Consider the following 1,153,433-nt stretch of genomic DNA (forward strand, 5'->3'; position numbering starts at 1 on the left):
GGATTGGACGACAAAACTTAACATGATTATTTTATTTATTTTGATCAAGGGATAGTGTGTTCCACTTTTGGGATACACCATTTGAGCGCATGTGAATTTAAATTGGCATGCACTGGGCAAGTGGCTCTGCAAGGTGTTTTAGTAGAGCTAGAGGTCTTTTGTATCACGAGATGACTGATAGGGCTCAACAGATGATGAAGTGGTGTTTCTTTAGGAGCATCACACACTAAAAAAGAAACGGGGAAAATCTTATAGCATGTGGCAATAATGTAGCAGCGCTCAGCATAATTTCAGGAAAAGCTTGGTGGACTACGGGCCCTTATGTCATGGGTCTAGTGAAATGAGCATGGGAATAAAAAAAATACAGACATGCAAGGGATTATAAATATGACAAATATGAGTTTGTATTATGATTAGATGAAAATAAAAAGTTGACCTTAAACAGCTGTAATAAACTCAAAATGAAAAGATTGATAAATTCAGGGAGTGAAATTAAAATAAATAAATAATGGATATTAAAGCAGCAAGAAGCATAAATGAATAAGCTATCCAAATTTGCAAAACAGAGGGCACAATTGAGGGTGCTGGCTATAATTGAATAGTGTAGAGTATTTTGATAAACGAGACAATGTGACTAATGAAGGGCCAAAAGGGGGTATGGTTGGCCAAGATCATTCTGATTATAAGAGTAAGTAACAAAACATTATTTTGAATGTATATGATGGTGATTTATGGTTTACAGATTAAACCTATTGTCCTTTCTTGAACATGGGAGGTGCGTCTATATGGCCTTAGAGTATAACACTATAATGAGAAGAAACATATTTTGACAAAGGTAAGTAGTAGTGAAACAATTAGAGTCAGAAGAGGTAAGTATCAGTTCACACTGCAAGTGTGAACACATTGTTGATAGTTATTAGGAGCAAGAGGACCCAGGTAAGTGCAGAAAAAAGACAGAAAGGGATACAGTCTTTCAAATAAATAGCATTTTCCCAAGATAGGCGCAAACAGGTGGAAGTATAGAATAGCATGCAAGTATGGCCATCTACAAGGACACAGAAGACTTCAGATAAAAGGTGGAGTAACCTTTTTGAAATTCTGGAAAATGGCCAGATGCCAAAAGGGTGCACTTTGCAAAAGTATAGAAATGTTTAGGATAGGCAAAACAATGTATTTTTTAGATGTCAAACTTATATGCACTTTAATGAGTGCCGGGTTACAAAAAAAACACGCATACGCTAGATTAGTGTAGGTGATGAGGCAGGCAGCGGGCAGCGAAATGTGTCAATTATGTCTCAACAGATCGAAGGCACGGCAAGGGAAAGAAGACGACTGCGGTCCCACGCGAGCAGAAGGAAGACTTCAAAAGACACAGAAGAACATTCAGTAAAGCAGGAACAAATAAAACACAGGTCTAAGTGCTACACTAATTAATAAACTATTTTAATGTGCACCAACTATACAGAAAAAGCGAGCCTATAGTTAAATGGGCTGAGAGTGTCAAGAAATGACCTTAGCAAAACATTTTTTATTGAAAGGAAAAAAGCAAAGAATGTACCCTGAAGAAATAATGAATTGCTTGGTCAGCTAAAATATGGCTGTAACTATTTCGGTTTCCTAAAAAGAGCAAGAACCCACACCAGCGTGATATTCTTCAGCTACGGATGCACCTAGAAGACAGAAGAGGGACAACAAAAGAAGACACCCTTTTTGAAGTGTTGTAAATGCGTTATGTTGTCTGCTGCTTGTTTTTTTTTTAATAATAGAAAAGAGAGACCAAAAATGACTCTTAGGTCGGAGAATGGTCGACCAGAGGGGAAAAATGTTTCCTTTAAAAATATTATGATGTTTTGAAAAATAAAAGCCCATAAGAATGAAGGGCAAAGCCAGACCCAGGTGGATGTATTGTCTAAATCCAGATCATAAGCCAAGTCCTGATATCAGCCAGCATGAATTTAAATACAAGTAAAAAATGTGCAAAAAGAAAGAAAGGAGCAGCCATCTTGTTAAATTAGAAATAAAGAGAAATGCAGTAGAGATTGTTTAGGAGGCAGGAATACTTGAAAGAACCACAGGAGTAGCTTTTTAAGGGTTGGGTTTGAAGAGGAAGTACTGATGCTAGAGACATACTTATTTTTCAAAGGAAACTCATTCAGTTTTATATTACAGGTGGACGGCAGAAACCTATGCACCAGGAGAATTATTTTTTTTTTTTAAAAAAGGGACCCAACCAGATGCTCAGTCATAATCGTTTTAATATTCTGTGTTTGAGAATTACCTTTATGAAGATTTCCCCCATCCTTGTGTTCCCCAGAAGAAATCAAATGCCCCCTCTTTTGACTGCTCTTTGACAATGCGAATAGAACGTTTGAGTGTTCTGTGATGAAGGAAACACTAAATGCAAAAAGACTGGCCTAAGAATCAAAGGGCCCATAAACTTGCTGCCAAGCAGCCTAAATGACAAAAAGTATGGACTAAATGAAGAAAGTCTGCGGTCTTCGAAAAAGGAGAATAAAGAAATCAGGCGGAAGATGTGTCGAAAGACAACTGGAAAAAAGAAGACAAGCACTACATTTTTATGGGGAAGAAAATGAGAAACAAGGAAGTATCATGGGGTGGCAGTAAGGAAAAAGTGCACACCAAAAGGTGCACATGGACAGATTAAGAGACGTTGGGCTGGCGGGTTCCCTCAAGGAATGATTTCTCTCGATTCTCGCACTGGCCAAAATCCCCTGTTGTATTTAAACTAGCTAGTAGAAGTGGGATTTAGATAGAAGCATATAAAGCTTTTTAGTGATACATGTATACAAATCATGATGGAACAAAGTTGCAATGAACCTTTTGGTGAAGGAAGATGCATATATATCTCAAGTTAGAACTGTTGTTGAGCTTGTAGAAATGTTTTTAAGATACCTCCCGTATTGAGATAGATCACCGCACTGAGGGGGGCGACTGAGATAGGGATGCATAGGCACACTGAATATGGGGGCGGGTGGACATTGGGTGTAGTTGCCCTGTATTAAATTGGTGTCTAAATACAGGCCAGAGGGGGGAGTGTAGAGGAGGTCTTATCCTTAAACCTTAAACTGAATACAGAAAATGTCAGGCCGATTATTGGTTCCAGTATCGCACAAATCTGAATTGTAGCGCTTTCTGAAGACAAAAAGCACATTTTAGGGTGACATTTTTTAGTGTAATAGTGCCCCACGCAGTTGAGGGTATCTCAGGTATTACACGCACATCAAGGATATCAAAAATGTAGTCTGCGAACTGAATAGGAAAAAATGATGTATAAAGGTAGAAATAATAGCTCATCGTTTGGTAGCTACACAGAATATTCAGGCCAAAGCACAGACATTTTCTAAAATGGATGCAGATGAGAGAAAATGGTGGTAAAACCCTTATTTGTGCAAGATAATTAAGTAATTCTTTGGCAGCAGTTCACTGGCAGTTCATTGTAGATAAACATGTCTGGTGTGTATATTTAGAATTTCTTGGCAGGAAAAGCATGGTATAGCCTGCCAAAAAGACTGAGGATCTGAGAAGGGCTGCTCCTTTCCAGACATCAAAGGATTTATAAAGAGTTTTCGGTTGAGTCTCATGCAAGCGATCAGTCAGTGTGTCAGTCAAATCATGCATGACAAATTACATCATGTGGGCTTGGTGAGTGGCAAGTAGGGGTTTGCTTTTAGTTGCAGGAACCAATCAATGTTTATTGCGCAATTGTAAGAAATGTTACGTGAGTCTTAAAAAAAGTCTAAAAGGAGCTGATATTGGGAGCTGGTTGCCATCGTTTCCTGGTGTCCTGTGATGCATTGAAGATGATTTTGAACACAGCCCAGGCGTCCGTCTCCCTCCTTGGTTGGTCTCTAGTACCTCACTCCACTGAAGTCAAAGGTTATGGAGGATGCAGGGCCCTCCTATTCATATGTAACCAGGGTTTTGGCATTTTCAGAGGCCGCTCAGCACCAAGTTGCCTTGTTAAGGGGATAGATCTTTACAAGTATCCATACCATATCACTGACCTGCAAACTGAATTACATTTTACTGAACTTCTCAGAAAATAGCTTTTCTGAACAACCTTGTGTGGACACTCCCTTATTAAATGCAATGTGTTACTTTGCATCTTGTACCACCCCGCTACCCTCCTATGAGTTACCCATGTCCTCTCAGCCATTGCTACCACGATGCGAGCCAGAGAAAACTTGTAGGCCACTCTGGTCCCTTGCTATGGGCAAGTACCTCCCATCCCATGAACGAAGGATAACCACACCCCAACACAATGGGACCCACAAATGTAATGCACTTACAGCAATTTATAATACTCCTAAAAATAAAAAATAAACTCCATTCGTTCTGTGACTCCCCCTTCACAGACCGTCACTCACATGGGCAGACAGTAATTGGTATCTGTATCTAAGTCAGAAACTCCCGTATGCCATGCAACACAGTGCACTGGCCCGCGCTTGCTGCACAAGAAATGTCCAAATGATTGAAAACCTATTTCTGTTGGTAAATCATCATTGCAACTGTTAAAGTGCTGGTAATTCACATTGATCAATTAATATGGAAACCCAATGTAGGTTCCAAATTGCTGAAGCACCTCATCTTAATGCAGAGACTGAAAACCCAGTGGAAGCTTCTCATTTTAAAGTGAAAGAATTTTATATGCAGTTAAGTAGACACAAACTAATAATGGTAATACACAACTAAGATTCCTCCGTTTCCTGTGGTTCCTCTTCTACTTCTGCTATATCCACATGTTTGTAGAACTTCCAGGCCTGGGCGTTGCAAGCTTTCAGAGTGGAGCCCAGCTGTTTGCCAGGCCCTACTTCATAAGTCTTTGGAAATGCTGCCCCCCTTCTCCTTTCGTAGACAGTATGCAGTGTTTGCTCCCATTTGACGGGTGACACAAGTTGCTTCACTAGAAGATTTTGGATCTGTTCAGCGTGCCGATATCGCTTACCATCAATGTTGCAATAAACAGAAATGAGTGGGTTTTGAAATGTCATTGTTTTGAGAACTTGGGAGAGCGGCTCCACAGCAGGTTTCATGAGGCTTGTATGAAAAGCACCACTCACTGGTAACATTAAAGTCCTCCTAAAATGATAATTTTGGGAATTCCTCTGCAAAAACTGCAATGCCTAGACAGGGAAAATAGAAGGAAAAAAAACACAAAATTCACATTGTAATTTTAGTCAAGGACATCAAAGTGTAAACAAAATGGTCAATACGTTTCAAACAAAAGCATAATGATTGACTTCCTGTGTACAGGAAGTCTTATTTATTTTATTTATAGATTTATAAGGCGCTGAAGCCCGCAGGCATCAGGACGCCAACATGAAGACAAGAAACAAAAGTGACGCGGGACACACAGAAAAGAGGATGCACTAACAGGTCTATTCTAGTGATTACTTAAGAGCAGTTTTCAATGCATCACAGAACTTCAGGTTATTTCGTTCCAGTCTTGGAGCAGTTGGAAGTTTGTTCCAGATCTTGCCCGCTCTAACAGGGAAGGATCTACCCAGTCCGTTGGTTCATTTATGGGTGATGCAGTTTATCTGGCCCTGGTTTCCTGAACACAGGGATCTGCTAGGAACGTATGGACAGATTTGTGTTTTCAGATAGAGGGGAGTTGTGCCAAAGAGGCAATGGTGTACTAGTGTGCTAGATTTGCAAGCAAACCGGTCTTCCACCTTCAGCCAGTATAGAGCCCTTCTACTGGCTGAGATGTGTTCTCCTCTGGGTTTGTTTTTAATAATGCACACAGCACTGTTCTGGATTGTCTGACATTTAGTCAGGCAAGTAGTGTATGCACCTATTAGAAGCGCATTGCCTTAGTCCAGCCTTGAGATTATGGTGGCTCAGGCAATGGTGGTGCCGTTCTCTTTGTTGATCAGAGGCCTAATGTGTCTAAACAGGCATAGATGATGCTGAACATTTTTGGTTATTTGATTGACATGGGCTTCAGCCCTCATTGAGGATTCCAAAGTAACGCCCAAGGTTTTTACTTTGCCTAGGACCGGGATAGCATTGTTCTTGATATTAAAATGTGGCGAAATCTTTGTTCAGCTTAGCACAAGCCTGCCAGGAGCCAAAAATAAGGAGTTTGGTTTCACTGCCGCTCGAGTAATTGACGCTGAGCTCTAGGACCCGAGTGTCATCTGCGTAGTTACTAAAGAGCGTGCCAGGGCCCTCCAACAAGGCACAAAGAGGTAGGAGGTAAAGGTTAAAGAGCACAGGTGACAGACTGGCACTCTGTTACCCCGCAACTAATGGGAGCTAGAGACGAGAACGCGTCCCCCAAGTGGATTTTGGAAATTCGGTTGGCAAGGAAGGAGTGAATCCAATCGACTGCCCCCTTTCAGCAATTTCCTGCCTGTTTGAGAGATTGCAGTAACTTGTCTTAGTTGAACTACTTATTATATGGTGAACAATTTATGGGAAAACATAAAACAAACATGATAGGACGCCTGAAAGATTACCAATAGTGATGGATGATGCTGGCATTCAAAATGTAAAATAAATGCGTCCTAGTGCTCATACAGCAACACCTTGAGGCGGTTTCTTCCAGTTAATGTGCTTTACAAATATGCTCACTCATGTTAGCCTGATATTGATTTATACCAACTAAGAATACTAAACTCTCCTCCAGTATTAACACTGAACTTTTATAATCAAACTTTTTTTTAAAGTCTTGGCAAAGTTATCCTCAATCGATTTGGCAAGGAATTGAAATGTTGGAAAAAGTGGTAAATATGTTTGCTGAGACATACGAGAAGATCAGCGGATACTTCCATAATCAAAATATAAATTTACATTTAGACACATAGCAAATCTCAATTTATGGTAAGTACTAGGTTTCACCACTGTAAGGCAAAGAAAGTTTCATTTGCTGGTCCAATCACAGGTGTAAAAATGAAAAATCCAAGCTTTTTATTACAGTATTTATGGCGCACAGAGTGCTTTAAAAGTCATATAGCAAAGTACATTGTGGGGGGAAGAAGATTGCAAGGGACAATACAAGGGGGTGGGGAGCCAACAGCAGAGCGGGAGAGCGTTCAATTTGTCAGCAAGGAACCTGCAAGCAACCCGGGTAGAAAATGGGGGAGCAGATCACCTAGTCTAAGGAGGGGCGTGGACCCAAGTGTTGAGGAGGAGCCGTTCCTTGCAAAAGAGTGTCTTGAGCTCCATCCTGAAATGTAGAAGGGAGTGGAACAAGTCTAGTGTTGATGGGGAGGAGTTTGCAGAGTGCCTAGGCAGAGTCAGAGAAGGCCTGTCTTCTGGGTCTTCCCTTCCTACACAAGTGGTGTTCAAGTCTACAAATGGCTTGGTGGAACGTATGCCTCAGGAGACGTGGAGCTTCTCGGTAAGGTAACATGGGGACTCAAGGGCAACAGTCTTAAGATGGATGAAGCAGCAGGTTTTTAAGTGGATGCATGCTTGCAGCAGGAGCCAGTGCATTTCGGATGATGGGGTTGAATTTGCTGAGGGCTTTGAGTTGTGCTGCAGCATGTAAAACATCTGAGGGACCAGGGCGGTTGCCAGATGGCTTTCTAGGAGAACATTGCCACCATCCAGGATGGAGAGGGCTAAGCTTGAACAGCAGACCTGTTGCTTGAATAAAGAGCATGATTAACCTCAGGAGGGAAAGTTAGTACTAAACCATTGTGTCTTCCTTGTAAAACACAATGGACTTGGTGCCGGTGGGCTGCATGTGGTTGAAGCCCTTGAGGTTAATAGTGGAGAGCCAGATGTGAATACGAGGGCGATTGGTGTTCTTGGTTATCAGAAGAATTTCGGAGGGGGGAGTTTAGCTTGTGGTAAGCACTAGACAGTCACGACTGGAACAATGTGAGGTTGGCCTTGAGCCTATGAATGTCTTCAATGATGGAGATATTGAGATAGAGCGGCACGTCATTTACCTATTGGTGTATGTTGTGTAGAGCCTGGAGGAGTCTGAATCCATTTAAAGGAATAAGATCAAGTGGAAGAGTGGATCCGTGCCCTAATCTGCATTCTGAAACTGTTAGTTGACTACCAGTCTGGCTTCAGAACTGTCAGAAGCAGAGAAACTGCTCTCATGAACACCTGTGAAGACTTGCTCTCCAATCTGGACTCTAATCTCCCCTCTGTAATTCTCCTCGGTCTATCCTCTGCTTTTGACACTGTCAACCATGCCATCCTGCTCAATCGTGCCCGCGACAACCTTGGTATTACGGATCAGACCCGGGCCTGGTTGGCTACCTTTCTCATCGATCAACCCTCTGAGGTCCACCTCTCCCTCTACTTGTGGTGTTCCCCAGGGGTCTAAGCTCTCTCCCTGGCTCTTCAGCCACTACCTAGCACGACTTGCCCACTGTATCTCTACTTTCTGCTCCAATTTTAAGTGTTATGCGGATGACACTTTGCTCTCTTTCATGCACCCCTCAGCCACCTCTGCTTCTTCTCTCATACCAGACTGTCTGGCCGCCATTCAGGAATGGTGTGCCGCCAATGATCTCTGCCTTAACGTCACAGACTGAGATCCTCCTCATTGGGACACCCCCTCCCTCCTCATGAGAGGCTAAGAACCTTGGTGTCATCTTCAACTCCACCCTCTCCTCGCATCTGACACCTCTAAGAAGTCAAACTATCAGCGGCATCTCCTGAGAGGTATTCTTCCTTTTCTCACTTTCCCCCCTGTTTCCAGAGCTCTGGTCCTCTCTAAGCTGGACTATTGCAACAGCCTCTCAAAATCTTCCTGCCTCAACTCTTCGACCTTTACAATTTATCCGGAACAGGACTGCGAGACTGGCCCTCAAGGCCAGGGATTGTATCTCTCCAGCACTGACATCTCTTCACTGGCTCACTGTGGTTGCAAGGATCAACTTCAAGACCCTCTGCATCATCCACAAGGCTTTCTGGGGCCTGGGACCACTGTACCTCAAACTTTCTCTGCCAAAACATCTTCCTTCTTAAGCTCTCCAGTCAGCCACCTCCAACTCTGAGGGTCAGACGCTTCTCCAAGCAGAGAGTTTGGGGCAGATCCATCTCCTCTGCTGGGGCCTCCCTCTGCAATAGCCTCCCTGCCTCTCCCAAACTTGAGCAGAACCACCTCTGGTTCCGGGAGCAACTCAAGACCTTCCTTTTTGCTTCCACTTGCGTTCTTCCTTTCACCTGCTGATGCACCCGACTGCTCTGCGTACTGGTCACCCTCTGAACTTTGGCCCAGGCTCCTGCATGTCCGGTTGCCCTTGCACTGCCTCTGGGCTCCCCAGCACTTAAGGGTCTGTATCTGCAACCCTACAGTACCTTCTCTCTGCACTTATGAGCCACCCGCTGGCTGCACTTGTGAGTTAACTGTACCCTCCCCCCCCTTCCGCTTTCCCTCCCCCTGGCACTCTCCCCTTCCCTCTTACCCGCACTTGCGTGATCTGAATGAGACAAGGCCTAGTAAGATCTTATTTTTGTCCTCCCTTTGTCCCACCCCTTGTCTTGTTGCGCCTAGAAACACTTGTGTACAGCCGCATTATAAATGCCATTTCATACCGCAAACGGGTAGGATTGGTAACCTGGAGAAATCATTTTGGACAAATGGATGGCACATAGGGCGTTACGATTTGAACCCCCTGAGGGCAGTCCCCCTGATCCCCATGTGATGCAGAGTATCTTTGAGTGTCTGACGTCTCCCAGCACACTCGCTCCCTCGAGCAGCCCCCTGCCCCCATGATGAGCTTAGGTTCTGTAGTATACAGCTACGGTCCCATCACCTAGGTCCCCTTTTACTCTGTCAACGATGTGCTAATAGACAAAACCAGAGTGATTCATTTCTTTTCTGTGGGCATTTAGTGTTTCAGCTCCATACTAGCTGCTTGTGCTGATCTGCAGCTACTGACCCCATCACTGTCTTCCTTTATGTCCCCATTAGAATTCAAGCACCTCACTGGTGCCTCAGACTTTCTTGCCAGCTATAGGCAAGGGGGCACAGAAACATTTAAATGGGCTCCCACAAGCCATGACACATTTTAGCCAGTCCTGTAAAAGGCTTTCTAAAAGGGAAAGTTGGGTTCTTCAGTTTTTAAGTTAGGTTTGTAAGTAAGTAAAGACCTACTCTATTCGCGTAAAAATGTATTGCTCCAAGGTGGGAAGGGAATTCTACCCTTGGAAGGGCCTCTGTGTTTGGACTGTTGAGCACCAACACGTTCTTAAAGTTTAGCAAAGCTGTCTAGCTGAGCCGATGTCGACCAGGAAAGTTTTTTCCCAGGTTAGAAAATGTTACAATAAGCACATTTAGCAAAAAGCTTATACATGATACAGGCAAAAATAATATTTTAATTTATGAACCAAGCTCCTATTGAGCAGAATACCAATTCATCAACATTTTTTGAAGTACCATGGGTCTCATTATAGGTTTGCTGGTGTGGAAATAACATGCCAGTAATAACGTTTACCGGCACATTTCTGCACTGGAAAACTACCAGGTTTGGCAGTTGGGTGGCCAGAATTCACTCCAGCTAAAAGCTGGATTGAATTCTGCCACCCTACCTGCAGAAATAACCAGTAATACTGGCACATCTCCCCCTTGGAGTAATATGTGACTCCATGGAATGGGGTTTTACTGCCCTTACTGCCACTTGTAATCTGCCGGTAATTCCAAAAGACCAAGTGGCCTTAATAGTATTACCATTTGATGGTATCTCGCCAGAATTACCAGCGGGACACCGCTGAACCAGTAAAGGGGGCCAATATGTCATTAGGCCTGGTCATTTATTCTGAAATAGATTTTTTTACATTTGTAAAGTGCACACAAACCCACAGGCATCTAGGCACTGGTTACATGATGTATAGAGACATATCAATAGGTGTACAGTGCCAAGATACTATAGCAAACTTAAAGAGCCAAGTCTTAAGGTTTTTTTTCTGAAATATATGTATGATGGTTTGGATCAGAATGCAAACGGCGGGGAGTTCCGTAGATGGGCAGTTGTAAAGCAGAAGCTGGAGCCACCTGCTCTAGAGTGTTTGAATCTGGGAATGGAGAGCCTGAGGCTGTTGCAAGTTGGTCTGTAGTGAGTGGTCAGGGAGAGTCTTTGTGAGAGGTAGGGCAGTGGCGAGTTGGAAAGGCATTGATGGGTGATTGCCAGAGTTTCGAAATTAATGCAGTCACAGATTGGAAACCAGTGTACTTACCTCCTGGATGGTGAGATGTGTTCCCATTTGGAGAGGTTGAGAGCAGCTCCAAGTGCATTGTTCTGGATCACTTGTACCTTGTTGAAGTTTTGGTTGGTGGTACCAGTAAAAAGAGCATTACAGTAGTCCAGTTTGCACCAATGATGGGGTGCACAATGGTAAGGCAGTTGTTGGTTGAGAAGAAGGGTTTGCAGACAATGAGTCTCTGAGCAGCAGAGGATGCAATAGCATTGACATGCCACAACACGCTAAGGATGGAATCAAGATACACAGAGTGTCTTGATGACGGGGGAAACTAAGATGTTGTTGCCATCAATCAGGAATGATTGATTGGCTGGATCAATATTGGAGAGGGCTGTTTGAGTGCCAACAATTAGGATATCGGTTTTGTCATTGTTCAAGCATAGAGTGCAGGACGCCATCCAGGCTTGAATAGTTTCATAGATGGCATGGAGGTTGGAGGTGTCCTCAGGTAGATGCCTGAAAGAGGGATGAGGATCTGGGCATCATCTGCATAGTTGGTGTAGGAGATACCCAGGGAGTCAAAGAGGGGTTTGGTGTAAATATTGTATAAGGTAGGTGAGACGCATGAACCTTGTGGCACTCTACAGGAGACCGGGGTCGGTGGGACAGTGGAGTTGCCAATGTAGATACGGGATGATCCATGTGCTAGAAATGATACAATGCAATTGGTGGCTGGGGGGGGGGAAATTGGCTGCCAAGCTGAGGTGGTTGCAGAGAGTTTGGTGGACGACCGATTCGAAGGCAGCAGAGAAGTCCAGCAGGAGGGTAAGTTTGTCTGAGTCATGGAGATCGTTGATCTGGTTGGTGGGGTAAAGAAAGGCCAAATCTGTTCCATGGAAAGGATGGAAGCCGGATTGGCGGAGGATGAGGATATGGTGTTCAAGATAGGTTTAAATCTGTTGAGGATTTTTAGAAGGAACGGTGCTTTGGTGATGAGGCAGTCCATGCTTCTTTGACTGTGGCTGGAACTATGCACGATTCGAAGGTGGTGTTAATGATAGCGGTAATGAGAGGTAAAAGGGCATCAACACAATCTTTGACTAGGGGGCTTGGCAGGCCTCTCCTTTACATCAGGATGGTTTAAGCCCCATGATTATTTGGGCAACATTGGTTTCAGTGATTGGGTGGAAGTTAAATGACGGGAGAGATGGTATGTTGAGTGGAGTGCTTGGATCTACCATGGATGTCCAATTGTTGGGCAAGGATCTTGTCTTGGAGAGGTGCAATTATTTCTGGATAGAACGTTCTAAATTTTGCTACACCACGAGTCATTGATGGTGATCGTGGTGGGAGGGATAGAAGGGGTATTTAGTTCTCGTAGGGATTGTGAAGAGCTTGCACAAGTTTGCATTGGTGATTCAAGTGTTCAAGCTGGAGGCTTTTGCTGCATGACTTGCGAGTTTGTATTCCTTAGCTAAAGTGGAGAATACAGATTTGGTAGTAGTAGAAATGTTATGTCATCATTCTGCTTCACTAGCTCGTTTCCTTGATGCAGAGAGCTGAGAGATCAGGTATGAACCAGGAGTTTATATGAATGGTGGATTTAGATTTGCGCAGTGTGTGGGTGGGGGTCGGCAAGGGTGTTTCCTGTGTGGGAGATCAAATCATTTTAAGTGTTGACAAGGGAGGTAGGGTCAGATGTGGCTGTGGTGGGTGGAGTGGCGTTAGGCAGTGGGGAGAATGCGTTGTTTGGTGTGGTTCCGTGTGCATCGTGACAGGGTGGGTGGGGGCATCGGCAGGCTCATTTGAAATAGGGATGGAGAAAGTGATAATGTGGTGGTCTGACCAGGAGTGTGTGCATGGAGAAGAGTATTACAGTTGAAGCCCATGGGCCAATCTAGTGTACGTCCTTGGATATGGGAAGTGGTCAGGATGAGTTGTGTCCCGCCAATATTATGGAAGGTGTTGGCGAGGAAGATGGCATTGGAGTCAGTGGCGTCATTGAAGCCCAGGTTCATGCCACTGAGCAGTACAAGTATGGAGTTGGGTATAAAAGTCAAAGTGATCAATTTTGTGACGTCTTCTTCAAAGGTGGCAGCAAAGTAGGTGGTATGGACAGTTTGGTGGAGAGCAGACTGCAGTTAGGTAGGGTGGTGTTTTTAACAGGGATAGAGGCTCTGTAGAAGAGTGCTACTCCGCCACCTTTGCCTACTGGTCTGTTATTGCGATGTATAGCGCAGCCAGAAGGTAAGGTAATGGAGAGGGCTGGACCAGCGGCCGAGTGTAGCCAAGTTTCAGTGATGGCAAGTAGGTCAAGGTTTTTGATAAGGTCACAGATATCAAGTGCGTGTGCAGGGAGAGTGTGCGTTGAAATGGCTGGAAATGACTTGCAGGAATCTTTGCTTCCTTATCTTAATAAGTGATGAAAGAAAGCACAGCACCCAATTACTTTAGACAATTGGTCTGTATTCAAAGGCCATAGTGATTTTAATTGAATATTGTTTTCTAGTGGAATCCTTAGTTTTAAAGTTCGTTTTATTACAGATAAATGCCCATATACTGTTTTTGCAGGAACTAGGCTATCAGTTTTGTTTAAGGATTAACAGGTCCTGCAGGACTAAGGTACTTGAAAGCATTGCACAGTCTACGTCACATAAGTAAAAAGATATAAGAACCAAAAGGTGGCAATGTCAGAATGGAGGGTATCTGGGTATCTGGATCATTTCCGGGTTGGAGGATCCCTCTATTTCCTGTGGAGTCTGGTGTGTCAAAGGAATTGAACGGGGCCAACTACCACCAACCTGTCTAAAAGACGTATGGCCCCTTGAGACGGTTTACAGATTGCTGACTGGGAAGGAAAGCTTGGCCACATTAGTTGGTTGCAAAGAGGTTTAAGAGGAAAGCCACCAAGTTGGGAAAACTTGAAACTTCTCCCATTGCATGCATCACTTTTCAGTTCCATTTACCCAGTCTATTCAAGATTATTTGCAAAGGAAACTTTTTTGACAACACAATCGCAGAGCTGCATATGGGAAAGCAAAAGACAGTGGCCATTTGTGCTTTTTTTAAATTTAAATATAAAACACTGCAGCTGTCTTTGTGTGATTTTTAACAACCATGCCTTGGAGAAGAGAAGGAAAATAAATGTGGGACCATGACTCCACTTCAGTTACATGCAGAAGGTGTCTGCAGCATGTGGCTCTCTGGAGGTTTTGCGGCTACAAATCCTGACAGCCATAGCCAAAATAGTCGATTGTGAAAGATCATAGGAATCTCAGTTCAACACAGACACCTGATGGAGCGATGTGTTCTGCCCAGTTCAAGTCCATGGATCTGATCACATTAACAGGAAGATGCTGCTGCTCTTATTGGGAAAACCCTGCAGTCCCAGATGGGAAAAGAGAAAGGTAAAAAAGTAGCTCATCCAAGCCAAGAGGGTTTACATTCTACTACTGGAGTGGCTCAAGAACCTGGACGGGAATATTTATATTTTGTGACTAGACTATCTGCATATCAGTACGAATACAGTGGAAGATGGGCAGTGTAGTGTCCTCATTAACATCCAGGCAGCACCATAAAATACCAGTTAATTATGGGAGCAAGAGAAGTCTCGTAAAGCACCAAGGTGATGTATCCTCACGAGTAAAAATGTAAACATTAGTGAACAATATGCTCCCTAGTGGAACATGAGGGGCAGACACACGAGGTGGAGGAACAGATATCCCTGTGGTAGGGACCATTTGAGCTCATATCAGAGAAATCTTTGAAAAGGCATTCAGAGGGGCGACTTCAGATTGATCAAATAACCTAAGCTATGCTAAGTGTTGCACAAGAGATACTGTTGCGAGTGTTATTCCAAGAGAGCAAAGAACAAACATTCATCTATACAAGCAAAGATAATATATCAGCTGGAAGCATAGATAGGCCAACACAACCACAGAACATTTGTTAACTTCTGCAAAGGTCAATGTATGCATTTTCAATTGTAATGCTTGCCTTTAGTGAACTTCACTCTCTCCACTGGGAGGTTGCACTAAACTGGTCCTGCATATGAGCAGGGAGGAACTGGTTCAGATCAAATAGCTGGAGATTGAGATAATGGTCCTTCATTCAACATTAATGGTTTTCGAAAATATTATAACACTGGGTAAAAGAATGCCTTTATCACCCTACACAAACAAACCATACATAAGTTTGCTTAATCTGTCATTTTTAGATGACAAACAAATGTTGCTCAGTTTTATTTCCTCTACAGGCACAGTTAATGTATGATGTTTGGATTATTGTTTGCCTGTATGACATGACAAGGCTCTATGGGAAGATCATGGAACAAATGCAGTGTCTTAAAGTGAAGGACACTTGTGTCACCATCTAATTTTGTAAACAACTAGATATTTAATGATTTCAATGTAAGAAATACATAGACAATTTTACTAGATGCAGTTGTAAGTCTTTCACAAACAAAGATGATTCAATGATTAACATTTCAACATGGATCAAACAATTCTTTTTAATGTTTCTGTAAGTCCATGAAGTAAGCTCAACGTGTTTCAGGACCAAATCCCTTCATCAGGAGCAGTCCCATTATGAAAAATGATTCCTTTCTTTTAAGGTTCTCAGAATTCAATCTAAGGTAGTAGACATTGATTAGTTGTCGCATCAAAAATTGATAACCCAATATTTCAAGCATCGTCACAAAAAAGTGTACATCTGTGTGCAGGGGACAGGAGTCTCCTTCACTAGAGGACACTGCGTTTTGTTCCATGGTCGGTGCAACTTTTGTGCCAGAGTTGCTTTTTTGTCCTCTGCACCCCAAATATTTTTTTTTACAGAGCAAATATTAATTAATTCTCTATTATATTGTGGTGTGCTCCTCCACGGTTCTTTGACTTCCATGGGAAGATCACTGATCACCCTAAGAAGCTCAGCATCTCTGTGCCTCAGCTGAGCCAGATTCTCCTATTATTTCAGGGCCCATTGCCTGAGGAGGGGGGACTCTTGCACAAGCTCCAATACAGTTGCCATTGTTTATACTCTACCCTCTTAAGTTCGGGTGACACAAGTTATCTGGAACCATTGATGCTGGAAGGAAGGGGATGTGTACGGTGCACTCAAACTTTAGGACACTTGCTAAAGTGCAGAAGATATTTCCCCAGAATCATCAACTTGAAGGGCTCATTCAGATGACTGTTGAAGGATGACTAGTACACACTCGTACCTTGTCAACAAAGATCCATCCTCTACTGTTCCTGTAAAATCACCTCAGATTACGCCAAGTCAGATAACCTCTGGATCGTTAATGATGTGCTCTTGTGATGGTGACCCAGCGTGCAAGGTATAAATGGGGAGTTGGAAACCTGGGAAACCACAGACAACATACAGGGTAGTTTGTGCAGTTTTTCCAGACTGGGAGCTGAAGAAGCCTGCCAAGAAACTAACCATTGTCATACTCCTTGACGATTGATATGCTTCTTTTGTTTAACTCTGCTTCTAAAGTAAAATATCTTAAATGCTTGTACGGTTTTCTTTTCTCACCACTAGTCAAACCCCCATACCTGTTGCTTCTGTGTAGGAAGCCGCAAGGCCCTTTATTGTTATAAAAGCAAGGTAATCTATAGCTGTGAGTTTGTTAACAAATCTGACTGGATAATGGCACTTAATTTACATTACCAAAAACTAAAAAAAAAAAACATAATTTACCATTCATTGCAATGCAGGTAAATCAGTTACTTTTGACTACCCTTAAGAATTAAATATGCACACAAACCTGTTTTGCCATCAGGATCAATATACATTATCTAAATGTGGGTGCAGGAGATGTCAGGGTACCACCCTGCACCCCAACCCATGAGGTTCTAGGAAAACAGCCAAAACTTAGGTCTCCAGGATGAATTGGGACGCTCTTACATTCAATGTTCCCATTATCGCGGCATTCAGACACTTTGTTGCGCATTCAATTTGTTTCATGCTACGCAGAGAAATGTTGATTCACAGTTTACAGTCACTAGGAATATCTTCAACTGCAAATGTTGCATAAACCAGAAAGGGGAAAAAATGCAGAACTGGGTTTATATTCTCTTTCAGAATTCCCTTAATGTTCAATGTTAATTGTCTTTTAAAATCACTAATAATCATTTTCAGAACACATACAATAGTACAGTTTTAAACATACAGAAATGAAGCACAAGCCAGTGGCTTTACCTCCAAGTGTCCTGCAAGGACTCTGCCATCTGGGAAGAGATAGCTAGCAACTTCACAAACCGGATTCTCTATTCCTAGAGATTTGCAGTGCTCTCTGGCCTGTAAGCAGGCAAAGTTGTATCTTGTCTGGCATTTACCAATGACAGAGAGCATCCCACTTTGGACAGCTTGCGAGGCCTCCTGCATAGCTGCTGCACGGACTTTCACTGCATGCAGTGCTGCAAGTAGAAAAAAAGACTTTTCAAAAAGTTTAAACTCAGACAGCTAGCTTTCAATGTTAAATGAACAATCCGACATAAATGAGCACCTCGACCGTAGAACCTAGACTGAAAAACGTAGTACACATAATGTATCTAAATAACCACAAGGGAGCACAATTAAAAGCAGTATCTTATGTATATGTAAACAGACCCAAACCATTCTGGAACATTATTCATTACGTTTCCAGGGCCAGTTTAGTGGTTACGGGATTGCGTCCCGAGCAAAACTGACTGCAAATCTCATATCCATAACTTCTATGGTCAAGAAAATGTCTTCTATGAACTGGCTCTCTGACTTGGGACTCCCCTAGACCACGAGAGAATAAAAGGGGAGATCTATTCCTCCCAAGAGGAATGTGCATTGGTTCCTGACCTGGACGGAGCTCAATCTTGGAAAAGGAACCTGGACATGTTAAGTACACCATTTGAGACCAAGCAAGCAAGGCACGGGGGCTTAGCCTAATCTTAACTATTTCCCCCCCCCCCACACGTAGATGTCCCAGGAAGGGAAGCCAATGCTAGATTGACCAGGGTAAGCTATCCAATCACCATACAGGGCGATAAACTTAAGCCAGGAAAAGCAATTGGGAGTTGTGGGTTGTTTAAGTAAGGTCGGGGGGACCGAGACACCAGCAGAAGGAAGGAGGAAGAAGTGGACCATGGGGATAAATATCTAGAAGTTGAGACACAGGTGTGAGTGAAAGGGCACCGCAGTGCGAGAGGGCGTTTTTTCAGCTGACGAGTAAAAGTAGAGTAAATGGTGTCTGCATCGAATGGCACCAAGTGAAAGGAGGATGTTTGTGTAGTAGTGGGCAGAGGAGGACAGCAGTGGGAGGAAGGCAGTATTGGAGGAAGGCAGTAGTGCTGTAGAGGAGGGCAACAGTGGTAGGGAAAAGGAGTAGCCATATCAAATGGTGGAGGCGAGAGCTAGGAGTGAAATATCAGAGAAACTCTGAGTGGCGAGTGAGATAGTAAGAGTAGAAGAGACGAAGGAGGTGTGAGCATGAGTGAATAAGCCTATATCCAAATGTGCAAGGCACTTCCCAACTACCTTAGAACAACAAACGTTTATTCGACATGTCATAAAACGTCACAAAATAAATAATCAACACAATTTGTTTTAAATTAAAGGAAACTTTTTTGAAACGATTCAGGCATTAATCTCACCATTCCTAGAAACATAACAAGGAGCAAAGCTTGCAACCTTGGCACATATAAAATAAGAGGAAAAATGTATTTATGCTAGTTATTAACACAAAACTTCTTTCTCAAAAACCAGGCCCTATAACTATCGGGTTGTAGCAGAGATCACTTCGAGAGAACAACATAGCCGGGCTAACTGTACGAACTCTGGCAATTTTAAGAAACACTTTTGTAGTATAGGTGTCTCAGTCCATTTGTTTTTTTTGCAAATACACAAATTAAATAAAAGAACAACTGGTTACAGTAAGAACACATAGAAAGTCCCAGAGGGAGTTCGATAGGTGGCATTTCGGAAAACCATATTCAGTCCAAGTCAGAAACCAGACAATAGGGGGATACTGGCGGTAACACTAACCAGCTTTACGGTGGCCTGGGCTAAGGGAATCGCAAAGGAGAAAAGATATTGATGGCCGTAGGGAACACTACGCATCAATAAACGCCCTTGGACCGCCTCACAGACTGAGTGATTTCTTGTGCCATCAAACATACAACTCGTCCTTCAAGGAACCCTGGATAGCATCCTGACAAATCAGGCCTCACAAACCCATGCCAAATTTCCCCACCAGGGGCAGCCGCAACAGATTGGACCTTTAGTGACATGTGCTCAGAGTGCTCGCAAAATAAAATGCATCACGTGGCAGACAGAGGCCAGACATGGGGAGACACTAACTCAAGCTTTTATGAACCAATACAGGTGGTGGGTAAAATAAACAAGTAGGATTCGAACTAAAATTTGTCGGAACAGTTACCCCCACAAAGGTGTAGTGCTCTGTGACAACTGGGAAAATACAAGTGTCTCTTGGGGGAAAGTAAAGTATTCCTAACAAAATGTTCTCAGTAGGTCTGGTGCCAGGTGCCTCGCAGCAAAGTACCAGAATAACTAGTGTACTCACAGTCCTAGTTTTTAAGGCGTTTCCACACACTATGTCCCACAGTTCTCTTGGACTTGGATCTCACTCCCATGTACTGGCTCCATACTTGGTGCCTGTGGATCGATTTTGTAAGTTGTGCGGTGAGTGGCGGCCTTACCAGAATGGATTGGAACCATAAAACAACCAGAGGCTGTGCTAAAGCTAGAATCGGTTTCTCACTATGTCCCCCTCCCCTACAAGCCTCCCCCTTCTCATGCCATAATTCCCACCCCTCCACCCCCTCAGCAAATTGAACTACCATTTCTTACAGGTTATAATACATTTTGGATGATTTTTAGACTCTAAGGCAAGTGGTTGTAACTTTATATGATCAGTTCATCCCTAGGTTTAGAAACCACATTAAGGATAGGGAACAATACCCCCTAATAAACCTTAACAGGGACTAGAATGTTTGGATTTGGAAAGCCTGGTCTCAGTGCCAGTAACTGGGATCCAGATAGGTGTACCTTGGGAAAATAGTTAAGGCAAGCTGCGATGGTTTGAGGCTGCCCAGAAAAATACCAGCGATTATGATTTAGTTAACACTTTCCAACCATCACTCTTTGATTTTTAATATGTTACTCTACATGAAACAAGTATGCCCAGGTGTGTGTCCCAAGCTACACGTCAGATGACCAACAAGGCCAAAAAATGCCTCGAGTTGCTTGTTCAGAAGGTAGGTCACCTAGCAGATCACGCTGAACAGCTCATTTCAGCATGGGACCATGCCTGATGTGCAAATCGTTTTTTCTCCCTTTACTGGCAGAGCAGGACGGCAAAACATGGTTTGGAATTTTGACCAGAGCAACGACAATGGCTGGGCGTTATTCAAAATATTCCTCCTATCACCGAGTCATATACCAAAGTGTACCTTCTGTGAAATCTAGGACGCCAGAGAACACCAAAGCTGCAAATTCTCCAACACTGAAACCAGCAACTGCAACACACTTCTCAACGACCTAGTTAAAAAAAAAATTAATTAAGGTTTAACAAACAAATTCACATTAAAAAGCAAGACTACAGCATCAAAAATGTAAATATACGAATTTGACTTCATGGAAGAAATGAATGACTGGCACAAAACTCATCTTTAACATTTTGCTGTCCATGATCAACTAAACTGAAGCAGTCTCCTTCAATTCTCTGAAGAATTAGGCAAAGGTGGCAAAAGCATGAAAGTTGTAAAATTAGACCAAGGGAGGTACAAATTGGCAGGAGGCTGGGTTATTTAAACTGAAATTGACAAAGTTACTCACTGTAGTGACTACCTTACTCCTACTCCATAGTCCCTTCCTCCATACTTGTGGGACATTCCGTCCATAGAAACAGGACCAGAGCACTTTAAGCATCAAAAATCAAATTGTCCTTTTATTTTTATGTGGGGCCACTGCACGTGACCATAGCTCTGCCCTCTTGAGCTCCGCCCTTCAGTCCTTTTCCATCGCCAGGTCCAGGAACATTTAGCAACAATAGCTGATACTTATTAGAGGGGACAGCGGGTGGACGTATGGAGGAAAGGGGACTATGGACATGGAGTAGGTAGTCACTACAGTGACTAACTGTCATACTCCTACATCCAGTCGCCTTTCTTCCATACATGTGGGAGATTCCCCAAGCACTGAACATAGGTACTACGGGTGGATGGAAATGTACCTTATTGTAACAAGTTCTTAAAACCTGCCTGGCAAAATTAGGCATCAGCCCGTGAGCTCGGGTCAAGACATTAATGTCTGCAAAAAGCTGATTGGGAGGCCAACGTAGCCGCCTTGGCAATGGACTCCCAAGGGATGTATTTTTAGAAGGCAACAGCAGCCGCTTTGCCACTGACCAGATGTGCATGAATGCCCTTTGGTGGTTGAAGGTCTTGAACCATGTAGGCCTCGGAAATACTGGAGGCTATCCAACAGGATATGGATGCCTTTGAGGCCATTTTCCCCTTGGGGGTCACCAAGCGTAACAACGAGTTGTGAGGAGCTTCTGAGTTCACTAGTCCTATTGAGGTAGAACTTCGAGCTCGTATGAGCGAAGCACAACCTTAACCTTATGGAAAGTTAGGAACAGATGTTCCACAGAAAGAGCGTGCAGCTCACTTATGCGCATTGCAGATGTAACCGCAATCAGAAAAGCCACCTTCCATGAAAGGTACTTGAGTTCATTAGAGGCCATGGGCTCAAAAGGCTTGTGGCAAAGCAGTGAAGACCACATTCAGATCCCATTTGTGATGAGGGGCCAGAACCAGCGGGAAAAGAGGAAGACGACCTGCAAAGTATCTCTTGAGGACTGGATTAGCCAGTGAAAAAGCGCAAGTGCCTGTGGACAGATAAGCAGCAAAAGCGGGCAAATAAGTCCTGCATGATAGGACATGTATGCCAGAGGCTGGAAGATCAGATACAAAAGACAAAACATTGTCAATAGAAGCATGCCTGGATCAAGCTCCTTGGCTAGACACCAATGACAATTGACTCCTGTATTGTGCTCTCATAGAGGGCTTTCGTGCCACTTGAATTATACACGCTGCCCCCGGAGAGGATGAACTGCGCTAATGATCGGAACTCAGGCACCAGGCTGCCAAGCTGAGCGATTGTGGGCAGGGGTGTCACAACTGTGGATTGTTCTGGTGAAGGTGGTCAGGAGCGGCAACCTGATTGGGGAGGACAGACAGGTGCTGCAGTTCCAAAAACCAGAACCTGGCTGGCAACCACAGTGACATGAAGAGGGGAGTGCAGTTAGACGTGCTCCTGAGCCTCCAAAGCGACAGATAAATCGGTGGTAAAGGAGGGCAAGCGTAAGCTCTCATGTTGTCCCACAGGATCTGGAGGGCGTCCCCAAGAAGACACTCCGAGCCCATCCCTGGAAGCATAAAGAGGAGGTTTCCTGTTTGAGGACGTCGCAAAGAGGTCCACTTCTGGAGTGCCCCAATGCTGGAAGATCCTGGTGAGAACATCAGTGTTCATCTCCCACTCATAACACGCTGCAGATTGGCGGCTGAGGGTGTCTGCAGCCACGTTGATGTGGCCCGGAACGTGTACAGCTTGAAGCCAGACATGTTGGATAGCCCAGTTCCAAATCTGAATAGCAAGGTCCACCAGGAGGGGAGACTTGGTGCCCCAGTTTGTTGATGTAGAACATTGCTATGGAATTGTACGTGCAAATTCGAACCACACTGTTGGTGATAGAGGGTTGAAAAGCCTTGAGCGCCAGAAAAACTGCCAGGATCTGCAGGTAATTGATATGGAACCACCAGTCTTGAGGCGTCCACAAGACGTACACCTCGAGGTGACGCAGTGTCGCACCCCACCCGAGAAGGGAGCAGTTTGTAGTAACCGTTACTTTTGGGCGAGGCTCCTGGAAGGAGGTTCCCACTGAAAGGTTGCTGGTGGATAACCACAATTGAAGATGCGCCATCATGCAGGATGGGAATTGGAATCTGGATCCGTAGCCTGGGACCAGCTTCTCGGAAGAGCAAGCCGAGTGCGTCTCATTTTCCTGCTGTGCAAGAGGAAGCGCTAACACGCATGAGGCCCAGAATTCTCAGGAACCACCACGCCAACATGGGAGGACTGCAGGAAGAGCTTGCACGTGGTCAAGAGGTCCGCAATCGTGTCCTCTGTCAGGAATACTCTGGTGCTGACAGTATGCCAATGGAAACCTAGAAAGATCAGGTCTTGAGAGACTGTCATCAAGGTTTTCCCGCTAGTTCACCAAAAGCCCAAAATGGAAGTGACTGAAGATTGGCCACAGCGGCCTGTGGGCAAAGACTGCGCAGGAGCCAATTGTCCAAGTATGGATACACATGAACTCCCTGCAGTTTGAGAAATGCTGCAATGACAGACATCTTCGTAAAGACATGCAGTGCCGAGATGAGACCAAACAGAAGCATGCGATACTCAAAGTGCTCCGTTCCCATGGAGAACTGCAGATATGTCCGATGCGGACTCAGATCAGAATGTGCATGTATGCATCCTGAAGGTCTACCACACTAAGCCAATCCCCCTTCCGGAGAGGGGACTTTATGTGGCTGGATGTAATCATCTTGAATTTCTCTTGGTGTAGAAAGATATTCAACTGGGAGAGGTCGAGGATAGTGCGCAGGCCAGCCTGGTTGAATTTGGGCAATGTAAACAGATGGGAATAAGAGCCCTCCCCTTGCTCCTGCAAGGGAACAGGTTCCACTGCTCTGTTTTGTTGCCGGAGAGACCACCCGTTGCTGAAGAGCAGGATGTTGGCCAAGAGAAAAACAACCCACCTTGCAGTTGTTGCTTACAGCGGGGGCCGCCAGCGGGAACTTCAGCACGTCGGTCCTGAAAGCCTCTGAAACCAGAGATGGACCTCGTTTGAGACCCCGACCTACAAGTATAAGGTGCCTTTGTTGGTGGTTTCGCAAGCACCTTACAATGACTTAGCAGTTTGAGTGCTTAACTTGGTCTTCGTGAGTTCCTCATCCATGGAGGAGTGGAACAGCTCTTTAACCTCAAGGGGGAAATCAAGCACCTTGTCCTGAACTTCCTTCAGAAACTTTGTAGCATGCAGCCATGCATGGCATGAGGTCTACACAGACCATAAGGCCCCAAGCAGAAGTGTCTACGTGATGGGCCGCAGCCTCAAGTAGATCCTGCGCCAGAACCCCGTTAATGTTAAAGGATATTTATAGCGTGCACTGTCACCACCGTAGGGGTCCCCTGGCGCTCTGGCAGATCTGAAAGAAAGGGGGGTAGGTTAAGGGTATGTTAGTAGGACAAAGTTTGGAGAAAGAGCAAAGGAGCTCCGATGTGCTGTTGGCAGCTTCAGTTTGGTTAACAAAGGATCCGAGACGATGCTGTGGAGGATGTAGAGGCCGGCTTCGACTGGAGCGCAGCTGTTAAGCCACCGAAAAGGGAAGCGGGCATGCTGACAAGGATATGTCCTCAGACGCGTGAAGCTTGCAGCGAGCGTTAATTTTGTTGTTTAGGTGATCGGAATGAGGTTTTTCCGAGACCTTAAGGGCCTCAACCAGGATGTCCTTCTGAAGGAACAGGCCGGTGCGCTCCTGTGTCGACAGAGTGAAGGCTCCCGAAAGCACCCCCTCTTGTGGAGCTGGGGGCTCAGGTATTGGGATGTCTAGCAACGCCATCATAGCCATCACCCGGTCGTGAAAGGCTCGAATAGAGCGAGGCATCGCTGTCCTGGTCCGCCTGGTTTTCATGCAGGTGTCCGGTCATTTGGTCAAAAATAAATGGTCGAATGACCATTTGATCGAATCAAAATGGTCGGAAAAAAAAAAGGTCGAATTTATTTATATATTTTTTTTTAGTTTGGTTGCTTAAAAAAATATATTTTAATAAAGAAAAAGGGGGTTTGGTGGGTAACCCCCCCCTTTAAAATAAAACAATTAAAATTCCACCTTTTTTTCCGACCATTTTACATCGATCAAATGGTCATTCGACCATTTGGTTTTCGACCAAATGACTGGCAACCCCTCATGCACTTAGGCTGGAGCAGACGTTTTATCTGCCGCACGTGGCGTCTCAGGGCCAGATGGTATGGTTGGCAGAGCAACCAGAGTTTTCCACAGGGGAAAGTGAAGGCAGTGCAGGAGGCACGACAGAGGTGGAGGAAGTGGCACTACCGGAACCTGCATAAGGACTGTCGGAGCAGGGGCAGGTTCAGGCAGCTTGGGATACATTTCCTTAAACAAATCCTTAAAGTACGCCTTCATGGGATCAGAATGCATAAGCGTCTGAAACTTGTCAAGAAACACATCCTCAGATGAAGGTCTAGGAGCTGCAGTGGGCAGAGGCCGTTCAGAAGGGGCATACCACCAGGACTACAAGGAGGATGGCTGCCAGGATGGTCCCCCACCAACTGGATCCCCGTAGATCAAAGGCACGGACATAGGAGGAAGCAAGACTGTATGCGTTCTTATTGTCCACAAATTGTGGAAAAGGCTGCTCTGCCCCAAAGACCGGTCCCTCAGCAGCAGCCGTAGTGAACGGTGGTGTAAGAGGTAGTCAAATAGGCCACCGTGGACCACAGGGGCTGGACCAGCATTTTGTCAACGCCTGAGGCGAACGGCGTCGCAGGTGTAAGTGAGACCGTGGTCACCACAGGGGAGGCAGGGGTCTTATGTTCCATTTTAGCCTTGTAACAAGGAACCTTGGAGGAGCCGGTGCTAGCAGATCGAGTGTTTTTGGGACACCTTACAGACTGCCGATGAATGAGCCCCAAATGAGGGAACCGCGGCAGAGCCGGTACCAGAAGACTTATGGCGCTTGATCGGCTTCTTTGCCCCTCAGCAGGATTGGTTCCACCACAGGTCCGAATGTGGGAAGGCTTAGAGTCACCCCCCGAAGCCAGAACCCTGAAAGGAGGTCCTTCAATCCTGCTGGTGTTAGATATAGCCCCACAAAGGGGATCCTGAGGGATAAGCATGGTACATTTAGTCACCTAGAGGGACCTCTGGCCGAGGCTTGGTACACTTAGTTCCAGATGTAGAAACCTGAGGGCTAACCCCGGTGAAATAGCCACAGAAGTACTGGGCCTAGCTTTAGCCCCTAAAATGGGAACCTCGGAAGATCGTCCAGTTTTGGCACCCCCTTTGCAGGGGATCTCAGAGGAAACTCCGGAGCCACCGTTATATCCCTTTCGGGACACATCAGGGGAAACCCTGGTAATAGGGCCACTTGAGCCCCTCCCGGACCACGAAGATCCCTGGCCGGGTTACCCTGAAAAGGAACGAACTTACTGGGAATTCCCTTTTTTTTTATTCCCCCCCCCCCCCTCGGTGAATTTGTAAATGTGGTGGAAGAACACATTGGAACACCTCCTCCCACCTGACAAGGGGACGCTGGAGTGCCCGGACACAAAGGGAGTCACAGTAGAAGCACAAGTCCCCAATGGTGTTCCGGGCCTAAGCACTCCAGGCAAAGAGTGGGGATCCACCCTAGCGAAATAACGTTTGCCGGATTAACAGGACACGAATCCCAGACGCTCCAGCATAGACAGAGGAAGAGATGACCGTGGAACTGGAGCAGGAATGAAGGACAAGAGAACAAAGGCCAGTTTGTCAGGAGATGAGCTAGATGTCTGCCACTTACGCTCTGCAGCTTTGCACTTTTGTTTCAAAGCGGCTAAGTAAGAGTCATACCAAGAGTTGCATTTGGATGCAGGCTTCATGCGGACCCTCATGATGGGGGCAAGGATGTCCAGGGTGTTGGTGATAGAGAGATTGAGGTTAGTTAGGACAGAGTTGGAAGGAGAGTGCAAAGAGGGGGCACAGGGAAGGGATGTACGGGGCAGGGATGTAGGAGGAAGCAAAGGCAGCGAATGACACGCTTCATCTGTCGAATGACTGAAGGAGACTGGCAGTGCAGGGGAAGGAGACTGGGGAGGTCAAGGAAGAAAGAGGAGAGACTGATCCGACCAGGATAGACGGGTAGTGTGAGAATTGGAAAGAGGGATCTCTGTTAAGATGAGAGCATCCAGGGTGTGCCCTGAAGAGTGGGTTGGGCCAGAGGCGAGGATAATAAGGGAGAAAGTATTGCAGTGGTCACAGAAGAGAACGGTGGCCACATCAGGTGAGTCGAGATGGATGTTAAAGTCCCCAAGGAAGAAAAGTTTGGGAAAGGAGGCAAGAAGAGAGCAGAAATCAGCCTATTCAGAAAGGAAGAGGGAGAGAGGCCCGGTGGGCCGTAGATGGTAGCGGGAGTAACAGAAAAAGAAGGGGAGACAGCCTGCAGACTAGGCTTTCATCGGCCCAGGGAATATCAGAGCCACTCCACCACCAGATCGGGATGTCTGGGGTTGGATATGATCTTGTAACCCTCAGGAAGAAAAGTGTTGAAAGCAGTGACAGACCTGGCCTTGAACCATGTCTCAGGGAGTGTGAGGCCATCAAGGTCTTCCAGGAGGTGACAGATGTCAGAGGAGTGTTTAATGGCAGAGCGAGGATTGGGTGTAGCTGGTTACCCCCTTTAAAATATTTGCAATGGGGGGGGAATAGAGGAAGGTGGTGCAACCACAGGGGAAGGGGGAAGATGATGGGGGGATGTGTGAAGGAGGGGTGGAAGGAGAGGGTGGGTAGTTGAAGAGGAAAAGAAGACACCTATCCAGAAGGAGAAGTTGGGCTGAGAGCCCTGGGCCATGATAGTGCCATTGTGATGGACATTACTGGTGCATTTGGAAGACGCAAAGAGAGCCAAGAGCACGTTCCATCAAGTGCCACCAGTAATGGGTGAGGAGGAGAAAGGGGAGAGGACAGAGACCAAATGGGGGGTCCATAGGGTTGGTTGGAGGACAGCAAAGAGGATGTCAGGGATAGTCTGTATGGAAGAACCATTGATGTAGGCATCTGCGATGGGCAGACAAGGGTTGGATCTTAGGGGTTCATTTTTTAGTTTCTTGCTTCCAGACTTTGAGAGGGAGGGTAGGAGATTGAGAAACAGTTAGAAAAGATGAAGATGAGAGCACCATGGGGCGGAGGGAACAAGAGGTGAGGGGGTCAGAGGCACTATGTAACAATAGGATCACAACAGGCAGCTAACCAGACGGAAAACAATGGGTGCGCTGGAAGTGCATAGTTACTGATCAATGACAAGTTTGTAAATGTGCCTAAATTCGAATTTTGCAGAAAGCACTCTAAAGCATACAAAACAAAATGGCTGCACAAATGGAAGCAGAGAGTATAGAAACAGTAGGGTATTGATGCTCTTTTGGAGCAGGGAGTTTAAAGAGCAGTAGACGAGCAGACTTGACGGGGCCCAACATGTAGGTGATGTTGTTGGTGGTAGATTAGAAGTTAGATAGGCCATGGGGAAAGGAGCAGGCAACAGTTTCCACAGGGATAGTGTCAAGGAAGGAGGATGGAGCAATGTGCTTCATGGCTGCTTACCAGGGCAAGTAGAAGTCCTTAGGAACCCTTTATGGGAGATGCCCAAAAAGTAGTTATAGGGAGAGTTGCTCATCCAGCTTCAGACAGTAGCCCTAATAAGGGGCCTTGGTGAGGGGGCTGGCTTTTGCCTGCCGGCTCCAAGGATTGGCTCCTTGTAAGTGAGGCTGGCCAATGAAAGGGGTTACTGGCCAGGCAATACAAGAGCTCCCCTAAACGAGGAGGCGGCTTCCATCTTGGAATCGATTTTGGTAACTGGCTACAACATGGTTGTGCACCTTAATGAATAGTGCCCCACACTTACGTTGCACCAGAGGAGATGAAAAACATTTTGCTAAATGTAGACTGCGCGGAGCACTTTTGTTGTGTGCAAAATATACTCAGAGCCCAACAGGGCTTAACTTTATTGATAGGAATGGCCACGCTGCTCCTGAAGCATTCAGTGATGGTAGGGGGCTGGAGTTGGCCCTCGTTGAAGGGTATTACTTTTGGAAGAGATGTCTAGATGGATCCGTATCCTCTGATTTGATAGTTGTTGGTTTTCTTAGGTCTGTCAATTACAGCTGCTAAAGAAAGGGATGGACTATCATTTTAGATTTGTTTTATACTTTAACTATTTTTACAATACTGTGGTAGGTTTTTCATTAGTATGTGTGACTTATTTGTAAGTAATATGAAATTAATTAGGGTGGTTTAATCCGTTTTTAGCTTATGATTTAAGAGTTTACTCATGGATAAATAATTAATATATTGGTGGAGGGCTAACTTAGTTTTAGCTATTGTATTCTAAAATGTTTTGCTTTTTTTTTTAAAAACAATGTTTTTATGTACTGTGTATGAATGAAATGTTAAAATGTTGTTAAAGGTGGTTTTGCAGCCAAATAACAAAACAAATAAAATAAAGAACAAAATAGGCCTTCGAGAAAGTGGGCTAGTTCCATGCATGGAAAATTTAAGAGCAAAACAATTTTGGATGGAAATGCTTCCTTACCAATTACTTGAAAAAGGAGCCAGTTGTCTTTAGCTTAGTCTCACAGTCCAAGGTTACTTTCTGATCAGTTAGACTTTTTTTTTTTTACTGTAGGCCAGTTTTAGTACTTACGCTGCTATATCTCGCCATTTAGTGATTACCAAATTCTTGATTGGGGGAAAGGGGGGTGCGGTGAATTCAAGTCCAATGTATGTTGCATCTACCGTAGCTTTAGCAACCCCTGATGCACCAGGGTTTCACCTTTTTCATGACGAAGGTTGCTAGGTACCCTAGTTCCAAGGACTTCTTTAAACCTTTACCCAGCGGTGGCAGTTTATTTCTTTAGTACACAGTAACTAACTACCTAGCAATTAGAACCAATTAGGCTTAGTCTAACCTTTTAAGGTCCATCATTAGAAATCAACTGCGGTGGCAGGAGATGGGGCTCATGGGTGGTGGGAGGTGAGTATTTGCACCCTTTAACAGTCTCAACTGATCTGTGTAGCTAGAGCTTTGCAGTCCTTTCTCTAAACACTGTAGGGTTGATGGGTCACAAATGCTGACAACACATCGGCTGATCAGGCATGCCAGTCGAGCGGTCATTGTCAAGAGTATTGCTCAAGGCTCTGGTAAGGAAATGTGTGAACTTGGCTGTAGGAGAGTTCTCTCTCGCAGGAGGCGACAATCCACTACTCCTGAGGGGAAGAGTCAGACTCTGCTGTGTGTTGCATCAGAGCATTCATGAGGGAAAACCAAGATGCACCAATCAGCACATCTGTCATAGAGGCTACCAAGTGATTTAGTATAGTTCTGCTTACTGGGCGGCCAGATGAGATTCTCTCTGAGCCGGCCGTGGCGTGCAGCATACAGAAAAGGAACACCTACAGCAAAAAGGACAATTTGTGTTAAGCCAGCCATTGACTTGGATGTGGATGGGCAAAAACTGGCTCAAGCTGAATGGTGACAAGACTGAGGTGTTGCACCCCCTCCACCCACCCTTCCGCCGTAGCTCTTCAGACACTTCTGGCCATCTTCTCTTGGCCCCTTTCCTGTTCTGGTCGTGAATGATCTGGCAGTAAACATCTCTCAGAAAAGCATACCAGTGCTGTGTGTCAGGAAGGCCATTTTCAGCTCAGAATTCTTCCTAGAGTTCTTCCCTTCATACCTGTTCAGCTTAGTGCTCTTGTGGTTGCCTCTAGTTCCATCTGCATTCGACTATTGCAATACTCTCCTACTGGGGCAACAGGCTTACCTCATACACAAACTTCAGGTTCTACAGGACTCTGCAGCCAAAGTGGCTATTTCGGCCTCTCGTTACTCTCGTACTACATTAGTACTCCACCGTCTTGACTGGCTTCCTGTGGCCAAGCGCATCCTCTTTAAGTCCCCTTGTACAGTAAATCACACTATGTCCTCAACGCAGAATATTTACAGCTGAAATTCCGTCCCCTAGATTCCATCTTGGGCCTTGCGCTCAGCCCATGCCTGTTTTGCCTTGGTTCCTCGTGTCAAGTTTGTGCAGATTGGTGCTGTGCCTTTTCAATTGCAGCTGCCAAATTTTGGAACTCGCTTCCTCGGTCCCTTCGCTCCATCAAGGATCGCCCGATATTTAGGCAATCCCTGAAAACCTATCATTAAGGCTGGGCATCGTTTTCTGTCTGCTATCTAGCGCCATCATGCCTTTAAATGAACAATGCACTTTATAAATTCTCAATACAATACAGATTGTTAAGTGCCCTTTGGAAGAGAGAAGGGTAAAGAGTACCAAGAGCAGAAACTGCATGACATGTTAATTCAGTTATCCTTCTCTAGTCTCAGTTTATAAGATATGTACGCACTTGAAAACACCAGTCACTTTGACCTGGCGCTCTTTTGTAGCATTGTTTGTTTATGAGCATATACAAGGCCACTTGTCCTTGGTTAATTTTTTATTAGGCTCCTATAGGGTATCCTGGCGTTTTCCAGACCACCTCAGGAGGAGGCACATTCAATTATTCAGGTAAAACACTGTTCACATGTATGGTATATTAGCACCGTGGGCAAGACACACAGCCAATCGGATTGCATGGGGTATGAGCTGCATTCACAAGTACAAGCACAAAGCCTGAATGTTGTGCGTCACCCCCGCAACTTGGTACCCTCACCCCACTCACCTCCCCTAGCACCCATGTCTTTTCGCACTCACAGGTGCTAAAAGGCTCTATACTAAATAACTGAAAAAAGTAAACTCACCATTCACCAACAATGCCTCCACTAGCATCTGCAGAACTAAAGTCACTATCAGCAACACTGAAGAAAGACTTCAGCATCAGCAAATTCCAGTGGTGTAAGTAGCGGAGGTAATTATTTTACTTTTTTAAAGTTAGTAAACTGCCATTAGCACACGCGTCTGCTCATCGTGAGTGCTTATGTCAGTATTAATTTCGCCAGTGGGGTGACCCTGTTGGTAAAGCCACTACCGCCAGCGTTAAGTGACCTTTGCTTTGCGTGGACCCTTAACTTCCATTGTGGACCATTACTAGAAGGGTCGGCCTGCCGCTTAAGTTAAAAACGCCTCAACCTCATTTTAGGGCTGCCCTCAATTAATAGTGGTAGGGGAGGTGTGAAGAGGTGATGGTATTATAGAAAGGATCCCAGGAACCCAACGTCTGCCTGCCAGGCAGGCTGGCCATCTATTTTTATTTATTTGTATATTGGCTAAAAAACAGTTGTAACCATAACAAATTCAATAATACAGAAATTGATCAAATACAATATAAAAAAACGAACAAAAACATTCAGTAATAGCAAGAAAAGTAGAAGAAAAACTCCTTAAGGAAACCACCATAGTACATAAATATATAGAAACATCATGGTACATAAATATATAAAAACAAAATTTTGTCTCTGGCTGCTTACTGCCTATTCACCTTAATTTCAACATTCATATAAATAATTAATAGTTTTACAAAGGTAGCGGGCGCCCCTCTCTCGAAAGAACAGACTTGATAACCTGTTCAGTGGTTATTAACCACTTGAGAGTTCGCAGCCACTGCTTTTACTCACTGTGCCTTTCACAGATGGGAAATATCCATAAGGGTGAAACACGTGTATGGGGTTGCTGGTGGTACTCTCGTTCAGATTGGAATTGCCATTGTATTTCGGTGCTGGACTGCCCCTGGGCAGGACAAAGACTGATATGCAAATGGATATTTCCCATCTGTGAAAGGCACAGTGAGTAAAAGCAGTGGCTGCGAACTCTCAAGTGGTTAATAACCACTGAACAGGTTATCATGTCTGTTCTTGCGAGAGAGGGGCGCCCGCTACCTTTGTAAAACTATATAAATAATTAAAACAACATTTCATATCCTATTGCAGTTAATCTAATTTCAAACAGTTTAAAAATCCCAAAACAGCCATTCTTCCAAAAGTTCTCATAATCATGCACTCCTATTTTACTAACATGGGGACCTAGGAAGAAGGCCCGGATGTCAGAAAGGTTGGGAAAAAGTAACTATGTGCTTCAACGTTTCTAATTCATGTACCTTCTTACAAAACCTACAGTGTGCATCCCGAGGAGCCAATTTCTTCTAACGTAAATGCATCTCGTTAGTAGGAAATAAATTCCATCTAAATCTGATAAAAACTTAATCTTCCTTTTGGAGAAGGGAAGCAACACAATGACCTGCCTAGACCCCCAAACGCTTGTGCTCATAGGCCAACTGGTACATTGAGGGTAGTTCATGAAGTATCGTCTGTATTACATCAAAATGACTGTAGAGTGCCATATATTTCCAAAAGCCATTGTTTAGAGCGAGTTTATCCCCAACTCAAAGCTTATAGCTAGAATAGGTACCACATTGCAAATGTTAAGCACTCTGCGCTAAATTAAGCTCCAGAGCCCAAACTTGCAATATTTCTATCCCGTAGATAAACTTCGACACCACCTTACACAAATAAAACTTAACTAATGGGATATATGAAAATGTACAGCATTGATCCATTTCATCTGACTTGCAAGAGTTTCCGCCTTATGATGTAAATAGGCCCTTATATTCGCTTTTCCAGGTTTGCCAAAAATTGGGAAACAGGGAGATCAGGTTGCCAACAATCTCGAGCTTAGTATCATCCAATTTCCAGTTATACTCCAGAATTCCTTTAGTACATGCCAACGGTAAAATCTTAGCTGTAGCTGCATTTATTTTTAGTGAGTAGGCTGAAGCAGAACGTACAAAATAATTTTATAAGTACTGTAAACCTACTGGTATGCAGTCTAAAAGAATAAAACCATCAGCGTAAGCCAGCCAAATGGGGCGCCAAGAGCCCAATTTAGGAGAAACTAAGGAAGATTGCTCAATGGAATCACCAATATCTGAAACGTAAATGTTAAAGAGGCAGGGAGCAATACGGATCCCTGTCTCAAGCCCTTTCATGTAGAAATCTTCGTAGTTAATTTGCCCTCTTGATTAAGCCGAACCTGGATGCTGGGATTGTCATGAATATCAAAAATAGTCTTAAGCAGACCCTCGGTCAAGATCCATCTATTAACCTTCTGCCAGAGGGGGTTAAGGAAACATAACCAAAAGCAAATGATAAATGCACCACTGCAATAAACATTATTTTGGTCTTACTAGACCAGGCCTGTTCCTGACAGCACTTTAAGGCAAATCCGTTCAGGTTGGTGCCTCGATATCTTGTAAACCCAGATTGTGTAGGTTTCAAATGGCCTGTCTCCGATGCCCACTTCTCCAAGTGTCTTAGAATCAGAGAAGCATATCTTACTATCCACGTCAAGTAAAGATATAGGTCTGTTCTTTGGATCCGACCTACCTATAAATTGGGATAATAAAGGCTGTATTCCACAAGGTGGGAAATCGACCCACCTGCTGAATATCCTCAAATAGCAGAAACACTACCATTGTCCAGATATTAGGATCCTCCTTAAAAAGCCCGTTTGATAAATTATTCTGCCCCGGGCCCTTAGAGTTGCTCGCCCTTCTAATGGATTCTAGAACATTCTGAAATGTAGTCTCCAAATCCCCCAAAGCTAGCTTCTGGCAAATCCATGATCAACTTCTCACTAAGCAGTTTGTCTAAGGAGTATAAACCTTAAAGTATTTGACCCAATCGTCCTATATACAATTGCAAATTGCAGACTGATTGATGTGGATGAAACAAATCAATAAGCCGCCAAAAATTTAAAATGTACACGTAGAAATTCAAGCATGGCTTCCCAGTTCCTCTTCTGTAATTTCACCTGATGTCTTCTAGACCAGTTATTAAACTTTAATTTCAATGTATTAATACTCGCTTTAAGTATCCTAGTATCACTAATGAAACACTTAACTTGCCAGATACCGTCCCACATCACTTTCTTTGATTCTGCCAACTCCTGATCAAAGCAATGGGTCTTTCTTAACTGTTCCACTAAACTGGCAGCAGACTTCTTCCCCGTAAACAGACCTGTTATGGTATGTGGCATGTAACCCTCCAGGTTTCCTACAGCGAAAGTATTAATTTTCCATTCTAAGCTTGTATTGTTCATACAGTTCTAATTTCATCAACAATCGGTCAAACCAATTGTCACAGGCCAATCGAAACGAATCTGCACTGTGGCATAGTATGATCACTCCGGGGGGTACTTACCACACACAACTGTGTACATTTGTTGAAAATAGAAGAATTTGTAGAGATATAATCAAGGACAGAAACTGGAGGCAAGCTGCCAAGTTGGCCATCCTGGAACATCTTTCAGAGCACCATTCAACTTAACCAGATTCATATAAAACAAGGCTGAAGGCCATTTAAGGCCTTTATTGCTTAGTCTGTGACCTACCCGGAAACGCCATTTACCATCTTACCCCCCTGAGGGCGTGTAGAATTAAGATCCCCTAACATAATAACATGTCCAGTTAGGTTTTCTGTCAAAAAGTCCATCCAGTTGACAAATCCCCATATGCCAATATATGTTTACAATAAAAGATTTTTTTTTTATTTTTTTTTTAAACTCACATTTCACCACCCACTCCTGGATTGCAAGTTCGACCACTTAGAAACCTAATTGGGCGACGTCCTCTTCAATTTGAGTAAAGAACTCTCCTGCATTAACCATGGTAATCAAATGCCCAGCAGGCCGTCCTCCAGTCCCTTTTTAAGCAGCCTGCAAGCAAGAAATATATCCATCCAACAATAGCCTTTCAATGAGCCATGATTCTTGGGTACAGATCGCAAATTACGGTAGAATACTGGCAACATACAGATTTGAAGTCAAATTCACGTGGCCTCTGGAATGCCAAGAAATGTTAAGTTGGTGCTTAGATGCTATAGCCTTTCTGAGCCATGCAATGGCCTCTTGTTGTCGTCTTGCAGAGCCCCTGCCAACCATGACCAGACAAAGTCCTTTTTATATGAACCATTCATTTCCTTAGTAAATTGGACTTCTCTGGCATTTGATCCAATCTTGAAAACGTATACAATATATTTTGCTGTGTCCATATTGATCGCCCTAACCATTTTGTGCCCATTACAATCAGTCCTAGTTTTCATTTCACATTCCATTATAATCAAAACCTATTAGTTTAAGTGGGTGCGGTGGAGCCGTCAAGCTTCTTACAGAACTTTATCAGCAACTAGGTTGGAAATAATATGCAAGAGGACTAGCAGTACATTCAATATCCAGAAACTCTGCCCTATCGATATCTGTTGTTGAAATAAGACGCAAGTTAGGATTTCTGCAAATATCGTCAATATGTTTAATCTATTCAACAAGAGGCGGATTTCAACTTTAAAAAGGCTCTCTACACAACTTACAAATGCTGAATTGTGTTTGTGGTACCTCGGTTCCATTACAATTGTCTCTCCTTGCCCATACAAGACCTTTACTGTCATTATCAGGATACGCTGAAGTATTTGTTTCAAGTGATAGATTCACCTTTCCTACTCTACTTAGAAGCTTCAGATATTCTATTTTTAGGATGGAAGCTCAATTTATTTAAAAGTCCCAGTTAACTGTTATGTGATATAACTCCTCTTGTTTAGTATTTTTCTGGACAAGCCAAGTGGAACGTGATGGATTAGGATCGCCAAAAAGTGGTCTCTCTGGGTCGTCCACAGAATCAGTTTGCACCTCCCTGACCAATACTGCCTCTGGGCTAAATTACCTAGCTACTTCATAACCTTTTCCCCAAGATGTCCGTGCCCATCGGTACAAACGATAGACCCGGTTAAGGCGGCTAGAAAGATTGCTCTGTTTGCATCGCTATGGGGAACTTTTTTGGAAATATTTGCTAAACCTAGTGGCCCAGGGCAAGTCCCTAAATTGACTATACCCCTTAACGTAGGTGTAGCCCCGGCATCCACTATGGGACTCAACCGATCAGTTTGCGTCACCAGAGCGACCATTTTATGGGACATGTTGAGCATCATGAATGCAGCCATGATTTGTTATCTTTACATCCTCAAGAAGGGCCCTGGGATAAATTCCCCTTATTGCAGTTTCTCCCAATTGCACTGGGTGGCTAAACTGGTCAGTCTGCACCGCTAAAGTAACCATTTTTCTAGGGGCTTTTTGCCCTGTAGTAATTGGACCCTTATCCATTGCAATTGGCTGCCTGTGGCACATGCACTGAACTAAGCATTACCACTTCCCTTTCCAGATAAGAGTCATCTTCAGAAAAATTGTCTATGGTGATTTGTTCTTTACATCCATTGGAAGTCTCTTCCAAACGGGATGCCTTATTGCTAACGTGTCCAAGCGCCTCAGGAATTGAGGTTTTGAAGAAATTTGCAGGAAGATCTCGTTAGCATTTTTGCTCTTGTGTTTTTAGTTTTCTTCACCTGCAGAGTAGAGGTGCTTTCTTTTCTGCAAGATCTTTCTGCAAACTGCTGTCTGTTTTCCCTGTTGATGCTGTGGCATTGTGTTGATTGTAGGGGTGACTACATTAGTGGCTGTGCCCCCTGCGATAGCCATTCTTCTTGGCTTTTCAAAGAAGGGTGGTTGTTACTAGATCCGTTTCCCTCCATTTGGTCTTGGCTGGCAGCATTTTGCAATAAAACAGCTTGCGAAAGTTCACATTTAGAGGAGTTTTGATCTAGGTGCAGCATGGCTCATAGGTCTGCCTCTATAGAGGCATTTTCCAACTTAAGCAAAAAGGAATTTAATAAGAACTATGCCGCTAACCTGATGATCTTATCTCACCAGGCTTAGAAATCCCCCCACGACCGGGCTGGTCATTCTGGGGGACTTCAATCTACAATGACACCACCGATAAACGAGCTTAGGCACTCACCTTGGTTCTTAATGACCTGAAGCACCAACTATTGGTTGAATCTCCCACTCGCAACTAGGGCCACACACTTGTCTGGATCGGGCACCTTAACACCAACCTCCATTAACCCACTACTGTGCCCACTTCCTATCACTTTTGGCATTACACACACACACACACGTTACCACCAGTAGACATCCCACTACACTTGCAACTCACAGATGCAGTGCTATCCCCGACCATCTCCAAACTACTAGCACCACCCACCGACCCCAAGGCTCATGCAGAATCCTACAACGCCACCCTAAAACAAGCTCTTGACCTACTAACCCCACTCATAACAAGAACTAACAAGCCTAAACGCCAGAACACTGGGTTCATGCATGAGCTCCATACGCTAAGCAGACACAAAAGTGCCCAAGAGCACATCTGGAGAAAATGCCCCGCCTCAGACAAACTAGCATTCACAACCTTCGCAAAAACCTACAAGAACGCAGTCATTGCATCCAATTCTTACAACACTCTGATCTCTTAAGCAAGCTCTAATGCCAAATAACTATTCACAATACTTATAGAACTTGAAACGCCCATCCATCCCACATCCTCAAAAACAAAGCTTTTTGCACAGCCATCCAATCAGCACTCGCTAATAAAACAAAATGATTCAAAACTATCACCCAAAAAAAAAGAAAAGAGAAAAATCTCACTAATGCCAAACACCCCAAGCACTGATACTACTTCAAACATTGACCACCCGCTTCAGATTCTCATCAGTCACCACTGATGATGTCCATACCATAGATGAAAACGTCAAGCCCTCCTGCTGCAAAGGCAGTGTCTGCCCAGCATCCATTATCAAATGGTGTGCCGAAACACTTGATCCAACCATTGCCAGCTTCATCAATTCCTCCTTCAGCACCTGCACAGTTCCACCCAATTTCAAGGAAGCCTGGGTTACACCGCTACTAAAGAATAACTTGCTGGATCCCAACAACTACTAGCCTATCACAACTGTCCCTTCTTACTCGAAATACTAGGCTGCACTACCTACCTACAAATGTAATCCCACCTCTTTACTTTAATGATTTATATCGTGGAGCCACGGACCCGTAGGCTTAAGGGCGCAGACAACAGCAAAAAATAAAAATAAACCTACATGATTCATGAAGCCAGGGGGTAGTTTTCAGTCTCTTCCTGAATTGTACAGTGGACTTCATGCCCCTAAGATCAGGCGGGAGACTAATCCATGCTCTTCGGGCCATGTTCTGAAAAGCTCCATTAGTGGCTTTGGTGGTATTGCATCTAGGGAGGGCCAGCTGATCAGTATTGCTAGATCTAAGGGATCTAATAGACGTTTTCTCTTGGATCAGATCCTGTAGCTATAATGGCATTTTGCCCAATCGACATTTGTGTGTGATTAAGTGAAGGTGATACAATAACCGCGCCTCAACTGGAAGCCAATGCAAACCAAGTCTAGCCTCAGAGACGCGGGCTTTCCAAACGATTCCAGCAACCACTCATACAGAACTATTCTGTATTACCTGTAGCCGATTATAGTCCACCTTGTTGATACCATACAGCAGACTGCAGCAGTAATCCAATTTGGCACCCACAACGGCCCTAGCGATGGCTTAAGCATAGGCTTGAGTAATGAAAGGTTGGAGATGGGCCAAAAGCTTGATGCAATAAACTGATGATGAAACCAGACTACTGATGTGAGACTTCATGTTTAAATGTTGGTCCAGGAAGATGCCCAGCATCTTAACCTTCTTGTGAGAGGCAATTCGAATATCTTCTATACAAAAGATCTCATACACAGGTCCCAGTTTCCTAAGCATACTGGGAGTGCCAACCACCATAAGCTCCCTTATCTGTTTTATCTCTGTTCAGAGCAAGGGCGTTCTGCACCATCCAACTCTCAATATGACTGTAAACTTCATTGAGACGAGATTCGTCTATGTCATGAATGCCTGCAAGAGGGATGACAGTGTCGTCAGCATAGTTTGTGAAAGCCACCCCATTCTGCTCTAAAAGAGCAAAAAGGGGTATTGTGAAGATGATCTATAGACAAGGAGAAATACAAGCACCCAGGGGGACACCAAATTCCGAAAACATAGGGGGATCTTCTGTGTCACCACAGTAGACTACATTCCTGATTGCTCATAAGTGAGGAAATCCATTGGGCTTCTTCACGGTTAGCCACGTCCTTCAACCTGGTAATCAAGCTGGAATGATCCACCAGGTTGAAGGCCACCGACAAATCCAATAACATCAAGAGAGGATTTTCCGTTGCCCATACGATCTAAAGGTCTGCACTTCAATTCAAGCAGACCAGTTTCCGTCCCAAATCCCTGATTGATGTTTATTAACAATGGGATGTTTGTTAAGATGAGCTGAGATTTGGACATAAGCAACGTGATCCAGTATCTTAAGCAGAACCAGGGTGTTCCTGATGGGTCTATAGTTTAGTGGCATGTCAGCCAGTAAACCTGTTTTTTTTTTTAGGATGGACGTTATCCATGCCTTTTATTAGCCCAAGGGGCACAGAGTTCACCAGGAAGGAGGCATTCATGAATTTGCAAATAGTGTCTAACAAAATAGGAGAGCAGGATTTAATAACTGATGAACAGGGTCCTCCTTTGCATTTGGTGGTTTTTAATTGTTCGATGATAGTAGCTAGTTCTTAGACGGTTATAGCAGTCAAGTTAAAATGAGGGATAATAGGATTTTTGAGGGATATCGATATTAACCCTAGCTCCCGGTAACTTGAGTGGATCGGATCACCTTTTTTGCCCTGCATAGCATCTTGAATGGCTGAACACCAAGCGTCATCCTTATTAACAGTACCGGTGTCCTTGGTCTACAGGGTTTCCGGCTCTTTCAGAATTTTAAAGAGCTCCTTCAGCTCAGATTGGGCACTCTGAATTCTACCATTAAGGATATTTTTTTGGTGTCAAAGATAGCTAGTTTATATTCTTTGGCTGCCTCTTTGTAAGCGGCCAAAGACAGGAGAAAAGTTTTTCTATGCGTGGAAATCCAACTAAAGTGTGGATGCTTTAAGTTTGAGTTCTGGAAAAAACCAGGTGTTACTGATACGTAAATCTTTGCAAATGTTCTTATTTTATGGTGCAAGAGTGTTAGAAATGTCGATGAAAGCCGAGGAAAGAAGATTGGAAAGCTCCTCTGCTGAATCTAGATTTGGTAGGTTCACAACCAGTTTGATCAGGGATTCGATATGCTCCAATGTAAGGTTTCTGTATAGGAACTCTCGTTTATTCAGACTTCTCCGTTAGATTGGAAACTCAGACTGCACTGTGAGATGCACAAAATAATGATCTGACCAGGGACAGGCTAGAACTTGAAAACATTTCTTGTAGTGATATGGAGTGTGGAGACCCAGTCAAGAGTGTGCCCCATGCAATGGGTAGGTTCATGAACCTTTGGTTCAAAGCCCAAATTAGACAAGGCGGTCTCTAAATCTGATGCTATGGTTTCAGATTCATGCCCTAGCCAAAGATTAAAATCACCCAAAACGATACATCTGATTTTGGGTTTAAGAAATGGAAGGAGGGAGTTGGAGAGTAAAATACTAAAATTCTCTGCTGCTGTGGGGGGGTCTGTAAAGCAAAAGGAGACTAATGGTAGACTCAGCATTGAGCCCTATTTTAACTAGTATTGACTCAGTCCCTTTAATAGATTGACATTTGACTTCCCATATAACAAGGTAAGATTGAAAAATGAGTGCCATTGACCCCCCCCCCACCGCCTCCCACAATCCTATTGTGCTACAGCATGTTATATCCTTCTAGTAAAGCCAGGAGAGGGACCTGCCACTTCGTGGCTCCAAGTTTCAGTGATGGCACAGACATCAATTTCCATCTCAATGATATATGTTTATGTTTGTTTATGTTTATTTATATTGCATGCCAGACCAGAAGGTATAAGGGTGCAGGAGCAACAGGATTATTCTCAGCTTGGTTACAGTGCTGTACAGTAATTACAGGGTGAGCATAGGTACGACAGTTACGGGAATGATAAACAGTTACAAATGTACATATTCACATATAGTGAAACAATTTACAGATATACATATTGCCGGTGTACGGGGATAGGCAGGCAAGATAGTGGTCATTGTCCTTTGTTCACTGAATGTAGTTGCGTCTAAAGTGGGTGTAGGTTTGCAGTGCCCTTAGGAAGAGGGGCAGGGAGTTACAATGTTGGGCTGCTTTCACCTGGAAGCTGTTGCAGCCTTTCTTGGTTCGTTTGAACCTGAGAAGTAGGAGCAGGTTGGCATTGGCGGTTCTGGTAGGTCTGTTCGGGGTGTATCTTTTTATTCTGTCGATTAGGGACTGAGGGGCTTCGTTGTTGAGGCATTTATGAGTTAAGGGGGCTACTTTGAGCAGGATTTTGTCAGAAGTGGTGAGCCAGTCATGGGCTCTCCTGACGTTGGATATGTGCGCTCTCTTGGGAATGCCGAGCGCTGCTCTAAGAGCATTAATTTGCAGAGTCTGGATTTTGTTTGTCACATATTTGTTGGCTCCTACGTAGAGGGCGTTGCTTTGAAAGTATAAGTGCTCTGGCTAAAGTAATGCAGCTCTGGGTGGAGAGGAAGGGTTTGGCTGCTCTTATTAGTTTGCAGGTGTGGGCTGTGGAAGAGGCCATGGAACTAACCTGTTTGCGGAAGGAAAGGGAGGAGTCTAGGTACATTCCTAAGGTTTTTACTTCCTTGGCTATCGTGATGGAGCTGCCATCTATGATGAAGTTAGTGTATTCATGATCCAATTTGTTTAGGTTGGGGGTGGAGCCGAGGATGATGAGTTTGGTCTAGTCATCATTCAGGCATAGACACTGGGAGGCAATCCATTCCTGGATGATGAGGTACACCCTGTTCACCAAGGCCAAATCCTTATTGTAATCTCCCGTCAACGGGATGAGGATCTGGGCATCATCGGCATAATTAGTGTAGGTGATACCCAGACCGTCAAGATCATCAAACGGGCTTTGTGAACACGTTGTACAATGTGGGGGGGGACGCATGAACCCTGGGGGACCCCACAAGTGATGGGGATAGGGTCGGCGGATGCTGAGGTAGAGAAGACGCGCATAGACCTGTTATTCAGGAAGGATTCAATCCAACCTATCTGCCGTGTCAAGGTGATGCAGAGAATTTTATTATCTACTAGATCAAATGCTGCAGATAGATCAAGAAGAAGTAGAAGAGCAGTTTTCCCGTTATCTCTAAGGGTATCGATTTGGGCTTTGAGATCGATGAGGGCCGTCTCCGTCCCGTGTTGGGGTCTGAAGCCCGCTTGCTGAATTCCCAGGAGATGGTTTAATTCAAGGTATTGTTGTATTTGTAGGTAAGCTGTTTTGTCTAATATTTTGAGTAAAGGGAGAACCCAGGACTCTAAGATTATTGGGGACAATGCCTGATGAAAAGGAGGCGTTAATTAGTTCTGGTGATGAATGGTGAGAGGTCTCTTGCCGCGTCCTTAATGATTTGTGAGGGGCAAGAGTCGCCCTGGCAGTTAGAGGGTTTGAGGCCAAGGATAATTTTTTCCACTTCTAGCGTGGAGACTTTAGAAAAGCTAAAGCGGGAGAGTGGGTTAGGTGTCAGGTTGAGGGGTGTGGCGGGGTGTTGGTAGAGGTCGTATGATTGGTTAGGGATTCTTTTTTATATTTTTTTATTTTATTTTGTAGGCCTGTGATTTTGTTAGATAGGGCACTTTGGTCACTGGTGCACCAGTGTTCATCTTTCACACGTGTCTGGGACATGGACTCAAGTTTCCAACTCTTTGATGATGGTAAACAATTCTTTGGTGCTGGAATTGGCTTGTGATATTCTCTGGTTATAGGATTCTTTTTTAGCGATAATGATTTCCTTTTTGTATGTGGCCGCTATTTTGTTAAGGATCAACTTGTTGTCGTCTGTGGGAGATAGTCTCCAGGCTTGTTCCTTTTTACGTTTCTCTGCTCTAAGAGCTTTTAAGTGGGGATATAACCACATGTTCAGGTGTTTTTTTGGTTTTCTTTTTCTCCGTTTTAGCGGAGCAATGGTGTTTAGCGCTGATCGCATGATTTTGTTGTAACCTTCTACGAGGTGGTAAGGATTGGAAGTCTGAGATTTGGTTCAGGGTCAGAAGAATTAGGGGGATAGGTTTTTCCGCTGTGATGTCCTTGTTTTTGGTGGGAATGGCTGTGGCTAGAAAGTTGTTGGAAGTGGGGCTAGAGACTTCGAGGGCAAAGGTAAGGAGATGGTGGTCAGACCAAGATTGGGGTGAGATGGTGATGATGGAGGCCACACAGTTATGATCTGCGACCCATTCGAGAGTTCTCCCTTTGTTGTGGGTAGGGGTGGACACTCTTTGGTTAAAGCCTAATTCTGACAAGGTGTTGTCGATGAGGGTGGCTTGGGGGTCTTTAAGGCCTAGGTTTAATCTCCTAAAATAAGGCACTGTGGTGTGTTCTTCAGGTTATTAGTGAGGATGGTAGTGAGGTCTTCCTCAAAAGAGCCCAAAGGCCCCGGGGGTCTGTAGAATAAATGAATGGTGATGGATTGGGAGTTGGTGGTGGGCAGTTTAGCTGAGAGGAATTCGCAGGAAGTGAGGTTATCTGAGGTGTCCAGTCTAATGTTTAGGTGTGTTTTGGCAATTATGGCGAGACCTCCTCCTCTAGATTCTGTTCTGTCCGCTCAGAGGATAGTATAGTCATTGGGAATAGCTAGTGAGAGCTGGGCCAGCGGCTGCATGGAGCCAGGACTCAGTGATGGCTAGGCAGTCTAGTTTATCTTCTAGAATGAGGTCTGCTATATCTGAGGTGTGGGCTACTACTGAGCGCGCATTAATTAAGGCGCCTTTAATAGGGGGTGGGGGGAGTTTTCGTCTGGGTGGGGATGGCTATGTTGTGAGACTTATGCTTGGCTGTGGTGTTGGTTAGGGTGTGTTTACGTCTGTTTGTGGGTCGGATGATGGGAGTGACTGTGTGCCTATGTGGGGTCCTGTTAGTTTGGACTGGGTAGAGTCCCTGGCACGGGGTTGATGTAGTTTGGGCAATCTGGCTCGAAGTCTGATATTTCTGATGGATGTGCTGCAGAGGTGGATAGGTAGGGTAGAGTAGGTGTGCTGGTGAGTAGGTGGTAGAGGGTCAGCATAAGGCATGATGTTAGGAAGAGTGGTGCCTATGGAGAAAGAGCTAACAGAGATGCTTGAGGAACTGGATAAGTGGATAAGGTAGAGAATTGCCCTCAGCAGTACTGAGAAGATGCCCGGTAGGTACATTCTGATAGGTGTAGACTGGGTGGCAGGATGTGATAAGTGTCAGGGCAGGTAAAGGTTAGATGCAACTATCAAATGGCAATGCAAATGGAGGTGACTAAATGCAACTATCAAGCAGGTTTTTGGGAAAATCAAGGTTTTTTTTACTTTCTTTTCTCCCTTCCTTTTAATCCTTTTATCTTTTTTTGTTTTTCTTTTTAAAAAGGCTTGTCCTCTAATTTTGTATAATTGTTTACAAGATAACAATTTTTATTGCGATAAATCGGCATAATGTTGGTTTTTATATTTTGTAAAGATCTATTGATCAAAACAAATAACCAAAATTTAAAAAATGCAACTATCAAGCGGCAAGGCAGATAGCAAGGCTACATGCAGCTGTCAACAGGTACGGTCGATAGAGGTTGACTGTGATGATCATAGGTTTTAGCAATAAGTGGGAATGGCAGTGCAAACACATTATGAACAAGGAATGCTAGACGAGGGATTGCTTGTACTGCCAATTGGAACATTAAGCTGGCCAATCACAGGAAAGAAAGGGTGCATTCAGTAAAGGGAGCTAGTGGGCTAATTCAGACAATATGGGTACATTGAGAAAGCACATTTTCAGGTAGGAGACAAGTGGTAGTACGGGTACAAGCAGGAAGTACTCACATTTAGAGTTACACCTGTGATGTTTAGTACTGCGTCAGCCGAGTCCTGGCATGTCAATGAGTAGAGCCTGGTATGCTGCAAGGGGCAGAGTCCAATGCCCTGGTCCTGGCAGTCCTGGACAGGCGTAGGCCTTTGTAGTGGAGGCCTTTGTAGTGGAGGCCGTAGTGGGTGGAGGCCGGCTTCCGCCTCCGGTTGCGGGCAGAGGCCTATGGAGTCGTTACTCCTTCGCTTGCTAGGCAACCAAAATAAACAAATTCAGCACCGTGTGCTGGCGGCCATCTTAGGTCGGGGGGGGCCTCTGCAGCAGGCCGCGTGGCCGAGGGGGGAACAAAGATGCAGGCAAGTGCTGCGCAGCCCTCTGCTGCGAGGGGGTTGTCGTACAGACTCAGAGCCCAGTGGAACAGCTGTGAGCAGGCGTCGCGCTGACCCTGTAGTCTTGTTGCTGCTCGGCGGTGCTGCTCCTGCAGCCCTGGAGGGTGGTGGGGCTCCTGCCCAGCTGAGGGTCCATTGTATAAAGCTATTTCTACCGCACGTTTTACAAGAGACCTAGTAACATCCCTATTTTTTTTTATCTGAGACTGGAATGATCTTAGGTCTAGGGGCGAGGCTCGTGGGACCAGCCTCCAGTAATAGGCTGCACTTCTCCTGACCATTAAGCAGCTCTCGGGGGGGCTACGAATGCTACATGATGCAAAATACGACAGCCTTGGTTAATTTATTGTTCAAGGTCAGGGGGGCCCTCCTATTATCATGACAGGCAATGGAGGGATACAACTCTGAGGAGGATCGAAGGGAGTTTCCTGCAGGGAGTTGCACAAGGGACTAGAGTTGTTCTGTTCCATGCGAGTACCCATATTCCTACATGTGAGGGGGGCTTACCTTAGTTAAAAGGTACAGCGTCGGTTTGCTGTTGTCAAAGAGGAGTCTTGCTGCAGAAATAGCAGCAAGGACCTCTAGAATACCCATAGGAAAAGGAGGACAAACTTAGTACAGGCGTTTCCTACCTTCCGGCCCTTCACAGACCTCAAACAGAATAGCCTTCTTGGCTCTCGATAATCAGGATTTAGACCCCCACCACAGGACAGAATCAACCCTACTAGATTTAGAAATTCAACTTTACCAGGTACATGACACAGGTAACTCCGCCCTGCTCCTCCGCCTAGATTTACCAGCCGCATTTGATCTAGTGGACCACAACATCCTCTGTAAACCCCCAATAACTACTTTTCACTTCTCACCAGAAACCACATATTGGGTCAATGCCTTCTTAAACGGCTGCTCATGTAGTCGCAATTGGCAACAAAGCCGCCGACCCATTCTTTTCGGTGTTCCCCAAAGCTCCTGCATTCGCACGCACCAAATCTCTATTCAACCACTTGCATTGACATCCCCTATACTAACTTTGACGACAACACAAATCTTACTAAAACTCACTGCAAACTATGCCCAATAAACCACTAACATCAACCAAATCTACAGTATCATACAGAACTGGATGGCTAACCATCACCTCTGCCTAAAGGATGGCATCAGCTCTCCACAGTCTCAAAAACCTGGAACCAGACTATGCCACCATCACTATCAACAGCAACGGCATCCTAGTAGCAACACAAGTAAAAACCCTAGTGGTGTACTTAGTTGCTGAGCTTAACATGCAAAAAACAATCAAGGCTCTCTCCTCCTCTACTGACTATACTACCAAACTGATTTACCTTAGTAGAAAATTCTGATCGCCAAGCAACTGCCTTACACTCGCTAGAGCCCAAATAGGTAGCAAACTAGACTACTAAAACACCACCTCTCTGGTACCTCAGACACAAATCTCACAAAACTCAAATTCTCCAAAACAAAAACACCCACAGAGCAGTGTGGGGTCTTAAAAAGTACTGACCAGATTACTCAAGCTAGAAAGGACTCACTCTGGTGGCCCGTTAGAGCACCCATAGACTTCAAGATACTCCCCATTGCCTACTGCTGCATCCACAAAATGGGTCCAGCATACCTCGACCACGCCTACACATAAAAACTCCTCCCCACCACCTAAGATCTTAATCTGCCCCCAGATTCAACAAAAAACCAGCCTGCGGCACCAGTTTTGTGGTCACCGCCGCAAACCTGTGAAACTCGCTCCCTGCGACTATCAGAAATGAGGCATCTTTTCCAACCTTTAAAAAAGTTGCTTAAGACCTGGCTCTTCAACAAATAGGACTACGTTGCATTCCAACTCCTTACTGGCTGCCAAAGCTGGGACCATTGACACTGACTTTGTCTTCTGCCTTTTTTATATACTGTAACTGTACTAGCGCTGTAACACCTCCGGGTCTTGGGTGCTGCAAAGAAATAAATAAAAATAAAAGCAGGTGTTCTAGTTTCCACTTCAATGCCATCAGAAAGCAAAACAAAAGTGGATAGCACAATGTAATGCAGCCAAAAGCAGCCTGTGCGTCATTTCCCATGCAGAAAGATTGTTATGGGAGCGGTGTTTGTTTGGATTGCCCCTGTGAAGAAGCGGATGTATTAGGAAATTGTAAACTATTATCTCCAGCACTATCTCCGGAGAATATTGCAAGCGTGTTTTTACAGCTTTCACTGGTACTCCCCCTCTAGACCCAATGTTTCTTCATACATTATAAACAAAGGCAATGGCACAATTGAGTTGTTTTCCTCATCTGATTCAGCCTCCGGAGTAACCGGTTTCACTTTAGCTGCAGGGGTAAAGAAATAAGTAATCTTTGCCCCATTTATTTTGTGAGCTGAGTGTTTTGGTGAATGGCTGTGGCTGCAGACTCAATTTGGACCGTTGGACTTCACTGCATTGGTTTGAGTCTTTTTACCACCTCTACTACCGTCGACCTGAGAAGGAGGATCCTGTGATAGAAACCTCACTCTGCGTGGAGTAAGCCAAGTCTATCAGTGCCAGCTTTGAAGGTCCAACAGCTGATGGATGATTTCCAATCTCTTTCGGCGCTCCTGAGTTTATGGCCCTGTATTGCTCTCCCCCAAAAATGCACGGAACAACCATAAATCAATGCAATTATAGAGCAAGTACTTTGAACGTAGACACAATAACTCACAGCCACGCACTCTTAGAAGATAATCAGCTCTTATACGGCTATTTATTCAAATCTTAGAAGTACATAGAAATAACTCACAAGAATAATATGGACATAGATCACAAAAGAAGTCAAAAGGAAATACATCACCATGAGCGTAACAGGATTCCTCATCTCGTCCAGAATCGGCTGGAAGACCCCGGGAACAGCCAGGCCGAACATTCTGGAAATTTTACTTGCGCAGTTGAGGAACAGCCGTCGGTTGCCAGCTGGGTCAATCGAGAGCTCCCCCCCAAGAAGCGCAGGGCCTCCCTTCTCTAAAAACACGCTCCACGGAGAACAGTAGCAAACCATAACAAAGTGAGCTTTCCCAGCAGAAATGTCCTTGACCGCATACCAGGTTTGGAAAGCATGTTTTTCTCGACACCGTGAATCTAACACTCAGCAAAATGTGTGCAGCTTTTCACTGCGACATGAAGTAAATAACCATCATGGCTCCGAGCGCTCCCAGAATTCATTGCGCACCAGCGCCATTTTAGATCAAGCATAACAGGTCCCCAGGAAGGTGTATAAGGAATGGATGGGATTACACCAGAGTAATTCGGAGTCCAAATAACTGAACCAACTCAGGAACATGGCCAAGTGCTGTTTTATTAACAATTTTCTGAAACGGGGAGATTACAACGAATATCAACTGACGTACGCTCAGTCTCTCAATGATTTCCACACAAAATATAATTCTTAAACTAAATAATGCATCAGTGACATCATACTACGTGGCAATAGTGAAAAACCTATCAAGGGTCGTGATTGGTTATGGGAAACATTTAAAGTATACATTTCTATAGGAGCTAGGTTGTTCTTGGCGGCCCATTATCAGGTGGACAACTTATGCCTACCTCTAAAAACATGCAATTTCAGAAAAATTAGATACAGTTTCTCATTGGTTTTCAAACTATAGGGTCCTTCGTTATATGGAGTAATATAATTGGTTGGCAGGCTTGTTGCATGTCTGGAACATTTTGTTCATTTAGCAGCACATAAGCCCAGACCCAGGTGCAAGGAGATAGGACATGAAACTACCCCACCACCCAATTAGCCCAGCATCGCTCATCACCTGTGCCTTCTGCCATGAAATTGTTTTTGTACTTGGTCTTGCAGAGTATCATTGTCTTTAAGAATGCACAGGAGTGAAGGCATTCACCATCATGTCTAACTCCTTGGCTCAAGTGGCGGGAGACCAGATTTGGTCCATTTTGCAGCTTTTAAATGCTCCAAATTAATTAAACTCAGCATCCTGTGTGTTCTTTCCTGCACCTTAACGTGAGAAGCTTCATCCTCCACACACTTGTCCTTCAGAGGAGATAGCTGACCTTGCCTTCTAGAATCCTGACTTTCGGCTAGGCAGCCTCACCACGCAGCTCCATGAGCCAATTATTCTTGCTGCGACAGTTTTCCATTCCTAATTCATGGGTTCTGGCTTACTTAATTCATTCTACCAATGCCCAGTTTCTATACAATGGCGGCTTCATCTGCATTCTATTCACTACTCGTAGCCAACTTCTATGATTACTTAATCTACCTTGCATTTCAGCGTCTGTATATTTAACAGTTTTCTGCAGCACTTTGTGCACGAGTAATATTCTTCTTTTACCTTTGAGAGTTCACGCGATCCTTACTTCGTTATTACTTCGTTATTGGCCCTCTAGAATCCATACATCATCTTCAGCCAGCACCTTGGGATGTCGTGCACATATTTTATGACGTCACTAGCTCCACTTCTTTTCTCTTTCCTTCAGGGAGTTTCTCCTGCAGGTTTTGTCACTTGGGGATACATTCGATAAGGTTCTCTTAATGGGCATCTTATTCCAAACACTTGCTGCACTATTGGCACAACGGCTGGTGTCAAACTCTGCATGGTCCATGTCCCCAATACAGGGGAGCTAGATGGGGGGGGGGGGGGGGGGGGGGTCAGGATATCCTGCAGATGTATACAGCTGCTCCTCTACACTCCGACGAGTCATTTTTGACTGGTAAACCTTCTCTAGTTTTGACATATTGGTAACACACAAACTTGGAAACTATCATGTCTGCTATTGCATACATAAACCACCCAATACTTCAGTAAAAGGACTGCAGCAGATTTCTCTCTTGCATTAGTCGCATTTAGACAACGAAGCGTCGAGCCACCACAGTTGCCACGGCACAAGCATCCAAGCGTGCTGCAGTAATGCGAAAAGCAAACATTCCAACCTCTGACCCTCTTTTGCTCACGCCTGCTGCAGAAGGAGCAGCAGAAAATAACTGCCCTAATCGATCCAATGTCAGGGCTTTGCCGAATAGAGGGGGGGGGGTTTGGTGTAGAATTGGAACACATTGATTTAACTACACCAAAAGGGAAACTTCATAGCAGCCCACGGCGATCACCACAAGGCTGCCCTCAACGGTAGCCATTGGAGATTCACTGAACCGGCCAAAGCACAACACCAAAATCACTGTTCTACCAGGCTTCGGACAATGCCTTACAGGAAGCCACAGTTGACCTTCATGCAGAACTTACTGAAGAACTAAGTGCTAAGCTCCCATGCATTGGCACTAATATTATACAATCTGTAGTAAAGGCTTTGCTTACTCCAGCTCCAGGGCATATGGTGGATTTGACAGACAGTAGTATGGGCTTGTCCACTACTGGTGCGTTTACTAAAACCCGCCCATTAGTCCAGTAATTCCATGCCTAGAATTATTAACTGCAAAGTCCATGGCAGAATACCCTAATCACAAGGATCATCAAACTAGTCTGGTATCTAGTCCTCTGCAGGCCACAATGGCCCAATCTAACAATAAGGATCCAACATAACAAGGCACTTTACACCCACTCAGTCGCTGCCTGCAATTTTCGGGACCACCTCCTCGCTGCAGGATGGCATTGACATAGAGGCATCAAGCTATCTTGCAAACGACAGCACAACATCCAAAGCTATGTCTGGCATACTTGAGAATTTATTGGTAAAGCTGACCAATAAGTGTAACAGACGCAAAGCTGGCAAAACTGTGTGCTGCAGCAGAGCTACAAAATAATTGGGAGGAACAACGTAACCAAAGCCTTTAACTCCTGAATTCTATTGCCACACGAACAGAGGCTATGGACAATAGGATTAACATCATGACTGGTCTAGTGCAGAATACTCTAATCTAAATAGAGTTTGTCCTAATTCAGAGACCTATAAAAGCATGGTCACAGACCTAGATTCCACTGCCTGGTACAGGAGAAAGAAAAATAGACAGGTCAACCAGGCAATCATGTATGAGGATCTCACCAAGAAAATAACAGATGCTGAATAACTTACAGAAGCACTCAAGTGAGTCAGCCATCCCAACCACCATTCCTGCCGTTGAAGCAAGATTACTACTAATCCATTTGGCTTGAGTAAAACAATACATTTCAATAACTGTCACAAATATATTATCTGAGATCCAACATGACACTCAAATGACAGGAGTGGCCACAAATCAGAGTGCTCAAGATAATCATACCCAGAGCAAAAGCCAAAAAGCACTAATGTTTGCCATGATGCCAACAGAAAGAAAGAGGCTGCTAACACAAAACCCCAGAAATCTGTGCATTTTCAAGACAACCCCTCATAATTTTGAAGAGTCATTTCTTACACAGCCACTGAGTTAACTTGTTGCAACAGCGGCAAATAGAGTGCGACCTAGTGCTAAAAACGTCAAATCTTAGGTGAACTTTGGCTGTGATACTAGAGCTGACATCTTGGATACCAAGTCCAGCAACTCTACATTCATTGTTAAGGCCCTAAAAATACATAGCATATTCCATGACTCAGACAGCTTCTACAACAACCCGATTCCCTTTATTAGAACTCCTGCATACCACTATTTCATTGAAGCATATTAGGAGTAGTGATATTAAAATAGTGGCTATGTTGGAAGATGAGTGACAGCCCACAGTCATTGTTAATTTTCAAGCGGTTTCCACTCTTGTCCTATCATGGAGCACGGTGCATCTTTGTTTACAAATTGGGCTAGGACTGTGAATCAATTGAAACAATTCCACGAGAGAAATGGGCATGGTCCCAGGGATGAGTGGTTGGGGGCAGGGAGCACCATTGTGGGCAGTATTTCTGCCAGTGATCACTGGCTCAACTTCCATTCCTGGTGGTAAGAACGCTCCAAACCTTTTCGGTAGATTTGATAATCGGAGCAATATGAAAACATCCGCTACCCGGGGAGAAGAGCACCACTAGAAATGATTATCCAATATAGTGGAGAGACCAGGGGCTAACTGTACCCAATGATGTCTGCTCTCTTCCCTTTCTCCTCGAGTTGAAACGCACGTGGAAACACTCACTGGTTGGATGGAGATGGATTATTAGACTACATAGATCGACTATGTGTGGTGGGCCTTCAAGAAACCGGGCTTGTCAATCCGCTAATTGATGGCTGGAAATTCTTAACGTGTCTGGCTATTCAGAGTCATAGTGGCTGCCCAAAGGGAGGCCTCGTACTTGTTGCAAGGCAGGACTTTCCCTGTTCAACGATGAAATACTCATTGGTAGGATCACTGTTCCCGCTACCCTTCAGCACCACTCTTGCCAAACACTAATTGTTTTAAAAGTATGTTCCACTGTATGAAAGGGTGCAATTGGATATGGTCAAACAGCTAGAGAGTATTCTAGATGGACTTGACAATGCCCATCCTGTTTTGAACTGTGGTGACAAACGCCAGAATCCCCAATTTCTCGGCATTGGAGGAACAATGTTTGAGTTGCGAGACCTCCAACTCCCAGAAAAAAGGCCATAACAAAACTCTTCGACATGGTAAGAGCTGGGAGTCCATGCTATTTGCTGCAGGTTTTGGCATGGTAAACTGAGCCATCTAACTGCCCACCTAGTTATACACGGGCTGGGAATGGCGAGTAGTACAAATCGATTACATGCTCCTTGCTTCATATAGCACAGATCTGTGTGACGGAGGACTTGGTGGTGCACATACATGAATTTACTTTAGCCAAGTAGCAGCATCAGAACAGTATGGCTGATCCCTGCAAGATTATTCCCTCCAGCAAGTCATCCAGGGCTCCTGGCCCGGATGGTATCAGTAGTTCTTTAATCAAACTAGACCCAAAAATCTGGGCACATACACTGCATAGGTTATTCTGCAGTATTGAATCTACTTGACTATGATTGTTCCCGTCTGGAAGAAGGGCAAGCATGAAAACCCAGGGAACTATAGACTCCTTGCTATGTTAGATGCTTAGTCGAAAATATTCACCTGCATCTTACTGGGAGACCTTGCAAATTGGGCAGAAATCAATATCATCATCCCATTCAACCAGCCAGGTTTTCGCAAAGGCTCCAGTATGATTATCGATTGTCTGGCATTAGTCACTACTATTGAGCAAGCTTGGAAGGTCAGAAATATCCCGGTCTACGTGGCCATGGCAGACTTCAGTGTCGCTTTCGATACAGTAGATAGAGGGCGACACTGAAACAAGTTACGTGGCTGGGGTATACTCCCGGGGCTCCTCAAGATGAATGCTCTACTCCACGACCAAACTAGAGTAGAAACAAGTTTGGACCAGCAAGGGAAGACCATGTCTTGGACTAACACCATCAAAGGCCTTAAACAAGGCTGTACTTTCGCTCCCATCCTGTTCAACCTTTACCACTCAGATGTGGATAGTGCACTTGAGGATCCTGCTACTACTCCTACTCCACTCAAAATAGGTTCAACTATTTTACAATGGCTGGGTTATGCGGACAACCTAGTCATTCTGGATCTCACTCCAGTTGGTCTCCAAAGTGCTTTGAATAACCTGAAGATATATGCAGATTGCAACTCAATAGTTAACACCTCTAAAACCAAAATTATAGTCGTCAGTCTAGAAAGATACCACAAAATGTCAATTGGACGTTTGAGGGGGTACGAATTGAAGAGGTATCTGTTAAAAAATATCTGGGGATAAACCTTGACAACAAACTAAAGGGTTATGAGTACTTTGAACACGCAAGATCCTCCTCACTATTGACCTTGGGTCGCATTACCACATTCGCCAACAAACGAGGGGGGTACGCTGTTGCCAGTATATTATCGCTATATCATACTCTCTTCCGCTTCCGCTATCCTGTATGGAGCGCCCATCTGGGCTATGACCCCACCTAGATAGGGTGAATAAACTTGCTGACTTTGCTCAAGAAACTCTTGAGGCTACCCGCTTGGACACCTATGGAGAGGGTCCATCTTACGACATCTTGCCCAGGTTACAGACGGTACAATCTAGCTGTTTTACATCATACTGGAAATTAGCCAGAGCACCTAACCACAATCTCAGGCCCGCATTTGTGAGGCTATGCGGTCTAGAGCCAACCTTATGCTGAATAGCTGTGTTGCCATCATGGCCATCGCATCTCAGTGGCTACCTAGGATACAGGTGGATATAGCTGATCTAGACTATCCACTAATTAAGGGGAAAGTGAAGAATATGTTCAATAACTTTAGTAAATAACAGCCAATTGTCAACTTGGCATCACATGAACAGGGGGGCAGATTTCATCCACTATATACAGCTGAGCCCCCCCCGCCCCCCCATAATGAAGCTTTATATCGAACATGTTGGTATGGGACTATATCAAGATAAATCTTTATACTGTCAGGACACAGGAATTGGAGGAAAGACAGCTTCACCTCTGGAGGGAGGATAGGATGGGATGGGTCACCTATGTGGGGACGACACAAGAATCTGCTAAACATCTCTTGACACAATGCAAGTCCCTACAGCCACTTCAGAGCCTGGTCTTACTATCGGCAGGTTTTCCAAATAGTTTAACCACAGAAGAAATCTGGGCACTGTACCTTAGTGGGAACCATGAAGCATGTGTAATCTACTTGACCAGGATGTGGAAGAAAGTTAATGACATCTAAAATGACCTGGCTTAACTATTTTTAGTATGATCATGGAGAGGATGGTTGGGAGGTAATCATACATTGACTAACGCTCAAGCCGGAGCGCAACTTCTCTCTTCCTTCCCTATGGTATTAACGTTTTACTTTGGCAATTCCATTAGGGTAGTTTGTCCAAAATGATGTGGGATTTATTGCTATGCAATAGCTCACTTTTCTGTATGTGACATGTTGGTATAAAACTAACAGTAAAACAAAATAAAAAATAATTCATCAAGGACGCAGGAGATCGTTTTCATCAGTCACCCCTGCAATAATGGAAGTGGTAAATTATGGGCCATTTCAAACATTTTTTCAGCTATAGTTTTAGCTCAGAATTTGAGAGGGGGTCCTAAGGGAGTACAGATCTAAAATCAGCCCAACTGTTTATTCTGAAGAATAGGTATGTCCACATGTATGAAATACTCAGATTACGCCAGCTGCTTCACCTCACAAGGTTTATAGTATTTGCACATTAATTCCATTAATGTGCAGTGTGCTAAAGGGCTACTTTGACTTCTCCCCTGTGTTTGTTGAAAAACAGTTTATTCATTACCTCCCTAACAGAAGGAGGATTATGACAGTGCCCAAAATACTCAAAAGTGAGTCTGCAGATAATCTATGTTGGATAGATGCTGCCACTATTGAAGTCTCTCTCCGTGCCCATTGCCTAAGATTGAGACTGCATCTCTGATTTAAAGGCAACTCAATACCTTTTGTTTTTCACTAATAAGTCTTATTGTTGTCGATGTTCCAATGGTGCCAAAAAACTATTCTGTAAGTGTTCTCAACTCAGACTGCCCCCTGGTGAACTTTCCTTACCGACAGGGACGCAGAAACTTTAAAACCAACATAGTTGGAGGCACTCTGAACCCCCCCCTCCCAAACCACCTTCAGTACTGTGCAGACCCCCCCCTTCTCTTTAGGCCTGGTTATTATCAAACTTCTTAATAGTTAAATAAAAGGCTCCCCAGCTTCAAATGTGCCTCTTATCTTCTGTGCCCCAGGCATGACATTTAACCACTCCAACACTCACAGGGAACAACTCAGTGGTGAGGAGAATTGGGATGATCTTACCCGCAGGAGACCACCAACGGGGTGCTCATTCACGCAGTTCCCCCTGGCACTCTAGGTGCTATGGAGTAGACTAGCTCCCAACGAGGTTGTCCCAACAGGCCAACATGCCGGAAAGCGTCTCCATCTCAGTGGTAGCCAGGAGCTCCTCCCCCTGAAATGGCCTCAGTGACTGGCCACACCTGGCTCAGGGCAAATTTAACTAAGTGGGGAAAAAAGGCTTGCTTTTACAATCTTTGGGCGCAGAAGGCTAGAGACTTTCCCTACTCATGAGAAAAATGCTGATGCCTTCCTGGAAGCCAGCACAAGAGCAGAGCCAAGGTTGGATAAGAAAGTGATGTCTGTACTTCAGACACAAAAACACCAGAATCTTTTCCTGAGTATTTTGTTAAAGGACTACAACAATAGGCAAATGTGCGCATACATTGCCTGATGGAGGACCAACTGATTTGTGCCCAGTTAACAGCACATTGCAGAGATTTTACGGTGCAGGATACCAGACATGCCTCAGAGATCCTTCACTTGAAGAAGCCATCACCATTGCGAACAACATGGAGCAGTCAAGGCACTGCATTGAAGTGTCCTGCATCCAACGATTGCTTATGCGCACTAGTCCCAAAGCACAAGCAAACGCCACGGGTGACACATTGTCATCAAAAAGGTTCCACCAATTTGGAGGGTCCATGCAGAACCAGATACCACAACCATGAAGGCTACAGATGAGGCAACAAGTCCCATATAGCAAACCGTAAGGATTGCCTGACAAAGGGTGCCCTGTGCAAGAAAAAATTATTCTATCCAAAGGTTTGCAACGGGACGTAGCTTCTGGGAACCGTAAGGCTTACTCGAACGAGCTTGGGATACCACTACCCACTTGGCTGTACATTTTTCAGCAGGCATCACAAAGAAATGGTTTTGCAAGTTCAAAATAGACTGACTGCAAAATACACGTCTGGCTCAAACTACATTATTATCTCTCAATAGGTTTACATGGAGCTACTTGAACGGGACAATAGGTTGCTAAAGCCGGTGGTCTGCAGTGGCGCCTATGTAGGGCTTAACATCAATTTGTTATGTTACTTGGCATTTATATAGCGCTTTATATATCATTGGTATGACCTCAACGCGCTGGTAGGTTGAGCACCCTCGGGAACCGTAATTCAGGTCAGTATAGAGAGATAGTGTTGTATGGTGCGTGGGAGCACCGGATATGTGTGCAGCTGGTTCATTTGTTGGATGATAGCTGCTTCATAGCGATAGGTGTGGTGCCGAAGATATCAGTTGGATGTGTGCAGTCTGGTGGGTGGACACCCAAACTGGGTTCTGGCTGCGTTAGGCCTGAGGTACGCCTATGTTAGCAGCTAGGCCAGAATGTGCTCAGCTAGCTGCATTTCATTAGGATGAGGTGTTCATGAGGTCGTATTCGTATGTGAACAGCTAGGCCGAATTATAGATGTGTTCTAGTTGAATGAGGATGTATAGTGGAGAGTAAGCGTAGTTGTGTGATATGGTGGTCATCTGTAAAACGCCCGAGACCAGGCACGTGACCACGACGGTAGGGACGTACATAGCGACATATGGATATATCGCGAAAGGGGTCAATACAGGTATATATGGGGATACAGGTATATATGGGAATACAGGTATATATCATCTAAAGGGGGATACAGATATATGGCAACAACACGGGGAACAGGTGCACAGTGATACAACGTGTGGGGCGAATGTGAAAAGGTTCCTCATCAGGATACTTATGTGAAACTTTGTGCTAAAAGGATGGTATTCAGTGGGAAAAATGTACATGGCAACAAGAAGTCCATCACCCGTAGGATGGAGCGGCTGAGAATTCCTCCACATAAGGTTGGACTTGTGCAAAGAGGGTCCCGTGTCAGTTCAACATAGTGAACCTGTGACAAGATCCTACAAAAGTTTAACAACGTTTTTTGATCGGATGTTGTGCCCATGAAAGTGAACATGCACATAAAGCTGTGAGAATGTGCTGGTCCAGTTCAGCATTCACAGCCAAGGTGGAACAATGCACCCTGCTAAAACATGTAGAAGTTAAGCGGACTGAAACCACAGAAGTGGCAGAATGGGTGCGATGCATAGTGCTCACTAAAGAACCGAATGGCAAAGGTTTAACAATGTTCGTCGGCCATCTGCACCTTAAAACACAAATGCAGTTGTATTAAGACTGGTTGGTTGTCAGATCGTGCTGAACTGCGCCACTAAACCATCATCAATCTAAAATAATTCTCCATTTGAGAGCTGCTCTATAAAGGGAAGGCTCATAATCAAAGGCCTTAAAATGAGCTAAACTAAAACTGTGTTCCTTACTGTAAGCGCATCTCTCGTTTAAATGAATGTATGATGTTCAACAATTTTTGTATTGGCAATGGTAATACAATATACGGTTAGTCATAATTACTCTGGTGCGTTAGTAAGAGGTGACTTGATTTACAAAGAATGTGGTAACTGTATGGCCATATGTTTTGCTCTCTGGGCTTTCTCAAGGTAAACAAATCAAATAGAATAACTTCTAAATAAATCAAACAGCTGCTAATTGCAAATTGGGTAACAACCTCCAAGAAAAAAAAGAGATCCACATAAATCACAAAGAGAAATGTTTCATTGCATATTTAGACAAAAGAAAATAATCAAAAGTAACAAATGGGGAAAAATGGGAAACAGAAATAAGACAAATTAAAACTAAAAAAAACATGTAAAAAAATAATGCGCACACTGAAAAACAAACAGGTAATAGTTATACAATAACTGACATATATAAATAACTAGCTGTTCCCGGCGTAACATACAACATTCTAGCATATCCTAAAAGGCCAATATCGTTGGTAATTCATAGGATCACTTCCGTCTCCCTTCTGGAATGCCAAAATTACCACGGATCACTTACAGGAAGGGGGTGTAGGTCCTTGGGACTTATTAATGATCACTGAAAATGCTAAACTTATAGGAAACTGTCTTCTTTTGAAAGGCATGCGCGCTATGAGAACATTATCTAAGTTTAATCCATAGATTACACAGGCTTCTATGATTGGTCTTTGTAGACTCTTAACTCACAACCTTGTTCCATTGCAGAGTCCCTGTGATGGCTTAAGATTGCGTAGTAGCATAATTACAGCCCCTACTTTGTTTTAGCTTACGAGGAGGAATTCGTCCTACAGCGTTTCACTCTTTAGAGACTGAAAAGTTGAGTAATTAACTGTTAATTGTCACTGGAACTGGCGTGCCCTGTATGGTGGAAAGAAGTTTGAAATTATTCCGAATGTTGCGAAGGTGACCGCGTAGAACCATGCTCATTCTGTCGGTTTAAAATGATAGCTGTGTGGAAGGGTGCACTTTGCCATTTGGACAGCAGAGGGCAACCTAACACTGATCAATTACATCAGCCGAGTACAGAAACGTACCAAAGTGTGTATGTGTATATATATATCTAAAGTGCACTGAACCCGGTGGCTTCTGCTTTTATTCCCATCATGACACAGCCCGCTCTAACCTTCCGCAACCTTTTGCAACACTCCCTCCCTCCTACCCTCTGGTTCCGAAACACTCTGCCAGACACCTTGGATGTTCTCATCTCCTCAGACATCCCCCTCTCTAACCCGCTTTCTATTCCTTTTCCTTGAACTGACCACTTTCTGCTCTCCTCCCACCTGAAAACTTCTGGTCCCCCAGGCAAGGGCCACCCCAGCACTGCCACCCTCAGTCATCCGGCCCATGAAGCGAGTGTCAGTGGCCGCCTTTGCCTCAACTTACTCTTCTCCGCCCACCCCTGCAGCTGACTCCCACCCTGACACAGCCCGCTCTAACCTACATCTTTCCATCTCCAACACCTTGGACATCCTTGCCCCCGTCATGAGAATCTGTCCGAAGCCTACCTCCAAGTGCAACTCTTGGTATGACTCCGACCTCGCCGCCCTGAAACGCAACTGCAGGGTGGCCGAGAGGAAGTGAAGGCTTTGGGTACATTCCCTAAACTGGCCTGCCGCCTGCTCCAAAGGCAATACACACTGTCTTCTCTAAGAAACGGTCCATGTACAAGCCTGTGTCTCTACAACCTCAAACGCTGAAATCTTGCAAATCTACAAGGAGCTGGGCAATCCTACTGCAGTCTCCATTTCTCCTGTTCCCTCCCAGGCCCTCTGTAAGGCCTTGGCATCTCACTTCACCACTAAAACTCAGGCCATTCTGTCCTGACTTTCCTCCTCCGCTCTCCCTCCCTCTAGCTATCCCAGTCCCCCCCCCCCCAACCCCTCTTTGGCCGACTCAGCCTTTATCCTACTCCTCTCCAACACCTGACAATGTTTCCAAAAAAGTCGATCTATGAAAGTGTCATCCAAACAGGTGCTCCCCTGTTCCTCCAGAACTATTAAGGGCCATGTTTCCATCCCCGCACCAACCCTGGACAGTTTCTGTAATCATTCTTTCGCCACTGGATCTTTCCCCTCTCTCAAGCACTCCCTTGTGCACCCCCTCCTAAAAAAGCCTTCTGCCGATCCTACCTGTCCTGCAAATTATTGCCCGATTTCCAGAACTCCTTTCCTGGGCAAACTCCTGGAAAAGCTGGCCATCTCCCAGCTTACTTTACACACTGAAATCTGTGGATAGTCTCCAGGATCATCAGTGTTAGGCAGAATCGTGTGCAGTACCCTTTGGGAACACTACACAATTAAGACTACACGCGCAAGTACAATTTCACCTTTGGTACAAGCCTGTACTACATAGTAAAGTGGTAGCGATGGCTGAGCAGCCAGACCTCAAGAGTAAAGTGAGCAGTACAAGAGGTTACACAAAGGACCAACAATTACAGTGATTCAAACAAACACTTACTCAAGGTTTCTTGGTAAAATAATATACATTTATTTACACAGTCAGTTTGAAAACATTACACTAGCTAGAGCAGCTCAATATCAAACTAATAAAACACAAATACCCAACCGTTAAGTAAATTAACAAGTTTAGCTCCCCTAAAGTGGGAGCAAAATGGCACTTCAGATACTTTAAAAAGGGGTACAACGATAAGGTTATAAGAATAGACAGCACAAATACTTGCATAGGCAGAGCAAAGGGTTTCAGTAAACTACAACCAGCAATTCAATTCATAGGCCTGGGCCAAAGTCAATGGTTCAGAGTCTGTGTATAGGATATCACATTTCTGGTAGTCAATGGTTAAGTGTTTGCAACAGAGTTTGGAAGAATTTGGCTAGGTGAAAAGTTAGACAAATGTTTACGGAAGGACAAGCCTTCGAAGTTGAGAAGGTTTCCGCAATGAACAGATTTTGGACCGCGTTTGCACAGTACCTTGAAAGTGCTGTAGCTGAGGCAGTTGTTCCTGGCAGTTTGAGCAGATCTTGCTGCTCCTGAGCTTCAGTCGTGGGGACAAGGACGTCGTCGGGAGGTTCCTACACTGCCCAGGCATGAGGCCAAAAGCTTAGATGTCGGTTTAAGGTGGGAGTGTCTTAAAGTCCACAAGCTGGTTTCCCTCCCTCTGGCTATCCGGTTTTCAACAGCAGTATGTAGAAAATTCGACCAGATGGGGACATAGTCCAGGTGGCTTGCGAGTTGGTTGTTGCCACCAAACTCAAGGGAAGAAGTTAACCTTGAAGGGCTTCTATGTCGATGGAGTTTCAGGCAATTCAGACATGCAGCAGGGCTTCACCGGTCGTCCAGGAGTTGCAGCAGTCCTCTTCCTTCAGCTCATCTTCGGTTCTTTCGTTCCAGTGGTCGCCTCTGCTTTCCAAGTCCCAGAGGCCTGCCTTTAAACAGTTTTCCCACGTTCATTCCAGACTGGCTGTCACTCACACAGCAGGTAGCTGCCCTTTCCGGACAGCCAGCCGGCCGATCACACCAGAGTGCATTCAGGTCTCCTAGGAGACCAAGCACAGGGAGTTTCGGGCACCTCCCTCACATCCTGTCCACTCCAGACACCTTGGCGTCAGAGGAGGGCTTCAGCACTGAAGCCCGCCAAAGGCCAACAAACAAAGGGGCCAAACCTGGTTTGGCGCGCCGAGAAACACAAGGACGACATTTCCTAAAAGAAATGGTGAAAAAAGTCGACTGGAGTCTGTTTTACAGATAGGTCTGGGGCGCCATATTGGAAAAAATGGCTGACCTGATTTTTAGCTACTGTTGTTCACGGTCGGGAAAAATCATGGTAGCTTGATCTAAACCACTGCCACCAGCCATTTAAAGAAGGAAAGGGTAACATTTAACTGTTACATGAGTGTTTTGACTCCGGGGAAGCTAGGCTACCCCTCCAGCACTCTATAGGAAGATCGTGTGTGCTGGGTCTGTAAATTTAAAGAGACTAGTAAAGTCAATTTAACGTTACATGCTCTGGGAGACAGTCAGTCCCAGAGAAGGCATTTGAAACTTGGGAAGTCTAAAAGACAACCCTGTGCCACTGCACACCCTCCTTGACCTTCCCTCTTTTTTTGATGCGGCCAATCGCGCCACCCTCATCAACCGACTCTGAAAACCTAGGCATCATTGATCAGGCCATGGCGTGGATGACCTCCTTCCTCCTGGACCTCCCCCCTTTCCCCCTCCCCCAGGTCCAATTTGGGTCCTTTCTCTCCACCACCTCTCTCTCCACATGTGGTGTCTCCCCAGGGATCGATCCCCTCATCCTGGCTCTTTAATGTCAATCTGCCCCCTTTGGCCCACCTGACCTCTACCTGCTCTACTAACTTGAAGTGTTAGGCGGATGACACACTGCTCTCTTTCAGTCTTCCCTCAGCCTCTTCTCCTTCCTCGCTCATTACCGATGGTCTGTCTGCAATTCAGGATTGGTGCGCCGCCAATGATCTCTGCTTTAATGCCAGTAAGACGGATATCCTCCTCATCTGGACCCCTGCTCCCGCTTTCCCTCTCTCACTCTGGCCACCTTCCTTGGGCCCTCTTACCTCGCCATCCTGTGAAGCAAAAAACATTTGTGTCATCTTGGACTCCATACACTCCTTCTCTCCTCACATCAGACCTTGCCAAGAAGGCCCACTTCCAGCTGCACCTTCTCAGAGGTACTCTACCTTTTCTCACCTTCCCCCAGAAGCTCACTGTCTCCAGAGCCCTGGTGCTCTCCAGGCTGGACTACTACAACAGCCTCCTTCTCAATCTTCCTAATGCTACTCTTCGCACCCTGCAACTAATCCATCCAGAACAGGACTTCGAGACTTATCATAGGACTCAAGACCAGGGACCGCATCTCACCACCGGCTCCCGGTGGAGGCAAGGATCAGGTTCAAGACCCTCTACATCGTCCACAAAGCTTTCTGGGGCCCTCACTATATCCAACTTGCTCTGCCCAATACCTTCCTTCCTTCATTCTAGAGCCCTTTTCTCAGCTACCTCAAACTCCGAGGGTCTTCTCCAAGCAGAGTGTGGGGGTAGGAGTAGACCCCTCTCCTCTGCAGGTGCCTCCTTCTGGAACCCCCTCCCTGCCCTGCTCTTACTTGAACCGGAGCGCTCAAGACCTTCCTTTTCCTCCTCTGCCTTCTCTCTCTTGTTTACTAGCTAACTCACCTGTCTGCAGCACCGTCTGGTTGCTTGGTACCCTCAGTCTCTCACTTGGTACCAGGCTCACCATAACCAGTCTTCCTTGCACTGCCTCCTTGCCTACCGCGCACTTGGGGGCTGTAACTAACCTCTACAGCCCCCTGCCCCCTTTGCACCTCCCCAAGCCTTGCTGACCTGATCAAACACTACTCTCCCCCACCCCTCCCAACCCCCACCTTTCCCCTGCACTTCTCGTTGTCGCACTTGCAGGATCCCAATATCACAAGGCCTAGTAGGACTGCTGTCTTGTCTCTCTCCCCCCCCGCCCCCTTCTCCCCTCCCTTGTCTTGCGGCACCTAGAAACACTTGTGTACAGGTGCATTATAATACCATATCACAGATAATTGATAGTGGCAAATTAAATCATAACAGGTTATCCTTCAGTATTGGTCAGATCAATACTGTAAGTGAGCGGATAGATAATGGTTAGGTGTGATCAGAGTACTAGAACACAGCAAACTACATTATTGCTGCATCCATCAAAGTAGAAAACTAAAATACCTCATAAGGGGTGTGCAGTCTTAAATTATCCGTCCCTTCTTCAATTCGTAATCCATCAGTAATTGTTATACTTTCATTCTGATGTTTCACAACCTAGTAACAAACACATTATAATCCCTCTTGTACACAGCACTCTGCATGAATAATTAATAAGATCTGAGCTTTAAATAACTTGACCCTTAAATGTATAGAGTGATGTCCAATTTGTACTGTTTCAGGCTCATCATCTCGGTCGCCTGCATTTTTCTAGCTCCAAACTGCTCCATATATAGTGGCAAAATTCTTGAGCCGAATAAAACATGTACGATTCACTATTTTGTATACACTCAAATTATAGATAAAAAACTAAATTAATCATACGACCCCGAATAGCAAAGATAACATGTCAAGGTTCCTTGAGTACTGGACAGCAATTGCTGTACATCTCTTCTATACTGGAACATTGGCCCAGCATTTCACTAATCTATATGTTCCTAGACCTCCGTCTTATACCATCAAGCAGGATATAATAGGTTCATCAAGTGTTCCACAATGACAAGCATGCAGTTAAGTCTGACAAGAAAGCTTCAAGACCTTGTTGTTTGATGGAAAACAACGGTAGATCAAGAGACCCTTCAAATCCATAGGCTCCTCCAGACGTACAGCTCAAAGCAGCAGTAAGGTTTCTCCTACAAAAAGTAAAAAGATCCTCCGCAAATAAGCAGCAGAGGTCCTGACACCAGGGCGGTGGAAGCTTGGCTATCATCCTTTGCAGAGAAATTGACACAGGCAACAACTGGTCCCCAGAGTAGTCAAATAGGGGATACAAACTAGAAGCAGAAGGCAATCCAAAAGAGTTGATCAGCAAAGAGTCGCCAGACAAGCCCGAGTGAAGTAGAGAGTTAAAAGGATTCTACTCTTTTTTTTTACTTTTTTTTATTTCTTTTATTGATTTTATGCAAACAAAACACAAACCAAACAAGCAGCATAATCATAATAGTTCCATTACACATCAATTTATCCTAATCACTGCTCCCATAACCCCTCCCTCCCCCCATGAGCCTATTCGTCAATCTCATTCAATGTCTGGCACATGCGGCCGGGTTTCGTTCTCTTCGGAGTCTGTTGGGTCTGATATTACTCCAAACAATTCTGCTATTAGCGATTTCCAAGCCAACAGGGTGCCCGCCTCCCCTTCTCCAGCCAGGCTACTCGCTTCTTGCCATGCCACAGTTTCAGCCTTCGCCCATTTCTGCAAGTCCTTCCACCATACATCCACCTTAGGCTTGTGGCATTTCTTCCACCCCATGGCAATCCTACGTTTTGCAAGCACATACGCCAGATTTCTCAGTTTCTCAATATGCTTGAGTTTCCGTGGCCTGGGGAACCCGCCCAGTAAGCAGGCCCAGGCCGTGTCTGTAACAAGAGTAACCCCCCCTTATCAGCCAGTTTCTGCGCCACTTCTCCCCAAAAACACCCAATGATCGGGCACGACCAAAACATGTGTGTCATGTCAGCGTTTTCTAAGTTACATTTGGGGCACGCTTGTCTTCCAGTGTTTCGGAACTTGGATATCCTCAAGGGGGTCATGTATGCCCTATGCGTTACATACAGCTGTATTTGTTTTAATCTGGCATTTGTAGACACTTTTTTGTGATAGCCCAGGGCACGCTCCCACACCACATCCTCCATTGGGGCCCCCACTTCCGCCTCTCAGTCCAGTCTCAGATGTGTTTATTCTTTCCCAACCTTAGCCATCACCATCTCATACAATCTCGAGATCTCATGCCCTCCTTCGGATACATCATATATTGCACCCAAAACTGCATCTGGTTCTTCTATCAAAACTGTCTCTGGCCAGGTGTTCCTAATCATCCGCACCAATCTAATGTACGTGACATATTGGCCCGTATGTAGCCCCGCCTCTTCGCCGAGTTCTACAAACTCCTTAATGGACCCCTCTTGCCAAACATCGCCTAGCGTTACCAGCCCCACCGATTCCCAGTAGGTCCTAATAATCACCCTCAACTGATTATCCCCTCCTGTCAAAGCAACCAGCGGTATCTGCGGGAGGCACGGGCATGGGACTTCCATCAAGCGACAAGCCCTACGCTACATTTTCCACCCAAACCTCATCACAGGACGCCCCCTCATTTCGGTTTCAGGCAGCCAGATAATTTCTTTCAAGTAAAACGGGGCGCAGTCCTGTCCAAGCACCCTGTGCTCAGGGGTCGCTTCATCGGAGAGCCACTTAGCCACATACTGTAGCTGTCCCGCCAAATAGTAAACCTCAAAATGAGGCAGTCTGATACCTCAGTTTTCATAAAAGTTCTGCAATGTCCAAAACGCCACTCTATTTCAGGTACCATGCCACAGGAACTCCCTGCACATGCTGTTCAATTTACTGAAAAACCTCTTGGGTATCATGTATGGGATATTACTAAAGTAATGCAGGAGCCTGGGCAGGACTACCATCTTGAGCATTGCCCCTCACCCCATCATCGCCAGGGGCAGTTTTGCCCAGAACTGCATGCTGTTCCTAATTTTCTCGACAGCTACTTCTGTATTATGTCTATGTTCTTCTTCCACCGGGTGGTATACATCTACGCCCAAGTAACGAAAAGAGCTAGTTGCCCATGGTACTTGTAGCACCGGTAGTCTATCCCACATGGGTCCCCTTATAGTTACCCAGCGGGAATATGACAGACTTTTGGGGGTTCACCGATATGCCCGACAACTCTGCATATCTTTCCATCACTTCAAGTATGTATAGAAGATTTTCTTCTGGGTATTGCAGGTACAATAATAAATCATCTGCGTACAAGGATATCAAGTGTCTTTCCCCTCCTACCACAATGCCTATCGCATCATACTGTGCCCTAAGGCATACTGCCAGAGGCTCCAGGGCTAAAATGTAAAGCATCGGGGACCAGGGGGACCCTTGTCTGGTGCCTCTACCAAGTTGCCATCTCTCGGATATCACCGCTCCAGTTCGAACCCTGGCAAGCGGCTCACTATACAACATCTTAGCCCACCTTATATAGCCCGGCCCCATTCCATACCCTTCCAAGGCAGCCAATAGCCATGACCACTTGACCGAATCAAAAGCTTTACCTGCGTCTAGAGACACTATCGCCATCTCACCTTCATTCCTGCTACCCTATTCGACCACCCGGTGAAGACGCCTATGGTTGTGTGTTATATTCCTATTCGGGACATAACCCGTTTGATCAGGATGTATCAGTCTACCAATTACTTTCTGCAATCGATTTGCCAGGACAGCCGTTAGAATCTTGCTGTCCTGATTTAGCATCGACAAAAGGTCTGTAGGAACCACATCTATGCTCCGGTTTGTTGGGCTTGGGCAGCGGTATTATGATCGCCTCTCTGAGCGACTCAGGCAACTGTCCTATCTCAAACGCCTCATTAAGCATGTCCAGCATTGGGGGGAGGATTTCCTCTCTGTATACTTTATAGAATTCGCTGGGGAACCCATCTGCTCCCGGGGTCTTACAGGTAGGCAACTGCTTAACAACCGCCTCTAACTCCTATAACGTGATTGGCTCATCTAGCTCCTCTCTCTCCTCTTCACCGATATTGGGCAGCCCTATATCTTCTAACATTTCAATTATCTTGCGTTGGTCACTCATCTCATCAGCCCCGTACATCGCTCTGTAATAATCCGCAAATTCTTTGTTAACTCCTTCTTGCGTGGCCACTTCATCCCCGTCCTCCCTAATAATGGTCCTAATCGGAGGGCTAGGGGGTCTCGCTTTTGTATAACCAGGCCAATAGGCGGCCTGTCTTATCCCACCCCGCGTGCTGCCTCTCAACATATTTCCTATAATTAAGATTGCAGAGTCTTTCCCAATGCCCTGCACATTGTTGCTGTAGTTGGAGTACCAGCTCCGTGTCTACGTCACCGTTCTTCAATGCTGTTTCTAGCTCAGTTTCCGTCCGCTGTAGGTCAGCCAAGACCCCACTCTGTAACCCTCTTGACTTCGCAATGGCCGCCCCCCGCATCACCACCTTAAAAGCTTCCCATAATGTGCCCGCTGAGTCAACACTCCCAGTATTCTCATCAAAGAAGTTGGTAATCTCTTCCCTTATATCTTCCCTAAAGACTGGATCTTTAAGCGCCTCTGCTCGTAGGCGCCATGTAGGGATCCTCGCCCTCGGGGGGCAATATTGCCATCCGAGGATCAGGGGCGAGTGATCCGAGAGGACCCTAGCCTTATATTTGACTTGAGTAATCTCAGACATCACATCTGCTGTAGCAAAGACATAATCAAGCCTAGTATGCAGTTGATGCGGGACTGAATAGTGCGAGTATTGCCTCTCAGTGGGATGTTTCATCCTCCACGCATCGGTAAAGCCAAAATCAATTAGCAGCGTCTGCAACGCTCTCGCTGCCGGGCTAGGCTTACCCACCCCGCCATCAGATCTGTCCACCACAGGATTCAGCACACAATTAAAGTCCCCACCCCAGATCACCGCGCTCCCTATACACATACTAAGGTTGGTCCACAGGGCTCTGAAATATGCTGCTGTGTTTTGGTTGGGGGCATACGTGTTTACTATGCATACCTCCCTGCTCTCCACCAGCCCTCGCAATATAGCCATCCTTCCATCATCAACTACCTCTTGTATCGATTGGAACGGGACATGCGGTGCCACCCAGATTAACACACCCCGGACGTACGCAGAATATGGCGAGCCCACCACAGTCCCTCTCCACTTTCTCTTAACCAGGTCCAACTTCTCTCGTGTCAAGTACGTCTCCTGTAGTAGTGCAATATCTATTTTCTGCCTTTTCAGATACATCATGATTTTATTTCTTTTCAGGTAACTGTTAAGGCCCCTGACGTTACATGTTATTATCCTGAGGTCTCCCATAAGTCGTTGGTAAGCACCCCCTCGATCTTCCGCCGATCCCGCCCCCTCATGCGCCGCAAGTGCAACATTCCGATTCCTCCAAATAGGCTTGAAACAAAACTTAAACTTCCCATCCCCCCCACCTTCTTCCCCCCATCCCTTCCCCAACCACACCCCCCAACCCCCCTCCCCCCCAACTGTTGCCCAGCTCCATTCCTGGATCTCAGGCACCCCCACATCTAGCCCTGCCTAGCACAAGCTTCTACTCAGGGCTCAGTAGGGTAAGCCGCCCTAATGGCCGCTGAAACGAATAATCTATCGGGGTAGGTCGTCCATGTTCTGTTGCTCCTTTTAAGATATATTACGCATACAGATGCTAGACAGTTACCAATTGCAGTTTCACTCACTATATTCTAGTCCATGTCGAGCACCAGGCTCGGATTGTGCTCAAAGTTCAGCCGGTTACAATTTCTCTGTACAATCAGGATCCTCCTCCCACTCACCCTCACAATGTCCGTATTACAAAATCTTCATTCGGTATGCTCCTGCCGGTCACGATCCGCTTCTTGTTCGGGCAACCCTGCAGGTCCAGCCATGCGACAACATCCTCCGGGGTATCAAAAAAATTGCGCTTTGTTCTTATGTAGCACCTTCAATCGTGCCGGATACAGCAGCATATATTTGACTCCCGCCGCCCTTAGCCTTCTTTTGACGGCGACGTAACTATACCTCTGCCTTTGCACCAGTATCGTATAGTCCGGGTATGCTGTGATGTTGCTGGATGCTCTCTCTATCTTACCGGCCTTACGAAAATATTCAAGGATCTTTTCTCTCTCTCTCTCTGTAATTCAGGATCCTCGCGATGATCGGCCTTGGCGGGGCCCCCGGCCGGGGTTTCCTCATTAGGGTGCGATGCGCCCGCTCCACAGTGAATCCTTGCAAAAGATTCCCTGCTCCAATCCCTTGTATGGCCATGTTTTCAACATAGTTTGTGGGGTCTTGGCCTTCTTCCCCCTCCGGCAGACCAACCACAAGGATATTGTTCCTCCTCGCCCTTCCTTCCGCCTCTTCCACACGATTTTCCAGGTTGGTAACCTGTTGTTTTAAGACATGAATCTCCTTCGCATTGTTTGTGCTAACGTCGGTATTGATCTTCACCCCACTTTCCAGACCACTGGTTCTTTTTGCAAGTGCCCTGACATCTTGATGTAACAGGGTGAGTTCCGTGCCCACAGCATCAATCTTATTCTCCAGGGCTGTGCGTAGGTCCACCATTGCCAAGTCCCATTTAGCACTCAGTCCCGTTATAGCCTCCAGGATCTGGTGCTTATCCCCTTCGGGAGCGCCTTCCGTGGGAGTCACGACCATGCTCTGCACCGATGTCGAGGGGGTCCGCTACGTTTTCGTAAAAACCTCCATCGTGGGTTGCTTGGACTTGACTCTCAACCCTTTCGCCGACATGGCGCTGCCCTCCACTCCTGTACGGCTCCGTCTTGGTGCAGCTGCTGCACTGTCCTTAGTCCGACAATAGACTGGCTCCCAGGTCTCCTAACTCACATTCAAGATGGCACTCCAAATTGTCTTACGGGTGGGCTATGGCCTCGCACTCCTCATTCAACTTCCGTAGGCCTTGTCGCCCAAGTATCCAATGCTATCTCCTCCTGCAGTCAGATCGCCAAGGCTTCATTAGCGTAAGCCAGGCCGGGCACTCTCACGGTGCTATCTCGAACACTTTTCCATATTTCCTGTTGTACTCGTCCTCTGCCTTGTCCCGCAGTCCCGGGGAATCAGTTTTGTTTCTCCTCGGAGGTCTCTCCTTTGTTAGCCGCCATCTTGGCACCGAAGTGGCCATACAGCCGTACCAACAAAAACGTATCTCACGATTCCCTGGAACCATGAACTTCTCCCACGAACTCACCTTAGCGTGCAGCTTCCGATGCCTGATCCCCAAGGTTCTAGGCGCTCGTTACAGTTTCAGCGGGTAACTTTAACAAAAGTAAAGTCGGATCATCAGGAGCTCCTCACGAAGCAAGTCCTATTCCATGGCCAGATAGCCACACCCAAAAAGGATTCTACTCTTATTATCCTAGTAAAGAAACTGTCCTGGTTATACAGAACTGTACTAGCAACCCTACAGATAAGGGGTTTATCAGCCACTTTTACTCCATACAATAGGCAAATACATCCAAAAAAAGAAACACAGGGAGTAAAATACTTCTAACCAAAAAAATAGAAAGAAAAAAAAAAAAGACACATGAAGAGGTAAAAATTTATCTTTTGCATAAATAACTAGGCGCAACGAAATAATTATTACAAAAACATCTGTTTTCCAGTTCAAATATTGGTATACACTTATAAAAATACTCCCCATTGGGAATGAGACGTCCATAAAAAGGGATTTTGCTCTCTTTAAAAAAAATGGAGTACAATACTCCCACCTGAAAATTGAGCTCTGCAAACTCAATCCAAAAGCCTTTCAAGATGAATACCTGAGGCCATCAGTCCCATGATCTTAGGGGGATTTTCTACCCTCCCTACATGTACAAGACAATTATTTTCATAAATCTTTAAGAGGTTTAGATCAGATCTTTCTCAAGAATGCAGTAGAGTGGGAGCAGTTTCAGTTCAGGAATCTTCCATTTGGACTCCAGCCCACTCAGAGTCTTCACAAAGATCCTGGCTCCGGTTTTAGCAGCTTAGAGAACCAGAAGAATGTGTATAAAGGCATACCGAATACTCTCTGGCCAGTTGTGACACATCTAGTCCATCTTTTCTGCCATCCCCCCACTACCCCGCTTTCGCCACTCTGCCTGAAACCTGCCTCCGATGAGGGGGGCCGTATTGTGTTCTCCCTTAGGTATGTATGCTAGAAACAGTAAATGTAAACACATCACCAGGTTCATGGATTTAGCTTGTATACTGGGTAAGAGGTCTATAGACATGTCTTGGAAATCGAATTAAGGGCCCACAGTATGAGGTATGGCTAAAAGAAATGCGACGCTGGAGCGCAGCTGAGACAACGGTCTGGGAACATGCCACAGATATCTGCGGAGGGGAGGTGGGGCTCCTTCGAGGCATGGAAGTCACTGGTTAACACTGCTCTCTACCCTTCCGATGAGACCACCGTGAACTCCCACATGGGAGAATTTGTCTTATACTGTGTAGGATTACTTACTCAGCTACCCCACGTATAGTTTGGGACTTTAATGACTGCTTTCCTACCCGCGATGCCAGGCGGCATGAATAAGTGGACTGTGCAACTATACACTATATTAATGTACTTGGTCGGTTTTTGATTCCATTCCTTTGTCCTTTTTTTTCTTAATCCTTTGTACAGTTTTTAACTATTGACTTGAGACAGTGTACCACATAAAACTTTCCGTTTACTTTGTATTCTGTTAATGTCAATAAACAAATCTTAAAAACAGGTTCCTTACTTGTTCAATGTTTATTCTGTTTTCTTTGTGGGGTCTCTGCGGCCCTCCTGTATCAACCTCCTGCCTGGGGATCACCCCAATGCTTCTGTACACTCTTGGAATGTCTTTCCGTTTACTTTGGGATTTTCCTCCCACTTCACAGTTCCCCTTTTCCTCACAGGATCTCCTCTCATTAAACTACAGAGTCTTCCGAGAACATATGTATGCGACCCCTCTGTTCCTTGGTTTCTCATTTCAAATGTTTCTGCATCCACTTGCTTTACTGCCATTAAGAGCTTTCATTAGCGTGCCGCCTACACGCGTTCACTCAGACAAACTGTAGCAATGGCAGCACCAACTTGCGTGCCAGGTTTAACTCTGGTCACACGACTGCTTCTGCTGGATCCAGTTTCAACAGCTGTGGTCAGGGTCTCACTCCCTGCCCCTCAGACACTTGTGGGCTCCTCCTTATTGCCCAGGGCAATGAGCAATTGAGAGTCTTGTAAGAATCGTGTCGCTTCCCAACTTCAAACTTTAGCTCCTTGGAGACATGACTCCCTCGCCATGCTTCCTACTCCCTGCCTTACTTTGCAGGGGCTAGCGTCTCAGCGTCCTGCACTCTGCCTTATAGTCCTGGGACACTCCCGCGCAGCTGCGACTTCCATCCAACCTCCTGCTCGGTTCAACCATTGAGTGCTTGGGTGCGTTTAAGGTCTTACAAGCTGCAAGTGTGCATAGTGAATTGCCCGACTACCTGGCCTTGTTAATGGGACATAGAAAACGTAGAGGTTGATGTGTCTTGATCTGCATCTTCTTGGTACTTCTCATAGGCAATCTGTACTCCTCTTCTTCATCCAAGTACTTATGTGGTGTAGGTAAGGGGGGAGGGGGGTTAGAATGTGCCCGAATACATCCTATGAAGGGATTCCCCATTTAGGGATTAATTTATCCATCATTTCATTCCGAGTATTTATCCATCATTCATTCTGATTAGTAGTGACATTAGCTTATCCACATATTATTCAGCCATTTGCTAGAGAAAGAGGCCTGTCATATTTGAAGTGCCTTGTAGAGACACGCACGAGTGAGCACTTGGGAGTGTGCATCGAGCTATAGAATAGCGCTTGGATTTGCGAGAGAATACGTAAACGCTAGAAAGCAAGAGAGGCATGTGGCTCCTAAGCCATTCTGAAGATACACAGAAGAGCAGCGCCACAGCGAAGAATGTTTTGAGTAATACTGGTACGAGGAATGCGTAAACAGTTTCTTGGTCGACAGAGATTAGGTGACTCTTGCCTTAGTAGAGTGGAGAAGGAGGCTTTATCAGGCCCTGGCTGGTTGTTCGCAGACAAGAAAAGGTGGGGGCATGCAGCAGGGAGTGAGGAGCTTTGCAAAGAGACATGCACAGAGAAAGGAATTTTTAGCTTGCTAACTGAATGCAGTGAAGGAGAGAATGGAGGATGCGATGGTTTCGTAACACAGATAGCATGTACAAGATACGATGTACAATGTCACGATGACAGAACACAGATTGACTATAGAACAAGAGATGCGTACACAGACTTCCAGGCGCTGTCTGGATTTAGAAATGCTGGTTTGACAGAAACAAGTGAATGATTAATGTAACCATAGAGATTTATGTACGTCATTGAATAGTATATCCAGAGGTGAGGGTTTGGGAGTTTTTAGAGGACTTGGAGAGAGGCGTTCGAGAGTGATTGGATGTACTTCGGGAAGCGTTTTGGGTGCAGCAGAATCCGATGGCTTTGGCTGACATGCAGAAGGGGAAACATTCTGATGAGAGCTGATGCAGATTGATCTAGCAGGGAGACTGGCAGAGCTTTGACAGCAGATGCAGACCGCTGAGGCGCCAAAGAAAGAGGTCCCGACTGGCTGGCTGCAAGGGAGCTGGTGAAGGAGAGAGATGGGATACATTCAAGAATGGGAAGCTTGCACATGGCAGAGGCGGGTATTGCCGATTGATAGATTAGGCCTAATTGGTCTGAATAAGACACGTGCAATGGGGAATTAGGACAGACACTCACACAGAGCTTTTGGTTTGATACAAGGGGACATCAGACAGGGATTGTCTTAGAGAGAGTGAAGTGTGAATTGGAGAGGAATGCTGACGTTTGCAAATTGTTATTAGGCTGCATTTGTTATCATTAGGCTGCATTAGACATGATAGCAATGTATCCAGTCCTCCTGGATATATTAGATTGCTTTCATTCAAAGCCTGTAAGGCTTTGAGTTATTGAATTGTAGATTTGCACCCAGAGCAGAAAGGGTGCAAATTCGGGTTTTGCATTACAGTAGTGTTTGCATCATGCCTTGCTGTGTATGAATAAATGTATTCCATTGTTATAATTGAGACTGACTTGTGTGTTTTCATTTGTGTCCATTGTTCTCTTATTTCTCGTGTCATTTCTTAGTGTTTGGTTTGTCGTGTATGTTGTATTTTGTGTCTATTGTTAGGGTTATGGTATTAGGTTATGTTTGTGTTTCCAGAGCAAGCGGGGGGCATAGTGGTCCACCCCCCCCCCCACCAGGTAGACTTGGAGACTAGCAAGTGTGCAGCGATGTGGGGCTAGACCAAAGGTAATTTTGTTTTTCAGACTAACAGGGGTAGGTCCTTATCAAGAAAGGGGGGATACCATGTCTTGCACTCTGTTCTTCCCTCCCCAATCCCAGAGCCCCCCCACCGCCTATGCAGGTGATCCTCCCTCACTAATCCACCCCCAAAGTTGGGATACAAAAGCGATGGCCCACCCTGGCAACCTGTGCAGAGGATCCAAGGAGTTTGGGAAACACCCTTAGGTTTTTCACAAAGGGCACAATTGTCCACTATCGGGGCCTTTAGGAATCCATGGGTGGATCTGGAGGATGAGAAGGGTCTGATTAATAGGCTTATGAGCCTTCTTCTGGACAGTCCAGAGCCCTGCGGGTGTTCTTCCCTGGGACCTTCCTCTAGATCTTAAAGCCCTTCAGTTCCTTCTAATTGAACCTTCACCAGAGGTGGAACTCAAATGTTTTCACTTAAAAACAGTCTTCCTTCTATCCTCCTTACATTCAGGCACCATCATCCTAAAGTGGAACCCCTCTTTCCTTTTTAAAGGTGGTATAAAGGTTCTATGGCTCTCAGGGGATGGTGCTTTAAGTTTAGTATCCGGAGACATCAATCCCAAAGGAGCAGCTATGGCACCATCTGGATGTACATAGGACAGTTTTTCGATTACAAGGTCGGACAATTTCTTTGTAACATTTTTGGGCAGCAGGAAAGGAGGCTTCTGTGGCCTCTCTCAGTAATTGGATCTGAGAAGTGATCGGTATAGCATATACAGATTCTGGGATTCCTTTACCTTCTCAAAAACAGGGCAAATCCAGGAGGGGAATGGCAACATACTGGGCATATCCTCAGGGTGTTCGCTTGGTGGACATTTGTAGGGCAGCCACATTGGCTGATCCCAACACCTTCATCAGACAGACAGAATATGGAGGGTCATCCATCTTGCACTTTTGGCACAAGCGTCTTGTGCATGGACAATGTTATGACTGATTTTTCTATACTCGGGCCTGGTGAACAGAAGTATAAGATGGTCAACCTAATTTAGTGGCAGGGACAACCCTGGGAGCTGTAGCCAAACCTGTTGAAGGTAGCAAAGCAAGTGGTCAAGGCTAATTCTCAGGAAGGGTGAGCCTGATAAGGGGTCCTCAACGAGTACACACAGTGAAAAGTCAAGGAACACACTGGGACAAACCATTATAAAAATACTTATTTATGGCCATATAACACTATGAAAGCTAACATGACTAGCATATCACAGCACACACTACATAAATGGTACACATATACAATCACTGGAGCTGGGCAAAATACATAACAAAACTCTGAAAAGGAATGCAAGTATTAGCACGCTGCATTAAAGGTCCACAGAGATGCAACACTAACTTTAGAAGCCCATCCCTAAAATGTATGGGGCCTTGTGCCCAAAAGTTCACCAAAGTTCCACATAGTTGTGCGAGCCGGAAAAAAGTTAGTGGAGGGCATCTGGGGTCCAATGAAAAGTTCCAAAGGGTAGACAAGTTATCCTAGCTAATAAAAGTGTCCCCCACTTTCAGAATACTTGCGTGAACAAGCAATGGCAAAGCCAAACTGTTACAAAAGTTTCTAAAAGTTACCAAACTTTTAAAGGGGAGTTAGTGGTCAAGTACTGTTACAACTCACCTCTCGCCAGTACTCCGATTCTTTTTAGGACTTGGCAGCTCTTCAGTAGAGGGGCCAAGGTTCTTTTGCAGCTTTCTGCTATGGTCTTTGATGCCCAGGGGTGGCAGGTTCGAGCACTACTACAGTCGGCGGCAAATGCTGGTGCAAGGTCTTCAGGATGGAGAATGCATAAGAACTTGATGCAGGACCCCTCAGTACAGGACTGGATCCAAAGAAGCGGTTTTGAACAACAGACACCGATTGACACAGCAACATAGGGAGGCCACACTTGTCGCGGTCAGACTTCACGTCCCCTTGATACTGGAACCACGAAAGTCCTGTAGCACAAGCTGCCGATGCCCAAAGTTCCAGGACTCAATGCGAAACTGACATCTGCAGCACGGTAGCCCAAACTGAGCGATCTTCGGGCACTTCCAAGGGCTAATCTTCACAGGACTCCGAGCCGACCTCAAAAATTGATTGATGTTCCTTCCACTCCAAGGGTTGAAGCTCCTTCGCAGGACTTCTGAAGATCACCTACAAGACAGGGCTCTTCCAGGACAGCAGCAGAAGTTGGTTGCCAGTCCTTGTTCCAACGGGTAGACAGTTTTCTTACACGTCTTGCAGCTGGGTAGAATACAGGTTTCTTCCAGGATCTCTGGAACGGGTGCAGGGGTCCTCTCCCTATTCACAAGCCAGGTATGTGCCGCAACTCCGACTAGCCAATCAAAGATCTGACACAGACCCCAGAAGTGGTCCAATCAGGACCACTGGTGGCACAGCTCATGTATACAATTCAGACACACTGAAAGCAGTTTGAGGATTGGGACCAGACAGTCCCAACCTACATCCTGGCAACAAACACACAGGGCCCTGCAGTAGCACATGAAAAGCCTCCGCTTTCCCCGGGCACTGGAAGTCCATACAAGGCTTTTCCTGTCCTCACAGGTCAGCAAGAAGGATTAGTGACAAGATGGCCAAGGGAGAAACAAAAAACCTCCTGGCACATCCATGTTGGACCACTAGCCACACAGTAAGTAGCCAAACGCGGAAAGGCTAAATCAAAATACACACAAAAAAAAAAAATACAAAAAAAAAAAAAAGTACTGCTGCCACCAGCGTGTCCCTTAAGAACACTTGAAGTAACAAAAGATCCTCTCAGTGTTAGTCTAAGGCAAAACACAAAGTGCAACCCATCATAGGATGCATTGTACAATGATAAAATGTTTCCAAAGTGATAACAAGTTACCAAAAATGGCAACAACGTAACAAGACCAAGGGAAACAATGTTTCCCAGTACTGACATCCTGAAGGACATCAGTTTCCCCATGACAAATGAGCAAAAGCCAGCGTAGTGAAGCTGAAGGCTTTACAGCAATGTAAACAGAGCATGTCAGATTACAAAATGCAAAACAAAAGGTTTGGTGGGATCCATAAACATGGAGGGAAAGGTGCTGTAAAGAGAAATCTTTCCCAACAGGCACTTGACTGTTGTTCTGAAATAAATAATAAAAAAAGGTGGTAGGTGGCGCTCCACATGGCAGTGAGCATGTCATTGGCCCTTTGGTCCTCCTCTACCTCCCAACAAGGTGAAAGAGGCCCATGGTACCAGTGGTTATATAAGAACACATCTTGTGGTGGGGTTTATATGACTAGGACTATATAAGCGCTATAATTCAATCAAACTAGAGTATCTGAGAAAGTTTCAAAAGGACAAGGCACGATTTTGTGCATTTCATACACTCGAATGGACTTCAGGTTCTTCCACGACCAGTATTTCGTGGATAAGTCAAGTGTCTGAATAGTAGGGGTGTCACGGTATTAGTTTTATGACGGTACGATAACCTTCTTGCAAAATGACGGTATATCATGGTTATCGCGGTATAGCAGGTGGAGTTAAGCAATCTTAAATATTTTCTAAAAGGTCATAAATTGTCAGATTTATCATCACAAACAAAACCAGGCACCCAGAGCCAGAATTGGGCTTTTCAACATACTTTTCACTGAAATGCCACCCCTTGCTTCCAAACACAAACACGTGTGGAGATGAGGAGGGGGAGAGCCCTGCTGCGACTGGCAAAGCAAACTGAATAGCTTTTCTTAAGTGGTCATTTAGGCTTTTAGCTCCCCCACTGGCTACTGGTGAAGATGAACGTGTTGCCATATTTATAACATGCATGCCCCAGATCAATGGAGGCTGATGGTAGTATAAGCTTTTGCGCATACTCAACACACATGCTCTCTTTACGTTACAGCCTTTAGTTTACTTGTGGGCCAAAAGGTGTTCAGTAATCAAGGACAGGTCACCCTTTGGTATGGCAGCAGAGAATACCCACAGAGATGAGTGAATTTCGCAGTGTGACTTATTATATATTAATTCAATGATAGAACCAGGGACATCCCCCATTGTCATATGTTTAGCAAACATTATACATTATAAATATATAAACCCCAAAGCCGCCAACCCAAAGTAAACCCTTTTCCTTCTTGGCACTGTATTTATTCTTCCTATTGCTAACTTATTGATTTTGTGTCAGGCACGTGTAGTTTATGGAATGGCATTAAAAACTGCTCCAACTGAAACTACTTGGCAGATTGCACATCCAACAGTGCAAGACCAAGACTGCGCAGCACTTGCTTACTGCAGCTTTCCAAATCAGATTGAAAAGCACACTTAACGGTATACACGGTATACCGGTATAAACAATGTGACGGTTATTATTGTTTCACGGTATCTTTAACGGTATACCGTTATACCGTTACATCCCTACTGAATAGTACACGGCTTCTCCCTTTATACAAAAGGTGAAGCCTGCATCAGCATAGATATGGTTATTCATTTACAAAAGAACACAAATATGTTCAGATTACATACATAACAATGCCCTAAACCCCAGAAGTCAGAACAAATTACGTAAGCAACAGTTATTATTGTTATTGCGAGTTTCCACTTTACTTATGGCTTTAATGACAAACTCTTTCGGCCAGTTCACAGACAGTGACTTATGGTTGAGGCGTTAAATACAGAATCCACTTGCCCCATTTGTATAACCTTAAAAATATACTGTGTGCGTTTCACAAAGTGGAAAGGCTGAACACTATGACTCAATGTGTAGCTAACCTCTGCTTGGTGCAGTCAGTATGTACATAGCATTTGAAGAAGATAATAGAGCCATATTGAAACAGCTTAACTTACTTCGGAGAACAGATGGATCTATCCTTAATGTTATTTAACCTCGGTTTAATCGGTGAAGGTCAGGCGACCGATACATACCCTCTCCACGGACTCAACCTTTTCTTGTAATGACGGGGTAAGCCATGAACACATTCCTATTTTGTTTCTACGAAATGACTGACAAATGCGATTCCATTTTGAATATTACTGAAAGAATGGGATTTTGATCGCGAAAAAAGGAATTGGCTTAGGGCTAAGAAAGATGCATATTATTCTTATATTCCAACAACCTAAAAGTACGTAATGTGATGAAGAAGGGTAGGACAAAGTAATGAAGATTACCTGTAATTAGTTTTCTCATTGCATAAAAGAAGCAAGGGGAAGAAAAGTATGAGCACTGTGTAATGTGTTTGGAGCTGCAAGTTGGATGTGTTATCCACATCATTGCAAATTAAATGGATCATAAGCGAGGGGGGCGGGCTAAGGCAAGTGATGCAGGGAGACTGGCAGTTTGGGGATGAACAAGCACAAATAAAGTTGGAATTAAGCCTCCAAGTCTTATCACTCTTCGCGAGTAACAGCGGGAACCCGTTACAGTGGGCGACTAGTACGGTTCAGACCACATGCGTGCCTATGACTGCTGGGGAAGCAGTGGTGTGCCAATCCATGGCCTGAAGTGGGGCTTGTATCACTAGGCCTGCGACAACCGATGCCTGTGATCCGCCAGCAAATCATGCAAGGGCCCGTTGGCTGGCTGCACTGTGGGCTCTGCAGCAGAGAGGAAGAAGGAGTATGCGCCATTTGGAAGTCTGTGATATGGTGCAGTGAACAGGGAGGGGTGCACGGCAAGCACGAAGGAGAGTTTCAAAGCAGAAGCTGTGGTGGCAAGCAGGCACCTTCCGGAGACGATGGGAGGTTTAAGGAGCGTCATTCGGTGGCTCGTTGGCAGTCAGAGAGCAGAGAAAGCAGTGCGGCACAGAGCAAAGGTATCAGGAGCGTTGGAGAGGCTCCCGAACGCTCACCGGCGAAGGACCGCTGACTGCCGCTGGCCAGAGCTCCGCAGTAAGCAGCTTGGAAGCGAGAAAGCCGTGGAGGATGCCGAACGTCAGAGGGCATCAGCAGACCGTGAACAGAGACAAGTCTCCGGAAAGCCACCAAAAGAGGAAATATGGCCATAAGAAAGCCAGCGATGTCCATCTAGGTGAAAAGGGGGTCCCCCCGATATGATGGATAGGAGGTTTTAAAACCAGAGACATTTAGTTTTTTATATCTGAATTAAATAGAAGGAAAAAGTGAACGGAGAGCAAGCATTGCAGAAAGTCAAATATGCCAGCATTACTAAGTCAAGTAAGCTAACATTGTTGGAGTTCAATGATCAAGTATTGCCAAGAATAATTAAGCAAGAGAATTAAAATAATAGCAAAGCCGGTATGCAAGAGAATACATTTCCTAGCAGAAGAGTGTCCTGGGAAGCTTATGATGGATTGTGCAACCTGAACTATAAACGCAACCATGTGTCCTAGCAGCAGAGTGCACTGGGAAGCCTAAGTTGGTTTTGCAAGGGAGAACTACTGGACAAGTGAAATAAGGAACAAGTTACTTACCTGTAACTGTTGTTCTCCAGCATGGGTCTGGCATGGATTCACATGCTCATGAATATTCCCCGTCGTCAGGCTGGGAATCCTCGGTAAAGAAAAATCAGTATCAGTTTTGTTTCTGATCTGTATTTCGTAGTAGTAACCAATTACTGATCTCTGCGTCATACTGACCACAGCCAATGACTGCCCTCTACCCAAGCCCCGCCTCTGGCAGCCATCTTCAGATTTGGTAGCACGTGAAGTGGCAGTATGACCAAATGAAGAGCCGCAGAGGGGTAGGCGGGAGGGTTCGCATGTGAATCCATGCCAGACCCATGCTGGAGAACAACAGTTACAGGTAAGTAACTTGTTCCTTCTCCAGCATGGGGTCTGGCATGGATTCACATGCTCATGAATAAAAGAATACATAGCAGTACATACATGCACAACCACGGGTGGTGGCAACAGGCTCAACATTAAGCATCTCTTACCTCCTCACCAGGCTCACCTTAAGCGAACAGGTTGTGCAGCACTGCCTGGCCGACCCTGGACTCCTCCCTGGAATCCCGGTCGACGCAGTAGAATTTCGTGAAGGTGTGCATCGACCTCCACGTAGCAGCCCTGCAGATATCCAGCAGGGGCACACCAGATAGGAACGCCGTGGTAGCTGAGATCGCTCTGGTGGAATGGGCTCTCGGACGGCCGGGCAGCGGTCAGTTTGCCAACCGATGACAGTACATGATACAGCCGGAGAGCCATCTGGAAATGGAAGCCTTTGAGAGAGCCTTCCCCTGATTGACAGGTCCAAAGTTCACAAAAAGTTGTGACGTCTTCCGAAAACTCTTCTTGCGGTCCACGTAGAACTTCAGCGCTCTAGCCACATCCAGCGAGTGCAAAGTCCTTTCAGCCGGCGAAGGGAAGAAAACAGGCAACTCCAAGGGTTCGTTGAGGTGGAAGTCCGACGGCACCTTGGGCATGAAGGAGGGGTGCGTCCTGAGCACTACCCTCATGTCGTGAAAAGTCAGGTACGGAGGCTTGCAGGAAGGGGCCTGGATCTCTCCCACCCGTCATGCGGAGGTGTTGGCCACAAGAAACGCTGTTTTCCACGACAAGAACTTCAACGGAGCTGAGTGCAGAGGCTCGAACAGAGGTCCCATGAGCTTGGTCAGCACCACGTTGAGCTCCCACGCCAGGGCCGGAGACTTCACCGGCGGGAACGATCTGAACAGTCCCTTCATGAATTCTTTCACCAGACGATGAGACCACAAAGACTTCCGTCCTGTGGTTCTGGTGTATCGGGAGATCGCAGCAAGATGAATCTTGATGGAAACGTGCGCCTGTCCAGCCTTGGCCAGCGTCAGTAGGTACGGCAGTACTTGAGGAGCCGTGATCCGTAGAGGGTTAATCTTCTGTGCGTGGCACCAGACAGAGAACCTATTCCATTTGTGTCTGTAGCATTTAAGAGTTGAGGACGCCTTGGCCTTTGCAAGAACCTCTCTGCAGTCGGCCGGTATGTCGTAACCTCCAAACTCTAACGCTGCAGGAGCCAGGCCTGCAAGTTCAGCGACTTCGGGTCATGGAGGATGGCGCCCCCTTCCCTGGAGAGAAGATCCACGTCCACTGGCAGCTTGATTGACGGGGACGCCGACAAGTCCAGAAGGTCCGGGAACCATATCTGCCTCGGCCACACAGGTGCGACGAGGATCATCCTGCACCGTGACCTCTTGAGCTGGTTGATGAGCCGGATCAGCAACGGCAATGGAGGGAACACGTATAGAAACAGGCCCTCCCAGGGGAACGAGAAAGCATCGCCCATGCTCCTCGGCTGGGGAAACCTGCTGGCGAACCTCCGGCACTTGGAGTTCGTTGCCGTTGCAAACAGATCGATCTGGGGTGTGCCCCACCGTCGGAAGAGGTGGTCCACTAGATCCTGTCGTAGTTCCCACTCGTGGCACGAGCGCAGCTCTCTGCTGAGCGAGTCGGCGATGGTGTTTTTTATTCCTGCCAGATGAAACGGCACCAGAAACATCCTTTGGGCGACGGCCCAATGCCACAGATCCTGCGCCTCCTTGGACAGGGCTAGGGATCTGGTACCGCCCTGCTTCCTGATGTAGAACATGGTGATGGTGTCGGAGAAGATCCTCACCACCTTGCCCTTCAGGGACGGAAGAAAGGACCCGAGGGCCCAAAACACTGCACGGAGCTCCAGGACGTTGATATGGAGGGATTTCTCCGTCGGAAGCCAAAGGCCTCTCGCGTGCAGATTTTCAGTGTGCGCTCCCCACCCTTCCAGGGAGGCATCCGTGGTCACTGTCTTCTGGTGGCCCGGGGTCTGGAAGTCCATGCCCGCCGTCAGATGCGCACGGGTGCCCCACCACCGGATCGCTCGTCGGAAATTCTCGTTGAGTGTGATCCTGTCCTCGAAGCTGCCCGTCTGGATCCAGCGAGCGTCCAGGAACTCTTGTAACGGACGCATCCGAAGCCTGAACAGGCGGATGGGATAAATGCAAGACGACGATCATTCCGAGGAGGGATTTGATGGACCTCACCCTGGCCGCGTCCGCAACCAGCATCTGCTGCACCTTGCCCAAGATGGCTCTCGTCCTTTCCTCCAACGGAGAGGCCAGAAGCACCACTGTGTCGAGTTTCGCTCCCAGAAACAGTGCGTCTTGCGCGGGCACCAGGTGGGACTTGGCTTAGTTTATGGAAAATCCCAGGTCCGTGAGTAGTTGGACGGTCCTCGCCGTGTGCGCCGCAGCGAGCTCCCTTGTCTTTGCTCGGATGAGCCAGTCGTCCAGGTAGGGATAGACGTGGATCCCCTCCAGACGCAGCCGCGCCACCACCGGTGCAAGGCACTTGGTGAACACCCTGGGTGCCGACCTCAATCTGAAGGGAAGGGCTCTGAACTGGTAGTGACGCCCTTGGACCACGAATCTGAGAAACTTTCGGTGTCCCTTTAGGATGGGGATATGGAAGTAGGCATCCTCCAAATCCAACGACGACAGGAAATCGCCCTCCTCCAGCTGACCCAGGACGTGCTGGAGGGTGACCATCCGGAACTTCTGTGCCTTGATGAATTTGTTCAGCCGTCGTAGCTCCAGGATGGGACGCCATCCTCCTGTCTTCTTCAGGAGTAAGTATCTTGAGTAAACTCCGGAGCCCCAACGCCTCTTTGGGATGAGCTCGATGGCGCCTTTCTTGAGCATCGCCTTTACCTCCAAAAGAAGTTGAGGGACGTGATGTTCCTTCCTGGCCACGGAGGGGGGGGGAAACGCGCGGGCACTTCTTTAGAAACTCGAGCGCGTGACCCTGGGCCAGGGCGTCCAGCACCCAACGGTCGGTGGAGATGGACTCCCACACGCTGACGAAGTTCACCAGCCGGCCTCCCACCGGGATGCTTCGGTGGGGGCCCGACCCCATGGCCGGTTCAGTCCTGCTTCGACGAGGCTTTGCCGCCTTGTCCTCCCTGGCGACGATGGCGGGGACCGCCCGACTTGCCTCGTCCCCTGTAGGCCTCCTGTGACGAACGGGCCGCTTGACGGTAGGTGGAATATCCGCCGCCGGAACCTTTGGAGGCACCCTGCTTGCCTCCGGTGCTCCGAAAGGGCGGCCGTCGTTGCTGGAGAACACCAAGAGCCCGGGCCCTCTCCGTGTCCGTCTTGATGGCTTGCAGGGAATCGTCCACTGTTTTTCCAAACAGGTTGCTCCCGTCGAACGGCATGTCCAAAACTCTGGTCTGCACGTCCTGTCGGAAGTCCGTTGCCTTGAGCCATCCACGCCGTCTAAGGCACACGCCGTTGCCCAACTGGCGAAACCCAGTGTCAGCGATGTCCGTCGCCATTGTAATGGCGTGGTCCGACGCCACTTCTCCTTCCTGCAAGATCTCTAGGGTCTCCACCCTCTTGTCGTCCGGTAGGAAGTCCAGCAGGGGGGCGATCTTGTACCACGTTGGCAGCCTTAATCGTCGTCGCTGCCAATGAGATGACTCTGCGTCCCATCGTGTCCAATTTCTTTCCCTCGCCGTCCGGGGGGGGGGGGGGGGGGGGGGGGCGGTTGACGTAGAGGCCGATGCCCCTCCGGCTTTCTTCCTGGCCGCCGCGGAGACGACCGAGTCCGGGGTCGGCTGTGCCCGAAGGCACAAGGGGGCCGCGTCCGGGACCCGGTACTTCTTCTCGTACCGATCCCTTCTCGCAGGCGTTGTGGATGGGTTCTTGAGGAGGGCGAGACCCTCATCCCAGATATCGTCCAGTAGAGGTACAGCGAGGACCGTCTTCCTCTTGGTCTCGTGCCGTTGATAAAGGAAACCTTCCTTGTCTTCCGGGCAGAGCTGGAAAAGCTAGGATGCCCTGGCGATCATGGCATGAAACGACCCAATCTCATCGGGTGGGGAAGCCCGGGGAGGAGGCGACGACGGAAGATCCTCGTCGTAAACTTCGTCATCTGTACCCGTCGCGGCCGTGTCCGTCCCCGTATCATCCCCACGGGTCGTGGACGGGGAGGAGGGCTGAGCAGGGCGCGATGGTTGAAAAGGAGGTGGAGGATGAATCCTTCTCTTAGGAGGATGGCTCCCAGAAGGGCCTGGCTCCGGGTCCCCCGTCGGGAGCGGTTCCTCCGTTGGTGGTAACGGCAATCTGGTCCTCATCTCCGAGCATAAGGACTGTATAGCCAACAAAATGGCCGCCGAGTTGTCTTGCGGCACTGGTTGAGGGGATTCCGAAGGGCGGTCAGGAACCTCGTCGGCACCCTCGACGTTCTCGTCGTCTCCTTTGTCGTGGTCCCTCCCGACGGGCTGGTCTTCTTCCACGTCAATGCCGTTGCTTAAGTCTTCGATCAGGTCCTCTTCAGAGGTTGTGGCCGAATCCACGAAGGCCTCCTGCCCCCCCTTTTTCTTATCCGTCGGAGGTTTCACAGGGGTCCTGTCGATGGGCTTGAAAGAGGACTCCCTCCGCGATGGCAGGGAGACTATGGGCCCCGAGGTCGCCCCCACTGGTGTAGCCTCCACAGGCTGAGCCAGGGCCGCTGCGACTGTCTCGATAGAGACCTTGGCAGGGTGGATCAAGGCTTTCACCACCTTAGGTGCGCTCACCGCCTTCTACTTGGGGAGAGGGTCACCGCCTCGCTCCCCCTCCGATGGGGCCTTCGAGCTCGACTGGGGCCTCTCCAGAAGCTTCGCCGGGTGCTCGGACTTCCTCTTACCCGAGCCAGAGCGTTGGCTCGTGGTTGATGGCGCCGGGGAGGTTGCGCCCTGCCTGGCAACCGAAGAGCCCGACCGTTCGGCGCTCCCGGTGCCAGCGGACTCACGGTGCTTGGCCTTCTGTTGGGCCCCCGTCGCCGGGGCGCCCTCAAAAGGTCTTAGAAGACCGCTCGGACTTCTTTTTCTCGCCTGACGGGCTCTTCCCTTCCAGCCAGTTGGCGAGACGCAGATGGCGGTCCTTCATGGTCCGCTCCGACATGTTCCCGCAAAACGCACAGTCCTTCTTCACGTGCGTCTTGTCCTCATGCAGGCAGTAGAGGCAAAGGGAGTGTTCGTCCTCCTTGAAGACATTCTGAAGCTGGCATCCAGGGCAGACCCTGAACAGCTTTCCGGGCGTCGAGCTTCACTTCTCCTGGGCCATGTCCGAGATGGGCCTGAGAAACTTCTGGAGTCCTCCAAAAGCGTGGCTCGACGAAATCTTCACCCTTGAGGGGCGTAGAAGAATCCGACACGGGTCCCCGTTGATCGGATAAAGAAACAGTGGAGCTTGAGGCTCTTTTGACCGAAAAAAGAGAATTTTCCTAGGAAAAAGCGCGAAAACGCACTAAAGCTCGAGCGCAATAGCACGAGGATCCCAAAAATCTGAGGATGGCTGCCAGAGGCGGGGCTTAGGGAGATGGCAGTCATTGGCTGTGGTCAGTATGACGCAGAGATCAGTGATTGGTTACTACTACGAAAGACAGATCAGAAACAAAACTGATTTTTCTTTACCGAGGATTCCCAGCCTGACGACGGAGAATATTCATGCGCATGTGAATCCATGCCAGACCCCATGCTGGAGAAAAGGTTTATACGTTAAACTTCTGTATTAATGTCTGTGTCTCATTCATGATGCCTTCACTTTGGATACCAGCCCAAGAGAGTAGGGGGTGTGGGGGGGGGGGGAGGACTGTTGGAGATGAGTGCTGCTCACCCAAAAGGTTGGCCTGTTGAACAAGGAAACCAAAAATAGAAGCAAGCAAGGCACATGCCATTGTTTAGACATTGGCAAGTCTGAGGTGGAGATTTCCCCCATAGTGACAGTGGGTGAATCCTTAGTTACCTGCAGCATTTGGTCTAATGGACACCAGCCACATCGGCCCCAGGTGGCTGGGGTGTCAGATTTCACTGTGTATATTGATGCCCTGGGCCACATTGAGGGTCATAGGAAAAATAGCCCCCTGATGCGAGCAGTGGGCGCTTCTGTAGGGAACCCATTATATGAACTGGCTGAAGAGACTGTTACAGACTCGTCCTGCACCCCCGATACCAGTGCTCATCCAAGTCCCCCACGTCACCTTATGAGACCAGAAGTGGAGTGAAAAGCGCTGTAATGCTAACACACACCAGTGCTTGGGAGGGCTGAATTCGGCTCTGCCCCTCCCAAGCCTGGCTCATCCTTATGTACAATGGCTTAACTACATCTTATTCTCCTCTCATTATCAGCACGTATCATAACAAAACAGGTCATTACGCGAAGAGGGGGAAGAAAGTAAATTTCATAACAGCTGACTGTTTCTGCGAGGCAGCCTCTAGCAGCCTTGGGACATGAGCAGCATCATCACTGTGTACTTCTCGGGTGAGGAGGGGCTGTTCATGCCCATCTGAGGCCTCACAGCATTCCACAGATAATCTGTGCTGTGCTCTGCTCGGTGACATCACTTCACAAAGATGTTCAGATGTTAGGCCAGTTCTTTGGCAAGTCTTTAGGCCAGTCTGTTTGTATCCGATGAATCTCAAAGAAACCAAAAGAAAGTGCAGAATCAGAAATGTAACATGTAACGGGCTGCATCTACATTTCAGGATTCAAAAGACCCATCAGGATACTCCCTCCACCCCAACCTCAACAAGAATGTGAACTACGAGAGACATTTTCCATACCACTGTTAAACGGAAAGGAAAATCCATGGATTCTTTCGTGATAAGGTCGGGAGACCGATTGAAGCATTACGATTTCCATTGATGAGGCATGGAGATCACAAATCTTTGCTGGTTGTGAATCTGTGGGATTCTGTTAGAAACTGCTGCAAATGTCCTGCACGCTAGAAGAAATACTGACGATGTCGAGATTGAGGCTCAGATGGAATTGATGGGCAAGCTCAAGATTAAGACCCACCCCGTGGAACAGGCGTCATTGCACTGCGTGGCATTTACAGAGCTAGCAGTAAAACGCACTGGCCAGTCCTGTTTTCAATGAGACTATGAATTTCCACAAGAGGGTATGTGTCCGGTAACGGGGCAAGAGTGCACAGGGTGCAGTGCGGAAAACCACTTTAGAGCAGTATGCAAAGCTACAGGATATCAGTCCAGGACAGAAATTCCCTCCAACCAACCGATGAGACAAGAGTAAAATGCCAAGATAATAGCAGTCAAAAAGGTCATGTGACCAAAGGCAGGTGACAACAGAAAGGACAGGCGATCTCTGGAGAAAGGGGGTCCAAGTCCAGCTCTTTGCAAGATGACAGGCGCAAGAGGGGATATGTACAAGCGCTGGAGAAGTAATCAGTGATGGAAAACCGCCCTACCATGTTACTCTCCATCAATGATCTCCAAGCTGAATTTCCGATCGACATGGGGGCAAAGTGAATGTCATAAGTGAGGAGAGACAGGCAGCTCTACCCTGTGCCACGCACCTCAGACCATCGCAGGTGCACATATACCCATATGGTGCGCAGATGCCACTATCATGCAAGGCATTATTCTCGGCCAGGTGAAGATACAGAACTCTCGGCTTGCATAAAAGGTCTACTTGCTGGAGCCGTAGTCTGGTTGCATACAGGAGTTTCAAGGCGGCTTTAAACGCGGGCCTGGTACACATCATCTACAAACTGATGGCTCACAAATACATGAATGTGACAGATAACAGAGCAGATATTTCCATCATTGTTCACATGGCTGGCAAATTTGAGGGACTGCCAAGTGTGAATGCAGATTGACGAGAGGCATTCCGATCAACATACAGAGTCAGGTAGAAGTGAAATTCCATTAACTATTAGAACAAGATATAACGGAACCGGCCACAGGACAAACAATGTGGGTATCCCCGATAGTCCCGTTGCCGTAGAAAGATGCAGCCAAATCTATCTGGTTGTGCGAGGAAATGATATGCCTAAATACAGTGGGAAACACCAGGCAACCGAATCGCGACCCAATTAATCTCCTAAAAAAGGTGCCACAACCTTCATCAAGCTCAATTTGAACAAGGGCTGCCATCCGCTGATGCCAGAGGCATAGCGCCAGGATTGTCTAAAAAGTCAGGCCTTAAGCCAATGTAGATGGACCCACTGCAGTGAAATTAACATCTGTAAATGCCTACACAGTGTTGCGGAGTGAGCATTTACAGATTTTGGGTGCGCCTTGCCCGCTCAGGCCTTTCCCTGTCTGTGCCTCTGGCTGACGCCTGAGTTAAGGTACATTACAACCTTCGTCCCGCATCCGGGTCGACATAAGCGGCTGAGCTTTGGGGTATCATCTGCGGCAGACATTTTCCTGGAGGTGTTGAATATGATCAGGCACATCCCTCACTGTATAAACTACAGCAACCTGGTGTTTGGTACCACCCAGGATCGTTATGATGACATGATACACAGGGTGCATGGCTCTCTAAGATCTACACCGATGGGAGCGTTGAATGATGCTCCACACCCACAGAATGTTTCTGACTGCCAGGATGCATTTGTGGCCATCTGACGCAATATAGCAATGGACAAAGATATGGTTTACTTCAACTCGGACCGTTGCATGGAACGGGCGGTCAATGCAAGCCCTGTGGGGGTTATCGTGGCACAATTGAATCCAACAGCACCACAACACAGGTTCATCATTTCCTGTGCCTAGTAGAAGCCTCTCCACCACTGAGCAAGCATATTTGCAGGCATAGAAGGAGTGTATGCCAGTAGTATGGGTGTGCCAACACTTCCACGTTTGTCTCTATGTTAAGCCTTTTACGGTGTATACAGACAGTCTATGGAGTCTGAAAGCCTGAATGCCACCCCACATTAGTTGATGGCGGTAGCGGATGCAAGACTATGACTTCACCATTATGCACAGGTAGGATAACCCGGCATACTTCTTGTCCAGACACCAGACTAGGTCAGCAAGAGTGAGACAATCCATTGTGGGCCAACACATCAGCTACATAATACACCAGGGCAAGCCTATATGCCTGGACCTGGCCACCCGGCAAGGGCCTCTGAACTGCATTCTGAATCATATAAAAGTGCCTGCCACGAGGGAAACAGAAGCATGCTAAGCAAGCAGTGAGAAGTGAAATGCCAGAGATTCAAGAGGAAGTTGCAAGCCTGCTGTTGGTTAGAGATGAAATCTCCTGAAATTAAGACCACTCACTATCAAAGAGCAACAAGATAGTCATTCCCGCATCTGTTATGCTTGAACTAAAATGGTGCTGGTGCGCAGTGCATTCTGGGAGCGCTTGGAGCCATGATGGATATTTACTTCATGCCGCAGTGTTAGATTCACGGTGCTGAGGAAAACATGCTTTCCAAACCTGGTATGCGGTCAAGGACATTTCTGCTGGGAAAGCTAACTTTGTTATGGTTTGTTACTGTTCTCCGTGGAGCATGTTTTTAGAGGAGGGAGGCACTCTGCTCCTTGAGGGTGGCTGTCGATTGACCCAGTTGGCAACTGACGGCTGCTCATCAACTGCGCAAGTGCCATTTCCAGAAGGTTCGAGAACTGCCACCCCTTTTCGGAGTGTGTATTTATGCGGAAACCCGGAGGTGGTCAGGTGAGACTTCAGCCGGAGGAGGACGCTTACATCCGGCATTCCTGTGAGCTGTGGTGCTCTCGGCCTGGCTGTTCCCGGGGTCTTCCAGCCACTTCTGGGCGAGATGAGGAATCCAGTTACGCTCACGGTGATGTATTTCCTTTTGAATTCTTTGCTTCTTCTGTGAGTTATTTCTATGTTAATTACTGGTTGCTTTTAAACTTTGAATAAATAGCCGTATAAGTGCTGATTATCTTCTAAGAATGCGTGGCTGTGAGTTATTGTGTCTGTCTACGTTCAAAGTATTTGCTCTGTAATTGCAGTGGTGATTTATGTTTGTTCCGTGCACTTTGGGGAGAGCAATACATTTTTGGTGTCACAAACAGGATACTTGTGATGAGTGGTTCCGAGTATTCAAGAATCTGTTGAAACCTAGATAGGATTTGGTTGTCTTGTAAGTGAAGTTTTTGAATAGTGAAGTTTTTTTTCCCTTTTGTAAGTGTGCGAGTGCCTGTGGGAGCGATTGTAGCTTGGAGAAGAAAATATATAGATTCAACAAGGTTTTGTTTTGTTTGCGATAATGAGTAGTTTGTTCAGGAAGAAGAACGTAACCGCTGGCGGTGACTGTTCTGATGTTGTTATTCCAGGATGGACTAAGGGTCCATATGATAAGTTGGCTCAGGCATGGGCATGTGGTGCAGGTTTAAGTGAAACATGGGATCAAGGATTGGGAGATGCCGATCCAGCTGATGTAATGGCATGCTTGCAACAAGTTCCAGTAGAACGTGGTAAAGAATGTGTGGCATTACGGAGGCGAGGTTGGGTTCTTTTGCATGCTTATAGGAAAATACATCAAATGAAGGTGGAAATGAAAAATTAGGTCTTGCGATTAGAAAGAGAGCTAGCTGCAGAACGGCAGACTGCGTTAATGCAGCAGATTCAAATGAAACTGTTTAAAGATAAGGCCGACACATATCAGGCGGTGGCCGAGAGGGCAGCAGTCAGAGTAGCCCGGTATAAATATAGGAAAAGACGGGGAGGGGTCAACAAAAGAAAGGTGGCAACTGTAATCGCTACCGCTGGCGTAGACTGGGATCCGGATATGTGGGATGGTGGTATTTTTGATTCGACCAGTCTAGAAAAGTAGTTCCGCAGATGAGTCTGACCCCAACCCAGAGGCGAAACAGAAAACAGAGGCCGGCTAAGCCTGTTAAAAGACGGCGAGCCGGACCCCACCCGCAGACTCCTGCTGGCGGAATGGGGGATTTAACCACACTGGAGGATTACACACAACAGGAGGTTGGGGAAATTATTACCCATTTGAGTCAAAAATCAGGGGAGGCTTTACTGACATGAATGGTGAGATTACTAGATGGGGGTGTTGCAGGGTTGTTGGTAGATTCTACGGAATCACCGCGTTTTTTACCCCTGTCAATTGACACCAATGTACAGGAGGTCTTAAGGGCAGGACCGCCCCCAGATGCAAATGGTCAAGATACGCAGGTGTCTTTATTGCACCTGGTAGCCCAAGCATGTAACCGTAAATACATTATTACCACAGATTGGCCTAGTGAAGAAACAAAGTGGTATACGTTGAGAGAAGCAATTCAAAAAGTCATAGAGCATGCTATGAAAGAGGCTATTCACATAGATGCTCCGAATCATATGGGAGCCGTGCCGTTCTCAGTTTCAACTCGAAACATGGTGATCAGAACTGCGCCACCCGCATACAAAAGTGTCGTTATGACTTTCTTCGTAGGTATAACGGGCAAGGCTACTGATGAGGTAGCAGATGCCATTCGGCAACTTGCAGATTTGGGAGAGTGGGATAAGAGCGATAACAAGCCACGGGAGAGAGAGGGGCGTAGTGAGAGAAGAACCGAAGGCAGGCAGCAAGATAGTAGAGACTCCCGAGTGTCCCGAAAAGACATGTTTTTGGCTTTGTTAAAAGATGGCGTGCCACACGAAGAAATTGATGGCATTGAAACCAGAGTAATGTATGAATTATACAAAAAACAAGGACTTGCGGCCAAAGACCGCTATAAACAGGTTAAGAAACAAGTAGTCACCACGCCACAGGGGGACACCTCACCTTCTGCTCCCCCAGCGGAAGAACCAGATGAAGGGTCTATGGGGACACCTTCCCCGTACCAGCCAACATACGCTGATTTGAGAAAGGTGGCGAGTGCGATGCCAGAGGCGGAGTAGAGTCACACTCATTCAAAGTTTGACTAGGGCTTCGGCCAAGCACCGGCATCGTCTGCCGCATAAAAGTGGATAGGCGGCCTCATGTTGATGTTAAGATTTTTGGGGGGCCAGGAAATACACAAGGGGTGCGAGCATTGATAGACACCGGGGCGGAGGCCTCTTTGATTCATGGTAATGAAACCCGATTTAAAGGCAAGCAGTTTACTATTACAGGTCTAGGGGGAAAGGAGACCACGCAGTACAAACTAAAGTGGAGATGAAAATAGGCAATTTGAATAGGCAGAAATGCCAAGTGTTGATTGTCCCGATACCTGAATATATAATTGGCTTTGACATTTTGGAAGGGTTAACCTTGGGACTTGGCGGTAAAACGTACCAGTTTGGGGCGAGTGCATTAATCTGTACACCCATTACTGTAGGCAAATTGAAGATGCCCCAAGTGCCAGTGGCAACCAAGCGGGTAGCAATGAAACAATATTGCATTCCTGGGGGGGCACAAGGAAATTTCAGACACCATCAAAGAGTACGTGGAGGCGGGTGTATTACGCCCCATTACCACCTCATGGAACAATCCTCTCTGACCTATTAAAAAGGGAGATGGGTCGTGGAGGATGACGGTGGATTACAGGGAGTTGAATAAACATACTGCTCCCTTAGTGCCAGCAGTCCCAGATGCCATTACCTTGATTGAAAATGTCCAAATGTTTGAGGGGACTTGGTATGCAGTGATCGATTTAGCTAATGCATTTTTCTCCGTGCCAATTGCTGACGAGTGTCAAGAACAATTTGCATTTTCGTGGAGTTGACGTCAGTACACTTTCACGAGGCTACCTAAGGGGTACATACACAGCCCGACTATCTGTCACTGGCTGGTGGCAGAACACTTAGACAACATACTGTGTAAACCTGACATACAAATCTCTCATTACATTGATGATATTTTGATCCAGGGCAAGGATGAGCACAGTGTGCAAAGCCAGATAGATGTCCTTATGGAAGGATTGAAAAAGGAAGGGTGTGAGATTAATCCGAGTAAAATTCAAGGTCCAACTGAAACAGTGATATTCCTAGGAATTCAGTGGCATCATGGGCATCGAGAAATGGTGCCAAAAGCCCAACAGAAAATACTTGAATTCACCACTCCAATGAACAAAAAGCAAGCTCAGCAGTTTATAGGACTGTTTGGGTTTTGGAGAAAGCACATTCCTCATTTAGGGCAGATATTGGCTCCCCTCTACAAGGTGACACAAAAGAAATGAGTTTCAGTGGGGGGAGGGGAGAGCAGCAGAAAGCCTTTGAGATGGCGAAAGACATTGTGCAGCAGGTGCTTGATTTATGGCCCTTGAAGGAAGGAGAGGTGGAATTAAATGTGTCTGTACAAGACAATTATGCTAACTGGAGTGTGTGGCAGAAACAAGACAGGAAACGTGTGCCATTAGGGTTTTGAAGTCATAAGTTGCCCGACGCTGGTAACTCATACACTCTGTTTATGAAGCAATTGCTGGCGTGTTATTGGGCTCTTGTTGATACCAAGCAGATGACGGTGGGCCATGATGTATTCATGAGACCAGAAATACCAATCATGCAATGGGTACTGAGCTCTCCTAAAACGCATAGAATAGGACATGCTCAAAAAGCCAGCATAATTAAGTGGAAATGGTATATTCAAGACACAGCCAAATCAGGAAAGGGTGGAGTGGCAAAATTACATGAGCAAGTAGCCAACCTACCGCCCTCAGATTACATACCACCGGAAGTGCCTGAAAAACGTGAGTCTCCTGTGAAATAGCAGGGGTGGGGGGGTGGGGAGGGGGGAGACCTTACAGCGATTGGACCATGGAGTCATGCTTGGTTCACGGATGGTCCAGCTCGATATGTGGGAACTGAGCGGTACTGGAAAGCAGTGTCGTACAATCCCAAAACAAAAAAGATGTTGACAACGGGGGGCGCTGTCGCGCACGAGCAAGATGGCCGGCTGATTTCAGTGCTCCCGCTCCACCTTAATATCCTGTACAGATAAATCCGCATTGAGGCCGTCTGCGAGGCTGGGAGATACTGCTAATGAAGGCCTGAATATCCAGGCACGGCGGATGAAAATCCTGGGCGAAAACGGGCTGTCCTTGTCAACTTATGGACAGGTGAAGATTGACCGCCACCTGACGCGGTGACGGGCCGAGGGTCGGAGCCACGTGCGTTTACCTGGAGTGCCGGGGATGCAGATGTGCGGCGGGCCGCTGAGGGGAGGAGCCTGCCACGGCGGTTTCGCGCCTGGGATGTGATCTGGTCCAACTGCTCTTCGCTGCTGGATGGCCGCGAAGTCACAGAGACTGCGGAGGGCGGACGTCTACAGCGAAGGGGCTCCCGCTTCCCCCCTCGCCGGCTTGCCTCCCGGACGGGACGCGGATCCAGATTCCCGATTAGCGACGTGTGCGGCCAGCTGAATCGCCTGACCCTGCATTACAAGGTACCCCGGGGCGAGCGGGCGGAGACATCGGGGGTGCGCTCGGCTTTGGCGGCCCTTCCCCCTCATCCTCATCCTCATCCTCACTCTTACCGCAGCCTTCCCGGGTACACAACTGGCAGTCACTGGGGTGTCCCCGCAGGGAGTTGAGACTGCTGCCGCGGGGAGACTGCAGGCATTGGGGCAGCCGGGCTGCTGGTGTGGACTGTGCGGGAACCAGATTCGGGACGCGCTGACCCCCCACCCCCGGGATTCGTGCTTCCGACCAGTCCTCTATGTACTTGGGGGGCGAGTTACGTTTGTCCTTGCAACAGACTCAATATCCTGTGACCATCACGGCACGACCTGGGGAAAACACCTAATCAACGTTGGGGACGGTTCCTGGGGCCCCCTCGCTCCGGTTCCCCCCCGGGGTACACATCCAAGTGCCGTACAGGCTCCGTGCACGGAGATAAGTGGGGAGCTGGAAACAGCGCACTGCAGAGTTGAACGCGTGGGAGAGCACAGTCCATCCGTGTTAATACTCTCTAGTGCACCACGGCGAACAGCGAGACACAGCCATTTCTGGATCTCATCTTCACGTGAATAGGTCACGCACTGGTGGACGTGGTGGTGCCGACTCAGTTAACACTCTAGCCGGAGGCGGTCGCATATATTTCCTGCAGACATGGGGGAACCGCATAGGTCAAGTAAATCATCCAAAACACCTGGGGGAAAAAGAAAGGCCCAATGGACACTTATACTAACACTCCGGGCCAGGATGCAGCTATGGACATGCACCAGACACCCGCTGTGTCTGAGGAGGTGGGACTGGGGAAACGCGAGGATAAGTTGGCAGCGCTGGTACAGAATGGGTTCTTGGCCGTTAATGTAAAACTGGACGTAATAGTGGCAATCATAGGCTCAACCAGGGCCAGAATTGACAAAGAGCGCCCGAATCACAGAGACCGAGAATAAGATATCCGTTAATGAAGACAAGATTTCTCACCATAGCCAAGATATATCCCAGATCAAAGAAATGGTCAGTAAATTGCAGAATAAATGTTAAGACCTCGAATCCCGCTCGAGAAGAAACAACGTTCGAGTGGTTGGGGTGCCCGAATCCTTTGGGAAAAAAATCAGATGGAGAAGAAAGTGGAAGGACTGTTTAGATCCCCATTTGACCCCACTGCCTTCTCTGAACATTTCCTAGTTGAAAGGGCGCATCGCACGCTGGCACCGGTCCCTAGGCCTGGTGCGCCCCCACGTACGATAATTGCTCGCCTCTTGAATTATAGGGATAGAGACACGATCCTTTGGCTGGCCAGGGAGGCTGGCACACTACACTTCGAGGAAAGTCGAATACACATCTACCCAGATTTCTCCTCGGCAGTTCAGGCGAGCAGATGCTCGCATGAACCGGTAAAGAAACTTTTGAAGGCGTGCCAGATCACATACGCCCTAATGTTCCCGGCGATAATGAGGATTCAGCACGCTGGGAGAGCACACTTCTTTGAAAACCCGTCTGAAGCCATGCCATACATAGAATCCTCTATACCCCTTCCTCCCAGAGGGGACAGACCTGCTCAGAACAATAGACCCCGCCCAACTGACTGAGACATGCACTGGATGACGCAGTATTATAAGGGTTGGTCTTAGACCCTGCCTCCAGGTTATATTGTGGATGGCCTCACAATTTAAGGGGAAGTGGGGCGCTGGGGAGCCGGAATCGTCGGTCATGTGAAGTAACATGTCCACCCCTGGAAGACTCCACAAGTTACAAGGGGTACATTGTCAAGTTGGGGTTGACGATGGGGGGCAGGGGGGGCGTTGAGGAGTGTTGGGTAAGTTGTTGTGGTTACACGCCCTTGCAATCTGAAGTGAGCAGTGGGTCCAATGTTGTGGATCCCCGGCCTGGCAAGGGAAGCAAGGGGATGGATTGTTGGTTAATGGTTAAACAAATGGTCTCTGAGGTTATGACGCGACACATGTTCCATGTGAGGTACATGATTGAGATGTGGGATACTATCCGTACAATTCTTGGTAAGCTTGAGGTTTGGACTGAAAATGTAATTATTGTCCTGGAATGTTAGGGGTCTGAATAATCTAACTAAAACTAGGAAGGTGGGTAATTACATTGCCAGGCATGGTGCACAAATTGTCATGCTGCAAGAAACACATGTTATGGATGTCAATAATGAATAGATTATCCCTGGTTGGGGCAAATCGAGGTTCTATACGAAATACTCATCTCAATCCAGAGGGGTCATCACCTTGATACACCCCGGTCTGGGATTCAAGCTGGAAGGGCAGAAAATAGACCCCCTTGGGAGGTATGTTCTTGTTGGGGTGAAGTCACGGGCAAACCGATCCTACTGGTCAACACGTATGGTCCTAATATCGATGATCCAACCTCCTATACCGATATATACCAGTTGATTACTTCCATTGACATATCCAACATGGTGTGGGGGGGTGAGGTTTTTAATGTTGCCCTTGACCCTGAGCTGGACAGGTCCAGTACAGTGTTGAGACAGCCCAGTAAATCTGCCCTAACTCTGAAGCAGATCTTGTTTCAACTCTCACTGGAGGACGCCTGGCGGGTGCTACACCCAAAAGATAGGGGTTACACATAGTTCTCATCGGTGCATCATTCACAGTCCAGAATTGATTATTGGTTTGTCTCCCCCGCAATTATCGCCGCGGTGCAGACTTGTGAGATGCTGCCCCGCACACTGTGTGATCAGTCCCCAGTTACGATCAAGGTTGATTTTCGTGACTGCCCCAGACCTGCTAGAAATTGGAGAATGCCTGGGGGGCTACTGTGTGATCCAGGGGTAGTAGAGGAACTACACATTGAAATTGCTGATTTCCTGGATAGGAACATAGGCTCTGTTGATAGATCCTCCACGGTGTGGGAATCATTTAAGGTGTGGATCAGAGGAACCCCATTATCTAAATCTGTGGGACTCCTTAAAGGGGTCCATGCCAAGTTAACCCGAGTTGAACTTACACTGAAAACACTAGAGGAGGGAAAACACTAGAGGAGGCAAATACTTCTGCTCAAGACAGGGCGACTCTAGCTGACATACAGTCACACTTACAAGAATTTGGTAAACTGGCCTCCAGGGAGGTGCAATATATGGCTGCCCCGGTCCGTGCCCGTAGGTACGGAGAAGGGAATAAGGCTGGCAGGACTCTGTCTAACTTGCTGAAGCGGGATAGACATCACCGGATCGCGAGCATACAGACACCACAGGGGGAGGTCCATCTGGGGGACAAGGAGATTAATGAGTTTACTAAATTTTATCAGCAGTTATACAGTAACAGAGATACTAAAACAGCTACCAAAATTAAAACATACACTCCCTGATGAGACACGACTGGCCATGGACCAGCCGGTTACGGCGGAGGAGATCACTGAGGCAATCAAAGACTTGGCATCTAACAAAGCTCCGGGGTCCCATGGAATAGGGGCGGAATTTGCTGCTACAGGTATGGGAAGAATCACTTCAGAGCCAAATTCTGCCCCCCTCTCGATGAGGGAAGCCATTATAACCGTACTCCCTAAACCCCGTCGTCCGCCTCAGGACATATCGTCCTATAGGCCGCTCTCATTGATTACCACTGATGCCAAGATATTCGCGAAAGTGTTGGCCAATAGGCTTTTGCCAGAGGTCCCGAGACTGGTACACCCCGACCGAAACAGCTTTATCCCCAGCAGGTCCACGGCCCTTAATCTCCGTAGACTTTTTGGTATCATGGCCCAGATTGACCAGGAGAGGAAGGCTGTGGCCATATCCTTAGATGCCGAAAAGGCCTTCGATTCCGTTTCAAGGGCCTATCTGCTGGCGGTGCTGAGGGCGTTTGGTATCAGCCCTAATTTCATTACATATGTGAATCTACTATACACTAACCTTGGTGCCCGAGTGCTAACCAAACACACCATCTCTGACCTATTTCTGTTGGGAAGGGGCACCAGACAAGGCTGCCCGTTCTCGCCCATACTTTTTGCATTAACAATAGAGCCAATGGCGTTTGCAGTCAGACTCAGACAGGGGCATAAACCTGAAGCGGGCCACCCAGTTGATATCTCTATACGCGGACGATACCCTTCTGTATGTTCGCGAGCCAGAACACAATATCGCTCCTATCATGGCGGAAATTCAGGAATTTACGACACACTCGGGATACTCCATAAATAAAGGGAAGTCCGAGATATTCCCTCTCACACTCGCAACCACATGCCCCGACTATACGTGTGGACTCAAATGGGCTGCGCAATCCATTAGATATTTGGGAATAGTGGTCTCCAAGGATAAACACACTTTATACTCGGACAACCATGAGAGTGCACTACAAGCCCTGAACACTAAATTACTGATGTGGGACCGCCTCCCACTCACTGCATGGGAGAGTTGCGGTCCTCAAAATGATAGTCTTGCCCCAACTGTTGTACTTTTTTGTTAATATCCCCATATGGCCAGGCCGTCCCTTTTTCAATAAGCTTAGATCAATTGCCATGACTTTTCTGTGAAATGGTAAAACCCCCTAGGATAGGCTGGGACAAACTGATTGAGCCATATTCAACCGGGGGCCTAACTGCACCCGATTTTGAATTATACTACTACGCTGCCCAAGCCCAATTTTCGAGTTATTGGTATGATGCCTCCAGTGGACCCCCACACGTGGAGATAGAAGAACTCACCACACATCCCACAAACATACAATCAGTGATATTTGATACGCGGTATAGAGACACATGGGAATTCAACTCAGTGAGCTGCACAGTGGGTGCATGGAAAGCCATATTTAAAAGGCTGGGAGTTGAGTGTCCCTATAACCCTGCGATTCCCCTTTGGAACTACCCTGGTATACCACCAACTCATGATGGCGGGTTGCGCAAATCATGGGACCCAAACGAGGAGATGAAATTGGGCGACCCGTTTATTGATTCGAGGTTTGCGACCCTGGAGGAAATAGTGAGGGTGCTCGGCAGGGGTCCGCTTAGGATACTGCAGTACTACCGTATACGATCAGCCTTTCAGAAACACTGGCTCACCTTCCCTGAAGAGCCCCCTACTCATCCTTGTGTACAACTAGTGACACTTTAGGGCGGCTTGGGGATTTCGAAATTATATACGGCAGTTCAAACACACTCCCCCTCGACCAACCTGATTAAAGTTAAGTGGGAAAGAGACCCCCTTGGATGACCATACCTGGGAGAGATACTGTTCGCTCACCAAGCGAGTGTCCCTAAATGCTGGCCTGCGCTTGATTCAGTTTAAAATTATAAATAGATTACACTATACTCCAGCCAAAATAGCGAAGTTTACGCCAGATGGGTATGGGGAATGTCCCAAATGCAAGGCAAGAGAGGCTGGAGCATTTCACATGTACTGGAGGTGTCCGATGGTGTATGGTTTCTGGAGGGAGGTGGCAGAGATGCTAGAAGAAATTACACAGATCCCTCCCCCCCCCCCCCCCCCGACAATGACGCCGCAGAAATATTTGTTCGGAGATATAGGCAAGTGCTCTGAAAGGGTCAGGAGACTGTTCAACATTTCATGTGCAATAGCTAAAAAATGTATTTTACAACAATGGAAGAGCACTAGACCACCCAGCATGAAACATTTCCTTAAAGAACTGACTTTTGTCAATGAAGCTGAGGAGCAGTTTGTCCTAACGCGCCCATCGGCAAGCAGACCTAAAGATATATGGGGACCCTTCCGAATGTATTTGTGTGATATGATTTCGGACGTTGATGATACTATATAACTCTGATTCCTCAAGGATAAATGTAATGTGCGATGCTTATGTACGTTGGTAATGATGTGATTGTGTTGTATACCTCTATGACCTTAATAAAAAAAGTTTTTAAAAAAAAATTAAAAAGATGTTGACGGCAGGGAAAGGGAAAGAGCAGTCACTTTGCAGAACTTTATGCAGTTTACCAAGCATTGAAACAAGAGACCCCTGGTCAATGTTATGTGTACACAGATTCATGGTCCGTGGCAAATGGACTGGCAGTGTGGTTGCCAACTTGGCAAAAGAATGGGTGGAAGATTCATTCAAAAGAGTTGTGGGGAAAAGAGCTGTGGCAAGATATTGCAGAAATGTTATTACAAAATGAAGTCACTGTATATCATGTGGACGCACATTGTGCCACAGACTCATTAGAACGTTGGTTTAATTCTGTTGCAGACAAACACACCAAGATTTCATCTGTGGATGCAGAGGCTCCGGAAGACGATTTGGAGGGTTTGGCCAAATGGGCCCATCAGAAATGTGGGCACCTTGGAGAAAAGGCTATCAGATGGGCACAAGCTCGAGGAATCAGTCTCCCTTTAGAAGTAGTGAAAACGATCATTTTGCAATGTCCCGTGTGCCAACACTAATTGCATAGACCTATCCCTCAAATTGTTCGAGGTGCATTGAGAAGAGGAAAATTACCAGGTCAAATTTGGCAGATTGATTATATCAGTCCCATGCCAATCAGCAGAGGTTGTCAGTATGCATGCACTATTGTGAATACATACTCGGGATATTTGATGGTTTTGCCGTGCAAACGTGCAACCCAACTGAACACTATCAGGTTGTTAGATCAGATCATATTACATTATGGAGTGCCTTTGCAGATTCAAAGTGAGAATGGGTCACATTTCAAAGGCAAACTAATCCAGGAGTTTTGTCAGGAAAAGAGCATTGAGTGGCTGTACCACGTTCCCTTTCATTCAGCTGCTTCAGGGTTAATTGAACGAATGAATGCGTTATTGAAAGAACAGTTGCGCAAATCTGGAGATGGCAGTTTGCCAGGCTGGCGTGATCGTGTGTTTAATGCGGTGCAAATATTAAACAATAGGCCTGTGTATGAACATGAAACTCCTTTGATGCGATTAATGACTCCTACTTTACAGGTTCAACCCAATTCAGTCAGAGAAACACTATTGTACTGGAAAATTACTCCGGGTTCTTTAGCTCCCTATCGAGCAACTCGAGTCAGCAGGGGTAGACTTGCATTCCCATGAAGAAATCAGATTGGACCCGAGAGGGATGGTTGTAATTGAAACAGGGATTGGAGTACAAATTCCCCCAGAGCATATGGGATGGATTGCCCCTAGATCTGGCCTAGCATTGAAGGGAGTTCAAGTGTTGGGAGGGGTAATTGATGCTGATTACCAAGGCGAGATTAAAATCATCCTGATCAATAGTGGGGACCAATTGTTATCGATCCACAAGGGTGATCGAGTGGCCCAATTGATCATTATTCCCGTTAAGTTGTCCATGATTAAGAAGGGGGAGCCTCCTACAGTGTTAACTACCCCTGGGGATCGCGGTTTTGGCTCTTCAGACAGTATGGTGCAAAGGTGTGGGTGGAAAAGCCAAGTGGCCCACCAGTGCCCGCAGATGTCATTGCATCTGGTGAAAATCAAGTAGTTTTAGTCATGGAGCCTGGTAGAAAGAAATGGCAATATGTGCCCGCAGACAAATGTTACCTGAGAGAGTGATGTACAACACCGATATCTCTTTTCTGGGTTTGCCTTGTAGATCATGTGCCTGGCTGGTGTAATTGTGGTACTAAATGGACTCCATTTGGGAGAGTTAAACAGTCTGCTGTTACCAACGAAAAATGTCACATCTGTGCCAGTGATCAAGGGGATACTGATAGTGATGAATGATGTTGTCCCAAAGCAGCCTTATGCCGAAAAGCCAGCCAGACCGAAGACATGGATTCGTGAAATGCGGCAAACACGTCCGGAGCAAGTGAAAACAACCTTGATGCCAGTCATGCAAGATGCGGTCGTAGGAAGGCGAAAACACTCTCTCCTATGATCACGGAAGAAGGGAATATGTGGATATATCTGGCACAGCAAGTACTGAACATATCACACTTTTGTCTTACTGATGTGCCCAATGCTGAAGCTTTATTGACTACGTGTTTAGTAACGGTGCCGACGCCTGTTCCGGTTTTAAAGCATATCTTTGGCGTCACACAATGATTCTTTATTTCAAGACTCAGATATTAGACAATCTTTTTCAGTTTATGAATACTGTCGGTTCTGCCAAGAGACTGACCGTAAATGGAGAAATTTGACACGTGTTATTACTTATAATATAACCCAAGGTGATGTATGTGACGTTATGACATGCAATGCACAAGAAATTGGCAAATGCCGCCAAAAAGAGTTGACCAATCAGCACAATCATACTATGTTCGAGAGACGACTATGTTCGCGAGTGCCACGCAAATGCACCAGTGTAAATAACACTATGTCCTGCAATCATACAGTGATAACTGCTAGTCATTTGAATCATGTGAAACTTCCAACAGGATGGCCCTTTTCATGTGGTAACATTACATACACTTATATTCCAGCTAACATTTCTGGAGGTCCATTTGCTTTAACTCGATTAGGACTAATGATGTTTCCTTTATACCCAGCGATACCTCGAGGTAAAAGGTTAACTTTCGAATCTGTAGGTCTATCTCCTGACTGTGATTCACATGTACATTTGTTATCAGAAGCTGAGGTTCTAGCATTAACCCTTTCATTAGTGGGAGTTTGAGGTTTAGCTGCTGGAGGTTACAAATCTTTGATGAAATTAGCATGTTTAGTAGTCAAAAGTCTTAATCATACTTCTCAGGCATTAGAAGAATTACTCCTTGATAGTCAAGTAATTAGAAAAGCAACTTTGCAAAACAGAGCTGCTGTTGATTATCTATTGCTAAAACATAATTTTGGGTGTCACGCATTTCAAGGTATGTGTTGTTTCAATTTAAGTGACCATTCACGATCGATCCATTGAAATCATATTCGAATTATCTCATTTCTCAAGTGTCTCTAGATCGTACTGGGAATTGGTGGGATTGGTTATTTTCAAGGATACCTGATATTGGGGGTAGACTACATTACGCTTTAGCTTGCATTTTCATTATGTTAGCTATCACAATAGCTTGTTGTTGTTGTATTCAATGTATTCCCAATTTAGTTTTAATGTTTCGTAGGTTTCAGAGACCGAATCCTTTGCCACCGGGCTATGGAAGGTAAATATCCAAGGGTGGAATTGTTATGCTTGAACTAAAATGGCGCTGGTGCGCAGTGCATTCTAGGAGCGCTCGGAGCCATGATGGATATTTACTTCATGCCACAGTGAAAAGCTGCACACATTTTGCTGAGTGTTAGATTCAAGGTGCTGAGGAAAACATGCTTTCCAAACCTGGTATGCGGTCAAGGACATTTCTGCTGGGAAAGCTAACTGTGTTATGGTTTGTTACTGTTCTCCGTGGAGAGTGTTTTTAGAGTAGGGAGGCACTCTGCTCCTTGAGGGTGGCTGTCGATTGACCCAGCTGGCAACCGACGGCTGCTCATCAACTGCGCAAGTGCCATTCCCAGAAGGTTCGAGAACTGCCACCCCTTTCCAGAGTGTGTATATATGTGGAAACCCGGAGGTGGTCAGGTGAGACTTCAGCCGGAGGACGACGCTTACGTCCGGCATTCCTGTGAGCTGTGTTGCTCTCGGCCTGGCTGTTCCCGGGGTCTTCCAGCCGCTTCTGGGCGAGATGAGGAATCCTGTTACGCTCACGGTGATGTATTTCCTTTTGAATTCTTTGCTTCTTCTGTGATTTATGTCTATGTTACTGCTGTGAGTTATTTCTATGTTAATTACTGGTTGCTTTTAAACTTTGAATAAATAGCCGTATAAGTGCTGATTATCTCCTAAGAGTGTGTGGTTGCAAAAGAGGGCGCTAGAGGGCCACCCAAGATGGCCGCCACGGCTTGAGCTCCCGCTCTGCCCAGGATTAATCCGTACAAATCCTGCTGTTCCCAGCTTGGCTCTACATAACCAAGGGTGGTTCCCGGTTCCTAAGCCTCTCAGCTCCCCTCCCCTCCCCTCCCCTCGAATCTGGAAGAAAATCTGCCTTTCCACACCCCAGAATGACCCACCCGGTGCTGAGGCCGCCATTTCACGCGCGCCGGCCATCTCGGTGTGCGAGCAGCCCCAGGAGAATGTTCGTTCCGGGCACCCCTTGATGCCGAGGCTGTTCTAACAACCGCAGCTCAAGCGGAGACGTTTGCGGCTCAAAGTGCAGTGGAAACCAGAAAGTCCCCCCTACCAGACACCCACCACATCAGGAACCGGCTGGCGAATCGTTGCCGCGGGGGGCGCTGGCCATCGGCGCAGCACCGGCAGATCCGCTACATCAGACCCGGAGAAGCCCCGGAGTCCCTCAGTGCGCGAACATACCCTCCGCGCCGGGTGGCGTAAACTCAGCACGGAACGAGCTCCAGGGGAGCCACCACATCGAAACTACGACACAGCGGGAACGGATGCGGCCTGAGCGGAAGCGATTTGACGGTGGAAGCTGAGACAGACCCACAGCAGGACACAGACTGAGGTACAGGCGGCAGGGGTTTGGAAGGGGGAGAGATCGCAAGCATAAGCGCACACACCGTGCCCCCATGACCCCCAGCCACAAACCGCGCTGCTTTCTGAGGCCCAAGGCAACAGGACTCCACACCCCCGAGTGAGCGGTGCATCGCAACCCACAGCTGCAACTAATAAAACCCCCAGGGCCTTTGCTCCAGTGAGACGCTTAGACTACAACTGAAACCCGCTACATAAAGCATCACCCACCGCACGTAACCCTTTGCGGTGTAGGGCCTCCATCGGCCTACTCCACGTAAGAATCGAACGATCATCACTCCTAAGTCTCCGGAACAGCTGCAGTGCAAGTTCTCGAATTCCTCAGGGCCGCAGCCGGGTCCTGTCTACGTACGGGAAGCACCCCACCAGGAAGCAGTCACAACAATCCAAACCCTCTCTCCTTTCGCCAGCATTTGCCAACCCCAGCCCCTGCAAAAGACTCTGCGAGGCTTCCGTTCGGTGGTAAACCTACACTACTGGGAAACCTCTAAATACTAGCAAAGCAAGATGGGGAAAGCAGATAAATTGCAGAGGAAGCTGACTTTTGAAAACAGCACGTCTCCGAAAGCCCCCCCACTTACAAGACGAGAGTGAACCCACGCCTGGCGGCTCACTCCAGGCAACATCAGGGACCAATCCGTCTGAAATAAAAGAAGAGAAGAGCTAAAAGTGGGCATCGGCCGCCTAAACAGTAAAATGGATGGCCTGTCCTCCAAAGTAGACTTAATGCAACACCGCATCGATACCCACACAGAGAGATTAACAGAGGTTGAACAGCGGGTCTCCGACCTGGACGACGGCGCAACAGCCTTATCGAGCAAGGTAGCCAGACTTGAAAGCCAAATGATCACAACCATGGCCAAGTGAGAGGACTTAGAAGGCCGCTCCAGACGGAACAATATCCAAATCATTGGAGTAAGAGAACATGAACCCCAGACGAAGATGGAAGATTATGTTGAATCACTTTGCAACTCTTTTTGGCCGAGAAACGTTCTCACATCTGTTTATGATAAAGAGAGCGCACAGGACTCCGTCCGCCAGACCAGCCCCTGGTGCCCCGTCCAGACCCATCATTGCGAGATTACTAAATTACAGAGACCGGGACGCCATTCTCCGCCTGGCCAGAGAGAAGGGAGAATTGCTCCACGACGGGGACAAAATCCACTTCTACCCCGACTTCTCGGCCGCTGTCCAAGCACAGAGAAGAGCTTTCACCAATGTCAGGCAAAGACTCCGAGACAACCAGCTGGTCTACTCAATGCTGTTCCCGGCACAGCTCAGAGTACAACACAACGGAAGAGTCCACTTCTCCCAGTCCCCAGAAGAAGCCCACACGTTCCTAGACGAGAATGATTGCCCGGAACACCCTCGTCAGCTCCATCCCCAGAGAGAAAGAAACCCGAGGAATCCTCCATAAGGAAACAGCACCCAGCAATCACCCCAGTTAATCACAAGGAGCCAACCGGAACAAGCGCAATATAGTAAACACGGCAGGGCAGAGACGTTGGGGAAGCCCCAAGCACCCCTAGCACAGCATTTGTTCCCACGTTCAAGTTGGGGGAGGGGGGGAATCCCGACGGACAAGTTGGGGGTTGTCCGCGCTATGGGAAAAGTTTTAAAGTTATTAGTTTGGACATGCGCCATTTGTTCACGCCCGATCCCGACCCATGCCCCTCCGCCCTGAAAGCCCAATACCTCTACAGAGCCTTCCCCATCGAAGCCGCCGCATCATCCGGCAAGAGACCCAGTGCGCAACAAGTAAAAACACGAAACCTGGGCTGGCCTCATCGCTGCCGGCTAACGCGAATACAACGAGACGTAATAAACTCTTCAACCCACTTCATTCAAGGTTTTAACATGGAACACAAGAGGAGGTAACATCCCGATTAAAACCAGAAAAATCCTCCAATACCTGAGAAGGCACGAGATCGACGTAGCCATGCTCCAAGAAACACATCTACCCCCTGGGAAAGAACACCTCTGGGCCAGAAGATGGGCCTGCCACAGGTACTTCTCCTCATATTCGTCGTACTCCAGAGTCGCCGCTATCCTTATCCATAGGAGAACAAACTTCCGGCTAATCCACTCCATAAAGGACAGCGAAGGCAGAGCCATTCTAGTGAGTGGCACAGTAGCCGGCCAAAGTATAACCCTTGTCGACTCCTACGCTCCGAACACAGATGGCCGCGACAATTTTGGTTGGTTACTAACGCAGCTCTCCGCCCAGGCTCAGTCAACCATAATTTGGGGAGGCGATATGAATACAGTTCTCGACCCAGCGAAAGACAGATCAAGAACTACGCCACAGCCCATGTCCAAAGCCGGTTTTCAAATAAAAGAAATGTGCAGGGCATTCGATCTAAAGGACGCATGGAGAGCAGCTAATGGGGAGCGGCAAGAATAAACCTTTTATTCGGCAGTACATAACACGAGCCCCAAGATCGACTACTTTTTCATCTCTGCACAGGGTCCGCTGGTGAGCGACTCTTGCTGTATCCTCCCAAGAACGTTATCCGATCACTCCCCGATAAGCATCAATCTCAATCCAGCCAACTCTAAATCCCCATTACAGCGCTGGCGCTTCAAAAACGGATCCATGCGAGATGAGGTATTTGCAGCCGAGCTGAGAGAAGAGATTGCCACTTTCCTGGAAGTTAACACAGGGTCAGTCTCCTCCCCCGGCACAGTCTGGGAAACGCTGAAATGTTTCACTAGGGGGATTTGACTCGCCAAGGAGAATGGTATTCTTAAGCTCATCAGGCGTGAGCTGGCAACCAGCGAAAAGTGCCTTAAGGACCTGGAACGACAAATCATAAGTACAGGTGACCCCAAAATAAAATCAGCCCTGAAAGAGGAAGTTCAGATCTTTAATACCACAGCAGAACGATAATTAAAATTTCTAGCCCATAACAACCAAATCATGCAGTATGGTGAAGGCCAAAAACCCGGTGCCCTTCTGGCAAACCTGATAAGAGCAGATAACAAGCTACCCCCTATAGAAGGCATATGCTCCAAACAAGGTAAGATGATACACACAGACGAAGGAATGGCTGAGGAATTCAGGCTCTTCTACCAAGACCTTTACAGCACAAAGCATAACAGTGATTCAAATTCTCTACGAAGACACAGAGCTGTACTGGGTCGAGAGCCATCTTCGGGAACCACTCAATGAAATGATCACGCCAGAGGAGATCATAGAAGCCATCAAGACCCTTCCGAACTCCAAAGCACCTGGACCAGATGGCCTAACAGGGGAAATTTACAAAGCATTCGATAACACCCTTGCCCCCCTCCTAGCGGCAGTATACGAGGAGGCACTTGAAAAGAAGACACTTCCCCAATCCCTCTGTGCAGCTAACATCCTTTTACACAAACCCGGCAAGCCTCCAGAAGACTGCGCATCCTATCGTCCCATCTCCTTGCTTAACCTTGACAATAAAATTCTAGCAAAGATACTTGCTAACAGGTTGATGCCACCAATGCCCGCCTTAGTCCTGGCAGATCAGGCAGGGTTCATTCCAGGTCGCAACACGTCCTTTGGAATCAGAAGAATGTTCGGTGTTATCGCAGCACTGGATCCCGCTCAGCAAGCAGTCGCGGTTCTTCACGATGCCGAGAAGGCATTTGATTCGGTGGAGTGGCCCTTCCTGTTCGCAGTGCTCACCAGGATGGGACTGGGCACCCGATTCATCAAGCTAGTGTCCCTATTCTACACCAATCCACAGGCTAACATCATTGTGGGAACAGCGAATTCGGCCCCCGTGAAATTACAACGCGGAACAAGACAGGGTTGACCACTTCGGCGCTGATTTTTGCCCTAATAATGGAGCCCTTGGCGTCCAACCTCAGGGAATTGAAGCAACAAAGAGGACTTAACATAGGACCACACAAGCTCATCACATCCCTATACGCAGATGACATAGCGCTGTTTGTGCGCGACCCCGAAGAAAATCTGAATCCAGTAATGAGAGAAGTCATTAAATTCGGAGCAGCCTCAGGTTTAAAAATCAACCAATCAAAATCCATTATATTTCCATTGACCCCATCCACCAGGACGTTTGCAGATGACTTTCAGTTCACATGGAAAAGATCCAAAGTCCGGTACCTAGGGATTCAGTTGGCACGGACTCATCAAGAGGTGTTCCGAGACAATTACGAAGAAGTCACCAAATCCTTGCAAGAAAAAAAGTGATACGATGGAAGTCTCTGCCACTGACTCTCTAGGGAAGAGCCTCCCTAGTCAAGATGGTGATACTACCGAAACTACTGTACTTATTCACGAACATTCCCATACTACTGCCACAATCTTACCTCAAAAGATTGAAAACCTTGGTTCTTGAATTAATATGGGTGGGTAAAACAGCCAGAGTGGCGCACTCAACGCTATGTCTTCCGGTGACGAGCGGGGGACTAGCCCTTCCAGATCTGGAGAAATACTTCTGGGCGGCACAAGCACAGTTCCTCAGTCATTGGTACGCCACACAACCAGTCAGACCCCACGTGCAAGTGGAACGGGCCCTGGCGACACCCAATCTGTTGAGTGCTGTTATATTCGGCCAGAGCCCAGTCCCCAATAACTCCACGAATGCGATGCTTGCGACGTACAAGATTTGGAAAACACTCACCCAAAAATATGGAGTGCAAACGCGGTACTCTCCCCTTCTCCCTGCGAAATTCATACCAGGGGTGCCGCTGACATCCGAGAAAGTTTAACACCAATGGGTTGAAAAGCTCCACATAAACTTCCTGGGAGATTTCTTCATTGAGGACAGTTTCATAACCCCACAACAGGCCAGACAGAGGGGTGGCAATACCGCACTTGATATTTTCATCTACTTTAGAACTTGATACACTTTGCAAGCAATCCTACCTGACTTTCCAAAGCAACCACAAACCTGGCAATTACTCCATAACACAATACAAGCACAGGGAGAAGGCAGACTGGTATCGCAGATCTACAAATCTATTATCACCGACACGACCACCAGCGACTCCAATGCAAAAACCAGATGGGAAAAGTCCCTACGTACATTCATCCCTGAGGATGACTGGACCTTCATTCTGAGACAAACACAGAAGATAGCTCTCAACTCCCGCTTTAAGCTAATCCATTTTAATTTCCTTCACCAAACCTACTACACACCAGCGAAAGCAAATAAACACCCTGAGGCATCTGCAAAATGTGAAAGATGTGGTTCACCCTCAGCGGACTTTGTGCACCTCGCATGGGACTGCCCCAAACTGTCCCTATTCTGGAGCCAAGTTATAGAGACAACAGCCGCGATCGTGGGAGAAACCGTGCTGCCCGCCCAGACAGCAGCCCTGCTCGGTATGACGAGGCTCCTGTCAGCACCAATAAGAAAATTGACTGGCCTGCTGTTGACTCTTGCCCGGAGGCGGATTGCCATGGCCTGGGGTCGAGGTCCCCCCCGCCCACGGTCGCTGCTTGGCGTAGGGACATTCTGTACTGCCAAGATGTTGAAACAGACTTCATTAAACTGTTGCCCTTTCATGCCCGCCCGCCGGACATCTGAGGCCCCCTGGTAACCTTTCTGATGAATGAAGCAGAGGATGCCCCGTCCTCCCCAGAAATCGACAGAGGAGATGGTCATGTTCGGCAGTTCATCTGGCTTAGTACCTCCACCTCACTGAGACATTGAACTGGGGCGATGTAATACGCAACACAATGTACACTGAACTTCAGAGTGGGATGTCGGAACATGTGGGATTTGGCGCAAGTTAAGTTCACCCCATTGTGAGTGTGTAGTTGTACTGTGTTGACATAAAAATTAAAAAATAAAAAGGTTTAAAAAAAAAATAAAACAAAAAATAAAACAAAATAAAAAAAATGTGTGGTTGCGAGTTATTGCGTCTTTCTGCGTTCAAAGTATTGGCTCTATAATTGCATTGGTGATTTATGTTTTTCAGTGCACTCTGGGGAGAGCAATACAGCATCTTTGAGGCAACAGCTGCTGTAGCTGGTTTATGAAGGACAGAGGAGGGTAGTGTCAACGAAGCAGCTGCTTCGCCAGAAATGTTGGTTTCCACGTTAAGACATGCAAGGGGAAGAAGTCTTGAAAGACTGCCATACATGTTTTGTGATCACGCCGGTCACGAAGCCTGAGCTGTTGTGCGTGCACCCCTCCCGGATTCAGTATGGGGCACAGTGGAAATAGACTTCTTTGGGCCAACATGTGATGGGACCTATGTTCTGGTGGTGGTAGATGAATATTCAAGGTTTTCTGCGGGGCAGATAGTGGCCTTGACGGCTGCTACCAACTTCATTCCAGCCCTTGATGGAATCTTCACAGCCTAGAGTCCCTTGGATTGTAAAAATCAGACAATGTTCCCCCATTCACCGGACAAGACTTTAGGAATTCTGCAGAATATATGGGATTCCATCACCAGCGAGTCACTCCACTATGGCCTTTGGCGCATGGCCTGCTCGAGAGATTAATGGCCAATATAAAAATGTCAACTCAAATATCACAACTGACCAAACATAAGCTAGAGCAAGTGCTCTACCAGCTGTTAAGAGACTACCGAAATACACTGCACTGCACTGCTCTACGGGAACGTGTCCCTCAGAGATGATGTTTGGATGTCTCATCAGGACCAGTTTGCCAAACACACACGGGAAGGGAGAACATTACTTGGATGATCACGGTATGCAATGGAGGAATGCTCGTTCTAAACACAAATTGCACATTTATGCTGACCGCAGAAGAAGGGCGAAGAGTCAGGGTTCTGCAAAGGTGGGAGTGTGGCATACTCAAACCGTTTAAGGAAATGACCGTTTCATCCTGAGCCTCTGATGGTGATCAAGGGAAAAGCATCCATGGTGACTGTGATAAGCGAAGAAGGGAGGGAGATCACAATCTTTTAAGCCAATGAGGGGAACTTTTAAGTACGTTCCTGCAGAAAATAATGAGGGAAAGGGGACATGAGTCGGATGTCTCGTACCAAGGTGACTAAGCTGTCCAATATTGAGCAGAACAAACACAGATGAGCTAAATTCTAGCACCAGTGAGAGTAAGATCTAAACCAACGAGACTCATTTAGGAAATGGAATAGTGTAGCTGTGGTTTAAAAAAGGCGGTTGGGGGCCGGGGGGAGGAGGTGTAATGTGTTTGGAGCCGCATGTTAGATGGGTTATCCACATCACTGTAAATGAAACTGATCTTAATGGAGGGGGAGAAAGGTGAGTGATGCGGGGAGACGGCAGTTTGGGGGACCAACAAGCACGAATAAAGGGGTTGTAAATAAGCCTCCCCCCCCCCCCCCCCCCCAAGTATTGTATCGTTCTTTACAAGTAACAGTGGGAACCCGGTACAGTGGGAGGCTACACACCGAAGACATTTATTCAGTGAATATGATTATTCAAAGACAAAAAGGTGAAGGAAAATCACGTAGCATGCCCTTATTCAGACACATGAAACCAATCATACAAACCGACAATGACATATGAGCCTGAAGACAACACAGAACACTCATGTTTACCAGAGACAGAGTGAATAATTAGAGTGAAGACTGACCAGTAGAAACTTTCAGTCATACCAAGAGAATGAAAGGCACTGCAGGGGATGCAAGACAACTATTTAAACAGTTTACATTTCCGACCATGGCGTTGCATCCGGCTTCCTGCTCTACTGCTTACGTGTGTACACTTTAGTGCATGCTGAGCTGTTCATGGGGAGCCCATGTATTGTTGTAGAAGCAATGTGAAGGGGGGGGGGGCTGCAATCCACACATTGTAGCAACAGCTGGCGTGCATCTGGCAGCACTTCTCATTTTCAGACACGAGAGCCAAAAAAATAAAAAGCTTATCCGCTTTCGTTTGCCTCATTTCATTGTGCTGCGAGTTTGAAGGTTAGCCATTCTGACACTCACAGAGAGCCACATCAACTCCAACCCAAACGTCTCAGTTATTTTACCTAAAGAACATGTTCAAGTTCCCGACTAACCACCTGTGGTGCAGACTACAGAAGAGATGGTGTTCCACCCTGGCCCCCAAGAAAACGGGCACCCTACCAGCCATGGAGTACAGGGACTTCCATCAAAATCTATTCTGGTATTTGAAGTCCTGGGTTTTATGCTGGCAATATACAACTACCCGTTTTTATTTTTGTATTTCTTTATTGTGCAAATTGGTTAATTAAAACCTTATACACAGACTTATTACATAAAAGTTTAAACAAAATACCAAGCCAATCACAATGCAATTTCAACAGCATACAATAACAAATGCATGCAAATTCATCATAAAACGGTCTTCCATATATAATAGAAAGCACCAATATATACCTAAATTTAGCAGCATAGATAGCAGCCCAAACTTGATCAGAGGTTATCATGGTCAAATAACTTACTAATTCTGAGTAGCCCCTAAAATATAAGCTACTTTGAGCACCCAATAAGTAAATGTCCCAGTCTCTACCTCATTTCCGCAGAAACGACATTTCCTAAGCGAATACGATACAGAATTTCAACCATCAGTATACTCTTTGAAGGGAAGTATATTAAAATGTAAAATCAAACCTTTTAAAATCATAATTTCCATATTTAATTAAATAACTGCATGTTTTATTAAGTTTAAGACCGTGCATAGTATAATAAACATCTATTTTTCATGCTTAAGTAATCCCAAGATGTAATCATATCCCACTCTATTGATTTCTTCCCCATTATTGAATTAAAACAGGGATCCCCTTATCATGGTCAACATTACTTACATTAACATTGAGGAGAAAGGAATTTACATATTGCTGTAGGATACTTCTAAAGGTATTAATATATCCAGATCTGGTAGCATTGGCTATGATGCCAAAAAGGTCTCACATGTTCAGCTGTTCTCATAACACTACTATAAAGTTAACAGCGCATTTTCCTCCAGGTCGATAGCGAAACATTACCCAGCTCACATCTAATGGCTTCTGCAAGTACTGCACCGGGAAGCTTAAATACTGGTCTCTAGATTCTACCCTCCAAGGTGTTCAACCATAGGACAAATCTCTCCTCTAAAACCTCCATTGCGTACAAAGCTCCGGGAACAATGCTACCTTTATAGACTTCAATAATCCCTCAACCCCTCTATAGAATGACCACCCTTAGCTGCAAGGAATGGTTTCTTTCCATTCAGCTTCTGCTGTGTTGTGTGCAAATGCTCATGGAGCAAACCTAAGCACTGTGCATATTTATTTTCCTAGAATTTTAGTATTGTATAATCAATGAGATGGAAAACTAAGTTGCAATTGAGAATTGTTTTTAACAAATTATGCTTTATTTTTCCAGTGAACGCAAACCAGTATTGCGCAATTTTATTTTTCAAAGTTCCTGTGCTGTGTGCATAATCATGCAGAGGCAGATCATTTTTACACTTCTAATTTAATTTACACTCATTATAAAAACATTGTGTAAAATGATGAGCAAGCATGGTCTAGTTTACATCCATTCTACCGCACAGTCATTGGGGTACATTACTATAAATGGTCAGTGGCAACAGAGTCTTTGCTCAAGGCTGGGTAATTGACAATCGCAGGTGTTATAGCCTCTCAAATCTTCAACACTACAATTAAAACTTCCAAAACCTGACTCTCCAGGAAGGGCAAATGCTGTTCAAAAGCAAACAATTACTTTTGTAATTTAAATAGAAACTCAGCAAAGCCTGTCCCTGTGATAATCCAAAAAGGTATTTAACTTTATGTAGCACTTCATGCATGGTTCGTCCAACATCTAGGCACTGCGATCATTATACTTCAGTCGATTCTCAGTTTACTGACCTCTGAAGGATGTTAGCTAATAAAATAGCTCACCCGTTTAAGCGTTCATTGCTACGAGCTACGATCTGTGAGTGATCTGTAGGCTGCCGGTTCGAATCCCAGCAAGGCCGACTCCTTTCATCCTCTTGTGGGGGAACACCAACTTCGGTTTGGTGATAATTGTGATAAAAATGTTCTATGTACAGCGCTTTGCCAAAAGTGCTACATAAATAATAATAGGACCATATTATTAGGTATAGAGTTTAGCATGGAGTCCTTGCCTCTCTGCACTGTTGTATCATAACATTGGCATACCATTAAGAAGTAATAGTTCCAGGAAATGAAGACTTTCATTAAACATCAAAAGACAATTCTGCTATCGAACCTCAAAACACACAATACAACTCAGGTTTGCTTTACTATGCATTTAGCTAGGTTTTTGTGTTTTCAACATTTAAATATATAAACAAGAGAGATTAAATGGGCAGACTGTAGAGAAATAACAAAAGGTGTATTCTGTCACAATGCAGAAAGCTGCCGCATAGTAACGATTTCCATACAGTTTTTGCACACGTTGGCTAGATGTCACATACATTTTACTCACTTGCAAAGGAGAAAACTCGTTTTTACTCTTGAAATCACATTAACACTCAAAGTTTAAAAATGGGGAGTAAAATACTCCCACCTCTATCTGGAGCACTGCGCATAGGATAGCCATCTTATACCCACATCACCTATTTTAAGGGGTGGGGGGCAATTAAGACCTGACAAATATTCATATCTGCCAAATACAAATTGTGTATAAAACAGGAGAGATAAAACAGGGATATGTTAAACCTTTGTTGTTTGAACCATAGCTGAAAGGGATCCTCTTCTATCCACACAAACAGTAACAGTTGTTCCAGTATTCATTGCCCCAATAATACATAGCACCATTGGACTAATGCCCCATTTCTGAAGCTTTAACCAGAGCCTTTCACGATTCACACAATGAAATGCCCCACTATAGTCTATAAAACACAGATAGAGACTCCTTTCAGGGCATCTTAAAATATCGGAAATTAGGAAGTTAAGTGTGAATATGTTATTTAAAAAGGTACTATGCCCTCGTCTGAAACCAGTTTGTTGATATGGAATAACATTATAATCCTCTATCCATGTATTAATGATTTTTAATAAAAGTGGCAAACATTTTACAACAAGTATTCGACATAGCTAGCATTCTATAGTTAGATGGTAGAGATCCTTATTTTATTTTATTTTTTTAAATGGGAATCAAAATAGACTTCCTCCAACTCTGCGGTATTTCACCACTTTCCCATATGGACATAAATCATTTTTAGAAGCAATATTGCCCACTTCATAGTATTCCGTTTAATCACGACATTCGCGAGACCATCAGGCGCTGGTGCCCTAGAAGCTTTAAGTTTCATAATTACCATAGCAATATCAAAAGGAAAGTATCTCAAACCTCTCCATTTCACATTAGTTATGTGTATAGATTCTGCTCTACCATCAAAATAGTACCCACAGACATCTAATCCATTCTTCAATACTAATCTCTTTCATTGTGTATTGCCTATAACTACAAACAGCATACAAGAATACTGAATGAAGCGAGCTTAAAACATCTCAAACCTATGCCCAGGATAACTAAAGATGAAACAGGGAAATGTAGAATGTGAAGAGCACACAATTGCAAACTCTACAACCAGAGAACTGCATTACTCTTTTAAAGAATACTTAAAATACTTAAGAAATACTACAATAAATGGTGTGTGCTGTGCGCCATATTAAATTTTAAAAATCATAATTTAAATAGGGTACACAACAGACGATAGCATCTCAGTTTGACCATTGATAATGTTCCTTGTCTCTATGGCTCTATCCTAAAGGAAAAGGGAAATCAATATAGAATTAAAATGGTTGGTTTGATCTGCTTGGTTAGGAAAGTGTGCCAGCATGATTATACTCTTCCCAACCCTCCAGAAACGAAGGGGTTTTGGCCCTGGCGTCGCCACCTATTATCCAGCTTATGAATGCAGTGGTTGGATGTGGATGGCCTGAAGGATACTTGCCTAATCCTGAACTTGCCCCCTTTCACATATTGCTATTGTTTGTAGTCCCTCTCTCCCACCATCCTGGACATATGGGGCACTGTGTGCTGCTCCTACTCGTGCTTTCAGTGAACTGGAGAAAGCTTGCTTAGGGCTTGCTGCTTCCCTGTCACCTCCCAGAAAGGAGGGCAAGAATCAACTTAATGTTTCGTATTTCATCAGCCTCAGAAGCATGAACTGCTTTGCCGGCTCTTTCAGGACACAAACTTGCAGCTGACGCACAGATTGCTACAGCAGGTCCATCAACCAAGTGAGGCATCTCACAAATTATATTCAATTTGACCATTCTGTAGATTTATCTATTTAACGATCTGAAAAATGACAAGTAGGTATATGAGTATATTAATATTGGAGGGGCAGCACAATAAAATCAAAGCATAAAGGAATGTAATGTAACTGGGTTTTGTATAGCGCGACTTCTACCATTTAGGCAGCCTCTCGGCACTACAAAAGTGATGGCTATCTATTGACACCACAAAGGCTGATGATGCAAGGCTAACAGTGACCTCTATGCAAAGCCGGCTTTTGCTCTGGCAGCGCCAGGGCCGACAAAACAAAATGTCAAGTTCAAAGGGGGGTGAGGCATCAAATTTGGGATTGCTCTGCTAAATAGTTTGCCTGCCAAACCAGAATGGGGCAGCCTTTCAAACGCCCACGGCGACCGCCCATGCCTAAAGCATGCCTAAAGCCGGCCCCTGTCTCTCTCATTGCTATGGGCTGCCTTTCAAGATATTTTTTTTAGCCCATCTGCCTATTAAAGAGGCCCAGACAATAGCAAACCAGTCTTCGTCCTGCCACCCATGTGCGGCATTTAAATGTGCCCATCCGAGAGCAACGCTAGTTTTGCTTGATTTACAACCTTGTATTCATCACTTCTTAAGTGTTGGAAGAAAGCATATGGTCATTAAAAAAAAAACCTGATGTTTTTCGTGTCCCCTGACGTCAGCGGTTGCCCCATAAGCTTCGTGCCCCCCACCCAGACTCGGACTGGCATATAGGACAATGCCCAAACCAAAAACACAAAATGCTAGGATGGACTAGTTTTTTTCTGGCTCAAAGTGGGCCACTTTAATAAGTTACTTCACCATGGTGCTAGTAGTTTTTGCTAGTGTTTCTGAATAAATAGTATTTAAAAAGGACAATTTGCATCACATTTTATGAAAAATCTCCCCCTTGGGTCCTACTCAAATAGTTTGTCACAAAAGGAATGAATTGCCATTTGCAACTTGTGCCACTTTTTCATTGGGGCCAGAGACAATTGTATGCGCCAGTCCGACCCTGCCCCCACCTCCTCAACGTGGCTATGTGCCCGCATTTACCGGTATGGTGTTGAGAGGACGAGGGCTGGGGGGTCGCTCCCAAATATAGTCACGTGGGCCTTACCTCCGGCTGTTCCTGGCACAGCCTCTCGGCGGCAGCAAGGGAGGTAACAAACAAGGCAGGTTGGCAATGTTCGGTCCTATCCAGCCTTTCCTTGGGTCCATGTTGGCAGAGATGTAGTAAATCATAACCTAGCACACGCTCTGCGGCCACGAACATGTCCCGGATTGCAGGATACTTCAGTGCACCTGTGCATGCCATGCCCAGGTGTTGGCTGCCCTGGCCGGGGAAAAGAAGTACACATCGTTCCGTAGGGCATTGGACCTGCCTCTCCGGAGACGCTACCTCCTCTGCGCCCTGCAGCAGCTCACGCAGCTTGTCAGGCCCCAACTTCCGGCAGTCGCTATCCGCGGCTGAACCGTGGAGACGTCCGAGAATCGTTCTACCTGCTGCCAGCAACGACCGGGTAGACCAAACTCGCGAAATACGAGATACAGCCATGCCACCAAGCTTGTCTCACTGCGCATGGGCAAGTAGCGCTGCGCTGCGACATAGTCGAGTCAGGCCAAACTTCCGTTTCAACATCGGGCGTCTGCAATAGAACACTCTGATCCAACGATTAACGTTTGCCTGATTTTACTATGGCCTCTACTCCAGTCACTGCTTCTTGATTGGCCGCTGTTTGGGCTCACGAGACTCCGAGGTTTTCTCAGTGCAGTTTCCCAATGCCCGACTATGTCAAGTAATGCTCTGATTACTTACCGGTAATCTGCATTACTCCCCGTCATACTCTTCCTCGTCCCAGTACTTACCTCATGAGCCCCATGCCTCCGACACAGGACCTTCTTTTATTTCTTTAAATCCCTATAACTCCTCTCCCACATCCACGTCACTCAGTTTCATATTGCCAAGCCGGAGCATGGGACCTTCCCCGCAGGGAGGTAGAGGAAGGCTGTCAGTACTGTGACGAGGAAGGAGTAATGAAGATTACTTGTAAGTAATCAGAGCATTACCTCCACGTCCACTCTTCCTCGTCCCAGTACTTACCTCATGAGGCATACCATAGCAGAAACGGGGTCCCAATGAGACACAAAGCCAAAAACAGCGTAGCTCTCAACTCACACGCTTTTGGCGGGTGTCACCTGACTCACCCGCCAAGCCTCCTGCACGCCCATTCATTCCAATGGGCTCTCACCTGCCAAAAACGACATTGGGTGTTTTCACCCGCCTTTGTAACGCAAATGGTTGAGAGCTATGAAACAGTGTAGAAACACACACCATTAATACTCCAACGTCACATCCCCACAGACAAAAACACCAACCCCGAAGGAACCATCCCCCGAGTGGGAGACATTCAAAGGATAGTGGTTGATGAAAATGCTCTGAACAGCCCAGGTGGCAGCCCCACAAATCTCCTGTAGAGAAAACCCTCGTTGCAGCAGCCCAGGAATCCGCCAAACCCCTGGTGGACCGCCCCTTAATATGCGCGGGTACATGCAGCCCACCCTCCACATAGGCCATGGAGACAACAACCTGGATCCATCGGCCCTGGGAGACCACTGAGGCTTTGCGACCTTTACCAGTAGGGCCAAAAACAACCAGTAGACTATCAGCGAAGCGGAAAAAGGCAGTCCTCGCCAAATGCTCCAAACCCCCCCACCGTACATCAATGGCATGCCAAGCCACCTCCTCTGGCGGTCGCAGATTCTGAAAAAGGCAGGGAGAACAAGATCCTTAGAGGTCTGAAAACCGAGACACAACATTAGGAAGGAAGTTCGGATCGCACCTCAACACCACCGAGTATGGCAGCACCCTCAGGAAAAGGGGAGGGAGACACAATAGAACCCCAATCTCCCCCAGCCTACGGGCAGAAGTGATAGCACTAACAAAAGCAGTTTTCAGGGTAAGACGTCTGATGTTAAACTCAGAAGGGGTCAAAGGAGGCCCTTTAATCAATCTGAAGACAAGAGGGAGGTCCCAAGTGGGAAGCCCTCTATAAGCACAGGGACGGGAAGAAGAAAAACGCCGGAACAACTTCCCCACCAACACCTCCCCATCTAGGTGGCCATCAGAGTCCCCCCAAGAGGAATTTAATGAAAGCCCATAGAGAACGAAGCGTGGAGACCGCCAGGCCTTTGCCAAAATATTCACGGAGGAACTGGAGAATAGCAGAGAGACCAGAACTCAGGTGAGGGATCCCAGACCGCCAACACCAGTCCCGGAAAAGGACCCAATGCCTGCCATACGCCTTCAGAGTAGAAGGGCAACAAGCATTTACAATAGACTCGACCACAGGACCTGAAAACCCCCTGAGACATCAACCTAGAGCGAGCAACAGCCATACCGCTCCTTGACTCCGTCAGACTCCCACCTTCAGACCCCCCCTGAAGGGGACATGGCCACTTCGGTACCAGCCAAGGTCCCCGGGACTGAAGCTCCAACAGAGAGGGGAACCAAGTCTGGCAGGGCCAGAACGGAGCTACCAACAACACAGTCGCCCTGAACACTCGGATGCGCTGAAACACCTGGGGCTGAAGGGGAAGAGGTCGGAAAGCACAAAGGACACCCCGAGGCCACTGCACCGAGAGGGTGTCCACCCACCAAGCCCCCTCAGCCCCCCAAGAACCAATCCGAGCAGCCAGGGTATTCAAGGAGTGGCTGGAACCACCCTGGCAGCAGACATATGCCAAAATCGTCGTATTGTCCGTCCGGACCAAAACCCCCCAGCCTTCTAGAAACACCTCAAAGTATACCAGATCCCGGAGAACGGCACACAACATCCTCCAAAAGGATGATCGATGGCTCACTTCCCTTTCCCACAACCCCTGAGCATAGAGGACCCCCAATGTCGCACCCAACCTCTTCCGCTGGTGTCGGAAGTAAGAGTGGTCAAAGGAGGAAGGACCAGGGACACACCTGCCCAGAGATTCGGCACCCCAAACCACCACAGCAGGGATCCCCACAGCAAGGGGAACACCAGAACCAAAGTCCTGTAAGCTTGAGATGTCGGGTGCCAGTGGGAGAGATGATATGACACCAGAGGACGTAAATGAAGGCGGAGCCAAGGAACCAGAAACACGCAAGAACGCCATGTGCCCCTACAACATGAGAAAAAGACGAGCCGAGACATTCTGCCCCCAGACAATCCTGTCCAGAACAGTCAGCAAGTGTCATGATGCCTACCCCCGGAGCACCAGGCCAGGCCCAGCACCCCCGGAAGCAGGCATCATGCCCTCGGGTAAAAGCCCAGCGGCCCCTTATAGGGGATCTTTGGACTCAGTCCTGGCGCCTTTGGCGCCAGGCTCATGTTGGACATCAGTCCTGGTGCCATAGGCGCCAGGCTCATAAAGGGAGGTGTTTTGTGCACTTACCTGATGCAGACCATGCTGCACGCTTCAGGCCTCCCTGAGACCTGAAAGGGACTATTTTTTCACTCGGGCGTGGCCAGGGAAGGATACATACCTAGTTGGGGAAGGATACATACCTGGGACTTCTTTGGAGGCTATTTAAGCCACGCCCAGACAGCAGCTCATGCTTCGCGTTGTTCTGCTTCCTGCAGCTTAACACTCACCGTGTCTGCTCCTGCTCCTGGACTCTAGCCACGCCCGCCTCGAACCTGGAAGACCTGCAAGGAAGGAAGAGAAGAGAAAGGTGAAAACCAAGGACTATTTTAAACTTCTTACCTGCATCCGGAATCTTCTCGCCAGCATCCCTGAAGAAAGACTTCCATTTAAAAGCATCGCGTTGCTCGCTGCAGCGCCACGCTTCACTCACCTGTCCTCGAGACATCTCCCGGCTCCATCGCGGCTGTCAGCATCGGACGCCACATCTCTGCACCTAGGGGAGAGAGGAAGAAACAAAAGGTGAGCAGAAGGAACACAGAAGGAAAGCCTGATTAACAGCCATAATGCTTACTGGCTTTTCTTCCACATTTCGGGTTGGCGCCGCCCCGTTGGCAGGTACCGTACCCCGGCCCCTATGGGGAAAGGACAAGAGACATTTCTGGGGAATGATAAGGACATTTAGAGGGATCGCCCTCATCACTACTCACCTCGGCAGTTTAACCCCTCGACGCATCGCCTTCATTCTGCACCTGAAATAAAGGACAGATCACAGGTTAGAAAGACAACATAAAGGGGGCCTCATTTGAACTTTGAACTTTCATACTTACGGCGTATCGCTCAGGAAAGTCAAGTGGATTTTGCCAGCGCCATTCTGAAAACCAGTGAAGTAGCTGGACGTACGCGCGCCCCTGCACCAGAAGCAGGATGGAGAGTTCATCCTTCCAAACCATAAGGTGAGCTTAAACTGGGGTTTGGAGGAAGTTAGAGAGGAACGAAGGGGAAAAGGGGGGAGCTAGCACACTATTCTGCAGACTGTTAATCCCCTTTCTCATCTGCAGAAGGATTTTCCTACGGGCCAGGCAAGCACGATTTGGAGGTCCTGTCCAATCGGTGTTCCGGGTCCTGCGCATCACGCTAGAAGAGGCCACAGCAATCCAGACTAGACCAGCGCCCCCGTGGGAACCAGGTGAGCGTTACAGCAAGCGATGGACCCTTTCCTGGGACAGGAACACACCCCAACCTGGTGCAAATTTGAGCCCTGATGAAAACTAGATCCTGAGAAGGCACCAGCTGAGACATCCGCCAGTTCACCAGAAAACCACCAGTCCTGCAAGGCCTAGCAGACCAATTGGAGATCAGTCATATGATTGTCTGCCAGAAGGACGCCTTGGCCAACCAATCGTCCAGGTAAGGAAAAATCTGAAAGCCCTTCAGGAGCAAATGCACCACCAGGGGAGCCACCAGTTTGGAGATCACTCTGGGAGCTCATCGCAACTCGGACGGGAGCACTCGGAACCGAAAATGCTGGGATCCCACTGGAAAATCGGAACCGAAAATGCCGGGATCCCACTGGAAAAACCTCATGTGACAGGGCCGGAGAGCCACGTGGTAGAATTCATCCTGGAGATCCAGAGACGCCATCCAATCCCCCAGTAAAACATCGGGAGTGTTAGGAAATCCCAGCGTTCATACTGGAAAATATGGAAATTACACCATCCTCGCTACCTTCAACAGAAACCAAGATGGCGGCTATTTGGTTCCGTTTTTCCTAATGCTCCGACAGGTCTAGCTTATTCCAAAATGGCGACCTCCTCAAGCCAAACGCTATATCAGTCTCGTTGAGACCCAGGTAGGTGCGTCGCTACTCGCTCCACATCCTGTGCAGCTACATAGCAGCTCACGCTCCTGCTTTTTCGATCCTTTCCGCCTTTCTGACTACGGTCTTCCTTTCCCTACTCTCTTCGTTATTTCCACCTTTTCCTTTCCCTTCCCGCGGCTGTACTTCCTTGCCATATCCTCCCTTCTCCTTCCTAATTGTGCTTCAGCATCACTGTGCCTCCTTGCTCCTTTACACCTTGCTCCGGTCGCTGTCCTGCCCCGTTGAGCGTCTTGTTTACTTTTCCTTGCCCCCGGATTCCATCAAGAAGACTCAAGAAGATTGTCCTGTTCCGGACCTTCCTTCACGAGACTCGGCTACACGGAGCCGGGTTTCCTTTCTACTTCAGCTGGACAATTCGGCGAACAGTACAAAGGACTCTGTACTTAGAACATCACCAGACCTGCACGTATTTTGGAATCCAAGCACATCGGGTTTTATTCCCCGGAGGGTTTCCCGAGGGTGTCGCCCACGAGGCGCTTAGAGCCCATTTTCCTGGTCTCTTCAGCGCCTTCTGGGAGGCATACCACAACTTCGATACTACAGAAACGAACTCCGAAGCCAAGGGAAAAAGGGACCAGTTCTGTGAGTACTATCTTTGATTGTATTGAGAGTCTAAGAGATTGCGACGCCAGGGATCAACAAGTCCAGCAACTGATAACCGCGGTCCAGTCTCTCAATACCGAAGTACAGACACTGCGAAATGAAAATAATGTCTTACGCCAAATGGTTATCTCACGGAATGAACTTCCCCACTGGACCCTTGCCGATGGGCAAATTTGATGGCAATCCAAAAAGAGTTAAAGAATATTTGGATTCATGTACGGTACAGTTTACTTTGAAACCCACCTACTTTCCCACTGATAGAGCCAAGGTTAGCTACATGGTTTCAAACATGTCAGGTAACACGTTGGCCTGGGCTACTCCCCTTGTTACCACCAATAATCAGTTGATGGATTCTGCAGCAGGATTCGTCAACAGCGTTCAGGCCATGTTTTGCCGGAAAGAACTGGTGGTTACGGCTCAAGAACAAATCCTGGACTTAAAACAAGGTAACACTGATTTACTCTCCTTCATTACACAATTCAAGCAACTTGCTACAGAAACTGCCTGGTCCGATGATGCTCTCATCACAGTCTTCAGAAGAAATGTATACGAAGAATTGAAGGATGAGATATCTCGAGTGGCTCGACCCCAAAATCTGGCAGAAATGATTTCCCTAGTACTCCAGATGGATTATCGCATACAGGAAAGAAACTCGGAATGCCGCAAGAATCGAAATAAGCCCCCAGCCTTCACTCCACATAATGATTCTACAAAGAACCTCACCCGACGCGAACAAAGCGAACCCATGCAATTAGGTACTGCCCGTGGACCTCTAACTCCTGAAGACAGACTCAGAAGGAAGACTTTGGGCTTATGTATGTATTGCGGTTCTGATAAGCACATACTGTCCGATTGCACCTTGACACCGCCCCGACGTTCCGGAAATGCCGCCACCCGTCCATGAAGGGAACCATGAACGGGTATTGCAAAAGTTCCCTAGACTGCCTTCCTACCTCCCAGAGAATGGTGGTGTTGCCCATCACTTTACAGTGTCAGAAAATCACTTTAAGCGGAATCCCTGCCCTGATTGATTGCGGAGCCACAGGACTGTTCATGGATTCAGAATGGGCCAGTCTAAACCAAATCAAAAGAGTGACCAAATCTGTTGTGATCCCAGTTGAAGGAGTAGATGGGACCCCACTAAGCTCGGGACTCATATTGGAAAACACTATGGAATTAACTATGGGAATCGCATCTCACCAATAACAAATCGTGTTCGATTTGATAAAGGCGGCCCACTACCCGGTGATTCTAGGATTACCCTGGTTGGTCAAACACCACCCCTACGTTAACTGGGCAGCAGGCACATTATTTCTGGGTTCCGAAGGTTGCCTGTCAAACTGTTTATCCAAGGGTGCCATCGGCTTATTCACCACCCCCATCAGGAAAAATGCGAACCACAACCACAATCTGTTTCCAATCTCAATCTTTTACTAGAATGTTATCAGAAATATCAGAAAGTCTTCTCTAACGAAGAATTCAAAGAACTACCACCACACCGCAGTGACGACTGTGCAATAGATCTCCTACCTGACACATAGGTACCTTTTGGAAGAATGTATACACTCTCAGGACCAGAGAAAGAGGCCTTGAAGGAGTATCTACAAACCAATCTTCGTCATGGTCTGATTACAGAGTCCAAAAGTCCTGCTGGGGCATCTTTATTTTTTATTCCCAAAAAAGATTGTAAGGAGTTACAACCTTGTATAGATTACAGGGGGTTAAATCAAGTAACTCGTAAGGATAAATACCCCTTACCGCTTATACAAGACATTCTGGAAGCAGTCAGAGGAGCATCCATATTCACTAAATTGGACTTGCGAGGAGCATACCACCTTATCAGAATAAAACAAGGTGATGAGTGGAAGACTGCATTCCGCTCACCCTTCAGACATTATGAATATAGGGTGATGCCTTTTGGGTTAGCCAATGACCCTTCGGTTTTTCAAAGATTGGTTGATCACCTCTTCTCTGATTTGCTCCTACACTCCCTTATCGTTTATTTGGATGACATTCTTATTTTTTCAAAAACCCAAACAGAACACGTGGAACACGTGTCGGAAGTCCTCAGAAGATTACAAAATAATCACTTGTATGCCAAGCTCGAGAAATGTTCTTTCCATCAGTCCACTATACCCTATCTAGGATACATCCTTTCTGTTGACGGAGCAGCCATGGACCCAAGAAAAGTCGAAGCCATATTGCCAAGAGACCTCAGAGCAGTAAGGATATCCAGAGGTTTCTAGGGTTTTCCAATTTTACAGCAAATTTATTCCAAGATTTTCTCTGGTCATCAAACCCCTTACTTCCCTTATCAAAAAAGGGATTTGATTCAATTGGACCGATGAAGCTCAACAAGCCTTTGAATTCCTAAACAATGCCTTTTCATCTGCTCCCATATTGAGACTTCCCGATCAGTCTCAACCTTTCATTTTGGAAACGGATGCCTCGTCTTCGGCCATTGGTGAAGTACTCAAACAGAAGTCCCCCAAAGGCCTAGAACATCCTGTTGCATACATGTCCAAAACTCTTACACCTTCTGAGTGTAACTACACAGTGTTGGAAAAGGAACTCTTGGCGGTCAAAAGGTCATGTCAAGAATGGAGGCACCTTCTTCTAGGGGCAAAACATCCTATTTTGATCAGGACAGACCACCGGAATCTGAGAGCTTTACAGAATTTTGAATGCCAGAACAGTCGGCAAGCCCGATGGGCATATTTCTTCTCTTCTTACGATATGATTGTTACGTACATTCCCGGAACAAGCAACCATATGGCTGATGCCTTGTCTCGCAGTTCCGGCGAAATAGACATTCCAGCCAAAACAGAGAGGATGTTTCCCCAAACGCCATTTATTTATTTCGTGGCATCCTTGTTACATGAAGTCCAAAAACAAAGCAAAGACGTTTCTCCGCAAGACGTGGAACTTTGCAACTTGACACAGGAGGAAGGCTTATACTACTTCCATGAGCAGTTGTTCATCCCAAATCATGACCTCAGAATGAAAATCCTACATCTTTGTCATGATCACAAGACGGCTGGACACAGAGGCATTTCTACCACACAAGAACTAATCACCCGTTATTTCTGGTGGCCTGAAGTACGGAAGGATGTTAAAGAAAATGTCGCCTCATGCATAACTTGTCTTCAATCCAAAAACCTCAGGAGACTACCCATGGGAAAACTCATACAACCAATGCTACCTACTCAACCTTGGGAAAGGATTTCAACGGATTTCATAGTTGAGCTCCCTCCTTCCTCCCAACACACCACCAATCATGGCGACCATTGATTCTTTGACCAAATTAGCCCATTTCATACCTATGGCTAAAGTACCTTCTGCGGCTCAAATGGCTCAATACTTCCTACATACCATCTTCCGTCTGCACGGACTACCACAAAGTATTTTGTCCGACAGAGGACCACAATATATATCCGCTTTCTGGAAATATTTATGCCAGTCTTTGGGAATACAACGCAGTCTAACTTCTGGTTACCATCCCCAATCAAACGGCCAGACTGAAAGGCTTAATCAGTCATTGGAACAATACCTCCGATGTTTCATATCAGCCTCACAAGATAACTGGAGTACCCTACTGCCTTACGCGGAATTTGCGTATAACAACGCCCATCATTCCGCCATACAAATGTCCCCTTTTTTTCTGCTCCTACGGATTTCATCCCTCTGTTTTCCCGACCACAATGCCATCATCTACCAAGATCCCTTCTGTCGATGCCCTGGTTGCTGACATCCAAACTGCACACTCAACAGCCTTTTCGTCTCTTTCGGAGGCCAGAGCTAAAGCCAAACACCAAGCAGACAAGAAATGATCACAGGAATCCAGTTATCAAGCAGGCGACCTGGTTTGGTTAGCCTCAAAATTTCTTCCCAAACATTTGATACCTACAAAACTTTCCCCTCGGTACTTTGGCCCATTTACCGTTCTCAATAACATTGGTAAGGTGGCATATCGCATCCAACTGCCCCAAAACTGGAACAGAATTCATAGCGTTTTTCATGTGTCTCAACTCAAGAGCCACATTCCGGACAGATTCCACAGAAAACAAAATGCCCCTCCTCCACCAATACTCTCTCCTGTTGGACCTGAATTTGAAGTCGCGGCCATCTGTGACTCCAGGTATCACCGAGGAACACTACAGTACCTTATCGATTGGAAGGGCTATGGACCTGCTGATCGGCCTTGGGAGCCGGCCTCTCAGGTACATGCTCCTGCATTGGTCCAGAGATTCCATCGCACTCATCCTTGGAAACCCGGACCATCGGCCCCGCGGGGGGGGCATACTGTTAGGAAATCCCAGCGTTCATACTGGAAAATATGGAAATTCCACCATCCTCGCTACCTTCAACAGAAACCAAGATGGCGGCTATTTGGTTCCGTTTTTCCTAATGCTCCGGGCAGGTCTAGCTTATTCCAAAATGGCGACCTCCTCAAGCCAAACACTATATCAGTCTCGTTGAGACCCAGGTAGGTGCGTCGCTACTCACTCCACATCCTGTGCAGCTTCATAGCAGCTCACGCTCCTGCCTTTTTGATCCTTTCCGCCTTTCTGACTACGGTCTTCCTTTCCCTAGTCTCTTAGTTATTTCCACCTTTTCCTTTCCCTTCCGCGGCTGTACTTCCTTGCCGTATCCTCCCCTCTCCTTCCTAATTGTGCTTCAGCATCGCTGTGCCTGTCAGGAACGGAGTATGGAAGGTTTGGAAGCGCTGGAAACATTGACTTGCAAGCGCTCTAGTCCTCATTCAAGATGGTGGCCGTACCTTTAAATTCTGACTCCTCCCCCAGACCGATGCGTTGTATCTGTACACATCGCTCCGGTTCATGTGGAACTTCGTTGTTGGATATTTCCTCCTTGCCGACCATCCTTGCAGCTACCTTTTGCTTTCCTTGTGCCTACCTTTTGTGCTACATAATTTCTTCCCTTGTTACCTGTCTCTTGGTTCTTGCTACTTCTGCGAGCGTTTCTCTCCTCATCTGTTCTATAGCTCCGCCTCGCTTGTGCTTCTGTACTACACCTCCGCCGAATCATTTCAGTTTATTTGATTCGGCGTTTTCTGCCTTTCGTCTTCTCTACACTCTAATTTTTCATTTGCAGACTTACTGCACTCTGCAGGCATATTTCTACTTTCTGCTTATGGTTACCTACACACTTTTCCTTATTTAGCACAGTTATTTACGGGCATTTCTCTCTGTCTTCCTTTAAGATTTATTTATTGGTTTATTTGAGTTCCTGTATCTTTTCTCTGGGTGCTTCGCCCTACTGTCACCGCAGGGCTTAACTGCTCTCTCCACCGGTGTTGGAGGTCAACTACTTCAACTATCAGCAGCAGCCAGACTTCAATTACTTGTGAAGGAATTCTCCACTCCTTATTAGAACCCATCTGGAAACAGGGTTTTTTCTGCCTTAGTGCTTTTTCCCTGATTTAGATCTGGCCCCCTGGGGTTCCCTGCGGACAGGGTTCTATCTCTGCCGCGGTGGCCTCCGGAGGGGCTCGACCCTATTTGCACGAAAAGAAAGCCAAGACATCAAAGAACAAGACTCCTGTAAGGAGGAAGGACCGTAAGAAGACGGAGTTGAATCCAAAGGAATCTGCCACAGAAGATTCAGGTGAGGAGGGACGGGATAAGGCCTCCAATCTTGACAGTGCCTCCTTGCTCCTTTACACCTTGCTCCGGTCGCCGTCCTGCCCCGTTGAGCGTCTTGTTTACTTTTCCTTGCCCCCGGATTCCATCAAGAAGACTCAAGAAGATTGTCCTGTTCCGGACCTTCCTTCACGAGACTCAGCTACACGGGGCCGGGTTTCCTTTCTACTTCAGCTGGACAATTCGGCCAACAGTACAAAGGACTCTGTACTTAGAACATCACCAGACCTGCATGTATTTTGTAATCCAAGCACATCGGGTTTTATTCCTCGGAGGGTTTCCCGAGGGTGTCGCCCACGAGGCGCTTAGAGCCGATTTTCCTGGTCTCTTCAGCTCCTTCTGGGAGGCATACCACAACTTCAATACTACAGAAACGAACTCCAAAGCCAAGGGAAAAAGGGACCAGTTCTGTGAGTACTATCTTTGATTGTATTGAGAGTCTAAGAGGGAGAGCGTTCTGCAAAGTCTCCATGTTGAAGTGTTCCGCCGGATGAAGTAGTTCAGGGCCTCGTGACTGTTAGGCAGAATCCTGTGGAGTGCCCTTAGGGACCACTGCACACAATTAAGACTACAAGTTCATCTTTGGTACAAGCCTGTACTACTATGTTAAAGTGGTAGCAGTAGCGGAGCAGCCAGGCCTATCTCAAGAGTATATGAGCAGTAGCAGAGATTACACAAAGGGACCACAATTACTGTGACTCAAGCAAATACTGACTCAAGGTTTCAGGTAAAAAATATAAGTACATTTATTTTTAAACCATCTGTGAAACACAACACTTCTATAAATTCAAAACCACGTGTAAAATACACTACAAGCAACCAATTCTCTTGGCACAGAATAACTCAAGGTAAGTACCTTATGTTTTGGCGGACCGGTGTTGTGAAACAAAAGACGTTACCAGGAATACATATGCGATCACTTTTTGACAGCTCAGTCGTATCAAAGAAATGCATATCCGCGGTAAGAAATGTTACCGGGGCAAAAACACACTTAGCACTTTGGCTAACCAGAGAGAGTTGGGGGCAAAAATCATAGGCAATACTTTTGTCAAAGCAGACAGAATCAGAGAACACTCGCTGACAGAAATATAAAAGTCAATAGGCCGGAGCCAGTGTCAAGTGGAACCGGGTTCCTGTTGTCGAGGATCACACAGTCAGACAGTTTCACATTCAACGTTGCCAGGAGTACTTGGATATTCTCAACAGAGGAAGCAAAAGTTATAAGAGGGAAGGAAGACAAGGGCAAGCCTTGGAGGTGGAGAAAAGGGATTCATCCTAGTTCCTCGAAGCAGAACACGTACATTATTCAAGAAAGAAGTTGGTGCCACAGCAGTTGTTCCTGGTAGTTTCCTGCAGACCCACAGTTCCTGGTGCTATGGTCGTGTAGACGAAAAGGAGGACGTCTGGAGGGGTCTGCACCACTCAGGGATGAAGCCAGCAGCAGCGACGGTGAATAAAAGGTACGCTCCTTTAAAAACAGGAGAGGCTCTTCAGATGGCTATCCGGACCACTACAGCAGTGTGCAGCGATTTCGACCATGAAGAGGATCCTCTGGCTGTGGAAGATGAGCTGGTTGACCCCACCAGGCTCAAGGGAAGAAGACCCCGGACTGGATCTTCTCTGGTCGTCGAAGGGTAGATAGCTCAGGACTGCAGCAGGGCTTCACCGGGACTGGGTAGTTGCAGCAGCCATCTTCTCTGCTTCTCTTCGGTTCCTTGTAGTTCCAGTGACGACTTTCACTTCCAGCCCAAGAGTCCTGCCTTTTATGCGAAAATCCCCCATTCACAAAGCCTGGCTGTCAATCACGCAGCAGGGGGGTTGTCCAGCCCGGACAACCACCTCAGCCAATCATGGCAAAGTGCGACTTGGGTTTCCTAGGATACCCTGTGCAGGGGGCGACTACACCCCTCCCTCACATTCAGCCCACCTAGACACCCAAGCGCCCAGAGGAGGGCTTCTTGGCAGAATCCCGCCAAAAGACGTTGAACAAAGAAGGGAAAACTGGTTTGCCACGCAAAGTAAAACACAAGAAGGACTTTAACAAAAAGAAATGGTGAATAAACCTGACCGGAGCCAAAAGAAAGAGTATTTGGTCAAGCGGGTTTATGTACGAGGCTAATATAATAGCCTAAAACAATACAACGTTTATATAGTATATGTCCCCCGCATGTTCCATGCAATAATGTCGCCACAAAAAACGCCCATTTTTCGGCAATATTTTTGCATGGCGAGATTTTTGCGGCGACATTATTACATGGAACCAGTTACCTGTACTCGCATGTTACTAAGGCAAGGCTACTACAAGTTGTAAGCACTGTGCATTCGCTTCTGGTGCGGTTTACTAAAATATGCGGTTGTAATTACATGTTACTGAAGCAATGACCTGCAAATCGTACGCACAATGCATTCCCTTTCAGTGCGGTTTCGTACAATACGTGATCTATGGGCATTACATGAAACACATTGTGATGCACAATACATTCCCTTTCAGTGCGGTTTTGTGCACTCCGTGATTGCACATAATATGTGTGTATACATGGGATCTATGGGCATTATGTAAAACACATTGGGCCTCATTAAACGGATGGCGCTAAGGGATTACCGGCACTGGTAAGGGCACCGGTGCCGGTAATCCCTTAGCGCCATACTACGAGGTCCCTCGGTGGGTCCCGTCCTTAACGTGTGGCCAGACCACACATTAAGGAAGGGACCCGCTGAGGGACTTCAGGGCAAATAACGGTACCGCTAAAAGCGGTACCGCTATTTGCTCCTTCCCCATTCCCATTTGAGCCCTATGGGGGCACAAATGGGAATGGGGAAGGGCCTTGGTGAATGGGGAATTACTGCCCGGCAACCTTGGAATGGGGTGGCAATTCCCCCATTCACCAAGGCGGAATCAGTAAAATACTGGCGGCAACCATGGCGCAACTAGCTCAATTTTTTTAACATAATCAATATGAATGGTTTGGCCAAAAGACAGGTAGTGACAATTCATTTTTTTTCCTCCATTTTTTTGAAGCTTCTGTATTTCTCATGAGTCTGAAGGGACTCCACAATCACGATATTATGCAGTTCTGAATACAACTGAAAGGTAAGCCCTTTCTGTCGATTGTCTGAACAATGATATGAATAACGTAGCCTGAACATGCACTCATTTGAGCTTTCAAATATTTTCTTTTCGTCCCTGATTCCACTTTTTTTTCAAACCCATTGATACCTCCCTCAACCCTTCCCTTCTTGGTCCTCTATCCTACACAACCAATGCAACTTGACGGATTGACGGTATGTGTACAATTTCTTTGCACTTTACTCGTACCTTCACGCACGGTCACACGCCTTTTATCAATATTGCCATGTTGAATGTATTATAATGTATGTACTATTTCTATTATTAATGGTTATTTTAATGTGATCTCACTTACTTATAATTTTTTTGTTTTATGACTGGACCATATGATGTAATATGATCATACATGTCTTTTGCTTTTACATACTTTTTCATTTTTGCTCATTATACTAATTCTTCTTACAGCTTTTGCCCTGATTTGATAAAGGCACACTAGAAATGCCAAAACACGTGTCATCATCGTAAAGGGCCACATTAAAGATGTAACATATCAAATGAATCAGTCTTCCGAAATCCATTTATGACTGTGGCGCAGTAATTGGTGTGTGCAGAACTTTTCTCAACTATTCAGAGAGAGCAGTTTCCATGGCCAACCTCTTGGTCCGTGAGCTGGGTAACAAAAGTCATAACCATGCAAACCTGGACAGGTGGAGACAGGAACAACACTTGATAACCCCTCCGAATGGAGTCCAGAACCCCGCAAGCCGAACACCACCTGTCCCATACCGGAAAAACAGGCGGATCTGCCTGCCACTGGCCTGTCCAGACCGTCAGGACTTCCGTTTCGGCCCAGTACGTGAGGAGTGTGGAGGACCCCTCCCTGCCCCTGCTCTCCGAAAGACCTGCGGGTCACTGCACATGCACCAGAGGAATATTCCTTCAACATTGAAGCAGGCTTGCGCCGCAATTCATCAGCATGTTTGTCATCCCTAAACCCTCCATGCACTTTATCCTCAAAGGAAATCCCCAAAAAGTTTGGGCCCATCAAAAGGAAGTTTCTGGCCAGCCACCTTCTGTCTCCCAATACCGCAGATGTACATGCCTCCGGGCAGACACACCAAAACCCATGACCATGGCCTCCTCGGTAGACATAGAGGAGTGACCCACCAGGCTGGCAAGGATACCATCAACCAGAACAGGATCTGATAGCAAAAAATGTGCCCCTCTCAATGTGTAGAGTGCGGTCATAAAGCAGGGGCATTGCAATCTTCTCAGGGTGTCACGGTTGTCGGTTATGTCTTCTTCTTCTGATGAGATGACAAGTTCTCCCCCTTCCCCCAACTCCTCACCTTCCTCTTTCTGCTTAATCCTTCCGTCCTTATGTCGTGGAGGCTTCTCTTTTTTCTTGTGAAGATAAGGACGCCCTCGATAGGATGCCACCGTGCCACTAAGATAGGGGCAACGGGGGTTATCCTACCGAGAACGCCTCACAGGGGGAAAAAAAGCCGGAAGGCACAAAAAACCCCTAGACGTGGTATTGCAGGTGTAGGATCCCAGAAGATGAGTTAGCTGAAGAGAGTGCAATCCGATGAGCAGGCACCGAATCTGGAATAAGGTAGATCCAACGGACTCAGGGGATAATCACAGGCAGTCCAGTAGGCAGGCAAAAGGTCTGGCAACAGGTAGAATCAAGTAGATACCGGGGAAAATCACAGGCAGTTCGGTAGGCAGGCAGGGGTCTGGCAACCGGTAGATTCAATTTGAAAAAAGGGGAAAAAATAAGCAAGGATAAAAGGAAGGGAAAGGAAAATAAGGAGAAAAAGGCTAGACAAGGACGAGACCAAGCACTGGGCAGGGTGGAAAACAGCTGAGTGGAAAACAGCGAAACTAAATGCAGAAGGTCAAGAATATCACCGGGAGATGGAGCGGCAGCAACACAGGAGGAAACCCGGAAACGTTGCAACGCGTACGCGACCCGGAAGTGAGGATTTTTATACTTCCGGGTCACGGACGCGTACAACGACTAGAGCGGTAAACAGAAGACGAGGAGCGGAATGCTACGGCGGACAGAGCCGCCAGCGATTCCACTTCCGCCAACCCTGCCGCGGCATGACAGTATGCCCCCTCCTATGGAGACCTCCCCCCGGTTTCCCCGGATGAGAGCGAAAAAACTTGCGGACCAACAGTGGGGCATGTACCTGAGAGGCTGGTTCCCAAGAGTTTTCCGACCAGTGATACCCCTTCCACCGTATAAGGAATTCCAATCTTCCCCGGCGATACCGGGAGTCACAGATTTTGCTACCTCAAATTCCTCCTGGGTCGAAGTAGCAGGCAAGGGGGTTTTCATCTTTTTGCGAGACCAGATGTCTGCTAGAAAAGGTTTGAGTTGTGAGGCATGAAACACCGGGTGGACTCTTTGAAGGCTTTTGGGTAATTTTAGACGAAAGGCCACCGGGTTGATGACCTGTGTGACTTCGTATGGGCCCAGAAATTTAGGGGAGAGTTTGGAAGGGTGTGCCCATCGTGGTAGATACCTTGTGGACAACATGACCTGAGATCCTACCCTCCAGTCAGGCACCGCCTTTCCATGTTTGTCGGCCTGGTCCTTATATCTCATTTGAGCCTTGCTAAGATTGTGTTTAGCCTGTAGGTGGACGTCTTTCAACAAGGCGAGAGTGGAGTCAACTGTGGGTAAAGAGGTGGAGACATTAGAGACCGGTAGTATAGCCCGGGGATGGTAGCCATAGTTACAGAAAAAAGGGGTGAAACCGAGAGTAGATTGGAAAGAGTTATTGTAGGAGAACTCTGCCAGGGGTAATAGAGAAACCCAGTTGTCCTGTTGAAGGTTCACATAACATCGTAGGTACTGTTCTAGGGTGGCATTTAAACGTTCCGTCTGTCCGTTTGACTGAGGGTGGAAACCTGATGTTAGAGCTCTCTCTATACTCAAACGGTTGCAGAGATGTTTCCAGAAACGAGAAGTGTACTGGCTACCTCGATCTGAGATGATCTTCTTTGGTATTCCATGGAGACGAAAGACATCTTTGATGAATGTCTCGGTCATGGCTGCTGCTGTTGGTACCCCTGGTAATGGGGAGAAGTGAGCCATTTTTGTGAAGTAATCGATCACCACCATGATGCATGTGCTTCCTTCAGAAGGAGGTAAGTCCACGATGAAATCAGTAGATACAACTTCCCAAGGACCGTCGGGAACAGGATTAGGTCTCAAAAGGCCCAAAGGTCTTAGAAGTCCGTTGGCCAGGTTGTTATCCAAATATTCCCGGAGGAAGTGTTTTTCTCTGAGGGATAAAGGGAACATCCTACCAAACGGTACCAGTGCATCAGGAACAAGATCCAGACAACAGTCTTCTGGTCTGTGTGGAGGAAGATCACTAGGCGTCTTTTCTGTTACCACCTCTGTATATTCTTGTAGATGGCGTGGAAGACAATGGATGAGTCTGGAGTCGTAAACATTGGTAGTTTGTACTGTCTCAAACTTTGGTTCAGGCAGACATTCGGATCTACAAAAGGTGGACCGAAAACAGAGTACGTTCTTTGCCCAATCAATGTGAGGGTTGTGCTTTCGTAGCCAGCTTATCCCTAGTATGATAGGAAAATGGGCTGCTCGGATTATGTCAAACGAGATCCTTTCGGTATGTTGCTGGATACATAGTTGTAATTCCTCAGTGGTATGCGTGATCATGCCGGAAATCAAAGGTTCCCCATCCACTCCTTCGACTTTCTGATCCTCCTGTTTGGCCAGACGAGTTATACCTTTTTGCTTAGCCCACAAGGTATCTATGAAGTTGCCGGCTGCACCACAGTCTAGTAAAGCCTGAGTTGGGACTTCGGTCCTGCCTACAGTAAGAGTGACTGACAGAACCATCAACCTAGAATCCTCTAGTAAACCAGAAGAGGCTATTGACAAAGTTGCATAAGGACAAGGAATGGCCCCTCGGGAGTGCGTCCCCATACTCACCGAGGGCGCTCGTTTCCCGAACGCCTCGGAGGAACGTTAGGACAGTTCCGTAACAGATGGTCAGAGGCTCCACAATACATGCACATGTTGCCATCCCGTCGTCTCTTCCGTTCTTCCGGGGTGAGTGGTGCACGAGCAGTACCGATCTGCATCGGTTCTTCTTTGCCTTGGCGTGAAGGTGGTTGAGAAGATGGTATCTGGGCTTCTAAGGGAGGGAGACTGTAGAGTTTGTTCTTCTTTCTTTCTGACCGTCGTTCCGAGAGTCGGAAATCGATCCGAAGAGTGGCCGTGATGAGATCTGAGAAGGAGGATGGACGGTCGATACGAGCTAGTTCGTCCTTGAGTTCCTCTCTCAACCCTCGACGGAAGATGGCATATTGGGCTTGTTCCTGCCAGCCAGCTTTGGCGGCTATCTGTTTGAACGTAGTGATATAGGAGAGAAGATCTGTGTTTCCCTGGCGGATATCTAAGAGGTCCTCCGAGGCCATAAAAGTACTTTCTGTGCGTAGAAATGTTTGCTGCAGCAGGGTCTTGAAATCATTGTAGTTCTGCAGCACAGGATCTGGCTGATTAACCAAAGGGGTGGCCCACGCCAGGGCATTACCCGTCATATGGGTAATCATGAATCCTACTTTGACATGATCTGATGTGAAGGTCTGCGGACGGAAGGAAAAGTGAAGATGGCAGGCATCTAAGAACTCCTTGACTCGTTTCGGTGATCCATCAAACTTGCCTGAAACCAAAGGGTATGAAGGTAGGTCTGCAGCGGGTCGCTCCCGTTCATTCATTCTTAGTTGCAATGCTGCGTTGGTTGTCTTGAGATTCTGGACCTCCAAATTAAGGTTTTGGACTGCGGCTACTAGTTCCTGAACTTGTTGGGGGGTAGCCATCTCAGTTCCTTGTTGGCGTTGCAAACTGTCACGGTTGTCGGTTATGTCTTCTTCTTCTGATGAGATGACAAGTTCTCCCCCTTCCCCCAACTCCTCACCTTCCTCTTTCTGCTTAATCCTTCCGTCCTTATGTCGTGGAGGCTTCTCTTTTTTCTTGTGAAGATAAGGACGCCCTCGATAGGATGCCACCGTGCCACTAAGATAGGGGCAACGGGGGTTATCCTACCGAGAACGCCTCACAGGGGGAAAAAAAGCCGGAAGGCACAAAAAACCCCTAGACGTGGTATTGCAGGTGTAGGATCCCAGAAGATGAGTTAGCTGAAGAGAGTGCAATCCGATGAGCAGGCACCGAATCTGGAATAAGGTAGATCCAACGGACTCAGGGGATAATCACAGGCAGTCCAGTAGGCAGGCAAAAGGTCTGGCAACAGGTAGAATCAAGTAGATACCGGGGAAAATCACAGGCAGTCCGGTAGGCAGGCAGGGGTCTGGCAACCGGTAGATTCAATTTGAAAAAAGGGGAAAAAATAAGCAAGGATAAAAGGAAGGGAAAGGAAAATAAGGAGAAAAAGGCTAGACAAGGACGAGACCAAGCACTGGGCAGGGTGGAAAACAGCTGAGTGGAAAACAGCGAAACTAAATGCAGAAGGTCAAGAATATCACCGGGAGATGGAGCGGCAGCAACACAGGAGGAAACCCGGAAACGTTGCAACGCGTACGCGACCCGGAAGTGAGGATTTTTATACTTCCGGGTCACGGACGCGTACAACGACTAGAGCGGTAAACAGAAGACGAGGAGCGGAATGCTACGGCGGACAGAGCCGCCAGGGATTCCACTTCCGCCAACCCTGCCGCGGCATGACACAGGGTCACACTATTCCCGAAGGATTCTATCCCAGATTTCAGACACCAACGGAAACTCCATCCTTGGGGTATGCCTATACCGGTGAATACAAGGGTCAGCCCCCTCCACTGGCACCAGGGGCTCTGAGAACCCCATGCAGACCCAAACTTGTGTGCATGGCCGTGACTCCCTCCATGAGGCTTTAGCAGCTTCCTCAATTCCTTTCTGACAAGGAAAAACGTATTAGCCTCCTTCTGCCGCGCAGCTCAGAGAAGCCGAAAAAGAGAACAGGACAACGTGCCTGCGTGTAGTAGAATGTATACCTATGGCCAGCACAGACACAAACAGAACACTAACTCGCTGACCATACGTATAAAGACAGGCCAGAAGGCATCAACCAAGAGGGAAACCCAAACAAACAATTCCCTTGGCAAAGCTGCACCTTGCCCACTGGAGGCAGAGTCCATCCACCTCCGGAGCAACATCGGGGGAATACCTTCAGAAAGGAGCCGGCATGCCGCATAGAAATGCACAGCCCCATGAGCAGGAGAATCAAGGCACACACATTCTCAAAGCCCCCAACTCCTTACTGCATCCCGGGCCTATAACCCCGCAGAAAACTGGGCGAGGCAATCCCACTCAATCAGGACCACAAAGCCCGCAAGGGGCCCGGGAGCAACGCCGCACCTGAAGTGGCCAAAGGCCCGCCACACATCCCACCCCAGGGGGGCAGCAATCACCGTTCCGTGGCGCCCCGCACCAGGAAAAAGGTCCAACCTGACAGAGGCAGGAAAAATTAAACTGAGTGACGTGGATTTGGGGGAGGAGTTATAGGGATTTAAAGAAATAAAAGAAGGTCCTGTGTCGGAGGCAGGGGCCTCATGAGGTAAGTACTGTGATGAGGAAGAGTGGATGTGGAGGTAATATGGATTTATACCGAGCATCAATACCACCCAAGGGCCATCTCTGGGGCGCTATGATGTAACATTCAGAAAATTTGATAGAATCTGTGGTTCCTCTTAGTAGAGTAGATCCAATGGCAATGAGTTCGAACTATTACGCAAACAGTCGAATTCGTGACCAAAATAGCTTATACTTGATGAAGAGTGAGTTAGTTTTGAAGTTTTTTTTTGTCTGCCATAATTATTCACTGTGCCAAACAAAACCTTTTATAAAGTGATGGTAAGCAAACTGAAAAGAGAATTCAGATTTTCAACACATTCGTTCCAGAATGTCATAATTCTATTAAAGACACGAGGCGAAGGACTATGCTTCTTTTTCGATTTTACTACTTCAGCAGCAAATGTACAACCAATAAAACATGATAACAAAACTCTTTAAAACTACAATAACTGTTGTATTAGAGTCTTTGGTAGTTCTGTTCTTATTGGTCCTCAAACTGACTACGTGATAAATTTAACAAATCAGCATGGTCCTTGTTCATGACCACACTGTCGCTTCTTCTCCACTTCATCTTTCTTGGCTCGGTCGAGAATGCGTCCACTGAATTTTGCAGTCCCGTCCAGTACATGAAAAACATCCTCAATTTCCTGATTGTTTGATATCTGCCACCGAACTTAATAGAAAAAACAAATATATCCGGTGACTGCAAGTCGAAAGAGGGTCGGACAATCGTAAAATCAACCACAATTTTCATTTCTTTTTATGCATGTAACACTTTAATAATTCATTATAAAACCATTTGGACAATTGCAAAACATCTAAACAGTTCAATACATTTTTATTCCATTTGTTGTTATTACGATTGATAGGGTGGAATAATCCTTCGCCTCTGTGTCTTTAATAGAATTATGACTTTCTGGAACAAATGTGTTGAAAATCTGAATTCTTGGTCAAGACCGGAGGCTCGGATTATGCTTGTTCAAAGCTTACTCACCACTAACGATGCCATATTTTCCGTTGGTTTAAAATAGAATGTTTTAAAAGTCGATTCATTTGACCAATCTACAGACCTCATAATGTCTTCCACTCTGGCTCCTATGTTGAATACCTTGGTAGCCATTTCTCCCCTCGCTGAGTGAACCCCATATTTTACTACGTCAATGCCTACCTGTTCTATCACCCATCTGGCTATGGTAGTCGGTGTTACAGCCTTACAAGGTTTAAAAATCGCTATTAGTAACTGTGATACTCCTGGAGGTCTCACTTCCCTCGTCATGTCCTCATATGTTGATAAACATCTGACCGGACATAATTTTGGTTGCCCCGGAAAAGATTCACATGATATGGATCTCAAACCTCTCTTAGTCCTCCTCGTTATGAGGAAGGTCACTCTGTTCGGTGACACACTCTTCCTGTTTATCATCAGTGCTCTAATGTCTGATGACCTTTTACAAGCCAATAGACATAGCAGCATGACTAGCTTGCCTAAAATGGCCTTCCTGGATAGTTCCTGGTTATCTGTCCATGATAGAAACTGTGTCCACAACCCACAATTGAGTATATTTTTCAATAGGGGGTCTAGACATCTTTACTCCCCTTACTAGTCTAAAATTAGGGGGTGTTCTCCTATCGCAATCACTTGGATCCTGGGGTGTCCTGCCGATATCGCTGACCTGGCCGTATTGATTGTTATATATGCTTTCCCTTGGGCTGCCATCTGTGCTATGAAATTGGCTACATGAACTATAGCTGTTCCATCGGAATGGATACCCTTCTCCAAACAACAGCTACTCCATTTAGCCCATACAGACTTGTAAGCCCTGGATTTGTTAATGATGATTTCAGCCTCATTCGATAATCCTGGCCTAACCCAAGATCTCCTGAAATCGCCCATGCAATTATATTGAGTCTGCCTGAACTCACTAACGGATGGCTGAGGTCTCTGCGGCCTTGTACAATGTACGAGTACCTGGGTAGAGCTACTGGGTTTTGGTGTGATAATTCCAGCAGACTGGGAAACCACACCTGTCCTCTCCAGTCTGGAGTAACTAGAACTAGAGATGCTTTTTGTTGCCTCACAAGGGCTAGTGCCCTCACTATCATGGAGAAAGGAGGAAACGCGTAGTTTATTTGTTGACCCCATGATTGAAGGAAGGCGTCTGTCGCTTCTGCCTCTGGGTCCGGTCACCAGCTGAAGAACCGGGTTAGTTGTTTGTTCAGTCTCAATGCATAAAGTTCAACCTGGCATGGTCCCCATCGAGTCATTAGTCTTTGGAATACCTCCTCATCCAGCTTCCAATCGCTGACATCCCTGAGGTATCTGGAGTTCCAGTCGGCCACCTCGTTCTGATGGCCCGGCAAGTACTCTGCCGTCACTGACACTTTCCTCTAAAGACATAGTTCCCAGAAATCTTTCGCTAGTTCTGACAGTAATTTGGGTCTCATCCCTCCCAGTCTGTTTATGTACCTGACTGCCGAAACATTGTCCATCTTGAGCAGGATACAACATTGTACCTTCTCCTGAGTCCAGCATCGCACTGCGAAAGACCCTGCCAGTAACTCTAGACAGTTGATATGGAGTGTTGTCTCCTGGTCCGACCACCTGTCCCCTGTCGACTGGTTCCCGGATCGGGCTCCCCAGCCACATCTGCTGGCGTCTCATTCGATGACAGGTCTGGGGAATGAACCAAATATGGCCCTCCCGTTCCATGCATCCATGTGGTGTAGCCACCATTCCAATTCTGCCCTCACTTCTTGGAAGATGATAATGTTTGTTTCATATGATGTGCCCCTCCTGAGGTGTCTGATCTTTAATCTCTGGAGTGCCCTGTAATGTAGGGGCCCTGGGAATATCGCTTGGATCAATGACGCTAGTCGACCCACTAACCTTGCAATGTCCCTCAGTGAAATTTCCCTTCTTGCTAGGGTGTGTCTTAACTGCTTTTTGATATTGTTCATCTTGGTAATGGGTAGGCTGAGGGATCCCTGAATAGAGTCCATTATGAACCCTAGAAATTCCATTGTCTGTTCCGGCAATATCTTTAGCCCAGGTCCTCTAATAATTGTATTCTTGTCTGCACCTGTACCTGAAGTGTCTCTCTCTCGTGATACATCAGACATATGGTCATTCCATCAAATGTCTACCATCGAATGACCATTCAATCTAAAATTAATGCATCGAAAAAATTACCATTGAATGGATGTTTTTTCCTTTTTTTTAATGGGGGGTCTCCCCAACCCCCTGTTTTTTACCCTTTAAAACCCATTAAAAGAACACTAAACCCTTTACTTTGAAAAAACATGCATTCAATGCATATTTTTTCGATGCAATTTTGTCGATGGAATGGCATTCGATGGTAATGTTTTAGATGAAATGACCAGATACCATCAGAAATATGTTGTATAGGTATATTATGAGTCTTATTCCCTGACTCCTGAGGTGAGTCACCACTGGCTTCATTATCTTGGTGAAACACCATGGTGCGGATGCCAGGCCGAGGGGGCCAGCCCACCCACATGTTAATTTGTTGGTTGGGTTGGGCTGGAGAGTGAAGTTGAGACCAACACACGCCTGCAGGATGCAGCAGGAGGCATGGCTCTTCTGTGACTTTAAATTAAAGTTCAAGCAAAGCATCAATGTAATTGAGCAAGTGAGTCGGATTCGATTCATTCTGCTGCTCTAGACTGTGCTCTGCCAATGCCCCGAACCCCACCGCCCCGCTTTTACAGATTTCAACACGTGGTCACTCTCTCTAGTGCCAGTGTGTCTGGCTTTCAACGGTACACTTGGCAGGAAAAAAACGATTGTGATGGATTGGGCTACTGTTGTCCTAACTCTGCGACTGCCCACCAACAACACATTAACCAATGAAAGTCTGTTGCCATGCATGCAGTAGGTTCTGTGAGCCAATCAGTTGATTTGTGGGCATGTCTTGAAGGCTCTGTCCTTGATGGACAGTCAAGTCTGCAAATGAGGCCCATGTGCTGCTCTTCTCTTCGAGGCCTATGAGGTTTTCTCACCTTACCTACCCGGGCCGGGCCCTCACCTAACCGGCCATGCCAACGGCCGACCTCCCCACTATCCTCCCCCCCAGCTCTCTGGCCCTGACTAGGGGGGAAATCCTGATTCTGAATCTGAACCCGTTACCCAGAGTCTCAGAGCTGTGCTGCCAGCAGCGCCCGGCCAGCACTGGTAAGTGGCCTTATTTTCTTCTTCCTTCCTTCTATTTCTATGCACTGCTCACAGCAGGGGTGGAGCAGCAGTGAATTAGCCTAGCCAAATCATTAAGCTGACAGAACACAGAAGTGTATGTATACAAATTAAGCTTTCAAAAAAACCCATTGGGTTTGGTTACCGTTTTTATCTGAATCACTGGCGTGCACCCCTTCTCCTGCTTCAATTTGCGTGCCTTGCTTGTGTCTGTGTCTGTGAGACTGTGACCCTATTTATTACCTAGCCGGGCCCTCTGCGACGTGTCTCTCGGTGACTGTGTGTGCTGTGTCGTACTCTTTCTTAGTTGTTTGAATTGAAGGGCTTCACTCAGCCCGGCTTACTTGATCCTTCTTTAAATGAACAGTTCCCATTAGTAAATGAGGTGACCCGCACATTTTTCTGAGAGGTCAAATTCTGCAAAGCACAAATGAGGCTCTCTTCTGGGATTCACGGTTCCTTTTGAACCCTGCTCTTTATACCAATGTCTCCGAGCAAAGGCTCTTTGTAAAGTAATATTCTAAAAAGCAACAGCAATTTCAACTTAAATGTGAATCAAAATACAGTCAGCACTCAGTGATGACCAACAATGAAAGTGAAAGAGCGTATTCGACCTACTTGCCTGCCGATCATTAGTGCGATGTAGTTGTTGGCATACATTTTGAGGGTAACACCTACTCAGTAAACCATCTTGATGCACTCTGATCAGTATTAAATGATAATTATTAGTTTTTTAGACAGCGCTTTCAACTAAGTGTTTTACATAAAACATTTGCATACAATTATCACCACCCAACCAAAGTTGGTGCTCACCTATCAACCTCGGAAGGATGAAAAGTTGAGTTGGTTTTCCTGGGGTTCGAATCTATGACTGGCAGCTCACACACTGTTCACAGCAGTGAGCGCTCAACCCGCTGAGCTATTTTACACGCTAAACGAATGGAATGCTCCCACAGATTGAGCCTGGTAAATATTTGCAAGCTGAGGGATAGATCTGCGGTAGGAGGGGTTTGAACTCTCTGCATGTTTTAAAAAAAAATCAAGCTGATGCTTTCATCATTACTTATGGTTCCTGGCAGCTTGTAGAAGGGTTCCCAGAATGTTGTGAAAGTAAGCAGCTTAACTTAACATTTATTAGGGGATCGTGTATTCTAAAATGTACTGCCTCCGTGACTGCTTTCCCATTTTGGGTACTATATATTTCATCCCGAAAATACATAAACCATATCCAACATTTCCTTCCTTCAGGCCTATCATCAATAGCATAGACTCCATCACTGAACCAATATCAAAATATATTATATTGACACACACTTTCAGCCTTTAGTACTTGGTCTAACCTCCTTCATAAGAGATATCAAACATGTTATTGAAGAAATCAACTGGGAACCAAACTTTGTATTGGTCACACTGGACGTCTCTGTCATCCGCCAAGCTGATTGGCGGTTACTTCCGCGTTGGCGGCTCTGGCGCAGATGCTAATACCACTAGTTCCAGCACGCCTTTCATCATACGTGCTGTGCAGGTCTAGTTGTTGCCTAAGATGGAGGCCGCTGGGAGGTACTAATTCACTCCTCTCCTGGCGACCGTTGCGTTGCAACCCCCGAATTTAGGCTTACGCTTCTCTTTGGGTAAAACGCTAGTTTTCCGCTTTCTCAGCTTGCTATTAGATGCTCTCCTTTTCCTCTGGTTCGTGCCCCTTGCATTCCGCCTTCCTTTCTTTTCTTTTCTTTGGCTGCCTCTCATTACCTTCTCTCCAGCTGCTACCCTGCCCGCTCGGCTACTCCGCAGCGAGCCCTTCTTCCTGCTTACTCCTTCCGCCTCCTTTCTCCTCTTTTCTTGCCGCCGCTCCTTGCGGTACCTTGTTTATCTCCGTGCCTCTGTCTACCTTAGAGTAGTATCTGCGGTGCTACAGTAACCAGTACCAAGACACCTGGGTTTCATTACTGCCAACAGCAGAGTTTATATAAAACAACTCAAAGCACTCAGCCATCAGTCAATCCCCATTCTTTTGTACGTATGGGATTCATCCAAGATCCTTTCTTCCAATTCTTCCCATTCCTACTAACTCTCCTACAGCGGAAGCGTTACTTCAGTCCATAGCAGAAGCTCACATCTCTGCCAAACACTGCCTGGAGATGAGTAGGAAACAGAACAAAGAACAGGCCGATAAACATTGCAAGGACTGTCCTAATTGGGAAAAAGGGGACAAAGTATGGCTTTCTACTAGGTTCTTACATAGACGGGTTTGCCCTTCTAAGCTTTCACCTCGTTTTCTGGGACCCTTTTCTATCATATCTAAGATCAACCCTGTCTCCTATAGGTTAGATCTACCCTCCAATCTCAGTCGCATATATCCTGTTTTTCACTCTTCCCTTCTTAAGCTTTTTGTCCCAGACACATACCAGAGATCAGTTCCGCATCAGACCTTTGCACGTTCCAGTGGCAAAGATGAGTACGAGGTCTCTGCCATTCGTGACTCCAGATATTACAAGGGACGTTTGGAATACTTACTTTCGTGGAAGGGATACCCTGAGTCGGAGGACTCATGGGAACCTGCTTCCCATGTACATGCCCTAGTGTAAGAAATACGAACTGGGGCAAGCCCAGGCGGCTATATCTGAGGAAATGAGTATAAAACTACAGTACCGAGTAGGCTTGGGGGCGTATGCAGTTGTTCCAGACTCTCACCACTAGCAAGCTGCAGGTAATTGGGGCGTTTACTAAACCGCCGGCCGCCCATGCACGGGTGCTGATAATTGTTGATTATACAGCATGGCGGTCACAGCGTTTCACTCTCGGAGGAAGGATGCAGGAGAGATTGTCATTTTGCTTGGAGTCACGCTGCGGTCCGCGGGAGCAGTTCGAGTGGAGACATGGTTTGTAACCGAACACGCGGAACCCTTGCTACATGGTGTGACGATTCCTGCACTGGTGGTTTCCTCGGCAGTGGACGTCTCGTTCACGGAGGTTGAAGGCGCTACTACTGGAAGTCCAGATGCGCTCACGAGGCACCCGGACAACAAGATAAGTGCTGTTGTTTTCTGTTACATGTTTATTCCAGGAGGGTGCCAAATTCCATTCCTTGTTGGAAGTGTTTAAGTTTGGAGAGACGTAGTACATGGACGCTACGCTCACTCTTGCGTCTATGATTGTCAATAGACCTTTGCCTTAAGGGTGATTATATTCAGATATATATATATATATAATTACCAGGGACTTCACGTTTTCATGCTCGGAGTACCTAAATGACTGTGCCACTAGCCCTGACCATGGGTACCATTCTCTGAATGCAGAGTGCAGAGTTCTGTCCTCATTTTGCTGCGCTTTATGTTGTTATGTTGCTTGCCTGCCCTTTGGGCCATGTGTTCATATCTATCTCATATGAGAGCAGTTCACTTGTTTGTGTCACACCGCTTACTGCTTATATGTGTTCATGTCAAAGCTGATGTACTATGTTAAGCAATTACGTTTAGATGCATGTTCAGGAGTTCTGGTGAGTCTGTAGTAGGTGGTGTTCAGGATCAGGGATACAGACTGGTGATAAGGTGTATGTAGGCATTGTGAATTGTATGTTATCTCCCCTCCTTTCCTTTGTCAATCCACACCCTTTCCCTAACTCCGTCTTCCACCCATTGGCTGCCACGTGGTTATCTGTTATATTACTAATCAGATGCCCGTGCCAACCACGGTGGGAGGGTCGATCTATTCGGCTTCTGTGGTTCGGGAGAGGGGGTCGACCCCCTATCATCCCTTACGGTTTTGACACTTAGGTTGTTAAGCCGCTTTCCTCGCTTATACCCTAGTAAGCCCAGGGTACTTCACACTGGAAGGGGGCATACTGTCATCTGCTGAGCTGATTGGCGGTTACTTCCGCGTTGGCGGCTCCGGCGCAGATGCCAATACCACTAGTTCCAGCACGCCTTTCTTCGTACGTGCTGTGCAGGTCTAGTTGTTGCCTAAGATGGCAGCCGTCGAGAGGTACTAATTCACTCCTCTCCTGGCGACCATTGCGTTGCAACCCCTGAATTTAGGCTTACGCTTCTCTTTGGGTAAAACGCTAGTTTTCCGCTTTCTCGGCTTGATATTAGCCGCTCTCCTTTTCCTCTGGTTCACACTCCTTGTGTTCCGCCTTCCTTTCTTTTCTTTGGCTGCCTCTCCTTACCTTCTCTCCGGCTGCTACCCTGCCTGCTCGGCAACTCCGCGGCGAGCCCTTCTTCCTGCTTACTCCTTCCGCCTCCTTTCTCCTCTTTTCTTGCCGTCGCTCCTTTCGGTACCTTGTTTATCTCTGTGCCTCTGTCTCGCACTACGGAGATTCAGTTACTGGACCTCCCTCCAACTCCTCTTCATACAGACTCCTCCTGCCGGCTCCATCAGCTGTTACCAGATATTCGACCTCCCTGGAACTCTCCATCGCAGCATAAGGGTTTTTTCTGCTGCCTTGACTTTTTCCCTTAATGGCCTGGCAACGGGAACGGAGCCTCAGGACAGCTGGTTTCAGAGCATTCACTGTGGCTTCCTCTGGTGGCAGGCACACTTCATCTAAAAAGGAGAGAGATTACCTCACACGTCGCCACCTCAGCCCTGAAGATTTGGAAACCTACGACACAGGTGAGGAGAGTGGGGAGCAAGAAGGGCTAGAAGTCAAACCAGAACAGGTCAGTCTCCTCTCTCTTTACAATTGTACCCCATGACAAAGGTTTAGAGACAACCAATTACTTTCTAAAAACGAGATCGGTCTCATATTTTAGACAAAATGAGATGCTTTTGGAAATGCTCAACTTCACATTAAACAATAATGTTTTTCTGTTCAACAATCAGGTCTACAGACAGAAGCAGGGGACGGCCATGGGAGCGAAATTTGCACCAAATTATGCCAACCTATATGTTGAACATTTCGAATTAGAACATGCTTGGACACATGAAGCCTTTACCAAATTCAACAATATCATATATTGGGGTCGATATATCGACGATATACTTCTGATCTGGAATGGAGAATCAGAAGCTCTAAACAAATATGTCAATTACCTCAATACTAACAAATACAATCTGAAATTCACAATCAACAAAAGTCCCAATTCGATAAAATTTCTAGATTTGGAAATATATATATAAAAATTGGAAGAATATTGACCACACTATACGTCAAACCAACTGCTGGAAACACAATTTTACATGCTGAAATCCATCATCCCCAACATGTAATAAGGAACATACCCTATGGCGAGATGTTGAGAATAAAAAGGAACTGCTCAGAACCACAAGAATATGAAAAACATGCAAAAAGGGCAATGGGCAAATTTAAAGAAAGAGGATACAACAACAAACACCTGAAAAAGATTTATGACAAAACAAAAATAAAACCAAGAACAGAACTATTAACAAACAAACATGTCAGGAATGGAGATAATCAACAGCAAAAACTCAGATGTATTACTTCATACAGTTCAAATACAAAACAAATTCAAAGTATTTTAAAGAAAAACTGGCACATCTTAAAAATGGATAAAGATATTGCAAGATATATTGAAGATGAAGTCCATATAACTTACAAAAAAGCAAAAAGCCTAAAGGAGATATTGAGTCACTCGCATTTTACATCAAAAAGACCAAAAGAAGGACTACCCCAACTATGGGATAAAACACTCCTCAAGGGAAACTATAAATGTGGGACATACTTTAGTTGCCCACACTCTGAAAATGGGAAACAAAGCATTACCCTGCCAAATGGAAAACAACATAAAATTGAGGACTTCATCAATTGCAACACCAAAACAGTGGTTTATGTCATCACATGCATTGGCAACAAAATATATGTAGGAAGCACGATGGGGAAACTCAAAACAAGAATCCAAGAACACTTCAGAGCAATTAACAAAAATGACATAAGATAGCCATTAGGATACCACCATCTGACAGAACATGCAAACCAATCAAAAAATCGAAATGAAGTTCTACGGAATAGAAAGAATAACCAAGCCACAGAGAGGTGGCAATCTGGAAAAAATTCTCAGATGCAGAGAAGCCTATTGGATTTGCACACTTGACAGTTGCCATACGGGTTTGAACACGGATGCTGAACTAATTCATCTTCTCTAATGAAAGTATTTTCAATATTGTTCAGCCAGAGAGAAATTTTCAATATCAGAGACAAAAATAGCAAAAATGTATTGAATGTTGGAAATTGTACATGTTTATATGTTCAGCAAAAATGAAAAGGAAAGATGTCAATAATTTGCCTTTTTTCTGTTTAAGAACATTTTTTTAATCTTTTTTTACAAAAATTATTAGCCAAACCAATATTGAATTCACAAAAATCTTAAAATGAAAAACACATCAAAGTACGATAACACCATAGGGAAACAAATTAGTTCCCAATCCAAAATGGCGCACTCGCACAAAAAAACAGGAAAACAATCCAACTATGAAATATATCTAATAAATATAAATAAAGAAATACCAATATAATACAAATTAAATCACCTAGATTGATACCTGTACTGAAAAAACTAAAAGTTTACAAAATTCAAATGGTCCAGATTCAAAATGGAGGACTAGCGGTCATGTGGTAATGAATATCACGTGACCGCGAGCCAAAACGAAACATTATACGGAATCGAAATCACTAGCTCGTAGGTTATCAAGCCGTCTCTGATCCTGCATCTGAATGGATTGCTAAGAAAAAGTGCAGGTAAGTGCAGCGACCTATTCATTTTTCACTCGCGCAAACGTATCAGTGCACAAGTTAATTTTAATAATTTACGCTACCTGTAAGAAAAATGAGGAGAACAGAGAACTGCTAAACTCAGAGTTTTCTGTTCTCCCTCCCCCAGTTTATCAACCTGGAAACAGTAAGAAAGAGCGAGCGAAAAAAGCATCCAACTTTCCCACATGAATATAACAACAAATTCAAAAAGAACTGCTAAAGAGTGCTTCTAAAAAGTGAGTGCCCATTTAAATATTGGTTTTCTACATCCACGCAAACAGTCACCTATCCTTATTTTCATCATTCATACAAATGTCTTCAATAATGTAAATTCACAAAAATAAGATAAATTGGTTTTGGCTAAAGCTTTTTTGGAAAGATAAATGTGCTTAAAATACAATAGAAGGCACAAAAGTGAAACTGTAAAGTTTTTATTTTCAGACAATTGTTTATGAACTATAAGCCGGAAAAAAGGCTTCCTTCCCCTCCTGAAGAACTGTCTGACAAAAAAAGACAGTGAAACACGTGTCGAGGGCATATGGCTGTTTATCGAATGTGAAAACAATAAATAAAAACCACGGACAAATTAAGCAAAATTGACTTTCTCTCTTTATTTACTAAGAAAAGAAATGTGCTGAGGGTGCAATTCAATAGGTTTCCGTCTTCCTAAAGGACCACATATTGACTTTTGCATATAGTCTGATCAGCCTCAGACTAGGAAACCACAATGCAGCCGAGCGTAATCTAAAAAACCCAAAAATTACTATAATAACAAAAGGCTCGCCAAAAAGTTGTGTAAGGCTAGAAAAAGGACTTCTTTTTACCTTTAAACTATACTGCCTTGGTGATAGAATGGCAATAACTGCATTGTCTTAACCTAGGACACTTTGGTGATTTAGGTAATATTTTGGGACATGATTTTCAGAACTTATTGTCAATAACTTGGCTCATGCTTTGACTCTTAAAGCCTGCCCAGAGCCCTGGCTTTGCCCTATCAGTGCATGGGGTATGCTGCATTCACCTGCACAAGGGCAGACCTAGCATAGGTGAATGCGCAGGGAACACACAGGCCATCTGTGACCCCTGCGCACTCTTCTACCCCCTCGTGCATAAATTCTCATGAGCAGCATGATGTGTATTGTGAGAAAACAACCTTTTCACTGTGGTCAAAAAGATTAAGAAACCCTGCCACCCAGTAGGTGAAATCGAGGCTCGGTCATTCCACAGTAATTCCCTGGAATTCAGCACACAGGAATGTATAAGTCTCGGCACACGTCCCATACTTGCATTTATTAACTCCCTGCCAACATTAGCAAGCACACGTTCAACCGTTGCATGCAAGACTACTAATAAAAAATACACCTGCATCCTTTGCACACAAGCTTGCTAGTAAAAACACACGTTTATCATTTGCATGCAAGCATGCGGTTAAAAGAGCACCTGCATCCTTTCACTTCTCACGCATGGTTGCAGTGAATGCAAGTGCGGTACATGTGCACGACATTTACGCATTCCTGTAGGCTGATCTTAGCAGTAATGCCCTGACACAATGCATGTGAAACATGTTCCTGAAGCTTGAGCTCAGACATGCACCCAGGACTTCATGAATCAGCCCACCGTTTAAGAGATAACCATTGCGACTGAAACTGCACACACTAGAACTGTGCTGACTTAATTAACGCTGCTTTTGAATTTAGCCACACTAGAATTGCACTGACTTAACGCTGTCTTTCAAATTTAGCCACGCTAGAATGGTAACCTGCTGCTTTTAATTTAGCCACACTAGAATGGTAATACTAGAACTTAGCCACAGGTTTGCCTCCTTGGCTCTCTTTAGCACTTCCCTCCCGTGCCTTCCTTCAGCACTTGTCCACCCCTGTGCCCCACCTCCTATCCCCTTCCGCTGCACTTCTCTTCAATGCACTTGCACGGTCAAATGCCACAAGGCCTAGTAGGACCACGAATGTATGTTTACTGTTTTTGCCATTTTTATTATTTCCCCTCTTCCCTTCCCATTCATCCTTGTGGCGCTTTGACACACAATTCGGTTGTATAAAACACTGTACTTTGGGCGCGTTCATAAAGGAAAAAAGGGTAATGTTGAACTGTTAGGATTTCATTTTGTTTAATAAATGCTTGCTTAAAATCCTTTTCCTTTATTTTATTTCAAAATTAATATATTTTCTTGAAACAAAAACAAAGTGAAATGTCCTTAATATAGCATCCTCTTGGGAAAACAGATCAAAGATATGTATACTGTTTATATTTTATTAACAACTAGATAATCCATTTAAAGCTTAGAGGAGTATCTGTTGAATTGGACTTGAGATATGTAATTCCTTCATGTAATCCCTTCATTTTTCACATTGGGAGGGGGCATGGGTTTCGGGGGGCAGAGCGACATGGGTTTGGAGGGGGTGGAGTAGGACATGGGCTTTGGAGGGGGCCCCAAGGCTGTCTGTGCCCCGGGCCCCTGAAACTGGTAAGATGGCTCTGATGTGACCAAGCAGTTTGGACTGGACTGCCGCTTTTGGGGTGTGACCAAACCTGATTTGCATATATTCTTTGCCCTTTTGTAATGTCTTGGCAGGCAAAGAACGATGGTTTGGCGGGTTGCCCAGAGCAACGTCAGAGTCTAAGATTCATTTGAAACCTTCCAGCCATCACCTATTTTATTTTGCTTAAAGTAGTGCCTCATCTTTTTCAAAACATTGAAGTTATGTTCAGAGGCACCTTGGAGAACTACAGTTGACTATGTGTAAATATATAAATTATCCTTCAAACTGACTCCTGTGGGCAGCCATTTTCAATTACTCTTTGAGAGACTGTATCAAATGTTACAAAGAAACAAGAATGGATTGATGGCTGGAAGTCTGACATTTTTCCGCTCAGGATGCATCCTGCCTGGAAGTAAATAAAGGGCAGCACTAGCCCAGCCCTCATTGGTGACGCTACAAGGGAAATCACATTTCTCTCTGGGACTTTTTCTCATTGTACCTGTGTATTTAGGAACCAATGGACCTTGGGTGCATAAGTAACCGCAGCTGGCACATGCATGTTCACAGATGCGTGACTCATATTGTGTACATGTGGGTCCATGCATTTTGCACAAGGCTGGGCTCACGCATTTTCTGCACAGCGATGGACCCATGCACCTTGATGGGCGTATATACATCATGCACACCACACACAAGCTGGAGCCTTGTCCAGAGTGCCATGCAGCTGGCACATGCATGCATATTGCACCATGCACACAGAGGCCCACAAACCTTTCATGCGCCGGAGCAGCACGAGCAGACTCCTTGCATGCGTGGTGTCAGGTACATTGCCTGAACAGGCAGATAGGCCTACCCATCGTGGTCGCAGGGGTCTAGCCCTCCCTTGCCTACTTCTGCATATGAAAGCAGGCCCACGCACCTTGCTTGTACATGAATGGACGGACCATGCACCTTCCTCGCGCATGTGCAAACAAGACCACCCGTACACTTTGCTCACACATCCCGGGCTGGCCTTTGCACCTGAGCAGAAACACACACCTTGAATCAGCACACGTCATCTGCACTCTTTGCATGGGCCTATGCTCCATGTGCCTGCAAGCCAGTACACACACCTTGCACATGTGGGCAACACACACATCCTATCCGGGTGTATTGTGTGTGTTCACAGACCTCTGCACATTCTGAAACACCTGGCCCCACACAACCCTGCACATGCGCAGATGTGTATGCTTTCACCGAGAGAGAGAGAGAGAGAGAGAGAGAGAGAGAGAGAGAGAGAGAGAGAGAGAGAGAGATTTTTTAGACAGGATGTACCTTCATCTCAACGATACTAGGCTTCCTTTCATCATCCTATTCTGGTACTTTGCAAATGTGCTGCAAAGTGGCAAAGATGCCCTCATTCCGAAGTCATTTGATTTTCAGCATTACATTGGCTGAAATGTAATGCTGAAATTTCACTCACTCCAGGGTTAAAGTGAATGAAAACTCACTTACACTCCCCCAGCTCTTTTGCTGGACTTCAGGACTTTTTAATTTTAACCCTGGAGTGAGTGAAATGTAATGCTGAGTGTGACTCCAGGGTTTTAAACCCACATTTGGGGGGTTTAAAACAAATAGCACTTCATTGTAAGGAGACGGTGGGGTGCAGTAACGTCAGCGTACTGCCACTACTATTTGCCAGGCAAGGGCAGCAAACATTTCCGTACTGTTATGTCCCATTCTCAATTGCTAAACACGGACTTGGATGTTGGTTTGTGTTACTCCCTCTTTCCTCACTGGGGCGAGCCAAAGAGTTCCATTTAGACAGAGGCATCATGAACAAAAAGCCAAATGGTTACTAGACAATACATGTGGTGGGGCACCAGCAACACACAGAAAAGCAAAGGCCTTGTGCTGCGCAGTCATGGGCGTAATTTTAGGGGGGGGCAGGGGTGTGTCCCCCCCCCCCAACTTTCATGGCACACCATTTTGCCGCCATTCATTTGACTGGAGCACGTTCTCTTCAGATGTCATGTCCCCCCGCCCCCAACATTTTCAGCAATTTTCAGCAAAGTTACTCCACTGTGCGGAGTCCAAACATTACCGGGAAACCCACGACTTTACGCAGCCACCTGGAAGCCAAAACGAACCAAAAAGGATCTGTCTCGAAATGACACGTGTATCAGACTCTTCAGGGCGATGACTACGGTGTGTCTGTGCTGCTGCTGGTCCCCTGGAAGCATCACACCTGCTGACATGCTTTGAAAGAACGGCTGCTTGTTGCTGATAGACACCAATGTGCTGATGCTTACCTTGTTTTATTAAAAAATGATTCTTTTTTAAAACGTTTAGCTGATCATGCATGCGGTATATCCAATGTTATGCAATACTCTAAGTATCTGGAAGAGACATCAATGAATATTTATTCCTAATATTACCAGAGTATTAGAAAACGTACGTATCCACCAGATTGAACCATTGTTAAGTCGGTACCTTCACTATGCCTGGTGGTCCTTTCCATGATTTTGAAAATTGTATTTTATTTCCCAACGGTATGCAAAGTATGCCAAGCAGGGTATTGCAAGGGGCAGTGGCTTTCTAGGGGAGTATCAAAGCATTTAGGCTGTGCACCGCCTCTGTGGCCGTGGAACTCTATTGCTCTGGACCGCCCCCGGATCACCCGAGGTGGCCACAGCGGATGTGGGGATCACCCGACGTAGACCTTCCGGCTGCGTTCACGCAGCAGACACTCAACAGGGGGCCCCCTGCACGTTCCGGATCACCAGAGCAGGACACCGTGACTGGGGGGGGCACCCAGCACAAAGCAGCCCCGGCTCTGGGGGCACCCAGGCCGGGGTTGCACCAATCGCCATGGTCACACGGCAGAGACAATCAGTTGGGACAGGGTTGGCCAGCAGTGGCACTGTCCACGTGCAGGGAGGGCCCCGCCATTGGGCGGCTGCATTCGGTGTAGCACCAGAATGGTGCTCCAAAATAACCACACCGGAGTCAGGTCTTTATTTGACTAAAGAGCCGGAAATGGCTCGTCCCTTTTATTAGGTGGGTCACATGGTTGACACCATGTGATCCAAGCACAAGTGCTGGGTGCTCCCATGCTCCCAGGATGGGTGACATACAACATCAAAGGCAACTTGCAATGTGCATCGAAAACCCCTGCTTTTCTTATAGTACATGGCAAGCCTGCAATACCCACAAACAAGCCTGTAAATAGATGTCCCATTACAGGCCAACTGTGACATCACGACTGCCCTGTAATAAGAACATTACTTCACTGCCGTTCTGCAATAAGTTATTACAGTTGGTTTGGGGGCGGGGGGGGGTGGGGGCCACAATGCCTGCTCAGGGGTGGACTGGGAACTAAAAGAGGCCCTGGAAATAATGTTCAAAGTGGCCCCATATGACACATTTTCATCAAGCCCAATGCTATTCCTATGGGAAAATTTGGAAATACCACACAAATGAGGCCCAGGGTGCAGAGGCCCACCGGGAAATCTCCAGAGTTCCCTATAGATCAGTCCACCCCTGTGCCTGCTGCTTGAGCAGTACAGAAAGCAGTAACGAGTTTGGCAGATTCGTGTGCTGTACAGTAGCTTTCTGTGACGCTTCACAGCCAGAACTGATGAGCAACTGTTCATGGCAGTATGTTTATTTTGTGCATTGCTGGGATTACACAGGTGGGAGAATTAATCTATCCGCGTGTTTTTACTTATTTTAAGGCGCGAAATAGTTTTAAATGCAGTTAGTACATTGTTGTGACTCATCTTCTGCAACACATTAGAAACTGCGTATTACTTTTTTTTAACCAAACAGATTATAAAGGGATTATGTGTATTAGCAACTGGGAGGTCTCTTACTTTGGATTAAGCACCAGGACAGGTTTGAAAGGAGATGACATTTGAGTACTGTCTGAAACAGGAACATTGCAAGTCCCCTCAGAGTTCTGTGACTTTCGGCCTCGTTCCTCTATTTGATCACGGTCCTCCTCGGCAATTTGCGATCTTCTTGTATTGTATGCTAGGTGGTACTGATCCCACGTATAACAATCAAAAAGGAAACGATATCTGAATTGAAGGTATTCCAGTTGAGCTGCAGCATTAGAAAGCTATTTCAGGAAAGAGCAGCCCTGCAGCTGCCACGGCAGTATTTCATTAACCCCCTGCCCATCTTTTCAGATTCCTTTCTTTCCAAAGTATCTGACAATTCCCATCCAGCCATTTTGGGGTTTTTGGCCAACCTTAAAAAGACTCCACCTACATTGCACATATAAACAATTGGAAGCGTTCTTGCATCGCCTTGAGGGCGTGAGGCAAGTATTGAAGCGAGTGGCATTGTTACCATCTATTATAAGGAATAAAATACCCACAAACATATGTAAAAAGGATATTGCAAATCACCTCCGAGTTCTGCGGCTCTATCGAGGAACTCAACCTCCGGCCTCATTTGATATTTTGTCTCAGAAAACCTTAATGAGTATAAACTATTTCAAGCAGCCTGTTGCCACACAGTTTTGGCGCACAAACACATAAATGTAGGCGCCGGAGGTTAGCGCTTTACCGAGGATCTTGCTGTGTTGGTCTGCTGGGACAGCCTGCTTTAGGACCCAGCTCTCCCAGGGCCAGCGTATCACTTGTTCCTTCTGAACCTTTTGACTTTGGCAGTGCTTGTTCCCTTACGGGTTTTAATTGTTGAATACTTTAATGCTGGCATAAGACTGCCTGCATCCCTTATGGAAAATCGAACTGTTTTTATACAATATCTGTCTGTTCTGATCCAACCCAAACCTTTCCCTCCTTAACTCAAACCTGCAACGGTGATACAAAATAAGTGTTATACTGACCTCAAATGACGTCACCTTTGGGTGCTGCAACATGTGTAACAATGAAATTCAAATTCAAACAGCATCTCCGCTCATACAACAAGGGAATACAAAAAGCAAAAAGGAAATACTACGATAACAGAATCCTCAAAGCACCAACCACCCCAAAAAAACTCTTTAAAATCATAAACGAACTAAACTGGCTGCAACAACACTCCAATACCATTGAAGAAACTATGCAACAACCCTGCAGACCATTTAAAAAAACAAAATCACCATCCAACAGACCATAAAAAGCAGACTATGCGACCGCAATATGCAACCCACCCACCCATTCGAGGTACACCCGAACAAACTCCGAAGCTTCCCCTCTTAGGGAGAATTCTCATTTCTGTGCTAATGCCCTTCAACCTTGGAGACCCCCAGCTCTTTTTCTGGAGTTTAGGGCTTTTTAATTTTAACCCTGGAGTGAGTGAAACCTTTTTTTTCACTCTCTTGTGTTTTGACCTGATTTGGATTATGTCTTTCCACTGTTTTTAGAGTCTGACAAACTCCATAGACATCTACTTTTTATATGGTGACACACAGCACCTTCAGTGCAGTGTCACAGGGAAATCCTTTGATTTCTCATAAGGTTTAAATACCTTTTCTTGTGTGAACTACTGTACCCAAGAATAGTAAAGTGAAATTGACTTTACTTACCCCTTTCTCTTTGTAGGTCCAGCACACACCATCTTATGTGGAGTGTTGGGGGTGGTTACCTAGTAGCCCCTTATCCTACTGACTCATGTAAAAATAATTATGTTACCCTCACTTCTTTAAATGTCTGGTGGCAGTGGTTTAATGTTCCTACCATTGTGCTTTTCTACCACAGGCTGAATCCTAAGCTGCAGTATAGCAGCCATGGGTGACCATTTTGTCAAAATGCCCCCCGGTCTTCTCTTTTTGCCATTTTCTGTTTGTGAGGTCTTTCTTGTGATTTACTTTCTTAATTTTGCCTTTGGCAGGCTTTAGTCCTGAAACTCGCCTCTGGCTACAGTGTATCTGGAAGGGCAGAAGTGAGGGAGTTCCCAAAACTCCCCAGTCCTTTGTCTCTAGGAGTGCTGGAATTCAACCAATCCTGATTGGCTGGCTCCTGCTGTGTGATTAACAGTCTAGGCGGTGCATGAATGGGAGAAACCTACTTAAAAGGTGAGGGTTTTGGGACTAGAGGCAGAGTCGACCACTGGGAAGAACACCTGACGAAGAAACTGTGAACGGAGCTTGCTGCATCGTTCTGGACCTTTGATTTGCCTGGTGAAGCCCTGCTGCTTTGTTGAAACTACTTTTTCTGATCAACAAGATAAGCTCTGGAAGGGATGACTTCTTCCCTTGTTTTAGTGGGACCAACTAACCCTGAGATGAACTTCACTGGATCTTCTTCCCCGAATGGCTGTATTTCTTTGCTGCTGCAGGAACCGAGTGCCAGGGGTCCAGAAATCCATAGTCGAGTGCAACGTCTGCAATCCTGCCAGAAGCTCCAGGAGTCTCCTAAGGACCCTCCAGAAGCAGGATGACCAGAGTTTGAGTTCCCTCACAAGATTGCAGGACTCAAGGAGTAAAGGAAGACCAACCAGTATCCAAGATCTGCGGCGGTGCTGTCTACAGCGTGCTGAAACCACAAAGTGCCAACACCCTCCAAATTGCTGCCACAGAAGTCCTTCAGATGTCCTCCCTCTTGTCCCCACGACTGAGGCCCAGGAACCCAGGATCTGCATCGCTGCAACAGGACAGAATCCAGCTGGACCACTCTTCATCAAACCAGAGGTACTGTCCAGACCTGGGTTTCTTACAGTGGCTACTTGCAGTGGCTACTTTGATTTCAACTCTGCTTTTCACAAGTCCAACAGCTTGTGACCCTACAATTGATTTCTACAAAACCTTCTCACTTTGTGCAAGACTTGTAATTAACTACAAAGTGCCTCAGCTCCATAGACTGTGCTCCATTTGACTTTGGTTGTCCTGGCTCCCCGTAGACTCTTCTAGTCCATTGACTTTGTTATTTTCTGTCCCTCAGAGGTGATAACTTGTTTTTAGACTGTTATTGCTGGGGAAGGTTTTGTCTAGATTTCATTGCAAGATTGAAGTAAACTTGCATGCCCTGGGAACCTGTTTAACCTTTTTTCTTTCTTTAACCTTTCCTTTCTGCAACCTCGGAATCTGCAAAGTGTACTAGTGATATATAAATGCTATTACTGTCCTTGTGAATGAAGTCACCTTCGGGTGTAGGAAGTGTGTAAAAAGCACCTCTAAAGAGTATGCACTAAACATATGCTGATTCAGGAAAAGTATTTTAAAGTATACTTGATTGTTACATATCTTGCCCTTTAAAAACAATGCTTATTCAACAATTTATGTTAAATAAATATAATTGAAACCTTGAGTATAAATGTTACTTGGTTACTTGTATTTGCGAATTTCATCGCTACAGCTCTACAGCTAACATTTACCCCCCTTGATATAGCAAAAGGTGGGTTACCTAATACCAAGTAGAAAGTGTTGTGTAGTGTCACAGAGTGTTACTACATCAATTCTTGCCTAACATTCCCCAAATATCAGTGGAGACATTTGTCAAACTGGTAAACAAAAGCAACAAAACAGATTCCCTCATGGATCCCTGCCCCCCAGACATATACAAATCAATCATCTCACAAGGAACACCCATGGATTACTACAGAAACATTTTCAACCACTCAATCTCAACAGGGAAGATGCCACAATCCTTCAAATCAGCATACATCAAGCCGCTCCTCAAGCAGGAAACATGGAGGACCTCTCCAATTACAGACCTATCTCCAGCATCCCGTATCCAAAAACTACTCGAAACATGCCTCTATAGAATAACCCAAAAATGTATAGAAGAACATTGCCTATTGGACCAGGCACAAGTAGGTTTTAGACCAATGAGAGGAACGGAAACAGCACTTTTCTCAATCTGGGATGATCTAAAGGCAAACGCAGACTCAGACAATAGTACCGTTTTGATACTTCAAGATCTCTCCGCGGCATTTGACACAGTTAACCACAACAGCCTCATCAGGAGATTGGAAGAAATTGGAATCACTGACCGTACCTTACTATGGATTAAATTCTTCCTAACAAACAGAACAGAAACCATATGGATCAAAACTTTCAAATCCAACCCAAGGGAATCCTAATGCCGAGTACCACAAGGATCATCCTTCTCCCTGTTATTATTCAACAATTACCTGGCTCAACTAATCAAGATCATTAAAGGACACAGCATCACTTGCTACAACTACGCTGATGACACATAGTATACAAAATACAAGTCACACGAGAAGAAAAAACAACATTAAAGAACTGCCTTCATGAAATCTACAGCTGAATGAACTCAAACTACCTCAAACGCAAGCCAAGCAAAACAGAAAAAATGATCATCTCTAAAAATGGAGAAAACAATCACTACATGCCCTGGCCCATAGAACTTGGTACAACCCTAGCCCCATCGATGACTGTAAAAAACCTGGGAGTACTGATGGACAATTAACTAAGTCTACAGCCACAACAAAACGCTATAACCCAGAAATGCCTATTTCTCCTGCGATCAGTAAAAAAGATCGGTGTGCGAAGCAGTGTGTCTGGTGTGAGGACGTGAGGACAGACCGCTGCTGAATTCACTCTTCATTTTGCTTCGCGGATTGTGTTTTCTGAATTCCACTTTCGATTTCTACAGAACTTCAAAGGACTTCCTACTTAAACACGGCGCAGGCGCAGGCGGAGGGCACGCCGCGGTGTGCGAAGCAGTGTGTCTGGTGTGAGGACGTGAGAACAGACCGCTGCTGAATTCACTCTTCATTTTGCTTTGCGGATTGTGTTTTCTGCAGTCCACTTTCGATTTCTACAGAACTTCAAAGGACTTCCTACTTTAACAGCGCGCAGGCGCAGAGTGCGGCGCGGTGTGCGAAGCAGTGTGTCTGGTGGCGGGAGACGAGTGACGAGGTAAGCAGTCCTCCCCGTTAAGGATCTTTGAGCTCTCTCCCAGTCAAACACATCAATCCTAACTCAAATTTTAACCAACTCCATGGCGCCACTTTCCCCAATTGAAGATGACATAAGTCGCCGTCTATGAAGTAGTAAATCATTCCAACAGGACCAACAGGAATCCAGTGAGGGGAAAATTCACAAAATAGGAAAAGGCGCCGGCAAACTTAGAAACCATCAGAAACGCCACTCCCCCCGCACCTACCATGGCCCCACTGTCTCCGGAAAAGTCATCCCAGCCCATGAACCCACGTCTGCCGGTGGGCAAAGACGGCGAGGGAACCTCCACAAACAAGCCCCCTCCATCATCGATGGTGGCGGGGGGGGTCGTGGGCGAGAAACCCGAAGAGGCCATTCTTAATAATCCTACCCTACTCTCGGGATCATCAGGACCATCAATGCGCAAAGCGCCCGGCCGTTCCACCGTTCTGACGAGCGACCCCTCTCCGCAGACTGTCGGAGGACGGTCGAGGCAGGGGTCTAAACAGTCGGGCGGCGCTCCAGACTCGATCCAACGACGACACCACTCCAAACCTGCAACCTCAAGCAGTGGTGCGCTTTCACGCAGCGATTCGGGAGGCCAGCTCTTGCGACTCAACCGCACAGCAGGCGGTGCCGCCCGGCCAAGGGCAAGCAATCATAGCTCAAATCCATCAAAGCCAAAATGCACCAACAGACCAGCTGAAGCGACCAAAGCAGTGTGTGCTAAAAACCGCCCCTATTAGAAACAGCACAAATGACTCTTGGGACACAGACAACGAGGACCAGTTGTGCTCACCGAATAGGCGGACAGAAGACGACTCAGTGTTTGAAGTGTCTCACGGGTCTAACTCCTTTCACCAGGTCTCAGCTACAGAACTGAGCGAGCCGATAGACCAGAACACAACAGAGGGGGTGGACAAGGTAGGTGGATGTTCACCCCTCGCTGCTGCAACTCAAAGAATAAATTCCAACCTGGCTGAAGATCGTCCCCTAGCACCAGGCGAGGTCCAGCCGAGGGACACGGGGTCTTCAGCCACAGTTCCAGGTAAATCCAACCAGGCCTCAAAGACTGTTCACCAAGGGAAACACCAAAACAAAAATTATGTCTGACAAGATGCTCACAAAGAAACACTGAAAAGTAGGCCCTAAAACCAAGGGGGGCTCAAAAAGCTTGCATCCTTGAAAGAATACTTCATAGAACAACACAAAAGGAAACTAGACCTAGATCCAGAGCTGTCGGACGCAGAAATCTTGGAGGCCATTCAAGACTCTTCACTGAGGAATAAAGCATGAAAAACGGACTTAAACCTTCGGGGGCCAAACTCAAACCAAAAATTCTACCCGCAATCAGGCTCAACTATGGACCGGAGACCAGAGATAGAGAGTCCAGCAACCCAATTTAACATCCAGCCTAAGGAAACAGCGATCCGTCAGACTGAAATGGGCACCAGACCTGAGAACATTGAAACACCAAAAGACAGCCCATATACCGAACCTACACCTGAAGGAGCAGCTGCCCAAACTCCTTGCACCTCGGCAAGGGACGGGCCAAGTCATGACCCCAGGCAATCCCAAGCCATGGATCATTATGCATGGACACGACCACACATCCAAGGAAACTCTAGCAGACTTTTGGGGGAAACCCCGTATATTACTCAAGAGTTTATGACACCATTAGAGAGAAGGTTTCTGGAAAGACCGTTACAGCCCCAAAACGAAAAAGGCCTAAACACCCCAACAAAAACTATACGGCTAAGCGAAATTCCAAGCTGGTCAGGAAAAGAGACACCCTAAAAAAAAATGGAATTGCTATCAATCATGTCGGCTCTCACGATAGCTCTAAATCCATTTGGAAAGCTCTAGAAGTCAATCCACGAGGCCCTCAAAGATAACACCTAAATGATAAGCACGATGAGGGATAAACTGACTTTTATCGAAGGATATCTAACTGCCGTTGAACAAAACTCAAACAGCATAGAAGTGAACTTGGAAAAAAAAATAGAAATATTGGGTGAAGACTACTTAAAAGCAGAGACAAATTGGCTCAAACTTCCAAAACATCCTCAACAAAATCTACCCAGACTTTAGAGAGCAAAAAGAATAAGGACATGGCCCCAATTTTCACAAAAATCCCAACAAAGCTCTCTTCTTCAGCATCGACCCTGGATATCGCAGTCCTGTTCACAGGGAGTGCAAAGCAGACAAAGAAGAGGAATCCATCCAACGCTCTTTCACGCAAACAAGAAAAGTCGACAGAAGCTATGCTGCCTTCAGGCACTAGTCCCAAGGACTACACGCCAACGAAGCAACAGGTTAAAAACAGACCCCCAACGACAAAAAACCAAGCCAGGGCGGGTCTGTCTCTCGTGTTGAAAACGAGTGACAACTCGGACCCTACCTCAAAACTGATGAACGTCTCACAGCACTCAGATGTAGAGGAAGTGATTACTTCACCATACGTACCCCAGTGGCCGTATCCAAGACATTGCTAAAAACTCCCATTGAACAAGTGGTGCTCTCCCCTCAGGGGGGAAAAAATGCAGGTATGGAGACCCTCCTGACCGCAATCAAAGGCCCCGCTCGAATTCTCCAAGTGCCACCTTATAGGCATTAAAAAGCCTAAAGAAAATAGAAAAGTCATCCAACCACAGATCTGATTGTGAAACCGACTCAAGACCTGAACAAAAGTATTGGTATGGCAGGCTTCGAGACCCAGCCTACAAGGAGGCCACAAGAACTAATGAGGCGGAAGCCAAGAAGACCGCTAAACTGGCAGAAACATCATTTTTCAAATTGGAGCAAATTTCAGCAAAGGACAGCTACCTGGTACTTAATCGAAGGACAGTGTTAAAAATACATTTAACATCCGACGATTTCATACTTGTCGAACCTTACCATCGGGAGCATAGAGCCAAAGCTTACCTCCACATAAGAAATAAGGCGATAAGCGAACTCTCCCCAGAAGTAATGTAAGATCTCCATCGCCTAGGACTAAGTATTTTTAGTGGTCGAATATAAATGGTTGACAGGACAAATGGTCGACACCAAAAGGTCAACAGGTGAAATGGTCGGATTTCTTTTTTTTAGTTTTTTCACTTTTTTTTTTGGGGGGGGGGGTTCCCCTAACCCCCTTTTTTTTGCTAAAAACCCCATTTTTTCCGTAAACGAAAACCTAAAAATCTATATATAAAAAAAAAAAAATTTGACCATTTGACCTGTCGACCAAATTGTGTCGACCATTTGTCTGTCGACCATTTGTCTGTCGACCATTTGACTAAACACCAGAGATTATACAACAGCTACAGAAGCCCGAACCAGACCAGGTGGACCGTGGAAGGGAAAAGAGGGGACCCTCGAGAAACCGCAGCGAAAAACCCAGTTTTGAAGAACCACCAAACAATGCCAGATGGTACGACCCCAGGAAGAGATGGGAAGGGGAGCGGACGGAACAGCACGCCGACCGTGCAAAAAATCAGACAAATGGAAACTACATAACATCCAACATTCCAAAAAGATACGTGGAGAGCACTCAGGAGAGACATTGCATGGAAACAAAGGTGACTCCGTCTAAGAGGGAACCTTATGAAACACCTGCGTCCAAACCATGGAAGTGGATTGCTGACACCTTCTCCCGCAACCAAAAGAAATAGCAGCGAGCTCTACGTTCCATTGACACCAAAAGGCAGGCTGAGAAACCACTGATTCAGCTAAAAAAAAGTGCCCTGCAAATGGCATCATGGAACACAAGAGGATACCGCCATCTAACCAGACCGAGCTAGGTAAATTTGGGCTCATTCGACCTGATCTGTTTACAAGAAACCTAGCTACTGGACAAACCGTCCTTGGACGGCTTTGTAATCAAAGTCTCGCCGGCAACCAGGTCTATCTTGGGTCAACCTTCAGCGGGTTTAATGACTGCTATTCGCCTGGGCTCAGGAATCACCCCGAAGGGAAAAATCGCAGAGGGTTACGGTATGCTTGCTACACTAACCACATGGGTCCACCAAGACCGAGTCCTAGAGTCTTGGGCAATTTCAGAACTGGCTATAATCAACTTGTACTGGAACCCGGAGAGAACAACCATCAAAGAATTCTGTAACTCGGTAGCCAACGCCATCGAAGAAATTACAGTCGACCGGAATGTTCCCAACATCATAATATGCGGAGATTTCAACGCAAAATGTGGGGTGGAAACAGCAGATGACCAAGAGCAAACGACCCTGCCAGTGGTCGACGAAAGAGGCCGAGCATGCTCTAATTTAATGAAGTCGAGAAAGTTTCATAACGTGGCGTCACTCCAAGATCGAGGAAGCCAAATCCCAACCTAGGAAAGGTCGGGATCGTTCGCCACCTTGGATTACATCTTCATTACGGAAAGCCTGATCCCGCATTTCTGTGACTTTTCAGTTCTAAAAACCATCGAAAGTGACCATAACCTCCTTCAGATGTCGTGGGGTGGAGCATTGCAGAAAAGACTTTATTACTTACCTGACATTGAGTCTAACAAGCAACAAAACCGACTTCGTCTATCGTCCGAAAATGTAAGAACTTTCAAGGACAACCTAAGCAAGAAACACAGTCTAATAAGCAGAGGCTCGGCAGAAGAAAGACCCGAGTACATGTCCCTACTGGCCGCCCACAAAGTGAGCTTTACTGGTAAGAAACAAAACCAGCCAAACCACACTCACACGTTTAACTACACAGTAGTTGGAAAGCGGCAAGATGTGAGAAAGCTAAAAAAACTGGCAGTGAAAACGGGAACTATAGAATCTTGGACCGCCTACCACACTGGAGTAAGGCATTACAAAGCATGGCTAAAGCAACAGCAGCAGACTATGTACCAGAATGACGCAGAAGCCATGCTAAACACCTGGGCATCAATGAACACTAGAGACTTTTGGACGCTTCTCAAGAGTACAAATGGTCAGAAGGCGCTTTCGCTTTCATATTCCGTATCAGAACAAAACTGGATCTCACACTTTATGGAACTTTACTGTTTACCTCCAACTTCAGCCCCACAGACGTTACCCTCGACCGCTGAACCGTGGATCCAACTGGCAAGTGTCAAAGACATCTCCAGAGTAATCTCCAACCTAAAATCTTCAAGGGTCCTGACGGGCTGACAAATTTGGACCTCAAAAAGCACCCGAATGACTGCGCACGAGCAATTGGTGAGCTATTCAAATACTGCCATAAGCAGAAACAAATCCCAAAAATTTGGACAGAAGCAGTCCTGGTCCCGATTTTCAAAAAGGGGGACAGAGACAGGCCAGCCAACTACAGACCAATAGTACTACTTGCCATTATCGGCAAGATCTTTGCGTCCCTTTTATTGCTGCACTTTAAAGAATGGGCCATCAACTCCCAGGCAGCTGACATCTCTCAAACTGGCTTCCAAAAGGGTGCTGGTACAACGATAAACCTCTTAATCCTCAATATCATCAAAGCGAAAGTAAAGGGAGGCGCGCCCAAGGTCTACATGGCGCTGGTGGACCTATCACAAGCCTTTGATATGGTGGATCGAAATAAACTATGGTCAAAGGTAACATCCTGGAACTGCCCGGGTCCAGTACTTAAACCAATAATGGCCCTTCACACATCGACATCTCTGCGGGTACGATTAAGTCAGCAAGGGACCCTCTCAGACCAAATCTATACGGAGCAAGGAGTCAAACAGGGCTGTCCTTTGGCTCTTGCCCTGTTTATAACCTTTATCAGAGACTTTCAGGAGTCAGAAAAAACAGTGCGAACTTTCCCGCCTAAAGTTGGACCCAGCAAAGTGTCAAGACTGTGGTACACCGACGACCTGATTCTTATGGACCAGACTGCAATAGGTCTACAAAGGCAACTAACTAACCTAACCACATACATGGAAAGCAACAATCTACAAATCAACAAAACAAAAACTAAAATTCTTGTATTTTCCAAAACACTCAAGAAAAACCAGACCAGTCCGTCTTGGTTTCTCGAAAAGACTAAGTTTGAAGTGGTCAACGAATACAAATACCTGGGAGTCTTGATTGATAATACACCTAAAGAAAATTCTCTCCAAAACTCTCTGTGGGAAAAAAATGAGAAATCTAAGAGCGCAAACGCGTGCTGTGGACAAAAAATTCGGGAAGTTCTCATGGATCCCCGCTCTCCAATTCTATAAGTCAAAAGTAGTTCCAGCGATAACTTATGGAATGGCGGCCAACTTAAATCTGCCGGCGGAGTTTTGGACCCAGTTGGAGTGATTTCTATGGAAATCGGTCCTGGGCTTGCCCAAATCAGCCCCAATGCCAGCGATCCAGCGTGACCTTGGCCTACCATATTTAGCCTCTCCGGTGATCCAAAGGGCTAAACAGCTATACAGAAAAATCCTGATGCCAAGCTCGCTTTCGATTTTTCAGGTTGTGGCCTCTGAAATCAACAAAGGATCTTGCAAACCGCTAATTGATTGGGTCATAAAAATCCAAGCTAAACTAGAAGAAGTAGCGTGTAATGAAGAAACCCTTATCACAAATCCAGGTCGAGCAAAGACTAAACCCGATCAACAAGACTGGATTAACACAAATGAGAAAATTCAGCTCTACAAATCCTTAAAACATCTTCCACCATCTCATAATCAGCCAAAGGTTCCCCTAAAGTACTGTGAGAAATTCCCAGAGAAAGAACTAAGAAAAACTTACATGCGTGCTCGTCTAAATGTGCTCCATACTAGGGAAATTCTGGTCACTACAGGGCTTTCCCCTGTATCAAACTGCTGTTTGTGTGGAGTGCTGGATCACGTAGAAACAGTACGTCATCTCCTCAAGGCGTGCTCAGCTTTAGCACACGAAAGACAAGCTTACATGGCACCACTTATCTCACAGCCGTCGGTACTAAATGAAGAAACTTGTTGGTTTCGGCTGATTGCAGGTGACTCCGCCAGATGGTCCAGGATGGCAGCGAAATTTCTGCTAGTGGCCCTTAAAAAAGCCAATGCGACAGATGTCACCTCGCCCCCTGCATTCAATATGCCTGGGTCCTCTAAAATTGCGGAATCTTCTGCATTTTACAAATCTGCTCGACCCATAGTGGTGTCTTAATGTAGCTTACAAACGGCCGAAAAACTGTCAATGCAGACATTTTCTTTTTGTAAAAACCAAAAAGGTTAAACACAAAAAAAAGAAAAAAAAAGGATCCTACTATTCCTCTCATTCACCAACAAAACACTCACCGTCATTGCTCTCATGTCCAAAGTAGACTACGCCAACAGCCTATATCTGGGCATGCCAGAATGACTTCTAAAAAACTTCAACAAGTACAAAATGCGGCGGCCAGACTGTTCCTCAAACTGCCACGAAGAGAACACAGCACACCAGCTCTGAGAATGCTACTCTGGCTCCCAATAAAACAGTAAATCAAGTTCAAATCAATGTGCATAACGCACAGAGCAATCCACGGCCAAGGTGCAGAGTTCCTAAGAGAAAATAAATGTCTACCACCCAACAAGACCCCTTGGATCTAGCAGCGACATCCGTTTGGAACCAAACCCATAAAACAAAAGAAAATTCGGAGGTACCTCTTTCTCTCACCTTGCCCCAAAAACCTGAAATGAGCTACCAAAGAACATAGGTAACACAAGAGATCACCTTCTATACAGAAAACTACTCAAATCTTGGCTCTTCACCCCATAACTAGAAGGAATGCCTATGGGGGCACATACGCAGCTGAAACAATATTCAGAGAGGAAACCGATCCTGCCTATCTCCCTAATCTAGCTTCCATATACTGAGGTAAGGGAAGAACAATCTACGGCATATATCTTTACCAATTGAGAGATAAATACGCTAGAATCATACAAAAGTATGATCGTGGAGAGATCAGGAGGGAAGGGTAAGGATGACATGTCAACAACACCTTAGCCGACAAAGCAAACACAGGCAGCAATGGATCACCGACAGGAAATAGATAGGAAGGGAATGGATGACTGTAAAAATACAGCACCAATACCAGACAATGTGCGCCTCAACCTGGTACACAAAGGTCAGGAATAGCACAGTCGGAAACTTGCTATGCCATCCCTTCTAACAATTAGACGGACAGACAAAAAATGCGAACTCCATAGGACAATCCGATACAAGAAATACAAAGACTAAGAGACCGAAAACCCACTAACCCAAAAGCTCAAATTTCTGCATACGTATCTCACACAAAAATCCACAGAACCACCTGTTCGCACAACAAACTGCGTGCACTCCACCACACAAACAACAAACACAACTCGCAACAACAGCTCATGAGGACTCGTATCGATTCGATAGTCCCACCCAAGCTCAGCGCACTGTGAAAACCGAACTGAAGCTGCCACATGACACCATCTTTCTCACTTTCCTACTCCCTCTTTAGCCTACTAACCCCACCCCTCCTTGTTTGCAGGTCCGCCAGAGTGCCTGTGCGGTAATTCCGTTGGTAACGGTGCACAGTACAAATACCTCTAACATTAACATTAACATACACCGCTCACAGGTTCCTTCTGAGTCTGGCGGCCTCAGAACATGTTCCGGCGAACAGCCTTACCTGTACGTTTGAACCCTGCTCCCTTTCTATGCTTGCGCTCCCCGAAGACCAAAAATGGCATCGCTACAGTGTCCCAGTTCATGTTACCCTAGGGGCAGGAAGTCCAGTATTTGGGTGTTTTTTTTTAAATTATATGCCCCTGATGGTTTAGGGCAATTGCCCTGAACTCCTAATCAGGTGCACTTAGGCTGGTGTGCAGTGCAAGGCTTAGGTGACTGCTGCATAGGAGCTCCGAATCCTGCCTCTGTTGCTTCCCCTGCCGTGGCGCTGTTTGTACATTGCTCGTGTAGCCCTTCTGATGGGGAAGTCTCCATCTCTCTTCCAGTTTGCTCTCTCTCCCTCTCCACCGGAGCGTTCCGAAGTCCTGGAGTGGGGGCAGCTGTCTCTCTGTCAAGTGGGTGCTCTTCATTAGAATCTGTTGTGTCTCTAGGATGAACGGAGAATACTTGTCCAGCACATGGGAAATGAACAGTAATTTGGGCACTCCCAACTGCCTCCATCCTCCTCTGGGTTGGGATTGACTTTAGGATTCCTCCCTGGTAGGCCTCCCATCCCAGGTTGAGAGGGGGACCCATCCCCTATTTCCAATGACCTCTTCTCAGTGCATTATTTAAAAATGGTGTCCTGACTCATCATCACAGAGCATTTTGCACAGTTAAGCACACTGACTTTAGCATAATGCCTTTTTATAAACACTTTACATTTCTTACATTTTTTTCATTTCACATACCTTTTAATACTGTCATATTTCCCATTGTGTCTTTTTTATTTAAATACGTATAATACACTGTAACTACACGTTTTTATTAATGTGGGGTTACACCCCATCTACTCCGTGCCTATAGGAGGGCCTCTGCAGTGAACACCACACATGGAATCACCTCTAAGCGCTTGGAAAAGAGATATTAAAATGCACATATCATGGAAAACCGTAGAAAACTATGTGTAGCATATAACCAACATTAGCACCTGGGGCAGGGTATCCAACCAATCAGGTTGCTCAGATCACAGGCTAAATCCCATGCTCTCAGCCCGTGTTCCGAGGGATGGCTGCTTCCCCACCCTGCGATCTCCCCGCCCATCCTCCCCTTTCCCCACCGTTTCCTCCCTATCCCGCTCACCTCATTGTTTTAGGTGGCGCAACCACCACCGCTGCTCCAGCCTCCATCATGGGCCACTGTGGAAATGGAACAGGGGCCCTGCATGGAGCCCTACCTTCCATCTCCACGGCGGCCATCATAAGTCAGTATTTTCTTTGAATCGTGGCCCCCCTGTGGTGTTGTCACTGTTTAGTTGATATAAGGATGAGTCCTCTTTCTGTTATCACTGTTTAGTGGGCCTCGTCCAACGTGTTGTATATGGGCGGGGTTACCGCCCAAACGGGCAGTTCGAGTCAGATATCGTTTGATTAAAGACGTGTTGCACCCCAGCTCCTGTGTCGGGGTATCCTTGCATGCGTGAGAGGATACTCGAGTGGCTGCGTGTGGAGGTCCACTATCACGATATCACATTGGCGACGAAGCGGACACGTGTCTCCACCGTGCCCGCCACCTCAAGTCCAAAGCGCTTGTGGCGTGCAACCAGGCGCCACTGGAGCCGCGGGACTTCTCCCGGTCGAGGACTCCCGGTGACTAGTGGGTCGGAGCGAGAAGGCTCCCCACTGTTGAAAAGAGCCCTGCAGCCCTGCAGCCCTGCGCGAACTCTGAAGAGTCTCCCATGCGCACATTCCACGGGCGGAGCACCCGTAGCAGCTCCCCGCGTGACATACATCCGGGCGGGGGGGAGGAATAACCTCTCCCGCCAAACGACACCGGCAGGCGCACTCAATTCACCCACGGGTGGAGCAGCGGCTCCCTGCGCACATCTCCGGGCGGTCGAGGAGCACTGGCCTCCCGCCGACGGCAACAGCTGGATAGAAGCTCCAGCGCATCTCTGGGCGGTTGAGGAACACTGGCGTCCCGCCGACGGCAACAAGAGTCAAGGAACTCTGAGGAGGGAGGGAGAGACACGGCCCTCCCGTTTTCTTTCTACACAAGGGTAAGCTCATGCGCCCCGACGCGAACCGCAGTCAAAGCCCACAATGCAGCACCCTCCCAAATGTGAACACGTGAATCAAACTCAAGGCCTGCAAGGCTGTCAACACGTGGCCCAGCGCCCCCCTCATGGCACACACGCCCAGCGCAGCGGTCCGCCAGAGAAAAGGAAGCCCCACCCTGCACAGCCAGCACAAGGAGAAACACCTAAAATCAGCTCATGAGTGAATTGGAAGGGGAATCACTGATAGTCCCTGCAACTCCGGCTCAGCCCCTGAGTAGCTCGGAAGAGGAGCCACTGACAGTCCCTGTGACTCCAGCCAGAACAGAGCAAAGAAAGATGACAGACAGCCTCCTAGCCCAATTGCCAGCAAACTTCGACCTCACGGCACTGGGACCCTCGGATCAAGGTGGAAAAGATGGCTGAGGGATTTTGAAGTATGCTTAAAAGCGGCCGGACCACTAGAGGATGAACAGAAACTAAATCTCTTAAACCATGCTGTAGAATTCAACGTGCGAGACATCCTCGACGAAATACCGGAAAACACCATAGACACCTACGCCAAGTTAAAGACAACGCTCACGGAATACTTCACGCCCCACACTAATGTAGACTATGATCAACATGTATTACAAACCACCAAGCAGATCAAGGGAGAAACCATAGATGCTTTCGTCATGAGGCTACGGGCAAAAATGAAAAATTGTGATTTCAACAACTACTCCAATGAGGAGGCCCTCAGGTCGCAAATCATTGTGGGATGTGTAAGCGCTGATTTTCGCAAACGAATGCTGCAACAACCGAGAAGTTTGGACGAAATTCTGCGTCTGGCCCGATCAGATGCTGCACTTGCAGCGCAAGTAGAGGGCCTGGATGAAATAAAAATCACGCACGGAAAGCAAGAAAGTCTTAACAAGTTAGAAGGGATGGCGAAAGCCAACAGTGACCCGTTCTGCTATCGATGTGGACACGAATACCCCCATGAAGGGACATGCCCTGCCATGGGCCAGACATGCTTCGCATGTGGTGGTGACAACCACTACAAGGCTGTGTGTTTGATATTCCGCAGCAAGATGAAGGGGGCAGGGAGAAGTGGAAAACCCACGAATGAACTGCAACAAAACCCACCCACCCAACATCACCGGGTCACCCATCAACCCCATGAACAAGGACGTCACAGATACCTCGACGAACAAGTAGAAAGAAGACAAGACAAAAGGGATTGGAGAGAGAGCAAAACTACACCACACAAGACAAGGAGAAGACCCCAGAGGTACGTGCGGTGCCTCATAGAACAGTCACAATCGGAAAGCGTGTCAAGTGCATCCTCGGAAGAGAGAACCCGCAGACCGGAAAAACATCAAGAAACACCGAGAAGAAAGGGATACCTATATGCCTTTGGGAACAATACGGCAAAAGAACACAGCCCAATTCTGAGAATACAAGTCAACCAATCTACGGCCGAATTTCTGATAGACACAGGAGCTACCGTGAATGTAATCAGTGAGGAGGTCTATGAAAGCATACCAAATGCCCCGCGCCTACAGCCAGCACGAGATCTCATCTACCCATACGGCTCAAAAACACCACTGGCATGCAAAGGATTCTTCATGGCTTCATGTCGATACAAGGAACATGAGAAGGACATCCCCATGCATGTGCTAGAGGCTGCCACTGAGAGCGGGTGCATTCTAAGCTATCGAGCAGCCATTGAGATGGGACTCATTCACATCTTATATCGCCTCATGGTGCACAAGTACTTAGACCCAACGGCGAGCATCGACCAAGTCTTCCCAGCACTGTTCAAAGGCCTCAGAAAACTGAAGGACAGGCAGATTGAACTTCACATCAACGCCAGCGTCCCACCAGTAGCACAACACTACAGGGGTATCCCCATCAATATTCAACAGCAAGTTGAAAATGAACTAACCAAACTGCTCGAGGCAGACATTATTGAGCCAGCAGAAGGCCCCACACCGTGGGTCTCCCCTATAGTGCCGGTGCCCAAGAGAGACTCCCCTGACATCAGGATTTGTGTAGATATGAGGAGACCAAACGAGGCCATCCTGAGGGAATGACACCAAGCTCCGAGAATAACAGACATGGTACATCTTTTGAATGGAGCGACTGTGTTCTCCAAGCTGGACCTAAACAAAGGCTACCACCAGCTGGAACTCAGCAAAAACTCCAGGTATATAACAACATTTGCCACCCACCTAGGCCTATTCCGTTACAAACGGTTGAGTTTTGGAGTGTCCTCCGCGGCAGAAATCTTCCAAGCAGAAATTCACAATGTCATCAAACACATGCCCAACTGTTTGAACTATAGCAACGACATCTTAGTCTTCGGCCAAACTCAAGAGCAACACGATGACACACTAATGAGGGTCTGCATGGCCTTTGAAGAAGCCCAGGTAACGTTGAACAAAGAAAAGTGTGAGTTTCGCAAAAAGACACTGAACCACCCGTGACAACCTCAGACCTCAGATGCTTCCTAGGGCTTGCAAGCTATTGCACAAGATACATACGAGACTTCGCGTCCATCAGCGAACCTCTCAGAGCCCTCACCAAGCTAAACACCGAATTCGTCTGGTCCCCCAAATGCCAAGAAGCATTCCAAATTATTAAGGACTGCATCTCTGATGCCCGCAACATGGCCTATTTTGACCCCAAGAAGACCACAGAACTCATCGTGGACGCCAGTCCCGTAGGATTGGGTGCCATTCTCACGCAATTGGACAACAGAGAGGACAGTGGGAAGCACATAGTATCCTACGCCAGTCGAAGCCTCTCCAAAACTGAACAAGCCTACTCGCAAGCGGAGTAAGAAGGACTGGCGGTCATCTGGGCCTGCAAGCATTTTCATCTTTTTCTATACGGAAAACCTTTTGTAGTGGTAACAGACCACCAGGCACTCGTTTTCATTTATGGCAATCCTCGGGTGAAAATGCCACCAAGAATAGCCAGGTGAGCACTTCTATTACAGGACTACCAATTCAACATCATACACAGGCCGGGGAAGGAACAAAATCCTGCGGACTTTCTCTCCCGCCACCCAAGAGAAAAGAGTGGACCAGAACCATCCATTGCTGATCAGTATATAAGATACGTCATTCACAGCAGCACACCACAAGGGCTTGACATGGAACAAATAACAAGGGAATCTAACACAGACCAAGGAATACAAATCATCCTAAGATGCCTGGAAACGGGGAGATGGAAACATGCAAAGCAGATCCGCGAAGCAATGAATGAGGACACAAAACAAGACATTACATGCTTCTTAGCGGTAAAAGAAGAACTCGCAAAATCAGAGGAAGGACTACTGCTAAAAGGGACCAAGCTCGTCATCCCGAGAAGCCTACGACAGAAGGTGCTAGAACTAGCACACGAAGGACACAGGGGCATTGTATCCACAAAAAGGATGCTAAGACAAAAACTCTGGTTTCCCCAACTAGACACATCAGTGGAAGAACTACTGAAGAACTGTCCCACCTGCACCGTCATAAAGCCGCACACATTCCCTGAACCGCTAAGCATGACTGCGCTGCCTGAAGGAACCTGGGAAGAAATAGCCGTCGACCATTTCGGACCCATGAAAGGGGGTGAATACATATTAGTAGCCGTGGACGAATACTCAAGATATCCCGACCTGCAGATAGTCCCGTCCACCTTCGCACATCATACCATCCCAGCACTGGATAGGATGTTCGCAACCTACGGAATACCCAAAGTAGTCAAGTCCGACAACGGACCCCCATTCACTGGACAAGACTTCCAGTGATTTGCAGAATACATGGGTTTTCGCCACAGAAAAGTAACACCTTTGTGGCCTCAGGCAAACGGTACAGTAGAACGGTTCATGAGCAGCATCAAACGCACAACACAAATTGCGCGCCTCACAGGACAACCTTTCAAAAAACTGTTATGCCAACTCATGCGAGACTACAGGAATACCCCACACAGCACCACTGGGAAGTCGCCATCAGAAGTGATGTTCGGACGAATGATTAGAACACGACTACCCCATGTAGCCGCTAATGAAGACCAATATGAGGATGACGCTGGAATGAGGAGAAGAGACACTCTCATGAAGGAGAACATGAAACAAGCTGCCGACATCACTCGCCGGGCCAGAAAAAGTGACCTGGCACCAGGGGACATGGTAGTGGTCCAACAACCTCAACAGCGCAAAAATGTAGCTCCTTTCAATGAGGTGCCACTCATCATTGTCAAGAAGAAAGGGTCACTCATCACCGCGGAAGGGGACTGCCGGTCCATAACTCGAAACTCCTCTCATTTCAGAGGGATGTCTGGCACTCAGTACGCCAGTGACACAAACCTGAATGACACGTTCTCTCAGTGGGACGCTCCCTATGACGGAGACAGGGAAGACTCTGGAAACGACATGGCACCTGAAGAATGGGCAGAGCCATCTGCAAGAGTGAACTATCGACCACAGAGAACAAGAAAAAAACCTCATCGCCTCATCGAAGAAATGGACTGAGGGCGTAACTAAATGTTTAGTAACGGGAGGGTGTGGTGTCGTCACTGTTTAGTTGATATGAGGATGAGTCCTCTTTCTATTATCACTGTTTAGTGGGCTGCGTCCCACGTGTTGTATATGGGCGGGGTTACCGCCCAAACGGGCAGTTCGAGTCAGATATCATTTGATTAAAGACGTGTTGCACCCCAGCTCCTGTGTCGGGGTATCCTTGCATGCGTGAGAGGATACTCGAGTGGCTGCGTGAGGAGGTCCACTATCACAATATCACACGCCCTTTCATTCAAAGAAAATACATTAGCGTATTGGAAACCAGGGTGCTAATGGCAATAACACCCGATCCGGCGGGCCGGATAGGGTTGTAACGGTGCTGGGGGCCATCCTTAAGTTCCTTGCTGCACTCAGTCCTATAACATGGTCCTCCTGGCCTTTACCACTCCATCCAGCCCTCCAGATCAGGTGTTTTATTGCCACATTTCACTATGTAGTGATGTGGCAATTGACTAGTAGTGCCCCCCGAAAAGCCCATTGCACCAAAACCTGCCTCAGCCACTGCTACAGTAGGTAGCCTGTATTTTTGCAGTTTGAGGCAATGGCTGCCCCATCCCTCCTTTGCCACTAATACTACAATAGATCATTGATTATGGCGCAATAGCTTAAACTAAAAGGCTCCCCACCGCAGCTCCCTGGCCGCCACCCTCGCCCCGACACGATTGCGGATAGCAAAGAGAGAATGTAGGAGAACTCAGAGGCTTATAAAAAAAATAACTATCATCAATTCACAGCCTAAAAGTAATGAAACACTCCCACCAAGTGGTCAAAGGAAAAATAGCTACTGGGAAATAAATATTGAAAGTAAACTGGACGTCCAACATGTGCCTTTGTAAGCAAAATAAATAAATACCACAGGGACTTGTGAATATTATGAATTTTTATGGACCTCATATTGCTTGCTGCTAGGTTTCAAGGAGCAGAGCACAGTGGGGCATTGGGGACCCAGGAGGAGGTGAAGGGGAAGATTAAAGAAAGAAGAGGTAGCTTGGGAGGAGGTTGAAGTGCCCAGGTCAAGTGTCAGAAAGTTGAGACCCAATGACTGGGAAAGACTGTGGAAAATGTGAGAAATCTAAAGGTGTCCCCCTTACTTGTCCCCAGGGATCTGTCATCCAGGTGGCCAGGACACAGCCATCGCTATTGGATCCAGTTCCTGGGGGTGGAACAGTGAGGGAGGATCACCTGGATGGGGGTCCATGGGGAGTGGAAGCGGGACACCGACAGATGAGACATGGTATCCCAGTTCTTGTAAACCCTTTTCCCCATCCTTCCAAGTAGGATACTCAAATACTCCACTCCCCCCCTTTTCCGACGGAAACACCTTCTTACACCACGAAAGACAACGGACTAACACTAAAGCCGTTTACCTGACATGTCCCAAAACAAGGGTCGGGCAGAGTCAGGCAATTGACCAGAACCACACACACCTGACTGCCCTTTCCCTTCCCCACAGGGATAAAAGGTGGAGCACGAGAGCACAATACGAGCAAGGCAGACTGCACGACGAGACAGCTATCCAAGCACAGCAGTTCAAGAGGAGAAAGGTGGCAAAAATCATCGAGAGGTGATAAGGCGAGAAGCGACCCTGCCCTTCCCAACCCAGACCCGCTATTCCTCCCTGAAAGGAATCGTAAGACCACAAACAATTGCCAACGTGTGTTGCAGCAGATGTCAACGGTACAAGGAGCATGCCTACGCTAATAAGCAGGACCGAGAGAGACACCTGCTACCGTGGTACCATCCCTGACTCTAGACACAAGAAAGGCCAAGCGGTTAATCACAGCCGGTGAGTAGAGGGGAGAGCTGATAAGAAACCAAACTGTGTTGAATGAAAGACGCAAAGTGGCCCATTGAGGAAAGTTCAAAGAACTGTAAAATGTTAACGGAAAACCAGCTGCAGAGGGGTTCGGCACCATGTGAGTGCTCACTCAAGAGACTCTGGTTGATCCTGCATTGAATGAAACTACTGATATCAGAAGGCCATAGGAGAGGCGCGAGGAAAAGGTCAAAGTGGTCATACAGGGATCTAGCAAAAACCCCTGTACACTCAAAAGTCTTTGACTTGCACGTAACTGGGAAGCTGAGGGAAATGAATCCTGCATACTGAGTGCAAGAGAAAGATTGTATGATTGGCAAGAGTAAAGCCGACGGAGGAATGCTGATGGAACGGGGTGAAGCTTGAAGTCGCAAGAAACTGTGTTGTCAAGAGTGAACCCGACAGAGGGAGGTCCACAGTGGACTGTTTAAAAAGACATGAAGCATGGTTTAAAAAGACATTAGGACTCCTGAAGATAACAGGTGAAAGTATTTGTGAAAAGCCATAGTGAACCCGACGGAGGGAGGCAAACGGTTCAGAAGGGTCTGAGCCCGCAAGAGGGGGATCCAAGGGTGAAAAGCCATCACCACCGACCTGTGAATGTAACAGAGAAAATGCAACAAAGTCTTTTGAGGACAGGCCAGAGTGAACCCAACAGAGGGAGGCTGATATTCCAGAGGGGTCTGGGCCTGGAAGAGGGGGACCCAGGGGTGAAGAAGTATCACCCAAGTACAATCAAAGAAGAACTTCAGAACTTTTGTTGAATTTTTGTTTATTATTTTGAACCTGTCAGGCCCTCAGAAGCAACAAAACGTAACTACCGAAAGCCCTGATATTGCTAAGAACATTTTGTGGATCTGAGCCCAGAAGAGCGGATGCAGGGGTGAAACATCATCACCCAAGGTGCCTATGGAAAGGAGCTTTTTGTTTATTGTTTTGAGCACATCAGGTCCGCAGAGGAAAGAAACATTTTGTAGAAAAGATACTTAACCACCGAAGGTCCTGATAGCTGAAAACAGAACTGTCATCTCGTGCTGGGAAAGCTCAAGAGTGTGCTGTGCTCAGGAGTCCTGCCTTGTCATGTGCTCAAACCGTGGGGAAGGGAGACCCCCGGCTACCACATGCTGACTTATCATTTGTGAAAACTTCTTTCTTTCTTTCTTGTGAATCCTATCCCACACTCTTTTTGTTATTTAGTTGTAAGGATTGGCAATCTTTTAAAAAAAAAATAAGCACTTTTATTTTGACAAGACGCCACTAGGATTGCCTTATTATTATTTGATGGTCGTAGCTTGCTCCCATCTTAGATTTAGGTTTAGATTAGGCATTTTTCCAACATGCACCTACAGTTTAATAAATACCCTTGAACTGTGATCACGTGTGTCTGTCTTTACTGTTTCCACCATGAGTTCCTTACACAAGGTCTGTGATCAGCACCAACGGGTTTGAGCCTAATAACCCCATGAACTACAGTGAAATTCCCTAAGCTGAGCAATAGTCTGCTTCCAGCCCTAGCCCAGGAGCCAAGCACACCAGGGTTGATGGTGTAAAATGCACATCATGAGAAGAACAACATCCGGACAAGTTCAGCATCCAACACCCTGAAGCTAGGCAGATGAATGTGGCCCTCTTTGCTCCAGACCCTCCCTCGTCTCGACGTTACGGGAATGAAAGGTGTACACCATTCCTGGCCCCCTTCCCATCAGCACTGTCCCGCAGATCTGAGAAATTATATTCACTCAGAAAATCATACAGACCCTACCCTGATGACATCATAGAGGAGGTAAACTTGCAGTCAATGGAGCAATTGGACTGACTATGACCGTGCAGGGAGCAAAGGACGCCATTACTAGGACTAAGACATAGATGTGTTAGACACAAAGCATATACTCATCCATCACAAAGGTAGAAGGACAATAGGCCACATTGCAGATAGACACAAAGTACATGCTTTGACCCTAAGAAAGAGGACATATACTCTTTTGCTATGCTGGAATGCTAGGTGCACAAGAATAACCATGAGGTTTGCACAATGCAGAACGCAGTTAACATAAGTAGCCATAAAAATCAAAATGGAAGATGCAGCCGTAGTGAAGTGGAAAGCAGTAGGAAGGCTTGAAGATGCAGGTAGAGGCCTGACTTGCTGATTCAGCAGAAAAACATAGACTAGACGACTGCTCATGCAGCCGGTGTACATATTTTTGCCGTGACTATAAGGGAGGGATAGTTTCACTTCAACACCCGAAGGTAAAGACAAGGGCAGACGTAAGTCTTCTTAGATTAATAAAGAAATACATGTTGCTGGAAGGACAAAGACACACCAAATCAGACTCAATGTGACTGAAAGGTAGCTCGAACATGTCTCCGGAAGACAGCTTAGGTATGACCCATGCATGTATAAAGGCTAAAAATCCTCGTAAATGTTGAGCAGGAAAATCAGCTTTGCGGTCTCGGTATACAGTGATTTAAACAAATCCAAAATAATGAATTCATAACGAACCCAAAACAACAAATAATGAATGTTTTGGTAAATATATATATGGGGTGGCAGCTAAGGGGTTAAAAGGGCTAGGTAGGGGTTTGGGACGGGCTTTCAAACATAGGGAAACAGTGGGTATGATGGGGGGACCCCCCAAACTTTTATTTTTGTATTCAATATTTTTAGTTGTTGCAAGTGTGTTATTAATTCATTCTCTGTTATTTGATTTGTTTCAATCACATGGAACCGTGGTCTCTACACATGCGATCTGAGACTGAGGGACAAAGCCTATTCATTAGAGCCAGACAGAGACCGTCGTTCCCATCCATTTTAGAACAGACAATACTAGGTTGAAAGCTAAATGTCCTGACTCAAGGTTTAGAGGCTCAGAGACGGTAACCTTGTTGGTACAGACAGCACCTTTGGGGCTGTTCTCATTACCTTGAATTGTTGCTCCTGGGCTGGCAACCTTCCAAGACACCCAGGCTGAGAAGACCCTCACTGACCAATCCTTACTCGCCTCCCGCACCAATTCACAAGTTGCTGCATCGATCAGTTATAATGCACTATCCTGACATGCCTTTATTTGCAAACAATTGAGTAAGGAAAGCTTGGGATGCTGGTGTGTGAGTTGAAGTTTAGGGTAACTTTTGTGTGAAGAGCATTGCATGTGTGTACGGGATTGGAGTCGCTTATTTCTATTGTGTGTCAGCATGGGTTTTCTAACATGTGCTATGCAACGTGCAGTTTGCGCAAAGAGACGCTCTGGTCTAGTTGCACCTCGACATGGAGTGGTGGTCCAGTATGCGAACGCTAAATGACATGTGCTTGGGCCGTGTCGAATAAGGTGGGGATTTGGTGTAGGGAGGGACGATGGGGAGAGAAGATGTTTAGTGCCACTGACAGGTTGTATCCTATGGGCATGCTGTGTGTTACACAAACATGATTGGAGTCGCTTGAAATCTCCTCTAAAGGTTGTGGATCATTGCTTAGTTGCAACACAGCAAAAATGCAATTATTACCCAATGATAAAAGGAGTGTCCAGTCAAGTTTATATAAAGCTATCTACTTTATTAATCACAACAGACTGTCTAACAACACTATGAGATACAGCACACCCGGTAAAGCAATGCAGAGGACAGACAGTTTTGAAGAAGGAAAAGGGATGCACTCTGGGTACTGACAGAAGGATAGTTTGTATGGTTAAGAACCACAACAGTTTGTTAAGGTTTCTTGGCTTCAGCATAACGGGGGAAAAGGGTTTTAAAATGTCTCTCGGGGCCTTCTGTGAAGGACCAGGGGGACTGAACCACAACGTGCCTTTGGCTGTAGATGCTGTGAAGAACCCTCACTAAAACCTTGAAGAGGCTGCGCAGCAGAAGACGTGCAGGGAGGCTGTCTTTCCCCATGTGAGCCTGATTGCCGTGATTGTTGTACAGGAGCCGTGTTGAAGACTGAAACAAGAAGCTATGTGCGAGTTGCACGTCTCAGGAGCGAGAGGGGCTCCAAAAGAGAGTGGCCCGATCAGAGACATCTGAGCAGAGGAAGGGTGCAGGGCCCTGAGAAGCCAGAAGCAGTAGAAGTTGTGCCTGAAGTAGAAATTAGGTGATCCAATCTGCAGAACAAGGATCACAGAAGCCGGTGAGTCAAACTTGGCGTTCTGATTTCTTATGTGAACATTGCCAGCAAGTGTTTGTTGAAGTCTTTAAACAAAGGTACAATGGAAAAGTAGCCCTCACGGGTGATCGAGTCATTCACATTTCACTCGTGTGAAGAGCAAACCGTACAAAGACCATTGTTAAACCCTTAAATCTTATAAACTTTATGAAGTGGTTATGGGTCTTCCATTAAGCAGAATAACGTTGCAAAAGACATTGTTGAACCTCTAACCTTTGTAAAACCTATCAAGAAGTGGGTGTGTGTGCCTAATTTCGATTTCTATAGGAATACTGAACACTTATCCTTTATTCACACGACCAATGACAACTTGTGTAAGAAATTAAGTGGTTGGGGGGTGTGGCTAGGCAGCACACCATGTGGCTGTGTTTCCCTTGAGCTCCGCTTCTAGGTGCCCAAGTCAAGTAATTTCCCCATGTAATTAAGGAAATTTCTGCCCGATTTCACTCCTGGGGCGAAGCGGAAGGAGTGCCAATGAATTTGGATGGCTTTGTGATCTAAAGCCCCCTACATGGAGCACCTTTTCGGGCGGCGACGGAGAGGAAAATGGTGGTGCACGCCAACTGGAGATGCTGCTGAGAGGAGTTACCACTGGCCGCGCGGCACCGACACTGGGACCCCCTCGGCTTGACTCTGCGGCGGGGAGTCCCGTGGGAGTGCTGAGACTCGCCTGGATGGAACGAGCCCGCAGCCTGGAGGCCTCGGTGAGAGGGAGGAGCGGCGCCTGAGGCGATGGCCGCCCGGCGGACTGACTGGAGGTGGGTGAACCTCCCTGCCGGCGCAGCTGGAGCGCCGTGGAGTGCGGTGATCCCTGCCTGCCGGCTCCCGCTACACGGCGCCTGCCTCTGGGAGTCCGCTCGGGGCGGCGCGTGTTGCGGCTGTGACCGGGGAGCTGGCGGGCATGAGCGGGGGAGTCCCCACTGTGGCCCGACACCCGCATAGAGGCCGGGGGGACAGATCGAGCCTCCGGCGCCGCCAAACCGACCCTGCTGGAGCAGCAGTGCCCGAGCCTTCTGCCAGTCAGGCTGGAGCTTGGTGGGGAAGAGCCGGGACATCCCAAAATCAGAGCAGCGGACGCCCGGGCGGCGGAAGCCTACACAGAGCGGAGCCCTGGTGAGTGCAGGGGCCCGGGGGCACAGAGCGGGGGCCCCAGTTCCCACCAGGGAGCATCTCCATTGTTATAGAGACTTGGAGGGAGGCCCCAATGGCCTGAGAACGTGACACCACATGATACTGAGAGGCCTTTCATTCTCTAGAGGGCCCAACTGAACACCTAACATTAAAACTCACATACCTGGCCCCTGCATGCCTCCCCCCTCACGCTCCTCCAATTGCTTTGTGAAGAGAAATAGGAAACGCCAGCAATCTCTCCAAGGAATGCCCAAAATAGCAGCTAAAAATAAGGCACACGGCATACAGGCCTATCTGGCACCACAGCCTGTGGACCCGCCCTCTACAAGCAAGATCATAGCTGAAATCCACCCAGCTCCATCTCCAAACCTGTTCTCAAAACATGGCTATGTCCAGGGAGGAATTGGGGGGAATGCTTAAGTCCTTCAAACAGGACATCACCCAAGAAAAATTTAAAAAGAAATTAAGGCCTTCCAAGGACTCGCTGACCCAGTCTTTTGCTGACCTCACCTCCCACCTTAGGGGGCTAGAATCTAGGGTTAATGACCTGGAAAACTAACTTGTGTGCAATTCCATGACAATGAGGTTCTACCAGGAAGAGTGAAGGTCATTAAGGAGCACCTAGAAGACATATGGGCAAAGCAGGCCGACTTGGAAAACAGGTTGAGACGGAATAATGTGCGCTTCCGTGGTGTACCCCGGCAGGTTCCTGATCGGGACCTGGCTGAATATGTAGAGACACTATTCAGATCCCTCCTTGATCTCCCACCAAATGAAGATCTAAAGCTTGATAGAACCCACCGGGTATGCTCTTCAGTTCAACTGAAAAAGAACCTGCTACTAGATGTGCTCACTCGGGTGCACTTTTTTCACCAGAAAGAAGAGATCATGGCGGCGGCCAGGAACTCAGACTCAATACAATTCCAGGGTGCGAAGGTACAACTCTTCCAGGACCTGGCCCCCTATACCCTGGCGTGCAGACGGCGGCTGCAGAAGGTAACATCTTGGCTAAGGGCCCGAAAGATCCGATATCGGTGGGGGTTTCCATGCAAGTTGATCTTTGACCTCCATAATCAACACTATGTAATTTCCTCTGAAGAAGAAACGAGAAGTCTGATGTCGGAGGCGCCTGACAATGTTGATCCAAACCTGCAGGCCCAGGAGGGGAATGGGACTACTTCACTCCCTCCGCCAAGGGCCAGGCTTGGGAAGACCAGGCGTCGGCCCCAGTCCGCAGCAAACCCACGTCACGAATTCGGACTAGAGAAAGCCACCAAGACCCCAGAAGAGGGATCGCCCCTAACCCCATTGGAGGGGGAGGACTGGGCGGCTACCTGACCTGACCACCTTTGTCGAGGTTCACAACCTTCAATGAGAAGATATGGCCACCTCTTGGGTCTCTGCATGGCCCCGATGCTCTTTTGCGAAGAGATCTTTCGCTGACCGGGCGGGCGGCCGATCTTGGGCATCTGTACATGCCTCTCTTTATTCCTCCCGAGCTATGCCTAAGGACACTTTGTCTGCAGCCTTGCACAGAGGACCCGGGAGGAGACTGGCGCATCTCAACGTACATTTGAAAATACTGCAGTTCCCCACCGCTCTTGAATATCTGCTTAGCTCTACTTAAGGGCAATAGAAATTTCTGTTGATTAGCCGACTTGGGCGCCTGAGTGGATGGCGCCTGACATATTTCAGACCTGGTTAAAATTGACTCTGGGACTAGGAATAGCACAATCCTTGATGATAATAGCTTGCTCATTATGTATTATCTGCTTTTATCCTGATCCTTTTTTTTAATTTAACCCGAAGCCATTAGAGTGGTGTTATGTTTCCAATCACCACAGACCTTTTCCGTATTGCACCGCAAAGATTTGTCCGAGGAAGTATCCTACCCCTGATCTCTTCAGGCGGGCTTACTTAAAGCGAAAACCCGAGCGACTGTACCATGGCAACCTCGAGTTATAGGTGCATCTCCTTTAAAGTGCAAGGCCTGAACTCCCCTCTGAAACGTAAGGAACTCCTCCATAGATTGACGTCCCTAGATGCATCATTCCTATTTCTTCAGGAGACCCATTCACAACCAGCTGACGAATTCCGCCTGAATGATAGGCTCTATCCCACCAGATTCTTCGCATCAAGTGGGATGAAGAAACGAGGGGTTGCCATCCTGGTGCGCAAGGGGATTTCCCTTAAGACCTTGAGGGTAGTCCGGGATGAGGAGGGGAGGTTCCTGCTGGTCAATGCCATATTAGATGGTCGTAAAATCACACTGGTATCTATCTACGCCCCAAACACTAAACAGGACCTGTTTGCTATGAAGTTGTCGAAAGCCTTACTTGATCATGCAGTGGGGGAACTGATCTTGGGTGGTGATTTTAATGCAGTGATTAACCCTCTAGTTGACAAAACGCTACCACCAACATTAAACGATAGGAACAACTTCAGGGCTCTCACTTCTCTGTTGAAGGAGCACTCTCTGATTGAAGTGTGGAGGTACTGCCACCAAGAGGAGAGGAACTACACTTATTTCTCAGCGGTTCATGGGGGATTCTCAAGGTTGGACATGGTTTTCATCTCAGACTCGCTCATCCAGAATGCATTAGACGTGGATATACTCCCCAAGGCACTTGCAGACCACTCCCCATTTCTATTGTCCATAGCCCCTCCCTGAACTACCCCTCCTACGAAACCCCCCTGGAGGCTAAACGATTTCTTGCTAGATGACCCAGTGATCTGTGCCCATATTAGAGAATCCATGGAACTATATTACAGAGAGAATGATACTGGTGATGTGAGCTGGGGTACGGTCTGGGAAGCAAGCAAAGCAGTGATAAGGGGACACTTTATAGAACAGGCTGCACAATGGGGCAAGGCCAGGAGATTACTTCAGAAACACTTGGAGGGGAAAGCCCGTAGACTAGAGGAAGTGCACAAAAAGAAACCCTCACGGCGCTCATTGAGGGATCTGCGGATGGCTAAGAAAGCGCTTGAGGCACACCGCATGAGGAGGGCGGCCTACTGCATAATGCGAACCAAGCAATTCTTTCATACAAAGGGAAATAAAGCTAATGAATTATTAGCAGCCAAACTGGGGAAGCAGACAAAGCAAAATAGGATAGACTTCCTGCGGGACAAGATAGGCAAAGGCACCTTCTCCGAAGAGGGCAAATGCCAAATTGTAGAAGAATTCTTCAGGGAATACGGGCCCCGCATAGGGGGACTCGCAATCCGCCAAGGATTTTATAACCAAGGCGGACCTCCCACAGCTGCCACAATCCTTACAAGAATCCTTGGAAGACCCACTATCCCCAGAGGAAGTTGAATTAGTGATTAAATCAATGCTGCGGGCCCAGACGGATTCACAAATAAGTTTTATAAAACCTTCTGTAAGGAGCTCACACCACACCTCACAAAGCTATTTAATGATATATGGGAAACAGGCTCTATTATTCAGTCTATGGCAGAATCGAATACAACCCTACTTCTAAAACCAGGAAAGGACCCGGCAGTTTGTGCACTCTACCGGACCGTAGCCTTGCTCAATACTGATGCTAAGCTTTTTAGCAAGGTTATAGCGTGGCGATTGGGGGAGGTATTACCGACACTAATAGATAGGGATCAGACAGGCTTTATCCAGGGTCGATCGGCCCACGACAATATTCGCAGAGCAATAGACTGTATTGCTCTCCCCTGAAAAGTGCGCGGAACAACCATAAATCACCAATGCAATTATAGAGCAAATACTTCAACCCATAAACAGACAGACACAATAACTCACAGCCACGCACTCTTTAGAATATAATCAGCTCTTTACGGCTATTTATTCAAAGATTACAAGTACATAGAAATGGTGTCCAGTCATTATCTCGAAAACAAAATGTCGAATTACAATAATGTCGAAGCAATAATGTCGAAAACAAAAATGTCGAATTGTTTTTTTTTTAATGTACCTGTTTTTTTGGGGTTCCGGTGGTAAAAAAAAGGGGTAAAACATAAAAAAAAATTTAAAAAGGGGGGTTGGGGGGGAACCCCCCCATTTCGAATAAAAATCAACAAAAAAAAAGAAATTCGACATTTTTGTTTTCGACTTTATTTTTTCGACATTATGATTTTCGACATATTTGTATTCGAGATTATGACTATAAACCCATAGAAATAACTCATAAAACTAATATGAACATAGATCACAGAAGAAGTAAAGAAGTCAAAAAGAAATACATCACCGTGAGCGTAATATAATTCCTCATCTCGTCCAGAAGCGGCTGGAAGACCCCGGGGACAGCCAGGCTGAGAGTGCCACAGCTCACAGGAAGGCCAGACGGAGTGTCCTTCTCTGGCTGAAGTCTCACTTGACCCCCTCCGGGTTTCTGCATATATAGACACTCCACAATGGGGAGTTAATTCTCGAACATTCTGGAAATTGCACCTGCGCAGTTGAGGAACAGCCGTCGGTTGCCAGCTGGGTCAATCGAGAGCTCCCCTCAAGGAACACAGGGCCTCCATGCTCTAAAAACACGCTCCACGGAGAACAGTAGCAAGCCATAACAACATTAGCTTTCCCAGCAGAAATGGCCTTGACCGCATGCCAGGTTTTAGAAAAGCATGTTTGTCTCAGCACTGTGAATCTAACACTTCAGCAAAATGTGTGCAGCCTCTCACTGCGGTGTGAAGTAAATATCCAACATGGCTCCGAGCGCTCCCAGAATGCATTGCGCACCTGCGCCATTTTGAATCGAGCATAAATCAAGCATAACATAGACCTAATAGCTCTAGCCCCCTCCATTCCAGGTTCTCTCGCTGCTATACTTGGATTCCCATAGGGAATTCGATAGTATGGCCTGGGACTACCTGCAATTAGTCTTGAAGGGCTTTGGGTTTGGCCCACAATTCTCTAAATTGGTCCTTTCCAACTTCCGGATCCCCTCCACCCGAATACGAGTCAACTCCCAGTGGACATCTCAGATACCCCTCGGTAGGGGGACCAGGCAGGGGTGTCCCTTATCACCACTGGTCTTTGCGCTAGCGATGGAAGCCTTAGCCCGACATATCCGCCTCCACCCGTAAATTCAGGGGTTCGAGGTGGGAGACCAGTGCCAAAAAGTTGCGCTTTATGCGGATGATGTGCTCAGGTCTCAGTCCCCCCGCTTATGGGTCTGCTTGACCGTTTTCGCTGATTTCGGGATTCAAGATAAATGCGACAAAATCGAGTGGCCTGAATTTGTCGGAATCACCACATGTGTTAAACACCTTGCAGAACACCTACTCCCTTAGCTGGGGAAATTCCAAGATTACGTATCTCGGGGTGCATTTGACTCTGTCCTATTCGGGCCTGGTAAAAGCCAACATCCCCCCATTGCTAAAAGACTCCAAGGAATCTCTACAAAAGTGGGCCCTCCAGGAGGCATCATGGTTAGGGCGCATAAGTGCTGTTAAAATGACCTTCCTCCCCCGGCTTCTTTATACATTTCAAGCGCTTCCTGCTCAAATTCCAGAGCGAGAGTTACTAGACTTGCAGAAGGAGGTAAGCTGCTTTATCTGGCAGCGGAGAACACCTGGAATTCAACGTAAGATTCTCACACGGAGTAGGCAACTGGGAGGTCTTGGGCAACCCTCCATCTCGAGATATTACCGAGCAACCCAAATTGCCCCTATCCTAAGCTGGACTAATCCAGTTGACCCCCCCAAATTGCGAGACATTGAGCAGCTCTTCTCTGGGGCTCCCCTCTCCCATTCCTCCCGCGGGAGGCGCAGGCCTCCCGGAGGCCCCTCCTTCCGACCACAGGATCTACTCTTCGTTAGGCCCCCTCTCCCCAATCACGCAGAATCCAGCCTTCACTCCGGGGCTTCAGCCCAGTTCTTACCAAATCTGGTCAGGAACGGGACCTCTGAGACTTCAGGAGCTCTATGCTGACAATGCCCCACTGACCTTTGCCCAATTCAAGGAGAAATGTAACCTCCCGGAGACGGAGAGATTTAGATATATACAGCTCCGGCATTGGATCGCCAACCCGATCATCAAAAAGGCTGCCACTAGGCCCCCTTCAGGCTTAGAGATAACAGTCTTGGAAGGGCAACGCTCACATAGAGTAGCGACTTGATAACGCCTCCTGGAAAACGTCCCAGAATATGAGAAACTCTCTTATATGTTGGCAAGGGAGAGAGAGTTGGGGATTGAAGTTTCTCCGGAATCATGGCAGAGGATCTGGGATAGAGCGCATAGGTCCTCCAGATGCACGGCAGTTAGGGAATGTGCACTTACGATCTGCTACCAATGGTATTTCTCCCCCCAGAGGCTACACGCAATAAATCCGGACTACCCTGATATATGCTGGCATGGCTGTGGGGCGAAGGGAGACCTAGGTCACCTATGGTGGCACTGTCCGGTCATCCAATCCTACTTGCTGGAGTTCAAGTCAAAGATCAAGGACATATGCGGAACCCTGCTCCCCATGGACCTGTTAGTAATGTTATTGGGTGACACACCAGACGATGGGTCTTACCCGCAGTCTGGCCCTAGAGCTCGGCTAATCACACAATTACTTATGGCGGCCCGCCTTATACGAGCTCGATTTTGGAAAGAACTAGGGGGTCCCCATATAGCGTACTAGTGGGTTAAGGTTTGGGAACTTCTTGGAGTGACAATCTAATGGCTGCAATGGAAAATCAGACAGCCAAATTCACACGCATCTGGGGCCCATTTTTGGACCATGTTGCAGAGATAGAGCACATGTTTTTCCAGCCTAGACTGGTTAAATATCTTCTGCAGCCCTGACACTGCTGATATGGAGGGAGTACCCATTAGACTGAGATCGGGACGGGGGGGTGTTACAACTCCTCGGAGTGCAATGCTGCGAAATATTGATAACTTTTGGTGAGTTTTATTTTTTTTCCTTCTTTCTCCCACTTTTCCTTAGTTAAGAGCGCTACAGGATATTAGGCTAATATACTCTACTTCCAGAGGATGTTCATGAAATATATTTACTAGATGCATTTAAGGATGTTAAAATGAAATGTTGATGCATTGTTTATGAGATTAATTAATGTTGTAATCACAGTGCGAAATGATGAATTTTAGCCTTTTCCAGAGGATGTTCATGAAATATATTTACTAGATGAATTTAAAGGTGTTACAACAAAATGTTGATGCATTGTTTATGAGATTAATTTATGTTGTAATCGCAGTGACAAATTATGAATTTGAGCCTTTTATGTGCAAGTTGTTAAAGCCGATATACTGGATGAGTTGCAAAGGTGCTGAATTGATTGTTGATTTGCGGCTCATGTGATTAAGTAATGTTGCCACTTGCTTTGATATTCGATTAATTCAATGTCTAATCGATATTTCAATAAAAAGATTTTGACAAGAAAAAAGACGTTAAGTGGTTAAACATTGTATCATTGCATATGCAGTGGAAGAAAAAGAGCAAGCATTACACAAGCCAATAGTCTTTCCATATTTGACACTGAAAGCCAGAATGCAATCGTATCCATACTGTGAGGCCAATAAAAGTACATTCTTGCTTAAGACATCAACGTGCAAGTACTACCTGAAACCAAAAGAGTGGCACCAAGGTTTTGGGATAATTGTTTGGCTAACAGTTGGCAGAGAAATTGAAGGCAAAGTTGTGAAAGGGGAACTTACTGCTCATAAAGATTGTTGAAGTTGACACAACCTGTATTTCCACGACTCTGAGAAAAAAGGGGGTCATAAAGGCAAACTTGGGTTGTTACTGTCGCAGACTGACAAGAGAGGCAAAGAGGCTGCCCCTTTTGAAGAAAGACATTCAGGGGAAGAGTACCTTGTATATGTGAATGTGTTGAAGTCTGTCTTGTGTCTTAATATTACCGAAGTAGTGGTGGTGTATCTGATTGTCAGTGGATGCAAACTTTCATTGTCCCAAGTAAAGTGGATTGCTATGAGGCAAAATAATATGTCCTTATGGTGGACTATATCATAGGTGTAGTTGTTGAAGTGGAAGTAGTAGTAGCACTGTGAAGTCATCCTGACAAATATACCTCTTGTGAAGTCTAGTACTGAAACTATGGCTGCATCACAAAGTACAGATGGTGGGGTTGTATTCCAATTTGAATAGAAGAATAAATACTGTTAATCAAGACTCATGTTCCATGAACCTTCGGGAAGTTGTATTTCTTTTGAACTGCATTAAGTCTTCTGGAAAGTGTTGAAAAAGCATTGTGGCTGGGAATAACATTGATGCTATTCTGAGGAAGTGGAAGTCTGTATTTCTTCAAGAAGAAGAACTCTGTTTTTTGAACTCTGGTTAACACAACTTTACCTTGCTATTGGAATTTTAAGAACCAAATTAAGACGTTGTTGTGTATGTGGATTTCCTTCTTTTTCTTTAGATGAACAGTAGAGCTCAACTAAGCTTGAATCCTGGAGAAGGGAGTTCATCCAGCTTACTGAAAAGGTTTACAAGAAACTGTAACTATTCTGATTTATGTTAATTGAATTGCCATATATTTTCTTTGTATTGTATGTTTAAGTGTGAGGGCTAGACATCCTGTATTGGAGTGTTTTCCCTTAGTTGTGCTAGGCAGGGAAAGCCTCAGAAGTGTAGGGATAATGAGGCATTTATTATTGTTTTATTTAACCTTAATACAATTTCATGTTTTGAACAATCATCAAATAGTTGTCTGCCTCGCATTGCTGACCCCTCACAGTGTTTTTGGTGCTCAAGAGTGTCGAGTTGGCCGCAGGGTGCTTTTGAGACTTCTGTGACAGAGTGTCACGTCTCCCACCACACGCTCTTCTACACATTCCACGGGTGCACGAGTTAGCCCACCTGCAGTCTCCATCCACCAGGGGATTCAATACTCACGGGCTTGCATGCAGAAACAACAACCTCTCGCCAGACATGTGAGAGCGCTCTGTGGCAGACCGGGTGTTTTCCGACCTTCCCTCCGTTGGCAAATGAAGTGGAGACTCCTGTTTGCTTGGAACAATCGACATCGTTCGCAGAGATCCATGCATCACGTGTCAGGACCAGCACAACATCCTGGCATCACGTGACGACCCCTCATGTTCCCACGCTTTCGTCTTCCACATCATGTGATCACTCCTAACAGTTCAAATGCATTGGAAGACATGGAAGCGTTGCTTCACAGCTGATTTCCTCAGGACTGTTTGGCGTTTTGTTCGTTGATTGGATTCTTGATTCTACGACCACAGACTGTTATACAGATTGCTTTGTCTTGCCCTGATTCTACGACCACGGACTGCTACATTGATCATCGTTTTGGACATTGTTTGTTTACTTTGCTGGTATCCGACCCCGGATTCTGTTTATCAGACTGCATTACGGATCTGTCTTTGCTTGGAACTCCAGGCCTTTGGCCTCCTGCTGGTGTTTGCCTGGTGGTGCACTCTAGCCACTAACTACGTTTTGTGCACTTCAAGTGTTCATTGCTTAACCAACCCTCATTGGAAGCCTGCCTCACGTTCCCTGCCATCATCACACTTTGGGCGGTATTCCCATACTTTTAGGTAAGCGGTGCTCCTATTGTTCCTCACTGTATCTATCTGCTACGTTACATCTCTTGAATAATTACCCATTGCCTTACAGCGCTCAAGGGGTCCTTCTGGCAGTTCCTGGTTCCGGATCTGACGGCTCACCACACACCTGTGGCCTCAAAGATTGCATAGGCATTGAATATTTTACTGCCTTTGTGGTACTTGGGGACAGAGGTATTTTTTAATCTGCACGACCATCAAGATTCAGAACATACTGTGAAGCCTTTCTGGTCGTCCTGATTATGAATCCCTCCGCCGAGGACCCTGTGACCGCTCTAATGCAGGCTGTCGCGGCTCTTAGGACAGACATGGCCGCTGCCACGACTGCAATCCACCACCGTCTCGATGCCTTGTAAAGCTCACGTCATCCTTTGCCCGCTGATGCCGAGTTTGGAGATTCCACCCCCCAAGCCTGATCCACTCCTACCCTATCAACTGCACCCACTCCAGTACTACTTTCTACCTCATTCCCTCTTGCTGCCCCAGAACGTTATCAGGGTGATCCCCAGAAATACTGCACGTTCATAAACCAGTGCAAACTCCACTTCCTATGTAGACCCCAGGCTTTCCCCGACTCTGTCACTAAGGCCGCTTTTCTTCTGTCCCATTTATCAGGTGTGGCAGCTACCTGGGCAAAACCATTATTGGAAAATGACCATCCTGCTTTATATGATTTTGATATTCTGGTAACAGAAATGGCGAAGGTATTCGATACCAGGTACAAGGCCCAATCTTGAGACCTGGAACTCTTAGATCTCACACAGGGTAGGCAAACACTGATCGAATACATCACACAATTTAACCAACTTGCTGCAGAAACCACATGGCCTGAGGAGAAAAAGGCAATCGTGTATTACAAAGGTCTATGCAACGCCTTGAAAGACACTCTCTCTGTGGTTCTAGCCCTTCCCTCTGTTTTTGAGGATCTGGTCGATCTCACCTTGCAGGTGGACGCCCCTAGAACTGAGCGTAAAGCAGAAACCAGTTTTTCTAACCAATCTTCTTCAGCCTCGGCATCCACTAGTTCTGAACCCATGGAAATCGGTGGGATTCGGAGTCCCATAACTCAGGCTGAACGGGAACGCAGAAGAACTGATAATGCCTGTTTTTACTGCCGTATAAATGGGCATTACGTGAAAGAATGCCCCGTCGACCAAAAAATAAAAACCCAGGTTTTCAGAAGGCTCGCCCTTGAGAACGGGGGTACGGGCGAGCAATTCCTTGACCCCCACTGAACCCATCTTCGGTCCTATCAGACCTATAGTGGTCCAGGCATTAATAAAGCCCACCAGGGAGATTACACATTCGGTTCATATCGTGATCAATTCAGGGGCCACTGGCTGTTTCATTAATATTGCATTAGCTCACCATCTCAATTTGCCCTTGATTAAGAAAGAACATCCAGAACCAGTGCAAGCAGTTGACGGCACCTCCCTCGCTTCTGGTCCAATCAAGCATCAAACTGCTCCTTTGGAAGTGGTGATCCAGGACACCCACAAAGAAACCATATCCTTTGATCTCATCACCACCCTGCAATTTTTTATCATTTTGGGTATCCCTTGGCTGAGACAACACAATCCTTTGATCAATTGGGGGACTGGGCAAGTTACTTTCGAATCGGATGTATGCCAGCATTTCTGCCTAACAGAATCCAAGTCACTTGTCTCTCCTGCCAATATTCTCTGCCCTATGGCCTCTTCCCATCTAGAAGACGTAGTTCCAACTGTCACCACGCCACATACCGTGGGTGCTGTAATAGCTGGTATTCCCATTGAATATCATGACTACCTAACGGTTTTTTACAAGGCCACGGCGGAGGGTCTACCACCACATAGACCCTATGATTGCCCCATTGATCTTATTCCCGATGCACCGATACCAAAGGGCAGGATTTACTCATTATCACAATCGGAAGAACAGGCCCTAAAAGAATATATTCAGCAAGCCTTACGGTTAGGCCACATCCGACCCTCCTGTTCACCAGCTGCTAGTCCTATCTTTTTTGTACCAAGAAAAGAAGGGGATCTACGCCCATGTGTAGATTATAGACGATTGAATGCCATCACCATAAAGAACAGATATCCCATTCCCCTCATCTCCACGCTACTAGACAGGTTGACACGTGCATCTATCATCACCAAATTAGACCTTCGGGGGGCGTACAACCTGGTCCGGATGCGTCGAGGAGACGAGTGGAAAACAGCGTTCTGTTCCCGACAAGGGTTGTTCGAATATACTGTAATGCCCTTCGGCCTATGTAACGCCCCTGCTACGTTCCAATGCTTCATCAACGAAGTGTTCACTGACATCCTCGACATATATGTAGTAGTCTATTTAGATGACATCTTGATCTTTTCATCCTCTTTGGAGGAACATATAGTTCATGTCCGAGAAGTCCTATCTCACCTATAAAAAAATGCCTTGTTTGCCAAACCGGAGAAATGTTTGTTTCATTCGAAGGAGGTGGACTTCCTGGCTTTTCATATAACACCCGGAGGATTGTCCATGAATCTGTCAAAGGTCCGTGCTATCACAGAATGGCCCGCCCCAGTCAACCTGAAACAGCTTCAATCATTTCTCGGTTTTGCTAATTTTTACCGGCGATTCATCGCTGGTTTTTCTGCCATCGTGTCTCCACTAACTACTCTGACCAGTCCTCTTGTTTTCCATTTTCCTGGACATCTGAACATCAAAAGGCTTTTGAAACACTCAAATCCAGGTTTATCACCGCTCCTGTACTTCAACATCCTGACCCAGAACTTCCGTTTGTCTTGGAAGCAGACACTTCCTCTATCGCACTAGGAGCAATACTATCCCAACCTTGTCCAGCCACGGGCCGCTTACATCCTGTAGCATACCACTCGCGGAAGTTTACATCAGCTGAGTCTCATTACACGGTTACTGAAAAGGAATTACTGGCCATAAAAGATGCACTCCAGACATGGCGACACCATTTTATAGGGTCAAAAAATCAGACAGTGGTGTACACGGACCAAAAAAATGTACACGATTTGGCTACGCTTAAATGTGTGAACAGCAGACAAATACGCTGGCACTTGTTCTTTGCAGCATTCGACTTCGTAGTGAAACACAGGCCTGGACCTACCCATGGTAAAGAGGATGCCCTTTCCCGCTCTCCTGGGGGAGATCCGTTATCTATGTTCCCTGACACTTTACTTGATAAAGGTCATGTCATCTGTATGTGTACTCTGTCCCCCCCATGCTATCTATCATCAGACGATGGGTCTCCCAACATCCACATGCATTGGCAGAATGGGATATGATTCTTCTGGAGGTATTACCCTTCATCCAAGGAAAGTTGTTTCTCCCCACAAGTGACGTTCGAAATCAGGCACATGCTTGGTCACACGATGCCGCTATCAACGGACACCCGGGACAACAACGGGCCCTCGATTTATTGCAGCATTGGTGTTGGTGGCCGTCGATGAGACGAGATGTAGAATATTATGTAAAGACCTGTTCTATTTGTGCACAATGCAAGTCACGTAGGGGCCGTCCACTGGGTTTGCTCCAGCCTTTACCTGTTCCCCCCAGACCTTGGCATACGGTCTCTATGGACCTTATCACAGATCTACCCCGCAGACAAGGCTATGACACTGTCTGGGTTGTCTTTGATTCCTACACTAAGATGGCCCGCTTTATACCTTGTACAGGCATACCTTCAGCCCCAACACTAGCCTGATTGTTTTTTAAGTCAGTTTTATGTCTCTTTGGTCTGCCACAGGTCATTGTTTCAGACCGCGGATCGCAATTTACATCTTGTTTTTGGCGATCCCTGACTAGACTCCTCGGTATTGACACCCGCTTCTCATCGGCTTATCATCCGGAAAGTGATGGGCAGACCGAGAGGGTGAATCAAGCTCTTGAACAGTACCTCCGCTGCTTAACGCTCCAGTATCAAGACTCCTGGCTCAATCTGCTCCATCTTGCTGAATTTGCATATAACAATTCACGGCATTCATCTACTGGTTTTTCCCCTTTCTATTCCTTGTACGGCAAACAGCCACGTGCCCTTCCTCTTCCTGATTTTTCCTCTGCTACTCCTGCTGCTAATGAAGAACAGAATTTTCAAGTCACCTTCTAGCACACCTAAAGTTAACGCTAATTATAGGTTAAATGATGTTCCAAAAATCATGTTTGTTGTATCATGAGGCTTTTTTGAGGCTTTTTTATTCCAAAAATGATCCTCCAAAAATTGTTCTTAAATAGTAGTGCCCTCTCATCAGGAGGGATTTATAACAGAAAATTCAATTCAAATTCATTGATTAGATATAAACATGCCTAATGATTAAATATTTGCATTCATCTAGAGAGCTTGGTCCATGTTTAGATTCCAAATTAGTTTGAAATTGGAGTGGTCTTGGTAACGTGTGTGTTTGGGGTTTCCCCTGTGCTGTTTTACCCCAATAGGAGTTTCTTTAAAGTCTTTCGATTGAGACTTTAGAGCTTCTGAAAATCGTCTTCTTTCCTTGTTCCTGCTAATACTTGTGCCCGCAATCTAGTCACAGTTCATGCCCAGACCCTTGTCCACTTACGTGAAGCCCAAGCTGGAATGAAGACGAAGGCGGACAGGAAGCGGGTGGCAGCCCCTGACTATCATGTGGGTGACCGCGTTTGGTTATCTACTCGCCATTTGCATATCCCTGGCTGTCGCAAATTGATGCCCCGTTTTGTTGGCCCTTACAAGATTGCCAAGATCCTGAATCCTGTGGCTTTGCGACTTTCTATACCATCTGCTTGGCGTATTCACCTGGTTTTCCACATTTCCTTGCTCAAACCTTGCCCTGCTCCTACCCGTATCAGTGCTCCTCCTGCCCCTGTCTCTGTGTCCTCTCCTGATGTTTATGAGGTCAGTGCCATTCTGGGTTCCTGTTTTCGCAGGGGTCAACTGCAGTACCTCGTGGACTGGTTGGGTTACGGTCCTGAAGACCGCTCTTGGGTCCCTTCTCGGGACGTCCATGCCCCACTTCTGGTTGCAAGTTTTCATCGGGATAATCCTTCCAGCCCATGGGGTTGTGGGCCTTTGAACGGGGGCTCTGTCACGACTCCCACCACACGCTCTTCTACACATTCCACGGGTGCACGAGTTAGCCCACCTGCAGTCTCCATCCACCAGAGGATTCAATACTCACGGGCTTGTACGCAGAAACAGCAACCTCTCGCCAGACATGTGAGAACGCTGTGTGGCAGACCGGGTGTTTTTCGACCTTCACTCCGTTGGCAAATGAAGTGGAGACTCCCGTTTGCTTGGAACAATCGACATCGTTCGCAGAGATCCATGCATCATGTGACAGGACCAGCACAACATCCTGGCATCACGTGACGACCCCTTACGTTCCCACACTTTCGTCTTCCACATCATGTGATCACTTTTAACAGTTTAAATGCATTGGAAGACATGGAAGTGTTGCTTCACAGCTGATTTCCTCAGGACTGTTTCGCGTTTTGTTCGTTGATTGGATTCTTGATTCTACGACCACGGACTGTTATACGGATTGCTTTGTCTTGCCCTGATTCTACGACCACGGACTGCTATACGGATTGCTTTGTCTTTGCCCTACATTGATCATCATTTTGGACATCGTTTGTTTACTTTGCTGGTATCCGACCCCGGATTCTGTTTATCGGACTGCATTACGGATCTGTCTTTGCTTGGAACTCCAGGCCTTTGGCCTCCTGCTGGCGTTTGCCTGGTGGTGCACTCTAGCCACGAACTACGTTTTGTGCATTTCAAGTGTTCATCGCTTAACCAACCCTCATTGGAAACCTGCCTCACATTCCCTGTCCCCGACCCCTGCCATCATCACACTTTGGGTGGTATTCCCATACTTTTAGGTAAACGGTGCTCCTATTGTTCCTTACTGTATCTATCTGCTACGTTACATCTCTTGAATAATTACCCATTGCCTTACAGCGCTCAAGGGGTCCTTCTGGCAGTTCCTGGTTCCGGATCTGACAGCTCACTACACACCTGTGGCCTCAAAGATTACATAGGCATGAATATTTTACTGCCTGTGTGGTACTTGGGGACGGAGGTATTTTTTAATCTGCACGACCATCAAGATTCAGAACACAGAGTTCGAGATGGGAGTCTGCTGCTGGTATTAGGCGGCAAGACGGTTTGGTGAGTGAAGCTTGACGAATGGCTGCAGGCTGGCCTACATGGCAGCTCGAGGTCAGGAATCGTTGCTCAGTGCTGATTGGCAGTTCTGCAGCACTGGTCAAGATGTCTCAGCTTTCTTTTAGCAACTGCGCCTTGACAATGGTCAGCTTTGCAGTTGGTTGCGGATCAAGGAACTCGACTGGCTCGAAAATGTCCTTTAAGTTGGACAGTGTTTGATGCTTGTCGAGGTGCTTCTCCCAGTTTCTTCAAATGGGCTTGTGTTGTCCTTTAAGGCAGACGGCCCCACGCTGAGGAGTGTGTTGCAGGCAGCTTCCTTTGCCCTTGGTTGTAGATTCAGAGAACTTCTGCCACTCCCTGTCCACAGAGCTTGCTGCAGAGCTTAGCAGGGCATACCGTGTGCTGGCTGGGTACCGGTTCTGAAGCAGCTGGAGGGTCCTCTGAGTTCCTTTCTCCCTCTGTTCCCTGTGAGAAGTTTATGGGAGGAATCTTGCTACCTGCTTTTCGATATCCTGGCCTTTCTTCACTGGTGGAAGATGTAAGACAGACTGTACCTTTAGCCAGAGTCAAAGGTTGAGTTCTTCTTTCTTACTTCTTTCTTACTTCTTGTGAAGTCTTCAGATGATCTGCTAAAGGGAGGACCCAGCCCTATTTTAAAGCCAAGTGGGCCACAGTGATTGGTGTAGGCTAAGCCTACCTTAGTGAACCAATCCGGGGTCCCTGCCAACAATCTTCTGTATGCATGAGGTCATAACCAGCATGCTTTTCAACAGGAAAGGGTAAAAGGGGGGAAACAGATACAAGGGGTGTCCCAGAACCAATATGGCAGAAACCTCCTTTCAACAGAAAGAGCTCTGGGCTCACTTCCTTGAGATATTAAGTCCCACCCATCTGCCTGTCTGCTGTTTTCAAAGAGTCTCTCTGGTCAATGGTTGTTCCTGTGTGGTTCCTGTTAAAGTGGAAGGTCTCTCTTGAAGATGCTGAGATACAAGACTCTCTGACTCCTGCAAACCACGTTCTCATACATTATGAATGGTGTCCCCCTAGCGGGGGTGGCCTACTGCAACAAAAGACCCAGACATGACAGTTCACTTCATCGATACTGAGAGGCGGGAGCTGGCTTCAGGTTGACACAGTTACATTTGAAAGGTTGTTGTATTTCCTGTCTCCATTGTTACCATCTGCAGCCAGGCCCTGTATGAGCCTGTTTGAAGTACCCCATGTTGGTATCGCTGCCACCAGCTGCAGGGCCTACCAAAAGAGCAGGGTGATTCCATGGAGTCTTTGTCAGTTAATCAGGCTGACCATAGTATTCTTCCCCTTTCCAGGATGACATTGTGCCCATTCCAACTAAATATGACAGAGGCAGATGGTGCCTGTAGGTGGTGTCTGTTATGGGCCCTGCGTCGGTGGGGCCTCTTCAATAAGGAGACTACATGCTGGTACAGTCATGGAGTGTCTGCCCTCCATGGACGGTGGAGATCCCTATTTATTACAAGCATGGCACAGGCCTTCACCTGACACTGGTGACGGAGCGTGTCATAACTTCCCATCCAACCACCACAAACAAATTATCAATTAACATCACACATTATAAACTGAATGTCTCCAGGCCAGCACTTGTATGGAGTTTGCCTTCATTCCAGGACATAGTCCATGAGCCTCTCAGGAGGATGCCTGCTGGTATGCTGGGGGTACATGGCTGCTGCAACTGGGGACGCTGGACCAACTGAACATCCTTGATCACCAATTTCTGCAGTCAGGTCCACTTGGTCTGGGTCCCTCTGGTGCTCCATTCCTAACGGGGCGATGCTGCTGTCTCGCTGTCAGTCACCATTATTAGGAGTGACTTGAAGACATCGGAACCAGCTGCTGTTTCTGGTAACCAAGACCCGTCCTCTCACCGCACTGATTATTGCCCCTTGACGGTCAGCCACCATCCATGACACCGGGTCATGGGGTAGACGCAGCTTGTGTGTGGGTTGCCTGGTCCTCATCAGCACTTCGTCGTCAACATCTATTGGTTGATCAATGAGCCTCCTCCGGGCTGACTTTCTCTAGTTTGTCCTCTCTTGTTTCTCCTAGACCATGCCGGATCCACCACTGTCATTGGCCTGGAGCAGTGCTCCAGGATGTGAGACCTCACTTTCCACCCTAAGAAGGCTTCTGCCGGTGCCACCCCCGTGGTGGAGTAGGGCGTGGTGTGGTACACCAGAAGGACATGAGGGTGGGCTCCAGCGATTGCTCCCTGTCCACAGCTCTCTCGACATTCCCCTTGGCTCTCGGCCAGCAAGGAGTTATGTGCTTGTGCACCACTCCGTATGAGTCCAGAAACCTCACCAACTCCGCACTCTGGAACGAGGGTCGTTCGTCAGACCTTACCGACTCAGGGATCCTGTGAGCTGCAAACATGTCCTCCAAAATGGGGATGATCATGCTGGCAGCCGCGGAATCCACAAACTGCACAAGGGAGTATTGTGAAAACTCATCCAACACCACTAGGAAGTGCTGGGACAGAAATATGGTGCCAAAGTCAAGGCTGAGTGCCTTCCACTGGGCTGATACTCTTTCCGGCGTTTGTTATCGGGGGACCTTTCACTAACAGTCTAACCACATGGCACCACGTGCACCTGCTGATGGCATCCTCCACCTTTCTCTCCAAATCCGGTAACCACACATTCTCACAGAGGCGAGCTTTGGTCTTGCTGGCCCCTCAATGGCCCACATGCTCCAGACCTAGGACATGATCTTGTAGAGTGACAGGGATGACCAGCTGGGTTCCGCGAAGTAGAACTTATTCCGTACCAATGAATAGCTCATTCCTCACATCTCAGAGTGCTTGGAGGAACACTTGCGCAGCTGATGCCTTGTGCTGCATCATTGGGAGGAATCCTTTCAATTGTCCTGCTCACAACTGATCCTGCAGGTCCTGCATTTGCGTGTCATGGCGTGTCACAGCAGCAATGTCCGCCAATGGCATAGACCGGGGCACCGCAGCCCAGGTGATCATTGCCAACAACTCCTTCGCTTTGTCCTCGTCCAGGGGGTGGCAAGACAGATAGTCAGCCAGATTCTCTGTGCCGGTTTTGAAAACTAAGGTGGCGCCTGTGAGGGCATCTTGGTGTAAGATTCAGACAACAGATTCAAAGTTCAAAGTGAGCACTTTTATTAACTCAAATGTCCGGATGGAAAAACACCTATCTTGCCCTATACTGTGGTGGGATTTCCCTACCAAACCAAAACTAAGGAAAGTCAAAGTCCACAAGTTCAATTTAGGAATCTGTCTGTGTCCAAATCCTATACTTGCCCTCACAACTTATCTTATGCAACGTGTAGGGTTGTCAGCAACCAGTAAAATAGTGTTCAGCATAAAGTTCTGAGTTCTGAGTTCTGAGTTTGGTCCAGCTTGCAGCTTTCTTTCAGCTCCCTTCCCCAAGCATAAAGCAGTTCTTACAAAAGGCTTGGGTTTGCCTTGAATTCCAAAGTAATATAGGATTGACCAATACCCTTGGCTCCCTTCCCCAAGTCCCAAAAAACAAAATATCCTGAGGATCCATCCTCAAGACAATAAACAGTGCCAACCTCAGGGATCCATTCCCCAAAACACAATGGCCCTCATTACGACCCTGGCGGAAATCGTGGTGCAAAATGCACCATGGAGCACGGCGGAAAGCTGCCGATAGCGCCATGGGGGTTGGCGGATTTTCCGCCCCATTCCGACCTTGGCGGGGCGGTAAATCCCCATCCCCCATTTTACCCTTCCCCATTCCCATTTTTGCACCATAGGGTATAATGGGAGTGGGGAAGGCGTTAATTACGCCACCGTAAAATACGGTGGCGTAATTAACAACAAGGTCCCGTAGCGCCATGGATTTCTCCGCCCGGAAAAACCAGGCGGAAAACGCTCCATGGCGCTACGGGAACTCGTAGTAGGGCGGACGGGTCCGCCGCGAATACCGCTGGCGTAAACCCACTCCGCCAGGGTCGTAATGAGGCCCAATGTCAGTGATGTATCACTTCCCAAAGTTCAATTCACTTTGGGTAATAATGCACATTGGGTTTGCTGGCCTTGCTAAAGTTGCATTTACTTCATAGTTCATTATTCGCATCCTACGCCCTTCATCCTGTGCCCATTGCACTGTTCAGTCCACTGTTTTGCATTTCACTACTGTATTGTCTTTCCATTGCATTGCCGGCATTCCTCTTACTTCCAGGTTTCCTTGGACTACCAGTGTTTTGCTTTGTTGGGTTACTATGTATTGTGTGTGTTGACCCCCCCACGTATTGTTTACGTGCTGCGCTGCATTGCTTGCATTTCTCTTCTTCCTCTCTAGGCACCTTTTGACCACCAGCTGTGTATTCTGTACTGTACTTGCCTTCTCATGCCTTGAGTTCCATTGTAGTGTATTTTTGCTGTGTGCACAGTTCTCTCCACTCACGCTAGGACCTCGCAAGGCCCTAGTGTTCTTGTTCTGTGTGGTACTTCTTGCTGCCTGTCATGCATGCTGGACGCTACGCTCGTAGAACAGCTAGACCGTTCTACTCCAAATGGAGGCTATTCGATACGTTACCGGGAAAACGACGTTTACACTTTTCACGTCGCTAACTTCACGTGACTTTGCTTCGTCACGTGAACTACGGTATCACGTATTTAAGCAGCGTAGAAACTTCACTCGCTGCTTCTGATCGTCTCTATTGGCGTCGTGTAGCTGAACCTCTGATCTACATCCTGGTATATTCCTACAGCTACTTTTGGGCCTTCGATAGCGTGTGTTCCGCCACACGCTGATTCCTGGAGCTATCCCTTCGCGTGCTATTCCACACGCGCTCTTCGTCTGCAAGTACGGCCGGCCCAGGCTGCGTGAATCCTGCCCGCGTGTAAAATCCACACGCGCTCTTTGTCTTCATACGCGGCTGGCCAAGGCTGCGTAAATCCTGCCCGCGTGTAACATCCACACGCGCTCTTCGTCTTCAAGTGCGGCCGGCCCAGGCTGCGTGAATCCTGCCCGCGTGTAAAGTCCACACGCGCTCTTTGTCTTCATACGCGGCTGGCCAAGGCTGCGTAAATCCTGCCCGCGTGTAACATCCACACGCGCTCTTCGTCTTCAAGTGCGGCCGGCCCAGGCTGCGTGAATCCTGCCCGCGTGTAAAGTCCACACGCGCTCTTTGTCTTCATACGCGGCTGGCCAAGGCTGCGTAAATCCTGCCCGCGTGTAACATCCACACGCGCTCTTCGTCTTCAAGTGCGGCTGGCCCAGGCTGCGTGAATCCTGCCCGCGTGTAAAATCCACACGCGCTCTTCGTCTTCAAGTGCGGCTGGCCAAGGCTGCGCGAACCCTGCCCGCGTGTAAATCCACACGCGCACGTTGTCTTCACACGCGGCTGGCCCAGGCTGCGCGATTCCTGCCCGCGTGTAAATCCACACGCTCACGTTGTCTTCAAACACTATTTTCTTCTAACTCCTGCATCTGTGGAATTAACAGAAGGATTGATCCCTAAGTGGGAAGGAAGCCTTTCAAGGATTATTGGAAGTGACTTTGAACTGAACTTTGGACGCTATCCTGTGGTGAATTCAACCCGTATCTAGCGTGAGCCTCGTTCCGTCCGGGATAAGTCTCCCTTACTAATTTTCCCTTCCCTGTCGTTTTGTTCTTCATTTCAAATCCATCAAGAGACTTCTGGATTGTTCTACCCAGAGATACAGGTCAGTGTGATCATTCCTGTCATTATCTAACTCATCATACTCAGGTTGGAGCAGTTATTCATGATACTTTAATTTGTCCTAGGCTGGATTACTATACCTTACCCACGCCCTTTCCAGTGATCCATCGCTCTGCCTGTTTTATCAGCCAGAGGGTTGTATCATTTGGAAGGTCTTTGTTGACTTCACGACTATCAAGTCGGGTGAACAGGGATCCGGAAGACCCTACCTCCTGTATCCTTTTGAATATTGTATCCTTTTCGGTTGATACTTTGGTGCATTCTGACACTGCCCCTCTTTGTGTTGACCCCCTCCTCTAGCGTGTGACCCTTCCTGCTTGGGCTGCCACCCCCTTACTCTCCACCCACACCCTTTATGGTGCTCTCTGTCTCCTCTATCTTCTCTAAATGCTATTCTATCGACTATCCTAATCCTCTCACTAAGTCTGGTAGGAGGAAGCTCAAGAGGGACATCCTGGTCTCCAACCCAGGCCTCTCTATCACTGATACCTACACCAGTGCTTCCTCCAGACAGACCTTCACTGACATCCTCTTTGCCGTTCCCTCTCCAGACCTATGAACCCCACATATGGTCTCTGTTCTCTCTCCTTTTTCCTCCTCTCCGATTAATGGTGTTACCTGGTGGGAGTCCCTCCTGGCCCTGATCCACTCTTCCAAAACCATAATTAATGTCTACTTAAATGGTACCGTCTTGGTCCAGGGCCCTCAGGCCAATCTCCTCCTTTTCGATAGACGCTGCCCGCATCTTATCAACTTCCTTTCTCCTCCTGCTACTCCCACCCCTCTCTGGCTCCTCTGCCGCCTCCTTCCTCACTGCCTCTCTGGCACTCTCTGCTGCTTCTTTGGCAACTCTGCTGCCTCCTTCCTCCGCCACCTCTCTGGCACCATCTACTGTTTCTCTGACTACTCTGCTTCTCCTCCTTCTGCCACCTCTCCGGCACTCTGTTTTTCCTCTCTGACTACCCTTCCACCTTCCTCTTCCTCCTCTGCCCATTCCCTGACACCTCTAACACTTCCGCAAGGCGTATGTCATGCCTGTACCCCTCCACTGAGGTCTTTCAAAGGTGGCAATCTGTTCCACGTCGCCAACACTCCTGGTACATCTGATATCTCCTGTAAGTGTTTGATTTGGATGTGCTCGGTCTCACGAGACTTGGTTCACAACCAGCTCTGTCACCAGTTTTTACACTCTCCTCCCTGATGGCTACAATATCCTCTCCAAACCCAGAACCAACCGTCCTAGAGAGGGAGTAGCCCTGATCTTCCCGGAGTGGATCCTTGCTTCTGTCATTCCTACGCAGGCCTACTCCACCTCTGAATGCCTGGTCTGCAGGCTCTCTATCTCGCCTGGCCTCTCTCTCACTGTGGCCACCAGCTACAGGCAGCCTGGACAGGTCTCCCTCTTCTTCTCCAAGTGGGCTAACCTCTCCTCCTCCTTCCTTGCCTCTACCTCTCAACTTCTCCTCCTCAGAGACCTAAACATCCACATGGATTCTACTAGCCCCTCCTCTGGGCTCTTTTGCGACCTCTGTGACTCTCTTTCTTTCTATCTCTCTATTCTACCCTCTGGCCCAACTCACACTGCAGGGCATACCCTGGATGTTCTGATCTCCTCAGGCCTCACCCTCCCCAACCCCCTCACCACTCCTCTCTCTTGGACCGACCACTTTCTTCTCTCCTCTCACCTATCGCTCTCAGCCCCTCAGGCCAAGCCGTCCTAAGCACTGCCACACACCTTCTCGGTCATCCGGCCCATGAAACGTGTGTCAGAGTGTGAGTCAGCCAAAGGTGTAGGAGGAGGAGAGAAAGACACAGCCCTTTCCAACCTTCATCTCTCTATCTATAACACTCTTTATGTCCTTATCCCTGTCATGAGGATACAATATGATATGACATTTATAACTCGCCTATACACAAGGGTTTCAAGGCGCGATGAGGCAAGGGAGGGGAAAAAAAGAGGGAAGACAGAGACAGCGATCCTACTAGGCCAGGTGACATTGAGATCATGCAGGGGGGAAGGGGAAAAGTGTGGGGGGACAGGAGAGGGGGCAGTGCAGTACATAGGATAACAGTAAAATAAATAAGACAATAAATAATAATACAAGTGTGACCAGCTGGTGGCAAGTGCAGGGGTAAGTGCAAACATCAGGTGTCAGGTGCTAGTAGGGGCTGTAGGGATACAGAAACAGTCCCTGGGTGCAAGGGTTGCCAGGGTGGGCAGTGCAGGTGTGCAACTGGCAGGGGGGCCGGGGCCCAAGATCAGAGGGTAGCCAGGTAAACAGTGCAGTTTCAGATTCAGCCAGGAGATCAGCATGGGAGAGGAGGAGAGAAAGCAGAAGCTAAGAGGATGGTCTTTAGGTGCTTTCGGAACCAGGGATGGTTCTCCTCAAGCTTCAGTGAGGCAGGTAGGCTGTTCCAGAGGGTGGCCCCAACAGAAGAAATAGATCTACCATCAACTCGCTGCTTGGAAAAGCGATAACCCTGAGGGAGTTAGAGGCGGATTAGCAAAGAGGTTGAGAAGGAAAATATTTAGGAAGAGAGAGTTGAAGGTATTGGGGCCCAAGGCCCCGGAAGGCCTTGTGGACAAGGCAGAGGATTTTGAACTTAATCCTCACCACCACTGGGAGCCAGTGCAAAGATTTCAGTCCTGGAGAGATACAATCCCTGGGCTTGAGGCCAAGGCCAAGTCTCTCAGTACCGTTTTGAATGAGTTTCAGAGGGTCGGAGAGTAGAGCAGGAAGATTTTGAAAGAGGCTGTTGCAGTAGTCCAGCATAGAGAGAACCATAGCTCTGGAGACTGTCAGCTTCTGGGGGAAGGAGAGCAAAGGAAGAATACCTATGAGGAGGTGCAGCTGGTATAGTGTGACTTCTTAGAGACATCAGAGATATGAGGAAAGAAGGAAAGGGTGAAGTCGAAGATGACCCCATGGTTTTTAGCCTCACAGGTGGGAGCAGGAAGAGGGCCAAGAGAGGCCAGCCAGAGAGCGACAGAAAAGGAGGGAGCAGGTGTGCCAATGAGGAGAATCTCGGTCTTATTGGCATTAAGGCAGAGATCACTGGCGGCACACCATTCCTGGATGGCGAACAGACAGTCAGAGATGAGAGAAGGAGAGGAGGTGGCAGAAGGGAGCCTGAAAATGAGTTGAGTGTCATCCGCATAGCACTGAAAGTTGGGGCAGAGAGCGGCAATACAGTGGGCAAGAAGTGCCAGGTATTGGTGGAACAACCAGGGAGAGAGGTTATACCCCATGGGAACACCCCAGGTAGAGATAGAGATAGAGGAGAGGAAGGACCCAAGTTGGCCCTGGGAGGGTTGATCAGAGAGGAAGGAGGTCAGCCAAGCCAGGGCCGGATCGGTGATATCCAGGTTATCCATTTGAAGCTTGCATCCAAGTGCACCTCTTGGTACGGTTCTGACCTCGCAACCCTTAAGCGCAAGTGAAGGGTGGCAGAGAGGAAGTGAAGGGCATCAAGCACATCCTGTGACAAACTGGCCTGCTGCCTGCTCCCAAGGCAGTACATACTCTCTGTCCTTTCTAAGAAGAGAGCCCACATCAATGCCCGTGGCTCGGCGGGCCCTAAAAACTCAGCCGAACTTTTCCAAATCTGCAAGGAGCTGGCCAATCCTGCTGAAGTCTCTACCTCTCATGTTCCCTCCCAGGCGCTTTGCACGGCCTTGGCATCTCATTTCACCACTAAAACTCAGGAAATCCTGTCCATTCTCTCTTCCTCTACCTCCTCTTCCTCTACCACTGCTATTCCAGGCCCCTCTCCAGCTGTCTCTTCTCTTCCTTTCTCCTCCTTCCCCTGTTTACTCCTGACGATGTTACTAGACAAGTCCGAACTATGAAAGTCTCATCAAAGCAGGTATTCACTTGCTCCTCCAGAACCATTAAGGACCACATTGACACCCTTGCTCGAGACATGGCCGATTTCTGCAATCACTCTTTTGCCACTGAAACTTTTCCCTCTCCCTTAAGCACTCGCTTGTGCACCCTGTTCTTAAGAAGCCTTCTGCCGATCCTTCCTCTCCAGCAAACTATCGCCCGATCTCCATCAGTTCTTTCCTGGGCAAAATCCTGGAAAAGCTGCCCATCGCCCAGCTTAATCTACATACTGAATCTGTTGGTTGTCTCCATGACCACCAGTCTGGCTTCAGAGCAGCCAGAAGCACAGAAGCTGCTCTCCTGAACACCTGTGAACACTTGCTCTCCAATCTTGACTCTAACCTTCCTTCTGTCCTCATTCGATTTGATCTATCCTCTGCTTTTGACTCAGTCAACCATGCCACCCTGCTCAATTGTCTCTGAGACAACCTGGGTATCTCTGGTCAGGCCCTTTCCTGGTTGACCTCCTTTCACACTGATCGACCCTCCCAGGTCCAACTTGGGTATTTCTCCTCTTCTATCTCTCTCGCTCTCTACGTGTGGTGTTCCCCAGGGGTCTAACCTCTCTCCCTGGCTATTTAACCACTACCTGGCACCTTTGCGCACTGCATCGCTACCTTCTGCTGTTACTTTCAGTGTTATGCCGATGACACCTAGCTCTCCTTCAGGCTCCCCTCAGCCTCTACTGCTCCTTCTCCCATACCAGACTGTCTGCAATTCAGGAATGGTGTGCCTCCAACAATCTCTGCCAGAATGCCAATAAGACTGAGATCCTAACTCATTGGGACTCCTGCGCCCACCTTCCCAATCTCGCTCTGGCCGCCCACCCTGGGCCCTCTACCTGATCCCTCCAGTGAGGCTAAGAACCTTGGGGTCATCTTTGACTCCACTCTCTCCTTCTCCCCTCACATCTCTGACATCCCCAAGAAGTCACACTATCAGCTGGACCTCCTCAGAGGTATTCTTCCTTTTCTCACTTTCCCCCAGAAGCTCACTGTATCCAGAGCTCTGGTCGTCTCTAGCCTGGACTACTGCACCAGCCTCTTTCTAAATCTGCCTGCCTCTACTCTTCACCCTCTATAACTTATCCAGAACAGGACTGCAAGACTTGTCCTTGGCCTCAAGCCCAGGGATCGTATCTCTCCAGCCCTGAAATCTCTCTACTGGCTTCCTGTGGCTGCGAGGGTCAAGTTCAAGACCCTCTGCATCGTGCACAAGGCTTTCTGAGGCCAGGGACCACACTACATCCAACGTTCTCTTCCTAAGCCTCTTCCTTCTGGAGCCCTCTGCTCATCCACCTCCAACTCTCGGAGGGTCAGACGCTTCCCTAGGCAGAGAGTGGGGGGAGATCTCTGTCCTCGGCTGGGGCATCCCTCTGGAACAGCCTCCCTGCCTCTCTCAAACTTGAGCAGAACCACCTAAGGTTCTGGAAGCAACTCAAGACCTTCCTTTTCGCTTCTGCTTCCCTCTCCCTTGCTGATGTCCCTGTCTACTGCACATACTGGTTACCTGGGCACCCACTGAATGTATGGGACCAGGCTCCTCCATGACTGGTTTCCCTTGCACTGCCCCCGGCCCTCCCAACCATTTAAGGGACTGTATCTGCAACCCTACAGTCCCCTGACTCTCTGCACTTATGAGCCACCTCCCAGCTGCACTTACTAGTTATTTTTCACTCTCCCCTCCCCCCTTAATCCCCAGCACCTCTCACTTTCCCCCCCCACTTGTACGATCTGAATGACACAAGGCCTAGTAAGATTGTTGTTTTGTCCTCCTTTTGTCCTCCACCCTTGTCTTGTCGTGCCTAGAAACACTTGTGTACAGGCACGTTATAATTGACTTAGCATATCATATCATATCATTCATTGGTTTCTTGGCATTAACACTTAATTGTTCTGTAAAAATAATATATATGAAAGTTGCTTGCAATGTAAGTTTCATTCACTTTATGAATTGGCATGCAGTGTATTTAATTCTATGGAAAAAGCTTCATTTCTTGTATCTTCTTCTTAAGTACTGGTTTTCCTTCAGTGCCGTATACAAAATTGTGCAGAGTTATTGTTTAAATATTGTTTTCCGTTCGGCATTCAATAATGTTTAAAGGCTTTAAAATAAGTTACTTTGTTGCCCTTTTCAATTCATTTTGTGTTGTAATCTGTCTTTGTAATTAGTCTTTAAATATGCCCAGCGTTCGGAGACTTTCAAAAACATGCTTTCATTTGTTTGCGACCACTCAGTAACAAAGTATTCACTCTACTAATTCATGAGTTAACAAGTCTTATTTTTTGCTGGTTTGCAAGGATTCCCATCCGAGACCTTCGAAAACGTGCTTCACCATGCACACGACCACTCCGATACAAAATATCCTTGGAGCGTAGGATGAAACACTTGCATACCAGGTTTCTGGTACTCTTGTTCAAAAGAGGTTTGCCTGGCATTTCGGTGCTGGACTCCCCTTGTGAGCGGTACAAAGACTGATATGCAAATAGATGTTCCTCCTTTGTGAAAGGTAAAGTTAGCTAAAAGTGATGGCTGCAGACTCTCAAAGTGGGAATAAAACACGGAAAAGGTTATCATGCCATGTGCTTTCTAGAGAGGGGCGCCTGCTACCTTTTTTGTATCATGAGTTAACAAGTCTTATTGTTCGCTGGTTTGCAAGGATTCCAATCGGAAACCTTTGAACACGTGCTTCATCATACACGTGACCACTCGGATACAAAATATCCTTGCGCATAGGATCAAACACTTGCATGCTGGGTTTCTCTTTGTCTAGAAACTCAGTGGTTGCTTTAAAGGGAGTTCCTAAAAAGGGGCAGCCTTCCAGCACAGCTCCCCTTTCACGCTTCCTTTTGGTTCCATAGACCCCCAGTTTAGGCAATAAGCCAGTATTAAGCAAGGTAATAGTTAAATCGGTGTGTACATTAGCATTTCTCATAATATTAACGATATTATTTTGGTTGTGTTTATTTGGAATATCATTACAGGTAGGGTGGACATTTTCCACTATACTGAGAGTCCCCTTGGACTGAGCCATAGTATCCCCTGTATAGAAAAGAATACTAAAAGGGAGAAGCTATACCTGCTCCAACAACCGTTTGAAGAAGAGTAAGCTGCCGAGCTGCACGAACACGCACGGACCCGCACAGACTCGCTGGTCTTGTTTGCGCCGGCGCGTTCGCGCCTGTGGACGAAACAAGTACTGCAGGAGGACTACAAGCCTTCTGGGGGCTGTAGTTCACTCGTATCTCGTGTCTACCAAGTACTGAGTCTTCAGGTGTTTCAAAGCTAGCCCACTTGGTCTGCGCACAGTGGGGTACTTGAGGCCACTGATGGTACCCCCTCATCCTCGAAATCCACATCCACCATGATGGCTGCCAATTGAGCACCTCGTGGGACCACCTGGCTCAGGGATCTTGCTCCTCCGCCCACACCAGGACTGACGCCATCCACAGGCTGCACAAGCACCCCAACCTGGGGCCACTAGCTAGGGACTGAGGAGCCGGGCCCACACACACCTCCTTCCTACTTCATACATGCCAACCCTCCCGATTTAGGCGGAAGACTCCCGATTTTTTCATTAAAAACAGTTCTATTTTTTACTGTCTGCTGCCTAAAATAACAATTTCTCCAATGCATTCCTATGGGGAAAACGCATTCTCCCGATTTCAGTGCTGAAATCTCACTCTCAGGGGCTTCAGAATGTTGGCATGTCTGCTACTTTACTTCTTTCAGTTTCTTAGTTTCTTTATGCACTCAGCAGCAGGCTGACGCACTGCCCTGCTGACTGGAAAACCACAGCTCTGTAGCAGCATGAGCACCCCTTCATGGGGCCTCCTGCTGGGAGCGGGGTCACAGGGACCAGTAGCAGGGAGGAGCTGCACACCTGCGATCACCACCACACCCCCACACTGCCTGCCAAGTTCCTCTTGAGGTCTGCACCATCGTGCCAGAGTCTCTGGGATACCGTTGCGGCCTTGCCGCAACAACATCGAGTTAGGGCGCGCTTGCCGAAGTGGCTGCCTGAGGGCACTGCTACGCGGGTTTGTGGCAAGGGATGCCCCTGCCCACTCCCTATTGCCAGTTGTTAGGGGCCCTGTGCCCACGGATCATCAATGGCGGGGCATCGTCAATAAGGACACTACACACGAGTAGAGTCACAGGCATCTGTACTCTGTGGAGGGAATACCTCCGCATTTATTACAAGCATGAAGTGGGTGTCACCTGACAGCGGTGAAGGTGCGAGTCGATAGTGTCCCGCCCGCAGTACACATTTCAATGCGTTTGTTGTGGTGGGAGCATAGGGAAATGTGCATGGATTAGCCTCACGCCTTTTCCTGATGTCGGTCTACCATTTTCCATTTAATTAAAAATGTCAGAAGTCTCGGGAGGATAGCGCTGGGGCAACGCGCTTCCCTTGGAAGCAAGACGACGCAGAGCAACACAGGTTCGATCCCTGGGTCTGCGCTTGGAAACCTCAGGGTATTAAGCATGTGATAAATAACCAATCATAAAAAGCCCAAGCAAGCCCACACCCACCTTGCGGGTGGTCGAATTCCTCACAGCTGTCAAGTTATCATAAGTGGATGGCCAGCCCATGGATGGGCTGCTAGAAGACAGTCAGCATAGTGAACCGCCCCGCCCACCCCCCACCTCCATGGGTACTCATTACCTTGTCTCTACCGAGGGAGGCGGAAAGGGCATTGCCCTGGGCCGGCCAGAACTGGCTCTGGGCGTAGGGGGACGCTTACATTTCTGGGGCTGCGAAGACTCGTCCCCTTTCACTTGGTGTGTCCTGGGCTGGGGCTCCTGCTAAGTTCCAAGAGGGCTGGCAGTGAGATGTAGGGATCCAGGGCCAAGGTGCTGATACTGAACACTAGTAAGGTAACTCAGAGAATGAAGCACCTGTGAGCAACAAGCCGGTCAGATATAGTGAATAAAATCACTGCATGCTTACCAAGACTTCTCTCTCCAAAGGGTCTATCGTCGACTGGGGTAATGAGAATGCTCCCCACTTAAGAAGACACAATTTACTTTGTGTTAAGCTCTAGTTAGCTGGCCATGATCTAGTTGTTTATTATTAATGTCGCTATGATTATTATTATACCTCCCAACAAATGGACACATTTGTAAAAATTAGGTATGCTGAGCCCCTGCTAAAGTCGCACAAAGTTCACGGGATGCATTTAAGCCCTCTGGCAACCAGTTTGTCTTGGAAGCAGGACAACGCAGAGCAACACAGTTTCAATGCCAAAGCATGTCACAAAAGATACATTAATTGATATCAGTATCAGTGGGGACATGTGAGATAGTGTATTGATTTCACCAATGAAATAACACAGTGCAATATGTGTCATCAGCAGGACCCGATTTCAATGCCTAGTCACTTTTGGGGATCCCAATAGCCCAGCAGGTAGAGCATGGGTCTACCAACAGCAAGGTTCTGGGTTCAGGCTGCCTCTCGGGCAGGTGAAAGAGTAAACGCAGTGAGAAGTACAAATGAGATGCAGGTGAATTTTTTTAAGCGGGCAGTTCCATGGATGGGAAAGGCCTAATTGTACTAATGGATCACTAATTTTGTAGGTTATGCCGCCGAAGAATGGAGCGGCAGAATGGTGCAGTAGATATGTTTGTATCATGCGACGGCCCAGTCATAGAAAGGGAGAATTGAGCACAGTACCAAGGCTGTAGCCCTTTGCCCGGTAGTATTAGAATGGGTACAAGGAGCATTGCATGGTCATGTAAAAGGTAGCATCGCAGTTATGGTGTATGCTCGAGAGAAGTGGGCGCAGTTCAGGAACGTGTGGTGGCAGCTGGTATCATGGACCACAAGCTCTGGGACATTGGGAGGCGGGAGCGATCGCTCACACCAGGAGTTAGGTGCGGGTGCCAGGGGACTATGGTGAGTTATTGGATATCGGAATAAAAGGTGCATGCAATTTTTACTTTGGAAGAAGAAGAGGGGAGAGGAGAAGGAAAAAAAAACCCAAAAAAACATGCAGCTGCCAGTTAGAAGGGGAGGTGGCCAGAGCAATATATGCTTCAATGGCAGGTCGCACATTGTTTTAGGATGTCTGCATGGTCCAGGTAAACCATGCGCACAGCAAAGAAGGGTGTATTTGCTGTTCCAGGTAAGACATGCCTATTGGAAAGACAAGTTCTGAAGGCGTATCTGTAGGATTGGTTGTGCATTCCAAGATGGAATGACGGCAGCTGGTGATATGGACCAGACGCTCTGGGAGCGTGCACTCTCATCAGGAGTTAGGCCCAGGTACCAGCATAGCTGCATGACCAATACCCTATGGCGAGAGGGACTGTATAAATAATGTAACTACAATAATAACACAATATGGATATATAAATTATATATTTAGAATAATAAACAGCATGGGTCTGGAAGGAGGACAGCGTAGAGCAGACAAGTCAGAATGCTTAACTGTCAGGTAAGGAATGCGGCAGAGTGGTGGGACTGCATATGGTTCCAGGAGTATTGCATGCCATTTGTCCAGGTAAGGTAGCTCAGTGAGTTGCATTACTACAGCTAAAATAAAGGGAGGATTTCAAGGTCACAGGTTTGAACATGGGAATGGCTGACTACCTTCCTTTTATCCAGGTAGATAAGAAATGTCAATTTTAGTTGTGCAATGATAATTGTATAGAGCTATGGCCATATTGCTTTGGCAAAGGGGTATATACATTTTTTTTTAAGTGAGGTGACGTCAGGTGCTAGACATGCAAGTTCTGGAAGGAATATCGGTAAGCACCGTGGAAAAGGGAGCAGTTCAAGAAGGTATGGTGGCAGCGGGTGTCCTGGACTAGATGCACTGAGAGCATATGCTCACGCCAGGAGTTAGGTCCGGTATCAGCATAGCTGCGGAGGAGGAATGATACTCCAAAGTGATAGGTGCCGGGAGCAACCTACTTATAGGGGTAGTGGTATTGAGCCCTGCCATCTGCAGGATGGCCTTGGGCAGTGCCGCATATAGGGTATGGGAGGATATTACAGCAACTGTCAAAGGGTCACACAGACAAACGAACGGTAATGGCCGGAGAGGGCACAGGGCCACCCGGAAGTGAGTATGGGATAATGGATGGGCACTTCTGACTATAGGGGCAGTTGGGACTCCTCAAAATCTGCTAAACAGCCTGGGGCTCCGCTTCATACGGGATATGCAAGATTTTCCAGGAATGTTGAAGGGAGCCCGGAAGGAAGTATGGTGATTAGATTGTCCAGAAATTGGTGTGGCCTTTGGTATGGCAGTGACTGACCTGGCAGTCGGATACCTGAGGCTCTCAAGGCAGGAATTACATACGGCACAAAGTTTTCCTCATGGAGGTGTTCACAGCTCAAAAATGGGCAGCATGTGCGTAAGAAGACATTGAGCGTATAGGTGAATATAGATAAGATCTGAAGTAGGTGGGGACATTGGGGGGAGCGGGGGAGCCACCCCCAAAGCATGGCGGAGTTACGGGGCAGTCCTAGCCGGAGAGGAGTTTTTGCTGCAGTTCCAGCCATGAGGGGTACGCGATGGCCACGTAACAGGCAGGTTCTGGGCTCGACTGGTCTGACCCCCTTAAGGACAGTTGAGACTCCTCGTCAACTGAATGCAGTGGTCCTGGGTTTATTAGTTACAGGCCAGGGCGTGGGAGCTGCTGCCTGACAGTTGGCAATCAGATACAGGCATCCACTATGCAAAAACTGGAAGTGACACGTGTCACCCACGGACAATAAAATACTGGTGAAAGCCTGGGAATTGAAAAGGGCTACCTAAACGTTGCTGTAGGCCATTGCGATGAAGGAGGCTGGGAACGCCCCATTTTGTTTGTTGATTCCAATAAAATGTGATCTGTTTGTTCCAAAAATATAATTGTCTCTGTGAACTATTTTGTAAGTGCATATTGCCTGTGGGTCTGGGGTAGAAGGCCAAAGTAGGGGATGGCCCTGCTAAGTGGATGGCCAGCCCCTGGAGGGGACGCTAGAGGACAGCCAGCATAGAGGGTCACCCCTTTGTGCCCCCCCGGGGTACTCAACGGCTCTGGGCCCAGGGAGCCACTTAGATGTCCGGGGCTGCGAAGACTCATCCTCTTTGCTGCCCCGGACGAACACCCTCCCACCCTCCCCTTCAGGTAGCTACGGTCAGGAGATTGATTACGGTAGAATAAGATGGGGTAGGGATATGTTTTTCACAAGGAAGTGCCTTCGATGGTGAGAAGGGCTATTTTTGGCCTTTAAGATGGTCATGTGTTGATATTCGATGTGCTAAAAAAATGTCATGTTCATAGGCTGTGTGGTTTATTGTGTAAGGAACTCATGGTGGCAACAGTAAAGACAGACACAAGTGATGACAGTTCAAGGGTGTTTATTAAACTGTATATGCAGTTTGGAAAAACACCTAATCTAAGCCTATATCTAAGATGGGAGCAAGCTACGACCATCAAATAATAATAAGGCAGTCCTCGTGGCGTCTTGTCAAATAAAAGGGCATATAATAGGAAAAACATCTTGCAAAACCTTATGCTAAATACAAACAAAGAGTGTGGGATAAGGTTCACAGGTAAAGAAGAAGTGTTTACAAATAATGTCAAGCTGCAGTAGTCGGGTCTCCCTTCCCCACGTTTTGAACAAGGGACAAGGTAGGACTCTAGTGCACAGCCCACGCTCGAGCTTTCCCAACAGTTCTGCCCTCAATTTATCAGGGCCTTCGGAGGTTAAGTCTTTTTTCTACTAAAAAGTCTCTTGCCTCCGAGGACCTGATGTCTTCAACAAAATAATAAACAAAAGTTCCTTTCTGCTTGTACCTTGGGTGATGTCTTTTCACCCCTGTAACCCCTCTTTCGGGCTCAGATCCACAAGAAGTTCTTAGAAATAGCCCCTCGTTTCCGAGGGTATGATGGGCTCCAAAAGATTAAACACAAGGTTAAAGAAAAGTCCAAAGTTCTTCTCCATTTCATCTTCGGTGATAACTCTACAACCCTGGGTCCCCCTCTTCCGGGCTCAGACCCTTTTCGAATGTTAGCCTCCCTCCACCGGGTTCACTTTGGCTTTCAACACAATCATCTGTCGGTCAAAGGCTTTGGACTGTACAGAGGATTTTACTAGAACCCTGTATGACCACTTTGACCCCCTTCTCGCCTTTTAGGTGCTGTTAGCCATTAAGAGGAAGAAAACTGAAATTCATCAATTTGCATTCAGCATCCAACATAAGGAAATCGACGACCTGCTAGAACCCCACCACAAGGTATTCCAAGGCATCGGGTGCCTGAGAGGCAGGTCAATCAAACTCCACATCGACCCTACCATCGAGCCGAAAGCTGTACACCATCGCCGAGTACCTTTCCACATGAGGGAAGCCGTGGAAAAAGAACTGGACAAACTGGAAAAGGTTGGCATAATAGAGAAGACCTCAGGACCAACCCCGTGGGTATCCCTGATGGTGGTCCCGAAAAAACCCAAACAACCAAATGCCGTACGAATCTGCATTGACATGAGGCTCCCCAACGCAGCCATCGGGAGGGAACGCCACATTACACCAACAATAGACGAACTCATTGTCGACCTAACAGGAGCAACAATATTCAGCAAGCTCGACCTTAGGTCTGGCTACCATCAACTCAAACTAGCCAAGGAGTCGAGATACATCACAACGTTCTCCTCCCACCTCGGACTGAGGCACTACAAGTGGCTAAACTTTGAAATATCATCAGCCGCCAAGGTATTTCAGCACGAAATCCGGAAAGTCCTCACTGGCCTAGAGAGGACAACGAACATTAGCGACAACATCATTGTATATACCCCCAACGAAAAAGAACACCTCAAGTGCCTTGCGGCGGTCCTACACAGGCTAGAAGAAGCCGGACTGACCCTAAATGCCGAAAAGTGTGAATTTGCAAAGGAAGAACTATGTTTCTTTGGATACATCGTCAACGCAAGAGGGGTGTCGCCGGATCCTGCTAAAGTCAACAACATCAAAAACACCAAGGCTCTGCAATCCGCCACAGAAGTAAGGAGCTTCATGGGAATGGCAACGTACTGTGCGAGATTCATTCCAGACCTCGCCACCATTGCAAGTCCCCTCCGCGAACTAACGAAAAAGGACCAAAAGTGGGAGTGGTCGCCTACTCACCAACAAGCCTTCCAACGAATCAAAGACACTCTATCTGCCTCCACAACCATGGTATTTTTCGACAATGAGAGACAAACAGAACTCCTAGTCGACGCCAGTCCAGTCGGCCTAGGGGCTGTACTTACCCAAACGGATAACGACGGAAACATCTACCCCATCGCTTTTGCCAGTCACACACTATCCAAAACTGAACAAAATTACTCGCACATAGAAAAGGAGGCCCTCGCAATCCTGTAGGGAAGCAGACACTTCAAAGTGTACCTGTTGGGCAAACAAGCAAAAGTATTATCTCACCACAAACCACTAATTCCAATATTCGGAGGCTCAGCGCCCCATCCCCCAGCACGCATCGAAAAGTGGATGCTACAACTCAACCCATACAACATAGAGGTGGAATACCGACCGGGGACGGACAACCCAGCCGATTACCTGTCTCGCCACCCACGGCCTGCCACAGATCAGGAGGAACGCCATGCGACGGAGACAGATGAACACGTGTGCCACGTAGTAGTCTGCCCCCGACCACGGGCCCTGACCCTGCAAGAGATAGCCAACGAGACCGAGGCTGACACCATCTTAACCCACACCACCACCACAATCCGATCAGGGAATTGGAAGAACTTCCTTACCTCCATGGCCCAGCGCACCACATCCACCCAAGTGAAACTTCAAACACTGTTCGGGATCCACCACGGACTTACAGTAGCCCTGAGGCGTAATACTCAAAGGCCACCAAATTGTGTTGCCCGCATCACTAGAGGAAATAGCTCTCAAACTAGCCCACAGTGGACATCAATGCATCGTGAAAACAACTGCATGCCTAAAATCCAGGATGTGGATGCCCAACATGCAACAGCGAGTGATGGAGCTCGTGGGGTTCTGCGCAGCCTGCCAAGCCACCCGGAGAGCCGAGAACACATCATCAGCGCCCCGGGAAGCAGCAAGCGGTGGGAAGCCGTCAGCATTGATTATTGCATCATTGCTGGAGAAGGCTACCTACTTGTCCTGGTCGACGAATTCAGCAGATATCCCAAAGTCGAACACGTAGCTTCCACCAACGCTGAAACCATGACTCTAGCATTAGAGAAAATATTCGCAATACACGGAATCCCATCAAAAATCAAGACCGACAAAGGGCCACCCTTCACCAGTTAAGAACTATGCCAATTTTTCCAGGACCTAAACGTGCGACATAAGCGGATCACCCTAGGATGGCCGCAAGCGAATGGCGATGCCAAACGATTCATGGGGTCACTCAATAAAGTCATCCGCATCGCAAAGGAATGGGGACATTCCTGGCTGAAAGCAGTCTATCATTTCCTGAAGACCCACAGGCAGACCCCACACTCCTCGACAGGAATCAGCCAAGCGGCACTCATGTTTGGGGTACCCATACAGGTGGAGCTCCCCATACACCCAAGGTGGATAGCCTGAACCAGACCTCCCAGCCATAGATGCCAGGAGGGCGACACTAAACGAACAGGAGAGTATCGCTCAATGGGCCAGCCACCGGGAACTAACACCCGGAGACGCAGTCATTGTCAAGAGCCAAGCCACACCCAAGAAGATGTCCCTAAATTTCGAATTCCAACCCTGGACAGGCAGGGGAAATGAGACAGTGACGAGGAACATTTCACACTTCAGGAAAGTACCGCCCGAGCTATGGGAAGAAAGCCCGAGAACCGCAATGGAAGGCACCGGATCGCCCTGTCGACCGCAAAGCCAAATGACACCCGGAACTCATGAAGCCCCACGATTGCCAAGGACAACCTACCGGTAAGAAGATGAAGTCCGGCCCGAGAGCCCTCTAGCAGACGATCCGGAGAGAAGCCATCCCCGATACCACCTGAGGGAAAGACCAAAACTGTCGTCCTGCCTCTGGGGATACGTGCTAGATGGAATCTACCAGCAGGTGAGCCTGCCCAGATGAAATCTGAGGGACTACAATAGACTACACCTGTTATGATGTGTTGTTGTTAAGCGTTGTGAAAAGCATTCCAAGTTGGGTAGGAATGTGGTGTCACGTGCCAGGGTGTTTCCCGGTCACGTGACAAGGGGGGGCATGAAGAGCGGAAATAAAGGTATCACCGGAACTGGCGTAAGGAACGCCAGTCGGGGTTTATGCAGCAGCACGAGTGACATAGCTCTCAACTCACCCGCTTTTGGCAGGTGTCACCCGCCTTGTAAAGTGCTGACTTACCCGCCAAGCCTCCTGCAAGCCCATTCATTCCAATGGCCGTCTCACCCGCCAAAAACAAAATCGGGTGATTTCACCTGCCTTTGGGACACAAATGGTTGAGAGCTATGGAGTGGTTGCGTCGATCTGTGCGCAGCGACGCGCTGCACCATACGGCCCTATCAGGCTTACATCCCTTGTCAGGCTCAAGTCCCTGCCCCCACCCAACATCACATGGGGGAGGGGCCGAAAGTAAGGGCAGTCTTGTTTGTGCATTCTCGGACTTTTAGTCCCCAGTCCTCAGATTTACAATGGAAATGAAACACTGCAAATACAAGAATGCAAGTGTTAAAACCAGCATTTTTAGAGTAACTCGAACTAGGCACTGCCTTTAGCAAGATGTTGAGGACTCTGAACGAAAGAAAGCACGTGTGCCTCGCGGACTATTTCACTTCCGGACAGCAGTCACTTGAAAATATAGGGGCGTGAAATGCATTCAGGGCTGTCATAGGGCGCTTCCCAGCAGCAGTAGAAATAGTAGACATACTTCCACTCTTCCACCACTGAGAGACAGACTGGCCGCAGGCTCGGAGCGGGGTCCACAGCTAATCAGGTAACAGGAGACTTTTGGAGTGTGAGTCTCTGCCGGGGGGGGCGGGGGGCACAGGGTGTTATGGAGTAGGGTAATGAAAGTTATCCCCACAAGCAGCCCCCAATGCAGAAGTCCTTCAATCTCTCAGGGCGACAGGCAACCTCCCATTGAAATTCGGAGCTGGAGCGCAGAACTTCTGAAACGGGGTGCGGATGCTAGTGGACATATACGGATTTAAATCGTTCTGAGAACCGAATCTTGCCGTTGTTATTTTATTGGCAGCTTTTTTTTTTTTGGTGGCGTTTTGCCGTTGTTTTATTTATTTTGTGGTGACATTATGTGATGACATGCACGTCTTTAAAACTAACGCACATAGCTCGTTCCGTTGAATGCTCTGCAATGCGCGGACAAGCCGGGGGCTCGTTTGCACACACTGCTTTACTTGTGTGTTCAGGACCCTGTGCCCGGCAGCAGCAAGGCAAGAGGGGTGCGCACAAAGAGAACAGCTTAAATGGGGCGCAAAGCCTGTGGCTCTGTCAATGTTTTAGAATTCCGTGGCATACTGGGCATTTCTGGTGGAATAGTAGCCCGCCTTGTGCGCGGTGGGCTGGGGCCCGGCACCGCTCGCAGCACGGTAAAGCCTTAAATGCGGGTTCTAGGGCCAATGTGGGCGCGTCATTGAAATCCTTCAGCGGGCGCCGCCTATTTTATTGTGCACTTCTAGGAATTCGCCCTTTGTCGCGCAGTTTGCTTTATGTAAGCTGGCACGCCCTGTTAAGGAGCAATGCGCGCTTCTCAGGTTACGTATTTCACACCTGGGCGAAAAATGAACCGTAGGCGGACGTCTCACTCTTTTGAACATTGCATAATCATTTTAAGTAAATAATGTTGTATTACTATTAAAATGTAAGCGGTGAGACTTCGGGGCATTTTCAGACTGACACACCCCATTGCTTCGGGAACGCCGGAAATGGTGAAAAATCAACTGTCCTTCCATCTGCTCCAGGCAAATGTTTGCGTAACAAGACACGTCGGCAAACCATTTATGCCACCAAAACAAGTGAGGGCACAACAGCCACTCTATCCGCGCCCAGTCTCCTTATGTTATCTGTTGGTGACTTGGCTGCTACTCGGGCACAGGTTTTTAGGTGGCCATGCCCGACACCACCTACTAAATGTCAAAGTTGCACCAAAAGAATCCTGTGTTCCCAGAGCGCTAAATCAATCGAAACAATTTGTCGTAATTCCAAATTATTCCAAAGAAATGCTATTCCGTTATTTGACTCAATAAACTATCTAATGATGCTTTTGTAGTGTAAGACAGAAGAAAAGCACATGGATGACAGCCCACACGTGTTTCAACCCACAGTGTCTTTCTCAAGGCTCAATCGTTTTATATTCTGAGAGTGACGCTGAATGGATGACAAAGTCCGTTGTGTTCTAATTTAATCTGAAGCTTTCGGAGTAGAATCATTGATTTGACTTGAGCACCCTTATTTATTGTATTTGTGGCGCCCAGACCCGGAGGTATCACAACGCTAAAAAGGCAGTACATAGTGAGTTACAATATGGTAAGAACACTATATAGTAAGAACACTAAGGTTACATGTTTACATAAACAGTCATAATCATACGTCACAGTGGGCTGTGTGAGTTACATATATTTGTTAAATAGTAATGATTTTTTCTTTCAGAAGAGCGTATGGCTATCTTCGTTCTGGATGTGCTTATGCCACAGTGATGTTATCCTTGCAGAGTGTAAATGTGATCCAAATTGCGCATCTTAAATTAAAAAATGGCTCTGGTCATCACACGCTTATGTCATTTTTCTGCTGCAAAGGTGTTACACCCTAGCCCCCTATGAAATACCTTTCACGTAAAAGTCTACTTTTCTCTGTGCTTGGCATTCCGCGGACTCCTGTATTTTTCAACACAAGAAACCCGCATATACTACATTGCCTGGAAACCTTAGAACACCGGTTTATTCTGAACCCTCTATTTTCCCGTAAGGTCTTCCTGAAACACATCTAGCCCCAAGGGCATTGTCTCTTTTGGGCTTACTGGACAGAACACACAGACTCGCTTGTAGTGGAAAAGGTCGCTTTAATGTGACGGGCCAAAGCTCACAAATAAACGCTAACCTGGCCCCTGCCCTTACAGACTAACCAATCCTGTTTCTTTAACAACTCGCCAAACAAATTTAATAATTGAACATTTCATTTCCCCCAACAACTTAAATAAGTCAGTTTAAATTCCTCCCTACCGTCTCCTTGCCATCTTCTCCAGCCTTCCTTCCCGCTTTCGCCCATCTTCTCCCCCGGGCCATGCCCCTCCATCTTCAATACCTGTTCCCGCTCGTTGCACCCCCGGGGTAGTCCGTTTGTGCAAACAGCACCACCCCCATCCTTTCCCGCGCTATTCCCCGATTGTACTTCCCTCCCCCTCATCCAAAGGGGCCATGCCCCCGGCACCAGAAAAACCCTCCCTAGAGCTGTTCTTTCTGCCCCACCCCTCCTAACTTACCTATCCTTAAAATTTGCGTTATGTCTTGGACCGCCCACGTCGCCCCCAATTCACTAACTATTCACAATAAACCGATAGAAGCCCTCCTCTAGAAACAAAAATCCTCACACAGCTGTCACCCTAAGCACCAGCGCTCGTGCCCCCTCACTGCCCCAACAACATCCCCAACTACCTGTAAACCTTCCTCCTAGATCTACCCGCTGCCCCTTCAAATACCATCCTGCTGCAACCCTCCTCGGTGACAACTTTGTCCAACCACCTTACCTTGAGCCCCACTCCGACAACCAGCTATGTCCCCTGTTATTTCTATAGCAAAGCTACTCCTCATTAATTTACTAAGCCATACCTCTTGCATTTACTATAAAATCCTCCGAAACCCCATGACATTCCCTTCCCGCCGCCAACATGGGCAGCAAATAGACCCCTCCTCTAAGCCCCTTATCTCCATAACCCAGTTATTACTGCGTCCTCAGTTGCCTCCAAACAATCTGATCTCTCTCTCTCTCTCTCCCCACATACCCAGCCCCATTCATTCGCTGGCTGCAATTCCACGACAAATCTCCTCTCCTTCAAGCCCCCATCTGCAAAACAAAATAGTTGAGTCTCGCTTCTCCATTGCCAAACCACCCCCGTTGTTCCTGCCCTCATTACCAATCTGCCCCCTATTCCCGGAAATCTCTACTCTTATCCCAGCAGCCCATCACGTTCCCCCTTCCTCTGCTAGTCCCCCTTAAACTACCTTCCCATGCCTTGCGCCAACCTCATTCAGGCAACATTCCCCACCTCTGTTCACTCCCCCACTGCCTCAAAACCCTCCTCGTGACCCCCTAATAAATTTGCTGCCAACGCTGCAGACCCAAAATTAACTCCACAAAAAAACACCCTTCATTTACCCCCATCTGTCTCCCCCAAGACAACCCATCCTCACCTGACCACCCATCCTCACCTGACCAACTCCTTACTCCCACTGCAGAACCCCCCCCGGTCCTTTCCTTCCTGGGCCGCCTATAATTCGCGCCATTAATACCCATCTTCTAAACAATGCACCTACCCCCACTAGGACCTCTTTCCTCCTCCATCCTATTACCCTCCTGTTCATACTTGCCCCACACCCTCCATCACCTTACTACTTTTGCAGTTACCCACCCGGTACCGGGGATCCACGTGCACCCACGTTCATGCAGGCCCATCTCCTCATTACTCCTCTCCACCACTGCACCAGGGGTCAATCCTGTGCCCCCGTACATGCAGTCCAATCCACCTAACTTGCTTTTCCAGCACCTTGCTTCCATTAAACCATGTTTTCCACCTGCACCAGGGGCGCTCCCGCACCCCTGTCCATGCAGTCACCTCTCCTAATTCCCCCCCACTGCACCAAGGGCCAAACGAGCCAAGTTCCTACCGTGCTCGCGTACTGCATTCCCGCACTAGCGCGTGCCCTGTCTCCTGCCACTCATGCAAACCGGGGCTACTGCCGTACGCTCTAAATCGCAATATCCGCTTAACCTCTGTGAGTCTCTCCGTATTGACTCTGTGCCGCTATGACCCTCTCACGTACCCCAAAGCTTTCTGACCTTGTCGTGCGGCAAGCGTGAGGGCTTCGCTACCGTCTTCCACACCCTCCCAATGACGGCCACCACCCCTATTAGTTTTCAATTTCTCCGTCGCCCTACCTAAACGTCTTCTACCTCACCCACCTCCTACTCCCTTGGGATTGCCCCCAAAACCTTTCCACAACGTTTGCACCCCCCCACCCTTTCTGATAAACTGAAGCCCCACCTACAGAAACCCCCACTTTAACTGGCATACTGTCCTGCCCCACTCCTCGGCCTTTCCCTCTGTCCCCTGCCTGAAAACAATGTGTACTCGGATGCTGACGCGCGCACCTGCTGCACTCGTTTTTAAATTTGCACATCATCCTTGTGCCTTCTTTATTGAAAGCCCAACATGCTGCTGAGGGCTGACCTCTGCCCCCCCCCTCTCCCGATGCAGGCGACCAAGAAAGGGCCAGTAAGGCACGGGTAAGCCACTTGCTGTGTGTACCGTTGGAGCTGGCCTTGTCGGCGCCATCCATTGCAACCAGAGATCCATGTCAGTCTCCCCACAGGCTGCCTGGCTGTCCTCTGCCAATCTTGCTCTAAACTCCTCGTCATAACGTACCCACGGGAAACCTCCAAAACTCGTGAAAGCCTTCGTAATCACGTCCATATACTTCAACAGAGCCCCATATCTCTCCGGCAATTTCTCACAATAGAGACTTGCATAGATGATAAAAGCTGACGTCCAATTCTCGATCGTCACCAGAACGCTTGGATGCGAGGCCAACTCCCTCTCCTCCTCCTTAGAACCCTCCTTGGCTCTGATTTAGCTATGTAATAGCTTGAACACATCCACAAATTCCCCTGCCCATATCTTATCCTTTGTTGAAGCCATAAAGTGCGTTCCCAATGGTTTCGTAATGCCCATGTATGGCAACTTCTTTTCCTTTTCCTTTCCCTCTGCGTCCTTCTCCTTTGGCACCTGTACCTCGGGTGCCAAGGGCTCAATCGCCCTGTCTGTCTGCACTTCCACCGAAGAAACCTTCTTTTCCACAACCAAGGCCCCCATAGCCTGCAAGCCAAACTCGCCCCTGACCTCGCGTCCACCCTATGACTTGCGACTTGCCACTTGCCATTCCCCTTCCCGCTCGCCTCTCTGTCCTGCCCTGGCCCGTCTGCAGCCTGACCTCCACTCCAAAGCCCCTCCTCTCCTTCCTTACTGGGCTCCTGCTGCGGGGACAAAACATTCAACAGTCTCACCCAGCCAGTTTCCCCCCCGACTTCTTGCCCCCCCCAGCCGCCTTGCTCCTGGCTTTCACCTTCTCACCTTAAACCCCTTCTCGCCCTATCCCTTCTCATTACAATACTGTACCCTTCATCCTCCCACTGCCCCACATATTCCTCCACCCCTTCATCATCCCCCATGTAATACCATGTCTGTTGCGAGCACATGCTCAGGCCGTACAGATCCTCTTCTTGTGGGCCCGTCTGCCCGCCACTCCTTGGCCGTAGGAACCCCTTCCTGGTCCTTGTCTCTCAGGCAAGGGGTCCACTCCTCCACCCTTCGATCCTCCGTGCTACCTTTCCTCACTACTCGAAGGGGATCGCTCTCTCCTCCTCCCTCCTGCTCTCTTCTGCAGGTATTTTCCTCCCTTAACCCTCCTCACCCGGACACCCCTATCTTCAACCCCTGCCTGCCCTGCACCTTTTTGCAATCTTCTATCCCTCACCTACCCCTTCGGCCGCTCTCCTGGGCATCTCCCTCCTGCCCCTTTTCTCCCAAACCTCCCCTCTACTGGCCGCTGGGCTGCAAGCTACCACTGCAGCAAGGACCACATCCGCCGCAGCTCTCCGCTGTGGCCCCAATCCTCCTTTTCCCCCGTAACTTCCCCCACGACCCCTCAATCTGAGTCTTAGTTGCCCTGCTGATAATAGTCAGGGCCTCCTTCAGCGCCTGGGCATCAATCAACCCCTTCTTCTTTGCACCCTGTCCCACCATCCTGCCAGAGCAGCACTGCTTCAAATGTGTGCACCGCCCTGCTGAACAGCTGGCCCCCGAGCCACTTATTCCCTGGATGCACTGCCTGAAAAGGGGTAGAACAGCTACTTTACCTGAAGCCCAGAAATCTGCCCCCCCCCCCGCCAGCAGTAAACCAACTAAAATTGACCCTAATTAACTTTATTCACCTGGTTCCATGTAACAGTAACTGGCTGCCTCTTATTATACTTGATCCAATTTTATTATATCTGTAACTTTTTTAATTCCCCTTTTTATTTTTTTTTAACGGCCGGGCCCCCACCCTGCAAAGAAAACCACCTACAAACAATAACGTGGCTTCCTCCCTGATAATACGAGTGCGGCCCTTCAAGGGCTCTGCACTGCCCCTTGGCGGCCGCGGGACACCACTGCATGTAACTATGACACACCAGCTTAACCGTCCAGCCGGCAGGAAGCCTCACTGGAGTTCCAGGCGACAGCGACCTTTCCCACAAAACACTCCCCAACAAATTGCGCTACTCCCAGGCACCTGCAACATCCACAAGCCCGATACACGCAGAGCCCGAAAACAGGACCCCGGACACAAGCATCCCTCATGAACCCCCACTAAGAACCCGCCCGATCTGTAACGGTGTGAAAACACCCTCTGAACTACTCTCCCGATGCGCGGGAGTTGGCAGCTGCTACTCAGACCCCACACCCAGTGAAAAACAGACGCCACGACTGTGCTCCCCCTGGACACAACCCACTAAAACAGCCGCTAGCGGGGGCCGCACACACGGTAAGGGGGTGTACCTTATTTACAGTACACACAACTAAATGAAATTTGTTCCCCTTGCTAAAACTGCCCAACCACCAACTAACTCTGCTACTAACCCTGCTTCACCTCAGCTGGCACTACACTCTAGGCCCCACACCAGGGAAGGCTCGGGAGCAGGCAACCAGGACAAACGCTCGTACTAACCGTCGCCTGCTCTCGAACCTTCCCTGCCCCCTTCAATAACCCCTGCAACACTATGCGCAGACCAGCTTGCTGCCCTGTGCCGCACCCAAAACAACCCCGGGGGTACAAAACTCTTTGCGTTCCCGCTTTAGGTCCCCCCTTTTGAATTGAGAAGTCTGTGAACCACTGTATGTACGTCATTGGCACTGTGTGGAGTCCCACACAGGGTGCCACTTCCATAAAGCTCTCCAGACTCCCTTGGAAACAGCCCTGCTTTGTGGTTTTTTTTTAAATTTATTTTTTTTCGAAGTGGCTGCCAGAATGGTGGATAATTATATCCCTGTGGTACACTGTATACTTGCAGGGTTCGAAATTGCTGGGAGCTATGTAGCTCCTGTTTCTAGCCATGGAGAGTCTGGTTGGCTTGAAACCAACTGCTACTTTTGAGTCCCCCAGGCCAACTGGTGCTTCATAACATGCATATGACTAACTTTTGGTAGTTTTGAGAATGTTGGGAAAGAAGAATTCGGACACACCTAGTATCTACTTAAACAGAATGGATTATACATAATGGGCAAAAAAGTTTGCTTTTCATGTGGAAGTTACATTTGTTGTGCCCTTGCTCCTGGTTCCCTACCGGTGATGGTTGACACCAAGGAGTTGTTTTTTTGCCCCTGCTCATCGAATTGTAACTTCAAACGCTGATTAGGCAACAGAAGCATGGTGCAGCAATTGGGCCACAAAGTTAACCAGAGGCAGTGGCGGACATACAGGGCCTCCCCGCACCCACCACTTTTATTTATTTTTTTTTTAAGCTCACACAGCCCCCAGGCTACGAGACGCTGTTACAGGAATTGTTTGTTTTTTAGTTGCATAATTGTTTTTTTGTTGCGTATTAACGCGTTTAAATACCCAGAGGTTTCTAAGCGTGGAACCAGGGATCGAACCTTTGTTGCTTCGTGTCGTCTTCCTTCCAAGGCGAGCATGTTGCCGCTGAGCTATCCTCCCGGGACATGCTCATGGTTGCTCATTGTGGGTCCCTCCCAGATGGTTTGGACTTTTACTGCCATGATCCTTCACCAGTGGCTATGATGGCTATAATTTAGGGGTATACAACCTGTGGCTCTCCATATGTTTTGGACTATAACTCTTGTGATTCCTTTCCATTGACTATGCTGGCTAAGAGCTGATAAAAGGTTGTTGCCCAACATACGTGGAGAGCCAAAGGTTGCAGACCCCTGCTTATACTAATGGTAGTTGGAAGTCCAACACGTGTAGAGGGCCAAAAGATAAACCAGCATAGTTGGTGGTGTGGGATTATGGGGCTGGTAGTCCTAAAGCTCTACAAGCCTTCAGGTTGCACGCAGATCCCTGGCTTGGGGAGGGCGGGGGACAATAGAGGCACTGAAAGATAGATCGATGTACTGCAAGTTTCCCTACCCAAGACTACAACTCCTGCCTCGTATATCCAAAGCTAGACTGCACGTATGAATGTTCTTTTTCTCTTCATCATTGCATACTTTTTCTTTATCAATTACAGATGCAACACCAGGCGCCGGGAAGTCCAAAGGCCAGCTGACTATTATGTGTTATTATTTATATAGCTTTTCATGATGGACCCTCAAGGTTGAAAGCCCTTGACCCAGGATTGATGTAATTGGATTAGTCCTGCTAGTTGCTAAAAGATAAGGTTGTGTACAAATTGTTCATTTTACAATTGTTTGAATTACAATTGACCTTTTCACAATTGACCGAATTGTGAATTGTAACATATATGCAGGGGGAAACCCCCCAAAACTATATATAATTGTGACCCTTTAAACTGTTCATTCGAACAACTTGGGTAATACCAAAGATAAGGCATGGCTTTAAGAGCACTGGGGTTAAAAAACATGCTCCCAAACCCGGGCTCTGGCAGGCTACGCCCTCCTGACTACCTCTAGATGCGCCAACCCTTGTAGGCAGTCCTTTAACTCTACAGAGCCGCGTGGTTAAAAGGGCCGCCTGCAGGAGTCATGGCTTTTTATAAGAAAAAAAGCAGAGACTGGAGCACCAAAAGTATAAGTGCCTGTGCATCTGCTTTAGGCACCAACCCAGCAGACATCCCTTTAACCACACATCTATGTTAACGGGCTATCTGAGGGGTTTGGCACCTTTCCTGAACAAATTAAAGAAGAGATTAATGCAGCAGTATCATTGCTTTTGGTGCTTGCCCCTCTCCTTTAGTACCTTAATCGCAGACTCCAACCACAGCAGGAAGACTGCCGATGGGGGGGGGGGGGGAGTCTGAGCCTGTGGTCAAGAAACAAAAGGAGATGGGCGCACCGAAAAGAATTATAGCAGTGTGCACCATCTCTCCTACATGGTACGCACTGCTAAGCAATTTCACCCTATCACTTAGACCGAACCCCTTAATTGAGCCCCCCCTTCTTTAATCATCCTCCCACTTAAAGCACTAGAAAAGGGTGTTTGTTTTAACCATAGTGTGCTTCAGTGTGTTCCGTCTCCTGCTTGCATAGGAACTCTCTAGTTTACTTAATGGCGTATTAGACATGCCCAAGATGACGAAGTGCGTTTGTCCTCTATAGAGTCATGCCTCCACTTGTCTAGGAGAATCCATTAATTCTGGGATTCGTTTCGAAAACGTGAAACTAGGTTTTTTGGTTGCAATATTTCCTGGCCAGTAGCACTGTTATATGGGGGCAGACTTCACTTTTTCCAGTTGCACTCTCCAAATGTAAACCGCCACTGGTTCTTGTGTATACAAATACCCTACGATCTGAGACACAGGAAAAAACCACTTGCGCACGCGCTGTGATTTATTTAGGCAGGAAACTGCATGTACTTCACGAATCGCCATTCGTCCTTTAGCAAATATTAGAGGGTAGGTCTGTATGCGACAAACTCGTTTACAAATCCTGCAGCTGGACTCCGCTTAGTCAAAGTCCAGCCAAAGAGGGAGGGGCGCCGCTAGTGTTGTGGTGATCCTCTGGGCCTCAGCGCACGGTGTGTTTCAGAATTGAAAGGCAGATCAAGGGGCGACGACGTTGGAGTCAAATTTCAGACGCGCAATTTATCCACACATGGCCCTTCAGGCACGGCCACCGTAATGGCATCCGTGCTGGAATCGGAAGAATAAACCAGGGTCCTTTCAAGGATAACATTGGCGGCACATGGTGAGGTTACTTGTCTTGTGGTATGACATTTCAGCAATGGCAGCAAGAGGAAGGTCTAGGCCCGAGTCTGCAATCTCTGGCTCCAGATGTTTTGGACTACCACTGCCTATGGACAATGCTGGCAAGGACTCGTATTTCAAAACGTCTGGATAACCAAAGGTCCTAGAACATCTGGTCTACGGGCTGTAGCCGGATGCAGGCCACAGATCTATAGCCGTTATGAAATGGGTGCGCGCGCGAGACGCAGACTGCACCAGCATCACAGAATGCACGAGCGCTGAAGCATGGACAGAGAGACCGACTGGACGTAACGGGTACAATATACCATATTTGCATGATGACAATGTTTAGTTTACAGGGAAGTATGAGACGCGAGTCACGCTTCTTAAGTGGGTGGGCCATGAATGAGCCCAGACACACAATGGTGTTCATTCCAAGTTTGGCAGTAAATCTGCCGAGTTACCGCCAACTCTTCATCCAGTTGCTGCCACTGTCTCATGGCATTACCATAGGTTTACAATAGTGTTATGCCAGCGTAAAGCGCTATTTCTGGAGATCATAGGACTCTGGGGAATTTTTGGTGTTTACCATGTGAGCTAAATCCTCAGATTTTAGGTGAATCCTATACTGTAACTCAAAACCCTTAATAAATCAGTCATTTTTTTTTTTACCACATCTCCAAACTCGAAAATGGGCCAAATGTCCGTTTTCTTCTTTCTTTCTGGGATGCAATACATAAATGGTCGCTATTTGAGACACAATGACTAATGCTCTGCAGTACTACAGAGCTGAGTGATGGTTAAGCTGCCTACTCCGCCCTATACTACTATTAAACCCAGTAGTGATCCCAGTCATAAAGGTAAAACTGACACAGCCCGACAAGTATACCTCCTTCGCCACTGGTGGTAAGGTGGGTCACGGACAGGCTATACTCTGAGGGGTGTGAGGTGACAGTAAGAGTCCAAACTGCAGTAACGAAGACTCCAAAATAATGTCTAATCAAGATTCTATCAAAATGTGTGTGTATGTATATTTATAATGAAACAGTCTAGAAAACACAAGCAAAAACCCACGCTTGTAAGAGGGCACAGAAAATGCAGAACTGGTATAAAATAACATTCTGGGTACTTGAACCTGAGTGCGCAGGCAAGCAATTGCAGCAATGTCCCGTTCAAAGGTTATGTCTTTCAAGAAAAAGGCAGAAATGGAGGCCTGGAGGGCAACAGTCGGAGTACCTTATTCTTGCATTTTGAGACCTCAACAGCATAGTTAAGCTTCTTAGGCAGTGATTCTGGCCTGGGTTGGTGAGCTCTCCACCCGGGGTGCAATCCAAGCAATAACCGCAGGTGGCATGAAGGAGCTTGGGACGGGAAGGTAATGTCTGGGTCGCTGGTTCAATGTGCATATTGGGCCCAGAGCTTTTCCTAGAGTTCTGGTTTGCTGGAGGGCCCAATACAGTGCCTCCAGGGTCAAGGTAAGTCCATTGGTTGCACTCCCACTGCTGGGAGGTTGGCTGGAACGTACAGGTGATCTTTCAGTGAAGTTTGCAGTGCGGCCATGGTCCAACAAGGTCACCCCCCACTGCTCCATCCTCTGTCTTGGATGCCTTCTGTCAACTCTATGGCCAAGGACCTGGGAATGGACTGCACTACCAGGTGAGGCACAGAAGTGTATCCTTCCTGGAGTCCAAATATGAATCGAGGAAAGAGTGGAAGACTCCTTCCTTTTATAAAGACAACTTGTCACTTGGGATTGGACAATAGCGGGCCTAGTTTCCATGACCAGGGACAGATTATTCTTGGTGTTTACCTTGCCACCAGATGGATAAGGCTACACATTCTATTTTGGATCGGAGGCGTAGAAGTCAAATGGCACCCATTGCAGTGTTTATTGGGTCACAGCAGCTGTCAAGAATGCACATGTGATACTTCAACCTGTCCTGTGCCACGACATGTGCTGCAGTTGTCTGGTGCAGCAAGGGAACATGCTTTTGGCATGGAGCTTTATGAAAGGGGGTCTGATTAGCAGACTCCCCTTTCAGAAACACATTTAGTCACATCATTCCATTTAATGAAAATTAAAAAGCCAGGGCTTTCACACCCTCCCAAACGGCATTGTATCACAATTGCTCTACATGAGGAAACACAATAACCAGTTGAACTATAAGTGAAAGGCATACAGTACGAACTAAATCACTCTCAGGATCTGATAAATTGAAATATTTAGAGACTCGTAATTTTAGACAGTGAGTTGGCCAGGGTCACACACTTTAAGTGGCGAAGCTGTGGTTTGAGTCCAGACTGCAATTATTAACATCTGTCTTCAAGTTCTTGTTGTGCAACTATTTGTGAATGATTTACTTTCATGAACTAAAATAATATCCTGTTTTGTATGCATGATTTGCAGTAAACTCCAGTCTGTTGGGTAGGCAGACCTTTTCACTGACGCGAGCACTGTAGTATGAAGTGAGAAGTCGATCTGCTGGAGTCCAATCTTCTGGTGGCCAAGCTGGGACATGAGCCTAAACAATTTCACGTCACTTTCTTGAAATTGGCCACCTATTGTGCATTATGATCTTCATTGGAGATGGCCGCCATATTATTTACATCCCTCGTTTTGGCGCAGTAGAGCTCTACACCTGTAGCATACTGATATGTTTAAAATATATATAAAATTAATAGATCTTTCTGGTTCTGGAACATTGTACTGTTTCAGCACAGAGGATGTTACTGTCACAAAAAGGTTATATAGTCAAATGTATAGGGGAGGAAAGGGCGATTACTTTTCTGGGTCTTGCTATAATGATCTGGCATATGAACACATCTCTGCAACAAGTGCACAGAGATATCTCTTAAACCATAATAGCATTCATATTCTGTTGTGCAAAAAGTTTGCACAGACCTCTTTGCATTAGGCAACCAAGTGAGGAGAGCTTCCCAAGGCACATGCCCCCTTTGCACTCCCAATAATCTATCTCTGCTTTCAGGTGTTGGAGGAGCACACAAGAATGAACATTGAAATGCTCAGTTACACCCTGCCAGGCGGAGCACCGACTAGCACATAGAAGCCACCGGGTGAACACAAGATGCTGGCATTTTAATATCCTGCATTTTGTACCCTGCTCCGAGCGCAATACACTGGCCTTGGAATGTAGTGACCTGGAGTTGCACGGGTGGGCCATTTCTGAAAAGAGGCAGCTAAACCTTAAGGTTATAAAAAGTTAGTATACACCTGGGGAAGATTTCCTTTTTCTTACAGCTACCTCCCACCATTCGTGATGGCACTACAAAGCCGGTGCTGGCCACAGGAACGGCGGTCACGCATTCGGAAAAAAAGAACTCCAAGATACCTGCCCAAACAGCATGTTCTGCGGCTCGCCGCAATGGAGAAATGCTCATGGGTAGCATGTGGAACGTTGGTAGTGGTTTGTTAATGGGCTGAAGACGCTTCCAACTCATAGGCCCAAGGCATCCTACTCGATGTGGACAGTGTGTGCCTCATCTCATACAGAGTGATATATTAGCACACCTCTCCTCTTCCTCATCCCAGTACCTATTCAATGAGGTGGTGAACCTCCAAGCCAGGTACCCTTTTTCTATTTATTTTTTTATAACCCCCCCCATGCTTGGCCACAGAGGTACAAAATTACCCCCCCCCCCCACCCCTGCCCCTTATCCACAGGCCTTTTGTTTTTCCCCCTGGCCTCTGTGATGACGCCTGTAGACCAGTCTCCTCCCATGGGGCAGGCAGCTGCTACCTGATCCTAACCCTGGGGCTGGTATCATGAGGGAGGATCAGATGGGGGGGGGGGGGAGATGGCTGTGGGGGAGGGCAAAGGGTGGTAGATGCAGTATTCGTCGTCTTATGAGGATGAAAGCCCTATAATTATCAAATAACTAATGTCAAGCTGTCATTGTAAAAGCCCCTCCCATGAAACTTCCCAAAGAACGTGCTATGATAAGTCCTCTAACCAGAGTAAATGTGTACCTTGGGGAGTTCAGGAACTACACCTGACACCCTCTAACTGTTTGGTACAGGTCCTCACACTAATGTTAAATCGCAAACCTCTTCTATAACATCCCCTGACTAACCACTCTCAGCTCACCCAATACTCAAAAGTAACTAAATGTAGAGGTCTAATACCACTATGGATATCGGGGCCCATAATTCCTAGTGTACTGGGGTGAGGAAGAAGAACCAGGAGTTCATGGTTATTAGAAAGGACATTGAAGACAATGTGCGGTCTAGTAATTATCAAGGAAAGTACTTGAGCAGGACATTTACAATCCCAAAATGAGTTGTAGCTGAAGAGGTGTGGAAGTAGTCGCAGAAGCAATCTGAAGTTCTGAGGTTGCTGGACAAGCGATAGAGGAGCCTATGTGAGAAGAGTCAGGGGCAGCATTGCAAAGAGCATGTAGTAGTAAGCAGTGACAGTGGTGGAAGAGTCCTGTCAGTTGGGGAGACATGCTTGCAACCCAATGTGAGCTGCTTCAGAGTGTGGGAGAACACAGAGGCCCTACAGAGAAGAACTGAAAACTGCTGAAGTTACGCGGGAGCCATCACCAAGTAAGCAGAATGTCCAACACAGCAGCAGACCAGGAAGAGGAGACACCAGAGAAGGTTAGTGAATTGGCCGGCGGTTAAAGGTGACTCCCAAGCAGGACATTTGGCAGTGGATAATTTTGAATAACGAACAATTAGTCTAACAGGCGCTCTTCCCCCGTCTATGGGATGCCAACCTGGGGAAACCCATAACCCGCATTACCCTCGGCCAAGAGGCTGTAAAGAAGTAGCAGGCAACGCACAATTCCCCTTCCCTGGGGTACCAACTTGGGGGCAACCTATAACCTGCATTGCCAACAGCCAGGAGGCTGTGAAGAAGTAGCAGGGAGATGAAGAGGGAACATTGCCCATTTTATGGGATACCAACAACTAATTAGCCAAGGGGCTATCAAAAAGTAATATGGAGGCAAACTGAGCACAAGGGAACCTGTAACCCAAATTGCCAGGAACCAAGAAACTATAAAGAGAGGCAGCCATTGTGCAGCCCTCCTCACCTGGCATACTGGTGTGGAGAATCTTGCAACAATCATTGCCACGAAGACCAATTGTATTTGTGGGAGTTTTTCTTCCTGGCAGGAGAGTGAACCAGGAAAGGGACCATTAGTAGTTAGTCCTGGCAGGCGAGTATACCAGGAAAGGAGAAGAGATCTTTAAGTGTTGTATCAAAAAGGTGTGGTGAAAAGAACACGTTTACTTTACATTTGACAAACTGTACATCGCCAAAGGTAGTTTCTGTGCTATCCTGATGAAGTATTCCATTGCAAGAATAAGGGTGATGTGCTAATCCTGAAGAAAACAATTGTATTGGTTCGTGTTTAGTGAGAAGCGTTTTTGCCTTACCAGGAAGCATACTGTGAAGGATAACAGATGTTTGATTTTTGAACAAGGGTTTGTGAAAGAGACATCCACTAAAGGACGCAGCAGAAGGAAAAGAGATTTTGTATCAAATTGAACCAAACATTGTTGAATCAGAACTTAGTCAAGGATATTCCTGAATTGATCCTGGGGAAGGGAGTCCATCCCTGCTCACACAAGGAGTACTTGCTAGAATGTATATGCTTTACCTTTCATCCTTTTTTGTGGAACTAAAGACGGCCAAAGAAGCCTTGTTTGTTTTTGTTGTATTAGTGTGAGGGTCAGATATGTTGGACACTAGATCTTCTTTCTTTAATTTAGGCTAGGTAGGGACATCCTCGCTAGGACAGGGAAAGATTAACACCTATTGATCCCCTTTTGTTTAAATGCCAAACTCTGAGAAAACTATACTTTTTGTGTCTGTCTCTCATTTCTGACCCCTCACACCTGTGATGAAGCTGATGGTGTCATTGCATCTTTCCTGGTGGTTGCCTCTCGCCATGTGACCAGAGGACGGCAGCTGCTACCTACTCCTGACCCTGGGGGTGGCTCTATGAGGGAGGATCACAGGGGGCTGAGGCAGCCCTCAGGAGATGGGGTCATGACCTCATCGGACAAGACTTGGTATCCCCCTATTCATTTGAGGATACCTCTGCCATTCTCCACACCTTAATGGCATTTTGTCATACACCCCCCCTTCTCACCCAACTATGAAAGGTGCTAAAAACACTTTCACACAATCTGTATAAAAGTCCTTAAAATCTGACTTGCCTGACCACCTTTCCAGACTCCGCGTACAAGTCCTGAAGAACTGACTTACCTTTTTAAGAGCACCGAGAAGCCTTTTTCAGACTTTGCCTACAAGTGATCAGAAGCAGACTATCATTGTCCTAAATACGAAAATACTGGGACTAATAAGATGAGCTTAGTGATGATCACTAGTTGTTGCAGGAACAAGTCTGATGCTGGGAGATTTAAACCTGGCTGACGGGCAGAGAATGCTACTTCTCTCTGTGCTGACCGTGGGGCTGGTACAGTGTCTGTGGAGCCAACTGCTCACCGAGAAGGAAGAGGGGAGCGGCCTGTAAGTGGGAGTATGCTGCAAGAATGCCAGAAGCAAACTAAAGTCTTTGGGGCGTTCGCAGGTACTGGAAGTCAGCCTCTACACCAGCTAAGAAAGCTACAGAACTGATGAACCGCAAGAGGCAGGGAAGCTGAGAAGCGGAGCATGGGAGTGGAACGCTGAAAGACTGCCATGGGAGAACCAACATGTCCGCGCAAGGGAAGAGGGGACACTGGGCATATTGACGACCCTGCCAAAACCGAATGAAGGGTATAAGCAAGAACGAACAAATGAAAATAGAGGCAGCCTAAGTATAAGACTGTCAGGTTTGTGAGTGTATGCAGTACACCTATAAGAAATGCTCTGGCAGTATGATATACCTGGCATAGTCGAGATGAGACCGAACAGAGACAAGACAGAACACATCTAAGAGACTATCAAGTTTGTAGTGGGTGCAGTGCACATATAAGGAAAGCCTGGCAGGAAGTATACCAGGCAGACTTCATTCAAGGCCTGGTAGGAGAAAATACCCGGCAGGCTATAGCTGCAAGAGTATATTTTATATAAGGAAGGCCCTGGCAGGAAAGTATACCAGGCAGATGCAAGTTGTAAGCATGTTCATATGAGAAAGACCTGGCAGGAAAGCACACCATCCGTTAGTGTGCAATATACAGTACCCAGTGTGCAATATACAGTATCCAAGAAAGTCCTGATAACGATAGGCCAGGACTAGGAAAAGTGTGTGGAAACAGACGAGAGAGGACCTGTCAGAAGAGTACATCAGTTAGCCTAACAAGATAGACTAACAGCCAAGGCATTTTGTAAACCAGTTGTGGTGTTGATCAAGAGAAACCTAAGGAACTGATATTCTTGAATATAAAACTGAGTCTTGGGGAAGGGAACCACCCTCTGGAACAAGAAACTCTATCCTTCTGGAGCTTTTGTGTTGGCGTTGCACATTTCCTTTCTGAATAAATGTACACTACTAAAAGCCAAAGATCTTTTCCCTTTTTACTTCAGAGTTGATTTTTAGCATGTGAGGGCCAGAATAGTACTTTAGACAGAGAATGTTTCGCTTAGACCCTTAGTTTTGTTTGGGGTAGGGAAACCTCTTAGAGCAGTGACCAAGGCATTTCCCGACCCCTTTATCTTGTGTTTAATTCGTCTGTGTCCGTTTCTCATACCTTGTACCTCACACCTCCCAGACAGTGGCTCCCGAGGAGTCCTGTTTGGACTGGCCTCCATGCGTTCTATTCTCTCCCTCATGGTTGGGCTTTGTGGGCTAATCGTCAATGCTCCAACATATTTTCAATAGTCTCTGCTCTGTTTGGGCTGCGGTGGAGGTCTTCCAGCTAGGCAGTCCCTCTGCTTGACATGGGGGATTGTGGGAGTTCATGCTGGGCTTTGCCGTGAATATGGGGACAAAGCGGTGATTTGGGCATGATATCCATGTTTCAGATGCTCCCATCACCCCCCCCCCCCCGAGCGCTTGAATGCATAGAAATGACGTGTAAGGGTGCCAGCATTTTGTAAGGGTGTCCCTAATTACGCTCACACCTGAATAAATACACCCCTCTAGGGAAATAAGGTCTGCTGCCTGAACGGTCTTTTCCTGTCCCTCTTCCGTTACTTCCTGCCAAAGTGGTTTGAGGCAGGGGTTTATATAGGCCTGGCTTGCTGTGGTGGTGTCACGGGATATGGATCATGGCTTTATCCCAATCCATCCTTTTTTCCATAATAACGATGCTCCAGAGCGTTCTTTCTTAATTGTCAGCGGTTTCGTCAGGGTATGCTGTTCTACATTTTGCTAGCTCTGCAAGAATACACTATAGCTCATTCTTTCCTCCTATGCAAAAACACACTGCGGCTCTGCAGACTTTTATAAACCTTGAGGCCTGGCCTAAGGAAAAACTACACCTTTTTATGTGTACAAACATTTTCAAATGTTATCCACGGGGACTCCACTCAGCCCTCCCTGGAAGATTAGCACTCTCAAACCCTCTCCCTTGATAGTGTGTTGGACGTGCATAGCGCCTGCAATACAGGAGAACTGGATATAAGGCTTAAATGTCTCTCTTGGATTTATTCCGACCTCCCTCGGCCACAAATTCCTCCCTTAAGTCTAGTCTTTCTCCTCACCTTAATATTGGGTATGGTGTGCTCTCCGTCCTGCGTCTCTGTGCAGGGGCGCGTTGGAGGTGTGGGCGTTCGGCGACCTAGTTCCTTCACTGGTGCGTTGCCCCGTGTTCGGGTCCAGGCCTGCTGTGACTCCGATTTGCTTGATGAGGTAGGTACTACTATTTTAGTCTTTTATATTCCCCTTTTCCTCTTTTGCCTTTTTGTTGTTATTAATGTCTCTAGTTTCTTTCCCTCCGATGAGTTGGAGAGTTTTGGCGATGCCGTGCAGTATAGGATGAGAATCCCAGCAAGGTAAGTGAGTGCGCAGCGCTTTCTTGCCTTTTCTTTTGCTAAGATGTGCCTGCGCTGCTTCCTTTGAAGGTCGTTATGATGTACCGAGCCGCTGTGATGTTCCGAAATCATGGAGAAACTGCACCTGGTAAGTGGTTTTCGGTGTCCTTGCGTGGCCGTGAGCGAGCGCTCACTAATGTCTGTCTTTTTCAGGTTGCTGCAGCGTTCTGAAGATGGATGCGGCGTCGTGATGAAGAATCTCTGGATCGCGTGTATTCAGGTGAGCAGCTGGTGGTAGTTTGAAGATTCAAGACCAAAGCCAGGCTGCTACTTACAGGTAAGCGCTGAATAATGGTCTTCTTCCAGATATGGGATTCAGCGTGTGGCAGGATGCAAGAAACACTCGATATCCGAACTGGACACAGTGAGTGTTACGCTGCTAACAGCAGAATAAAGCGAAGCATGTGCTGCTGTTTGGGTGTGGCTTATATAGCCCTGCAAAAGTGGCCCCCAGGTCTGGCCACACCCGAAACACTAGACCGCATAGCTCAGTTCTTTGGAACTGAGCTATGTGAGTGCCTCCATGTGAACTGAAGTCCCAATCTAAATGTTGTCCTTCACGTAACAGTATGAGCCTGGTGCCAAAGGCGCCAGGACTTGCTCCAAGAAAGTCCCTGATGGTGTTTTGTGGCCCTTGAGGCCACAATGGAAGCCTGTAACCTGGCCCCAGCCGAAAGGCTGGTTTGGCCATGATTACCAGGGGCATGAATCATGACAGACAATATTCCATTCATCCTGCTCGTGTTTTATATGGTTCCTGTAGTCTCCTCCACACTTTACTCTAATTTGTCGCACAGAACATGTAATTCCTATTTTTAACCTGCATGGACCCTTGACGGACAGTAGACCGCTGTTGAGTCAGTTTGTGTGATGCCAGTGCTGGCCATCGTGACGAACACTGCATAAGCAACTGTGGTCAATTGTTAGATTCCCACAGGCTGCATTCTTTCTGGGAAGGATCTGAAATCCTCTATAGCACTTAAGAGTTTACAATGCCTAGGATCTGACATTACAAATCCATCCAGCTAAAAGTTAATTGCACCTTATATTTAAACAATAACTACCTTCTTCAGTGCTTGACTATGTCTGTGTTTGTTTGCATGAGAGAGCCTTCCCAGTGCCCTCACCCCCCCCCCCCTAGTCCGTTATAGCGCCTTAAAGAGGTCTTGCCTAACTCAGTGCTGGGCGGGCGGGGGGGGGGTGTTTCGGGAAGACCTGTGTTGCTTCCCAACAATTGCTACGGCCTGTGGTTGGACCATGATGCATGGAGGAAAGGGAGCATTATGTTTCAAATGCATACTGATGCTCCCTTTGAAATAACTGTTCACAGTAAGGATTTATAGGGGCCTTGTTAAGTTTACACAACGCCACTGTACAAGGGAATGCTACTGGGCCAGACAAGCAGGAGAAGAAGCCGCAGGGTTCGGCTCATCTCCCTTCAGCTGCTCTATATTTGTACCTTTATGGAGCAGGGTATGCACTCCAAGCTACTGGCAGCAAGTTTGAACGCATCCCATGTTCTAGGGTTGATACACCTTCTTGCAGTGGTGGACTCTCCTACACTGAGAGGTGTGATGAGCTCCGGCATAGGCTCTGCAGCCTGGAACGGGGTTGAGGCAACCCTGCGGCATCATTGCCAGGTTGACTGCCCTATTAATTTGAAGGGTGCAAACCTCGGTCATACTAGGCATATAGTTGTTCAGGGGAAGTCTTGTAGCAGTTGCCCATAGTCTCTCTCAGGGATGCCGGGGTTTGCTGTGGGGAGGCTCCTCCCATAGCATCCCTAGCCCGCATAGTGGTGGGTTTTGGGGGCTGGGGGGATCTCCCTGGATTAAGATCAGAGGGACCCACGCTCTGAATAAAGACATACAGTACCTCTACAGGATGCATTCCATGTGCTTCATTGCTGCATAACACATTAGCTAATGAGGGTCTTCCTACGTTAGCCTGGATCGCTTCACTAAGGGAGGAAAGAGTGTGAAGCAGTAGCACTGCTTGTGACTGTGTGGATGGGCCTTTACCTTAACCCAAAGTAGGCCCTCCACTTAGGAAGTGAGTGCACGTTTGTATGTAAAGCAAGTTATTGTACAGTCGTCCCGGGGATGACGCCACAGAGTAATAATAACCTAAGGCCCCCGAACCACATAAGATGACACATTATATACATTTTACAACAGTAAAAAAACACTGCATATATTTTATTACAATCCACCCCCCACATGTGACATGGACAAAACCTATACAAAGAAATCCCATCTTTCTCCATTTCTTCCGGTCTCATTGGCCATTGTTATCTTGACTACCATCTTCAGATCGTATTCTTATCAAACCCCTCTTTGGGATTTGTCCCTGGTAGGTCATGCCATTAGCACATGGTTACACAGAGTCATATACAAACCAAATTCATTACAGGTCACAACTGGCCTGAAACCTCTCATCCCTAAATGTAATTGCACATGGTTACTTCAGATCTAAAGAAGGCAGAATAAACAGGTTCCCTTTGAACTGGCGATCTCATCCACCCCAACTTTACTGGCATCCCGAAACGCACTCAATGACTAGCACATCCTGAGACTAAAATCGAAACCACTGGGTATCGGTCACTCTGGCCTCGAGCGTCTTCACCCCATGTTTATTGCTGTCAAAACAAATGGCTGAAACCCTTCTGGAAGCTCCCATGTGCTTAAGAGATTAAATCTACTTACGCGATATTGGCAGGCCATAAAGACCCTGGTTTCTTTTTAAAAACATTTTTTTTATTAAGCCTAGCTGGCCACCTGCGTTGGTCATATTTACTCATTTGCCCTTTCTCTGGAACTCTGCAAAACCAGGGTCTTCAAGTCACTCAAATCCTCTTGTGAAACCCTCACTGCTGAGTTTTAATGAATTCATAAAAGCCTACTATGTATATATTTATAAGTTCCTTGTGTATGTATCTCAGTTAGCATGCATGTTTAATAAAAATTATTTTTCTTCTTCACATGTGCATTATTAAACTCATTGCTGCCTAGCTTCTAGGCACTTCATCAAACATCATCTCTGGATCACGTTTTATTTCATTTGGCATTTCTTTCTATGTACGTGCAAATCTAATATGTATCTATCTTGAACACAAAATAACACTTGAATGGGATATGCTACTTTAACTACACTAGATAAATATGAAATTGCAACATCACGCCCATTCGCGGCTCCAAACGGTCACAAATATGGCGCAAGCAACATGAACCCTTCTTAATGGTTGGGACCTTCGCCGACCACCCCAACGCTCGTAAGGTAGAGACATCCTAGGGCTGCATGGACCAGAAGGCCTTGGTGAGGGTATGATGGTTGGTCTACTGCCAAATGATGTTTGATTACCGTAGTCTAGCGTTAAGTTCTGTGCTTCTTATTTCTATGGACTTGTCTCAGATGATCCTGCGTGCTAGGTCACTTGCCTTTTATTGTTCTCGCAGAGCTTTGGGGTAGCTGCTTTAAACTATGTAGTTGATATAGTCTGACCCTCAATAAGTACACACATTGGACAGTGCCTGTAATGAACAACTGAGGTGTATTCGGTGTTACTCAGTAGAGTAGCGTTTATTATGATCTGATTGCTGTCCATAACCCTCCTTGGGTTTGTTGGAGACATGTTTCTGTGTCAAATACTAATGCTCTACCACTGCAGAATCGCAGTCCAACTCAGGGTGGATTGCATGGTTCTTTCAAAGGAATTTATTTACGGGGACCTTTACTCCAATTACTGTTGCCATTACCTTTATGGTCAAGGAATGAAGGAGGTGGCTGCGTACATCACTTAATCTTTGCTTGAATTGGGCACGAGTGCACTTCACAATACAGTAGACCTTTTGTTTCTTATGGTCTCATCTTGCCACATTTGAGTGTTTATTGGGATGTTGGTGGTTATGTCAATTTAAGGAAGAATCTTATTGTTCGCTGTACTGGCTTCCTGCCACCGGTAGTTTGAAGAGTGGTTTCTTCTTGTGAGCATACCCTTTACCATTTCTCGCTTCCAGAATGTCAGCTGAATGGTTCTCCACTTGGGTAGAGGATAGAAAGGAGGAGAGGGGGTTGTCTCGTCCTCTCCTCAACTTTTTTTTTTTCTGTTCCCTCCCCATTACATTCCTATGAATAAAATAGGGTCCGCTCCAGATGTGATTATTTAATATATAAATCAAGACTTGCATCTGTCGTTCCTCCTTCTCCTGAGCCAAATAAATCGAGCATGTGGGCCGAGGGGGTAGGGGGGGTGGGGGGGAGTTAAATAGAGCACCAGCTTGGGGGCGCACTGGGCACCAGAGGGGAGCTGCGGTAGGCGGCCCCTCCCCTGGCTCTGCCACTGTAAACCGAGAATCGTTAAATTGATTAATTGACAACTGTTTCCAGCGCTCGGAAGCAGAAGGTATCTGCCATAATGCGTCGTAAAAGAACGGACATAATCTCCTATTGCGCCGAGCATAATTGGGCATGCCCGTCTCCCACCTTTTAAATAGTAGACACTTTGCTTTGCTATTATTTGTATGTGCTCTAAAATGGTAGTTTCTGGGAAATGCCATTCTTAGCCTTTCGCTCTCGTACTCTGGGCTGTACCCATCTCCACGCCACTCTGACCTGCTTTTGCCGCAAGTTTTTCTGAGCTGTACCTGTTTCCTCAGTACTAGCTCTGATTCGGCTGTGCATTCTTCCAACCCCCAAGGCGTAATATTGTCTGTAGCTGATAATGATGACGGTCTGCAATGTTGGCACGCAGGCTTCCAGTTAACTTAATTGGCATATTTAATCCAGCTCTCGAGCTGCGATGCTAACTGAAGCGATTACTGCTCTTCAGACTCTGCCCGAACCTCACAGAAATGGTGGATGGCGGATGCCAATGCCTGGGGTAGGGCGTAATATGCTAGACAAGGACATGCATTTAATGCTCCTTCAGAGGCTGGTGTATAGTGCCGGCAGAAGGAGTGTGCTGCGGACAGCATGTATTGTTTAGGTCCCGTTCCCCGCACCATCCTAGCAGTTTGCAAGTGCAGACTATGCGCGGCCACGTGTCATTTCCATTACCATACTGGAAATTCAAAGCTGTTCCGGATGGGGAAGTCTCTGATCTGAGCAAATGTACATTTTATATTATGCTTTAAATGATGCATTGAAATGCCTTTGCAGTATTGGTTTAGCTGTTGTTAAATTGTTTAAACACAGCAAGGACTGCAGTGCGATATCTCTGTATCTAGATTTGTGTGGGAAATGTTTTGGGATCCTGCCCCTGGGAAATGTTTTGGGATCCTGCCCCTATGAAATGTTGTTGCAGTGGAGTGGAGGGTTAGGATGCGTTTAAAGATGTACTGTTGAGGGCCACGTCTTGGACTGGTCTAACTTGTATACAACCATGGCATTATTTGGGCCTTGACTCTGATGGGGGAGGGGGTGGCGGGGGGAGCCCTTTGGGAGTTTGCAACTGTTGGCCTGGGGGGGGGCAAGTACAGTTTTGTAAACCATTGTACAGGGAGCCCACACCACAGTGCAGGAGACGCCTTCAAACAAGCATTGCTAGAAGAACCAACTAGGTACCATGCCCCGACAGTCTGAAATGTATACACATTGTGCAATGGGTATATTGGATTACTTTCCTTGCTTAATATGAGACCCTTCCGTTTATAGCGACTCTGCGATTTTCAATAAAATTGCAAAATCAGCTGTTTGCAGGGGCCGCCATTCCTGCTTAATATGCCTTAATGGCCACGAAAATCTAAATGTTAAAGTCCTCCTGCTAGCGAAGTGAATGCTTAATGACGGCCCTCCTGTCGTCTTTTGATATGCAGACTTCAATTGAGATGTGAACACTTCGTTGCTCTGCTGCTTGCTGTCAGTGTGTCTGCTGTGGTGAGTGGGGGTGGGTGGAAAGGGAAATATAGCGCACACAAAAAGCAGGCACGCTGCTTGGAGCGTTTGGGCCCATCACAAACTTTTTTCCATATTGGCTCTGCCGTCTCCGGTGTGCTAGGCAACTTGTAGTGGAGCTCTGGTAACCTTTTGAGCCTCGTCCTGCTGACCCCATCTGTCACTTTGACATGCAAGGGGAACAGACCTGAAGGACCTGAAAAGTTAATCTACCCCTGAATTAGCCTCTTTGTTGAGCAACCCCTTCCCACTGTCGTCAAGACCATTGATGGCAATTTTTCTTTGCTTTTTCCTTCAAATGGTGCTCTGTTTTCACTGCTTTGTTTACCTGCTGCCATTTCTCTTTTCATCCCCCAGCCATTCCCTGTTGGTGCCCTCTTCCTCGTTATTTTTTTAAAACCCTTTCACTTTTTTATGTTTCGCGGTTTCCTGTGTGCGCCCCCCCCCCCTCCGTTCGGCAATCGGAGCCGCCATCTGCCTCCTCCTTCGTGCATCTATTCTGACACCACCTTCCCTCCCCCTCAGGTGCATATACTTTCACACCAGCATTGCACACACTCAATCCCATTCACCCACACTCGATTCTCTCTCTGTAGCACACACTCTTGTAGCCATGCATGCACACTCTCCCTCTCTTGCATGCTCTTTATCGCAGCTGCTGCACAGTGTGCACCCACTTGCTCTCACATCATCCTTACTCAGTCATGCACTCTCTTGCACCCTTTCCTGCGTACACTGTGTCATGCACCTCCCTCTCGCAACTTACCATGGGCCACAATATCAGCACGGGCCTCAGCAATCCCACCATCCAGGGCTGCAGAGACCGTGCTGCCACCACCCCCGGCAGCAGCACCAGCTCAACTGCTGTCATCACCACCCATGGCCCAGTACAACGAGCAGTACCACCCAGGCACCACCAAACCTACCAATCGGCCTCTCAGTCACCACCGCTGGCTGCAGAGGCAGTGGCAGCCCCAACACCACCATCAAAGATAATTCTGAGAGTACAACCAACAACATAACCCAAGGCCTAAAATGCATTGCCATGACCACCCATGGTCTGAGCAGCAGCGCTGGTACACCAACGCCACTTTCCAGGGCAGTGCCACACCCTAAACCACCCAGGACTTCATGTCAGCAACAGTGCTACTCTTGCCACCCCCATGGCCCAGTGCAACCAACACCACAATGCAGGGCCCAACAGACAGCACCATGTGCACCCATCATACTTTCAGAAGCAGCGCCATTGTTGCCAACCATGCCCTCAGTAGCAATTGGCCCTATTAACACCACCAACGTTGGCTGCAGAGACAGCACCATCATCACCAATTAGGCTTACAGAAGTACCAGGTACTTGTAAGTTTTTTTATGGCAGAATATTTTCCACAAGTGTAATAAAATGGTTAAAGCCAAGCCAGACAACTTTGATCTACAACTCTTTTGGGCTATGGGTCTGATTTTACATATGCTTTGGGTGTATGTTGGATATGTTTTACTCTCTTGCAGAGGAGAAAACTAATTTTTACTCTCTTGAAATTGCATTTACGCTCTAATTTGAAAAATCATGCGTAAAATACTCCCACCTCAAAATCTTATCTGGAACACTGGGGGGACACCAGGGCCAGATGGGGCAAAATACCGGCGCTGGGGGCCCAATTTAAGAAGAGGGTCTAAGTACTGTCTGTAGGTTAACCCTAATTCCCCCCTTAACCTATTACAGACAGTTTCCCCCCACACCCTCCGAGTGAAAAAAGAAATGTGCAGAATACAATTTTGGAAAAAGGTTTATCTACCAGGTGGTGGTACTCGGACTGGCATTGGGCATTCAATCGATCCACTTATATGTTCTGAGAAAAAGAACAATGATGCTAGCAAATTCTAAATCAACCAAAAGCCTCCATCTATGAGGAATTGGCTTTTATATTGATGAGTATAAGTTGCCATGTGCTAAAATCTTATAGTAGTTGTATGTGCTTCTCAATAGGCATAGGGGGCAATAATTACTTGCTTACAAAGATTCCGATGTAACTAAAGCACAAAATAAGAGTTCGATTGGGTTGCACAATGTGATGAGCTAGATTAAACTAATGGTTCGGTCAAAAAATATTGTGCTTTTAATCATAATTCGATTGTACAAACATTTCCTATGCATCTTATCCAAGTTTTCGTCTCTTGAACACAAGCAAAATCAGGCAGCAGGGCGCAGCCATTTTGTGATAGGATTATCACTTGCCGCATCGCCCTGGGTGACCTGCACTTGCGGCACTAAATCATATCCCCCGCCCCCTGAGCCTGACATCACTAGACGCTTACCGCCCATTTCACAACACCAAAGCACGTCTCGTGTCAACATTCTCTGCGCCTCAGCTAATGACGTGTTGCCATGGAAACGGCAGGAAGCCTCTTTCCTCGACAAGTTTAAACGGAGCGTTCCACAACACACAACAGCAGATTTTCTTTTCCATTCATCTCGCTGTATTTCTGAGTATTCTGTGACTCGTTTCTGTGGTCTGGTCAGCTACCTTTGTTGCTTGTAGCCCGTGTGAACAGATACCAGTACGACCGCTATAAATTATTTTCGTTTCTTTACCACACAATGGCAACAATAATGCCCTACCTGTACGAGCCCGAGTATTCCAAGGAGGAATTACTGGAAAGAGCAAGCTCTGTAGACGATGGGGATTTGGACAACAGTTGGGCGGATGTTTCAACAGATCAAGAGCCTGGGCCTAGTCGCATGGACGGTGTTTCCACCTGGTGTACCTGCAATCGGTGCGCACTAATGCCAACTAAGGTGGAGAACTGCTGCTGCCGAGAAAACTCTGGATGCGTGTCCTACATATCGCAAGGCGATCCACAGCCGCAATGCGTTACCGAGCTGCCATACTTCACGGCAGTCTGTCTCACAGGGTCCTTGTTGAGGATTTTGATGGTGCTTCTGCACGAACTTCGCGCAACAGTTCGTCCTCGTAATCCAAGTAACAAGTAAGTGTAGTCTGGTTGTGATGTCAATTAGGCCACTACTATTTCTTGGTTGTCCCATATATTCTCATAACTTCAAGATATCATGGTCATATCTGTTTTAGTCTTGCAATTCTCTAGTAATAGTCACATAAGTCATTCAATATTGTGCAATGTCTAGTTAGCATTTTTCATGGCAAAAATGCCATTGCATACAAGAATTGTCATTGACAACTAAGGTTTAATACACTTATCTTGGTCATTTAAAAACAGATTGTATCTTTCTCTTTCATAGGTGGACCGGCTGGTGGCCTATCGTTCGTACACATGGTGGCTTCATGGGAGGCTTGGACACCGCGTTCGACGAGTAATACCCGCCTGTCGTTGGCGCCATTAGACAAAACTTTCCCCAGCGGTCAGTACAGGGGATTTTTCCTCGCAGAGCTGCAACCAGACCTTTACAATGTATAGTATTATTGTGCCATCAAAATAAGAAACCAAATAAAACGCAACATATTTTTTATCAATGGTGGTTTCCGTTTTTAAGTGAATCAAGTGTATCTCCATTCAGCAGTGTTCTGGTGCCTTCTTTGCACGCCTCCCGGCCCATCCATCCCACCCCCCCCCCCCCACTAACAAAGGCAGTTCGCACCAGTGGATGTGCGCTGCCATGGGGTGTTGTCAGGGGCGTGAACGGCCAATGTGCCAAACGTACACTTCAAAAGGTATCCTACGCCCAGGGGCCATTACTCACATGGCCTCCTCAGACCTTGTGTCTCCAGGCATGCCTCCCCTGAAGCAGACCGTGCCCCTGCAATCCACATAATACCACGACATATACACGTCATTCATTCACAAACACACCTCTTTTTGTTATTCTTTATAAACCACTGGATATTTACCATGAGAACATCTTTGAGCACAGCAAGTCGACTTGTGAACGTGCTACTGTGACCGCTTCGAGTGAACTCGTCCGTGTGCTACCTGTGAACATCTCCCTGTTCTCCTGCCACTAATTACTCTGCTTTCTGAATCCAACTGTTTGTTGGTCAAGGTAAGGGCATGTATCCTAACCCTATCTCCTTCATTTGTAAATGTATATCTATTCCGAAGTATATAACTCCGTACTGCTATGTTAATTTGTATCATTGCTATTGACTTGAGTTTCTTTTGTTCTCGATATCAATTTTTATCCGTGTCAATTGGCATCGTATTGCATCCTTCGCGGACCGTGTCTATAGTATATGCATGTTTCCTTTTCGTGCATGATAGAACATTCAAGGGACGAGTAACATGTTCTGATTTTCAACACCTCGATGAATTGTTTGTGAAATGTATCCTATAATACAGCCGCACACGCTGCACTGGTTTTGCTGTGGTGCGCAAAAGAAAGCGTGCAATGAACAATGTATGGTCCAATTCTTTCTCACATGCTTATGCAAAATATTTTTTTAATAATGTTGACCTTTATTTTGAAGAATTTACAACAATGCCTGCATGTTCTATTTTCGGTTGCCCTTCGAAGTCCCATGAGAAATAGTCCCATGAGAAAACCAAAGGCATTACAATGCATGTATTCCCTAAGACTGTTGATCGAATAAGAGAATGGGTCAGACGTTGCGGATATCCACTGGAAGACCTTGAAAGTAGAGTCAAACAAGTCTTGGAGGACAAGAGGGGTCATCGATACCGCATCTGCAGCCTGCACTTCTCCCCGCATATGTACGACACATCCTTGTACACAAAGATGAATCGACTGAGAACAACTTTGAAATTGCTCCCAAACGCTATTCCGACTTTACTCGCGAAAATGCCGCCACGGGTGAGCCACTCTTCCAGATTTTGCTTTACGCCTGTATTTTCGGTGTAAATGCCACTTATAGTACTTTCCACATTTATGTGATTGAATAGCTGTTGAAATAATGACTTTTGTTAAACATCAGTCCTTGTTTTGTAGAACCCACATAGAAAAATGATTTATGGGGACGGATAACTATGCTATATTATGCATTTCAATAAGTGTAATTTTCTCGTATTCAGTCTCCTTACATGCCATTTTGTAATGTTGGAATTTCTCAATCGAATAATACTTTCCCTTTACCACTCCATGACTATCCACCGAATATAAAGGAACAAGATTCAACATCATGTCTTGCCTGGAGTCATCAACCACTTTGAGCGCGTATCCGGTCAGGTAATGTTACCTAGCTATTCTCTTCCAGACTGGTTTTATGCACGGAATTCTAGATAATGTGATCATATTTTCGCAACGTATCATTGCATTACACAATGTTTCTTTACTACTTTACTGTTGATATGTACCTTTGTCGTCTTTCCAAATTGTGTGTCCTGTTTCCAATCTTTTCGACCTTACTAATGCAAGTACTGTGTTTCAGGGTAATGCTGCAGTGTCCTCTACAATTACATTATCAATTGTGGTTGTTCCGGAACCAGACCTTACAGTTGATCTGGACCCAGAGGTATGCGCACTGACGGTACCATTGAATGAAAGAAAGTCGGTCTAATTAGATATGTAATGCCAATGACTTATTTTAAATGGATACTATTATTTGTAGGGATGTATACAAGATCCGTATATTGAACCGGAGGAACGTGTATCTGAGTCGGTGCGCCAGTTTGCTGATGTTAGAGTAAAGCAGGTTTCAAAGAAAAGAAATAAAAATAAGTTAGTTGTAAACACTTTCTATTGTTGGCAATAGTTTTGTGCTAAGGCCTTCACATATGTTTTTTTTAATGTCAATTGTACAACACTGTATGTTGGATTTACACTGAACATCCCTTTTCCTATCTGTCCTATAGTTGCCCGATGGAGTACAGACTATGCAGACACAAACGGCGATACAAATGACAGATGCTGCTTGTCAAACTGTTTTCACCATGGAGGAACTATTCATTGAGGCGCGTTGTGTTCACACTCGAGATGCCTATGTCCAATGGCCAGAAAATGAATTTAGTAAGACTGGCGATTCCAGCGAAGTGTTCTTGGACCTTTGCTACAATGCGCCCGCTCCGCCAGAGGAAGGTGAAATTGAATTTATAGGTGATAGTTTAACATCATTAGATGAGCACTTCACACAATCTACACCCGCCAAAAAAATGCCCCCAAAAACAGTCCACATTGATCTTTTCTCCTATCCATCGTCAAGTAACAGATCTTGAAATGACAAACTAAAGCATCAACACTTTTGACCGACGAAACAGACAAAGATATCGACTATAGTATGTCCGGTTTGGCTGATATGTCCAACGGTTCACTCCGAAACCACAGTGTTGCCAGATGACAGTATAATAAAAGAGGCCAAATACGTAGTATTCGACAGCAGCTTGATGGAGATTATACAGATGCTGAAATGTGTGGAGGGGGGGGTATGTGGAAAGCCATTGGTGAGCGTGACTCGTCTAACACAAGGCAGTAACCTCAAAATACATGCCACCTTTGAAAAGTCACATAAAGCATTTTCATGGTCCGCTCAACCGATGCAGGTGTCCCAATGCAAATCCTCGGGTGGACATGGAGAAACTTGATTTTATAAAATCATTGGAAGATCTACAATCGAGGGGAATGCAAATCAACCTCATAGCCACGGACAGACACATTTCAATAGCCAAGACCATGAGAGAGCAGTATCCAAATATTAATCATCAATTTGATGTATGGCATGTTGCCAAATCAATCCATAAAAAAAATCTCGGCTGCAGGGAAAAAAAGGTTTGGAAAGTATTTCACAGTGGTCCCAGTCTTTCAGCAACCATCTTTGGTGGAGCTCAAAAACATGTGATGGTCTGTGGAAATTGTACTGAAAAAATGGCGGTCACTAATGCACCATTGTTCCAACTTTCACCACTGGACAGAAAACCAACATTTCCACCAATGTGAACATGGCCCTTTGTCCCCCCAGAGCAGGCACGGAAGAAAAAGTGGTTGATCCCATCTTCACCTCCACACAAAGCCCTTGAGAAGATTGTGTTTGATCAAGAGATCTTAAGGGACTCATAGAATTCTGTCACATAGGAGATTTGGAGGTGTTCCACAATATGTGCTTAAAGTACAGGTCAAAGAGATTGCATTTTGGCATCTAGGGGATGAAATGTCGGACTTTACTTGCAGTATTGGCGCATAACGAGAATGTGGGCCGGGAACAATCTAGGACTGCAGGAAACTTAGTGATGCTTCGCTACACTATGGCCTTTACGAAAAGAAGCAAAACATGGGTAGTCAGACCAGTATATGAGAAAATGGAATTTGATTTTGTGAAAGATCTTATTGTTAATGTCGTTGAGATGCATAATCATGGAATCGCGCACAAATCTGTTCAGAGCACAAATACAGTGCCACAAAACATTGCCAACGTGCCATGTCCACCCAAAGCAGAGCTTGTTAAATCATTCAAATCCCAGTTGAAATGATTACCGTCTGTTTTTATTTTTGCAAAAAATGTTTCTATAAACTGTACAAATAAAGTATGCATTTTGTCTTTTGAAATCTATCCTCTCAGTCCTTTTCTTAAAAATATATTACAATTCTTACCATTGCTTTCACATTTCAGTTTAGTTGAAATACTGTGGGACCTTCATTTTTCGTGTTAATGAGCAATGGGTAACAGTGTGTAAGAATATTTGGGTTTTGGCAGTTGACTTGCAATAAAGTTCTGCAAAAAGCTGAATAACTGCTGGACCTACAAAAGTGATTAGACCTAGGCCACAAAACATTCTAGGCATGCAAGAAGTACTGACTGTGAAAACATCCCATGGGGTAGGAGGACATGAGATGAACAGAGGTGGCCTTATTATTAGACACATTTTGACTCAGGTTTTTGTGTTACCCAATTTCCTGTGCCCGTGCGTCACAATTCATGTTCTCATGGATGCGTTGACACTGGATGTTGCAAAGTAAGAATGTATGTTCATTTTGAGTGAAGGTCACCAGCTTTGAATTTTTGCTTGGGAGCTGGGAGGCCCACGCATCCCGCGCACAGTATAAGGTTCTATTGTTTTTTGACAGAGAGGCAGGGACCATTCCAAAAGGGATTGAATTGAAGGGGGGTGTAATAACAAATGATAAGGTTGCTCATTCCAAAATTGCACCTAGTTACATATGTGTTCAGTTTCTGAGAAAACGTTGACACGAACAGAGGAGTCTGCATTCCGGTCTGCATTATGCCTATAGAATGGAAATGGCGAATATAATGTAAGCTTCTCTTTAGACGATTTCATACCAGAACTAATCGAAATCCGAATAGCTGACCGTTAATGCTGGGTGACATTGTACTTGTTCGTTCTGTTTGGCATATTGCAATGAGGTGCTAGTACAACCTTTGTGTGCAGGGCTATCTACCGGGCACATGGGCAGGCCAGCATCGAGACGCATGTAGACCACCACTAGTTTCTCCCTGGCTCTACGCTAATAAATCATTACATTGTTTTTGCACCTTGAAATCTTGCCCCAGTTTACGCATTACGTTTAGAGCTCAACATTCTCATTCGCACTATCCTCGGAAGCAAATAGCAGAGTACTTTGATATTCCACATTGTATTCTCTCGGTTCACATTGTGTCACCTCTGCGCTAATAAAGGAAATTATTAATTGTAATAAAGATCAGCTACTGAGAGACTTTTCAATTTTTATCTTTTGCAAACTGGCACATCGTGCCGTTCCGCGATTGTCATCTATTCCCGACCCCGACCGATGGCTTCTTCAACCGCCAGCTGCATATACATGTCAATCACTGGATCTACTTGACCGTATTTTGGGACGACAGACAAGGTCCAATCTGTCCGTACTTTGTACCGGCGATTAGGAGCAACATAACCTTTACGGTGGTCTAGTGCCAAGTTGAAGCACCAGCCTTGCAATTCACCGTGCGACCGAAGTGCTTCATTTACCCAAAACAAACACCCTGTGTACCCAAAAGGAACATCGCGTGACTCACGATAAACATTTGCGGATTTATGAAACGAGAGCAAAGAAAAAAAGTTCAATTTTAATTGATTTGGTCACACGCCAAATGTTATCGAAACACTTAATGTGAAATAAATGTACTTTACCAATTGTACATTCTTGTTGTTTCCTTTTAGTACAGTTTCATATTCCTAATTGTGACGCGCTGCGCTGTGACGATGTGTGGTGTTTTCCGGGTTCCGCGTCTAGTCGCGTAGGTGACGACTGGGCGCGCTTGGCCACGCTGCCCAGCAACATCACGGAGAGAGGCGGAGAATATAAATGATTTGGTGATGTCAGGGGCGGGGGATATGATTTAGTGCCGCAAATGCAGGTCACCCAGGGCGATGCGGCAAGTGATAAGATTATCACAAAATGGCCGCGCCCTGCTGGAAGATTTTGCTTGTGTTCATGAGACAAAAACTTGGGTAAAGTGCATATGAAATGTTTGTCCGATCGAATTATGGTTAAAAGCACATGGCCGAACCATAGGGACAATAATATTTCTGACCGAAACATTCCTTTTAATACCACTGGTTGAGGGAATACAAACACACAATCAAGCAATATGATACTCGCTTAGTCCTTTCTATCAACAGGATTTTTTTTTAAACTTCAAGTTTAATCAATTTTGTACCTTGGATGTGTGGGGGCCTTAAAAGGAGTATCCCCTGGGGTAAACCTGTAATCTAACTAGTCTATGCAAAATATAGGCTACTTGTAAGGACTGGAGACACTTATTTTTGGGCTGCGAGGGCACTTGTACTATTCGGAGGAAGCTCTTGAGTCTTTTTCAGAAAGGCCTTCTGTTTAACTGATGAATTGTTGTGGAAGTGTTTTAAATGGTGAGAATTGGCGTGTTTATCTGACGATAGATTTTTTATTTTTATAAAAGCATGTCATAGTCTCTTAGGAGAAACGCTATTGAAGGTGAGACATACTATCGACATATTAGTTACGACAGACTGTACTTCTTGAATTGCCCATTAGCACCTTAAGAGGCTGATTACAGTAGTTCTTTTTGTCCTATGTGGTGTTTGTAAATTCTGCATATGGACATGTATGGTATTGTTTATTTATATAGCGTCTATACACAGGCAAGTGTTCCAAAGGGGACTTTTATGATCTTTTTATTTTAATGCTTGGAATAATACATGAGAGACGGGCTAATACGGAACTGTTGTGAGGCTGTCGGTGCTCATGCACGCCCAGCTCACCTATATTTAGCGAGGAGATGCATTCTGTCACCCAGTGTTGGTGTGTCTATGCGCGCGTGGGTGGCTTCGCAGCACACCAGCCACATCCTTATTCTGTAACACATCTCTTGCCCTACCATTCATCATCTAAGTTCATTGTCCAAAGGTTGGCATTATCACCACATTATGGTCTTTGTATCTGCCTGGTGGCCTTACTAGTCTTCTCACTGTGTTCGATGGGTGGCTCTGGGTTCTGTCAGGTGTTGTCTCCCGGGAACAGATCCGTCGGGGGTTTGTCACTCATTCCGTCTCTTCTGGGACTTCGTAGTTCACTGTCTGAGCTATCTTCAGTCATGGTTTCTCTCCCCTTTAGTGGCTCTACTGTCCCTGCACCAGTATAGGGAATTAAAATGCAAGGAGTTTCTTGTGATCGACACCTCACAAGGCATGCCGTTATCATAATGCCTTCCTTGGCAGTCGCTGTGAGGCTGTGGATTGTAACGAATCTCAGGATGTCATCCCTGTTTCCCTGGGGGTGGAGGGCACCCTCTCTCATGTGGCCAGTGTGGTGTGGCCACAGTTCAGAAGACCCACCCCCTCACCCCGCATGGGGGTGGCAGTTGAGGGAAGATCACATTGAGAGGGAGTTCTCCTATGGCTTTGGTATGATATTCCAGAGAGCATATGGTATTCCCCCTTACTTGTCCGAAGTTGACACCCAGGACCCAACTTCCTAATCCTCTATTTTGGTATGTTGCAAAGGCCTGCCCTTCTATCACTAATGTAGAAGTTCCCAGGTACTGTACCCTCCCCTCCCTTTGACTGTGACTCCGTATGTGGACCAGAGCAATTTAATAGCTGGAGAACTAAGATATGTGCTCTGGTTACTGGACCAATTCTATTGGTGCCAGGACATTAAAAACATCAGAACATAGAAAATCATGGAGTCTTCTTCCTCTCACCATGGGTCGAGTGACCAGAGAGCTGCAGGCACAATCGCGGAGCAGGAAGGCTCCGAGTCTGCATCCCGAGAGGCACTTCCGAGAGGGTTTCACTGTCGGTCAAAGTGCCAGAAAGGACAGTCTTCCCATTGATGGAGCTGACTGGGGAGCTGGAGAAACGCTACAAGAGTACAGAGCGAAGCTGCAGAGCCGAATGAAGACCGCGAGCAACTGAAAAGCTGCCACAAGAAGCCAGTGAGCTCATAGAAGGGAATTGGGACACCAGGGAGATGCATGGGCACTCGGAGGGGATGAGAAGCTGGGTCAGAAACCCAATCACTCCCCCTGAAGATGAGAGATCTTCTTCATGGCCGTACTTGCATGAGAAAGCAAACTGCTGTGAAAAGCAAAGTACCAAGTACCACAAGTCTGAAATGCAAGTTATTTAAATGATATGAGACTGTGATTGTTTCTATCCTGCCAGGAGAGTATACCAGGCAAGAAGATTGTGAGTCTGCACTCTTTCCAAATGTTGTGTATATGCATGATAACCAGGGGAAGAGGGTCATATCCCTGGTCCTGTGGCAAACTTGGAAAGCCAGGAGAAGAGGAACTAACTCTTGTGACTATTTGTGCATCTGGTATCCAGGAGGGAAGGGGAAGCAGTACCCTGGTATTGAATGCAAGCTTTGAAAATAACCAGTGACAAAACAACCTCTTGATCTTGTGAACATTGGTGCATTTGCTATCTAGGGGAAGGGAGGCTGTACCGTGGTATTAACTCTGTTTTGAAACCTCAAGAGTGACTAGGCAGCTTTGTAAGGATGTATGCTTATGATAACCAGAGGAAGAGGGGCAGTACCCTGGTGTTGACTGGAGGGTTGGCAAAACCATGAGGGAGAACTACGTCTTAGGTTCTGAATATTGCAGCAGAAGGGAAGAAGCCTATGTCTCTACCACTGGTTGAAGAACCTTTTTGGTTTGAAACTGAACTTTCTCCTTTTTGTGTTACACCTGGGGCAGTGGAACAAACACTGGGCATTACAAAGAGGAAGGGAGTCATTCCTCTGCAGTTAGGAGTCAAAATGTTCCCTTTGTATATTTAAGTAGGACACAATGGGAGATTATTGTTTTGACGAACATTTTGACAGTTTCCTTAGTTTGTTTGGAAGCAGGGAAACCTCCCTTAGTCTAGTGAAAGGTAGGGTTTTCCTTTGATTTTCTTTGTCAAATAAAGTGTATAACCCAAGGAGACCACCTCCTGTGTCCGCGTCCTGCTTCTGACTCCTTACATGGTCAATTGTCAGATTGAATTTGCCTTGCAGGTGCATATTTCTAGGAGGACAGTGTCCCTGACTTGAAGAGTGGGCGCCATTGAACGTCTTTGCTTGCTTTTAGCTTGGTGCATTCTTCGCGGCTTGCAGCACATCTTTGGTCAGTTAACTGCAGGATCCCATCCTGTAGTTATGGGTCTGTCTCTAGCAGGAGGCTGGCTGGGGCTATGCTGGTGGCTCTATGCCTTGTCATATGGTACTCCCATAATAATTGGTGCTGAGCGTCTTGTTTAGAGTTTACATGAAGCACTTCACGTCCCCATTCGCTTGGTGGCCAGCAGAGGGTGTTGCCTTGGACTTGGTTGTCTCTTCAGAGTATAGTGCGAAGGTGGGGGAGCGACTTTCACGAGTAACTGAAAAACACACACAGCGCAGAACGTGCAGTGTCTTACTGCAGTTCGGTGAGTGAAGGCTACCTGAAAGAACCATATTTCGCACTTGTGCTAGGACAAGTGGCAGGTCCATGGGCTGGTGAGTTCTCTCCATTTATAGTTTGTATGTACGACCTATGAAGTGGGGTCAAGCCCACAGAATGACCCAAGGCTTTCCAGGGGTTAGGCAGCTGGCCATGAACATGCCACTACCGTTAATGCCAGGGGCAGGACCATCGGGGGGGCTAATAATGGTCAGGGCGCTCTGGCTGGTGTAGCAATGTATAATGGGGTTGAAACAAAAGTGAACTGTTGTAACGTCCTTTTTATAACCCTGTGATTATTGCGCCAGAAGTCCATAATAAGGAACAGACTCTTCCTCTTATTCAATCTGACATTTTATTGCCTTTCAAAGGTCTATCATTTTTGATGGTTGCATGCTGAGTGCTCCCATATTTTGCAACTGTTCACAAGCAGTGGGGGAGCAGGGAAGTCTAGAAGGCACGCTAGATCTGATGGGTATGTCAACGCATGACCTTTACTCATCTATCTCCTCCTTTGCCCCTGCCCCGGTGCCACTAATGCTCCTGTCTGAGTGCATGGACAGTAATATTACTGAATTGGCGGGGTGCAGGGCAGGAGAGTTTACTCAGTGAATTAAATTAAGTGCTATGTTCATTGGTGGCACTTGTCTGAAAGCGGAATCACAGATTCACTGAACCTTCTTGCAGTCCCTATTCTTCAAATTCAACCACGCAGTCCATAATAAACTGAAGGATATTTTGAGTGGGAATCAATCAACATTGTTTGGTTTTAGGACCACAAGGGACAGCGTTAAGGCCCCATTTTGCCTAATGGTTTGTTCCCCCGAAATGGGGACGTGGGAGGTTCCGATTCAAGGCTTTAACGAGAATCCTAATTACTAACTTCAGTCCCTTTGTTTCGGAAGCCAGGGGAGAACAGCCTTGTAGATCTACCAGGACTAAATCTTGTGGTTGGGTAACGGGACTCTTTCAGCGGCCCGGGATTGCTAACAACCTGGAGGAGTCAAGCGATCAGCATGGCGGAGTGCAGGAATCCAATGTTTCTCAATGATGATTCTGTGATGAGGGACCCAGTTCCCCCGGTGGATAATTTGACTTCAAGGGAAATGGCCAGTGAAAGGGAAGGCCAATCCTCAAGAATGTGGGGGGAAGAAATCAAAAAATAAATCCATAGTTATGGGTCTAACAATCATCTCGCAAATTTCTACGTACTGTAACGACACAGCATAGAGCTATTGTAGCATTGTCCCCCCCCCACCCCCCCATCTCCCTCCCTGCTCAACAATGGCACAAAGACTAACAAGGGTAGGGGGTGAACAAGGTGAATACATCACCTGGTGAATCACACCCCCTGCTGCAAATTCCTCACTATGGTCAATTATGCAGTGGCTGTGTCTTGAGTTCTCCTGGGAATGTTGGGGGCATCCGAGTAGTAACCTCTGAGTTGCACCCCATGAGTTATCACATTAACACTGCCTGTTTTTCAGGGGTGACCAGGACCAAATCTTAAATCCGCTCCACCAGGAATTGTGCACGAGGGCAGCCCTTGGGCACCCTACCACTATAATGAAGGGTTCTAAGGTGCCAGAATTTTACCAGGACTGGGATGGGTCTTGCCTGGGGAGTAACCAAAGACGTCATAACCAGGATATGACTGTGGGGCCTTAAGGCCACACAGAGATAACCAAACCTCAACATAGAATCTTGGTGGAGAGCTTGTTACCGGACAGTGGTGACTTTTTGCTAAATAGAGCTAACATCCTGCATTTGTTAGTTAAGTGCCTAAATTACATGCACTTGCACTAACTTCAAAGGATATTGATGGTCAATGTTATTGCTTTGTACAGAACAGACCGTAGTGTATTATATGTTAGTTCAAAAAAATTATTTATCCTCCCTGAGTGTCAATTCCTGAGGCAGCTAGGTTTTGATCTGTCAATCTATTATAGGACTTGGGTGTGAAGGAGAAGGACCATGAATTTCCTGGGAGATTTTCTCCTTTATCGTTGGAGAACTGGGTTCCAACCACCTTGGTGGAACACGGGGTACAGAAGTCACTGTGAAAGTGAGATCTGGAATTCAGAGTACCGTGCAAGGTATCTGGAGCACTCAGTCGAGGCATGGTGGAAACTAATGATCATAGAAGTTCTCTGGGCTTTGGGGTTCAAATTTCAATATTGTGGAATACTAGACGGCATCTGAACCTTTTCACTGATCCGGAGCTGTGTAAAATCATGAACGCATTGGGCCTCATTACAACTTTGCTGGTATCCTAGCGGTGGAGCTGCCAGGATACCGGCGAAGGCTGTTATCGTTTCCAGCACCCGGTCTGGCAGAGCTGTGTAAATCTTCATTCATGGAGTCCCATAGAACTCCATGAGATTTGCCATCATTACCACCACCGGCAATGCCGGTGACAGTAACCATGGCTTTTTTGGCCGGTAGGGCACCTAGCTTACCTCCAGCATTTAGCTGGATGTGTCCCACTGGCACGCCTGTAGTGGGGCGGTCCGGTTAAGTGCTGGTATCCTCAGATGCCTGCACTGTTTAACATACCGCCCGGCTTGGAATGAGCCCCATTATTTGATTTGTTTACAAGAGTCCTGGTTAATAGAAAAAGACGTTGTTTGACGGATACACTATGCACATGCAGGAGGCGTGTAAAGGCTTAATGGATTGCCCCATGGTAGGACCTTTTACCTTGATTAAATCCTTCCTCTGTATATTGATAGTATCAATGACTGAGGTTTGTAGAGGCTTGGCAGGTAAAGAAGTTGTTACTTATCAATGTATATTGGCATGCAGGGGTAATGGACTTGGAAATGGCATTGGCTAGTTTCCTTTGTAAATGACTTTAGCAGTAAGGTGCAAGGAGGTCACCCTGTGATAGTAGGTGATCTAAACCCACATGTCATGGGCATTGATAGTTCCCCTTTCTCAGGGGATGAGCAAAACTAAATCTAAGGATTACCGGGGCGGGCTGTAGCTGAATGCTCTTCAGGGACTGTCACTCAATGTTAAATGGGATAATTCCAGGTGATATGCTGCATAAATGCTCATGCAGTAGTGGAAAATCCAGCTCCACAAAGGATATTTTCGTGGGAAATTGGTTCCACTACAGTTGTATGTTTCAAATTTAGTGAGAGAAAGTGGAGCGATTGTGGCATGTTTATTGCAACTTTCAATCTGGGGTGTGCCCAAGGAGACTTAAATGACCCGAGGGAACTTAAATTGAATGCAGCAATGGGGATTAACTGGAATGTGCAGAATATAAAAGCTGTAAATGATTCACTCCAGATTTGTATTAATGACACCTCTTTTATTTTATAAACGTGGTATGTTTTCAGTTGATCAGTTTGAACCTTTTGTTGTTTACCTTTTTAAATAAATCACTGGGTAACCTGAGTAATCGTAGGCAGCTTAATCACACGCAAGTGCATCTTTATGATGAGGAATTTGTAGAAAGGAAAAGGGCTATCTTGGCTTGCCCCGGGCCTGAATAAATGTAAGAGTAGCCAAATAAATTGGTCCAGAATCTACTCTTTGAACATGTTTTGGTTAGTAACAATTTTCCAGACTCATGGAAAGTGGATCATATCGTGCCAATCTATAAAAAAGGGGCTCAAAATGACCCATGTAACTAGACACCTATCCATTCTCGACACTGACCGCAAGGTGTTTGCCGCCTTGCTGTTGTAACATTTGCATATCTGGGTGAGGGACGCTGCAAGACTACAAAAATGGTAGACCAGCTTTAGAGAGATCCTGCCTCTTGCCCACTCTCTAACATTTACATCTTGACGCTCATAGAGCTTCTTGACAACCTGGGCGTCCTTTATACCAACTACGCAGATGATACCCAGGTCGTCTTAAAGCTTTCAGGCACCCACTCTCCTGACACACTGGCTATTAACATAATCTATTCTACCATCCAGTCTTGGATGGTAACCAACTCCTTGGCCCTCAACTTTGATAAAACAGAGCTCCTGATCGTTGCCTCCGGCCACATGCTTAAACTTGCCCCATTGTATAAAATCTTTGTCCTCACCAACATCACTATCCCAGTGGCGAAGAGTGTGAAGACTCTGGTGTTATCTTGGATGCCCAACTGACAGATACAGCATGTTGCCCATATCCGGTCATCTTGCGGCTTCATTAATCTGCTTAATCCCATCCGCCCCTTTCTCTCTCACAAATATTTCTCTTCTAGCCTCAGCCCTTGAAAACTTGAGACTAGATTACTGTAACAGTCTACTGTCCGGTACCTCTCAATCCAACCTCTCAGCATTGCAAGTAACCCAAAACTGGACCGTCCAAGCAACCTGGGGTCTCTCTAGACGAGCTCATACTACCCACGCAAGGAGGGAGCTACACTGGTTTTCCGTGAAGCATTGAGTCTCTCAAGATCCTGACTGTGACCCACAAATGTCTGGCCCATGATGCTCCAACTTATCAGCCACCCCACACTGCGGACACAGGATCAAGCCAGACTCTCCCAGCCTAGATTTAGGCTAGTTAGTTTTGGAGGCACAGGTTTTGGCGTCCAAGCACCACTAATCTGGAACTCCCTCCCACCTGATCTCAGAAAAATTCAAACCACAAGAGTTATAAAAAAAAAAAAAAAAAAAAAAAAAAAGGCTGAAGACATTCCTCTTCAACAGCCCCTCTAGGGGAGCACTATCTCCTCTGCCCTCCACCACTGACTGCCCCTCTTGTTGTTTGTCTTGTGTGCGCCCTTGGACCTTCGGATGAGCTAGCGCGTTCGATTTTAAAATATGTCCAATCATCGGTGTGGGCTAAAAGATATGTGTCTGTGTTTGTAGCCACGTCTGCGGCCATCAACACAGTTAAACGAAACCGGCTATGGGTGATTGTAAAATGGGGAGTACCACATGGGGAGTACCACACAGTCTCCTGTGTCTTCTGGTTTGGTCTGGTGGCCTTATGTCTTCTGGTGGCCTTGCACAAACAATCTGTGGTCCAGGTACGACTGAATGTGAAGGGGGCTTGTTCCAGAAGGATACCAACATGCAGGGGGATTGGACAAGGGTGCATTCTGGCCCTGTGTCTTTAAATTCTACATGTCTGATGTGGGAGACTCCCCATTACTGGTGGCTCTTGCCCCGCCCAAACGCAATGATCTGTGAGTGGTGTGGCTTAGCTATGCCAATGACTGTCTTGTTTTTGAAACAACTGAAATTGGCCTTCAGAGGGTGTTGAAGTAGTACGTTTGTGGTGGATCTCTCTCTCATGATCGATTCTAAAAAACGAACTTCAGGGAGTGTACATGGAAGAATATCGGCATTTAAATGTCTAGTGGAAAATCGTGTGGACAGCTTTTATTTACGTTTTCCCATTTCAGTTTTCTTCTTTAGATTAGTAACATGTTGGCGTTTTTATGATCCGGCTTTATATTTTTTTTGTTTATTCCGGATCAATTGTAAAACGCTTTACTGCCCACAACAATACACAAAATGGAGAAAAAAAGATTCTCCTGTCTTTGTAGGTTGCTCAGGATCCACTGAAACTCGCTGTTCTGGAATGGGTGACCATTGTCGGTTTTCAGAGAGACTGGTGGGCCTTACGTGGCAGAGACTTTTTCCAGCTTTGGGATTGTGGACTCATTGATCAGATTTCCATCTCAGGGAAAGTGGGAGAACTTTGTCTGTTACTACAATGATGTGTCGGCCATTAGGGAAGGTGCCAAAGTCTGCGCTGACATTCTCCCATGGTTTCTCCACTCTTCTCGTGGATCAGATGGTGGTGGGTGACGAGATGGCACCTGTGGCCTGGCACTGTATGCACCTTGCTATAACTGTCTCCACTGCTGGTTCTTGCCCTAAGAACCAGACTTTCTCCCACAGACTGGCTTTTGTCTTGCATTACCCCTGATGACCTGCATGTGCAAGGTGTGCCACCGTTTTTGTCAAAGTCTCGGGCATGACAATGCGAGATACCCTTAGTAGCAGCTTTTCCTTGGAGACTGTGCCGCTTCTGAGGAAGAGGCTTTTAAGGCAGTTGGCGGAGTCGGTGCAGTATTACTGCCACTTTAGGAAGCCATTAAAGATTGCAGTTTCAAGGGTTGCTTTGATCTATCCCATGCATTCATTCTTGACTGTCGGTCAAGGATAAATGCATGGACAGCGCTCTGGCAATGTTGTACACAGTGATCATGGTCACATGCTGTTTGTGATGACGGTGCCGTTATGAGCATGATGGCCATGGAAATGGAATTGTGGGAAATTAGGTGTTTAGAGTGTGGTTGACCGGAAGGGGCGGTACCATTTTCTTCCCAATACCGTGTCGTGAGGTTGGTCGAGATGGAGAGACTCACAGTGCTTATCGTCGGTGATACTGCCAAGGTCGTTCATGCATAACACCAAGAGGACCATGCCTGTGTAATTTGTCCCCCCCCCAGAGGTCAGAAGGTGTGTATAAACAGAAGTATGTGTGAATGTGTGCAGACTCCTGGCATGTTCTCCACCCACTATGAGATCATGAGGTCGCAAAATATGCAGTGGTTCCGTAGAAATTTCATTTGAGTGCCATTGGCAATGCAGTTTTTTCTTTTACACTGTGCAAGAAGCATTGACCAGAATGTGGTAAAAATGTGAGGAGAGGTAAACCGAAACGAATATAAAGAGAAAAAACAAAAAAAGTTGCTTGCACACACGTAAAAATAAATCGACGATGGAGGACCCAATCCCCTACCTAGCTTGATATTACTGCCAAGGTGCTTTTCCTCATGTATACCACCAAGATTACTATGCATCTATTCCAATGATTGCTGTCGCCAGCTAGAGGTTGGAAGGGGTCTCCTCAACAGAAGCATGTATACTTTTTTGTTAGTTCGTGGGATGTTCTTCTGCAACAATGACCCCATCAGTTGTGGAAATGCGGAGTTTTTCCAAGCAAATGGCATTTTGTTGTCGTCCATTGGTAATGCAGTTTTCTTTGCTCGTCTACAGGATGCGCTGAAGAGTCTACTGTAATGTGAGCACAGAAAACACAAAATCAAAAACCGAAAAAAAAGGTGTTTCTCTAGAAGCATCTACAAGAAAAGCTCTTTTCAGAGCTGCCCCTTACAAGAAACTGCCCCCCCTGACCCTCCACTAACCTGGTTGCAATTTATTCCTGCATGAAAGCCACATCCGCGAACTTTCAGGATGGCGGTAATGGAAATGGGATTGTGGAGGCAGAGGGATTGCGCAATAACGTTTCTGGGCGTGGTGTGTACGCAGAGGACTGCTGTACAGAACTGATACTGTTACATGGGGAGCTCTTCAATGTTGTTGGTGGATGCGTGTACAACGTTTTAACAGTACGCGATGACGGTGTGCTGGAAAGAAGACAGTAAAAAGGTAAGAAGGAATGTTTCTGCTTTATTGGGGCACGACCCTCGCCGTCCTTGGAAAAACGCAAATGCACATACTCCCGGTTTCAGCTTGCTACCCATGACATTTGGACAGTGGGGACTATCCCAACTGCGGATGTGGGTCACAGGAAGGGCTGTATTTCCTACATTACTGTGCACACTGAGCCGGACTGACATGGTTGTATTTACTTGCAAACGCAATGTAGCGCAGCCCATTTGGTCAAACATCACTTACACGCCAAACCTATGTGGCCTGGTACTGTGTTCTGAAAAGCTGCAAACAGATTGAGAAGCAACTCTGGGGTGTGGCCTTTTGTAGGGCTGCTGTGGAGAACTTGCACCTGGAAAACAGGCCTACATTGTTCAAAAACCTAAATACATGTACAACGGCCCATTGTGGTGTGAACACTTCCTACGGTCCTCAACACTGTACTTTGCTGCTGTCCATGGGACCAGATCGTGTCACTGAAATAAGGGCCCACGCACAGCGTAGGTGCGTTTGCTTGGAGACGTCGCCACTGCTCTCCTTTCGAACTGCTGTCCGCAGGACGCGTTTTGGGCAGAATATGTGTGCGCATGCCGTTGCCACTTCTATACTAAATAATAGGGTGCCATATGCGGTCCGAGCATTTTGAGAGCCGCAGGCTGTTTATAAGTATAGCAGGTGGGATGTTTATCTGTATAGGTACCTGTAGGCCGTGGGTGGGCATGGCAACCTAATGTTCGCATATGCTGCACAGTGGCAGTGTTACCAGGACACAGTAGAACTGATACACTTGCGTGTACTTGCACAACAGCTTAATGTCCCCTCCCACACGTCATCATAGGTGGAGGACAACATGCAGAGCGTGTGGCGTTGTACAGATGCCTCCATTGGCATTGTGGATAAGCCGGGCAACTGCGGTATCCGTAGGACACCTATCTTTTCCTTAATTGCAGTCATTCCAACGAGGACTGTGTGCCGCTGAGTGAGAACGGCATTTCAACAAAATAAAACCTATTACATATACACTCAACAACCTTTCACTTATTAACATTTACTTGTACGCATTCATACACACCATTAGTAAAAGGAAGGGGTAGCATAAGTGGATACTTATTGTGAGGCATTGGGATTTCCTCAAGTTGGTTGTGAGGGGAGGAAGACATTGAGGTATCACTGTAACGTCTCCCATTGCACAGATTTTGAGGGGATGGCGCCCTTTGACATGGGACAAGGGGTACACATGCAGGTCTGCTAGAGCGGTTTCATTTTTTCAATAATACACCCTTGTATGCAACCTTTCAGCCGGCACAATTGTTCACCAATTTTTCCACTTTGGCTTCCAGCCTGTCCTTTTGGCTATGCACAGTTACTTTCCTTTGCTATGGCGGTATGCTGTTTTGGGTTGCTGCTTCTGCTGCCTTGCTTTCCTTTCCAATATGTTCTCGCACAGAAAAGAAAACTTGTTTGCTGTACATATAGCAATATATATTACATAATGTACGCTTCACAGTACTGTGTGTACCAATGGGGTTAGTAGTGTAAGTCATTGCGTCATGAGGGGAATTTTCTTCCAGCCACTCTAAGGTGCTTGCCATAGCTCCATAATAAAGGAGCCATTATGCTTTTCTACTATTGTTTACTGCATCACCTATGCAGTTAGTAGACCAGCTTCAGTGTGCTTACTACATTGCAGTGACATTCTGGTCTTGGTACTTTCCAGTCCGTACTCTCTGAAAACACTATGCTAAAGCAACGTTCTGGTTACAGTGCCCTACTAAAAACCTATGAAATTGCCCAACAAAAAACGTTGTTAAAGGGACGTTTTGGTTAAATTGCACTAGCAAAAACCTATGAAATTCGATGGAAAAACGTAACTCGTGCCACCAGTATGCACTGCAAGGACTTACACCCATGACATCAAAGATGCCATCACAAATCTCATTCATGACATCACATGTGCATTTACTTTTCATAGGAAGCCTCCTCGGGATTTTTATTGTAATGGTGGCAGAAAACCATTCATCATGAGAGAAGTATGTCATGGAGGAATGCATTGCTATACACACCATAGTATTAGACACTTTTTCATTGTATATGAAGGAACTCGTGTGCAAACGTAGCCCTTGTCTGCACCATGGCTCATGAAAGTGTAACCTTCAAAATCTTTCCATCTTACATAGTGACAATATTACTGCATTAGTTTTAGTGTCGGGTACTGTGAAACATGAAAGAAGTAGCTACCATAGCCTTTATAACTACATATTTGCCCTACTGCACAGAAACCATAAAGACAGCATAATGCATACAAACATGACCATATGCAAGGGACTTAAAGTAAGCTAAAAAGCAGCAGTATTACCAGACACAGTTAATAACATAACTGATTATCTTCATGCACAGAAACCAGTGCTGTTTTACGCTTTCTTCTTCCCCTATATGTAGATGTCACATATAATGTGAGTGAACAGTTTAGGTGTGTAAGAACATATGAGAAGGTTGCCGAACACAAACGGAACCTTTTCAATTGTTTGTTCATGACTGTTCGTGAAGGAAAGCACCTGCAATACTCAGGCTAGTGAACAAAACGGAGGGAGCCACACATGTGTTGTCATGAATGAGATTTGTGATGTATTCTTTGATGTCATGGGTGTTAGTCCTTGCAGTGCACACCGGGGGCACGAGTTATGGTTGGTTAGCTTACCATAACTGTCGAATTCCGTGTGTTTCGGTTTTGCCTGTAAACCTAACGTCCCTGTAACAAAGTTTTTCCATCGAATTCCATAGGTTTTTGCTAGTGCAACTTAACTATAACATCCCTTAAACAATGTTTTTGTTAGTGTGTGTGTATATATATATATTTCAGTAAACAAACGTTGTTAAAAGGACGTTATGGTTACAAGTAAAATCGAAAAAACCCTGAAATTCGCCAGTTATGGTACGCTAAGCAACCATAACTCGTGCCACCACTGTGCACTGCTAAGACTAACACCCAGGACATCAAAGTTGACATCACATGTCTAGCCCCTTCTTTTTTGCTCACTGCCATATCTAGGCCAGGTGGATTTATTTACTGACAGTCAGAAACTTAACATTCAAAAGGTATTACATTTATAGATGTTGCTATTCACACATGTTCTTACACTACTTTCCTTAGAATTTAATCGCATCTTATGATGTACATATGTAGGGGAAGAAGCAGGCCTGAAACACAGCAATCATTTTTGTGCGTGAATACAATCATGTAGATTATACACAGTTGCTAATGATACTGCCTCTTGTTTGCTTACTTTACTCTCCATATATAAGCCCCTGTCACACACTTCTTTCTCACCTGTTTTTCCTTGCTTGTGGTCTTCTTGGGAGCACTTTACTTCTTCCTCACTGTTCGAGACTTGTACAGGTAGGGGCGCGAGTCTTCGGATTCCAGCGTGAGGTAAGCCGACTGCCTTAAGCAGGATAGTGTTCACTATCCGGGAATGTTCAGCGACGGGATCCAGGAAGGAGGAGGGGCAGGCGTCCTATGTTCAGAGAGTGCCGGAAGACCGCGGCACCGAGCACAAGACGGGATAAGGGGAGATAAGGCTAGCGGAAGAAATGCAGGAATCAGGAGGGGGTTCCAGAAAGGAGAAAAAGGGGGTAAGGAACTGGAAAATAGTACAGTTCAAGGACTCGATACACACGCCTAACAACTCCAAGGAGTTGCGTTGAGACGCGCAGAGCCACGGGGGAGTGCCTGTTTTCTAGGAAGCAGCGTTGCGCGTAAAGACTAGAGCGCAGCGTTTCTGGGCCGTCGGCCATGTTGGAAGAATCACTGACCTCATGCTGCGGTGCATCATGGACCACAAAGTCCAGAAGGGCCGGAATCGGTGGTTCATGACAGCCCCATATTTGTATGCATTGTAGTCTATTTGTTTTGTGTGTATTAGTAGAAATATGTAGTAAGTGATGCATTATTAGCTACGGAAAAGTCTGATACAGAAACATTCACCATTTTATTATATACCTTTGGAACATTACAAATATTGCACATCTATGGTGTATACTGCAGCCAATGCCTACATTTCTGTACAAGTAGGTTCCTGTACTAGAAAGAACACTGCAATGGAATGTTCTTTAGAACACTACATTGCGTAATGAAGTATGTCGTTTATTACACATCTCCCGATAATCCCTGATACTTTTTTGCCAACATTACATTCACAAACCCTTGTATGAAAAGTAAATGCACATGTGATGTCATCAGTGTCAGCAATGATATTTGTGATATCTTTGATGTCCTGGGTGTTAGTCTTAGCAGTGCCCGGTGGTGGCACGAGTTATGGTTGCTTAGCGTACCATAACTGGCAAATTTCGATTTTACTTGTAACATAACGTCCTTTGAATGTTTTTTTACTGAATTTCATAGGTTTTTAGTAGCGCAACTTAACCATAACGTCCCCTTAACGTTTTTTTCATTGAATTTAATGGGTTTTTACCATGTGTGCTATTTTCCTACAACTTACTAATATCATACGTACCCAAAATAGCAATATTTGTGTCCAATTTACAAAGTGTCACCTTAAAACTCTGCCATTTCCCACCTTCTAGAATCATTTTTAACACTTCTATACACATTTGCAACTATTTCAACTAGTTTTGCATCCGTGGACGTCTACGAACATCTGACTTCATTGCGGACCTTCCGGACAGTGCCACATGACCATACGCTGGCACGCGGCATGATATGTCCGAGAACCCGTCCGCACATCACAATAAGATCCGTGCTTCGTGGACAGTTCGGAACTGCATCTTCTACTTATCTAGGAACTTTCAACTTCAACTTCAAAATTTCCCTTGCACAGCTCCAACACCTATTCCTACTCATTATCCATTAACAATCTAGTACACAGTACATACTTTTAGCAAAACTGCTATTTATCTTAAAATGGCATCAGCTGTTGCCAACCCTCCTCCCCAGTAGCCACCACCACTGCTTTAATCAAGGAGCATGAGAAACACTGCCCCCTACCTTAGAAATACCACACGCTCTACATGTTCCCCTGTCCACCTACCCCTCCATATTGGTGTTTTTCTCCCCACATTTCGTTCTTGGCTCTCCTGCCAAAAACAAAAAAAAAATACACCCAAAAACAACAAAAGAAATGTTCCTTTCGGAACCACCTTTCACAGTTAAAAAATAGAACTAAAAAAAAAACATATAGACTCCATCTACTTTATATTTCTCAGTAAAGTACATAGACTCAATAAGATTTTCCAACATTTCCATTTGCATTTTGTGTTATGCTAATGAAAATATTGTGGCGTTCATCCTCTGTTCCAGGGCTGGAACGGTGGATACCGGCCCGGTACCGGCCCAGCAGCCCAAGCGAGGCAAGGGTGGATAATGTCTCAGACAGCATCCCCCCCATTCCAGCCCCTGTAATGGGGGATGAAGGCCATTGGCACCCTAGGTTCCCAAAGCGGGAACCCGGGCTGCTGAAGGAAGATTTTTCTTCCTACACCGGGACGCTTGCGTATAAAAATCCGGCGACAGCAATACCGGAACTGGATTAAATCCTTTAATTTGATTCGGGATCAGGACCAAGCCGAACAAATGCTAAAATTAATCTTACAAAAAGATAGCAGACATATTTGGGAGATCAACAACACAGGCAGCGTGAAACCCACATATTCAATGGCAATGGCAATGGGGGTGAATGGGGCAAGTTGGGTTGAACATTTCTCGAATGTATTTGACGACCACAACTGTATCGATGTCCCGAAATTATCTTTAACTGCTGCAAGGTGGAACTTGGCCGACTCCGAAGACATCGAATTGGCAATTCAGAAGCTAAAATACTCGCGGGCGGTCCAGATGGCATTTCAAATGTAATGCTGAAAACTCAGTGCCTTGTGGGCAAATCTGATGACCACCCTTTTTGAAACAATTGCAACAGAGAAAGTGCTGCCTGAGTCTTGGTTAAAAGCGGTGGTTGTGCCGATATTCAAAAAGGGCAATCGGGACGATCATAACTACTGCCCGATTGCCCTTTTGGATACAATTGGCAAGGTCTTTGCATCCTTCCTGCAGAAACGACTTGCTCTCTGGGCCGAGGAGGCTGCAGTGGTTGACTCGCGTCAATCATGATTCACAAAGGGAGTGGGAGTAGAGCTTAATCTGGTCCTTCTGAATAGTTTGAAACTAGATACTCTGAAGTGGAAGAGAAAGCTGTTCATCGCCTTTATAGATTTGAGTCAGGCGTTTGAGAGCATTAACCGAAGCTTACTATGGAAAAAACGAAATGCTTGGAACTGTCCAAGAGACCTGCTGTCTCCACTGATTGCTTTACACTCAAATACGTTCATCAGAGTACGGCTGAACGAGCAAGGCGACCTGTCTGACGAAATTAAAACAAAAAGAGGAGTGAAGCAAGGCTGTCCCCTTGCTGCACAACTATTCAAACTATTCATTTCAGACCTGCCTCTGACTTTAAATAGCCAAAGGGTCTCCCTCCCCCCCATCAGTAAATGGGCAAAAAATAAGTAGGGCCATCTACGGAGATATCGTGCTTATGGATTCCACCCCAATTGGACTACAGCGATTGCTCAATGCGCTACAAGGTTATGGTTTGCAAAATGATTTACAAAATCAACACAAAAAAGTCTAAGATCATTTTGGTTGCCCAATGCAGTACAAAGAGAATTAACAACTTTGCATGGAGGATAAAAGATGAACTCCTCGAGGTGACAAACCGCATACGGTACTTGTGTATTATTTAACACCTCAATACGTGAGTGGGAATGGACGCAAGATCTGTTGGTCCGCATGCAAATGTTTGCGTTGCAGGGGGCGAAATTGTACGCAGCCTATGGAAAATTCACTCTCAAGCCAATATTAGCATTTTATCTCCAAAAAGTGGTTCCTGCGATAACCTTTGGGAGTGAAACAAGTTGGAATATTCCACAAGACTTGTGGGACAAGCTTGAAGCTAAATTCTGGCGCAAGGTGTTAAGATTATCGAGCAACTCTTCAATCATTGCAATACAGTACGAGTTATGTATCGGCTCTCTTTATGGATCAGTTTTGTGGAAATCAATCTCTAACGTCAGGAAAACGCGCTTGAAGTCAGTTGTAAAACCTTATGAAATATTACATTCAGTTTCAAAGCATCCCTCTGCTTTACTTCTGAATGAGTGGGGGAAAAACTGTTACATGTATTAGACAATGCCAATGTTTCCCTAGACACTGTGCTGCTACGCCCTCAAGAAGCAAAAAAGAAATTGCGGTTAAGAAACTGGATAAAAAATGAAGAAAACCGAAAAATTGTAACATCGCTAGATTTTGGTAGCGTTTTGAACAAACTTGATGTGATCCCTAAATATTTGGAGAAATTTCCATCACGCTACCATCGGAACATGTTTCTACGCTTACGTCTCAACCTTTACAAAACAAAGGAGATACAAGTGATGAGGCGAGACCCGTTCGTCCAGGACTCTGTCGGTTTTGTAAACAAGCTATAGAATCTATGAGACGATCACAGCACAGCGCTCGCTGCATTTAGCACATTTTGCACCGTTGTCAGGAAACATGGATGCATGGTGGAGTTATCTAATTGCAGGATTCAATACCCAGCTAACCTGCACTATAATACATTTCATGGATGCTTTGATGCTAAACAACCAGGAGTGACAATCTTAGAACTAAAAGATGAGCATTCCATGGGGAGCATACTAGAATGTGACTTCATTTCTTTTTTACCTTCCTTTGTGATGAACTGTAACTTAAAGTTTTTCTTTCTTTTGTATTAAACTAATGTTACAATAAAAAAAAAAAAAAAAATTAGTGATCTTTAAAAGCACCTGACTTCATCACACTTCCCCACAAGATAAAAGGCGATGCACAAAAGCACACTCCGAGCAAGGCAAAGCACACGAGGAAGCAGCAGTTCCAAGATGGCAGTTTAATATGGGGAGAAAGACCGCGAGACCAGAGAGGGTTGCCACGAGGCAAGTGCTCCTGACCTTTTCAGACAGTTACTTTAGTGATCCTCAGAAAAATAAGAAGCCTAAGACCTGAAAATAAAGCTGAAGAAAGTTGACTTGTGTCAGAGGCCTCCTGCGTCGATAACCAAGGCAGGGAGGAGCTTTTGCCGCTGTGGTACTGTCCATGACTCCACAAAGCAGCCCCAGTAAAGTCTGCACAGCCGGTGAATCGGGGAGACTAATGCCAGACTGGCCTGTGTTAGAAACAAGCGGCAACATTGTATAGAATAATATAAAGAGAACAGTGTGTGAATTGTATGTGACGAGCGATGTGAATATAATTGAATAACCGGAGTGACTGAATTTTTGAAGTTCAATAAACACCCTTGAACTGTGGTCACTTGTCTGTGTTAATACAATGCCTTGCTTACAGTGCATTGTACAGCACTGATGGCTCCGCTTTTTCTTGCAGGATAGTAGTTGGTTCTTGTTGGGTTTAGAGATACAGGGGAAGACTTATCCATATTACCCTTGGAGTGAAGTATGCATCGTTTTGATATGCATGTATATTTGAAAATGGTGCATGAATGTGCTCATTGTGAATGCTGTGTCGCGTTCCTCCGATGCAGGTAACTCTAATCCGTAACTATGTTCAATAAAGCTACGTGATTTCTACATACCGGTGACTGCAGTGTCTGCCTTGTACTTTACGAGCTACCTGGCTAATGAGGAATGCCTGAGGATGGCGATTGCCACCAGAAGAACCAGCTCCAATGTAGGCCGAGGAGATTCCAAGTGAAACCTATGGCACTACCAGCCACTTTGCAGTGTGTCCGCTCGAATGTGAGTTTTCCTCCACGGTTTTAAGAAGTTGATTATTCAAACATCATGCACGATAATCTAGAAAATATACGCAATACCGTTTTCTAGGAAAAGATTTGCAGCATGTGGATTAGTAACAGTCCACCAGTTCAAAAGCAATTCCCAACTCATTAGTATTCCTGTATAACCCCTTAACTGCTGATCTATTTTGTTTTCCTATTAAAAAAAAGACGTTCACACTTAAACTAATACGCTATTTTTGTCAGGAATTCATATATATATATATATATATATATATATATATATATATATATATACACACACACTTATAGTCTTTTAATAATTGCATAGGTGAAACCTCTGCTTCATCAGAGCACAAGGAGGGATTACATATAAATGGCAAAACCCAGAATTCTTTTTTCATTTATTTGGTGGGCCTAGTATGAGAATTAATTTGAGGCGGAACACCGACTGCATCCACACTAGGTCTGCTACGTTAATTTTCACTTTGGGGCCAGTGGTCCATCCTCACAATGCTCGTAGGCTTCAAACCTACAGCACAAACGATAACATAACTTAATTGTCCTCGGTGCCTCATGAATGGGCCATTTACCAACTGATCTTGCATGCCAATGTATTGCTGGCAGCGATACAAAATGCAGGCAAAAACGGAGGTTAAGTCTGCTCCTTTGATGCTCTTAGCATGTGGATCTCGCGTCTCTTCCACTCCCACCTCTACATACCTGTAGACTAGAACTCAAGCCCCCCCCTTTCCAAACTAATGACTCCCATCAAGCAAACCATCTCTTTCTCCTAGCATGTGTATTCATAAATTCACCCCCCTACTTTGTGCACGCCCCAATATGCGTTTGCATCCAAGCACCACTTCAGACATAATCCTGTCTCCTGTACTGTGCAAACTATTCCATTGCCAAGCGGGGCTCGATCTGTGACTCATAAGTGCCTCCCAAAAAAATAACTAAAATTAACCACACCAGGGTCTCTTGAGCAGAGTTGGTGGAGGCAAAAAGAAGGAAGGGGTGCAGAGTCTAGCTACAAATAACTTTGTAATAGGGAAAGCAATAGTATGATCCTAGATGAACAAGTGAGCAACGATACCACAGGACATTTCTTTCAAAGGGCTCATGACACCCTAACATCCACTTAACAAATGTGGACTGAAACATGGAATAATCCTGATGGTGTAATATTGCTGCCAACCCTGAACCACCTCGTGGGGTCCTGCATGGACTTAAAATACTGATACAAATGATTTAACTGTACAAAACAAAAATCCAGAATAATGGCAATGCCATTGAACTGAGTCTGCCTCTTTGAACAGTGAATGTTTCAATTTGTTTGCCAGGGCTCTAAAATGTGGTCCTCCTCAGCCAGCAGCAGATGCATCTACTAGACCCAAGGGCAGCCAAACTACAAATAAGTAAGAATTGGTTGTCTAATGACTTGGTATTACGTATCCCATGTGGTATGAAACCAAGGTCCGAATGGGGAAGCAAGCCTTCTGTTTCGGGGTTCAATGATGTATGGATGCCACCAATGCAAAACCTGTTGCTTTGAAGAATTGGGTTGCAATGGAGATACAGGGCCACTAATGGCAGAGGATCATTGACTGGTTCTGTATCGATATGGCGTGCTTTGATCTCAGCAGGGAAAGCCAGCCTCTTCTTTCCGCATGACTACCTACAGAAAAACGACTGCCCTACAGGTAGTTGTAAGTCAGTCACATTTCCAGTTGCAACAAGTGCTTATGAGGTCCAACCCCCAATTTGCAAAATGTCCTCTGGTTAACACATTAACCATTATTTTCACCGACGCAAAACCAATGAATTTGCGGTTGTGCAAGATTTGTTTCCAAGCAACTGATTAATAAACTCTGCCCTAAACTGAAAAAGCGCTGAATAGAGAAGCCAATCAACAGAGGCTTTGTCTGAGCTCAATGGAATCTGCTTGGATGTTTGGTTTTTTTTTTTTTTTCGTGTTGTGTTCTTGCACCTTTACACAAGTTCTAACAAAAATAAATAAGAAAAGAAAACCACATTTAAAACGTACACAACAGCACCAATGATATACCATTAAGATCCCCTCTTAGGTATTATCCTAAGATATCATTCAAAAGTGCAGTGTGCTTAAGAGAATTTAAAACTGTTCCATTATAAACAAATTAATCCTGTATACAAATTGTAAGATAGAAAGTGCAATGGAATGAACAGTGTAGATCCTTTCCCAAAGGGACTGCCATAGTGCATAGAAGAGATTGTTTATAAAACCCAGAATTCTTAAGTTCATAAGTACTTTAAAACCAGATGTTTTTAAAGCTTCTGTTCCTTTTGAGCAGCACCGACACTTGGGGCTCAGAGAGCCAGATCGATCCCACAGGCTCATATTTTCTCTCGTGTGGAAAAGATTCAGCCTAAATCTCAAAATAGAAGATCTAGGAGAAACCGTGCAACAAATAGGCCTGCTGCCTGTTTCTGCAATATGACATGCGCATATTCTTTCATATCTTGGCATGTTACGCACCAATCCTGTTGCTGCAGCTTCTTTTTCTGCAGGGCCATGTTTTATGACTAAGCGCCAATAATTCCTGTCACTTCATCACATAAAGATTGCTTACTCCCAAATGATTATGCTTAAAATGATTATTTAATGAGTAAGTGGGTTGTTAAATACAGTTTTTCTGCAAAGACGAGGTTTCCAAAGAAGTCTCATATTCAATGAGGTAATGCCCAATTCAATGCGAATTACAAACCTTTGTATTCCTTTTGGTAAAGATAACATGCTTTCCATGTGAAACCTAAAACTGTCAAATCAAGATCAAACACGTTTCTGGGCCATAAATTAAAAATGGAATGGTGTTCTCTGCATAACATTTTATTGCCAACATTTTCGAAGGGAAGTGTTTCATTTGTAGCAATAGGTGAGATGCTTTATTTTTTTAAATGGCTCATTAGTGACTTTATTCTCGTGTGCAAAGATCATAATGGCAAGAAGTTTTTGATTCTTTTGTCTTATGTTAATTTTGTCCGCCTCACCTTGAACTCAATACAAAGTACACACAATCTTGGCAAGAACATTAAAGTGGCCCTGCGTTTCCCTATGACAGTGTATCCTTGCATTTTACTACCTGAACACATGGAGTACATAGCGTATAGTTTGTGTATTCATTTGAAGTTGATATTGAAATACATTTTGAAGTCTGGAGTCTTCAAAGAGATGGAATCAAATGTTACACTTTTTTTTCAAAAAAACTTTACTTGCTGAGGGAAACGGTCACATCTATACACATTTTACATTTCAACACGATCACATAACCCATATCTCATTTGCAATTTAGTGAACGAGTGGGGAGCAATAACCGAATCTAATCCTGTGTACAAGAAGAACAAGAACACTTGGTCCCTCGAGCAGTCACTTTGGACGGGGCCCCACATGTGGGCCATTTATGCTGTCCAACCTCTCTACCAAAACAAAATGTCTCATCTGTTGAGGTTTATCTACCACTGCTGGGTTGTTTCCTGCGTAGTCAATGATGGAACTCCACACAGAGAGGTATTTGTCATACCTCCCCCTCACGAATTGCAGTGATTTTATCTGCCACTATGATGCCCTATATCTTGAACCAACACATCTGGGTTAGTAGTCCCTCCTTGTTTTTCCATTTTCTTGCACTAGTCAGTTTGGCCACCAGGATAAGCTGCCCAATCAAAGCAGCCATAGGACCCGATAGGGGAAATACCCCTTCACCCGTAGCCCCTAGCATTATTACCCAGGAGTCCATAAGGAGATCCAGCCCATTGGACAACACCTTTCCAGAAGAGCTCAACTTTTGCGCGTCACAGCCCTGCCAGTAACTGGATGGGTGCTCTGTGGAAATCGGGTGAAGCCTTTCTGGCATAAAGTACCATCTAAGGCAGAGCGTATACGCACATTCCTTTTCTGTAACACATCGGGATGATTTATGCATTCTCTCCCAAATCCGTAGCCATGCCTTGTCCTCTATTGGGCCCCACCAGAGCCTCCTCCCACCGATGTATGGTAGTCGTATTATTGGGCCCCCTGTATGCAAGAGTTTGCAAATCTATGATACTTGTCCTCAGCTACCCCCACCCCCCCCCCCCGATCCTCAATTCAAGGATGCTTAGCGATCTAGTGGCCCTAAGCTTCGTGGGTGGGGGGGGGGGGGGTGTCTCAACTGTGTGTAGCGGAAGCGTTCGGACTAGGGTAATAGCAACTTTACATTGCTGAAAAGTGAGAAAGTGCCCCTCATACAGCTGCTGTAGTGATACTAAACCTAGCCCCCCCCTCCATTGGACAACACCTTTCCAGAAGAGCTCGACTTTTGCGCATCACAGCCCTGCCAGTAACTGGATGGGTGCTCTGTGGAAATCAGGTGAAGCCTTTCTGGCATAAAGTACCATCTAAGGCAGAGCGTATACGCACATTCCTTTTCTGTAACACATCGGGATGATTTATGCATTCTCTCCCAAATCCGTAGCCATGCCTTGTCCTCTATTGGGCCCCACCAGAGTCATGGTTGCTACAACCCCTGCTCCCCCTCCAATAAACCCAGTTTGATCCCCGGCTATGATCCTGGGGAGGACTTCCATCATGCGGCGGGTCAGAAGCTTGGAGAAGAGCCAGGTCAATATTGGTAAGATTGATGGGCCAGTATGATGCACATAGTGTCCGATCTTTCCCTGGTTTGGGAAGCTTTGGGAATCGGCACTATAGTTGAGATATCAATGGTAGGGGCCACCTCCTCCGCTGTACGCAATGAGTTGAAGAGGACAACCAAGGAGGGAACTGAATTTCTTATAGAAAGGGGCAGAAAAGCCGTCCGGGCCGGTGGCCTTGTCCTTCAATGCTTTAATGGCCCATTCCACTACACCCAGCATAATCGGGCCACTAGAGATTCACACTCTAATTCTGTCAGCTTCAGTAGGTTCACCCCCCACCCCCTGCAAATATTGTGTTGGGCAGAGAGGCTGGTCATCCTCTGCTCGGAACACTTCCCCAAAATGATCAATTTCTCCCCCTCACCCATTGCAATACTCCCCACCCATCCCTTGGGGCTAAAACCAAATTCCGGTTTTGGGTTTTCTTCAACTTAGCCACCAATAGGTGGTTGGCCCAATTGCCATTAGCATAGTAGAATTGTTTAGACTTTAGCATGGCTTCAGTGGATCTGTCAGCTAAGTGCTCCTCCAGTTTCTTATATGTAAAATGCAGGATTCACAGATCCCGAAGTGACCCAGTTCTCTTATGTGCCTGCGCAACCTCTCTCCAGGCCCAGTCTGAATGTCTTGTCCTAATGTATGCTGCCGACTTACTAATCGGGGCCCCTTGAACCACTGCTTTCATTGCATCCCATACAATACTTGGCGAAGGGCCGGAGTCCCTATTTACCCAAAAGTAGTTGATCTTTTCCCCCAGTACCTGATAAATGACTGGGTCCCTCAATATTGGGTCATACAATCTCCAGGGGCACCAATGCTTCTTGGGCACACCTACAATGGATAAGGCAATGTTCACTGGTGCGTGGCCCAACAGGGCTCTTGTGCCAATGTCTACCGCATGAACACATGGATACAGGGCTTTGGGAATCAACAAGAGATCCAATCTAGAGTAACCTCTGTGCACGAGCAAGTAGGAGTAATCACTTTCAATCCCGTGAAACAACCTCCAGGCATCCACCACCCCCAACTCTTGGAGTGGGGAACCCAAGGCTACAGCATTTCTGAAATCTGTCTTCATAGCAGGCAAAGTCTTATCTGTCTGTATATCTGGCACCAAAGCTGTCCCCCCCCCCCCCCCCTATAAGGATCTGCCCCTCTGCAAAGGGGGGCACCTGGGCGAGAAACCGTTACTGCAAACTATCCTGTCCACTGTTGGGGGCATACAGGGAGACCAAGGTGAAGTGACGCTCCCACAGGAGGCACTGCACAAAAATTAACCTCCCCTGGGGATCTCTCGGAACCTTCACTCTAGATATTGGGACCTGCTCTCTAATCGCCACCCCTCGTATGAGATGCAAAAAATAGTTGTGGGAACGCCCTGGCCCGCAACTGCTCTTAATCTTGTATTAATAAGTGTCTCTCTTGCATGAACCCAACCGACATTGACATCACCCAATTTACGCATGATGGATTTCCTCTTCACTGGGGAATTTAATCCCTGAACATTCCAAGTGCCCAGGATCATCAAATCTTCCTCCATCTGGTCAGTAATCTCTTCATCCAGGGGACTCTAAAACCTCATACTCTGTCCACTTCCTGGGCCCTTTCCCAAATCTCCCCCCCCCCCCCACAGTTACACATGTGATGCAACTTCTTCCCCACTGTAAACATTTCAAATGAAACTTTCCCATCCCATCAAAACAAACTGTGCCCAGCCTTGAGCAAACATTGAACATTTCTCAATCCAATGGGGAAACCGATTTGGAGGGCAATACAATGCACCCAATTAACCTATCCCCCTTCCCTCTACACCATCCTTACCCAGCCACAGGTGGCCCATGGCTTTTAAACCTACCCAGACCCTCAGGCCCTACACATCTAAACGTACTCCTACCTTCAGGTTCACATTTCACCATGCCATATACTGGCGGATTCTCGCAGGTCTTCCTGACCGGCCCTTTCCACTTCCTCCCCATTTTCATAAATGTCTTTGAGGTTGTGGGGACCACACTTCCATTCCCCCGCCCACCACATCCTTGGGCGTGCTCTCATTCGCATTTTCCAGGTTCATCAAACCTACAGCCTCTTATCGTTCTGATAATCCATCGTCTGTCCTGATATATGTGAAGTGCGATCAGAAACCCCCAACTGTAGGCGACCCCCTTATTGCGCAACCACTCTGCCATTGAATGGAGCGCTCTTTGCTTTGTCGAGGTAGGAAAGGCTAAATCCTGATACAGGGATATTGACATATCTTGGAAGGGAATGCTTGCCAAAGGCCAGGCAGCTGACGTTATGCGTTCCTTCACCTGAAAGAATTGACCCTTGTAAGTACATTTGGGGGTCTATAAGGAGCTGAGGCGGCCCTGGATCTAGTGCTGTGGGTTCTGTCCATTTCAATGACTGAATCCTCTGGTATGTTTCAATAAAAACCAGAACAGGTCTGCCACAAACGTTGCAAGCGCGACATCTCTTATCCCCTCAAACTGCCCTAATCCTGATGTTATTTCTGCGGAAGCGATTCTCCCCATCCTCCTGCTCGTCTTCCAGGGCTGCACATCATGCCTCCAAGGCCTCTACTTAGAGCATTCGCCCACCTTGTAGGATTGCTCGCACAATGTGTCCTCTACCTCCGACGCCCTCTGTTCGGCCTCGGTCACTCGTTTGCCCAGAGGAAGTATTGTGTGAGTTCTTCAGTGCTCTTGTGGATTTCATTGCAAATCTTCCCCCATCAGTTCAAGCATAGCCGGGAGGGAGTCGGTTCCATGAATTTAGGAAGTAACCTCCCCCCGGTATGCTTGTTTTGTTGGCAGACAGTAGCATTGTGGCAATGTCGCCCTGTGTCCCCTGCTTGGGTGTTTCAGCCGTCATAGCAGCGGGTGGAAAAGGGGTTCAACCCTGAGGCTCCAGTGGAGCCCCACCACTGTTGCTGTCCCTCCTTTATAGCATTGCCCACTTCTTCCAGGCACACTCTGATACCTTGCTGCCACAGCCCCAATAGACGTTCTGGGCTGCAATTTACACCCCTGCTTCCAAGCCAGTGCTGGCCTTCCACTAGACCACACCAAATGGGGAGGCAGTTCACATAAAACTCCTCACAGATCTGCACCAGAGGAGGGCGTCCGGGAGACCGAAGCAGAGCCCATGCAGTTTAAGGCAATCGGTCACACTGGAGACTCCCAGGCGCTTGGAACAGGCCATTCCACCTTCTTGTATCTTGCGTCAAAGGAGCTTCCTCATATAGCTGTAGGGTGAGTTCAAATATGGCTACCACCCCTGATGCTGTTCCTGGAACCTCCCCAAGGAGAGGTGCAGTTCGTTTGCCAAGTGTGGCCCCAATTCAGGAGCAGTCCTTGCTTTGCTTGGGGTTGTGCTGACTTACTGCGCAGTGAGACAGAGGGAGGCAAAGTGAAACCCTTTAAATACTGGGGCCCAGTGTTATAGATCTACCCTTTACATTAGCCTGTAAAACAGCTTTTGCCATGAGACTCTGCATTACAGAGCGGGCGTTCGGCTTCCAGCCCACTCCCGCCCAGAGCAACCCGCTACAGCTTCCAACAGGGGAGATACTACAGAGTTGAGGCCCCAAGCCTCCAGGCATACGCCACACTGCCGGCTCCTGGTGGGCCAGGACCTCCTCATTCACCGCTGCAACCTGGATCCATTCCTCTACAGTTGGGCTCCAGCCATGCACTTATGGGACCTCCCTTTCACTCCTGCAGCAGACCAGGCATTCCCAGCAGCAGTGCCACCGCCAGCTACAAACCTGCGCTGCATACAGGGCTTGCCAGCAGCTGGTCTGCTTCACTTCTTTGTTATAGGTATCTTGTAGGGGTCCAGGATCCAGCAGCGGAGCCCCTCCAGCCGGTCTCTCACACAGACCACCACAGCAGCGCAGCCTCATCTGCCCATAACACACGAGTGCTACTGCTGCGGGGCAGACGTCTTCGCACAGCTCCGTTAGGGCGCAGAATGCCATTTTGATGGTAGTTGACCTGCCGTCATCTAGACCGATTCTGTCTGTTGTGGCCTGGCGCGATGCGGGGCACGTGTCACAGCAGTGAAAAGTCAGACACAGAGCTGCAAAACTGCGTGCCTCTTTATTTCACATACCAACTTCAACTACCCTTTCCCCGCCCTCCTGCATCACTTCCCATTCCTCCCCGCTCCCTCTCTCCCTCCCACCCCTGTTGTCCTGGAGACGTCAACGTGACATCTCCCCCCTTTTTTTTAAACAGTTAACAGACTCTTCGCAAGAGGCGGTGGTCTGACGAAGCTCTAGTCCATTTCCTCGATCCATCGCTGAGGTCTGTTCCGGGCGTTTTGCGGCCGTGCCGGGGTTGGTCTCAGTGACATTCTGCTTTCGGTGCTTTCTGGTCCTTCGTCTGGTTCTGGTTCATCTGAGTCCCACTGGTCCCCTGGGTAAGGGTTGTCAGATTCATAGTCTAGGTGAGCCTGCACTCTCCCACTCAGACGTTTGGTTTGCGTTTGTGGAAGTTCTTTGAAATGGGACGAGTTTCTCGTAACCAGTCCTCCTGACCCTTGGGCATTGACCATCGAACCTTTCTTTTGTGTGACAAGAAGGGGCTCTTCTCAAAAAGCAGCCGTGTGCTTGTGGGTTAACGGCTGACGTACCGCCACTGTCTCCTACCTCAATTTAGTATGCCTGCGCCCGTCTGCGGGTGTCGGTGTACTCTTTCATTCGGCCTTTGGCTGCTTCATCTCGCTCTGACTTCCGGGTCCAGCGCGGGACGTGGGCTGCTTGCTTCAGCTTGGGGGATCCGTGTTTCGCCCGAACATTAACTCGGCAGGGGTCTTCCCTGTCGTGCTGTGAGGTGTCCCTCGGTAGTCCATCACAAGCTGGTTCATATGGCTGTCCTGTCAAGTGTGCAACTTGCAGGGCTTGCTTGAGATTGGCCATAAAGCGCTCGATCACCCCGTTGGCTTGGGGCCACAGGGGAGTGATCTTTCTGTGATGGAACCCGAGGTAGTTTGCAAATTGGGTGAATTGATGTCCGCAAAACGAGGCCCCGTTTTCAGTCTTGAGCACTTTAGGTACTCCCATAAAATGAGAACATGTGGTCGAGAGCTGGGATGACGTGGTGTGCAGCCGTGGATGATATCAGCCGCACATCCGGATATCGTGAGTACTCATCCATCACGGCCAAGACATACTTTCCTCCTTCGATTGGGTCCAAAGAAGTCGGCTGCGATGGCCTCCCATATTTTCTGTGGAAGCTGACATGAGCAGGGGTTCTGGGTGCCGATTTGGTGTGATGAGGCAGCACGTGGGACACGCTTGTAGTGCGGCCTCTATTAGGGCGTCAGTGTCAGGAAACCATACCTTTTGGCGGAGCATGCGTTTGGTGGAGACCATGCCCCTGTGTGTCTTGTGGGCTAGATTGATGACTTTTGCCTTCATGGCTTCGGGGATCACTAGTTTGCAGTCTTTGAGCAGCAGGTGGTCTGCCGACACTGCCAGCTCTTCTTTCACTAGTAAGAACCGTTCCACGTCCTCTTTTGCTTGGCCTCCTATGGCTCTCCCCGTTTCTTTGGCTCTTCGCCACTGTCCAGACTCTAGTCCTTCGCAGATGATGCGACAGGCTGGGTCAATCTCCGTCTCTCTGATGAGTTCCTCCACGTTAACACCCTCCGGCGTAGTCTGGTGGGCATGGTATCTTAGATATCTGTCAGCCACCGATGGTCCTGGTGTTCTTTCCCCTCGTGGTCTTCTCAACAGGAAGTTGGTGGGGTTTTCACCTTTACCTGGCCTGTGGATGAGATCGAATGCATTGTCCTGTAGCCTTAGCCCCCACTGGGCGATGCGCGGAGGCATTTTGGCTTGTGGATTGCCGTTCAGAAATAGTAGAGCTTGATGATCGGTGACGACCTGGAACTGTTTACCGTACAGAAACAAATGGAAATGTTTGCACGCCCATACAACGGCGAGTCCCTCCTTCTCTGCTTGGGAGTAGACCTGTTCGGTAATGGACAAGCTGCGGCTGGCGTAGGCCACTATGTGTTTTTGTGATGGGTCCCGCGGGTCGAGTTGCGCTAGGATGGCTCCCAAACCCACGGGGCTGGATTTGACCGTCAACTCAGTTTTCCCTTTGGGGTCTCATAGTATGACATGTTTTCCGCTTGCGCGACTCTTTCCCTTATTGTCTCGAAGGCCTTTTACAGTTGCTGGTCCACTCAAACTTTTCATCCTGATGTGTCAACCTCCTTAGCGGCTCGCTGACCGACGCAAAGTCCAGAATATATCGGTTGCAGTAGCTCGCTAGGCCCAGAAAAGATCGAAGTGCCGACACATTGGTTGGGGCGGAAGTGTCATTCAGGGCCGAAACTTTGTCCGGGTCTGCGGTCATACCTGATTCCGAAAAGACATGACCAAAGAATTTTAGTGTGTTTTTGCAGAACTCACATTTGTCCTTGTTTAGCGTGAGATTGGCATCATGTAGGGCCTTGCAGACCTTCATGAGTGTCTCGTCCTGTTTTTTCACATTGGTTCCAAATACTAGAATGTCGTCCGAGTAGTTGACAGTTCGGGATGTGCTTTATGATGTTGTGGACCTCTGCCTGGAATGTTTCCGCCGCCAAAGTCACCCCGAAACTTAGTCTTTTGTATCTGAAGAGGCCAACATGGGTCACGAAAGTTATGTTGCGGCTTTCAGGGTGTAGTACCAACTGATGGTACCCCTTCTGCAGGTCAAGTTTGGAGAAGACTTTCGCCCCATTCAATAAGTGAATCATGTCTGTGATCCGGGGTGCAGGGTATCTCTCCCTTTTGACGGCTTGATTTGGGCGTCGCATGTCCACACATAGTCTAATGGCCTCGGATCCCTTCTTGGGGACTGGGACGATTGGGCATACCCATGTGGTGGGACCAGTTGCCTTCTTGATAATGTCTTGTTTCAGTAGTTTCTGGAGCTCGTCCTCAACTTTCTTTTGAAAGTTAACTGGAATTCCGCTGTATGGCTGAGCTACGGGGCGGATGGAGCTGTCAACGTGGAGTTTCATTTGCCTGTTTTTGAGTCTTCCGATTCCTTTGAATATTTTTGGGTATGGATCATTTCTACCGGGTCTATGTACTTGTGGACCATTATGTTGTAGAGTATGTGTATTAGGCCCATGTCTGCGGCCGCCTTGAAACTCAACACACATCCACTGTCTGTCTCTGTGGCCAGAACGTGCATCGGAACTCTCATTTCTTGCCTTTTGTAGCGGCAGAGCCCACTGAATTGTCCTAAGCATTTTAAGGGTGCCTTGGCTCCGTAGGCGTATGTCAACCGTAGCTGGATGGAGTTTACGTTTTTTGGGTCAGTTCAGAGTAGATTTTCTCACTTACCACGTTGACCGTGGCTCCGGTGTCAATGAGAAACTCAGTTGGTCTTTCTTGTAGTTTAATGATGAGTGTTGGACTGTGGGCTGTTGCCCAGGGTGTAGACGTATGCCTTCTTTTTCTGGTCACTCCCCGATGAGCTGGGGTCAGACTCGCTGGAGGATTGTTCAACCAAGTATCGCACGTATCTGCGTTCGGGTCGCGCGCGCATCACGAATCTCCTTCTTTCTCTCCTTTTCTGTCGGTCATCCCCTGAGCCTCTGTCTCTCTGGTCGCCCGGAGATTGGGTCTGGGTGTTGGAGGCGCTTGGGGCTGGGTTGGTGTTAAACGACCCCCCCTATCGACTTCTTGGGCGGGACGTGTTGTCTTTGGGTCCGTCTCTCCCTCTGTCTCGAAATAGCCGACATATTTCCTTGAAACGACCTTCGCCACAGGAGGTGCGGCGTTGCCCGACTGCGGGGCATGATCTTTCATGCAGATATTTGAAACGGCACTTGTAACAGAAAAGTTCGTCTGACTTCTTCTCTAGCTGCAGTCTGTTTAGGTTCTCTCCGGCATTGGTGGTCCCTGAGCTTTCTACTTGAGTCAATGGCCCTTTCTACCCTTGCTAGTGCTAGGAAAGCTTGTGATTCGCACCCTGATATTATTTGTGACCTCAGGGCCTCCGTATTTGAGTAGTTTGCGAAGTCGCAGTGTTTTAGCTTGGTGTGTAATCTCATCACATATGCATCCATGGTCTCCCCTTTTGCCTGTTTGGTGCTGTGAAACAAGTGTCTTTCGTAGTCAACATTGGTGTGTGGCGCAAAATAGGCTGCCAGCACGTCTTTGAGATCTTGGATTGAGTCTATAGAATCTTGGGGCATTTCGTCAATGATGTCGCGTGTAGGAGAGCCTACAGCCAGTTTGAGGAGGCACACTTGCCTTGCGTCTGCTACTGGTCCTGTGGCTCCCATATAGAGATCAAAGTCCCTGATCCATTTGGTCCATCGGGGACCCATGTTGCTTGTATCCGTCACGTCAAATGCTCCTGGCATCTGGGCTGCTAGCGTGTCTGGTAGCTGGTATGGCACGTGATCTGGTGTTGCTGCCACTGGCACTGGGGGCCCATTCCCTTGAGCTTGTGCTCCTTGTCCATCGTCTTGACCCGACATTCTGCTTGGACAGCGTTCACTTGCTGGATCTAGGTTGTTAGTGGTCCTCTCCCCTAGATGGCTGCCGCTGCGGCACGAGCTCCATCTGTCTGGGCCGTGGGGTCTGAGTGAGGTGTCCTACTCAGGACGTGGCTCCGCCTCTCAGACTTTAGATGGCTGCCTTGTGAGGCACGAGCAACATCTGATTGTCCTCCACCCCTTGGGGTATATGCAGCGCCACATGCTGTGGGCCTTGCTCTTGGGGCACCTATGTGTGCACGTCCCTGGGAGTGCCCACGTGTCGTGCAGTCTCTCCTGACCTTGTGCGCGTTTCTTCTTCCTCCCTGCAGGCCTTAAGCCGTGCGGATGATCTCCCCCGTGATAGCACATGCTTACTGCTTGCCTTGTGAAGTGAGCGGGGCTACCGGCTCCTCTGCCTGTGCTCGTGTCGCGGCCTGGGCTGCATGTTGTGGGCCAGCTGAGGGGGCTCGCGCCTCGAGCGCTCTGCCTTCCGTTGCATGGTCGTGTCAGGCAGACCGCGGTGCTCTCACCACAAGAGTCGCTCCGCTGGTGCAGCCGCCCTTGTCGCCATTGTTGTGGCCTGGCGCTATGCGGGGTGGGTGTCGCAGCAATGAAAAGGCAGACACTGAGAGCTGCAAACAGCGTGCCTCTTTATTTCACATACCAACTTCAACTGCCCTTTCCCCGCCCTTCTGCGTCACTTCCCGTTCCTCCCCGCCCCTGTTGTCCTGGAGACGTCGTGACACCTGCCGCCACAGATTCAGGCCAGAAAACCACCAGCCTGAAGCCCAGACATTCTGCTACATGCTCCTATGCTGGTACACCGAGCCATCGTATCTGATGGCGTTGCTAGCCACGCCCCCTGCACTGAATGTTACACTTTTTAGGGAGCCGAGGATTCTCTAATAAAGGCAGGTGGTTTGCCACTGTGATGGCTCTTTTTGAAAACCTGTCTTTAAAAGAATGTCCTTTTCTGTTGGAGACCATGTGTGTTAATAACCCATCTTGAAAATGTCTCGGAAGGGTTGGGTTGGGGAGGAAGGGGGGAATGCTAGGAGGGTATAGGTTGGACCTGTTATCGGTCTACCTTCTAAAATCTCATTGGCCAGGCCGTGTGCATGCAGCCCCGCAGGCCTTTGAAACAACTGAAGAACAACTACTTTGCCGTGAGTCGGTGGACCTTAGTTCGGCAGGGAAAGCAGTCTTATTTGTGCACGAGGCCACCTGTTTTGTTACTTGCATTATTGATGCTGTGCCACCTTTGTATTGCAGAATCTAGTTCACTGATTGACCATGCTACCAACATGGGCCCCAGCTGTTGGTTTCTCTCTAGTCCCACACATTGGAGGACTGCTTGGCGCTTCGATAACCAAGAGGGAAGTCACCACATGGTATGCTACACTTCAGAAGCCCTCGTGGCGCCCGCCAAACTGGATGTTCGGCCCTGTCTGGACCACGTTGTACACATCTATGGGGTAGGTTTTGTTTATCGCGATTGCTGGCTGCCATCTTCTACATTAACGGCACAGGGATAATTTTTTTTTTTTTGAAGATGAATGCTTGTTGTATGAAGTGTATTTATTTTTATTTGAGTCTTCTATCCCACCAAATTATGAATTGTTTTTGTTCTCCATCAATGGTATCTATCTTTTTGATAATTTATGTGCAATGCTCTGTTCATTTTGGATCAAATTCCTTTCATACTATGGGGACCTTTATTCATTTAAGAACCAAGTGCACATAACGACACCGGTTTGTTTGCACTTTCATCCAAAAGCTCCCCTCTGTACAATTTTACACCTTTCCACCATGCAGTGGAAAAGTGATGTGTAAAATGCAGGCAAATTGTCTTTACACTTTAACATTGCCAGTGTATGTTTGCAAAAGTGTAAAACCTCCCGCAATTAACGACTAGTAATAGATTCCAATTGAATCTGCCTGATGTGACGAGTAAAAACCGGGTGGATTCCGTAGCAATCCATTGGTGTAACACCATGATAATTCATCCTGGCATTAAACCATGTCTTTTGAGGCAGAGCAGGGAAGCATGATGGACATTGTAGGTCCGGTGAACCCCTTCAAGCCATACTAAAATCCTAATAGTTGGAACCACAATTATATACAGTTATCTTCACTACTTAACCACCCAAAATGAGTCCCATTGTTTTAAGAAACTATCCAGAGCAGATGTCCTCGGGTAAGAATTCTGACAGTTGGCCCGGCTTGGTGTTAAAATTAGGTTTGAGTGCTGTGAACACAAATGTGTCCATGCCAGGGCAAACCCGGGCTCCTAACCAAGCAACGTGAGTATTTCATTTGCTTCCAGATTTCTGTGAACATCTCCTCTCATAACTGTGACCTGTGAAAACATTCAGGCTGTTTTTTCTTTCAATAACACCCTCTGCAAATGTAGACCCAAAAACCTATTTAACAAAGTGAGGGGAGGAGATTTAAAAAGGGTAGTAAGTAGAAAAGGGAGGGGCGGAGGTGTAGGAGCCACCGTAAATGTTTAGGGAAGGGGCAGTCAAAAAACAGTTTTAAAAAAAGGACCAAATTTAGAGGATGTTATTGAGACCTTATTTTCTGGAAGATGTCGCATGATGCAAAGGCCCAAAAAGTCACTGCATCGTGGAGCAGCTGATAGTTCTGGATGGGGAGACTCCCCTTTATAGTCCACTGCACTGCAGCACCTACGTGGCCAAAACATCCACATCCCAAGCTGCATGGAAACAAAAGCTCTTACAAGCAACATTCAAGCGCACTCTTCCCCCCCAACGTATGCAGGCGCACCAGTTTTAGCAAAATGGTGAACACTAACAGAACTTTAACTCTGTAATCTCCGCATCATGGAGAAGCTGACTGACACCCTAGCCCAGTGGTCTTCAAACTTTTTTGGCCAGGGCCCCCCTGAGCGAAATTTGGGCAGGTCGGGACCCCCCAGAAATGCCAAATGGACAGTATATATTGCGCGCCGTCACCTGCTCCCATCAAAGTCGCTGGGCTCCCTCATCCCACTCCTACCCAGTCGCTGGTCTCTCCCCACCCCATCACACACCCAGGGCTCTCCCCACTCTGCTCCCATCACTATCCCATGGTTCCCGCCCATTGTGCTCCCACCATAGTCCCTCGGTTCCCCCATCCCGTTCCCAACACAGTCTGAGGGCCAGTGGCGGCTGGTGAATCTTTTTTAAGTGGAGGGGCATTAAGGGGTGGTTTCCCCCTGTGAATTTTTTTTTAAATAATAGGTTAAAATGTTGCATTGTAGAGCATACTTTTAACAAAAAATGGGTAAATAGCCAAACAGTTTGCAATTGTTGCTGGGAGTCCAGGGGGCAGGCATTGATATTTTATTTCTATCGCGCTCGTACACAAGTGTTTCAGAGCGTGACAAGGCAAGGGAGGGGAACAGAGGAGAATAAAACAGCGATCTTACTAGGCCCAGTGACATTGAGAACGCGCAAGTGTGAGGGGAAAAGTGCATGGAAGGGGGGAGAAGTGGAAAGTGCGAAGCAGAGGAGAAACAGATAAATAACAATAAATAAATAATAAAGGCAACAAACAGTGGTAGTGCAGCCAGCAATTTGCAAGTGCTACGTTTAAGGCAGCAGACAGGGTAGGTCTGATAAGTGCAGGAAGAAAGATGGTTCTCCTCAAGTTTTAGAGTGGCAGGGCGCTGTTCCAGAGGGAGGCCCCAGCCGAAGACGGAGATCTACCCCCAGCTCGTTTCTTTGATAAACGACTGAACCTGAGGGAGTTGGAGGTAGAGGAGTGAAGAGCTCGAGAGGGGAGGTATTTGCGGAGGAATAGCTGAAGGTATTTTGGACCGAGGCCCCAGAAAGCCTTGTGGACAAGAAAGAGGGTTTTGAATGATAGATGTCCGGTAAAAAGATACCATCCCTGTCCCCTGGGCCCCACTGGTCCTAACACAATGAACATGATTATGTGTATATGCAAGGCGCTGCACATTCATACAGCAATCACTCTATCATTCACATGAGCATCCATCACCATACACTCACTCATAACGCATCCATACACATGTTTAAATAAAAACAATGAACATAAACGTACCTTCTGCATTGGCCTGTGTGTGGGTGCTGCTCCAGCTGCTCTGTCCGTATGTGCGAGGAGGCGCAGGAGCTCCCCCTCGGACATACAGACATGCAGTGCCCCAGCCAGCATTTCCAATGAGCTATGCAATGCTGGCGAAGCAAAACGCCCCAGCACTTGCATGGCTCAGTGAGCATGTGCGGCTGGGGAACTAAACTGTCAAAGGGAAACAGTGTTTCCCTTTGACAGTTCAGCCAGCCCAGGAGCACTCCATTAGCTGGATAAAGCAGCTGAGGGAGTGCTCACTGTTTCACTGGGCTGGCTCCTTAGCTCCTCCATAATGGGTGAGGGGCCACTATGCAGTTAGTAATGTTGACCATTGTTGCTGAATATATCACAATTTACTTACATTTTAACACAAAGCACCCCTTTGGGTACTATTGAAACAGTGGGCTTCATAACTACTTTGGTGGTAGCTGTGCCGGTAAAACCGGCACGGCTGCCACTGGAGTTGCATCTGGAAACCCGCGAATGGGCAATTACTAGGTCATGCCGAGTTAGGCGGACATGATAATTGCCCTTTCGAAGGTGCCGGTAGATCCCCATTCCCATTTGAGCCCCATATGGCTCAAATGGGAAGGGGGAGCTCGGATGCACCGGCACCGTTAATAACGGTGCTGGTGCATCCGACGAGCTGAGGTCAGACCTGGCGGGGGCTGTCAAGCACCCACGAGCACAACTCTTACTATGGCGGAACGGTAGCAACGGTGCCGGTAGCTTACCAGCACCGTTGTTACTGGTCCGCCATAGTAGTAATGAGGCCCAGTCTGTGACTAAAGGAATGAATATCCATTTACAACTGTGGGCCACTTTTTCATTGTTGCCTGAGACAGTTTCATGCTTCAGACCGCCCATGTGGGCCACCCCTGCCCATTTCCTCCAATCTTTAAAAAAAAAAAAAAAAAAAAAAATCTTTTTTCATGCTGAGCTCTCAGGGCCCCCCTGGGATGCACCCGCGGACCCCTAGGGGGTCGCGACCCACAGTTTGAATACCACTGCCCTAGCCCCTTTACATGCTGCTCCAAGCACGCGCTTGGAGATAAAGCTCCCTTGTCACATCCAAGAAGGGACGGTGCTAAAATAAGGTAATTGCACCATTTTGGCCATTGATTCTTTAAATCTGGAATCCCTGTGAGGAAGTGTGGCAAAATAGCCTTTTCATTGGCACGACAGACATGCTTGCACAGGTCTCATCTAACATGAGAAGATCCCAACTTCAGAAAAATTATTTTCCCACTTGACCCACCTGAGATCCCCACAATTATAATATCCGTTTGGCAGTAATGGAAAATGCTGTGCTCTAAACCTTTGCATTTGGAACCCTGATTCCCTCCTTCAAACAACCACCCAAATCCTTGACCTCCCGACACCCCTCACCCCCTTTAAGAAAAACAATCAATGGCTATTGCAAGATCCCGTTAAGAGCAGATTTGGCCTGCAGTCATTCCAAATGATTGTATCATGTGACTGTATACCCAATGGATGATGACATGTTTGGCAGAAGCTGGACACTTGGAAACAAGGCAGCCCTTCACAATGATTGCTGACCATTTTTTGTGAACACGCTACCCATGCAGTTAGAAAGCTGTCAAACTAATCGGCAAGCAATAGTTTGATTTGCATATAATATTTAATGGAAGATTAAAAAAAAATTGATTTGGCACACTAGTTTTCCTTAATCTTCCTATATGTGAACCTAAAAAGGTATTTTAAGAGAATAGGTGGCATCGACTTTGGCGCAAAAGTGAACTTCAGCCTTTCTAGGAAGCACAATACTTCTTTTATTTTTTCTTTCCTTAAAGGGAAGGTCACTTATTTTAAATATGTGGTATAAATCCCAGTAAAGTAACCTACACCACCACATATGATGTCTCCTGTTTGTTTGCTACTACTTGATTTGATATACATTTCTACTACCAATTACTATTCTATAGTAATTGAGACTTTTTATTATTATGACAAACCAGAGGTTGTTTCACAACTTAGTCCCCGGGGATTCCGTATTCAGTTGGCCAGGGAAAGTCCATCGCTTTTGTATCCTGACCCTGGGGGTGGACAAGCGAGGGTGGATCCACTGGGTAGGGGCTCCTCTGGGAGTGGGAGGAGAAACAATTGGTGGCGAGACATGGCAGCCCCCTTTTCCCACAGCCCATCTAACCCCCTGTCCCTACCTATTTTATGGGAAACTACGGCTCCCATAATTCCTTCCCACCTCACACTGACAACACTACTAGCCGAGGAAGATTGGAATGAGGCCAGGAAAATTACCTCCTATGACTTGCAATGGCTCTGTCCCTTTTAATGAGATTAGGCAGAGTCGGGCACGTAATCCTAACTACGCACACCTGCCGCTCTTCTGTGTGGATAAAAGTTGGCGTGCACAGGCATACTCTGAGCGAGGCTGGGTACGAGAAGGAGCAGCTCTTCCGGGGCTGATGCAAACCAGGGAATCAAAGTTGGAAGGCCATGGGACTAATCGGCACTTGCGGAGAACGAGAGAGAACCAGGCAAGAATTCCATACTTTCGGAAAGCTGTAAGCATTCCAAGACTAAAACCAATTGAGAAGAAGGGACGTGCTTCAAGGTGGCCGGCTCCCCTGTCGGGTGAACGATGAAGTCTGGGAGGAGCAGAGGAGGTATTGGTAATGGCTTTGACTGCTACATGAAAGGTGCTGAAGAAAGACCCAAAAAATACAACTGGTGAGTTATCGAAGGCAACAAAGGTCCGGTTTGTGTTGAAGGCAAATTAAACTAACAAGAGTTGAAGGTTACGTTTGTGCCGATAATCAAGTAATGGAAAAGATAATGTGAGAGTATGCAATGTAAGAGTGGCCCTGCAAGGAAAAATCGCGCATTAAAAAGTCTCTGTGGAGTGTTTGAGTTGCGATGAAGCTGGAAACGAAGGCGAGAAAGTAACCTCAATCCTGTTTTATGAGTGGAAAACCAAAGTATATGAACTTTAAGCAAGTCAAGAGGGCAAAGTAAAGAAATTATAATTCCATGGAACTACAAGTACCAAGAAGCATTGGTGCTGAGAGTTGAAGCTTGTTAAATTGTTTGAAGTGGTCATGCAGAAGTCTACATAAAAGCCTTGCAGTTTCTAAAGTCTTTGACAGTAAAAGTGAAGATGAACGTTCTTATGAAATTGGGGAAGGGAACCCCACAAAGCTAGAAGAGTGTTTAAGCCTGGTGGAGGTAGACACGTGCGAGAAGTGATATTACAAAAGCGTGAAAGGAAAGAGTGGCTCGAGCCCATCAGAGGGAGGCCTGTGTTGAATTATGGTACAAATAACTTTTTATTAAGTTATACAAAACAAGAAAATAGGAGTGTACATTAGCAGCTCAAGCAGTGGGGTCATAAGAATAGTATAGACAGTTGACAACATAGGCCAAAAAAAGTTCAGACGGGGGGGGGGGGGGGGGGGGGGGGGGTGAGCACCCCATGGTTCTTTGGACGCAGTGATTATTTGTCGGTAAAGTACAAGTTAAGAGTTGAAATGTGCATTTGGGGCAAGGCGAACGAAGCCTAAAGAACTTGTTGAACTGTCAAGCTTGAAGCCCAGGCCTGAACTGTTGAATTGTACCAATTAGCCAAAGTTTGCCACATTGATAGAACTGTGCCAACCACCTATTTTAAGAAACTATTGAGACCCTGTGCTTCTGAACGTGGGAAAGGGCGTTTTTACCAAAGCCAATTTGACATTTCTTTTGAGACAATATTTTTATATTCCTTTTACTTATTTGAGAAGGAGGGCAAGGGTTTAAAAAAAAAAAAAAATGTATAGGCCCTTCTTATTTTGACTAGACAGACTTGGGTTTGTTTAATGGTCGAGACTACTCCCGTTCTAAGGTTGGGGCCAGTTAGGAATCCTTCCAACCTTCTCAAATACAAAATAAAGGTTTTTGAAACTTGCATCTATTGTATCTGTCTCCTGTTGATACCATGTCATCCTCACCTTATAGGAAATGTGTATGCTATCCTGTTTACACCAACACCACAGGTGCTCTGCTCTGCCCACCCCTCTCCCGGGCTCCTTTGGGTGTATTCTCTGGTGGTATGGAAGAGCAGTTTTGCAGATTTTTATTATCGCATTGTTTCAGTGGAGAGCAGTGTTCCCCCAATTATAGACTGGGGACATGCAAGAACAATAAGAACTGAAAGTGCGCCTGGCACGGAGCAGTGATATGATAATTTAGCACAGTGAAAAACCTGGACTTTTTTTTTATGCACACAACACATCATTCTGATTTTGTATTGTGCTATAGTGCTGATCTCTTAAGATGTGCCATATCGGGAGTGCAGCAAATGCATTCCAAATATTGCTACTGGTTGTACTGCATTTAGTAGGTGAGGTCCAAGAATGCAGCCTACAACCAGGCCTAGTGTGCAACTCCTACCTGACCTGAGCCAGCTTGATCTCCTGTACCAAGGCACTTCACGCAGGTATTTAATACACATGTCTGCAGAGCGTTCCATGCACCTGCAGAAGCAAAGGAACTAGCACTCTGGACTCCTAAGGTGGAATTAAAATACCTTGCCTGTATTACAAAATTAAGCTGCATACATTATCTGTTGAATGCCATTTTAAAACTATGAAATACATATGCTGTCATCGCAGCTGCATGTAGCAAGCAGCCGTCTGCTTTCCTTGAAGTTACAGCTGCCTGCTTTTATTGCTATAGTCTACCCAGAAGCTCCCTGTTTTCATAGATGCATCTGTTTTTAGTGGTACACTGTGACCTACTGATTCCTCTCACACTTCACGCTCCCTAGAAGGATGTCGGCACACACCATTGGACATCATGGAGCTTTAAGGGAAATCTGACGAGGGCAGTGTGATGTCAAGAAGGAAAGCTGCTGAGACGCACTGAAACAATATGAAAATGCATGTAACAAGAGAAACATGTAATGTAAGATAAAGAAATCAGATATTTTATTTAATAGTTGTATAACCTGTATAATACCATACCTGAGTTTGGTTTAGGAGCATGGATCCGGGATTCAAACCTCTTGCTCTGTGTGGTCTTTCTTCCAAGACTAGCGCGTTGCCCCTGTGCTATCCTCCTCCTATATGCAAAGAAGTTAAGTAACCTGCTGATTAACTGTGTGTATGTATGTATATGTATGTATATATATTTCTGATGTTTGTTAATCTGCTTAGAATCACATGCTGTGCATAGGTCCGACATCCAGTGGTCACTGCGGAGTATTGCATTTTGTTTTTCGTAGTCGAAAAGGGGACGTCGACAAGGCGTGTCTGTAACACTATCCCTATAGTGACGTGCGTTGTACCCACAATCCCTCACGCGTCGAGGTCCCTCAGATTGTTTTTTTCCGCCCAGCTTATGGTCGCCTTACGCGGAGCTCCTAGAGAGACCTTGCTAAACAATTACTACGGACCTCGGTCCTTAATATATACTTATTGTTAAAAGATCCCTCCCCTCGACGTTAGCTGTGAAGCTGTTTCTCCGCCGAGCAAGTTTTCGACGGAGGAGAAGAGACGGAGGAGATCCTTCGGCGCTGCCGAACACGTGGCCAGGCCTCGCCGGCCTACATACAGTAGGGAGAGTGGGGGTTTCGAACTTTTACCGTCTCGTCGAGAATGTCTTTCTTTCTCCCCTATCTTTCCCTTGGGGTTGTTATCACCAGTTTTTATTGCCTCAGCTATTGAGAGGACACCTTTTAAGTTTTGCCCACGCTGTAGGGGCAAAAACACTTGCAAGGACAAACACAAGCTCTGTAATCGTTGCTTGCCCCTCGATCATAAAGAGGACAGCTGCGCGGCCTGTAAGCTCTTGAAACCAAGAACTCTTAAAGAACGGAAAGTTAAGAGGTGGGCGGACTACGCTATGTCGAAGTCAGTTTCCTCACCCGCCGCCGCTGTTACAGAAAGTGACGAGGAGGGTGATAACTCTACGTCCGTTATGGAAGTCATTAACCCCCAGAAGGAGCGCTCGCGCTCCTCGACGTCCGTCCCCGGCCCCGACGGGCTCGGCTCACGCCCTGCTTATGGGGATGAACACCCCGGCGACGAGGACGCACACAGACCCCATAGGCCTAAGCACACAACCCACGGCTCTTCTTCGTCCAGGACGAAGGATCCACCAGCGCAGAAGGGGACGCAGGGCACTCCGGCGTCAACCTCAGACCGCAAGGGTCTCAAGCCCCACCCGCAAACGCAGCCGCGTCCAGCGATTGGGCTTTCATCTAATACGGGCGCTACCTCAAAAACATCCGACGTGACGCTCCATAGAGCGGCCGTCGAAAAACAATGCGCAACGCAGGCAACGCCGACTCCAGAACCCTCGACTTACGAACTCGTCGTCGAGAGTCTGGCGAGAATTGTTTCCGAGGACAAACGTAAGCGGACGACGAAACAGACGTCAAATACCGCACCCAAGGTAATAGAAACGCCGAAAAAGCACAAAAGTAGCCAGGAACTGCCCCATTCAGAAGTGCCTTTAGATGGACTACCGGAGGGCTTTTCTGAGGGCGACGGAAACCTTTCGTCGACGTTGTGGGAGCGTTCGAAGCGTTTTGAAGGTGAAAACACCGATTTCCCCCCTCTAGACTATTCAGGGGTTCCCCATGAGACCATGGAAAGACTCCATTCTTGTATGGAAAAGATGGAGAGGTTTTTGGGTAGCCAAAACCCACCCACACCCAAAAGACCAAGAGAATGGACCCAGGATGACCCTAGGGTCAAGATTCCTAGGCTGTTTCCCCCTTCTACAGATGCATATGACCTCACTGAAGAGGAGCAATACCTCCAGGAAGATGAGGAGTGTTTAGGTGGAGAGGAAGTACTTGAGGAGGAGAGGTTTGAGGAAGACCCTTACACTAGCGCAGGAGCTTTTGAAGAAGATACAGCTACCTCACAGCCCTGGCACTCCCCATCAGTGCAGCCTTGGCAATCCCCATCAGTGCACTCAGACCCTGATGTCTTTCATCCTTCTCCTCCCAAGGACTCACCTATTGGGAACACCTCCCCCATAGATGACCAGCCTTCACTTAATGCACTATTGTGCAAGGCAGCAGCGCATTTTGAAATAGACACAGGGGACACTCTTCCGGACATAGACTTTGTAGAAAAAGTTATTAAAGAAAAAGCCCCGGTCAGCCAGTCCATTCCGCTCCTGGCTTCTATAAAGAGAAGAATAACTCCTTCCCTTTCCAATCTGGCCTTAGTCAGCGGGGTCAACCCTCGGATAGAAAAGCTCTTCAGCCCTTCGTCTTCTGACCCTTTGTACATCAGGGGACATTCTATTCCGGACTCTCTGGTAGTGACTAACACAAGAAAGAGAGCGGGGGTACCACTATCTACTAGTGAGGCACCACCTGACAAAGAGGGCAAGAAGCTCTATGCACTTGGGAAGAGAATCACGACCTCCGCCGCCTTCTCAACCAGGATCGCGAATAACAATTCCCTACTGGCTAGCTACGCAGATGCACAGTGGAGCAAGCTGCGCAGCGAAGCAGAGGACGCACCAGAACCCCTGCGTTCACGCCTGTTGGCTACTATATCAGAGGGAACTCTTGTAAACCAGGGCATCGTAAAAAACTCCTTAGATGCCGCAGAGACAGCTGGCTGCTCCCTGGTTCAGGGAATACTTCTCAAACGCCATGTCTGGCTGCGCAATTCGGGATTTAAGCCAGAAACTCAGGCTTCCCTAATAAATAAGCCCATAGAGCAAACACATCTGTTTGGGAAAGCAGTTGATGAGGCCCTAGAACATGCGAAGAAGGAGTTTGATACCATCAAGACTCTTGACCAAATTTCTAGGCCACCTAACAGACGCAGCTATGGCAATAGACGCTCCTTTCGTGGCCAACGCCAGCAGCAAAGCCAACAACAATTTTACTCTGCTACCAACTGGCCCTCTAACCAAAGCACCCAGTTCAGTCAGAGGCCAACGTCGTGGCAAAGGAAGAGGACGCGGCTCCAGTCCAAAAGGCCCCACGCCCAATACCAACAAATGACCCAAAGATTCGGGTCCCCTCCCATGCACCACCGGTCGGGGGCCGGCTAACATCGTTCCTTTCAGCATGGGAGGGAATAACGTCAGACCGCTGGGTATTATCCACCATAGCCCATGGATACTGCATCGAATTCAACGGTTCCCCGAAATACAGACCCCACGGAACCGACGCATGACACAGGAACACCTCACTATTCTTCTTCAAGAAGTAGAAGAGCTACTGAAAAAAGAAGCTATAGAGGCTGTCCCCCTATCTCAGGTAACAGAAGGTATTTATTCAGTGTACTTCCTTGTACCCAAAAAGGACTTAACCATGCGCCCTGTATTAGATCTGCGCCCAGCGAACAACTTTGTCAAACCCCAAAAGTTTCGTATGGTGACCTTGCAGGAAGTAATCCCACTGTTATCACAGGGGGATTACATGACAACACTAGACATGAAAGATGCATACTTTCATATTTTAATGTTGCCAGCGCACAGAAAATACCTCAGGTTCAAGATAGAGAACAAACACTATCAGTTCAGAGTACTACCCTTCGGGATAGCATCTGCACCAAGGGTATTTACGAAAGTACTGGCAGTGGCAGCGGCCCACCTGCGCAGATTATCCATCCCGGTTTACCCGTACCTCGACGACTGGCTCATAATAGGGGATTCTTACGAAACATGCTTCTCCAATACCCAAAGGACCGTAGACCTTTTGTCCCAACTGGGCTTCTCCATCAACGAAAAGAAGTCCAGCTTAGACCCCAGCCAAATCAAACAATTCCTAGGGGCTCTAATTCGAACAAAGGACGGCCTCGTCTTCCCCTCCAACGAGAGGGTCCAAAACATGCTGTTTCAGATCCCCCAATATGTGGCAGGTCGAGAGGTGACGGTACGCAAAGCAATGCGCTTGCTAGGGATGATGGCGTCATGTATTTATTTGGTACCTCACGTGCGCCTGCGCATGCGCCCAATGCAAGAGTGGCTCTACAGCCAGTGGTGTCAGGCCAGCGGACAATGGGACGATCTGGTGGTGGTCTCGCAGGCCTTGGTTCTCTCGCTACGGTGGTGGACAAAGGAAAACCTGTTATTAGGGAAAACTTTTGCCACACCTGCAGTGGAAGCCACTCTAACCACAGACGCATCCCTTACAGGATGGGGGGGGCTCACCTATCCCATCAGACTGCTCACGGAGTGTGGACTCCAAGCTTAGCATCCAAGCATATAAACCTGCTGGAACTATTAGCAGTGTTCAAAGCACTGAAAGCCTTTCAGGAACACTTACAAGGAAAGACAGTGATGGTCCTCACAGACAGCACCACAGCCATGCACTATCTCAACAAGCAAGGGGGCACTCACTCTCCAGGACTGTCCCAGAATATATGGAAGTGGGCTCTCAAACACAACATGTTCCTACTATCACAACATGTACCAGGGGAACTCAATCTGCTAGCAGACAAACTCAGCAGAGACTTCCCCCCTACCCAAAGAGTACGAATGGCAATTACACGAAAACATCGTCTTAGACGTCTTCACGCAATGGGGTTTCCCGGAAATAGACCTGTTCGCAACCCTGGAGAACTCACAATGCCAAAGTTACGCCTCCAGGTACCCCCAGAACCAGTCCAAGGGGAACGGTCTGTTGATTCAATGGTCAGGGAAATTTGTTTACGCCTTTCCCCCGACTCCCCTCCTCAACAAAGTGGTGTACAAGATGCACCAAGAGCAGGTTACCATGATACTAGTAGCCCCAATGTGGGCCCGGCAGCCATGGTTCGCTCACTTGATGGAGATGTCCCTATCTCCCCCAATGAAACTTCCCTGCCCGTACAACATGCTGTCACAAGACAAGGGCAGGACACTGCATCCATGCCCTCAAACCATGAACTTAGCAGCCTGGCTCCTGAGATCATAGAATTTGGACATTTACATCTCCCTCAGAGATGTATGGACATCCTCAGGAAAGCCAGAAAACCTAATACTCGCCACTGCTATTCTAGCAAGTGGAAAAGATTTGTCATCTGGTGTAGAAGTAAGAACATCAACCCGGTTGACTGCTCTGCCACTAACATTATTCTGTACTAGACCCATTTACTGGATTCAGGTCTAGTGTTTAATTCCATTAAAGTCCACCTAGCGGCACTTTCTGCATACACCACTTCCCAACTTAAAGTGTCGTGGTGGAAGATACCAGTTATCAAGGCCTTTATGGAAGGGGTAAAGAGAATACACCCCCCGATAGCTAACCCAGCTCCCGGATGGGACTTAAACGTGGTACTTTCTAGACTCATGGGCACTCCTTTCGAACCCATGCACAAGGCAACCCTTAAATACCTCACTCTTAAGACTGCTTTCCTAATAGCTATCACCTCCATTAGGAGAGTAAGTGAACTACAGGCTCTTTCTGTACTAGACCCCTTCGTATCAGTTCACAAGGATAAGGTGGTTCTTCGCACACACCCAAGGTTTGCACCAAAATTCATCTCGAAATTTCATGTAAACCAATCTATAGAACTACCAACGTTCTTTCAAAACCCTTCCAGCTTGGGAGAAAAAAGTCTGCATACACTAGATGTACGCAGAGCTGTCATGTTCTACATGGAAAGAACCAGATCACTGAGAAAGACTAATCAGTTCTTTGTCTCGGTGGCAGCAGGAAGAGAAGGAGATGCAGTCTCTAAGTCCACTATATCTAGATGGATTGTACAATGCATCACTCTCTGTTACACTCTTGCTAAGAGAGAACTACCCCTCAAGCCAAGAGCACATTCCACTCGAGGCACTGGGGCTTCCATAGCATTCATTGCAAATGTTCCCCTTGAGTCCATCTGCAAAGCGGCTACCTGGAGTTCGGTGCACACCTTTACAAAACACTACTGTCTAGATGCACACTCTAGATCTGACTCCCAGGTGGGACAGGCAGTATTAAGACATCTTTTCTCTACTGTTCCTTCTCATAACCCACCGCCAACTCAGAGTACTGCTCGCTAGTCTATGCACAGCATGTGATTCTAAGCAGATTAACAAACATCAGAAGACAATGCATTACTTACCGTAAAAGCATTTCTGATGGTTGTATCTGCTTAGATTCACATGCGCCCGCCCTTCCTCCCTGCTCAGATGGAAGGAACATAGACATCCTCTACTATATTTCTCTCTTTTCTGTACTCACTCGCGTCTAGAAGGCTCCCTCAGGGCAGAAAAATACAAACAGAGGGACCTCGACGCGTGAGGGATTGTGGGTACAACGCACGTCACTATAGGGATAGTGTTACAGACACGCCTTGTCGACGTCCCCTTTTCGACTACGAAAAACAAAATGCAATACTCTGCAGTGACCACTGGATGTCGGACCTATGCACAGCATGTGAATCTAAGCAGATACAACCATCAGAAATGCTTTTACGGTAAGTAATGCATTGTCATATATATATATATATATATATATATATATATATATATATATATAACGTGGCTAGGGCGGCCATGATGGAAAGATGGATGTTTTAATAAAACCAATCAAGCTACCTCGGAGACAGATCAGGGCTGCAGAGTCAGACGCTAAGAAAAACCGATTTGTGTGACCTATTTCTCTTCAATTAGGTAAAGGGGAAAACATCTGCAAGGGCCAAGTATTGGAAAAGGATGCGAAAAGCCTATACAAGGTGGCGTGAGCCAGTCTCTAGAGGCCAAGGGGAGTGATGACACCCAGCACAATTGAATCGAATGGTAAATGGAAGGTTGGAATGGACCAGCTTGTGGTGTCCTCACATGTGATTCAGAAGTGGAAAATCGGGGCTATTTGTTAAGCTCCATGTGAAGATAATGGTATACACCTACACTTTTTTGGAAGTCCCAGAACAGAAAAAGGGCTGCAAAGTAATCTACAAACGAGAAGCCTTGGCAAGTGGCCTGACTGATGAGGGATGATGGACTAATTGGGAAAGTGGGGAGTAGTCGTGCGTTACTCTCAGCACATGGGGTCCATTTTGCTTATGTGCTGCTAACGAGCTGAAAGTCCAAGGCTGGGAGAGCATGCCAAGTGTAGGAAGCTACAATGTTGCATATGCCAAGTGTAGGAAGCTACAATGTTGCATATGCCAATCCGCTGCCATTAGTCCGCCATAATATGTATTTTACGTTTTTAGAGGTGGTTCAAGGCATACCCACCAGATAAGGAGCATCCAGTGATATTACTAATACTTGCATGCTATATAGGTATATATGCTCCCTTAACCAATCCCTCCAATAGGTTTTACCATTTGCAATGTAGGATGATGTCCTGAATGACGCATATTGAGGTATAAAACCTTTTATATAATGAAATTTGGTTGCGAGTGTGTGAACTACAGCTCGCCAGATTGCCCTACTTTATTTTATGCTGATAGTAGTACTTTGCCATATTCTTTGCGTCTGTCTGGTTATTTGGGTCTGAGCTCGTCATTGGAAATTAAATGTAGCACACGAGATGCTTCAAGGTGCTAGAGCACACTCCCATGACCCTTCACCACAGACTATACTGGCTAGATCTGATGGGACTTAAAGTTGCAGGCCACTGTTCTGTACTCCCATTGCTTTTGGGTGCAATGGAGCCTCAAATTGCCCACCTTTTAGGAGCACTTAAGAGACATGTGGGCTCTGAGCTCAAACTACTCCCAATTAAATACTATGGAGTGGGAAAGATGTTGATTAAAGCAGAGATGGAAAAAGGACAAATTGCATCCAGCCAACTAATTGTGCTTTAATGTATGGAACTTGCTTTCTGTGACTGCCGAACAGAGCACACCGCCTCCTCCTCTACTTTGAAACGTTATAATGGAGCTGGCACCTAAATAAACGTGAATATATGTCCAACCATTCCAAGATGGCACCCATAGAATTACTGATTTACTGAAACTGCAATGGTCCAATGAAACACACACTGCATCGCAGCACTTAATTTTATTTTTAAAAGAAGAAGAAAAACATTCAAGCCTCTTCTAGTATTTAGCTTGTTGGAATGCAGTATAATTGTGGAAAAAGTATAAAATGCTAAGCAGCATGGAAAGAGACGAGGCTCTTAAAAGAACCTTTTGGCAACTCTCTGCCCAACTTATTTTCACCAGCTTCTGCAAAATGGCAAATCATATGCCACGGTTTTCACCGGGATATACTGTTTCTGCGTCAGAGGAGCTGATCGACAGTAGGGTCGCTCTGCGAGAAAACATTTGTCAGGAAGGGAAAGCTCAATAAATCAAACCTAGTGTATTCTAATATGAAAATGTTTTTATTTTAATTCATCATTTCTTTTAGTTTTTTCTCGTACTGAGCAACACGAAACCATTGCCACGTTTCACATGTATAAAACTGTTATCTGCATGCAAAAACAAGGGGATAGAATAGATGTGCAAATGGAGGGCGAGTGCTGTGCCAAACATCAACCTAAGTGCCCAGAAATATCACCCAACTTCTTCCAATCCTAATTCCACGTGTTACAGCATGTGGTTATGGCCTTTTGTTCGTGCATTTGCCTTAAGGTTGGCAGCATGCATTCTAATGTGTAGTCAAGTATATACTCCATGAGTCGGTCAAAGTGCGTTTTGGGACACGCAGGCCTTTTTTTCGAGGGGTGTGGTGGGGGAACGCTCCAACCTGTTGTTTTTGGACAGGTAGTCTGTACTTAGTGAGCACGCATTCTGGATACATAGGCCGCTGGAGGTATCTGTACTTTGTAACAGAGAATGTGTTCTAATGGAAGCTTCTACGCGTTCTGTTTAATGTAGTCAGTCGTCTGTGATGTGGGGAGGAGTCTGAACCTTGGGATGCTTGTTGTGGCTAGTGTTCCTCTGCAGGCCATCTGGTAAATGGGGATCCAGTCTCAAGGAGGCCTTTTTAGTAAATGAGCCACACTGCATTCTGGGCTGCATGTATGCAGTAGGGTACATTCTGGGAACTGTAGTTCTCTGGGGACAGAAGGACTAAAGTATAGTACTTTCTGAGATCTAGTCCACTATGCCTGATTTTATACGGGGCGAGAGGAAACCTTCTGCAATAGGCACAGGGTGAGGCATATGTAATGTAGGGCATCCAGTCGTGTTAATGAACATGCATTGAGTGAGGGAAAGGGAATTCCTGTGGTGACATTAGTAATTAGAGGGTCCTAATGCCTTATTGGGCATATTGGCCTGCCCCACTACCGCTACTGGGTGAAGACCAATGAAGTGGGGATGGGTGCAGTATAAAGGCTTCCTCACTTAGCCTACAGAGGACATACTTGATATGATATATTTATATATATCGCACTCAACACAAGTGTTTCAGAGCACAACCAAGCAAAGGGAGGGGAACAAGGGAAAACAAAAAACAAAAGCAATGATCTGACTAGGCCCAGTGACATTAAGAGCGTGCAAGTGCATGGTGAAGGGGAAAAGGGGTAAAGTGCGTGTAAGGGGGATAAGTGGAAAGTGCAGAACAGAGGAGAGAAAATAAAAGAATAAATGAGTGAAATAAATACAGACAGTGAAGAGGTGGTAGTGCAGCCAGCAAGTGCAGGATTGTTCAGATGGGGTGTATCTTAAGGGCAGAAGAAAGGTGGGGGGGCTGTATGGGTACAGATACAGATCCCAGTGCAGTGGGGGGCATGGGGGCAGGGCAGGAGGGAGGCAGGGATGCACAGGTACCTGGGCCAGAAGGACAGTGGGTGACCAGGTGAACAGTGCCAAGAGAGAAAACCGGTCAGCAGGGCAGAAGAGGGGCAAAGGAAGCAGCGAAAAGGAAGGTCTTTAGGTGTTTCCGGAACCGGAGATGGTTCTCATCAAGTTTCAAGGTGGCAGGGAGGCTGTTCCCAGCCGAAGACCGAGATCTACCTCCAGCTCGTTTCTTTGAAAAACGACTGATCCTGAGGGAATTTGAAGTAGAGGAGTTAAGGGCACGGGAGGGGAGGGGAGGTATTTACGGAGGGATAGTTTATTTTGGACCCAGGCCCCAGAAAGCCTTGTGGACAATGCAGAGGGTTTTTAATTTAATCCTTGCATCCACTGGGAGCCAATGAAGGGATTTCAGAGCTGGAGAGATACGCTCCCAGGGCTTGAGGCCAAGGACAAGTCTTGCAGTCCTGTTCTGGATTAGTTATAGAGGACCGAGAGTGGAGGCAGGTAGATTTAGAAAGAGGCTGTTAAAGTCTTCCGGCCTGGAGAGAACCAGAGCTTGGGAGACGGTGAGCTTCTGGAGGAAGGAGAGGAAAGGGAGAGTACCTCCGAGGAGGTGAAGTAAGAAGTTTGACTTTTTAGAGACGTCAGAAATGTGGGCGGAGAAGGAAAGTGTGGAGTCAAAAATGACTCTGGTTCGTAGCATCGCAGGTACGGGTAGGAAGAGGGCTAAGGGAGGCCGGCCAGAGAGTGGGGAAAGGATGGTGAAGGTGTACCGATGAGGAGGATCTCAGTCTTGTTGGCATTTAGACAAAGATCGTTGGCAGTATTTATATATGGAATAAGCATAGTGCATTCTGGGAAATCTAGTCCTGTTAGGAGGTACGTAAGGATATATGACGGTAAACACTAGGCATTTTATGGGAGTATCTGTGTAGATCCACTACTCTAGAGGATATAACCTGGCTGAGGAGACAAGGTTCTCATTGGTGGCCACAACCTTTTGGAACAATCTTTCCAACAACCTTCATTAAACCACCCCATCCCCTCCACCCCCCACACTAAAGCCCTGGCTGTTCCATAAAGATAGATGGACTTGCTTTCTGGAATTCTTTCTCATGCTTCCTGTATCGTGGCCACTTCCAGTGTTCGTAACAATTACATTTGTGGTGTGCGCTATAGAGATTTATAAATGTATAAACATTGGTTCCAAAACCTACAAGGCTATATTTGGCAGATCAGCAGCACCAAGGTGTATTGTTATTGTTCAACCTGGCACACAAGGTAGAGTTGGGAATATGCTGATGTGTGTATTTGGTATTTACAGATGCAGTTGTAACCACAGAAGTGATGGGTGCAAGGTTTTGAATGAATCTGACCCACAGGCATTGCATTGCTCTGGGCAATCTTCCACACCACTTTTTTTTTTTTTTTTTTTTTTTAGCCCGTCTGCACCATTGCAAAAGAGGTCCAGCCATATGCAAATCGGTCAGGTACTGCCACCAATGGTAGCAGCCCAGCCGTAACTGCTAGGCCAGGTCCCCTCTGCATCGAGTGTGACGGGTATACCCAGGCTACTACTCACTGATGAGGCCCAACAGGTTTGAGGTTCGCTCTCCAACAAGTTTGTGGCCTTGGCGTTTTTTCATCCACCTCTCTAGATACACAATGATAGTTGCGCTAATTGGGCATGGAATAACTTGTCACTGCTCAACCACGTGTTGAGGGACAGCTGTGCTAAACCAGTTTATTGGATTTTCTTCTAGCCTAACGTGTGTGCCTTTCTTCAGTGGCCACTTGGGGCACAATAGGTTTATTCATAATGGGGTCATTTGGCACAGCATCAACTTGCACCTGGCATTCAAAGATTTGTTTTCTCACTGCTACCCTCAAACTAATTAAGTTAATTGCACGCTGTGCCTTGGGAAACGTTATCGGTGCAGTTTCATCTCTTAGGCAGACCTTTTGCACACTGACCTTGGTACTAGGGCTGTCTGAGCATTACGAGGTCTGGCATTCTGTGGGCTTTTTGCAGGGTTTGGTCTGCGTAAAGGCATTACTTCTGTACTTCCTCCGCCATGTTGGTGCTCTTCGTGTCTTGCATGCTGCCATTCATTATTCCCTGCCTGTGTATGCTGCAACCTTTCCCTACCTAACCATATCTATACTACTTATATAACCATCTGTGTGTATTCTGCAACCTTTCTCTGCTTTTGTGAATGCACACTACTTCTTGCCCTACTTGCATCGCACAGCCAACATTAGTGTTTTACTGACTGTTTACACGACGTTTCTCAGCTTGTACTTTCGTTCATGCTTGGGAACTGGTGGGGGCGTGGCCAGACCCGGTGCAACTCTCGTCAGCACCATTATAAACTGTTGGATTTCATTTCACCAGGTTTGACCCAAGAACCTGTGCTCCAAATACCAACTTGGTTGTATTTAGTTTCATATCGATGTGATGCCCTTTCATATTTGAGTGCTGTATTAATCCATTTAAAAGCCTCTCATTGGCAGCCATTTACCCAGGTCGACATTAGCTTAAGTTTTTGCTTCGAACTAGTAAAGGAAATGGCATTGTCCTCCTTATTTGCATAAGAAGCTGTACGTCCTCTCGCTTCTGGGGTGAATCCTATTTCTAAAGAGCTGCAGAAGTGACGTGACATGCATTTTCAGAAGCGTTTTGCCTTTTCTGCACTTTAGTCAATGGCCTCCACCCCCGACAACGCCACAAATATTTTGCACATTAGACCTTTTCTAAAATGTTCTGAAACCCACGAGTATGTTGGTTGTCTTTCAACTTTGTTACACGTTGTCTAGGTGTAATACACATTTCAAAAAGGGTGTGTGTGGTTACATTGCAACTAGATTCAAGTCACTCTTGCTCCTTACCTAGGTTACGGCGTACAAATACAGCTACAAAGTATCATTTATTTCCATATTTTCTTAATATTTCATGCACGCTTGTTTCTCTTGCCAATGAGGAGTAGGTAGATGGATCGTGGGGAAACGTGTATCCTACAATTCACTAAGGTGCAAGAACAGACAGTGGTGCTATTTTTCATTGGCCGCCCACCCCCTCCAAGACACTTGTACATATTGTGAATCTGTACTTATTATTTCTCAGCTACGGCTCCTACCTGGTGTGGAAGGAGGTGGGAGGCTTCAATAACGATGCCCTGGTGCCGCTTGGACTGTATGCCGGGCAGCTGGTGCTGAACTGGGCCTGGACTCCACTGTTCTTTGGTGCTCACAAAATGGGATGGGTAAGTGAACAGTGTTCATGTTTGTGATCGGTTTATGCACTTTTGATATGCTGGCTGTCATGGATGAGGGCTTGTCTTTTAATCCAGGTGTCCACTGTCTCGATTTTGTTCTATATATACATTATGTATTTATGCTAGATGGAGTCACACAATTAGAGTCTCTATTTTTTTTTGTTGGTCATTTCGAATGTTTGTGATTAACTGTTGTGCCACAGTATTTCTGTGACATCAGTGTAATGAACATCAGGGCCCGATGTATGCCAAATTACAATCTACAATAATAATATCCCATTTTATAGAGTGCTTCATGCTGGATTCCCCCTGATTCCACGCGCTGTAGCAGTGGGTGTTATAAGGTTGAGAGACTGCGTCGGTCCTGTTGCGATTTAAACGTATGATTGCAGATTGCATGGACAGTCTTAAGGGGATCAATTAACTCGTTGTGCTGTTTTACTTGCATACATGTGTTAAAGCATCCGAAAGGTCTGTTTTGATGGCTTAGCAAACAGCGATTATCTCTGCATCTCATGACCACCAATGCCAGCCTCCTCAATTTACTATTCGGATCTTGATCTTCTTTAAATGGTTCAAGCAAACATGTAACCAATGCCCACGGTGCATTACTACTCGTAATCAAAGCAAGTCTGTTGCACCAACTCAACATCTCTAATGAGTGACCGGCTCAAACCACGTGCTAGACATTAGTTTAGGATGTTTATTTGACCTGGAGGGCTCTTTTTCAAGCTTTTTGGGTGATAATATATTTAATGTATCTTTTGATGTTTTCAGCACAACCGAGGACTGAGCAAGATATTTTATGTATAGGGGAAGTAATCCGCTCCAACTGTTAGTTGCCTAATTCTCCCTCTACATCTGATCTCCATCTGCGCAGAGTGAAGTGTTCTAAAGCAGGTTTACAATTTTTGCAATTGTGACATACTTTTGTGTTTCTGAGGTGACCATATAACCAGCCCTACAGATAAGGGGTGTATCATCCACTTTTTCTCCCCAAAAATAAAAACTGGGAGTAAAAATACAACCAAAAATAGGAAACTGATAAGGTGCCTGTGCCCCCGCCCGACCCCACAAATGATCAGTAGTACACGTAGAGCCACAGGACGGAACTTTTATTACTTCCTCGTCTAAAGAGAACATATATTTGAATGTGCATTAATAACTGGCTACAAAAGGTAATTTGTTTTACAGTTAAAACCTACTTTTATTTGCTTATAAAATGCTCTCTTTCTGAATGGGATTTACCTTTTTTTTTAACCCCCCCCAAAAAAAAAAAAAATATATATATATATATATACTCCCAACTTTTACAAAATTTAAAAATAAACCATAAAATACTCCCACTTCTAAATCTCATCTGGAGCACTGGTCTGAACCATCACATTAGTGTTGAGGTGCTTAAGGAAATGGGGCTATTGTCTTAATGTTTGTACTCTTCCTATGATATTCATGTGACCGTAGCATTGTGGATTGCATGAGATTATGGTCGGCATTGAGATGACGGCCCCATCAGACAGGACACAACATTTGTGTAAGTTACTAAATCTTCTCAAGCATTGGATCCTTAATTGATTCACATGCTTAAATAGATCCCCAGGGTTGTGTCCAGTATTAGCCTGCTGAAGCAGGATCCAAAACCTGTTTATACGTGCATATATATTGACGTTAAGCTTTGCCTGATCGTATCTGAGTGTTAGGAGTGGCTCCATACACCTTAACATAAAGAAATCCAGTAGGGCTTGTGTATTAGGATGGGCAAATCCACTACAATATTCAAACCATGGTGCTTCAACTCGGCGCAAAGGATTCAAACTATTTGCAGCAGAGCACAAAATGGTTTGCAACTTTCAAACTGGAATTCATATTGGTGTATATACAAATGGTTCATGGTTCCGCTCGAATACAGGTTTTTGGTTATACGGAATTCTAGAATATTGCACAAGTGTGCCAAAGTTCAGTATTACATGCGACTTTGGAAATTACACACTACAGACAAAAAAAATGAATGCAAATGGTAAAAAAAGCAAGGATGCACTTTCATTCTTTTGAGAATTGTACAGATCAGGTTATCCATAAAGGTGACCTCTGCATTTCAGGGCGGTAGTACACATGTATTGGCCAGCCCCCTTGCAGACGCTCCAGACACCAGTGTATGACAGACGGCCAGCACACGCACCATGGGTGAAATGTAAAAAAAAGGTTTGCATTGGCATTCAAGTACTTTATATCTCGCACCTGTCCCCGATCTTCCTTCCACATTAAGCCATTAGTGATTTGCAAAGTTGTGCTGCAGGGTCCAGGCTGCAGCCTTGCTTTTGTTTTGCAAGAGCACTCCTGCATAGAAGTCCATGGTTTTCGCTCTGTCCAGTGAAATGAGCCATGGTACGGAAGATGTCAGTCTGGCAGTAGTTAATGTGGCCTTTTGTACCCGTTACACAGACATCACTTAGGGTGGTTGGGGGGACACGTCCCGGGCCCGAGTGAAGCCCTTGACTGTTACCCCCCCTTCCCCCCGTGATGCCTGTGTAAGGGGCACATAAGAACATTAGAACCCGTCCCATGGGCTTGGACACGGCTAATTCACAGTATTTTCGCAACGTGAATGGGGTGTCTCGCGGCGTTCCGTTGACTATACGAAAAGACAGTTCCTAAATGGCTGCCCTGGAAAAGCAAAGCAGGGTTCTGTACGGAGCCCCCCCCTTCCCCCCCCCCCCCCCTTCCCCCTTTCACTTTCCATAGTGGCTGTTGGGAGCAGAGCGGAAGGTGTGGTGGTGAGTACTGCTGCAGCCGATTAAGTTAAGTGGGAGGAAATAAGGGGACGGGGGTGGGGTGGAGAGAGCGGTAGGGGGACCCAGGCCCTCGGGCAGCATCAAACGCAGGCTTTCACCGCCGGTTTAAGCCTGTGTTCCTAGCCACCTGATTTGGCTGGTTCCCCCACCAGGTGCTAATGCTCGTTACTATCCACCAAGCCAGTCGTCGTCTGGTGCTTGCTAGAACTTTTAACAGGCAGGCAGAAGTGTAATGTCTTATTGGTGAATAGGTTGAAGCATGGGCGCGTGAGTGCCAATAATGTTTAGATCCCTAGATGGCACTGGGGTTGTGCTGGATGGAGAAAAATAGTCCTTGCATTAATCTTTTTGTAACTCTAATTTTCACTTGAGAAACAATAACCTCAACAGATATTAGCCCAACTTAAGTCTAATACTACAACCAAATGGGGATCAAAATAACCACTAGTCTCAGGGGGTTGGACTTGGAGCTCAATTCAGAGATTATATTGCCCAATCCTGCTCATTACCCATGTCCCCACCACTCCCACCCCACCACTAGCACAGCATCCTACACCCACCCCACCCCACCACCCCCCCTGGATTTAATAAGGAAAAAAAAACACTACAGGACACACTAGGAAATACACCCGACTATCGCGTGCCTGGCTTCAGTCTCTGTTTTCAGGAGAGCCCGGTTCAGCTCCCTGTCCAGACACTACGCATACAGCCTCCCCCTAAGAGCCCCTCTTAAGGCACTCCTCTCGCCACCCCCGCCCCCCTGGCTTCTAGCCTTCCGGCTTACTCCCCTGCCATGCCTCCATCTGAATTCACACACCCCACTCTTCGTGAAACGCTGACACCTCATCATGAGCTATATATGTGAGTTTCTCCATAAAATAGACCTCCCATACCTTCCTCAACCATTTCCTCTTTATCTGGTATCTCCAGGGCCTTCCACCTTTGAGCCACTACTATCCTTCCTGGTCTCAGAAGGGCTTCCCACCTCCTCAGGCATCCGTAGTCTCATACACCTGCAGTGGAATCCCAAGAAGGACTGTGAGGGGCTCGGCTGGTAATTGGCACCCTGTAATCTTTCACCTAACTCAGCAGTTCCTTCCAAAAGACCTGTATCTTCAAGCACTCCCACCAGATATGTATTTGAGTACCTTGTTCTCCACAACCCCTGGTGTACAGTGGGGAAGACCCCAAATACATTTTTTAAATCCGCACCAGATCCCAATGCCACCAGTGTAGGAGCTTAAAATGTTACATGGCGAGGATCTTAAAATTATGTTGGATCTTCTGGGACCTCCTCGCCCAACACTTTTTCCCAATAGGAGGTACACCTCCTGTCCCCTTTAGCCTCACACATCACCAGAACGTTATAGATTTGTGAAATGATGCCCTTCCTAGTCTGCGCTGTCTCCAGAACTTTATCGAATGGGGTGACATCCCGTGACAGGTCAGCTTTCCACTTTCGAGTGAGAAGGATGCCCTTCAACTTCAGGTACTCAAAGATGCCTATTCCCCTCCTTCACCAACATTTCTCTCGCCTCCTCAGTCTTTAACCCTGTAGGAGGTGGGCACATGTTTAAAGACTTTCGTCTGTCCATTTTTGTGCTCCCTTCAATCTCTTACTGCTTAGTGATATAGGAGAACCTCATAACAAAGTGAGCGGAGAGGGCCAAGAGGAAAAGTTCCTGTTAGCCCCAGTATTTCTCCATAGCTTCCATAAAATGCCTAGGTAATCACGGATCTCCCTGGCCGAAGCCTACAAATAGTCCTGCACCTTTCTATAAGAAGTGACGCATACTTCTAAAAATGTCCAGTACATCCTTTGGTCGTCGGACTTCTGCTCAAGCATAACTGTGAGCTGGGCTGCTTTATAATACCAAGTCAGATTTGGACATCTGTCCTCCCCCTCCCCCACCCTCCAGCCCCTTCGGTCTTGGGGAGGATCTGAATCTCTCGAGCAATGTGTATGTCCTCTTCCATTGCCATATGAAGGAGAAGCACATATTCTCAATCTCCCTCAGAAACCCTTCCGGAACTCTGTGGGCAACATTTGGAACAGATATGACAAATGCAGGAGCATATTCATCTTTATAATAGTCATCCTGCCAATGAGCGAGAACGTCTGTGCTGACCCCCTCTTCAGGTCTCCCCTAATTGCAAATGAGTATTGTTTCCTTAAACAACCTGTCAGGCACCGGGTATTAAATCCTCCCCCTCTAGCCTCTCCTGTGGGGGCACCCCTATCAGCATTAAGGACTTAACATTTTTATTTTCAACCACGCTGGGGCTCTGTAGGTTCCCACCACCCAAATGGAACACCCCAAGAGACTCCCCTGGGTCAGTAAGATAAAACAAAACGTCGGCAAACAGGGAGACCTTTAACTCCACACCATCGCAACTAGGCCCTCTCATCCATTCCAATGGCCACGCCAGCTGCTCCATCACCAGGGTGAAAAGCAGCGGTGCTAAGGGACACCTCCGTCGCGTTCCCCTATGTAATGGAAATCCCTCCAACCCTCCATTGACTGCCAAAACCAAACCTCCGCACGTCCTCATGGAGAAACCCCCACTCCACCCGATCAAAGGCCTTCTGAGTCTAGCAACACCAGGTAGGCCCATGCTTTAGATGCATGGTCAATGATGTTCAGTGTCTTCCTAACATTATCGGCCCCATCCCTTTCGCTGGTAAAACACCACTTGGTCCACATGGATGAGCTCTGGGAGGCTCTTGTTCAACCTATTTGTCAACGCCAACACCTTCACATCTACATTGAGCAGTGATATTGGCCTATAAGATGCGCATTTCATCTGGTCCTTTCCCTCCTTAGGGACAACTGATTTGAGGGCCTTGAGCACTGTTGGGGGTAATAGGCCACTCTCTAACACCTCGTTAAATACTCGCAGCCTCACAGTAGCCACAAGTGAGCAGAACATCTTATAGAAAATGGACTGTAAGCCCATTTTCCCCCGGTGACTTTCCGCTTTTCATTTCCTTAATAGTAGTTATCACCACCTCTACCGTAATCTGGGCATCCAATGCCTCCACATCTGCTCCCATAAGCCTCAGGAATTCCAACCCCCCCAGATATTCCTTACTCTGTCATTCCCTCCTGCCGCTGAGGAATATAGTGTGGCATAATAGTCACCAAATTCCTCCACGGTTTCCTTATTTCTCTTAAGAAGGGCTTTATCCCTTTCCTACACGTTAACCACCCTCGAGCCCGCCTGAACTCTCAGCCTCCATGCCATCTGCTTATCCACCTTTTCAAATTTTTCCTAGTAGCGTCATTTCAGGTGCTTCAAGGGCTTGGCCATTTTATGTGCTAGAAGGGCTTTAAGCTATGACCTACATACCCTCCAATCTTTTAGTCTTTCTGCGCCTATTGCCCTTCCACCACCCCAACCCCCTATTGGCTGTAATTCCTCGATCCTCCTCTGCAGGGTTTCCTCCTGTCTGTTCCTCTCCTTCACCCTAGACCCCACCCAATCAGTTCCCCTCTTACCGTTGCCTTGTCCCACAGGATACCAATGCCTACCTCCCCCATATAGTTGAATTGAAAATATTCCTTAATTTTATCAAAGACACCCCCACTGTCTTTTCCTTGAGTAGGAAGTTGTTGCAGCACCATCTCCCTTTTCCGACAGGTTCCGTCACTCCCACCACTGCCGTCACCATATTGTGGTCCAACCAAGGGGGCCGCCCTAATCTCCATCAATCCACCCCACCCGGCAAAACAGGTCTGATCATCCAGGATTAGGTCTATCCTGGAGAATGAGGCATGCACTGCAGAGTAGTTTGTGAACGGTACCTGGAAAGGGGTCCTCCCCCGAGAGCCCCCAACCAAACATCTACCATCCATAGGCTTGCATTGATGTCCCTGAAGTTGGCTGACTCAACCTCCCTTCCTCCCCCTCTCACCATCTGCCCCCCTCCTTCTGCTTTCATCCGTAGCCTATCTACTCGGGGATCCAGGACCATGTTAAAATCACCCCCGATCACTAGAACCCCCCCCCCCTCCATGAACTGCTGGATTCTTCCACTAACCCCCTCCAAAAATGCTCCTTGGCTCGTAATGGGGGCAGTAGATTCACGCCACAATGAGTTTAGCCCCCTGAACCAGACCCTTGAGAGAGAGTGAAATCTACCCTCTTTGTCACACTCCTTTAGCCTGAATCTCAAACTTACAAGCCTCCCCCACCAGAACTGCCACCCCACACTTCTTCCTGGGCCCCGAATGGTAAAATACTCCCAGGATCCTCCGCCCCATCTTCAGTTTTTCCTCACCCCTAGCGAAATGGGTTACCTGTATTAGCAATATGTCCAAATGCAAATTCTTAAATACCCTGATCACAAGCAACCTTTTATTATCGAGAGTTGAGGCCTCTAACGTTGGTGTCCCCACTTTCTCATCAACTTAGTGTCAACCACCAATAGCCCTCTGCCCCCCCCACCCCCTTGGGTATGACACATTGGAAAGACACGACAAAGATACCCAACAACCCCCCCACCCCCCAGCCATGGAGGGCTAAGAGCACCCCTTAACCACCCCTGAGGTGTTCGACCATCTGACCATGTCACTTCGCCCCTGGATGGTCAAATCCCCCACCTCCCTAACCAACCTAGTCAACCACTAAATTAACTTCAACTCCTTCCCACTAGATGCCCCCCCCGCCCTCTTCCCCCAACTCCCTCCTCGGGTTCCTGCCTCTTTATTCCATTCTCCTTCACCCCTGTATCATGACCCCTCCCCCCCCCCCTGAAGGGGCATTCCGTGCTAGCGTCCTCTGCCTATACTGAGCCCCCGATCAGGTGCAGTCTCTTTATTCTCTACGTGCAGGGGTCAAGCGCCTGCTTCACCTCCTCACTCCCACACTGCAGTGCCGTATACTTCAGGTATCCTCTGGGGAGGGTGTCTCTGTAACCTCCTGTGTGCCTCTGCGTTCCAGCCCAGTGCTGACCCCGGAAGTGCCACTGGGTACTCCCACCACCTCTCATAGGCACCCCCTGTGCCTCTCCTAGTCTTGCTTGGCAGGGGCCTGGGGGTAGACCCGCCTCCTCCTTTCCTCTCCAGAGTCTGCACCTCACCAGCACCACTGTGCACACTGGCTGCCGACTAGACCCGACTTTGGGTTCAGGACTCCTCCATGGATCCCTGGGCCTATCCAAAGAGAAACATGGGGCGGGGGTAGTTGGACCGCAGAGGCACCCACGAGGTCCAGAGGCCGTTCCTTCCTCCCCCTCCTTGCTCACCTAGTTATGTTTGATCAAAAAACTGCAGTGACAGCCTGGGACCATCCAGTAGGGACAGGAGAGTGTTCCACAAATTCCTCCATGAGCCCCTCAGTCTTTTCTTACACGGGACACCGATTATGTGCAAGGTGTTGTGCCGTGTTCAGGAATCCTCGTTCTTCTTGGTCACAGCCTGTACTGGTCTAGACAGCAAGGTGACCGCGGATCTGAGTGCCATTATGTTGTCTTCAGCCAAGCCCACTATAGCTTCAACTTCTGTGACACGAGAATCAGTCTTTTCCATGCGGGCCTTGATAGAGCTGATCATGCCACTCATATCAACTTTGGTGTGCAGTGTCAGGAATCCTTCATGCATGTATTCCATAATCTTCTGAAGTTCTGTGGGCTCACTAGGTGTTATGGGTGCCGTGGGGGGGGGGGGGGGCAGTCTGCCTCACCGTGGGTTTTGGGGGTCGTTGGCGCCACCTTGGCAAACCTGTTGGTTGAGCTTTGTTTCTTGCCCGTCCCCTTAGTCATGGCAGCACAATGTTGGCTGTGTGGCTCAGCATGGTGCGTCTCCAAGCAATAGCTACGGTGGATATGCAGCTTAGTCTGGGTCTCATAGCATGGAGCGGATCTGGTGCACAAGCCCTATGTAGGTCTCATTGCCAGGAGGAGATGGCCAGTGATGTATGTGGAGGGGGTCGTATATCCGAAATGCAGGTGTTTTGCCCAACCTCAAGGACACAGCTGCTCAGTGCCACTCTCCAGCCCCGTCCATTGTTGGGTAGGCTTTACGCCTAGCAGCGCCCACCTCACACCCGACGCAGTACCGTCAGGAGCATTGATCTCGCCAGCAGCAAAGATGGAGGGGTAGCCCAAATCCCCCACTGCCATCACAGCCAGTCCTATGGCAAGTGTTCCTGTATCGCTTCCTCAGTGGCACGCCCTGACACCAACACAGATCACCACCCGAGATGGAGGGGCACGCCAGTCCCAGGGACAGAGGCCAGGCCCTGCAGGGCATCCGCATTCGGGTGCTGCGTGTGGTGTAGGCTGAACAGTCGGGCCTCGGGATTCCCCAGTGTCAGCTGCCAAGTAGGCCCAGCATCGCCCTCAACATGCCTGGGGCCGTCGTAGCACAGCTGCAAGCCCTGTGGAAGCAGCAGCCTTGTTGTAGCAGGGAGAATGGGGCAGATCAGATCCCTCAAACTGGAGTGGGGTGGGCAGTGCAATGGTCCTGGGTGTGTGGTTCTCTCACCACCAGCTTGGTGCCAGGTATTCTGATGTCGCAGCCTCAGTGGAGCGTTCTGGCGCTAGCACGGCTCTCCGCCGGAGCCAGGATGTGCACCAGACATAAGGGGCAGGAGCCAGGCACGGCTCGGGCACTGCGAGCAGTCACGGCAGGCGGCCTCTTATCAAACTGTCTGCTTGGTGTCCTCAGGGTTTGGTGGTTTATGGGGCCATCTGTTTAACACAGGAGCGGGCAGCAACATCCAAGGGTGCAGGTTGCCACAAAGTGGGTCCTTCACACCCCAAATTGGAGCAGCAGGTAGTCTGAGGCTTCAAATGTCTGTAGCTTGTTTACAGCGATTTGTGCTCTAAAGGATGGTGTTCACGCCATGTGAAACTGACGGGCTGCTGGAGCTCAAGGCTCAGACAGCCATCTTGGATCGTGCGCAACAGCACCCCCCCCCCACTTTCACGACTTTGGAAGAGTTGGTCCCCAAACTTGATTCTGTGGGCTGTCGGAAACAAGAGGTCCGATTAGACTTAATTGGAACACATAGAGCAATCTGAAATGTATATTAATAAGATTACCCAGCTCATAGAACCAAAAATCGCCATGATAGCTACCGACATGGTAGAGGGTGAAATGGAAAGTACATCTGTGTCCCTATGACGGGGACATTAGCACCAGGAAAAAGCAGCTAAGATGCAATCTTTGCATTTTGATGCACAGGTGCTTAAAAACTAGGGATTATATAACTAAAGTTAAGAACACTTTATCAGCATATCAAAAGTGGCTTAGAGTGCATGATGGAGATAAATGGCACCATCCGGTTCTGTGCTCCCAGAACAAAAACTGTAGGGCCTTTTGGGAAACAGTGAAAAAGTCAGTAAGCGCACTGCTACAACGTGGGTCCCCCTTTTTTTTTTAAACAGGGGCTTGTTGAAGGAGGACTAAGTACAAATGGTACAAAGGGGATAACAACAAGCTATCTTTCGATATCCACACCGGAGGTAACAGAACTAGGTCTCAAACCATGTATGTTTACAAACAAACCATCTTTCTTTTAACAAATATAAAGAGATGGAAGGCTCAATTTTAACAAAAAAAATCTCATTTATTATGATCTACTTGGTCATAAAACGGACCATTTGGTCACATTTCAAATCTCAAAAACATGAAACAAAATAATTAAGAGACAATTGATCAACAGTTTTGATCTTTGCGTTCATTCGCATAGTACATTATATGATGGGTGATGTTAGTAACACATGGTGAAAGGGGCCCCTAGGGGTCCCTTACGTCTATGGAAACAAGGCGAGTCACCACACACGATAGATAGGCCAGGCACAAGGTTGTTTTCCCAAAGCTAGGGTTTATTGCAAAGCAAAAGTCTCAGTTGGCCAACTCGGTCTCACGCCCCGCAACGTGTATCTCTAGACCTCGAGGGACGCAAGAGATTGAATTACGTACATCAGTTACATATATACAAAATGCATATCAAACAATCAGCTATGACATGTTTAACACCCCCCTTTATTGGGTTTCTTTGAACTTGGTGTGATGATGGACACTTTCGACAACTATGACACCTTCAAATATCTATTCTAGTAACAATTCGCAATTTGTGAGTGCGGAGGCATCTTTCAGTTGTTGAACAGAACACAGCGCTTCTGTTCTTGGAAGCGAGTTACATACGGGGGAAGAGTTGCATTCCAGACCTTGCTATCTATGAGGTGCTATTCGTGTTTTGGGAGCCGACACGCTCTAACAGGGCTCGGCAAAGGGGGGGCCGTAAGAAGAGCATAATTCAAGCATTTAGCTGCTTTATTCTACCATATAACGAGACTGGCTGGCAGCTGCAAAATGATTAAATGCCCTGCAGCTCTGCTTCAAGGCTACATTCGGGAGGGAGCCGGGCATTCTTCCTGGCGCTGCCTACGTTGTGTTTCAACGAACTCTTGTTATCCTCGCGGCCCTGCGGACTTGTCCTTTCACATGTAGACAACAATGTTTTACAGTCGAGCAGTGTAAGCAGAAAATGTACTGGGAAGCAATAAGAACAGAAAGCAATGAGCAATGGTTGGAAAACAAAATGGCGATTCTTGTTACATCAAAATGGCCGTTCATTTGCGAACTCGGAAACCTATATTCTGTCATATCGTGCATGGGACGGTTGGCCCACGGCCATCAAAATACGTTTGCGGTCACATATGAGAGGTATCCATTTTTCTAACTGACAATGGGTGACTTTAAACTAGCTCATTCATGTTTGCTTTGATATAAAGCCCCCATTTTCATTATTAAGACTCCAACTATGCTGGTATGACAATTGTCGCTGTGCAAAGCAAAAATGATGACATATATATTAGTGATCTCACTCCTATTGATGGTATAGGAGTGAGATCACTACAGCATGATCTGCACTCTGTCCAAGAGTGCAATTGTTGTGGAGAGATGTCCTGGATAGGATTGATTTAATTTTTGGAGTAACCTTGCAAAGGTCGCAGCAAACATAATTTTGCTCTCGCATAAAGAAAGATGCGTGCGTGCTCGGAAACATACTTGCTGAATAGACAGAGCTATAATGGTAGCGATTAAGTTAATTCTCAGAATCTGGAAAAAAAGAAAAAAGCCGGATGTTGACGAGTGGTTAACTGAGTTACAAGTTTTATCACAGTATAAGATTTTGTTTGAAAATAAAGATAAACTAGGAGACTACAATAAGTTGTGGGGCCATTTATGGTTCTTTATGATTGATATGATATTTGGGTTGTTCTAATGGATGAGGAATCTATGGGAGGAGATCGAATATGGTGGAGGTGTGTTTGTTTTTTTTTTTCCTTCTCGTTCTTCCCACTTGTGTTGTCTTTCGTGTTTTATGTATACCTGTCTAAGTTTGTTTCACTGGATAGAGTTGATTTGGTGGACTAGATGATATATGATGATTAAGATATTCGGTACATTGGTTGCGTTGAATTCATGTGAAACATTACTTATGTAAAGTTGTTAATGTTTATTGCAAATTTAAAGTGTTTAAAAAAAAATTAAAAAACTCGCCTTTGCAGTAAAGTCACATTCTAGGCTTTTTTAGTGAATTGTTGTCCCAGCTATAAAAAGACTCCAACCCAGGTCTAAACAAATGTCCAGAACATTGATTGGGTCATCCACTTTACTTGGTTATGCACCAGTGCCCTTTTCTAATAACCTGGGATCTTATGGTAATATGGATGTTAGAATGGCCACCTGAGGTTTTGAACATTGAAATATTAATTCAACTCAAACGCGCTCTGACTCGAAGCCCAGTTCCTGATGGGATCCAACCTGATCTGTTTGAAACAATTTGGAGTACCATTACTGAGAATTTGCTTTAAATTCCAGATTAGCCATAGGGGATTTATCTTAATCTTAGAAATTGGCAGTCATAAACCTAATATTTAAAAAGAGCTCAATGTCATCTTTGGCATATAGTCATGTTTCCTTGCTTGATTTCACATTTTTGGGAGAGCAGTTCTATGTAGACTCAAAGTATAGGTAGATAATAACACTTCAGCAAGGACCAAACTGATATATTTTATTTCTATCACACTCGTACACATATTTTATTTCTATCACACTCGTACACAGGTGTTTCAGAGCGCGACGAGGCAAGGGAGAGCAAAATGACGATCTTACTAAGCCCAGTGAACTTGAGAACACGCAAGTGCATGGGGGAGGGGAAAGGTGCATGGAAGGGGGGAGTAATGGAAAGGGCAGAGAAGAAACAGAATAAAAAATAGAATCAACAAAAGTGGTAGTGCAGCCAGCAAGTGCTGAGTTTAAGGCAGCACATAGGGTAGGTCTGATAAGTGCAGGAGGGAAAAAGGGGGGGGCTGTATGGGTACAGAGACAGACCCCAGTGCAAGTGGTAGCCCGGAGGCAGTGCGGTAGAGTGGCAGAGTGAGCAGAAACCTGGGCCCGGAGGACAGAGGGTGTCCAGGTGCACAATGCCAAGAGAAAAGATCAGCAGGGAAGGGGGGGGGGGGCGAAGGAAGAAGCAAAGAGGAAGGTCTTTAGGTGCTTACGGAACCAGAGATGGTTTTCCTCAACTGGGTTTCCACGAGAGCCTGGGCACTAACAAAAAAAAGCACTTAATTTGTGCACGCCTGTACATTTTGTAAAACTTGGGGTTGTACCCTAAATAACAACCAAGGATAATCCAGACGTGGACTCCTTGCGCACTGTGCTAGAGAGACTGAGCTTCACCTCACTCAGGAGGCCCAACAAGGCCGAAACACTTCCCTGGGGTTGCTGATTGTTGGGGAGAATTCTCTCTTTAGGCTGAATTTCCTAACCTAGTGAGTCCCCCAGCAGCTTTGCTGGATTTCTGGAGTTTGTTTTTTCCTCCTGCCAAGAGTGAGACTCTTTTTCTCCCACTCTTGGACATGATTTATGGTGTTCCTTTGACTGCTTATGTGTTTTATGGGCTATGGGGTCTTTTACTCCATAGGGCCTCATGTGTTTTTACTATGTGTGTTACACAGCACCCTCCGTGCAGTAGCACAGGGGTGCCATAGTGACACCCCACCATAGACTCCATACCCTGGGACTGACTACTGTCTCCCAGGGCATGTAAAGTCACCATTACCTTTACTAGTCCCAAATTATTAACAGAAACCAGTACAAACCGTACTGGTCGGGGCAATTCGATTGCCCGGGGTCTGTTAGTCGAGGGGGCACGTCTCCATCCGCCCTGATCAAGTTTTGGCTGATGGCACTGGAAACTACTTTTTATATTCGACCGCGAATATTTTCCTATGGGATTTTCCCATTGTTCGAGGCTACCAAATTTAATTATTTAATTCTCATAGCCTCGAACATACCGCCGGTTTATTTGATTAATATTAATTCTCCGGTTGGTATTTTTTGCCAAGACTCGATTCTAAAATGGCGTTTGTGTTCTCTTCTGTGACTCCAACCCAAGTCGAGCCCTTTGTTCCACTTTTTGGCGGGCTTCTCCACAGAAGCCTCCATAAGTGGTGCCACTCTGTCTGGGTACCACAGGGGGTGTGGGAGGAGGTTTAGGCACCCTAGACAGAGTTACCTAGGTAACTCAGGTCGCACTCTTGTGTGATTGGCCCAAGTGGTGAGCCGGCCGGCTCACCACTTAGCATGTTTGATTGACAGCTAGGCTGAGTGAATGGGGGTATGCTGCATAAAAGCAGGGCTTTGGGGACTGGAACTTCAGAAGTCGCCACAGGACCTGAGAATCCGACGAGGGAGAAGCTGAGGTGACCTACCATGACGACACCACCGGTGGAGCCCTGCAGAACCGACTCGCCACTTCCCGACGACAGAAGATCTCCCAGCTGGAGAGGCTTCTTCCCCTGACTGGTGGGCACAACCAGTTTTCCTTTCTTTCTTCGCACCCCAGCCCGGTTTGTGGTCGAGCTGCCCGTGCCAAGCATCCCGGCAGCCGGATAGCCACTCGCCACTGAACCGCGAATCGCCGGACCGCTCCTTGTACCTGAGAAACTCTGCGGCTGGTTTCTTCCCTGGCAGTGCAACGGACTCCTGTCTTCCTCCACGACGAGATCCTCTCTTCCCCCGGACGAAGCACCGACTTGCACCCGCTGCCAGGAACAACTGCCCCCGCTGGAGCGCTCTCACCACTTTAAGGTACCGTGTCCGCCAGGCCTCCCTTTCTAAAGATTGCTACAAGGTAATAATAACTCCTTAACCTTCTGGACTGGGCTGGCCGCCTTGACCCTCTAACTGGTGGCTTTCTGTGGTCCAACTCATTTTTGAACCTTTACAAGACCTTTGTGCGTGCACTGCAACCGTGTGACCTTGGACACATTTCGTTTGTATCCTCCGAAGGTGGATCCGGCCTCTTGAACTCTAACTTCACGGTCTTACTTTGTTGTGTTCTTGAAAAGGTGTTGGGATGTGTTTCAATTTGTTCTCTGCTTTTCTCTCCCTTTTTAAAACGAACTATTAGAGTGCCATCTAGGTTAAGCGCTCACCGCTGTCTGAAAATAAGTGGTGCTTTACTTAAGACTTGTCTAATATTCTTTTAAGGGAGTGTATATCTTTTAGTGACCAAGTTTCTGAATTGCTTATTATTAGTGCCTGTGTGTTTTTCTAGATGTGGTTTTAAATAAATAATGATCTCTCTTTTACACCAAGCCCCGGTCAGTGTTTACTTGTTCTATTGTGTGCTCTTGACCTATTGTGAATACTCTGTATACTGCCTAACTCTTCTTGAGGGAAGTCTGACTGCTCAGCCACAGCTACCAAGTGAATCTGTGTGGTACAGACTGCTACCAAGTGGGTTTACTGCCAAACACCTGTAGTCCTAAATCTTTTGCAGTGGTCCCAGAGGGAACTGCACAGGTTTCTGCCTAACACTGATGGTACTCTTTGTTCAGAGAAATGCCTAGCATTTCAGTGCTGGACTACCCTTGTGGGTGGGACCAGACTAATATGCACATGCATTTTTCTCCCCTGCTCTCTGCAACTAATACAGAACAGGACTGCAAGTCTTATCATTGGCCTCAAACCCAGGAACCATATCTCTCAAGCCCTGAAATCGCTCCACTGGCTGCAAGGACCAAGTGCAAGACCCTCTGCATCATCCACAATGCTTTCTAGGGACCGTGCCTGCACTACAACTGATGCAGAATTCCAAAACGCCTTCCTTCTCAAACCCTTCACTCAGCTACCTCCAACTCCCTGAGAATCAGACGCTTCTCCAGGCAGAAATTGGGGGAAGATCCCTCTCCTATGCAAGTGCCTCCCTCTCTAATGGCCTCTCTGCCCCTTTCAAACTTCAGACCACCTGAAGTTCTGGAAACGGTTCAAGACCTTCCTTTTCTACTTTCTCTCGCTCCCCTGCAGACCTTTCCTGTCTGCAGCGCTGACTGGATGCTTGGCATCCTCAGTGTCTCAATGGGTACTAGGCTCTTCCATGATCAGTCTCCCTCACACTACCTCCGGGCCTACCACGCACTTAGGGGATGTAACTTCTAGAATCCCCTACCTCCTTGCACTTACCCAGAGCCGTGCGGCACTTACTAAGAGCAATGCTGTCCTGATTGCACTTCTCCCTCCCTCTCCCTGGCACCCCCCCCACTTCCTTCCCCCTGCACTTCGCATTGTCGCACTTGCACTATCTGATTGACACAAGGCCTAGTAAGATAATTTGTCTTGTCCGTCTGCTGTCTTCCCTCCCTTGTCTTTTCACGCCTAGAAACGCTTGTGTACAGGCACGTTATAAATGATACATCAAATGGGTGCAGTGAGCTAGAGCTAAAACATGGTTGAAGACCCCTCTGGATGAAAGAAATTCTATAGAACTGGTTATTTTAACCATGTTCGTTCTCAGTAGATGGGGGCGGGGGGCACACTCTTGTTATAAAAGTTTACGTCATCCCGTTTCCTAGGTGTAAATCATGGGCAATTTTGCTCCATATGACAATTTTGAATCTAGTCTGTTGGTCATAGTCCCTACATTCATCTCAGCTTGCCCACAAGTCTTTATACCGATACTCAAATAAAAACAAGAGATTGGGTTACATGTCCCCAACTGTAAACTATTAAGTGAGGATATAGAACGCTTACTACAGGTTACATTTGCTGGAGTATCGGAGGGGGTTCTCCCCTTCAGGGATCTTGGCCCCATTGCATGTAAATATTCAAGGAATGATTAATCCAAATGATCACTTTCATGCTGCCACAGAAGGTGGGCCATCTTTATTCCAACCCCATAAGACCGCCTCATCCGTTATACCCATTTATAAACTACCCATCCATTATTATTATTCTGCTAGATTATAATTGCACAAAAGGGAATCCAGGTACATTTTATTTTTTTGCCAGAGTGGGTGGCACCTTAATAATTAGAAGGCCAAGAGGAAACTCTACCAGTTTTATTTTCAAACACACTGCCTCCCAGTGGCCGCTTCCCACCTGCAATAGCCCTCTCCTGAGAAGAGGGTTGGATAGGGACACAAGAACAAGAAAATACATCCAGAACGAAAGGCTCATTTGACTAGATTTCCTGGAATAAAACCAAATCTTGCCCATCTAAAAATCCACAATGTCAGATTCTTTTAAACATGAGGCTGGCCAGCAGTATGCCAGGATAGAGCGCTAAGGGAACTTGGCCCACCTGCACCCAAGTCGCGTGTAATCTATTTGCTGGGCACACCGCAGCCCCTTGGCAATCGTGCACGCTGAGCAGTCTAGATTGGAATAACTGCTGCTGGGCATGGCTCACCCTTAACCATGGTTGGACTCCACTGCCATTGTGTGTGTTTTGGTTTGTTTTAAAAAAAAAACATTATTTCAAGGGTTTAGGACGGATCCTTGCACTGCTAACACTGAGGGGGATCTCGGAGCGACAGGGAATTTGACATAAGGAGGGCAAAAGAACCCATGCAGCGCTACCAGTATATTTGACTTCTGCTGGGGCCAGGCTGGCAGCTGTTCAAGAAATGATGCATTATTATTTGAATTGCTGATAATCGTAGTCTCCTGGCAATATTTTTTTGTAATTACTGATCTAGTCACTGTTAGGTCACTACCCTGGATGTAGCCCTCATCACCCAGTTTTAAAGGAGGGAGTAGACCTGGGTCGAGACCACCAGTAATGGAGTACATTTCAAGGGTAAATGTGATCAATTCTGAAGACCAGCCAGCTTCAGAGACTGCTTCCATTAACCCTTGTCTGACTGTCGGAGAAGACACGAGTTTCGGTCACTTTCTCACCATCAGGTGACATCACTTGCAAAGTGGGTGCTCGGGGGATATCCTTGTCCATTTTGGGGGCCAATAGAGGGAGAAATATGATTGTTTTAGTTTTTTTTTTTTTATTTGGTGAACACCTCCACCAATATTAGAGGGAGGTCCTCCCAGGAATCGTTTATGTAATAGAACACTGTTGCTCAATTATTAATACTTTCCTAAACAGACTCCATCTTTGCTTCCCGCTCAGTTACGTTGGACCCCATTCTCGCTACCACCTGAAAAGTTTCAAATGGGCCCACCTCCACTGGTAGGCCCTGTGAGAAAGAAAGTCTCTGACGCATTCTCTTTGGGCAGGTTTATTTCCATGCTTACAGCAGTTTTATTTTTTATTTTTTTATTTTTAGGGATGCAGGGGAATATTAATATATATTTTTTTGTCATGTCTGTGTAAAAGCCAAGCAAGTAATCTGCTTAATTGACGAATTATGGATTTAAAAGGTTGCTTTGATGGGTTTGGCTTTGACTATTAATCGTGGAAAATCTATTTTTAGTTCTAGCTTCCTGTTGTGAAGTTGATACTTTTAACTTTCTCTTTAACAAGTCTGTTTCCATTTGTTTCAGGCTTGCATTGAATTGGTATTCCTTACTGGAACAGCATTTGCCACTACGGTTTCCTGGTATCCCATTAACAGAAAAGCGGCTTATTTTATGTTCCCTTACCTGGCGTGGCTGTGTCTGGCCACTGCACTGAACTATTGTGTTTGGAGAGACAACAAAGACAAAATGGAATAAGAGGACCATCGATTTCCTATGCAATGACTATATAAATGTATCTTTTATGCACAATGTATAACCAATGAAGTAACAATATTGTAACTTTTATATATAAACCTACTTCATTTTGAACTTATTTTTATATTACGGAGATCTGTATAACAGCAAGGCTTCTGGTTCACCGAATTTGCATCTGACCAGTCTAATCACAGAAAGAGAAAAACAAATATTTGTCCTTTGAATAAAAATCATGACATAAAAAAAAAAAAACGCCGATTCTGTTGTATGTTTGGCCTAGTGGAGCAAAAATAATTGGAATGAATAGTCTTAAATGGCAGGGGTGGGGGGGTGTTATATATATATATATATATATAATATACAGAAGAATGTCAGCAAAAAGATACAGGTAGGCAGATAAACAACACCTCCAACTTAATACCAAACTTGCCCAAGCACTCACGACCATTTACAAAGTTTAAAAAAAAATTCTTTAATCAAAAGTTGTGCAAAATGTTATAAAAAGCATACATGGCAATACCTGGTCAGACCAGGCACAAGACACCACTCACCCCAACGGATGGAAAGACGCCACGCGTTCTGCTCGACTCGCGAGCTTCCTCAGGCTTGTAGTTGTTCCCAACATGTGTATTCTCCTTTTTTATACTGGCTCATGGGCTATGTCATGTGCTTACCCCACCTGCTACTTCACGCGTCACGTGATGCACTACTACAATCTGGCTAAAAAAGAACTCTATGGTTCTACATGACGGAGAATCCGCCATCTTGGAATGGCTCAGGTCTAATGGACCTTGAGTGTAAATGTAGGGAGGTAAAATACTCGGGAATCCTTTATAAATTTAAATTCAGACTAGCGCGCGTGAATGACAAAGGCAGGGGGAGTCAGACATGTCCCATTGAGAGAACAGTATATATAAAAACTTTGTAACGAGATTTCGCGCCAGTGCGCAATACCAATATTTGTTGCCTCACCGTGCGAGAAAGTCATTGATTGAGCACACCTGCTGTATAAACTAAGGCCATCGCCTTCTCATGTATTGTGCGGGTGGACATTACCAACATTGGGCCATAGCAGCGACATTCGTTTTTTTGCACTCACCCCTTCATGCGGTGTGGCAAACTATCCGCATGAAGGGGTGAGTGCAAAAAAACAAATGTTTTGCTTTTAAGGTAAGGGGATGACTTGCCTTTATTTGTATCTTAGGGTAACCGTACCAGTTTAATTTCCAATTTCCTGATCTTTTTCTCGCCCTGCTTTCTCATTCTCCCATCCATTTATTTTTTGCTAGTTTTGGCTTAGTTTTTCTGATCTACATTTTGGTCCCTCTGCATCATGATATTTATTCATGTTTGGGAATTTTATGTGAAGTAGTATTTGCAAAGTTCACCATTCCAATAGAACAACAAAGTGATGGCTGGAACTAATACCAACCTCTGGTGCAGCTCTCCAACCCTCCACTCCATTGTGCTTTAGCCTGGCAAGCCATTACAGAAAGGGGAAATGACATATGCCAATCCGGCTTTGTCACATCCCCTAAAGTGGCAGTTCAGCCCAAACTGCTGGATCACATCGCTTCTGCACGAGACCACAAGCATTTCCAGACATGTTTCGGCATCAATGGTGAGGAGTAGCTTGCGTCTCTAGCCCCAGCAGGCTTGGGATCCACATCTGGGCATACCTGTCCCACTCTGGCTCTTCCCCTTCTGTAATGGCTTGGCAGGCTGAAAAACAAGTCTGGAGGTTTGGCCGGAGCTGTGCCAGTGGTTGATTGATTCAAAACCTTGCAGCCATCCTCTTTTGCACAGTTTCAATAAGTATAGATTGCGTTTTCGGGAAGCAAGTTACTAGGCATGTTGTCGTGCTGGTGACTGTACACCAGCAAAAGGTAGCCAGCTTTAAAAGGGAACGGTCATTTTTTTTTCATTTTAAAACACAAAATTACTAGGGGCACTTGGCAAACAGAATTGCTAAACAAATAATTTTAACTTGCCCCAAATATTTGCCATCCAGTTCGCGCCTGGTGTGGGGTTACCTTTTTCCCATGATGCTTTGGCTTGTGCTGCAAGGTATCAGTAATAGACTCCACTGATCAGTGCATGCAATTCCTATAACGAGAGATCATGGATGCTTTTACAAAGCATCATTAACGGACTTGATTAGAAGAAACATTTTCAACTCAGAAGTGTAACGATAGCAGTACTTGGTCATGCGTATGATTCACGTTTGCGTGAGCCTATTGGTCCCATCTGTTCCAGTCTTATCGGCGGATGTTCATCTGATTTATGTGGACAGTTTTTCTTCTTGTAAACATTTTGCACCATTTGGTTTTCAACCACACTATTTTTGCCTACACATGCTATATTAATGGTATTCGCACTGTAGATGTTTTTGTAGCATTCCTAATTTTGGCACTTCAATTGTGAACCTGCAGCCACATTGGTTTGTTTTTAGATTCAAGCAATATCATGACAAGACGCCCATCACCGCACACTAGCACTATCCATTTTACATATAGGCCACTAAAATGCATTACCTACCTATTAATTTCACACTCGTGCTCTCTTCTCCACCGGAGGCCAATATTCTTTGCGCCAACACTTTGGCTGGATATTCTCAGATACCCCCCTGGATATCAGCCAGATGAAGGACAATCCTATAAGAGTATCTGGTTAGGAACTCCCACAACTCGTAGGCACCCTCGAGCACATCTCAAGGCCATCACAACATGACTTCATGTAATCACCACGACCCGTCTTAATAAATCCCTACTTCTGTTAAAACAACTTCCACCATGAATGGAAGTGGTGGGGCAGGGGGTTCGTGCAAATTCAGATACAATCTCCTACTGGTTCTATGAAAGGGAGTATCAAAGACACATTTCACTTGGTTTCAGGCTAGGCTTGTAGGAGTCTCTTGAATAGGATAATTTTCTTACCTAGACTCTTTATACATGCCCCATTACCTCTATCTTTTTACCCTGCAAAAACCATAGTGGTTGGGTTTCTCATGGCGGTTGCAACTTACTTTATCCTTAAGTGTGCCACCCCCACCCCTCTATTCCACAAACCAAATCTTGGATCCAACTGCTCTCTCAGCAGGTTTGACTCTACCAGATCCTCTACTAGCTTTAAACCAGAGTGCATTCAATATAACCTGCTGGTTTAGTTGCCCCCCCCCCCCTCAACTTTCTGGTGCTCTTGATCACACCTCCAGACCTTCTGACGTCCATCATGCAATTTATAGTAATATTACTTTCCCATTGCACCATCTTTCTGCCTCCAGGCATTAAAGCTTTCCTATATGGATAGCTCTTAATCCACATGTGCTTACCCCACACAACTCGGGCATGCAAGGCATCACAATAATGAATCCCTTAGTCAATATTGCCCATTGAACTGTCAATGCAATTTGGTCTTGGTCACCCCCCACCCCCTTTCATTGTCCCCCTAAACTTTTTCCATTTCTTCCACATACAAGGATATGATTTTTTTCCTTTAAAATATATATATAATATACATACACTTTAACTGAAAGAAACCTTAGTTAAGGTGCCGTTAAGTTGTGCAGATTGAATGCAACAAAACCCTTGCAATTCAGCGGATGTGGGAAGTTATGACAGCTTATTATGGGAGACACCAACGGGAACGTAACCAGGTTGCCATTTTGTGGGTCATTGTGAATCCCTCCCCTTTAATATGTATGTGCTCCTGGGCTTTGCAACAGGAATGTGCAGAGTTAAGCAGATCATGACTTCCCACATCTGCTGAGTTTCAAAGGTTTTGTTGTGTTAAATCTTCCCAACTTAACTAAGGTAGTTTCAGTGAATTTCAAGGTTTTTACTTTTTTTTTTTTTTAACGGGCCACTAGTCGTAGCCTTCGGCTGTGTCAACTGAACATGTCTCATATTCCCCCCTCCCCCCTCCCCAAACCCCCTGGTTCTTTTGGACCCACTAGGTGGCCATGGCGTGAGCATGGCCTTTGTGCTCACTGGCCAGGGCCATAATGAACCCCTTGACATGTCGCCCCAATAGGTTACCCTACACCTCATTGTAAACTTCAATTGTTTTGTGGTTCTTATATGCGACATGCACTTAAAATAACCCTGAATGTGCAAAGTTAACCTCAGATATGAAAAATAACCCATTATGGGAAATGTTCACGCTACTGGATGCAATTAACCCAGGTGCCCCGGTCAATGCTTCGTGCCCAAGTTGTGTAGCTGGTTCAACTGTGTACAATGGTTATTGCTGTACGCTCTAGTACAAATTGTCCAGCTCCTGGGGACTGTGAGAACAATTGTTTGCAAAATTAAAGCCAAATCCATTGTACGAGTCAAAAGTTATTAGAAATTCATTTTTCTGGTTTCTGACTACTCAACTGAGCTATTTGTGTGTGTGTGTATATACACCCCTGACTCTTCCCCCCCCCCCCAGCCCCCAAAGAGGGGGGGGGTCACAATTTGCTCTCCTTTCCGGTCATCTTGGCGCTTTAAGACCACTACAGTAGGAAAGTGCATGGTATAAAGGACTAAAAACACTCTGAAATTTACTTAATTCTATATTGCAATTTTATGTTAACCCCCCCCCCCTTGCCACTGCATTCATTCTATCCTTTTTCCCCCCTCAATTTTACCTTTTCATGGTTTTGCTAGTTTGTTTTACTTTTCATTGCTTCCCATTATCCTTTTCTCAGTTTCCCTCCTTTATCCACCCTTGTCTTGATTTATTTAATCCTTTATCTTATTTCTGTTTTGTTCTTTCATTCAAGGTGTTGTCTTTCAGTACATCTTTTTTCTTTCCATCTTGCTTTCCTTTTCTGCTCCTATTTGTTTTGTTCTTTCTTGGCTTATTGGTTTTAGATAAAGCCTGATCAGTTTGATCCACAACGTAAAGTTGATAATTTAATATTGCTCCCCAGTGTTGGAACCTGTTGGTCTGACAGCTGGTATAGTAAGTAAACGCAGTGTCTAAGGTTGGTTACATGCAAGGTGCTAGTAACAACATTGGTGAAGAAATGCAATCAGTGTGATGATGCAGCTTTTAATTAGGATTACTAATCTATAGGATGGACACGTTTCATACAAACCTGCTTTCTCAAGGTATACATTGTGAAATTGTAGTGTTTGTCAATTACTACAGAAATTAAAACATTTTTTTAAAAGCATAGTCTTACAAGTGGTTTAAAAAAGAAGATGGCAGTCACCTCTCATAACCTTACAATATTAACAATATAACATTGTGGATATATTTTTTTTTCCTTTGGTCAATGTCTTTAGTCAATGTAACAAACCTGTGCATGAGTTCTTTGTCATATTGAATGCATATACTATAGTTCCTTTTCAATTACAAAATGCTATTGGACGTGTTTAGATGTGTGACACTAGCTATTTTCACTTAGACATGCACATACTTGGCAAAAGGCCCAATTCCAAATTGTGCGTTTACAGAATTTAAATCCATAATTGTTGACGGCTTGTTCTAATAATTCTTTTGCCTCAGGACTGACTTCATATGACTTATTTTGACGTATATATTAAATCTACTCCTGTTTACCTTCCGTCCTTGGAGTTCTACAATATAATAAGAGGGAGGCAGAGAAGGTCTGCATTAACAATTGTTTTAGTGAAGACATTTGAGACTGATGCAAGTGCTTTTTCAATATTACTTTGTCAATGGAAGGATTTACTTTTTTCATATGTGGCACTTTCCACTTCTTTAACTTCAGGTATACAGTCTTTACTAGGTTTACAATTCAATCTAAAATGTTAACTTATTCATAGCTGAAGTCTAATTGTTAACATTTAGAGCTGAACATTTAAATGAAAAAGCTATCTTTTAAACTGCACTTTTACAGTATTCGTAAAATTCATTACTTTGAGTGCCATAGATTGTGTAGCCAGTTCTCTGGTCAACTCTTTAATACATTGGCATAATTGCAGCATTTACAGAACTCTTATTTAGATTTCACTTTCTGTATTTTATTTACTGTACTAGTCATTTATTGGCTCATTGAGACTAATAGTTACTTTTTACTAGGATTAGATGCTAACTTAATTTCTTTTTGTATCCACGTTTGTAGAAAGACCATATATTGGTTTTACATTTCTTTCAAGAGTAATTGACTCATGCTAAATTTGTTCAACTGTAGACCCTGAGAAACTACAGCGTGTGTGTATTGGCCACACTGGTCGGCATTATTGATCTGAACAATACAAATCTGCATTATCACAGGGATTGGCTTTTTGCTACTGACCATAGCACTTTATATGGAACCAATATTTGGACATCAATTTACTTTGTGTATCTGCAAGCCGACTGGCAGGTTCAAATATTGGGCAGCAATGTTAAACTAAAATATCAACTTTATTTACAGTGTAGGTCACACCAATCTGCATTATAGCTAAAGTAAAAAAAAAATGGGTAATGACAAAAGAAATAATGAAGGAAGACGCAAAGTAATTATTTCTTTGGCCTCATTTACTCCTATTCTTTCCATCTTTATATCGTCCCTTTTTCTTTTTTCCTCTCACTACTTTTGTTCCCGTTTCTAAGTTTTTGTTCTTTCCCCCATTTTTAGAATCCACTGATTTTTCTGTCTATATTCCTCAGTTTTCTTTAGTATTTTTCACCTTTTCCTTCCTACTTTCCTATTGTTTGATTAATCGACATCTCCACCACATTCAACTTTCTTCCAGTTGTCATCCGTGTAATTAGCTACTGAATGATGCATTAGAAAACCTGATTAACCAAACTGAATAATTTGGAGTTATTTTCGGTCTCTAAACATTATCAGATCAATCGCATATCAGCTCCACCCAAGACCTGTAGCAAAGCAGTTTTAACTAGGAGGATACCTCTAGTACAAGGTGATGCTGTATACCACCAGTTGGGCTAACTCAGTCCTTCACCACCCCCATGAGTGCGATAATGGTGACATTGATTATTGACGTTAGCATTAGTGTGATACATAATTTGCCAAAGTATTATTTAAAACAATTCAATTTGTCAGAGCTTGTAATTCATCAAACACTAGATAATTGGATAAGCAACGGAAAGAAAGTCAAGTGACTGAGCATATGTTTAAAGTAGGAACAACAAGAAAGTGGAGAGATGGGATTAACTGAAGAATGATGAAAAGCGTAGTGCAAGACAGAAAAGGACAAGAAAGTAGTAATGGAGAATGACATCTAAGAAGAAACAAGAGTGAAATACGGGGAGATATCTAACAAAACATGATTAGACAAACCATGAGAGATGGAAAAACAAAATAGTAAGAGGTAATTAAGTAAAGATTAGCAGAAAGATGTACACAAAAGCAGTAAATGAAAAAATTGAATAAAAGGAGGAAATATAGAAATCCAAGAAGTAAAGATGGAATAGAAGTAAAGGAAACATGTAAAGCATAAAATGTGTAAAGAAGGAAAGTGACAAAATGGAGGAAAGACAATTCAGGAAAAAGGATGGAAGGTTACAGAAAGACTAACTATGAATGCAACGTAAAACAAAATGCCAAAACAAGGGAGATTGCTTGTGAATTAGTCAATTTCTATCTTGTATAGTTGCACTTTGAAACATTGCAGTTAATGAGTCAAGCACATTATTGATTTGTATTAACACGGTTTAAAATTGATATTTTGTAACTAGTGACATGAGACAACGCAAAGCAGTGGGACAGATGGCAGCTTCAAGGTCAACTATAGGGATTATTTTTGGGGCTTGTGTCCAAATATATATTTGTTTACAAGTCTGTTGGCAGGAGAGCAACCACTGTCAAATCGTTGGGTGCAGGGGGCAATATTGCCAGACGTACATTTTAACTCTGTGGTGTTGGTGTGCTTTAGAAGCATTACTTTGCAGAATTACTGTTCACTTACCTTTGCAAAGTAGTTGTGTACAGTTAGACCATGTTTGCAGCTTGCAGGAAGAAACAAAGCACCCCATCTCCTGCAGGAAGGATAGGCCTAGTGAGTACTGCCTTTCACTTAGGAGGGAGGAGATTTTGAAGGCTTTTTTTTTTTGGAAAGCATTAGTTAAGGGGCTTCTTAAAGCCCCGTGGACTATTGTCACCTGCAAGATTGTTGAACCTTAGGAATTTGGCTATTGATAGACTCCTCTCTTTTAGGGGATGGGTTCTGGACATTTGCTCATATACAATCTACCTTGGTTAAAATCATTCCTAAAAAAGCATGGAAGCCACGTGGCTAAGCCCGTACAACTCAGCCCCACAACATGTGGCATTCCACAAGGTTCATCACTCTTTCCACTGCTATTTAACAACCACATAACCCCTCTCGTCAATCTAGACAAAGGACACACTCGCCTGCTACAACTACGCAGATGACGCGCACATCTATCAAGTCTGCACAATTGGAGAACCAGACCCAACCCTCAAACTGCCTCAGAAATAAGGAAATGGATCAACACCAATGCCTTAAACTCAACCCGGAAAATGATCATGCCCACCAACCCCTCAAACTCCCTCTACATCCTATAGCCTATGGAAAAGCAAGCGGAAGCCTTAAAAGTAGTTAAAAACCTTGGAATTCTAATGGACAACAACAATCCTAGAACCACAAGTTAACGCATTTGTAAAGAAATGGTTCTTCCACCTTCACACAATCAAACAGATGCTACCCTACCTCACCTTCCAACATAGAATGCTCGCCGTCATCTCCCCAGTCATGTCAAGAATATACTACGCCAACAGCATCTATTGCAGAATGCCAGCCCACCTCACCAAAAAATTACAAAGAATTCAGAACGCAGCAGCAAGATTTCTCCTTAGAAAACAAGAGGGAACACATCAAACAGGCACTGAAGACTCTTCATTGGCTGCTGGTTTAAAAAAAAAAAAGAATTTTCTTCAAGATGCTCTGCACCCATAAAGCAATCCATGGCAAAGTAGGAAAATTCATACAAGGAATAAAAATCTCTATTTACAAATCAAATCGAACACTAAGATCGAGCAACGGTATCTGGCTTGAGCCAAAACAGTACTCCAAGCTGTAATTTGGTGAATCTGCATTCTCTTGCATTTCAGCTACACTTTGAAACTCACTCCTGAAGGAGACCTGAAGAGGAAAAACGCCTAGCATTCAGAAAATTACTAAAAACATGGTTAATCAACTCACCAAATGAAACTCTGTAGAACCAGAACATTGTAAGAGTGAATGATCTGCTCAATTTCTATTGATAAAACTAAAAACTCTTGGCAACTCTGCAAAGTCTTAAGAACTTCTGTGACATCCTGAACATTCAGTACTTGAGAGATCTCATCCAAAGGCGATGTGCATACTATTTACAGATATATCCAATTGCATCCATCCATGCATATCAGGGATCTGCAACCTTTGTCTCTCTAGATGTTTTGGATCATAACTCCAATCAGCCCCAACCACGAAAGTCAATGGTGGCAGCTCATGGGAGTTGGAGTCCAAAACATCTGGAAAATCGCAGGTTGCAAACCAATGATGTATACCTTCAGGGGGACTCCTTCTTGACATTCTGCCCACTGTTTCTAATCTTCCCCCAACCCCATTCCATTATCGTTTAGTATCACTCGCCAGGCACTTAATTCATCAACCCGAAAGCTGGGTTTTAGATTCTAATTATACTAGCACTTTATTATTCTAATAGTCTTGATGTAGCGGTGTATGGGCTATGGCTGTAGGGAGACCCTTGGAGAAACGCACAAAGTGAAAACAAAGAAAACCATACTGCAGAGAAGAACATGCACTTGCTAGAATTTGTTTTTGTCTCATTTGCCTGAACACTTTCCAAGTTGGAGGGCTGCTCGGCTCAGGTAGTTCTTTGTAGGGTTCAGAACTTGCAACACATTTCTCAATTTAGTGTATGACTGACACTAACTCGCTCTGGTTTAGTGGCTTGGCGCTGTGGTAGAACAATAAGAGGTGATGGTTAGAAGGTTTAGAATTCATCATAACCGCTGGCATTGCTCTGGGCAACCCTCCAGACCATTGTTCTTTGCCTGCCAAGCCATTACAAAAGAGAAAACACCACATGCTAATGAGGCTTGATCCCGCCCCAAAAGGGGCAGTCCAACCCCAACTGCTTGATTACATCCCTTCTGCACAAGACCACAAGCATCCCCAGACATGTTTCGGCTGTATTGGGCCTCATGGGTGAGGGGTAGCTGGGTTTTCTAGACCCAGCAGGCACAGGACCCATGTCTGGGCATAGCAGTCCCACTCACGGTCCCTATAGCAAAACAAAAGATGTGATGGCTAGAAGCTTTAGAATTAATCTTAACCTCTGGCCTCTAAAATATTTCAACACATTTTATTAATTTGAGATATTATGCCCCCCACCCCCACTCAAAATATTCACCTGCCACCACTGACCTTGAATAGTTTACAATCCCGGTGCCCCCTTAGACACCACCCACCTCCTGGGCAACAATATCTTCTTCTGCCATTTTTACTGCCTGGTATACTTGGATCTGGTGCCGCCCCCTTGTTTCTATGCTAGATTAAAGATTTAATGTTTGATTAAAAATATGCGTATATATGTGGTGTTCTGCTGCAGCAGCAGCAGCATCATCATCATGCGCACTGTGCTTGCATGATCGCCCAGTCCGGCTTGGGTGTCTGATGGACCATGCACTTCTTTGAGGAGCATGGGGGGACCTCAACAGGGCCTCATTTTCTGTTACCGCACAGGCACACATGCATTAGTCCTAATTGGAGTCATGTGCTGACCTGGCGATAACGTGGTCATGATAATGAGACCATCCAAATCCACTTATTTTCCCTTTCAATGTGATGTAGCCTATGTTTGTCTTATGATGACCATTTTACCTATGCCTCAGCTGCTATGCGGACTGTTATTTTGCAGACTTGACAAACGGCACGCTGCATAGAGGCCTGGCATGGTGCCAGTCTGACTCTGGCAAAATGTATACAAATGTTTGTGAACTGGGCAGGCTTGCACTGTCAGTGCTGGCACGCAGGTTCAAGCAGCTGTCCTACCACAGTGCCAGTAGCAAATCAAGAGGTGATGGCTGGAAGGTTTAGAATGAATCTTAACCTCTGGCATTGCTCTCAGCAACCCTCCAGACCACTGTTCTTTGCCTGCAATGCCATTACAAAAGGGGAAAGACCATCTGCAAATCAGGCTTCGCCCAACCCCAAAAGCGGCAGTCCAGCCTGAACTGCTCACATCCCTTCTGCACCACAAGAATCCCCAGGCATGTTTTGGTATTAAATCAAGTACATATGAAATTCAGGGGGAAACAAATAAGGGATGTGGTCTAAAGTGTGTTTTGTGTTGCCGACAAAGGGAGTTGCAAGCGCAAAACAATAAGAGACCCCACAATACTTTATTTTGGGCTACTCGGCATCATCTCGGGTGTTTTGGTTTGCATATTTTAAATAAGCCTCTCTTGCACAGTTTGTGCATGAATCGCTGTCAGTAAATAAAACACTGACAACCTGTATATAAACAATTTCGCCAGTCAGGCTTATTTTGTTAAAAGCGGTAATTACATTGGGCTCACCAAGGTTAGCACTTGCGTGCTGTTGGGTGCCTTGCATGCAAATTTTCCTTTTTTTTTTTTTTACCAAACGGAGTGCAAAAAGAAATATTAAAAGTAAAATCAACTTTATGCTTTCATTTTACTCTGTTTTGTAAGCTAAAGAAAGTCACCTGCAAATTGCAGTTTGCACATTACATTTACAATGGATTCCTATGGCATCCGAACACAGGCGGATGCCATAGGAATGAATTAGTTTCCACCTACACAAGAAAATCCAATGCTGGTGTAAATCTAGGTGGTTTTGCAAGCCGAGTGGGTCTCTGAAGGAGGGAAACTTACTTCCCTATCCTGTCTCATGTCTGCAAAAGATGGTTTAAGTTACTTACCTGTAACTATTGTTCTCCAGCATGGGTCTGGCATTGATTCACATGTTCACGAATATTCCCCGTCGTCCGGCTGGGAATCCTCAGTAAAAGAAAAACAGTTTCCCTTTCCCTGAACTGTATTTCTCCTCCAAACCAATCACTGTCCTCTGAGTCATACTGCCCCCATCCAATGACAGCCCTCTCCCTAAGCCCCGCCTCTGGCAGCCATCTTTAGATTTAGTAAGCATGTAAAGTGGCAGTATGACCACAAAGAACCGCAGAGGGGAAGGAGGGAGGGTTCGCATTTGAATCCATGCTGGAGAACAATAGTTACAGCTAAGTAACTTAAATCTTCTCCAGCATGGGATCTGGCATGGATTCACATGCTTATGAATAACGAATACACAGCAGTACACATTACACAACCATGGGAGGTGCCAAGGCTCGACAGAAGCAATTAACACTTACCTCTGGAACAGACTCACCTTAACAAGTTGCGTAGCACTGCCTGGCCGACTCTGGTCTCCTCCCTGGGATCCGTTTCGACGCAGTACAACTTCGTGAAGGTATGCGTGGACCTCCATGTTGCAGCCCTGCAGATGTCGAGCAGGGGAACTCCAGAGAGGAACGCAATTGTCACAGCGATGGCTCTGATGGAGTGGGCTCTCTGACGGCCCGGCAGCGCCGGTTTGCCAGCCGATGACACTGCATGATGCAGCCAGAGAGCCATCATGAGATGGACGCCTTGGACAAGGCCTTCCCATGGTTCACAAGACCAAAGTTCACAGTTGAGAAGTCTTCCGAATACTCTGTGCGTGCCACGTAGAACTTCTGGGCATGAGCAACATCCAGCAAATGCAAGACCCTCTCTTCCAGTGACAGAGGTTTCGGGAAGAAAACAGGCAAAACCAAAGGAATGTTGCGGTGGAATTCCGCCAGAACTTTCGGCATGAGAGAGGGGTGTATACACAGTAACACCCTCGATTTTTGGAAAGTCGGATACAGTTGCTTGCAGGACCGGGCCTGGATCTCACCCACACGTCTGGCAGAAGTGATGGCCACAAGGAAAGCTGTTTTTCCACGAGAGAAAGTTGAGTGGGGCTTGATGCATAGGTTCGAAAGGTGCCCACATGAGCCTCATCAGAACCACATTGAGTTCCCATGCCGGGGCAGGAGCCTTGAGCAGTGGGGGAGATCAGAAAAGCCCCTTGAACTACTTGACAAATCTGTGGGACCACAGCAAGGATCTTCATGGGGATTTGGTGTAGCAGGAGATGGCAGGCAGGTGTACTTTCATGGATGCATGAGCCAGTCCAGATCTCGCCAAGAACAGCAAGTATGGAAGGAGCTGTGACCCTCGAGGGGTAATTGGTAACCGGCACCACGTCGCAAAACACTTCCACTTATGGCCATAACACAATGCCCTGGCTTTGGCGAGGACTTCACTGCAGTCCGCTGTTAACTCCTAATGTCCAAACGCTAAGGCTGCAGGAGCCATGCCTTCAGCTTCAGCGATCCTGGTACATGATGAAGGATTGCACCTCCCTTTCTGGTGGGCAGATCCAGAACTACTGTTCAGGTACCACAACCTCTGGACTATTTGTAAGGGGAGAGGAAGACACAGACAGAATTTTGACTTTTAGGTCTGCTGAGAAAAAACACACACAAAAACGCATCTAGGGACATCGGCAGAAGCCCCGATTTTAGCCATGCAGTGGACTGGGGTTTCTTCCAAATGGCTTAAACTAATTTGAAAAAGCTAAATTCTTATGATTTGGATTAGTGCACTAAGCTCTTGGCAGTCAAAATGGGGGGGGCAAAGAATCTTTAGCAGGAATGTTCCTACTTGTTGCAGGCTACAGACTTGGATAAAATAGCACAACACAAGTATGGTTACAATAATCAACTCCCACTCGAGGATTTTGAGGGGTCTGTACAGACCAAGCTAACTAGCTACGACAGATTCTCAGTTAAGGTGTTATTTCTAGGCAGTATTTCATGGCAACAAGCTTTGCTCACCCATGGTCTAGAATTTGGCAAAAGGGACAAGAAAAAACGGTCAATCACAGATTGATTTTTTTTGTGTAGGTTTCATCAAAGGCAGAGGAGGCCCTTGCTCCTCTCTTCAAATTAGCTATGTAGAAAGGCTTCGTGCCTTTGCACAGAGAAGATTGCACAGTCAACAGCGTCAAGTGGCAATTTAGTCTGAAGTGCACACTACATGCATTTAGTCACTCAGGACTGAGGAATTGCCATCTGGCAATGTGGTACAAACCCTGGCTTTTTTTGATTTGACTTGAATTTCTATCTCAAAGTGTGGTCTGCTAACCAGCACCTCCCCTTCATTTAAACTCCATGCCAAAAGTGTATTGGCATATGTTCTCTGCTACATCAATCTCCCGATTTGCAGTCCCTGCACTTCAGTGGCACAGCACAGTGTCAAATGTCACAGGTGCCCTCCACAGCTGGGACAGCAACAATCACTTCAACAGAGAAGGTGCATTCAAATCTGCAGCTATGTTCCAATATCACACAGTTATGAGGCATTCCTATCCTCGTAGCAGTTTAATGTGAAAAGTTAAGCCATGCCGGGGTTTGGTGGATGGAAATCCCTATAATTCTTAACGCAACATCTCATTTGAATCCTACACATGTTAACACTGAGCCCCGGCCAGCTGTGGAAGGGTTGTGTGTATTCTAGTCAGAGAGCCTGTCTTTGCCAGCCAACCGGACAAGAGACTGAAAGACAAGTATTTGTGAGGTCAGGTAACACCTCTCCAGCAAGATAGGAGCTGTTCTAGGAAACCGGAATCAAAAAGGCACACCCTACATGAAACGACCACCTAATGGTGTTGTATACCAAAGGGCCTTTGATACTATGGGTCTGAGAAGAGGCAACTAGTGTAATCAGACAGCGTTTGACACAGCGGAGAAGGATTCCCGCATCTTGTTTCTCTCTGTACCACTTCATCCTTTCCAGTCTGCCCCACTACCCATAGCACAAAGCACTTTGAGCATGATGCAAGAATTCAAAGACCACTTGGCCCAAACCAAGGACAGGGCTTAAGTAGGCTTGCTTTTGTCCAATCCCTGTGGGCTTTTACCTATGGAAGTTGGGGTGGGGGCGGAGGCGGGAAGAGATGAGTCAATTCCTGGACTGGAAGGAGGATTCATTTTGAACCCTTTTGGGAGAGTTTACCTTTCCAAAGCCCTCGGCCAGTGAGATTAAGACTGAGGATTCCAAGGCAGAGGCAGGCTCTGCTCTCTAACCACTGACAAACACATTGGGGGTGACCTACTGCTGGAGCAAGACCTGCCTCTCTGCCAGCTATACTGGTACCCAGGACCTCACTGGAGGTGAAGGACCCCTGCAGGTGTTTGCCAGCCTCCCCCATGCTGGGAAAAAAAGGACCATACGTTGTCCCCAAGCATGTGGATTGGATCCAGAGAGCCATAACAGCCATGATCTGTGTTCTTCTCAGTCAAACCGCTTCAAGCTCATTCAATTCAAGTTTGACACATTCGAACCAACAGGTGCTGCTTTTGGCACTTTTGCTCTGCAAACCAGTTTGCCACCACACTGACAGGCGAGTGAGTTGTTGCCTAGGCTCAAACCAGACACTCACCACTGCAGAAAGACTGCAAACCGCTGTGTCGACTGAGTGCATCGCATCACCAGTATCTCTGTCTTTAACCTGTGGTTGAACCAACCTGCTTCATTACAACACTCCATCAAATTGTAAAGATCCTCTCTTCGAACCAGACTCCATGCCTACTCCCCGTCTGGATCACTGTGACTCGCTGCATCTGATCCGGATTCACATCGCTCGAACAATCGGAAGCCTGGTTCAATGCTGATGAACTGCCAAGAACTGATTTAGTTACTGCTGGAAGACTCCAGCCCCCCCTAGTCCATTTATTGGTACCATAGAGACTAGTTAATCATCCCCTGATGAGCATATCCTTTTGAACAAGTGATTTCCTTTTTTCTCTGTGCCAAATATTGACACTGCATGCATATTTAAATTATCATGTCTGTCTTCCTTTAAAGGAGTGGGTTTTTGTTAGTGTTTTTAGTAAATTTATTGCACATTGTGTTTAATTAAAGTGTATATGGGATACATTACTCACGGTAATCGTATTTCTGATGCTTGTATCTGCTTAGATTCATATGCTATGCATAGTCCGACATCTAGTGGAAGCTGCAGAGTATTACAGTTGTTTTTGAAACTCAAAACGGGATGTCGACAGGGCGTGCCAGTAATACTATCCCTAGTGTGATGTCCACTGTACACATGGTCTTTCACACGCCGAGGTCCCTCAGATTGTTTCGTTTCTGACATGAGGTAGCATGAAGTGTAGCGTGAGTACAGGTGTATTAAAGCAGATATGATCAGATAAGGCTCATAAACATCCATGCACCTTCTCTCCATGGGGAGCAAGTGTGGGTGCATGTGAATCTAAGCAGATACAAGCATCAGAAATACGATTACGGTGAGCAATGTATCCCCTTCGTGGGCTTGTGGAACCTGCTTAGATCACATGCTATGCATAGATTACCGAGCAGTGTTAGGAGAAGGTGGTGGGTAGTCAGAAGGTCCAGCAGCAAATAGATGTTTCAGAACCGCTTGTCCCACCTGTGTATCTGCTTTGGAATGAGTGTGAATGCAGTGATATTGAGTGAAAGTGTGTACTGAGCTCCATGTAGCTGCTTTGCAAATGGTGTCCAGTGGGACATTTGCGATGAAAGCCAAAGTAGCTCCTGCACCCCTTGTGGAGTGAGCTCTTGGTGCGAAAGGCAGTGTTTTGCTTGATAATGAGTAACAGAGCTGTATTAATCTGACTATCTATCTGGAGATTGCATTCTTTGAAATGCGGCCTCCTCCTCTGCCTGGTGCTACGGAGACAAACAGTTGGTCTGGTCTTGTTTACCTAGTAAAGGACCGCCCTCGTTGCATCTAGTGTATAGAGTTTTTTTTTGTCAGCTGAGCTTGTAGGTTTCTGGAAGAAGGCCGGTATCTCAATGGATTGGTTCCTGAGAAATTTGGAAAATTAACTTAGGTTAAAACCTAAGGTGTGTTCTTAAAACCAATTTATCCTTGTGTATGACAAAGAATGGGTCCTGCATTGACAATGCTTGAAGTTCACTAACCCTTTTTATGATTGTGATAGCCACTAAAAAAGGCATATGTCAGGTGTTTTAGACTGGACTTGTGCATAGGCTCAAAGGGAGGTCCCATGAGCTTTGCGAGTACTACATTGAGATCACAGCCTGGCGGTGGGTTTGAAATTGGAGGGTAGAGTCCTTTACTCCCTCCATAAATGCTTTAATGACAGGAACTTTCCACCACAATACTTTACTCTGGCAGGTGGACCTTTATTGAGTTAAATACTATCCCCGAGTCTAACAAGTGGAGCATATAGTTTAGAATGTGGGATGGGGTACATTCTACGGGGGTTTATTTGTTTAGACTAGCACCAAATAACAAATCTTCTCCACTTGTCGAAATAACAGTGTCTGGTATTCAGTTTATGTGCCTCCATGAGGATATCCATACACCTCTTTGGAAGATTTAGGTGTCGCAACTCTATGACCTCAGGAGCAATGCTGCCAGGTTCATAGAGTGAGGTTGAGGGTGTACTGTTATTCCCGGGTTGGGTCAGCAAATTGGAGTGGCACGCGAGTTTGATGGGATTGCACATCGGAAGTTTGCGCATATGTGGATACCATGGTTGTCTTGTCCACATGGGAGCAAGTAGGATAAGGGTCATTTGTTCTCTGTGAATCTTGTTCACCACCCTGCTCATTGGAGGAGTTGGAGAGAAGCGTAAGCAAATTTCCCTGACCAGCTTATCCATAGGGCGTTCCCCTTGGCGTCTGGCTGGGGAAACCTGGTCGCGAAGTCTGGGCATTGCTTGTTTTCTCTTGTAGCAAACATGTCTAGCGTGGGGTAACCCCATTGTGAGAAGATGTGGTCTACGACATGTGTGTCTAGTTGCCACTCGTGTGCCTCTGGTAGGGGATTTCTGCTTAGTGAGTCTGCCAGGAGTTCCCCTGTAACATGTTCGGAAGATAGGAACATCCCCGTCTGAGTGCCATTTCCATATTCACTGTGCTAGTTTGGACATTTTTGGAGAATGTGTGCCTCTCTGCTTGTTGTTGTAAAATATTGCAGCGGTGCTGTCGGTTAGGATTTGTACCGACTGATTTGTCGGTTGTGCTTCGAATGCCTGAAGCGCTCTGAATACTGCTAGAGGTTCCAGCAGGTTGATGTGGCTCTGTGCAGTGATGAGGCCACATACCATGTGCTGTGAGATGAAGGCGATGTGCCCCCCACCCGGAGAGTGACAAGTCTATTACCACTGCTTGCACTGCCGGATTGTGGAAGGGGTTTTCCCTTGAACAGATTCTCCTTTGTCCACCATTAAAGGTCTTGTACCAGTGTTGACGAAACAACCATTAAATCGTCCCACTGACCGCTTGCCTGAGACCACTGTTTTGTCAACCACTCCTGCATGGGGTGCATGTGCAAACATGCGTGTGGGACCAGGTAAATACAATATGCCATCATGCCTAGCAAACACATAGCTTTGCGTACACTTAGCTGGTGACCGGCTTGATATTGATATATTTGCAGTAACATGTTTTGTACTCTTTCCTTTGATGGAAAGACTAGCCCTTCTTCTGTGTTTATGACGGCTCTTAGGCACGGTTTGGTATAAGGCTTGATTTTATTATTGTTTATTGAGCAGCCCAATTGGAAGAGAAGATTTATGTTTCTTTGAGTATTTTGCCTGCAAATTAGGGGAGCCTCCGCTGTAATCAGCCAGTCGTCCAGGTAGGGGTACACTGGGATTGCCTCCCTGCACAGGTGTGCTGCCACCACCGCCAGTACCTTGGTGAATACCCTTGGAGTGGATGCTATGCCAAAGGGTAGTACCTTGGATTGGTAGTGCTGGTTTGCCATCTTGAAACGCAAGAATCTTCTGTGCACTGGGAACATTGAAATATGAAAATGGGCATCTTTCATATCCAATGTTGCCATGTAGTCCCCCTGCATTAGCAGTGGGATTACTTCTTGTAGTGTTGTCATGCAGAATTTTTGTGGCTTGACATAGGTGTTTGCAGGGCGTAGGTCTAATACTGGGCGCATTGTTAGATCTTTCTTTGGCACAAGGAAGTAAGTTGAATAGATACCCTTGTTTACCTCATTCGCTGGAACGATTCAATGGCGTCCTTGAGTAGCAGTGTTACGACCTCCTGCAGGAGGATGTGCTGCTCCTCCTTCGTAGTTGGTTTTTGACGTGGGGGATGGCTAGAAGGTCGCTGAAGCAGTGCCACATAATAACCGCCCACTACGGTTGATAGCACCCATTTGTCCGTGGTGATACCCTCCCATGCATGGGTGAAGTGTGTTAGCTGCCCTCTGACAGGAGAGGCATGGGAGGGGACCTGGAGCGAGTGGTCATTGTTTAGGAGGTGTAGCTCCACCTCTGGAAGTGGAGGACCTCCCCTGGTCACGAGATCTGCACTGGTCTCTTTGGAAACCCTCCAAAGCATGTCCCCGATTGTTTCACCAGGATGAGCCCTGGCCTGGTCTATAACTGGAAACCCCTTTGTGAGTTCTGGCCTTGAAAGTGTTGAAATCTCTTCCACCTTTTTGGCCTGGTGGTTTAGTAGTTAATTGGCCAAAGGATTTGTGTGTCATACTCTTCTTTGGCCGATTTTAGAACATCCTCAACAGCTTTTCCAAACAGGACATTTGGTTCTATAGGCATGTTTAATAGAGTTGCCTGCGTTTCCAGTTTGAAACCGGATTGGCAAAGCCATGCATGGCGCTTCAATATTGTTCCCTCAGCGATGATTCCACCTGCGTTATCTGCGGCATCCAGTTGTGACTTGAGGGGTTGAGGTGCTGATGCCACTAGAGTTGCAACCTCATACCACTTATGGCAGTTATAACTCGTCAATAATGTGGTGTTGTTGGCAATCCTTGTTTGAAAGGCTGCTGAGATGGCCACCTTTCTCCCTAGAGTGTAAAGTTTTTTTTGTTTTTTTTTTAATGAACTTTATTTAATATTTCACACAGGTACATCGGGCTTCATGTATATATCAATTACACAACTTATACAATGTTTTCAAATAGCAGAACATATCAAAACATATCTTCCCTTTCAGCGTGATCACCAAGGTACTGTTTCTATCTGGCCCATATGTTCTTTGGTCTTGTGGCCATTTGCAATGAATCAATATATATTTCTTCATTTTCGATTGTCCAGATCATGTCTCTGTCCTAGTCGCTCTTAGTTGGGGGACATTTGCTTTTCCATTTCAGCAATATCGCTCTTTTGCCCAGTAGTAAACTTACATTCAATAATTTTCGCCATGTTGGATTCATCTTCCCTCTGGCCCCCAATAAGCATATCGTCGGTGACCATTCAATAGGTTTTTCCACCATGTCATCCAGTGCATCCAATAGTCCCTCAATTGTGTGCATGACCAGAACATGTGGAAAATGTCAGCCTCTTCACATCATCTAGGACACAGGCCTTCTGTTGTGGTATATATTAATTTCAGTTTGGCTGTAGTGTAGCCTATGTACAACCTTATAGTGAATCAGTTTATATCTAGCATTGCACGATATGTATTTTATTAGGGCGCATTTGTGTCCATTGGTTGTCACTAATCTAGTGTCCCAGATCCTGCTCCCACCTCTTTGGCGCTATGTGTCGCAGGTGGGCGGGATTGAATAATAGTCTTGTATAGTGTAGATGCTGATATCTTCCCCTTCCCAGCTGTGAACATATATCCCAAACCCAGGTTTATTGTTGGTTCTGATGGAAATTCGGTTCATAGCTTTGCGATGGCAGACCTCATCCGCATGTAATTCAACTTATATTTCGGCGTATCTCCTACTGTGTCTTTGAGGGTTTACCATGTCACAAAACGTTTATCTTGGAACAATTGCCCCCATTGCATAATTCCTTTAGCGCCCCATTGTGTTGCTACTTGTCAGAGTGGGTGGTATATAATGAGTGCCCCAGATTGGCATGCTTGGATGATAGTGTGTCCGTGCCATGTATGTAAACTATTTTAGCCCAGGCTGTGGTTGTGACCTGTGTGGGATTTAGTATTGTAGTTTTTAAGACGTGACGCCATCAGGCTGTGGAGTAGTATGGCTGATTTCAGTATTGGGGCTTCATTTGATGTTTCCTTAGGGTCGAGGAAATCTGTCGTCCTTTGTGCAGTGTGCTTGAGCTGCCAGATAGATTTCAAAATCTGGTGCCGTTAAGCCTCCCTGTGGGTATTGGTCGGTGAGGTCCCTCCATCTCAATCTAGAGTGCGCATCCCATACCAATGCGGTGCATGCGCCCCCTATTTTGGCAAATAATGCCCTTCCTGGCCACACTGGCAAGGTGCCAAATAAATAGAAGAGTTTAGGAAGAATTATCATTTTTACAAGGATAATGCTCCCTAGCATTAATATTGGGAGGGTGCTCCAACGTGTCATCTTGACACATAAGCCATCAGCGAGGGCGTTGCAATTCAGTGCACGGGAAAGCTGTGCTGTCCTGGCCACGTTCACCCCCAAATAGTTAATATGTACCGGACTCCAAAGAAGCCCATGAAGGTCGGGTGGTTTGACAGTTCCCTTAGTGAGTGGGAAGATTTCTGATTTGGCAGGATTCAGTTTTAGGCCCGAGTACTCGCCAAACATCTTGACCACTGATAGGACCTTACCGAGGGTGTGCCCAGGGTTTTTTTAAGTACAGCAAAATATCGTCCGCGTATTAATCTCAAGCTTACCCTCCAACAGCACTCTGTATTTGCCATATCGAGCCCTGAGTATATCAGCCAGTGGTTCTATCACTAGAGCAAATAAAAGGGGGGGGGCAGTGGACAGCCTTGACAGGTGCTCCCTAGTAGTTCCAGTAGCTCTGATAGTGTGCAGTTTATACTTATCCTAGCGTAGGGGCCTGCGTAAAGAACCTTGACCCATTTAATAAAGTTAGGGCCGAACCTGTAGTTCTGTAGGACCCTGAATAAAAAAGGCCAGTATACCGTATCAAAGGCCTTTTGCATATCTAATGAGACTGCCACTGCTTGTAGTTCTTAGGGTATCGCTGTTCGAATCTTGTGGCAGTGCCGAATATTCGTTGCTGTGGATCTGCCCATTATGAATCCCGCTTGGTCCTCATGGACCAAGTAAGGCATCAGTGGCGTTAGTCGTGTGGCCAGGATCTTTGCAAAAATCTTAGCATCAGTATTTATTAATGATAGTGACCTGTAAAACCCACAGTCTTCGGGAGGTTTCCCTGGCTTGAGCAGCAGAGTGATGACCACTTCTTTGGTGGTTTCAGGTAGCTCCCTTTTTTCTAGGGCTTCTGTCCAGACGGCAAGTAGTATGGGAATGAGGAGTTGAGAGAACTCTTTGTAGAATTCTGCACCAAGGCCATCGGTGCCTGGCGCTTTCCCATTGGGCAATGCCTTAATGGCTTCAGATATCTCTGCTTCAGTGATCAGGGTTTCTAAGGCCTCCCTAGTGGCGTCTGATGATAGAGTTGTTGGTATCTGGGTTAAGTATTGATCTACTTCTGGATCCGTGGCGATGCTCTGTGGTGAGTATAGGTGTTTATTGAAGTCATAGAATACCCCCTGAATCTCTAATCGGTCCGTGGTCACGGTTCCATCGCATTATACATGGAATACTCGTTGGCCCACGTTCCCCTCGTACCATCCTGGCCAGCAATCTACCCGGGCGTTCTTGCTCCCCATATCGCTGTGCAGCTGGGGGCCGATCAGAGTAGCAGATCTCGGGGTCAGCTGCTTCTCTAAATTTGTCCATTTTGGTTTTAATGTCTAGCCCTAGTTGTGGACTGTGCTTGTGCATACTGATTTTGTTTATGGGCGAAGTCGTCTTCTCGTCACGCTAGATTCCTGCGGATGTCCTTCAGGACACCAAATTCGGTTGACATTGTGGTGCCTCTGATGCACACCTTGAACACCTGCCACTTTACTGCTTGGATGGTCACTGAACCTTCATTAATTTCAAAGTATTCCTGAATATGTTGGGCTAGCGAGGACTTGTAGACCTGGCCTTGTAGTGCCGCTGACTTGAACCTCCAGGGGGGCCTGTTTATTTTAATCTCCGGGATTTGCAGTGTTATCTGATATGGGTGTATGTCCTCGGATAAATGTGTATTGGTGATCCAGCCTAATACCTGGTGAGATAATAGCCATACGTCTATTCTGGAGTGCATATCGTGTACTGAAGAGTAGAACGTGTATGCCCGTTTGGCGCCTTTTAGCGAGCGCCATACATCTCCGAGGCCCAGATCGGCCATGTGGGTGAGTATCATTTGGGCCGCTTTAGTCAGTGCCCTCGGCTGATCCTATGTGCGGTCTAGATGTATGTCGAGAATGGCGTTTGTCGCCGCCACACATCAGATGAGCCGTGGGGAATTTTGCAAGTTTCCTAAACAGTGTAGAGTAAAAGTCGGGGTCATCTACATTTGGGCCATAAACGTTTAGCAACAGCACCCCTGCCCTGGAGGGTGCCATGAACCTGGACATACCTGCCCTGAGGGTGTTACGCTCACCTGACTCCCACGGAGGCGCTGGCCTGGTTCGCGCTGCTGTGACCTCTTCTAAGGTGATGCGCAGGGTTCGGAAGACGGACTGGACCGGGCCCCCAAATCTGGCTTGTCTGGCTCGCAGAAGTATCCTTCTGTAGGCGAAAATAGGGGATTAACTGTCTGCGGGGTAATGCAATCGGCCTCCCACTTTCCCCTCTCACCCTCCTTGAAACCCTTCTGTGATTTCTCGTAGCGTCTCACCTTAGGGTCTGGAAGGACGAGCTCTCCATCCTGCTTCTGATGCAGGGGCGCGTTGGTATCCAGTTACTTCACTGGATTTTTGGATTGGTGAGAACCAAACTTGCTTGGCTTCCAGGTAAGTTTTTTGATAAGAGGTTCCCCTTGTGTCCATGCATTAATGTACTAATGCTAGTGTCTTTTTCCGCATAGGGGCCGGGGTACGGAAAGCCGGGGAACAGGCACCGACCCGAGATGAGAGGTGAAATCCTTGTAGAAATCAGGTAAGTCTTTAATGAGCGTTTTTTGGTAATGTCTTTTCATTCGCTCATTAACGCTGATGTCTTTTTTTCCCCTTAGGGACCGGGGTCCGGAAATGCCAGGATGGGGCGCGGACCCGAAATGAAGAGGGAATGAATCAACAGGTAAGTCTTAACATTGAGATTTAGCTTTCCTTATTCGCCTTCTCTCTCTCACCTTTTGTTCTGGTCTTTTTCTCCCTAGGCGCTGGGGCATGACTGCGAATCCGGATGATCGCTGCTGAACATGGAGGCGCCCTGTAAAGGTGAGTGGAATGCGGCGCTGCAGCGATCGACGCAATGAGCTTTTAAATTAAAGTCTTCCTTTTCAGGATTGTCGGCGAGATGTCTCCGGGATGCGGATTTAGCAGGTAAGGACTTTTCCTTCTTCTGTTCTCTTCTTCCCTTCCTTTGCAGGTGATCCAGGATGCTGGAAGGCGTGGCAGAAGTAAGGATGCAGGAGCAGACACGGTGAGCGTCCAGCTGCTAGATGCAGAACAACGCGAAGCACGTGTGGCTGTTCGGGTGGGGTTTAAATAGCCTTGGAAGAAGTTCCAGGTATGTATCCTTCCTCCAATCAGGTATGTATCCTTGCCCGACCACGCCCGGATGGTAAATTAGTCCCACAGGTAAAGTAGTTCCTTTCAGGCCTCAAGGAGGCCGGGATCCTGCAGCATGGTCTGAATCAGGTAAGTGTACCCAAGCACTTCCATAATGAGCCTGGCGCCTATGGCGCCAGGACTGATGTCTTTTATGAGCCTGGCGCCATGACACTGTCCAAAGGGCCCCTATATGGGGTTGCTGGGTCCTTCCTTGGGGAATGGATGTCCGCTTTCGGGGACGCAGGGCTTGAACCGGCTCCCCGGGAGCGGGCATCATGACAGAGGGTCGCATTCTGTGTTGAGGCATATAAAAGGAATTGATTGATGTATCGGGGTTACTACCCCCCTTGGGCGGCTTGACTACGATGTGTAGTAATGATGCGGTCCCCAGTTAGGGGTGAGCTTTTCAGCTTGGTGCTGTAATAAGTGAGTTTCCTGCAGGAACACTATTTTAGGGCCTAGCCTAGCGATGTACACCATCATTTTCCTTCTCTTTATCTGGGATCCCAGCCCACAGACATTCCAGCTTAACATGGTAATATTCTTTTTGTCCGTCCTAGCCATCATCTCGTGACTTCATTTGGTGATGTGTAACATGTTCTTTCCTTGCTATGTGCATGTCTGTATTCTTTCAGTACCTGTGTGCTTTTAACTGCAACTCCTTCCTTCTCCAATTGGTTTCCCAACAAACTTTTCCCATCTCCCTCTCCCTCCCTCCCTCCCTCCCTCATAGTTACCCGAACTTTAACTATGCCCCTCTGCCCATCCCCTTTCCCTCCCATAACTTTGAAGTGCACCTGCAACAGGGGGGTTCTGCGACATTCCAGGCCGGTGCGCTTAATGTTCATTTCCATCCCGGCCGGTTCTGCTTACTCGTTGCTCTATCTCATATTGTATGGTGGGAGTACACTTATCACCATTACCGAGAATGTTGATATTAATAGTACACCCATGAAGGGGTACCTCTGCCCTCTCTCCACTGTTCTCTCATCTAACTGTGTGATTGTGAGCGCTTGGCGTTTCAGGAGTCGTCCCCATTCACTGGCTGACGAGTTGGCAGTGGGATTTTGGCCTCCACAAAGTTTGCCGCCTCTTCAGGGAATGTAAAGAAATGGGTCTTATTTTGGTATTGTAGCCTCAACCTAGCTGGATACAGCATTGCATAGGGAATGTGACGCCCACGCAGTAGTTTCTTGACCCCGATAAATTATCGCCGTTCTTGCTGTAATGCCAGGGTGTAATCAGGGAATATGCAGATAGTGTTGGCCTCCCATCTCAGTTCTCGTTTCTCTCTGGCTGTTTTCAATATCAAGTCTCTGGCTCTATAGTACATCATATGTGCTATGATGGGCCTTGGGTAGGCTTCCGACCCGAGTCTAGGTGCCAATGATCTGTGTGCTCGCTCCACTATGAACATGGGTGACCAGCTGGGGTCACCCAAGAGGCCTTGTAGTAGTTTCTCTACAGCCAGCTCCATGGGTTCCTTCAAGGCTTCCTCTGGCATACCAATTATGCATATGTTGTTGCGTCAAGATCTGGCTTCCAAATCCTCACACTTTAGTTTGACCTTTCCCAATTCTTTTGCCATCGTTGTCACTGTGTTTAGCACTTCCAGTGTGTCCTCTGTGTTGCTGATTCGGGTCTCTGCTTCCGTGATACGACTTGTAGTCTTGTCCACCTGTGTCTTGATGGAAGCTACATTGGCTGTTATCCCCATCCAATTTTTCATTGAGAGGAGAACCCTTGCTGCATAGCCGCAAAGACTGCCTGCGGGTCCATTGCAGTAACTGGTGTGGCTGGGACTGTTTGTGGTGTTGATTCTGTTGACATAGTGGTCTCAGTCACTTTCTTTGTCACCGTTGTGAACTTTTCTATAGAGCTTTCCCCTTTTTCGGACCTGGGCCCTTGGGCATCGTCCTTTAATAGCTCTGGGCCTGGTATTGTGCCTGTCCCTCTGCACCGTGGTCTGTTGTGCAGTGCCAGGATCGCGTTGACTATCTTGTGACCATTAACTTATTAGATGTGATGGGGTGTTGGCGACAAGTAGTCATCCTTGCCCGCTCCTTGCAGGACGGTTCTGCGGCTAATGTTTCCCAAGCTGGATGTAGGTTGTATTCTCCTTCTTGCCAGCCGCGTTCACCGTCCGTTGCGCTGTGGTCAAGTGTGATATAGTATGTGTTATGACCACCGTCGTGAGGGTTATGGTTGTAACTCACAGAATTCCGACCAAAGACTATGCAAGTTGTCCACCATTTAACTTGGTTGTAGCGTAGGCGTGTCTGGGCCCAGATTGTCTAGGTCATGATTAATTATGCCCTGTTGATCTCCAGTTCCTCCTTCTCTGAGATCTGTCCTAAAGATTTAACTAAAAAATATCAGGGGGGGGTTGCTTCAGGCTTCCCTGCCCCACTGATGTGGATCTGGTTGTTTAGCTCCTGGCGTTACTGAGTCGGATCTGGGGAGGCTGGCCAACGTGCTTTGTTGCGCAAGATTGTCCTTATGGTAGGAGCGGGTAGAGAGTTGTTGATTTATATTAAGAGCGCTTCTTTGTTATGGCCCTAATCAGCCTCGTGGGGCCCTATGGAGCACTAGGTGGGAGCCGTTACTGTAGTATTTTAGGCTGCTGTGTTGTCGATGGTAAGAATCAGGTGTCGCTGAGTTACATAGTTGGCAACAACACTGTGGGCATTGTGTTGGAGTGTAGGCGTGTGGTTCCCAGCTCGCTCTTATTCTGTGGTACCTGGGCTGCAGCAGTGTTCACCACACGCGGTCGCCAAACATAAGGGTGGTCAGACTTTGCTCTAGAAGTTCTTGTATTGCATGTATTATGCTTGCCAGGGCACTCAATTATTGTAGTGACACCCCCCTCCTATGTCACGTGTGTTTGCACTTTCCGTGATACTGGCCGATGTGCCGGGGTTCAGTGTTCACACTTGATGGGTCGAGGGGGGGCAGGAGTCCACCGCGTAGCCCGGGATGACTCGGAGCCGGGCCGATAACATTCGCCGCCTGCCACCCTCCCTCCTTACTGTTGTCTCGATCGCCCCGAGCACAAAAGAGCTGCGGTCCATGTCTCCACGAGATTGGTGAACACGATGGATCAGCAGGCGATCGACGTGGGACGGAGCGCCCGCGACCATCCTGTATGTTGAGGCCCTGGCCTTAGAGTTCGGCATGCCTTGCTTTCAGGTCCGCCTGCAGCTGGGCTCCTTCTCTTGTACATCGGTGGGGAAGGGTGGGCGAGCTGGCCTCACTGGTCTTAAGCATGTGTTTGACACGGCTTAACTTCCAAAATAAGCTGCAAACACAGACCAAGCTTGCACAATCTATTCTTGGATTCTTGACGAGTGCCTTCACCAGTTTGCAGGCAGAACCGGCAAGTTTTAGAATATTTTCAGATAATTCAGCCTGGAATGTCACAGGAGCTCACACAGGAGCAGCCATCTCGCTGTGTGTGCAACAGCGCCCCCAAGTGTAAAGCTTTTTGCTTTCCTTATCTGGGGGTGCTTCAGAGGAGCCTCTTTCATGTAGTGGTCACTACTAACGAGTCTGGCTTAAGTTGACCCCTTATATAGAGCAGATCTGTAGGTGCAGGGTGGAACAACTTTTCGATATGTGGGTTCACATCCCTTGTTTGGCTTGGCATCTCTAATGATGGCTTTATTTTCCTTTGTATAGATTGGAGGAGGGGTATAAACTAGGTCACAGCTTTTTTATTCTCCCAAGATATCCTCCACAAAATCTTTATCCAACTGAGTCTCTTGGGTTTGGATTTGAAAACGCTTACCTGCTTTTAAGAGCATATCATTTAACTGGGGTTGATTGTCCAGTGGTGAATCTGCCACTGGCGCATCAAGATGGTTGGGAGAGGCCATGACATAAACGTCCTCCGCATCGTTCTCATTGTAATATTGACCCTCGACTCCCCAGGTCTCCTGCTGTTCAGTGTCTGAATTAGTTTCATACTGTTCATATTGCACTGGGTCTAGCTGGGGACTGAGTAAGAGGGTATCTGGGAGTTGTCCCTTTGCTGGGGGTTGAGAGGTGGGTGCGGCAGTAGTGGCTGGCGTATTCTGTAGGCTGTGTAAGGCCTTAGGATTCTTTTCAAAGAAATTTGCCATGAACGTTATTCTGCGCATTACCCCATCTATGTCCTCACAGGACCATTGGGAGGAGTTAGGTATGGTAGTTAAAGATGGTACAGATATGGGAGTCTGGTGTTTGAGTAGATTGCTTGTGTTTTAAAGCACCTGCTAAGGTACCCTCCCCTTGGGAATCCATACCGTTCTCCTTGTGGGAATGGTGAGTTTTAGTGGATTGGTGGCTTTTTGAGGAATGTTTTTGACATTCTCCCCCTTGAGGAGCATTTTGGGGACATGTTTTTGGGGGCCCGTCATGTGGCAATTGAGATCTTGAGTGCCCAGAGGACAGGGAACTTGTGGACCTTCCGCTTGGAGCCGTGTCTGGCTGTATTGAAGATGGTGTCGGCCACGGGATATATGTTTGGTGTGAGTTGCACTATGTGTGCTACTGCTGCCTGGTGTCCCCATAACAGCACCACTGGAATGTCTATTGGTGTCAGGGGCTAGCACATGGGAATCAATCAGTTTGCCTTTGTCGTCCGAAAAGACAACATTGCTGCTTTTGATGGATGCCCCCTCCCCGTCCAAGGCAGCCTCAGACTGCATGGCGTGGTGGGCCGAACGTTTGGTCTTTTGGTCCTTGAATGTTTTCGGTTTGAAGAGCTGACAAGCTCGATAATGGCCCTCGTCATGGTCCCGTGCAAGGCAAAGATTGCACACACGTTGGTCTTTCCACAGAAACTTTTTATTGCAACTTGGGCAGAATTTAAATGGTACATTTTTCATAATTTAAAAGGTAGGGAAGCAAGACGAGAATATAATTGAGAGGGCAAAGGGGAATATGCATTCTCTTAGAGAGCCCTAAAAAATGTCCAGCACCCCCCCCCCCACCACTCTCCTTACTGTTGGGGCCAAAGCCCGGTGCAGCGTTCCAAGGCCAAAGAGGTGCGTCAAAGCAAGATCTTGGTTCGACATTTGGCTTTTCCACCGCCAGCAAGATGTGGTCGAAAGTCGGTGATTAAAAAGATAGAAAGAGTAACTAATTATTTTTCAATCTATGGCGTTAGCCAAAATACAAACTCCGGGATTAAGCGTTTGTCAAAGATGGCAGGAACAATCTGAGGGACTTCGACACATGATGGCCCATGAGTGGACATCACACTAGGGATAGTATAACTGGCATGCCCTGTTGATGTCCCTCTTGGAGTTTAAAAAAACAACTGTAATAGTCTGCAGCTTCCACTAGATGTCGACTTACGCATAGCATGTGATCTAAGCAGATTCCACAAGCCTCAGAAATATCTTTATAAAACTTTGGACATTCCTTTAGTTTGGACTGTTGTACTATTGCTGCTTGTGTTGCTACTGTTTCACATTCACACCCCTTTTATTATAACCTGCCCTTTGCCCACATTACCACAAAAGGAGGTATATCTCTTACCTATATCGGTTTCAACTTGATGTTTGGGACCGCTCTGGTTTTCTAGACGTGTGAGGGCTGAGTAGGCAGTTTAGCCACCACTCATCCTTTTACTCTGACAGGGCAGACGCACATTTCGTCACAAGGACACTGCAGGAGCCAGTTGTTTTGAAAAGGTCACACAGCATCAGGCGTACACTGAATAACTAGCACACAATCAAATGTATGCTGCACCAGTTGTCATTTGAATGACTGGGGGAGCTTTTGAGCCTCTAAGGAGAGGATTTGTTCAAACTTTGGAGAAGACTGATGCTGGCCTACATTAGTATTTATTTACACGGTTTGAGGATGGAAAGTCCTAAATTGTAGCTCTGTCAAGAGGCCCTGTACTTTTACCAGCAGTATACTAAACCCACATCCATGGTTTTATCCATAATGCAAATGAGGTTCTCCTTATCGTCCCCGGTCATTCCCGATTGACATCCTGTTTCCTTTGCGAAGGAACCTTGCACAGTTAGCGGCTACAACATTTACTGGCGGCAGATTTATATTATGGGACTCAGCTGTCGATCTGCAGCATAATTCCATAGGAGGAGACCCGTCTTTAGAATTGCAGTCAGAGCTCCTCGGCTTAACCTGGTTTCCTTTGTGTGGGAAGAAACAGATGAAGCTACATTTGGTAATGGCTTCTGCTTTCATCAGGAATGTATGGAAAAAAAATCTGTCCACATAGCTGAATGATGGCCCAACTCACTGGCTGGGGGGTCGGGGGTCGTGGTAAGAGCTAAAATGAGGTGGATGGATCACTGACGTGAGTGACGTTTTATTTTGTGTATGCACAACTGATTTATAAACCTAAGTGATTGCCAGCCCGACGACTGGGAACATTCAAAGCATGAGTGTGTGAAAGATCCAATGCTGGAAAAAAAATTAAAGAACCACTGAAAATCTGCATAAAGAAAGACCAAAGCCTCGCCAGGCATCCAAATTGTCTGGTGCAGAGAACAGGACAGAGGAAAAGTAACGCAAGGGAAAGAGTTGTGGGCATTACCGTGTGCCATCAGCATGAAATGCTTAAGGGGAAGCACACACTAAAGGCTCTGCCCCCGCTGAGCGGGAATTCCAATAGGTATAGAGTAAAGGAGACAGGACATGGGAGTATAACGTTTTTGCCAGCTAGCATTTGGGTACCACAGATATTGTATAGTGGGGTACACAATGGTCGTATTCTTAACATTTGACCTATCAGGAATGTATCTCCTCCCCCCTCCCCCCTTCGCCCTCCCTTCAGCCAATAAGCAGCCATGCCTTATATAGCATTCATTCCTTGGAGATACTGACCTCTGAGTGGATTTGAATCCAAACTGGTGTGGTCACAAGTACAAAAAACTAAAATACTCATTAAAGGTTTACTCATCTGAAACCTGCACAAAATATAATACATTCACAGATTAAGCATTTTTAGAAAGTCTTCATGTGGGCATTGCCCTTACTGAAAGTCGTGCGTTATATAATGTAACTTAACCACCCAATGGCACTTTTAGAATTTGCCTTGCACTGCTTAGCTCAGTTTATCACTAGGTGAGCCAGAACAAGCTTACAAGAAACCCTGTGTTGCCTGTAGCTCAGTCTCTCATTCCCTGCATTCCATAGAAGAGAATATGTCCCAACAGTGTAAAAAGTGGAACCACCCCCGCAATGTTAGGGAAATCTCCTACCCCAGGAAGGATGTTGCCTGTGAATATAAAGTTAGAAGGGATATTCCATCTATGCCTGTCCCGCTGTGGTTAGCAGGCCAATCAGTAGTCATCTCCCGAGTACTATCATGCCCCTTTAACTCTAAGCATGTATTAGCCATGTGCCCCATTAACTCATAGCATGAAAAAAATCAATGATTAATAGATTGTTCACAATGTTGTTGCCGAAAGACGACCCCTGCTCCTCACGTTAATCTGACCAACATAACTACTATATTTGCAGAGGCTAAAAGAAAATATTCTTACCTTTTATCCTGTCCTTTGAGTGTGATTTTGAGAAACACATTTTGATTGACCCATCCAGTGTGTTCTATTGTGCAGCAATGTAACAGCACATTATGCAGGTTTTTTCATATTTTTATATTAAGACCTGAATCAGAAACTTTACAAAGCATCAATGTGCAATTGTAGTAAAATTGAGTATTTAGGATGAAGACAGTACACAAGTACAAACCATGAGTATGAAACTGAGCGTCACGAAAATAATTGACAGCACAAATCAGAACATCAGAAGGCAGCTTTCTAGGAGGAGGTGAAGTTTCAGGATTCATGTCGCGCTATCTACAAGGGTGATAATTATATCTAAAAGCAAGACATTCCAATAGCAGGTCGCCAGAAGGACAAAGGTGCATAGTTGGTGCGTGGCATGGGAGGGGCTAGTGAGGCAAGGAAGTTTCAGCTCTGGGGTTTTTCGTGGCAGTTTGTGTCAGGTGTATAAACACAAAAAACTAGGTACCTGTACAGTATGTGTTGACTGCACCAGCCAGCATGCTAGAAATAGGGAATAACTGGAGCATGGCGGTTGAACAGGTGACAAAGTAGAGTGCAATATTAAGGAGCTGGAAAGGGTATTGAATAAAAGGCTTTTGCAGTAAAGTACTGTGTTCACAGGAGTTTTGACACTGCAGGGTGAGGGAAGATTTTACAAATAGTAGGCTGCATCAGGATGTAGTGGCAGTGAAGAAGAAAAACAACTCAAGTTAGTTGCCGAAGTCAAGGAAGAGCTTGCTGGAGAAACTGAGTGAAGGCAGCAAGGAGCTTGGGATTGAAGGAGTTATGTATGCAGTGGGCAGGTGGCGGAAAGAGGTGGTCTGCCTTGGCTTGGATGTTAAGACAGTGGACTAACCATGCAGAATCAAATGCCACACAGGCAATCACGTTCAGCTTAGTTGGGGTGAACGTGGCTGGGGTGGGCGAAGGAGACAAAACGTTGGGTATCATCAGCTAACAAGTGGTAGCAGAAGGATGCGTTTTCAAATGAGATGGTGTAGCTGGCAAAGAGCAGGCCAGGTACAGAGCTTTAGCAGAAGCCAACATTTCTATAACAAAGGGAATATTTTGGGCAGCATTTTCCCATAAAGATTAGGCTGGTCTGTGCCATGACAAAAGGGACCACCCTTATGAAAATCAGCCCTCAACAAAAGGTGCAGTTTGGCTCCAACTGACCAGTTAAACCTCCTATGCACAAGATGTCCAGCAACTAAAGATACCCATTGGACTCATTCAACCTTAGGAAAGTGTACCTAAAGTCTAATGGCTCAGCAAACATGTGGTCCAAGTCTGGGCAAATTCACACAATGTAGTGTAGGGAAACCCAGGACAGAATGGACGATGGGTACCTTAGCAGCATATTGGGTTACTGCAGGGTGTGAGTGTAAGTAGCTTCAGTCTAGTCAGATTTAGCTACAGGTGAGATCCTGGCTGGGATCGCTCTCACCTGAAGAGCAAAGAAAAGTCCAGCCCTACAGGGTTCTTAATTATGGCGAATACCATGCTGTACACAGGCTGGTCAACCATCTTGGTTTGACCAAGTGAGGTGTGATGCAGTTACATCTGCTATAAGTAAAATTGATCATATTGATGCAATCAATTTTCATGTGGCTACATCTGTGGCATACTTGACCCACAGGTACTATTGATTCCAGATACGTTGAGCCTCATTTCATTCCAGTAGTCTTGAAGGGCAGTACAGTGATTAAATTGGCCACATGCAACTCAGACCCCCTGCCGATGTGGAACCTTGAGCAGAAACTTGGAACAAACGTGACAGCAGTGGAGGCGGTCAACAGATCTCTTAACACAAGTTGTCATGGTAAAAGAGGATTGTATTACAATTCTCTGAAATTAAACTAACATTCGTTTTGAGAACTATTATGCAGTAAGAATCTCACCATTTTGGTTAAGTGGCAAAGGAGGGCAGCCTGCTTCCACAGATGGCTGTTTGGAGGGATATGGGTTTTTCCACATCAGTCAGAAGTTCAAGACGCCAGAAAGAAAATGTCAGACTCTGTCCTATGTGGCAGAGGATTTGCTCAGGGCCATGTGTAATAGTGAAAGGCCTAAGCTGCTGCAGGAGAGTCTCTGCATGTATTCTAAGATTTCCTTTCCTGGTTCCCTATCTTCTAGCATTTAATTCAGAATACCATATGTACGCCCAGAGGGACAATGGGGTTGCACATCATGTATCCAGTTTTTATTCACCCTCCCTGACCCCCAAAGCAAGCATCTTCACTGTAGCCATTGCATTAACTAGGGAGGACACCCTAGTTGTTGGCAGTTTAATGGTTTTCATGGAATATGGCATAGGCTGCACAACAGGGGTGCTTCTACAAGGAAGAGTAGATAAAATTCAGTAGCAAGACCCTGCAGCCCGACACTATTCCAAGGATTGCTTATGGTCATGACTTAGCCAATTGGGATTTTGGGATTCCTATAATCTGGGTGAGTGAGTACGAGATACAACAATGCAATGTCTGTACACTGAGCAAATGCACCCCTGGAGAGTATGTCTGGGAATTAGCCTGCAAAGGTTAAATGGGGCAGCTGCCACAAACTAGGTGGCCCCTAAATTGTATGAAGGGACACACCCCTGCGATTGGGGTTTGGGATCCTTACCCTAATTCACTACAAATATGGATGGCTGGTTTCAGTTACCTGACTGCAAGACCTTTCTACAGCATAGCTCTTCCAAGGAACCAGACTTCCCATTTACTGAAGCCAGAGCGATGGCCCTGTACAGCGAGACCCTGGTCTTAAAGAGCTGAGCTTTGGACAGCTCAGACCCAAATGTAGTCAAGGAAACCAGACCACTGGGCACTAGCTAAGCATTTAACTAGCTAAATGTAATCATAGGCACCCCTCTGCGAGAACACGGCCTAATGATCGATTCTATGGGAAGGTAATAATTTGAGAGCCACATCCACATTTGAGCTCACTGTACCTTTCACAAAGGAGGAATATCCATTCGCATATCAGTCTCTGTCCCGCCCACTAGAGCAGTCCAGCACTTTTTCAGAAGGGAATTGCCATATCGGTGCTGGACTGCCCATGTGGGCAGGACAAAGACTGATATGCAAATGGAATTTCCCATCAGTTAAAGGTACAGCGAGCTAAAGTGTGGCTGCGGACACTTGAGTGGGTACCTTCCCAAAGAACGGGTCAATGGGCCATGTTTGTTCTTGCAGAGGGGCACATATGACAGAAAGAGGTACACCCACCCTTCTTTTAATGTTTAAGGAACTTTGGGTTGGTCACTCTAAGTTACCTAAGGTTATCTAGGCGTGGGCCCCTTGCTCATTGTGGTCAGAGGCACAGCTCCACCTGACCGATGAGGCCAGACTAGGCTGAAACACGTGTCTAGAGTTGCTGTTGGTACTCTCTTTCAAAGGAGGATTGCCTAGGATTTCAGTGCTGACTGCACAAGTGGGCGGGACAACGACTGATATGCAAATTGATATTCCTCCTTTGTGAAAGGTACAGTGAGCTAAAATGTGGCTGCAGACTCTCAAGTGGGTACCTTCCCATAGAACAGGTCTTCAGGCCGTGTTAGTTCTCGCAGAGGGGCGCCCATACCTCTTTTTCTAAGTATTTTACTAGGCTCCAACAATGAAAGGGGCTATGCCTTAAGGAACAGTCTGCAATGTTGTACTACAATCAACCAAAAAAAATAATAAATAAAATAGGTATTTTTCAGAAACATTTGCGCCTGTTCTTTAAGAGGTGACAGCAAAGAACTAGAATGCCAGACAACAGTTATCTCAGAAGCAGGGAGCATCTGAAAAACACAGCCAAGTACTCTCTCGAATAATGCCCATATCAAGCTGTCAGCAGTAGGACTCCCTCTGCTCCATCAAAGAGCTCACGACTGACATAAAACCTACACCCTAAGTTAGCTCAACAAATCAGATGCATCGAGAACAGTTTGATCGATGAGAATGTGGAGGTGATTATTTGTCTTTGTGATTTCGGGAACGGTTATCCTCAACCTTGGATCACAGTGGTTCCTGACATCATGAACAGAAGAGTAACCAGATGTGTAAAATGAAAAGTACCCAGGGGGAGAGCAACGTCCCAACCTCTGGCTCCACCGTTGAAACACTCTTCCCTTATGCACCAGTACACTGGTCAGCTTCAATAAATCTATGTAATCAAGAGATGTGCACATTCTAATGTGTTTAACAAAAGTTCATCTTGTCAGTAGTTTTGTGAAATACTTAGAATGGAATCAAAGGATCCCAAATGTTCATGCCTACAGTATTTTTGGGCATTTGTGCCTGTAATTTGTAAATATGCTCAGAATAAATGTGTTGGGTAGATTCTTCATTTGCATGCCACATCTCTACCTGTGAAACCAACAGAACTTTTTGCTGGACTTCTGGATTGTCTTATCTGTTCTGAGTGAGTGGAAGGGAGCCTTTTTCCCCACTCCCTCATTCTTTTGCTCAGACTTTGGGAATCCATCTTATTTTTACTTTATGGAGTCCTGCTTTCCTCCACATTGTCTAAGGCATCTGTAATTTACTTTTTCAGCACACAGCACCTTTTGTGCTGTGTGGCTGCAAGTCCTTTGGGCTCCCTTTTTGTTTTCCTTGCAAGTACTACTGTTTCCATGGATAGGGGGTACTTCATCCTTCTTAGCTTTCCTTTTGTGAGATCAGCACACACCACCTTATGTGGAGTGCTGAGGGATTACACTGTATCCCCTTCTTACAACTCCTATAACATTTCTGTACAGTGACAAGCATACCAGAATGGCTGGTGGAAGTGGGCGTGTTCTACAGACTTGTGTAATTTTTACCAGCAGGCTGTGCTCTTAGCCACGGGAATGTACAGAAATGTCACCAGTGACCAGAAATGGTGGCTGTTTCCTTGTTTGGGCATTACTTGGTTGCTTGTCCTTTCTTGGTCCTTCTGTCGTGCTGGGGAGGGGTTGTGGATGTGAGGTCCTGGTTTGACTTTGGTATTCAGCGGGAATCCTTTGTGAAGTCGACTGAGGCTGCAGCGTGTCTGTGAGGACAGGAAGCAGGGGAGGATCTTGAAACTCGGCTGATCTTTGTTTTCTGGCATGCCTGCCTGGAGCCAGTTCCAACTGAGCAGCTGAAGGAACAAGTTACTTACCTGTAACTGTTGTTCTCCAGCATGGGTCTGGCATGGATTCACATGCTCATGAATATTCCCCGTCGTCAGGCTGGGAATCCTCGGTAAAGAAAAAACCAGTATCAGTTTCGTTTCTGATCTGTCTTTCGTAGTAATAACCAATCACTGGTCTCTGCGTCATACTGACCACAGCCAATGACTGCCCTCTACCTAAGCACCGCCTCTGGCAGCCATCTTCAGATTTGGAAGCACGTGAAGTGGCAGTATGACCAAGTGAAGAGCCGCAGAGGGGTAGGCGGGAGGGTTCGCATGTGAATCCATGCCAGACCCATGCTGGAGAACAACAGTTACAGGTAAGTAACTTGTTCCTTCTCCAGCATGGGGTCTGGCATGGATTCACATGCTCATGAATAAAGAATACATAGCAGTACACACATGCACAACCACGGGAGGTGGCAAAGGCTCAACATTAAGCATCACATCAACTCAACATTAAGCATCTTACCTCCTCACCAGGCTCACCTCAGGCGAACAGGTTGCGCAGCACTGCTTGGCCGACCCTGGACTCCTCCCTGGAATCCCGGTCGACGCAGTAGAATTTCGTGAAGGTGTGCGTCGACCTCCACGTAGCAGCCCTGCATATGTCCAGCAGGGGCACACCAGATAGGAACGCCGTGGTAGCTGCGATCGCTCTGGTGGAATGGGCTCTCGGACGGCCAGGCAGCGGTCGGTTTGCCAACCGGTGACAGCACATGATACAGCCGGAGAGCCATCTGGAGATGGAAGCCTTCGAGAGAGCCTTCCCCTGATTGACAGGTCCAAAGTTCACAAAGAGTTGTGACGTCTTCCGAAAACCCTTCGTGCGGTCCACGTAGAACTTCAGCGCTCTAGCTACATCCAGCGAGTGCAAAGTCCTCTCAGCCGGCGACGAAGGCGACGGGAAGAACACAGGTAACACCAAGGGTTCGTTGAGATGGAAGTCCGACGGTACCTTGGGCATGAAGGAGGGGTGCGTCCTGAGCACTACCCTCGTGTCGTGGAAAGTCAAGTACGGGGCCTTGCAGGAAAGGGCCTGGATCTCTCCCACTCGTCGTGCGGAGGTGATGGCCACAAGAAAAGCTGTTTTCCACGATAGAAACTTCAACGGGGCCGAGTGCAGAGGCTCGAACGGAGGTCCCATGAGCTTGGTCAGCACCACGTTGAGCTCCCACGCCGGGGCCGGAGCCTTCACCGGCGGGAACGATCTGAACAGTCCCTTCATGAACTCTTTCACCAGACGATGAGACCACAAGGACGTCCGGCCCGTGGTTCTGGTGTATCGGGAGATCGCAGCAAGATGAATCTTGATGGACGCATGTGCCAGACCAGCTTTGGCCAGCGTCAGCAGGTACGGCAGTACTTGGGGAGCCGTAATCCGTAGAGGGTTAATCTTCTGTGCGTGGCACCAGACAGAGAACCTCTTCCATTTGTGTCCATAGCATTTAAGAGTCGAGGACGCCCTGGCCTTTGCAAGAACCTCTCTGCAATCGGCCGGTATGTCGTATCCTCCAAACTCTAGTGCTGCAGGAGCCAGGCCTGCAAGTTCAGCGACTTCGGGTCGTGGTGGAGGATGGCGCCTCCTTCCCTGGAGAGTAGATCCGCGTCCGCCGGCAGCTTGATCGGCGGGGACGCTGACAAGTCCAGAAGGTCCGGGAACCATATCTGCCTCGGCCACGCAGGTGCGACGAGGATCATCCTGCACCGTGACCTCTTGAGCTGGTTGACGAGCCGGATTAGCAGAGGCAAGGGAGGGAACGCGTAGAGGAACAGGCCCTCCCAGGGGAACGAGAAAGCATCGCCCATGCTCCTCGTCTGGGGAAACCTGCTGGCGAACCTCCGGCACTTGGCGTTCGTCGCCGTCGCGAACAGGTCGATCTGGGGTGTGCCCCACCGTCGGAAGAGGCGATCCACCAGATCCTGCCGTAGTTCCCACTCGTGGCACGAGCGCAGCTCCCTGCTGAGTGAGTCGGCGATGGTGTTTTTATCCCTGCCAGATGAAACGGCACCAGAAAAATCCCTTGGGCGACGGCCCAATGCCACAGGTCCTGCGCCTCCTTGGACAGCGCTGGGGACCTGGTTCCGCCCTGTTTCCTGATGTAAAACATGGTGGTGGTGTTGTCGGTGAAGATCCTCACCACCTTGCCCTTGAGGGACGGAAGGAAGGACCTGAGGGCCCAAAACACTGCACGGAGCTCCAGGACGTTGATATGTAGGGACTTCTCCGTCGGGAGCCAGAGTCCCCTTGCGTGCAGATTTTCGGTGTGCGCTCCCCACCCTTCCAGGGAGGCATCCGTGGTCACAGTCTCCTGGTGGGCTGGGGTCTGGAAGTCCATGCCCGCCGTCAGATGCGCGCGGGTGCCCCACCACCGTATCGCTCGTCGGAAACTCTCGTCGAGCTTGATCCTTTCCTCGAAGCTGCCCGTCGTCTGGATCCAGCGCGCATCCAGGAATTCTTGCAACGGGCGCATCCGGAGCCTGCACATGGGAATGAGGTAGATGCAGGAAGACATCATCCCGAGGAGGGACTTGATGGACCTCACTTTGGCCGCGTCGGCCACCAACATCCGTTGCACCTTGCCCAAGATGGTCCTGGTCCTCTCCTCCGACGGGGAGGCCAGAAGGGACACTGTGTCGAGCCTCGCTCCCAGAAACAGTGCGACTTGCGCGGGCACCAGGTGGGATTTGGCGTAGTTCACGGAGAATCCCAGGTCCGTGAGGAGTTGGACGGTCCTTGCCGTGTGGACCACGGCGAGCTCCCTCGTCTTGGCGCGGATGAGCCAGTCGTCCAGGTAGGGGTAGACGTGGATCCCCTCGCGGCGCAGCTGCGCCGCCACCGGTGCAAGGCACTTGGTGAATACCCTGGGTGCCGACCGTAGTCCGAAGGGAAGGGCTTTGAACTGGTGGAAGTAGGCATCCTCCAAATCCAATGACGATAGGAAGTCTCCTTCCTCCAGCTGACCCAGGACGTGCTGGAGGGTGACCATCCGGAACTTCTGCGCCTTGATGAACTTGTTCAGACGTCGCAGGTCCAGGATGGGGCGCCATCCTCCCGTCTTCTTCTTCACGAGGAAGTATCTCGAGTAGACTCCGGAGCCCCGAAGCCTCTTTGGGACGAGTTCGATGGCGCCCTTTCTGAGCATCGCCTTTACCTCCAGGAGAAGTTGAGGGACGTGAAGTTCTTTCCTGGCCACGGGGGGGACGCGCGGGCACCTTCTTTGAAACTCGAGCGCGTGGCCCCGGGCCAGGGCGTCCAGCACCCAACGGTCGGTGGAGATGGACTCCCACACGCTGACGAAGCCCGCCAGCCGGCCTCCCACCGGGGTGCTTCGGTGGGGGCCCGACCCCAAGGCCGGTTCAATCCTGCTTGGACGCGGCCTTGCCGCCTTGACCTCCTTGGCGACGACGGCGGGGTCCGCTAGACTTGCCTCGTCCTCTGTAGGCCTCTTGCGACGACGAGCTGGCCGCTTGACGGTAGGAAGCGAAACCGCCGCCGGAACCTTTGGGGGCGCCCTTGCCTCCGCCGCTCCGAAAGGGCGTCCGTCGTTGCAGGACTCCAAGGGCCCGGGCCGTCTCAGTATCCGCCTTGATGGCCTGAAGGGAATCGTCCACTGTCTTCCCAAACAGGTTGTTCCCGTCGAAGGGCATGTCCAGGACTCTGGTCTGGACGTCCTGCCGGAAGTCCGTAGCTTTGAGCCATCCACGACGTCGAAGGCAAACACCGTTGCCCAGCTGGCGGAATCCAGTGTCGGCGATGTCCGTCGCCACGGTGATGGTGTGGTCCGAGGCCACCTCACCTTCCTGCAGGATCTCAAGGGCCTCCGCCCTCTTGTCGTCCGGCAGAAAATCCAGCAGAGGAGCCATCTTGTACCAGAGCTCCCTGTCGTAGCGGGCCACGATAGCCAAGGCGTTGGCCGCCTTAATCGTCGTCGCTGCCGACGAGATGACTCTACGCCCCATAGTATCCAATTTCTTTCCCTCGCCGTCCGGCGGGGAAGTCGATGTGGAGGCCGCACCCCCCCCCGCTTTCTTCCTGGCTGCCGCGGAGACGACGGAGTCCGGGGTAGGCTGCGCCCGGAGGCATAGGGGGGCCGTGTCCGGGACCCGGTACTTTTTCTCGTACCGGTCTCTTCTAGCTGGCGTCGTGGAAGGGTTCTTGAGGAGGGAAAGGCCCTCATCCCAAATGTCGTCCAACAGAGGCACTGAGAGGACCGTCTTCCTCTTGGCCTCGCGCCGCTGATAAAGGAAGCCTTCCTTTTTCTTCTCCTCAGGGCAGAGTTGGAAAAGCTCGGAAGCCCTGGAGATCATGGAGTGGAAAGATCCGATCTCGTCGGGCGGAGAGGCCCTGGTGGGAGGCGACGACGGAAAATCCTCGTCGTATGCCTCGTCGTCCGTACCCGTCGCTGCCGTGTCAGTCCCCGTATCATCCCCTCGGGTGGACGGGGAGGAGGGCTGGAAGGGGCGCGACGGTTGAAAAGGAGGTGGTGGATGGATCCTTCTTTTCTTGGTAGGGGGAACACCAGAAGGTCCCGGTTCTGGATCCCCCGACGGGAGAGGTTCCTCCGTCGGTAACGGTAGCCTCGTCCTTATCTCGGAGCATAAGGACTGTATGGCCAACAAAATGGCCGCCGAGTTGTCTTGCGGCGCTGGCAGAGGGGAATCCGACGGGCGAGCAGGGGCCCCGTCGGTATCCTCGTCGTCACCTGCGTCGGGGTCCATTCCGACGGGCTGGCCTTCTTCCACGCCTAGGCCGTGGCTTAAGACTTCGATCAGTTCCTCTTCTGAGGTTGAGGCCGACTCTACGACGACGCCCTGCCCCCCCCTTCTTCTTCCCCACGGAGGGTTTCACGGGGGTCCTATCGATGGGCACAAAGGAAGACTCCCTCCGAGGAGGCAGGGAGATTCTGGGCCCTGAGGTCGCCACCACTGGTGCAGCCACCACAGGCTGAGCCAGGGCCGCCGCGACCGTTTCGATAGAGGGCTTGGTCGGATGGATCAAGGCCTTCACCACCTTAGGTGCGCTCACCGCCTTATCCTTGAGGGAGGGGGCACTGCCACGCTCCTCCTCTGCCTTAGAGCTCGACCGGGGCCTCTCCAGGAGCTTCGCCGGGTGCTCGGCCTTCCTCTTACCCGACCCAGAGCGTTGGCTCGTGGTTGATGGTGCCGGGGAGGGTGCGCCCTGCCTGGCGCCCGCAGAGCCCGACCGTTCGGCGCTCCCGGTGCCAGCGGACTCGCGGTGCTTGGCCTTATGTTGGGCCCCCGTCGCCGGGGCGCCCTCAAAGGTCTTAGAAGACCGCTCGGATTTCTTCTTCTTCTCGCCAGACGGGCTCTTACCCTCCAGCCAGTTGGCGAGACGTTGATGGCGGTCCTTCATGGTCCGTTCCGACATGTTGCCGCAAAACGCACAGTCCTTCTCCACGTGCGTCTTGTCCTCATGAAGGCAGTAAAGGCAGAAAGAGTGTTCGTCCTCCTTGAAGACGTTCTGCAGCTGGCATCCAGGGCAGACCCTGAACAGCTTTCCGGGCGTCGAGCTTCCCTTCTCCTGGGCCATCTCCGAGACAGGGCCTGAGAAGCTTCTGGAGTCCTCCGAAGTGTAGCTCGACGAAATCTTCACCCTTGAGGGGCACAGATGAATCCGACACGGGTCCCCGTTGATCGGATGTAGGATCGGTGGAGCTTGAGGCTCTTTTGACCGAAAGAATCGAAGTTTTTGTAAAAAGCGCGAAAAAATAGCACTAACGCTCGAGAGCAATAGCACGAGGATCCCAACACATGAACGTGCGGTAAAAATCTGAAGATGGCTGCCAGAGGCGGTGCTTAGGTAGAGGGCAGTCATTGGCTGTGGTCAGTATGACGCAGAGACCAGTGATTGGTTATTACTACGAAAGACAGATCAGAAACGAAACTGATACTGGTTTTTTCTTTACCGAGGATTCCCAGCCTGACGACGGGGAATATTCATGAGCATGTGAATCCATGCCAGACCCCATGCTGGAGAACACTGTCTTTTCTACAGCTCTGTCTTGCGTGCTTTCTCTCCAATCTGACTTTGAAGAACTCCTACTTACATAGGGATGGACTGCTAAAGCCTCTAGACCTCTGAAAAGTATTACAAGTCTTGAAAAGTGCTTACCTGCTAATGTTGGTGTTGTTCATACATTGTTTCATACAATCGAATAATTTCAGTTATTGTAACAGTGGTTTTACTCAACTTTAATTTGCATTTATCATCAATAAGTGTTTACTTTGTGGTTTACTCACCTGAATTATTGCATTTGTTTTCTATTGTGCATTCGCTTTGAAAAAGTTCTCATCCATCTGAAGATTTATCTTTGCCTTGTGTATATATTAAATACATATTTTGCTATTAACTCCAAGTGTGTAAGTGTTTCGTTGAGGCTTACGTATATTCTAATTTCTCTGTAATGACCTACAGCTCGCATCTCCCTCCTAAGGTAGGCCTGGCATACTACGAATACCTTGAGTAGAACAGGTCTAGAATAGAAGTTGGAGCCCTGTGTACCTATGGGATAGTTTTTAGAAAGTCATACCACAGGTGGACTTTAGAAAAACTCCCTAACAAAATGCAAACACATTTATTCAATCGTATGGTTTGAAACACTTCAACCACAGGAGGCACCACTGCATCAAGCGGTGGCATCCAAGTATTTTGGAATGTTGTCCGAGGAGAATCCAATGGTTGAGGACGTTCTGTGGGAAATCTAAAGAGCAACATTATTAAATTACACCAAAGCTTTTATTTTTAAAAACACATTTTATTGCATTTTTAGGACACGGATCAACCAGACACTATACAAAAACAGGGATATAAAGTAACCTCAAATCAGGCATTGTCCTGTGACACTGCAGAAGCTAGCATCAGGAGTCACATCTTACAAAGCACTGCAGGACAAAGTGTGGAGAAATGAAGTGCAGCCCTCCGTTTCACCTAGTCCCGAGTTATCGACCAGAAGCCACCTAAAGCAGCCCTAGTTGACAACAGTAGAGAGCAACAGCTGGTGCCGCTGTCAGCTGCAACAAGTCTGCAGATCAGATCCAGAATGCCCCTCTCCCCCAACAATCTGGATAGCGCTACTCTCTTAGTGGACAGAGGGAACATCACTGCCTGAGAAGCAAAGAATAGCCACAGGTTTACATATTTCTCACCTGACTCCTTAATACCCCACAAGGCGGGTCAATCAAGCAACCCAATCTGTAGCCAAGCAGATAAGTAAACAGAGGCTGGTTAAGCTGGCTATTATAAAGCGTGCACATTTCCTTTGGCAGTCTGCAGCAGAGTTTTCACCTCACGCTGCCTTTTAGGAACTGTTGGACCTCACTGAAGTGAGCCATAATCTACAGGACTGGAACAGTATTATACAGGTAGGTCCTAGAGATCATATCACACCTCTAGTAGTGCCGACTGGTGATACTTCAAGAGGGATTTAGGATTAACTGTAATGATGCGTTAATAAAACCTTGTTCAGAACGTTTGTTAATACTGTTGGAAATCAAACTACATTTATCAGCTCTACTCATTTGCTCTCTGGGTTCCCCTTTTAAGGCTGGTGCTGCTTCTTTTATATGTCGTAATGCACTTTGTTCAACAGGTTTCCAGAGGAGCCCCAACCGCTGGGGTAGAGGCATATGTGTCACATGTAGCTTTGTGCCTTGACCGATTATGGAAAGAACCCAATCGCCATGGGAAGTGTGCATAGATTAGAGTCATTCTTTAAACTTACCCCTCCTTAAAATTGACCACTCTGGCAACAGACGGGGCCGGCACTCATCATGGAGGGTGAACAAGTCAATGAACTTTAAATCTACCGATCATGGGGTGCTGTTAAAATGGCATTTGATAAGCGTCAACTGAGCCGCACTATGTGCCAGTCTCTTTGTGCTCTCTTAGAGATTCTAAGTATTTTTTTTTCTCCAAAGCATATTTAAAACTGCTAGGTGACACCCTCTGCAGATATGGTATGCAGAGTCATATGTGTAGAGCCTTCAGCTGTATCTAGCTTTCCAAAGGAGCCCTATGACAACATTCCAGTCCCTGTGGCCATATTTGACAGAATCCGGTAGGTGGAGGACATTTTCATTTAACTTAAAGCCAAACAAAAATCATTAACAGTTTGGTGAGAAACAAGATAATGGGTTAATGGGAAAACAAGCTGCCATTAATAGCTCCCTCTCAGCTAAAAAATGTATTTAGTTTTTTTTATGAAGAACGCACAGTATTTTAGAAAACCGATGTTCATACATGTAGACCCAATTACCTTTGCAAATAAAGATTGCAGAAATAAAAGTGCACACATTTTTTTACAACATTAAGCGCAATTATCAGGAATAGGCGGAAATTCAGCTGCTTGACGTTTAGGTCCGTTTCAAGGCTGAATAAATGCAAATTACAGCAAATCGGATTTGCCTTCCTACTGCCTGGATCATACGCAAGATAAAGCCGTCCAAGTGGTATACATGTCGGAGGCATTACCCTTTTCCCAAATGATAGCATAGGAAATAAAGTTGCATGAGATGTCGCTAAAACCAAACTACAGGGCCGATTTGAATGATAGTGTCCTCTAGTTAATGCATGTAACATTACAGTTGTTAGTTTCATCCAAAAAGAGTGCAGAAAAGAGGTCATTAAAAAACGTTGGGTGATATTTGCAGGCTCTTGTGCAGTCCGGGTTAAAGTTCACTTCCAGGATTTGAGGATACATTGTTCGTTTTCCTGAAAAGACAACAATTGAAAACTAGTAATCACAGTTTGTACAACCATTCACTGTCTGCACTTTTGTTTAAACTTGGGATTTTCATGTGAGTGCACAGGTTACTAGTTTGTGTGAATTGGAGACACAAATTGAACCGTTTCATAAATGTCTGGTAGTAATCCAGTGCTTACAACACCTATTCCAAGGTACTTTTTGTTGAGGGTTCGCAGCGCTATATAAATGCTAAATTATCATTATTTTTATTATTAATACTGTAACAAAAGGGTTTGCCTGTCAATCGTTCTTGATACAAAGCGAAGGTTCCACTTAAATAACATGCTTACCACTTCTCTCTGTATCCCATTTAAGCATCAAATCAATAGCATAGACAGCCCGAGAGGACGGGTAATGGCAAATTCCAAATGGTGCAGGTCTGGCAGCCGCAGCCTGGAACAGTTCAACAAACGTCTTGAATATCTCTGTCTGTTAAAGCAAGTGAGGCCAATTTAGAAAAATGCTATTTTCCCCATTCTCAGTTTAAAGGAAATCAATATAATCATGGTCTCTGTGGTGGTGAATAATTTTATTCACAAAAAAACCTGGCATAAAAATAACCCACAATCACCACCAGTTCAGTCAATCCAAAAACAATGCTCCCTTTTGTTAGTACAAAACAGATTCATATCATACATTCAGGTTTTATCCTAGGTTTCCTCTGGCATGCGAATCCCCATTCTCTTAACTGAGTTTCTACCACCGTTTCTCTGCCATCTAAGCTTACTCATGATGGTTACATCTTTGTTATGGCAATTATAACCAGGTGGCATGGAAATGGATGTGTGGCCCTTGATGCTGAAGTCTGCACTAGCAGAACACAGCAGCATGTCTGTAGATTCCCTCCGTCAGCACCATGCTGCCGCATTAGACAAAGGGGTGTTAAATGAATCACTCGTGTGAGCTCGGTATTAAAGTTGTTTGTGACCCCCCACACTTCTGTGTAACAGGCAACAATGAGATGGGCACAGATGGAGGCAGACCAAGCCTTGTCTAGATAATTGGAAACAATTTGGAACATAGTTGCATTACTGACAGTCAAGAGTGACCAGGACAGTCGATTGGCTGACTGCCGAAATTTGACCAGGAATCAACACCATGATCTGCCTGCAAAGGACTCAAGCAGTTGATGTATGTAAATTATCCTGCTCAAGAAAAATACAGGTCTTGGTTATTTACATAGTAATTCCTTTAACCCATTCCTCATGTAACATTTTGTTACACTAGCGTACTTGAATGGCTGGTGGCAGTGGTTTCTTGTTTACTACCTAGTGCATGTATCTGTACCTCAGCTGCAGTGCTACACACAACGGTGACCATTTTTTCATCATTTCTTGTTAGTTTCTTCTGGCCTTTTATTCTGTTTGCATAAGGTTTGAGTTCTTTGTGTAGTCTGCCTTTGGCAGGCTTCAGTCCTGAAGCCCGCCCAGGCTCCAGGTTGTCTGGAAAGGCAGGAAGTGAGGGAGGGTCCCAACTCTTCCCTGTCCTTTGTCTCAAGGTGTGCCTGAGTGAAACCAGTTCCAATTGGCCAGTTGGCTGTCCTGGAGGATAGCCACCTTGCTGTGTTATTGACAGCCTATGGCTGTGAATGAATGGGAACCTGCATAAAAACCTCGCTTTTTATGCAACTAACAGCAGAGTCGACCACTGAAGAACAACATTCGAAGCAGAAGACGAGAGATGACGCCAGCAGCACCCTCCTGGACCGTAATGTGCCAGGTGAACCCCTGCAGCTGTGCTGACCCCGTTTTCGAATCGACAGGGAAAACCAGTCCTGTAGGCTGGTGGGACCAACTAGTCTCGAGCCAAACTATTTTGGCATAACCCCTGACTTGCTGTGATTTTCCAAGGCTACAGAAGTACAAACCCCGGGGTACCACAACCACTTGTAAGTGCATTGTCTTCCGAAGTCCGAATCCGGTCAGATCTTCGTGGGCATCCAGAGGACCCTACAGAAACAAGAAATCTGCATCCACAGTCCCCTAACCAGAGTCAAGGACCAAGGGATCAAGGAGATCCTAACCAGAGCTTTTCTTCTTTGGCACTAAGAAAAAAGAAAACCTGATCGGTCAAATATGGCCAGAGAGCCGCTAAATCGACTGAAATCCATTGCTGTTGAGTTCCTCTCTTGAGTGCCGCTGCAGGAGCCTACCAGACAGCCTCCCTTTCGTCACCAGGAACAAGGGTCTACTCCATTGCAACGTGAAGGCAACCAGCTGGAACACTTTCATTTTCTTGGCCTACTTTATCCTTTTGCGATTTGGGGTGCTTCCTATCTTTGGGAGTGCGATTTAACCCTACACTAAGTTGATCTCAACTTACCCGCATTGGCTTTACAGCTTGTGCTTTCAAAAAGGTGACTCGTCTTAAATTACTGCGATTTCTCTATTAAACACGGACAATTTAAGAATATTTTTCTAAGAAGAGCAGCATCGGAATTTTGACTTTGCCCATTGACTTTGGCTGTCCTGGCTCTCCAAAGGCCTCCTTCTGAACATATTGGCTTTGGCAGTACGTGTTCCCTCAAAGGTTTTAAATGTTGAACACTTTAATGCTGGGATAATAGACTGCCTGCATCCCTCTGGGACAATCTAACTGTTCTTATAACCCATCAGTCTGTTCAGATCTAACACTAACCTTTCCTTCCCTGAAACCTCAATACTGCAAAGGTGATACTATATAAATGCTGTACTGACCTCAAATGACGTCACTTCTGGGTGCTGGAACATGTGCAAGACATGAATGAATTACACAACTGCTTTATTGTTCACTTCTTGAATTGAATCCTACCTTGGGATTAATATTACAGCTAATTACTGCATTTTTTTTTTTTAACTTTATTTTCAATCAAGGCAGAATGATAAATTACAAACAGTATCGGCAGTGATTCTTTAGGTATATAGATCCCCAGTCTCTTATCCCCCCCCCTGGGTTTCCTCCCTCTCCTCGTTCTTCGGCCTTTTTGCTCCTCAGTCTCTGGAGGTGGTATCTTCCCTCCTAGGTTGTCCACTTCTTGCCTCAGCATCTATGGTTCTGCCTCGGGGGTCCCTTGGTTTTCCAGGATCCAGCGGGCTCGGGTCGGTTTGTAAGTTAGGGCGGGGAAGCGCTGGTCGTATTCTAGCACTGGGGCCCAAATGTTCCGGAACCTGTGGAGTATACCCGCTTGTGCCGCCGTCACTTTCTCCGCGATCAGGATGTCCCATAGTTTGGTCCACCATTGGGCTACGTGAGGGCCTTCCGGGGATTTCCAAGTTCGTGCCACCACTGTTTTCCCTGCCAGGAGGCAGTGGGTTAGTAGTTTCGCTCTGGGCCCAGAGCGTGGGTAGATCGTGGGGATCGGAGCTCCTAGCAGGACTGCTTCTGGTTCTAGGGGGATTGTCGTTCCGGTGATCTGCGAGATGGTCTCCAGGCATGTCCTCCAGAACCGTTGGATCTTTGGGCAGGTCCACCACATGTGGAAGAAGGAGCCTGGGTGGCCGCATCCTCTCCAGCAGGAGTGGTCCAATTGCGGATTCATGTGGTGGAGTCGGAGGGGCGGGTAATACCACCGGAGTGTGACCTTATATGCACATTCCCTGTTGGTGATGCAGGTCGATGAGGTGTGAGTTCTGGTCCATATGTCCACCCAGGTTTGGTCCTCGATTGGGTGTCCCAGGTCCGCCTCCCATTGAGCCATGCATCGAGTTTTTGTGGTCAGGAAGTCCGCTAAAAAGCGTCTATATAGGGTGGATACTCTACCGCGGGTGGGGAGGTCTCTCAGTGTGAGTTCCAGAGCGGTCGGGGGGCGTGTCGCCGCTTGGAGGGTCTGGGGGTGCGAGCACCAGTGGCGTATCTGGATGTAGGTAAATCTGTCTCTTTCCTGGAGTTGGAATTTCTCCTTGCATTGGTCGAATGTGAGTGGTCTCCCTCCTATGTATAGCTGGTCCACTGTCTCTAGTCCCCCGTTTATCCAATTTTGAAAGTTGCGGGGATTCGCTCCCGGTGAGAAAGTTGGGTTGTGGAAGATTGGGGATTGTGGGCTCAGCCCCCTTGGCACTCCCTTCCGTTTTAGTGCCCAGTCCCAGGAGCTGAGGGTGTGTTTAGTTGATAGGAGGAGGTCTCCCCAATGCGACCTGAGGGGGGGTGGGATGTGTGGCAAGAATCGTAGGGGCAGGGGAGTTCGTGATTGTTCCAGCTCAACCCATCTAGGGCGATTTGTTATGTTTTGCCATGCCTGCACCTGTGCTAGTTGTGCCGCTACTCTGTAGGCTTGCAAATCCGGGACCCCGAGCCCTCCTAATTTGGAACCCCCCAGCATCGTCCTGAGAGGGATTCTCGCTCTCTTACCTTTCCAGATAAAGTTCAGCATTGTCCTTTGGAGACCTCGGAGCGTTGGTGTGGGAATCGCTACTGGTAGGGAGGCGCAGGAGTACAGGAATCTGGGGAGGAGGTTCATCTTGCATGCCGTGATGCGCCCTAGCAGTGAGATCTCTTGGGTCTCCCATCGTTTCAAGTCGCCTTCCAATTCTGTGAAGAGTCGAGGAAAGTTGACCTTATATGTGTCTCTCGGGTCTGCCGGGATGTGGACCCCCAGATAGGGGATGGCCTTTTTTCCCCATGTTATTGGGCATATCTTGGACAGTGCCTCCTGCTCCGCTAAATTGAGGCCGATGCCCAAAGCCGATGACTTATCGAAGTTTATTGAAAAGCCAGAGACTTCTCCATAGGTGGCGATTTCACGGGTCGCGTGTTTTAGGGATGAGTGGGGCTCTGAGATCGTGAGCAGAACGTCGTCCGCGTATAGGGCGATTTTGTGTTGCGTGGGGCCACTCTGTATGCCCTTAATTTGGTTGTTTCGTCTGATTCTTTGGGCGAATGGCTCCATGGTAAGTGCAAAAAGCAGGGGCGACAGCGGGCAGCCTTGTCGGGTTCCGCATGACAGGGGGATTGGGTCCGAATTGTGGCCGTTGATTCTTAGGCTGGTTTTTGGGTTGTTGTAGTTGGCTAGAGCCATCGTTTGGAAGTTTGGTCCAAAGCCGAAGGCTTTAAGGGTGTGCTTCATGAATGTCCAATCCACCCTGTCAAATGCCTTAGCTGCGTCCAGCGCCACCAACACTAGTTTTTGAGAGTTCCGGGAGGCGAGGTCTATTAGGTTCAGTGTTCTTCGTATGTTGTCTCCTGCTGTCCGATGCAGAATGAAACCGGCCTGATCGGGATGAATGATTTTCGGTAGGATATGATTCAGGCGGGTTGCCAGGATTTTTGAGTATATGTTTGCGTCGATGTTTAGGAGGGCAATCGGCCTGTAGGAGGTCAGGTTTCTCGGATCTTTTCCCGGCTTAGGCAGGAGGATAGTGGTCGATTCCTGCATCGACGGGGTCACCGATCCAGTTTCTCTGAAGGAGTTGAATAGGGCAACCAGGTGCGGGGTCAGTTGGGCTCTAAACAGTTTGTAGAACCTAGTTGAGAAGCCGTCTGGCCCAGGGGCCCGTGATTTCAGTGATTTGATGGCTTGTTCCACCTCCTCCCCCGTTATGGGCTCCTCCAGTTCGTCTTTCATTGCCTCGGGGAGGTGAGGTACTGCTGCCTCTTGTAAGTATTCCATCTGTTGCGGTAAGCTCCGTGGGGTTGCCTTCATAATTTGGGCTAGGTAGTCTTTTGCGAGTCGTTGCTTATCCGGCTCCGAGTAGTGCATGACTCCGTTAGGATCGCGCAGGCTGGCGATCGTGTTACTACGTCGGCGTTTGGCTAGCTTGGCTACCAAGAACCTGTTGGCCTTGTTGCCCTTTGCGTAATACGACTGCTTTGCTTTCGCCAGCAGTTGAGCGGTCTGTTCCGCATAGTGGGCTTCCAGTCTTTTCCTTGCTGTGCGTATGAGCCGTTGCGTTTTAGGGGACCAGCCTTTTTCTTTTTGTATTGCCTCTGCCTCTTTTAGATCATTTTCTAGGGTTATTCGGGCTTGGCGCCTGTTTCGGTGGTAAGCCGTCCCTTGGGCTATTAGAGAGCCTCTTATTACCGCCTTCATGGCGTCCCAGTTGTTCGCTAGCGAGGTGTCTGAGGCGGGATTTTCTTCAAAGAAATTTCTTATGCCTATTGCGATCGTGTCTCTGGTGGCCATGTCATTGAGGATCGGGTCGTACAGTGCCCATTTACGTGGGCCAAGAGGATTGGGGTTCTGTGCCCGGAGTTCCAGGAGCATTGGAGCGTGGTCGGATATGGCTCTGGTGCCAATGGAGACCTCCTTGACAGAGGGGAAAGTTTGCGGGGAGAGCAGGAACAAGTCGATCCTTGAAAAGGTGCGATGGACAAATGAATAGAAAGAGTAGTCTATTTCGTTGGGGTGGAACACTCGCCATGAATCTATTATGTCCAGGGACCTGAAGAGCCGAAGGAGGCTGAGAGCCTGAGCAAAGTCACCTGGAGATGGGGGGTGCGATCTATCTTTGGTGGGATCGGGTACCCCGTTGAAGTCCCCCCCTACGATTATTTGGCCTTCCACAAAGTCAGCAAGCGCTGTGCCCAGCGAGTCATAGAAGAGGGATTGTCCCGTGTTGGGGGCGTAGACTGAGACCAGGGTGTATAGGTCTCCCCTAAGAAGGCATTTGACCGCTATGTACCGGCCCTCCGGGCACGTTTTTGTTTCTAGAATTTGCGGGTGTAAGTCTTTTCGAAAGAGGATCGCAGTGCCTCCCTTTTTGCTTCCTCCAGAGGCGAAGAATTGAAGTGGGAACAGCCGGGAGCGGAGCCGCGTTACGTCCGCCGGCAACAGGTGGGTCTCTTGTAGCATGGCTATCATGGCATCTTCATCTTGGAGTTTTAGTAAAATTGCCCTCCGTTTGTTGGGGGAGTTTAGCCCATTCACATTTAGGGAGAGGATCCGCAGGGTCTGGTGGTCCGTTTGGGTCACTTGTTCCGATGTTTGGGTTGGGGGGGGGTCGTGAGTTATTGCTTCAGCTGCCATGTCTGTCGGGAGCTACTATGGTATCGTTCTGCACTTGAGGTTTTAAAGCGGTGCCCCAACGGGGGGCCGCAACTTTAACTTGTGGGGGGCCCGACCTTTCGGGTATGGGCCTCTCCCTGGCCAACGGGGCCAACTGTCCCATCTCGTCTTGAGAACTACGGGTATCCAGGGAGCCGCTGTTGGAAAGTCTCCCTGGAGTGGGTACGAACCACGGGAATGGTCCGCCGCCGCTGCTCGAAAGGCTTGTTCCTTCAACGAGAAGGAGGCGGATCTAGATTTTGGCAAGGTCGTAGGTGTCCGGGGTGGATGTTGTCGGGACCAGAGTCCGTGGGAAGTCCTGTTTCTGTGGTGTGCGTCATCCTTAGTTATCGTTTCTTGTGGTTTCGCTGGATCTTTGACCAGGATGATCGCCTGGGCCTTGGGGAGGGAGGAGGTTCAGAGTCTCCAGCTTTGTCTAGGTTTGGCGAGGAGGTCTCACTGGGTGAAGTTGGCTGCATGATTGAATTTGCGTCCTCCAGGTGGCTGATCCGTCGGAGGGTGCCTCTGTATGAGAATTGCAGTGCCGTGGGGAACAGCCATCTATACCGAACCTGTTGTTTTTGAAGAAAAAGCGCCAGGGGGCGGAGCGCCCTTCGTTTCTGTAAGGTAAGTAGCGAGAGATCCTGATAAATCTGGAGGGGGGAACCTTGGAATGAGAGACTGTCTCCCGTACGGCTGATTGCTGCTATGGCCTCTTTGGTTGTGAAGAAATGGACCCTGGTGATCACATCCGGGGGAGGGTCTGAGTCCATGCCCCGGCGCGGGCGCAGCCGGTGGGTTCGGTCCAGCAGGAGCTGGGATTTGTTTAGATCCGGTAATAGGGCCTGGAAGAAGTCGCCTATGTATTCCGTTAGCTTGTTGTCGGGGACCGAGGATGGGACCCCCCGAATCCGGAGATTATTGCGGCGTGCCCTGTTTTCCAGGTCCTCCTGCTTAAACTCCAGCAGCTCATATTTGTCCTGCATTGTATGGATAGTTTGTTGGATCTCCTTAAGGGTGGTAGTATGAGCTTGTGATCGATCTTCAACCTCCCCCAGCCTCTGTTCCGCCTCTGTTATTCTTTGATCCGTTTGTTCTATTTTAGAGGTGAGGTCGGCTAAGCAGGAGCGGAATTCAGCTTTAATGTCCGCCATAAAGGCTACTAGGTCCCCTCTGGTGGCTAGAGCATCCTTTTCTTCCAGCTGTTTTTGCGGGGTCAATTTGGTAGTGTCTAGTTTTTTGTTTTTGTCCGCGCCAGCAAACATTGTGGGGATGTCCGTTGTTTTGTTAGCTTTCGATTGCCTGGACATGATAGGTGAGTGGGGGGGTCGTTACGACGAGTGATGCGTGGGTTTGCTAAATAATGGAGTGGGCCGGGGCGCCCCAGGAAGAGTGTGGTGGACACGTGTTAGTGGTTATGGGATTTTTAGCTGGAGAGGCTAGGTTGTGTCCGTGCCTCTATTGTCCTTCTTTTGCGTAGGTTCTGCTGTCGTGGGGGCGCCTCCTCTGCAGCCGTTGGTTGACGGGGACGGTGCGCAGGATTGCGTTAAGCGGCCACTGGGGAGGGGGCCCGTTCTTAGGTGCTTGAGTAGGGTGTTTGGCAGTGTGGCCGGGCCTCAGGCCTACTTTGGTGACGCTTATGCGGCGGGCCGGGTTTGTCGTGGGGCCCCCCGGGTGTTTTGCGGGGGCCGACTCAGCCTCCTGAGGCTCCGAGTGTTAGGGTCTGTTGGTACGGGCTACTCTAGGCCCTCCTGGTGACTCGTGGTGCTTTCTGGTCCCCCGCCCCTCGTCGGGGGGGAACTGCTGGTCTCTCTTGCTGCCGTTAGGGTGCCCCCCGGCAGGGGCGCGGGGTGTTGCCGCTGATCTCCCGTATTGTGGGCTTTCACCCCTGGGCCCCAATATGGACCGGACCCCGGCGTCTTCAGCTAGGGGGCCCGGATTCCTGCGGGAGTCGAGAGGGGGGAGGCGGGAGGCAGTCTACCCCGGGGCTGTATGTCCCAGCCGGTGTTCCGAAAATCGGGAGGATCCTCGGTGGGGGGCTCCTTTGCGGCCGCCGCTGCAGTCCCCACACCGCTCAGGCGGAGGTCGGAGCCGGAGCTGTACCTGGGTTGTCTCCTGTCGCTGGGTCCGCTGCTAGGTCCCCTGCTGCTCGGGCGGTGGTGCGTGTCCGTGCGCACTCCCTCACTCGGTCGTCCCTCTCCTCCTCACTCCGGCCTCCCGAACGTCCGCCAGAGCTGTTCCTGGGTTGTCTCCTGTCGCTGGGTCCACCGCTGGGTCCACTGCTGCTGGGGCGGCGGCGCGTGTCAGTGCGCACCCCCTCACTCGATCGTCGCTCGCCTCCTCACTCCGGTCTCCCGAACGTCCGCCATCTTGGATGTTACGAAGGGCGCTGGGTGGTGGGCTCGGAGGGTGGATTTGGGCACGATGCACGCGCGTTAGGAGTTCATCCACGGCTCAGATGTGCTTCAGTGGTTCCGATCGCCTTGGGTCGCCTCGGCGATCGAGTTACTTGCCGGGATCCGCGTCATATTTGTGGCGGCGGCGGGTCTCCCATGGGCGGCATCAGAGGAGCGACTGCATCGCTAGCGCTCCAAGCCACGCCCCCTAATTACTGCATTTTAAAGATTGCTTTACATATCTGTGTATAAATAATTATTTAACTTTAAGTGTGTAAGTGTTTAATTGGATACTTGCATTTACCAGTTTTATTGAACAGCTCTACAGCTTACATTACCCCTTTTAAGATAAGCATGGCTGCTCAGTCACACTACCAATTTGTGTAGTACAGGCCTATATTAAAATGTGGGTTACCTAATACCAAGAGATAAGTCTTGTGTAGTCCCACACCAGTTGGACTGCACCAATTCTTACCAAATACTGGTGGCAGCAGTGGGATTGGTGCAGAGCATTTGCAATGACTATTGGTTGTACTTGTGCCCAAATAAATCATCCACAAGGCTAGCCTCACCAAAAAGAAAAGTCATCTTGTAACTGAAAATGCCAGGAATGGATAATTTTAATGAACAGCCACTTACTGCACTTACAATGGAACAATTGAAAGATTTATGTAGGATAAGGGGACTGAGTTTAAAGGGTAGACACAATTAGTTGATTGAAAAGTTGTTAAAATCACCAAAATCCTGGAAGTAGGCCCATAACTCCTACTCCTAACCTCAATATGGAAATTGATGAAAATGATAGTTTAGAGCTTAGCCCCAATTTGCCAAATGGGCCAGACGGTGAGGAGGATCCTCCCAGGTTCTGTAATTCAAAATTCTCCTATCACGACCCCTCTGGGTCACAATCTAAGCCCAGAATATCTATCTCTTGAAAGAATGAGACTGGAACTAGAATTCAAGAAACATGCAGTACAATCTGAAGACAAAGAGAAAGAAGGCTCAGAGAGGGAAATTATGATATGGCATTTATAACATGCTTATACACAAGTGTTTCAAATGCAGCACGAGTATGATATGAAAAAGGCGGTCCATGGATTCTGCTTCCTTCTCAGGGTCCTCTCTGTCTACTAGTCCCAAGAGACCTCGCTTAACAAAAGAGGCTATACATATGTATGATCCTAAACTTGATGTGTTGGATTGGTTGAGTACATTTAAATTCACTTATGGTTTGCAGAATATTTGTGGGAATTATTTAGTTGCATGGATCATGTCTTGGCCAGAATGGTTGTGATGCTATTATGGAATTGAATGCTACAGACAGGAAAGATTATGAACTAGTCAAACAGGCACTTGTTGCCAGATTTGGGAAGCCTATTCTCAATACCCTAAAGGGTTTAGAGACCATAAAAAGAAAGAATGTACCCCTTGCGCTACCTGGGTTTGTGAATGCTTGAAAACCTTAGATGGTTGGGTTAAAGGATACAAAGCAAACTCATTTCAAGGCATGAGGAAATTGTTTTTTAGAGAATATTTTTATGCCTTCTCTCCTGAGCGGAGACAGCAACTGGCTGACTAAGGAACTTGATCCCAAGAGACTAGCTCAAGCTAGTGACTTATGGGTAGCCAACAGGGCCACTCATAAGGATTCTGGGGCAACTCAGAAAAAGGATGAGGGGAGAAAGCACAAGCAAGATAGTAAAGAAAATTCTAATCCTCCACCACCTAAAGAGGGCCACAAAAACAATAAGGGTGCATTTCATGGGAATCCTTATAGGGCTAGTGAAACCTCTGGGGCAAAACCAGAGGGAGGTTACCAGAGATACCTATTCCAGAAAAGCTTTGGTAAATGTGTGGTTTGTGGGTCGTGTGACCATGTGAAAGTGGATCCCAGATGTACGTGTCAACCTTCAGGGGTAACACTGTCTCCTTAGCTTTCACTCCAGAGGAGGAAGCTACAATGACAGGTGCTCACTTTCACCTACTAGCTGAAGGCCCCAATGGAGTTCAAGCAAGTGTTTTAGTGTCCTTGTGTCTGGGAACAACAGAACATAGATGTTTATAACACAATACCCAACAACACAAAAGAATATTAGAAGAACAATGTACTTGTGAATGGCCAGGACACACACTGGGGCCAGGATTACAGTGGTAATGAAAGCTTCTTCAAACCAGAGGATGTAGTTAAGGCACCGACTAAACCTGCTGGTAGCCTTATCGAAATGGTTCCTACTTTGCCAGCCCTCATCCAATGCAATAACAGGACTGTTTGAATTCCTGTTTGTATGCAATCTGAAGAACCTGGGAGAGTTCTTTTGGGGAATTACTTGAACTCTTGGAGTAGTCTCCAGTACCCCCAGGCCTCCCAGCAAAGAGACCAGAGCTGACCAGAGAGGGAACCTTAAGAGACTCGGTTTGATGTCCGTGAGGAATCCAGTACCTCAAACCTTCCACTTCTAGAAAGAAGAAAGACCAATCTATAAAAAGGGGGATAGAACTAGTCCAACCAATTATCACCCGATCTCTGTTATGGATGCTGACTCGAAGATATTTGCTGGGCTGCTACTACAGAGAATCATCGATTGGGCCGATATTAATAGAATCTTACCTATCCAACAGTTCGGTTTTCGAAAAAGCATGGGTACGGAGATAGGAGGGTTGATTATCTGTCTACTCTTAGAGAAGGCCTGTAAGAAAACAAATTCCTATCTGGTGTCAATCGATCTCTCCCTTGCCTTTGATAAGGTGGATAGGGTGAGACTATGGACCAAGCTGTCATCCATGGGGCTTCCCCTGGGACTTCTGGCTATCCTCATCAATCTCCATGAGGACTCTGCCATTCAAGTGAGACTAAATATGGCCGGTGACCTTTCTAGACTGATTCAAACAAGTAATGGGCTTAGACAAGGGTGCCTGTTTGCCCCACCCTGTTCAACCTCTATACCTCAGATGTAAACACTCCCCTGACTACTTTCTCCCTGATTTCACCTAAAATAGAAGGTTTAAAAATATGCTGGAGTGCATTCGCTGACGACCTGCTCTTGGTCGATAACACCACTGTGGGTCTGCAGAGAAAACTAATGGCCCTAACTGCATATATAGAGGAAAATGCACTGGTTTTAAATGAAAAGAAATCGGTGGTAATCTCTTTTACCAATAGGAAGAAAGTTTTAAACTATAAATGGAAGATCAATGCATGTTTTTTGGTAAAAGTATAAGATCTTTGTGTTACTTGGGCTTTCCAGTCTTTGGGGGTGGTACTATCCATATGTATTGGAGTTTCTATTTGGAGGAGGTGGATAGACTTATTTTTCAAATGAAAAAGTTATCTAGTAAATACTGCAAATACTCAGTAATTCCACTTTAGGTTCTATAACCTCAAAGTAGTACCAAAATTAACATATGGTTTTGAAATTCTACCCTTTGAAACCTCTCGATTGGCGGAGAAGTTGCAATCTAAAATATGGCGAAAACTTATTTACTACTTACCTAAAAGTGTCCCCTTATCAGCAATAGGTTTTGAACTAGGTCTTCTTTCTCTCAATATGAGAGTATGGTGGAAAAGAATGTCATTGTATCGAAATCTGATAATGTCTAGGAAAAATTCACTTTATTGCCCTACTGGGAAATAGACTGAGAAATGGCACTACCGAATCCAAGTGGTTGCTGAAATTACAGAGAGAATGTGTAAATCATCTTGAAAATACTGATTACTCGCATGAAACTGAGTTCTAACCCTATGGGTGTGAAAAAAAGGCTGCAATGGTTGGATTGGATTCGAACAATGGAAGTGGTTGCTGCATCTACGATATATAAGCAACTTTTCTATGAGGGGAAGAAATTAGGTATGTTAGAATCCCATTTGATTACATTGCCAGACCCACTAAAGAGAGCAGTCTATTTACGATTTCGATTTAATGTTCTTCTTACGGGGGAAATATTAGAAATCAGATCTGGGTTGCGACAACAAATCCCCTGTCGCTTCTGCTACTGTGGAATGACTATTGAATCGCTTAAACATCTACTTTTGGAGTGCGAAGCAATCGCTCCACAGCAGCTAGCAGCTTTTGGAAGATTCATCTGCGACCCTTCTAGGGTTGATATTGAGACTCTATGGTGGAATATGTTGCATGGTAGACTAAATGCACTTAAATTGGCTGTGGTGAATTTTCTAATAGAAGTGTGTGGCCTGGTAGCAACAGGTAAAAATACTGTATAACCTGAACAAGACCTCTGTTAAAGACTAACAAAAAGACAAATATAGTCAATGAGATAAACTGTATGATGGGAAAGTCAAGACAAGGTATATATTTTCACTCGTTTAACTATTGAATGTGAAAAATGGTATTCAAGTCGTTGGTTCTTTTAAGTCTTTTCTTCCTGTTACTTTTTTGCTTGCATTTTAAGTATTGTTGATTTTATATGTTCTGCTGTTTTGATGTAAAACATGTTTTACTTTGTTTTGTAAAGGTTTACTTTGTGTAAACCAGATACAATAAAAAAAGGAGACCAAGGAGAAATCCAGAGTCTGTGGAAAGTAAAAGGGTCCCAAACCTGCTCTGAAGACAAAGACATCTCTGAGAAGACAGTCCCAGGTCACCCATGTAACCCCCATGCCCAGATGAAATTGAGTGGGTGGCCAAACCAACTCCGGAAAACCCAGCTACTGGTGAAACAGAACGGGAGGAGATCCTTCCCTGCTTGGAAGCTCTGGATCCTAGAGACCATCCTGAGCTGCAGACATTGATTGCAGAAGGTGGACACACTAGGGCAGATTTCAGCAGAGGACAGAGTGGTCCTCTCTAAAAGGTCTGAGAAAACAGACAGCTTCCCAGCGGGAAGGGCAAGAGCCAGGGAAGCATAGACTCTACTGGGACGATGGACTCCTCTACAGTGAGCCTACAGAATCTACCCCAGGGGACTTCAGGCGACTGGTAGTTTCCCTGGAGGTGAGGATTAAGCTACAACTAGCACGCGAGATACCTCTGGCTGGTCACTTGAGCTCCAAGAAGACCAAATAGGCTTTCTCTGTACTTTTACTGGCACAAGATGTTGACCAACATTGTAGAAGCTGTCAGACCTCTGGCAAAAGTGGATACAAGCATGTGGACCCTTAGGGCCCCTCCCATTGGTGGAGTTCATTTTGAGATGGTGGAAATTGACATTACTGGTCCACTAGTCCCTCCTACGTCCCCAGGCAAACAATTTGTATTGGTTGTGGTAGACCATGCTATCAGGTACCCTGAGGCTATACCCATGAGGACTGTTACTGACCAAGCAGTGGCTAAGGCCCTCCTAAGTATTTCTACCAGGGTTGGGTTTCCTAAGGAAGTTCGACAGGGGATCTAATGGTATATCCCATTGCATGCAGACCATGTGGAAGAACTTTGGAGTAGCTTACAAGTTCTCAACTGCCTACCACCCTCAAACAACAGATTAGTAGAGAGGTTGAACAGAACAACGAAGAGCATGATAGTTGCCTTAGAGGAACCCCTGAGAAGAAAGTGGGACCTTCTACTGCCATGCCTTTTATTTGCTTACAGAGGTTTCAGCCCCTTTGAGCTCCTCTATGGTCATCCAGTCAGAGAGCCCTTGGCCCGGATTAAAGAGGATTTGGAGAGTCCCCCATCTTGAAGCCAATCTGTGTCACTGACTATGTGCTAGGCCTCAGGAGGAGGATATTACTTTTGATGACACAAGCACCAGAAAACCTGAGAGCCAGTCAGGCTCCGGTCAAACATTGGCATGGCATGACCAGAAGGCCAACATAGTGGAGTTTACTCCAGACCAGTTAGTATTGATTATAGTTCTTAAAAGGCAGAGGGCCTTACATGACAAATGGATAGGACACTTCAAGGTTGTAGGCAAACTTGGAGAGGTGAATTTAGTGGACTTGGGCACCCCAAGGAGGCGCCTAGGGTATTTCACACTAACCGTCTGAAGGCCTATGTCTCTAGACCAGAACTGGGAGCTTTGCTTCTAGCCTATGATCAAGAGGAGGGGAGAGAGTGCTTCTCCCTGATATCCTCGGGTGACACCCTTCAGATGAAACCATTGAAGGAGTCAAACTCTCTTCAGATTCGACTCTGTAGCGACAGGACGAGTGCAAAGCTCTGTTGAGTCAGTTTGCCTCCCTGTTGTCTCCAACACCAGGCTTGACCCCGTGGGGCCAGCATGATATCCTTACTGGTGACAATCTCCCTGTCAAAAGCAAGGGCTACACAATATCTGATCATGTCAAAGGAGGAGGTTAACAAGATGCTTAACCTCAGGGTTATGGGGCCATCTACAAGTCAATGGGCTAGTCCAGTTGTACTAGTACCAAAAGCAGGAACCAAGGAAATGAGATTCTGTGTGGATGTCATGATTCCTGCCCTCATGTCCCCAGCCATCCAAGATGTCAGGCTGGAGCCAGGCCACAATCACCTACATGGCCCTCAAGGGCCCCTCCATCCCTCCAAAGACCCACTTGGAGTCAGACTTGGCACTTGTGGCATAAGACTCACTCACTCCCATAGGATAACATTGGGGATTGGACTTGTAGTGCATTGATGGGGACAAGAGGGATGCCCCCACATATTTCGGTTCCCAGAACTACATGTGCGGTCTAGTCTTTTGGGTGTGGTTCAGCCCAGAGGCACCTGGGATACCCAGAGACTATTTAAGCCACACCCAGGCTGAGAAACATGCTTTGCGTTTTCTGCACCTGCAGCGTGACACTCACCGTGTTCCGATCGGTCTCCAGTGGGCCTGCATCTTTCTCCTGTGCTCAGCTCCTGCAAGAACAAGAACACCGTTCAGAACAGCTTTACCTTGCGGCGATTCTGCCCATCAGTCATCGCTCCTTCTGTTCTGCGGGCATCTTCGGCGGTGTCATTCCCATCCCGGCACGGCGCTTCCTAAGGAAAAGGGAAAAGAACAGAAAAAAGGCATTAGTAAGCATTCTGCAAATCTTCGTTTATTTTTAAATACTGTACGAGCTTCGAACGCTTACCTGAATCCCAGCCGCTCTGGGGGAACTCTTTCCGGAACTTCTCATCCATCTGCAAGAGGAAAGACACTCCAGGTTAGCGTGGAAACATCTAGAGGCGCCGCATACCGCGCTTAGCCACCGCATTTGTTCTTCATAACCGGCATCCATGCTGAAAACGTTGCGGCACCTAAAGACACAGAAAAAGAACTCAGTTCAATGCAAATACTAAAGGGGTGCATCGCACTCTCTCACCTTCAGCGCTACTCATCTCAGCAGCACGCCACCATCCCCGGACGCCATCCCATCATCTAAGGAAGGAAAGGAATGAAGTTAGAGAACTGTTCAAAAGACTCATTATACTTACCTGTCGGACTCTTGCCAGTGAAGTAACTAGGCAGCAACGAGCCCGCATCAATCAACGCGCCCCTGCGCTGAAGGCAGGATGGAGAGCACACTATCCAAGAAAACAAGGTGAGCTGTAGATCAAAGGGAAGGGTTGGACCCGGGGGAAGAAGGGGTTGAAGCACACAGACAATAGGGAGTTAAACTCTACCAATCCTGTGTTTCAGGCCCAGTCTCCAGTCGAATAGCCTCCAGGGAAGGGTTTGAGGTCATAAGAGTTCAGAACAGGCTGAGTAACGTTCCCGTGGATACCAGGTGAGCGTTACAGTGGACTATAGAGCTCTAAATGCAGTCACGAAGACTGATGCCCATCCTTTACCAAGAACAGATGAGTTGGTGAACAAATGTGGATCTGCCAGGTTCAGCACATTTGACTTGACCTCAGGCTACTGGCAAATACACCAAGGAGGCTTATACCAGTTTAAGGTTAGGCATTTTGGACTAAAGAAAGCACCTGCTACTTTCCAAAGGATGGTAAACCAGGTTCTGAATGGGCTTCTGCATGGCATACTTGGATGACAGTGTTCAGCCCCACTTGGGAAGACCATCTTCATCACCTTGGATACGTATTGCAAGCTCTTGAAGAGGCCCATCTGACCATAAAGGCAAGAAAATGTCAAATTGGTCACAGCAAAGTGATTGACCTTAGACATGAGGCAGGAGGTGGCGAGATTAGGCCCTTGCCTAGCAAAGTACAAGCTGTATTGACTGGGCCACCCCCACTACTCAAACCAAACAGAGCTTTTTTAGGTCTCTCTGGGTACTACAGAAATTTCATTGAAAACTATGGGACCACGCTTCTCCACTGAATGTCATCTCCGCTCCAAAAGTGCCTAAGAATGTCAGATGGAATGAGGAGTGTGCCAAGACATTTGCAGGGCTGAAAAAAATCAGTCTTCAAAGCTCCTGTCTTAAGAGCTCCTGATTACAACCAATTATTTATAGTACAAACAGATGCTTCTAATACAGGGATAGGTCCAGTAGTAAGTCAACTGGACGAACAAGGCAGAGAACATCCCATTTGTTCAGTAGGAAAATGAAGGAACGTGAAACAAGGTGGGCAACTATAGAGCGTGAGTGTTTTGCCATCGTGTGGTCTTTGAAGACGTTTAGGCCATACTTGTATGGTTCTACTTTCCTTATTCAAACAGATCAACCCCGGAGATGGTTAATGCAAATTAAGGGGGAAACTCCTAAATGACTCAGATAGTCGATCAGCCTCCAAGGGTTTGATTTTACCATTGAGCATAGGTCAGGATGCAATCATGAACATGCTGATGGTCTCTCCAGAAAGTATGAATGACTGGAAAATGAGATTCATCCAGGAGTGGATTAAATCCTCCAGTCTCTTAGGCTGGGGGAGGGGAAGGGATTTGGGGTGGGGGGAGGGGGGACAGAAGAACATATTACTTAATTACATGGTAACGTTCTTTTGATGGGATGGTCAGACAACGTATTCCATATCTATGACAGGTAATCACCACAGATGTGCTGCTTCGAAAAATGTCTGCGTCGATGACGTCGATACGCTGTCCTCGAGGGCCTCCGTCAAGCCAACGTCACCGGATTTTATAAGTAGGACGCACGACGCCTGTAGCCTCAGTTATAGTTTTTTCCCAGAACGTGTGGCACCAATCTTCTGCCAGTATGATCACAGAAAGCCTTGCGGAAACGTAAGCTGCAATCGTATAAGAAATTCTGTAGCGGGGGCAAGTAGCCAGGGAGCGATATGGAATACGTTGTCTGACCATCCCATCGAAAGAACGTTACCAGGTAAGAAAGTAACTTGTTCTTCGAGGGGATTGGGTCCTCCGACGTATTCCATATCTATGGCAGACTCCCAAAGCAGTACTAACATATGGAGGAGGGAAAATAATTTAGAATATAGAAATTTAGAAAGCCCAATTAAATTGCAGAGTAAAGGACCGCCTTGCCAAAGGCCAGATCCTGCCCATGGATAGAATCTAGGGAGTAGTGTCTTACAAAAGTATGGACCGAAGCCCATGTGGCTGCTTAGCAGAGGGTACGAATAGGAACACCCCTCTGCAGGGCAGTAGAGGCAGCCATACACCTAGTAGAATGGGCAGTAAGCCTACCGGAGGGTCCTTACCCGCCAAGCGGTAACATTCAGAAATTGCCAAGATAATCCATCTAGACAAAGTCTGCTTAGTAACCGCTTGTCCCAAACGCCTTCCAGCATAACCTATAAAGAGCTGATCGTCCACTCTGACCCGGGACATGCGTCAAATGTAGAAACTTAAAGCTCTCCTAGGATCCAACCTATGGAGCCTCTCCTCTTCTTTACCAGGATGCGGAAGAGGATAAAATGCCGGCAGAATGACCTGGCTTAAATTAAATTCCGACACCACTTTCGGAAGAAAGGAAGGACGAACCCTAAGGACAACCCTGTCCTTATGAAACACCATGAAGGGTGGCTTAACAGAAAGTGCCTGCAACTTACTCACTCGGCGAGCGGAAGTAACCGCAACTAAAAATTACAGTTTTAAGTGTTAACAGTCTCAAAGGACAAGAATGTAAAGGCTCAAATGGAGCACCCATTAGGAATCTTAGAACAAGGTTCAAATCCCAACCGGGCACCTTGAAAGGTGACGGTGGAAACACATTAGTGAGCCCTTTCAGAAACTGAGAAATTAAAGGAATTTTGAAATAAGAACACTCCTCAGATGAGTGCTTAAATATGGACAGCGCCGCCAGGTAACCTTTAATGGTACCCACTTGCAGGCCCTTGTGGGTTAACGAAAGCAAAAAAGACAGCACCATAGGAATGTCACATGAAAAACGATCCACATTCTTAACCCTGCACCAGTCTCAGAACTTTCTCCAACGGCAACGGTACAGGGACTTTGTTGCAGGCCGTCTGGCGGAAAGCAACACCTCCATCACGTCTTCAGGGAGGTCCCAATCCTTATACCTCAACCTTTCAGAAGCCAAGCGTGAAGGTTGAGGGATCTGACCTCTGGATGCAGAACCAGACCCCCCCACCCTCCCCCAGCGCAGATCGTCCCGGTAGGGAAAACGGCATGGAGGGCAGATGGACAAGTCAAGAAGGTCCGGGTACCACGTTCTCCGGGCCCATGCCGGAGCAATGAGGATCATCCGGGAACCGAACCTCTAACCTCCGCAGCACTTGCGGGATGACAGGGACTGGAGGAAATGCATACAGCATTGGGACGGACCACTCCACCACGAACGCGTCCCCCAAGGCTCCTCTTGGAGGAAATTCCCGCGAGCAGAACTTTTTTGCACTTCCGGTTGACACTGGAGGTGAAGAGATCCACTTGTGGGGTTCCCCAAAGGGCAAAGCTCTCCAGGAGAATATCCTGAGCCAGCTCCCACTCATGAGAGATCGCGCTCTGCCTACTCAGAGCTCTGCCGTCTCGTTTTCGTCTCCGGCCAGATTGCTGAGATCGAAATTTCCTGCTGGATGGCCCAGAACCAGAGCTGCATCACCTCCCTGCACAGAGGAAGTGACCCTGCCCCCCCTTTTTGTTGACGTAGTGCATGGCCACTGTGTTGTCCGTCAGAATCAGGACATTCTTCCCTCGCAGAGTCCACAGAAAAGCCTGTAGGGCAAGCCTGACGGCCCTCAGCTTCAACAGATTGATATCGAGTCTGGACTCCGACAGAGACCAACGACCGCTGACTCAACTCGTTGGCATGAGCTCCCCATCCCGTCAGGGATGCGTCCATCACGATTGTCACCTCCAGTCAGGGTAACCAAAAAGGAGCCCCCTTCATTGGATTGCTTTCGACGGCCCACCACAGAAGGTCCTGGGCGACCGAGGGTGGCACCTGAATGGGGTCTGACATCCTGCCGGAGGACTGGGACCACTGCATCTCGAGGGCCCATTGCAGAGATCTCATCCGCAACCTGGTCTCTGGCACCAGAAGACTGCAGGATGCCATAGGCCGAGCAACCTCAAGAACTCTAACGCCGGGAGACTCTGGGCATGTTGAAACTTGTGCACCATCTGCAGAATGTGATGAGCCCTCACCTGGGGAGGGAAAAACTGTCCCAGGGACCTATCGCGCACTGCTCCGATGTACTGGAGCCGATAACTTGGCTTCAAGTGGACTTCTTTAAGTTGAGGGAGAAGCCCAGCTTGTGAAGGGAGTGGCAGGTGCCGGACAGATGATCCAGGACTTGCTCGGGAGAGCGCGCCCTGACCAACCAATCGTCCAGGTAGGGGTAGACGTGAATCCCCTTTCAAGATACGCTGCCACCAAAACCATGAGCTTGGTGAAAACCATCTGGGCGGAGGTCAATCCGAACGGCAGGACGTGAAACTGAAAGTGCGAGTCGCCAACCGCGAACCTCAGGTACTTCTTGTGGGTGGGATGGATCGGCAAATTAAAGTAAGCGTCCTTGAGGTCGAGAGACACCAACCAGTCCTGAAGTTGAGGGGCCTGGAGGACTTGAGAGAGAGTAACTATCTTGAACCTGCCCTTCGTGAGGGGCTTGTTCAAACCACGCAAGTCAATGATGGGTCTCAATCCCCCAGTCTTCGAAATCAAAAAATAAGGGGAATACCATCCCTTGTTCCTCTCCGCTACAGGCACCAGTTCTATGGCGTCTTTCTCCAGCAGGGATTTGATTTCCTGCGCAAGGAGCGGACCGGACTCTTCAAAGAGATCCCCTGGTGGATTTTCGTGAGACCTCTGCCAGAAAGGAAGACAGTAGCCGTGGGCTATGATCTGCAGAACCCACACATCTGAAGTAATGGCACGCCATTCTACAAGATGCTGCGCCAGCCTTCCCCCAACCGGTGAACCATGGGACATGGCCTCATGACTGAGCTGAAGCAGTGTTAGGGAGAATTCTTTCTTTAGGCTGAATTTCCTAAACTAGTGAGTCCCCCAGCAGCTTTGCTGGATTTCTGGAGTTTTTTTTTTCCTCCTGCCAAGAGTGAGACTCTTTTTCCCCCACTCTTGGACATGATTTATGTTATTCCTTTGACTGGTAATGTGTTGTATGGGCTATGGGGTCCTTTACTCCATAGGGTCTCATGTGTTTTTACTATGTGTGTTACCCAGCACCCTCCGTGCAGTAACACAGGGGTGTCATAGTGACACCCCACCATAGACTCCATACCCTGGGACTGACTACTGTCTCCCAGGGCATGTAAAGTCACCATTGGCTTTACTAGTCCCAAATTATTAACAGAAACCAGTACAAACCATCATATTGTGGATGTACTGGTCGGGGCAATTCGATTGCCCTGGGGTTTGTTAGTCGAGGGGGCATGTCTCCGTCCCCCCTGATCGAGTTTTGGCTGGTGGCAGTGGAAACTACTTTTTATATTCGACCGCGAATATTTCCTTATGGGATTTTCCCATTGTTCGTTGCTACCAACTTTAATTATTTAATTCTCATAGCCTCGAACATACTGTTTATTTAATTATTAATTCTCCGGTTGGTATTTTTTGCCAAGACTCGATTTTAAAATGGCGTTTGTGTTCTCTTCTGTGACTCCAACCGAAGTCGAGCCCTTTGTTCCACTTTTTGGCGGGCTTCTCCACAGAAGCCTCCATAAGTGGTGCCACTCTGTCTGGGTACCACAGGGGGTGTGGGAGGGGGTTTAGGCACCCTGGACTGAGTTACCTTGGTAACTCAAGTCGCACTCTTGTGTGATTGGCCCAAGTGGTGAGCCGGCTAGCATGGTTGATTGACAGCTAGGCTGAGTGAATGGGGGTATGCTGCATAAAAGCAGGGCTTTGGGGACTGGAACTTCAGAAGTCGCCACAGGACCTGAGAATCCGAGGGAGAAGCTGAGCCGACCTACCACGACGACACCACCGGTGGAGCCCTGCAGAACCGACTCACCACTTCCCGACGACAGAGAAGATCTCTCGGCTGGAGAGGCTTCTTCCTCTGACTGGTGGGCACCACCAGTTTACCTTTCTTTCTTCGCACCCCAGCCCGGTTTGTGGTCGAACTGCCCGTGCCAAGCACCCTGGCAGCCAGATAGCCACTCACCACTGAACCGCGAATCAACGGACCGCTCCTTGTACCTGAGAAACTCTGCGGCTGGTTGCTTCCCTGGCAGTGCAATGGACTCCTGTCTTCCTCCACGACGAGATCCTCTCTTCCCCCGGACGAAGCACCGACTTGCATCCGCTGCCAGGAACAACTGCCCCCGCTGGAGTGTGCTCACCACTTTAAGGTACTGTGTCCGCCAGGCCTCCCTTTCTAAAGATTGCTATAAGGTAATAATAACTCCTTAACCTTCTGGACTGGGCTGGCCGCCTTGACCCTCTAACTGGTCCCTTTCTTTGATCCAACTGCTTTTTGAACCCTTACAATACTTTTGTGCACTGCAACCGTGTGACCTTGGACACATTTCGTTTCGATCCTCTTAAAGCGGATCCGGCCTACTGACTCCGAATTCACGGTTTTACTTTGCCTTCCTCTCTTGTTCTGTTCTTGCAAAAGTGTTGGGATCTGTTTCAATTTGTTCTCTGCTTTTCTCTCCCTTTTTAAAACAAACTATTAGAGTGCCATCTACGTTATGCGCTCATCGCTGTCTGAAAATAAGTGGGGCTTTACTTAAGACTTGTCTAATATTCTTTTAAGGGAGTGTATATCTTTTAGTGACCGTGTTTCTGAATTGCTTACTATTAGTGCCTGTGTGTTTTTCTAGATGTGGTTTTAAATAAATAATTATATCTCTTTTACACCAAGCCCTGGTCAGTATTTACTTGTTCTATTGTGTGCTCATGACCTATTGTGAAGTCTGACTGCTCAGCTACCAAGTGAATCTGTGTGGTACAGACTGCTACCAAGTGGGTTTACTGCCAAACACCCGTAGTCTTAAATCTTTTGCAGTGGTCCCAGAGGGAACTGCACAGGTTTCTGCCTAACAAGCAGCTGCATCAGTGCCTGAGGGTAAAGAGCCAACTGCCCAAGCGGCTCTGGCACCTTGAGTACCTTGTTTCCCACCTCTGGCACTCCTACATTGGCCCCTTTGACTTGCAGCCCCTCTTGATCTACCAAAGGAAGAGTAGTACCGAAAGGAACCTCCCCTCCATTGCTATCCCCTAGACGAAAAGGCGGAGGTTGGCGAACTGCAGTGCTCAACAACTTCACTGCAGTTTTGGAGGTCTGCAACCTCTCAAGGCTCTCGTCAGCCTTGCTGCCAAAAAGATGTTCACCATCAAAGGGCATGTTGAGAAGCCAGGCTTGGACATCAGGAGCAAACCCCGACTTCCGCAACCACGCAAATGTGCGCATTACGGTGCTCGCTCCCATGGACCGGCTGATACAATCTGCCATGTCCAGACCCAACTGAACGGATTCACACGTTATGTTACTTTGCATTTATATAGCGCGGTATGTACCATTGGTATGGTCTGAAAGCGCTGGTAGGTTGAACGCCCTTGGGAACCAAAGTTCAAGTCAGTGGAGAGAGCAGAGAGTCAAAGGTGCGTGTGAGCACCGGATGTGTGTGCAGCTGGTGTGGCATTCGTGTAATAGCTGCTTCTTAGCGGTAGGTGTGGTGGTTGAGAGATCAAGAGTATGTGTTCGTTCTGGCAGGATTTATCCAGAAAGATTGTGGCTGCGTTAGGCTGGAGAACGCCTGGCTGGGGGGTGTGTAACCAGCAGTGTTTAGTTAAGAGTGATGGGGAGTATGAGGCAGATGTTGGTATGAGAACAGCTATACCGAGTGGTGTCATAGTATCTCTGTGTTCTAGTTGAATGGTGGTGTGATCTGAAGGGTTACATGCATTCCAAACCATTCCATGTAAGTCGCGCAATTCTATGCACTCCAGTCCGCTCCACGCACTCCAGTCCGCTCCATGCATTCAAATCCGTTCCATGTACTCCGATCCATTACGTGTATTTCTAAGTTGTTTTATGGGTTCCATCCACATACTTCACCAGTTCTATCCACATACTTCACAGGCATTCGTCCGCTCAAGGCACTCGTCCGCTTTATGCCCTATCCCGCTTTACACACTCCGCGCACTTCATCTATTCTAACGATTTCATCCACTCCATTCACTTCGTTCCTTCATCATGCATTATCGATTTCAGGCCATGTCACTTATATGTGCTGGATCCATTCCGTGCTCTGTTTCATGCACTACACTCGTCTCATGTACTTGAATAGTCTATTCTATACTTTCCATTTATGCCATGCACTCATACAGTCGGTGTCATCTGTCAGTGTACTCAGTCTCTTGTATTCATCCTTCCATCCTCTTCTCTTTATTCATTTCGCCCATTTTGTTCATTTTGTCCATTGCACTCATTACATCCATTTCATTAATTTAAAACTCATTACTGTTTTTGATCTACTTTACTCGTTCTATTCTGTTTGTCCTTTTAGTTTACATTAGCGGTTATTAGTTGTCGATTTCTCGCATGGATCTTGATGTTGTACTGTTATTTGTACTATTGTTATTCAAGATCTAGTAGTTTGTTGGGTTGGTGTCATTGAGATGCTGTTATTCAGTTTGAGTTAGTTTGAGGACAAGTTGGTTTTAGGAGAAGAGCCAAGTTTTCAGTAGTTTGTGGAAAGACCTTAGATCTTCAGTTAGGCGGATGTGGGGTGGGAGTGTGTTCCACAGCGTGGGTGCCAAGGCTGAGAATGATGATCCGTCTAACCTGACTGAGTTTGTTTTAGGTATGACTAGGGGGCTGGCTGAGCTTGATCTTAGAGTACGTGGAGGGTGATAGGGTTTTAGCTCGTCTTAAAGATATTGCGGTCCGGTTTTATGCAATGCTTGATGAGACATGCATAAGGTTTTGAAAGTCACCCTTCGGGCCACTGAAAGCCAGTGCAGAGTTTTAAGAGCTGGGGAGATGTGGTCTCTCGGGCCGAGCGCTAGTAGCAGTTTGGATGCAGCGTTTTGTGCTCTTTGAAGTTTATTCAGTTGGTAAGCGTGGACTCTGAGGTAGAGGGGGTTAGCGTAGTCCAGTCTTGATATAACAATTGATTGGACCGCGGAGAGTCTGTTGGGAAAAGAGAAATATGGAAAGATGAGCCTAAGTGTTTTAAGGTGGTAGCGGCAGGACTTGAGACGTTGTTGACTTGGCCCGAGAGTGTTAGGTCAGAGTCAAGGGTGCATCCAAGGTTTTTTACTGAGTTAGAGGGAGTCTGAGTTGCCCATGGCAGATGGCCAGGGTAATGGGTGTGGAAGAAGTTCAGAGTTGCCACATACCACGATTTCAGTTTGAGGGGTTTAACAAGAGGTGGCTTTGGGTCATCCAGAGCTCTATGTCGAGGAGGCAAGAGGCTAGGTCAGGTCGGGTTTGGAGTCAAGAGTTTTAGAATTAGTTGAGTGTCATCAGCGTAGTTGCAACACAGGATGTTGTGTGAACGAATTATTGGTGGGAGGGTGATCAAGTAGAGATTGAACAGGAGGGCAGATAGGCATGCTCCTTGCGGAACTCCTGTGTCAACTGGTCGGGCTTGGGAGGAATAGGTGGAGAGTAGCGTTATTTGGTACCTATCTTTGAGGAATGAAGCTATCCATTTGAGCGCGGTTCCACGAATTCCTAAGGAGTGGAGGCGGTCAAGGAGGATTGAGTGATTGATTGTGTCGAAGGCAGCGGATAGTTCAAGAAGGATTAATGCGGCGCATCCCGCGGAGTCTGCCGTGATTTTAAGGTAATCCCAGATTGAGGTTAGGGTGGTTTCATTTCCATGTCGGGCTCTGAAACCTGATTGTGCAGGGTCTAGGAGATTGTTGGTTTCTCCCATTCATTCCAGCCTAGCTGCCAATCACACATCAGTGGGGCTGTCCTTGACGGAGACCCAGCCGGCCAATCACCTTTGGGTGCTTTCCTGTAACCAAGGATTAAGCACAGGGCGTTTCGGGCACCTCCCTCACTTCCTGTCCCTGCCAGACATACTAGTGCCAAAAGCGGGCTTCACTCGTGTAGCCCGCCAAAGACAAAACGAACAAAGGGACCAAACCTGGTGTGGCACGCAGAGTAAATCTCAAGAAGGACCTTCCTGACAAGAAAAGGCAAAAAAAGACGACCGTGGCCATTGTGACAAAATGGGCACCCCATGGGTGCCTTACCGTGGCTGCCAACGCAGCCCGCAGTAAAAAACACACTATGGTAGTAAAAAGTAAACCATTGACACCAGCCATTAATTGTAGGAAGAGTAACAAAAATGTTACATGAGTAAGTAGGAAAAGGGGCTACTAAGTAACCCCTCTCCCAGCCCCCCCAGTACTTCCACATAAAATGCGGTGTACTGGACCTACATAGGAAAAACAGGTAAGTAAAGTCAATTTCACTTAATTACTCTTAGGAAAAGAATTTTACCCAAAAGAAGGTATTTAAACCGTATGAGAAATACAAAGGACTTTTCTGTTACAATGCACTGAAGGTGCTGTGCGTCACAATGGAAAAGGTGATGTCTATGGAGTTTGTTAGACTACAAACAAAGAAACACACAAGTTTAAATCCAATAAAAATGCATGAGAGTGGGGGAAAAGGTTTCGCTCTCCACAGGATAGAAATTAAAAGTCCTAAATTCCAGCAAAAAGAACTGGGGGTCTCTAAGGGTAGAAGGGAATTAGCACATTACTGAGAATTCTCCCGACAGGTACCTACATGGCATCCTTGCCATCCTGAACAAGAGAAAGAAAGCCATCCCGTTCCTCCCCTTTGGGAATATGTTCAGCCGCCAAAGAGACAATTCCACAGAGTATGAGTGAAACGTGCTCAGGCACACACAGAGTTGGCTGCCTGTAAAGCCATACCCCCTGAAGAAAACACTTTCTTCGCCCAGCCATCAAAACGTTTGTCGTCCCTATCAGGAGGGATGTTAGGATACGACGCCTGTTTTGCTGGGGCCGTAGCCGCCTACACCACCAAAAACTCTCTGGATGGGGTGCGTAGTCCAGTAGCTGGGGTTGCTACTGGCAGCAGGACAGTATTTTTTCGGCAAAGACTTTCCCACTGCCGGGCGACTCTCCGGAGCAGTCCAAGCCGCAGCCACCCTTCTTTGCAAGGCCATATGGAATGGCAGTACCGGGTCAGTTGGTGGACCTTGGTCCAAGAGGTCTGTCAGGTCATCCTGCAGAAAATCTCCTGGTGGTGCAGACCACCCCATGTATTCCGTGACCCTCGACATGAGGCGCCGGTACGAGGATTCAGCATGCGTACCAGGCTCAGGCCTGCCAAACTCAACCTCCGGGGAGGTATCCAGACCACTGGCATCGTGCAACGACTGACGGAGGTCTTCTAACTGGCTATAACCAGATAATAGGTCATCAGGAACCTCCTCAGGAACCATACCATCATCAGACCCTTCATCCACCTCAGAAATATAGTCAAGAAGATGGAATAAATCCCTGGATGAGGGCACGTGTTTGGACTAGGCCAGAGCCTTCCTCAGGGTTTCCACCGGTCTCCGGGGCACCTATGAAAAATCCTCCCCGAAAGGCGTTGAGGGCGTCGATGGAATCGGCGTTGAGCGTGGCGCCGATGGCTTCGACACAGGCCTCGAGGGCGGAGCCCCGAGCATGTCCTTCGACAGCCTCGGCGACGATCGCTCCCTCGAGGCGGAACCTCGAGAGAGTCCTTCGACGGTCTCGGCGCCAAAGTCTTCTTCGAAGACCTCACAGGCTCCGGCGGTCTCGATGCCGTCGAGGACTGCGACCTGGAGCGGGCATGGCTAGAGCGATCCATATTGTCCGACCGGGACCTCGAAGGTTCCCGGTGATCGCGACGACCTATCGAGTCCGAAGGCGTGCAAACTGTGTCTCTAGCACGTTCCCTGCCGGCGTCTTTCAACGGCGTGGACGAAACGGAGCCCTGCGACTGAAAAAAATCGCCATCATCTCCTTACGGAATGAATCCCATTCCGCAGGAGTGGAATTTTTGGTGGGACTAGCAACCCGCCGACAGGCGGAGTCCTCGGACGAGGAAGGTGACCGATGACGACGCTTCCATGAGTGCCTCGAAGAGGCAGAGGAATGGCAGGACCCGTTCCGGGACCGAGACACCCCCCCCTGGACTTCCGCAGACAATGCAGAGAGTCGCCCCTCGAATCGTCAGTCGAAAGCCCAGTGGAATTCGACTTCCGGGGCTTGGACACCTTACTGACAGAAAGCTGCTTCTTAAGCTCCCGCAAGCCCTTCGAAGTTAATGCCTGGCAATCGTCACAATCGTCCGTGGTGTGGTACTCACCGAGGCACCAGAGGCAGGCGTCGTGCAGGTCCGTCAGCGACATCTTGGAACCGCAGTACCGACACTTCTTGAAACCCGGTCGCGGGGTAGAAGACATCATGGAAATCTTCACAAACAAACTGGTTCGAAGAACCGATAGAACAACTCAGAAGAACCGAGGCGCGCCGAGATCTCCGACGCGAACACGTTCGTGGAAAAAACGGAATTGAGGCTACAGGGGTTGTGCGTCCTACTTATAACATCCGTTGGCGTTGGCTCGACGGAGGCCCTTGAGGACAGCGTATCGACATCATCAACGTAGAACATTTTCTGAATCAGCACAGCTGTGGTGATTACCCATCATAGATATGGAATACGTCGGAGCACCCAATCCCTTAGAAACTAGTGTTAAGGAGAATTTTCATTCATGTGCCAATTCCCTTAAACCTTAGAGACCCCCAGCTCTTTTGCTGGACTCAGGGCTTTTAAACATTTACTCCTGAGTCAGTGGGACCTTTTTCTCATTCACTCATGTGTTTTTTTACTATGATTTTCTATGTTCCTTACTGTTTTATGGAGTCTGCTAAACTCCATAGGCATCTGCTTTTGAATTGTGACAAACAGCACCTTTTGCACAGTACCACTGAAAAGTCCCTTGGACATCTCTTAATGTTCAACTTTTTTTTTCTTGGGTGAACTACTGTTTCCAAGAATAGCAAGATCACCCCGGTCTTACTTACCTTTACTTTATGGGTCCAGCACAAAACATCCTATGTGGAGTGCTGGGGGGTTACACAGTAATTCCTTTTACCCATTCCTCACGCAATCTTTTGTTACACTAACTCACTTGAATGGCTGGTGGCAGAGGTTACTTTGTTTTAATACCTAGCGACATGCATCTGCAGGCGGATACCTCAGCTGCAGTGCTGCACACAAGGGTGGATGGCCCAAGTCTTCTTTTTTTGCCATTTCTTGTTAGTTTCTTCTGGGCTTTTACTCTGTTGGCATCAGGTTTGAGTCCTTTGTGTAGTCTGCTTTTGGCGGGCTTCAGCCCTGAAACCCGCCCAGGCTCCAGTGTGTCTGGAAAGGCAGGAAGTCAGGGAGGGTCCCAAAAACTGCACTGTCCTTTGTCTCTAGGTGTGACTGAGTGAAACCAGTTCCAATTGGCCGACTGGCTGCCCTGGTGTACTGTGTGATTGACAGTTTAGGGCTGTGAATGAATGGGAACTTGCATGAAAAGCAAAATTTTGAGATTTAGAGCACAGTTGACCACTGGAGAACATCCGAAGATGAGAAGACACCACCAGCACCCTTCTGGACCGCGAATTGCCCAGTGAAGCAATGCAGCTGTGCTGACCCAGTTATTGAATCGTCAGGGATTACCCGTAAAGGACTTCCTCCCTTAGGCTGGTGGGACCAACTAGCCCCGAGAAACTATTTTGGCGCAACCACCGACTTGCTGCGATTTTCCAAGGCTGCAGAAACCCAATGCCCAGGGTACCTAGACTACTTATGAGAAGTGCATTGTCTTCCAAAGTCTGAATTTGGCCAGATCTTCGCAGGCATCCAGAGGACCCTACAGAAGCAGGCAATCTGCATCCAGAGTCCCTGATCGAGTGATCAAGGAAATCCTAACCAGAGCTTTTCATTCTTCGGCGCTGAGAAAAAGGCACCAAAACCACAAAGAGCCGCTGAATCGATGGAAATCCATTGCTGCAGAGTCCCTCTTTCTCGAGTGCTGCTGCAGGAGCCTTCCAGAAGTCCTCCCTTTCGTCAACACGACCAAGGACCAGGAACAATTGTCTTCTGCATTGCATTGTGAAGGCAACCAGCTGGAACATTTTCTTCATTTTCAAGGTACTGTGGGGATTGGGGTATTTTATCCTTTTGCCATTTGGGGTACGTCATATCTTTGGGAGTGTGTTTTGACCCTACACTAAGTTAACCTCAATTTACCTGTGTTGGTTTACAGTTACAGCTTGTGCTTTCAAAAGGTGACTCCTCTTGAGTTGCTGTGATTTCTCTATTGAACACAGACTATTTAAGAACATTTTTCTAAAAAGAGCATCCAAACTTTGACTTTGGCTGTCCTGGCTCCCTAACGGCCTCCTTCTGAACCTGTTGGCTTTGGCAGTGCTTGTTCCATGAAAGGTTTTAAATGTTGAACACTTTAATGCTGGGATAAGACTGTCTGCACCCCTCTGGGAGAATCTAATTGTTCTTAAAATCTGCTCAGATCTAGCCCTAACCTTTAATTCCTTGAAAACTCAATACTGCAAAGGTGATACTATATGAATGCTATACGGACCTCAAATGACATCACCTCCGGGTGCTGGAACACATGTAACATATGAATGAATTACTCCCCTGCCTTATTCACTTTTTGAATTGAATCCTACCTTGGGGTTAATGTTACAGCTAGTTACTGCCTTTTAAAGATTGCTTTAAACATCTGTGTATAAATTATGTAACTTATTCCTGAGTGGGACCTTTTTCTCATTCACTCTCATGTTTTTCTGAATATGGTTTTCTATGTTCCTTATTGTTTTATGGCGTCTGCTCAACTCCATAGTTATCTGCTTTTGCATTGTGATACAAAGCACACCTTTATATGCAAAATATGCAAGTGCTCACAAGTTATCAATTTAATGATTTATTGTAATGTCAATACCGTTCATACATTTAGCCCCAAAATACTTAATTGTTCATTCATACCCCCTATGGGATAAAGAATCTAAATGTTGTATCCAAAACATTTGTGATAATTTTTTGCTACTATCCACACCACAAATTCTTGATGCAGTACTTTTAGAATCTGAAATCGCATTTGAATCACTGCACGCTGGTGAGTTACAAAATGTGATGTTACTGGGAACTTTTAGTTCTAACATTTGAACAATGTTTATTACACACCAGTGCCTTCGCTCAATGTCTGCCCCACATAGTACAGTCCACATGGACATGGTATAAAATATATCATACATGATGATTCACAGGTAGCAAACTGTTTCAATCTTTGTTAATCATTCCTTAAAATGGAACAGTCAGTCATTTAAATACTCATGAACAATTAGCACAATTGATACAAGGGAACATCCCCTTTCTCTCCGTACTCGAAACCAGTTTACTTAGGGGAAAATGTGACTTTCCCAAAATGTGTCAAAACTAGGCAGTTGATGAAAAAGTAGCAGTTACTGTACCCTGTTGTAGAACTTAAAAAAAAAAACACTTTTCAACCTTGGGCAATGATTTTATTTAAAGTCCAACACACTGAATCAAGCAAGTCAAAACAGACTAATTCCTTTTTTTCTTGGGTCGAGACTTCTCTCTGGTAATAAGTCGTAGTATTCCAACAGACCTCATCTGAATAGGTTTAAAATAAGCCCTTTATGATGGATTAGTCATTTCCCCTAAAGATTTCTCATCTTACATATACATCTTCCAGCACCAGCTACTATTCCAGACTTTTCTCAGCCACCAGGGTATGGTCATGTGGCTTGACTGCTTGAGTTCAATGTGCCTCTATGGGAACGGAAATTACATCCATTATATAGGTCTATTATATGTGGCGCCTTTGGTGCCTCATGACCCCTGTCCTGGTTCTTGCACTCAGCAGCCGACAGATCACATAACAGCAAGAGGTGAAAATGCTATCCATTATGAGGGGTAGGATGGTAGGGCAACGAGGAATCTGTGGGAAGGAATGATTAAACCATCAGAAAGAACATTACAGAGCGGCCAGTAATTTGTTCTTCTAATTGACCCTTTACGACCCCAGTTTCCTCATTTTAGATCGACTCCCATAGCAATTTGGAATACTGGATCAGGGAGGATTGCGAGAAACCACCTCGTATACCACAAAACGTTGCAGAGCTGCTCACCAAAACAGGCGTCCTGAGTGGGTAAGGAATCCAGCCAGAAGTGCTTGGCAAAGGTATGCAGGGAAGCCAATGTAGCAGCCTGACAGATGTTCAAAACTGGAATGCCTCTGTGTAGGGCAGAAAGGTCCAGCAGATCTCTGTCTAAATAAGCCCAGAGCGTCAAGCACATCCTTCACAGCAAGCTCAAGGCACTCAAATACAGAGGATGATCCACCTGGATATAATCTACTTGTTAACAGCTTTGCTTGCACAAACATGAGTGCAACCCACAAAAAGCTGACCATCTTACCTGATGTCTTTGGCCCAAAAAACAGTCATCGAGAGATTGGTTGGAATACTGCCAGTGAAACCTCTTTTCAACCTTGGATAGATGAGGTGGAGTGCAAATCCAATCCATGGAAAGTAAGGTTGCACTCTCCATTTCTCATCTCCATAGGGAATACAGATAAGGAGGCTTCACAGAGCATGGAGATCACAGTTACATGTCCAGTGGAGGTGATTGCAACCAGGACAAATATCTTAATGGTGAGCAAGCTCAAAGAATAAGAATGAAGGCGCTCAAAAAGAGCAGCCATAAAATACTGTGTTGGCCAAGACCCACACCGAAACAAACTGGCAAGGGGAAAACTGGCTGCCCAGGCTCAAGAAAGCTCTTGGACCAAAACAGCCAGATACCCTTTCACAGTGGCAGTCAGAAAGCCCAGCACACCCAAGGAGAGTGGAAAATGTAGAGCAGCAGGGCAAGTCAAAGGGCCCAAACCCTTTCTCTTGCACCAAGAAGAACATTTGCACCACCTGCTGGCATACAGAGTGGGTTACATACCTCCTGGTGGGGAGGAGTACACCCAAGACATTGTCCGACAAGCCCCACATCTTATTCTCTCCACAGCCAAGATTGACAACCCAAATTTCCCCCCCCCCCCGGACTGGGAGAGCAGGTCCACCCTTGTGGGAGTGCACCAAGGAGAAGAGCTGGAAATGCCAAGACGTTCTGAGATTGTGTACTCGGGGCATGTGCAATCATGGTGGGCCTAAACTTCTGCATTCTCTAAAGAAACATCAGAATTAAGGGGAGTGGCAGGAATGCACAAAGGGGAGCAAAGTTCTACTTGACAATCATTGCGTCTCCCAAAGACCCCCATGGGGGAAGACGCCCTGGAGCAGAATTTGCACTTCCTATCGACAGTGCACGCAAAGAAGTCCACTTCTAGTTACCTGCACAAGGCATTCATAATTAAGTTTTGTGGTGTCAGAAGATGGGCACCGACAGCGTTGGGTAAGATTTTCATCTTTATGATAAATCTTCCTGATCTGTGTCAACCCCAGAACTGTTTGTTTGGAAGTGGTAATTATTTTACCTTGGCCCTAGGTGAGTGGGAATCTTTCCCCTCTCACCTAGTCTTTTACCCTTTTTATGTCTCTCCATAGTGTGCGATTGGAGTTCTAGTTTCCTATAACTTTGGATTCACTAATGTACTATGCAGCACACAGCATTTTAAATATAGTGGCTTCCTTTTACTTCTCTTATTTCTTGGGTGAACTACTGTTCCAGAGAGGTAAAGTGGGATTCACATCCCCTTTACAGCACACCCCAACTTATTTGGAGGGCTGGGGGATACAATGCATCCCCATTCTTACATACCTGGTAACAGTTTTGCTAAAATTGCAAGTTTACTTGAATGGCTGGTGGGAGTGGTTTTACTTTTATGACTTTTAGTCATTACTCGCAGGCTGTCAAATCAGCCTTGGTAATGCACAGGAAGGCCACCATTCTGCTGGATTGGGGGGCTCCTTTTTTGCCATTTCTCATTTGCTTTTTTTTCCTACGTCTTCTGCCATTTTAGACAGGACCGACCTCGGTTGAAATTTCGTCTTCAGTGGGAATCCTTTGGATTCCAGCAGAGGCTCCATAGTGTCTGATGAGGCAGGAGTCCACAATTCTGCAGCCCTTTGTATTTCACCTTGCCTGAAAGAAACCAGTTCCAAATGGGGAACTGCCTGTCCTGATTGGACAGCCAGACAGCCCCTTTCTGTAAACTGCATGGAGAGTTTGCAGAAGTTGTGCTGTAGTTCCCGATAAATACTCCAATTCTGAAAGTTCCAAGTCGACCACTGGAGCTGAATCCAAAATGGAAGATGAAGAAAATACCATTTCCAGCGACTGGAGAGCCTTCTGTGTAACCAGAGCCTGATGCAACCCTTCCTTCCAATCAACGTGGGGGTCCCGAATAGGTCCACTCCTACTCTGTCTGGTGAAATCCACTAGGTCTCAAGACCTGCAGTTTGAGCGATCCCACGACATGCTGCGACCTGGCTGGGCTGCAAACCACCATTATCACAAGACCTCAAGCCTGAGTGCAGTGCATGGTTTTCCAAAGTTCAAACTTCGCTGAAACTTTGGTGGACTCCTGCTGGTCTCCAAAGACACGATTGAAATTCCTAAAGTACCCTCAGCAGAGTGAAGGACCGAGTGCAGAGAATCTGACTGGCGATATTCGTCCCACATCTGGTTCCTGTAAAAAAGGTGGCAAGACAGAGCCGCACAAATCCATGAAGAAACCTTTGCTGGAATTTAAACTCCCCGCCTCCGGGTAGTCGCTGCGTTGCAACCCACTTTGGACACTTCCCGTTTCCAGGTTTCCTCGCTCCGATCCTCTGCCGGATCTGCCAGAGGGTTTCCTGTTTTTCCTGTGTTTCTTGTTTCCTTCCTCGGAACGCCACTATTTCCTTCCGCTTCTCCGGGCGGTACTCCGGTGTGCCTATTTTCAATTTCTCTCTCTTCTTATTCCGGGAATCCTTCCCGTTTCTCTCTTCCTGTTGGCTCCTCCGAGCTGGCTTGCTGCACACCTATTTTTCCTCTTTCTGGAACCATTGCCATTTATTCTAACTGCCACAAGGAGCCTCCGTCTCTCCTGACTAGAAGATTGGACCACTTCTACTCACTATCAGCCTCGCTCCATTGCTCTCTTCAGCGACTATTCTGGGATTGAAGAGTCTACACTGCTTTGCAGGGTTTTTTCCCTTTTGGGTTTTTCCCTTATTCCGGCTTGGTTCCGGAAAGGGAGTCACGGAACAGCTGTTTATCCAGCGGTCACTGTGGCTTCCCTCCGTGACAAGCACATTCATCACAAGAAGGAGAAAGACTATCTTGCACGACGACTACAAGAAACCGCCAACTCAGACAGCTCAGGTGAGGAGAGTGTGCTTGTGGGGGAAAAAAGAGCTTGAATTGCACCACTCATCACAAATACTTCCGTTAAGTCTTCTGTCTGGAAAATTATAATAAGTGTGAAAAGTACTTCCTTGCTAACAAAGTTAGTGTGGTAACTATCTCTGTGAAAGAAGAAGTTGCAAAGTGGCATTAAGTGTACACCTTTGAGTTGCATTCTGCCGCTCTAAAAAGTATGTATGTTATTTTCCTTACCTTTAATGGTGTTTCCCCCCCTTCTGAAAAGTATTGGTACTGTTATTATTCTGAACTGAATGAGTGTAAAAGCTTACCAATAGGATTTACCTACCTTGAATAGCAGATTGTAATTCTTAAAGTGTACCATTGGGTTTTGCTTTCCCTGATCTACTTAGTGCATTTCTAAAACAGTCTTGAAGTTAATACTTGTCTTTGAATTGCTTGTAGCCTCTCTTAAAACAATACAGTTCTTTATTTACCTTGAACAGCTTTTGCTCTTCTAAACTTGTAATATTGGGTTTTTCTTTCCCTGAATTGCTTAGTGCATTCTAAAATAGTTAGTGTTCCCACTTACCATTGAGTAGCTTAAGGTCCCTCCAGAAAGTATATGAGTTACTTTACTAGCTCTGAACTATGTTCTATAAGTAATATCTGTTACCAGGTGTATACTTGTAACTGGGTTGGTTTATTATGTGATTTCTGTAACAGAGTGTCACTGCATGACTGGCAGGGTCTTCTGCCCTTGAATTACGGATTGTATTTAAAAGTATTTAGAACCTTGTTTTACACCCCAGAATAGCAGACTGCTATTCTGAACATTTTGTAGTTTTGACTCGCCTTTACTGCCTATTGTAATTTAAATAAGGTTATACTTTGGGTTTTAACCCAATTGTGTTGATATGATATGTTATAGTACTTACTTACCCAAGATTTATCTTGGTCTATTTGTATTTTAAATAAACCGTTTATTTTTACAATACATAGTCTTTCTTTGGACCATATATATGCTACATGTATGCTCCCTTTTCCTATCTCCTCCCCTTACTTTCTTCTATGCACTTAATCAGAATTGTCCCTGGACCTAATATGATAGCAACCTCGTCTTTTTCCTCCACCCTCCCATTACTGTTTTTTTCCTCCCCACCGCCCCTCCAGCACTATCTGAAATGTCGTCAGGCCTAGTATGATAGTCGCTTGTTTTGTTCCTCCCCTCCCTTTCTGCACCCCTCTCCCTCACCTTTTGTTTTTCTCCGGCTCTACCAGAAATGTCCTCAGGCCTAGTACGGTAGTCGCCTGTCTGTTTCCATTTCCTTCCCTCTCTCCCCCTCCCTTCCTGATCTATGTCTTAGCTCTTGCACTATCTGAAATGTCGTCAGGCCGAGTACGATAGTTAATTTCACATCCTTACTGTTCATGGCCTGTAAGAATGTGGTTGCATTTTCCCTTGTTCCCTCCCTTGCCTTGAAGCGCTTTGAAACACATTGTGTATAGGCGCTATATAAATAAACAATCATATCATACAATTTCTTTGTTCCAAGCTACAGCCCTGTCTCCATCCTAAAACATGTCTGGCTGCTCTGTCTACGCTACCAAATGCTCTCAGGTGGTACAGCTTTATACTAAGAGTGGATTTATGTACCGCCCTACGAAAAACAAAATGCAATACTCCGCAGTGACCACTGGATGTCGGACCTATGCACAGGATGTGATTCTAAGCAGATTAACAAACATCAGAAACATGGTTTTATGAAGCCCCTAGTTGGACTTTAGAAAAACCATCCTAACGGACAGACACCATTCTTTTAAACCCAGAATCACAGCTTTATTGCTTCCCTGTACAGAGAAAACAACCCTACATCACACCTCACTTGGCGAGCTGGAGTATGACCATGTAGTTGTCCATCAGATTCCAGACACACTTGCCTCGCACAGAGAAGGAATACCACCAGGGCCAGCCTGCTGTTCCAGTAGACTTGTGTTCCAATGCCTCAGCAGGGGACCAGTGGGCGCATTACCCTTAGATAATTCATATGAGCACCCCAGCCCTTCAATGAGGTGTCTGATATTACCGTCAGCTGAGGCCAACTGTCAGAGGCTCTCGCAGCCGGGCATTCTCTCATTGGGCCCAATACAGGAGGTCTTGATATACATTGCCAAGCACCTGTAACACGTTTGACATGTTGCCCTGATGGAGACCAGCAAGGACTTCACGCGCAGCTGAGCCTCGGGCACCACAATGGTGCTGAATGCCACGAGACCAAGCAGGCCCAGAAAGGCTGAGAAATAATCCACGTGGAGGAGAGAACGAATTTTGTTTTTGTGAATATCTATCAATCCAGAACAGGAGAACCTGTTCCTTCTAACTAGAAGATTACATTCTAAGAGACAGGATAAAAAGGGGCTGTTGGAACTGCCCGACAAGTCCACTGTTTTGGCCAAAAGAAAATTGAGATTATTTTTGTGTTAACTAGTATAACAGGTCAAGCCCTGGAAAAAGTTTTGAGAACTCTTTGGTGGGGGTCAGATAACCAGCCACCACTACTTCAGCAAAGGGGAAGAAAATCCTAGCCTGAACTACGGCTTTAGATTTTTCATTTCCAGAGTTTCTTCTTAAGATGTCCCGACAAGCACCAGTTTATTGTAGGGAATTAATCTTAGAAGTAGGGTTTAGAAGAGGCATTCTTTATTTTAATAAACATCTCTTGTTCAAAACATGTCCGTCTCTTATGTCTGACCTACCACAGAGGGCCTCTATAGAGCGAAGAGCGCGTGGAGCAAAGTCCGGGGGCATTAAATGACCAGTAAGGCCTAGGTGATGAAAATGGCGAGTTGTCACTCCCCAACATGCAAAGACAATCCTGCCCCCCCCCCCCCCTGACTCCCCACAAGAGATGGGTGGGTGAATTTTGATTCAGAGGGGCTTTTAATAGAGGGTTTCAAAGGGGATACAGGCAGAGGCAACACCACCTCTCTGCACACGTCTGCCTCCACCTTGGCAGGGAAACCACCACTGGCATTGAATGTCAGAGGGCACCTGTCCCCCTGCCTTATTGTAAAAACTGAATCAATACTTTAAAGGAGACACTCCTGGAATGAGTGGAGGCAAGGTGTATTGAATGGCCAATCATAGAAAAGGCAGTGGCTTTGGTGAATTTCAGTTTCTCCAGACTCACCTGCCTTTGCTCTGAAGAGATGGTCAATGTCAAACGGCACATCCAGAAGCATAGCCTGAATGTCACAGGAAAGTCCAGATGTTCGCATCCATGAATGCCTGTGTATGACCTGTGAGGAATCTAGGGAATTTGTTCCTTCTCCCCAAGGTGGAGATGTTCCCTTTGCGGCTAGCCCGCTTCGCAAGACCCTCCCCAGGGGTCTGGGCAAGTGGGAACTAACTGGGAGACACTCCCCCTTCGGGGACAATGACTTCTGTTCCGCTGAGTAACGCCCCAAGCCATTCCCTATGATGGCATACATGGGACGAATTAATGTACAAAACGGAGGATTGGCTGAAGACAATGTATGCCATTGACCTCAAGAGAAAGAATCTCTTAAGAAAAAAAAACTCCAATTGACTGCGACGGGGAGGCTGAAAATAGAGGACATGCAGAACAACCAGGACCCTGAGCAAGAGAAGCATGCAGCCAAGAACGAGCCAGCAAAGAGACGGGAGGAAATAAACTGTCCCGAACGACTGCAGGCCCCAGAGACATTCCCCTGTAAGAACAGAAGTAAAGGGGAGAACGGGACAGCCAAGAGGCCGCAGGGGATACGTTATAATTCAAAAGGAACTTGTCCCAGTGAAATTGATGAATGTTTGAATATAACATGAAAGAAACTAGTCCTAGTGAAATTGATCAAACTTAAATTAAGAAACGATGAACGAAAATCCCCAGTGGTCCTGAGAAAGAGGTAATTAAAACTGGGATAAACTTAGCATGGGGAGAGGGGCTGAGACACGGTTATGCAAGAAAGTAAGAATAACCTATGTGAGAGAATGCTATGAAGTAAAGGCAAGAGAGGCCTACGAGATAAAAAACAGAAAAGGTACATCACCTAGTATATCTTATCAAAATAAAGAAGGCCAAACAACTTGGAGTCAAGAACATACCAAAGTCCAAGAAATTACATCTGGAGGATAGTACATCAAAATAGTGGAAAAACCAAATCTACTGTCAGAGAATTACAAGACTTGGTATGGAAGGTGACCAGAGACCATTTAAAGATTGAATATTGAGAGCAATTCTGAAAGTTAAATAAACCCATTACACCATCGGGAGAAGCGAGTCATTCTCCTGGCCTTAGTTTATTTTATTTTTTGTGTTTAATTGTGGCTGACAATTTTTACAAATTTAGGCAACAATGATCATCGTGCTTGTGCTTTGGCAGTCAGTCTTGAGTTTTTTCTCCATGAGTGGTCATAGTTTAAGCCTTTCCTTTAAGTGCCAAGCTCTGTAGGAACTTTGCTGTAGCAATGGTTAAAGATATGTTGTCTCCACTCATCATCCAGTTCCACCAGGATTCTTCGTCCAATGTAAGCTGTGTGGTTGGAGGTACGTAATCAGGTTTGCAGTCCCTGGACATAAGAGGAGATGTCGCATTGTCTCGACGTGGTCTGTGTTATTACAATAGCGGCACGTGTTGCTCACTGATTGATTCCGAAAGAATGGGACTTCACTTGTTTTCAAGACGTTCAGGCGGGCTCTTAAGTATATTGTGCAAAGTGCCTTGTCAGGTAGTTTTGGACCTCGTCCACTTTTTGGGTGCTCATTGTCAAGTGGGTAGCTGATTTGTCCAATGTCTCTATCCAGTCCCAGATTTTCAGTTTTTCTTTGACTTTGTCCGGGATATGTTTGAGGTCCGATTGAGAATTTCCGATTGTTTCCACCAGGTCTAAATGACTTTTTTTAACCAGGTTGCCATCATCCGGCTTTTTCCACTGGTCATTTCTTTGTAAATGATGTCAAGTATTTTTGGTCTGGGCTTTAAGATTTTTCCCAAGAATAACAGGCTGTTCCTCTCTACCACGAATTTCAAAGATGACAGGCAGAGTTCCCTTCCAATTACAGCCATGGGGGTCGAAGTAGGTAGCTTCAAGACCATACGCCAGAATATGCCTTCAAGTTTGATCCAGAGTGTAGAAGGTAGTTGTGGAATTGCCTCAGCAGCATATGTGATAGCCGGTACAGCTTTTTGCTTTATAGAAGTTAATCACTGGTAGAAGTGAGAATTTGCTGAACTTTCTTTCCAAGATCGAGTCTTGGGCTGCAAGTGTTTTTGCGTAGAGATGTTCCTGCATGGTAGTTTCTGTACTACTGCAGGATAGTTTAACTCCCAAGTGGGTAAGACTTGTCATGGTTACCAATTTCTCTGAATTCATAAACCAGTTTTGTTTTATTTGTAGTTTTTGTTGTTTTTCCGATGATCATCACCTTTGTTTTGTTTACGCTGAGGTCTACGTAGTTTTTCTTTAAATATGCAGAAAGGCTGTTTAACTGGCGCTATAATCCGATGGCTGTTTGGTCCAGGAGAATTAGGTTGTCCCCGTATAGGTGCCTTGTGACCTTGGACTCTATTGTGGGAGGAAAGGAACAAGTCGTTTTCTGTGTCAATGATGTCGGCCATATAAGCATTGTATAGTGCTGGAGCCAAAGGGCATCCTTGTTTGACCCCTCTCGATTTCAACATGGGGTCTGATAACTGGCCTGCTGCACTGAGACTCTAATTGAGGTGTCAAGATGCAATGCTTTGATTGGTTCCAGGATGGCAGCTGGATATCTGACTTTAATTTTAGCCACAATTTTTCTCTATTCCCAGGGTCGAATGCCTGGACCAGGTCTACTAATCAACATGACATTGATAGATGTATCAAGGTTTTTTACAAACCCTGATTGGTAGGGGTCCGCTGTTTTTGATTCTGCCAGTTATGGAATTCGTCCAGGATGAGGGACCCAAATAGCTTGCTTATATCAAGCAAGGCTATTGGGCTTTAGTTTTTAGTCCCTTCTTGTAAATCGGGACTATGCTGGCAGTTTTCCAGGATCCTGGTATATTTCTTGTGGCACAGCATCTGTTAAAGATCTCAAAGATCAATGATGCCCATTCTTCCAAGTCCTTCTTTAGGTGTATGTTGGAAATTCCGTCAGGACCCGGGGCTCTTGAATTGTTCAGCATCTTTATCTTTTTCAAGATAGTTGATTTATCATGTGCAATAGCCCATTCACAAGGGACGGGTTTAGTAGAGTTAGATCATGGGTGCACAACATGCGGCCCGCCATGCTCTTTTGTCCGGCCCGCAAGGCACAAAGACTTTCCTAATGGAGGGCGGCCCTCACTGGCCCTCATTGGCTCAGCACACACACGCACCAAGTCGCTCCTACGAGCCACGTAATGCGTGTGTGCTGCACCAATGAAGGGCCAGCACTACGGCTGGCGTGGTCCATAAGGCTTGATGCCGGAAAGCACTTCAGCCTTGGACCACGCCAGCCGTAGTACGATTCCAGTGTTGCAGCTTACCTGCCGCTTACCTGTCTGCCTTCCAGCACGTCTCCGGTAAGTGGTCTGTTTGTGTGTCGGGTCTGTTTTGCTTTCTGTTTGTGTGTGTATGTTGCGAGGGGGGGGTCGGATGTGTGTCGGATGTGTGTGAATGTTTGGATTTGAATGTTTTTTGTGTCTATGTTGAGATGCGGGGGTTGGGGGGGTGTTGGATGTGTGTCGGATGTTTGGATTTGAATGTATTTTGTGTGTATGTTGAGATGCGGGGGTGTTGGATGTGTGTCGGATGTTTGGATTTGTATGTATTTTGTGTGTATGTTGAGATGCGGGGGTGGGGGGGTGTCGGATGTGTGTCGGATGTTTGGATTTGAATGTATTTTGTGTGTATGTTGAGATGCGGGGGTGGGGGTTGTCGGATGTGTGTCGGATGTGTATGAATGTTTGGATTTTAATATTTTTTGTGTGTATGCTGAGATGCGGGGGTGGGGGGTGTCAGATGTGTATGAATGTTTGGATTTGAATGTTTTTTGTGTGTATGTTGAGATGCGGGGGTGGGGGAGTTGTCGGATGTGTATGAATGTTTTGATTTGAATGTTTTTTGTGTGCTGAGTTGGGGGTGGGGGGTGCGGGTCTGTGTGTGCTGATTTGGGGGTGGGGGTTCGGGTCTGTATAGGTGCATGCTTGAGAGTGTGTGCTGAGTTGGGGGGTGGGGGTTTGGGTCTGTATGTTTGCATGTTTGGGAGTGTGCTGAGTTGGGGTGGGGGTTCGGGTCTGGTTGGGTGCTTGTGTGTGCCGATTTGGGGTGGGGGTTTGGAGTTGGGGGTGGGGGGTTCGGGTCTGTATGGGTGCATGTTTGTGTGTGCTGAGTTGGGGGGTGGGGGTTCGGGTCTGGTTGGGTGCTTGTGTGTGCTGATTTGGGGGGTGGGGGTTTGGAGTTGGGGGTGGGAGGTTCGGGTCTGTATGGGTGCATGTTTGTGTGTGTGCCGAGTTGGGGGTGGGGGTTCGGGTCTGGTTGGGTGCTTGTGTGTGTGCTGAGTTGGGGGGCGGGGGGCTTGGAGTTTGGGGTTGTGGGGGTTCGGGTCTGTATGGTGCATGTTTGTGTGTGTGCCGAGTTGGGGGGTGGGGGTTCGGGTCTGGTTGGGTGCTTGTGTGTGTGCTGGTTTGGGGGGTGGGGGGTCCGGGTCTGTATGGGTGCATGTTTGTGTGTGTGCTGAGTTAGGGGGTGGGGGTTTGGGTCTGTATGTTTGCATGTTTGAGAGTGTGCCGAGTTGGGGGTGGGGGTTCGGGTCTGGTTGGGTGCTTGTGTGTGTGTGTGCTGATTTGGGGTTTTGAGTTAGGGGGGTGGGGGTTCGGGTCTGTATAGGTGCATGTTTGTGTGTGCCGAGTTGGGGTGGGGGGTTCGGGTCTGTGTGTGCTGATTTGGGGGTGGGGGTTCAGGTCTGTATGGGTGCATGTTTTAGAGTGTGCTGAGTTGGGGGGTGGGGGTTCGGGTCTGGTTGGGTGCTTGTGTGTGTGCTGATTTGGGGGTGGGGGTTTGGAGTTGGGGGGGGTGGGAGGTTTGGGTCTGGTTGGGTGCATGTTTGTGTGTGTGTGCCGAGTTGGGGGGTGGGGGTTCGGGTCTGGTTGGGTGCTTGTGTGTGTGTGCTGAGTTGGGGGCTTGGAGTTTGGGGGTGGTGGGGGGTTCGGGTCTGTATGGGTGCATGCTTGAGAGTGTGTGTGCTGAGTTGGGGCGTGGGGGGCTTTGAGTTTGGGGGTGGTGGGGGTTCGGGTCTGTATGGGTGCTTGTTTGAGAGTGTGCTGATTTGGGGGGTTCGGGTCTGGTTGGGTGCATGTTTGTGTGTGTGTGCCGAGTTGGGGGGGTGGGAGGTTCGGGTCTGGTTGGGTGCATGTTTGTGTGTGTGCCGAGTTGGGGGGGTGGGGGTTCGGGTCTGGTTGGGTGCTTGTGTGTGTGTGCTGAGTTGGGGGCTTGGCGTTTGGGGGTGGTGGGAGGTTCGGGTCTGTATGGGTGCATGCTTGAGTGTGTGTGCTGAGTTGGGGGGGTGGGGGGCTTTGAGTTCGGGGGTGGTGGGGGGTTCGGGTCTGTATGGGTGCTTGTTTGAGAGTGTGCTGATTTGGGGGTTCGGATCTCACCCCCACTTACTATCCCCTCTCCCTCTCCAGCACTATCTGAAATGTTGTCAGGCCTAGTACGATAAAAGCTTGTTTTGTTCCTCTCCCTCCTTTCTCCTCCCCTCTCCCTCACCTTGTGTAATTCTCCGGCTCTACCAGAAATAAACTATCATAGCATATCAGAGATGTTGGGCCAGAGTGTCAAGGGTCAGCAGTGGGTGTGGTTTATTTGTACATTCCTAAAGCTTTCAAAATCGGCTGCAGCCTTTTCTAGTATGGTCCTGGATGATGTCTGCTCCTGTAATTTTGCAACTAAACCTCGATCAAGCATTTGAGACCCATTGAGTGTGGGTAATTGTTACCTTTCTACAACCCCATCAAGCATTGTTCAGGGGGATAGAAGCACAAGCAGAAACTATTTCTCTGGCGCAATATGGTGGAGCTCCTGCCAGTTTTGCCCTGCCCAGGAAGAAACTGAGATCAGTTTCTTTGTATGTTCACTAAAGTAATTCGGTCATCCTGTGATAATTCCTTTCAAAAGCTCATAATTTGAGCAACAGCTTGTGCTTTGAAATGTTATTTTTTAAGTATGTCCTCAATTTCCACCTTAATCTGAAACATAGCAGGTTGATATGCTATGCAGCCCGCCATTCCTGAAAGTATCCATCAATAAGTGCATGAAAAGGTATGCTGGCAAGGCTATGTCCTTTATCTGATCTTGTTCTTTTGTCGCTTCTAGGATTCTCCCAAAAGTATATAATTTGTATATACTCTAGACTCGTAGTGGGAGCATAACAGTGGATTTCGTATCTTTATCCAAAGATGTCCCTGCCAATGTTTAGTGCAGTAAAAAAAAGAAAGATTGACCAGGAGCACCGTCAATTTAAGGATGAGTGGACTGAAGTTTTTTTCATCGAGTCCAAACCTGATGTGTACTCGTGTCTCATTTGTCTCGAACGCATAGCAGTCCCCAAGGAATATAATATCCGCCGCCATTGTGAATCAAAACATTCACAATATAAGGATTTGCAGGGGGAAGCGAGAATTAAGAAAGCTGGGGAGCTAAAAACACAGCTGGCTAAGCAACAGGGTGTTTTTTCCCAGAAAAAAAAAAAGAATCTGAATGTGCCACCTTTGCGAGTTATAAGGTTGCACAGCTTATTGCAAGGTCAGCACGTCCTTTCACAGATGGGGATTTCGTTAAAGACTGCCTGATGGAGATTTGCGAGGCAGTGTGCAAAGAAAAAAAAAGATGCTTTTACAAATGTTCCCCTTTCACGTTTGAGTATCCAGCGGCGTATTGTAGATATGGCTGACAATTGTTACAGCCAACTGAAAATGCAGTGTAAGGATGTCAAGTTCTTTTCAGCTGCCCTTGATGAGAGCACAGATGCAAGTGACACAGCCCAACTCTTAATTTTCATTCGGGGGGTAGATAATCAATGCAAAGTATTTCAGGAACTGGCTTCCCTGGTATCTTTGCATGGCAGGACTACTGGTGCTGACATTTTTAATGCCTTTCAAAAAGTCATTGATGATTTAAATTTGCCATGGGATGCGTTGGTAGGCGCGACGACTGATGGGGCGCCAGCCATGGTTGGGGAGCAAAATGGGTTTATTGGTTGCTTGAAAAGGCACTTGGGCGAGAAGGCTGTCCATTTAAAAAATTATCACTGCATAATCCACCAGGAGGCATTATGTGCAAAACATTTGAAATTCACTCAAGTGATGGACTTTGTTGTGAAAACGGTTAATTTTGTCCCTGCACGCTCTTTAAATCACCAATTGTTTCAGGCGTTTCTAGAAGAGGTAAAGGCGGATTATGGTGATGTCCTATATCACACCGATGTTCGATGGCTTAGTCGTGGCAATGTGCTGAAGCGATTCTTTGCTTTACGGCACAAAATAAAAGCATTCCTTGATGAAAAGGGAATGGACACTTCTGTCATGCTAGATATTGACTGGGTAGCCGACTTTGCTTTTCTGACTGACCTGACAGGCCATTTCAATGATTTAAATTTACAGTTGCAAGGAAGCCAAAATCTCATATCGGATCTGTTTGAGGCAGTTTGTGCCTTTGAAATAAAGTTAAGGCTTCTGACAGCCCAACTGGAGAAAGGGATGCTGGCATACTACTCCGCATGTGCAGAGGTTTTCCCCCATGACAAGTATGGAGGGTGGTATCGGCATGTGAAAGTCCTGAAGGAACTGCAAAATGTTTTTGAGAATCGTTTCTCACAATTCAAATCCCAGCGAGCCTCTTTTAAACTTTTTGCAGACCCTTTCTCAGCTGATGTTGACAGTGTGCAACCTGAACTTCAACTGGAACTGATTGAACATCAGTGCTGTAGTGCCCTCAAAAATAAGCACAGAGAGATGCCTTTATTAGTCTTCTATCAGTCTCTGGACACTGCGCAATTCCCCAATCTGTCACGGGAAGCATTAAAGATGGTTTCTATGTTTGGCAGTACTTACATTTGTGAGCAAGTTTTTTCACAAATGAAACTAGATAAATCCAGCCTAAGGACAAGACTAACTGACCAACATCTCCATGCTATCCTGAGAGTAGGAACAACCTCGCTGGAGCCCGAGATCCAGAAACTGACAGCTGAGAAACGCTGCAATGTTTCTCACTGATCAACTATGTCTGGTTCACTGTTTCATCCTGTATGGTTTGGGGAAATGTATAGTACAACATGTAAGTTTTAAATACAAATAAAACAGTACACCTCCAAAAAGATGTTTTTTCCAACTGGGGCATAGTGTGTGCTTGGGGGTGAGGGGGCCATGGGGCATAGTGTTTGGTTGGGGGTAATGGGCCCTGGGGCATAGTGTTTGGTTGGGGGTGAGGGAGATGGGGCATAGTGTTTGGTTGGGGGTAAGGGGGCCATGGGGCATAGTGTTTGGTTGGGGGTGAGGGTGCCATGGGGCATAGTGTTTGGTTGGATGTGAGGGGCCATGGGGCATAGTGTTGCACTCCAAGAGTGAACCCAATAATAAAGCTAAAACAGGCACAGTTAGGAGATGTTCATCTTTGGCTTTTTGAGGAAACCTGACTCAATGAAGGCCATACTCCTCTTGGGCAACCCAAATAGCAAACTGTAGCAGTCCAAAATAACGGCATGTCAAATCTAGGGTCAATAAAATATATATAAGTTAACTAAACAGGCGAGATACAATAACTAAATAGAAATAAATTATAACAATGGAAAATGTGTAGTACAAAATGTAAGTTTGAAATGCAAATAAAAATCGTTACCCCTCAAAAACATTCTTTTTCCATGGGTTTAGTACAAATTGGGGGTTTAAAAAGCCTCCTGCCACGCCCCGCCTACCGCCCCGCCCACATTTACTGTTCGGCCCACTATAGCTCTCATGTAAGGTACTTTCAGCCCTCTGTCAAAATCAGTTGTGCACCCCTGAGTTAGATGGTCCAGCTGTTGGATGTTTGAACACATTAGTGTAGTGCGTAAACCATGCTTCCTCAGTGACACAGTTTAGTATTGCTGTGTCTGTAATTGTATCCTTGACTATAGAACTAAAAAGTCTTTGGAGTTTCTACTGCAGCTTACACGTAGCATTATCTCAGAGTCGTGTTGGTATAGTCTGCTCCGGGAAGTAGATAACCAAGTTTTGTAACTCTTTCTTAGTTCGGCTGCAAGGGCTACGTTTTGTTGTGATGGATAGGTTTGCGCACGCCTTCTGGCTTTTCTCATGTTTGCTTTCCTCGGCCACAGCGCCTCGTAGCTATGCAGATGGAGTTTTTCTGGGACATTTTTTATTGGCCTGTGTAGTCAGTAAGGGTTGAGGAGCGGGCAGTAATCCAGGTTTGATGTACTCGGCACGTCAGTGTTGAAGTCGTGTTGACTATTGTAGCTTGTTGTGATCCTGGTTATTGCTTCTTTTGTCAATTTTAGCTGGGTCCCTTGAGAGTTGACTTCGACCCGGCGGCTCATGGTCTAGTATGTTTCTTTAAGTGCTGGCCATGATGCTGTTAGGAGATTGTGGTCATTGTGGGTTGTTTTGATTACTTTGAATCAATCAATGACCGAGTATAATTCTTTAGAAAAATTACTGTGGTCGATGGTGCCCTTGTGGCCTTCTCTCTCCCAAGTTGGCTCTGGCAGTGAAGATTTCTCTATTTGGTTTAAGTTGTGCAAGTGCCGAGAATCCATGAGATCGGCCCATGCACGGCCTCTTAAGACTGAATGTGCTCTGTGGTGGTTTTGGCTCTGTAATGCTGCGTTTTCTCTTCCTGAGTCTGGACAAACAGCATTTAAGTCTCTGCATATAAGTATGTGGGCTGTGTTATAAGCTGTTGTCACTTCCGTTAGGATTGAGTCAACGGAGTTTAGGAAGTTTTTCGGTTTGTGCAGTAGGGTTCCAATAGATGTTTATCAACAAGATGAGTTCCACCTTTATATTCTTTGACAATGTGGACTTTGGTTCCGTTCCAGGAGGACTGCTTGGATGAAGGTAGACTAGACCAGACTACGTACTGGTCTCAAGCCCCCATCTATACGAACCACAATTAGGAGGCCTGATGTAGGGCAACCTTTGGTTCCTTTAAGTGCTGGAGATAGTAGGGTCTCGTAACGATCTATACTTGGAGGGAAAAGAAGCCACGTTTCTTAAAGGCTTAGAAGATCAAATTGGCCTATGTTTAAGTCTCCGGCCTTCGTAAGGTGGATTTGGCCTCTGGTGTTCCATGATCTGATTTTTAGTCTTTGTTGTGGAGTATTTCCATTGGAAGCATCAATTTTGTAGCGGTTTGAAGTTATTAGTGGTTGCTATTTCCTGGTGTATCGTGCCAGAGCGGCAGTAATCCATGCCCATCTGTTAGAGTCTTTGTCAATGTCTTTCCCTTGTGCTGTTATGAAAAGGGAATGAGTGTGTTCTTCTGACTCATTTTTTCCGTCCATTGTGGCACTCAGGGCTGCTGGTTTTCGGGTTTGAGCCTTCTCTGAATTAGGAAAGTCCGTCCAAGAGGACAGACGGGAGGACATTTTGTTTCGCTCTCAGACTGAATCATTGTATTTTCTTTTGATGGGTGATCTGTCTCCATTAAGGTCACCATCTCTGGTTCTTGAGTTACTTGATGGTTTTTGTCGTGGTTGATGTTTTACGATCGATGCTGCGATATTAGTTTCTTTCCCATTAAGACCACTGGTTTCATCTGGCCGATTTCTTGCCTCTCACTTTGTGGAATGCGAGTCGTGTGCTCTCTCTTCCGAGGTGGTTTCCCGACAATGGTATGCCATCTTGTGAAATTTGCCAGCTATGAGAAGCAATTTCTTTATGGTTTGGGATGTGCTGTGTAGGAAGATACTGTCAGTCTGCATTTTATGGGTGAATTCTATGACCTTCATATCTTCACTTCAAATTTGATCTTCGGTCAGAATTCTGCTGAACAGCTTCAGAGAAGCTCTTCTGTTTAAAATTGTTGTTTCGCCTGTATTTGATCGTTTTTCTAGCACTAGGGTCCTTGTGGATCAACTCTTGTGTGTGAAAAGGGCCGATGCTCTTATTTGTTCAGAAGCTGAGAATGAATTGAGTTTTTGATTATGTTGGCTTGTTTTTTCAGAAGGTTTTGTCCAATGTCTATGGACATCTTTATTGAAGGTTGTGTTCCCTTGCTCATTAGATTAGTGGCAGGGTCAGTTAGGGTTAAAGTTTGGACAGTGGATTTCGTTATTTTGGGCCTTTCCGGACATTCGACGAGCACCTTAGATATTAACATAGGCAGAGAATGCCCACTAGTGTTGGGGACAGCTAGGCCTTATTCCCATTATTTAATAAACTCATATTGATAATGTCACAGTTTCCATGTCCTCATGCTCCGCCACTTATCAAGCTCATCCCCATTAGCCTACACCTACAATCTGCTGTTTCCAGGTCTTTGTGGGGGCTCCGACAGGCTGCCTCATTCCCATCTTATTCAAGGGATTTGAAACAGTCTATGTTGCTCACGGATAGTATCTGCTGCCTCAGGAACCCCATCTGTCGAACAACGGGAGTATGTGGGCAGGTGCAGATTGCGTTCATCGCTCTTAAGGCCAGGATGCCTAGTGCAAACACTTTTTAGCCAAAGGCATCCAACTTCCTGCTTTTCCTATCTGGGGGCAAAGGAAGTGATCTTGGCCAACATAACCCACTCTGGAGGCCTGAACTATCAGACTCTTGAGGGTGGAATGTGGCCAGGAAACTGATCAATGGGGGGCAGACCATGCCTTCTGGCAAACACCACAGTCCAAGGCTGGTATGGAGGCTGGATTCAGCTACATGGCCAACACCATGGCAACCATTGCAGGATGAAAAGGCAAAAGTGCTTCTTTCAGGGGTCCTTGGTCAAGCATGCACATGAGGGCAAGCCGGAACACTGGCATTGCTGAAACTATAGGGCCCAGAGTGACAAAAACCTTTAATAGTTCACTGGCATGAAGCATGCAGCTTGCCAAATGCAGAGGATTGCATTAAGTTCAGCTCAGGGTCTGGACTGCATCCTAGCCATACAGGCAACGACAGCTTCCTGGCCAGAGGACTCCTCCGGCAAGTTGTGCACATCTTCACATCCAAAGGCTTCAAATCAAAGAATTGGGTCACCGTGGAAGATTTAACCTATTTTAGTGAATAATTGTACCAATGGAAGCACTAAAGCTGGTGCCGCAAGGACTGATGCCAGAGAACAGAGCCTGGCCCCAGTATTGGGTCTGAACGGAGCCAGCAGTCGTGTGGTTGTGTTCCCAGGGGTCAACTCTGCAAGCTTCTCCACTTAGTAAAGAGATCTAGCATCAGTTGCCTATTTTCCTCAAGATACCAGGGGCTTGGAAGAGCAAGTGGGTAACATTACCATCAAAAAGTGGAAATTGCTCAGAAGAATTATCACTGGAAGGGGAGTTGCTTGGTGAGTTCCAGAGCAGAGTACGGTGAAAAGCAACTGAGGTCATAGGGCACTATACATACTACCTCTGATGTCCTATCTAGCTCACTAAGGGGGACCATTTAAGGAGAGCAGAGCAGAACACTCATGGCTGAAGGTTTCTGAAGGCAGCTGGAAGATCTACATACATCTAAAATGATGAATCTGTGGGAAGAAGGACTATTGGAAAATACCCACCCTGGTAGATTTCAAAACAGACAATTAGGAGTCACCTACGGTAAACTAACCATTCCGTATAGGCACACTCAACTGACCGGTGTATTCGTATCCAGCTCTACCGGCATTTGCTAATGTCATCTGATTGAGATTATACCTGTACCATGTTCAATCTGCAGGAATTAACTAATGTTACTGACCATTGCATGATCGCCCACAGCCACATTTATGCTTTGTAACTTTGCTATATGCTGGCTGTTAGGAAAGATTTCTTATTTGTGGGTAATTTTCCTTCCATGTGGCAACCCCTAAACTTTTTGCTGTTGTTTTCACCATGATCTAGACTTTGCCAGAGAAGTGCAGCCTTCTGCCGCACTCCTCTGGGCTTTCGCTCCATTCTTAGGGGGAAACTGACATGCCCTTAAGACAGTCAGTACCGGAAAACGCTGTTTTCCGTAGTTTCTTTATCATGTTGCAGCTTACATGCAACATGACACAAGAGGGCACTGTAAGCTAAGTTACTGCTCTCTTGGGTCTCTAGCCTTCTACAGGCCCTAGATACTCTGTTTGGATTGTAACTGATCGGTGCAAGTGAATCACGGACGGGAATGGTGGCAGCAATCGTTTCTTGTGTTTTTGAGCTCCTTTTGGCGTTTTAAGCGCGTTTCTCGCGCTTAGCCCAAAATGGTGGCCTGGCTCCCAAAATGGCCAGACCACGAGGCTCCTTTGTCCTGTCTGCTTACCGTCTTGCCCCCTTCACCTTCCCCAGGTCGAGCCGACCCGGGGCCTTCCTTATTTGGGCATGTACTTTCCCGCGAGAAACAGATGCTTTCGCGGGCTTCTACAGGCCTTGTGTGTGCCTCCAGGATGTGGGCTGGGATGTCTGGTCCCAATACACATCCTGGGTGCCAGAGAGTCTAGTGTGGGGTGAATGCCTGGGACCACCGTGGTCCGTGACACGTCCACGTATGGTGTGTTTGATGAGCAGATCTCCCATTGGGTCCCCTCCGTTTTGGCGCGAAGGGAACCGTGGATAAGAGGGGGCTGGAAACGCCACTACCATGTCGATCTCCTGAGTTCTCACGAACAAAGGAATACAGGAGCCAAGTATCCTGCAACCGCGAGGCTGAACCGAGGAATCGCTGTTGACCCGCTGAAGGACTGCCCCTCTGCACTGCTGTCGCCTTGTGAAACCCTTTCTACCTCTGATCGAACCAGAAGGCCTGTACTGGTACTTCGACCCTTGGAATAGCGGGAACAGCTATTCTCAGCATCTTCACCATCTCCTGCATGTAAGCCTTCGGAAGTGTCTCTGGGCCATCCAGCAGACTGACCAGCCTACCCAGGAGTCTTGCTCTGTAACCCCCGTCTGGTTGTGTTGTATTTCGAGTCCTTGTCACTCTCACACAATTTGTACACTTGGCATTCCCAGGTCTGAAGTGAGCAGTGTACATTTGGCTGAGATACACACGGCCGCTCCGTTGCCCTGCTGTGGTAACAAACTGTGCGGGTTCACTTCGTTTGGGACATCTTTAATTCAACTCTGCTGCTGAATCTACACGACGAGACGTCCCCTGCTCCCCTGAACCTGCCAGCACTGAAACGGACGCGGAGGAGCCTGGGTCTGCTTGCATCGGGGACCGGTGAGTAGCATAGCTAGGAACTGGTCGCCCTCCTGCAGGAGCCCATAGCTTTTCCACGCTGTGTCAAACAGCACGCCTTTCCGTACTCGCGCTCTGCTTCTGCCCACAGTGGAGGCTGCGCTTGAGTCGCGGAAGTCTGTTCTTCATTTGTGCACCAAACTGAACTGCCTGATTCCCTCGAAGAGACTCCCCTTTTTGCCCGTTGGCACCAGCGTGTGCAGGTACTTTTGAGCACAAGGCTCCACTCTTCGTAGGGCTTGGACTTCCTTTTAGTTAGGTGCCTCTGAAGGCGGACTGGGTCTAATCATTATTTCGCACTGCCCGTTTTCCTCCCCTTTTAGGTGGACTACACATTTCGTGCATCTAACGCTTTAAACTCGTTTGTATATATATTGTATTGATTTGGTATGTGTTGGTTTACTAGAGTTATCGTGATTTCTTGCTACAGTCATTGTTGCAAAGGCCTTCGAATAAATGTGTATATATTTTTAATATAACACCTGTTTGGAGTAATTTGTAAGTGTCCTTGCTTTGTGTGCTCATTGCGGGCTTTCAGTCACCCTCACCCCTCTTGAGACCTAGTCTTGACCGCAGCGATCGCTACCCTGATTGGTCTGGCTTGTCCAGAGGTTACCCTGATCCAAGTAATTAGGTTGGCCTTCTGAACTTCTGCGCTGCCAGGACAGAGTTCAGAAATCCGTCTTAACACTGGCTTCAACTTAAACTGCAAGAAATGCATGAACTGTTTTAGTAGCATATCTGGGTCCATTAGCTGCTTTAATCCAGACTATGTATTCTATGACTATTCGCCAATTACCACATCCTCTTTTCCTATCTATCCCTCGCCTGTTAGCTACCCCACCAGACCGCCAACTACTATAGAGGAAATGCTGTACCATACCCCATTCCTTAGGACTGCAATACTAGCCTTGCCAACTAAACTCTACATGGAGATCCTACCATATCCCACTATATCCATGGATCAGCCATGAACAGCTGGCGCTACATGTACATTGCCAAAGGACTAGCCCACCTCCAGTGCGACAGGCACTACCCAATTCTATGCCCAACGCCTTTCCTTAATAAGGCTGCACCCTTCCCTCTCCAGACACAGCAAACCTTCACATCTATTAAGAAGGCCTATACTAATGTTGACATGCCAAAAACTGGCATCTCGATACCCCACTGCCCACTAACTGCTTCAAACAGCCCTTCTCCACAGGAATTGAACCTACCTATCCTAACACACCCTCAAATACAATTCCTATTAACCTGACTACTGAGCACCTGGCCCTCACAACCTATTACTGGCCTACTGAGAAGAAACTGTTTATCCTCTCAAGTTATGCACAATAGATACACAAATATTCTATCCACGAAGGACCCCTTGATCTACCATCATCCCTATACTAGTCACACACAATCATCTCAACATAGTCACTGCCCAACCCCTATTGCCCAAAGCCTTCCGACACCTTGGGTATCAACCTATCACAGGCCCACAGAGAAGAAAGGGACTATCCTCTCGTTTAGACAAGACCTCTATGAATAAACCTTACCTGCAAGATGCCTACCAATCTCTGACCAATACTGCCACCGTCCAATCAACTAAGGCTATTGTAACCAACGACCCTAGCCACATCACAATTACTACCATTGAGTCAAATATCCGGCACACAATCTCACTAAAAGGAGCCCTCACTAACGCTAGATCCATTACAGCTCACACTCTGGATATTGCAGACACCTTAAAAGCCAACGACCTAGACTTCCAAGCAGTCACGGAAACCTGGCTCCACACAACCTCTGGCCCCCTCCTATCCCTAGCTATCCCGGAAGAATATACCATCTACAGGAAAGACCACGCCACCACAAGAGGAGGAGGAGTTGCACTATTAACTAAAGAAGCCCTGGACATCAGAAAATCCCCTAAACTACCTTTCACATCTGGTGAAGCTATGACAGTAAAAATCTTACTCACATCAGTATGCACACTTACACTCCATATCATCTACAGACCCCCTCGTGCGATCTCTACTTTTGAAGAGGATATCACGACACTTGTAGCCCACAACTTGAAACCACAGTCTAAAGTGATTATCATGGGTGACTTTAACTTAGGACTGTACAAACCCCTAGACCTAAATGTAAGTCTCTTAGCGAACTCCCTAGGATTCACACAAAGAATTACAACATTAACTCGTGATAAAGGGCGTACCTTGGACTGGCTAGCTGATACCAACTGCTCTACTATCATCCAGTCCAAAACCCCTTCACCATGGTCTGATCATAATATTCTCTCCTTCACCATCATCACCAAAGATTTGAAAAAGCACCACTCAACCAGGATGGACCCATGCTGAAATCTGAAAAATATCAAGCGAGACAATATGCTACCTCTACTCACCCCTATCCTGAATACACCATACCCGGACTGTAACCAGTCAACACTAGTCAGTCAATACAATAAAATTATGACAGCAGCTATAGAGAAACTCGCCCCACTATAAAGCAAAAAGTCCAAACCACCAGCACACAATCCTTGGTTCACCCCTGAACTTGGTGCCCTGCGGGCTCAAAAAAGAATAGCCGAAAACAAATGGACTAAAATACCATCTCAAGAAAATAAAACTCTGTTCAAAGCCATAGCTAAGAACTATAAGCTTGAAACCATCAAATCTAAAAAAGTGAAGTTTACAATCACAGAATTTTAAATGCCCAATCTAACACTAGAGCGCTATTTACAATTCTCAGGGAATTGGAATCCCCAACCTCCATGAACGATCACACGATTAAAGATGCACAATGGTGCTCTAATATCCAGAATGCCCTTGCGGATGAAATCTCTTGCAATCCAAAATTGAAGTAAAAAAAAAAACAAACTTAATCTAAACCCAACCTAACCATCTACAGACCTTCCGGCAGATACCCCAAAAGGTCATTAAATTTTCTTTTATTCTACTTACCACGTCAGATATGATAAATCTCATCAAAACCCTAAAACCTTCCAGATGTAAAGGAGATACGTGCCCTGCAACCCTGGTGAAATATTGTGCGTCGGAATTGGCACCATTAGTCACTAACCTCATTAATGATTAATTTGCCTCCAACACAGTTCCGAACGATAAAACATTGGTTCTACTTTTGCTCAAAAAACCATCCTTAGACCCTAATATTCTAACTAATTATTGACCTATCACAACTATCCCTTTCCTGCTTAAAATACTAGATCGTGCAGCCTACCTGCAAATCCCAAAATACCTTGAGGACAAGCTCCTTCTAGGCTTAAGACAATCTGGCTTCAGACTAGGTCACGGCACGGAAACGGCTCTACTGGACCTGAAGACGCAAATGGATCACTACAAGGACAATGGAGAATTGTGCATCCTCCTATTACTAGATCTCTCCGCTGCGTTTGATTTAGTAAATCACGACATCCCATGCCATCACTTGGATACTGCAGCCCAATTTTCAGTAGACTCCATCAACTGGATCAGATCATTCTTATCTAACCGGACCATGAGAGTTTTTTCAGACTCCTCAGCAGCCCAGCCAGTCCCAGTAACCTGTGGGGTTCCACAAGGCTCATGTGTTTCATCCACCCTCTATAATGCATTTACAAAACTATTATTTGACAAACTTGATGGGTATCTCGTATACTAACTATGCCGACGTTACCCAGATTCTCATACCAATCACCGGATGCTACGACAATGATTCTAAAAATCTAAATGAAATATACCTAGCTATACAAGCTTGGATGGCAAGTAATGAATTATGCCTCAATGATGCGAAGACAGAGCTTATCATAATTGGCAACAAAACGAAACTTAATAACAGCCCTCAACTATACAAATCGTTCATCATCGATGGTAACACCATCCCAGTAGCTTGTGAAATAAAAACCCTTGGAGTCTATATTGATTCCGAGCTTACGCTAAACAGACAAGTCAATGCTGTGGTGTCAGCCACGTACACAGCCAAATAAGAGCTAGCCGCCCCTTTCTCACTCCCGAAAACACTACTACATTGGCAAGAACTCTGATATTATCCAGGTTGATTATTACAACTCTCTCTGCTGGAACAAGTACTTGAAATATTAAAAAGTTACAAATACTTGAAAACAAAGCCATAAGAGCTGCTTTAAATATCACAAGACATGACCACATCTCTGCCACTAGAAGAAACATTCACTGCCTTCCCGTCCAGAACAGAATTAACTTCAAAATCCTCACGATGACTCACAAATGTATAGCAAAGGCGGCGCCCAAATACCTCAGCAACCTCATCTGTAAAGCAAGCTCCATTAGACCAACCCAAACTGTATTCACCAACATGCTTACCATACCTAGATTCAAGAGACAGGCAGCAGGAGGTTTTAGCTTCCCAGTAATAGCCCCTAAACTGTGGGATGCCCCCCCGCACCACCTGAGAACTGACACCCAATTCTGGTCATTTAGAAAAAAGCTAAAAACTCTCCTCTTTAGAGGTGACCGTCAGTAATAACCTACCGCAATCATGTACCTACCACAAGGTAAACCTAACAACATTGACATAGGTAAAACTGTAATAATTTGCATAATGAATGCCATGTACATTGTAAACTTTATATCTATTGTATTAACTATGTTGAAGAATCGCAAACCTGCAACCATATTCTTAAGTTTATTGAAAAGTACCATGTTAGTGCCCAGATGCATATGGGCTAGGCACGCTGTATAAACGCAAAAATAAATAAATTACAGAGGGACTAAAGTACAGGTTCTATTTTTCCCCAAACAAATGACTACTTCATATGTCCCTCAGAAAATCTAAAACTAACGCGTATTACAAATAAAAAAAACCTTTCACACCACATGGCAAAGAGCAGGGTTAAATCTTCATTACGTATATGTAAAACTAAGCATGGAAGCAGATTTTCCAGTTTAAAAAAAAAAATCATAAGAGGACTTTAGAAAAGAACAATATTTGAATGTTTTTGATCAAACAGGAGGTTGAACTGAGTTTAAACTAAGAATGTTGCTAGGTTAATCCAAAAGCCAGCATTCCAGAAACATATCTACTTGTTGTGAAAAAATGTATTCTAAAGTGTCATGTTTTCATGTATTGAAGTTCCCCACACAATAGATTTTGTAGTTTGAAAGGTTGGCCTCATTCTTAAGTGTGGCTAATCCTTCAATTGATTAAACCAGCATAAGTGCAATAAAAATGTGAAAAGAAAGGGCTATACACAGATTTCTCTTAAGAACACAATGGCTGTATGTGATTACATAACCTTATCAGGCAAAATACATTTTATTTATTCACGTTCCACATACTTCTGGTTTTAACTACCTAGTCATATGGATTTTGGCTTTCTACTATCATATAAAAAGAACCATGTAGAATGTGTGTCGGTTTGACCTAAATCAACATACCTGTATTCCTTTCCAAGGATGTTCTGGATATTGCTTCTCAAACAAGGGAATAAATTCATTGAAGTGAACCTAACAAGAAATTCAGATTTCAAACCAGGTATTCAAAATATATATGCACATAGTTACAATGTTACAGTATTTCATACACTAGCTCACTTACATTGGAAAGGAAACCGCACAGAGACAATATTATAATTCCAGGTAAATAAATGTATGTTGTACCAGTAAAATGGGGTAGGAAAACATCAAATAAGATACACAACTGTGTACAATTTGCCATCGCACTGGGATCACAAAATCTATATTTAATTTTGATGTTGAGTCTCATGTGTTTGAAAAAGTGCAGAAATAGTTGGCAAAATCCTTCCAATACAACTTAATATACTCTTCTGGTATCGGATGTTGCTTTGTCGCTCATGGAGATCTCCATTTTAAATAACCCAACATGGTCTTGCCTATTGATGAGATTCAAACAAACATGCACGTCCGGCCCAAAAAAGCATAGTGAGAAATATTTTCCAATGAAACTTTTTTCTTCAATTAGCACTCTGAAATGGGGAGAGGGGAATAGCGCCAGCCAATAAGGAGGCTAGGAACATGAGCATACACAGACTGTAAGCCAGGGTTCCTTCCCGGGTTCCAATGCCACCTCCTACCCACTGCCCCTCCCAGCACCTTTTTTTCCTTCTCCTAGGCAGACCCACATCCTCAACTTCATTAACTCTCACCTTCAGCCAACTCTCCCACTCAGCTGCCTTCCTGCCACTTCGGTCCCTCGCCGGCTTCTCCAGCTTCCCGCAACGGCTGGGGAGGTCAGGGGGAGGGTGGGATTGGGCGGGGGGCTGAGTGGGAGCCTGGCCAATAACTGCCCCAAGCCATGAAGGGGGATCTCACTTCACTGATGCACACCATGACTCAGGCTAGTGGACCCGTATCAGCAAAGCCTGCCCGCAGCCTAGTGGTTACAACTACATTCACCGTCTGAAGGATGCTATGAATAGTTTTGCATAATACATTACTTGTTAGTTACAATTCTTTTTGCTCACCTGTTTCAGTTCCACGTTCTGAGCATAATTCATAACCGTAAAATGCTTCTCGTAGTCGTCCAGATCATTGAGCGCAAACGGCCTACAAGAGATAAAAGGGAGAATGGAGCACAAGCTGTAAGTTCAGATAAATAAAGCACAATCAACTGTGCCATATTAAGGCATGGTTCTGCAGAAATACTACCTGTTTGAGAATCGCAGCCAGAAGACATCATACACATACAGCTTCAGTGGCTTGACGGACCGTAATAGCACTATGTATCGAATGTCAAATTTCACCAACCCCACATCTTCGCGGTCAAACAGCACAGGATCTTCAATATATTTGGACACCACCTGATTTAAGTATATGGGATATATAAATTGTATGGCTCACCGAACATTACAAAAGGCGGAACATTACAATAACATTACCGAAGGCCAATGTATAGAAGATCAAAACTTCTTTTAAGCTAAAAAAATATAATTGTCAACAAAAGTGTGCAGTCTAACTTGTTCATATTTGGTTTTATTTATATCAATTTTCTTGCCCATACAATTATCAAACATGAATTATCATAAAACATATAAGTTCAGGGGGATAGATGTGTTAAAAGGGCGACATGCTGTGCCTGTACAAAACCCACCTATGTGCCCAGAAGGATAGTCAATGGAATAAATCATAACCAGTTAAAATACATAAACTAGCCCAATTGATTCAAACTGAGATCTACCTGGGGGTCGGAGTATGATTTGTGGAGACATTCGTCATAATGGTGCATGATGGCAATGAAGGTGTAGGAAGGTAAAAGAAAATATGGGAAGAATCTGGGGTACTATCTGAAGCATCATTTGCCGTGTGAACAAAGCCTGAGCGTTTATTTTTCTTTCAATCCTAGCAGAAACTGGAAAGGGGAAAACCCAACTATTGGCTTTTGTACTACTTGCCCTTGCCCAAGCATGCGCAGAAGGACTGCTGAGACAGCACTATTAGGAGCTTTCGGGGGTACTGGGTGAAGGCCACGTGGTCCTCCATCTTCAATCTGGCCAGTTTGGACTAGACAATGGGTTTTTATTGTTTTCAAGAAACACGTCAGGGGTGGTGGATGCCGGATATTGTTGAACCAGAGCGACCGACCTGGAAGAAAACAACGTGATGAAAGGGAGCCTGATAGAAACTGAGGGCAGACTAAAGTGATAAACAATAGGAGTAATTGTGAAGTTATGGGGGTTGGAAAGGTCGAGCAGAAGTGACGCATAATGAAAGGGGCCAGACCATGCAGGGATTTAAGGGGAAGGCCAGTTGGGTTACATTGGGTGGCGGTTGCTGTCCGTTTATTCAGTTTGCAAACTCTGAATAAATGCCTTGCTTTGTCCAGACTATGGTTTGATTTTTTTATGTTAATAGATGGGGACAAAGACTCAGATTCTGTCGCGCAACACTGCAGACCTCCGGTTCCTGAGGACCGCAGTCCAAACACCCCCAAGAGCGCTTAAGATGATAAGGTAGGAGACCCACTTACAACCCACTTACAAATCACCATAGGGGGCTTCCGAAGGAGGATATTTGGGCTGGTGAGTGCATGCAGGGGGAAGGAGGGTCCCAATTGGGACCTGGGAATGGACAACACAGGGGGAGACTTTTTAAGGGTTATGCAAAAATGGCATGGGCATTTTGGGGAGGATACATAGTGTTGGTTGGCTTTGCTGGTTTTAACGTGGTTTTGTCTCTTTTATCCAAAAATTAATTTGGTGAAATATCAAGGATAAGGGATTGACTGGTGTAGCATTTGGCTATAGGTTGGGTGAAAAAAGAAAATCACGGTAAAGCCCATAATTAAATAGGCAAAGGTGAACGAGAGGAGTGAGTACTTATCCATGTCAGGACCACTCTGCTGAGCCTCTGGTTGTTCAACATAAACCCTTTCCTCTCAGGAAAGTAAAAACTTAGCAGGAGCGCATGGGTAACGGGTGCATACAAATTTAGTTAGGGGGGAAGGAAAATGGGCCAACGACACTAACCGGGCAGAGGAACCCCCAAAGGGGTAGCCCACTCATTACATAGGTTTAGCAGTTTGACTATTTAGACTCATGGCATTATTTGAATCGACCCAACAGATGTACTCTTGAAAGGACATTTAATTTGGATGAATTGGGAGCTCTGAGAAGGGCTCTAGAAGCAGACGGGACCAACATATCAGAGTACAGTGGAGAGTATTTGCTACATGGCTGGAAGAGGCTACAGCTAGAAAGTGTGACAGGAGAAATAGAGGACCGAGTGAAATAAATGACTGATTAAGGGGGGAAATCAAATTAAGAGGTACAAGGGGAACAGATGGGGTCTGATTGTGCCCAGAGATAGTGGAGAAAGAGGAATCGATTGAGCCACATACGACTGAGGAAAATGAGGATCATGACTGCGACAAACCAGAGGATATACTCTAATTCTTCACCAGTATTAAGAACATTCATAGGGGCAGGAGTGGTGGAGGTTCAGGAAGAGGCGCTCATGGCAGAGCTACCCTCTTCGTGGTCAATAGCCACAGGGATGCAAGGGGCAAGCGGGCTGGTATCCGCAGGGGCACAAGTGCCAAGGAGGAAGACCCCCTTTATATGATCCTTACAGGACGAGGGGAGGTACGATATATGGAAGGGATTCACACACATTTCAGGCATCCCTCAGACAGGTCAGGAGGACAGGGAGCAACAACATGGTTTGGTCACGGTCCATGTACCAGGGCGGCCTGCTCAATCGCTTATACAGGCACAACAGAAGTCGTGGTGCAAGCGAGGGAAAGAATAGTCACAGTTATTTCTGTGGTGTTAGGCAAGACTGCATGCAGTATCCTTTGGAAGACAGCAACCTTGACATCCTGGCAATAGGATCCCAACCGTTGGTACAAGTCTGTACTACACAGGTTGGTAGTGTGGCTGGGCAACCAGGCTTATCTCAAGAGGGGTCAATGTGAGCGGTAGGGTTGTAACAGCGTTTCACAGTGACAGGTATTCAAATGAACACTTACACTCGAGTTTTCTTGATTAAACAATAATTAATTTATTTTACAGTCAGTTATACAAGCCTTCTTCAGAAGGGAGCAAAACATGCAACAATTATAATATACTTCAAAACACTCTTAGTTTCTCTAAATCAGATGATGCCCATTGGGGATGGCACACAGACACTTCCTACACCCTCAGGTGACAAACAGCTATGACACTGTGGACATTGATTTATCACTGGTACATTTAGAGCACTACTGAGTTTGGTGCAACAGTTAGATTGGGGGATAAAACAAAGGTTAACAAATAATTCATAAACAGGTAAGTACTTTTTAAACCTTTCAATGTCAAGTCATTTTTAACCCTTTCCTGGGGGAAAGGTAAAGGAGGAGTCAGAGGCAAGAAGAGTCTTGCATGGAGCCTTGACAGCCTGGGTTAGTTGAACAACGTCTAGGGGAGCTGAAGATCATCTTTGCAGGTAAGTAAGTCTTGCACAATGTTTTTAGAAAAGTTTGTAGAAATAAGATTCACTTGAAGGGCCACAAGCCTGGAGGCTTGTGAGGGGCAAAGCTGTAAGCAACTCTAAGGGCAACAAAGACAAGTCTCAACTGAGAGCAAGTAAGGCTACACAACAAGAGGTAAGTCCTCTTAGGTTTACAGTACCTTTGGTTAGAAGAAATGGTTCCAGCTGGCTTCTGTTCCTGTACAGCTCTGCAGATCCTGGGCTTCAGTCTTGGGGACAAGAGGGAGGGCGCCTGGAGACTCCTGCACTGCAACTGGAAGGTCAGCAGCAGCAATGGGCAAACTACAATTCAGCGGCATTCGCAGTTTCAGCTCCTCGCGTCTGACACCAAATAGCAACACTGCAGTTCTCGGATACAACTTCAGACTTTCCTCTCATCTGGGGTCCAGCACTCTGTTAAGGTGGCTCAGGCTTGGTCAGTCCTGCTTCAAGGAAGTCCGGAGAATCTTCCTGGTGCTCGGGTCCGATTTAAAAGCGATCCATTTGATTTGGTGTTCCTCTCCCGGGCACTTCGGTTCCAGCAGCAGAGGAAGTACAGCCAGCTCCGAGGGGATGTCCAAACGAGTTCACTTTGGAGTTGAGTGGTCCCAACAACCCCAGGTGGAGAAATGGTACTTGCAGGGCTTCTCTAGTCCAAACGAATTCGGAGCCTCAGCACAGCAGCAAGGCTTCACCGGGCAAACCAATGGTCCAGGATTTGCAGCAGGCGTCTCTTCCAAGTTCTTCTTCGGATTCCTTCGTCCAGTGGTCGACTGCCTACCAAGCCAAAAAGCATCGCCTTTTATGCAAGTTTCTCCCATTCATTGGAGCCCAGCTGTCAATCACACAGCAGTATGGCTGTCCTTGCCAGACAGCCAGCCGGCCAATCACCTTTGGGTGCATTCCTGTAACCAAGGGGATTAAGAACCGGGAGTTTCGGGCACCTCCCTCACTTCCTGCCCCTGCCAGACATACTGGAGCCAGAAGTGGGCTTCACTCGTGAACCCCGCCAAAGGCAAAATGAACAAAGGGACCAAATCTGGTTTGACGCGCCGCTCAGTAAATCTCAAGAAGGATCTTTCGGACACGAAATGGCAAAAAAAAAAAAAAAAAAAAAAAAAAAAAAACGGTGCCATTTTAACAAAATGGGCACCCATGGGTGCCTTACTGCAGCTGCGATCACAGCCGGCGGTAAAAACACACAATGGTAGTAAAAAGTAAACCACTGACACCAGCCATTAATTGTAGAAAGAGTAACATAAAAATGTTACATGAGAAACTAGACAAAGGGGATACTAAGTAACCCCTCCAACATCCTATGGTAAGATAGTGTGTGCTGGGTCTAGAAAGTTACAACATGCAAGTAAAGTCAATTTCACTACACTGATCTTGGAAACAGTAGTTTCACCAAGAGAAGGTATTTAAATCTTTGGGAAATCTAAGACTTCCCTGTGCCACTGCACTGAAGGTGCTGTGTGTCAATGCAAAAATGATGCCTTTGGAGTTTGTCAGACTCCAAAGTCAAACGAAACACAGGAAACACATAGAAGGGAGTCGTTTCTTACCTGTAACCATTTCTCAAGCGTTGGTATCCTTCATGGATTCACATGCTGTGAACGTTTCCCGTTGTCAGGCTGGGAAACCTCGGTAACTTCAACTTAGCGTTTTTCCTATTGAAAACTTCGACACTTTAGTGTCCCGTCAATGCTCTTAGTGGATGCTTTAGGCTAAACCAATAGGACGTCTGATCTAAATAGCCCCGCCCCCGTGGCTTCCCTTCAGATTTTAACCTCCAAATTAGAGGTAACTCGAACCAAGGTTTGCCTGCAGGGGTGGCCGGCAGGCGCATGTGAATCCATGAAAGATAACATGGAGAAGTGGAGTTACAGGTATGAAACTACTCCCTTCTCTAGCATTGGATCTTTCATGGATTCACATGCTGTAAATAGATTACATAGCAGTATCACCAATGTGTGGTGGTGCATTACAGGCAAACCAAATAACATCCATTAACATGCATGAGAACAAAAACCCAGCAAGTGCCAGAGTAAAATAGAAAACCCCCGAAGCTGTGGTGCCTACCTTACTGAAACAGGCTTTGGAGGACTGCCCGTCCCAACTGCACATCTTCCACATGTTGCTGCCCCACACAGTAGTGCCTGATGAAGGTATGCAGCACCGCCCAGGAAGCCACCTCGCAATTGTCCACGAGCGGTATACCAGAACATAGTGCCGCCAGTGACGCTGTGGAACGTGTAGAATGGGCCTTCGCAGTGCCCCTCAAAGGCTTGCGTGACAAAATGAAATTGTAGACGAGACCCAACGGGAAAATCCTTGCTTGGAAATAGACCGTCCCTTGTTGGAGGGACCAAATGCCACAAACAGCTGCTTCGACCGCCGGAAGTCTTGAGTACAGTTCAGATAAAATTTCAGCATCCTCTTAACATCCAGAGATTGCAGGGCTTTTTCTGCCGGCGTGGACACATTAGCAAGTTTGTGAAACGCTGACGGCACCTTTCGGATAAAGTGTGGATTAGTAGCCAAGAGAACCTTGTCCCTCAAATCTCAGATAAGGCCGGTCAATGACCAGTGCCTGCAATTCAGACAGTAGTCTGGACTAGGTAATCGCAACCTAGAAATGCAACTTTCCACGAGAGGTTCTTCAAGGAAGCAGTCTACATGGGTTCAAACTGAGGCTTCATCAGAGCAGAGAGAACCAAATTGAGGGTTCACACCGGTGCAAACCTCTTCTCCGGGGGGAATGTCCGAAACAGTCCTTTCAGAAAATGGTTAGCCGATCACTAAACAGTGGAGAAGCATGGCGCCTTCTCGTGAACCTAGAAATTGCCGCCAAATGCACCTTGATGGATAACGCCAGGCCCCCCCCAGAGAGACCTCCAATGGCTGTATCTCTGGGTGACCCTCATACCAGGCACAGAATCTCACCCATATATGACCATACAATAGATTGGTAGAAGGAGCCCTTGCCATCTCCAAGATCCGGCGACACTCCTGGGAGATACCTAGATGACTGAACTCAGTTGTCAGGAGGCACGCAGCCAGACAGAGATGCCGGATCGTGATGCCACACTGCCGTCATCCTGTGACAGGAGACCTTGGTCCGCACCTAGACGAAACAGCTCTTCCACCGCTAGGTGAAGGAGATCTGAAAACCATGTCTTCCTGGGCCAGAACGGAGCTACCAAAATCACCCTGCACCGGTCGCACCCACTGGATCGTTCTCCAAATCAGTGGAAACGGGGGAAATTTATACGCGAAGAGGCCCGTCCACGGGAATGAGAACGCGTCCCTCATTGACTGCGGATGAGCCACTCTGCTGGCAAACTCCGGACACTGTTCCATCATGGCGAACAAGTCTATTGGGGGAGCCCCTCCCCATTTTCGGAAGATTCTTGCCACCTGCTGCGTCATCAGCTGCCACTCGTGCAGCTGACTGCCGTCTCTGCTGAGTGCGTCTGCCTGAACATTCAGAACTTCCGGAAGATGAAAAGCTACAATATGGATCCCTTGAGCCAGACACAAATACCAGACCTCCTGAGCCTCCATTGACAGGACTTGGGAATGCTTCCTCAAATAGAACATTGTGGTGGTATTGTCTGTCGACACCCTCAGCACTGCTCCTCGAATGCGAGGGAGAAATGACTTCAGAGCCCAGTGTACCGCTCTCAACTAGAGCACATTGATATGCAACAATGTCTCCTCCCGAGACCATAGGCCCCGTACCTTGACTTGTCAAGGTGGGCTCCCCCACCCCCATCTGGGCAGCATCTGTACGAGATTGTCTGTGCAAGTCCACCACCGAAGCGTTTCGACCAACCCCTCGTCAACGACCATTTTGTCGGACCATAATCCTCGACTCTGCGACCACCTGTCCGCAAGGAATTCCTGCACTGGTCTCATGAACAGGCCGCAATTTGGAAGGAGCGGAATACACAAAGCCACGGCGTAACTCCGGACGGAGACCACAGTACCACGGCCCCCCTCACCAGCTTTGGACCGCTACTTCACCACTCTTTCGCTCAAAGGTTTTACAAGATTGTCCTGGGTAAGAAACTACGCCCAAGAATCACCAGTTCCCTGGACGGCAGCAAATAGGATTTTTCAAAGTTGATGGCGAATCCCAGTCGTTGCAACAGGCCCATGGTCGCCATGAGAGACGTTCCGGCGACAGACCCCTTACCAACCAATGGTCCAGGTAGGGGTACACACGGTGGCCTTTCCCGCGGAGGAAGGCAGCCACCGGAGCCAGACACTTCGTAAATGTCCTGTGAGATGACTTCAGGCCAAACGGACGGACAAGGAACTAGTAATGATCCTCCCCGACCACAAAAAGCATTAACTTGCAGTGTTTTTTTTTCCATCGGGATGTGAAAGTAGGAGTCTTGCAGATCTAATGACTCCAGGAACTCCCCCAGTTGCACCAAGCGGATGACATCCTGAAGTGTGAGCATCTTGAACTTTAGGCGTTGCAGATTCTGGTTTAGTGACCGAAGATCTAGAATAGGCCTCCATTTGCCATTGGGTTTTTTCACGACGAAATACAGGGAGTACACCCCCTAACCCTGTTCCGAGACCGGAACTTGAGGTTGCTGGATTAGTTCCACACAGTACCAGTCTGCCACGGTGGATATCACCCATTTGTCGGAGGTGATTCCCCTCCCATGCTTGGGTGAAGTTTGAAATGCGCCCTCCTATTGGAGAGGCATGGGAGGACACCTGAAGCGAGTAGTCACTGTTTTGGAGGTGTTGCTCCACTTCTAGAGTTGGAGGGCCTCCCCCGGCCACGAGATCGGCGCTGCCCCCTATGGTAACCCTGTGAGGCTTGGCCTGGATTGTTACCCCAGGATGACCCTTGGTTTTGACCATACCCTGAACCCCCCTGGGAACTTCGTCCTCTAAAGCGACAAAAATTACTATTCCCTCTTTGGCCAGAGGGTTTATCTGTAAGTTGTCCCAAGGACTTTAGTGTATCGTACTCTTCTTTTGCAGACTTCAGTGCGTCCTCTACTGCCTTTCCAAAGAGGACGTTGGGCTCAATGGGCATATTTAGCAGTGTTGCTTGAGTCTCCAGCTTGAATCCAGATTGGCGAAGCCCAGCATGGCGCTTAATAGTGCCTTTCGAAATAATACTTCCTGCATTATCAGCGGCGTCCAAATTATTTTTTAGGATGCAGCTAGAGGCTGCTCTGCCCTCTGCTGCTACCTGGGGCAAACTGTCTTTAGGGGAAGATAGAAGTGCGGACACCTCTTCCCACTTATGACAATTGTAGCTAGACAAGAGAGCAGTGTTAGCTATCCTAGCCTGAAAGGCAACAGAGGAGGCCACATTCCTGCCCATGGTGTAGAGGCGTTTGCTTTCCCCGTCAGGTGGTGCCTCAGAGGAAGCTAATTGAGTACCAGCTCTCTTTCTGGAGTTTGTTACTGCCAGATAGTCTGGCTTAAATTGGCCTCTGATATAGAGGCGGTCTGATGGCACCGGGCAACAGTTTTTCAATGCGTGGGTTAACCGCACGCGTTTGGTGTCTCCAGAGAAGGCTGAATCCTTTTCTGGATGGATTGCAGGATTGGAATAGCCTGATTAACTGCCTTTTTATCCCCCAGGATATCCTCAACAAAATCCTTGGCCTGCTGAGTCTCTTGTGTTTTGATTTGGAAGTGCTCAGCAGCCTTAATGAGCATGTCATTTAGAAGGGGCTGGTTGTCAAGAGGTGAATCAGCCCGATGGGAGAGGCTATATTGTACATATCTGCTTCTTCGTCCCCATAGTTTTCTTCTGTGCCCTCTTGTGCTGTATAAGTATCTACAGCATCATCCTCATAGTCTGTCATAGATCAAATTAGGGATGCTCCACCTGGGATGGAATCTCCAGGGTGTCTGGGCGAGACCTCTTAAGAGGGGGAGTGAGTAGTAGGGGCATTTGCAGTGGCCTGAGAGTCAGAGGCAGCTGTAGTAGGAGTGTTTTGCATGCTTTGCAAAGCTGCTGGGTTATTCTCAAAATAATTAGCAATAAAGGTCATCCTCCTCATGACCCTGTCTATATCTTCACATGTACATTCTGCTAAGCTCGGAATGGACATAGGGCCTAGTAAGGACTCTTTTTCAGAAGGAAGTGAACCCTTGTGAGGTGGAGAAACTTTGTGATGCTGGGAATCCTCATCCTTGGATGTGGAAAGTGACTTATGTTTATGAGGCGTCTTGGAAGAGTGTTTCTTAGACTCCCTTCCCTTGATAAGTCCCTTCGGATGTGTGTTTTGACTAAATGGGCTAGACCCGACTGTACTGAGGCTTTAACCGATTTCGACGAAGAACGTCAAACCTCAGAAGTGGAGTGGCCCGACGCCTCGACAGCCAACGTTTGAGTGTGGGTTTATTCCCAACGTCTGTGATGTCTTTCGACAGTTGGGGTCTGTCATGTGGTGAACGGGACCTTAAATGCCCAGAAGACAGTGAACTTGTGGACCTCTTACTAGAAGTCGTGTGGCCCTTAGTTGACGAGCGTGCAGTCTCGGGCCTTGGGTATGTGTTTAGGATTAGGGGCTGTGCGAGCGCTGGTGCCGCCCGGGGTCGTCCCTGTAACAGGGCCGCTGGCCTGTCTGGTGGGGTTGGGGACTTAGGAAACTAACATCTCCCCTTCGCCGTCAAAATGGCGGTGTCACTGCAATCGCTGAAAGTCCCCTCCATGTCCATGGTGGCCTCAGCTTGCATGGCGTGGTGGGCCCAGCGTTTTGTCTTATGGTGCTTCAAAACGAAGACATTGAAGAGCCTGCAGGCTCGACAGATCTCCTCAACATGATCTCGTGGGAGGCAGAGGTTACACACCAGGTGCTTGTCGACCCACAGGAATATTTTCTTATAACTTGGGCAGAAATGATAACGTGTAATAGCAGCTTGGCGAATGTAATGTAGGAAATGGGCCAAATACATTCTAAATGTCCTCCCCCTCTATCTCCCTACTGCATGGGCTGAAGCCTGGTGCGGCCCTCCCGGTCCGAACAAATTCGTCGAAGAATCTTCTAAGACGATTGTCTTCCTTCACCGTTGACGAAGTGATATCAAAAATCGGTGATCGAAAATAAAGCATAGGAAGAAAGACTATCAATCATAATAATCAAAGGCGTAAGCCGAAAGAGAACTGCTTTTTTGCGTCCATCTCCGATGGTGTAAAAAAAAAATCCAAGGCACCTTGACGCGACAAGGACTATGGGTACAGTGGACGTCACACTAGGGATAGTATTACTGGCATGCCCTGTTGACATCCCTTTTCGAAAAAACAGTAATACTCTGCAGCTTCCACTAGATGTCGGCCTATGCACAGCATGTGATCTAAGCAGATTCCACAAGCCTCAAATATATATATATATATATATATATACATATACACATATATACACAGAATACCTCGAGGTCTACGCATCATGACTACTCCCTCTTTCGAGGATCAAGACCCACTGATGCTCCAAGAGTGGGGTGAAGCGAGTAAAGATTGTTCCGGCAAGTTCTTAACAATCCTAGTCAAATATGCCAAACTTGATCGGGAGCTGGCACTTAAGGTATTGGCCAAAGTAGAGACGGAATTAATCAAGATCCCTCCCACAGAGGAAGGCAAACAACTACGTATCAAAATTGATGAAGGCTTGATTTCCTATGAAGATGAGATTAAACCACGGCAACATAGGACGTTTTTGAGAGACAAAATAGATTATGAAATGGGCCGAGTCTTCACTTTTGCCAAACGGTTTGACTCCCTCCGCAGGACCAATATTATACAGTCGACAGCTACACAGTCTGGCGATTTGGGCGCTGTCACATCAGAGTCGGACATCTCTGTATCCGAGACCGATGAACCCACACCAAAACTGAATTTTTTAGATGAAATGCGACTGCTATGCCAGGACAGGAAAAACCAAAAAAGAGGCAGTGGCAAAACAAGAGGAAAAGGACAGAAATCACAAGCAGGAAGATCATCCGCCGAGGCCGTCGTGGGAAACGGTCCAACGGGGCACCAACAGGGCAGATTAATGCGCTCTGGGATACAAAATGTGTCACAGATACTATGAACTGCTGCCAAATAATTAATCTGTCCACCCATGTCCTTACCAAATCACAGACTTCGCTCTTGTCTCTTGGTCTTAACTTCTGTCCCACTGTAAGTTAGGACTACGTACAAGCACGCATCGATTTTGATAAATTTGTGCGCAAAATCAAGTTAAAGAAGTTTTTTTGCCACCAATTCTACTACTGCCAAGCCTCTGATACCGCGGCACTGACCTGTTGATTTCTGATATTCCATCACTCATGGATCTGGCCTGCCTTGATGATGATAAATTTGACGCTGCCAATTTTGATTTGTCTGACTTTGATATCAATCCTAATTGGGACATACGTACCAAACTGAAAAACAAGTCAAGATTTAACCCGCAATTCCCAGTAGGGGGCTGCATCGAGGCATTCCATGATCTCTGTGTCAGTGACCTCAGAAAACTACGTACGAAAACTAATATGACCAAGCAGAACCTGACCTCTAAACAACGTGCGGCTATCAGTGAACTTCAACAATTGCCGAATATTGTCATTAAACCAGCTAACAAAGGCTCGAACATTGTCATCCAAGATAGAAGCAAATATGTAGCTGAAGCCAATCGACAGCTACATGATCGTTTGTGCTACAAGAAGCTTTCTAAAGATCCATTTCTAGAAATAAGGGCTGATCTTACTACTTTGTGTACCAAGTGGGCAAAAGAAGATCTCTTGGAGGAAGATCTGATTAAATTTCTCATTCCTACATTGCACACAATACCCATGATTTATTTTCTTCCCAAAATACATAAATCTCTTAAGTATCCCCCAGGCAGGCCTATTGTAACCCTATGTGGCTCACTACTAGAACATCTGGCTCAATTTATTGATGAAACACTTTTTCCATTTGTATCAGTGCTGCCATCCTACCTGAGGGATACTAAGGATTTTCTTCAACACATCACAAATATACCTTGGGAAGAGGGTCTGATTTTGGCCACACTAGATGTGGTCTCCATATACACTTCTATCGCCCACACTGTGGGCATTAATGCATGCAAATATTATTTGGACACTCGCTCTCTTAATTATTTTGGACATTGTTCTATGATTTTGGATATGCTTCTGTTTTGTTTACACAATGTCTTTCTCTTTGAGGGGTCCTTCTTTCAGCAAGTTAGGGGGGACTGCCATGGGAAATACCTTTGCACCATCTTATGCTAATCTCACGATGGGGTGGTGGCAGGCTACTTTCCTTTCTGATCTAACTGCAACTTCATTTCCAACACAGATTGTGTCTTGGTGGCGGTATATTGACAATGTTTTTATTATTTGGAAGGGCACTGAAAGCGATTGGCTACTTTTTGTTAAAAGTATTAATATCAACAAGGTCAATCTTAACTTCACTGAATGCCATAGTCATTCTGAGATTGTATACCTGGATGTCATTGTGAAGTTGGATAGCTCAGGTATTCATACGGCTCTTAACAAGAAGTCGACTAATACCGGTTTGCCCCTCCATGCCAGCAGCTGTCACCCGCCGTCCTGCAAAAAATCCATTCCCTACGGCAAATTCATTCGATTTCGCCGCAACTGCAGCAATATCGTTTGTTTTGACCGTCACTGTGTATCGGCAGCTATTGATTTTGCTAAACAAGGGTATGACAAGAGGACTATTGAAATTGCCTTTACAAAGGCACAGGGTTTATCCAGAGACACTTGATCTTGGACCTATCCTGTCTAATCGTCCCACTATGACGTACAAAGGTGTGCCCTCCCTCAGAGATAAACTTGTATCTAGTTTCTTATCTCCTGCAGAGAAAGAGGCACCCTCTATGACATGGCTCTCGACCTCTCCCATGGGGTTTACAAAATGCATGAAATGCAAAGCATGTGCACATGCCACTGTGCTCAAATCTTTCATTCATCCCGTCACCAAAATTAATCAAAAGATCAAGTATTTCATCAATTGTGACACTACCTTTGTCGTGTATGTCCTCTCATGCCCTTGCATGAGATGGTACATTAGGAGTACTACGTGCAAATTGAAGCTGAGAATCTTACATCTCAGAGCCATTAAGAAAAGTGATCCAGCGTACCCCATGGCCAAACATTTCAAACAAGACCATGACAATGATGTGAAATTATTAACTTTTTTTGCAGTGGCCCATGTACCTGTCCACCCTAGGGGTGGAGACCGCGTCTTAAAACTAAGACAACTTGAAACTAGAATAATTCTAGATCTTGATACCAAGCAGCCGGAGGGCCACAATGTTGATGAGGAACTATATACCTTTTTGGGCACTTAGTTTTCTTTATATGCCTTCCTCGCCACTTTGTTGTTGCTCTGTCTCTTTCTTTGGGCTTTTTCCCCTCATTCTTTGATTTCTATGTCCATTTCGGACGTTGATTTGCTGTTCTTGGATTTTTTTCTTTTTTCTTTGTCTTGAGTCCTGGAGATTACTTCTTTACTTCCTATTTTAATTTCATCTTGGATTGTCTATACTTTGGCTGTTCACTCTAGTACCTGTGGGGAGGTTTATATCATCAAACTCTTTTCTTTTTAATTGGTTTCAACTCTGGGTCCACCTATTGTTGTGGTCTGGTGTGCTGTTTTGCCTTGCTGTACTTCGATGGTTATTTCTATTTCTTGCTCCATTTTTTACTATTTGTGTAATGATCTGTGATTCTGGGCTGTAAATTTCTATGAGTGCATTTTGCTAGGAGTGCATTCTAATTGCCACTTTGGCAGTTTTTCTATTTGCATTTTTTTATTGTGTATTGTTCTAGCTGCTTATGCACCTGCACTTTAATATGGCCATGCCACTATAAGGCCATCTCCACTTTTCGTAGTTGCTAATATACTGGTACCTGAATGCTTGTGTAAAGGTACAGTCATATACGCATGTAGTTACTTAGCTATGTGTGTTTTGAAATTGCCAAATTTGGTAGCTTTATTTGCACTTTATTAATTGCTTCAAGCATTAGCTGCTGATGCACTTGCACTTTAATATGGCCATGACATTTTGTGGCCATTATAACATCCCGTAGCTGCCGATGTACGTGTACCTTAATACTCGTTTAAAGGTCTAGTCATTAATGCACTTGCACTTTATTATGGCTTTGCCATCATGAGACCATTTTAATACTCTGATGTCCTTTTGTTTATTTTGCACTTGACTAGTCAGTACCATGTATTTATTTTTTATCTATATTACGAGCACAATATACTTATGCCCTGATCAGATCATGAGCCATAACCGTTGTTTATATTAGGAGTGTTGTCCGACCTGTTGATGAAATGTATAGGTGTAAACATTCCTTTATTTGTGATGACGAGGTTTGTTCTGGCTCCATTAACATACTGCCGTGTTATTATTTTGTTTTTTTTAATTGGTTGCAATCATGCATGTAGATTTTAGCTTTACCGAATTTACGTCATACTAGATTCTGCAATTTGTGGTTAATATTATATTTCCCCTCACTATCATGAGCCTGTCCTGGTGTATGCACTATGCACTTTAGTCCCGTGGGTCATTGCTTGCATACAGTCTGTATGCAACATTTATATTCATATGTTGCACCTCTTGGATGGCGGTGTGCACACCATCTATGCTACTGTCTTTATCCCCCACAGGTGTACACAACATATCCCGACTGCAAGGCGTCATCACTGCATTAACGTTTTCATATGCAGTCTTTGTATAGATGTGTGGTTTAATCAACCAATGTTTTGCGTCCATGAGCAACTGTTATTCAGGAATTGTCACTGATATTCCACTGCATAGATGTTCTGTCATTTTGACTGCGCTTCAATGTTTATTTTTCTCGCTATTGTGGCACCAACTTTAATTGCAAAGTCTGTTACAAATTGCAGTATTACATATATGCAGTATTCCCCTTATATATAGATCAATATATATAATTGCAGACATGATCCATTGGTCCTCTTCGACTATGGATCATTTTCCTGTTTCTTTACTGGTGTACGCATTTTACCACACTCCATCATGGCCGCCAGCACCATTCTCCCTAGCCATGGACCCATGAGTTAATCAACAGAGTAATAGGACTGTAGTCATCATTGTATTTCTACCAGTTGATCCCTCCCTTTCTGTTACGTGATCAAGCGCTCAGTGGGGCACGAAACGCGTTGTGTTCAGGTCGTGTACCATGGCGTCCTGCCTCTGTCTTGTTGTGGTTGCTTGTTTTACTAATTGATTTTTGTACAACCTTACTATCTATGTGGAAACAATAAAATGTATCCGTTTTTTCAACACAGTGTTTCCCTGCTTTCTGTCCGTGTTTTGGAGTTTTGCAATTGCTGCTGGGCCTGCGGGAGTGCGGCTCGCCTTTCCTCCTTTCTTTGGAGATAGATATATATATATGATACATTACGCACCGTAATCGTATTTCTGATGCTTGTATCTGCTTAGATTCACATGCTGTGCATAGGCCGACATCTAGTGGAAGTATTACAGTTTGTTTTTCGAAACTCGAAAATGGGCGTCGACACAGGGCGTGCCAGTAATACTATCCCTAGTGACATCCACTGTACCCATGATCCCTCACCCGTCTAGGACCCTCAGATTGTATTTTTCCTGACATGAGGTAGCATAAGGAGTAGCGTGAGTACAGATGATCCAAGCAGATCGAAGATAGATAAGACTACAAGCATCCATGCGCCTTCTCTCAGAGGGGAGGAAGGGTGGGTCGCATGTGAATCTAAGCAGATACAAGCATCAGAAATACGATTACGGTGAGTAATGTATCCCTTCTGAGGCTTGTGGAATCTGCTTAGATCACATGCTGTGCATAGATTAGCGAGCAGTGTTAGAAGGAGGTGGGATTTGAGAAGGGTCATGAGCAAATAAATGTCTTAGAACCGCTTGTCCCACTTGAGTATCTGTCTTGGAATGGGTGTCAATGCAGTAGTGCTGAGTAAAAGTGTGAATAGAGCTCCAAGTAGCTGCTTTGCAAATGGTGTCAAGGGGAACATTTGCAATGAAAGCCAGAGTGGCCCCAATGCCTCCTGTCGAGTGGGCTCTGGGCGTAAAAGGCAAAATTTTGTCAGAAAGAGTAACACAACTGGATACAGTTGATAATCCACTTGGAGATGGCACCCTTAGAGACGCGATCTCCCTCTTTGCCTGTGGCTACGGAGACAAACAGTTTATCTGTTTTCCTAAGCGGTCTGGTCTTGTTTACGTAGTAAAGGACAGCCCTACGCACATCTAGGGTGTGTAGTTTAACCTCAGCCGAGCTTTGTGGGTTTTGGAAGAAAGCCGGAAGCTCGATGGACTGGTTTACATGGAATTTAGAAATAAGCTTAGGTGAGAACCTAGGGTGTGTCCGTAAAACCAGCTTATCCTTATGAATAGTAAAGAAAGGATCCTGCACTGACAGAGCCTGAATTTCACTGACCCTTCTTATGGATGTAATGGGTACTAAGAAATCAGTCTTATAGGTCAGGTGTTTGAGACTTGTCTTATGCATGGGCTCGAATGGGGGGCCCATCAGTTTAGATAGCACCACGTTCAGGTCCCATCCTGGTGGTGGGTTAGAAATAGGGGGATGAAGTCTCTTTACTCCCTCCATGAAGGCTTTAACCACGGGTACCTTCCACGACACCTTGCTATGTGAGGTGGTGTACGCGGACAGTGCTGCCAGGTGTACCTTTAGTGAGTTGAAAACCAAACCAACGTCCAGCAGGTGGAGCATGTATGTCACGATTGTGGAAGGAGTGCAATCAACTGGGTTGACTTGTTTATTCTGGCACCAGATAACGAATCTCTTCCATTTGTCGAAGTAGCAATGCCTCGTGTTCGGTTTCCTAGCTTCTTTTAGGATGTCCATACATTTCTGGGGTAAATTGAGATGTCCAAACTATTACCTCAGGAGCCATGCTGCTAGGTTCATGGAGTTGGGTAGAGGATGCACCTTCTGACCTTGGTGCTGGGACAAAAGATTGTACCAGCCCAGGAGTTTGATGGGATCGCACACAAAGTCTGCGTAGGTGTGGAAACCACGGTTGTCTCGCCCACATGGGAGCAACTAGGACGAGCGTCATCGACTCTGTTCATCTTGTTCACCACCTTCCTGATGAGGAGTTGGTGGAAAAGCGTACGCAAATATCCCTGACCAGTTCATCCACAGGGCGTTCCCCAGGGAGTCTGGTTGGGGAAACCTGGATGCGAATCCTGGGCACTGTCTGTTTTCGCTTGTGGCGAATAGGTCTATAGTGGGGAAACCCCACTGAGAGAAGAGATCTTCAACAATTTCTCTGTGTAGACACCATTCATGTTCCTCCGGAAGGGGAATCTCTGCTCAAAGAGTCCGCTAGAGAATTGAGATCCCCTGGAACATGTTGAGATGACAAAGATGTTCCGTCTGAGTGCCCATATCCAAATTTTCTGGGCAATTCTGGACAGATTTGGCGAACGAGTCCCTCCTTGCTTGTTCAGGTAGAAGATGGCTGTCGTGCTGTCCGTCCGGATCTGCACCGACAGGTTCAGTAGGTGGGGCTCGAACGCTTGAAGTGCTCTGAAAACTGCCAGAAGCTCTAGCAGGTTGATGTGATTCTTGGCCACTGTGTGAGACCAGAGACCCTGAGCTGTGTGGTGGAGATGGTGAGCTCCCCATCCTGTCAGGCATGCGTCCGTCGTGACTACCGCCTGTATCTCGGGATCGTAAAAGGGTTTTCCCTTGGATAGATTGTCTCTTGTCCACCAGTGGAGGCTTTGTACAAGTGTTGGCGAAACGACCCCTAGATCGTCCCACTGACCACTTGCCTGAGACCACAGTTTCACCAACCATTCTTGCATGGGACGCAGGCGCGCGTGGGGGACCAGGTAAATACATGACGCCATCATGCCCAGCAAACGCATTGCTTTGCGTACTGTTATCTGGCGACCGGTTCGATATTGCGGAATTTGCAGTAGTATATTCCGAATTCTTTCCTCTGAAGGAAAAGCCAACCCCTCTTGAGTATTTAGAACAGCTCCTAGGAACTGCTTGGAGGTGCTGGGCACCAGACCTGATTTTTTCTCATTTATGGAGAAGCCCAATTCGAAGAGGAGGTCGATAGTTCTTTGAATGTTTGTCCTGCAAATTACTGGGGTCTCCGCCGTGATGAGCCAGTCGTCCAGATAAGGGTACACTGGGATTGCCTCCCTGCATAGGTTTGCTGCCGCCACTGCCAGTACCTTGGTGAATACCCTTGGAGCCGAGGCTATCCCGAAGGGCAGTACCTTGAACTGGAAGTGCTGACTGTGCACCTTGAAGCGCAGATATTTTCTGTGCGCTGGGAACATGGAAATATGAAAATAGGCATCTTTCATATCCAATGTTGCCATGTAATCCCATTTTTTTAGGAGGGGAGTTACCTCTTGGAGAGTAGTCATGCAAAATTTTTGGGGCTTGTCATACTTGTTTGCAGGCCGTAAATCCAATACTGGGCGCATTGTCAAATCTTTTTTTGGCACAAGGAAGTAAGTTGAATAAATACCCTTGTTTACCTGGTGTCCCGGGACGAGTTCTATCGCGTCCTTTGCAAGAAGATGTTTGATCTCTTCGAGTAAGATCTTCTGGTGGTCTAAGGAATGTATTCTTTGTCGTGGAGGGTGGTTTTGGGGATGCTCTAGGAGTTCTATGCAGTATCCTGCGGACACTGGACAGCACCCATCTGTCTGATGTGATCCCTTCCCAAGGTTGGGTGAAGATGGAAATGCGTCCCCCTACTGGGGATTCGTGAGAAGGGACCCTGAACGGAGCAACACTGTTTTGGTGGAGGCGTGCCCCCTCCTTTATTGGGACTGCCTCTACCCCTACCACAACCTCTTGTTACCCCTGCCATAACTCTGGGTAGACTGCTGGTTGGTGTTCCATGTAGTACCCTGGCCTTGGGAATAGTTTGAGCCTCTTTGGGAGTTTTGTCTGCGAGGCCGACGAAAATTGCCAATCCCTCTTTGGTTCGGGGGTTTGTTAGTTGCCCTAGGGACTTGAGTGTCTCGTACTCATCCTTGGCATTCTTCAGCACGTCCTCGACCGCCTTTCCAAACAATAGATCCGGCTCCACCGGCTTATCTATCAATGATGCTTGGGTCTCGGCCTTGAAACCAGACTGCCGCAGCCAAGCATGCCTCTTGATGACCGTGCTTTCAGCAATTAATCTGCCGGCGTTATCCGCGGCATCAAAGGTTGATTTTAAAATGCAACCTGACACGGCTCTCCCCTCTGCCGAAACTCGTGCCAATTGGCTTTTTAAGGGTTGTGGGGCGGAGTCTGAGAGCCGCGACTTCTTCCCACTGGTGGCAGTTGTAACTAGCCAGCACGGTGGTGGAGTTGGCAATCCTTGCCTGGTAGGCGGAAGTGGAGGCTACTTTCCTGCCCAAGCCATAAATCTTCTTGCTCTCCTTGTCGGGGGGAGCTTCGGACGATGACAAGGGTGTTCCCACCCTCTTACGGGTGTTTGTAACAACCAGGGAGTCCGGTTTGAAATGTCCCCTTATGTACAGTGGGTCAGAATGGGCTGCCCTGAAAAGCTTTTCAATTCTAGGGTTTACTGCCCTAGTGAGATTGGGGTTAACAAGGGAAGGGTCTGTCCTCCTTTGTATTGATTTAAGGATAGGGATGGCCTGAGCAACAAGTCTCTTTTCTCCCACCAATTCCTCTGCAAAGTCCCTCTCTTACGGAGTACCTTGGGTGTCAATGTGGAAGTGCTGTGCCGCTCTGTACAGGAACTCATTCAGGAGAGGCTGGTTGTCGACAGGGGAGTCGGTAACCGCGGGCTCTTTCTCTACCGGGGAATCTACCCTGTATGTATCTGGGTCGTCCTCCTCCTCCTCCTCCTCTTGGTCCTCATCATCCCCATAATAGCCTGTCCCAGTTTGTTCTTCGAACATGCCCACGTCTGGATCCTCACCAAATGATGGATCTTCCCGATATTGAGAATAGGGCCTGAAGACTGAGTTGGTGCTTCACCCCGGGACTTCTTACTTGGGGGTATTGGATCCTTAGAGCCTGAGGGAGTTGACCCTTCTGGGGTATAATAGAGTAAGTGTTCTGGGTTTTTGGTGTAGAAATCTGCCAATGATGACATCCTTGACATTACTCTGCCTATGTCATCACTGGACCATTCCCTTGAACTGGGAATAACTCTTTCCTGGAGTGCTTTCCCCATTTTATCCTGACTAGACCTACTGGTTTGAACAGGGGTTTTAGGGACAACAGGCTGAGATTTGTCCTGACTAGACCTTCTGGCCTGAACAGGGGCCCTAGGGACAAGAGACTGAGACTTGTCCATCTGTTTAGGTGGAGAAGAATGTAGTTTAGGAGTGGAAGTAGGCTGGGACTGCTTACTTCGCTGTTTTCCCCCCTCCCCGCAGGTGGAAGAGTGTTTCCCCGATTTTTGGGCCCTATCAGAACATTTCGGTGCCTGGCGCCGAAATTCGGGGGTAGAGTCCCTGTCTCTAGAGAGTGTAAGGGATTCGGTAGCAGCCTTCGCGCTGCTTGCAGACGCCGACTCCTGGAGTGAGGCCTGGGGGTAGAGGTCGGCGTCGTACTCCGACGACCAAACCTCAGTCACTAAGGGGAGCGAGGCACTCTTAGCAACAGTGGAGGGTTGTCTGGTGTCATGCGGCGATCTCGAACGCGAACGCCCAGAGGACACTGACTCGGTGGACCGTTCTCTTCGTGCCTCTTTCCGAGAACTCAACGTGCGCGTCGAGTCTCGGTTGGACCTTTGTTTGCTGGAAGTGGTGTGGGTAGCGCTCGTGTCGCCGGGGGTCTTCCCCATAGCTGCCCTGCCGGACAACCTTCCGAGGTCGGGGACTTGCGCTTGGCTGTCCATCGACGTCACATTGCCAGCGCCGTCCGAAAGTACAGCGTCGCTGCCATCGCTGAAGGCACCCTCTGCGACCATGGCCTCTTGTCGCCTGGCGTGTTGGGCCCAACGCTTTGTCGAACGGTCCTGAAGGGTCTTCGGTTTAAACCGACTGCACGCTCTGCAATTCGCCTCGGGGTGGTCCCTCGGCAAGCAGAGGTTACACGTGGCGTGTCTGTCAACCCAAGGATAATTGCGGTTGCACTTGGGGCAAAATTGAAAATGGGTACCCTCCATACGCACCCTGTGGCAGCGGGCTGGGAGTGTAGGAATATAAGTAATGTACCTATATTAATCAGAGTGTAGGATATGTGCCACCCCCCACTCTCCCTACTTGCAGGGCCGAGTCCAGAGGACTTCCGATGCCCGCGCCGAGGCCAGAGGCCTTCCGAGGCCCAAATCCGTCGCTGTAGTCCGACGGTTGAATTTTCTCCGATCCGGCGTCGAGTGTCGATGTTCGGAGACTCGACGTATGGGTGGAATAAACGGGGAAATATATAACAATATTTGCAAAATCTAAGTCAGGGAACTCCGCTCAGTGCTTCCGACCAGCATGGCGGAAAAAAACAATCTGAGGGTCCTAGACGCTAGTATTACTGGCACGCCCTGTGTCGACGCCCATTTTCGAGTTTCGAAAAACAAACTAATACACGCAGCTTCCACTAGATGTCGGCCTATGCACAGCATGTGATCTAAGCAGATTCCACTAGCCTCAGAAATATATATATAAAAATTCAAGTGTCGTTAATATTTTTATTCAGTATTCATTTTCGTTGCCATCACTGGATACCTTTATTGTTGCAGCACACAGCACTTGGTGCTGTGTTTGCCAGTTTGCCCCTTGGCTCCCCTTTATTTTTTCTGCCTTAACTTGTGAGAACTATTGTTCCCAAGGGTAGAAAGGATATTTATATCCTCTACATTATATTTGGTGAGACCAGCACACCCCACCTTATGAGGAGTGCTGAGAAGATGCACCTTTTCTCATTACCACTTTAACATTTCTTTTACAGAGAGAAGCTTAACCTAAATGGCTGGTGGAAGCGAACCTTTTTACTAATTTGGTGCAACTTACTTGTAGGCTGCTTTACGCAACTGCTGTAAGGCATCCATGGGTGATCATTTTACCAAAATGGCACCGATCCTCTTTCGCCATTTTGGGGTTGCTTGTCCTTTCTTCTTGGTCCTTCCCCTACCCTGTAGGGTGGTAAAGTCCTTTGTGAAAGATTTGTCTTCAGCAGAAAGCCTCAGGCAAGCCCGCCCAGGCTCCAGAGTGTCTGAAGGCAGGAAGCGAGGGAGGAGTCCTAAGCTCTACAGTCCTATGTCTTCCAGCCTGCATGCTGGGATCCAGTTCCAACTCGGAGGTTGGCTGTCCTGAAAGGACTGCCATACCCTTAGGTTTGAATGTAGCATGCCTGTTGATTGGCTAGGTTCCTGTATAAAGTTATGATCCGGGCAGCTGAAAAGAGTCGACCACTGGAACCAATTCCGAAGAGGAAGATTAAGAAAAAAGCCAGCTGAGACCATTTCAAGCGACTAGTGAGCCTGCCTTTAACCTTCCTTCCAAACAACATGGGGGTCCTGAAAACGACGACCCCGACCCAGAGCCCATTAAGATCCACTAGACACTCAAGACCACCTGCATTTTGAGCCATCCCATGAAGTGCTGCGACTTTGCCTGGCTGCAATACACCAATACCCAGGGACCTCAAACCATTACATATAGTTCACGGTCTTCCATATTCCCAATTGTGTGGAAACTTTGGTGGCATCCTGCTGGAGCTCCAGAGACTTTATTTGAATCCTTGAAGTCCCCTTTGGCCCAGATTAGCAATGAGAATCCAACCGGCGATATTTAGTCTTCTCCTGGCTCCTGAAAAAGAATACCAAAACCACAGAGCTGCAGCCAGCCGGCAAGAAACTCTTACCTGGGGCCTTCCCTGTTGATCCCTGCTGCAAATTTCTTAGTGTCCAGTCTTCAGCCATCACGACAAGGAATTCAATCAGGCTTTTGGCTGCAGATCCTGAAGACAACCAGCTGTAAACTGCTCTTCTCCGCTGAGGTGCTGTGTTGGCTTGGGTATTAAATTACATTAAGCCTTGTGCGATTCCTGTGAAGCATTGAGTGATTCATGTGATTGGGAGTTCCCTCATCCAGTTCACGCAAGCTTAATGCTGGAATCCCTCTACGGGGTCTTCTCTGAAGTCTCTGGACCCTTTGAACAGCTTTCCTCAGGAACTCCTTCATCTGTGCCTATCCTGTCTGTTGTCCACAAGAGACCTAGTGACCTCCCTATTGCCACTGAGAACACTCCTGCTTCAAGAATAGGGAAGGACTTAACATTTGGGCCTTTTGCCTTGAAATGTAAAAAGTCTTTAAAAGTACTCGTTAGAGTTGGTTTGGTAACCATCCCTCTGAAATATGAGCAGTTACAAAAGTTCTTACTTATCTTAGAATGTTTTCTACCATTCCTAAAAGTATAGAGTAATTAATGTAGAAGTTACCCAAGTCTGCCTTGGGTTTTACCTACACTGAGAATAGCGGTATGCCATTCTGAATATGGGTGTCGGTTAAGCTGACCTTGGTGTGCTTTGTGGAATCCTAAAATAGTGTAGTAAAGAGTTATTGCTCATCTTCATCTGTGTTACACTGATCTGAAAATCAACTGTAATCGTTTATTATAACCTTAGGTCTTACCCGGTATAACAACTGAGGGTTATCCTAAACTAGCACTACTCCTCCTGCGTTGCCCGGGTCTGTAGCTGACATGCACATGGGGGTGCATCTTATATTGTGTCCCAACTTCCTATTTTTGAAAAATTGCAAAATCGTCAATCTCCCAAAATTGTCGATACTGATAGCACAGGGCCAGACCCCGCTCCATCCCTGTGCAGGGTGAACAAGTGGGGTTTGACACATTTCACTATTGCCAGTACAACCCTAGACTGGTATGCCAACCTTGGGCCAACATTTCAGTTTACCAACTGTATTGGGGCTGGAGCCAACAACGAACCTTACAAACACACCTACACAACTATATGTATGTCTGAAAGCTTTGGAACAAGAACTTGAGTTGGGGGAGAATTTGACGGTGCTAGAAATATGCTAATTTTGACATCCCCACAGACCTTACTATCAATGTAGCTGTTAAGAGTTAAATCCACATTTTGGCTATCACTGGTACCCGGTGCCATTGATATTTTTGAGGAACTAGTTCTAAATGACCTGAAGAAACTGGCCAACCTCACTCAGAATCCAAGCTGAGTTAAGTGCAGGCACTGGCCCTCAAAAGCTTGCAAAATGACAAGAATGTATCATCAGAGCAGCTGATAAAGAGGGAGGGATTGTGATCTGGCAAAGATCCCTATACCTACAGGAAGCTCATAGACAGTTAGGGGATGGCAAATGTTATGAACTGATAACATCTGAGACATTAGTACAGGCCCAAGAAAATAAGTATTTAACAGTAAAGTAGCTCAATGGTATCAACAGGTTCTCATAGATGAGAACATGTTTTTGAAATGTGATCATTCGGTGACAGCCATACTGTGTTTACTTCCCAAAGTTAATAAAAGTCTCTCAGAGCCACCCCAAAGTCAGATTGTTTCCTCTATTGGTTCCCTGTTAGAATCATCCTCCAGATACCATGATAAATTATTTTATCCCATTGCATCGGATCACAATTCGTATTTAAGAGACTTCTGACCTTTTGAAGAAACCTGAAGGGTTTCACTGGGAATCATACTATAGACTTGTCTCCCTGGATGTGGTTTCACTTTATACTAGCATTAATCACAATGCAGGCATACAAGCATGTGGATTATTCCTGAAACAAAGGTCTGAGTTTTAAACAAAACAAGCTCATAATTGCGTTCTCTCCTTTTGTCTTAAGGATAACATGTTTCTCTTTGAAGACAAACTATAAAGGCAAAAAATAGGTACTGCCATGAGCTCAAGTGTGGCACCCACCTTTGCCAATCTTCATCTAGGGTGGTGGGAAGAATGTATAGCTTGGTCATCAGAAAAGTACAAATAGCTGGAGGATGATGTGGTTTGGTTCAGATATATAGATCTATTCTTGATTTGGGGTGGAACCCCGAGTAAATTGTCTGAATTTGTGTCCATTTTAATATGAATCTGGAATTAATGATGACTATCAATTCACAAAAACTAGAATGTCTAGATATTTGTCTCGAAGTGGTTGATGGGAATCTGGAGAGCAGACTTTAGAAAATCTACCAATGTCAATAGCATTTTACATGCTTGGGGTTTTCCTCCCCAATCTCGGATTAAGAGTATACCCCTTGGTGAATTCATCAGAGCAAAACAAAATTGTTCTAGGGAGGCAGATTTTTTTTGCAAGAAGCATGTAGTATGAGCTATCGATTTAACAACAGGTGGTACTCCAACTGGAACATTACGTAAGCATTTGACAAGGTGCAGAAATGTAATCTAACTGATCTAATGAGAGCCAAAATCAAAAGTAGAATAATGATTACTGTATAGATTTATTACTAAACACAGTACACAGGCCATGAATGTCAAGAAAATTATGCAGAAACATTGGGTAATACTATAAATCGGATCAAGACAAAGGTAATTAGATCTCATCCTTTAGTCACCTTTTCTAAGGCTGTCAGTATTAAGAATATTTTGCCTCCTAGCACGATACGTTCTCCCTTGACAAACTGCTCACACCATACCAAAGAGGGAGTGGTTTTTATAACTGTGGAAAATGTAAAGTATGTAAATTAGCTAATTTATTTCGCAAATAGTGAAATGGAAAACAAATCATGAAATTACGTGCAACTAAATTTGTTGTATATCTGATACTGTGTCCTTGTAATATGGCGTATATATATTGGCCCTATTATCTGTAGTCTCAAACTCGGGAGACTTCAGCTAAACACTTCAGTGTGAAACACAATGGGGATCCCCAAAAAAAGCGATTTTGGGTTTAGCACATGTACCTGAGCATATTCGAAAAGGAAACCGTGAGCTAAAACTGCACCAGTTAGAAGCTAAATTGATCATTCTTTTTGACAAACTACAGATTCATAGTCATAATGTGCACATTGAATTGTATATCTTTCTATGATGCTTTTCCAAAAGAAAGAACTGTCTTTTTATTTTTCGACCCTGTTTGAATGCACTTGCACCATATAGAGACTGGGTTACTGCAATATTGTAAATAATTTATATACAAGGTGGATAATGATTTACATGCTGTTTTGTGATGTTTTGCAAATGTACAATTGTCTTCATTCTTTTTAATGTCCGCTCCAATGCACTAGCACTTTGAGATGAGGTCAATGCAATTCTGGAGTATCTGTATACAATCAAGACTATCTACGAATCACTGGTGTTTGGATCCGTTGCTTTATAGTTCGGAGTAACAGGAGCATATGGAGGTATTCTTTTTTTGTCACCCTAGCCATTCACATCAGGGGCTCAAAATTTGCACTAGCAATTTTCTGAGAAGAACAAGTTACTTTCTTACCTGGTAACGTACTTGCGATGGGATGGTCCGACGACGTATTCCATATCTATGACAGGTAATGTCCACAGTTGTGCTGCTTCGGAAAATCTTTGGCGTTTGCGTCCTGCGTTGATGACGTCAATGCGCCGCCGGAGGAGGTCCTCCGACGTCACCCGATGTGATAAGTAGGACGCACGACGCCCATAGCCTCAGCTATAGTTTTTTCCTAGAACATGTACTAGTCAGACACACAAGGCCTTGCGGAACGCAAGCTGCAATCGCAAAAGAAATTCTGCAGCGGGTAAGGCAGGGAGGGAGCGATATGGAATACGTCGTCGGACCATCCCATCGAAAGAACGTTACCAGGTAAGAAAGTAACTTGTTCTTCGAGGGGATTGGGTCCTCCGACGTATTCCATATCTATGAAAGACTCCCAAAGCAGTACCAAGCAAGGAGGTGGGAAAGAATTTAAAATACAAATTTAGCATGCCCAATCAAATTGCAGAATAGAGAACTGCCTTGCCAAAGGCCAGATCTTGCCCTCTGATGGAATCGAGGGAGTAGGGACGTACAAAAGTATGTACTGAAGCCCAGGTGGCTGCATCACAGATCTGACGAATAGGAACTCCCCTCTGCAGGGCAGTAGACGCAGCCACTCCCCTGGTAGAATGGGCCCGCAAGCCAGCCGGAGGATCCTTACCCGCCAAGCGGTAACACCCGGGAACAGCTAAAATAATCCAACGAGAAAGTCTGTTTCGTCACAGCTTGTCCCAAACGCTTTCCAGCGTAACCAATGAAAAGTTGATCGTCCACTCTGACCCGGGACATGCGCGAAATATAAAAGCTCAACGCTCTCCGAGGATCAAGCCTATGGAACCTCTCCTCTTCCGTACCAGGATGTGGAGGAGGATAGAACGCCGGAAGAACCACCTTCTGTCTCAAATGAAATTCCGAAACCACCTTCGGAAGAAAAGGACGACGAACTCTAAGGACAACCCTGTCCTTATGAAACACAGTGAAGGGTGGCTTAACTCAAAGTGCCTGTAACTCACTCACTCTGCGAGCGGAAGTAACCACAACCAAAAACACAGTTTTCAGAGTTAACAGCCTCAAAGGGCAAGAATGTAAAGGCTCAAACGGAGCACCCATAGGAAACTTAAGAACAAGGTTCAAATCCCAACCTGGCATCAGAAAAGGTGACGGAGGGAACACATTAGTGAGCCATTTCAAAAACTGCAAAATTAAAGGAATCTTAAAATAGGAACACTCTTCAGACAAGCGCTTAAATATGGACGGCGCCGCCAGGTAACCTTTAATGGTCCCCACTTGCAAGCCCCTTTGGGCCAAGAAAGCAAAAAAGACAGAACCATGGGAATGTCACAATCAAAAGGATCCACATTCTTAACTCTGCACCAGTCGCAGAACTTTCTCCAATGGCAACGGTACAGAGACTTTGTTGCCGGCCGCCTGGCCGAGAGCAACACCTCCATCACGTCTTCAGGGAGGTCCCAATCCTTATACCTCAACCTTTCAGAAGCTAAGCGTGAAGATTGAGGGATCTGACCTCTGAATGGAGAACCTGACCCCCCCCCCCCTCCCGTGAGAGCAGATCGTCTCGGTAGGGAAGACGACGTGGAGGGCAGATGGACAAGTCTAGAAGGTCCGGGTACCATGTCCTCCGGGCCCACGCCGGAGCAATGAGGATCATCCGGGAACCGAACCTCCGTAACCTCCGCAGCACTTGCGGGATGACTGGGACTGGAGGAAACGCGTACAGCAGTGGGAATGACCACTCCACCACGAACGCGTCTCCTAAGGCTCCTTTTGGAGGAAATTCCCGCGAGCAAAACCTTTCGCACTTACGGTTGACACTGGAGGCGGAGAGATCTACTTGAGGGGTCCCCCAAAGGGCGAAGATCTCCAGGAGAATCTCCTGAGCCAGCTCCCACTCATGAGAGATCGTGCTCTGCCTGCTCAGAGCGTCCGCCGTCTCGTTGTCTCCGGCCAGATGAACCGCCGAGATCGAAACTTCCTGCTGGATGGTCCAGAAATCGAGCTGCATCGCCTCCCTGCACAGCAGAAGTGACCCTGCTCCCCCTCCTTTTGTTGAGGTAGTGCATGGCCACCATGTTGTCCGTTACAATAAGGACACTCTATCCCCGCACAGTCGGCAGAAAAGCCTTCAGGGCTAGCCTGACGGCCCTCAGCTCCAACAGATTGATATGGAGTCTGGACTCCGACGGAGACCAACGACCTCTGACTGTCAACTCGTTGGTATGAGCTCCCCATCCCGCGAGGGATACGTCCGTCACGATCATCACTTCCGGCCAGGGCAGCCAAAATGGGGCCCCCCTTCAGAATGCCCTCGACGGCCCACCACAGAAGGTCCCGGGCTACCGAGGGCAGCACCTGAACAGGGTCCGACAGCCTGCCGGAGGACTGAGACCACTGGAGCTTGAGTGCCCACTGCAAAGATCTCATCCGCAGACGAGCCTCTGGCACCAGAAGAATGCAGGATGCCATGAGGCCGAGCAGTCTCAAGAACTCTGACGCTGGGAGATCCTGGGCAAACTGAAACTGGCTCACCATCTGCTGAATGTGAAGAGCCCTCACCTGAGGAGGAAAACACTGCCCCAGGGACGTGTCGAGCACTGCTCCAATGTACTGGAGCCGCTGCGTTGGTGTCAAATGGGACTTCTTTAAATTGAGGGAGAAGCCCAGCCTGTGAAGGGAGTGGCAGGTGACGGACAGATGATCCAGGACTTGCTCGGGAGAGCTCCCCCTGATCAACCAATCGTCCAGGTAGGGGTAGACGTGAATCCCCCCTTTCCTGAGATGCCCTGCCACCACCACCATGAGCTTGGTGAAAACCCTCGGGGCGGAGGTCAATCCGAACGGCAGGACCCGAAACTGACAGTGCGACTCGCCAACAGCGAACCTCAGCTACTTCTTGTGCTTGGGATGGATCGGCACATGGAAGTAAGCATCCTTGAGGTCGAGAGACACCAACCAGTCCTGAAGTTGAAGGGCCTGGAGGACTTGAGAAAAAGTCATCATCTTGAACTTGTCCTTCCCGAGGAGTTTGTTCAAACCGCGCAAGTCCATGATGGGTCTCAATCCCCCCGTCTTTCTCCGAAATCAAATAATAATGGGAATACCATCCCTTGTTCCTCTGCGCGACAGGCACCAGTTCTATGGCGCCTTTCTCCAGCAGGGCTTGAATTTCCTGCGCAAGGAGCGGATACGGACACTTCAAAGAGAGGTTCCCTGGTGGATTGTCTTGAGGCCTCTGCCAAAAAGGAAGACAGTAGCCGTGGGTTATGATCTCCAGAACCCACACATCCGAAGTAATGGCTTGCCACTCTACAAGATGCTGCGCCAGCCTTCCCCCAACCGGCGAACCATGGGACCTGGCCTCATGACTGAGTGGTAGCGGCTGCGGCGTTGCCCGAGGGCAAAGAGGCAACTGCCCGAGCGGCCTTGGCACCTCGAGTACCTTTATTTCCACCTCTGGCACTCTTATGATGGCCTCTTTGACTGCTAGCTCCCCTCGCTTTACTGAAGGACGAGTAATAGCGAAAGGAACCTCCCCTCCATTGCTGTCCCCTAGGACGAAAAGGCAGAGGTTGGCGAACTGCAGCGCCCAACGACTTCGCTGCAGCTTTGGAGGTCTGCAACCTCAAGGCTCTCGTCAGCCTTGCTGCCAAAAAGGTGTTCACCGTCAAAGGGCATGTTGAGGAGCCGGGACTGCACATCAGGAGCGAACCCAGACTTCCGCAACCACGCAAACCTGCGCATTACGGTGCTCGCCGCCATGGACCGGCTGACACAATCTGCCAAGTCCAGACCCGACTGAACGGCTTCACACATGGCATCCTTACCATCCTGAACCATAGCAAGGAAACCATCCCGTTCGTCCCCTTTGGGAATATGTTCAGCCGCTAATGCAACACAGTTCCACAGAGTGTGTGTGAAATGAGACAAGGCACATATGGAGTTGGCCGCCTGAAGCGCCATACCCCCTGAAGAAAACACTTTCTTCGCCCAGCCGTCAAAACGTTTGTCGTCCCTATCCGGAGGGATGGTAGGATACGACGCCTGCTTTGCCGGGCCGTAGCAGCCTGCACCACCAAACTCTCCGGAGTGGGGTGCCTGGACAAGTAGCAGGGGTCGCTACTGGCTGGACGGTATTTTCGCGACAAAGACTTGCCCACTGCCGGGAGACTCTCCGGAGCAGTCCAAGCCGCCGCCACCCTTCTCTTCAAAGCCATAGGAAACGGGAAAACCGGGTCAGTGGCGGGACCGAGATCAAGGATGTCCGTGAGATCATCTTGAACAAACTCCCCTGGAGGAGCTGACCAACCCAAGTACTCGGTGACCCGAGACATAAGGCGCCAATATGAAGAATCGGCATGAGTGCCAGGCTCCGGCCTACAAAACTCCACCTCCGGAGAGGTGTCCAGTCCACTGGCATCATGCAGTGACTGCCTCAGGTCATCAAACTGGCTATGGCCCGAGATTAGCTCATCCGGAACCGAAACCGGAACCAAGCCGTCATCAGAGCCTTCATCACCCTCTGAAATGTACTCCAGGCGGGGAGAGGAAGACCTCTGGGGACCAAAGCAGTGCCTGACCTTAGCCAGAGCCTTTCTAGGGGCAAACCCCGTGCCACAGGGCCCCTCCGACACAGACCGCCTCGAAATGCGTTCAGGGCGCCGAACGAGTCAGCGTCGACAGAAAAGGCGTTGAGCGAATCTGCGTCACCGTCAACTGCAGCGCCGCCAACATCGGCGGCGTCGACACAGGCCTCGAAGCTGGAGCTCCGAGCGTGTTTTTTGCCGACGGCATCAACGACCCCCTCGGAGGCGGAGCCCCGAGAGAAATAGTCGACGACCTCGGAACGGGCATGGCGAGAACGGCTACCCTTGTCCGAGCGGGACCTCTCCCGCGAGCCGTGCCAACCACCCGAGCCCGAAGGCGTACGAGCGGTGTCTCTCGACCGGTGCCGACCGACCCCACTCTGAGGCGCGGAAGGACCGGTGCCCTGCGATTCAAGAATCGCTAGCATCTGCTTCCAGAAGGAAGCCCATTCCTCCGGTGTCGCTTGCATGGAGGGATAAGCGACCCGCCGACGGGCGGAGTCCTCGGAAGAGGACGGGGAAGGCGACCGACGCCGGCGCTTCCGGGAATGCCTCGAAGAGGCAGAGGAGTGGCGAGACCGACTCCTGGAAGGAGACCCACTGGACTTCCGACGATGACACGGAGAGTCGCCCCTCTAGTCATCCGTCGAAAGCCCCGCAGACCTCGACTTCCGGGGCTTAGACACCCGGCCTACCGACAGCTTTTTCTTGCGTTCCCGCAAGGCCTTTGCCGTGAGCAACTGGCAGTCGACAGTAGTCCGCATCGTGGGCCTCCCCGAGGCACCAGAGGCAGGCGTCGTGCGAGTCCGTGACCGACATATTGGACCCATAGTCCCCGCATTTCTTGAAGCCCTGACGCGGGGTTGATGACGAAGTAGACATCGCCACAAACAGGTCTTCACAAAAAACCGAACAGGTTCAACGAACCGAGAATTGAAAAAAAACGGAACTGAGGCTATGGGCGTCGTGCGTCCTACTTATCACATCGGGTGAGGTCGGCCGTCGGAGGAGGTCCTCGGGGGCGGCGCATCGACGCAGACGCCAAAGATTTTCCGAAGCAGCACAGCTGTGGACATTACCTGTCATAGAAATGGAATACGTCGGAGGACCCAATCCCCTTGAATCTTACTTACAGGGTATTTGCACATTTGCTCTTTTTGCACATTTGGTACAGTGAAGCACATGCACTTTATCGAAAACAATATGCCTGTTTGTGTAGTTACAATATTGCATTAGCACTGTTTTGAGATCTAATTGTGAATTTACCAGCTGTTATTTTCCACTCTAACCCTGTTGGAACATCCTTGCGAGACTTGTGCAATCTGAGGTGCAGTAAGTGGGCTGTGTATTACATGGCAATATGGAACTGGTGTATGCAATAATCTGATGGCATGCACATGGATAATACTAGGTTAAAACACCCCCCCCCCATGTTTTGATATAGAACCAATGCATTGAACTAGTTCTTCTTTTATGTATAGAATTGCTGTTAACTTGCACTGTGTAGACAAAGTTTTAAATGGAACGCTTGTGAATGACAATTAGACTAGCCTGACAAAGCCCAGGCTGGGGTGGAACATGTGGCAGCTTTTTGCTGATCGGTGGAGTGCCGTGACATATTTCCTTTCTTTGGAACGCGAGTATTCCTTGCATCTACCTCGAAGGATTGGAGATATATCTACTGTGGAGATGGTCCTTCACGCGGCAAGGTCCCTCAGATTGTTTTGTTTCTGACATGAGGTAGCATGAAGTGTAGCGCGAGTACAGATGTAATAAAGCAGACAAGAGTAGATCAAGCCATAAATCTATGCACCTTCCACAGGGGAGGAAGAGTGGACGCATGTGAATATAAGCAGATACAAGCATCAGAAATAGGATTACAGTGAATAATGCATCCCTTCTGAGGCTTATGGATATGCTTAGATCACATGCTATGCATAGATTAGCAGTGTCTGGAGAAGGTGGTGGGTTGTGAGAAGGTACAGCAGCAAATAGACGTTTTAGCACTGCTTGTCCTACCTGTGAATATGCTTTAGAATCTGTGTCAATGCAGTAGTGCTGTGTAAAAGTATGTATATAGCCCCATGTTGCTGCTTTGCAAATGGCGTCTAGCGGGACATATGCAATCAGTGCCAGAGTAGCTCCTGTATCCTTGGTAGAGTGAGTTCTTGGTGTGAAAGGCAGAGTCTTGTCTGAAACACTTGTGTATAGGCGCATTATAAATGCCATACCATAAGAGGAGCAGAGTTGTTTGCACTCACTATCCATCTGGAGATGGAATTCTTTGAAACGTGGTCACCTCCCTGCCAAGTGCCATGGAGACAAACAGTTGGTCTGTTTTATGTTGCAGTCTTGATTGGTTTACATAGTAAATGACCGCCCTACTTACATTTAGTGTATGGAGCTTTCTCAGCAGAGCTTAAAGGGTTTTGAAAGCAAGCTGGTAGTTCGATGGACTAGTTGACATGGAACTTCGATATGAACTAAAGTGAAAACCTAGGGTGCGTTCTTAGTACCAACTTGTCTTTGTGTATAACAAAGAAAGGGTCTTGCACTGAAAAGCTTGTAATTCACCGACTCTTCTTATGGAGGTGATAGCCAGCAGAAAAGCAGTCTTAAATGTAAGGTGTTTAAGGCTGGATTTATGCATAGGCTCAAAGGGGTGCCCCATGAGCTTTGTAAGTACTACATTTAGGTCCCATCCTGGAGGTGGGTTTGAAATGGGGGGGTGGGGGGAGGGAGTGGGTAAAGTCTCTTTATTCTTTCCAAGAATGCCTTAATGACAGGAACTTTCCACCAGGACACCTCGCTTTGAGAAGTTTTTAACGCAGATGGAGCTGCCAGGTGAACCTTGTTGGAGTTAAACACTAGTCCGTAGTCAGGTGGAGCATGGAACGTGTGTGGAGTACATTCTATTGGGTTTACATTTTTTTACTGGCCCCATATTACAAACTTAACAGTGTGGTTTTCGGGCCTCCTTGAGGATTGTCGTACACCTTTGAGGTAGTTTTAAATGGCCAAATACTATGACCTCAGGAGCCAAGCTGCCAAGTTCATAGACTGAGGGTGGGGGTGGAATGTTGTCCCCGTGTGAGCATGTTGTAGGGGCTTGGGAGTTTTATTGGATCGCACATCGGCAGTTTGCGCAGATGTGGAAACCAGGGTTGTCTGGCACCACATGGGAGAAGAACAAGTTACTTATCTTACCTGGTAATGTTCTTTCGATGGGATGTTCCTCCGACATATTACACATCTTTTGACACTAATTACCACAGCTGTGCTGCTTCGGAAAACTTTCGGCGTAGGCGTCCTGTGTCGATACTCTGTCCCTCGAGGGCCTCCGTCGATGGTCGACATCACCGGATGTTATATCTAGGTCACACGATGCCCGTAGCCTCAGTTGTAGTTTTTTCCCCAGAACATCTGGCACTAATCTCCTGCCAGTATGACTACAGAAAGCCTTGCGGACACGTAAGCTGCAATCGCATAAGAAATTCTGTAGCGGGGCAGGTGGGGAGGGTACGATGTGGAATACGGAGGAACATCCCATCGAAAGAACATTACCATGTAAAATAAGTAACTTGTTCTTCGAAGGGATTGTGTCCTCCGATGTATTCCACATCTTTTGACAGACTCCCAAAGCAGTACCAACGTATGGAGGTGGGAAAAGAATTTACAATTGCATCAATTTAGAATGCCCAATCAAATTGCAGAATAGAGGACTGCCTTACCAAAGGTCAAATCCTGCCCATGGATAGAGTCCAAGGAATAATGTTTCACAAAAGTATGGACAAAGGCCCATGTGGCTGCTTCACAAATATTACGAATCGGAACACCCCTCTATAGGGCAGTGGAGGCAGCCATACCCCTCGTAGAATGAGCCCGTAAGCCTACTGGAGGGTCCTTTCCCGCCAAACGGTAACACTCAGATCATCAAAATGATCCATCTAGATAAGGTCTGCTTGGAAACAGCCTGACCTAAATTCCTTCCAGCATAACCAATAAAGAGCTGATCGTCCACGCTGACCCGGGACATCCGTGAGAGATAGAAACTCAAAGCTCTCCTAGGGTCCAACCTATGGAGCCTCTCTTCTTCCTTACCAGGAAGAAGAGGAGGATAGAACTCCGGAAGAATTACTTTCTGGCTCAGATGGAATTCGACACAACCTTTGGAAGAAAGGAAGGCCGCACCCCAAGGACAACCCTATCCTTATGGAACACAGTGAAGGGTGGTTTGGCGGAAAGTGCCTGCAACTCACTCACTCAGCATGTGGAAGTAACCGCAACTAAAAATACAGTTTTAAAGGACAATAGTCGCAACAGACAAGAACGTAAGGGCTCAAACGGAGCTTCCATTAGAAACTTTAAAACCAAATTCAAATCCCATCCCGGCACCTGGAAAGGCGACGGTGGAAACACATTAAACTGAGATATCAAAGGGATTTTAAAATAAGAACATTCCTCAGACGAGTGCTTAAATATGGACAGCGTCACCTGGTAACCCTTAATGGTACCCACTTGCAGGCCCTTGTGGGCTAAAGAAAGCAAAAAAAGACAAAACCAAAGGAAGGGAACATTGGAAAGGATCCACATTCTGTACTCTGCACCAGTCGCAGAACTTTCTCCAATAGCAACGGTACAGAGTTTTCATTGCGGGCCTTATGGCTGAAAGCAACACCTCCATCACATGCTCTGGTTGGTCCCAATCCTTGTACCTCAACCTTTCAGATACCAAGCGTGAAGGCTGAGGGACTTGCCCTTTGGATGGAGAACCCGACCCCCCTCCCGTGAGAGCAGATAGTCTTGGCAGGGAAGATGACGTGGAGGGCAGATAGATCTGTCGAGAAGGTCCGGGTACAACGCTCTCCTGGCCCATGTCAGAGCAATGAGGATCATCCGGGAACCAAACCTCTGTAACCTCTGCAATACCTGCTGAATGACAGGGACTGGAGGAAACACGCACAGCAGTGGGAAGGACCACTCCACTATGAACGCGTACTCTAAAGCTCCACTTGGAGAAAATTCCCGCGACCATAATCTTTTGCACTTCCGGTTGACAATGGTGGCAAAGAGATCCACTTGCAGGGTTCCCCAAAGGGCAAAGATCTCCAACAGAACTTCCTGAGCCAGCTCCCACTCGTGAGAGACCGTGCTCTGCCTGCTCAGAGCGTCCGCCGATACATTCTCGTCTCCGGCCAAATGAACTCCCGAGATCGAAATGTCCTGCTGAATGGCCCAGAACCAGAGCTGCATCGCCTCCCTGCACAACGGGAGTGCCCCTGCCCCCCCCTTTTTGTTGAGGTAGTGCATTGCCACTGTATTGTCCGTCATAATCGGGACATTCTTCCCCCACATAGAGGGCAGAAAAGCCTTCATGGCTAGCCTGACAGCCCGCAGCTCTAAAAGGTTGATGTGGAGTCTGGACTCCAACAGAGACCAACGGCCGCTGACCATCAACTCGTTGGCATGAGCTCCCCAACCCATGAGGGATGCGTCCGTCGCGATCGTTCTCTGGCCACGGTTGCCTAAATGGAGCACCCTTCATCAGATTGCCTTCGACGGCCCACCGCAGAAGATACTGTGCGACCGAGGGCAGAATCTGAACGGGATCCGACATCCTGCCGGAGAACTGCGACCACTGCATCTTGAGAGCCCACTGCAGAGATCTCATGCGCAGCCTGGCCTCTGGCACCAGGAAAATGCAGGATGCCATGAGGCCGAGCAACCTCAAGAACTCCAATGCCGGGAGACTCTGGGCACATTGAAATTTGTCCACCATCTGCAGAATTTGATGCACCCTCACCTGGGGAGGCGAACACAACCCCAGGGATGTGTCAAGCACTGCTCCGATGTACTGGAGCCTCTGGGTAGGTGTCACATGGGACTTCTTTAAATTGAGGGAGAAGCCCAGTTTGTGAAGGGAGTGGCAGGTGACGGATAGATGATCTAGGGCTTGCATGGGAGAACGCGCCCTGATCAACCAATCGTCCAGGTAGGGGTAGACTGGTGAATTTTGTTCACTAATTTGCTCAGTAGTGGTGTTGGGGTGAAAAGCGTACAAAAATGTCCCTGACCAGTTCATCCAGAGGGCGTTCCCCTGGGACCCTTGTTGGGGAAACCTGTATGTGAAGTCTGGGCATTGCATGTTTTCGCTTGTGGCAAACAAGTCTTAAAGGGGAGGGTCTCCCCACAGGGAAAACATATTGTTTAGAATGTTTGTCGAGATGCCACTAGTGCTCTTTGGACAGAGGGTCCCTGCTTAACGAGTCTGCCAGCGAATAGAGTTCCCCTGGAACATGTTGCAATGTTAGGAACATGCCCCTCGAGTGCCCACTTCCAGATTATTTTGTGCTAGACAGGACAGATTTGGAGAGTGTGTGCCCCCCTGCTTGCTTATGTAAAATATGGCAGTGGTGCAGTCCATGAGGATTTGTACTGTCTGTCCTGACAGGTGCACTTGGAAAGTTTGTAGGGCTTTGAGTACTGCCAGAAGTTCCAAAAGGTTTATGTAATTTTGGGCTGTGTGGTAAAGGTAATGGGCTCCTCAACCAGTGAGTGGTGCGCCTGTTCTGCAAACTGCTTGCACTGCCGGGTTGTGAAAAGGTTTTCACTTTTCCTTTGTCCACCAGCGTAGTGCTTGAACTAGGGTTAGCGAAACAACCACTAGATCGTTCCACTGATCGCTTGCCTGAGACCACTGTCGCTAAGCACGCTTTCATTGGGCGCAACCGTATGTGCGGGACCAGGTAAATCCATGAAGCCATCATCCCAAGCAAACGCATTGCTTTGCGTACGGTTACTTGGTGACCGGCCAGATACTGTGGTATTTGCAGCAGTATGTTTTTCTCACTTCGTTTGACGGAAAGACGAGATCATCTTCCGTCTTTATGACCGCTCCTAAAAACGGTTTTGTTTTGCTTGGAACAAGACTTTTTTTCTCGTTGAGAATCCCAATTGAAACAGAAGGAACAAGTTAGTTACCTGTAACTGTTCTCCAGCATGGGTCTGGCATGGATTCACATGCTCATGAGTATACCCAGTCAGACCAGGAATCCTTGGTAAAAGAAAAAACTGTTTCACTTACACTTCCAAACTGTCTTTCTCCTTTAAACCGATCACTGAGCGCTGGGTCATACTGCCCCCTCCCCCGTCAATGACGGCCCTCTCCCCAAACCCCTCCTCTGGCAGCCATCTTCAGATTTGGTAGCACGTAAAGGGCCAGTATGACCAAGAAGAGCTACAGAGGAACAGGAGGGAGGGTTCGCATGTGAATCCATGCCAGACCCATGCTAGAAAACAGTTACAGGTAAGTAACTTGTTCCTTCTCCAGCATGGGGTCTGGCATGGATTCACATGCTCATGAATAAAGAATTCACTTGTGTATAGGCGCGTTACAAATGCCATATCATATCAATACATAGCAATACATACATACACACACAACCATAGGAGGTGGCAAGGCTCAACCAAATGAATTACTCTTACGTCCGGACCAGGCACACCTTCAAGCAAACAGGTTGCGTAGCACTGCTTGGCTGACCCTCGACTCCTCTCTGGAATCCCTGTCGATGCAATACAATCTTGTCAAGGTGTGCGTAGACCTCCACGTAGCAGCCATGCAGATGTCCAGCAGGGGCCCACCAGACAGGAAACTCTGTGTGTGCCACATACAACTTCAGAGCGTGTGCCACATCCAGAGATTACAAAGTCCTTTCAGCTGGCGACAAAGGTGAGGGGAAAAAAACATAGGCAACACCAAAGGTTGGTTGAGGTGGAATTTCGACTGAACCTTTGGCATGAAGGAGCTGTGCGTCCGCAGCACCACCCTTGTATCATAGAAAGTCCGATAAGGATGCTTGCAGGACATGACCTGGATCTCACCTGCCCTCCTGGCAGAGGTGATGGCCACGAGAAAAGCGGTTTTCCACGAAAGGAACGAGAGGGGCTTGATGCATAGGCTCAAAAGGGCCTCCCCCCCAGGAGCCTAGTCAGCACATCATTGAGTTACCACACCGGGGCAGGCGCCTTCACCGGCGGGAACGATCTGAACAGTCCTTTGAGGAACTCCTTGACTAGACGGTGGGACCACAGAGAAGTCTGTCCTAGACTGGTATAGCGGGAGATAGCCGCCAGATGCACCTTGATGGAGGTGTGCGCCAGCCCCGCCTTGGCCAAAGACAAGAAGTACTGAAGAATCTGAGCATCCGTGACCCTGGGAGGGTTGATCTTCTGTGTCCGGCACCACGTTGCGAAACGTTTCCACTTGTGCCTGTAGCACTTTAAAGTCGACAACGTTATGGCCCTGGCAAGCACCTCCCTGCAGGCCGCTGGCAGCTCGAACCCTCCGAACTCTAAGGCTGCAGGAGCCAAGCCTTCAGGTTAAGCTATCCTGGGTTGTGATGCAGGATTTTGCCTCCTTCCCTGGTGAGTAGATCTGCGACCACTGGCAGCTTGACTGGAGGTGATGTTGGCCGGCTTAGAAGTTCACGACACCAAATCTGCCTCGGCCATGAGGATCATCTTGCACCGGCACAGTTTGAATTTACTTATGACTCGCAGCAAGAGCAGCAACGGAGGGAACGTGTACAGGAACACACCTTCCCATGGGAAGGCAAACGCGTCCCCCGTGCTACTCGGCTGGTAGAACCTACTGGCATCTCTGACATTTGGAGTTTGTTGCCGTTGCAAACAGGTCGATTTGGGGTCTATGCACTTTATCCTGTCGAGGCTTCCACTTGTGGCAAGAGCGTAGTTCCCTGCTTAGGGCGTCTATGATGGTGTTCTCGACTGCCCTGGGCAATGTCCCATGGCCATAATTCCTGCGCCTCTCTGGAGAACGCTGGGAATCTGGTGCCCTCCCTGCTACCTGATGTCGAACATTGTGGTGGTATTGTCCGTGAAGACCCTCACCACCTTGCCCTTGAGGGACGGAAGGAACGATTTGAGGGGCCAGAACACTGCCCGCAGCTCCAGGACATTGAGGTGGAGATCCTTCTACAGAAGCCACATGCCTCTGGCGTGGAGACGTCCGGTGTGGGTTCCCCAGCCCCCCAGGGACGAGTCCATGGTGAGGGTCTCTTGGTATGGGAGACTCTGGAAATCTGTGCCCCCGGCGATGTTGGGTCGCACGCCATACCACCTTATCGCTCGACGGAACTCCTCGTCGAGAACCATCCAGTCTGCAAAGCTTCCGGACACCTGGACCCACCAATGTGTCCAGGTATTCCTGAAGGAGCCGCATCCGCAACCTGCAGAGCCTGATCAGGTAGATACACATCATGCCGAGCAGCGACTTGATGATCTGTACCGTGGCGATCTTCTATGCCAACAGCCGTCGCACCTTGCCCAGAATGGCCGCTATTCTCTCCTCCGAGGGGGTCGCCAGGTAGGAGACCCTGTTGAGCCTGGACCCCAGGAACAGCGGGTTCTGCGATGGAATCAAGCAGGACTTCAGATAGTTCACTGAGAAACCCAGATCCGTCAGCAGCCGGGCAGTGCTGTCTATGTGTTTGACCACGATCTCCCTTGACTTGGCTCAGAGGAGCCCGTCGAGGCATGGGTACACGTGCATCCCTTGCAGACGTAGATGGGCCACCACTGGTGCCAGGCACTTCGTAAAAACCTTGAGGCCGACTTCAGTCCAAAGGGGAGGGCCTTGAATTGGTAGTGCTGTCCTTGCAGGACGAAGCGCAGGAGCTTCCGATGCTTCTTGTGAATGGGGACTTGGAAATAAGTGTACTCTAGATCCAGTGGCATCAGGAAGTCCCCTTCCTCCAGTTTGCCGAGCAAGTGTCGCAAAGTGACCAACCGGAATTTTTGGTACTTGTTTAGACACCACAGGTCGAAAATGGGCATTCAGCCAGCAGTCTTTTTACTAAGAACTATCTGGAGTAGAATCTGGAGCCCTGGAGTAGTCTTGGAACCAGCTCCATTGCCCCTTTTCTTAGCGTGGCCATACTTCCTGCAGGAGCTTAGGGATGTGCTGCTCCTGCCGGGCCAGCGGTGGTATCCGCGGACACTTCTGCTGGAAGTGTAGTGTCCGTGGGCGAATGCGTCCAACACCTATAGGTCAGTGGAGATCTTTTCCTACTCGCTGACAACGCCTGCCAGCCGGCCTCCTACGGGCGTGCATGAGTGGGGGCCCGACGTCCTGGCCAGTTCAATTCTGCTTCGGGCCTCCATGCCACCTTGGGAGCAATGACGGAAGACACCTCTGAATGCCTTGGAACGACCCCTGTAGGCCTCCTGGGTCATGAAACGGGAGGGTTGGTGGTACAAGCATGAGCCCCCACCGAAACCCAAGCCCCCACCTAAACCCTTCGACAATCTTCCAGATTTGCCTCCTGGGGCACGAAGGGAGGGCCGATGCTGCTGCAGCGTGCCTAGAGCCCAGGCCGTGTCGGTATGTCTTGATAGCCTGCAACGACTTGTCGATGGCCTTCCCAAAGAGAATGTCTGTCAAAGTCCAGGACCCTTGTCGAAAATTAGTGGTTTTCAACCAGCCACGACGACAGGGGCAGACACCGTTCCCCATCTGTCTGAACCCAGGGTCACGGTGATGGCATGGTCCGATGCCACCTCGCCCTCCTGGAGAATTTCTAGCACCTCGACCCATTTTTCATCAGGGAGAAATTCCAGCAGTGAGGCCATCGTGTGCCACAGCTCCCTGTTGTACCTGGCCAGGATTGCGAGAGCATTCGCTGCCTTGACCATTATTGCAGCTGAGTACATCACCTTTCTACCCGTGGCGTCCAGCTTCTTCCCCTTGCTGTCAGGGGGGAACGGAGACTGAAGATGGATTCGAGGACGACTTCCTTGCAGCCGCCGGGACCACCGCGTCCGGTGAGGGGTGCGATCGCAGGCACTTGGGTGCAGACCCGGCACCCTGTATTTTTTTTCCAGCCTGTCTGTGCCGAGGCAGGATTCCTCATGAGCGCCATGCTCTCATCTCAGACGTCGTCCAGGAGAGACTGTGCCAGAATGGTCTTCCTCTTCGCCTCTTGGCGCTGGTAAAGGAAACCCTCCTTTGTAGAGGAGGAGCCAAGTACCCCCCCCTCAGACTGCCCCACCTCCATTACCTATAGCGTGGGAACCAAAGTATGTGACGTATGCGTAACAATTGAACCAGCAAAGACGAGAGCGTGGACTCTGCAGTGCCAATAAGAGTACCTATACCCAAGAAGATCTGGGAGGCAACGTACCCATTGAGAAAACCGTTCCTGCATGCAAGACAATATGATGGCCATTTAAATGAGATTCGTCACACAGAGATGACGCACACAGAAGAGATGCAGAGACTAGAGGATGCAGATAGTCTATAAGTCATCAAGAAAGTATCAAGGATAAGTGACATCTTGTGATCAAGGTGAAGAAACTCATGCCACAGAAAAAGAAGATATTAAGCTAGTTTAAATGTGTATAGATGCAACAGAAATGCAAGCAGCAAAGTAATCGTGAAAGCTAGCTTCAAGCTTAATAGTAAATAGATTGTGGCAAGTGCCAATATATATAGATGCATATGGACAAGTAAAAGATGGATGTTTCCACTACGAATTATAAAGCACTGCTGAACATGAACAAGAAGGCCTCACTTCAGTGTGTCACAGTTAAAAGCAATTAAATTACAAATTAAATCTCACCAGAAGGAGTTGAATAAGCCAAGACGCCAAAGTCTTATCAAACAGGGATTGGCTGACATTGGATACACAGTCTGTGAAAGAGCATAGACTCCTGTTCAGAAGGCTTGAGCAAAAACAAAAAGACATCAGAGGACCATTTGAAAATAATATTAAATACACGAAAAGGCTTGATTTCATGCTGTCCAGTCACGTGGAAGGAGGAAGTTGGATGAGCGAGGTGGTCACACCTACGCACGAGGGTAGGCTGTGCCTGCACTCCTTAAAAATTCCCAGAGCACATTACAAACTCAAGGCCAAAAGCCAAAGCACTAATTGACACTGGACCACGGAGGTGATGATAGATTGATATATTAATTGGTGTGAAGCTAGTGTTAAAACGAGCCCACCAGCACCTGCACGTTCAGTCTGCATGCTGCTAGATGTAGGTGGAAATGTACTGACAGGGGTTAGAGGCCAACCAATTGTAGAGGACCATGTAATCAAGGATCCTATAGTTTGTGTAGCCAGTGGAACGTTGTGTATTTAGTGACGTTGATAGTGGCCATTTTGAGGGGAGGGCTTAGTTGCCCCACCTGATGTAAAGTAACCAATCACTCTCCTTCACAGTTCTATACTGATATGAAACTTATACTTAGATATTCACTTAGAGCCGATCACTTTCCTTGATAGGTTTTGTAGTTTACCATGTAGGTAATGACGCAGGTCAACACGTCATTTATGATTTTATATTATATAACCTCAGTTTCTACTAAAATGAGTCGAGTAAGAGGATCAAGCGAATGATGATGTCAGTTGTACTCCCCGTTTTAGACCTTTGATGTTAAAACGGACTTCCTTTTGCCAAACTACCCAAGTCGTCTTGATTATTGATTTATGAATAAAATCTACATCCCCATCCATCTCCAGGGTATTGCTACTCATTTTAAAGGGCTGGGCAACCCAGTTCACTTTCTTTGTTTCTTCTGGCTTCAGCTGGAACAACTAGACGCGCGGGCGACCATGGCGTGGAAACGACCCCAGTTCGCCATGGGAGAAGCTCTCAGTGGCGAGGAGACGCCGCCATCGTCCGTGTCAGTCGTTGCTGTACCCGCCCCTGTGTACCTATGGGTGGAGGTCGCGGGATGCAGTTTCCCCTTTGCCGGGGGGGCCTGGTATCACTAGGGCCAGCACCGGGGGAGCAGTCGGCATCCTCCTCTGGATCTCCGACACCAGCGTATGGAGAGTTGACAGTATGCCCAGTGACATCTCTTGGGAGGGGGGGGGCGTAGGCTTGCAGGGCCCAGCACCCAAGTAGTCTACTCTGCTGCCATTGTCCCCCTTGACGATTTCACTGTCCTCTGCGTTTCTGCCGTTCTTGTTCCCCACGTCCTCCAGGATCGTGTGAAGGGATGCCATGTCCTCTTTGTCTGAAGAAATATCTGTGCCCTGGAGCCCAATAGAGGCCTCCATTGCCCCCCTTTTTGTGTCTTGAGGAGTTGTTGGCGCCATGGTCAGGGTTGGCATCCTTCTCTCCAGTGTTTTCTCCACCAGCTTGGCTGAAGTCTCCCGCCTGGGAAGAAGGGTCACTCTGGAGTAGCAGGGGTCCCCTGTACAGGGTCAGCCTCTTTTGTCTTCGAGAGGGCGGCCGCCACCAGCTCGATTGTCGAGTATGACTGCTCCAGGACCACCTGCGCCTTCAGGGGCAAATCTGTCACCTTACCCTGCGGCTCGGTCTTCTCAGGCTTCTCCCGCAGCTTCCCGGGATTAGCAGATTTCATCTTCAAGGAGGAGTTGAAGCGATGGCTTGAGATGGAGACAGATGGCCAAGATGAGCATGCCCTGACATGGTCTGGCGCGGTGTAGGCCTGATGGCCTTCTGTCATCTTCGATGAAAACTTGACTATTCTTGCTCTTGAGCGGCAACGAAAGACAAATGGATCCCCGCTTGCCGGTCAAAGTAACGAAAGAGCACACGGCTCCGTGACAAAAAAAGTTTTACCTAAAGAGCAAAAATCATAGCTAGCTCAAAGCAAAACATGAGGACTCCCAACATTTGAATTTGCGGTACAAATCTGAAGATGGCTGCCAGATGAGGGGCTTAGGGAGAGGGCAGCCATTGGCTGGTGGCAGTATTACCCAGAGCTCAGGGATTTGTTTAAAGGAGAAAGACAGTTTATAAGTGAAAGTTAAACCGTTTTTTCTTTTACCGACGATTTCCCGACCTGACTGGGAATATTAATGAACATGTGAATCCATGCCAGACCCCATGCTGCAGAAAATTGATTGTTCTCTTTGTGTTTTGCTGGCAAATTTGGGGGGATTCCCGTATCAGCCAGTCGTCCAGGTAAGGGTACGCAGGGATTGATTCTCTGCATAGGTTCACTACCACTAGTACCTTGGTGAATACCCTTGGAGCGGAGGCTATGCCGAAGGGTAGCACCTTGAATTGGTAGTGCTGGTTCACCATCTTGAAGCGCAAGAATCTTCTGTGCGTTGGGAACATTGAAATATGACAGCATGAATCTTTCATATCCAAGTTTGCCATGTAGTCAGTCCCCCCTGTTTTAGTAGTGGGATCACTTTGTGTTGTCACGCAGAAAATTTGTGGCTTGACATAGGTTTTCTCAAGGCACAGGTCTAGTATAGGTCTCTTTTGGCACAAGGAAGTACATTGAATGAACACTCTCGTTTACCTGGTTTGCCAGGACTATTTCTATTGAGTCCTTCAGTAGTAGTGCTTTCACTTCTTCCAACAGGATGCGCGGTTCCTCCTGTGAAGCCTGCCTTTATTTTGGTGGGTGGTTGGCTGGTGTTGGGGGTAGCTCTATGCAATACCCCCTCCCCCCATCACAGTGGAAAGTACCCACTTGTCCGAAGTGATCCCCTGCCAAGCGTGTACAACTTCCTACTGGAGTGGCATGGGAGGGAACATGAGCCAGGGTCATGCGAGTCTTGGGTGCTGCAAGTATAAGTGTCCCGAGTCAGGTCCTGATGTGACGAGGCGGTAGCTTGCATGGTGTCTAGGCTGGCTTTTTTGGCAGCGGACCGAGTGACTGCTGCCCCTCTCTGTGGGGTTCCCTGATGGTTCGAGGACCTCAGGGTGATGGCCAAAGAAGTTTACAAAAAGAGGACATTCTCCTCATGACCTTGTCAAATTGTTCTGTGGTCCATTGGGACGAGCTGGGCAACACAGAGGGAGTAAGAGTAGGTGGAGGTTCTGGGAAAGGGGTCTTTTTATGATTCTTAGTCCCTGAAAGGGTGCCCTGAGGGGTAGTGTAATCCCTACTTTTAGTAGCCTGTGATTTTTTCTAACCTGGGATGTCTTAAGATTTATGATTTTTCGACGTTCGGGACTTTAGAAGGGTGCCGGGAACGTGTTTCTTAATTAACTCGCTTAACTTTGAGCTTTTTGAGCTCTTTCTGGAGGTCGTTGATGCGTCTTTCGATGCTCTGTCGTCGGCACCCGTGGACTTCCCAGATTTAGACGTAGCGTCGGAAACTGACTTTAACGTCTGTTTCGGGGGGCCTGTCGTGTGGTGATCGCGATGGCCTAGAGGACAGGGAGTGTTCGGACTGTCCACTCAACACCGCGTGTGGCTTACCAGTCAGCGATGTGGTCTACTTTGGGCCGTGGGGGATGGGCTTGGTGTGATGCAACTTGGTAGTGCTTGCGCCGCTGACTGTCGTCCCCACAGCAGAATCGCCGGACTGCCTGTTGGGGTCGGGGGCTCTCGTACAGGAATCTGATGGATCCCGATCGCCCTCTGCGTCACTTAGGATGTCAATGCTGCCATCGCTGGAGGCTCCCTCGACGTCCGTGGCGGCCTCGGCCTGCATGGCGTGGTGGGCCCAGCGCTTGGTTTTGCAGTCCTTGAGAAATAAAAATGGGAGTAATGGGGAATATGCATTCTCTTAGAGAGACTAAAATATGAACCTACCCCCACTCTCCCTACTGTGCAGGGCCGAGGCCTGTTGAGGCCTTGGAAGGCCGTAGTCAAAAATCCATCGAGACAGCAGTCACTGTCGTCGACAGATGGTCTTGTCCTTGAAGCCGTTGCCAGAGATCTTGCGGTACACTGTTGTCAAAAGGACAGAAAGAAATACTAAGAAACTTTTCATAAAGTAATGACGTCGGCCAAGAAGGAACTCTGTGATATGCATCAGATTACAATGGCAGGAAAAAACAATCCGAGGGGCCTCAACATGTGAACGACCATGGGTACAGTAGACGTCATACTAGGGATAGTATTACTGGCACGCCCTGTTGTGGTCCTTTTCTAGTTTCAATAACAAAAAATGTAATACTCTGCGGCTACCACTAGATGTCAGCCTATTCCTAGCATGTGGTCCAAGCAAATCCCCAAGCCTCAGCAATATAGTTCTAGGTTTATACTGTTCCATGAATTTGTGTTGAACTATTCAGAAAAGTATCCTGGTAACAGGGTTGGTTTTCTGAGTGATTTCTTAACAGAGTGTCACTACATGACTGACAGGGTCTACTACCCTTAAATTACTGAATGTAATTCAAAAGTAACCTGTGGTTTTACTACTCCTGAATAGGTGTGTTCTATTCTAAATATGTATAATTGGAACTGACTTACCTACAATTACTGTTATTCTGAACAAGGTTGATGCTTTGGTCTGTGTACCTTCAGCATGTGTTGTTTTTATACTATGTTTATGATTCTATGACAAAGTACTTAACACCCCAAGCCCCCAACCCAAGATTTACCCTGGTCTGCTTTTATTTATAATAAACCTTTATTTTTATAATACATCTCGCTGCAAGCGATTCTTTGGAACCCTTTGTAAGCTACAGGTTCTTTGTACTTTCCTAAAGCCCTCTCTCGCTCCCAAGATAAGCCTGGTTGCTCAGTCTACGTTACCAAATGCTCAGGTGGTACAGCCTTATACTAAGAGTGGAGTTTTGTACTGTCTCAGGTTGTATGGTTTTACTAAGCCCTTAGTTGGACTTCAAAAAAACTGTCCCGACAAGCATAAACCGGATAAATCTCCCCAACACGGACGACTTTTACTGGAGGCAAGCTGTGGAAAACTTCCTTCCACTGGACGAACCTTCTTTCGAGTGCAGGGAGAGGGAGCCGCAGTAGAAGCATGCGTGCCAATGATGGTGTGGGCCCAGGCACTCGAGGCAAAGGATGTGAGGCTCTGCCAACATGTAGTGACATCCGCAGGATGTACACAAGGCAAACACCTTACGCTGTGGCATGGGCAGAGGAAAATAAGCTGACAGCGGAAGCGGAGCAGGAAAACAAATTGAAACGTAAGTAGTGAAAAAATAAAAATCCCCACGATGTAAGTGCACCCGATCCTGACTGCACAGAGAAAAGGACTGAAGGGAGATGCGTTGGGTGGGGCCAAGGAAGGCATTCATTTTTTAGTGCTTCAAAAAGCGCTCTGGTCCTGTCCCGAAGGATGGAAAGTCCCACAAGTATGGAGGAAAGGGTACGGGACGTAGGAGTAAAATAGATTTGTTTTCGATCTTACTTGTAATGACAATCTTTCGCTTGACAAACCCATGTGCATGTTAACTGTACTTTATAGCAAGCAGCTGACCTTCTTAGTCTACTACTGAGCCCCTATTACCAAGGGAGTCTGGCTAGACTTTTGGAGTAAACCGTTCCAAGTCGACTTCTCAGACCCCTAGAGCACTAGTGGTTCTGAAAATAATAGTTTAGATGGTTATGTTCCATTTATACATACTACCAATTGAACTATATCCGTGCAAGGGTTCATAGTAATTCCTAGGGTAATGTAGCTGGGAAAATAGCTAAGGGATGTGCTTATGGTGACGGGTGCAGGGTTTAAAGGAACCAAATGCAGAAATCTTGGAATATGGCAGGCTAGAATTTTGTGGGACCAACTATTAGGAATTGTTGATTAGCAGAACGTCCCCATTATGCGTTTCTGGACATCCCAAACCCGTCCTGCCATCTCTACTAAAATGAAAAAGCTTCCAGCACACACAAAGGCCACTTGGAGATTCATTACATATCAATCCACACAGAAGCAAGGGGACTGGCTGCAGGAAATACTTCAACTTAATACCTTTCACCAGAATTAGGTTTCTCACAGCTCACACATCTGATCACATAGCTTTCTCCAAGAAGTGTTGTCATGGCTTAAAATCTTTGAAAGAAAGCCTGGCACAAGCCAGAATTAACAAAGCACATGATTCCTCAGTGCAAGCAAGCCACAGCAAAGGCATCAGATGTGGCATGCGTTGGAATGACTTTGGAGCCTGGCCCAATGACAGCTAGTCTGGAGAAACATTGGAAGAGAGCGGGACCAGCTTCCTAGCTGTAAAACAAAAAGAGGGAATATGACAGAAGCTGGCTGCAACTAAAACATATGACCCAAGGTTCTCAACACTACCAACATGTGATCAAGACCTCAAGTGACCCATCCTTGAATTAAACACTTCCTACTAGGATCTTAATTCAAACCAGTATCTCCTTCAGTAGATGCACTATCTTTATTTCCGAAATGTTTTTAAGTTAAAGAAATTGACCCATATGCAAGTACAATATTGCAGGGGAGGTTTCCTGGGCTGGTATATTGCCGCCCGGAAGTGTTAATTATGCTGCAATATTAGCAGGTCTAGGTTAGCTGCATCTTCTTATTCAGTGTCGGGGGTGGGTGGGGGTGCTTCGGTTTGTTTACATCTCTACTATGCAAGGGTACCTTCTCTACTTTGAGGTAATACACAATATTAGCAATGTATTTATTGTTTATTTGTATAGCCGCTTATACACAGGTGAATACGAGTGTTTGCCGAACATTCCTTTGCTCCCATTGAAAGCATCTAGAAGTTTGCCATTCAAGCCTTACACCAACTCAAGCTTTTTTTAAAAAAAATATCACAGTATCTAAAATTAGAACTATAGAATTTGAAAATGAACACCAGAATCTGCAGCAGTGTTTCATTAAAACCATTAGTGATGTGAAATACTAAATGGGGTATGCTCCACCACTCGATTACATAATAAGCAGGCATGTTAATTTAGCGAGATAAGCGCTCACTGAAAACATGTGCATTCAGCCTTTAGGACGCATGCTGAAATACCAGGAAGGCCAACTTTCATTAATCAAAGGTTGATAAATGAAATCTAATATTAGACATTATAGATATGGCTACAGGGTTTAGAATGGTATGGTTACGTTTCTTTGTATAGCACTTATACACAAGACAAGTGTTTCAAAGCGATTAAAGGGGTGCGGGGGCAAGTGGAGAAAAACAAGTCCTTCAGAGACCTTGAGTTTCTGAACGATAACAAGTCTGCCCAGGCAGAGTAAGTGCATACACACAATTAACAGTGTAGATAACGACAAATATGTCGGACAACGATTCTGCAGTTTTTCCAAGTGCATAGAGGCGCAAACCATGCAGGAGGGGAGACGGGGAACAACATTATCGACGATCTTCAGGCATGGTAAATTCAGATCGTGCAAGTGCAAAGCAGGTGCAGGGGGGGAGCAAGATGAATCTGACATGAATCACTATATAACAAAATATACAGGAATAACACACAGGTGGCTAACCCTGTCAAATGAACGAACTAAAGCAATCTGTACAAACTATTTTAGTACACCAAGTCCGTATTACTTCAATATTAGGAGAGGCAGGCCTTAACAGTTGCACTAGCCTTTGGAGAGTAAGAAATGAAGTGTGTGTGGAGAACGGAAGGGGCAAGCGACATTGCCTGGCAAGTGGAACATTTGTTTACCCATGATGACAGGTTTTGTTATGCAATAAGAGGAGTGGTCCCCAGGTTTTCAGTATCTGCATGGAAACCAATTGTGTACAATCTCCTGGTCAATAGAGATTTATTTTAATGCTCTTATTTAAACAACATTTCAAACTATTCTCAACAACCAATTAAGGAAAGCCACAGTAGACATTTCTGTGAATGTTTCAAGGCGAGTATACTGTGATAACATGGCAAGCTTTTTTGTGCAAGGTGGAATATATTTATTTACAGGAAAATCCACTGCGAAAAGACTGGCATGCAACTAGTTGGTTGGTTTTAAAAATTGTTATTCATATTTTAGATTCACAGTACTTCAAAAAGCAAACCCTGGTGAGACTATTTGTCATTTATAATTTGTAAAATCTGTTTAATAGAGAAAAAAAACAAACAATCAACACCAACATAAACAGCGCACGCTGGAAATCCTGTTTATTTCAGCAACATTTGGAGAGCCATCAGCCCAGGGATCACCTTGTGCCATGGCTGTACATATCATTTGGAATAAATATGCAGAAGGTAAACAGCAATTCGTATGTGTTTAGTGGCAGGACCTAGTTTGGGAAATAGAATTCTTGGTTTATGATGGTGAGAACAATTACTTCCCACTGTGCGAACCTCATGTTAAGTCCTTGATATCTGGTTATTCACCCCTCTATGATTTTGTATTTCCCCAGTGGCCAATTCTTAGATTGAGCTTCCAAAGCAAATGACTACTACAATGAAAGGCATTAACTAAAATCATACTTCTAAGAAATGCAACAACCACCTCATTTTTCAGACAGGGAAACAATTTGGTCCTGTACAAAAGAAATCCATGAAGTTCTGCAGACTACACAGTAATTGACTGCAAAATAGTGAAAGCAGCAAGCTCACAGCCATGCATGCATGTAGAAACAATGCGCTTACATCGTCAAGGGTGGCACGCTGATTGCAGATAGCTCTTGGCAGGATTTATGCCAAGCCTTGCTGAGGTTGAACAGTATTAGGACAGTTTCTCTTAAGTCCAACTAAGGGAAAGGGGGGGGGGGGGGGTCACTAGGGTCCAGTGTCCAACAAGCAGGTCAGGATAGGTTAGTAAAAGTCAGAGTTACTAAGGAAGACTGTTAGAACAAGTACTTTACTTTAGAGTTAGTTGGGGGTCCAGGGGCTTCATAGAAGACACTGTAGGATGATTCTAGCAGGGGCCTGGGTGCACTGGATGAGAGGACTCCCAATCTTAGAAAACACACCAAAACTACACAGGAATCACAAGAGACTTAAGGTTAAGTAAATACCCCCGCACAGAAGATGATTTTGCAGCAGGACGACTTCAGGATCTGCAGCCAAAAACCTGTTTGTTGAATTCCTTCATCAAGAAGACAGGACACTGGAAGGGCTTTTGCAGCAAGGATCACAGGGAAGGCTCTAGGCAAGGTTTTCCTCACGGCTGGATGTGGTTCTGTGGATTTGGCGCCTTTTTCAGGAGCACAGAAGACATAATATCGCTGGTCGGATTCTCGTCGTTTGCAAGGTCCAGCACTCTGGGGAAGGGACTTTTTGGACTGGAATCGTGCCTTTGGATGCCCCCGAAGTATCAGCAAGATTTTGAATTCGGAAGACTGCACCGCACAATGGCTCAAGGTCTCAGGCTATTGGGTATTGCAGCCCCGCAAGGTCGTAGCATGGCGTGGGATGGCTCAAGATGCAGGTCTTCGAGTCTAGTGGGTCCCACCCGGCTCTGGGTTGTCATTTTTGGAGTCCCCAGGTGTATTGGGAGGAAGGGCTACAGCAGGCTCTGTTACAGAGCAGGCTCTCCGGTTGCTGGAAATCGTTTTAGCCACGATTTTCTCATCTTACTCTTTGGTTCCAGTGGTCAAATACCTATTCAGCTGCCGGGTTTGGACTTTTATGTAGGAACCCAGCCAATCAAACAGCCTTGCAACATTCAAACTTGAGGGGAGGAGGGGTTGGCAATGCTTTCCGGACAGCCAGCCTCCCAGTTGGAACTGCAATCTTGCACTCAGCCTGGAAGACAAAGGGCTGCAGAGTTTTGGATACCCCCCCCCCTCGCTTCCTGCCTTCACAGATACTCGTGAGCCTTGGCGGTTAGTCCAAAGGACTCCCGCCGAAGATAAAAATCACACAAAGGAATGTCCCGGCCTGGATGTCAGGGGAAGGAAGAGGAACAGACAGGGAACACTAAAATGGTGAAACAACAAGACAAGGGCATTTTGGTAAAATAAGCACCTATGGGTGCCTTTACCGGGCTGTGCAAACAGCCCGCGGTAAAGGTGCACCAAAACGATAAAAATGTTCACTGCCACCAGCCATTAAAGTTAACTATATCCTTGTAATATAAATGTTACATTTAAAATGAGACAGGGGATACTCGGTATCTCCCCAGCACTCCACATAAGGTGGGGGAGCTGGTCTCGCCTAATAAAATGTAAGACAGATCCAAAGATCCTTTCTACCCTTGGGAACTGTATTTCACACAAGGTTCGCCAGAGAAAGTTAAAAGGGGAGCCCCCTCGGGCAACCCAGCAACAATAGGCACTTATTGCCATAAAGTTGTCAAAGACACAGTGGAGGGTCTTTTTTTTAATGAAACATACATTTATTGTGTAGCTTTTCATAGAACGCCAGTAGCCGTTTCAGGGCAATTGACAAGCAGCAGCAGATAAAAAAAAAAGCAATAAAACACTCAGAAAACACATGAATCTTTAGAAGGATGAATGGCTGGTTATTCTTGTCTTGGAGGTTTTCTGGGCATCTTCAGAGAGAGGCTCCCAACATAAGGGAAATACAACGGAAGGATTTGGGAACCAAGCAGTCATTGAAATTGTGAACCTTTTGCCGATGGGGAGCCAATGAGGCGAATTGTGACCCTGCTTGATGTGTTGATTTTTGAGCATTTTGAGGATTGTAACACAGGTTGCACAATTCAACAATTTGAGGTTTTGTGAGGGCATTTGTGGATAGTACAACAAAGACTATTGTACTAATGCAATGCAGATCCAACAGAGAACCATATTGGTGTATTCAGTAATAAAGACGGGGAAAGACAGAGGCTGCATCATTTGGCCCTGCAGATGTTGTGGACTAAAGCCCCCAGGGAAAGGGGAATTGTAATCAAAAACATCTGGAAAACTGCAGTCTGCAGACACCATCGGATAGGAAGAATTGTTTTTAACATTTGTATCTTGAAGATGACAAGGGCAAGGGGTGGAAACTTTCAGGGCTGGGTTGGAAGAGGCAACCACATTTGTAAGGCTAGGCACAGGTAGAAAATAGGGGACGTCAATAGAAGGAAATGTGCAATATTTAAAGAAGGCCAATTATTTTTCTTCATGCAGTTGAGGCGGTCATCCGTCAAGATCTTGATTTACACACAAGTAGACTGTCATCAGAATAGGGTTCAAACTGGAGGTTATAATTTCACTGGATGTCAACCAAGGTTGCAATCTAAATGTTCAAAAGAAATGGATAAACTTTGTTTGGAGATTGAGGACACCACAATTCACAGGAGATATGTAATTAACTAAGATGTCAAGTTTGGTGGTGTACGAGTTGTCAAAAATGAAGCTTGAACAAATTGCATGCCAAAATGTTGGTGCCAGCAATTAAGGACTCTTTCATGCAATGCTCACTCCCAAGGTCTGTGCAGAGGAACCTAAAACCAGTACCTTAATTCCACTAAGCCTCCAAGGCAAAGTACTGGGTTCTTCGTAAGTCAGTCCATCAGCACTTAACCACAATTCAGTTTATTAGTAAATACATCATTGGTTAGAAGGGGCTTCTTTGGAGGGAGAGTGCTAGGGGCTTAATGTGGAAACATTCATTGTACATGTCCTTCATTTTGGCTAGACTACCAGTCTGTTAGAATCAAACTCCAGAGGTAATTGCTGAAGAAGGCTTTGCTGTGCTGGGTGGCATCTACGTTGATGGGTTGAGCTACCTCTCCGCCGTAGTGTATGCCCTTAATGAGTGTGGGCTCTGCGCTGTAATCCCAGTTGATTTTTGTGACCTTGTGGTAGAGCTGTGCCAAGTACCGTGCAGAGGGAATCACTTCAGTTGTGTCTTCATCCACTTCTTCCTGCATCTGCAGCATTTCAGCCTCCAATGCCATCAGTTCCTCCAGCTCTTTTGTCAAAAATGTGATGTCTGTCTGCAGGCTGGCGTTCTGCTCGCCCACCTGGTGCAATTCCTGCTCAATTTTGCAAAGTTGAGACATGCACTGCTGCCTCTCGTCGGCACAGTCCACTCATTTCTGGGCAGCTTCTTTTTCCAAATTTAATAGATCTTTTATAATCTCAGCTGTGGATACTTTGGTCTCCAAGAGCTTGTCCACGATCAAATCCTGCATATCAAAGGTTTTCTGAAAGTTAAGGTTCCCAGGATTCAGCATCTTGATCTCATGGCTCACCTCCATCATTTCTTTCATCTGTCCCCCAAACATGGTTGGTTCCATGTACAGATCGATTAAAGGGAACTGATGCTGCCTGGAAACGCACGTTTCAGGCAAAGCCCGCCTTCACTTCTGCATCACGTGGGTTTCAAGGACCACTTCATTACCCACAGTGGAGTGTCTTAAAAAGGACACCCATAAAATGAGTAAAAGATTCTGAGAGTGGGAATCTTTTCCCACACACAGAGGTTAAAGGAAAAATAATCCACCAGTAAAAGCACAAAGTTCTGGGGTTGACACAGGTCAGGAAGATTATTATATCATTGCAATTCAAATCTTACCAACAAACAATACAACACTGTTTCCATAATGCAAATAAATACAGTGTGCAGGGCTGACTGACACTGAAGAAGAGGAAGTTATTTAATACTCGCCAGGTTACTATGCACCAGATAGTGTGCTGAGGCAACAAAATATAAACTCAAGAAATTAATGTCAGCTGGATAGAGGAATTATCAGTGGAGTCTGTCTGAGGCATTTAAATGTTACATTAGTGGTATGTTGGTTGACCTTTCAAGTAAAACAGTAAAAGATGAGAGGGTTAGGTTATTAGAGGAGGAAGTGGATAATACTGAAACGGAAACTCAATGCATGGTGAATTCAACTACAGAATTACATCCAGAATTAAAACTAGAGAAAAAGCATTTGGAAAAAGCATAGGCCAATATTCAGAACGATATGAAATTACTATGAGGGTGGTGAGAAGTGTGATCGGCTACTCGCACATCGTCTGAGGGTCATGGAAAGTGAGAGAACGGTCACTGCAATTATAGGATTAGGAGGAATAACCACTTTAAACCAACTGCAATTAACAAGGAATTTAGAGAATATTACTCGCGATTGTATTCTGAGGTGGAAACGAATGGTGAACATTTAAATGATTACACTGAAGAATGTTCTTTGAAGAAAATAAACAATGAAAAGAGAATAAGTTTAGAAGCTGAACTTAGCGTGGAGGAACAAGAGAGCTGCTTATCGCCTAAATGTAGGGAAATGCCCAAGTGCAGATGGCCTACCAGCGGAATTGTACACAATTATGCCATATATGGTGTATGATCTATTGCTTGCGATGCTGCTTTCATCAAAGAAAAGGGTTTCTCCCATCAAAGACTAAGCATGCCTCTATTTCACTATCTCTGAAGAACAGCAGGCCCCCATTGGAATTTAGTAGCTATAGACCAATAAGCCCAATTAACACGGACAATAACATTTTAGCAAAGGCGCTGGCTATAGAATTGGAGAACATGTTATCTGAGATTATTGACTTGGCCAGATGGGCTTTATCAAGGGGAGGCATACATCAGAGAACATCCGCAGGCTGATTCTGACCTTGTATGTGAGTCAGAAATGACCAGATGTGGTGGTCTCGTCTCCAGATACAGAGAAGGCATTTGACTGCATAGAATGCAACTTCCTGCAAAAGGCGGTTTTGGATTAGGTGAAACTGGTTCAGTGAATACAGCTGTTATATTCTAGATCCACAGCTAGTGTGAATATGAATGGTCTGTCATCCAATAGCTTTGAGCTAGGAAGAGGAACATGACAGGGATGTCCACTATCACTGTTGCTATTCGTCCTTGCAATGGAACCTTTAGCAGAAAGGATCAGACGGGACCAACTAATCAAAGGAGTCCAAAGCATCACAAAAGCTGTGGTGATACGCAGATGACCTGCTATTGGTGACTCGTGATGTGGAGACATCGTTTTTAGTAGTAATGTGACAAATCAATACTTTTCACGAATTCTCAGGATACAAGATAAACTGGTCGAAATCAGAAGCCATGGCAGCATTGGAGGGATGTACAAGTCTGATAAATTCAAACTATGGCTTCAGTTGGTGCCCTGAGAGAATGAAATAATTAGGTGTCTGGTTAACTAGAGATATGGGGGGGAAGAGTTGAGGCTATTAAGATGACTAAGGCTCTGTGCATAAATTACATCCAGAGTAGGGTTCCGTTGACTATAACGAAAAAAGAAATGAAAAAAATTAGATAATATGGTTCAGTCTTTCCTATGGGAAGGAAAAGAACCCTGATTGAAGTTATGGAAGCATCAGCTGCTGGCAGATGGAGGTGGTTTGGGAGTAACAGACTTTAAAATCTATCATTTGGCTTTCACAGCAAGACACCCGTTTCCCTTCATTGAGGATTGTACGGATGTTTGGACAAGCAGAGACTCGTAGATGTACGCGCCTCTTACACCGAAAGCACGTCTGACATCAGTAGATGGAAATGGATTTAAATCTTCTCTGCTTATCAAATTCTTAAGGGAGTGTTGGCACAGTCTTCTCGTGAAGCTGACCAAAGGGAATGTGTTTTGCTCAAATAATTCATCATTATGGCTCAACCCAGAGCTCGAGTTAAATAGGAAACCAATGTTCCGGGTAAATTGGTTTCTTTGTGGTGTCTGATAGTTTGGAGACTTGATTAAAGACCAACAATGGATCACTTAATACTTTGGTTGCTGAAAAAGAGATGGAAGAGTGTTCATATGCAGACTATTTGAAACTAAAGAGGACAATTGGTGAAAGAGTCCCAGATGAAAGCTAAGACTGTTCAGAATGGCTGGAAGAGTTCAATATGCCTGGTCATATTTCTTCAAAGGTCTACAAACACTTGATTAAATACAAGGAGGTTAATGAAGAGCTACTCGGAAAATGGTCAGAAGCAACTGGTTCAGAGAGGCGTGTAGATGGGAAATTTTCGTAGGAATGAGAGTATGACATTGCTAAACCTTGGCGAAAGCGCAAGGCAGATTAAGATCTTAAACAGTATACTGGATTCGCTTAAACTACATGCAAGGGGTTTGTTAGCGTCTGAGGCATGCTGGAGATGCAAACACATGGAGGGCTCATTTGAACATATGATGTGGGATTACAGCACTTTGAGGGTATCTTGGAAAGAAATTGTAATAAACATGGCATCATTGATGGCAAAAGAAATATTGCAAGAATGGAAAAATTAGCAAGCACCATATATGCCCACATAATAATAATAATTTGGCATTTATATAGCGCTACAAACCCTCAGGTATCTGAGCGCTGCTTATTATTATCCACGGTGTGTGGTGCATGGCTGATCGATATGTATCGAATGTCATTAAAGGAGAGGTCGATTATGTACAGGAATAAGAAGCTTAACCTATATGTTAGAATTTGGGGGAGGTTTTTGGAGTTGTTCTGATTGTTCTGTTTCGATACATGTAATCCAGAATCTGGACATTGTTCAAAGGTTGATACATGATCATCGAAATTAGACTATCAACATGGGAAGCCTTAAGATGTTAATGGTCTTACTGTACACTGCATCTGTGGGGGCTTTATGTATTTGTGAAAATGTCTTTGCCTTGTACTCTATGAAAGTTAATATAAAAAATAGAAAAGAAAATTAATGTCACCTTGACCTAGAGTAAGGATTGCTCATTTGGTAGTACAAAACTGTATTCAGTCAATGCTGGTGGAATAACATTGGCTAGGTATGACTGGCGAGGTTGCAATCAGCGTAGCGAAAATGCCCCACGAAACCTTGGGCCTCTAGTAACTCAATATGCTAAAGGTGGAAAGGAAGGCGGGTTTAAGGTTAACTAGCTTCAGCCACATCTCGATTCTCATACTGCTCCATGTATCAAATTAATTACAGTACAGGACACTAAAGTTACTTTTCCTTCCTGCCTAAATACTAATCAGTGTAGCCCATTAAAAAAAGTCTTCCGACTACAATAATCCAATCTAGAAACTTGTAAACGGGAAGTCACAGCATGCATGGATTGCAGTGAATAACTTCGAAGCCCTTTTGCTATATAGACAATTATAGTATCTACATGTATACTATGTTGCCTTTTTAGTTTACCAGATAGATCAATGGCCATACAGTGCAGAAAGCGTTGGCTTAATAACCCATGTTTATATAAGGAAAAAGCTAATGACAGAAAAAAAAGCTGCTTGTCCAAACAAACAGAAGTGTTCGAGCTAGAATACAAATGCAGGACCACAAATGGAGACACCACATGGTACCGAGACCTTGAGACCTAAACCATCTATTACTTCTAAATTTGGTGTTTGGTATTTGCTACTAGTATTTTGCTACTAGTATTTGCTTCAGTGATGTGTTCATAAGGGCAAACTTAAAGCTCAAATTAATATTTTATTAAACCATTAAGAAGCAAAAACATGCATACCTTCGGCATGCTTTCTCTCTGTCTGATGATGCATGCAAGGCTGTTGGTGACGTGCGTGTCCAAGCTTCTGGCCAAGTTCCAGGGCTTGCAGATCCAATGATTGTCTTCTCCCCTAAGAAATAAATGATTATAGTGAAGGCGGTCATGCTGGCTGAAATCAGTACAGGATTGGAAGGCGGTTCACAGCTGTGCTCACAGTTCAGATCTGCATTTGGTAAGTGGCTCCCAGTGATAAAAACGCAAATAGTGTAAAGAGGTTTATCTAATGTTTATATAAATCAAAGTCAATCTACTAGCTTAGGTAGTCAATGTTTCACAAGCCAGTCCTTACTCTTATTCCTCTTTTTAGGCAAGGTTGGCACAGGTTTTTGTTAATTCGTTCATCACAATGGTATACATTTTGACTTTATATTTGGATGTTATGGTGAAAAACACTACATTTTCCATTAATTTTACTTTTCCTTCTATTACAGATAACAATATTTCGGGGCAGTTGAAAAAGAAAATGCTACTCACCGTGGTAAGTATGTACACTGAGTCCATAGACCCCTTTCCAGTACACTTATGTGGTTATTTCCTCCTTGATGAAGAGGCCAAAACATTATTAGGGTTAGGTGTATAGAGGAAAGGGGCCTCAGGACTAAGAGTACAACAGCCATTAGGGTATTTCATGTTCTTATTCGCACATGCCATCTTTTTACTCCATACATACAGCAGGACAACAAGCATTATTCCCCGCCCCCCTCCATTGGGTGGAAAAAGCACACTTGGCAAAAAGTACCTTGTGGATAGCTTGACCAAACCCAATTTTAGACCTAGCACTGGTGTTCCTATAGTAATGTTTGCAAAATGCCAGGGAGAAGCCTGGGTGGCCACTTTGCTCACCACGTCACACAGGACATTCCTCAGACAAGCAAGCACCTGAACCATACGAGTTTGAAGACATTTAGGGAGAGCCTTGTGCTGCAGTCCTTGATGTCCTTTGACACACAAAAAGGCAATAGAAGACTTGGAAGCCTTCCTACCTGGTTGTAAATGACCATACGTCACAAATAGGTTATCGTTTCTAAAGGTTTTAGTCCTATCCAAATAAAACTAAAGAGCCTGGAAAATGCATGACGAGTCAAGAGTCTGTTCTGCCTCTGACTGAGGAGAGGAAAAGAACATGGGCAGTTTGACCTCTTGGTTGATGAGGCCAAAAGGAAGCCACTTTTGGATGATGGCCTGGGTGTGTCCATAGAACAACATATCTCTAGGATATTCTAATGTAGGACTCGGTGAGCAAGCCTGAACCTCACAGATGAACCTAGCAGACAACACCACCACTATGGCTGTATTGCCAGTTGCTCGTTTACTGCTAGCTGAGGCAATGGCGCGAAAGGTTTATGCGACAAAGCAGACATGATTTTCAAGTCCCATACTTCATGAAGTGGCTTGCACAAGCAAAAATAAGCTTGCCAGTCACACTTAATCACTGGACTAGAAGTTGTAGATCGCAACAGCCCCCAAGTAAGTGTGGCACAGGACAATCTTTAAACCCGATGTATGTAGTGTTTTTCTAAACCAACACTGGTGTGGTATATATATGTATTTAACAAGGTTAATGTGCAATGAGATTGAGAACTATCCAACCCAACCGCAACACAGAATATACAAATGTTGGAACCATCAAGGTTTAGTATTAACATAAGGCCATGGCTAGTGGCCCGGCAGAGTTTTAAAATACAATGGGCATGGCCGAACGCCATGCCCACTGCCAGGGCCTAAGGCGCTGGCTAGTGGGCCCACAAGACATGTATATGAGGATGTGACCACCTAGTGGGAGGAAAAGCAACATGTTGGGGGAACATATATATAGTGTGGGCATGGCACGTAAATCTAAATATGGTACAACAAAAACCTTGTAATTCACTGAAAAAACCTTAAAGGTGAAGTTACGTTTGTTAGATGACATTTTCACATCAATGATAAACCTTCCTGACCTATGCCAACCCCAGCACATTTTGCTGGACTGGTAGATTATTTTTCTCTATACCTCATTGAGTGGGAACCTTTTTCTATACACACAGTCTATTAATCTTTTTTATGGGTGTCATTTTTAAGACTCTCCATAGTGGCTGTTTAATTTTATCCTCCGACAACCTTTGGCGCAAACTGCCTATTGTTGCTGGGTTGCCCTGGGGGCTCCCCTTTTAGCTTTCTCTGGCTAACCTTGTGAGAACTGCAGTTCCCAAGGGTAAAAAAAATCTTTGGATCCCTTCTACATTTCATTATGTGAGACCGGCACCCCCCACCCCCCACCACCTCCCCCACCTTATGTGGAGTGCTGGGGAGATACTGGGTATCCCCTTTCTCATGCTAAACCTAACATTGTTACAAGGACAACCTTTTGGTGCACCTTTACTACGGGCTGTTTCCACGGCCCTGTGCTCATTTTACCAAAAAAGCCCTGGTTTTCTTTTTTCACCATTCCACATTCCTTGTCCTTTCTTGTTCCTTCCACTGACATCCAGGGTGAGAAAATCCTTTGTGTTAACTTTATCTTCCGTGAGAGTCCTTTGGATTCCCTGCCCAGGCTCCAGAGTGCAGAGTGTTTGTGAAAGCAGGAAGCGAGGAGGGAGGAGTCCAAACCTCTGCACCCCTTTGTCTTCCAGCCTGCCTGGGAGAATCCAGTTCAAAATGGGAGGCTGGCTGTCCTAAAAGGCCAATCGCGTGTGAGAAGCTTCTCGCGCACCCCTGAAATACACGCGCCCAGGCCAATCGCGTGTGGAACTTCTCGCGCAACCCTGAAATACACACGCCCAGGCCAATTGCGTGTGGAACTTCTCACGCACCCCTGTAATACACGATCGCGTGTGTACCCACCCGCGCACCCCTGAAATACACGCACCCAGACCATTCGCGTGTAATACTTCACGCAAGCGCAGCCCTTTGCGATGGTTTTGCGATCTTGATGGCTTTTCCTTGCGTGAGGGCGTTCTTGGGGGCGTAACTGGCGCTGATGCACGGTCGCTGCGCCACTCTGCGCCACGTCTGCTTTTGGAGGTGGGAATCCATGAATACGCTGTGCGCGGAAATTGATTTTATCGCACGCGGCTGGCGCACACATTCGCACGGGCACGCTGTGCGCCAGCCGCGTGCGCCACTTTTGTGCGAAATTCTATGAATTACCCTGTAAGTGTTCAAAGGTTACATAATTGTAAAAAGTTGGTTGGCAACTAACTCAAAGGCTCTTACCTTGAATATGTGTTCCACTATTCTGAAAAGTATATATAAGGTTAAGTTACTCACCTGTGAATTGGTTGTGCCCTTTCCCTAAAAGTAATGTTGTTGGTTTCACTTTAGTATTCCTGGTAGGATATACATTTACAAGTGCCCTGTTAGGGAGAATTCTCAGAAATGCACCAATTCCCCTTCTGCCTCATAGACCCCCAGCTTTTTGCTGGACTTTAGGACTTCTTTTCTCATGTAATTCTAATGTGATTTATTCTGTGCTCCTTTTGACTTTGGAGTCTGACAAACCCCATAGGCATCATCTTCACATGGTATCAAACATCACCTTTAGTGCAGTGGCAGAGGGAAGTCTTGTTTAAATACCTTCTCTTGGTGAAACTACTGTTTCCAAGAGCAGTAAAGTGAAATTGACTTTACTTACATTTTGTAACTTTCTAAACCCAGCACACCCGATCTTACCAAAGGGTGCTGGAGGGGTTACTTAGTATCCCCTTTGTCTAGTATCTCATGTAACATGTTTAGGTTAACCTTTCTACAATTAATGGCTGGTGGCAGTGGTTTACTTTTGACTACAATTGTGCTTTTACCGCAGGCTGCATTCACAGCCACAGTAAGGCACCAATGGGTACCCATTTCGTCAAAATGGCCCTGGTCTTTTTTTGCCATTTTCTGTTAGAAAGGTCCTTCTTGGGATTTACTCTGCGCGCCAAACCAGGTTTGGTCTCTTTGTTCTTTTTGTCTTTGGCGGGATTCAAGATTGAAGCCCGCCTCTGGCTCCAGTATGTCTGGCGGGGGCAGGAAGTGAGGGAGGTACTCCGGCAAGGACAGCCACCTTGCTGTGTGATTGACAGCTAGGCTGGAACGAATGGGACAAACTTGCATAAAAAGGCGATGCTTTTTATCTTGGAAGGCAGAGTCGACCACTGGACGAAGGAATCCGAAGAAGAACTTGGAAGCAACACCTGCTGAAACTCCTGGACCTTTGGTTTGCCTGGTGAAGCCCTGCTGCTGTGCTGAAGCTCCAAATTTGCCTCAACTAGAGAAGCCCTGCAAGGACGACTTCTCCCTTTGAGTTGGTGGGAACAACCAACTACAAAGTAAGCCTATCTGGACATCCTCTCAAAACTGGTTGCATTTCCACTGCTGCTGCTTCTGATGGAACCGAAGAGCCAGGAGAGGAACATCAAATTGTGTGTTGCTTTTTAAAAAAAAAACGATTGAATTTTACAACATATTTAAAGCATTCCCCCAACATATCCTTCCTCCCCCCTTGCCCCCGAGGTAACAAGCATTCAGTTCCTGGTTTGCCTTTCTTCATTGTAGGTCTAGCAGTCTCAGACGCTGCAGGCACCACATCACCCTAAAATCGTCCTTAAGAAAAGTCATCATTTCCCCCCAATCCGCAGCAAAGTTCTGTACCTTATTGTCCATGGCATACCTTGCCCATTCCAGAGCTATTTCCCAGATCTTCCATAGCAAATCTTGAATCGTGGGGGCCTCCGTGCATTTCCATCTTTGGGCTATTATTATAGCCGCCAATGTTAGTATCAATTTCGCGTACTTCCTCGCCCTGGGTTCCCCCACTCTCGAGGCTAGTGCCTAGGAGGATCTGTACCCGCGTTCTTCCATCTCCAGGGCCAAAGGCCTGTTCCTGCGCCCTCTATACCTCCCCCCAGAATGGTTCGATCTTTGGACATTTTCACCGAATGTGCTCCGCTGTGCACACCAATCCACAGCCCCTCCCCGATGTTCCTGGGAAAATCTTATGGAGGGCGGCCAGGGTATAGTGCCACCCGAGCAATATCTTATACCACACCTCTTGCAGTTGGGAAGCTTTTGCCAATTTGGGTATTTTCCTCCACAGCCTCTCCCATTCTGCCCTTCCAATTGCCCTCCCCTCGACACGTTCCCATTTCTGCATATATGCCCACTGGTGGCCTGCATTCGTGCTATCCAGAATCTTATAAAGATTGGAAGTGAGGCCCTTTGTTCTGTCATTGGACAGAAGAAAGCTTTCAAATTTCGTTGGCCGCCATTCTAACCCCCGGGTGTAACACCCAGTGTCGTATCTGTGCATACCTTAATCTTTACCCCTCTTGTATTGCATATTCCCGCTTACAGTCCTCAAATGACAGCAATTCCCCTCAGAAAATATCGCACAGCCTCCCTCCTGCCAACGCGTAAATGCCCCTTTCTCCAATCCCAGTGTGAAGTCCCTGTTGCCAAAAATAGGAGTGAAAGGCGACGGAAATGTCGTTATCCCCTTGGATCCCGCCAATTTGTCCCATGTGTCTGCCATGAGCTTAGTTCTAGAGCTCTCGTAAAGATGTCTAGGTCTGTGCGGTTTAGGCAGCCATAAGACTTCCGCCAGATTGCGATGGGCAACCGCCCTATCCATCTTCACCCATAGCTTGTCTTGCATACCCTCTTCTCCCTTCAACCATTCCCTAATGACCCGGAGCTGCGTTGCTTCATAATACCGCCTAAAATTCGGTAATGCCAGGCCTCCCTCACCCCTGGGTGCCATCAATAAGCGGTTGCCCACCCTAGCTCTTTTCCCTTCCCATAAGAATCCATTAGTCAACGTTCACAATTCCCTAAAGAAGCTCGGGGGTATCGGCTGCGGGATTGCTTGAAATAAGTACAGCAATCTCGGGAGTGTGACCATCTTAACTGCAGCAATCCGACCCAACCACGAAACCCTGAGCCATCTCCATCTCTGGAAGTCTCTTAATTTCCTTCAGAACTGGGGGGTAATTGGCCGTATACCAACCTGGCAGGGTTGCTGTGATCCTAACTCCTATATATCTAACCCCTCCCGGGCTCCATATAAAAGGAGTGCTTGCCTTCAGCATGTCTCGTTCCCCTGCCCTTAACGTAGGATTCAAGATTTCAGATTTGTTAGCATTAATCATTAGCCCTGAGACCTCTCCAAACTCCTCCAACAGGGTTGTGCTAGCCTGGATCAAGTTGATTGGTGCAGTTAGGGTGAGCAACATGTCATCAGCAAATGCTGCTACTTTCTGTTGCACTCCCCCAAAGGGAATGCCCTGTATCCCCTCCGCCTCCCTTATTGCCTGCAGAAGAGGCTCCAGATAGATCGCGTAAAGTATTGGAGATAACGGGCAGCCTGGTTTTGTTCCCCTCTGCAGTCTTAGTGGTCTTGACGTTGTTCCATTCACCATTATTCTAATGGATGGGGCCTGGTAGTTAGCTTGAACCATAGTCATAAATTCCCCTCCAAAACCCATTCTCTGCATGACCCGGAACAGAAAGGACCACTCCACACGGTCAAATGCCTTTTCCGCATCTAGTCCCAAAAGGACCGGAGTGTTCGGTCTCTGCACTTTTTACACTAAGTAGGCCACCCGCCTGATATCTGCCGTTTGCCTGCCCCTGACGAAACCTGCCTGATCGGGGTGTATCAAGTTTGGAAGGAGGATTTCAAGTCTGTTTGCCAGGATCTTTGTAAATATCTTGGCATAGATATTTATCAACGCGATAGGCCTATAGGATGTTCTTTCCTCAGGATCTTTATTTGGCTTAAGTATGATAGGTCAGCCTAGCTTCCTCCATGGATGGGGCAATTCTACCCGTCTGCCGAAATATATCAAATAATGAGGTTATTGCGGGGCCAGCTGCATAATAAACATTTTATAAAAGGCCGGGGTACAGCCATCTGGGCCCGGGGCCTTGTTTGCCGGTAGGGCCCTAATCGCCCTACGTACTTCCTCCTCCGTAATTTCCTGATTAAGGATCTTCCGTGTCTCCCTCCCAATGTTCGGCAGCCGCACTCTTTCTAGGAACCTTTCCTGCAAACCTCCTTGAGGGTTCTGAGAGGCATAGAGGGAGTCAAAGTACCCCACCAGCACTTCCTGCAGTTCCCCCAGTCGTGTGACCCGTTCCCCTGAGCCCGTTTTCAACGCCGTGATTGCGTTCCTCGATCTCGCTCCCCTAAGTAAGCGTGCTAGAAGCGCGTCTGCTTTATTCGCCTTTGCGTAGTATTTCTGTCGCACTGCGAGTAGAGCACCCTCTGCCTTTTTAGTTCGGAGAATTTCTAGCTGCCCCAGTGCTCTTCTGTATTCCCTCATAGCAGACCTAGATGGAGTCATGCCCGCTTTCTGCCTAGCCGCCTCTACCTCAGCTTCTAGCTGCGATTCTAGTGCCTTCATTTGTTTAGCTCGGTGAGCAGCTGCTGCTATTAGTTCCCCCCTGAGAGTGGCCTTGAACGCATCCCATCTTACATCCTCTTGTGTCCTCCTTCCTATTGATGGCAAAGAAAATCTTGATCTTCTCTTCGATTTCACCCCGGATCTCTTAGAATGGACCTTGGATATTTCCATCCCCATATCCCCCCTTGTCCCTTCGACCCAGTTCCAGAGTAACTGACACAGTTTTGTGATCTGCTATCCCCATCGGTCCCGTGTGTACACCTCCCGAATTCCAGCCGTCCCTGGTCCTTATGCATAAGATAAGTTTCCTGTAACCCCATAATGTCTGGTCCTTCTTTGCTTGCAAATTGCTCCAGCTTTTTCCTCTTAAGAGGGGTGTTCAACCCTCTCACATTATGCGTTAGCCACTTGGAAGGTCACCACCCGAAGTTTGTTCCACATCCAGTGCTACGGCCCTTCTGCTCTCCCCTCTGCCAAATATCTTGTCACCCCAACTCCATTGCCCCCTCCCTCCTTCACTTTGTCACTCCCTCCCCCATCATCCCCTCCCCCCAGGAAGGGCGATACCTTCCCGCTTACCCTCCACTCTTAACATGGGCATTCCCACCCTTTCGGTTCCCAAAATGGTTGCTCCCCCAACGACCCCAAAGACTCGATCCTCCTTTTAGAAGCCCACCACCCCTTTTACCACTGTTTCGCATCAGAGGTCTACTTGCGTCCCATTCACTTCTTCTCTGGTCCTCTTTTCGCAACGTTCCGCCCTCCTTTATTCCTTTTCTTTTCTCCCCGACTGTCATCCATTCCCAGGGTCTCAACCTAGACCGACTGTTCACTGTGCCAGAGCCTGTGGGGCCTCAACCAATTCCATTTGAAGCAAATCTGCCCCTTCCTGTACCGAGGTGATTCGCTTCTGGCACCCCTCCCACTCAAAGAGCATGCCAAACGGAAAGGTCCATTTGTATCGGATGGCTTTCTCATTTAATGCCTTTAGCACCAGGCTCATTTGTCTCCTTTTTATGAGCGTACTGCTCACCAAACTTTGGTATAGCACAATCTGCTGCCCTTTGAACATAATGGGTTCCCGTTGTCTTGCAGCTCGGAGGACTGCTTCTTTCTGGGCGTATCTGGTGAAAGCAGCCAGTACATCTCTTGGCCTTGCCATCTGCCCTTTGGCCAGCCGCCCTGCTCTATGCACATGATCCAGCTCAATTGTCTCCGGGCTCCCTTCGCCCAGGATATCTGCAAAAATTTCTTAAATTACTGTTTTTAGGTCTTTATCCGGCACTGATTCTGATAGCATTTTCACATTTATATTGATCCTTCGGGATATATTTTCGATATCCTCCATCTGAATCTCGAGATTCTGAGTTGCTATGACCAATCTCAATAGCTTCACTGTTAGCCATAGTGTCCTTGTCTACTTCTTGGAGGCCTTTTTCCAGGAGGTCTATCCTCTCCCCCAATTGCCACCTCTCTTGTCTGATCTCTCCTAAGGCTTAATTTAGGTCAGTGCGCATAAGTTGGAATTGCTCCTGAAAAGTCTTCGCCAAGTTAGTTTGTAGGGCATGCAATTCACACCCAGGAATTCTTGTCTCGACATTAAGGTCGGGTCCTCCATACCCCCTTGAGCATTGGCTTCTCCGGTCTCTTCTCGGCTGTTCCTGGCCCCATCCTTCATGTTTTGCACAGGCCACATTGCATGGAGGGTGCCCGAGTTAACTCTGTGGCTTGAGCCATTTCCCCACCCCTTTTCCTTTGGCTTTTGTGGTCATGGTCCTCGCCCTTCCCCTCAGCGCAGCTCCGTCTCCCTACCGGACATCCCCGTGGCCAGTCCACTTCTCTCTAGTCCTCCTTTGCGCCTCAGAGTTTGGTGCTTTATCTGGCTGCTCACATCAATCCTCCTGCTCCTTTATCGTGCTGTGTGCCCTGCTCACCAGAGTGTCCCTACTTTCTGCACCTCCTTTACCTCCCCGCCAGTCTCAGTAATTTCAAGCAGCTTGCGCAGTGATCGTGGCTTCGGTGGAAAAATGGCATAGGTTCGTAGACCGCCTTCTGTTGTATGCGAGTCAAACTCGCTCTACAAGGTGGTGCCCCCGGTAATACACTAGTTTGGCCACACAGGTTTGGGCCTCTTCATCCTTTTGCAGCCCCACTGATTGTATTGGCCCGGGAGTCTTGCTGCCCCCCTGTGTGTATGAGGGGGGGAATTCTCCAACCCTTTGACAGATGTGCCCCGGCCCTCTGTCTCGTGGTGGGCTTCTGCCTTGTGTCCTGGTATGTAGCGCCTTGCATTTATCTTCTGGGGTGGGGGTCAGAGCGGTTCCTGCGCAGGCACCCCGTTACTGAGTCACAGGTCCCGTGCCACCCGGCCCCCGGCTACTCGGGCACCCCGCCTCTGTGTGCACTCAACGGCCTTCTCGCAGTCTTCAGGGTTCCCCAGCAGGTCAGGGTGTGCCGGTTGGTGATGGCACCTCCCCCGCTGCTGCGTCCTGGCTCCTTGGCCTCCTCAGTCTCCGGGGTGCACCTGCTGACTCTCCAGGTCTATCATTGCGGCTTCCCGCATTCCAACGCAGCAGGCCTCCTCCTCCTCCTGGCGGGGTCCGTCAGTGATCGCGGCTCCCACTGCTGTGCAACACTGTACTGCTACCACGGCTTCCCGAGCACCATCTCCGCAGATCTCCTACTCCCGCTGAAGGCCGTTCCGAAACCGTGGCTCCCTCGGTTGTGTGGCACTCTGCTGGAGGGGCTCCCGTACACCAAAGCCAGGCGGCCCGCAGGGTCCCACCTTCTCACCGGGTGCTGTCTCTTCGCAGGGTGCTCCCGGAGCTCTTGGTGTGGTGTCGGACCGCCGGCTCTTCTTCCCGCCTTCACCTGGAGCAACAATGTCCTCCACCCTCTCTGCCGTTCGTGCAACTCCCCCAGATCACGGGGGTCCTTTCGCCACTATAGGGGACCCGCTAGTGGGGTGCTGGGCACCTCACACCGGTCGGGGTCTGGAGAGCGCCATCAGCACATCTACACTGTGCTGGTGGCCATCTTGGAATCGTGCGTTGCTTTTAAGTCGGACCTGAGCGCTAGGAAGATCCTCTGGACTTCCCTGATGCATGACTGACCAAGCCTGAGACACCTCAACAGAGTGCTGGACCACAGAAGCAAGGAAAGTCTGGAGTGGTATCCGAGAACCACAGTGTTGCTATTTGCGGTCAGACACAAGGAGCTGAAACACTGAAGGACCGCTGAATTCCAGTTTGCCCATTGCTGCCGCTGACCATCCCATTGCAGAGCAGGAGTCCCCAGACGTCCTCCCCTCTTGTCCCCACGACCGAGGCTCAGGAACAACACAATCTGCAGTGGGTTTTTGAAGTATATTTAAGTGGTACATGTTTTGCTCCCTTTCTGAAGAAGGCTTATATAACCGACTGTGAAATAAATGAATAACTGTTTTATCAAGAAGCCTCGTCTGCAAGTGTTTATTTGAATCACTGTACTGTGGAACTGTCGCAACATTACTGCTCACATTGACCCCTCTTGAGATAGCCTGGCTGCTCGACCACACTACCAACCTGTGTAGTTCAGACTTCTACCAAAGGTTGGGTCCCTATTGCCAGGAGGTCAAGGTTATGCATACAATCTTGCCTAACAGTCCCCAATTGGGTCTTACTTCCCCCGATCTGCTGTTAGCCTGCCCAGAATAAGTCTGTCTTAGGTTATACTTCAGTTGCTGATAGCTCCTTTAAAAAAAGTGTATAGGTTTTACTTACCTTGTGTTAGCTGTGTGCCATCCTAAAACAAGTTAAATACTTATTGCTTACCTTAATCTGTGTTGGACTCATCTAGAAAGCAAACTATAATAGTATAGTACAACATTAGGTTTTACCTGCGTAGAATAGCTGTGTGCCATTCTTGAAGTGTTCTTAGGTGTAACTAACCTCGGTCTACCTTGAGCCATCCAAAAATAGTGTAATACGTTCTTACTGATCTTAAACTGTTTCACTGAGCTAAAAAGTGTAATGGTATATTGCACCCCACGGTCCAACTCCACTAGTATAACTTATCCTGAATCAGAGTAGTTCTAGGTTTATACTGTTCCTCGAATAAGTGTTCCACTATTCTGAATAGTATATTGTCCAATTGACTTACTATGTGATTTCTCTGCTGGGTGTCATGGTACAACGGATAGGGTCTACTACCCTGTATTACTTTAAGTAATCCTAAAGTAACTAATGATTGTGACTTCCCTAGAACTCCTATTAGGTGTTCCAAATAAGGTTATATGCTTTGGTCTGTGCACCTTCAAGCATAGAGTATTATTGTATTTATATATAATGTGGCAGAGACAGTCTCCACCTGACAAATTAACGCCCGCTCAGCCATCACACTCACTGCTGACATCTGTCTGTTTCAAGAGACGGACCTTGACATTCTCGCTCTTACTGAGAAATGGTTCAATGCCAGCTCAGTCACTGCTTCTGACTCCTTGACTCCTGACAGCTTAAAGATCATTTCTAAGGCTCAACCTCACTGTGCTGGAGTTGCCTCAATCTTCCCTGAATGGGTTCCTTCTACCATCTTTCCCACTCAGTTCTACTCTTCCTTTGAGAGCCTGGTATGCAAGTTGGTTATCGTTCCCTCCTCCACCCGGACCATTGCTACCATTTACCGTCCTCCAGGCGCTACCTCCCTGAATGGGCTGATTTCTATTCCTCCTTACTTTCAACCTCCTCCAACCTGCTCCTCCTGGGTGACTAAAATCCAATTAGACTGCCCTGGCACAACATCCACTCTTCATTGACCCCTGCACCCCACTATCCCACTCCATTCTCCCTTCTGGTCCAACCCACTCTGCTGGACACACTGGCCACCTTCATCCACTAACCTCCCCTGCTTACCCCTCTATCTTGGTCAGACCACTTCTCTCCTCCCACAACTGGGTCCCTATGGCCTTGTGACTACTCCTAAAGCCTTGAAAATATAGTTCACGAACATCCGCCCAATGAAATGAGTGTCAGCTGCTGCCTCACTTCCACCTTTAACCCCCTTGCCCTCCTAACTCAGACTACCTCCGACACTGCTCTCAGCAACTTCTACCAATCCATCAACAACACCCTTGACATTCTTGCCCCAGTCAGGATCCGCCTGAAACCTGCCTCTAAGCGAAACACCTGGTCTGACTCCAAACTTGCAGCCCTGAAACGCAAGTGCAGAGCTGCAGAACGTAAGTGGCAAACCTTAGGCTCACCCTCTGACATACTGGCCTGCCACCTGCTCTAAAGGCAATACAGAGTATCCAAGCCAGGAAAAGGGCCCACATTCAGGCCCAGGTATCTGGTGCATCCAATACCACAGCTGAACTTTTCAAAATCTGCAGGGAACTAGCCAACTCTTCTGCAGTATCCTCTTCCCCTGTTCCTCATCAGGACCTTTGCAACGCACGCGCAACTCACTTCACCACCAAAACTCAGGACATCCTGAACAACCTGGTCATTTCCTCTCCCAACCCATCCCTCAGCCCCTTGCCTCCTTTGGCCACTTCCTCCTTCTCTTCCTTCGCCCATGTATTAAAACGGAAGTCATCATCAGAGTTGTCCGCTCCATGAAAGTCTATTCCGAACAGGTTTCGCCTTGCTCATCCAGAACCATCAAGGACAACATTGGCTCTCTTGCCCTTGCTGATCACTGTAACCACTCATTTGCGTCTGGTTCTTTCCTCACCTCCCTCAAGCAACCCCATGTGCACCCCTCCTTAAAAAAAACTTCAACAGACATTACCTGTCCAGCCAACTACCGCCTTATCTCCATTACCCCCTTCCTAGATAAACTGCTGGAGAAGATGGCCCTGTCCAAACTCAACGCACACAGAACAGGTTGGTGGTCTCCACGGCCATCAATCTGGATTCTGTGCATCCAGAGGCACAAAAACAGACCTGAGCACCTGTGAAGAACTGCTCGGATCCGGCATTCCAACTCCCCTGCTGTCCTCATCCTTCTCGATCTCTCCGCATTTGACAGAGTCAACCACTCCATCCTCATACAAAGGCTCCACAACAACCTTGGCATCTGGGAGCGGGCACTGGACTGGCTGAACCCCTTCCTTACTGACCGCTCCTCCCCAGTCATCCTGGGCACCTTCTACTCTACTACTTCCTTCTCCACCTGTGGCCCCCAGGGCTCTATTCTCTCGCCTTGGCTCTTTAACATCTACCTTACTCAGCTGGCACTCCTCACTTTCTGCCCCCAACTTCCAGCTTTATGACGACACACAACTTTTCTTCAAACTTCCTGCTGACCTTCTTGCACCTTCTATCAACCCAGACTGCCTTTCTGCCATCCAGGTCTGGTGCACTTCCAATGATCTCTGCCTCAATGCCAGAAAAACGTAGATCCTTCCCATTGGGACCGCTGCTCCCAACTTCTTCCCTTGACTCTGGCCTTCTTCCATGGGCTCTCCCCTGCTCCCTCTTCGGAAGACAAACCTTGGAGTCATCTCAGACTCCACTCTCCTCCTTCACACGCAGGACATTGCCAAAAAGTCACACTTTCAGATCTACCTTCTAAAAGGAATACCTTTTTTCACCTTCCCCCACAAGCTCAGTGTTACCTAAGCCCTGGTTCTCTCTAGGCTTCACTATTGCAATAGCCTCCTCTTGAATCAACCTTCGTCCATTCTGTGACCCATACAGCTAATCCAGAATAAGGCAGCAAGATTTATCCTTGGCCTCCAGTCCAGAGACAATCTCTCCCTACCCTAAAAAGTCTTCACTGGCTCCTCGTTGCTTCACAGATTAAATTCAAATCCCTCTATCATCCACAAAGCTGTCTGGCCCTGAGACCACACTATCTGCAACTCTCCCATACTAAATATTCCCCCTCTAGACCTCTGTGCTCCTCTGACACCAACTATTTGCTTGTAAAGTATTTAGCTAAACAGAGAGCAGGTGGTCGATCGCTTTCCTCCGCTGGCTCCCATCTTTGGAACAGCCTCCCCTCCCTCTTGAGCAGGACTAATTCTGGAAGCTCCTCAAGAGTCTCCCTCCGCCCCCTCCCTCCCTCCGCCCCCTCCCACCCATCACCTCCCTCCCCACCTCCCTCTCCCAACATCTCAGTTGCTGGTTTGGTGTTCAGTGCCCTTATGCATCCCCGGCGCCCCAATTTCCCACACCGAATTGCCCTAGCTTCTGTTAATCTTCAGCACTTGCCTCGGCTCACCATCCACCCTGGAGGCAAGCACTTACATTTCATTGCACTTCATCTGTTGCTCTCCTTTCAGCACCCATCTAATGCCCCCTCCCTTCTGCACTTCCAAGTTCTGAACACTCACTAGGCACAGTAGGTTCGTCCCCCCCCCATCCCTTCACTGTATTTCATCTTTTTTTTAATGTATTTTAATTGCATTTCATCCCCTTGTCCCTTCCCTGTTGCCATGTGGGCGCTCTGAAACAGTATTTACTTCCGGTAGAAGCACCTAACAAGCAAACAAATACAATTCAAGACCAGCTTAAATCAGCACATTCCAATGCAAAGCCCATGAGCATATACATATTGTAAGAGAAGGGATTTGCAATGACATACAAAAATTGCATTATGGGGGACCTCAACAGGAGCACGCAGAGTTAAGCTGGTCATGAACTGCCACATCTGCTTTATATAGTCCAAATGCAATCTCAGTAACTCTCAGCTTCTGGCATTAAATAGCCTTTGAGATGACAAACATTTTTATAAGGCCTTCCGATAAGGGGGATGGATAGTCCTACGGTAAAGATCCCTTTATCTTAAGGAAGCGTATACAAAAAACTCAGGACGCTCGTTACAAAATGGTAAATTATGATGGTTTGCAGGCAATGAAAGATTTATTTGATGAGAAACAATTTGTGGTGGAGTCCAGGCCTTCTGGAGGAGGATGTGTTACTTCTGCGATGTGACTGTCCTATAACTCCAATACTGTACTGGCTTCCCAAGGTTCACAAGAGCATTACGGAACCTCCGGGTAGGCCGACAGTTTCTTCAATGGGCTCCCTTTTAGAGGCTGCTTCCAAATACTTTTTGCATCCTTTTGAATTGATCTGAATTCTCATGCCAGAGTACCTTTGATTTATTCCAAAAAATGATTGTTTTATGTGGGAACCATTTTGTTATCACTTGATGCAGTTTCTCTTTACACGAGTACAATTGGGTCGGTCTCAATGCATGCAAGTTTTTGATGAAAAGGAGCTTGATTAGCTTTAAGCAACACAAGGAGCTAATGATTGATCTACTGACCATGTGTCTCAACCATAACTTTTTTTATTTGAAATAAGCATCTATTGGCAAAAGACACAGCCCTCTGGTCTTGCGTGGCCCCCACTTATGCAAACCTTTATCTTGGGTGGTTGGAGGAACGTGTGGTCTGGTTCTCTACAATATCATCAAGTGATCTATCATATTTAGTGGCGCTGCATTACATCGATTACCTTTTACTGATTTGGGGAGGGTCTTTTGATAAACTGGCAGCATATGTGATGCTACTTAACTGCAATAATCTCAATTTAGAATTTACATGGACCAGTAATACTGAAAAGCTGGTATTTCGAGATGTAGGTTTTGAGACTGCAAATGGGGGAACTGGTGAGTCGAGTGCATCATAAACCTACTGCTGTCAATCGTATACTTCATGCAAAGAGTTTCCATACGAGATCTTTGATTAAAGTTAAATCTCTACAACGTAATGTTTCAAAAGGCTCTCACGATAAGAAGGTAATGGAGGGTGGCTCTAGAAGGTTACAGCATTTGCGATTTTGAGATCAGATGATATTAGCTGTGGTATAGGTCTACATCCACAATGTTACATTTTCTGAAGCACCTTATGTGAAAAATAGTTTGGCACCCAGTATGATTAGTCCTCTTCCTATAACTAATGATTGGTTGTCGTTACAAAAGAGAACAGGTTACTTACCAACTGGTAACGTTCTTTCGACTAGATGTTCCTCCAACGTATTCCACATCTTTGACATGTAATGTCCACAGCTGTGCTGCTTTGGAAATTTTTCAGCAGAGGACGTCCTTTGTCAATGGCGTCAGGTCGATGTCCCTCGAAGGCGTCCGTTGAGGTTGACGTCACCGGATGTTATAAATAGGACGCACAGCGCCGTAGCCTCAGTTTATGTGTTTTGCCCATTACGTGTAAGACGCTCGTACACAACTGCTGCTTGACTGCACATAGCCTTGCGGGAACGCAAGCTGCAATAGCATAGGAAATTCTTCAGAGGGGCAGGCTGGGAGGGCGATGTGGAATACATTGGAGGAACATCCAGTCGAAAGAACGTTACCAGTTGGTAACTTATTCTTCGAATGGATTGTGTCCTCCAGATTTTCCACATCTTTAACAGACTCCCAAAGCAGTATCAGTGAATGGAGGGAGAAGAATTTAGAATACCCGATCAGATGGCAGAATAAAGCATCGCTTTACCGAAGGCCATATCCTGACCATGGAGCGTATCCAGGGAGTAATGCCTGACAAAAAGGTGACCACGTTGCTGGGTCATCTCGCCACTGCAGGGCTGTGGATGTAGCCACGCCCCTAGTGGAGTGCGCTCGCAATCCCTCAGGAGGGTCCTTGCCTGCCATCCTTCAGCATTCAGTAATGGTGAGGATAATCCACCTGGACAAGCTCTGTTTGGTAACAGCCTGGCCCAATCGGTGTCCAGTGTACCCCACAAAAAGCAGTTTGTTCACTCTGACCCTGGGCATCCTAGAAATATAAAAGCTCAAAGCTCTCCTAGGGTCCAACCTTTGGAGTCTCTCCTCTTCCTTACCAGGATGAGGGGGAGGATAGTGCTACGCGGATGATACCCAGCTAATTTTCAGGCTATCCTCTGCCTCCTCTTGCCCTTCCCTCATCTCTGACGGTCTTTCTGCTATCCAGGAATGGTGTGCCTCCAACGACCTCTGCCTTAATGCCAGTAAGACCGAGATTCTACTCATCGGCACACCCACTCCCTCCTTCCCTGCAGCTCTCTGGCCGGCATCTCTTGGCCCTCTACCTGCAAGGCAAAAAACCTCGGGGTCATCTTCAACTCCACACTCTTTCTCTCCTCACATCTCTGACGTCTCTAAGAAGTCACACTACCAGCGAAACCTCCTCAGAGGTATCCTTCCTTTCCTCTCCTTCCCCCAGAAGCTCACTGTCTCCAGAGCCCCGGTTCTCTCGAAGCTGGACTACTGTAAAAGCCTCTATCTAAATCTTCCTGCCTCTACTCTCCGCCCTCTGCAACTCATCCATAACAGGACTGCGAGACTTGTCCTTGGACTCAAGCCCAGGGACCGTATCTCTCCAGGACTGAAATCACTACACTGGCTCCCAGTGGCTGCGAGGATTAAGTTCAAAACCCTCTGCATTGTCTCAAGGCCTTCTGGGGCCTTGGGCCAAAACTTTCAACAAAAGAGGCCACCTTGCTAGTTAGGTTATAGACACATAATTCGCTGGATATTGGTGGGATACTCACATCTGTGGGGGAAGTGCAAACCTAAAAAACAGAAGTCTTAGGAGAATTCAACCTGACTTCATCAGTAATTCTGTTTCAAAAGCAAATTTTAATATAAATAGTAATCATATAAAAACACATAAAAACTAACATAGAAAACTAGCTAAAGTGACAATTGCTTCATAGACAGTGCTTGGTATTCATCATCAAGGAGAAAGCTGGAACTCTACTTACTAACCTCAAGTGTACAGGTCAACATGTAAACAGTTCTTGAATACTTGTAACATTCATTCTTCGCTGAACATTAAACCTCACAATATATACATACAGAAACCCTTGTTGAACAATGTCTCTAATTGTGATGCCTCAGTAACCATATATTTAGAGTGCATCAAGGTTAATTGATACTCATTTAGATACTACTCAGTTGTATCTGTATAGACCCAACATGTTTCGTTCCTTCCAAGATTCAAACTAGTTGTAGGAACTTCTTCAGGGGGATAATTGAGCCAAGGCCTATGAACGCCCTTGACCCAATTGGTGATGGTATTAGATGGACACTTGAAGACTTGATGTTGACATAACAGTGTGAGTTTGCGGATGGTTTATCCCTTTTGGGTGCATAATAGACGTGCCAAAACCACTTTGTTGGTGTTGAGTACCGAGAAGTGGATCCAGTGTGAACCTAATAATAAAAACAACAAACCACAGGCTAATTAGTGTGGTTGTCTACTGAGTGAGGAACTTCTTGAGTGGGGATCTCATAAGGTGTACTCTCGCGACCCGTATGTTAGTGCTATTAAAGTTGGCAATGGTTTTCTTATTTTATTATTTTATTCTTGTGTCGCAAGGATGTGGGTCAACACGGAGACGTAGTGTGGTTGCTTTAACTCAAATACACCATTCATTAATTGGCTCAGTAAGGTGTATGTTGGAGCTTACCGTTTCTCAGTGTCGGTTAAACACCTTCAACTCTCTTCCTAAATATCTTCCTTCTTGAGCTCTTCGCTCATCCACCTCCAACTACCTCAGGGTCAGCCGCTTCTCCAAGCAACGAGTTGGGGGTAGATCTCTCTCTGCAGCAGAGGCCTCCCTCTGGAAGAGCCTTCCTGCCTCCCTGAAACGAGGTGAACCATCTCCGGTTCTGGAAGTACCTCAAAACCTTCCTCTTTGCCTCCGCTTTCTCTCCCTCTCTCCCCTGCTAAAATCACTGAACCTGCACTGAATCTGCAACTGGGCCACTCACCGATCTCGGTCCTTGGCCCAGCCACTCTTCCCTGCACTGCCTACCTGCACTACGGGACTGTGTTTCCTACAGCCCCTTCTCCTGGCACTTACCTTGCACTTGCCATCAGCTGGCCCTATTTATCTTGTATTCTACTAACCATGTACTGCACTTTCCCCTCTCCCCTTCCCCTTGCACCTTTCCCATTCACCTCTACCCTTGCACGATCTGAATGAGCCCTTGCCTAGTAGGATCGTTATCTGTCTCCCCTTGTTCCCCCCCCGCTCCCGCCTCGGCGCGCCTTGAAACACTTGCGTATAGGCGCGTTAAAAATGCCATATCATATCAAAGCAGGAAGCACCACTTTCTGGCTCAGATGAAACTTGGACACTACCTTAGATAGGAAGGATGGACGTACCCTCAGTACAAACCTATCCTTGTGGAACAGAGTAAAGGGTGGCTTAGACGAAAGTGCCTACAATTCATTCACCATCCGAGCAGATGTAACTGCAACCAAGAAAATCGTCTTGAAAGACAACAGTCTCAAAAGGACAAGAGTGCAGTGGTTCAAACAGAGCACCCATCAGGAATTTCAAGACCAAATTCAGGATCCCAAACCTGCACCTGAAACGGCGAGAACACATTTGTGAGTCCTTTTAGAAATTGGGAAAACAAAGTAAACTTAAAATAAGAAAATTCTTCAGACGAGCGCTTGAAAATAGACAATGCCGCCAGGTAACCTTTAATCGTACCCACTTGAAGACCACTGTGGGCCAAAGAAAGAAATAACCATCGGAATGGAACACTGAAAAGGATCGACATTGTGTCCTCTGCACAAGTTGCAAAACCTACTCCAACGGTACAGGGATTTAGTTGCCGGCCGCCTGCGAGAGAGAGAGTGTGATAGAGTGCGCGAGGGGGGGTGAGCGCGTGGGGGGGGGTGAGCGCGTGGGGGGGGGGGTGAGCGCGCGAGGGGAGGGAGAGAGCGCGCGAGGGGAGGGAGAGAGCGCGCGAGGGGAGGGAGAGAGCGCGCGAGGGGAGGGAGAGAGCGCGCGAGGGGAGGGAGAGAGCGCGCGAGGGGAGGGAGAGAGCGCGCGAGGGGAGGGAGAGAGCGCGCGAGGGGAGGGAGAGAGCGCGCGAGGGGAGGGAGAGAGCGCGCGAGGGGAGGGAGAGAGCGCGCGAGGGGAGGGAGAGAGCGCGCGAGGGGAGGGAGAGAGCGCGCGAGGGGAGGGAGAGAGCGCGCGAGGGGAGGGAGAGAGCGCGCGAGGGGAGGGAGAGAGCGCGCGAGGGGAGGGAGAGAGCGCGCGAGGGGAGGGAGAGAGCGCGCGAGGGGGGGAGAGAGCGCGCGAGGGGAGGGAGAGAGCGCGCGAGGGGGGGAGAGAGCGCGCGAGGGGGGGGAGAGCGCGCGAGGGGGGGAGAGCGCGCGAGGGGGGGAGAGCGCGCGAGGGGGGAGAGCGCGCGAGGGGGGAGAGCGCGCGAGGGGGGAGAGCGCGCGAGGGGGGAGAGCGCGCGAGGGGGGGAGAGCGCGCGAGGGGGGGAGAGCGCGCGAGGGGGGGAGAGCGCGCGAGGGGGGAGAGCGCGCGAGGGGGGGAGAGCGCGCGAGGGGGGGAGAGCGCGCGAGGGGGGGGAGAGCGCGCGAGGGGGGGAGAGCGCGCGAGGGGGGGAGAGCGCGCGAGGGGGGGAGAGCGTGTGTGAGTGTGAGAGAGAGGGAGAGAGAATATCCACTCTGTGCAGGAGATGGCGTGGTGTGCAGATGGACATTTCTAGAAGATCTGTGTACCATGCTCTCCTGGCCCAATCCGGAGCAATGAGGATCATGCGGGATCCGAACATCCGCAACCTCCTTGGCACCTGAGGAATGACGGGGACTGGAGAAAACTCATACAGAAGTGGGAATGGCCAATCCACAACAAATGCGTCCCCTAAGGCTCCTCTCGGAAGAAATTCCCTTGAGCAAAATCTCTCGCACTTCCGGTTCGCACCGGTCGCAAACAAATCCACTTGAGGGGCTCCTCAAAGGGCGAAGATCTCCAGAAGGACTTCCTGAGCCAACTCCCACTCGTGGGAGACCGTGCTCTGTCTGCTCAGAGCGTCCGCCGCATTCTCCTCTCCAGCTAGATGGACTGCCGAGAGAGCCTTGCTGTATCACCCAGAGCTGCATCACTCTCTGCATAGCGGGAGTGACCCCAACACCCCCACCCCTTTTTTGTTGAGGTAATGCATGGCCACTGTGTTGTCCGTCATGATCCGAACACGCTTCCCCCGCACAGACGGCAGAAAAGCCTTCAGGGCCAGCCTGATGATCCTCAGCTCCAACCGGTTGATGTGGAGTTTGAACTCCGATGGAGACCAACGACCGCTGGCGGTCAGATCATCGGCATGAGCTCCCCATCATGTGAGGTAAGCGTCCGTCACCACCGTCACTGCCGGGCACGGTTGCCAAAACGGCTCCCTCTTCATCAGATTCCCTTTGCTGGCTCACCACAGAAGATCCTGGGAGACCGAGAGTGGAATCTGAACGGGATACAACATCTTGCCTGAGAATTGCGACCACTGCATCTTGAGAACCCATTGAAGGGATCTCATCCACAGTCGGGCCTCTGGCACCAGAAAAATGCAGGATGCCGTGAGGCTGAGCAACCTTAGGAATTCGAAAGCCTGAAGACTCTGGGCATGTTGAAATTTGTTGACCATCTGTACAATGTGATGAGCCCTCACTTTGGGAGGCGAGCACTTCCCCAAGGATGTGTCCACGATGTACTGGAGCTGTTGGGAAGGCGTCCTATGCAACTTTTTGAAACTGAAGGAGAAGCCCAGCTTGCGAAGGGAGTGGGGTGAGGCTGAGATAATTCAAAGCTTGTTCGGGAGAACGCGCTCGGATCAACCAGTCATCCAGGTAGGGGTAGACGTCAACCTCCCCACACCCCTCGCCTGAGATACGCTGCCACCACCATTAGCTTGGTGAATTTCCTCGGGCGGAGATCAATCCGAATGGCAGGACCTGAAACAAAGTGCGAGTTGCCAGCAGCAAACCTCAGGTATTTTCTGTGCTTTGGATGAATCGGCACATGCAAATAAGCATCCTGTAGGTCAAACCAATCCTGAAGTCGAAGGGCCTGAAGGACCTGAGAAAGAGTGACCATCTTGAACTTGTCCTTCCTGAGGAACTTGCTGAACCAACGCAAGTCCAAGATGGGTCTCAGTCACCCGTCTTTCTTTGGGATGGGAAATACCATCCCTTGTTTCTCTCTGGCAAAGGCGCTAGTTCTATAGCGCCTTTCACCAGCAGGGTCAAGATTTCCTGCACAAGGAGTAGATCTGGAAGCTTCCAAGAGAGATTCCCGGTGGATTGTCATGAGGCCGCTTTAGGAAGGGAAGGTAGTAGCCGTGGGCAATTGTATCCAGAACCCACACATCCGAAGTAATAGCTCGCCATTCTTCAGGATGCTGAGACAGTCTGCCCCCAACCGGCTAACAATGGAACATGGCCTCAGATGTTTTGGAGTGACTGTGGCAGCGCCGGAAGGCAAAAAGGCAGCTGCCTGAGCGGCTTTGGCACATCTATTTCCCCACCCACCACGGGTAGCTTTACGGTGGCCCCTTTGATTAGCGGCTCCTCTCGTTCTACCAAAAGAGAATTAGTAACCAAAGGAACCCCCCCTTCCACTGTTACCCCTGGGACAAAAAGGTGGAGGTTGACGCACAGCTGCGCCCAAAGATTTAGCAGCAGCTTTTGAGGTCTGCAACCTCTCGTCAACCTTGCCTCCAAACAAATGAGCCATCAAAGGGCATGTTCAGAAGACTGGCTTGCACATCTGGAGCAAAACCACTTCCACAACCACGCAAACCTGCGCATCGCAGTGTTCGCAGCCATGGACCGGCTAACACTATCAGCCGTGTCCAAACCAGACTGAAGGGATTCACAAATGGGATCCTTTCCATCCTGCAAAAGAGCAAGGAACCCATCCCTTTCTTCCCCCTCTGGGATATGCTCAGCCGCTAGAGGGACAATTCCACAGTGCGTGTGAAAACCTTGCCAAGGCACAAGTGGAGTTGGCCGACTTCAGCGTCATACTCTCAGCAGAATACACCTTGCGTGCCCTACCATCGAATCGCTTGTCATCCCTATCAGGAGGGATGATAGGGTACGCCGCCTGCGTGGAGGTGGCCGTAGCCGCCTGAACCACCTAACTCTCGGGAGTGCGGCGAGTGGTTCGCTACTGGATGGGCAGCATTTCTTAATTAACAACTTGTTGACTGCCGGAAGATCCAAGCAGCCGCCACCCTTTTTTGCAATGCCAAATGAAAAGGCAACACTGGGTCAGTGGATGGACCCTGATCCAGTCAGGTCATCCTGATTGAATGCAACCGGAGAACCGGACCATCCGAGATACTCTAACTCTAGACATCAACCTCCTATAGGAGGATTCAGCAGGAGCACCAGGCTCAGGACTACCAAGCTCCACCTCAGGAGATGTGTGAAGGCCACTGGCATCATGTAACAACTGACGCAACTCATCCAACTGACTATCTTCAGAAAAGACCATGTCAGTGGCCTCATGAGTTTCCACAGGCTCAAGCTCCATATCTGACCTCTCTTCATAAATATCATGCAGAGAATGAAATAACTTCCTAGGGACAGGAGCGGCCCTGGAGTACACAACAAGCCTCAAAGTCTTGAAATTCTCTGAGGATCCACAGTACCAGGGGCCTCCAACGGCAAATTGCAGCCAAATGGCCTTGAAGGCGTCGACAACTTTGCTGAAGGCTCTGAGGGCTGGATCGAAGGCAACGCTCCAAAAGCCGCACTGGATGGACACTGCAGATGCCGACCTCGAGCCCTTTCCAGAGGTCTGCGGTTTTGCTGGGGACCAAGACCTGGATCTGGCACGTCTCTGGCGATCCACCGGAGCCTTGTTCCATGACCGACGGTTCCTGATGTTTATCGCGCAGAGTGCCTGGGGCCGAAGGCGCGCAAGCATCGGAACAAGACCGTTCCCTGCCGGCTTCTTTCGAAGGCACGGACGGAACTGTGCCTTGGCATTGAAAAATCACCAGCATTTGCTCCCTGGATGCCTCCCATTCCCCAGGGGGTGAGGATTTAGTGGGGCAAGCCACTTTCCTCACAGAAGCATCATCCGAAGAGGACGGGGAAGGTGACCGGTCACGCCGCTTCTGGGAGTGCCGAGACGAGGATGAGGACGAGTGGCGGGACCCACTCCGGGATCGAGATCCCCTGGACTCCTTCCTACAAGGAGAGTCACCCCTCAAATCGTCAGTGGAAATCCCTGTAGCTTTTCGGGATTTTCGAGGTTTAGAAACTCGACATACATGTAACTTCCCCTTACGCTCCCGCAAGGCCTTGGCAGTCAATGACTGGCACTTCAAGCAGTTGTCGGTATCATGACTTTCGCCCAGACACCACAAGCAGATGCGGTGCGGGTCCGTAATCAACATTTTGTACTTACAGTCCCAGCATGTCTTAAACCCAGACCATGGAGTTGGAGGGGTAGAAGATGAAAACATTTTCTTCGAAGATCACCACACGAGGTGCGCCGAGTTCTCAAAGCAAACACGTTTGAGGAAAAACAGAACTGTGGCTACTGCGCTATTCATCCTATTTTTAACATCCGTGACATCACCCTCGACGGAGGCCTTTGAGGGACATCGACCCGATAACATCGACGCAAGACGCCCTCTGCCGAGAAAATCTCTAAAGCAGCACAGCTGTGGACATTACATATCAAAGATGTGAAATACGTTGGAGGACAATCCATTCAAAAAAGTAGCTTTAATTGTTGTGGGAAATGTAAATTATGTAAGTTGGCCATCTGTATCTCACTTTATATATTGCAACAATTATAACTGGGATATAAGATGAAATTTGTTTGACTAAATATGTAATATACATGGTTTGTTATGCCCATGCAATATCGCATTCAACAATATGTAGAATGAACCTCCAAATTTTACATTACTGTGCGATTAGGAATTTGGACCAAAATGACCCTCTTGCAAAACATTTTGCTGAAAAGCATTCAAGCAATCCAGGTGTTTAGCTCATGTCACTGAACATACCCGTAAAGATAATCGGACTGTAAAATTAAACCAGAGTCCAGACCAATTATTCCTTTTGATACCTTACAACCTCATAGTCATAACAGACAATGAATTACATGTTTTTCTTGATTAGCATAAAGCTTATTATGCATAGGAGGTATATTTGAGAGTCAGTTATTACATCACAGAGTTCAATGTGATCAAATTGTTTTTGCTCGTATTGCTCATTTCGACTATTACATTCCATTGCTCTGAATCGTCTAGAATGTGATTTTTCACAGGATGTTTTTTTCATATATCCAACACTATAATGCCCACTGGGCCTACACTATAAATATTTAACACTGTAGATGTATAATTTTTAGCATTAGGGGGCTCAATGATATGAAATGGCATTTGTAACGCGCCTATACACAAGTGTTTCAATTACATTGTATTGTGTTCCTTTTTGTTATTGCCAAAAATGGGCTGCATTATATTCTATTGTGAACATTATACGATGCGATTGCATTTTCATATATTCAACACTATAATGCCCATTGGGGCTGCACTATTTCCCAACACTCTAGATGATGCATGATCTTTAACATTAGCATAGGAGACTCGTCATTTCGTAATTGGTTGCTCTCCGTTTGCCTTTATGCAGGATATTCAGTTAAGGTTTTCAATTCAGCCAATTTGGGCTTTCTGGAATACATATTTACAGTTCTGTGATATGCTGCTCTGAGCTATTTTTCATTTAAATTTTGCAATTTGCACTAGTGACTGATCATGTTGTGATAAAGTCATCAATGGTTATTGTGTTTGCACAATGCACTTCAAAGCGTGATTGTGCCGTTGTAATGTATTATATGAACAAACACACTTTCACCATTGAGATTTTCACTTTGATATCCATTTAATTTACATTGCGATATGGTTAGAATAATGTTCTTAGCTACATGATGGCTCCCGTGATATCGAGCATTTGCTCATGAGTCTGAAGTCGAGTAGTTCCTTAACATTGTCTGATTTCATTGATGATCCTGCGTGGCTTGCGTTCATTCGAAAATCTTTTAAATGAATGCTAGTTTGGTTGTATGTAGATTTCACCTAATGAAGCCGCGTCAGGTGTAGAACACGTTGCGTGTGTGGCAGTTGCCAGAAATTCTCTTTGCCATGCCTCTTGTAATAAAGAAATACATTTTTTTTTTAAAATCGGCACTTTTTGCCTGTTCAGTGCCCGATTTCTTTCCTTGTTTGTTTAAGTACCAATTGCTTATGTACTGATGCCCCGCGGACACAAAGGTGGCATGTTTGGGGCTAAAGACTTATTGTCTAGGAAAGAAAACTCATCCATCCCTATTCCCAAGAGGGGTTTCCCTGTCTCAACTAAAGAAGGTGTCTGTCAGGATGTCTGTCAACTCAAAAGTGTCCAGCATCCTGTGTCAAGAAAACCTTACTTCTGTCCCTTACACTAGAGAATAAGGCTGTACTGTTCTGGTCCCAGGAGGACGCCCTTATCCTGGGTTATAGTTCCTGGTTTGTTGAAACAGTTCCCAAATCTTAAAACAGTCCCGTGACTCTCACGCCGTCAGGGAAATTACTCTGTTCCCCTGACAGTAAAGTTCCAAACAATACTTTCTCCTGACATCCAGTCTCAGGGAGCCCGGGGGAACGATTCCCTTACCCTGGCCTTTTTTTTTAACCTTACCGACGGTGCAGGTTACCAGGAGAATGACTTCCTAGTCTTCTTTTCATTAGGCTTCACACTTACACCCAATGATAAGTGTTAGGAGGGTTCACACCCATTGGCTTCTCTTCTTTGAGCTGGCCCTCTTGGTTCACTCCCCTACCAAGTACTGCCACGAAGAAGATGACTCTTATTTTGTTTAGTGTCCCTGACCCTTGTTTGGCTGTCAGTATGCTTATCTCCAGCACTGTCTTGATGGACTCTCCCTCTCAAGTTCTAATTGTTCCCTGGTGGTCAATGGGCTTTGTTCCACCATTGCGATGCGAAGGGTTGCAGGTTTTCTGACCCTGCTGTGCCACAAGAGGCCTAGGGACATCTGCATGTGCCCTGCATCCTCTTCGGGTCTCCTGTGCCACCCTTTACGTTGAGGTTTTCGGCATTTCGCCGGCTCTTCCGGAGATGGCAGGCATTCGGTTTCTCTGGCGTCTTGCTTCCCCTGCGGCTGTACGACAGCGCCTCCTCTCAACACTGCTGTGAACAGGTCTGCTCCTGCAGGCCTTTCGATCGTCACAGCGGACTGCCAGCTGCCTTGGAGCTCCTCCCCTCCGGATCAGCGACACAGGTTAGAATCCCCTACATTCGGTGCGCAGCACACCTGCACTCTTCTGCAGCTGTCCGAAGTCCATTGTCGATTTTTATACAAAGTTGCCAGCAGTGTCTGGGCCCATAATACAAATCCATCTCTTTCACAGGCATCTTCATTGCTCCACAGGGCCAACTCGTCTCAGTACTTGGATTACCAAGGTTCCTGTCATTGTCCTTCGTCTCAGTACTTTCAAAAACCTTGAGACACACTACCTGATAACACATAGGTCTACGGAGTACAAAGAGGTTAGTAGAGGAAGGAGAGGCAGTAGGTGGGGGTGTGTGATATCATAAGGGCTGTACCCTAGATAGCTGTCCTCCCCAGAAGGGGTGGAGTGGTAGTCCCTCTCCATGAGATCCTCCTGCATTATACCACCCCCAGGGGGACGATCAGGAGGCAAGCTCACCTCCCTGACCTCATGAGAAAGGGCTGCCCCTTGGGGAGAAGTTACAACATCTAGTGAATCATCAAAGCACACACTCCACACGTTTACAATAATTGTACTTCATAGTAATCGGTGCATTCTGAATTGAGCGTTAATGTCTTGCATAGTGTGCATTTTTACAATATGCATGTCAAAGATATAGATATTTGTTTTTTCTTACGTTAATCAGTTCATCTCACATTTTTACTGATGCATGTTTCAAAATGATTACACTTTAGAGTGCATGGTAAGCTTCAGATTTGTGGCGAAAATGAGAAAAATCGACGCAGACAATTTTGCTAAAAACAGAACACCTTCAAATTGAAACTAAGAGTCCCATGACATATATGATCAATAAAAATTAGTCTTGTTGAGTAGCGAAACATTTCAACAAAGTGAATCATAAAAATGTAAACCATTTATTGCTCTAAAATATTAAAAACCACCCTCGTGGAGGAAATTGCAAATTGGCATCAAGGAAATCGGAGACTAGATTTATTGTGGATTGCAATACCAAGGTTCCTGGTGGACACAATATAGATGAATTATATACCTTCTCTATTAAAGAAGGCTAAAATAGTAGCCATTGTTTGGAATCATCACAATCTGTTCGGAGAGGTCAACTCAAATAATCTAGATATCTCCAATATGTGCTGTTGACGTTTTGTAACTAAATCAAATTTAGAACACGGTCATTTTTAAACCTTTGCAATATTGAAACAAAGTATGAATTTCACCTTTATTTACATTGATTTGGTTTATGTTCCTAGCAACCAGAATGTAGCCTCTGGCATGAATGTTGCTTCTGGCCCTCTTCAGAGCAGTGCCAATCACAACATATTACCGCCTTGGAGCCGGTCTGCTAATACTTCACATCCAAATGAGAGAAAGGCATGGTCCCTTCTGGTTAATAGGAACATTTGAGTCAGATGATAACCCAATCTCTTTAGGAAAATGGGTCAAACTGGAGGAAATCCAGCTAATTGCATACCCATTTGAAAATCGGAAAATTATGAAAATTCTCACAGATCAAACAGCTAACAATCACTTCGGCTGACATCGTCCACATCGAGCTTCCAAAGTACTATAGCCCTTCGAATTGGGCAATCAGAGTTGGTCTCCCCTTTGATGGTGGCTTTGCCCAAACAATGCTCCGCCGTTATGTCAGCAAGGAGAGTGAGTGAGCTCCAGGTATTGTCGGTGGAGCATCCTTTCTTGGTCTTTCACAAGGACAAGGTAGTGACCGAATTCCATCTGAATCAGTCGATTTCCCCACCAGTCTTTTTTCCGAACCCTGCCTCCGAGGCCGAGAGGGTTCTACACTGTCTTGATGTCCGAAGAGCTCTTAAGTTCTACCTGGACAGGACTTCCAAGCTTAGGAGTTCTCAACTTTTTGTGACCTTCAGTAACCCTCAGGGCAAGCAGGCGTCTAAGGCAACTATTTCTCGGTGGATCGCCGCCTACATCACGGAGTCTTTCACCGTCCAAGGGCTGAAACCTCCTAAGGGTATTCATGCACACCTGGTGCAGGGCAAGGCAGCCGCGGTTGCTTTTCAGAAATATGTCCCCTGGGAGTCCATCGCTAGGGCAGCTACTTGGGCCTCCCCCATCTGCTTTCTGTAAGCATTAATGTCTCGACAAGAGCTCAAGGGCTGACGCTCAGTTTGGTCAGGCTGTGCTGAAGAACCTGTTTCAGTGAGGAGTATTTCCATCCACCCGTAGTTACTGTAAGGAGTGCTTGGGAATCTCCCATAAGTATGGAGGAAAGGGGACGGGACGTAGGAGTATTACCAGGTTACTCACCGTAGTGACCACCTTACTCCTAGTCCATAGTCCCCTTTCCTCCATATGCCCTCCCGCCGTCCCCTCTAATAAGGTTCCTCTGTTATTGCTAATGGGTCTTTGACCTGGCGATAGAAAAGGACTGATGGTTGATGCGCGGGGCAGAGCCAAGATGGGCGGGGTTACAGCCGCATGCCGGGCCCCGCGCAAGAAAGAGAGGAACGACAAATTTTTTGAAAAAATTTTGATGCTTTTTACAAAGTGCTCCGGTCCCGTCCCACAGGATGGAGAGATGTCCCATAAGTATGTAGGAAAGGGGACGGGACGTAGGAGTAACTGTGCAAAGACAATCTTGAAATAGTTGATAGCTATATATACTTATGCTTTCCATTAAGGCTCAACCCAATGATCCATTTTATAGGGATATTGCAATCACCAAGATCTGGAAGAAATGGCTGATCATCAAAAAATACATTATAAACACAGGTGGAAACGATATAGATGGCTTGCTAATTATTTATAGAACTAGCATTATACCTTCAATATTGTACGGACTCCAGGCTATCCTTATAAAATAGGTCAATTGGTTTGACAAATTTGAGGGAAGAGTACTTCGGTCCATTATGAATTTACCTAGTTCAATCCCGGTCGGGGCCTTACGGATGGAATACAGAATCTGTTCCTTGTCCACGTCTTGGCTGGTCCAACATACTCATATTAAACTATTTTCTTCCCAGAACAATGCAAATAGTCTTGTAAGACTACTGGGAATTCAAGATGCTAATAGATCAGACAACCGCTTTATACTTCACTTGGAGCTATCAGCTGAATCACTATTGACACATCTGGGAATCTCTTCGGCTCAAGCACGACCTGCCGGATATAGAACACATCTTAAAACAGAAATCGAAATGGGACAGAATTAACAATGTGGCTGCATTGGCAACTAAGAAAAGATAAGACCTACTACACTAGGAGCTTTTCTTTAAATGCACCTTGCACATTTCCTGTCCAAGTGCTGTGACCAAGCACTGAAAAGATGCATTCTTTACTTGTGCTTCAACCTGTTACCCACTTGCGAATATCATGAGGCTTTGGATAACATTCCCTATGAGCTACGACTTTGCCATTCAGAGATCGAAACCGGTCACCATATATTTACTAAGTGTCTCAGACTAAAATCTCAGAGATGGAAAACTTGTTACGTCCATAGAACAAATTGAAACAAATCAATTTTGGCACACACTTTACATGGCCGAATCATTACAGCGCTGCCTGCTTTATTTGGAAGGCTGCACAAACGTTTCTAGATCAATTATTGTATTACTAAGTTGAGGCGGAGAATGGAATATAATTCTTTTCCACATATCTGTATTTAAAAATTTGTTTTATTGTAATTATTATCTGTGTATTTGTGCTTTTGTATTGGTAAAACAGACTTTTGGAAAAAGCTTTTCCGTTCTCAACTTTATATGTAGTGTTTAGGGTTTATATACTGACCAAACACAAAGATTACAAGCATTGGCAATGTCAATAGTTTTGGCATTTACTCTTCTTTGCATTTTGCATTTATCGGCACTAGGGTGCAAGGGGGAGAGGACAAAGTTTTAAAGGAGGGTGTGATAAAGTATGCAGGTGTGCAATGGAATGAGAAGGGGAATAGAGCAACGGAGGAAGCAATTGATATAGGGTGCCGATGATGAGCAAGAGGAAAAAGTGAGAGTGAGGAAAGATGAGAGCAAAAGTAAGGGCTGAGAGCAAAGATGAGAGTTGGAGAAGTGGGAATAAGGGGATATCTTCAAGTGTGCCAGACAGAGAGAGAGAGAGAGAGAGAGAGAGAGAGAGAGAGAGAGCAACAGGGCATGCAAGGAGAAAGACTGCGCGCGGAGAGAGCACACGAACAGCGTGTAGACTGCTACACCAGAGCTAACAGGGTCCTGCTGATATGAAGCCAGGTTGTACAGACAGGCCTGGTTTCAGATGTCTGGGGCCTTATTTCAACACAATGGTTGTGGGCCTTTCTTACGTAGAGGAAATCAGTCTGAGGCACATGCATTATAATGGATACAAAGAAACAGAAGGAAGTTGATACCGGCAGATTGAGAGATGGCCAACCAGGAGCTGACGCACTAAATGACCACTAGAAAGCTACAAATCCTTCTTTGTCAGGGTTAACAGGCAACGAGGTGATAACACGTCTGTATACTCCAAGCGAAGTCACAGCCATGAGGGCCTCCAGCAAACGCAGCTTGTAAGGAGTGTAATGCAAAGAGCACATTTTAAGCCCCAGAGGAATATATTACTGTATTATAAGACGTTTAACTGGCAAATGGGGGCAGCTGCCCAAGCCCACCCGAGACCCTTTTAATGTGAAAGTGTTGAAAGGCCCCTGACGCTGTCCTGGCAAACAAATGACTACAGTAGCTGCATTAACATAACCCTCTTTTCATGAAATGAACTTTTGATTGCATAGATCTTTGTAGCAGGAACACCGACCTAGGCTACCGTGCACATTAACTTCAGTTTTAAAGCATGCAGTGTTATCATTAAATAGTTGCTGGATGATTTTCACATCACAGGGGCCAAAGATTTAAAAGCAGCAGGCACAGCCAGGATAACTCACAGACACAATGTGTGTGCCTAGAGCCCCCATCAAGACAAAGCCTAAGGAGCCCACGACCCATTCACCCACTACCTGAGCTACTTGCGCCATCTTACTACGGAAATGGCATGCAACACTCCAGGGACCGTAAGCAATCCCACCAATCTGACTTTCTCCCATGGCAACCATGCCTTCTACCTGGTCTGCTCAGTTTCCTTCTTTCTTAACCAACGTGTTCATGTTGCCCTGCACTCTACACCCCGGCCCTGAAATTCGGGAGTTCCCCATCCCCTTTTAAAGGGCATCCTTTCCTTGTCTTGACCCCGCAAAGGCAAATTTCTCAGTAATCCTCAATTTACCATGGTGTCAACTATAACTGGCAACATATTGATATCATCATCAACCCTACAGTCGAGATATCTCCATCCCATAACAATGATGTTTCCTTTTCCATGTCCATGCACTGTTACCTATAACCCTTCTAGTAATAACTGGGCCAAAGAGGTCTACAACCTGCAACCCTGGTACCTGGGAACCAGCTCCACCTTCATACAACTGAGCCGTTACATGTTATAAAATCATCAATTGCGCCCCTCAGCCGATCCATTCTTGCGACAACATACAAAAGAGATCCTGTTAGTACAATTTAGTAACATTGGCAAACTTCTCCATAACGGAAATGCCTTCTAGACCTATCCTTACTAGTGGCTGTAAAGCGTTCAGTCACACGTTCCTTGTTCCTGCGCTACCTCCAAATCCTTTGGGGTACTCCACCTTTTATTCAATACAGGAGTGCAGCCTTGAACCGGGTTGCGGGAGCCCCTCTGTTGGGAACAACATGGGTCAATAGTATGTTCTATGGTATTTCACTCAATCAGCCGGGTCTACAAATACATTATTTAGCATGCTGCAACCTTCAGAGGGGTGACACTTCCCACCTTGCCCATGTAAATCCCACATTAGCAATACTCCCCAGTTCCTTTCCTGGCAAAATGGAGGCACCTTCAAAAAAATGTACCCAGTGGTAACCTAACGTGATTTACACACCAATTGCAGCGCCACCTCAGCATCCAAGTCCCTAGAAGTCATTCCCAATGGCCATCTTGTGCTACATACCTGGTGCCGCAGCATTCCATATTGGAAAGCACAGCCTCTGGCGCATGCAATAAAACAGTAATAAGATACAGGGCCAGCTACCTAAACACACTCAAACCATGGGGGCCCAAATAAAACTGACAATCCCTCTTGCAAAAAGCATTATTTTGTAATAAAACAGTAATAACATGCAGGGCTGGTACTGTACCAGAACCCACTCAAAATCTATGAAATTTACAATGTAAGGGCACCTTCAAACAGCTCTCGCAGTAGCCCCTTTTTAACCATTCCCTAATTCCGCACTGGACGTCCTACAGACCAGCACCCTTGTCTGGCTTAAATGAACAATGCTAGGACACTTTCCTTTTGCAAAGTGTAAATTACTAGAAACAAAGCAAACACTTTAACCCATATACATGGAAAGCTGCCTTGGGCGGAACAGATACGTGCCCTTGGAGGCAGCTGTGCCCTGACAGGAACCGAGTAGACACCATGTTTCTACATTAAATCAGCAGAACTGAATATCTGGAGGTCAGGGCATTATCAATGTACCCTCCTATATGATATTTTTGAAAACAAACCCACGCAAGAGATGGTAGTTGCTGAGGGAGGTTATGCCAACCGCCCTATGCCCATGTAATTGCCCCAAAATCAACATGACTGCTTAAAGCAAGCGTTACCCAAAATCGTCAGAAACCCCAACAAAAACAGCATCCCTACAACTCCAATCGACCAGCCAACCATTATACATGAAATTAAAATGCAAATCCACTGGCTGGCGGCTAGTGGGGTGAAGTGTCGTGGGGGGCTGGGAGCACTATAATGCATGCAAAGTAGATTTGTGCACACAGCCATAACATTTCTGCTCCAAAACATGCAAAGGTAAACAGCAGCCCCAAAATGAAAACCCGTTTTCAGAGTCAGACTGGGGCATAAACTAGTTTATGAAGAAGTGGCCCACAGCTGCAAATATCCATTCATTCCTTTTCTGACAGGCAAATTGGGTAGTACCCAGGGTGAAGTTTCGGATAAAATGAGATGCAAATAGCGCATCTTAAATATTCGTTCAGTAACACTGTTCAGAGCTACTAGCCACCTGGTGAAATAACTTATCAAACTGGGCCGACTTGGGCCAAAATAAGTTGTTAGGCAAGATTTGGAGCAGTACCCTTTGGGTGCACTACAACAACCTTGACCTCCTGGCAATAGGAACCCCAACCTTTGGTATAAGTCTGTACTACACAGGTTGGTAGTGTGGCTGAGCAGCCAGGCTTATCTCAAGAGGAGTCAATGTGAGCAGTAGGGGAGTTGCACAGAGATTTACAGGGACAAGTATCCAAATAAACACTTGCACACAAGGTTTCTTGATTAAACCATTATTAATTTAACAGTCTGGGTAACATAATAGCTACTATCATTGACTACACTAAAGTGCAAATAAAGTCACACAGTTAAATGCATTCTCGTGTAACCATACAATTGCTACATTACAAGTGTCCATATTTGAGAGCAATACATCTCATATTTTATCTGCTGCTATCACAACTACACATAAATAGCCATATGAGAGAGTCATAGGGGGTCATTACGAGTTTGGCGGTAGCCATGGTGCAAATAGCACCATGGCTGCCTCCAAACCCGTATCCGGGTCTGTGGTGTCAGAATGGGGACTTACCGGGACATTCCGACCTATGCGGAGCCGGTAAGTCCCCCATTTCGAAAACCATTTCCCCATTCCCATTTGAGCCCCCATAGGGCTCAATGGGAATGGGGAAGGAGCTAATAACGGGCCCGCAAATAGCGGGCCCGTTATTAGCTCCATGGTCCCTTAACGGGCCCCGCTAAGGGCGGCTGGTAAAACCAGCCGGCCCTAGTGGGACCCGCTAAGGGGAACTCAGAATGCAGCGGTAGGGGGGTTAACGGCACCGGCATCCTTACCGGTGCCGTTAACCCCCTACCGCCATACTCTGAATGACCCCCATAGTCTTCACTGCTGTCAGTAACCCATGAAATCTGGCGAAACAGTACACAAGTAGGGATTGGCATCGAAGGGACAACATAAAACTGTTTCAAATGGAAATTCCCAGAAGACTCGATAACCAACCAAACATTGTAGATTGTGATCAGGCGCCTCATGTTCAAAGTGTTGATGCTACTCCACCAAAAGGCTAATTCTACTATAAAGTAAGTCTGAGTAAGCCTTCTTCAGGAGGGGCAAAATAGTAACACACACACCAAAATACACACTTAGTATCTCTAAATCAGCAAGTACCCATTTGGGATGGCACACAGACACTTCCTACATCCTCAGGTGATTTAAATAGCTAGGACACTGGACATTGACATATCACTGGTACATTTAGAGCAATACTGAGATGTGTTAAAGTAAAGAGGTTTCAGAATAAAACAAGAGATCACACATTCTGAAGCAGGTAAGTACTTTTGAACCTCCAATGCAAGGTAAATTAACCCTTTCCTGGAGGCAAGGCAAGCAGAGGAGAGTCATTCAGGGAGTCAGAACAGCCAATGTCAATTGGGCAAAAGTCTAGGTGAGCTAAAGCACTTCTTGCAGGCAAGTTAAAGTCGTGCACAATGTTTTAGAAGTCTTTGTAGAAAAAGTAGCATCAAAGTAGGGTCACAAGCTGGGAAGCTTGTGAGAAGTCGAAGATGCAAGCAACTCTACAGAAGTAACCAAGACCAGTCTCAGCTGAGATCAAGTAAGGCTACAAGACAAGAGGTGGGTTCTTAGACTGTACAGTACCTTTGGTTAGAATAAATGGTTCCAGCTGGTTTCTGTTCATGTGTGGCTCTGTAGATCCTGTGCCTCAGTCGTGAGGACAGGAGGGAGGATTTCTGGGGACTCCTACAACACAACGTGACGGTGTCAGCAGCAGAAAAGGACCAACTTCTATTCAGCAGCACTTCGCGGTTTCAGCTCCTCACATCTCAGCAATTAGCACCACCGCCGTCTCACAAATACCACTGTGGACTTTCCTCGCATCTGGGGTCCAGCACTCTTGAGGGGGCTCAGGATTGGTCAGTCCTGCTTACTCGAGTCCCGGGGGATCTTCCAGCAGCTCGGGTCCGTATTAAAAGTGATGCAGTCGGTTTTGTGTTCCTCTCCTTGGCACTTCGGTTCCAGCAGCAGTAGTACAGCCAGCTCCGAGAGGATGTCCAAACAAGTTCACTTTGGAGTTGATTGGTCCCACCAACTCAAGGCGAGAAGTCGTCCTTGCAGGGTCAATTCAGAGCTTCAGCACAGCGGCAGGGCTTCACCGGGCAAACCAACGGTCCAGGAGTTGCAGCAGGCGTCTTCGGATTCCTTCGTCCAGTGGTCCACTCTACCTTCCAAGCAAAACAGCCTCTGTTCTTTTATGCAGATTTCTCCCATTCATTCCAGCCTAGCTGTCATTTGCACAGCAGGGTGGCTGTCCTTGCCGGACAACCAGCTGGCCAATCACCTTTGGGTGCATTCCTGTAACCAAGTGGATTAAGCATAGGGAGTTTCAGGCACCTCCCTCACTTCCTGCCCCTGCCAGACATACTGGAGACAGAGGCGGGCTTCACTCGTGAATCCTGCCAAAGACAAAAACGAACTAAGGGACCAAACCTAGTTTGGCATGCAGAGTAAATCTCAAGAAGGACCTTTCCAAAAAGAAATGGCAAAAAAAGAGGACCGGGGCCATTTTGACAAAAATGGCACCCGTGGGTGCTTCACTGCTGTGCTGAAACTTCAAATTTGTATCAACAGAGAAGCCCCTGCTAGGACAAATTCTTCCCTTGAGTTGGTGGGAATAATCAACTCCAAAGTAAGCCACCTGGACATCCTTCTCGGAGCTGGTTGAATTTCCACAGAGTTGCTGCTGGAAACCGTATAGCCAGGGAGAGGAACACCAGATTGTGTGCGTTGCTTTTAAGCTGGCCTAGAGCTTCAGGAAGATCCTCCGGACTCCCAGGAAGCAGGACTGACAAAGCCTGAGCCCCCTCAGAGTGTGGGACCCGAGAAGCAAGGCAAGTCCATCTCAACAGCCAGGTACTGCAGTGTTGCTATTTGCGCTAGACGCGAGGATCTAAAACACTGAACAGCCACGGATTTGAAGATTGCCAGTTGCGAGCAGTGACCGTCCGATTACAGTGCACGAGTCCCCAGAAGTCCTCCCTCTTGTCCCCACAACTGAGGCCAAGGAACAGTGAGATCTGCAGAGCTGCACAGAAACAGAAGTAATCTGCTGCACTTTCTTCAATTTGAAAGGTACTGTACGAAGTCTGAGAGCGCTTACCTCTTGCTGTAAAGTTGCTTGCATCTTCTACCACTCGGAAGTCTAATGGCTTGTGGCCCTACATTTGATTCTTCTTTTCTTCAAAGACTTCTAAAACATTGTGCAAAGACTTTTCTACTTACCTACCAGATGTGCTTCATCCTATAAAAGACTTTTGCCCATTGACTTTGGCCTAGCCTGTAATACTGAATGACTGCTGTGGGGATCCAAAAGTATTTGGCTGCTTAAGAATATTTGTGGTCTCTTGTTCTAATAACCTTTTCCTTTTATCAACTTCTAACAGTATTCTGAATGCAAACAGTAAGATATTAATGTCCCCAGCACCCTAGCTATTGAAGTCACCTGAGGGTGTATGTTGTGTCTGTTGGCCATCCCAAAGAGGTCTTTACTGATTTAGAAACCAAGAGTGTACAGTATTGAAGTGTATTTGTGTGTAACGATTATATTGCTCCCTTCTGAAGAAAGCTTATTCTAACTGACTGATAAAAACCTTGCGTATAAGTGTTTATTTGAATACTTGTCACTGAATCTCTGTAACTCCCCTACAGCTCATATTGACCCCTCTTGAGATAATCCTGGCTGCTCAACATGCTACCAAAACTGTGTAGTACAAGCTTATACCAAAGGTTGGGTTTCCTGTACATGTAGTCCGAATTGTTTGTAGTGTACCCAGAGGGTACTGCATACAAACCTTGCCTAACAGGGTGGCAGTGAGGCTATTCCAGAGAGGCGCCTGCTGAGCATAAGGATCTCCCTCCAAATCTGTGCTTGGAGAACCGGCTCACTCGCCGAAGGTTGGAGGTAGATGAGCGGAGGGCTTGAGAGGGACAGGATTTACTGTTCAAGGGTAGAATGTGTATCCTTTCCACAATCCCCTTTGTGAGATCTGCACACCTCCACCTTATTTGGAGTTCTGAAGGGATACATACTAGCCCCTTTCTCACTGCTCCTGTAACATACCTGTTACTTGGAGGCGTAATCTGAGCATTGTGCGTTCTCCAGTGTTGCGGATAGATAGATCTATGGATGACCCCAGCCTGAGAAGACGTTGCACTGTATGAAATGTTTGCGTGCAACTGCCATCCGTGAACTACGGGACGTTTTAGGTTTCTGAGCACATCTGCTAGAAGATTGTGTTCCCCTGGAACCGGTTGGGATAGAAGGAACACGTGTTTCTCAGCACCCACCTCCAAATGTTCTGCGCTAGTTTGGACAGCCCTGGTGACTGTGTCCCTGCCTTGTTTGTTTATATAGAACATGGCTGTTGTGCTGTGTCAGAACTAGGACAGTTTTCCCTTGTAGTTGTTTGAAGGATTTGAACACTGCTAGTAGTTCCAAAAGGTTGATGTGTTTGTCTCCTAGTGACCAAGTCCACAGGCTAAGCGCCGTATGGGGAGAAAATGTGCCCCCCCTCCCTGAGAGAGACAAGTCTGGTTAGAGTGACCTCTACTATGGGGGATTTTCCTTTCAAAATGTTCTCCCTTATCCACCAGTGCAGAGCTAGTACCAGGGACTGTGATACAACCGCTAGATCGTCCCACTGGCTGCTTGCCCAAGACAATGGTCTCCCGTGCCACTTTTGCATCGGGAACATGCGCAGGCGGGCAGAATGTGGCACTAGAAAAATGCAGGAAGCATTCATTCTGAGTAGGCGCATGGCCTTTCGTACAGTTATCCGATGACCTGCTACATATTGGGGAATTTGGAAAAGCATGTTTTGGACTCTGAGGGATAGACAAGACTGTCCTTTGTCCCAATTAGAGCCCCAAGAAACTTTTACCTGGCTGGGAACCGGGCTTGATTTTTCTCGTTGATTCTGAGCCCTAGTTGGAACAGAAGGTTGACTGCGTTTTGGATTTCTTTTAAAGAGACGGTTGGTATGAGTCTACTGTAATTAGCCAGTCGTCCAGATAAGGGTATACCAGAATGGATTGCATGCGCAGGTGGTCTGCCACTACTGCCAGAACTTTGGCAAACACTCTTGGCGCCAAGCCTATGCCAAAGGGAAGCACCTTGAATTGATAGGGATTGTCTCCTACTTTGAACCTTAAGAATTTCCGGTGCGCTGGCAACACTGAAATATGAAAGCGCGCATCTTTCATATCTAAAGTTGCCATGTAATCCTCTTGCGTCAGAATAGTAGTTTGCAAGACACAGATCTAATACAGGATGCATGAGTATGTCCTTTTTGCATACAAGGAAGCACATTGAATAGATCCTGTTTACCTCTAGAACAAGGTTGAGAACTATCGCTCCTTTCTGTAGTAGGGTTTCGGTCTCCGCCTGTGACGGTGTGTGATACAGCCGGCAAGCCACTTGGAGATGGAAGCCTTGGGACAAGGCCTTCCGATGGTTCACAGGACCAATGTTCATGAATAGTTGAGATGTCTTCTGGAAACTCTTCATGCATGCCATACAGAACTTCGGAACATGAGCCACATCCAGCGAAAGTCCTTTCAGCCTGCGACAAATGTTTCGGAAAGAACACCCACAACACCAAAGGCTCGTTGAGGAGGAATTCCGACAGAACCTTTAGCATGAAGGAGGGGTGCGTCCGCAGCACCACTCAAGTCGTGAAAAGTCAGATACGGCTGCAGGATAGGGCCTGGATCTCACCCACCCTCCTGGCAGATGTGATGGTCACGAGGAAAGACGTTTTCCATGAGAGGAACAAGAGGGGCCTGATGCATAGGCTCAAAGAGCTCCCCCCTCTTGCCCCCCCACGAGCCTCGTCACTACCACGTTGACTTTCCACGGCAGGGCAGACACCTTCACCAGCGGGAATGATGGAAAGTCCTTTGAGGAACTCCTTGACGAGACGGTGGGACCAAAGAGAAGACCGTCACAGAGACCTGGTGTGGTGGGAGATAGCTGCCAGATGCATCTTGATAGAGGCGGGCGCCAGCCCCGCCTTGGCCAAGGGCAACAAGCATGGAAGAATCTGCGGGGCTGTGACCCTCAGTGAATTGAGGATCTGCGCCCGGCACCACGTACCAAAAATGAGTCCACTTGTGCCCATAGCACTTAAGAGTCGACAACGCTCTGGCCCTGGCAAGGACCTCCCTACAGTCCGCCGGCAACTTGTACCCTCCAAACTCTAAGGCTGCAGGAGCCAAGCCCTCAGGATCAACAACCCAGGGTCTTGATGCAGGATTGCGCCTCCTTCTCTGGCGAGCAGATCCACTGGCAGCTTGACCAGAGGAGACGTCGACAGGCGGAGAAGGTCCGGGCACCAAATCTGCCTCGGCCACGCTGGGGCGACTAGGCTCATCCTGCATCAGCACCATTTGAATCGATTGATGATTCGCAGCAGGAAAGGCCACAGAGTGAATGTGTACAGTAACAGGCCTTCCCACAGGAAGGAAAAACACGTCCCCGATGCTCCTCGGCTGGTGGAACCTGCTGGCGAATTTCTGGCATTTGGAATTTGTCGCAGTCGCAAACAGATCGATCTGGGGACTGCCCCCACTTGAGGAAGAGGCAGTCCACCTGATCCTGTTGAAGTTCCCACTCGTGGCACGAGCACAGCTCCCAGCTGAGGGAGTCGGTGATGGTGTTCTCAACTCCCGCTGGGTGAAAGGGGATGAGTAACATCTCTTGGGCTACGGCTTAGTGCCACAAGTCCTGTACCTCTCTGGAGAGCACTGGGGATCTGGTGCCCCCCTGCTTCCTGATGTAGAACATTGTGGTGGTGTTGTTGTCTGAAGACCCTCACCACTCTGCCCTTGAGGGACGGAAGGAACGAGTGGAGGGCCCAGAACACTGCCTGCAGCTCCAGGATATTGTGGAGACCCCTCTCCACTGGAAGCCACAGGCCTCTGGCGTGGTTCAGTCCAGTGTGGGCTCCACAGCCCTCCAGGGAAGCGTCCGTGGTGACCGTCTCCTGGCATGGGGGCTCTGAAATCCTGTGCCCCCGGCAATGTTGGAGCGTACGCTCCACCACCTTATCGCTCGATGGAACTCCTCGTCGAGAGCTACCTTGTCTGCAAAGCTTCTGGACACATGGATCCAGCAAGCGTCCAGGAACTCCTGAAGGGGGTCGCACCCTTGGTCTGCACTGCGGCACTCTTCAGTACCAGCAGCCGTTGCACCTTGCCCAGCAGGGCCGCTATCCTCTCTTCTGAGGGAGCTGCCAGGCAGGAGACTGTTGAAATACAAAAAAGTTAGTAGGCACCCCTCTCTAGAAAGAGCATGGCATGATGACCTGTTCAGTGGTTTTTACCCACTTTGTGAGTCCGCAGCCATCGCTTTTTGCGCTCTGTACTTTTCACAAAGGAGGAATATCCATTTACATATCAGTCTTTGTCCCGCCCACAAGGACAGTCCAGCCCCGAAATGCCAGGCAAATCTTTGAACAAGAGAACCAACAGCAACCCCAGACACGTGTTTCAGCCTTGTAGGGCCTCAATGAGGTGAAGCTGTGCCTCTCTGAGCACAGTGAGCAAGGGGTCCACGTCTGCGTTCCCCCAGGTAACCTAGTGTAACCAACCCCAAGTTCCTTGCAAAAGGCTGAAACACATGTATGGGGTTGCTGTTGGTACTCTTGTTCAAGAGGTTCCTCACATGTTCCTCTCATTCTTGATACGAAGCGCTCCTGAACTTTACCGGCAGTGTCAATAATAGAGAAGTATACCATGTCTCCTGTTCAGTTTTTGTTGGATGTTGACGCCTTCAAGTCCTTGTGGAACTCCTTGCTTCATTTCCTCCTGCTGTCATTACAGTCTCAAGAAAGACTCTTATAAAGCCAACTTGGTGCATAATCGAGGACGCTCTGCAGCTACAGCGGTTATACACCATCCCAGTCCTAGTGCAACCCTCGTGCCGTTCGGGCGTAGTTACCTTTACTAACTTCCTGTTTATTATTTTACCCTTGTCGTGGATTTGTTTATTTTCCTTCTGGATTCCTGGGTTCTTTGCCTTGCTCCACATATACTACACTGTTAGGGAAGTATCAGTTTTCTTCCATCTTGTTTCCTTACTTATTTTGACTTATAAAGTAATACTGAACTGTGTTCTCTAGGCTCTACAAGGGAATCTCACGAGTATGCTCTTAAATGTGCTGCAGTTCTTCCCTCTAGAGAGGAGGCCTGAGTTAAGGAATACCCCAGGCTCTTCAATCAAGACCATCTGAACCGGTGATCACCTCACTCATCCGAGAACCTTGGTTCGGTGAGTAACAGGCATGCCCAGCACCCTGGTCTGGACCTCCTGACGGATGTTGGTGGCTTTCAGCCAGTCACGACAAATGGAGGCAGACACTGTTCGCCATCTGTCGGGACCCAGTATCTGCGGCGTCCATGGGCCCTCCTGGAGGATGGAAAGTGCTTCAACCCGCTTGTTGTCGGGTAGGAACTCCAGCAGTGGGGTCTCCCTGTCATATCTGGCCAGGATTGCAAGTGCGTTGGCCGTCTTGACTGTTGCTGCTGCCGAGTAGATCACCTTTCTTCCCATGGCATCCAACTTCTTCCCCTCGCTATCTGGAGGAACGGAGGATGAAGACAAGGGCTTATACGACTTCTTCTCATTGCCACCAAAACCACTGAGTCCAGGTAAGCCTGCAAACATAGGCGCATGGTTGCAGAATCCAGCACCCAGTACTTTTTCTCCAGCCTATCCCTCTTGACCAGAGCTGGATCTCTCAAAGCTAGGCCCTCTCCCAAAACCTCATCCAGGAGAGGCACCGCCACAATGGTCTTCCTCTTGGCCTTGCGCCTTTGGTTTAGGAAACCTTCCTTCTTGGCCTCTTCTGGCATCAGTTGGAAGACTTTGGATGCTCTAGCGACCATGGCATTGAACGACCACACCTCATCCGAGGGAGAAGCCCTTGGTTGCGGCAAACCACCTGCTGTGGCCATGTCATTGTCCGTGTCCATAGTCGCTGTGTCTGTCCCCCTAGGCTGAGGAGGGCATATGTGGAGGTTGATGCAGCGGTGTAGGGTGCCACTTCGTCTTTCGCCAGAGGCTGGTCCGGGGCCACTGGGGCCGGCGGTGTTGTTGGCATCCTTTTCTGAATCTCAGACACCAGGGTGTGTAGTGTTAAAAGAATGCCCAGCGATACATCCCTAGAAGGGGTCGGACGGTAGGCCTACTGGGCCCTGTGACGCCGCCGGCATTTCTGTGGTCTCAGTCATCCCCCCTCAGTATTTCTGTCGTCGTCCCCCACGTCCTCCTGTACCATGTGTATGGACACCTGGTCCTCCTCATCTGAGGAAGATATATCTGTGAATTGGAGGAGTACTGTTGCGGCCGCCTCCTCTCCACCCCCCTTTTGCATCCTGAAGGGGGGGGAGCCGGGTTCGGGATGGCGTCCTCTCCACCGGCTTGGCCGAGGCCTCCCCCCTCGAGGGTAGGAACACTCTGGGCATTGCCAGGGCTACCTTTACTGGGTCAGCACCCTTGTCCTTCGAGAGGTCGGCCGCCACCAACTCTATCAGACTACTTCACCTGGACCATCTGGGCCTTCTGGAGCAGGTCGGTTGCCTTTTCCTGTGCCTTAGTCTTGTCTGCCATTTCTCCAACTTTGCCGGGATAGCCGATTTCCTCTTTGAGAAGGAGCTGGAGCGATGGCTGGAGTTGGAGGCAGATGGAGAAGATGAGCGCGGCCTGCCCATCACAGGACCTGCTTGCACGGCGACCCCGACGGAAAAGGACTCAACAGTGCTTGGCCTCGTCTTGGGCCCCCATGGATGGAGCGCTCTCAAAGGACTTATAAGCCCGCTCCTCGGACCGGCTGGCCCTGGGTGAGGCATGCCCCTGCTTGTCGCATGGGTCAGAGGCGCTGAGCCACGCCGCCAGCCTATTCTGATGATGCTTCACGGTTCACTTGGAGAATCATAGGCAGATTTCACAATCTGCTTCCCAGTGATCCAGATGGAGACTGTAGAGGCACTGGAGGTGTTTGACCTCTACAAACATTCCGCAGTTCGCAGCTGGAGAAGAGCTTGAAAAGGGAACTTCCCTCGCTTCTCTTCCGACATGTTCCGGAGTGCGGGGTAGGCCAGATGGCCTTCTGGAATCGTCTAGTAAAATTTGACGATTCTTGCCCTTAAGGGGTGTTGAAATTCACTCAACGGATCCCTGCTTGTTGGCTGAAGGAGCGAAAGAGCATGCAGGCACAATTTGACAAGCATAGAACTTTTTAATCGAAAAAAGCGTGAAAAAGTAGAACAGCTCACAGAGAAAAACACGAGGACTCCCAACACTTGAACGTGCAGTAAAAACCTGAAGATTGCTGAAAAAGGAGGGGTTTAGGGAGAGGGCAGTCATTGGCTGGGGGCAGTATGACCCAGAGCTCAGTGATTGGTTTAGAGGATAAATACAGTTTGCAAGGGCAAGTTAGACTTTTTTCTTGGGAATATTCATGAGCATGTGAATCCATGACAGACCCCATGCTGGGGAAGCTGCGTTGAACATATGGCTTACAGGAGATTTGACTTAAGGTCTTTAATGTGTCCTGCTCCTTTTTAGCTGTCTCAAGCATCTCGTTCACCTCCTTCCCAAATAAAAAAGATTCTTCAATTTGTTTATTAATAAGAGTGGCTTGAGTTTCTGCTTTAAACCCAGAATTGCAAAGCCACAAGTGTCTTTTTAATAAGGTACCCTCTTCAAGGATCCTGCCTGCTGTTTCTGCAGAGTCCAGGGTATTTTTTCTTTTTAATGTTATGAGTAACCTACCTAGCCTCTGACAATTTTGGTAATTGAGACTTTACAGGCTCAGAGACATTATCTAAACTGTCTTCAATTAACCCCAAATGAACATCATTGTAACTTGCCAAAACAGTGATGACGGGAAGATTTTGAATTAATCATAACCACAGGCACTTCTCTGGGCAAACCCTCCAGACCATTGTTTTTCAGCCTGCCAAGCCATTACAGAAGGGGAAAAACCATATGCAAATCAGGCCTGGGCTTACCCCAAAAGGGGCAGTCCAGTCCAAACTGCTAGGTCACATCCCTTCTGCACGAGACCACAAGCATCCCCAGACACGTTTCAGCCTTGTTTGGCTTCATCAGTGAGGAGTAGCTTGGGTCTCTAAGCCCGGCAGACTCGGGACCCACGTCTGGGCATAACCGTCCCACTCGGGGCGACTTCAGCACTTCAGTTGAACAGGCGGCAGAAGTAGCCCCTTTCTTTCCCAAAGCAGAAATGTTTTGCATTACTTGTCTGGACGTGCCTCTGCATTGGACAAGGGCACTCAAGCACGTTTACTAGTAGGTAGAATTATTAGAGAGTCAGGAGTTACATGGCCCCGAATGTAGAGTGGGTCAAAAGGTGCAGGCTTAAACATCTCTACTCGTGGGTTAACCGTCCGAGTAAGGGATGGTGCCATTCCATTCTTGACAGAATTTAACTAGGGACTAGATTGGCTAACAGCTTTCTTTTCTTTCAAGATATCTTCCACAAAATCAGTGTCTTAGACTGAGTCTTGAGCCTGAATCAGAAGTGTTCAGCTGCTCTTTTAAGCAAGGTATTAAAAAGAAGCTCATCTATAGGTGATGAGTCACCATGCTGATCCGCGCAGTCAATCTGCAAAGATTATGTGTGGCTCATCTGCCTCATCACGGGTGGGTGTAGTTGGCCACATACCCTGACGGGCATCTCCCTGCCATGTACCCTGATCTTCACCCTCTGGTCTGGGGGACAAAGATCATCTTGATCATCCTGAAATATATTTGAATAAGCATCTATGACATCAATTAATGATTTGTAGGAGAGAAGTGAAGTCTAGGGTATTTAGTGATTCACCCACTTCTAAATGAAGTGTCTTGTTAAATGGGATATTGTTCCATGCAAGTGTCAACCTCTGATCTATGTGCATCTGGGAGAGGAAATGCAATTTCCTCTGGGTCTATAGATTTCCTATTACTTTGGAGGTACTAGAATGTATCAGTTGCCTCAGGGTAACTTCAGGTAGTTACTGGTGTCTGTGTTTAACCAAGTATTTAGACTGGGAATGGTGTTTCAGCAGCCACTTTGACAGAACGGAGACAGTAACCGCTGAGATATTCGGTGTGGGAACAAGAAAATCTCTAGTCTTGGAACCTTGAGCTGGATGCAATTGCAGAACCGCAGCAGGCTTCACAGGCAATGGTGCAACAGATTTCACCAAATGTTTTGACGAAACTTAAGTTGCTGTATGAGCCTTCTTCGACTAACCAGTAAAAAATTGGCTTGGGGTCGTTTACTTAGGTGTATGCACTTGTGTGTGTCGCCAGTGGGGCTGGGATGGACATGGGAGAGTCTGTCTCTCCCTGGGTGTCTTCGGCATCTGAAATAGAGACGTAGCTGCCAAGGTCGTCTTTGTCTGAAGCAGCAGCACTGGTGAGTGAATGGGATTCGGCCTGCATGACATAAGCCACCCACTGCTTGGTGCACCTTTCTTTTAGCGTCAGGCTGAAAGAGTTTGCAGAACACACAACGCTATTCCAAATGATCTTGAGGAAGGCAATTATTACGCACTTTATTGTCTTTCCAGGGTCATTTCTAATTACAGGAAGGACAGAATTTAAAGGGCATCCTTTCCATTTTAAAAAACGAAATTTAGTGGCAGCCAGACAAATGCAAGAAAAGAAAATGTGAGCTAAATGTTGCAAAAAGACCACTATATTGTCCCACAGCCCGCTTGCTTGCAACCATTGTTTCGCTAGCCACTCCTGCGCTGGACGCAATGCGCAGGCTGGAGTGTGTTACTAGGTAGATGCAGGAAGCCGTTATTCCTACCAGGCCCATTGCCTTTCGTACCGTCACCCGATGACCAACTACACACTTAGGTGTTTGAAAAAACATGTTTTGAACCCTCTCTTCGGAGGGGAAGACTAGCCAGTCGTTTGATTTGATTAGTGCCCCCAGAAGAACAAGTTACTTACCAAACTGGTAACGCTCTTTGGATGGGATGTTTATCCGACGTATTCCTCATCTTTGATGTTATCCATTCCAACTTCCTGGCCTCGGAATTTTTTTTCCAGTAGAGGGCGCTGCGCGTCGAAGTCCCTCGAGTCGGTGTCCATCGACGGACTCCGTATCAGCGCCGACGTCATCATGTATAAATAGACTCGCGCAGCGTCCGTTGCTCAGTTCCGTTTTGAAGTTCAGATTTGCTTTGCATTAATTGGTTAGTAACCTTGAAGGAGCGTAAATTGCAACTACAAGGGAAGTTTTAGTGCGGGGATGGATGGGAGGGGCGATAAGGAATACGTCGGAGGAACATCCCATCGAAAGAACGTTACCAGTTTGGTAAGTAACTTGTTCTTCGAAGGGATTATGTCCTCCGACGTATTCCTTATCTTTGATAGACTCCCATAGCAGCAGTGTAAAGAGGAGGTGGGAGTAAAGATGAAATATTTCCCTTTAAAGATGTACAGAATGCAACACAGCTTTCACAAATCTTGTCTCCTGGCTAGAGGAGGAATCCAGGCTGTAAAATTTGGTAAAGGTATGTGCGGATGACCATGTGGCAGCCGCACATATATCTTTAATTGGGACCCCTCTTTGGAGAGCCGAAGAAGCTGCGATACCCCTGGTTGAATGAGCCCCAAGATGTTGAGGGGGTTCTTTTTCTGCCAATTTGTAGCATTCTAGAATGGTTAAAATGATCCATCTTGAAATGGTCTGTTTTCTGATTGGCAGTCCTAATTTGTGCCCTGCGTATCCTACGAACAATTGGTCTGCTTGCCTTATCCCAGCAAGTCTGCTAATATAAAAACTCAAGGCACGCCTTGGATCCAGCCTGTGTAATCCCTCTTCCTCTTTCCCTGGATGGGGAGCAGGATAGAACGAAGGTAAGATTATTTTCTGAGTAATATGGAATTCAGAGACCACCTTTGGGAGAAAATTGGGCTTCACTTGTAAGGTAACCTTGTCTTTATGAAAGATTGTATGAGGAGGTTTGCAAGATAGAGCTTGTAATTCGCTCACTCTTCTGGCGGAAGTTAGAGCCACTAGAAAAACTGTTTTAAGAGTGAGAAATCTTAATGAACAGGAATCAAGTGGTTCAAAAGGAGTACCAATCAGAAATTTTAAGACTAGATTTAGGTTGCACAATGGAACTTGAAAAGGCTTTGGGTGATAAACATTAGTTAATCCTTTCAGAAATTGGATTACCAAGGGTATTTTGAAATATGAAGGCTCTTCAGCAGTACGCTTAAAGACTGACAGCGCTGCGAGGTAGCCCTTGATCGTACCAATATGAAGACCTGAATTTGTGAAGTACAGCAAGAAAGAACACCATTGGTGTATTGCATGAAAAGGGTTCAATATTCTTTTTTCTACACCAGCTGCAAAATTTGTTCCAACGGCAGCATTATAAAGTCTTTGTTGCTGGCCTTCTAGCTGAAAGCAACACCTCCATGACATCATCCGGGAGATCCCAATCCTTGCATCTCAACCTTTCAGAAACCAAGCGTGATGGTTGAGGGTTCTGATATCTGGATGGAGAACCTGACCTCCCTTCTGCGAGAGAAAATCCTCTTTGCGGAAGACGAATCGGAGGACAGATGGACATGTCTAGAAGGTCTGGGTACCACGTTCTCCTGGCCCAATCCGGGGCAATTAGGATCATGGCTTTCCGGAATCTTTTCAACCTCCTGATCATTTGAGGAATGACAGGGACTGGGGGAAACGCGTACAGAAGTGGAAACTCCCAGTCCACTACGAACGCGTCCCCTAGAGCTCCTCTCGGGGGAAATTCCCTTTAACAAAACTGATCGCACTTCCTGTTGATACTGGCGGCGAACAGATCCACTTGACGGGTTCCCCAAAGGGTGAAGATATCTTGAAGGACTTCATGAGCTAGCTCCCACTCGTGAGAGACTGCTCTGCCTACTCAGAGCGTCCGCCGTCAAGTTCTTCTATCCGGCTAGGTGAACTGCCGATAGAGAGATTCCTTCTTGAATTGCCCAAAACCAGAGCTGCATTGCCTCACTGCACAGTGGCAGTGACCCTACGCCTCCTCTTTTGTTGAGGTAGTGCATGGCCACTGTTGTCCATCATTATCAGGACATTCTTTCCAAGAGGCCTAGCAACCTCAAAAAGTCGAAGGCTGGTAGACGTTGGGCATTTTGAAACTTGGTGACCATCTGTAGAATATCTTGAGCCCTCACCTCTGGTGACGAGGCTTTTCCCAGGGAAGTGTCCAGGAATGCCCCAATGAACTGGAGTCTCTGTGATGGCATCGTCTGCAACTTCTTTAAGATGAGGGAGAAGCCCAGCTTGTGAAGGAAGTGGCACACATAATCTAGCTGGATCTGAACTTGTTCCGGAGATACTGCTCTGATCAACCAATCGTCCAGGTAGGGGTAGACGTGGATCCCTTCCCTCCTTAGACTCGCAGCCACTACCGACATTACCTTGATAAAGACCCTCGGGCGGAGGTCAGCCCAAATGGCAGAACTCGAAATTGATAGTGAGAATTGCCAATTGCGAACCTCAGACATTTCCTGTGTTTGAGATGGATTGGCACATGGAAATAAGCACCCTGAAGGTCTAGAGATACCACCCAGTCCTGAAGCTGGAGGGCCTGAAGGATCTGAGAAAGGGTTACCATCTTGAACTTGTCTTTCCTGAGGAACTTGTTCAATTCTCGCAAGTCCAAGATGGGTCTCAGTCCTCCATCCTTCTTTGGTACTAGGAAGTAGGGGGAATACCAACCCTTGTTCCTCTCCGCTACGGGTACCGGTTCTATGGCACCCTTCTCTAGCAGGTCTAAAATCTCCTACATAAGGAGCGGGTCTGGAAGCTTCAAAGAGTTGTTCCCCAGTGGATGACTGAGGAGTGTGTAGGAAGGGCAGGCAGTAACCTTGGGCAACTGTCTCCAATGCCCAAGCATCTGACGAAATAGCCTGCCATTCTGCTAGATGTTGAGTTAACCTGCCCCCTACTGGTGTCTTGTGAGGGGAGAACTCAGAGGGGTTTGGAAGCAGCTGACGCAGATGCAGAGGGTAAAGCGGCACCTGCTGCTGCGGCTTTTGTACCTTTGACCCGTCCACCACGGGTGAATCGTTTCTGGCCCCTTTGAGCAGGCTCTCCTCTGCCTCTTCCGAATGCGAAGTAAAGCGAAAGGACCTACCCCTCCAGGAGGCTCCTGAGGGGCGATTTGCAGTCTGTCGGATTGCAGCCCCAAAGGATTTCGCTGCTGCCTTGGATGTTTGTAATCTCTCCAGGCTGTCATCAGCCTTCTTTCCAAATAAAGAAGTGCCGTCAAAGGGCATGTTCAGAAGTCTGGCTTGTAAATCTGGAGCAAAACCAGACTTCCGCAACCACGCAAATCTGCAGATTGTGGTACTTGCTGCAATGGCCCTGCTGATGCTGTCAGCAGAATCAATGCTTGTTTGAAGGGACTCGCACATTGCATCCTTTCCATCCCTGATAATTTCTAAGAATGCATCCCTTTCTTCTCCTTCTGGGAGACATTCAGCTGCAGATGAAGCACACTCCCAAAGTGTGTGGCTGAATCTTGCTAGCGTGCAAGTGGCGTTAATAGACTTAAGCGCCATGCTACATGCCGAAAATACTTTTTTTGACATGGCATCAAATCTTTTATCATCCCTGTCCTGTGGAATAGTGGGGTATGCAGACTTACTGTTAGATGAAGTCGCTGCTTGTACAACTAAACTCTCTGGAGTTGGACGTTTACTCAGATATTCAGGATCTGAAGCTGATACTCTATTTAGCAGAAAGTTTTTTATTTACTACAGGGATAACTTCAGGAGTTTCCCAATTAGCAGATATTTTTCTTTGCAGGGCAGTATGAAAAGGATCAGGATCCTCCTGTGGACCTTTATCTAAAATATCAGTAAGGTCATCCTGCTGAAAAGAAGGTGTAGGTGTAGTCCACCCCATGAATTAGATTATTCTGGTCATCAGAATCCTATAAGGAGTCTCAGCATGCTCTCCAGGATCTGGTCTTTAAACATGTTCTCCTCAGATTAATTCCTCTGGCATAGGTGATGTAGACCTTTGCAAACCAAAGGGTCTCATTGTCGGAATCCTCCCTTTCCTCATATATAGAGAACAAGGCTCTAAAGTAGTCAGACCTAGGATAAGGTTTAAAACCCATTTCTAGAGCAGAAGGAGCTAAATTTGTTGTCACTGTCTGAGAAAGTGTTGAGGTTGTCGACGTGGACGTCTTAGGCTTCGACAATCCTGAAAAAGGTTGGAAAAGACCTCAATGCACTCGAGAGGATTGGAATCCTACTCCGCGTCGTCGAGAGGGTCGATGGCATTCTCAACATCATGGTTGGAGACACCTCTACTACCTGTGACGTAGTGACAGTTGTAGGTTTGTCTTTTATCAGGGTCGACAGTGGCATGGAAGACTGCGTCGATGAAACCGATTTATGCGTCGAAGGGCCCTTTGACAAAGGCGTTGACGCAGATTTGTGAGTCGAAGGAATCTTCGACGGCAGCGTCTTATTGCTTTTACTCGAGGGTTCATGACGCTCGAGTATTTTCTCTCGCCGGGTTCAACGACTCGCAGCGTTTTGATTTTTCGGGTCTTTCACCCACAACCTTTGGACGTCTCCGAAGGGGTCGTGGCTGCTTTCTTGAAGACTAAGCATTTTTTTACGGAATTCCTCCCACTTAGCCTGAGAGCTGTGTTTTGTGGGACAGTGTCACGCCTCTCCAAAGTCCTTGGTCCATATGGCATCGATGGACCTTGGGGTGGCGGGTGTCAGCCATTTTCACTGACAAGATGGCCGCCGCAACTAAAGATGCGGGTCAAGATGTTGCACGCCTCAGTATCCAGGAAGTACCGTCCCCCTAACCGAGAGAAGGTTTATCTGTTCCTGTGAACGACGCATGGATGCGTTGCTACTCCTCAACAACAACGCTCCTGCCTACCGTACCACGTCTGTTTCCCGACTCCCCGGACTCCAACACTTTCTCGCTCCAAACGGCTCACCGGTTCCTTTCCGGAACGCGGCAAGCGACATTTGGGGCTCTCCGAGATCCGTCACATTGACACTGATCCTCCACCTTCCGATAGTCTCCCTACTCAATTACCTTCTCCCTTTTTTACATCTACAGACATACGCGACACGGGTACCGCCCCAGTTCGCTCCAAACCCTTCACTGCTGAATCAACTCCAAGCTCCACCCTTCTTTCTATCCAGGTAAAAGATTCTCCCGTGGCCTCAACCCGATTCTATCCAGTCCTCTTACTCGTTCTAATCTCACTATTTCATACTACCCTAGGGATTCTCAGAGGTTTCCGGCTGGCACCATTCCTCACATCCCACTCCTGTTTAAGGGTAATCTGAATCATAATCTCTTACATTTCCACCTCTTACCTACCTGCAAGTACTTACCCTTTTCTTTCTTTTTCAAGACCACCAGTCTCCGGACTTCACCTGAATCTCCGCTGCATTGAAGACTACTTTCCCGCAGCCGTCGACACAGGGTTTTCTTCCCCAGAGGGTTTCCCTGGGATCTCTTCTCTCTGGTTTTCCAGTGGGGAAAAGGGGTATCTGGGAGGCTTTTCACATTCCCAAGGATGTGCTTATAAAGACAAGAAGCTCTTTCTCCCTTCGGTGGAACTAAGAGGAACGGTTCTACATCTATGCCACGACTCCTACGTAGCTGGTCACAGAGGTGTGACTAATACCAAGGAATTGATCCAGTGAAATTTCTGGTGGCCGGAAATGACTCGAGACATTACAGACTATGTTTCTGCTTGTGCCATATGCTTACAATCTAAATGCCCTCGATCTGCCCCTTCAGGTCTCCTTACAGTTATGCCTGTCCCTGACCGTCCTTGGCAAATGATTTCAACGGATTTTATTGTTGAACTACCATTGTCGGACGGTTGTACGGTAATCATGGTCACAGTCGATTACTTTACAAAATTGGCACATTTTGTTCCGCTTCCTCAGATTCCCACCGCAGCCCAGATGGCAAAGATTTTTCTTTCACAAATTTTCTCTCTTCACGGGCTTCCTGAAACAATTGTTTGATCGCGGTTCGCAATATACGTCTCGATACTGGCAGCAGGTATGCAAGAGTTTGAACATCTCCCGAGCGTTAAGTTCAGGGTTCCATCCACAGACGAATGGTCAGACGGAACGTCTAAATCAGACTCTGGCGAGATATTTGCATTGTTACATTTCTGCCTCGCAAGACAACTGGTGTTCCTCGTTACCCTTGGATGAGTTTGCCTATAATAACTCTCGTCACTCCGCCTTGGGGCGCAGTCCTTTCTTTTGCTCCTACTGTTATCACCCTATGTGTTTTCCCAGTGGTCCAGTCTCCTCGTCCAGGTTTCCTGATGTGGACAATCTCATTCATACTATTCAGACGGGACATCGGACTGCTAAGACCTCTCTTCTGGAAGCCCAGGCCCGTGTCAAACGCTTTGCTGATAGGCATCGCACTCCGGCTCCGAGATTGGTGCCGGGTGATTTAGTTTGGTTGGCTTCCCGATTTCTGCCCCGACATCTGGTGCCTTCCAAATTGTCCCCTAGATACTTCGGTCCCTTTCCCGTTTTGCAACGATTGGGATCGTCTCCTTACAGACTCAAGCTCCCTCCGTCTTGGTCCAGGATTCATCCTGTATTCCATGTGTGACAATTGAAGAAAGACGTTGTTGATCGTTCCCTCCCTCTTCCCCCCCCTCCCCCGAGTAAGAATTGGTGCCCCCCCCTTCTGTCATCACACTGATGGGTCCCGAATATGAAGTGGCTGGCATCTGCGATTCTCGTCTTTTTCAAGGACGTCTGCAGTTCTCGATTGACTAGAAGGGGTATTCTCCATCCGATCGCTCATGGGAACCTGCATCGGCTGTTCATGCTCCAGCTGTGGTCCGCCAGTTTTTTCGATCTCATCCGGATAAACCGGGTGGACCGGGTCGTTCGAGGGGGCATACTGTCACGCCTCTCCGAAGACGTTGGTCCTTATGGCATCGATGGACCTTGGGACGGTGGGTGTCGGCCATTTTTACCGACAAAATGGCCACCACAGCTAAAGATGCGGGTCTAGATGTTGCACGCCTCAGTATCCAGGAAGTACCGTCCCCCTACCCGAGAGAAGGTTTATCTGTTCCTGTGAACGACGCATGGATGCGTTGCTACTCCTCAACAACAAGGCTCCTGCCTACCGTACCACGTCTCTGTTTCCCGACTCCCTGGACTCCAACACTTTCTCGCTCCAAACGGCTCACCGGTTCCTTTCCGGAACGCGGTAAGCGACATTTAGGGCTCTCCGAGATCCGTCACAATGACACTGATCCTCCACCTTCCGATCGTCTCCCTACTCAATTACCTTCTCCCTTTTTTACACCTACAGACATACGCGACACGGGTACCGCCCCCATTCGCTCCAAACCCTTCACTGCTGAATCAACTCCAAGCTCTGCCCTTCTTTCTATCCAGGTAAAAGATTCTCCCGTGGCCTCAATCCAATTCCATCCAGTCCTCTTACTCGTTCTAATCTCACTATTTCATGCTACCATAGGGATTCTCAGAAGTTTCCGGCTGGCACCTTTCCTCGCATCCCACTCCTGTTTAAGGGTAATCTGAATCATAATCTCTTACATTTCCACCTCTCACCTACCTGCAAGTACTTACCATTTTTTTTCTTTTTCAAGACCACCAATCTCCAGACTTCACCTGAATCTCAGCTGCATTGAAGTCTACTTTCCCGCAGCCGTCGACACAGGGTTTTCTTCCTCAGAGGGTTTCCCTGGGATCTCTTCTCCTCTCTGGTTTTCTAGTGGGGAGAAGGGGTATCTGGGAGGCTTTTCACATTCGCCCCCCCTGTTGAACAAGCAGATTCTTCCCACTGCTGGAAGGTCACAGTCACAAGGAGAGGAAGGGAGGTACCGGTGAGTCTTTGGGATAACCTGCCAGTTATTAAAGTGTTTATTTCTTCCTGTGAATTATCACCGGCATTGCAGACAGGTGACCCTTTCTGGGGAAGTAGAGGGAGGAGATCTACGACGCCTCTTAGAGTGTTTTGATCTCGAAGACTGGTGAGAACAGCTTCGAGATCTTGAACGAGAATGTTTCTTTTGTCAACGAGGAGACAAATGTCTCGACCAAAGAAACTTGTAGAAGTTTTAAAGTCCTTACCTCTTTCCAACTTCCCCATTACGCTCCTTCAAGGCTTTCGCCGTCATGGCCATACAGTCCCCGCACTCCGAACAGTGATGCTCCGATCCCAGGCACCATAAACAGACCCTGTGAGGATCCATTAACGACATTTTCTTCCCACAGTCACAACATTTTTTGAAACCGGACCGTGGAGTTGATGGTTCGGATGAAGAAGCCATCGTGTAATGGTAATAATAAGGAATAAGAAGGATTTCCTAAAGAAAGGAACCGAGCGTTACGTTTCCGAGGCCCACGAAGCGTGGAAAAACGGAACTGAGCAACGGACGCTGCGCGAGTCTATTTATACACATGATGACGTAGGTGCCGATCCGGATGCTGTTGAGGGACACCGACTTGAGGGATGTAGACGCGCAGCCCCCTCTACTGGAAATAAAATTCCGAGGCCAGCAAGCTGGAATGGAGAACATCAAAGATAAGGAATACGTCGGAGGACACAAGCCCTTCGAAACTGCTTTACTTGGCTGGGCACTAGACTGGACTTGTTGATGGAGAAGCCCAATTGAACAACAGATTGATAGTTGAATGTTTTGAAGGCACCTCTGGGGTGTGTCCCTGGTAATTAGCCAGTCTACGTAAGGGTACACTGGAATGGACTGCCTTCGCAAGTGAGCAGCTACCACTGCTAGGACCTTTTTGAACGCCCTAGGTGCTGATGCAATGCCGAATGGTAGCACTTTGAATTGGTAGCGCTCGTCTCCCAATTTTAATTTTTGGTATTTTATGCATCCTTTGTGTCCGATTTTGCCATGTAATCCCCTAGTTTCAGTAGTGGGATGACCTCCTGCAATGTTGTCATCCTGAAAGTTTTGGGCTTGACATGCGTGTTTGCAGGGCACAGGTCCAGCACTAGGCGCATCGTTAGATCTTTCTTTGGAACAAGTAACTACATTGAAAATACCTTGAAGGTCTTCCAGAAATGATCAACTGTAGATTGCCCCCTTTTGAAGCAGTATTTTGCTTTCTTCTTGCAGAATTTTGAAATGTTCTGGAAAAATCTTTCTTACTCGAGGTGGATGGTGTTTCCAGGAACTAGGTACGATTACTTCTAGTGACATTGAGCTAATTGAGCTATATAGCCAAGATAATTGAGCCATTGTGCAATTTGTTTTGTAGAAATGGCAAGGTTTCATTCAGCTTTAACAGTTTTGATATTGTAATTTGTCCAAAAAAAAGTATTAATTCCAATCCAATTCATCTGATCCATTTGATAGCCATCCTTCTGAGCCAACTAACCTTATACAAACACATGCCAGTCAACAACTTATTCTGTATGGTAATAGGAAAATTCAATCTTGGCACACTGAAAGCTTACAGTATAATGCACAATTAAAACAGACTCTCAAACCCTCTAGTGTTTCACCACTTTCCCATATAGAAGTAAATAGTGCATAGCAGGGTTGCCCGTTTCATTGGATTCCAATTACAGCATTCGCAATCCCATCTAGTATAGGACCTCTAAAGGATTTACGTCTAGTAATCGACCTCATAATATCCTCCAGATCAAAAGGGGAGGGCTCAAGTGCCCCAACACAGGAACTGCTATAGATTGTTTTCCAACATTTTCTACATAACTGCAAACATACCCAACCCATTTTTCTGCAGTAATACCATTGACTTCACTTAAGTTATATGCAAGAGATTGCCAATAGAGATACCAAAATCTCCTGGAGTCATTGGTCTCAAGAATTTAAAAAATCATTTTCCAATTGGCATTTTTGGCATCACATTTATAGAAGCAAAGCCAATTATTAAACTGTGTGCGGAAGGTGGACATCGCTCTTACTTTCTCCAAATCACTCATCGAGGTAGTGTTTTACCATACAGATTTTGTACCAAATATTTTTTTCTTAGCATTGATGGTGCTGCCATTTTTTTCATGTTTTATCCCCTTATATTGCATAACCCGACTATTTAGCCGTAAGAATATTAAGAATTTTATAAATGTCCTGGGTACTCAGTGTCGGGTCATGGACTTCCAATTGTAACATCGAGAACATCCTCTCAAATCTATCAAGATTTTGTTTGGGCCATCCAATCCTATTACCACCTACATTAAATTGTGGATTTGTATCTTTAAGCTGATGGAGCGGTTTCACCGTTCTACGTAAGGTACATTTCAGCATCTTATGATCACTAAGATTAGTTCATTCATGAGCCATCTTTGTAATGGTATTACACACTCCTTCACTTACACAGATATAATCCACACGAGATGTTACAATACCAGTAGACCACGTGCCCAGTTTCCCACAAGTTTAGTGTAAGAAGGATTGACCTTTCAATCCAAAATTTCTAAGAATCTCAAGCCATCTCATACCATTTCTCAATTGGATCAGATTATGATTTGTAACCAAATTAGCAGGAGATATCACAAACTAGCACATGCACCTATCCAATCATCCATAATAGTAGTCTCCAACAAACATCAATTCGGATTTTGGACAATCCATCCGAATGGGGTCTTAAAATAATTTCAAAATCAGTTCAGTATGAGCATCCCCGGGAGGAGATTACACATTGATGAGAAGCAGCACCCCAGTGGTGCCTAATCCAGAGATAATGCCACTTAAGACATAATGCAACCTGCCATATTTACAATATTCCCTAAGCGCAAAGGTGTTACCCCTATTCACAAACCTCCTGCGGGTCATCCAACTCCAGACTGTTCAGCAGGTTAGTTAAGATCTCAAACCCATCTATCATGATCTTACCACTGACCCAGGTTTCCTGTAGAGCAATTATCACAATTAACAATAATACCACTCCCCTCTGGGCTAATGAAAGAATAGCCCCTCACCTTCCATGACATTATTGCACTTTCGTCCCTAGTGTGTAATCTTCATTCCCATTGATAAAAAAGGAATACATTCTTCTTCTAACTACAGATTACTTGCAATGTCCGATAAAGGGTTGCAAGATCTTTAGTTCGTTATTTCTGAAAATTACTAATGAATGGATAAAGGAGAATAATTGTATTCCTTATCAGCAAAATGCATTTAGGTCAGGACACAGCACACTTGATATGTTTGCACTTAGCTACCTTATATTTGAAACTTCATGGCACTCAGAAGGTAGTTTATATTTGTGTATTATAGAGTTTAGCAGAGCTTTTGATTGTGTCAATCGTGAAAGATTTTGGTGCAAACTACAGGGCTGGGGTATTTGCCATCTAGTGTTCCACTTTATTACGGCAATGTATTCTGCCACTTCGGTTTCCATTTGTATAGACAGGAATGGATCACGTACATCTCCTGTGAATACAGATAAAGGTTTAAAACGGGGATGTGTGATCACCACTGTCCTGTATGATTTATATGTGGCCCATATGAACTATAGCTTGACTGGAATTAATCGTTTCCCCTCACAAAATTGGTGGAGTAGGAATTAGATGGATATCATATGCAGATGACTTATCATTGATAAGACTCCTATTGGTTAACAAAGGTTGTTGGATGCTTTGTGTAATTATGATGCAAGGAATTAACTTGTTAATATAGAAAAGACAAAAGGTAATGATGATAGGGGCCCAATCTCAAAAAAAGAAGAAGAAAACCTTAAACGGACGACTTGGTCTTAATTGACCAAAAACCTATTGGCCTCCAACGTCAGCTGAAGGAGTTACAGGAGTATGTTAAAAATCAATAAACTCAAGATCAACATCCTAAGACAAATATTTTAATCTTGAAGTCCGCAGTTGGGAAGTAAAAAGCCACACTAGTATGGCGTTTAAATGGGGAATAAATAACGGTGACCGCTTCCTTTGTGTATGTAGATATGTTGGTCAACGCAAGTCTAAATGCTAGGCCTAAGATAGCCCAACTCAAATTGAAGGTTACACATTTCGCATCACAAGCGCGGATCCTATTAAAAAGATTTGGGCGGTTCGCTCTGATCCCGGTCGTCAAATTTTACACATCCAAGGTGATGGCCAACGCTACCTATGGAGCAGAGGTTTAACTTGCAACGGATCACACTTGGTGGAGATCACTGGAAGAGAGGTTTTGGTGCAAAGTGCTTGATCTGCCGAAGTGTACTATAATGCCCGCAATAAGATATGAGCTGGGACCTGCGTCCCTGTGTGCTATGACAATCCCTTGAATGGATGCGACCCTCTCCTGCGAGGGCAACACCAGGCAGGGCAACATAGTCTGGTTCCTAAGAACAGCACGTTCTGTGATGGTGTCAAGCAGCACTTTGGATAGTTGATGGAGAATCCCAGATCGTTCAGCAGCTGGACAGTCTCCATGTGTCCAGCGGCCAACTCTCGCGAGCGGGTACAGATGAGCCAGTCGTCGAGGTACAGGTATACCCCGTAGACTCAGATGGGCCGCCACCAGCACCAGGCAATTCATGAACACTCTGGGGGCCGATTTCAAGCTGAAAAGTAGGCCCTTGAACTGGTAGTGCTCTCCCTGCACTTCTGAAGCGTAGAAACCTTTGGTGATTCCTGTGAATGGGGATGTGGAAGTAGGCGTCCTCCAGGTCCAGCGACGTCAAGCAGTCCCTTTTTCCAGTTGGCCGAGCAAGTGTTGCAACGTGAACATCCTGAATTTTTGGGACTCGAGGCATTTTTTCAGACGTCGTATATCTAGAATGGGCCTCCAGCCCCCGGTCGTCTTTCTGACCAAAAAGTACTGGAATAGACCCCAGAGCTCTGGAGTCACAGGGGAACAAGCTCTATTGCCCCTTTCCGCAGAATGGCCCATAACTCCTCCAAGAGCGGAGGATGTGCTGCTCCTGATGGGCCACCATAGGGATCCGTGGACACCTGTTCTGAAACTCCAGGTTATGTCCTTGGGTGAGAGAGTCCAGCACCCATCTGTTGGTGGTGATCTTTTTCCACTTGCTGTCGGACCTAGTCAGTCAGCCTCCCATGGGGTGCATGGGTGGGGGTCCGACATCTTGTCGGTTCAGGCTTGCTTCGGCGCCAGCGTCCTGCCCTGAGGGCGCCAACAACGATGCCCTCCGCCACTATAGGCCTGGGAACAGACTATGTAGGCTTTCTGAGTCGTGGATCTGGAGGGCCGATGGCATGATGGAGAAACCATTGGAAGACCTGCTCGACTTTCCTCTGGGGGAGCGAAAAGAAGAGCGGTGCTGCTGGAGAGTGCTCAGGGAACAGGCCATCTGTGTATCCACCTTGATGGCCTTTAGGGACTCTACCTTCCCGAAAAGATCATCTCCATCGAAAAGGCATGTCCAGTACCTTTGCTTGGACCTCCTGGCGGAAGTTCGTGGCCTTCACCCAGCCTTGGCGGCTAAGGCAGACAACGTTGCCCATTTGCCGAAACCCTGTGTCAATAATGTCCAGCGCTACTGTGATGGCGTGATCCGACACTACTTCCACTTCCTGGAAGAGAGCGATTGCCTCCATCTTGTTGTCGTCGCGGAGGAACACCAAAATCAGACCCAGTTTGTACCACAGCTCCCCATCGTACCTGGCTAGGATCGCCAGTGCTTTGGCCATCTTGATGGTGGATGCTGCAGTGTAAATCACCTTCCTTCCCACGGCATCCATCTTCTTACCCTCGCTGCCCGGAGGGACTGAAGGTGATGAAGACCTTGGGCAGGCGATGGTTGCGACCTCAGGCACTTGGGTGCGGATTCCGGCACCCGGTACTTCTCCAGCCTATCCAGTTTGGCCAGAGCCGTGAAAGGGTTCTTTAAGAGGACCAGGCCCTCCTCCCACAGGTCGTCCAGAAGGGGCACTGCCATGATGGTCTTCCTCTTGGCCTTGCGCCTCTGGTACAAGAAACCCTCTTTCCTGGTTTCTTTGGGCACAAGCTGGAATAGCTCCAAGGCTCTGGCTATCATGGAATGGAATTCGCTGCCAAGATTTTGTCATCATCCTTCATGGACATATCAATCTCTGTAACCGTGTCTGCTGGGGGAAGATGGGGCCTGACGCAGATGTGGAGTCTGAAATGGGGGCATCAGACGACACTTCCTCTTCCTCGCTGGCGGCTGATTTAAGGCCTGGGGGACCACTGAAACCAGGCCCTGTGACATCCACTTCTGGATCTCCGACACCAATGTGTAGAGGGTCAACAGGATGTCAAGAGACATCCCTCGGCTGAGCTGGCATGATCGGCTAGGCCCTGCGTCATCGTCCTCTTCCACCTCCTCGTGGGCCATGTGTAAGGACTCCAGGTCCTCGTCATCCGTGGACGAAACTTCAATGGTTTCGGCTATGACCTAGGACTGATCTGCCGGCCACCCCCCCCCCCGTCCTCCCTTTTTCCACTCGAGGGGCCAGAACCGGGTTCTGAGACAGTCCCCTTCTCCGGCGTGCCAGCAGACTTTGCCAAAGTCACTGCAGCGGTTTCACACCTCAAGAGCAGGGATACCTTCTGCGCTGCGGGGAACTACCTTCCCAGCGTCAGCCCCCTTTAGGAGGAGGAGCTTGATTGCTGGCTGCCAATAGAGGCGGAGGGTGACATTGATCGCTTCCTGTCCACCGTGGGACCTGTTTCCATGGTGACCCCAGATGACCCAGACTTGCAGTTCTTGGCCTGGTCTTGGGCCCCCACGAATGAGGCGCCCTCAAAATACTTCAGTCCGCTGTACGGACCGCCCAGTCCTGGGTGAGGCATGACCCTGCTTGGAACACGGGGCAGAGGCCATGACGTTCAGCCACGCCGCCAGTGTACTGTGCCTATCCTTTGTCTTTTCTGAGAAACCAAGGCATATCCTGCATTCTCCTTACTTGTGGTCTGGATGCAGGCATTAGAGGCATTGCAGGTGCTGGTCTTCAACGAACATTCTGTAGCCCGCATATTGCAAGACTTGAAGGATCTTCCTTCTCCTCATCATGGTTGGAGGGCTCGAGTAGGCCTGATGGCCTCATGGAATCTTCGACAATGTTTGCCCTTGAGGGGTGCTGAAATTCACAGACAACGAATCCCTGATGTTGTCATGAACTTCAGATCACGCCCCTTTTGGACCTCCTGATCCTTGTCTCAACGGGGCTTGCATTCCGTACTACTTCCAACATGGCCGTCCAGAGCTGAAGCCCTTGCTCGCTCCATGCGCTGAACGCGGCGTGGTCTACCTATAGACCACGCCTTCCGCGGCTCTGCGCGTCTCAATGCTATTGCAGAGTAGCCCAGACGTGTGTTCGTAGCTCGCGGTATTGTTTCCCTTGTCCCAGTGCTATTATCCATTCCTTTTCCTTTCCCCCTTCCTAGTTCCGAGCTTTTTTTAGCCTTTTCCAGTCTCCCGGATTCCTGGACTCCTTGATCCCGGAACTAAACGCAACCTGGAACCAGACGAATCTCGAGCAGCGCTGTTCAAGACCAGGAGCGTTCGCAAGAAGGCAGCGATCGAAGTCGCCGGCAAACATCGGACCCAGGTGAGAAGGGGGGAACTCCTTGACAGTTTGAGACGCCACCCGACCGAACCCAAGAACGAGATGGAAGCCGCCGTGCAGGACTTAATGCTACGCATGCAAGAACTATCAACCGAGGTTCAAAATCTTAAGGCGTAAAATGCAGCGCTCAAACAATTGGTCTTATCCCGGGATTCAGCTACAAAGGAGGGTGCCCTGTTGGGCGGTATTGTTGACAAGTATGATGGTTCGGCAAAAACACTCCGCGGATTTCTGGATTCATGCCTGGTCCACTTTACCTTCAAGCCAATTATTTTTCGACCTCTAGGGCTAAGGTGGGTTTCATCATATCCCACCTTTCCGGCAACGCCTTAACTTGGGCAACACCCCTTGTCAACTCCGGCGGTGCCCTCCAAGACGACTACGATGGGTTCATACAGGCCCTTAAAGGCATGTTTGACCGTCCAGAGCAGGTCTATACTGCCCAAGAACGCTTGCTGGACTTTCAACAAGCCTCCCAAGATATGCTCACTTATGTGACCAGATTTAAACAATTGGCCAAGGAAGCAGACTGGTCCCCTGAGGCTAGTTTTACCCTGTTCAGGAGAGGACTAAACAAAGAGATCAAGGATGAACTGGCCAGGGTGGCCAGACCAAATTCATTCCAAGCACTAAAGGACCTGGCCTTGCAAATAGACTTTCGCATCCAGGAAAGGAAGGCTGAAAGAAAGCAATCCAAGGGAAACCCACCCAAGACGTCCTTTGAGAGCACAGCCAGATCGGACGCAAACCCAAGTCCAGCCCCAGAACCTGAACCCATGCAAATTGGAGCCTTTTGTGGACCCATATCGCCTCAAGAAAGATTGAGAAGGATCCATACGGGTTTGTGTATGCATTGTGCTTCAGACAAACATTTAGTCAGGGAATGTCGTCTGGCACCTCCTCGGCGTTCGTGAAACGCCAGCTCCCGATCTTAAATGTAGCAGAGCTTCGGGAGAGAGATGTTTGCTCCACATCAATTCCATCCTTGAACTCTCCTGGACAAAACAGTTTGGTGATACTACAGGCTTTCCTGTCGCCCTCCAAAGACAAGACCTATCCCATTCTGGCCTTGGTGGACTGCGGAGCTATGGGAATCTTCATTGATCAAGACTGGGTGGTTAGTCATCATATTCCGTACGAGACCCGAAACACCATGCAGCCGGTGGAAGCAATAGACGGAAGACCACTCTCTTCAGGGCCCATAAGCCTGCAGACTAAAGAGATCCAACTTTCCATAAACCATCATCAAGAGCGGATAACATTCGACATCATTAAGTCAGCCCATTACCCCATGGTTTTGGGAATGCCCTGGTTACAAAAGCACAATCCGTATATCAATTGGACAGCAGGATCATTATTCCTGGCCTCAGAGTTCTGTATGTCCCATTGTCTGTCCCTGAATCCCTCCTCGGTAACTCCTAAAGAACCACCAAGAGACCAAGAAACACCACTCATGGTTTCCAATATCATACAAGTTCCAGAGGCCAATCAGGGATATGCTGATGTATTCTCTAATGCCATAGTCCAGGCCTTAACCCTCACAGGCCCGAAGACTGTGCCATAGATACTGATCCCTCAGCTGTAATTCCATTCGGCAGAATGTTCATTCTTTCCGAACCCGAGAAAAAGGCCCTTCGGGAATATCTAGACACTAATCTTGAAAATGGCACCATAAGACCCTTGTAATCTCCAGCGGGTGCTTCATTGCTCTTCGTTCCCAAGAAGGATACCAAGGAACTCAGACATTGCCTCGACTATAGAGGCTTAAATCAATGCACTCTCAAGGATCGGTACCCACTACCCCTGATCTCGGATATCCTGGAAGCTGTGAGAGGAGCCGTAATATTCACCAAATTGGATCTCAGGGGTGCCTACCATTTGATCCGTATCCGGGAAGGAGACGAGTGGAAGACCGCCTTTAGGACACCCTTTGGCCACTACGAGTACCTGGTCATGCCCTTTGGACTAGCCAATGCCCCAGCAGTTAACGTTTTATGGATAGGGTGTTCTCCGATAGGTTCTTTCTCTTCGTCATTGTCTATCTGGACGACATTGTTTTTTTCCAAGGACCCTCAGAAGCATGAAGGACACGTCAAGGCAGTTCTACAAAGACTCCGGTAACATCACCTTTTAGCCAAGCCTGAAAAATGTTTGTTTCACGTTACCTCTGTGCACTATCTGGGATTTATCCTTAGTCCAGAGGGGATTGGCATGGACCCTTCAAAAGTAAAGGCCATTCTCGCCTGGCCTACTCCCACATCCGTGAAACAAATCCAATCCTTCCTAGGACTAGCCAATTTCTACCGGAAGTTCATAGCCACCTTTTCCGAGATTGTACAACCCATAGTGGCTCTGCTAAAGAAGGACACCCCATTTGTCTGGTCAACTTTACAAGAGACTGCATTCCAGCGTTTAAAGACTGAGTTCGCACAAGCTCCCATATTGGCTCAACCCGATACAAGTCGACCCTTTTTAGTGGAAAAGGATGCTTCTAATTACGCCATAGGAGCAGTGTTGAAGCAGAAGATGGAGGACGATTTGGAACACCCCGTTGCTTATCTGCCAAGAACCTTAACTCCTAGTGAAACGCACTACTCCGTCCTGGAAAAGGAACTCTTAGCCATTCGGCAAGCTTTCACTGAATGGCGACACCCACTTCTAGGAGCCAGACATCCTGTCGAAGTCTGTACTGATCATCGAAACCTACAGATTCTACAGTCACTGGAGTGCAGGAACAGTCGTCAGGCACATTGGGCCTACTTTTTTGCCCAGTATCATTTCCACATTACCCATGTCCCTAGATCACAGAACCTGATCGCTGACGCCTTGTCTCGCCGTCCTGACTACGCGACCACTGAAGATAAAGCATTTCCTAAAATGTTCTCTCCCACAATATTCGTAGCCCAAGCAGTTAATCTCCTGGAAGAAGTCTGATCGCAAACCCAATCCTCGGAATTATGGAAGGACATTTCAACACGAAATCTCTGGAAATTAAGAGCCAAGGAAGGCTACTTATTCAAGGACAACACACTATTCATTCCTACACGGAAGCTACAGCAAAAGATAATAAACCTTTGTCATGACACTCCATTCCGGGCACCGAGGTATCAATAACACCCCCCGTCTTATACAGAGACAGTTCTGGTGGCCTAAAATGAAGTCTGACGTGCAGCAATACATCCAGACTTTTATAACCTGTGCCCAAAATAAACATGATAACAAGAGACCGGCGGGTCTTCTTCTGCAGCCCACTCTATCCTCTAAACCATGGGAAATCATCGCTACAGACTTCATAGTGGGGTTACCACCTTCCCGAGGATATACTACCATCATGGTCACCAAAGATTTGTTTACCCATATGACCCATTTTACGCCACTGATGAAACTACCATCCTCTTCAGAACTAGCTGGAATATTTCTCGAACACATATTCCGACTACATGGGCTTCCTTCCAAGATCATTTCTGACCGGGGTCCCCAGTACATTTCACAATTCTGGAAACACCTCTGTCTGGTATTAGGAATCCAACATGCCCTCTCTTCAGGATATCACCCCCAAACCAACGGAGCCACAGAACGTGCAAATCAGACCCTGGAACAATATCTCCGATGTTTCGATGCCAAGGTCCAGGATGACTGGTCTCTCCTGATACCCGTTGAGGAATTCGCTTACAACAACTCCGAACACTCAGCGTTACAGACCAGCCCCTTTTATTGTAGTCAGGGGTTCCATCCATCGGTCTTACCTTCGGTTCTTCCTGACGCTACACCAGTACCTACTGTTGACTCCTGGATCGAAACTCTTATCAACATTCAACAGGAGGCTAAAGAACACTTGGAGAAAGCCAGATTACAGACCAAGAGGTATGCAGATTCCAAGAGAAGACCAGGTCCGTCCTATACGGTCGGTGACCGAGTGTGGTTGTCATCAAAACTACTCCCCCGACACTTATGACCAAACAAGCTGGCTCCCCGCTACTATAGTCCATTTCCCATCAAGGAGATTATCAATCCTGTCTCATATCAAATCAAGCTACCCGACTCCTGGAAAATAATTCATCCAGTCTTTCACACATCCCTATTGAAACCCTACATCCAGTCCTCTCGAAATCCCAGTAGACCACCTCCTCTACTGGTTGACAACCAACTGGAATATGAGGTGTCCCGGATTTGTGACCCCAGGTATAAGCAGGGCCATCTTCAATATCTAGTGGAGTGGAAAGGATATCCTAGCGAAAGTACCTGGGAACCTATTTCAAATATCAAGGCTCCTCGGTTGCTCAGAGGATTTCACCTAATGCACCCGGACAAACCTGGAGGGAAAGGCCTTTCCGATGTCCTGAACTTCAGATCACGCCCCTTTTGGACCTCCTGGTCCTTGTCTCAACGGGGTTTGCATTCCGTACTACTTCCAACATGGCCGTCCAGAGCTGAAGCCCTTGCTCGCTCCATGCGCTGAACGCGGCGTGGTCTATTTATAGACCACGCCTTCCGCGGCTCCGCGCATCTCAATGCTGTTGCTGAGTAGCCCAGACGTGTGTTCGTAGCTCGCGGTATTGTTTCCCTTGTCCCAGTGCTATTAACCATTCCTTTCCCCCTTTCTGGTTCCGAGCTTTTCTAGCCTTTTCCAGTCTACCGGATTCCTGGACTCCTTGATCCCGGAACTAAACGCAACCTGGAACCAGAACATTTTTCCATCAAAAACACGAAGAAAACATAGAAGTAGCTGGCAGAGCAAACTCGAGGACTCCCAACACTGAAGCGTGCTGTAACAATCTGAAGATAGCTGCCAGAAGAGGGGCTGAGGGAGAGGACTGTCATTGGATGGGGGCAGTATGACCCATAGGACAGTGATTGGTTTAAAGGAGAAATACAGTAAGTGAAAGACATTTTTCTTTTACAGAGGATTCCCAGCCTGACGGGAATATTCACGAGCATGTGAATCCATGCCAGACCCCATGCTGGAGTAGTAGTAGTATTCTGGGAGTTCTACATACACTGACAATTCTTGAAGAGAAATAGGTTACATGGCTTGGCAGACTTGAAGGAATGTTATGGAGACCTGTGCTTAAGCTCCCTAATGCGGTTCCTATGGAAGCCATTAGGTGCAAGCTGGGTATTGTATCGCTCTCCACTCCGAGGTAACTACGTTGCACTAAGCTATATAACTATATAATGGGATCAACTGATCATGAGTCTTTTTGGTATTATAGCCGATGTCACACGATCAGGATAGAAGTACACCTTCATGGAAAAACTGCAATTGACCTGGAATACCTTTTTGCAGAATATTCATTTAAATGCCACTGCATATAACAATGAGGATCCATGTTTTAACACTCAAATGAAAATGAAAGCTATGGAATGGGACATGAACTCACTTGATTATTTAAATACTAAAACAAGCTATGCACTATATTCCACAAAGTTTTAATATTGGAAAATCATGAGAATATTTATTGAAATATGGGAATTATGATTTTGAAACAATGTTCCTTTGTTTTAACATACTTCCTTGTAATGAGTATATTGGGGCATGGAGATCTATTCCATATGAATGTAGGAAATTTGTTTATTGTGGACATGATCTAGTAAAAGCGTGACATTTACTCACTATGTGACCCAATTTCAGCATTTTTTATTATAGTGTCTACAAGGATTTGGTGAGCAATTTAGATATGATCGCCTCTGACAAATTCTGGACTGGTATATATGCGGCTCACTCTCTGGTATATATTGCTGCTGAATATTTTATATGGAAAAGATTCTTAAGTGATGTAATTTTTATGTTTATGAATTGACAATTCTCTTATGCCATCAATCAATTTAAATGATTTTAAATGTATTTAGATTATGTTATATGATGTAATATGGTTAAAGAATATTTTGGGATTACTGTGTAATAAGATTGTGTACAAGGTTTTAATTGTCCATAACACATCAATACAAAAATACAAATGAAAAATAAAAAGGATATTAACGGTAGTTAAGGGGCATAACTAATTGATTTTTATTGAATTTATTTTTAGCTTGTGGATGGTGTGTAGAGATAGGAACTGTTTTATTTTATGACTCAGGACAGGACGGTTGGATCAGTCTTTCATAGAAGAAGGTTGTTTCAAATGGGTATGCTCAGGAAGAAAGCAAGGAGGATCTCTCTGCACACACTTATTTAAATAGCCAAGGTATGCAATCAGGAAAGAAGGGTTAAGTTCATTTGACAGATTTCCCTGTCCAAGATTTTGGAAGCGGGGACAGGGGAGGTAGAGGGTAGTTATGGTTATTTGATTTCAGCCTGGATTTAGGGTGAAGGTGTACAGACAAGGTTCGATCAATGTAGTTATTTTATTGTTTCCCATGCATTCCCATTTATCAAATGTAATGTTCTTATATTTGGTGTTAAGCATTAGGCATTTTGACAAGTATTATATTTAACTCCATATTTAAAACACGCCGTCCCTTTGCAACAGGTATACACCAGGAAGACTGTTGCAAGTAGTTCTTGGAGCTCCGATTTAAGAGCATAATCTTAACTCCATATTTTCTTTCTATGTTAGAACAATTTAAAATGATCTTCTGCTATGACTAGGACCCCTAAAAACCGAGTCTCTGGGAAAAGCATATTTGAATGGCCCACGGATGCGAAATGTTTAAGATCACAAGGCAGACACTGTTCTCGATCAACTGACAAACAAAAGCATCTCAAGTAAGGAAGTATCTTCATGCGAAAGAAATGTAATGACCAAACCTTAAATCTGACTTCAGCAGTTTCTTTCACAAATGGCACATGCCTCATTTTCCATATTTTGTAGAAAAAGTGGTTGCATTGACTTATCATTGTTACTTCTAAACACCATTTTCTCTAGTTGTAATGACATTAGAATAAAACACTCTTACTAAAAGGGGCTCTCCTCTGAGAACACATTCACCCTGCCATCCTTCACAGATCAATACTTGGAATAACATTACAGTGGGTAATCACACATTATTACAGAACATAGAATCGGGAGCAATCCAGCACTGTATGAAATCTGATCATAATTAATATTTTAGAACGCACCAAGCTTGGGACTGGGATTCGAAACGGTTGCTCTGCTTTGTCTTGCTTCCAAGACAAATGTGTAGCCTCTGAGCTATCCTCCCGGCCATTAGCTTGAAATACATATTAATCATACGGGAAACATATTTGCATTTGCTCTTCTGAAATATTTTTTCTTGGTTCATTTTGTGAAAAGATAAGTGTCTGCTAAATAACGTATTTATTAAAAACTAATTAACCACTTAAGCAAGCTTTTTCTATGAACCTCAAGCATAAATGATAGCCCAAATTACCTCTGCTCACGTTGCTGAAAGGTTCGAATGAATTGTGGTAATTCTGTGCGAAGGTTAAACGTGAGAGGTAGCCACTTCGGTCCACCTGAGTCTGCAGCCCGTCTGGATATTGAAGCCAGCAAATCTTTTACAGTCAAAAGACTTTCACATGGAAATTGATTCAGCATCACATGCGGCCTTTCCTCACTCAACCGTCTGCAAAATCAAGGGGAGTCAAAATAAACGCATAATCAATCAACATTAAGCCAAGGAGGCTTGCATTTGTAAGCAATAAGGCTGTTGTAAGTAACCTGTAATCTTTGATGTGAGAGAAATTGTAGAGGATGTCCGCTTCACTGTCATCATTCGTAAATTGAAACCGTGGATGATCAACATTGTTGAGTACTTGCCGTAATTCAGTGTAGACCCTGCGCAAAAAATAAAACGGGTGAAAACAAAAAAAACTGGAAAAAAAAGTTTCAACTGTGATTTCTCAACCAGAACATCCTCGATTACTTAAATGTTTACCTTTAAAAGATAGTAATTTAAAATATTTTTCAGCAAACCAAAATATCTTTTCATAGTGGGAACTTGACCATTTTCTGTACCAACGCTGAATGAAGCAGGTGCCATATGCATCCATTTACGTGGTTACAATTATAAGAACTTTATGCATCATGTTTTCATTTTTTCTTTTTAAATTGCTTATAGGAAAAGGTATGCCAAGGAAAGAAAAATTCAATTGAAACCCTTATTTATGGCAAGTGTATCCTGCTTCTCCCCCATCACCTAGCATGGTGCCAATATTCTGCAAGACTTAACTGGGAATAGGCACTCAAGGACAACCCAGCAGCTCTTAACGCTGTCCTTCAATCACATCACCACCAGTTGAATGAGAGTTTAGTGCAGCTCAGGATATGAACAGTTAAAAAGGAAATGGGGGAAAAAGGGCTATATATTAACATAACCAAAATAAAAGCAATGGTATACCATCCTAAAATATAAAAATAAGTATAACCACTGAATCTAGAACTGCCTAGGGCTAGGATGGATGCAGTTTGAGTAGCCGAGACTCATGCCAGACTGTTTTGGGTAATAGAGCGCCCAGAAAGTAAAGAAATCTTTTTGGTGAGATCCGCAGAATTGGTTGTCAAGTTTCAAGCAAGCATGAGAAACAGATCCATTGCTGTAATTATGGATTTATACAACCAACAGGTAGTCATGGGTACTATGCATGGGTCTGGGTTATGGGAGGACTGAATCAAATGGTAAAATAAGATCCTGAGAACAGCTTTCTAAAACGAGATTAATGTATTTCAAGGAAAATGTATTTATTTTTATTTGTATCGGCCCGGTCGCCCGCAGGAATTAGGGCGCAACAAATAGACGCTAGACAGTGGGACAAATAAAGACAGGACAGCTGGTAGGCTGAAGTGTGCAAAACAATTATATGAGGTAATGTCTGTATCTCATTTATCTGAAAAGATGGCGTTTGTTTTTTTCAGAAGCTCATGAGGCTGGACTCTCAGATTTAGCGGTAAGTTGTTCCATTTGTCAGCGGCGACAGTAGGGAAAGCTCTACCTAATCCGTTCATTCCCTTATATGAGGGTACCACAATTTGGCCTTTATTTTCTGATCTAAGATCTGCCTGGCACATATCGGGAGATTTGGGATTTAAGATAAGCCAGGGCTTGCCCATAGAGACACTTGTGGACCAGAGTCATGGCTTTAAAATGGACCATGTCTTCCACCTTGAACCAGTGCAGTTTTCTTGCATTGCTAATGTGTTCGGTTTTAGTTTTCTGCTTAATAATTCTGACCGCATTATTTTGAATGTGTTGGAATTTGGAGATGCACTGCTTACTTGCGCGGAGCATTAGATCATTTTCGTACCAAGACGTGAGAGGATGATTGCTCTGGCTAGGGTGGCGAAATTCTCCTCACTTAAGAGCGGTTTCATTGCTCTCAGGAGTCTTACATAATATGAGCAATTCTTGCTCACATTTGGTGTCCGAGCATCGATGCACAGAGGCCTCAAAAACACTCCTAAGGTCTTGACCTTCCTCATTACTGGTATTGGGATATCTAATGAGGAAGGATCCGTATTGGGATGTTAGTTTAACTTGTGCTTGCGTGGATCCAAATACCATTAGCTCAGTTTTATTGCCGTTAAGGCAGAGCCAGTTATGGTCCATCCAAGATCCAATATTATTGTAGATTGTGTTAATGGGAGTCACTGTCCTTCCCATAATGTCCACTCAGCTCCACTATCAACTGAGTGTCGTCGGCGTAGTTAGCGAAATAGACATTGATATTGTCAAGGATTTTGCAAAAAAGACGTAGATGTAGGTTGAAAAGAAGGGGGGGAATACTAGCTCCCTGAGGCACTCTACACAATATGTCCATTACATGGAAAAACTTGTCACCCCAGTGTACCTTGGATTTCCGTTTGGTTAGAAAAGACAAAAGCCATGCGAAACATGTCAAATGCAATCATCTATTTAGTATTAGGCCACACAGATATAAGCAAAAGACCAGTATTGCGTTGGATCCGGCTTTGGAGTAGGCCATCATTGCAGGCATTTGTTAGGAAAGATTTTCTTTTTGCAACTTTCCCGCTATACATTTCTATGGGACACCCTTTCTTTTTGCTTGTTTTGAACCCTGTCCGGACTTTTTGGAGACAAGTAGAGCCTTCTGCTTTAATGCCCTTGCCTGGTTTGCTCATTCTTATGGGAAACTGACTAGTACTGAGAGAATGTTTGTCTGAATTCTTACAATTGCAAACATCACCTTACAGTGAAGTGCAGTTAGGATACTTGGGATCCTTATACAATGGCTTTTGGTTACTTTTAAAAAGTGCCTAAGACCAGTTGGTGGCAGCTGTGAAATTTTTACAATTTGTGTGACATTTTATCCATGCACTTTTGCATCTACCGAGAATGGCTACTAAAAAGGTAGCTAGCAACCTAAGATGGCTGTGCCAGGAGTTTTCTTTTCGCTTGTTCTTTGACCTTCTTGGGTCAGAAAAGGCCTTACAGGGAAATCCCATTCCCAGGGAAAGCTGTGGCTTACGTGAGCCAAGGGGTGTTGTGTGTCTGTGCCAGAGAGGGGGCTGGGGCTTTCTAGTCCCAATCCACACCTATTGCCTGAATGTCTGTTGCTGGGCAGATGTGGTGACAAATGGCTACTCATGATGGGATAACAACTGGCTGATTGAATACTGCAAATTCTTACCATAGGTGGGCTTGCTCCCACCCCGAATCCTGCATAAAATGAGTGCTCCTGCAACTGTTCCTTAGATCACCATTGGAGCCAAGACTTCTACAAAGAAAAGCAGCCTGCTGACAACCCCTGCAGTTGGCTAGCATCAACTCCACTGCTAGCCTCGTGAATCCCTGGTCCTGTCCTTACTTATTGGTGCTTTAACCTCTGGACGGGTGGGAATAAACCAGTCCCGACCACAGCTCGAGGATCTGTGACCGCTGAGCCTTCGGAAGGGTCCCTGGACCAGGACTGATCAGCTCTCATAGGCTACCTGGAGGCAGGCGCCACCGTTCCAAGCAGAGCCTTGGAACTTTGCAGATCTTCGGCATGTGCCAGGAGTTGGCCGTTTCTGCATTTTCAGCAGTCCCACACCAAGAGACGCTGTGCTGGACGTGGTCCTGTGTCTGCTGCTAGACGATAGACTGTTGCTTCTTGACCGTGGTCCCCTTAGTTGAATCTTATTGTCTTAGTGTCCACCTTTATTTTTTTTAATTTATAAAGTGCCCAGCGGCCCAGAGGCATTGTGGTGCTGTTACAGAAGGTTTACTTTAAGTACAAGGCAATGTTACAGTGGTACATGTTTAGTGACAGTGTTGAGAGGGTGTTCCGAGGTTACAGTGGAACAGTGTGGAGACAATACATTTTTAGAAGGTTATTAGTTAAATACCTTTGTTTTAAGCAGCTTTCTGAACACTGAGGGATTCTTCGCTTCTTAGGCTGAGGGGGAAGCACGTTCCAGGCTATTGGTGCTAGTACTTCAAAGCTGGTACTGCCAGCTTTAGCTCCGTTGAACGCTGGAACAGAGAGCAAGTGAGTATTGGTCACGTTTGGGTCTGTGGGCAGGAGCCTAGTGTATTCTATCTGCTAGGTAGGCTGGGGAGGTCTGGGCGTGGCATGTGTGTGATGGTGAGGGCCTTGAATGTTATGCTTTCTTTGATAGGGAGCCAGTGGGCATCCTTCATAGCCTGGGAGATGTGCTCTCTTGGGGTTGCTGAGGGCAGCTCTGAGGGCGCTGTTTTGTGCCATTTTTAGTTTGTTGATGTTATTAGCAGAGGTGCCTATGAGCAGGATGTTACAGTAGTCAAGTTTTGCGCCAATTGTAGCTCTAGCGATGTTAAGGAAGTTGCTTGGCGATAAGTGGGGTTTTACTGCGTTTATGATTTTTGTGGTAAAGGCGGCCGCGGATGGCATGGCGCTGACTTGCTTGTCCATTGTTATCATGGAGTCCAGATATACCCCAAGGGTTTTCACTGAGGTACAGGCTGTGAAGGTAGTGTTCTCAATACTGAATGAGATATACTTCTCATCTAGTTTTTTTAGGGCTTCTGAGGCCTAGCAGCAAGATTTCTGTTTTTTCCCCGTTTAAACAGAGCCCATTGGCTGTCATCCAGGCCTGGATGCGAGCATATGTAAGTTGGATGGTGTTGAGGTCTTGCTCATAGTTCCCTGTTAGAGGGGGAAGATTTGTATGTCATCGGCATAGTTTGTAAAGGCTATGCCGAATTCTTCCAAGTCTCTGAAAAGTGGGAGGGTGAAGAGGTTGTAAAGGGTGGGGGTGGTACAGGATCCTTGTGGTACTCCACACTCAATGGGGGATGGTGATGCTGAAGCTTGGTCGGAAAAAACTCTCATGGCTCGGACTTCCAGGAAAGATGTGATTCAGGCGGTGGCCTCTTGAGAGAAGTGGGCATTGTCAGCGAGGTGTTTGCACAAGATCCTGTGGTCCACCAAGTCAAAGGCAGCCGAGAGATCCAAGAGTAGGAGGAGTGATGTTTTTCCTTTGTCCATGGCTTCCAATAGTTGGTTCTTTAGATCTAATAGGGCTGATTTAGTGCCGTAACGAGGGCGGAAGCCAGATTGTCTTTTACCTAGCATGTTATGAGTTTCCAGGTAGGACTAAATCTGTAGATAGGCAGCCCGGTCCAGAATTTTTAGCAAAAAAGGCACGGTGGTGATTGGACGGTAGTTGTCAGGGGAGTCCGGGTCAAGGGTAGGTTTCTTTAGTAGTGGTCGCACCCACGCTCCCTTGAGGGCGGGTGGGACGGTGCTGTTGGTGAAGGAGGCATTGATGAATGTGGTGATAAATGGGGCCAGGGCAGCTGCACAATCTTTAATTAAATTGGATGGACAAATGTCTCCTTGCATAGTGAAGGTTTGATGCGCTTCATGATTAGTAGGACTTCAGGGATTGTTACTTCCCTGAATCCCAAGGGTGTGGGCTTGTTTGTGCAATGTGGAGAGTCTGCGACCAACGGGAGTGTCGAGGGCTCGGGTGAGGGCGGAGTGATTATGGGCAGGTTGTCGTATTGTGTCTTGATTTTGATCTGGAGAGTTTTGATTTTGTTTAACATGGTATGTTGGATGTTGTTGCACCACGTTTCGTTTTTCTCAGTGGGTTGTTTGGATGTATGGGGGGTGGTCAATTTGTTGTAGATGGTGAATAGCTCTTTTGATTGGGAGTTGGCTTTCACAATTCTGGAGTTGTATGTGGAGGCTTTAGCTTTGGAGATGGCCTGCTTGTATTTAGCGATTGTGAGGTACGTGGCCCTTCTGATGGTCGATGGGTGCGTTTGCCAAGCAGTTAGTGCTGCTCTTTTAGTGGTTCGTATGTCCGAGAGTTCTTGTGTGAACCATGAGTTCACATGTAGTCGGACCTTGGGTTTTTTCAATTTCATTGGGGCTATAGTGTCCAATACCGCTTTAGGAATTGTACTGTAAATCTCTACTAGTTCTGTAGGATCGTAGGAGGTTGGGTGGGCAAGTACCGATGTGTCGAGAAGAGGGAGGATACTTTCTACAGTGAGCAGTTTCTTGGATCTAGCCAAGGTGGCTGGCGCAGGTGTGTTTGGGTTGGGTGCTGTTTTAGTCGGTATGAAGAAGTGCAGTAGATGGTTGGCGGTCCATGGGATGGGGTATTAGAGCTGATGTCTACCGCGCAGTTGTGATCAGCGATCCAATCTAATATACGACCTTTGATGTGGGTAGGGTTGTTGACTAGTTGGGAGAATCCGAGGTCTTGGAGAGCTTTGGAGAGGGCTTTACCTTTCATGTCTTTGAAGCCCAAGTTGAGGTCACCTAGGAGGATAGCTCGTGTATTTGTTTTGAGGTTAGCTCCTAAGGTATGGATGATATATTGGAAGTCGAGTGTTGGGCCTGTGGGCTGATATACAGTGTGGAGTTTTTAGCAGTGGGGTGACAGTTTGTGATAGTGTCTGCAGGGGTGACTTGGGGTTTATAGTGATATCGAAAACAAGGCAGAAAAAAAAATGTTGAAAAAAAAAAGTTGAATGTAAATATGTCGAAATCATATACATACAATAGAAAAAGACACTTATTCGAAAAAAATGTCGAAAAAAAACACTTGAAAAGGCAATGCTAACATACCAATGTAAAATGTCAGAAATAGTAACGTTTTAATGGGAGGGGATCCCCCCCACCCGAAACCCCCCCAGAGACCCCCTCACAGATCCGTGTCGCCATCCGTGAATATAATACATTATGAATAACAAAAATCCCACAAAATGAGGATTAGTAAGGGTTAAACGAATAAATGAAAGCCAAGAGTAAAGAAACTTACCTAGATACCAAGGAACAGATGACGTCAATACCTGACAGAACCTAACGTCAGAGCTCACTAAAGGATGATCAGTGCAACTACTTCAGGCAAATACAGGTAATATTACCATAACAGATATGTAACTAAATAGTCAATTCGAAAAGTATACTACCCGTAATGTGTGACAGAAATAGTGAAACATTTTTTTCGTTATTTTAGATTTACAATGACAGAAAACGTGGAATATGACAATGCATTACTTACCGTAAAAGCATTTCTGATGGTTGTATCTGCTTAGATTCACATGCTGTGCATAGGTCCGACATCCAGTGGTCACTGCAGAGTATTGCATTTTGTTTTTCGTAGTCGAAAAGGGACGTCGACAAGGCGTGTCTGAAATACTATCCCTATAGTGACGTGCGTTGTACCCACAATCCCTCACGCGTCGAGGTCCCTCTGTTTGTATTTTTCTGCCCTGAGGGAGCCTTCTAGACGTGAGTGAGTACAGAAAAGAGATATAAAAGGAAGTCTATGCTCCTTCCATCCGAGCGGGGAGGAAGGGTGGGCGCATGTGAATCTAAGCAGATACAACCATCAGAAATGCTTTTACGGTAAGTAATGCATTGTCTTCTGATGTTTGTTAATCTGCTTAGAATCACATGCTGTGCATAGACTAGCGAGCAGTACCCGGAGTTGGCGGTGGGTTATGAGAAGGAACAGTAGAGAAAAGATGTCTTAATACTGCCTGTCCCACCTGGGAGTCAGATCTCGAGTGTGCATCTAGACAGTAGTGTTTTGTAAAGGTGTGCACAGAACTCCAGGTAGCCGCTTTGCAGATGGACTCAAGGGGAACATTTGCAATGAATGCTATGGACGCCCCCGTGCCTCGAGTAGAGTGTGCTCTTGGCTTGAAGGGCAGTTCTCTCTTAGCAAGAGTATAGCAGAGAGTGATGCATTGAACAATCCATCTAGAAATAGTGGACTTTGAAACGGCATCCCCTTCTCTTCCTGCTGCCACCGAGACGAAGAACTGATTAGTCTTCCTCAGTGGTCTGGTTCTTTCCATGTAGAACATGACCGCTCTGCGCACATCTAGTGTGTGTAGAGTTTTTTCTCCCAAGTTGGAAGGATTTTGAAAGAACGTTGGCAGTTCTATAGACTGGTTTACGTGGAATTTCGAGATGAATTTCGGAGCAAACCTTGGGTGCGTGCGTAGAACCACCTTATCTCTGTGAACTGTAACGAAGGGGTCTAGAACAGAAAGAGCCTGTAGTTCACTTACTCTCCTGATGGAGGTGATGGCTATTAAAAAAGCAGTCTTAAGAGTGAGGTCTTTTAAGAGATGCTTTGTGCATGGGTTCGAATGGTGAGCCCATGAGTCTGGTAAGTACCACGTTAAGGTCCCATCCGGGAGCTGGGTCAGCTATCGGGGGTGTATTCTCTTTACTCCCTCCATGAAGGCCTTTATAACAGGGATCTTCCACCACGGCACCTTGAGTTGGGAAGTGGTGTATGCAGAAAGTGCCGCTAGGTGGACTTTAATGGAATTGAACACTAGACCTGAATCCAATAAGTGGGTCAGGTATAGAACAATATGTGTGGGAGAGCAGTCAATCGGGTTGATGCTTTTTCATCTGCACCAGATGACAAATCTCTTCCACTTGCTAGAATAGCAGTGGCGAGTGTTAGGTTTTCTGGCTTCCCTGAGGATGTCCATGCATCTCTGCGGGAGCTGTAGATGTCCGAATTCTATGATCTCAGGAGCCAAGCTGCTAAGTTCATGTTCTGGGGGCATGGATGCAGAGTCCTGCCCTTGTCTTGTGACAGCATGTTGTACGGGCAGGGGAGTTTCACTGGGGGAGATAGAGACATCTCCATCAAGTGAGCGAACCATGGCTGTCGGGCCCACATTGGGGCCACCAGTATCATGGTCACTTGTTCCTGGTGCATCTTGTGCACCACCTTGTTGAGAAGGGGAGTCGGGGGAAAAGCGTAAACAAATTTCCCTGACCATTGCATCGATAGAACGTTCCCCTTGGATTGGTTCTGGGGGTACCTGGAGGCGTAACTTAGGCATTGTGAGTTCTCCAGGGTTGCGAATAGGTCTATTTCTGGGAATCCCCATTGTGTGAAGACGTCGAAGACGATGTCTTCGTGCAGTCGCCATTCATACTCTTCGGGCAGGGGGAAATCTCTGCTGAGTTGGTCTGCCAGCAGATTGAGTTCCCCTGGTACATGTTGTGACAGTAGGAACATGTTTTGTTTAAGAGCCCACTTCCATATATTTTGGGCCAGTTTGGACAGTCCTGGAGAGTGGGTGCCCCCCTGCTTGTTGATGTAGTACATGGCTGTGGTGCCATCTGTAAGGACCAACACAGTCTTGCCTTGTAGGTGTTCCTGGAAGGCTTTTAGCGCCTTGAACACAGCTAGTAGCTCCAGTAGATTTATGTGTTTGGATGCTACGTTCGGAGTCCACACTCCGTGAGCAGTCTGATGGGAGAGGTGAGCCCCCCCATCCTGTGAGGGATGCGTCTGTGGTTAGAGTGGCTTCCGCCGCGGGTGTGGCAAAGGGTTTCCCTCTTTCCAGGTTTTCCTTTGTCCACCACCTTAGCGAGAGAACCAAGGCCTGCGAGACCACCACTAGATCGTCCCATAGTCTGCTGGCCTGACACCACTGGTTGTTGAGCCACTCTTGCATAGGGCGCAGGCGCGCTTGAGGTACCAAATAAATACACAACGCCATCATGCCTAGCAAGCGCATTGCTTTGCGTACCGTCACCTCTCGACCGGTCACATATTGAGGGATCTGAAACAGCATGTTTTGGACCCTCTCATTGGAGGGGAGGACGAGGCCGCCCTTTGTTAGAATTAGAGCCCCTAGGAATTGTTTGATTTGGCTGGGGTCTAGGCTAGACTTCTTTTTGTTGATGGAGAAGCCCAACTGGAACAAAAGGTCTACAGTCTTTTGGGTATTGGAGAAGCATGTTTCGTAAGAATCCCCTGTTATGAGCCAGTCGTCGAGGTAAGGGTAAACTGGGATGGACAACCTGCGCAGGTGGGCCGCTGCCACTGCCAGTACCTTTGTGAATACCCTTGGTGCTGATGCTATGCCGAAGGGTAGCACTCTGAACTGGTACTGTTTGCCCTCTATCATGAACCTGAGGTATCTTCTGTGCGCTGGCAACATTAAAATATGAAAGTATGAATCTTTCATGTCCAATGTTGTCATGTAATCTCCCTGTGATAGCAGTGGGATCACTTCCTGTAAGGTCACCATACGAAACTTCTGGGGTTTGATAAACTTGTTCGCTGGGCGCAGATCTAATACAGGGCGCATGGTTAGATCCTTTTTGGGTACAAGGAAGTACACTGAATAAATACCTTCCGTTACCTGAGATAGAGGCACGACCTCTATGGCTCGTTTTTCTAGCAGTTGTTGTACTTCTTGGAGAAGGATGGCAAGGTGTTCCGGTGTCATGCGTCGTCCCCTCGGGGGTCTGTATGTTGGGGAACTGTTGAATTCGATGCAGTATCCGTGGGCTACGGTGGAAAGTACCCAGCGGTCTGACGTCATTCCCTCCCATGCTGGAAGAAAGGATGTTATCCGGCCCCCGACCGGTGTTGCATGGGAGGGGACGCGAATCTTCGCGTCACTTGGTGTTGTTGGGGGCTTGGGAGCCTCTGGGGGTGGGCCCCGACCTCTCCCTTTGCCCCGGCGCTGGCCTCTTTGGCTGTACTGCCCACTATTGGTCTGGTAATTGGTGGCAGGGTACTGTTGCTGCTGATTCTGCTGTTGGCCACGAAAAAAAGCGTTTGTTGCCATAGCCGCGTCTGGTAGTGGGCTTAGAGATCTGGTCAAGAGTTTTGATAGTATCGAACTCTTTTTTTAGCCATCTCCAGAGCCTCATCCACCGCTTTCCCAAAGAGGTTTGAGTCTTCAACAGGTTTATTTATTAAAGACGCTTGTGTCTCCGGTTTGAACCCCGAGTTGCGCAGCCATACATGGCGTTTTAGGAGTATTCCCTGAACCAGGGAACGTCCCGCTGTCTCTGCAGCATCCAGAGAGTTCTTTACAATACTCTGGTTGACCTGGGTTCCTTCGTCAATAGTTGATAGCAGGCGTGTACGTAGTGGTTCCGGCGCTTCTTCGGCGTCTTTGCACAGTTTGGCCCACTGCGCGTCCGCATAGCTAGCTAGCAAAGAATTGTTGTTCGCAATTCTTGCCGAAAAGGCAGCCAAGGATGTGACTCTCTTAGCAAGGGCATATAACCGCTTACCCTCCTTGTCAGGTGGTGCCTCGCTGGTGGACAGCGGCACCCCTGCCCTCTTCCTTGTATTAGTTACTACAACGGAATCCGGAATGGAATGTCCCCTGATGTACAGCGGTCTGAGGGTGAAGGAGTGAAAAGTTTTTCAATTCTTGGATTAACTCCTCTGATTAGTGCGGGTGTGGATAGCGAAGGGATGATTATTCTCTTCACTAAAGCGAGGAGTGGAATGGTCTGGCTGACTGGGGGTTTCTCCTTAATTACTCTTTCCACAAAGTCTATTTAAGGAGAGATCTCCCCAGTGTCCAGTTTCGAAATGTGCTGCTGCTCTGCGCAACAGGGCATTGAATGTGTGCTGATCGTCAATGGGAGACGTGTTTCTAACAGGTGAATTGTCAGGAGGATTTAGGTTCAGGACATCAGTGTCCGAATATACTGATGGGGATTGCCAGGGATGAGAAGGTCCTTCTTCTGGATTTTCTCTGAAGCATTCTCCTACCATGTCTGGACTGTCTTCCAGACCTTCCTCCTGGTTCTGTCCCTCTTCATCGTCCACAAATTCATCCTCCTCCTCCAAGTATTGTTCCTCACCAGTGAGGTCATACACATTATGGAAGTCTGAGGCTGTGTCCTGCTGGGGATTGACTAGTCTCGGATATTTGGCCCTGGGGTCCTCCTGAGGCCCTTCTCTTGTTCTCTTGGGAGTGGGAGGGTTCTGGGTCTTCATAAACCTCTCCATTCTCTCCATGCAGAGATGGAGCCTTTCCATGGTTTAATGGGGTACCCCTGAGCGGTCTAGCGGGGGAAAATTAGTGTCATCTAGCTGAAAACGGCTCAACCTCTCCCATAACGTCGAGGAAAGTGTCCCGTCGCCTTCTGAAAAGCCTTCCGGTGTGTTGGGGGTCCCCCCGACTGAAGGGGGTAGTCACTGTCTTTCTTCGGGCTTTTTCGGCGTGTCTTTCGACCTCTGCGTAGCACTCGACGTGTCTTTCGGCGTACGATTCTGGGCGTCGGCTACAACGATCCTCGCCAAGCTCTCTGCGATTCGTTTGTCAGCGGAGGGCTGTGGTTTCGACGTTACGGGTGTCGATCGTTCTACGGCGGCGTGCGCTCTCTGCTGGTGCGCGCCGGCCGATGGTTTGGGGGCGGCGCCCTTATTTGCCGAAAGCCCAGTCGCTGGTCGCGGCTGGGGTTGCGAGAGGGGCTTCGAACCTGAACGGTCCGAGGAGGCCGCCGGTGGAACCTGCGTCTCCTTGGGCGCTGATGCTTTCTTCGTCTTCGACGAAGAAGAGCTATGGGTTGTGTGCTTATGTGTGGTATCGTGTGCGTCAGTGTCGCCGGGGTGTTCATCCCCATAAGCAGGGCGTGAGCCGAGCCCGTCGGGGCCGGGGACAAACGACAAAGAGCGCAAGCGCTCTTTAGAGGGGTGTACGACTTCCGTAGCGGAGGTCGTGTTATCACGTTCCTCGTCACTGTCGGTGGTAGCAGCGGCGGGTGAAGGATCGGCCTTCGGCATAGCGTAGGCTGCCCATCTCTTGACCCTACGGTCTTTTAGAGTCTTTGGCTTCAGAAGCCGACAAGCCGCGCAACCCTCCTCTTTGTGATCGAGGGGCAAGCAGCGGTTACACCGTGAATGCTTGTCCTTCCAAGTAAACTTGCCCTTGCAAAGTGGGCAAAACCTAAAGGGTGTCCTCTCCATAGCCGAGGCAATAAATCGTGATAACGACCCCAAGGGAAAGGAAGGGGAAAAGGAAAGGCATTCTCAGAAAAGAACCAGAGATGTCCCACGACCCCACTCTCCCTACTGTATTTGGCCTGCGAGGCCAGGCCACGTGTTCGGCAACGCCGAATGATCTCCTCCGCTCGTCCCCTCCGTCGAAGATCTTGCTCGGCGGAGACAGCTTCACAACTGCGTCGAGGGAGGGATCGATATGTTATATATTAAATAGGAAAACGACCAAAGGTCGAGGAGATGGAATCTGCAATGTCTCTCGAGGAGCTCTGCGTAAAGGCGACCAGTAGCTGGGCGGAAAAAAACAATCTGAGGGACCTCGACGCGTGAGGGATTGTGGGTACAACGCACGTCACTATAGGGATAGTATTTCAGACACGCCTTGTCGACGTCCCTTTTCGACTACGAAAAACAAAATGCAATACTCCGCAGTGACCACTGGATGTCGGACCTATGCACAGCATGTGATTCTAAGCAGATTAACAAACATCAGAAATAACTTCGCAGAAGGGAGGACAACAACTAATTTACGATGGATACGTTTATAATAAGGAATCCCACAAAAATGAACGAACATATTGTAAGTGCAGGGAAAATGGGAAAACAAAATGTACAGCAAGGGTAATAACTGAAACTTCCAATATAAAAAAGGAGAACACAACCATCTTCCAGATAGAACCAATACAATAATTTAAAAAACTCTGAATGAACTAAAGAGAAAGGCAGTAGAAAACCCAACTGAGGCCAGCGGGTCTGTAATTGCGAGAATCTGTGACAAAATGCCATTACACATCTCAGCACAAATGCCTGCAGAAAAGCACATGCAGCGTACAGTGAACAGGACAAAGCAACAGAAAGAACATCTTCCACCAGCACCCAGAATTTACAGCGATATAAACATCCCAGATATATTAAGAACAGAAAAGGGAGAACATTTTCATCATGCAACAATAGAAATAAAAGTTGAAAACATTTTAATATTTTCAACAGCAAACAATTTTAAACAACTTAGTGGATGCGAAATGTGGCAAAGTGACGCGACTTTCAAGACATGCCCCCAGCTATTCCAACAGTTTGTTACTATACATGGATCCATAAATAACCATCTCATACCCCTAGTATACGTCTTGATGCCCAAAAAAACTGAAGATACCTACAAAAATGTGTTTCAAAAAGTTAAGGACGCAATACCAGAAACACCTACAAATATCATCATGGATTTTGAAATGGCTCAAATTAAGGGATTTTTTTTCATTCCACGCAGGCAATTTGGAAAAAACTGCAAAAACTAGGACTCCACACAAAATACACAGAGGACAGTGCATATCAACACAATATTAAAAAACGTTTTGCTTTAGCATTTGTAAAGGAGGAAAACGTTATACAATTTTAAGAACATTTAATAGACAGTGAATATTTCAAAAATAAGGAAGAGGAAAATTCGGAGTTGGACTACATGGAAAACACTTGGTTGGGACAGTTGACAAGAAGTGGCACTAGACGAAGACCTAAATATAATATAAAATGGTGGAATTGCTACCACGCCGTATTGGAAGGGGATGGCATAACAGAATTAACAAGACTTAACACGAAAAACCCAAATTTGTGGCACTTTTTAAAAGCCTTAATATGTGAACAATCCCATCAAGAATTTCGACTATCAGAGCATTTCGCTTGCAAACACCCATTTAAAAAGGAAAAAATACAGGGACTAGGACCAAATAATTGAGCAAATAGTGAAACAGTTTAACCGAGAAGACAAACAAAACTACTTAGATTCTATTGCATACAATTTAAAATGTTAAAAAACTCACGGTTTTGAAGAGTCCACGATCCAGCATAGCGAATCCAAACGTAACAAAAGAGACCAACCCAACCTATCCAACGATCTCGAAATCCATATCCCAGTCCGAAGGAAAATAAAAATGAGATCCACCAAGGAAAAAGTCGAAATCCATAATCAAAGTAAACGCCAGCCAAGGGAAAAAAAAATAAATAAATAAACTAAATCCACGGTGAAAAAGGTAGATCCAGCCAGAAAAAGTGTAAAAATCCAAAAAGCCGAAGAAGGAATACACGATCTAACAGGAACAGTCCATATGATGAAAAAAATCCATAAAGTCCAAGAAATCCAAGAAAAAAAAACATCCAAGACCAAAAAATACAGGAACACGCAGCACGGAGACCCGAACGCAAGGAAAACGGATCCGAACTGGACTTTAAAAATGGCGCCCACGTCAACTTAACACTACGTTACGTAAATAACAAATAAAATCTACATTACCGTTTGTAATCCAATAGCACCATCTAGCGGTGAAATCATACTGTTTATTCAAAGTTGCAAAATACACTTGTAATTTATAAAATTATGAATCTATTAATTAAATATTCATTGTAGTAATCTTTAATAAAATATTTATGGTATTATATATTATATTTATAATGTTATTATATTTAAAGTATTTATAATTAAATATAAACCAATATTACTGATTAATAAAATATTGAATATGTATAAACACTTACCTTGTATGGACATTTATTCGAAAAAAAAAAAAAAGAAAATTTGACTTTTTGTATATTCAGCATTTATATTTTCGAAATAATATTTGACATTATGACTTTCGAAATGATTACATTCGAAATATAACTGCACACCGTGACTTAGCATGGTGTGTATTAGGGATGACTAAGAGGCGGTGCGATCGGGTGCCTAGCCTTTGGTTTCTCAGGTGGAGGGGCATAGGGTGAGCATTGGTTTGTGTGCTGTGGTTGGTGTGCTGTGGGTGGTACTCTGTAGGATGGGAACGGAGTAGGTGGGTATTGATCTTGTGGTGGGTGATCCTATGGTTAGCGCTGTAAGGGATGGTGTGGGTGGTACGTTTTGGGCGAGTGGTAGAGTCGGCCTGGGGACTGTACAAGTAGGTATTGATCTCGTGGTGGGTGAGCCTATGGTTAGCGCTGGAAGGGATGGTGTTGGTGGTACGTTGTGGGAGTGTACGAGACATGTTAGGTGTGGGTACTGCAATGTAGGGTGAGGTGTTGTAGTCTGTTACCCTGGCCTTTATTTGAGTGGACTGGTGAGTACACATGATGGGGTGTGCCTTCAGGCGGGCAGCATATAATTTCAAAGTAGTAGCAGTTAATCAGAGCGTACAAATAAGGGGTGGCATTGCTTTACAAGGAGTTTCGCTCTAAGCATCACAATTTGGTCATCGGACATTTCAGAGTGGGGGGCGATATTCGTAGAGCAGTGCAGTGGGCAAGAATATAGTAGGTAAAATACAAATCAGGAGGGCAGTGTTCAAAATGCATTACAATGTCGGCATAGGAAAATGCAAGGTGGGCGGCAATGTTTGAGAGCAAGGCAGTGGCCCAGACGGGCAAGCAGAGTACAATTAAGGAGGGCAGAGCTTATTCAGAAAGCAGGCATGAGGCAAATCTGAAACATTACAGTGTTGACATGGCACAATACAGGGTGGGCAGCAATGTTAGAGAGCAGGGCAGTGGCCCAATCAGGCAGGCAGCATGCAGATAAGGTGGGCATACTTTCAAAAGGCAGGCATCGGGCAAGTTAGATTATGTAATGTGCAGTTCAGCAGGCCGAGCTTGTACGCGAGCTGTGTCGGAGCAGGTAAGGCTGCTTGAATGTTACATCGAGTACATTGGCGTGGGGAACGTGACCACTCTATGGCGCTGAGTAGGATGGGAGCTGGTTTGATCCTAGGCTTGTACAATGTAGCAGAGAGATCGGGACACAATGACTAGTAACGAGTGTCGTATAGCAGATCTATGAGCAGAAAGGGCATGCTACAATAGGTGAGCAGCTAATATTTGGCTGTTAGAACAACAATTGGTGTGTTACGTGCAGTTGGTGGCGCATGCCGCTGCTGCGGTAGCGTGCCTAACAAGAGGCGGTGCCATCAGGCAGTGGATATTTAGAAGACAATCGTGATAGTTCATATGCTTGTAAGGAGGACTTACTGCAAATTGTGTGTGATGCGGAGCAGATGTTAGAATGGGGGGCTCCCCTAGCTCTCCTGGCTCAGAGGCTTGGACAGGCGTGTAGCCTTAGTTGCAAGCCTTTGTTGCAGAAGCCGGCTCTGCCTGCCGGCAAAAACTGATTGGTCTTTGTGATCGAGGCAAACCAATCAGCATAGGTGGAACAAGGAAGTAGTGCAGTGGGAGCTCCTCCTACAGTGTGGTAAGCCTCGTGGCTCCCGATGGCGGCGAGTGGGAACGTTCTCAATACATTCAGGTCGTCAAGTAATGCACAGAAACATGTGGCAGCCTAGGCTGTTGATGAAGTGCTAGGGCTGACGGTCCTTAATGAAAATATTTCCGTGTCCTTGTGAGCGCCCGCGAGTGCATGTTAATGCACACAGGCTTACCTTCTCTGCAGATGGAGCTGCAGTGGGGAATAGCACTGCTCCTGCAGTGCAGCGCGGTGTGATCTCCTGCTCACCTGGTGGGCTTATTCATTTGGCTGTTCTACTGGAAGCTGCCAGGAACAGATTCCCAAGTAACACATCTGACCGAAACGAAATCCTGTGAAACAAAGTATCTCTTCGGTCTAGTAACCCTCGCAAAAACAGCCAGTACAGAAGAACAAGCAGCAACAAAGTTTGGCACCTCCACAGGTGGTATCTGCAGAACTCTGAGCAGAGGGGGGACAAGTGGGGGTAAGTTGACATACGTGTTGCCCCCCCCACCCCCGTCTCCCATATTAACAAGGTTGTGAAGTCCCAACCCTAACTCACTCTGACCGGAACTTTTGTGGTAGATACTGCGTTAAGGATCACTCCCTAGGCCTATTCTAGTGTGGCGGAATTGAATGAAGTCCCGATCTGAACCAACGTTTTAATAATGCTTATTAAACAGAATTACTGGCACTACAAGTATCTATATAAACTTACCGAATTGACGACATATGGGCACAAGGCCCCAAACCATCTCAGTGTTGGACTTTATAAGAATTAAGGGAGCAGTTATGCGATTATTCTGAATAGTTTTTTATATTGCTATGCATCTGAGAAGTTAATGTTTCACTGGTCATTGAATCAAATACTGTTCTCTCCCCCCTAAGGGCATTTTATCTATCAATTTTAGAAGTGTTCATGTGATATGTTGAGTAGGTGTTTTACTTGTTTAGTGTGTTATCTAAAAGGCCTAATTCATTATATATGATAAGGCATTTATAACGCGCCAATACACAAGTGTTTCAAGGAGCAAGTGAGGTGCTAGCACTGTCTCTTGGTCGAGGCAGACAACTTGGATGCCTGCATGGCATACATGTAAGCTGCTACAATCACAGAGGAATGTGGCTGAGGATGAACAGATAGCAGTAGCGTTTCCCCGCCAGCCAGCCTACATTTGGCATCCAGGCGCTTGTTGGTGGGCTGAGTGGAGTGGGGCTTTGCCCAGTTCCTTCATCCTTCTACAGAGGAATGTCCGATCTGGTCACTGCTTCGATGGTAAGGAGCTTGACTAAGATCCCAGCCTCTAGCATCTCCTTATGAGGTAGTGGTATGCCTAGATATTCTACCACTCCCGCTAGCCTGTCATGACATGGTGCCACCATCCTCTTCTGTTTCACCTTGTCCGTGGGCTCTTGGTGTCTTGGCAGGGGTTCCACACCTCTGATCTACATTGCAGCTCGGCTGTGCCGTCAATGGGATCTCCGGCCTGCGGAGTAGGAGGAAGTGGAGACTGCAGTTATAGGCTGCGCAGGAGCCGGAGATGAGAGGCAACTGGGCCATCGGCTGACCATGCACTGGTGTGGGCAGAGAGATCACCGGAACACAGGGCGGTGCCGGATGCTGTACTGGAGCCCGAGGCTGTAGAGGCGCAGGAAGAATCATCTCCTTTATTATATCTTCAGATGCCCGCCATTTGTGGAGGCTTCAGAGTCAGGAACTTGTCAAAGAAGCAGTCCTCGCATGCTGAAGACGCACGCTACTGCCGTGTTGGCGTAGCAGGCGGAAGGCTGAGCTCTTCCTGTGCCATGCCTGCCCTGAGAGTAACTCACCACTGTGTAACACACCGACAATGAGGGCCCCGGGTAGGCGGTACACCATGGTATCTCTGGTGTACACATGGGAGACCATTCTACCCTTAGCGCAAAGTCGTGCCTCGGTGCTGGAGGCATGACCACCTGGGATTCCTCTGACTGAAGGGCGAGCCTCCGTACGCTGCGCCATCTTGCCTGTCAGAGCCACCATTTTGTCCTGGACCAACAACCACGGGAACTGCGTATCCGTCGAGGTACTGGCATGTGCCTCTACCAGTTTGCTTGAAAGCGTAGGTTTGTTCTGCTTCTGCACCTCAGATGTAGACCTGGCAGGCTTAGCACTCCCTGGCCCATGTCCAAGGGCCGTATCGCGTGTAGGCGCTGCCTCGGGTCTTGGCCCGGTAACACGGCGAAGCCGCTTTGGACATTTCTCGGTACGAGAGCCCTTGGGCCCGGGAGGCTACGTGGATCCCTCAGCCGATAGGCAAGTACCCCAAGGAGCCGTGGTACCCTGACTGGTGGTAGGAGCTGACTGGTCGCTCAACCTGGGGGTCTTGTCGTGGAAGGAAACACCCTTGCGGGGTGCTTTGAAAAAGACTACTCAACTTGGCCTTCATTTTCCTTCCCACTTATTCCTTGATGTGTTCTGGCGGAGTCCTGGAGAAACGCTCCCTCCGCCTCGCTAGCCGTTCCGACAAGTGTCTGTTGGATGGAAAAAGGGTTATTCGACACTAATACTAGCAATGTATACTTTAGTAAGACTTTTCAAGGCTTCTAGCACTTTAGCAGTCCATTACCTAACTAGGTTCAGAGTTTTCAAAAGTCAGTTGAAGAGGGGTGCAAAAGTCATGCAACTAGAAAGGCAAAAGTTCCTCAGGATGACATACATTACTCACTGTTCTCGTATTTTTGATGATTGTACCTGCTTAGATTCACATGCTGTGCATATAGTCCAACATGTAGGAGTATTGCATCGTTTTTTCCAAGATCGAAAAGGGACGTCCATATGGGTGTGACTAACACTATCCCCAACGTGACATGTAGTGTACCCAAAATCCTTCATGCGTCAAGGTCCCACTGGTTGTTTTTGTTCTGCCGTGAGGGAGCCTTAGAGTGTGTTAGTGAGTACAGAAGAAAAGAAGGTGTAAGATGTCCATATTCCTCGTACTCCAAGAGGGGAGGAAGGGTGGGCGCATGTGAATCTAAGCATATACAATCATCAGAAATACAATTACGGGGCAAGCAGTACCTGGTTATGGTGGTGAGATGTGTGAAGGAACAGTAGCAAAGAGGTCTTAGCATGCTTGTCTCACCTGAGAATTGGAGTGTGTCTAAGGAGTAGTGCTCCGTGAAAGTATGAACATAACGCCAGGTTGCTGCTTTGCAAATGATATCTAGAGGAACATTTGCAATTAATGCTATGGTAGGCCCTGTGCCCAGAGTAGAGTGAGCTCTAGGCATAAAGGGTAGATCTATCTTGGCTAGAAAGTAACCGTGTGATGCATTGAACAATCCATTTGGAAATAGCCGAGTCACATACAGGGTCCCCTTCTCTACCAGCTGCCACAGAGACAAATAATTTGTTGGTCTTTCTCAGAGGCTCTTCTGCTGAATTAGTGGGGTTTTGAAAGAAAGTGGGAAATTGGATTGATTCACATGGAACTTCGAGATGAATTTAGGTGCAAAGTGTGGCTGTGTGCATAATACCACCTTATCTTTGTGAACAGTCACGAATGGGTTCTAAACTGAGGGGGCCGACGGTTCACTAACTCTCCGTATCGAGGTAATGGACACCAGAAAGGCAGTCTTAGAGGTGAGGGCATTAAGGCTAGCCTTGTGCATGGATACAAAAGGAGGTCCCATTAATCTGGTGAGAACAACATTCATGTCACACCTGTGTGTTGGGGTGGAAATAGGAGGGTGAAGTCTCTTCACCCCTTCCATAAAGGCTTTAATCACAGGAATCTTGCCCCACAAAACCTTGCTCCGAGATGTGGTATACGCAAAGAGAGCGTCAAGGTGGACCTTTAGGGAATTGAAGTCCCGAGTCTAAAATGTGTGTTAGTTAAAGGACTGTATCTTTAGAACAGTTAATAGGATTGACGTTCTGGTGCAATACAAAGAAAACTAAATGTTTACACTTATTGGAGTAACTAGGTCTAGTGTTGGGTTTCTGTGCTTCTCTAAGTATGTCCATGCATCTCTGAGTGAGTTGGAGATGCCCAAACTCTAGGTCTTCAGGAGCTAAGCTGCTAAGTGGAGTGTTTGGGGGCACGAAAGCAGTGCCCTCCCCCATGCCCCCAATCTTGTGAAAGCATGTTATACGGGCATGGCAGTTTTCTGGGAGGGGAGACTGACAGTCTCATGAGATGAGAGAACCATGGCTGCTGAGCCGACATTGGTGCCACCGGGATCATTGTGACTTGTTCCTGGTGCATCTTGTGCACTATGCTGCTGAGGAGGGGAATCGGGGGGAAAAAGTAAGCACATTTCCCGGACCTTGTTATATAGAGACCGTTCCCTTCTGACCGTCTCTTCGGATACCTGGAGGCATAGTCTGGGCATTGGGAGTTCTCCAGAGTCACGAACAAGTCGATGTATGGAAAACCCCATTCTGCAAAGACGTTGAGTAGAATGTACTCTTGCAAGTGCCACTTGTGCTCTATGGGTAGGTGCAAGTCTCTGCTTAGCAGGTGACCATGTAATCACCCTGATGCAGCAGTGGGATTACTTCCTGAGGAGCCGTTATACAGTACGTTTGTGGTTTGACATTTGTTCACAGTATGCAGATCTAAAATAGGGCGCATGCTTCGGTTTGGGTACAAGGAAGTATATTGAATAAATACCCTTGTTTACCTGGAGATGAGGGACAACTTCGATGGTCCCCTTTTACAGCAGGACCTGGATCTCGACCAACAGGATAAGCAGATGGTCTGGTGACAGTCGCCTGCTTCCGGGTGGATGGTAGCAGGGTGGCTGGAGGAATTCGATGTAGTACCCATCGGCAACTGTCTGGAGTACCCACTGATCTGATGCGATTCCCCCCACACACATATTGGTAAAAGTTGTTAGGCATCCCCCGACTGGGGAAATGTGGGAGAGGACCCTGTACCGCCGAGTCATTTGGAGGTGGAGGCTGGTGAACCTCTGGAAGCAAAGTTTCTACCTCTGCCTTTCCCTCGTCTAAACCCTCTTCGTTGTGGAGAATGAAAACCACTGGGGGAGCCCTGCCCTGAAGCTCAGAGGTTCTGCACCCCACTCCCTACCCGAGATATACCATCCTTGTGGAGAACGGGAGAACTGCCTGCGAAAGTTCCTCCCTGGGCGAAGGGCTTGGCCAAGATGTGATTGAGTGATTTTAAGATCTCATGCTCCTTCTTGGGTGTTTCCAAAGCATCATCAGCCGCCTTACCGAAAAGGCTGGCATCCTCTGCCGTTTTATTGATGAGGGAAGCCTGGGTCTCCAGCTTAAACCCTGAATTATTCAGCCACAAGTGGTACTTGGGCAAGGACTCGTCCTGCAGTTTCGGCAGTCTCTAGGGTATTAAGAATGTTTCGCGTGTCTTGCCGTTCCTCTGCAACTACGGCTAGAAGGCATGTGGAAGCGGGTTACGGAACATCTTGAGGCGGTCTTGTACGAGTCCCCAGTTAACGTCATTGTAGCTCGCCAGGAGCCTGGTGTTGGCAATCTGAGTGCAAAAGGCGGCAGAGGCGGAGACACATTTGCCAAGGGTGTACATTGTGTAATCCTGGTCAGGAGGGGAACATTCAGACGAATATAGCGTCACTCCCGCCCCTTTCCGTGTAGTTGCGACGACTAGGGAGTCCAGGACGGCATGGCTCCTGATGTATAGCGGGTCTGAAAGTGCTGGGCAGAAAATGTTTTTTTAAAAAAATTAAAAAAAAAAAAAAGAAGGTCCACTCTGGGACTGACAGCACAAGTGAGCTATGGCGTTAGCAAGGAGGGGCCAAGCATTTCTTCAAGCTCAACAGGGGAAAATCCTGGCTGACTGGGACCTTTTCTTTAAGGAGGTTCTCAATAAAGTCTGAGTCAGGGACGGCTTCTTGTGTGGAGATTTTAGAATGATCAGATACCTTAAGAAGGTTATTAAAAAGCATTTAGTCGCCGATAGATGAGGAGTCCCCAGGTCGAGTGACAGGAGGAGCATCCCAAAAAATGTTCACAGGGTCATGGTCATGTGGGGGTGTGGAGTGCCATATGCCCTGACCATCTGCAGGGTTCCAGTCTGGTCATGATAGGTAGGGTCATGGACATAGTATAAGTCTTGGTCGGTGTTAGGCAAGATTGTATGCAGTACCCTTTGGGTGCACTACAATAACCCTGAACTTCTGGCAATAGGGACCCCAAACTTTGGTATAAGTCTGAACTACACAGGTTGGTAGTGTGGCTGAGCAGCCAGGCTTATCTCAAGAGGGGTCAATGTTAGCAGTAATGTTGGGACAGTTTCACAGTAGTTATTCAAATAAACACTTACATAAGGTTTCTCGGCAAAACAATTATTAATTTATTTCACAGTCAGTTGTATAAGCCTTCTTCAGAAGGGAGCAATATATGTAACAATTATAATATACTTCAAAATACATTAAGTTTCTATAAATCATATGATACCCATTGGGGATAGCACACAGACACTTCCTACACCCTCAAGTGACTTAAATAGCTAGGACACTGTGGACATTGATTTATCACTGGTACACTTAGAGCAATACTGAGGTTGGTGTAAAAGATAGAAATAGAGGAATAAAACAAAAGGTTAACAAAACATTCAAAAACAGGCAAATACTTGTGAAACCTCCAATGTTCAGTAAATTAACCCTTTCCTGGGGAAAGGGTAAAGCACAGAGTCCGAGGTAAGAAGACTCACTCAGGGAGCCAGGACAGTCAATGTTAATTTCAATGTCTGGGGGAGCTGAAGATCTTTTTTGCAGGTAGGTAAAAAGTCTTGCACAGGGTTTTTAGAAATGTATGTAGAAAATAGAACACCTGAAGGGCCACAAGCTAGGAGACTTGTGAGGGCAAAGCTTTAGCAACTCTGCAAGGTAACCAAGACCGGTCTCAACTGAGAGCAAGTAAGTCTACACAACAAGAGGTAAGTTCTCTTAGAACTTACAGGTTCTCTGGTTAGAAGAAACTGTTCCAGCTGGCTTCTGTTCCTGTACAGCTCTGCAGATCCTGTGGTTCCTGGGCGTCAGTCGTGGGGACAAGAAGGACGACATCTGGGAACTCCTGCTCTGCAATGGGAAAGTCAGCGGCAGCAATGGGCAAACTTCAATTCAGCAGTTCTTCGATGTTTCAGCTCCTCGCGACAGCAAATAGCAACACTGCTGATCTCGGATACCACTTCAGACTTTCCTTGCATCTGGGGTCCAGCACTCTGTTGAGGTGGATCAGGCTTGGTCAGTCCTGCATCAGGGAAGTCCGGAGGATCTTCCTATCGCTCGGGTCCGAATTAAAAGCAACGCACACATCTGGTGTTCCTCTCCCTGGCCCTTCGGTTCCAGCAGCAGTGGAAATACAGCCAGCTCCGAAAGGATGTCCAGACAGGCTTACTTTGGAGTTGATTGGACCCACCAACTCAAAAAGGGAGAAGTCGTCCTTGCAGGGCTTCTCTAGTCGAGGTGAATTGGGAGCTTCAATACAGCAGAAGGGCTTTGCCGGACAAACCAAAGGTCCAGGCGTTGCAGCAGGCATCTCTCCCAAGTTCTTCTTTGCATTCCTTCGCCCAGTGGTCGACTGCCATCCAAGCCAAAAAGCCTCGCCTTTCATGCAGGTTTCTCCCATTCATTCCAGCCTAGCTGTCAATCACACAACAGGGTGGCTGTCCTTGCCGGACAGCCAGCTGGCAAAATCACCTTTGGGTGCATTGCTGTAACCAAGGGGATTAAGCACAGAGTTTCAGGCACCTTCCCTCACTTCCTGCCCCTGCCAGACATACTGGAGCCAGAGGCGGGCTTCACTCGTGAATCCTGCCAAAGACAAAAACGAACAAAAGGGACCAAGCCTGGTTTGTGGTTTGGCGCGCAGAGTAAATCTCAAGGAGGACCTTTCCGGGACGGTAAATAAATAAATAAATAAAAAGACCTTTCCAACAAGAAATGGTGAAAAAAGAAGACCAGGCATTTGTCAAAATGGGCACCCATGGGTGCCTTACTACAGCTGCGAACGCAGCCCGCAGTAAAAATACACAATGGTAGTAAAAAGTAAACCACTGCCACCAGCCATTAATTGTAAAAAAAGGTAACAAAAACGTTACATGAGACACTATACAAAGTGGATACTAAGAAACCCAACCCCTCTAGCTCCCTATCATAAGGTGCTGGGTCTAGAAAGCTACAAAATGCAAGTAAAGTCAATTTCACAACTTTATTCGGCCAAAAAGGCCATCAAGGTACAGCCTAAAAATACATTTCTTGTGCAAAATTACAACAAACATCAGAACACAAAAAATGCCACCAAACAAAGCTTTTGACCCATGGTCAACAACCACCACCACCACCACCCCCATGTCTCTTAAGGCGCCCAACGCCCCTTGGGCCCAAAGGGATAAGATTTGCCCCTGAGAGGGGTTGATTACCAATGATGTCACCGAAAGGGAACAGGTGTCCAGTATCGAGGGAGGAACGGACTGTAATCCCACTTTGTCTCGTCCGCCCATGACGGTTGCATTTTTCCACAACATCCCTGACCATATAAGCATCCCTTAGAACCAGTTTGACCATGTCCAATTTAGCAAAACATGAGGAAAGCCTGGTACATTCTAGCAGAGAACCCCTGGACACAAACCAAGTGTCCTCCACATCCCGCATCCAGTGAAGGCATTTATTCAGAAGAGCATCCCTTGGTTCTCTTGAAACAGGAGAAAGTTTAGGAACCCCATGGAGGAACACTGTATTACTACCACGTCCTTCACAGATGATGCCTAGACAAAGACCTCCCGTGGCCGGGGTTTAATGCATTGGCCGGCTGCCCTGCTGAATGCGCCCTGCCCTCAACCATCACAACAGGGTTCCGCAGTGGTAGAGACTCACACCCCCCCCATGGCTGGGCTCCCTGTGGGCTCCCTCCATGGGAGTAACATTTGGTGTTGAACCACCAATGTGCGGCTCTTCGTGGGTGGGGAAATCAAAAGCATGGGGACGGGGGGTGGGGGGACAGGGGCAAGAAGGATTTGGCCCTATGGCACTGGCTGAATTCGGCCCCTCAAACCCGTCCCCTAACGAGCCCCCTCCTACCATCCCTCTAGTTCCCAACACCCCCTTAATCAGGGTCAGTAGCAGATTTTTAATCACAACCAACTCAGAACGCAAATCTTGACAAGAGCAAGTAGGCTGATACAATGGAGGGTAGAGCCGGCCGGCGGGTATCTCCCTCTTTATGAGGTTTAGGAACCCTAAGGGGGCTAAGGTGTAGGAAAGAGCTAGCCCCCGAGGGACCATCTGGCCTGAGCTCGCTCCAGGAACTTGAAGGGGGGCTAGCCAGCTTTCCTTCACCCACTCCCTCACAGACCGGGTCCCCTATGTCAGCAGCCATGGTCACAGAGGAAAGGGGGGGGGACTTCCGAGAGTACCAATGACTGTTGTGGGACTGAGGAAGCATGGTTTGGGGGAAAGGAGGGCAGGGCGTGGACTTTGACCAGAGAGGGAGCTAAAGAAATCCATCCGCCCAACACATTCTCAATGTCCCTGGAGATCTTTTCACAACCTATGGCCAGAGTATCTTGGAAAACAGCAGTGGCCACACTGTCAAAGCCCCCCCCCCCCAGGGGTTACCAGATCAGTCAACAGGTCAGCAGTGGATAGAGTTGCATCCAGGAGAAGACTGGCCAGTCCAGGGGCGAGAGGCAAGTTCTGATCAGTTAGCCGGGAAACCCTGAGGGTTGAGATGGGGCCGCCACCTGAGGGCTGTGGGTGCAGGATAATACAGATAGTTTCCCCCAGAGCCCCCTCAAGATTACAGACCCCTTTTATACCTCCATTCCCCTGCCTGTCACCACCCTGCATGTCCTGCGTGTCTGCCGTGATTTTGAGTGACAGGCCCCCCCCTTCCTTCATCGGGCCATAATGGGTTTCCAATGCGCCTGGGGGACTATAGGTCTGTGGTTGTTCAAGAGGAGGGAAGATTTAATGAGAAAGAGTGTGGGGGGGGGGGGGGGGGGGCAGAGGGCCCCTCCTTCCATAACATTAGCCATTTCCATTGACACGAGAGAAATCCAGAAAGTTCAAAGCCCGGAAGATAAAGCTCATCTCATGAGGGTTGTCCTGCAGGCAAAGACCTTATGCGCCTATTGGAAATCCATCCCTGCGGGGCGCGAACTCCCAAGGGAGAGCAAACACCCCCACCCTTTCACCCCTGCGGGCTTCCACCCTAGCGGGCTCCAGCAGCTGTAATATCCAGGGTGGGGCGGGGCTTGGAGGACAAAAAGCAAGGGCGGACTGCAGGGACTCCAATTTGCGCCAGAAACACCTGCAAGCTTCCACCCTGGCAGACTCCAGCAGCAGTAAAGTAATATCCCTGGCGGGAGGGGGGGCGGCACGGCTTGGAGGACAAACAGCAAGGGCAGACTACAGAATTTCACTTCACTGCTCATGGAAACAGTAGTTTCACCAAGAGAAGGTATTTAAACCACTGCACTGAAGGTGCTGTGTGACACAATGTAAAGATTATGCCTATGGAGGTTGTCAGACTACAAAGTCAAAAGAAACAGTCCAAATCACAATAAAAATACACGAGAGGGTGAGGAAAAAGTGCTGGGGGTCTCTAAGGTAGAAGGGAATCGGCAAATTTCAGAGAATTCTCCCTAACAGTCGCGGTCATCTATAAAGACATCCAACTGGAGATCCTGAGGATGGGATTCCTCCAGGGATGCAAATTGAGCACCTGGGGAGGGGAGCCTGACTTCAGAGGGGAAGGACAGGAATGAACAGCCCTATGGCGTTTCAAAATCTAATCAAACTGGCCTCACAAATGAATAAACTCAGCCATTTTGATCATACAGGCTTCAAAGGCATCTCTGGTCTATTCGGAGGAGCCTGAAGCATCAGGAGGGGCAAAAAGGGCTGGGCAGGTGGAGCTGGGTCCTGCTGCAGTGCGTTTGGCGAATGGACCCGTTTCGGCATGTCTTGACGCTACCGCGTCGGAGGCTGCAGATTTAGATGGAGCGCCTACAGGAGCAGAACATTGATCGCTGTACAAAGGCCGCGATGGCAGATGCACAGAACCGTGAGGTACAGAAGGCCCCGGCAAAGTCTTAGACAGGCCTGCGGAGCTTAGAAGCTTTTCTCGGCAGATGCGCCAAGGAAGGTTGAGGGTTTGTGTGCTTATGTGCAGGTGGTGCATGTGTGTACTTTTCCCGGGGTGCGACTTCCCCCATTGCACTGCCAGCGGCATGTTTGTCGGGGAATGCAAGGGTTCCACTGTTATGTCAACGGCCTCTGACTCAGACCCTTGGCTGCCGACAGACTCATAGTCCAAGGCGACGGCGGGGGAGTGACTCTCGCTCTGCATTGGTAGGCCTCCCACCATTTCATGCACCTGTCTTTCAAGGTCTTAGGCAGGCAAAGTTTCAGACTTTAATGCTCGTCGTGATCACGAGGGAGGCACTGATTGCATGGTCGATAGGTGTCTTTCCAAGGAAACGAATTTAAAAAAGGTGTTCCCTCCATAGCAGGGGGAATCAGCAGCCAGACCAAAGGGAAAAGAAGGGGTAAAGAAAAGGCATTCTTGAGAGAAGTCAGTAAGAACAGGGCCCAACTCTCCCTACTGCAAGGTCGGGCTGGAGGGCCAAGGCCATGTGGAAATAAGTCGCCAAGCAGTCAAGGAAGGAGTGTCGGCGGGCAGTATCCTTGTCTAGCAGCCGAAGTAGTTGAAGGGTAAGAAAACCGCCGAAGAATAGGATCAGCAATAGAAACTCGTACGTGCTCTGCATATGTGGGACCGGCTAGTTAAGCAGAATAAAACAATCTGTTGGGACCTCGACATGAGAGGGATTTTGGGTACACTACATGTTCGGGTTAGTGTTACAGTCACGCCCATGTCGACGTCCCTTTTTGATCTTCCAAAAAAAAAAAAAATGCAATACTCTGTTTACCACTAGATGTCAGACTATATGCACAGCATATGATTGTAAGCAGATTCACAAGCATCAGAAACATAGTTCCTTTTAAGAAAAATGCTGTAGAGGAATAAAAGCTAGTAGGGACCTTGCAAAGGACTCCCTATGACCACAAAAGCGGTCAGGCTTGGGCAAAGGATATGGGTTAACAGCCAGACACCTAGTATCGCACTCCAGTCACACTGGAGTGACTATTCAGCTTGAGGTAAGTACTACCGTTAGCCCCAAAGTACCTTAAGCGTTTTGAATAAAATGTATTTGGCTTCTTTCCAGTGCAGCAGCGACAGACCCAGTCTCCTGGTTAGTCAGTCTGGTGATTAAAAGTGGGACTCTCGAAGGGATGTTGCAACAGCAGTTATGAGAAAGAACCCTTAGTAAGATATACATTGCTGGTATTAGTGTTGAATAACCCCTTTTCCTTCCAACAGACACTTGTCTGAGTGACTTTATAACCAAGTGTTATTGTAACAAAGCCACTATTAACAGTGGAACGGTAATAGCTGTCTTTTCTCTGTAACAATTGTGTGCTTCTATTGTGTTCTATCATGTGTTAGTTAGTCTAAAATAGTATTTACTTGCCTTGTGTCTATAAACTAAATGTATATTTTACTATAACTTCAAGTGTGTTCCTTTGGACTAATGTATTTACTGGTTTCTCTATACTGACCTACAGCTTACATCGTCCTCATAAAATGAGCCTGACTGTTCTGCCATTCTGCCAAACCTTTGGGTAGTACAGAGTTCTACCAATAGTTGGGGCCTCTATACCAAGGGATAGTTTTATAGAGTCACATCTAGGAAGACATTGGGACTCCCAACCCCTCCTGCCCCCCCCCCCCCAAAACACTTGTGTTACAGCTGGTGGGATTGAGTAGTGATTTATTACATCGACTCTTGGTTGTACCCGTGTCCAAAAAATCTATCCACAAATATGGTTATCTATACTGTAACTTCTAAATCCCTTAACAATGGAAAACTTTAAAGCAGAGGCTCTGATTAATTTTACAGTAAAAAATAGAGGCCTTGGTGGTAAAGGAAAGAAAAGTGAATTTATCCAGAGCTTGTTGGATCACCAACTTGTTGCGAGTAGGACTGTAACCCCCTACTCCAGGAATTGACATGGGACAAGATGATTTAGGAAAAGGTTTAACACTTAGTCATCTTCCAGGAAGTGAGGAAGAAAGTGAGGACGATACAGTAATGCCTGTTGAACCACCTTCCATTCCCTTAGCCTCACCTTTATTTGCTCCAAATAGGACGCCAGAACTTGTTCTGGAAATTGAAAAGCTTAAAATGCAACTTGAATTCAGAAAACTGGAAATAAAGTCAGAAATGAGGGAAAGGGAACTTAAGAGCTGCAACTCCGAGAGAAAGCGATGCAGCAAAAGTATGACATGAAAAAGTCAACTCATATGTTTCAGAGCCCTCTTTGCCTGGTGCCTCCAGGTTCAGGAAGCCTCATCTCCCCACGATTTGGCGAGTGTGTCTGATGTAAAGACTGATATTCTGGATTGGTTGGGTACTTTTGAATTTACATGTAAAGTGCAAGGTATACGTGAGAGTGAAGTTGTATCATGGGTTATCTCTATGCTGCCCCATAATGGCTGTGATGGATTTGAATTGTGCTGAAAGAAGATTTCCAGTTGGTAAAGACTGCTCTCGGCCAGGTTGGGAAGACCCCTTCCCAATACCTGAAAGGGTTTAGGGACCACAAGACGACGTATGGAGTCATGTGGACAACCTTGTTGTGCGAAAACCTGAAAAACGTAGATAGGTGGATTAAGGGCCACAAGGTGAGCACCTGTGATGGTATAATATGTCTTGCCATGTTAGAACAAGTAAACATAAGTAAAAAAATAAATAGAAAGCATGTTTGATGCTTCTTCCCCAGAGCGGAGACCTTGCTGACTCTAAATAACGTAACCCTAAAGTTATCACTGGCTGCTGACTTGTGGGTAGTCAACATGGCTAATCACAAGGATTCTGGGGTTCCTCACAAGAAAGAGGAGGGGTCCTCACAAGAGAGCAGCGTAAGAAGCATAAGGAGGATAGAAAAGATCATTCCACAAATCCCCCACCAAAAGAGGCCCACAAAAATCACAAGGGTAAATTCCCACAAAAATCTGAGGGCTAGTGAAAAACCTCTGGATCCAAACCAGAAAGTGTTTATCAGAAACCCCTGTTCCAAAGATCTTTTGGGAAATGTGGGGTTTGTGGGTCTGGTGACCATGTGAAAGGGGATCCCAGATGAAAGGCTAAACCTTCAGGGATCCCATCTGTCTCCTTACCCTTCACCCATAAGGGAGAAGTTCCTAAGTTCCTATGACAGGCGCTAGCTTTCACACTCATGCTGAAGAGTCCATTGAAGTTCAAATCAGAGTTTTAGTGTCCTTGAGACTGTGAGAATAGAATATAGAGGTCTACAATTTTATTCCTGATACAAAAGAGTATTATAAAGACTGTGTGCTCATCAATGATCAGGACACGTCTGCCACTAGACACACTGGGGCCAGCATAACTGTTGTATAACATTTCTTTCACCCTGAGGATGTGGCTAAGGCACCCAAAAGGCTTACCAAGTTAGCAGGAGGTCTAGTCCAAATGCATACCATACTGCCAGCTACCAATGTTTGCTTGTTTACTTCTATAGCGCGCCAAGCCTGAAGGTATCTGGGCATGTTACAAGTTGTTTAGAATACATGTTACAGGGCATAAAGACAGTACAGGGTGAACAATTGCAAGATAATTATGTACAACAAAAATGTAACAATATTATACAGAGGAAGATACATCACAAGTTACACGTTTGTGCAGAGAATATATTAAATTAGGTGAAGATAATAATGACAGACTTCTAAGCGTTATGGATCTCGTGTGAGGAGCCAGTTTTTTGCTTTGTAAAACTGTAGAAAGAAGGGTCAGCCCTTAGGGTAGAGGGAAGAAAGTTCCACCGCTGAGCTGCCATGACAGGAAAACTGCTATCTCCTACTTTTTAAAGCTTACATTTAGGGACTTTCAAACAGAAAGAGTACAAAGTCCTGGTAGGTTATGTTGATGTATTTTTGGCAAATTTATCCATAAAGTATTTAGGGGGAAGCTGTGCTGATTAGGCTTTTATAGGTAAGAGTTGCCAATTTGAACTGAATCCTATCCTTAACTGGAAGCCATTTACTGTTACGCCTGGCCTCCGAGATATGTTGTCTTCTTGGAATACTTAATGCGGTTCTTAAAGCATTGTTCTGTAGTATGTGAAGTTTATTAATATTAGGTTTACTTGAGCCCAGATACGGTGCGCTGCAATAATCTAGTTGAGAGAATTCACGCTCTAGCTAAGGTAATGCAGTAGGCTGTGGATAAGAATGATTTGCAAGTGTGGATTATTTTGCACCTATATGCTGTCGCCAAAGCGGTGGCATTAACTTGCCTGTGTAAGTTCAAGGCAGAGTCGAGGTAGAAACCTACAGTTTTTACCTCATTTGCAACTTTGATATCTAACCAGTAAATGTTAAATGATTGAAACAGATTATTTAGTTTTCTTAGTCTAGCTGGTGCTCCCAGGAGCAAAAGCTCTGTTTTTTCATCATTCAGACAGAGGCCATGAGAGGCCATGCATGTCTGTATGAGATACATTTTGTTCACCAAGGATACGTCAGTCATAATCACCAGACATCGGTATGAGGATCTGGGTGTCATATGCATAGTTGGTGTAGAGGACACCCGGATTGTCCAGGTCATCGAACAGAGGCTTCATGTTAATATTGCACATTGCGGGTGATGCACAGAAGCCTTGCAGTACTCCGCATGTTATAGGTATTGGTTCCGCTGATGCTGAAGGAGAGAAAACGTAAAACAGATTATCCAGGAATAATTGAATCCAGGCCGTCGCCTCTGGGGAGAAGTCGGCAGCTGTAGACCGGTATTTACAAAGCACTTTGTGATCCACCAAATCAAAGGCTGCAGAGAGGTCTAATAATAGTAGGATAACCAGCTTCCCTTTGTCCTTTAGCTCATCCATTTGGTTTTTCAAATCGATCAAGGCCGTTTCCGTGCCATGTTTTGGTCTGAAGCCAGACTGCCGGAGCCATAGAAGATTGTTGGTCTCTAGTTAAGCCTGAATCTTTAAACAGAAAAGGGACCGTTATCGGTCTGTAATTTGTTGGATATTCGGGTCCAAAGTGGGTTTAAGAGCGGGAGGACCCACGCGCCCTTAAGGTTGGTAGGGACAGTGCACGTTTTAAATGAATTGATTAGCTTGGTGACGAACGGGGCTATGTCCCTATCTGCTTCTTTAATTATTATAGCCGGGCTTATGTCTCCCTGACATCTAAAAGGTTTAGGGGAAGCGATGATGTCCTCGGTGGGCAGTCATAATTTGGAAAAAAAAATGTCGACAGACAAAAATGTCGACAAAAAAATGTCGACTTTCGTTTTTTTAATTATATATTTATTTTAGGGGTTCGGGAGTTAAAAAAAAGGGAAACATTAAAAAAAAAAGGGGGGGTTCGGGGGGAACCCCCCCATTTCGAAAAAAAATGCATTGAAAAAAAAGTCGACTTTTTTTTCGAAATTTTGACTTTCGACATTTTTGTTGTCGAAATTATCACTATGAACCGATGTCCTCTACTTCCTGGCTAGTGAAGTGGGCAAATTTGAATGGGTTAGGTGGTTTAGTCAAGTCTAGCTGGGCTATGTGTGGAGTACTAGGATGTGGAAGGTTTAATTTTTGGCTTCTATTTTTTTCCTGTAGAAGAGAGATTTTGTTGGACAAAGCATTTTGAATATTAGTGCACCAAGGCTTGTCCTTGATACAAGTGTCAGTTATCGGAATAGGGGATTCCAGTTCTCTTAGGATAACAAAGAGTTCTCTTGTACTCAAGCTCGCTTTGCTAATCCTCTCATTGTATTTCTCATGTTTAGTTTGGATAATCTCCAATTTGTAATTTGCTGACATTTTTAAAATATTCTTTGTTTAGAGCTGTGGGGTGGTTCTGCCAAAGTGTTTCAGCTTTCCTTTTTTTCAGCCCAAAGGGCTTTGAGGTAAACCACGAGTTAAGGTGCGCTCTCGGTTTACTTATGCACATTTTTTAAGGTGCAATAGAATCTATGGTTTGGGTGATTGTAGCGTTTTATAAGTCTACTAAGGCTACAGGGTCTAAACTAGCAGGCAGAGGATTCATGATAGGATGGAGAAGTGGAAGGTTATCCACTGTTATATTACGTTTATTTCTGGTGAGAAGAGGGGGCGCCAAAAGGTTAGTCCTAATAGGTGGAAGGCTATCTTGGATAGTGAAGGCTAGTAGGTGATGATCTGTCAAAGTGTAAGCTTCAAAGGCCGTTATCAAGGTCTCACAATTAAGGTCAGCCACACAATGTAAGGTTCTGCCTTTGGAGTGTTTAGGCATATTGACGCCGAGTGAAGCCTAGTTCCGCTATTGTATTAGCGAGTGCCTGAGCATGCTGATCATTTGGGTCATTGAGACCAGGATTAAAGTCTCCAAGTACTATAATTTGGGATCTGGGTTTAGTGTTGGGCGCTAGTAGAGCTTTTAGGTCTTCCTCGAGCGAGCCAATGGGGCCAGGTGGTCTATAAAGCAGATGCATAGTTATAGTGCGCGAAATTGAGAGTAGCAGTTTAACTGGCAGGAGTTCTCCTGAAGTGAATGGAGGATGTGTTGAGATACTAAGTCCCAAACTGGATTTAGCAATTAATGCAATGCCTCCACCTCGAGACGTTTCTCCATCTGACTTCAATATAGTATAGTTGTCTGGAATGGCAAGAATGAGGCAAGGTCCTGCAGATGCATGGAACCATGTCTCTGTTATTGCTAGGAAGTCTAGTTGTTTAGTGGTGATCAAGTCGGCAATATCTACTGCATGGGCTACCATGGATCTCACATTGATAAGAGCACCTTTGATATGTGGGTGCTTGTTGTCGGATGGTTAGGGGGCTTGGAATTAAATTGTTCTGACTAGGCAGGTTATTGTTAATTCTGTTGGATTTAGGTTTGAATTTCTTCTTGAAGCCATTATTTAAATTAACCTCGTCATTGTGATAGGGAATGGTAGGTAGCGGTTGTTCAGTCTAGATCAAGCCTGTGATTGCTTACCTTGGTAGGACAGGGTTGGTTGGGAGTCGGTCTTGTGGCAAATCGATGAATCCATTGGTTAGAAGTTAAGGTGCAAAGCGCCTCAATGTGGTGGGTCCTCACATGATTCAGATTATGGACTCCAATATTTAGTTGAGGCAGGAATTTGGTAGGTTTTATAGTTATTGACTGCAGAGGAGATTTAGGGTTGTCCCTAAATGGCTTAAGCGGTGGAAGGAATTTGGTTGGTTTAACCCCGTTAGAAAGGGGCCTTGGTTTAATCAATGTAGTGGCGAGCGTGATAATAGGCTTGATGTCCCACGACTCCTAGGTGTGTATCTCAGCTTTTAGGTTAATGTCTGCAAATACAGCAGGTAAGTTACTGCCAAAGAGTGATACCAATAAGCCTAGGCAGATAGTAGTGACGGTATACATGGTGTAGTTTGCCCGTATGATATGTCTGGAAGGTGAGCAGTCAGACAGTAGGTAAGGTTTAGATCAGTAGTGGATGTATGAGGTTAATAGCATCTCGAAAAGTACCAATAGGGAGCCAAATACAAACACTCACTAAAATGAATGCAATGATATGACTAAGAATCACTAAGTGTTCAGTCTGAAGGGCCTGGGAGGGTACGGTTAGGCAACGACTTGAAGGCTCTGGATGCAGTTTCCAGCACACCAAAGCCCTCTTCCAAGGAGAAGGGAGCTGACCAGAAAAGCAAGGGAGGCAACCTTGAGAGACCTCAACACTGAGACCAAGGAGAAATCGAGTCTCAAAAGGAAAGTATGGCCTCAAGCCAAAACCTTCCTGCAAGAAGAGACTTCCTGTGAAAGAAACACTAGGTCACTCCTGTGACCCCCAATACCAGCTGAGATGGTACTTATTTATTTATTTTGCATTTTTAAAGCGCTCACACAGCCCGTGGGCATCGAGGTGCTGTTACAGGAATTGTTCATTTTCTTTTTGTTGCGTAATTGTTTTTTGTTGTCTTAGTTGCTTATTTATAACGCGCTTCAACACCCAGAGGTTTCTAAGCAGCGACCCAGGGATAGAACATGTGTTGCTTCGTGTAGTCTTGCTTCCAAGGAGTGCACGTTGCCGCTAAGCTATCCTCCCTAGAAACAGAATCACGCAAAGATTCACTTACTGAAGAATCTGAAGTGGAGGAGATTCAACCCGGTCTAGAGGATCTGGATCCCAGAGACCATCCTGAGCTGTAGACTTTGAATACAGAAGGTGGACCCTCTAGGACAGACTTTGTCTCCTACTAAAGAGGATCCCTCTCTTGAAGGTCTGAGTAAGCAGGCAGCTTCCCAGAGTGAACGGCAAGATCCTGGGAAGCATAGGCTCTACTCGGAGGATGACCTCCTCTAAAGTGCAACTATGGAATCTACTCCAGGGAGACCCCAGGAGAGTGGTGGTACCTCCGAAAGTAAGGTCCAAATTCCTGCAATTGGCCCATCAGGTCCCTCTAGCTGGTCACTTCAGTATCAAGCAAACCAAAGAGAGACTCACTACATTTCTACTGGCCCAGGCTTGCTTTTTGCCTCAGGAACCTCGCCTTTTATTAGGATTTCCCATTCACTCTTCTGCCAACTCTCCCTGCAGTTTACAGAAAGGGGTGGGTGTCTATCCATTCAGGATAGCCAGCCCCCCCCCAGTGGGAAGTGGTTAAATTCAGGCACATCAGCAGAGAAAGGGGAGTGTCAAACTCCTCCCCTGCTTCCTGTCTTCACAGATACACTGGAGTCTAGGCAGGGACACAAAGGGTTCCCGCCAAAGGCAAAACTCACACACAGATCTCCCCCTCACAGAATGGTAGAAGGGCTAACAAAAGGACAACCACACAAAATGGTGAAAAAAGTAAGGAGCCACCATATTAGAACATAAGTGACACTTTTGTGCATAACCGAGACTTTGAATACAGTCTGCAGTAGAAAATAGCACAAAAGTTGGTAGAACAAGTCCACTGCCACCAGCCATAACCAGAGGGTTGTCAATGCGACCAAAGTCACAGGAGCAGAGAGAAGGGGGGATACTGGGAATCCCCTTAACACTCCACATACGGTGGTGTGTGCTAATCTCCCATAAGTTAAAGTTTTAGGAAGGATACAAAGTGTCCCTCTTCCCTTAAGAACAGTAGTTCTTAGGGGGGGGGATAAATATAAAGGAAGAACCCAAAAGGGTCCACAACAACACTGCACATAGGGTGCTTTGTGCTGTGTGCTGCAAAAGTTAAACAGAGTCCTTTAAGAGATATGGAGGAACGCAAGACTCCATAAAATAAGGTAAAACAACGAACAGCGCTCCCGTGGTTAGAGCAAATAAGAATGAATGAGGGGGAAAGGCTCCCCTCATTCAGGAGAGCAAGAAAAGATTCCAGAGGTCCAGCAAAAAGTGCTCAGGATCCCACTAGGAGAGGGGATTAAGCATAAAACGGATACATCTCCCTAACACAGGCTTCCACCTCAGGAGAACTCCAGGACAAAAAGACTGGATTTGGCGGGAGTCACCACGGCCAGGTGGCCACAGGTGATCTTCATGGTGCACACAAACGAGCAGGCCCTACATGACTTTTCAGTCAGGAAAGATTGAAACCGAAGGAGGAGGCCTCTTGTTAAACAAGCTGGAGATCCATGAAGTTTAAATGATGCACTCGGAACGGCGAAAGCTGCAGCGAGGTGGCCTAGGAGAGAGTTGGTAGTCCACTGGATGGCTCAGACAATGCTATTTTTCGTACGCAGTTTTGGCTCCAATGATTATCTCAAGAATGGCTCCTGGAGGAGTCCAATTATGCAGGATTTGGACTGGAGTCACCATCAGGTCCACCAAAAGGAAGGATCTGCACCATTCAAACTGGCAATGGCTGCGCCCATAATTGACAGCTCCCAGCCACATATTCTGTCCAGCAACAGACACTTGGTAGCTCGGATGTGGATTAGGTCCAGGCCGATCTAGCCCTCGCATCCGGCCACACACAGACTGCCACTGCCTTTTTCCATATACGACAATTGAGCACCAGAGGCCCGAAAGAGACCATGAGGACAGGCAAAATCTTGTGGCACTGCCATTTTAGAGTATATGGTACTGTTTATGGCATTATGCACTCCAATGCAAAAGTGCATAAGTAAAATCTCAAAAACACGGTAGATAAACATCTATTGCCACTGACCCATCTTGAACGTATTGTAATTGCAACCAAATAGCTACAACAGAACTAATTATAAGGAGACAAAGAATGCTAACCACACTTGATTTTAAGGTGTGCAGCTTTAAAAATACAAGAAAACCACTAAGGGAGACACAGCCCTCCAGTACTAACAGTCTTAGGGACTGATTAGTACTCCCATAAAAGTGAGCAAAAAGCAAGGGAAGGTAAACTGAGGGCTTTACTTACCTCCAAAGAGTCAGGTCAGCAAGCAAAAAAATTGATATGGTGTCCCGTTGAAGTATATGGCGGAAAGCAGCAAAAAGCATATTTGAACAACTGGCATATGAGGATAGCCGTTTAGGACAAAGTGAATTTCCTCCTCTGTGCATGGGTATGCTCGGAGGAATGGTTGGCCATTAATAACGAACCTTCCGTTTAAATTAAGCCTGGTGTTTGATTGGATGCAGTGTTCACTGAATGGTTTATGAGGGGGATAAAAGCAGACCAACCATGCCCACTCGCCTGGTCTACAACTGGAACTTTGAACCTATACCCTAAAGGCCTGCTACTCGAGGACGTTTTGCAGCTCTCAGCCATCATCCTTTGACACTGCACTGAATCAAGACTGTAAAGCTCTACCTCCAAAGGAAGACCAGAAGGAGCCCACGTAGAGATCCTTTCCTCTGATGTGGACAATCCTGCTTGAAGTCCTAGTCTCCCTGTAGTTCCTGATCGTGACTGCATTAGTGGGCACAGAAGAGGGTGTCCCTTCGCTACCAGGACCCTAAAGACTCTCGAAGCCGAATTGACCACAGACTCCGCAGGAACTCAGGCAAGCCCTCTGGTTCCATCTCCCCTCGCCTGGAAGGCTCCAGAGAATGGACTGTCCTGAAATCTGCAAAAACACTGCTGAACTTGCTTTCCTGGTTCATCTTCCGTGACTGCCTTTTCTCCAGTGAGCCCTCTGCAAAGTCTCGCCAAGCAGACCACAGCCAACTCTGTCTGCTCCTCTGGCTCCGAACCCTGGCCTGAGAATCTCCAAATCTCAGATAATCATTCTACCAAAGAGCCGGGGGTCCTGTCTGCATAATCATCATGCTGTCTATTAAGATGGATTTCTAGATTCTGGACTTGTGGACAGATTTTAAGAGGCCATCCTAGTTACGAACAGGGAGCTCGGAGGGGTTAGCTAAAACCCAATCAAGGTAGCTGGATGATCGGTCAAGGCTTATGTCTCAGGTGAGTGAGAATGGGGTCAGGGGCCTTCAATGAGACCACACAGTATGGCACATTAATACAATGAAGGAAGTCAATTCTACAAATGTAGGCATTTATTTTAGGCCTTATGAACACATTGGAAAATTAATCTAACTGGTAGTATCACTCAATACTCTAAAAATATATATACAGTAACCAAAGGTTCACTTACAAATATCAGATAACTTAATCAAGCAAAGCAGATTGTTTCCCATATGTTACTGCATCTAACCTATGACAAGAACAATATCCCATCTTCAGAAGTCCAAGCACAAAGATTAATGGGGCCTTGTTTAGTTTATTGTTTTGTACAGCGCGGCCTGGCTCTGGGGCAACTGGGCGCTTGACATAGTTACAGGTAGCATAAAATATATACAGGTTAGACAAGGTTACAAGGTAGCAGGTAATATATACAGGGTTGTAGTATGGTATGAATGTTACATATGCATGGTTCTTGTGGTACATGTTATTCACAGTTTGTGCAATCTGTTGTGGTTCGGGATGTTCAGCACAAAGGTAGCAAGTAGGGTATTTACAATAAGATTATAAGAAGAGCGGTTAGGCAGGTTGTGACAACAATATAAGTCTATAAATATATGTACAAGTGTCTCAGGTGAATGATGAATGTGAGCTTAGGTTTCTTTGGTGATCAGCTAGGATTTGGCATTTTGTCTGAATCAGTGGAAGGATGGTTCAGTTCTGAGGGCAAATGGTAGGGAGTTCGGGTTTCGAGGCAAGCACTGGGAAGCTTGAGCCACCTGCTCTTTGGAGCTTATGTCTAGGGACATTTAAGCAATGAGTTTGGACTGATCTGGTTGGTCGGGAAGAGATGTTAAGGGTGAAGTTGTCAGCAAGGTATTTGGGGGCTTGGTTAGACAGGCACTTGTGGGTGAGGGACAGTGTTTGAGCTCAATTCTTTGTAGTACAGATAGCCAGTGGGTGGAGCGTATAAGATCTGAAATGTGTTCAGCATTTGGTATATTCAAGGCTGCTTGGGGGTGCCCACAAAGGACGTTTCTCACCAGTTGAGTTTGCCTCGAAAGGATGCAATGGGCTTGTGTGATGATTAGTTTCAAGCTCTTTTAAAAGTTCTACAAGAACTTAGCAAAAAGTTGTGTTCTCCTTTCTTCCAGACTCAAGGCTAACCCAGGGGCAGGAAAGCCGATCCAGGTTTGATGACCAAAGGTGAGTGGAATGGTGATAAAACAATGGAACTTTTCCCCCCAATGTCTTCCTATGGAGAACTGGGGGGGCACACTGATGCTTACTTACCCCCACTTATGCCGGATTTGCCCAGATGCCTTCATGGATCGTCTGGGGGTCACTAGGGGCTCAATCTTCTAACTGGATCCAACGGTAGAGGTGCCCAGGAGTTTGGAAGAATTTGCAAACCTGCGTCGGCTGGTAATGCAAGATGCAACCCCTGTTGGTAAAGGAATTCAGAATCCAACAATGTAGGCCTCCTTTGGGCACTTCAGTGGATGGAGGAATGAGTGTTCCAGCTGCTCTTCTTCGAAGGATTCTTGGCTCCAACGTAGATCTGAAGAATGGCTGTAGAGGTTCTCCTTTTAGCCACTATTTAAGGTGGAAGCAAGCCCAAGCTCACGAATGGTATGTGTCAACACCATTCAAACAGCCAGTAGTTGTTCAATCAAGGACAACTATCGGTTTCACATCTCCACAAAAGCACACTCTAGCACCACGGATGTGGGCAACACAGACACACAGACACACAGACACTGCAGCTTTCCTTATAAGGACTTTCCTGACGTGAGAGGGCAGGCAGGCCAAACTGCAAAATAGCCAAAGAACAAATGACAATCTTCTGGCAAGGCCTGTGTAAAAAGCTAGGGTGATACAAGTGTATCCCCCTTACACTGTATTTTAAGATGCTGTGCAATGTTAAAAGTACAAGAATCCAAAAGGGAAACAATGTGTCCCAGTACTGATCGTCTGAAAGACTTTGTTTCCCCATAACATGTGAACAAGAGGCAAGGGAAGCTGAAGGCTTTACTTCAAAAGTCAGGATAGGATCAAAAACAGAGCAAAAAGAATAGGGTTCCATGGGAAACTACAGAAAGTTGCAAAAATAAAATCTTTTTGAACACCGTTGCTGAAACCCTCGATGGTTGGTGAACAGCAGCCGACACTTGAAAGCGCCAACTGCATCCTGCAGAACTGATAACCGGGTCCCAGAGTAATGCCCCGTTCCTCCAGGACTGCTAGAGAGCATTTTCTTCCCTTCTTTATTAATCTCTGGGCCTCTTCTTCATCTCCACCAACTATTGAGATAGTCCTCCAATAGAACTTCAGGAACTGCTCCTCTGTGGCACTGAGTAACTCTCCTGCTAAATGCTGGCCCTATTTACAAAACTGGTACGCTTGGTTTGACATCTGGTCTACCTAAACCAAAAAGCATTTTCTTGCACGTTACTGCAGCCTATTTCAGGATGGATTTATTGACTCTGAAGAAAAAAAAAACGCATTAGGGCCGGGGGTAGGAGTGTAGGAGTGTTGGGTGTAAAGTCTTATTTTTATGCTGGATTCTTTGGTATGACCTCCACTTTTCTTCCCATCAGGTTTAATCTAAAAAATCTGTGGGAGCGTACCCAGACAAAACAAAGGGGGAACACCACAGAACAGATTAATGACATCAGATTTATAACAAAATAACCAGGGTTAGCTCAAAGATTCAGAAGATACTCACTAGACATTGGCATATCCTAGGAGTAGATCAAGATATAAAGGATTGGCTATCCGAGAAACCGAAAATGACCTACTGCAGAGCGCCAACACTTAAGAGCATGCTCAGTCCCTCATTCATGGAACCCCAGATAGGACCAGGTGAGAACTGGCTGACCCAACATACTGGTCTGGATTCCATAAATGCGGAACCTGCACAATGTGTCCCCAAGCCACCACAACCGATAGAGTGCACTTTGATAATCTTTAGGAAAAAAGATTGAACAATTCATCAACTGTCGTACTAAATTTGTTATTTATGTAATATGCATATGTGGACTGAAATATATAGGCAGCACTATACGGGAACTAAGGACAAGGATAAGGGAACACCTACATTCCCTGAAAACCACTGAAGCAAGATATCCACTGGCAAGAGAAACATCAAATGGACAACCAGAAAAATATCAGATTTGTTGGTCTCGAGACAATCAAGCCAAACTCAAGGAGGAGGAAATCGAGCCCTGAGACTACGGCAAAATGAAGCTAGACTCATTTGTAAAACAAGGAATATGGAGCTCGGTCTGAATACCGAGCATGAGCTCAATGTCTTCTTGTAAAATGTAACTGTTACCTGATTTATGCTAACCCCACTACACAACCAGAGCAAAGGTAGTAATCCAGCCATTGGACCACCTTTCTGGGCACTATCTCCCAGGACCCCCATTACCTGACATTTCCATTGGACCCCTACATGGACGAACTAGTACAATCTTGGTGACCCAACTGACACCAAGACGCCAATTTGGCACCATGAGAACAGCTTCACGCCCCTGGCAGGGCAGACATACGACAATGTGCAGCTTAGTACTGCAACCCTAGGAGACCCTGAATGAACCAGGAACACCTGCCCTTGGGTGCAGCCCATGACCTTGATTTGATTTTATCACAGGGAGCACTGTCCCCATACCGCAGCCCAGCACACAATCCAACGCGGTGTCACCCATAAGGACTAAGACTAAACTGACCAATGCCACGCATAATGCGCATCCATACATACTGAATGAACCAATACATGCCTGCATCAGATTACTGTAATTTCAAATATATGTAATCACTGGCACAATGGTGCCAGGTCGCAGAGCACAGCTATAGCATGATTGCCTTACAGGAACCCCCACCAATAGTTAGGTTCATTTAGCCCAATTCTGCCCAATGCGCACCAGGACGCCACAGCCGCATTCAGCGCTGTTAGCAACCAATCGGAAGACACCGCCCAACAACCAATAGGGTTGCCGGCCACGGACCAATGGACACTAGTTTGACAAACCATATAATGCAAGTATTTACACTCACTAGTTGTACCTGAACCCGGAGACAGAAAGATACAACACGAGAGGTAACATGCTCCCCTAGCTCGCGCACGGCACCTTTTGTTCAATTTAGCTTCACTTTGATTTAAATGCAGGTGCTCCACGCAACTCAGTCACCACCTATTTGTAACCTTGTTGTCACTTCTAACGCAGTGGGAGCCTTGTCAAGCTACAGTGGCTACCTCTCAATTAGCTAAAGAGACAGTGGGTGGGTATAGATCCAGACACCCACGGCACCTCCCTCCACCAACTTGACTAAATACAAACCCGCACTGCTAAAAGCACTTGCGACCCTTCCTACACTTGCCACCTCCTGGGGCACCTTGTAGGAAAGGACACCGGGCACCAATGCCTTTACTTATTAATGTTCAACTGAAACGCCATCTGGCTAACCGGCAATTAATAGAACAGGCACTGTGTAAAAACGCCTTATGCGTAATATATGTATCCACGCACCGGCGCTCCCATGGTCAGAGCACACTCAAACAAAGCCCAACACGGCACAGATCTCGATCCCGGCCATCACAATATGGGTCAGCACTAAGTATACTATATGCATCCTCGGTACAATAAGCACCAAGACCCTTCCCACGGAAGCCGCTCCAGGCAAGTGAGGGAAGGGTCCCAGGGCACCAGTGCCCTAATTATGATAATCACCTTGAAAACTGAAACCCAACTGGGCACATCCCCACCGTCGGGACCGCACAATGGAAACAACTGATACCACACATGAACTGAACCACGGAATCATGTCTTAACTATTCCTAGTAGCTCAGCCCTTGGGCACAAAATATTCACACTACTTTACCTTAATTCGTTATTTGTAGGTATTGACCTCTGCTAAACCAGGCAGTGGGCGGACTGAGCCCTTGCTATTACCACTACCCAGTAACTGATCTACCTGCAACAAGCAGGAACCAGGACAATCCCTCTATCTTACCTACCAGGTGAGATCCCTTGCAAATGAGTCAATCATTACCAAATACTCTAAACCAATTACAACCATTGCCAACCAAACTTACGGAAATCTCTTCTTTTCTCTCCCTTAACATGTACTCAATACTGTCTATTGATAATTGTTTTTGACTGCACAATGTATGAACCAATCTGCAAATCACTATATATCACGATCACTGGGAATTAAATCACCCACATATATGTCCAAACACAAATGTCACATGATATACACCCAATCACGAATGGAGAATGCCCGATCTTGGGACCACATTGGCACCAAATATGTATCGAATCCATTGTTATTAAAAATTATGAACGGTAGCCTAGAAAAAGACCTGTTCGCTCTAAACACGTGTCGGCACCACCTGTTATATCAATTGATGAATTCGAGACAATAAAAGATTGGAAAAAATGAAAATCACAAACCTTGTGGAACTACATTTTTCAAACGCAGCAAAACACAATGGGGTAAATCCCAGCATAAGAAATTGCACACGCGCCAAATGAGTGGAAACTATAACAATTCTCTCTGGATACACACAATAGGCACCACGAGCACTGGCCTTTTTACAAGTTTCCACCAACTGGCTGCTAGTGCACCGATAACAAAGATGGGGGGTGCGGCAACCCATGGCCCCTGGTGCTCTTAACGCATGTGATAGAAGACTATTTTGTCCCTCAGCCATCCGTGTGGGGATAAAAGACGCCCTTTCCCCACTCACCTCTTCCTGCCGCTGGAGCAAACCTGAAGGCCTGCTACTGGAAGAAGGGGACAAACTGCACCAGCATCCCAAGCACACCCAGGACTCCAAAGGCAAAGCTCTGCTTCTTCAGCCACCATGTAGGGACAGTCTACGAATCTAAGATCTAAGAATAGAAGGCATGCAAACTCGATCAAGAAACATCTCTCAACAGGAGAATTTAGTAGTCAATCTCACAAATACGGAACTCTCACCGGCATGGTCTACAGCTTTGAACAAAGCTGTATTGTTTTGCCCGACAAACATTAGAATACTTCACTATCAACAAGGATCATTTTAAGTTTTGTTGCAATCTTAAACTGAAGAAATATTTTTCCAACATATCACTCAACAAAAGGAAACCGACTACAGATATACCCTCGGAACTAACAGAAGAACATGTAGATGATACAACAACTTTGCTATACTCATAATATCCACATGTTCACATCTGATCTCAACATCGTTACAGATCTTTCCAAAGATAACCAATTAAGACAAAAATCAATGTGAATACCCAATTTAGCAGCAGACTGTCAGACATGTTTTTCAAAGCAGTACAACAAGATAGAGGAAAAGAACATCTGCAGGGATGCAAACCAAAAATCGATCAAAATCTTACGTTACAACATAAAAAAGCTTTAGCAGACCTGCAGTTCAGCAATAACAGTAAAAGTAGACGACAAAGGAGGGAACATTGTTCTATTAAATACTTTAGATGTCAAAATGGCATTTGAACATCTCAACGAACTATGCTATGAAAAAGGATCTATGAACCCCCTATCGAAACTAAGAATTGGAAGATGAGCACCCACTGGCAAGAAATTGGTCTTATTATAGAAGAATGTGATTTCATGAATACTCCGTACCCAATCAAAGCTACAATCTATTTCATCCCTAAAATTCATAAACCCCATCAAACTTTACCCTCCTGCAGACCAATCATTAACAGCATAGGATCATTGACAGAACCGATTTCTGAATACATAGACAGGCATTTACAACCCTTAGCTGCAGGACTTTTATCATTCATACAAGATACAAAACACATGATCTAACAGTTGAACTAGACACATGGGAGTCAAATTACAGACTGGTAACCTCAGATGTGACTGCATTATATACAAGTATTGTACACAAGAAGGGTGTAGACAATATATTACTTTCTCAAAACACGATCAGTCTCTTTCCATTAACACAATCTGATGCTTTTAGAAATGCTCAACTTCAGATTGCATAACAATATTTTCATTTTTCAAAATCAGTATCGTCAACAGCAAGGAATGGCCATCCGTGCCAAATTTGCACCATCGTATGCAAATGTATATATGGGTCACTACGAAACAGAACAAGCCTGGCAACATCCGGCCTTCACAACAGACAACATTGTATATTGGGAACGGTATATTGATGACATAATTATCATATGGAATGGAACATAACAACTTGAAAATGATCATCAGCACCTCAATACCAATGACTTACCTCAAATGTACCCTACAACACAGTTCTTCACAAATAGATTTTTTGGATTTGCATCTCTACATTGGAGGGTGTGAACTTCTGATTAAGACAAACTTCATTTAAAAAACTTACAGTGCACTGATTTAATTGATGTTCAAAGAACCACCAACACATTGTATTGAATTCAAATCAGAAGGAACCCCACAATAAGGACATTAAAACAGAGGGGATGAAAGTAATACATGTATCCAACTTGAATACATTGAGGAAGTACATATAAAGACATCTGGCAAAAGAATGTTTACTAAATAAAGACAATTGGATCTATCTCTTTAATCTTTTGCAATTTACAAGGCACTGGACAGCCTCAGTGTCAAAGGATCAAACACTGCAGCCTGTGTGGATAGTTAACTTAGAATGTTAAAACAATACACAATTGCGATTCGTCAATAGCTGCTATAAGGCTATGTCCTCACACAGTTCATTTAGGGACAGTCTGCAGGAGACCTTCCTTCTGGCCTGGCAGCGATCATCCCACCTGTCTGAAGGCCCAGTTATCACGAAGCCCCTGGACATGGATTTATCACGTGTCCCAGAAGCAGGAGCCCGTGGCTACAGATGACCCTGTACTCATCCATGATAGCTGTATCTGATTTGGTGACAAATCGCAAAGACTCTGGTTCCATGACCCTTACCTAATTCGGTGAGGCAACAGGCAGTAGCTTACCACTGAACCTGCAATCACATAGATTGAGGTTGCTGGCTCTCAGGTGTGGGTGCAAGGACAAATCCTTCTGTGTGGTCTCCTGGCACCAGCCGAGTCATTGGATTCCCACTACTGACCTGTGGATGTCATAGGAACCAAACAACTGTGGTGAGTGTTAACTCCAGAAACCAGACACCCACTTCCTGTGCCGATGGCTCAGACCTGTCAGACTCTTGAATAATAGGTCCTCCCAGTCATCTACAGGTGCCATTTGCAACAGACGACAATTGCTGCCTGCAGGGGTTTCTGGAGAATATAATCTCTGGACTTTCCCTGGAACTGTGCAATGCACCTGCATTTGATTGGACTACAGAATTCATCTCCGATCCATCTGGAGCTCTTGCGAGGCGGCTTCCTCATCTGGAACCTCCCTCTGGTCTGCCATCATAGGAGGATTGGAACACTAACTGCTGAAACATTCTGCACAGGTGAACCTTTTTCCACAAGGAATGCAGCCTTTTTCACACTGTGTCCCGTTGACTTCTACGTGCAATGATGCTGTGAATACTGATGCTGAGTCTTGAATATGTTACCCAATACCCTGTTGCATAGAAAAAATGTAATCTTATAATTGTTATCAAATGAATGCACTCAATGAACCCACAAATGAGTACACTCTTATTGTAACTAATTGGAATCACTGTATCTTATGCCTACACATGTTTCAAGCACTTGGCTTTTCCTCAGGGCATACAATTTGTGATGTTAGTAAAAGTGAATCACAATTAATCATCCAAAATGTTTAACTCTGGGCTGAGTTCTGAACTGTACAACCCATCTACACATTAATAGGCTGTGTTACAAAGCTTGATAACGGATCAAAAAAGCTCCTGTATTCAGAAAGCCTCAACACTGTTTCCAGGCTTTCGGAATATAGGAGCTCTTTACCAGTCATCAAGCTGGAATTATAATTTAAGGCTTCAAATGGAGAAGACATTACAATATAGAACTGGCAAGAATTTGAAAGCACTAATTTGAGGAAGGGGGGGGATTAAAAAAAAATGCATTGGGCATATATGATGCACAAATCTTGATTGAAGAGGAGATAGTGTTTCAAATGGGCGAACATTAGCTATTTGTAACAGAGCCCATCAATATTGGGCAGATAGGCTGTATGATTCGCAACTCAACAGAGTTACGCAAGTTGAATTGCCATTTGTTGTAACTCACCTTTACTAACATCAAAACTTGTATGCCCTGAGGAAGAGGCAAGTGCTTGACACATGTGTAGGCATAAGAGATACAGCGGTACCCTTAACATTACAGTTACTATAGATGAGTGTTCTCATTTGTGGATTCATTTGAGTGCAGTTCATCAACAAGAACATTTTTTGATGCAATGAGGAATTAATTAGGTGACCTATTCAGGATGCATCATTCACAGCTTCATTGCATCTGGCATTTGTTTCAGAGCATCTTGTGTGGGGGGTGGGGGGGTTCCATGTGAATAGATGCAGTGGCAATGAAGGAATGATTGAGCGCATTAACACTGAGCGCTAAACATACTTCCATAATCCCAGGTTACTTTGTACAATGACTACCACAAATGCATTGGCCACCTCTGAAAGAATAGCAAATCTTTTGCCAACTCTTTAAAAGCTTTCTAATTTGGGAAAGACTATCGAGTACTTTCAGAGATTAATGATTGTTGCTGGACTTGCACATTTATAGCACACAGTCTTCTTCCCACTGACTTTCTGGGCTCTTGACAGACCTTATGAAGAGGCTTTTACATATAAAATGATATCCATAGATATATTCAAATTAAAAAGAAAAAACAAATGGGATATTTGTTCAAATTTCTGCTAAATGAAAATTTCAAACCGCTTAAGATTTTGTTCAAATATCCCATTCGGTGCCATTCTAGTAAACAAGGGGAGCCAGGGTGTCCACTGCATCCTTGTTCGCAATAATGGCATCAAGGGTTGCGGTTGTCCCCCTGCTCCTGAGAAAAGAATTGTTGAAAAAAAAAAAGGAGGCAGCCTTTGCAGAGCCAGTTCCCGCCCACGTAAGTGAAGGGAACTGGCTTCGTAGAGGAATGGAGGAGTCGGTGGCACACAACAAGGTGTGTCGCCAACAGGTAAGTAGGTGTGCAGGTGAGGGAGCATTATTTGACCGAAGGGGTGCATTTCGAATTTGGCATTGTCGCATTCGGCAATTATCGAATTTGAAATGTTGTGCTTCAATCAAATCATGGATATCCCAACAAAATGCCTTACCCATCAAAGGAGAAACACTGCCAACAAAGCAGTGGTCTCTAAAGAATTACTTCAAAACAATGCTAGTCATTTTGGCAACTTCTAGTAGCCAAAAAGGCAACCTTGCAAAACAAATAAAAGTGTGCAATACTGTAGAAGACAAATAAATGAATATGATACACTGTCACCAGTTTGGGGGTGCGGGGACACCAACAAAAACAGAGTGAAACAAACTTTAGAGACAAATCAATGGGGTCAGTGACCACCCAACAATTGGGGGATTGGGTTACACTGTAGTGGGAACCTCAGGTGGCTGCCCAACACTTGGCCAGGTAATGAGTTGCTGTTGGTTTAGTTATAAGTGATTTGCAGTGGCAAATGGGGTTGAAAAGGCACCTTGCATCCCTCAAGGGGCAGAGAGCCATCAAGTAGTGTGGGACTCTAAGAAAATTAAACAAAAAAGCAGCAGAAAGGTAACATATGTCCAAGCACCCCCACTTCTTTGTTTCAATTTCTTAAGTTTCATCTTTACTGTTAATCCTGATTTAAGAATTTAAAATTACTCTTCATCCATGCGCTTCTATACAATAGATTCTATTGCCTATAGCTCAGCATTAATACAAATTACTTTCAGGTTTTCACTGTACCCTTTTTAATTACCCCCATTGCTCCTACATTTTTTCCTGGTTTAATTCTAGCACTTTTTTTTTAACCACCAGAGCTTCCCCTCCAGTTTCCTTTTGACTTTTCACAGTGGAGTCCTTTGCAATGTTCCCCTGCAATAAATGTTCCTTACAGGATATAGTGGATTCAGCTCAGTTATTACATTTTCCGAATTTGGCACCACTTTCATTTTTTCTAGGTTTGTCTTCACACATTCTAGTCATCCTCCTTGCCAGGTCCTTCCCAGGTTCTACCACCTGTATTGTTATCTCAGCCAAACACATACCTTCCTTTTAAGATCAATCGTTTCCAGGTAATACCATTTCCATACAATGTGCCATCACATTTCTTTCCTAGTCTGTTTTTCTGTTCTCGTCTTCGCAACTTCTAAGTCTCCCAAGTTAACATTTTAAATGCTTTGAGCATGAAGATTGACTTGTATTGTCTTGTTATCCTTCATTCTCCTCTGTTGGTACAGTTTAAAGGAAGTTGATGAGCATTACTCATTGCATTAAGCTGTAAGCATGGTTCTCAAAACAACCCCTTTTTTTCAATGCACACAGAGAAATATACATTTTCCTGTAAGGAAAAAGTAAACATGCTATTACTAGTTACTGTACATTGTCAATATAAGTACCTTTCACTTCACACTCAAACTAATCTTGCACATATTTTACATAACTTACCAGGTGGTCAAATCTACAGACAACAGCTTATCCATTCCCTACTGCTTTATTAAATTACTTGAAATATGCACATACATACTTGAATATCTTATCCTTAGGATATACCGGTGAACTTATAGGAAGTGGCAGGGTTTCTTTGTTTTCCATTACAACGGCCTGAAAAGACAAACAGAAAGGTTTCTACAATTTACAGCTTTTCTAGAACCCCTTAGCCCCCCTTTGTTCAACCTCTTTAAAAAAAAAACATGGTGGCAGAATTGCCAAAGACTGGATAAGAAAGTCCTTGGATATTGGAGGATTGCGCTAGAACAGAAGGTATTGTTTTTGCATGGTATAGGCAGGGTAGCAAATAATATACAAAGTGTTGTGCCTAATATTGGTGGGATCACTTATGTATAGAAGGCATTGATCTTTGAATAGATAGTATGGAAGGCACCTAGCCTAGGCAGGGCTCTGCATTTGTGGGACTGTAAGATGCAATGCTTTGGAATCGGCAGAATGGCACTATATAATAGGTGGGATTACTCTTGGTGTACAATGGTTGAAGAGATTCTCCTCTGGGTTTGTGTTCAGAGTGAGGGGATGATCAACTGTCTAGCCCTTCTTTGGTTTTCACTTTGTGTCCTCCTCTAACCTAGGTTAGCACTGGCACAATCGGGAAAGGCACATGTCTTGGGAGGGTGACGTGGGGAATCAGAGAACTGATAGTTTTAATGTACATAGGTATGGACTTGCTAGACTAATTTACACTGCATGTACATGAAAACAAATAGGTTTAGTAGCAAGTATGTAAATCAAGTTAAAAGGAGGATCTTAAGCTGTGACCCTGCCAGCATTTTGATGCTCAAAAGCCAAGAATGGAGTTAAGACTTCACAGCTGTACTATTAACTGCATAAATGTCATTTTACTTGCCTGCAATTCATTTTATTTGTTAGCATGATATGTATAGTGTAAAACCAGATATTGTATGAAGAAGCCTGGTATGTTATCATTAGAAATCCATTACACATTTAGTGACTCGTGTAGTGAATCAGTAATTCGTGACTCATTTAGGGATCCAGTTATCCAGCATTCATTCTGATTAGTAGTGACATTAGACTATCCACATATATGTAGCCATTTGCAATTGCTAGAGAATGAGGCCTGTTATATTAAGTGCCTTGTAGAAGACATGTTTAGACATATGTATTATGTATGCATTGTAGAGACACGCACAAGTGTGCACTTATGCATTGAGCTTTGGGTATAGCGCTTGGGGTGAGTGAATGCGTTAGGCACTACATTCGAGAATAGAATGCATGAGGCCTCGGGTTTTGAAGCCATCCTGAATGAGACAGAAGAGAAGCACGATGGACTGCGGAAGTTGTTTTGAGCTACAGTGGAGCGAGGAATGCGTAAACAGTTTGGTTGTTCAGACAGAGATAAAATGACTCTTGCCCAAGAGGAGAAGAGCAGGTTATCAGCAGGGCGTAGCTGGCTGGCATGCAGACAGAAAAGGTGTGGGCCATGCAGCAGGGAGCGAGTGTTTTTGCACAGAGACAGGAGAGACGGATTTTAGAAGCTAACAGTGGAGAGAAGAGAAATATAGGAGATGAGAGTATGGTTTCGTAACACAGATAGCATGTACAAGATATGATGTAGAAATGTCACGATGACAGAACACGCAGTTACTGAACAGAACAAGACATGCGTAACAGGCCTTCAGGCACTGCTCAGATTTAGAAATGCTGGGTTGACAGAAACGAGTGAATGCTTAATGTAATCCTGGAGAAAGTGTGCGTAATTTGACACTATAGCTGAGCAGTAGGAGTGTATGCTGCTCTCGGAGATCGAGAGATGTTTGGCAACTTGGATAAATCAAAGTTGAAAGCACATCAGCTGAGCAACACTAGAGATCAGATAGGTAAACAGTTGCACCCAACTTCACCACCATTTTATTTCACGGCTAGGACTGGAATAAGACAATGCAGCATGCAAGGAGGGAAAGATTTTTTTCAAAGCAGGGAGTCTGCTTGCAGATTGGTATAGAACAGGAATAGTTTGGTCTTTCCTCAGACCTATATAAATTTAAAGTAGGTCAAGACAGTGGCGTCGCCAGGAATCAAATTTAGGAGGGGCACAGAAGGGGCCAAAGACAAAAGTAGGGGGGCACAGACAAAAGTAGGGGGAGAACATGGTCACTACTCGTCTTAGGTAGGGGGGCACAGAGTTTCACAGGGGGGGCCACGGCCCCCCCAGAACCCCTCCTATCGATGCCACTGGGTCATGCACACAGATGGATCCAAATGTTCAAAAGAAGACTTGGGGTTTGTAGCTGCCGCTTCCAAGTCCCTGTTCAATTGGGTACGATCTGGCCATCATTGGTGTACATGTTTAATCATAAATCAAAGGTCATGAACACTCTCACCAGAGGAGCTGCAGACAGAACAACAAGGACCAGATGGTATCGCTCTGAGAGCCCCCATAAGTCAGAAGGCATTTCTGCTGACTCAAAAGCTGGGGAGGGCAAGGATTGTCCTCGTCAGGAAGGTAGGATTTTAAAAAGTCCAGGACTGTCACCAGAACCAGAGATGATAAAGACTTTCAAAGTGTTCAATGAGCGCCTATTTTTTATTTTATTTATTCGGATTTGTAAAGCGCGCAACAGATCGAGGGCCTCGTGGCGCTGGTTACATAGGTAGCAGTAAAAAGGTCACAACTTGGTTACAAGGAACAGAAAACAAAACTGAGTTACGTCGAAAGCAGCTAGGAGTACTACTGGAGGAAACATGCAATTTGTATCTTTAAACAGAATAGTGTTGAAGGGTGCTGTGAGATCGAACACCACTAGTGCAGAGTCACTGCTTCCATCAACCACTTCTCACTAGTCATCTATAAAAACAGACAGGGATGGTCTTCCTCCCAATGCCAGGGCATAAACATGCCTGCCGTCTGTTTAGAGTATGGCCAAGGTACTCTTTCCAGAATTAAGCACTACAGAAGATTGTCCCGCAGACTATTCAGATTTTATCGAATTAAAACCTGAAAGCACATTTACAGCCACAATAAACGTGGCATCGATAGAAATCTTTGAGAAAATGGTACTGGCCGACATTAAGAAACTCCATTTTGGAAAAGCGAAACAGAAGAACCTCAGAGGAGAGCCTTCACAAATCCGCCCATTGCATTTGGATACCAGCATCACAATCCGCCCAGCTGATAAGGGAGCAGCATTAGCAATTCTCAACACCAAAGATTACTTGAAGGAATGTGAACAACTTAACGACACATCTGTCTATTCAAAACTGGGGTAGACCCAGCTAATGATATTATGAAAGATCTGGAAACAATACTCAAATCAGCGGAAGAGATGGATTGGATCTCACATAAAACCAAGGCTTTCCTATTCACAGCATATCTACTACTTCTACCTACTGCCAAAAATTCACAAAGGTTTTGGTTGACCCACCAGGAAGACCAATAGTAGAAGCCACAAGTGGCATCTTACAACCATTGAGCACCCACATCGATTTCTTTCTTCAACCTTTGATGCAGAAAAACGTCAACATATATTAAGGACAGTACACATTTTGTACAGCTTCTTAACTAAGTACAACTCAGCCAGGAAAATATCCAGTTTACAATTGATGTTTGCAGTTTGTACACCAGCATCCCTCATGACCAAGGACATGAAGCAGTTGAACGGATGCTTTTACAAGAAGAGGGGATAGGAGTCAAAGGAATTCATTATGATACTCCAACAATTCATTGCCCACAACTATTTTCATCACAACTAAACCTTCAACTTGCAGACTTCGGCAACGGCCATGGAAGCGACCAGGGCAAGTGCCTACATGAACTGCTTTATGTACAAATTTGAAGTTTCCCACATGCTTAACCATACCACTTTGTCTAAGATCATCAAGGAATGGGTCCAGTATATAGATATTTTTTGAATATGGCAACGCGAGCGAGAACAACTCAAAATAATTTTTCATCTTTATGAATATGACTGATCCCAGAATTCAATTTATAGCAGAAATCGAGAATCCAGGAATACATTACCTTGAGTTACAAATCAATTTACAAGATCAAATATCGACGACCCTGTTTACTAAACCAACTGATAGGAACAACCTGCTACATAGATTAAGTTTTCATCCACAGCAAACACTGAAGAATTTGCCTAACGTACAAATGCTGAGAAATAAAAGAATAGTAAGCGACCCAACTGTGTGAGATGCCCGGTTAAACAATTTGTGCACTAAACTCAGAGAAAGGGGGTATCCCGAGACGGATCTGACAACGGCAATATCAAAAACGAGCACCCAAAGCCGAGAGAATTTGTTAAAAAACCAAAAACTGAAGAACCACACCCCCAATGGTGTACGTCTCAAAATGTTCAACCCAAAGTCATCAAATCAAAAAATTATTAAACATCAGAGTATCTTGACCAGCGATGAGGACAAAAGACTTATTCAGCAGTCCTCCCACCTTTGCCTATCAAAGGAGCAACAACCGAAGTAACCTACTGGTGAATAACACTAAACATCGGCTGAAGACCGCAAACATAGGAACTTTTCCACACCTAAACTATGGAAACTGCAACAAAGGACTAGCAGTATTTCATCCCAACACTGGTGAAAAAAATAGCATTGAGAATATATGACACCTGCTCACAGAAAATGCAATATATTGCATACAATGCCCATGTGGCAACTATTATGTAGGGGAAACAGGAAGAAGGATACGCATATGGATGAACAAGCACAAATCGTGCATTAGGAAAAGAAATGCCAACTCAGCAGTAGCAAGATATTTTAATTAGAAAGGACACAGTATCTCTCAATTGAAGTTTAAGGTACTGGAAACTATAGATAAGAAAGGTCAAAGAAAAGACCAAGACTGAGGGCACAGAGAGAAGCCTATTGGATAGACCGGCTGGATGCCTTAAGAACCATCAAATCAATGAAGAGTGGGATCTTCACTGCTTCCTTTGAAGTGCTGTGGTGATATGTTTCTTGTTGTTACTACACAGTAGATCTAACCTCTTTACATCTTGATTAATTGCTTGCATGACCACTTTTATATCTTTATGTTTCTTCCAACTGTTTTAATAAACGGCTTATGTCAAATGGTATTATCTACACATCAACAATCCATAGTGTGCTGTCGCTAACACGGGCAGCTGGAGCCAGATACAAGTAGATTTATATAAAATGACTACGTAACGTATTTATGCTAAGGTAGGCTGGACAACCTTGCCTTCAGAAATTGATGTTGAAACCAGTATAATTGAAGTGAACTTGATTTAAGGTCAATTTACCATATCTGGAGTTACCATCAATACTTAAACCATCTCTGAATTCCACTAAACTGTTTTTTATGATTTATTTCTTAGGTTCCACGCTGTTTTTCTTAAGTCCTAACTCAGTTCACAAACACAATCTTTATACTTTATTGTATCTCAAGTCGACTGTATTCTATGGTATATTTCTCATTCCTGACTCTTTCCAAAACAAGTTCCAAGACGGACGCCGCATTTTCCTTTCATCACACCGGACAAGATATTGTTGATGTCTATCATTGGTACCATCACCGGACAAGATATTGTTGATGTCTAGCATTGTTACCATAGGAACATTATGTATACAAAAGAACGCGTGAGCGCTCTGCAGGTATCCTACCTGAGACGCTGCGCTCATCTCTCGCACCATGCTAATTGAGCAAGAAAGCTATAGTACCCTCTAATTTACAGCACGGCACACATTAGCCAGTGCATTTAAAGGTAAGAGGATATGACAAATAAAGATAGCAAATGTTTATTTTTCACGATTGTTCTATTCTTAAGGAGAGCAAAGATTCTCATACCATTCTCATGTAACATTGCAGGATACTATCGCTACGATATCCAACCTATATAGTAGGTTGACACATTTGCAGTAAGGTTAGTATACTGGAAGAGGTAAGCTTCTCACTGAACCCACAAGTGGAATTATAACAGTGAGACAAAGGCTGAGGTTATCAGCACGGTGTTCAGGGTCATTACCTTATGCAGCAACTAATAAGGACAGATTCACTGAACCCAGCTCACATACCATTCCGATTCACCCTCAAACAGAATCACGGTTTCACTAACCCACCATATTGGCTAGCACTAACCAAGGTAATTTGGGCATCCAGGAGGGAGTTCATATGAACTTACTCAACCCGGTAGATACCATTATCTTTACAGAATTAGGATCACTTGGTTTACGAATAAGGTGCAGATGAGGTGTTTATTTGTATTGACTGATATATTTCCATTCTCTCTCCTTGACTATTCTCTACATGTTGTTTTACTGTCATGTGGCCTGCATGTACATCACCATGAATTTGAATTGTGATATGCAATGTTATGACACCTTAATTTGTTTCTCCATATGGAAACGTGATAATACATGTGTTTGAATTGAAACATTGGTTTGGTGTTGATCAATTGTAACAGAAATGCCCTGATGAAGGACCAACTAGTCCGAAAATACATTGGCAGAGATTTGGCATCTGCAAATAAATCGCATTTTATTTTGAAACTACAGAGAATCAACGATTTATGTATGATCTTAGAGATCAAACTTGTAACGTGTGATTAAGCAACTTATTTAAAATGTAAAGAAACCACCCGAGTGGCATTTAGGAAGTGCAGCCCACACTGAAGGCTAATAAGTCTAGGTCTCTTTCGCAATAGTTTTGGGATGTCACCATCCACTCAAGTACTTGCTCAATAAGGAAGATTGAAATATGGATACAATTTGAAGGCAGAAGATCCTGAGCAGTTTAAGCAGTAGTCTAATCACTGAACGTAAGCTCTACTGGAACTAGCCTTACCTTGAGTCCAGATCAGTGAGGTTCTGAAAGAACCAAAGATTGCAAATTCTTTAAGTATTCCAGCAGTGCAAATGTCTTGAAAGAAACCAGAGGCTTGGCAGACTCGTCAGTTGCACCAACTAAGTTTTGGACAGAGTTTCATAAAAACTCTGAATATATCCAATTTTCCAGAGTGGAGAAACAGAACAGTGGTGGGGGGGGGTGGGGGGGGAGGGTATCTGGAAAAGAATATTTTTAAACAGCCAAATTTTACATGGATTACTATTTTTTTGCTGTGGAGAAAAACAAGGTAAGAAAGTTTCTCACAGCTCAGTCGAAGCTGGAACAGACTTGCCCATTGTCAGTTTCACGTTTCATTTAAAATGCCAAAAATTAATTTAGACAGGGCAAATATCGGTGCCATCCATCTACACAGAGGTTGTCAATAGGCAGATGTAACTGGTCCCAATACTTGCAATTTCAATTTTGCTGGGTATCAACAATTGGCCTAACTTGGGCCACCAAGTCAAGCAAGGTTTCTAGCTGATGGGTCACTTTCAGGAGCTATAAAAAAGAGAAACTCAAGTAGTTGGGCTGCTAGCATGTGATCCAAAGTCCCTTTTATTGCCGTTACACTTTAAGGCTAGGAGAACTATCAGGCATTGCAAATTCTAAAAAAATTCCACTAGACCCGCAGGGAGAGTTCCATATTTTATATACTCTAAATAAGAGCAATGCACTTGCCCCAAGGTGACTGGTGACAAAACATTTACCCGTGCTTTTTGTAAAATGGAGCATGTCACCATAAGTGCACTTCATGTTTGCTGCAATGCTGTCAAGCATGCACTTGCCATTTACTGCAACCAAAGTGTGCTTGCATTAAATGAAAAACAAGTTTTTAACATCTGAAGGCAAGCCCCTGCATACTCACACCAGAAATAATATAACCCACTAGGGAAAAAGTCCCAAGACACCGCCCGCAAGGAACACGTTTCTATTCCTACAAAAACAGAAGTACATCCGGCAAGAACTCTGCTGCCACGAACGTTCGGCCAAATTAGGGGTGTGCAGTAAGCTAAAAGGGCACCTGGCATCATCCATGTCATTACATACAGTGAAAACCTGTGAGGCTGGTTAGCGAGACCATATACATAGGCGGCCCACTCCATAGTGGATGCTAGATCATTGGTCCCAGGCTTCTTGCCCATCTCCGTCCACGTGGGTTCTGCTGGGCTCGTCATCCACAGTAGAACAGGACCTAAGCAGCAATTAATTACTTTGAAAACAATGCTACTCTATCACTGTAACAGTGCACCTGGCAGACAAAGATATGGGGCTAGGGGGAGAGCCAAGGTCATGCTAACATGCTTATTTCACTCATTCCCAAATGCACCAGCAACCTCATTTGTCTTCAACCCTCGTTTCGGGCTATAATTTCATGCCTCCCCGGCACCTCGCAGCACAAATCATGTGATCCAAACGTGAAGGCCAGATAGCCTTGCATTCTTCTCTTTTTGATCGATCGGGGGGGTCTTACAGTTTTATGGTCGGTGGTCTGGAGCTTGCTGGCACTGTGGTATATGGGGGTCTTGGAATCAAAGCATAAGAGAGCTGTAGCTCGGACGCTTGGGTGGTAAGGGCAGAGAAGTCCAGGGGCCATACTATCTGTATCATGGGATGATAACTGCCAAGAGGTGCTCTCCCCCTTCTTGTGGCCTTGCAGACCACGTTATTCCCAGGGTGCGAAGGCCTACAGCCTCAGACAATGAAAGGCTTGTAACTCCCTGAAGGTCACTCGTGGTGTGGGTTATGACTGTATAATAATGCCAGCCCAATAGCGACACGTTTGGTGCTTTCGCTACGCTTGGGCCTACATTCCAAAAAGGCTTCCAATAACTAAGATGGCATTCACACTTGCCTGTGCTATATAGCTCATACTGCATACACTACACGATTGTGCACACTCCCTGCTCGGATCCATCATTGGTTTCTCATTCTGAATCACCTTGCAAGGGGTGGGAAGACCCTCTCTCCTTCCAAACATCCCCATAATCGCCAGCAAGGTTGAGTAACATGCAAATGGTACTAGCCCTGCATAAAAACTACTCGCCAATGCTATTGGGTTAGTAGATTTTGCATGCCCTGAGAGTGATGCCTTATTTAACAGGATCACTTCATCAGCCTTTTCATAAGAAAATATGGAGTTTATCAACATGCTACCATGAAATTCTGATTATTATGGTTTTGTGACAAGTCACATCCGGCAACATTGTTCTGCAAGTGCAGCAAGGCTTTCCAGTTACTTCTCAATGTTACTTGCCATCACTCGATGCATAGGAGTTCTCTCTACTATGAAGATCGGAGGAAGGCCCCAAAGCACATTTTGTGGTTCCTTAATTTGACAGCCACATTTGGGTGGTTATAATAAAATTAAAAAGTTAATTTGATCATGTAAAAATACAACACAAATACTATTACATTTCAAATGGTATTTACGATGTTTCGCTTCTATACTTTTAAATGCTAAAAAGGTTAGATTTTAAATTATTTCACAATGTATCGATTTCTCATTTAATTGTGGGTAATACTACAGTCTCTGTAGCTACACTGTCCCTTATTAGTTCACCAGGGCTTCCAATCGCTATATAACCACGTGAATAGTTTGCAATTACAAACGATTAACTATCCAAACTATGGTAGCGATATTTTAAGTATTTCTTTTTGTAACACTTTCAACAAACCAATCCTTGCTTTGAGGGTTTACGACTCTGCAAAGATTAGTGGTGAAGGTAGTTATTAATGGAGGTGAGATAAGGGTGAGCCCAATCCAGATTTGGTCTATATTCATTCACAGTGGATTGTTCTCCAACCCTCCCTATAGGACCCATTTATACATTTTGCCATCAAAAGCATGTACCAATGATATTGGTGCTGCACCCTGCTTGTACACAAATGTCTATGTATTTAAACATTCTAAAATAATAGACATTTTAATCTCTTGATTTTTACTAAACAGAAGAAAATAGGCTTTCTTTCAAGTCCTTGCAGGGCTTCGCTAGTTGAGGTGAATTCGGAGCTTCAGCAGGGCTTCACTGGGCAAACTAACGGTCCAGGAGTTGCAGCATGTTAGGCAAAGTTTGTATGAAGTACCCTCTGGGACCACTACACACAATTAGGACTACAGTTGTAAGCAAGACCAACCTTTGGTACAAGTCTGTACCACACAGTTTTTGGTAGCGAGCTGAGCAGCCAGGCTCATCTCAAGAGGGAATGTGAGCTTGTAATGAGGTTACACAGAGGTCTACAATCACAAGTATTCAAATAGACTCTCGTACTCAAGGTTTCTTGATAAAAAAAGAACGACTGTTCTTGGTCCTCGTTAGGAAGACTGTAGGCAGTACCCTTTGGGTGCACTACAATAACCCTGACCTCCTGGCAATAGGGACCCAACCTTTGGTATACGTCTGAACTGGTAGTGTGGCTGAGCAGACAGGCTTATCTCAAGTGGGGTCAATGTGAGCAGTAATGGAAGACACAGTTTAACAGTACAGTTATTCAAATAAACACTTACACTCAAAGTTTCTTGCTAAAACAATTATTAATTTATTTCACAGTCAGTTATACACGCCTTCTTCAGAAGGGAGCAAAATATGTAACAATTAAAAGATACTTCAAAACACTCTTAGTTTCTCTTAATCAGATGATACCGAATGGTACACAGACACGTCCTACACCGTAAGGTGACTTAAATAGCTAGGACACTGGACACTGATTTATCACTGGAACATTTAGAGCAACACTGAGTTTGGTGTAAAAGATAGAAATAGAGGAATAAAACAAAGGTTAACAAATAATTCCTAAACGGGTAAGTACTTTTGAAACATTCCAATGTTCAGTAAATTAACCCTTTCTTTGGGAAAGGATAAAGCAGAGTCCGAGGTAAGAAGAGTCACTCAGGGAGCCAGGACAGCCAATGTTAATGGCACAATGTCTAGGGGAGCTGAAGATCTTCTTTGAAGGTAGTTAAAAAGTCTTGCACAGTATTGTTTTTAGAAATGTTTGTAGAAAATAGAACACTTGAAGGGCCACAAGCTGAGAGACTTGTTAGGGGGCAAAGCTTTAGCAACTCTGCAAGGTAACCAAGACAGGTCTCAACTGAGAGCAAGCAAGGCTACACAACAAGAGGTAAGTTCGGGGACTTTACAGACTTTACAGTACCTCTGGTTAGAAGAAATGGTTCCAGCTGGCTTCTGTTCCTGTACATCTCTGCAGATCCTGTTGTTCCTGAGCCTCAGTCGTGGGGACAAGAGGGAGGATGTCTGGGGACTGCTACTCTGCAAAGGGAAGGTCAGCGGGAGCAATGGGCACACTTCAATTCAGCTGTTCTTTGGTGTTTCAGCCCCTCACGTCTGACAGCAAATAGCAACGCAGCGGTTCTCAGATACTACTTCAGACTTTCCTTGCATCTGGGGTCCAGCACTCTGTTGAGGTGGCTCAGGCTTGGTCAGTGCTGCATCAGGGAAGTCCGGCGGATCTTCCTAGCGCTCGGGTCCAACTTAAAAGCAACGCACATAATCTGGTGTTCCTCTCCCAGGCACTTCGGTTCCAGCAGCAGTGGAAATGTAGCCAGCTCCCAGAGGATGTCCAGACGGGCTTACTTTGGAGTTGATTGGTCCCACCAACTCAAAAGGGAGAAGTCGTCCTTGCAGGACTTCTCTAGTCGAGGTGAATTCGGAGCTTCAGCAGGGCTTCACTGGGCAAACTAACGGTCCAGGAGTTGCAGCATGTTAGGCAAAGTTTGTATGCAGTACCCTCTGGGACCACTACACACAATTAGGACTACAGTTGTAAGCAAAACCAACCTTTGGTATAAGTCTGTACCACACAGTGTTTGGTAGTGAGCTGAGCAGCCAGGCTCATCTCAAGAGGGAATGTGAGCTTGTAATGAGGTTACACAGAGGTCTACAATCACAAGTATTCAAATAGACTCTCATACTCACGGTTTCTTGGTAAAACACGTATTAATTTATTACACAGTCAGAAAACATTCACTAAAAGGAGGCAATCAATATCACAGGAAAATATACTACATTACTTCACACTTTCAGGTTCTGAGGCATTTAAACTACTTTGAAGGAGGAGCAAAATGGCATTCAGAGCATTTGAAGTAGGGGCAAAAAGGCATAGGTTAATAAAACTAATAGAGTTACTCTTCAACAGTGCAAATAGTTTGAGTTCACCAGAGTAGAGGTTCCAATGCAACCTTAGGCCATAGTCAATGGGATAGAGTCTTGTATAAGAAAAACGGTTATGGTAGTTTTAACGGAAAAGTCTTTGCCACGGTTCTCAGAAGTAATTCATAGAAGAAAGGTTTGTATGTCGGGTCACAAGCTGAACAGACCTTTAAGTTGCCAAAGTTTCACGCATTTTCGCAGTGAGAGGCAAGTTCTCTCGGTCAGGTTTTCACAGTACCTTAGATTGAAGAAAAAGATGCAGCTGAAGACTTCAGTTCCTGGCAGTCCCTGCCGTTCTCGCCGTTCCTGAGCCTCAGTCGTGGGGACAAGAGGGAGGATGTCGGGGGACTCCTGCACTGCACGGGGACTGGTCGTAAAGCTGGCAAATCTTCGATTCCAGTAGCTGTCAAGCACACAAACTGGTGTCCTTCTCCCTAGCTATTCGGTTTCCTGCAGCACGGAAAATACATCTAGCTCTGAGAATGGTGTCTAGGTGGCTTATGAGTTGATTGGTCTGACCAACCCAAAGGGAGAAGTCGTCCTTGAAGGGTTCTCCGTCGAGATGAAATTGGCGATTTTGACCTGCAGCAGGGCTTCACCGGGCAATCCAACGGTCCAGGAGTTGCAGCAGCCGTCCTCTTCCAGCTTGTCTTTGGCTCTTTCGTTCCAGTGGTCGACTCTGCCTTTCAATCCAAGAGACTCACCTTTTAAACATTTTTCCCCCATTCATTCCAGCCTAGCTGCCACTCACCCAGCAGGATGGCTGCCCTTGCCGGACAGTCAGCCAGCCAATCACGCCAGAGTGCCTTTCGCTCTCGTAGGAGACTAAGCGCAGGGAGTTTCGGGCACCTCCCTCACTTCCTGCCCACCCCAGACATCTGGCCGACAGAAGTGGTCTTCAGTCCTGAAGCCCACCAAAGGCGTAGGAACAAAGGGACCAAACGTGTTTGGTTGGTTTCCAACTGGTAAACACAGACTGCCAAATGTAGCTTTCAATGACTTCTTCCTGGACGCTGTCCAGATGTGAATTCAAGCTTGGAATTGTGATTCTGGTTAGGCAAGATTGCTGTTAATCTCCATGCAAATTACAACAGTTCTGTTATCAGAGTTACTTTTCTGTGCAATCATGGTCACAAGCGCTTCAAAACTATGGATCACTGCCACACTATATTGCAGTGGTTGGCAACCTGTGGTATTACAGGTGCTTTGATTTATGACTCAACAGCCCTACCCAGCATAGTCAACGCTGAGGAATTATGGGAACCGAGGCAAAAACATCTAGATGGCCCCATGATGCCTACCACTGCTAAATGTTTTCATGGAATGGCAATAAACTGTTTACCATCGGTTTTACATCATCGCAGAAGCCATTTCTTGGTTTGGTTTCTACAATTCTACATGAAATGGGGAAAACCACTTCCAATACTGACCAAATGTGTGGGGCCACTCTACCCTGAATGAACAAGGGCAAATGAACTATTATATGGGATGGTCCACTCAAGAGGATCTACAAATATGTGAGCTCTTTGTGCCTTAGCAGAGTTGAAATAGCATTATGGATCAGCTCAACAGCTCCAAAATGCCAGGCGATTCTCCTCTGAGTTTCTCAATTTGTAGGCATCAATCTACACACACAGAGAAAATGATCCATTGTCCTCTACTGAGAACAAACAAGGCCAAAATAATCTGGTCGCCCGGTATTGAAAAATGAACGCATGTGCATTTAACCCATACCAAACAATACAAACTATATTTATGCCTCAAGTTGAAATGTGGCATCCACTATGCTGCTGCTCACTTTAAAGGATTCAGAGCGATTTACAAAAAAAGTACGTACCAATATGCAAGACTAGTCAGTCCATGAAAGAACTAAGAAAATATATTGCAATTCAATGCAGTGTGGCAATACGCAAAAATAGCAAAGACAAGTCATGACATAAATCCAAACTGGAAACAAACTCTGATGTTATGCAGCAATATGAATCATTGATATAGTGTGCCTTTGACTGCAATAAAAAGAGCTACAAAAGATACCCCTTTGAACGTGCACCGTGCTTGAATTGCTGGACGTTTCACCCAATCTTCTAGCAGGTGAGGTGCACAGTTGTGTGAATTGTGTCCTAGGTTAAAGCAAGTTAAGCTCTGTCATAATCTTGCAACATACTCCAATTTTGTAAAAAAAGGCGCCCCGTTGGACACTTCCGTCACCAAGCTTCCACAGCCAAGTACTTGGCCATTTACCTATGACGTTAGTTATAGAATCAATGTGGGAATGTGTTGCTATCCATGAAAAACAAAGACGTGGCATATACAGGATTCCCTTTCATATTGGGGACTCGAGTAATTATGCACACATTTGTGGCCTTCTAGGTCTGGTGTATTTATGCTGCGTACATTTTCTACATTTCATTAGGTGGGATTTTGCATTTGTGATAATCTGTGCCTGGATCTCACAAAATATTTTAACATCGAGGAACAAGCTCATATTAAAGGCAAAATTGAGCTCCATTGGAACAAGATGTTGAACAGCACAACTATTTCCATTGTGTACAATTTCTTGTCCCGTGCGCCCACTTCAAGCAGGTCACTACCCTAACATTAAGAAAAAAAATGTATTTGATTTGTCATCTATAAGGCGCTTCTACAACGAAACAGTGTTTCAAAGCACCACAAGGGAAGGGAACAAGGGAGAAAAATAAACTATGAAAATAAAGATTAACTAGAAACAGTGGTCCTACTAAGCCTTGTGATATTCAAGCATACAAATGCAGAGAAAAGAAAAGGAAAAAAGGGGGATGGGTGAGAGTAAATGCTATTAGGGTTCCCTAGAAGAGGGAGTGCCAGAGATGCCCGTTGGGGAGGGGGGGGTGGCAAAAGGTAAGTGCATGGGCGCAGACAACCCAGGGGAAGAGGGAGGTCTACCACCCAACGGGTAAGAGGTGAAAGTACCAGACAGGCGGGTGTGGGCCAGTGCAAGGGGCAAAAGCGCAGAAGGCCAGGACACGAGAGAGTCTGGAGTTGTTTGTGGGAGAGGGAGGGAGAGAGGGAGGGAGGTGGAGGGAGAGAGAGATCTGCCCCCAGCTTTCTGCTTGGAGAAGCGATTGATAAGCAGAGTTGGAGCCAGAAAATCAAAGGGATCTGGAAGGAGAGTATTTAGTAAGAGTTGGGGGTAGCCTTGTGGATAATGTAGAGGGTCTCAAATTTGATTCTTGCAACAATCTGGAGCCAGTAGAGAGATTTTAGGACTAGAGCAATACCGTCCCAGGAGTTGATAAATCTTGCAGCCCTATTTTGGATTTGTTGGAGAGGACGAAGCAAAGAGACCGGTTAAGGAAGAGGCTGTTAAAGTAATCTAGCCTGGGGAGGAGCAGAGCTCTTGAGACATAGTGTTTCTGGAGGAAGTTGAGGAAAGGGGGAATGCATTTAAGGAAGTGAAGTTGGAAGCGGGCCTTCTTGGCAAGGTCCAAGATGTGAGGAGTAAAGGAGAGAGAGGAGTCGAAGATGACCCCGAGATGTCTGGCCTCAGTGGAAAGAGAAGGCGGCAAGCCCCTAGAAGGCGGCCAGTGTGCAGCAGGGAAACAAGGAGCAGGTGTCCCAATAGGCAAACTCTCAGTCTTACAGGCAATAAGACAATAAGACATATCATTGGAGGTGCACCAAGACTGAATACTAGACAGGCAGTATGGGATGATAGAGGAGGAGGAAGAAGAAGAGGGGGGCTTGAAGAAGAGTTGTGCATCATCAGTGTAACAATGTGAGCAAGAGGTGCTAGGTAGATGGTGAAGAGCCAAGGCATGAGGAACACCACAAGTAGAGGGTGGAGGAGGAGAAGGAGCTAGGAGCACCTGGAAGGGGTGGTCAGTAAGAAAGGAGGTCAACAAATCCAGTACGCGGTCTGAGATACCAAGTGTATCTTGGAGCCACTGTATGAAGATAAAATGGTTGAACATGTCAAAGGCAGAAGAGAGGTCAAGCAGAATGAGAACTGCAGGAGAGTTAGAGTTATGATTTGCAAGAAGTTCTTCATGGGTGTACAGCAGAGCCCCTGGATGCCCGGAATCCAGATTGATGGTCATGTAAACAACCAGCGCTCAGTGTGTTGGGTCAGTTGGGGGATGACCAACTTCTCCAAGAGTTTCCCAAGGAAGGGTGTAGTAAAGATAGGGCGGTAGTTGGGCGGACAAGATGGGCCGGAAGGCGGCTTTTTTTAGAATGGGGTGCACAAGGGAGTACTTGAGAGAAAAAAGGAAAGCACCAGTTGCGCTAAGTGGTTACAGAAGTCAGCAAGAGCCGGAGCGAGGGAGGAAATGTATTTTATTTATTTATTTACTGACATTTGTATGCTGCCTAAATACCGGCGTTTCCAGGCGCCACAAGACAAGATGGGGGGGTGTTAAGGCGGGGGACATGGAAAGCTAAAGAAACAAAGGAACGGTTATATTGGCCTTGTGACAATCATACAGTGCAAGTGCATGACAATGTGAAAAGTGCAAGGGGGTGGGGGATAGAGGGAGAAGTGCAGAGTGGGGTACCCACACAGGTGTGGACAGGCAAGTGTTGGTCAGGCCAAGGCAGCAAGTAACAGGGGAAAGAGGGAGGGGAGTAAGAGTGCAGTGGACAAGGAGGACTAAGTTGCCATAGTCCGGGAAAGGGAGCCTGAGTGAAAGTGCTGGCAAAGTATGCTGGGAGGGACTGGTGGGGTGGTCTGGTACCTGTGAGACTCTGAAGGGACCAGAACCCAGTCACAGCGGCAGGCGGCGAGTTTAGCCAGGGGGAGAGGGAAGGAAGAGGAGAAAAAGAAGGTCTTGAGCCCGATCTTAAGTTCTGGAAACTTCTCAAGTCTCATGGTTGGACAGAGGCTGTTCTAGAGGGAGGAGCCAGCTGAGGAAAGGGATATATCTCCCACGCTCTGCTTGGAGAAACGTTTGACTTGCAGAGAGTTGAAGCAAGAAGATTGAAGGATTCTGGCTGGGAGTTTTTCAGGAGATAGAGCTGGATAGAGGTCCCAGGCCCCAGATAGCCTTGTGGATGATGCAGAGGGTTTTGAATTTGATCCTTGCAGTCACCGGGAGCCAGTGGAGAGATTTTAGGGCTGGAGAGATGCGGCACCTGGGCTTGAAGCCAAGGATAATCCTTGCAGTCCTATTCTTGATTAGTAGGAAGGGGCGAAGGGAGGTAAAAGGAAGGTTGAGGAAGAGGCTATTGCAGTAGTCAAGCCTAGAGCGAGCCAGGGCTCTGGAGACATTGAGCTTCTGGGGATAAATTAGAATGCCACTGAGAAGATGAAGCTGAAAATTGGAATTCTTGTCAAGGTCTGGGATGCGTGGAGCGAAAGAAGAGTCAAAGATGAAGGTTTTTTGCCTCACAAGTGGGTGGGAGGACCCAAGGAGTCTGGCCAGAGTGATGGGGAAACTATGAGCAGGCGTCCCAATGAGAAGGATCTCTGTCTTACTGGCGTTGAGGCAGAGATCATTGGCAGAGTACCATGCCTGAATAGCAGTTGGGTATAAGGGAAGAGTTGGTGGTAGTAGGGGACAACTATTTGGATGAGATCATCATAGAGCGGACTACTCTAGATATCTCATCCGTTTTGATAGGTGAGAAGGAGAGAGTGGGTGGAAGAGGTTCCAAGGGAGGAAGGGGGACAGCAGTGAGGGAACGAGGGAGGGGAGGAAGAGAGTTCAGAATGTCCAGAGTTTTGGAAGAGAAATGGGTGGCCAGTGCAGTGCAAAGGGCCTGAGAAGGAGGAGGAGTGGTGGAGATTGAAGATGGATTGGCTAGTTCCTTGCAGATTTTGGAGAGTTCAGCCATGTTGTTAAAGGCTCCAGAGATACAGGCCTGGATGTGAGCCCTCTTCTTGGAGCGAATAGAGAGAGTATTGCCTTTGGAGTAGGTGACATGCTAGTTTGTGAAGGGATTAGCCCAAGGTCTGCCACTTCCATTCAAAAGTACTGCACTTGTGTTTCAGAGCGGCAAGATCTGAATCGTACAAGCTGTTATGCTTGGAGGCAGGGGTAAGAATATCGAGACTGTTAGAGATAGCAAGATAGAGATTGGCAAGGACAGTCAGCGAGAGTCAAGAGGAGCGGGATGAAGGTGGAGGCAAATGCAGCAGCTGACACCCGTTTTGTCAGACAGATGACCGCAAAGGCGGCTGGCACTGCTGGTGGAGGCTCGGTCAGGGGACTGAGAGGTCCCGAATGAAGAGAGGAGAGTGGTCAGACCAAGAAAGAGGGTTAGTGAGGGGGTTGGAAAATGGGAAATAGCAGGGATGAATTAATCAAGAGTGTTTCCGGCAAACTGTGTAGGGCCGGAGCGGAGGATAGGGAGGCAGAAAGAGGTACAGAGATCACAGAAGAGTGAAAAAGCAGGAACAGTGGAATCAAGGTGGATGTTGAAATCTCCAAGGAGGAGGAGTTTAGAGGTAGAGGTCAGAAGGTGAAGTCAGCCCATTCCGAGAGGAAGACAGACACTGGGCCAGGGAGTCTGTAGATAGTGGCATGGGTGAGAGAGAGTCAGAGAGACACCAAGCTTGCAGGCAAGACTTTAAAAGAAGGAGTAGGGCTGGGTGGGTATGCGTGAGATGGGGACCCACTCAGGGAAGATTAGGGATAGCCACGCAAAGTCGGTTGGGCCAGGGCTTGGGAGAGCATCTTGTAGCAGTCAGGGAGAAGAGTCAAAAGCAATGACCGAGCTGGCATTGAGTCACGTCTCGATGAGAGCGAGGACGTTGAGATCTAAGTCTTCAAGAAAGAGGCAGATGCCAGAGGAATGTTTGACAACAGATCAAGCATTCAGAGTGGCCAAGTGTAGCAGGTCACCACCTTTGAAGATTTTCTGAGGAGGGGTACAGAGGGGTGGGTACACCAGTCAGATGTGGTGAAGGAGGTGCAGAGAGGAAGGAGAAGAAGCGAGTCAAAGAGAAAAGGATTGGGTTGAGGACCCTGGGCCGTGACAGAGCCATTGTGATACACAATGATGCACCTACAGGACGAGAAGTGCACCAAGAGTACTTCCAATCTAGAGCCACCATTAATGGGTGAGGATGAAAAAGGGGAGGGTAGAGATCAGGAGAGGTCCATGGGTCTGAGAAGGGACTGATAAGAGGAATCGGTGATAATCTGTCTGGAAGTATCACCAACGTAGGTGTCAGCGATGGGTAGGCCAGGAGATCTTTAAGCTTTTTTCTTCGAGTGACAGGAGGGATAACAGTTAGAATAGACGAGGGAGATGGAGTGCCATAGATGTGGAGGTGTGGGGGTTTTGGGGGACAGAAGGAGAGGCTACGCAGGCAATTCACCAGGCGGCCAAGCATGTCTGCGCCCTACAATGAATAAGGTCCCACAATCATGACAATATGTATTCCTTCCCATACTGTATAACGTGGGTTCAATTTCCAAAGAGGTTAATATCTTAATGTACTCCTCGTTCAGTTATTGGTGACGCACCACTGACCATTGTAGGATGCACAGCAAAGCCCCAAAGGACTAGATGTGTAGTTCGAATGAACCCGACACAAGAGAAACCGGCTAATGTGTTGTAGGACGCAGGGATAGGGCTAACTAACAGCAATGCTGACTAATCAGAACAGTAGCTACTTGAAGTTCATATGCTTTTTCAGTAAAACAAGAACAGTACAAAAAGTAATGAACTTACCGTAGTGAAGAGTTCAACCAAAGGCACGTCAATTTTACCAAATAGTATGGTACGAAAAAGGAAAGGACGTACCAATATATTGAAGTTATATATGCAGTAAGAGAAAGAACTTTGCGAGCAAAACCCTCTAAAAATAATCTGGATCAAAGATCAAGTTATGATAAAAGATGCATGCAGGGTTTGGGGCAGGCAGAAGAGTAGCATGTGGGTACATTAAAGCAGAAAGATCGTGTCCACCTCTATTCAAAACCCATACCTGGTAGTGTTCGTCTGACGGCTCAGGTGTGTGGCAGTTAACATGGGAGAGGTCCGCCAGCACCCAGGGCAATAACATACACTTCCGGATTAGAGGATCCGACTCCCCATAGGCATAGTCGCGCACCACTTCCTCTGCAGGAATAGAAGAAGATACTGTGGAGATCTTGGTGCTGCTCATAACTCACTTCACAGGCTTTCATGGCAGCAAAACTGCAGCCAAATAGGTCTAAGAAGCGCAATCAATTGAGAAATAACCTAACCAAAGACAATGTACCGGCTGAAACTCAAGGTCTGCCCAACAGGAAGCGATGCTCAAAATTTACACTTAAGAAGTTGTAAAACTTTACAAATTAACTTTTTTACTCATTTTGTCAACTACACATGCAATAATAGTTCCGCTTGATTGAACTAACACCTCTTACAGTAATGATATATTTGTCTGCTTAGCATATAGACTATGCTTGTGGACTACAACCCATCTAAACAATAAGCTAGTGCAGAAAGCACAAAACGCAGGTGATGCATATTCTTTATTTCAAAGTCAAGAAAGGAAGGTTAGCAGCTGTAGTTTGGTTTATATTTCATCCTGATTGACATTTTTGGGATAGAGTTAGGGAAGAAAGAACCCTCAATCGACCATTATAAAACATCTCCTAAAAAAAGCAAAAACGAAAACAGCACATATATTCACCAAATACCAATAGCAAACTCAATGAAAGTCATGATTTCATTTTCACCTTGAGAAAGAAATACAGGACTCCTCAACATTAACTTTAGGAAACTGGGACACAATTTGAACAATATTCTTGTTGGATCAGCACATCAGATTGTTAGTATCCTCAAAAGGAACAAGTTACGTACCTGTAACTGTTGTTCTCCAGCATGGGTCTGGCATGGATTCACATGCTCATGAATATTCCCCGTCGTCAGGCTGGGAATCCTCTCGTCAGGCTGGGAATCCTCGGTAAAGAAAAAACCAGTATCAGTTTCGTTTCTGATCTGTCTTTCGTAGTAATAACCAATCACTGATCTCTGCGTCATACTGACCACAGCCAATGACTGCCCTCTACCTAAGCCCCGCCTCTGGCAGCCATCTTCAGATTTGGAAGCACGTGAAGTGGCAGTATGACCAAGTGAAGAGCCGCAGAGGGTTAGGCGGGAGGGTTCGCATGTGAATCCATGCCAGACCCATGCTGGAGAACAACAGTTACAGGTAAGTAACTTGTTCCTTCTCCAGCATGGGGTCTGGCATGGATTCACATGCTCATGAATAAAGAATACATAGCAGTACACACATGCACAACCACGGGAGGTGGCAAAGGCTCAACAGTAAGCATCACATCAAACTCAACATTAAGCATCTTACCTCCTCACCAGGCTCACCTCAGGCGAACAGGTTGCGCAGCACTGCTTGGCCGACCCTGGACTCCTCCCTTGAATCCTGGTCGACGCAGTAGAATTTCGTGAAGGTGTGCGTCGACCTCCACGTAGCAGCCCTGCATATGTCCAGCAGGGGCACACCAGATAGGAACGCCGTGGTAGCTGCGATCGCTCTGGTGGAATGGGCTCTCAGACGGCCAGGCAGCGGTCGGTTTGCCAACCGGTGACAGTACATGATACAGCCGGAGAGCCATCTGGAAATGGAAGCCTTCGAGAGAGCCTTCCCCTGATTGACAGGTCCAAAGTTCACAAAGAGTTGTGACGTCTTCCGAAAACACTTCGTGCGGTCCACGTAGAACTTCAGCGCTCTAGCCACATCCAGCGAGTGCAAAGTCCTCTCAGCCGGCGACGAAGGCGACGGGAAGAACACAGGCAACACCAAGGGTTCGTTGAGATGGAAGTCCGACGGTACCTTGGGCATGAAGGAGGGGTGCGTCCTGAGCACTACCCTCGTGTCGTGAAAAGTCAAGTACGGGGCCTTGCAGGAAAGGGCCTGGATCTCCCACTCGTCGTGCGGAGGTGATGGCCACAAGAAACGCTGATTTCCACGACAGAAATTTCAACGGAGCTGAGTGCAGAGGCTCGAACGGAGGTCCCATGAGTTTGGTCAGCACCACGTTGAGCTCCCACGCCGGGGCCGGAGCCTTCACCGGCGGGAACGATCTGAACAGTCCCTTCACGAACTCTTTCACCAGACGATGAGACCACAAGGACGTCCGCCCGTGGTTCTGGTGTATCGGGAGATCGCAGCAAGATGAATCTTGATGGACGCGTGTGCCAGTCCAGCTTTGGCCAGCGTCAGCAGGTACGGCAGTACTTGGGGGGCCGTAATCCGTAGAGGGTTAATATTCTGTGCGTGGCACCAGACAGAGAACCTCTTCCATTTGTGTCCGTAGCATTTAAGAGTCGAGGACGCCCTGGCCTTTGCAAGAACCTCTCTGCAGTCGGCCGGTATGTCGTATCCTCCAAACTCTAGCGCTGCAGGAGCCAGGCCTGCAAGTTCAGCGATTTCGGGTCGTGGTGGAGGATGGCGCCTCCTTCTCTGGAGAGTAGTTCCGCGTCCACCGGCAGCTTGATTGGCGGGGACGCTGACAAGTCCAGAAGGTCCGGGAACCATATCTGCCTCGGCCACGCAGGTGCGACGAGGATCATCCTGCACCGTGACCTCTTGAGCTGGTTGACGAGCCGGATTAGCAGTGGCAAAGGAGGGAACGCGTAGAGGAACAGGCCCTCCCAGGGGAACGAGAAAGCATCGCCCATGCTCCTCGCCTGGGGAAACCTGCTGGCGAACCTCCGGCACTTGGAGTTCGTCGCCGTCGCGAACAGGTCGATCTGGGGTGTGCCCCACCGTCGGAAGAGGCGATCCACTAGATCCTGCCGTAGCTCCCACTCGTGGCACGAGCGCAGCTCCCTGCTGAGTGAGTCGGCGATGGTGTTTTTTATCCCTGCCAGATGAAACGGCACCAGAAATATCCTTTGGGCGATGGCCCAATGCCACAGGTCCTGCGGCTCCTTGGACAGTGCTGGGGACCTGGTTCCGCCCTGTTTCCTGATGTAAAACATGGTGGTGGTGTTGTCGGTGAAGATCCTCACCACCTTGCCCTTGAGGGACGGAAGGAAGGACTTGAGGGCCCAAAACACTGCACGGAGCTCCAGGACGTTGATATGTAGGGATTTCTCCGTCGGGAGCCAAAGGCCTCTTGCGTGCAGATTTTCGGTGTGCGCTCCCCACCCTTCCAGGGAGGCATCCGTGGTCACTGTCTCCTGGTGGGCTGGGGTCTGGAAGTCCAAGCCCGCCGTCAGATGCGCGCGGGTGCCCCACCACAGGATCGCTCGTCGGAAACTCTCGTCGAGTGTGATCCTTTCCTCGAAGCTGCCCGTCGTTTGGATCCAGCGCGCATCCAGGAACTCCTGCAACGGGCGCATCCGGAGCCTGCACATGGGAATGAGGTAGATGCAGGAAGACATCATTCCGAGGAGGGACTTCATGGACCTCACCTTGGCCGCGTCGGCCACCAACATCCGCTGCACCTTGCCCAGGATGGTCCTGGTCCTCTCCTCCGACGGGGAGGCCAGAAGGGACACTGTGTTGAGCCTCGCTCCCAGAAACAGAGCGTCTTGCGCGGGTACCAGGTGGGATTTGGCGTAGTTCACGGAGAATCCCAGGTCCGTGAGAAGTTGGGCGGTCCTTGCCGTGTGAACCACGGCGAGCTCCCTCGTCTTGGCTCGGATGAGCCAGTCGTCCAGGTAGGGGTAGACGTGGACCCCCTCGCGGCGCAGCTGCGCCGCCACCGGTGCGAGGCACTTGGTGAATACCCTGGGTGCCGACCGTAGTCCGAAGGGGAGGGCTTTGAACTGGTAATGACGCCCATGGACCACAAACCTGAGGAATTTTCGGTGCCCCTTTAGGATGGGAATATGGAAGTAGGCATCCTCCAAATCCAACGACGACAGGAAGTCTCCTTCCTCCAGCTGACCCAGGACGTGCTGGAGGGTGACCATCTGGAACTTCTGCGCCTTGATGAACTTGTTCAGACGTCGCAGGTCCAGGATGGGGCGCCATCCCCCCGTCTTCTTCTTCACGAGGAAGTATCTCGAGTAAACTCCGGAGCCCCGAAGCCTCTTTGGGACGAGTTCGATGGCGCCCTTCCTGAGCATCGCTTTTACCTCCAGGAGAAGTTGAGGGACGTGAAGTTCTTTCCTGGCCATGGGGGGGGACGCGCGGGCACCTTCTCTGGAACTCGAGCGCGTGGCCCCGGGCCAAGGCGTCTAGCACCCAATGGTCGGTGCAGATGGACTCCCACACGCTGACGAAGCTCGCCAGCCGGCCTCCCACCGGGGTGCTTCGGTGGGGGCCCGACCCCACGGCCGGTTCAATCCTGCTTCGACGAGGCTTTGCCGCCTTGACCTCCTTGGCGACGACGGCGGGGTCCGCCAGACTTGCCTCGTCCTCTGTAGGCCTCCTGAGACGACGAGCGGGCCGCTTGACGGTAGGTGGAGAAACCGCCGCCGGAACCTTTGGAGGCGCCCTTGCCTCCGCTGCTCCGAAAGGGCGTCCGTCGTTGTTGCAGAACTCCCAGGGCCCGGGCCGTCTCAGTGTCCGCTTTAATGGCCTGAAGGGAATCGTCCACTGTTTTCCCAAACAGGTTGTTCCCATCGAAGGGCATTTCCAGGACTCTGGTCTGAACGTCTTGACGGAAGTCCGTAGCCTTGAGCCATCCACGCCGCCTAAGGCAAACGCCGTTGCCCAACTGGCGGAACCCAGTGTCGGCGATGTCTGTCGCAACGGTAATGGCGTGGTCCGAAGCCACCTCACCTTCCTGCAGGATCTCCAGGGCCTCTGTCCTCTTGTCATCCGGCAGGAAGTCCAGCAGGGGAGCCAGTTTGTACCAGAGCTCCCTGTCGTAGCGGGCCACGATAGCCAAGGCGTTGGCCGCTTTAATCGTCGTCGCTGCCGACGAGATGACTCTGCGTCCCATAGCGTCCAATTTCTTTCCCTCACCGTCCGGTGGGGAAGTCGATGTGGAGGCCGCACCGCCCCCCGCTTTCTTCCTGGCCGCCGCAGAGACGACGGAGTCCGGGGTAGGCTGCGCCCGGAGGCACAGGGGGGCCGTGTCCGGGACCCGGTACTTCTTCTCGTACCGGTCTCTTCTAGCTGGCGTCGTGGAAGGGTTCTTGAGGAGGGTGAGGCCCTCATCCCAAATGTCGTCCAATAGAGGCACTGAGAGGACCGTCTTCCTCTTGGCCTCGCGCCGCTGATAAAGGAAACCTTCCTTCTTCTCCTCAGGGCAGAGTTGGAAAAGCTCGGATGCCCTGGTGATCATGGAGTGGAACGATCCAATCTCGTCGGGCGGAGAAGCCCTGGTGGGAGGCGACGACGGTACATCCTCGTCGTATACCTCGTCGTCCGTACTCGTCGCTGCCGTGTCAGTCCCCGTATCATCCCCTCGGGTGGACGGGGAGGAGGGCTGGACGGGGCGCGACGGCTGAAAAGGAGGTGGAGGGTGGATCCTTCTTTTCTTAGTAGGGGGAACACTAGAAGGTCCCGGTTCTGGGTCCCCCGACGGGAGAGGTTCCTCCGTCGGCAACGGTAGTCTCGTCCTTATCTCTGAGCATAAGGACTGTATAGCCAACAAAATGGCCGCCGAGTTGTCTTGCGGTGCTGGCAGAGGGGAATCCGACGGGCGATCAGGGGCCCCGTCGGTACCCTCGACGATGTCGTCGTCACCTGCGTCGGGATCCATCCCGACTGGCCGGTCTTCTTCCACGCCGAGGCCGTGGCTTAAGACCTCGACCAATTCCTCCTCCGAGGTTGAAGCCGAATCTACGACGACGCCCTGCCCCCCCCTTTCACTTCCCCTCGGGGGATTTCACGGGGGTCCTATCGATGGGCACAAAAGAGGACTCCCTCCGAGGTGGCAGGGAGACTCTGAGCCCCGAGGTCGCCACCACTGGTGTAGCCTGCACAGGCTGAGCCAGGGCCGCCGCGACAGTTTCGATAGAGGGCTTGGCCGGATGGATTAAGGCCTTCACCACCTTAGGTGCGCTCACCGCCTTATCCTTGAGGGGGGGGGGGGACACCGCCTCGCTCCCCCTCCGCCTTCGAGCTCGACCGGGGCCTCTCCAGGAGCTTCGCCGGGTGCTCGGCCTTCCTCTTACCCGACCCAGAGCGTTGGCTCGTGGTTGATGGTGCCGGGGAGGGTGCGCCCTGCCTGGCGCCCGTAGAGCCTGACCGTTCGGCGCTCCCGGTGCCAGCGGACTCGCGGTGCTTGGCCTTATGTTGGACCCCCGTCGCCGGGGCGTCCTCAAAGGTCTTAGAAGACCGCTCGGATTTCTTCTTCTTCTCCTCGCCGGACGGGCTCTTCCCTTCTAGCCAGTTGGCGAGACGTTGATGGCGGTCCTTCATGGTCCGCTCCGACATGTTGCCGCAAAACGCACAGTCCTTCTCCACGTGCGTCTTGTCCTCATGTAGGCAGTCGAGACAAAAAGAGTGTTCGTCCTCCTTGAAGACGTTCTGCAGCTGGCATCCAGGGCAGACCCTGAACAGCTTTCCGGGCGTCGAGCTTCCCTTCTCCTGGGCCATGACCGGGCCTGAGAAACTTCTGGAGTCCTCCAAAAGCGTAGCTCGACGAATCTTCACCCTTGAGGGGCGCAGACGAATCCGACACGGGTCCCCGTTGATCGGATAGAGAGTCGGTGGAGCTTGAGGCTCTTTTGACCGAAAAAACTAAGTTTTTGAGAAAAAACGTGAAAAAATAGCACTAACGCTCGAGAGCAATAGCACGAGGATCCCAACACATGAACGTGCGGTAAAAATCTGAAGATGGCTGCCAGAGGCGGGGCTTAGGTAGAGGGCAGTCATTGGCTGTGGTCAGTATGACGCAGAGATCAGTGATTGGTTATTACTACGAAAGACAGATCAGAAACGAAACTGATACTGGTTTTTTCTTTACCGAGGATTCCCAGCCTGACGAGAGGATTCCCAGCCTGACGACGGGGAATATTCATGAGCATGTGAATCCATGCCAGACCCCATGCTGGAGAAACATACCTTAGCTCATTGGTGTTCAGTGACAACACCAGTACCATTTTGAAGGTAGGATCTTAAGGCACTTGAATACATTTCTGAATGTATCCATGTAGCCCCCAGTGAAATAAGCGCTGCTCACCACAGTTCTTAAGTAAACTTCCTCAAAGAGCAAGGAAACCCTAAAGCAAAATCAGTTGACCTAATGCCTAAAAATCGAACCCATGCCAAAGGAGAAAGGTTGCTGCCTCCCTTTTTTGGATGGAACTTAACCACCAAATGAGGGATGGGTAGCAAAACCCCCTACAGCCCTGCTTGTAATTCATGTAACACTGGACCTTTGCACTGGTACAATACCTAGAAGTTCCCTTAATTTGTTAAGGAACAATGGCTATTGTTTTATTCCACCTGCAACACCATCTATTTTTTTTAAATATTCTTGGAAGAGGCTGCCCATTACGTGGTTGCTGGTGGTCATATCAATTGGCACTACTTTGATACACTGCTTAACCTTTCGACCACCTGCTTACCTTCTCCCCTCTGATAATCCCACAGTTGCTGAGATTGTTGTCCTATGCCCTTATGCACCCTCAGGGCCCCTGACCTCTGACACCCATTCGGCCCAGCACCTGTCTACCTTCAGCACATGGCACACCCTCCGCCCTGGAGGCTCCCACGTACACCTATCGCGGCTCCAGGCCGTGTAGCACTCAACAATCCTAGCACTTCATCTGTGGCTCACCCATGAGCTCGGACTCCCCAGCACTAACTCCCTCTGCCCTCTTCCTTGCTGCACTTGCACATTCTGAATACTCACAAAGCATAGGTTTGTCCCTTTTCCCCCTCCCACTGCACTTAAATATTGTGTTTTGTAATGAGTTTCACTCTTGTTCCCTCCCTTCCGCTGTGAGTGCTTTGAAACCGTTTACTTGCTGCATAAGCAGCAAACAAGTAAACAATAAATAAACAATATTGCCAAGTGGCCGAAGACATGGACGGGAGAACCCACACAAAAGGCAGTTTTGTACTAGAATTAAATTGACCAAAATAGATCAAATGCGAGCTGGTGAAACAATAGCCACTGTAAAACAAAGGGCAAAGAAAAGAAAATGTATAACAATTAATATTCAGAATAGCTTGGCTTTCTGTTGACAGTTGAGGAAAATTGGGCCAACATGAGGTTCCCTAAAGGTAGACTACTTCGCCAAGAACCTCCTGGCACAACTCCCACTTGCATCTGACACTCCATTCTCCCTCCCGGCTAGATAGGCTGCCGACAGAAAAATATTATTTCTCCAAGGTCCAGAATCAAAGCTGGTACTGTCTGCGGATTTGGTCCTTGCCAGAGATACTCCAAAGTGGGTGCCCCAACGATTAAGGGAATCATTTGTGATTATTGTATCCTCTCGCCAAGACTGCCAAAATGGATCCCTAGTATTCATTTTGCCCTGTTGTCCCTAAAATATAAGATCATGCACTATGCAAGCTGTTAGGGGAGTTTTGCTAAAGTCCACTGTGCGGTAAGACTTCATAAAACTATCCCAATGGTTTTAGATCCTCAACTCTTAGCATCAGTCTGTACTACTCATGAAATCTTGGTACAGTGGCAGAGCAGTCAGGCTTATCATAAGAGGAAGATGTGAGCTGTAGGTAAGTACACGTAATCTACTTTAATGCAATTCAAACTAACACTTACATATAAATGTAAAATAAAATAGATGTATTTTATTTACACAAGATGTATTTTAGAATACTTATCACATTAAACCAACACACTTAGGAATAATTGTAAATACTTTTCAGAGACCACTGCTAAGTTTGTAGTTGCTCAATTGTTACAGCTTTTGACTGACAGTTCTACAGTATTATTGGGAATAACATGCACTCATGTACACACAAAGTAATATGGTAATTGTATTTAGTTAGTAAAACATAAGATAAAGGCTTTTTGGAAGGAAAACCGTTGGTTGGTGAAATACTAGCAGAGTTTAAGGTTCTAGAGGCAGTTTCTTCACACAGCAAGGCTTTTAAAGTCAAAGAACGCAATCCTAGCTAAAAGGCAGTTCGGAGAGGCTCAAATTCTTGTCAAGCAGCAGAATGAAAACTCCTGCAGATAATTCCTAGTCTCTAGTCTTAAAGATGCATGAAATTTAAACCAGCGTTACAGACCCTATTAAAGGACTCGCTAGAGGGATAGAAGAAGCAACTTCGGTCAGAGGTAAGAGGGGTTTTCCCTGGACACCTATGTGCACTGCAACGCTCTGCAGTGAGTTTTCGGATTAAGGTAAACACCTTTTTACCCACAGTACCTTTGGTTTGAAGAAATGTTTGTGGCTGGATTCTTCTTGATGTGGCAGCACTGGTCCCAACCTCTGGATTCCTTTTTCTGGTGGGTGGTCAGTCATAATCTCGAATTTACAAATCTCGAAAATAATCTAGAATTTTTTTGACCAAAAAAAAAAATATCTCGAAAGTTATAATATCGAATTTTTTTCTATAATCTCGAATTCTCACTGCAACGTTTTTACTATCATATTTCAGGTAAGTACAAGTAATGAAACAAATAACACAATCTGTACTTAACTGTTTAGGTTTTATTTTTTAATAATTTTTCTTTGTTATGTTTTAACAACTTGTTTTAAATTCATTAAATGTAATGTAATTTATTTATTAAATATATATGTCTAACTTCAATAATCTTTTCTGTATTTTTTTTTAACTTTTAATATATGTACATTCCACTAGATGGTGCTATTGCATCAAGAATGACTAGTCGTATACATTTAATCTTTGTGTTTGTTTACATATGCAAATGCATGCTACGTTTGCCTACGTATGCGTAAGCGCCAATTTTAAAGTTCATTCAGTATTGGGTTCTGCAGCTGTCGCGTCTCCGTCCTTTTGCTCATGGATTTTATGGATTATTTTTTTTTTTGTCGATGGATTGCTATTTTTTCCAATGGATTTACCTTGGCTTGACTGATTTGTATTGCCTCTTCCTTTGGATCATGGAGCATCGTCTATTTTTTCGTTTTTTTTTTTTTTGGAGTCGCACTTTGTTTCCTGCCTGCTTTCGAATTTTTAATTGGTTTTTTTATGGAGCAGCTTGGTTTTTTTTGCGTATGGACTTTTCCTGAATGTGCACTTTATTTCCTTCGTGGATTTGGATTTTTCTTCTTTTTTTGGGCATATTTTACTTGGAATGATTTTACAAACATCATCTTGGATTGTGTATTTTTTCTTTTTTGCTGATTTGGGTTTTTTTCGGATGCGTTCTTGGGTTTTTTTCCATGGATTTCTGTTCCAGATTCCATATTTTGGACCACCTGGATGCCGTTTTTGGATCTATTTTGGCCATGTCACACTGGATTGGATATGTTCCTGAACCGTAAGTGTTTTTTTAAAATTTTAAGTTAAATGCTACCGAGTCTAAAAAGGTTTCCTTATTTTGTGGGCCAAAATTTTGTATTAAATGTACCAGTTTTCCCTCGTAGTCCCTGTATTTTTTTCTTGTTTCGAGTATGAGGGGTGAGAGGATGGGTGGGGGGGGAGGGGGGCGGGGCCGAACCCCCCCTCATAGTAAATGATACTCTTGTTTTTTCTTTATTTCCACTTATTCATAATTTTTTCCGATATTTGCATTTGAGATATTGACCCTTTTCATTATAGGTATATATTTTCGATATTTCCATTTGATATTTTTTTTTTCGAGATTTTTGTAGTTCGACCTTTTTTTTTCCTCGATATTATGACTATAAACCGTCAGGTGACGAAAGGCAGGACAAGAGACAGGATCTCTCAGCAGCAGTCTCGAGGGAGGACCTCTGGCATGGAATTCAGTAACTTCTCTGGTCACGCTGCGGTTTTGGCACCTTTTCGGCAACACCAACAAAGGACACGATTCGCCCGGTCAATAATCTTCGATTCCTGCACTCTGGTGAGGGGGCTTCGATGAGTCATTGTGTCTCTGGAGGTTCACCTGGAGTTCAGCAAACACTTGGCCGGAATCGGCATTGGCAAGACAATGCACTCTGTTTGGGTCAGAGGACCCTGGTATTTGCGGTTTGCAGCTCTGGAAAGCCACAGCACCTAGGGGGATGGCTTAGATTGTAGTTTGTCTCAGGGCTGGTTGGTCTCACCAGCCAAAGGGAAGGAGTCATACTCGTTCGGCGTTTGTCGCATTTAAACCTGGGTCAAAACAGCAGTGGTAGTTTCACAGTGTTTCAAAGGGTCTGCAAACGCCTCCGTCGTCTTTCAGTTACTTCACATTCCAGTGGTCGCTTGCCTTTCACCTCAGGAATCTCACTTTTATTTAGTTTCAGCACACACGCCTCTGCAATCTCACTCGGCAGTTTACAGAAAGGGGCGGGTGGCTGTCCAATCAGGACAGCCAGCCGTCCCCCCCACCCCCTCCAGTGGGAGCTGGTTCCATTCAGGCACTCTGGCAGACAAATTAGGGGAGTGAAAAAAAAAAAACTCCTCTGCCCCCCAGTCTCACACTTCATGCCTGCCCAGACACACTTGAGCCTAGGCGGGGACACCCAAAGGTTCCCGCCAAAGAAACCTCACACAGACCTCCCCCTTCCAGAATAGTAGAAGGACTAACAAAGAACAACCACGCTAGAAATGTCATTTAAAAAAAAACAAGTTAGTACTTAGGTGCCCCTATTGTGCATAACCGTAACACTGAATAGTGTGGTAGAAAATAGCACAATACTCGGTAGAACACATCCACTGCCGCAGTCATAACTAGAAGGTTGTCTGTGTGACTAAAAAGTCACAGGAGCAGAGAGGAGGGGGGATACTAGGTAACCCCTTGGCACTCCACATAAGGTGGTGTGTGCCAATCTCTCAGAATATAAAGTTTTAGGAGAGATACAAAGTATCTTTGTTCTTAAGAACTGTAGTTACCAGAGGATAAAGAGAAAAATTTCCAAGAAGAAACCAAAGAGTTCCCAGCAACACTGCCCATAAGGAGCTTTGTGATACAATAGTAAAATACAGATGCCAAAAGAGATATGGAGGAAAGTAGACTCCATAGAAAAATGTGTTTCATTATTCCACATGCGCCATGATGGAAAATAAATAAATCGGATTTCTCTAATCTAATCTATTTTGGTTGTGCTCAATTTGTGTTTTAATTGAAAGGTTTAATATTAGTCGCGCATCTCTGTTCAACAGCGACCGCTGTAAGATGGCGCAAGTTTTCAAGGAGGGATTTAACCCATGACGGAATGGGATTTTTCTCAAGAGACTGAACTTTGCAAGATTTTGTTGATTTGCCCTGATTTCAAAAAAGGCAATGCATTTGCTGAAACACTAGTAATGCTAAAGGGCCAACAATCACTAATATTAAACATTTCAATAAAAATACAAATTGAGCACAATCAAAATAGATTTGAGAAATCTGATTTTTCCGTGGCGCATGTGGAATTGTGAAACATTTCACTCTTGATACTTATATGATATGATATGGCTTTTGTAACATGCCTATACACAAGTGTTTCAAGCACGGCGAGGCAGGGGGGGGTTGAGGGGGGGGAGGGGGAGGTCAGACAGACAGCGATCCTACTAGGCCCGGTGTCATTCAGATCGCACAAGTGCATGGGTAGAGGGGAAGGGAAAAGTGCAAGGGGAAAGAGGTGAAAGTGCAGTACAGGGTTAGTAGAATAGAAGATAAATAATAAGGGCCAGCTGGTGGCAAGTGCAAAGTAAGTGCAGACAAGTGCTGGGAAGGGGGGCTGTAGGGATACAGAGACAGTCCTGCAGTGCAGGGGTTGCCAGGGAGGCAGTGCAAGAGGAGAGTGGCTGGGCCGAGGACCGAGATCGGTGAGAGTGGCCCAGTTGCAGATTCAGTGCAGTTTCAGTAATTTAGCAGGGGAGAGGGGGAGAGAAAGCAGAAGCAAAGAGGAAGGTTTTAGGTGCTTCCAGAACCGGAGATGGTTCTCCTCAAGTTTCAGGGAGGCAGGAAGGCTGTTCCAGGGGGAGGCCCCTGCCGCGGAGAGAGATCTTCCCCCAACTCGTTGCTTGGAGAAGTGGCTGACCCTGAGGGAGTTGGAGGCAGATGAGCGAAGAGCTCGAGAAGGAAGATATTTAGGAAGAGAGAGTTAAAGGTATTTTGGCCCCAGGCCCCAGAAGGCCTTGTGGACAATGCAGAGGGTTTTGAACTTAATCCTCGCAGCCATTGGGAGAAAGTGTAGAGATTTCAGTCCTGGAGAGATACAGTCCCTGGGCTTGAGGCCAAGGACAAGTCTCGCAGTCCTGTTCTGGATGAGTCACAGAGGGCGGAGAGTAGAGGCAGGCAGATTTAGATAGAGGCTGTTACAGTAGTACAGCTTCGAGAGAACCAGGGCTCTGCAGACAGCGAGCTTCTGGGGGAAGGAGAGGAAAGGAAGAATACCTCTGAGGAGGTGCAGCTGGTAGTGTGACTTCTTGGAGACGTCAGATATGTGAGGAGAGAAGGAGAGTGTGGAGTCGAAGATGACCAAGGTTTTTTGCCTTGCAGGTAGGAGCAGGAAGAGGGCCAAGAGAGGCCGGCCAGAGAGCTGCAGGAAAGGAGGGAGTGGGTGTGCCGATGAGTAGAATCTCAGTCTTACTGGCATTAAGGCAGAGGTCATTGGCACCACACCATTCCTGGATAGCAGACAGTCAGATGAGGGAAGGAGAGGAGGAGGCCGAGGGTAGCCTGAAAATGAGCTGGGCATCATCCGCATAGCACTGAAAGTTGGGGCAGAGAGCGGCGATGCAGTGGGCAAGGAGTGCCATATACTGGTTTAACAACCAGGGAGAGGTTAGATCCCTGGGGGACACCACAGGTAGAGAAAAAGTTATCAGAGAGAAAGGACCCCAGTTGGACCTGGCAGGGTCGATTGGAGAGGAAAGAGGTCAGCCACCCCAGAGCCTGACCAACGATACCCAGGTTATCACGGAGACTGTTGAGCAAGATGGCATGGTTGACAGTATCAAAGGCAGAAGAGAGATCGAGCAAAATGAGAACACACGGAGTGTTAGAGCCAAGGTTCGAGAGCATACGTCAACGGACGGAGGTGAGGAACCCAAGTCTGTCTTTTTACAATCCATGCGACAATTGAGGGAAACCAGAAAATAAACAAGAGCGCAGTGGCTTGTCAAATCGGTATCCCCACAAGAGTACCTCTTTATTTCCTGGACTCCACAGTACAGTAAAACAGTTCCAAAAGACAGAGCCAATAAGGATGAACGAGAGGAAAAATGCTGCACTCATTCAGGACATAAAGAAAAAGGTCCAGTAATCCAGCAAAAAGTACTGGGGGTCTCACTAGGAGAGGGGATGAAGCATAAAAATGAAATTATAAATCTTCCGAACGATAATTCTCCCTAACACAAGCCGAGACACCAAGCAGCTTTGACATGGTGCCCAAGAATTGGGACCACTGAGCACCAAGAAGCCATTGTAATGTCCTCATACACAGCTGGGCTTTTGGCTCTAAAAATGCAGGATGCCATCAAGCCCACAAGTCAAAGAATGGCTGCAGCAGGCAGAACGTTTCTAGAATCAACCATCTCAGAAACATTGGAGAACCTGCCCTTGGAGGGAACCCCTTCCCAGAGGGAGTATAGAAAATCGGCTCCAATGAAATGGAGCTCCTAGGAAGTGGTCACCTATGACTTTAGGGAGAAGCCCAGGCTATGTAGCAGGCGTGGTGAAAATGGGACACCACCTGCTTCAGAGGGCGAGCTCTGATGAGCCAATGGTCGAAGCAGGGAAAGAAGCTGATGCCCCCTCCACCCGACCCCCGTCGCCTGAGACAAGGTACCAGCAATATCATCAGCTTGGTGAAAGTTCTTCTTGGAGGCAGAGGTCATGACGAAAGGCAACACATGAAATTGATAGTGAGCATCGCCTTCATGATAGAATATATGATATGTAATTTATAATGCACCTATATACAAGTGTTTCAAGGCGCAACGAGGCAAGGGAGGAGGAACAAAAGGGAACACAAACGATCTTACTAGGCCAGGTGATATGGAGATCGTACAAGTGCAGGGAAGATCACAAAACTCTGGTACTTTGCAGTACCTTGAATAGATAGGCACATGAACATCATTATTCTTACAAAAGGTAGTCCTGAGGTTTTGTGCCTCAAGGATCTAGGCCAGAAGAAGAAATTGTCCTTTCTAAGCAAATGGTTCGAGAGTCTTGATCCCATCCAAGATGGGAGGAATACACGCCCATTTTGGGGATCAGAAAATACGTAGAATACGCCTCACCTCTTCATGGCTCTGTTGTAGGAACCGGTTCTCTAGACACTTTTAGAAAAAGGGCCGTTTCCTCTAACAATTGAGGGTCAAAAGGGAACACTCCAAGTTGGGGGTGGACTGGGACTTTCCTGAGGAATGGAAGGAAATACCAGAGGGCCAATGTTTGTAAAGCCTATGTGCCAGAAGTGGTGACAGACTCAAGAATGCAGAGATTATTTTCCAAACTGGCGTTCAGTGTGCTGCAGGGATCTCAAAGCTGTTTTCGGGCAGTCTCCCTTTTTTAAGGGGTGTAATGCAGTGCAGGAATATATGCAAACAGCTGGCCTGTGGAGATGGGTGTAGCATCTACATTTGCCCTCAAGAGACCTTTATCCAGATAAAGTAGCAATTCTCATATACATATATACCAGCGCTATCCCAAGAAAGTGATTGAATAAGCGTATCTGAAAGCTCGCAATTTAAAGAGATTCCTTATTGATCACATCCGGTATTGACATGAGTCCTGAAAGTAATGATGAGACACGACTAGTTCGAACAGAGGCGACGCATGCAAATTCATTCGACAAATTTTACATTGCCAGTGATATGATATGGCATTTATGACGCACCTATACACAAGTGTTTCAAAGCACTACGAGGGAGGGGAAACAGGGAGGACAGACAGCGATGCTACTAGGCCAGGTGCCATTGAGATCGTGCAAGTACAGGGGAGGGGGGGAATGGGAAAAGTGCAAGGGGACAGTGCAGTACATAGGATAACAGTAAGATAAATACAGACAATAAATACATGTGTGGCCAACTGGTGGCAAGGGTAAGAGCAGACATCAGGTGTCAGGTGCTAGTAGGTGTAGGGATACAGAACAGTCCCTGAGTGCAAGGGTTGCCAGGGGGCAGTGCAAGAGTGCAACTGGCGGAGAGGGGGTCCTGTGACCGAGAACAGAGGGTAGCCAGGTAACCGGTGCAGTTTCATTGGCACGTCTTAAGGCTGGATGATAATCTTGCGTCAATACTTAGTGTCAACATCACCTTCCACTCCTTGGTATCCAGCTACATGCATACTGAAAAATCAGGACAGGTTGATAATTGGCTCAGTGGACCCAGCTCAGGCTTTTACAGGTCTTCTAGAAACAAAGCCTGCCAATATTCCAAAAACTGCACAAGCTACATACATCCAATCCTAGGACATGTGCAACTCTGAATTTGTAGTATATGTAATGACCAGTCTTTGCAGAAAATGGTATATTGGCAGCTCAATTTGTCAATTAAAATTGAGCATCTTACAACGCATTGGAGCCATCAAGAATGTGGATCCATCGTATCCAATGGGCAAGCACTTTCAGGAAAAGCATGAAGGCCGACTGCAAGGCTTTGGCTCTATCAGCATTAATACGATAAAAAAATACTAAAAAAAAAATCACCCATTGGTGTTGATCGTGAATTAGAACAGCGTCAGCTAGAAACTTAATGTATTCTAGATTTTGAGGTAAAACCCTTTGGGACATAATCTCTGAAAATTTGTACACCTTCCTGGGAACTTTGTTTTCTTACCATCTGTCTATATACATCTTACTGTTAGATTTGGAGGTTTGTTTGCCTTAATATGCAGCTATTTAGAGAACAGTTTTCAGTTTTGGTATATGAGCAGTGTGTTTTATTGAGATTGAATTTGGATTTCTCCATTTATCATACTCTCTACACAAAGAACATTTTATATTTTTTCTGTCATTCACATTTTAAGAACATCAGGAGGACATCTCTAATCTTGGTTACCCGGTGTGGTGGTCAATTGAAATTACAATGCCAAGTGCTTTTCTTTATACAAGTTTTATTTATTAATTGCAGTACCCGAGAAACGGGAACGCAACATCTTTTGTTTCATGAAATGTAAGAGTATATGTTGCAAAGCATCAGTACCTTATTTTTTTTATATTTTGGGCATTGGTATGCACTAGCACTTTCATTTCGATAAGGTTACACAATAGGCGTTACGTATATGCTGGTCATGACGCATTAGCTCTTTAGATCTAGGCGTGTTTTGCACAAAATAAAACTAGTAATGTATTTGACCAGTTCTGCTTATTTTGTACAGATATGCACTTGAGATACGTAAGGTAGCTATATGCATTTAAGCATATATGCTTAGCATTTAATAATATCTACACTTTATTATGCAGTTTATACTATTCAGCATCAGTATGTGCATCTTAACATCTGTGTGTATTTTGCAGTTATGTAGCAGCATCTTGTCTTTGCTTGGAAGCAATAGGGTGTATATTAGGAGCTTTTTGTCATTCAGGCATTGAAAGGTGAATGGCTTGAGCACCTGTACATTCATATCCGGCTTCATGATATGTGGAGTGCATGTGTAAAGATAGCAGCACCTTAAATATACGTACAGCAGAACACTAAATGAGCATGAATAAACAATTTGAAAGCCTGTAGAAAAAGAGAAAGGGGACTTGTAAATTAAAGGCAACCATAGAGTTGTTCCCAGTTATATTGTGTGGTCAGCATTTCCTTCACTTTCAAGGAGCCGGAGGCTGCGAAAAGTGTTGTACTGCCGTTCTCTTTTACTGTTTTGAGACCTGGATTAAAATGTTTTCTTTACTCGAGGTCGACTTTACTTTCGAGTGCCTTTTAGTAGAGTTCCTTCAGAAATTACTACCTGAGGTGTCGGCTGAGTCCGAGACCAAGTATATTTGCTTCCACTCCGTCGAGATTTTGAGCACCTCATCCCATTGAGTATTGTTGTAACTTGGAAGCAGTGTTGTATTGTTTGCAATTCTGGTTATATAAGCCCCGTAGCTAGTAATGAGTTTGCCCAACATGTATACGCATTTGCACTCTTTGTTAGGGGGTGCCTCTGAAGTAGAAAGTGGAACACCAGCTCTCTTTCAGGTAGTGGCGATTACAAGGTATTCAGGTTTCAGATGTCCCCTGATGTCTGAAGGAGGATTTGAATATTTAGTCTACTCTCGGGTTGACCGCCATAGGGAGTGATGGTGTAGAAAGAAACAGATTGATTCTCTTTTTAATAGACTGCAACAAGGGAATGGCATGGCTGACAGCTTTCCTTTCAACAAGAATGTCCTCCACGCATTCAGATCAGGAATTGTTTCTTCAGTGTGAATGCGGAAATGGTTAGCATCCCTTTTAAGGAAGTTGTTGTACAACTGAAAATCAATAGGAGATGTATGTCCACTGTCAGGTGCTGTAATATCTAGGATATCAATTCTACCTGGGTCATGCTGTTTGTCTTGGTAAAAATAGTCAGGGTCTCGACTAGGGTCGTCTTGGTCTATACAGCATATGTCCTGATGCGTCTGATCAGGTTGATTATACCCCTGTTGCGAGTCATGGGCAGTATCCATGGCAGTGTGCATAGGCGACAGACGGTGCTGCGGTTGACCTGTCTATCGGGCTTGAGACATCTCTAGGTCTAATGGACTTTTTGCTGAACTTTGTGATTATTTTTCCCTTACTCCTAGGTGAGTGCAAGTGTTTTCCCCGCTCACCTAGTCCTTTACTCTTTTTATGGGCAACCATTTTAAGTCTCTCCATAGTGTGTGATTGGAGTTATAGTTTCCCATAACTTTTGGGCTTAGGCTGGGTTGCCCCTTTGGCGTCCCCTTTTAATTCTCTTATGTCTTGGGTGAACTAATGTTCCCCGCATCCCCTTTACATTTATTTTAGTGAACCAGCAAACCCCACCTTATGTGAAGTGCTGGGGGATAACATGCATCCCCTTTCTTACTTACCTGGTAACATTTTTTGTTACAAGTTTACTTGAATGGCTGGTGGAAGTTTTACCTTTATGACCGTCAGTACTCGCAGGCTGTCAAATCAGCCTCAGTAATGCACAGGTGGGTCACCATTCTGCTTGAATGGTGGGCCTCCTTTTTTTGCCATTTGCTAGTCTAAGCATAAAGACCTCGGTTGAAGTTTGGTCTTCGGGAGGAATCCTTTGTAATACCTAGCGAGGTTCCAGGGTGCCTGACAAAGCAAGAAGCGACAGCCCTCTGCCTTTCACCTTGCCTGAAAGGAGCCATTTTCCCATTGGAGAGGTAGGCTGTCCCATTAGACAGCCAGACTGCCCCTTTCCATAAACTGCAGGGAGGTTTTGCAGAAGTTGTGCCTTTAGTTCATGATAAAGACTCCAATTCTGGAAACTCCTGACAAGTCAACCACTGGAGCTGAATATGAAGAGAAAGAAAAGACGTCTGTAGCGATTTTCAGCGACTGGAGAGCCTGCTGTGTAACCGGAGCCTGATGTAACCCTGCCTTCCAATCGACCTTGGAGGTCCAAAAACTATGACTTCTACCCAGAGGCTGGTGAGAGCCACCAATCTCAAGACCACCTGCAAGACGAGTCACCCCGCGACGTGCTGTGACCTTCCAGGGCTGCAAACCGCCAATACCAAGGGACCATGAGCTCGGGTGCAGTGCATGGTCTTCTGAAGTCCGAATCTCGCAGAAACCTTGGTTGACTCCGGCTGGACCGCCAGAGATACGATTCAAATCCCTAAGTCCCCTCACCAGAGTGCAGGACCGAGAGTGTGAAGACAATCCGACCAGCAAGATTTATCCTTCATCCGGTTCCTGTAAAAAGGTGCCAAATCCACAGAGCCGTGAGAAACCAGGAAGAATCCTTTGCTGAACACTCCTGTGGCGACTGCTGCTGCAAGTTCCCATCTAGTGTCAATTTCTTCAGTCTCCAGACCAAGAACGCAGGGACCAGGCACTGTGCTGCTGCATCCTGAAGGCCTTCTGCGAATCCTGTGAGGCCGAGTGGGTGAATCGTGTGGTTGGGAGTTTGCCCATACCATTTGCCCAGGGCTAAGGCTGGAACGCATACACGGAGCCTTCTGTGAAGTCCCTGAACACTTAACTCCAAAGCTAATACATACTTGTTGATGAAGATATCCACTGGATCTCTGACTTTCCTGCATATGGAACCTATCCCGATATGCCTACAACTGGCTTCTAGGCCAATAGGGTCCCACTTCTGCCTCTGGGAACACTCATCCTACAGATTAGGGAAGGACTTTAAAAAGATACGGCTTCTGTCTAGAAAACTATAACAAATGTCAATGTGCTTACTTGTAATTGAGTTTGTGTTGTAACTATCACAGAAATAGAATAAATTACAAAGTGTCACAAAAGTTACTACTTACCTTTGTGTTTCTGGTTGCTCCTTCTGAAAGTATATACGTTGCTTTACTTAGTTTGAATAGTGTCACACTGTTCTTAAAAAGGTAATAGCCTGGGTACTGTTTCATTATTCCTAACTGAATGAGTGTCCAAGCTTATCAATAGATTTACCTATCTTCAATAACCTACTGTCATTCTTAAAATGCATTAATGGGTTTCGCTTTCCCTGATCCGTCTAGTGTATTTCTAAAACAGTCTTGTAGGTGATACTTACCTATGAATTGCTTAATGCCCTTCTGAAAAGTACACTAGGTTACTTACTTACCTTGAAATACATTTTATCTTTCTAAAAGTGTATAACTGGGCTATGCTTTCCCTGAACTGTTCTAGAGCACTTCTAACATAAGACTTATTACTTGCCTTAGAATTGTAGAACACACTTCTGAAAAGTATCATTGGTTAAACTGTCTATTCCTATGCTTAGAAAAGTTTGGACCTTGAATAGTTCTAAAACAGCAATAGTGGGTTGTGCTTTCCCTGAACTGCTCTTGGGCAATTCTGAAATAGTTTACTGTATTCATACCCATCCTTGAGTAGCTTTAGTCCTCTAGGTAGTATACAAGTTAAATTACTCCCTTTGAACTGTGTTCTTAAAAGTGACAGTCTGGTAACTATATCCATTCTTGATAGAAGAAAAGTTACATGGGTTGCAAGAGATACTTGTAACCAGTGTTGGTATAACTAAGTGACTCTGAAAGGGAATAACTATGTTAGGGTCCATTACCCTTGATTTACTGAGTGTACTCAAAAAGTAACTTGTTTTACTCCACAATAATAGCCGAAGGCCCTTCTGAATGTGTTATAGGTTTGACTCCCCTTGACTGCTTATTGTAATCTAAATAAGATTATACTTCGGTTTGTAAACCGTAAGTATTGAGTTGGTTTTTAGAATTGTGTTTATTTGATAAGTTATAGTACTTGCTCCCCATCCCAGCCTAACCCCCCCCAAACGTAAATCTTGGTCTACTTGTATTTAAATGAACCATTTATTTTTTACAATACATAGTGTTTGTCTCTCTTTGAACCATATGCATGCTACAATTTCTTTGCACCAAGCTAAAGCCCTCTCACCCTCTGAAGATAAGCCAGCCTGCTCCGTCTACGCTACCAAGTGTTCTCCGGTGGTACATCCCTATACTAAAGTGGAGTTTTTGTACTGCCCCAGATATGCTTTTATGAAGCCCTTAGTTGGACTTACAAAAATGGTCCCAAGATCCCGGTCTTAGGTGTCTTTGCTAAGGGGAACACAACAGCTTCCGAGATTGGGATAGAGGTTAATGGGTCACTTCATACTGGTGTACGCCTTCAGAGGCAGCAGGATTGTGAGTTTCATGGCCATGTGACTTTTTGTGGTGTTTTACCAAACAGTGACATTTTTGCTTTTTGATAGATGTTTCGACACCTGTGAATCATTTGTCGAGTGTTTTACGCAGGACTATAGCCGCTGATTGTTCTTTATCGCCTTGCGAAATTCAGTGTTATGCAACTGCAGCTGGCATTTTCAGCGCTTGGTCTGTAGGCCCGAAGAACGGCCTGATTTGTGTTTTAGCATGCGTGAGCATCCTTATCGCCAGAGGCAGTTCCCATAGCGGCGAGCTGCGACTGCCTTTTGGGGCTGTGGATTGACTGAGGGTTCCCTTGTGATGTCTTTGGCCTTCCGGATCAGACTTAAGAGACCGGCGGCGGCGGCGGTTTTGGACTCGGCCATCATTGCATGTGCTGCCCACCCGCTCAACACTCTTAAAATTTTGGGGCTAAAAGGTTTACAGGATGCACACCAGGTCTCTTTTTCAACACAGCATTTTATTAACATTTTGATAAATGACATCAGACATTGCATATATATCAGAAATACAACATAACAGTATTGATATAGTGCACTATGAACTTATTGGGGGGGGGATGTTAGGCCAACCTGGGTGCAGCCTTCTGGAGCGGCAGGGGAAGGGAGAAGAGCAATGTGACTGTGATATCTCTCAGTTCATTCCAGGCAACTGGTTAGTGGAGGCCTTTGGGATAGGGCAGGGAAGTTCACTGCAAAGTCCATGAATGGGGCCCACGTGTTCCAAAACTGGATCAGGTTCCCTGCTTGCAGCGCTGTGACCTTTCCAGCCACAACAGTGTCCCAACACTTTGCCCACCATAGCGGGATTGATGGGCCTTCTGGGTTTTTCCAGAGCCGTGCCAGTGCAATTTCTGCGGCGGTCAGAAGGTGGGTACATAGACTGGCGCTTGTAGCCTGTCAGAGGGAATTCCCCATCCCCAGTATGTCCTAATAGGACGATCCCTGGGTCCCAGGGAATTGCAAGGACTGTGATGTAAGTGGGTTGCCCCCTCTAAAAAAGTACAAGATTGTTCGGAGGCCCCAGTCTTGCCAAGAAGAAAAGCTCAGCGATTGAAGGCCTGGTGAGAAATCTGGATTGCCCCATAACAGGGTGAGAGGGCCCAAAGTTCCTGTGCATCCCCATTTTCAAGCGGCTGCTTTCCAGTTTGCTACCATGTTGTGAATTGTTTTTAGGGGGTCTGATTTTAGTTGGTTTTTCGGCATCTGTATGTGCGCGAGATCAGTTAGGGGGGGTTTGTACCATGCTTGTTCTATCTGCTTCCAACATGGTGGATCGGAGGTTTGTGTCCTGGTGAATATGTGGGATAGTTGGGCTGCTCGTCTGTATCTGGACACCTCTGGGACTCAGTCCCCCAGCGCGTCGGCCTCGGATCATGATCCGTTTCGCTATTCAGGTTTTCTTCCCTCTACAGATAAATTTCAGTATGGAGCTCTGTAGGGTGCGTAACACATTCTTTGGTATGTGTGTCGGTAATGCCAGGCAATGATACATTAGTCTGGGAATCAAGTTCATTTTTATCGCTGCTACCCTGCCCAGCCATGAAATCTCCTGTTTATCCCAGTGGCGTATATCCCTCTGCAGATCCTTCAACAATTGCGGGATGTTGCTCTGGTATATTTGAGTATGGTTCTTGGGAATGCGGACCCCTAGGTACCCGATTGTTGCCTCCGCCCATGGGATAGGGAGTTTGGGGTTATGATATGATATGGCATTCGTAACGCGCCTATACACAAGTGTTTCAAGGTTGAGCTCTTCCCTTTGCTTTTTTGTGATGCTGATCGCCAACCATGATGATTTGTCATAGTTTACCCTGAATCCCGAGGCTCTTCCGAATGCTTCAAGCTCCCATAAGGGTTTTAGAGAGGTGTTTGAGTGGGTTGTTAGGAGAATGTCATCAGCATATAATGCCGCTTTTTATTCCCTGCCTCCCACTGAGATTCCCTGTATGGCCTGGTTTTGTTGGATCCTTCCAGCAAAGTGCTCCATAGATAACGCAAATACCATAGGGGATAACGGGCAGCCCTGGCACATACCCCGGTTTATGGGTATGTTTTCCGATCTCCAGTTCACCCGTAATTGAGTAGATGGAGACTGGTAATTTGCCATTATCAATTTTATGAAATCGTGGCTAAAACCCATGTATCCGAGCGTGTGCTCGATGTATTTCCAATCTACGAGGTTGAACGCTTTGTGAGCGTCTGGGGAGATGACCATGCCGGGTGGCACTTTCGAGTAGATCTAGCGTTCTTCAGATATTGTCGTGTGTGCCCGACCCCCCGCCAGGGATAAACCCGGTTTGGTCCCCATCTATCGTTCGGCGGGAGTATTTTCCCCAGTCTGGCCGCAAGCACCTTGGAGTAGATCTTCCCATCCATATTCATGAGTGTCATCGGTCTGTAGGAGTCTACCTGCTCTCGGTCTTTCCCCGGTTTGAGGACTAATATGGTGAGTGATTCTGCCATTGATTTGGTTACCCTCCCAGAGTCTAAAAATGAATTAAATACCTGTTTGAGCTGTGGAGCTAGTATCTGAGCGTACAGTTTGAAAAATGTTGCCTTGGTTACACACTTCATGTCTTTGCACGAATATTTCCTGTTGCAATTAGGACAGAACTTTGTTTGCTCCATGGTGTATGTACATATTAAAAGGCAGCAGGACAGAAGCAGTGTATGTAGGGAATGGTGGTATGTATTCTTTTAAGAAGGAAATAGTCCACACAATCTCCCTGTTGCTAGGACAAAGCCAGATGTAGGCCAAATCCTGTTGCCAGAAAAATCGTTTTTTGGCCGTCAAGATGTAGCATTGAGCAGCAACCGCTGAAACAAAGTTATAATAACTCAAAAAGTAGCATAGGTACAGGATTCAGCAAGAACACATTTAACCACGATGGTGGGAATAAATAAATTTGAGGGACCTAGGCACGTGAGGGATCATGTGTACAGTCGATGTCACACTAGGGATAAGATAACACGCCAAGTCGACATCCCTTTCGAACTTTGAAAACATGTGCAATACTCTGCCCATACCACGAGATGTTGGCCTATGCAAAGCATGCGATTCTAAGCAGATTCAGAGTTGAGTGTGCTCTGGGCGTGAACGGTAATGTTTTGCTAGATGTGTAGCTGTGAGGAGAGTTTTTCTAAAGTCTATCTGTGGTAAGACTCAGAAGACTATCCCCTTGGGCAATACAGATTCCCTGATCTTAGTATCGGCCTGAACCACTCAAGGTACTGGTAGGTGGCAGAGCAGCCAGGCATCTCTTAGGAGGGAGAGAGGGCTGTAGAAAGGTAAAAAGAACTTGTAGCATACAAATAGGCCAAAGAAATACTTAGGACACTCTAGAGTTATATAAAAAATAAATGGTTTATTCTATATATAGTAATTACCCACAGGGCACTGGAAGTACAGTGGACAGGGTGAAGCCCTAACAGGCTATTACTGTAACACAAAGAAGGGCATCACACAACTGTAAATTGTTAAAGGCAGTATGGGAGTACCATTTCGAACAAACCAGAGGCGCTACATAGAATAGTGGCCGAGGCAATGCAGGGTCAGTTTTTGGAAGACAGCACGATAGGGGGAGAAACACTATATATCCCTATTCTATCCCAACAAATAGGAAAAAAACTATCCTTAGGAAGCGCTGATGTGCCGCTTACAAAAACGAGGACAGTAAAAGACGTCAGAGAAATAATTTTTGAAAAACAGTAACATCAAGGTTGTTAGACTCCTGCATGTCCTAGGTCACTATACAACCCCTTAGGGGACTAAAGGCAGCAATATGTAAAAGTAAAGTTTACACCCTGGACTGAGAATACATATCCAGAGATAACGTGTCAGGACTATCTATTGTGGGTACATATTACTTTTACTATCCCATAGGCAGCACAAGACTTCCCAGGGTGACTCTACATTTAAAAACATCAAAAAATTCTTTGGAAAGAAAATGCTTAAACCAATTTTGTTATACTACTGTAGTGTAGATGTATAAGGTCAGTATCTGGTGTGTAGCCTTTTAAGAATCTTTGCAAATTATGTGAGTGGCTATTTGGCACCATTTTCTGATTCTTTGTGGTTGTCTCAGACATAGATGGGCCTGGTGCCAGGAATTAACAATCAATAATGTAATGTTATGCCATCTATGATTACAAATACAATCATAGCATATCTCTGTATGTTGTGATGATGATCTAATCTGTATCCTTATGTATCTCTAATGTGCACAACGGATCTCTCTTGCCCTTGATCTATATGAGGAGACGCTGTGATTTGAGCTGGCTGTCTCCCAGCATTAGAGCGCATGGCAGGGTTTGGGGTCTGACCTTGGTTTATGAATTTGTTTCTCCATAGGTTCCTCTTCTGAACCTTCCTGCATTGGCGCTTGAAAACGGGGTAAAGTATTAAACCCTGTGGCAGAAGTACGGTGTTTAAACAGAAACATCACCGTATGATTCTCTTTCCTCCCCTTGTTTTAGAAGACTGTCCTGATGAGTGATTACACCCAAAATACACCACTGAAACCGGAAGACAGTGGTTGTTACATGATGGAGAACTAAAACATCTACCTTACCATGAACAACCCCACATATGTCTTTTATACGTTTTGTCTTGTAGCCTCATGCCCCGTCCCACTATCTAACATTCTACTGGACAGGGCTATGTCGCCTACATGTTAGTTTTCATGTGTCTTCTTTGGAAAGCTGGCTCATTCCCATTTGGGAGAATCTACTGTACTCAAACATCTACACTACAGTAGTATAACAACATTGGTTTAAGCATTTTCTTTCCAAAAAAATGTTTTGATGTTTTTAAATGTAGACTCACCCTGGGAAGTCTTGTGCTGCCTATGGGATAGTAAAAGTAATATGTACCCACAATAGACAGTCCTGACACGTTATCTCTGGATATGTATTCTCAGTCCAGGGTGTAAACTTTACTTTTACATATTGCTGCCTTTAGTCCCCTAAGGGGTTGTATAGTGACCTAGGACATGCAGGAGTCTAACAACCTTGATGTTGTTACTGTTTTTCAAAAATGATTTCTCTTTGACGTTTTTTTACTGTCCTCGTTTTTGTAAGCGGCACATCAGCGCTTCCTAAGGATAGTTTTTTTCCCATTTGTTGGGATAGAATAGGGATATATAGTGTTTCTCCCCTATCCTGCTGTCTTCCAAAAACTGACCCTGCATTGCCTCGGCCACTATTCTATGTAGCGCCTCTGGTTTGTTCGAAATGGTACTCCCATATTGCCTTTTTAACAATTTACAGTTGTGTGATGCCCTTCTTTGTGTTACAATTATTCTATATATAAACAAGATACAAATACATCTTCACATAAGGTAAGCACTATAATAAACAGCAAACAATAAAAACCAAGCACCATCTCACTTGAGCATCTCACGGTGTAAAAATAAAAATGTAAAAACATTTTTTAACAAAGACTTAGTGGACAAATATAATTCAAAGACAATTCAAACACCACTGTTCGAATAACTTGGGATATTCTGTTTCAGGAATCAAATTAAGTTACAGTCCTGCATGAACAGTTAAGCACATTACAGAATGTCTGGTTACTTTTTAAGAAAATTAAAACAATTTAAGGTTAGTAAAAACGCAATTACTTTTCAGAATGGCCTTGTGCCATTAAAAGCAAGTAAGATAACTAAGTTACAGGTCCCACATAAGCACACTTAAAGCACAGAATATTGGAACTATGGTCAATAATAACTTTCCAGTTACTTTCTAAAATAGTGAAACATTGAAAGGTAATTTATCACTTTTGGATACTTTTCAGGAGGGTCTTATGCACTCCAAGGCAAGTAATAACTTTGTTTCAGACCCTTATGATAGAAACAACTCCACCACAAGTTAAGTTATTGTAGCAATATTTACAGAGAGGCAAGGCTTTAGGAGTCATTCCCTAGCTTGTGAAGGTCAAAAAGGCAGGCACAAGCTGGGAAAAGAGTTGCTGTGGAGGAAAAGGACCAGGAAGTCGGCAGACGCCCGGTCAACCCTAATGCCTTAGGACTGGGCAAACACGGTTGTGCCAGCTCCCAATGTTGAAAATGTACACTACTGCAGCAAAGGAGCTAAACAACCCAAACTAAGTATTGCAAAGGGCCACACAGAACCTTAGCACTATATGAATCTGGCGGACGCCCTCACAGCACAACGATTGCAAGACCCGGTCCACGAATTCTTTGTCTGGAGACTGAAGAAGGGACACAAAGGGATTTCTCTGCAGCATTTGGGAGGAAAGGCTCAGAGGGGAGGATTCTTTGCTTCTCGCAGCAATGTGGATTTTGGCACCTTTTCTAGGACACCAAGGACAAACTATCACTACTGGTCGGATTCCTCTCGCTAGCGCAGTTCTGCACTCTAGTGAGGGGACTTGAGTGGATTCCTGCTTCTGGAGGTCCACAAGGGTGCCTCTGAAGTTGAAGAGATTAGATTGCGGGAAAATGATGCACTGCAAAGAGGTCCGTGGTCCCCTGACATTGGCGTTCTGCAGTCCAGGAAAGTCACAGCATGTCGGCGCATGGCTCATTTTGCAGATAGTCGAGGCTGATTAGTCGCACCAGCCCAAAGGAAGGGGGTCCCTTTTGGAGTTCCCCGACGCTTTGAAGAAGGGGTTGCACACCAGCGGTTACACAAAGGGTTTCTACGGTCCAGTGTAAGTTGCTTCAGTCATCCTCTCGTCTTCTGCATAATTTCTTCGGTTCCAGGAGTCCGCTTGTCTTCAGCAGCCAGGGTCCAGGCCAGATGTACAGGAACCCACACAACCTCTGCAAACTAGCCCTACAGTTTACAGAAAGGGATGGGTGGCTGTCTAATCAGTACAGCCAAGTCCCCGGTGGGGATAGGATTGTATCAGGCATGCCAGCAGACAAAGAAGATCAGAGTTTCGGACGCCTCCCTCACTTCCTGCCTTCAAAAACACGATAGACCCTTGGAAGGCTACACAAATGGTTCCCACCAAGACAAAATAACAACCAGGACCTCCCCCCATCCAGCACGGCAGAATGACCAAGAAAGGGCAAGGGCACTAAAAATTGCGAAAAAAAAGCCACCAATCTAGCAGATGGTGACCCTTCTGTGCATTTGTAATGACAGCCTGCGTGTAAAACTTGCACAAAAGTAAGTAGGGTATGTCCATTGACACCAGCCATAATAGTGAGCTTGCCACTGTAGCATATGTTACAGCTGCAATGAGAAAGGAGAAACTAAGCATCTCCCCAGCACACAAAGTAGAGTGTGCTGGTCTCCCTAGATAAAATTTAAAGGGGACAGAAGTCCTACTTTACCCTTGAGAACAGTAGTTCTGCAAGATAATGAATTAGAAAATAAAAAGGGAAGCCCAAGGGGAAACCCAGCAACACTGCACAACAAGGTGCAATGGGCTGCAAAAGGATATTACAGATGCCATGAACATGTGGAGGAAAACATTATCCAAGGGTACATGTATAGCAGCAATACAAATAGGTTACCAAATAAAGAAAGAGTAAAAGAATGAGTGGGGGAAAATAAAAGATTCCCACTTACTCAGGAGAGAGATTGTCTCACAGGTGAAGGTAATTTGGCATAGCAAAAGCTCCCCAACAGTAGCATTGCTGAATGCAGTTTACAATCCATTAATACATTTCTGCTTTGAAAACAGGGTCACTTTGTCTACAGCCAAGGGCACAAATAATTGATCAGTCTTCCTTAATGGCTTTGTTTTGTCTATGTATTTTATGAATGCTCTTCTGGCATCTAGAGTATGGAGGGCCCTTTCTCCAGAGTTCTGTGGGTTCCAAAAGAACTCTGGAAGTTAAATGGATTGCCATGACATTTTAAAATAAATGTAGGCGACAACCACAGATGTGTTCTCAAGACTACTTTGTCCTTATGTACAATGACAAATGCATGCGACACTGATGGTGCTTGTAGCTCACTTACTCTTCTTACAGAGGTGGTGGACATAAGAAAAACTGTCTGAGGCTTGATTTATGCATGGGTTTGAGTCGAAGATCCATAAGTTTGGTTAAGACTTCATTTAAATCACGCTGTGGGGAATGGTTTGAAATTGGGGGATACATTCATTTAATTACCAACATTGAAGGCTTTAACCACTGGAACCTCCCACCAAGACACCTTGCTTTGCGAGGTAGTGCAGACCGAGAGCGCAGCTAGATTTACTTTTAGTGAATTAAACACTTACCCAAAGTCTAACAAAAGTGGTAGGTTGTATACTATATTCGAAGGTGAACCGTCAATGGGATTGATGTTTGGCTTTTTACACCACATCAAAAAAACGCTTCCATTTTTTGAATTAAGAGTGTCTCATGTTTGCATCATTGAGGTAAGTTAAGGCGTCCAAACTCTATGACATCAGGAGCCAAGCTGCTAAACGGAGTGGCTGAGGATGTGGATGGAGGGTTGCCCCCTGATGATGTTTGTTGTAAGGGCTCGGTAGTTTGATTGATGGGCAAACTGACATTCTCAGTAGGTGTGAGAACCAGGTATGCGCACCCATACTGGAGCTATTAGGGTCACAGTCCGATGTTACAGATGCATCTTGTAGATTAACCTGTTGAGAAGTGGCGTTGTTGGAAAAGCGTGCGCAAATTATCCTGACTAACTGATCTACAGGAACCCTGGATGAGCAAGCTTTGCATTTTGCATTCTCTTGTATTGAGAAGCTATCTATTTCTGGATACCCCCATTTTGTGAAAATATTGGCAAGGTGTGTGCAGTTCCCATTCGTGTTCTGAGGGAAGCTCCGAGTTTCGGCTTAGCACATCTGCCAGACCGTTGTGTTGCCCTGGAATGTGTTGTGACAGGAGGTAAAGGCTCTTCTGATGAGACAATTTCCAGATTTTCTGTTCAATTCTAGACAGACTTAGTTAATGTGTACCGCCTTGCTGGTTGATGTAAAACATGGCGGTTGTGCCGTCTGTAAGGACTAGCATTGTTTTGCCCAACAATTGGTGTTGGAAAGCTTGTAAAGCTTTGAACATCATCAACAGCTCTAGGATGTTACGTTTCTTTGACAGTGTCTGTGTCCACATGCTGTGCGCTGTATGGTGGAGATGAGCTCCCCACCCCGAAAGTGATGAGTCTGTTTGAGTGGCATCTACGGCTCGGAATTCTCCTCTGTCCACCACTTGTACCAGTTTGCGAAACCACCACTAGATCGTCCCATTGTCTGTTTGCTTGTGACCATTGTGCCGCCAGCCACTCTGTATTGGAGGCATGCACAATCTTGCGTGTGGCATTATAAAGATGCAAAAAGCCATCCTTCCCAGAAGGTTCATAACCCTCCAGACAGTTATCTGGCGAACAGATGTGCAACAAGTGACTAAGCAGAATATTATGGACCCTCTCGCTGGAGGGGGAAGACTAACGTCTTCCATCTGAATCACTGCACCTAAAAATGGTTTGACCTGGCTGGGACCAAGACTGCACTTTTTCTCGTTGATTGAGAATCGGATAAGGGTACATTGGGATGGATTGCCTCCGTAAGTGGGCTGCCACTACCTTCATGAACACCAAAGGGTCTGAAGCAATACCAAAGGGTAGTACTTTGAACTGATAGTGTGTGAACCCTACTTTGAACCTTGGATATTTGCGGTGAGCTGGAAACATTGAAACATGAAAGTACACATCTTTCATGTTTAATGTTGCCATGTATTCTCACTTCTATGGTAGAGGAATGACTGTTGGGTAGGAATCAGTGCAGTCCAACTGGTGTGGGACTACACAAGACTTATCTGCTTGGTATTGGATTACCCACATTTTAATATAGGCCTGTTATACACAAGTTGGTAGTGTGACTGAGCAGCTAGGCTTATTTTAGGAGCGGTAATGTGAACTGTACAGCTGTTCAATTGAAATCAGTACGTACAAGTAACCAAGTAACACTTACACACAAAGTTATATATAAATATGTATTCATAATATACACAAGGTTTAATTAAGTATTCTTTAAAAAACGTCATCTACTAGTAACATTCGATCAAAGCTTGGATTCAGTTCAAAGACAATAAAAGTTGGTTAAGACTTTTCTTATGCAAACAGATGTTCCAGCACATGGAGTGACTTTAAAGGACAGTATTGCACTTATTTCAGTTACCAATTCAGTTATTGAGGTGTGTAAGGAAAGAAAGATTAGAATAAGATTTAGAACATACTTTCAACAATTTGTAACACATTTACAATCTCCTAAAGGGAGGCAGGTAAACTTTTATCCCAACAATAGTGTCAGCAATGATAACCTATGAGGGAACAAGTACTGCCAAAGATAGTAGGTTCAGATGGGTGCCTTTAGAGAACCCGGAAAGCCAAAGTCAATGGATAAAGTCAATGGATCTGATGCACTTATATAAATTCTTAAGTTCAGAAGAAATCACTAACTCAAGTAAGCTACGTTGTAGAGAGCACAAGCTGTTAGGCTAGTGCAGGTGAGTTGAGAGCAACTCCAAAAAGTACTTTGCAAGACATGAAGCACAACTTATGGTTAAAAGGTGAAAACCCAAGACCCACAGTACCTTTATGTTCCAGCTGGATTCTTCCTTGCTACTGCTTGGCAGAACCTTGTTCCTGACCCTTGGTCATGGTGACGAAAGGGAGGACGTCTGGCAGGCTCCTGTGGCATTACTTGAGAGAGGGACTCCCCAGCAACAGATTTCCTTTGTTTAGGCAGCACTTGTTTTGGCACCTTCGCCTCAGCATCAATGAACAAAAACTCTGGTTGGAAGAAGCTTGCTCCGGCAGTCCTGGACTCTGGTGCAGGGACTCTGGATCACGATTTCCTGCTTCGATAGGCTCCTCTGGATGCCCATGAAGATTTGGACTGATTCAGACGTTGAAAGACTACACTCGTCAATGGTCACAGGACCCCTGGCATTGGGCTTCTGCAGCTCTAGTGAGGCATAGCAAGTCACTGGTTGCGCAAAATGGAATCTTGTTTTGAGGCTAGTTGGTCCCACCAGTCGAAGGGAGGAAGTCGTGCCATTACGGTCTTCCCAGTCGATATGAAAACTGGGTCAGCACCGCTGCAGGGCTTCACCAGGCACTTCGCGGTTCAAGAGGGTGCTGCTGGCATCTCATCACGTCACCCTCGGATGTTTCTCTCCAGTGGTCGACTCTGCCTCAAGTCCCAAAAACCTTCCCATTCATTCACAGCCTATGCTGTCAATCACAAAGCAGGGTGGCTGTCCTTTCAGGAGAGCCAGCTGGCCAATCAGGACTGGTTTCACTCAGGCACACCTACAGAAAAAGGACAGGGAAGTTTTGGGACCCTCCCCCACTTCCGGCCTTTCCAGACACACTGGAGCATGGGTGGGATTCTGGGCTGAAGCCCGCAAAAAAGGCAAAACACAAAGGGCTCAACGGGTTTCAACTAACAGAGTAAGACCCAAGAAGAAACTAAAACAGAAAATGGCAAAAAAAGACGGGCCATTTTGGGAAAATGATCACCCATGGGGGCTCTGTACTGCAGCTCAGGATTCAGCCTGCAGTAAAAATGCACACTGGCAGTAAAAAGTAAACCAATGCCACCAGCTATTTAAAGTATGTTAGTGCAACAAAAAATGTCACATGAGAAGTGGGATAGGGAGTTACTAAATACCCCCCACACCCCTGCACCACCACCAGCATTCCAGATAAGGTGGTGTGTGCTGGTCCCACAAATAGAAAGGTAAATAAGACAGGGATCATCTTACTATTCTTGGGAACGGTAATTCACCCAAGAAAATGTAATTAAGCATTAAAAGAAGCCCAAGGGACTTCTTAGTGGCACTGCACCTAAAGTGTTGAGTGTCACCATGCAAAATGTAGATGCCTATGGAGTTTGTCAGACTCCATAAAACAGTGAAAAAACAAGTCCTAGTCAGGAAAAATACGAGAGTGAGAAAAAAAGTCCCACTCACTCAGGAGGAAAAAAATCACAAGTCCAAAGTCCAGCAAGAGAGCTGGGGGGGGCTCTAAGGTTAAAGGGAATTAGCACAAAAATGAAAATTCTCCCTAACAATGAGTTCTTGTAAAGTTGTCATCCAGAATTGTTGAGGCTTGACATAAGTATTTGCAGGTCTTGGGTCCAACACAGGGCATTTTGTTTTGTCTTTCTTTGGAATAAGTAACAAGTTACTTACCTGTAACTGGTGTTCTCCAGCATGGGTCTGGCATGGATACACATGCTCATGAATATTCCCCGTCAGGCCAGGAATCCTCGGTAAAGAAAAAAAATCAGTGTCAGTTTCGTTTCTGATCTGTCTTTGTTAGTAACCAATCACTGGTCTCTGGGTCATACTGCCCCCAACCAATGACTGCCCTCTCCCTAAGCCCCGCCTCTGGCAGCCATCCTCAGATTTGGTAGCACGTAAAGTGGCAGTATGACCAAGTGAAGAGCCGCAGAGGGGTAGGAGGGAGGGTTTGCATGGGAATCCATGCCAGACCCATGCTGGAGAACAACAGTTACAGGTAAGTAACTTGTTCCTTCTCCAGCATGGGGTCTGGCATGGATTCACATGCTCATGAATATAAGAATACATAGCAGTACACACATGCACAATCACGGGAGGTGGCAAAGGCTCAATATTAAGCATTACATCAAAACCAAACATTAAGCATTAAGCATTTCTTACCTCCTCACCAGGCTCACCTTAAGCGAACAGGTTGCGCAGCACTGCTTGGCCGACCCTGGACTCCTCCCTGGAATCCCGGTCGACGCAGTAGAATCTCGTGAAGGTGTGCGTCGACCTCCATGTAGCAGCCCTGCAGATGTCCAGCAGGGGCACACTAGACAAGAACGCCGTGGTAGCAGCGACCGCTCTGGTCGAATGGGCTCTCGGACAGCCGAGCAACGGTCGGTTTGCCAACCGATGACAGTGCATGATGCAGCCGGAGAGCCATCTGGAAATGGAAGCCTTCGAGAGAGCCTTCCCTTGGTTCACAGGTCCAAAGTTCACAAACAGCTGTGATGTCCTCCGAAAACTTTGTTCGGTCCACGTAGAACTTCAGCGCTCTAGCTACATCCAGTGAGTGCAAAGTCCTCTCGGCCGGCGACGAAGGAGACGGGAAAAAGACTGGTAACACCAAGGGCTCGTTGAGATGGAAGTCCGACGGCACCTTGGGCATGAAGGAGGGTTGCGTCCTCAGCACTACACTCGTATCGTGAATGGTCAGGTATGGAGGCTTGCAGGATAGTGCCCGGATCTCTCCCACGCGTCGTGCGGAGGTGATGGCCACCAGGAACACTGTTTTCCACGAAAAACTTCAACGGGGCCGAATGCAATGGCTCGAATGGCGGACCCATGAGCCTGGTCAGCACCACGTTGAGCTCCCACGCCGGGGCTGGCGCCTTCACCGGCGGGAATGATCGAAACAGTCCCTTCATAAATTCCTTAACCAGGCGATGAGACCACAGGGATGACCGCCCTGTAAGTCCTGGTGTATCAGGAAATCGCTGCCAGGTGTATCTCGATTGAAGCATTAGATAGTCCAGCTTTGGCTAGCGACAGAAGGAACGGCAATACTTGAGGGGCCATAATCCGCAGAGGGTTAATCTTCTGTGCACGGCTGCAAATAGAGAACCTCTTCCACTTATGTCCGTAGCACTTGAGAGTTGAGGACGCCCTGCCCTTCGCAAGAACCTCTCTGCAGTCGGCCAGGATATCGTATCCTCCACACTCTAGTGCTGCAGGAGCCAGGCCTGAAAGTTCAGCAACTCTGGGTCGTGATGAAGAATTGCACCTCCTTCTCTGGAGATAAGATCTGCGTCTGTCGACAGTTTGACTGGTGGGGACGCTGACAAGTCCAGAAGGTCCGGGAACCAGATCGGTCTCTGCCACAACGGTGCGACAAGGATCATTCTGCACTGGGGCCGCTTGAGCTGGTTGATGAGTCGGAGCAGCAATGGCAACAGAGGAAATGCATATAAGAACAGGCCGTCCCAGGGGAACGAGAAAGCATCGCCCATGCTCCTCGGTTGGGGAAACCTGCTGGTGAACCTCTGGCACTTGGAGTTAGTCGCCGTCGATCTGGGGTTTGCCCCATCGCTGAAAGTCGGTCCACTTGATCCTGGCGTAGTTCCCACTCATGGCACGAGCACAGCTCTCTGCTGAGTGAGTCGGTGGTTTTTTTATCCCTGCCAAATGAAAAAGGCACCAGAAACTTCCCTTGAGCAACGGCCCAATGCCACAGGTCCTGGGCTTCCCTGGATAGGGCCGGGGATCTGGTTCCGCCCTGCTTCCGGATGTAGAACATTGTGGTGGTGTTGTCGGTAAAGATCCTCACGACCTTGCCCTTGAGGGACGGGAGAAAGGACCGGAGGGCCCAGAACGCAGCTTGGAGCTCCAGGATGTTGATGTGGAGCGGCTTCTCCTCCGGGAGCCTAAGGCCTCTCGCGTGAAGATCTCCGGTGTGCGCTCCCCACCCCTCCAGGGAGGCATCCGTCATCACCGTCGCCTGGTGGGCAGGGGTCTGAAAGTCTGTCCCCGCCGCTAGATGAGCGCAGGTGCCCCACCAACGGATCACTCGTCGGAAGGTCTCGTTGAGGGATCCTGTCCTCGAAGCTGCCAGTCGCTTGAATCCAGCGGACGTCGAGGAACTCCTGTATAGGGTGCATCTGAAGCCTGCACAGGCGCACAAGATAAATGCAAGAGGACATCATCCCGAGGGGGGACTTGATGGACCTCACTCTGGCCACGTCCGTGGCCAGCAGACGCTGCACCTTGCCTAGGATGGCCTTTGTCCTTTCCTCCGACGGCGAGGCCAGACGCGCCACTGTGTCGAGCTTGGCTCCCAGAAACAGTGCGGCTTGAGAGGGGACCAGGTGGGACTTGGGGCAGTTGATGGAGAACCCCAGGTCCGTGAGCAGCTGGACGTCTTCGCTGTGTGTTCTACGGCGAGCTCCCTTGTCCTTGTGCGGATGAGCCAATCGTCCAGGCAGGGGTAGACGTGGATCCCCTGCAGGCACAGCCGCGCCGCCACTGGAGCGAGGCACTTGGTGAAAACCCTGGGTGCCGACTTCAATCCGATCGGGGGGGGCCTTGAACTGGTAGTGCCGCCCTTGGACCACGAACCTGAGGAACTTCCAGTGTCCTTTTAGAATGGGAATGTGAAAGTATGCATCCTCCAAATACAACGACGACAGGAAATCGCCCTCCTCCAGCTGTCCCAGCACGTGCTGGAGGGTGACCATCCGGAACCTCTGCGCCTTGATGTACTTGTTCAGTCGTCGCAGGTCTAGGATGGATCACCACGCTCCTGTCTTCTTTTTCACTAGGAAGTACCTTGAGTATGCCCCGGAGCTTCTTTGGGACGAGCTCGATGGCACCTTTCTTGAGAATCGCCCTTACCTCCAACAGTAGTTGAGGGACATGGTTTTCTTTCCTGGCCACGTGAGGAATGCGAGGCACTTCTTTAGAAGGTCGAGGGCGTGCCCCTGGGCCAGGGCGTCCAGCACCCAACGGTCGGTGGAGATGGACTCCCACACGCTGACTAACTTCGACAGCCGGCCTCCCACCGGGGTGCTTCGGTGGGGGCCTGATGCCACGGTTGGTTCAATCTTGCTTGGAGGACGCCTTGCCGCCTTGGCCTCCCTGACGGCGATGGCAGGATCCGCCCGACTTGCCTCGTCCTCTATAGGCTTCCTGCGATGAGGAGCGGGCCGCTTGGCGGTACGTAGAGGAGCCACCGCCGAATCCCTTGGAGACACCCTACTTGCCTCCGGAGCTCCGAAAGGACAGCCTTCGTTGCTGGAGAACTCCTAGGGCCTTAGCCGTCTCTGTCCGCCTTGATGGCTTGGTGGGACTCATCCACTGTTTTCCCAAACAGGTTGTTCCCGTCGAACTGCATGTCCAAAACCTTGGCTTGTACGTCCTGGTGGAAATCTGTCGCCTTGAGCCACCCTCGTCGTCTGAGGCAAACACTGTTGCCTAGCTGGCAGAAACTGGTGTCGGCAATGTCCGACGCCACCTCACCTTCCTGCAAGATCTCCAGGGCCTCAGCCCTCTTGTCGTCCGGTAGGAAGTCCAACAGGGGGGCGATCTTGTACCATAACTCCCTGTCGTAGCGGGCCACGATCGCGAGGACGTTGGCCGCCTTAATTGTTGCCGCCGATGAGATAACTCGTCATCCCAATGCATCCAGCTTCTTTCCTTCGCTGTCCGGCGGGGAAGTGGACGTTGAGGCCGATGCCCCCCCGCCTTCTTCTTGGCCTGAGTCGACCGAGTCAGGGGTCGGTTGCGCCCTAAGGCACAAAGGTACCGCGTCGGGGACCCGGTACTACTTCTCGTACCGATCCCTCTTGGCAGGCATTGTAGCCGGTTTCTCTCGTCCCAGATGTCATCCAGCAGAGGCACGGCGAGGACTGTCTTCTTGGCCTTGCGCCGTTGGTAAAGGAAACCTTCCTTCTCTTCGGGGCAGAGCTGAAAATGCTCAGATGCCCTGCCGATCATAGTGTGGAAAGACCCAATCTCGTCGGGCAGGAAGGCCCGGGCTGGAGGCGATGGGAGCTCTGTCCCGTCGCCGTCATCCGTACCCGTCGTGGCCATTCCCGTGTCATCCCCAGGTACGGGGGACGTGGGCAAAGGCTGAGCAGGACGCGAGGGCTGCAATAGCGGGGCTGGATGGGTCCGTCTTCTCTTGTTTGGGGGACTTCCCGACGGGCCTGGTTCCTGCTCCTCCGTCGGTGGTAGGGGCAATCTCGTCCTTATCTGCGAACATAAGGATTGTATTGCCAACAAAATGGTCACCGAGTTGTCCTGCGGCTCCGGAAGAGACTGGCACGACTGTTGACTAGGAACCGCCGGCGCTCTCATCGTCTCCTTCGTCGGGATTCCTCCCGTGGGACTGGGCCTCTTCGATGCCCTCGTTGAGGCCCTCCAAGACTTCAACCAGTTCCTCCTTGGAGCCTGAGTCCGTGTCCACAATGGCCACTGGCTCCCTCCCTCTTTTTCCGCCGGGGTCTTCACGGGGGTCTTCGATGGGCCTGAAAGAGGCTTCCCTCTGCGGTGGCAAGGAAACTCTGGGCCCCGAGGTCGCCTCCACTGGTGTAGCCTCCTCAGGCTGCGCCAGGGCTGCCGCAACTTCCTCGATAGAGGCCTTGGCCGGGTGAATCAAGGCCTTCACCACCTTCTGCGGGCATGTGGCCCCCACCTTGTGGGTAGGGTCACCGCCTCGGTCCCCCTCGGCTGGATCCTTCGAGATCGACCAGGACCTCTCCAGAAGCTTTGCCGGGTTCTCAGCCTTCCTCTTCCCTGAGCCAGAGCCTTGGCTCGTGGTTGATGGCGCTGGAGAGGATGCGCCCCGCATTGGCAGCCGAGGAGCCCGACCGTTCGGCGCCCGCGGACCCGCGGTGCTTTGCCTTCTGTTGAGCACCCGTCGCCGGGGTGCCCTCACAGGACTTAGAAGACCGCCCTCACTTCTTCTCACCTGACGGGCTCTTTCCTTCCAGCCAGTTGGAGAGACGAAGGTGTCGGTCCTTGATGGTCAGACTTGTTCCCGCAAAACGCACAGTCCTTCTCCACGTGCGTTTTGTCCTCATGAAGGCAGTAGAGACATTTTGAGTGCTCGTCCTCCTTAACACATTCTGCAGCTGGCATCCAGGGCAAACCCTGAACAGCTTTCCAGGCGTCGAGCTTCCTTTCTCCTGGGCCATGTCCGGGTAGGCCGCAGAAACTTCTGGACTCCTCCAAGAAGCGTAACTCGATGAAAACTTATCCTTTGAGGGCGTAGAAAATCTGAAACGGGTCCCCGTTGATTGGATGTAGACACGGTGGAGCTTGAGGCTCCATTTGACTGAAAAAATGAGAAAATCTCTTTGAAAAAGCATGAAAACGCAGCAAAAAGCTCGAGAGCTAAGCACGAGGACTCCCAACACTTGAGCGTGCGGTAAAAATCTGAGAATGGCTGCCAGAGGCGGGGCTTAGGGAGAGGGCAGTCATTGGCTGGGGGCAGTAAGAAAGACAGATCAGAAACTAAACTGATACTGATTTTTTTCTTTACCGAGGATTCCCAGCCTGACGGGGAATATTCATGAGCATGTGAATCCATGCCAGACGCCATACTGGAGAAGGAAGTACACAGAATAAACACCCTTGTTTACCTCTGCTAGGGGGAAAAGAGTTTTATTTCCCTTTTTCAAGTAATGACTGGACTTCTGCCTCAAGTCTGAGCGGATGTTCTCTGGACATTCTTCTGGACCTGGGCGGATGATCATGAAGTATTTCCAGAAACTCAATGAAGTGCCCTCCTGCCACTGTTGACAGCACTCACTTGTCTGAGGCGTTTCGACCCATGCGTGTGTGAATAGTGAAATGTGACCCACAACTGGGGAAACATGGGAGGGAATCTGCATGTATGAATCATTATTTTGCGACGGTGGCTGAGTCTTTAGTGGCTTGGCCTCTGCCCTGACCCAGTCTCCTCCTTTCAATCCTCTTTCCAGAGAGCATTCAGTATGAATGTTGCCCCTGGCCTGAATACCATTGTATAGAGGTGGTGCTTGGTGAAAAAGCAGACTGCAATGACCCTTGGCCAAGAAAAAAGTATGACTGGTATTCAATGCCCCCAGTTGCATGAAGGGTTTGTTGGAAATGTGTCCTAGCGACTTAAGGGTTTCATGCTCCTTCTTTGCTGTCTCAAGTGCATCGTCAACAGGCTTCCGAAAGAGTACCTCACTCTTAATAGGCATGTAGATTGGGATAGCTTGCGTTTCTAGCTTAAACCCTGAATCCCTTAGCCAAGAATGACGCTTAATTGGTGTCGCTTCTACTACTATCCTTCCCACAGTGTCTGCTGCATCAAAGGAGTTCTTAAGGTTTGAATTTGCAGTTTATTGGCCCTCCGATATTTTTAGTATCAAGGACCGTTAGGACTCTGGTACTCCACACCCACCTGTTCTTCTACCATGTCCCACTGGGCTGTGTTATAAATCGCCATAAGAGTTGTGTTATTAGCAATTTTCATTTGGAACGCAGCTGAAGTCGCCACCTTCTTCCCCAGATTATAAATCTTTTTGTCCTACTTATTAGTAGGTGCTTCGGATGTGGCTAGAGGATTATCCATCCTTTTATGTGTAGTTCTAACTACAAGGGAGTCACGTTTAAGGGGACCTCTGATGCCTAGGGGCCAGATGGGACTGGGTATAAGCACATTTCTATGCACAGATTCACTGGCTTAGTAAAAGGGATTAGACAGGGATGGCAGAATGAGTTTCTTCACAGACTTATCATCAAGGGCATATATTGGCCTGCAGATTTCCTTTAATTTAAGATGTCATTCACAAAAGCAGTGCCTTCCTTTGATTTGCGAGTATCTATTTAAAGAAAATCTGCAGCCTAAGACGTTAAAAAAGCTGATTGTCAATTGGTGAGTTAGCCACTGGCTCATCAGGAATATCTCTAGACCGAATGAAGTATTCATCTGGGTCATCTAAATCGGTCACAGGCTCATAATCCACAAATTAAGCCACATTACCCATAGTGGCTATAAATATCTCCTTGGTCCATGACCCTGCAACTGAAGTCTTGATCAAAGACAATTTCCTCTGGATTTGTGGGAAAAGACTTGATGTAAAGCTTGTTATAATGGATAGGTATACTGGTATACTGTAACCCTTGAGAAACACCCCACCCATTTGTTTCGGTGGCTGTTTTTACATCTGTGTGGGTTTCTGTTTTGGCGCAGGCTTTTGACTAGATGCATGCAAAAATTTTAGCATGGTAGTGATCATGGTTGGGTTTTTTATATTTTGAGCCATGTGTCGAAGGCGGAGCGATGGCCACAGAGATCGTATGCACCGATCCACTTGCTGAAACGGTTCTCCAACTGCAGATCCACTTTTCGGCATTGCCGTACTGTAGCTGAGGACACCAATGTGTTTAGAATGTTTTTGCTGCGTCCCCCATGCTTGTGTATATGAGTGTGTGTGTGTGCAATAGCAAAGCAAAAGAGGTGGTGGCTGGAAGGTTTAGAACGAATCTTAACCTCTGGCATTGCTCTGGGCAACCCTCCAGACTATCGTTCTTTCCCTGCCAAGCCAATACAAAAGGAGACAAACCATATGCAAATCAGGCTTGGTCCATTCTTTTTGGATAATGCTGGATTGGAAATAACCTCTTTTACCCAAAGGGATTTGAGCGTCATTGTTTCTTTGTTTGACAGGTGAGTTTCCTGTAAACATGCTACCGATGGCTTACATTTATTTAGGTGAGATAGGATTTTACATCTCTTGAGGGGATTCTTACATCCTTTTATGTTCCATGTAATACACTTGAATATCATTTAATCATATGTAAAGTGATAGACATGCATTAAATAGCAGTAGTACCATATCAATGTCAGGTTAACAGTTATGTTACTTAAACCATATATACCCATAGAGTGATACAGAAAGATAACACATAGGGGGATAGGGGAAGGGAGTTTGATCATAAACTGAAAAAGTATATACAGAAGGGTAAGAGTTGCTTTAGAGATCAAACAGGACATAGGAAAATGAACGGGAGAGAATGAAATGAGGATAGGTAACACCTACTGGACCGCTAAAAGGGAAAGAGCGACCACAGTGGAAGAAGGACGCTACAAGGGCGCCCGCCTCAATTTGTTAAGAGTGATTGGATATAGATTGCATTAAGTGAATAGTATCAAGTAAGGAGAATATGAGACCAGAAGAAAAACAAGGGAAAACAAGAATAAGTACATGTTATAAGGTCATATTTTCAGGTTACAGATGAGGTTGAGGTACTTGCCGGAGAGGATGTGTCCATGCCATCGCCTTTAATGGATTGAATAAAGAATCTAAGATCAGTAGGATCATCAAACACAACTGTGCGACCTTCGTGGGTTTCTTTAAAAGAGCAAAGGTTATATAACCCATAGCGGATATTAAGCTGCTTTAGAGCAGGACCGAAGGACAAGAAAACTTTTCTGCGTTGGGCTGTGCTTCTGGCCACATCTTGAGAGATGAATATCTTATTCCCATGCCACATGAGGGACTTACGTTCTTTGACAGACGTTATAATGAGCTGAAGCTGAGAGTATTCTAAGAGGTAAAATATAAGTATTCTGGGTAATGGACGAGATGCAGTGGGGGCCAATGGTTGACCAATTCTGTGAGCGCGCTGTATATTAAATACCGTTTCCAAGGGTAGATGTAGGATGCCAGGAAGAAACTTTTGTAGAAACACAATGGGATCTGATCCTTCAGATCCTTCCGGTAAGCCTGAGATGTGTAGGTTATTGCGCCCGCTGTGGTTTTCTAAATCTTAATTATGTTTTTGGAGCTCTTTGATGGATTTTTCCAATTTTACTACTCTGGGGGATAGGTCTTGCACGACTCCCACTCTTCTTTCTACTTCTTCCATTCTGTTGTCAAAACCCAGCCATCTTTCATCCAGTTGTTGCAGTTTTATATTAGTAGTTTCGATAAATGGCTTCAAAGCTCTTATTTCTGCAAGAATAGTTTCAATGGCGGGGTCAGAGATAGTGAGTGGAGGAGGCGAGTCACTTTTGGGTCTTAAGATTTGTTGATGAGGCAATGGATTCTTTTACTGTGGACGTGCTTTTTTGATTCGCTTTATTGGTAGTCATTTTGATGATTGTTGTTGGAGTCCTATATGTAGGCAGTTCAGAGAGATGTATTCGTATAACAAGGTAGGTCAATGCTGTGTTAGATTTGCTGACAATGGTTGAGCACCTAAATCAGATTTTTTAGCTTCTCGCAATCTGCAATTATTACTTCCATATTATGCATTCTGTAAAACTTAAACAATAAGGGGTCGAAATGACCTGACAGAATAATATGGAGCAGATCCCGAGTAATAAAGCGTATCTTGATGTTTCCAAGGAAGGACAGGAAGATATAACTGTAATCTGTACCACTACTTTAGTCAGTTGAGATTAGGTGGGTGTATTAGGTAACAGGAAGTGAAGCCAGCAGATATGGTATTAAGGCAGTAGTGCTCAGCAGACAGCACTTATGTAGTCTGTAATGAGGCAGAAGAATTAGACATTGATGTACCAAACTGTATAAATTAGTTTGATGCATTCAAGGAGAGAGCTACATGTTGATATAAATTATTAGCCTTACATGAGTCTATAAAGTTGGCTTAATAAACTGGACCTTATGAGCAAAAACACAGAGGGAGGATGAGGTTTATGCCACTACCTTAAAAATGACCTCTATTCTTCCCTCCCTCTTTTTTTCTAATCAGTTGTACCTCTTTTTTCTATACAACTCTTCCCCCCTCACACCTCTCACCTTCTTAACTTCCTTTTTCTTTTTTGTTTCACAGTATCCACCTCCTGCTCCTTTAACTCTCCTCTCACTTTTCTCTGCTATTTTTTTCCCTCTCTTTCTTCACTACCTCTGCTTCTCTTCTCACGTTTACTTTAGCTCTTGTAGTGGAGGGGCTTATACCTCCTATTTTGTTCTTTTTTAGTGTTTAAAATATGTAATTAAATATTTTTTTTCTTCTCTTCAATCCCCTTTTTCCTTTTCTCCCTTTCTTTTACCTTCTCTAGCAGCTGCCGTCTTATTATGTCCACAGGTGGCGCCGGAGAGGAGTTTCCACGATTACTTCATATCGGCCCAAAGCGGCACGTCACTTGATATGAGACGCCGCTCGTCTCCTCATGAGGGGCGGCGCGCATCCGGCGTCGTACACGGCTTCAAGAGCTCCGTGCCCGAACACTGCTCCCACGTACCAACTTTGTGCCGGAGACCTGGAAAGAGCGCGGAACGCAGGCGGAGCACAAAAGGTAAGCAGTAGGCAGGAAATAAACAGTCGTCACTTAATGCATGTTATGAGGCGAGGCGGAGCAGCTCACTTAAGCTGCCATCTTCCTCTGCGCTTAGCCACGCCCCCATAATGCCATTTTATAGGTCATTGTGACTCCCTTCTCTTATATGCGCTCATGGGCTTTGCAACATGACACTATTTCAGCTGGTCATGATTTCTCACATCCACTGAATTTCAAGGGTTTTGTTGTGTTAAATCTGTGCATTAGCAAAGGTTTTTCCAGTAAATGTCAAGGTTTTGTTTTACCATAATTTTGTTACAGGACACTTGCTATGGCCTTCGGCTGTGTCCACTGTACACGTTCCCCCAATGTTTCTTTTGGACCCACTAGATGGCCACGTCATTTGGACATGACCACTACACGTTTCGTTCGGGCCCACTAGCCAGCTTCTGCCCTGGCCAGTGAGCACGGCCTTCGGCGGTGCCCACTACACCTATGCCTATTGCTCCAATAGGATTCCTAAACTAGCCCACTAGCCATGGCCACACCATTAGATTTCTTTTGGGCACACTAGCCATGACTTTGCTGTGGGCCCTTGACATGTTGCCCACTAAGTTTTGTTGCAACCAACTAGCCATGATGGGTGAGAACTGCCCCCCCTACCTCCCCCTCTGCAGGGATTTATACAATTACTGCACCCAGTTTACTGAGACACCCAAAAATGCAGACTTAGTTTGACCCCCCATTTATCCCATATATATGTGGAAGGATGGGTACAGTATATAATGGATGAGAGGGCAGCAGGGGTCTCCCGCGCATATGTATAGGGTGAAAAGGGAGTCAATAAAAAGTCAGCATTTTCGGGGATCGCAGTAAACAGGGTGCAGTAATCACATAGATGTCCCTCCCCCCAGACCTAATGTGGCGGGGACCCCGCGACTCCAGTGCCCAGGAGCTCCATTAAAAAAATATTTTTTGTTTAACTATTTATTTTAATACATTGGTAGCTGCACTGGTAGCAAGAGAGCAAAGGGGTCGCAGCTGCGACCACTGGTGACCCCCAAATGACATCCCTGATTACATAAGAAAACCAACTATATGTCAATAAGTTCTGATCCCATGTATGAAGGGAACATTCTAGCTATTAGACAAGGTGTCCTACGCATAGGATTGCTAGCATTTATAGGAAATCTGCATTTTTTTAGGTGATGGCTGAAGCTATTTCGTCCATCAAATCTTTTTTTGGGGAACGTAAACCATACTACATGGTTTCCTTATGCGAGTCAGTCTTGTAATTCAGAAGTAAAATCAAGTTCATGAGATTTAAGTTCTGTAAATGGTACCTGACAATTGTGGAAGCGTGGTTAAATCGTACATCTTTATCCCAGTATGAGAGAAATAATCAAGGGTGGAGATTTTCCTTTAACATTAAATGACTCATACTCGAGTGAAAAGGCAACAAGAGGACAAGCTTTCAAACAAGACAGTTCAGGTTGAAACACTAGAGGCATTCAAGTATTTGTATTAGAAAACGGCGGCTGCAGTGTTTGTAGTGCATTAAAAGCATTACTGTGGTGCAGGCTTACCTTGGACGAACTTCAAATGTACGCCGGCGTTTCAGAAACCACACCCAGGCAATTGGAGCCCTGCTATTCATTTCTTTAGCACTAGCTGGTTTAAAATATGCAAGTAGAATGTTTGGTTTGTGGCTTAAGTTACCCACACTCTACCTGCCTCAAGTCCCCATTGCTCTGGGCAAGATGCTTTTAGTCTTAACTGAGAGGCACAGGATCAGCAAAATTTGCGCTCACATCTTGCAACCCATGCACCAATTACTTTTTTGCTTCATACCCTCTGCAAATTCACCATTGAAATGGTTGGCTGGCCGGGCTACTATTGCAGTCAATGTTCAATGTTGTGCCTCGATTTTGACAAAACTGTGGGAGCCCCTCTACTGAGAACAAAGGATGTCCAAACCCGGTTCAATGTGAATGTTCCAATTCAGGAGGGTCTAGAGCCACGTTTTAGTTCAGTGTACCTTTTACAGAGGAAAAAAGATCAATTTGAACATCAGTCTGGTCACAACCACGAGAACAGCCTACCACTGAAATGCAATTCTCTGAACAAGAATGCCAACAGCAAATCACAGACACGTCGGTCTTGTTGGGCCTCTTTTCAGTGGAGTAATCAATACGACTTCAGTTGATCACTAGATCGCATCCTTTTTCAATGCTCAACGTAAGTACTTTGTGATCTGTAAGAAGTGCTATAATGTTTCAGCTTATTCCCTCCTGGAGAAAGGGATCTACACAGTATACAGTGATAACGAATTAGGAATAACTACATTTATTAAATGACCCTAAAATAATGAAAAATACCGAATTAAAATATATGTACTTGGGGGGGTGCGGATGGGGTTATGGACCTGGGGATTGGGGGGGATCCCTTCAAATAAAAACAAAGGGAAAAATAAATAAATCGCTAATTGACGTTATTTTAGGGTCGTGAAAAAAGTTTGTCATTCTCGTTTTCGTTGTAATCACATGGAACCGATCTGCACATTCCAAATGAGCAGTGGGATTAACCTGGAGTTTTAGGTTTTAACCCAATCCGTTAAAACTTAGTTTTTTTAACCTTTCAGCCGATCCACAAACCAAAAGAACCAATTCCAATCCAAATATATAACACTCTATTTTAATTCTCAGAAGTCATAGCCGTGAAATTTCTTTCAACTTCACCCACTGAGCAGCATTTGTTTCCAGGAACTTAACATTTAAGCTGGTCTGGCCCGATCAACAATTACAATGCACACTGCAGATGATTTGCTTAAAGAGCGGAATACAGTTCAGTTAATGCTTAGGAATGGCTATGGGAGATGTATTCTACCCAAGACAGACAAGATGTTTCCAGCTTGCAAGAACACTTCTGTGACTGAAGCTGCACTAAACATTGGGAAAAAGCCACTAGCTGTTATGCAAACGTTTTGCCAAGGATTAATATTGAACCAGTTTATATTTAGGGCCAAGACAGTCTATCAACAGCAACTAATTGGGTCTAAAGGCTGAACGGCTTTAGGTATAGATTAAAAAGTTGGGACAGCACCACTTACGGATCTCAGAGGTTTGAAGGAGAAGGGCCCTGTAAAAGAAATCAGACATTACAGCCACTGTCTGACCTCATTTAGGATAATAGGGGCAGATATGCACAGGAAATAAACGCACTTGGAAATCTCCATTTCTCGCGACTTTCGGTCATCTGTCTTGCTATTTGTACATGGAAACCACCCCACCCCCATCATTTCTCAACTCCCCTAGAGGTCTGAATAGGTTTAAACTATCGGTATCTTTCTTGGTTTGCGTGTCTATGAATCCTCAGGCCATGCTCCATCGGTGGAAAAACATGAACGAGAGGACCACTCTCCACAGTTGGAGAGGGATCCTGGGTGCTCTCTAGGGTGGTGTATATTTATCATAGGCTGCACAAGAACCTTTTTCATAATTCAGCACAGAAACTCTTCCTTCTCCCCAATCTCTATCCAGATATGCGCCAGGGACCCTTACCGCTCTACTGCTGTGTTAGGCAAGATTGTATGCAGTACCTTTTGGGTGCAATACAACAACCTTGACCTGGCAATAGGAACCCAACCTTTGATATAAGTCTGTACTACACAGATTGGTAGTGTGTTGAGCAACCAGGCTTATCTCAAAAGGGGTCAATGTGAGCTGTAGGGGAGTTACAGAGATTCAAAGTGACAAGTACTCAAACTCTTACACACAAGGCTTATTGATTAAACAAATAATTTGTCAATTAGAATAAGCCTTCAGAAGGGAGCAATATAAAGCAACACAAATATGCTTAAAAAATACAATTTGTTTTCTAAATCAGCAATTACCCATTTGGGATGACACACAGGCACTACCTACACCCTCAGGTGACTTCAATAGCTAGGGTGCTATAAGCATTAATATATTACTGTTGCACTTAGAATATTCTTGGGAGTGGCTTTAAAGAGAAGAGAGGCACAGCAACCCATTTTATAGAATTGTGTATTTGCGTTCCATTTTCAACAATGTATCATCTGATTTTATATGCATAGTTTTAGACAACTTTCCACAGACACTTGTGAATGCCAGTCCCCTCCTTCGCGCAATCCCCTTCACTAATCTGGCACCCCGCTTTCCCAATTGTGCGAGTAGGTTGTAGACCTTTTTGGTAGGTCTACTCTAAGGTTTTTAATAGCACTTTTAGTTTATATGCCCTTTCTTCAGATTAGACAGACCCAATATGTACTATGGGCTATTATAAATGTAGCACTTTAACTTGTATGCAATTTACTTACATTGCAAAAAAACCCAATATGCATTATGGGCAATAACAGATTTAATATGCCTTTCATCTATTCATTAACAAAATAACGTTTTGTCTATTTTTATTTAAATGTCTCCTAAGGTTTGGTCTGATTGAGCCTTTTCTTCTTACATTTCCATGGAAGCCTATTGAACATTCATGTATTAATATAAGGTTAGTTCCGCGTGACAGGATCACTGATAGTTGAAGAGTTCTGAATAAAACAAGTATTCACACAGTTATTTTTAACTAGGTAAGTACTTTCAAAACAACCCCCCAATGCAAAGTCAGTTAACCCTTTCCTGGAAGGAAGACAAAAAACATAAGCAGAAGAGAGAAGAGTCATTCAGGGAGCCAGGCCAGCCAATGTTAAGTTAGCAAAAGTCAAGGTGAACTGAAGCACTTCTTGCAGGTAAGTAGAAAGCATTTTCCAATGTTTAAAAGGTCTCGGTAGAATAGAAGAAATCAAAGAAGGGCCATAAGCTGGTTAGGCTTGTGAGCTAAACAAGCTGTAAACAACTCTACAAGAGCAACCAAGACAAGTCTCCAACGAGGACAAGCAAGGTAGCACAAAAAGAGTTAAGTTTTCTCAGACTTTATAGTACCTTTAGCTTGAAGAAAAGTGCAGCAGATGACTGTTCCTTTGCAGCTCTGCAGATCCTGGTGTTCCTCAGCCTCAGTTGTAGGGACAAAAGGAGGACGGACTTCTGGGGACTCCTGCACTACAATGGGAAGGTCACCACTCGCAACCGTCAAATAAGTGCCACTTCAGTGTTACAGCTCCACGCGTCTACCGCAAATAGTAACACCGCGGTTTCTGGCTGTCGAGATGAGCTTTCCTTGCATCTCGGGTCCCGTACTCTATTGAGGGGACTCGGGCTCGGTTAATCCTGCTTCCTGGGAGTCCGGAGGATCTTCCTTGAGCTCTTGCCCAGCTTAAAAGCAACGCACATGATCTGGTGTTCCTCTGCCTGGCTATTCGGTTCCAGCAGCAACTGCAGTGGAATTTCAACCAGCTCTGAAAGGATTTCCAGCTGGCTTACTTTGGAGTTGATTAGTCCCACCAACTCAAAAGGGAGAAGTCGTCCTTGCAGGAGCTTCTCTGTCGATCTGAATTTGGAGTTTCAGCACAGCAGCAGGGCTTCACCGGGCAACCAACGGTCCAGGAGTTGCAGCAGGCGTCCTCTTCAAGCTCTTCTTCGGTTCCTTCATCCAGTGGTCGACTGCCTTCCAAGTCAAAAAGCCTTGACTTTTAGGCAGGTTTCGGCTATTCATTCCAGCCCAGCTGTCAGTCACCCAGCAGGGTGGCTGTCCTTGCCCGACAGCCAGCCAGCCAATCACCTAAGAGTGCATTTCTGTCTCCTAGGAGACTAAGCACAGGGTGTTTCGGACACCTCCCTCGCTTCCTGGCCCCGCCAGACACCCTGGAGCCAGAGGCGGACTTCTCTCATGAATCCTGCCAAAGGCAAAATTAACTAAGGGACCAAACCTGGTTTGGCGCAGAGTAAATCTCAAGAAGGACCTTTCCACAAAGAAATGGCAAGAAAAGACTACCGGGGCCATTTTGAGAAAATGGGCACCAATGGGTGCTCTGCTGTGGACGGCGAACGCAGCCCGCTATAAAAACAATGGTAGTTAAAAGTAAACCACTGCCACCAGCCATTCGTAGAGGAAAGGGTAACAAAAATGTTACACGAGAAGCTAGACAAAGGGGATACTAAGTAATCCCTCCAGCACCCTATTGGAAGATCTGGTAAACAGTAGTTTATCCCTGATAAGGTACTTAAACCTTGGGGAAATCTGCAAGACCTGTGCCACTGCACTGAAGATGCTGTGTGACAATGTAAAAGATGATGCCTATGGAATTTGTCAGACTCCATAACCAGAAGAAAAACAGATCAAAATCACATTAAAATAGATTAGTGGGGAAAAAGGGCCTCACTCTCTCCAAGTTGAAAAATTAAGCCCTCGAAATCCAGCAAAGTTGCTGGGAGTCTAAGGTAGAGGAAATTAGCACATTTCTGAGAATTCTCCCTAACATGCTGATCCCTGCTTTAATTTACTGCGCACCATAAAACCTGGAGGCGTGAGGGCCCAACAAAAAACAAACAAAAGGTCATCCAGGTTAGGCAGAGCATCAACAGTACAAAACGTGTTATTTAAACAGCAAAGTCTTGATTCTTATTGCTTAAGAGTCAATCTCTCCAAGGCCAGAAGGGATATCATTCCAAGCCTTGGGAGCGGTCATGAAAAAAGCACTATTGGTAACCTGAGTGAGGTTATATTTCCGGATTTGTAGCTGGTTTAGAGTGTTCAACATCAATGTTCTAGTGTTACTTTTTCTTTGAAGGGTTTCGGTTAAATAACACGGGCCCACTATACCAAGGCATTTATCGGTAATGGTGAGTAATCTAAACTGACTCCTAGAAGCAACAGGGAGCCAACGCAGGCGTCATCTAGCCTCTGCGACGACCTACAATGGTTCTGACCATAGTGTTTTGAAGTGTCTGCAGGCGCGCCATATAACTTATAGCTGCTCCTACCAGCAGACTACCACAATAATCTATCTTTCACCCAACAATAGCCCTAGCAATCGTTTCACAATTAGTTTGGGAAATGAAAGGTCTGAGTTGGGTTAGTAGTTTAATAGGATAGGCCTTAGAAGACATAAGACTGATTATATGTGCATTCATATTCAGGTTTTGGTCAAAGACTAACCCCAAGGTTTTCACTTTTTTTGTTTCTATGATACACCCAGCCATTTTGAAATGTTTATAGTCATCATCAAGTTTATTAATTGTATTTCTTGTGCCCATCACCATCAACTCAGTTTCTTCTTTATTTAGTAACAAGCCATTTTCCTTCATCCAGAAATGGATGATTTCATAGGTTTCATTTAAACTTTTTCATCCTCTTTATGTTGACCTGTCATGGGAATAACACATTGATTGTCATCTGCAAAACTGATGAAACCTATAATACTTTTTTCCAGGAAATAAAAAAAGGCAATGTAAATATATTATAAAACGTCTGACAGGCAGGCACCCTGTGGCACCCCGCATTTGAGAGCTATAGGAGTTGCTTTAGCATCCCCGCTCCAGACTCGTTTACTCAAATACTTTGACCCATTGAACTGCATTCTCTTCGAATCTTGCTACTTTCCTCAATCTGGTGAACAGTTTATGATCCACCAGATCTAAGGCAGCAGACAGATCCAACAGCATTAGCGTCACTGCTTATCCTTTATCCATATATTGTAAAACCCATGATTTTAAATCTTAGTAGGGCCGACTGTGCTGTGTCCCTGTCTAAAGCCCGATTGCCATTTATTTAGGTGTTGTTTTCATTCAGAAACATCGACATTTGTAAACACACAAGACGATCCAAGAGGTTTAGCAAGAATGGTGCGTTTGCGATAGGGCGATGATTTAAAGCATTCTTTGGGCAGATAACTGGCTTTTTATTTAATGGAGTAATCCATGCATTTTTTTAAATCATCTGAAAAAGGATTCTCTGCAAATGAAGTATTTATAAAATTTGCAGAGCGCACCTGTTTGGCAAGATTGTGTGCAGTACCCTTTGGGAGACTTTAGCAACCTTGACCTCCTGGCAATAGGAACCCAACCTTTGGTATAAGTCTGTACTACACAGGTTGGTAGTGTGGCTCAGCAGCCAGGCTCATCTCAAGCAGGGTCAATGTGAGCAGTAGGGTTTTTGTTTTGTTTACAGATTCACAGTGACAAGTATTCAAATAAACTTTTACACTCAAGGTTTCTTCATTAAACAATTAATTAATCTAACAGTTCAATAAGCCTTCAGAAGGGAGCAATATATAAGCAACACACAAATACACTCCAAAATAGACACTCAGTTTCTCTAATTCAAGAAGTACCCATTTGGGATGGCACACAGGTGGTTCCTACACCCTGAGGGGACTTAAATAACTAGACACTGGGAACATTAATATATTGCTGGTACATTTAGAGCAATACTGAGTTGGTGTCAAAGAAAAGGGTTTGGGAATAAAATAAAGGTTAAACAAATATTCAGAAGCAGGCAAGTACTTTTTAACCCTCCAATGCAAAGTAAACTAACCCTTTCCTGGAGGAAAGGTAAAACACAAAGTCAGAGGTAAGAAGAGGGAGCTAGGCCAGCCAATGTTAATTGAGCACAAGTCTAGGTGAACTGAAGTGCTTCTTGCCGATAAGTAAAAGTCTTGCACAATGTTTTAGAAGTCTTTGTAGAAATATAGAATCACTGTAGGGCCGCAAGCTGGGAGGCATGTGAGGGGCAAAGCTGCAAGCAACTCTGCAAAAGCAACCAAGACAAGTCTCAACTGAGAACAAGCAAGGCTACACAACAAGAGGCAAGTCCTCCTAGTTTTACAGTAACTTTGGTTAGAAGAAATTGGTTCAAGCTGGCTTCTGTTCCTGTGTAGGTCGGCAGATCCTGTTCCTGGGCCTCAGTCGTGGGGACAAGAGGGAGGACGTCAGGGGAGTCCTGCGCTACAAATTGAAGGTCGGCGGCAGCAATGGGCAAACTTCAGATCAGCAGCACTTTGCGGTTTCAGCTCCTCATAGCTCTCGCAAATAGCAACACAGCGGTTCTCGGATACCACTATAGACTTTCCTCGCATCGGGGGTCCAGCACTCTGTTGAGGTTGCTCAGGCTTGGTCAATCCTGCTTCCTGGGAGTCTGGAGGGATCTCAGGTCCGACTTAAAGACACTCACTCGATTCTGGTGTTCCTCTCCCTGGCACTTCAGGTCCTGCAGCAGCAATGGAAGTACAGCCAGCTTTGACAGGATTTCCAGATGAGCTCGTCTTGGGGTCGATTGGTTCCACCAACCCAAGGGGAGAAGTTGTCCTTCTCTAGTTGAGGCAAATTCGGAGCTTCAGCACAGCAGCAGGGCTTCACCGGGCAAGCCAACGGTCCAGGAGCTGCAGCAGGCATCTCTTCCAAGTTCTTCTTTGGATTCCTTCAACCAGTGGTCGACTCTTCCTTCGAAGCCAAAAAGCCTCGCCTTTTATGCAGGTTTCTCCCATTCATTTGCAGCCTAGCTGTCAATCACACAGCAAGGTGGCCGTCCTCTGAGGACAGCCCTCCAGCCAATCACCCTTGGGTGCATTCCTGCAACCAAAGAGACTAAGCAAAGGGAGTTTCGGGCACCTCCCTCACTACCTGCCCCTGCCAGACACGCTGGAGCCAAAGGCGGGCTTCACTCGGGAATCTGCCAAAGACAAAACAAACAAAGGGACCAAACCTGGTTTGGCGTGCAGAGTCAATCTCAAGAAGGACCTTTCCAACAAGAAATGGTGAGAAGACACGACCAGGGCTATTTTGACAAAAAGGGCACCCATGGGTGCCTTACTGCAGCTATGATTGCAGCCTGTGGTAAAAACACACAATGGTAGTAAAAATAGTAACAGTAGAAAGAGTAACAAAAATGTTACATGAAAAACTAGACAAAGGGGATAGATACTAAGTAACCCATCCAGCACCCTATTGTAAAATGGTGTGAGCTGGGTCTAGAAAGTTACAAAATGTAAGAGTCAATTTCACTTCACTGCTCTTGGAAAAAGTTGTTTCACCAAGAGAAGGCATTCAAACCTTTGGGAAATCTAAGAGACTTCCCTGTGCCACTGCACTGAAGGGTTTGTGTCACAATGTAAAGATGATGCCAAAGGAGTGTGTCAGACTCCAAAGTCAAAAGATACAGAGTCCAAATCACAGAAAAATACATGAGAAAGGTCTCACTCGCTCCAGGTTGTAAATTAAAAGTTCTCAAGTCCAGCAAAAAGATATAGGGGTCTCTAAGGTTGAAGGGAATTAGCACATTTCTAAGAATTCTCCCTAACAGCACCCATCAACTGTGGCGTACATTCTTTTATTACCATAGCTGGGCATGCGTCACCCCTACAATTTGTGGGTTTCAGCTTGGCAATGATTTCCATTAATTAAGTTTCACTAACCGATTTAAAGCCAAACTGGTGTTCATGGCTTTCTATCTGTTCGACTTTCTCTAATAAGGTATCTGTTGGGAGATGGGTTTTATTATTAGCTTCAATCCTTTCCCTAATAGTATCAATTTTTTCAAACATAGCAAGTTGTATCGTATTGCACCACTAATTTTTCTCCCTCTACAGATCCACCCATGAGTCAACACGCCCCTTCTCGAAAACTCTACCCCTAGCACATTCTAATGTGCATAGCTGGCATCAGGAAAAATGTATGCATTTTGCGACAAAAACAAGTAGCTCAGTGAACAACAGGCAGCAGCATATCTCACTTACACAATTTAACCAACCCTCTTTGGAGTTATCGCCATCGAGTGCCATCATCATAGATGAGGTTTCAGGATTCACACTAGTAATTTCGAACACTGCCCCATCATACCTTTGCAATCAAATTGCAAAAACCCAATCCAAAAGACCTACCTGCTCCTCCCACACCAGCCAAATCACACCAAGATTCAGGAGACAGAAGGCCAGTGGATCTAGCTGCCCAGTGGTTGCTGCCCAACTCTGGAACACCCTGCCTACATCACTAAGAATGGACACGCCCTTATGGTCCTTCCATAAAAACCTAAAAACTCTGATGTTCATAGAAGATGCCTGCCAATCCAGCTAAATTACTACCGCCCGGGAAACCTGTGTACATGTTTGTAAACAATGTAAACCCTAATAACAATGTATACTGTATGTCAATATTGCAAATTGTATACTGTACATCAAGATTGCAAATCACGTATGTTCCCCACCTTTTCGCGTTGTACCCTGTTCTGTAACCTCCTCACCGTGCCTCATTGACTACGTGAAATGTATGCCTGTAAACAATCTCCAAGTTTTAAGCACCTAGATACCTCTGAGTTTTGTGCGCTATATAAATGCTCAAATAAATAAGATCCACCTAGGGGAAGGCAGGGCGCTTGAGTTGTCAATTCAATCATTTAAAAATAATCTGGACTGCAATCAAACCCAATCTTAATAACAAATGTAGTTTATTAGATAACTATGCATTTTAATGAATAACTGCATTTCATACAGTTGACTTGCCCAACTACATACATTTCAACAATGAGCACATCTACACTTTACTCATAACATTCAATAATGCTTAGAACCAATTAATCAGCAGAAGTCAAAACGCAGAGTAAGGATTTGTGTTTAATGTCTTTACCTAATTATATAGCTATAAAAAATTGAGAGACCCATCCGAGAACGAACATGGTTTAAATAACCTGTTCTATGAAATGTATTCCTTTCAAGAAGCTCTATGGCAAAGTGAGCAAGTGGTCCACATCTGGATTACCCATAATGACTAACACCCAAGTCTCGAAACATACACAATTGTGGGAGCCCCTCTATTGAGAATGTGTGTGGTGTTGCTGATGGAACTCTTGCTCAGAGCACAATTGCCTAGCATTTTGGTGCTGGACTGTCCTTGTGAATGGCACCAAACTGATATGCAAATTGATATTTCATCTCTGGGGAGGGTGCAGTGAGCTGAAACGTAACGTGGTAGTAGACCTTCCTCTGTGATGTACACCCCCGCATATCAGGTTATTTGAACCATGTTTGTCCTCCGTGTAGGGGTTTCCACACTTTTGTAAATATAATTATACAGATGTAATCTAGTACTAATTCAAATTGTCCATACAATCAAAATATCCAATCGGCAGGTTATATTACTCAGTTGTTACAGCACATCCACTGTCATATTTATGGTCTCTTTGGGAGAATAGGGTGGGTAGAAGAGGGAGCAGGGCAAGAGCTTTTTGCTGTTGTGTGGATAAATGCAGATCATAAGGTGGGTGTGTGCATGGTTGGCCTATTGCGTTACTTGACATTTGTATAGCGCCTTACTTTGCATTTTTCTGGCTTTGAAGCGATGTAGAGTGAATGGCTCTTGGGAAGACCGAAGTCCAAAAAGACGTGAAATAAAAAGGACCATCACATTCTATGCAAATCTTTATAATTTCAAGTGATTTTTTTAAACTATTAGCACATATGGCTAGTGTACACACCTCAAACCTTTCTTTAGTCAAGGAGCTGGTAGTTCAGGTTTCTGGAAGTGGGAAAACTAAGTCTTCCTGAATAGGGCCTTTGGGGCCCTGTAAGGAATGATAATTGAGGCCTGGGTATAGCCTGGAGTCAATGAAAAGGGTGCCTGGGCACTAGAACCATGGGAGTCCCAATGGTAAAGGGCCTTGGTGTTATTTTCCTTAATTTAGGGTTAGTTTGGCTTAAAGAAGCACGTTTCAATGCGTCTTTTGACATGTTGGAAACAGGCGCCAAAACCTTAGGGGAGGCACCTTGTGATGCGGAAGACTTCGGACCATGCACCACATGCAGCAGCAGAGGTGCAGCAGGCCGAGGATCATCAGGTTCACCAGGCCCGCCGAAACTGTTGTGCTTGAGGGTGCCGAAGGCGTTTACAACAGTATCGTCAAAGGAGGCCGAGGGGTTGTGAGTTTAGTCTTGGTGGTGCGAGAATGTGCCCCCCTGTTGCCAGCGGGAGAACGGGACTCTGAATGCATGGCGTAGGCTGCCCACCGCTTTGTGTGCTGCTTAAAGAGTAGACAGGCGTTGCAATGTTTCTCATCGAGGTTAGGTAAAGAGTTTACACTACTTGGGAGTATCCTTCCATAGAAACCTCTGACTACAGGAAGGGCACAATTTTTGAGTTCTCTCCATCATGAAGTGGAAAAAGAGTACCCAGACAAGGCAAAGAAGAGTGGCGGGGGGGTGGAAGAAAAGGCATTCTCTGAAGAGAAATGTAAAGCAGGGTTTCCAGTCTCCCTACTGTACAGGTTGAATCCTGAAGGTTAAGGACACCACCATGCATTGAGAATTCAATCAGCGATTTGCAGGGCGACAAACCGGAACCGGTTGTCTATGAAATCGAAAGGATGCATCAAAGACGTGAAAACAGCAATAAATCTTGTTAACACAAGCTATGCATGAAAGCTACTGGCCAGTATGGCAGAAGAAAAAAAATGTGGGGCGGGGGAGGTCTCAACGTGTGATGATCAGGGGTACACTACACATCCCTTAGTGATAGTGTTACAGACATGTCCAGGTTCCTTTAAAAAAAAAAGGGGGGATGCAATACTCTGCGATTACCACTAGATGTCAGACTATATGGACAGCATTTGATTCTAAGCCGATTCACAAGCATCAGAAAGGTACTATGGGGATCTGATGCAGACATCTGCCAAGTGATGCTGGTCCTGGAGAATATACATAAGGGGATTCCTTGGAACACTCCTCCTTGCCTCGTGCCTGAGGCAGGGGTTCTTTCACAGCTCTCACACTTGCTGGTTTCTAGTCCCTTTAAGAAATCCATACAGGTTAGGTTATATGCCATTTGTATAGCACCTACTGCCATTATTATGGCCTTGAAGTGCGGTGGGTGTGAACTCCCCAAGGAGGACCGTGGTCAGATGCGAGATGTGGAGGTAGGGTTGTAAAATGCATGTGTGCATTTTTAGCCAGCCCAAGTTAAGTGGGGAATGGCCAGGTCCATACTAGCAGCCCACAGAACTCGGGAGAGGGTGGGTGCTGTGGCGAACTGTCGGAAAGGCAAGGAGAATGGTTATATGCATAGCTGGACCCAATTGATATCGTGGAACTCAGCCGTTTTCTATTTTAAGTAGTGATGTGTGTTGGGTGCATGAAGTTGAGCAGGTGTTTATTGCAGATGTATGGGGGCGAGTGACCATGCCATGGGAAGGTTACAGCTACGTTCCTTGCAGGGCTCGAAATTAGGATTGGATAAGCAGAAGCTACAAGCAGCTCCACAGTATCGAGCAGTCACCAGGAGCTACGGCTGGGAAACAAGGAGCCAGTACATAGCGTTATGCAAATCTGACTTCTACATAAAATGCAAATGCATAATTGTATCCATTATTTCTGACCCCTTTTGCTTTTAATGTCATACAGATGTGCCCTAATGTTTCTTTTTAGATCGTCTCAAATGCGCAGCGCTAAAATCACAGTTGTGTTTGCTCTGTATCAGTTGGCCTGGGGAGCCAAACGGTAGCTCCTGGTAATTATTGGTTTTACGCTAACCAGTCTCTTCTAGGCTATAAGCTGGAGCTAAATCGCTCCCAGCTACCCTCAATTTCGAACCCTGCCATTGTGATGGAGTGCAAGACGTTGTAGAGGAGCACGGCTGAGACTTAGTTGGAGCGATGCCTTGCAGGGATTCTCATTGTGTCAGACAGACGTTTTCCGCGGGTAACTAGAGTCAACCTGGTCGACTCATCAGGTACCCTAGCACTCCTGTCGGGAGGGGGCAATAGTTCACACAGGGGATGGACTACGTCTGTCAGGATGCCTAAAGGAGGTGATCTATGCGCCAGATGGTAAGTGAGTGCGAGTTCCAGATGGTGGATGCCTGGACTGAAGGACGAGCACCCTATTCTGGATGGGTTTGCCCCTGGAATGACTAGGAGGAATGCTGCGGCTGATATCAGGTTTCTGATGGGCCTTTACCTTGTAATGTTAGGTTGCAAATATTCTGGTCCTGTGTTGTAGAGAGATCGGTGAGTGATGCGCATTGCCATGAAGACGAGTCATCGCATCCAGTGAAGGGCACGGAGGGTGGGTGCGATGTGTTCACTGGAGCCTAGGGCAAAGAGGAGCCCAGCTGTGGTGTTTTGTACATATTGGAGTGATGCGGGGCCCCCCCAGGTATAGGGCGTTAGCGCAGTATAAGTGTTACAGGAAGATAACGATTACGGGGACTGTGCAGGTAGGTCAGATAAGGAAAAAAAGCATGTGTAGGTAGCAGCATTTTGTCAGAGTTGGTCTGGTGTGATATGGTAAGGTCTGCGTGCCATGATTCATCCAAGGATTTTTTTTACTGTGTTGAAGGGACGGCCGGCGGAGGGGATTGCCTGGAGTGGGTCGGTTGGGGAAAGAGCAGCCAAGGGGTGGGTTGGGGAAAGAGGCCAGTTTTGTCAAGAATAAGTTGCTGCTCTGTTGAGGCTGTTAAATTATTCTACTGCCTCCACCAAGGTGACCACGTACATCATGAAATATAGTAGGAGGCTTTACTGATGTGGTTGACCCTGGTTGCAGCTTGCCGAAGGGGTCAGGAAAACTGCTGGCCCAATCTGCAGAACTCTGTGTGGATGGTCCAAACGGCCATGGACGAACCACAAATAAGTAATCCCAAATGGCAGACAAGCTTAAAGAAGTCATGGGCCACGTTGCTGTGCAACGTTGGGAGATTGCTTACCGATATCAGGGCCATGTTAACAAGTGCAATCGGTACAACGTACATCATCCACAGGTGCAAACATTAAACATTTGACTGTGCCAGGGGTGTGGCCAATAACAGCCATGGGAATTATTTAAGCGGGTTGAGTGGTGTTAAGAATTGCCATGCAACTAACTGTGGTACCTGTAGACAGAACGAGGAAGAAAAAAATTGCAGGAATTGAAGAGGTGGAACGAGACCAGTCTGATTGAGTCAGGGTCATAACCCTGCCAGGAGGAGCACCAGGCCTTACCCCTCGATTGTGCATTGCACAGGACTGCTAGTACCCTGCATCTTCTACAATGCCAATCAGCCTCTCTTCTGGCCAGAGTGCTCCTGTCTTTTTCACAACCACAAAACAAAATGCACCTGGGTACAACCAAGACTGGCCCAAGGGAAATAATGGGTGAGCAAAGATCGAACTGAGAGCGGGAACGGACAGCAGGAGACAATGAAATCCCCTCCTAAACACAATTGGAAATTAAACTCATCAGCACAGAAAGCAACAAGGAAAACAAGCAGCCTAAGAACGTGGCTGCCATGCTGCAAATTGAGTTTATAAAAAGGGGTGGGGCTAAAGCCCTTAAAACCTTCCAGGAGAATCCCCAACCCCAGACGGACAGCTTAGGTTGAGACTGGCCAAGGGGTGCATGCGACCAGCAAGGCCAAAAGGGACTGGGAAGAGTGTTGGAAAGGTGTAGGCTGGACTAAAAAAGCACCGCCAGCACAGAAGAGATGGAAAGGTGTTCAAGTGAGATCAGGTGGAGTAGTGCTGAAGAAACCAGGCAGACGATGAATGTTGGAGATGAACACGGAGGAGAGTGTGGCAGTGCGAGAGAGTGTGGCAGTGCGAGAGAGTGTGGCAGTGCGAGAGAGTGTGGCAGTGCGAGAGAGTGTGGCAGTGCGAGAGAGTGTGGCAGTGCGAGAGAGTGTGGCAGTGCGAGAGAGTGTGGCAGTGCGAGAGAGTGTGGCAGTGCGAGAGAGTGTGGCAGTGCGAGAGAGTGTGGCAGTGCGAGAGAGTGTGGCAGTGCGAGAGAGTGTGGCAGTGCGAGAGAGTGTGGCAGTGCGAGAGAGTGTGGCAGTGCGAGAGAGTGTGGCAGTGCGAGAGAGTGTGGCAGTGCGAGAGAGTGTGGCAGTGCGAGAGAGTGTGGCAGTGCGAGAGAGTGTGGCAGTGCGCGAGAGTGTGGCAGTGCGCGAGAGTGTGGCAGTGCGCGAGAGTGTGGCAGTGCGCCAGAGTGTGGCAGTGCGCCAGAGTGTGGCAGTGCGCCAGAGTGTGGCAGTGCGCCAGAGTGTGGCAGTGCGCCAGAGTGTGGCAGTGCGCCAGAGTGTGGCAGTGCGCCAGAGTGTGGCAGTGCGCCAGAGTGTGGCAGTGCGCCAGAGTGTGGCAGTGCGCCAGAGTGTGGCAGTGCGCCAGAGTGTGGCAGTGCGCCAGAGTGTGGCAGTGCGCCAGAGTGTGGCAGTGCGCCAGAGTGTGGCAGTGCGCCAGAGTGTGGCAGTGCGCCAGAGTGTGGCAGTGCGCCAGAGTGTGGCAGTGCGCCAGAGTGCGGCAGTGCGCCAGAGTGCGGCAGTGCGCCAGAGTGCGGCAGTGCGCCAGAGTGCGGCAGTGCGCGAGAGTGCGGCAGTGCGCGAGAGTGCGGCAGTGCGCGAGAGTGCGGCAGAGTGCGAGAGTGCGGCAGAGTGCGAGAGTGCGGCAGAGTGCGAGAGAGTGCGGCAGTGCGAGAGAGTGCGGCAGTGCGAGAGAGTGTGGCAGTGCGAGAGAGCGAGAGTGGCAGTGCGAGAGAGAGTGTGGCAGTGCGAGAGAGCGAGAGAGTGTGGCAGTGCGAGAGAGTGGCAGTGCGAGAGAGCGAGAGAGTGGCAGTGCGAGAGAGCGAGAGAGTGTGGCAGTGCGAGAGAGCGAGAGAGTGTGGCAGTGCGAGAGAGCGAGAGAGTGTGGCAGCGCGAGAGAGCGAGAGAGTGTGGCAGCGCGAGAGAGCGGCAGTGCGAGAGAGCGTGGCAGTGCGAGAGAGCGAGAGAGCGTGGCAGTGCGAGAGAGCGAGAGCGCGTGGCAGTGCGAGAGAGCGAGAGAGCGTGGCAGTGCGAGAGAGCGAGAGAGTGTGGCAGTGCGAGAGAGCGAGAGAGTGTGGCAGTGCGAGAGCGAGAGAGTGTGGCAGTGCGAGAGAGCAAGAGAGAGCGAGAGAGAGCGAGAGCGAGAGCGAGAGCGAGAGAGAGCGCGAGAGAGAGCGCGAGAGAGAGAGCGAGAGAGAGCGAGAGAGAGCGAGAGAGAGAGAGAGAGAGAGAGAGAGAGAGAGAGAGAGAGAGAGAGAGAGAGAGAGAGAGAGAGAGAGAGAGAGAGCGCGAGATACCAGTTGTGTGTGGTATAATGAGATGGAGATGGGGTGAAACAAGAGTGAAAGACTATGATCGGTGAAGAGAAAATATTAGAGATAAGAGTCTATGGTAGGATGGTGTGGCGAATGCAAGACAATAGTGCAGGATTCACAATTGATGGGAGCTATTTAGCTGTTAATTCTAGTCTAGGAGAGCCTGATTAGCTTGAAACAAATAGCTACCAGGAGTTACTTTTGGTTCCAGGGACAACTAGTGCCTTACACTCATGTGTCACATTAACTGAGTATTTGAGAATATTAATGAAGAATAATTATGCCACCTCTAGTACAAGTTAAACATAATGAATCAAAAATGATGAGCAAAATAGAGAAATCTGGAGTCAGGAAGAGGCAAACCCACCAACAGACTAAATGAGCCTGGTGGTGCAACAAAAGAAGAGGGCAGGAGGTTTAAGAAAAGGCACAAGAATGCCGCATCCCCTTGAGGAGGACTTGAGGGAAAGGACCTTGGGGGACAAAATCAGGAACCCAAGACAGGGAGGTAGAGGTTGAGCGAATGGGCCACACAAGATTGCCAGCCACATGTGGATCTAGCGTGAAGTTGCATGTGGATCTGGAGAACCAGGACCCACTAGGTCTCAACGAAGACGAAAAGAATAGACCAGACACCAGCAAGCCATGAGACCAGAAGTGCGAGGGACACTCAAAATTCAAGAACGGATTGGCTGTAAACTGAGCACCTACCCGGGAAGAACCCAGATTGGGAGTTCCAAGCTAAACTAAGACCTTTGCATTTACATTGATTAATTTAGCATTTGTAGTACAATCCGAGCCCGGTGGCATCTGTGCGCTAGATACATAAAGGACATAATATCACACCCAACTGTCAGATAAACGCAAACAATTCAACACTGGTCTGGTGGTTGGTTAAATGGAAGAGGAGCGTTGGTGTACACACAAGGTGATATCCGCGGAATGTTTTGGTCTTGTGGGAATAGCCATGTCTTGAGGTCTTTTCGGAAGGACCAAATGGAAGACACTGATCTTAATGCTAGCTGGAGAGTGTACCAGTGTTGAGCTGCTAACAATGGGAAGCTGCGGCCACATGCCTTTTCTGTTTGAATCCGAGGATGGAGAGGAGGTGGGATTGGGCCGTCCTGGTAGGTGTAATGGATTGAGATTTTGAGAATTTGTTCAAGGTATAGAGGGGCTGTTTTGGCCAGGCATGTATGCATTAGTTAATTGTTTTAAACACAATACGATCTAGACCCGGCAGCCAGTGGGTTGTCTGTCTGGCATACTAGATGTGTTGTTGGGTATGTTCAGGGCTGCTCTTATGGCATTGTTCTGGATTACTTGGGTTTTTTCTATATTGCGGGTGGTTGAGCCTGCAAAGAGGGCATTATAGTAACACATTTTGGAGAGAACCAATGCTCTGGCTATCGTGATGAACGGCCTGCAGGCATGGATACATGTTGTAGTGTATGCTGCTGCGGAGGTGATTGCGTTCATGTGTCTTGTTAGAGAGCAGAGTGTCCAGGTAGACCCCCAACGTTTTTACTTCTTTGGAGACTGGGATAGGGTAACTGTCTATGGTGAAGTATTTGTAGTCCTTATGTAGTTTATTTGGTCGGGTTTGAGTTCCTACATGGAGTAGCTCTGTTTTCTCATTGTTTAAACCTATTCCATGTTGTGCCATCATACTTAGATTATTTGGTTTATTTTATTCAGAGCATTAATGTCAGCATTATAGTTCCCAGAGATGGGCAGGAGGATTTGGGTGTCATCCGCTTAGTGTAGGGGACAGCCTAATCGTCCAGTAGTCAAAGAAAGGCTTTGTGAAAATGTTAGTGTATGGAGATACAGGAGCCCTGGGGGACTACACAGGTGACGAGAGCTGGTGGAGCCGCAGTGGTCTTGCAGAAGAGCCTCATTGTTCGGTTGGACAGGAAGGATCCTATCCAGGTTGAGGCTTTGGAGGAAAAGTAGCGCTGCTCTGTCTAGTATTTTGACTAGGAAGGGCAGGGTCGTAATGGGGCGGTAGTTAGTGGGAATGTTGGGGTATAGTGTGGTCTTCTTCAGGAGGGGGGTGACCCACGCATCTTTGAGGTTGGTGGCAATGTTGCCTGAAGAGAAGGAGTTGTTAATGAGTGGTGCAATGAAGGGGGCAAGCTCCACCGCACAGTCCTTTATGACGGGGGCGGGGCAAATATCGCCTTGGCATTTGGATGGCTTCAGGCTTCTGATGAATTTGGTGACTTGTAGCGCAGAGACTGGGTAGAAGTTGAAGGGGATGGGGGAGAGTGGAGGTGGAGGACAAGGTGTGGACTATATTTCTGTTGCCGATTTCTTTTGTACTCGATTTTGGCTTGGAGGAGGGTCATTTTATGCAGCATTGCCTTTTGAATATTGGTGCACCAGCTGGCGTCTTTAAGGCAATTATCTGGGGGTCCGATGGGTGATTCGTGTTCTCGCAGGATGGATAAGTTCTCTTGGGCCAGAACTCACATTTTGTATATGCCCGTTATAGGTTGAGTTTTTGGCTAGGAGGATAGCTTCTCTGTAGGACTTGGCTGTTGATAGGAAGTGTTCTTTGTTGACTGCTGTCGGGGACCGTATCCACTAGGTCTCGGCAGCTCGCTTAGAGGCAGGCAAGGCTTTGAGATTAGGGGCGAAACCGGAGTTTAGGTGGGCTAGTTGTCTGGGTTTGCATGTCTTCAACTGAGCTAGCTTATTGATGGCTAGGTGGAGTGTTTGGTTATAGAGTTCTACCATGGACAAAGAGTTGAAGACAGTGTTGGTAGTTTATTAAGGGTTGCAGCAATGGGAGTATGTTTGCAGCTGTGATGTGGCAAGTGTTTCTGAGAAGGGAAGCAGGTGCAGTTTGTGGCTCAACACAATTTGGATGTTTTTGGGGATAGTGAACAAGATGATGTTATGGTCAGACCGAGGGCACAGGGAGTTGAAGGTGATTAGGGTGTTGCAATTCAAATCAGCCAGCCAGTCTAGCGTGCGGCCTTTGGCAAGTTGGCTAGGGTCATTGCGTTATCCGACATGTCATTTAAGCCTAGGTTTAGGTCTCCTATGAGGATGATTCTGGACAATGGTTTAGTGTCATTTGAGAGGAGGGATGCAATATCTTCCTCGAAGAATAGCGGGGGACCGGGTGGTCTGAAGATGGTATTGATATAAAGTGTGCTGGTATTGGATAGGGATAATTTTATACAGAACAATTCTCCAAAGCGGAATACTTGGTTGGGCACTACTCTAATAGCCATGATGGCTACACCTCCTCCTTTAGTGAGCAGTCTGCCCTTGTGGAAGATAGTGTAGTTGTCTGAAATGGCAATTGAGACGGATGGTCCTGCAGCTATAAAAACATTTTGCCCCAAAGTTGTAAATATCCTTAAGAAATCTCTGTTCAAATGAACATGTGTCTTGGACCCGTGTTGACACTATGCAGTGGGATTTTTGACAAATTAATCTAAATATCACAGGGTACAGCCAAAGAAGCAAATATTGTGAAACAGAGTGCGAGAGGGAACAAAGTCAAAAGCAAAAAACATCACTGGTGGAAATCTAAGGAGCAACACATTGAGGAGCAAAGCATCACATGGCATAGTGTGGGAGCACAACATTGTTCGGGTGACTAGTGTTAGAGACTACGTTAGGAAGAGCAAACAGTTCATTAGGAGCAACAGAACACAGATTAATTAACGAACAAACATCAATAAAGAGTAATACCACACAAGGGGACATCAGTGGAGCTAACATCAATGAGAGCAGTACTCAAAGTGGAAAGTGAACTGCAGCAAATATTTCAAGGTAAAGTGATGTATAACAGAAGATGCAAAATGTAAATATACAAACTGGTTGCTGGAGTGTTAACAGCATTGGAGAGGTTGTGAGCTTACAGAAGGAAAATATCACATAATGCAGGTAAGCACAATAACTACACCAGGCAAGGATGTAATATAATATTGCAACAGTAGATCATAGGGGGGGGAAGAGAAGGGGCAGAATACTATAATATGCAATCATGGAGGATACCAGGTGGTGGTAAAAAATAAATCACATACAAGATGCACATATATCAGATACTTTGTAAATGTATCATCTCTAATCTGTAGTAGTGCTGTCTGTCAGAGCAGAAAGGGTGGTGGGTCTGAAGGGACAAGGCAAAGACATTTTACCCTTTCTAGGTTTTGGAGGTCGAGGGAGGGGCACATTACAAGGGGGGGATTGGGGCTGGGGGGGAATGGCTTGGTAGAGAGAAACTGACTTAGTGGAGGAGGGGGAGAGGGGGTCTCAAGGGGATAAAGATTTATTTTTCCAAAAGTGACCGAAGTTGGGAGTGGATCGCCATTACCATTGGGCAGGCAGCGGGTGGAGGCTGCATTAAAGTGGATGGACTCAAAATGATTTACAATCAAGGTGGAAGAGGGCAGGCACATGACTCCCATGGCCAATCTGGTATGGGCGGGGGTGGGGGTGTAGTCACTGCTTGACAATTAGCCAAATAGGAAACAAGAGATTTGGCATCAGCAGAAATGTTTTTCCAAATAGAAATGAAAGTTGGCAGCAGAACTTCGGCAAGGTCAGGCAGGCAGATGATGGATGCAGAATGAGATGGCTCACTTCAGAGGGCACAGAAGGCCAGAGTTTATGTGGCCTTTGAAACCAATCAGGTGCAGGCTGAGTAAAGGGGGAATGGAAGTAAGGTTTTGGATGAGTGGGTCTCTTATTCTTGGCCTCCTATCCCTCAGGACCAAACTGTAGAGACTAATGTTAGAAAAAGCTGATGTGAAGGATAGCGATTGTTAATTGCACTCAGTGGACAGAGAACCAAAACCACCACAGAAACAATACCCCTGTACCGTTCTTTAGAGACAGGATTGTGGTTAAGTCAATTCTGGTGCAATAAAGAGTCAATGGGCTAGCTAGCTTGTTGCCATAATTAATATTTCTCCCATGACATAAATCACTGATCCAGCAAATTTCAACATTCCAGAACTTCATTTAGCAAACTGACGTATCAAGATGGACATGGCAGACTAATTATAGGGGGAAGAAAAGGAGTCGATACAGACTGCAGGTGAGTGCAAAGGAACATTTATATCTTGAGAACCTGACTGACAAAAGTATTCGGATAGGGCACTGGCTACTAAAATTACTTAATCAGTTCAAAACTCGACCGACAGCTACGACAGTTTATGTCAACTTGTTGAACGCTTATAGTTAAAGTGCTGTTTTGGAAACTAATAATTGTACATAGAAAGCACAATTGATGTGGTTCGTTGTCCAGGTGTGGTTTCCCCATTACCAGAGGGTTGAACATCAGGGGAGACTGGAAGCTGAAGCCATGTAATCTCTGTATCAGACTTACCTGAATGGTAAATTCAGCATGACTAAGTGACTCAATTATTTAAATCTTAAGAGCAAGAAAACACATTATGCAAAGCAATCAAAGTTGTTCCTATAACAGCAAGTGAACGTTGGAAAGCAGTCTTGAATACTCAAAGCCCATCTACTTTATTTTTTATTGGCAGAGTGTCTTCCAATTAGAAGCTGGAAAGTAAACCTCTTCAGACATTTTAGGACAAACTGCACTTCTGGGGCCAGCTGAACTTGTACATTCGGATAACAATCTATGTAGCAGGTGTCCGTCACTCTGAAAGTATTTACAACCTTGCTGATGTGGCTTTTCACTTTTACATTTATGTTTTTAATAGCCTGGAGCAGCAATGTACAATAGGTTTAAAAAGAAACAGCGTTATGGTAGCGACATTCAATCTGGTATGGTCACAAGATAGTAATGTAGGATTGTGTACCAATTTAATAATGGAACTATACTTTTCAAAAAGTACCTTTTATGGTCAATCACCACATAAAATTACAAGTTTTCCATAACCAAAAACAAACCCTTTTGCATTGGGAATAGTGGACAATTTAGAATAATACGAAAAAACTAGAAGTAAACTTACCACCGTTCTCCAGATCTCTCAGGGGCCAAAGGATAGTATAGGCAACTTCATGGGGCATATAGAAGAATGGAGCGGTTCCAAATGTTGGTTCATCAGAATGTTGGATACGAGAGCCAAACTCATCCATAATGTACCACACCGGAACCTTTTCCTCTGCACTCTACAAAATAAAAGCAATTTGGGAAAATATAAATCAGTACTTGCATAATTTGCTAGCATACTCATGAAACAGCAGCTGCATCAAGTAAATGCAGACCACAGTGACAACTTTGCATCCTACAGGTTGTCAAATCTACTAATCAATCTTTGTTAAAACAAGATTCAAAGCCAATAAATTGTGTCTCAAAAAAATATACATCACGTGGAAAGATGAATTACAATATAAACAGCAGTAAAATTACATAGCACTCTGGGCCAACTACTAAAGTGAAAATGATTTGCATACCCAAATTAAACATTAACACATTGTAATGTTTAATACCATTAAGTTATAGCTGTTTTTTTTTTAACAAACTGACGACTCAAGGGAATTCGTCCCTTCTCCCCAAGGGGGAGCTCCCCTCTTCCCCAGTGAGGCTAGGGAGATGAGCCTGCTCCGCTGCCCACCATAGGCGTAGAGGCAAGTGGGACCTCGCCGGAGACTGTCCCCTTGGGGGACAAAGACTCATGTTTCCAGTGAGGAACTCCCTAAACCATTTCACGTGATGGTACAGATGGAACAATCTAATATGTCTAATGGTTTCAAGTCCAAGACTTGACTTAAGAGAAAACTAACTTACACCACTACAAAGAAGAAAAGGAAATTGCCCCTTTAAATGAGGACCGCCATTAACTGGCACAAGTATGTTGAAGGATATGTAATTGAATTGTTACGCAAATACTGGAAACACAAAATAGTGGTGCAATAATAGAGATATAATTTTCATAGCATCCTTATGAAAACACTGGAGTAGGTAATTACATTGTTGAATAAATAAATACCACTGGCATCAGCACAAAAAGGAACCTGAATCATGTTTACAAATGCTAATGTACTTCACGAGACAGAACACAGCCATTTGCAAGAGGCATCCAAAATGGACATTTAAAAGAAAATAGCAAAATTAAAAGCTCTGTCAGAGGCGGAGTCGTTACAATGAACTATAGTTAAATAAATATGCCCAAAAATGCCATTTCACATGTGTTTCACTTAAAATATTAAAAATTGACTTAAGTAGTTACAAAACCACAGCTAAGGAATACATATTAAACTTACCAAACTTCACGTTGTAAATATCATTCCAAGTGTTGCGCCCTATAGAAAAGTTATGTTTTTTTTATTTCCAAGACGAAATACACCAATCCAAAAACCATATCCTGTAAAATCGATCCAAAATCCTGATGGGCATCCCAACTGGCGTGATGAAATCCAAGTTCCCAAAATTAATCCAGCGATCCAAACAAAGTATCCAGAAAAAGCAATAGAAAATACAAAGATTACAAGAAAAACCAAATGAAAAAGTGAATAAAATCCAATTTCCTGCAAGAAATACAGTGATCCAAACAGTGTCCTGAGAAAGCACTCTAAAATCAAAAGAAAGCAGAAAAAAACAAACAAAAATTATCCAGTTCCAAAACGTAATCCCCCAAAAAATCCAGTGATCCAAATGTGTCCCGAAGAAATATTCCTAAAAACCAAAGAATCTAGAAAAAAAAGGAAATAAAAAATCCAAATCCATGATGAGCACGGGAATGTCTGCACCTGGAACCTTCACCGGAAACACTGATGAATGAAAATGGCGGGCACTGGTAACTGTAAACGAAAACTAGCGGAAAAGCCTCCAGTGGACAAAAAGGGAACTAAAAATTGGATTGAACTTGCAGGACATTTAAATAGTACAGGACAGGTAAACAGTACATTGATATATGAACTGTAGAATATGGCATTTAAATTGTACCTGCATGTACATTGGTGATGACATTTTTAAATAAGGATTTCATTGAATATTAACCACTGAATAATGCTTTTTTTGTGGCAATACTATCACTTGTTACCTGTTGAAGGAGGAGTACATGCCAAACAAAGACGAGAGACATGCATATGCAGTCAGGGGAGGCCCCTGGACATATAACACCTGACAGAGGCGGAGCGAAAGAGAAACAGACTGACGAGCCGGTTGGCTCTGAATGGCTGATGGAGACGCTGGAAGCAGAGCGTGTGCGAGAATTAAGAAACGAGGGCGACAGGAGCCCAAACCTCAGTGGTGGAGTAACCACGAGAAGTTAGCGGTGGGTAGACTACCAAACCAACTATGCAGACACCACCAAGCGCAAACCGCAGCAAACCGTTTGATTACCCGTAGAGGTAACTAGACCAGATGAAGGAAAAATAGTAGTCCAAGAAGATGACGGCAACAAAACCGAGCAGGCCGTGCAAACTAACAAAGTAAAAGCTCCCAAGCCAATACAGGCTCCAGAGAAGTTCCCCTGAAGCAGTGACGGTAATGGGGAAATAACGAAGACTGGGAGGCCAAAAGAGACTTGTATAATCAAAGATACTCGTCGCAGTACAAGTGACGATCACTAGCCTGGGAAAAGGGGAAATGATCACATTTTTCAACAAGGAAAGAGTGGAATACAACAGAAAGCATTATGAACTGAAAGACAGAAACGCCTAAGAAAATATTATACAAAAGAGATCAGCCTGGAAAGACCTGAACTATCATTGTCTGGCGAGCAAGAGCCACGCAGGGAAATATACTTTCCAAGAGTCCATAAACCCAGATCCAAAGATTCAACAAAGGTTAATGAAGGATAGTTCTAAAGAGTAGAGAAAAGCCAACAATAGCTTGAGAGAACTACGTGAATTGATAAAGAAAGTAATGAGACCATTTAAAAATTGTATATTAACAAAAAGAAAGACGACAACTGCACAAGCAAATCAGGAGAAGAGGGTCATTCTCATGACCTTAGTTTAGGTTAAGGCTAGTTTTGGACAGCAGAATTATTCCTTTTGGCCATTCACCGACTACCGACAAGCACCTTAGTTATGTATGTAGCAAAACCCTGTAGTCTTAGGGAAAGATATGCCTTATTCTTTTCTCAGAGTGTCCATGTCCTTCTTCTGACCCGCCACAAAACTTAGATTTAGAAATCAGTTTAATTTGATTACATTTCTTCCGCTTTGATGTTTCTTTCACTGGGTGTTGGTTCACTTGGATACTTCTTTTAACAATGTGCTGCATTTTCTAAGACCAGCCAGCCTATTTGAAATGGAATTTACAGATTCCAGACGGAGCAAGGCATACTAGAAATGCCAAACTACTAATACTAAAAGTCCCCAGATTGTTGCAGTATCTCTGCCAAAGTCTGCAGTCATGCCTTCCTGTTGTACAGCTCTACAATGCCTTTGATGGCTAAGAGGAGCTTAAAAAATAAGCCTAAACATTTACAGGAGTATGCCAGTATGGCTCCAAATGAAAATGTGGCCTTCGTGGGGGGGCCTGATGGGCCCTTATAATGGTAAAAATAGGTGTTGGGGCAATAAGGACATGCAGGCGTCACTGTAAACACTTATGAAGGGGCCATGCAGAATAAGTCCTGGTGTTAAGAGGTGGGCGTTTGCATGCTTGCATCGCTTCACTAGTGTTACCCATCTATGCTCGATTACTATTAAAGAAAAGTGCAGGGCTGACCGTTTATGTACACTCACTGCCCTTCATGAAGAACAATATGCAGGAAACGTCAATGCTCGAGTTCACTGCAAAGATGAAGTTTCATATGGCAGTTTACATACCGGTTTTAAGATGCTACTAAAAGAATCTGTTGAGGTAAAGCCCTCATCGAACTGTAGAGGGCTCCCACAGCAAGCCCGTATCATTTACAAGGCCATCACCCTGCAGTCCGCAAGCTACCAGACTGAGAATCTCAGCATCTATGGAGGCTTTCGAACCATCAGAAGTAAGGCATGTGCTGTCTTGAACGCTGCTGATGCAGAAGTAAAGAAGCAGAAGACGGGCCTTCTCCGTCTACTCCAAGACTCTGGAATCTCCTCTCAGAACATCAGACTTGCCCCCTCGCTTCTACAGTTCAGGAAGGAGCTCAATACCCTCCTCTTAATATAATAGCTCCCCCTAAAACCTAGTTCCAGACACTCCACTCCCCATCCTACCCTAGCCCAGACTGGGTGATCTAATCAGGACTATTTGCTAACCTGGATGCTTGTAGATCCCCTTGCCCAATTTCCCCTCCCCAATTAGCTCCCTATTCCCTTGTTTCACCGCTCCCCTCACCATGCCGACCCCCCTTTCCAAGGCCCAAACTCAAATATAATATGCTATGAATGAAAATATGAAGCATTTGGTGCAGAGGTAGTCTGCACAATGAACCTTTTTCGGATCAATACACTGCTCCTACCTGCAACCTAAAAGCAGAATGCTAGAAATGGAACGCTGTGACGATCAGGAAACCAGTAGCACTTACTGCCTTCATCAAGCATGCACTGAGCTACTTTAATGACATTTAATTCTGTGACCTGCGGGTTACACACATTTTAGCAGGTGATGTAAACGTTTGTGCGCTGAGCAGCCACCAACATACCAAATTATAAATTTCCTGCAATGTCAATGTCAGCACTTTGCTCCGATTCATACACACTGGTAAACGTGTAGCAGTCACTTTTGAAACAACCCAGCTAGCGCACACATGCACGACCAGTCATGCTACATTTTGTACAGACCTTGTGTCATGACTAGCGATAGTTCTTTTGTGAACTATCGATGGAGGGTCTGAAAGGAAGGTAACATACTGGCTTTCAACTTTTCAACCAATGCATTAGTTTTCCACAAAGCACAGCTAATTTGCTACATGCTTTCCATGTGCCTTGTTTAGAGGGATTGGTAGGTTTGAAACATAGTACTTCACATTTGCTGAATGTAGGTATAATGAAGCATAGGGTACAGCAGGAAACTTTATTAAGAGGAATATTAAGAGGAATATTTTTAATTTCCAGAGGTCATATCCCTACCATGTCCAATGGCAATAGAGTAGTTGGGTACCAAATTTGTCAGTCAGTACCCCCAGCGATGCAATGTTATCTGGAACAGCTGAACTATCAGTTAGCCTCTCATAGGAATGAATGGAAGGGACAGACCGGCTTCGGCGTGGGATATGGTCCTGAGGCTATGGTACCACCAGATCGGTACAGGCCCCAGTTAACGATCGGGCCCAAACTGTAGCTCTGCAGTCACAGCCAGGAAGGTTGTCCTGCTCACTGGAAAAACCTAAAACGTGAAAAGATAACTAGTGGCAGTCCCAGTCTCCATTTAGGGAATGATTGAAGACTCACTGGAGAAGGTGCTTCTCTGGTGAAATAGGGGATGGGGGGGTAGTCAAGCCCAAACATTAGGCTCAGCTGAGCAGGGCTAGTACTCGTAAGCCGTCTGGTGTTGGATGTCTCAAAAGAAGCTGGTTCCACCCTGTAGCGAATCTGAAGAGAAAAATACTTCCTGGGTCATCTTTAAATCTAGACCATTACCTGGGTATGTCCTGGTAAGAAAGACAGAAGGACAGAGAAAGTTCTATCAATCCCTGCCTATACTACACAGTATCCCTAGTATGTGCTGGTGTGCCGCTGGTCTAACAGTGAATAGAAAAAGGACTATAAAATTATATTTTTTACATTTCTTATTTGATGGTAATTTGTTGTCAGGCAGCCCAGGTATTATTGGATCATGTTAAGGACAGGATGGCCAACGCATAAAGCCTCACTTCATTGAAGTATTAAAAAGCGAGGTACGACAAAATCCCAATCAGTATTATGGCAAAGGCAACTTTATTAGCCTGTACTGGAGGAAAATATACCCCAATCAAAAGTATAACTAAAAATAACTATTAGTACAACATACTGTGTAGACTGAACCAAGGGGTAGATGTTATGGTTACTGAGTCACCCTACAGTTCTGGCTTCTTTTGTGGCAGGAAGCCTCCTATCATCCCCACTTGTGTATCAACCGGTTTCGGGTGGTCTATGTTTAATCCTACTTGAAGCACACAAAAGTGCCCAATCTATAAACACACCAAGTACTACCTATTCCCAACTGCTTAGGAGCCCTGCTCCATAAGCCACAGGCTAAAACAAGTGATCCATGAAAGGTTAAGAATGCATAAGTTAGATAATCACGCATGATTTCACAGTGCTGAACAAGTGCTCCACACTGTAAAGAAAGAGTTCTAATCCTGGTTTGAAAAAAGCCAACAGGTGAAAAATGTAAACAGAAAACTAAACATTTTTTATGTGATACAATGTTAGACCAACAAGCAAAGGATTGTTGTTTGAGGCCCAACAACAAAACTGCATCCATTTGCTTTGTATTGTTACAAACTGCTCGAATCCTTCCTTGCTGCACCCATTCAAAATGGGCATCCTGAAACCCATCCATGAGCATAGAATAGTTGCCCTGGGTCTAAACTCTCTAGTTGAGTAATGGAAGGGAGGGGTGAAGGATCAACTCTCCTCAAAGATTTTTTTCTCATGAAAGTTCAAGACAAACTGATCAATATGAGCGGCAGATCAAGGAACCAAGCCATACACAGGCCGACAAGTCAAACAGTTGAAAGTCTAAGCAATTATTGTAAAAGCAATGGAAACTTTATTACCCTGCCAATAAGGCCCCCAACAAAGTCCTCCCATGCTAGAGCGAGTAGGCCTAGGGTACTTTAGGAACCCAAATCTCGACAATCCTGGTTTTGTCTTGAAAAGGCTCAAAGGTCTTGACTAATCGCTACAATCTTACCATCTGGAGCAGGAAACGTCTGCTCTAGAAATGTATTCAGAAGCTTTCCCAAGACCTGGATTTAGTCAGCTACAGATTGGACAGTGTCACGCACTTTCTGAACATTATCCAGAAGCAAGGGTCTGGCAAAAACGCTGACCAACTGTAGATAATCGAATTACCTGAAGTCTAAGAACCTTGAGGAATATTCAGAAAAGGTTTGGAAATGACAAAGTCACACAGGACCTTACACTTCTTGAATTATTATTATTTTTTAACTGAAGCAACTGAAATGCTGCACCACAGAAACATTTGTATACAACATGCTCTTTTTAAAATCAGGTTTTGGCCAGCTCATCAACACATTGGCACTATTTTGAGTTCAATTTATATGAAATACACACCAGACACAACCTTTCAACATGTTGTCCGTTTCATCATCAGGTGACTCCTGGACACTAAATGGGGGGTAAAGCACTGGCACACCATGGCCACAATGTGCTGTGATAGAGAAGAGTGACAGACATCCTTTCAAACACGTGAGAGTTAAAACATCCATTGTTGGAGCTCGATGAACCCCAAATCAACTGGTTCTACCCCTCAACCAATTAGGCATCAGATTTCAAACTGTCCCAAATAAAAATGTTGCCACAGGTTAGTCTATACTATCGAGCATTTTGTGTTTATATAATCTTAAATGTATAATTTCTTGATGTTATACAATAGTTACATTTATTGAAAGGCCATTTCAGTATACACTTCGCTATTCATAAATGCCAATGAACGGACATTTTGGCACTTCTCCTTGAAATCAGTGTTTGCCTTTTAGCCAATATTGTCGATGGGTACAAAATAAATTGTACATTCCTCAGAGGCAGCTCGACAAGACAATGGGTCTTACATTGCTGCTAAAGGTGCATCATGTGTGAGTCGCTAATACAAAGGTAGATCACAAACACTTCATAGTAGGTAACTACTGTCCAGTAAAGTCAACAGCAAGTCCCACAATAACCTGTTATAGAAGGGATAATGGCTTAACAGCAGTATTTGTGTGTGATGAAAAAAGACTATTCTACAGTGTATTAAACAGACTTGGGTGGTCATTAAGATTTGGCTGCAAGGATCATTTTAGTGGGATTTGAAAAATACCACAGAAATTACCAGCCGCTAAATTTTGTGTTTAGGGTTTTACCTCTGGCAGCATGACGTATTCTGGTAGATTTCTGCTCAGGTCAACCTTTTTTTCCCACCATCTTTGGTGGGCAAATTCCAAGTAGGATCGAAATATTTGTGATTTTTTTTACTGTACAGAAGGGAAGTGCGGGCACTATCAATACAGAGAAAACATTTTTAGAATGGGCATGGTAAGAGAATGAAAAGGTAGGCATCCTCGATGCCCCCGCCCCATCAATTTAGTCATCTCATGAATAAAAAGGTCAGTATTGACCGCTTTATGCATAAAAAATGCATTGATACACACAGTAGCATGAGGCACTACTGTACATTATCCATTTCTACAATCACAATGAAGGTTAGAATGGATAAAAAAAAGTTATTTCAAAAATGCTTTACAAAGTTACCACTGAAGGACGTGGTGCTTTGGAATATGTTCTGGTATATTCCAGAAACAACACTTATGCAAGTGGTAAACCCTGAGCAAGGCAGAAATACTACAAGCAAAGGTGGTATTTCAAGTAAAAGGTCCACCCAACACGTAATGGCCGAGATCTAAGATATCAATCATTTACCAATTTTGACATGGCCAGACAGACTTTCAGGAAATAATCCCTTGAAATTTTTAACAAAATTGAAATAAAATCACAAAAGATAAATTTTAATTGAAACAATTTTAGACTTCACATATGTAGCTGTTTGATCATTCTGCTAAATCATTTTTTTAACAGAAAGGGTTACTGTGCCACCACAAACAGGTAGACTGTGTCTACAATGCCATGTACTGAAGCAGTATTACAAAAACAAATAGTTGAAAAACAGGACTATACATAAGGTAGTTTACCCTTACCCCGTGGGCTAGCTTGTAGGTCTGGTTGTACTTCCACATTTCCTTCAGTACTTCCTCAATGACTCCCTCATCTGGAACCTCGCCATGAAAATCAATTCCCATTAGGTTTGCCATCCGGTGGAGCAATCCAGGTATCTGCAGAAGCTGTTGGCGTGCACATTCTATGCGATACGTCCAGGCATGATCTATGAGGAAAATGCTAGAAACAAAGGAGAAAAACATAAGCAAAGTGGTACCATCGTAATGTGTATAAAAAAATTCATCTTTGAGCATGCAAAGAAGCAGAGATGCAGGTCTTGCGTAAAGATGAGTTTGCGGTCCTAAAAATGAACTTGTTTATAAGTGACACAAAAACACTCAAAAAAGGACCATGTAGCGTAGCACTTATGTATCACAAGGACAGTGTTTATTACAATACTCATGTCCATGGATACTAATTTTGTGGCCTGCCACACGTGTTGTACTCCAGCTCCATTGGCCTCAGACAGCATTTTAAGTGATAAAAGATCATCATGGGAGTTTAAACCAACACATCTGGAGGTGCATGAAATGATTAACCATGGTTTACTGCTAAGTTTAGTTTGTGGTCACTACTACTTCTCACTCATCAGATTAATATGACACTTCCAACACCTCCTATAAACTATAGCTCCTATACAAATCTCAATCCCTCTGCTGGAGGGGATAGGATCTTTTACTGTCCTTTCTATTGACCGTTTTAAATATCTTCACTTGACCCTACATCCTCAAACAATATAGATTGCTTCAGAGCAGTAACACATAGTTATATACATTTGGAATACAATGTAGCAACAAAAAGGGCCAAAAGTGTAGGTACAGACACCGACCAATGAATAGTTGAAACCAAAACCACCACTTACAACTCAATTTGTGTTACACCGTGTACAGGAGAACTTCATGCCACACTTGGATCACTATGCTACTTTACGGTGCCTTTCTCCACTAACCTACATTAAGAGTGAGTTAATTTCTCACTCGGCTATCAAGCAAGGCATTTCCATAACCAGTATGCTTGCAACACTAAATAAGATTTACTGACAAAGCTATAGCAACTTTCACACGCTGCCCAAGATGTCGGGGCTTTGCAATTTCTGAGAGTGCTCCTTTATCTCTAATCTATCACTTGAAAATGCAACCAAAATGCAAAACTGATACATCTGATACAGAAACCTTATAAAAATGTAGAAAAATACCAATTCCTGATGCAACCTGGAGCGTGTGGGGGGTTAGATGGGGGCTTTGGGTTCTCCATCCAGAGGTCAAGACTCTCAACCTTCACGTTTGGTTTCGGAAAGTTTGAGATATAAGGATTGGGACCTCCCGGATGACGTGATGGAGGTGTTGCTTTCGGCTAGGCGGCCAGCAAACAAATCCCTGTACTGTTGCCGTAAGTTTTGTGACTGGTGCAGAGGACACAATATCGATCTTTTCAGTGTTCCATTCCAATGGTTCTATCTCGCTTGCTTTCTTTCTTTTGCACACAGGGGTCTACAAGTGGGTACCATTAAAGGTTACCTGGCGGCACTGTGTATTTTCAAGCACTCGTCTGAAGAGTGTTCTTATTTTAAGATTGGTTTGATTTCCCAATTTCTAAAAAGGGCTCACTAATGTGTTCCTGCCGTCCCCGTTTCAGTTGCTGCTTTGGGATCCGATTTGGTCTTGAAATTCCTGATGGGTGCTCCGTTTGAACCTCTGCACTCTTGTCCTTTGAGACTGTCTTTCAAGACGGTTTTCTTGGTTGCAGTTACATATGCTCGCAGAGTGAGCGAATTGCAGGTACTTTCATCCAAGCCACCCTTTACTGTGTTCCACAAGGATAGGTTTGTACTGAGGGTACGTCCATCCTTTCTACCTGTGAGTTTTATCTGAGCCAGAAAGTGGTGCTTCCTGCTTTCTATCCTCCCCCTCAACCTGGTAAGGAAGAGGAGAGACTTTATAGGTTGGACCCTAGGAGAGCTTTGAGCTTTTATATCTCTAGGATGTCCAGGATGTCCAGGGTCAGAGTGGACAACCAACTCTTTGTGGGGTACACTGGACACCGATTAGGCCAGGCTGTTACTAACCAGACCTTGTCCAGGTGGATTATCCTCACCATTAAGACATGCATTACTTACTGTAAAAGCATTTCTGATGATTGGATCTGCTTAGATTCACATGCTGTGCATATGGTCCGACATGCAGTGGTAACCGCGGAGTATTGCATCTTGTCTTTCGTGGACCGAAAGGGGACATCGGCATAGGCGTGTCTGAAACACTATCCCTATCGTGACGTGTGTAGTACCCAAAATCCCTCACGCGCCGAGGTCCCTCCGATTGTATTTTTTCTGCCATGAGGGAGTCCAAGGCTATAGTGAGTGAGTACATGAAGAGAGAAAGTAGTAAGAAGTGTATGTTCCTTCCACCCCGAGCGGGGAGGCAGGGAGGGCGCATGTGAATCTAAGCAGATACAATCATCAGAAATGCTTTTACGCTAAGTAATGCATGTCTTCTGATGCTTGTTAATCTGCTTAGAATCACATGCTGTGCATAGACTAGCGAGCAGTACCCGGAGTTGGAGATGGGTTGTGAGAAGGAACAGTAGAAAAAAGATGTCTTAGTACTGCTTGTCCCACCTGGGAATCAGATCTAGAATGGGCATCTAGACAATAGTGTTTTGTAAAGTTGTGTAAAGAACTTCAGTTTGCCGACTTGCAAATGGACTCAAGGGGAACATTTGCAATGCGCTCTAGGCTCGAAGGGTAGTTCTCTCTTAGCAAGAGTGTAAAAGAGTGATGCACTGGACAATCCATCTAGATATAGTGGATTTGGAAACTGCATCTGCTTCTCTTCCTGCCACCACTGAGACAAAGAACTGATTAGTCTTAGTGTTCCAGTTCTTTCCATATAAAACATGACCGCCGTACGCACATCCAGTGTGTGCAGGCTTTTTTCTCCCAAGTTTGATGGGTTTTGAAAGAACGTTGGTAGTTCTATAGACTGGTAGACATGAAACTTTGAAATGAATTTCGGTACAAACCTAGGGTGTGTGCGTAGAACCACCTTATCTTTGTGAACTGTTACAAAGGGATCTAAGATTGAGTGAACTACAAGCGCTCTCTCTCTCCTAATGGAGGTGATAGCTATTAAGAAAGCAGTCTTAAGAGTGAGATCCTTAAGGGTCGCTTTATGCATGGGCTCGAAGGGGGAGCCCATCAGCCTGGTTAAAACAATGTTCAGGGAGCTGGGTTAGATATAGGAGGGTGAATTCTTTTCACTCCCTCCATGAAGGCTTTAATAACTGGAACCTTCCACCATGACACCTTATGTTGAGACGTAGTGTAGGCGGAGAGTGCAGGAAGGTGAACTTTCATAGAATTAAAGACTAACCCTTAGTCCAGCAAGTGAGTCAGGTATAGAACAATATGTGTGGGAGAGCAGTCAACAGGGTTGATGCTCTTTGAGTTACACCAGATGACGAACCGTTTCCACTTACTAGAGTAGCAGTAACGAGTGTTCGGTTTCCTTGCTTCTCTGAAAATGTCCATGCATCTCTGAGGGAGTTGCCAGTGTCCGAATTCTATGACCTCAGGAGCCAGGCTGCCAAGCTCAGGGTCTGTGGGCATGGATGCAACGTTTTGCCCCCGTCCTGTGACAATTGTATGGGCAGGGTAGTTTCACTGGCGGAGACAGTGGCATCTCCATCAGATGAGCGACCCAGGGTTGGCGGGCCCACATTGGGGCCAATATCATGGTAACTGGTTCCTGGTGCATCTTGTGCACTATCTTGTTGAGAAGGGGAGTAAGGGGGGGGGTGGGGGGGGGGGCTGGCGGGAAGTGTAGACAAATTTCCCTGACCATGTTATCCATAGACCGTTCCCCTTGAAGCGGTTCTGGGAATACCTGGAGGCGTAATCTCGGCATTGGGTGTTCTCCAGAGTTGCGAACAGGTTGATCTCTGGGAAGCCCCATTCTGTGAAAACGGAGACGATGTCTTCGTGTAATCGCCATTCACACTCTGCTGGTAGAGGGAAGTCTCTGCTGAGTGAGTCCATCTGCCAGAAGATTGAATTCCCCTGGTACATGTTGGGACTATAGGAACATGTGTTTGAGAGCCCACTTCCAGATGTTTTGGGACAGCTTGGACAGTCCTGGAGAGTGAGTGCCCCCTTGCTTGTTCAGGTAGAACATGGCTGTGGTGCTGTCCGAGGATCAGCACTTTCTTTCCTTGTAGGTGTGTCTGGAAAGCCTTCAGTGCTTTGAAGACTGCCAAAATTCCAGTAGGTTTATGTATTTGGATGCCACACTTGGAGTCCAAACTCTGTGTGCAGTCTGATGGGATAGGTGAGCCCCCATCCTGTGAGGGATGCGTCCGTGGTTAGAGTGGCGTCCACTGTGGGGGTGGCAAAGGATTTTCCCCAACACAAGGTTTTCCCTCGACCACCACCGCAGCAAGAGAATCAAGGCTTGCGAGACAACCACTAGATCGTCCCATTGTCTGCTGGCCTGACACCACTGGCTGTTGAGCCACTCTTGCAAAGGGCGCATGCGCAGGCGCGCGTGAGGGACCAAGTAAATACAGGACACCATCATTCCTAGCAGCCACATGGCTTTGCGTACCGTCACCTCTTGACCGGCTACATTTTGAGGGATCTGAAACAGCATGTTTTGGACCCTCTCGTTGGAGGGGAAGACGAGGCCGTCCTTTGTTCAAATTAGAGCCCCTAGGAATTGCTCGACTTTGCTGGGGTCTAGGCTGGACTTCTTCTCGATGGAGAAGCCCAGGTGGAACAAGAGGTCTACAGTCTTTTGGGTATTTGAGAAACATGTTTCGTAAGAATCCCCTGTTATGAGCCAGTCGTCGAGGTAAGGATAGACCGGAATGGACGACCTGCGCAGGTGTGCCGCTGCCACTGCCAGTACCTTTGTGAATACCCTTGACGCTGAAGCCATGCCGAAGGGTAGCACTTTGAACTGATAGTGTTGCCTTCTATCATGAACTGAAGGTATTTCCTGTGCGCTGTCAACATTGAAATATGGAAGTATGCATCCTTCATGTCCAGTGTTGCCATGTAATCCCCCTGGGGGGGGGGGGGAGGAGGAGGGGGGAGCAGGGGGATTCTCCTGCAAAGTCACCATACAAACTTTGAGGTTTTACAAATTTGTTCGCTGGGCGCAGATCTAATACAGGGCGCATGGTTAGATCCTTTTTGGGTACAAAGAAGTACACTGAATACATACACTCCTTTACCTGTGAGAGGCACGACCTCTATGGCTCCTTTTTCCAGCAGCAATTCGACTTCCTGAAGAAGGATGGAGAGGTGTTCTGGAGATAGACGTTTTCCCTTGGGGGTCTGAATGTTGGGGACCGACTGAATTCGATGCAGTAACCATGGGCTATTGTTGACAGTACCCAATGGTCTGGGGTAAAACCCTCCCATGCTTGCAGAAAAGATGTTAACCAGCCCCCGACCGGAGATGCATGCGAGGGGACCCAAACTTTCGGGTCATTTGGTGGTGGTAGCCGGGGAGCCTCGGAGTGGGGCCACGGCCTCTTCCCTTGCCATGACGTTGTCCTCTTTGAGCATACTGTCCACTGGTTCCCTGAGGGGAAGACCAGTCGCTGGCTGAGGTGTATTGTTGCTGATTTTGTCGTTGGCCACGAAAAGAGCACCTGTTGCCATAGCCTTGCTTATTCAGAGGTCTCGTGATTTGGTCCAGGGTTTTTAATGTCTCGTATTCCTTCTTAGCTGTCTCCAGTGCATTATCAACTGCCTTACCAAACAAGTTTGAGTCTTCAAGTTGTTTGTTGATGGGGGACACCCGTGTTTCTGAGCCAAGTTTGTCGCTTAAGAAGTACGCCCCGAACTAGGGAACGGCCAGCTGTTTCCGCAGCATCGAAGGTGTTTTTGATGCTGCTCTGGTTTACCCGAGTACCTTTTGTCACAGTGGTTAATAAGCGGGTTCGCAAGGGCTCAGGGACTTCGGGCAACAGTCCCCATTGGGCATCAGCGTAGCTAGCCAAAAGAGTTGTGCTGTTGGCAATACGCGTGGCAAAAGCTGCAGAGGATGTAATCCTCTTCCCTAAGGCATAAAGCTTCTTCCCCTCTTTGTCCGGGGTGCTTCACTAGTAGATAACGGAACCCCCGCCCTTTTCCTCGTGGTGGTTACTACCAGGGAATCAGATATGGAATCCCCCCTAATATACAAGGGATCAGAAGGTGAGGGGCTAAAAAGCTTCTCAATTCTTGGATTAACACCTCTAACTAATGCAGGTGTAGATAGAGAGGGAATGAGGCGTCTCTTGATTGAGGCGGGGAGGGGGTATGGCTTGGCTCGCAGGTAGCTTTTCCTTGATTATTTTTTCAACAAAGTCTACTTTTGGGGTTGTTTCCCCCGTATCAATTTGAAAATGTGCTGCTGCCTTGCGTAGCATTGCATTAAATGTGGGTTGATCGTCCGCAGGTGAAGGATCTCTGACCGGTGTGGTCTGAGGAGAGGGCAGGTCTAACACAAGTGCCCTTTGGACCTGAAGCAGTCGACATAGGATACACCCGAGGGGCCCAGAGAGCGGTTGCACATAAGGTGGTGGCGGCATCCACCCGGGACTGGAGGGAGGCAGGGGCCCATAGCGGGCCCCCAATATACGGCTAGCCTGTTGGCCGGCCGGCGAGATTGCGGGCCTACTCTATCTACGGCACCGCGACAGGGGGCCAGTAGGCCTCGGTTGTAACCATGGGAATGCCAGACGGCAGGACGGCATCCAAACTGCTCAAATCCAAGACGAAGCAGCCTACAATGGAAGATTTCATGAAGACCCTGCAACAGGCGGAGGGGGCAAGACCTAAAGACAAGAATCCACCAGCGGACATCACTCCTACACGCGTCGACCGGCAGATCCTGGAAACAATTGCAGACCTTAAGGGAACATGGGAAAGTAAGCTAGAGGCAGCCACTGCTGAGCTTAAGGCAGCGCTGGAGCTCAAAATCGGCGCAGTGCAGGAGGTGGTCAACTTGCTCAGGTTGGACGTGCGGAAAATGGCGGAACGCACAGATGAAATGGAAAAAGAAGTGACCATAAACACAACTGCCCGGACCTCGCACGCCTCGGTGATCCATACTCTGAGGCAGCAGGTGACCAACCTGGAGAATAGAGCAAAGGAGGCCGAAGGGCGTGCTCGAAGGAACAATGTGCGCATAGTGGGCCTTCCGGAGGGGAAAGAGGGCCCTAAACCCACAGACTATGTTGAGAACATGTTGCTTCGGGAGATAGGGGCTGAGATCTTCACGCAAGGCTTGGTGGTGGAGCGCACACCCAGAGCGCTCAAGAGGAAGACCCCTCCTGGTACGCCCCCCCACACTCCCCGCCCCCCCCCCCCCCCGAGGCCGATCATCACCAAGATTCTGAACTATCAGGACAGGGAGAAGATACTGGAATATTTCAGTAAGGGGGGCACCATACAAAGGGCCTCCGCGACCGTCTCGGCATATCCTGACTATACACTTCAAGTGCAGAGGCGGAGGCTGAACTATGGGACGGTGAAAAGGAGATTACGAGCCGCGGGGTTGCGATACATATTGATGTACCCAGCTAAACTGAAAGTATTCCATGAAACCAAAGCTTTGTTTTTCGAGAGTCCCGAGGATGCGATGGAATGGTTGGATGGATGGCCAGAATTGCCCGGAGGGTGCCGGCGGCCGCAAGAAGAATGATACGGACGAGTGAGGCCCGATCATGGGACCGAGGTGCTGTACATATTGTGACTCTGGGACTGGATTATAATATAGAGTAGCAATTTGTTGACTCTCAGGGGCGAAGTACTTTATTGTGATATGGGGGATGCACAATGTACCACGGTAATCATCAGGAGACGAGTGGGAAGCACTCTTGACCCCAATAGTTAGTATATTAGTTAGGTCACCTAATATTGGTGACACCCTGCCGGGTTCCCGACCTCGGCATTTCGAGGTGGGACCAAACGCAGGGGAGCCTGAGATCCAGGGATGGAGCTGGGCATTAGTTTGGGTGGGGTTGGGGGGGCGTTGAGGGAAGGGGAAGTGTGCAGTGGGGAATAGTTGAGTGGGGGGTGGGGAGCGGGCTAGTTGGAGAGCACAAGTTGGGGGAGGAACAAGCCCAATTTCATGCTGGCCGGGACTGGAACAGGGACGCGGGGGTTGGGGGGGGTGCTATGAGGCAGTACATTTTTCACACGGCTATGGATAGCCTCTGGATTGTAACTTGGAACGTAAGAGGTCTCAACAGCTATCTGAAAAGGAACAAAGTAATGATGCATCTGAGAAGGCTGAAAGTCGATATAGCATTACTACAGGAAACCCATCTTACTAGGGACAAATTAGAGGTGGTCAAGAGAAGAATGGAGGGGAACCACCTCAGGAGCTACATACTCAGCATATGCAAGGGGGGTGATCACGTGGGTAGCACCTCATGTACCTTTCCAGCTGCTCCAATCCACGCCAGACCCGGATGGGAAAATGCTGGTGGTGCGGGAGATGTTGGAGAATAGGGAGGTCAACATCGTGAACACATATGCTCCCAATCAGGACACAGCGGCCTATTACAGGGCCCTATATGACAAAATTAGCCCCCTAATGGGCAGCGCTACCATCTGGGGAAACAACTAACTGTACAATAGATCCCAAGATGGACAGGTCCGATAAGAAACTCGAGAGACCCACCTCTGCGGTGAAGGCACCAACGGCCCTACTTAGGGATTTTGATCTTGATGACATTTGGAGGTTGCTGCACCGGGGGACAGGTAGTACTCGCACTATTCGGCCCCCCATAACTTGTACATTAGATTGGATTAGTTGTTTGTGTCCTCTGGAATAGCCGTGGAAATGACAGGTTCCGAATACAAGGCCAGAGTGCTCTCGGACCACTCCTCCCTCCTCCCCCCTGGTGGAGGAGTGGAGGCATCGGCCCCCCAGGGCGAGATTCCCGACGTGGAAACTCAGAGCTGAGGCCTTGCAGGATTCGGGATTTCGAGAGGACCTAAGGGAGGCCATAACTGAATATTTTGATATTAACACTGGCAGTGTGCAGTCAGAGGGCATCCTATGGGAGGCGTTTAAAATAGTACTGCAGGGCGTGGCCATATCTAAGTCTAGAGGGCTCCAAGGGGGCATAGAACGGGAGCTACAGGAGACAGAGGGAGCTTGAAGAGATAATACGGGTGGGATGTACCTCACAGGGAGATACGGCGAGGGTGGCCCTACTCCAGCAGGCTAGCAATGGGCACTGGGACAGGCTCTGCAAGTTAAATTACAAAAAGTACATTGAGAGGCAACATGCAGGAAGAGATAAACCGGGCAGGTTGCTAGCGTGGCTGTACAAGAACGAAACGCCGCGTTCAGTGATTCGGGAGATAAAAGGACGAAGATGGCCAGACCTGGGATACCAAAGAAGGAGTCAATGAGGGATTTCTCAGATTCTACAGGCGCTTATACGAGGACACGGGGGAGGAGATGGGGAGAGAGACTCAGGAAATCCTGGAGGATATAGGTCTGCCCAAGCATAGTGATCAGGAGCGGGAGGACTTAGATGCCCAATCACTCTTGAAGAACTAGAGGTGGTGGTACAGCACCTACCCAAGTGTAAGGCCCCAGGGTCAGATGGGCTCCCGAGTGAATTTTATAAAACATACAAGCAGGAGGTGCTTCCCCCCCGCTGCTCGCCATGTTAAACAAGGCGTATGAACAAGGGGAGTTGCTGATGTCCCTGAGGGAGTCGGTAATAATCCCACTCTTGAAACCAGGCAAACCTGGCTCGGATTACGCATTTTACCAACCCTTGTCCATGCTTAACCAGGGTAGCAAGATCCTTATTGCCGTGTTAGCAAACAGGCTTAAACGCGTCAGAGGGAAACTGGACCATACCGATCAAACAGGGTACGTACCAGGAAGGAATATTAGGGACAACCATAGGAGACGCCACCACATAATCGAGCAAACTGAGAAAGACCCGGGCGAAATGGCGATAGTCTGGATGGATGCAATTAAGGCCTTTGATTCGGTGAGGTGGCCGTGGCTGCTGGAGGCGCAGAGGGAGTATGGCATGGGGTCGGGGTACCTGAGGTGGGTCAAAATGATTTATAGCTCCCCAATCGCCAGGGTTAAAACTGGTGACATGATCTCGGACAAACGGCAGCTCAGCAGGGGCACGAGACAGGGTTGTCCATGGTCGCCCATGTTGTATATCCTTGCTCTGGAACCGCTGGCAATCTGCCTCAGACAACAGTATGGGGAAATTGGCATCCCCACAAAGAGAGGGGCGCACCTCACCTCGCTGTATGCAGACGACATCCTGTTATACCTGCGCTTCCCAGAGGAAAACTTTTATGCCACCCTCTCGGGCATAGCGGGAAGATATAGAATGGTTGCAGTGGAAAACTTGCCGGTCTTGCCGATACCCTGGCAGACCAGGACTTTTAGGTTTCTAGGCATTGATATATAGCACTTGGTGGAGGACGAACACAAACAACACGGAGCGGGCAGTAGCAGGTATTAAGAACAGTATGGGGTTCTGGTCTAGGCTCCCCTTAGCCATGATGGGTGGGGCGGCGCTGCTTAAGCTGGTGGTCCTGCCGAGACTGTTGCACATCTTTGTGAATATTCCATGTATGCTCCGCAGACAGTTTTTCGGGAAACTCCACAGTTTATGTAGGGGCTTCATCTGGCACAATACCAGAAACAGGGTGGCTTTATGGAAGTTACAAAACCTGAGCGACAAAGGGGGCCTTCATTTACCGAACTTTGACCTGTATTATCTGGCGGGACAACTTCAGTACGTGACCAGGTGGCTGTCCGAGGAAGAGTCCGCTGAGACCAGGCTGCTGTATAAGGACTCGGCCCCTTATTTTTTGAGGGAGGTGGTGCGGTTGCCCAAAGCTAAGGTGCAGGGAAGGGCAAAGCTCCTAACACTGGGCTGGGAAATCTGGAACAAAACGTGGCAGCTGGTGGGAATCCCGACCCTGTGCTCCCTGCAGGTGCCACTGGTAGCGGTATGCGGAGAGGACCCGCAATTGATAATAGCGGTCCGTAAATATTGGGAATCAACGGGACTTGTGACCCTCGGGGATGTAAGGCACTAGATTTCAGTAGGCTGATGGAAGACACCGGGGTGCATGCAGGCCAACACATTACCCATACTAGAATTATTAAACTGGTGTTGGACAGATGGTCTGTGGAAGAGTTATCAGAGCAACCAGACATGGCTATCGAGACAATGTATGATATCTCGGAGGGTGGGCATGAAGTGTCCCACATATATGAATTACTGATGTCCAAGGTGGGTAAGGAGGTGTTGCAATTGAGACGGGATTGGGAGGATGAGGTGGGAGAACCCCTACTAGATGGACAATGGGACAGAGTCCAGAGGTACCACAAGAAGGTGTCCCGCAACGCAAGGCTTCAGCAGATACAGCTCTGTCACACATAGGGCCCAGTTTGGGAACCAGCGGCGCAAAAGTGTCCACGATGTGGAGAGGCGGCAGCGGGGCAGCGGGGCTAATACTTATGTTCTGGGCTTGCCCGGAGGTGGGAAGATTTTGGACAGAGATCAAGTTGCGCCTGGCGGAGAAAGGGATCACATTGGAGGTGGAATCGGTATGGGCATGTTTGCTGGGGGTGTTCCCCAGACCGCGTAACCTAAAGCATGTTAGTAAAATGAAGGACCTAGCCTACATTCTGGCCAAACGAATAATCGCAATGTGCTGGAAGGCCGCCCAGCGCCCCAGAATAGAGGCATGGTGGACGGACCGCCTGAAATGGGCGGACGCTGAAACGACAGTCTGGTATGAAGCAATCAGCAGGGTTGGGGAGGAAGAAGTGGGACCCTTGATTCAATGGAGGCAACTGGTGTCTACACTAGCGGGCACCCCCAAGGCGGGTCCCGACGGGGACTCTGCGCAGGAGATGTGAGAGCACAATGAGATATTTTGGCGGGCGGCATGGAAATAGGGGCTCGAGGTAAAGGGGAGGGAGGGGGAGGACCGTAATGTTTGATGTATGACTATATCGCAACAGAGTCGAATGTAAATGTCCTCCAAGTTGTGATGTTTGGTGTGTTGGTTATAAAAAAATTAAAAATTTTTTTTTTTAAAGTAGGGCCGGAGCCGAGATTTCGGGGCCAGGGCAGACGCGGGGGAGCGAGAGCGCTCCAATGAGATGTCAACAACCCCTGTTCCAGAGGTAGTGTTATCACTATCCCCTTCGTCACACACTGCGGTGGCCCACCTCTTGACCCTGCGTTCCTTCAAAGTTTTTGGACGAAGGAGTTTACAGGCCGCGCACCCAGCCTCGTTGTGGTGGAGGGGTAAGCAACGGTTGCACCGCTTATGCTTATCCTTCCACGGAAATTTGCCATTACAAAGTGGGCAAAGTCTAAAAGGAGTCTTCTCTATAGCTGAGGATGTGACCACTGATAACGACCCAGAAGGAAAGGGGGGAGACAAGGAAAGGCATTCTAAAAGAAAACAGAAATGTCCACCCAACCCCCCCACTCTCCCTACTGTGTTGGCCGGCGAGGCCAGGCCACGTGTTCGGCAGCGCTGATAGGAACACCTCCGTCGAAACCACTGCCGAAGATCTTGACTCGGCGGGGAAGTTGGATGGCCGTCGAAAGAGGGCTGGAGGTGGTATACGTTAATAACTGACACATCGACCAAGGGTCAAATAAATGGTAAATGGCAATTTCTCTTACGAGCTCTGCATAAGGACGAGCAGATTGTGGGCGGAAAAAAACAATCTGTGGGACCTCGACGCGCGAGGGATTTTGGGTACACTACACGTCACTATAGGGATAGTATTACAGACACGCCTATGTCGATGTCCCCTTTTCGACTTTCGAAAAACAAAATGCAATACTCTGCAGATTAACAAACATCAGAAGATTTGTTTTCCAAGCCATAACACCTTAAAAATAAAATACTCTCGTAGCTGTTTGCAGGATTTCCATATGGTAGGTTATTATGCTGTATAAAGGGGGAGACGGGGGGTGGGTCAAGGATGCACAAGGTAGTGTAAAGGTTAGGATGGGTGATTTTTAAGACTTCACGGCAGAGGGCTAGGTTTTAGGACCTAATGGACCTTTCCTGTGACACTGCTGCCCTTAGAGTTTGGAAAAAATATCACCTACATTCCAGCGTGACAAATGTACTCTTGAAGAACGTTACTTTTTATACACGGGTTACCTCGCAGCAAGTCACTGATTGTGAACGTATTACACTGTACCTCTGGTGAGAGCCCATACACTTCTTGCTTTTTCCTGACTAGTTTAAATAACTTTCACATCCATATCCCTATCTAGGACATGACTCGTGTTCCATGTCCACTGAGAGATCTTTGACCTCTCAGGGTTAAAGTGTCCCAGTGACACCCTGTTCGCCATGCAAAGTAACCTCCTAGAGGTAGATGCAACTCCATTGGTTGGGGGCACACCTGTGTTATCCAAGGTCGGTTCTTCTGCAATAGTTTGTACCCTTTAGGAGAAAAATACATGAAGCCACACACAGTTGTGGCATCTGCCTGCCACTAAATACCTAATTTTCTCTTTGTAAGGCACCTTTTTTATCAGGATTGCTAAGAATACTCCCAACTGGTGTAAGTTAGTAGATGCATCAAATTGATTCCTCAATAAAAGATACTAAATCTATTTGAAGAGCACTCTGATACTAAATAACTGGTAAGTGTACTTTGATAATTGGTATGCATCACAGACTTATCCAAGCCACAGCAACTACTCCTCCCTTCTTGCTCCCCACGACAGTAAAATGTGCAACTATTAGCTGGGTTACAAAGCTTGCTAATTGAGTATAAGACAATTAAGTTCCTGTCGGGAACTATATAAATGGGCAATTTTATTGATTTAAAAACATTTTTATATCACAGACCCAAGCGAAGACTAATGAAATGAGACTATAAAACTGTAAGCCGTTCTTAGCCAACAGGCTTTTTTTAAATACATCTTAAATTACATAGCGGGAAGGGGAAGAACAATGTTAAAAATAAGTATAAAGTGAACAAATAGGTTTTTCTCTGGCTACAGAAAAATGCCAAACCGAAGAGCAAACTTAGATCGGAAGGTAGAAATTGGCATATAAATGCTAGCTTGGTTCCTTGTTTTGGATTAGGACAAAAAGTAAGATTTCCAATCCCATTACTAACTAGGTATGTGACATGAAGCACCTGCACCCATGAACTTTTTTAAAATGGTTCAGTGTCTTGTAGCTAGTAAATCTAATACAAGCTTCTAGGGAGAAGAGTTGAAAGGGTTTTTCAAAGTCACAACCTGCAGAAGGACTTGGAAAAAGCCAGGCTTAGTAAGGTTATACTCAACTGGGGTTTTGAAAAGCTGCACTCTTAAATAGCGTTGACAGGCAGCAAGCTAAACTAAGGAGGACTAGAGACATGTGGGAAAATACTTATAACATTAAAGCACAAAATTAAAAACCTGGAACAGAATTAGTCTTATCCTCAGAGACACGGGTTTTATTATATAGCTGCAGCAGTCTCCACATGGTCGTACAATTTACCATGGGAACCACCTGCCCTCATTATCCATCTGTGCCAGCTCTCCCCCATTCAAAGGAGAGCCTTTATACATTTTACAGCCAGTGTAGTCTTTCAAAAAGGTCTTCGACCCGTCTAAATTTGCACTACGGCCAGGGCGTCAACTTAATCTTTCACAGCCGCTCCTAGGCTATACAATATACTAAAACTTGTTCTGTAAGCACAAGTGGGCAGCTGAATCCATACTTATGCATTCACACAAATAAAGTTCAGAATTTATTTTTCCAATTCATTATTTTTAAAGGTTCATAAACAAATATAGGAATCATTTTTATGTACATATTGAGGAATAGACAAACTTAAATCAGCTATCATAGTCATATCGTAAAAGGAGTCAAAACAAAAATTAAAAAAAAGGGGGAATGAGGGCAGGGGGAGAAGAATAGAGAAAAAGGAAAAACAAGTAAACCTTAAGGCACAATAGTAAAAGTTAAGCATAAAGGACATTAAACACACCCCCGATGTTCCCTCTATGATGTTGATCTTTACCATGAAAAGTTACTTTCTCCCTTTTAGAGAGAAGTGACAAACTCGGCAGCCAATCATCAACACAAGGGGCAGTTATGACTTTTCCACAATTTCAGGATGTGTCTTTTGGCAACCAACAAGGCATAAATTAGTTTTCAAAAATTGATTAGCAGAGTTTGCCAATTACATTTTTCTTGATTAGCAAACAAACCCATTTGATTAGCAATTTTGTACTAATGTCTTAATGCCACCAGAAGATACATGTACCCAAGATATAAAATGGGCAACAATACTCAGTTTTGTATACCGTTGAAGACATTAGTGAGATACGTCAGGCCTTGCAAATTCTTTCTGTAAAATGGTGCGTGTCAACACAGACCCACTTTAGTTTGGCACACTGCTGCCACCCAGAGGCCAGCCATGCACAGTGAAACTTATATGATATTTACTGCAAACAAAGTAAATTTTAAATAAAAGTTTCCAACATCCCCTGCAAATGGTACTGGCCTTTCTTGAAATCTACTCGACTATGCGAGTGGGCAAAAATCCTTTGCGTGCCCTGGATGAGTGTCTGTAAAAAGGTTAGCTGCATGAATGGACGAAAATAATTAGATATGATAAAAAGGCTCTTAAAACAGTTTAGCCAGGTCACTTATGCATGTGCAAATATACAATGCAATCATAATCAGAGCAAAGTGAGCTCTGCAGGCCAACTACAGTGTACAGTTTTGCAGTAGGTCTGCAGATGTACAGACTGGATGACACTATTGATCGCTACTTTAAGTAAATATCAAGTTAGCTATGTGTATTACATATGTAAAAGACTAAGCAGAGTGGATGGCATAGCAGGCAGAGAACTGGGCAAACTAGACAGAATATTGTAGTTTGCAGCCATCTCACTTTCAAGGTAGCGGGTATAAACCAACATGGCAAGATAGAATGTCAAAGAGTATGGTACCAGGTCATGGGTTGAGCACCAGTTGCAAGCTGTATGTAACCAGCTGGTCACAGGACTAGGTTTGCAGTCAAAGCATTTCGCTGCGTGGTCATGTACATTTTCAAAAGGGTCCACTCGTCCATATGATCTATCTTCCCCAACAAAATTAAATGTAATTGCCACTGAAATTTAGATCACTTTACTGTAAAGCATGGAGACAATGCAGTGTTTTACAGTAGCAATACTGTAATTACGCATTATGTAACCTATCACATTTTTAGAAAAGCAATTGAAAGTTTTTTAAAAAAAAATAACTAACACATACTGGTCTTTGGCAGACAGGATACAGTTAGCTTAATAACAGTAGTATCCCGATTATTTCTGGTTTGCAATTATTTGAAAAATAAAATATGCCTAGCACTCCCACACGGGCCTTTTGGCACATGAGTGAAGGGGATGATTACTGCTGCATTCTCTCTCCATTAGCCCTTTGTACTTGCAGTGAACAGAGAAAATAGGGTGGAGAGAGCACTGAAGGCAAGAGAGGAATGCAGGGTGAGCTGCGCTTTAATTGAACAGGGTAACTTAATTAGCTAACTTTGCTACACAAGTGCCAATTTAATTAGCAAACTTACAGACTTGCATAGCAAATTGCTCTGCAACACTGCTTATTTTATGCCTTGAACCAATAATGCCCTATATGCCCAAAAAGGTTTCCACTGGAAAACCCAGTATCAGAAGGAAATAGGCCCAATACACCAACAAGCGGGTCTCTTGGAAGGGATATACCGAAGGCCAAATTAATTGTCTGGAAAATGCCATGCCAAAACAATCAAATTTTTCTACATAACCATAACATGGAGGGTAGTGCCTGAATGACTTCTGCAATTCCAGCAAACATCTTCACAGTATAATTTAGACAACCACATCTTCCATGGAGACCAGTACAAGTAGTGGTTAATCTGCTGCTGCGTATATCTCCGCTCCAAATCAATCTTAGATTTGTATTTATAATTATTAAATTTATATAGCGCTTTACGCCAAAGCGCTTTACATTGTAACAAGAATACATTATATAACAGAAGCATAAAATTACAACATGAAACAAACCATGAAAAGCAGTATGTAGAGCCATTTACCAAGGTCGAAAAAAGAGGCATAGTGCCGAGGGAAATGGTAAGGGAAGTCAGGGCGGGGGAAGAAGAGATTTCAGGGGGAGGGATGAGAGAGAATGGGGATTGTTTACACTGCGATTGTCCCGAGTTACGGGGGGGTTGTGCATAGGTGTTATGTGACCTGCTGGGAGTATTTGGATTATGTATTAACAGGTTTTCTGTCTGGGTTCTGACAACTTCGTTCTAATGTGCATGTTGACTTTGTTTTGATGTTTGTGTGCCTTGGTGGAGGTCTATGGGTTACTGGGGACAGGTATCTGTTCCTGCTATGTGGTATGTTTGTATAATTCTGTTTTTTCTTTGGGTGACCTTTTAGATTTCTTTGTTGTTCCAAAGCCGATTACCCTTATGCTTGCATATCCTCTGTTCTTCATACCTCATTTTCTCATCTACTTCTATTCAAAGTTTGGGCCTAGTTAGGTTATGTAGGCTACATATGTTGAGGCAGTCTGGTTGGGTGAATTGTTGTGCTCTTTGTGCAGGGTTTCATTATAGATGGATTATGATGAGGTGCACCATCTGTTGCATCATTAGTTGTGGGGAAATTGTTCAATTGCTTTTATGGGTGATGTTGGGGTGCTGTGAGGATTTTAGGCTGTTGCTCATGCATTGGATGGGTACATAAAATAAGTCATATGTAAGGTCTGGTCTCCATTAACAACCCGACCTGATAGATTTGGATGTTTGTTAATGGGTGAGTGTTGCAAAGGTCCTTTGTTGTTTGTGTGGGGCTGTACTCATTAGGTATTACATTTCTGTGCATGTTTCATTGTATGCTTCATTGATTTGGCTGCTTGCGGTTATGTTCTCATGTGTGTGGCTGGAGTAGTCTATTGATATGGTGCGTGAATATGGAATGTTAGTGTTTTGGGATGTCTATATGGGAATGTCTGATATGTATTAATTGTTGGTGGGGGAGTGCTCTGTGGTGTGAAGTGGATGATTCTTGAGACTGTTCGTGCTCTACGTTATTTCAACAAATATTGGGGTGAGTGTGGTGGTTGCATAGCTTTTAAATGTGGTAGCGTTTGACTAATTGGAGGTTTTTGGGGGTTCGTTTTTGCTGGGAGTGTTCATAAGTTTATAGGAGGGGTGTCCAGGACACTGGACTGTTTGGAATGTTATATCTATTGTACAGTTTTTATCTGTTGTTGCTGACTTGCTTCTATTTCAGAGGGGGACAAAGAAAGGGGGTTTGTTCACTTCTTGTGGTTGCCCTTTAGAATTTTCTGGTTTGGTTGAGGATCCTTTTTGTATACAATTGGCTTTGATAGTGAGTCAGAGAAAATGACCAATGATTTACGTGTACTTTCATGGAACGTAAATGGACTGAATAATTCAAAGAAAAGGCTGAAGATCATGAGTCAAATGAGGGGGTTGAAATGCAACATTTGTTTTATTCAGGAGACTCATCTGCTTAAAGATGAGGTTAGCAACCTTATGAAAGGTTGGGTTGGTAGAGTCTTTGGCTCGTGTTTCTCCACTTGATCAAGAGGTGTGGCAATTTTGGTTAGGAGGAATTATCCTTTGAAGGTTGTGCGTGAAATATCGGATGGTGAGGGCAGGATGGTGCCGTTGGTTAAAATTCAAGGTTGTTTGATGACGTTATGCAATATTTATGACCCTTCCGTAGACGATGGTTCGTTCTTTAGGAAGGTGGCTCAGACACTTCAAAATTTGGGGTCGGATAATATCATTCTTGGTGGTGACTTTAATACTGTTTTGGATAAGGATTTGGATAGGAGTGTGCCGGGAAATTTTAGGCATAGTGATCGCCATTATGTTTCTCTGACAAAATTACTACAGGATCACGCTCTGCGGGATTGTTGGAGGTTGCAACATCCCCAGGCTAAGGAGTACAGTTTCTATTCCAGTGCGCACTCGGTTTATTCTAGGTTGGATAGGTTATTGACAGCTGGACTAATGACAAAGAATTTTAAATTTGGCGAAATAGGCACAATCCGGTTGACGGATCATGTACATGTGATGGTGTGTATTGACTTGGAAGGTCCTGTTCAGAGACAATACACGTGGAGAATGGATAATACGTATTTGAAAATAGAAAAGGAAGTGGATAAGTTGAAGGCAGAAATTGATTTCTTTGTTTCTGTAAATCACAATGGCGATTCGTGACCGGAAGTAGTGTGGGAGGCTTTGAAATGCACTATGAGGGGTTACTTGAATAATTTGACGTGTGGTTTAAGGAAGAAAAATGCTGATAGACAGAAGGAACTTGAAATGAGGACTGATGTTTTATCCAAGATGGTCATGGCTGACCCGTTTAACAGAGATGGTTTAACTGAATTAAGGAAATCAAAGAAAGAACTTAATGACTTAATTGATGAAAAGATGGAGAAAAAAAATACTATAACCGAAAATGTGAGTATTTTGAGAAAGGTGAGAAGTGTGATAAGTGGTTGGCATATAGGTTGAAAATGAGGGAATCTGAACGGTCAATTGCATCTATTCGGGATACGGCGGGCCGTCTTACTTTTATGCCGCATGAAATTAATATTAACACTGTTTTTCGGGATTATTACATGCATTTGTATAGGAGTGAATTTGATGTGCCAGTAGGGAGTGTGGACTTTCTTGAGAGAGCAAACCTTGCTAGAATTTCAAACTATGATTCGCAGGTGCTGGAGGAGGATCTGACTCTGGATGAGATTAAGATGGCAATCAGCAAATTGAATGTTGGGAAATCACCTGGGCCGGATGGCTTTCCAGTAGAATTGTACAAGATATTGCCAGATTCGGCCTTAAATCTACTTAAAGATATGTATGTGTCCTCTATGGCTAGTGGATTACTGCCGGCTTCGACTAGACATGCCATGATATCTGTCTTTCCGAAGAAAGGTAAAGAGGAGACACTCGCTGGGAGTGATCGCCCGATTAGTCTTATTAATACGGACAACAACATTTTGGCTAAGATCTTGGCTGTTCGGTTGGAGGGGCTTCTGCTGAAGTTGATTGATGAAAATCAGTCAGGCTTTGTAAAAGGGAGAAAGACATCCAGCAACATCAGGCGTTTGTTCCATACTATTAATAGGGCTGCGGCTGAATCAGAGGATGCAGCTGTTTTTTCATTGGATGCGGAGAATGCTTTTGATCGGGTGGAATGGAATTTCATGTTCCATGTCCTCGAGAAATTGGGATTTGGATTGAATTTTAGATTGTGGATTAAACTCTTATATTCGGGTTGCCGATGTTAGTACCAATGGAATTCGCTCTAGTCCTTTTAGTCTGGAGAGGGGAACGCGACAGGGTTGCCCTCTTTCTCCTTTGTTATTTGTTCTAGCGATTGAACCTCTGGTGGCGGTCATAAGGAACAATTTGGATATAAGTGGAGTCTCTTGTTGGGTTTGCAACAGAAAATATGGTTGTTTGCAGATGACATACTTTTGGTCCTGCGGGACCTGCATTTGTCTTTACCAACATTAATGGATGTCTTAACTTCATTCCAGGAGAATCTGGTTATAGAGTGAATTGGAGTAAGCCTGAGGTGATGCTGCTGGCTTCTGGGTGTAACAAAAAATATCTTTCTGATCGCAGTTTTCGGTGGTGTCCAGACAAGATGTTGTATTTGGGGATTTGGATCACTCCGAAGATTGGTGTTTGGTGAGAGTGAACATGAATGTGCTAACTGTGGCTTTTAAAAATGATCTGGCACGGTGGGGATTGCTGAATTTGTCGCTTTGGGGGAAGGTCAATGCGTTAAAAATGATGTCGGCCCCTTGGATTAACTGTGTTTTAAGTATGATCCCATTGCATATCGAGTCTGCTTATTGGAAAGAATTGGACAGGCTTGTACAAGGTTTCTTGTGGGATGGAAAACCGGCGAGATTGAGTCTGTGGAAACTACAATTACCTTTGGAGAAGGGCGGGTTAGGTGTACCGAATTTCAGGGCCTATCATTTAGCCTTCAGTTGTGCTTTCATGGTAGATTTTGTGGAGACAATTCCGAGTGTATGGGCTGTGGCCGAGGCTGGTGCTAACGGTCCTCTGTCACCTAGGGCGTTATTAACCACAGTCTCAAAAGGTGTGAAAAAATGTCTACTTCATTGAGAAATTCCTGGAAGAATTTGAATGTCTTGTTGGGTGTGGATGCGTGCAGGGATCCGAATGCATCGATATGGATTAATCCATCTATTAAATTGAATGGCAAATCGTTTTTCTGGCCTGAATGGTTTTTGGGTGGTATCAGCTGGATTGGTGATCTTTTCACTGAGGGTGAATGGAAGAGCGCTAGTGATTTGCAAAGGGAATTTTGTATTGAAGGTTTTAGAGTCTCAGATTACAGGAAACTGAAGCAGGCTGTTGGTGAAATTGATTTTCAAATAGTCTGAATTTGGAATTTCTCACAAGGAATTCATTAGTGAATGAGAGCGGCTTGGCGAGCCGGATTTATAGGCAGGTTCTACTTGAGTATAAAGGCAATGATTTGCTGAGGATTTAATGGGGTAGGAGAATTGGGGCGGACATTACTGTTGAGAGTTGGACTAGGATGTGCGAGAATGTCAAATTGTGTTCTTTGGGTTTGACAAAACGGACAAGACAAATTAAGATTTTAAATAGGGTCTATTGGACCCCGGAAAAATTGTGGAGGAGAGCTTTGAAGGATGGTCCGGAATGCTGGGTGTGTGTTCAGGAGGATGGTACAATGGAACATATGATGTGGGATTGTGTGAAGGTCCGAGGGTTTTGGAGTGATGTTGGTGAAGTTTGTGATGAAATACTTGATGTGGCAATTGATTTTAATTTTGAGACATTCATTTTGGGGAATGATTCCCTTTTGGATGATCTCTCTCAATGCCAAATAAAATGGTTATTTAGAGGGGCTGCAATGGGTAAGGAAACTATCCTTCGAAATTGGAAATCTGTTGCTACGATAAGTAAAGAAATGTGGCTGAATGAGATGCGAGATTTGGCAGCTATGGAGGAACGTTTGTTTAGGAAGCAGGGCAAGGAAGGCTGGTTTACGAAGATTTGGAGAACATTTTTAGAGATTTGTTGACTTTGATTTTGTGGGTGGTGAGATGTGAACAAGGGGTGGGTGGGTTTCTAAGGCTTTGTATATACATTTTATTCATATGTTCTTGTATTATATGTTGTCTTGTGCTTCTGCATGGAAAATAAATGTTTAAAAAAAAACGAATGGGGATGGTAGAGAGATGTAGGAAGGAGGGAAAGAATGCAGAATATAGGACGGAAGTAGAGAAAGTAAGGAAGAATGTCAGGACAGGGGGGTGAAGAAGAAAAGATTAAGGAGGTGCAGAAGGAGGTGTAAGAGGAAATGGAACGGAGAGAGAAGTAAAGAGTTCCGAATGTAGGAGGGCAAGGAGCAGAAAGGATCGGAACCGAGAAGCACAAGGGGATGGCGGGACCATGAGTAAGATGAGATCAGCGGATAGGAAGGAGCGAGAAGGAGTGTAGAAAGAAAGGAGAGAGGAACGGTAGGGGGGCCAGATCATAAAGAGATTTAAAAACTAGACAGAGGAAGTTAAATTTAAGTTGGTAGTGAAAGGGAAGCCAGCCAAGCAAAGAAAGCGAAGAGGAGATGGAATCATGAGGAGCAAGATGACAGAGGGTATGAATGGCTGAGTGGTAAAGGGATTTGAGGGGAGCAAGATGAGAGGCGGCAAGTCCAAAGAGGAGAGAACAATAATAGAAAAGACGGGAGAAGATGAGGGAAGAGATTAAGAGTTTAGTAGCATGGAAGGTGAGGGAGGAACAGATTTTATGAACATTGAATAGGTGGTAGCGACATGCGCGGGAGGTAAGATAAATGTGGTGGGAAAAGGAGATGGAGGAGTCCAGGTGGAGGCCGAGGTTGCGAGCAGAGGCAGTGATAGGGAGATTAGTAGGGGGGAAAGAGAATAAAAGAAGGGAGGGAGAGAGAGGGGAAAGCGTGGACAGCACAGCTACATATCCTTTAATTGTCCCAATCTGGAGCCCCAGATTGGCTAGATGCAGTAGGACAGAAAGCACCATTGGGGTGCCACATTGAAAAGGGTCCACATCCTTATCTTTGCACCAGTTACTGAACTTGTTCCGACGACACCGGTACAAGGAATTTGTTGCTGACCTTCTGGCCGAACGCAGAATCTCCATTACATCATCCGGAAGATCACAATCCTCGTATCTCAACCTCTCAGAAACCATGCGTGACGGTTGAGTGTTTTGACCTCTGGATGGAGAACCCGACCTTCCGCTTGCGAGAGAAGATCCTCTTTGCGGAAAACGTATTGGAGGGCAGATGGACATGTCCAGAAGGTCCATGTACCACATCCTCCTGGCCCAATGTAACGCTCACCTGATTCCCGTAGAGGCGCCGGTCTTGACTGGGCGTATACCGTATCTTCAAAGGTGATGTGTAACACACGGCTGGCTCTTTGGGCTGGACCTCTGTGCACTGTATGTTTGACTCGAAGGGTAAGATGTCTTAGGTAAGTGAACGCCGTGCTCTCCATCTGCCTCGGGGCAGGGTGCTGTAACCAGTTTCTTCACTGGATAAGGGGAGCAGGCCTCTTGACTTCAGAGGACTGCTGTCCGTCGTTTACTGCACGAACGGTAAGTTTCGAGTAATTCTAATGTCTTTAAAAGTCTTTAGTAATGATGTCTCTTGTTTTGCAGGGTTCCGGCGATGGGGGATGACGGGCTGAAGTGAGTTGAAGATGGAGCCCGTGTGATGAATAGAAGCGCCTGGAAGCACGTAAGTAAGCGCTTGTTGCCTGCTTCACGATGCGCTCTGTCTTTTTATTTTGCAGGTACAAGTTCGGAGCGGCTGCAGGGTGCCGGAATACCCACTGGGTTAGATGTGGAAAGGAGTAATGGCACGTGAGTATTAAAGTTCCCCAATGTCTTTAAACGCACCTTGTTTTGTCTTTCAGATGCGGGATGCAGCGCCGAAGGCCTCCGGAATGCAGTGCGAAGAGTTGGTAAGCTTTTGTCTTTCAGATGCCGGAATGAAGCGCGAGGCGTTGGTGACAGCTGATGGACCAGGTAAGTGAAGCGCTGTCACTGAAGACCGTAATGCTAACCTGTTCTTTCTTGTCTTTATAGGTGTTGCTGAAGACTGGATTCAGGATGGTAAGCCTTTTTCCTTAGGCCCAGGATCAGATGCAGAAGACACGATGAGCGTTCTGCTGCAGAGGATGCAGAATAACGCAAAGCAAGATTCATCCATCGGGTGTGGTTTAAATAGCCTCCTGTAGTGCTTAGGTGTCTCCTTCCACAGCCACGCCTAGGTAAGAAAAGAGTTCCTGCTTTCCAGAAGAGTTCGTGTTCTGAACCTAGGGAGTGGCTCCTGCCCCACCCAACAGGAAAAGTAGTTCCAAACAGAAGAGGATCAGATGCTCAACTGGCAGGCAAGTAAGCAGCATGGTCTGCTGCAGGTAAGTCCACCCAAGCATTATGAGCCCGGCGCTTCCAGCGCTGGGACTGGGCATATTTATGAGCCTGGTGCCACTGGCGCCAGGACTGGGTCCAAAATGGCACTCAGAACCTGGGTTATGGATCTGCTTCCAAGGGAGTTGGGAAAACCCTGACCTTTTGGAAGCAGAGATCATGACAGTACCCCCCCTCAAGGCCCCTCCCAAACCGGGCTTCTCCGGGGGTTTTGGCTTGTCAGGAAATGTTTGGTGAAATCTTTTGATTAGGCGAGGAGCGTGGACATATTCAGCAGGTTCCCAGGATCTCTCTTGGGGGCCGTAGCCTTTCCAGTCAATTAGGTAAAATAGTTTAGATTTGGAGATCTTGGAGTCCAGAATGCTTTTGACTTCAAACTCGAGTTCTCCATCAACTAGGATGGGTTTTGGAGATTTAGTTAGTCGGGTTTGAGGTTGCACGGGTTTTAATAGAGAGACGTGGAAGACCGGATGTATCTTCATGTGCGGGGGCAAGTCCAACTTGACCGCTACTGGGTTTACTATGGTAGTGATGGAATAGGGACCAAGGTATCTTGGGTTGAATGTGCGTGGCCCTTTTAGAGGTAGATATTTGGTGGATAACCAGACTTGATCCCCTCCTTGATATTGAGGGGCTTCCTTCCGATGTTGATCTGCTCCTTTCTTATATTGTTCTTTAGCCCTTTGAAGGTGAGAAACAGCTTCCTTAAAGGCTTGGGTGATTGTAGAATGCAGGTAGTCTACTGCTGGTGTTTCAAGATCTTGGAGGGGATCCAACTCCGAGGTTCGAGGGTGACTGCCGTATAAAAGAAAAAACGGTGTTTTCCCAGTTCCCGAATGGACAGAGTTATTGTAGGCATATTCGGCTATCCAAAGGATGTCTTTCCAAGTCTTTTCAGTTTGTTGCAGCATGCAGCGTAAATACTGTTCCAGAGTTTGATTGGTCCTCTCGGTTTGTCCGTCGGTCTGAGGGTGGTGACTGGTCGATAGTCTCACATCAATTTGAGCCGACCGACAGCAACTTCGCCAAAAATGAGAAATAAATTGACTACCTCGATCCGAAATTAGAACCGAAGGAAAACCGTGCAGTCGGACGATGTTTTCGAGAAATTCTCGGGCCAGAGTTGCTGCTGTTGGCAAGCCTTTGAGCGGAATGAAATGCGCCATCTTGGAGAATAAGTCCACGATTACTAGAATCGTATTGTATCCGGAGCATGGAGGTAGATCGGTGATGAAGTCCATAGAAAGCGTATGCCAAGGGCGAGGTGGGATGTCAATAGGGCGTAAGAGGCCTGCTGGTCTTTCCTTTTGACTCTTGTTTTGGGCGCATACTCCACAGGACATTATAAAGTCTCTGATATCTTTTTTCCAAGATGGCCACCAGAAGTAGCGCTTGATCTTTTCTGAGGTCTTGGCCATACCGGGATGTCCTTCCATTAAAGAATCGTGATAACAAGAGATTACTTTTTTCTGTAAATCTGTGCTGGGCAGGTATAATCGTTCTTGGAAATACAATAAGTTGTCCTTTACTGCAAAGTCCTTTCCCTGCAGATGCCAATTCTGTATGTCTGCTGGAGTTACAAGTTGCCTGGCTTTATCCTTAACTTCCTCTATGGATTGTGTGGCGATTACACCCAGAATTCTTTGTTCGGGAATGATTGGTACAGGTTTAGGGTTGATCAAGTGTTCTTCCACTCCCATCCGAGAAAGGGCATCAGCTTTACCGTTTTTTGTACCAGGTCGATAGGTAATTATGAAGTCAAACTCGGCAAAGAATAATGCCCAACGGAGTTGTCTAGAGGATTGGGCTTTTGCGGTTTTCAAATATTGCAGGTTTCGGTGATCCGTAATCACAGTAACGGTGTGTCGGGCCCCCAGCAGATAATGCCGCCAAGCCTTAAAGGCAGACTTGATAGCCAGAAGTTCCTTGTCAGTAATCGTGTAATTGATTTCAGGAGGCGAGAATTTGCGGGACCAAAATGCCACGGGATGCAACTGATTGGTTACCGGGTCCTTTTGTGATAGAACTGCCCCCATGGCAAGGCTTGAAGCATCAGTTTCCACGATGTAGGGGAGTTCGGGGCAAGGGTGTTTTAAGATTGGTGCAGAGATAAATTTAGTCTTCAAATCCTGGAAAGCTTGTTCCGCCTCGGTAGACCATTCAAAACATTTGTTTTTCTTTAACAAGGCAGTGATGGGCTGGACTATTCGAGAAAATTCGGGGATAAACCTGCGGTAAAAGTTAGCGAAGCCTAACATGCTTTGCACACCTTTTACAGAGGACGGTGATGGCCATTTGAGAACTGCATCGACCTTCTTTGAATCCATACGCACTCCGCTAGGTGATAATATGAATCCTAAGAATTCAACTTCAGTCACGTTGAAAACACATTTTTCCAACTTAGCGAAAAGTTTGTGTTGACGCAATCTTTCGAGGACCATTTTCACGTGTTTCCGATGTTCAGATTCCGATGAAGAATAAACGAGGATGTCGTCAATGTAAACAACAACACACACATCTATGAGCTCTCTGAGGACATCGTTCATAAAATATTGAAAGGCGGCCGGGGCATTGCAAAGTCCATAGGGCATGACCTGATATTCAAATAGCCCATATTTGGTGCGGAAGGCCGTCTTCCATTCATCGCCCTCTTTTACTCGTACCAAGTGGTAGGCTCCTCTAAGATCCAGCTTTGTATATATGCATGCTTTTCTGACTTGGTCCAGGAGTTCAGGGATCAAAGGTAACGGATATCTATTCTGGACGGTGATCTGGTTCAGGGAGCGATAATCTATACAAGTTCTAAGGTCTCCTTCCTTTTTTGGAACGAAGAACAAAGCTGAAGAAGCAGGGGACTTGGAAGGACGAATAAACCCATTTGCCAGGTATTGATCCAGGTATTGTCGAAGGTGAAGGTTCTCAGGCTCGGTGAGGGCATAAATTCTACTACAAGGAGGAGTAGATCCAGGTATCGGGTCTATCTGGCAGTCATAAGACCTATGAGGAGGTAGAGAGTTAGCCTGATCCTTCTGGAAAACATCTTGGTATTCTAGGTATTCGGGAGGTAACTGGGGAGTCTCTGAAGAAATTGCTGCCAGTGCAACACCAGGTGGAGGGTGACAAGTAGAGACACATTCTGGAAACTGGACCGTTCTTGCTCGCCAATCGATCAGAGGATTGTGTTTCTCTAACCAAGGTATTCCTAGAATAATCTGAAACTGAGGAGCCTTGATCACATCGAACACGATCTTCTCATGGTGTCCATCTTGACTTACCAGCATCACTTCTTGGGTGGTATGCGTTACTGGTCCGGAGGCTATCTCTGTTCCATCCACCGTAGTAATGACGTCCTTTACAGCCTTGGGACAAAGTTAGATTCATCCTCAAAACCATTTCATGATCCACATAATTGCCGATGGCACCGCTGTCGACGTAAGCTTCAATTGCATGTAATCGATCCGGATTATCAGGGCTAATGAGGACCATAGGTATCACGAAATGCGAGGTCACGGAACTGGTTTTCACGCTCGGCAAGAGGACCTCTATTCTTGTCAGGCGAGGTCGTTTCCCTGCTCAGAGTTTGTAACTTTGGTAACTGCAGCTCCTACTGCCTTCTTGGCAGGTTTCACCGGACAGACTCGAAGAAAGTGCCCTGAGTTACCGCAATAGAGGCATAATTGCAAATGTTTTCTCCTTTCCCGCTCCTTTTGTGTTAGAGGACCTTTCAGGCCCCCTATTTGCATGGGTTCCCCGGAGTCTACTCCTTTGGAAGGAGTTGGCGGTTTGGAAAATACTCGAGCATCAAACTTGGAACGATCGGCCTTCCTGTTCTGCAGTCTGTGATCTATTTGAACGACTAAGTCTATATAGTCCGAACAATCTTGTGGGGGATTCACTACTTGGGCTAACACATCTTTGAGCTCTCCACGTAGACCTCTATAAAACAGCGTAATCCTTTTGTCCTCAGGCCATTGAGTTTCCACTATCAGTCTGTTGAAAGACGCAATATAAGCCAAAAGGTCTTGATTACCTTGTCGCAACGAAAGAAGCTCATTGTCCAAGGCCTGCCCCTGTGAATGTCTTGCAAACAGTTTTTCCATACTGAGCTGAAAAGCTTGAAAATCATGGAGGACCGGATCATCTTGATTTACTAGAGGGATCGACCAGTCTGCCGCATTGCCACTAAGGTACGAAAGCACGAAAGCTACTTTAGCTTGATCAGTTGGAAAGGCTGCTGGCCGGCATAAGAAATGCAACCGGCACTTATTGATAAATACTGCAAACCTCTTTGGGTCACCAGAAAATCGTTCGGGCGGAGCCAGAGGTACATTCCCAGGTAGGTTGATCTGCACTGGATTCATAGAGGATGTAGAAGGAAGATTTCCCCCAGATGCGGGTAACGGGGTCTGTCCGGCTTGTGACTGTAGCAATTGTCTAGCGAGATCATCTGTTCGCTCCTTGGAAATAATCAGTTCCCTTCTTAGAGCGTTCGTTTCCTGACGGGCTGCATGCACTTCTGCCCTTAGTTCCCCAAGTAACTGGGCTAGCTGGTCGATATCCGAGGTTTCCATAGCGCCTGGACGGGAGTTTTGCGGTAGGCTTTGCGTTCTGTAACGCTCACCTGATTCCCGTAGAGGCGCCGGTCTTGACTGGGCGTATACCGTATCTTCAAAGGTGATGTGTAACACACGGCTGGCTCTTTGGGCTGGACCTCTGTGCACTGTATGTCTGACTCGAAGGGTAAGATGTCTTAGGTAAGTGAACGCCGTGCTCTCCATCTGCCTCGGGGCAGGGTGCTGTAACCAGTTTTTTCACTGGATAAGGGGAGCAGGCCTCTTGACTTCAGAGGACTGCTGTCCGTCGTTTACTGCACGAACGGTAAGTTTCGAGTAATTCTAATGTCTTTAAAAGTCTTTAGTAATGATGTCTCTTGTTTTGCAGGGTTCCGGCGATGGCGGATGACGGGCTGAAGTGAGTTGAAGATGGAGCCCGTGTGATGAATAGAAGCGCCTGGAAGCACGTAAGTAAGCGCTTGTTGCCTGCTTCACGATGCGCTCTGTCTTTTTATTTTGCAGGTACAAGTTCGGAGCCGCTGCAGGGTGCCGGAATACCCACTGGGTTAGATGTGGAAAGGAGTAATGGCACGTGAGTATTAAAGTTCCCCAATGTCTTTAAACGCACCTTGTTTTGTCTTTCAGATGCGGGATGCAGCGCCGAAGGCCTCCGGAGCGTGCAAAGAGTTGGTAAGCTTTTGTCTTTCAGATGCCGGAATGCAGTGCGAAGACCTCCGGAGCGCACGAAGAGTAGGTAAGCCTTTGTCTTTCAGATGCCGGAATGCAGCGCGAGGCGTTGGTGACAGCCGATGGACCAGGTAAGTGAAGCGCTGTCACTGAAGACCGTAATGCTAACCTGTTCTTTCTTGTCTTTATAGGTGTTGCTGAAGACTGGATTCAGGATGGTAAGCCTTTTTCCTTAGGCCCAGGATCAGATGCAGATGACACGATGAGCGTTCTGCTGCAGAGGATGCAGAATAACGCAAAGCAAGATTCATCCATCGGGTGTGGTTTAAATAGCCTCCTGTAGTGCTTAGATGTCTCCTTCCACAGCCACGCCTAGGTAAGAAAAGAGTTCCTGCTTTCCAGAAGAGTTCCAGTGTTCTGAACCTAGGGAGTGGCTCCTGCCCCACCCAACAGGAAAAGTAGTTCCAAACAGAAGAGGATCAGATGCTCAACTGGCAGGCAAGTAAGCAGCATGGTCTGCTGCAGGTAAGTCCACCCAAGCATTAGGAGCCCGGCGCTTCCAGCGCTGGGACTGGGCATATTTATGAGCCTGGTGCCACTGGCGCCAGGACTGGGTCCAAAAGGTCCCAATTGGGACTGGTTGGCACTCGGAACCTGGGTTATGGATCTGCTTCCAAGGGAGTTGGGAAAACCCTGACCTTTTGGAAGCAGAGATCATGACACCCAATCCGGGGCAATTAGGATAATGTTTTTCCTGAACTTTCTCAACCTCCTGATTACATGAGGAATCACGGGGACTGGATGAAATGCGTACAGAAGTGGGAACTTCCAATCCACCACAGACGCGTCTCCTAGAGCTCCTCTTGGGGGAAATTCCCTTGAACAGAACTGTTTACACTTCCGGTTGACCGCAGTCGCGAACAGATCCACTTGCGGGGTTCTCCAAAGGGTGAAGATCTCCAGGAGGACTTCCTGAGCTAGCTCCCACTCGTGGGAGATTGCTCTGCCTGCTCAGAGCGTCTGCCGCCAAGATCTGCTCTCCAGCTTGGTGAACTGCCGTTAGAGAGATTCCCTCTCGTATTGCCCAGAGCTGCATTGCCTCTCTGCACAGTGGTAGTGATCCTACGTCTCCTCTCTTGTTGAGGTAGTACATGGCCACTGTGTTGTCCGTCATTATCAGGACATTCTTTCCCTGTACAGAGGGCAGGAACACCTTCAGCGCTAGTCCGATTGCCCTCAGCTCCAAAAGGTTGATGTGTAGTTTGGACTTCGATGAAGACCAACGACCGCTGATTGTCAGATCGTTGGTGTGGGCTCCCCACCCCATAAGTGAGTCGCCCATTACTACTGTCATCTCTGGCCATGGTTGCCAAAAACATTCTCCCTTGAGGATATTATTGTTGCAAGCACGCCATAGTAGATCCTGAGCAACTGCGCTAGGGACTTGCAGAAGATCCGACATACTCCCCGAGAACTGGGACCACTGAGTTCTGAGGGCCCATTGAAGAGATCTCATTCTCCGTCGAGCCTGTGGCACCAGAAAAATGCAGGATGCCATGAGGCAGAGCAACCTCAGAAAAATCGATGGCCGGTAGATGTTGGGCATTCTGGAACTTTGTTACCATCTGCAGAATGTGGAGAGCTCTCACCTCAGGAGGCGAGGCTCTGCCCGAGGAAGTATCCAAGACTGCTCTGATAAACTGGAGCTTTTGGGATGGTATCATGTGAGACTTCTTGAAATTGAGGGAGTAGCCCAGTTTGTGAAGGAAGTGACAGGTGATTGACAGATGTTCCTGAGCTTACCAATCGTCCAGGTAGGGGTAGACATGAATCCCCCCTCTCCTGAGACTCGCTGCCACAACCGCCATCAGTTTGGTGAAAACCCTCGGGGCGGAGGTTAGCCCGAATGGCAGAACTCGAAACTGATAGTGAGAACCACCATCCGCGAACCTCAGGCACTTTGTGCTTGGCATGGATTGGCACATGAAAGTAAGCATCCTGAAGGTCCAAAGATACCAACCAGTCTTGGAGTTGGAGATCCTGAAGGATCTGAGAAAGGGTTACCATCTTCAAATTGTCCTTCCTGAGGAACTGGTTCAAGTTTCTTAAATCCAACATGGGTCTCAATCCTCCGTCCTTTGGGATGAGAAAGTAAGGGAGTACCAACCGTTGTTCCTCTCCGCTACAGGTACATGTTCTATTGCACCTTTCTCTAGCAGGGTTAAAATTTCCTGCAACAGGAGCGGATCTGAAATTTTGACAGTTGGTTCCTGGTGGATGGTCCCGAGGCCTTTCTAGGCCTTTGTCTCTAGTGCCCAAGCATCTGAAGTAATGCCTGCTATTCTTTCAAATGCTGAGAGATTCTGCCTCCCACCGGGGTTTTGTGTGATAAGGCCTCAGAGTGACTTGGAGGCGGCTGCAGGAGTGGCTGAGGGCAAAGGTGCAGTTCCTGAGGCTGGTTTTGCACTTTTTCCTCATCCACCAAGAGCGACATTTATTTTGCCTTTTTGTATGGCCTGTCCTCTTCCTCTACCAAAAGAGGAGTAGTACCGAAAAGAACAACCTCTCCAGGAAGATGAGCCGATTAAGGTTTCTGAGGCTGTCGCATAGAGGCGCTAAGAGATTTAGCCACCACTTTTGAGGTCTGTAGTTTTTCTAAGCTTTCATCAGCTTTACTACCAAACAGCCTCAAACCATCAAAAGGCATGTTGAGTAGCCTGGCCTGCACATCTGGTGCAAACCGCGACTTCCTCAACCACGCAAATCTGCGTAACACTGTGCTTGCAGCTATGGATCTGCCGATACTATCAGCAGTATCCAGTCCACACTGGAGACATTTCCCCTCCCCCCCTTGCCTCTTTTCCGTCTTTGACAATATTCAGGAAGCTTTCCCTTTCCGCGCCTTCCGGAATATGTTCAACCGCTGCCGAAATGCAGTCCTACAGGGTATGGGTAAACCTGGCCAGGGTACAGGTGACATTAGACTTGAGAGCCATGCTACTCAAGGTAAAGACCTTACGAGCACAAGCATCTACCTTCTTATCCTCTCTATCAGGGGGGATAGATGGATAGGCTGTTTGTCTTGACGAAGTTTCAGCCTGAATAACCAAACTTTCCGGAGTGGGATGCCTACTTAAATAATCAGGGTCAGAACTAGAAGTTCTGTACTACTTTGGAAAATTACTGCTGACTGCAGCAACAGTATCAGGAACTGCCCAGTTTTTTTCTACTGTTCTCTGAAGTGCCCTATGGAACGGGAGAACTGGCTCCTTCTGGGGGCCCTGGTCAAGTATATCAGTCATATCATCCTGATCAAATGTGAGTGAGGCTCTACCCCAGCCCATGTATTCAACAACCCTATTCATTAAACTCCTGTACCCGGAATGTGCATGTTCTCCAGGGTCAGGTTTTGTAAACTCTAGATCTGGTGACTTATCAATGCCACTGGTACCATATTGTACTCCAAAAGGAGAAACTTCTTCCTCAGAGACACTTTCCTCAAATATAGAAGACTGACTTAAAGAAGTCTGACTTAAGTAAATGAGTACATCTCCTTTCCTGTACTTGAGTTTGGGTCGAAGGAATCTTCAATGGTATCGGAGTCTTCGAAGACACCCATTTCTTCGACAAAGGTGTTGTGTTGAAAAACACCTTTGGCTTCGATCTCGAAGCAGTCGACGAAGTCGTTGAGGGCTTCAACGACATGTTTTTTAGTCGGAGAAACACTCTATTCTCGGTGAATCCTTGACAATTTGATGTCTACTCGAGATGTTCGAGATTCACCTTTACTAGTGGATCTTTCCACAGTAGTTCCCGACTTCCCTGTGTCGTCCAACGGAGCTACAAGGGTCTGGCTCTTGAGGCTTCTTCGAGGGGGTCGAGGCCGCATTCTCAAAGACCATCATCTTCCTTCTAAATTCATCCCATTTTCTTGGGGAATCCGCAGACATCGTACCAATTCGGTAGACGTATCAGAGGAAGAGGGAAATCTGTCTCCTCTTAACCTTCTTTGAAGAGGAAGATGAAGAGCGTCTTGATCTACTGCGTGATCGAGACCTCTCTCGATTTCCTAATTTTTTTTTTACCAGGCCTTCGAGGCGGCCTTGGAAGCTTCCCGCCCCACCGCCCGTTTACCTTTTCTCTCACGAAGGGCCTTCTCCGTCATCGACGGACAGGAGCCACTGTCGCCGGTTCGATGGTCTGAACCTAGGCACCAAAGTCAAATGCGGTGAGGCTCTGTAATCAACATTTTCGATCCGCAGTCGATACATTTTTTTTAACCATATCGTGGGAGTAGAAGGGGTGGAAGAAGACATTTGCTGAAGAAAATTTCAAAGCGCGCCATTCTTGGAAAAATGGAACTGAAGCCAACAGGTGTGGTACAACCTATTTATACTGATGGTGACGTCGACACGGTATGGAGCCCATCTAGGGACATTGACGCCACGACCTTGTGCACAGCTCCCTCTGCCAAGATTTTGTTTTCTTTTCCGAAGCAGTGAAGCTGGCATGTTACTAATATCATAAGATGAGGAATACGTGGGAGGACATAATCCATTCGAAATAGGAGGCTTCATTAGCAGGAGAGCGGAAATTGAGCCAGCGTCGACAAGGCGACGGAGGAGGCAACGCATAGACAAAAGGTGAGGAGAGAACCAGGGTTGAGAGGGTCTACAGGTAGGGCGGAAGGGGGGCAAAGTTGATCGAGACTGTAAGAGATAGAGGAGGACAGAGGATAAAGCTTCATTGGCAGAGAAGACAAATCGGAAAGAGGGGGAAGGGAGGAAGAACAGGTGTCAAGGAAGAGAGAAGGGTTAAAGTTACAGAGGTCCCATCGAGAGAAAGAAATAGAGGAAGAGGGGGGATTGGGGAGAGGAGTGAGGGAGAAAGGAAAGCGTGGTCAGAAAGATAGTTGCGGAGGGTAAAAATTGGGGCAGAGGAGAAGGTTGAGATAAAGATAAGGTCAAGAGTGAAGCCAGAGGAGTGAGTAGGAGACGTAGGGAGGGGAGAGAGGCGGTAAGAGTCCAGTATGGAAAAAAAGAGGGGAAGGTTGTAGAGAAGAGGGAAGGTGAAGGTTGAAGTCACCGAGTACATTAAGGGGGAGGGGGAGATGAGAGAAGGTGGTCAAGGTAGTCATAGGAGGAGAGGGGGGCCTTTAGATAATTTGAAAGGAAATAACGTGAAGTGAAGGATTTGTACAGGTATTCGAAGGAAGGGAAGGCAGGAAGAGGCATTGTAGAGGGAGAGGATAGACATTTAGGGTGATGGAGAAGACCGATGACAACATGACATGAGAAGGAGGAAGAGGAAGTAGTAAGGGAAGCAGGTAAAGTGAGTTGTGCAGGGGGATCCAAGTTCCGGTTATGCAGAGGAATTGAAGGTTAAGTCGCAAGAACATGTCCAGGACAGCTGCGGTCTTGTTGCAGAGGGATCTTGCGTTCCAGAGGGCAATATTGATGAGACTGGAAGGTTCAACAATAGGGGAAGAGATGAGGTTAGGTCGATAGGTCGATGAGGGGGATGGTGTGAAGCAGGGGAAGAGGTTAAACATGGTAATGGTCATGGAGATGAAAGAAAGGTGAAGGGAAGAGCGCAAAGGGTGAGGAGAGTGGTATCTGGAACCTCGCATGTCCACGGACGGTCGGGGGGGGTAGGAGAAAGTGATGGACCAGAAGGAAAGGTGAGAGTACTGGTATAGGAGGCTAAAGAGGGGAGGGAGAGTGGAGTGAACTATCGCTGAGGGGGGGTTGGGGGGGGAGAAGAGAGAAAACAGATTAGGGGGTATAAGGAGGTGAGAATAGAGGGGAGCTGTTGGGTGTGGAAGAGGCAGGGGTGTTGTAGGAGGGGGCAGGGAGCTGGTAGAGGGGCAAAAAGGAACCAGCCAAGGCAGAACTGGTAATGGGTTCCTAAATTGATAAGCAAGCAGTAGCCAGTAGTCAGGAGAGTACAGGTGACGGTCCAGCAGGAGCCAGGCGGGTGAGGAGGGAAACTGGAGGAGGTGGGCAGGCCCAAAGGGGAGTGCCGTAGATGGGGGAAGTGGGAGAGGGCTCTGGGGAGTAGACACAGTGCCGGGGCGCTGAGGGTGTGAGGCAATAACAGGATGAGAGGGGCCAGAGTGTAGTAGAACAGTCTGTGTGCCCCGCAATAGTTGCGGCTAGCAGAGAGAAGAACACAGAAGGTGGGCCAGGAGGACCAAGCAGGGCAGGGCAGGACAGTGAAGATGCAGGGCACAGGTGGTGAGGAAGCCAAGGAGGAGGGGACCTAAGGAGATCTAAGTGCTGTAGGGAACATGAAAGTGTCAGTATAGGAGGAGGTCAATGGCCAGAAGGATAGTTCTCAGGCCAGGGTCTACGCTGGTAAGACCCACAGTGTTGAAGAGACAGGTCACAGGCGGACTGATAAAGAGAGGGTCTAGAAATGACCAGTTGCAGCAGTGGAATTTAACTTGCAATCAGCAGTAGTATACAGGAGCAGATGTTAACCAGCAGTTAGCATTGATAATTAACTTGGAAAATCGGCATGAAAGTCAGTTACAGGAGGAGAAGTACTGAGGTCCAGGCAAGCACAGACAAACGAGGGAAGGTCCCATGTTGAAAAAGTAGATCGTAGAAAGAAAGCAGATCCAGTGAGGGGGCTGGCAGAGAGCAAGATACCTTGAACCAGCACAGAGAAGAAACAATCAATAGAGTGGGAGGAGGCAGACCTGTGTATAGAGTGACAGCAGAGGTTTGGATCCGTGGGTAAGCAGGAGCTCAGTAACTGTAGTGGTAGCGGTCTAGAAGGTATAGGTGCAGCTCAGGGGAGCAGCACTCGGACGGATACGAGATCAGGGGCGGGAGAAGCGAAGTTGCAGTCAGGGCAAGCGCAGGATTCCAAACGTAAAACACACAGGGAAATGCAAGACTTTGGAAGAGGGGAGCTCCAAGGTGAAGGCCTCCATAGATCCGAGCCCCGAGCCCCTAAAGCCATTCAAGGAGGAGAAGCAGTCAGGTGGAGGCAAAGATCACTGCAGCCGAGCAAGAGAGCAGCAGCAGAGGAGGCGGGGACTGGAGATGGGTGTACAGGCTAGTTGGGAACGGCCCGCAGCGGCAAGTCCAAGGGAGGCGAGGAGGCAACCGGCGAAAGGACCAGGGTAGGAGAAGACACCAGGGAAGGGGAACTGGGACGGCTGCAGTGTGTTCACCTGGGGAGCTGAAGGGGCCAGGGAGTGTCTAATTGGGTCAAATGGTGAGCAGGATTGAGCAGCAGAGAAGGCGAGGGCCGGAGGTAGGGGCGCTGTCCGGCCGAAAACAGCCCACACCAGCAGGTCCAGAGGAGGTGTTCACCTGGGGAGCTGAAGGGGCCAGGAAGCGTCTTATTGGGTCCAATGGTGAGCAGGCTTGTGCAGAGGAGAAGGCGAAGGCCAGAGGTAGAGACGCGGTCTGGCAAAAACAGCCCACACCAGCAGGTCCAGAGGAGGCGTGGAGTCATTCAGTAGAAGGACAAGGCAGGGGAAGACTGTAGGAGAAGAGGAACGGCGCGTCTGCAGTAGGTCCACCTGAGAGGCAGGAGGGGCAAGGAACCGCTTGATTGGGCCCAGTGGCGACTCACCAGAAGTACCGGAGCTGAAGCAATCTCCGTGAGGAGGGAACCAGCAACAGCTGCTGCATGACACAAAGGTAAACGCTGAGAGGACCGGAGCTTAACAGAGGATGGTCACGGCTGTGACTGGCGGGCCACTGTCATGGAGGAGCAGGCAGGAGGGATGACCCAGGTGCAGCAGGAGAAGGCAGGACGATCTGGGCACGGAAGACGGCAAACAGGCACGCCCGCATCAGGAGCTGAGCGGTAAGAGGCCCAACCGCCGAAGACGCAGCGAAAATCTTCAGCCGGGATCAGATACAACGAAAGTGCGAATCGGAGAGAAGCTTGACCCAAAGGTGCCCCAGGGGTGGAGAAGCAGGAGCAGAGATAGGGGCTCTGGAAAATTGTTGAATATAATGAATTCGTAAGGTTAGAATCAGCCTGACACAGGAGACGCTGGTTCAGGCCACCAAGCTTCTGCACACCCTGGTGGTAATTTTTAACTGGTCCTGCACAAATGCGATTCCACTCAATGTCCGACAACAAACAGCCCAACCCTACTTTCCAATTATTTCTATCACAATGTGACACCAGTGTAAATTGAGGCTTAATAAGTTTATGCCACCAGAGGTATGGTTTTAGAAAAGTGCAGGATCACAGGTGAGGCATACACTGTAGCATTTAATGGTGATAGAATATTATGGTGATAGACTATTAGTAAAGAGATCCTTTGCACATTATAGCGACAAATCTCTCCTGCCTTTAACTTATATTTAAAATGTAAGAATTCAAAATCAAGTATGTTCGGATCATCATGAACCTGCCCAATCCTCCAAATGCCTGCTTTTCGGCAAGAAATCCATGACAAAGCACAATTATTCTGTTGCACAGCCAGATGTTTCCACAAGCTGGAGTCTGCACAAAGTAAATATTTTTCATCCCGAGTCACATTACATTTCTTCCATTCTTTTACCACATGTTTTATAAATGGGGGAGTCAATTTGGCTCGCAGCCTTGTCCGCAAATAGGACAACACAATTGGCATAGGTGAGACAGCGTCTCTCTCAAACTCCGGATTTCTAAAGCAAGATTTGTTCGCAGTTTTCTGTTTCAGCTGGCCACACCTTGGATGCTCATCTCCAGACATCCCACTACATCCCTCTCACTAAGTCATTCTCATGGACTGACAACTCTCCTCTCCCTTGAAGCTTGCTTCTCCTTTAACACCGCCACACCCTGCACTCCCTCCAACCTACAAGGTCTTCCGACCCATGAAAAAAGTGTCAGTGGCTGCCTTTGCCTCCACCTACTCCTCCCCCCCCTCCTACTCTTGCGGCCGACTCATCCCCGACACAGCCCTTTCTAATTTTCACTTTTTCATCTCCAATACAATCGACATCCTTGCCACAGTCACGAGGGTCCGAGTGAAGCCTCCCAAAAAGTGCAACTCTTGCTAAGTCTCTGATTTGGCTGACCTTCAACACAAGTGCACTGCAGCGGAATGGAAATTGGGATCTTCAGGTGCACCCTCTGATAAATTGGCAAGACGCCTTCTGCAAAGGCAATATAGACTCTGCATCCGGGTCAAGAAAATAATCCATATTCAAGCCTGCATCTCTGCAGCATCCAACAACACGGCCAAACTTTCCAAAGTCCGTAAGGAGCTGGCCAACCCCACTGCAGACTCATCCTCTATTGCACCCATCCAGGCCTGTTGCAGGGCCCTGGCAGCACACTTCACCACTAAAACACAGGACATACTGTCCTCTCTCTCCAACCGCACCCACATATGCACCATCATCTCCTCGGCCCCTTTCCGCCAACCCCCACCACGCCCCATATTCTCTCCTCCCTCTCCCATGTCACACCTGAGGGTTTTTCCAGACAAGTCCGCTCCATGAAACCTCTCTCCTCACAGCTGTACCCTTGCCCCTCCAAACCATCAAGGACAACATTGGCTCTCCAGCTAAAGCCTTGGCAGACCTCTGCAACCTCTCCTTCACCACTAGAGTTGTCCCCACTTCTCCCTCAAGCATTCTCTTGTGCACCCTGTTCTCAAATAACCCTCTGCCGACCCTTCCAATCCAGCAAACTATCGCCCGATCTCCATCACTCCTTTCCTGGGCAAACTCCTGGCGAAGTTGGCTTTCTCTCAGTTTACCCTCCACACCGAATCTGTTGGTTGTCTCCATGATAATCAGTCTGGCCTTAGAGCATCCAGAGGCATGGAAATTGCTCTTTTGAACACCCGTAAAGACCTGCTCACAAACCTGGACTCCAACTATCCCTCGGTCCTCATCCTCCTTGACCTCTCCTCTGCCTTTGAAACAGTAAACCACAACATCCTGATCTCCAGTCTCTGCGATACCCTGGGCATCACAGATCAGGCCCTGGTGTGGCTTGCCTCCTTTATATATGACTGTCCTTCGCCAGGTGGAACCTGGGTCCTTTCTCTCAGCTATCGCCCTCTCTACTTGTGGTGTAGATCCACAGGGATCTAATATATCCCCCTGTTTTTTCAACATCTACATGGCCCATATGATCTCGGCCTTCACCTCCAACTTTCACTGTTAAGCGGATGACCCACCGCTCTCTTGCAGGCTACCCTTGGCCTCTTCTTCCTCCTTGCTCATTCCAGACTGTCCACAATTCCGTCCTGGTGTGCTGCTAATGATCCCTGCCTTACTGCCAGCAAGACTGAGATCGTCCTCATTGGGACTCCCGCTCCCACTTTCCCACTCTGGCCTCCCTTCCTTGGTCCTGCGCCTCCACCCATTGGTGAGGCAAAAAATCTGGGGGTCATCTTCGACTCTACACTCTCCTTCTCACATCTCGGACGTGTCCAAAAAATCTCACTACCAGCTGCACCTCCTCAGAGGTATTCTACCTTTTTTCATCTTCTCCCAGAGGCTCACTGCCTCCAGTGCCATGGTCCTCTCCAGACTGGACTACTGCAACAGTCTCTCTCAATCTTCCCACTTCTCTTCGACCTCTTCAACTTATCCAGAACAGAACTGCAAGACTTATCTTTGGCCTCAAGCCCAAGGACCGCATCTCTCTAGCACTGAAATCACACCACTGGCTCCCCGTGGCTGCAAGGATCAAGTTCAAGTCCCCCTGAATAGTCCACAATGCTCTCTTCCCAAATACTCTCCTAGAGCCCTCTGCTCTGCCTCCTCCAACTCTCTGCGTGTGAGCCGTTTTCCCAAACAGAGATTTGGAGGTAGATCCTTATCCTCTGCAGGTGCCTCCCTCTGGAACAGCCTCCCTGCCTCTCTTCGTCTTGAACCAAACCTTGTTAAATTCCAGAAACTCCTCAAGACCTTCCTTTTCGCTTCCTCTTTCTCTCTACCTCTCCCTGCTAACCTCCTCTCTCCTCGCTTCCTTCCCCTCTTTTCTCTTCCCCAACCTGCTCAGCTTGCTGACTGGTTACCTGGTGCACCTCCAGAACCCTACTGTTCCCAGCCTCCCCTGCCAGTCCTGCACTTGCCCCGGGCCTCTGCAGTTTGCTTGGCATTACTACATTATGCTCCACGAGAGGGGCAACCGCTCCGCACGCCCAGCAGACATTAGAGCCGAACCTTCCTTCTGGTCTTTTAGATCCAACATGAAGGATCTACTATTCACCCAGCAAGGTTAGCTTGCCTCTCACTGGATATGTTTCTTCAGCACCTGGAGTATGCCCTCCCTGTTTGTCATTAACTATTGCACTATTGCTGTGCCGATCTCTGCCTCGTCAGTCTAGGGTGTATTTCTCCTTAGTCCAATGTCTCTCTCGTATACCAAACATCTGCCAAGTTGCAGACCTACAGACTACTATGTAACCTGGTTGTTGCTAATCCGACCACTTTGTAACCTGGTCTTTCATTCTTGCATTCTTCATCTACTGTAATTGTAACGCTGACCATTTTGTAACCTGGTCATCACAATTATTTTGCTCTCTGCTCTCCGTCTTCTGTACTGCAACTGTAACAAATGTTCGAAGCAACCAGATACCATAGGGTTAGGTTGCACTATACAAATAATCAACTAAACTTAGCCCTTGGCCGTGCTTCTGGGCGCACTTCTCCCCCTCCCTTGCACGTCCTGTTCTCTGCGCTCTTGCACAACCTTAAATGTACTAGGCCAGCAAGTCAGTCTGTCCTTCTGTCTCCGCTCCCTAGCCAGGCATAGTATTGTCGTTTTTTGTACTGTACATTCCTATCCCTCCCCTCGCCTCTTCTCCCCACACTGTCACACACTTACACTAGCAGATATGCCTCTGGCCAAGTATGCTGGTTACTGTTAGATCATTCCGAATCTTCAAGGCCTAAGCCTGACAACTAATCCCTTGTTACCTACCCGCCTTGAAGCGGTTTGAAAGACTTCAGTTGTGTAGAAGCGCTTTACAAATAAACAATTACAATTAGAGAACCTATGTCAAAACCGGCTTCCAAAGCCTACAATATTTAATACACAGTTCACAGACACAGTTGTGTAGTACAGTTAACACTTGGCAGACTTGATAAGAAAAAGACCCACACATGTTATACAAATAATTACAATAATACACAAAGGCACACTTTAAATATCTTAATATAAGCACCAAGTCTTGGTCTTTTAGGTGTTCTTTTAGGTGTGACAATACGTTCCTGCGCAGAGTAGGCAGGAGGGTCCACTCAGCTGGTGCGGGTAAAGTACTGAAGTTCAATGCAGGACAAACGCAAACATGCAAAATAGGGTCTTATGTAGAGTTACAGCAAAAGGAGGAGCAGCCACCGCCTCTGGGGTAATCAAGGATGACACACAGAAGACCTGGATAGGGTTGGAACAGGAAGGAGTTGGATATCACATCTCATGCTATGGGAAGGGTCTCAGGATTGGAATGGGACGGAGTTGGATACCACATCTCATCCTATTGTAAGTTTCTCGGGTTTGTCCCGGGGACATCACTGTCCTGGCAAAGCCATGGATAGCTGTAAGGAAAGCAGCACTTTACGCTGCAAACCAAATTGGGAGGTGACCGAGTCACAATAAGAGATCTCGGGCCTGTGAGCCACTAGAAAGGTAAAAACGGTCCAAGGTAAAGAAACATTGCTGGGGAAAACATGGTTCACCATTGTGGTCACAATGTAAGCATGTGGGTTTGAGGACTTCACAGCCAGCGGCTTTTAGGTTCCCCTGGAGACCTCAGGCTGTAAGGGAGACCTCCCAGATTTGGTCCCACAAAGAAGGAGATCCTCACAGATCTCCACTGAGGCACTTCTTGCATTAACCCTGGATGGATTCAGGAGGCACACTGCAACTCGGAGGTTGAACTTTACTCTTCCTGCAGGCTTGTCGGCTGGTGGAGGGCAGCACAGCAGATTTCCAGAGTCCCAGCAGGGCCTTGAAGATGCCCATGAAGAGTTCCAGCAGTTTAGCCAGAAGCTGTTCCGGGCCTTGCAGTGGAAATGCAGATGCACGCTCCTACAACAGAAAAACGGGCCATGTACCTTGAACAGGACAGGTTCAGGTTGCTCCCACCAGTCTCAGGGGCAGGGGAGGGGTGGCATGTCACAGAGGGGTCCCCTGTCAATCAGGAGGCCGAGGTTACCAACACAGTGGTATTGGCTGAGCCAATGGTGGTTTCTGCCATCTTCCGGTGTCCATCTGTCTTATTCAGATCCCTTCACCTCCACCCCCCGCGCCTCACCAGTGTTTCACTTGGGTCCAGCTTGTCTTGCGATATCCTGAAAATGGTCTGGGGCTGACCCACAGCCCTCCAAATGGACACTTTGCAACATTCAGACTTAGAGGGGACTGTCCAATAGTGGAATGCCAGCCTCCCAGAATCTGCTCAGCAATATCCAGACAGAAAGATTACGACAGTTAATTAAATGGATACAAAACTAGGTATAACTAGCACATCACATGCCACTCTATACCGCTTCTTCCCCCCAGAATCACTCTAGGTCCATCTCTCTTTTTGTCTGAAAATCAGGTGGTAAGGAGAAGTTTGCTAGGTCACCCCAAACGTTATGGACAGCAGCACAATCAGAGAAAACCCCATAACTTTGAGGGTGGTGCATGCATTTCTAAGGCTAAAAGTAGAATGAGAGCAGCACAGGATTCTTCTGATGTGGGGAACCTCATTGAATTTGTAGTCAAACATTGGCACTGCACGTTTCCGGAAGTAACCTTGCCATACAACTGAGGGAGTATTGTCCATACAGGAGAAGGTGAGGGGACAGGCACATGGACTGGGGCTCTGCAGGAGGATGTCTGACAGGCTTTTAAAAAAGGGACCAGGGTGCAGGGTTTACAACTTTGTCCATTTCTTTTCTATTTACTGTTCATGACTAGTGTTTGTGCATAGTGAAACAAAAGCATGTCTTCAAAAGCACTACCTGCCAACCAGTGGCCAAGCGCAACCAAGAATTGGGGGGCCAGCACCCAAAATTAAACTGTGTGCTCACAGCAGAATGTTTTGATCAGAGCACTGCCCTTTCCAAGGACGACGGATACTTTGATAATGGAAAAATGGTGTGCAAAAAAATTGGCGCCCCTTACTTTCTTCTATGCACTTACTCTATCAGAATTGTCCCGGCACCTAGTATGATAGCAACCTCGTCTGTCTCCTCCCCACCTCCCATTACTTGCTCCCACCCCCGCCCCATCTGAAATGTTGTCAGGCCTAGTACGATAGTCTCTGGTTTTGTTCCTCTCCTCCTTTCTGCACCCTTTTCCCTCACCTTTTGTTTTTCTCCGGCTCTACCAGAAATGTCGTCAGGCCTAGTACAGTAGTTGCCCGTCTCCATTTCCTTTCCACTCTCCCCGTCCGATTCCTTATCAGCGTCTTAGCTCTTGCACTATCTGAAATGTCGTCCGGCTGAGTATGATCGGTAATTTCACATCCTTACTGTTCATGGCCTGTAAGAATGTAATTGTAGTTTCCCTTGTTCCCTCCCTTTCCTTGAAGCGCTTTGAAACACATTGTGCATAGGTGCTATATAAACTACCATATATCAGCAAAAAAATATTTTGATTGCAAAATGTTAAAGAAAAAGTTTACAATGTTCATTTTTTATTGTGTACATGGTTAACAATTAAACCTTAACACATTGTAAAAATGGCATAAGAAACAAGTATGTAATCAAATAGGTACACAGGATCCTATTTATATGTACCACATCTTACTCCAATAGGAACATAGATTATATTATAAAAGAAGGATAAAATGGTAAACTTTCTCTACTTCCACCCCTCCTTCTCCCCCAACGATTAGACACCTCTGACAGATTCTCCGGCACTACAGGTCTTGACAACATAGACTGCGTGCAACATTCCAAATTTCAAAAAACATTTTTGTTTAATACAGAATATTTAAATTAAAACATAAGATACTACCCACACCTAACAGTGTACAAAACTACCACTAAAACCTACAAAATCTAAAAAGCTAAAAAGCTAAATTTCAAATAAACCACTTACAAATGGACACAGACGAAATCACATATCACAGTACATAGAAAAAACCTAAAAAACAGCCTGTCATTTACAGACGTGCGTTGAAGATTCACCACATTAAGGTAAATCTAATTGGTTTAATTTCTAAACCTTTTTGTGGAATTGTTCTCTTGACTGAGTCAACTCCACTTTTACATTTGGTAATACCCCCTCCCCTGGGGATCTGATTAGTTTCCTCTGTTTCCCTTCTTTGCAGGCTGGTTGCCTGAAACTACCCATTCAACACGGTGTTGAGAAGAATAGTGGATGTTTTAAAGGTTCTCCTGAAGAATGTTCGCCCGAAAGGGGCTTTAAAGAACAGAAACATGTTGGGATTATATGTTGTTTTAGTGACACATTTAGGTTTTTTCTATGTACTGTGATATGTGATTTCGTCTGTGTCCATTTGTAAGTGGTTTATTTGAAATTTAGCTTTTTAGATTTTGTAGGTTTTAGTGGTAGTTTTGTACACTGTGTTAGGTGTGGGTAGTATCTTATGTTTTAATTTAAATATTCTGTATTAAACAAAAATGTTTTTTGAAATTTGGAATGTTGCACGCAGTCTATGTTGTCAAGACCTGTAGTGCCGGAGAATCTGTCAGAGGTGTCTAATCGTTGTGGGAGAAGGAGGGGTGGAAGTAGAGAAAGTTTACCATCTTATCCTTCTTTTATAATATAAGAAACAAGTATACAGAATACAAAAAAGCAGAGCAAATATATACCAACAATCGTTGAGAAATGTTAATTTCTAACAATTTTCTAAAGATAACTTCGAGTATGCGCTGTAGTTAGAAGAAAATTGCAATTTTCTTACTGAGTAAAGCACATTTTCAGAACCTAAAATTACCATTTAAATTGCTTTCTGATAAGCAGTTATCATTCCAAAGTGGATAATCGAGTATGATCATATTGTATTAATTCAAAATACTGCTATGAGAAAGGGCAAAGGTGAACCAATTAGGGCTCTTTGATGCTTTTCATAAAATAAAATGTGGGAACATAATGGCTTCAGACCATTGTTTCTGACAAATGTGCATGTTATAAAATGTTTGTATGTTTGAATCACCAACTCCAGAGAGCACACATACACACATTCTCAGAAGTTTGATAGGAGGAATAAAATGGTTGATCAATCGCTCCCTCCATAATTTTAGAAGAGGGTGGGCTGAGAGGAGAAGCCTGGGGACAGTTTTTGTCAGAAAATATAAAATGTGTACGATACATTCATAAAAAGAGAAGGAAAGTGTATGTTTATTCTTTCAAAAATGTGCCAGGAATATGCTTAACCAACATGGAATATAACCAAGGTTTTTAGAGCGTACTGCATTTTATGTTAATTTTGGACACCATGTCAAATTAGCAACTTACACAAACAATGTGGTAAAAGATTTAGTCAATGTAAATGTTTTACGAATGGTTCAAAATCTCTCGATTCATTTTTAACCATTTCTGCATTTTTGCCTTCCAAACTTAGAATTTCAACCAGGTGATCGCTCCATTTTGTAATATGCAATTTACAATACAATGTGTCCGTTTTGAAAGACAGCAGTGTTAGAAGAGTGTAATGTAATTGTTATTTGTATAGTGCCTTTCACCATTGGTATGGTCCCAACATGCTGTTGGAGTGGAGTAATGAGTGTGCACAGGGGGCCTACATTTAAAACTGTTCTAGAACCGGGATGTCATCAGAATCGGTGAGGCAATTAATGCTCATCATGCTTTGTTTTACATCCCCAGCACTCTCCAATCGAGTCACACAATATCTTCAGTACATTTTCAAGAAAGAAATAGGCAGTTTGACACATTTATATTTCTTTTTTAAATTTAGCTTTGCTCCATTTTTTGGCTACATACATTTCTAATGTTTATATCAAGGCACGAAATATATTGAACATGGCAATTTCATACCCACCAAGGGCTACAACAATCACCTACCAGTTGGGGTTAGATGCTTGAATACCATGTTCGTTGGTTACAATCACTTTAAAACAGGGTTCACTTCCAGGGTTGGGTTGCTTTTTCTTCTCTTCCACAATTTCTTCGCTCTCTTCCTCCATCTCCTCTTCCATCTCTTCCACTTGCATGATCCCAAACATCTCTCCAGCATCAAATATCTGTAATCCAGTAAATAAATCCATGCCATTTAAATAGCCAATTGTAAATACTCTCATTAGGCAACTCAAGATCTTGGGCAATTCGGTCCACATGCGTGTACTGGCATACATGCAACCGTACAATCCTTGTTCTAATCGACAGCCACAATAGTTGAAACAAAAAGAATCCCTCTGTGGCGTTTATTCACTTGTGCTGGTTAAAAAAAAAAGTGCTTCTGACTGGAGACAACTCCTTTGAAATGTGGTAATCTTTGTGCATTATGACTTACTCCAAGGCTCCCACGCAACCAATGTGTTATCACATTTGACTATCATCCTGTTCATTCCTGCTTTGTTGTGCCTATTATGATTTGATTTCCTTCCTTCCTTCGGTTATCTTAATAAGTCAACCGAGTTATCATAAGAGCTCTTCATTTAGGATTTTGCACGGACAACATTTCTCCTCGTCTCCTGTTTTGCCTATTACAGGCACTTCCTGTAGCGTATCTGGACAAAGCCTTGGCAAGCACTCCTTTAATGGCTCCCAGTGTTGAAGTTTGGAGTTACTGGCTTTGCAGGCAGGAAGAGGAATAGAGTGTGACCGAATGAGAACATGCTGTAGCAAGTGGCAGAGCAGAATGAGAGCTCAGGAAAGAAGAGACAAAAATAGGAGCTCACACAGCGACCAGAACCAGGCAAAAATAAGGAATAGTGATAGAGGGAGATGAAACAAGATCAGTGCATCAGATGTAAAAACTAGACCTTTTTGGGGCATAAACAGGATTCCCAAAAATATTTTTTTACAAAAACATCTTAAGCCCACAAGCTGCTTAAGGCTGCATGATGACCAACATATTCAAGCTAAATTGTTGGGGAGGGACTAAGGATTTCAGGGGGCAAACAGATTGCAGTGTGCTGAATTGTGATCTGGTTTCAGGAAACTGCGTTAGGGGAGTTTGTACCTTGGATAGGAAAAGCCTACATAGGGTTTAGTAAGGTTTCTCATAACCCAAGGTGAGCAAAGCCACTCACCCAATTACCAATGACCAATGACCAAACAGCAAGGCTGAACTGAGGAGGAAGGGGCACCAATGAGTAGTACAATTAACGCTTAGCAGAACAGGCAAGTACAAGACCCATAGGGTTAAGCTATACAAATAACAATTACAAGACTGGAGGACAGGAAATAGATTATACTTAAGCAATGAGAAGCACACAGCCATGGCATCATGAAGAAAAAAAAACAAGATATGGGCGTTGGTACGTTGTACACGCGATCCCATTCATCACATACAACTGCGATTTTCCGTACCGAGTCATTTGGACCACATCTGTGCATTTTGTGACTCATCTAACCAAGAATGTATATTTATACTGTCTTAATATGTGAAAAACAATGTGGAAATTATATATATTTTTTAGAACGCATATTATAATTTAAAACATACAACCAACAAAACCAAAGCAGCACAATGATGGACAGAATGCAAAAAGTTCCAGGCGTATAAAAAGGCAATGTACAAAGCGTGCCAAAACAAGAACACAAACAATACAACTTGTCCATATTGTTATTGTTATTTTGCATTTATATAGCGCCTTATATACCATTGGTATGGTCTGAAGGCGCTGGTAGGTTGAACGCCCTTGGGAACCGAAGTTCATGTCAGTATAGAGAGTAGAGGGAGTCCAAAAGTGCGTGTGTGCACTAGGTATGTGTGCAGCTGGTGTGGAAATCGAGTGGTAGCTGCTTTTTAGTTGTACGTGTGGTGGTTGAGAGGTCAGGAGTATGTGTTTGCTCTGGTCGGTTTTACCCAGAACGAGTGTGGCTGCGTTAGGCCTGAGGAGAACGCCTGGCTGGGGGGTGTGAATCCAGCAATGATTACTTAGAGTGATGTGGAGTAAGAGGGAGATGTGGATATGAGAACAGTTATACCGAATGGTGTCATAGTATCTCTGTGTTCTAGATGAGTGGTGGTGTAAGAGGGAGAGTAAGCGTGGGGTGTGGTATGATGTATGTTTTCAAGTGTTTCCTTCATTCCAAAGCATATTAAGCATCGTCTGTTGTACAAATTCGTCCGCTCCACACATTCGTTCAGTCATTATCATCGTCTAGTTCACACCCTCGTACACTTCTAAACGCTGCTGGGAACAGTTCTGAATTCAACTTTCACAGAGAGGCTATTGGGTGCAACTTTCAAGTGTAACTGGGTACACTTCTAAAATGCTATTGGGTACACTTCTAAATTAAGGTGGGAACCGTTTTACAATCAGCTATCAGATAGGCTATTGGGTGCAGCTTCTAAATGCAATTGGGTATATTTCTAAAATGCTGTTGGATACACTTCTAATTGCAAGAGGGTACAATTCTAATTCAACTTTCTCTGAGGAGGTGCGGGGTACAATTCTAGTTGCGAGTGGGAACAGTTCTTTATTCAACTTTCACAGAGAGGCTATTTGGTGCAAACTTTCAGGTGCAACTGGGTACACTTCTAAATGCAAGTGGGAACAGTTCTAAATTTCAGCTTTCACAGAGAGGCTATTGGGTGCAGCTTCTGAATGCAATTGGGTACACTTCTAAATGCCGTTGGGTACATTTCTACATGTAAGAGAGAACAGTTCTAAATCAACTTTCTCATAGAGGCTAACCGGCGCAACTTCCAACTCTAATTGGATACACTTCCAGGAGCAGGTGGGAGCAGTTCTAATGCGGGTGGTAACGGATTTAAATTCAACTTTCGCAGAAAGGCTATTGGGCGCAGCTTCTAAATGCAATTGGGTACAATTCAAATGCAGGTGAGGACAATTCTAAATTCGACTTTCTCAGAGAGGCTATTGGGTGCAGCTTCTAAATGCAATTGGGTACACTTCTAAATGCCGTTGGGTACACTTCTACATGCAAGAGGGAACAATTCTAATTCAACTTTCTCAGAGAGGCTATCCGGCGCAACTTCAACTGCAATTGGGTACACTTCTAGATGGAGGTGGGAGCAGTTCTAATGCGGGTGGTGACAGATCTAAGTTCAACTTTCACAGAGAGGCTATCGGGCGCAGCCTCTGAATGCAACTGAGTACACTTCTAAATGCAGATGGGAACAATTTTAAATTCAACTTTCACAGAGAGGCTAATTGGGGACAGCTTCTAACTGCAAATTCTAGTGTATCTTTCTCAGAGGGCTATCCGGCGTACTTCTAAATGCTAACATTCACAATTCCATCTAAGAGTGGACATGCTAACATTCACAATTCCATCTAAGAGTGGACATGCTAACATTCACAATTCCATCTAAGAACATGCTAACATTCACAATTCCATCAAGGAGTGGACATGCTAACATTCACAATTCCATCAAGGAGTGGACATGCTAACATTCACAATTCCATCTAAGAGTGGACATGCTAACATTCACAATTCCATCTAAGAGTGGACATGCTAACATTCACAATTCCATCTAAGAACATGCTAACATTCACAATTCCATCAAGGAGTGGACATGCTAACATTCACAATTCCATCTAAGAGTGGACATGCTAACATTCACAATTCCATCTAAGAGTGGACATGCTAACATTCATAATTCCATCTAAGAGTGGAACATGCTAACATTCACAATTCCATCTAAGAGTGGACATGCTAACATTCACAATTCCATCTAAGAACATGCTAACATTCACAATTCCATCAAGGAGTGGACATGCTAACATTCACAATTCCATCTAAGAGTGGACATGCTAACATTCACAATTCCATCTAAGAGTGGACATGCTAACATTCACAATTCCATCTAAGAGTGGACATGCTAACATTCATAATTCCATCTAAGAGTGGAACATGCTAACATTCACAATTCCATCTAAGAGTGGACATGCTAACATTCACAATTCCATCTAAGAACATGCTAACATTCACAATTCCATCAAGGAGTGGACATGCTAACATTCACAATTCCATCAAGGAGTGGACATGCTAACATTCACAATTCCATCAAGGAGTGGACATGCTAACATTCACAATTCCATCTAAGAACATGCTAACATTCACAATTCCATCAAGGAGTGGACATGCTAACATTCACAATTCCATCTAAGAGTGGACATGCTAACATTTGCAATTCCATCTAAGAGTGGACATGCTAACATTCATAATTCCATCTAAGAGTGGACATGCTAACATTCATAATTCCATCTAAGAGTGGACATGCTAACATTCATAATTCCATCTAAGAGTGGACATGCTAACATTCACAATTCCATCTAAGAGTGGACATGCTAACATTCATAATTCCATCTAAGAGTGGAACATGCTAACATTCACAATTCCATCTAAGAGTGGACATGCTAACACTCACAATTCCATCAAGGAGTGGACATGCTAACATTCACAATTCCATCTAAGAGTGGACATGCTAACATTCACAATTCCATCTAAGAGTGGACATGCTAACATTCACAATTCCATCAAGGAGTGGACATGCTAACATTCACAATTCCATCTAAGAGTGGACATGCTAACATTCACAATTCCATCTAAGAGTGGACATGCTAACATTCATAATTCCATCTAAGAGTGGACATGCTAACATTCACAATTCCATCTAAGAGTGGACATGCTAACACTCACAATTCCATCTAAGAGTGGACATGCTAACACTCACAATTCCATCTAAGAGTGGACATGCTAACACTCACAATTCCATCTAAGAGTGGACATGCTAACACTCACAATTCCATCTAAGAGTGGACATGCTAACACTCACAATTCCATCTAAGAGTGGACATGCTAACACTCACAATTCCATCAAGGAGTGGACATGCTAACATTCACAATTCCATCAAGGAGTGGACATGCTAACATTCACAATTCCATCTAAGAGTGGACATGCTAACATTCATAATTCCATCTAAGAGTGGACATGCCAACATTCACAATTCCATCAAGGAGTGGACATGCTAACATTCACAATTCCATCAAGGAGTGGACATGCTAGTATTATGGCACTCTATGTTATTGGTAGGTAAGATAGAGTGGCGGGGGTTTTCTGGAGTAGAGTGATTGCTCTACTCCCCACCCATGCCACACTCACAGTTTTTGTTGGTGTTTGTTGGCTTCCTTGGCGTCCCTTGCGGACACCTGCTGACACATCCTGGAGCCGCCTCTGTAGGAGCCGCCCTTTGCCTTGGGGCCCTTCGCCACAGGGGCTGCCGGGCAGAGGGCTGCCCTGGGAAAGTCGGGGATAAAGGGGAGGTGGACGAATCAGGGCAAGGGGAGGACAAAGGGGGCGGGACTGAGGGAGGAAAGCTGCCGTGCAGAAGGGAGGCAGCAAGGGCCTCCTGGCCCCAAAATGGTGGCATGGGGGGGCAGGTGCACAGAAATTCCTTTGTGGGGGGCATCTGGGGTCGGCTTGCCCTGCGCAGCACTCACCTGCTTCCCGATGGTAAAGGAAGCAGGGAGGCTGCCGCGGGTCGCTAGACCCGAACCCACGGGCCCAGTTAGCCAATGGGGAACGGGGGGCGGGATGGGAGGCGGGAGCAGGGATCCAGGAAGGAGCGGGGAGAGGGGACGCAAAGAGGGTACAGGGGCCTGGGGGCACAGAAATTCCTTTGTGGGGGGCATCTGGGGTCGGCTTGCCCTGCGCAGCACTCACCTGCTTCCCGATGGTACCCCATCACCCGGCTTCCTCCCATTTGTGCCATATTTTCTGGAATTTAGTCAGGCACCCTCGTGCGTGGCAGATTCCTCTTTCATAGGACATGCAAACATTCATATCCGACACCTATTTGCTATACCTAGGTATCGCTGGCTTGCCCCATAGCGTCACTATATTTCTTTTAGCCAGGATAGCAGCTGTGGATACAAGCAACGTGTCATAGCGACCATAGGAGTGGGCATCCCAAATTCCCAACACCAACAGCTTAGTCTTAACAGGGACGGGCTCCCCACCACTCCTGCTAGCCTATTCAGAACTCAGTCCCTGCAGCGAGTATTAGCGGGCATCCCCATATGGTATGAAAAAGGATACCATCTGCTCCATCACATCTCGGGCATCGCCAGTGGGTCGCCCAACCGCCTCTAAAGGAGAAGATTATGCAAGTAATGTGTTCTATGTAGAATCTTTAGCTGGACCAAGCAAAACCGGGAGGAAATCACTACCTCTGGCACATCAAAGCCTCTACCCAGTCTTCACGGTCCACAACCCCCACCTCCATCTACCATTTGTGCTGTAGGGCGGACAATTCCTCTGATGAGAAGGAGGCTTGGTACATGGTAAAGGTATTTATATAATAGTAACTAAACTGACCTAGATTTGGTCAGGTGACCACCACATTAATTGTGAAACAAAGATCTGGCAACTCTGACCCATTATCTACTCCTGCCTCAGACTAAACGAGGAGGATATAGGCTCACCCAAATTCCCAGCCTGGATAAAAAGGATTGCATTTAAACACAGATCTGTGATAGCAAAAGTGCATTAATGCATCAATAAAACTAACATTTAATGTTTAATTGTACCCATCCTGTTCTGTGTATGTTGTAAAAACTAGGAGTCATATTTGTCTGCAAGGATTATGTATATATAAACATTGAAAGATTTCTCTAGGTTTTCTTTCACCACGTCCGTTACGTTTTTGATGTCTTGTTACTTTAAGAAAAAAACCTGAGGAGACAAATGGTGTCTCGACAGCAATAAAAGAAAAAGAAATGAAAAATATTGAATAAAGACAATGAAGGAGGAAACTAATATCACTCCTGCACATTGTACTTGATAAAAGCTTAAATGAGTATGTTTTAATCATGAGGAGGTACCGAATGAATAGTCACCGATAGGCATCTTTGAAAATAGATACACACCTGGTGCACAAGGAATTAATCTATTAGGACACTCCCTTCGTTATAAAATATGGTAGAACCCTATCGATTCGCTGCACCACAATGTTGGCCTCCAGAGTGGGATGGCATGCATATCAGTGAACTGGGCACGTAGTGCGTAAGTAATCTGGATATGGTGAACGTTTCTGCCGCAGAGCGCCCATAAAAGTTGTAGAGTGGGAAAAGGGACCACACCCCACATCTAGCACATGTTAAGGGTTAGAATACCACAGCGAACCCAGGTCCCAAACACACCAATCTTATTGATTCCAGGCAGGAGTAAGTTCCGCCACAGATGCTGAGCCAGTGTCGGTCTGCCACTTCATTCAATGCCCCTCCTCCCCCCCAAAACCCTAATCACGTCAGGTTATTGCTGGTAGGGTCGTGTCAATACCACCTCTGTATAGTGCTTGGACCGGTGTGACCTCTCCCCATCCACATCTGTTCAGCCTTACATTGGGTAGATTCGGATCCCTGTGCAGCCAGTCATTAATGACTGCCATCTGGGAGGCCCAGTAACAGTGTGCCATGTTCGGCAGCCTTATGCCCCTCTCCCATACGGAGCTCTGTAACGTAGACAGAGCAATCCTGGGTTGCTTCCCACTCCACAGCAAATTCCTAACGGTTGAGTCCACTCTGGCAAACGGTCCGTGGCAGCGGAATGGGGGCGTTTTGGAGGATGTAGAAATACCTAGGCAACATAAGTATCTTAAATAACGCTGCCACCCCAAGAAGGGTTATTGGGAGAGAAAGCAAGTGTTTTACAGCCTTCAGAAACCTCGGATTGGGTCTAGATTGCAAGAAAGAAATTCAAGGGGAGGGGGGAATCAAGAACAGTAGGAAGCCAGTCTGTGAGACATTGGAGGGGCAGTCCAGGGGAATTGCCACATCTCCCCCCTTTATCGGGAATAGAATGGTTTTGGCGTGTAAATTATACTTAATCTTCCAAAAATGACCAAGATGAACAAGCTAAGACATTATTTAAGAGTAAGAGAACACAATATTGTTATTTCAATAGAAGTTGTAAAATAAACAAAAAGAAAGTGTGCTAAAATTAAGGTGCATGTTGGAAACCTGCCAAATGCACAGCGTCCTAATAAAGATTAAGAAATAAACAGCCCAACCTAGCACAGGTATGTTCCTGAAGCCCATTATGAGGCATTTTCAAAGCGGATTAGCAAGAAAACCACAAGGCTTTTCAAACAGGCAGAGGCATACAGAACAATCGCTATATATAGGTCTCACATAGTACAAGGTAATTTAAGTCCTCTGTAGCATGAAAACCAATCCAACAATGCTCTGAAACAGAAATGTCTTATAAGAATGATCAGAGAATACATAAATTAAGCAGGATAATTCTCTGTACAGGGGCAAGGGGAGCAGAGAGGATGATTGCTTGGAGAGCGGAAGGAGGTGTGGGGGTGTAAAAATAACCAGCTTTCACAAACCACAGGTGGTTATTGCTCACTGTGCGTCTTAAGGGATTTCATTTTCAAACAGTTATTACCCCCATGTCCCTCTCCCTTGTCTCAGTCAATCCAAAAGGTGGCGTCCTCTCGCATGGGATCAATATTTAAGCTTGCTCACCTCCAACGGCGCGTGGAGAGACTTGCGGCCACTCTACCTTAAGGGAGGAGCAACCCACCCTAATCCCCCCTCTTGCCCAACACCAACCTATCCTTTTTCACCCTACAAGGGGGGACTTGGGCTTTGGGCTATCCCTCACAGGCTCTGATCATTCTCCAGAGCTTGCTGCCACAATGTAGGAGCATTTCCCCCCCCCCCACCCCAACCCACCCTTCTGGGATTGTAGGGGTACAGGGAGCTGGCCGACATTGCATGCTCCCTGCGGCCCCGTCAGACATAACCGTAGGTGGAGCAGGACCACAAAGGGTATTGAGCAATGAGCCAGATCGGGGTTCACCTCCCCAGATGCATGCACTTGCATCAGTAGCTGGAGCCTGAAGGCTCGGATGCTCAAAGGTTTTGGGTGTTTTAGGAGCCATATAAGCACCAGCAACATTGGTGGATGGTGTGCACATGCAGAAAACTGACCAGTTACTGAGATGCCTTGTCGGCATCCAGGAAGCCTGGTTAGTGTGGAGAATGCAGTGTGTTTTTCTTCCTAGTATACTTGACTGTTTTGATTCTGGTGTCAAGAATGGGGGGGTAGGAGGGGGGATTTACACTCCGATAAGACAGGAGGGAATTAAATTCTTCCTGCTCCTTACCACAACACACTTTCAGCAACAAAAAATCCTGCAGGAATAGGTCAGAGGATAAAAGGGTAGATTCAGAATCAAGAACATTTTAAGGGAAACGATGGAGGAGTTTTCCAGGCCAGTGAAGATCAGGAAAAAAGAATGCTCAGACCTTCTAGAAGGCATACAAAGGAAAGGCAAACAGTTCCCATTAAACCTGGCTTATAACTGGGTCAGGTTAGCAGCATTGGGCACAAATATTCCTGGCCATCGACGTCCACATTTGTGAGTGGCACAAAGACTGCTCTGGGGCCCATAGATTTGCATATTGCCTTGTAGGGACTAAAAATCTTTGGGGACAAACTAAGTCTACCAGGTGTAACAAGGACCAAAGTCGACACAAATGCTTATGAGAAATCCAAGCAACCTTCTAGGTTGGCAGCCAAGCAAATGGTCTTTCCAGGGGGACTCCATTCATAAGCCATAAAAAAGGAGTTAGCAGAAATCGAGAACCCCAAGCCACTTCACCTCAGACTAATCACCCATAAGCTCTCAGGTTCCAGTGGAAACCAACGTGCTGCCTTTCACCAATTCAGGGAATACTTTAACACAGACTGATTACTGCAAGCTGCAATACTCATCCAGAACAGCTCTGTAAATATCTTACACACACTCAAACACACACAAAGCCCCTTTAGTGAATCATTCCTCTAATGGCAAAGGTGGAAATTTGTTTACGTGCTGGACCTTGTGGAGGTCTACCTTCACATCTCGATACATCAAGAGTCCAAAAACAGTTTAATGTTGGTCATTCCCACTTTCTTTACAGGGCCGTGACTGATTATCTAAAAACTGCACCCTTCATTTATTTTTTATTTATTTCAATTGTTAAACGCCCAAACCCTCTGGTATCACAGCGTTGTTACAGACATTTTGCAGAAAATTAAACATTATTCCAATAACTTCCAGTGAAACACTGATACAAAGATACATAGGTTAACACATTACATGGTCATTTTCACTATATACAAATTTTGTTGACAATCCACCCTAAGGAGGCAGCTGCCTGGGCCTAAGAAGGTGAATATTTGATGATATGTGGTTGACCAGTATTGGTTGAATAAACAGGTTTTGATATGTACAAAAAGGTGCTGGCCCCAAATGTGAGAATCCTACACATGAAAGTAATCGTGGTATTCCCATATTTGGACAACTGGTTGATCACAGCACCACCAGCCAGCACACTGCAGGCGAGCATACAGCAAGTTTGCAAAGTCCCGACGAGTATGGCCGTATTATCAACTGGGGTAGCCGTAAACACTTACCAAACCAGGAGCTGCAATTTAAAGAGGCCCAGCACTACACAGACAGGGGTATGGATTTTCTACTAGAAGACAGGGCACATCAGCGGAAAAACACACCAGGACACTTCAACAGCCCTACAGTGGTTGAGGGTGCACTGTCCTATGAAATCCTCTGTGCTTATACTGGTGCATCAGTGAGTGTCGTCTTCAGATGGGCAAATGCCCTGTCACACTCTGTGGTCCTGCGCTGCCCAAACATCTCCCTGGGGTGAGAACTAGTTCAACAATGCTCTTTCTTGTTCAGACTTTTCTTCTGTGGTGCAGGGTTTGCTAAAATCGGTCCGAGGCCGTGCTATGTTGGCAAACCCACGCACAACCTGCCTATAAAATTGTATAAACCGAGGAAACTCCGGATCCTCTCTTATTCTGAGGCTTTGGCCATGTACAGAGTGCGTCCATTTTGGCTGGATCCACACCGACTCCTTCTGCTGATACCACATGACTAATATACTTAACACTGGTTCTGCAAATCTGGCATTTCCCTGGGGCATCAGGGTAAACTGATATAGAACCCCAAAGGACAAATGAAAGCTGTTTTAGCATTTACATATGGGGTAACTGAACAGGACAAATGAAAGCTGTCTCTTAGCATTTACATATGGGGTAATTGAACAATTTATACTGCAAACAATTCCTTCTTCAATCCTCACTAGTTCCCCAAACAAGTTAAGAATTAGAGAGCACCCTTATATAGTTGTCCCAAGGAACTCTGGAAGCTGCACTTTACCACAAAGACACACAACGCTAAAGTCACAAACAAACCAAACACAAACAGTTGGACACAGTTGAAATAATTGCTAGGTACGACTAGTCCCGAGAGATATAACAAACTAAATTGCATATGTGATTTCACCTCTACTGCTTGATTTTGAGTTATGGTGTAAAAACTCAGCAGTGACCCGAGGGTTCTCCTTCGATCACCTACATACTCCAATAATACCACTAGTCACAACCACAAAAATCCCAACACACTGAGCATCACACACAGAGCCACATGAACCGGATCCCAGTTAGCACAACCTTCATAGAGGTCTTCATCAAGATTACAAAAAGGTAAGCAGAAGTGAAAAGTCAATCCAAGCGCTCTGTGAAACATAGGTGACTTAACTGCCCCTATAGGGCGTGGTTTTTGCCCCCCTCCATCCCACAAGGTGGTGTGAAGTGGGCACAGAATAAAAAGTCATTCTATGGTAAGGGGTGCCCCTAGGATTTGGTCTAGCGCTAGGACCGTTTCCTTCAGTGTTCGCACCTCTTGACATAATACAGCCAGGAAAAGGTTTGTGTAGTTTGTTTTGACTCTGACAACATTATGACGCATTACTCAGAAATATGAAGCCGACACTTGAAGATAGCAAGTTAATATATTTAATGTCACTTCTATTTCCTACCAGCTCTAATTTTCATTACAGCTGCTATGGAAGCAGCAATTACAACATAACAGATTGCCATACATATGAAGAGCGTTATTGTTTAAGTTAAAAGCATGATTTACATTTAATAACAAACAAGTACAACTAATAATGTAAAGATACCAGCTTCAGCAACATGGAGTTTGTTATGTTGGTCTACACTAAGCTATGGTATGATCAGGGAGTGGTGTAACATATCAACGCCTGCAGTCTCACAAAATGCATACAGTTCGACTTCCACATTTAAACTCAAGCTTTCAGGGCTTGATGGGCTGCATATGAATGGACCACGACTTCCTGTCAATCGGGCCTGCTCGTGTCTCTGCTTGGGGACCTGTGATGGATCTTCCCAGCCTCCCCTTGAATTCGGGTTCTTCTGCTGCGCTGTGTGTTTATACCCAGTCAGCCTGCGCTTTTTATCTTAAGACAGGCTTTTGGTCTGCCTATCACGTGTGTGTTATTTCCGCCGCCTGGAAAATTAAAGTCTAGAGTTTAACACTGCTCCTGTGCTTTGCTTCGTGTTGGACACATGATATACCTGTGTGCAAAATAAGAGAGTTGCTGTCTTCGACTCTTGGCCGTTTCCCTTAGAGTGACTGGGGCTTCTGCCTGGGGAACAATCAAAGCGTGTCATTTGCTCCTACACAACTTCAAACCCCATTATAGTATTGGAGTTTCTGAAGAGCGACACTTGTCTGTACACACATTCAACCGTCCGTGTGAATTTTGGGGTCATGCTTCCTGTCCTTGGCTGATTATCAGCGAAGCAGCATCTCTTGAATTTGCTACGAGCCCGTCTAAGACAGGAAGTTGCCACTTGTGGTTGGGTTTCTTCTAATAAGGGGAAGCTCATCGCTTTTTGCTGAAGCTAAATGGCAAGTGTCTATGTGCGTTTCTAGATTGCAGGCATGTGCAATATTTAGTCAATTAACTTATTTTATCAGAGGCCAGTGTCTGTTACAGTCCCTTGAAAGCAACTTTTGCATTGTGTGTGAGCGCGTGCTTTCTGCTCAAACATCTGTAGCTTCTTACTGTTGTGTTTCTAAAAGTCGCCTGATCTGAGCCAACTTGTCTTAATAAGACTAATGAATCTGTGACACAGGGAGCACCAATAAACCAACCTCGAATGAAAATGGGAATACCTCTTTCAGACAATAAAAATTCCTTACAGAATGGACCTCTCTTTTTCCGAAAAGAGAAAGAAACACAACAAAACCGACAATCCCCAAACAGTAGAGGTTTCCTTCCACTGACACCTCAATTGCTGTAAGCAGGATGTGGTCTATATCCTGTATGTTAAACAGCAGCAAGAATGCCTTCCCGTGGTACAGAAACTAATTCCCACCTGGGTTTCTCTTGTAAACATCGTTTAGAAAGAATCGTACATTGCGCAATCAGGACAGGGCTCTACCCACCTAGTACCCATGAGGAATGCGAGTCTGAGTAGAAAACATTAAACCACACCTGCATCGGTTGTGTCGGGAATAGAATAAATAAGGGTAAACCCACCAAATAATGCAGTACAAGCAACCTAAGCAAATACGTCCTACACGTTTTAAGGAATTTCTTTTCATCTGACTTTTAGGAGATGGCGGGGCTCTCTTACACAAGACGGCAACTGCACTTGTAAGAGAGCCCCGCCGCCATCTCCTAAAAGTCAGATGAAAAGAAATGAAGGCCAAAACTGCCTCGCCAAGCGGCGCTGGGCTTGGACGACACGGCTGGCAGCCTCCCTGCAGCACACTCACCATCCCTCCCCCACTCCAGTGGGAAATTGACTGAAAAAACAGGGTCAGATAGGCAATCAGGTGATGATAGGAACCCAACACGAGGGCTGTGGAAACACTCCCAACGCCCTAATCCTCCCCGCTCTCCTCTCTGAACACCATGCGTGGCTTTTTTTCTCCCATTGTGACCTCCCGAGATCATACTTCCCCCGCCAGTGCTCCAGATAAGATTTGGGAGGTGGGAGTATTTTACCCCCTACTTTTAAACTTTGATAGTAAATGTGATTTCAAGAGAGTAAAAATGACTTTTCTCCTTTGCAAGAGAGTAAAATGTATGCGACATCCAGCCAAGTGCGCAAAAACTGTATGGAAATCATTACCATGTTGCAGCTTTCTGCATTGTGGCATAATACACCTTTCATTATTTCTCTAAGGTCTGGCCATTTGATCTCGCCTGTACATATTTAAAATGTTGAAAACACAAAAACCTAGCCCATTACATAGTAAAGGAAACATGAATTGTATTGTGTGTGGAGGGTCGATAGCAGAATTGCCTTTTGAGGTTTCATGAAAGTCCTCATTTCCTGGAACTATTACAACCTAATGGTATGCCAATGGTATGATACAACAGTGCAGAGAAGCAAGGACTTCATGCTAAATTCTATACCTAATCTCATGGTCAAATGGTTATTTATATAGCGCTTCTGGGAAAATGCTGTACATAGAGCATATTTATCACAATTATCAATAAATCAAAGTTGGTACTCTTATTGACCTCGAAAGGTTGAAAGGCTGCCTTGCCGGGATTCGAACCTGCACCCTACAGATCACACACAGATCGCAGCAACGAGTGCTCTACCGGCTGAGCTATCTTATTGGCCAACATCCTTCAGAAGTTGGTAAACGGAGTATCCACTGAGGTATAATAATAACAGTGTCTAGACACGATATGACATTTATAACGCGCCTATACACAAGTGTCAAGGCGCAACGAGGCAAGGGAGGGGGAACAGAGGAAAGACAAAGACAACGAAATGACTAGGCCAGGTGACATTGAGAAGTTAGACAAACCATGTATGAAGTGCTACATTAAGTTAAATACCTTGGTTTTGCTCCGTTTCTATTTCAATTACAAATGTAACTGCCATTTGTTTGTTTTTTAACAGCACTTGCACTTCCTGGAGAGTCGGGTTTTGGATGTTTTAATTGTACTCTTGAATATTTGAGACGCTAACACATGTGATTGGTGTAATGACAAGCACCCACACCATAAACGGTGTACCCCATTGATTGCAAGGTTGAATGGATGTAGACTAGACTGTGCATACTCATCATTTTACACACCGTTTATAATAATTGGTGTACATTTAATTATTTGTGTAAAAATGATCTGCCTCCGCAAGATTATGCACACAGCACAGGAACTCTGAAAAATACAATTGTGCAATAATGCTTTGCTTTCACTGGAAAAAAGATAATTTGTTACAAAAGATTCATTCTCAATTGGAATTTAGCTTTCCATCTCAATTATACAATCCTAAAATGCAAGGAAACTATATGCACAGTGCTTCCGTTTGCTCCATGAGCATCTACACACAACACAGCAGAGGTTGAATGGAAAGAAACCATTCCTTTTAACACAGTGTGCAGTTTCTTTTTTTAAATACATTCTGTTTCAGAGGTTTTTCTCCATGGCTTGACATTACATCCATGTAGATAAAAATCATAGAAGCATTCTGGTTTCCGTCAAGTAACCTGACCTTTGTACACAGGAAAATAATAAAAGCAGTTTTATTTACAAGATTTTCATGCGTAAAAAGGCCTGGTACAAACCTCAACTGGTAGCCTGCTCCCCGCAAGGGCACTCTATAAAGCACTCTATACCTTTCTGGTCCATCGCAAAGACCTCAAAATATGACTCAACTCACAAGATATATAACCTCCTCGCTTCACCTCTCTAAAGCAATGTATTTCTATCGTTCTTAAGGTCTTAACCGTCAACACAATCTCTTTAACTACACTAGGGCTCCTAAGCCCTTAACTGTTTGGTTGGCAAAAGCTCTGTAACAGTATTATGGTAAAAAGCAAGCTGTCTTGTAACTTGCTGCCTCTGGGTTTGATGTGCTCTACAAATGACAAAATGAATAAACCAAAAAGGTCATATCACCTCAGGAGCACAGCCTTCCTAACCCACCCTTGACACCGCCCCCCCCTACCCCCCACTGGTGGGCGAAACTAATACCCTCCATTTTAACTAATATACATACGCGAGTCCCGAACTGCAGCAAAAATGGATGAAATGAAACCGTAAACTTTTTTTACGTAGAAAAGCAAAAAAACAGGAAACGGAGATGTGAAATAAATCCCTACCTACTACAGGAATCGCAAATAAATATTAAAAGCAAGGGCACATAAAATTAAAGAGACATAGTATGCCCACATATTTATTCACAGGCATAACTACACTTACCGGCGCACACCAGTAATATTTTATTCTTTCCTTTGGGTAAAGCTAGATCCCACCTAATGCAATTGAACACCATAAAACCTCTCAGCAGGTACATGAGCACCGACGTTAAAACTGCAACTAGGGAGTAAGTGCAGGGTTACACAACAGGGGTTTGTCCGGCCATCCCTGGATTGATTTCCCAGAAGTACAAGTTCTCAGCCAACTAACTTATGATTGAGGTTTTCAGGAGCATGGGCACAGATGCACTCTCAATACCATGGCCCAACCTGCTTCTCTTTGCCACCCCATTTCTCCCAGGTCCCCAGGAAATCTGGCAAGGATGAAGCACCATTAAATCATTGCTTCACCACATTTGCCCAGATGAGCTTAATTTCCTCTGCTGTTCCAGATGGCAGCAGGGCCAGTCTACCTTCTGGCGCCTCTCCCCCATCAGGCCCTACCGAACACAGCCCAGAGAGCAGGAAGAAGCGACTGCAGTTGAAGGTGGAGTGCCTAGGTCTCAGGAGTCAGAGTATCGCATACCATTCAGGTGCCTAGAAAACAGTCTGTTCTAACATACTCAGAAACTAGCTTTTTCGGCCTGCTGCGTTCACAATATCCTACATCACAGATGTTTCAATTTGTACAAGGATTTAATTTGGGTGTAATATCCCGGAGGAAGGTGACGCGCGAGTTATTTATATTAAATTACAATTTATAATAAGTTTGTAAGCACAAGTTAACTCGATAGTACAGCCCCACTAGCCAACAGCCCCCTGCATCTGTTTACATTCAACTTGCGTTAACATTCCATTTGCGAGTATGCAATACAGATTGCAGGAGCCGAGCATGTCCACGAGACAGGTCTCGTGGACAGGAGAGCAGCATATATTACACATCTCCTTCCCTTAGTCTTCTGCCGATCGATAACTGTTCACACAGGCATCTCTCCACATGTCTTATGGTCCTGCACAAGTTTTATGTCCCCCCCCACCACAAAATCTTTCATACGGTTAGGTCTGCGGATGATCCTTCCTCTTGACTTGCAGGAAAAAAATCTGGTTTAGATACTGGCAAGGAAACTTTTGAACTCTTTGGAACGCCTTTCCCTTCCATTGCTTCACTGGTATTCTTTACATACTCTTGTGTTCTCTCCACTCTTCTTCTCCACTCCTCTGACACACCTCTAATTCTCACCAATATGTTCAACACTCCTCATACTGCCCCCCACTTCTAACAACAGTTTCACTCTGTGCACCAGTGATATGTGGGGTTAGCACATACACCCTCTCCATGTTCCAAATCCTCCCGTCAACAACCTTCACCGCATGCTTGAAGACTTCCACCACTTCAACAGGTTTTGACCACTTGCATGGTCCATCCCTTACAACGGAAGGCAATTTAATTCTTACCAACCCTCCTACTGTAGGGAAAACCATTCTCTTTGCACAACCCCGAGCATTGTCATAAACTCGTTTGTTCCTGAATTGGGTGTTCCTTATATTTTCACACACTTCTCCAAAATCTTTCCTTACAACACTTGCTCTCTCCAACCATGATGGGGTCAGTTTCGCGTTTGCTTTGCGTCCTCTACTTAACTCAAATGGGGCAACCCCGTCGTGCAATGTGGGGTAAAACGGTGAGCAATCTTATTACTAACCACTTCAATTCATTTGTCCAAGCCCAGTGAATGGCGTCCTTGAGTATCTTGTTAAAACTTTCAACTACTCCATTCGTCTGTGGGTGGTAAATGGAGCTTCTTTTGTGCACAATGGAATTCTTTTCAGCTTCTTCCCATTCCTCTTTAGATATAGAGGACGATTCAATATTTAGGACAACATGCAAATCATTTTCTCTTTCATCATCGGCCTCAGAATTGTTTGTAAGGCGAGACAGGCAATCAGCAGCACAATTTTTTACTCCTGGTACATCTCTTACTGTGCAATTATATTCTTGTAAAAGCAACACCCATCTCTTTATTCGATTAGATACTTTATCAAGGCCTTTATTCATGATAACATGAATCAATGGTTTGTGGTCAGTGCATTTTTGATTAATTCAAAATTCCTCTTCACATTCAATATTCCACTCAAACATCTTGCTCTTCAAAAGTTCACGGAGTGGTATGGTGTGAACGGCAAAATCTCTTATAAATTTAGAGTAGTATTCAGCCATCCCAATGAAGGTACGTACTTCGTCTTTCGACTTAGGTCTTGGCATGTTCACTATACCATTGAACAATTCCTTCTTAGGACGTATTCCTTCAGCTGATATTGTGTGACCAAGATAATCAATTTCACGCCGGTTGATTTTGCATTTGTCTCTACTCAGAGTCATGCCAGCTTCATACAATTTCTTACATACATATTGCAATCTCTCATCATGTTTTTCTTGATTGTTGGCATGTACTAAAATGTCATCTTGGAAACAAATGATGCTCTGATCTCCTTAAAAAAGTCGGTACATAATCTTTTGGAAAACTGATATTAATCCAAAAGGCAATCTTTTATATTGATATAAACCATCAGGTGTAATAAAAGCTGTAATTTTCCTGGATTCTTTGTGTAGTTTGACCTGATGGTATGCTGAAGTAAGATCGAGTGTGGAAAAATGTTTCGATGGGCCGATCGTAGACACAATCTCTTGGATGTTGGGAAGAGGGTGCCTGTCAGGTACCACACACTTATTCAGTTCTCGCGTATTCACACAAATTCTCAATTTCCCAGATTTCTTTCTGAGAACAACTAAAGGTGAGACCCACTCGCTGGCATCTATACTTTCTACGATGCCTTGCTCTTACAACACTTTGATTTCCTTTCTCACTTCTTCTCTCATGGATAGTGGTATAGTATGCATTTTCTGCGCTACAGGGGTATGCCCCGGTTTCATTTTGATCTGATGTATGTAACCTCGAAGACATCCTATTTCATCTCTTTCATTATCTCTCCGATATCTGTTTGTCGAAGATTCTCAGGTTCACTAGTAATGTTCTCAACAGACAGCACAGATTCACTGGCATCTAGTTTCACTTTAAGTTTACTTTGATGAGTCCAACTCAATAAATGTGTTCTCCCTGCTTTCGTGATGTATATCTTCCCGTTGGCTCTTCTGTCCTTGAACTTTAGTTTGCCCCAAAACCATCCAATGACGTCTATTTTTACTCCCCCATAAGCATTGGGCTTAATGTCGGGTTCATGTAAGTATTCATGTTTGTCTTTGTTTCATAATCGTGTGTCACAAGGGTGTATTTAGCACCAGAATCAATCATCATACGCATGTCAGTTCCATCGATTTCTTCATTTTCATCATCAGTTATAAAAAATACACATTCTTCTCCATCTTCATCACTATAATTTTCATCACCAATCCAATTCGTAGAGGTAGATTGAAATCCGCAACATCTGGCAAATGTCCCTTGCCTTTGCATTTGCCACATATTTTGAGAGCAGGGCATTCCGGATTATCTGCCCAATGATCAATACTGTTAAACCTGAAACACCTGCCAGTGCTCCTTCTCGGGCTACCCCTTTGTTTACATGGAGGACTCCTTGGGTTCATGGTTTGTGTCCTGAAGACATACCACCTCTTATGTCTCCAAGGCGATCTTCCGAGTTCTTTCAAAAGTACTCCATCCTCTTACAGCTTCTACTACTTGCGCAATTGACTCATTATTATTGGAACTAGTCGTTGTGGTATTGATTTTCGGGGTTTCAGGTTTGATTTCCACTTTTTGGACTCTATTTTCCAATTCTTTAACACTTTTCTGTGTGTTCCACTTCCTTGGCCACATGTAGAACAGTATCTAAGGGAGGATCATCCTCAGACAGAACTGATCTCTCAGTCTCTCTTCTAGCTGTGCATTGAAATTACAAGTTTTGGCTAACTTCCTCAACATGGTCATGTATTGTTCTACACTCTCCCCCTCTTCCTGTACTCTTCCCAATTTTGTAACGTTCCAGAATTGTACTCCACTTTCTTTCATAATGCTTACTCGTTCTTCACAGACTTTTCATACTCATTCAATTCAGCAGCCTCACTGGGGTTTAATTCCGGCAGATCTTCAAATTTCTCTTGCCCAGCTGGGCCAAGACAATGTAATAACAAGGACTTCTTTTTCTCCACACTACAATTCTGACGGCAAACACCAGCATAGTGTTCAAAGGACTTGATCCACCTCTTCCATGGAATCGCTGGTTCACCAACCTCTGGCAGGAAAAACACAGGTGGGGGAACGCTATTGAAAGACATATTGGCGCTCTATCAGGGTTGTGTGGATGTATCTGTATGAGATTGCAATACGTGACTGACCTCAATTTCCTCTAAAATGAAGGAATTTATTAATAGTATAAATCACAGAAATTCCAATGTCACTTTGCAGAAACAATACTGAGGCTATTTGACCAGAAGGTGGCGCTACTTGACTTGAAAACCGCTCACAGAAAAAGGAGGTGATATTTCTCCAGAAAGTCATCAAATGATATATTGTTCAATAGGTCGGAGAACTTGATATGGGATTTTCTATCACTGTCTTTGCAACTTGAATTGAAAGCGTATTTGATTGGAACACACTCATTAGAAGTAGACAGGTGAAACACAGCTACTGTCCTTTTAAACCGGGGTGTGATGTTTTCAACACTCAGAGATACATGAAATGCGGCACTGTCTCTTTAAGAGGTATATTGCAACTCTCAGTGAAATCACAAGACACTGCAAAAGATCAGGAAGTAGCTGGGCCAACCCCGACCTGTCCGGCAAGACAAACTATAACCAGATTAGCAATTATGATGCGCTCGGTACCTTAAAGTCGGATGAGTACGAGCGGAGCGGCAGGAGTGTGTGCGATACTGCGGGGAGCTGCTACAACGCTCCAGGACGATCATCGGATACAGTGTGCCGGTGAGGCCCGGAGTGAATCCTCGTCGCCAATTGTAATATCCCAGAGGAAGGTGACGCGAGAGTTATTTATATTAAATTACAATTAATTATAATAAGTATGTAAGCACAAGTTAACTCGATGGTACGGCCCCACCAGCCAACAGCCCCCTGCATCTGTTTACATTCAACTCGCGTTAACATTCCATTCGAGAGTACGCAATACAGATTGCAGGAGCTGAGCATGTCCACGAGACAAGTCTTGTGGACAGAATGAGAGCAGCATATATTACATTGGGTTTCTCAGTGTCCACACCAAGGAGCCATCTTGTAAGAGGAGCAACCCAGTCCTCTTCCTTTGAAGACATGGCTTTGGTGGATAAGAATAATTAGTTAAGGTATTTCCCTGTAAACATCACCATGGCCCACAGAATTTCAACTCCCGACTGGAGTCTCATAATTGAACTGGGGCGAGTAAGGTATTATGTACATGTGGTGAACTAAAACTGTCAAGTGCGCAACCCCCCCACCCCCCCTTACGTACTCCACAGACTGAATGTCCTGCATAGATTGTATGTCCATGGTTCTATCGCTATTGGTAACCAGCTGATTTGAAAGATTGAACTCCTGTTGGCCCACCTCTCACAGACTTTAGGTGTTTTGAAAGCTGCTGCATGGTGAATTGTAATTGAGGGAAGCTGTGACAGGGGCAGGAAGATTCCCACAAAAACAACTGCGGACAGCCTAACCAAGGCCAACCACCCAGGGCAATCCTACAGTGGTTCAAAATGCCCTACAGATTGACTTTCGAGCGCGACTAAGGCAGGGGATAAATACTAGCACAACATAGTTTCTTAGGGAGAGCTCCCTGTGGTTTAGCAGAGTGCAGGGCTAGAGTCTGCCGTTGCGGTCAGTGGTTACAACTCCTGCTCTGGCAAAGGTAAGAAAACTCACAAAATACTTTGCCCTACTCGCTCAGATCTTTGCATAGGGACTGAGGGTCCCACCAAGTCCACGCAGCAGCTAGACACTGGTGCAGACAGCTGCATGCCCCGATCAGTGAACTTCAGAGGTGCAGCACCAGCCAAGACTTGAGCTTTGTGACTTCAGAGGCAAGTAAGTGCTCACACGCACTATGTATTCAGATTTGTTACACAGGCCTTGAAACGGGACAGTCAAGTTCACCTTTAGATTTGTGGATTAGCAGTCTTTGCCAATGTAGGCCGCACGGGCAGCAACCCCCTCCCCAACTGCCCCCCTAACAGCCCCCCACCCCGAAAGCCCCAACTGCCTTCCCAAACGCACAAAACGTTCCAGTGGGAGCTTGCCCCCTCCCTCTCCCCCCTCCAACAGCGATTACCCACATCTCTCCTCAAGGACCTGGAGACTGTCCCACCACTGCCTGCAATGCTGTGCTGTGCAGATTTGCCCGCCCCCACTAAAGACAGTCTGTAGAAGGGACAGGCCTTCTAAATAGATCAGCAGTAGACTACTTGGAAACAAGTACTCCCTACTGAGAACTGTGTGCATATTGCAGTGACAATGTGTGCATAATGCAGTGACAATGTGTGCACATTGCAGTGACAATCTACCTCTGCCCTTCATGCTTGCCAGGGCGATGAACTTTCCTAGCAGTGAAATTAGTAACATGGCAGAAAATGAAGCATTTAACTCATTAGTTTGCCGTTTTCCTGCTTTGTCAATTAATCCAAAAAAAAGATATACTTTCGGACTTTGGTCCATAAAAGTGGAAGTGTAATAACATACCAAAAAAAGAAATCAAATACAGTGAATAATCACACAGTAAGATTAAAACAATATTAAAAACAAGGTTTGGACATCGGCCGCCAGGGGGCGCACGGATGCAGAACTCCTCCGTGTAAGCTCCGCTCCCCTAACCCCCAAAAGTGCCTTGAGCCCCCACTTTTGGCCCCCCCACCCGAGCAACAACGACGGACGGAGCCCCCTGGACCTGGCCCCCGACTTCTGGGCGAAACTCCGACGAAAATCGGAGCGATTTCTCCTGCGAAATCGCCCCGACAAGAGCCGCCCCCTTCGAGCCTCCTACGCAGCACTTCCTCGAGCGCCGAAGTTGCGCGAACTCGCGTACGGCCTACTCGGCCTCCCGCACTCCGAAGCATCACCTCAGTCGACCGCTGCCCCCCCTCCAGATCGCAGGAGAGCTTTCGGGAACCTCGCGGACCGGCTATCGCCAGGTCGGGTGAGTGTCTCCCGCCCGCACTACGCGCGCGCTTTCCAGGGCCCCCCGGAGGGCGCCCCCTTTTCTGAGTACAGAGACTGCCGGCAACGCCACCCCGTCAACGGAGGGCCATCCCGGACCTGCAGGAGGCGAAATCCCTTACCACCCCCCATCCAGCAGAGAATCGCCCCCCCCGCGCTGCAGAGCTTGGCGCGGAACTCCCTCACCAGCCAGGCAACACTTCGGACGGGGCCCCGCACCTACAAGCCTGACCCGGGCCTCCCCTAGCCCCTGAATGTTCACAGGCACAATCCAGACAGACTCCAAAGGCCTCACAGGCACAATCCAGACAGACTCCAAAGGCCACACCGGCGCAGGGCAGTGGAACCCGAGTGGCTGAGGATATTGAACCAGAGGCCACCACCGGAGACGAACAGTACGAACGGAGGGTAGTGCCCCTGATCCCAGGGCGTGTGCCTCCTCCCGTCTCCCACCCCCGCTCCCTGGGATACCCGAGTCACGCTCCCGTCCCTCACGCTGACAAGCAATCGGGCCCTGGTGCTGAGGGAAAGGCCCCCACCATAGGGGCGTGTGCCTCCTCGCACCCACACACCGTATGAGCACCCGCAGCAAACTCGCCAGGTTTGCATACATCTCCCCAGATCTGGACCCCGATAACAACGGAACAATGGCGACTGAGCACCCCGAGGCGGGTACGGCGGCCACCAAAGGGGACATAGCCGCCCTCCTAAATGAGATCAGAAACATGGGCGCAAACTTAGGAGACAAGCTCGATAGAATGACCCAGCGGGTCGATAACATAGAACAGAGGCTTGAGGGGGTCGAAAACAACCAGGCCTCGACTGATGTAATGGAAACCCAACTGAACCTCAGAATGAGCAACATAGAGAGAAGAGAGGAAGACATCCGACTGAAAATTGACGATTTAGAGAACAGGGAGCGCCGTAATAACCTCCGCTTTTGTGGGATCCCGGAGCGCGAGGGTGAGACAGAATCAGACCTTAGACACACCATAAATGATATCATTAGGATACTAGTTGCCGATGAGAATGTGGACGAGCCTGCAATTGAGCGGGTACACAGAGCCGGTGGCCCACCAGGGGGCCCGAGATCCGTCCTTGCCAAGTTCCATAGATACCAAGACAGAACAAAGATTCTCACGAAGGCTCGATCCGCGGACTCCCTCATCCTCAGCGGGGCCAAGATAACTATCTTTCAAGATCATTCCTCGCTCACGCTGGCTCTACGACGTCTCTGTAGCCCCCTCACGAAGTGGCTCACGGACCGAGGCACGAGGTACAGGTGGGGATACCCCTTCTCCCTCAACTTTGAGCACGAGGGCAGACGAATAGCGCTCCGATCCGAAGACGACATCCGGAACTGCATTGCGGAGCTCCTGGACCCGGACCCGCGGGAGGAAACACAGAACGACTCGGCACGGAATGGAGAGAGAAGGAGACCCCAGGGCCCGAAGCGGAATAAAGTCAGGGGAGCAAGAAAATATAGACGTCCCAATGACTCCCCGGACGTAAATGGATGAGACGGCACCCACCCGTCACTCGCCCTGAAGAATCTTACTCGGAACCCATGGGCCAGGGAGTTGGTACTCGGTGGTGGGTCGACGTCATGGGCCCGCCGGACACCCTATATTGTGCACTTTCTACTGTTGTCATTTCTGAAGATCGACCGGCGAATGACGTCCATTGTACCCACACGTATTGTTGAATTTTCTTTTCTTTCTCTATTGTATACTTAAGATAATTGTTCTTGTTGCTTGTTATCCTGTGATTGATGTTCAGCAATCAAATGGGGGGGAGGGGGGCTCAGAACTATGATACGCTACCATGGGGGGAGGGGGTTGCGAGGCTATAACCCTCACAGGCGGTCCGCCGAAAGACCGGCTGAGTGCATCTGGTCCAACGCGGACGCCATCCACTTCGAGACTCAGTTTCACATGGGGTTGAAAGATGTAGTACTTAGATTGGAACCGAGAACACTGGGTATGATGAACAATACCCGAAGGGAGGGGGAGGGGGGTGGGTTGATCGCAAATTCGATGCCTCGTGAGGCACGAACCATTTATCGATGTACTTCCACTGTGGCAACTAACTTCCGAAGACGACGCGACACACATGATGAACACGCTACTTGCAACAATGACCACGAAAAGTAACGTAGCAGGTGACAGGTACGGCACCCTTAAAATCGGCACTCTCAACGTCAAGGGCCTCAACTCCCCCACCAAGAGGTCTCTTGTATCGCGGGAATTCAAGAGGGCAGGCTTGGACGTCCTCTTTCTACAAGAGACTCGATACTCCAGAGGAGAAGAACGGAGAGTGTTACATCCCAAACTAGGCTCCGAACACTGGGGTTCTGGCCCCTTAAAAAAGGCTGGGGTGGGCATCCTGATCAACAAGGCCCTACAATTCGAGCTCATGAGATCCTGGTCTGACGTGAGCGGAAGAACTATGGTCCTGGTGGGCAATATACAAGGCACCGCTGTCACGCTCGCATCCATCTACGCACCAAACACCGGCCAATCCCGGTTTCTTCATCAAACGATCCCTAAGGTTATGACTGAGGCACAAGGCGAAGTAATCCTGGGTGGGGATCTCAATACGTGGATGGATCCTGAACTCGACAGACAAGCTGGCGACCCCCTTGCAAACACTCCAGTCATCGGCGCACACTCGAGGGTGGCAGATTTGATGGAGGTATACAACTTAACAGATGCCTGGAGACACCGGAACCCGTCACGCGCAGGCTACACCTTCAATTCGACCCCACACGCCACGTACTCCAGGATTGACTATATATATCTAACGCCTGCGCTCACAACGGCAATGACAGACACAGATATATCTCCGGTCACCTGGTCGGATCACGATATGGTGACGGTCACACTGGATCAGATGGCCCTCCCCCGGAGGTCAGTCAAATGGCGCTGCAATGAATCGCTTTTCAGAGACTTGGCCTTTCGAGAACAACTCGAACAGGACATCACCCACTATTTTGAAGAAAAAAACACAGGTGACATCTCCACGAACACAGTCTGGGAGGCGGGCAAAGCCACCTGGAGAGGGGTGCTCATCAGAGAAGGTGCGGCCAAAAAAAGGGAACGACAACTGATAGAGAATAGGTTACGGACTGAAATCACCCAACTGGATCAACTGGCACAAACCGCGACTACGGAGAGGCTACACAAGATAGAACAAGCCAATGCCAAAAGGGAGGAACTGCGCCAACTCGAAACTGGAGCCATTGAGCATCGACTCCGATGTCTAAAGCAGAGGCACTATGAACACGGTAATAAGGCGGGGGCACTACTCGCTACCAGACTCCGAGGCCAGCGTCGCGAGAGGTGGGTGCCCGCTATACAAGAAGAAGAACCACCCAGAGTCCGCTGCCCCCCCAATATCCCCGAAGCCTTTGCCACGTTCTATGAGAAGCTCTACACCTCACAAGATGCCCCCAGCCTGGAGGCAATTACGGATTACCTATCGGCGGTTAACATGCCTTCTCTCCCAGCCGATATTGCACAGGCATTGGACTCCCCCATTACAGCAGAGGAAGTTGAAGACGCTATTAAAAGACTCCCGACAGGAAAAGCCCCTGGGAATGACGGTTACACGGCAGGATTTTATAAGACCTTTCAAAGTACCCTCCTCCCCTTCATGGTTGAACTCTTTAATAACATCCTTCATTCTGGAGTAGCCCCCACGTCCTTCTCAGAGGCCCTGATAGCAGTAATCCCCAAAGAAGGAAAGGACCCGAGGCATTGTGCCTCATATCGTCCGATATCACTGCTAAACATCGACGCCAAAATATACACAAGAATCCTCACAGCCCGTCTAGAGACGCATATGCCCTCGATGATCCACAACGACCAGGTCGGCTTTATCCAGGGTCGACAAGGCGCTGACTCCACTCGTAAGACCCTCCATCTAATACATGAATCGAGAACATCTCCGGACATGCCAACATTGCTCTCAATCGACGCGGAAAAAGCATTTGACAGGGTCGAGTGGCACTTCTTGGAAGCCACGCTGAAGCATATAGGCCTCGGACCAGTCCTCCGTCGAGCGATCAAAGCTGTCTACTCGACCCCGAAAGCCTCAGTGATGGTGAACTCCCAATTTTCGCGCTGGTTCCCACTAACCAGAGGAACGAGACAAGGATGCCCCCTCTCGGCGATACTCTTTGCGCTGTCCCTAGAACCACTAGCCAGAGCTCTCCGGGCGGACTCTGCTGTGGAAGGTATCCGAGTGAACGGAAGGGAATACAAGTTGGCCCTGTATGCGGATGACATCCTGCTGCATGTACTCAACCCCCTGTCGTCAGTCCCGCGGGCGATCCAGCTCATCGAAGAATATGGAACACTATCTGGTTTCAAAATCAATAGGTCTAAGTCCATCCTCTTCCCGCTTAACGTACCCTCCCCTGAACAACAAAGGGAGTTGGCACACCTCGGCCTGACCATACAGGAATCAACGCTGCGCTATCTGGGGATCAATATAACAAGAGATCTTACGCAGCTCTACGAGGCGAACTTCCCCCAGCTCCTAGCTGCCCTAAAGACTGACCTACTGAAATGGAAGCCGCTCACAATCTCCTGGATGGGACGCTTGAACGCTATCAAGATGGTAAGCCTCCCACGCTTTCTGTATCCGTTTCAGGCCCTTCCAGTCACGATCCCAGAACACTTCTTCAGACAGGTTAAGAAAACCATACTCGACTTCCTCTGGGATGGCAGAAAACCACGAATAGCGTACGATGTCCTGATACTACCGAAGGAGCTCGGAGGCGTAGGTCTTCCAGATATAGAAATATATTATCAGGCAACGCAATTGAGGATCCTGGTCCCACACCTAAGAGACAGGAAGGACCTCCAGTGGGTCCAGCTGGACAATGACTTTCTCCGCAACGTCACCCTCGCAGAATGGCTATGGGTCCCCAGGAACAAGCTCGTAAAACCATTACGTGAACACCCGATACTGGGCGCCATGTGGAACATCTGGAAGAAGGGTAAGGCTATGACAGGAGTTACAACATGGCCCTCACCCCTGAGCCACCTCTGGTCACCTGGCATCCGTGAGAAGATCCCCGAACACGCCAGGTATCAAGCCTGGTTTGACGCAGGCCTAGAAAGAGTCGGTCAGCTGTGGAGGAAAAAGAAATTCATACCAATTTCGGATCTGGAAGACGCCCTCCAAATTCACCCGATCCCGATCTTCCTGTACCTACGGCTGAAAGGGGTGCTGTCAAGGGAGGAATGGAAAGCCACCACGCGCAGAGACCTAACGCCCTTCGAAATAATCTTAGACACGACCACTGCGACCAAAGGGTTGATATCCAGGATGTATCGAGCTCTGATCACCAAAGACCATTCCCCGATCCTCCGCCTCAAAGGAAGGTGGGAAAAAGATTTCGGCAGGGAGTTTGACCAACAGGCCTGGGACCGGATATGCCACACGGCCGCCAGAGTGTCTATTGCTACTCAATACAAACTGCACGCTGTAAAGCTACTCCACCGTTGGCAGTATGATCCGCTTAGGCTTTCAAAGATGTTCCAAACCTCCGATCCCAGATGCTGGCGCCATTGCGGAGCGAAAGCAGACTATTGGCACATGTGGTGGGGGTGCCCTAAAGTGCGCATTTACTGGCAGGAGGTTCTAGGGTGGATCAAGCAACTAGATGGCATAGACAGAGAACCCTCCCCCCTACTCACGTTGTTCGGTCTTGAGGAGGACGATGACGAATTGGTCCATGTGAAAGGACTGGTATCCCCCCTCCTTCTAGCGGCTAGGGCGGCCCTAGTTATAAAATGGAAATCCCCACGGCTGCCAAACGAGACAGATTGGCTGAAAGTTGCCACCAATATCTACACAATGGAGAAGATAACGGCGGCCCTGCACGACAAGGCCGCGAAACACGAAGAAGCGTGGGGTGACTTCGCAAGCCATTACATGTCAAGACCGAACGCCCACCCAACACCTAGCCAATAAATGCATTCACCAACTGCCTTCCACGATGTATGGAAAATGAGATCCTTATCGTCCAGAGGTCTGTGCCTGTCACACATCCGATCATGCTACCAACGATTCATGATTCGCAAAGACAACGACTATCAGATGTTGCCGCGTCGCAAGTTTCTTCAGACTATAGCAGCCATCACGCCACGGAAGTGATATGAGCAATAAAAGGGGAGGGAGGAAGGGAGGGAAGGGGAGTTATATAGTTCACTCGTCCGGAGTGGACACACGCTTGACTGTACTGTCTTTGTAGTTACGCTATTTGAATCTGAGCTGGGAGAAGATGCAGTAGCGATATATGGTTCCTATGTATGTTTGAATTTGCTTCTTGCTCATGATTCACCTTTGCTGTTTAAAACCAATAAAGTTAAATTAAAAAAAAAAAAAAAAAAAAAAAAAACAAGGTTTGGTAACAGTTAAAATCACAACCTCCAATTGCAACCAAGGTAAATAAGGGATATGTTAGGCTGAGAACACACTCGGACCTGAACATCCTTCCCGCCAGAGTCTGCAAAGACCACCTCCACAGTGTTTTTTTTTACAGATAACAAGGCCATCTCTAAAAGAAAAAGTCTGATATTTCAATAGAATCTGAAGAATCCATCCTTTCCGCAACTCATATTTGGGTATTCAAACAAGTGCATCATTGACTCTTACACAAGGACAAAAACGCCAGAACTTCGATGGATTACTAGCCCAGTGGTGTGCAAATTCAGCTACGGAAATGTGCTGTATAAAACTCTTGTTAAAAACAAAGTAAATCTCGTTCAAACATTTCTCCCGACCGGGGTTTAGTTTATGATTAACATGGCATGGGAATCTCGACAAAAAGACAGAAGCAGCCATTTCCCTCGCAATATTTAGTACTTTTAGCTTCAATTTTATCTTGTTGTAGATTTTCTCTGTTATCTGTATATCGCTATAAAGCAAGTGACCAGAGTTCAATGTTACTAATGAGGTGATATGACGATAAATCCATGATTTCCCCCTTTGTGAATTTAAAAACATCCCATAGCATTTCTTTGTGGAGAGAATCTTTTCCAACTTTATGTAGGCGTAGCCACTGCAAAAGAGGTTTGCCTAAGATAGTGAACTCTATAGATTGCAAACCTGCCTCGAGTCGCAGTGGAATAAAATGGGTGATCTTGGGTAAAGCCAGAACTTGATTGACAAATGTATTTTCTGCTTTAGTAAGAGGAGCCAATTCACCCGTGTCCCAGAGCTCACTCCCATAGAGTGCATGTTATGTGTTTATGTTGTCCTGCCCCTGCTGGCCATCTATGAATGCTGTGAGAATGTTGGTGCTAGGAGTGATTTGGCATCTCAGTAAAATGTTTGTGGTGTGTGGATCTGAGAGTGACAGTTGGGGCTGAGCTGGGTGTGGGAGAGGATGGTCAGTGGGTGGTCTGCATCATGTATATAGCCTAGGCCTAGAGTAACATATGGGCTGTAAATAGGTATAACAAAGCTTATCTGATATCACCAAGTGGCTCACAGCAGGTCTGTGCTAGGGCACCATCTGCCCAACAGGACCACAATGCAGCAGAGATTGCCTGCGCTTTATACACCACATTCGTTGCGAGTGGTGAACGATTTCACAACCAGGAATTTGAGGTGCAGATCACATAGCTCTTCTCTTTCTGGCTGAACCAATCATTTTGGAATCTAATCACCAGGTAGTCATAAGCGCTTTCTCTTTTAGGGTGGTCCCATCCAGGGTAATATTCACCTTATTAGTTACATGTGGGGTGGCACATCACCATAGTTTTTAGTCGATTGATCTTGAGCCGTCTGTCCTTGCACATTTTTTTTTTTAACCAAATCAAGTAGTTTTATCAACCCCATCCTGATCTTTCAAATGAGTACAGCGTCGTCGGAATACAACTGGATACCAATCTTTTTGTTTCCTAGTAGAGGGGCGTCGGCACCAAGTTTAGAGATTTCTAACACAAAGTTGTTACAAAAGAAGCAAAAAAGAGGGGCAGGACCACAACTGTGGCTGGCACCAGTAAATACTGCAAATGAGTCTGTAGTTTTGCCGTTCAGACCGTATCTAACTGTCGCTGCATTAGATTCATACAGCCTTTGTATGGGGTTAAAAATGTCAGAAGGTATTTTCAACTTTTCTAACAAGAGACAAAATATTGTGGTTGCCTGAATCGAAAGCAGTTTGAAAATCAATAATAATTAAGTACAGAGGGGATTTTTGTTTTTCTTCTTAAGTGATTCATTTGGTAAGAATTATTTTTAAAAAAAAGGCAGTATGCCTCGTCAACATCTCTAGATCTCAGAGAACGCAAGCATCCGAGACCCATTTTTCTAGACTATTAAGGAAAGTCTTTACATAAACCTTTGCTAAACTATCGATAAAACTAATGGATCTGTAATTGCTGGGTAGAGAGCAGTCCCTTTTCTTGAAAATCAGCGCAATTTCTGCAGTCCGTCAACTTGACAGGACGCAATTGCCCAAATACAAGCAATTAACATGTTAAAATAGGGATCCAAGTTATAGGCTCTTCTTTAAAAAGATCAATCAGCAATGTGTTAAGTCCTGGGGCTTTGCCCTTCTTCTGCCTGTCGATGGCCTTCTGGACTTACAACTGCACGATTTTATAATATACTACATTTTGGGACTGTGCCGTAGCAGTAGTTAGTGCAGCTTCAGTGTCGTGACTATATAGATTGCTCGAGTGACTGGCTCACCCATGTTTCGGGATAAGTGCATCAACATTGTAATGGTTACCAGTATTCTTTGACATGAGCAGAAATAAGGTGCCAGAAAGTTCTCGAATCACTTCCGTGTTGGGCTTGGATAGCCCATTCACAGCTGGTTTTGTGACTTATATTAGGTCTGCTCTACAATTTGAGGACTTCTCGCCAGCAAGTTACTAAGTGCTAGTCGAAGCCTCCACGCTCATCAGTGTTCACAGGTAAGAATCACGGCCCAACGTAGCCATTTATTTTTAGGAGTTTAATGATTGAAAGCCATTAAGTTGCAGAATATCAACAAATATTACAATGCTTAAGAGGTCGGATTTGGCATGAAGTGCAGTAATAAAATTGAATACTACTCCCACAGAAAAGGGAGTTAACATGCACAATGCTTGAGTCTCAAATGTTCAGTCCATCCCATTTCACGAGCCTGTGAAAGAAGCTGCAAATAAAAGCCTAGAGGCGATTCCAGTGTGGTGTGCTTCCAACATATGTCCTGAAATGAAAAGTTGTTGGTTTATCACTAAATGCAACACAGTAGTAATCGGAAATGCTTTATTTGAACCAAATGATGTTGACAACCAACTACCCACGATAATCAGCTAATAGTCACTCATACATGCACATTTTAAAAAAGAGCCAGCCATCGATGGCTTCCACATACTGAGCTTTTGCTCTTGTGATTTTGAATTCTTGCAAGGTACCCGTGTGTCCCTTAAGAAGAGACCACAAGTACCAGAACGCAAAGTGATGCAAGTTTGTAAGCTAGGTCTTGCCGAACAGTTTACACAAAACCATGCAAAACTGAACAATCTCTGAAACTCACCTACTACTTTAATGAGTAAAGACACTTTAGGTTAGACTCTATAAAACTATCACTTTGCATACAGATCCCAAACTACTGTACTACCCAAAGAATCTTGGTAGAATGGCAGGATCATCCTAGGAGGACAATGTAAGCTGTAGGTATGTACACTGAACCCAGGAAGTACAATAGTCCAAAGAAACACTTACACAGTAAATGTTATATGAAAAATGCAATTGTATTCTTATTTACACAAGGTAGGTAGATAAATGCTCATTTCACTAAGCAACACACAGGAATTCTTAATACTTTTCAGGGGTGATTACTTCAATAGGAGTTGCTTGCGGTTACAATCGTTAGACTTGTGCACCAATGACATACTACAGATAAACGCAAATTTTACTTAGTTAGCAAAACCACATAAAATAAGTATTTTGGAAGAAAAAGGGTTGGTTACACACACAGCAGCATATCTTAACAGTCTAGTGACACTTTTAGGAGCTTCTAACGCCCAACCATACGAAAAAAGTCAGTGTTGGAATGGAGCCAAAGTCTTACAAAGTAGCAGAATCAGTAACGTTCCTCAGGATACTTTCAATCACTAAAATAAGATGCTCAACAATGTAACACAAGTTAGGGGACCCTGTAAAAGGACTACCTAATGGGACAAGCTAGCAAGCCTGGGTCAGAAGTAGCGTGGAAACCAGGAAACCTCTTCACGCGCTCCATTCACAATGAGAGACTCTTATAAGGCAAGTTCTACCTTTAACCCCACAATACCTTAGGTTAGAAGTAAACATAGCTGGATTCTCCTCTGCAGCAACAACAGACGCAGTCTCCTGGTTCCTTGGTCTGGTGACCAAAGGAAGGACTCGGAATGGGATGTCTCAGCAGCAGTCGAGACAGGGGACGCTTAGCATGGATTTCTTTGTTCTCCTTAATCGATCTGCGGTTTTGGCGCCTTTTTATCGGCTCCAACTAAGGACAACATTAGACCTGTCGATCGTCGATTGTAAAGTCCTGCACTCTGGTGTGGGGCCTTAGATGAGTGGGATTGTGCCTCTGGAGGTCCAACTGGAGCTCAAAGTTCTGGACAGATTCGGTCTTGCAAAGACGTTGCACTTCAAAATGGGTCAGTGGTCTCCTGGCATTCACGGTCTGCAGCTCTGGAAAGGCACGGCACCTCAGGAGATAGCTCGATTTGTAGTTCGTCTCAGGGCTGGTTGGTCCCACTAGCAAAAGCGAGGGGGGTGGGGAGAAAGTCCTCTTCAGCGATCCTCTGTTGATAGGAAAACAGGGTCCGGCCAGCAGTGGTCACTTCACGGGTTACTGGAAGGGTTTGCAGGCATCCATGTCATCTTTAGTTTCGCATCCTCTGTTCTAGTGGTCGATTTACCTTTCACCTCAGGAACCTCACCTTTTATTCGGTTTCCCCACATACCCCTCTACAAACTCAGCATTTTACAAAAAGAGGCAGGTGGCTGTCCAATCGGGACAACCAGCCTCTTCCCCACCCCCCAGTTGGGTTTGGTTCCATTCAGGCACTTTGGCAGCCAATTGGGCAGGTGAGTGAAAAACTCCTCCCCTTCAGACACACTGGAACCTAGGCAGGGACCCTCAAGGGTTCCAGCCAAAGGCTACACACACACACACACACACACACACACCTCCCCCTCCCATGGTAGGAGGGCTAACAAAGGACAACCACACGAGAAATGGTGGTGAAGAAAAGAAGAGACTCCACCATGTTAGAACATATGTGACTGTACTGGGCACAACCGAGACTGTACAGTCTGCGGTAATAAATAGCACAATAGTTTGTTGGAACACTGCCACCAGCCATAACTGTAGAGTTGGCACTGACTATAAAATCACAGGAACAGAGCGAAAGGTGATACCAGGTATCCCTTTAGCACTCCTCATAAGGTGGTGTGTGCTAATCTCTCATAGGGTAAAGTTTTAGGATATGATATGATATATGATATGATGATATGGCATTTGTAACACGCCTATACACAAGGGTTTCAAGTGTTTCAAGGCGCGACGAGGCAGGGAGGGGGGAACAGGGGAAGACAGACAACGATCCTACTATGGCAGGTGTCATTCAGATCGCGCAAGTGCAGGGGTAGGGGGAAGGGAGAAAGTGCAAGGGGAGGGGAGGGGGAAGTGCAGTACAAGGTAAGTAGAATAAAATAAATAGAGCCAGCTGGTGGCAAGTGCAGACAAGTGCTGGGAACGGGGGCTGTAGGGATAAAGAGACAGTCCCGCAGTGCAGGGGTTGCCAGGGAGGCAGTGCAAGTGGAGAGTGGCTGGGCCCAGGACCGAGGTCGGCGAGAGTGGCCCAGTTGCAGATTCAGCAAAGAATTAGCAGGGGAGAGGGAGAGAGAAAGCAGAAGCAAAGAGGAAGGTTTTGAGGTGCTTCCGGAACCGTAGATGGTTCTCCTCATACAAAGTATCCCTCTATGCTCAAGAACCATGGTAGTTAAGGATAGTGAAAGAACCTCAAAGGAAAACCCAAAGGGTTCCCAGCAACCCTGCACATAAGGTGCTGTGTGCTGCAAATGTTTAACACAGGTGCCTTTGAAGAGAAAGGAAAGCAGACCCCATAGTAGAGTTAAAACACAGAACAGAGTTCCAAAAGTCAGAGCAAATAAAAATGAATTAAGGGGAATGGGGAGGAGCATCCCCTCAATCAGGATAGAAAGAAAAAGGTCCAGAAGCCCAGAAAGAAAGTGCTGGGGGTCTCACTAAGAGATGGAATGAAGCATACACACGATACAGCTCCCCAACAATAGCCCTGTCTTTTGGCAAGTCTGACACAGAACTGCAATTTGCTGTTAGTCATCTACAAGATTAAATCAACAGAACAAGCAAACAATCATCTGGGAAAAGGAATAGAGCTTAATAGTGTGGGTCGGTTTTACAGCTGGATCACAGAATGGAGGATGCCGCTGCCAGGGCATTCAGGGGCGAGCCTGGGTTAGGGGGATTTGTTGGTCTGACATGGCTCTAAGAGCCAAGCATGAGCTGGGAGAGCAACTGCATAAACCTTAGAATGGAATATTTTGCACACCAGCAACAGTGCCTCGCCTAGGCACTCCTTGAAACATCATGAGGCCTTGCAAGCATGTACTTGCCCCTCATCAGTGAGTGAATCCCACACAATCATGACACAGACATTGGTCAAAAACACCTGTGGCCAGTCTTATGATCCCAAAACACCCTGTGATTATATGACAACTTGAAAGGCAGACGGCAATGGTACATCCGTTACCCCGCCAGCAGTAGCATAATGAAACCCTGCAAACATACCGAAGGGAAACCGTTCGGATGTTGACTGAACAGGCTGAAGAAAGGCCAAATGGAATGGGATTAGGATGGTGGTCACAAGAGGCTGTGATGGGGCAGTGACCTGGTATGGAGCGGATGGTGGCGCTTATGGTGAAGCGTCAGTTGGGTCCGGAGAGAAGCTGGGATGGGGCAGGTGATGGTGGTAGTGCAGGTGGAAAGACAGTAGATTGTCGGGATAGGGAGGGGGGCAGGATTACGCAGATCAACCAGATTGTGAAGCTGGTATAGGGGTGGACCAAGTGGCAAAGGAACAGCACACTTCTCTGAAAAAAATTGTAAAAAAGTCACTACTGCTGCACACCACAATGCCACACTTACAAGCAACGATAGCAAACAGGAAACAATCGGCTTTCATGAGAGCAGATGAGAAACTGTTCTCAACAGTCAGGAGTACCTGGTAGGCTGTGCCTATAAACTGCCTCCATTTAGTTTTTTCTGAGTTGAACATTTTCACGGCGCATCAACAAAGGAGGCACCAGAGGTGGGCAGGGTGGGTCAGTCGGTGCCTTGGGTGGGCAATGGTCCTAAACTAGGGTTGTGCTAGAGCCCCAGTTTCAACCTGGACCAGAATGAGCCTTACCAGGCTCGCCCAACTGTACTGGATTGTTATATGGACTGGTTGGAACTCGCAGCCCTACAGATAACAGGAGTACCAGACACGTTTACGCCCTAAAAAAAGGCAAATACTCCCAAAGAATTTAAATGGGGAGTAAATATACTCCCAACAAAAATAGGAAACCGGACAAAAAAGTAAATACCTTTTGCTCCTGCTTGCCCCCACACAGCTTCACTGATATGTTTGCACCAGTTGTGCAAGTAGTACCACAGAAAGAAACTACATTTATTACTGCATGATTGGAAGAAGTAAACCTGCATCTTTTGGTGTGTATGAATGACTAGATGCAAAGGAATTATTACAAAAAATTTCTGTTTTCTAGTTTATTTTTACTCACTTTTGAAATACTCCTATTGGAAATTGGGCTTACATTTTTACTCCATAAAAAATCGTTTTACTGCCAACTTTAAAAAATAGGGAGTAAAATACTCACAATTCAAAATCTTATCTGGAGCACTAGGACTACTCAATTCTTAAGGTATCCATGCAAGTGCGCTCCCATCCCGCACTACTGTTCTTTTTCAAAAGAAAGCAAGTAGCTAGCATGTGGCTATTGGCTTGCATAGGATGGGCTTGCAAAATCTGCTAGCCCGCTCGCATTGGCTAGGAGATTTTTTGAATGGCGAGTAGCAATTGCAGGGTACTCGACCTTGCTGGAGAGTATGGGGATGTTTGAAGCTTTTTTTGCCATTTATTGAAAGCAAACTTTCAGTAAATGGAAAATAAAGGTTTCACTGTGCATGGCTAGACTTTGTGTGGCAGCATTGCACAGACTATGAAGTGTGCTCATAGAAACCAGAGGTAAATATTTTGTCACTGATACCATGGGACGAGTGAATTTCTCTTACGTCAGGTATGTAAATTAAGGAACTCGCCCTGCAGGTCTAGGGGGATTTTTAAGAATTTGTGAGGCCTGGTGAGGGAGGTGGGAGTTCGTGTACGGCGAACCATTTCCTATTGTCAAGCCTCCGACTCTGCCAATGCCTGGATCCACTCATTCCTGAGCAATAGATCCATGAGGGTCTTCTCACCGCTGGCATCAGCGGATCCCTCCCCCATTCACTGTGGCGTTCCTCAAGGCTCGTGTGTATCCCCTACGTTGTATAATGTATTCACCAAGCCCCTCTTCGATGTGCTTGACTATCTGGGTGTCTCCTACACTAACTACGCGGACGACACCCAGATACTCATCCCTATCACAGGAGACTACACAGCTGACACCAAAGCCCTTAACGATGTTTACTCGGTCATCCAGGCCTGGATGGCACAGCACGAACTTTGCCTTAACGATGATAAGACTGAGCTCTTACTATTAGGATCAAATCATCGGCTCACAAACTAGACCAAACCTACAAGTCCTTCATTATTGACGGCAATGACATTAAAGTCTCCAAAGATACTAAGACGCTAGGGGTCTATCTTGACTCCTCGCTTTCTCTGAACAGACAAATAAATGCAGTTAGGTCAGCCTCGGCCTATACCTGCAAACTTATCACTGCCTGTAGACCCTTCCTAAACTCCACCAACTGTATCACACTCGCCAGAACTCTTGTTATGGCCAAAATCGACTACTGTAGTGCTCTCTACCTAGGGACCAGTCAGTCTAACCTTAATAAATTGCAAACTGTACAAAATAATGCCTTGAGGGCAGCCTTAAACATCCCGAGACGCACTCATATCTCCTCCGTCAGATTGGACTTACGCTGGCTCCCGGTAAAACAGAGAATTGCCCTGAAAACCCTAGCTTTGACTCACAAATGTCTGAACAACAACGCCCCACCTTACCTGTCCACTCGCTTCTCACGCCACACCTCCACTCGACCTACCAGAGCAGCCCAAATTCACAGCCTCATCGTGCCTAGATGCAAACTCCAAAGAGCTGGTGGGGTGAGCTTCCCCGTCCTGGCCTCCAAACACTGGAACACCTTTCCCACACCTATCGGAATTGAAACCTCATTCCACTCCTTCAAGAACAATGCTAAAACATGGCTGCTCTCCCAAGACTCATGAGACCTTGACACAGTCCAGACTCCATGTGGGGTACAGAACTGAATATACATTTTCTCTCTGCTCTGTCCCTGTATTATACGCTGTTAATGGTAACCTTCGGTACATGTATATATGCTGTATATTTTTGTAACTCACTGTAACTACTGCTTTTTGTAACATGTTTAAGAGTATGCGCCCGGTTGCCTCTGGGCCTGGTTTTTTTATGCAGGGGCAGGTGTCTCTCTCCAAATGTTGGTACATGGTAGGTACACAAGGTCCATGGACTCTTCCTGTACTGAGGTCGAAGGGGATTTGTAGGTCAGCAACTTGTGCTGAACCCCATAACTTTATTCCTCACTAAAGCCTTATCCCCTGGAAGCCAGAGACTGTAGTTTAGCTAGAGTTGTGCCAGATTATGTTGGTGTACAAAGTTTGGCTGCATTTTGTACAAATACAACTGGTGTGCTACATTCCCTTTTGACTCTGCATTAAATACATGCCCTGCCGCCTTTTTCGTTTGGATATTACCCATGTTGTAACGACTGGGAGGAAGGAGGGCACCAGTGCCCAGATTATGAAACATAATTGTTACTAGTCATTACCTAGTTCTACTCTTCCTCGTCACATTACTTCAGGACAGCCATTACATCCCGCCTGCCCACACTAAAGCCGTTATTGTGGCTCAGTAGATATTGGCCTAATCTAGAGAGGAGAACCCCACCTATAACCCATTATCAAGAGTATATGTGAAACAATCCAACAAAAAGATACTCTTGGGTAAACCTATGTACTGCCTGTACTTCAGGCTCGTAAAAGGGTTTCCCCTGTGCGAGATTCTCTCTTGTCCACCAGTGAAGGCTTTGTACTAGTGTTGGCGAAACGACCACTAGATCGTCCCACTGACCACTTGCCTGAGACCACTGTTTCGCCAACCATTCCTCATGGAACGCACGCGCAACGCGTGTGGGGGACCAGGTAAATACATGACGCCATCATGCCCAGTAAACGCATTGCTTTGCGTACCGTTATTTGGTGACCGGACTGATAATGCAGAATTTGCAGTAGTATATTCCGAATTCTTTCCTCTGAGGGAAAGGTCAACCCCTCTTGAGTGTCTAGGATTGCTCCTAGGAACTGTTTGGAGGTGCTTGGCACCAGGCTTGACTTTCTCGTTGATTGAGAAGCCTAACTCGTGGAGGAGGTCGATAGTCCTTTGAATGTTTGTCCTGCAAATGACTGGGGTTTGCCCCGTTATGAGCCAGTCGTCCAGATAAGGGAACACCGGGATTGCCTCCCTGCATAGGTGTGCAGCCGCCACCGCAGGTACCTTGGTGAATACCCTTTGTGCTGAAGTTATCCCGAAGGGCAGTACCTTGAATTGGTAGTGTCGACTGTCCACCTTGAAGCGCAAGTACCTTCTGTGCGCTGGGAACATGGAAATATGAAAATAAGCATCTTTCATATCCAAGGTTGCCATGTAATCCCCCTTTTTTAGGAGGGGGATTACCTCTTGTAGCGTAGTCATACGAAACTTTTGGGGCTTGACATACTTGTTGGCAGGCCGTAAATCCAATACTGGGCGCATTGTCAAATCTTTCTTTGGCACAAGGAAGTAAGTTGAATAAATACCCTTGTTTACCTGGTGTCCCGGGACGAGTTCTATCGCGTCCTTTTCTAGCAGAATGGCGATCTCCTCGAGGAGAATCTTCTGATGTTCTAAAGAGTGTACTCTTTGTCGTGGAGGATGGTTCCGGGGACGCTGCAGTAGTTCTATACAGTACCCTGTGGATACTGTTGACAGCACCCATCTGTCTGATGTGATCCCTTCCCAAGCCTGGGTGAAGTTGGAAATGCGTCCCCCTACTTGGGTTGCATGAGAAGGGACCCTGAACTGAGCGTCACTGCTTTGGTGGAGGCGTGCCGCCTCCCTTGCTGGGGCTGCCTCTGCCTTTACCACGACCTCTCCTATTACCCCTGCCGTAACCCTGGGTAGACTGTTGGCTGTGGTTCCACTGTGTACCCTGCCCCTGGGAATAGTTAGATCCTCTCTGGGATTTTGGCCGCGTGGGCGACGAAAATTACTATTCCCTCTCTGGTTAGGGAGTTTATTGGTTAACTGGCCAAGGGACTTGAGTGTCTCGTATTCGTACTTGGCATTCTTCAGTGCGTCTTCAGTGCGTCTTCGACCGCCTTACCAAACAGATCGGCTTCCACCTGTTTGTCCAACAATGATGCCTGGGTTTCTGCCTTAAAACAGTGCCTTCTGCTATCAATCGCGTTGTCCGCGGCGTCAAAGGTTGCTTTCAAAATGCAACCAGTCACGGCTCTGCCCTCTGCGGAAATCTGAGCTAACTGGCCCTTTAAAGGTTCAGGAGCAGAGGCTATGAGTGCCGCGACTTCTTCCCACTGATGGCAGTTGTAGCTGGCCAACAGGGTGGTGGAGTTTGCAATCCTTGCTTGATAGGCGGACGTTGAGGCTACTTTCCTGCCGAAACCATATAGTTTTTTGCTCTCCTTGTCGGGAGGAGCTTCGAACGATGACAAGGGTGTTCCAGCCCTCTTACGAGTGTTAGTGACAACTAGGGAGTCTGGCTTCAGATGTCCTCTTATATAGAGAGGGTCAGACTGGGCTGCCCTGAAATGGTTTTTCAACCCTGGGATGGACTGCTCTGGTGAGGTTCGGGTTCACCAGGGACGGGTCTATTCTTCGCTGAATGGACTTAAGGATAGGGATGGTCTGGGCAACAGGCCTCCTTTCTCCCACTAACTCCTCTGCGAAGTCCCTCTCCTCCTGGACACCGTGGGTGTCAATGTGGAAATGTTCTGCTGCACGTGCGAGAACCTCATTTAGGAGTGGTTGGTTATCGACAGGGGAGTCGGTAGCCGGGGCTTCGTTTTCTACCGGGGAATCAACTCTGTAGGTTTCAGGGTCTTCCTCTTCCTCTTCTTGGTCCTCATCATCCCCATAGTAGCCCGTCCCGGTTTGCTCTTCTACCATGCCAAATTCTTGATCCTCACCAAAGGAAGCCTCTCCTTGATACAGTGAGTATGGTCTGGAGTATGGTTGTACCTCGAAGGGGTCTGTAGACTTCATCGGTGTTTCAAACCGGGGCTTCTTACTCGGGGGGATAGGATCATTAGAGCCTGAGGGTGTCGCCCCTTGTGGATCATACGAAAGGAAATCTGGATTTTTTTCGTAAAAATCAGCCAAAGACGACATCCTTGACATGACCCTATCTATGTCTTCACTGGACCATTTTTTGGAACTGGGAATGACTCTCAGCAAGTCTCGGGGATTTATCTTGAGTAGATCTGCTGGTTTTAGACATATCAGCAGACCTGGTTTTGTCTGTCTGTTTAGGGGGAGTGGTGTGTTTCACAGGTGTGGAAGAGTGTAAAGGCTGCTTCTTCTGCTGTTTTCCCCCTCCCTGTGAGTGGAAAAATGTTTTCCCTGTCCTTTTGTGGCTCTGGAAGTTTTCGACGCCTGGCGTCGAGGATCGGGGGTAGGGTCCCTGTCCTTCGAGCGTGGGGCCTCGCTGATTTTGACTGCGGGCTCCGACTCCTGGAGCGCGGCCTGGGGGTGGAAATCCGTCTTCCGACGATCGAACTTCTGTTAGCCTAGGGAGCGAGGCACTCTTGGCAAGAGTGGATGATTGCCTGGAGTCATGCGGCGATCTCGATCGAGAACGCCCAGAGGACACCGAATCAGACCGTTCTGTTTGTGCCTCTTTCCGAGAACTCGACGTCGTCGAGTCTCGGTTGGACTTCGTGTGTTTAGTGTGTGTGGTGTGTGAAGCGCTTGTGTCGCCGGGGGTCTTCCCCATAGCCGCCCTGCCGGACAACCTTCCGAGGTCGGGGACTTGCGCTCGGCTGTCTTTCGACGCCGTAATGCCCTCGCCGTCCGAAAGTACGGCGTCGCTGCCGTCGCTGAAGGCGCCCTCCGCTGCCATGGCCGCCTACCTGGCGTGGTGGGCCCAACGCTTCGTCGAACGGTCCTTAAGTGTCTTAGGTTTAAACCTACTACACGCTCTGCAGTTCGCTTCGGGGTGGTCCCTCGGCAAGCAGAGATTGCACGTGGCGTGCCTGTCGACCCAAGGGTATTTGCGATTGCACTTGGGGCAGAATTGAAAAGGGGTACCCTCCATACGCACCTTGAGGCAGCGGGCTGTTAAGTGTAGGAAATGTATAAGGTGTACCTATATACCAAGAGTGTAGAGTATGTACAACCCCCCCACTCTCCCTACTTGCAGGGCCGAGGCCAGAGACCTTCCAAGGCCCGGGCCGAGGCCAGAGGCCTTCCGAGGCCCAAATCCGTCGTGCAGCAGCCGACGGTCGATTTCTTCTCCAGCCGGCGTCGAGTGTCGAAGTTCGACGTTGGGATGGGGAAGGATGTAAATAAATTAATATTTTAGCAAAAGTATGGCTAAGGCCAGGGGACTCCGCAAAATGCTTCCGACCAGTATGGCGGAAAAAAACAATCTGAGGATCCTAGACGCGTGAGGGATCTTGGGTACAGTGGACGTCACACTAGGGATAGTATTACTGGCACGCCCTGTGTCGACGCCCATTTTCGAGTTTCGAAAAACTGTAATACTCCGCAGCTTCCACTAGATGTCGGCCTATGCACAGCATGTGATCTAAGCAGATTCCACAAGCCTCAGAAATATATGTATAGAAGGCTTGCCAATCAAGGTCGATATATAAGCATATATAGTTGCTCTAATAAAATAGCAGGCGCACATAGTAGATCAAAATAGCTGACAAACGTATTATAAAGTTAGAAAATATCAAAGAGCATTCAACTTTCATCACTGGACTTGAGACAGCTCCATTATACATACATATACAGTCACCAATGTGCGATTGATTACCACCAGGTACAAAGTATTTAAAAGCAAGCCCGACACAATTCAGGTTTTTTTTAAGACAATAATGTAATTTATTCACTCGAGGCCTGTCAATATCCAGGCTTTTCTAGGTTGTTCAACAATGGACACTGCACCAACTAGTTTCGACGACACCCATATATAATGCCCACCTGCCTCAGGGTGAGAAATACCTAGGCAACACATTACACAAGTCTGTATTAATTTCTCCAATTAAGAAACACAAATCAGATCATATGCGTCTGAAAGCTTCCTTAACACACAGTGTCCAACCCTTGCTACCTAACTCAAACCTCTAAAGACCATGCAAATAAGTCCAATCCAATATTGAATGCATCAAATCATACAGTTCAAATATACATGGGCGAATGGTGTACTTATACGTTGCATAAAAGGCACAGTACAGGTGTCCAAAACGGAGAGACGAGAAATATATAAATAGAAAGTATGCAAATGTCTGCATACTCACATGTATTGTGATAGTGTAGACCCCACACATGGGTACTAATGGAGTTAACAAGCACAGAAGTCCCATAGGAAGAAATCATGGGTCACATTGATTTAAGGGAACACTGGGTCAATAAGGTATATCATACGCCATGGGTGCATGTAAAACTCGTTATGGACTCTTAGCCAGTAGTGAAAAAATACTCACTAGTAGGAACAAATATTGAACTCAACACACATGAAGAGAGACTGTGCTGGTCAGCAAGACTTGGCATCAGACAGGTAGCGGTTGGGGTGAGCTCCTCCCTTATTCTACAGGGGACATAAGGGAAGAGTCTAACCATGCGACATCCAAGGAGATAAAACTTAATACTGTTCAAAGAAGGAGGTGGATGCCTGATAAGGACTAGGAGTAATTAAAGGTTTATATTAGTAATATTGGCCTTACCGCATCCCCCAAATCCCAGTTCCCCTTCCTCATTAACGTATTGATGCAAAAATAATAACTCACTTGATAGAATACACACTGAATAAGTAATATCAGATTTCTGAAAATCAATTTTTGGATCAGGATACTGTTGGTTCCCCAGTTTACCTTGGTCTAGATTACCCATCTTGAGACTGACTCAATGTATTTAACAGACCTTTTTCACTCCAGGCCGATCTTATTTTGGTATACCTTATGCACAGAAAATGCAAAGAACTTACTGGTTGGAGTAAAGTTGGTTGGTTCAGTTTTAATTTGATCTCTCGTGCACAAGCTGGGCCTGGCGTCCGTTTTGAGACTGCTAAACAGTTATCTAGATTTTCCAAACAGACTGTGCATTTGAAGATCACCCAGCTTTTTGCCAACAATAGGGAGTCAGAAATGGCAACTATCTCAAATCAGATTATGTTCCTTTGTCTCCTACGCAGGCCATGACCAACTCTTGTGACAAAGCAGCAGCAGAGTTTTTCTTACCAAGGCAAGGCTGAATGTGTTACCTCTGGTAGCACATCTTCGCAGTTGTAACATGGGTGCTACTTTTCTGCCCACAGGTGCAGCATAGACACTTTAGCACTCTTCATTTTGCACAAACTATTCGTTGATCAGGACAGCATGGTTACGGAGCATCTTAAGGGAGAGCAGATTAAGGCATTAAAGACCAGCACTCACTTTATTAGCCTGTACGGAAAAGAGGATGACTTTCACTGGCCAGTTATCTGACCAGAGCATGGAAAAGAAAAAGTAATTTGCTCAATGCCACTACTTAATTTAAAATATCCCTTTGAGTGGGGCAAACCATTGAAGGTTTTCCGCTTCTTTAATCTATGGCAGATTCTTTGCCTGATATTTTTGGGATCCAACACAGAGTACTAAGTTTGAGGTTATTAATAGCACTTTCTGCACTTTGTTTTCGGCAATGCCAAGGTGGCCCTTGTGGTTTGGTTGTTAATTGTACTATCTGCACTTTACCTGGTCTTATGCCAAGATAATTTCACAATCAAATGCATCATAATTCTGTGACTAGTTTTGTATTTTAAACACTGATGCTGGATTTTAACTGTATTAAGTGCATTTTATTTTTTAAATTTAATTAATAAACCCTTATGGCGAGGGCATTACCTGCCCCGGTAATGCCCCTGCCAAGAGGGGTTTATTGCCATTAGTATCCCAGCATGTGTTTTACCGTGATACAAAAAGTTTCTTTCTCAAGTTGAGAACTACACAGTCCCTTCTCCCTTTCCATGGCAGCCATTGCTGGGTCGAAGGGGCGCGCACTATTTTTGCCAGCGAGAAACAAAGCAGCGCCAGGTAAGTGGGTTGGGGGGGTGGGACTGGGACACAGGGAGCACACTTACCAGATTTACGGTGAGGGAAGATGGCGGCCTCCAGCTACAAGGAGGCTCGGAGCAGGGGTTTTACCGTTTGATCATGCATCCATTCTGAGCCTCGTGATCAGGTAGAAGGCCACCAGACCCATCCCCTTGCAGGGTACTAATGTGTAGAATAGCTGGGATAACTTTGTATAGAACTCGTTCAGTTCTTGTGAAGTAATTTTAATTACTTTACCTGAATGTTAACATATTTATTGCCTATACCAAGAGGAACATTTCTTTTTGTGAGCTCTTATGGCAAACCAGCAGAACTAAAGTCTATCAATCAAGAAGAATCAAAAATCATTAAGCTAGCGGTATGGGCCCCAATTATTAATGCATTACAAATTGAGGGCTTCTCCCTACACCTCAGAATACTCCCAAAATTGTAAACCCCTCGTTCGGCTGCCCCTGGCCCCTCCCCATACCATCCTGGCCTATTGCTTTTGCCAGGCAGTAGAGCCCCTCCAGTTTTTTTTTTCTGCAGACTCAGAATGGACAGGCAAATGGCACATCCACGCATATGTTTGCTTCTTAGTTTGATACCCTCGGTTATGTGGGCGACGTTGGCATGCTCTCCATAAGAACACTCCGTTGTAGACGAAGTAGGTAATTATATTTTGTGTCCATTAGGATCTACTAGTTTGGCATATTGAAGTGTGCCCTAACTCGTATCCTGTACCTTTTGCAGCGTGTTGAATCGGTTTGAATCAGATGTGGCCGACTGAGCATACATTCATACTTATTACCGTAAGGCACATTATTGCCTGGTTAGCCATTTTAGGGTATTTTGTATGTTTTGGCCACATGTATTGCCAGGTGGAGGAACAACCTGTTCATTAATAACAGATGTACATGTATTCAGGCTGTGAGCATGCAGTAGTCAGACATACTTTCCAATCCAGCTCTACTACTCTCTTCTCTCCTCTCCAACAATTTTATGCCATAATCCGATTCCTCTCATGATGTAGATTGATTGTACTTACTTTTTCAATAATTGCGTGCATTTAAAAAAAAAAACATGTTTGTTCTGACCTTTCATCACACCATGCTGGCGACTGGGCATTTGCCTCCACTATTCACACACGTCAGTCACAAAGGGATGTGTACTATTTGGTATCTCTTACAACCATGAGGTTCATCAACTTTGTTGTTGCTACATGTACTATTGCATGTGGTGGATCCTTTTGGCTAGTTGGTGACCTCTAATACTCAATGTTCAGCTAGTTGCCGTGAGGATGAAAATGTTTTAACTAAAAATTAAGCTTGGTCTTTTTTTAATAAAAGTCTGGATGTCATTTTTGCAAGTTCTAGTAAGTAAACTGGCTATCACTGCAAAAAAAAAAAAAAAAAGGAGTACAATCAAATGTTTTTTCCATCTAGTTTGCTAGACCAAGCGTGTGCAACCCTCACCACCCGCTATTCATCCTTGATCCACATTAGTGCCACTATCACCAATGCCCTGTGCAGAGTCATTCTTGAAAGGGTATGCACCGCAAAACTTAACAAATCCACACAAACTAATTGACCATGTAGAATCCTAATTAAGCATTGCCCACCGACCCACGTCAGATGGCATGGTTGCTCACTTGCCGAAGATACAAACACTGCCCAATATTTTCTTAATTGATGGAAAGGATGAAGGGGGCAATGTCTCTAGATGGGACCACTATGGTCCCGGGAGTGCAGCAGGAGGAGCTAAGGTGCTCATTTGTCCGACGGCAGCACAAGCTGGGCCCAGAATTAGCACAGACCTAGCTTCATAGGTAGTGACAGGCAGCAATGTGGGCGGGCCCAGGCTGAGCAGTGCAGGGAATGCTCTTCCCCGTGTGAGATGATCTGAAGTGCAACATGGAAGTCTAAGCATAGACCGCATGAGGCAGTTATGAGCAGCACGGTATACAAGTGTGTGGTGTCGATTGAGTTTGTGAGCGTTTTGATCCTCATGATACAAATTGCTGCATATCTGGGGGACAAAGTGCTTGGGAAGTCCCACAGGAGACAGGTCAGAGAGTTCTACCTGCAGGTTACCCTCCTCCGAAAACACAGGAGGAATTCTACTAGGGTTACCTACCCAAGGAGGCACAGCGGTCATGTCCAGAGTCATAGGAGAATGGCATACAGAGACTCAACATCAATGAAAAGGAGAGGAAAGACTGACATCCGGCCCCGGATGCCCCTAAATCCAAGGCAGAGCGGATGTTCCTGATCAAAACTGCCATTGTTTAGGCTTTGGAAAAAGTTAAGGAAGGGACATCAACATGACTGAAAAAGTTGCACGATTCAGACCCCGATACCAACCTTTAGCATGTATCCAAGGAGATTCGCACAGAGTTGTTGCAGGCCATTGGGAAATTTTGGACTTCCTGGAAAAGGGTCTTACTTAGGCGATGGATGTCCTCTGTAGGTCCAATATCTCTGCAACCCTGAGGTGCGCATAACTACCTGCAAGGAAATCACTAGGGAGTGGCAGGACACAGAAGACTGGCGTGCTTAAATTGTCGAATAGCTACCCAAACAAAGACCGCAATCCAGCACTTGCAGAGCATATTGTTGTGAATTCCATGATCCCAAATTTGGCAGATTGATGATCTATGGCTGCTGAGAACATGGCACTTCTAAACTCCAGAGAGGAAGTGTGACTCAGCCATGGAAAAAAAAGGGTATGCAGGGTCGAACCTAGCCTCAAGGTCAGGGACTTAGGTGTACATGGCCCAAGCGGTACACAGGAATCTACAGGTCATGTATACCAAAACTGATGTATGCAAGGATTGCAGCGAGGAGCTCTGGAACATCAAGTGGCAGATGAAACCCCTGACCAATACAGCCATGGACTATTTTGGCAGCAGCTCCCAAATGTAGTAGCATGTCATCAGAGTCACCAAATCTACATTAAGTACTGGAAACCAGGTGCTTCCCAGAAGAGCATCATACTACACATGCCTTGTCATGGTCATCTGTTGTTGGGCCCACAATGGGATGCAATAGTTAAGTCAATCGAAGCTTGTGCCTACTCTGAACCAGTGCAGAGGAAAACACTAAACAAAAAGCAGTATGTAAGACAGCAAACAAAAGTTCCAAGAAGGAGGTTCGCCAAAGCCAGACGGGGGGTGGAAGGGGGGGGCGGGGGATTGCAGTTGCAGATAACAGGTAGTCTGCTTCTACATCCACCATAACAAACCAGTCCTGACTACCATGGGGAGATGGGGAGTGGAAATAAAGTTTCAGGCCCCTCAGGCCAGTTAGAGGGTCTAGGAAGAACATGCAACAGAACTCATCTCCTTCAAGGATGGAAAGTACAGCGATAACCAAGTTGCGCAGGGTGAAACCCATGGGGCGTGTCTGCAGCATCTCATCAACAAACCATTGCAAAGTTGTGGTACTAGTGCCTAAACACCACCTAGGGCAAGGATTTGATACCCTAGGTCATTCTTGTACAGAAGGCCTTGGTGAGGGGGGTGGTGAGGAAAGAAGGGGGTGGTGGTGTGGACACTGGACATTGTATTCTAGATGGTAGTCCATCCAAACGATTCTGCCCGTTCTTCGGCCATGGATGTTTAGGACATCTTTAGACCTCCAAGGTGCTTACCATCACACATGGACTCCCCCAGCTCACCAACATCTCAGGTGCATCCACAAGGCAGTATCAAGACTGTGCTATGCTTCCCTCACCTTGAATTCAGCCACCTACATTTTCACTGAGCTAGTTTCCTCAATAGTGGTCTTCCTGCACATGGAGGGGAGCCAAGGTCTCCCTTAGTTAGGTGACTGATCCAGAATGACCGTAGGAAGTAGTCAGTGGACCACACCCAAAGAGTTTGTCAAATACTGAGCCTATTATTAATTTTTGTTAATTCTCAATAAGTCCTAAAAACCTAGACTAATCTGGGGCCAGGATTGCTGGAGATCAGGGTATGCAATTACTGGCGGTAGCAAGGTCAGAGAAATTAAGAAAGGTATCAGCAGACTCAGCATTAGCAAGGTGTTAGGGAGAATTGTCATTTCTGTGCCAATTCCCTTCAACCTTAGAGACCCCCAGGTTCTTTTGCTGGACTTTAGGACTTATGTTAACCCTGGAGAGAGTGGGCCCTTTTTCCTCACGCACTCATGCATTTTTATCTGATTTGGATTATGCGTTTCCTTTGTTTTTGGAGTCTGACAAACTCCATAGGCATCTACTTTTTGTATGGCGACAGCACCTTCAGTACAGTGTCACAGAGAAATCCTTCAGATTTATCATAAGGTTTAAATACCTTTTCTTGTGTGAACTACTGTTCCCAAGAATAGTAAAGTGAAATTGACTTTACTTACCCTCTCTCTTTCCAGGTCCAGCCCACCCCATCGTATGTGGAGTACTGGGGGGTTACTTAGTAGCCCCTTATCCTAAGTTCTCAAGTAACATTTTTTTATGTTAGCCTCACTAAAATGGCTGGTGGAAGTGGTTTAATTTTCCTACCAGTGTATTTTTTTACCGCAGCCTGAATAGTCAGCTGCAGTATAGCACCCATGGGTGACCATTATGTCAAAATGGCCCCAGTCTTTTTTCACCAATTCTTGTTTGTGGGGTCTTCCTTGGGTTTTACTCACCAGGTTTGAGCCCTTTCTTCGTTTCTCCTTTGGCAGGCTTCAGTACTGAAACCCATCTCTGGCTCCAGTGTGTCTGGAAGGGCAGGAAGTAAGGGAGGTGCCCTAAACTCCCCTGCCCTTTGTCTTCTTGTTACCTGAATGCACCCAGTCCCGATTGGCTGGCTGTCCTTGCAAGACAGCCACCCTCCTTTGTGAGTGACAGTAGGCGGTGCATGAATAAGGCAAGGCTTCTGTGACTGCAGACACAGTGGACCACTGGGGAGAACACCCCGACAAAGAAACCGTAAACTAAGCTTGCTCCATCCTCCTGGACCATTGAAATGCCTGGTGAAGCCCTGCTGCTGTGCTGAAACTCCCTTTTCTGATCGACCAGAGAAGCTGCGGAGAGGATGACTTTTTCCCTTGGGTTAGTGGGACCAACTAACCCCGAGACGAACTCTGCTGGAAGACCTTCCCGAACTGGCTGTACTTCTTTGCTGCTGCTGTAACAGAGTGCCAGGGATCGAGAAATATGTAGTCTAGTGCAAAATCTGTAAACCACCCAAAAGCTCCAGGAGTCCGAGGACCCTCCTGTAATACGTGTGTGAAAATGAGCTAAAAAAAAAAAAATGGCGCCAGTGCAGCCATTTCCATTACCGCAATGGAAGTCTACGTTTTAATTAGCAGACATGGAGTTCTGCCACGGTTGCGATGTGTATATTTGGAAGCAGAGGAGCTCATTATGGAGGAGTAGGCGCATTGTTCAATCAAGGACGTGCCAAGAAAGGAGTCGGAGTTGTGCAGGTGCAGTGATAAGGGGTGCTGGGAACAAGTGTGCAGGAGGAGAGCTGGGTTTTTCCACTATTAACTGGAATTTTCCACTCTGTGCCCCCATGCTTGCTGTCTGTCCTTGGGCCTTGGATGGTTGGCAACTCACGGTGGGCAGGGATCAGTTCCCTATCAGCGGGGGGTATCCAGGTAGTAGAATCAGAATTGGAATCCTGGGTGGTGAAGTCTTGCTGAGAGGGATGACGCTCTGCTCCAGAACCTGTTAGTGCGTGTGATCTCTTTGCCTACCTGCCTTGGGACTGAGTTGTGTCATGGTGGACGAGATGAGGTTTTCTCCTTCAACTACAGCAACGGTGATGCGACAATTATCCTTATTTATGTATAGGTCTATGTATGAACAACCCTATGTCTTTACAGAGTGTTGTGTATGTTTATATTTTATGCGAAAAAAGTGCCTGTAAAGAGGCAATTATATTCTAACTATTGGTCGAAGTGTGGATTATTGCCTCCCCGAGTCCAAGAACTTTTTGGTCTGTGTGGTCTGGTAAGTGGTTTCTAGGGTCACCAGACATGATGCAAAAGCAAAACACCTCCCAGAGTAGGACGACTCAAGCTCTAGTCACCTCACCAGAGTGCTTGACTTAAGGAGTGAAGGAAGCCCAATCAGTGCCCAAGTTACTCAATCTTGCCCAACCAGTGCCTAAGATCCACGGTGGTGCTGTTTACCGAACACTGAAACCGCGAAGTGCCGCCGATCCGAAGAACGCCCGTAGCTGCCGACCTTTGAATTCCTTCCTCTTGTCCCAACGACTGAGGCCCAGGAAAACAGGATCTGCATCAATGCAACCAGACAGAAGCCATCTGGATCCGCTTCTTCTAACCAAAAGGTACTGTTCTGACTTTGGGGTACTTACCTCATCGTCTGTAGCTTGCTCTTCTCAGTTGAAACTTGCAGTAGCTGCTTTTCTACAGTTGATCTAAGCTCTAACTTTCACAAGTCTAACAGCTTGTGACCCTTCAGTGATTTGTCTACAACAAACTAACTTTGTGCAAGATTTACTATCCAAGAAGTGCCTCAGCGCCATAGTCTTTGCGCCAATTGGCTTTGGCTGCATTAGCTCCCTGCACACTCTTCTATTGCATTGGATTTTCCTCATAGGTGATACATTGGTTTTCAACTAATATTACTGGTAAAGGTTTTTATCTAGACTTCATTGGAAGATTTAAAGTGCTCACATGCTCAGGAACCTGTTTAACCTTTTTCCTTTTTTTTAACCTTTCCTTTCTACCAACCTCAGAATTTACCAAGTGCAAAAGTGATATATAAATGCCATTGCTGTCCTAGTTAGTGAAATCACTTCAGGGTGTAAGAAGTGTGTATGAAGCATCTCTAAAGAGTATCTACTTGCTTGGCCTCGATTCTGAGAAAGTATTAAGTGTATTTTGATTTTTGCATATTGCCCTTTTAAAGAAAGCTTATTTAAAACGGACTGTTAAATAAATAATTCTGTAACTAGAAAACCTTGAGTGTAAGGGTTATTTGGATACTTGCATTGGTGACTTTCGATGTTACAGCTCACATTTACCACTCTTGATATAAGTCTGGGTGCTCAGTCACCCTACCAACTTGTGTAGTACAGAGCTATACCAATAAGTGGGTTACCTAATACCAAGAGGGCCAGGGTGGTGTAGTCTCCCACAGGGTTACTGCTCCAATTTTTGCCCAACACAAGGGACGGTTATTGGCGCTCGGTGGAATACTGCAATTACTGTTCCCTTGGTTCCCTGGTCCAAGTACCATCTCTAGCATTTAAACGGTCTTCTTCCTCATTGGTCCCTGCACTCTACCCTGCTAATGGGATCTGCTAATCGAAATTCAAATAGCCCAAAGATGTGAGGAGGCTATCCCAAGCAGAAGCACCACTGACCAGGCATTGTTGTCTTATGCATCAGGTAATGATATTAAGAAATGAACAGCAATGCGTTCCCCTTGATAATACAAGAGCCGCCTGACCCCGGAAGGGAACAATCAAACGTTTCTCACAAATGTTGCAAATATACCTCCCTTGGTTTGAAGGTTGAACATGGTGGATCAGAGACCTCTGAACCTGCACCCCTTCAATATTTCCCAGTACCTGCCAACCTGAACTAAGCCATTTGAACAGATGGAATAACTAGACAACCTGCCTTGGATATGGAAGTATTGCCCTACAGGAAAGTAACCACAATCCCCTTAATTTAACCATTAGCCTCGCTATTAAAGACCGCAATTTGAATAACACTATTAAAAGGTGTGTTGGTGTTCCATTGCCATTTGATTGAGTAACAGATATGAATAATACAGAAGCAAGACATACTGTCCTTATTCGAGTGTTTACCTGGAGGAAGATTATTTACAGATCAGAGTGCCCAATGTGTACTCGCCACAGGCTACGATATTTGACTGAAGGCACGTATCAAATGGTGTGCAGTGTGTGTATAGAATTGAAGTGGCGAGGGACTTTTATGGCTATTGAGAAGCTTGGCACTTGAATTTTTGCCCCCAATGTCAGAAATTAGAAGCACTGAGAAAATGCTTGAGAAAATTGCAAGAAGAAACGACCTTCTATTAAGGTGGTTGAATGATGTGTGTCGAGCAGCTAGCGAAGCACAGTGGCGAGGACTAGAACATGAACTTCAGACTAACAACAGAAAACACATTTTTTTTACATAAAATGTACAAAAAAAATAAAAGTACATTATAAAAACTATTTTGCCATGTTACACTGTATAGGAGAACCTTTTGTCAGCCGCCAGATGCAAAGAAGACTCCAAGAAGCTTCTGGAGAGAAGTTGCTGTTAATTCTAGCCCAACAGAGGACAACTACTATATTTAACCGAGTGGGTACATCATTTGGCGAATAAAATTGGGGGAAGAAAATATTGGGGTTACATCTCCCCCTCTCATTTTAGAGGCACATTTTAAGTCAATTCTATAGTTCAAATGGTAACAGTTGTATGGCCATCTCCAAAACAAAATCAAATAAGAACCAGGAACGTGGCATCATTCCAAAGACTATATAAGCTGAATGAAGATCTCTGGGAACTTTATTCTTTAATTTGTGTTTTGCCATCGCCCATACTAATCAACTCCTGCAAAGTTGAAATCAGACATATGGGATACATTTCTCACCGTAATCATATTTCCAATGCTTGTATCTGCTTAGATTCACATGCTGTGCATAGGCCGACATCTAGTGGAAGCTGCAGAGTATTTCAGTTGTTTTCGAAACTCAACAAAGGGACGTCAACAGGGTGTGCCAGTAATACTATTCTAGTGTGACGTCCACTGTACCCATGATCCCTCACGCGTCTAGGTCCCTCAGATTGTTATTTTTCTGACATGAGGTAGCATAAGTACATTTGTATCCAAGCAGATACGTATCAGACAAGCTCATAAGCATCCATGCGCCTTCTCTCCGAGGGGAGGATGGGTGGGTTGCATGTGAATTTAAGCAGATACAATCATCAGAAATATGAGTACGGTGAGTAATGTATCCCTTCTGAGGCTTGTGGAATCTGCTTAGATCACATGCTGTGCATATATTAGCGAGCAGTGGAAGAAGGAGGTGGGTGTGAGAAAGTTCATGAGCGAATAAAAGTCTTAGAACCGCTTGTCCCACTTGTGTATCTGTCTTGGAACGGGCGTCAGTGCAGTAGTGCTGAGTGAAAGTATGTATTGAGCTCCATGTAGCTGCTTTGCAAATACTGTCTAAGGGGACGTTTGCAATGAAAGACAGAGTGGCTCCTGTCCCTCTAGTGGAGTGAGCACTGGGCGTAAAAGGCAGTGTTTCATCAGATAGGGAATAGCACAGTTGTATACATCTGACTATACACCTAGAGATGGCATTTTTAGAAACGCGGTCACCTTCTCTGCCTGGCGCTATAGAGACAAAAAACTGATCTGTTTTTCTTAGCGGTCTGGTCTTGTCTACATAGTAGAGGACCGCTCTACTCACATCTAGTTTGTGAAGTTTTACCTCGGCTGAGTTGTTCGGTTCCTGGAAGAAAGCCGGTAGCTCAAATTGACTGGTTTACATGAAATTAGGAGATGAATTTAGGGGAGAACTTAGGGTGAGTATGTAAAACCAGCTTGTCTTTGTGTACAACAAAGAAAGGATCCTGCACTGACAATGCTCGAATTTCACCCGCTTTCGCGCCTATGCACAAGTCCATCTTCAAACACCTGACTTATAAAACTGCCTTCTTAGTGGCTATCACTTAAGTGAAGCCACTAAGAAGGCAGTTTTATAAGTCAGGTGTTTGAAGATAGACTTGTGCATAGGCGCGAAAGCGGGTGCCATGAGCTTAGCGAGTACCACATCGAAGTCCCAACCTGGCGGCGGGTTAAAACAAAAATTGGAGGGTGGAGTCCCTTTACTCCTTCCAAAATGCCTTGATGACCGGCACTTTCGATCATGAGACCTTATTATGAGAGGTCGTGTAGGCTGATAAGGCCGCCAGGTCGACTTTTAGGGAGTTGAATACCAACCCACATCTAGCAAATTGAGCATACAAGCTAGAATGTGGGATTGAGTACATTCTATGCGGTTGATCTGTTTAGACTGGCACCAAATTACGAATCTTCTCCATTTGTCAAAGTAACAGTGCCTAGTGTTTGGTTTTCTGGATTCTTTCAAGATATCCATGCATCTTTGTGGCAGGTTGAGATGTCCGAACTCTACGACCTCAGGAGCCATGCTGCCAAGTTCATTGAGTGCGGCTGCAGGTGAACTGTTAGTCCCTCGTGCTGGGTGAGTAGGTTGTATTGGCACAGGAGTTTGATGGGATCGTACATCGCCAGTTTACGCAGATGTGTATACCGTGGTTGTCTTGCCCACATTGGAGCAACTAAGATAAGCGCCATTGGTTCCTTGTGTAATTTGTATTTGTTTATTTGTAGTGCGCACCTTGCCCCGGGGCATCTGGGCGCATGTTTTAAGAGGCAAGTTACAGCAGTAGATACATTATACATTTTTACAACATATTTACATATAGTTCATATCATAGCATAGCAAAGATCGAACGGATCAAAGTATACAGTTTAAACAGTCTATAAACAATGAACAGCCGGTGAGCGGATTAACAACTGTATGGATTATAGAGAGGTGGCCAAGGCATCCCGTTCATGTAGCCACCATTTGGTTTTAGCTTTGAAGGAGTGAATTTAAGGAATGTTTCTGAGAGCATTGGGTAGGGTGTTCTAGAGCTTAGCCACAAGGACTGGGAAACTCGAACCTCCGGCTGTGTAACGCTCACCTGGCTCCCACGGAGGCTCTGGTCTGGGTTGCTGTGGCCTCTTCAAGCGTGATGCACAGAATTCGGACCACCGATTGAACTGGACCCCCAAATCTTGCTTGTCTGGCCCGTAGGAATATCCTTCTGCAGATGAGAAAGGGGATTAACTGTCTGCTGAATAATGTGCTTGCTCCCCCCTTTCCCCCTTCGTTCTCCTCGGACTTCCTCCAAAACCCCCGGTTTAAGCTCACCTTATGGTTTGGAAGGATGAACTCTTCATCCTGCTTCTGGTGCAGGGGCGCGCATTTGTCCAGTTACTTCACTGGTTTTAGAACGGCGTTGGCAAATCCACTTGACTTTACTGAGCGATACGCCGTAAGTATGAAGATGCAAAAGTTCAAGTGTGAGCCTCCTTTTATGCTGTCTTTTTCTGTCCTTTATTTCAGGTGCAGAACAAAGGCGATGCGTTGAGGGGTTAAATTGCCGGGGTAAATCAGGTGAGTCAGTGATGAGGGCGACCCCTCTAAATGTCTTTATAATTCCCCAGTAATGTCTTTTGTCCTTTCCCCATAGGGGCCGGGGTGCGGTACCTGCCAGAGATGTGGCGCCGACCCGAGATGTGGAATGGTTCACCAAGAATAACCGGTAAGTAATATGGCTGAAAATCCGGCTTTCCTCTTGTGTTCCCTTGCTCACCTTTTGTCTCTTCTTCTCTCCCTTAGGCGCGGTGCAGGGATGTGGCGACCGGCACCGAGAGCCGCGATGGAGCCGGGGGGCGTCTCGGGAACAGGTGAGTGAAGCGCGGCGCTGCAGCGAGCATCGCGGTGCTTTTAAATGGAAGTCTTCCTTCAGGAATGCTGGCGTGAAGATTCCGGATGCAGGTAAGAAGGTTGAAATAGTTCTTGGTTTTCACCTTTCTCTTCTTATTCCCTTACAGGTGTTCCAGGTTCGAGTCGGGCATGGCTGGAGTCCAGGTGCAGGAGCAGACACGGTGAGCGTTCAGCTGCTGGGATGCAGAACGCCGCGAAGCACGTGTGGCTGTCCGGGTGTGGCTTAAATAGCCTTGGAAGAAGTTCCAGGTGAGTATTCTTCCACAGCCCCACCCAAGTAACAAAATAGTTCCTTCAGAAAAATAGTCCCTCCTAAGCCTCATTTGGCTTGGTTCTTCATGCAGCATGATCTGCATCAGGTGAGTGTGCAGCATGGTCTGCTTCAGGTAAGTGCACCAAACACTTCCCTTTATGAGTCTGGCGCCTATGGCGCCAGGACTGATGTCCAACATGAGCCTGGCGCCAACGGCGCCAGGACAGAGTCCAAAGAGCCCCTATAAAGGGCCGCTGGGCTTTTACCCGGGGGCGTGATGCCTGCTCCCGGGGGTGCTGGGCCTGGCCTGGTGCTCCGGGGGTAGGCATCATGACAGCACCCCCCCCCCCCCAAGGCCCCTCCCAAGGCCTTTTCCCCAAGAGGTTTCGGTTTGTTCGGGAAATTCCGATGGAACCTTCTTACTAGCCGAGGTGCATGTACGTGGTCGCTGGGTTCCCAAGATCTTTCCTGAGGCCCGTATCCCTTCCAATCAATTAGATAGAAAAGTTTTGATTTTGAGATCTTAGAGTCCAAAATGTTCTTCACCTCGAATTCAGGCTCCCCATCTATCTGGATTGGTTCTGGTGGCTTTATTAATCTGGTTCCTGGTTGCACTGGTTTCAAAAGCGACACATGAAAGACGGGATGAATCCGCATGTTAGCTGGTAGATCTGGCTTGACTGCCACTGGGTTAATTATAGCTTTGATCGAGTAAGGGCCTAAATACCTTGGATTAAAAGTCCGAGGTCCCTTGAGTGATAAGTGTTTGGTAGCCAACCATACTTGATCCCCTATTTGGTATGGAGCCGCCTCCTTGCGATGCAGATCCGCATTCTTTTTGTATTTCTCTTTCGCATGTTTTAAGTGTGCAGTAGCATCCTTGAAGGCTTGAGTAATCGTAGAATGCAAATGGTCGACTGTGGGCATTTCGAGGCTCAAAGGTGAGTCCAGGTCTGAAGTACGAGGGTGATGTCCATATAGGGTATAAAAGGGGCTCCGACCAGTTCCAGAGTGTATCGAGTTATTGTATGCATATTCAGCCACCCATAAAATGTCCTTCCAATTACCCTCCGATTGGTGCAACATACATCGTAGATATTTTTCAAGGGTCTGGTTCGTTCTCTCCGTCTGACCATTGGTCTGTGGGTGGTGACTGGTTGAGAGTCTTACGTCGATTTGTGCCAGTTGACAACACTTTTTCCAAAAACGAGAAATGAACTGGCTTCCCCGATCGGAGATTAGTATGGACGGGAATCCATGCAGACAGATGACATTTGAGGAATTCCTTGGCAAGAACAAAAGCTGAAGGTAATCCTTTCAACGGAATAAAATGGGCCATCTTGGAAAATAAATCCACCACAACCAGAATAGTATCGTATCCATTACAAGAGGGCAGGTCCGTGATAAAATCTAGTGACAAGGTGTGCCAAGGTGCTGGTGGAATGTCTAGGGGTTGAAGAAGACCGGCGGATTTTGTTTTTTGACCTTTGTTTTGGGCGCAAACTCCACAGGACATCACGAAAGATTTAATATCCTTTCTCCAGGACGGCCACCAGAATTGTCGTTTAATTTTTTCCTCTGTTTTGGCAATGCCAGGATGTCCTTCCATCAGAGTATCGTGATGACGGGAAATAACCGGTTCTTGCAATTCCTTTTCTGGCAAAAATAAACGTCCTTGGAAGTAAGGTAAGCCATCGTTGATTGAAAAGGCAGACCCCCTTTTTTGATCCAATCCTGCAAGGCTGAAGAGTCCAGGAATAGTTTTACCCGTGCTTGAATGTCTTCAAGGGTTTGTAAAGTGGTTATCCCCAAGATTCTTTGTTCGGGAATTATCGGCACAGGTTCTGAGTTTGTGTCCATTTCTCCCATTCCAATTCGAGATGGCGCGTCCGATTTGCCATTCTTACAGCCAGGACGGTAGGTGATTACAAAATCAAACTCAGCAAAGAATAAAGCCCATCGGAGCTGTTGTGAAGACTGAGCCTTGGCAGTTTTTAAATATTGTAAATTTCGGTGATCAGTGATCACGGTGATGGTATGCCTGGCGCCAAGAAGATAATGCCGCCAAGCCTTAAAGGCGGACTTAATGGCTAATAATTCCTTATCGGTGATTGCATGATTGCATAATTTATCTCCGGCGGCGAGAACTTTCTGGACCAAAATGCTACGGGGTGCAGTTGGTTGGTTTCGGGGTCTCTCTGAGACAGGACAGCTCCCATGGCTAAGCTGGATGCATCGGTTTCGACTATATATGGGAGATCAGGACGTGGATGTTTCAAAATAGGTGCGGACGTAAATTTAGCTTTTAATTCCTGAAAGGCCTGTTCAGCTTCCTCGTCCATTCAAAACGTTTATTCTTCCGCAAGAGTGCAGTGATGGGTTGCACCACCCGTGAAAAGTCTGGGATAAACCTGCAATAAAAATTGGCAAAACCAAGCATGCTTTGGACCCCTTTCACCGAACTAGGTGATGGCCATTTGAGGATGGCATCCACTTTCCGTGAGTCCATTCTGACCCCTTTAGGTGTCAGGATAAATCCAAGAAATTCAACCTCGGTGGTATGGAAAACGCATTTTTCCAGCTTTGCAAACAGTTTGTGCTGGCGCAATTTCTCAAGGACGGCCCCGACATGTTTTCTGTGATCAGATTCCGAAGAGGAGTACACCAGAATGTCATCGATATACCCGACAACACAGACGTCGATGAGTTCCCGAAGGACATCGTTCATGAAGAATTGGAAGGCAGCAGGCGCGTTGCACAACCCGAAAGGCATCACCTGGTATTCGAATAGTCCATATTTTGTACGGAAGGCCGTTTTCCATTCGTCGCCTTCTTTAACTCGTACCAGATGATAAGCCCCCCGGAGATCTAACTTGGTGTATATGCAAGCGTCCTTCACCTGGTCAAGGAGTTCAGGGATCAAAGGCAGAGGGTAACGATTTTTAACAGTTATCTCGTTCAATGCGCGGTAATCGATACAAGTTCTAAGGTCGCCTTCTTTTTTTGGCAAGAAGAACAAAGCCGAGGATGCCGGAGATTTTGACGGGCGAATGAAACCATTGGCTAGATATTGATCTAAATATTGTCTCAAATGCAGATTCTCTGGCTCAGTAAGGGCATAAATCCTGCTACAAGGGGGTTGTGCACCGGGCACCAGATCGATTTGGCAATCGTACGATCTGTGAGGAGGTAACGTGTTGGCCTGTTCCTTTAGGAAGACGTCCTGGAAGTCTTGGTATTCCGGAGGTAGTTGCATGGAGACAGAGGTTACTGATGCTAGACTGACCTTCATATTTTCTGGGTAGCAGGTTCGTGCACACTCCGGAAAGGTTATTCTCTTCGCTCGCCAATCAATTCGAGGATTATGTGTCTCTAACCAAGGGATTCCGAGTATAACCTGAAACTGTGGAGCCTTGATTACATCAAACACAACTGCCTCCCAATGGCCGTCCGGACCTACAAGTGTTACCTCAGCTGTGGAATGTGTTACCGGTCCCGAGGCAATTTCGGTTCCATCGACTGTGGTGATGACATCTTTGCTGGTTTTAGGACGCAGGGGGAGGTTAATCCTGGAGACCAAATCATGATCCACGTAGTTTCCTATAGCCCCACTATCGATGTATGCCTTTATTGCATGCAACTGCTTAGGCTGTTCCGGATCTACGAGGACCATTGGCACAGTGAAATGCGAGGTCTGAGAGTTCGTTTTCAAGCTCGGCAAGCGGACCCCTACGCTTGTCGGGCGGGGTCGTTTCCCGATACAGAGGTTTCATGGATTTTTTCAGCGGCTCCTACCACCTTCCTGGACGGCCTTGCCGGGCAATCTCGTAGAAAGTGTCCAGAGGATCCACAATAAAGACATAAGTGCATCTGCCGTCTTCTTTCACGTTCCTTTTGCGTTAAAGGTCCTTTAACTCCTCCGATTTGCATTGGCTCTGAGGCTTCAGCCCCCTTGAGGTTAGCGTGGGTCTTGACTAACACCCGGGTCTCAAACTTGGACCGATCAGCTTTTCTGTTTTGCAGTCTGTGATCCAATTGGACCACTAAGTCTACATATTCAGAGCACTCTTGGGGCGGATTTACAACTTGGGCCAGGATATCCAAGTTCTCCGCGTAGACCTCGATAAAATAACGTGATTCTTTTATCCTCTGGCCACCCAGTTTCCACAATTAGTCTATTAAAGGTTGCTATGTAGGAAAGGAGGTCTTGATTGCCCTGTCGCAGAGATAGAAGTTCGTCATCTAGAGCCTGCCCCTGGGAGTGACGAGCAAATAACCTTTCCATGCTTGCTTGAAATCTTTGAAAATCACGAAGAATCGGGTCATCTTGAGTTACCAGTGGAACTGACCAATCGGCAGCACTGCCGCTGAGATATGACAATACAAAGGCTACCTTGGCCTGGTCATTAGGGAAGGCCCCAGGTCTGCACAGGAAATGCAAACGACACTGATTCATGAATACGGGGAATTGTTTGGGGTCCCCAGCAAAGCGTTCGGGTGGGGCCAGCGGCATGTTTCCAGGTAGATTAATCTGCACCGGGTTACTGGAAAGCACAGGAGTGGGGTTCCCTCCGGAACCGGGTAAAGGAGTTTGTCCAGCTTGACCTTGCAAAAGCTGTCTAGCCAGGTCATCAGCTCTTTCCTTTGTTACAATCACTTCCCTCCTGAGAGCATTAGTCTCTTGACGAGCGGCGTGTACTTCGGCCCGTAATTCCCCCAGTAGTTGGGCCAACTGGTCAGTCTCGGAAGTTTCCATAGCGCCTGGGTGGGAATTTGTAGGAAGGCTTCGCGTTCTGTAACGCTCACCTGGCTCCCACGGAGGCGCTGGTCTTGGCTGGGTTGCTGTGGCCTCTTCAAGCGTGATGCGCAGAATTCGAACCACCGATTGAACTGGACCCCCAAATCTTGCTTGTCTGGCCCGTAGGAATATCCTTCTGCAGATGAGAAAGGGGATTAACTATCTGCTGAATAATGTGCTTGCTCCCCCCTTTCCCCCTTCGTTCTCCTCGGACTTCCTCCAAAACCCCCGGTTTAAGCTCACCTTATGGTTTGGAAGGATGAACTCTCCATCCTGCTTCTGGTGCAGGGGCGCGCATTTGTCCAGTTACTTCACTGGTTTTAGAACGGCGTTGGCAAATCCACTTGACTTTACTGAGCGATACGCCGTAAGTATGAAGATGCAAAAGTTCAAGTGTGAGCCTCCTTTTATGCTGTCTTTTTCTGTCCTTTATTTCAGGTGCAGAACAAAGGCGATGCGTTGAGGGGTTAAATTGCCGGGGTAAATCAGGTGAGTCAGTGATGAGGGCGACCCCTCTAAATGTCTTTATAATTCCCCAGTAATGTCTTTTGTCCTTTCCCCATAGGGGCCAGGGTGCGGTACCTGCCAGAGATGTGGCGCCGACCCGTGATGTGGAATGGTTCACCAAGAATAGCCGGTAAGTAATATGGCTGAAAATCCGGCTTTCCTCTTGTGTTCCCTTGCTCACCTTTTGTCTCTTCTTCTCTCCCTTAGGTCCGGTGCAGGGATGTGGCGACCGGCACCGAGAGCCGTGATGGAGCCGGGCGGCGTCTCGGGAACAGGTGAGTGAAGCGCGGCGCTGCAGCGAGCAACGCAGTGCTTTTAAATGGAAGTCTTCCTTCAGGAATGCTGGCGTGAAGATTCCGGATGCAGGTAAGAAGGTTGAAATAGTTCTTGGTTTTCACCTTTCTCTTCTCATTCCCTTACAGGTGTTCCAGGTTCGAGGCGGGCGTGGCTGGAGTCCAGGTGCAGGAGCAGACACGGTGAGCGTTCAGCTGCTGGGATGCAGAACAACGCGAAGCACGTGTGGCTGTCCGGGTGTGGCTTAAATAGCCTTGGAAGAAGTTCCAGGTGAGTATTCTTCCACAGCCCCACCCAAGTAACAAAATAGTTCCTTCAGAAAAATAGTCCCTCCTAAGCCTCATTTGGCTTGGTTCTTCATGCAGCAGGATCTGCATCAGGTGAGTGTGCAGCATGGTCTGCTTCAGGTAAGTGCACCAAACACTTCCCTTTATGAGCCTGGCGCCTAAGGCGCCAGGACTGATGTCCAACATGAGCCTGGCGCCAACGGCGCCAGGACAGAGTCCAAAGAGCCCCTATAAAGGGCCGCTGGGCTTTTACCCGGGGGCGTGATGCCTGCTCCCGGGGGTGCTGGGCCTGGCCTGGTGCTCCGGGGGTAGGCATCATGACAGGCTGTCTCTAACTTGAAGCTGGGAATAGTCAGTGTGAGCCTGAGCAGATCTCAGGGGTCTGGTTGCTGTATGTTGTGCAAAGGGCGTGGATAAGTAAGGCAGGGGCTGCATTGTTCTGGCCCTTGTGTGTTAGAACAAGTGCTTTGTGGGATATGCGATGAGTGATGGGTAGCCAATGCAAGTTACGTCTAGTGTTGGAGATGCGAGAACGCCTGGGTACGTTGAGAGCTGCCCTAATGGCATTCTGCGTGACCTGGAGTTTATCAAGGTTTCTTTGACTGGTCCCTAAGAAGAGGGCATTGCAGTCGTCATTTTTGGACATGATGAGGGTTCTGGCGAGGATCAGACAGTTGCCCGATGTTAGAAAGGGGCGGCACGCTGTGATCAGTTTACAGGTATAAGATGACGCTGAGACAACTGCGTTGGTTTGTCGATTGAGGGACAGAGTAGAGTCTAGGTATATTCCAAGTGTTTTTGTGACGTTAGCGACTTTGATATTGTTCCCGTCAATAATAAAGTATTTGTGTTTGGGGTCAAGTTTAGTAAGTTTGGAGTGAGATCCTAGAATGAGTAACTACGTTTTTTCATCATTAAGGCGGAGCCCATGATGTGCCATCCAGGCCTGGATGACAATGTACACTGCACTGAGTGCTTTGGCATCTGTTACATAGTCGCCAGTGATAGGGATGAGTATCTGGGTGTCGCCCACATAATTAGTGTAGGAGACACCCAGATAGTGAAGCATATCAAAGAGCGGTTTAGTAAACAATTGTAAAGTGTGGGAGATACACAAGAATGCTTGTGGGACTCCGCATGGGACGTGAGCTGGATCGGCTGCGGCTAGGGAAGAGAAGACCATCATGGTTCCATTTGCCAGGAAAGAGCTGATCCAGGATGTGGCTGCGTCTGAGAAGTGAGCCGCAATCTTGAGGTGGTGGCAGAGGATTTGATGATCGACCAAATCAAAGGCTGCTGAGAGATCAAGGAGGAGCAGGAGCGCCTGTTTGCCCTTGTCTTTCAGATCCTCCATTTGGGTTTTCAAATCAATTAAGGCCGTCTCCGTACTGTGTCTGGGACAGAAACCGGATTGTCCAAGCCCTAATAGATGGTTTGTTTCAAGGTAGTGCTGGATTTGGAGATAGGCCGCTCGATCCAGAATTTTGAGTAGGTATGGCACCGTGGTGATGGGCCCGTAGTTGGAGGGGTTACTGGGATCGAGATTAGGTTTTTTGATTAACGGGATGACCCACGCATCCTTGAAGTTGTCAAGTACGGTGCCTGATTTGAAGGAGGCATTAATGAAAGAGGTAATGAATGGGGCGAGATCATGTGCAAGTTCCTTTATGACCGGTGCAGGGCAAGCGTCACCTTGGCAGTTGGAAGGCTTGAGCTTCATGATATTATTTTCGACTTCCTGGATGGTAAGGGGTGAGAAGCTAAAAGGTTTGAAGGACTTTTTGGGTGAGGGGGTTTTGTAAGGTGAGGGTTACCTGTTAAGTCGGAAAGGTAGCTTTTTTGGTATTGATTTTGGCTTGGAGCAAGGCAATTTTGTCAAGCAGTGCCTTTTCAATGTTGGAGCACCACTCGGTGTCAGAGTACCCCCATGTTTGTAGATATAAAACATTGCAGTAGTGCCGTCTGTTGGGATCTGCACAGATATGTTTGTTAAATGGGGTTTGATTGCCTGAAGGGCTTTGAATACTGCCAGAAGTTCCAGCAGATTGATGTGGTTCTGAGCTACAGTGCGACAGTGCGAGACCACTAACCCTAAACTGTGAGGTGAAGGTAGTGACACCCCCCCCGCCCCGCCAGTGAGGCGTCAGTTGTGGCAACCGCCTATACCTCTGGATCATAGAAGGTTTTTCCCTTCGTCAGATTTTCCCTTGTCCACCAGCGAAGATTTTGTACAAGTGTTGGAGAAACGACCACTAGATCGTCCCACTGACCACTTGCCCGAGACCACTGTTTCGCCAACCACAACTGCATGGGACGCAGGCGCACATGAGGAACCAAGTAAATGCGAGATGCCATCATGCCTAATAAACACATAGCTTTGCGCACCCTTATCTGGCGGCCGGGCCGATAATGCAGAATTTGCAGTACCCCATTACACATTTTTTACTCTTTCCTCTGACGTAGAGACCAACCACTCTTCTGTGTTTAAGACAGCTCCTAGGAACTGTTTTGTAGTGCTTGGCACTAGGCTTGACTTTTTCTCGTTGATGAAGAAACCCAATTGAAAGAGAAGGTTGATTGTTCTTGCAATGTTTTGTCTGGAAATTATGGGGGATTCCCCTGTAATGAGTGAGTCGTCCAAGTAAGGGTACACTGGGATTGCCTCCCTGCGCAGGTGCGCTGCCACCACCGCCAGTACCTTAGTGAATACCCTTGGAGCAGAGGCTATTCCGAAGGGCAGCACTTTTGAGTTGGTAGTGCTAGTTCGCCATCTTGAAATGAAAGAACCTTCTGTGCGCAGGGAACATTGAAATATGAAAGGCATCTTTCGTGTCCAGTGTTGGCATGTAATCCCCCTTTTTTATTACAGGGATTACCTCTTGTAGCATAATCATGCGTAACCTTTGTGGCTTTACATACTTGTTTCCAGGGCGCAAATCTAAAACTGTGCGCATTGTTAGATCTTTCTTTGGCACAACAAAGTAATTTGAATAAATACCCCCGTTCACCTGGTTGGCTGGGACGACTTTGATGGCGTCCTTTATTAGAAGTGTTGCTATCTCTTCAAGAAGGATACAGTGATGTTCTTCTGAGTGGGTCTTCTGTCGTGGTGGGTGGTCGTGGGGACGCTGGAGAAGTTCTACACAGTATCCGCCTGCTACTGTGGACAGCACCCATATGTCTGAGGTGATTCCTGCCCATGAGTGGGTGAAGCTGGAAATGCGTCGTCCTACTGGAGAAGCATGTGAGGGCACCTGAAGCGGAATGTCACTGCTTCAGAGGTGAAGTGCCACCTCGAGCAGGGCCTGGCCCCGACTGTAGTTGGATCCTCAGAGTTTTGGCCTCGAAAACGGCGAAATTTGCCATTACCTCTCTGCCCGGAAGGCTTGTTGGTAAGTTGAACAAAAGATTTAAGAGTGTCATACTCGTCCTTTGCAGTCCTAAGGGTGTCTTCGACGGCCTTACCAAAGAGCACATTAGGTTCAACAGGCATGTTTATTAGGGTGAACTGCATCTCTGGTTTGAACCCTGACTGGCGCAGCCATCCATGCCTCTTAACAGTCCCATGTGCAATGACTCTCCTGGCATTGGCCGCCACGTCAAAGTTGGTCTTAAGAAGACAGGTAGAGACCGCCTTCCCCTCTGCAACCACTTGTGCTAGCTGGGACTTTAGTGGCTCTTGGGCAGATGAAAGTAAAGCCGAAATGTCTTCCCACTTGTGGCAGTTGTAACTGTCCAAAAGTGTTGCGTTATTTGCTATTCTTGTTTGATAAGCCACAGAGGAGGCGACTTCTCTAGATCCTCTTGCTCTCCTTGTCGGGTTCGAGCCTCAGGAGGAAGCAAGGGGTGTGCCTGCTCATTCTAGTTGTAGTCACAACTAATGAGTCGGCTTCAGTTGCCCTCTAATATATAATGGGTCTGAAAGTGCGGGTCTGAATAATTTCTCTACACAAGGGTTTACAGCCCATGTGAGGTTAGGTGCTTCTAAAGATGTTTGTATTCTGCGCTGCACTGACTTCAGTAGCAGAATACACTGTGCTACTGCTTTCTTGTCCCCCAATAGTTGTTCTGCAAAGTCTTTATCCTCCTGTACCTCCTGGGTTTCAATCTGAAAGTGCTCGACCGCCTTGGCTAGCACCTCATTAAGGAAGGGTTGAGTATCAATAGGAGAATCGACAATTGGAGTGTCTCTGTTAGGAGGGGAGTCTATGGAGTACATTGGCTTCTTGGTCAGCCTCTTGGTCCGTCATCCCCATAATAAGGGTTTGCTGTATCTCATCAATAAACTGAGGGTCAGCTGCCTCTACAAAAGATTTCTTGGTCCGATTCTGGGTCATAGAGATCTAGATAGAACTGCACTCTGTAAAGGAACATCTGAACGAGACCTCTTAGAAGGGGGTCGAGTAGGTAGTGTAGAGGCTTGAGAACCAGAAGGAGCTGTAGTGGGGGGGAGTGGAGTTGAAGCTCTGAAGGTAATCAGGGTTCTTTTAAAAGAAATTGGCCATAAAGGTCATTCTTATCACTGTCAATGTCTTGTGAAGACCATTCTTTGGAATTTGGGATTACCACAGATTGAGGGGAAAAGTCCTAAATCCTCATCTGTGGGAGGTACCATATTAGGGCTAGATTCTCTAGGTTTCTCTATGGGCCTGGATTCTCTAGGCTTTTCCTTCTGAGGGGTCTTATCCTGAGGGGTTTGAGGTTTTCTTGTGATGTTTCCCTTCCCATTGGAGCCCAGAGGGGTGTTGAACAGATTTTTTGGGGCCAGTTACCTTATCGGACGCTGAGCGTGGAATTCCGGATGAGGGTAGGGCCGATGCCTCATCTGCGGACGATTGACCTTCGGAGGGGGTTTTGCGAGCGACACCCTTGCAGTCTTGACGGTTGGGCCCCGTCATGTGGCGATCTTGAGCGAGATTGCCCATAGGACTGGGACTTAGCGGACCTTTCCCTGGGTGGTGAACATTGTCGCTCACTCGACCCATGTGTCGAGTCTCGACCTGGGTTTATGTGCTTAGTGGTGTGTGTCTTTGTAGCCCTACCGCCGCCGGGTGTAGTCCCCACAACACGGCTGTCCTACGGGGTCGGGGACCTGCGCTTGAGTAGCTTGAGCTACTCCTTTGCCCTAAATGTTTGTCTACCCACAGGAATTTGCAATTACACTTGGGCAGAATTTAAAAGGGGGCATTTTCCATAATTACAGGTTATGGCAGCTGGGCAAAAAAAGTGTAGGAAGGGGGATATATACATCCTAAAATGACCTCCCCAGTCTCTCCCTACTGTCTGGGCCGAGGCCCGCGCGGCCTTCCAAGAAATATATAGATTTTTTTTTAATAATGGGATACTTGAATTACAGGTTTTTATCTTCCTAGCTGACTGTTGGATGTGTCAAAGACAATGGGTTTGTTTGTACTCATTTAAATAAATGGATTAAGGGAAAAAGGCATACTTGCAGACAACTGGGTGTTAGAGGTGGCACTAGAACCACCAACCATGTTTTAGAGTGTATGTACTTAACTACAAAGTACATGCTTTTGAAGGGGGGGGAGATATCAGACATTGATGTACCTCTCTATAGCCTTTGGGCTGGTTGATAGGGGTCCACTTTGGTTCAGATTGCCCTGTTTTTGTGTCCCATGGGGGGATTACTATAGCTGAAAATAACTCTGCATTCCAACATGAAAGTGGGACATGGTAGTAGGGAGAAATGCACAAGATCCATTTTTGGTTTACGCCAGCGCTGTGTATTAGCCCCATTTAATTTGGATATCAATTAATTAAAAGACGTCCTTCAAACCACTTGTGAGGTGCCCCATAATGGTACAAAAAAGCAACTCTTATAGGCCCATGTGGATGATGATGTGCTGACACTCCCCAAAGCTCTCCAGGCTCGCTCTGATAACTGCTAGTTTTATAAATGAGAAGACATTTAAAATCAATGTTCAGAATAGATTGGTTCTTCTTATGGATAAGCAATAGAATATTCAAAGGGAATTTAAGGCGAAACAATGATTATGATGAAGCTCACATGTTGTGATTACTTAGGAGTTCGCTATAAAATCATAAGGGCGAGGTCCGATGTAAATGGAAAAACAAAGTCTGCTAATGACATTGCTGGCGTAAACCAGTCTCCTTTGGTCGGCAGTTGCGTCCCTGGCCTGCGGGGTCACTCAGGGCTCAGCTCTTTCTACCATTCTATTTAATATCTACATCCAGCCTCTTGCTAAACTCATTCAGTCCCAGTTTCAGATACTACTCTTGTGCTGATGATATGCAGATTAATTATTCGCATAGATACTTCTCAGGCAAACACTGCCTCTCAACTCAGGCTGTGCTTGGAAGATGTTGGGAACTGGAGGAGTAACGATTGGCTGAAGTTGAATGGGGAGAAAACCGAGGTTCCAGTTGTTGGTCTGCTTCCAGCCACCGCTTTCTGGACCCCTTCTTTCTGGCCCCACCTCCTTTGGCATTTCCAGAGCCCGGTTTCTTTGGTGAAAGAACTTGGCTAAAAGATGGCGCCTCTATCTGCAGAACACCAGCAGTGCAGTCTGTAAATCAGGCCACTTTAAAGTAGAATTATTCTTCGGAAGGTTCTTCCCCAACTGCCAGCTTGTATGCAGGCACTAAAAGGGTCCAGTTTACAAGAGATCAGACACCTGTGTGTGTAATAAGCTGAAAATCCTCATAAATGCAAGCAGGAGAAATCAAGTTTGCGGTCCCGACACACGTGATCGGAACCTGCAAGACAAAGCCCATTAATTTGAACCAGGCTAAGGTAGCTGTTCCCATCCAACCAAAAGGCAGGACAATACAAAGGTAATACCAGGTTCAAAGCCTAATGTTTTATCTCAAGGCCTTGGAGATCTGAAATGGTAACTTGTTGAGAACATACAATACCTTTGATGCCGTTCTCACCACCTTGAATAGTTGCACTTGGCCTGGTAACTTTCCAAAGCTCCAAGTCTGAGAAGACCCCCTTTGCCCAATCCCTATTCACATTCCACGTCAAGCTCACACTTTGTTGGAGCACCCAATCGCAGCAAACTAACCTGAAATGTCTTAGTTGCAACAGTTAGGAGGTGGGCGCAAGGGTGGTCCAGGATTAGTTTGAATACGAAATGTCAGAGGGAGAAAAAGACGAAAGTTATTTTACAGAAAATAATTTTTGGTTTGGTCACGTGGCATTTCTTGCAACCCGCTCCCTCAAACCCCTTACTTCCCTTCCGGCTGCACACATCGCAGTGTGCCGCTGACTCCGCCATCCCTCTGCAATGCTGGTTTCCTTCACTTAAGTGCAAAGAAACCGGCGTCGCAGGGTCCTTTTGTTGTTTTTATCAACTTTTTAGGTCGTGGGGGACATCCCCCCCTGACCCCCCCGCCCCCCCCATCACCCCTGATGAGATTGTAGTGAACAAGGGTGCCGGTGACACCCCCTGCTCCCTTTGTTCAATATAAATTGCATCAAATGGTAGATATGATCAATATTTTCAGCGGTCTGAAATTTTCTTTCAGCTGAAATTTGGTCAAATCCACCAACTGATCCAGATTGCAGGGGGAGCCACCAGATAGGGGATTAGTACATCAATTGGATAACGCCTATGCAATGTATATGTAGTCTACTTTACATACCAATCTGGATTCCCATTAGGTTTTTTGGGGGTGTATCTTTATTTTTTTGATGTCACGCAGAATCAAAACTGGACGACAGGCTGAAGATCGCCGAGTGAATATTGGAGCATGTTGCATGGTTCATGTCTCAATCTCAATTATTTTTGAACAAACAGAAAACCTTTTGTTACATGGCTGGACTCTTCCAATTTTTGTGTAGGAGATTCTCGGTCCAGTTCCTCTTGCTTGTTATTGGGTTGATTGGTTACTTCAGGAGCCACTTTGAGTGTCTATGCGTCACGCCTTATTTATTTTTAACGACATTGGCACTGAATACCTGCAATCAAAGTTCCATCCCTAAATTCCTTCCCAAGCTCTTAGTTTGCCAGAAGCCCTTCTTTTTCAGGTTCTTTCTTTTAGTCGCTTCCAGCTGGGAGGTTGTGCCTTTTCAGTTGCAGCAGCTATTCTGTAGAATCTGCTTCCGCATATTCTTGGCTATGGAAGATCCTTTGCAGTTCCGTCACTTTTTAAAAACATCTGTTTTAAGCCAGGGGTGGTCTTTGTTGTTGCGTCTACTGTTTTTATTTAGAGACAAAATGCCTTTGTGGTGCAAGTCAACGCCTTACAAGTAAACTTAACGTAACAATCCCACGTAACAATCCCAGCAGTAGTGTGAATCCACGGGTTTGTCGAACAATGGAAGATGCACTAATGCAGAAGTCAGTGGGAATTGTTCTAGCTAATACAATACACATAATTGAGAACTTCCAACAACCTGTTGGCCCTACCCGGGTGATAGGTTTTGAAGCAGCAATGCTTGTACTGAACTAAATTAAGATTAAATTTGGTTGAGTGGAAATGGTGGGGTTTGGACCACTTTTCTTACTGTCCATTTTGTCCTTGTGATGTGGAAACTCTGGTTCAATTGCCATTTGTATTTCTTATTTTTCTGTCCATCTCATGTGTCTGTAAGGAGAAGGACATTCATTCCTCTCCTAAAAGGAAAGCTGGATATCATGTTAAAGCCAATGACAACTTAGTTGGGCAGTATGTATAAGAAATATTCTAGGATTTGTATAAACTAGAAATTTTACTATAGATGTAATATGAATGTTCCATCTTTTATATTGCGATTTTAAAATTCACTTAAGGTGTTTATTTGGAATGCTGTAAATAATTCCTTGTGATTGAAATATATTCATACAAATAAACACATGTACTTTTAAGAGACGTTATTGCCAACAAATATTTAGGTTTGATTTGACCATCCCCAATGGCCTTAAGAGAAAGCCCTGATCACTTAACTGTAAAAATGCCAAGGGCCACTAGTAGACAATTTGGCAACTGCTCTGCAGACTTCACGGTTATCCAAATTCACAAAATAAGAATGAACTGGGCTGGACAACCCTGTATTTCAGAAAGAACACCATTCCCAATATAGTTGGGGATGAAACTATTAACTATGAGAGATGAACATAAGTCTTGGGGGTTATATCCCAAAGTATCTAAGTTTCCCAACAGATGGTATAGAAATCAGTTTACGCGCTTCAGGATGAATTTGCTTCCCACTAAACAAATTGAGAATTTACCGAAGTATTTTCTATGGAACGTAGATTTTGTCTTAAGGAAGGATTGAAAGAAACTCTTAAGCATATTCCACTGTTTTGCACAGTCTTGACCAATTTAAGATCTAAGTACTTTGGGCAGTAGCTGAAAGACAATGTAGGGGAATTTTGGTCTTTCCTCAAGTCAGGGAGCATTTTTCTTGTGAAGTTTCTTAAGAATGTCTTTGAAACAAATGTAAAAATGTATTTTATTTGAGCTAATAGGGTTGATGACTATGAGCTGATGTATTGAACCTATTTGGAATGAGGCAAGGTTTTGTGTTCTATGATAAAAAGGTTTGCACTTTTGGTATGGCATTTTTAAAACATGTTATTTATAGGTTTATAATGTGCCCACAGCCATCGGGGTGCAACAGAAACACGAAAGTACAACAAAAAGACGGGACAATGGTCATCCGAAGAGATAGTCAAAAGTCACAGGAAAGCATATCTATCAATGTCTAGGAAATTACCTGAAAATGTGCGTTTTCAGGGTTTTCCTGAAAAGTTTCATGTTGGGCATGGATCCAATAGTGGGTGGTAAGGCGTTCCAGAAGAACAACACAATGACTGGGAAATATCTTCCAAGACCCTTCCATCGTGTGAATTTAAGTCCCTGCAGTTGAGCAACGGTGTAAGATCGTAAGTTTCTTGAAGGTTGATAAGGTAGGTACAAAGGCTTGAAGATATTCCTGAGAGTTGCCATAAGGGCAGTGGTGCACTAAGGTGCCTATTTCGAAACGGATTCGCTCCTGCACGGGGAGCCAATGAAGATCGCTTAACATTGGAAATATGGGATCTTCTAGGAACATTCAGAGCCACGTGAACAGAGGCATTCTGTATAATTTGACAAGCCTGGATGTTGGACTTTGGACTATTGTAACGTCCTGTTATGTGGAGCTTCAATCTGGTCAAACCTGTGGCATGAGCTATTGTCACTGAATTCTTTTCATAAAGATAAGGGCGACTGCTCCGGAGAAGCCTTAGATAGTAGTTACAGTTCCAGCAAAGGTGGTGCACTTGGGCATCTGAGTTAAAGGAGGCCTCCAAGTAAACCCCTAAAAGTGGGTCAAATTTTGTTATCTTGTAGAAATAAGTTAACATATGAAGGGCCGAGTTTAGAATGGGCCTCGGGCAAGCCGAAGATAAGGAGCTTTGTTTTGCTGCCATTAAGAGACAGCCAATTCTCGCCATCCAGCCCTTGATGGAATTGTAGATGTTAAGGCATGGAATCCTAGAGTGGACCCCACTCAGCGCGATGACCAGCTGTGTATCGTTAGCATAATTGGTAAACAAAATAATACTCCCAGTTCCTCCAAGAGCGAGCAGAAGGATCACAGATAAAGGTTGAAAAGCAAGGGCAAGATGGTGGCGCCCTGGTGGACACCACAAACAATGGGAGAGGCAAGAGAGGAAGACAAACCCCATAAAATGTTCGACTCACGATTAGCCAAAAAGGACTGTACCCAGTCCACTGCATCTTTGGAACAGTTGCCTTGATTCAGCAGACACGGAATGAGATGCTTGTGGTCGAAAGCCGCGGACAGGTCTAATAGTATCAACATCCCGGCTTTCCCTTTCTTCGCGATGGGACTGGAGATCCACGAGAGTGATCTCCATGCTGAAAGAAGGGCGGAAACCTGACTGCTATGAAGATTGTCATTAAGTTCAGCGAAAGTTTGAAGTTGTGAGGTTGCAAACTTATCCAGAATTTTGAAGGGGAATTGGCTGTTGGTAATCGGCCATAGGCTGCTAGGGACCGTGAGATCAATTTTTTTTTTTTTGGAATGGGGTAATGGTAACTTTCTTGATTTCCGTGGGGACTTAATCTCTAAACTAGGCATTTACAAAATGAGTAAGAAAAGGGGCAAATAGATCTTGATGCTCCAAAATGGGTTTAGGGGGCAGATGATTGTAGTGACAGGACGTTGCATGCATAGAGGAAAGCATTGTAGTCATGGCTAGAAGGGAGCTCTGAGAAATGGAGAAACTAGGAGGCATCATGCCTTTCTCTGCCATGTCGGTTAGAGCTCCAGTAGGAGTGGAATGGCCCTGGGCTAGTATTATCCCGTCGCTTGTGCTGGAAATGTTCTCCTTAAAAGCGGCAGACGTCCGAGTGCAATCTAGGTTGTTAGGTGCGAAGATCGAGAAGCTTTGGGTTTTTCCAAGGACTTCAGTATTTCAAAAAGCTTAGCAGTGGAATTTGGGAATTGAAGAAGTTATCCTTTAGGTCTAAAACTAGGGTTTTGTGAGATGTTTCCACTCTGTCCTAGAGGCAGCGGGTGTTTTATCCAATGAAGTTCCAGTGCACGTTTTTTCTTTTTCAAGTACCCCAACTCGGGCGTATACCAATTTGGTGCCTTGAATTGTCTAGAATTGAGTAATATCTAGTGAAGAGGGAAAATCGAGATCAAACCCATGCCCCCTCACCCCAGGCGCATATATAGAAGAACAGGAGGAAGAACAAGGAGCGCACTTATCATTTGAACCAGGCCCCAGCGCACCCATGGGTGACAAATATGCTGAAACACACCCACTTCACCAACAGTGCAACTTCCATGCTACATTAGAATCAATGCTGCAATATCAGAATCTACAAACACAAAAATCCCTGTTTAAAGGCTTGCAAATGCCTATATGAATTAACATGGTCTAATTGCACAGTGTAAAGCCATGTTTCAGGAAAATTACAGCCAAGTTCATTTCTCGCACTGAACACTGGCTGCAGAAGCCTTCAGCAATGCTCCTCGCAAAACCCACAAGCAGCCAAGGTCGCGCATTCAAGATAAGATTGCTTTCTGCAGACAAACATTTTTAATTCTCCACAAATGCGAATAAGCCACGGCAACCCAGTGTGTTTTCTTTCTTTTCTTTCTGGGAAAGAAAGACATTTTCGCAAAGACTCGCACAACATTTGAAACATAACTGTAACAAGAATGGCTCAGCCCAGCCAATGAGCGCTCAGAGCTCAGGTGCGAACTGCTTGCTTCAGCTAAAAAGTTATGGGAACAAAGTCATAATGCAACAAGTTAGAATTAGGTAATGGGGGGCTGGCACCGCTAAACCAACCCACTGACGCAAAAGGCTTACATCCAATTGTCAGGCTCTCTTTAAGGGCTACATAGGTACCCTATCACTTAGCAGCCAATAGCAGGAGGAGATAAGTTTCTGGGAGCTGATCCAATTCTGTGAGGTCAGCCTGCAGTGTGATTACAAAGCTGGCTTGCAAGCCAGCCCCGGGGGAGACAGCGCCAGAACTCTCGATGTGCACGATGCTCTGCGTGTTTTTTTTCTTTTTTGCTGCCCAGGAATAAACGCAGTTTGGAACATGTGGCTGCCTGCTGGGGTCTCTGTTGCATTTCTGTGGGCCATATGGGAGGTGTTGGGGTCTCCCATAGCTGGTGAGGGTATGGCTGCTGGCCCCCCCCACAGCCCTGGTGGGGGTCCAGCTTCTCCCCAACACTAGCATTATGGTAAAAGTGTTGGCGAAGGAGGACACTACTGTTGTACTTGATCGGTGGGGGAAGAGTTAACATAATGGACTCCAAGCAGAACTGGAGGTCAAAAGGATGCACCTTTTTAAAATGATGACCCGAGACTAGTTTCATGATGTTAATAGGCCTGATAGAATGGATTCTAGATCTACTACTTCCTTTGAATTGAAAAAAGTGTGCCTGGAAGGGTGGGGGCACCAAGGAAATAGAAGGACTTCTTATATCTTGGATCCAGATTTCCGTGATACAAAGGATCTCAAGATCGCTGCTCTGGATGAGATTGTACAAATTCTATGCATGTTCATTGTGGAAGGACAATGCCCTTACAAGCATTTCGCTGTTTTTTTTAAAAACATTAAATGGACAGATCGGTCTCAATACCTTCAAGTAACACGTTGAGTTTTTAACCACATAGTTTACATGGGCATTTGCATTCAAAGAAGCTTCCATGTAAATTCTCAGTGTTTTAACTCCTTCCACGACAATGATAGGTTCCCCTTCAACATTGAAGCTTCCATACACTAGGCTCAGCCCTAGCATGTGGTGACTTGTAGACCAAATAAACTCAGTTTTAGATGCGTTTAAACAAAGCCAATTTGTAGACATCCAATATTTGATTGGATAGAATATATATATATATATATATATATATATATATATATATATATATATATTCTCCCAATCTTTTCCAGCGCACCCAGCATATCTGACTGCTTTTTATGGAGGGCACCTGTATTCTCCATGAATTAGTGTTGGTGATCGATCTAAGATACACAGGATCTTTAGGGTCCAGACCAGGTTTTCTCAAGATAGAGTCACTACCACCTGCTTAAGACTGGACAGAATAACCCCCTGTTTAAATGAAGGATTTATAAACCTAAGGACCGGTGCAAAGATCTCCTTATTTGCCAATATAATCTTAGAGGGCAAGAGATCGCCTGGACAATTTGTAGGGTACATATCTTTTAGTAGTCCCACAACATCAAGATTGGATACATAGTTGAAATTAAAACAAGGCTGAGTATCGGCTGATTCCAACTTCCTGGATAGAAAGGGTCTCGGAAGACTTTGAGACACCTGATCTAAGTTGGTCTTTATTCGTGCCATAACAATTTTACATGCAAAACTATCCTGAGCCCAAACACAATTGTCGCCACAGGGCACAAATGATCTACTAAGGCCGTTGGGCTAGTCCCAGCTTTTAAATAGCTTGAACAATGCTTTAGTGCCATTTCCCACGTCTGTGATTAACCTATTGAAAAAATGTTTTAGTCTGTAGGATCCTGAGTTCATAATGTTTCTCAATCTGTTTCCATGCTTCTTTGACTGCGATTTATCTTTTTGCCAACCTTGCTCGCCTTTTTCGACCATTTTAACGAGATCAGCTCAGCCGTAAACCAGTCATGATGATTTGGGCGATCTCTAAACCACTTTATGCGCGAGAGGAGCAATTCTATTTAGGACGGAGTTAAAAGGGAATCAAAACTCTCCACCAGGGAATCTGAAGAATCCTAGTCGGTCGTCTGTGCCATGCGTTTGGCCACAACAAAAAAGCTCTCCAGCAGTAACTTTCTTAAAAACCTCTCCATCGTTACTCAGTGCTTCTAGATGGAAAGTATAATAGGAGAAATTCCACTGGTTCACAAGGGGAGTGGGAGGGGGATTTTAACAGGAGGGGGATTTCCTGGCCTTCCATGATGCATATTTCCAGGCACCCATATGGAAAGGTCACCAGCAATTTGGTGGAAAAGCGCTACCAGTTCACAGCTCTCCCGTACAGGTTCAAGTTTGCCCCAAGAGTAATTACGAAGATCCAGGGATTGGTGGTGGTGAATCTTCCCCTTCAGGGAGACCAGGTTTTCCCCTACTGGGACAACTGATTGCTCACGGTTTCCTCAAGCTGACTAGCGGAACCTTGGAAGAGATGGGGCTCCTGATCAATTGGCGCACATCACATTTGGTCCTGTCTCAGGATCTCTAGTTCACCAGGGGCAGTTCTGGACTCAGCAGTGGTTGGTCCTTCTTCTGGCGGTGAGAACCTAAAGGCGTTGATTCAGTCTCTTCTACCCACTCCTCAGGGCCCAGCACTGGAGTTCGTCAGGTCTGTGTGGCATATGCCCTCATGCATATTCCTGGTGCTATGGGCTCGCCTCTACCCAAGACAGTTGCTGTTACACTTACACAGATTCTGGAGGGAAGACAGTCCGGATTTTGGACATCAGATCCCGATTCCAGCATCTGCAAAGCAAGGACTTCCAGTGGTTATCATCTCCCAAAATTGCTGAAAAGATTTCCGCTCTCACAGCTTTAGCAGACCCCCATTAACACCAATGTCAGCATGAGGGGCTAGGGAACTTCAACCAGAACCACAGCAAGTGTAAGTCGTTAGACTCCAACCAGGGGACACAGCGAGATTTAATTAAGATGGTCCGTACTCAAAGAGCAGTACCCAAACCTTCTGTGGAGCTACACCCACACTCTGGTAATGGCATGGCAGGCAATCTCCCATACGAGTGGGGTTAAATGTACCATCCACAATTCTTCTGTCGCCTGGACTGCTATGTGACAGACAGCAATTAGCATTTAAGGTTGTCATAACAGAAGACCCTCCCAAATCGCACCAAACCCTTATCCAGCTTTCCCTCCTTTGTACCAAATGCCCCCCTCCCCTCCAAAAATCACTCCTCCTGTGCCTTTAAGGGAGCTCAAAGCAGCCGTGGTTCCAGAAGTCGATTCATTTCTGGCATCCCAGACGTGGGTTGTAGGAGAAGGTTAGGGTTTATTGTTGCCAGCCGCGTTGCGATTAGAAAGTTTGTCCTGGATTAATTCTAGGATTTTTTGGCATGCAAGTCTTACGTCTCCATATTGTTTGCAGGCATGCAGGAGCTTTGGTTAAATCTGTGGAATGCATGCGGTCACAGGCCAAGCAAGCTCAGCAGGGAAAGACTGAACCGGGTTAGTATAATCTCCAAAACATGCAAACAAAATGGCTGCACCGCGACACACTGTCCGGTCTGTTCCGCATTTCATTTTAGGTGCTGGATTCCAGGATGCCCATTCCAGGAAGGGGGGTTAATGTGGGAAGAAAGCAGGCTGTGTTACGGCTCCGAGGATAGGCAGTTAAGCATCAGCTGTAGAGTAACAGCAAGCACAAGTGAAAGGTGGGTATGGTTATTAATAGTTCCAGCCCTTAACATGGCCCCCGAGATTTGGTGCTTCTTTCAGTAGAACTACAGGCGTTGCTGGGAGTTGTCGTTCCTAACCCCTTTTACGCTCAGTTCATGCACGAGCCTGGAAACAGATTAGGCTGACCTAAAAGGAAAATTAGTTTTTGCCAAACCAGCATGCTTAGAATTCTGTTCTGGATATGTCAGCCTGGGTAGCTCCTGCACCTATGGATCCTGTTCTTTCATGTACTGCACTTGGGCACCTCTGTTGCATGCATGTCTATAGTGAGTATGTTCCCTTGCCGGGTGCTCCCATGCCAACCCCAACAGGAACCAGTCACTGCAAGTAGAGTGGTCGGCCAAGGAGGCTTTGAGATCCTCCAACTAAAGGGAGTTGGTGGCAGCCTTTTCGGGCACTTCAAGCCTTTGCACCAGCCCTGAGATGGAAGGCAGTCCTGTTGCAGTCGAACACCACCACGGCAGTGGCCTACATCAATAGACATGGGAGGGGGGGGGTCAAAGGGGTTTCAGTCCACTGCCTTGCGCCCGTTTGAGGCATGGGTGGGAATTTAGACAGAAAAAAAAAAAAAAGGCTCGTGGCTCAGGGTATTCCCTCCCGCACAAGAACTGGGTGCTGGGGGTGCTTTGTGTCTTTGCAAAAAGTTTGGGACCCCGCGGCTGGACCCATCCACTTCCACCAGAAAAACAAAACTCTGTTGCCAGTTCCCTTGCTCAGAGGCAGAGGTATCGGATGCGATTTTCTCCCCTGGCCGTCGGGCCTCCTGTATGCGGTCCTTCCTCTCCCCTTGCGCCCAAGGGTTTTGGTAAAAAAATTAAAAAAAAAAAAAAATAAGTCAGGGTGTGTGCAGTGGTGGTACTTCTGGTTGCTCCGTTTTGGCCTCAGAAGAGTTGGTTTCCTATTCTCTTGGAGTTCGCAGTCTTCCCAGTTTCTATCTTTCCGCACCTCCAATCCAGATTCATCAGGTTTGGGGCTGGTCCGGTCGGGGAGGTCTGGATGTTTAAAGGTACTATAAATCATAGGGCACCTGGCGGGGTCCTGATTTACCCAGGTGGGTATACGTATCATAAACAAATAATCAGGATGAGGAGATCCAATACATAGACACAAAAGTGCTGTGTGTGTTTATTATGTAATCACACAGGAAGTAGTTAGTGGCTCAACAATTTACTTTACATTTCTTCCGATAAGCACGAAAGATGGTTGAAACAAACGAACGGACAAAGTTAGTTATACAGTAGTAACACAAATAGGTGTCGGCCTCTGGAGTGTAGAGGTCAAAACTACATTGAGATACATGTTTCCTTACAGATCGAGGGGGTACAAGAACCCGCTGGTACAGGAAAAACACGAGCCTGAGACTGGGGATGGTCTGAGGCGTGGTAAACAAAAAGTGCACACAACAATCTTTGAATATGACAAATACAAGGTAGTGATACAGTTGTGTCACGTAGTTCGACACAGGGTGCGACACAGGGTGTGTTTCGGCCAAAGAAAGTGGCTTAGTTAGAGCCTGTCTTTATGCTGGCCTTCGTCAGGAAAAGGCACCGGTGGCGGTGCTGTCCGTGATGTCTGTGGATGAAACAGAACTGTTAGGATTTCGAGTGGTTGTTCATTAAGTACTAAAGGTATTTAATACAGGCCAATTGGTGCCCAGGTGATACACATTGCATGGTGTATCCAAAGGACAGCTTACTGACTGCTGAGGTAGCAGAGGGATGCTGTCGGGAAATCCAAAATGAATGCAGGATAACCGGTGCAATACTGGCACTGGGTGGGTCGGCTGTAGTTTCCTAGAGGCCGACATGGTTCAGAGTCTCACGGTACCGGAGTGGGCCGATATTGGACCCAGGTCTGGAAGGAGAGTAGAAAAACAGGTGTGTAGTAACCCATAATAGTGGGGATTCGAGAGTGCTGGATGGTGTTCGTGACCGGCGGAGGCAATTGGTGGCTATTTTGTCAACCGTGTCGAAATACCCTGTGCGCTCACGGGTCATGAGGAAGATCAAAGGTGACCCTGGGTATGGTGGACAAGCGAGGAGGTGCTGTTATTGCTCTAAAGACACGGAGTACTAATGTGAGCTCAGTGGTGGTGCCTGGAGTACAGCGTTGGTGGTGTAAATAATAACTCGAGTGTGGTGCACAAGTTGTGCATCTCGAAGGCTTAACTTGTAGTGCATCTCGAAAAAGCTTACCCAGCGCGGGGGTAAGTGCAAAGGTTACCGAGCTGAGAGGAACGCCACTGGCTCCTGGGACACACAGTGTTCCAAACGTAAATACAGTTTGCCCTTTTGAAGGACCAGATAATGGTGGCTACTTAAAACAGGAGCGAAGCCCCGGTGAGCTGGTGGATGGGTGCCTCAAGTGAGACTGATCACTGCGTTACGAGTGGGCAGGACGTGCTAGTGATATGACCCGGTGCGTGCTGCATGGCGTTCGAGTCAAGGAAAACTTGCCGCGGTCGTGATAAGCTGCCGTGATGCGCGGGGACTGCTGAGAGCCGTGTTAGTCGGTGGCTGAGGAAGACGTGGTTGTCTGTCTAAAACACTGCCTGTTGCTGAAAGGAGCCAGTGGTGTTCCTCTCAGCTCGGTAACCTTTGCACTTACCCCCACGCTGGGTAAGCTTTTTCGAGATGCACTACAAGTTAAGCCTTCGAGATGCACAACTTGTGCACCACACTCGAGTTATTATTTACACCACCAATGCTGTACTCCAGGCACCACCACTGAGCTCACATTAGTACTCAGTGTCTTTAGAGCAATAACAGCACCTCCTCGCTTGTCCACCATACCCAGGGTCACCTTTGATCTTCCTCATGAACTGTGAGCGCACAGGGTATTTCGACACGGTTGACAAAATAGCCACCAATTGCCTCCGACTTAATGCCGGTCACGAACACCATCCAGCACTCTCGAAACCCCACTATTATGGGTTACTACACACCTGTTTTTCTACTCTCCTTCCAGACCTGGGTCCAATATCGGCCCACTCCGGTACCGTGAGACTCTGAACCACGTCGGCCTCTAGGAAACTACAGCCGACCCACCCAGTGCCAGTATTGCACCGGTTATCCTGCATTCATTTTGGATTTCCCGACAGCATCCCTCTGCTACCTCAGCAGTAGGAAAGCTGTCCTTTGGATACACCATGTGATGTATCACCTGGGCACCAATTGGCCTGTATTAAATACCTTTAGTACTTAATGAACAACCACTCGAGATCCTAACAGTTCTGTTTCACCCACAGACATCACGGACAGCACCTCCACCGGTGCCTTTTCCTGACGAAGGCCAGCATAAAGACGGGCTCTAACTAAGCCACTTTCTTTGGCCGAAACACACCCTGGTCACACCCTGTGTCGAACTACGTGACACAACTGTATCACTACCTTGTATTTGTCATATTCAAAGATTGTTGTGTTCACTTTTTGTTTACCACGCCTCAGACCATCCCCAGTCTCAGGCTCATGTTTTTCCTGTACCAGCGGGTTCTTGTACCCCCTCGATCTGTAAGTAAACATGTATCCCAATGTAGTTTTGACCTCTGCACTCCAGAGGCTGACACCTATTTTTGTTACTACTGTATAACTAACTTTGTCCGTTCGTTTGTTTCAACCATCTTTCGTGCTTATCGGAAGAAATGTAAAGTAAATTGTTGAGCCACTAACTACTTCCTGTGTGATTACATAATAAACAGACACAAAAGTGATGTGTATTGGATCTCCGCATCCTGATTATTTGGATGTTTAAAGGGAAAGGCCTCAGGTGAAGAAATTCTTTTAAATTAGCCGAGGCTATCCAGAGATAGAAGCTGTCCATGCTAAATTTCAGGGCTGGTGTTTGCAGCATGAGTTTCTTGCTACCAGCTGCCCTGCTCCAGCTGTTCAGGATGGATTTGATATGGGGTTGTCGGTTTTCACCTTGCGAGCTCAGTGGGCGGCTGTTAGAGCCTTCAGAGGCCCATGTGGGTTTTCACTGGCAGAATCCTCTTTGGTGGCTCGGTTATTGAGTTTCTACCCGGAACATCCTGTTCTGCCTTCCGGGTTGCCTCTGTGGGATCTTCCCCATGTCTTTAAGGGCCTGCACGCTACTCTTTCTGAACCTCTGGGGGAACTTAACCTGAAGATCCGAATCTTCAATTAAGAAACCATTAAGACGGCTATCCTGGTGGCGATTACTTCAGCCAGGAGACATTATGTGCTCTTACCTGCAGACCCCGTAATTGCTGGTTCAGGAGCATGCATTATCACTCTGCTGTGACCCTTCCTTCCGCCCCAAAGTTGTGTCAAAGATTCATAGGTCTCAGGAAGTGGTTCTTCATGCCTTCTTCCCTGATCCAGTCTCGAAGGAGGAAAATCAGCAGCAATCATCTTGATGCAAGGAGAACAGTCCTTATCCATTTAGATTTTTCCGGTGACTCCAGGAAAGCTGACAATCTCAGTCACCTTTGGCGGAAATAGACCTGGGCCTGCAACCTGTCTCCACTAGGAGTAGGTGGTTAGGGGGACGGGTAGGGCTGCGGGCGAGACGCGCCATCTCCTTGTCCCATCAGTCCTCCAGTGTTGTTTCTCCTCTGGTGATTTAGGGTAAGTTTACAACAGCAAAAGGACATCCCCGGCACAAGTTCAAAGGTTGACGGTTGACGTTTTATATTTGAAGGGCAGCCTCTGGGGCCGACTCCAATACGTTTGAGCAAAATGTGTAGTTGTGAAAGAAAAGGTCAACTGTACTTTTATAGGGTTCATGTCATAAAAATGACCAAATTAATAACAAATTAAATTATAACCAAATATAAATAACAAAAAATGTTTTGGGGAGGATGCCCCCAAACCCTGGTTTCCCTTTGCTAAAAACCAGCCCCAAACTCCTCCCCAATAGATTAAAGCCTTTACCCCACCCCCACATATTTTCCTTAAAAAATTCAATATTTTAGTTATATCATAAATGTCATTCGTTATTTATTTTGCATTACAAATACTGTATACCTTTTATAGGCATTGTCAAACGAAGTTCGAGCAATCAAGGATTAGCTCTCAGGAGGTGATGGCAGGCTGGTTCTTAAGCACCATGTAGTCCCGAAACCCCCAAAAAGGAATTTCCACACACTAGGTTAGTGATAACACAGTTCTTTATATAAATAAGGTTCAAGTTATATACATACACACACACACACACACACACACAAACACACAAACACTTTGTGCTCAGGCAATACTATCATGGTAAATATGTACAATATCTATATGGTACCACAGTTAACTCTTGATGCCGTTAAAAAGGCACCAACTGCTGACAGGCTCAATGACATACAAATCAAATAGTAAAGTGAATCAACAGACACAAGAGGGAAGACATGTTGGGTTAAACAACTGGCAGAATACTGGGTCCCCACCACTTGACAGTTCTGTGCAAGGATCCCCCTCCCTCCCACCTGGGCAACCTGTAAATAAAGTGCATCAACAAGCCCAGTCCATATAGTGTTTAATATAGTCTTGGTTCCTTCTAAAAAAGGAACTACTACCCCATGTACCTGGCTAAACAGAGTTTGACGTCGGGTTGTCGATGGATCCTTCTCGAGTGAACTCCCTTTAAAAGGCAGGCGGCACAAATCGTTAAGATTCCTTGAAGAAAAGGTGAACAATGTCGTTGAGGCAGCAGCTTCAGTCTTTGCAGTGCTCAACGATGATCGGTCGTGGACGTCCTGCGAAGATGAGGCATGCAGTGCACCTAAATGACGAGAATGTGTTGCCACAAAGTCAATGAAGAACGTAGGCCCAGCAAGGGCGTTTGATCGTCAGCGTTTGGCGTTGGCAATCGGGACTCGACCACGGCTGGCTTTTGGATCTTCGTCAGTGTCTTTGTGGACTTCGGGTGGCAGGAAACCCACCGGCGGATTCTCCTTGGTTCGTTGGCGACCTTGACTTTCTCTGGCGGGACAAAGTGGTCAATGGTAAGGAGCAAGGGAGTCCTTGATTTCAAATTGTCTTAGGCAATGGAGTGTTGTGGCTCTGGTCCACGTGGTTACAGCGGTCCTATGAACCACGGTCGACAGGGATGGTTGTCAACGGCCTCGACGTTCTGGCGCCTCACTTCAGATTCCTCGGCGGTCCCAATCTCCGGTCAGCAGCCTTTCAATGACTGACTTCCAGGGAGCCTTGGTGATGGTTAGATTGTGCACGATGTTCCCTCGTAGCTCGGGAAGAGGTCTCCTAGCCAGGTCCTCTCTTCAATCAGTTCTTGGAGACATGATAGCTTTCTGATTGCATTGAAGGAAAGCAGCAGCAAAGCCTTCTTCCAGCTGGACTTCAAAGTTAAGCATCAAGTTTCGACTTCAGCTTCTGAACAATTCTGGTAAGTGAGAGGGCCCCAGATATACTGTTCTGTCTCTCATTCACACTGCTGAGCAAGGCTCAGGCAGCCAATCATTCAGAAGGGCATTCAGCAGGCAGGCAGCCAATCTGGCTCACAGTGGATTCAGGCCATTTTTCTCCCTCCAGACACTCAACAAGGAACGTGGATTGGGACAAGCACCCAGCCATACAGCACTCCACACTTCATTCATACCAGTTTCGGGCAGGGCTGTCTCATTCATTGTGTTACACACTAGAAACCAGACCCCCATAACATGAAATGTATATTGGTCACACACTCCATTCACCCAGGTCCCACCCCAAGGGTGTACCCACAACATACAGTCACTGGGAAGGCTGCAGCCAGTCTGGCCTGGACCTCCCCCCCACAATATCATATATGGAACTTCCACCCAACAGCCAGTCAGGGGAAGGGACGGACAGAGTCAGGGCTTCCCAGGTCTTTGGTAAATCAATATCTGGCTCTGTAGACCCGCTTCCCTGTTCAGTCCGCGGACGGGCATCCGATTGGCCTAGAGGACGACGTGATGTCCACGGACACTGGACGCGCCCACTGATTGGATGGTGAAAAGCATGAAGTGCATCAGATTGTTGGAAACGCCACCATGTTGGATTTGCGTACACAACATTGCAATTGTCAAACTTACCAAACAATCTCTGTGGGGGTGAAGGGTGATGAGAATGGCATGGGATGGGATATGGCCATAAGAAGCCAAAAGAACTGTTTTTCACTCCAAAACTCTGCGAACATTCCGGAAGTTCACAGACACTTCAGATGTTCGGACACATCTATGTCTATTTCTGCATTACAGGGTTGGTGAAAACCTGTTCTTGGATGGCTTAATACTTTGGCTCCACTCAATGAAACTGCATGAAATTTTTGAATGTTACTCTAGACTTCATTCTAAATGGTTTTGGAAAGTGTGGAGCACTTTTGTCAAGAGGGAACACATTTAGAGGGGGGTCCCAAAATATTGTAAAGCTTTATAAATGTGGTGCCATTTGACAAATCTACACAAAAGTTTGCAAAAAGATTTTAGATCTAGATATAACTATTTTTTTAAAGTTTGGTGGGATTTTGTCAGGAGGGGGCTGAATTAGAAGGGGAGGTCTCAACATTTTTAGACGGCTTTGTTGCCGTTTGACAAATGCGGACAAAAGTTTTCAGAAAGATTATAGACCTAACCTTCAATGTTTGTGTAAAGTCTGAATGGATTTTGTTAAGTGGGGGCTAAGTTATAGTATATACATACATTTTAACACTTTTGAACAAATAAAACATGGGCCAATTTCAAGGAAACGTGTGCAAGGAGCACTGGCAAGGACATTAAAGCATGGTTTTGTAAATGTGCCCGCGTTCATTTTTTTGACAAGTGTCATAATGTAGGTACAGAAAATAGTGATATACCTTTGGTGACTGAGGTATAGCCTGTGGCCAGATTGTCCGGGTCATGGTATAAGGTCATGACCCGGACAATCTGGCTCCTTGACCTGGATGTCCTCGCTCTCACGGAGACATGGTTCACGGCCAGCTCCACAAGTTTTGGCACTCTCCTCCCTGAGGGCTATAAGATCCTCTCCAAGCTCAGAACAAACTGGCCCAGATCTTTCCTGAGTGGGTCCCTGCTTCTGTCATTCCTACTTTGAGTCCATCCCTCCATGATCTTCTGCAACCATTGCGACTCCCTCTCCCCCTTTCCATTCTACCCTCTGGGCCGACACACTCTGCCGAACACCTTGGATTTTCTCATCTCCTCTGGCATCCCCTTCTTACCACCTCACCCCTCATCTCTTGGACTGACCACTTTATACTCTCCTCCCATCTGAAACTTCTTGTCCCCCAGGCAAAACCCTCCCCAGCACAGCCACCCTTCTCTTCAATCATTAAGCGAGGTGCAGTGGCCGCCTTTGACTCAACATGCTCTGCTCCTACTCCTGCGGCTGACTCCCACTCTGACAAAGCCCTCTCTAACCTGCACCCTTGCTCCCCCCCCACCTTCCCCTCCTCGAGAATCTGTCTGAAGCCTACCTCCAAGTGCAACTCTTGGTAGGACTCCGACCTCGCCACCCTGAAACAAGCACGGCGGCTGAGAGAAGTAGAGGGCTTCGGGCACATCATGACAAACTGGCCTGCCACCTGCTCCAAAGGCAATACAGACTGTCTTCCACAGGAAGAGGGTCCATATTCAAGCCCACATCTCAGCTAACACGCCAAACTCTTAAAATCTGCAAGAAGCTGGCCAATCCTACTGCAGTCTCCACCTCTCCTGTTCCCACCTTAGGCCCTGTGCACAGCCTTCGCTACTCACTTCATCACTAAAACCCAGGACATCCTGTCCTTGCTTTCTCACTCTGCCTCTCCTCCTTTTCTCCGACAACACCCAATGATGTTTCTAGACACAGGGTTTGAAATTGAGGGGAGCTGGGAGCTATTTAGCTGCTCCTTCTAGCATAGTAGAGCCTGGTTAGCTTGATACCAACAGCTACCAGGAGCTACATTTGGCTCATAGGGCCAACTGGTGCCTTCCAAACATGTATATGTGACATTAACTTTGAGTATTTGAGAATGTTCAAGAACAATTCTAATACACATTTAAACACAAGGGTTCATAAAAAAATAAAAACAATAAAATAAAATTTAAAGGAGCATATTTGGTAGCTCCGGGTTCCCCTGCGCTAGCTCCTGCCTACAGGTTGATGCCGACACCCAGGAGCCGATTTTAGCTCCAGTTCATCAAATCTCAAATTCAAACCCTGTCGACAAGTTCCATCTATGAAAGTTTCATCCAAACAGGTGCTCCCATGCTCTTCCAGAACTATTAAGGACCACATTTCCACCTTCGCTCCAGCCTTGGCCAAACTCTGTAATCATTCTTTCGCCACAATCTTTCCCCTCTCTCCTCAATTACTCCTTGTTCACCCCCCTCCTAAAAAAGCATTCCGCCCATCATACCCGTCTGGCAAACTATCGTCCGATTTCTTTCACTCCTTTCCTGGGCAAATTCCTAGAAAAGCTGGCCATCTCCCAGCTTACTCTCCACACTGAATCTGTTGACCGACACTAGCAGGTCCAACTTGGGTCCTTTCTCTCCTCCACATGTGGTGTCCCTCTGGGTTCTATCCTTTCGCTCTGGGTTTTCAAGGTCTACCTGGCCCTTCTGGCCTACCTGATCTCCATCTTCTATTCCAATTTATAGTGTTAGGTGGATGACACTCAGCTCACTTTCAGCCTCCTTTCCTTCCTCATTCATTCCAGACTGTCTATTCGCGAATCAGGATTGGTGCACCTCCAACGATCTCTGCCTTAATGCAAGTAAGACTGAGATCCTCCTCATTGGGACCCCTGCTCCTGCTTTCCCTATCCCACTCTGGCTGCCCTCCTTGGGCCCTCTACCCTTGCCTTCCTGTGGAGGCAAAAAACCTTGGCGTCATCTTCGACCCAACTCTCTCCTTCTCTCTGCGCATCTCGGACCTTGCCAGAAAGCCCACTTCCAGCTGCACCGCAGAGGTATTCTACCTTTTCTCAACTTCCCACAGACACTTACTGTCTCCAGAGCCCTGGTTCTCTCCAGGATGGACTCCTGCAACAGCTTCTTTCTCAATCTGCCTAACTCTACTCTTCGCCCCCTGTAACATATCCAGAACAGGACTGGGAGACTTATCCTTGGCCTCAACCCCAGGAACCGCATCTCTACAGCATTGAAATCCCTTCACTGGCTCCACGTAGCAAGGATCAAGTTCAAGACCCTCTGGATTGTCCACAAGGCCTTCTGGGGCTAGGGCCCTCACTATATCCAACTCCCTCTGCCTAAATACCTTCCTTCTTGAGTCCTTTGCTCAGCAACCTCCAACTCCGAGGGACAGGCACTTCAAGCAGAGAATGGGGGTAGATCTCTCCCCACTGCATGTACCTCCCTGCCCCTCTCAGTCTTGAGCCAGACCAGCTAAAGTTACGGAAGCTACATGTCTGCTGTGTTGACTTGGTTCCCTCGGAGTCTCACTGGGTACCAGGCTTCCCCAGGACCAGTCCTCCTTGCACTGCCTCCTGGCCTGTCGCGCACTTGGGGGCTTTATCTTTGCCCCTACACCACCCTGCCTCTTTGCACTACCAGTGCCTGCCATGTTGCACTGGCTGCATGTTTCAGAGCATTGCTGCCCTGATCGCACTTCTCCCTTCTCCATGCACATTTCCCCTCTCCCTTCCCCCTGCACTTCTCGTTGTCGCACTTGCACGATCTGAATGTCACAAGGCCTAGTAAGATCGCTGGCTTGTCTTCCCTCTGTCCTCCCCCCCCCCCCCCCTCGCACCCCATAGTCTTGTCACACCTAGAAACACTTGTGTGCAGGCATGTTAGAAATACTGTATCATTCTTAACAAGTAAAGCTTTGTTGTAACCTAGTCCCTGAGTTTAGATCTCGCTAACCAATTTTAAGTGAGTTACACCATTCATGGCCTCCATGCCAACATCAACTTTCATTACTCAGACACTCCAGGAAATTTAACATTTTGCAGCATGAAAAAGCACATTTTGTGATACAATCATGTATTTTATTGACTGGGGGATGTAAGAGCCATGGAGTAAGAGAGCCAGGTTGCTAGAAAGAGGCCGTAAAAGAGAGATTGTCATTGCTTGCCTCTTCTGTATGTGGTTTCTGCTATCAATTTAATAAGAGGCCCAGATGGCTCTGGCTTGACAAAGTGTTTATTTTGCTCTAGTTTATGGTTTCATTGTGGGTGCATATTTTATATTATTAACACTTAAAAGGGGGTGTGGCTAACTGGCCATGTGAGAGGCTGCGTCTTTCCGGAGCTCCCGCGGATCCAAAATAATCTTTAGAATGCTTGGTTTGTGAAAGTAGCGTGCACACTGCCCAAACGAATCTGCAGCTGTAAGAAAGGGCGCTGCATGCAACGCACCACACGAGAGCTGGAATCGAGCCATATGAAACCAGATATCTGCAAGAGTGTGACGGGATTCCGAGAACGTTGAAGCAAAATGGCTGCACTATAACAAAGGAACTGGGAAACAAAGGACACCGGGTCTGCGAGGCGGCGGATCTGGAGCGCCTGCACAACATCCAAAGAGACAGTGAGGCTGCCTCTGCAAGGTGGGGAGGTGCGGGGGTGCTGCAATTGCTGGGACGTGGAGTGAGCCAGCCCCCGTAATGTGTAGCACAAGGAGGCCGCAGAGTGAAAACTGCTTTGAAGCGGACTGCGTTGCCGCGCTGCGGAGGAGCTACCCCAGAGGCCGCCTGCAAGGTATGCAGAATAGTGTTTCCATGCGGGCACAGGCAGCATACAGGATGCGGTCCTCTCGGGCCGTGTCTGCGGTTGCATGAGGTCCAGATCCTGACCAGATCGCTTCCTATTTGGCGGCAGACTAAAAAATAAAAAAATAAAAGGCAGCCTTGTTAAGCGCTGGAGCCGTGCATGGGGACACGAAGGGCTGCCTGACGGGCCGTGGAGTGAGGTATAACACATGGTGTAATATTGTAGCAGACCCCTGTAGGACATAACAGAGAAGCCCGAAATTTCAACGGGCTGCACATTCTAAAGTGTACACGCCAGGGAGCTACATTGTTTCCTGGGCACTGACACTGCTACATCGTTGGAGCAGGGGAGGGAAGAGGCCCGAATTAACCCCTTTGAAGCAGAGCAGGCGCAAGCTTGTGCAGGACCAGGGAGGCGTGATCTTAGAGAGCTGGCAGCTTAAGCTACGAGGAGGCACAGGACAGAAATGTATGCAGGAGGCTGCTGAACGACAACAGGACAATAACCACGAGCACAGAGGTTGGCAAATCATGAGCATCACATGAAATGGAGCGCAATGGTACCTGGAGTACATGCATGGACATGGGAAATGTCTCACTCAAGCAGAGGAGCATATGAACAATAAGGAAAAGAAAGGGGGTGCCGCAGGTTCAAGAGTGCGCAGAGGCAGAGCCTATAACCAGAGGGCAAGACCAGCATCTCAGACACCGAAGACAAACAGAAGTGGGAGATTATGACCAATAAATGGAAAACACAGATACATAAATAAGGAAGAGAAAACCGTGGGTACGAAGCGAGACTCCCATACTGCACATCCCACAACTGGCAGTCCCCGAATAGATATGGCTGTCGGGCAAGCACATGTGTAGTGAGACACCTGGACAAACTGACTCTGGCCATCTTGGGCAGAGATACCCAGTGGGACCGACATGGCCTGTAGGCTGCCAGAAACTAAGGGAAAGCAGCCAACGATGGAGGAATTTACTAAGACTCCACAAGCGGAAGAGATCAGGAATAAGGGGCAGACCCTGCAGGCTGAAGTGTCACCAGCACGAAAAGACCAGCAGATCCTGGAGGTGATTGCGGACTTAAAAGCAACATGAGAGGCTAAGCTCGAAGATAGATGCGGTGCAGGTGTCAATTTACTGCGGCAGGATGTGAGGGCGCTGGCGGAACGCACAAGTGGGCTGGAGACAGGACAGGAGGTGAAGGCTAATACAGCCACCTGCATGACGAACGCCACAGAAGTGCACACACTGCGACAGCAGGTGAGCAACCTGGAAAACAGGCCGTAGGGCATACATGCAGAAATAACATTCATCTTTTAGGGCTTCCAGAAGGAGAGGAAGGACCGGACCCAACAAATTATGTTGAGAACATGCTGCTGCAGGAAATCAAAGTGGGGGAGCGCTCACGCAGGGTTTTGCAGTGGAGAGCACGTACAGGGCCCAGATGAGGAAGCCACCGCCAGGAGCTCCCCCAAGGCCGATCATCGCCAAAATATTGAATTACAGAGATGGGGAGAAAATCTGGGAACACTTCCGGAAAGGGGGTACGATACAGTGAGAATCTGCGTCCATCACGGCATACCCAGACTATAAATTCCTGGTGCAAAGACAACGACAGAACTACGGAGCGATTAAGAGAATGCTGCGTGAGGTGGGCTAAAAAGGTACATGTTTATGTACCCGGCGAAACTGAAGGTGTTTTTCAAAAACAAGGCCCTATTTTTTGAGACTCCGGCAGAGTGGTTGGATGCACAGAACTGTCCAGCGGGAGCGGATGACCAGATGAAGGGTAAAACGGATAAATGAAGCTGCAGTTCCAGGGGCTGAGGTCTCATATGTGACTCTGGGACTTGAATATAAGATGGCGCACATCGCGATTGGGCAGGGGAGTCATGCTGAGAATAGAAGGGAATTAAACTGAGCGTAAAATGTTAACTTAATGCAGGAGACACAGGTACTGCATTAGATAGGCAGCACCAGAAGACACGATCACTCCTCATAGGTAGTTTAGTTGAGATACTATTAGTACGGTATCTTCCTGCTAAGCTCCGAATACTGGAGGTACAGGAAAGAGCTAGACGCAGGGTAGCCCAAGATCCAGGGATGGAGCTGCACGACAGTTGGGGAATGCGCGGGGTGGGGAGTTTGTAGTGAAATTAGTTAAGGAATGAGCTTACACCCACGCGCTACTGCGCATGGAGCGGAAGAAAAGGGAGGATAAAGGCGGGACTGGGTACAGATGAGAGAGATGGGACACCTTAAGATAGCAACCTGGAATGTCAGGGGGCTCAATAGTTACTTGAAGAGGAATAAGATCACGATGTATCTAAGGAGGCAGAGAATAGATATCGCCCTATTACAAGAAACTCTCCTCACGAAAGAAAAACAGGATGTGATGAGGAAGAAAAGGAGAGGGACCACCATAGGGGCAACGTAGTCGGCATACGCCAGAGGGGTAATTACTTGGATAGCACCACAGGTCCCCTTTCAGTTACTACAGTACACCGTTGAGTCAGATGGGAGGATGGTGGCAATACGGGGATTGATAGAAAAGAGAGAGTTGTGCATCATTAGCACATACGCCGCGAACCTTTCGCGCCTTGAAACACTGGTGTATAGGCGCGTTACAAATGCCATATCATATCATAACCAGGATACTGTGGCTTATTTCAAGACCTTATACAGCAAAGTTAGCCTGTACCTCGGGGGTGCAGTTATATGGTGGGGGGGGGATATTTTAATTGCACTCTGGACCCCAGGGTGGCTAGATCTGACCGGAAGATAGATAAACCTACTCTTGCAGCCAAAACCTTGAGGACCCTGGTGAGAGAATCGTCTGATGTATGGAGGCTACACCAGCCACATGAAAGGCATTATTCTCCTTACTCGGCCCCACAAAACCTATACACACGGCTAAACTATATGTTTGCTACTCCGGAGTTGACGGGAGAGCTAGTGCGGTCGGAATACAAAGTGAGGGTCCTCTCAGACCACTCGTCACTGATCTTAACATGGCAATACTTGCTTCCTAGAGCTAGGATCCCAAGCATGGAAAGAGTGTTTAGGGGGGGGGGGGGGGGACTTGAGAAAAGAAATTGTAGAATACTTTGAAAATAACACTGGAAGCGTAGAATCGTCCGGCACTCTATGGGAGGCATTTAAGGTGGTGGTGAGGGGAGCAGCTATATCCAAATACAAAGGTCTCCTAGGAGGTATAACGCAGGAGTTGCAAAAGGTAGAGGCGAAACTGGAGGCAATTATGGGCAGAGGAGACAACTCCCCTGAGGATGCCAAAACCATAAGTCAATTGCAGCAAGAGCGTGAAGTGCACTGGAAGAGATTATGTAACTTGAACTATAAGAAATAAATGGAGAGGCAGCATGCTGGAGAGGACAAGCCGGGGAGGTTTCTAGCATGGTTGTATAAAAATGAGACAACCAGACCAACAATCAGTGCAATTAAGGGGCAGAATGGACAAATACTTGATATCCAAGAGGGTGTGAATGGTGGGTTTATTGAGTTCTACCAACAACTTTACCGTTGTTCTACCGTATTGAGACGCTGAAGGGGGTGTATTGTGTGAGATGGATGAAACGCTGGAGGATATTGGCTTACCTAAATTGGGGACTGAAGAGAGGGAGAACCTAGAGGCCCCAATCACGTTGGAGGAACTAGAAGCAGTGATCAAGCTATTGCTCACTAACAAGGCCCCGGGAGCGGACGGACTCCCCAGTGAGTTCTACAAAACCTAAGACACAGGTGCTCCCCTTGTTACTGGCAATGTTGAATGAAGCGTTAGAAATAGCGATACCTCCGGAATCCCAGAGAAAGGCAATCATTATTCTGCTTCTTAAACCTAACAAGCCGAGCATGGACTGCGGGTTGTACAGACCGCTATCCATGCTGAACCAGGACAGCAAGCTACTCACGGCTGTGTTGGCAAATAGGCTGAGACAGGTTATTAACAAACTCATACATCCAGACCAAACCTTATATGTTCCGCACAGAAGCATATCCGACAATCTCAGAAGGCTCCACCATGTCAGAGCATACAGAAAGGGACTCGCACGAAGTCCAAATTATTTCACTAGATGCAGACAAGGCCTTCGACTCTGTCAAATGGCCTTGGCTGATGGTGGCCCTAAAAGAATACGGAATTGGGCCCGGGTACCTGAAGTGGGTGAAACTAGTGTATAGTATGCCACTAGCTAGAGTCAAGACGGGAGCAATCATTTAAGAGAGGTGGTAACTCAGTAGGGACACTAGACAGGGATGCCCTTGGTCCCGATGCTGTTTATCCTAGCACTGGAACCCTTAGCGGTATATCTGAGGCAACAATACAAGGAGGTGGGGATCTGCACGAAAGGAGGGCCATATCTAATATCAATGTATGCTGATGATATGCTGTTATAGTTTAAGTATCCTGAGGAAAACCTGCAATATTTCTTATGAGTAATGGAGCGATATGCGTTGCTCTCTGGCATTACAGTCAATTCTAAGAAATCGTGCATATTCCCCTTGGGGAGATATATGGGGATTCCACGAGAAAATCTACCAGTATTACAAATAGATTGGGAGACTAGAACCTTTAGATACCTGGGGATTGATATTTATTACACAGAGGAGGCTGAATATAAACATAACAAGGAGAAGGCAGTGGCAAACATTGAGAATAGCATGAGATTCTGGGCTAAGCTCCCTTTGGCCATGGTAGGGATGGTGGCAATGTCGAAGATGGTTGTATTACCTAGGTTGTTACACTTTTTTCACAATACACCATACATGATCCCCCCCAAGCGATTTTGTGTTAAACTTCAGAGCATATGCAGAGGGTTCATATGGCTCAACACCAGGAATAGAATAGCCCTGTGGAAACTGCAGAAAAGGTAATCTCAAGAGGGTATACATTTGGCCAGTCAACTACAATACGTGGCTAAGTGGTTAACGGAAGACTCGACATTAAAGTCCAGATTGTCGAGGTCTGAATGTATTCATTTTTAAGAATGGATATGGCTGCCAAAATCAGAGCTAAAAGGGTGCACGAGGATGTTAGAACTGGGGTGGAAGATGTGGCGCAAGGCTTGCCAGGTCATTGAGAACCCGACCCTGCGTTCTCCGCAAGTGCTGCTAGTGGCACTGACCGGAATGGACGAGCAATTGAGGAAGATAATTCGTAAGCATTGGGAACCGATGGGCACTGCAACGCTGGGAGATGTATGGCAAGATGGTAAGGTAATGGAATTTAACACACTGGTAGAAGAAGAAACTGGGGTTATAGGTTAAAGGGTCGAAATACAAAAGGATCGAGTCAAAAGAACCGGGAAAAGAAAGGAAAAAAAAAAAGTTTGAATGCATTTTTTTTTATGGCGGGTTCCCCCCAAACCTCTATTTTCTTTCCAAAATTTTTTTTTAACTATTCATTTTTTTTTTTTTTAAAACTAGACAAAAAAAATGCATTCGAAATTTCGATCCTTTTGACTCAAACTTTTTGTCATTCGATCCTTTGTATTCGATCAAACGACTGGACACCGAAACTGGTCTACACTCAGGACAGAATATTACTTCCACCAGATGGTGCAGCGGGTGAATGAGACATGGTCAGAAACAGTGCTAGAAGGTCAAGACAACACAGCCATAGACAATTTACGATATCTCAGAGGGGGGGGGGGGGGTAACAAGGTCTTGCGGATTTATGAACCGTTGATGTCCAGCGTAGGAAAGGAGGTGAATGATGGGTTGTGGGTGAGGGTTCAGAGATACCAAAAAAAAAGTGTCCAGGAATACAATGCTGAAACAGATCCAGCTATATATTACTTTACTCACAAGGCGTATATGACCCCCCCAAGAGGATTGCTCGATTCAAGAACGCAGGAATACAAACATGTCCCAAATGTGGGAAAGTGAATGCAGGGATGATACATATGTTCCGAGTATGCCCGGAAATTGGAAAATTCTGGGAAGAAGTAGCCCACCGTTTAACCGAGAAAGGGATCATATCAGATGTGGAATGTGTGTGGGCATGCATGGTAGGAGTGTGGGGGGTTTCTAGACTGCACAAACTGAAACACGCGAGTTAACTCAAGGACGTGGCCTACATACTTTCCAAGCGCAGAATTGCCATGGGTTGGAAAGCAAGCAATAGACCAAGGGTAGATGTTTGGTGGCACAACCTCCGAAAGTGCAGAACGGAAACAGCGGTATGGAGCGAAGCGGTCAGTAGAGGGGGAGATGAGGAAGCAGAAATTCTGATGGCCTCGAGACACCTAGTGGCCACACTGTCTGGGTCCACCCAGGCCTGCCTAAGTGAATAGGATTCCTCCGGGAGTACAGAGGGGAGAGGTACCCCGAGTTTAAACAACGGCAGATGGTGAAGTGGAGTAGGCTCGAGTTGGAGGGGGGGCTAATGGGGAGACGATGGACATTTCATGATATTGCATATGCTGCTTGAACTTGTAGGACATGAACTGTTGGGTTTGTTTTTATGTTGATTGGTTGTTATTAAAGTTAATAAAAATTATTTAAGAAAAAATATGCATTTCAAATGGTATAACCAACAACTAAGTACCTCCAATGTAACCGTATTCTATGACAAGTCAGGAGGCTCGCATTATGCTTTTACTTTCTTTAATATTGCCAACTCAGCATTTTAAAAGTTCAACTTTAACTTTTTCGATTTAGTTTTTCTTACGAAAACAAATGTAAAAGTTTCAAGTTTCTTAATAGAACAAAATTTCACTAAGTCTCTTAGGACCACTACTCCCATGATCCGGAGGTCCTTTGTAGTCCTGACCTCCTCCTTCCCACCAATCTGGGCATAGGTCATGGTATAAACACTCTCCCCCCTGAGGTCCATTCCTCTTTCTTTTGCTGACTCAGAGAGATAAGTGTTTCCTTGATGCTATTATGGTATTTGCAGTGTAGTTTTAATAATGATTTAGACATTATACTAGAGTTCCATTCTGTATTATAGCCTTTTGATTCATACTGTAAGTCGTGTAGACTGGACGTGTGTTTATATATTTAGGCGCGCGCAGTATTTCAGTCAGAGCGTGTAATTTTCCGAACGCCGGGTACTCGCTCGACGTCTGGGGAGGAGAGGCAAGGTGGAGCCGCGAGCAAAGCCGCTCGTCTCTGGCAGCCACCCCGCTCTCCGTGAGGGATATAGAGGCGGCTGCACCGAACGAACAGGGCAGTAGGACCCAGAGGCGCGAGGGTCAGCCTACGCGCGTAAGTTTGCAGCCGGCTCGCACCGCTGCGTACAAGGGTTTTAGGACCCAGCAGCAACCTTCCTTAACAATCTTCCCAGCATTCCTCACGGCTCCCGAACTTTCGTTTTCACAGAGGAATACCGCGGATGGATTGGGAGAGTAGTGGAGCGTGTGTTCAAGATTTTTGGCTTCATATAAAAAAAAAACACAAACAGAGGGGACACGTAGCTGAAAAAGAGTGTGTTAAAACAAACTCTGATTAAGAGCCTTATTGTAAGCTGACTCCCAAGCAGTTAGCCCTGCTAACATTTGATTATGGCTCATTCATCTCACTCAGGAGACTCCCATTCCACCACACCTGAATGGAGCAAGCAAGAATGGGAAGAAGACCACGCATGGCAAGAGGACGATTTGTCCCTCAGTTTTAAAAAGGTACTGGGCGATTCCCTCATTCAAGCAGTTTCTCAAGGAGTGCAACCTTTGACGCAGAGGTTAGAGATGCTTGAAGCAAACTTGGCTGAACAACGAGAGCAATTAGCAGCCAGGAAAAGACGGGCGGATAGCCCTGGGGAGGGAACGTCAGCTGGACACCCTCGTAAAAGGGTTGACAAGGAGGGGTGTAAGAAAGCCAGAGAGAGCTTAGACTCTTTGACCCCTGCGGGCATGGAGGAAAGGGACAACACTGTTCCCCTCAGTCAGAGCGACCCTGTCGCCAGATCAAAAGACGCTTTTCTAGCTAAAATGGCCGAGAGCCATGATAGACCCCCCCCCCCTGCCCTAGGGGGTGTACAATTCAAGGGATTACGAAGAAGGCTACGCCGCCGATGATGAGGGTGGTGAGGAGGAGGAGACGGTTGAACCTAAAGCACAAAGTGCCCATGAAGAGGAAGACAATATCATTGATATGTTCGACCCGGAAGCTATTAGACACCCTAAATCGTCTGAATGGGTGCCCTCGCCCAGAGTGGTGGTGTACATTTCTCAGCACATCAGGAAACCGCTGGAAAGAGAGGTCCGATCCTGCATGCGATCGGAATGCCCGAGACCGGAGCTGCCGGGAAGATTAACGGATACACCAGACTTAGATCCTGAGATGGTCACCTTCGTTACTAAATCCGCGCAGGACATTCGAAAAGGTGTGGATCGTGCTTGGAAGGGTTGCCAAGACAAGCTCCTGGATCTGACAGGACCGCTTGCCAAAATTATGGATCTGGTAGAGAAAGCAAAAGGACACAGGCACCCCGGTAGATGTCCAAGCGTTAGGCAACTGGGCCCAGAGGGCTGTGTGCCTACTAGGCAACGCCAACTGCGCGTTATCATCGGAAAGGAGGAGAGGAGTTCTCTTAAAGATTGATTAAAAAAAACTTAGCGACCTAGCCAAATACAAAGCCAGCAAAGGCGCCAAAGGTCTTCTTTTTGGAGAAGCCTTCGCAAAGGAAAATGTCCCAGTTTGTGGGTACATACAGGGCCCTCGAAAGAGCCCAGGGCTCGTTAAGAAAAATCTTCCCAGGGCGTGTTTTTGCCGGGACCGGGCGTTCCAGAGTTCGCTCGTCCGGTCGCTTCAACTATCAGAGATGGCCTCAAGGTCCGCGTGCCCAATATTGGGAGGGGCGCCAACAAGACACCTTCATCCCGGCAAGAGGAAGACATCCGAGAGGTCGCAGAGGACGGGGCTCCTTTTGCCAACCCGGTGCCGCAGGCGGTGAGTACACCATTTACTCCTATCGCGGGGAGGACTCTCCTCCTTCTAAAGCAGTGGCAAGCTTTATCAATCGATGCTTGGGTCTTAAAAACGGTAGCGGGGATGCATCTAGATTTCACAGACACCCCCGTGCAAGACAAGAAGCCATTTCCCATTCATATGGCTCAAGAAGAGCTAGCGCTGTTACACAGCGAATTGGCAAAATTGGCAGACAAGAAGGGTTTCTCAGCAACATGTTTTTAGTGCACAGGGGGAGGGGGGGACAAGATCCGTCCCGTCATAAACCTGAAAGTCCTTCGAGATCTATTGCGTTCAGGAGATTGGTTAGCGCGTCTAGACCTCAAGGACGCGTACCTGACGATTCCGATAGCTCCGGCCGTTCGAAAATATCTGAGATGCCGTTGGGGGAAAGAGATCTGGCGCTTTACATGTCTTCCATTCGGACTACCGTGAGCCCTATGGGCCTTCACGAAAGTGATGAAGCCGGTAGTCGCTGCTATCAGAGAGAGAGGAATACGGATGATCATCTACTTGGACGATATCCTAGTAATGGGATGCAACAAGGAGACGATCACGAAAGACGTACGATGGATTTTCAATTTCCTATCCTCTCTAGGGTTCTTGGTGAATTTAGAGAAATTACAATTAGCGCCAGTCCAGAGACTGGAATTTTTAGGCTTCACCATAGACACAGTGAAAGCAATCTTAGCTCCCGAGCCACAAAGTGAGGGCGATAAAGAAGGAGCTCAGAGCTGTTATAGCGAAGCAATCCATTTCTCTCCGAAATCTGGCCAGAGTAGTGGGGCTGCTCGCAGCATCCATTCAAGCCATTTTCCCGGGTCCATTGCATTACCCAGCGTTACAGAGATTGAAGATAAAACACCTCCGCGGAGGCTTGAAATACCATCAGGTAGTGGATCTAGATCAGGAAGCCATAGCAGAACTACAATGGTGGCTCGAGAACATGGAAGCCTGGAACGGGAGAGCGATTTTCGGTGACGTGCCACAGTTGACCATAGAGTCCGATGCGAGCAGGGCCGGCTGGGGAGACACGTGTGCACAAGTTCAGACGGGGGGGGGGGGGAGAGATAGACCTATTTTCCTCCAGGCTGAATTCGCAAACGCCACAGTATTGCAGCTGGAGAATAGACCTGGGTGCAGCGGGTACAGACGCCTTCCTGCAGTCATGGAACGGAGCAGTGCATGACGCCTTTCCCCCGTTCGTGATGATCACGAGAGCGCTAGCGAAAGTCCGCAGAGACCAAGGAGAGCTAGTAATGGTGTTGCCTTACTGGAGGACTCAAGCCTGGTTTCCAGTAGCGATGGAACTTTCTACGGATTTTCCGAGGATAGTTCCGAGCATGCAGCGCCTTCTGCTCGATCCGACCGGTCGGACCCACCCGCTGATAGTGGCGGGGTCTCTACAGCTCATGGCATGCCGGGTTTCAGGAAAAGATGGAACTTGCCAGGAATTTCAGAACTCGCTGCAGACTGTATCCGAGATTCCTGGGAGCCTTCCACCGTTAGAAGCTATAACAGCTTGGAACGGCTGGGTACGATGGTGTTCACAGCACGGTCTGGATCCCATTTCAGCCCCTTTAGTACACATTCTAAATTTCTTAGCTTCAAAATTTCAGGATAACTGCGTCTATAGAAATATAGGGGTGTACAGATCAGCAATTTCAGCGGGCCACGACAAGGTGGAGAATAGGCCAGCAGGAGAACATCCGGCAGTTCTGCATCTCCTCAAAGGCATGAAATTGTGGAGACCGCCAGAGCCCAAATATGCGGTTCTTTGGGACGTCAGAGACGTGTTTCAGTTATTTCAGAGGTGGCCTGAGAATGACGCATTATCACGGTCGCAGTTGTCAGGCAAACTAGCCAAGCTTCTGTGCCTCGTAGCCTGCCGGAGGGTATCGGATGTTAAGGCATTGGAGATTGATAGGAAGATATTTTATCCAGAAGGAGTAGCTTTTAATATCGTTAAAAGGACAAAGACCGACTCAAGAATGATTTCCTATCCGTATTTTACTGAAAATAAAAAACTATGTGTAGCGCAATGCATTAAGGATTACGAAGCAGCATCTGCACAGATTAGACCACGCGGCGTAACACAATTGCTTATAGCGCATAGGAAGCCCCATCATGCGGTAGCCTCAGCAACCATTGCGAGGTGGGTAAGAGAAGTGATGCACTGGGCAGGAATAGATTTATCCTTATTTGGTGCGCATTCGGCGAGAGGGGCGATGGCTTCTAGAGCATTTGCATCAGAAGTGCCATTACAAGATATTATGAAATCAGCCGATTGGTCCTCCGAGTCTACCTTTAAGACGTACTATTTTAAACCAGTATCTGATATTTCGAATAGAGTGTTAGCAAGCTTTGAACAAGCATAATGCGAGCCTCCTGTCTTGTCATAGAATAAAGATTGCCCACGCTAATAGCTCAGGAAAGTCTTCATTCTATTAAAGACAAGGAGGCGAGCATTATATCCCACCCAGTTTGACGAAAGGAATGTTTAAAATGAATAATGAAAAAATGACATCCGAATGTTTCAAGATGAGAATATGTGTAACATTTGAATGCATTCCCACTCTCATGTGAATATTCTCTACTCTCGTAGGAGAAGACCAGAAGACTTCGTGAGCTTGTGCATCAATGAGCTGTTTTCATTTGAGCAAGTTGTCCCCACTGGACCGTTTGAAGACGCCAGCTTCGGACCGAGACAGTTCCGGTGATACGAGTTGAATAGTTCAAGTGTTATGGAGTTAGTCTCAGATTGCAAAGAAAGAGGAATGGGCCTGAGGGGGGAGGGGAGAGAGTGTTTATACCATGACCTATGCCCGGATTGGTGGGAAGGAGGAAGTCAGGACTACAAAGGACCTCAGGATCATGGGAGCAGTGGTCCTAAGAGACTTGGTGAAATTTAAGAAACTTGAAACTTTTACATTTGTTTTCCTAAGGATATGTAAGAAAAACTAAATCGAAAAAGTTAAAGTTGAACTTTTAAAATTCTGAGTTGGCAATATTAAAGAAAGCAAAAGCATAATGCTCGCCTCCTTGTCTTTAATAGAATGAAGACTTTCCTGAGCTATTAGCGTGGGCAATCTTTATTCTTAAGTTCAAGCTCCCAGATGCATGAGGGTTATGTGTGCTACATAAATGTAATAAATAAATTAAAATTAACCATTAACAGTTGTAAGGGTGTAATTATCCCCCTCTGTGTTCTCCCCCCACCCCATCAACTCTTACACTCAAAAATTAGCCATCACAAATTCCTATTTGAGAATACACACAGCTGTGAGATATATATATATACATACACTTGGTGGGTTAATGTGCAGTGATGTAATGGTTTATTGAGTGGCCACGCTTAACACGGGGAGTTCATAACCTCCCCACTCAAGGTGTAACGTAACAAACGGTTTAACAACTTCTTTTATTCAGCCCTACTTCTGACGCATATTATGCCCCTTCAATGGCTCCCCCCTGAACTAACAATGAGCCAAAAACCAGGCAGGCGTACAGGAAATATATTTGTATTTATTTAAATTAAAAGTAATAGAAATCACACGTACCACCTTCATGGCTCACCATTAACTTTGTTACTCAAATCAATTACACAATTATTTTTTTTCAACACAAATCACAATTCTTTACTTCTACACATTTCACTTGTAGTGTTGTGCAATTTTGATTATCCTGCAGACTTTAAAGGTTACCAGAAGGGGTTCAAGATTGGTACAAAATACGTTATGATTTTACACACACTTTTGGTTTAAAAAAAAACACAGGGGGGAGACCGCTAGGGGGCGCGTGGCCAGCATGGACGCTTGAGGATCATGCTCTTCACCAAGCCGTTGGTCCTGCAGAGGTCACCGCCTCACCCCCCGGCGGAGTGAGAGTGCCCGGGGTCGAACATCTGACCCCCAGGACAGCAGCAGAGCAGTATGAGGTGCCCCCCCTGGCTTTGACTGGTACCAGTGCCTGGAGAGACTTGGCGAGCCAGGGGGCCCAGCGCAGCACGATCACCGTGGAACCCGCTTCCGAGGAGGCGGGCAGGCCTGGGGTGACGGAGACCGCGGGGGCACCTGAGGAGGCGGGCGAGCCCACATAATAGAAGAGGAGCAGCAAAGACAAACAGCGCCCAGGGCTGGGCCTGGTAACCCCCTGCCACCACGCACACCGGAGGACCAACAGGTAGCCGGCACTCGAATTCCCCGGGTGGCTGCTGCGGGAGCGCGGCAGGGCCCCGGGCCCCACCACGACTCCCGCGGACATCCCACCACGGCACAGTCTCTCAGATAAGGTGAGAGTCCCGGGTTGGTGTGGGGACGATCCCGTGCTGCCGGACGAAACCCTGATACAATTGGGACCCACACAGAGCACCTGGACCCACGAAGGGGAAGCCACAAGTAAAAGGTAATCCCAGGAAGAGAGAGGGGCCTCACCCCGCTGGGAGCCCACAAGACACATCCGGAAAGCACACAGGCCTGCCCACAATGATCGACATTGGGCAACAGGTTAGAGGAGCGCCGAGGCCAGGGGCCCATCTGGGGGGGGCTTGGACTTGCCCCCCCACCGACAACAGAAAAGGGGAGCATCCACCAGACTTGCGGAGAGAGGGCCAGATCGAAGGCCCAGCCAGGGGGGGTGAGGAGCCTGGGAGAGATTGGCCCCGCCCAAGCTTAAGGGAACAAGGCGTCATTGTGAAGGCTGCCACCCGGGGACCTAAGACAACACCAACAACGGACCCACTGTCTGAGCCCACCCCAGTCAGAGAGGCAGGCAGCATAAGAGAAGTCTGGAGTGCCATGACACCCCCCCCAATGGGATAAAGGACACTGGTCCAGAGCGAGCATGCCTCGGACCCACAGAGGTACAACCACAATGTGTGATTTGAGTGGCAAAGGAGGAGACAAGGGGATTCACAGACCAGGAGACTCACCAGCTTGAAGCCGGAGACCAGCATTCAGAGCCAACTCCGAGGGGCACTGACCCCCCCCTTCAGAGCAGCGAGAATCCAACGCGGGACAGAGGCCAGTCCCAGTGACGGCAAACCAATGCAAGGAGGGAGGTTCGTCCCCACCCAGCCCAAGGAGAGGCCTATATTGGCCTCCCAGAGGTTGGAAGAGAAGCCCCCCCTGCCGCTGCACGACCACAGCAACGTCACACCCGAGTGGCCCACGCCCTGGCTCCGGACTCCACGGTGAGTCAGACATCAAAAGCACAAAGAACCCGGCCCAAAGTGGGGCCCTAAGCCGACACCCATAGCCAGAAGGAGGCAACAGAGCTACATTGACGAGGGCAAACATTGGCCCGCCCACCGGCAGGACGCCCACCCAGGGAATCTAACCACTCCCAACGCTTCCGGAGGTCAAAACAAAGCACCAAGGAGATGCCCCCCTTTGGCACCGGTAGAGGACCCCACTGCCCCCGCACCGACTCACACCAGAAATTACCTCCTAGACATAATCCAGTAGATCAAAGCGATCAGAACAGACATACAGGCTTCATATGTGATCTCAAAAGGTGTCCCTTCCGACGCTCCAGACTGCAGAGTCCTCCGCCCTGGATACGCCCATTACACAGGAAGAGGTGTTGAAGGCGACAGCTGGCTTAAAATTGATGAAGGCACCGGGGAAGTACGGATATAGGGCAGGCTTCTATAAAGCCTTCGCGGGACAGCTTTCTGGGTTCTTGGCAGGCCTATTCAACATCATGGCCTCGGGAAGGGCTCCCTCATCATTTGGGAAGGCATCGATTGTGGTCATCCCCAAGGCAGGCTGGGATCCGGAGGACTGCAACTCCTACAGACCCATCTCCCTGCTGAACGTAGATGCTAAAATTCTCACCAGAATTCTAGCCACGAGAACGGAGGGAATTATGCCAATACTCATCCACTCGGACCAGGTGGGTTCCATCCGGAGCAGGCAAGGAGCGGACGCCATGCGTAAAACACTACATCTTACGAGGGAAGAGATGGCAGAGAAGGGAAACCCGGTCCTGGTAGATTGACGCGGAAAACGCGTTTGATCGAGTGGACTGGGAATTCCTCAGGGGGGTACTCCAGAAATGTGGGTTTGGTAAAGGAATCCAGCAGGCCATTCAGGCACTCTATGAGCGCCCATCTGCCAGAGTCACAGGCAATGAACGATGGTCCTGGACTTTTCGGCTGCAACGGGGGACAAGGCAGGGATGCCCCCTATCGCCACTGCTGTTTGCCTTAACAATGGAGGTACTCGCAGAGTATCTGAGGGGCTCCACCCATGTGAAGGGCATTAGGGTTGACGATAGAGAGTTTAAACTGAGTCTGTATGCCGACGACGTCGTGTTGCATTTTAACACCCAACCCAATCTATCCCGGCAGCAATGTGGGTAATTGAAGAGTTTGGGAGGTTCTCAGGTTTGAAGGTAAACATTGGCAAATCTGTGATTTTCCCTTCGCCCTTGGTCCATCCAGGGATGTGGCAGAACTGGAACCCATGGACTCTGAATTCAGACAGAGGGGGTGAAATATCTTGGGATTAATATTGTCAGACCAGACATGGACCTGGGCGGTGCCAATTATCCCCCGTTTAATAGCTTATTTTCGGAAATGGAGGCTTGGGATAGGGGCCTGCTATCGTGGATGGGAAGGCTCAATGCGATGAAAATGAACTTCCTCCCAAGGGTTTTATATGTTTCAGATGTTACCAATCAAGGACCCAGAGGAATTCTTGAGAGAAGCCAAGCAGCAGATTACAAGATTCATATGTCAGGGCAGGAAACCCAGGGTGCGGTATGAGACACTGACCCTCCCCAAGGAGAAAGGAGGGGTGGGCCTCCCAGATCTGCAGATATACTACAGGGCAGCCCAATTTAGGGCATTGGCTCCCCATCTACGGGAAGACACAGATAAACAGTGGGTCTACCTCGAGAACAAATACCTGCTCCCGGCAACGGTTGGAGAGTGGCTCTGGGTCCCGAGAACTAGACTCCTGAAGCGTATCAGGGAGCACCCGATATTGGGGACCATGTGGGAGATCTTGGCCATGGGAGGCAGGGGAAAGGGGGCACCCACATGGCCCTCGCCGATGAGTCACATTTGGGCCCCACTGGCCAGGGTTCGAATACCAGTAGTTGGGCAACATCAGTCCTGGTTTGAGACTGGTCTCTGTAGGGTGGGCCAGTTGGTACAGAAGGGAACTTTCGTAAGCATTCAGAAACTGAAGTAGACGCTGGGAATTGGTAAATTGTCGGTGCTCCTCTACTTGAGGTTAAAGGGGATATTCATGTCAGAGATGGCGGTCACACATTCAGAGAGACCGGACCCCAGTTGAAAGGGTCCTAGATGGGCACGCAGACATGAGAGGCCTCATTTCCCTCCTATACAAAGCCTTACTAGAACCCAGAGAAGAGGTGACCAGAGGCCTCCGAGCAAGATGGGTGAGGGACCTGGGCTCTGAATTGGGGGACGACCACTGGGGAAGGTTATGCAGAAGGGCTTTTAAAACCTCAATATCCTGCCAGTACAATTTACATGCAATAAAGCTATTACACTGGTGGCAATATGATCCTGTATCACTCTCCAAAATGTTTCCCACAGTAGACTCCCACTGTTGGCATGGGTGCGGAATTAGAGCATATTTTTGGCATATGCGGTGGGTGTGCCCCAGGGTCCAGGTGTACTGGATCAGGGAGGCAGGAAGTGGATTATATCAAATGGACCCCTTCCTCGTCTTGTTTGGCTTAGAGAAATGCGGCGAGCACAGGGACACACTGCCACCACTGGTACACGCCGCCACCACTGGTACATTTCCTGCTGCTAGCGGCAACGGCCTGCCGAGCCAGGCACTGGACAAGGAGGCTCCTCCCCTCTGTACAGGAATGGGCTGCAATAGCCAGGGATATATACCTTATGGAAAAGATCTCTGCAGCGATTCATGGAAGCAGCGCCCTAATAGAGACTGAATGGCTGCAGTTTCACAGTTTCTGAGTCTCAGGAAAGAGATAGGTCCCGAAAAAGGGGGATCCAGACCTGGCCCGCAGTATATGGACTTAGGTGAAAAGGGCAGCATGTGGTAGAGGACGCAAATTGTATCCACCTAGCCCACCAGGTCCTTGTATAGAGGTGTGCTATATGAACCCAGGTCTGCTGAACTCGAGTCTGTAAATATGACAAAAGGAGGGAGGGAGGGCTTCCTAAAAACCAGGGAATTGTCAGTTGAATTGAGAAGGGGCATGCACCCGTACTGTTCCAGCTTGTTTTATGGTTCTGTTACATTAACAAACGCTAATAAAATACATTTACAAAAAAAATATATATATATACGCAGGGTGATTTAGCAGTTTGTTTTTCAGACCCCCCCCTACCCCCTTACTATCGTCTGTTAGGGAAGTCTGACAGAAAAATTGAAATAATTAGGGAATTTGGGATTTGAGACCCCCCCTCCCTCCCACCACTGAAAGGCCTGTGTTGGGGAAACTGGAGGTAAAAATTAGGATGAGTTAACACCCCCCCACCCCCAACCTCCCACTTAAAGGCCAACTAGGGGAAAAGTTGGACACAAAGATTGGACTGACTTAAGAACAAAGACATTCCTCTGCCTAACAAAAAGGATTACCCAATTCAATTATAAGCTATTGTTTTTCAGCACACACTAGGAAGCGAGCTTTGTTAATTTAAAATTTTAACAAAAATCTCCCAGTAGTGTTCCATTAAGTGGGGAATTCATGAAATGTAAGGATCTACACAGTTTTGCCCCCCCACCCCCGCCCACTATAAAGGGAAAAAGATTTAAGGCAAGCAGACTCCCCCTTTTGGTTTCCCAGGGCTCAGTTCTACTTACATAGAAAGCCTCCGTTTAAAGTTCAGGACCACCAGCTACATGCCAGGACCCTCTGGAAAGATAGGGCAGGCGTCTGGTCACTCCACCATCAAGGATAGCCTCCCGCTCGCCACCATAGGACCCAGTCAGCTCTTAGGCCTTCCTAGGAATAGACAGCTCCACCCGGATGCACTCTCAGCATTCTCCTCTGGCGTTTACTTGCAGCAAGTTTCATCAGCGCTGTTCAATGGTAAATTTCAGCAACTCTGTCCCTTCCTCCTAGTGCAGTCCCCCCTATTTAGCAGAGATGACACCACCAATTTTACAATCTTGGGGTGGGGGCCTAAAATAGGTCACACAATAGGATTGGGCAGTTAGCCTTCTCTCTCCTCCCCACTTCAGACCACCTCTACAGACTGGTTTGAGAGTGTGGAGCAGACATATGGCAGTTTAATTTACAAGCCCTGTTTGTTCTCATCTCAAATTTTAGGCAAAAACTAGTTATATGGCAAAAGTGCATAATTTTACTAATAAATGCCACAATACACATTTTCTGATTCACCTAATCATGGGGAATTAAATAAGACGACGGCCAGGTCCGCAACATGTTGCAATTTTCTGCTGGTTCCATAAAAAGCATAACAGTTACGAATATGTAATTTGTTACCCATGTTACTAATGTTATCCTTTGCCCATTCACAAACTCTCACATTTGGAACAATTTCAGATCAGCCATAAACACAACTCAGATGGCCATTATAGCTCCCCAACTCGTAGGCGCATGCATTTTATATCTCCAAAAACGCCTGGAAATTACCTAAAAATAAAAAAATGTACATAAAATGAACAAATGCACCTTATGGCTGCTGCGAAAAAGGCCTAAATGATAATAGGTCTTTTAAATTAATAGTAGATCTTCATGTGGGACAAATGGCAATTCTCCTGCCTCCAGGCCATATGGTCAAACCGGGCTCGCCTCTAACCAGTTTTTATTATTCTCTTTGAAGTTGGAGTTTCAGCATACTTGCTCGTATCCCCAATTGTCACACATTTTGGGAAAGGGAAATTATCCTACTATCACTGCCGTCAGAGCGAGCAAGTCTGGCGAACACTGGGGTTTCCACAACGTTAACAGGACACACTTTATTGCAGTTGTTATTAGATGGGGAATGTGACATCCAGACTGGCAGTGGGGGAGGGGGGGTTCATTTGTGAAGTTTGCCCACCCACAAACCAAAAGGGTTTGCCTTGGGGTGAAATTTTTCCATGAAAAACAAAGTGGCTTTTCAAATGTCACTGGTATTTTGTATGCCAATCATAATACACATTACTTTTTTTCAAACACGCACCAAGCCCCCTCCCCCCCCCCCCCCGACTTCTGTTAGCAGTGGTACATTTTCACATTTAAACTGTAACGCCGTTTTTGTGTCAGTGTTCAAAAATCCTGCTTTTAAAGTGAAATGGACTTGGGGCCTTTGAATGTACCCCACAGTGAATTATGTGAAACCTGAAGCTAGAGAGCAGCGGCAAGTTACTAACCCACTGAGCTATTCCAAGGATTCACTGGCTTTCAAAGCTTAAAAGAAAGCATATAGGAATGTTTTTAAAACTACTAAAAAAAGAATGTTCAGAAATTAAATTATTGTCAGTTAATTTGGCAAGAGGGTTAATGCATATTTAACTAAAACCTAAACAGCTTTGTAGTCACTAGAACCAATTTTGTGAGAACCAGCCCAGCTTTTTATCTTTCCTAGGTCAACAAAAGTATGCTAAATAATTTTTTGAAATTTCATTTTCAAAACTTACATAATGAATTTATAATCTACTACAGGTTTTTATTTTTTATTTGTATCTGTTCAAAGGGGCGTGGCTTCAAATATGTTTTTTTCTTACAACAAAAAAGGTGGAAACCCCAAAGACGAGCTCAAGATGACACAATATAAAGAATATTTTGCAACTAAGTAAATCATCTACAATAAAAGGTCTGTCCCTCTTAAAAGCCGATTGCATAACTTGCCATTTTATAAACCATCACACCCAGAACACGATAAGACGCAAAGGAGGGCGACGCTGAAGCAAGCTTCTCCCTTCAATCAGAACTTTGGCGGGTTTGGGAAAGGAACATGCTATCGACTATGTTCGTAAACTGACCAGAGGCGTGCGATATTCCACATAATCATGCATGGTAATAGAAGCCCTCAGCGACCACGTGAAAAGGCTGCTAGTGCTAGATAGGGTTGCGGACAGCTCTGAATAGCTGGGTCGGTCCACAGTGAAAGAAGCGCCACGTGCCGGTCAGTAAATACCAGAAAGAAAAAAAAAAAAAAAGAAAAAAAAAAACACTGTTCAGAAACATATGCTTTTTTTAATGGAACTGTCACCTTAGCACAAGGAAGCCGCCAATCGCATGGCACTCTCGTCTTTCCGCCGATACATGAAAAAAGTGCACCGACTCACCTCGTTGGCGAGCTTGTGGTGCAGGCTCTCCCAATAAAGGGACGGAACGCACGCAGAGCGCAGCGCTGGTCCATGCAGAACCACGAACTCGCTGAACTCCAGCTCCGGGCTCCGAGGGTTCTCTGGTTCCCCCATGTTAACGCAGCGCTCTCCTGACAGCGGCGGTATACCTCAGACTACCAAAGCCTTCGGGCACGCAAACAGAGGAAGGACTCGGGCTGAAAATAGAGGATAGAAAGAGAAAAGAGACTAGACCACCCAAGACAGGGAACCAGAAAGAAAACTATAATGCGTTTGCGCGAGGAAGTAAGAACATGCTAGAAAGCGCAGCTTTATTAGTGCCGGCTTTTAAACCAAACATTTTATGCTGATACCCTCCCTAAATAAAAAAAATGGCTTGGTTATGTAATATTTCAAGGTTCTCTGTTTCAGCACCTGGGAGGGAGATTTTCTAACAGAAAGCAGGAGATTTAAATGTTCCCACTGGAGTATATTGGGATACGAATTAATTTGTGAAGGGGAAAGTAAAAAATAGCAGCATTTTTGTTTAAAACATCAGGAGTCTCCCGCCTGAATCGAGTGGGTTGGCATTTATGTTAAAACACTAAGAAAATAGGACAATCACTTTTAGGGGAGGGAGGGAGCTGCCAGCCGCCAGACTATATATATATATACATATAGGTCCATTTGAGCCAAGTCACACATACATTTCACAACGGCACCTAGTAGCCATCACAGTAAGTTCACCTCCAGTTCTGAGCTACAACAGCAAGGCTCAGAACTGGAGGTGAACTTATAGCATGGCTAGGTGGCTTCTCAGGTCCGCAATAACCACTCTCAGATAGGGAGTTGGGATGCAACTGGCGAGCGGGAAAACGCCTGCCCCTTTTATTAACAGAGACACAAGATCATTCACAGGTGCCTCAGTATGCATCCTCTGGTGGCGTGCTGAAGTCACACCATCCCATGCCAAGGGTGCAAACAAAACAATGACACACATTATTACTGGGTCCTGTTCAAGTACCAAGTGCCATGCTGGATACCAGTTTGAAGCATACATCATTGTTCATGGGTACTTTTGAAGAGTAGAATACACATATACTTGTTCGGGAACTTTATGAGTTCATTATCCCATGGTGGAGGGCGCCTCATCCACTGGCAGGCAAAGCTGCACCTGGGTACACCAATGGCCACATCTGCTGTAGCACGTGGTAGTATTGGGCAGGCAGCGGTTCAGGTGCTGTGAATGCCCGTGGGCAAGAAGGCTGATCCTGTGGCATCTCTGTCCAGTTGATAATGGCTCCCCCCATCAGGTGGGGAACTAATGGCAATGTGCCTGGGCCGCCCCACACCAGTGATTTCCATTAGTGCGGTGGCAGCATCGGTTTGCCCTGCTTCTTCTCCCCTCCAGGCAGGAGTAATTACAATCAATGCAGCGGAGGGGCCACACCTTACCTCACTCCCCCAGGCGGGAGGTCATCAGTGGTGGTGGATGGGGTGTAGGAGAGGCAGTGGGACATGTTGCCAACTCCCTGCCTCACTCAATCATATTATGGACAGCGGTCTTCCCCGTACCACATGCAGACTTCCCCCAGCCAGGACCTTGTCTGGCAGAGGTCCAGCAAGCTTTATCTTTGCAAAGGGGGGGTTTAGTTTAAAACACTGCGGCACTGATAGATGCTGTGTCTTCTCTCTTCCCCAGGCTGGAGCTCAATTTACATATGGTGATATTGTTGCAGCAGCAGAGCCAGCACAACCCTTCCTTTCCCCCAGTCAGGAAGTATTCAAAGGAATGCGGTAGCAGAGACCGGCCGCTCAATCTTTCCTCTCCACCACTCAGGAGGGGATCATCCAATCAAGGTGACGATGGATGCTGCGCCCTCCCCCCCCCAGGCGAGAGGTCATGACGGCAGTGTGTCAGGACCGTGCCATCATTACCGGGCTCTCCCATACAGGAGTTTAGCTTACTTTGTTTTCTATGTCACAGCACCCACGCCGTGTGATGACCTGGCTCCCCATGTGGGAGCAGATCAGGGCTGGGCGGGAAAGGCTGGCTCAGCGGGAGGGCATTACTGCCCTGAGTCGTGCTCTAACTGCCCCATGTGGGAGCAAGCTTTGCTGCTCTACAGCAGCGGGGCCGGAGCAGGGTGTGCCCCTGATCCAGGATCGAATGCGGAGACCGGGTCTCATCCTCGTTGTGGTGCTGCCCCTTTAAGGGCTTAGCACGCGCCAGAGTGACATTGCACTCCACAGCGTGCCACTTAAATAAACGAGGCGTTTCTGGGCTGCGCAGAGCAACCGGGGTGCCCGAACGGAGCAGACGTGTCCTGTGTGCGTCTGTGGAGTGAGGGGGCTCAGGGTGATCACAGGGCCGGCGAGTGTCCCACAACAGTGGCAACGAGATCGGAGCCACACCCAGGCCCGGCGGTGATGTGAAGAGAATTTTTTTCACAAACGAGGTGATATTTCACTTCGTTCTATGCCGCGGAGAGGGAGTGGCCCATGCGGCTCGTCGGCCATGAAGTGCATTTTCATCGAGTTTAGGTGAGGTGCTGGGGGGGGGTGGCCTGCTAGTGTTTGCTAAAACAGAAACAGAACATTTGCACAAGCTAGCCAAGAAATTTGAACAGCTTCAGTCCCTTGGTTTGACATTACACAGCGAAAAGCGTTAATTCCTTAAGTCCAAGATCAAATTCTTTGGGTTCGTGTTTAAGGAGGGGGGAGTGTCACCTGACCCAGTAAGGTTAAAGACTTTAAGGATGCACGACCACCAGAGAACGTGTCAGAGGTGCAGAGCTTTTTGGGCATGGTGACATACTGTGGCCGCTTCATTAAGAACTTAGCATCTCGATCAGAGCCTCTGCGAGCCCTTACCAAAAAGGAGATTACGTGGCAGTGGGGGCGGCCGCTAGAACAGGTGGCATTCGAGGACATCCAGAATGCTCTCACAGCCGAGAACACCATGGCGTTTTTCGATCCGGCCGTCCAGTCGGAGATCGTGGTGGACGCCAGCCCGTTTGGCCTCAGGGCAGTGTTGACGCAGGTTAACGCCGACTCTGGGGTCCGGCCAGTGGCGTATGCCCGCAAGGCTCTGTCTGAGATGGAACAGAGATACTCCCAAATTGAACGGGAGGCCCAGGCTGTTCTGTGGGGCTGCAGGCACTTTCGGCTATTTGTCCTGGGACGACCTGGGACGACCCGCGACGGTCGTGACCGACTACAAACCACTGCTCCAATCTTGGCCGGCTCATCCTCGAAACCACCTGCGAGGATTGAACAGTGGAGGTTGGCGCTGTTCGAGTATGGAGTCTCACTGGTGTATCGGCCTGGAAACAATAATGGGGCTGATTACCTGTCTCGCCATCCCGTAGGTGACCCGGAGGGTGGTGCGGATGACTGTGCCGAAGTGGATGCCCACATCCGTTTGGTGGTGAAGGCGGCAACCCCCAACTCTGTGCAGCTGGAGGACCTGGAGGTGGCTGCGGCCTGGAAGGCGGTGCTGGACTCTCTGGCGCTGTGGACACAGGAGGCAAAGCTCACTCGTGAATAGCTCTGGAAAGTAAGGGACGAGCTGTCATTTTCCGCAATCGGCCTCCTGCTCAGGGGTGACCGGATTGTTGTCCCTCAGTCAAAAATTCAGGAGGTCATTGGCTTGGCCCACCAAGGTCATCAAGGAGCGGCCAAAAAAAAAGCCTGGCTGCGCCTCAAGGTGTGGTTTCCTGAGCTGGAGAGACGAGTGGAGGAATTTGTGGCGTCCTGTGTATGGTGCCAGGTGGCATCTCCGGCACAGAGGCAGCCGACCATTGAAACCATGCCTCGCGGCACGCAGCCATGGAAGGTGGTGCATTTGGACTTTGGCTCAAGAACCCGGGGAACCCACTTCCTGGTGGTGGTGGACGAATGGTCCAGGGACCCTGAGGTCGAATTCATTAAATCAGTTGCTTTTGAGAACGTGGTGGTGGCCATGGAGAAGATTTTTGCTGCTCATGGACTCCCCAGGGTGCTGTGCTCGGACAATGGGGCGCCATTCCAGGGCGAGAGCTTTGCTGCATTGATGTAGGGGTATGGTGGTCATCACCAGAAAGTCACTCGCTGTGGCCGAGGGCAAATGGGGAGGTGGAGAGAATGATGAGGACTCTCAATAAAGTGTTCTGCATCGCGCAGGGACAGGGCCAGTGTTTGCAGAGGGCTCTGTACCAGTTTCTGCGTGTTTACTGGACCGCCCCACACACATCCACGGGGGTGGCACCAGCGGAAACTCTCTTCAAACAGTGCCCGAGAGGGTTGCTTCCCGAGGCAGGGGAAAAGGAGCCGGCGGTCATTGATGACCAACAAGTAGAACGGGACTGGTGGCTATGGACTGAGCAAGAGAATCAGAGGAGAGGTCTCCGACCTCAGCAACTTGTGCCAGGGATGAGGTGCTCGTCAAGAACAGACACCCCCATGGGAAACTGTCACTTACGAGCCTGAACCCCTGGACGTGATGGCCGTCAAGGGATCCATGGTAACCGCCTCTGATGGCAAGGCATCTGTAACCTGAAATGTAAGCTTCTTTAAAAGACGAGGGGAATTTTGGGCGGAGGTGTCCCCGGACAAGGACATGATGGAGGTCCCAGATGAGTGTGGGGGAGTGGCCCCTCTTCCCTGCTCTTCCGTTAGTGTGGCAGCTGCCGAGGGATCCCCTCTCCGAGAGGTGGGCAGGAGGTACCCCCTGAGGACAGGGCGAGGGAAACCTGTCCGCCTCAATGACTTTATGCTGGAGCAGTGAGTCTGGCCCAAACCGGCCACTGCGTTAAAGTGTCATGAGGATCCGGGCGGCTGTTATTAAAGGGGTCTGTTAGGGGTTTCATTTGCTGTGTATGTTGTTGTTTAGAAATAGTGTTGTTCTGTTGTTATTGATTGTCCTCATGAAAAAGAAGGAGTGTGGTGCTGCCCCTTTAAGGGCTTAGCACGTGGCGGAGTGACGTTGCACTCTGCCGCGTGCCACTTAAATAAATGAGGCGCCTCCCGACCGTGCAGAGCGACCGGGGAGGCCAAACGGAGCAGACCTGTCCTGTGTGCATCTGTGGAGTGAGGGGGCTCACGGGTGATCGCAGGGCCGGCGAGTGCCCCACAAAACTCGTCACCAGCTGTTATGGGGCTGGCCATTCCAGACCCACTGTGATGAGTGTGCCCTGGGAGGCAGGGCGGCCTGTCTGGGCCATTGCGCATGCTGCACCTCAGGGCCGCAATAACCACTCTCAGACAGAGATTTGGGAGGCAATTTGCAAGCAGTAAACTGTGTGCCCCATTTATTGATAGAGACACAGGATCATTTACAGGTGACTCAGCACGCACCCTCTGGTGGTATGCTGAAGTCACAACAGGAACCAGCAGCTACCACAAATACATTTTTTAAATTGGTGGTCCCTCAGCAGAGGTTGCAGGACCCCCAAAAGTGCAGTGGTATGAAAGGGGGTTAAAAGGCCTGTAGCAGGCTGATCCCTAACACCCACCACTCCCTCCTAACTCACAAGCTTTAGATGGGTGTCACCTTGGAATTAATTCATTTACCTGTCAAGCCTCCTCCCCAGCCATTCATTTCAATCAAGTATGGAAGTATGGGGGGGCGCACTGTAAAAGGCTGTATCTTAAAGGGGGCGGGCCATACGGGCGGCTCTTAAGTGGCAGCTCCCCCCCTGCTGCCTGGCATCCGTTTGCACCGATCATCACTGTCTCACCGTGAGCGGCCAACCGTCCCCTCTTTTACGGGACTGTCCCGTGCTGGGTGACTCTGTCCTGTGCTAGATGGGGAAAAGTCCCACCCCATTAATTTAGCAATCCCGACGTAGGCCTCTTTTCGTGCCTGCAGATCAAGCTGCTGCCACCGAGGCTTGGGCTCTGGCACCCGGCTTAATTAAAATGCGTTGTTCGTGGGTTGTGATGGTCACGTTTACAGTTAAAAAACATGACATCACCTCCCAAGGACAAGCCATTAGCATTACAAATAACCAGGTGTTGGAGCGTTAACAGACATTCACCAACTATTTAAATAATAATTGGGGGCAGGCCAAAGGTAAATGATGCCGTGACTTGTGTGCAAGTGTCCCGCAAAATTATTTCAGAAAGTTGGCAATCCTAGGTGCGAGGGCGATGATCCCTGCATCTTTTACATAAAGGAATGCATGTGTGGGTCAGCGCCACTTTTAAGGATGAAACAGTTCTGCCACTACAAGCTGAGGCCTTGTTCCCTAAAGCCTGAAGCTCTCGCGAATGAGCGAGCGCTCCAGGCTTTAGAAAAAAGTCCTTGTTTCTAGCAGCCTCGCCCTTTCTTCCAAAATGGTGGAACCTGACCCCACACATAGCTTGGTTAAAGGGATCCCTATGAGGTGTTGCGCCACCATGACTGAGAGCTTCAAGCTTTAGAAAAAAGGCCTTGGCCTCTAGATGCCTCATTGGCTTAGGCTGCCAGGGAACTTTAGGGAGTCCTGACTGTGCCCCGCCTCAGAACAATTTTTCAGAGACTGCCAGGTTTCCCCCAGCTAGTCCCGGCCCATTTAAAGCCCTGCTACCCACTCAACCGCGGGCAAGTGGGTGGGAGTGAAGGGAGATTGTGGGTGTTAGGGAGCGGGAGCCAAATGCCCTACGCTATGGTCAAGGAGAGTATTCATCCACAGTCACATGGAGGTGTCTGCCGTGGGCCATTACCCACAATTCTGCATTGATTTTCTGCCAGGGTATATTGTTTAAGTCTTCCTTGAGGATGGGTGGCTGCCTATTACTTTGGTACAGGATTAATTGATCTACTTCTGCTTCGACACTGGCATTGATACTGAGAAACCATGTTTTTCCCCCGAATCCTAGCCTTTGTTTTGACGACACCTTGATGTTCATTGCGTGCGAGGAGCAAAGCGCTCATGGCCAACCTTAGCAACCGCCCTTCATGAGTTACTGGCAATTTGCTTAATGTTCACCGGTGCCTAGATCATCTTCCTTGCCTCAGGGATTCCAAGGCAATTCTCAGCCAGCACATTCTTCCATCTACTGGTCAGATGAGCCTGAATACCTGTTTGAAGGCACTCATCTTTTTGAATCACCCCTCGAATCTCCTCTAGTGATAGCGCAATCTGCCAGTAGCCAGACAGTGCACTTCAGTGCACTTACCCCCTGCTCTCTTTCTTCATTGCGGAAAAAGCCTGTTGTTATAGATAGTTTGCTGGATTGATAGCTGCAGGACAGCATTCTATCTTGAAGGAATACTCCTGCGGCTGAAGACCCCTTTTTCTATTCTTAGAGGTGATCTCTGAGCCAAGCTAGTGAGGAGGGATAGCTCAGGAGCAACTTTGTCTTGGAAGCAAGACAAGCAACGCAACACAGGTTTGAATTGGGGTGGTGCAAGCTCAGCTTGTGCATGCAAGTGGCTGGACTTTTTTTTTACTAGACTCCACCCAAACCACAGGGTCTAGTATAATTTACCAGAAGGGTCAGACTAGGGCATACAATAGGCTCAGGCGCGACGAAAATGTGGCCCATATTCTCAAACAGCAATTAATTCCCTTTGTGGCAGGCTGTTTGAGTAGTACCAAAGGGGTAGTTATTTGGAAATATGTATTGCAAATTGTGGAATTTAAAGAATATTTGTTCAGTAACACTGGTCAAACTACTAGTGGCATAGTGAAGTAACTCATCAAACTGGCCGCTATGGCCAAACAACGGGTCCACTTTGATGAAAAGAATGCCCCAAAGTAGCATGTTTAGCCTGAACCTCGGGCTCTCCAGAGGGCTTCGCCCCTGATCACTGGGCTGGCTAGCTTTTGAATTCCGGTCTCTCCCCTTAGGTGGTGATTAGGGACTTAAGTTTCACTGGGTCTGCGTGGGCTGGGATGCTCTGTGATTTGGTAACATGATTAGAGTTATGTGTGCTCAAAGGGGGGTTGGACGAAGCCTATTTCAAGCCCTGCCACCATTTTGATTATTTGGACGGCCGTGGGCATAGCTGAGGAATCTTTCCCTCCTTCAGTGAGCACCGGTGTACACTGTCTGCTTTACCCTGGGCCCTCATGGCTGGCTGCCCAGCATGTGATTACAAGTCAGTGAATGGTCTGGTAAGCCTGTGAAGATGTCTGTTATATAACCTCTTCGTTGCAGGAGCGTTCAAATCAGTTTCACTTTGCGCGTGTAATTTCATATCTATAGGACCTCCTCGCTCGTGCAATTATGCCTCATAATGCATGAGCGTATGCCTTGGCGTCCAATATGAAAATGGATCTCCTCTTGCAAGTTTATTTAAATTAAAGAGAATAGTCCTGCTTCCTATGGTGATTGTTTGAGTCTATCTATGAGGCTGGAATGACTCTCAAAGGCGGCCACCCTGATGGGAAAGGGCATCCCCAAGGGTCCTTGGGTGCGTTCTCTCCCCAATGTCCATGAGCTTCTGTAGCAATGTTGGGGGTATACATGCTCCTGTGACAGTCACCTGCCCAAGTGCAGGAATGTTTGTCACATAAGCCATCACTTTTGTGAGCACAGGTGTGTTCTTGAGCAGCACCCCAGAGCCATTCACAGGATTCTTTTGGAAGTTCCCTGAGTGGTTGTGTCCTTATCGACTGATCAGGTTACCATTCCTGAGAAGCTGCATTCTTCTGACACCGTTGTGGGTATCGAGGCAGACTTGAAGTCTTGAACTTTTTATTCCTTCGGTTCTATGCCTAAAATCTTCCCATTGAAGGCCGTATCCAAAAAAAGCTGCTTTTTTAGGCTGCTTTGGAGTGACCTTCAAGGGGCGGGAAATGCACATTTGGGTGCTTTTACCCCCAAACCGCTGTCTGCCACACCTTCTCCTGCGCTGATAAAGTTTTAATTTCATAGAACCAAACTCTCCTTTCGCTCCACCCCCCAACCCCCACACAAGCACACTTACATGTGCTCTGCGCCCACGACTTCCCTCTTCCAGGCCACTGAGGACAACATCTGTGTGCACTCATGTGTGGTGGGGGCCGGCAGTGGCCTCAGCGATTTAAAGTAGGCATTCTCTTTAGCCCATAATCAAAAGATTGCGGGCAAAAGAATGGAGATTGTGTGTCCTAAACGATTCCAGCTTACCTGTTTGTTTCATGCAACTTTTGATGCTGCGTTTCCTTGACAACAAAGAGGTATTTCTCATCATGAGGTTGATTACCCCTGGAAGGTGAGCTATGATTTCGTGAATTATGTTCTGGAAAACCTTGTTCACCAACGTTCAAAAGGTATCGTCACTTCTCCAAAGGGGAAGCCCCTTCCCATGAGGCTAGGGTGGTGAGGCCACTACACGATAGTCCCCCTGGGGGTGGTATAATGTGGGAAAACCTCATGGGGAGTGACTTCCCTTGCAGGCATAGAGCCGTGCAGAGGAGCAGCATGTAAGTCGGCCACAGAGGTAAGTATGGATGGTAGGGGGTGGAGGGTGGGGAACAGTTGGTGGGGGGTGATGTGTATTATTATTTCGTAACGTGCATTTCGAATTCGACATTTTCATTTCCGAAACAATCACGTACATCTCCTTGTGTCTTCTCTCGCCTCAAGGTTCCTTTTGAGCTGCAACCACGGCTCTCATTGTTTCTTCTTCTTCCGCAGTTCTGCTTCTCATTCTCTCTCTCTCTCTCTCTCTCTCTCTCTCTCCCTCTTGCTTTTTCTTCACCTCCTTCTAATGTCTGCACCTGGGGGGCTTTTTAAGCCTAACAGTCCCCTTCAGGTGTAGGCCATTTGCACCAATTAAGAGATCACTCCAACAGTAGTGTTCCTCTGTTTCCCTCCTCCTCGTCCCAATACTGAGGGGATTGTGGGACTTGAATTCCTTGGCAACAAAGTTAGTTTTTAAAAACTTGTTGTGCTTTGCTAATCACCTTTCTATTTTTTATAACATTCTTTGAAGGACCATTATATTATTCCGTTACCAGTTTGTTTTGAAAAGAAGAATACGGTGTTCTAACTTTTGATGATTATTATTTACTGACTTCTGTCCATTTCTTTCTTTTGAGTTAGAGAAATACGTAGCTCTATGGGTTTGAGATTGTGTTTTATTCACCTTTTATACCACAGGAGATTTGGCTGATTCTACCCACATTTAGGTTTTCCCCAACAGAGCAGTTAGATTATTATGACAAAAAGCGATTAGGTATTTTGCCATTTGTAATACTTCTTCCTTAGGGGAAGATAAATACTGTGTCAGACCCCATGGATTCCTCTCACCACCCTGAGATTTCTGTCCTCCCAGGTCATCGTACCGCAGAGCACCACCCCCAAGGTTAGGATCAGGAAGCAGCCGCCTTTCACTGGCCACCTGAGAAGAGACTTTAGGGAGGGATATGGTGAGGGATCCATAGGATTCACCACAGCAGGCAAGGCAAAGTACAAACTCTACACGCAATAAGAATAATGTTTGAATGCGGACAAGGCAAAATAAAAAGTCCTGAGTATACCAGGTGATCTGGAACGATGATTAGAAAGATGATTAGAAATGGTAAAGAAAGACTGTTGCAGAACTAATAATTTAAACAAGTATTTTGGGAGTACAGTGAAGACCCAAAGGAACTGGTATCTAAGAGACATTTTTGCCATCCTATGTAAGAATCCAGGGCAAGAGGACCAAACTTTGGACCCAAGGGGCTTTACCTTGGTGTACATTTGTGTTGGAGTTATTCTTATACTTTTGGTTTTGAACACTTTTTGCCAACATCAAGTTAGAGGTATTTCCTTGCACCCTTTGTGTTTGGTTTGTAGTGTGATAGTCAAGTTAGGACCTTTTGGACACAAGATCAGTTTTTGTTATCGACTTCCTGACACAGAGAGATCCTTAGTTTTTTGTTCACAGGCAGGGAAACCCCTTTTAAGCATTGGGCAAGAGAGGTATTTGTCCAACCCATTTTCTTTCAATACATCTCTTCTGGTTAAAACATGACCTACTTGTGTCCTGTTCTCATTTCCACCCCTCACACACCCCAGTAATAAGCTCTTTGGCCTTTTCGATCTGACCTAAACTGTCACTAAGTGACTAGTCCATATACACACTCAACACTTTATTTGCTCCATCCCACAATTTATCGAAGAGCTGTCTTTTACCATTATTGGATAATAATACTGGCCACTTCTGCGCTAACTGTATCACTGCTCCTTCTGTGCAATTAGGGAACTGGGAGCTCATCCTGCACAATTAGGGAACTGGGATGTCACCTGCAAAGCAGAAACGGTGCATAATGTTTGGAAAATCTGGGGCACAATTGTCCATTTGTATTTAGTGATGCAGAAAAGGTAATCATACCCAGTGATGTATTTGCTATAGTATCTCCTTATCCTGACCTATCTATCTCACATATCATACCAGATGTTTTCACTCATTAGCATGTAAATGACCCATGCATAGCTCAAACTTAAAACTAAGAAGGCAACCGCTCTCAGCTTTGATCATGTGTGTATCTACTGTTCCCAATGGTCCTTTGTAGTGAATAGACACCTTAAACGTGCCAAGGTATGGTAGCGCGTGTTCCTGTCATGAGGAGCAAGCAATGAGCATTCTGTGTGGAGGGTCAGATGAAGTACATGGATTCTTATTAGCCATTTCACTGTTGTTTTTATGAAAGAAACGAATAATGCCCATCTTTCCCATGCTATGCTGCATCCCTACCGAACAAAAGTAGCTAATGTGCGCGTCAGTCATCAGTCAATTTCTTGAAAATAAACAGTCCACTGTCCAAACTAACCCTTTCCTGACCCTACCACTAACTTCATAATGAAAAGCCCGGAGAATGTCTCCCTTCTCCCAGCCCAGAGTTTTGGTTTCCCACTAACTTGTATTAAATATTTGATCTTTAAATAGTCTCTGGTAACTGTTTTTATCAGTTCATAAAGTTAATTCCATACTTTATTGGACATTGGTTTCTCCTCTTGGTTCCCTCTACAAAGAGTTGTTCTTTTCTCTTTACATGGTAAAGCTATCCAATTGTTATGTCTTTCTGCTTTAGTATTTCCTTTCTTTTTACACAGTTCACAATCTTTGATTTCTCGCTCATCTTTGTCTTTGGACATATATCCTATTCCAACCTTATTCTCTGGCTTCTCTTTGATAATTTGGCGTTCTTATATGATTAGGCTTTCTTTGCCTTGACTGATACGAGTTTGATCACTCCTATAATAATTCTCATTCACTCTTCTTTGGCACAATGTTAAATCTTTTCCTCGACTGGGACGAGTATGAGCTCGCCAATAATGATTGTCCGTCCCCCTCCCAGGTCTCCCGTTTTCCCTATTACCTGATGCTCTTATGGATGATGTCACCAGGTTTTCTTGTCATTCAGGGTTGGTTCTCTCTCCAGCTTGGTCTCTTGTGTGCCTTCAGCGTCTTTTCCTCCGCCTCAATTTGTTGCATGGCCGTTCAGTATTTCGTGTACTGGCTCGTTCCGACTTTTCCAGTGCAGAGTGTTTTCAGCATTGTTTTTGGGACCCTCAGCCCACCGCAAGCACCCGTGGTCCCACCACCACTCTCCATCTCTCTCAGGTCTAAGACGCCACACGTCTGACTTAATTTCTCCATCTCCTTGACTTAATTTCTCTCCATCTCCTTGCTGCAGGTTTTAGAAATTCTGTCGCCACTTCTCGCACTCTTACAGCTACAGGACTCTGCACGTCCAGCCTCTCCCTCGAGCCAGTCTTCGAGCCTTTTTGTAATTCTTGGGTTCTTCCCTCGTGTCTCCAGGCTCATCCCCTTTCAGGGCGTACGTAGCCTTGGGGCTTCCTGGAAGCACCACCTTGTCTCTTTCTCTGTTTCCAGCAGCTTCTCTTCTCCTCTGCATGTCATCTACTTTGTCCCAGTTGAATGGACATTTGTATTTAAAGGAAGATTTACCATTTTCTGTGGACAACACATACTGTTTTTTTCTTCATATACATTTTCACGGGAAAGGTTTGAAGAGGATATTTTACAATGTACTCTAAGGAGTTCCTCACACGAATGTGAGTGCCTGTCTCTTCTGGTGAGTTCCCACTTGCCTCTACCCCTAAGGAGGGTATTGTGGAGCGGGCTCACCTCCCTAGCCGCATGAGGGGTGAGCGGCTCCCCTTGGGGAGAAGGGCCAGATTCCTGTGATTTGTCACACCTGTCAGACACTGCATTCATCCTCTGCCATGAGATTAACAGTTGTTCCAGAGTCAATGGTAAATTCAAATGTAGGGATATTTATCTGCAAAATGGTGATGAAGCAAGGTGGCCTTTGAAAGTTTTACACATTCTTCCACCCTGTCCACACTGGCAGGTGCATATACACCAACACATTCTCTTCTAGACTACGAACAGAAAGGACACCACTCTATATTGTTGTCTTTGCTTCCCACAGATAGACATTTCCTTTAGTTTGTGCCATCGCCCATTTGAAATCTGTTCCTGAAGGAGGTTTAATTCTAGAGTCAGGATAGCCCATACTTAAGTTGACCTTAGCAGAAATCCATTGACTAAATATCGGCTGATGAAATTGGGTTCCAAATCGCTTCTACTTATGTTTAATGTACGTATCTAAGGCTTAAAGTGCAGGTTAGGCTGAATTCTGCCCGATTAGCTGCACTTTTCATGTGTTAATGTCATGCTTTTATTCTCTATTGAAGTTTTGTTAATTTCCTTTTTTGATGTATGTTACATGCCACGCTCAGTAACATTAACAGTTTTTAAATATATACATACGGATTGATTTCAATATATGTGTTTGTTTAACCCTACAATATGGCCATTGCTCCATTCTCTATGTACCTTTTGTATTTACATTATTGCGCTTTAGTGTGCTTTATTTATCTCAATGTCTGCATTATCTGCCCCTGGGAAAATCATTTGTATAGGTTTAACTCCCAGGTTCCTGCTGGGGATCCCTTTATTTAGGGGCAATCCCTTACAAATAAAGGACAGACCTAAAATATTTTAAACTAATCTAGCATCCCTCTACAAAAAGACCAAAAACACACTAGCCTATCATAGTGGCTTTAGATAGATCATTCTAAAGCAGCTCAGGCCATTAAAAGCAGGATTAATTTGTTGCAAAATGAAGTACGTACAGCTAAGAATAAAGACACATTATTTCTAGTATTTCTCACCTGAAACTATTTCATGGGAAGACGCACCCAAATCAGTAATGAAATGGTGAATATTGAATAATACAAGCGGAAACCCTTCCTACATACTCCAAGTATTCCAGATACAATTTAACAGCATATCTGGAGATCCTTACATATATAATTATCTGATTTCATTGAATTATGCGAGGCAAAGCCACTTTATATGATCCTTTTTTTGGATGCTGGGGGGCTCTGCGGACCAATGATGTCTACCTATCTTGTGCTGAAGGAGATAAACTGAGTATTTCCCAAAGCACCTCCATGTGCCCCAAGCCCAATTGTAGCAACTAACAACAAACCCAGTGCACACAACACACCCCACCCAGTAAGCTCACACGCTCAGATACCAGTTTCTCCTGGTTCTGCAATCATCAAGAGAAGAGCACAACCTCTATCCTCTTCCCTCACTAACCAACCACACCCACTTTCTCACAGAGCCACGCGAGTGCCTGGAGACCATGCACATGGTAACATTGCACGGTATAAGTCTTCATAACATAACATAACAAGGACCTAATGATACCCAAACCATATGTGATTGCTATGGGTTGAGACTGTTTACAACCCCAAATCCTCTGGTACCCACACCAACATCATAGAGAGAAGGAACCTCTGTAGCCCTCTCATACCTTGCAAAACACATGCTCATCAGAGTCACTCTTGCTGATGATCTGATCCTAGTGTCTCAAAAAAACAGTGCTTATTGACAGGAGGCAGGAAGACAACCAGGTCATATTGGGGCACTTTCGACCCAAGTACAAACTCAAAGGGGCCTGGGGCCCAGTCAATTAACAAGACACACAACCCCAGTTCATACTTAATAATGTGATGAATCTTCGGATCTCCTCCCTTCTCCCCTACGGGGGCCCTTCTAATGAAGCCAGGGAGGTGAGGCCACTGCCCAATAGTCCTCCTGGGAGTGCTACTCAGTGGGAGGGATCCCCCTATGGGACTAGAGACGACTATCCTGAGAGAATGGGGTATTGGTATACCTGATCAGACCCTCACTCATGACTTACTCTTTACAAAGCAGCCGGGTTTCTTGTATATTGGTCAAAGGTGCTGGGTCACCTCCAACAAGGTGCAAGAATGGCCTGGTGCCCGAGGAGAATGAGACTACTGAACTTAATATAGGAGGTAATGTGGCTATAGTTGGAGACCTGCAGCTCGTAACATTACAAGGGATCGGGAGGACTTGGCTACCTTGTCAGGAGCGAAAAGGACAGGTGACCGGACCACGGCCGAACTGTATGGGGGGGAGTACATGAAAGGGGGGAGCAAGTTGTTAAATGTTCCTTTTTGTTGAAAACCAATAAAAATGTACGAACAAAAAAAATGTTATGGAAGTATTGTTTGCACAAGAACATTCTGAACCTAATTTAAAAAGCTAAAGAAACTGTCATTTGAAAGAGGCACTTTTGCCATTCTGCCTAAATATCCAGGGGAAGGAACCACCCTCCGGATCCAAGGGTTTATCCTTGGAAAATACTTTTATGTTGGATTTCCCCATTTACTTTTGATTATGAATTTCTTTTTGCTGACTCTAAGTCAGAGACATTTCCTTATTCTCTTAGTTGTTCATTTCTAGAATGAGGGTCAGATTAGAATGTTTTAGACACAAGGACAGTTTTATAAGTTTAATTACTTGATACAGACTGATCTTTAGGTTTAGTTTCCTAGGCAGGGAAACTCTTCTTTGGATATGGATAGAAAGACTTACTCCAACCCATTTCTGATGAATAAACATGTCTGAAACCGAGTAAACTATAGCTTTGTGTCTGCCTCTCATTTCTGGCCCTTCACACTTACTTGACCCGTACATGGATAGATCTGGTACCAATGCTGCATACAAGACCCTGGCGTTCAACTCCCTGAACCGAATTGTGTGTGACCTATACCTAGTCGAGTTTTGGTGGGAACAGTAGGGGGAGACAAGGGGATACTATTTTTAATCACACCGACATGGGACACATTTGCAAATTGACTACATTGTAGTGGGGAACGATCAGTTCCCCATTGCCAGAAAGACTATCTCTGATCACTCCCCTATGAGGGCTACACTGACTTTGGGGAAGCAAAAAAGGGCCATACACACATGGAAACTATGCGCTGAATCCTTGTTAGATGTGGCCTATAAGGAGACCATTAAAGAAGACATTGACAAATACTTTGAGTTTAGTGAGGGTCTGTGGAGCATGTAGGAGTTGTGTGGGAAGCATTTAAGATTACAATTAGAGGGAAATGCTTGGGTTCGGCCACACTTCAAAATACACCTAAAGCAACTGAAAGCAACATTTGTATTTGTATTTATTGTTTTTATATATCGCTTTAATCCAAAGCGCTTTACAGTTTAACAAAATACATCAAACATGGAACAATAGAAGCAATAACAGTATACATGAATCAAACAAGAAACCATCATGAAATTTGAGGATGACATATCAATGGGTAACTTGTGTGGTGCTGAATTGATTAGGGAATGTTTACTTTAACAGCAATCATAGGAACGACTGGGGAATCATAACTATACACATTAGTACAAATCCATGGTGAGGGGGACAACTCAGAATGCCTGCTGGCTTGGCTCCTGAGGAGGGAGAAACCTCAGGGCATCATTACACAAATACAGCATAAGGATGGCTTGTTGGCTATGACACAGAAAGGCATCAATGGGATCTTCCAAGAATTCTATACACAGCTGTACAGAAGCACAGCTTCCCATAATGAGGACGATATTGCTAAAGTGCTTGATCAAGCAACTCTCCCAAGGCTACATAGAATGACCATAGCGGCCTTAGACAAACTGTAATGTCTGTGCAAAAAGGAGCCAAAACATGGCGCCGGTGTGCAGCCATTTTGGACATTCACTTCCAAACCGCAATGAAAGTCTACATTTCTGTGAGCTCAGTTAGAAGGCAGACATGAATTTTGCAGTGGTTGCAATATTGTATTATGAAACAGAGGAGCTCACTATGAATGATAGTTGTTGTATTGTTCGCTCAATTTATAAGCCGAGAAGGGAATCAGAAATGTACATGTGCATTGAAAAAGGGGTGCTGGGAAAGAGCATGCGGGAGGCAAGCAGAGTTTTTTCACTACTAGCTGGATTTTTCTGCTCTTTGCCTCCCATGCTTGCTGTGTGTCCTTTGGCTGGTGTTCTGACTTGAGTGTCGTGTAGACCGATGAGACCTCCGTCCCCAAGTGACGCACAGGGGAACAAAGAGAAACCCGCTGTGCGACCCTTGAGGCCACAGGTGAGAGATGTCTTCCCAGATCCACGGAGCCTCTGGAACACCGATGCTGCTGTCAAGAAGGAATGAGGTTAAGCACCAGGCAATCACAATACAGGCAGGTAAACAAAAGAATCTAAAGTGTCTTACCTATCTGGTGTAAGGGAGACCCAGGTAACCTAGTAGGGAGGTTCGAGGCTCAAAAAGATACAGCGGTCCCTGGAGTGGTAGAACCGCAGGTAAGCGTGGATACGGGTAGGCCACCTGTAAGATAGGGCTTGACTTGGGAGTAGAAGTACAGCAAGATACTCAGGGATGATCCAAAGACAAGTCGATGTGCAGTCCAAAAATCCGGCAACAGGTAAACAGTTCCAAGCAAAGGTACAAAGGGGTGTCCAAGAGAGTCCAAGATAGAGTTCCGTGGTCGAGGTAGCAAGGAGCAAGTAGTAACGCCAAACAGGGTCCGAAGCCAGCTGAGAAGCAATGATCGTCCTGCCTCTCAGTTCTTTATACTGTGTGTCCCTGGGTCATGTGACGTCTCTGGGCCATGTGACGTCCACCAAGATCACGTGAGGAACGCCACACTGTATCACGTGACCGACGTGATGACGTAACGCCGCCCTTTCTGCGATATATCCTCCAAGGTAGTTGCCAATGCAGGAAAGGTTGTAATCAAGCCCGTACACCAAAGAAGGTACAGTGTTTTCGGTTCTGTGGGTTCACCGAATCCCTTGAGCCTCGAAGCTGGGGTGGAGATGTTGGGGGAATGTGAGCAGTGTTCTGATGTGGGGAGGCCTGATGTGCTGAGGATCGCCTAACATAGCCCCTCCCCAACGGCCCACGACCCCTTGGGCAGGATGGATGGTCTAAATGGAAACGGGCTACCAAGCGAGGGGCGTTCAGGTCAGAGGCGGAAACCCATGAACGTTCCTCCGGGCCGTAACCCTTCCAATCCACCAGATACTGGATCCTACCCCTAAACCATCTGGAGCCCAAAATGGCCGACACCTCGAAAACATCAGGAGAGGTCAAGGACACCGGCGCAACAGGGGTACGAAGACGGACAGAGTCGGGACAAGGTTTGAGGAGTGAGACATGAAACACAGGAAGGATGCGCCAAGAGCTGGGAAGCACTAGACGGAAAGCCACCGGATTCACAACCTTTGATATCACATAAGGACCGACAAAGCGAGGTAGCAACTTCCGACAACCCACTAGGCGAAGATGACGTGAAGACAACCAGACCCTGGAACCCACCACCAGAGGGGGAGCAGCCCGACGTTTGCCGTCCACACGAGCCTTCATAGCAGCCTTTGCTTCAGTGAGATGAACCACTGTACTAGCGTGTAAGGCAGAAAGATCTCTAAGACATGTCGTGGCCGCAGGGTTCGCAGAACCAGAAGCATCAGGGACCGGCAAGACCTTGGGATGTTGGCCATAGAGGGCGTAAAAAGGAGAATAACCAGTGGCTGAATGAGCCGCATTATTATATGCGAACTCCGCAAGCCGTAAAGCGGCCAACCAAGAGGTCTGATGTTGCAATATAAGGCAACGAAGGTATTGTTCCATAGATTGATTCGTCCTTTCGGTCTGTCCATCGGTCTCAGGATGATAGGCCGAAGAATACCTGGTATCAATGCCCAATAGCTTCGTCAGGGATCTCCAAAACCGAGAGGTGAACTGTGACCCTCGATCAGATATAATGACCGAAGGAAGGCCGAATAGCATGAACACATGTTCAAAAAACAAATCCGCTAATACAGGAGCCGAAGGGATACCTTTGCAAGGAACAAAACGGGCCATTTTAGTGAACGTGTCCACCACCACCCAGATGGAGTCAAAGCCCTTCGACTTGGGGAGATCAGTAACGAAATCCATCGTCAACGTATGCCAGGGCCTGGGAGGTACCGGAAGCGGAAGCAACAACCCAATCGGTCGACCCCTTTGATGTCTAGCCTGAGCACATACTGCGCATGATCTAACATAACATTCTACATCGCGCTTCATAGAAGGCCACCAACACCAACGCTTGAGAAGATCCAAAGTGCGCTCTTGTCCGGGGTGAGCGTTAAAGGGAGCGTCATGAGACCACTCAAGGGCCAGATTACGTGTGACAGGTGTGGGAAGGAACAGGCGTTCATGTACGAACGGTAATCCATCAGTATACACTGGGTCCCATTCTCGCAACTGGTCAGAATGATTGCTAGTCCAGGATCAAACCGAGTCTATCAGTGACAATGAGGGAGTACAGAGACAAATCACATGACTCTTTCCGAGAACAGTGTCGGGGAATGTAGGCAATTGGACCCCCCCCGGGGAACGTGACAAGGCATCCGCCTTCCCATGTGCCGTTCCAGGACGGTGCATCATACGGAAGTCAAAAGAGGAAAAGAAAAGATGCCATCGGACCTGTCTGCTATTAATGCATTTCAGAGAGGCCAAATCCTGTAGATTCCGATGATCGGAGTATACTGTGATGGGATGTTTAGCCCCCAGAAGATGATGACGCCAAACACGGAAAGCGTCCATGACAGCCAAGAGTTCTTTCTCCGTAACGGTATAATGAGACTCAGTACTGGAAAACTTACGGGAGTGGTATGCGACTGGATGTAATTTGCCTGTATTAGGACATGTTTGTGACAGTACCGCCCCGAGGGCAAAGGAAGAGGCATCTGCCTCGACTATGAACGGAAGATCAGGATTGGGATGTTGGAGTACCGGTGCGGTAGTAAAGGCGGTTTTCAAAGCCTCAAAAGCCTCCTGCTGTTCTCTCTGCCACTGATATGGTACCCGAGGACTAGTCAGGGCCGTGAGTGGGGCTACAATTGTAGAAAAGGAAGAAATGAAACGCCTATAAAAGTTGGCGAATCCTAAAAAGGCCTGCAAGGATTTGAGTGTTTGAGGTACTGGCCAATCTAAGACTGCTTTGACCTTAGACTCGTTCATGGATAACGCCCCAGGGGTGATGTGGAAACCCAAAAACTCAACAGAGGTCTTATGGAACTGACATTTCTCAGGTTTGGCAAACAAGGAATGTTTTCTTAAACGGGTTAATACTTCTCGGACGTGTTTTACATGGTCATCAAGATCACGAGAGAAGATCAGGATGTCGTCCAAATACACAACCATGTACACATCCAGAATATCCCTGAAAATGTCATTCATGAATCGTTGGAACGTGGCCGGGGCGTTACATAAGCCAAAGGGCATGACAAGATATTCGTACAAGCCGTAACGAGTACAGAAAGCAGTTTTCCACTCGTCTCCCTCGCGAACCCGTACTAAATTGTATGCGCCGCGTAGATCAAGTTTGGTAAAAATGGAAGCATGTGTTAAATGATCTAAGAGTGGAGTAATTAACGGGATGGGATATCTATCCTTCTTGGTGATCGCGTTAAGATGCCGATAATCCACACAAGGACGTAAATCCCCCTCCTTCTTGGGTACAAAGAAGATAGGACTTGCCGCTGGTGAAGTGGAGGGGCGGATGTGTCCTAAACGCAGGGCGTTCTGTACATATTCTTTTAACACCAGTTCCTCCGAAGGAGACAAAGAGTAGATCCTGCCCGAAGGAACAGGGGAATCAGGAAGCAATTCGATTGGGCAGTCATAAGTTCTATGTGGAGGAAGTACCTCAGACGAGCCTCGATTGAAAACTGATTCGAAAGCCCGATATTCTGGCGGAATCCCAGACATCAACCCCCCAACAGTATGGGACTGTATGACTTCTGGATCGTCAACGGTCAGTGTGAGTTGTGCTAAGGCTCCCAAGAACCGAGAGGGTGTGTCAGGGGCTTGATGGACCGGAAGACAATAATTCTGACAAATATCGGACTCAAAGAGTACAGTGCCTGCTTGCCAATTGATCAGTGGATTATGTTCACGTAACCAGGGAATCCCTAGTATGATACCGAATTGAGGTGCGGTGATCAAATCAAAACTTAAGGTTTCTGTGTTTATGTCTTGTATGTTCAACAAGAGGGGTGCAGTTTGATGTTTAACAGGACCAGAAACCAATGCGGAGCCGTCTACAGCTTGGACATGTTCCGGTCGTGTTTTTACCACTAAGGGTAGATTGAGGGAATGGGCCAAATCAATATCTATGTAATTACCAGTGGCACCGGAATCAATAATGATATTGACTGCATGAAGAAGGCCAGTAGAGGGACATAGAGTAGCCTTTACGGAGATGGGTTGAACACGAGCAAAGGCAAGAGGGGTACCCGGAGAAGATGATGGGACACTCGACCTGTTCTCCGGTTCTAAGGTCGAGCCATCCGAAAAACCCGACTCTTCTTGGGACGTCGAGGACACTCTTTCACGAAATGTCCAGTGGTGCCACAATAAAAGCATGCATTATCTACCCTTCTACGTTCCCTCTCAGATGTTGTAATAGGACTGCGTAACCCTCCCACTTGCATAGGTTCTTCAGTACTGGAAGCGGGAGTACTAACAAGAGTAGGAGAGGAAGAGGCCCCCAATTCAGCTCTACGCTCCGATCGTCGTGCATCTACCTGCAGGACGAGATCAACCAATTCCTGATACTGAGTAGGCATAGAAGGGATCACTGCTAAAGCGTCTTTCATGGTGTTACTCAACCCCCTATAAAAGACCACCGCCCGCTTGTTTTCTGGCCATGATGTTTCCGCAACTAGCTGATTGAACCGGGTGATGTAATCTATCAGAGTCCTTTTGCCCTGAGTCAATTCCAACAACTCCAAATCCCTAGACTGTGCCTTGTGTCGGGTATCGAATACTCGGGACATTTCTAGGACCAACAAATCAAAGTCATAAAGAACTGGGCTATTGTTCTCTAACAGGGGATTAGCCCAAGCGGCAGCTGCTCCAGCTAAATGGGAAAGGGCGAAGGCGGCCTTAGCAGTGGACGTGGGAAAAGCCAAAGGCCTGCATAAGAAATGTAACTTGCACTGGTTAACAAAGGTTCTGAATTTCTTGGGATCGCCTTGGTAGCGTTCAGGAGCAGCCAGGGGGGAAGGAGTTGGGAGGATTATTGGAGTCGGGACTGTAGAAGTAGCCAAGGGAGGGGGTGTAGTGGAGGAGCTGCCATCTCCAAACTCAGGTTCTGCAGGAAGGGAATGCTGAACGCTCTGTATGGTATCCAACCTTTGATGGATCACTGTGTTCGCGGCGGCCATATCTGCCCTTAATATTGTAATTGCCTGAACTAAAGCAGTTATGGGTTCGTCCGTGGATCCCTGCATCGTCTAACACGACTATACGGCTTCTCAGTCTGTTCTGACTTGAGTGTCGTGTAGACCGATGAGACCTCCGTCCCCAAGTGACGCACAGGGGAACAAATAGAAACCCGCTGTGCGACCCTTGAGGCCACAGGTGAGAGATGTCTTCCCAGATCCACGGAGCCTCTGGAACACCGATGCTGCTGTCAAGAAGGAATGAGGTTAAGCACCAGGCAATCACAATACAGGCAGGTAAACAAAAGAATCTAAAGTGTCTTACCTATCTGGTGTAAGGGAGACCCAGGTAACCTAGTAGGGAGGTTCGAGGCTCAAAAAGATACAGCAGTCCCTGGAGTGGTAGAACCGCAGGTAAGCGTGGATACGGGTAGGCCACCTGTAAGATAGGGCTTGACTTGGGCATAGAAGTACAGCAAGATACTCAGGGATGATCCAAAGACAAGTCGATGTGCAGTCCAAAAATCCGGCAACAGGTAAACAGTTCCAAGCAAAGGTACAAAGGGGTGTCCAAGAGAGTCCAAGATAGAGTTCCGTGGTCGAGGTAGCAAGGAGCAAGTAGTAACGCCAAACAGGGTCCGAAGCCAGCTGAGAAGCAATGATCGTCCTGCCTCTCAGTTCTTTATACTGTGTGTCCCTGGGTCATGTGACGTCTCTGGGCCATGTGACGTCCACCAAGATCACGTGAGGAACGCCACACTGTATCACGTGACCGACGTGATGACGTAACGCCGCCCTTTCTGCGATATATCCTCCAAGGCAGTTGCCAATGCAGGAAAGGTTGTAATCGAGCCCGTACACCAAAGAAGGTACGGTGTTTTCGGTTCTGTGGGTTCACCGAATCCCTTGAGCCTCGAAGCTCGGGTGGAGATGTTGGGGGAATGTGAGCAGTGTTCTGATGTGGGGAGGCCTGATGTGCTGAGGATCGCCTAACAGCTGGGGACAGTTAGCAACCCAAGAGTGGCGGTGATTTGTCCCCCATAAAAGAGAGGTATCCTGATGGTAGAGAGAGAATTGGAACCCAAGGTGATGAAGTCTCCTTGAAAGACGAAATATCCACTGAAAAGCTATAAATCCTTCTATTTCAACAAGTGCCTGCTGTGGAGGAACCTGTGCGAAAAGGCAGCAAGGTGATAACACTTCTGTGTACCCCAAGGGAAGTGACAGCCGCAAGGGCTCCCACAAATGCAGCGTGTAAAGCAAGCCTCCAAACAAAAGTAATATAGACAAAATATATTGTTGTTTTATAAAACTGCTGACTGGCAACATAGGGCAGTTTCTGGGATCCTCCCTCAATCGCTGCTTGGCTTTTTGGCTGTATTTCTCATGTCCCCTTGGTGCATCCTGTCCTCCTTTCATCTTTGTCATTCATCTGCCTGTTTTTTCTCCTCTCCCCTCGGTGTCTCCTGCCTGTCTTTCATTTTTCTCATCCACCTCCCTGTCTCATCTCCTCTCCCCTCGCTGCCTCCTTCCCTCTTTTCATTTTTCCCATTGCTTTGCCTGACTTCCAGATGTCTTCTCTTCCCCCTGTCTCAAGGCTTCTCTTGTCCCCTCTCTCGCTGACACTGACTTCCTATCAACGCCCTCTTTACCTTTCTCTTGCCCTTCCCCCATTCTCACTCTATCCCATGTGTCCTTACCTTCTCCAGATCGGGCTGCTCTGCTCCTTCAGTTGAGCTTTTCCTTCTGGAAAAGTGCTCAGGGATTCTTTCAGTGTCAATCTGCATCATGGCACTAATGGGACTGGTTTGGGCCCTGTAGGGAAGGCGGCACTGGCGTGATTCCATCCCTCCTGCCCTCAGATGACAGGGCATGGGACATTCGGACATGGCCCCCTGCCCACCACCCCGACCACTAGAAGCTTTGCTATTCAAGCATCCAGGTGCCTCCGTTCATGAATTTGCAGCTTCTGCACAAGTGTGGGGCATTTCTTGCACTATTAACCCAAATCCTTTTTCTAACTCTACAAAGCGCAGGTGAGAACTTTCTGCGTTTAAATTTCTTAGCTACTGAAAATCTGCTGTTACTGCCAGCCTCAGACCCAGGAGTGCTGCACTCCATCCCCCCTCCTGCCTGCACAGGGCTGACACTTGAGTGTGTGTCTCTTTCACAGGTGGTCAGTCATTATGTAATTAATCAAATTCATGGGCCATTTAAAACGCCCACCTTCAGTACATTGGAGGATGCTGCTCCTTGCTCATAGGGCTGGCTGGGCCTCAGGCAACCAGGCGTGCAGCCATAAATCAGTAGGTTTCAACAGCAAAATCTGTAGGTGGAAGGACTGCTTAAAAAGCAGTAGCCAGCCACCTGAATCGGTAAGGTTGGCAAGTATGCCTCTGTGCAGGGGGTGAAAACCCCTGCCCTCTCAACTGATATGTAGTTAAAATGGTAGGTAGGTCAAATAGATCACTCTCCTGCCCATCATTGTAGAAATCAGGATTAGATTGCCTTTATAAAAGTAAAAAGTACATTAGACACTGCACACACTTGGTTTGAGGTGGCACGGAAATGAATGGTGTGCTTATATTACACACACTCCAAAGGTGCTACAGGGATATATTATGAACAATGTTTCTACAAAATGAATATGCTTAAATGCAGAATATAGCTCCCTGAAGAAAAGCACAATGTCAGATAAAAATTTATTTTAAAATGCACACTCCGGGAGACCACCAGGGGGCGCAGACGTGATGGTCGCTTAAACCATCGTTTCCCTCTCCGGACTTGAATCTGGCCTGAAAATCCGCAGACAGAAGAAGAAATCTGTCCTAACAATTCATCACACAGCACCATGAACCAAAGGAGCAATTCTGGGAGAAGTGGCATCCAAAACCGCGGAGGCTTTGACAATAAAATCTCTGCCGTAAGACCGCTCCCCCCAGCCGAGTGAACATGGGAAGAAAGATGGCATCTTAACTGAGACCTCAGGCCCGATGGGAAGAGAGTGAGGCTTTGTCTAACGCAGCCCAGGCAGCCGGCAGACTACCCGAGGAATTGGCTCTCGGAGGTGCCTCACAACACGATCCGCTACAGCGACTTTACCCGAAGGCACGTTACAAGTCAGGAGCCGGCCGCGACTCTCCACCCCTGCCCCCATCGAGAGTGTCCATATCTGGCAGAGGAGAAGTGCACCCACACGAACCTCGTAAAGGAGGTAAGCGGGAGGGGCCGGCGAAGCAGGCCCTTTCACCACCGAGGGGCTTCCAGCAAAGGAAAAAAGAAGGGGGAGAAAAAAAGAAAATAATAAATAAATATGGACCAGTCCCACTCGGCAGCATACAGAACTGCATCGCACCAGAGGTGAGCGAGGCCTCTCCCCCTCTGCCCCCCTCGCTGACGTATAACAGCCCGATCGCTGAATGTTGAGTGGCCCCCCTGGTGCTGGGCAGTCGCGGCTCCCCGCGGACAGCACTTCCGGGAGCTTTCAATCTTCTGGGCCCCGTGCAGGGCGCATAGCAAAAAGAGGAGCGTACAAAGGCTGCAATAAACACATTAACAAAATGATTTACAGCTAAGAGTGCAGACACGTGAACAACAACCACGTACAGTAGAAGGTCCACTTTCTTTCTAGTCCTTCAACACGAGTGAGCCTTAGAAAACATCTGGAAAAGGTAATTCCCCCGACTCCCTCCAAGCCATGACGGTTGCATCTGTCTGAGTGGCTGAACACGGTCCTCTGCATCAGCAAAAGAGCCCTGCATAAGTTTGATACATACAGCCTAGGAAAGTCCCCTTCAAACGGCAAAGGGTCTCATAGGGACAATAGGTGGCTGCACCACTCACTGTATCCTCAACCAAACATCGAGGCGCTAAAAGAGTAACTTCAGAAACAAGGCAAAGCATCTCATTGGAGTCGAGTCAGCCACAGAGAGTGGAATTATCCCCTCCATCTGAGGTAGCTCAAAAGGCCACGCACTAGGTGGTGGTGAATTAGCAACTCAGCAAAAGGGAAGGCTGGATCCATGTACCCTAGCAACACTGCGTAAGTTCTATCGGACAGGCGTAGTCATGGAGTCAGATGAGGTCCAGAGCTCTTCCGAGATCCCATGGAATGATCTTTACTACGCCACAAAATCTGATATACGCTCCTACTGGGCAAAATTAGGTCAATCAAATCCGACCTAACGGAAACCGTCTCCGATTTGCAGACAAAGATGGCTAAAGTGGAGGATCGCTTCGAAGCAATCGGGGGTAACCAGCAATCTGGAGACATAGCAACAATGCAATATGAGGCCCGGCTCTTAGACTTGGAACAAAAGGAACGGGACATGGAGTCTAAGATTGACGACCTGGAAAACAGGGAGCGCCGCTCTAATATTCAAATCATTGGCCTGGAGGAAGAACAGGGAGAAACCTTTGGCTGGTCTTGAAAGCAAGGTCAAAGCCCTAATCCTGTCCCTGTACAATGAAACAAACCCCCCCCAGGCTAGAATTTGACAGGGTGCACAGGGCTGGCGGATCGCCAGGATGACCCCGATCGGTCCTCATAAAGTGTCACTACTATGCGCAGAGAGAGGATATTTTACAGAGGGCGAGAGAAAAGAACACAATAGACTTCAAGGGCTCAAACATAAAACTGTACCAGGACCTCTCAGCTATGACTCTGGCGAAACGAAGAGGTTGTCGTCCCCTCACGGCATGGTTGCAAGACAAGGGGGTGCATTACCGTTGGGGGCATTCCTTTTCCTTGTTGTTCGAATTCAGCGGGGAGGAGTACAGCTTAACTTCAATGGGAGAAGCAGAGCAAGCCCTCCGACATCTCCACGGCCCAGCTGCCGGCTCGGACTCTGACTCTCGGAGAGGGCCCAAAGGCCCACAACGGAATTCAGCACCGAAAACCCTAAAACGAGACCGGGCGCAACAGAAGTGGAAATAGAAACGACTAAACACACCCTGAGGAAAGTGTACTGTGCTCTTGTTCATTGTTATTTCCTAGCATGGTTCCTTTTGGGCTGGCTGATTATGCCCCAGGTGCACCATATAAATGGATGAATATTTAGACAAATCGAAGGTTGAATTAAGTTAATGGAATAGTCTTCGGATCCCTAAATGTGAAGGGCCTCATTTCACCACAAAAAAGGTCTATGTTGGTATGACAATTCACACGGTCCAAATTAGACGTCCTGTTTGTACAAGAATCGAAGTACGCCCAAGGCGAAGAACGTAAGATTATAGGTAACATTATTGGAGAATCACTATAGGCCTCTGGACCCCAGAAGAGGGGTGGGGTGGGGATCGTGTATAGAAATCTCTAGGGCTCCAGATAATCCATATACACAGGGACCCTCAAGGTAGATACATTGCACTCAAAGGACGGATTAGAACACGTATTGTCACTCTTTGCTCTGTCTATGCCCCCAACCAGGGACAGTCGACTTTTTTTGAACCACTATTCAGCTTCTTGGATAACTGGAGAGAGGGAACCTTGGTTTGCGGGGGGATTTTAATGTTGTGGCGGAACGAGTACGTGATTTGTACCCTGTGAGACAAAACATACATCCACCTAGCACCCTCCAGGGGAATAGATTCTTGAGCCAGTTGACGGAACACCATTTAATTGATACGAGGTGCACAGCTCACCCGGACAAAAGGGCCTATACATTCTCCCCCCCCACCAAACTTACTCAAGAATAGATCACCTTCTACTAGGGGCAGAAAATGAATGGACATGCTGGGATCCACGATAGATGTGGTGGCCTGGACTGACCATGACCTATCTACTTTAGAACTCGACCTGGGCCCCTTTCCCAGGCCGGAGCGAAGATGGGTCTGTAATGACTTCTTGTGCAGGGACCCCGTGTTCAGGGAAATGCTCGCCAACGCCATTACAAGTTACTTTGAGAGGAATGACGTTGACAGGATGTCACTGAATACAGTGTGGGAAGCAGGGAAAGCCACAATAAGGGGACTCCTGATAGCGGAAGGTGCAGCCAAAAAAGAGGCTTAGGCAACTTAGAGAAGTGAAATTAAGAGCAGACATTTCCCGTTTAGAACAAAGCCTTAGGAGCCACCCTAACCAGGAAGAAGATATGATGAGTCAAATTAAGGGGCTGAGAGATGAGTTAAGGGGTATAAGGATCGGCAAAGCGCTAACACAACTTAAGTTCATTAAGCAGAAATTCTTTGAGAAGGGTGACAAAGCCCACACGATGCTTGCCAACCGCTACGAAAGCAACAAGCTGACAGGGCAGTGTATAAAATCAACAATGAATCTTGCACCCCTTCACCTGCCTGCGAGAAATTGTCAATCGCTTTTCAAGATTCTACTCGTAGCTATACACGGCGGAGGGGGACGACGCCCCCTCGGCATTTGAGGGATACCTGGCTGCCCTCCCTCACCCGCCGATTGTTAGTGAACATCTAGACATGTTGAATGCCCTGATTACTACTCTAGAAGTGCAATGCACCATATCCAATCTAAAGGCGGGCTAAGCACCAGGGCAGGATGGCTATACTCCAGCCTTCTACAAATCGAACAGCAACGCCCTCACCCCATTCCTCACCAAACTCTTTAATTCAATTCTAGCAACGGGGCAGGCCCCTAAATTATTCACCGAATCCATAATCATTGTTATCCCCAAAGAAGGCAAGGATCCCATGGAATGTGCATCGTTTCGCCCAATCTCCCTCATTAATGTGGATGCTAAAATCTACTCCAGCATCCTAGCCGCCGGCTTGGCACTAGTCCTCCCCAGCAGGTTCACACCGACCAAGTAGGGTACGTAAGAGTTAGGCAAGGAGCGGACAACATCAGAAAAACTTTAGATCTAATGGCCACTCTTCGGAAAGCTGGAGACAGCCCCCTCCTGCTATCAGTGGACGCCGAGAAGGCGTTTGATCGGGCAGAATGGCCTTTTCTACGTGCAGTACTGCAGTGGGTAGGGTTGGGAGCAGCGTGGACTCAGGGAGCCAGAGCGCAATACCATACAGCCCAAGCCAGGGTCTTCGTCAACAGCGCCTCAAGCGGGGCACAAGACAAGGCTGCCCGCTCTCCCCCTTAATTTATGCACTAATCATTGAACCTTTCGCGGAAGCCATTCGATCCAATCCCCTGATTCACGGCATCCCCCGGGGGGGCAAAGAGTATAAATTAGCCATGTGTGCCGATGATATTTTACTCTATCTCACCCAACCACTAGATTCCATTCCTGCCCTCTTCCAGGAAATCGAGCGGTATGGAGCCCTATCAGGCTTCCGAGCCAACCTCCAAAAAACTTTTGCGGTCCCCTTACAAATGAATGTAGAACCATTGGAGCAGTTAAAAACAAATTGGGCTTCCAGTTACAACCCCGCTCTATAAGGTACCTGGGAGTGAACATCACAGTCTCTTTCTCAGACCTCTTTGAGGCTAATTATGTCCCCCTACGGAAAATTATCCAAGAGGACATCAATAGATGGTCCGAATTGCCCTTATCTTGGGCAGCACACTTCACATTCATAAAAATGAATATCCTGCCACGGTTTTTATTTTTGTTTCAATCCCTTCCGGTGGCTATCCCTAAACCATTCTTGGCGGAAGTGAAATGCATTTTACTGAATTATCTATGGGCCGGTAAAAAACCCAGAACTCCTTACTCCACTTTAATTCGACCCAAAGAATTGGGGGGCATGGGGCACCCAGACTTTGAGGAATATTGTAGGGCTTCCCAGCTCCAGGTACTGCCAGATCAGCTATGTAAGAATCCAGAGAAACAATGGGTAGCGATAGAGAATGACATTTTTACACCAGTCACGTTAGGGGAATGGCTGTGTGCCCCTTTATCAGCAATGACGCGGCAGATTCGGGAGCATCCTGTTTTAAATGTGCTGTCGACTCTTTGGCACCCCTCCCGAGTCATACAGGGAGTAACGACAGCCTTCACCCCTCAACTGCATTTGGTCCCCCCCATTCAATACCTGATAAGTGAGATTCATAGCTTTCAATCCTAGTATGAGGCTGGGCTTGTGCGAGCGGGTCAGATGTGAAAAAAGGGAACCTTCATCCTCCTTGCGGAGTTAAGGGAAGCCCTGCAGAACACTGAAGTCTCCCCCATGCAATTCCTCGAGCTACAGAGTTTCCTGAATGAATCCCACTGGGGCAGCACATTGAAACACCCCCTCACCCCTTTTAAACACACCCTGAGCGTCCCCCAAATGACAAAGGGTCTTATTGCACGAAAATACAAGTCACTGCTTACTAGAGGTCACCTCAACCACCCATTGTCTGAGGTTAAAAGGCAAGCGGAGCTAGGGCTGGAAGACAAGCCAGAGGTATGGAACGCTATACACAGGGCGGTTTCGGCATCATCAATTTCTGTTCAGTATAAGATGCATAATGCGCGCCTACTTGTCAGGTGGCACTACACTCCCCTAACATTGTCAAAAATGTTTCTAGGCACTTCTCCCTACTGTAGGAGAGGTTGTGGCGAGAGGTGTGACTATTGGCACCAGTGGTGGGAATGCCGGGAAGTGCAAATGTATTGGAAGGAAGTCCTGGGGTGGATTCAGGCCATAGATGGGATACCCAGAGTTCTCACACCAGTGCTAATCTTGTTTGGCATTGAATCAGATGACGAAGACACTTGTGAGTCACTCTTGCATATGCAACGTGGCCTACTGTTGGCAGCAAGGGTATGTTTAACAGCCAAATGGAAGGCAGCCTGCCTCCCCACAAAAAGAGTGGCTGACCAAAGCTCACGCCATTTATGAAACGGAAAGTCTGACAGCCGCCGTCATGGAATCTCGTAGGAACATAGACATGATATGGCTACCCTTTGTAGAATATTCCACAGCATACTGGGAATCTGGAAGACCAACTGACTAGTACCCACGCCGAAATTACTAAGCTATGCCACTAGAAATGCCTCAAGTCACCCACTGACTCTCTTTTTTATGAGAATTAACCTGTAATGTACTCTGTGCATTCTAAAATAAGTTTAATGAGTGATGCTATGTGAAGTTCTGACCATTTCAGTGTAAGTGATCTATTTAATCACGATGAGTGAGGGTGGAGGGAGGGTGGTGGGTAGGGACGGAGGGGGAGGCATTTATGTCAAGTTACGCTTTGTTTCTCTTTTCGATATTCACATTGTAGTTGTTGTACCGACACGCCCTTGACCAGTACTGTGAAGACAACATGTATTATGTCAAACTTGTTGAAAATTCAATGAAAATTTATTATAAAAAACATTTTAAAAAATGGATACTCTGATGCAAATGGGTTCCAGGCCTATAAAAGCCAGGTGTGGAAAATGATAAACCATGCCAAGGGTTTTGAGATAAGCAAGAAGGACTGACGCACATATTGCATCTTGTAGCAAGATAAGATGTTTGTAGGTTAAAAATGGAAGAATGAGATAAGGTTAAGCAATTAATAGAAACTTCTGACACATTTATCTATGTTCTTGAGTTCTTGTGGAGAGCGTGTGCAAAGTGTGTCATCTAAATCAGTTTCAAATCACAGCTGTAATATTTGGCACCATAAAATGAGGATATATATATATATATATTATAACAGTGTTGAGTACCAGAAAACTTGGCATAACCTCAGGAAGGAGATAAGGGGCAGACATTGACGCCTGAAGAATTTTCTTGGCAGGACTTTTAGTTGTGTCCAGCCAAATCTAAAATAGGCACATTCATTTTGTGTACCAGAGAAATGCTGTGGATGCCAGTTATGCTAATATGGAATTATTGTGCATGTGAGATAACTTATCCAATGGTAATGAAGGGTTGTTTGCCCTTTAATTAAATTGGCCTATCAAGAGCCTACCATTCACAAGGTTCTAATTTGCATACACATGTTGCTTAACCTTGGACAATCTATAAAGATAGGTTGGATGCAGACAGACATTGAGAGAGTGTGTTCTTTTTCCTTGACAAATAAAGACACATTTCGACTCCCAGGCATCTGTTTTTACCTATCTCTGCCTGATAAATCAGAGCACAAGAATCTATGAATGGCTGATGGAGGAGTGGGGTGTGTGGGGGAAGGACCCCCTGTACACCTGTGTTGATATGTGTTAGACAGAATTGCATGCAGTACCCCCTGGGACCACTACACACAATTAGGACTACAGGTGTTAGCTAAACCAACCTTTGGTATAAGTCTGTACCACACAGTTTTTGGTAGCGAGCTGAGCAGCCAGGCTTATCTCAAGAGTGAATGTGAGCAGTAGAAGTAGTTACACAGAGGACTTTCAATCACAGTAGTTCAAGTAAACACTTATACTCAAGGTTTCTTGGTAAAAACACTTAGTAATGTATTAGACAATCATTTAGAAAACAATACACATCAATACAAAACTGTAAGCTTTTGAGACAGTTTGAGCTCCCCTGAAATAGAAGCAAAATGGCAGTCAAGTTATCTAGCAGTGAACAAAAAGGACAAAAGTAAGTAGAATAGATTACATATACTTTCTAGGCAGTGCAAATAATTTCAGTTCACCAGAAGAGTTCAATTCAAGTCAATAGGCCAGGCCAAAGTCAATGGGCTAGTGTTCTGGATAGGAAAGAGCAGTTCTGGTATCAAACGGTAAAGTCTTTGCGAAAGTTCTTAGAAGTAGTTTAGGTGAAAAAGAATCATAGTGCGGGTCACAAGCTGATTAGGCCTGCAAGTTGGGAAAGTTTCACGAACTTTCACAGCGAGAGTGGCATTCTCCCAATCGGGTTGGCAGAGTACCTTTTGTATGAAGAAACAAATGCTGCTGAAGTCGTGGTTCCTGGCAGGTCCTGCAGATCTCGCTGTTCTTGAGCCTCAGTCGTGGGGACGAGAGGGAGGACATTGGAGGCTCCTGCACTGCACCGGATCGTTGAAGAAAGCAAACAAGATGAAGTCACTTCAGTTCCAGTAGCTGTAGATTCAAGAACACAAACTGGTGTCCCTCTTCCTGGTTAATCCTAACTAGCCTTGAGAATGGTATACAGGTGTCTTATGAATTGATTGGTCCCACCAACTCAAAGGAAGAAGCCGTCATTGAAGGAGCTTCTCTGTCGAATGGAGTTTGGCAATTCGGACCTGCAGCAGGGCTTCACCGGGCAAACCAACGGTCCAGGAGTTGCAGCAGCTGCCCTCTTCCAGCTCATCTTCGGTTCTTTCGTTCCAGTGGTCGACTCTGCCTTCCAGTCCTGGAGATTCCCCTTTTAAACAGTTTTCTCCCTTTCATTCCAGCCTAGCTGTCACTCACCCAGCAGGGTGGCTGTCATTGCTGGACAGGCAGCCAGCCAATCACGACATAGTGCATTTGGGTCTCCTAGGAGACTGAGCACAGAGAGTTTTGGGCACCTCCCTCACTTCCTGTACACCCCAGACACTCCGACGCCAGAGGCAGTCTTCAGTCCTGAAGCCCGCCAAAGGCACACCAACAACGGGACCAAACCTGGTTTGGCACGCAGAGACAAACACTAGAAGGACCTTTCCAAAAAGAAATGGTGAGAAAAGAAGACAGTTACCTGTTTAAACAAAGGGGCTGAAGACGCCATCTTGAAAACATGGCTCCCGTGATTTTTAGCTACCGGTGTTCGCCGTCGGTAAAAATCATGGTAGTTTGTTGTAAAACCACTGCCAGCAGCCTTTTCAATAGGAAAGGGTAGCAGTTGACTGCTACATGAGTATTTAAATACAGGGGATACTATGTAACCCCTCCAGCACTCCATTGGAAGATGGTGTGTGCTAGGTCTATGAATTTGAAAAGACTAGTAAAGTCAATTTCACTTTACATTCTCTGGGAAACAGTGGTTTATCCCAGAGAGGTATTTAAAGATGTAAGAAGTCTAAAAGACACCCCTGTGTCACTACACTGAAGGTGCTGTGTAACACATATGAAAAGATGATGCCTATGGAGTTATCTAAAACTCCATAATCAAAGAACACAAATGTAAAACACACATGAAAATACATGAACGAGTGGGAAAAAAAAGGCTCACAATCTTTCCAGGAAAAAAAATTAAGTCCTCAAAATCCAGCAAAGTTGCTGGGGGTCTCTAAGGTGAAGGGAATTAGCACATTTATGAGAATTCTCCCTAACAATATTTGATTCAGACCCTGTTGCCATTTTGTTGAATGCTATGTTGCCTTATTCCTCACCCTACATAATAAAATATTCATTGAAGGCTAAGGAGGCTGACTACCCATATCCGTGCCTCTTTTGTTTATTGTCAGAGACCCAGGGCAGAGATTGGTGATGCTGTATGGGGGTTACTCAGTTGGTCTTTGGTGGAAGTAAGGGATTTGTGAAGTGGATATGCCTTCTGGTAATAGAATGGAAGAAGGGGCATGCACCTTACCACGCGCGAGTTGCAAATCCGGGTATATTATTCTTGACCATGAATACCAACCTGGGCCCTATGAGTGTGTAGTAGTGCCTCCACCAGGAGCGAGCAGTACGGCTAGCTCCCAGAACCCCTTTACCTCTGGGAGGAGACTATGGCTGTGAGCCCTATTTAGACTGGACAAACCTTATTTAGTCTCTGTAGAATGAATAAAGGCAAGGCACATCTAATGTCTTTGCAGCCCGGAACCGGGTGTTGTCTATACCATAGATATAAATAAATAAAAATGTAGCAACACTTCCTAAGCAATACTTTGCACAGTGGAAGAATGAGAAATACACCAATGCAAACATCAACAACATATTAGTTCATACATTGCTGCATGACAAGGTCCTTAGGTGCTTGATAAATACCATATATAAAATATATAAAAATATTGCTTACATACACTAGTAAATGACCAATGCAACAGACGTCTAGAGATTAAACAGATACATATTTGTGCTTTGCATACATTAGCTTGGGGTGGCTCTTGTAACAGCTGCCTTGAATAAAACCAGCACATGCAGTCAAAATATAAGCCTGAGAGACAATGTCACTGTATACCACAATGATCATCAAAATTAGCAGCCTCAAAATGAAATGAAATGGGACTTAGCGGCTTCTGCTGGAGAGTCAATCCAATCCCCTTCCTATGGTAGCTGCAGACTACGACAAAGGCAGTTAAACAATACTACACCACATAACAATACAAAACAAAACAAGGGGGATACAGACTCAACAGACAAATGCATGCGTAGGAGGTACACCCTCTAGCAACCCTATGCCGGGATGTGTTTTGAGAGCTAAAACACTACACTTAGATCCATGCCAACCCTCCCTATTTAGATGGGAGACTCCCGACTTTTCCTTGAAACATATTGCAATTTTTCACACTCTCCCGCCTAAAATACTTCTAGCACCAATGCATTCCTTTAGGAAAATGTCCATCTCCCGATTTCTATGTTGAAATCTCCCTATCGGAATGTTGGCATGTATGCAATTGTTTTCTGCACAGGACAGACAGCTGTAATACCCCGGGCCTCTATGGCTGGCTGGCCCTGAAAAGAAACTAAATGGAGGTTAAGATACTCTAAAACTGGCAGGAATGTGGGTCTAAGCAGAGATTGCCCATCCTGAACTAAACAAGACTGTCTCCCATAAAAACTTGAACAAACCACAGGACCGTAAATCAAACATCACAATCCTGATGGCATCAGGGTCAGATTGGCCCCTCGGCCTTTCGGCCTGTGGCCGGGCCGAAATCGTCCGTGGGGAGTGGGGGCCGGTTTCTGGCCATGCCCGGGCCGGTTTGTAAAATAAAATAGAAAAACAAATGTGTTTCCAATTTTATTTTGTTTTTTTCTGAAAAAAGCCTTTCATCCTTCTTAGGTCGATAAATGAGTACCAACACAGGTTGGGTGATATTGTATGCATATTTGTTCTATAAAAAAAAGAGCTTAAGCGTAAATGCTACACAATAACATATTATCATTTGGCCTTGGACGTCTGCTTGCATTCACAGTAATTTGGTAACATGGGCCTATACACACAGATATTAATGATACATATGATCCATTCTTGTATGAAATATATATCACTTTACAGTGATATTGTAACCACATGTTTCGTAGTGTACTTTCCTGTTTTGTCAAGGGGTGAAAGGTCGTGTTTCATCGATTCCTGGGATGTCACTTTGGGGTGGGGTCAAATGACATCACTTCCGGTGATGTCATCAGAGGTCAAGGGTCGTGAGACGACGGGTGGGCCACTTTTTTGAGGCGAGGGGTGGGCCACTTTTTTTTGGGTGACCGGGCTTATTTCTTGTCTCAGTCCGACCCTGGATGGCATGCCCTTCTCCTACCTCTCGGATGTTGCTAGCCCATATGCGCCCTCAACTCGTTACAGAAATCCCGTCACAGGAGTAAGCCACTCGTTCTCGGTTGCCAACCAACCGTGGAACAGCTCACGGGACCCTGTTCATGTCTCCAGTAACTCTGAGAAAGAGTATAAAGGGCAGAGCGAAACAACAACAGGACGACACAGGCCTGTCTGAGTTTTCCTACTTGAGCACGGGGAACACGGCATATTCCATCCTCCCAGTACCTTCCGAAACTAGAAACAGGGCTTCACAATGAAAAAAAACCCTGCGCAGCCAGCAACAGCCGCTTTTAAAATAGGAGCTCAAATACCTGACAAAAATATTTTGCCGAAACATGGCCTTGAGCCAGCAGCAACATAGGAACAGGATGAAATGAAACTGGGCGGTAAGAACAGTCTCTATCCCAAAACACAGCTTTACCCCCCTCTTACCTCCCTGTAGTCTCAAGTGAAGTGAAAACTGTAAGTATGCCAGTGACGACGAACAAAAGGCAAAGCAAAATGGAGGAGGCACCCCGATAATCCGGGCAGTGTCCTCCTCCTGACCTCCCCCGCCCTGGGAAGAAGGGGAGGCGCTGACCAAAGCGCTGCAAAGGAAGGGGAAAGCCCGTGAAGAAGAAAGCGCAGCGAAATCTGGGGAAAGCCCGCGAAGGGCAACAAAAGAAAGGGGAAGGGCTTCCCCTTTATAACGGGTGGGCTCCTTACTGCAGGCAGCATCCAGCCGCTGCAGAAGGACGCCCACCCGTCTATACGGAGAAGAGGATTTCGTCTGCTCCTGGTTCGTGTGACTTGTTCGGATGTTGTTTTTCGTTCCAGGAGAAGCTGCAGGAAGGCCGGATCCAGTGAAGGAGGAGGTTCAATAGCAGCAACAAGGGTGCGCAGGGCAAGGAACCTGAATATGGTAGTATGGAAAGGCGAGTGGGGCACATGTGGGAACAGAGCCTTGAGGAGAACTTGGGCAGGGTGGCGGGACCATTCACGCAACGGCCAATGCCAAACCTGGTAGTATCACCGCTAGAGCGGGTCCCTAAGAAGGAGGAGGGGCAATACCGGCTGATCCACCACCTCTCTTTTCCAGAAGGGGAGTCAGTTAATGATGGGATTAGCGAAGAAATATGCAGAGTGCATTATTCATCCTTTGAGGAGGCAGTGGATGTGGTGAGAGCAGCCGGGAGGGGAGCCCTTCTGGGAAAGGCTGACATCGAATCGGCATTCCAGTTGTTACCCATTCATGTAAAAAGTCAACATTTGTTGGGTTTTATGGTGCAGGAGCTATACTATTATGATAAATGTTTACCGATGGGGTGCGCCATCTCCTGTGCTTATTTTGAAGCGTTTAGCACCTTTCTAGAGTTTACGGTAAAACAAGAGTGTCAGGAAGGGGCAGTGGTACATTACCTGGATGACTTTCTGGTTATCGGGGAAAAGGGGTCCAAAGAGTGTGAGGCCCTCATGGGTACTTTTCAGAGGCTGATGAAGATAATGGGGGTTCCTCTAGCCTGTGAGAAAACAGTAGGTCCAGTGACCTGTCTGACCTTCCTGGGGATTGAAATTGACACAATGAAGGGAGAATGCAGGCTTCCCCAGGACAAGGAAGCAAAACTGAAGGAGATCATCAAGGGGTTAAGGTGTAAAAAGAAGGCAACCCTGAGGGAACTCCAGGTCTTGGCGGGCAACCTCAATTTTGCAGGGAAAGTCCTTTCGGTGGGTAAGGCATTCGCAAGGAGCGTCGAGCTGAAAACAATAGGGCTGCAGTATGCAGGCCAACATGTCAGGCTAGGGTCCGAAGTGCGGGAGGACTTGGCCATGTGGGACACATTCTTGGACAGCTTTAATGGTGTACTAATGTGGAGAAGCGAAAGGAACAACAAAGACAGGTGCAAGTTGTTTACAGACTTATCTGGGGCCCTGGGGTTTGGGGCAATCCTTGACACCAAGAGGTGCGGCATGGCATGGCCAGAGGAATGGCATCAGCAAGGGGTCACCAGGGATGTCACGCTGTTGGAACTGTTCCCCATTGTGGTAGCTTTTAAACTGTGGGGGGGGACAGCTGAAAAACAGCAAAGTCATGCTTGGGTTGGCCAACCAAGCAGTAGTCCAAATCATAAACCAAGGTTCTGCCAGCAGCACAAGGGTTTTGCGGTTGCTAAGGGAGCTTCACAGATGCATGCTGGAGGGTAATATCGAAGTACGAGCAAAACACATACCTGGGGTTCAGAACACGGCAGCTGATGCACTCTCTCGTTTGCAGTGGGAGAAATTTCGAGGGAGTTGCCCGGGAGCGGAAAAAGTGATGTCCTCGTTTGAAACACAGTGGTGAGGCATGATTGGGCCAATCTGAGTACCCTGATTCAGACGGCATTGGCACCAGGCACGGCAAGGAGATACAAGGCATGCTGGGAACGGTACCTGGATTTCAAACGAGAGGTATTGGGGAAGGCCAGCAGGGAATGCCGGTGAGGGCCTTTGTGGGCTGGGGCTGTCATGAAGGGAAAACTAGGTCATGGATGGCATACCACCTGGCAGCCATAGCTCATTTTTCTAAACTAGAAGGGAGGGGGGACCCTACTAAGGAACATTACATCATTATGGCCATGAAGGGTTGGGCCAAGCAAGGAATGCCTAAAAGTGATGAAAGGAGGCCCATAGACGTAGTGAAGCTGCAGACGATAGTGGCTTGCTTGGAGCAAATTTGCCACGGGGGATTTGAAGTGTCATTATTCAAGGCAGCTTTTACGTTAGCATTCTTCGTAGCATTCAGGGTGAGTGAACTGGTACCAGAGAACAAGGGGGCGAAAGGTACGAGATTCCTACAAGTACAGGATGTGCACTGTTCAGAGGAACAGGTGACATTGTGGTTAAAAAGATCAAAGACGGACCAGGAGGGCAAAGGATGCACTGTGTCACTACATCCCATCCCAGGAAGCATTGTATGCCCAGTCAAGGCGTTGTCAGGCTTCCTCAAACTAAGACCTCCCTCGGTAGGGGGGGCTCCGGTGCTCATTCACCAGGATGGGTCAGCGCTGAGTCGCTTTCAATTCAGGAGGGTGATGGAGCTGGCTCTGGAAGGAATAGGGGAGACAAAAGGGATCTTTGGGACACACTCATTCCGGATTGGGGCCGCTACATCGGCTGCAGCTGTGGGCATGGGGGAGGTGGCAATCAAACAGATTGGGAGATGGAAATCAGGTTGTTTCAGGAGATATATCAGGCCAGAAAAACTGTAAGGTTGACATGCCTCCTTCTCTCCCCACCAGCACCAGCCCGAAGGAGGAAGAGATCAGTGTGGATAATAGGACAGTCATTTGTGTCTAGGGCAGGGGCAAGCTGGACGGCTGAGCAGGAAAAACTGACAGCGGGCGAGTTCAGGATTGGGTGGCACGGGGTGCCAGGTATGAAATGGGCGCAACTGCATGGGCAGGTGCGCAGATTGCTGGGCAACAAGCCAAAACCGGATATATTGGTTATTCACTTGGGGGGTAACGATTTGACAAGTCTGGGGAGGGGGGCTTTGATGCGGGAAATGATGTTCTCATTACAGGAGCTGGCAGGACAACTGGGGGAAACAGAGATCGTCTGGTCAGAGATAATCCTGAGGCCAGAATGGAGAGGTGCGGATAATCACACAGCAGTGGAGAAGTCCAGGCGGAAGCTAAACTGCACAATGGCAAAATTCTGCAGGGGCAGCGGTTTTGAGCAGATCAGGCATGGCCTGATTAATTTGAAATTTTCTGAATATTTTCTTCAGGATGGGGTGCACCTATCACCATTGGGAATGGATCTGTTTTTCTGGAATCTCTGCACGAAATTCTTGGAAATGTAGGGAGAGGAACAAGGGGAGAGCCACGGTGGACGGTAACCCACCTGTGGCGTGGCGGTGTTTGGCCGAACAAACACAGGAGAAAGCCGGAAGGGTCTTCGCTCTTCTCAGACCAGCACCCCTTGGGAGCTTAAGCGGTAGGGGCGTATGGGGGGAACAACTAGGGCTCAGCTTCCCCCAAGGAAACGGCACTCTCCCCGGCCAGGAGTGCCTGCAGGGGCAGAAGAGGCTCGGATGCAAAGGTTGGGAGAGTTGGGCCTATTCTGGACTCTTGGGGAAGGAAAGGGGGAAGCAGGTTATTTTGGACACGGAGCAGTCGCTGCATCTTCTGAGTGTTTTCCACTAATGTGTGCAGTGTGGTTTTTATGATATTGTGGAAATAAATCTGCGGCCTTTTTATGCCAAAAAACAAACAAGTCTCATTCTACACTTTTCTGGGGGGAAAAAGGGAATGAGTTATTGGTATGTGATGGGTACAAATGGACGGATGCCGGGGTTATGCATCACGCTTTGAAACACCATTTTCTTGATGTATAACTGCCTTACATATGCCCAATAAATAAAGCTCTGACCAAACTGCCGACTCCGGCACCTGCAGCTTTACGATCTCTAAGTGCGCTCCTCACTCTGTGCGCCACACCCAGAAGGGGACAACTCCAGAACGGAGTTGGAGCAAAGCTCACATGCTGGGTAGGCCCACTTGTGACCCTGTTAGGAGCACTACACCAGGTCCTGCACCCTGTGCTTCTGGTTCTCTCTTCTTGACTCTTCCCCGTCTCCCTTATCAAATCATGTGTTTGGTATAGTTGTGCGCACTCAATAGGCATTTTGCACATGCTTCTTGTCATTTCTGTCACAGGCAGGCATCGTAGTTTTCATTATGGCGAGCGTGACCAACATTAGGCTTTTGGTCTCTCCAACCCGCAGGGGGGAGCCGGAAAGTCTGTGAGGAGATTAGGGTGATTTCTCTGTCAGCGTGCCCCCGTAGAGTCTGACGTTGGTACGTCCATGGAGTGTAATAAAAAGAAACTCAGCGCGTTCGGTGAGAGAGAAGTGTGAGGGACAGGGATCAGGGCAGGCTGTCCTGCCTCTCTGATAGGCCCATTTGTACCTCATACCACAGGCCTCTCCGGGCTGTGTTCTACAAGGCCTCCCACACGGTCTCGTAGCCTGAGGTGGAAGCTGTAAGGCGATGTGCAGCAGGCCGTGTTTGGGCCCACACCGGCTCCTGTCATGCCTGCTGCGACGAGCATAGCCTTGCCGTTCACGCATGTTCGGTGAGGGAGAGTTCTTTCTGGGGTTGACATAAAGGGAGGTAAGAGGGTGATACTCCCTTTTCTCTAAAGGGATTGTTGGCCCAACTCTTTATTTGGAAACAGTACTGAACACAATAACGAGGTATTACACTCTCTCACTCTCTCTGGGCGATCCAGTTAGCGAGTTGCCACCTGGGGTTTGGTTTGTGCTTGTTTTACAAGTGCAGGCATAGTATCTGAGGGGCAGGGTTCAGGACCCAGCATCACACTGGTGCTTGGGGGAAATAAAAAAAGAAAGGGAAAAAAAGAATCAGGCTGCCCCTCCTGAATGCTCCTCATGTATTTAGCTCCATAGGGCATCCGCTGTCGTGCGAGCTTCGTGTGTGGAAGTGGGCACATCATTACCCCACTTCATGTTAGGAGAGACCTCTTGAGAGTTGATAGACGGTGGGAGGTTCGGGACACAGGGGTCATCAAAGTGGCTGTTCCCCTGCGCACAGTGTTAACCCAGACACGTTGGCTTAACTGAGCAGAAGGAAGGTTGAGGTTGGAGTTAAAGCCTCACTCTGAGTTTAACGTATTTTATCGCCCTTTCCAGGTCAATTTCGACTATTGGGGCTTAGTTGTGTGTGTGTGTAATATTTATCCTGTGTTAAGTGAGTGGTCTTACTGGTAGACTGCAGCTACCAGTAGTGTAGGGTCGTGCTAGTGGGAATCAAATCAGTACCCACCAAATGCAAACTGTTTGAGGTTATCTAAGTACGCAGAGGGTCTAGTTCTGAAATCCCAGCGTAAGTACCTCCAGTCATCAAATGTAAAGGAGTAATTGTTTATTATCAGATGTCAATGAACTCATGCTGCCTAGCCATGTATTCATCTATTTATGAAACATCCCCATCCAAACACCCCTCTGCCCAGGTGACTGAATTGATGCTATTTAATGATTTATTATATGATGTCAATTAACTCATGCTGCCTAGCCATGTATTTATCTATTTATGAAATATCCCCATCCAAACACCCCTCTGCCCAGGTGACTGAATTGATGTTATTTAAGTATTCATTATGAGATCAATTAAGGATTTCTGTATTTCACGGATGAATTGAGAGCACCCCCACTCTAAGGGCACAGAGTTGTAAAGGTGTTAATGTTATAAACAAAACCTGATTTATCCATTCAGTTATATAAAAAGGCTCTTCCAGCATTGCAAATGAAATAAGTCTGTGGCTGTTTATTTAACCAAGTCCTCGGGTACAACTATCAATCATCATGGTTGACCTACCTACCCTAAGGGAGGGCCAAATCTTCCTCAGGGCAGCCTTCATATACTGATGTCTGCTATTAGGCCTGTACGAGATGGTTCCCAATGCATCCAGCTGGGTTTTATTTGCACATGTGTAAGTTTCCCAGCTCAGGTCCCATACAGGTTGCTTTTCACTCATTCATTCATCCATAAAGGGGAGACACACTGTTACACTTTGGAGGCACTGCTGAGATTCGAACTCAGGATCTCCTGTTTACCAACAGGAGCACTTTCCCATACATTTGTGGTCTATTACACATAGTCAAAATGGTGCATGAATATGTGATACACTGGGTATGAGCCGAAAAGCTTAGTCCAGAGGCCAGCTTCATAGTGGGCGAGGTGCCCTTACATATCACAACTGATGAAGTACTAGCCATGACTGGTCCCTTGGAACCCATCACTTGGAAAGTGAAAAGTGTGGGGCACATACCTGGTCAAGATCCCAAATGTTATATGCTATGTTATGGTGGAGGTTCTTTTACAGGTAAAACCTTGCCCACTGAGATCCAAGGTGGGGAGCCATTGATTACCCGCCCCGTTTGGATCGTAGACGCTTGGCCCAGAATACCTCCACGCCCAGAAGCTACTACGCCCACCTAAGATACCATAGTCATTGCTGCTGCAGTGGCTGAGAATGTTAGAGTAACTATGGAGCGGCAATCCCCATCGCCTTTGGTTAGTGAACATGAAACTTACATCTGCTTACAACCCTTTTCAGGTGAAAAACCTGTGCCTAAAGGAGAAGAGGGCTATGAACTATGTGCAGATCTCACTCAGCATATGCTACACTACTGCAAAGTGTCTGACCAAGAGAAAAGACGATGAGTAATAGAGGCACTGAGAGGGCCCGCACTGAAGACAGTACAGTCCGTTTGAGCATTGATTCCTGATCCAACTTCCCTGCAAGTGATCGGCGCACTGGATGGAGCTTTTGGCACTACCGAGCCGGGAGAGGACCTAATGATGCGGTTTCATGCCACCTCTTTGAAACTGGGGGAAACGTTGTCTGATTACCTGGTGAGGATTGAGAAAAATTTACATCTGGCACACCATAGAGGAGGAGTAGAGACTTCCCAATTGAACCAGTGTCATTTGAAGTAAATACGTAGGGGAGCCAAGGAAGCCACTATACCCATTCTACAACTGAGGCTGTGGGAGAAACTGGACACACCTCCATCCTATGAAGAGCTACTAAGGTTGATAAGGGCACTGGAAGAAGAAACAGGCAATATCAATGTCCAGAGAAACCCAGTACAAGGCGGGATCCCAGCACCCAACAATTACATTTCTCAGCAGAAGCAGTTTGAGGAGCTACAACAGCTAGTTAGGAAACTACAGACCCAGTTGCTGATCAAGGAAAGCCCAAATGCAAGTCCCAGATTATGCCGAGTAGCTGCACGCTTTAATGCACTTAAATCCACTCCAGCCCAGGCATTGTCGAAAAACGCACAGGAGGTTGTAGCGGAGGAGCAGCTAGAACCGCGACTACAGGAGTGAGCTCCACTGCAACAAACACCTGCAGCTCAATAATGTCACTGAATTCAGGACTAAAAACTGCCAAGTAGCAAATTAAGGCTCAGGAGGGTCCCACGGTTGACCATCTCCGGCTAGTTCATGAGCTCTGTAACACCCAGAATGTGGGACCAGCTAACTGTAACAGACTACGGACTCAAGCCTGTGTCCCCTGAGGCATTCCTGCTGGCTTCATTGAGCCCACCATGACCATACCAGTTGATCTGGAAGGGCGAAGGACTACTGCATTACTGGACAGTGGCTCACAGGTCACCATTGGATATGAGCCCTACTGTCACCAACATATGTTGCATCTGCCCTTAAAACCTCTGGAGGGGCTACATCTGATGGGAGTAGGCGGTGCTGCCTGTCGATATCTGGGATATACCTGTGTGAAGATCATCTAATTCAAGATTCCAAAGGTACCCCTACTCATGTGCACCAACTCTGCCCTATTCGGTAAGTTAGCCAAGATGTGTATGGAGCTTGCAGGTCTACATTTTGCACAATCGCTGAAGTTGCACCCGACTTGCCAACAGGACTACCCCAGGAAAGGCATAGAGAAGGCAGAACAACCTGACGGGCCAGTGAGAGATGTTATCACCACCAACCACGGTCAAGTTGCCATACCACCCGGCCATACAGTGATGGTGCCTGGACATGTGCACCTTCAAGGACAAAAACGTTACAGGAGATTAGTGATGGAGGCTCCTGAGCGTGAAGAACTGCCTGCAGGTCTGATGTCCAACGCACTGTGATCAGTGACCCTGGCCAAAGAGTGAAAAACATTAGACTGCCTATCACTAATATTACAGACAACAGAGTGCACCTAACCGGAGGTCTAACACTTGCACTGTTTCACCTTGCTGACTAAGTGGCCCAGGCAGCTGGTACCAGAAGCATATATCCTTCCTTGGATGTGGGAAAGATAAACTTTGGGGACTCATCATTGTCGGAACACGAAAAAGATCATCTACAAGACCAGCTCTCCATGCAGGCAGATGTGTTTTCAACCAGTGACTGGGACTTGGGTGAAGCATAAGGAGTGAAGCATCACATCAGTTTGATCAATGTCACCCCCTTTCGAGAAAGGTCACAGAGGCTTGCGCCGGCTGAAGTGGAGGATGTGCCGCGACATCTTGAAGAACTGCTGTAGGCAGGTATAATCCAGGAATCCCAAAGCCCTTATGCTTCACCCATCATGGTGGCACGAAAGAAGAACAATGATGTGCGGCTTTGCATTGATTACCGGTGTCTAAACAGCAGAACGGTGCCCGACCAAAACATCACACCTCCCCCTGAGTGGATGAGGCTTTTGACTGCCTGGTTCAGACCAAGTGGTTCTCAGTCTTAGACCTACGGAGTGGATACAATCAGATTCCCATGTTACCGGAAGACAAAGAGAAGACTGCATTCATCTGCCCTTTGGTTTTTACCAGTTCACTCAAATGCCACAGGGAATATTGGGAGCGCCAGCCACGTTTCAACACCTGATGGAAAGTGTCAAGGAGTTCCCCCCTTCTCACCTGGGTCCGTTCTTTGCTGGAGTCCTTGGTCGCTGCCTTCTTGCGGACGGACCTGGTTTTGAACAAGACTGCCCGAGTCTCTTCCGACTCCAGAGTGCGTTCAGTTTCCGGGACGCGGGTCTAGGAATCCGGGGAACTAGGAAAGGTGCAACTAGCACATGAGTCCAGGAAATAGGAGGAAAGTAAGGGGCAAGGAACGGGTAGATAGACTGGTACAAGGAAACAATACCGTGAGCTACGGGACACACGTCAGATCACTACTTTGCAATAGCATTGAGATGCGCGGAGCCGCGGAAGGCGTGGTCTATTAATAGAATACGTTACGTTCAGCGCGTGGAGCGAGAAAGGGGTTTCACGCTGGACGACCATGTTGGGAGTATTATGGAGTGCAAGCCCCATTGTGACAAGGACTAGGAAGTCCAAAAGGGATGTGTTCTGTAGTTCATGACAGCATGCCTCCTCCGAAGACCCTTTCCTCCAGGTTTGCCCGGGTGTATGAGGTGAAATCTTCTTAGCAACCAAGGGGCCTTGATATTAGGAATAGGTTCCCAGGTTCTTTCACTAGGAGGGTATCCTTTCCATTCAACCAGGTATTGAAGCTGGCCCCATTTATACCTGGAATCACAAATCCGAGATACCTCATATTCCAGTTGGTTGTCGAACAGCAGAGGAGGAGGTCTACAGGATTTCTGGGAGGATGGAATGTAGGGTTTCAATAAAGAGGTATGAAAAACTGGATGAATTTTCTTCCAGGAGTCTGGTAGTTTGATCCGGTATGAGACGGGGTTAATCATTTCCTTGATGGGAAATGGACCATAGTAACGGGGGGCCAATTTGTTTGGTCTTAGATGTCGGGGTAGTAATTTTGATGACAACCATAATTGGTCACAGACTGCATAAGAGGGGCCTGGTCTTCTTTTGGAATCCGCATATCTCTTGGTCTGCGATCTGGCCTTCTCTAAGAATTCCTTGGCCTCCTGGTGTATGTTGATGAGAGTTTCGATCCAGGAGTCAACAGTAGGTACCGGTGTAGAATGAGGAAGAACAGAGGGTAAAACCGATGGATGGAACCCTTGACTACAATAAAAAGGACTGGTTTTGAGCGCTGAATGTTCGGAGTTGTTGTAGGCGAATTCAGCAACGGGTATCAGCAGTGACCAGTCATCCTGGACCTTGGTGGCGAAACATCGAAGATACTGTTCCAGGGTCTGATTCGCACGTTCTGTGGCTCCGTTGGTTTGGGGGTGATACCCTGAAGAGAGGGCCCATTGAATTCCCAGAATTCGACAGAGATGTTTCCAGAATTGTGAGCTGTATTGAGGTCCTCTATCAGATATGATCTTGGAAGGAAGTCCGTGCAGGCGGAATATGTGTTCCAGAAAGATTCCAGCTAGTTCGGAGGAGGATGGTAGTTTACTGAGGGGAGTAAAATGAGCCATATGAGTGAACAAGTCTATGGTAACCATGATAGTATTGTATCCTCGAGATGGTGGTAGTTCCACAATGAAGTCTGTAGCAATGAATTCCCATGGCCTAGTTGGCAGTGTTGGTTGCAGTAGAAGACCCGCCGGTCTCTTGTTATCATGCTTATTTTGAGCACAGACAACGTAAGCTTGGACATAGTGCTGTATGTCAGTCTGTATTGTTAGTCCACCAGAACTGTCTCTGTATAAGACAGAGGGTATTGGTGATGCCACGATGCCCGGAGTGAAGTGTGTCATGACAGAGGTTTGTTATTTTCTGTTGTAATTTCTGTGTAGGAATGAGCAGTGCATTGTCCTTGAATAAATATCCTTCCTTGGCTCTTAGATTCCATTGATTTTTCCTTGACATATCCTTCCATAACTCAGAGGATTGGGTTTGTGCTCGGATTTCTTCCAGGAGGTTGACTGCTTGAGCTACGAAGATCGTGGGGGAAAACATCTTAGGATATGCCTTATCTTCATTGGTTACGTAGTCAGGACGTCGAGACAAGGCGTCAGCAATCAGATTTTGTGATCCAGGGACATGAGTGTTGTGGAACTGGTACTGGGCAAAAAAGTAGGCCCAATGCGCCTGACCACTATTTCTACACTCCAATGACTGTAGAATCTGATGATTCTGATGGTCCGTACAGACTTGGACTGGATGTCTAGCTCCCAGAAGTAGATGCCGCCATTCAGTGAAGGCTTGGCGAATGGCTAACAGTTCCTTTTCCAGGACAGAGTAGTGTGTTTCACTCGGAGTCATGGTTCGTGAAAGATAAGCAATGGGGTGTTCCAGCTTATCTTCTAATTTCTGTTTCAACTCTGCTCCTATGGCGTAATTAGAGGCATCCGTTTCCACTAAAAATGGTCGGCTTATGTCGGGTTGGGCTAAGATAGGAGCTTTAAGAGAGCAACGATCGGTTGAACAATCTCGGAAAAGGTGGATATGAACTTTCGGTAGAAATTGGCATGTCCCAGGAAGGATTGAACTTGTTTCACGCACGTTGGAGCAGGCCATGCCAGAAAGGCCTTTCCCTTTGAAGGGTCCATACCATTTCCCTCTGGGCTAAGGATAAATCTTATGTAGTGAACAGAGGTAACATGAAACAAGCATTTTTCGGGTTTGGCCAAGAGTTGGTGTTCACGGAGTCTTTGTAGTACTGCCTTTACGTGTTCTTCATGCTTTTGAGGGTCTTTGGAAAAGATCAATATGTCATCCAGATATACAATGACGAAGAGGAACAACATGACAGAGAACACCCTATCCATAAAACGTTGGAAGACTGCCGGGGCATTAGCTAGTCCAAAGGGCATGACCAGGTATTCGTAATGGCCAAAGGGTGTTCTAAAGGCGGTTTTCCACTCGTCTCCTTCCCGGATACGGATCAAATGATAGGCACCCCGGAGATCCAACTTGGTGAATATTACCACGCCTCTTACGGCTTCCAGGATATCTGGAATCAATGGTAGTGGGTATTGGTCTTTGAGGGTGCATTGATTTAGTCCACGATAATCGAGGCAGGGTCTGAGTTCCTGGGTATCCATTTTGGGAACAAAGAATAACGAAGCACCTGCTGGAGATTTTGAAGGTCTTATGGTGCCATTTTCAAGGTTGGTATCCAGGTATTCTTTGAGGGCCTTTTTCTCTGGTTCAGAAAGGATGAACATCCTGCCGAAGGGAATCATTGCTGAGGGTTCTGTTTCTATTGCGCAGTCTTCAGGCCTGTGTGGGGGTAAGGCCTGGACTATGGCAGTCGAAAACACATCAGCGTAACCTTGGTAGGCCTCAGGGACTTGTATGATATTGGAAACCACGAGTGGTTCTTTCTTGGTCTTTATGATGTTCCTTAGGGGGTGTTAATGAAGGTTCCAGGAATAGGTAGTGAGACATACAAAACTTTGAGCCTAGGAATAGTGATCCTTCTGTCCAGTTGCTATACGGATTATGTTTTTGTAACCAGGGCATGCCCAATACCATGGGGTAGTGAGCTGATTTAATGATGTCGAACCTAATCAGCTCTTGATGGTGATTTATTGAGAGCTGGATCTCCTTGGTCTGCAGGTTTATGGGCCCTTTAGTGAGGGGTCTTACGTCGATGGCTTCCACAGGCTGCAAGGTACTTCGTGTCTCGTACGGAATCTGGTGACTAGCAACCCAATCATGATCAATGAAGATCCCCATTGCTCCGCAGTCTACCAAGGCCAAAATGGGATAGGTCTTGCTCTTGGAGGGTGATAGGAAATGCCTGTAGTATGACCAATTTGTTTTGTCCAGGAGAGTTCAAGGATGGAATTGATGTGGAGCAAACATGTCTCTCCCGAAGCTCTGCTCCATCTAGGATCGGGAGCTGGCGTTTCCCGAACGCCGAGAGGGGGCTAGAAGACATTCCCTAACCAAATGTTTGTCCGAAGCACAATACATACACAACCCCGTATGAATCCTTCTCATCCTTTCATGCAGGGATATGGGTCCACGGAAGGCTCCTACCTGCATGGGTTCTAGTTCTGTGACTGAGCCTGGGTTTGTGTCCATTCTGACGGTGCTCTCAAAGGACACCTTGAAAGGATTTCCCCTGGATTTCCTTTTTTCAGCCTTTCTTTCCTGGATACGGAAGTCTGTTTGCATGGCAAGGTACATTAGTGCCTGGAATGAGTTTGGTCGAGCCACTCTGGCCAACTCATCCTTAATCTCATCATTCAGTCCTCTCCTGAACAGGGTGAAACTCGCCTCAGAGGATCAATCAGCTTCCTTGGCCAATTGTTTGAATCGGGTCACATAAGTGAGCATATCCTGGGAACCCTGCTGAAAGTCTAACAGACGTTCCTGGGCACTAAAGACCTGCTCAGGGCGATCAAACATGTTTTTAAGGGCCTGTATGAACCCATCATAGTCATCTAGGAGGGCATTGCCGGAGTTAACGAGGGGTGTAGCCCAGGTTAAGGCATTGCCGGAAAGATGGGAAATTATGAACCCCACCTTAGCCCTGGGAGAATCGAAAAGTAATAAGGCTTAAATGTAAAGTGGACCAAACATGAATCCAGGAATCCACAAAGGGTTTTTGCCGACCCATCGTATTTGTCAACAATGCCGCCCAACAAGACGCTTTCTTTTGTGGCCGAATCCCGGGATAGGACCAATTGTTTGAGTGCAGCGTTTTCCGCCTTTAAATTTTGGACCTCGTTGATAGTTCTTGCATGCCACGCATCAGGTCCTGAACAGCAGCTTCCATGTCGCTATCGAGTTCGGTCGGGTGGCGTCTCAAACTGTCAAGGAGTTCCCCCCTTCTCACCTGGGTCCGTTCTTTGCTGGAGTCCTTGGTCGCTGCTTTCTTGCGGACGGACCTGGTTTTGAACAAGGCTGCCCGAGTCTCTTCCGACTCCAGAGTGCGTTCAGTTTCCGGGACGTGGGTCCAGGAATCCGGGGAACTAGGAAAGGTGTAACTAGCACACGAGTCCAGGAAATAGGAGGAAAGGAAGGGGCAAGGAACGGGTTGATAGACAGGTACAAAGAAACAATACCGCGAGCTATGGGACACACGTCAGATCGCTACTTTGCAATAGCATTGAGACGCGCAGAGCCTCTGAAGGTGTGGTCTATTAATAGAATACGTTACGTCCAGCGCGTGGAGCGAGAAAGGGGTTTCACGCTGGACTACCATGTTGGGAGTATTATGGAGTGCAAGCCCCGTTGTGACAAGGACCAGGAAGTCCAAAAAGGACGTGTTCTGTAGTTCATGACAGCAAGAACTGTAGGGAACATGAACTTCCTTGAGGTGCTGGTGTACCTAGATGATGTGATCGTGTTTGGGAGGACTCTGGAAGAACATCACCAAAGGTTATTGAAGGTTTTGAATCGACTCCAGCAGCAGGGGCTGAAGGTGTCCTTAGAAAAGTGCCAGCTTTGCCGAACCAGTGTAAAGTATATTGGCCATGTGGTGTCAGCCGAAGGAGTAAGTGTGGATCCCGCCAAGATGCAAGCTCTAGAAACATGGCCCGACCACAGGATTTGCAAGAGATGAGAAGTTTCCTGGGGTTCTGCAAGTATTACCGAAGATTCGTGCCAGACTTCGCCAAAGTAGCCCGGCCACTCATTGAATTGACCAAGGGTTATCCAGCCCCACAGAAGACTGCAGCTAGTGGGGGAACGCATTCCAAGGCCGTGTACCATCCCAAAGAGAATTTTAATCTGCAATGGAGTGACGAGTGTGAGCATGCCTTTGCCTGGCTAAAAAAGACTCTCTGTGAAGCGCCTGTCCTGGCGTATGCCGATCCAAAACTGGCTTATATCCTACATGTAGATGCCAGCTAAAACGGGCTGGGTGCATTACTTTATCAAGAACAGCAGGGTGCAATCAGACCTGTGGCTTTCACCAGCCGACGGTTGAGCCCCTCCGAGATGCACTATCCCACCCACAAGTTAGAATTCTTGGCCCTAAAGTGGGCAGTGGCTGTAAAACTGCATGACTATCTTTACGAAGTAACTTTCACTGTAAGAACGGACAACAATCCATTGACCTATATCCTGAAGTAAGCCAAGTTTGTTGCTACGGGACATTGCTGGTTATCAGCTTTGTCCATTTACAATTTACAGTTGGAGTATCACCCTGGAGTTAATAGTACTGACTCTGACGCTCTGTCTAGAAGACCTCCCGCTGAAGACAGCTTAGAATCTATCCACATCGAGATGGCTTCTGTTGCAACTATGAAAGCTATTTGTAGGAATGCAACCTCCCCGCAAGCTGAGCCAGCACAACGTATAGACTGTCTGGGGGGGCAGCTAAGCGTGTCCCCGTGAGCTATTGTGATGCAACCAGTCTAATGGCTCCTGAACTGATGCGCATGACCCAGGCTGAACTGAGACAAACGCAGTTGAAAGACTTGGAACTACGCAAAGTGCTGCACGACAAAGAAAATGATGCTGACGGGCCACCGGACCGCAGAAACCTGGCCAATCACCAGAGCTATTGTAAACAATGGAAATCTCTAGTGATGAAGGAGGAGTGCTGTACAAAGAGAGTCAAATCCAATGGCGACTTATACACCAGCTTGTGCTCCCATACTCATTCCGTCCAATGGCACTGCACGCCCGTCATGATCAACATAGCACCTGGGAATGTATTTATTTTATTTATTTGCATTTGTTAAGCGCGCAACAGCCCAGAGGCATCGTGGCGCTTGTTACTGACAGTTTACTTAGTTACAGATAGGGTGAACAATTGCATTGATATATACAAGCATGAAGAGAGAGCATAACATATAGTGGGTTAGATGAAGAGGTAGGTTTTGAGTTTTTTTCGGAAGGCAAGGAGAGATTTTTCAGCCCTGACGTCTGTGGGTAGGGTGTTCCATAACTTAGCGGCTATGTAGGGGAAACCTAAACCGCCAGCTTTGGACCTGTTGATGTGGGGGGGGGTGAAGTTGGTTAGTGTAGTGTGTCCTGATAGGTCTTGTGTGGGTAGGTTTAGTTATTGTCTGTGCAAGATATGAGGGCGCTGTGAAGGTGAGGCATTTGTGGGTGTGGATTTTGAAACTGATGCGCTCTTTAACTGGGAGCCAGTGAGCTGCCTGTCTGGCATTGGAGATGTGTTCCCTTTTGGGAAGGCTTAATACTGCCCTGAACGCATTATTTTGCCTAATTTGGGGTCTGTTTAGATTTTTTCAGATGTACCTGCTGGGAGGGCATTGCAATAGTCTAGTTTAGCACCAATAGTTGCTCTAGCTATTGTTAGATAGTTAGGCTTGGATAGGTATGGTTTTACCGCATTTATGAGTTTAGTGGTGTGTGCTGAGGCAGAAGTGATGGCGTTAACCTGCCTGACCATGGATTGCGTGGAGTCTATGCAGACGCCTAGGGTCTTTACCAATGTGGAGACAGGGATGATAGTGTTATCAATGGTGAAGTTAGAGGACAATTAGTTTAATTTGGCTAATGTCGTTTTTTGACCTAATATGATGATTTCGGTCTTCTCCCCATTGAGGCAGAGGCCATTAGCTGCCATCCAAGCCTAGATGGTGGGGTATATTGTATGGTGTGCTTCAGCGTCTCTAATTTGGGAGCCGGTGAGTAGTATGAGTACCTGAGTATCATCAGCGTAGTTGGTATATGCGATACCTAGGGCATAAAGCTTTTCGAAGAGAGGCTTTGTGAACAAGTTGTTCAAAGTGGGTGCAGTGCAGGAGCCCTGTGGGACTCCACAGTGGATGGTGGTGGGTGAAGCATTGGCTTTGTCTGAAAATACCTTCATTGCCCAGCCTTCCAAGAAGGTGACCCAAAGAGCTGCTTTTTTGGAGAAGTTGGCTGAGAGGGTGAGGTGTGAGGTGAGTGTCTTGTGATCCACCAGATCGAAAGCAGCCGAGAGGTCTAGGAGTAGCAGGAGCGTTGGCTTGCCGTTATCCATGATTTGGGTAATCTGTTTTTTTAGGTCCACCAATGCTGTTTCCGTGCCATGTCCTTTGCGAAAACCAGATTGCCTTATTCGAGAATAGAGTGGGTTTCAAGGAAGTGTTGGATTTGGCAGTGAGCAGCTTTATCCAGGATCTTGAGGAGGAACGGCACAGTGGTTATAGGTCGGTAGTTGTTGGGCTGTGCAGGGTCCAGGGTGTTTTTTTTTAGACGGGGCGTACCCACGCTTCTTTGAGGCTATCTGGGATGATACCAGTTCTGAAAGAGGCATTAATGAAGGGCGGGAGACTAGGTTAAAGCAGTTTTTACTATTATCGCTAGGGTTTGCTAGCCAGTTCTTTAGTGCCTCCCTTTTGCGATAGCTTAGGGAATGTAGTTCTTCAGTGAACCAAGAGTTGGTGTGTAAAGATTTATTTTCCTTTTTTGCATTCAAGTGGCACTATGGAATTGATGGCTTTAGATAGAGCATCTTTGTAGATGTCTGCTAAGGTGTTTGGATCGTTGGACAAAGGGGGGGCTAATGCTGGGATGTTAAGGTATGAGCGAAGGTTGTCCTCTTTGAGTTTTTTGGAGCTTCTCACTTGTGCTGGGGGGACTGGAGTGTGGATTTTGGGGCTCGAGGTGGTAGGTAGGGTGAATTAGATACAATTGTGATCAGTCCAAGGCAGCGCTGAGTTAGTGATGATGGAGGTGTGGCAATTATGGTTAGCAACCCAATCAAGGGTGCAGCCTGTGGTGTGTGTGGGGCATGAGACTTTTTGTGTGAATCCTAAATCATTAAGTTCCTTGGCGAGGGTAGTGGCAGCTTTATCTTTAGAGTCATTGAATCCTAGGTTTAGGTCTCCAAGAAGTAGAATCTTGGTAGGCCCTTTGATGTTATCGCTAAGTAGATGGAGGAGGTGTCCCTGGAAATCTGATGGGTGGCCAGGGGGGCGATATAGTACGTGAATGTTAATGGTGCTATTAGGGGACAGTGCAAGCTGAATAGATAGTATGTCTGAGTTGCTGGCCCAAAGGTGAGTGATGGGTCTGAGGGAGAGTGCTTCTTTGAAAGTGAGAGCTACTCCGCCTCCTATGAGTGCTGGTCTGTCTTGTCTGAAGATGGTATAACCTCGTGGGAGTGCAAGAGCAATGGTAGGACCAGATGCTTCATGTAGCCAGGTTTCTGTGATGGCCAATAGGTCAAGGTTGTGACTGTCTAGGAGATCGTATATTTCTAGGGCATGTGCGGGGAGTGAGTGAACGTTTAAAAGGGCACATTTCATGTGTGGTGTAGGTATAGTTAGTTTTTGTCTTAGTGATGCTATGAATATTGGCTGTGTCTGGGGTAGTGGGTGGCATAGAGATGAGGGCTGAACGCGGTGGCGTAGGTGTGGGTTTAGGTGTGGGTGTTCGTTCAATGTGTATGGTGCCATTGTGGGTGGAGCGGAAGCCTAGGCGAAGATTTCGGGATGCCGTAGCTGTGGGGTGGCAGCTGATTTCAAGTGGTTGAGTGCGGGCTCTGAGTCTAGTGCGTCTGCAAGGCAGTGAGCACGAGGTAGCTGTGTGTGAATGGACGGGCTTTTGAGTGGGAGTGTGGATGGGAATGGTTGAGAATAGGGGGAGAGCAGGAGTGATGTGGTGCGGTGGTGGAAGCATGCAGGCGACGTTGGTGTGTCTTAATAGGCTAGAGTGTGGATAGAGTGAGTACAAGGGCGAAAACTGTGGTGATAGTGTTGGGGCGAAGGCTGGAGATCTTGTGAAGAATCTTGCTAGTAGCTTTAGGCAGCATAGCGTGTGTGTAGGGAAACCACAGACAGTAAGAATTAAGTGAGCACGGCGATGTGGTATGCCAGGTAGGGGAGCACATGTGCGCAGCAATTGTTCAGATATTACAGCACAGTAGCCATTGGCATGGTAAGCAGGATATGCAAAGGTAACACGTGCATTTAGCTAGAACAACCGAAACAGAATATAATGCTTATGAACAGGGCAAGAGCATAACAGGTCACGTGGGAATGAGGTACAAATCCCAGGAGTAATGCAGGGTGATTTAGATACAGCACAGGTAGTGGGTCTAAGTCAACAGCCAGGACTGGCTGCTGCGGTGTAACTCTGCATGAAACAACAGCAATAACTAGGAGTCTATAGCATAGTAAGTCTAGAGAGCTAGGCAAGCGTGGCACCGTATGCAAAGTTACAATAGATAGGATCTAGGCAATATCAATGGTATTTGATATGGGGGATCAATATATTGAGGCACAGGAACTAGTGCGGGAGTTCCGTTGTGCTTGTAGAATAGTCTAGAGCGGGAGTGTTCGCACAAGTGTGTATGGCGTGGCGGAGTCGGTGGTAGGGTCAGGTTACTCATGTTCAGTACTACGCAGAAGCTGTGTATCGACAGGCGACAGGTTCAATGTTCGGGTGCAGTTCGCCAGGGTGCCCCGGGGCGAACAGGGGTAAACAGGGCCTTAGGCTACGGGCCTTCGGCGGAAGGGTCGGCGTCCGCCTGCCGGCGGCTCCTATTGGATAATGAGCCTGAAAGTTGCCTAGTAACCCCTGTAAACAAAAGCATGTCGGGATGCGGCAGCTATGTTCTCTCGATCAGCTGTTTTCGGCTGTCGCGTGGTTGATGGCGGATTCGCAGCTCCACAGGATTCAGCTATTGTGAGATGGTGGGCAGGGGGCCGATGCAGACCGGATGCATGCCCGAGATGGCAATCAAGGTGGCAGGGTAGGCGTACGCAGGATGCGTTACCCAGTCGCTGGATGCAGATTGCTGGATGGGCTCATCCACTCGTGTCCGGGTGGCTGCTAAGGGGAGCACCTGTGCTGGGCTCCAGCCCCGATGAAGGAATGAGGCTCACTGGGGTAAACAGGGCCTTAGGCTATAGGCCTTCGGGAAGTGAACGAACAATGGAGTTAATCCGAAGCCGATTTTACTGACCTCGCTTGGGCCCAGAAGTGGAAGAGTATTGCCACACCTGTGCCAGATGCATCACCCGCAGCACTTCAACATCTACAGAGCTCTGGGCCCATGGATTTAGTCTGTGTTGACTTCATGAGCCTTGAACTAGACAACAGCAGAACTCAGAACATTTTGGTAGTGACAGATCATTTGACCCGATATGCCCAAGCATATCCCACTAAAGATCAGAAGACTACCACTATAGCCAAGGTACTTTGGGACACATTCTTTGTGCATTATGGCAGGCCCGCTCGCCTATATTCTGATCAAGTGCGAGACTTTGAATCCAAGCTCATCAAAGAACTCATGCAGTTGATTGGGGTAAAGAAATCGCACATTGTTGGGTATGCTGGGCATGCTGGGTGCCAAAGAAAAACTCAAATGGAGTCAGCATGTTTCCATACTAGTTCACGCATACAATTGTAAGAGGAATTACAGCATTGGGTTTACACTGTATCAGCTGATGTTTGGGAGAGATGCTAGGCTACCCATACATGTGAGTTTTGGGGTCTCCTCTGATGGAACTGCTGTGAAGCACTACCGCACTACCGCACGTATGTGAGAGACCTCCAAGACCAATTGTCTCAAGCCTTCCAAATGGCGCAAGCAGCTGCTGAACAAAATGCGCAGCAAAACAAGAAGAAATATGATGATAAAGTGAGATTCCATAGTCTACAACTCGGTGATCGGGTGCTGATCAGGAGTTTAGGGAAAAGAGGACGAAACAAGTTGGGAGACCGTTGGGGATCTCAGCCATACCTTATTGAGTGACAGTTGACAGGGTTGCCTGTGTTCAGACTGCGGAGGGAAGGCACCCCGAGGGATGTGAAGACCCTCCAACGGGATAACCTTCTACCCATAGGGGATGGTGTGGAACTGGATCCGACTGTTGCCGAAGTTACTATTTCACCCAGTACGAGGATCCTCAGAACTCATCAAGCAGAGTCACTCCACAGGGAAGTCTTACACCCTGCAGGGCCAAGTACTGTACCGTCTGTAGTCTCCAGCTCAAAAGAAAAGGAAAATGATGAGGATGAAGAGCCTCCAAACCCAGAAGTAATCCAGAGGCCCTCAGACACTCAGGCCAGGCAAGAAGAAGAGGAAGGAGATGGAAATTCTGAGAGCTTAAACATAGCCTACTGGAATAAATGTGAGGGTACAACTCCGCGTATCTCAGAACAGTCTGAGATCAGGAGAGAAATATCGGCTTTGGGGACACAAACATTTTCTTCCCACCACAAGAGGATCACATACCGAAGTCAGACTCTATGACTACGGGCAGGCATCCTGCATCAGTAGACCATCAAGAAGTAGCGTCTGAAGATCATTCAGAGGCACTTTGTGAACTCCCGCATTCTCAAAGCGAGGTCAAGCCAGTTATAATGCTGAGCTATGACGCTCCCGGAGCCCAACCTGCCATCAGAAGGGGAATTCCTGTTCATGATACTACATATAAAGATTCACCTGTTATGCTCCCCCATGGTGGAATGTACCATTGATATGGAATGAGAATTTTCAGATTTGTTGTCTGTGCCCCTTGAATAAAATAAACCCTTTGGACAAGGGTTTTGAAGGATGGGGGGTGAGTGTAAACCCGTATTTAATTTGGGGTTTTATATAGACCCTTAAGCAGAAATGGAAAGAATAGGTAAGTGGTATTAGGCAATATGCCTAAAAAAAAGAGAGAGCAAGAAAGAAAAAATGAAACAAATACCTGTTTTTGCATTACCTGTGAGGTATTGTGGTGCGTGGGGGGTGTTTTATGTGCTTACATGCCCGGAACGTAATTTAGGCCTTTCGTATGTTTGGTATTGTGCACACTCAGTGGGCGTTTTCCGCATGTTTCTTGTCATTTCTGTCACATGCAGGCATCCGTAGTTTTCATTATGGCGTGCGAGACCAACATTAGGCTTTTGGTCCCTCCCAACCCACAGGGGGGATCCAGGACATCTCTGAGGAGTTTAAGGTCACCCCCATGGAGTCCGACGTGGGTACGTCCGGGGAGTGTAATAAAAAGAAACATGGTGCATTCAGTGAGAGCCTGCGAAGACCCTGTGAAACCAGCCATACTGTGACAAGACCACACAGACCAAGAAGAATACAAACCCACAAGCCGAGAAGATGGAGTAATGAGGCTCAAGCCTCGGTATCCAAAAAATCACCGCTGATGGATAAAAATCTATCAGCAAGAAGACGAACAAGTGCTGAGTGAGAGAGAAGTGCGGGGGACAGGGATCAGGGCAGGCTATTCTGCCTGTCTCAATAGGCCCATTTGTACCTCATGCCCCAGGCCTCTCTGGGCTGTGCTCCACGAAGCCTCCGACGCGGTCTCGTAGCCTGAGGTGGAAGGTGTGAGGCGGTGTGCGGCAGGCCGTGTTTGGGCCCAGAACGGCTCCTGTCACGCCCGCTCCCATGAGCATAGCCTTGACGTTCTCCTGCGTTCGATGGGGGAGAGTTCTTTCCGAAAGCAAGGTAGGAGGGTGATACTCCCTTTTCTCTAAAGGGAGTGTTGGCCCAACTCTTTATTTGGAAACAGAACTGAACAAAATAAAGTGGTATTACACTCTCTTACTCTCTCTGGGCGATCCAGTCGGTGAGTTGCCACCTGGGGTTTGGTTTGTGCTTGTTTTACAAGCGCAGGCAGTAGCTGAGGGGCAGGGTTCAGGACCCAGCATCACGCTGGTGCTTGGGGGAATTAAAAAAAAAAAGGGAAACATAAAGAATCGGGCCACCCTTCATGTATTTAGCTCCATAGTGCATCCGCTGTCCTGCAAGCTTCATGCGTGAAAGTTGGTACATAGGTACCACACTTCAGGGTTAGGAGAGACTTCCTGAGAGTTGATGGACAGTGGGAGGTTGATGCTACTTAATTATTTATTATCCGATGTCATTTATTTATTTATTTGATATCCCCAAACAAACACTCCTCTGCCCAGGTGACTGAATTGATGCTATTGATTATTTATTTTCCGATGTCAATGAACTCATGCTGCCTAGTCATGTATTTATCTATTTATGAAATATCCCCATCCAAACACCCCTCTGCCAGGTAACTGTATTGGTGCTATTTAAGTATTCATTATGAGGTCAATTAATTATTTCTTTATTTCACGTACGAATTGAGAGCGCCCCCACAAGGGGACAGAGTTGTAAAGGTGTTAATGTTCTAAGTAAAACCTGATTTATCCATTCAGTTACATAAAATGGCTGTTTCAGCATTGCAAATGAAATACTGCTGTGGCTGTTTAACCAAGTCCTCAGGTATAACTGTCTGTCATCAGGGCTGACCTACCCCAGGGGAGGGCCAAATCCACCTCATTGAAGCCTTCATACACTGAGGTCTGCTGTTAGGCCTGTACGAGATGGTTCCCAATTCACCCCCAGGCTTCATTTGCACATGTGTGCAGTAGGGTGTAAGTTTCCCAGCTCAGGTCTCATACAGGTTGCTGTTCACTCGTTCATTCATCCATAAAGGGGAGACACGCCGTTAAACCCAGGTTTGGTTATAATATATAACGGGCTACATATACCTAATGATAGGATAGTGGTACTGGTTAGGAAAATCCCAATCGAAATACCCAAATCTGTGTTACTGCTCGTGTGCTATAGCCATGGGTGCACTGTGTATATCAAGTGAGCAACATATAGTTAGTGTTGGCAATTTGCGCTACAGCAATACTTTGTCAAGGCTTAAAGTACTAGGGCTCAAAGTAAGGTGATGTATGTATAAATGATGAAAATAAAGGACCACAGAAGGGGAGAAAAACATGTACATAACACATGCATAACTGGCAAGTCTCCCAGTTCTGTGCGTGACACTGTGAGCTAGTCCTGATTTTTCCCTTTGCATGCTGGCACTTAAGAGTTTTGTTTTTCCCACTGTAAGTAGGGGGCCAACCAGAGGACAAATCCTTAAAAAAAAGAAAATAAAAGTGGGGGAACTCATTAACATAAGCAATGGGATGTGACGTCGCCAGAGATTAGCATATTAACCTTCAATTGGCTTTGCAAACCCTTACAAATGGTACAGGACGAGTGGCATTTACCTTTCATAAACTCTCCACACACAAAAAACCAAGAGAGGATGTTTTCCTAATAGTGTTTTGAAAACGTTAAAAGGTGTGCATGCTTTAAACTCCAAGAATCAATAGAAATGCTTTCCCTGGAAAATGCAGTCCCCAAATGTGACATTTCACCTTTAGTTGTTTGCTATTTTTCATCAGCTTATCTGTTGCAGCAGTGAGGTGCTTGGACTGCACACCTTGCAACCCCGGTAAATTCAGAAGTTTAAAAAAAGTTGGACACATGTCCTCTAAAATACTCAAGAGGACGCCGGCCACCCTCTGAGAAAAGTGTTTTGACTCCATCCACCCTTGTGTACACTCGACTTGAGACCTGCGGACCAACAAGTCCCAGCATGCAATGGGAAGAACCAGGACTGGCTCGAGGTGTCACATATTGAACTGGGAAACGTGGCAGCTGTACACGTGGTTAACATAGTTCATGATTATAGGCCAAGAGGCAATAGCTAAAAGTACCGGTTGTTTGAGACATATACAATAGGCCCATAATTAAGAGTCTTGTTTTGGTTCCTTTAGTCAGTCGAAAAACCGTTTAATTTCCGCAACCGCTATAAAAGCACAAAGGATGCAAATATCAAACAGCCCATACAAAACACGTAAATAAATATAATGATAAATATCGATTAAAAATCCTATATAAAACTACTTTTACATTTTCATTAAAATATTCATATTATGACGTATCTACCCAACTGATCACAAATATAAAACGCCTGTGCAGTTTCCTACGATTCACATTGTAAGGAGAATTAAACTAAATACATAAAACATAAAGATATATACATTATTAAAAACCCTGCATTCACTATCTAGATGTACAGGCTGTCCCAAATCAAGTGCTACACAGACATTACACTTTACTGTCTAGGATGCGGGTTAAGGCCCTTCTCAGCTTTAGTGCTAAATCATACTGCATCATTAAACAATGGTAAAACCAACCACTGTCCTGCTTAACTCGGATAGGACAGGCCCTGAATAAATACTGGGTGTTATTTGTAAGGGCTGTGGTCGAATAGCCCCTGCAGCAGACAACAATTGCCTCTTTGGCTGTACTGTTACTGCTGCAGAACCGAAGAACAAGAAAGATTCTCCAATTCTCCAAAGGAATTGTACCTTGGACAACATTTTTAAAAGTAGGTCAGGTTTTCTTTGACATCTGGACATAACTTGCAGTGAATATCTCTATTATCCGTTTTTTTGCGTTTGGTAGTCATTTCGGCCAGCAGCAGGATCCCCAAACTAACCATAAATAGAGATTAGTGGCAGAAATATTGTCCATATCATCTAAATATTTTTCTAATCCTATAGTACTTTTCTTTGTGAGCTACAGTTGCAATAGTTCACCTGTCACAGATTTCTTTATAATGTTAGGAATATGATGTTTTCATTATACTGTTGCTTGGTCGCTGCATTGCTATGTTTATTAATGCCGTAGCATCCTTTTGAGAGCCTAAAGATGGGGAACATTGTACTTTCGACCAACATAAAAGAGGTTTTAATCTATCTTAAACCCCATCCCTCTAGTACGCAGTTCCACACTCATTGCTACACTATGTGTGCTTGAGGAAAGGGATAGCAAGGACGTTAATAATATATTTTAATATATTATCTACTCTTTCAAGCAAATGTAGGCGGCAAGCAAACTAGATCACTGCCCTGTACAGACATGGCTTTACGTTGATAAACTAGTAGGGAGGCAGCAATAATCTTTTTAAGAATCTCATTGTCGCCACCCCTGCTTGGCCAGAGATAAAGCCCTCTTCCAGACTGTCAGCGCCAGCTACCATTTTGGGATATCCGGACTCCCAGGTAATCCAAGAATGCTACTTGTACTTGTGGAGCAAGCAACAGAAAAGTTATGTTGTATTTTCATAATTCCGCAGCTCGTGTATTTAGTGTTCTTTGCATTCATTTATCCCTTCTCCCCACGGCAATTTTTTACTAAACCCAGCTGTTCATGGAGCCCAAATAGAGTTGCAAAATGGCATCATTGGCGGCAAATAATGCTCTACCTATTTCCCTACCTCCCAAGGATGGCGGATCAGCCTCTAAACTTTTCATGTCTTGAGCTAGGGAGATTATATACAATAATAAAAACAAGAATGGGGCCAAGACACACCCCTGTCTGACCCCCTGTGGTACAAGAAAACACTCTGTGATCAATTGTAGAAAAACCTTTCTAAACCCAGCCTCCACTTTTATTAAAATACTATTGTGAACTGCCCATTACTCCATATGCCAAAACAACTTTACCATCTATTTTTTCTGAGGAGTTTATAAAGGAAATTGGATCATGATTTGCTGGATCTAATCGACCTCCCTGATTAAAAATTGTAATTATGTTAGCACTAAGCCAACTTTAAGGGAATCCATGCCGATCATTAATATTATTAGATAACTTTGTCAAAAAAGGGACTCAAATATTAAGTTTGCTTTTAAATCAGTCACCTGGAATCTGGTCGGGCCCAGGTGGTTGATTAGATTTCTGAGCAAGTAAAGCTATCTCCACTTCACTCAAAATAAGATGGTCCAAAATGCTGGGGTTGTCCAGGGTTTTTATAGTAGGACTTACCATTGGCGATAATAATAAAATAATAATAAGATGCAATAGGGTCATTTTATATGGGCCCTCAAAATGTATATACTTGGCAGATTCTGAATCAAGCCGGAAATCAAGCCAGAAATCAAGCCGGAAATCAAGCCGGAAATCGGATAGGGTGGACACAAAGGAACATTGGAAGGGCCACTAGTGCGACACTGCAACTATTTAGACACAAGTTGGACTAGTTTGCTATGTACAGTCTGGTTGAGATGGGCGACCGCGTGAGCTGCTCGCTTCCGAAGCCGGGTCTTTTGGACAAAGGAATTTAATGATTCCACACAATAAGCACAAGAACCCGTTTGATCCAGAGGTGCAAGGGGAAAAACTATGACTACGTAGAAATATCAGAAAAGTGACTCAGTCGTTGGGGCACCCAGGTCAAAAGGAGGGCCAGATAAGGCTATATACAAGTGTATATAAAAAGTGGCTATCTAGACAGACATTTTCCAAAATAAAGGTGCAGAGGCAGCAGATGCTAACCGCCTTGTGCAGTAAAAACCCTCGGGACCGCTGGCAAATACTGTCCAAGGCAAATGGGGCTGGGCAACAGAAGTTAGTCAATCCAGTACCGGCATGGAATTGGATAGACTGCCTTAAAGCTAAATACGTAGAACCCAACTCTATGGCCTTTGAACATAAGACTATTGTCCACTGGCCCTTGAGCATTTCAGCTGAAGATATTTACTCGGCCATATCATAACTAAAGGGCTCCCGTGCCTCAGGGCCAAACGGACTGTCAAATGCAGTCCTATAGGCAAACCCAGATGAATGGGCAGGCATTTTGAAAATCCTATATGACATGAGTGTAAACAGAGGGAGGTATCACCTTCATGGCAAAGTGCTATTATGCTACCAGTTCACAAAAAGGGAGACAGAGAGCAGCCTGAAAATTCCCGGCTGCTCTCACTCCTAGATGTGACAGGGAAGCTATTTGCATCATGCATTCTGGCAGAAATGTAGAGGTGGCCTGTGGACCGCAACAAATTACACACTACCCAGGCAGGCATCGGAACCAGATCGGGCACCACGCGCAACATCAGGTTGCTGGATTCTCTGATTGCGGAACCCTCTAGAAGGGCTCACATGTTTTGTAACTGGTTTCGACTCTGTAAATCGGGGCAAGCTGTGGGAAAAACTAAGAAAGCTGGACTGGCTCCTGGCCATAAATAGTCACCTACACACAAATGCGAGCATGCAAGTGCTGCTAGATGACCCAGGATCTTTGTCAGACGAAGTGCTTACCGACGGGGGGGGGTCAAACAGGGCTGTGTGTTGGCGCCCCTGCTGTATAACCTATATATATATCGGACCTTCCAGAGTCAGTTCGAACCGATACCGGCTGCTCAGTAAAGGTGGGTACTGGCTTAGTCACCAGTGCCAACTATGCTGACGATTTGACACTAATAGACAGAATGATCACCGGGGTGAGAAGGACATTTAGGGCACTCCTGAAATTCGGGAAAAAAAATGACCTTAAGGTAAATATGAACAAGACTAAAAGGATTGTCACAGCTGTGGGAAGATAAATCGGGTAAAAATGGGTTTTGAAGTGGGCACACTGGAATATGTGAGCAACTACCCATACTTGGGGATAGAACTGTCAGCCAGAGGTACTTATGATATGATCATAGAAGGGAAGAGACGTAAAATGAGACAACTGACGCATGTTATTAATAGATTTGCCAGAGAATCAGCAGGATACACAATGGAGGGTATATTGAAGCTCTATAAATTCAAAGCGTTAGCAATGGTGGACCTGCCCTGGTTGGGGGTACTGGAGGGGCCTTTCGGGAGGAAAATACTAAGCTTTCCTCTGGCTACCTCTATGGCTTTTCTGAGATTGCAATTAGGCCTGGTTTCCTTGAAGGCCCAGGCGCAAACCCGCCAAGGTCTGCTTTACTTAAAATCGAGGAGTAACTCAAAGTGTCCCTTGTTGGACCTATTGGGGAAAAGTTACAAAGTTGTCCACGGGGTACCTAAAAACAAATGGTACCGGAGACTAAATGAGGAGTGTTTTCAACAAATCGATTGGTTTCCGAACTTTCAAAAGGGCACCCAGTACGGGAAAACCTAAAGGCATTTTTGTAAATAAGATGGAAAAGTGGGACTGTACCAGTAACTATGTTGCCCTGGAAAAAATTCCGAAACTACAAGCTGGTGTTGGGAGTCACGCATTACCTCATCAACAATCCCAGTCCCCTGGTATACAGTTTCAGGATGCGACTCGGGATAAATCAGCTCCCCCTGCTTACAATACAGGGTGTTTATACCCAAATGCCAATTGACCAACACATTTGTCGTATGTGCCAAGATCCAGATAAACCAGAGACTGCTAGACATGTCTTGGACCAATGTGTAAAAATGAGAACAAGGTATATGTGCCTATTGGGCAAATTCATAAGTCAGTATGACTAAAAACTGAGGTTTTCTGGAATTACTGTCTAAATACATATGCAGACTAGTCAGTACAGATTGCATTATACCGTCTCTGGTGTGAGATAAAAGTCCAATTGGGCACATAACTGAAGAATGGGTGAAGGTAAATTAATTTATTTTAATCTCAGTAATTACTGTATGTAGTGCAGTGTAAGAGCTCATGAAAATGTTTTGTATGGCATTATTGTTACTAGCACAGAAAAGGTTGGTTATGAAATGGCAAAAGCACCATCTGGGCCTTCACCCTCTCACCCATGTCTGCTGGCCCGCTGCTATTGCTGGGGATATGCGCGCTACCAAAGTAAAAGCTAAATGAATATATTTAGCTATATGCCCATTCAATTTTCATTTGTATGCATCAATGTTTTTTTGGTACAAATCCTGACGGACTATGTTTAAGCGGTGGACTGATCTCTTTCTTTCCCGTTGCCGGCCCGTCTTTGCAGAGGAAATTCTGGGCCTCCATGACGCTCCCTGGGTTTGGGACCGTCTATAAATTTGTATAGCATCGGTTGGTTGTTTTGGGGCTTAACGCGGAATGCAAGCTGGCTCCAGTTAATAATTTGGTGATGGTCCCTGGAGGAGGCACCTCCTGTCATTTAATTTCATGTTTCCTTCATAATATCCAATATGTCCCTGATAGCTCAATGGTTAGAGCGATTGTCTACCAATAACAGGACACATAGTTCACGCCACCCTTCAGGCTTGTGCCAGCAAGGTGGCACAGTGGAATACAAATGAATATATTTTCAGGCGGTTATGGTACGTAGTTTTTTTCAGTTAACCCCAATTGTACTTGCATAGTTTCTGTCTTTTCCCAAAGTACTGAATGCATATAACTCAACGTCATCGACAATAATGGTCTTTAAGGGTGTCCTACTATCCTTTGGCCTTTAACTATTTGCATCAATGTTTACAATGCAAGGCAACCTGTTTTCCAAGTGTGGTCCCACCATTGCTCTTTGACGGGGGAAACAGCAGGCCACAGAGGTGGGTGCATGTTGCAGACGATAACTCGTATATGAAAGCTGCAGACATTGGTATGCGCCTCATACCCAAGCTAAACATAGTCAGGCCTTCTGCTTAGAAGTCGAGCCCTCATACTGAGGAATCAGGAGCCTGAAACACGGACAGACGCCATGGTTCCCCCAGGGCCCCAATGGAAACAAAGTGGGGAAATCCAGGCTTTTCTCAAAATGTAAATGCAGCAAATACGGAATTGGGAAATATATGGAAAAAAGGCTAGACTATCCCAGGCGCTCTTGTGGGAATTAAGTGCCTAACGGGTATGTAGTGCGAGACGGTGCCTTCTTCAGCATGGCCTGGCATCCATGTGCATCACGCACAGAGCTATACACAACCAAGGTGCAGAATTCCTGAGAGATAAATTACGCCTACACCAGCCGACAAGAACGCTCAGATCAAACGACGACATACGCCTAGAACCGAAACCCTACAACAATAGAAAACTTGGAAGATCCTCGTTTTCTCACCAGGCACTGAGAACATGGAATGACCTACCGAGGGACATACTGAACACAAGAAACCACCTAGCATTCAAATCCTGGCTCTTCACTGTGTAAGCCGGAAGGGTCTTCGCCCTTCTCGGGACCAGCGCCTCTTGAAGGCCTAAACGTCGGGGGCATCTGGTGGTAGCAATGAGGGCTCAGCTTCCCCCGAATAAACAGCACTCTCCCAGCCCTGGAACACCTGCAAGGGCCGGCGGGGCTCAGACACGAAGGGTTGGGGTGTTGTGCCTACTGTGACGTTGGTGGGAAAAGGGGGAAGCTGGTTTTGGACATGGAGCAGTCGCCGTATCATCGGAACTACTTCACAAAACTTGGATCCTCGTTTTCTCACCAGTCACTGAGAACATGGAATGACCTACCGAAGAACATACGGAACACAAGAAATCACCTAGCAGTCAGAAAACTGCTCAAATCCTGGCTCTTCACAGCATAACCAGAAGACCACCCACAAGAACACCCAGACCCCTTCTCAACAAAGAATAAAGAGACCGACATCGTCCCCCACCAAACAACCAAACTCAATCAGAATACACCCCACGACAGTCCACAAGCGTCTCGAGAGATAGTCACAAGAGGAGGACATTACAGACTGGACACATAGTCAGTCCAAGACGAAACCACCTACTCGACTCATCCACAACATCATGGCCGTCCAACACCGAATGTTTCCAAGCAGACAAATTCACTTAGATGGTAGGGTAAGAGGAGACCCCCAACTCCTGCGTCGTGCCAAAACCGAATCTCTGTCAGGTGTAAGCCCCTCTCTCCCCTCGCAGGACTCTCGATTCTAGCGGCGTTTTAAGACTGCACTGAATTATTCAATTATTCCTTAATCACAGCGAAGTCAATTACTATATCCAGTTGCTGAGTCGGGCGTGGGCCTCTCCTCCACTCTTACTCTTATGCGGGTCTCCCGAGTCTAGCTGTTTTCACACCAGGCAAGACGCCCAAAACCCAGGCATTCAGCCCACGGTGATCAGCTGCAAGACATTTAACCCACTAACCAAAAAAAGCTAAAATGTGCAATAGAGATTGCAATTCCACTCAGAGGGTGGACAGCCACCTGTTGCTAAAATGTGCAAGAGAGTCTGTATTTCTACTCAGAGGGGAGGACAGCTACCTTTTGCTAAAATGCCACCTTTTGTTAAAATGTGCAAGAGAGTCTGCAATTCCTCTCAGAGCCGTGTTAGTGGCGGGGCACGCCTCATTAGCCCTTTGCTGCCCGTCTTGCCATCTGAAACCTGCCCGTTGCCCCCAAAGTGCAGCAATGGGTGGGTGCAAATATCTGCAGGCTATCGGCACGTTTGAAAGCAGTGCCTGTGGCGTTCATGCAGTGTCTGCAGAAGCAAGCCCCTTACCATTTGACCTGATCACTCCTACCCCAATACATGAATACAAATCCTACTTTGAAATAGCTGCCAACTTTTCAGGGCCTTTCTAGATATTTATGAAGATGAATGGCTTTAGAGGCAGCTCCAAAATGAAGAGTAGCATTATTTTTAAAAGAACTATGCAATGTGGCGTGCAGGCATGCACAGCACCACTCTTTTGTGGAATAATAATAATTCAGTATTTATATAGCGCTACGAACCCTCAGGCATCTGAGCGCTGCGTATTACTCATTACTCATTTATGAACCTCAGAAGAATGAAAAGCTGAGATAGGCACTGCCGAGATTTGAACCTGCGTCCCAGGCTCTGCACAGGTGCTAAGGCCAGCGCTCTACTCGCTGTACTATCAAGTCCGGTGTAAAAATGGAGGGGCACCAGGACTGAGATAGAAATGTTGCTCGCTTTCTCTTTCTCTCTCTTTATGCGCGGCTTCAACTATCCAACCATTGTTACTTTAAGCAGCACCTAGTGCATTCTAAAACCATGGAGGGAGACTTTGTCAGCCACCTGCAGCACTCTCGACCCTACCCCATGCTCACTACCCTACCCTCACCCACACCCCCACTCTATCTACCCCTACCCACCCACCCTACCCCTGCTCTTTCTACACCCACCCAGCCTACACCACTCTCTCTAACCCCACCCACCCTACCCACTCTCTACCCCAACCCACCCACCCAATCCCCACTCCCTCTACCCCCACCCACCCTAGCCGCCCTCTCTACCCCAACCCACCCACCCAATCCCCACTCCCTCTACCCCCACCCACCCTACCCACGCTCTCTCGACCCCACCCACCCAATCCCCACTACCTCTACCCCCACCCACCCTACCCCCACTCTCTACCCCAACCCACCCACCCAATCCCCACTCCCTCTACCCCCACCCACCCTACCCACGCTCTCTCGACCCCTCCCACCCAATCCCCACTCCCTCTACCCCCACCCACCCTACCCACGCTCTCTCTACCCCCACCCACCCTACCCCCACTCTCTACCCCAACCCACCTACCCAATCCCCACTCCCTCTACCCCCACCCACCCTCCCACGCTCTCTCTACCCCCCACCCACCCTACTCCCACTCTCTCTACCCTCCCACCCTACCCCCACTCTCTCTAGAGCCCACACCCACCAACACTAACCCCACTCTCTCTACATCCTACCCCACTCTCTACCCCACCCACCCTACCCCCACTCTCTACCCCAACCCACCCACCCAATCCCCACTCCTTCTACCCCCACCCACCCTACCCACGCTCTCTCTACCCCCACCCACCCTACCCCCACTCTCTCTAGAGCCCCCACCCACCAACACTAACCCCACTCTCTCTACACTACACCCTACCCCACTCTCTACCCCACCCACCCTACCCACTCTTTACCCCGCCCATACAACCACTCTTTACCCCCATGTCACCCAACTCTCTCTACCACCACCCACCCTACCAATTCTCACAACCCCATCCACCCAGCCTACCAACTCTATACCCCCACCCTCGCTAACAACTCCCTCTACCCCACCCACCCTACCGTCACCCTCTCTACCCAATCCACACGTGCTACTCCCTCTCTCTCTCTCTATATATATATCCCACCCTCCCTACCCCCTCTACCACCACCCATCCTATCCCTTCTTTCCTTACTCAACTCAACCACCTCTCTCTTTTCCCCCAACAACCACCTTACACCAATGGCACTGCAAGTAGGGGTGCTGGAGGAGCTGCAGCACCCCCATAAATCTTCAAGAAATCTTACTGGTGACAGCATGGAATGCAAACATTACAGCACATCAGTTTGTTAGTTTTTTACTTTAGAAAGGATGCAGGCAGTGGCTAGCAGGTGGCAGACATGTTTTTTTTTTCATCCGTGAAGGAGGTATTCCAGAAAACTTTGTTCTGTGTCTTCTGTTGGGTCCTTTAAGAGGCTAGCTTTAATGATGGACGTTTTTAAAAGATGTATTAATTCTGTTTTCAGAAACTCAAGCTTTCACTTCATTTCCATCACAGCAGGTGATTCCGCACAATTGTGTTAACATTATTTTCTAACATTAGAGAATATTTGCAAGCATTTTTTTGGTATAGAATTTAATGTGTGAGACTTAGGTAGTATTTTGTAAAAATGAGTCGTCTTTGGCTGGCGGTGCATTTTTGCTCCCCTTTCTCTTAATCTAGTTGCCTGTAATGAAGGCCTTCCACGGCATGAGTTTCCTGGGCTTCGTAATCAGGGCCAGATTGTAGCAATAAAACTACCATCCAGTTCATAGCTACGTTGTGTGCACAACAAAAAGTAGACTTTTGGTAAATTTGAAATCAAAATGTGTGAAATATCGCTGAACAGGCGCTAAGCATTGTAATTTGCCACTCTCACACTTAATGTGATGACTATGACCTTAAGCTCGGAACAATCACATTGGGTCTTCTGCAAGCACCCTAAGGCTTTACTGTTTGACCAAGACTCGACGCTGCGTTGCTCCTGATTGAATGTAACTGACACTTTCCACTGAATTACCTTACTTGTGTGCTCTGCTAATGTAAATGTAACCGGCGCTTTGATGCCTTCGGGCTTAGTGCGCTTTATAAATGAATAAACAAATTAAATAAATGAGCAACACATCCATGTCAATTGCAGATATCAAGAAATATTGCCCGAACTCCCTGCTGGACGTCGACAGCAAGATCTTCTCAGAGCCCAAACTCAAGGACTTGGAAGCGTGTGTTGAAAGCAAGGGAATTCTGTCCAATCATCAATTGGGCTTCCGGAAGGGTATAAGTACATCCATGAATGGGCTTCTTATAACGATGGCCTGTGAAACATCCTGGACAAAGGGAGGGCCGATCCTCCATGGAGCCTGGGTGGACCTCTTACAGGTGTTCGACACCATAAATCCAGAACGCCTGTGGTGAAACTTAAGGCCTGGGGAATTCCCATGTCCCTTCTAACAATTACAGTGTCACTTCATGACACCTCCAAGCCCCAGGTCAGATTGAATTTGGAAGGGCATTTAACTAATGATATAAGCACAGAAAGAGGGGGCCGCCAGGGGTGTATAATAGTGTCCCTCGTTTTCAATTTATTATACTTGGCGGATTTGGGAAAGGCTCTGAGTCCGTCCGCACTAAATAGCCAGAGAATTGGATGAGAAAGAGTTAATTGCATTGCTTATGCAGACGACCATGCACTGATTGGTCCTCAAAGGATGCTAAATGCCCTAGAGATCTATGCCAATATCAATGACTTGGTTATCAATCCTGCAAAATCACAAACAATTCAATGTAAAAGGCCCTGCAACCACTCCCTGCGTTTCACATGGAAACTGAATAAACAAACACTACCAATTATCAATGAGACCACATAGCTAGGTTTTTAAATGAGAGCGTTTCCTACATTTGATCCTGTCTGAAATGCAAAGGCCGACCAGCTCACATGTCAAATAAAGAAACTGCTGGCCTCTTTTTGTTGTTTCTCTCTCCTCCCGCTGGTAAGGTTTTACAAAATAAAGGTCAGTCCTTCCCTCTTGTATGGCGTTGAAATCAACCCCATGACCAAGAATGTAAACTGGACACGGCTGGGGGGCCGTATTTGGAAAAAAGCCCTTGGTCTGCCTTTGAGCCTTCCATTCTACTGTCTCAGATATGAGCTCAGTCTGTGCTCCATGCAGACCCAAGTAGACTGGAAGACCCTAACTTTGTTTAGGACAGTGCAGCTTGTCCAGCCGGGCTCTTCAACTAAAAATATCCATAGAGTACTAAGCAACAACTCTATAACAGTTTTCTAAATGATCTTGTGGGCAATGCTAAGGATATGTTCACATGCATCAATTGCACAGAGGATGCCCTAATGCTTCATCCACAAAAAATCTGAATATCCATGCTCAAATATGGTTAGATAACCACAATAGCACAAGTGCAAAACTCTAGAGTCGCAAAACCACTGTCTGATTTAGACAGACCTAGGGGCAATCTTGCGAAGGTACCTCAGGAAGTTTCCCAACCCTATAGGTAGACTTCATTCCCTGAGGTTCCTCTGGAATCTCCTCCCTACCAGAGAAATAAAATTGATTTGGATACAGACACCTCCTGATAACATCTCTTGCGTCTTCTGCGAAAAGCCCGTTTTACCAAACATGTCATGGTGGAGTGCCCTGACACAGAAGAGTTAAGAGTTAGATTATTGAAATGTTTTGTGCATAGGGAGGAATCCCTGCATACCAATGATTTTTGGGAGAGAGTAACTGCTGGGCACAAAACCTTTCTAACCAATGGAATTTTCAAAATCCTGCATGAGTTAGTTCGATTGAATTTCTAGCATTACATATATGTCTTATTTTAATAGACTGTGTGTTATTATTATCCTTGGACTTCAGCATATTTGCTCTTCTTTATATGCTGCTAGGAATGCATTTTGGAAATGCACATCTCCAGTGCCCACAGCCCCAATGGCTCCAAGCCCCACACACTTGCTTAGTGGCAGATAGTTTTAAATCTAGAGGCACAGTAAGAATAGAAATGGCAATCCGTATACCTATTTTAATTAAGCATAAAGGCTTCAAAATGTATATATTTGCACCACAATATTTCTTTTCTCTTTTTGCAAAATTTGGGATTCAATGCTGCAATATAAAGAGGGTCTTATAAAATAGGCAAGGTAGTCTTCTGCACACTAAATAATGGTATTACTGCTAAACATTGAAAGCTAAGGGCTCAAAACTTTATCATGGAACTGAAGAATGAGTTGGGAAGGCTGCGAGGGGAGAACAGAATAAGCTTAATAGCATCATACTATAAGAAGTCATAAAAAGGAGGCCACTGGACCCAGAAAACAAAAATATTTCTTGGGTAGAGTGGTGCTACCGCATGTTCCGAAGGTAGATAGAGAATTGCTAGAACAAGCTATTTCTCCTGAAGAGGTAGGGAGGGCGATTGATGCCTTACCAAAGAATAAGGCCCCTTGCCCAGATGGTCTTATGAATGGCAACTACAAGGTCTATAAAACAGCACTGATGAACCGGTTAGCCAAGCAATTCGGGGATCGAAATAAGGATTTGATGAGCAGGAGCTAAAAGTAGCTCCTGGGCTTCACACATCCCCCATTAAGCATTAGCTACTGCAGGGTAACACAGAGCTAGTACATAGTGATTTGCAATGCATTCTAGCTTTCAGCTACGATGCACAGTGCAACCTCTTGTCCACTATATATGACTTGTTCTGCTTTCAATGTTTTGTACACGTATCCTAATGCACCTTCATACTCATTCCCAAACACACACTTAACATCACATAGTTATGTGTGTATGGCACCAGTTGGCATGAAGGGTCACAATGAGCTCCTGGGAGCTGTAAGTGTGAAGCCAATCCGACTCTACTAACTTAGAAGCAGGGGCTAAATACCACCCATGGTCTGGACATTTCTAACCCTGCTATTCAACACAATTAGCTTTTTAGGAGTGGTTCACAAACTATTCAAATGTCAACTACCATGCTATTATTAAAGTCAGGGAAGGGCCTATCGGAATGCGCAGCTTATCAACCTAGATCTCTTCTCAATGGTGATGCTTAAATATATGCAAACATTTTAGCCACCCGTCAGATGTGCATGTTCCCTGGAATAGTTCACCCTGATCAAACAGGTTTCACCATGGTGCATAGTACGACTGACAATATTGGAAGGGTCATAAACGTGATTAATGGGGGAGGGGAACCAGCCTGAAATGTGCATTGCTGGCATTAGACATCCAACGGGCATTTGATAGCTCAGATCGGACCTATACAGATCTGACCTTAGCAGCCTATGGCTTTGGACCGAAGTTTATCAAAATGATATTTGCGAATTACAAAAGCTGAACCATGACTATTAATGTTAATAGGGTAGTGGCAGAACCTATTCAGATTTAGAGAGGAATGAGGCAGGGCTGCCCACCGTCCCCCCTTGTATTTGCCCTAGCTGTAGAACCCCTGACCTGCCTAATACGGAATGACGATAGGATAAAGGGGGACTTGCACTGGGCAATAACGAAAATTAGAGTTATATGTGGGGGACTGGGGATCGTCCCTATTTTAAACTGATGCAGGGGGAGATCTTCTCGTTCATATGGAATAAAAAGCAGCCTCTGCTACAGCAAGCCCTACTAATATGACCCCCCCAATTTTGGGCGGACGGGATTCCCAGATGTAGGGAAATATCTACTATCATCACAAATTGAATCCATTATGGAGTGGGCATTGAACCCTGGATGTAACGGTTGGAAGGATGTAGAGCATCAAGCAAAATCCATCCCTCCAATGAAGATTCCGTTTATTGGTGGTGGGATGAAGGACAGAGGAGAATACCTACTGCCCTCAATGAAATGTGCATTGTATTACTGGGTCAGGGGGCTGAGACTAGAGGGCATTAAATTGGGTCTTGGACAGTCATCACCAATAGCTGAAAATCCAGAATGCACCCCAGGGATGATCAAGAATTATTATGATACACCGCCTGATATGTATGCAGAGGGAAGACCGCTGATGTTTGTAGAATGTAAAGAGGGGTTTACAATAGGGGCACTGGATATCTAATAGGGAAGTGATTCGAGCTGGTTGCAGGAATCCAGGAGGCTTAGAATTGACAATAAGGGACAGGTCAATAAGGGGAAAGAGCTCTACATTGTACAAACAGACCAATAGGGGGATCCCTGGGAACAATGCCAATCTAATGCATAATGAAGAGCTAAAACGATTGACTTTGCCAATGCTTGTTAATAACAGGTATTCCGTGCACAGAACAAATGGACGGACACACATATTGATTATAAATCAAGTTGCTGAAGGCACACTTGGTTGATATATTTGTATTGCACCAGGAGATGGTCTATAATTGCACATATGCCATTAGCTTACAGAAGACTGCTAAACATGGTATAGGCTACCCCTTAAAAGAAGCCTAGAGCTAGCTGAAAGGGAACCCTGGGGAAGACATTATTTTAGATGGGCGAGACAGGAAGTTGTTGAAAATGGCTATAGGGACTAGCATGGCCATGAGTGGTCAATGGGTGGATAAATATCCAAGCAATACTCACTGTATGTGTGCGCCCCTCACATCCCATAGCTCTCCTAGCTTCACTTCCTCTGTCAATATTTGCAACTTATAGTCAGTGCTTAACGTGCCACTTAAATGGCAACTTTGATTCCAGACCTCTCAGATTTCAAGGGGTCATGTGTGAGAAGGCCATCTAGTCCTGTTGTTTCCCCCTTTGGAACCTGGGACTTGTAGTTTTTTTCTTACCCATCTGATATTCAGAAAAACGAGAAGTCCCAGAATTCCAAGCAAAAACAGGACTGGGTGGCCTTCTCACACCTCACATGGCCATGGGAACCATGAAAACGCTGTGATTCTGGCCTCCATGCCACTTTAAGAGTTACACATCTGAGATTGGACTGCAGTATCAGTGAGCTCAAACACACTTAAAGAAAACATTTTGATTTGCCATCATCTGCAAACCAATGGTAAGGGTGGTATATTGTGATTTGCCCATAGCCATCCTCCCTACCCCCCATTCAAGTCTCTAAAACAGGGCAAACTGAAAATAAAGTGTTGCTGTACATAATCCAGGAAAGATTATGGGAAATGCAAGGATTTGTCACTTGGCCACTCAAAAAGCAGTCACAGAGAAATGTGTGCTTAAACTAGGAGTGGAGCAAGCATCACGCATTAAACTATAAAGCAATGAAGGAGGTGGAAGTGTATCCCCTTTGAAAACTTCCACTGTGCAAAGGCCCAGTCAGCACAGAAACAACACTGATTCTGATGAATATTTATCTTTCGAAAATCAATAGTGTGGCTTGTCTTACCCATTGTCCACTAAATGTTTGGACCAATAATATCCTGGTAATGAAGGTCAGGCGTGAATGAGATGCTTTGACATGTACTGGATATATATTATTTATTGAGAAACAAGGCGATGGATACTAACTTAATAAATGGACAGATGTAAAGAATACGTTGCCTCAATAAAATGCAACAATGGTGTGCAGTGATCACCACAGGTTTAAATTCACACACGAGCGGTCACAAATCAAAAACATGTTATTGTAACCAGAAAACATGCACATTTTAAAGCGTGGAATATGCCTTGTATAATAGTCCAATTAAATCACATTACTTTACGGTTGTGATACTACTCCATGTCAAGAGTTAGTTGCATGAAAAAGTCAGCTAAAACTGTTGGTTTTGTCACTGCTTGTTTTTATCAGTACTTCACTGCAAGGACCAGATATAAATTAAGGGGCTGCAGGTGCACTTGGTTAAGACATTCTATTACACCACTAGCGCATTTTACAGCTGCCATATGCCATTACCTCTCATCAGACAGCTTAGAAACAATACGGGCAGGCCAAAGTTTGATGTTATAGTTTGATAAAGATATCTCAGGAGGGTGTGTTTTGGAAAGGGCGGGGTTGATACTGGGTGTAAAGGGCCATAGGAATTAGCTTTTTGCACCTGAATTATTAAATATCAACACACAACTGAAACTCAAGACTGAAGTGTGATTATCTACTGATAGTACTGGAGCACCAACTCCCTGCCAGTGCCAGCAACTAACAAGGTTTTGCAACCCCACCCAGAACCTCATACTGGCCCTTGTTGGCTGTCTCAGAGCATAGTCAAAGGACTGAATAGAAACAATGTTTGAACTCATCTCTCCCTCTTCATAAGCAAGTGTTATGAACTGCATGCAAAGTGATAGGCTTGAATTGCTGTAGGAGACGTACTGCATAGTGGGTTTAATGCGGCATCTTTCATAGCCTCTGCACCTTAAATGACTGAAATACAACAAAAGGTGTGCCAGACCTAAAGGCTCCAACTAGCTGAAAAATCTCCTTATTTGCACAGAGGACAGGCCTTTAATGATCTTATAGGGCTCAAGCAATGCCAGTCACAAAGTAGGCAAGTGTTACATGTTACTACACTGCACAGGCTTTTTGGTCTCCAGCCTGCTATGAAGCATATCTCAATCAGTTAATGCTCCTGCTGTGAGATCCAGACATAACCTGTAGTTCCAAGGTTGCCATCCTGGAGAGAGATTGCTTTGTGAGTTAGTGGGCCTCATTCCGTGGTCGGCCGTAACCCGAGTCTGCCGCCTGACTTCCCGGTGCCACCAGGATATCCTGGCGGCACGGGAAGTCAGGTGGTGGGTTTGCTAACTCCTCATTCCCGTGGAGTCCCATAGGAGTGGTGAGACGGAAGCACCAGCACCGTTGCTAACGGTGCCAGTGCTTCCATGAAAAGTCTGCCTGCAGGGGCCATTGCGCCCGGCAGGTTTGACCCTGCCGGACGCAACGTGCCCTGCAGGCAGACTCGTAGTATGGCTGCCTGGAAACAAGGGGGCCAGTAAGCTTACCGGCACCCATGTTTCCGGGCCACCACACTTGGAATGAGGCCAAATGTGTCTGCTGCACAAATACATGTCCAAAATGCAGCTGAATTGACTAAGCCTTACATTGATCAACTATACAGCTAGCTCTCTAATACAGCAGGGCCACACTTCCCTGCCGGGCTGCTATAGCTTTAATGGAACAATATTGTCGTTTTCTTCAGGACTGTTATACAAATACAATGGATTGATTTGCAAGGGGTTTAAAGGCATGGTCTAGTAAAAAATGCTATTGTCCCTACGGGTCGGCCATGTTTTTTTTAAGCCTAAGTGTTTCGATTTTAGAAAACTTTCCTATGGACCTTACCCGAGTTTTCGTCCATTAAACGCACGCGAAAACAGGCACCAGGGAGCCGCCATTTTGTGATAATCCTATCACTTGCCGCATCGCCCTGGCTGACCTGCTTCTGCGGCACTAAATCAATTCCCCCGCCCCTGAGCCTGTCATCAGCTGACTCGTACCGCCCATTTCCCAATGCCAAAGCACGTCTTGTGTCAACATTCGCTGCGCTTCAGCTAATGACGTGTCGCCATGGAAATGGCAGGACGCCTCGTTCCTCAATAAGTATAAACAGACAGTTTCACACCACACAGCAGCAGATTTTCGATTCCATTCCTCTCTCTGTGTTACTTAAAGTATTTTGTGACTCGTTTCTGTGCTCTGGTCAGCTACCTTCGCCGCTTGTAGCCCGTGTGAACACCTGTACCATCTCGGTAAATTATTTTACTTTGTTTACCACACAATGGCTACAATAATGCCCTACATGTACGAGCCCGAGTATACCGAGGAGGAACTACTGGAAAGGGAAGCACGCGAAAACGATGGGGATTCGGACGGCAGTTGGCAGGACGAATCAACAGATGAAGAGCCTGGGCCTAGTCGCATGGACGGCGTCTCCACCTGGTGCACATGCAATCGGTGCGAGCTAATGCCAACCGAGGAGGGGAACTGCTGCTGCCGAGAAAACTCGGGATGCCTGGCCTACATTTCGGAAGGCGAGCCACGACCGCAATGCATCACCGAGTTGCCAGACTTCAGGGCAGCCTGCCTCACACGGGCCGTGTTGAGAATAATGATGGTGCTTATGCACAAACTTCGCGCAACTGTTCGTCCTCGTAATCCGAGTAACGAGTAAGTATACTCTCCTTGTCATGCCACTCCTATTTCATGTTCTTCTACTATATCCAAAATTACATCTACATATCATTGTAACGCATGTAAGTCGTTCAATAGTGTGCATTGTCTAGATAGCATTTGTCCGTGCAGAATGCCATTAGTTACAAGAATTGTCATTGACAACAAACGTTTATTAAACTTATCTTGGTAATTTAAAAACAGTTTGTTTCATTCCTTTTCACAGGTGGTACAGGCTGGTGGCCTATCGTTCCTTTACATGGTGGCTTCACGGGAGGCTTGGACACCGCGTTCGAAGAGTGATACCCGCCTGTGCCGTTCGTGCCATAAGAGAAACGTTCCCGAGTGACAGCGGTCAGTACATGGGATTTTCTCTCGCTGTGCTGCAACCTGACCTGTATAATCTTTAAAGTCTTGTATTTTTGTGTCATGAAAATAAGATACAAAATAAAACACCACATATATTTTAACAACGGTTGTTTCGATTTTTTTAAATGAATCAAGTGTGTCTCCATTCAAGGATGGACGTCAGACATCTGTGCTCCGAATGGGTGAAGGTCTGGTTGCTGTGAAGCAGGGTGGTCACTATCTATCTAAGCTAACATAACATATTCTCGATAATGCATGCACTAAATAACACTTGTTCAAAGTCTTTCAGTAGGTTATGTCTCTATAAAAGTCACACATATATCTATACTAACAATTAACATTGGATTATACAGGCCTTAGGTTAAGGGTCTTGACCACTGTAATACACCGGTTGAAGTGTGGGTCTGTGCTCACAAGAATCTCTGGTATGTGGCATTTGTTATTGATAAGCAACGATATACTGCAGTAGGGGTCTAATGTTAATTGGGGATCTGCTAGGTGGGCATCATGTTGTGGTCAGTGGTCTGGCACTTGAAGAGAATACCATGCAGGTACACAGGGTCACAATGGCAGTAAGTTTCCACTGGCGAGGGTGAGTGGGCAAGGACAGGTTTATGGAGATGAACAAGTGATGTGCTTAGTTCAGGCTGGTTCACATGCAGGACAGTGATCTCAGAGGAAGAGTCATGCTCAGTGGTCCCATCTACGCGATTGTCAACCAAAGTTATCACATAAGGGCAAGGGGTGAACCCACTACTGGAGGCACTTGGTCCGAGTTTCTACTGAGAAGTAAAGCATGAGAGGGGCCATCGAGAGGGGCCTGATGGCCCCTCGTTCCCACACACTTATCTGCACGCCCACCGGCCCATCCATCCACCCCCGCCCCATCAAAGGCAGTTCGCACCCGTGGATGAGCGCTGGCATGTGGAGCTGTCAGGGGCGCGAAAGGCCAAGGTGCCAAACAACATGTACACTTCAAAAGGTATCCTACGCCCAGGGGCCATCGTTCACATCTCCTTAGACCCGTGTCTTCATGCATGCCTCCCCCGAGGTAGGCCGCCCCCCTGCAATCCACATAAGTGTGTCTCCATTCAGCAGTCTTCCTGTGCCTTATCTGCACGCCCCAGGCCCATCCAGCCCACCCCCCTCTATCAAAGGCGGTTTGCGCCAGTGGATGCGTGCTGTCAGGGGCGCGAAAGGCCAAGGTGCCATACTACATGTACACTTCAAAAGGTATCCCACGCCAAGGGGCCATCGTTCACATGGTCTCCTCAGACCCCGTGTCTCCAGGCAGGCCTCCCCCGAGGTAGGCCGCCCCCCTGCAATCCACATAAGTGTGTCTCCATTCAGCAGTCTTCCTGTGCCTTATCTGCACGCCCCAGGCCCATCCAGCCCACCCCCCTCTATCAAAGGCGGTTCGCGCCAGTGGATGCGCGCTGTCAGGGGCGCGAAAGGCCAAGGTGCCAAACTACATGTACACTTCAAAAGGTATCCCACGCCAAGGGGCCATCGTTAACATGGGCTCCTCAGACCTCGTGTCTCCAGGCAGGCCTCCCCCGAGGTAGGCCGCCCCCCTGCAATCCACATAAGTGTGTCTCCATTCAGCAGTCTTCCTGTGCCTTATCTGCACGCCCCAGGCCCATCCAGCCCACCCCCCTCTATCAAAGGCGGTTCGCGCCAGTGGATGCGCGCTGTCAGGGGCGCGAAAGGCCAAGGTGCCAAACAACATGTACACTTCAAAAGGTATCTTATGCCCAGGGGCCATCGCTCACATGGTTTCCTCAGACCCCGTGTCTCCATGCGTGCCTCCCCTGAGGCAGGCCGCCCCCCTGCAATCCACATAAGTGTGTCACCATTCAGCAGTCTTCCTGTGCCTTATCTGCACGCCCTAGGCCCATCCAGCCCACCCCCCTCTATCAAAGGCGGTTCGCGCCAGTGGATGCGGGCTGTCAGGGGCACAAAAGGCCAAGGTGCCAAACTACATGTACACTTCAAAAGGTATCCCACGCCAAGGGGTCATCGTTCACATGGTCTCCTCAGACCCCGTGTCTCCAGGCAGGCCTCCCCCGAGGTAGGCCGCCCCCCTGCAATCCACATAAGTGTGTCTCCATTCAGCAGTCTTCCTGTGCCTTATCTGCACGCCCCAGGCCCATCCAGCCCACCCCCCTCTATCAAAGGCGGTTCGCACCAGTGGATGCGCGCTGTCAGGGGCGCGAAAGGCCAAGGTGCCAAACTACATGTACATTTCAAAAGGTATCCCACGCCAAGGGGCCATCGTTCACATGGTCTCCTCAGACCCCGTGTCTCCAGGCAGGCCTCCCCCGAGGTAAGCCGCCGCCCTGCAATCCACATAAGTGTGTCTCCATTCAGCAGTCTTCCTGTGCCTTATCTGCACGCCCCAGGCCCATCCAGCCCACCCCCCTCTATCAAAGGCGGTTCGCGCCAGTGGATGCGCGCTGTCAGGGGCGCGAAAGGCCAAGGTGCCAAACAACATGTATACTTCAAAAGGTATCTTACGCCCAGGGGCCATCGTTCACATGGTCTCCTCAGACCCCGTGTCTCCATGCATGCCTCCCCTGAGGCAGGCCCCCCCCCTGCAATCCACATAAGTGTGTCTCCATTCAGCAGTCTTCCTGTGCCTTATCTGCACGCCCCAGGCTCATCCAGCCCACCCCCCTCTATCAAAGGCGGTTCGCGCCAGTCGATGCGCGCTGTCAGGGGCGCGAAAGGCCAAGGTGCCAAACTACATGTACACTTCAAAAGGTATCCCACGCCAAGGGGTCATCGTTCACATGGTCTCCTCAGACCCTGTGTCTCCAGGCAGGCCTCCCCCGAGGTAGGCCGCCCCCCTGCAATCCACATAAGTGTGTCTCCATTGAGCAGTCTTCCTGTGCCTTATCTGCATGCCCCAGTCCCATCCAGCCCACCCCCCTCTATCAAAGGCGGTTCGCGCCAGTGGATGCTCGCTGTCAGGGGCGCGAAAGGCCAAGGTGCCAAACTACATTTACACTTCAAAAGGTATCCCACGCCAAGGGGCCATCGGTCACGTGGCCTCCTCAGACCCTCTGTCTCCAGCCAGGCCTCCCCTTGAAGCAGGCCGCCCCCCCTAATCCCACGACATACATACGTCATTCATTCACAAACACACCCCTGTTTCTAATACTTTATAAACCACTTGATATGTCTCATGAGAACATCTTTGTGCTTTGCAAGTCAACACCTGAACGTGCTACCTGGCAACCACTGAGATCTACGCTAATCTACTCGTCGTCGTGCTATCCGTGAACTTCTGTGACCGCTTAGAGCAAACCCATCAGTGTGCTACCTGTGGCCACCCACCTATTCTCCTGCAACATACTGCTCTGCTTGCTGAATCCAACTGTTTGTTGGTCAAGGTAAGGCCATATATCCTAGTCATATTTCGCAGATTTTTAAATTTCTATCTATTTGCGAGTAGGGTACACAATAGTGCTATGTTCATTGGTCTCATTGCTATTGACTTGAGTTTCCATTGCTATGCTATCAATAGATCTATTTATTTTCATCTTTGTCTATTGTCATCGAATTGCATCCTTCGGGGGTCCAGTCTATAATGTAAGCATGTTTCCTTCTCGTGCAAGACAGAACATCCAAGGGACGAGTCACATGTTCAGATTTTAGTCACATCATTTATACATTTCTGCAACTTATGCAAATACTTAGCCGCACATAATGAACTGGTATAGTTCCTGCGACCAAAACAAACCTTGCATTGATCATTGTATGATTCATTTACTTTTGTATCAAATCTTTATTCATGAAGATTGTATAATAATGTCGATATTTACTTTTCAGATTTATCAACAATGCCTGCCTGTTCGATTAGCGGTTGCCCTTCGAAGACCCATGCGAAATCTGAAGGCACTACAATGCATGTATTCCCAAAAACTGTTGATCGAATAAGAGAATGGTCAGACATTGCGGATATCCACTGGATGAGCTGGAAAGTAGAGTCCAACAAGTCTTACAGGACAAGAGGCGTGATCGATACCGCATCTGCAGCCGGCACTTTTCCTTGGACATGTACACAACATCTTGGGTAACAAAGAAGAATAAACGGCGAACGACACGGAAATTGATCGAAAACGCTATTCCCACTCTATTCGTCCACATTCCGCCACTGGTGAGTCAAGTGTCCGGATTTAGCTTTAGGCCTTGCGGTAGTGTGTAGGTAGCCGAATGGATTAATTGATATTGTAGGTGTTCTATCCCTTGTAATAATTTCGATATTAACATGAGTGTATAGTTTTTTGAATAATGACATTTATCATATATTCTTTTTCGATTTCATAACCCATAAACGCAATGTATATATATATAGGAACAGGGAACTGTGCTGTATTGAGCATTTTTCAAGTATTCTGTCGCCTTACATGGCTATTTTTAATATTGGCATTTCATTATCAATCATTAATTTACCTTTACAACTTCTTGACTATCCCTTGAATGTGAAGCAAGAACATTCTACATCCTTGACGTGGTCGCAGTTATCAACCACTTCTAGCGCGTATCAGGTAATCTTAGTAGGCTAATCCACTACATACTTGTTTTATGCATGTCAAGTAATAGTTTTATTCTATCGTGTAATTATTTTACCGAATGTTTGGTTAGTGCTTTCCAATTGATATACACCTTAGTTATCGTCCACTGGTGTTTGTTTTCAGTTATAATTAGTGTTATCCATACTAATGCAAGTACTGTCTTTCAGGGAGATGCTGAAGCGTCCGCCACATCTACAACATTTCTAGATGTTCTTCACCAGCAGGAGGTATGGATACTGACAGCTCCATCATGCGTGATCATATAACGTGATTCCATTTGCTATACTTTCTTCCCTATTAACGCAAGTGCTGTGTTTCAGGGAGACGACGAAGCTTCCACTACAATCACAACATCCAATTTAGATGATGCAGATGTAAATAAATCGGAGAAATAAGTAGATGAAATCTGCATACTTATATTTTCCTTGATTGTTTTAGACAATGCATCATTTGTGGTTATCTCTTTATATGTACCTGTGCGTTCGACCCCAAGTGTGTGTTATGTTTCCAATATTGAAAACCATACTAATGCAAGTACTGTGTTTCAGGGAGATGCGGATGCCTCCTCTCCAATACAACCATTCATGGCAGTCCATGCAGAACCAGAGGTATGGATACTGACAGCTCCATCGAAATAGATCATCACTGGTCGAATACTTGTCGTTTGATTGTTGCACACAATGTTTAAATCGTGTTTGGCTATTGAGATGTACCTGTGTGTTCGTCCTCACGTGTGTTTTATGCTAACAATATTTTGATACATAGTAATGAAAGTACTATGTTTCAGGGAGACGATGGAGCCTCATTCCGTGCTGTCTATGCGGATACAGAAAATATAGTCGTTGCAGCGCAAGAGGAAGGGAGGACATGCGGAAACGAATCAGAGCTACAGAGTGCAGATGTTGAAGGTCGAGTCAAAAAAGTCGCGAAAAAAAAAACAAAAAAAGGTTAGTTACAAACAGTTCATAATTTTAAAAAAATGTTTGTGCTGGGGATTATTTTATGTTTTTTTCCAGTCAATTGGACTACACTTTATCTTGTGTTTAAACTGAACATCCCTTTTCCAATCTCTCCTCCAATGACCCGTGGGTGTCAGAACTATACATACACAGACAGTGAAGCCAATGAGAGATGTTGCTTGCCAGACCATGTACACTATGGAGGAACTATTAATTGAGGCGAGGCGTGTTCAGGCTCGAGATGCTCATGTCCAATGGCCAGAACATGAATTAACTGTGTTTGGAGAATACAGCAAAGTTGCATTGGACCATTGCTACAGTGCGACCGCACCACCACAAGAAGATGTTATTGAATGTGTTGAAGATAACTCTGAAGTAGTTGCAGATCAATTCACACAATCTACACCCGCCAAAAATTTGCCACCCAAACACCTGTCAAGATTGTTGTGTTCTCCCATCAATGTTGAAGTAATAGATGTCGAAATGACAGAGAATGAACCAGCCGCAGCATCCATAGACGCATCAGAACTTGATATCAGTGATATTACTTTCCAATGTGTTGAAATCTCCACAACGTCACAGGCCAAAACAACGTTGACGCAGGATGACAGTCTAATGAAAGAGAGCAAATACATTGTATTCGACAGTTGTTTGATGGAAATTATAAGTATGCTGAAATGTGTGCATTCCGTTAGAGGGAAAGTATGTGGGAAGCCATTGATTAATGTGACTCGTCAAATAAAAGGCAGTAACGTCAAAATAAATGCCGCCTGTAGATTAAATCATAGGTTCTCATGGTCTGCACAAACGATGCTGGGGAAAATGCCAGCAGGCAATCTACTGTGTGCAGCTGCATCACTTTTTAGTGGCTCCAGTTTTAGAAAGTTAGAGGCTTTCTTTCAGTTTGTGGGACTCCATTTCATTTCTAAATCGCTGTACTACATATACCAACGTGATTATCTGTTTCCGGCCATTAGTGATGCTTGGAAAATTGAACAATTGTCTCTAGCAAGTACCTTCGAAGGCAAACAATTCAGGCTAGCCGGCGATGGACAGTGCGACAGCCCTGGATTTTCTACCAAGTACTGCACCTACCACTTTATAGGACATGGATAGTAAGAAAATTGTGAGTTCGGTGGTCGTGCAGGTAACACAATGTACATCGTCAGTGGCCATGGAGAAACTAGGATTTATAAAATAAGTGGAATATCTACAATCAAGGGGAATGCACATCGACCTCATAGCCACGGACAGACACGTTTCAATTGCCAAGACAATGAGAGAGCAGTTCCCACATATTAATCATCAATTTGACGTATGGCATCTTGCTAAATCAATCAGTAAGAAAATCTCGGCTGCAGGAAAAAAAAAGGTTTTGAAAGTATTTTGCAGTGGTCCCATTCTATCACCAACCATCTTTGGTGGAGCTCAAAAACTTGTGAAGGGCCAGTGTAAATACTATTTGAAAAATGGCAGTCACTGATGCACCACTGTACCAACGTTCACCGCTGGACAGCAAATCAACATTTCCACTAATGTGAACATGGCCCTTTGTCCCCAGAGGAGGCACGGAAGAAGAAGTGGTTGATTCCATCTTCACCGACACACAAAGCCATTGAGAAGATTGTTTTCGACAAAACTCTATCAAGAGATTTGAGAGGACTGACAGAATTCTGTCCCACAGGAGATTTGGAGGTGTTCGACAATATGTGCCTAACGTACAGGCCAACGCGCTTGCATTTTAGCTTTCGGGGCATGAAACATCGCACTCTACTAGCGGTCTTGGCCCATAACAGCAATGTCGGACGTGAACAATCTAGGGCTAGGGGTAAAGTAAGGATGCCTCGCTACACTAAGGTGTTTTCAAAATGAAGTAAGCAATGGGTGATCAAACCAGTCTATGATGAAATGCAGTTCGACTTTGTGAAAGGCCTTATTGTTGCTGTGTTAGAGAAGCACAGATATGGAATTTTGGACGTTTCTGTGCAGAGCAGTGATCCATTGCCACCGAACATTGCGACTGTGCCATGCCCACCCGAAACACAGCTGGTTATGAAGTACAAATCCCGGTTTAAATAATTGCAATACGATTGTCTTTTTGTAAATAAATGTTATTGTACAGTGTACCTGTAACCCTAACCCCTACCTTCACCATCATGGGTGGCGAACAAGCTGGGTGTCATCTTTGAATTCTCTCTATTCACCTCATATATGTGTATGTATATATTTTTCTCATGTCTCATCTCATGTAAATGTAAATGCTGCGCACTGTTGCGCACTGTTAACGGAGGGGAGGCTTGCGTATTACAAATAATAAAACAAACAAACAAACAATAAATCTCACTTTTAACTCAACTCCTGTGGTACTTTATACTTTCCCTGACCTTCCGCCAAAAATTAAATGTCTCAATTTGGGCTGCAAAGCTCGCAGACAACGGGGACAAAATTGGGGCACTTAGAACGCGCCAAGCGGGCCGTGGCATTTGGGAGAGAAGCCAGTTCGCATTTGCACATTGAGGCGCACTACATAGAGGGATTCTAAACTTCAAGTTCTCACAGATGCCTTTACTACGTGATGTTGCAAATAAAGAATGCGAAGGACAGCGGCTTTGATTTTCAGCTCGCGCCCAGATGAGGCCCACAAGTCGCACTGGAAGTATAAGGGTCTATTGTTTTTTGACCTTGAGACAGGGACCATGCCGAAAGAACTACATTTGAAGGGGGTGCGCAATAACGTAAGAGACGATAAGGCAGAAAATTCAGAAACTAGACCGAGTTTCATTTTAGTTCAGTATACGAAAAATCGTTGTCAAGAGCACGGTCCGTTTTACAGACTGCATTACGAAGAGACACAATGGAAATTTCAAATATAATGTGAGTAAATCTTTACACGCTTTTATACCAGAATGAAGATTTAATGAATGGATGCATGAATAAATGAATGAATGAAGAGCTAGGAAAAGCAAGGAAAACGTGTTCGTAGTGGGCACATGGGCATGCAGGTCCACTGGTCTCACCGATCTCGGTCCTTGGCTCAGCCACTTTACCCTGCACTGCCTACCTGCACTACGGGACTGTCTCTGTATCCTTCAGCCCCTTCTCCCGGCATTTACCTTGCACTTGCCACCAGCTGGCCCTATTATTTAATTTGTATTCAACTAACCATGTACAGCACTTTTATCCCCCCTCCCCACTTCCCCATGCGCGATCAGAAAGACACCTGGCCTAGTAGGATTGTTGTCTGTCTGCCCTCGTTCCCCACCTGCCTCGTCGCGCCTTGAAACACTTGAGTAGAGGCGCGTTACAAATGCCATATCATATATTATATCATTCCTCACACATTTAGACTAACTGTCATTTATCATTGTGTGTTGGCCTCGATTTATTTTGTTACTTTTCGCATTGATTTTAGAGCCGAACATACTCCATTGAACTATCCTTGCAAGCAAATAGTTTCTATCGGCTGTAATAAATAAAATGAGTAATATTAATGAAGATCGGCTGGCGAGACTAATTATAATTTTTTTGTTTTCATAACAGGTATTTGCTCCCCTTCTGCTACTGCCATCGGTTTGAGACACCAGCAGACGGTTTCTTCGTGAGTCACCTGCAGCTTCGTGTGAACAACTGGAGCACACTGACAATTTTATGGGACGATTGCCAAGGGCCCACATGCCCTTACGCTGTACTAGTGGCTAGAAGCAACATATCAACCTTTACGATGGACTAGTGCCTAGATGATGGAACAGCCTTGCGGTTCACCGTGCTTCCAAAGTGCTTCTTTTAACGAAAAGCAACACCCTGTTTACCATTGCGGATACAGATAAAAGAAAATAAATGGCTTTCGGAGTTTATATGGCAATTGCTGAATATTCTCTAAACATTTAATGTCAAATAAATGTACTTTACCAAATGTACCGTGTTGCTGTTTGATTTTAAAGTACAGTTTCATATTCCGAATTGTGGCGCGCTGTGTTGTGAGATGGTCTGTGTTGGTTTCCGGGTTCTGTGTGGAGTCGCGTAGAAGACGACTGGGCGCGTTTGCCTAATCAGCACAGTAACGTCACGGAGAGAGGCGGGGAATATGAATGTTTGGATAATGTCAGGCTCAGGGGCGGGGGAATTGATTTAGTGCCGCAGAAGCAGGTCAGCCAGGGCGATGCGGCAAGTGATAGGATTATGAAAAAATGGCAGCTCCCTGGTGCCTGTTTTCGCATGCCTTTAATGGATGAAAACTCGGGTAAGGTCCATAGGAAAGTTTTCTAAAATCGAGCCACTTAGGCTTAAAAAAACATGGCCGACCCGTAGGGACAATAAAAATGTTTACTAGACCATGCCTCTAATCAAATGGCTATACTTTAAATCAGATAGTACTGACACATATTAGCATGACCACAATGTTCTTCTTAATGCAATAGGGTTGTACAGCCCATGCTGTCAGCACATAGCACTCGACATCCCCTTTTTCCCCCATCATTCCAGAATGGAAAACAACACTTTTTGTATTTGCTTCCACATGGCAATGGCTGTTTGAGCCAAATGTATTGATCACTGTCACCATCTGTAGGATATTTTGACTAAGTGGTAATCCAGGTGTCCCAGCTAGTCTGATTAATTACACTTTCGCACTCTCTTTCATACTTGGCATTGGCTGACGCTGCACAGCTCTTTAAGAAATATATCTTATGTTACAGCATAACACAGTTGTTGTTTTTGGTTTCATGGGCCTGTACTGAGAGCAAAACATATTCTCCCACCTTGCTGGATAAACATTCCAGCCAACAGGGTAATTCATAGAATTTCGCAGAAAAGTGTCGCAAGCGGCCGGCGCAGAGTGTCCGCGTGCGATTGCCTGCGCCAGGCACGTGCGCTAAAACCGATTTCCGCGCACAGCGTATTCATGGATTCCATGCTCCCAAACCAGCCGTGGCGCAGAGTATCGCAGCGAGCCTGCAGCAGCGCCAGTAACGCCCCCAAGAACGCCCTCGCGCAAGGAAAAGCCATCAAAATCGCTAAATCATCGCAAAGGGCTGCGCTAACCCTGGACCAGTTTACAGGGCTGCCAAACAAGGAACGCAAAGCGGGCAACCTTCATATCAGGAGTACGCGGGAAGTTTCACACGCGACTAGCCAGGGTACGTGTATTACAGGGGTACGCGTGAAATCTTACATGCGATTAGCCAGGGCACGTGTATTACAGGGGTACGCGGGAATTATCACACGCGATTTGGCAGGGTACGTGTATTACAGGGGTGCGTGGGAATCATCACACGCGATTTGGCAGGGTACGTGTATTACAGGGGTGCGTGGGAATCATCACACGCGATTTGGCTGAGTACGTGTATTACAGGGGTGCGTGGGAATGATCACACGCGATTAGGCTGGGTGGGTCCTCACAGGTGTACCCTGTACACCCTCCACGGCCCCTGCAGGCAGCCCACAAAACAGGGGACTACCCTGCACACCTGCTCATGTCCCCCTGCACCCCCACCCCCCAGCCACCAGGGGCAGCCTCCACCAGGCCCCCACCCATGTCTACCAACACCCCCACCCCCCAGCCACCAGGGGCAGCCTCCACCAGGCCCCCACCCATGTCTCCCACCACCCCCACCCCCCAGCAGTGCAGGGGCAGCCTCCACCAGGCCCCCACCCATGTCTCCCACCACCCCCACCCCCCAGCCACCAGGGGCAGCCTCCACCAGGCCCCCTCCCATGTCTCCCACCACCCCCACCCCCCAGCACTGTGGGGCACCCTCCACCAGGCCCCCACCCATGTCTCCCACCACCCCCACCCCCCAGCAGTGCAGGGGCAGCCTCCACCAGGACCCCACCCATGTCTCCCACCACCCCCACCCCCCAGCAGTGCAGGGGCAGCCTCCACCAGGCCCCCACCCATGTCTCCCACCACCCCCACCCCCCAGCCACCAGGGGCAGCCTCCACCAGGCCCCCGCCCATGTCTCCCACCACCCCCACCCCCCAGCACTGTGGGGCACCCTCCACAAGGCCCCCACCCATGTCTCCCACCACCCCCACCCCCCAGCCACCAGGGGCACCCTCCACCAGGCCCCCACCCATGTCTCCCACCACCCCCACCCCCCAGCCACCAGGGGCAGCCTCCACCAGGCCCCCACCCATGTCTCCCACCACCCCCACCCCCCAGCAGTGCAGGGGCAGCCTCCACCAGGCCCCCACACATGTCTCCCACCACCCCCACCCCCCAGCACTGTGGGGCACCTGCCAGCAGGTCCCCACCCATGTCCAACCCATGTCTCCCACCACCCCCACCCCCCAGCAGTGCAGGGGCAGCCTCCACCAGGCCCCCACCCATGTCTCCCACCACCCCCACCCCCCAGCAGTGCAGGGGCAGCCTCCACCAGGCCCCCACCCATGTCTCCCACCACCCCCACCCCCCAGCACTGTGGGGCAGCCTCCACCAGGCCCCCACCCATGTCTCCCACCACCCCCACCCCCCAGCAGTGCAGGGGCAGCCTCCACCAGGCCCCCACCCATGTCTCCCACCACCCCCACCCCCCAGCAGTGCAGGGGCAGCCTCCACCAGGCCCCCACCCATGTCTCCCACCACCCCCACCCCCCAGCACTGTGGGGCACCTGCCAGCAGGCCCCCACCCATGTCCAACCCATGTCTCCCACTACCCCCACCCCCCAGCAGTGCAGGGGCAGCCTCCACCAGGCCCCCACCCATGTCTCTCACCACCCCCACCCCCCAGCAGTGCAGGGGCAGCCTCCACCAGGCCCCCACCCATGTCTCCCACCACCCCCACCCCCCCACCCCCCAGCACTGTGGGGCACCCTCCACCAGGCCCCCACCCATGTCTCCCACCACCCCCACCCCCCAGCAGTGCAGGGGCAGCCTCCACCAGGCCCCCACCCATGTCTCCCACCACCCCCACCCCCCAGCACTGTGGGGCACCCTCCACCAGGCCCCCACCCATGTCTCCCACCACCCCCACCCCCCAGCAGTGCAGGGGCAGCCTCCACCAGGCCCCCACCCATGTCTCCCACCACCCCCACCCCCCAGCACTGTGGGGCACCCTCCACCAGGCCCCCACCCATGTCTCCCACCACCCCCACCCCCCAGCAGTGCAGGGGCAGCCTCCACCAGGCCCCCACCCATGTCTCCCACCACCCCCACCCCCCAGCAGTGCAGGGGCAGCCTCCACCAGGCCCCCACCCATGTCTCCCACCACCCCCACCCCCCAGCACTGTGGGGCACCTGCCAGCAGGCCCCCACCCATGTCCAACCCATGTCTCCCACCGCCCCCACCCCCCAGCAGTGCAGGGGCAGCCTCCACCAGGCCCCCACCCATGTCTCCCACCACCCCCACCCCCCAGCCACCAGGGGCAGCCTCCACCAGGCCCCCACCCATGTCTCCCACCACCCCCACCCCCCAGCACTGTGGGGCACCCTCCACCAGGCCCCCACCCATGTCTCCCACCACCCCCACCCCCCAGCCACCAGGGGCACCCTCCACCAGGCCCCCACCCATGTCTCCCACCACCCCCACCCCCCAGCCACCAGGGGCAGCCTCCACCAGGCCCCCACCCATGTCTCCCACCACCCCCACCCCCCAGCAGTGCAGGGGCAGCCTCCACCAGGCCCCCACCCATGTCTCCCCCCACCCCCACCCCCCAGCACTGTGGGGCACCTGCCAGCAGGCCCCCACCCATGTCCAACCCATGTCTCCCACCACCCCCACCCCCCAGCAGTGCAGGGGCAGCCTCCACCAGGCCCCCACCCATGTCTCCCACCACCCCCACCCCCCAGCAGTGCAGGGGCAGCCTCCACCAGGCCCCCACCCATGTCTCCCACCACCCCCACCCCCCAGCAGTGCAGGGGCAGCCTCCACCAGGCCCCCACCCATGTCTCCCACCACCCCCACCCCCCAGCAGTGCAGGGGCAGCCTCCACCAGGCCCCCACCCATGTCTCCCACCACCCCCACCCCCCAGCACTGTGGGGCACCCTCCACCAAACCCCCCACCAACCTGGATGACTCCGTGCCATCTTCCCCCGTTGGGCCCTGTGGGGTCCCAGCTTCCCCTTCTGCTGCCGAGGAGTCCAACACCGACCTCCGCCTCTTGGACCTCCCCTCGGCAGCTGCGGCCTGGGACGCGGCACCAGACTCCTCACTCCCCGACGAGATCACAACTTGGGAGGGGAACCGGGCCTTGCGTCTCCGGCTGGTGGTGCGACCCCTGCCGCTGTGCTCCACAGCACCTTCTCCGCCCTCTTCATCAGTTGACGCTGCAGACAGGGAGAAAGAAAACACAGGCATCAGGGCACTGTAAAATGGACTCATACACACATGACAGTTATACATGAGTGGCATTGTTAAACCTCACACATGGCATCACAATCCCCAACACACATGTCATTTCAACTTGCACACATGAGCCATACCACAGCCATAATGCAACAGCCAGCACCATCCATTCACATACAACAGCATGAGCAGCCAAAGGTCATCCACACATCACATGCAACATAGGGAGTACACTACACATGCACACACAACACCAAACCTGCATGCATGTGTACACCTCCGCCAACTGTCGCAGTGTCTCGATCGACATCCATGTCACACCTGACAATCATTCCTCCACATCCTGTGCCATGCAAGCCCACACACACAAGCACCATCCATGTGTCACACATGAGACCCCTCGCATGTGTCACCCTCACAGCCCTGTACACCCCCCCTACTTGGCCACATAAAAATACATGTTCAACCTGCACACTCCTGGCACACCACCACACGCACAGCTTACAATCAGTATGCATGTACACTTACCGCTCGACTCCAGACGGGTCTGCTTCTCAAGGACCTGGATGTGGAGCGCTGGGGATATGCGTTCCAGGACCCTCATCTGATCTTCCGACAAGTGGCCCCGCCGCCCCTTAGCATCCGCTGCCATCATGAGGCGCCGGGCCTTGTTGAGGGTCCTGGACCTGAAGTCCTCCCAGCGCTTCCTGACACGTTCGTAGTCGCGGACTGCCACCTCCTCCGCGTTGATGGCAGTCACGATGTCCATCCAGATCCGAGTCCGTCCTTCCTTGTCGGCGCGCAACCTTCCGAAGAGGGCATCATACTGCCCCAGGACATGCTCCACCAGGACACCAACTTCCCTGGCACTGAAGCTGGTGCCTCTCTGCCTCCTTGGCCGGGGGTTGCCACTGGTGCCAGATGTTGTAGTGCCCGACATGGCAACCCCAGAGGCAGGAGTGGGTGGGCAACTGGGTCCTGGGGCTGGGCTGTGGGGCGACGGAAAAGCAGTCGGGAGCCTTTGGTTCCAGCAGGGGTGGTCACAGCAACAGCACCCCTGGCTGATGTGCAGGCAGCAAATGGCAGGGCACGTGGGCAGCAGGCAGTCAGGCAGCAGCAGATGGCAGGTGGGAGCGTGCTCAGGGCTCTGGGGGGCAGTAATTTGGCCTCCTGGGCAGGAGCGTGGTCTTTCGTGTGTGAACGCGTGGACAGCTTGATACGGAGTGATTTGGCACGTGAAAATCCAACACGTCTGCGTGTAAATCGATGAAAGGCCCTTAGCGCGTAAACGCGTCACCAGCGTATGCGCGTCTATGAAGTCACGTGCACGTGTAGGAAAATGTTGCGTGACACGTCCGAGTGTCAAAGCGTGTTATTGGTGGAAATAGCCCTACACGCAGAAGTTACAAAGCGTGTAATTTGTGATAATGGACCTACATGCAGAAGTGTCAAAGCGTGTAATTGGTGGGAATGGGCCTAGCACGTACACGCCGCGTAAGTGACGCTGTACGTGTGGGCCTGCATATAAGGTGCGTGTAGAACACTATTTCCTTGTACGTGCTTTTCGTGGAGAGCGAGTGGGTGAATTCTGTACTTCTTGTCGTTTCACACGCGATTTACTTCACAGCGTTTCAAGTTCGTACTCCCTGTTACCTCTGACAGCTTTTTCTCTTTTTTCAATTGTACTGGTTTACCTGGGCCTGTTCCCTCAAACAGTGTTCCCTTCTACTGTTGTCCTGTCTCCTCAGACAGCGTACATATCTTCTTTTGGCGGGGGTGTTGCCAACCAAACGCGCTCATTTTTCACGCTCTTTTACCTGGCAGACGGTGAGTCACGCACGTATCTAACATCTGTGCTAGCCCCGTGTGTAGCCTACCCCTTCAGAGGTCATTCTAGGCTGCGTGTGACACGCATACGTTCATTCTTGTGTTACTGGGTGCCACAGCGTAGTGCAGGTTTTTCTTTCTGCACACGTGGTCTAGGAGGGGTTGCGTGCACGTCATCTCCCTTTTTTGGGCCTCCTGTGTGTTGCGTGACCCGTCATCTTTCCCCAGGGGTTACATTCAGCCTTGCTAGAGCACTAGGGTACAATTACCATCTGGTACCCAACCCCTTTGACCCCCAATTGCCCAGGACTATAGTTTACAGCCACTCCCATACGCACATTAACATCAGTGCCATGGCTGGGAGGCGAGGATTCCGTAAGGGTGGCAAAGGTGGAAGAGCCACAAGTGGTGGCCGTGGTGGATCCGGTAGGGGACGTGGTCGTAACTTGCAGGGTGAGCCTGTCCCCCCATGTGTGGAGGACCAGTCAAGGGCACCCATAATCCCCCCCCGCTCCCGTTGAGGTTGATGTGGCTGACACCATCCATGCTCAGCCCTTGTTGGACCAGCCCATTGTGGCACCAGACCTGGCTGACTCCATGGCTGACTTCCAGGTCAGCAGGGCTACGACACGTGCGCTGGTGCACGTTGATGTTATCATGCCACGTGGATCTGGGGCAGCAAGGTCATCTGCTGCCCCAAGTAGGCAGGGCGGAGAGGCTGCAGGGGCAGCTGCGGCTCCATCCACCCCAGCTCTCACACACCCAGCCAGGACAGTGTCGGTCCTAGTCCATCCTGCTGACATTCCCCCTGACACCATTACACTTGAGCCAATGCCTGCACCAACTCCCATGCTGAGTGTGCAATCCCACACTCCTGATACAGAGCCCACCAGGGCTCCTGCCCCTAGTGTCCAGAGCGGCGCAGGACACTCAGGATCACCACCACCTTCCAAGCGGAAGAGGAAGAGTGCTCTTCCGGCACAGGCTGATGCCCCAGACACGGCTACACAGTCGGGCCCGTCGAGGAAGCCCAGCTTCACGGATGACGAACTGAATGCACTTGTCGAGTATGTGTCCGGACATGATAACGAGATGGTCATTGTTGCAGGATCCAAGACCACACCTGCACAACGCCAGGCACACTGGCAGACCGTTGCGGACATCGTAAGTGCCCTTGGAATCGTGAGGCGCACAGCCAATGATTGCTATAAGCGCTGGAATGACCTAAAGCGCAGGGCAAAGAAGAAGCTGGCCTCAAGTCATGCCGCAACTCTAGTGACTGGAGGTGGGTCTCCAGTAGTAGACATGGAACTCACTCCACATGAGTCAGTCGCTGGGACCTACGTCACGGAGGAACAGACCCAAGGCGTGGGAGATCTGCCTGATTACGAGGCATTGTCCGGTGAGTGCACATGCATGTGTGTGTCATCCATGTGCATGGTGTGTGTGTGAGGGCTTCTGTTTGTGTGCCAGGTGAGAGTGTGTGCGCCTGAGTCGTATGGGTCAGCCATGTGCTTCATGCAATACATCCTGCGCAGCTGCATTTGGCCATTGCAGTATCCCTTCTGCCAACAGTAGACATCTAGCCCAACAGCACGCCAGTTGCCCTTGAAGTGTCACCTTGCCACAACATTGTTGCTTATTTTTCTCTGTTCATTCAGACAGATTGTTTGCATTCCACCACTTATACTAGGCATTTCTCAGTCCTCTAGTCACATGTCTGGCATGGCTATGGTAAAGTGGAGTGACTTTGTTACCTGGATATCATATGTTCACACATGTCCCTGTGCAATTGGACCATTTAGGACTGGCAGCTCCAGGTGAAAAATCAGACCTGTTTGAATTAGAAAAGCTATTACATGCGGGAACTGGACTGAATGAATAAGTGCTGCCCTCCTCTCCATCTTGCCTCAATAGCAATGGTACATGGCATCTGTGTGATGGCATGTGTGTGTCACCTGGCAATCACAGGCCAATGTGTGATGCCACTGCCAGGCAGCATGCAGAAAATGTGTTCATCTTCCATCTTTGTGTCATCAGTGTGTGCCATTTGCCTGCCCTTCATACGCAGTGAGGGTGCATGCATGGGAGGGTCTTAGTCATGTGGGACATGTGTCAATCAAGTACTGGTTCTCTTGCTTCTCAGCCCTCATTGTGTGCCATGGTGCTAATGCCTGTTTCCATTTCTTTGTTATTATGTCTTTGCAGGGGAAGACGCACCTGATACTGCTGGGGTTGTGGAGATGGTGCAGAGCCAGGAGGGGTCCGAGGGCCGACCAACCACCAGTGAGGGACGTGGTGTGCTGGTGGGTGAGAACCCACAAGTGCTGCAGGTCGTGCTCTCAAGGGGTGTCTCTGGCTGCACCTCCCCCGAGCTGTACTCAGCTGTTGATTCGGATGATGAGACCTACGTGCCGTCGCAGGTGAGTGTTCCATGGAGGGATTCTGTTCTGTCCCACCCACCTGCACCAGGGTCAGTACCCTCAATGGGGATGTCAGTGTTGGCAGCTACGCCTTTGGTGGTTACGGATGCAGGGTCACACTCCGCGACATCTGATCCTGTTCCTGGGCCAGCAGATCAGAGGGGGAATGCAGTCCTGCAGCCTCAGGCAGTGCCGGCACAGCAAGGTGCAGTCCGCCTTGCCCCAGACAGGTGTGGTGCCCGCCGACGTGGTGGCCGTACGCCACCTGGCAATACCGCATGGGAGCAATCCATTTACGGTATGGCTACCCAACAGGCAGCATCATCCGAGATGATGGCTCAGGCCATGGATAGGGTGGCCACTTCCATTGTCCCCCCTGAAAGGCTGATGGAGCGACTAGAGCAGGCAACCGACTCCATCTGCCAGTCACACAGGGAGGACATGTTGGCGTCCAACAGGGACAGGCGGGCGGCACTGGCGACTCTGCAGGAGGCCATCTCCATAGAGTCCCAGGGCCACAGGGAAGCCCTGAGGCAGGAGCTCCATCACCTCAGGACGACTCTTGTTGAGCTTGAGGCTTCAACACACCAAAGGACAGAACAGCAGCTGGAGCGTCTCACCCGTACGCTCTCAGCTGAGATGCAGGCAACGAGGACGGAGGTCCGGGCATCCCGTGAGTTGTTGCATGGGGACCTCCGCACACTCATCCTCCAGAACGAGACCTACCACACCCGCATGCTTGCAGCCATGGAGGAACAGAGTAGGGGCTTGCGTGGGCTGCCTCCCATAGTGCAACCACCTCCGGATGCAGCTGCACAGGGTGATAATAGCGACAGCAGTGATACTCCCACAATAGGGTAGCCGTGTGGGCCATGAGCCCATGGAGGTGTTTTTTTTTCCCAGGATCCACACAGGTGGGTTTTGGTGTGCACCCTGTCCTCGGACCTCCTGGGTGGCCTCCCCAACCCCCCCGGGCCCATCAATGGCCATTTTTTTTTTTTTTTAATTTTTATTTTTATTTTTATCTTATTTTTCCCAATTTTTTGGGACAATTTGTTGGCTTCCGTGGTTCCTGTGGGCATACGCTGCATTGTGGCTGGGCACATGCAGGCTTGTCATGTATTTGGTTCAGATGCCTGGGTTTGAGTCACACACACCCCTCCTGCTTCCCGTTTCCATGGGCTTGCAAAGGGTGTGCCCAAGTGACATTGACGTACATGGTGACATTGGACTCCCACTACATGTGTGGGTAGTCTAGTCAATACTGTGTATACATTCCTAGTGCATATTGCTGTTGTGTTGTACACTGCATGTTGCATTGATGTGTAACTCATCATCTGTGTCTGCCTCCCAATTTACAGGTCCCTTCCTCATGTCTACACAAGGCCCTCTAGTCTGGAGATGGGGTCCTTGTTGGCAGCAGTGCACCTACAACTCTACATGGCGCCAACACTGTACAGTTGGAAGTGGTGGGAGTGCAGGCATTTCCAGGTGGTGAGACTACTGATTAATTACATTAGTGAAGTCATGTTAATGGTAGTACCTGCTCAAGTTTGTTGTTGGTCCTGCATTACTGTGAGCATTTCAGGTGTAGCAAGTTTCAATTGGGGACACTGTACATTGTGACACTTGTCATGTTGTGGGGATTACTTTGTTTACCTGCACATAGCATGACATGGCACGGTGTGTTGTGTGGCGGTGCTGGGGATGGGTTGGGTGACATGGCACTGTCCTCTTGTTGCATTTAGCAAGTGGGTATTCATTTTAGCTGCTTGAATGTGTTCCTTCACAAAACTGCATTGGTGGTGTATGTGTGGGTAGGGATGCACACATTGTAACACTTCCAGGTGAACAATCTCAGGCTGATATTCTTTTCACGGTTGATTCTCCAGACATTCAGGATCAGTGTCAGGTTGAGTCATCATTGATTGTCAGATGGAATGTGCCAGGCCAGTGTGCACTCCACAGGGGTGTGATTACTATGTGAAGTAATTAGCCACTAGCTGTGTACGGGCTGCCTCCCCCCGTGCCCTTTCCTCTCCCATGCGCAGTGGCTGTGCATGTGGTTGGGGATGTGGGGCCACCACCATGTCCACGGCCAGGCCCCGGCGTGTTGCAACGTTGTGCAGGACACATGCTGCCACTATGATCCTGCACACTACTGGGGGAGCGTATAACAGCTGCCCGCCAGAACGGTCAAGGGAGCGAAAGCGTGACTTTAGCACTCCAAATGTGCGCTCCACTATGCCCCGGGTTGTAATGTGGGCTGTGTTATATCTTACCTCGGGTGGCGTGGTGGGGTTCCGAATTGGCATCATCATGTGGGGGCTGAGAGGGTAGGCACTGTCCCCTGTGGAGGTGGTGATTGGTATCATTGGTGGGGTTGTGACCTTGCTCAGTATCCAACATGCATGCATGTGCAGTGGCATTCATACTCACCAAGCAGCCATGTATCGCCATGCCGCCCAGCTTCTAGGTCCCGGCTTAGGGTGGACATTCGGTAAATGAAGCTGTCGTGGGTGGACCCGGGATAGTTGGCATATACTGAGGTGATGATTCCCTTGGCATTACATACTACCTGCACGTTGATGGAATGCCAGTGCTTGCGGTTCCTATAGATGTGCTCAGATGCCCTGGGGGGACGTAGAGCCACATGGGTGCAGTCGATGGCACCTAGCACTTTGGGGAATCGTGCCACACCGTAAAAATCCAGGGCGGCAGCATGCCTTTCTGCAGGTGTTCTGGGCAGGTATATGTGCCTGCGGACTGATGGGCGTGCAGTGATGATGTTCAAGACCTGGTGTAGGCAGCGTGACTGGGTGGCCTGTGACACCCCACCCACTATGGCACTTGTCCGCTGAAATGATCCAGTGGCTAAGAAGTGCAGTACATTGAGGACCTTCTCCAGGGGGCTGAGTGCTTGGGAGCACAGGGTGGGTGATGTGAGGTCATCCTCCCACTCACTCACCAGGTCCAGTATTATGTCCGGTGGAAACCTGTACCTCCCATACACCTGGTCGTCAGGCATCCCGAAAAGGCTGGTTCTGGGTGTGAATATTCTGGCCCTGACTATCCTCCTCCTCCTCCTTTGGTAGGCCACGGCCGCTGCTGCTAGGAACGGTATGTTCATCCTGGCGTCTGAGCTTGTTATTTTGTAAGTGCGCTAATTTATGCTTTGCGCGTGTCGTGTTGTAGGCGAGCGTGTGACCCGCGCACCCCTGGAATCCAGTTCCCAGTCCAATGGCGTGTGGAAATTCCCACGCACCACGGGATACAGGTGCGCTGACGTATTTGCGTGTGTAAGTGCCCGCGCACCCCTGAAATACACGTACATAGGCCAATCGCGTGTACGCGCACTTTTGTCCAATTACACGCGATGACACTCTGACGTGCAGTATTTCCACATGTGCTCCGTCATCACGTGCTGTGTGGGGAACACCCGTGCGGGTCACGTCACAGACGCGCTTACGCGCTGAGGGACTTTGGTCCAATAGAATCGCGTATGCGTGCTGACGCGCTTAAGCGCTAAGGGCCTTTCCTCGAATTTCACGCTGACGTGCAGGATTTTCACGTGCCAAATCACTCCGTATCAAGCTGGCCACGCGAAAACACACGGAAGACCACGCTCCTGCCCAGAAGGCCGAGTTACTGCCCCCCAGTGCCCCGAGCAGCCTCCCACGTGCCATCTGCTGCTGCCTGCCTGCCTGCCTGCTGCCACCGTGCCCTGCCATTTGGTGCCTGCACATCAGCCATCTGCAGGGGTCCAGTTGCTTTGTCCACCCCTGCTGGAACTGAAGACTCCCGACTGGGATTCCATCGCTCCACAGCCCAGCCCCAGGACCCAGTTGCCCACCCACACCTGCCTCTGTGGTTGCCATGTCGGGCACTTCCACATCTGGCACCAGTGGCAACCCCAGGCCTGCGGGGCAGAGGGGCACCAGCTTCACTGCCACCGAAGTTGGTGTCCTGGTGGAGCATGTCCTGGGGCAGTATGATGCCCTCTTTGGATCGTCCCGCGCCAGCAAGGAAGGACGGGAGAGGATCTGGGCCGACTGTGTGGTTGCCATCAACGCGGAGGGGGTGGCAACCCGCAACGTCCAGAAGATCAAGAAGCGCTGGGAGGACTTGAGGTCCAGGACCCTTGTGAAGGCCCGGTGCCTCGTGGAGGGGGGCCGGGGCCGCATGAGTTCCATCCAGATGAGGGTCCTGGAACGCGTATGCCCAGCGCTCCACGCCCAGATCCTTGAGAGGGAGACCCGTCTGGAGTTGAGCGGTAAGTGTCCAAGCATTACTGTGTGAGACAGGGCATGTTGGGGTGTGCTGGTTCTATGATACTTGCCTGTATGTGTGCCATAGGCCATGTATGCATGTATGTGTGCAGGGACATCATGGTAATGCATGTGCGACCAGTGATGTGTGAACCACATGGTTGTTGCATGTGTTTAAATGCCACATGGGGAGCCCTATGCAGATTTTAAACATGAGAGCATGCCAGTCTCTGTTCCTGGACATGGGTGGGGGTGAGGGATGGGTGCTGATGCCAGGTACATATATGGTAGCCATGTCTGTGTGCCTGACCTGCGTGTCTGTGACTTGTGCATGCCATGGATGCATGACACATGTGTGTGACATGCACAGATTCAGTGAAGCAGCCAAATTACCCTTGTATCCGCTGTGTATGGGGCCAGATGGATGTGACTGAGGTGAAGTGTGTGCATGTGATAGGCATGACCCATGATGCATGTGAGTTACATATCATTGAATGTTTCAAGAGTCCATTGGACATGCATGGAAATGTCCATGGCATGCACCATGCCTGTTACTGTGTGTGTTTTGCCTGGACTGACCCATGTGTTGTGGAGGGACATGATGGAAGTGTACTTTGACAGTGGTGCTCATCTGCTATTGTTTCCTGTCTAGGGGACCATTGTACAGTACCCTGATGCTTGTGTTCTTTGTCTCCCTCTACGCAGCGGCTAGTGAAGAAGAGGGCGGAGACGGCGCTGTGGAGCAAGGCGGCGGGGATGCCCCCACGGCTGCAGCGGAAGGGGTGGGTGAGCCCCCACAGGGGCCTGCTACGGTGGGAGACGGTGAGGAGCCATCCAGGTTGGTGGTTTGCACAGAGGAGGAGGAGGCCGCCACTGGGGCACACATGGGGCCTGGTGGGGGCATCCCTGCTGGTGCAAGTGGTGCAGTCCAGGGCCAGGGGCAGGAGGCAGCACAGGTCACCGTGGAGGGGCCTGTGCATGTCGCTGTCCCTGACCCTGTGAGTGCACCACCATGCACCAGCAGGGATGCCCCGTCCCAGGCCCGTCCGCAGGTGGAGGGGATGTCCATGTCACCTGACTCCCCTCCACCTGCGGACGAGGGGACCCCTGGCCGTGTGGAGAAGGTCCTGATTGGGGTCGCGATGCGCACGGCTGTGATTCGTGATGCCGTGCGTGCTTCCCGGGAGGAGCACGCACGTCATCACGAAGTGCACCGTGCCGACGTGGCCCAATTGGGATCGGCCATGTTCGGGGGTTTCCTGCATGTGTTGGCCAATCTGGCGGCCCTCTCCTCCTCTGTGCAGGCTATACACCAGTCGTTCTCATTGCCGTCTTCCGGCCCAGATGCCACCAGGGCCCCCTGTGGACCTGCCCTGACCAATGCAGCCAGCTCGGTGGGGATCCCATCCCTGCCACAGTCGGGAGTCGGAGGTCCAGCAGGGGTGGACAACACAGCAACTGGACCCCAGCAGATGGAAGATGTGACGGCATCATCGGGCAGGGCACGTGCACGACGGCGTCGGTGGTTTCCATCAGCCTGGATGCCGTCGTGCTGGCAGAGGCAGTGGCGTCGGAGGCAGCAGCGGGCTCGACGTGGGAGGCATCATGACTCGGGGCCATCAAGATCAGAGGGGCAGGCATCGGCCGGAGGGCAGGGGAACCCTGGGACGGTAGTGTCTTCCGTGTGGGAGCAGTTGGTCCAGCGGATAGGTGCGGAGCGGCAGCGGGCGGAAGAGGAGCGGCTCACCATGGTCAGGGCGGAGTTCTCCATGCGTCGGGCGTTGAGGCGGGCTGAGTGCCTCGAGGAGGCTCGCAGGGAGTTTGAGCTGAACATGGGGTTATCCCTGCGAGACCTCAGGGCCAGGACAGAGTCCCGCCTCCAGGACATCGACATGGAGTTCGATGATGCCCTGGCCGGCAACATCACAGAGTGAGCCGCAGGACTTGCCCGCTGCCATTGTATATAGTTATTTAGTTAGTTAGTGTTAGGTTTCCTTTATTTATTGAGATTTTTTTGGACCGCTCGGACAATGGCCACTTTTCTGTATATATTTTTTTCATTAGGTAGTAGTAGGTTTCATTTATGGTGTTGGGCTCATGGACCCTGGAATATTCTTGTGTATAGTTTGCTTTTTGAAGAAACATTTTTTTGATTAATATTTGTGTTCACCATGAGGCAATGGTTTTTCATTATTTTCCTTCCACATGATATTGCTTTGGACAACATTTGTTTTTGGATTCCTTTGTTTTTTTGATTTTTACATTTGTTCTCGGACATGGACCATTTATTTTGTTATCCCCATTGTTGTATGTTTGATTTGTTTACTTCTTTTTCATCTTGAATACATGTTTTTTTTACTTTCACTTGTGGTATTTTCTCATTGGTTTCATACATGTCATGATATGGGTTTTGACATTCACTTGCACCCATTGTGTATGTGTGTGTGACGGACATGTGTTCATTTACATACTTGCCATTGGGGTTGTATCATGTAATTGTATTCACTATGTGGGTGGATGCAATCCTTGCCTGGGTGTTTGTGCTGGGTATGCTGCCCATTACTGCCATGATTGAGTATCGTCAGGACCTGGGGGCAGGGGGACATGTGTGGGGGCCTGGTGGAGGCTGCCCCTGCACTGCTGGGGGGTGGGGGTGGTGGGAGACATGGGTGGGGGCCTGGTGGAGGCTGCCCCTGCACTGCTGGGGGGTGGGGGTGGTGGGAGACATGGGTGGGGGCCTGGTGGAGGCTGCCCCTGCACTGCTGGGGGGTGGGGGTGGTGGGAGACATGGCTGGGGGCCTGGTGGAGGCTGCCCCTGGTGGCTGGGGGGTGGGGGTGGTGGGAGACATGGGTGGGGGCCTGGTGGAGGCTGCCCCTGCACTGCTGGGGGGTGGGGGTGGTGGGAGACATGGGTGGGGGCCTGGTGGAGGCTGCCCCTGCACTGCTGGGGGGTGGGGGTGGTGGGAGACATGGGTTGGACATGGGTGGGGGCCTGCTGGCAGGTGCCCCACAGTGCTGGGGGGTGGGGGTGGTGGGAGACATGGGTGGGGGCCTGGTGGAGGCTGCCCCTGCACTGCTGGGGGGTGGGGGTGGTGGGAGACATGGGTGGGGGCCTGGTGGAGGCTGCCCCTGGTGGCTGGGGGTGGGGGTGGTGGGAGACATGGGTGGGGGCCTGGTGGAGGCTGCCCCTGCACTGCTGGGGGGTGGGGGTGGTGGGAGACATGGGTGGGGGCCTGGTGGAGGCTGCCCCTGCACTGCTGGGGGGTGGGGGTGGTGGGAGACATGGGTGGGGGCCTGGTGGAGGCTGCCCCTGCACTGCTGGGGGGCGGGGGTGGTGGGAGACATGGGTGGGGGCCTGGTGGAGGCTGCCCCTGGTGGCTGGGGGGTGGGGGTGGTGGGAGACATGGGTGGGGGCCTGGTGGAGGCTGCCCCTGCACTGCTGGGGGGTGGGGGTGGTGGGAGACATGGGTGGGGGCCTGGTGGAGGCTGCCCCTGCCCTGCTGGGGGGTGGGGGTGGTGGGAGACATGGGTGGGGGCCTGGTGGAGGGTGCCCCTGCACTGATGGGGGGTGGGGGTGGTGGGAGACATGGGTGGGGGCCTGGTGGAGGGTGCCCCTGGTGGCTGGGGGGTGGGGGTGGTGGGAGACATGGGTTGGACATGGGTGGGGGCCTGCTGGCAGGTGCCCCACAGTGCTGGGGGGTGGGGGTGGTGGGAGACATGGATGGGGGCCTGGTGGAGGCTGCCCCTGCACTGCTGGGGGGTGGGGGTGGTGGGAGACATGGGTGGGGGCCTGGTGTGTGCTGCCCCTGGTGGCTGGGGGGTGGGGGTGGTGGGTGACATGGGTGGGGGCCTGGTGGAGGGTGCCCCTGGTGGCTGGGGGGTGGGGGTGGTGGGAGACATGGGTGGGGGCCTGGTGGAGGCTGCCCCTGCACTGCTGGGGGGTGGGGGTGGTGGGAGACATGGGTGGGGGCCTGGTGGAGGCTGCCCCTGCACTGCTGGGGGTGGGGGTGGTGGGAGACATGGGTGGGGGCCTGGTGGAGGCTGCCCCTGCACTGCTGGGGGGTGGGGGTGGTGGGAGACATGGGTGGGGGCCTGGTGGAGGCTGCTCCTGGTGGCTGGGGGGTGGGGGTGGTGGGTGACATGGGTGGGGGCCTGGTGGAGGCTGCCCCTGGTGGCTGGGGGGTGGGGGTGGTGGGTGACATGAGCAGGTGTGCAGGGTAGTCCCCTGTGGTGTGTGCTGCCTGCAGGGGCCGTGGAGGGTGTACAGGTAATACCTGGGAGCACACAGCCAAATCGCGTGTAGAATTTGCCGCGTACCCCTGTCATACACGTGCCCAGCCAAATCGCGTGTGGAACTTCCCGCGCACCCCTGAAATCCACGTACCCTGACTAATCGCGTGTGGAACTTCCCGCGCACCCCTGAAATCCACATACCCTGACTAATCGCGTGTGGAACTTCCCACGCACCCCTGAAATCCACGTACCCTGACTAATCGCGTGTGGAACTTACCGCGCACCCCTGCAATCCACGTACCCGGCCAAATCGCGTGTGGAACTTCCCGCGCACCCCTGCAATCCACGTACCCTGACTAATCGCATGTGGAACTTCCCGCGCACCCCTGAAATCCACGTACCCGGCCAAATCGCGTGTGGAACTTCCCGCGCACCCCTGAAATCCACGTACCCTGACTAATCGCGTGTGGAACTTCCCGCGCACCCCTGAAATCCACGTACCCTGACTAATCGCGTGTGGAACTTCCCGCGCACCCCTGAAATCCACGTACCCGGCCAATTCGCGTGTGAGACTTCCCGCGCACCCCGGTATACACGCACACGTTTTTTTTCTGTCAGCGGGTGTCTGTGTTTGTGGGTACCCCTTTGCACGTCATTTGTCCTGGAGGGCCACAGTATTGGGCATTCATCATGGCTGTATATAGGTGCTATTTGTTGGCGCACCTTTTGGCGCACATTTCTTACAGGCGCAGAGACGCTACCGCCTGCTTCTTGTGGCGGTCGTGTTTGTGCCTGTGCGCTGGTTTGAGCGTGCGCTTTTTTGCCCTATTCTATTCCATGAATACGTGTTGTAGGCGAGCGTGTGGGCGTTCCGCGCACTTGTACCCTGTGCTTCCCCCGTGACGCCCACATTTTGGCAAGTTGTTCCCCATTCCGAGTGTTACGCCCCGTGTTCCGCCTACTTTTGTTGCGTGCGCCGCGCTATGTGCGATTTTCGCTGTGGCCTGTGCGATTTTCGCTGTAACCTGGCGCACGCCGTTAGATGGCCTGTACGCCAACGTGCGCCGCGCACTTTTTTATCGCACATCCGCTGGTTTTCTCGCGCACGGCCTTCCATGAATCGATGTGCGCTGCTTTTCGTGCGATTTTCGCACTTGCACTGCGATTTTCGCTATACCACTGCGAATCGCACGTTTTTGGCCACTTGCGCCGCGCTAATTATTCCATGAATCGGCCCACAAGTCTCTTCACTTAGCAGACGTTCTATCGCAGAACACTGAGACCATGCCATTGATCAGCACCACTTAATAGATGGACACAGGTTTAACTACAATTTCATTTCTTGCATTAGCCATTGAACATAGGTACATATGTCACATACATGACTGATGAACTGTCAATGCTGCACAAAGGGGAGCCCTTAACTCTGCTCTATTGCCTTAGCCTTTACCTCAAAGAATTACTTTTCATCCATTCTTTACAACATTCATAGGTTTCCCTTATATATGCAGAGCATAGTACATTGTCACCTTCAATATAGTCAGAAACTGACCTCTGTGTAAGCACGCAATGTGCATTTGCTTTCCAAATGCATGTCTCCAGTTTTTCTGTGCAAGCAAAAAGCGTGTGAAATCTATTCACTTCCATAGACACAATAGTGCCGGAGGGTTGCAGATGTCGTGCACATGTAGTTTATGCATTAATGAAGTTAATTCCTGATCTGTCTCCTCCCTGTATGCTGATAGATCGAAATGGGCGGCAAAAGCCTGACCAACCAGTCACTGTAGCAGTGTCGTTCTTTGCCATAGCCCTTTTACGGAAACCTGAAAGAGCGCTTACCCCAGGCACATCCTGTCTTTATTATACATCTTGAAAATGTGCATCCAGTGCACTGCTGGGTTCGATTTTCTAAAATACATCAGAGTCATTTCCCCACACCACACCGTTACGCTGAAGGGCGTTTGCATATTTGCGACACCTGCTGGATCACTTGCATCAGGATTTTGGCTGTCTCTGTGATGTTGGTGATGTGACACCATTACCCAGCACCCCCACTCTCAAAACTGTTGCAGCTCCACTGCCTTGCACTCTTTTCCCGCATCCTACCTCATCCTCCCTCCTCTATTCCCCACCCACCCATCTCACCCCCTCTCCCTATCCCCTCTCATCCTTCCTCTCACCCTCTTGCTGTGTTTCATACCCTCTCACTCTCTCCCTTTATCGCTCATATTTCCTCTTGCTCATCGTCGATGGCACCCTCTGTCAATGGCTTTCTCCTTTGCTCTATTCTCCGTCTCATTCTATTGCACACCTGCACCCCTCATTGCATCCCCCTTTCAAACTTTGCGCTCTCCTGCCATTGCACCCTGGTGCCTATAAATGCAAAATGCAAAGAACAGCAGTAAACGCCAAACCCACTGGCATTGCCAATGCTTGTTTGTGTAGTCTGGAAGTGTGACGGGCGTATCTCGCTCTGACCTCTTGTTACAGCAACATAAACCCAATTCGTCGAAGAAGGTGGCTCGATTCTTGGCATTTTGTAGTATTTATAAGTGTTCGTACCCCTATAGTCAGAAATCTCTCTTACCTCATTGTGTTCCGTCTGTAAATTCGTCAGCAGGGGAAAGGGTCATTTGACAAAGTTTCCTAGCAGGATGAACTGGTCCACTTGGTTCCTGTAAAGCCAGGGTGCTTAGGACAGCCCTTCCCTTGCAAATAAGGACGCTTTCTCATATGTATTCATTACGCCTAATGGCAAATCAGAACACGGAAATTGATCAAGAAAACCTCTGTCCTAGATCCCCCTCCCCTCACTTCCCGCGCGGGTGAAGCAGGTGCGCGAGGCAGGTAGTCAGTGGTGTAGGGGCGGGACGTGGGGAAGGAGCTAGGCGTCGAATAATGTGGGCGCTCTATCAAATTCTCTGCTTAAAAACCAAGTGCATTTTGGTAACCTAAGAATGACCACAATTTATCAATAATTTACTATCAATTATAGTAATTCAAACGTGCATTCCTTCGGAGTGTGCAATGCCCATTGGTCTTAGGGTCTCTAAAGAACGGCACTGCGGCAAGACAATTTTTGCCAGCACTCCGCTCCGTCCCGTTCCGGCCCAATTCCTTCCCTGCTGGCGCCAATACACTCGTGGTGAGGGGAGTTGCATGAAAAAACGCATGGGCTACTGAAGTGCGGTCAGCTGAGCAATTGTGCTTGCAGACTGCAGAGTAGTTAAACAATTTAAGATGACCCCCCTAGATAAAAGTGAAACAGATTGCAAATCATGTGCGATTCATTACATTGCCTGTTGATTAGACAAGAAAGTAAGAAATGCGTTGCGTTGAGCAAAAGAAAGTGAAAGGCCGGCCATCTGAAACCGAGGGGTAGCTTTCGGGGGTCTTAACTACCAGACTATAGATGAGATGCAGGCCGCCAGTTAGGGGCGCTCCCAGCCCTAGACTATGTGGTGTGTGTACAAGTCAAAATATACACTATCCAATTGTGCTCACTGCTCGAGTGTATGTTACTGGGGAGTGGATGCCGTAATGTGATCACGCAAGGCTGTTTGCCATCTGCTATTCCTGCCTGATCACTGCTTCATATCCCTTCATGCACACACACCTTTTCAGTGTTTTATGAAATCATTTCTTATGGCAGAGAGCTGATTCATGGAATTATTTGCGTGAAAAACGCAGATTTGCGCGACTTTCTGCCCGAAAATCCCTGTTTGAAGTATGGGGATTTTCGAGCAGAAAGGCGCGCAAATCTGCGTTTTTCACGCAAATAATTCCATGAATCAGTTCTGTATTTTTTGAAGGCATGTAATGTTTGATTTGCCCGTTCGCCCAAGCGGATCTGATTTTTTCTTTATTTAAAAAACAGAGATGTGGGTTGGGTAATTGCTTGGCAAGCCCTGGCTGGCGCATACTTTGCACGTGTGCGAATATCGTGTGAGAAGTATCCGCACCCCGCACAGCAAGCCAGCCACAGCGACAGACAGACTAGGGTGGCAGCGCACTGCAGGGCAGGCCCTCGCTGCAGGGCAGGCCCTCGCTGCAGGATTTCAGGCCCCGAAGGTGAGTCACTGAGCAGGTTGTGGCAATGCCAATGCCCCCGAGGTGCAACGCCGGGGAGGTTGCAACCTTGCCTGCTGCTCCGGAAAGGAAAACAAACATAAAACATGATGCCGTTGAGCTGCCTGGCAGGCCTGGGTTGGCAAACAATGCTCAATTGTTTTGTTGTATTTACGCCTGCGTGCCGGATAGATGCTTGGCGGGCCCAGGCTGGCACACAATTCACATTGTGCTTCACATTTAAGAAGGTGTGGCGCATATGGGCAGGCCTGTGCTGGCAGACTGGCACATACTATTCTTTTGTTTTGGTTTAAATATTCCAATTTAAACATACGCACTGGGCAACTGTGGACAAGCTCGTGCCTGCACATTAACGTCATTTTTAGACAGGCACGTTTGGTTGCTCAAGAAATGCTGGCCATGTTCGGGTCTACGACTTCTTAGCGCAGTGGAAGCCCTCTTCCGAGAGCTGCAATCGCCTTCATTGATGGTCTGACTGGCTACCAGACGTGTTGCGTCACACCATAGGGATGTTCCACTGAATTGAATGGATATTTTATTTCTATCGCGCTCGTACACAAGTGTTTCAGAGCGCACAAGGCAAGGGAGGGGAACAGGGAAGTACAAAACAACGATGTCACTACTAGGCCCAGTGACACTGAGAACGTGCAAGTGCATGGGAGAGGGGGAGGGGAAAAGTGCATGGAAGGGGGAGAAGGGGAAAGTGCGGAGCAAAGGAGAAACAGAAAAAATAATGAATAAATAAATAATAAAGGCAACACACAGTGGTAGTGCAGACAGCAAGTGGCAAGTGCTGGGTTTAAGGCAGCAGACAGGGTAGGTTTTGTAAGTGCAGGAAGAAAAAGGGGGGGTCTGTATGGATACAGATACAGACCCCAGTGCAAGGGGTAGCCCGGAGGCAGTGCAGGAGGGTGGCAGGGTGAGCAGGTACCTGGGCCCGGAGAACAGAGGGTGGCCAGGTGCACTGTGCCAAGAGAAAACAGATCAGCAGGGGAAAGGGGGGAGCAAAGGCAGAAGCAAAAGAGGAAGGTCTTGAGGTGCTTCCGGAACCGGAAATGGTTCTCCTCAAGTTTTAGAGTGGCAGGGATGCTGTTCCAGAGGGAGGCCCCAGCCGAAGACAGAGAGATTCCCCCAGCTCGTTTCTTTGAAAAACAACTGACCCTGAGGGAGTTAGAGGTAGAGGAGCGAAGAGCTCGAGAGGAGAGGTATTTGTGGAGGGATAGCTGAAGGTATTTTGGACCCAGGCACCAGAAAGCCTTGTGGACAATGCAGAGGGTTTTGAATTCAATCCTTGAATCCACTGGGAGCCAATGGAGAGATTTCAGAGCTGAAGAGATACGATCCCAGGGCTTGAGGCCAAGGACAAGTCTCGCAATCCTGTTCTGGATTAGTTGCAGAGGGCCGAGAGTAGAGGCAGGTAGATTTATAAAGAGGCTGTTACAAAAGTCCAATCTAGAGAGAACCAGAGCTTGGGATACCATGAGCTTCTGGGGGACGGAGAGGAAAGGCAGAGTACCTCTGAGGAGGTGCAGTAGGAAGATTGACTTTTTAGAGACATCAGAGATGTGGGCGGAGAAGGAAAGTGTGGAGTCAAAGATGACCCAGAGGTTCTTAGCCTCGCAGATGGGGGTAGGAGTAGAGCCAAGGGAGGCCGGCCAGAGAGTGAGGGGAAAGGATGATGGTGTGCCGATGAGGAGGATCTCAGTCTTGCTGACATTCAAAGATCATTGGCGGCACACCAATCTCGAATGGCAGTTAAGCAATTAGAGATGAGAGAGGAAGAGGAGGTGGCCGAGGGCAGCCTGAAAATGAGTTGAGTGTCATCAGCTTAGCACTGGAAATTTGAGCAGTAAATGGCAATGCAGTGGGCGAGAGTTGCCAGGTATTGGTTGAAAAGCCAGGGTGAGAGGTTAGACCCCTGGGGAACACCACAGGTAGAGAGGGAGATAGATGATAGGAAGGACTCAAGTTGGACCTGGCAGGGCCGATCAGAGAGGAAAGAGGTCAGCCAGGCTATAGCCTGATCAGTGATACCCAGGTTGTCACGGAGACGGTTGAGCAGGATGGTATGGTTGACCGTGTCGAAGGCAGAAGAGAAATCGAGTAGGATGAGGACAGCGGGAATGCTAGAGTCAAGGTTGGAGAGAAGATCTTCACAGATGTTCTGGAGAGCATTTTCGATGCTTCTGGCGGCTCTGAAGCCAGACTGGTGGTCATGGAGACAGCCAACAGAATCGGAATGAAGGTTAAGCTCAGAGATGGCCAGCTTTTCCTGTTAACATTCTCCTGTTGTTATTCCGCAGCAAGTGCAGCTGAGTGCAGTCTTCTGCACAGAATTCTGGAGCTACTGTCGTTTGACGTCTATCCGACACAAGTGCAGCTGAGTGCAGTCCTCTGCATAGAACTTTGGAGCTACTGGTTTTTGTTGCATGGGAGGAGCCCTTTTCGTGTGACACTCTGCCACAGTACTAAACGCCTGTCTGACATGAGTGCGGCTGAGTGCAGTCTTCGACGATGTCTTTGGCGATGTTTGATCATATACCCCTTAGTCTTGGCCTAAGCGAATGAAGACCTGTCTGCTGCACACGATTCACCAGTAGGGTGACGGGATTATACAGTTATACATTTACAATAGCATTATTGGCACAGAGATGTCTGGAAATAATGAGAAAACCACATATAACCTCAGAATCTGTGCTAATGCCGTGCATAGTGAACAAAATAAACAGGAATTGGATTTATGTCTCCATGATATTGATCAGATTCTTAACTCTTTGCAAGCTCGTTTATGAAAGCAAACTTTGGGTCTACCAAAATCTGTACCAAATCCATGTTTACGTATAGAACTGTGTTTATCAAGTTTATCCTCACGTTTCTTGTGGCGTCAGATGAATACGTTTGCCAAAATGCTAGATCCCCCCAGGAATTCAATTTATACTGAATTTGCAAAGATGCTCCAATTAGAGCATCCACACTCAGTATTACTCTTAAAAAAAACGAATGGAATGTGCGTTAGTACGTATTAACATTACTAAGGAAGATGTAATTAGACGTGCTGGCTACGCTAAAAAAAAATTTGTATCAAATGGATTGGATGGAGTCCCAAGAGGAAATTGGTTTTTATCAATCAAATCAGGAATTCGCACAACATTCACACAAAAGGCTACCGAGATGAATGTATATCGAGTGTTTCCCGGATGCCCAAATACGAGACATATACATGCGATTTCGTATGAACCAGTTGCACTCACTAGAACGAATGAAGCACTGGATGCCTTCTGTTGGAGAGGGATGTTGTTTTTGTAATGTGAAAGCATAACCAGAATCTATTAAGCATTTGCTTATGTATTGTAGCTATTTTGATAATGACAGAATTGTATTAGTGGGGGAAAAGAATGTTATCAGTAGAAATTTCTCGAGGGAACTACTTTGGTCAAAATGCATGAACAATCCCTTCAAATCATGTATGTGTGCATTGGGACGTTTTTTTGTTTAAAATTGAAGCTGTATTGCTAGAAGAAATGACTTGCGTTGCAGCTGCTGACTTTAAGCGCACATGCCCTTAAGAGGTAAGGGGTTAACAAATTGTCTAATGAGCCTTCAAATTATTTTTACTCTATTCTGACATTTTAAGTGTTGATTTAGTAACAGAATGTTATTTCATGTTTGGTTGCTGTTATTTTGAGAATACTGCAATACTGCTATCCATTGAGGACAAAAGCTGATTTTAAGTTGTACTGGTTTTCTATCTTTGTATTTTATGCCAAGCTTTGTCTTTATTTTTGTGTTACATGTTTTATGGTGTGAAAAGTTTCTCGTAAACTGAAACACACGGTATTAATAAAAAAAAACAGGAATTGCACGCTGGCGAAAGGAAAGACTTTACCATTTGTCACGACAACGGTCAAATTACCTGCTATTTTTGCAATCTGCAAACAGAAAATATTGCTGATTCTGCTGATTCTGTGCAAGCAGGCAGCAGCAGCACATGAATGACGAGAAACACTTCTAAACGTATCTGCATGGATAATAAGTCCCTGCCCAATGTATGTTATTCACTGCACAGCAGGTAAACCGAGGTGGGCATGCAGACGCCAGCTGCCTCTTCTTCTCCTCTTGCAATTCGCAGGAGTGGCCATGATCGAAGCTCCAACCTAAAGATAGCTTGCGGCTAGGCTGGACTTGTTCAATGCTCTCCGGGCACCAGATCATAATGCCAGCACGTCCATGATAGTCATTTTGCTCACGGTTGCAGGCAACGAACCAATGACATTTGCACTGAAACTTCTCCTACAACTTTACAATTTAACATACGAGGGCATGCAGGAACAAGCACGGGTCCTAGGCCGCTTGGAGGACAGCATGAGTGTTATAACCATACCGGAGGACACTAGTTCACAATCCATTATCCCACAAGACAACACTTCTAATTCAAGGAAGGCCAGATGCAGCTCATTGATAAGAAACCTACTGAACATGCAATGGAATCAGCACATCTGGAGGAGGGTGCTCTATTGACCAAAAGGCAAAAACGTGTTAATATTGCAAAAGCTAAAAAGGGGGTTCATTGGAAATCGAAACCTACAGAGTCGGATCACAACCTTGAGGAGGCCCCGCCAGACTAGCCGGTGGCTACTAACACTACTAAAAAAGCTACAAATAGGGCACAACGTCCTCTAAAAAACTCCCAGACACGTGGCGATCTTACAAATTGGTTGATATAATCCAACACCATCCAACCTGTTAAGGCCTCAGCTACTGACACCAATACCGACTCTCTGAAATGCAATATACTGACCTGGAAGTAAGCTTGTGTTCCATGATAAGAGAGGTAACAATGTGACGACGACAGGAAGCCCGAAGGCATCTATCACAGTTGCTACTGGAATTACACTCATAGATGTTCAACTCATTCTACCCAATCAGCTATCCTCTGATGCCTTGTCTTTTACTATCTGTAGTTTATTTTCAGACAAGAATAATGAGAATCTAAACAGGGTTTGTATAATGCAAATGTTATCCCATATGCCACCATTGAGGGTAGTCTGCTCCAAGGATACTGACTGTATTGAATTTATGGAGCTTACACCCTCTCCTACTACACGGGTGCACTGTGTATCATCTGTAATAGTTCATATGATCAGAGCTCATATGCAATGCTTTCTTAAACTCGGCTGTGACTTTATGTGATTATATCCCGAACACCTTGTCGATAGACTCTGCTAAATCTAAAAGTGCCACGATTCAGCCCTTAAAACTACCTTGAACTCCACAGGTCGCACAGTGGTGGGCCATAACAATGGCAACACAGTGAGACCAGAAGATTGGGAACATGTAGGAAGCTGGCAATGGTTATCTTCATGTTTTACCACCAAGCAAATGCAGAGGCCGTGACCTTGTAATTTGATGACCTGGAATACTCTGGGTCATAGGCACTTGGCAGGTAGCAAGGCAACACAGCAGATTCTGCACTTTACTCATATATCTATTATTCAAGAGTGCTGGCTTCAGGAACCGCTACATTTGGATGAGGACTATACCTACCCGGAATATGCAATGGAAGTGGATAAGGGGAAGCCTTTTGGTGTTCTATTAATAGTCATTCATAATGATATGACTACTTTCAAAATAGACACTTCCTTTAGTCATCATATCTTAGTGTTAAACATGCTGCTAGCCCACGCTATCAAATCTACATAACGGCTACTTGTGAATGTATATGACCCCCCACAGTGCTGCGGCAAGGAGACAGAGTTAATCGTGAGTGAGTTGTATGATTTATTGGCAAAACATTATGACTCACTGGGAAAGGACTGGTTGTTCATTGAGGTGATTGATACAAGCTTAATACCGACTTAGTACATCCCAAAAGCGAAATTAGGCAAATGGTACCGAATAGGCAAGAGAAACCGTGGATTAACTTTTTGCACGACTGGAACCTTGTCATGCTCAACGGTAGACCAAAGGACGACCATCCTGGGAATTTTACCTGGAAGTCGGGTAATTGCAAAACTGTGCTAGATTGTATCTTTACTAACATTGTCGTAATTGAGACAGTTCTGAGTGTATCTTTTAACGACTTTAGTGACCATGCACCTGTTCTTCTGACATCTAATCTAGACACCATACACATAACGAAAACCAGCCGGTGATCTTGATGTAAATCAAGAGGAAAACAGAATTGGCTGGACAGCGCAAAATCTTACAGCTATTAATCAACACATTAGAAGGTGTGCCGTAATCGACACAGATATTGAGAGCCCATAGCCTGGATCACATAGTAGACTGGATAACTAATCTGCCTGCAGCATACCTCCCGATCAGAGTTAGGTACCTTCATGTTAATTCTAAATTGTCAGTGTCTTTTAATAGTACCATACGAACAGCTAAAGGGGCACTCAGGCAACACATTAGGAGATGTAACAGGATGGCTTTATCTGACAGCGAGAGAATTCGGCTGGTAAGGAAGGAAAAAACACCCTCAAGAACTGGGCGAAGAGATACAGATTTGCCAATCACCATGTTGAATGGCAAAAGGTGGACAGCACCCCCAGACCGGGATATTCCAGGAAATTCTGTGGTCTGTGATGAATCGAGAATATTAGTCTCTACTCCCCAATTGGGAGACACCCCCTTTGAGACTAAGGAGGTGAGCCCACTCCGCAAGACCCTCCTTAGGGGTTTGGGCAAGTGAGACCTCACTGTTAGTGACCCCCCCCCATAGGGGACAAGGACTCTCATTCCCACATATTGGACTGCTTCCAGTATTGGAAAACATACCCTCCTTTTGTTTGGCTCCAGGCAATGATGGATCAACCACGATGCCTGAAGAAGGGAATATTCCTCTAAGAACGGACTTGTATGTAACCAAGAAGAGTGGAACATAGAAAGTAGAGAGAGCCATACGCAGACAAAGCCCTCTGACATAGATATACCTTGTTGGAAGGGCAGAGCAGACTGGTGCCGCAGGTTCAGCTGCAATCCAAGAAGTGGAGAATGCCAGACAGAGATGCAGGCAGAACAGCAGAAGAGCTGCTGGGAGGACACAGAGCAAAGGACCATCCGACGTTGTAGCGTGACCATAGAAGCACTGTGGTGCGCCTGGGGCCAACACCCGTAAGGACGGGAGATCTGAAACCTCCCACCAGCAAACCCTTGCAGAACGCGACAAGCCACGTAAGTACCGAGAGTGGAACATCTGGGAGGTTTGGAGCCCAGAGAGGACCAACCGAAGCAAGAGACCCGAACGAGCGCCAACACCCAGAATACCACCTGCGACTAACGGATGCACGTCGGTATGTTTAAGTGTGCATAGCCCAGGTAACCCGGCAGAGCACAGAGCAACCTGCTGGCAGGAAACTGCAATAGATTGCAGAAAAATAGATACCTCACCACAGCAGTGTATCTGTTCCGATTCAAAGTTCCAACTCCAAATTCGAGTCCTCTTGGCAAGTGGCAAAAACAGCTCTTAGAATAAGACTGTGGAAAGGTGGACTACAGAAAGTTTGAGACACCATATTGAACGAAATGCTGTTGTAACCAATTGTATAATTATGTTGTCATGGAATACCAGAAGGTATACTTCATTTACAAGTATTGCGGGAATGGCCATCATAACAGATTGTGATTTATTTGCTTTGCAGAAGATTATCTTACATAGCAACGTTGTTATAGATGGGAAGCCCATTATCCAACGATTTGTACGCAGCAAAGGTACCAGTGTGGAACTAAGAAGGGGGAGGCCGTCCGGGGAGTATATCTTACATAAAGGAACTTGGGAAAATTATGATACGGATGTTGGGGCACTGAGAACGCATAAAGAGATATATCCCAAGAACCTAAGGAAAATGAATAACAATATTAAGCATGAGGCTTTGAGAAAGCCTGCAACACTAACCTCTGAAGGAAGGAAGAAATGGATCAAGTTAAAGATTCAAGATTGGAAAAATCCCTTAATGAAGGATTGTGAGAAGCAATGTGAGTCAAGGTTGTATGTTACGCACGGAGCTCAGAGAAAGAGCCCAGCAGAGAGACCTCAGGAGTTCAACCCATAATAAAGATATCCAAAAGACTAAGAAGGATTGAGTAGAAAGAAAGTGAGATACTTAAAGTCAGAGGAAGGACTGCAATAGAAAACCAGAATGGGGGAATCCTGTAATGAAAGACTGTGAGAAGCAGTGTGAGCCAAGGTTATATGTTGCACCCAGGACTCAGAGAAGCAGCCTAGCAGAGAGATTCCCGGAGTGGTGGTGTCTCATCCATGATCAGAATATACCAAAGACCAGACAGATCAACTGAAAAGAGAGTGAGACAGTCCAAGTCAAAGGAAGGACTGTAAGAAACTATGTTAAGAAACCCATTTAGAAAACTGTGCAGAATACAGATAAGCAATATACCAGCAGAAAAATGAAACCTATGAGTAGTGGGCAAGAGCTACAGGAGCTCATAACTCAGACCATCCTGTATCTAGTGTACATCAGGCAGTTAATAAGTCACGATGAATCATGAACCACACAATGAATGTGTATTATTTCAAAAGGATCACTAGTCGGCTCGAAGCTCATATCGCCAATATCTACAAAACAGTAAGAAGAAGCAGTCCTTCATTATGCAAAAATATCCTACAACACCCAGGATATGTACGGTGACCAGCAGCAAACTAGTTGTAAAACCGTGCACTCACCCTTGACTTGTGTTTGCAATAATTTCAGGTGATATAATCGCCTCAGGATTCTGGGTTGCATTAGGCTTTACTTAATCATCACACCTCCCAGTTGCTAGGACTACGGTAAGCCCTATATTTTGGATACTGTTGGAACACAGCTGAAGGTTGCAAGGTGCAACACGCTAATAGTTGTGTTTTTGGGCTATTGGTTGGATCAAGAAGCGTGGTCCCTAGATGAAGAACTGGTTGTTCTTACTGTTTTGCAGATATTGGTCGTATGAGCTTCAAGATGACTAGTGATCTGTTTGAAATAATACACATTCAGTGTGTGGTTCATGATTCTTCATGACTTTTTACCTGCCTAATGTACAATAGATTCTGAGGGCTATAGTGAGATCTACACATACATAGTGTTGTGGTGAATTTTCTAGGGGTTACTTTATAGTGATTTAGTTTTTTCTTGTTTCATATTGTAGTCAGGTGAATGGGGAGAATTGTGTGGTGCTGTCCACACACTAGATGAAGACGGTTGCGTCTGCTTGATGAGGATTTAAAGAAAAGTGATTCTACCTCGTAGCTATAATTTGTATTCGATTACCCCTGAAGAATGTTGAGCAAACGAGTGATGTTGAAAGAAACATGTTGTGTCCCTGCGTATAATTCATGCATACCTTAGCATTAGGGTTGAGTCAACAATTTTGCATGTCCTCTTGTGTGGGTTTTGTGAATAACCTTTTTGGACACTTCTTCTTGTTATTAAATTAATGTATTGTGTTTTGTTCGTGAATGTTAATTTGTATTGCATTGTATTTTTTGTAAATTGTTTTGAATTATGTTTTATTAAATTAAATATCATATTTCTACCCCTGGTGGGTCTACATTTGAAAAAAACCTTTGTTTGTTATAATATTATGATGTGGCCATCCAGTAGGCTGTTTTAACCCCTTCAAAGTTGGTGTTTGGTCCCGTTGATTTATCATGCATCAGCTATTCAGCACTATCATGGTGAATAACCTTCTGTCTGATTCTTGGAAAAAGGCCACACTGATCCCAGTCTATAAGAAAGGGACTTGCAATGAGCCCGACAATTGCCCCTTACTGGCCTTACCTGCGACCGTGAACTGCTATTTACTGACAAGATTTATTTTCCATCTAAGGCACTGGACTCCTCAATACTAGATACCAACTATGGGGTAGCTGTTGCAACTTTCTTACCCGGTACAGTGGATCCTTGGAACAGTCTCCTTCTATTTTTGTGGAGCATTTAACAGAGTGTGTTACAGACTATTCATTTTTATCTACTCTTCGTCAAGATGAAATTCATGCCAATTAATATGGATTCTGGAACAATCCCCAATTTGGGTCCTGTTTCCATGTAGGCTCTAAATATGGTACTATCATCAGTAGTCAACCACTATGACAATATCAGGCGTGAAGTGAAAGTTCATACTGGACTTTTCTCAAACATCCAAGTCTGCCTAGCTATGTGGCCATCCACCTCCGACCCCCACACTAGCTGATCTTGATCAGTCTGCCTAATTACAGGCAGTGGTCTCAGAGTGTGTTGGTACCATGGCCTCACAAAATATGGGTGATAATCTGCTTAATGCAGAAAATCAACATACATGTAGAGTGAGTACAGGAAAAGTCGATTAAGACGACTTGATCATCATTCAAGATACTGGGGAGCCTACTCTAGAAACTGAATCCCGATGCAAGAAAACTAAAACCCATGCTAAAAAGAAAACAATAAATATGAAGTTTATGTGCGTAGCCCACGTAACCCAGCAGAACACAGAGTAGCCTGTTGGCAGGATAATCCACTAGATTGCAGAAAGATGGATACCTTTCCACAGCAGTGTATCCATTAATGATTCAAAGTTCCATCTCCAAATTCGAGTCCTCTTGGCAAGTGGCAAAAATAGCTCCCAGCAGAGTCACATGCACCAAGGCACACTCAAACTCACTCGCCGGCGCACGCACGGATGCACGTCGGTATGTTTAAGTGTGCGTAGCCCAGGTAACCCGGCAGAGCACAGAGCAACCTGCTGGCAGGAAACTGCAATAGATTGCAGAAAGATAGATACCTCACCACAGCAATGTATCTGTTCCGATTCAAAGTTCCAACTCCAAATTCGAGTCCTCTTGGCAAGTGGCAAAAACAGCTCTTACAATAAGACTGTGGAAAGGTGGACTACAGAAAGTTTGAGACACCATGTTGAATGAAATGCTGTTGTAACCAATTGTATAATTATGTTGTCATGGAATACCAGAGGGTAAAGGTCATTTACAAGTATTGCGGGAAGGGCCATCATTACAGATTGTGATTTATTTGCTTTGCAGAAGATTATCTTACATAGCAACGTTGTTATGGATGGGAAGACCATTATACAACGATTTGTATGAGGCAAGGGTGTATGCCGTCCCTCTAGGTTATGATATGATTTGATATGGCATTTATAACGCGCCTCTACACAAGCGTTTAGAGGGTTATGCATAGGGCTGAGGTCTAGATATAAGATCTCGGAATATGGTAAATCAGCATACTGCCCATATGCACTAAGTACATGTATCTCTGTTTTGGATCCAATGAGACAGCTAATGGTTATTAATGTTTATGACCCATCCGGTGGATTGAATACCAACCGAATTGTGAAATATGATCAATGCACAATTGAGCAACGTTGATCACCCAAACGTAGGAATCCTATTACTAGGAGACTTGAATTCATACTGTTATCAAGTGGTTATGGAAGAAGTGGACAGTGATGATGGCTCGAGGGAAATGTATAAAACTTGTAATACTTCAATAAGGGGAAAAATCCAAAGAGATAATGGGAGAAAATGAATAGATTGTTTAGGTGGGATGGGCCTCGATTATTTGAACCCTTTAAACCAAGAAGGTGGCAATGGCTGGGATACTTGGTCTAATGGTAAGGCTTCCACTAGATTGTATTACATATTTTCAAATGGAATGGTATACATCAGTTAACTCATATCCAGGAGCCCTTAAGTGATCATAGAATACTGAAATTAGAGTTTAAGGTCAGAAACTTCTATTAGAAAGTGCCCAGCATCTACAGGTTAGGGGGAATTAAATCAGATGGTATGATCCAAATATAGGCAAATACAACCAGTTACTGGCATGTGCCCAATGGTCCTTAGTGATCTAAAACTTATTTGGGTAATTTGGAACTAGCTACTACACTGGGGAGGACTTGGTACAGGCCATGAAATCTACTGTAGTGGTTTCTAATGGGAAGTCACTCTTATGTATATATGATATGACCTTAATGAAAAAGAAGAAACTTTATAGAGAAGAGTTGCATAGAATAAAAAGGACTGTATCTTTGAGCTGGACTGAAACAAATAAGATGATCACAACTATAAGAATGAAATACAAAAACTGGTTGCGATCATATAAGCAAGATGTTAGGAACTGCAATTGGAGATTTTCTTCATTATTTTCAGGTCTAACGATAGTAAAATATTCTGGAACTTATATTGCCAACATATCTCAGAGAAAGATCCAAAAATGATTCATCCCATAGTGGTGAAGTATGGGCGAGTTATATTGCAAAGTGTATTGTAGTGAAACAACCTTAAATGTCATTGAAGACATATTGGGCATAACTACCGATATCATTTTCTATTTGACCTGTATGACATTTTGTGTAATTAGTAGATTGAAAGCTTCACGGGCACCAGGTCTGGATGGTCTGTCCTACGGGGTCAAAAATCACATTCCAACTAGCTGCGCTGTGATATTATTTAGATTGTCTACATCAATATGGCAAGAAGGGGAGGTTCCCGACAGTTGGCACAAAGCTATATTCATACCTGTGCATATAAAGGGGTCACAGGTGGCCCCAGCACATTATCGTATGTTGCCCATGACAGATATCTATTTGAAAATATTTGCGACTTTGCTATTAAATAAGGTAAAAGGTTGGGCTGCACAAAACAGACTAATGTCACGACAGCAAAAAAGGCTTCCAAACCGGTATGGGTACTTTGGACAATATACTGGTCCTGCAGTAATTAATATCGGGAGTCAGATCTAGAAAGGGGAAGAAGTTATATTTATGTTACGTGGATTATTGTGCCGCTTTTGACAGAGTCGACAAATCTAGATTATGGTGAAAACTACAGACCTGGGGACTGTGCCCATGTTTACTGCACTTTGTTATGCAATGCATACCAGGATCACAGTCACAGTCCGATTGGACTCACAGGAGAGTCTAACAACTTTGGAAGGGCTGCGTATTGGCACCAGTATCACTTAATGTATACGTGGCAAATATGAATAAAGCCTTTAATGAGCTCCAAGGCTTCCTCCCGTGATTAGGATGGAAGAGATACAATGGCTTACTTGCAGATGACACCATGGTCCTGGACAATACTCCCATACATCTGAAACAATCAATTAAAGCATTGCACACCTATGCTACAGAAAATAACTTGGAGAATAACATGGAGATTAATTTAAATAAGACAAAGGTGATGGTAATAAGAGCTTCTCAAAATAGTAAATCAAAGTTAACTGGGAAATTAACGGGACAGTATTCAAGGATGTACATACCTATGTATATCTTGGTATGACCATCTTTGCAAATTCCTCTAAAAACAGTATGAAGAGTTAAGAACTAGAAAGGTAATAAGGAAATGGAATATTACCAAACAGTTCCTTGCTAGTCAGGGTGGCCACTCAATAGAAAGTTACTTACACATCTACAAGACAAGTACAATACCAATTATCTTATATGGGCTTGAGGTACTCAATGATCACCACATTCAATGGTTTAACAGATTAGAGGGGAAAGTCTGGTGGCCGGTATTGAGGTTACCTAGGTGGGTACCCCTTAAAGCCATTAGGTGCGAATTAGGCCTCACATCCCTAAACATACTGCAGCAGATACAACAGTGTAAATGATATATTAAGTTTAAAACGCAGAGCCAGACAGAAGATTCTATGATGTGCTTGATAGAAAGAGATAACATAACAAAAAATAGCAATCCATTAATGGAAAATATATTCACATCATTTGAAAAGACTCTCTGTCTGGAACCCCCACTGGAGCACCCTGAATTGCTAAACAATGTTTATACTAAATTAAAAATTAAAGCTAGAAATTGGATGAATCATTGAATGTGGATGTATTGAGTACACACATTTTTTACAGACAGTATGCTACTCAGGGGTTTAATATAGGAAGTGCATTATGAGTATACCAGTGCTTGGGATAGGAAATGTAGATTTTGTAAAATTAGTCTGGAGACATCAAGACATATATTGACGGGCTGCCCCAAGTTCAAACAATATTACATAAAAATCTGAACTAAACTGGTAAGAGAAAATTAACATCTATCTCCCAAGATTCAAGTTCTTTGGTCATAACTGGAGGAGCCTATCATATTTGGAAGAGAGTGGCTTTGCATTTATAATGTTTCTAATATTTATCATAATAGCCTGTTTTGATGAGTAATGATAGAATGAATTTGAAGTCTCTGACATATTTATACTAGATTACGATGAATTGAATGGTATTTTGAATGATGCACATGATTTTTATGGATTTGAGATTATGATAGTGTTTTTAATAGTATATATGGAAAAGAGGTATGTTTGAACAATTTATTTTCCTATTGTTTTATAAAATTTGATAAATGTGTGCTTTGATGTATAGATATAAATGCAACATTTGTATATAATGTATGTTGAAATGAAATATATTGAGTTTGTGCAAAAGGTGTTTCTGATAACCAAAATGCACGTAATAATATATATTTTTTTAAAGTGACCCTTTAAGATAATTTATCTGCAAGGCATCTGGTCCAGACCAAAATCACTAACTGCAATACTAGTAAAGTCAATAAGAAAAGGTCAAAACAAATTCAAGTAGACACTTGTGTAGGACCTCGATATGAGGATATCGACCACCCTTCTATGATTTTTACTCAACATCTTGAGGTGGATTGCATTGTATCGCGGGGTACTACTATGGAGAGTGGTACTCAAAGATACAATGAGCCTGACCAATGTTTACACTCCATAAAAGAGGTTGGGATTCAAACAACTGATGTAAGGACTATTATTGCCAATGACATGGATCCATTTAACATCCAAGACCATAATAATTCTTTGATGCTGACTTTTACTACAATTTTAAAAAGGAACCACTCTGAGCTTCTAAGCTCCAATATTAAACAAGGAAACTGCAACTTGTGAACTAATTCTCACATGGCTGTCAGAGTGATTCTGGAATTTATCCTGCTTGGTAGGCAAAGCCTATTTTAAACCGATCTAATGTCCTAGCCCTATTATAAGAAATACCAAATCTAAGATTAGTTACGTCCAGAGATATCAAACTTGTATTTTTTTATTTCCATTTCTTGACCTAGTTTCCCTCGAAATTACATCAAGAATTGTTTCTGACATGATTCTATCTGAGTTAGAAGTTTGTTTGGCCATGGGATATGACATAACACCATACTGTCATGCCCGCCGCCTGGCAGTCCGCTTACCTGCACTCAGCTGGCGTCGGTATACGTGGTGGCAATTGTACCGCAGAATAGGCCAGGCAGCTCTTTGGCCACAGCCCCGGTGGCGGCAGGTTTCCAGCAATGCCGCAGTGCCCTCCCATGTTTGCTCGGCCACGTCAGAGCGGTGACCCTAATCCTTCTGACACTCTCTTCTCCTGGCCTGGCATTTCAGTCTCCATTGAGACACACACACGCTGCATACTGTGGAAGCCATACAAGCCAGTTTACATAAGGCCCCAGTGCGTCTCAATGCTCCTGATGTCAGTACCTAGACCTCTTGACTCCTTCAGTTCCCCTCTCACCAGCCCAGTCCCTTGTTCCCTTTTGCTTCTCTTTCCCAGTCCTTTTCCTTTTTACCTATTCCAGCCTTGGACACTCTCCTTTCCTTTGTTGATCCCTGGCTGCTTCTGGTCCCGGTCCTTCCTCAGCCTTGGTCTGCTGTTCAGCCTGATTCTTTTATCCTGTTATCCCGGAAGAACTTCCACCCCTTTTGGTAAGACATGTTCTTCTCGTATCAGCCCGACTGCTGCCTGAACATCACCTACCAGTGTTTTGCCTTACGTTTCCGATATTAGCTCCCCTGCCAGTGCTCTGCACTGTCCTGGTACCACGTAAATTAGGGGAAGCCGGACGCATGGTACTGGGAGGGGTATCGGGGGATAAATGGGTTTCCACCCACTCAGGGATCTTTGGGGATACCTCTCTGTTCTATATTACACAACGGCCGAGCTGGACGAAGCCTGAGGAATCGGAACCAGGAAGAAAAGTAAACCGAACAAGCGCAAACACAGTGCTTGACACATACATGGATAAGCACCACTTTACCACACAGTTTGTTTGTTTGTTTTATTTACTTGTATAGCGCTCCGGACCCGTGGGTAGAAGGGCGCTTAAGAATGTGGTTACAGGCATGAGATATACATTTACAAATTACAACAATTTACATGGTACAGCAATTTACATAAAGTATTGGCAGTAGTCGCGTTCTTAAGGAGTTAACATATAGGAGAGTGGAGGTGTATACTATTCTTTGTTCAGTAGCCAGCTGATAACATGTTTCCTAAAGATCGGAAAGGACTCAATAGTTTTAATGTTAAGTGGTAGTGTGTTCCAAAGTTGAGCGGCAAGTACTGTGAAACTGGCGCCTCCTGCTCTTTTTAGGGTAAATCTAGGCACTACCAGGCATAGGGAGTTGGATGATCTGGTGGTTCTGGTGGCGGTTTTTAAAGTACATTTATTAGTGAGATACGGTGAGGCTAGGTGGTTAAGAGACTTATACGTGAGGCAGATAGTTTTGAGGTCAATTGTTTGCTGTATGGAGAGCCATTTACACGCTTTCCTGGTTGTGGAGATGTGCTCTCGTCTTGGGATGTTGAGTGCTGCGCGTAGAGCATTGTTTTGGAGAACCTGGAGTTTGTTTATTATGGATTGGTTGGCTCCTAGGTACAGGCTATTGCAGTAGTCCAGTTTGGACTGGATGAGGGCTCTGTCAAGAATAAGGCAGCTATTGGAAGATAGGAAGGGTCTGCTAGCCCTAATTAGCTTACCCGTATAGGCAGTAGCTGAGGCGGTCGAGTTAATTTGTTTGGTGAGGTTGGTGTTGGCATCAAAGTGGAAGACTAGGGTTTTCACACTTTTGACAATGGGGATGGTATTGCCGTCTATGATAATGTTATTGTAGCAAGGACTGAGTTTTGCCAGGTTATTGGCAGAGCCGACCAGAAGAAGCTCTGTCTTCTCATCATTCAGGCAGAGGCCGTGAGTGGCCATCCATGTCTGAATGATGGAGAAGATTTCGTTAATCCGGGTGACGTCCGCATTGTAGTTGCCCGAGATGGTAAGGAGGATCTGGGTGTCATCTGCGTAGTTGGTGTAGGTGACACCCAGACGGTCCACTTTGTTGAATAGCGGCTTTGTAAATATATTATACAAAGTGGGGGAGACACAAGAGCCTTGTGGGTCTCCGCATCCGATGGGGATAGGGTCCACTGCTGCTGTAGTGGAGGAAACTTGCATAGTTCTATTCGCCAGGAAGGATTGTATCCATGCGGAGGCAGAGGACGAGAAGTGGGCTGCGATAGTTAGGTGGCTGCAGAGGATTTCGTGATCGACTAAATCGAAGGCTGCTGAGAGGTCTAAGAGAAGTAGGATTGCAGCATTGCCTTTGTCTTTGATTTCATCAATCTGGCTTTTGAGGTCAACCAAAGTGGTTTCTGTTCCGTGTTGAGGTCTGAAGCCAGATTGACGTATACCTAGCAGTTGGTTGGATTCTAGGTACTCCTGAATGTGGATGTAGGCTACTCTGTCCAGGATTTTTAACAGGAAAGGGACAGTGGTGATGGGTCTATAATTAGTTGGTATGGCTGGGTCTAGTGATTGTTTTTTTAGGAGAGGGAGAAGGCAGGACTGTTTTAGGTTGCTGGGGACAGAGTTGTTAGCAAATGACAGGTTGATTAGCTTAGTGATAAAAGGGGAAAGGTCTCTGGCTGCGTCTTTTATTATCTGTGCAGGACAGCTGTCCCCTTTACAATTAGATGGTTTTAAGGAAGTGATAATTTTTTGGACTTCTCGAATAGTTACTCTCTTAAAGGTGAAGGCTGTGTTAACTTTGATGGGCGTTGGTGAGGTAAGGATTGGGTTTGTGGTCAAATTGCTGGAGAGTTGTTGACGTTTGTCCTCAATTTTGTTTTGGAGTCCTGTGATTTTGTTGTTAAGTGCGTTCTGGATGCTGGTGCACCAAGGTTTATCTTTTGAACACGTGTCTGGAGGTGGATTGGGGTTTTCTAGCTCCTTTAGTATTTTGAATAGTTCTTTAGTGGAAGAGCCTGCCTGATCTATCCTAACGTTGTAGGCCTCTTTTTTGGTACGAATGATCTCACTTTTGCATAGCGCGGAGATGTTCTTAAGAATGGATTTGTTTTCAGAAGATGGGTTAGATTTCCATGAGAGTTCGGCTTTGGCCTTAAGTTTGGGGGTGTACCACGAGTTCAATTGGCTTATTGGCTTGCTTTTACGTAGTTTCAGAGGGGAAATAGTGTCAGTGGCAGTGGCCATAGAGTTGTTGAAGGTGTCGACAAGTAGGTTAAGGTCAGCATTGTCCGGTAGAGCGTTGAGGGTAGGTAGGATCAAGGGTAATAAGGCTTCGGCTGTGATGTTGCGCTTGTTTCTGGTTGGGCAGGCTGGTGCCATGGGGCCTTTTTTAGGAACTGTATGGTTAATTTGAATTTCGAGAGGGATAAGGTAATGATCCGTCCATGTGAGAGGTTGGGGGTCCCTACAAGTGGTGTTACAGTTAAGAGTTGCAACCCAGTCGATGATTCTACCTTTCTGGTGAGTCGGTGAGGTACTGAGTTGAGTGAATCCATGCTCAGTTAGGGCGTTTGCTAGGGATGTGGCTGGGGCGTCCTTGGGGTCGTTGTAGCCAAGATTGAAGTCACCGAGGATAATGGTTTGTGCTAGTGGTCTGGAATTTTCAGTGATGAGCGGAGTGATGTCTTCTTCGAAGACTCCAGGAGGGCCTGGGGGTCTATATTTAAGGTGAAGAGTGATCGTGCATGTGGGAGAGGTTTGAATCTTGACTGTGAGTAGCTCGCAGGATTTGAGTGTTAGGGTGGAGACTAGTCTACAGCCTAGTAGTGATTTGGAGATAATTGCTATGCCTCCTGCCTTGCCATTAGGCCTGCCAGCTCTGAGGATGGAATAGTTGATAGGAATATCTAGCGATAGGTGTGGTCCAGATGCCTCATGTAGCCATGTTACTGTTAGGGCAAGGAAGTCGAGATCGTGGGTTAGAATGGCGTCGGCAATTTCTGTGGGGTGTGCGGCCAGGGATCTGACATTGAGTAGGGCTCCTTTTAGGGGGAGTGGTTCAGGCTTGTTGGGGGTCTTTAAATTCTTCATAGTTTTGGTGTTGAGTTTTTCAGGGTGGTTGCTAGTTGTATGGGGGAGCCTGGTGCCTAGTCTGTTGTTGCGGGCCGTGATATCCGGATTAGCAGAGCATACGGAATTAGGTGATTTCAGTGTGGGAGGTACAGTGTGGCATGGGACACTGAGTCTACTATAATTAGGAGTTTCGTTGGAGATAGTGTTGCCAAGGGGGCTATTGTCTGTGGAGGTGATATGGTGGGGGTGGGGATGGAGGTTAGGTGGGAAGGGCGGCTGGGAGGGTAGGAAGGGCGTGGGGCAAGGGATCGGGTAGTGCCTAGGGCATCCAAGAGTGGTTAGGCCATCGTTGAAGGTTATGAAGTTGTTGCCGCTAGAGGGTACATTATCTGGCATGATGCAGAAGGGGAACATGGTAAGCCAGGAGGTGATCATGGTCTAGTCGTAAGGTTGCGCAATGCAGGTCCAGTGCACTCTTAGGTTAGGTTACCTTGGAGCAATGCCTAGATTGGAGAATACACTCTGAGGTTAAATGCCATAGGGTAACAACTAGGTGTATGTGCTAGGCAGGCGTGGGTAGGCACATAGAGACATATAAAGTCGGCGCATTGACTGTAGTGACAGGTATAGTAGGCGGGAGACGGGCCAGTAAGGGCTTCCCTTAACGATAGTTGGGCAGTAAGGCATAGGACCGCCTGGGGCTGGCTGCATTGGACCATAGGCAAATCAACATAGGCTAGATGCAATAATCCAGCATGGGCAAATCAACATAGGCTAAATGCAATAATCCAGCGTGGCCAAATCAACATAGGCTAAATGCAATAATCCCGCATGGGCAAATCAACATAGGCTAAATGCAATAATCCAGCATGGGCAAATCAACATAGGCTAATTGCAATAATCCAGCATGGGCAAATCAATATAGGCTAAATGCAATAATCCAGTGTGGGCAAATCAAAATAGGCTAGATGCAGTAGTCCCGCATGGGCAAATCAACATAGGCTAAATGCAACAATCCAGGATGGGCAAATCAACATAGGCTAATTGCAATAATCCAGCATGGGCAAATCAGCATAGGCTAGATGCAATAATCCAGCATGGGCAAATCAACATAGGCTAATTGCAATAATCCAGCATGGGCAAATCAATATAGGCTAAATGCAATAATCCAGCGTGGGGAAATCAACATAGGCTAGATGCAGTAGTCCCGCATGGGCAAATCAACATAGGCTAAATGCAATAATCCAGCATGGGAAAATCAACATAGGCTAGATGCAATAATCCAGCGTGGGCAAATCAACATAGGCTAAATGCAATAATGCAGCGTGGGCAAATCAACATAGGCTAAATGCAATAATCTAATCTAGCGTGGGCAAATCAACATAGGCTAGATGCAGTAGTCCCGCATGGGCAAATCAACATAGGCTAAATGCAATAATGCAGCGTGGGCAAATCAACATAGGCTAGATGCAGTAGTCCCGCATGGAACAGAGGTTGATGATCCAGTTTAGAACCATCTATGTCTAGGTATAACAGAGCAGCAGGACGGATTCAGTGAAAGCAGGTATCAGGGTTCAAGGTGACAATCATATAGCATGTAGGTCACAAGACATAATTGGACAAGGTAACAATGGAAAACGCTGGTTAGCGCCTAACTAGGCAGTGTATAACTTTTCGGCAGGGTTATACTGAGTGAACAGATGGGGCAGCCAGTATAATGCTTGTGCTATCTTTAAGAGGGAGTAGCATAGAGCAACATTGTGAGTTTAGGCTGTACATAATAGAGAGTCAGTTGAAATTTGATAAAAAAAGAACACACATTACGATGAAGGGGATCGTTCAAAAATGACACGCCAGTTTGAAACTTGCATACAAGGCAAAGTAAACTTTGTAACTGTAAAACCACATTTGCCTTTAATCACCAGGGCTAGTCACAGTTACCTGCCGCTCTTGGTTAAATCCCAGAACTTAATTGGTGATACCCACCTTTAGCGATGAACAGTTTGAGAAAGTTGCCTCTTGGAACACCTGTGGTCATTGCCATTTATTGTCAAATGACACTGTATGCACTTTACTCAGTAATTAATTAATTCATCTTGTATAACACACTTAATACCGGAGACCACTCTCTAAGCGCGGCACTGTGATTTAAACCTGTGTTGCTCTGCATTGTCTTGCTTCCAAGAGAAACACATTGCCCTTGAGCTATCCTCCCAGCGCAGTACCGCAAGTGTGGCTTCTATCACTCCCCCATCTAAATGGTGTTCACATATATTTTCAACTTGCTATGTATGATTGTATTGGTCGACCTTCAGATGTTCTAATGATTGCATCTAAAAGTTCTTGTGGGTTCTCAAATGGGAAGATGTATTATTTGTTTGAAGGCATTTTAGAAATGTCTTATAGTTGTTTTATCGATTGTAGGAGACTCTCCCTATTAATTGTGAATGTATACTGGAACCCCATTAAGTGCAGTATTGACACTTTCCAAGTCTATCTTACAAAAATGTTTGATGATTGGAATACTACCTTGGCTAATGGTTTTATCCTACTGGCATGGGACTTCAATGCCACCTGTCCTGTTATTGACGTATGCAATCCTTTTGTGAATCTTTTTACTCTGGTTACTCGTAAAGCTCTGTTTATGCCTGATCCATATTCCTTAGAAATTGTGGCCTATTAAAGCTCAATGGAAATGTATGGGGAAATTTGGAGGGGGCCAATACATAGCACAGGGGGAACTCTTCGACTTGCATCGACTATACATTTGCAAGTGAGGGCCTGCTCCATAAATGTTGTTGTTTTTACGTCAATAAGACGGATATGAGTGACCATAACATATTATCTGCCGAATTCTCCACAAATACCAAAAAATGTAACCATTCTTGCATGAGAAACTTAAAAGTCCACTCATCGGGATCCAGAAGAACTTGGAGCCCTACTAACCTATTTAAATGTAATGAGTTAATACTTAATACTTAACTCATGTAAGGAGTTAGATCATAAGGAAAGGAACCTTGCTTTTATGCCATACCTGTTTAGTGTGTTCTTGAGTGACAACTGGGTAGCTCAGGGGCAAAGCGTCTCAGTTGCAAGCAAGACAATGCAGAGCAACACAGGGTCAAAACCCACTCTGGTGCTTAGAGACTGGTCTCTGGTATTAAGTGTGCTATAAAGGTAAAATGATTTAATTACAGGCTCCGGTAAAGAGTAAGTAGTGCAATCCATTCCCATGTATTTTATGAAGTCACCCCAACACATAAAAGGGAACTGCAGCATCAGATTAGACACGTGCAACAGAGTCATGATACCAACATCCAAACTTTCAAAAGTCCAGCTTCGTAGGTAAAAATATAAAAACTGGCTTATCCAGTGTTGCCGCCAGCTGCTACAGCATGATGGTGAAACCATGAACCATAGATCTGACTCAGCCTTTGGACCCATAGTAAATAACACCAATCACAATCAGCTCAGGCTTCAAATTAATCCTATTGCTAATACTGTATGGGTTGCGCATTATAGCACACTGTACGCAACAGGAAGCAGTCTCAAAGGAAACAAGGTCATATTCTTGGATTCACTTTGGACCTTCATGTTTAATTATGATCATATTCTATATTTAATTTAAAAAATGTAGTAATTCCAGAACTTCTCACCCAAATAGCCTCTCAAATTCTCTTTGATCTATATTCCAACAGTACTCTAACTAGGAACACTCTAATGTTGTGGAAATCACCATATATAGTTCCTATTTCTAAAAAAGGAACATTTGTTGATATGCATAATTATAGACCCATCACTTAACTAAATGCTCACAGCAAAATCTTTGCTTCCCTATTTTAAAGGAAGTTGAAACTAGGGCTATTGCAACAGGACATATAAATAAACATGATTCCGGTTTCCGTAGGAATATCAGGACCTCTGTAAATTGATTGATTTTCAACTTATTGTGAAACAAATCGTCAATAAAAAATGCCCCATACATTTATTTGGGTTTTGACGATTTCTCCTCAGCATTTGATATGGTCAACAGCAACACGCTGTGGAAAAAATGGTTCAACTGGGAACTTCCATCAGGTTTGGTAACCATTTTAAAACACCTCCATACTAACACCAGTATTAGAGTGAGGTTAGATCTTGCTGGTAATTTAACCAACCAAATGCATAATGTGTCTTAGGCAGGTTTGCATACTGACACCCTGTCTATTTAATATATAAATTTCTGATTTATCAACCTACCTAATTGCAGCTCCCTGCCTAGGTGGACGTCATCTTCTGTGGCTTGCCTACGTTGATGAGGCTTTGATAAGGGGCCACACTACAATCACCCTGCAGAGAATGCTTGAAATGAAAACAAAAATCATAAGGTTTACTTCCGCTAGGGGTAGAATTACATTTAAATGGGCTATAGATAAGACCTTTCTGTAAGTAATTGTTAACGATAATAAGACAGCAATGATGGCCTTCCTGTGTGCTAAAATTGAAGTCTTGATTCCTAAAATGAAAAAAGTAAATACTAAATATGAGAGATTTTCAATCTTACCCATCGTCAAATTTTATAATGCTAAAGTCACTTTTAAGATTACATATGGCATTAAAACTTTACTCTCCTATAACGTGAGTGAATTGAATTAGGTGGGGCCATAATTTGGAGCAGCGTCTCCTGCTTACCAAACTGTGTACCTATGTCCATGATTTATTTTAAATTTGGCCTGCTATCCTTAAAGTCAGAGCAGTGTGGCACTTGCTTCGACTACTTAGAAATATTCTATCCCTTCCTCCTAATTTCCTATTGAGTTGAATGTACTTCTTAAAGAAAATAAGTGCAGCTATTTACAAAGATATGATATGATATGTTATTTATAGCGTGCTTAATAAACAGAGGTTTCTAAGCACGGACCCGGGGATCGCACCTGTGGTGCTTCGTGTCGTCTTGCTTCCAAGGTTAGCACATTTCCCCTGAGCTATCCTCCCGAGACAATGGTGGTGTGAGGGGTCAATAATGCAAGGCGGACAACTGTTTGTAGTTTTCTGAGTATTTGACATTTTATTTCAAAGAAATAGCGCAAATAAAACCTAACCAAGCCTACTCTACCAGGAAATACCCTACCTAGTTTAGGATCTAAGGGAAAGTCGCCTAGCATACACAGAACAGGCCCTTGCTCTAAACAACAGAACAATCAAAACAAAGTATAAACAACATGAATAAAAGATTACCAAATAACCAATGTCTACGATGAATTCTACTTGTCCTGCGAAGATCCTGTTCCCCCAGGAATGTTGAAAGTCAATTTCTTCCAAGTAAAAATACAGTTCTAAATCAGTTTGTGCAAAGTTCCAAAGAAACAAAAGTTCACTCAAACAAACATGCACTGGTAACAGTTCCTTCTTCGGTTGCTGAAAAGATTCCCTTTCCAAGTTCCACAACGAACACAATACCAATGGCAATCCTGAATAGCATTTCTCCAGGATAGAATGGATAGAAGTCTAAACAAATGCACCACTTCAACTTGAATGACAATTCTTCTTTTGTAACCTCTGCAGCGTTGTGAATACAATTTGTCAGGATGCTTCTTCTAAGGGGGTTGATTTTCCTGAGCAGCTCCCTTCTACAAATGACTGCTTCAACTACATTCAACTAAAAATATTTGTACAAAATTATAGACAACCACATTCCTACGGTGTCTGCTGCAACTTGCTTTAAAAATGTGTTAGGCAACTTTATACAAGACTTTTCGACCTCTACAGGTTGGCAAGGCACTCTTCTCTCTATGTTATGTCAACAACTTCTGCCATTATTAAAAAGCCTGTTCTGAGTGTTACAAGATTCAGGTTTCCCTTCAGAAACAGATTCAAGTATACGCAATCTCCTTTTGATGAGGAAATTCAACTTATAAACTTGCATTCCCTTTTGATTCAGGCAGCATCTTGCTTTAATATGTACAGGGAAACTTAACATCATATGTGCAACCTTTCTTTGATGTAAAACATCCATGTAACACTTTTGTAAAGTCAACTACGGCTTCTTAAAGCATTACCAATAACGTTCTCCAACTTAATAGGAGGCACGCGACCTCTCCGGTAATGGTGGTTATGCAACAATAGGAAAAGGAAGTATTTCTTCTTACGCGAGCACTTTGCTTAATGCTGCACAAGCGTGTGCTAAAATTCCCTTTGTTAAACAGGACTTCCCACCTCTGCAAACGATTTCACTCACTTTAACTTCTACGCAAGTGTTAACTATGCTGGTTACAGTTACCAGCAAGGTATTTTAAATAATTTGGAGTATGGAGCTTCACTCACTGACTCCGAAATCACAATGGTTGGGGGCTGCTTCCACTTCACGACCTTCTGACTTCTGCTACTGCTGCTACAAGCTCTCTTGCAACCCAACTCCTCCACAATACGGGTGTCTCCCATCTGGCCTTGATAAGGGAGAGTCTCCTTCTCTCCAGCTTCCCTCGACTTGCTTCTGCACACGGGCCTTGTGTAAACGCACAGCTTTGGGTCTGCATTCACAGCAATTAGGTGCACCTGAAAAGACTGCCAGTTTCTCCCAGTCTCTTCCAATGCAGCCACAACCAAACAGAGTTTGTGATTACAGGACCAACTCACAGCCTACAGGTGAAACTGCTCTTCCTTCGTTCCGGTGTCCCATCTGTGGTCACACTTCCTCGTGAACTGCCAGCCTCGTGCTCTGCTTCCTCTTCTGCTACTGCTGTCGATTTTCCAGCTCCTGCTCCAGCTGCTTTCTGCTACTTCCTACAGCTCCAGCCTTTTATGCCCCTCAGGTGGGTTTATTGGCTTTAGGTACAGGCCCTTCATATTAATTGACTGACCCTAATAAAGACTATTAGGCCTGCCTGTCCTTTGACTCTTCAGACCTACTCAGCCCTCTTTTTTTGTCACGGTACATAAGGGATTCTGGGTCTTGCAGATCTTTTTTAAGGAAATTGTATTATCTTATTTCCTTACTTATTTTGATAGTACTTATAGGGTTTAACCTTTTTAGAGACAGATGGGACAGGAAGGACATTTCCGTCATCCCTTTTGGTATACCTTTGGCATTGGGGAGGATATATGTTCTTAGGGAGGCAAAAGACTTGTTCTTTAAATACAGTACTTTGTTGGGTTTTACCCTGGGAGTTTATGCTTCCATATTTAGTAGGAGGTTGAGATATTTTAAAATGTCAATAAGCCAAATCACCCCACCATCCTGGGCCTTGTCTCCACCCAGGTGATCCTTCTGGGGAAACAAACCCCAAGCACTGGGATCAGCAAGCATCTGCCCTGTCCTGGCTCCCTGGGAGACTTTAGGCAGGGCTTTAGTGGGGGATCCATAGGATTCTCCACATACCCTTCGCCTAAAGACCTGACCTCCCAGTTGAGATTTTACCTTCTCCTCATTTCTGGCATAATTATTGGAAGTGTCACAGACCTCTAAATTACCATGCAAGTGTAGGGACATTATTATTTTCAAATTTTTAATTATAGTCTCCTCACATTTTCGGTTCTGTTGGGCTATGTTAAGAATCCAGTTGTTAAAACATGGGACTTCAGTACCCAAGACTAACGCAATGGGAAGATCAGCTATCACCGTCACCTGTAGTGAACAACTTTTCCCCAAAATTGCGACATTAAGAACAGTAATGGGATGTGTCTCAGGTTGTCTGTGCACACAATTTACTTCTCTGTACCCTACGATCTTCCAGCCTTCTGGTAACAAACTAGCTTCTATAGCTGAGGTTTTACTTCCATTGTCTAACTGGGCCCAAATAGTCTTGCTTTGAAATACCACAGGTATTCTATAGGTGGTTGTATGCCCAGTACAAAACATTTTCTATCTTACCCTTTTCTTATTTGTCTTCCCTTTTGGGAGATGTTTCTCTGGGCTTTCTGTTAGCCTTTCACTAGGTTGGACACAGAAGATAATCACTTAAGATGGTTCAACCCTTGTATCATTATTCTGCCCAACCTGAATGGAATCTTTCAACAATGATGAAGTGGGGAGATCAATTCTATTCGAGGGGCAACACCTCGCTTGATGACCATGCTTCCCACAAGAGAAGCATTGTTTCTGATTCAAGGGTGGAGATGGGGTTAGAATAGATGGTATATCTTCCTCAAATGGGTGGAAATATCACCCAATGAGGAGGTCTGAAAGTGTTTGGACTGGGAGACTTCACAATTCTCTGTCTCTAAAGTTTCAAGGTCTTCCACAAGTAACAGTAAGGCAGAAATGTTGTGATTTCCTTCACCTGGAACCTCCACTAAAGAAACCTCTATTATTTGTTCACATGTTCCATCGCTCTCTAAAGCATCAACTAGAACAACCAAAGCTTGACTCATTCTGTGTGTTACTGAATTCTGGGATTTTCTCTGTTACCCACTGTGAGTCCAGAAAAATACTATCTGGAACCCCCCCCCCTCATCTCAAATTGTTTTTCTGGACTTTCTCCATCTCCTTGCCTAATATCAGACTGGAACAAAGAGTTTGATGGGGTTTCATGTACCAAAAGTCCAACCAGCTCGCCTCTCTTAACCGATATTAGTTGAAAAGACAGATTCAAAAGGGCAATTTTGATTTCTTTCTCACCAAACATCAGGGGTAGTACCCTTAACATTCCCTTTTGTCTCTCTGCACTTATGGGCATAAGATACACAGTTGAGCCTGAATATGGTGCTTTGTTGGGTAATACCCCGGGAGTTTATACTTCCATCTTTAGTACAAGTTTGAGGTACTTTAAAATGACAATAAGCCAATTGCTTTTTTAACCCAGTGGCAAAAGTATCCCTCTCCAAGGAGAAATACTGTGTCTCACCCTGTGAAATCACCCCACTGTCCTAGACCTTGTTTCCACTCAGCTGATCCTCCCACGGTACACCACTCCCAGATTGCGATCAGGAAGCGTCTGCCCTCTCCTGGCCACCTGGCAGAAGACTTTAGGCAGGGTTTTAGTGGGGGGTCCACAGGATTCTCCATAGATGGGTTGCAAATTGTTTCATGTATTAGAAGAACTCAATCTCACCGTTGAGCAACTTGTGCCGTTTCTGCTGACTGTAAAAAAGCAACTTTGGGATCAGAATGGGATGGATACATGTGCTGAAATCAGCAAGTTTAAGCTGTTTTATGATCTGGCACAGGAACATAAAAAAAGGTAATTCTCCACTCTTATCTTCTCCAGTTCCCCAATGTTGAATGGAGACAGCAATTTATGAGGCTAAGGTTTAACCTAATACCAACAAAACAAATCTTAAATATGAGGAACAATGTTGAATATCCCTGTCCCTCATGTTTCTATTGTAATGGAGTACATGGGACTGAAACATTGAATCTTCTTTTCGTAGATTGTCCTTTGCTGCAAGGAATTCGCACTTGTTCTTTGAGAATTTTTTCTGTAACCTTGCTTTGGTGGAAATAGAATCATTTTGGTCTCCTGTCTTTCATGGAGAAATGTGTCTTTAACAATTGCTGCTTTACAATTAGTGAAACATCTAGACTTGATTGAATAATACAAGGGACTGATTCAAAGGTTACTCATATGGTAGGATTTATTATTTCTTCTTTTCATCTTTTCTGTTATTCTACCTTTTTATATTGATTCTTTCTTCTCATTTCTTTCCTTAATTATGTACTCTACCTCTTTATCATATACATTTGTATTTAATTGTGTTCCTCAATGTTTATATAGGAATTTCCCTGTCTATTTTTACTGTTTTCATGTAATGTATACGATTTTACATGACAATGCACATTTTTTAGTTGTGTAAAGTTTAATATAAATCATAACGCAATAAAGAAAAAAGTACTTGTCACAAACAGCCATGCTACAGTCTCAAAGCTTAGCCTTGGCACTGCCACTGCTGTACCTAATCATGACATGTATTTTGTTTTGGATTGAAATGTGGGGCACTTGCTCCTTTGAAACATGAAGCCATGAGGTGGGCCCTCCCATAATGTGTGCCCACGGCAAGTGGTACTTTTTTCACTCAAAAAGACTTCAAAGTAGTATCCTTAAGCCACTATTATATATGTTTCTGGCCAACCCTTTTGAGAGTTGTAGGGCAAAACACTAGTCTTGCACATAAACACCAAGCACCCCAGAAAGTAGTCTGCTTCACCCACAGAGTTGTTAATTAGGTGCTTTCCTATGTATGTTTTGCTCTCGACATTACTTGCACCTTACATCTCATATAGGTAGACCCCTTGGAGGTTCTCTACCAATATAAGGTTGCACTTGCACATTGTCACTTTATGAGATTTTTAATGTTTCTTATGATGTTTTATTATAACTGCTTTTTATGAATATGTATTAAAATTGTTATAGTTTTTGGATTAATTTTAGTGTGATTTGGTTGAATCCTCCATACACACAAATATCTGCTGATAAGAGTGTTTACATGTGACCCATCCCCTACAAGTCTAGTGATCTGCTTTACTATACTCTACCTGACCTTAAGAGGCAGGGAGTTTGTTTTTCTTGTGATAGATATTTTAATATCTGGTTCACTCCCCCTCCTTGACACCTATAGTCCCTCTATTGTTATATAAGTCACCCACAGAGCAATCTGCTCCAACATCTCTGCACTAAGTTATCATTAATATTACTTATTATACAGACTGGATTTCTACTCGAACTGCATGTCTTGCATATCATGATGCTGATGAAACTCGTTTTCCACATAAGAATATGCGTACACTACCATCTTATCTAATTCGTTGTCCATCACCCAAATATCGGAATCACATTTTAAAATTACGATTTAATTTGTGGGTCACTAGAGAGTTACAAGTCAAAAGAAGACTGTTGAGTATCTCGATGAACTTTTGCTGCTTTTGCATGTCGATGGACACTTGTGAAACCATGATGCATCTTATCACGGAATGCAGAGCTCTACGTCCTATGCGTGAAATTCATTTTGCGCGACATTGTAATTACTTATGTCTCACATCTCAAGACTTCACCTGGTCTTTGATCCTGGGCTCAGGTTATTTGCCATTACAGATCGCTACTGTAAATTTTCTTTTAAGCCTAAATTTAGAGCCTAAGTAATCAAATAACTAATTAATTAATTAATTGAGTATTCAATATTATTCAATATTTCTGTATATTTTAGGATTAACAATCTTCTGTGTTTCTTTTTTCGGTTCATTTGAATTTATGTTTTTAATGTTAGCATACATTTTATTATATAAAGTTCCATATGTATATGTATTTTGTATTTGTATTTGAAAGGTTGATTTAATTCAACTAAAACAAATACAAAATTTAAAAAAAAATACAAAAAAATATATTACTTCAAAGTAGTTCTAGTGCATGAACCCTATATTTCTCAATGATATGTAAAGAAAACTACACTGGTTCCTTTTAGCAAATGCACAAACGTTATGTATCACAGTATACATAGAAGACAGAAGCAGATTGGTTAATAAAATAGGCCTTTAATTTAATAGGCATTTTAAAGAAGAGTACACATTTTCATTTAAATTGTCTTTTAAGGTGGGCGACCATTGCAGACTTTTAGGCTGTTCTTTATGTGCAATACATTTGGCAAAAGTTCAGCACGTGGTCTGAATTGAGTTTGAAGGCCATGGCTCTCCATTAACATGACGATTAATAATAGATCGTACACAAACCCGAATTTTTTTTAATGAAAACTGTCTAGTTACCCACTCATCCTTTCATTTGGTGAAGGATAATGCAATTCTCCACTAACGTTCTTGTCGACTGTATCAGTAATATTTCTTGCATGCTGCCTCCCCACATTTTCATTGTGAGCCAACACTGTTACGTGTGCCTTTGCCTCCATGCCATTGATGCTAAAATGCAATTTTCTTTGGACAGTATTTGAGATACATGCTATGGAACACATCTAAATCTGATGTTTGGTAACATTCTGTAATGCCCTTAACATCTCCGCTCAGCCCCTTGTCACATATAATCTTCACAAAAGCTATAAGGCAGTGACCCAGGCTCCATCCATTTCTCCCTCCTCTCCTTTTCCTCTCTCTATGGCGGATGTTTGCAGGAATCAGCGTGTCTGCTTGCTTTCCAGGCATGTTTGTTGGCAATATGATGCAGAAGTGATTGCCACCTTTTGAACAGCATGTGTTCTGCTTGATCACAGTTATGAGAACTTCACCAGAGAGGATGACTGTGACCAATTTATTAGATCTTCACAATCTTTCTTTTCTCTTCAGCATTGATTTTGTTGGTCACATGCCAAACATCTAATTGATGCTTGATCTGTTGGACCCTCTTTCCCATGACAATGGCTACTGCTCAGGTGTCTTTCAGTGGCCACCAGTTTGATGTCTAAAAGTTCAATCTCTTTTACAAAACCATGCTCCATCATTACAACAGAGTAAGTAAATTCTGTAACCTGTGCCACCAAAGGGCTTACATGTTTTCCAGTGCACAACTCATGGACACAAACATATTTTGTGTTAAATGTCACACTGACCTTCACCTGCCAACCAAAGCCTTTTTCCTGTGAGAGCATGAGAGCATTGTCCAGTGCTACCTACATTTTCCGCCATGACTCATCTATTGCAGGGAAGAAGTACTTCCTCTGATATTTAAAGTAGGCATTCTCTGACATGATCTATAGTCCCAAATATTCACACAAACATGAGATTTTGGTGAATGTTGAACCACTTAACGAAAGTGCACATGAGCACAGGACTTTGTTTGGCAATTAATGTGGTAGTAGTTTCTTCCATGCTAGACATGCTGTAATCTGGTCCAAGTTCTTCATTATCTGAAATATTTCCAATCTCTTCTTAAGCTTCAAAAACCCAAGAGACCATTCACAGTAACACACAAAGCAACTGTGACTGACATACATGTGTTAAGTGCAATTTGTCAGAGAGTAATGAAACAGCACTGACCGCCCCATCTCTTCCTGCGGACAATAAATGAAATGAGTGAAGAGGCAAAGGGAAATTGAGACATACAAGGGAGAAATACGTATGAATTTATGTCACTGATCTATATTAGACTCTCTGGTCTATGTTGATGTTGAAAGAACACTGGTACATGTATAGCAGACAGTCTCTTAGTCTGGGATGGCTCTTCTTTGAACATTCCTGAAATGTTGGCTACATACACATAATGGATTTCCTCTTTTATCTCCTAACACTTCATTGGTGTGTCTATCAATGTCATCTTGATAAATGCCATAGTTAAGTACCCATTGTTGGATCATTGTAATATCTGTGGGGCAAAAGTGTAATACCATCCCATGCATCTTGGTATGTGTAATGTTGGCACATCCGATTACAATGCAAGATGGCATTTTAATAACAAGAGCAACTTCTGGAATGTACAAAAATAGGAATTTTAGTCTATACCATGTTTTTGGCAGATTTAAATAACCTAACATCAAAATGGTAGTAGTATGTATACATCTTTGCAAAGTCCAAATGAGAATTTTAAAAATTGCAAATACAAGCTACTGCACACATTTGGCAGTTCTTTAACTTATGAATGATGAGGAGGAATATTAGTCATGGAACCATCTTAAAAGTATAAATAAATAATAAAAAGACTAGCTTACTTTTAGTGCTTGTTGTCATGGGGAAAGTCTGGCATAGCTGGCAGTGTGTGCCCAATTGAATCTCCAGTAATGATTGCATTTTGGTGTCAAATGCTATTTTATACCCTTTGTTCTGGACCTGCATATGGGACCTCAGTCCTTTGGTTTATGTGTATTTTACTGGTGTGCATTTGACCTGCTGACACACTACCTGTAACGTTGAAAATGATTTTGAGTGGAATTTTGCGAAATGTCTTTAAAGTTATTATGCCTTTGGATAAAGAAAAAGTGGTCCTAAGTGCTCAAAGGCTTTAAAATGTTACAAGATGTGATTAAGATAAACTGGTGACCAAAGAGGTGATGTCCCAAGTTGAACGACATACCAATAGTCCCATACCCTGCTGATATACCCTACAGAAATCCATTAGCAAAGCTATTGTATACAGTGGTCTCCTGATGTCATATGCAACTTATAGGTGGAGACTGAATGGGCTGTTTGTTTTTGTATATTTTGTTCATCTGATTTTTCCCAGCAAGTCACCATCTTTAAAGATGTTTCGGGCTGTAGCGGGAAGATTGTGGAGTGACATTAAAGCTTTTGAGCCTTTGAGAAAGGTATGGTTTCCTTATTCTCCGGCTTCTACCGTTATTCCAACACCTTCTATTTCTGAGGTATTATTTCCTCTCTGCTTTCTCCCATTCTCTTCAATTCACAATATCTTCAACTCTTCTCTCTGTTTCTCCATTAACATCTCCAACACTGCTCATATTTTCCCTTTCTATCTTTACAATATTCGCTATGCTCAAGCCTTTCTATCCTTTCATGCTACCACATTTCTCATCAACTCTTTAACCCTTTCTCTTCCTGATTACTGGTTAGTCCTTCTGGTTGTTCTCCCTTCATATCTCACTCCTCTTTGTTCAGTCTATAACTCAGTTATTCACCTTATGACCTCTCCATCATACTGTTCTTCTATTTCTTTCTCACTTCTCTTCTTTACCTTTATATCATTTTACTATCAACTTTTCTCAGTGTTTCAGTGTTTTATCCCTGTACCAGTGTCAAGCCCAATGCAGTAGTGATGCTTTGTAGAGACACGTTCTGTGAGCACTTCCAAAGTTTAGAAAAAGCCAGTGTCTGTGTTGGTGAAGAGGGTCTGGAGGGTGCCAAAGCAGCTTGTGAAATGTGTTAATACCTAATATAAATCTTATCTAAATTTCTCAACCAAGTGAGATGAAAGGATGGAGTCAGCATTGTTTGTAATCGAAATAGCAACTTGATCATCACACAGACATTCTGAGTTAGTAGAACCGTACTGAAAGTGGCGGAACATATTTCTAGAGTATGGAAACTTTTTTGAGATATTGGGGACAATGTTTTATGTTTAAGCACTGTGGAGCTATTAGTTACCAATAGTATTTGAAACTATGGGCCTCATTACAAGTCTGGTTGTCTGGAAATAAGGGTGCCGATAACAACGTACCGGTACCCTTTCCGGACAGCCTGGTCTGACCTACCAGGAACACTGGCCCCTGCAGGCATGGTTTTCACGGAAGCACCAGCACCGTTAGCAACGGTGCTGGTGCTTCTGTGTCCCCATTCCCGTGGAGTCCTATTGGACTCCACGGGAATAGGGACTTACAGTTCCCGCCACCTGACATCCTGGGCCACCCGGACTTACTGGGATATCAGGCGGGGGAACCAGTGTTGCGAGGTTGGCGGCAAACCGCAAGTAGTACCAGCGGGTTACTGCCGACCTCGTAATGAGGCCCTATTACTCTTAGCACATGAAATTCGTGCAAATCTCACTTGATTAGTTCCTTCTTTTACGGACACATACTTATATGTTTTATTATCTTTTGGGCTTGTTTTAAAAGTACAGGAAAGAGTTGATGAATAACAAGATTCTACAGGTTAAAATGAAATATATTAATAGCTATTTTTCCAATGATGGTATTTGTCACTTTCACCTTCACTTGTTTTATGTGAGAGGAAATATCAATGTATATGCTTCTAAAAATATTCTTATATTGTCTATATTCTTTGTATATCTTGTGTAATCCAAAATCCATGATTATTATGTCCAGAAATACTTGGGAATTCTTTGAGGATGGATGGCGTATATGACACACGCAGCGATAATCTGACGCACCTTGGTTCCAAGTCTGACGTGAATCCACCAAATAAATGCTCTGTATGCCACAAGAATGTACCATTTGTTGAGAGGAGGTACAATGTTCAATTGAGTAAAGAGATTTACAATTGATCAAGATTGTAGTTGTTATTTTTAAAAAAACGAATAGTTATGAGACTTTTTTACTATATAACTGCAATCAGATCAGGTTGCGGCAGGTATCTGCTACAGCATCACAATGAAGAAAGTGTATGGTGAAGATGGGAACGTGGATCTGTTTTTTGAGTCAAAGGGTGTCATTTTAGTAAGTTGCTTCACTCTGCAGTCACAACTTTGACCATTCTAGAATGAACAAATATTAATATAAATCCACAGTACATTAAGAGTTTTGACCCCAAAAAAACTAATTTGGCACGACTCAAAAGGGAGTTTCCAAAGGTAATGTTTTCACAGTTGCAAGTGTTTGCCACCATTTCATTGAATACTGGCAACATTTAAATGTCACAGTGAAAGCCGCTGGGACACCCACAACACAAATAGAAATGAAATAGACATTGAGCAGTAGAAATGCTCAAGTCAGATATCTTCATATTACAGGTGAGGACGTGTGGATAGGTGGATGGACAGAAGTACACATGTGCAAAGGTGTGGATTATTAATATAAAACAAAGCCATATTCCATGGAAAAGAATACTAAGTAGTGGGGACGCGCGGACGAGCGGTTCCCCAAAGTTCATGCATCAATGCCATCAGCAGATGAAGAACCACATGGGTAAGACATGCTGCCCGGAATTCCGTCTACAAAGTAATGCACGGATATGGGGTATCTTCTTCACATAGGCAGATCTTACAGGAGGAATTCTCCAAACAACAGGTATTTCCAGGTAATGTTTGCACCAGTTCAGACAGATGGCATTGGTACCAAGTAGGCGCATTGTCCATTCGAATTTTCTCAGAAAATGTGTCCTCAGTGTCACCGCCGTGCATTTGTCATTCTTGACTTTGTCTCGCTTCCAATTCATCCTCCCTGTACTGTGGTTCAACCATAAAAGCATGCACACCATTAGAACTTGAAAAGAGGCTTGGTGGAAAATAATGTTATAGTGTTGACGGCTGACAGACCTGTTTGAAGAAGTATAGATAAAACATGCATTCGCTAAAAAGTATAGATAAGCATGTATGTGCCAAAGTTATTATGAATGATAGAACAGCGGTAATCACACAATTTTTTGAAATTAACAAGGCACAATGGTTATGTAGAGAAAATCGGTAACACAATAATTTCACACTACACATTCTAATAATCCTCGTTCAATTCCATATGTAAAAAAAAACAGACTAACAGAGAATGTTGAGAGAAATGTGGATGAGAAAGCAGATCATCCTTTCATTGTTGAAAACAATTGAAACTAACATGTATTGATATGTACATGCATTTCACATAATGTTAGACACTTACTTTGACAGATGTAGAGCATGATCGGGATCTTCAAGTTTTACCAAGATATGAAAAGTGATTTGGTAAAACAAAACCTTTGAAGCGCTGGTAATTTACCAAGGATGAACATTCTCACTGCTCCGTAATGTTTTCCTTCCTGTTGCATCCAATTTACCAGGGATACAAACGCTCACTGCTCAATACAGGTTTCCATCCTTGCCAACTAATCATCATCACTGCTGAATAATGGTTTCCTTCCTTGCCAACTGATTAGTTGGCAAGGACGGACCCATTATCGAGCAGTGAGAGTTTGCCGCCTTGGCAAATTGGATGCAATAGGAAGGAAACCATTATTGAGCAGTGAGAGTTTGTACCTTGGCAACTTGGATGCAATAGGAAGGAAACCATTATTGAGCAGTGAGAGTTTGTAGTCTTGGCAAATTGGATGCAATAGGAAGGAAACCATTATTGAGCAGTGAGAGGTTTTACCTTGCCAAATTGGATGCAATAGGAAGGAAAGCATTATCCAGCAGTGAGAGTTTGTAGCCTTGGCAAATTGGATGCAATAGGAAGGAAAGCATTATCCAGCAGTGAGAGTTTGTAGCCTTGGCAAATTGGATGCAATAGGAAGGAAAGCATTATCCAGCAGTGAGAGTTTGTACCTTGGCAACTTGGATGCAATAGGAAGGAAAGCATTATCCAGCAGTGAGAGTTTGTAGCCTTGGCAAATTGGATGCAATAGGAAGGAAAGCATTATCCAGCAGTGAGAGTTTGTACCTTGGCAACTTGGATGCAATAGGAAGGAAAGCATTATCCAGCAGTGAGAGTTTGTAGCCTTGGCAAATTGGATGCAATAGGAAGGAAAGCATTATCGAGCAGTGAGAGTTTGTACCTTGGCAACTTGGATGCAATAGGAAGGAAACCATTATCGAGCAGTGAGAGTTTGTACCTTGGCAACTTGGATGCAATAGGAAGGAAACCATTATTGAGCAGTGAGAGTTTGTACCTTGGCAACTTGGATGCAATAGGAAGGACACCATTATCCAGCAGTGAGAGTTTGTAGCCTTGGCAAATTGGATGCAATAGGAAGGAAACCATTATTGAGCAGTGAGAGTTTGTACCTTGGCAACTTGGATGCAAAAGGAAGGAAAGCATTATCCAGCAGTGAGAGTTTGTAGCCTTGGCAAATTGGATGCAATAGGAAGGAAAGCATTATCCAGCAGTGAGAGTTTGTACGTTGGCAACTTGGATGCAATAGGAAGGAAAGCATTATCCAGCAGTGAGAGTTTGTACCTTGGCAACTTGGATGCAATAGGAAGGAAAGCATTATCCAGCAGTGAGAGTTTGTACCTTGGCAAATTGGATGCAATAGGAAGGAAAGCATTATCCAGCAGTGAGAGTTTGTACCTTGGCAACTTGGATGCAATAGGAAGGAAACCATTATTGAGCAGTGAGAGTTTGTACCTTGGCAACTTGGATGCAATAGGAAGGAAACCATTATCGAGCAGTGAGAGTTTGTACCTTGGCAACTTGGATGCAATAGGAAGGAAACCATTATTGAGCAGTGAGAGTTTGTACCTTGGCAACTTGGATGCAATAGGAAGGAAACCATTATCCAGCAGTGAGAGTTTGTACCTTGGCAACTTGGATGCAATAGGAAGGACACCATTATCCAGCAGTGAGAGTTTGTAGCCTTGGCAAATTGGATGCAATAGGAAGGAAAGCATTATCCAGCAGTGAGAGTTTGTACCTTGGCAACTTGGATGCAATAGGAAGGAAACCATTATCGAGCAGTGAGAGTTTGTAGCCTTGGCAACTTGGATGCAATAGGAAGGAAACCATTATTGAGCAGTGAGAGTTTTTACCTTGGCAACTTGGATGCTGTGTCCTTCTTCTGATCCTCCACACCTAACTTGTGTTTTCATGGAAGGGTCTGCATAGGCTTCTGCCAACCATTTTCTAAACTGTTTTCCTGCACCAAGCACTTTTAGGGATTTATCTCGAAAGCCCCAATCTATACTGTCAAAATGCTTACTCCATGTCCAGAAACAAGAGGATGAACACGCCCAAGGGCATCTACGTATTTTGTCAAGTAGATGAGAGCCTTCTGACGTTATTAAGCATCTGTGTGTTCTTCATGAAACCAGCTTGATCCGGGTGTATCAGGAGACACAGCAAGCCCTCCAGCCTATTTGCCAAGATTTTGGTATACATTTTGTAATCCAAATTTAGTAATGCTATTGGCCTGTAGTATTTACACATCTCCATGTATTTCCCTCGTTTAGGAATTACTGCAATTGTTGCCTATGCCCAGGGTTGTTGCTAGGTCTGGAAAAGTCACGGGCTACACTAATGTTGGAACTGTTGGGACATGGGGCTAGATAGCCTATTAGTTGTAGACCCTGAGGTTCTAAGTGGGGCTACAACCAAAAAACCCAGGGCTATAGCGCCGTCAGGCACCACCTAGCAACCCCTCTGCCTACACCACAGACCTAGTTATTTCACCGGTTTTGATGAACGAGTTCATCAGCTCACCTGAGAAAGGTTAACAGAATTGTGCAGTATAGCATTAGGTCCAGGTGATTTTTTCAATGTTAAAGTAGAAATCGCCTAAAGGACCCGCTCCTTCTGTAACTGCATATCTAACTGAACTCTCTGCTTCTTCATAAAAGTAGGCACATCCACCCCATTTTGTACTGCTTCTGGTATTCCACACTCTGTGGGCCTGCACTGTAAAGCCCACTAGAAAATGATTGGAAAGCTGAAAGCCTTGCCTTCATGCTAAATTGCTGCTGGCCTGTATCATCCCTAATTGCATGTGTATATGTGTTAGTCTTATTTTCCCTCAAATAATGTGCCAGGAAGGGGTATGTTTTATTACTTTTCTGGAAGAATATCTGTTTCTGTGGCCACCATATTTACCTTTAGCCTCTTCACTTTTTGAATGGGTGCCCACTCACTCCAGAGATGGGGTTTTTTGAGTTAACATTGAGCATGTCCCCATTGCGGGACCATCATAGCGACACTGGTTGTTGGTTCACGAACATACTACATATAACCACTGTGGGCTGGTGATTTTGTAGGATGTACCAGTTGGTTCTCTATGGAAATGTTGTATTACTTGCCATTAATTGTTTCTGATTTATAATGGATATGTTTGAATCTTAATTTATAGTATGTATTGCTCTTGGAGAAGGGGTTTGAGCCCTGAAACGCGTTGAGCATGATTGGAATGGTTTGGCCTCAACATGAATCATCATATTTGAAGCTCTGTTTTATTCATTGAATTGTATTAAACCATTGTGGTTCAGTTACATTTTGTTGGTTTGAATTGGATTTATCAAACTGCATTAAGATTTCAGCTGTAGATTGGAGCATTTAAGTGTGCGGGGAACGGGAGAGTTCATATCTTGAACTTTTTTCTTTTCTCACGTCTTTACATACCTCTGACAGATTTAGGGCCGGATTCATGGAATAAAATTGTGCGGAAAAACGTATGCTTGCGTGCAAAACACGCGCAAGCGCCCGCTTGTTCATTCATGGAAATCATTGCGCGTGGCTTTACCGAGACTTGAGCTCAATCTGCGCAGGTCCAACATGTCACTGCGACACCACGAACGCCTTGCGCGAGAAGCCCAGCGAAGTCGCATACCGTCTAGCGCAGTCACCTAAAAAGGGGGCGGAACACGTGGAATGGGGAACAACAAGCGTAAATGTGGGCATTAAATGGGAAGTAGCACAGTAAAATACTTGCAACACCCACACACGCGCTAACAACCTACATTCATGGAATCGAACAGGGTTCTCCAGGTGCACAGAAAAAGACACGCTAATCCGGACACACATCCACCACGCAAAAGCTGGCATACGCGTCACCGTGCACTAAAAACAATGCATAACATTTGTGTGCAAAAGCCAAGGTGCATATACAGCTATGATGAATGTGCAATTTTTCACAGCCGTGATTGTGGAACACCGCAGGAGGAGGAGGATAGCCAAGGCACGCATTTTATTTTTTTTACCCTGGACCAGCCTTTTTGGGATGCCTGATGACCAGGTCTATGCCAGGTGTAAGTTTCCACCTCATATCATATTAGACCTGATCACGGAGTGGGGCGATGACCTCACATCACACACCCTGGGCTCCCAAGCACTGAGCCCCTTGGAGAAGGTGCTCAATGTACTGCATTTTTTGGCCACTGGGTCATTTCAGCGGACAACTGTCATTGTCGGGGGCATCTCACAGGCCACACAGTCACGCTGCTTACACCAGGTGTTGGCTATCATGACTGCACGCCCCTCAGTCTGCAGGCACATATACATCCCCAGAACACCCTCAGAAAGGCATGCCGTAGTCCAGGACTTGTACGGGGTGGCGCACTTCCCCAAAGTGCTTGGTGCCATTGATTGCACCCATGTGGTCCTACGTCCACCTAGGGCCACAGAGCACATCTATCGCAATCGCAAGCACTGGCATTCCATCAACGTGCAGGTTGTATCTGATGCCAAGGGAATCATTACCTATGTATATGCAAACTATCCAGGTTCCACCCATGACAGTTTCATATTCAAAATGTCATCCCTACAGCGGACCCTTGAAGCTGGGAGGCATGGCAACACATGGCTCATTGGTGAGTACAAATGGCCCTGCGAATGCATGCATGACTCACACAGACAAAACCACACCACTGGCGACACATCTCACCTCCACAGGGGACAATGCTTACCGTCTGAGCACCTACATGATGACGCCAATACGGAACCCCACCACACCACCCCAGGTAAGATACAACGCAGCCCATACTGCAGCTAGCACCATAGTGGAGCGCAAATTCGGAGTGCTAAATTATATATAGTGAGCTACTATATGCACCACCAGTAGTGTACAGGATCATCGTGGCAACATGTGTCCTGCACAACGTTGCAACACGTCGTGGCGTACCGGTGGACATGGTGGTGCCCCCACATCCCCAACCACATGCACGGTGGCTGCGCATGGGAGGGGAAAGGGCATGTGGCGAGGCTGCCCGCACCCAGCTTGTGGCACAATTTTTCACCTAAAATCCATACCCTGCAGAGTGCACACAGCCCAGGCACATTCCAGGTGTCAACCGATGATGACAAAGGGACAATCATCTGTCCCAACATTACCACCATGAGAACCTGTCCTTGGAAGTGCCACATTGTGTGCATCCCTTAGAACTTAAATCAACTCAATCTGGTGTGCACAAAAGTAGCACATGGAAGCTGTAGCATATCACTAACACCATGGCAAAGTACACCTCAAAATGCTGGTATGTCACCTAAACCATCCCACACTCCATGTCACCTGGTCGCCACACCTTGCTATGGCATGCAATGTCAAAAGTGTAAATCAAAGGCCATCACTCAACTCCACTGTCACAAAGTGCTCAACAATCAATGGAACCAGTTCATAAACAAGTCACTCTCACACATCAAACTATCAATGTACACAGAGACACCAATTGGGCAGTACAACATACCAGATACACAGGCCAGAATAGTGAATATGTCTGACACTGACCAATCATAATTGCACAAGTGCCTCAACATGTCGTAACTTGCACATGCCACCCTTCCATCATTTTGGGTGGCCCTGATAACTCAAGAGGGCAGGGAAGCACACAAAGACAAAGGCCAACAATAATACAGATAGGAAAGCCAATGCATGAAGATGGAAAATGATCAAAGGATGGATCCCAATGTACAAACAAAAAGGAATGGCAACCATGCACTGGACATACAATCATGATTCCCACTAGGGGTGTATACACAGGCCAGATTTGAGACTGTCCACAGATAGAAAGGAAGCCCAATGCACCTGTGTAAGTTAGTTTCACACGCTGCCCTCCTTGCAAGCCCATGGAAAGGGGAAGCAAGAGTGGCATATGTGTCTGGACCCAAGGCACAAACACCAACACGAGACAAGCCTCTATGGGCAGTGTAATTCTGAGGGACCTATACCCTTCCCTCAGAGTGTTCCTGTGTGCACGACCCTCTGCAACCAGGGATGCACGCAGAGCCTTGAGTTCTGTCTGTAGGCTCCTGTTGCTGACCTCCATGTGCAGCCTGTGTGAGCGGCATATGGACCGCATTGCCTGCAGCTGGAGCTCCACCTGCCTTTCTGGGGACATCATGGAACTGGCCACCCTTTCCATGCCCTGATCAACATCTCATAGGAAGCCCCCTGTTGCCGTGCAACACCATACATGGACTGCTCCCACATAGTATTGCCAGCTGACACACTGCCGCTCTATTGGCGGACCCCACACCAGGCAGACCAAAGGGAACCTGTCCCTTGAGGTGATGTGCCTGTCTGTGGCTGCAGGACTGCATCCATCCCTTGATCAGCTGTCCCAGGACCAGGAGCCAATACTGTGGAGCGTGACCCTGCATCCGGAACCACCACAGACTGACGTACCAAAACTGACTGGCCCTGTGAGGGGTCTTCACCCCCTGCAGATGAATGGGACACAACAGCACCCACAGTTGATCCACTCACCTGCGACAGTGTTGAAGAGCCATATCTGGTTCACCACCTGATCCAAAGGAATCATCAGAGGCAGAGTCCGACTGAGTCTGGGCCAGGATGGACTGTAGCACCAGTGGATCTTCATGGGCTACCACACCACGTCCTCCACTGGTGGTTGGTAGCTGCTCAATATCCTGTACCACCTCCCCCTCATCCTCTACATCAAGTGCCTCATCACCTGCACATGGACAGAAAAGGGAATGAAGACCCATGTCAATTGCATAGCCATACCCACAGCTACCACAATGTTCACATACAACACATTTACCTGCCATGTCACTCATGGCACAAAAAACATGCACATACGCAGTGTAAATGCAAGGGAAGGGAACTATGAATGCACCCATGGATGTCTGATCAAGGGCCCAACAACACATGCAGTGCATGGTGCATAGCACCTGCTTCACACACAAGCACCTGATGTGCAATACACAGATGCTGCATAGCCATGCAAGAACTGCTAAACGGCATGAGATGGAACCTGATCACTACAGTGCCAGAGCCATGTACAATAGTTGTGAGCTAACATTACATTGTACTCACAAAACCAAAATACACAAGTGTTAAAATGCGCAACAATGCTAGGGTGTCGGAATCGAGTTAAGACAAGCCCACTGATACTATGATGTGAGGTCATATTGACGTCACGCCAGTGAGTAGGCATGTTGAAGGGGATACCTGAGTTTTGAAGTGAGAGGGGGAATAGCAGAACATGTGAACAGCCTCAATTTGAAACATAAATACGTCACCAGTAATGTAAATGTTGTGGCCTTTTGGCAGTGGAAGTGCAAATGCACACATCAGGTGTGAAGTGGTGGTAGTGGGTTGTAGGGATACAGTAAACACACATCAAGTGCAGCGGATGCCCGGGTTCCAGTTCATGGGTGAAAATGTTGGCTCAGAGGACCGTGTTGGAGATCAGATTGTTGCCAGGTCACTAGGGCATCATCTTAGTCATCCTGGACTCCAGCAGGGGAGAGGAGGAGAGTAAGTCCAACACATGAGGAAGCATCAGATGTGCCTACATACCTGGAGAAGGTTCACCTCCAGTTTCATTGAGGCAGGGAGGATGTACCAGAGGGAGGACCCAGTCAAAGACAGACATTAACCACCAACTCATTGCAATGAGGAGCTACTGACCAAGAGTGAATGGGAAATGGATGAGTGAAGACTATGACAGGTAAGCAAATCTTGAAGATGGAGTTAAAGTAATATCGGCCCCAGGACCCCTAAGAACTTGTGGACAATACACAGGGTTCAGAAAAGACCAGTCGTAGCCACTAGGAGACAGTGGCCTCATCACAGTCCGAGGAAGACGCAATCCCTGGCCCTAACACAAAAGGACACTTCCCACAGTCCTGGTGTGGATGAGTAGCAGAGCCAAGAGAGTTCAACTACCTAAATCTAGTAAGAGTCAGTTGCAGTGCCCACCATAGGCAAGACCAGTCCTCTATAGACAGTGAGCTGCAGGGGTAATGAGAGGAAAGGAAGAATACCTCTGAGGAAGTGCATCTGGCAGGGTGACCTCTCAGAGACGTCACAGATGTGAGCAGAGAAGGAGAGTTCCAATATTGTGTGGAAGGCTGCAAACTTATTAGCAGTACTATTAAAGACAGATCTCCTCCCGTACCAGCATTTAATCATCATTACAATATATTGGAATCCCGCACACACTCCAATTGATGAGATGTTTGATCTGGTGGACTCTTGCCTTGAATTTGTCATTCACGAATACAAGAACATTGAAATCATACTAGGCGGCGATTTCAACTGCGATTGCAGGACCACTACTGAGCTTAGAGGCTAAAAAAAAAATAATATCCTATCTAAGCAGAGAGGTACTAAATGGCGCAACTTCTTAAAAGATTGGGATTTAGACATCATTATTCCTGATTCACAAACGATATGGACCACATGGTCTAGGGAAGCTAAATCCTCAACTATTGATTTTATTTTCGTTACTTACAATTTACTTACTATATCTACCCCATTAAAAATCATCTCTACTTCTTACGGTGACCATGCTCAAATCTTTGGCACCTTAAGGATTAATTTCACCATTCTTGCAGTTGATTCTTCTACAATGTTATGTGAAGTTGATCGTCCCCACCTCTCTCTTAGATAGAGCCAAGCTCTATGTAAACAATTTATTCAATACGTAACGTTGGCTATTTCCAATCGTCATATTTCTGGTAATTTCTCTATTAATACCACAGAGATAAATTATCCAGAAATCATTCAGGCTGCCATATCTCATTTCAGCAAATATAGAAAAACTGTTACTACCCATCGCCATTCATTTGATCCCCTCTGTAAAATGCAGAAGCGTGAAAAAAACAAAGCTCTTCGAGCTCTGGAAAAAAATACGATTATTTCTTATAATACATATCAAAGACAGCGCAACCGTATCATAGCATCCTACAAACAAAAACTCAAACATTTAAGAATTTTAAGACACAATGAAATCAATTGCAATCTTATTAGAGCAATCATAGCTCATGATACGCGCACCATCTGGCGAACCATCAAAAATAATCAGACTCAAGTTCCGTTATTATCATTACACGGCATTTCTGAAGCAACCTGGCGCACCTATATCATGCACAAATTTCGGATGCCCGATCAATTCCAGAACACCATCATCAGTAAGTTAAAATACCAAGACCTTCCGCGCTTAAGATGGTCTACTGCTGATATTATATGGGCTATTTCTAAATTCAACCACTCCAAATCTGCTGGTCCTGATGGTTTTTCCCCCTGCCTATATAAAGCAGATCCAGATTTATGGGCCCAAATTTTAAAAAGTAAATTTGAGACCATTCACAAATCAGGAATTGTACCTATCTCCTGGCTATCGGCTAATATCATACCGATATTTAAAAAAGGAGATCCCTCTCTACCTCAAAATTATCGGCCTATTGCCTTAATAGATACAGAGGCTAAACTGTTCGCAATCTTACTTCTCTACGATCTAGAAAAATACATCGAAACTCATCAGTCATATTCCAAATATCAAACTGGATTTAGGAAGGGGATGAGCACCTCGCTCAATGCCTTGATAATGGCATTTACCATAGCTGGAGCGAAGCCAAAATCTGCTAACCCTGTTTATATTGCACTGATTGATATGACTTCAGCCTTTGACACGGTCATTCGGAACGTACTATGGTCCAAACTAATAAAAATGGGAGTACCCCTAGTGTTAATATACTGGTTCATTGCTCTTCATACTACCACTTCTTATAAAATCAAACTTACCACAGAGGGCCGCATAACCAAACCAATCAATACTGAAATAGGCCTAAAACAGGGCTGCAATTTAGCTGCAACCTTTTTCTATTTATATTTAGCAGACCTTGACAAAGGCTGGGATGAGCAAAATCTATTCTCTGTGAAAATTGGGCTCATTCACCTGAAATGGCTCGCTTTCGCAGATGACATCATCCTTTTTGATCCAACTCCTGGTGGCCTTCAAACCAAAATACGGTTATTTGAACAATATGCCATAACTCATAACTTAGCTCCTAACCCAGCAAAAACAGCAGTGATGAAATTCGGTGTCCAGAAGAGAACTGGAAAAACTCAATGGCATATTATGCATACTATCATCGCTTTAAATATTGATACCATCTACCTAGGCTACTATTTATCTGAAAAAAACTCCATCAAAACATGGACCAGTTCTATTGAACACCACGATCCAACCACTGACATCACAGCTAAAAATAATATATGCAAAGTATTGCAAGTTCTCATTAATGCCCCTCATTGAATTTCTCACACTGAAAATTGAAAGTGTCATTCTCTACTCATTAGATATCTGTCTGAGTGAAATGGGCGTGATTTTAGATCAATTGCAAGGGACATCTTTGAAGCGAGCGATGTCTCTTCCAATGTCACTGCCCAATGCAGTCCTAAGACACAAACTAGGCCTAATAGCGCTATCCACACGCTGGAAATGGTGACTTCTCACCAATTTCGCAAAAATAACATATCCTAAACCAAACTCCCTATACATAGACATGAAGAATCCAATGACTTCCATGGAGTCCAATATTTGACAAGAATTAATGCCATTCTGAAGGAGGTTAATGTCACAGTGGAGAATGTTTACTACAGACCTGCTTATGCCAAAAAAAAGCTATTTGAGTTCGATTGGTGCAAAACTATTGACCAGATAGGTTCATACACACTTTATAATGAATACTATCTTTTTACCAAAAAGCGGACACCAAGATACAATCATATTACTCTATTTCCCTGCAATCATACCCGCAATACTTTCTTACAATTTAAATTCAATCTGTTGTACACCAAAGAAAGAACTGCAAACTGGATTGGTGGTAGGATGAATAGTGAAAAGCAGTGTAGATTTATTAATAAAGAGCTGTTTGTAACGAGAGCAAACAGAAATGCAAAAAAATTCATTCAGAGATACTGGGTGTGCAGGGAGGTTAGATCACAGTCTTAGCCTTGCCCTCACACAATTGTAATGGCAAAATAAATTGACAGAATGCAGTAATAAAACAAAATGGTAACCACCACCACTAGTGACAAGTGATTAGCGTGTATTCAATGCAAGACAACCCAAAACAGAAGCATTAAATGGGGAAATTCTTGGTTGTCTGTAGCCAGGCTGGAGGGTGACCTAACACGTGTTTTTGCATTTCTGTTTGCTCTCGTTACAAACAGCTCTTTATTAATAATACTGATGCATGACTACTAAATGCATCTAGCAGCAAAATAAATTTATAAGCTGTATGTATGATATCTATTTTTGTCTGAACTCCTTCTTGTACATCTTCACATTTAAAGTGTTTTTGTATTTCCTTGGACACAATAGAAATTACCTGGGCCTACTATAATCAATAAGTAGTTCTGCCCCCAAAACGTTACACGCCAGAACAGACCCCCTTTGTTAACAAAGTATTACCAGCCCATTGTTCTGCCGTTGTTGGGCTATCCCTCCAGTTACCAGGCTCACCTCCAGTCACCAGAGTAGAGGCGTAGGTGCTACCCAGCTTCTCTTTGGCTAGGCGTCAGAGGTCATTCCAACACTTCAATGCCTCAGAAGCTATGCGCCTCTCATTGCCCAAGGCGTTGATTAGATCAGTGACGCGCTACCAGTGGACCATACGCTGAGCATGCGTATGTGTGCTCCCTGCCCGCACCAGCATGTCATGTTCATGTTCCCACACGTAGTCCACGAGGAACTTGAGCTCCTCATCAATGCAGCTCCTCTTCCTCGACGTGTGGATCTCCTGTGCTGTGCCTTGGAGTCTGTCCCGCTACTGCACGCTTTGCCTTCTTGAAAGACCTGCAGACCCTGAGTGGCTGGGACCACTTGGGTCAGTAGGGGTTGGAGCACTGGTGGACTGGGCCATGGAATCACCCACCAATGTCTGTACAGGAGGTTGCTTTGCAGGTATCCGTACCTGTGTGCAGGTGGCCGCCACTTCCTCAACACATCCCCACTGCTTGGAGACAGGGACTTCTGTACCTGGGTCTGTGTGGACCTGTGCCTGGACCACAATAGAGCTGGCTGTGTGACCCTGAGCCTGGGCAACAAGTGCTACAGCTGCCCCTGCAGCTTCCTGACCCTGGCTGGTAGGGACAGTAGATGAAATTGCTCCTCTGGTACCCCTGGTGCCGATGGCTGCCACTTTCCCAAAACGTCCCTTCCCCTTGGAGACAGGCACTATTAAACCTGGGTCCGTGTGGACCTGTGCCTGGACCACAACAGCGCTGGCTGAGTGACACTGAGCCTGGGCGGCGAGTGCTGCAGCTGCACCTGCAGATTCCTGGCCCTGGCTGGTAGGGACAGCAGATGAAATTTCTACACTGGTACCCCTGGTGCTGGTGGCCGCCACTTTCTCAACACGTCCCTTCCCCTTGGAGACAGGGACTACTGCACCTGGGTCTGTGTGGACCTGTGCCTGGACCACAACAGGGCTGGCTGAGTGATCCTGAGCCTGGGCGGTGGGTGCTGCAGCTGCCCCTGCAGCTTCCTGAACCTGGCTGGAAGGGACAGCAGATGACACAGCTGCCCCGGGACCCTGGGTGCTAGGGACCTCAGCATCAGCTGCATCTCTCTGACCCTGTTGGGTGGGGGGCACAGCTCTCCCTGCATGTCCCTGGCCACATCGACCTCATCCACCTTGGCCACCCGTCCCACTTGTTGCCCTCCCACTCATGGCACTGATGGAATTGTGCAATGGGAGGTGCAGATATCAATTGTCCTGGGCAATTTCAGGGAGGGGGCAGTGTACATGATGTTAAACGTACCAGTGTGCTCCTGCAAGGCTCAATGTAACCCCTGGGGAATAATAAACAGGCCACATAGCACACAGGCATCCCAAAACCGAAAACTACATGTACGTGACCCCTCGTTAACCCATGTGTAAAGTAAAAACCTAACGCAGTATGCTGTGGCACCCACCAACACGAAAGATTGCGTATGCGAAGGACACATAGGGTAGCATGAACTTGAAATGGGGGTACGCGAGACACGGGGGAACCCACAGAATGCAAAATTATACAGAACTATTGTGCATTTGAACTGGCAATTTGGATTTAACCCTGGTATATTTTCTGAACATTTTGTGGCAGTTGGGATTTAACCCTGTTATTTTTGAATATTGCTGGGATCAAACCCTGTTATTACTACTTTAAGGATTAAAAAGACTGGGAACTCTAGTGCGCGCCTGACCTTTTCTTTTTCACCAATGTAAACTAGTTTAGCCACGTAAAACAATCATCATGTCTGCTTTACCCTTGATGCAAGTAAAAAGTAAAACATTTCATGCCACATTAAGAGTATATGGAGACTGGCACCACTAATGTAGGACAGTTGTAACGCTCACCTGATTCCCGTAGAGGCGCCGGTCTTGACTGGGCGTATACCGTATCTTCAAAGGTGATGTGTAACACACGGCTGGCTCTTTGGGCTGGACCTCTGTGCACTGTATGTCTGGCTCGAAGGGTAAGATGTCTGCAGATAGAAAATGTGGGATTAATGAACTGGGTTATTGAATGTCTCTCTCTTCTTCCCTTTCTCTTCTCCTGTAGAACCCGAAAGGTTAACGCTCTCACCTTAGGTAAGTGAACGCCGTGCTCTCCATCTGCCTCGAGGCAGGGTGCTGTAACCAGTTTCTTCACTGGATAAGGGGAGCAGGCCTCTTGACTTCAGAGGACTGCTGTCCGTCGTTTACTGCACGAACGGTAAGTTTCGAGTAATTCTAATGTCTTTAAAGTCTTTAGTAATGATGTCTCTTGTTTTGCAGGGTTCCGGCGATGGCGGATGGCGGGCTGAAGTGAGTTGCAGATGGAGCCCGTGTGATGAATAGAAGCGCCTGGAAGCACGTAAGTAAGCGCTTGTTGCCTGCTTCACGATGCGCTCTAACTGTCTTTTTATTTTGCAGGTACAAGTTCGGGGCGGCTGCAGGGTGCCGGAATACCCACTGGGTTAGATGTGGAAAGGAGTAATGGCACGTGAGTATTAAAGTTCCCCAATGTCTTTAAACGCACCTTGTTTTGTCTTTCAGATGCGGGATGCAGCGCCGAAGGCCTCCGGAGCGTGCGAAGAGTTGGTAAGCTTTTGTCTTTCAGATGCCGGAATGCAGTGTGAAGGCCTCCGGAGCGCACGAAGAGTAGGTAAGCCTTTGTCTTTCAGATGCCGGAATGCAGCGCGAGGCGTTGGTGACAGCCGATGGACCAGGTAAGTGAAGAGCTGTCACTGAAGACCGTAATGCTAACCTGTTCTTTCTTGTCTTTATAGGTGTTGCTGAAGACTGGATTCAGGATGGTAAGCCTTTTTCCTTAGGCCCAGGATCAGATGCAGAAGACACGATGAGCGTTCTGCTGCTGAGGATGCATAATAACGCAAAGCAAGATTCATCCATCGGGTGCGGTTTAAATAGCCTCCTGTAGTGCTTAGGTGTCTCCTTCCACAGCCACGCCTAGGTAAGAAAAGAGTTCCTGCTTTCCAGAAGAGTTCCAGTGTTCTGAATCTAGGGAGTGGCTCCTGCCCCACCCAACAGGAAAAGTAGTTCCAAACAGAAGAGGATCAGAGACTCAACTGGCAGGCAAGTAAGCAGCATGGTCTGCTGCAGGTAAGTCCACCCAAGCATTATGAGCCCGGCGCTTCCAGCGCTGGGACTGGGCATATTTATGAGCCTGGTGCCACTGGCGCCAGGACTGGGTCCAAAAGGTCCCAATTGGGACTGGTTGGCACTCAGAACCTGGGTTATGGATCTGCTTCCAAGGGAGTTGGGAAAACCCTGACCTTTTGGAAGCAGAGATCATGACAGTACCCCGCCTCAAGGCCCCTCCCAAACCGGGCTTCTCCGGGGGTTTTGGCTTGTCAGGAAATGTTCGGTGAAATCTTTTGATTAGGCGAGGAGTGTGGACATATTCAGCAGGCTCCCAGGATCTCTCTTGGGGGCCGTAGCCTTTCCAGTCAATTAGGTAGAATAGTTTAGATTTGGAGATCTTGGAGTCCAGAATGCTTTTGACTTCAAACTCGAGTTCTCCATCAACTAGGATAGGTTTTGGAGATTTGGTTAGGCGGGTTTGAGGTTGTACGGGTTTTAATAGAGAGACGTGGAAGACCGGATGTATCTTCATGTGCGGGGGCAAGTCCAACTTGACCGCTACTGGGTTTACTATGGTAGTGATGGAATAGGGACCAAGGTATCTTGGGTTGAATGTGCATGGCCCTTTTAGAGGTAGATATTTGGTGGATAACCAGACTTGATCCCCTACTTGATATTGAGGGGCTTCCTTCCGATGTTGATCTGCTCCTTTCTTGTATTGTTCTTTAGCCCTTTGAAGGTGAGAAACAGCTTCCTTAAAGGCTTGGGTGATTGTAGAATGCAGGTAGTCTACTGCTGGTGTTTCAAGATCTTGGAGGGGATCCAACTCCGAGGTTCGAGGGTGACTGCCGTACAAAAGAAAAAACGGGGTTTTCCCAGTTCCCGAATGGACAGAGTTATTGTAGGCATATTCGGCTATCCAAAGGATGACTTTCCAAGTTTTTTCAGTTTGTTGCAGCATGCAGCGTAAATACTGTTCCAGAGTTTGATTGGTCCTCTCGGTTTGTCCGTCGGTCTGAGGGTGGTGACTGGTCGATAGCCTCGCATCAATTTGAGCCGACCGACAGCAACTTCGCCAAAAATGAGAAATAAATTGACTACCTCGATCCGAAATTAGAACCGAAGGAAAACCGTGCAGTCGGACGATGTTTTCGAGAAATTCTCGGGCCAGAGTTGCTGCTGTTGGCAAGCCTTTGAGCAGAATGAAATGCGCCATCTTGGAGAATAAGTCCACGATTACTAGAATCGTATTGTATCCGGAGCATGGAGGTAGATCGGTGATGAAGTCCATAGAAAGCGTATGCCAAGGGCGAGGTGGGATGTCAATAGGGCGTAAGAGGCCTGCTGGTCTTTCCTTTTGACTCTTGTTTTGGGCGCATACTCCACAGGACATTATAAAGTCTCTGATATCTTTTTTCCAAGACGGCCACCAGAAGTAGCGCTTGATCTTTTCTGAGGTCTTGGCCATACCGGGATGTCCTTCCATTAAAGAATCGTGATAACAAGAGATTACTTTTTTCTGTAAATCTGTGCTGGGTAGGTATAATCGTTCTTGGAAATACAATAAGTTGTCCTTTACTGCAAAGTCCTTTCCCTGCAGATGCCAATTCTGTATGTCTGCTGGAGTTACAAGTTTCCTGGCTTTATCCTTAACTTCCTCTATGGATTCTGTGGCGATTACACCCAGAATTCTTTATTTGGGAATGATTGGTACAGGTTTAGGGTTGATCAAGTGTTCTTCCACTCCCATCCGAGAAAGGGCATCAGCTTTACCGTTTTTTGTACCAGGTCGATAGGTAATTATGAAGTCAAACTCGGCAAAAAATAATGCCCAACGGAGTTGTCTAGAGGATTGGGCTTTTGCGGTTTTCAAATATTGCAGGTTTCGGTGATCCGTAATCACAGTAACGGTGTGTCGGGCCCCCAGCAGATAATGCCGCCAAGCCTTAAAGGCAGACTTGATAGCCAGAAGTTCCTTGTCAGTAATCGTGTAATTGATTTCAGGAGGCGAGAATTTGCGGGACCAAAATGCCACGGGATGCAACTGATTGGTTACCGGATCCTTTTGTGATAGAACTGCCCCCATGGCAAGGCTTGAAGCATCAGTTTCCACGATGTAGGGGAGGTCGGGGCGAGGGTGTTTTAAGATTGGTGCAGAGATAAATTTAGTCTTCAAATCCTGGAAAGCTTGTTCCGCCTCGGTAGACCATTCAAAACGTTTGTTTTTCTTTAACAAGGCAGTGATGGGCTGGACTATTCGAGAGAATTCGGGGATAAACCTGCGGTAAAAGTTAGCGAAGCCTAACATGCTTTGCACACCTTTTACGGAGGATGGTGATGGCCATTTGAGAACTGCATCGACCTTCTTTGAATCCATACGCACTCCGCCAGGTGATAATATGAATCCCAAGAATTCAACTTCAGTCACGTTGAAAACACATTTTTCCAACTTAGCGAAAAGTTTGTGTTGACGCAATCTTTCGAGGACCATTTTCACGTGTTTCCGATGTTCAGATTCCGATGAAGAATAAACGAGGATGTCGTCAATGTAAACAACAACGCACACATCTATGAGCTCTCTGAGGACATCGTTCATAAAATATTGAAAGGCGGCCGGGGCATTACAAAGTCCGAAGGGCATGACCTGATATTCAAATAGCCCATACTTGGTGCGGAAGGCCGTCTTCCATTCATCGCCCTCTTTTACTCGTACCAAGTTGTAAGCTCCTCTAAGATCCAGCTTTGTATATATGCATGCTGTTCTGACTTGGTCCAGGAGTTCAGGGATCAAAGGTAACGGATATCTATTCTTAACGGTGATCTGGTTCAGGGAGCGATAATCTATACAAGTTCTAAGGTCTCCTTCCTTTTTTGGAACGAAGAACAAAGCTGAAGAAGCAGGGGACTTGGAAGGACAAATAAACCCATTTGCCAGGTATTGATCCAGGTATTGTCGAAGGTGAAGGTTCTCAGGCTCGGTGAGGGCATAAATTCTACTACAAGGAGGAGTAGATCCAGGTATCAGGTCGATCTGGCAGTCATAAGACCTATGAGGAGGTAGAGAGTTAGCCTGATCCTTCCGGAAAACATCTTGGTATTCTAGGTATTCGGGAGGTAACTGGGGAGTCTCTGAAGAAATTGCTGCCAGTGCAACACCAGGTGGAGGGTGACAAGTAGAGACACATTCTGGAAACTGGACCGTTCTTGCTCGCCAATCGATCAGAGGATTGTGTTTCTCTAACCAAGGTATTCCTAGAATAATCTGAAACTGAGGGGCCTTGATCACATCGAACACGATCTTCTCATGGTGTCCATCTTGACTTACTAGCGTCACTTCTTGAGTAGTATGCGTTACTGGCCCGGAGGCTATCTCCGTACCATCCACCGTAGTAATGACGTCCTTTACAGCCTTGGGACAAAGAGTTAGATTCATCCTCAAAACCATTTCATGATCCACATAATTGCCGATGGCACCGCTGTCGACGTAAACTTCAATTGCATGTAATCGATCCGGATTATCAGGGCTAATGAGGACCATAGGTTTCACGAAATGCGAGGTCACGGAACTGGTTTTCACGCTCGGCAAGAGGACCTCTATTCTTGTCGGGCGAGGTCGTTTCCCTGCTCAGAGTTTGTAACTTTGGTAACTGCAGCTCCTACTGCCTTCTTGGCAGGTTTCACCGGACAGTCTCGAAGAAAGTGCCCTGAGTTTCCGCAATAGAGGCATAATTGCAACTGTTTTCTCCTTTCCCGCTCCTTTTGTGTTAGAGGACCTTTCAGACCCCCTATTTGCATGGGTTCCCCGGAGTCTACTCCTTTGGAAGGAGTTGGCGGTTTGGAAAATACTCGAGCATCAAACTTGGAACGATCGGCCTTCCTGTTCTGCAGTCTGTGATCTATTTGAACGACTAAGTCTATATAGTCCGAACAATCTTGTGGGGGATTCACTACTTGGGCTAACACATCTTTGAGCTCTCTGCGTAGACCTCTATAAAACAGCGTAATCCTTTTGTCCTCAGGCCAGTGAGTTTCCACTATCAGTCTGTTGAAAGACGCAATATAAGCCAAAAGGTCTTGATTACCTTGTCGCAACGAAAGAAGCTCATTGTCCAAGGCCTGCCTCTGTGAATGCCTTGCAAACAGTTTTTCCATACTGAACTGAAAAGCTTGAAAATCATGGAGGACCGGATCATCTTGATTTACTAGAGGGATCGACCAGTCTGCCGCATTGCCACTAAGATACGAAAGCACGAAAGCTACTTTAGCTTGATCAGTTGGAAAGGCTGCTGGCCGGCATAAGAAATGCAACCGGCACTGATTAATAAATACTGCAAACCTCTTTGGGTCACCAGAAAATCGTTCGGGCGGAGCCAGAGGTACATTCCCAGGTAGGTTGATCTGCACTGGATTCATAGAGGATGTAGAAGGAAGATTTCCCCCAGATGCGGGTAACGGGGTCTGTCCGGCTTGTGACTGTAGCAATTGTCTAGCGAGATCATCTGTTCGCTCCTTGGAAATAATCAGTTCCCTTCTTAGAGCGTTCGTTTCCTGACGGGCTGCATGCACTTCTGCCCTTAGTTCCCCAAGTAACTGGGCTAGCTGGTCGGTATCAGACGGTTTCCATAGCGCCTGGACGGGAGTTTTGTGGTAGGCTTTGCGTTCTGTAACGTTCACCTGATTCCCGTAGAGGCGCCGGTCTTGACTGGGCGTATACCGTATCTTCAAAGGTGATGTGTAACACACGGCTGGCTCTTTGGGCTGGACCTCTGTGCACTGTATGTCTGGCTCGAAGGGTAAGATGTCTGCAGATAGAAAATGTGGGATTAATGAACTGGGTTATTGAATGTCTCTCTCTTCTTCCCTTTCTCTTCTCCTGTAGAACCCCAAAGGTTAACGCTCTCACCTTAGGTAAGTGAACGCTGTGTTCTCCATCTGCCTCTAGCCAGGGTGCTGTAACCAGTTTCTTCACTGGATAAGGGGAGCAGGCCTCTTGACTTCAGAGGACTGCTGTCCGTCGTTTACTGCACGAACGGTAAGTTTCGAGTAATTCTAATGTCTTTAAAGTCTTTAGTAATGATGTCTCTTGTTTTGCAGGGTTCCGGCGATGGCGGATGGCGGGCTGAAGTGAGTTGCAGATGGAGCCCGTGTGATGAATAGAAGCGCCTGGAAGCACGTAAGTAAGCGCTTGTTGCCTGCTTCACGATGCGCTCTACCTGTCTTTTTATTTTGCAGGTAAAAGTTCGGGGCGGCTGCAGGGTGCCGGAATACCCACTGGGTTAGATGTGGAAAGGAGTAATGGCACGTGAGTATTAAAGTTCCCCAATGTCTTTAAACGCACCTTGTTTTGTCTTTCAGATGCGGGATGCAGCGCCGAAGGCCTCCGGAGCGTGCGAAGAGTTGGTAAGCTTTTGTCTTTCAGATGCCAGAATGCAGTGTGAAGACCTCCGGAGCGCACGAAGAGTAGGTAAGCCTTTGTCTTTCAGATGCCGGAATGCAGCGCGAGGCGTTGGTGACAGCCGATGGACCAGGTAAGTGAAGAGCTGTCACTGAAGACCGTAATGCTAACCAGTTCTTTCTTGTCTTTATAGGTGTTGCTGAAGACTGGATTCAGGATGGTAAGCCTTTTTCCTTAGGCCCAGGATCAGATGCAGAAGACACGATGAGCGTTCTGCTGCTGAGGATGCAGAATAACGCAAAGCAAGATTCATCCATCGGGTGTGGTTTAAATAGCCTCCTGTAGTGCTTAGGTGTCTCCTTCCACAGCCACGCCTAGGTAAGAAAAGAGTTCCTGCTTTCCAGAAGAGTTCCAGTGTTCTGAATGGCTCCTGCCCCACCCAACAGGAAAAGTAGTTCCAAACAGAAGAGGATCAGAGACTCAACAGGCAGGTAAGCAGCATGGTCTGCTGCAGGTAAGTCCACCCAAGCATTATGAGCCCGGCGCTTCCAGCGCTGGGACTGGGCATATTTATGAGCCTGGTGCCACTGGCGCCAGGACGGGGTCCAAAAGGTCCCAATTGGGACTGGTTGGCACTCGGAACCTGGGTTATGGATCTGCTTCCAAGGGAGTTGGGAAAACCCTGACCTTTTGGAAGCAGAGATCATGACACAGTCTAGTCATGTAACAACACTGATCATGTGTGCGTTACCCTTGATGCCCAGTTACTGGGCGTCAAGGGTAAAGCAAACATGATATTAGTGTTATAACATGTGTGATGAATCGATGGAATTCGTTCCTTCTCCTCAAGGGGAGCCTCCCCCTTGAAGCTTGTCAGGAGCACCCACTTTGCAAGATCCTCCCTAGGGGTTCGGGCAAGTGGGACCTCACTGTGAGAGACTCCTGATAGGGGACAACAACTCCCGTTCCTGTGAGAAACCTCCTAACTCATTCCCCATGGTGGCATACATGGGACTATCTGATGTGAAGAACAGTATACCATCCAGAGGCTAAAGACGAAACTAAAACACCCTGTTGCAAACATGCAACAAGATCCCTCTCATTTAAAGGACACCTTCATTTAACTGAGACAAGGAAGCTAGAAGCAGAGCACACGCTGAGGCGAGGTGAAGCAGAGAGACGCATGGGTAAGCAGGAGAGGCTCCTGACTGCATCACACCTGAGAGACCGGGGGGCCAAGCACAACTGCAGAGCCCAGAACTTTCAGAGCAAGAGCAAAATGCTGGAAGCTCCGTGTTGGTACAGAGAGAGCAGCCAAGGAGAATGGAGCCTAATTCCCAGTGGTGGCGTGAGCACACCGACTTCATGGTGGGCAGTGTGCCTATCAAATGACGCAGAAACCACTATACTGAAAAATCAGTCAACTGCCCATTTACCTGCAGTTTTTCTTCTCCGCACAGAGGGAGAGGACTGAGAGCGGGACGTCGGAGGAAACGAGAAAGCGAAGAATAGGGAATCGTTATGTAACAAGAGAAACTCGTCCCAGTGAAATTGAAGTGATAGAAAGTGGAAGAAACTGAACTGTAATTTTGAGCGAAAGCAAAGAACAATAGAACCTGAAAAGAGACCATTAAGAGCAAGATACAAATATCCTGGGAAGAGGGGAAAATACCAAATAATCAAAGAAGTAAAGAGTGGTGTAATTGAGAGAGAATACTCGAAGGAGAGAAAGAGAACCCTGAGTAAACCTGAGAGGGAGATAATTAAGACTTGAGTACAAACACCCTGGGAAAGTATCACATATGTTAAGAGGCAGATGCAGTAACAAACTGGAAGAATTCTATGACGTAATGGCAAGGGAAGCCCATGAGAGAAACGTTATACAAAACCAAGCACCACTGGAGAGAGGGGGAACACTAACTATCAAGAAAACATATCCCAACTAAGAAAGTATATTCTACAGGAGTACCAAAGACGTATTAGTGTGGAGCAAATGATAAGATGTAGAGTTAAAAGGGATTCCTGGAAGAAGATCCCTAAAGAGGAGCCAACTCCCCAAAGAACTTGTGAAAGAGTTACAAAACGCATACAGAAGATGACGAGAGACTATTTAAAGTTAGCCAACTAATAAGAAGTCTGAAGCAAAGGAGAACAATTTAAAGAAAAGACAATCAGGAGATGGGAAACATTCTACTGACCTTACTTTGTTAGAATAGGTGTAGGGTCGGTTAGAAATAGTTTTTGGGCAACAGACTTTTTCATTTAACTGCTTCCTGATGACGGACAAGCACCTTAGTTATTTATATGGGCAGGGAACACCCACGTAGCAATAGGAAAAGTTAGGCATTTTTTCTTATCATTTCATAAAAGACAAGTGAAAATGTCAAACCAGTGTCCGCATCCTCCTTCCAACCTGCTACACTTGGCCAGATTGCCAGACTAGCCATGTAATAACTCTTAACATTTTTTCTTTACCGTTGATGCACATGTAAAACAAGCATGATAAGTGTTATTACGTGGCTAGACTGGGATACATTGAATGTAGGCCAGTCTAGCCACGTAATAACACTTAATTTGGTTAAACCCTTTAACTGAACAAATACCAAGAGTTGGGAAAAAAGTATTGGGAGTGCAATCTCTTTGCCAAGTGTAAGGGTGCAGAAGTAAGGCTCGGACACAATACTGGCATGTTTTTGGCCAGAACCATTTATTCACCAAGAAAGGGTTGGAAATGCCTCTGTGTCCATTAAGCAAAGAGGGTTTTCCTGCTTAAAAAAAACTAAGGAAATTATCAGAATGTACAAAACTAAAAAGTCTGTCCCTATTCTGTCCCCAAAAACTACTTCTGTCCCTAACGCTAATAACTTAAATCAACTGTGCAAGGATGATCTCTTCTAAAGGTAAAGAGTTCATTGTGGTTCCAACCAACAGAAAAGTTCTGAGTCTCTCGGGTAACCAAAAACTGATGAAATAAAGAAATGTTCACAAATGTAGGACTCCCAGACTAGGATCGTGATCCTTTCCCTTAGCTTCCTTCTTGTTCTACTTTCTTTCCTTTGGGGCCGCTTATGCCTGTATTTTCTTAAGCAAATGTCACTGGATAATTCACAATAACAGGTTTCTTGAATCCATACTGCTTTATCCCACCAACCTAGCACATATTCCCTTTGCCAAGCGTGGGATTCCTTTTTGATTAATTGTTCTTCTCTTACCTTGGGTGTGGGTCTCAGACTTGCAGTATTTAGAACGGCTTGGTTCACTCTCCTGCCAAGCAATTGCCCTCTTCTGGACTTGGGTGCAGGTCTCAGACTCACAATGTTCATAACGGCTTGGTTTACTCTCCTGAAAGGGATTGTCCTTTTATGGACATGGTTGCGGGTCCCAGACTTGCAATGTTCAGAATGGCTTGATTTCCTCTCCTGCCAAACAATTGTCCTTTTATGGCTTTGGGTGCGGGTCTCAGACTTGCAATATTCTGAACAGCTTGATTTCCTCTCCTGCCAAACAATTGTCCTTTTATGGATTTGGGTGCGGGTCTCGGATTTGCAATATTCAGAACGGCTTCATTTACTCTCCTGCTAAGCAATTGTCCTTTTATGGACTTGGGGTGCAGGTCCCAGACTCAAAATATTCAGAATGGTTTTACGTTTCTGTCTCCCATATGGGGGCTGTTCCCAGACTCGCACTGTGGCATTGTATCCACTTGGTCTGCTCCCCAGTCAAGCGTCTGACTCTTCCTGGTTTGCTCCTTTTTTAGTTCATGTCCCAAGCCCTCTTATTCTTGGTTTCTCATAAGACTGCGGGTCTCAGACTTGCACTTCATTCCCAGGGTCCCAGCACTTCTTACTCCAGCTACCGCCTTCACCCCCATGCTTCCCTGGACCTCCAGCACTTCTCGCGTAACCTGCATACCTGTATGTCTCTTTGGTGCAGGTACTGATGTTTTTTGAGCAGCTGCTTCCTTTCTTTAGGCTCTGGTAGCATTCAGGGAACGGGTGAGGTCTGCAGCCACTCTGCGGACGTCTGCTTCTCCCCGGCTGCGCGTCCTCCCTCTCGGGCACTTTGCCGGTGCATGCAATGCCTGGAGGTTTGACTCAGCAATATCCCGAGCAATCCTTCCATCCTGGACCACTTTTGGGTTCTCCCTCTCCTACTCTCATGGCTTCCCTTCTGGCTCCCGTCTGCTCGGCCGGCGCACGGCTGACCGATTTCCTCCTTGGAGGACAGCTCTCTCTCAGTGTCTCAGCTGAGCTGTCTTCGAGCTCCTGCTCTGGTTGGTTGAATTGCATTGTGCCACTCATACACTGTGAGAGTCCAGAGGGATCACTCTGCTTCTCTAGAGTGATCTTTGGGACTCCTGGCCATCTTCTTCACAGTACTCAAAATAGAACCACATGCAGCATACTTTGCATTTTCTGATGTTTTAGGCTTGTCAAGTATATTAGGTTGACTAACTTGACAATAGAACATACTGGTCCTATTAAAAGTGGGGGAAGGAGGATTTAATATTGGTGAAGGGTTTAGATGTATTGCCGCGAGTGTATACCCAATTCTCTAGGAGTGGTCGTGGTCAATCCCATAATGGGCTTCCTCCCCCATGTGATCCTCCCTCGGTGCAACGCCCCCAGGGGGCCTTTTGTACTGTGAACGCACTGCCCTGACCCCATAGGAAAGATCTCCCCTAGGGGAGAAAGGACAACATCCTCAGATTTGTTACACCAGTCATGTTATGGTCCATCACTTTTGATCGGTATACCCCAAGGCATTTCCTCCCCTGGAACAGGCGCTAGTGTGGTTTTCTAAATTTGGTAGTATGATTTCATGAAGGTAAAGATGGGTGTGGGCAGGAACGTAAGACGTAGAAACAGCGTAAGGGCAGATATTATCTTATTTAGTGTTTAGGGGTGTCATAAAGTATTGAATGATAAATGGTTTTAGGCCAGGGAAAGTCATCAATGTTGAAAGTATGTAATGTGAAATCTCTACATTACTTAATTTATCAGTAGGCCTTGCACTGGGGGACATGGATATGCTGTTGTTTTAATAATGTGTCTGAAATGCTTATCAACATTCAAATTAGTTAGGTTACCAGACATTTGGTCGAAAAAAAATGGTCGACAGGACAATTGGTCGAAACCATTTGGCGAAAACCAAATGGTCGATTTTTTTTTTTTTTTTTTTACTGTTTTTTTTTTGGGGGGGTCCCCCCAAGCCCCCTTTTATTTCTAAAAAACCCTTTTTTTCCCTAAACGAAAACCTAAAAAATATATATATAAATTAAAAAAAAATTCGACCATTTGGTTTTCGACCAAATTACGTCGACCATTTGTCTTTCGACCAAATGTCTTTCGACCAAATGTCCGGACACCAATTAGTTACACAAAGAGTCAAGAGTGCCCAGGTCGTAATTACACATTATCAGTGGCTAGGGCTTAATGGAGCATAGCAATTGTCTGTATATGAAAAAAACAGTGTTTTCTTCTCCCCAAGTTATTTCTTTCAAGGGGTGATGATACACTGGGGAACCTGTGGACCCCTATGCCATTCCCTCTATCATTGTGCTCCCTGATGAATTTTAACCCTTGGCTGTTGCACCATTATATGTTCTTTTTGTTTGCCATTGAGATGTTACTACTGGGTTTGCTTAACATTTCCCCCACCCAAGTGTGAATCTGTGTCTTTGGCTTTACCATCATGTTCCCTATGATATGTGACCAAGTGTCATTTGGTTCCTTGTGCATTACCACAAGGTTGTGCGTAACTGATTCATCCCTCTGGGTTGTGCTCCATGTGGGATTGCAATCCTAAACGTGTTCCAACATGATATAGCCACTAGGCTTGTCTCTTGGCTCTACCCACTGGACTCCCTACCATGCATGGCTGCTTTCTTCTCCCTAGTGCACCCTACTATATTCGTGCTCTCTGACACAATCTTCCCCCTAGGTTGTGTACCACTGCGGTCCTGCTGTTAGATTTGCCCCCTCAGTACGTCCGTCGGAGGCACTTCTAAACCTAAGGCACTAGTGGCAGCCTATGCCAGGGTATGCCCCCTTACAGCGAGCAACACAGGCCAGACAGAGGCCTGCACCTTCCTTGATTATACTCGCATATACAATATTTAGCCAGGCATTCACAGCGCACCGAGGGACAGCATCCTTTTGCAGTCACACTCTACTCTTTACTCTGCTCCTCTTGACAAGCAGACTGGGTAGTTTCGGAAACACAAATCTAGATATTGTTTTTGGGTCAGCAAATGCAAGAACAAAACAAGCTGGACTTCATGCTGCAAAAGACGATTGCCCATGAAATGAAAACCACACCACTTCTAGGAGTATATCATTCGAAACTGCCTCCATGAAAAATGTTCTATCTTATGCAGATGCAGTTATGGCTCTCCTAATTCTGTTCACCGTCCGATCTACCCATTGGGATGAACATGTATCCAAGAGGCAACAAGCATTAGCTATCCTTGTTATCAGCCCCACACGTCTTTCTCTAAAACTCCATCTCTTATTCCAACCCTGTACTCACTCTACCTCCCCTCCCCCCGGAACCACCTTGCCCTCTTTTTTCCCTTTCCGTTTCCTCCACAGATTATGGTCTGAATACCCCTACACACCTACAAGCTTCAGCGCTATGAAACCACAGCGGTGGTAATTTTGCACAGTATAACAACTTGCTTACATAATCTAGCGTGTGCTAGCCAGAGTATGCACACCAAATGTACACTAGCATACATTGTTGGCACAGTGTTTTACAGTGATAGTGGCTTATTTTTGGACAGAGGTGTCACGAGAAAGTGTCTTAAGGGGCCATGCTCCCAAATATTTTGGGCATCATCATGAACGTGTTTACAGTGTGCTACTGGCACATATTTGGGCGCAGGAAACATTAAAAATGTTTGACATGACCATGATGTTACATATTGTGGATACAGGCTAAGCACGGGAGCATGTGATTCAGAGTGGCCATGCTGGTGGATACTGTGCGCACTATCATGAAAGCGTTTTACAGTGTGCTTGCTGATAGATATTGTGGGCACAGCATCATGAAAGCATTTTACAGTGTGCTTGCTGGTAGATATTGTGGGCACAGCATCATGAAAGTGTTTTACAGTGTGCTTGCTGGTAGATGCTGTACGCACTATCATGAAAGCGTTTTACAGTGTGCTTGCTGGTAGATATTGTGGGCACAGCATCATGAAAGCGTTTTACAGTGTGCTTGCTGGTAGATATTGTGGGCACAGCATCATGAAAGTGTTTTACAGTGTGCTTGCTGGTAGATACTGTGCGCACTATCATGAAAGCGTTTTACAGTGTGCTTGCTGGTAGATATTGTGGGCACAGCATCATGAAAGCGTTTTACAGTGTGCTTGCTGGTAGATATTGTGGGCACAGCATCATGAAAGTGTTTTCAAATGCTCTGATGCACTGTTTGAGACCTGACATCTGTTTGCTTTTTTCATTAGTTGGATTGTAAGCGTAATTACTTTTTACCCTATTTTTCTGACAAATTATAGTGCATAATTCACCATTTTATACTATTATTTTAAAAATGTTAAGGGTGAGACCCCGAGTATGGTCACTCATGCTAGGTTGGGAAAATCAATGCCCCTCCATTGAAAATATTTACCCACTGCCAATAACCTTGAATTATTTAAAATACTGGTTACCCCAAAAGGTTCCTGCACCTTAACCTCGCCCAGCTCCAAAAGCTTCCTGCACCACTCTACTGAGCTTGGAGGGTATGCCTGTGCTTCTCCTCATGTACCCCCATGGACCATGGCTGAAATGAATATAGAGGGTTTAGAGAAAGGCTTCACTTACATATATTTGTGTTTAAAAATCAATCTTAATTTGCAAATGTGATATGTCAGTGTGGTAGGATGGGAAAAAACAGGTCTCATTGAAGGGCAATGGATTGAATCAAAATATTTCTAGCAAGGTTTGTGTTTTTTTGAGGGGGTTGATGGATTGAGCTAAAGAGTCAAAGGTAACTTACTCAAGAGGTGACTTGGAAAGAATGAGGACAATCCCTTCCCACATGTGTTCTTTTCCCCTACCATTCCACTCAGCCCTCAGTAGTCTTTTCAGCCTGTCTAATCTGCCTCTTTTTTGTCTTTCTTCTTTCTCTCGGTCTCTCTTTCTGTCTCTTTCTTTTTTGCACCCGCCTGCTTCCTCTCTCTTGATTGTCTCTGCCCACTACTGTCTCTCTTGCCCCTTTTCCTTCTCACACCTTCACTCTTCTGCCACTGCATCCATTTCTCATATTTTCTCTTGCCTCATGTAATCTGCCTCTCTGTGGTCTCCCTCCACTCTACACTTCCTCTTCATCTTCCTGTCTCTCTTGCCCCTTTTCCTTCTCACACCTTCACTCTTCTGCCACTGCATTCATTTCTCATATTTTCTCTTGCCTCATGTAATCTGCCTCTCTGTGGTCTCCCTCCACTCTACACTTCCTCTTCGTCTTCCTGTCTCTCTTTTCTGGCTCTTCCTCCACAACTCTCTCATAAACTGGCATTTCTGGTGCATTTGAGGCCATGCATGACACAGGATGGCAGCAAATGGTCAAATGAGGCTGCACATCGCCTATTTTAGTGGCCTGCCACCTTTTCCTCTCCAGATGTTTTGGGCTCTCCCATCAGTTTTATACAACACAGTTAATTGTGAGGGATCATGAGTACCATGGGCCAAAATATCTGGTGGCAAAGATTTCCTGCATATGAGAAACTACGCAGCTTTTTGTTGGCATTTGAGACTGCATGGGGCCTATGACAAACCCTAACTGGTTCTTACAATGCACATTGCATATAGTGCCATACCATTTGCATGATGCATTATTGTCCTTGACATTTCTGGGGCATTTGAGTCTGCATATCACCCATAGTAAGGATACCGTGCATAAAAGTAACTATGTGGTGTTTATGGATCATTTGAGGTTGCGCTTGGCACATGATGGAATTAATTAATCAATTACACGTGAGGCTGCACATTTGGGACTTTATAGCATGCATAAAAGACATTGAATGGAATTACTGGGTCATTTGAGGTTGCACTTCACATATGATGGCAGTTATTAGACATATGAGGCTCACCCTTTCGCATGGTGACCATTAATTACTGGTGTGTGAGGCACTAACTATATTGGGTGGCCTTACTGGACATTTGAGGAAAAGTGTGGATTCGCTCCTTTGTGTGAGTACCCTTCCTTTGTGAATGGGTGTGTTGGGAGGGATGGCAGGACATTGGTTAACCACCCCTCAGTGTGAATTAATCATGGTGTGTGATTGGGTGCAGTGTTTACTCGCTGGTTCCCGGGGGCAAGAAAAGCAAACTCTCTCGCCTCCTCACCTTCTCTACAGCTCGATCTCTGGACCTGCACCCTGGAAGGCCTGCTGCTCAAGGAGGGATGACGCTCTTAGCAAGCATCTTTGACATGCCACTGAATCTGGTGGCAAAGCTCTGCCTCTCCAGAAAGACCAGGAAACATCAGTTATTTTTCCCTTGATCTGGTGGGGACAATTTTATCAGAGCTCCTGCTCAAATGCTTCATCTTCCTAAAGCTCCTAACCATGCTTGGATCTCCAGACCCAGAAACTGGTGCCCCTTCACACTGCCAGAATCCTGAAGACTCACCAAACCAATTCGAGAATATTTTGTACTGGACCGTAGGAAAATTGCCCTACATCTGTTTCCGCTCAGTTCAGAAACTCCAGAGACCATACTGCTCCAATTTCTGCTACTGCTGGTCCACCTCACATGGCTGCATCCTTTCTGGCGTGCTTTATTAAAACTTTCTTGGACATCTGCTTCTCCTTGGAATGCCACCAAGCCTCAGAAGCTGGATCCAGCACCCGAGGATGAAGTGGGAGAACTGTATCACCAGCAACTGCAACCATAGCAACCTCACCTGCCTGCTCATCTGGTTCCGACCCCTGTCCTGGGAACCTTCAAATCTCAATGAATCATTCTTCTCAAAGGTCTGCAGGTCCTACGTTAATTGTGTGTTGTTGCTGGATCGCTTGATAGCCGCTGAACAATATGCACTGCTGCCATTCGAAACCACCAACCGCATCCTGCAGAACTGCTCACCCGAGCCAAGGGCATTCCTCTCCTGACATCCTGTACCAGAGAGTGAGCATTTCCTTTACTTCTTATCCTCCTTCAACCTCATGAGACCACTTTGTGGCCATCGCCTCATGTCTGCCTCCTACCACTATTGTAGGTTCTCCTCCTATGATCACTTTATTCCCCACCTGCCACCACTGTATGTTCTTTTTCTACCACCACTAACATTCCCCTCTTGTGCTCCTCTAGTTAATGCCTGGGGATTTCCTTCTGCCATCATGTGATCTTCCCTCCTTACTACCTGTGAGAAACCTAAAGGTGTCTCAACCGCTAGTCCGCGGGGATCTGACATCCAGGTCGCCAGGACACGGCCATCGCTTTTGGATTCAGTTCCTGGGGGTGGACCAGTGCAGGAGGATCACCTGGGTGAGGAGTTTTCAGGGAGTGGGAGTGGGACGCCGGATGGCGAGATGCAGTATTCCCTTCCCTGTAACATCTTTATCCCATCCTACCAGGTAGGATATTTAGGAACTCAAACCCCCCCGGCCCCACTTCACAACACAAGCACTTTCCAATGACAGCCCGCTATGAGAGAAAACAGACTAACATCTGAGCCGTATACCTGACATGTCCCAATACAATGGTCAGACAGGGTCAGGCAATTACTGACCATCACCCACACCTTACTTCCATTACACTTCCCCACACGGATAAAAAGTTGAGCAAGAGAGCATACTCTTAGCGAGGCAAAGCACACAAGGAAGCAGCAGTTCCAAGAGGGCAGTTTAACATGAAGCAAAAGACGTCAAAACAGAAGGGGATCACAAGGAGGGAAGGGCACTTGACGTTTTTGATGAGAAACGGTTACTTTCATGAAAGCTCAAGACTAGAAAGCATAAGACCAGGAAACCAAGCCGAAGAATCCTGCATTGACCGTCAGAGGTACTCACACGTTGATAATCAAGGCAGGGAGAATCGTCTGCGGCCGTGGTACTGTCCTTGGTTCCTACAACAAAGCAGTGCCAGTGAAATCAACGCAGCCAGCGAGCTTGGGAGGCAGATACCAGACTGGTATGTGTTGAAGCCAAGGTTGCAAATGGCAACATTGTATGGTGAACGCTGAAGCAAACAGTGTATGAAACACATGTGATAACCAATGTAAGTAAAATTGAACAGATGAGTGATTTAAATTTGAAACCAAGAAACAATACCTTAGACAGAGTGGTCTGGCACTGCATAAATGCTCATTCGAAGGTCTCTGTAAGGAATCCAACTGAGAGTTGAGAAAGGTGAAAAAGTGGCAAAGAACTGTGCATCGAAGTGGTCCTGCGACGGGTCAAGCAAAATCCTGTGCACAATCGAACGTCTTTGATGTTGATACTGCCAAGCCAGTTGATGACAAAATAGATCAAGTTGATTTGAGCCAGAACAAGGGAGATCAATTGAAAGCTTTTGGGATAAAGCAAGTTTGTGTTAAAGTGAATTAAATTGGTCTGAGCCTAGTGGAGGGAGACTGATTGAACTTGTGTTCAAACGTATCTGAGCCCGGCTGAGCGGGTTCCGGGATGAATCGTTGATCACACGAGAAATTGGATATATGAAAATCCTACAAGCATTGTGTTAAAGGGGATCTGAGCCTGGCTGAGGGGGATCTGAGGTGAATAGCGAATCACCTGAGAAATTGAGTATGTGTGAAATCCTGGGAGGAAAATAACGTATCGTTTGTTTTTCGCACGAGGCCTAAATATATCTTGGCATATCATTTCTTGAACAATTCTTTTTTTTTCATAACATTTCTTCCCACACTATTTGTATTTAGAGGTAAGGATTGGCAATAGATGTTTTAGTATAGGCCCTTTTCTTTTGACAAGACACCCACTAGGACTGAGTTATTATTATTTGATGGTCATAGCTTGCTCCCATCTTTAGATTTAGGATTAGATAGGTGTTGTTCAATCCCCTTTTAAAGTTCAATAAACACTCTTGAACTGTGGTCAATTGTGTCTGCCTTACTGTTGATACCATGCCTTCCTTACATACCACATTAGTCTCTCCTCCAAACATCACCTTCAACTCGTCTGCTACTGTCTTGTTCTTTCCTCCTGTCACATCTGCTATTCTCCTATGTCCATCATCTGCTGTTCTCCTCCCTCCTTCCACCACTATAGGTTCTCCTCCTTTTATACCCTGTTGTTCCCCTCACTCCAGCACCTTCTGCTGTTCTCCTCCACACAGTTTATGTTTTTATCCTCTCTCCATCTGCTGTTCTCCCTTCTCCCCCTCTCGTCTACAGTCTCTGCTGCTTCGACTCTTCATCTTCCATCCTTCTCTTCTCCTATGTGTCTCTCAAAATGCCAAACTCTGCTACTCTCCAGCCCCAAAAAACCAACACTACCCCTCTCCAGGTTGCCCCCTCCATCTCCTCCCTGCTCCTGCCCCGGCTCAGGCTAAGAGTTTACAGTTGTGTATAATTATTAAAAATGATTTGCCATTGTTCTGATTTTAAAAAAATGTTTGCAGCTCAGCTGTTGTGCTTGTCTGTATTAAGGGATTTGCAGAGTCTTTATAGCAGCTTTAAAACGCCAATCTACCCACTTGGGCCATGATAGTATATCTCCTCATGCATGCATAAGCGTGCACAGCTTTGGGGAACGGAGCTACATCGAAATCTCTCCCTGTGGTAAGCATTTATGAAGTGCAAACGTTATGCACCTTCTGATTGTGGACTGTGTTTTCATTCTCGCTGATCAATATTCATGGAGTGTGAACCATGTGTTTATAATATCAGATGATCCTCACTCAGGGTTGTTGATGTGTGGGGTTAGGGAGTATCTATCCCCTATGGCATGCACATCTTTCTCCTGAAGGAAGAGTAGAAATTGGTACACCCCTGCCCGCTGGAGAATACTAAGTGGTGGTAACAAGGGGGTCCTCCGGCACATCATTCACTAGCCTGGGGAGGTGCCTGGACCCCTCCATCATGCCACTAGATGTCCACCAAACAAGGCAGGGAACATTGTCACAGTACATTATGTCCAAACAAAATACAATTGTTGGATCATAAGCTGGATGGTTCACAGCTACTCAATCTATGGTGTCTGTGCTATTTCTACCAGAATTTGTAATTTGTGCCTGCTTTTTACCCACCTAAAAATTGGCTAGTGCTGCTCATTACATGTGCTCTTTTCTAACATTTTGCAGACATGGTCAATGTTTACAAACAAATATGTGGCACTTCCATGGGTGCCAAATGTGCCCCTGCTTTGCTAACATAAACATACAGTGGTATGAGCACAATTATATTTTTTCAAACCCTGCAGAACCCATCAGTGAAGCCTTTTTACCAAGATATGTAGATAACGTTTTCCGAGCAGGGAGCAGCTACATTGAAGAATTATCTTTTCATCCGTGGATGAATCAAGTAGAAACCTTCATGTAATGTATGCTTGGCATCGAGTGAGTGACATACAGTCTACTTTCTCGAAGCAACTGTTTTCTTTTATGAAGGTAGGTGCTCAGTGTAGACATGTAACAAAATGACAGATATGATTGTTATTGATTAGCAACTCAGATAATCCATGACATCTTGAAGAGACAATTAGGGCTCATTACGAGTTTGCCGGTATTCTGGCAGTAATTCTGGAAAACCAGAGAATGGAATTACTGATACCACCACTTGGTCAGGCAGTTTTATCGGTAGTAATGCCGCCTGGTTACAAGTGGCGGTTTGCCAGTGTAAAACCGGCACACTTGTAGTTTGGCAGTTTTGGAAAAACTGAGGTAAACAATATTACCTCCATTTTTTTTCCTGCATCGCCAAACTCGTAATGAGCCCCATTCCCTTATTCACAAATGTTAAGAATAGGTCAGGACATCATAACATATGGCAACAGACCTTATCCCATTCAAACAATTGAAAGGCTGATAGAAGTTGCAAAGGAAGGGGTAGTTGCATGCCTGTTGACAAATGGTCCAATGAGCAATCCTCTATCGAAAAGTATTGGTCAATACTTGGCAAAGTTGCAGAATTAAGTAACAACTTCATTTCATTAGCAATATTTGTTTTCAAAAGACAGCAGAACTTGTGTGGTACATTGCTTTAGTGAAAACGTGCTTTATGGGACGGTATAGTTATGTTTACAATATAAATAGTAAAATTGGTGAAAAATGTTGTTGATGGGATGTTTGGTGCGGAATGAAAAACAATAAAAGCCGACAAGTTCACCAGTTATTGCCCCTTAAGCAACCTACCCCTTAGTCACATGTGCCAGCACAAATTACACGAATATGGTAGCCACAGCTCCTACAGGACATAAAGAAAGTGCTAAGGAAAAATAGGAAAAAGTATAGTTCACCTAACCGTTTAGGGACACTTTTAAATGAATTTTAAGGCAAACATAAATCAAAGCAAAAATAAACTGCTAAGATAATTTTAAAGGCCTGATATTGTAAGGGAAGCGAGGCAGCGAGAGATGCATGGAAGAGGCGAGCTATCGTTCTTTGATGATTCCTTTAAACTTATCATGTGTGTTATGTGTGTTATGTTCTTATCTGATACTTTCCCATTGTCGTGTATATAGTATGCCAATCAACGTGATCACCTAAGTTGTTGTTGCTAACTTGACAGCGCATCGCCTTTGTTGATGTAGTTAACGTTATATTGTTTGTGATAGTACGTCTGCTGGCTGGACTGCAATTCGAATAAAGAGTCTTTTAATTAAATTGATTTCTTGATGGCTGCTGTGGCTAATTAGCGAATTTTGATATCCCTTAAAGGAACCATAACTCTGCTGTCACATTTGTAAAAACAGCTACCGCTTGGCGACTCAATGCACTGAGAAGGACCCCACATATGTGAAGCCAAAGATGCATATAAACACAGGACTTGAGCAGGGAAATAGATCAAAAGGCAAAGAGAGGTACTGTCAAGTGGTTTTGTTCATTTTAAATATAATGGTGATCATTACGAGTTTCCCGGGATCCTGCCGGTAATTACGGCGGGATACCAGCGTTACCGGTGCCTGATATTCCGGTATTACCAGGATATTTCAGGTGCCGGCACCAGCGGTAAATCCCCATTCCATGGAGGCCCATAGGACTCCATGCAGGGGATTGCTGGTATTTCAGAAACCGGTAATACCAGCAGCTTTTTGCCAGTGGGGCCTGCTTTACCTCCATCTCTTGGTCAGGAAAAATGATGATCACGGAATTACCACCATGGCAGAGGTGTAGATAGGGTAGGGCCTGAGTGGGAAAGGCCCACCCAAAATCTGTAAATGCCCACTCAGCATCGCTGTGTGGGTATTTACAGATGTTAATGTCACTGCGGTGGGCCTAACTACATTAGCTTTGGGGCCCCACTTGTTAGACAATCCTGGCTATGCCTCTGCAAACCTATAATTACCCTCAAAGTGTGGAGCAACAAAGCACAGGAAATGGGCCAAATGTTAAATGTTAAATGTTAAAGGTATTTGTACCGCGCACCGTCACCAACGGAATTGGTCCCCAGGTGCTCAGGCAGATCTCTAAACGATAAAGGTGGGATGGGTTAGTAAGGTGAAGAAGGGAGTAGGATAGTGAGAGGAGTGGTGTTCTGTTGGCAGCTTCAACTCAGTATACACCGGGTGCTGAGCTTTGGTGCAGGTATCGGATCAGAGTCAGTCCGCGTGTGCTGTTGTTCCGGTTTATGTGTTGTTGCAGTGTTGTGAAGTGCGTGCGGCTTGTTGTGCGAGAAATGATTGTGTGAGTTTTTTGAGTGAGATAAGTATGGAGAGTTTGAGCTTATATTGGTTAGTGGGTTACCTGACCTTTACCATGCTAACATTCATAGTTCTGTCTGAGTGTGGCACCTGTTGGCCCTCACATTCTCATATAGACGCGGCGCAGGCCAATGTTTAGGACTCCATCCAGGTGTGGACTATGTTTAGGACTCCATCCAAACAAGAAGAAGGTGCAGCGCTCTGGCAAGACAGGTCTTGGCTGAGCACTGCTCAGTACTTAGACACAAGGCTTGCCCAAGACCCTGAGAGATCTGCTTGGGAAACTGAAAATATAAACAGACAAAGACTCACAGGCCCTCATTACGACCCTGGCGGAAATCGAAAAACGATAGCGGAAATGTAATACCGCCATCGAATACCGCTCGGTGCGATTATGACCCGTCACCGTAAAGTACGATGCCATTAGCGACACCGTAGTGAACGCCAACGCTAACTGCACCAAGTACGCGCACGCGCGCCATGCAAATCCGTAATTACCACCATGGCGCAACGGTACGCGAATTCTGACCCCAGCGGACATTAACTTAACGCCATCAAGCATGGCGGAAAGTACCATTCCGCCATGGTGAGAATTACGGCATCGTGAACCAACCGTAAATGGCCCTACTGAGTGCCTGTACACCACTCCCTGCCCACATTGCACAACTCCTCGTAGGTGCAATGAAGTTACACAATGCAACCAGTGAAATGCACAAGTCACCCATGCATGCCAACGAACAAATGAATGTAGGGGCTCCAAGTGCCTTGTGAGTGGCCATCCATATTTGGCATGTCACCATTGCCGTACTGATGCAGCACAGGCATGTGAAGGTTCAAGTACAGCAAAATGAACTGAAATATGAGACAAAACAACAACAGGCCCCCATCGCTTGACACCAGTGTAAGGCAACATTCAAAGCAGTATCCTGAGGGAGACTGCACCAGCCCTGTACTCATGCCAGTAAACAAACCAACCATCAGCATAAGCATGTACCACACAAGTTGGCAGAGTGACTGAGCAGCCAGGCTCATCTCAAGAGGGGCCAATGGGAGCTGCAGGGCACAGATGACACGAATACAGAAGCTATTCCAATGGACATGACCTCAGTCTCCCTCCAAGAAACGCACGCAAACACAGGCACCTGTGACCAGCCATTTTCTGATAATCACATCATTCCACCAATCCACCTGGCTGACCGGCATCTGTTACACAAAAGCTAATCCCCCGCCCCTAAGCATGACATCATTAAAACAGTCATAATGGCAGCCCCTATCCCTGACCTTACTGGGCTTCGTAGGCAAACGCGGCCAGTACAGTACCACGCAACTATACTCAGAAGCCGGAACCCAATGCAGATCTACTCACAATACATCGCTCCACAAATAGGAATATGCTACATTACTTGCAAAGAATAACGCTACACGGTTAACATCAGAATAAAATTTTAATGCACATCAAATTCACCAAGCCCATACAGCTATTAGGTCATAAACCCCAAAATATTTTCATTACTGTGGGCTGCATCCGCAATAAATGACCAGCTACTCCTTGTGTGACGCCCTGTTCCTTCATGGTACACAGGGGCTACATTCACGTTCAAAAAGGCAACATGGGAGCGCCTAGAACCGCAGGGCCGTCCCATTAGGTAGGCACTAGTCCAGCTGAAAGGTTGATATGTTGCTCCTAGTCACTAGTACTGCGTAAGGGCATGTGGCCCATTGGCGATCGTCCCATAAGATCATAATGGTGCTCCACTGATTAACTCGAAGCAGCAGGTGTCGGGAGTAAAAGCCATCTGAAGGAGTGGCATACAGATGGCAGCGGCAAAAGGGGAGGAGATACCTGTCACCCAAATGAAATGAAAAAGAATAGTATGGGCATCAGAACTTCATTAGTATTACTCACTTCAATGATCACACTAAATCTACAGCCATATGCATGCTAGCCCACTCAAAAGGATTATTTTCACCCAAAAATCACTTGCCAATCATAACAATATAAATCGAGGTGAAGACACTATTACAAACGAGTGTTTGTGTGCATGCGTCTGTTAAAACAGAATCCATGAGATGGGATTAGTAACGTGCATAGACACAAGTGTTGGAAGGCGCGTCGAGACAGGGAGGGTTGAACAAGGGCAGATAGACGATGGTCCCACTATGGCAGCTCTGCATCACATAGCGCAGGGGAAGGGGATAGATTCCAAAAAGCCATGTACATGGCAAACTCTCAATTAAATCATCTGTCCATGCATCCATACATCATTCCCTCATCCCGGTATAAAAACGCCTGATTATTTACTCACATAACATTAGAAATCTCCATTGAGTCTGTGCGTAATGCAGTCTGCAAAATCCACTGTGCTCCAGGCCGGAATAATAGTGTTGTGAAGTAACATGTATTTGGGAACGTCCTGCCTAATCGTCCACTACGCTATTGCGCATCCCATACTATTCATATCAATCATTGCATTCTCGCCATGGCCCCTGTCCCAAGGACATTAAACAATAGAATGTTATATTTGCAGTCAGACCTGTGGGCGTCTCCTCGCCGCTAGCTGAAAACCGAAAGCGCTGTCCTTCGAATTCCTCATTTGCAACAGCACGTCGAAAAGGCATCTGTGAGCGCTTGAAATCACAAAATCATCCATGTAGTGCGGCAGTGTGTGAAAATGGCAACTGGCTTCACTCACAAATGGGACGCCCCACCCGTCGGTGAACCTCGGTACAGTGCTCGCCCAAAGGGGATTGCAGCTGGCACAGGTGGAATGAATCACCACAGGTGGAGGCTACACAGCCTGAAAACACATAAATTGCACACCCAACCCCCTCCCACAACCACACCCACTCCAAAATGCTACCGGCAGGACTAGCGATGTTGGCCCTGGGGGACCTGATAGCACTGCAAGTACTCCAACTTCAAGAAGAAGACGAACACCAACTACTACAACAACTGGCCGCACAGAGGAGACGCAGGAGGAGGAGGAGGGCATGGCAGGGCCAGCAAGGCCCACCAGCACAGCCACTACCACCACGCAGGCAGCCCGCAATCCCACGCCTCCGAGCTCATCCGTTCAACCTCACTGCTGAGCAGATCCACACCCTCTACCGTTTGGACCGGGACACCATAATCTCCATTGTGGACATGACACACGCTGACCTTGTCAGCATGATAGATAGCCCAACCGCCATCCCACCCCTACTGAAGGTGGTGTCTGTACTCCACTTCCTGGCCACAGGCACCTACCAGCACACAGTCGGACAGTTGCATGGCATTTCACAGCCACTGTTCTCACGGACACTATTGCAAGTGCTCGATGCCCTCCTGAAGCACGCAGACGACTACATCTCATTACCACGCTCTGAGCTGGAGATTACAAACACAAAAGTGGGATTCCATGCACTTGCCGGCATACCGGGTTGCATTGGTGCCATCGACTGCACCCATGTGGAATTGGTTGTCCCACATGCCATGGAGGTCCAGTACCGCAACCGGAAACAATATCATTCTCTTAATGTACAAATGGTGTGTGACTCCAACAGGATCTTTACACATTGTTGTGCCCGATTTCCTGGATCAACCCATGATTCTATGGTCTTGAGGAACTCTACAATACCACGCTACATGGAGCGACACGCAGGGAACAGATCCTGGCTACTCGGTGAGTCTCATTCCATGCATGATAATGTGGGGTATGTGATGCGGCAATGACCTGGCAGGAAGGGGGGGGGGATGCGTACGTAGCAATGTCATTCCACAAACATCCTTTATTGTCCACATACAGGTGATGCCGGGTATCCACTGAAGAGATGGCTCCTTACACCACTCCGGAACCCACAGGACCAGCATGAGGAGGACTACAACCATGCCCACTCACGTACCCGTGTAGTCATAGAACAGGCATTCGGCCTACTGAAGGCTCGTTTCCGCTGCCTCAGCAGGTCTGGCGGGGCATTCCTGTACCGCCATGAGAAGGTTGCAAAGATGGTGATGGCATGTGTCATGCTACACAACATGTGCATACGTAGAAATGTGCCCATGCCCCCTACGCAGAACTGCAAGCACCTGAAGATGGTCATGATGAGGCTGGGGATGTGGCAGCACCTCAAGGAGTCCGCGAGGCACAGGAGGCCCGTGAAATTCGTCAGAATATCATAGATTCATGCTTCTAGCACTCACGCCTGGTGGCTGATGCATGGACACGGGACTTGTGGCACTGTGTGTGCCTGGAACATGCACAATGTGGACTGTACGCCTATAAAGGCCTCGTACACAAAGATCAATGTCCACACATCTCATTGGATGATTATGTAATGTTTATAGCATATTGTATTGTATTGTATTGTATTTTGCATTTATATAGCGCCTTATATACCATTGGTATGGTCTGAAGGCGCTGGTAGGTTGAACGCCCTTGGGAACCGAGGTTCGAGTCAGTAGAGAGGGTGAAGAGAGACAAAAGGTGCGTGTGCGCACAGAGTATGTGTGCAGCTGGTGCGGGGTTATTGTGGTAGCTGCTTCTTAGCGGTAGGTGTGGTGGTTGAGAGGTCAGGAGAATGTGTACGCTCTGGCAGAATTAATCCAGCTCGAGAGTGGCTGCGTTAGGCCTGAGGAGAAACGCCTGGCTGGGGGTGTTAAACCAGCGGTGGTTACTTAGAGTGATGGGGAGTGAGCGGGAGATGTTGATATGAGAACAGTTATACCGAATGGTGTCATAGTATCCCTGTGTTCTATTTGAGTGATGGTGTAAAGAGGAGAGTAGGCGTGAGGTGTGGTATGATATATGTTCATTCGAATGTTCCCGCATATCAATGCATATTATGTACGTTCCTCACACTCAGCTATTCCCTACACTCAGCCAATTCCTACATTCCGCCATTCCCCACACTCAGCCATTCCCACATACTCAGCTATTCCCTACACTCAGCTATTCCCTACACTCAGCTATTCCCCACACTCAGCCATTCCCACATACTCAGCCATTCCCACATACTCAGCCATTCCCACATACTCAGCCATTCCCCCCACTCAGCCATTCCCCCCACTCAGCCATTCCCCCCACTCAGCCATTCACCCCACTCAGCCATTCACCCCACTCAGCCATTCCCCCCACTCAGCCATTCCCCACATTCAGCCATTCCCCACACCCAGCCATTCCCCACACTCAGCCATTCCCCACACTCAGCCATTCCCCACACTCAGCCATTCCCCACACTCAGCCATTCCCCACACTCAGCCATTCCCCCACACTCAGCCATTCTCCACACTCAGCCATTCCCACACTCAGCCATTCCTCATATTCAGTCATTCCTCACACTCAGCCATTCCCCACACTTAGCCATTCCCCACACTCAGCCATTCCCCACACTCAGCCATTCCCCACACTCAGCCATTCTCCACACTCAGCCATTCCCCACACTCGGCCATTCCCCACACCCGGCCATTCCTCACACTCAGTCATTCCCCACGCTCAGCCGTTTTCCATACTCTGCCATTCCCCACACTCTGCCATTCCCCACACTCAGCCATTCCCCACACTCAGCCATTCCCCACACTCAGCCATTCCCCACACTCAGCCATTCCCCACACTCAGCCATTCCCTACACTCAGCCATTCCCCATACTCAGCCATTCCCCACACTCAGCCATTCCCCACACTCAGCCATTCCCCACACTCAGCCATTCCCCACACTCAGCCATTCCCCACACTGAGCTATTCCTCACACTCGGCCATTCCCTACACTCGGCCATTCCCCACACTCAGCTATTCCCCACACTCAGCCATTCCTCACACTCAGCCATTCCCCACACTCAGCCATTCCCCACACTCAGCCATTCCCCACACTCAGCCATCCGCTCTCCAGACCCATACGCTCTCCAGACCCATCCGCTTTCCAGACTCATCCTGTGAAATTATGTTACACACCCCATCGACCCGCCACCCAAGAAAGCCCAACACCCCCCCTCCGCCCTCCTACCTCCCCCCCAAACACCAGTGTCCAAAGATGCTCATTGTCAGTGGGCAGACGCTATTGCAAGCCCCCTCTCCGGGTATCAGGGGCACCTGCCTGTGGAGCGCAGGTTCCTCCCAGATCTACGTTGGGGGCTGCCCTGGACGGAACTTGCAACGGATGATGTCTCTGCCTGCTCACGTCCATGCATGTCCCTAAGGGTTTGTGAGAGCTCAGTGAGCACACGGCGCACAGCGGCAAGTTCACCACATACGTCTTTGGACGTCGCATGCATTTCCCCCCTCAGGCTCTCGGTGCTTCTCTCCATTTGTACCCTTAGTGTCTCTGTACTTCGCTCCATTTGTGCCCTAAGTGTCTCAGTAGATGTTTCTATGGCTGCCTTAGAAGCCCCACATTCATCAGCATGCTCCTTGAGGAGCGTGGCCAGTTGCTGCTGTTGCACGATCACCTGGTCGAGGGACTGTTGCCTCTGCTGGGCCATGCCCATTTGCGGTGGTGTCACAGAGGGGCTGATCAACTCATGTTGCCTTGCCACAGGGCTTGTGGGGGATGGCCAGTCGTCGTCTTGTGGGTGCCCCTGCGTGGTATCCTCATGGTGTACGGGATGAAACGAACAGGGGGATTGAGACAGGTCATGGCTGGGTCCTACATCGACAGCACCGTTGTCTGTGTCGGAGCATGCTGGCATTAATGCAGTGTCACCTATGGTGCTGCTGCCATCAGAAGCAGTGCCTTCTGTGGCATCCATTGGGGGGACCTGTGGTGCTGCTGGTGTGGGCATGCTGGCTGCTGGGGTGCCTGTTGAAGTCCCCTCCTGTGTGCTGCCACTTGATTTGTGCTGCTGCCGTGTCTTGATCCGTGCAGCTGAGGTGGAGGGTCTTTGGCCGTTGGTCTTGGCCCTCTTTGCAGGTGTGCTGGTAGGGGTGTCCTGCAGCTCGTCGTTTGACTCGGACCCAGTGGTGGAGTAAAGGAGGGCGAGCGTTATTTATGGGTCTGCGGAAATTGGAATGGCAATGTATCACATGCATTGGGGTGGTATCTGAGGGTGATTTGGGTCAGGGCCTTGGAGGTGGTTTCATTTTTGTGTGGATTGAGGATGCAGTTGTTTTGCAGCCTGCAGTTAGGGTGTGCATGCTGCACGTGTAGAGGGTGTTTTTAGGATTTTTGATTGTTAATGTATTTGATGTGAGTTTTAAAGTGCGCTATCAGGCCAATGTATGTGGCCGTTCTCCTGGACATGTGTTTCTGTTGCACTGTGTGGACACATGGTACTTCACATGATTGGACATTGTGGATTTAGCATTGTTTTATTTGGCCCACCTACCTGATTCTTCGGATGTCTGCACTCCTTTCTCCATCCCTCCGACTCCCTCTATACTCTCCATTCCAATGGTGGAGGCACAGATTTCTTCCCAGGGGGTCAACTTGATGGGTGATTCCGATCCTCCCCCGGTAGCTGTGGCAATGTTACGGTTGGCTGATAGTATGCTCCGTACGCGTATCCGCAAGTCGTCCCATCGCTTTCTGCATTGCTGTGGGGTGCGGGGTGCGGTCCCCACCGCACTTACCTGCTGTGCCACCAGGGCCCATATGGCCTTCTTGTTCGCAAGTGCCGTCCTGGTCATTTGCGTCGAGAAGACGACGGCAGCATTCTCCTGGAGGGTCTCTGTGAGCACGGTGAGTTCCTCATGGGAGAAGTGGACCTGCCGCTTGCGGTCGCACGCTTTTTTAGCAACTTTTCCCATTTTAATTGTTTTAACTAGGGTGGCTAATGGGTTGGGATGTGTCTCAGGGTCGGATTTTTGATGGTTGTGTTGGGATTCTGATTTTATAGGTGTACGGCGTGCTGTTTCCCGTTCCGGCCCCATGTTTTTACTTCCGTTTCCGTATATTTAAGGTCACCGTATTTTGCGATTAGCGCTCATTACGGTGACCGCTATGATGGGTGGCGGAATTGCACCTAGGGCGCAGTACGACGGCGGTGAGGGGCGTTTTGGGGACATTTCCGCCATCGCGGACTTTGCACTTCCGCCATGGCGTAATGCTCGTGCCCGATGGGTCAGAATTAGCCGCACTTTACTCCATCGTGCAATGGCGGAAACGCTATTTACGCTATAGCGGTCAGGTCAGTTACTTTCCGCCAGGGTCGTAATGAGGGCCACATACTTGTTGCAGCTGTCCAAACTGGTATATATGTCTTGCAATGTACCAACATTTTTTTTCTTAGGGTGAGTAGTGTGATCAATCAAAACTGCAGAGCCCAACTTCCATTATTCGCTAAAAAGGGTTTCTTTAAGAATCACTAGAAGACATGTTTCAAATTTTTTATTATGGACATTCTTAAGCTCTCATAATGCTCTTTGCTTTTATGCAAATCGCCCAGGATTGGGTTCTATGAAGAGATGCTGTATTTGTGAACTGGCCTGGAATCGGTAGATTCGCGTAGTTCCAAAGTTAGTCACTAGATGGCAGCAATAGCATTTGGAATATTTATGATGGTTTTGGTGGTTCGCAAGCGGAGTAATGTGGAAAGAATCTAGTAGTTAGCCTCCTGAGGAATTCGCCAGAAGGGAAATACATGGGGCCGGCCCGGGGCCCTTCCCACAGCGCTTTGTAGGTCCAGAGACACGTGCAACTGAAAGAGAGAACTTGGAGCATTCGCATAATATACAAAGGAAACCTTTGATGGATTTATTTTTGACTTGCCCTCACAGAAGATGACATTTGAACAAATGCCGATTAAGAAAAACATTTGTTCAGGCGCCCACCCACACATGCGCAAACATTGCCATCTGCGCTTTTAAATGTGGGAGGCAGGTAATGTGCGAGTGGCCTGCCTCCAATGCAGGACCTCTCTATTTCACAAAGAAAGGCCTTCTTTGGGTACCTCAGGGCAGAATGTACTCATTATTTAACTATGCTATGTTGAGTTGATAACTGGTGCCAGTCAGGTGCGGTCTCCATGCGCTCATGTGGCTCTTTTGAATGATAAGATAGGCCCAGAACCAGGAGAAACTGGCGACTGTGTGTTTTGGCTTGCAGGTGGGATGATTGCGTGCACTGGCTTGTTGTATCAGTGTGGGGGAGGTCCAATGTCTGGTTTGTGTGTTGTATGTGAGTGTTCGTTATGTTGGGGGTGTGTGTGTTTCATGTGTGGTTTGGCTGGTAGTTTCATCGTGCGCACTGGCGTGTTGTTTCCGTATGGGGAAGTTCCAGTGTCTGGGCTGTTTGTTGTATGAGCGTGTTTATTATAGTGGGTGCATGTTTTGTGTGTTTTCGTGTGTAGTATGGCTGGTAGTGATGGTTGTGTTCACTGGCTTACTGTGTCCGTAGGGATACGGTCCAGTGCCTGAGGTTGTTTATTGCATGCACATTGTGGCCATGTTGGTGTGTGTGTGTTTGTGTGTAGTGTGGCTAGCCCATATGCCGTGAATAGTACTTGGGTGGTATGAGGGAGCGGGATCAGGGTGGTTAGTACTGAGACTGTTCTCAAAGTTATTCTTAATTTGTATGCAGAGTCCCTCTAATTGCAACTCGTTGGTGCCCTCCAATTCTCAAGTGCAATACGCAGTCTATGCCCACCACCCCCTCCATGCTCAACACACTTAGCCACTCCCACAAACTCCTCTAAGTATGAACATTGGCTAATACCGCCTCTCTCTGCATCGCAAGAAATATCAAACCTGGAATGTGCTTCAGGGTGCAGGAAGATGAGCACATCTGTGCTAATGTGACGCATGGCTAATCTTCACCAATCTATCTAAATATGACGCATAGCTAATATTCACCAATCTATCTAAATATGACGCATAGCTAATCTTCACCAATCTATCTAAATATGACGCATGGCTAATCTTCACCAATCTATCTAAATATGACGCATAGCTAATCTTCACCAATCTATCTAAATATGACGCATGGCTAATCTTCACCAATCTATCTAAATATGACGCATAGCTAATCTTCACCAATCTATCTAAATATGACGCATAGCTAATATTCACCAATCTATCTAAATATGACGCATGGCTAATCTTTATCAATCTATCTAAATATGACGCATAGCTAATCTTCACCAATCTATCTAAATATGACGCATGGCTAATCTTTATCAATCTATCTAAATATGACGCATAGCTAATCTTCATAATTATATCTAGTCTTGCGCATGGCTTACCTTCGCAAATCGGTGTAAATGTGATGCATGGCTAATCTTCACAATTCTGTCTAAATGTGACGCGTGGCTAATCTTCACAATTCTGTCTAGATGTGATGCATGGCTAATCTTCACAGATCTGTCTAAATGTGACGCATGGCTAATCTTCACCAATCTATCCAAATATGACGCATAGCTAATATTCACCAATCTATCTAAATATGACGCATAGCTAATCTTCACCAATCTATCTAAAAATGACGCATAGCTAATCTTCATAATTATATCTAGTCTTGCGCATGGCTTACCTTCGCAAATCGGTGTAAATGTGATGCATGGCTAATCTTCACAATTCTGTCTAAATGTGACGCTTGGCTAATCTTCACAATTCTGTCTAGATGTGATGCATGGCTAATCTTCACAGATCTGTCTAAATGTGACGCATGGCTAATCATTGAAAATCTGTCTAAATGCGACGCGTGGCTAATCTTCACAGATCTGTCTAAATGTGACGCATGGCTAATCATTGGAAATCTGTCTAAATGTGACGCATGGCTAATCACAATTTTGTCTAAATGTGACGCGTGGCTAATCTTCACAATTCTATCTAAATGTGACGCGTGGCTAATCTTCACAATTCTGTCTAAATGTGACGCATGGCTAATCTTCACAGATCTGTCTAAATGTGACGCATGGCTATTCATTGAACATCTGTCAAAATGTGACACGTGGCTAATCTTCACAGATCTGTCTAAATGTGATGCATGGCTAATCATTGAAAATCTGTCTAAATGTGACACGTGGCTAATCACAATTTTGTCTAAATGTGACGCGTGGCTAATCTTCACAATTCTGTCTAAATGTGACGCGTGGCTAATCTTCACAATTCTGTCTAAATTTGACGCATGGCTAATCTTCACAGATCTGTCTAAATGTGACGCACGGCTAATCATTGAAAATCTGTCTAAATGTGACGCGTGGCTAATCTTCACAGATCTGTCTAAATGTGACGCATTGCTAATCATTGAAAAAAATCTGTCTAAATGTGACGCGTGGCTAATCACAATTTTTTTGTCTAAATGTGACGCGTGGCTAATCTTCACAATTCTGTCTAAATGTGACGCGTGGCTAATCTTTACAGAACTGTCTAAATGTGATCCATGGTTGATCTTCCCAAATCTATCTAAAGGCAACGCATGGCTATTCTTCCGAGATCTCTCAAAAATCAACACAATGGCTAACTAAAGAGCACAGTGCAATGATTAGCTATGGGGCGCGGCACAGTTCAATACAATGGCTGACTATAGAGCTTAGTGCAACAACTAATTATAGGTTGCAGCTCAGTTCAACACAAAGGCTAACTATAGGGCACAGCACAATGGTCAGTTATGTTTTTCAGTGCAATGACTAACTATAGGGCACAGCACAATTTAACACCAATGCTAACTATAGGATGCTGTATAATGGCTAGCTATGGAGCACAGTTCAACAACAAACTATAGGGCGCAGCACAGTTTAACACAAGGCTAACTAAAAGGGGCAGCACTATGGCTAGCTATGGAGCGCAGTGCAACGACTAACTATAGGGCGCAACACAATTTAACAAAAGGTTAATTATAGGGCGCAGTACAATGGCTAGCTATAGCGGCAGCACAGTTCACAAGTAGTTGTATGAATGTGGCAGGGTTTTCTGGAACACAGTGATGGCTGTGCTCCCCACCCACACCACATTACCTAGTTGCCAAAGTAGGATGACTTGTCGGGCATCCATGGGCTAACAGGAGCAAAACGTGATGGGAGCTGCCTTATGGGGAGCTGCCCTTTACCTCTGGGCCTTAGCCGGCTGGCTGCCTGGGCATGGCTGCCCTGGGGAAATTCCTAAAATGTAGGGACGTGTTCCACCAGCAGAGCCATTAATTCCCCATGGGTGTGGGCAGGTCGTGGGAGGGGGCGGGCTGAAAAAGGGCTGGGAAGTGGATGGAATAAATAAACACCAAAGGAAAGGAGAAGCAAGTGCAGGGAGTAGGGGCACAGATGGGGGCAGATCGAGAGGGAGCACTCACCTGAGATGTTCGCCAAGGCGTAAAAGGGCTTCTGCCTCGGATGGTGCATGGACTAACTCCAGGACCGGGTTCTCATGTTGGTCACCTGTTCCACCAGCAGGGCCAATCCCCACAGGTCTGACCAAGGGTTGGGAGTGGAGGGAGGCAGGCTGAAAATGGTCCAGGAAGAAGATGTAAGAAATAAACACCAAAGGAAAGGAGAAGCGGGTGTGGGGAGCAGGGGCACAGATGGAGGCAGATGGAGAGGGAGCACACATCTGAGGTGTTCTCCAAGCATAAAAGGGCCTCTGCCAAGGTTGGCGCAGTGACTACTGATTATCAACGGTTTGCCCTTCTGAATGCTGCATTCTTCTGTTGTGACATCATGTTAGGGGATTATGGAATCCATAATCATCTGCTATAACTGCATTTTCTCTACTAGAATTTTATTGTATTTCATTTTTGAGTTGCTGTGGGGTGAAGTGAGCGGGAACCTTGTATTGGATTATGTTGTAATGTTTTGCATAGTTCCCTTATTCCTCCTCTGCCCATCCACTACCATGCTGGTCCACGCAGTAGTGGGGTAGGTGGAAAAGGGACAGGTGGGGGTAGTATACACAACATAAAAATATAGATTGGCAGCTATTAACTACATTGCATACTTCACCTCAGGGTTTCGAGTCACATCATAGACAACTCCAGCTTTGCTCCAGTTGCCTAGCAGGTGTCTCCTCCTGGCAAAATATAAATATCTATAGTTGTTAGCTACCGAGCTGTAATTATATATGTATTTATTTTATAATATTAACTTATCAGGACTCCAGTGCAAGGATGCAGCCATATACTAGACGCTCTCAACAACATCCTGAAAACCAATATCAATGTGTTCACCCACGAGAAACAACATGTCATCAGACATAAACCATCAAACCCTTTGTAGACATAGGAACTTAATATTGGAAAAAGAGTCACGCAAAAGCAAGAGAAAATCTGATGAAAGTCCAAAACCGCATCTGGCCTAACCTGACTTAAAGAACTCTGGACCACCTGCTGCCAACTGATAACCACAGCAAAATCCTGCTACTTCCAGACACCACAACTGAAGCCAACAATGAAAGCAAAGCTCTCTTCAAGGCAGTGAGACAGTGCTTCAACCTTTTCCCTGAACCTTCAGTCCCTCATTTCATTGAGAAATCAATGACCAGCATCAACATTTTCATTGAGAAGATCAATAGGATCCACCAAAACTTTGAGGTCAATCACATTACTCACACTGCCCTACTTATCCCACCCATGCAAAACAACATGGACCATCTTCAAAAACCCTATTGATGGAGGACCTGACTAACGACATACCATTCCTAAAAGCCACCAACTCTTATGATGACACCCTGCCAGCCTCCACTCTCAAAATATTGCTCACGGAAGCACACCATCCATTCCTGGTTATCATCGGGAATTTCCCACTGCCCTCAAAACGGGATAAATCCTCCCACTCCTGAAAAAAACAACATTGATTCCTGATGACCTTAGCAACACTTGCCCCCTCACACACATTGGCAAGAACCTTGAAAGACCCACAGCCACCTAACTTCAAGCACACATCAACACCAACAACCTCATACTGAGCTACACATCTGGTTCAGATCCAGACACCACACTTGGATGGCCACCCTCCAATGGGTACACAATGCTCTCTACATCCTTGATGATGGTCACCCCTGGCTTCTGGCACTGCTTGATCTTTCTGTAGCCTTCAACTCAGTGGATCATCAGGCGCTCATTGACATACTACACAACAGCGTGGGAATCGGTAAGACTGTGCTCCAGTAGTTCACCAGATGGCTACCTCCAGCTGTGGAGTTCCACAAGGATCCACCTTCTCTGAACCCCTACACTAAAACACTGCCATCCCTGAATGTCAGTCACAAAATCCACATCCACCAATACACAGATGATACTCAACTCTACATCAACATCTTCTCCATCAAAGGCATCCACCACCAGCTCAAGGCCTGCTTCATCCTGGTACAAACTTGGATGTCCAGCACATACCTCAAGTGCAATCCCACTAAAGGCAAATATCTTCCCCTTTCCAATACCACCAAAGCCACCCACATCTAGACTTGGCTCTCTGCCATGAACATAGAGGGCTTTGACCCACTACTGACACCATGTGCCAAGTTGCAGGGATTCCACACTGACAGCCATCTTTCCTTTAAAATGCACATAGCGAAGAAAATCTAGACAGTTTGTACCAACGCTATCTCTGGTGCAAAAAATCAAGCCCTTCTCCCAGACAATAACTTATGATGCACAGTACAACAAGCCCTTGTCCTTGCTCACCTGGATGGTGTAAGTGTCCTACTTACCGACCTACCTACCCTTATGCTGGCACCAATTTGACAACATTACGCCAACACCCATCGAACTGCACAGGTTGTGACTGCAAGCAGGCAATGTCTTCAAGACCAGCTGGTTCATTTACAAAAGCTGTCCCTGTGCATTCACCCGCCTACCTGGCCGTCAATGCTCCAAAAGAAGCCTGGACCTGCTCAGTGTACAGATACAAAAATGCAAAAACGAAAACAGGAAACGGGCATTCTTGTTATATGCCCCAAGGCTATGGAATCTCAGACTTGTCAACATGTCAAACACACCCTCTTTCAATTCAGAAAGGATTTCAAGACCCACCTCGTCTCCAGGCTTCGTAGACACCCTCAAACTCACCAGGCAGGTAACCCCAACCTCACCCTGCATTACAATTCCCTTTGCTTAACTGTAATCCATTACTTCATTGCTGTACCTTGTGCCCCGTTGCCTGTATTGCTAGTAAGCCATTTTTCTAAAGCGCACTGCTGCTTCTCGAAGCTAGGTCCCCACTCAATAAATACCCCAAAAAATAAATGACAAAAAAGCGTGGTGTTCACTGTGTACTTAGTCCACATGCCTGCAATGCTGTAATCAGGCAATGTAGAAAATCTTTAAGAGCAGAAGGCCACAAGCCAAACTCTTGGCAGAGTTGAAGGGTGGTCTGAGGCTGCGGACCGGATAAAGATTATTTTAAGCGAATGATGGAAAAATACACTAATATCTAAATAAAAGTTTGATTGTGGTTACAAAAATCATTGATAAAACAAGAAAACGCACACAAATATACTCAAGTTAATATTGAGTGTTGGAATCAAAATCTTGATTTGAAAGTATAGTTGTAAATTCACATTTCTTATAGTTTTTCATATTTCTTAGAATTCTTGAAGAATAAACAATGCTTTGTTAAACGTCTTATTTTGGATGGTTGTAAACATTAATACAAAAGGTCCACATCCTTCATGCTTTTACCACTCATAAGAATGACACACTTAGAATACACTATGTAGTAAATGTGCACATTTCTAAGTAGTGGAAATGTAGTGGTTGATTTCCCATTTCTTTAGGTTTCTTCATGTACTTTTATCCTCTCAGTGTATTCTTTTTTAAGTTTAATACATTTTGATTAAGGTTAATAGTACATAGAGTAAGATCATTATAACCAGGAAAAAAAACACTCCATATAACATAAAACAAGAACTATCACCAAATCAGTCCAGTATGGAGATACATAGCTACAGCAACAAGAACATAATGAGGTATTTGAAATAGAACACTGTAGCAAGCTGAAAAAACAGCAAGAAATAGACTGGAAAATAAAGTCTATTATGTGCATTCAAGATCAAACAACTACAAAGGTCGCAAAGAGTAGGCTGCGCTAGAATGTAATCTCAGTAGGTAATAGTAATGTCAAATAAACTAACAGCGGAGGGACAAGAACTACAGAAATAGACGAGATACAGGAGGACTAGGGGGAAGGAGGGTGAAAGTCTGATCAGTATTTCATTTAGATATAATGACTAGGTGCAAACCATCACAACAGGTTTAAGATCATCTGCTAAAATGCAAGTAAAAGATAGTGATTCACGAGCCATGTGCAGACATATTATGAAAGGCTTGATAGTTGGTAAAACACTTCCATTTAGCGTCACATCTGGTTGTTACATTAAGCCGTATAGCCATACAGCACCCGAGTCTGTGTACATGATAGATGTTATTCCACCAACCTTTAACAGTTAAGTTTTGAGAACTTTTCTAATTTGCAGTAATTAGTTTAATCGCTATAGCAATAAACAGGTCGTATAGGACAGAGGGGGGATCCGACCCATTATTACTGATTGCCACATTACCCGGTAGAATAATGGTTTAGGGATAGAGGGAGATTTATTTCTAAAAATATTCTTTAAAAATGTCCAGAGATCTGGCCAATATGTATAGACATATGGACATTCATAAAACATTCACATAGGAGCCCTGACCATTATCACAGGACCAACAGTGTCCATTCGAGCCATATTTAGTTTTAAGTAATTTAATTGGAGTTAGGGAGCATCTGTGTAGAAAAAAGAATAGATTTTGTAATATATTTGCAGATGTAGAAATACATTTGACCTTGGACCATAGTCATGCCCAAATCTCATCATAAAACTCCCTACCACAATCAGCCTCCGACTGAGATTGAGTGGACCATCTCATATTAGGAGGTTTGATTATATTCAACCGTGTATAAAATTGAGCTGCCCTGACATCAGAAGCTCTGCCCATAAATAATACTCTTAAGGGATCTGGAATCAGTTCATTATTTACGAAATGATCAAACCCATCAAGGCAAGCATTTACTAATTTATTGTAAACATAATCTGATAAGGGAAGGGAGAAGGCATTACTGATATAATTAAAGGATCTCCAACTGGTACCATGTTAAATTTGAGGAATAAATCAGATATCTTTAATAAGCCAGAGCTTCCGACATCATGGTCACCCATCAAATATAACAGATTTATTATGCCATAAAAACGGTGAGAACATTTTAGATACAAATGTAACAGAGGGAAAGAGGAAAACCCTTAGAGCATCAATCGAGGTTTTGATAGGACCGGTCAATTTAGGGGGAATGGAATTAAATATGTACACCAGGTCGCAGATGTTAATGGGAGATACTAATTCTTTTTCAAGAAAGAACCATGTGGGGAGGTCATTGCCATCAGACGAAGCAAATAGAGTGCAAGTTTGTTTGAGTAAAAAAGCATCTGCCATGCGCGCACATCACCGCTGCGGCCCGCACTTACCTGCTTGGCGGCTCTATCCTCGTTGGTGGCTGCAGTGGGGGTCTCCAGCCGGTATCGGCCATGCAAAGGGGCAGCGCAGGATCAGTACCGGCCCCATGGTTCTCTCCGGCGGTCCCAGTGTCTCCACCATGGTCGCCTGTGGGAGCATGCACGTAGAGTCAGCGTCTGCCGGGCACGCATACGCACTACCTGGGAAGCCATTCATGGATATGACAGTGGCAACAGATGCTGTTGCTGCGCTTCCTGTTTCTCTGGCTATTTAGCCCTTGCTTGCTGGTCGGCAGATGCGTCTTAACTGCGCTCTTTCCCAGCACCAGCTCTGTATCAGTTGCTAACCTGCCTGTTGGCCTTCTTCACCCCTGCACCCCTGACCTGTTTCTCTCTCTTTCTCTCTCTATCTCTCTGTCTCTCTCTCTCTCTCGCTCTCTCTCCTGCCTCCTCCTTCTCTCCTACCTTGCTCTTTCCATCTCTGCTCTGGACCTTGACTCCTTGGTCCCCTGGTTTTGACTGGCACCCTTCCGTCTGCTTTACCATCTGGCTTCCCCGGTCAGTGCTTGCGCTCCCCTTTGCCACGTTAATCCGGGGAAGCATATCGTAGCGTATGGAGACGCTGCCAGGCACTCTTTTCTGTTCCATACCCAGAGAGAGGAACCTGGAGCTGACTCTTGTGTTGCACTACCGTTGGGACTGAAGCACTGGAGGACCCAGAAGCTTCGGGAAAAGGATCTGCTCACCAGGAGACACAACAAAGGAGAGACCAGGTATTTGACAGCATTGTGATAATGCTTAAAATCCGGGAATTTAAGACCACCATTTTCAAAGGAAGCTCTCAGCTTGCTGATGGCAATCCTTTTATTTTTTCCCCTGTCCCATAAAGAATTGATTAAAATAGAATTTACAGCTTTAAAGAAAGTAGTAGGAGGGGGTACTGTAAGTAATAGAAAACAATGGGTGACAGCATCATCTTAATGGATTCAAGACGTCCCCACCAGGACAGGGAAAACCAGAGGGAAGTTGATTCCTTTAGTATATGAAGAAGGGCATCCGTTTTAAGTCTGATAGTTCTGCTGCCCGAGGAGATAAACAGGAGTCCTAAGTATTTAAATGATGTTTCACACCACTTGAAGCCAAACAAGTCAATTTCATGTTTGAGGCTAAAAGAATTTAGAGGCAAGATTTCAGATTTGTCTTTATTGAGTTTATACCAACAGACCAGAGAAAACTCATTTAATACCGATAATAAATTAGGTATATGATTTTATGGATTTTTTAAGAGAATGAGGATGTCATTCGCATATGCTGCAATCTTGGCTTCTTTTTTACCACACATTATACCAGGAATATGAATATCTTTTCTGATACATTCTACTAATGGTTCAAGAGATAGAACATGTAGGATTGGAGATAAGGGACATCCTTGTCTTGTACCCCTGCTAAGAGGGAAAATGTAGAGGATTGACCATTAATGAATTTGGAGGATTTGGGATCAGATTACAAACGTTTGAGAAGGGAAACAAAGCCTTCACTGCAACCATGCCAGCGCAAAGCCTGAATAAGGTAATCCCAACTGAACCAATTCAATAGCTGCATAACCCAAGTTTATGTTTTGTTTTTAGCAATAAGATGTAAAGCATCAAATAAGAGTCTAACATTGGAGGAAATATTTCTGCCTTTACATATTCTTCTTGATCAGTTTGAATTAATTTGGGGAGGAACGCCTCTACTCTATTAGCAAGTACCTTGGCAAAGATCTTACATTCAACATTAATTAGGGAAATCAGTCTGTAATTCTTTAAGAAGTATGGATCTTTTTGATCTTTTAGAACATGTATTAATAATGCTTCCGCAAACGCTCCGGAAGAAAAGCATCTGACTACAAAAAAAGTGAAAAGCGCCTGAAGCTTGGGGGACAGTATATCAGTAAAGTGGTTAAAGAATTTAACGTATAAGCCATCAGGACCTGGAGCCTTACCATTGCTCAAGTCAGCAATAGCTAGCTTAATTTATTGAGTGGTAATTTGATCATCTAGGTCACTGAGGTCCACTTCAGAGTAAGAATCTATGCTGATGTTATTAAAAAAAAGAATCAGGATCAGTGAATGTAGCATCAGCTTATGAGGAGTATCAATCAGAAAAGAATGTTTTGAAGACTTCCAAGATGTCATTTGACTTAGTGACAGTATTGCTGGCAGTATTCTTAATATTTGAAATAAGGGTTTTCTCTTTACGGGCCTTAATATCGGAGGTGAGAGCCTTTCCAGCTTTATTAGAAATTTGATAAATATTAGATTTATACTTAAGGATGGTGCCAGACGACTGCTCCATTCGTCTCTTGTTGATTTGGAAGCGCAATGATAGAACATTGCAAAGTCCTAATTGTGAGGGGGCTTGATAGTATTGTTTCTCACCATTAGTAAGTTGAAAACACAAAGCGTTAAGTTCTCTTTTGTGCTCCTTTAATTTCTTACTCATGTATGCAATGACAATGCCTCTTAGTGCCGCCTTAAAGGCATCCCAGTTATTTACTGTAGAAATATCTTCATGTTTATTGTCATGGAAGACCCTCTGCTGAAAGTTGGGAAAGGACTGAAATAAATGTTGGTCTTGTAATAGTATGTTGTTAAATCGCCATCTGGTTGGATGTCTACGGATGTCAAGGAAGTCAAATGTTGTTATAACAGGGTCATGATCTGAGATTACAATATTGTTCATGTGAGAATCGATTATTGTAACCGATAAAGATTTGACTACGAAGACCTAATCCAATCTTGAAAATGTGTCATGAGTGAAGGGAGTGAAAAGTAAAGTCAAAGTCTGCAGGATGTGAAAGTCTCCACTTATCAACCAGCCCAACTTCAGAAATGCAATGAATAAATTAATCATGGGATTTGGAGCCTTTCAAGATGCATTTAGATCTTTTATCCATAAAGGGTTGTAAAACATTATTCATATCTCCACATTCAACAAGGTTAGTGAGATCGGATTGCAATATATTTTGTTTAATAGTATCCCAAAAGCCAGGGTCCGGTAGGGTTGGACCATAGATGTTCATGATGGATACAATATTAGAAACAACTTGTAGTTTAGCCACACCCCCTCTGCATGCATTCTTATCCTGAAATTGCTCCATGTATTTTTATCCTCTACACTTGTTTTGCTACTAACATATAACTCATCAGGAGGAATTGCATAAATCTTATCTTAGTTCGTACTTTGAAATAACTTGAAATAAAGAGTATCCTTAACTTTGAATACATAGGGATCAGAGTGGCTCCCGGCCCTTCCTTTCTCCGGTTGCACTCTGAATACATAGGGATCAGAGTGCCTCCCTGCCCTTCCTTTTTCCGGTTGCACTCTGAATACATAGGGATCAGAGTGGCTCCCTGCCCTTCCTTTCTCCGGTTGCACTCTGAAAACATAGGGATCAGAGTGGCTCCTGCCCTTCCTTTCTCCGGTTGCACTCTGAATACATAGGGATCAGAGTGGCTCCCTGCCTTCCTTTCTCCGGTTGCACTCTGAATACATAGGGATCAGAGTGGCTCCCTGCCCTTCCTTTCTCCGGTTGCACTCTGAATACATAGGGATCAGAGTGGCTCCCTGCCCTTCCTTTCTCCGGTTGCACTCTGAAAGTACAAACTAAGATTTAAACCCGATGACCACAATAAAACAGTTTTCTCAGATATAATTGATGCAATAGCAATAGATTTTCCATCATTTTCCTACAAGGTCCCGTATGGACAAGCCACTACACAGGTGCAGTCTTAGAGGAAATACATCCAACCATAGACATTTAAACTATTGATAAGTGGAAACGCAAATTGGGCAATTCAAATCTGTTATTTTTTCAAGAATTCTTTTAAAGAGGTTGAAATCTTCAGAATCGCTTTGGGAACAAACTTAAAGCAGTGCATAAGAGGCAATTCTTTGGGCTTAGCAGAATTTCAAGAAGTGCCCTATGGCTTTAGTGAAAGTGTGTATCATAAAATTGAAACCTGGACTGCGTTCTGCCTGCAGGGCATTGTATTTTGATGCCCCAGTGGAGAAAATGTTGTTGGGAGGTGATCATAAGCTGCGGGCAACCTGGCACCACTTAAAAGGCTTGGAATCGTACAGAGTGATGCGACAGGCAGTCAATTATGAACCTAACAGACACTTGAAATGTGCTCTCTGCTTGATCTGCAGCCAGTGAGTGCAAAGCATTGAGAATAGTAGTAATGTGCTCACCTTGCTTCAAATCTCTTTTGAAGCAAGCACCATGGTTCCGAACCCTTTGAAGTGCAGTCAGTGTTGTGGAGGGCGGTGCTGTGTAGATGGTGTTGCAATAACCACATAATTGTGTCATCTCATACAATAAGAAATTGTTCCAGATGGAGACATACCATTTTTAAGAGAATTAATTATTTGGTGTCCAAATTAATCCAAGAGACACTCTGAACTGGGTACAAGAAGTTATGAGTGTTTTATTTGTACACATAGGTAAAGTTTCCATTATACCTTATTTGGTAATATTTAGAAATACAGACATTTATCAATTCATTGACATCTGTTCAATTCTTCAAGGAAGCATTTTATCATGACAATCAACTATAGCGTCATGATGTGCATAGCAAAGGAAAGTATCCCGACTGCTCCCAGTGTACAGAGAAGGGAGGTGGGATATATGTGCATGAAAGGGTCTTTTAGGTGCATTGAGTAATAGCAGCCTACATAAAGGAAATTGGGCCAGAGTGGCCCTAAATCAACAACCAGGATTGACGCTAACAAGTTAAAAAAAAAGTTCAAAGCACATGTAAAATAAATACACTTCAGCTGAGCATTTTGGCGATTTCAGTGGATCGCCTTCCTCACAACCAAAAAAGTCCCATGGTGAGGTTTATAAAAAGGAGAAAAGAAAATTAAAATCAACTAAAATCAAATAAGGTTCATATCACAAATATATAAGGTGAGGTGCTGCAAGGGGCGCAAAGGAAGGGCAGGGGCTTTCCTGAAGTTTCCCAAGTGGTTCATAGTCCTTAGTATGGGGATTGAATCCGGATTCTAGTGATGTTTTCAAAAGGTCAAGTTGATTGTATGGGTGTCAGTCTGAAATTATAACCTAGGTGCATACTTTCTTCATCTCTGCATTGTATTTTCAGTAAGTCTAATAAAAGGCATCAAAAGCTGCAGCTTGAATACATTAGGCAGAAGACAATGTTGGCCAGTGGGGTTACTTGTGGTAGGAAAGGAAGATCAAACAGAATTCAGTAATTTCTGACACTCTGTACAGAGTCAGACCAATCACAGGGAATGTGTGGCAGCACCAGTTCATACATGACCAGAATTATGGTTTTTACTACATTGGGGCAAAGGTAATTGTGGTGCACGCAGCATTAGGCGTACTTTAGGCACGCCGCTATTTGGTAAGAACCGCTTTCTTGCAGGTAGAGGTGGAACTGTTTATCATCTGCGCAAATGTTGAAACGGGTGTTGAATTCCTTGATGGTGGAAGCCAAAGTGGCCATGTACATGTTGAAAAGGATCAGGGGAAATGGCTGATCACTGTAGCACTCGGCAGATGAAATTGGTAATTTTGGAAGTGAAGTGCTGCTATTCGGGAAGGAGGTGAACAAACTTGTCTTCTGCCATACGTGTGTAGCCGTGGTTAGCTGACTGAGTAATGTGTTATGGTTGATGTCTGATGCCATATTTGCATAGAGGTCTGACAGTATGGGATGCTGCTGTGACCAACATCGGGCTTATACAAGAGTTCCGCTCTAATAGAAGTGTGATGTCCATAACATGCTGAGATCCCAGACTGTAGATCATTCAGAAGGTCGCGGGATGCACAGTTCAGTTAATGGTGTTTGGTGAAAACTGTTTCTAGTTATTTGCGGATAAGGGGGAGCACGCATATGGGTCTGTAGTTTGACAATATCTTGGGATCGGCATAACCGTGCTTTAATTGCATGTTTACAAGAAGGGTGTGTTCATGAATTGTGTGGTGTTATGATTATGACAAAGAGATCAAGGTTTGAAACCCATATATCTGTTTGAAAAGAACAGAGACACCGAGCACTGCTCGACAAAGGCCCGTACCCAATCACAAACCTCAAAAACAGATGGTAGAAGGATTTCCAAAGAGAATTTGACCAACACAGGTGGAACACAACATGCAAAACACCATCTCAAATATCAATCGCTGCACAATATAAGCTCCACGCCATAAAACATCAGCATAGATGGCAATATGACCCTCATAGACTATCCAAAATGTTCCAGGCCAACAGCCCAAAATGCTCGAAGGAATGTGGAGGTAACGCCAACTACCGGCACATGTGGTGGGACTGCCCTAAGGTACGCATCTACTGGGAAGAAGTGCTGGGTTGGATCAAACAGATAGATGGTATCGATTGAAAACCAATGCCTCTCCTGACCCTATTTGGCCTAGAAGAAGACGAAGAAGAGTTAGTTAGAACAAAATGAATAATATCCTCATTACTGCTAGCAGCACAAACAGGCATAGCGACTAAATGGAAATCCCCACACCTTCCTGCAAAAAAAGAATGGACTGGAATTGCTACAAACGTATATACGATGGAGAAAATAACGGCGGCCCTCCACGGAAAAGCAGTCCCACATGAAGAACTCTGGTGCGTCTTTGCAGCCTTATATGTCCGCAATCCGGGACAACATCGCCCAACTACTGTGAACCGCCTAGCCATCAAAATCGATAACAGACCAGAGGCTACCCACCAAAACATCCGGACAAGAGCCTGACAACGGACCTATAAACACTTAACCTGTGTCCCAATTAATTGTCAACTAACCCTTTGTGTAACATGCCTGTATTGGGGGAAGGAGGGAGGGAAAGGGAGTTGATACCTTAACTGTAATGGTACTGTCAGCAACAACATAAACATGTTTCTTTAAGCTTACAAACCTATTTGCTGTAACCTGACAATACCAGGAAAGTTGTAAATGTTTATTTTTTCTAATCATCTGTTCATAAAAAAACCATAAAACTTAAATTAAAAAGAAAGAAAAGAACAGAGACACTCCAACTAGAGAAGGAACTACAAAACTATTTTTCTACACCAGCAGAAGACTGCTAGTGCCGTGCTCACTCCTGCTGAGAAATGAATAACTGATACAAAACAATCCTTGCATACACAATAGAAAGGGACATATAATTTTCTTAACTGTATGAACTGCAGTAATATCAAAGGTAATATTATTCTTACTGCGAACGCGATTTATTTGAGAGGCTATTCTATGTATAAAATCCATCATGTTGTGTATAGTGCTAAATGGCTTGTGTGTCCTCCTATATGGTTTAGACTAACTGCAAGGTGAAATTAGACTAAGAAACATTTTGTAGAAAAGCAATATAACTTTGGCCAGATACGTGTTGCCATTATTGGAGTCCTCGATAAACCTGTAGTGTGGACTACCATAAGAACCTGCTTCTCTAAAGAAGAATCTGGATAGATATTTTGACCACAATATATCCTTTTGGCTTGAATGAATATCTCATACCATACTATCAACCTCAAGTAGTGCTAGACAGGTTGTAAGTGATGGAACAGCAGGAGGACATCTTGGAGCTGCTGGCTACGCACACTGTGGCAGGAATGCAGAACATCCACAAGTGTAACGAGTGGCTGGGAAGGAAAGTGGGGCGGTAGCTCTTAAAGGAGTAATGGTTGTTCGAAATGGCAATTGCATGAAACACTCTGCATATCAAGAAGATGAGTTAGGCCACGGAGGCCATACACCATCTGGCTCATTTTCAAAGTCCCCGTACTTTGACGGCAGGGACCCGTTACATGTTCTGGCGTCCCCACTGTCAAATGTTCCTCATTTGCACAGAGTAGTACAAAGGGGAGGGCAAAAAGCTACAATGCCATTTTGCACTCTGCAGTAAAAATTGAGTAAACGCTGCCCGCCATGTACGCATGGCAGTGTCATGATCTCTGCTTCCAAAAGGTCAGGGTTTTCCCAACTCCCTTGGAAGCAGATCCATAACCCAGGTTCCGAGTGCCAACCAGTCCCAATTGGGACCTTTTGGACCCAGTCCTGGCACCAGTGGCACCAGGCTCATAAATATGCCCAGTCCCAGCGCTGGAAGCGCCGGGCTCATAATGCTTGGGTGGACTTACCTGCAGCAGACCATGCTGCTTACTTGCCTGCCAGTTGAGCCTCTGATTCTCTTCTGTTTGGAACTACTTTTCCTGTTGGGTGGGGCAGGAGCCACTCCCTAGATTCAGAACACTGGAACTCTTCTGGAAAGCAGGAACTCTTTTCTTACCTAGGCGTGGCTGTGGAAGGAGACACCTAAGCACTACAGGAGGCTATTTAAACCACACCCGGTGGATGAATCTTGCTTTGCGTTATTCTGCATCCTCTGCAGCAGAACGCTCATCGTGTCTTCTGCATCGGATCCTGGGCCTAAGGAAAAAGGCTTACCATCCTGAATCCAGTCTTCAGCAACACCTATAAAGACAAGAAAGAACAGGTTAGCATTCCGGCATCTGAAAGACAAAGGCTTACCTACTCTTCGTGCACTCCGGAGGTCTTCACACTGCATTCCGGCATCTGAAAGACAAAAGCTTACCAACTCTTCGCACGCTCCGGAGGCCTTCGGCGCTGCATCCCGCATCTGAAAGACAAAACAAGGTGCGTTTAAAGACATTGGGGAACTTTAATACTCACGTGCCATTACTCGTTTCCACATCTAACCCAGTGGGTATTCCGGCACCCTGCAGCCGCTCCGAACTCGTACCTGCAAAATAAAAAGACAGTTAGAGCGCATCGTGAAGCAGGCAACAAGCGCTTACTTACGTGCTTCCAGGCGCTTCTATTCATCACATGGACTCCATCTTCAACTCACTTCAGCCCGTCATCCGCCATCGCCGGAACCCTGCAAATCAAGAGACATCATTACTAAAGACTTGAAAGACAATAGAATTACTCGAAACTTACCGTTCGTGCAGTAAACGACGGACAGCAGTCCTCTGAAGTCAAGAGGCCTGCGCTACCTACCCAGTGAAGAAACTGGTTACAGCACCCTGCCCCGAGGCAGATGGAGAGCTCGGCATTCACTTACCTAAGGTGAGAGCGTTAACCTTTGGGGGTCTACAGGAGAGCAAAAAAGGAAAGAGATAGGGACACCCCAATAACCCCAGTTCATTAATCCCATATTTTCTATCTGCAGACATCTCACTCTTGAAGTCAGGCATACCGTGCACAGAGGTCCAGCCCAAAGAGCCAACCGGGTGCTACACATCACCTTTGAAGATACGGTAGTGGCCCAGTCAAGACCGGCGCCTCTGCGAGAATCAGGTGAGCGTTACAGAACGCAAAGCCTACCGCAAAACTCTCGCCCAGGCGCTATGGAAACCTCGGATACTGACCACCTAGCCCGGTTACTTGGGGAACTAAGGGCAGAAGTGCATGCAGCTCGTCAGGAAACGAATGCTCTAAGAAGGGAACTAATTATTTCCAAGGAGAGAACAGACGGTCTTGCTAGACAATTGCTACAGTCACAAGCCGGACAGACCCCGTTACCCGCATCAGGGGCAAATCTTCCTTCAACATCCTCTATGAATCCAGTGCAGATCAACCTACCTGGGAATGTACCTCTGGCTCCGCCCGAACGATTTTCTGGTGACCCAAAGAGGTTTGCAGTATTTATCAATCAGTGCCGGTTGCACTTCTTATGCCGGCCAGCAGCCTTTCCAACTGATCAAGCTAAAGTAGCTTTTGTACTTTCGTACCTTAGTGGCAATGCGGCAGACTGGTCGATCCCTCTAGTTAATCAAGATGATCCGGTTCTCCATGATTTTCAAGCCTTTCAGCTTAGTATGGAAAAACTGTTCGCAAGACATTCACAGGGGCAGGCCTTGGACAATGAGCTTCTTTCGTTGCGACAGGGTAATCAAGACCTTTTGGCTTATATTGCATCTTTCAATAGACTAATAGTGGAAACTCAATGGCCTGAGGACAAAAGGATTACGCTGTTTTATAGAGGTCTACGTGGAGAGCTCAAAGACGTTTTAGCCCAAGTAGTGAATCCCCCACAAGACTGTTCGGATTATATAGACTTGGTCGTTCAAATAGATCATAGACTGCAGAACAGGAAGGCCGACCGTTCCAAGTTTGATGCTCGAGTATTTTCCAAATCGCCAACTCCTTCCAAAGGAGTAGACTCCGGGGAACCCATGCAAATAGGGGGTCTGAAAGGTCATCTAACACAAAAGGAGCGGGAAAGGAGAAAACAGTTGCAATTATGCCTATATTGCGGAAACTCAGGGCACTTTCTTCGAGACTGTCCGGTGAAACCTGCCAAGAAGGCAGTAGGAGCTGCAGTTACCAAAGTTACAAACTCTGAGCAGGGAAACGACCTCGCCCGACAAGAATAGAGGTCCTCTTGCCGAGCGTGAAAACCAGTTCCGTGACCTCGCATTTCGTGATACCTATGGTCCTCATTAGCCCTGATAATCCGGATCGATTACATGCAATTGAAGCTTACGTCGACAGCGGAGCCATCGGCAATTATGTGGATCATGAAATGGTTTTGAGGATGAATCTAACTCTTTGTCCCAAGGCTGTAAAGGACGTCATTACTACAGTGGATGGTACGGAGATAGCCTCCGGGCCAGTAACGCATACCACTCAAGAGGTGACGCTAGTAAGTCAAGATGGACACCATGAGAAGATCGTGTTCGATGTGATCAAGGCCCCTCAGTTTCAGATTATTCTAGGAATACCTTGGTTAGAGAAACACAATCCTCTGATCGATTGGCGAGCAAGAACGGTCCAGTTTCCAGAATGTGTCTCTACTTGTCACCCTCCACCTGGTGTTGCACTGGCAGCAATTTCTTCAGAGACTCCCCAGTTACCTCCCGAATACCTAGAATACCAAGATGTTTTCCGGAAGGATCAGGCTAACTCTCTACCTCCTCATAGGTCTTATGACTGCCAGATAGACCTGATACCTGGATCTACTCCTCCTTGTAGTAGAATTTATGCCCTCACCGAGCCTGAGAACCTTCACCTTCGACAATACCTGGATCAATACCTGGCGAATGGGTTTATTCGTCCTTCCAAGTCCCCTGCTTCTTCAGCTTTGTTCTTCGTTCCAAAAAAGGAAGGAGACCTTAGAACTTGTATCGATTATCGCTCCCTGAACCAGATCACCGTTAAGAATAGATATCCGTTACCTTTGATCCCTGAACTCCTGGACCAAGTCAGAAAAGCATGCATATATACAAAGCTGGATCTTAGAGGAGCTTACCACTTGGTACGAGTAAAAGAGGGCGATGAATGGAAGACGGCCTTCCGCACCAAGTATGGGCTATTTGAATATCAGGTCATGCCCTTCGGACTTTGCAATGCCCCGGCCGCCTTTCAATATTTTATGAACGATGTCCTCAGAGAGCTCATAGATGTGTGTGTTGTTGTTTACATTGACGACATCCTCGTTTATTCTTCATCGGAATCTGAACATCGGAAACACGTGAAAATGGTCCTCGAAAGATTGCGTCAACACAAACTTTTCGCTAAGTTGGAAAAATGTGTTTTCAACGTGACTGAAGTTGAATTCTTGGGATTCATATTATCACCTGGCGGAGTACGTATGGATTCAAAGAAGGTCGATGCAGTTCTCAAATGGCCATCACCATCCTCCGTAAAAGGTGTGCAGAGCATGTTAGGCTTCGCTAACTTTTACCGCAGGTTTATCCCCGAATTCTCTCGAATAGTCCAGCCCATCACTGCCTTGTTAAAGAAAAACAAACGTTTTGAATGGTCTACCGAGGCGGAACAAGCTTTCCAGGATTTGAAGACTAAATTTATCTCTGCACCAATCTTAAAACACCCTCGCCCCGAACTCCCCTACATCGTGGAAACTGATGCTTCAAGCCTTGCCATGGGGGCAGTTCTATCACAAAAGGACCCGGTAACCAATCAGTTGCATCCCGTGGCATTTTGGTCCCGCAAATTCTCGCCTCCTGAAATCAATTACACGATTACTGACAAGGAACTTCTGGCTATCAAGTCTGCCTTTAAGGCTTGGCGGCATTATCTGCTGGGGGCCCGACACACCGTTACTGTGATTACGGATCACCGAAACCTGCAATATTTGAAAACCGCAAAAGCCCAATCCTCTAGACAACTCCGTTGGGCATTATTCTTTGCTGAGTTTGACTTCATAATTACCTATCGACCTGGTACAAAGAACGGTAAAGCCGATGCCCTTTCTCGGATGGGAGTGGAAGAACACTTGATCAACCCTAAACCTGTACCAATCATTCCCGAACAAAGAATTCTGGGTGTAATCGCCACAGAATCCATAGAGGAAGTTAAGGATAAAGCCAGGCAACTTGTAACTCCAGCAGACATACAGAATTGGCATCTGCAGGGAAAGGACTTTGCAGTAAAGGACAACTTATTGTATTTCCAAGAACGATTATACCTACCCAGCACAGATTTACAGAAAAAAGTAATCTCTTGTTATCACGATTCTTTAATGGAAGGTCATCCCGGTATGGCCAAGACCTCAGAAAAGATCAAGCGCTACTTCTGGTGGCCGTCTTGGAAAAAAGATATCAGAGACTTTATAATGTCCTGTGGAGTATGCGCCCAAAACAAGAGTCAAAAGGAAAGACCAGCAGGCCTCTTACGCCCTATTGACATCCCACCTCGCCCTTGGCATACGCTTTCTATGGACTTCATCACCGATCTACCTCCATGCTCCGGATACAATACGATTCTAGTAATCGTGGACTTATTCTCCAAGATGGTGCATTTCATTCCGCTCAAAGGCTTGCCAACAGCAGCAACTCTGGCCCGAGAATTTCTCGAAAACATCGTCCGACTACACGGTTTTCCTTCGGTTCTAATTTCGGATCGAGGTAGTCAATTTATTTCTCATTTTTGGCGAAGTTGCTGTCGGTCGGCTCAAATTGATGTGAGACTATCGACCAGTCACCACCCTCAGACCGACGGACAAACCGAGAGGACCAATCAAACTCTGGAACAGTATTTACGCTGCATGCTGCAACAAACTGAAAAAACTTGGAAAGACATCCTTTGGATAGCCGAATATGCCTACAATAACTCTGTCCATTCGGGAACTGGGAAAACACCGTTTTTTCTTTTGTACGGCAGTCACCCTCGAACCTCGGAGTTAGATCCCCTCCAAGATCTTGAAACACCAGCAGTAGACTACCTGCATTCTACAATCACCCAAGCCTTTAAGGAAGCTGTTTCTCACCTTCAAAGGGCTAAAGAACAATACAAGAAAGGAGCAGATCAACATCGGAAGGAAGCCCCTCAATATCAAGTAGGGGACCAAGTCTGGTTATCCACCAAATATCTACCTCTAAAAGGGCCACGCACATTCAACCCAAGATACCTTGGTCCCTATTCCATCAATACCATAGTAAACCCAGTAGCGGTCAAGTTGGACTTGCCCCCGCACATGAAGATACATCCGGTCTTCCACGTCTCTCTATTAAAACCCCTGCAACCTCAAACCCGACTAACTAAATCTCCAAAACCCATCCTAGTTGATGGAGAACTCGAGTTTGAAGTCAAAAGCATTCTGGACTCCAAGATCTCCAAATCTAAACTATTTTACCTAATTGATTGGAAAGGCTACGGCCCCCAAGAGAGATCCTGGGAACCTGCTGAATATGTTCACGCTCCTCGCCTAATCAAAAGATTTCACCGAACATTTCCTGACAAGCCAAAACCCCCGGAGAAGCCCGGTTTGGGAGGGGCCTTGAGGGGGGGTACTGTCATGATCTCTGCTTCCAAAAGGTCAGGGTTTTCCCAACTCCCTTGGAAGCAGATCCATAACCCAGGTTCTGAGTGCCAACCAGTCCCAATTGGGACCTTTTGGACCCAGTCCTGGCGCCAGTGGCACCAGGCTCATAAATATGTCCAGTCCCAGCGCTGGAAGCGCCGGGCTCATAATGCTTGGGTGGACTTACCTGCAGCAGACCATGCTGCTTACTTGCCTGCCAGTTGAGCCTCTGATTCTCTTCTGTTTGGAACTACTTTTCCTGTTGGGTGGGGCAGGAGCCACTCCCTAGATTCAGAACACTGGAACTCTTCTGGAAAGCAGGAACTCTTTTCTTACCTAGGCGTGGCTGTGGAAGGAGACACCTAAGCACTACAGGAGGCTATTTAAACCACACCCGGTGGATGAATCTTGCTTTGCGTTATTCTGCATCCTCTGCAGCAGAACGCTCATCGTGTCTTCTGCATCGGATCCTGGGCCTAAGGAAAAAGGCTTACCATCCTGAATCCAGTCTTCAGCAACACCTATAAAGACAAGAAAGAACAGGTTAGCATTCCGGCATCTGAAAGACAAAGGCTTACCTACTCTTCGTGCGCTCCGGAGGTCTTCACACTGCATTCCGGCATCTGAAAGACAAAAGCTTACCAACTCTTCGCACGCTCCGGAGGCCTTCGGCGCTGCATCCCGCATCTGAAAGACAAAACAAGGTGCGTTTAAAGACATTGGGGAACTTTAATACTCACGTGCCATTACTCGTTTCCACATCTAACCCAGTGGGTATTCCGGCACCCTGCAGCCGCTCCGAACTCGTACCTGCAAAATAAAAAGACAGTTAGAGCGCATCGTGAAGCAGGCAACAAGCGCTTACTTACGTGCTTCCAGGCGCTTCTATTCATCACATGGACTCCATCTTCAACTCACTTCAGCCCGTCATCCGCCATCGCCGGAACCCTGCAAAACAAGAGACATCATTACTAAAGACTTGAAAGACAATAGAATTACTCGAAACTTACAGTTCGTGCAGTAAACGACGGACAGCAGTCCTCTGAAGTCAAGAGGCCTGCGCTACCTACCCAGTGAAGAAACTGGTTACAGCACCCTGCCCCGAGGCAGATGGAGAGCTCGGCATTCACTTACCTAAGGTGAGAGCGTTAACCTTTGGGGGTCTACAGGAGAGCAAAAAAGGAAAGAGATAGGGACACCCCAATAACCCCAGTTCATTAATCCCATATTTTCTATCTGCAGACATCTCACTCTTGAAGTCAGGCATACCGTGCACAGAGGTCCAGCCCAAAGAGCCAACCGGGTGCTACACATCACCTTTGAAGATACGGTAGTGGCCCAGTCAAGACCGGCGCCTCTGCGAGAATCAGGTGAGCGTTACAGGCAGGCAGCATTTACAATGGATTGCTGGTGCAAAAAGCCAGCAGGCTCCATAGGAAACCCCCAGCATTTGTGCCGACATGAAAATACATGCTGGTGCAAATGCTGGAGTGTTTTTATGGCATAGAGGAAGGGAGCAGCAGAAATGTAAGATATGTTCCGCCCCTCCTCTTCAGTGGCAGCTGCTGAATATTTTAATTGATGGGGTGTAAATATTTGCCACAAATTTGCAAGAGCGACTGAGCATAGCAAGAGAGCCCGAACCAAAGAAAGGGACTTCGGGGGCCAGTAGTCAAGGGAGAGCTCCTGGGCTGGCGCGACTGCTCCATAACGGGCAAGAGTTTTGGTGGGTCAGCGCCCCCTCACCCATTATGGATGAGCTGCCCCTGCTCCTGTCCGCCATACAAATCAAGGAAAATTAGCCATAATGAAAATGACATGCATAAAAGCCTTACGCAAGCCTTTTACACATTTCATTTCTATTACAGTAATCTCAAAATTAGATCCTATTTTATTGACCATCCTCTCTGGCATCCTGGAGAGGATGGAATAACCTAACATTGCTGGATGCCCAGGGCAATCACATTTTCGTGAACATGTATCCCAATTATGCAATTCATTAACATATGTTTGGGAACTAGACTGCCTCCCGACCCCAGACCACTCTCCTCCTACCCCCTCAATTCCCCTCCACAGAAGACACCAGTCCCACCGGCCCCCATCATCGGTTCTCTAGGGTGGCTTGTCTTCCCCTAACACTTCATCTGGCTGGTGTGAAAGTGGTATTATACATTGGCTGGTATAGAATGGCCATATGGGGATGTTGTTATTTGGGGAGAGTTGTGTTGGGGTTTATTGCGGGTGGGTGGAATTACAGTTTAGGTAGGGGAGGAGTGTGTTAGGATTTTTAGGGACGTGCTTATTAGGGTTTTGGTTCAGGGTAGAGGAGGGGTGTGTTGGGCTTCACGGAGTGGGTGCACAGAGTTGTGGTATGTGCAGCGGAAGGCTGGCACTTAGGTTTGTCATTACAGTACATGTCCCAGCAGGTGCCCAATTGTCTATTTCCACAAAATGACGGTGCTAAAGGGGTATTGCATAAAAAATGACATCTTAACATGGGTTCCTAGCTCCACAGTAGTTTTCATTAGAATGTGTCTCCTTGTTATTGATGAACAATTCTCCTATGGACGGTGTGTGTTACAATAGACAGGTGGAGTCTTGTCACCCCTCCTCCTGGTCACTGTTCACGCTCTGGAAGCGGTTCTTTCGGGTAAGGCATGTCTGTCCAGTGTCTGGTTGTCTAGTAATGCAACATGAAACACAGGATTGCAATCTTGCCAACCTCCTTGAGGCTTTAAAGTAAAGCCCCACCTGTACGATGCAGGCATATGAACCAGGACTTAAAAAGACAGAATACCCTCTCTACGGGGGCACAGGTGTAAATATGTGCCAGGTTATAGTTGACCTCATGCTGGTTAATTTTTGTGAAGGGTGGGTTTGAGGGGTCTTTGAAGGAGTGGGTATCCAGCGTGGTCCTTAACTTCCATTACTTACGGTACACGTATGTGACATTGTTGTCATCATTGTACACCATCTGAGGGAAAATGAGTGTGGGTATGGAAAGGCGGGTGGGGATGTGAAGTGCAGGGGGTTGGGAGACGGAGTGCGGGTCAAAGTGTGGTGATGCCTTTGCATCCTTAAAAGCCATGTGTGGGTCTGGCTGTATGAATCATGGGTTGATCAGGGAAACATGTGTAGCAGTGCATGATACACAGGGCTTTTAATTCCGGTATTAAGGACATTCCCTTCCTTGAGGAAGACAAATACTGCGTCTCATCCCACTAAGTTCTCCTGTTCCCCTGGGGTCCTTCTCCTCCCAGGTGATTCACCCGGCAGATACCGCCCCCAGGGTCATGATCTGGAAGCGTCTGCCTTTTCCTGACCATCTGGGAGGAGACATTAGGAAGAGGTTTTTTATGAAGGCCCTGCAGGATTCATCACAATGTGCCGTGAAGAGTTTGCATGCTCTCTCTCAGTTCCGAGTCAGAGCCGGTGGCTATGGCTGCTTGCCCCAGCTGGTTTCGCTTCTTCCTGCGTCTCGGTTTAGCTATCTGCTCCCTTTGATGTTGGGCTGATCCCTGCCAAGACCTGCAGTGGCCTTCAGAGTGCATCTCTGTGCCCTGACTCTCAGGTATTTTCTGCCTGGTATGGGCACCCAGTCCCACCCGGCCCTTTCTTTTAACAATGCTGGACAAAGTACAGTAAGAGTATTGCCACATACACCACAGGATATTTAAAGCATGCAGTCCCACTGGCAGGGGCCCAACGTGCAAACAAAGTAGGTTTGTTAAAAACTCTAGATGCAAATCAAGCAGGGGCGGAGTCAGCCACAACATTTGGGGGGGGGGCTGGATTGCAGTTTTGAAAGATGGTAGTGAGTTGAGTCATTAAACCTATTTTGCTGTTGATCAAGTAGATATTGCACGTTCCTTTGGCCCATTAGATGCATATTTCACCCTCAAGTCACCTGGTGCATAGGCAGGATTGTGTAACAAGTGAGCCCTTGAGATACCGTAGTAGGGCTCACCCTAAGGTGAGCAAATCTGTAGGAGCTTACAGGCGTAGCGAGGAAGAGTGAACTAACCCAGGTGGGTTCAGAGGGGTTCTCTCCCAGAAAACTATTCTTAAATAAGTGGTTGAAATGGTGAATTTTACAGTACACTTTCTATTATACATTAGGTAAAAAAGTCAAAGAGTTTACAATTGGTTTTGTTTGGTAAGACATGAAAAAAGTCCATTAGATGCCAAGTCATCAGCAATGCACAAGAGCATTTTAAAACACATTTTCATAAGGCCTTTGCCCACTGTATGCCGTACCCCGCAAGTGTCAAAAACATTTTCATACTGATTGTGGCCAAACATGTCCATTTTGGTGCTCCTATGTATACCAGTATTCCCACACCAGAAAATACTCATGTTTGCTTTGTCCATGACGCCAGCAATGATACTATAACAAAACATGTTCATTCTGGCTCTTTCAATGTATGCCCTATCTCCACGTAAGAACATGCTCTTGTAGGCTTTGCCTTAATGCCATTTAAAAAAAAGCATGCCACAGTAAGAAAATATGGTTAGCTGGTAAAATAGGTAAGCTCGTTGAGCCTTTGCTGCTGCAATTATTGTGTGATCTACAGGTCACAGGGTCAGATCCCAGTGAGGCCCACTCAGCCTTTCATCCTTCTGAGGTCAATAAATGAGTACCAACTGTGGTTGGATGATCATTTTATATAAATATGTTCTCTGTACAGTGCTGTGGCGAAAGCGCTATTAAAATTAGAAATCTTTATCATTACATCAATTCCCCCATTTAAGAAAACTCCCCATGTTGTATTTGCCCCCTAAAGCCAGTAGAAAATGTCATACAACAATAAGAAAATATTGCTTTACAGGCTGCACAAAGACCCCTCTCCACCTATGTAAGAACTTATCATGTTGACTTTGAACTTAACACCAGTAAAACAATGCCATGCCACACTAAGGAAACATGCCGTCCCCATGTAAGCACACGGCACAAAGCTGGCTTGATCCTTAATGCACGTACAACATTCAATGCCACAGAAGGACCCAGCCAGACCCATTGCAGTACCTTTCCTCTACTGCAACCCCTCCTTCATATGATAGCACTCCAGTTGGCTTTGCCCAAAAATGCCAGTAAAACATTCCATGCTCCTGGCAAAAAATGTTCATGCTCCAATGTGCGCCAGTCTCAGACTGGCTTGTAGGGCAACAGGGCAATTCCCGAACCAAAAACACAAAAGGCTAGTGTGGGGCAGTTTTTATGGTCAAATTGGGCCAGTTTGATGTGTTACTTCACTATGCGGTGTGAGGAAGGCATGATACCAAACAGTAAGACAGACACAAGTGATCACAGTTCAAGGGTGTTTACTGGACTTCAATTGGGTTTGGAAAATGCCTATCTAATCCTAAATCTAAAGATAGGAGCAAGCTATGACCATCAAACAATAATAACGCAATCCTAGTCGAGTCTGTCAAAATAAAAGGGCTTATCCTAATAAACCTATTGGCAATCCGTACTTCTAAATACAAATAGTGTGGGAAACAGTGTTATGCAAAAGAAAAGTGTTCAAGAAATGATAAGTCAGGATATTCAAGACATTGGCTTCCCCCTTCCCCACATTTTCAGCACGGGACAAGGCGGCACACTCAAGCTTACATACAAAAGGTGGGCCATTAAGCACGGTGGAATAGGACACAAATCTAAACAAAAACAACAGACTCCACCGTCGTGTAAAGGTAAGTTCAGTAAGTCATAAACTTGAATTGTACTGAGTATCTGTAATGATATCACAATAATTCTGATAAGAGCCAAATCAAACTCTGGAAGCCATCAAGTGATTGTATCATAAATTATATAGATTCATTCAATTTCAAATAAAAATGTAATGTTACATTTTGTAGCAAAGATTGGTTTTAAATAGGAAAACACATATTTGAAAGAAAAATTAATATGTATAAAAAATACACAGAAAAAGAGCATGGATTAAAACAATTAGGCAAAATAATACAGAGCAGGTAAGCAAACAAGTTTTTGGAAATCAATAAGATGTTATATGTAACAAAAAGTTTTTGTGAGAAGAAATCAAAACATGTTTCATAAACTTCAAATTTCTTAGTTTAGGTTATCAATCAGCAGGTCTGCCTACGTGCTGGTGTCCAAACGGACATCCACAACACGTTTCGGCAACAGTGCCACCTGCCGGGCAATGAGTTCAAAAAGATGCCTTCCCCAGGGTGACAAAACAACTGGACCCTATGGGGAAGCAGACACAAGAAAGAAAAAAAGCGAAATTTACTGTCGGTTACAGAATAAGTTTGGCTGTTTATCTTTATAAAACTTTCTTGTTACTAGACTGCTTATTAATGTTTAGTCCCTAATGGACAGCGTACCCAAAAGGGGGGGCACGATCTTTAGGGAATTGGCCAGGTATAACCACAGAGGTGCATGAAACGCAGTTTGGAATGGAACACTGTTAGTAACTCGTCTGTGTTATTAAAAGAGTCTTGGTGGTAGTAGTCCAGGCAGATATTTCAAATTGCTGAAAGTTGTGATGAAAACAGAATCCTGCAGATAGATAAGTAATAAATGTGTCTGTATCTGGCTAAGTCGTTTCTTGAAACTAGAAGTGCTGGTCAGCAAGCTGCATTACGAAAAAGAAGGGGAAAAGCCTACGTTGAGGCTAGGAAGCTACAGGTCTTGCGGTTAGCCTGCAGAAAAACTTTGCCTTTCAGCAATCAGCTAGTTCAAAGAGCAAGCATCTGCGCATTAGTATAAGTGTGCGACCGCCATGGCATATAACTGTGAAAAGAGCACAGTTAAAAAATGTGTTAAGAAAAAAATCTTTTTTTGCAAGTGTGTGGAGTGGCAAAGAGACAGACCACTTACCTGTGAATGTGTGGCGTCTGTGTACGTCCTAGATTTGCGGTGATCAGGCGTAGAATAGCCTGAAGGGAAGACCTTGGTACAAAGATCGGTATTGGTTGTGAATATCAACCCCTTTTGACATATACAAGGGTTTATAGTCATAATACCGAAGTTCGAAATCTCGAAAAAAAAAATCTTGAAAAAAAAGGCAGAGAAAAAAAATATCTAATTTTTTTTCATGACGTTTTTTTTTTCGGAATGGGGGGGTTCCCCCCCAACCCTGTTTTTTTCTATTTTTTTTTATTTTGACCCTTTTTTTACTTACCTGACCCCAAAAATACATATATAAAAAAAAAAAAGAAAATTCGATATTTTTTTTTTCGGCCTTTTTTTTCAAGATTTTTGTTATTCAAGATTTTTTTTCTGCCTTTTGACCGACCACCGTATACAAGTCATTAAATTACTGAGATGGAAGCTATGTCCTGATTGGAGGACGAGCTGCTAACAGTGTTACATTCCGAACTGCGTTTCATGCACCTCTGTGGTTATACCCGGCTAGTTCCCTAAAGATCGTGCCCCCACTTTTGGGTAAGCTGTCCATTAGGAACTAAAAATTAATAAGCAGTCTAATATCAAGAAATTGTTTATAAAGATAAACGGCCAAACCTATTCTGTAAGCCACAGGTACATTTCTCTTTCTTTCTTTCTTGTGTCTGCTTCCCCATAGGGTCCAGTTGTTTTGTCGCTCTGAGGAAGGCATCTTTTTGAGGTAATTGCCCAGCAGGTGGCACTGTTGCCGAAACGTGTTGTGGATGTCCGTTTGGACACCAGCACGTAGGCAGACCTGCTGATTGATAAACTAAACTAAGAAATTTGAAGTTTAGGAAAAATGTTTTGATTTCTTCTCACAAAAACTGTTTGTTACATATAGCATCTTTTTTTCCCAAAACATTTTTGCTTACCTGCTCTGTATAATTTTTCCTAATTGTGTTAATCCATGTTCTTTTTCTGTGTATTTTTTATACATATTAATTTTTCTTTCAAATATGTTGTTTTCCTATTTAAAACCAATCTTTGCTACATAATTTAACATTATGTTTTTATTTGAAATTGAATAAATGTATACAATTTATGATATAATCACTTGATGGCTTGCAGAGTTTGATTTGGGTTTTATCAGAGTTATTGTGATATCATTACAGATACACAGTACTATTCAAGTTAATGACTTATTGAACTTACCTTTACACAACGGTGGAGTCTGTTGTTTTTGTTTGGGCACACTCTAGCTAAGCACACTCTTTGGCTTCTCTAGCACAAGGATGCAGTTCAAAACCTCAAAATCAGAACCTTCTGTGTCAGAGTCTCTTTGCCATTCAAATTCTCTTATTTCAATATGGCAAACATTAAAGTTCCTTTCTTCTTAGGATTTCACATATACAACTTTTCAGGTGATTTTCTGTTCATCCCTGGCCCCCCTCTGTCAGGCTAAGACCCACTTTAACACAAACCTTCAATTAGTCGCCCTCCGCCGGGCTCGGACCAAATGTCTCTACTTCATCAAAATCAAGGACTTTCGACTTGGATTTTGCTTGACCCATCGCAGGACCACTTCGATTCACAATTACTCGTTCTCTTCTTGAAATAACTTTGTTCTCACTTTCACTTTGGCCACTTCTCCGCAGGATACCTCACAGAGACCTTTCATTGAGCACCCACGAGGTGCCGGACCACTCTGTCAAAGGTATTGTATCTTACTTTTAAATTTCAATCACTCATCAGCAGTTCAACTTTATTTGCGTCTCTTATCACACACGTTGTAACAATGTTCATACCAGCGCTCGCTATACAATGTTGCTGCTTGCAACCTTGACTTCAGCACAGACTGGTCTGTTATCGGTCTCCCCAACTCACCGGTTGTGTTGATTTCACTGATGCTGCTTTGTTCTTGGAGCCGAGGACGGTACCACAGCGGCTGGTGATTCTGCCTACCTTGATTATTGATGCAGGAGGGTCCTGGGTATCTCTGAGACACAATGCAGGACTCTTCAGCCTGGTTTCCTGGTCTTGCGCTTTGTATTCTCGAGGTTTCTGGAAAGTAACGGTTCCTTGTAGAAAAGGTCAAGGGAACTTCCCTCCTTGCGATCCCCTTCTGTTTTGCCGTCTTTCCTCTGTTCTTCAGCTGCCATCTCAAAATTGCGGTTTCCTCGTGTGCTTTGCCTCGCTCAGAGTGTGCTCCTGTGCTGCACCTTTTATCTGTGTGAGGAAGCTTAATGGAAGTCAGGTGTGTGTGATGTCAGTAATTGCCTAAACTCGCCTGACCATTGTATTGGACATGTCAGGTGTACTGCTCGGTGTTAGTTTTCTCTCATAGCGGGCTGTCCGTGAGGAAGTGTTCATGTTGTAAAAGGGTGGGGGGTAGAGTCCTTAAATATGCTACCTGGTAAGATGGGGTAAAAGTGTTATAGTCAAGAAGATACCACGTCTCACCATACAGAGTCCCACTTCCACTCCCTAAAGACCCCTCACCCAGGTGATCCTCTCACACTGGTCCACCCCCAGGAACTGGATCCAAAAGCGATGGCCGTGTCCTGGCCTCCTGGATGACAGATCCCCGGGGACTAGTGGGTGAGACACCTTCTGGTTTCTCACAGCGGCTAGTAGTTTTGACCAGTGTTGCTGGATAAATATTCATTAAAATGCAAAATGTGCATTACATTTTATCAACAACCTCCCCCTTGGGTACTATTCAAACACTCTGTCACAATAGGAATGAATTGTCATTCGCAAATGTGGGCCTCTTTTTCACTGGTGCCCGAGACAATAATATACCCCTGGCGCGTGCAGGCACGCACACACACACACATGTGCATCCACCCACCCATACAGCTTCGATCATTCACACTCGCACCAATATACAACATTCACACTGCATTTATTCATATAGATGTACTTAGACACCCCCTCACATACATACATACAAGCACTTACACAAACTTGGACATTTTCTTACCTGTTTCGCTTTCTTCCCATTCTACACCTCTGCATCTTACAGCCTATTTAGTTAAACAAAGGAACGCTAATCATCGGGGGGCATGAGCCAACTAAAAGTTGAGCCCAGCAAGTTAAGCCTTTAGCTTTCACATAGGGGGTTCTATTTATATCCCCATGGTAGGCTTTTGTTCTCAGCACGTTTTCTGAGGCAGCAGTAGATTAAAAGACTATTTTCTCACCGCTGCTCTCCGAGGTGACCAATGTGACAGCTTTTGGCTGGTCCCAGGCTGGGCCTCACAGCATATTGATGACTGTCTTACTACATCAATGCGGGAGGGCTTTAGCCCTCCCAAGCCCATGCCTGGAGCTGCCCATGAAATCAAGGCACCTCACTAGTGTGTGCTGAAAAGAACGACAACAGAGCGACGAGTAATGCAGACCACCTTGTAAATGACAACTGACATCCTGGAGCTATAACCAGCATCAACACATTGTTTGCCTCAGAAGGGCCTCCAGCAGCAGTCAGTGATGACTGTGATTGTGTGTGGGGGGGCAGGATATTGCCTGGGTGTGGAAATTCACCTTGGCGGTCCACCATTACCTTATAACGACAATTGACAGCCTTCTCCAAACTCCTCCCACTGGTGTTTAAGTCTGTACTTTGAATAGCCACCATCCCGCCGGGCCAACTCCATCTCCAGTTGCTTCCCCGTCACACGTTGCCATCTCAAACCCTACTCAACCTGTCAGAGCCCCACCGTACCCTGCTGCTTCATGTTTTCGATACATTTACCCTGATTGCGCCTCACCACTGAAACTCACTACCCCTTTCGACACCGCCCTCAAAACACTCCACCTATGTATGGAAGGAGCACTCCCCCGCTCTTTCACTCCTGTATGGTAGAAAAGCCTAAAATGATACCCACTATGAATAATAACAGCATAAGTATAGACACATTACTTTCTATTGTTAGTTGGTTTTGTCCCTAATAATCAATGTTCACAGAGGATTTTCAATCTATTGTACTTTCACCTTCAACCTTATGTAAAAAAGCCCTCTGCAAGGGGTTGCTTTGCTCACTGATAAAGAAAGAAATATGCGGCTTCGCGCCTAGCCTGCCCATATGAACACTTTTGGCAAAGCTTTTACAGTCCTAGACATTTCTCTAAAAATCATTGGTCCCTGGTCTGATCACCACACCTGTGGTGACAGAATATTTGCATGCGCTGTCTAGCTCTACGTGTTTTCATGGACAACATTATAAACGTGTGCACTTTTGGTCGTCATAAATGCGACCATTTTTTGAATCCCCCTTCCATTACCCACTCTAGCTCACTTCCCAAACCCTAACCCCCTACCTCCAGATAAACATGCATGTATATGTGTAGCGAACAAAGTGCACACGTTTAAAAAGACACCTATGAAAACACGACTGTTGCTCAAATAGCCAAAAGGAAAAGTCAATTGGAAAAGTATCGCATACATATTTTTTATAAAAAACGCAAGATCCTGGGAATGTCGATAAACCGGGGTTATACTAAATCGGCTACTTCTATTGCGCCTTATTAGGAAATGCCTTAATGTTATTACAGCCTAGTCGCAGTTTCTACTTGCTTTCTTCAATTGCATAATGATGAAAGCCTGTCAAACTTTGGCATCTGACCCCGCGGCCTCCAGTTTCCACAGATGTTATTGCTGCCACGAATAACCCACCAGTGCACTCTCTGTTTTAAGGGGGTGGGGCTAGATGGGGGTTCACTGAACCAGACACAAGACCATTAAGGTTAGGCCACAGGTCAACAGGGTATGCTGGATCAACACGTTTACAAGGCATATTCCTTGGCCTGGAGTACTCTGAACTCCCATTAACCCAACAGAATTGATTAAACCAGAATGTGCTAGCAAAACAGCCTTCCGTCCACATATTTCAGAGCAAGGAACTAGGGAGCTGGAAGGAAGCTGAAAAATTGACCGCACGATAAAACAAGAATTCTGCTTTCGCTCTAAAACAAGAATGTTTGTTTTTAATGGTCGAGACTGTGTTCTTATTAATGAGATGTGGCAAACTGCGCATTTTCTTCTCCAGAAATCTGCACGGCACCGGAGAGCTTGACTTGACGTGCTGAATTACTTCTCACGCCTCCTTTCACTTTGGCACGAACTGTGGCGCTTCTTGTTTAGACAGGTCTCTGATGGTTGCACACATGGATGCCGTACCAAAATAACAAAGCCCAAAGAATTCGCAGAACTCCTCTCCCACTCAGCGACTGTTCAAATTTCTGGAAGAAACCAGAAAATGGTCAAGCGTCTCTGCCAAGATGGCCGGCCACTTCGAGCTAACTGCGCGAACATGCTCTGGGACTATTTGTCAGTGTTTTTCCACAGGGCTACACTCGCCACCCACCATGCAGCGAAGCCTTTAGAATGCTCAGAGTTTAAGTTCTCACGTGTTGGGTTTGACAGTTCTGCGGCCAGTTCTCTCATTTGAATCGGGAAGGATAGTGTTTGTTTGAAACTAGTTGCATGTTGATTTGCAGTCACGTTCACAGCTGTCAACACAGTGAAGCTTCAACTTTGAAATGAAAACTAAACAAAACTAAAGCATGACTGATTGTGAGATCATGATGGTTAAAAGCGTATTTGATCCTGTTGTGGGTGAGGGAGAGGCGGCCCCATTAGTGCTGGGAACAGCAGCACTTAGGGTGGTGGAGGCACAACGCCTCGTTTGTTTGCCAGGGATCACCCGGTCTTACTGAGATGCAGGGCGGACCCTGCTAGCCCGTGCAGACACAGGCATAGGGGGTGTCGGCGCACCCATGGATGCCTGGACCATCCAGTTACTGGATTTGCCTGTGAGGGTCTCAGCTGTTGTATAGCCACCCGTGCCTCGGGTGGCTCACACGCATACAGGCACGCACGCACACACTCAGAGAGACACGGACCGCGATGCTGCCTGCTACGCGTCCCGGCGGCAACTACCCGCACGGACGCGGTTTATTAACCTGCGCATTCGCGGGTCCCAAGCGAGGCTTGCGCATGCGCTACAACTGACTGGGACATCACATCCCTTATTTTTTCCATCAACAAAACAGTACAACATGGTGCTCTAACAACGCAAAACTGATAAACACAAACTGGATACTCCCATCACTGGGACAGCCCGTGGAGACCTCTGCTCGTTCCCCTGAGTCCAGGACATAGTCCTTGAGGTGAGCCGGCAGTCTCCGGTCCCTCCGTACGGGGTACCTCGAGCTACCCGGCAAAGTTCCACTGTTACTGACGCCCGCGGGGGCGATGGCCCTTGTGGGATCCTCGACTGGGGCCTCGGGGATCGTGTCCTGGTGTGGCATTTCCTCTAAACTTGTGGCTTCTGGTGATGTCTCCACTTTTTTGAAGAACGACCTATCGCGGGTGACAGTGCCGCGGTCAAAGGCCGCTGTCACCATGGTTCCTTTCACGTGGGTGACCATCCACAGGCGAGGCTCATATGGTAGAGACAGTTTGCCCTCGGGGTGTCGGTTCCGAACCAACATGGAGTCCCCGACACACACCTCGGTGTCGTGCAGCCCTCGTCTCTCGCTCTCCTTCTGATTGCGGACGGCGCGCTCCTCTCGATCTTTGTCATTGTCTATGACACCTGGTCTCCTGCCCTCTACTTCTGGTATCATTCCCCGAGGGAAATGCCCAAACAGCGCCTCCGCAGGGGCAACCCCCTTCGATTGGTGAGGCGTGGTGCGATATTCTCGCAGAAACTCCACAAGCTTTTTCAGAAGGTCTTCACCCCCACTGGCGAAAATCCTCAGTACCTTATTCAAGGTACGCATCATCCTTTTGGCCTCTCTGTTCGCTCGAGGCCACAGCGGGGATACCCTGCGGTGACGGATCCCACTATGTTGGAGATACTGGGCAAACTGGCTGCCGGTAAATGGCGGTCCATTGTCCGAGCAAAGTATCTCTGGGAATCCATGCGTCGCAAACATTTTGTCTAGGGCCCTCATGGTAAACTCCGTCGCTGTGGACTCCACCACCTCCACCTCCGGATACCTCGACCACTGATCCACCGCTACCAGAAGATACATGCCACAACCAGTCGAGCCAAAGTCCACGTGGACGGTTCCCCACGGCTTCTCACTCCGTTCCATAGAACTGATAGGTGGGGCCTTGTCTCCTGGGTTGGCTGCCTGACATGACAAGCACCTTCTCACGAAACTCTCCACCATCCCCTCCAAATCAGGAAACCAGACCTTGGGCCGAAGTCTCGCCTTGGTCTTGACGACCCCTTGATGCCTGACATGCGCCAGCTCTAATACGCGCCCCATTAACGCCTGCGGGATCACAATCTGCCTCCCTCTTAGAATCAACCCATCATCTGAGACCGACAGTTCGTCCCTTGCCGTACCTTCCAGAGTGCATGCAGGTCCTTTTGGGCCTCTGACTGTCGCCTTGAATTGTTACGCAGCACCTCTCTCCAGTCGCCACTTCTCACGGCCGCCTTGATGATGCCGAACACCTCATCCTTGGAAGATTCCGTCGCTATAGCCAGTCTCGACAGCGGCACCGGTAGCGCTCCATCCACCACGTGACAGAGCAATCCTTGACAGTCGGACACGCCACTGTCCTTGTCCGTATTCTCTGTGTTGGGGTGTCGTGAGAGATAGTCCGCCAGGTTGTTGGTTCCCGGTCTGTATATTAGTCGACCCCATACTCCATTAGGGCTAACATCCACCTCTCAATTCTGGGCGGCGGCTTCGAAGACACCCCCGCCAATATGGGCAGCAGCGGCTTGTGGTCCGTCACCACTGCGACAGGCTTGCCCAGGATGTACAGTCGAAGATGGTGACAGCCCCACAGAATGGCTAGCGCCTCCCTTTCAATTTGCGAATATCGCATTTCGGTGTTGGAGAGAGCCTTACTCACGTACGCGATGGGACGCATGTCCCCCCTTCATCAGGCTGCAATAGTACTGCCCCAACACCCACGGGACTGGCATCCACAACAATCTCCGATTCCACGGAAGGGTTAAAGTACGCCATGGTGTCCCCATCGGACAGAGCATTCTTGAGGGCCTGAAATGCCTCCTGTTCCTTGCTTTCCCACCTCCACACGGCGTCGTTCCTGGTCAGCATCCTGAGGGTTTCAGACTAGGAAGCCAAACCCTTGATGAAGCGCCCACAGTAATTCACCATCCCCAAGAAGCTCCTTACCTCCGTGGGGGATGATGGTGCCGCCGCTTCTCGAATGTCTCTGATCTTAGCTGGATCCGGTGACACTCCAGCGGCGTGATAAATAAATCCAAAGAACCCTATCCGGTCTTTCAAGAATTCACACTTTTGACAGTGTAGGGTAAGTTCCAGATCACTCAACCTTTTTAGTGTGCTCTCGAGCCTCTTCATGTGTTCGGCTTCCAAGTCGGCGAACACCAAAATGTCGTCACTCATGTTCAAGACGCCTTTAAGGCCTGCCAGCGCCCCCCTAATCGTGTTCTGGAAGACTTCGGCGGCCGATGAAATGCCGAAGCTCAGGCTCATAAATTGATAAAGGCCTTTGTGTGTGGTAAAGGTCGTGATGAATCTAGAGTCTGGGTGGAGCTCAAGCTGGTGAGAGCCCGCCCGTAGATCCAATTTCGAAAAAACCTTCGCCCCCTGCAACTCCCCAATTATATCATCGAGGGTCAGCGTTAAGTGTCTCTCTCTATTAATTGCGGCGTTGGGGAGACGCATATCTACACAAATTCTCACCGCCCCAGGCTGTTTCGGTTTGGGAGCCACCACAATGGGCGAGACCCAGGGCGTTGGTCCTTCCACCCTCTCGATAATGTCCATACTGACAAGCGACCAGAGCTCTTCTTCCACTTTCTCTCGAAGATGAAGCGGAATTCGCCTGTGCTTGAGAGCTGTTGGTCTGATCGTGTCGTCAATGCGCAGACGGACCGGGGGCACCTTCAACTTCCCAACTCCTTCAAAAATGCCCGCAAACCTGTCCAGCAGTGTCTCAATATCCACCTGATAGAACTCTAGTGCAAAGTGAACCAGGTTCAGGGCTTCGGATGCCGCACAGCTGAGTAGAGAGTGGGGACTCACATCTGTAACGAAAAATCAGGCCTTTATGGTCTTTCCGCCCCTGGATACAGGCGCTACAAACACACCCTTGATGGGGAGCGGAGTGTCTCCGCCAAACGTGAAAATCCTCGCCGTCGAAATGTCCAGCGCGGGAGGGCCAGGAATCTTATGGTAATGTTCCGAGGCCAGCACGCATACTGAGGCCCCTGTGTCAATTAGCACTTGTGTCGGCACCCCTTGAATGTCCACAACACATTTGGGCTGTCTTTTACTCTTCGCCCCAGTAGCGATGCTCGAGATGAAAAATACTTCGTCTTCCTCCTCCTCTTCCTCCTCAGCTAGCTGAAGTCTCTGCATTTCTTGCTCCAAAGCCGCAATGCTCCTCTGCCTTCTCGAACCACCCCCTCGTACCCTGGCCGGGCCCCTATGTATTGACACGGGAGCTGGGGCACGACACATACGGGCGTAGTGTCCTGGTCCGTTGCACCGGCCACATGACCTCGATTTGGCCGGACACTCTTCAGAGTAGGGCAAATCATATCCGCAATACTGGCAGATAGATCCAGACCCTGTCGGGGAACGAGTTTCCTGTCGTTTCTGACCCCACTTGTCTTTCGACGCAGTCTGTTTACTGATAGCAAATGCCTCTTCCGATTTCCCAGGGCGCACCTCTCGACTCCGCCAGTTCATAGGTTCTACCACTGTCTAGGATTTGTTGCAGGGTCCAGCCCGGTTCCCTCAACACTTGCCTTCGTAGTTTTCCTGAGCTACACCCTTGAAGTACTTGGTTCCTAATCATCGACTCCTCATTGTCCCATCGACACGTGGTGGCCATGAGCCGCAGTCGAGCGCAAAACTGATCCAGTGACTCCTCCTCCCGCTGTTTTTCGCAGCAGAAGAGAAACCTCTCATAGTCGACGTTAGAGAGTGGTATAAAGTGATTTTCCAGAGCAGTTTTGACGGCATCATAGGTGACTACCTGCAGGTTCAGGGATTCATATATGCGTATGACATCCAGGCCTGCCGAGAACAAAAGAGTGGCCCTCTTCGCATCATCATTGGTTATCCCAGTCGCTGTAAAGTACATATCAAGTTTTTTTATCCATAGCAACCATCTTGGACCCAACTTCAAAGGGGGACCGGACACATCAAACTCTTGCATGGGTAACAACGACCCCTGTTGTGCTCTCACCACCACAGTCGCAGCTTCCGCCTCTCCGTCACTTTCCGCCATGTTTACAGGTCGCACAGGCACCTCCTTATGGCTCAGAGGCTGCCAACCTGACTTGGGTGAGCAGTGCACGTACCTCACGTTACTGTACTGGGGAATTCAGCATGCCATTGCTCCCCTCCAGCTTTGTGTGTCTTCCTTGTTGCCAGCGTTGCTTTCCAGCCACCTTTTGTTTGGTAGCTATCGATGTTGGCTGTCCTCTGGGTTGTAGAGGACTGCCAGAGTTCCCAAAAATTCTGTGAATGTGGTATGAGCAGCGCATGAGCACCTTTTCAGGCCGCTACTGCTGCATACCAGACGCTAGGACACCATGGATTTGTTCCCGCCGGGTCCGTGACCCACTACCGTGTAGCATCGTCAATGTAAAACACGCCGTGTTCATCAAGCGAACGTTTTGCGATGGTGTCCCATTATCGTCACCAGTTGTTGTATAGCCACCCATGCCTCGGGTGGCTCACACGCATACAGGCACGCACGCGTACACTCAAAGAGACACGGGACGCGATGCTGCCTGCTACGCGTCCCGGCGGCAACTGCCCGCACGGACGCAGTTTATTAACCTGTGCATGCGCAGGTCCCAAGCGAGGCTCGCGCATGCGCTACAACTAACTGGGACGTCACATCAGCCACCATGCTGGCATACGGACCCCACAGCAACAAGGCCTGCAGGACCGTGATCACACAGTGACATTGGGAGAGTCATACATAACACTCCTCCTCTTTCATAACAAACAAAAACAAATATCACTGAAAGATAACAGATTCCCACTCCTCCATTACAAAATGACAATGCTTAGACCACTGGGAATTGCAGGAGAAAATTATAACCACATACACTGGGACTCACGTAGCTGCAAACATATAATAGATTAAGCATGCTGTAAATATTCGTGGAGTGACAGTCACGGTTGGTGGACTGTTGATCGTCTGTTGTCATCTCTACCACATTCTGCAAACTGTATTACACATGGGAGACACAGAACTTCAACGTTGTCAGCTACTGGCACCATGTAAAGCATGCCTACAAACTGTGGGAGCACAGCTTTGAATCCATTTTAACTAGGACCCCTTTGAGCATATCATTTACATGCAGCCTCACATCATCTAAACACTGTCCAGTTAAAGCATCGAATGAAAAAGGATCGAATGCAAAAGGATCGACACAATAGGGCCGAAAACAAAAGGATCGAATTTTTTTTTAATTATATCTTTTTTTTTTGGTTTTCGTATATGTAAAAAAATGGTTTTTACCCAAAAAACGGAGGTTGGGGTGGGACCCCCCCCAAAAAAAAAAATTAATTAATTTTTTTTTTCCGATCCTTTTGTTTTCGGTACTTTTGAGTTGATCCTTTGACCATTCTACCCTTTTTTTTTCGATCCTTTAACCTATAACCCATCTAAACACATGTTCACTGAGTCCTCTTTAAGCATCTGCAGGGTTGCAGGAAACCAGTTCCAACCTGCTCTAGTATCAATTCAGTGGCCGGCAAGGCCACACCTGGTAATTCCAGGAGCCACCTCGGCTCAGTCCCTTGATGTTGGGGCAGGCAGCGAGACGCTGGTAGCAGAGTTTCTAGGCTGCGACACGTACAGGCTCCCCCAGGCGGGAACGTCTCTGTATGTCGACTAGGCATAGAGTGTCAGCATGTTACCTACCCCTTTTTTCCTGGTTGCCTGAGCACCCTCTCAGTGGAGGGCCGCGCCAAGGTCAGTGCCGGCACGATGGCTGGCCACCTTCAGAGAGGCCGCACGATGCAGTCAACAGGAGTCGCATTCTTGTATTGGCTGTGGGGCAGAGAGACACTGGTGACATGGTGTTAGGACCACACTCCCCGAGGCAGTAGTTGCATCTCTTCCCACTGCAGCAGGAGGCCGCCCTCAGTCTCTCCCTCCCCCAGGCAGGAGTTGTTTACAGGACATTGCTAGTCGCAGAGGGCGCACAAGCACTCAACCTTGAACTGTAACCCTCATGTGTCTCTGCCTTGGACATGTTTCTGTTCAATTCTTTCCTTTCTTACCCAGAAACAGTTCTTATTTCCATTTGTACCATCTGCTGCTTGGAGGGATCCTGGAGCGCTGCAGGATCTCAATGGACGATTGTTTACGTTGCTAAATGGAGCCGTCTCCAGTAAATGCAGAGCCTGGTGCGTGTAACATATTTTTTGATACTGTCTTTCATATTGGCCATGATCAGCGCTTTACTGCTTCCATATTTCTTACTTGCTATCCTTCTGTCTGAATTTATGTCACCAGGTGTTCGAGCGGAGCATGAAGGTAGGGAGAGTCAAAACACCTGCAGTTGCACAGACGTTCGGCAGTTGACAGTTGATCGGCAGCTGACGGCTTTTGACAACTTGTGTTCTCACATTCTGAAACTACCGTCTGAGTGCCTATGTACATTGGCGCAGGAAGGTTGCTTCTCCTTTGCTGAGGCTTACCACCACATATGAGAGCGGCACACCCAGCCCACTGGCTCTTCTTGAGACACTGTGCTTAAGCCCCTTGCTGTTGTGTTGGCCCTTTTGCTGCAGCACATTTGAGTACATAAGGCAAAAGCATGCAGGGGCAGAGAGCAAACCTTTAATCCCTGAAAGCGGTAGGTGGCAAACAGCGGGATATCCAATTAGGATGCTTGCTGCACAGCAGTCCTCTCTGTGTTTCATCTTGTTGCACCATCTGAGATGGTCTTTCCGTGTTGCTCTCGCCTCTAGCGGAACAAACCTTATGTCTGCTACTGAGCGCTACCTTCCCTTCCAGTCCAGGATCCAGTTCACACTGCCCTTGTCAAACCAATCGTTGGAGGTAGATACTTGCTGTGTGAGGTGGAAGCATGATGGCACCACTGCTTCTGCAGACCGATGGTTGACCGGACCCTACATAAAGGGAATGTGGCAGTGTATTTAATGTTCTTCTGGGCACACAGGCACCTAACCTTCAAGTGATGCAAGTCTTGTTTTCAACTTTTGTTTGCAAAGATGTTTTTCTCACTGCAGATTGCTGACGGCATTTTCTTACTCTATCGCCCAGTTTATTTATTTCAGCTCACTGCCAACGGGCCCGGGTCTCTGCAGGGGCATCGGGTGTTCTCTTGTCATTGTGCTGGTGTGCAGTGCAACCTTTTGTTCACTGCTGATTGGCCCAGAATCACTAAAGGAGGGCCATTTTCATTTTATTGGCACTTTATCGGGAACATAAAAGTAGCCGGCATGGAGGGTTTCAATAGCTTTCACTGATGAGATAGATGGCTGGGGTGGCCATGCTGTGTAAATGTTTTTCCCGGGGGCTGGGCCAGATGGGATTTGTAATGCTCGGGTTAAGCAATGCCCTGGCATATGGGCGCATGCACTCCATTTACTTTTCATATATAAAGGTACCTTTGTTACCTTTCCTGAGACATGGCGTGAAAGTGATATACTACCTGTACATAAAAAAAGGTGCATGGAACTTAGCAGGAAATTATAGAATGATGGCCATGTTGGATATTCCAGCTAAAATCTTCGCGAAGGTACTTTTGCTTGAGCTAAACGATTGGATTAGAGACAATGAGATCCTTCCCGCCAATCAAATGGGGTTTATCAAAAAGGCGCCCACGTCTCATAACCTATTGATCCTTATAGCCTCTGTAGAATATGCATGGCGACGTAGAGAGAATAGAGTGTACTGTGCATTTATTGACATTTCAGCAGCAATCAATTCTGTTAACAGAAAAAAACAATGGCAAAAACTGTCTCGATGGGGGATTCCCCCCTGGCCTTCTCCGGATGCGTGTGCTACTATATACGAACACCACAGATAGGATTTGTTTGGATGCAGAATGAAATCTGTCCAGTCCGATACCTACATACTGTACAATAAAACAAGGATGTACTGTAGCTGCAACCCTGTTTAACTTATATTTAGCCGATCTCCTTCTAGCTTTCACAAATTTGCCTACGAACCCAGTGAAAGTGGGCCGCCATCTGACCAGCTGGTTGGCCTATGCGGATGACCTGCACTTAATGGACTATTCCACCAAAGGGCTCATTACGGCGCCGAGAGAGTTTGCAGATCTTAATGACTTGTCTGTGAATATTGCAAACACTAAGATTACTATATTCTCTCCTGGAAAACACTGGTGTGGGACATGTTCCACACGTCTGATGATTAACCCCCATGAAAGAGATAGACTTGTGAAGAGTAAGATGAACGTACATGTGACGTAACAGGCTATAATGTGGAAAATGGGACAGAGGTTCTCTGGTGGCCCTGGACACACCCTGTATGTTGGTTCCCCTGGAAAACTGAAAGGCTACCCCCCACGAACTTGGCTAAACACTGAAGACCACCTGTTGTAACTATATGCTTTTGGTTGTTTGTTACTGTATACTATAAATGCTAATAAAAACATTTTAAAATAAATTATATTCTCTCCTGCCTGCCGCCCACGTCAGAAGGTGTCCTGTAAATTAAAAGGCTCCCTGCCTGAATGTGTTACTTACTATAAGTATCTTGGCCTACACGTTCAGAGCAATCTGAAATGCTCTTTACATTGGACAGAAATTAAACAAAAATGCAAAAAAGCAATAAATGCCATTAGTCAATTTATAGGGCGACAAAGAGGCTCTTCCATCAAGACTGTTTTTCTGCTTTATTCTGCAAAAGTCCTTGCGATCCTATATTATGGTATTGAGGTGTGGGGACATCAGTACTTGCCGGCTCTAAGGAGCTTTGAAGGTTCAATGTTGCGTAAGCTATTTCGTATGCCCCAGGCTCTACCTATATTTAGAATTTGAATTCATTGGAATACAGCATGATTTTGTTCACAAGGTTGTCATGTTTTATGAACACCTGCATGTGCTACACAATGGAATGCAGATGGTAAACTTGTTGCATGCTTTTCTAGAAGTATTTGATAACTGTAAGACTATGGGGACCCTGGGTCTACTGCTATCCACTTATTGTAGGTGGAACGACGGCTGTTTTTCTCAATCTCAGGGTGGGGAAATCTATTTTGTTAAGACTCGGGTGAAACAAAAATTGTCTATGACAAGTAAAGAGCAAAATCTTGTGAACCTGTACTCAAAATGCTATAGTGTCTTCTATTGTAGGTATATAATCCAACGCCTTATCAAAACCGACCTACTGCTCCTCATTCCCTAATAGTGCTATTATTAGACAATATCTGCTCGTGAAATTTAACATCAGCGTTGCACTGGCAACCAAGGGCACTATACGGTATAGTACGGCCTGACCGTGTTTGTTGTCTAGGAGGTACAGGAGATATTGAAACTTTGGAACACTTATTAACCAAATGCGAGAGTCTGTGTGATCTGAGGGTCAGGTATCTGAAATCATATAACAACTTGTTTAATTATGCTAATATGTCATCTCTCTGGCCTCTTTTTTTTTAGAAGACACTGATCGCAATCTGATATTTTGTATTGTCATGTTTTATTGGAAATGTGTTGAAATCTTCAACCTTTTATCTTGTTGATTTTCACTGTAATCTTTCGATCTTTAGATCTTTGTTTTTTATTTATAATAGATTGTTGAATTAACTTGCTGTAAATTTGAGCATTTTAGCTTACCGAAACCTTTTATGGACTTGAAATGTGTTTTTTATGTGTTAGGTTATATCTGTGTTTTTTTGTATTATGTTGTATACACAAAGCCATATGGCTGTGAGTATATGAAACAAATAAATAAATAAGCATTTTCATACATTCTGGTCGATGGTTTACTGCTTGCTGTGTGATGTGTTTCCAACATGTTTAATTTCTTCTGTCATGTCGGTTTCCCAGCAAACACTTAGGGCCTGATTCACCGGAACGTTTTCCTATGGGATTGTGCCATTTTAAGACGCTTCTGTGAGTCAGTCCCTTAATATGTAAACTCCGACACTGAACACACACAGTTCACCGCTGATCGGGGCCGGGATCTTTTCAATCTATGGTCCAAGCTGGAGCGCTGAGCAATTCACCGCTGGATGGAGGCCCGGGATTTGCACGGGCCATCTCTTTCGTGCTCCGTCATGGAGAATTCTCATTTACCGCCTGGCCCAGTGTCTTCCGAGGGCTTCCGGGGCAGAAACTTGCAGGATCGTACTGCCACCTGTGCGGGCATTGGGCTCTCCCCTCCATTCCCTCTCTGGCAGGATATTTATTTTCTTTTGCTCTGACCCAGAGCGCACACACAGTTCACTTCCACAGGCCCGTATACAACTCGAGGTGCGAGGACTGCCACACTCCCCCCTTTCCCGCCCCCAACTGTGGATATCACTGCTCTACTTTCCGCTCATGGGCTTCGGTGGGTGGTACCATGCAGATTTGCACTGCTGCTTGGCTTGCGGCCACCGAGGCTGGCCCGCACCCTCACCTCCCAACATTTTCCAGCGGGTTATTTTTTTCCCTGTTGTGTCTGTGCCGCCAGCATAGCACTCTCCTTCCCCAGCACAGTAGGAGTCGCTATAGCCTCACAGCATACGCAGTCCGGCAACATCCAAGGGGGAACGCCACGGACGCTGTCGGACAGCAAGGGCTCCCTCCTCTTCCAGGCAGGAGCTGACTCTCTCCTGTTCAGACTTGCACTGCTGCTTGGCTTGCGGCCACCGAGGCTGGGCCGCACCCTCACCTCCCAACATTTTCCAGCAGGATATTTTTTTCCCTGTTGTGGCTGCGCCGCCAGCATAGCACTCTCCTTCCCCAGCACAGTAGGAGTCGCTATAGCCTCACAGCATACGCAGTCCGGCAACATCCAAGGGGGAACACCAAGGACGCTGTCGGACATCAAGGGCTCCCTCCTCTTCCAGGCAGGAGCTGACTCTCTCATTTGTTCTAGGGCGAGGCGGCGGTGACTGTGAAGACTGTGCCACCTGTGCTTTCCTTCATTCACAAACAGGGCATGGCTTCGCGGGGTCAAATTTTTTATCGCCAATGTTATGGGGACTGGCAAGGCCACTCGAGCCGGCCCCATTAGTGCTGGGAACAGCAGCACAGCAGCACTTAGGGTGGTGGAGGCACAGCGCCTCGGTTGTTTGCCAGGGATCACCATGTCTTACAGAGAGACAGTATAATAAAGAAGTTGGGCCAACTAGATCAGAGATGACAACTAACTATTATTTTAGATCATAATAGCATACTATTTATTGCACAAATACATAATCATACCAAAATATATACAATGGGCTCCACAACCCCACTGGGATACATCCCTCCATACACAATTAATTCACAACTCATTCATATAGTCATCATATACACAAGGTTAGAAAAAAGTGATATTTTGTTTATATCACAGTGTTGAATCAAACAATTATAGATAAAACACTCAAATATTTTACAATGTGCCCCTCTGTAAATATTCAGGGAGTTCAGAAAACCATTGTCGACATGTTTCGGTTGAGTTCTCTTATCGAGGATGAAACAGTCCCCTCATGTCATAACTTAGTAATCAACCTTCTTCAAGACAGGAGAGCAATCGCCAATTCCGCGTTGCCCCTTGGTGAAAAAAACAATGGTGGGAGGTGTCTGTGGCTAGAGAGCCTTGGATCTCCTCTGAGTTTTTCAGGGACTGGCGAAACCGGTGAGGTGGAATAAATCCTGACGTCAATGCTTCCAACAATGGCGCTTTACGTCATGTCTGCCTGTTATTAAAAGAGAAAATTTCCTCTTAGGACCCAGTGAAAATAATTGGTTCAATCAGCCGTGCACTTTAAACGCTTATAGCCGATGTTCGCATTCATCTGAACTGTGGCTCTCTGGAGAATAAATGCCAGTGATGAAATTTCCAAAAGATTAATGGCCGTAGAACACAGCCGAATCCTGGCCGAAATGCTTATTTCACATACCAGAATTGTACGGCTCACTCCGTGGCAGCTACCGGTGACCTCCTATACATCAAATACATCAAATTTCTTGGCTACAATTCTGTACAATTGGAAATTTCGTCACTGGCATTTATTCTCCTAGGTCACGTAATTTGTGCTGCGAGGTGCAGGAAGGAATGAAATTATAGCCCAAAATGAGAATGGGAGACCTGGGAGAAGTGGCGGTCTGTCTGGGGGCGAGTGAAGTGTGTGCGTTATTATGACCTTGGCTTTCCCCTTGGGCCCCTGTCCGTTCGTACCAGGCACACTGTTACATAGATATAGATGTGTTTTTCTTACTTAGTAATATAATTGCTACTTGGCCATCTGCTGACCGATGACTACTGCAACATCGCCCACATGGAAGAAGATGGACGGACGGGGCTGGGACCAATGGCGCTTTTTCCTTTTTGTATTGAAATAAACCTTGTTTTCCTTGCAAGAGGTGTATTGGACCTTTTTTCCCTAGTAGGTGGTATTTTTTCTGGTGTGAGCATCTACGGGCTTTCCTACATTTGGTGACCCCAACGTGATCCCAGCGACCTCAGCAACATTGCAGGGTTCCAGGCCGCTTCTCTGAAGGGGCTGTGTCCACCTACAGCAACCAGTCCTAGGCACGCAACCTGCAGAGGTGTGCAGGAGCCATTTTTACACAATTCCTATCTGCTCTTTGGAGCGGTGCGTGGCTCTGGGGATAGTGCAGGCTGTTATTGGGACTCTGTGATGGAGGACATTGGGTGAACATGCAGACGTGAGTACACCCCTCGTGAGGGATAATTACAAGGAGTAGCTTGCGTGGGGGAGTGTGGCATGCATGGGTGAAATTAAAGTATGGCAAGGCCATGTTGTGAGATTTCGTATTGTTTGGGATAACTCAAGAATATATTATGGAGGAAAAACAGGAGTGTAGGGAGCCTTTCAGAGTGAGGGAAAATGATGGCTCAAATTGTTTTGTAACAAGGAGATAAAAGGAAAAATTAGGAGCTTTGTATAATTAGTGGGCTCGGTGGAAGTAGTGGTTTTTGTTTTAGCTTGGTATTTTAGCTTGTTGGCTTAGCGTATTACGATTTTTTATGTAAGAGGCGGAGGCCAGAGGTTGGCAAGTGTTGATAATTTATGTTGACAGTGTGTAGTGCGATAGCTTGCGTGTGTGTGGAAAGGGGGGAGGAGAAACCGTTGATAGGGGCTGATGGGGAGGCGGGGATGGTGGACTGGTAGTGACTTTTGTGATAAAGGTGAGCGCAGCGCATATTTCTAAAGGGTGGGATTTTGGGTGCACAAGTTACAAAGATGGGAGAGGGGACACCATTGGAATACATGTATAGTGCATTGCCATTGTACAGAGACAAAATTGATTAGTATCACAGACAATGGATGGTAGAGAGACAAGGAGGGGGTGCCGCCTTCCTGGCCAGAGCAGAGCACCCCAATAGAGAGATATTAGACGACATGAGCATGTTTTCAACTGCTAAATATAAGGGCAAACAACTTCAAAAGAGAAAGGAGATACTAGATCTGTTGAAGGTGATAAAGGATGTGGAGGACCCTGATGAGGGGGGCTCAAACCACAGAGGGAGGTGCCATTGATGTAATCTCTGGGGCAACACAGGAGAACAAGGCTGCGCCCCCACATACAGGACTTTACCCACTCACCACTCGCATAGCCACAGGATATATAAACTTGTCATATATGCCTACTCCGGTTACTGCCCCGCCTCCCTACATACCAATACTGAGTGCTACCCCGCGCCAAAATAATAAGGAACAGAAGAAGCTAGACGAGGCGTTGGAGACTACACATGTAGAATTGGCTCGATTGGGGGCAGCGTAGGAAGGAGGAGGGAAGAAGGGGAATGGGTTGGATGACTGGAAGGCAGGAGATATTTTGTTCAGACTAAACAATTCAGCAATAAACAATGCGCACAATGAAAAGGAGGGGGTGGCAATGGGCGAGCAAGAAGCACGGGGTACGGGACCGTAAGGTCTGGCGGTGATGCAGACCAACAGATAAGGGAAGATGAATGGAAAACCGTGGATGAGATCGGGGATAATGAAAGGGATGGGCAAACGCTGGAGGTAATACCACGGGTAGAAAGTTTGTAGGGATCACAGTTGAGGAACAGATTTGGCAGAGTTGCAGTAGCAAGGAAAAAGGGAAGTGTAGGACATAAAAAGGGAAGGAACATAGGTACTCAGAGGCCGTTTTTGCACAAAGGCCTAGGTAGGATGCACTATAACCATGGGGACAAATGGATAAGAATAATATGTTTAAGCTGCTCCCGCCCCTTAGTTCCAGGGCTGGAAAATGTATCTATGCATTTGAAAAACAGACAGCAGGGATTCCCTTGGCTCTGGGGGATATCAACAGTTTGCTTGTTGCAATAGTGGGGGACCAAGCTGGGGATGTGTGGGTTAAAGCAGGATATCCCGAGTAAAACTCGATGATGTCGCACACAATGGCACGCCATTGAACAATATCAGAGCGCAGGTGTAGGATACGTACCCCGACACATTAGACCTGCAGTCCATTATGCAGTATACCATGGGGGACAATGAGGATCCCATGCAGTACATTATTAAGGTTCAGGAGATGTGGCGTGCGGATACTGGGGACCAGTGGGACAGATCAGTTCCTCTTTTTTATTTCATCATTAAAAGGGGTTTGCCCAAGGAAGTTCAGACGGCGTTAGACAAACTAGTGGGCATTGAAGCTAAAGGGTGGGCTGAGATTCAAACTATAATAATACATCATTGTAAGAGAATAAAGGAGCAGGAAAAGGAAATGGCCCAGAGGCTGCAGACTGAAGAAGCAAAACTAGTACAGAAAAAGATAACAAAAATAGCAGTTGAAGAGGCCGTATCATCAAGCCTGCAAACAGAGGTAGCAGAGCAGACCTCGGCACCCCTAGAAATGAGAATAGCAGTGTTTTGGCCAGCAGGAGGACAAGAACAGTGGAGAGGTGGACCGCAGTACCCCTATCATGAGTGGCAGCAAAGAGGTCAGGAGGGTGGGTTCAGCGGGGGATTCGGGGATATGGAGGTATGGGACCTCGAGGAGCAGGTATGGGTCCCTCGCAATGCTGGATCTGTGGGAAAAGGGGACATTTGCAAGGGAGTGTAGAAGAAAACAGGGGCGGGATTCAACCCATACAGCAACTATAGCCCACCACCCCAGTCCCAATCGCAAGTACAGACCCGGAAGCCAACCTTGATACCCTATGAAATACATCAGGCCTACACTCAACTACCAACCTGACCCCCAGGTAGGCAGGGCCAAAACCTGTGGATGACACAACCAATAATGCCCCAACAGAACACCATGCATGGGAGTAATATGCCAACAACCAACGTGGTGCCGAACGGCACCGTAGTACCCTACAAAGGGGTCAGTGTGATAGGAAACAACCCTTTTACGCTCCCCGGCACCAAAACATACCCTGACTAGCACAGCCCACAGAGGACTCTTGTATGCCCAGTCCTGGCCAAGACTTTCCACCCTAGCGAGGAACCTTTGGTGGGTGCTGAGATAGGTAACAAGCAATGCATGTTTATGGTTGACACGGGTGCCACTAAATCATACATCACTGAGGGAAACTTCCCATTATGCGGTGAAACTTTTGACATGCAGGGCTTCTCTGGGGCTGTCGCCATAGTTCCCTATATAAAAGAACTTGACATTAAAAAAGGGGGGAAAAGGGTGTGTGCACTTCTGTCGTATTCTGAAAGTTCCCCGATAAATTTGTTGTTCGAGGTCTGTTCATTAAATTGAATATGACGAACTCCTTCACAGACCACAGAGTAGTGTGTGCCACCCCAGGCACGTGTGTTATAAGAGCAATGATCATCATACATGCAAGGGGAGGAGAGGTAGGGTTTCCAGTATCCCTGAGAACCCTGATCTGTTTGTGTATGGCATAAAACTGTTCTCGAGGCAGTGCCCTAGATTGGCAAGGCTTGTTGGTGAGTGCTGTCCGACTTCATTTTTCGACCTGTGGTGTCTCCTGAATTGGTGGAAGGAACAATATTGTCCCTAGATCTGCAGCGTCTGGTGGTATCCGCTAAATGGATTGTTGTAATTGGAACCGACTCAGAGGGGTGCGAGTGGCGCACAGTGTTATGTATTGACCCAACAATGCTTCTTAGAGAAGTAACAGATGCAGACTTGTTTGAAGACAAACCCGAGGATGGTGAGATTGTCCTAGCAATTTCTATTCCTTGCAACATTATGGTGCAGTATCGAAAAGTGAAATGTTCTCTGATGGCTCTAATATCACCACCCCTTCGCTGAGACAGAACTAGAACAGCTGCCTCAAAGGCTGTGAACAAACAATGCTCACAATGTTGGGCTCTTACAAGGAGTGTCCCTGGTTCAAATAACACTCAAGCCCAGCGGCATGTTGCCCCGGGTGAGACAGTAACCCTTGTCGAGAGAGGCAGAGGAAGGGATATGGGACACCATTGTTGCCCTACTAAATCAAGGGATAATTGTACCCTCTCCCTCCAAATGCACCCATGCAACGCGGCTACATACTAGATTAAGAAGGCAAAAGTGGGGAGCTGGGGAATGATTCAGGATTTGTGCCCTCTTAATGACATTGTACACGCAGAGTTTCCCATGGTCCAGAACCCTGCGACCATACTTTGTAACATCACCAAAGAGACAACTCACCTTATTATAGTAGATCTCAAAAACAACTTATTTTTCTGTTCCCTTGCACCCTGATTTACAATATTTCACCGCTTTTACACTAGGGGAATGCACTTTGAACACACCAGACCGTCTCAGGGATACCGCAAGTCTCCCAGTTTTTTTTAACAGAATACTACTCGCTGATGTAGGCAATTTTCAGGTTCAGCTGCCCAGTGCCATTATACAATATGTTGATTTACTAGTGTGCAGTGACGGTGAGCACCAGTGTAGGAAGGACTCCATAACACTCCTACAACTTCTGGCCCACAAGGATACAAGGTTGATAAGGCGAAAATGCAGTACTATCTCCAGGAGGTACTATACCTGGGTCGATTTAATATCTGAGAATCACAAGAGAATAATTCCTGACCACGCTCCTTTGTGCTTGCTAACCCACAGACCAAACAGTAAAGGAATGCTAATGTTTTTGGGACTATGCAATTATTATAGAGCGTGGATGCATGATTATGCAGCATGCATAAGACCCTTGGAGCAAGGCCTGATGACTGAGGTACTAACACAGAAAAGCTCCATGAGCCATTGGCCTATTAAAATAGTATCCTAGATTGAGTAATGCACGACCAGTTTGCCTGTGAGCAAGCACTTGCTACTGCAGCATTTGCTGTTGAGAACAGTTTGAGTATCGTTATGGGATTCTCCGTAAGACTGTATGTTGAGCACCCAGTTTTTGCCATTTTAGAATGATCCATGTCCACGCTGACCACGCAACGGGCGCCTGCATATGAGATTATTTTATCAAGCCCAAACATTCACATTGTACGATGCAAAACTGTTAACCCAGCTACCTTTTTAACAGAAATGTGCTCTGATGAGGACTGAGCAAACCATGACAGTGTAACTTTTGAGGGAGAGAAAGATGACATCCCATAAGCACATGATAAGCCACTGGAGGGGGGGTCCTCTTTGTTGACGAGTCAACTTTAATCGACCAGGATACAGGCCTTTGGCACACTTGGGCAGCAGTTGTCTGTTTATTGGATGGGGAATATGAAACTTTAGTGCAGAAGAGGTTGCCAATGCAATTCTCGAGTCAAGCTGCAAAGCTCATAGCGCTTATTGAAAAGCTACAAGCATCCCAACGGTGCCACGTGACCATTTACTCTGATTCAGCATATGCCACCACCACAGTGCATGCTGGCCTTGCACGATGGAAGAGGAGGGGATTCAGGAGAGCTGATAGTTCTCCCGTGCAACATGCTGCCCTGTTGGACAAACTCATTAATGCACTTTCCCAACCATCTGTATTGGCAGTTGGAAAATGCACCGCCCACACTTATAACACAGACAAGGTCTCACTTGGTAACGCTGCCACGGATGCAGCAGTGAAAGTGGCAGCATACTTTCCATTGTCACAGGTTGAGTTACTATATACACAACACTGAACAATTGCCAGCACCTTACAACGCCTTACCAATTGCATAGATAATTGAGTTACAGGGGCGAGCGCCACAAGAGAAAAAATAACTTTTGGTTAAAAGAAGATGTAAGCAGTCCCTGACCGATCTATTATGGAAGCAAGAGACATCTGGGAAAGCGGTTATACCACACGAGTTATTACTGGTCACTTTCGACCAGTTGCATCATCCATCGCATGTTTCTAAACAATACATCGCAGCAGACATACAGGAGGACTGGTTTGCCCCAACCTACAGGAGAACTTGACTAACTTGACCATACGTTGCACCACATGTCAAAGCTACAATACAGGACTTACGTTAAGAACTATCAGAGGCACCTTGCTCTGTCCTACTGGGCCATTCTGTGAACTGCATATTGATTATGCAGACATGGGTTAAAGGTGTAATGAATTTCGTTATCTCATTGTGGTCGTGTGTCCCTTCTCGTGATGGGGGGAGGCGGGTGCATGAGGTTTTTCTTCGATGGAGCATGTGCGATGTATTAAGGTCAGACAATGGCACACATTTCTTTAATGATCTTTTTAAAGAGATTTTGGCATTACTGGGCATCAGGCATCAGATGTGCACCATTAACAACCGCCAGGGCAAAGGGTTTCGTTGAGCTAATTAACAGCCTCTTAAAGAGTAAACTATCAAAACTGTGCACCACATTAAAAGAAAACTGGGTGCACTGTCTACCACTTGCATCATTCAGTTTTGCTCACACAGTGCTGCAAAGATCACCATTTATCACCCCACAAAGTGGTCACAGGGTGCTGCATGCACACTCTGCTCTCTTCTGTTAGAAGACCATCCAACGCTCATAGGGCAGCATCAATTTTGGGGGAGGAATTTAACAGCTATTTGTCATCCCAAACGAAGGCAATACAATTTGTCTATCAACAGATTGCTCCTACCCGGATAGAGGAAACAACCAGCGCTGCACTAGACACAACAGCAATGTCACCACCCTTGCAGCTGTTCTCCAGCGATTACATTTATGTCAAGAATTCCGTCCGCCGTTGGAACCAATACAGACATAACAGTCCATTTCGGTTTGTGTATGCCCCTCCCCTAGCCTTTGGGGGAAAGAGTTACCTTACTGGGTGCACCTCTCTGATGTTTGCAGGTCAACTCTGCCCCAGCCTGCCCCGAAAGACTGAACTGCCCCATGCCCACACCATTAAAAGCCCACCCTCAAATATAGCACAAACACCCCTTTTTATTGGACTAAAGAAGTACTACCTAATACTCCCAAACACTGCTGCTACACATAACATTTGCACAGGAATTGCACTCTCACAGTTCCCCATACTCTCTCTCTCTCTATCTCTAGCTCTCTTTCTCTCTCAGTCTCCCTTTTGCTCTCATGTGCCTCTACTAATTATAGTTCCTTTTTTAGGTGTTTGTCACAATGGATCCAGCGAGCTCCAACAGTTCCATTTATATTAAGAAAAGTAATGTATATAATATTATGTCAAGGTTTTCCTATTCATATTTATGCGATGCATTACATTGCCGGACTGTTCGCACGCTTTATGTTTGATTTAGGAATATATTTGGGGGGTCATTTTATATGGGGAGGGCATATAAAAGGGGGGCATACACACACATGCTAACAATAATGTTTCTATTCAATATATGATATGATATGATATGGCATTTATAACGCACCTATACACAAGTGTTTCAAGGCACGACGAGGCAAGGGAGGGGGAACAAAGGGAAGACAAACAACGATCCTAGGCCAGTTGTCATTCAGATTGCACAAGTGCATGGGAAGGGGAAAGGGAAAAGTGCGGGGGGAAGGAAGAGGGGGAAGTGCAATACAAGGGATAGTACAATAAAAAAGATAAATAGAAACCGCCAGCAGATGGCAAGTGTACAGTAAGTGCAGAACATAAGTGCTGGTAGGGGGACTGTAAGGATACAGAAAACAGTCCCCAGGTGCAGGGGTTGTCAGGGAGGCAGTGCAGGTGGGCAACTGGCAGGCCTGGGCCCAAGATCAGAAGGGAGGCCAGGTATCCAGTGCAGTATCTGTCAGGAAAATCAACAGGGGAGAGGGGGAGTGAAGGCAGAAGCAAAGAGGAAGGTTTTGAGGTGCTTCTGGAACCGGAGATGGTTCTCCTCAAGTTTCAGGGCGGCTGTTCCAGAGGGAGGCCCCTGTCGAAGAGATAGATCTACCACCAACTCGTTGCTTGGAGAAGCGACTGACCCTGAGGGAGTTGGAGCCGGAAGAGCGGAGAGGTCGAGAAGGAAGATATTTAGGAAGAGAGAGTTGAAGGTATTTCGGCCCCAGGCCCCAGAAGACCTTGTGGACAATGCAGAGGGTTTTGAACTTAATCCTCGCAGCCACTGGGAGCCAGTGCAGAGATTTCAGTCCTGGAGAGATACGATCCCTGGGCTTGAGGCCAAGGACAAGTCTCGCAGTCCTCTTCTGGATAAGTTGCAAAGGGCGGAGAGTAGAGGCAGGCAGATTTAGATAGAGGCTGTTACAGTAGTCCAGCTTAGAGAGAACCAGGGCTCTGGAGACAGTGAGCTTCTGGGGGAAGGAGAGGAAAGGAAGAATACCTCTGAGGAGGTGCAGCTGGTAGTGTGACTTCTTAGAGACATCAGAAATGTGGGGAGAGAAGGAGAGTGTGGAGTCGAAGATGACCCTGAGGTTTTTAGCCTTGCAGGTGGGAGTGGGAAGAGGGCCAAGAGAGCTGCAGGGAAGGAGGGAGTGGGTGTGCCGATGAGTAGAATCTCAGTCTTACTGGCATTAAGGCAGATGTCATTGGCGGCACACCACTCCTGAATGGCAGACAGACAGTCAGAGATGAGGGAAGGAGAGGCGGAGGCCGAGGGTAGCCTGAAAATGAGTTGAGTATCGTCTGCATAGCACTGAAAGTTGGGGCAGAGAGCGGCAATGCAGTGGGCATGGAGTGCCAGGTATTGGTTGAAGAGCCAGGGAGAGAGGTTAGATCCCTGGGGGACACCACAGGTAGAGACAAAGATTTCTGAGAGGAAATACCCAAGCTGGACCTGGGAGGGTCGGTCGGAGAGGAAAGAAGTCAGCCACGCCAGAGCCTGACCAGTGATACCCAGGTTATCACGCAGACGGTTGAGCAGGATGGCATGATTGACAGTGTCAAAGGCAGAGGTGAGATCAAGTAATATGAGCACACACGGGGTGTTTGAATCAAGGTTGGAGAGCAGGTCTTCACGGATGTTCAGGAGAGCAGTTTCCGTGCTTCTGGCAGCTCTGAAACCAGACTGATGTTCATGAAGACAACCAACAGATTCAGTGTGGAGATTGAGCTGGGAGATGGCCAGTTTCTCCAGCAGCTTGCCCAGGAAGGGGGTGATGAAGATTGGGCGATAGTTAGCCGGGCAGGAGGGTCCGGGCAAGATGCTAACTTGACCATAAGTGGAACTCAGGATGTAAATGTGACCAAAAATGTAAACATGCATATGCTTCCATTCCTTTAAACACACAACACTCTGGCAACAGATACCAATATTAATGATCAAATGAGAAATGACAGTATTGCTCCTAATACTAATTACTCTAGTATTTCTTCCAAGATATCTTCTAATCTCACTAGGTCTTCTGAAAATATATATGACATAATATTAGCACGTACAAAAAGGCAACTTACAAAATATAAATATGATAAATACCACAGGCTTGGTCTAGATACAATAGAAAATGTGCATCATCCAGAAATCTCAAATAGTTGGTAAGTGGACATGAGTTTAATGGGAAGGGGAAGAGTGAATGTAAGTTGTTATGTCTGTTCTTTGATCCCACTTGCATCGTAATATCACAAGAACTACCAATTCTAGAGGCTCAATGCCTGGTTCATTTGGCACTATTTAGGCTGTGAGGCACATTCCAGGTGCAAAGTGTGCACTTAGAAACTCTGGATCCCTATCAGCTGCAATGCAAACAAAACCCCAAAAGCAACCAGTATTTGCGCAGGCCATGCCAGACCTTACGAGGAGTGAACTAGGTGGGCAGCAGGTGGCAAGAAACATCAATGAGTTGCGCAGCAGGAGGGTTACTGGGTTTCGGAGATTAAGTATTGGCTCAAGTGAATAAAGTATGCGCACAATTTTGGAATGAACATGTCGCAAAACTAATGTGAGTCTAAGCAATGGAGTAGCCAGTAAAAGTGCAACAGCAAGAAACCCATGAACTTTTACAATGAAGGAACTGTTTTCGTAGGGGCTAAACTTGAATGCAATAAGAAATTGTTTATCCCAGACCTCAAAAAAGCACTGCTGCAGTAATGTACTACTACTGGGTGTGTGGGCAGCAGGCATTCTTGCACCTCCCACCCTCATGGAGAGGCGACTGCTCACTGGCCACGTTGCACTTCATCCTGAAGAACACCTTGCAGTGAGATCAAAAACTTTGCTTGCCCCGAACCCAGCTCTGGCCAAAATGGAGCCCATCAGAAGCCCGTTAAGATGGGAAGCCCCCCATCTTCTGTGGCCTACCCGAGAAAGAAAATAACAAATTGCGCAGAAAAAAAGATCAAATTATGTGTCTCAAGACTCCTCCAAATTGCTCAAAGAAAACAGACTGTTAAGCAAAGAAGAACAAGTTACTTACCAATTGGTAACGTTCTTTCGATTGGATGTTCCTCCAACGTATTCCTCATCTTCGATATTCACGTCCAGCTTTGGCTGCTTTGGAAAAATGTTCTCGGCAGAGGGCACCAGGTGTCGATGACGTCGAGTCGATGTCCATCGAGGGTGACATCATCGGGAGTACAGTAGCAGGCGAGGCGCCCGTTGGCCTAAGCTCTGTTTTTCCCTTCTGCGTGTTGGTTGTTAGTGTAGGCAGGCATCCTTCCTGAGAATTGGGACCGTTGAGTTCTCAGAGCCCATTGAAGAGATCTCATTCCCAGGCAGGCTTCTGGCACCAGAAAAATGCAGGATGCCATGAGGCCGAGCAACCTCAAGAAATCGTTGGTCGGAAGATTCTGGGCACTTTCAAATTTGGAAACCATCTGAAGAATATCTTGAGCCCTCGCCTTGAGTGGCAAGCTCTTTCCCAAGGATGTATCTAATACAGCTCCGATGTATTGGAGCCGTTGGGAGGGTGTCATCTGTGACTTCTTTAAATTGAGGGAGAAGCCCAGTTTGTGAAGGGAGTGGCAGGTGACTTTGAGATGATCCAGGGCTTGCTCTGGAGAGCGTGTGCTGATCAGCCAATCGTCCAAGTACGGGTAGACATGAATCCCTCCTCTCCTACGATCGTGTGCTGATCAGCCAATCGTCCAAGTACGGTTAGACATGAATCCCTCCTCTGTCGTAAATCTCCCCCCGTCTCACCTGTGATCGGGATCTCCCTTGTTCGGCCGCAGGACTCTTCCTGTGGATCTCCCTTGTTAGGCCGCAGGACTCTTCCTGTGGATGGTTCGGGTCTTGAATAGGCTCGCCCGAGCCTCGTCAGGTTGCAGGATGCGTTCAGAGTTCCGGGAAGTTCGTGGTTCCAGGGTATCCAGGATTAGCGAAGAACGAGTAAGTAGGGTGGGAAATCCGGGAACAGGATAAAGGCAAGGAAGGAAGCAAGAGGATCAAGGAAATCAATGTAGAGAGTAAGCACACGTCGGGTCACTACCGAAGATAGCGTTGAGACGCGCTGACCCGCAGGGGCGTGACCAATTTATAGTACGTGCCACGACGTGAAAGCTAGTGCGTAGCACGGAGCTTGGTACGGCCATGTTGGGAGGAAGAAGGAGTACAAGCCCTTCGAGACAATGACCATGAGGTCCAGAAGGGGCAATTTCGCCGGGTCATGACATCCTCTCCTACGATACGCTGCCACCACCACCATCTGTTTGGAGAAAACCCTCGGGCGGAGGTCAACCCGAACGGCTGGACTCTAAACATATATTATGAGTCCCCAATGGCGAACCTCAGGTATTTTCTGTGCTTGAGATGGATTGGCACATGAAAATAAGCATCCTGAAGGTCCAATGACACCAACCAATCCTGAAGTTGGAGGGCCTGAAGGATTTGAGAAAGAGTAACCATCTTGAACTTGTCCTTCCTGAGGAACTTGTTCAAGTATCTCAAGATAGGTCTCAGTCCTCCGTCTTTCTTGGGGATCAAAAAATATGTGGAATACCAATCTTTGTTCCTCTTCGCTACACGTACCGGTTCTATAGCACCTTTTTGTAGCAGGGTTAATATCTCCTGCTGTAGGAGCGGATCTGGAATCATCAAAGAGTGTTTCCCGGTGGATTGTTGTGAGGCTGCATTAAGACTGGAAGGCAGTAACCCTGGGCTATTGTTTCCAGAGCCCAGGCATTTCAAGTAATGCCTCGCCATTCTTGCAGATGCTGAGACAGTCTACCCCCCGCCCCCACTGGTGTTTTGTGATGCAAGCTCTCAAAGCGGTTTTGAGGCGGTTGCTGCAGCTGCTGATTGATGGCAAAGACGATGTAGCTGGAGCTGGCTTTGCACTTTTACCTCGTCCACCACAAGGGATTTTCCTTTACCCTCTTTGACTGGCCATTCCTCTCACCTTTCCAAATAAGGAGTAGTAACGTAGGATCGTCCCCCTGATTTACGAAAAGGCTAAAAGGCTGAGGTTGCCCTACAGTGGCCCCTAAAGATTTGGCAGCTGCCTTTGAGGTCTGCAACCTCTCAAAGCTCTCGTCAGCCTTGCTACCAAAAAGGTGAGACCTGTGAAATGGCATGTTTAGAAGACGGGTCTGCACATCTGGTGCGAAACCCAACTTCCGCAACCACGCAAATCTGCACATAACCGTGCTTGTCGCCATAGACCTGCTGACGCTGGGCCTCATTACGACTCAGGCGGTAAGGGGTTTACGGCAGCCCTTACCGCCTGATTCCGAGGTCCCTTAGCGCCATGGCGGATTTAACACCTGCTTTTAGCAGGTGTTAAAATCCATGGCGCTAAGGGACCATGGTGTTAATTACGCCACCGTAATTTACGGTGGCGTAATTAACGCCTTCCCCACTCCCATTATGCCCTATGGGGCAAAAATGGGAATGGGGAAGGGTAAATGGGGATTGGGGAGTTACCGCCCCGCCGACCTCGGAATGGGGCGGTAAGTCCGCCAACCACCATGGCGTAAACGTAGTTTACGCCATGGTGGTAAAGGTACGACCCAGGCGGTAACTTACCGCCTGGGTCGTAATGAGGCCAGCTGTCTTCAGTGTCTAATCCAGATTGAAGGGATTTATGCATGGCTTCTTTACCATCCTTAACGATAGCTAGGAAACCTTCCCTTTCCTCCCCTTCTGGAATGTGCTCCGCTGTCATTGATATGCACTCCCACAGAGTGTGCGAAAATGTGGCTAAGGCACATGTGGAGTTGGCTGATTTAAGGGCCATACTCCAAGCTGAAAATACCCTGCGTGCCCATCCATCCACCCCCTTGTCGTCCCTATCCATAGGGATGATAGGGTATGCTGTTTTGTTAGATGTAGCTGTGGCTGCCTGGACCACCATACTCTCGGGAGTGGGGTGTTAGGACAGATAGCCGGGGTTGCTAAAGGAAGGGCGGTATTTTCTAGTGAGGGATTTATCCACAGCAGGGATAGAATCCAGGGACTCCCAATTCTGGGCCACCCTATTTTGCAAGGCCACATGGAAGGGTAAAACTGGGTCTGTAGGTGGACTTTGGTCCAGAATGTCTGTAAGATCATCCTGAATAAACTGAGCTGGTGGTTTGGCCCAGCCTTAATACTCTAGTACTTTTGACATTAGGTGTCGATAAGATTAGTCTGCGTGTTCGCCTAGCTCTGGTTTGCCAAACACTGCCTCTGGCGATGTATCCACACCACTGGCATTGTGAAGTTTGTCAATAAGGTCTTTCATTCTACTTTCTTCAGAAATTAGACACTCTGGCACATTAGGAGTACCAAACTCCAGACCAAAAGGAACATCTTCTTACTCAGATCTTTCCTTTTCTTCAACTATTGAAGACAAGGATTTAAAGTACTACTTCTTGGGCAAAGGAGTGTAAGATTTTTCAGCAGGTGGAGTCAGTTTTGTGGAAGGTTTTGGCTTAGCAGATTTTTCTTTTCCTGCAACATGCTCAGAGGGATGAGCTGAAACCTTAGAAATCTTCAGCGCCAATAGTATCAGTGTCGACAAGGGCATCAATGGCATCAATGTAAATGGTGCCAGTGGCGTCAAGGCCTTGATGACCTCCTTTGAAGATTTCACCTTCGGAGTATGTGGAGCCTTGGATGGCGTCGAAGACCTCGAGCACTTGTCACGGCCCGAGTGACTCTTTCATCGGAGACCTCGAAGTCTCTCGATGGGTTTTTCTTCGATCACCCAGGCTTGAGGGCACGTGAGTGTCGGAACGGGAACACTCTCGGCCGGTTTCCGAAGAAGGCGCGGACAGAGGCTTGGCCTTCTGAAACACTTCAAGCATTTTTAGGTGAAATGCCTCCCACTCAAATTTCCTGGGGCATTTGTCTGAAGAACGATGAAGATGGTGACTGATGGTGTAGCTTCTTCGATCTCTTCGTCGAAGACGATGAGTGGTGGGAGTCACTTCGGTATCTCAACCTCTTTTCCTCACTCTTGCTTCGAGGAGAATGAACTCCAGACTCGACGGTCGAGGATCGGTCGGTTCGATCGGTTTTGGTTTTACGACCTACCTGTAATTTCCCCTTCCTCTCTTGCAGGGCTTTACCCGTCATCGCCTGACACTTCGAGCAGGCCTCAGTGTCGTGGCCTTCTCCCAAACACCACAGACACGATCAATGTCTGTGATCAACATTTTTGAACTGCATTCCTTGCACTTCTTGAAACACGAGCAAGGGGTAGTTGGGGTTGGTTGATGAAGATGACATCTTCGAAGATTTTCTGTCGAAGAACGAACTATGTAGTAGAAATATACTAACGAGGCGCGCCGAGTCTCCGAAGCAACACATTCCGCAGAAAAACGTAACTGAGGCCAACAGGCACCACGCATGCTACTTGTACTCCCAATGACATCACCCTTGACGGAGGCCTTCGAGGGACATCGACTCGACATCATCGACTCACGGCGCCCTCTGCCGAGAAATGTTTTCCGAAGCAGCCGAAGCTGGATGTGAATATCAAATATGAAGAATACGTTGGAGGACACAATCCATTCGAAGAAACATTTTTCGCTTCTCTACTTCTGCATGTGGTCCAGACAGTCACAAATGCCAAGTAGCTCCAGATTGTGAGGTTGGACCTGGTGTAGCTGGCAAATGACACAGAACAAGGCCTCAACGCAATCAAGTTTGAGATGCGTGCCATAAGATATTTGACCCTCCAGAACTGATACGTGCTTGACCTGCTCATGTCGATGGAAGGGGGCGATTTGCCACTAAATCAGCGATTCTTGCTGCACGTTCGGGCCTCCAAATGACGTAGAGAATGGCTCCCTGACTCAAATAATAGGAGCACTGCACACCCTCAGATCACACATGCAAACTGAAGCTGGCATACAAGAGGATGACTGGTTTGATGGACTTTTGAGCACCATCCTGGATGGGGGTGATCGTGAATATGCTTGAGCTCGTCATCGTGTTCATGTTGGTCCTTTTTTGCACCTGCCAATTGGGACTTCGGTGTTGTGCCAAAGCAGTACCTAGCAGTGCCATGAGGATGGTTTCAATTGGGGTATCAAATGCACCTCATAATGCACCTTATGGTACAAAGGATAGTGCTGTCCAAACAAATGACCCAAACAAACCACTCATGGTGATGATAGAGCAGCGCTTACACCCTCCCGGCCATTACTACACAGATCATTGGGTAGATTTAGCAGGGATGGGACTGGAGATGTAGATACATAACTTGCACTCCTGAGGAATATGCCCAGTCTGGCAAGAGTTTGCATCATGTCTATAGAGCATGGGTCCCAAAAGAGGAATCACCACCTTATTTAGAGGTTGGGAGGTTGGAGGAGGAATGTTGGAGGGGGACAAATAAAGGGGCTTATGGCAGAGTTTGTTAATATAGAATTAACAAAAGGGAGGAATGTTGGGAAGGGGACATGAACTTCCTGCACCCCCAGGTGCTTTAGAATAAGGTAAAAGCTGTCACCGGTAATGTAAGAGACCAGGGGCAAGGTGGTACCGTTACAGGCTTCTACACTTTTATATTATTGCATGTTTTGCAGGCGTAGTTCACAAGCGGGAATAGCAACCATTTTACATATTAGCAGCCATACTGGTCAAAGCTTAAATGAAGAGCGGCAGCCAGCACCCCAGGCCCAGGCCGCGAACATGAACAAAGCAATAGGTAGTATCCCAGGCACTGATGAGAAAGGCCAGCGCTACACACATCCATAAACCCTTCATTGTTCCAAAATGTTGGCTCACCTTGCGCCCTGGGAAGAATGTGCCCTGCAAGGCCATGGGAGGAGGGCTAAGTGCCTGTGAACAGTGCAATCCCATGAGAAGGAGGACACAGGCCTCCAACCCCCACCAGTCACAATCCTAAGTTATAGCATCCCAATGCCCTGGCTGTAGGACCTCTGAATTCCTATGTACCAGCCAGCTCCAAGCCACTGATCATAAACCCGCTGGACCCTCGATCGATCAAAAAGATTAGAAAGCAGGGCATTCCTGCCTTCACTCCTAGGTAATGTGATTTGTGCTGCGAGGTGCAGGGAGGGATGAAATGAATGCCCAAAATGAGGGTGGGAGACCTTGGAGAAGTGCCGGCCTGTCTGGGAGTGGGTGAAGTGTGTGAGTTAGTATGACCTTGGCTTTCCCCTTGGGCCCCGTCCATTCGTACCATGTGCACTGTTACATAGATATAGATGTGTTTTTATTAGTAATATAATTGCTACTTGGCCATCTGCTCACCGATGACGACTGCAACATCGCCCACGTGGAAGAAGATGGACGGACGGGGCTGTGACCAATGGCCTGGCATCCCCTATGAAGCAGGTGACCTATGAATAGGGTCTCACCAACCAGTAGCACGGGTTCTTACTCCATATAATGACATCACTGATGACGCTGTAAACCGTCTTAATGAGCTGCTCATGCAGATTTCAACAGAAAGTTCCGCGGCCGCAGAGTTCTTTGTTGGCGCTTTTCCTTTTTGTATGGAAATAAACCTTGTTTTTCTTGCAAGAGGTGTATTGGGCCTTTTTTCCATAGTGGGTTGCATTTTTTCTGGTGTGAGCGTCTGAGGGGCTTTCATACATTTGGTGACCCCAACGTGATCGCAGCAGCCCCTGCAACGGCAGAGGCTTCCAGGAAGGGGCTGCGTCCACCTACAATGTCCAGTCCCAAGCGCGCAACCCACAGAGGTGTGCAGGAGCTATTTTTACACAATTCCTGGCTGCTCTTTGGAGCGGGGCACGGCTTCGCAGAGAGTGCAGGCCGTTATTGGGACCCCATGATGGAGGAACTTGCTCAATGAATGAGTGTATGATGATGGGTGCGCGTGTATATGAGTGAATGCATTGTGTATGGGTGTTGGTGTGAATGCTACATGTGACTGAGCAAGTGGATGTTGTGTGAAGGTGTGTGTGTGCTTCTGTTTGCTGGGCCAGAGCACTCATTTTGGTGAGGCAGAGGAGATGAGGAAGGAGGGGTCAGCATTTTCTGCAGGGCATCTATGATAAAGCAAGCATGGAAACATGACTAGACTGGCATTTTGGTGGAGCCACTCTAGCCTTTTCTTTCTGTGGCATGACATTTTTTACTGGGCATCTTTGCTAAAGCAAGTGTTAATATGTGGTTAAATGGCATTTTGGTGCAGCCAGTCTAGCTACTTCTTTGGCTTGGTATTTTGTACTGGACATCTATGATAAAGCAAGCATGATGTACTATGATATGGCTATATTGGCATGTTGGTGCAGCCAATCTAGCTATTTCTTACTGTGAGATGGCATTTTTTGTAGGAATCTATGATAAAGCAAGAATGATGTGCTAGTACGTGGCTAGAATGGAATTTTGGTGCCGCCAATTTGGACATTTTTTCATATTGTGGCATGGCTTTTTTAATGGCAAAGCCAACTGGAGCAAGTTCTTGCGTTGGAATACTGACATATATTAACAGAACCATTGTCAACATGTTTTCTTATAGCATCATTACTGGCATTATGCACAAAGCAAACATGAATATGTTTTTAAAGGGGAATACTGGCATCTATTGGTGCAGTCAGCATGACAATGTATGGGCACAGCCAGCATGAAAATGTTTTTATACTAGCATATATTGTGGGCAAAGGCATCATGAAAATATGTTGGGACTTGCTCTTGTGCGCTTTTGGGTGACTTGCAGTTATTCAATTTTTTTAATGAGTTACCCGACAAAACCAATTGCAAACTGTCTGGCCTTTTCCCATTTTTCTCACTTAAAGTGGGCTGTAAATTCCACTGTTTTAACCCATTATTGAAAAAACGTTATCGGGAGAGAACCCCCCAGTACCACCCCTTCTTTGGTTTGGTCTCATTTGCTACGCTCGGTCCCTGTCAGAGCTGTAGGAAATATTTACACCCCTCCAACTGAAATATTGACCAGCCACCATTGGTGGGAACTACGTGGTTGCAAGTGCACTAAAAAAACACAGACAGATGTGGAATTAGGTTTCACTTGTAGGGCCGGGTAAGATTTCCACCAGAGGTGGGAAACAGGCAGATTTTGCCCCTGATTCCACTTTCAACTGTCCCGCTGAATCTGAAATCTCATTTAGATTTTCCCCTGGTTTCGCTCAGCTGGTGGAATGTTCACCTCCCCACCCCCATTGAATTCACATGGGCATTTTGCAAATTCTAGTCGATTTCCCATGCCTGAAATATTTCCAGTGGGATCCCGTTCAATTTGCACAGTTGGCGTGTTTCATGTTTAGCAAAGTTTTAAATGGCACCCTTTGATTCTCTACACTGTGTTGGTGCTTGTTAGCAACCATTAAAGAATGGCTAATGGTATGTGGTTTCATAAAGCACAAAACACAAAACCTCACATTCTATTCTCAGGACACTATTGGTTCTTAAAAGCAACCATTAGGGAATGGACAATGGTAGGTGCCTTTTAATTTACCTGCTACCTTTTTGCTAATCCTTTGAGGGCACAAAGATGACAGGTAACTTGGCTGCCATGCCCATGCTCCTATAACTATGTGTGCTTGATCTGGTGCGTTCAGCAGAAGTAGGCTGCCTCTGTCATTGATGTCTACCAGGCTGGCTTGCATAGCTCTCAACTCACACGCTTTTGGCGGGTGTCACCCGCCTTGTAAAGAGCTGACTCACCCGCCAAAAACAAAATCGGGTGATTTCACTCGCCTTTGAAACACAAATGGTTGAGAGCTATGGGCTTGGGTACATGACGACCACGCCAATCACAACCACTTTGCTGTGCTTGCACTGCTGCTGCAGCTCATTGCATTGGTAAGCATGGTTAATTAACCCAGTGTAATTATCTTTTTGTGTTTGGGTGGCAGGGCAAACTTGGGTATTTATCAAGCAGTTTTTGGAGTGCAGCTTGTACTTGAATTGTGTCATGAGTACACATGGCCCTTCCCCCACTTTCATAGGAACATGTGTAGGATTGCAGGGACAACTTTTGTATCTCCCATGAGTTTGGAGGGTGGCTTGCACTTCAATTGTGTTGTGTCATGCTTCCATTTGGCCCTTCCACCACTTTCATAGAAACTACCCCCCCCCCCCCCGCAACCGCACCCCACCCCCACAAATGCCACTGCTCCCTCACAATGGACTATCCTGGGGGAAGAGTAGTTACTTGGTTTATGTGTGTGTGTGTGTGTGAGAGAGAGATAGAGCAACAAAGAGGGAGAGGCAAAACATAGGGAAGAAGTAGTTATCCTTTTCCTAAAGGTGACGCTCTGCCAAGGCCTTCTTGTCATCTTCTGGCAGGTCCGCATCAGAACCCCTCACCCTGTCAAAGCCAAAACTCCCTCACAATGGACTCTCCCGGGAGAAGAAAAAAGACAAAGTGGCTAGTCAGTATGTGTGTGTGGGTGACCGAGAGAGAGAGAGAGAGAGAGAGAAAATATAGGAAAGAAGTATTTATCCTTGAACGAAGTACTGGTCTTCCAGGGCCTTTTTTTAATCTTCTGGCGGGGCCCCATCAACAGACCTTGCACCGCCGCCACAAATCCCTCACAATGTGCTCTCGTGGGGGATAAAAAGACAAAGTGGTAAGTCAGCATGTGTGTGTGTTTGTGTGCACGTGTGAGCATCTGTATACAGGTTAGGCAGACAAAAGAAGCTCTTTCTGGGAGCATTCTACAACCGTAGACCTAGCTTACATAGTAGCCTAGGCAATTACAGAATGACTGTTACTATCCACAAACATTGCAGTTTGCTCACTTTTCAGAGACCTGCAAGTTTCTTCTTTGTGTTGCATGTGTGTATGTGTCTATAGGACTCCCCAATTGGCAGGGTAGACTAAAGGGAAACTTACCAGCATCATTCCACAACCCTAGACCCAGTTTATATATCAACCCAGGCATTTACAAATTGCCTGATCTTATCCACACAAATGCCATTTTGCTCAATTTTCAGGGCGATACAAGCTTCTTATTTGTGCTTCACATCCCCTGTTTACATGTTTCAGCTACTTTAGCATGGTACAGATGGAGGGTAATGTACCATTGATGTTCTGGTCACAGTGGGCACACACTGAAGCTGCCCAGTATCCAGTATAGAGTAAGAGTGGGGTACTTTCTATTGCCTTATGTGACATGTTCTTGAGATATCTTACAAACTGTGTAAATGTTGTAAATGTAAGAGCACAATTTAGTCAACACCCCACATACTTCTGAGAGACAGACAGCCTCTCTCCTCCTACTCTTTTGTAGTGTAAATACCTGTAAATGGGTAAGGTAGTGCCTTGCCTGGCTCCGGGAAATCCCCTGTGGTGAACAACTCCTGCCTTGTGCATATGGTAATCCATGAAAGTCCCTCCCTAAACTTGGAAGGACAGCCCTTAAAATCTGGATGAACAAGCATGGCCGTGTTTGCACTTGTCCCATCATTTAGCTGTGGCACAAGTAAAGAAATCCCCCTGAGGAACTCTTAGCCTGCAAGGAACCAGAGAGACCGCAAACTGGAGATAGAACCCTTATTAGAAAGTCCATTGTATCCCCCACCCCAAAAACCTCTGTCTGCCACTGCCAACACACTGCTCTCCACCATCCTGCACAGGGGCGTAGGAAACCCATAAAATCTGGTGGAGACAGGGGACACCTTGGGACTGTGCTTTATTATTTATTTATTGTGTTTTAGTCAAGGAACCCGACTTTTCCCAAAATTAAAATAGCAGTACGTATTAAATCACATATATCATCACTGTATAAAACAAGAGGAAAGGAGAAAAGAGAACAGAAGAAAATAAAAAAAAAGAAAAGCAGTTCAGAGTACAAAATCCTTCAATTTGGCGTCCCACTTCAGAAGGCTCAGTTCACGTAAATTTTACCACGTCCCAAGTCAAAAGGCTTTCATGGCCTGAGCATAGCTCGTCCCAAAAAGATTGGGTGTCCACCCACCATTCCAGGCTTGTCCTGTGTTCTGGTCTTTCCTGCGCCCTTCTCTCCCCTGCACACACTGGTCCCCCCGTGCTGCAAACCATCCCTATCTATCATCTGCACTCCATTCTTGTTCCAATCTCTCCCCTCCCTTGCTCCTCTCTTTCTCTGTCCTCTGCACCCTTTCTACCATTTTTTCACTTTGCAGTCACACTGACGGAACTGGGGAGAGCACGCTAAATCCTTGGTCATACAGATCGAACACATAACCCTGATCTCTCAGCCACCACACCTACCGCTAAGAAGCAGCTACCACAGGAACTCTGCACCAGCTGCACACATACCTGGTGCGCACACGCACCTTTGGACTCTCGCTAATCCCTCTACTGACCAGAACTCCGGTTCCCAAGGGCGTTCAACCTACCAGCGCCTTCAGACCATACCAATGGTATATAAGGCGCTATATAAGTGCAAAATAACATAACATAACATAAAGGGGGTAGAGAGGAGCCGAGAGGAATGTGATGCCTTATTCTATGGGCGAGATGATGAGAGTCTTGTTGTCAGGATCTCCTGTGGGTCTTGCGCAGAGGTAGCACAAACTCCTTCCTCCCCGTAAGGTCTTGGCACCAGCAAACCGTCCGCAACCTGTCCAGGAAAGAGGTTAGGGTTCACTGGATTGCTTTTGCTGAAAGAATTGAGGCATAGGAACGAGACACAGGACAGGAAAGCACCAATATGAAGTGTTGGCAGAATAAGAGTCGTCCAAATGGGCTCTGCAAGCAATACCCCTGATTAGACCTTTCGTGATTCAATGCACCTGCATAGTGGGCTAGAAGCTGAGAAGGGCTGCACTGTTGCAAAAGTAATTGACTTAATGGAAATGTATGAACAACAGAAATTAGATTAAAGTTCACCTGACTCACCAAGCGACTCACCAAGCAGAAGTTGGTGTAGAAGGGTAACAAACTACTGTTGCCATCAATGCTGACCCTTATCTGACCACAGAGGGTGAAATAATACCCCACTCATGAGAGAGAAGGCATGGGTGGTTGCTGCTCATACTGGCCAGGCCACAGTCACTGTCTCCCTTGTTAGTATTAGCACTGTAATACTACTGAATGTTGCTGCACATAAGTATAACACTCAAACTGCACAGCATTTCCTTTATTGTATCACATTGGGTGCGTTATCCATGTATGTAAGTGGAAATTCAAGGCTGCATGCACCGCTTTATTGATAACTTTTGAGTTACTTAAAATGTATCCCAAAAAGACCAACTGTAGTACCATGACATTTGTTGGGACACACATGTGTGGTTCAAGAATATTTTTGGAAATATATTTGATGTATTAGACACATTGCATGAAGGTAAGTAACTTAAAAGTTATCAACAAAGTGGTACATTCAACCAGAAATTTCTATTTATGTCCTTAACTTTATGTGATCACTACACATTTATTACTGTGCATCACCAAAATGCAGACGATTTTGTTTTACCCCATTTCACTGCATATATATGCAGAGGAGACCCCCATAACCGCTCCCATTTATTATTAACTTTACTCACCCCCCCATATATATATGCAGTGAAATGGGGCTGTGGGAATTCAACATTTTGGGGTGCGCAGTGATTGGCTGATACCCTTTATGACACACAGTTTGAGTACAATGTTCTGGTTTAACGTGTGTGCAGCCTATTTTTGGGACCTCAGCTTAAAATTACAATATTTGCTAGTATTTATTTTTGAGTGTGTGGGGGTTAATGCGTGTTGGGAGCACATTATTAGGTTGACATTGTTGGATTGGGAAGAAAGATGTTCTTCCATGGAGGCGGTGCAGGGGGAGGAGAGTTGGGGTGTGTTATGCTTGATTTATGCTTGATCCAAAATGGCGCGGGTGCGTAATGCATTCTGGGAGCGCTCGTAGCCATGTTGGATATTTACTTCATACCGCAGTGAAACGCTGCACACATTTTTGCTGAGTGTTAGATTCACAATGCTGAGACAAACATGCTTTTCCAAACCTGGTATGCGGTCAAGGCCATTTCTTCTGGGAAAGCTAACGTTGTTATGACTTGCTACTGTTCTCTGTGGAGCGTGTTTTTAGAGAAGGGAGGCACTGCGCTTCTTGGGGGGAGCTCTCGATTGACCCAGCTGGCAACTGACGGCTGTTCCTCAACTGCGCAAGTGCAATTTCCAGAATGTTCGAGAATTAACTCCCCTTTGTGGAGTGTGTATATATGCGGAAACCCGGAGGTGGTCAGGTGAGACTTCAGCCGGAGAAGGACGCTTACGTCCGGCCTTCCTGTGAGCTGTGGTGCTCTCGGCCTGGCTGTTCCTGGGGTCTTCCAGCCGCTTCTGGACGAGATGAGGAATCCTGTTACGCTCACGGTGATGTATTTCTTTTTGACTTCTTTACTTCTTCTGTGATCTATGTCCTTAATATTTTTATGAGTTATTTCTATGTACTTGTAATCTTTGAATAAATAGCCATAAAGAGCTGATTATCTTCTAAAGAGTGCGTGGCTGTGAGTTATTGTGTCTGTCTGTTTATGGTTCAAAGTATTTGCTCTATAATTGCATTGGTGATTTATGGTTGTTCCGTGCACTTTTCGGTGAAGAGCTATACAGGGTGGTGCTGTGAAGAAGCCTTTATGCCCATGTCTCCATGGATAGATGTAACAGTGGTGGCTATGCATCTGGGGGCAAAGACACTGCCCCCTTGTAAAGAGATATAAGTTTGGATTCAAATTCAAAACTCACAACGTTCCTCACAAGAAGCGCAGTAATGCTACAACCAAAGACAGTCAGGGACATGCAGTTTGCAAGATGCAGCTGATTTGCAGTGCAATGCTTGTGGGATCGTGTAGGGGGCAGGTCCTGCACTAAAACATGTTTGTTTTTCTGAACAGTGCCTAAAGGGCAAGACAAAGATAGCATAGGTTTGTTCTTTGGAGGCCGGCAGGGTATAAGAGTTCTGGAATGGCTGCCCCTCAACTTTTGAGGCCCCAGACTGACAGTGGATTTGAGCCTGTGTACCACCTCATACTTACCAACCCTACTGATTTAGGCAGTAGCCGGGCTACTGCTTTTTAAGCAGTCCTACTGCCTACAGATTTGGGTGACAGATCCTACTGCTTTTTGTAGTGGCAGGTAATTCATATGACTCTAAGGCAATTAATCTGTATGTGCGGTGGGTGGATAAGTGATACATTTGAGTGATGGGCTCAGATCAATCCATGACCTTACAGCTACATGACTCTGCCCTGCACTCTTCCAGGGACAGACTTTAGGTGAACCACCAATGAAGGCAAGTGGCAGAGCGTACCACCATCACACAGCATCTGCCTATCAGACTGAGGAAGGTATCTGTCTCCATGTTGTTCAGTGTTCCACCTCCACTGCAGTAATAAATATGTACTACCCGGGCTGATGCTACAGAGGAGTGGCAAACCTTTCCTACCAGCTCTGTGTGATTACCTTCTGTGAAGGTGGGTAATTCAATTTAATGTTAACTTACCATTCAAAATTATACATTGTAAACATTTCAACATCTCTCCATGTTGTGCTGTTTGATGCGTTGTGCATTTTAGAATGCTCCAGTGGTGCCAACAATGTATGGTTTGTAATTTCCTGTGATGTCATTGTTATGCTCAGTATTATTTTTGAAACTTGAAAAATCGTACATCTTAGACTTTTTGGTCACATAATGTTGGCAAGTGTGCCACCTGCCCACGGGCGGCATGCAAGGCTGCATGGGGCGGGCCCACACTGAGGAAGCACTAGCAGCTCCTTCAACTTCAACGTGCCATGCATGTTAACTGTATAAATATTATATTTATACAGTTAACATGCGCAGCGTGTTAAATATGAGGGTCACTCGATCGTTCCCTCTAATTGAATCCTCCTCCCCCAACTCCCAATACCGGCCCCGCCTGCACTGCACCTCCCAGGGTGTCAGACAGGACATGGTGGTGGAGGGGGGGCACTTCACAGCTGTGCACAATCTTTTGCTTAGACCCACGGTGTATGAGCGAGCAGCGCAGGTTTGTGTGGTGAGAAACCGTGCTGCACAAACCCCCCATCACTCCCTACTCGGCGTCATCAGCAGTTTATGCAGCTTTAAAGGTGCCAGACAGGAAAGCCGGGGAAGTGTTACAAGTTATCGCGTGCAAATTAATTAACAAGTGGGACGAATTAAGGGGCTTGCTTGCTTTTCCTGATTTCTAAACATTGCTAAACAGGCAGCATTGCATCGCTGTAACACCCCTGCATGAAAACACACCTGCCTGGGGCTTCTTTGACTTGACCTACCTTACTTAGTAGGATGAGTAAGTGTGAGGTCTCTCCTCAGGCCTCCAGTCCATGAGGTCGAGTCGGCGGAGTCACACTTGTCTCACACTGTCAGTAGTCAGGAGCATGCGTCGCTGCCTGGCTAGTGGCTTCTGAAGCTGAGGCTGCGCACTCGCAGGGGCATGTGCAGTATGCCGGCCTGGGCACGTGACGCTCCAAATGAATAGGCGGCAGGCACGGGGAGGTGAGGGGGAACGCATGAGCAAGCTGTGCAGCAGGCAGCAGAGTTAAGAATCTTGTTTGTTTACCATTACAAATGCCTCGGCCGCAGTGCTGCTGCTGACTGTCTGAACTCAGTGGCGTAACACAAAATGTAGGGCCCCCCCTGCAAGCCATGCTAAGGGCCCCCCCATCTCGGCAACAAATTACGGGTCGTGCCACGCTTTGGGCCAGCCTTGATTATCACGTTTGCACAATACGCACAAACCTGCTGCTGAAGGGGTATGCCACACACTGTACTAGGAGAAATATATAAATATGTGTTTTAATGCAATATACTGCACACTTTCGGAGAAAAATTGGCTAAAAAGTCAGAGTGTTTGCGATTGGTTTGTAGGGCAATGCCAATACAATACATGCAAGTCACCCACAGTGCACAGGAACATTAATTCTTTGCTATTACAAATTCCACGCCACATTGAAAACATGTCCCACTGGCTGCACGATGTAGACCAGTGTAGACACATAATAACATTAGAGTAAAGCATGCCAGGCCACATTTATACACACCTAGACTGGTTGCACCATAATGCCAGTCGAAGCAATAACACTCATCAAGAAGAAAACACACAATCAAGCCCGGATATCTGCGGCCTCTAAGAACACAGCCAAACTCTTTAAAATCTGCAAGGAACTGGTCAATCCTGTTGCAGTCTCCACCCTTCCTGTTCCCTCCCAGGCGCTCTGCATGGCTCTAGCCTCTCGCATCTCTGCTAAAGCTTAGGACATGCTGTCCTCTATCTCCTCTTCCTCTCCCTCTCTCTGCCTCCCTTTGGCCATCTCTACCTCTCCTCCACCTTTCTCCTCTTTCTCTCTGACAACACCTGACAAGGTTTCTAGCCAAGTCCAATCTATCAAAGTGTCGTCCAAACAGGTGCTCCCCTGCTCGTCTAGGACCATATTGATATCTGGCACCCGGAAGTGGCACGCAAGTGGGCTGTTTGGCTGGAGAGACTGGAGAGACCGTGAGACGCTGTTTTCTGTGGATGCCGTAGACGCCCACATCTTTGGCAAAGTCAGTTGTTTGTTTTTGTTGCCTGCTCCTGGGACCAGCCCACGCCCTCAACGTGCATATAGCTTCCAGTGCTAGCGCACCCACGCGCGCACCCTGAAGTGGCACGCAAGTGGGCTGTTTGGCTGGAGAGACTGGAGAGACCGTGAGATGCTGTTTTCTGTGGATGCTGTAGACGCCCGCATCTTTGGCAAAGTCAGTTGTTTGTTTTTGTTGCCTGCTCCTGGGACCAGCCCACGCCCTCAACGTGCATATAGCTTCCAGTGCTAGCGCACCCGCGTGCGCACCCGGAAGTGGCACGCAAGTGGGCTGTTTGGCTGGAGAGACTGGAGAGACCGTGAGACACTGTTTTCTGTGGATGCCGTAGACGCCCGCATCTTTGGCAAGTGAGTTGGCAAGAGGAAGGACAGAAGGGCTTTTCTGCAGCGAAACGCGCAGGTTTCCCTGCAAAGTATTGGGAAGTACTGAAGTACTGGTGTCAAGCGCTGGGACTCTGGGACTTGGGGACTTGGGGAACTGGCGTTCAGGGGGGGAGGACTTGGGAACTTATGTTGGTGCCATAAAGACAGGTTGCGCCACTGATCTGTGGTATTTCTACTATCTCCACAGAGTCCGTTGTTTGTTTTTGTTGCCTGCTCCTGGGACCAGCCCACGCCCTCAACGTGCATATAGTTTCTAGTGCTAGCGCACCCGCGCGCACACCCGGACGTGGCACACAAGTGGGCTGTTCGGGTGGCGGAGAGGCGGGGAGGCAAGGTGCACATGTTGCTTTGTATGCCGATACTGGTTTCCACTTTGTATAGATATCTGAGAATTATGAAAGAGAAGTCCTAACCTTAATGGAGTGGAGTCAAAGGATTGGTTTCTAATTGGCTTTAGCCGATAGTGCACTGAAAGTGTGGTGGAGTTAAGTTGCTCAACTTTGTGGCGGGGGGAGGATTAGGTGAGTGTAAAGGTGCAGTGGTAAAAGTGTTTCTTTTGTTGATTTGACTTTCTCATGCGAAAGGCATGAGGAAAAACAAAAGAGAAATTTACACCTACAAGAGGACTGTACCACTTACCAGGAGAGAATCTAAGGCAGTGGCAGGTTTTTTTGACAATATTCTTACTGCTCCTTTAGTATTTACCCCTGTTAAGGGTACAATGAGTATGGCATGCAGACTCCCCCTGCCTCCATCGCCACCATCGCCACCGTCCCCATGGGAAATGCTGTAATGAATATGGAGGAGGGTGGGTGGGTGGCGGATTAATCTATTCTATTGATTGACTCAGGCGAACCGAGTAAGAGCTTAGAGATTCTTACTGAGACAGAAGATTCTATACATCAGAAGGGTAGTGAACGAAGTCCAGAAATGATTGATAGTTCACTCATGGAACTGTCTCAGTATCCCTTGGGGAGGGAGGCAGACTGGGAACTCTCATCAGCTCAACCTATGAACAGGGAGTCTGAGTTGAGGCCGCCCCAAGGGGACACCCTAAATGGCTCGATACTAAATGAACTTTCATTACACACCATACTCTTAAAACAGCTAATAGCTGCTGTAGAGAGACAAAATTGTTTTGCAGTTAGTGGTGGCATGGCCAACCTGAATCTATTGGACTCGAGAACACAGGCACTAATATCCAATGACCAGCGGGAGGAGTGTGGGGCAATCACACCAGGGGTATTGCTACGGGATGGGCCACCCACCCCCGTGATACCATCTGAAGAGCCTGAATTGCTAGTGAATGAGGACGATAAAAATGCGGGCTCGAATAATGAGCCTAATATACAAAATAATAACAACAAAAATGAAGACAGGGCGCAGAAGCAGAGGCAAATGGCCCATAATTTAAATAAAAATAAAAGCAACACAAAGAAAATTAACATCATGCGTAAAAAGAACACATCAGGCTATAGACGGAAGAATGTCAAAGTTGCCAAAAATAATTGGAGATGGCTGTTAAGAGGGGAGGCAGATGACCTGGATTCTGATATTATTGAGATAGATGAAGGTCCAGATGTGTTACTATGTAAAGGAACGAGGGGTACGGCTGCACCCGACCAGATATCTGAAAACCTAAAAAGAAGGGCGTCAAGTGCAAGCAGAGGACTACTATCACCAACATCGAGGGTCCAAAGCGGTCAGATCCAAACATCCAGGGAAGTCTATTTAACTTCTTCCCTAAACAAGTAAAGCAGCTAGAACCTATTGTATCCTCTAGAGCCTCAATTTCGGCTTTACCCCCAGAGAAAGATGCTTTACCTCTAAGGCAAACAATGACCCATAATGGTCCAATGAGGTTAATATTGGAAGAGAATGGGAACCATAGGGGGGGATTACCGATTTGGAAGTGCTAGAGGTGCTACACTCTGGTAACCAAGGAGTAAATGAAGTAACAATGCATACTATGATTGTCAACAATAATCCTGAATCAACAGCACAATGTTTCCAATCTAATGGCCCTGGACGCAATAGATGTTTGCAAACTGATAACAAAGAGGGAAATAATGCTTGCTTAACGGGATCCAAATCCTTTGGGGGTACAGAAACCACAGAAGCTGTGGTAGAAGCTGATTCTCAGGAAGGGATACCGGTGATGGAACAAGTGATCAGAAGGGTCATAAAACTGATGCTGGAAGGTCCTGATGACGGCATACGAGGTGAATCTGTTCTTAAAGTAACCCTGTGTCCGACACAGGATTCCAGTGTTCAAAATGAAAATGATAACAAAATGTGTGTGCCACCGATAGTGGAAAAGGTGCAGGTCACTAAAGAGGACTGCAAAAATGTAAATTTAAAGGCCCCAAATCCAACTCGGGGCCCATTGAATGAAGATATTCATAGTGAAGGGGAAGGTCTCAGGAAACATCTGATATGTTCAGGGATGAGAGAAGTAATCAGGAATGTCATGAGGACTACCGGACTTCCATCCCACCCTGGGGCCATTCTGATATACCACCAATGGGAGCACAATTAGGGGTCATTAACTATCGTCCCTTTAAATGCGCTGAATTCCCGAGCATTTTTCTATACTACCTATTTGACAAGGGGGCCCCCCGTTCTCTGAATAGAGCGACGGTTTTGTCCCTGTTTAAGGAGATACCTAATCTCTCACTTATTACAACAGGAGACATCAAGCTGGTGGATTTTGTCCACCCAGGAAGATGTGATTATGTAAGGGTTGCGTTCCACTCCAATCTTACTGTTGAGACAGTGTTGAAAGAAAGTAGTATGTTCCATAAAATGGGATACGATCTAGAGAGGGTGCACCCGGAGAGGAGATCTGAGATCCGGGTGGAGAGGGAGCAGCACGGAGAGGAAACTCGGCCTTCCAAATCAATTGAAAGCACTTATGATGAGCCTAATCTTAGATGGTTAGCTTTACATTAAGAGATTCCATATCACAACTTCAGGTCCTGAAACCCAATAGTTAGTAACCATGCAAACTCCCCTCTGATAAGTTGGAACTCGAGGGGGAACTGGTCACTAAGGAACACCCTGGAAATATGTGATATATTCAAAGAATGTTTTTATTTTTTGTATACAGGAAACATGGTTTACTTCAGAATACGTACTAGATGGTTTTATCATTAATTCTACCCTGGCCAAACAAGGCACAGTAGGTAGACCTGCAGGTGGTCTACTAATAGGAGTAACTACTTCCCTGTTGCCTAAAGTTATAAAATTGGATAGGATCACAGATTGGTGCTTATTACTGTTAATACGCTTTCAAAACAGCACGCCCATTGGGGATAGTGACCTTCTGATTGTCAATGTCTACTGGAATACGAAACTTGACATTGAGGTCAAACTTAAAAAACTGGGGGTACTGATGATGAAATGTCATGAAATTTCGAAAAAACTTGGTAACAATAATTGCAGGGGATTTTAATGTAGGAATTGGAAATGAAACTTCACAAACTACATTTGAGGATATGGGAAATTCTAACTGGTCAAAGTGTAATAAAAACATGCAGGGGTATCTCTGGAGGATGTTTATGGAGTCATGGGGTCTGTGAAATACATTGGGTTTCTGGAAAGAGAAAAACCCTTATACTACTTGGTATAGAGGCACGCAAACTAGTGCTATAGATTACATTTTTCTTTCGGACTCGATCATGGGCAAGGTGGAGGAGTTTAAGTTGTTGAAGATGAACTGCAGTGACCATAAGATACTGTATGTAAATTTTGAGGGAAAAAGGGACGAGAGTGGCACACATTCGAACCTAGTGAACCTGGAAATAAACCAAGCAAAAAACAGAATAGTGTGGCACAAGACCAATGTAGAAAAAACAAATGCAGTATTTCTTGGAGACTTTAACTCCTCCACCTTGGAAGGAAAGTATATAATGTATTCGAAGGGTTATTTTGCTAGTTATGTGGGCAAGGTAATATACTGCACGGCAATTCCCATTAATGAAGTTCGGGTCCGTACTAGCCATACACATGCTTATGATCCAGTGATAAGAGATTATAAAAATCAGCGACAAAAGAGCCTGAGGCAAGTGGCAAATGCACTGCTTTCACCTGAAAATAAAATGGCATTAAAAAAACAAGTTGCTAACATCTGGAAATGGAAGATTTCAATTAGATGGGGAAAGAATGCTGAGTGCACTAAGGGATAATTCCTCTAGATCATTTTGGGCACTGGTCAATGACAAGGCATCCCATAATTGTAAGGCATTAGCAAATCCAATCTCCGATCAACAGTGGGGTGGCCACTTTGGTAGCCTTTATCAAATAAAACATAGTACCATGCAAACTCCCATTGCAATATTGAATGTAGATTGGAATATTGATATCATTGAGGAGGATATCAGTGTTTTGATCTTTAGGGCCTCATCATCAAGGGCATCTGGCCCCAATGGCCTTGCTAACATCGTTTTTAAGCAAAACAAACAGCTTTGGACAAAGATATTATTTGTATTGTTTCACGATATTCTCCTGACTCGCGCTATCCCGTCCTCTTGGCATATTTCTTTTGTGATTCCAGTATATAAAAAGGGTGACTGCTCCAATCCTCTTAACTTTCGGCCAATAGCCTTATTGGATGCGGATTCAAAGATCTTTTCTGGTATCATATTAAATTATATACATACATGGATTAACAAAAACAACATACTATCCAAATTACAATTCGGTTTCAGAAAAAATGTGGGGACGGATGCGGGAGGAATCATGCTAACTGTTATGCAAGAAATGGCATGGAAAAAAGATGCAGCACCTATTTACATTGTGTCTATTGATTTGTCTATGGCATTTGACAAAGTGGACCGAACAGTGTTGTGGGGCAAGTTAAACCATCTGGGAATGCCTCCAATCTTGCTCTCTATTCTAATCAAGCTACATGAAGGGTCCCAACTTCAGGTTCGTTTGAATAATGAGGGTTGCTTATCCAGTTTAATTGATGCACCAAATGGGTTACAACAGGGGTGCATTTTCGCCCCCACAATTTTCAATCTATATGTTTCTGATGTAGGGGAAGGGCTGGAAGAGGTGGCATTTGTATCCCCGCGGGTTGAAGGGACAAAAATCTGCTAGACAGCGTACGCAGATGATTTTATGCTCTTCGACCATACTCCCATAGGGTTGCAGCGATTACTCTGTAGATTCAGAGATTATACTGTAGTAAATCATCTACAGGTAAATGAGAATAAGACAGTGGTTATTCGACTACATGCGCGCCCATACTTAAAACAACATTCTTGGTTTCTGAATCACATAAAATTGATGGTAAAGCCCTACATACGATATCTGGGGTATCCAATTTTTGGTAACAAACAGAAATCACAATTCAGACAACATATGGACGCAAAAATTATACCCCTAATGATACAATTAAAAAAATTGATATTACATATGGAAAATTCTCGGTTTTACCTGCGGTGCGATTTTATAAGCAAAAGATACTACCACAGTTCTGCTACGGGGTGGAATTCTATCCTCGCTGGTTTATGGCAGAAATGAATAAATATGAAGGAAGATTCTTAAGAACAATTCTGTCATGTCTACCGAAATGTACGCCGGTGGCAGTTTTACGGTATGAATTAGGCCTAAACTCAATTACATCTATAGTAATGTGGAAAAAAAAACTGTTTAATCAGGAAAATGGTTACAACAACGAGGGGCACATTATATGATCTCCTTGGCTCAGGCATACGCAGTAATAACATCATTTCTGCTTATATACTAAACCTTAAGGAGGAATGCAGAGTATATCTTGAGCACTGGGGCCTATCTTTGGAATTATTAATGTTTAATCCTAATAAGGTCAAAAAAAGTTTAGAATGGGGGGATTGGGATAGTACAATGTGTTCTGTAGGAGCCACTAGGTTCCAAAAAAACATTGGCCCTCATTACGACCCTTGCGGAAATTGACTGACCGGACCGCAACAGCGTAAATAGCGTTTCCGCCATTGCACGAAGGAGCAAAGTGCGGCTAATTACGACCCATCGGGCACGAGCATTACGCCATGGCGGAATCCGAAAGGCTGCGATGGCGGAAATGACCCCAAAACGGCCCTCACCGCCGCCGTACGCTGCACCAGGTGCAATACCGCCACCCATCTTAGCGGTCACCGTAATGAGCGGGCACCGTAATGAGCGGGCACCGCAAATTACGGGCACCGTAAATATACGGAAACGGAAGTAAAAGCATGTGGCCGGAACGGGAAACAGCACGCCGCACAACTATAAAATCCGAATCCCAACACAACCATTAAAAATCCGACCCTGACACACATCCCAACCCGTTCGCAACCCCAGTTAAAAAAATAAAAATGGGAAAGGTAGCCAAGAAAGCGTGTGATCGCAAGCGGCAGGTCCACTTCTCCCGAGAGGAACTGACCGTGCTGACCGAGACCCTGCAGGAAAATGCCGCCGTCGTCTTCTCCAGTCAAATGACCAGGACGGCCCTTGCCAACAAGAAGGCCATATGGGCCCTTGTGGCACAGCGCGTAAGTGCGGTGGGGACAACACCCCGCACGCCACAGCAATGTCGCAAGCGGTGGGACGACCTGCGGATCCGCGTACGCAGCATACTTTCTGCGAACAGGAACATCGCCACAGCTACCGGGGGGGGATCAGAGTCGCCCATCAAGTTGACCCCCTGGGAGGAGATCTGCGCCTCCACCATAGGAATGGAGAGCATAGAGGGAGTCGGAGGGATGGAGAAAGGAGTGCCGACATCCGGAGAATCAGGTAGGTTGGCCAAGAGAAACAATGCGAAATCCACAAACCACGAACATGTGCAGTACCATGTGACCCCATAGTGCAATACATACTTTGCCCTGACAGCGCCCTCTAAAAGTCAGAATGAATAAACAAATTAATCAAGATGCCATAAACAACCCCTACATGTGCAGCATGCACCCCCTAACTGCAGGCAGCCAAATGAATGCATCCTCAACCCACACGAAAATGAGACCACCTCCAAGGCCCAGTCCCAAATCACCCTCATGTACCACCCCAATGCATTTGATACGTTGCCATTCCAAATCCCACAGACCCATAACTAACGCTCGCCCCTCTTTACTCCACCACAGGGTCCGATACCAACGACGAGCTGCAGGACACCCCTACCAGCACGCCTGCAAAGAGGGCCAGGACCAACGTCCCAAGAGCCTCCACCTCAGGTGCAAGGATCAAGACACGGCAGCAGCAGGAATCAAGTGCCAGCACACTGGAGGGGACTGCAACAGGCACCCCAGCAGCCAGCAAGTCCACAACCCCAGCACCACAGGTCCCCCCAAAGAACGTATCTGATGGCACTGCCTCTGGTGGTAGCAGCACCATAGGTGACACAGCTGTCATGCCAGCATGCTCCGACACGGAAAACAGTGCTGGCGACGTAGGTACCATCCATGACCTTTCCCAATCCCCCTGCATGTCCCATCCCCTACACCATGACGAAACCACGCAGGGGCACCCAGAAGACGACGACTGGCCAACCCCCACAAGTCCTGTGCCAAGGCAACATGTGTTGAGCAGCCCCCCTGTCACACCACCGCAAATGTCCATGGCCCAGCAGAGGCAACAGTCCCTCGACCTGCTGATCGAGCAACAGCAGGAAGTGTCCACGCTACTCAAGGACCATGCGAATGAATGCGGGGTTTCCAGGGCAGCCATGGAAACATCCACCGAGACACTCAGGGCACAAATAGAGAAAAGTAGTGAGAGCCTCAGGGGAGAAATGGAGAGAAGCACCGAGAGCCTGAGAGCACAAATGGAGAGAAGCACCGAGAGCCTGAGAGCACAAATGGAGAAAAGCACCGAGAGCCTGAGGGGGGAACTGAATGCGACGTCCAAAGACGTTTGTGCTGAACTTGCTGCTGTGCGCCGTGTGCTCTCGGAGCTCTCACAAACCCTCAGAGACATGCATGGACGCGAGCAGGCAGAGACGTCATCCGTGGCAAGTTCCGTCCAGGGCAGCCCCCAACGCAGATCTGGCAGGAACCTGCGCTCCACGGGCAGGGGTGCCCCTGATACCCGTAGAGGGGGCTTGCAATAGCGTCTACCCACGGGCAGCATGCATATTTGGACACTGGTGTTGGGGGGGGAGGAAGTAGGGTGGAGGGGGTGTGTTGGGCTTCACTGGGTGGCGGGTCCATAGGGTGTATGAATCAAATCACATTAACAATACAGCACTTCATTATCATCCAATGACATGTGTGGACATTGATATTTGCGTACGAGGCCTTCATAGGCGTACAGTCCACTATGTGCCTGTACTACACACACACAGTGCCACAGGTCCCCTTTCCGTGTAATAGGCACCATGCGTGGTTGCTAGAAGCATGCATCTATGATGCTCTGTCGGATTGCACGTGCATCCTGTGCCTCATGGACTCCTTGGGGTGCCTCCACATCCCCACCCTCATCATCATCATCATCAGGTGCATGCAGTACAGCGTCAGGGGGCATGGGCACATTCCTACGTATGCACATGTTGTGCAGCATGACACATGCCATGACCATCTTAGAAACCCTCTCATGGCTGTACATGAGTGCCCCGCCAGACCTGCTGAGGCTGCGGAAACGAGCCTTCAGTAGGCCGAATGCCTGTTCAATGACCACACGGCTACGTGAGTGGGCATGGTTGTAGTCCTCCTCATGCTGGTTCTGTGGGTTCCGGATTGGTGTAAGGAGCCATCTCTTCAGTGGATACCCGGCATCACCTGTATGGGACGAATAAAGGGTGTCAGTGGAATGATAGTGCTAAGTAGCCCCCCCCCCCTCCTGCAAGGTCATTGACGCATCAAATGGGCCACGATGTCATGCATGGAATGAGACTCACCGAGTAGCCAGGATCTGTGCCCTGCGTGTCGCTCCATGTAGCGTGGTATTCTTGAGTTCCTCAGGACCATAGAATCATGGGTAGATCCTGGAAATCTGGCACAACAATGCGTAAAGATCTTGTTGGAGTCACACACCATTTGCACATTGATTGAATGAAATTGTTTCCGGTTGCGGTACTGGACCTCCATGGCATGTGGGACAACCAATTCAACATGGGTGCAGTCGATGGCACCAATGCAACCCGGGATGCCGCCAAGTGCATGGAATCCCACCTTTGCGTTGGTAATTTCCTGGTACGTGCGTGGTAGTGTGATGTGGTCGTCGGCGTGCTTCAGGAGGGCATCGTGCACTTGGGAGAGTGTCCGTGAGAACAGTGGCTGTGAAATGCCATGCAACTGTCCCACTGTGTGCTGGTAGGTGCCTGTGGCCAGGAAGTGGAGTACAGACACCACCTTCAGTAGGGGTGGGATGGCGGTTGGGCTATCTATCATGCTCACGAGGTCAGCATGTGTCATGTCCACAATGGCGATTATGGTGTCCCGGTCCAAACGGTAGAGGGTGTGGATCTGCTCAGCAGTGAGGTTGAACGGATCAGCTCGGAGGCGTGGGATTGCGGGCCGCCTGCGTGGTGGTAGTGGCAGTGCTTGTGGGCCTTGCTGACCCTGCCTTGCCCTCCTCCTCCTCCTTCTCCTCCGTCTCCCCTGTGCGCCCGGTTGTTGTACCTGTTGTTGTTCGTCGTCTTCTTGTAGTTGTAGCACTTGCAGTGCTATCTGGTGCCCCAGGCCCAACATCGCTAGTCCTGCCGGTAGCATTTTGGAGTGGGAGTGGTTGTGGGCGGGGTTTGGGTCTGCTATATATGTGCTGTCGGCCTGTATGGCCTCCACCTGTGCTGATTGAATGAATCTGTGGCAGATGCAATCCCTTCTGGCCGAGCACGTCCCGCACGTAAGGCTGCATTTGGCCGCATGGCATCTTGGGATTGGAATCATGTATCAAATCCCGATGGCAGTGTGATGTACTTTGACTGATTTTCATGCTATGCTCCCATTGTTACACATGCTATGATTGCAGCCGCTTACATACCTGTGAAGAGTCAGTGGTATGTAGGGCTCGATCGATGGCCGACCCTCATGCAGCACAGTATCGTACTTCACCGACGGGCGTGGCGTCCCATTTGTGATTGCAGCCAGTTAGCATTATGACACACAGCCGCACTACATTGATGTAATTGTGAATGCAAGCGTTCACAGAAGCCTTTTCGACGTAATGTTGCAAGTGAGGAATTCGAAGGCCAGCATTTTTGGTTGCGAAGTAGCGGTGAGGAGACGCCCACAGGTCTGCCTGGAAATGTAACGTTCTATTGTTGAATGTCCTTGGGACAGGGCCCATAACGAGCAAGCAATGAATGACATGAATTGAATGGGATGCGCAATAGCGTAGTGGACGATAAGGCAGGACGTTCCCAAGTCCATCTAGCTCCACGACACTACAGATCCGGCCAGGAGCACAGTGGTTTTTGCAGACTGCATTACGCACAGACGCGATGGAAGTTTCACATATTATGTGAGTGAATGTTCATGCGTTTTCATTGCGGGATGAGGGAATGATGAATGGATGCATGGACAGATGATTCCATTTAGGGTCTGCCATGTACATGTGTTTTTTGATTCAATCCCCTTCCCCTGCGCTATGTGATGCAAGGCTGCCATAGTGGGACTTACGTCTATCTGCCCTTGTCGGATCCTCCCTGTCTCGACGCGCCTTCATACACTTGTGTCTAGGCACGTTACTAATCCCATGTCATGGGTTCTATCTTGACGGACGCATGCACAGTAACCGACGTTGCCAATGGTGTATTAACCTCGATTGGTTTCGTTATGTATCGATACTGATTTAGGGGTGTGTATATTCCTTTGGAGTGGGCTAGCATGCATATGGGTGTGGATTTGGTGTGTTGAATGAAGATAGTGATGCATCATGTGTCCTGTAGTGCAATCGGTTAATTTGTGTTTCATTTTGGTGACAGGTATCTCCTGCCCTATTGCAGATGCCATCTGTACGCCACTCCTCCAGATGGATTTTACTCCCGACACCTGCAGCTTCGGGTGAATCAGTGGAGCACCATTACGATCTTATGGGACGATCGCCAATGGGCCACATGCCCTTACGCTGTTCTGGTGGCTAGGTGCAACATTTCGGCCTTTCAGCTGGACTAGTGCCTGCCTCATGGGACGGACCTGCGGTTCTTGCCGCTTCCATGTTGCCTTTTGGAACGTTGATGTTGGCCCTGTGTGCCATGATGGTACAGGGCGTCACACAAGTGGAAGCTGGTCAATTATTGCAGATGCAGCCCTCGGTGATGATGGATGTTTTGGTGTTATTTTACAAATTGCTGTGAGGCCTTTGTCATTTGGATGTGCATTTAAATTGTATTCCGATATTTTGCGTGTTGCGTTATTCTTTGCAGGTGATGTGGCGATTTTCGATTTGTGGCGGTATGTATTGCGAGATGATCTGCATTGTGTTCCGCCTTCTGAGTTGAGTTGTGTGGTACAGTACTGGCCGCTTTTGCCTACGTAGCACAGTGTGGTCACGGATAGGGGCTGCCATTGTGACTGTTTACATGATGTGCTGTTCAGGGGCGGGGGATTGGCTTTTGGCCGACTGGTGCCTGTCAGCCAGGTCGATTGATGGTATGATGGGATGTTCAGAATGTGGCTGGTCACAGGTGCCTGTGTTTGCGTGCGTTTGTTGGAGGGGGACTGGGGTCATGTCCATTGGAATGGCTTCTGTATTCATGCCATCTGTGCCCTGCAGCTCCCATCGGCCCCTCTTGGGATGTGCCTGGCTGCTCAGTCACTCTGCCAACTTGTGTGGTACATGCTTCTGCTGATGGTTGGTTTGTTTACTGGCAAGAGTACAGGGCTGGTGCAATCCCCCTCAGGATGCTGTTTTGGATGTTGCCTTGCGCTGGTGGCAAGCGATGGGGGACTACTGTTGTTTTGTGTCATGTGTTCTTGATTTCCATTTTGATGTCTTGTACCTTCACATGCCTGTGCTGCATCAGTACGGCTATGGTGACATGCCGTACATGGATGCCCACTCACGGGGCGCTTTGTACACCTGCATGCATTTCTACGTTGGCATGCATGGGTGAATTGTAGATTTCACTGGTTGCATGGTGTGAGTACATTGCGCCTGCCAGGAGTTGTGCAATGTGGCCAGGGAGTGGAGTACAGGCACTCAGTGGGCCATTTACGGTTGGTTCACGATGCCGTATTTCTCGCCATGGCGGAATGGTCCATTCCGCCATGCCTGATGGCGTTAGGTACATGTCCGCTAGGGTCGGAATTGGCGTACCGTTGCACCATGGTGGTGTTTGCGGTTTGGCATGGTGCGCGCGCGCGTGCTTAGTGCAGTTAGCGTTGGCGTTCACTACGGTGTCGCTAATGGCTTCGTACTTTGCGGTGACGGGTCATAGTCGCACCGAGCGCTTTTCGATGGCGGTATTGCATTTCCGCCATCGTTTTCCCCTTTCCGCCAGGGTCGTAATGAGGGCCATTGTCTCCCAATACAAAATATTAGGGACAGTGGAATCATACTTAGCACTGTTCCCTGATAAATCATCCAGGCATATCTTTACGCGTTTCAGGTGCAATGCCCTACCGACTAGAGAAATTCTAACTGCCCGCAGCAAAGACCCTGTAAGGGAACTTGGCTGCCGGTTTTGTGAGGTATTGGGCGTGGAAGAGACTCTGGAGCATCTGATGATCTATTGCATTGTATTAAGACCTTATCGGATTAATTATTTTAGTAAATTTGTGGCTCCTTCAGGTCCAATAGATCTACCATTACTATGGATAAAAATGTTACAAGGAGCAGATAAATCGTTACAAATATCAATTGTAAGGTTTTTAAAACATGTATGCAAATTGGGAATACAAACTGATTTGCATGTGAGTAATGCTGACCAAATAATTGCATGAGCTGAATGTTAGAAGTTTTTAACTGTAGTTTCTTGATCGTGATGTCTTAAGAGGAGGATATTAAGGGGCCGATTCATGGAACAAACGTGCGCCGAAAATCCATGCGCAAGCAGGCGCAAGGGAGCGCAAGCATGAGAAACGCAGCGCACGTGCGCGATTCAAGGAAGACGCTGCGCGTGTTTCCCGCTGTCCGTGCGCCCAATCCAGCCATGGCGCACGCAGGCATACACGGTGTGCGCCACGCGCACAGCA

At 46.7% G+C, this 1,153,433-nt stretch overlaps 3 protein-coding genes and 1 pseudogene across 4 annotated transcripts; 1 reads left to right on the top strand and 3 right to left on the bottom strand.

The window, feature by feature from the left end:
- Positions 1-4,646: 4,646 nt before the first annotated feature.
- On the bottom strand, positions 4,647-223,681 carry MCAT (malonyl-CoA-acyl carrier protein transacylase). Of its 2 annotated transcripts, none has more exons than XM_069628124.1 (4): positions 223,609-223,681; positions 20,583-20,670; positions 17,338-17,555; positions 4,647-5,144 (listed from the first exon to the last, which is right to left on the bottom strand). In XM_069628124.1, the coding sequence occupies exons 1-4, from the start codon at positions 223,630-223,632 to the stop codon at positions 4,710-4,712; spliced, it is 765 nt and encodes a 254-aa protein (XP_069484225.1). In that variant the 5' UTR covers positions 223,633-223,681; the 3' UTR covers positions 4,647-4,709. The 2 variants fall into 2 exon arrangements, with proteins under 2 accessions (XP_069484225.1, XP_069484224.1); XM_069628123.1 differs by lacking the exon at positions 223,609-223,681 and adding an exon at positions 120,399-121,090.
- A 396-nt stretch (positions 223,682-224,077) lies between these two features.
- Positions 224,078-332,341, top strand: TSPO (translocator protein). Its single transcript, XM_069628125.1, has 4 exons — positions 224,078-224,197; positions 292,611-292,813; positions 313,167-313,305; positions 331,919-332,341. Exons 2-4 carry the CDS (start codon positions 292,632-292,634, stop codon positions 332,087-332,089), a joined length of 492 nt encoding a protein of 163 aa, XP_069484226.1. The 5' UTR covers positions 224,078-224,197; positions 292,611-292,631; the 3' UTR covers positions 332,090-332,341.
- Positions 332,342-376,089: 43,748 nt separating this feature from the next.
- On the bottom strand, positions 376,090-874,262 carry TTLL12 (tubulin tyrosine ligase like 12). Its single transcript, XM_069628126.1, has 14 exons — positions 874,042-874,262; positions 762,760-762,938; positions 715,982-716,180; positions 707,207-707,366; positions 638,785-638,918; positions 618,892-618,968; positions 568,133-568,249; positions 567,843-568,037; positions 497,388-497,499; positions 438,038-438,189; positions 437,854-437,935; positions 436,808-436,876; positions 378,390-378,528; positions 376,090-378,065 (listed from the first exon to the last, which is right to left on the bottom strand). The coding sequence occupies exons 1-14, from the start codon at positions 874,174-874,176 to the stop codon at positions 377,914-377,916; spliced, it is 1,902 nt and encodes a 633-aa protein (XP_069484227.1). The 5' UTR covers positions 874,177-874,262; the 3' UTR covers positions 376,090-377,913.
- Positions 492,479-493,247, bottom strand: LOC138512931 (kinetochore protein Spc24-like; annotated as a pseudogene).
- Positions 874,263-1,153,433: the final 279,171 nt, after the last annotated feature.

This window comes from Ambystoma mexicanum, chromosome 12 (genome assembly GCF_040938575.1).
Source record: "Ambystoma mexicanum isolate Mex_15411 chromosome 12, UKY_AmexF1_1, whole genome shotgun sequence".
Classification (NCBI taxonomy): domain Eukaryota; kingdom Metazoa; phylum Chordata; class Amphibia; order Caudata; family Ambystomatidae; genus Ambystoma; species Ambystoma mexicanum.

Excerpts from the sequence above, each read along its gene's own strand:
- MCAT (XM_069628123.1), bottom strand. The coding sequence starts at position 120,836 with ATGGCTGTATCTCGTATTTCGCGAGTTTGGTCTACCCGGTCGTTGCTG. Across the intron at positions 17,556-20,582 it reads CGTCCTAGATTTCACAGAAG|CACTGCATGCAGTGAAAGTC; the intron begins GTACACTTTGGT and ends TTCTACTTGCAG. Across the intron at positions 5,145-17,337 it reads TCCTTGCAGGACACTTGGAG|GCATTGCAGTTTTTGCAGAG; the intron begins GTAAAGCCACTG and ends TTCCCTGTCTAG.
- TSPO (XM_069628125.1), top strand. The coding sequence starts at position 292,632 with ATGCTACCAACATGGGCCCCAGCTGTTGGTTTCTCTCTAGTCCCACAC. Across the intron at positions 292,814-313,166 it reads ACGTTGTACACATCTATGGG|CTACGGCTCCTACCTGGTGT; the intron begins GTAGGTTTTGTT and ends ATTATTTCTCAG. Across the intron at positions 313,306-331,918 it reads GTGCTCACAAAATGGGATGG|GCTTGCATTGAATTGGTATT; the intron begins GTAAGTGAACAG and ends CATTTGTTTCAG.
- TTLL12 (XM_069628126.1), bottom strand. The coding sequence starts at position 874,176 with ATGGGGGAACCAGAGAACCCTCGGAGCCCGGAGCTGGAGTTCAGCGAG. Across the intron at positions 707,367-715,981 it reads CCTACAAGCTAGCCCACGGG|AGTGCAGAGGAAAAGGTTCC; the intron begins GTAAGGGTAAAC and ends TTTATTTTGTAG. Across the intron at positions 436,877-437,853 it reads AGAACGTGGAACTGAAACAG|GTTCACTTCAATGAATTTAT; the intron begins GTGAGCAAAAAG and ends ATTTCTTGTTAG.